Source organism: Schistocerca cancellata, chromosome 7 (assembly GCF_023864275.1).
Source record: "Schistocerca cancellata isolate TAMUIC-IGC-003103 chromosome 7, iqSchCanc2.1, whole genome shotgun sequence".
NCBI lineage: Eukaryota > Metazoa > Arthropoda > Insecta > Orthoptera > Acrididae > Schistocerca > Schistocerca cancellata.
Window position 1 is genome coordinate 34,195,392 of NC_064632.1, and position 1,153,433 is coordinate 35,348,824.

General features: G+C 42.9%; 2 protein-coding genes and 1 non-coding gene across 3 annotated transcripts; 1 reads left to right on the forward strand and 2 right to left on the reverse strand.

Moving 5' to 3' along the window:
• Window positions 1-71,479: 71,479 nt before the first annotated feature.
• On the forward strand, window positions 71,480-771,809 carry LOC126092250 (uncharacterized). The gene is made up of 11 exons (XM_049907760.1): window positions 71,480-71,630; window positions 245,185-245,224; window positions 296,825-296,876; window positions 369,336-369,501; window positions 432,811-432,870; window positions 480,396-480,459; window positions 574,805-574,933; window positions 651,997-652,184; window positions 682,573-682,850; window positions 747,076-747,180; window positions 771,028-771,809. Exons 1-11 carry the CDS (start codon window positions 71,556-71,558, stop codon window positions 771,134-771,136), a joined length of 1,266 nt encoding a protein of 421 aa, XP_049763717.1. The 5' UTR covers window positions 71,480-71,555; the 3' UTR covers window positions 771,137-771,809.
• On the reverse strand, window positions 734,872-734,946 carry Trnat-ugu (transfer RNA threonine (anticodon UGU)). Its single transcript has one exon. It is a non-coding gene; the product is annotated as a tRNA-Thr (tRNA).
• Window positions 771,810-848,992: 77,183 nt separating the features above from the next.
• LOC126092632 (uncharacterized) lies at window positions 848,993-945,353 on the reverse strand. Its single transcript, XM_049908355.1, has 5 exons — window positions 943,665-945,353; window positions 930,327-930,536; window positions 919,570-921,216; window positions 851,816-851,972; window positions 848,993-851,734 (listed from the first exon to the last, which is right to left on the reverse strand). Exons 1-5 carry the CDS (start codon window positions 945,351-945,353, stop codon window positions 849,504-849,506), a joined length of 5,934 nt encoding a protein of 1,977 aa, XP_049764312.1. The 3' UTR covers window positions 848,993-849,503.
• Between the last annotated feature and the right edge of the window lie 208,080 nt (window positions 945,354-1,153,433).

The following is a 1,153,433-nucleotide window of genomic DNA, read 5'->3' on the forward strand; positions in this document are numbered from 1 at the left end:
GAGCTGTTACATCATGGGCATGGAGTGGCCAGCTGACGAAGCAGCAGATTCTGGCACTGGTGTTTGTGGTGACACACCTACACACACTGCACCGCCATCTCCTGGATCAACAGAGGCACTGTGTATTCTTCAACAGAATAAAGTCAACACCAAACTTCCCTGTTATAACTAGAAAGCCTACTGTAAAGTGCAGAGAAACTTTATTCAGTTATAAACACATGGCCGCAGACACACAGATGGTGGTGAAGAATGGGTCATATTCGTATTGACAGCTAAAATCTGCTCAACAGGGACATATACATGGAGGGCCAGTTTCACACTATACTCCACAGATGAGATTGCCTCTGGACATCCACCGGCCACTAAGGTGACAATGTTACTGGGAAAACCCATCTGTTGGGCAACACAATGGTCCCTTTTCACGTCCAGTACAGAATTAAAGCTTACCCAAAAATTAATAAATATCAAACCATATGTGTCACTGAAGAGCCAGTGGGCTCACCTGAAGCGAAATAGGTGGACGATTACACGTCTGAATTTGTTCCTTCGATATCCGCAATTGTTTGTAAGTTACTGTAAGTTAAGTGTTATAAATAATTCCCGAAATGTAAAAGTGAATATCTCGGCAATGCATTGTGCAATTGCAACAAATGAGGTGTCTACAGATACATCTTGTAGAACTGTGATAGTAGATTTACTGAAATTATTCACATATTTAAATAAGAGGCCAAAAAGTGGATTTCGCTAAATTAAAAACAGCTTTCGTTATTAAATAGAGAAACACTAAAAGTAGCAGTGGCAGTACTTTAAATAAAGTTTAGATACACAGGAAATTATTTAATGTATAATTTAAATTTTTTGTTAACAGTTACACTTATAAATCTAAATATAGAGAAAAACCATAGACGTTATTGATTATAAATAAGCTATGGCAGATAAGAGAAAACTGATGTATAATAATTCTCAGAAAACTTCTGTATGATTTAATGTATCATGTGTATGAAACATGAAAATTAAGAATTTCAGAAAATTTCATGTTCAGTAGTTTGAGTTCAATGGTGCTTGACTGAAGTTTCCTGAGTGAGCAGTGGCACTTTGATGAGGATTTCTATGTTTGGATACTGTTGGAGGTGGTCAGGTGGTGTTAGTCTATGTTTCGAGAATGTTTTGTCTGATGAGCTGTGAAGTAGCCACTAGTTCATGTGTGCAATTATTCAGAGTTCCTACTTTCCGACGTAGAAATTTTTTGGTGTCTGATGGATTTTTTTTTTTTTTTTTTTTTTTTTTTTCCTGAACTGTATGTGATACAAGTTGCACTTGGAAGGTTGCAGTGCATAGCCATTGTGGAATTTATAGTTTGAGAAATATGGAACTTGAATAGTTTTTTTTTTTTGTAAAGATAACTTACACAATTAATTGTGGTTTATTTATCCACCTCCAATATCTTAAGAAAGTCAGTCACAGTGTGGTGTGCGTACTGTAAGACCTTCAGTAGACACACCATCAGATTATTTGACCTGTCACTCTAACGAAGTACCGGTAGGCGAGTGTCAGCAATATGTCTCGTGGTCTTATCGTGGCGTGTTTATCTTCTGCCGTTAGGTCAGACGATAGAAATGCCACTTGCACGCTTAGAGTAGCAGATTGACGGTGACCCACTTTAAACAGAACTTGATTAATTTTCACACACATTTATTAAAATAATAACAAGCATAAAAATTACGTAACTTGGTTCTGGATGCTATTTACAATTGACAATCTGAAGTTCCTTTGGTATTGGTACGCTAATCTTATTCTCACATATATCTCTGATACTTGACAAAAGTGTCTATACATTTATCTTCATGGCTATGTACAGGAATATGGTAATCTTATTAGGCGCAGACTGAAACTTGACTGTAGACTGGTGCAGACAAATGCAGACTGAGTAATCGGAGGTCTGTACACTCGTTATAATACCTCGCGCGTTCCTGTATCACTGCGCGAGTGTGATCTGGGAGTAGGAGAGGTTCTACATTAGCAGCAATTTCATTGGCTGCGTTACATATTAATACCCGGATCGGCGGAAGCAGAATTTGGTCCGTCTCAATGGCAGCGCCATCTCGTAGTGCGGAGACGGACGAGCACTGCGCCTGCGCTGTTGTGCTTAGCGAGGCGCGCTCTAATGGGAAAGTTGTGTACGCGCTGAATACGCAGAACTATGTACACAACACACACTTTGAAATTAATTTACTGTGAACTGTGACTTCGGTTTTTCTGTATTCTTATTGTAAATAAACCCATATTTGTGAAACTTCAAATATATGCGAGTGTGTGTGTGTGTAATTTTTGCATAGTATATCGTGCCTACATTTATATTTAATACTTTGTGGAAAATTGGGTGCATTGTGATGAATGAGAGTTGGCACCCCCCCATAGACGAAACATATCCAAACTTGCAATCCCAACCACAGTTACAGGGGTCCAATGAAGCATTCGAGTGGATAACTCTTTCTGTGCAGTAGCACGTAGGGGCTCCAAGATGATATAGAACTTGTGAACAGTTTAGAAATTTGATTTTCGGCGAGTTGGTGTGAGAGATTATATTTTATTTTGTAATCCATAACACATGCACATACCCAATAAACCATGCAGTCGCACTGTGTATCTCTGCATGCCCCCAAACTATATTTCTCAGCCATTGTGGCACATTACGACTCCTGAAGTTGGGGGTCATAACAAATAGAAGACAAATGGGGTAACTTTGAGAGATGAAACAGTGGAGGCAACAGAGAATCACATAGGTAAAAAGTCAAGGCCTAGTAGAATTTCTTGGATTATATGGGAGATACTGAATGTAAATGATGAAAGGGGAAAGTGTAAAATGCAGCAGGTGAAAAGGAATATAATGCCTAAAAAATGAGACTGACAGAAAATGGAAAATGGCAAGCAGGAATAGGTAGAGGCCAAATACAAAGGCTGTAGTAACATGTATGACTACAGAAAAGATAGATCTACCTTCAGAAAATTTAGAGAGACCTTCGAAGGAAAGAGATTTAGATGCAATAATTCCAAGAGCACAGATGGCAAACCAGTACTGTGCAAAGAAGTAAAATCTGAGAGGTGGAAGAAATACAAGGGGTGATTATAATTAAAGTTAAACTTTCAAACCTCTGTAGAAATAACACCACTGGTCAGAATGATGTCAAATTGCAATGGAATATTATCAGAGGAGGAGGAAAACGTATGGCAGAAGAAAAATAAATAGTTGCAAAATGTAGCAATAGATGGCACTGTTGACTGTAAGCATCATAATTTGGTAGTGTTCGACTACAAATGACATATGAATTATACAACAACGCCAAAGGTGTACGTTTGACGTTAAGCAGACTGTACTACACAGTGTACAGGTGTGATATTGTTAGTTAAGTAAGCCCATCCACGACAGTAGTGTCATACCACATAAGGTGGGAAAATTCGGTTTTTAATTGTCCTGAGGCCAAACATTGCATAAAAAGTGTCACTGACATCGGTTTTTAATTGTCCTGACGCCAAAAACCGCATAAAAAGCAACAATCACATCGGTTTTTAATTGTCCTGAGGCGAAAAATCTCATAAAAAATAGAATCGGATTATTAATTTCTGTGTGACTGTCGCGAAATATGTTCTGTCCACCATTTTCTGCAACAAGTTGAAATCGAGAAACAGCACGTTCCACAACTGATCGAAGTGTTTCCGGGGTCACGTTCAGAATGTGTTGCGCTATGCGAGCCTTCAAAGCAGTTTAGTTTTGCAGTCAGAACACTGAACGCAACATCTTTCAGATAGCCCCACAGCCAGAAGTCATACGGATTAAGATCAGGTGATTGGGATGGCCAGGCTGTAGGGAAGTGGCGGCTGATAATTCTAGCATTTACGAAATGGCGCTTCACCAGCTGCTTCATTGGATTTGCGATGTGCAGAGGTGCGCCATCTTGCATAAAAAGGATCCCATTCACATTGTTGGAGAGTTGGAATGATGTAGTTGCGCAAAAGACACTCAGACCGCTTACCAGTGACGGCACAGGTAACAGAACCGGAAGTACCTATCTTTTCGAAAAAATATGGCCTGATGATAAGTGATGCCATAAACCCGCACCAAACACTCACTGACCTTTTCAGGATGAAGTGGTGCTGGTTGATTTTCGTGTGCATTTTCCATTGCCCATATTCGACAGTTCTGTGTGTTGACAAATCCTGTCAGATGGCAGTGGGCTTCATCTGTCCACAACGTTCTTCCACACCCAATCATTGTCCACTTCCATGTGAGCAAGAAATTCTAAAGCAAAGGTCTCTCTTGCTAGAGGTCACAGGAAGCAACTCGTGCACATGGGTAATTTTGAATGGATAGCAAAGAAGGATGTTTCGTAGGATTTTATGCACCGTACTCACAGATATTCCCAGTGTTCGGGCAATTCTCCGTCCACTACACGTTTGCACATCACCACGCCTCTCCTCCTGCATTGCTCTGGTCACTGCTTCCACTGAAGTCGAATCAATTTGTTTCCTCCCTCTACCAGGTTGCACACCAAACGATCCCGTCTTTTCGAATTTCCGAATCATTTTCTCCAGAGTCACGGTAGTCATCGGACCAATGCCTTTTATCAAACCCTTCAGTGTCTGGAACTTCTGCAGAGCGATGTGTGCACAGTCATCATTCTTGTAATACAACTTCAGAAACAGAGCGCGATCCCGCATTGAGACAGTCAAGGCGAACATTACAGACGTGAAAGGAGGAAAAGCCATGTACTCGACGTGTTTATAGCAACTTCAGTAGGTTGTGCACATAGCAGGTGTTTTCATTTATGTATTCTTACATGTACAGCGACATCTATTGATCAATTTTCACACTATTTTTTTCTTCTGCCATACGTTTTTCCTCTTCTCCGATAATATTCCGTTGCAATTTGATATCATTCTGACAAGTGGTGTTATTTCTACAGTGTTTGGAAGTTTAACTTTAATTGTAATCACACTGTATATAGGGCCTATACAAGTGAAGCAAACTTGAGGACAATGTCATCTCGTAGACGAAGAAGAAAAAGAAGAAGAAATAGGAAAAAATGAGATGGGAGATATGAAACCGCAAGAATATATTGATGAACATTGTAAGACCTGTCTAAAAAGGATCTATAGTGTAGATGACAGTCTCTCAGAATTATTGATATCCTTGGAAAAGACAGCAATCACAAAATTATTCCGCCTGGTGTGCATGATATGTGAGACAGGAGAAATACCCGAAGAGTTGAAGATGAATATAACAATTCAGATTCCAAAAAAAGGAAGTGCTGTAAGATGTGAATGCTACTGAACCATTAGTTTAGATGCCGACTCACACTGGTCGTCATGTCACATCCTGTCCCATAAAAACATTCTGCAATGCATTTCAAATGCGACATCCACAATGACTGCCCCTTTCGATCATGTTACATTATGGCATCGTCAAGATTTCTCGGGAAGAAAATTTTGTCAGCTGACATAATCCATCTGTTGATCACATGACACCAAGCTCATTTCCTCTTGATACATGGCCATGCACAGATCTCTGTATTCCGTTTCATTGTGGCTTTCATGGCTAGTATAATTTTGTTGTTATTTGTTATAAATTGTTTCGTTATTTCTTTTGTAAAAATTATGATAAATGGCTAAAATGGCCTAAAGCAGTGAAGCAGCAGTCTGAATTGTGCGACATGAGCATACTAAATTACTTGCTCTCTACTACATTTGTAAAGTGGATTTCTATATGTAGCGGTATGGTATTTAATATCTTAAGCCGGGTTCACACACGCAACGAAAGTATCGCCACAAGTCAAGTCATTCTGAAGTGGCACTGTGAGCTACCGTTCACACAGGACGCCACAAATTCTTCGTAATTGCGCAGTTTGCAAAATGGCGTCACCTGTATCAGCTGATTAAACGGTTGTACATATTAGTAAATAAGATGTTTTGGAAACATAATAAGTGTAAAATATTACTTACCAAAATGTTTCTCGTCTCTCTTGTCTCGACTAAATGTTTTAAGAACCGGTCTGCAGCTTCAAACCAAGCAAGGCTGGGTTTATAAATACCGTCTGTAGACGCACCACTCTTAAGTGATTTCAGTACTTTTTTATGTTCATTCATGTAAGCATTTCGAATGCTTCGAATTTTTAACTTTGTTGTAGCTACATCAATTCCAGGTACATATTCACGCATACTGTTTACTATTTCAATTAATGCGGCATCTCTCAAATTTCTGTCTTTGTACGATTCGCTTTTGTGGTTTCAAAGGCATTCTCGTTCTTGATACACCTCCTAGAATCTCATAATTGTCGCTGTTGACCACTTTTTCGACGTATTAATAGCAAACGCACAAACAAAAGCATTATCTGCGAACGAATGCGCACTAGAAAGGTTTGAATCCAGCCGCGAGGTAGCAATCGAATGACGTTATTCGATTGTAGAGAAGACAAAATGGCGCAACAAAGTAGAACCAAGTTCAACTTTTTGTGGCATGACAAAAGTTGCGCTTCTTAAATGGCGCCACCGAAAACTAGGAGTTCACACATCAAAACAACTGCAGTTCGCCATTCACAGTGGCGATACGCCTGTGTGAACCCGGCTTTACAATGAAATAAATTTGCTGTATGGTTCCAATTTGAAGTGAAAAAAGTACTGTGGGTAGAATCAGATTGATTAGTAGGAGGAATTTATTTGTGTGTTGCCATGCATTTGTACTGTTTCATAAAGGAATGGACGGAAACATTTAAATGCTACAAGTTGTTTCTTTAAATATATATTTGTGGCAGGCTTATCTGTTGTGAAGTAGCTCTCCAATTTTCTGTGAAACAGCTTACCAAGCGTCAGTGGTCAATATTTATGTGGTTTCACTACCTACCCCTGTAAAAATAAGGCACTTGAGCTATTAAAAGCCAAATACAAGATGGAAAGGTAACCTATAAATTTTAAAGGGAAAGTTATAGAGGGAGATATGACTATTGCACAAAAATCTGCTCTAGACCAGCAACTAAACCTCAAACAAGCCAATTTTTCGTGACAGATGATGGCAGCACTTAACACTGTGCTCCTTTTAGTAATTCTGGGTGTAACTTGATGTAAATAATCCTAAAACATAAAATAATCCTATAACATAAAAAATAACATAACATAAAATAAAAATAACATGACATAAAAAATAATCCTAAAACATAAAATAAACATTCCTCTTCCTCGAGCTCCTTGTATAGAGCGTGAAATTTACCTTCTGTACCGATTAATCACATTTTTCGGACCCACACTCTTTTCTGTCTTCCTTCTCTAATATACAAGCTATCCCTACGAGCTGTAAACCATTAGAGTCAAATAAACCAATAAATTTCAATTTCGTAGAAATGTGGACTCCAGCATCCATGTACACACGCTCTTTCGTTTTGTATGTGCACTTCACATGTAAAAACAGTTGAACTTGAAAACCATATTGAAAAGATCGCAATTGTCGCGAAAAAAGCAGTTGTGGACAGCCGTGGAAGTTGTGATCACATGATTTGAATTGACTTTATGTGCCAAGACGTGACAGACAGTATTTTTATATACACCTCGATCTGACGGTTCCATGACGTGATGGTGTCGTGATGGACAGTGTGAATTGGCCTTAATAAGTCTTGTTTGCAAAGTGATGGCACAAATTATTTTCAGAAGAATGGAAAATCTTGTAGGAGCCTATCTCAGTGAAGATCAGTCTGGATTCCAGAGAAATGTAGGAACATGTGAGGTGCTACTGACTCTACGACTTATCCTAGAAGAATGCTTAAAGGAAAGCAAACCTATGTTTATAGCATTTGCAGATTTAGAGAAAGTGTTCATCAATGTGTGAGTAGACTATATTTTTGGAAAATTTTGAAGATGTTGGGAATTAAATACCAGGGCATCACGTTGTCAACAACTTGTACAGAAACCAGAGTGCAATTATTAGAGTCAAAGAGGAGAAAAGGGAACCAGTAGTTGAAAATGGAGTGAGACAGGGTCGTATCCTGTCACTGATGCTGTTCGATCTGCACACTACGCAAGCTGTTAGGGAAACTGAGGAGAAATTCAGAAATGGATTTAAAATTCAGGGAGAAGAAATAAAAACTTTGAGACTTCCTGGCAGATTAAAACTGTGTGCCCAACCGAGACTCGAATTCGGTCCCGAGTTCAAGTCTCGGTCAGGCACACAGTTTTAATCTGCCAGGAAGTTTCTTATCAGCGCATAATCCGCTGCAGAGTGAAAATCTCATTCTAAAAACTTTGAGGTTTGCTGATGATATTCTAATTCGATGAGAGACAGAAAATGATACGGAAAAGCAGTTGAACTGAATGGATTATGACTTGGAATAAGATAACAAGATGAACAACAACAAAAGTGAAACAAGGGCAACAGAATGTAGACGAATTAAAAAAGGCAATTCTGAGGAAATTAAATTAGGAAATAAGGCACCGAAAGTAGTTGATGATTTTAATTATTTGGACAGTAAAATAACTGACAATAGGCAATGTTGGGAGGATATAAAATGCGGACTGGTAATATCAAGGAAAACATTTCTGAAAAAGAGGAACCTGTCAACATCTAATGCAAATTTAACTGTTAGGAAGTCTTATCAGATGGTTTTTGTCTGGAGTGTAGCCTTGTACAGAAATGAAACGTGGATAATAAGCAGTTCTGACAAGAAGAGAATAGAAACTTGTTAAATGTGGAGATATAGGATATTGCTGAAGAATGGATAGGTAGCTCAAATTACTAATGATGAGGTACCAAAACGAATTGGGAAGAAAAGAAGTTTATGGCACAACTTGCCTAAATGAAGGGATTAGGGATTAATTGGCAGGATACATCAAAGAATCGTTAGTCTGGAAATGGAGGGAAGTGTAGGAGGGTAGCAGTCGTGGAGAGAGACCTAAGCATAAATACTGTAAGCAGCTTGTAACGGGCATTGGCTGGGATAATTATAAAAGATAAAGAGTCTTGCATAGGGTAGACTAGCGTGAAGAGTTGCATCAAACCAGTCCACAGACTGAAGACCACAACAGTGATGCAGTATTATGGTATTTGTGCCATTCAGACCATAGAGTAGAAAAAGAACTCTTGAGTGAGCATTGTATCCTGGGCAAGTTGTCAACTTTCAACTCAGATATATCCATTTGTGTGCCTATTTATGCCTTATCGAGGTTTGAAACCAATATGTATGACATATGGCAAAAAGTGTAGTTTCTAAAATTAGGCATTAAGCGAAGAGCAGTCAAAAGTTATAGTTTTTACTCATCTATGGCTGAAATCAATCACTGATTTTTTTTTTACAATTGAATGATTTGTTGCATTAATATTACATATGTAGTAACACATTCGTCAGTTCAGACTTGGCTGAACAAAACGGAACCTCAAAACATCCCACACTTTTCTTCAAATGGCGGTGTTCACATAGGTTGTCAATGCAACGGAGTGGGACAGGAAGAAACCGTATGTCAAGGTCACAATTTCTCTGAAGGAATGTTTTGACATTGAGGTTGGTGGGGAAAACGGTGTTGTCTTAGAAGACCCAATGTCCATTGTCCAAATAATAGTAATCCAATAAGTGAGTGGCAGATTGCTATTATTTGGACAGTGAATCACACATTCAGAGAATTCCTATTTTTGTTGCATTGTGAGTCGTTTAGTTCAGTGCTTTCACATGAGCATGAGACAAGATATAAATTTGGCAGGAATCAATTGGTTTTCTGACTACTCCTTAACATACTTGTGAATTTTTTATTGTAGTTTTATAAGAACTGGTACCCATTTATTCCATGATGTTTGGATTTTACACAAAATAAGCGTTTATGTTATGTACATTTTGCTTAATGCATTACAGGTACAGAAAAAATATCAAGATAAGAAAAATAATATATTAGAAAACATTAGTAACAGAGAAAACTCTTATAGTAAGTTAGACACTAATATTCTGTCTTCGCAGAATCTTCATCTTTCATCAAGTTTAAGATATGGGGATCAACATACATACTGACTTTCAGTTCCTGGGAATAACATAATAGCTATACCAAATGAGAGTCTGAAATCCCACAGTAGAGATGGTCACATGGTGGGTGTCAGCGCATAGCTCAGTCATACTGATGACCTGCTCAGCTGTTGCAGAGTTATATACATGGCCAGAGGGGGCTTGTTGATGGAGAAGGCAACTACTGCCCAATACTGCAGTGCTGACAGAACTTCCTGAACGCTGCTCATTGCGCAGGTACCTGGGTCTCTATTGAGGAAGCTTTGGACAAATGCTGCACTGGCTGGCTGCAGCCTGCACCCTGAATACAGCACCGAACTCCCATCTGGTCCTGTGCCATTACAGTCCCTCCCTCCTGGGAATAGTTCAGCCCATCTAACTCCTGCTTGAGAAACTGGCTGCAACAGAAGCACTAATATATTTACAGTTGTTTGCACTTTGCATTCTCCTACCTGGAGCAACCGCTTTTGGATAACCTATACATTTTTGTGTCCTTTTTTATTTTCTATGTTAATATTCACTTTTTCACTCCTGTGAGGCGCAGACATGGAGTCTTTTATTGCTGTTTTACACTGCCTACTTCACTTCTCTGTTTTTAATTCGATAAGCAACTGGGTTGTTCCACCTCTTATGAAGGAGAATGGGGATCAGGGAAGCATCCTTTCATCATAAGCTCACTAAACTTTCCATTGTCGCAGTACCTTTCTCAAAATCATTCATTTTGAGTAACTAGTAAGAAGATATGAATGATATATACATCCTGTAGGGCCACACTCTGTATTATGCAAAGTGAACAATACCAGGCACTCTTCTGGTGCTCAAGAGCAAACCAGGCACTTCTTCGCATCTATGAACATATGCACACTACCCTATTGTGCCTTATCTCTATGCCATAACAAAAAAGAATAATTATTTACAAAAGAAAGGTAGCATTCTCAGACACAATGACTAGGGAACTATCGAAACTCCTTTGTCATTTGACTCATGTTAATACAAAATCTCAATTACTGATAGTCCTCGCTCTGAGAGACTTGTCCAGCATATCATGCTGCATTATTTCTCCCATATCACTGACTTCTGTCTGGGTCACAGTTATTTTTCAGCTACTCCTGTGTGTCTTAATACACATGTTATACTTAATAATATTTTCCTTAATACCTGATATGTTCTGCAATATTGTCATCTCTTAAGCTTGGACAGATATCTTAGTTGCATTTTCTGGTATACTACTCACTGGGGACCTGGAGAGATTTTATGATGATGTCACAGCCCATGAATCATCTCACATATACGGTATCTCAGCTCACTTCTTTGAATCAGTGTTGTTTGATGCAAAGATAAGAAATCCTGACAGTACAATACTCTTTTTTTGTCGGCAGTGTACCACTGTTTATGACTCCTTATTAAAAAGAAATAGTATTCGCTAATTATCGTCGTAGTACCAGATTATATGTTCTTTGTTAGCTTAAATGATTATCCTATTTCCTAATACACACTTTATCTATTTATAGAAACCACTCTACCTCATATAGATATAACACATGCACTCGTAAAGACCACTAAATTCTTACTGCTCTATTTACAACAACCCATGCATATATAATTCTGTGACAAAAAAAACGACGCATCACGAAGGAACTACCTGAATGGGATGGAAATCGGTAGATGTGATGAACATGTACAGACAAACAAAGATTAAAATTTCACTAAAATTGGATGATTTATTCAAGAGAAAGAGTTTCGCAAACTGAGAAAGTCAGTAACAAGTTGATCCACTTGTAAACCGTATGCAAGCACGTATTCTGCTTGGAACTTATTGACTGAATTGTTGGACGTCGTCCCGAGGGATATCGTGCCACATTCTGCCCTACTGGCTCTTTAGATAGTCTGACTGGAGGGCCCTCTCCATAGTGTTCCAAACATTCTCATTTGGGGAGAGGCCCGGCGACCTTGCTGGCCAAAGTACAATTTGGCAAAAACGAAGACAAGCAGTAGAAACTCTCGGCGTGTGTGAGTAAGCATTATCTTGTTGAAATGTAAGCCCATGATAGTTTGCCGTGAAGGGCAACGAAACGAGGTGTTGAATAACGTCGATGTACTACTGTTTTGTAAGGTTGCAGATGACAACCAAAGGAGTCCTACTATGAAACGGAGCGGGAGCCCAGACTATGACCGCTGGTTGTCACGCCATATGGTGGACGACAGTCAGGTTGGTGTCATATCCCCGTCTGGGTAGTCTCCAGACACGTCTTCGCTGGTCATTGAGGCTCAGTTCGAAGCGAAAATCATCACTGAAGACAATTGTATTCTAGTCAATGAGATTCCAGGCTGATGACGAGTCAGGAGACGTCTGGGACAGTGATGGGATACCAAACAATCTGACCATCGCTCACCATACATCCCGACAACCACGAGTGATGGTCTGTGTTACTGTTTCTTTTAAAGTAAGACCCCTTTGGTTTTAATCCGCAGCACCTGTCCAGCTGAGCAGTACGTTGACAGCCTTCTACACCCAGTTTCGTTGTCCTTCATGGCAAGCCACCCAGGACTAACATTTCAGCAATAATGCCTACCCCCGACAGTTTCTACTGCTTGTTTTCGTGCTTGCCAAGCGATATTGTGGCCGGCAAGGCCGTTGAATCTCTCCCCAGTTGAGGAAGCTTGGAACAGTATAGGCAGTGCCCTCTAACCAGGTCGTGATTTTGACGATCTAACGCGTCAATAGGGCAGAATTTGCGACATCTCTCAGGACGTTCAACAACTCTCTCAATCAAAGTGAAGCCGAATAACTTCTTCCATAAGGGCCAGAAGCAGACCAATCTGTTACTGACTTGCTCAATTCGTGAAGCCCTTTTTCTTGAATTTTTCATCCATTTTTTCTCAAACTGCAATCTATCGATTTCCGTCCCATTCAGATAATTCTTTTGTGTGTCTCATGCTTTTTTGTCGTAGAGTGCATTGGCCTCTTATTTACAATGACCTAAATTTTCTTCGTGCCCATGGCCTTCCTCACCTTAGCCATGCATTTTCTTTGCACTCCCTGGCGTAATGCTCTTTCTATCGGTATACTCAACTTACTGTACTGTAATTTAGTATACGGTGCTGCATGCTCAGATAAATTATATTGGGTACACATGGCTGGTGTCACCCTTACCTGAGTCTACCCTTTACACAATAGAAACAGGTCGGTGGTAAGAGGACAGAACCAAATATGTAAGAAGTCTACGAGTGGTATAAGCCAAGCATTTGATCCAACTTAAATTCATTTGTGTCATAGACATTGAACTGTCACTCCATCTGTGCAATCCCACTCCTGATGCCAGTGTAATGGTGTCAGGGAGAATAAAGTGGGTGAGTCATTGAAAATGAAGGCAGCCAAATGTTGTAAAGGATTGTTAACCGTAAACAGATGTACTGCAGCATGCCTGCAGTAAGCATTGGCTGTTGCTGAGTAGGGATGATGTGACATAATCCCTGTTCAGGAGCCTGGAGTGCAGCACTTTGGTGGCTATCCTAACCAAAGATGGCAGTGAGAACTGGACAACGACCATGGGCAATGGATGGGGCCCTATATCTGTCGGTGTAGGACCCCAGCAGCACGTAGATGGAGAATCTCACTTCATACCTCAGATCATGAGGCAGCAGCGTCATTCCCAGCTGGTGGTCTTGTGGAGATGCATGAGAGATTGAAGACTATCTGATGTCTATGCCATCAGGCAGCAGGTGTTGGTTCACAGCCAAGCTGTGTAGATAGCTGTTTAAGAAGAGTGTTGGCGATCCTGCAGTAGAGACCTACAAACAGTGGGCATCGATGCATGGCTCATAGGTGCCAGTGATCTGCCTAGCTGGTGTGGGGCTCTATATACAGCCAAAGGGGACTTGTTAATGTAGAATACAAGGACTTCCACATACTTCAGTGTCGTTGGAACTTCCTGGAGAATGGTAATTGCCCAGAAAAATTCGCTGCTATTGAGGAAGGCGTCAGTATTGTTAAATGATGTGTCGGCTGTCTACAAGCTTTATCATAAATACTGCATCAGCCTCCTGTCTGGACCTGTACTGTTACACAAATAAATGTTCTCAAATAGGTTATTTGCGTTTGCTTGGTAACAGCATCATAGCTTAGCTTCAACTTTAAATTCACGGACTTTATAACGAAAAGTGTGTTCGTAATTTTTTGTGTTTTTGAAACAGCTTTACCAGCAGAGTGAAATGTTATTTCCTTTCAAATGCTTTTTGGTGCAATCTAACGCTGCACTCGATTTCATAAATGTAACAATCAAACTTTAATGATAATAATCTAATTGAGATGAAGATAAATTTAATAGTATTCTGAAAGGCGCCCTCAAATGGACACTGCCACCAATCCATTGAATGAGATGTCAGTATCAATATAATGTCATCATGCACAGCCTATAGTAAGTATGGTCTAAGAATATAATGGCAAAAACAGCAAATGCATTAAGATGATTACAGAGATAATTTGTTATGAAGAGCTAGACCACCAAGGATTATCATAAAGTAACACAAAGTCTTCATTGCAAGTTGAGAATGGAAGCTGATGTCATTGACCCTGGAAAGCACATGAGTAGTTCCCACCAGCAACAGACATCTACTAAACCACTCACAGAGTAGCTGGCAGCACAAGTGATAAAACTTAAAGTGCAAGCACACACCAACAGGAACTATGAGGTCGCAGTTGGAGAAAATGAAACGTTACCTCCCCACCAGAGTAAATATGCAGAAATTCCATTACAATTATGAATGAAGACTCTCTATTGCAATGATGCTAGTAGCACTGATGTTTTGGCAACTACGCCTGTCAATGCTGTCAATGTATTACACCTCACGGATACCCAAACTTAAAAGATATATGTTAAAGGGTGATAGTATCAGTTGCTAACAACACAGGTGCTTGGATCAGTATGTGCATGAAGGTGTGCAAATGCCTTGCTATCTGCAGTCAACCAATGACACCAACTTTTCCTGCAGGATCATACATCAGGTGAAGAGATTCTGATTGACTTGGGCTCATAAATTAGTGTCGATCCAAGAAGGAGCAGTGACACATTGAGAGCTGCAGTGTGATATGTGCGTACTGCATCCAACAACACGAGCTACAGTGGAAGCCAGTAAAAGTTACACATGTATTCCAGCTTCCACCCAAAATGACTGGTCCTATAATTGGTGAGGACTTCATATGTAACTTTCAACTTATGCTCGATCTGGTCAACTGTTGATTGGTGTCAGTATGCATAGAAAAGATATTGCCCAGAATGACTTCTGCATCAGATCAAGTCAAGTGCAATGTGTCCACGGCTTCCAGCACAACAATGTCTGGTTCCTCTATCGCATCATCTGTGATGGGATATTATGATTCGGTTTCATACTCACAGTAGTGCAGATTGTATATCCTTGTGTCAAAAAAGAAGATGTCTATTCATATGCTACAGGCAATGTCACATCACTGTCAGATTGAACTTTTATTTTTATTTATTTATCTTACAGCTCGAAACATGTACACTCCTGGAAATGGAAAAAAGAACACATTGACACCGGTGTGTCAGACCCACCATACTTGCTCCAGAGACTGCGAGAGGGCTGTACAAGCAATGATCACACGCACGGCACAGCGGACACACCAGGAACCGCGGTGTTGGCCGTCGAATGGCGCTAGCTGCGCAGCATTTGTGCACCGCCGCCGTCAGTGTCAGCCAGTTTGCCGTGGCATACGGAGCTCCATCGCAGTCTTTAACACTGGTAGCATGCCGCGACAGCGTGGACGTGAACCGTATGTGCAGTTGACGGACTTTGAGCGAGGGCGTATAGTGGGCATGCGGGAGGCCGGGTGGACGCACCGCCGAATTGGTCAACATGTGGGGCGTGAGGTCTCCACAGTACATCGATGTTGTCGCCAGTGGTCGGCGGAAGGTGCACGTGCCCGTCGACCTGGGACCGGACCGCAGCGACGCACGGATGCACGCCAAGACCGTAGGATCCTACGCAGTGCCGTAGGGGACTGCACCGCCACTTCCCAGCAAATTAGGGACACTGTTGCTCCTGGGGTATCGGCGAGGACCATTCGCAACCGTCTCCATGAAGCTGGGCTACGGTCCCGCACACCGTTAGGCCGTCTTCTGCTCACGCCCCAACATCGTGCAGCCCGCCTCCAGTGGTGTCGCGACAGGCGTGAATGGAGGGACAAATGGAGATGTGTCGTCTTCAGCGATGAGAGTCGCTTCTGCCTTGGTGCCAATGATGGTCGTATGCGTGTTTGGAGCCGTGCAGGTGAGCGCCACAATCAGGACTGCATATGACTGAGGCACACAGGGCCAACACCCGGCATCATGGTGTGGGGAGCGATCTCCTACACTGGCTGTACACCACTGGTGATCGTCGAGGGGACACTGAATAGTGCACGGTACATCCAAACCGTCATCGAACCCATCGTTCTACCATTCGTAGACCGGCAAGGGAACTTGCTGTTCCAACAGGACAATGCACGTCCACATGTATCCCGTGCCACCCAACGTGCTCTAGAAGGTGTAAGTCAACTACCCTGGCCAGCAACATCTCCGGATCTGTCCCCCATTGAGCATGTTTGGGACTGGATGAAGCGTCGTCTCACGCGGTCTGCACGTCCAGCACGAACGCTGGTCCAACTGAGGCGCCAGGTGGAAATGGCATGGCAAGCCGTTCCACAGGACTACATCCAGCATCTCTACGATCGTCTCCATGGGAGAATAGCAGCCTGCATTGCTGCGAAAGGTGGATATACACTGTACTAGTGCCGACATTGTGCATGCTCTGTTGCCTGTGTCTATGTGCCTGTGGTTCTGTCAGTGTGATCATGTGATGTATCTGACCCCAGGAATGTGTCAATAAAGTTTCCCCTTCCTGGGACAATGAATTCACGGTGTTCTTATTTCAATTTCCAGGAGTGTATTTAACATGCATGGGCAATGTTACAATAATTACATTTAGATTATTGATACACAATATATATAGATTACATGCTATTAAGTAAAAGATCATTTAAGTATATTTAACATAGCATTCCTGAGGTCAAATCTTGTCAACACCATACTGTATGGGCACTTCAATATAAGCCATTTTTTAAACTCATTTTTAAAAATTCTACTAGAAAGCTGTTTCAGGTTGTTTGGCAAAGAATTATAAAATATTGCTCCCTTAATGAATGGGGTATTTGTTGTTAGATTCAGTCTTCTGCTCACCATATGAAAGTCTGATTTGTGTCTTGTATCGTAATCATGGATTTCCGTATTTCTGTTTGTCACTTTCTTGTCTTTTTTCACTAATAATATTGATTGAAACATATATACTGCATAGATAGTCATAATATTAAAATTAATAAACAGGTTTTTGCATGAAGTTCTGGGTCTTACTTTTGTCATAGTTCTTATTACTATTTTCTACATTACAAATACCCTTCTTGTATTGTATTGGCTACACCCACCCCACAATACAATTCCATAAGATAGGTGGGGATACACCAACCCAAAATACGCTATTTTTATTGCTTCAGTATCTAGATATTGAACTAATCTCCTTAGTAAAAACAGACTAGATGTTATTTTAACACAGACATGTCCTATTTGCTGATTCCACAAAAGTCTGTCATCTTTATATATCCCCAGAAATTTACATTCTGAACAGATATTTTCCTGAATGCCCTCGTTTACAACAGTATTTTTATTTGAGCCACTTGTCATAAAATAAATTAAATTAGTTTTCTTAATATTGACCCTCAGGTTTTCTTTTTCAAAATGTGTTTGGGCTTTTTCAACAAAATTCTGTACCACTGAATTTAGACCATCATTACTACGTGCCCAGCGAACTCCAGAGGTGTCATCAGCATACATAGTAATACAATGGCTGGTGTCTAATACTTTTGGGAAATCATTCACATAGCAAATAAACAAAAACGGGCCCAAGATAGAGCCTTGTGGCACACCAAAATTTGTATTTCTTATCTTTGATCTTCTTTTTTCGATTACTTCTCCATTATCATACACAACTTCTGTGCATTGTTGTCTATCTTTAAGGTAAGATTCTATTAAAAGCAACAGTTTCCCACTGACACCATTACAAGCAAGTTTACTTAAAAGAACTACTTTTACACAACCTGCTCCAGAACTTTCCAGCACTTGCCAACCCCACCATGCCACCAGAAAGCGCACATACACTACACATGCTCATATGAGCACAACACAAGGTCAACCAGTTGCAGGCTGTCTATGTTTGCTGCCTCTGGAGGAGCTCCTCATAGTGCAAAGAGAGTTCGACTGACTTCTGAAAACAGGTATTGTGATCGTGTCTGACACTCACTGCACATGGTCCCTAAAAAAGATAATTCACAGAGATTATGTAGAGACTATAGGCCGCTAAATTCTTGTACAATTCAAGACTGCTAGCGTGAAACAAATGAGGCTGCTTTTAGCAACACCAGCACCTATGAAAAATATTCAGTGTTTTAGGCTGCACCAAGGTATTTTCCCAAATTCCTGTGGTTCCATCTGATACAAAAAGACACCAGCGATCATACCAATTCGCTTGTTTCAGTACAATGTTATGTCATACCACTTCAGAAATGCCGCCCAAACTTGGCAATGGCATAAGCATGAGGTGCTACACAAATTAGCGGTCGTATTCTGCTATATGGATGGCATTCTAGTATTCTCTATTTCAATAGAACAGCATGTTGAACACCTGCAGTGAATTTAAATGCTTGGAATACATGATCACTATGGTAGGCCTGTCACCACTGCAAGAGCTGGTCATAGTAGCACAAAAGACTCTCGCAACCTACAAGAAGCTTCACAGGTTCCTCAGTATGCTGAATTATTACCTATGCCACTTGCATCTCCTAGCTACCATTGAGGAGCCCCTCACAGTACTACTCACAAGTAAATATACTACACAAGAAATCATAATATACCATGGAGTACAGAGGCTGAAGCAGCTTTTCATGACCTAAAGAAACGTCTGTAACAGGTAACATTGCTGGGACATTCAAAATTTAGTGTCCCTATGGTACTTAACAGTCGATATGAGCGAAACAGCAGTGGGTGCAGCTCTTCAACAGAAAGTTGATGACAAATGGCAGCAGATCACTTTTCTAAAAACTTAACACAACAGCAGAAAATATAGAGAATTATTGACCGCAAGTTAACCATGTGTTGCTCACTACCCCCATAGCCATCAAGCATTTCTGGCCATTTGTTGAAGGGAGACACTTTGCTGTCTATACAGACCACAAGCTGCTAGCAGCTATCTTTCAGTGAGACACTTATCCTACCTCACTACGTCAGTTTGGGCACGCCGAATGTGTTGCACAGTTCACAACTGATGTGTGCCACACAGCAGGCAAAAACCACCTTGTTGCAGATTGCCTCTCCGCAACTGTGCCAATTTAAACTCCACCCACTGAACAGAGGTTGTCTCCAAGCAACAGGAGGACCATCTCTTACGCCATCTTGTACAGGAGCAGTGTACTTGCACTGCGGCTCAGATGTGTCAGCTTCTGATGTGCCAGACAGAATTCAGTGTGACGTAACAAAGAAGAAGCGGCGATCCTATGTACCAGAACAACGTCGCCTGAGGCTATCCAAGCACTACATAACCTACCTCGCCCAGGAATCCGAGTCAAAGCCACATTAATCTCTGATAACATCACGTGGCCCAGAGTACAAAAATCTGTCGTGCACGGGCATGCAAATGTCTAATATACCAGCGTAACAAGATCGGCAGGCGTGACTTCATGCTGATCGCTCACTTTCCAGTGCCTTCAGCAAGATTTCTCACATGCATGTGTGGACACCGTGGGCGTTCAACTCTTCGGGACAATACGATTTACTTACTGTTATCGAGTATTTTACCAAGTAACTAGAAGATGCTACAATCCCTGACATGTCTGTCAAGTCGGTTGGAAGAGCACTAATGCACTCATAGCTCTCCAGGTTTGGTGTTCCACAAAACACAACCAGAGACTGGGAGATAATTTGAAAGCCAACTTTTCTATTAACCTCTACTACTGTGCGTCTGTAACCACCTCTACACTACAAGCTACTGTCCTACCAGCAATGTCATGGCAGAGCAGTTGCTCTGCAAGCTCAAAACTGCTTTAATTACAGCCCCTCATTGTAGTCTGAAGAACTGCCGCAGGTCCTAATCGAATTGAGAACGACAGGAAGGAACACATTAAAATACACTCTTCTATAATTAGTCTTCAGCAGGCAGCTGCAGGTTCCAGGAGAGTTAATCACACAACCTTCCTTACAGTCTGCAGCTATGTACGTATGCATTCACATAACAACTAAGCACCTGTACAAGGAATATCCAGAGCACCAGTCCTGTCAGACATGGAGACCAGAGAGTCTTTGCGCAAAAATGTTTGCAGAAAACTCCCAATATGTGGCTTAGGGATGATTCGTTGTGCCCACTGCTCCTTTTGCCATACTCTGTATCCTACAGGGTATTATCAAGAGGAAGTCACAATTTTAAAACAGACAAGATGGGCGAACAGGACACAGTTTCAATATAGTAGCTCAATCAAACCTGTGTATGCGTATGAGGCTACCCTCCTGACCCAGCCCCTGACACCAGACTCCAGCGTTGAGGCTGACATTTCTACAAGGAAGTTTGCTCAACCCCAGCGCTAGCTGAGTTGACGAAACAGACCCTGCAGAACAGGATTCACCCATACCCACGCCGGCTGTCTTCACGAGAAATGGCAGACAAGTCAGGTGCCAGCTCCCCCAAGTACCAGGAGCATATCGTTTCAGGGTTTCAGGACAAAGGGGGCTGATGTGGCAGGATCACGGTTCGACTTCAATGGTATAGATCACACTGAATGAGGGAGGTAATAATTAACAAGAAAGAACTGTCTTTGCTTCAGTCTGCAAGTGTTACATAGTTTTTCTACCTCTCTCCACAACTGTACTTACAGCAAGTGTATATAAATATTATCTGTTGTTAACTGTATAATTATTTATGAGGCAATTATGAGCCCTATTGAATTTCCCACAGATTTATTGACACATTCAGTGAAGATACTCTTTGCAAACAATGTTGGAAGCATAGATTAGTAGTGACTAGAATTAAGGGAACATCAGTCCAAAGCCATAGACAACCTTTCGACTTCTATCAAAACCCATTCCCATCAGCCACTGCTACCTAAACAGGAACAATAATTTCAAATCGCATTTCGGTCCATGTATAAGATACCGATGATTTAAAGGGTAACTCAGCTTTCTGACAAAAATATTGCTTGATGTCTGAAATTAGAAAACTATAATCGTCAAACATTCTTATAAAAATTTAGAATTTCTTATGACATGTTCACAGGAACCGTTTGTTTCAAGACACCACGGTGACACACTCAATTCGTCGAAAAACGTCTTCACGAATAATATCATAGCACAAAAAGTTCATAAAAGGCTGTACAATCTGCAAGATTCTGATCTTCTGCACGACCGCTACGGTCGCAGGTTTGAATCCTGCCTCGGGCATGGATGTTTGTGATGTCCTTAGGTTAGTTAGGTTTAAGTAGATCTAAGTTCTAGGGGACTGATGATCTCAGCAGTTAAGTCCCATAATGCTCAGAGCCATTTGAACCATTTGAACCTTCTGATCTTCCTGTAAACAGAAGATTTATACAATTCATGCTCCTTCAACACAGACTGCCTCAGACAAACTTAGATAAATAGTCTGGATGACTGGTGTGCAAAATCGAATTACTTTGAATATAACTGCAGAGCCAAAGTTCTCCTTTGTCATTATACTCATATAATTATATCACTGTGGGAATTCATGAAAGGAGCAAGCAATTTGACTCCATTGTTTTGGGTGGCACAAACTGGTGGGACACATATGTTTGTTTATGGATTACCTGCTTATTGCTATTGTTGTTCTGTGTTGTTAACTACATTTCACGGTTTACTTCAAATTTTGCAGACTGGGATGTGTTGCTCGCCATTCACCTCATTTCAGACTTGGTTCTAACCTAACGGTTCAGTAGTACTCATATGTGTCAGTACCTACCTTCCACCGAGCGAGGTGGCACAGTGGCTAGCACACTGGACTCGCACTCGGGAGGACAGCGGTTCAATCCCGCGCCCAGCCATCCTGATTTAGGTTTTCCATGATTTTCCTAAATCGCTCCAGACAAATGCCAGGATGGTGCATTTGAAAGGGCATGGCCGACTTCCATCCCTGTTTTTCCCTAATCTGATGAGACTGATGACCTCACTCTCTGGTCTCCTTCCCCAAACAACCCAATCCCAACCCAACCTACCTTCGTTGGAACTGAAATTACTACTTTTTTCTTGAAGTCTCCAGCCATTCCCGTTTAGCCATTTTCCATTTTCTGTCAACCTCATTCCTAAATGTCAATATTCCCTTTCACCTGCTGACAGTTTTATATTATTTCCATTAAAGAATTAAGCTCAATATGTCTTGTAATATCAAACGATTTCTACTAGGCATTGTCTGTTTACTTATGTGATCCTCTGCTACCTTCACTACTTTGTCAGTCAAAGCTACTCATCACCTTCTATTGTCTTCCATCCCCATGCTTCAGTCCAACATCTCTCTGAAACTTTCAGCAACTGTTGTTCTTTCAAATTATCTAGGTCTCATCTCATTAATAGTAGGGAGTCTCAGACAGCTCTGGCACAATTTCTTGTCCTGTCTGCACTCGTTTTGTGGCAACTGACTTGCTTACACACCCTCTCCCCCAACCCTATGACATCGCACGTCCACTCTTCTCCCACCTCTCACTCTAAGACGATGGAAATACCACATTTTTGTGACGGAGGAAGTCAGTAAGCCAGAAGGATCTGGGTTCGAACCCCATCATGTTTCATTTTCTTAAATTTCATCTGTTCTCCACGTATTTCGACATTGATATCTTAAACAATCACGAAAAATTAACGACGTATCCCTGCCACCCTAGGTCCAACCACAGCCACTGCCACTGATCCTGACAGTGTTACTGGGTTAGCCCAGTGCCAACCAATGCCGCTACCATTGCAATTCACACTTGATAGTAACACCTTTTAAAACAGTTAAATTTTAGCAGTGGGTATAGCCAACCCTGGCACATTTCGTTGGTGCAGTTTGCATACATTCAGGGGCAAGTACAAACTCAGGGGAAAATTACCCTCGCCCCTCCCCTTAACCTATTGTGATGCTAATTGATTTATGACCTCCTGTGGGTTGATTTATGACCCTCTAGCGATAATTTATCCTTCTGAGAACACCCATCCCCCAATTCTCCCTCTCTCCCTCATCCCCCAATCCTCTGGGAAAAGGGACACTTTTTTGTCACCCACCGTTCACATATCAGTTCTGAGCCACTTTTCCCCCTCCTGGGAAATCCTCCAGTCCTCCCATCCCCTCCCCTACTTCTCCCCTCCCCAACCTAGAAATTGGCGGGAAACAAACTCAGCCTATATTGAGTTGCTGGAGAGAAAGGATGTAAGGTAGTGTCTTATTTATTTACTTTATTTATTTTTGAGGGTGTTGGATTTTCTGCCACACTTTACCCCTGTCCCCGCTTTTTACCATCCCCTGCGCCAACTCTTTTTGTTTGTGTGTGTATATGTTCGTCTTGGAGTTTGAAGATCGACTGCTCTGATCCACAATACTGCCACCAGAGTGTGCTCAAAACTGTCCTACAACTGTCCCCATAAGCCCCCATTGTGCCACCTCCTGGTCCACTTTTTATAATCGCATGTGTATACGTTCACTATGCTGTGTACCCTGGTCGATAATAACGCTCGAAATTCGCAGGAGATTGCTGCACCGATAACAAAACGATCCTCTAAACTGGTCTACACATCAAAGACCGCTTTGCAAATGGTCTGATCATAACTGCATATCATGAAAACAGAAAATTTCCGCCACAAATAGATCGTAGCGCTAAACATATCCAAGGTCTTGTATGCACCAGTGTTTGAGACCACAAGCATCTTGTCCATAGCCCATGCACTGTTGAGCGTAAATGCTGACTATCTGTTTCTATCGCCACTCAGCCAGCATACAGTTTAGTTCGCTTGTCAGCCACCCACAGGGCGCAGCGAACGCTGCCGCTCTGTCAGCCTGCAGCCATGGGACAATGGCTCCCTTTGATCTCACAGTTGAGCGACTGCAAACTGGAAGTCACTGTTCTATGCCATTCAATATCTGGCAAACCACCTATATCCTCTTTCAAGTGGCTACTTCCTGTTGTAGCATCTGCACCTTAAACCACTAGAGAAAGGTATTCTCCATTCCTCCCCTCCCCCACTTCCTCTTCCCTCCTCCACTTAGAACTGGTGGGTAAAAGACAGTCTGTGCTGAACTATTGAAGAGGAAGGATGTAAGGTATTTATTTACTTGATGTGCTTTTGAGGAAGTTATAGTTCAGTATTGTCCTACAACTGCCACCACACTCGTCCCTCCATCCCTCCACCACCTTCTGCCACCCCCACCTCTACTTTTTCCGATCATGCGTGTGTGACTATATGTTCACCTGGCTGTGTGCACTAGTCCACAGTACCACTCGAAGTTGGCTGGAAACTGTCCTGTAGCTGCCCCCACTTTTTTAATGACCAAAACTGTAGCTGTGATAGTTCACAGAGAAATATGTGCTTGGAGGACTAAGACTCACAATGTGGGTGGTCCGCTGCCGACTTATTATTGACGGTAACGATCTATGGGTGCTTTACACAACACCTGCTAGTCCTTCCGCTACTTGCCCCTGAGGACTCACCTTGGTGTAGGGGCCTCAACTAAGCTAGTTCACAATGGGCGTTCGAAATCGATGGGAATGCAGTATTCTGCCCTCATCCACCAGTACCGGTCTGTGGGTAAGTGAGGAGGTGTCTTTATTTATTTTCGATGGTAATATCCTACAGTGACCCCCTCCAACATCTGACATTCATTGACCTTGAAAGTTTCTCTCTGACAAACTGTGGCGACAAACTTTAAGCTGATAAAACAACTGCCTTGTACACCAAAGAAGGCACTGATTCTTTTTGATAAGGCCAGGAATGCAGCATTGCTGTATGCCCAACACAACAGTACCACTCGACAAGCACACTACTGTCGAGGGTGTTATCCTACAGTCGTCTCCACACACCTCCACCCTTCCCCACCACCGCCCCCTACCATACATGTATTAACCTATCACACATCTCTTTTACGTTGCTACTGTGTGTAAAATCCATAAGAAATGGAAAACTTCCACTATTCTAGCGTGAAAACTACAGAATGTTCTTGTTATTTAGGAACATCAATCTGACTAAGAGTGAGAACTATTTTGGGTCAAAGTTTAAGCTCCAAAACATCAATGTTCTAAGATTTGTGTAACGGAAACTTTCTGTGGAATAATCGTATATAACATCAACCTAGCTCTTATAAGCGAGCAGTTATTATAAAACACGATCGTGTTGACAATAAGGCAGTCATGGTTCCATGAGAACAGATACAACAGATTTCTTTCAGTTTGATGGACAAATTGCTATAGTTTGAGAGTGCTCCTCGCATTCATAATTAGTTTCTGTGGAACGCTTGTAAATAAACTGTCATACACGTGTGCATTACATGCATTTCAGACACATAAAATATCAGTACAGTGCGTTGTCTTTCCTGCAGATCAGAAAAAAGAAACACAGTCATTTTTACATTTGACAGCAAGCTACAATGCACGTCTACCTCTCTCCTTGTAATTTTGTAACATCCAACAGATTAAAACTACAAACTATATTAGCAGCACGCCACCCTGTATTTCAAAACGAGCTGCCCTTTCAATGAACCTATTGGCTAAGTATCCTGAGCAAACCTCTAGATGGTCTTTCTCTGTGTGCATCACGTAACTGTTCCTCTGACTTTAAGCAACCCTTCCTGCAACACTTTCTCTGATTTAATTTGGAACTGACGAGAAGTAGGAGCGCATTACACTCGCAACATTCGATGTCTCGTGATAGAACGTAGCGAACTGAGTTTCACTAATCAATCCACTTCAATATTTTGCTTTCAGAAAGCGTAACACATGTTCCAAACTTGCAAAACTGACCGAAGCTAGTGATGTGATACAGACTGGTATTCTTATTCCTCCACCAGTGTGATTGACAATCGATGTTGCATACTATCTGTGGTCTATGGGTTTAAGTGCTGCAGAATACTCCCTTGTTCCACATGTGACTATGCACTGTAACCCTTGGAAATTCGCGTAAAATGCGTTGAAATTAGGGAAAATGTGGTAAAACTCCGAAATTGATGGAAAATACGTAAAACTGAGAAAAATATGACAAAAATGGAGGTACTTACATACCAGCCTGGGTATATAAAAATCATTCCATTGCTCCACTGCTGTGACTGATAACTGATGGTGCTATGAGTTTATGTTCTGCAGAATACATCCTGTTCCACATGTGGTTGAACATTGTAAGCCATAAAATGAAAGAAACAATGTCCAAAGATTTAGATGTCAGGATGACTAACTTCTAGGACACCAAAAGGGTGATCATGTACCTGGATGCAATATGACGAATCAGTGCCCTTGGTCTCTTCGAAAATGGAACACTGTGTCATCTGCTGACCTGTCACCATGGAAGATGACATTAAATGTGGAGCTCATCGCCTTCAGGCAGCTGTTTGGAAACGCTCCACAATGCTACGAACTTTCCAGTTACGATATCTTCCACGTTTTCTCCAATAATAAATACTGCCTCTGGCTTTTATTTCCACCATCCTGTGTATGTTGTGGGAACAGCACACCCTGCACCATGTTATGTCCAGCTTTCTGTGGGAACCGTTTGATCAAAACATGCTAACTTCAATTTAGCACCTGACAAAGGCCTCAAAGTCATGGTATGAAAAGAGAGTATGTGTGGCAGTGTACAAAGCTGTTGTCATAAATTACTTGGATGTGTTACAGCAAAAAATCAATGTATCAAACTGATTATGAAACTTCAACACAGGAACTCTTTGTGTTAGAGACAGAACTGTTGTGTTATGGAGGTTGTGAGACACTTCCTCCTACATTGAGGGGACATAATTACTAAGTGAATTGGTGTGTCTAGTAGCTGGCTGGTCAATAAGGAGCATAATACTGTTTATCAGCTTTTTACTTGAACTTACAGCTAGAATCAGCCACTGACATCATGAGATGTATTGATAGCATCGAATGTATTATGCGAATTTGGAAACGTAATAACAATATGAGGACTGAGCAGTTGTTTAAAGTGTGACATCCAGTGGATTGTATGGTGGTCAATGTGGATCAATGGATGGTCATCAACACTTGCATTAAATACGATGATAGAGACAAAGAGGGGTCGATATAATGATATAAATTGACCTGTTCATAAGTCATGACTTGTGATGTGGCATTGTGTAGTGCAATCGATGGTCTTGGGTGCAAGCAGAGTGAATGAACATTTCCTGATGAAGGTGTGGGCCACTGCTGAGCCTCCCTGGGCTGATCAGGTGGTGTAGAAGGGCCCTGTTAACCTATAAATATGTTTCTGTGATCTTTGTGGTGTTAGACATTCTTCTATGACAAGTACAGAATGGATCGATTTACAGAGCGCTCGGTCCATAGATCGAGTCATCAGTTTCATAACTGCAGTTGTGACAGGGGTTCATGAGGTACTGCAAACCCTGTGTATACATTTACTTGACAGTTGTTGAGTGCGGAGGAGACTCTGTTGTGTTCATAGAGTTAGTGCAGCATGGTGTGTAACTTCACATGTCAAACACTGCTGCTATGCATTTGTCTATTTCCGCATAAGATATTGTTCTTTCAAGCATTTTCCTTTACTGACAATCGTTTTATAGGACAATTTCTGAACAGGGCCACTCTACACATCCAGGAAGCTATGTAGTGGACGTTGCACAAGGAATCTATTGTTTTTTCTCTGGTGTGGAAGGTAGTAGTTTTATCATCTTAAAGCTTCTCCTCATAATGAGTGGGCTACTATTTTGATATTTTGTCTATATCTAATATTTTCCATCATTTTACTGAAAATGGAATAGTTCATTAATCTATAAAAATCTCTTTCAAGATTGTTGATTGTACTTTTCGTCATTTCTCTATTAAAATCAATGTACTTTTTAACAAATCAGACTGGTTAAATTTAAAAATTCTATGGACTTTTGTTAATTTTCATCCAAGATTTAGACACTACGTAAGTAAAACATATTTTTCTTTATTATTTAATGTCGTTAATAGCTTATTTCCTTCTTTGGGTGCCAGAGGTAAATCTTTGTGAAAATCATGTAATTTATTTTGATGTTCTAAATCGAAGTTTAAAATAAATCCATATTTATAATGGTCTCGTGTTTTGAATATTTTTATCAATATCACTTTATTCTGGATCCAACCAACTGAAATTTTTAAACTGTAAAAATTGATTCATAGACCATCTGTAAATTATCTGCATCCAAATAGGTAATATAGTGTGAATCTATTTTGGTATTAAAATTTTTCATTATTTGTTATTAAATTTGTCATGTCTTTCAATACTTTGAGAAATACCTCCTCAAATTCCTTTTTCAAGAAATAAAATCAGGTCATGATCGTTTAATACTTCTAGTTCAACGATGGTCATTTTTAACACAGCATTCCAAGATAAAACTGGAATGATAAAATACCATGAAGGATTGAATTTAGAATGAAGTATCTCTAAAATTTTCGAAATATCCACTAATAGTAAAGCATTGGATTTATTATTTACTCTCATATATTCTTCAAGTTTTTAATGCTGAATTTTTCTGAAACTAATTCTACACAATTATAATTTTGATTGAAATATTGAATTTATTACATCTCGAATAACAACATTCTTTTTTAGGTAGTTTTGGTTCTATTAATTTTTTCAGAACCGTTATACTCCTATGGATAAACACCTTCTATAATTAGTAAATCTACGTTTTAATATTTGAAACATTTTGATGTTTCTTTAAATTGTTCTTCTTTTAAGATTAGAAGGCAATTTATCATTACTTGAGGCCATTAATTTAAAGTATTCAGAAATCTTAAATTTGACCCATCTTCAAGCATTTTACTAAGGTATATATTTTTTCCATTATTTGGAATGGCATTAATATTTTTACTATCTATTGCCAATTTTTTAATAAAAATAAACATCATAATTTGATAAATTATGAATATAAACTGGAATAAAATAAGGACTTTTGTAATTAAGGTTAATCTCCATGACTACTCCTCAATATTTTCCTGTAAAATGACAACGATATCTTACAGTTTTTCTCCAGTAGCAAATTTTGGTTCACAAATAAAATAGATTTATGAATTTCTAAAATTTATTCTGGTATTATTGGTACATAATTTGCTAGTTTTACTCTATTCTTGTTTTAACATTCGTACAAATTGTTCTGCTGAGTCTTTACCAGTATACATTATACAAGGTTTTAATCAACATTAGAATATTTTATATAATAACTAATGGAAAATGGTAATATTTTTGATATTTGTTAATATAAGCTTCTTCAGGATTTGGTTTCAAGCACTAGAATTCTTTAATAAACATTCAAAATCGGCATAAATTACAAATGATACCAGTATGAATGATCATAATTATTAAGTTTAATTTTTCACCCTTTTTAGTCATATTTGTTTTTTATTTCCTTATCTGCTTTACAATCATCTTCGTGATTGTCTAATTTTTCTTGCAATTAAAAAAATCTTACATTTCTACCACAGGAATAAATTTTTCTTCATGTTTAGTTGATGTTGCTCTAATTAATCTAGATAAAGTTTGTATCCATTAATAAAGATTATTATTTCCACATTGAATTAAAAGGTGATTAACATTTTTTCGTGTTTGTTTTTTGTATGGTAAAGAGGATATACAACAAATGTTTCATAATAACCATAAACATTAATGGAAATATTTGAATTCTTTTCAAATTTTTGAATATTTTTTACCTGAAAATGAAAATTAATTTTTTCTTTTTCAAAAATTTCGCCCATTTTGGAACTAACGTTTTTATTAATTATTATTTTCTAAGACTTTCTGCATTATCTTTTATTAGATATACACCTAATTTTACTGAATATTTTTACTGAAAATTTTTTCTGATAGATTTTTTGTTTAATTTCTTGACATATGTTGACTAGAAGATTTGATGTAATTTTCTTTTTGATCCATTATCATTGGTATTAATACTGTCTTCAGGATTTTCCATTAGCCCTTGTTTATTAATATTACCCAAAGATATTTCAATACGATCGATTAATCCCTGTTCATTAAGTTTTGAATAATTCTTTAAATTTCTCTTTTTACAAAGGTTTCAAAATTCTTTTATAGTTTCCTTTTTTATTCATTATCATAATTATTATAATTGTTCTTAGTAAGATAGATTAATTGTTGTTTATTAAGTTAAGCATAATTATTATAACCTTTTTCTTTACAATAATTTCGTAGATATTGTAAGCTGTGTACAAAATCTGGGTTGGAATACAGTTTTTCTTTCATTTTTTCTTTCATTTATAACTAATAAATTAGATTAAAAAAACGATTATGAATGAAACATACTTTTGCATTCAACTTTAATAATTCCGTGTTGTGAATCGTAAGTTACATTCGTTTTACTTGACAAAATGAAATACACAAGTGTATCACTTGGGATTTTCATTAACAGTGGCACATAATTCCATCGTTTTTTCTTTAGGGTAAACGTTCATTTTTCTCATCATATAATGACACAATAGAATAATTTTCAATAAAATTGAATGGATTTACATTAACATCGTTATTTATTTGTGTTATTCTTGTAAAATCTCGAAAAGCGTCGTAACCTTCTAGAACATTATTCAGCAGATCAAGATTCCAAAATTGTTTAGGAAAAATTTTGTTACTATCATCCTATATAGAGATATTTTCTACTTTCACATGACTGAACAATGCGTTTGGAAAATAACAAAAATAAAGTAAGGCATATCAATTTATGAATTATTATAATAATTGGTAATATTAGTTCAAAATTTCTTTTTCAACTTAATCCTGCAACCTCTACAGTTTGTGGTTCAAAGGAAAAAAAGGAAATTTTTTGATTTTTAAGTCTTTTTTGTTCTATACTCTGATGTAAACATTATGCCATGTATTCTGCATTTGCTGGAATCGTTTCACATTGAGCAGAAGCCAAGCCGTGCCCAGTACAGTGAAGTACTATCATGAGGAAACATTTTATGCTGTGTGACACGCACATAGACTGAGTGATAATGCGGGACAACAGCGTTATCGGCGCATTAAACTTGGACTGCCCTGACCAGCCAGTGGTGCAACTAACCTGCAATGATGTGAGCAGTTCCAGTTCACACATAAGAAGAGATGAGCAGAGAAACAATATAGCTTTGAATACTGTTCAATTTTTAAGGGAATGAAAGAATATTCAGCAAAACCCCAGTGCTAATGCAGGCTACATAGGTGACCAGGCAGGAAGGATAAAATGCTCTTGTTCTGACCTAACATAGTATTCTAATTACAAACAAGAGTGATGAAAATTTCTAACTGTAACACAATGTAATTTTTCTGAGTGATGTGTGATGCAAAAGCATACTGCAGGGATTTCACCATACTGTTCAATACTGTAGCCACTGAAGGTATTAATTACAGTCAGTCATCTGGTAATCTGTTACTTCCTTCCTTATCTGAACCTGAGAAATACGTTTCAGTTATGGAAGTGAAGTCTATCAACAACAGAAGCCATGAAGCCACCCAAGGGCCGCATTTTTCCTCTTCTATCATGACATGCCATTTTATTTCCCGCCAGGGTTCAGCAGTGATACGTGAAAAAGCTGCATGCATTAGTACCAGTACGTCTGGCAGCTTAACAGTCTTGTTATTTCTTGGGCCGAATCTCTTGACTCCAGATCAGTTCCGTTGGGTTCATATTGTACTGGCAAAGTGGCAAATGTAAATATGCAGTATTTGTATGGTGTGCTCAATGCTGTTAAAAATTGTTTTTCACGTTTCTATGATATTTATGTACATCTGTGGTATAAAACGATAGACATAGTAAAAATAAAGAATATTTAGTTTTTCATTTTTGCATTAAAAGTTAAACTGATATGTTTCCTTAATTTAAGAAACTTTTATTAAGTCTTTAATAAAGTACCAACAATCCAGAATTCATACATGAAATCAAAACAGGAATTTCCCGTGCAATATGTAATTTTCTAAGATTTGCATTATTCATTAAGGTTTGCATTATGCATATAAAATTATGACGAATTTTGCAATAACGAGTTGCAGGTTTTCAAATAGAATGAGGGAAAAAAAGACTCAAACAAGACTGGATCCAATGAACTGTGAGATTAGAGTAAGTTTCACAGTCTTTTACGCTACCGATTACGCTGCACATTTAATTCAAATGGGTGACTCAACTGTGTTCCTCAGGAAACTTCAAAGCCGGTTACCGCTGTAAATTTAAGAAAAACATTAAGAACAACCTATTTCTCAGCACTTTATAACAGTGTTCCACATCCATGTTTCACTAAGAGACAGGAAACAGCCTCAGCAATTTCCATACTGCATATTAACAGCACAACACTCAGAGCACAACAAAGCACAGGCTCTGACTGTACACGATTTTTGAAAAAATAAATCACATGGCTAAAGCACGATTAAGAAAAAGGTTGATGCCTGTTAATAATTCGAATATGTTACAGTTTCATTTAACATAACTTAGTAATAATATATCTAATACATAAGTAGGACTTACCGAAAGAGTGTAACACCAGTGTATGTGTGCTACGGGCTCTGACCAATAACCATGTATGTGTTTGTTTACATCAGGTTTATTCCTAAGATGAACACAGTAAAGTTCGATTGAATACTTCACTTCATATTTAACCACAGGCACACGAATTTCCATCGATTCCACGACTTCTTTTGGAAGTGTATCTTTTATTTCAACTGCAGACTGGTTTTACTGAACAATCTAAGAATATAATATCCAAATCTTGAACTCCTAGTGAAAATTACTGTTGAAGCTCCTTACCAAAATGTTTCTTTAAAATCCACTTAGTAATTCTAACAGATAAAGTACATCGTTTTTCTCACTTTTTATTTTTCCATCATTAGAAACATATCCTTCCACTGTTAATTCATTTGATAGAGACAAAGTCAATGGAATAAGAACCGACAAAGAAATAATTAGATGTGTTGTTCTAGACCAAACATAATTTCCTTTTTCAGTTGTGATAAATCGAATAATTTTTCTACATAGACGTCGATTAATTTTTATTGGATTTTCTATCCTAAGTTGGATGATATGTTACATTGTTTAAAACAATACTGAAATTAAGATGAAGTCGTGAAAGATTAGAATGAATCCATCCAACTCCATTATTAATTTCTGTTCCTTTGTTATTAATATTTAAATAATTTTTTGTTTTTTCATTAATGGGAAAAGAGTAAAACTGGTAAATTTCGATTTTGTTTATTATTTGTAAAGGAAAAATTTATTAAGACATTTTTAAAATAATTGTAACACTTGAAACATTAAAGTCCATCAACTTGTCATTTTCATATGTTACAGTAATTTCTAAATTCTGATTAGTATAAGAAATTCGACATTTATAAGATAATTTAGTTCATAAATTATTTGTCCTTGAATTTCAGCATTTGATTTAAATGAAGAAATAATATTAATTTCTCAATAAAAATGTTCAGTAGGTTTAACAAACATTCTGTTGGACAAATTAAAAGTCATTATGATTAATTCAAATGGTAAAATTTTTGGTAATTTATTACTAACAGCTTTTTGATTGAGTTATAAAATTTGCTCATTAAAACGCAAAATTTGTTCAGTACTACCTTTTTCACACATAAATAATTTAACATCACTCTCAATAGTAAAGATATAAAAAATTTCATCTTCCTTAATGAGTATATTAGCCGTTTTGGAATTAATAAATTTTTCCAGTTATTTCAAAATATAGTGACCAACAGGAATATCAGTCTTCCTTTATTAGTGTATAATTTTTCATTTTGTTGTGTAATATTTCCTGTAAAAAAACCTGTATAAAAACTGTCCAGTGAAACATTTTTATAAATATCTCTTACAGGAACTGTTAATCTGTATTAATAACAGATAAATTATCGCTTAATTGAATAAACAACTCATTTATTATTAATAAAATAAGAATTCCTTAGAAGAAACCAAAAAATAAATACAGCAAACTTTTATAAAGTTCTATTTAGTGTTCATTAATTGTTCCAAGCAATTGTGGAAAACTACATTAATAACGAGTAATTATATTCTAGCTCCAGGATGCCTGAATTCGAATAAAATGAATCGCTTGCATCTTTATTGTGAAAGCTTAGGTCAACCGAAATATCAATAAATTATGAAAGGTGTGAAAAAAATTGAAGATAAAATTAATTAAAATTTACAGTTTTTATTGAAAATGGTGAAGAAATTATTGTGTGAGATGAATGTGAAGATAAATCAGATATTAAATTTGACAGTTTCATTCATGAAAATCAAGAGAATATTTTACTAGAGCAAGATATAAAGGAATAGTTTGTTTTTATTTAACTGAAACATATTCAAAAATAAAGATCAATTAGAGATAGTCTTACTTTTTTCAATATTTTTAGATAATGTGACACAAATTTAAATCACATTTATCACAAGTTTGTTGGAGCTTATTTAAAATTTGACAATTTATAGAAATGTTGGAATAATAATGAAATCGGTTATATTACGATAGACATGACAAGAAAAATTAAAGGAATGGTAAACAGAGAGAAAAGGTTAAGAATTTTTAGAAAACATAAAATTTAGATTAAACATAAGCATTGAACATATTCCTTGAATGTAATCTGTGAACATAATCATTGAACGCTAGATAACGATGTATACCGTGATTGATTATTGTTCTTTTAACCTTACTATATGTTAAGAAGGTATGATGGTCCTAAAGGACTAAGAACGAAGCTCAATTGTTCAGAAGAACTTAGTACAACTTTGTTGTATGTTCCACAGGTTGTTATAGAAGCTAGAAAAAATCCAAAAGCAAAATACAAAAAATTTACAATAGAATATCAAGCTATTATGAATACAATAGAAGATATACGAGAAAAAAGCAACTGAAGAAAGTAAAGAAATACAAAAACATATGGTTCCTTATAATAAAAATTATTTAGAAGAATTTCACGATATGCCACCAATTAAACAAAATGAAAGTTCGCAACTTGATTATACATGAAGTGAATTAAAAATACTAGATTTGTTAAAGAATGATAATGAAGAGATAAAGGATAGAAATATTTAAAATGCAAAGATGTTAAAAAATAACTATAACTGAAGGAATGATAAAAATTATCAACCGTAGTAAAGATACAGTTTTTGGATTGGGACCAGTTGATACTTTAAAATATATTGGTGAATATCTATTGCAATTCAATGGTGATAAATTATATTATCGAAAAAGAATATAAAGGTACAAATGGATTAATGAATGTTCTAGCTGAAAAAGACTACTATGGATGATTTAGGTGAAAAATATAAAGGTGTTGGTTTATTAAATTATGCTAGAATTTTTATGTGAATCAAATGCTGTATGTAATTAAAAATTCCAAATAAAATAATTTCGTGTGTAAGAAATAGATATATTAATTTGATAAATCCACTTGTTGAAGAATATTTTCCTAGTTTTTCAGACAGAACTCTTGACGATTCATTAGATACTATAACTGAAATAGTGGTGAAGGATTAATTAAAAATATACAAACCAAAAATCGACAGATTATCAGTAATTCATGGTGAAGAATAATCTGGAAATAAAAATTATCACAGTGAAACAGTCTGAATAATAAAAATGTTAACAAATTAAAAACATATTTGATTCGAATTTTGAATAATATTCCTTGGACAAGTGAAAAATATTGAAAAGGATTAGTTTATACTTTAATTAATAAATTACCTTTTGAATTTCATGTTCCTGGTTATAACTATTGTGATCCTGAAACACGGTTAGAAGAAAGGTTATATTGTGGTGATAAAGGAATTAAAGCATTATAAATAGGTTATAAAAAATGACCTTTTTATAGAGAAAATAAAGATTTGAAAAAAAGACACAAATCAGATGAAGAACTTCAATTACCTGCCAAAGGAATAATGTATTCTAAAGATTATTCGATTGTTGAAAAATTGGATTTAACATTAGTTAGAGGAATAATGTATGTTAAATGAAAATAGGAATGCATTTTGAATTCAATGAAAATAGTTGGAGTTTCCAAATCCGATATAAATTTTTTTTATCTATGTAAATTAATAACTTTGGTGTTGATTATAATTTACTTATAAGCTGTAAAATTAAACACAATTAGCCAAAGTTACCCTAAATAATTAACAATAACATGGTATCTATAACATTTAACTGATACTTAAAACAGAAAGAGAGATAAGAAATCTGATAGAAATTTCCTTATTACTTTAGGCATTCCTGTTGTGAAAAAAGTTGTTGAATTTCTTATAAAGATGGTACAATGTTCTGTATTAACAAAATATGTATGAGGATTTTTACCAGTTTTACTGCCTTCCTTAGGAGCAGCTGGTTCATTGATTTGTGGTATTTCTTCTGTTGTTTCATATGTTCATAACATAAAAAATTATAAAGGATTAGAAGAACAAAAAAGACAGAATATAGCAATGGAAAAGAAAGGTACAGGATAGAAAAAGTAAAAAAAAAAAACGAAAATTGATCAAAAAATTTAAAAGTCTCCTATCCAATTTCCATACAGAATCAAGTTAAACAATAGAAAAATTAAATACGTTTGGTTGTATTCATGATTGACGAATTACCTCATGAAACAAAAAAGTATTGAATGTGGAATTGCTAATTTAGGTGTTGGTACCCACTGAATTTGTTACTATGACTCGAAAATACGAAATTTGTTTGTGATACGTTTGGTGGACATATGCCGAAGGGATTAATTAATTATTTTGGTAAGAATGACATATTATAGTGATGAAAGAAAGTAGAATTGTAACGAATTATTTGAAGTCATTTGTGTTTATTTGGCTTAAAAAATTAATCAAATGGTTAAAACTTTAATGAAATTTTAAATATAATGAATGAACAAATTTTATATATATTAAACAGACATTGTTGGAAATAAGTTCAATCCTTAAGACAATGGAGAATTAGAAAGAATTATAGATTTTTCAATCATTGGAACCGAAATGAAAGAAACATTATCTAATCTTAAGTAAGATGATAAAAATATTAGAATAAAAAAAACAAAGATATTCAATCCTTAGAACCAAAATTTAAAAGTAAAATTGGAACATTTTCAATCAGAAATTGAAAATGTGACATATGGTACTCAATAATCAATAGATTCAAAAATTAAGGAAAAATAAAACCATCATTAGGGTCATTAGAATCAAAGATGAGAGAAATTCAACCAATAGAACCAAAATAACATAATAAAATAAATTATATTCAGAATTAAAAATTAAATGAACATTACAGTAGCTAGAATTGTAAGTTAAAGATATTCAGTCACTAGAACCAAAAATAAAGGAAGAATTACTTCATAATTGAAAAATAAAACCAACATTACAGTCATTAGAAACAAAATTTAAAGATATCAAAAGTTTTCAATCATCAGAAGTCGCAAAAGTGGATATGCTGATTAAACAATTTGTTAAAGAATTAAGTAAAATTTTTAAAATATCTGAAACTTATATTGACTGTAATGGAAGAAGAAAGAAGATTTAAACATGCGATTGATAAAAAAGATGTAAGCAACAAAAAACTTTAGAGTAAGAATTAAAAAACCTTATCAAAAATGTCAAATACACAGGGACTGTAACTTAATTGATAAATTATGTGAGTGAAACAAATTTAATGAAAAATTAAACAACTTAACAAAACTAATCCAAATAATTACTTTACAAAAAAGGAAATTAAAAAAGCTTTCTTCTGAAAGACAGATTTAATACCATATATAAATCAAATAACTAATCTTCACATTATATACAAATAACATAATTTATATTTATTACCAGAAATCAACAAAAAATAAATTATTTCGATGAGTATGATTTTACTCGTAAAGTTTTCGCTTTTGGGGAAAACAGAAAAAGATTTTTCAATTAATTATATTCATATTTAGATAAGTATACCTCATAAACTTCACAAAACAATCAATTCTATCTAATCAATAAAAATATTACATAAACAAAATTTCCTAACAATTAGTTTAACAGTTTCTATTAAAACTGTTCTGGTAGACGTAAAAATAATTTTATTTTATTTATATTGTTGTCAGAAACAAATGAAGATGATACAGAAGAAAAATAATTATTATTTTCTTATATTTCAATCAGTTCATTATGACTGTGACATATGGTGTTTAAAGTGTAGAAAATACACTGAAACTAATAATCCTTGTAGAGTTAAAACTAAAAGTGGAAGACAAAGAATCGAAGATATTTGTGCAATCCATAAAATTAGAAAGAGCAAATGCATTAAACAATTCTGTGAATATTTGTACAGAAATTATTAATAAATGGCATAAAGCGGTGAGGAAGAATCTTAATTCTAGAAATGTAATATCTTTTGTTATTAATGATTTGTGGCAATCGGATCTAATCGAATTGAATTTAGATAAAGGATATAAATATTTCCTTACCATTATTGACATTTTTTCGAAATCTAGTTGGTTCATTCCAGTTAAAGATAAAACAGTTAAAAATATGGTAGGTTCTGTTGAAAGATAATTCAAAATACATCATCCAAGAACTTTACAGACAGAAAACAGTAAAGAATGTTACAATAAAGAATTTCCAGAATTAATGTAAAAATACAATGTTAATCACTATTCTGAATTAAAACCGTCCATGGTTGAAAGATTTAATACAATACTGAAATAAAAAGTTGTAAAAACGTGTTCTTAAGAACTATTAGAAATGGATCGATTTACTTAAAAATCTATTTGATTAATGCAATAACACAAAAATATGACAGTAAGAATGAAACCAAAAGATGTAAGTAAAGAAAATAAAAAATAATAGCAAATTGTTTATGTAACAAATCTGCCAGATACTAAATCTAAATATGAAATAGGTGATAAATTATGAGTAAGTAAATTAAAATGAATCTTTGAGAAAGGATATACCGCCAATTGGTCAATGAAAACATTTGAAATCAAAAACGTTATCCACTGTAATCCAATAACATATAAATTAAAAATTTTAATGTTGACAAAGTAAAAGAAAGTTATTATGAACAATGACTGTTGAAAACAAATTATCCAGAAATGTTCCATGTTGAATAAGTTTCAAGGAAGGAAGGTAATCAAGTACATGTCAGATGGTTAGGGTTCGATAATTCACACTATAGCTGGAGAGAGAAAAGTAAAATGTCTTAAAAAAATTCTTCCATATAAATGGAAGTTGTTATTGAAAATTTAAATCTGTTTGGTACTGAATATAACATTCATACCACAAACTGTTTTATAATAGAAGACAGAGTGTATTTTGATATTAGATTCAAAGTTTATAAAAATGACCTAAGGTCAGAATTATTTGAGAATTTTAAATTTGAATTGATTGAATCAGATGGATTTGATACTTTTCATTTATTAGATGTGCATAAAAATCGTTATGAATGTTGTATAACATTTAATTATAAAATAATCAGCTGGATTGTCACTTTTATTGAGGAAGACTAATTATATAATTCTTCTTTTATATTGATTATTATAAATAAATTTTTGTATATAAATGGAAAGTTCAATAAAGTGATTTGTCCATTGCGTAAACATGAAAAAGAAATTGATAACAACAAAGATAAAAAAGAACTTCAAAAGCATTTTAAGTATACTCCCAACTGCTCCGAAAAAGAGAGAAATTTTCAAATAAAAGATGATTATTATCAAAAACATAAAGACATGTATTATAAAAAAGTTAAATGTTTGTGTGGAAAATTCGTTCATAAAATATATTTGGAAACACATCAAAAATTAAGTTACGATGAAGAAACATTAAAAAATACAGAATAAATTTGTTTTGTAAACGTTAACCAGTTGCTTATTAAACTTGAAATGGATATTAATCGATTAAATTTAGTAGAAATTCAATGACGTTTCATTTATTTTTCTGATGTTCCGATAAATTAAAATATTCCTTTGCTAAAATAAATCTTCTAACCAAATGACAGTTAAAACAGTCTTTTTGACTGTATCAGAAACCTAAAATTTAGCCATTAAAATTTAATATTTTAACCGATTTTTCAGCCTGAGCCAGAACCTACTTATGTATATTACTATACTCTACTATACTATAATCAGCAGTTTCACTGACTACTTATCACATAGTCGGAAATAATTGATTATTTTTTCCATCACCGTTACATAAGCTTTGAAGGAAGCTCAAATAGAGACCCCAAACAACACTGATGGTTACTGGCTGGTGGCACCACATCTTAAAAAGGGATTCATACCAACCTAATTACTCTCGTTAGCATCTGTGCTCTAACTTCCACCTGTTGTCTGTGGATAGTGTCTTATTATTAACTAAAACGTCCTTGGTCCTGTGTTCAAAAGCCGGCCCAGATAAACCACTGCTTAAATTTTCATTAGTAATCAGCATTGGCAGCCAAAGACGTTTCCCTCATTCTGCCAACAGCCTTGTCTAAGAGGACAGAGGAGTGTACAGAGATTCAGGGTACTCTCTTAATCTTGGGATGGCAAACTGCCCCTAAGGCCAGAAGAATCAGCAACAATCAACAGCATGAGGAAGCAGAAGGCAATTGCAATCACTGCATTAAAGACACATAATGTATATCCAAGGACATGTAGCCTGTAATTGAAAACGTGTCATGAATGGCAAAAGGTTCTGGCATAGTACCCCATTCAGATTTCCAGGAGGGGACTGCCAAGGGCGAAGTGACCATGAGAAAATGATTATGAGTTAGGGGGGAGGTAGTTGAAATGACAGAAGCTTCAACGTGGTAGGTAGTTAGAAAATCTGAAAAGGGAAATGCAAAGGCTCAATCTAGGTATAGAAGGGGTCAGTGAATTGAAATGGAAAGAAGACTAGGATTCCTGGTCAGATGTGTATAGGGTATTATCAACAGCAGCAGAAAATGGTATAATGGGAGTAGGATTTGTTATGAATTTGAAGGTAGGGTAGAGAGAGTGTTACTGTGAACAATTCAGTGATAGAGTTGTTCTCATTATAATCGACAGAAAACCATCACTGACAACGATAGTTGAGGTGTACATGCCAATGTCGAAAGCTCAAGATGAAGAGACAGAAAAAGTATTTGAGGATACTGAAAGGATAACAGAGTTCAAAAAGGGTGATGAAAATGTAATAGTCATGGGGGACTGGAATACAGTTGTAGGGGAAGGAGTAGAAGAAATGGTTACAGGAGAATATAGGCTTGGAACAAGGAATGGGAGAGCAGGAAGACTAATTGAGTTCTGTAATAAATTTCAGTTAGTAATCGCAAATACTCTCTTCAAGAATCACAAGAGAAGGAGGCACACATGGAAAAGGCTGGGTGAGATGGGAAGATTTCAGTTAAATTATATGATTGTCAGACAGAGATTCTGAAATCAGATACTGGATTGTAAGGTGTACTCAGGGGCAGATATAGACTCAGATCACAATTTAGAAGCGCTGAAGAGAAGGCTGAAGTTTAAGAGATTAGTCAGGCAGAATCAATATGCAGAGAAGTGGGATATGGAAGCAGTAAGGAATGATGAGATAAGCTTGACATTCTCTAAGGCTGTAGATACAGCAAGAAGCAATAGCTCAGCAGGCAGTACAGTTGAAGAGGCAATCACTGAAGTTGGATAGAAAAACATAGGTACAAAGAAGGTAACTGCAAAGAAACTGTGGGTACTTTAGTTGATTGACGAAAGAAGAAAGTACAAAGCAGTTAAGGGAAATTCAGGAATACAGAAACACAAGTCGCTGAGGAGTGTATTAAATAGGAAGTGCAGGGAAGCTAAGACAAACTGGCTGAATGTAAAATGTGAAGAAATAGGAAAAGAAATGATTGATCGAGGACAGACACAGCATACAGGAAAGTCAAAACAACCATGGTGAAATTAAAAGCAAGGGTGGTAACATTACGAGTGCAACGAGAATTCCACTGTTAAATGCAGAGGAGAGAGTGGATAGGTGGAATGAGTGCATTGAAGGCCTCTATGAGCAGGAAGATTTGTCCAATATGATCGAAGAAGAAACAGGGGTCGATTTAGAAGAGATAGGGGATCCAGTATTAGAATGAGAATTTAAAAGAACTTTGGAGCATTTAAGATCAATTAAGGCAGAAGGGATAGATTACATTCCATCAAAATTTCTGAAATCATTGTGGGAAGTCGCCATAAACCTATACTCACGTTGGTGTATAGCACGTTTGAGTCTGCCGACACATCATCTGGCTTTCGAAAAAATATCATCCACACAATTCTCAAGACTGCAAGAGCTGACAAGTACGAGAATTATCACACAATCAGCTTAACAACTCATGCATCCAAATTTCTGACAAGATTAATATATAGAATAATGGGAAAGAAAATAGTGAATATGTTAGATGACGATTAATTTAGCTTTAAAAGGCAAAGACACCAGAGAAGCAGTTCTAACATTACAGTCGACAATGGAAGCAAGACTAATGAAAAATGAAGAAGCGTTCATAGGATTTCTCGACCTGGAAAAAGCGTTCAACAATGTAAACTGGTGCAAGATGTTGGAAATTCTGAGAAAAATATGGGTAAGCTATAGGGGGAGACTGTAATATACTATATGTACAAAAGCCAAGAGGGAATAATGAGTGGACGACCAAGAGTGAAGTGCTCAGAAAAAAAGGGTGTATTGTTCAATCTGTACATCAAAGAAGCAGAGACTGAAATAAAAGAAAGGTTCTGGAGTGGGATCACAATTCAAGTGTGGGGACATAAATGATACGATTGGCTGATGGCATTGCTATCCTGAGTGGATGTGAAGAACGACAACATGATCTGCTGAATGGAATGAACGGTCTAATGAGTACAGAATATGGACTAAGAGTAAATCGAAGAAAGGTGAAACAACGAGAAGTAGCACAAATGAGAACAGAGAGAAATTTAATATCAGGATTGATGGTCAGGAAGTAAATGAAGTTAAGATACTCTGCTACCTGGACAGCAAAATAACCAATGATGGACAGAGCAAGGTGGACATCAAAAGGAGAGTAGGTCTGGCAAAAAGGGCATCCTGGCCAATAGAAGTCTAGTAATGTCAACATAGGCCTTAATTTGAAGAAGAAATTTCCAAGAACGTACATTTGGAGCACAGCAATGTATGGTAGTGAAGCATGGACTGTGGGAAAACCAGAACAGAACAAAGTGGAAGAATTTGAGACATGATGCTACAAACGAATGTTGCAAATTAGGTGAACTGATAAGGTAAAGAATGAGGAGGTTCTGTGCAGAATTGAAGAGGAAAGGAATATGTGGAGAACACTGACGAGGAGAAGGGACAGGATGATAGGATATTTGTTAAGACATCAAGGAATGACTTCCATTGTACTAGAGGGCGTTGTAGGGCAAAAACTGTACAGGAAGACAGAGGTAGTAATATATCCAGCAAATAATTGATGGTGTATGTTGCAAGTGCTACTCTGAATGGCTGAAATGGCTCTGAGCACTATGCGACTTAAATTCTGAGGTCATCAGTCGCCTAGAACTTAGAACTAATTAAACCTAACTAACCTAAGGACATCACACACATCCATGACCGAGGCAGGATTCGAACCTGCAACCGTAGTGGTCACGCGGTTCCAGACTGAAGCGCCTTTAACCGCACGGCCACACCTGCCGGCAAGTGCTACTCTGAGATGAAAATGTTGGCACAGGAGAGGAATTTGTGGCAGGCCGCATCAAACCAGTCAGAAGACTGGAGACTCTTTTTCATAGGCTCACACATAGAAGCACACAGTTCAGGTTCCAACAACTATGTTCCCAGTTTGTATTTTGCATATTACTCATCAGCATAATGTGTTTTTATACAGTGTGTGATACTGGCAATAGCCTGGTTAAGTGTGACTCTTAGTTCAACATTCAGTGACGGTACACAAGTGAGGGATAGTGATACGTACATGTAGAGATGACGGTAGAATCGCATACATGAGGTATAAAAAGGGCAAAGCTTTCGCAGAGCTGTCATGTGTACTCAGGTGATTCATGTCAAAAGCTTTCTGACTTGATTATGGTCGCACGACAGGAATTAACAGACTCCAAACACAGAATGTAGTTGGAACTACATGCATGGGATATTCTATTTCGAAAATCGTTAGGGAATGCAATATTCGGAGATCCATAGTGTCAAGAGACTGCCCAGACACCAAATTTCACACATTAATTCTGAACATGGACAACTCAGTGGCCAATGGCCTTCAGATGACTGAAAAACTTTGGTATGATGAGATGAGTCCCGTTTTCAGCTGGTAAAAGCTGATGGTAGGGTTCGAGTGTGGCGCAGACCCCACAAAGCCACGGACCAAATTTGTCAACAAGGCACTGTGCAAGCTGGTGGTGGCTGCATAATGGTGTGGGCCATGTTTCATGGGATGGACAGGATCCTCTGGTCAGACTGAACCGACCATTTAGTGGAAATGTTTATGTATGGCTACTTGTAGAACATTTGCAGTCAAACATGGACTTTATGTTTGGAAACAACTATATTAGGTCACCGACCTACATTTGTTCATGGTTGTTTTGAAGAACATTATGGACAATTCAAGTGAAGGATTTGGCCACACAGATCGCCCAACATGAATCCCACGAACATTCATGGGGCATAATCGAGAGGTCAGTTTGTGCACAAAATCCGGCACTGGCAAAACTTTCGCAATTATGGATGGCTATAGAGGCAGCATGGCCCAATACTTCTGCACGGGCTTCCAAAGACTTGATGAATCCATGCCACGTCGAGTTGTTGCATTACACGGGCAAAAGAGGTCGACAGGATATTAAGAGATATGCCATGACTTTCATCACCTCAGTGTAGATGGCCTTCGACTGCATGGCTTCTAACCACAAGTTATATGATGTAGACATGCTTTGCTGATTGCCACAGTCAGGAATGGTGAGGAATAGAACAGGTACGAGGCACATACTGGGAAAAATAAGTGCGAAAAAGATAATAAGTTGTTGAGACATTATTCTGTAAAGGTAAAAATCTGCAGGGCAGAGTGTAGTAATTTTCCTCCAGCTACAATGGTAAGGAGAATAGCGGCAAACAGCATTCTGTATGGCTACATGAAGCCCAGCCACTGATGTTTCAGATTCCGAGTCCCAGTGAAAGCCCATCTGGCGTAGCACTCCAGCTGGAGGTGATCATATAGTGCCTAAGCTCTGAAAAACAGTTCCCCACCAATTGTAGAGGAGATAACTGGGAATGGAGTGTATGATGTTGTGTGAGCTATTGTAGAGTTCTTGTCTCATGATGGGCCCTGGCCAGTATTAGGTGAACATCATGTGAGCAAAACAAAATATGTATCATAAAGCCAAGACAGCTAAGACAAATCACATGGGAGTCCCAAAAAAGGGCAGTGAAATATCTCAAATTATGTATGTCCATTGTTGGCTTTTAAAAGTGGTCAATAGAATTGCTAATAAAATGGCACGCAGGTTGAAGGTCATGTAGTCTTGTGAAGGTTGTTGACGAGGACTGTGGAACTGAACAAACAGGTGCACAAACTTCTGATTATGGGCTAGAGTTAGCTGATATAGACAGACAGCTACATTGGAATGGCGATAGGTTTAGTGTTCTGTTAACAGAAATGGATGCTGATTCGACCATTTATTCAGGTATAGCAGGAAAGGCAGGAGGCGAGGTGGGTAGGGCGTACCTCCTTCAAGACGGCAGTCACATGTCACAGCTCTCAACTTGACAGATCAGTGTCACACTGTGTGTGTGGGTTTTCTAGACGCTATTTAAATCCTTATGACACAAGCAAGTGGTCTCTGCTCTTGAGTCGCAGTCTATAACAACACACTAAACGTCTATGGCCCATACCCACGACAAGTCTATCGATTATTTAAGATATATGACATGCAAGGAAGCTTTTTGGAATATACAGTCAGGGCACCCACAATTATGGGTATCCATTAAGGAATTGGTTTTCTCAGCACAACATAACACTTGTCAGAAGTTTCACCCTGGTGGGGGGGGGGGTGCATAGTGTCTACTTTACTTCCTACACCTATGCAGACACGCAAAAAGAGCTGAAATAAAACACGTACGATATTAAATAATTTACAGGCTGCAACTGAGTGGTGTGATGCTGCACAGTACAGTAAGCCAAAATTTAAAATTAGTGCCACTACACTAATGTGTCAGGACTACTCTACAGGGTGCATAAAGATTGATTCTATACATTGTTAATTAAGACATTTCTAATCATATGGCCTTAGTGCAAGGCTGCCTGGAAATGAGTGCATATCTAGTCTTCAACTGTGGGTATGGAACCTTCTTTCTCTTCTGTATTGTTCTAAGAGCAGGTGACCCATCTCTTGGTGGCTCTTTTGGGGTAGCAAGCTGGGGCAGCACAGAGTTCCCCTGACAGGGCACTAGTCTGTCAGAGTGATCTAACACTGCATTGATAGGAGAAGTCAAACATATGATTTGATGCATTAACACCCACTCAGCTGGCTGATATGGAGGCAGTATTACTCCTTTTCTTTTCTCTGCACTGGTTTGGCTGTAGCCTTAATGTTGTTACATCATCTTTCAGCCAGACTGTTTCAGTCTCTGTGTAAAATTCTTTCCTTATTTTGAATCTACGTCCCATGATAACTTGTCTGATTTGGAGGAGGAGCTCATAGGATGGTCATAAACTACCATAAATAGGGTATACTCTGTCGACTCCCAAATTCTACTGTTATAGGCTGATTGTGTTATAGGCTGTCCCAATCTGAAGGTGTTCTGTTTGCATAATAGGATAACATTTGGGTGATAGTTTTATGAACTCATTCACACATCCATTAGCTTCAGTTGATAGTCCTCCAAATTTTAAATCTAGCCATTTATACTCTAATAGTCTGAGGACATAAAATTGATTCCCTGGTCAGTTAAGATAGTATCAGATCAACCAAATGAAAGTACCAGGTAATTCACAAATGCTTTAGCCACAATTTCTGCCATGATATTGGCAATTGGCGCTAGTACTAGATAGGTATAAAAGTGATCCATTTTTGATAGAAAATATTTATTTTCCTGCTGAGTTTAGGAAAATGGTCCTATGATATCCAGTGCTACAGTTCCAAATGGCCTGGACGCTGCTAGTATGGCCTGCAAAGGAATTAGTGATTGTGATTGCAGTGGTCAATGGAAGCAAGGAATACATATGCATATATGTTTATCAACATCATGCGATTAGGTGCCACCAATAGGGGGTGGCAATGTGCACATTCATAGCATGTTAGTCACTATGGCAAGCTTGGATGCATGTATGGCAGTAGCAATGATCTGCTTCTGGAGTAATTTTGGTATCAATAGCCAGATTCCCAGAGGTGTTATGTGGTACAATGTAAACTGTCTTCTGGCACAAAATCAGGCAGTGTGGCATACGATATGCAGTTAGGTTCTTTTCCTGGGTGTCTTTTAACTCTGCTATTAGCATTTTGTCTGCTTGCACTACTCGAACCTTTCTACTGAGTGCAGATGGATTCTGGTGCAGTTTTCCAGGTTTATGATGTACTTTGTAATCATATTCTGCTAGTTTTCTTTGACATTCAATAGCCATAACAAGACAGCATGATGAGATACGTTGATAATTTCTTGCTATACGTAACATTTAAAACAGTTAATGCCATTGGCTTGTGACCAACATCTCGTTTTCTGTGATACTACAAGTATTTTCACCTTTATTGAACTGGCAAGAAGCATAACAAATAGGTTTTTTGCCATTGTGCTCTCTGCTTAGTGCAACACCTATGACAAAATCTGAGAGTACAAATGGTTTTTCAAATTCAATGTAAACCACCAGAGGCCAACTTGTCAACACCTCTTTAACTTTTTGTATAGCAATTTCACATTGTGTGTTCCACTCGAAAGGTACTCCTTTCTTTAATAATTTGGTCGAAGGTTTAGACATAGTAGTGTAATCCTTATGAAACAATGATAATAATTTGCTAATACCAAAATATTTGTAGTTCTTTTACATTTGTTGGAACAGGGAAATTGCCCACGGCTTCCACCAATCGTTGGGCCAGATTTACTCCATCAGAGCTAATGATGTGTCCTAAGTACTCCCATTCTGTCTATATATCACAGACATGCCACAAATGAGATCTAAAAAGCATGGCTATGCTAATGACTGCGTACTTGCAACAAGATGTAGCACATTTGAAGAATCAGAGGAGATTCTTACAGCTGACCTGGAGAAGTTGGGAAAGTACTTCCGAAAATGGCGCCTCCAACCAAACGCCAGCAAAACAGAGATTACATGCTTTCATCATATCAACAAACTTGTAAGAAGGGAGCTTAGAATACAGTTTGAGAACACGTGGTTTACTCACAATAAAACACCAAAGTATCTGTGTGTGACACTCGGTAGGACTCTCACATTTAAATAGAGTATAACAAAAATAGCAGAGAAATTAAAATCGAGGAACAATATCACACAAAAACTCTGTGGAACAACATGGGGTGTGGAACAACATGGGGAGCATCAGCCTCTGTCCTACACTCATCTTCTCTGAGCCTTGTATTCTCAACTGCTGAATATTGTGCGCCAGTATGGCTTAACAGTCCTCACACTCATATTATAGACGCTCGACTCAATAACACAATGAGAATCATCACAGGAGTCATCAAATCTACCCCTACAAAATGGCTTCCAGTACTGAGCCATATACATCGTATAAACGCACTCACGAGAGAGTATAAGATCTTGAGCAACAATAAACTACCAACACATGAGGACACTTAATACGCCACTCATAGCCACCTTCGATCCAGAAAGCCCCCTATCAAAATGGCAGTTACAGCCACAGAGGAAAAATTCAGCTTGACTATAGCCTGACATCAACAATGGACCACAAAGCAGAGTAATGGAATTCCTTGTATTACCTAAAAGCCTTCAGGCTTTGAGTTACAACGTAAATCCTGGTCAACTCTGAACAGAATATGGACCCAGCATGGTAGATGTGCCTATTTCCAGCATAAATGAGGCAATAAATGGACACCTTTCTGCGAATGTGGTAAAATCCAAACCATAAAACACATCTTAGAAGAATGTCCTCGGACAGCTTATGAAGGGAAACCTGAAGATTACCTGATGGCGACTCCAGAAGCAATAACCTATATACACATGTTAAATGTTTGTTTATAACTGTAATTATTTCAATATTAACTAATTGTTTAATTAGTTGTATTGTCATTTGTGTCTTACTGCCATATGCTAAATAAATAAATAGTACTGAATTTGTGACTCTGCAAAAGAGCGTTTTTCCAGCTTCGATCTTAGGTAAACAGCACAATTCTCAATTGTTATGTGTATTTTTCGATATTTCTAGAGAAAACTATAATGTCATCTAAATAGACCAAACAGATAGTGCGTTTCAAACCTCTTAGTAACAAATCAGCAAATATTTGAAATGTAGCAGGTGGATTTCTTAAACCAAAAGGCATCCACAAAAGTTTGCACTAGCCAGAGGGTTCAATGTAAGCTGTTAAAAAGCTGGTACTGAGGTATTATCGGAATCTGATGATAGCCTGAGTGCGAATCAGGGGTAGTGAAAAATCTGTCCAAAACCGAGTTTTATAGCGTGCATTCAGAAAACAGTCACACCCTGGAACTGGGGCAAGAAGCGTTTCCCAGTATAACATTAAGATCAGGCATTCTCTGTCTTATAGCTTCCATCTCAAACTCATATCTGGTCTCATTAATTGTCAGCTAAACTGAGCACGCATCTGCAGGACTTGTTACTTCAGTACCCAAACCACTAATATGAAAACAGGGTGGTTTTAACACCTGTTGTCACCAGGAGAAAAATACGTTCCAAGAGGTAGATGTCAGGGGTGGTAGCGTTGTTTACTGCTATCATGTCTACACTTACGCTGTAGATCTTCTCATCATTAAATGATTTCTCTGGTACAATCAGGCTCGACCAGAGACTGGTGGGTCGTTGAATAATTCCTACATAAAGCTGTAGGCAGATTGTTCCTTTCACAGCAGTTAGTAGCTGATAGGCTTTGGTACATTTGTTTGCAGCTGGCCTTGCATTAACAATAGGGATTTAATGGTATACAAGATCGCAAACTGGCAAGAATTGCCTCTCTTCGAATAACCACGAATGCGTCTCGAATACTGAGTATAAGAAACTTGGCTTCAAGTCAGTTCAATGTGCCAGATTACTCAGTGTGGCATGACTGTGTACATTTCTCGGACTGATAATGATTCTCCTGTTTTCTGAATGTTATTTTTGGAAAAGGCTTCTTCACTCTTGGTTACTTCTTGCATACTGGCCGGTAAGGTTCTTCTCGGTATTACTACATACTAGAGTCCAAAATTGTACAGCCACACGTGATTCATACTTCTCCTCCCATGGTTTTTGCTCTGCACGGGATTCATTTCACATGCACTTGTATACTATCAGGAACGTAATTGTGGGTGAGCAGATAAATCACAAAGATAATCCATTTAGGCTCTTTCATTTTGATTGTGGACTAGAGGACTCTTCCAGTACAGCTGTTTATTGGCACATGGGTGGTTGCCTTTGACACCAAGATATGCAGTGTATTGGAATTTCAGGGCGTGATGCCTTTCCCCTGATACGCTCATATCTGTGAGGTGCTGTCACCAAAAACCGAGTTTTATAATGTGGAACCAGAAAACAGTCACACCCTAGAATTGACCCAAGGAAAGGGTTCCCAATATAACATCAATATCAGGCCTTCTCTGTCTTATAGCTTCCATCTCAAACTCATATGTGGTGCCATTAATTGTCAGCTAAACTGAACGTGCATCTGCAGGACTTATTACTTCAGTACTCAAACCACTAATATGATAGCAGGGTGGTTTTAATGGCTGTTTGTCGCCAGGAGAAAAAAAATACTTATTTGGGTGTCTGTATCCGCTAAAATTTGAGCCAGTTTTGTATTCCTCGGTTAACAATCACATTTGCCACCTCCTTCGAATCACAGTTATTCATTTGGTTGACTGACCTTACTGGAGGAGGCACTGGGTGGCTGTGCCTGTCCCTTCTGCGATTTCATTGATTAAAGTAGACATTTCCCGACCATGGGTCAATCTATCATGGTTCTGTGCGTAGTGTATTCCTAGATGACTAAAAATCAGCAATTAGGACAATAAGGCATTAAGAATTTATCGGTTAAATGACCTGCTTGCTTACATTGTCCACGAACTGAAACGCTTGTAAATACATGGCACAGCTCACTACTATAAGCTGGGGCAGCAACAAAGCTATTGGCTTCTTCACGTGTAAGAATGCCAGGCCAGTTGTCTTATGGAGTCAGGTAGGGGAGGCTACTGTAACCTATTCTCCAATTTGTGAGTTAATACTGCAAATAAAAACATCAAGTGCACATGCTTCACTCGACCAAGGGTATTCGTATTGCATCAGATAGCCCTTCTGCAGTCTGTAAACTGCTGAAGATACTACGCTGATCTTTGAGGGCGAACAGTTGTCAGAACCATAATTAACACCTTGCGTAACAGAACAACACTCCACTAAATATTTTGGCAGGAATTCAAATCCTGCACCATTTTTCCGAATTTCAACCGAAACTACATACATGCATCATCGCTGGCCAGCTTCAATCGTGTGACATTCATTAGAAAAGTGTCAGACCATGCTCAAATCTGACCAATGTTGTGAACATTCTGTGAAAATGTTTCTGCATTTTCTGTGGTTTTTACCGCTAAGGAATGGATAAAATTAACTGCAGAAAAGCTATTTTCAATGGCAGCTGGGGCAAAAGCTGAGCTGGTTTCAACTCCTCTGACTTCACCAAGGGTAGGTTCAATGCTGAACTCTTCCTTCGTCAGGGCTGTTTTTCTTTGCAAATTAACGTTCTGCTCTACCAATTTCATATTTTTGAGTGTGAGCTTGTTAAGTTTGAGTTAAAGGACACATCAAGGCCCTCTTCCTCACCCTGTGAGGTGTTATCAGCCCGAGACCACGTTTGAGTCATAGTTACAGCAAAAGGGGATCTGACAATTAACGATAATGAATCACAGACAAATGGAATATGAAACAAGCCCTACAGGGCGAAGATTCTCTTCTCCTTCTGGCAGTCATGTACATTCGGTGGCAGATCAGCGACAGCATGCAAAGCAGTGGCAAGTGACACTCAGCGTGATATGAAGGCTGTGGTGGCGATGTTGTCACGTTGCCCTTTTGGGTAGGCAATAGTGTGGAGATGGCGTTGGGGATGCAAACTCGACTTGTGCATTGATGTCGATGTTATGATATCAGCAACAGCCAGTAGCGATGTTGACCACAGCCTGGCATTGGGTGGCGAAGTGGCAACAGGTGATTTCTTGCAACCCTGACACTCACAGGTTTGCAGTGGGCAGAGAAGAAAACTCTGATAACAGTTTATGGCATGGCAAAATATGAACGATTTGTCACAAACTTTGAATGTGAAGCAGTTTTGCATCATTGTCACCAATGACGATTCACCTAAGAGATTAAGATATTCGCCAGAGCATTATCATAGGACTGTCAGATTGACACTTAGCATGACCAATATTTTAAGTAGTAAACCCAAATGACTCTTTTGAAAATAGCAACATCCTTAGAAAAGAGTGTTTTGAATCAGTGTATATTGTGTGTGATAGACTACACTACTCATCTATGCCATTATCGCCAGGGATAGGCCCCTGATTCAAAAACTGCTATTGGAATGACCGAGTATCATAATTGTATAAGAGAACTTAATACAGTTGTATCAAATTTTGTTTCATTGAAAAAGTCATGAGTAAATCTAAATTAACTATGAGTCAGTTTGGAGAATATCAAGCCTTTAGCCTAGTATTCTTTTACTTGAAAGTGATTATTTTATTTGAATGCTGGCACTAAACAAATATTTAAAAAATTGCTTATACTTGTCTATTATTATTGTGTATTGATCGTTAGGTGTGGAGTATTTCAGTGCTTTTCGAACAGTCAATATTTCATAATAAGTTTCAGTAGTTTCAAGCTTTTAATTTTCAGATCTGATTGTTATGGGATTTTTGTTTCTTCTTCTCACATACATTTAACAGCATTGCATATAATCACAAGTGCCTAATTACAAATAACTTTCCCCATACCTACTGTGCACTGATGCTGTGGTGTCTTGCTATTTAGTAAAGAGATAGAAATGTGAGCACTCAAAGTGCACTGGTCGACAGACAAAAGGCACTGGTGAACAGTTACTTGAGTGTGTGTGTATGTGTGTGTGTGTGTGTGTGTGTGTGTGTGCATCTCATCTCATACAGATGTGTTAAGCTGTATTTTATTTTAACTTTTTGAGCCAGTAGACTGATTATTATGAGACACTCCTCTTCTTTTGTTCTTCACTTTCCTACTTTATTGTCTTTCTTTGGCTCATAAAGTCCTGTTGAACATTCTACACACAGACATACATACACCCACATGTGATATACTTAAAATCAAGGGAAGATGCAGCAGGTTCTCGTGAACAAAAGTTAAACACCAACAAAGCGCTCATCAAACTGGAGCCTTTGCCACTAAATCGTTCTTCTGCTCATACTGCCGATACTATTTGATGTGTACAGGCCGAGTGTCTTTTGCTTGAGGCAGTACATTACTGGAGATGCATTATGTTTGCAAAAGTGTCTGTACAGCCATCCTCACACTGGGTGTTTTTCTCATTCTTAGACACACCAGGCATGAAATACATCATTGTTGGAGAATGCTTAACGTCACAACATGGAATTTCATGTTCCATTGCATTCTGAAGCATGAAAGGCAGAATAAAACAAGTTATGTTTTAGATTTGTGGATAGGAATGAGATGCTGGACCCCGTTCTTTGTCACAAGCCGAACTTGCGGGACGATATACTGAATTTAAACATTTTAGTTGAGGTCATAATTGGGTTTTGTTTTATAACTTTCGTCCTATGAATATATATTATATCAAATCGCCAGCACACTGAACATCTCTCACAAACATGTCGTTACTGATACTATTTTCTAGAATAAAATGACAGTAAATATTACATTAGTGGTTAAAGCAATTTTGTATTTGGTTGTTTTCATATAAAAACTTTTGTATTATAAAAGTGTACTGTGTCAGTGCAACAGAACATTGAAGATCTAGCAAAAGCTCATTGCCCTTGATACAATTTGTTAAAATTTAATCCCAGTTAAATACCCAATAGCTGTTAAGGCCTTCAGATGATCATAACATAAAAGACATGGTCTTGCCTACATCCTCTCCATAGTGTAGTGAGAGAGGCACAGAATTACGAAGTTAAATGTAGATCTGAATTTTTTATTCACTTCATGTTTTCTAAAATATTCTGGGGCTTACTTATTAATTTAATTGCAATACTTTTATAATATTTGATGTTATGTACATATAAGAGCTCTCTCTCTCTCTCTCTCTCTCTCTCAGGAGTGAGTTTGTTCGATTTTGTGAACTAGATAAGAAATATGGACAAACGAATTGCAAGATTACTTTCTTTGTTACTGCCTAATACGATCGCTCTTCAGTATTCATGCGTTTATTCATCCAAAAAACTGTCCAGGTTGTGGGATGCATAATTGCTTTATAAATTTTGTGTACAATGATGTGTACATTCATGCATATACTTGCATACATGTATATACAAACTTATATGCACACACACACAAAAACACACACGCACACAAAAACAAACATACACACACACAAAAACAAACACACAATTATTAAAAAACAAACACACACACACACACAAAAACACACACACACACACACACACACACACACACACACACACACACAAACAAACAAAACCACACACATACACAAAAAACACACAAACAAACAAACAAACACACACACACACACACACACACACACACACACACACACACACACACACACACACACTTACATGAAGTACTGTAAAGTGATGTGAATAGAAACAGTTTCAACTCTAGAAGAAAACACTGACAATTTTAAAACTAAATATCAAAGTTAAAATTATGCGGTATGTAGGTCTTCTGCTTACCTTTAAACATGTAATTAGATTGGAGACCTGGCTCATGCTTTTGTGGTGGATTCAGGATGGATTTCTCCAGAGAATACAACAACATGTTGAGAACTATATTTTATTGCACATCATGGCAGAACCACACATACAGAACTGAACTTTAACATGGCGGGAAGCAAAGTAGTCAGAGATGAAATACAATGCAAAGATGGTTTGTTTATGTATCGATATTTCTGGTGACGAGTTTATCGGCGCCACATAGCCCCCCTCCCCCCCTCAGTACGGAGTAGACCGGAGGAGGGGAAACTATGGCATCAGGTGGAGTTGTGTGAGGTAGACGAACGATAGTAAGCTCAACGGAGTCCTCCGGTAGTGGTGTTGGAAGTTGTCGAGCTGCAAGGGTTAGCCAGTTGACGTGGAAACTGTGAAAGCGAGCCGGTCGTCGTACAGGCCATGTGTGTCGGGAAGAGGAGGGCCTGTACAGAGCGATCACGACGATGTCGGCCGAAGGTGTTGCGAATGCCCAGAGCGTTTCGAGGTCGACGTATGGCAGCAGAGGGAAACACTTAATTAAGTGGAATGGTATCACAGAATTATCACTAGGAACACTGGGAGATGAGAAACACACGATAAATAGCAAATCGTCCCTGAGTATTATAGAACTTTCGTGGATGATGTCAGAGGGCACAGGGACTGTCACCTCGAGTGAGGGTGTGTTGACCAGTGCAGTGGGTGGGAGAAAAACCTCGACACGGTGAGGCAGGCTAGAGCAGGGACGTGCTTGACACAGTTAGCGGTGAGCAGTTCGTGGTTGTGCGTAGTGAGCTCAATCGAGAGAGTGTGGCTGGTCGGGAGCTTGGCAACGAGCTCGACGAGGAGTTCTGAGATGCACACGATGGTGAGTGATCACTCGAGTGAGGGAGCGAAGGTGGAGCGTCGTGGTGGAGTAGGCAGAGTGGAGCGCTCGTGTCAGGTGATAGTGTAGATTCAGGCTCAACACAGTGACAGTGGAATTTTTTATCAGGATGTCAAATGTGCTTGTGTTTGTGGATCGTCGAAGCACGCGATAAGGGCCAGAGTATGGGGGCTGGAGAGGTGCTCGGACGGAGTCGTCCCGGAGCATGATAAAATTACAGTCAGAAAGGGAAGTGGGTACATAGACTGTTGGAGGTGTGTGAGCGTTCTGGGGAGGGGGGGGATCAGCAGGTTGGAGAAGTGGGATTTCACACGTTCAGTGAACGCTGGTGGGGGTGAAAGCGAGTGACAGGCAGGAGGACAGACGAGTTCTCCTGGGAGGACCAGGGTTTGTCCATACACGTATTCTGCAACTGTCCCTTTGATGTCTTTCTTGTAGGTTGCACGAGCACCGAGCAGTACAAGCGGCAGGGCCTCTGTCCATAAGGAGTCGTGGCAGTGGACGGCCACATTGAGGGTGCGGTGCCAGTGCTTGACGAAGCCATTGCTTTGCGGATGGTAAGCAGTCGTGTGTATGCGTCGGATTCCGCAGATATGGCAAATGCCATTGAACAGGGCCGACTCAAACTGAGGGCCCTGGTCAGTGGTAATCACCGCGGGACAACCGAAATGCGATACCCGCGACTCAATGAAGGAACGAGCGACAGTTTCTGCTTTTAATGTTGGGTAGAGGGGCGGCTTCGACCCAACGAGTAGTACAATCAATGGTGGAAAGTATGTAGCGGAAACCATTGGAGGCGGGAAGAGGGCCCACAATGTCGATGTGCACGTTCTGAAATCGCCCAGGGGAAATAGGGAAGGTGGCGAAAGGGGGAGAGGTGTCTTTGTGTACCTTATTGCGTTGACACGCAAGGCATTTGCATGCCCACTGTTGCGAGTCTTTATTGACGTTTCGCCAAAGGAAGCGCTCCGCGACTCGGTGGGCTGGAGCTCGAATGCCAGGGTGAGCCAAGTTGTGAAGAGCACTGAAAACAGCTCGACGGAGCGTGGTGGGCATAATGGGGCGGAGTGTGCCTGTGCTGTCATCACACCAGACTTTGCTGGAAATACCGGGGAAAGTGGTAAGGACAGGGTGTAGAGAAGAAGCTGGGTTGGAGATTAATTTCTGTGTATCTTCGTCAGAGGATTGGAGTTCAGGGAGAGCAGAAAGATCCAAAAGGGAAATACAGCATCGACACGGGAAAGAAAATCAGCAACAATATTGTCGGCACCCTTTATGTGCCTGACATCGGTGGTGAATTGTGAAATCAAGTCGATATAACGGAAGCGACGTGGGGGAGGGACGGCCGGAGGGTTCATTATAGCAGCTGCCAAGGGTTTGTGGTCAGTGAGAACATAGAATGAGCACCCCTCGACGTCCGTTCGAAAATGTTTGATCGCCTCGTACACAGCCAGCAGTTCGCGATCGAACGCGGAATATTTGCGTTGGGCGTTGTTGAGCTTTCGGGAGAAAAACTGCAGGGGCGAGGTCTGGCCGTCGACTGCCTGGCTGAGAACGGCGCCGATGGCAGGGCCACTGGCGTCTGTTGTTATGAAAAGTTGCGCATCAGGGTGGTGATGCGCGATTGTGCAGGCTTTGGCGATGCATTTCTTGAGTTCCGAGAAAGAGTCTGTCATTTCTGGTGTCCACTGCACAGGCCGGGATCTGGAGGTGTTTTTTCCTGCCAAAGTGTTGGTTAATGGGGCTTGGATTTTCGCGGCTCGGGGTAGGTGTTTTCGATAGTTGTTCACAGTGCCAAGAAAACGCCGAATTTCTTTGAATGAAGAAGGTCTTGGTATATCTAACATGGACTGTACTTTCTCCGGTGGAGGTGAGAAACTGTCAGCCAATACCCGGAACCCAAGTAAGGTGACAGCAGGCTGTTGCAGTTATAGTTTTTCGGGGTTGGTTTCGATGCCTGCGGTCTTTAAGGTGTCTAGAATGGTCTGCATGTGATGTATATTGTCCTCGGCAGAGGAGCTAAAGACAACTATGTCGTCAAGGTAAGCAAAACAGAATATGAGGCCGAACAAAACCACGTTAATAAAGCGTTGGCACGTCTGTGTGGCGTTTTTGAGTCCAAAACCCATAACTCGGAATTGAAAGAGGCCTATGGGCGTGGTCATTGCTGTTTTTTCAATATCCTCAGAGGCCATTGGAATTTGGTGGTAAGCCCATTTACAGTCGATGATGGAAAAAACAGATGCGCCCGATAGCGCGCTGGTGAAGTCGGCAATGTTTGGTACAGGGTAGTTGTCCACTACAGTTCTCACATTCAAGCGACGGTAATACCCGCACATGCACCAGGTCCCGTCTTTTTTGGGTGTCATATGAATGGGAGTGGACCAGCAGCTGGTGGAGGGTTCGATGACACTAGCGTTTAAGAGCTCTGTGATTTGCTTTTTGAGATCACAAAGGTGCTCGGGGCAAAGTCTCCGGGGTTTACTAGAGATGGGAGGACCTGGTGTGAGGCGCAATCTGTGCATTGTTCCATTAGTAACCACAGCGATGTTACCTGACACAAGGGAGGCTGTTTGTTTACTGCTCGCATCGTGCAAGTCATGCAGAGCAGAATTACTGCATTTGGTGTAGGTCGGCTTTTCTGAACGAAGTCAAGGTGGCGACGTGTCCTGGGACTCAGCGTGACAAGATGACCGCCGGGCCGAAGCACAAACTCCGGAATCGTGAAAGTTCAGTTGGGTTCGTGAATCGTTAGTAGGCACAGCGGCCGTGGGTGCGGCCTGTGGCAGCACGGTCTCGGTCGAAACATGTGAATTGCGTTCAGGCGCGAGTGTCTTGTCTGTGTAGTTCATCGAGTTCACACGGTGGCGCGCAGGAGCAGCGGTTTCACAGTTTGCAAGATCGTCCACTGGGGGCAGACCAGGCTGAAGTGAGGCGCGGCGCGCATGCGCAGTGATACACAAGTCAGAGTCAACAACTATGGCGTGAGGAGGGCGTGGCACTATGGGGCTGTCAGTACATGTGGCGACAGCAGTACGGGGGCCTAGTTTACACACATCTGCGTACGACATTGCGGTGACAGCACAGTTGATAGAGGTGACGGATGAGGAGCACACTGAAGTAGGATTGTCTGTACAGTCGATGCGCTTACTAACCTCGATTTGTCCTTGTTGAAGTGTTTTTAATTTCTTGAGAGCGATGGAGAGCTCGAACTGCTTTTCGTGGATCCGGCAGGCGAGCTCGAAATTTTCGTTGTGTAGGCAAGCGACCTGTTCTTGCTCGACGAAGCACTTGTGTGTAATTTCTTGCAGCACAGTCGAAAGACACGAGCATGTGTATACTAGTTGAGCACGAACAGATGCATCCAGGGAGCGAGGGCTCGACGGAACACAGGGAAAGTGAGTGTTTGTTGGGTGATGAAACATGGTGTTGCGACTTTGTCCGGGAAAAGTTTGTGGTGGTGCAAAAATCAATGCCTATGATAGGTTCGTCAATATCACACACTAAGAAAGTCCACTCGAGCTTGCAGTTTGGAGAGAGCATACCAGAGTGGGATGTCGAACCAACACACTGCAGTTTAGTGAAATTGACGGTTTGTAATGACGTTTGGTGGGAACGAATGTTCTCGGATGCTAGAGATGTGTGCAGTAGGGACATTTGTCCCAAAGACATGTCTTTGACATATAAGCGTCCACAAATGTTAGGTCGTTCACGAACTGAGTGAAGCACTGGGAGGTGCCTGTCTTGTGCGCAGGGGTGGCACCCGAACCTACCTGCGACCGGCGTTTGGAAAACAGCAAGGCGGTCTGCAGTTCCTTGCTGCATCACCGAACCGCGTGTGGAAGTAGCAGCAGGGGTAATGTGGATGTGCATCCTGCTGAGAGCCCGTAGCCAAGGGGGAAGGACGAGGGTCCGTGCCTGCTGAAGAGTTGACTGCAGGAGGGGGGGAGGCCGTCGGCGGTGCCGGCGAGTGGTTACCGGTGTCCAAATTAACGCGGCGTCTGGAAACGAATGCGGAAGCTCGACAGGAGCCGGCACGGATGCGACAGGAGAGATGTGTTTCATGAAAGTTGGCACGTCACGGATGACCGACGCGGAAGAGGCACCCGGCTGTGTCGAAAACGGTTTCAGAAGCTCGACTGGAGCCGGCGCGGATGCAACAGGTGGGATATAATTCATGAACTGTGGGCGCATGTTAACACGCAGATAGCTCGGTGAGAGAGCTGAGCCGTAATCACCTGTGTGGCAGGAAGGCGGCGGAGGTGTCGGCTGAACCGAAGCACTGTGTGCATGGTGATGCCGAACACGGGGTGAGTGGTAAAAAGGTTCATTGTTCATAGTCACTCCACTCGAAATCACGTTCGGATAAGGTGAGAGGCATGGCACAGAGCACTGGGGCGTAGTAGTAGAACGTAGGGTGTTGTTAGGCCAACTAAACCACTTGTTGTTCATGTTGCAGGTTAACGTGCCGAAGTCAGAAGACACACATTGATGTGGGACACAAGTAGCAGCAAGTGTGGTCGGAAGCTGAGGTGAGAGGCCCGTGAGCCTGGCAGGGTCGACCACGTGGCTGTAGTTAACTTAGGGTTGCACGGAGTAGGGCGTCGAGAATTGTTGCTCCGGCAGTGGAAAGTTGTCCCATGTAACATTAATGGAGTTCGACGTTGGTACTGCACTGCATCGAGAGTCGTAAGTAGTGGTGGCACAGTTGGTGGTGGTAGGCACATGAGGTGGTGGGAACAAAGGCGTTTCGTAACCAGAGTCATGCGTATTCCTAACCTCACTTGTTGTTACAGGCTCGAAAATATCGAGCGACACCAGGGGAGCCGTCGAAGGAGAAACACCCAGTTGCAATCCCGGCGGGTGTACATCGCCAGCGACACAGTGGATATTTGTCACAAAATCGGGCGTTAGGCGTGGAGCCGAAGTCATTGTTTGAACACTGTTGTGGTGAAACACACGAAAATAACTGGCGCAGTCGTCACAGGCTCTGTCGGAAAGCGAAAACGAATAATGAAGAAACTCGGGGTCACCACAGTGGTGGATTCAGGGTGGTTTTCTCCAGAGAATACAACAACATGTTGAGAACTATATTTTATTGTACATCGTGGCAGAACCGCACATATTGAACTGAACTTTAAAATGGCGGGAAGAAAAGAAGTCAGAGATGAAATACAATGCAAAGATGGTTTGTTTATGTATCGATATTTCTGGTGACGAGTTTATCAGCGCCACACTTTTATAACATAAAAAATACAAAGCTTGGTGTTTCTGTTCACCTCACAGAGAGTGATAAACAGAAACAGCAGTGTTAATCATGACAATTTTTTTCTATTTGTTGTTCTTTGGAATAAGTAGATACTTGTAAAAATCTTTTTGTATCTGGGAGAATGTTGTTGTTGTTGTGGTCTTCAGTCCTGAGACTGGTTTGATGCAGCTCTCCATGCTACCCTATCCTGTGCAAGCTTCTTCATCTCCCAGTATCTACTGCAACCTACATCCTTCTGAATCTGCTTAGTGTATTCATCTCTTGGTCTCCCTCTACGATTTTTACCCTCCACACTGCCCTCCAATGCTAAATTTGTGATCCCTTGATGCCTCAAAACATGTCCTACCAACCGATCCCTTCTTCTAGTCAAGTTGTGCCACCAACTTCTCTTCTCCCCCATCCTATTCAATACCTCCTCATTAGTTACGTGATCTACCCACCTTATCTTCAGCATTCTTCTGTAGCACCACATTTCGAAAGCTTCTATTCTCTTCTTGTCCAAACTAGTTACTGTCCATGTTTCACTTCCATACATGGCTACACTCCATACAAATACTTTCAGAAACGACTTCCTGACACTTAAATCTATACTCGATGTTAACAAATTCCTCTTCTTGAGAAACGCTTTCCTTGCCATTGCCAGTCTACATTTTATATCCTCTCTACTTCTACCATCATCGGTTATTTTACTCCCTAAATAGCAAAACTCCTTTACTACTTTAAGTCTCTCATTTCCTAATCTAATTCCCTCAGCATCACCCGACTTAATTTGACTACATTCCATTATCCTCGTTTTGCTTTTGTTGATGTTCATCTTATATCCTCCTTTCAAGACACTGTCCATTCCGTTCAACTGCTCTTCCAAGTCCTGTGCTGTCTCTGACAGAATTACAATGTCATCGGCGAACCTCAAAGTTTTTACTTCTTCTCCATGAATTTTAATACCTACTCCGAATTTTTCTTTTGTTTCCTTTACTGCTTGCTCAATATACAGATTGAATAACATCGGGGAGAGGCTACAACCCTGTCTTACTCCTTTCCCAACCACTGCTTCCCTTTCATGTCCCTCGACTCTTATAACTGCCATCTGGTTTCTGTACAAACTGTAAATAGCCTTTCGCTCCCTGTATTTTACCCCTGCCACCTTCAGAATTTGAAAGAGAGTATTCCAGTCAACATTGTCAAAAGCTTTCTCTAAGTCTACAAATGCTAGAAACGTAGGTTTGCCTTTTCTTAATCTTTCTTCTAAGATAAGTCGTAAGGTCAGTATTGCCTCACGTGTTCCAACATTTCTACGGAATCCAAACTGATCTTCCCCGAGGTCGGCTTCTACCAGTTTTTCCATTCGGCTGTAAAGAATTCGCGTTAGTATTTTGCAGCTGTGACTTATTAAACTGATAGTTCGGTAATTTTCACATCTGTCAACACCTGCTTTCTTTGGGATTGGAATTATTATATTCTTCTTGAAGTCTGAGGGTATTTCGCCTGTCTCATACATCGTGCTCACCAGATGGTAGAGTTTTGTCATGACTGACTCTCCCGAGGCCATCAGTAGTTCAGTGGGAATGTTGTCTACTCCCGGGGCCTTGTTTCGACTCAGGTCTTTCAGTGCTCTGTCAAACTCTTCACGCAGTATCTTATCACCCATTTCATCTTCATCTACATCCTCTTCCATTTCCATAATATTGTCCTCAAGTACATCGCCCTTGTATAAACCCTCTATATACTCCTTCCACCTTTCTGCCTTCCCTTCTTTGCTTAGAACTGGGTTGCCATCTGAGCTCTTGATATTCATACAAGTGGTTCTCTTCTCTCCAAAGGTCTCTTTAATTTCCCTGTAGGCAGTATCTATCTTACCCCTAGTGAGACAAGCCTCTACATCCTTACATTTGTCCTCTAGCCATCCCTGCTTAGCCATTTTGCACTTCCTGTCGATATCATTTTTGAGACGTCTGTATTCCTTTTTGCCTGCTTCATTTACTGCATTTTTGTATTTTCTCCTTTCATCAATTAAATTCAATATTTCTTCTGTTACCCAAGGATTTCTATTAGCCCTCATCTTTTTACCTACTTGATCCTCTGCTGCCTTCACTACTTCATCCCTCAGAGCTACCCATTCTTCTTCTACTGTATTTCTTTCCCCCATTCCTGTCAGTTGTTCCCTTAAGCTCTCCCTGAAACTCTCTACAACCTCTGGTTCTTTCAGTTTATCCAGGTCCCATCTCCTTAAATTCCCACCTTTTTGCAGTTTCTTCAGTTCCAATCTGCAGTTCATAACCAATAGATTGTGGTCAGAATCCACATCTGCCCCAGGAAATGTCTTACAATTTAAAACCTGGTTCCTAAATCTCTGTCTTACCATTATATAATCTATCTGATACCTACTAGTATCTCCAGGGAGAATAAGAAACAAAATTTATCTTGCTCAAAAAAGTTTTATCCAATGCAGAAATTTAAATTATTGCATGAATTGTGGTTTTTAATTCCATTTTACATGTAGAATTTGTTATGTCTCTAATTACTTTACAATCACATTAAACTGATGAACTTCGTTTGTTTGTTAATACATCAAGTCAGTGAAATGTCTGAAAACACTGTCTTTGAGTATACAAGTCGTGCACTCAGAAGTAACAGTGTTTCTGAACAACATCTCTTGACTAACAAATGACTCCTCACCTTTTAAAATTATTGTGTTAAATAGGTCTTGTTATTCTTTTTAAAAAATCAACTTAATGCCTTCTAAATAACAAATTTTACCTGTATGAAATCTAAATGATTGCTTACTTTTACTATATCACAGCATGTTCTCCTGGCTTCAGAAGAGTGCCAAGTGGTTCTTAATTTCCATCAAATTCATCCTTTTCTTCCTAAGGCACAGTGACAATTATTGTTCCTACTTGTCCCACAAATTCCGAAAACACAACCTCACATTTTCAATTAGCCAAAACACAAATCAGATTAAAGTACACCTTAAAATGAACTTTTGGTTAATGAAACAGAACTGCAGATTTGCCTCCCATGTACTTAAACTGAAGCAACTCAAATTAGATTGGTATTTATAGATAAAGTTTGAAGTAAGCAAATTCAGCACCACATCCAATGTTTGACAAAGAATGAACTAAATATGAACTGTAAGCGCCACCAGCTTCGAAATTCATAATGACCTTGTTCGATTTGTTCACTACCAACCTTGGTAAACAAATCTTTGAATGATACTCCCATCTTATTCCAAAATGACAGCACTGCATATTTTTTCGATGTTTCATTTCTATTCACCCCATTACTTCTAGTCACCCTATTTTACAGTAAAGAAAATAGCAATATTGCAATAAATAAATGATTTTTCATCTACAAGTGAGCTTCTGCTTCTTGTAGTAGAATATTTCCAACTTTATTCTTAATTCCTTGTATTTCACATGTTCTAAAAATACTGCTGATGGATAGAAACAGTGAGCTAATAAGAATGAGCTTAGGGTTTTACTGAAATGTGATAATGATGAAATTATTTTATATGGAAGAGTATGGAAATTTGTATTGCACTATTTGTAATGGAAGTTTTAAAAGCTGATGTCACTAATTGGCCATATAACTTATCTTTTGCCTCATATGAATTTCATGGATACTAAAGTTTTTATTTACATTATTGACAAAACCACATGGCTAGCATATGGACAACGGAGGGGATGTGCAATTTAACACAGCTAACATAGCAAATTTTACACCTGTCCATTTTTGTAGGCAAACTGTGTGACTTGAGAGCCAGATACAGCTGACAATTGCCCCTGGAGATCTATGTAGCCGCAAATCATGATCAGGAGCACATTCAGTGTGATGCACCAACACAGTCTTATTTATACAGGGATGTACTCACTGCTGTGAACATTGTTACTGTCTGACAGTTGGATCAATAAAACAGTGCCCTAGTAGTGAGAAAGCCAGCCATAAGATTAACGTTTGTTTTTAATTATTCATCTACTTAATTAGAGAAATAATTATTACATTTTTGCGTTCCAGGCATTAGTAACGTGTCAAGAGACATGAATTAACGTGAAACAAGTGTAAATAAAGCTGATTCACACAGATTTAATGACATAAGCTACAACTTATTCACGAAGAAATGCTTTAGAATATGCATATAATTGCAGCTTACTTTGCTGTAAACAAGAGAATATAAACATGTATTTCTTGCATAAGAAGCATATGCCCTGTTATTGTCATTTTATATCATTATATGCACTTCTCTTGAAATGAAACAATTTTGTGTGTAGTCTAATGATGCACATTCTTACACTTCACTAAATTTACCAATAGATGGATATTTTTCCAAACATAAATACTTTTGCTACAATAAGCGAATGTGTTGAAGACTTGCCATTTGTGGCCCAGATATAGCAACGATCGTGGAATTGGTTTCATCCATGTTGGAAAACAGTTTTATTAGTTTTGACGTTTTATCGTTACATCTGTATGGTTTTCCCTTCAGTTACACCTGTAGTGAATTCCTTGGTACTTTAAATAATATGAGTATTACACTCCATACAAGCTTCCCATGTTCCACATCCACTGATTTAATTGGAAGTGCAGTGAAGAAAATTTCACTTTATCAGTCAGATATAGGACTTCTACATGCAAAACGTCAAGTTTTTCTGTTGTTTACTAATCTTATTCTGTTCTTAAAAGAAAACGACGTTCTCCAGTAAGTAAATATCTGTAGCTTGCTAGATTAACGTAAATAAACTGTCCCATAATGTACCGTTTCATATATTTCAGGTTCTTTAAGAAACTAAAGCAAGACAAATGTGGTGTCATTTTTAGGATTCTGTAACTCAATAGGTAAAAAAGTAACCCTTACAGAATCACTTTGTTGTCTGTTTGTCTGCTCATCAGTTAAGATACCCTTTTCTCAGGAATGGGTAGAGGTATCAAGTTGAAATATGTCAAATACTAAGGTCTGTGTAATCAAAAGATACAGCCATTTGTGTGTCATATTTCAATAGAAACTCACTTATCAAAACCTATGGGGGTACTTTCTGTTGACCTAGAACCATGAGATATGGCAGTATTTTCCCTTCATTTCTACTGTGAAACAATATTCTGCTTTAAATTGCAAAAAAAAAACGAAAACGCATTGAATAAAAGGTTGTGGCACATGGCACAACATGGAATCTGGCTGATGTTGTCTCTGTCGCACACAAAACACAGTTGAGAAATCACTCTGATGGTTGGACTGGTGTGAAAAATCATTTTTTGGCTAACTGTTCATCTAAATTGGGTATTAAATAAGAGCAATAAAAGTGAAAGGTTATCAATAAACATGGTAAAATGACAAGTCATTAATAATGGTGATTAAAGTCACTCATGATTAATTAAACTTTGTGAATTTGTAATTATATCACATAAAAAATCTTTTTGTTCCATTTGTTGTCCATCTGTCTCTCTGTTAAGACACTTTCTCTCAGGAACAACAAGGGGTAAAATTAAACTTTATGTCAAATATCAATGTCTACAGTCTCTTGGCCGTGTAAAGAATGTATGCTTCTAAGTCAATGCAATCAAAAGATACAGCCATCTGTTAAGACTCCCTTCTCTCAGGAATGGGTTGAGGTACCAAATAACAAGGTATATAGTCCCTTAGCGGTGTAAAAAAGTATAGAACCTAAGTCAGTGGAGTCAAAAGATATGGCCATTTATGTCGCATATTTTGATACTTGCAAACTCACACAAAAATCTATAAATGAGCTGTTTATATACATAACTACGTTTATACGGGACACTCACAGTGAGAGTTGTACATGCACCTGTCCAGGTTTTCTTAGTTCTTGCCAATTTTTGTGAAACTACATTTGCTCCCTAATGTAAAAAATATGTTACAAATCGATATAAACAATACTATTTGCACTCATCCAATATTGTTTTTAGAAGTCTGGCATCTGTACGATTGGAGCGCTGCTGTAGCAGTGTATAGTAAAAATGAGCAGCAGTGTCATGACTGTGTTAGACTGTGGCACCAGCTCTTTCCTAAGTGTGTGCTAACCACCAGTAATTCATGTCTGCCGCTCTTAACAATGAGAAACACATCCAGTGCAAAGGACAGCTTAACTGAATTGTTAACTATGGGCCAGTTGTACAGTCTTGGGATAAACCCAGGGCTTGCTAACTGGGGAATAGGCTAACCATGGGTGAACTTGGAGTATGCGTTGCAGATCACTTTTTTATTCCTCATTTACTTACTCCCAAAAAATCGCTCATGTCCAGTTAAGTTGGCAACAACTGAAGAACACTCTGGGTATTTTCGCATAAGTCATTTTATATTTACTTTATCGTCGTTTGCCTGAGTGATAAGCGTTCTAGGTCGCAAAAATTTTCGCTTGTGGCTACTTTGAGGCTGGCAGATACTGTAAATCAGTTAAAGAGTTTAGCAGAAAACACGAAAACTGCTGCAGTCTCATTCAATGAAAATATTAAAGCAAAATATTCAACTAAATTGGTAGGGTGCTTATATGTATAACGATCTATCTTGAATTTAATTAAATGATCAGAAACTTGACGTTTGACCAGTAAGAGATCTTTCTAGATTTCCGAGTAAAACATATGAAAAAATATGCAACAGTTTCCATTCACAAACAATTTTACTTGGATCGACAGAGTAGCTACAACAGACGTCTGATTATTATTACTATTGTTATTTAAACAAAGAAACACGTAACTATTATGCACAGAAAAGGTAGCACAGGCTATAAATTGGTGGCGCCCCATATGTGGAATGTAAGTTCCAAATTGTGTACAATGAAACACACAGTTTGATAAAGTTGTCAACAAAAGGACGCCACAGTCAGTTCCATTCAGATTCAACGTTTTCACTCGATAGTATTCCATAAAATGTAGCTGTATGGTAGATCATGAATTGTAAGTAGGCACATAAACAGAAGCAACTGTGAAACGTGGTCTGCTTTGTGAAATAGTTGGTATTTTCATTCCCCCCAATAATCTGTGACAACACAGACGTCATGGAGATTGATTTGACTGAGAAGTCTGAAGGGTGTTTCTGGTCAGCTTGCTGTTGTATTTACATCTTAAAATGATAAGTTCAATTCAGCAGCAAAGGATGCTATACAGAAAATGTCCTTATTGAATTACTGAACACTATTTGTGCATCCACATTTGAAGTCCTTGGGTACATGTAAACCATGTAGCTATGATGTGGTGTTTTCAATTGTATTGAATGTGTATATGAAGAAAAATATGCCAACATTTACAGTAAGCAACCATTGTCCTTTTAATAATCCTGGGGTAGAAATGTACCCAAGGCACTATCGAACTGATGGCTGCTGTTATTATATCTCACCATAAATGTTTGAGGACCTATCTCATACCTAATTTTGGCTTGTACAATGATTTCTAGCACTTGCATGTAATCTGGGAGGAGAAGGCAAGTAACCAGATGTGTGACACCTTTGCTGTGTTCTTCCTTCTTTTCTTGTCATCTCAGCTTAGAACTATCAGTTTAGTTTTCATAATAAAAATACCTGTCCTCCAATTTGAAAGAATTAGAAGAGTTGCAGCTGGTGCTGCTTCAAAAGTAGCTTGACAAGAACCAGAGAAAGGAGAAAGAACTGTATTGGTTACAAAAGGATAATAAAGTTCAAAATTAGGATCAGAAAATAAAAGTTAATACAAATGATTTCAACATAAAGATATGAGAATTTATGTACATTTGTTTATTTTATTTTATTTTAATTACATCAGAGAACTGAAATAATTAAAAAAACTGTCTCTTGTGCATGTTGTCCAGTGTCATACACAATATTTTAACAATTGTGCAGACTATCCCCTTACCAATACCAATGAAGTCTCCAATAGACCGAAAGAAATCACCAGAGGCAAAATATCTGAGTGTCTGCAGCAGCTGGTTCATTGGTCGAACAGAGTCACTTATGAAAGAAAGAAAAGAATGACATGAGACAATTCAAGAGCAATTTAGAAACATAATTCACCAGCCACTCCTTATGTTATGGTTATGTAGATTCAATAACTAAAGATTCCTATTAGCTAAATGAAAATTACCTATGTTCTTGTAACTCAGAGATAATTACTTTATGATTAATATGTATGTGGCTATGTGGATAATACTAATAACTGGGAAATACAACAGCTGTCTGCTATGGCTTTTGTTTAATGGATTCTCTTATTAATTTTACTGAGTTAAACTTAGCTTGAGAAAACAAAAATAAGTCACATGTTCATGGGAATAATGCTAGGATGGAAAGTTATCATCCCAGTGGGAGATAAGAGTGAACAAAATTCTATATTATAGATTTGGCTCAGTGAACTAGGGACATCAGTGTGCTATCAAACTTTTTGTTACATTAAACAATCATAACAATGATACTTCACACAAGTGAAATATACTTACTTATAAGTATATTGTACTTGTCTAAAGCAACATTTTTCTGAGATTGTTCGCTTATTATGACTGTTTAATGTAACAAAAAATCGAGAGCACACTAATGTCCTTAGTTTACTCAGCCAAATCTGAAGCAGTAAGTACTGTTCACTCTTACCTCTCTATAGAAACCTTTTGTAACCTTAAACAAACATAATAAGCCATCAGTTTCAGAAAAATGATACTTCACACAAGTACAACACAAAGTATTTCAATTTAAGTTACCTTCTACTAGTTACAGTTTGACATAAAGGAGACTGCTGAAAATAACTTGACATTCAAGGAAAGACAGAAACATAGCAGGTACTCCTTCCACATGCTACAACTATCCAGATTCAGTAACTAGATTCCTGTTCTGCTCTTATAAAATACAAATACTGCTATTATTTTATGATAAATATGGGTGGGCTTATGTGGATAATATTGATAACTGAGTAATAAGAGGTACATTGCATAGCTGGGGAAGCATCTTTTTTTAAGAAAAAGAAATAACAGGTACACTGCATAGCTGGTGAAGCATCAACTTAAAAAAAAAAATAAAAGCAAACTTCCTTCTTAATATTTTTGTGTTAAACTTAGCCTGAGTAAGAACAAATAGTTCTTTAGCTTCGGTGAATAATTGTAGGTGGGAGACAATGTTCTTGCTCTGAAGCATTAATGGGCCTGTGATCCTAATATTTTCACCAAAAGGCGGAGAGTTGTTCTGACACTGCTGTGGTATTGACAAAAAGAGGCATTCGCAGTTGAAAACACAATGGAACAATATTTTCTTGTATTAATGTAACTGGGACACTACTGACTTATCAAAACGTATTGCAACACACAAATCGACATTTCGTCAAAAACAAAAAAGCTGTTAATACAAATAGTACACATAACTGGCGTGGTTTTTCGATTTGGTTAAGTCTATTATGGCTCTGCCTGCTAAATAAAACGGAACTGTTCTTTCCCCTACTACAGCAATTGTAACACACGCCAGATAAACAAGACAATTTTTGTACGAATCGTCATTTTAATGTACCTGATTTATATAAATAACACGACAGAATTCACGAGGTACTGATATCGAATGTTAATTACTACAAATAAACAGTATTATTTAAGTCATATGCTCCAGTTCCTCACGTACAAGATTGACGAGACGGTTTCCTTTGATAAGCAAAACCTGGGTATAACTTCGGAATCAGCGTCGTCTCTCTTTCTTTTCCTTGCTCAGTCTCATGAACAGTTCTGCCAAAATCTCATCTTCACTGTCTGCATCTGTCACTATCCCTGCTATCTTTGAAAGTTATTCCCAGGCTAAGAAAGTTAACCTGCCAGAAATCGTCAGTTAAGTTATCTCGAGTTTATTCTCCGGTTAGCCGCTATTCCGGGTCCGTTCAACGCGTTTCTCGCGCTATTCCGAAAACAGAGTTTAACCTGCTGCTAACCGGAGATTGTACAATTTGGCCGTATCTGCGGCACGCTTGCGTCGAAGTTTGACGACTTATCGAAGTGTCACGTTGGTCGATAGCTATCGACCAGTATCGCGCAGCCGGCGCAGTCGACGGTATCTGCGCCGCCGGCGGCGGCGTGAGGCGTGTTTGGACGCAGACAGTGTGTGCGTAACAGTGGCAACCTCGTTCGGCGTCGGTAGGCGTCGCGACGCGAGTTCTCGCACGTCGTGCAGCATGGGCCGCGTTCGTACGTGGAACATCGCGATCGTAGCTGCCGTCGTCTTGTTGGAATGTGGCGGTTTTTCACAGGTAGGAACGCACTTCTCCATCCACACTACATGTTTGTTCACAGTACTGTATCTGTGATGCGAGGTAGTCGTATGATAACAGTTAAAACGTTTTTTATCTTCTCTGTACTCGCTTGAGAATTCCGTCGTTTCAGACCTTAGTCACTTCTCGTTCCTGTCTACAATGAAATTTATGCTCCCCAGCTTACTACATAGTGGTACTTTCGCTGTATCATACAATAAGATTTTTTCCAGTTCCGCTCAAGAAAAACACATAGGGAGAAAAACTAGTTGCACTTCCGTATGCGGGCTCTTATTAGTCTAATTTCTTCTTCACCGGCGCCGCGGGAACGCTATGTAGGGGGAAGTGGGGGAAGGGCTGATAACCGTAGATTTTGCTCTGAAAACAGTTCTGCAATCACAGCGGCTAGTAGATACCGAAACTATGTTTCGAAACGATGTTTCGGAGTAACTCGCCAGAGATTGTTTCGAAACGAAAGTATTTGTTGCTGAGAATTTTAACTCAAGCATTCTTTCACGTGTGGTGAGGCTCACCAAGACAGCTCTGATTTAATAAATTACTTGACAGTGTTTACAGTTGATTATGAAAATTTGTCGCGACTGGGTGGAAGCAGAATTTCAAAATGGAATCACGTTCATTCACAGTATCTGAGCTAAATTGTTGAAAACTGTGTTTAGTAACACTGCTGCCACCACTTTATAACTGGTGCCTACTATCTACAGTGTACTTAACTGTGTGGCATCGTATTTTTATCTTTTATTACGTCTAATTATGTTAAGTAATAGGATATTAACTGAAAGAAATATTTACAAAAACTTCTTTTTACGGTCAATTAAAAGGAAGGTCAGCGTTGGCCGTAATATTGAAGATTTATTGATAGCAAAATCGATTTTCAATCACATAGTGATCATCTTCAGTGCAGTGGTGTACAAATTGAACTCATAGACACTGGTATCAAGTTATCAGTAACCAAAACTGAGAAGCGATCAAAATAATTTGTGATCGCTTCTCAGTTTTGGTTACTGATAACTTGATACCAGTGTCTATGAGTTCAATTTGTACACCTCAGCACTGAAGATGATCACTTCTTCTTCTTCTTCAGTAGCGCTACAGCCCTTGGTGAGCCTTGGCTGCTTCAACAATCTTCCTCCACACTTCTCGGTTATTTGCTGCTCTTTTCCACCCCCGGACTCCCATATTGCTGGTATCCATTATTACCTCATCGATCCATCTTCTTCTAGGTCTCCCTTTTCGCCTAGCTGAATGGATCCTACCTTTCATCATTTTCTTTGGAATTCCATCCTCTGCCATTCTCTCCAAGTGTCCTAGCCATCGTATTCGCTGTGATTTCACAAATTTTACTATGTCCCTGCCTTGTACTTTGTAATTCGGCATTGTAGCGTATTCTCCAGCCTTCTTCCTCCCTTATTGACCCATCGATTTTGCGTAGTATTTTCCACTCAATGCTTCTTAGTGCATTTTTATCGTGTTCTGTCAACGTCCATACCTCTGAGCCCTATGTGATAACTGGGCGGACTAGGGAATTATATATTAGCAGTTTGGTTTTTCTTGTAACAAGGATATTTTTCAAAAGCTGCGTATTTGCAAAGTAAGCTCTGTTTCCTGCTTGTATTCTTTCCCTTATAGCCTTTCCAATACTGTTGTAATTTGTTATTAGGGCTCCCAAGTAGTTAAGATGATCACTATGTGATTGAAAATCGATTTTGCTATCGATAAATCATCAATATTACGGCCAACGCTGACCTTCCTTTTAATTTAACATATATGGTCGTTGTGCACACAGCACTCCATGGAGTCGCCAATCAATATCTTTTTACACTATTGCAGGGAGGCCTACAATCAGTAGTATTAACGTAAGTACATCTCCAAGCATGATTCAACAGGTGCGTTTGTTTTAATATACATCTACGTCAGTACTCTGGAAGCCACCTGAGGATGGGTGGCCGAGGGCACTTCAAGTACCATTAACTTATCCCCCTTCCCTGTTCGTCTCAGCGAATAGCGAGTGGGAGGAATGAGTGTCGGTAAGCTTCTGTATTGGCTCTAATTTCTCGAATTTTCTCGTTGTGGTCATTTCGCTAGATGTATGTGGGAGGAAGTAATACGTTGACCGACTGTTCCCGGAAAGTAATTTCCGAAACTTCAACAGCAAACCTCTCTGTGATGCACAACGCATCTCTCGTAACGTCTGCCAAGAGTTGAGTATATTGGGTAACGCTCTCGCGCCTCCTAAACGATCCCGTGGCGAAATGAGTCGCTCTTCATCGAATCTTCTCTGTCTCTTCTGTTAGTCCTACCTGGTAAGCGTCCCAGATAGATGAACAGTACTCAGGAACCTTGTAAGCCAATTCTTTCGTGAGTGAGCTACCTGTCCCCAAAGATTCTTGTGAATCTGTCTGGCGTCTGCTTTTCACAGTATTTGTTTTATGTGTTCGTCCCGTTTAAGATCGCTCTGCGTAGTTACTACTAGATATTTTACGGTCTATATTGTTCGAATAATCTGTCATCAGTGGTTTAGTTGTACAATACTGGACTTTTTCTCCTACGTGCGCGCAATATTTTACATTTATTTACGTTCAGGGTCAACTGCCAGAGGTTGTACCATTCATCAATCTTCTTTAGGTCATTTTACAAATCGAAAGTGTCTCCTGACGTTTTGTCTTTCTAGAATAGATCCCAAACTTTCACTTTTATCAATTCATGCGTTCTAGTTACGTGACAGCAGCATTTCTAATTAATTTGTTACAATGTGTGTGTGTGTGTGTGTGTGTGTGTGTGTGTGTGTGTGTGTGTGTGGTTCAAATGGCTGTGAGCACTATGGGACTTAACATCTATGGTCATCAGTCCCCTAGAACTTAGAACTACTTAAACCTAACCAACCTAAGGACATCACAGACATCCATGCCCGAGGCAGGATTCGACGAAGGAATTCGTGGTGCATCGAAAGTGCTACCCACAACAATCATGTTAAACTACTTTCAGCACTCAATAACAAAATATTAAACTCTTAGAAATATCGAATTGGTAATTGGTAAATCGTTATCTCTACAAATAAAAATGTTATCACAGGCAAGAATGATCAAAAATCTTCATCTATTAAATTTACTTCTATGTATCGTAGCTGGTCAATGCACTAAGTTGGTGGAGAATAAATTTATCTTTTAAACCAATGAAAAAACTCATGTACTCAATGTGAGGGTAGGCTAGTATCCTAGCTTTTGATATTCAATGGTCAAAGCGTACGCAGGTTGGAGTGAGCAAAATCTCGACTCAACATTTACTGTGGCCTAATGCGCGATGGTGCCCTTGTCAAGTACAATCTTACAATCAGACAAGCAACGAAGGCATCCTGGAAGGCATTCTGTGAGGAAGTGGAGAGCACGGCTGCACAAGCCAGGCTTCATAAGTTTCACACTAGAGTAGCAACCAATCCAGGAGGATGGGGAATATGCAAACACACGAGACGCTGGAACTGCTCCTTAAAACTCACTTTCCTCAATATGCTCCGCCGGACAACATAGGCCAGAATGTGATCCCGGAGAGACAATGGTTCTCAGGCACTTGAGGAGAGAACTGGGAATCGGCCAAGGAGTGTGTGAACTTTAATAAAATCTCAGATAATAAAGCGAACTATCCACAGTAAGGCTAGGCACTTGTTACAAAACATTCTTTCCCTGCACTACTCCTCTCCATTGCGACACTTACTTGACCTGCACATTACAACCCCGTTTAAAATCAAGCAAGTTAAAATGTGTGCACTATACGCTCGAAAATCACTTGATTCCTGGACTTACTTCTGAGCTGGCAGAAATTGGAAGACTTCAGCCTGTTGCCACTTTCTTGCCCGCATCTCGTGGTCGTGCGGTAGCGTTCTCGCTTCCCACGCCCGGGTTCCCGGGTTCGATTCCCGGCGGGGTCAGGGATTTTCTCTGCCTCGTGATGGCTGGGTGTTGTGTGCTGTCCTTAGGTTAGTTAGGTTTAAGTAGTTCTAAGTTCTAGGGGACTGATGACCATAGATGTTAAGTCCCATAGTGCTCAGAGCCACTTTCTTATAGACAACAGCATCATCTGCGAACTGTCTTAAAGAGCTTCCTACGCTTTCTACTACATTATTTATATATATTGCAAACAGTTGCGGTTCTGTCACACTTCCTTGGGGCACTCCGGAAGGTACCTTTGCATCTATAGATTTTGTTCCTTCAAGAGCGAAATTTGAGTTCTATCTGCAAGGAAGTCCTGAATCCAGTTGCAAATCTGGTCCGATGATCGGTAAGCTCGTATTGTTTTTCACTAAACGTCAGTGTGGGACGATGAAATCAAGGGACACAGCATCAACCTGAGAACCGATGTCTACACCACTGTGGATCTCATGGAGGAACAGGGCGAGCCGAGTTTCGCAAGATCTGTTTCCGGCATCCATGACCATTTTTACAGAGGAGAATTTAATTCTCCAAAACCGTCATAATTGTTGAACATAAAACGTGTTCCATAATTCTACAACAGACGGACGTCAACGATATAGGTCTATAATTGTGTGCATCTGTCCTACGTCTCTTCTTGGGAACGGGAATGACATGCGCTTTTTTCCAGTCGCTAGTTGCTCCAGCGAACTACGATAAACTGCTGCTAGAAGGGAAACAAGTCCATTCGCATAATCTTTGTAGAATCTTGCAGGTATCTCCTCTGGTCCTGATGCCTTTACACTACTAATCGGGTGTAGTTGTTTTTTCTCTCCGAGATCAGTTATCTCAATGTCTGCCATTTCGATGTACGTACGCTGATTGAAATGAGGCATCCGCGGTGAAACAATTTCCGAAGAACGAATGTAGTGTTTCGGCCTTCTGTTTGTTATCTTCCGTTTCCGTGCCTCTATGGTCACTTACTGACTGAATAGATGATTTCGACCAGCTTACTGATATTACACAAGACCTTAACCTTTAGGGTTCTCAGTCAGATCGGTTGACAACGCTTTCATTTCAAAGCCAGTGAACGCTTCTCTCATTGATTTCATTACGCTAATTTTCGTTTCATTTACCTTCTGTTTGTCTGCTAGATTTTGACTTCTCTTGAACCTGTGATGAAGTTCTCTTTGTTTACCTAACAGTTTTCTAACACGGCCATTAAACGACGGTGGGTCTTCCGCAATAATTCTGCTGGCTTATGAAAATATATCTTTTTCCCGACACCACAAGATAAACTTTAACAAATGTAGATTTGTTCCTCAATGGATCACAGTAATGAACTGGAAATAATAAAAAGTACTTGTTTGCTTCTTTTTGTTTATAATGACTTAGCGTCGAGTTTTCCATGCGTATTCTATAAAAATATTCAAAACTCAAGTCCTGAGTCGACAAACCTATCATTTCTTGGAACAATAAGAACAATTAGAGGAATAGCCAGAATTCGTATTACTCTCTTGCTGATTCCAACCGAGAAAAATAGGTGTGACGAAAGACTAAAACAGACGCTGCGACTTGGATTCGCTCAGTCGGTATAGGTAATGTCTTGTTCGATATGATCCAGAATCGCATAGAGAGATATAAAATAATCGTTAGTAAAAAACATCGTAACAAAGATTCCATAAATTGAAGTAAAACTGAAATGAATGCTACAACTATCAGAAAAGATTGCATCAGATTTATGCGTGTGACTTTGCTGTCACACGGGCAACATTGTAAACATGCAAATACTCTCTGCATTCAAATTTTTAGCAGTTTTTGACATAGGCTAGTAAATGAGAAGAACATCGTGAACTGAAGAGTCAATGCTAATGAAGTACTTCAGAACCGTGAGTCACTGTGAATTTTCATTTGCAAGAAAAACAGCGGCTATTTACGACGAAATAGTTTTGAGATTTCACGACAAATGGCTTTCTATCGGATTTCTTCAAACTAATAGGTCTGTCTGTGTGGTTGGATGGTGGGATAGGATGGAGTTAGTTCTGTCTGAGAAGATTAGAATTTTTTCTGTGCTAAGTGCGGAGGGGGGGGGGGGGGGATTGCTGACACTCGGTACGCTCTTTAGTGAACACTGTCAGCACAGAACATTTTCGCTGATATTCATATGGAAGTCGTTTAGCGATTCCTCGTTAATTGGAGTACATTTAATAGTCAGTCTTGCACTTTCTTTCGTGGATTCCAAGCAGTCCGCAGCTCGTGGTCGTGCGGTAGCGTTCTCGCTTCCCACGCCCGGGTTCCCGGGTTCGATTCCCGGCGGGGTCAGGGATTTTCTCTGCCTCGTGATGACTGGGTGTTGTGTGATGTCCTTAGGTTAGTGAGGTTTAAGTAGTTCTAAGTTCTAGGGGACTGATGACCATAGATGTTAAGTCCCATAGTGCTCAGAGCCATTTGATTCCAAGCAGTCTGTCTCAAATTTCGGTTCTGGGATGTATAGTCTGATCAAAAACTGTTTTACCTCATTGCGTACTCGATCTAAGGTGTCTGCTCAAGCCATAGAAACCCATGTTACGTGTTTCATAAACATTTGTCTTTCTTTTAAGAGTTCTTTATATGTATCAGGTTACTGTTTAAAAAAAAAAGCCACGTGATAAATTGATGAATTTAAGGAATATGCGTAAACTGGATAGAGTTTCGTTAATGGCTTAAAAACTGAATTAGCTGTCGGAAGTTCGTACTTGCAATTATAACTTGAAAATATAACTTTTTGTGCCAGATCGCGAAATTGTGAAATGATATTACCGGTTTCGATTGTGCTAGAAGTCACTTTCGGATCTAAAATAGACAAAAATAAATATTTTTTTGTATAAAGTTCTCTTTGCAATAAGTACAGTGACAAAGAAAACACCATGAAATATCGTTACAAAGTGTAACACGTCGCACATTCAAATACTGTGTCATAAAACTGCTGTGTCTTTCGTGATGCTGCTGTTTAAGATAGTAAAAGGTGTTTACTTGCTAGAGCGCACCACTATATGCACAATTATATAATGAAATTTATCGTTTTAAAACAAAGTTAGAGAACATACAAAAGAATGCAGAAAAATAGTTCAAGAACTGAAAATAATGAAAAATATAGGAAGACAAAAAAATAACTGTAATGAGCAGGCTGTTAGCAGAAATTTAAAAATAAAATGCAAAGTACAAAAAAAAAAGCGAAGCTCTAGCATCAAAAAGCTCATTTCACGTCAGTAACTCACGAAGTAATTTACAAAAATAAAATGCAAAACACAGAAGTGCAGAAAGGGTGCGTTGAGCCACCGATAAGTTTAATGCAGTGACCAGCGGTCGCTTTCTTCCGACGCGCAATGTGTTGCCGTCATTCGCCGATGTACGCAGAAACAAGAGTGATTATGGCGGTTACTGCCCCGTGTGAAGACGAAAAGGCGGTCAAACTGCTTCCTCACGGGCCCTTGTACGTACATTCGCCTGCGCTACAGCGACGGCCGACTGACGCCAACAAGACACAGCGCACCGGAAGAAGGCGACCCCTGGTGGCTGCAGTAAAGTTACCGCTGACACAAAGCACCTTCCCTGCTCTTCTGTGTTTTTCAATTTATTTGTTAAATTACCTCGTAGAAATGAACTTTTTGGAGGTACAGCTTTGCCTTTTTGTACCTTGGATTTTATTTCTTAAATTGCTGTAAGCAGCCTGCTCAATAGAATCATTATTTTATGTTCTTACATTTCATTATTTTCAGTTGTTGAAATCTTTTACTACAATCTTTAGTATATTGTTTAACTCTGTTTTAATATGATAAATTTTATTATGTAATTGTGCACACAGTGGTGCCCTCTAGCAAATGCGCGCCTCTTTATCTTAAACAGTAGCATCACGAAAGACGCACTAGTTTCATGACACAGTACTGGAATGTGCAACATGCGGCGTGTTACACTCTGTAACGATATTTTATGGTAGGTTCTTACCACTTTCCTTTATTTTCGTACCGTATTTATTGTAAGCAGATATAACATTTTATGAAGAATATTTTTTCGTCGACTTTATGTCTGAAGATGATTGCTAGCACAATCTAAATCGGTAACACCATTTTCTAATCTCGCGATCTAGAGAAATAAAAGTTATATTGGACATTAAGATCGCCTTTCCACATTCCAGACCAGTCTCTCTCAACTTGGGGGTAATTGCCCCTTGAGGGATAAAATGAAATTTTCTGATTCAGTTCTGTTTCAGTCACGAAACTAAATTATTTTCAAAAGATCATTATTATTATCACAATTTTGTAAAACTTTAATATTTATTGTCTAAATTATCAATAATTACTCTTTCTCAGTTAGTAGTATTAATGCGATTGAATTTACACGTTACTTACATAGTCCATGCACTACACACATATGTTGTGCTTTGTCCCGAAGTTCGCTGATGATAAAAGTGAGCCATCTATGCAACAAATGCTAAATATCTCAAGAAAATGTCTTCTCCAAGTTGTAGATAGTACCTGCAGTACTCCAGAAATAGCTTCATTACTTGCTTCGAAACAGATAAATGAGTTATTATTATTACTATTTAGTGGTGATCAGACACAAAGCAATAATAGGCTGAAGTCTTCCAATTTCTGCCAGCTCAGAAGTAAGTCCAGGAATCAAGTGATTTTCGAGCGTATAGTGCACACATTTTAACTTGATTGATTTTAAACGGGGTTGTAATGTGCAGGTCAAGTAAGTGTCGCAATGGAGAGGAGTAGTGCAGGGAAAGAATGTTTTGTAACAAGTGCCTAGCCTTACTGTGGATAGTTCGCTTTATTATCTGAGAGCGAGTTGTGGGTAGCACTTTCGATGCACCACGGATTCCTTCGTCATTCATTCTAACAAACACACACACACACACACACACACACACACACAGCCGGCCGCGGTGGTCTAGCGGTCCTATTCGCTCAGTCCGGAACCGCGCGACCGCTACGGTCGCAGGTTCGAATCCTGCCTCGGGCATGGATGTCTGTGATGTCCTTAGGTTAGTTAGGTTTAAGTAGTTCTAAGTTCTAGGGGACTGATGACCATAGATGTTAAGTCCCATAGTGCTCACATCCATTTGAACCACACACACACACACACACACACACATAGTAAGATATGCGCGCAAATGGATAATGCATCTGAACTGTCTTCTCAAGCCCAGGATCTTAAACAGATATTCTATAGAAATATTAATCTGGCCCTGTAAGGCAGCTAATATTAGGTGCGGATTGTAACAAATTAATTAGAAATGCTGCTGTCACGTAACTAGAACGCATGAATTGATAAAAGTGAAAGTTTGGGATCTATTCTAGAAAGACAAAACAGCTGTTCCCTTTTTAATTCTGCATATAATTTATCAACTGTGCTTTCAAGGGGCAAGTGATACACAACAATCATGTTAAACTACTTTCAGCACTCAATAACAAAATATTAAACTCTTGGAAATATCGAATTGGTAATTAGTAAATCGTTATCTCTACAAATGAAAATGTTATCACAGGCAAGAATGATCAAAAATCTTCATCTAGTAAATTTACTTCTATATCTTAGCTGGTCAATGCACTAAGTTGGTGGAGAATAAATGTATCTTTTAAACCAATGAAAAAACTCATGTACTCAATGTGAGGGTAGGCTAGTATCCTAGCTTTTGATATTCAATGGTCAAAGCGTACGCAGGTTGGAGTGAGCAAAATCTCGACTCAACATTTACTGTGGCCTAATGCGCGATGGTGCCCTTGTCAAGTACAATCTTACAATCAGACAAGCAACGAAGGCATCCTGGAAGGCATTCTGTGAGGAAGTGGAGAGCACGGCTGCACAAGCCAGGCTTCATAAGTTTCACACTAGAGTACCAACCAATCCAGGAGGATGGGGAATATGCAAACACACGAGACGCTGGAGCTGCTCCTTAAAACTCACTTTCCTCAATATGCTCCGCCGGACAACATAGGCCAGAATGTGATCCCGGAGAGACAATGGTTCTCAGGCACTTGAGGAGAGAACTGGGAATCGGCCAAGGAGTGTGTGAACTTTAATAAAATCCAATGGGCGGTGGGAACATTCAACCGTCCAAGTCGCCTGGCCCAGATGGAATTTTTCCAGCTAATGTGGTATTTTATTCAGTGTGCATATACAAGGGGGTAAAAAAAAAAACAACGGAATAACATTGCCGTGGGTGGAGCTTTTGTAGCACGCATTTCTGCCGCTAGGCGTGTGTAGAGCAACTCATTGCTAGTTCAGTGCCGCCTGTGTTGCCGACTCGTCTTGTTCTCTTCATCTGCAGTGCTTGTTTTTGCTAACGCTTGTTTTTGTTTTCGTTTCGTATTTTGTGATGCCAAGTTTAAGTGAACAACGTGCAACTGAAAAATGTTGTTTTCTACCCGGTAAAAATGCTGCTGAAATTGTTTTCAATGTTAAAAATAGCTTATCAAGATACACTGTCGGAAAAACTGAAATGTTCGAGTGGTTCGCTCAGTTCAAAACTGTCGATATGCCGACTGATAACAAACCTCATTCTGGACGTCCATCAGTTGCACAAATCGACGAAATTTTTGAAAAGTTCATTCAGAGTTTTCCCCCAGGTCAGACCGTTAATCAGATCTTCTATTCGAAAGGTATGAAGGTTGCAAGTTAATAAAGCTAGGATAGTATTTCTTCAGCTGTTCAGTATATGAAATCAAACAATGGAAAATCCATGATGGAGTGTAACAAATGTAAACGATAGTTACTACTCACCATGCAGTGGAGATGCTGAGTCACAGGTAGACACAATTAAAAGCTTTCGACTAACAAGGTCTTTGTAGAAAATAAACCACACACACACACACACACACACACACACACACACACACACACACATGACCACAGTCTCTGGCAGCTGAAGCCATTGTTGGTCGAAAGCTTATTTTGTGACAGTCGTTTTGTTGTGCCTATCTCCCCTATATGGTGAGAAGCAACTATCCTTTTCATAATTAAGTAGTATATGAATCAGATTGGCTAGTAATAAGAAAATTGCTGGATTTGAAGAGAGATCACTCACCTTCAACGATAAGGGAAATCCCGACGTATCCTTCTTGCTTCGTCCAGCTGCACACTCGGAAGTCACAGGAATTTAGCTTTCACATCGCTCTTGCGCCTATCACAAAGTTTCCTGAAGTCAGGGAACATAAAAAATGGTTCAAATGGCTCTAAGCTCTATGGGACTTAACGTCTGAGATCATCAGTCCCCTAGACTTAGAAACTACGTAAACCCAACTAACATACGGACATCACACACATCCATGCCCGAAGCAGGATTCGAACCTGCGACCGTAGCAGCAGCGCGAGTCCGGACTGAAGCGCCTAGAACCGCGCGACCACATCTGTCGTCCAGGGAGCATAGACTGAGAAAACATTCAGTCAGCATCATCATCTCATGACTCCCGGTGTCTTTTCATTTCAGTAAGGTTTTTAGTTTCCAGCTTCGGATTGTATCGGCAGCATACAAAATAAACACGAGGCAGCCCCGCTCTACCCATTGTAGGCTAGAACAAGCATCAATAGCGTCGCGTACGGCGCATAGCTGCCAACCTCTTCGCGGATAACCTGCAGGTTATATGATGAGTCATGTAAGACGTAATACCCATTTTATTTCGTGAACGGTTACACATATCGTAACACGATTCTCGGCAAATGTTACAGCGTCCAGGGGTACAAGTACAAAAGTTTTTTTTTTGGTTAATACATATAGCACTGGTATTAAGTGAGATATTGAAGTACATACTTTTTTCTAAATGGAACCGTTTATCTTTTATAACTGCCTTCCATAACTCTTGTGAAGACAATTACAGTGATCTAGCGTTTGTTAATGTTGACGTTCAAACTTGTAAAAAAAAATCGAGAAATATCCTGGAGTGTGACAGAACGGTGGCCGGAAACGGCATTTGCGATGCAAACACTGCCAAGCAGCCATCTTGGACCAGGCTGCGTAGTTGTATACCGTAAGGTAGGCCTGCACTACGAGAATGAAGCTTCATTTATCCTTGATCCAATTTATCACCTACATGCAGGTTCAACTATGAATGTTGTACTTGGAAATACGACACAGGATAGAATCTAGCGTATAACAAAGTGTTTAGGAGAACTATTTCATATTTGGGTATCCTTCCAGATTTACGTGAACTGAAACGGAGAAATCAGCTGTTCATTCTTCAAAATTAAAAAGGTCTCATACGCTACGAAAAGCAACTACTGCATTAAATATCTAAACGTTAGAAGGAAGATTTGACCTATCTTTTCCCGTACTGGCTGTGTGCTTCTTTAGAGGTAAAATACATGCTGTCGGACAACTGTCTTTACCTATACTGATCTAAATTGTATCATATGGGATACATTCGTTGAACTAAACATTTTGTTAAACATCCTTTGGTGAACTACCTGTATACCGAAAATAAATTTACTTCTTAACGTAAGCGGGTAAAGACAGTGTTACAGCTACGTGCAATACACGCTGTCGACTTGTTTGACATTGCAGTGCAATTTCGTACAGATGTAAATGAAATAAACAATTTACTAACAATGAGTTGGTAACAACCCAAATGATATGACATTAATTTTGCCTTCCAAAAAAATAGCTTTATCCTTTATTTAAGCATGTTTCAAGGTGTTGACCGTGGACTGAAAGGCACAATTGCAATCGCCATTCTAAAGGACGATGACCAGACATAATTATAGTGGATGATATGGTAGAGTCGGCCGGAATGGCCGAGCGGTTCTAGGCGCTTCAGTCTGGAACCGCGTCGCCGCCACGGTCGAAGGTTCGAATCCTGCCTCGGGCATGGATGTGTGTGGTGTCCTTAGGTTAGTTAGGTTTAAGTAGTTCAAAGTTCTAGGGGACTGATGACCTCAGATTTTAAGTCCTATAGTGCTCAGAGCCATTTGATATGGTAGAACACGCACTGGCGATTCGACGACACATATCGTCTGGCGTAGTTGGAGCTTCGTCATAGACTACATCTTTAAGTGCTCCCCAATGAAAGTAATCGAGAGACGTCAAATAGGAAGACCTCGCAGGCCGTTTGACAACAGAATTTCGTCCTGTCCAACGTCCAGGAAAGTGCTCATTCAGTATTTGCGTTGCAACACGGGGCGAGTGAGCTGGACAACCGTCGTGTTGCAGCCACATACACTGCCGAATATCCAGTGGTACCTCTTCTAGAAGAATCGCCAGAATGTTCGTCAGAGAGAGTGCGTACGAATATCCGCTTAGAGCGCCTGAGATGAAGTAAGATCTCACAATGTAATTTCCTACGATGCCGCACCTTACGATTACGCTCCGCGGCCATTGACGTGGCACGTGACAAAGCCAGTGTGGATTTTCGGCTGCTCGGTGGTGCCTGTTGTGTAAAGTTACATTAGCGTGGTTAGTAAACGTTGCTTCGTCGGTAAAGAGCACACCATGGAAAAACGCAGGGTCGTCTCTCAGTTGCTGAATGTCAGACCGACAAAATTTTGTTAGTTAAGTTAGTTAACTCCGTCTTCAGGCCACGAGTGGCCTACCGGAACCATCCGACCGCCGTGTCATCCTCAGTGGAGGAAGCGGATAAGAGGGGCGTGGGGTCTGCATACCACTCCATACCGCTCTCCCGGTCGTTATGATGGTATTCTCGACCGAAGCCGCTACTATTAGGTCGAGTAGCTCCTCAATTGGCATCACGAGGCTGAGTGCACCCCGAAAAATGGCAACAGCGCATGGCGGCCTGGATGGTCACCCATCCAGGTGCCGATCACGCCCGACATCGCTTAACGTCGGTGATCTCACGGGAACCGGTGTATGCACTGCGGCAAGGCCGTGTACGACGTTCGAAATCACGGACGCCGAGTGCCTGATGTAATGACAAATGATCTGGCTGTACGGTGCGAATGATACTCATCTGGCTGATTCGCATTCCTTGGCAATATGTTTCGAACCATTGTGCGAATTCATTAGCGTCGTAGCCAGAACAGCTTCTTCGTGTTCTGTCAGTTGCAGTTCTCTCTCTCGTCCTCATTTTGACGTTCAAGCAGCCTGTCCGCACTAGCGTCTTAATAAATCGTGCAATTGCCCGGCGCGTCGGACACTGACGATCCGGATAGATAGCCTTATACCGCTGTACCATTTTTACAGCATTTCTTTTACATTCACCACATAAAAGTACGGTATCCAACGTCTCATCATTAGTGTACATGTCTGTACGCAACGAATGTCGAAGCAGAAATGAGCGACCCGCAGCGCAGACGAGTAAGCAGGCAAATGTGTTGGCATATTGACACAGCGTAGCACGAGAGCTCTGCTTGGCTATGTTTGCACCGCTAATGCCGATTCCAGCCGACGTGCTCTCAAATTCAAGGACATTTCTCGAAATTTATATGGCAGGTTTCAACGTCAACATTGACAAACGCTATATTACTGTAATTGTCTTCTCAAGAACTATCGAATGCACTTATAAAAAGTATACGATTCCAATTAAAAAACGTACTTGCTTCAACATCTTCGTTGATGATACCAGAGCTAAAAACACTAACCAAACAAAAAAATACGTGCCCTTCGACGCTCTAACAATTACCGAAAACCGCGTTTCGATATGTGTAACCGGGTCTTACGTGAGTCACCCTGCATACCACATATTTTCTCGAGAATGAAAAGAGGTAGGGCTCTCCTTCCAGCATTAAAAACAATTTCAATATGTTAGCTGTATTTCGTATGCAGTAATGTATGCCGCAAGTGTAAAACTGGCCAGTCTTCACATTTTTCACTGCAAACTTTTCAAAATATGCGCAATGTTGTACTTTACTTAGAAATATCACAATAACTATTAGCAATAATCACAGATAATCCGTTCATTATCCAGCTGTGAGTCAGACCATAAGAAAAAATCAGTTTCTTTACCGAATAGTTTGCTTGAAATCGAATAAGACTGCTTAGCAGAGAACACGGCCGAATCCCAAAACCGTGATTTTTAATTTTTTCACGGAAAAAGTAAAAGTTTTACTGAGAAACTGGCTACACAAACGGATGTAGCTGAGCTTACTCTACAGAAAACAATTTCTTTTTAGGCACATCGGATGCCGCGAAATTTCCCTCCCCGTGTATCGTACGACACAAGTTGCGAGGAGCCCTCCCTATTGCGCCGGCGATACGACAGAGTGTATCGGTGTCGTATCGGTTTCGTCCCAGAGTGAATCAGTTAAGCCGCTTCCATTGTTTCTATGCTGCCCCCCTATGCAGGTTGCTTCTGGGTGCTATCACATCGCATATCGTATCGCCTTAGCGGGAACCGCGCCCTACACCCTTTACTAACCCAGACATAAAACAGCCCATTAACTTTGCATCATCAACATGAATGGCAGGGCCACAGAGCGCTGTGACATAAGCGCTGCACAGGCCGTAATCGAGAACTGTTTAAAACGTGCCATAGTGGTGTAGAGGAAGTCGAGACGACAATTTAATACAGGATACTTGCGCTCTGTCAAGCCGCGAAGCAACATTAAATTGAGATGGTTGTTATTTTTATATTTGGCATTTTCTTTTGACAGCTTTTAACGATGTACTATGATTACATCTCTGGATTGTTATACTGTGGGTTTGTGAGATGTTAGAATCTTTGTTTTGCTTACTGGGTCGTTACGTCTCTGATTTATTTTAGGGGTTTGCGATAACATATAATCTTTCTTCTGTTTATTGGTACTATGGTTACGTCTCGGTTATTAATTTGTGGATTTGTATGGTTTTGTTAACTTTGTTTTGTTTACTGGTGGTGTTATCTGTGCGTAATTTTTTTCACACGTGATCGGTTTAGGTCATTTCAATAAAGTTGTCAATGTAGCTTTTATGTTTTAATTCAGTTTGTTCTTTAAGAGTTTGTTGTGATGTTTGTGCGTATGAGTGTAAATTACTATTTCTTCTAAAAGATTTAGTTCGGGCCCTTCGGTGTTATGTGTAAGATTTCTATAGCGTGTTCTAACTGGTTTATGTGGTGATTTCCTGTTGTGGTGTGATGATAAAATGTGGATTGGTTCGTGTCGCTATGACTTATGTGTTCTTGATATCGTATTTTGAAATTTACACCTGTTTGGCACGAACAAAGAAGACTGATAAATCGTACGATCTATTGCACAGAAAATATTGGGAACCGCCTCGAAATTTAATTAATGTAGTGTATAGATGTTTATCTCTGTGTATAAGTTACTTACTCAAATGTAATTCTTTAGTGGCCGTATTATTGCACGACACGTGCCCATATCTACGTTTCAAAAACTATAAGGCGAAACTGCATTCGTAAATTTTGAGACTTCGAAAGAATTGCCAGTAGCAAGACATCGTAGCTTAGCAGATAAGCACTGACTTAGTGGAACTGCGTCTCTCATTGTAGCATTTTAGTTTTTGTTGATGGGGATATGGGATTCCTCAAAAATTTGTGCAGGAGGGGAGAGGGAGGTTGGGCACAAGTTGCCTACGTAGGGCGCGAATGTGTGTATCAAATGTTGGACCATCAAAACACAAAACGTTATGATAACCTTTTCTTTTCGTTCAACCTCAACTCACTCAAAAGTTTCTGTGAGTGATCTTTGACGGCCCTTGAATCAATTTTTCATCCAATCTTTATTCCGTTCGCAACAAAGAAGAGAAATTATCACAGCAGCGTCTGTATCGTCCAGTAATTCCGAATCACAGTGTTATTACATAGTGCCATTGACAATATTATTGAGCCGCCTGGGAACAAAATAATATCGCACAATATTACTGTACAATAATATTGACCGTTGTGGGGCCACCTAAGAGGGAGAGAGGATACTGAAAATCTCGCGCGGCACACATGAACTGTTAAAATTTTTTTAAAGCATTCGGTAATTGGAGCATAGCGATCGGTATAAAATGCCAAAAATAAAATGAAAACATTCTCGATCGCGTTTTCAGATTTTTTATTTGTTAGCAACCGATTTCGTTATGACTGCTGTTGGCAGCAGATGGAGCGGGATAGGTAGAAGTACGGAAAAGGGCCGGAACCGGTTGTTAACAAACAAAAAATCTGAGAACGCCATCTAGACTGTGTTTACTTGGTTTTTAACACATGAACTGCTACTTACGTGGCTTTTGTAAGCCAATATGAGGTGGTTTCTCGGTTTGGTAAACGAAAAGTGTCATGTATCAAATTGTTCGCCTCGATTTTCCCTACACTTCTGGTACAATCTCCATTGGTACCTTGTTAAGCCAACAGTGAGTGCCAGCCGTAATATCCATCGTGATTAGTACCAAAGGTGGAAACATGTCAGAGACCTAAGAAGCCTTTATGCAGGCGCACGACACAGGGACAACTGTTTCGAATCTTTTCTCCGCATCAGATTCCACCATTCTTTGTCACAAGTAACATTCCATCCCTCTTCTTTGTGTCTCATTGAGTGAGGGCATGTAACACTGATGGCGGAGTTTCGTCCTTCAGGTGGGGGTCCACTTTGGTGCTATTCAATAGGAGTGGGATGTATGCCAACACTGGGTTTAAGTCTCTCCCTTTCTTTCATCCACAACCATCACAAACACAGCACTTGACTGTAAAAACAGTCACGCCTTACAGTTCATAATAGATCGGAAGAAGGCAACAGCAAACCAAGGCAATCTACAAATGCATAAACACTGTTTGAAAAGCCATTGATGAAAAACGGCAAACAGCAGGGATATTTTTAGATTAACTAAAGCTTTTGACATGGTGAACCAAACAGCTCTTCTAAATAAGCTTGAGTGATTAGTGCATTTTAAAAATGAATGGGTCATTCATTTCTCACTGTCTGCAAGTAAAAAGTGTGCTTTAGATATGGAGATCAAAAAGCACAAATAATCTCAGGATACCTGTCAAAAGAACGCGCTCAGTCACTAATGGGGTACCTCAAGGGTCATTAATGAGACATTCTTTTCCTGATAGCTATATCAGTGATCTGTGGGTGCATTTTGAATCACAAAAAATAATTCTATTTGCTGATGATACAACAATATTAGTAAAAGTAGCAAGAAATGAAGGTATCCAATATGAAATAAACTCCAACTCATCTAAGTGAATGATCAGCAGCGAATAATATTACAATAAACAACAGCAACATCAGTAGCATTAAATTTACATAATCTTCAAAACAACACCGTGCACAATCCAGATATAGCCATCAATGAACAACCCATTGCGAGTAGAGATAAGACTTTTCTTTTTTTTTTTTCATTTGGATTTAGCAATGTGGGTCGAACAAGTGCCCAGTGGGCAAGACATATATGAATGGGGATTTACCCAGGAAATTATCCAAAGCTGTTTTAAATGTCCAAAATTTGGATGTTTATAAAGTACTTCTTAGAGTTTGTACTGCTAGGATGTATAATTTACCAATTAAAATAAGGAATGAAACGATACTCCCGATATTAAAAGTTAGTGAATGTTTACATTTACACGGCCATACATCATTCATTGCCTTTATTACTAAGAACGAAAGGAAAGGAGAGAGAATCATGGTTTTGTTTTAATTCCAAGTTTCTGTGCCAAGGAAGGGCGCCTGTTGCTGACAGCTGCTTATCATTTATAACGTCCTTTTTCTTTTTACCAGGTCTACTCTCTCTCTCTCTCTCTCTCTATCTATCTACTTATCTATCTCTATCACACATACACACACACACACACATTGTTGAAGAGCTGTGCAGTGATAGTCGATATAAAAACAGCATTGTCCTTAGTTCATCACATTGTAATGTAACACACTTTATAATTCGTGTCAAATCTCTTAATATTATTGATGAATTATTATTAATAACGAAATTATTACTGAATGTATTAAATAGGTGGCATGTCTTTCTTGATGATAAATCTATTCTTAAATGTTTAACTGTTTTCAGTAAAAAAAGAGTTTATTGAAAGATGTAGCGACATTTGAGGAAAACCATAGATTTCTGTTCTGCTCTTTTGTCTTTCTACTTCCGTATGACTTCACTGCTGTGAAGATAAAATCGATCTTATTAAAGATGTAAAAAGTTATGTTTACAGTTCAATTTATTTCCCGAAATAACTCTACCCTAACTCTCAAGCAGCTCAACCACTAAAGAAACAGTGTTGCAGAACACCCTTTCCAATACAATATATCAGTTAAAATTTTTTAAAATAAATGCCGGCTATCAATTAATCTTTAAAATGCGTAATTGTCAAGGCATTTATGAATTTTGGGTACTTTCCCAGGTATTTATGCTGGCCATTTGCCCCACCTTATAAATTCCCAGGCATTTTCCACCATTATTAGGATTCAAAGTGACCTAAAATGGACAAACATACTGAATACGTCAATGTCAAGCCGAGTAAAGGCTGCTATCCTTTAAGGGCGTAAAAGGATGCATAAATGCTCAGGCACTAATGTCTGCCTATTAATATATTTTAATGTACATTTAAAATGTGGACTCATATTCTGGGGAAATTCACCAGCAGCTCTTGAACCTTCAGAATCCAAAAAAGAGCCATTCGGATTACAGCAGGGAGCAAAGCTAGACATTCGTGGAAGCCGGCATTTAAAACACTGAAAGTGCTACCAGTACCATGCATGTTTATTCTTCAGACACTAATGTATATTTTTTTAAAAAATTAGAAACAGTAATAGTATTAGAAACAATTGTGACTTACGAGTACATAATCACAACACTAGATTAATAGATAACCCTCATTTATTCCCGGCAAAAACAAATTTGTATCAGAAAGGTACATGCTATATTGAAATAAAATTATTCAGTAAGTTGCCAAATGATATAAAATAATAAATATTAATCCTTTTCAAAGATCTAGTAAAGAATGTCTCCAGAACCACTGCTTCTATTCGTTAAGTGACCACTTGAACTACGATAAGTTTATAGATCTGTGGCTTAGTAGTTTATAACATGTAGAACTACATATAATCGTGAAAACTCTTCTGTGTAGCGACTAGATTTAAGTCCAATATCATATTGTACATTTCGCTATATGTGATGAAAGGATCAAATAAATGAAGACCAGGGCCTAGCCTAAGTTGGCAAGAAGGGATTTGCGGACATTCCCCCGCCACCCCACGCACCACACCACCCAACGACCATTGGCTAAATGAGGGGTTGACTACGACGTAAATTTCTCCATCAAAACTTAAAGCTGAAAATCTTGCTTGCAGTGCGATATTTAACCCAGGCAGGCGGCGCGACTTCGAGGAAGGGTGGAAGGCTAGAGTCTAACGTCCCGTCGATAAGGGGGTCGTTACAGACGGAGCACAAGTTCGACTTAAAAATGGATGAGGAAGGAATTCAGCCGTACTCTTTCAAAGGCACCTTCCCGGCGTTTGCATTAGGCGTTTTAAGGAAATCACTGTAAACATAAATCCAGATGACCGGACTCGGCTTTGAAGACGAGTCCAATGTGCCAACTACTGCGCTACCACGCTCGGTTCACACAATACTGACAGCAGGAAAGCTTCAGACACGGCCAACCGATTTGCCTCATGTTCGTAGGGCGCTTGTGTACGACCTAAAATAAGACTCTAAGATATTTTCGCTCAACACCCTTCTAGTTTTGAGGGACCCACCCGTAAAGTTCGTGATGATTAATCGGTTCAAAATTGATGGGATCGATAGATAATTGAAAACTGAGCATTTGTCATCGTCATACTGGGGTACTAGAAATCGAGGAAATAATCTGCTACGACTGCCGCTTATCTACCCACAATGTGAATGCCCTTCAAGGAAAGGCGCTGCTGACGCAACGACAAAGGCATCTTACTGGGAAATATGGAACATATGTTCGATTCTCAAATGTATTCTCCAGTTTTTTTATTTGTATTCTTTTCCATGTCGAAATTGATAGGAATAAGAGAGTCAGCAAATTTCTCAAGCAGGAAGGGCTAGTAAAGAATTAAAGTTTAAAACCTAGTTGTACGAAAGGAATTCGGAATAAAAGTACAAGTTCGTCACGAGGAATCAGAGACAACTATCCACACGGTGCTAGTTTACGGGGAGGTCCGGTACAAAAATTCCTTTGGCGCTATCAAAATTTCAGTGTACTTCTGGGAATCCAGCGGGAATTGCACAACCACGCAGATGCAACAACGATTCTTCGCATAATTCATGCTTAACTTTCAGCCCAATTTTTAGACGGTGTTTTCGTATGCGCGGTGTGCATTAAAATTAATTTCCGAAAAAGAAATATTTTTAAATGTAGATCAAGTCTGTTTTCTGCCAAATCTTCCGAAGGAACGAAGTACTGGGCGATTATAATTATTCCCAGTATGGACTATAATTACTGTATGGCAGCGAAACTTGGTAGATATGCTAATGCGTTAATATGGAACCAATTTACGCTGCAAAGAAATTAGTTCCAAGTTTTGCCACCAGGTGCGTATCTGGCGCTGTACAGCATCTCGTCGAGGTCTCCGGTTCTGATATTGAACAAACTGTGCAAGTGGCAGTTAAGAATAGTCAACATTATGTCCTCATTTGTTCGACGTTCTCTGTCCACGTCCCGTTTTTAATCCATTATATACGGAAACATTTCCATACGTCTTTCTTGCATTCACAGCACCAGATTTGTAACTGGTGGCCAAAATATGAATTAATTTTTTTTTCAGCGTAAATCGGAATATGTGCCAAGTGTCACTGCCATATAAGAATTACATCCCGCAATGGACCTCTGTAAGTAGCTGCAAGTTAATTATAACCATCCGATACTTGCGCAAAGATTGTTTTCATGAGATGTTCTTGCTGCCGCAAGTATTTTTGTTTCGGATGTTTATATGACAAGTACCATCCATCTAGTTCAAAATGGTTCAAATGGCTCTGAGCACTATGGGACTTAACATCTGAGTTCATCAGTCGCCTAGACTTAGAACTACTTAAACGTAACTAACCTAAGGACATCACAGACATCCATGCCCGAGGCAGGATTCGAACCTGCGACCGTAGCGATCACGCGGTTCCAGACTGAAGCGCCTAGAACCGCACGGCCACACCGGCCGGCATATCCATCTAGTTGTTTGAACGAACGTGAGGACGAGTAATGGAAGGAGTAAAGAGCCATTGTAAGGCAATCAGTATTAAAATCTGAATTTACTAATCCAGTGTCCTCTTTTAATAGAAGTTTGTATGTTTTTAATTTTTTATCCTATGACTACGGCGCATTATTGTGCGTCATTATCTGTGTCCTGGCAAAATTAAAATTTGCCCGTCTCTCATTATGTAAAATTTGTTTCAGGTCTTATCATATGTAAGCCTCGTTGAGGCGTCGGCTTTTTCTTTGCAGGTGTCCCTTTAGTGCTATTGCTGCTAGCTATTACTTGGATATTGTATTTTTTAACAGTGTATACTGTAAGGTGGTGAGACCTTCCACTTTGTTCAGTAGCGAGATGCTTTTTAATAGGAGTGGCACATGTTTGTTCTTTTAACTCATGACTATGGCGGGTTATTCCAAGACGCAATATTTATCCCCACTAAATTAAAAACTTGTATGCCCCTCGTTGAAACGGAAAATTTTTCATTGTGTTCTACGATTTATACATAAATTTTATGTCGCCGGCTTCCAGTTAGTTTTACTGCAGTTCTGTACTGCCTTGTTCAGTACGCTCCTTTCCCACGCTTAATGTACAGGGTTCTTACAAATGATTGAAGCGATTTCACAGCTCTACAACAACTTTATTATTTGAGATATTTTCACAATGCTTTGCACACACATACAAAAACTCAAAAAGTTTTTTTAGGCATTCACAAATGTTCGATATGTGCCCCTTTAGTGATTCGGCAGACATCAAGCCGATAATCAAGTTCCTCCCACACTCGGCTCAACATGTCCCCATCAATGAGTTCGAAAGCATCGTTGATGCGAGCTCGCAGTTCTGGCACGTTTCTTGGTAGAGGAGGTTTAAACACTGAATCTTTCACATAACCCCACAGAAAGAAATCGCATGGGGTTAAGTCGGGAGAGCGTGGAGGCCATGACATGAATTGATGATGATGATCTCCACCACGACCGAGCCATCGGTTTTCCTTAAGAAATGCCGAACATCATGATGGAAGTGCGGTGGAGCACCATACTGTTGAAAGATGAAGTCGGCGCTGTCGGTCTCCAGTTGTGGCATGAGCCAATTTTTCGCGGGCTACGCGTGAAACTTGTCCGCACGCGTTCAACCGTTTCTTCGCTCACTGCAGGCCGACCCGTTGATTTCCCCTTACAGAGGCATCCAGAAGCTTTAAACTGCGCATACCATCGCCGAATGGAGTTAGCAGTTGGTGGATCTTTGTTGAACTTCGCCCTGAAGTGTCGTTGCACTGTTATGACTGACTGATGTGAGTGCATTTCAAGCACGACATACGCTTTCTCGGTTCCTGTCGCCATTTTGTCTCACTGCGCTCTCGAGCGCTCTGACGGCAGAAACCTGAAGTGCGGCTTCAGCCGAACAAAACTTTATGAGTTTTTCTACGTATCTGTAGTGTGTCGTGACTATATGTCAATGAATGGAGCTACAGTGAATTTATGAAATCGCTTCAATCATTTGTAATAGCCCTGTACTTTTAACGCTTTTCATGTAACTTTCTATGTAATTTTTTTTTTTCATTTTGAATGTAAATCACTAATTCAAATTGTGAACGGCCGAGCTGGTTGGCCCCTCGTTCTTCTTCCCGTCAACAGGTTGGGATGGCAGTACCTTTGCCACGCTGGTTTACCAGTTTGCTTCCCCCTTCGTGCACGCTATTCGGTGCTCGGCGCTGACTGGTGATGCCCCGCGTCCTTTTCTCGTCCACCGCGACGCTCGGCTCACAGCACAAAGTGCAAGTGTCCTGATGTTCGTTGCATATTTCTTTACCCAGGCAGTCGTGGTAGTATCACCTGGTGTCACTTTGCCATTGACTTATATATTTTACCGTTATTTTCTAACATGCTATGTGGAACTTGCTTTTTATGAGGACTACTGCCTGTAAAAACTATTATTAGCTCCGATCTCTTGTTTATTTTCAGTATAACACCTGATGATGGGCATGTAAGAGCCCGAAACAGGTTTTGTTTCAGCTACTGAAAAATAAAAAGAACTTTATAGCTGCAGCGGTATTTTCATCCTTCGCTAATCCATGTTGTTTGAGAAAAGTATTTGCCTAGTTTGTTATTATCCTTTATTGATTACCTTATTAAGCGATCTATTCCTACCAATTTCGATAAAGAAAAAATACAAATGGAAAAAAAACTGCTTAAAGGATCTGGGAGTGGAACACAGTTTCTCTGCTCCCATCCAGTGGAAATGCGCTTTACTTGCACAGCGTTTATCTTATGGATTCGCAAAGGGCAGTCGTTAACAGTTTCTTCCTTCGATTTTTAGAAAAGTGTGCATCTGCGGACCGCACGTGTGCTGCTGAAGAATGCTCAGTTTTCAGTAATCTATCGACCCCGTAAATTTTGAGTCGACTACGAGTCATGAACTTTAGGGATGGTTTTCTCAAAAACGAGGGGGAGGGGGGGGGAGGGGGGGGGAGGGGGGGCGGGGTAAGGTCTTGAGCCACAATATTTTACAGTCTTTCATTTATTTTAGGTTGCACAAAAGCGTCCTGCAAAATATGAATCGAATCGGTCGGCCTTGTCTCACCTCGTGAGTGTCGTGGACTTTCATGTGGAATGGCCCGGTCTCTAATTCCAGTCCCGGTCCTCCAGCTTTAGATACTTCCCCATTTACCAAATCAATGCAACACTGCTGGTGAATTCTGAACAATTTCCTCTGAATAAACTCTCGCCGATATCCCTTCCGCCCTTCTCCGGAAGCGTTTGTGTACTCACTGAAATACATAGCGGAACACAAGTGTGTTAAGAATTCTTCTATTTTGATGGCATACCTAAATACCAATAAAAACAGTGATTATTCACATGCTGACTGTGCAGGTCTGGGATAAACGTGACAGGTTTTAAAGGTAATTCTTGATTTGCTTATCGCACACACAATGGGAATTACATATCAGAGAACATTTAATCGCTTCTCTGTAAGATAAGAGAAAACATATTCAGTGGCTTTACAACGAAACTATGTGTGAGAGACTGACTGCCTCAGCCGTCGAATTTTAAGAATTGCTGAGTACATAAAATGCTACTGTTGGCTGTTGATTTTTTCCTAACATTTCGCATATCTGTAAGAACAACCAGTTGTTAGTTCTTCCTGTTCCATTCACGTATGGAGCGTAGGAAGAACGATTGTTTGAATGACTCTGTGCGTGCAGTAGTCATTCTAATCTTATCCTCACGATCCCTGTGTGAGCGATACGTAGGGGGTTGTAGTATATCCCTAGAGTAATCATTTAAAGCCGGTTTTTGAAACTTTATTAATAGACTTTCTAGGGATAATTTACGTTTGTCTTCAAGAGTCTGTCGTTCCAGCTCCTTCAGTATCTTTGTGACACACTCCCGTGGATTAATCAAACCTGTGATCATTCGTGCTGCCCTTCTCTGTATACGTTCAATATCCCCTGTTAGCGCTGTCTGGTACGGATCCCACACACTTGACCAATATTCTAGGATGGGTCGCACGAGTGATTTGTAAGGAACCTCTTTTGTAGACTGAATGCACTTCCCCTGTATTCTATCAATAAAGCGAAGTCTACCAGCTGCTATACCCACGACTTAACCTATGTGATCATTCCCTTTAATATCCCTACAAAGTGTTACACCAAGGTACTTAATGAGTCTATATTCTGACATGATTGTCGTAAGGAGTGTGACTAAAATGTAACTTAAATGTTTATTTGACACTACGATAGTAAACCCATAGTCACAGTATACAAAATTTTTTCTTCAAAAAGAAAGGGTTACATTGCCGGTTTCAACGAACTACGTCGTCGTTTTCAAATGTAAAACATCAATTGGAGAATGTACAATGGGAATCATGGCCACAAATTTGACAAAAATTACGAGAAATAATGAGACCAGGCAACCGAGGCAATGGTGGCACAGCCAAGTCAGTTCTAGTTATGCCCATTGCTTGCCCAAACGTTCAATCTAAGTCCTAATGTAGAAGAAATAAAAACTACACCATGGTGAAATTTTCCAAGAATTGTTGCAATGTGACCTGCTGTCACAGGACATGGCTAATATAAGTTCACAATTCGTAACTGTATCAAGCACATGCGGAAAAGTTTATGTCGGAATGACTGGACGATCCATTAACACCAGGATCAAAGAGCATGAGCGACATTGCAGGTTGGGGCAGGTGGAGAAATCGGCCGTGGCAGAGCATGCACTGAATGAGACCGACCACGTAATAAAATTCGCCGACACGGAAGTTCTGTCTGTAGAGAAGCACTATCACACGCGTTTGTTCAGAGAAGCTGTAGAAATCCAAAAACACGCGAACAGTTTCAACAAGAAAGAGGAAAGCCTTAAGGTAAACGGATCCTGGCTTCCCGTACTGCAGCGAACGACCGTCGCAGGTAGCAAGAGGAGAAACGCACCGGAAATGACCGCGGAGAAGCCCTCGGACGTTGGCGCGCCAGGTACATATAGTCTGCGGCCGCGAGCTCGCCTCCAGTTCACCACCGGCAATGGAGGGTGAAGCTTTGACAATGCCAGCCACTCGTGCTGGCGAAACGTCAGAAAAATCATTAGATGAACGTCGGCCGAAGAACCCGATACAGAAGCCAATAGGCAGTTTGTCAACAAGTGGCCACGAAAGCCTTAACAATTTTGTAAGCACAGCAAGCTTCCACACGGAATGCAGCACTTAATTGTACTATGTTAAAAAATTTTTTTCTCAAAACACAATGTACTTTCATGTAGTACTGACACACTACTCGATTGGTAACTAGTAAGTAGTGTGTCTTAAAAGAAGGTACATTGTGTTTTGTGAATTTATATTAGCCATACGATCGTTGTGTCACAGCAGGAGACATTGTTGCAAGAGTTCTTGGCAAATTTCACCATGGTGTAGTTTTTATCTATTCTACATTAGGACATGGAATGAACGTTTGAGCAATCACGGGCATAACTTGTAGTGACTTGGTTGTTGCCTGGTCTCATTATTTCTCGTAATTTTTGTCAGATGTGTGGTCATAATTGCAATTACACGTTCTCCAACTGATGTTTTACATTTGAAAATGACGACGTAGTTCGATGAAACCGGCAATGTAACCCTTTCTTTTTGAAGAAAAAAATTTATACACTGTGACTATGGATTCACTATTGTGGTGTCATATAAATATTTAAGCACTTGTACGAGTTGGCCGATTCCAGCAGTGACTCACTGATATCATAGTCATAAGACACTACGTTTTTTCGTTACGTGAAGTGCAAAATTGTAAATTTCTGAACATTTAGAGCACGCTACCAATCTCCGCACCATGTTGAAATCTTATCAAGACCTGACTGAATATTTATGCAGCTTCTCTCAGATAGATAACGGCATCACCTGCAAGAAGTCTGATTTTAGTATTACTGTTGTCTGCAAGGCCATTAATATACAACATGAACAACAAGGGTCCCAACACATTTCCCTGGAGCATCCGAAGTTACTTCTGCATCTGACGATCACTCTCCATCCAAGATAACATGCTGTGTTCTCCCTACCATAAAGTCCTCAATACAGTCACAAAATTCACTTAATACCCCATATGATTGTACTTTTGTCAATAACCGCAGGTACGGTACTGAGTCAAATGCCTTACGGTAATCTTTCTCCACAACCCCGAGTGCTCTAGGGAAAAGGATGTAAGGGAGGCAGGTATCATGTTGGTTCAATGCCCGTTCGCTACTGTCCGTGTACGGGATAAACTACGAATTGAGTCTAGGATAACTTCTTAGGGGGAAACAAATTGTTACTGGTTTATTCTATTGACTTCTCATTTGTTGAGCTACACGAGTATCATCACAGTCTTTCATAATATTCTGGATTTTGATATGAATTTTTAGTGCAACTACGACTGCTGTTATTCGATATAACGACAGGCCACTACCAAAGATCTGGACGACTTATAAAGGGAGCCGTAGGCTATCCACGAATCAGGTGCAGTTGACAACAGTTGAAAGGAGATCGTAGTTTGACGGTCGTAAGAGTGGGTTGTATCCTTTACTCCATGTTATTCGATCTGTACACTGAACGAGCAGTAAACGAAACGAAAGATAAATCTGGAATTATGTTTTTATTTAATAGCTGTTATTTTCTCAGGAACTGTAATATGTATTTCAGAAAATTCAGTCGTCAATTGCACACATAAAATGAAATATTAATCTGTTGAAACCGGTAAAACGACATAATATCTGTGCAGCTGATGTCTAAATTATATTCCGAAATAAATCTGGAGACGGAATTACGGTTCGAGGTGAGAAGTATAAACATGGGAATTCTATCAAAGATGGCAAGAGACCTGGAGGCGCAGTTAAACGCAATGAATAATGTCTCGAAAAGATGTTATGCAGTGTGTCCCTGGAGGAATGGTATGTAGTCAGAGATATGACAGGAACGATCGTCCCAAGCAAAAAAATTCCAGTAAACATGGGCTCTAAAGCGCATACCTCATGCTGTGAGACAAACCTCCTCTGCCGGCCGCGGTGGCCGTGCGGTTCTAGGCGCTCCATTCCGGAGCCGCGCTGCTGCTACGGTCGCAGGTTCGAATCCTGCCTCGGGCATGGGTGTGTGTGATGTCTTTAGGTTAGTTAGGTTTAAGTAGTTCTAAGTTATAGGGGACTGATGACCACAGCAGTTGAGTCCCATAGTGCTACCGAGCGAGGTGGCGCACTGGTTAGACACTGGACTCGCATTCGGGAGGACGACGGTTCAATCCCGCGTCCGGCCATCCTGATTTAGGTTTTCCGTGATTTCCCTAAATCACTCCAGGCAAATGCCGGGATGGTTCCTCTGAAAGGGCACGGCCGACTTCTTTCCCCATCCTTCCCTAATCCGATGAGACCGATGACCTTGCTGTCTGGTCTCCTTCCCCAAAAACAACCCAACAACAACAACCTCCTCTACCGCAAGCTCTTTGCTTTCCATGTTTTGAGAGGTGATAGTACCGACCAAAACAAGAAACAAATGTCCAGTAAACACCGCTGTAACGTCCACACCTTAAGAGCTACGTGTACTTGCATATTATTTCTACTGTGATTCAACACATCTCTTCCACTAAACATGTGATCATAGCTCTTAAGGTACGCAGATTACAGCGCATGTTTACTACGCTGTTTTGCTTCGAATGATCGTTCCTGCCATATGAATACTGATGATTCCTGCTGGGACAGCCGGCCGGAGTGGCCGAGCGGTTCTAGGCGCTACAGTCTGGAACCGCGTGACCGCTACGGTCGCAGGTTCGAATCCTGCCTCGGGCATGGATGTGTGTGATGTCCTTAGGTTGGTTAGGTTTACGTAGTTCTAAGTTCTAGGGGACTGATGACCACAGCAGTTGAGTCCCATAGTGCTCAGAGCCATTTGAGCCAAACCTCCTCTACCGCAAGCTCTTTGCTTTCCATATTTTGAGAGGTGATAGTACCGACCAAAACAAGAAACAAATGTCCAGTAAACACCGCTGTTAAGTCCACACCTTAAGAGCTACGTGTACTTGCATATTATTTCTACTGTGATTCAACACATCTCTTCCACTAAACATGTGATCATAGCTCTTAAGGTACGCAGATTACAGCGCATGTTTACTACACTGTTTTGCTTCGAATGATCGTTCCTGCCATATGAATACTGATGATTCCTGCTGGGACAGCCGGCCGGAGTGGCCGAGCGGTTCTAGGCGCTACAGTCTGGAACCGCGTGACCGCTACGATCGCAGGTTCGAATCCTGACTCGGGCATGGATGTGTGTGATGTCCTTAGGTTAGTTAGGTTTAAGTAGTTCTAAGTTCTAGGGGACTGATGAGCTCAGAAGTTAAGTCCCATAGTGCTCAGAGCCATTTGCTGGGACACACTGTATAATGAACATCGGAAGAAGGAAAGCAAATGTAATGTAATGTAATTAGACGATGCTGAGGGAGTTAGATTAAGAAATGAGACACTAAGAGTAGTAGGTAGGGTTTGCTATTTGGGCAGAAATATAACTAACGACGTTCGATGTAGAGAGGGTATAAAAGGCAGGCTGCCAATATCAGGAAAAGTTGTTCGGGAGAAGATAAGCATTTAACGTACATTCAAGTGATGGGTCTTTTCTGAAAGAATTTATCTCGAGTGTAGCCTTGTACGGCAATGAAACGAAAAAAAAGAAAATAAATGATTGTGTGTCATTACTGCCCGGGAGTCCCCGTGCAGGGAAGTTCGGCCTCCGGGCGCAAGAAGCCTTATTTGAGGTGGCGCCAGTTTGGGCGAATTGCTGCGCATTGGTGACGATTGAAGACAACTCAACACACAGTCCACGCGCGGAGAAAATCTCCAACCAGGCCGGGAATCGAATCCGGGTCTGCTGCATGGTATGCAAACACTTTACCACTCAGCTAAGCAGGCGGACTGAAATGTAGACAGTAAACGCTACTCACAAGAAGAGAGCAAACAGTTTTGAAATGTGATACTACACAAGACTGCAGAAGAGACAGATCGCTTAATGAGATACTAAATCAAAGTGGACAGAAAATAAACTGGTGGCGCAATTTAACTAAAGTAAACGGTTTTCGGACTGAAGACGACGATGACAACAATAACAACAACAATACGGAAAATACTTCACCGATATCAAATTTGTTGTTCATAGTTGTTAAGGGAAGAAAAACGTCAGTATCCCGAGCAAAAAGCGTTGAACGTTACTTATTTCCTACATGTGGCTGTGGACACTGTAGATGCTGAGCCGCTAGTGCAGTAGACAGTTAACCCAAAGTGCGATCAGGTATTAAGCTACGCCCCCTCCATTTCCCCCCTTCCTCCTCGTCCCCTTCCCCTCTGCTCTTCTCCTCGCCATTGCCAACTTTAACGCCAAACTAAACTTTAGAATTGAAAACGCGTTTCTTTGAAGACTTATTTTTAAAAATGATGAAAGATGAATGATTTTACTTTTTGTGGGTGAAACTTGAACTTAGGGAAGGCAGGATTTGGTGAGGATGTGGCCTTACTCCACTACCTTTAGTTGCTCAGGTTGTTTTAAAATTTTATTATTTATTTTAATCACGACACTTTATTTGGAACCAATTGCATATTAGGTTGACAATAAGGAACAATTATTAAATTTGACTGTTAAGACAATATCTAATTAAAAATTCTTTAGACAAACTGCATTCACAGCTGAAGGCCTTACTGACAAGAAATTAAAATTAGTTGTCGGCTGAAGGCCCCAATAGTAATTACTCTGAAACGTCCCCTTATGAAAAATTATAAATGACTGTGCTTAAACTGACACACAATATTTTTAGCGCAACGCAATCTGACTTTCAAAAATCCCTACAAAAGAATGGCCCTGACTAACATTAACCTATACGTTTCACAAATCACTTACCTCACCAAAAATCTTCGTTACTCGAACTACTGCAATACAGCGAGCGCCACTACTGCCAGCTAAATAAAAGATTCAAACTACGGAAGGCACTAACTACTGATAGGTATAGTTAGCAAATGCTGGCCGCGGTGGTCTAGCGGTTCTGGCGCTGCAGTCCGGAACCGCTGGACTGCTACGGTCGCAGGTTCGAATCCTGCCTCGGGCATGGGTGTGTGTGATGTCTTTAGGTTAGTTAGGTTTAAGTAGTTCTAAGTTCTAGGGGACTTATGACCTAAGATGTTGAGTCCCATGGTTCTCAGAGCCATTTGAACCATTTTTTTGAAGTTAGCAAATGAAAGATTTTAATAGAGAACAAACAATATATTTACCTCAATAGTTTTCAAAAGTCATAATGTATATAGCAGTTCATGATATCCAGTATTACAAATTTCAAAACTCCGCCATCTCTCTCCTCACATCCACCACTGCTGGCGGCTCACCTCCAACTGCGCAACGCTATGCGCTGTTCACATCCAGCTGCCCCTGCCCAACACTACAATGGCAGACAACAATGCAAACTAGCCACAGACTGCACACAGCACAGCCAGTGATTTTCATACAGAGCGCTACGTAACGTTGCCAATAAGAAAACATAAACAGCCTAGTTACAACTCAAAAAACAATTTGACAGTTGAAGGCTTAGATAGCAAATTCTTGCTAAAATATTAGGAAAAAGGGACAACCATATTAAGAGACAATATCTAATTAAAAATTCTTACGACAAATTGCATCCATGGCTGAAGGCCTTATTGACAATCATGACAATCTGACCAAATCAAGGGAGAAGTTGACCTCAGACAGTGCTCTAAGGATCGACCTGGGAAAGCCACTCAACTTCATAAAAGATGAGACAGGCAGTCCAGAGTTGTATTCACTTAACCTAATGGCAACTCAAACTAGTGCCAGTTTAAGCACAGACCATCACTCTTGCAAAATCTACCTAACATCTGGTAACCAACACAATGATGGAATAACCCAGGCAAGGCGGAACTGGCGGACAGCACTGCGTCTTCAGAATCCGGTGTTTAGAACATACGGAAGCAGAAGGAACCACTACGACCAAGGTAGTCCAAAAGAACAAAACATCCGAACCACAATAAAGGAGGCTGTCGAACTACGTCTTACGGGACAGCAGTGGCAAGACGAGGAAAGATACACACCGCGAAAATACGCTAACCTCCAGGGCTGGTAACTGGGGCGCTAGCGGCCACTAGGCAGAAAAATACCGCTGGATGAACTTCACCAGGAAACCCAAGGAATTCAATGATTAATAATACGAAGCGGAGGATGGCTAACTAATCTCGCCAAGTCCAAACAATCCACTCCTTGCTCTTCATCTAAGGGACCCTTCGAGCAGCAACACGCGAACAAACGGCGTGATCTCAAAATAGTGGAGGTTTCACTACTGGGCTAGTGTTCACTCAACTCAAACGTCCTGGGTCCGGTGGACAACAAGGTTGTGACCCTCACAACGACAGCCCCTCGATCTGGTAGTGCCTGCATGCCGCCAGCGGTCCTGGCATGTCCTTGCACTGCCAAAACCACACTGCTGCTCCGTCCCAACCGAACTACCTGACACACACTCCCTTCCCGGAAAACACTTGATGTTCCTCCAAAGATAGTACCACCGTACTAGATATCGATAACCGCTGCTACTGCCACTCGTGGACAGACAACGCTAGCAGACGTATTGGCACCAGTAAACACAAGAAGAAAACGAGATGCCACTATCCCTATTACACGCTACCAACGGCGCCAACGCTAGCTGGAACACGGCTCAGTGAGTGTTTTATTAAGCCATGGAATAATGATTCAATGAGACAATTAGAACTGCTTATTTCTAACAACCTTCTTTATATTTGTGTTGTTCTCAATCACCGTACTCATAAATGATGCTCCAAACCCATTCAGTTCCTTGTTTTTATTTTTATTGCTACCGTTAGTCAAAAATCTCCCTTCACATCTGTAAATGTTGAATGACACTGCGACGTTATACTCTGCAGTTCGAAGCCCTCTAGCGAAACGAAAAAGTTGACAGAGTAATGCACATGACATGTAATACCTTAACCGATATGAATAACAGAATAAAAAAAAATTCGGAGGCATTACTTTTCAGGATACCTTCGTATGCAGATTGAGTACTGTGTGTGTGGTCCGGCACCAATAAGATCGCTCAACAGACTTTTTTTATATAAATATTCAGTTCACATTAGAGATGGCAACTTCCTAGATCTAACGACTGACAGCAGTACACAAACACGTTGTTTCAAAATTTATAGAAACACTGCCACTACAGACACAGTAATACCTTCTTGCTCACAACACCCAGCAACACACAAAGACGTAAGTTTCCACTCATATATGTTCCCATGTTCAAAGAAGATTTCAGAGTAGAATTAAAGATGATAAACTTTATTGCCCCAACCAGTAGCTAGAACCCTTTCCTGACTGAATACATCCTGCACAGGAAACAAAAACTGAAAATTGTACCCCCCCCCCCCTCCTTCTCTACGCTCCTTTTGCTGCTCCTGCCAGTATCTACAGGAAGTGGTGTACAGTCCCACATCTAGGACAGGTATCAAAGAGTGTAGCGAAAACACTGAAACCTGTAATTAAAGGATTTCATACTACACGAGGAACACCACAGGTCAATGTATTTACAGCAGAAAAGACAAGGCAATTACTAGCCAACAGTGAGGTGTACAAAATTACTTGTCCTGATTGTGATAAGCTGCTCAACGGGTAGAGACGTAGCAGCTAGGCTGGCTGAACGTGAACGCAACTGGAGGTTGCAGAATTAAGACTTCGCCGCGCGGAATTAGCCGAGCGGTCTTAGGCGCTGCGGTCATGGACTGTGCATCTGATCCCGGCGGAGGTTCGAGTCCTCCCTCGGGCATGGGTGTGTGTGTTTGTCCTTAGGATAATTTAGGTTAAGTAGTATGTAAGCTTAGGGACTGATGACCTTAGCAATTAAATCCCACAAGATTTCACACACGTTTGAACATTTGAATTAAGACTTCACATTTGCTGAGCACGTGCAGAGCCAGGACCACATCTACCAGTCACAGTCCCACGTCCTCTACTTACAAGGGAAACTCCCCATCACTCCCCTTCCCTCACCACCACCACACCATCAGATTTAGTGGTAAGATGCCCCAGTGAATAGCCTGTCAAAAACTGAACGCTGATCAAGCATTAAAACAGAAAGGAGGGGTGTTGAACAGTGAAAAAGCAAAATAGAAAAAGTGAAGTGCCCAAAAACAAAAAGTGCAATAAAATGTCGGCTATAATAGGAACTGCGTCGTGGGCAAGTGGGCATTGTGTTAGGCTGCGATGTGGACGCGCTCTGTTCGAAACTTGCTCATGCCATTATTTTTTTTTCTTTCAACAACATTGTGAACCGTCCGTCTGGCCATTTAAATGTTTCTTCTCTTTCTGTAGTGTTGGCAGTGGTCATACTATACATTGGTTATAGAATATGAATCATGTGGTAAGAATACATTACCATCGTAACTAAATGTGATGAATAGTGAGAGCAGGCGAGATACCACAGAGACGTCTCCTAGAAATGAAAACGTCAAGTTGTAAGTAGGCTGTTAATGTTTTCTCTATGTAAGTAGGCTGTTTATGTTTTCTTTATGTAAGTAGGCTGTTTATGTTTTCTTATTGGCAACGTTACGTAGCGCTCTATATGAAAATCACTGGCTGTGCTGTGTGCAGTCTGTGGCTGGTTTGCATTGTTGTCTGAGCCATTGTAGTGTTGGGCAGCGGCAGCTGGATGCGAACAGCGCGTAGCGTTGCGCAGTTGGAGGTGAGCCGCCAGCAGTGGTGGGTGCGGGGAGAGAGATGGCGGAGTTTTGTAATTTGTCATGAACTGCTATATATATTATGACTATTAAGGTAAATACATTGTTTGTTCTCTATTGATGTCTTTCATTTGCTAACTATCCCTATCAGTAGTTAGTGCCTTCCGTAGTTTGAATCTTTTATTTGGCTGGCAGTGGTGGCACTCGCTGTATTGCGGTGGTTCGAGTAACGGAGATTTTTGGTGAGGTAAGTGATTTGTGAAAGATACAGGTTAATGTTAGTCAGGGCCATTCCTTTGTAGGGATTTCTGAAAGTCAGATTGCGTTGCGCTAAAAATATTGTGTGTCACTTTAAGCACAGTCTTGTATAAATTTTTCTAAGTGGACGTTTCAAAGTAAACGGATAATAACTACGATGGTAAGTCAATTATTATCCGCAATTTAGTTATATTTTTGTTTATTTTGGTAGTACTGTCGTGTTACGTTGATGACGCATGCTTTGTTTATTTGTTGTTATATCTTTGCAATTTTTAAGCTGCTAGGTTAGTTTCGCTATCGCTGCCGTGCTGTTAATCATGGGTGCTCCGCTGTCTATTTGCGCCAAAGAAGAGCAACGTTCAGTGATCCGTTTTTTTTGTGGTCGGAAGGCGTATCAGGGGCCGAAATTCATCGAAGGATTTCGGTACAGAACGGGAGCAGTGTTTTGCCACAACGGAATGTCTACGAATAGACTGAAAAATTCCGAAATGGCCACACAAGTGTGACGTACGATGAAGGAGCCAGACGACCGTTTACCGCCACAAATAAAGAGACCATTGAGCGTTCACGTGAAATGATTCTCTTAGACAGACGATTAACTATTGACGAAGTGGCACATCGTCTGAAAATTAGTCACGGTTCTGTCTACGAAATCATCCACAACAGACTTGGTTTTCATAAAGTTTGTGCAAGATGGTTCCCAAAACAACTCACACAATTTCGTAAACAAACAGGTTTGGACATCTACAAAAAACATTTGGATCGCTATGGTAACGAAGGGGACAACTTCTTAGACAGGATCATTACTGGGACGAAACATGGATCCATCATTACGAGCCGGAGAGTAAACGGCAGAGTATGGAATGGAAACATCCAAATTCGCCGTGCAAGAAAAGGTTCAAGGCCCGCAGGAAAACTGATGCTTACGGTTTTCTGGGACGCATAAGGTCCAGAACTGGAACATTATGGGGAAAGGGGCACAACAATAAACAGTGAGATGCTTACTGCCAGGCTGAAGCCTGCAGTTGGAAGCAAGCGCCGAGGATTGCTGTCAAAAGGTGTCGTGCTGTTGCACGACAATGCCCGTCCGCATACTGCTGCCCACACTGCTGAATCGCTCCAGAAACTCAAATTTGAAGTACTGGATCATCCTCCATATAGTTCCGATCTTGTCACTTCTTTGGTCCACTCAAACAGGCATTAAGGGGCCGTCGATTTGCCTCGGATGAAACAGTGAAAGAAGCGGTGCATTCCTGGCTCGCAGCTCAACCGAGAACCTTCTAAAAGAGGCATGAGGAAGCTTGTACAACGATGGGCCAAGTGCGTTGAAACGCAAGGAGAATATGTCGAAAAATTATGTTTCCTATTTTATTACAATAAAATTTTATAACTAAACTCCTGGAAATGGAAAAAAGAACACATTGACACCGGTGTGTCAGACCCACCATACTTGCTCCGGACACTGCGAGAGGGCTGTACAAGCAATGATCACACGCACGGCACAGCGGACACACCAGGAACCGCGGTGTTGGCCGTCGAATGGCGCTAGCTGCGCAGCATTTGTGCACCGCCGCCGTCAGTGTCAGCCAGTTTGCCGTGGCATACGGAGCTCCATCGCAGTCTTTAACACAGGTAGCATGCCGCGACAGCGTGGACGTGAACCGTATGTGCAGTTGACGGACTTTGAGCGAGGGCGTATAGTGGGCATGCGGGAGGCCGGGTGGACGTACCGCCGAATTCCTCAACACGTGGGGCGTGAGGTCTCCACAGTACATCGATGTTGTCGCCAGTGGTCGGCGGAAGGTGCACGTGCCCGTCGACCTGGGACCGGACCGCAGCGACGCACGGATGCACGCCAAGACCGTAGGATCCTACGCAGTGCCGTAGGGGACCGCCCCGCCACTTCCCAGCAAATTAGGGACACTGTTGCTCCTGGGGTATCGGCGAGGACCATTCGCAACCGTCTCCATGAAGCTGGGCTACGGTCCCGCACACCGTTAGGCCGTCTTCCGCTCACGCCCCAACATCGTGCAGCCCGCCTCCAGTGGTGTCGCGACAGGCGTGAATGGAGGGACGAATGGAGACGTGTCGTCTTCAGCGATGAGAGTCGCTTCTGCCTTGGTGCCAATGATGGTCGTATGCGTGTTTGGCGCCGTACAGGTGAGCGCCACAATCAGGACTGCATACGACCGAGGCACACAGGGCCAACACCCGGCATCATGGTGTGGGGAGCGATCTCCTACACTGGCCGTACACCACTGGTGATCGTCGAGGGGACACTGAATAGTGCACGGTACATCCAAACCGTCATCGAACCCATCGTTCTACCATTCCTAGACCGGCAAGGGAACTTGCTGTTCCAACAGGACAATGCACGTCCGCATGTATCCCGTGCCACCCAACGTGCTCTAGAAGGTGTAAGTCAACTACCCTGGCCAGCAACATCTCCGGATCTGTCCCCCATTGAGCATGTTTGGGACTGGATGAAGCGTCGTCTCACGCGGTCTGCACGTCCAGGACGAACGCTGGTCCAACTGAGGCGCCAGGTGGAAATGGCATGGCAAGCCGTTCCACAGGACTACATCCAGCATCTCTACGATCGTCTCCATGGGAGAATAGCAGCCTGCATTGCTGCGAAAGGTGGATATACACTGTACTAGTGCCGACATTGTGCATGCTCTGTTGCCTGTGTCTATGTGCCTGTGGTTCTGTCAGTGTGATCATGTGATGTATCTGACCCCAGGAATGTGTCAATAAAGTTTCCCCTTCCTGGGACAATGAATTCACGGTGTTCTTATTTCAATTTCCAGGAGTGTACTTTGTGGATAATAATTGACTTGCCCTCGTACGTTACAACAAAGTAACTGAAGAGTCAAAACTTCCAAAACGGAACTCAACTTCAAAAACGTTAAAAACATATGTTTTGACAGTGCACAGAGAAAACTGTGCGATTGTGAAACTGTTGCGTTCATTTGTTGAAGCTTATGTGACAAATTATTATGTTTCCATCATTTCCTTGGGACTGACCACATTTATACGAACGCCTTTATCAGGCCAGGAGGCATATCTCACTCACTTACAAGTCGTACAAATTAGATGCGTCGATAAGAGATTCCTATCATATGACACACCTACTACCACTAATGCCGTGTGTGACACACCAGGCGTGTTTTCCGGCGGAGGATTCGGTTGACTTGTTGCCATGTCATTATATGTTTGCGGTTCCCATTCGAAAGGCGCTTCTTTTCGTCTGCTAATAGAGTAGTCGTGCTGATTCAACTGTTATTATAGGTCCCTCCCCCGCTGTCACAAACGGACGTTAGACACATACACAAATCTGAATAAAGCGATCAGCGAAAAAAAAAAGAAGGCACAAGTGAGGTTCGAATACGGCTCGCCCGCGTGATGGTCCAACACTGTAACCACGTAACCACGACGCCATTTCTGTCTCGAGCTGCTCTGTATTGTACTTCTTTTTTCTGGGCCACTCACTGTTTCTATTTTGCGATTTTTTTTCAGTCCAGTACACCTTCTTTCTGTGTCCATGTTTGATATCTACAGAGTGCGTTGCATAAGTAATGCGACCAATTTTTTTCTGACCCAACGGTACACCACACCGTGTTGTAACCGGATGGGCTAAGTGGGGGGGGGGGGAGGGGTGTTAGCTTCAAAACGATTTGTCTCATTCGGCTGCGGGCTGCCGCAGGGTCAGGACGTGCGTTTCTGTCAACCCCGTTTTGAGTGTATGTAACACGGCACAATGGATCATTCTGTAGAGCAAGTACACTATCAAATTTTGCGTTAAACTTGGGAAGTCCGCCACCGAAACGTTTCAATTACTTCAGCATACCTTTGGGACTGATTGCTTGTCCAAATCACAACTTTTCCGATGGCACAAGTCGTTCATGGAGGGCCGAGACGAGATCACCGACGAACCTCGCAGTGGACGGCCATCAACCGCACGAGTCGACGAAAATGTGACGCGTGTGCGCGATTGTTTGAACTCTGACAGACGGCTGAGCCTTCAATTGATAGCAGAAACTCTAAACATGTCAAAAACAACCGTTTTCCGCATTGTGACCGAAGATTTGAACATGAGAAAGGTGTGTGCCAAACTCGTCCCAAAAGTGTTGACCGACGAACACAAGCACATGCGAGTGCTTCGGTGCCGAGAAATGTTGGAAATGTGTGAAAATTATCCTCATTTCTTAAACTCAGTTATCACTGGTGATGAGTCGTGGATTTTTGAGTACGACCCTGAGACAAAAAGGCAGAGTTCAGAGTGGCACACCCCATCGTCGCCCCATCCCAAGAAGGCAGTCATGAGCAAGTCCAGGATCAAAACGATGCTCATTGTCTTCTTTGACGTCAGAGGCAATGTCCACCACAAATTCGTACCTACCGGGACTACGGTGAACTCAGCTTTCTACGTGGAAGAGCTCAAATGACTGAAAAGGAGGGTCTCGCACTGCCGAAGCGACATCAAGGACACGTGGAAAGTTCACCACGACAACGCGTTGAGTCACAGCGCCTTCATTGTCAACGACTTCCTGGCCAGCACCAAGACCCCATTGGTTCGCCAGCCTCCCTACAGTCCTGACCTGGGTCCAACTGACTTTTTTTTGTTTCCTCGGTTAAAAGGAGTCATGAAAGGAAAACATTGGGACACGATTGAAAGCATCCAGGTCCATGTTACGTCAGCTCTAAAGGACACTCCGGAAAAGGCATTCCAGGATGTCTTCCAGGCATGGAAACACCGCCTCCAGAAGTGTATCGACGCAAGGGGGTGCTATTTTGAAAATTTTTGATTATTTGTACTAATATATTCAATAAATGATTTTTTATGAATTTAGTCGCATTACTTATGGAACGCACCTTGTATGTTCAGTTTATGACTGGCTATCTACTGGGCCATCTTACCACTAAATCTGAGGTGGCTGTGATGGGGAGTTTCCCTTGTTAACAAGCAAAAGCCAAAAACTGAACTTATTGGAAGCCCTGCAAACCAACAAACATCCGGCCCACAATCCTGATTTAATATTAAATGACCAAACACAACTCCGTACTTCTCTCTTCTGAACTTCACTTAACCCATACAGCTAACCCCATGCTTCCCGCACCGTCTCTTCCCATTTCTCCATTTTCCTGTGCACTGCCGAAAAAAAAAAAACAGTACACCCTTGCAGAGGTTTCCAATCCACTCAAGATTTATTGTAGCAACAGTACATATGGAGTACGTGAAATGACTACATTTGTAGATCAATGGCGCACAGATGATTCTGAGATCCCAGGTACCGACTCATCCTGAAACACCTATACTGGTATGTGGAGTGTCCTCCACAAGCTGCAGTGCAGGCGCTGACTCTGGCGTCCAGTCGATCGTGCAGGTGGCGGACACTGTGCTGGGATATGTCATGCCACGCCCGCTCCACCTGTTCTCGTAGTTCTGTAAGACTTGTCGGTTGACGAGTCACTTCACGCCCCATCACATTCCACACGTGCTCGATTGGAGGCAAGTCCGGAAATCGTGCTGGCCACTCTGTGGGCGAGAGTTATCCTGTTGAAACATCACATCGCCTTCCTGTTGCAAGAATGGCAGAAGAATGGGTCTAACAACATTATACACGCACCCAGTGCTGGTTGGACTCCCCTCCAAAAACACTCCCCTCCAGAGCACAAGGCCTGTGGTGCGGTCAGTGTGTCTAGGATGAATGCAATCTACGAGATGGCGCTCACCAGGTCTACGTCGAACGCGGAAACTGTCATCATTTGCACACAGGCAGAATCTGCTCTCCTCGCTGAAGACCACGGCGCGCCATTCCATCTCACAAGTGCTCTTCTGACGGCGCCAGTCGAGCCGTGCACGTCGACGCTGTGGCGCCGAGTGGAAGGCGGGCGAGAGGTGTGCGTGCCCGTAGTCCCACTGCAGCAGTTCACGTTGACACGTCTGGGCTCACGATCCCTCTTATCTGTGCTGTGCTACCTGCACGATCTGCCACTGCTGCCCTTACAATACGACGAGCCTAGCGGCGTCTGTGCATCGTGAACGTCCAGAACCTCGTCTACGGGTGTGAGAATGTTCACGTGACCACTGATACCAGCATCGTTGCACGTCTGACGCAGCACGTCCAACTTGACTGGCAGTTCTCCGTAAAGACCATCCCGTCACTCGGACGGCCACAGTTTGACTGCTTTCAAACTCACTCAGTTGGCTGTAAGAAGCACGAGTGCATCTCTGTGGCACGGTTGGCTGCTCGCATCACACTGAGCCTTCTGGCTGTGAGCGTTATCCATTAAGGGGTAGACACAGATGGAGCTCTGGCAGCTCTGTTGGTGGAAACCATTATCAGTACATCTACTATATGCTGTCATCAGATCAAAATCAACGTAGCCTTTCCAGGTGTACTAATTTATTTTCCGGTAGTGCATTTATTTATTTTGTTGTGATTGCCTGTATACTCCATATATTTTGTTAGTACAATGGCCAGTTCCATTTTTTACTCTGTCTCTGTATCAATTTGCACTATGTAATACCTCTCCAAACTAATCTTTAGTACTCTTGCCAACTAACAGTTTTATTTTGTTGGGATTGTTAATTTAATTGAAACTGTTATGTGGACATTGTTTTTTGAGTTTAGTGTTAATTTTTCCTCTGCTTTACCCTGTTTACATTTATTTACAGTTCAATTTTCATTTAGCGTGTCACTATCAGAGATAACATTTAATGCCTGTTTTTGCCTCACTCTAGATGAATAACATCTTTTCCAATGTTGTTTACAAATATTGTAACTTCTCTGACGACGATAATAAGTCAATCTGATGATTCTTGCAAGCCGAAACCAGTTAATTCATTACAATTAATCCTATGGAACATCCAGAATATTGGGTTTTTCATTTATAATCGAGTATAGATCAAGATGTCTGAGTTAATTAAACGCTCTGTTATAAAAATTCCATTTCTTTAAAAAAGTATTAGATACACTGATGAGCCAAAACATTATGACCACCTGTTTAATAGCTTGTCTGTCCATCTTTGGAACGAAATACATCACTAATTCTGCGTGTCGGGGATCCGATAATTTGTTAGTTGATTTGTGGAGGTATGTGGCATTAGACGTCTACGTGCAGGTCATGTAATTCGTGTAAATGATAAGCCGCTGATTTGTGTACGCATTGTGATGGCGCCCGATTGCGACCTAGATGAGTTCCATAGGGTTTATATCAGGCGATTTGGTCGCCGAGACATCAACCTCAGTTCACTATAAGGCCCCTAAACTGCCGTAGCACTGTTCTGGTTCAAAGACACAGACAATTATACTGCTGGAGGATGACATCACTGTCGGGGAACGCGTCAAGCATGAAGCGACGCAGGTGGCATAGGCGCCGACTACGGGTGTGTTCGGTCGCTCAAGCAAACCCCAAAATTAGAATGGGTATGCTCAGCAAAATCGAGACACGTTCATATGGTCTGTCGGCCTGGAGAAAGCGTTCAGCAATGTAAAATGGAGCAAGATGTTCGAAATTCTGAGAAAAATGGGGATAAGCTATAGGGGGAGACGGGTAATATACACTCCTGGAAATGGAAAAAAGAACACATTGACACCGGTGTGTCAGACCCACCGTACTTGCTCCGGACACTGCGAGAGGGCTGTACAAGCAATGATCACACGCACGGCACAGCGGACACACCAGAAACCGCGGTGTTGGCCGTCGAATGGCGCTAGCTGCGCAGCATTTGTGCACCGCCGCCGTCAGTGTCAGCCAGTTTTCCGTGGCATACGGAGCTCCATCGCAGTCTTTAACACTGGTAGCATGCCGCGACAGCGTGGACGTGAACCGTATGTGCAGTTGACGGACTTTGAGCGAGGGCGTATAGTGGGCATGCGGGAGGCCGGGTGGACGTACCGCCGAATTGCTCAACACGTGGGGCGTGAGGTCTCCACAGTACATCGATGTTGTCGCCAGTGGTCGGCGGAAGGTGCACGTGCCCGTCGACCTGGGACCGGACCGCAGCGACGCACGGATGCACGCCAAGACCGTAGGATCCTACGCAGTGCCGTAGGGGACCGCACCGCCACTTCCCAGCAAATTAGGAACACTGTTGCTCCTGGGGTATCGGCGAGGACCATTCGCAACCGTCTCCATGAAGCTGGGCTACGGTCCCGCACACCGTTAGGCCGTCTTCCGCTCACGCCCCAACATCGTGCAGCCCGCCTCCAGTGGTGTCGCGACAGGCGTGAATGGAGGGACGAATGGAGACGTGTCGTCTTCAGCGATGAGAGTCGCTTCTGCCTTGGTGCCAATGATGGTCGTATGCGTGTTTGGCGCCGTGCAGGTGAGCGCCACAATCAGGACTGCATACGACCGAGGCACACAGGGCCAACACCCAGCATCATGGTGTGGGGAGCGATCTCCTACACTGGCCGTACACCACTGGTGATCGTCGAGGGGACACTGAATAGTGCACGGTACATCCAAACCGTCATCGAACCCATCGTTCTACCATTCCTAGACCGGCAAGGGAACTTGCTGTTCCAACAGGACAATGCACGTCCGCATGTATCCCGTGCCACCCAACGTGCTCTAGAAGGTGTAAGTCAACTACCCTGGCCAGCAACATCTCCGGATCTGTCCCCCATTGAGCATGTTTGGGACTGGATGAAGCGTCGTCTCACGCGGTCTGCACGTCCAGCACGAACGCTGGTCCAACTGAGGCGCCAGGTGGAAATGGCATGGCAAGCCGTTCCACAGGACTACATCGAGCATCTCTACGATCGTCTCCATGGGAGAATAGCAGCTTGCATTGCTGCGAAAGGTGGATATACACTGTACTAGTGCCGACATTGTGCATGCTCTGTTGCCTGTGTCTATGTGCCTGTGGTTCTGTCAGTGTGATCATGTGATGTATCTGACCCCAGGAATGTGTCAATAAAGTTTCCCCTTCCTGGGACAATGAATTCACGGTGTTCTTATTTCAATTTCCAGGAGTGTACAATATGTACAAGAGCCAAGAGGGAATAGTAAGAGTGGACGATCAAGAACGAAATGATCGGATTTAAAATCGATGTCCGACAGGGATGTAGTCTTCCGCCGCTACTGTTCAATCTGTACATCAAAGAAACAACGATCGACTTAAAAGTTTTGGAGTGGAATTCAAATTCGAGGTGAAAATACAGTATATAAATGGTACGATTCGCTGATGACATTGCTATCATCAGTGAAAATGAAGAGGAATTACATGATCTCTTGAATGGAATGAAAAGTCTAATGGAGACAGAATATGGATTGAGAGTAAATCGAAGAACGACGAAAGCAATGAGAAGTGCCAGAAATGAGAACAGCGAGAAACTTAACATCAGCATTGATGGTCACGAAGTAGATGGAGTTAAGGAATTCCGCTACCTAGGCAGCAAAATAACCAATGACGGACGGAGCAAGGAGGACATCAAAAGCGGAGTAGCACTGGAGAAAAGGCATTCCTGGCCAAGAGAAGTCTGCTACGGTCAAACACAGGCCTTAATTTGAGTAAGAAATTTCTAAGAATGTACGTTTGGAGCATAGCGTTGTGTGGTGGTGAAACATGGAGTGCGAAAATAGGAACAGAAGAGAATCGAAGCATTTGAGATATGGTGCTATAGACAAATGTTGAGAACTAGGTGGACCGAGAAGGTAAGGAATGAGGAGGTTCTGCACAGAATCGGAGAGGAAATAAATATGTGGAAAACTCTGACATGGAAAAGAGACAGGATGATAGAACATCCGTTAAGTCATCGGGAAATGACTTTCGTGGTACTAGAGGGAGCTGTAGAGTGCAAAAACTGTAGAGGAAGACAGAGACTGGAATACATCCAGCAAATAGTTGAGGACGTTGGTTGGAAGTGCTACTCTGAGAGAAAAGATTGGGACAGGGGAGAAATTCTTGGCGGGCTGCATGAAACCAGTCGGAAGATTGGTGACTCACTAAAAAAAAAGTGCGCTGCATACCTCATTGGAAAAATAATAATAATAAACGTTTTAATCGTACCCAACCGGCACTATGAAGGTTTGCTTCTTGACCGCAATTAAAATCGACTTACTCATCGTATTGATGGGCGGCTGGCTTTTGTCATACACTGCTGTATAAAGGTCATCGTAAAACAAACGGCCAATCGAATGCATAGGAATTGAGCGTTTCCTAAAAAGTCCGAATATTAAAGGAATGCCGCTTGTTAAACTAATAATGTACACGGAAGGCGCTAACCTTTAACTACAGGGCTATTACAAATGATTGAAGCGATTTCATAAATTCACTGTAGCTCTATTCATTGACATATGGTCACGACACACTACAGATACGTAGAAAAACTCATAAAGTTTTGTTCGGCAGAAGCCGCACTTCAGGTTTCTGCCGCCAGAGCGCTCGAGAGCGCAGTGATACAAAATGGCGACAGGAGCCGAGAAAGCGTATGTCGTGCTTGAAATGCACTCACATCAGTCAGTCATAACAGTGCAACGACACTTCAGGACGAAGTTCAACAAAGATCCACCAACTGCTAACTCCATTCGGCGGTGGTATGGGCAGTTTGAAGCTTCTGGATGCCTCTGTAAGGGGAAATCAACGGGTCGGCCTGCAGTGAGCGAAGAAACGGTTGAACGCGTGGGGGCAAGTTTCACGCATAATGATGTGAAAGATTCAGTGTTTAAACCTCCTCTACCAAGAAACGTGCCAGAACTGCGAGCTCGCATCAACAATGCTTTCGAACTCATTGATGGGGACATGCTGCGCCGAGTGTGGGAGGAACTAGATTATCGGCTTGATGTCTGCCCAATCAGTAAAGGGGCACATATCGAACATTTGTGAATGCCTAAAAAAACTTTTTGAGTTTTTGTATGTGTGTACAAAGCATTTTGAAAATATCTCAAATAATAAAGTTATTGTAGAGCTGTGAAATCGCTTCAATCATTTGTAATAACCCTGTATTATTATTGTTATAAAGAAATAGAAATGAAGCCGGTGAAAATGTTTATACAACGAAGTACGAATTTAATTAGCGGCTTCTTTTAAGATAATCTTTTGACACAACCTCAATCGTTACTAGTGAGACGATAGACCTTCTGCGAAGAGTGCCCCATCACTCCCAGCTAAAACATTCAGTAAATGGTCAGCACTTAACAGTGACTTGGCGAAGTTCTTTGTGCTTTATTGGCAGCTCTACAACTGTCACGAGGCGCAACATCTAGCGAGAGATATTTTTTCTTGTGAAATCTTAACTTATACCGAAATTGAATTTCCAGACTTCAATAATTGAAAGAACAAGTCTGTCAGAAGTCAGAATGTGTAGACCGATAGACGTTAGTTTGTTTTCTGTTTGACCTGTATCACCTGTGCTTGCAATTGTATTATGTCTTCATCTCTTGCGTGTCAAAATCGCTAAAATGGATAAGCATATAGCGAAATACAATAGGTCGTCGACTGATAATCGTGATGGTGAAGGTGATAGTGGTATCGAATCGACAGCGTGTAGCAGTAAAAGTAATCCATCTTCGGCAGCTTGCGACAGTGAAATCCCTGTTTCTATTTCTGGTAGTTCCACGAAAAATGATGCCGGTCCTGAAGTGGCAGTCGCAGGGGCAGGACTTTTCAAAAACGTTGGGTAGGAACATATATGTTCATTCAGTATGACGAAAAAGATGACAGATTTTATTGTTTCTTTGGTAAGTCTATGTGTGAAAACAAGAAATTGCCTCCAAAAACTGTTACTGCGAACAAGGATTCCTATAATGCATTCGTTAAGTACGGCCTTGAGAACTGGTCCGTTGCTGTAAGACGGTTCAAATCTCATGCAAAAAGTAATTTGAATATGTAGTCAGTTTGTATAAATAATTCTATGAAAAAAGGAGTAATTATTCTGTCCTCAGTTACTCGTACTAAAGCAAAAGAAATGCAGGCTGCTACTGTTTAAGGACAATTTTTACTTCGATATTGTTCTCGGTTTGCCAAGGATTAGCGTTACGTGGTCAAGTAGATGATTCTTCTACTTTTTTCAGTCTTCTGAAATTACGTTCTGGGGATGTACCCGAACTGAAACTGTGGCTTAATCAGACAGGTGGATGTTTCATCATATAATTAACGAAATTATGACATTGATAATCATGTCTATTCAGAGAATTTTTATTCAACAAATAAAAGAATATAATCTATCTGCATTAATGTTGGACGAGACATCCGATGTATCAATTAGAGAGCAAGATGTCTGCTTTCGTACCGTTGACCAAAATTTTGCTGTTCATGAATTGTCTTGTGGTTTTTATGAGCTCCCTTTAACTGATTCAGATACCCTGTGAAAATCAGTGAAGGATACATTATTAAGATACTCTGTTTCTGCGAAAAATTGTCTTGGGCAATGCTATGACGGAGCAACAAATGTTAGCGGTCGTTAGCAAAGATTATAGTCACGTATAAAAGATATTGAACCAAAGGCTATTTACTTCACTGCTTGGCTCATTGATTAAATTTAGTTATTCAAGACTCATTCAGTGACATTCCAGTATAAGATATATTCTGTCAATTCCCAAAGATTTGATTTATTTATTCATGGTTCACACAAAAGGCTAGGAAAATTCGGAATTCTTACACGATTGCTTTCAGATATGTAACTTCCTGGCAGATCAAAACTGTGTGGTGGACCGATACTCGTACTCGGGATCTTTGCCTTGGCGGGAAAGTGCGCTCCTGAATGCTAGTTCTGCAAGGTTCGCAGAAGAGCTTCTGTGAAGTTTGGAAGTTAAGAGACGAGATACTGGCAGAAGTAAAGCTGTGAGGACGAGGCGTGAGTCGTGCTTGGGCAGCTCAGATAGTAGAGCACTTGCCCGCGAAAGGCAAAGGTCCCGAGTTCGAGTCTCTGTCCGGCACACAGTTTTGATCTGCCAGGAAGTTTCATGTCAGCGCACACTCCCCTGCAGGGTGAAAATCTCATTCTGCTTTCAGATTCTCATGACATTGAAGCAGGGCAAGGATTAAGACCGTTCTGTCTAACGAGATGGTATTGTGTATTCCGTATTGTGTCTCTGTAGTGCATAGATAATAATTATAAAGTTCTTTTGTAATGTCTTAATGATATGGAAGATGGATGAAATTATGCTAGTGCCAAAGCTAAAAGATTTCTAAAATTTCAGTAAAAATTTAAAACTCTGTTTCATATCAAGATGCTAATTTTTGTATTTCAAAGAATAGAAAAACTTAACGCAATGATTCAAAAAGTTTCATTAAATTGCCGCCTGGCTAGTAATTTTGTAGATGCTTTTCGGTACAAGGAGCCAGAATTATTACACATTTTTATCACTTCGGGGAACATACTAAAGAAAAGTGTGATGCATTGCAATTAAGTATCCCCCTGTTTCACGCACTAGAAAATTGCCATTAAAATTAGGAGGTGGTGACAAGCATAAGTCATCAGATATTTAATAAAAGTTGCGAATTATGTTCTTTTGAGATAGTGAATCAAACAGCAAGCAGCTTTAAAAGCAGATTTCTGCCCGAAACAATGTCACACATTGTCAAAATAGAACAGTTTTTATTAGGAAAAGAAAATAGTAGTTACGTTACTTCTTTTTACGGTGACAATTTCGATTGCGTAAGACTGACCCTTCATAGAGATATTTTTTTGGATGTGGTAAAACAGCATAACGTTACACTAGGTATCTTTGAAAGTGTAGCGCAATACTTGAGTGGGACAAAGGTTTAACAGTGTGTAGCTCTGAAGAACGTGATACCAGAGTATATAAAATAATTGCGACTTCTTTGAACGATACCTGTATCCAGAACGTTCGTTTTCTGCACTTCGAAGACTGAAAACTTAAATCAGAGCCACCATGGACGAAGACCGGTTAAATCATGTGGCATTATTGAACATCCGTCCCGGTCTCGCAAGGGAAGTGAACCTGGAACCTCTAATCAACGGATTCATCAGCAAAACAACGGAGCACGTTAGTAGGAAAGTGGAGCCGTTTCTAACGAAATTTTGCTATCAAATTAATTATGCAAATTAATCAATTGATCATTTAATTACCCCCAATTGATGTCACGAGTTTCCCCAGCCGGTACGTGGGTCGCGCCTCCTCCTCCTCCCGTCCCCTCCCCCCTACCCCCACCTGTCCTTTCCGCGGGAATTTCGAATTTTGGTGAGAATTTCAGGGCAGACGGGAGGCGTCTGTAGCAAATTCCGACGTCAACAGAGACACACACACGGTCGGTAAAAAGGAATGGCTGTGGGCGCGCGAAGTCAGTCTCCTGAACGGCGGACTGACCGGCCATTTCATAAACATTAACAGCTCCAGCACAGGCCATAGTCTGTAGGAGTTTTGAAATGCATCTTGAGTCCATCCCGCTTCATCATTATTTGTTGAAAAGTATTCCCCCTATGCTCGTCCATTATCACCTCCTTCCTTTCCACATGTAGGATGCTACAGACATAGTCCTCAGTTGCATGCTTACAGGTACAGTAATACACTTATAAAACTCCTCTCTATCCAACACCAACATCTCCTCTGCTGAACACATATTCCGCCAAAAATAAAGGCAGTACCTCCCAATCCAGCCTTTTCCCCACTAATTCACAGGTGGAACAGAGAGATTTATTTCGATTTGTAGGGTAGGCATCATCCGGCATAGAGTTGCTATTTATTTTGAGTATGTCTGCTACTAGTTTCGAGTGGCATTGTGAACCTTTTCCCAGCAGGATAACACCCTTGTACGACATCGTCAATTTTTGAGCTGTATCGGGATTTTAGGCGCTTCTTGTGCAGTGCTATGCTAATTAGGCCCAATATTTATGATTAGTTATGTAATTAGGACTGATCTTTACTTCAGTTTCCCACTCAGAATGGCCGGCCGGAGTGGCCGAGCGGTTCTAGGCGCTTCAGTCTGGAACTGCGTGACCGCTACGGTCGCAGGTTCGAATCCTGCCTCGGGCATGGATGTATGTGATATCCTTAGGTTAGTTAAAGTAGTTCTAAGTTCTAGGGGACTGATGACCTCAGAAGTTAAGTCCCATAGTGCTCAGAGCCGTTTGAGCCAGCCCACTCAGAATAAAGTACATTATTATAACTTTTCTCTCCTTCAGCTGGACAGAGACTGACCATTTACCTAAGTTGGGTGGTGCTCTTGGGTTTTCCATCCAGAAGGACGAGAGTTCAAGTCCCAGAAAGGGCACTCTTTATTTTGAACTTCCCGCCAATTCCCCAGTGGTGGTGGTGGTGGTGGTGGTGTGTGTGTGTGTGTGTGTGTGTGTGTGTGTGTGTGTGTGTGTGTGGCGGGGGGGGGGGGGGGACGTCAGCAGCCTGGGAACGACGAAATTTCCACCATTTTGAAATTCCTACTTTATTTTTTGAAATTCCAGCAAAAATTGGAAATTCCTGTCAATAAGGCAGGTTGTGGGAGGAGAGGGGAGGTGAAGGGTGCTGGGCCAACGCACTGGCTAAGGAAACGGAATGATGTCAACAAGGGGTAATTAATCGACCAATTAATTAATTTGATATCAAAATTGCGCTAGAAACGGCTCTACTCTCGTACTAAAAAAATGGCTTGAGCACTATGCGACTTAACATCTATGGTCTTCAGTCCCCTAGAACTTCTTAAACCTAACTAACCTAAGGACATCACACAACACCCACTCATCAGAAGGCAGAGAAAATCCCTGACCCCGCCGGGAATCGAACCCGGGAACCCGGGCGCGGGAAGCGAGAACGCTACCGCACGACCACGAGCTGCGGACCTACTCTCGTACTCACGACCCTATTTAGGTGAGTGATCATGTGTTTTATTTTGTAGCTTTACATTTATTAAAATTACAAGGGAGTAATTATAAGTTTTAAAGTATAGCATACCCCAACATTTTCAAAAATCAGTGCCTATGGCAGGTGCTTCGCGGCTGTCAGCGTGTCTCCGATTACTCCTACAGTCCCCATGCAAGCGCAGCGGAATGTCTCCCATAGCTCCCACCAGCGTGCGTCCGTGGCGCGCTGCACGTATTCGATTTGAGCCCATCGACTTAGTGCAGCAAAAACGTGATTGGCTCAAAGAGCCGAGACGTTTCCACTAATGGACGGTCGAATCCCTATTGTTCCGTGCCCACCGAAATCATAATTGACGATGTCGTTGGGTCAATATGTGAAGACATAGGGGTTGACTGCTTTGGGGCTCCACGTTCAGCGATGTACGATGAACGGTGTGATCCGAATCACTTGTGCGCATACCAGCATTGTTCTCTTTCGGCAGAGATGCCAGTAATCACCATCTATTCTACTTTACAGAGCAGACAAGCCTCCGAACCCCACGTTCTGTGAACAGTCTTGGACGTCCAACCATTTAGCACCTGTGGCAGTTTCACTGCCCTTCTTCCTCTTTCAGTAGATGCTCACGACAATGGCACGTGAACATTCGACCAGCTTTCGCCGTTTTCGAGATACTCGGGGCAGGCTCTGCGTGACGTCGCTTGTATCAGTGGATTTCCCCTTTCGCAGCCCACATCTTCGCTAGGGTGATCCCTGTCCGATGTCTGCTCCGTTTACGTACTTTTGTTACCGCTTCACGTGCCCGCAACGTCGCCGTGGGCAGTGGTTCAAAATGGCTCTGAGCACTATGGGACTTAACTACTGATGTTATCAGTCCCCTAGAACTTAGAACTACTTAAACCTAACTAACCTTAGGACGTCCCACACATCCGTGCCCGAGGCGGGATTCGAACCTGCGACCGTAGCGGTCACGCGGTTCCAAACTGACGCGCTTAGAACCGCACGGCCACACCGGCCGGCGTGGGCAGTGGTCATAATGTCTTGGCTGGTCAGTGTATATTCCCTTTTTGTTCCATTTGTATTCGGTGAGGAGACCCTCAAGGGTGTAAGACAAGTCATAAAACAAGAATACATGATACATGTTTACAAAAAAAAGATATATGCGTTTATCTGTTTCACATATCCTGAGTGAAACAGTCTTCACACATTTGGAATTAGGCCTAAAACTGAAACATTTTCATGTAGGAGGTTATAACAGACTCAAGTTTCCTTTAATTTACGTCTATGGTCACAATCTTTTCTGTTCAACAGATTACCGGTTTCGGTCTTTAATGACCATCATCAGATCTGTCTCATAAAAATAAAGTCCTATTGTACTGCAGCCATAGTGGCGTAGAACTTTGTTTTTATGAGACAGATCTGATGATGGTCATTAAAGACCGAAATCGGTAATCTGTTAAACAGAAAAGATTGTGACCATAGACGTAAATTAAAGGAAACTTATTACATATACGGGTCACTGTGTTTTTTCGCGACGATGTCGCAGCTTGTGAAAATAAGACTTGTCACCAAACATGTAAAAGTACAATACACAGCGTCGCGTACGATAATTCTTAATTGTAGTGACGCGTCATGAAACAGGATCTCAGTTGGCAGGTTGTTTACAGTGATCGTACTATTGTATTGCACATGTTCGGAAGTAACATTTTATGTAACACTCACGTTAATCGGTATTATTACCAATTCCACATTAAAAGGTTCTACTGAGAAGTTTGACAGTGGAACTGGCCACCAGTAACGCATTAGAGGGAGCGTTAAACTTTCTATCGATGCTGAAATGTTATTCAAAATATTTGCTTCTGACCAATGGACACTTTTCTGGACCAAAGTAAATGACTTTAACTCTTTGTGGAGATTATTCTTATTTCTACTATTGACTTCATGATCTGAGTTGCTGATTGGTAAAGAAGAGACTTTCGTTATGACAATTGTCAATAGGGAATTAATATAATAGGGATCACTACTTAGTATACTTTCTGCAGGACGCTCTTAAGTCCACATCACAAACAGTCGGTGTTACTCGCTTTTGGATTCGGAAAGCATTAGCTTGGCCTGATGTGTTACCCCAAAAAATAATCCCTGATGACACTATGGAATGAAAGTAAATGAAGTATGCTAACATTTTTAGTATTGGTTAAAAACAGTCTTGGTTGAAATTTTAGTTTTTTATTTTTCAACGACGCATTTCGCCTTATTTTGGCATCTTCAGGTTATCTTTTCTAGATGGACGCGAGAGACACCAAGATCTGCATAACTCATTCCCGTTCACAGGAGCGAATAACAGAATGAAAAAGATAACCTGAAGATGCCTAAATAAGGCGAAACGCGTCGTTGAAAAATAAAAAACTAAAATTGCAACGAAGACTGTTTGTAACCAATAGTGTTAAGCACTGGTTTGCTGTATGCCACATATGGATTGGAAGGATAACTAACTTTTTTACTTTGTTCCGCCTGTGCTTGATAACACCCGCATTTGAAATAAAAATTTGTTCAGGCGCTTCAAGAGTTGTGAGGTATGCTCCGCTCAGTTGAATTTATTGCATAGTTGTAATCCCAGGAATTTAACATTGTCAACCTTTTGTATCTGCTCGTCATGTTTTAGACATATACTAGAAGGAAATCTCTTAAAAGTTCAACACTGCTTACAGTGCGTCTTTTCAAAGCTTAGCGACAGAGAATTTGTTAGGGACCATTTATTGATATCCAAGAAATATCGTTAACCAATATTTGTAAAACTACCTGATTTGCTTTTTGTTGCAACGTTTGTATCATCTTCGGCAAAAAAAAAAAAAAAACTTGGCATCTGGTGATGGTACCGATGAAGAGGCTTTAGCACACACGAAAAAAAGAGGAGGCCCTAAGATGGAATCTTGTGGGACACCACATGTAATTAGTTCTCCGCTCAATGCTGACCGATAGCCTGTCACAGGACTGTTTTCTGCCGACAGTCGACAGCTGCTCGCCTAGTAGTTAACGTTGCTGCCTCTAGATCGTGGGGTCCCGGCGTCGATTTCCGGACGGACCGAAGATTTGTCTTCGCTCGTGGTATGCGTGCTTGCGTTGACCTTTGTCGACGAGCAAGTCGCCTAAGTGTCGTTAAATAGATCGACTTGCAACAGACGTCCGAACAACCTCAAATGTGGTCTCCCGGCCAATAATGCCATATTGTCAATGTCAATGAAACTCACCAACAGCCGTGTAACTTAAGATGTTGTTATATTTTATTTTGAAGGCTACCAGTTTCAGCATTTCATTATGTCATGTTCACGCCACTCCATAATAAAAAAGTATACATGTAGTGTATATCAGGGTGTACGAAGCAAGCTTACAGAAAGTGACGACTAATCATAAAAGCGCTTAAAGATACAAAATGGAAGTAGTGGTGTTTAAACCAAATCTCTGTGTACATCCATCACAATAGACTGAAACATATGTACATATTTGTTAGTGGTGTTGAACCAAATCTGTGTGTACATCCAGCACAATGGACTAAAGCATGTGTACATATTTGTCAGTCATAAAACTGTTTAAAGATTATAAAGAATCCGCCAGATTATAAACAATCCGTCTCGATTGCAAATATAAACCGGATGTTGACCTAGGTTTCGGCGCGGATAACCACGGCTTCTTCGGAACACATTAAAACTACAAACTGCCTAAAGAGGCATGGTCCAACATTATTACAGAACGCCCAAAAGGGCAAAAGACTCGCATAAAATGTAAAATAAACGGTGCGTGTGTACCATGTCAATAGCTGTACTTAGCTCAAACGTCAGAAGGCTGCTTCCTCACCCCAGCCAACGTTCGGTGGGCTGCGGGCACTCAGGTAAACTTCATTAACTATTTAACACCACAGATTTACAAGAGAATATGCAGAAACATTAAGAAGTTCAGAACTAGACGTTATACAATCAGGAGCTCCGTCGAAACAAAGTTTCTATGCCTTTTTTTTTTAACGAAACAAACATCTGTGTTAATTCTTATAGGTGAGGAAACCCCTAATATGTATGAGAATCTATCTTCATTTAAAGTGTCCTCACTTCTCCATACCGGTTAGAGGGAATGCTAGATACGCGTTTTGGTGTTCTTGGAGTTTGATGTTGACCTGACGTTAGTTACAAAATTTGTGAGTTTATGGGCTACCGTCGTGGGACATTATCGGCTTGAGACACTATACATATCTGGACCGGCACTAACGCTTTCTTTTATTGCCTTGGGCTACTCCGTTACTGGCTGTGCTTTGAGTAGTATTGTTCACCCAACGAGTACTTTATAACATGGTTCCAGTTAACAAACTCTTTTTCGCGCACAGTAGGTGCCCCTTTGGCGCGCAAATACGTTACTCACTTTGTGGACTTCATCTTTGATGATATGGTGATCTTCGCACACGCACTTACCTTTTATCTTTTTCCGTACCCTCGTTACCTATCGCGACACAACTTGCTACGTCTTATTCATATGGGTTCGTCATCTATAGATAGGTCGTTAGCGTATTGCCTTACATTCCCAGGGAAATAGTATGACATCGTCGGCTAAGAACTCGGAGGAGTGCCCTTGGTTTAGTAGGATTTGAGATCCTTGATGGTTTGTTTCACTGTGGTAATCCCGACATGTTACGTGATATACAGTAAACCAAATCTTATCTTTTTATTTCGATTTGCTGTATAACCTAGGCCCAAAATGTATTCGTGAATATTCTTAGCGTGCTCTTTGCATGCTGTTTTTCTCTTAATACGTCGACTGCTGATGGGTTTTTCGTCAAGCTGTTTTTTTTTTTTTTTTTTTTTTAATGCTGAATCAACTAATTATATCACCAGTTGTGGTAGAACCTAGGACGCAAATATGCATAGTATTGTACATCATAGATTACTTTAAATGAAGATAGGTCCTATATAGACAAGGGGTTTCCTCATCTATAAGACTTATACAGGATTTTTTTTTTTTTTTAATAAAGACAAACTTTGTTTCAACGGAGCTCCTGATTGTATACTGTCTTGTTCTGACTTTTTAAACTTTTTGCATGTTCTCTTGTAAATCTGTGGTGTTAAATAGTTCTGTGACTAACAAATATGTACACAAGTTTTAGTTATTGTGCTTCACAACAACCACGTCCTTTACACCAAAAATATACAGCCTCATCATCATCTACTTTCCTGTGACCACGAGTGCGTATAAACAAAGCTTGCATAGGAACTAAATAAGAACTGCTACCACCTACAACTTCAATGAAGTGAAACGTGCGATAACAGATTACATCTCTACACATGTTTTAATCTATTGTGCTGGATGTACACAGAGATTTGGTTTGACGCCACTACTGTCATTTTGTAGCTTTAAGTGCTTTTATGGTTACCCGTCACTTTCTGTAAACTTGCCTTGTACGCTCTGATATACACTACGTGTATACTCTTTTGTTATGCAAGGGCCTGAAGATGGCATAGTGGAATGCCGAAACTGGTAGCCTTCAAAATAAAATAGAATAATATCTTAAGTTACACGGCTGTGGGGGAATTTCATTGACATTGACTATTACTTAACCAGCCGATGTCCCCAGTCCAAGATGCACATATAGCAAATAATGCCATACATCGTATTGACTCCATATTTTGTTTTTTGTCACAGATGCGACAGTTCCTGTTCAACCGTAATATTCTAAATTATTTTATAGTACATTATAATTTACACAGTCAAAAGCCGTTCACAGATCGCAGAATATACCAGTAGCTTGTGATTTATTATCTAATGAATTAAGTATAGTCCCGTGGTATATTAAGATAGCCTTCTGAAATCGGCACCCATTAGAAATCCAAACTGTGACTTCAACAGTATACCATTTGTACTCAGATGGTTAAGCAGCCGCTTTTATATTCCTTTCTCTAAACTTTTAGACAATGCTGGCTTAAGTGGAATTGGAGAGAAGTTTACTGGAATTTCTTTATCTCTTTTCATATACACAAGCTTAACTACAGCATAATTCAGCAAGTCGTTAATATGTTTTAGCGATAAAAGATTGGTTATCCAGGTAACTTAATACCTTACTAAAATCAGAAAAACGATCTTTAATTAACTTTGTAGATATTTTATCACATCCAAAAGAATTATTTGAGTTTAAAGTTTTTACGGTGGTCAGTACATATATTGCTGAAGTTGTTTGTAATGGTTGGTCTGAGATATTTCTCCTTAGTATCTATTGAGCCTGACAGCCACACACACTGCCGGAAAAAAATGCAGCAGCCTTAGGGACAAGTTTGTTTTGTTGACAAGGAATGTGACTGGTAGTTAGTTCATCATTTTAGGAGTGTAGGATAACGAATTCGGACCAAATGAAACACACGTGTCACAGTAAAGAACGCCCAGACAGTCGCTTTATCACACACAGTACCACCGTTTGGTGGCAACGCAGGTGCGTATTCTCACATCTAAACGATCATAAAGGTGCCGAATAGCATCCTGTGATGGATTGCCCCAATCACGTCCCGCCATTTGTTGCAATTCGCGCAATGATTCTATCATGCCCTCGAGTATCAGGAAGCTTCTTCATCATCATGTGCCATAAGTTTTCAGCTGACGAGATGTCTGGTGATCGTCTGGTAAGGGCAGCCGTATGTGGACGCGCATTGTCCTGCTGAAGAAGCACGGCATTTTCCAGTAGACGAAATGGCAATAGTACGGGGATAACAACGTTTGAAATGTAACGGGCACTATTTACTTCCTATGTGAAACAGGAAGCTGAACTGACACTGTTTGCTGATGATACAAGCATCATTATTAATCCAGTAAAAGAAACTCCAATTGAAAATGATACAAATAAGGTCTTTGGAAAAGCCATTAATTGGTTTTCTGCAAATGGGCTTGCTCTAAACGTTGGAAAAACACAGTACATCCAATTTTCTGCTGCAAAAAGTACAGTTCCTTCAATAAATATAACACATCAACAGAAGTCAGTAGACTGGGTAGAGCATACTAAGTTTTTTGGGGTACATGTAGATGAGAATCTTAATTGGAAAATTCATATTTTAGATCTTCTAAAGCGACTAGGTTCAGCAACTTTTGCAATCAGAATAATTGCCAATTTAGACAAAAAGTATTCACTGCTCAAATGAAAGTAGTTAGAATAATGTGTGGGGTTCATAGTCGCACATCTTGTAGGCATCTTTTTTAGACATTGGGAATTGTTACAACAGCCTCACAATACATTTACTCACTAATGAAATTTGTTCTCAACAACATGGACCAGTTTAAAAACAACAATGACATTCGTGATTATAATACCAGAAAAAAGAAAGACTTACACTATCCTTTACTCAACCTATCTTTGGCACAGAAAGGGGTAAAATATGCTGCTATAAAAATTTTCGACAAATTACCAGATGAAATAAAATGTCTGACAGACAGCAGTAATAGCTTCAAAAATAAACTGAAATCAAATCTCCTTGAAACTCCTTTTATACCATAGATGAATTCTTGAATAGGATTAAATAAATCCATAAATATAGTATACGCATTTTGTGTCATTTAAGGGAATGGGGTAAATAATAGAAATATTAATCTTTAACTCTGTTGGTTGGTTGGTTGGTTTGGGGAAGGAGACCAGACAGCGTGGTCATCGGTCTCATCAGATTAGGGAAGGATGGGGAAGGAAGTCGGCCGTGCCCTTTCAGAGGAACCATCCCGGCATTTGCCTGGAGTGATTTAGGGAAATCACGGAAAACCTAAATCAGGATGGCCGGACGCGGGATTGAACCGTCGTCCTCCCGAATGCGAGTCCAGTGTCTAACCACTGCGCCACCTCGCTCGGTGGTTTTAACTCTGTATTGTAATATATGTATATATTAAAAAACCTTGTTTCACATGTGCATTTCTTGTGCACTTGACACGTTCCACATCATAACAGCTACAGTTCCGTGCGATTGATCAATGGAACACGCAACCAACTGACTAACTAACTAACTAACTTCACCCTGCAGAAAAACCAGACGTGACCACGAGTTGTAACTGTTTGCCTCCCCCTACCCACCCGCACACATACCATAAAGCAGGGGCGGGCACAATCGGCTCGATGAACAGCGCTCCAGCTCAGGCAGGAAAGAAGTGCAGGGTTTCCACTGTAGCGGAAGTTAACGTCGTAGCTGCTTGCACAGCTTACCGTGACAACTGGAGATGGGACGCTTATTAAACCAGAAGTAAACTCGTGACCTTATACAGAATAAGAACACAGTAGGCCAACGTCAAATCACATTTAGAACACAGCATAACCAATGAACGACAAACTAACTCTAGGCTAAGAACATAAGTAAATAAATGAATAATATAATTCACCATAAACAAAACAGGATTAGGGTTATGAGTCGTTATATTTCTGAAATGCCATTCAGCAGATGATGTCGATGTGTGCGTCTCTTTTCGCTAAAGAAGAGGAGTTATATTTGGTGCGATCGATCTGGCACTAGCAATTCGCAGAACTGTAGTGGGATGTGCGTCAGTTAGAGATTTAGCTTCATTAGAGAGAACAGTTTTTCACATAGTTATGTGGAGCCGAACATCGGCAGCAGTTTGCTAGCCGTTTTTTGAATATTTGGCAAATCTGTTTGCGAAAAATGTTCATAAAAATGTTATAGCTTTTGTGTGATTCATATTTAGCCTTCAGTTCACTATCACATCGAACTGTGAGGAACCAGCACTGTAGAGCAGGTGGAACGTCATCAGTTGTTACAGCAGTTGAAAACAGCGCAGCAAACACTTTCAGATGCATCGATAAATTATCCAGATCTCTAAATCGGATGGCAAATTCATTCACAAGATTCGCAAGAGTACCGGAAAATGTCCGCCTTGACAATTTGGAAAAGTGGGTTAAGTCGCCTTTCAACATCCGGCGCTGCCAACGCTCTAACATTTGCTTGAAAGCAGTAATACTGTCTGCAAAATGAGTACTAAATATGTTGCTTCCCTGCAACTTAAGATTAAGTTTATTTATGTGCGATGTGATGTCGGTGAGGAATGTTAGGATCAATGAATTCATGGACGGGAGGCCCCTTCATTTCCGTGAATAAAACTATTTCGTCCAACAAATCAAAAAACCGATTCAAAACTTTTACCTCTACCGAGCCAGCTAACTTCACAAAAGTACGCAACATCATTTAATTCACACCCAGTATCGTTCAGTAGAGCTTTAACTGGTCTATAGTTCAGTCCATGACTCGTAATAAAATTAACTGTTCTCAGCACTACAATCATTACATTTGCCATTGTGACGTTTACTGCGCACACGTTTTGTTGAGGAATCAAACAAAGCACAGGTATGAACCTCACTTAATGTTGCAGTAGTTTGCTTCTAAGGCGATCTATAAGCCCTGCTCTACATCCGACCACGTAGCGTGCTCCATCAGTGGCAACTGAAACGAGGATTTCCCACGGTAGACCAAACCTGATAAATACAACTTTCACGCATTGCTATATGTCATCACTTGTCGTGGTGTCTTTGAGAGGACATAAACCAAGGAGTTCCTCCCTTACTACTAAGTTTGTATCAACACCTCTAATAAATATTGCCAGCTGGGCTGTGTCTCATAAGTCGGTACTCTCATCTAATGCAACAGAAAACTCCAAGACGTTCAAATGACATCCATTAACTGTTTCACAATATCCCCCGGCAAATGTTCGATACGACGAGCTATAGTGCGCTGGGACAGACTCAGACTTGCGAAAAAACGTGATAATTATGAACACAGTTCGTCTGCTACGATTTCCAAACTTTGCTTCACAAATTCGCCGTCACAAAATGGTTGGGAATAACGGGAGATCAGCAAAGCTATTCTGTAACTAGCACGAACAGCTGCATCGGAAAAGGAGGCTTCACATTACTGCGTAAGTAATTAACGGATGTGTCATTTCAAAGGAAACTTTGGTTTATTAGACACCGTAATTTAGTTATACTGTATGTAAGTGAAACGTCCCCTTTGAACAATTTATACACGACTGTGCTTAAACTGACACACAATATTTTAGCGCAACGCAATCTTTCAAAAAAATCCCTACGAAAGTATGGCCCTGACTAACATTAACCTATACCTTTCACAAATCACTTACCTCACAAAAATCTTCGTTACTGGAACTACTGCAATACAGCGAGCGCCACTACTGCCAGCTAAATAAAAGATTCAAACTACGGAAGACACTAACTACTGATAGGTATAGTTAGCAAATGAAAGATTTTAATAGAGAACAAACAATCTATTTACCTTAATAGTGTTGAAAAAGCATAATATACATAGCAGTTCATAATCTCCATTCTGTACTCAAAAATCCGCCATCTCATTTCCCACATCCACCACTGCTGGCGGCTCACCTCCAACTGCGCAACGCTACGCGCTATTAACATCCAGCTGCCCCTCTACAATGGTAGACAACAATGCAAACTAGCCACAGACTGCACACAGCACAGCCAGTGATTTTCATACAGAGCGCTACGTGGCATTACCAATATAAAAATGTAAACAGCCTACTTACATAAGTACAACATTAGAATACATGCCTCTTCGTTAGTTCCTTCCTCGCGTAGATTCTTAAGAAGATTAAGTCGTATTTCACCCTCTAACCTTCCATACTGGTTGAAGTTATGAGTGCTGTAGCGACGTTTAAATTGTACTTTTTTATGCCTAATATTTTACCACATACCAAACATTGTGTTTCCCCTTCGCTTTCGGTGAACAAGTAATCCTACTCCCAAGTAGAGTTGAACTGTAAAATACAGTGAAAAGCCAAAGAAACTGAGACACCTAATATCGTATAGGGCCCCCACAAGCACTCGGAAGTGCCGCAACATGACGTGGTATGGACTCGACTAATGTCTGAAGTAGTGCTGGAGGGAACTGACACCATGAGTCGTGCAGGGCTGTCCAAAAATCAGTAAAAGTACGAGGGGGTGGAGATCTCTTCTGAACAGCGTGTTGCAAGGCATCCCAGATATGTTCAATAATGTTCACGTGTGGGGAGTATGGTGGCCAGCGGAAGAGTTTCAGCTCAGAAGTATGTTCCTAGAACCACTCTGTAGCAGTTCTGAACATGTGGGGTGTCGCATTGTCCTGCTGGAATTGTCCAATCCGTCGGAACGCACAGTGGTTCAAATGGTTCAAATGGCTCTGAGCACTATGGGACTCAACTACTGAGGTCATCAGTCCCCTAGAACTTAGAACTACTTAAACCTAACTAACCTAAGGACATCACACACATCCATGCCCGAGGCAGGATTCGAACCTGCGACCGTAGCGGTCACGCGGTTCCAAACTGACGCGCTTAGAACCGCACGGCCACACCGGCCGGCGAACGCACAGTGGACATGAATGTATGCAGGTGATCAGACAGGCTAGTTACGTACCTGTCACACGTCAGAATCGTATCCAGACGTATCAGTGGTCGCGCAACACTCCAATTGCACACGCCCCACACCTTTACAGAGACTCCACCAGCTTGAACAGTCCCCTGTTCACATGCAGGGTCCATGGATTCATGAGGTTTGTCTCCATACCCGTACATCTCCATCCGCTCGATACAATTTGAAACGAGGCTCGTCCTACCAGACAACATATTTCCAGTCATCAGCAGTCCAATCTCGGTGTTGGCGCGCCCAGGCGAGACGTAAAGCTTTGTGTCATGCAGTCATCAAGGGTGCACGAGTGGGCCTTCGGCTCTGAAATCCCATGTCGATGATGTTTCGTTGAATGGTCCGTACGCTGACACTTCTACATCTACATCTACATCCATACTCCGCAAGCCACCTGACGGCGTGTGGCGGAGGGTACCTTCAGTACCTCTATCGGTTCTCCCTTCTATTCCAGTCTCGTATTGTTCGTGGAAAGAAGGATTGTCGGTATGCCTCTGTGTGGGCTCTAATCTCTCTGATTTTATCCTCATGGTCTCTTCGCGAGATATACGTAGGAGGGAGCAATATACTGCTTGACTCTTCGCTGAAGATATGTTCTCGAAACTTTGACAAAAGCTCGTACCGAGCTACTGAGCGCCTCTCCTGCAGAGTCTTCCACTGGAGTTTATCTATCTATCATCTCCGTAACGCTTTCGCGATTACTAAATGATCCTGTAACGAAGCGCGCTGCTCTCCGTTGGATCTTCTCTATATCTTCTATCAACCCTATCTGGTACGGATCCCACACTGCTGAGCAGTATTCAAGGAGTGGGCGAACAAGCGTACTGTAACCTACTTCCTTTGCTTTCGGAATGCATTTCCTTAGGATTCTTCCAATGAATCTCAGTCTGGCATCTGCTTTACCGACGATCAACATTATATGATCATTCCATTTTAAATCACTCCTAATGCGTACTCCCAGATACTTTATGGTATTAACTGCTTCCAGTTGCTGACCTGCTATTTTGTATCTAAATGATAAAGGATCTATCTTTCTGTGTATTCGCAGCACATTACACTTGTCTACATTGAGATTCAATTGCCATTCCCTGCACCATGCCTCAATTCGCTGCAGATCCTCCTGCATTTCAGTACAATTTTCCATTGTTACAACCTCTCGATACACCACAGCATCATCTGCAAAAAGCCTCAGTGAACTTCCGATGTCATCCACCAGGTCATTTATGTATATTGTGAATAGCAACGGTCCTATGACACTCCCCTGCGGCACACCTGAAATCACTCTTACTTCTGAAGACTTCTCTCCATTGAGAATAACATGCTGCGTCCTGTTATCTAGGAACTCCTCAATCCAATCACACAATTCGTCTGATAGTCCATATGTTCTTACTTTGTTCACTAAACGACTGTGGGGAACTGTATCGAACGCCTTGCGGAAGTCAAGTCTTGTTGGTGGCTCAACATTGAAATGTGCAGCAATTTGCGGAAGGGTTGCAGTTCTGTCACGTTGAACGATTCTCTTCAGTTGACGTTGGTAGCGTTCGTGCAGGATCTTTTCCCGGTCGCAGTGATGTCGGAGATTTGATGTTTTATCAGATTCCTGATATTCACGGTACATTCATGAAATGGTCGTACGGGAAAATCCCCACTTCATCGCTACGTCGGAGATGCTGTGTCCCATCGCTCGTGCGCCGACTATAACACAACATTCAAACTCATTTAAATCTTGATAATCTGCCATTGTAGCGGTAGTAACCGATCTAACACCTGCGCCAGACACTTGTTGTCGTATGCAGGCGTCACCGACCGCAGCGCCGTATTCTGCCTGTTTACATATCTCTGTATTTGAATACGCATGCCTATACCAGTCTCTTTGGCGCTTCATTTGCATTCTAGTCCAGTGCTAGTGTTGGTCGGCTCTAATACATGTGATAGGTATCTAATACATTTGTCCGGTAAAATAAAAAAAATATCACGGGAACTCCCACTTACGCAAAAATGCGGAAAAGGGAGTAGCGAAAGCTTAAACGTTATTTCGTTTTTGCCCTAAACGTAGAAGTAAATATCCTCGGATCAGTGAAGCAACTTAAATCACTCAATAAAAGCAAGTCTTCTGCTCTAGACTGTATACCAATTAGGTTCCTTTCGGAGTATGCTGATGCATTAGCTCCATACTTAACAATCATATACAACCGTTCGCTTGACGAAAGATCCGTACCCAAAGACTGGAAAGTTGCACAGGTCACACCAATATTCAAGAAAGGTAGTAGGAGTAATCCACTAAATTACAGGCCCATATCGTTAACGTCGATATGCAGCAGGATTTTGGAACATATATTGTGTTGGAACATTATGAATTACCTCGAAGAAAACTGTCTATCGACACACAATCAACATGGGTTTAGAAAACATCGTTCCTGTGAAACACAACTAGCTCTTTATTCACATGAAGTGTTGAGTGCTATTGACAAGGGATTTCAGATCGATTCCGTATTTCTGGATTTCCGGAAGGCTTTTGACACGGTACCACACAAGCGGCTCGTAGTGAAATTGCGTGCTTTTGGAATATCGTCTCAGTTATGTGACTGGACTTGTGATTTTCTGTCAGAGAGGTCACAGTTCGTAGTAATTGACGGAAAGTAATCGACTAGAACAGAAGTGATTTCTGGCGTTCCCGAAGGTAGTGTTATAGTCTCTTTGCTGTTCTTTATATTTATAAACGATTTCGGAGACAATCTGAGCAGCCGTCTTCGGTTGTTTGCAGATGACGCTGTCGTTTATCGACTGATAAAGTCATCACAAGATCAAAACAAACTGCAAAACGATATCTGAATGATGCGAAAAGTGGCAGTTGACCTTAAATAACGAAAAGTGTGAGGTCATCCACATGAGTGCTAAAAGGAACTCGTTAAACTTCGGTTACACGATAAATCAGTCTAATCTAAAAGCCGTAAATTCAACTAAATACATAGGTATTACAATTACTAACAACTTAAATTGGAAAGAACACATAGAAAATGTTGTGGGGAAGGCTAATCAAAGACTGCGTTTTATTGGCAGGGCACTTAGAAAATGTAACAAGACCTACTAAGGAGACTGCCTACACTACGCTTGTCCGTCCTCTTTTAGAATACTGCTGCGCAGTGTGGGATCCTTATCAGATAGGACTGACTGAGTACATCGAGAAAGTTCAAAGAAGGGCAGCACGTTTTGTACTATCGCGAAATATGGGGGAGAGTGTCACAGAAATGATACAGGATTTGGGCTGGACATCATTAAAAGAAGGCGTTTTACGTTGCGACGGAATCTTCTCACGAAATTCCAATCACCAACTTTCTCCTCCGAATGCGAAAATATTTTGTTGAGACCGACCTGTATAGGGAGGAACGATCACCACGATAAAATAAGGGAAATCAGAGCTCGTACGGAAGGGTATAGGTGTTCATTCTTTCCGCACGCTATACGAGATTGGAATAATAGAGAATTGTGAAGGTGGTTCGATGAACCCTCTGCCAGGCACTTAAATGTGATTTGCAGAGTATCCATGTAGATGATTATGTACAAAACAACAAAAGTCCACAAAAACAATTCTTTGTTTTTCCGCAAAAACCAGTAAGAATAAATAATAATAGAAACAAGAGTTGGATTACACCAGCTATAAAAATCTCTTGCAAACATAAAAGAATACTCCACATGTTATGTAAACAAAGTAGTGACTCCCTCCAACTAACAGAATACTATAAAAACTACACATGTATCCTAAGAAGAGTGATAAGACAAGCAAAAAGGATGCAGAATGATGAGTACATTGACAAATCCAGCAATAAAGTAAAAGCAATGTGGAATATCATAAAAAGGGAAAGAGGGGAAATGAAAGCTTCACATACGAACATAGAAATCAAACTCCACAATGAATCTATATCTAATCCGGAAGTAGTGGTGAATTCATTCAACAATTTCTTTACAAGCATAGCTGAAAAACTGGTCCAAAATAATCCCAACACAAATTACCAACCAGCAAACCAAAAATATGACACATGTGCAGAGTCAATTTTCATTACCAAAGTCACTGAAAATGATGTTGCAAAAGCCCCCAGAGAGTTAAAAAATTCATATTCAGCTGGAATTGATGGTATCCCAGCAGCTGTAATCAAAAATTGTGAACTCACAATTGCTGAACCATTAACTCACCTCTGTGACTGTTCTTTCCAGGCAGGTATCTTCCCTGAAGCTCTGAAACTTTCTAAAGTAATTCCTGTCTTCAAAAAAGGTGATAATAAAGATATGAATAACTACAGGCCTATCTCAATCTCATCCTGCTTTTCTAAAGTTTTTGAAAAAATAATGTCCAAAAAAAGATGGACTTCATTGAAAAAAAATATTTACTAAGTTTAGCTCAACATGGGTTCAGAAGCAACAAATCTACAGAAACTGCAGTATATGATTGCATAAATACGCTTTTAGAACTGTTAGACAGAAAACAATCCATAACAGGCATATTTCTGGATCTGTCAAAGGCTTTTGGCACTGTTGACCACAAAATATTACTGGAAAAATTAGAACACTACGGTATCAGAGGAATTGCAAACAACTGGATTGCTACATTCCTAACCAATTGGATGCAGAGAGTCAGCATGAAATATACTAACAGATAAAGCAACTCAATAACCGAAATACTATCAAGTAATAAAACTGTAAAGCAAGGTGTTCCACAGGGCTCAGTATTGGGACCCCTACTTTTCCTCCTGTATATTAATGACTTGAGCCTGAATGTTGATGCACACAAAAAAATAATTTTTGCTGATGACACAACTGTACTCCTCAAAGGGGAGAATACAGAGACGGTGCAAAAAGCTGTGAATGTGGCTACTGATCAACTCAGCAACTGGGCAAAAATCAACAGATTAACTATCAACACCAAAAAGACAGCTTCCATGAACTTCCACACAACACAAAATGCAAATTCCTCTCAGCCATCTCTCACTACAAATTACCAGTCAATAGATACTAACACTGTTTTCAAATTCCTAGGTCTGTGGGTTCAAGATAACCTGAAATGGAATACACATACAGGAAAGGTAAATGCCAGGATTGGTACTGGCTGTTATGCATTGAGTGTACTGAAAACATGTGCTAGCCTGAAAACATTAACCAGTGCATACTACGCTTATATACAAGCCCACCTAAAATATGATGTAATATTCTGGGGAAATGCTCCAACTGCTCTGAGCACATTCAGAATCCAGAAGAGAGCATTGAGGATTATTAATGGGAGCAAACCCAGAGACTCCTGCAAACCCTTCTTCAGAAAGTTAGAAACCCTTAAACTGCCTTGCCTCTACATTCTTGAGACTCTAAAATTCTTCAGAAAACATATAGTGCCAACTGACCCCAGAGTCGTAAAAATAATGAAATACATGAACACAACACCAGGAAAAACGCAAACCTGCATGTTATTCGTACAAACATTCAACTGTGTAAAAAGGGAGTTTTCCACATGGGCCTCCAACTGTTCAACAATCTTCCCACTAGTATTAAGTCCATCGAAGACAACATAAAATTTAGCAAAGCCGTGAAGTCATATCTGTTGTGTCACTGTTTTTACTCTGTAAATGAATACTTAGATCAGTAATCTTGCTGTTTGTGCTAAATTGAAAACATTGAGCAATATAATACATTAGAATACTATAGGCTTACATTAATACATGTTAACAATGTTAAATGACATTTTCCGACATCTGCAACACACTGTGTACCATCAGATCACATGGAATAAATAAATAAATAAATAAATAGACACGTTATAGATATTATTATTATTATTACTATTATTGGCAGTGTTTGTAGTTGTATAAATATGTTGATTGGCGTAATTGTCATACAGCAGATTCTATTATTTTCACATTGTCATATTTATTTGAATCTGAAAATTTGTGTACATCAACCTATACTCACGAGCCGCCACTGCTGCCGTACACACAGAACAGAACGTAGGTGTAGTGCATAAGCTGTAGATGGGATTTTAGAATAAATGGATTTTCTGTTCTACGATTACCACTTTGCCACTGCCATTTAAATCCGATCGAACTGCCGCGCCGGGTAGGCGCGCGGTCTGGTGCGTCTTGTCAACGGTCCGTGCGGATTCCCACGTCGGAGGTTCGAGTCCTCCCTCGGGCATGGGTGTAAGTTACTTTAAGTTAGATTAAGTAGTGTGTAAGCTTAGTGACCGATGACCTACGCAGTTTGGTCCCATAAGGTCTTACCACAAATTAAATTTTTTTTTTTCCTGTCGAACTGATAAGGGCAGGAGGTCCGATTTAAGGTAGTGCAGAGTCCGTGCCTCTGACGATCTGCGGGGCCGTTACTCAGCAATATTTACAGGGTTATTACAAATGGTTGAAGCGATTTCACAGCTCTACAATAACTTTATTATTTGAGATATTTTCACAATGCTTTGCACACACATACAAAAACTCAAAAAGTTTTTTTAGGCATTCACAAATGTTCGATATGTGCCCCTTTAGTGATTCGGCAGACAGCAAGCCGATAATCGAGTTCCTCCCACACTCGGCGCAGCATGTCCCCATCAATGAGTTCGAAAGCATCGTTGATGCGAGCTCGCAGTTCTGGCACGTTTCTTGGTAGAGGAGGTTTAAACACTGAATCTTTCACGTAACCCCACAGAAAGAAATCGCATGGGGTTAAGTCGGGAGATCGTGGAGACCATGACATGAATTGCTGATCATGATCTCCACCACGACCAATCCATCGGTTTTCCAATCTCCTGTTTAAGAAATGCCGAACATCATGATGGAAGTGCGGTGGAGCACCATCCTGTTGAAAGATGAAATCGGCGCTGTCGGTCTCCAGTTGTGGCATGAGCCAATTTTCCAACATGTCCAGATACACGTGTCCTTTAACGTTTGTTTCGCAGAAGAAAAAGGGGCCGTAAACTTTAAACCGTGAGATTGCACAAAACACGTTAACTTTTGGTGAATTGCGAATTTGCTGCACGAATGCGTGAGGATTATTTACCGCCCAGATTCGCACATTGTGTCTGTTCACTTCACCATTAAGAAAAAATATTGCTTCATCACTGAAAACAAGTTTCGCACTGAACGCATGCTCTGCCATGAGCTGTTGCAACCGCGCCGAAAATTCAAAGCGTTTGACTTTGTCATCGGGTGTCAGGGCTTGTAGCAATTGTAAACGGTAAGGCTTCTGCTTTAGCCTTTTCCGTAAGATTTTCCAAGCCGTCGGCTGTGGTACGTTTAGCTCCCTGCTTGCTTTATTCGTCGACTTCCGCGGGCTACGCGTGAAACTTGCCCGCACGCGTTCATCCGTTTCTTCGCTCACTGCAGGCCGACTCGTTGATTTCCCCTTACAGAGGCATCCAGAAGCTTTAAATTGCGCATACCATCGCCGAATGGAGTTAGCAGTTGGTGGATCTTTGTTGAACTTCGTCCTGAAGTGTCGTTGCACTGTTATGACTGACTGATGTGAGTGCATTTCAAGCACGACATACGCTTTCTCGGCTCCTGTCGCCATTTTGTCTCACTGCGCTCTCGAGCGCTCTGGCAGCAGAAACCTGAAGTGCGGCTTCAGCCGAACAAAACTTTATGAGTTTTCCTGTAGTGTGTCGTGACCATATGTCAATGACTGGAGCTACAGTGAATTTATGAAATCGCTTCAATCATTTGTAATAGCCCTGTACTTATATCTTCTTTAATGTATTGTTTTACTTCCGTATAACATTTGTGGCTAACGTCTAATAAAATTTTATTTCGCTGGTTTAAAGACTGACGTATGACGTGAACTTTTGATTGTCGAACCATTACCTGACCACCGTAACAAACATTAGTCAAGACACTAAAACTAACCGTCTGTGCTGAGTTTCTTTAAGTGCCTTTCCGCAACAAGGGAAAAAACTGCTGTTTGGGTAAGTAAAGTGTTGTCATCCCTTGGCTGTGCCCCGTCCCAGTAAATAAACTGCTAGCCGAGTCACATGCTCATGCAGCAACGTGTCTAGATTACCAGATCGTGGAAGCGAGAACTGTCTGGATTCAACCTCAGGCCGTTCCGAAAAAAAAAAAGAATGGTTCAAATGGCTCTGAGCACTATGGGACTTAACATCTGAGGTCATCAGTCCCCTAGAACCTAAGGACATCACACACAACCATGCCCGAGGGAGGATTCGAACCTGCGACCGTAGCGGTCGCGCGGTTCCAGACTGAAGCGCCTAGAACCGCTCGGCCACTCCGGCCGGCCAGGCCGTTCCGAGACGGCTCAGTTTGGCCATCCTGATGATGATGATATTTAGTTTGTGGGGCGCTCAACTGCGTGGTTATCAGCGCCCGGACAATTACCCAATCTTTGCTCAGTCCAATTTCGCCACTTTCCTGGATGATGATGAAATGATGAGGACAACACAAACACCCAGTCATCTCGAGGCAGATGAAAATCCCTGACCCCGCCGGGAATCGAACCCGGGACCCCGTGCTCGGGAAGCGAGAACGCTACCGCGAGACCACGAGCGGCGGACAGTTTGGCCATCCTGACTGTGGTTTTCTGTCGGTTACCCGCATTCATCTGGATAAGAGTGTCCGCCGGCAAACAGGAAAATATGACAAACACTAACACGCAGTTAAATTTCGACATCCTTACATCTGTCTGTGGTTTTAGCTGTTACTCTCCATCTGCAAACTGAAATAATACCTTTTGACCACTAGCTACTTCGGCCATTTACACACTGAAACTAACCAACTGAGCCGGCTATTCTTACTCTAGTTTCCATTAAATAGGACGAGTTAAGTAACTGTGTTTCCTGATGCAGATTACCAGCAAGAAAACCTGGCAGTTGTCCGCTGTAGTAGGTGCTGGATTGTGCAGGCTGTGTAGAACACTGGCTCCCAATGTTTCTGACACCGTAACTTCAGAGTCAGCAGACACATCTAACACTGCGACGTTCGGCAGTAGAAAATGAGCACACTGACGGTTCTGAGTGGGTTAAATGTTAAAGCATTAAGCGTAAACTATACAGAAATGCATTGAAACATGTCAGACTAACGTACTTATTGGACACACTGTGGTTGAGCTTAAAATCAGTGAAAGGAACATAGACAAGATCCCAAAAGCAGCACTAACGGAACTAGATTGTTGCTAGCCTTAATTACGTCACGTAACTGTTATGTTCTGGCTGTCAAACTTTTTCTCACAGCTGCTTACGCCATTTAGTGCGTGGGCATCTCAAGAAATGATTTTTGTAGGTGAACTTTGTTAGCAATGTAAAATAAACAGCAAATTTGCAAAATTTCGTTATTCTCTATGCTTTCTTAATGTTTGGCGAAGTGTTTTTGGCAGATACCGCATACTTACAAGTCGTAAGAACAAACATATGCTTCTTACGGAACGCTGTACGTAGACGTTATTCTACAGATAATCTCAGGCCCTTGAACTGTCATTTTATCACCTGCATTATAGAAAGTAGTACACTCTTTAGTTGTGACAGTCTAACAAGCGACATCCGGATTTGCACATAGTTAATATGAGCAGTTTGAGAGTCTAAATGATATTAACGCAACCTGATCGATTAGAATAGATATAAATTTTGTACCAAATTTTGAGAGTTTCCAAACTGAGAGAAAGAGAAGGAAACTGATCAGATAAGATAAGATTGGACAGCGATACGGTTTGATAAAATTCCAGACCGAAGTGATTTTTCATTAACAACGGAAATGTAAACTAATTACTTTGCACCTTTCTTACAAAGAGAAGGCACGGGTGCGTAAGTTAAAGAATTTGAACAGGTTCGGAAACAAAACCTAATTAAAACGTAAAATAAAAATAATAAATAAATCTTAAAAAACGCTGCAGAGTGAAGTACTGCACTTTCGCTGGAATAGGAAAAATCCAATAAACCTCCTACCTCAGTTTCTTTAAAGAATCGAACTCCCAGGTACAAATAGTTTCAAACGTCTGATTACTTTACAAATGAGTTAAAGTGTTAAGTATTTGACGTTAAGGATGTAAGCGAGAAAATTAGAAAAGATTTAAAATCATGTTAAAAATTTCCTGGGAGTCTTTAAGCACTCTCGTTTTCAGACTGTATAGAATGGGTAATTTATGACGTCATATCTCCTGTACTATGTTTCGTACAGTGATATAATTTTGCAGGTGAATTTAGTGGTATATGTAGATACTGTCCACAAAATGTGTTGCGAATAGAGTGAGTAGTAAAGAAGTAGGAAGTTACAGCGCCACGCCTGATGTTAAGGCTTTACTGCATGAAGAACGAAAATGAAATACGCGATGAAGTTTTTTTTCTGTTTATTTTTTTGTGGGGGTCTCAGCAAGAAAAAAGTTTAATTTAGGTTTGAAATTGTTTGCAAAGTTTGTTGGGTGTCGTTTAGTGTTCTCATTCTCGAACACTGGATCAACACAGTCCTGGTAATTTGCGCGCTATGAGTTACGCCGCCTCAGACATATATACAGATCATAATGCAGTACCGGGAGTTTCAAAATAAGTATCGAGGATTTCAGGCTTTGTAGCATGTTGCATTCAATTCACAATTATAAATAATATATCAAATGAAAGAGAAACTCAAACACTTTTGCTTATTTACCTATACGCATGCACTTTTTCCTGTGTCCTCCGTTAGAATCCGCTAGTACCACAGATGGCAACTAATGAACAGAAATCTTTTTGTGTAGGACTGAATGTCTTGTTACAGTGCAACACGTGTTCCGTACTGAGTTCCATTGTAACCCTCCAGGTGATAATAACATCCACAGATGGCATAATTAGTTTGAAGACACCGGGTGTCTTTGTAAATGGAAGGGTACAGGACGACTAAGAGTGACCGAGGAACGTATTGAACAAGTGAGAAAGTCTTCCACGCATAGCTCAAAAAAATCTGTTCAGAAGGCTAGTTGTGAATTAGCAGTTCGAGTAATGACTGTGTGGAGACAATTAAGAAGATTCTTATAACTATACCCTTATCGTTTGCAGATGTTACAAGCTCTAAAGCCTAAAGACTACGGTTTATGCGCCAACTTGAAAGGTGGCTACACTGAGCCACAGCGCCAAAGATCGCGCCAGAGAGTATTGTTCCGCCGCCTCCACTGGTAGTGATTATTGAGACGTAGCGGCAAGCAGTTCTCGCCGAGAAGTTGTGGTGGACACTGCTTGTCGTGAAGTCAGAGTGAGATGTGGTAGTGGAGAGTGTTGTCCCATGTTTTATGCAGTTATTTGATGGGAGAGATAGCAGATGTTATTCCAATGGAGATATTGTAATGATCTGAGTGCTTTTCGTCAATATATATGAAGGTAATAAGTATTACGTTGTTTTATTATTTGAGTGTCCTGAAAAGTGTGTCATTACAGGTTCAGTCAACAAAGCATCTGGCGTGTGTTCTTGTATTAGAGTGTAATTTTGGTTTTCTTGCACAATTATAGTATTTCTAATTTTCTTTTATCACGTCAGTATAAATGGTATTTAAAATTTCTTGTCTTGTTGAAGAAGAACCGTGCCAGATGTGTACGTTGAGTCATACTTCCACACACAGAACAGCTACACTTGTGCTATGTTGGCTTCGTAGATTTTATAGTTGCTGGAGACTTAATTAATTAATTGTATTAACTGAAATTTTCTTTTCATTCTTTGTTGTTGTTTCATGCAGTCAGATTGCGTAATAATACTAGTCAGGGCCAGCCGTTTACGAAACAGCGTAATCGGACATACAGCGACAGAAAATTAAAAAGTATTTGCATTGCATTCTTATATCTTTATTTTAATAAAGCCCCCATGCACGTGGCGACCGCTGCTTCGGATCGTCCCTTGGAATTCTTCTGATTGCAAAAATAGTAGACAGTAGTATTGTTGTAGTAATTTGTAGTTTAGTAATTGTAGTCTATTTTGCATGTGTAGATTTGGTGATTGTCATTGTCCTACTGTTCGTTAATCGTGTTTGAAGGAAGCATTTCGTGTGATTGATATTGTTGGTGATAAAGTGTCATTGTGTGTAATTTTCATATAGTGACGAGTTGTATGTTTTGTAAATGATTACGCGATCGATGAAAAACGCAAAAATGGATAGTGAGAATGACGAAATTGTTAACATGGTGAACTCGCCAACACAGGAGAACAGTGTGATGAATAATGAAGTGGAAAACGATGTAATAAGTCGGGAAGACAGTCCGGAACCAGTTCAAGATTTTTCTCAATCAGAAAATTCACAGAATACGAGATTAACGATAGAAGATTCTGGAATAGTATCGAACACAGATAGCTTTACAGCCATGACGAAGGAAGCTGGTTTTGTGGGAAATGTTAGGGGCGAAAGGAATCTCGAACAAGTTAATATGGAGCAGTTGATGAGTGCAATACTAAATTTTCGATCTGATTTAAAACTGAAATGGGAACAATGGAGCAGTTACGATCTGAATTAAAAACAGATATGGGAACAATGGCAACACGGTTAGACTCATGAATAGGGACATGTTTCAAAAACATGAAAGATGAATTAAAGAAAGAAATCAGAGAAGAAGTACAACCGATTTTGAATGCTCACAATAATAGATTAGTTGCAGTAGAGATTAGACAAAGGGAACAGGATAGAGAACAGGAAGAAAGAGATCGCGCGATAGTACAAAAATTTTCAGAGTTAAATTTACACCGTGCAAAAGATAAGGAAGAAATCTTTGAGAGAATCGAGGAATCCGTACCAAATGACAGATTAAATAACCTAACACAACAGTATGAACAGTTAACTACTAAATGTGTTAATACTGAAACCCGAGTCGCGACACTTACGGAAGACGTAAATAAACAGAAAGAACAAATAGGTGATTTATCGGAAAGAGTTGAGGAGATTTCAGATAAATTGACAAGTCTTAGCTTAAATGGGGACAGAGATTCAGATGACACAGCTCCATTGCCATTTTCAGAAACCGAAGAGTACCAGAACATAAATAAGCATGTTGAAAATCAGGGAAAATTTAATGAACGCGTTAAAAGGGAAGTTGAGGCATTACGAAAGCAAGTCAAGCAAATTGAAGGCGAACTCGTAGGAAAATATAGCAGAAGAAATTTAGAATCACAGGTAGCAGAGGGCTTTGAAGAAAGTAATTTATTTCATTTACGGGATGCAACAAGAGAGCGCCAGGCGCGCGAACTTGACAATAATCGACATTCGGACTGGAACAGACGCGGTAGGTCTTTGTCGCCACGAGGCGAAAACTTTGACTATAAACACTTTTTGACTGTTCGGAAATTTAAGATCTTCCGCAATTCTAAGAATGACATACATCCATGTTCATGGTTAGATCAATTTATGTACGCACTCCCACCAAATTGGCCACTAAGTCACAAACTGGAATTTATGTGTGGATATTTAGAAAACGAACCGGCGACGCGGATGCGCGCACTCATTAGAGATTGTAATAGCCTAAATGATTTTTATCATGCATTTCTATCGGCATATTGGTCCGAAAACACGCAAGACAGAGTCAAACACAGCCTTATTATGCAGCGTAATTTCAAACAGTCTGAGTTCCGCACGCCAGCGGAATATTTTGAAGACATGATTCGAAAGAATCAGTTCCTTTCCAACCCTTATAGCCCGACTGAATTAATTCGCATTTGTTTAACTAAGCTGCCACAATCCATAAGACAAATTGCTTTAGCCGGAAGATGTAAAGACGACATTGAGACTTTTAAGACTTTGTTGCAAGAACTTGAGTATGACAATGACGACGGGACTTCCTGTAATTTTTTCAGTAACAGTAATTACAATAGATTTTCAGAGAAAAGGGATAGTGATCGGAACGGACGTTATAGCGGTAACTTTGAGAATGACAGACGTAACAGACAGGACAATAGATACCAGCCTTATGACAATAACAGACGTTCTAACAGAAATTACACAGACAATTATAATAACGGTAATTCGTACCGGAATGATCAATCATACGGAAACAGTAATCGGTATCACCAAGACAGAAATTATTCATACAGTAATAGAAATTCGTACTACAGAAATAACCAGGGTAGTAGATACAACAATAATTTCAGAAGTGACAGTCGAAATTACACAAGAAGTAGTTATGCAGACAGACAGGAAAACAGAAATTTTAGTAACAGACACAACCAAGAATTTGTATCTAACAGACAGGAGGGACCTAATTGGCATCCTCCACGTGACAGAACTTCAGAGAGACAAGTGCAAATCGTAGAAATGGATCCGCGAAATGACGCGAATAATCAAAGACGTGACGCAAACAATCGACAATGACTAGCAGCTTCGGCTTCTGGCAGCAATATAGACGGTTCAGAAAGTAATGACACTACGGCTTTACACTACGAACGCCTGGAAGACATGAGAGACATTTTGTTAGACGAAAAGGAAAATAATGTAGACGCATTTTTACATCCTGTTATTGAAGTATGTGTGGGTAAGAATAAGTTCACTGCAGTTTTAGATTCTGGGAGCCCATTGAACGTCATTAGTGAATCAGTTTTTCGTATATGTGAAAGGACTATTGCCTGTCCTGTGTTACCTATTTCTAAAACTACAATTCGAGGAGCGATTTCTGGAAAAGGTGTAGAAGTTAAACACCAGACCAACCTAAATTTCAATTGTCAAGGATACGAATTTTCTGCTAATTTTATTATTGTTCCATTACTCAGTACACAAATTATATTAGGTATGGAGTTTCTTAACGCACATAAAGCAATTTTGAACTTTAAAGAAGGAAGTGTGAATTTGAGTGTTGCCGGAATGCCGAAATGTTTGAAATTTTTCGAGTGTTTAACAAGATCTGAGTCAAATACAAAATGTTTAAGGTTTCTTACTTCTGATGTTTTCGTTGAGCATTATGACGACAGTGTGTTTATTCATGACAATGACAATAGATACAGAGACGCGATGGATGATATAATTAATAGCGAAGAATTAATTAATGAAAAGGTTAAGAAAGCTGAAGTGCCAGATGACGTTGCAAGAGAAGAGCTGCACCACATTTTGACTTCACATGCTACAGTATTTAGTCATCACACAGGAACTATACAAGGCTTACAATATTTATTTAAAGTAAAAGAACACACACCATTTCGCGGGAAAACGTACGCTATTCCTTTGGCTTACAGAGACAAGGTTAAGAAAGAACTTCAATACATGTTAGATCAGGGCATTATTGAGCCTGCAGTCAGTCCTTATACTAGCCCATTACACGTTGTTCTTAAAAAGGATGGGTCAATTCGTTTGGTTCTGGATTCCAGACAGATAAATAATATCATCATACCTGAAACTGACCGTCCACAAAATTTAGATGAACTTCTTCAACATTTTCATGGAATTAAAGTTTTATCCACGATTGATATGCGCGCAAGTTTTTGGCAAATAGAACTCCACCCTGATTGTAGAAAATATACTGCCTTTTTAGCCTTTGGTAACTGTTACCAGTTTCGGAAATTACCGTTTGGACTTACTGTATCTTCAGCAGCATTCATTCGTAGCTTAAATGAAATTTTACCTGTTTATCTTCGTGACAATATTACTTCATATGTTGACGATGTTCTTATTGCTAAACATTCTTGGAGTGAGCACAACAAAATTTTGGATTCATTGTTACGTATCTTTGCAAGAGTTGGCATTACAGTAAACTTGGAAAAATCTGAATTTGGTCGTTCTCAGGTAAAATTTCTCGGTCACATTATTTCTACAGAAGGTATTCTTCCTGATCCAGAAAAATTAGACGCTATTCGTAATTATGCTGTTCCTACTACAAAACGTGACGTTCGTAGTTTCCTTGGTGTCTGTAATTTTCTTCGACGCTTTGTTAAATTGGACGATTTGGCCACACCTCGTTTATGTGAACTATCTGGAAAGAAATCTAATTGGTGTTGGGATGAGGAAGCTCAGTCAGAATTTGAACAACTCCGTGATGCTTTAGTTGCTGCTCCACTTCTTTCACATCCGGATTTATCTAAAGATTTTTGTTTGGCGACGGACTCATCATACAAAGGCCTAGGTGCACATTTATTTCAAGAGATAGAAGAAAACGGCGTTGTAGTCCAGAAAACTATTGCCTTTGGAACTCGTGTTCTCTCTAAATCAGAAAAGAATTATTCGATTACGGAACTTGAAGATTTGGCTGTTGTTTGGGGTTTTACAAAATTTCGGACATTCTTGTTTGGCAGACATACTAAGGTTTACATCGATCATCGAGCTCTGGAATTTCTTATGTCAACAAAATTAACTCACGGCAGATTGTCACGGTGGGCGTTGTACCTACAGGAGTTTGATTTTAGTATTGTTTACATACAGGGTTCTTCAAATATTGTTGCCGATGCTTTATCACGTGCACCTATGGGTTTGAAACAAAGTGCTGAAGAGGACTGCAAGGAAAACAATTATTGTTTGATGTATATTCAAGGTGTTGCGTTTGAGAACTTTATTTCGTCTTCGCTCCAGGACATCGCTAAGGAGCAAAATAAGGATCCAATCTGGAAGGACATTAAGGAGAAGTGGAGGAGAAAGGAAAGCGTAGCGATTAGACAGCATTATTTAGTTCACAATGACATTCTTTTTAAACGAAAATCGGTCGACAACTCTGTTTGGTTAGTTTGTATTCCTGATGAGTGGGTTAATAAGCTGATTTGGTATACGCATTTCAGTTATGCACACTTTGGTCCCAGAAAATGCTTTCATAAATTGCGAGAAAATTGCTACTTCAGTAATATGGAAAAACGTATTCGATCTGTGCTGGCCAAATGCAAATTATGTCAAAAGGCTAAGCCGCCAACAGTTTCTCACAGAGCACCGTTGTTTCCTATCATTCCAGCGAAATTAAAGGACATAGCTGCAGTTGATTTGTTCGGTCCAGTGGTTCGATCTACTAATGGTTTTGCGTACATTTTCGTAGCAGTGGAGCTGACATCAAAATATGTGTGTTTTACACCTTTACGCAAAGCAACAGCTCGTTCAGTATCTAATGCTTTCATCAAACATTTTCTTAAAGAAGTGGGTCATGTTGATAAGGTTATATCAGATAATGGATCACAGTTTCGTTCTAAAATTTGGCTTCGTACTCTACGGCGTCGTAAAATTAAACCAATCTTCATTTCACTTTTTCACCCTCAATCTAACGCTTCAGAGAGATGGATGAAGGAAATCAATAAATTGTGTCGTCTTTATTGTCATCAGAATCAAAGAACGTGGGATCAGTATCTTCATATTTTTCAAAACATTCTGAATGAACTTCCTAATGACTCAACTTCTTTACCGCCTATACTGATATTAAAAAACAAAGCACCGACAAATCGCATTTCTGAAATCGTTCCTTTTCCGCCTTCACGGAAACTGCGGCATTCTGAAGTTGTGAATCTGGCTCTACAAAATATTGCATCTGCGGCTGCTAGAAGAGAGAAATCAGCTAAGCGTCTTGGTCGTTTAAAAATCTTGTCAGTTGGTCAAAAAGTGTTAATTAAGTCTCATCGATTGTCTCACAAAGGAAAAGGCTTGTGTTGCAAATTTTTTGTGCTTTATAACGGTCCATATAGAATTTGCAAAATTATTCATGATAACACTGTTGAAGTAGAAACTCGGAAATCACGACGCTCTAAGGGAATACATCATATATCTAACGTTAAAATTTTTGTGGAATGATATACTTTTGAAAAATTTTTGTAGAATGACATACTTTTGAGAAACTAACAGTTGTATGTAAACACACGGATAATGCGATGATACCGCGCCGTGTTCCGGCGGCGGCAGATACTCAAAGCAACAGTCAAGTCTGCGCGCCGCACAAGGCAGTCGTTGACCGCAAACAATCACTTCCTACGTCACGTGCCTACAGCTGATCGAGCGCTCAGTGCGAATGCACTGACAGCCGTAAACAAATACACAGTCTTTCTCCGAATAAATTCAGTATAAAGCTATAGTGACTTAATGAATTCTGTTATTAACATTTAGTATTTTTCAGGATACGGTTCTATAAAATATTTAAGAACTTCAGGTAAATTCTGTGCGTGTCCGACGTTAAGACGACTTGCTATCGAGAAAATTTCAGGAAAAATGTCATTTCGAAGAAGAAAGTAATAAACTAAAAAGGTAATTATTAATTGAGTTTATTTTTCAGGTAACATATTTCCACTTAGGTACGTACTTTAGACGTAATTTGCTGCTCGCGATTACGTGATTCATACTTTGTGCTAATTACATGTTCTATGAAATTACTTGTGAAGCGACGTGCTTGCGTACGTTAACTGATTTTGACAATGATTATTAATGAACTGGATTGTTACTTGTGTATATTATGCATCGCTTGGCTGCACTGCTTTTTCACTGATGTCATATTTTTTAATTATGTGCCTGCTGTGCCTATTTATTTAAATTATAATTGTCACCTGATTAATTGTGCTGATGTGGTTAGGTATGTAAGTTATACTTTGTGATTTATCTGCTTGCGCCTTCATGTTTACTTATTTGCTTGCGCCTTCATGTTTACTTATTAAGATTACATATGAACATTTATTTGCTTACGCTGATACTATGCTATGACCTGTTTAGTACGTAAGATATATGTTTACTGCTATGCATATGGATTGCATATTTACACATTTCTGCTTGTTGTCATAACTATACTTTAATTTGGTATATAGAAATGCTGATATACTGTGTATGAACATAGAGTTTAGGTCACACTATTGTATTAATTACAGATTGTTCGCTTGGCAGAGCCTCGTTGTAAGAATTGTGCTGCATCCACTTGTTGACATTCTGTTCACTACTGGTATATTTACTCGCTATTGCTTGTTTTGCTTACGCTCAGTGCTTTATATTTGAACATAAGAAAATGAACTGCAGTAATTCGACGAGCGACTTTAGTACAAAAAACGTCATAGAAGTCACATGAGCTGGAGGTTTTATGGAAGCTGTATAAATGTATGCTAATAGGAAGGAAGCTAACGACATGACATACCAAAACTAGGTTTAGACCATTGACAGTTATTACACTGGATTTTTCGTGAGCAATTGAAATAGGAAGTGACACTTGACACAGAAATTCTCCACATGTTTGCTTCTATTTGCCATAATTCTTGAAGTGGTGTACACACTGTGAAATATTAGGATCATTCACACTCCGTAATCGTACTTAATTACTGAGAGTTATTCGAACTAAGTCTGTTAGAGGTCATGTATACATTCTTTGTTTATAATTCATAATGAGTAGAAGATTTTGGTCAGATGGATTACACAGAGGTTGTGTGTTGACAGTGTGTCTTCGGATTGTATGGGATGAGGAGGTTTGCATTAGGATTTTATCTGTACTTATTCGAGGAGACTGACTAGAGGAAAGAGTTGTTATGGAAGTGAAATGATACTGGCAATAAGGTTTATATGTATCGACGTATTGAAGAGGTATTATTGAGGTATTGAGATTATATGAAGTTGATTGGAGTTTTGGTGTATAAGAGGTAAAGTAAGTGAGGTGCATATTTTTTTTTTGTTGGTCTATATGGAACAAGGAGGATGAAGATAGCAGACTAGAACACTAAAATGGAAGGAAGATTGTCTACACACACTTTGTTAAATCACTAAGCAGTATGTACTTTTTTTTGGAGAGAGGAAGTTGCATATCTTGGCACACTGACAGTTGTTCAGCAACCGTACATTTTGATCTGGCTCGGCAAACATTGGTCTTGACATGATGACTATGACGTTGACTTAACTATTATTGACTGTTATACATTGCTGCCACTATTACTTGATACACATGATGAACATGAAATTTGATAGAAGTGCATTTACACAGAACACTATTCAATTACACAGTAGTACTTAATGTGGATGAAAGATGAGTGAGTGTGTTTTGTGTGTTTTCCTTTCCTAATCCTACCCACCTATCTCCTAAATATTATTTTATTTGTTTGTAGTGGCTTGCACTGACACCCATAAATATTATAGGTTTACTGATGTTTGTGTATTTGTAATAGGAATATGACAATTATCTGACATCATTTGTGTGTTTATTAGAATTTGTATGTTTAGTGTAAGATCATACTAAAAGCATTTGTATGTGTATTCAAACTATTGTTCATGCTTGAACTGTCTGAGTAGTGATGGTGAATATTATGAACTGTTACCTGCACTTTTCAACATGATGTATGACACTTAGAAATGTTTAATTTCTGCTGATGAACTGTGTGATCAGTGATAGTAAATATTATGGACTGTTACTTGTACTTTTTCTACATTATAGGTGCCACTAGGACATGTTTAATTTCTGCTGATGAACAGTGTGATCAGTGATAGTGAATATGATGGACTGCTCTCTGCACCTGCTCATCATTGCTGGGTGCAACTGATGGAACTGCTTTTATTGAAATTATGTCACTTGTTGCTCTCTGCACCTACTCAACAATACCGGGTGCACAGATGGAGCTACTTCTATGGAAATGATGTCATTTGTCGGTGTCTGCACCTACTCAACAATGCTGGGTGCCACTGATGGACTGCTTCTACTGAAATGATGTCACCTGATGCTGTCTGCACCTGTTCCACAATGCTGGGTGCCACTGATGGACTGCTTCTACTGAAATGATGTCACCTGATGGAGTCTGCACCTGTTCCACAATGCTGGGTGCCATTGATGGACTGCTTCTACTGAAATGATGTCACCTGTTGGAGTCTGAACCTACTCCACATTGCTGGGTGCCACTGATGGACTGCTTCTACTGAAATGATGTTACCTGCTGGAGTCTGCACCTACTCCACATTGCTGGGTGCCACTGATGGACTGCTTCTACTGAAATGATGTCACCTGTTGGAGTCTGAACCTATTCCACAATGCTGGGTGGCACTGATTTTTTGTGTATTACTGTTTGTGAAAAGTTATAAGACTCTTACCTGCTCTTATTCGTCATTGCTGACGCTATCGATTGAATTGTTTAACCACATGATATTTGTGTAAACTATTATGTAAAGTCATATGTATGAAAGAATTCGTATTCCTTACTGTATTTTATATATTAGGCTATTGTAAGGTCAGTGCAAAGCCAAAATTTTATCTAGTTTACATATTAATATTATCTTTTATTTTTGTCTGTATTTTTTTTTGACGAATTTGGTGGTATTTTCACCACCAATGCTGGCAAAAATACCATCAAATTCTAGCCCGTGGAGGAAGGGCATATGAAAGGTGGCTACACTGAGCCACAGCGCCAAAGATCGCGCCAGAGAGTATTGTTCCGCCACCTCCACTGGTAGTGCTTATTGAGACGTAGCGGCAAGCAGTTCTTACCGAGAAGTTGTGGTGGACACTGCTTGTCGTGAAGTCAGAGTGAGATGTGGTAGTGGAGAGTGTTGTTCCATGTTTTATGCAGTGGTTTGATGGGAGAGATAGCAGATGTTGTTCTAATGGAGATATTGTAATGGTCAGAGTGCATTTCGTTAATATATATGGAGGTATTTTCTTTTATTCTTTCAGTGACCTGAATAATGTGTCATTACAGGTTCAGTCAACAAAGCATCTGGCGTGTGTTCTTGTATTAGAGTGTAATTCTGATTTTCTTGCGCAATGATAGTATTTCTAATTTTCTTTTATCACGTCAGTATAATTGGTATTTAAAAATTCTTGTCTTGTTGAAGAAGAACCGTGCCAGATGTGCGTTGAGTCATACTACCACATACAGAACAGCTACACTTGTGTTTGTTGTTTCGTAGGTTTTATAGTTGCTGGGGACTTAATTAATTAATTGTATTAACTGAAATTTTCTTTTCATTCTTTGTTGTTGTTTCATGCAGTCAGATTGCGTAATAATACTAGTCAGGGCCAGCCGTTTACGAAACAGCGTAATCGGACATACAGCGACAGAAAATTAAAAAGTATTTGCATTGCATTCCTATTTATTTTAAATAAGCCCCCATGCAAACTTTGCAAACCAAATGTTGCTGCGTGAAGCTGAAGATTTTCTGGATCATTTACTCTCCAGAGATGAATCGAAATTTCTCGTAAGTAGAAATTTTACATTCGAAATTTAGAGCGAACTTCAGTGCGAGATGCTTATAATAGTTTCCACAGCGAAACTTTGTCCCGAAATCTGGCATAAAATCCAAATACATTCTGGTCGTATGGGAAAGTATGTCTGCGGCAAGGCACAATCAATGCCTTCTCTGCGCGATAGCGATGGAAATACTGTCGATGACTGTGCTGCTAAAGCAGAGATACTAAAAACAGCCTTCCGAAATTCCTTCACCAAAGAAGACGAAGTAAATATTCGAGAATTCGAATCAAGAACAGCTGCCACCATTAGTAAATAAGTAGATATCCTCGGAGTAATGAAGCAACTTAAATCACTTAATAAAAGCAAGTCGTCATGTCCAGACTGTATACCATTTAGATTCCTTTCAGAGTATTCTGATACAATAGGAAACATCCGTACCAAATGACTGGAAAGTTGCACATTCAAGAAAGGCAGTAGGAGTAATCCACTAAATTATAGACCCATTTCATTAACGTCGATATGCAGCAGGATTTTGGAACATATACTGTGTTCGAACATTACGAATTACCTCTAACAGAGCAGTTTATTGACACGCAGTCAACATGCATTTAGAAAACATCGTTCTTGTAAAATACAACTAGCTCTTTGCTCACACGAAGTGCTGAGTGCTCGTGGCAAGAGATTTCAAATTAATTCCGTATTTCTAGATTTAGAGAAGGCTTTACCTCACAAGCGGCTTGTGATCAAATTGTATGCTTATGGAATATCGTCCCAGTTATGTGACTGGATTCGTGATTTCCTGTCAGAGAGATCACAGTTCGTAGTAACTGATGGAAAGTCAGCGAGTAAAACAGAAGTGATTTCTGACGTTCCCTTAGGTAGTGTTATAGGTCCTCTGCTGTTCCATATCTACACAAGTGATTTAGAAGACAATCTGAACAGCTGTCTTAGGTTGTTTGCAGATCATGCTGTCGTTTATCTTCTAGTAAAGTCATCAGAAGATCAAAACAAATTGCAAAACGATTTAAAAAATACATCTGTGTGGTGCTAATATTGGCAGTTGACCCTAAATAAGGAAAAGTGTGAGGTAATACACATGATTGATAAAAGGAATGCGTTAAACTTCGGTTACACAATAAATCATTCTAATCTAAAGTCCATAAATCCAACTAAATACCAAGGTATTACAATTACGAAGAACTTAAACTGGAAAGAACACATAGAAAATGTCGTGGCAAAGTCCAACCAAAGATTGTGGTTTATGTGCAGAATACTTAGAAGATGCAAGAGATCTACTAAAGAGACTGCCTACACCACGCCTGTCCTTCCTCTTTTGGATCATTACCAGGCAGGATTGACGGTGTACATCGAGAAAGTTCGAAGAAGAGCAGCACGTTTCGTATTGTCGCGAAATAGGGGAGAGAGTGTCACTGACATGATACAGCATTTAGGGCTGACTTCATTAAAACAAAGTCGTTTTTCGTTGTGGCGGAGTCTTCTCACTTAATTTTAGTCACCAACTTTCTCCTCGGAATGCGAAAATATTTGGCTGATGCTGACCTACATAGGAAGAAACGATAATCATAATAAAATAAGGGAAATCAGTGCTCGTACAGAAAGATATAGTGTTGGTACTTTCCGCGTGCTGTTTATTGTGAAGGTGGTTCGACGAACCCTCTGCTAGGCACTTAAGTGTGACCTGCGGAGTTTCTATGTAGATGTAGATGATGTATGACTCCGGGAGTCAGCAAATCCCCTGAGACGGTACAGTTGCAACTACTCCCCTAAACTTAATGTTTTTGTGCCTTATCTCAGCGAAAAGTTTATGGGCGAAGCAACTGTAAGTGGTGTTTCTTATCTTGACGCGCTAGAACTATGGCTCTTTCCTTAACTGGAAGAAGCTGAACCACAGAATTTTATTTGGCAGCAAGATGGTGCACCGCCTCACTGGCATAACTGTGACTGGTTAAACAACATTGTACCCGACTGCTAGGTTACCTGCAAGGGGCCGGATGGAAGTGCTTGTTTTGCATGGCCTCCACGTTCACCAATCTGATGCTACGCGATTTTTACCTTTGGGGGTTCACATAGTATAATGTGTACGTGCCTCCACTATCAGATGATCTGTTCAATTTCAGAAACAGGATTAAAGCAGTTATTGCAACAATGTCTGCAGACACACTGACCAGAGTTTTGGAAGAGCTACATTGAACACTTGTAAGGAAAATTGTTTGTTGAGTTATTTATAATTGTAAGCTGAATATAATAAATGCCAAAGCCTTAAAATCCCAATATTCGTTTTGAAACACCCAGTACTTGTGTTACTATGCTAAACCTTTAACTTAAGTTGTAACTCTTAAATGAGAAGATTAAGATAGCATTTTCATTTGTAGTCAACAATTTTGTGAAAAACAATCAATTTTTTGTTGCCGCTGGAAGGCGTTAGAAAGGTAACATGCTACTGGGACAGTGCACCATCAACCAGGTAAGCCATTTAGTAGTACAGATATTTAGGGGAGAAGAATGTTGGCTGTTCGGTAGGACCGTAAGGTATGGGTGTAAGTCTACTAGTCTGTTTGGTTGTAACTAAGGATATGAGAGTAGGTGTTGTGGTGGATGGTGGGAAGACAGAATGGGTGTAGCACCGCTGTGGTCGAGCGGTTCTAGGCGCTTCAGTCCGGAACCGCGCTGCTGATGCGGTTGCAGGGTCGAATCCTGCCTCGGCCATGGATGTGTGTGATGTTCTTAGGCTAGTTAGGCTTACGTAGTTCTAAGTCTAGGAGACTGCTGACCTCAGATGTTAAGTCCCATAATGCTCTGAGCCATTTGAACCATTTGCAGGACAATGGGCTGTGGGTATGGCCGCCTTACAGAGACGAAATGGATGCAGAAAGATGGAGAGAGAAGGGGTGGCCCACACATGGTGTGTGATAGGGAAAATTTATAAGTGACGGCATGGAGCACCGTAGCGGCAGATTTCATTGTCTGCAAGAGGGAGGAGGTTGAAGTTTCGTTGGGAGAGGATATGAAGTGTGTGTTGGCATAGGTTGATGAAATGTTTCAGAATAGGCACGGTGGCACACCTGAATAGTAAATTATAGGGAAATCAGTAGAGCGGCGTCGAGTTTGTGGTGAGTGCAAGATGTACGCAGGCATTCAGTTTGAGTGACGGGAGGAGAATTTGATGAGACGGTAATAGAATTTAGATGGTGTGGATAGCCATGCGTAATATATAATTTATAACAACACCAGCATGCTCATCAGGTGGATATTTTGTCCGCCGCCACAATGGCCAGTATTTTATTATATCCATCGCAGGGAAACTTGTCTTTGTACACTCACAACGATTCGCATATAACAACTTGGAAATGGCGTTGGAGGCCTAAACCAGATGTGCAATTAAGATAAAATTTCATTGCGAAATTTATAAAGTCATGCTATGGAGCAACACCTTATACAAACCTCATTAGTGGGAAGAGGAAATGCTCAATGAAAAAATGAAAATGTCTACATTATCCTTTTCATTCTGATTGGCTGGAATGCCTAAAGATTCATCATTTTCGTGGAGCGTTGTGGAGGGTCGCTAAATCGAGGAGTCATCCGACAGCCCTCGGGGTTGTAAATCTTGTGCCCTCTGGGGCGGAATTGGTGTTCCCATAGTTTATTGTGGAAGCTGGGAGAAGATAACTCTTCGTGATCAGCCGAACTATTTCTCGCCGTACGGAAAACTGAGAGATCCGAAAGCGTGTTTCCCGTGCGAGGGCGTGGATTTCAGGTTGAACCATTTCCGGGTTTTCTAGGCGACTGTTACTTTTTGGTGAGCATGCAAGCGCTCGAGAAGGCGCTTTACTTCAGATTTTGGAGCCGAATTGCTAGCTGAACGGTGGAATTTCAGTGGACGAGGCGGATTTGGGAAAGTATTATTGAAACAAATAAATTACACTTGTATTCGTGGATATTTGAGTGTTGGGTTTTTGTGAGACTTTCCCCTTCACTGACGTCGAACTACTGTGTAGAGGTTGTCTTCTGCCCCTTCCCAAGATACGTTGTTATCAGAGAAGCACTGTTTCCCAAATTAGGGAACTTCACGAAGCCTGACAGTAAGATATCCACTTCAGTCTCGATGCATGCAGGTTACGTAACTCTTGGAATTATTCAGGTTCTCATTAGTAGAGAGCAAAACACCGCACTTCGTTATCAGTAGATTGTGTTGACCTATCGTTAGAACTTTCTTGTGATTTGCTGGTCACTTTCGTCACTCCCACTTTCAAATCTAACGTTTGTTAGGAAGTTTTCCAGTGCCTGGTCCGTTACAACAACAACAACAATAATAACAATTACTATTATTATTATTATTATTTTGCTAGGTCAATGGCCTGGTGCAAGTCTTTCAATTGGACACCACTTCAGCGACTTGCGTGTACCTAACTTACCTCACTTATCCAACTGGTAAAGGAGTCGGTCCCACGGTTTAACGTGGAATCCGAACGACGTGTCGTTTCTAATGACTCTTCACATCGGTGAGGGGTGAAGGCTGGATTAAAGGGAAGATTGAAAAATCCTTGGTCCGACCTGAATTCGATCCCGCAACCTCGCGCTTTCGAAGCACAAACTTTACCCCTTTTTTCCCTTTTGTTCGTCATTGTTCTCGTCATTTAGTTTGGGCGGACGTCACAGGGCACCCCTTCAGGTTCATCGTTGAATATTTCACTCAGTTTAATTGCGTTTTACGCATTTTAACCTTTGTTGGAAAGAGGTTGTGTGAAAAGTAAAACAAGCGTGACGGAATGTAATCGAATTTAGGCGATGCTGAGGGAATTAGATGACACGAGATGCGGTATAGTCGCAGCGAAATTCACAGTGACCCAGGAAAGGGTTTTTATATTTATTCCAGTTACGAACCACGATATTTTACTCAAGTATGTTAGATTAGGAAATGGGTCACTAAAAGTAGTTGATGATTTTTCTTATTCGGGAAACAATATAAGCGACGACGACCGATGTAGAGAGGATATAAAATGCAGGCTGGCAGCTGCACGAAAAGCATTTCGGAGGAAAGAGAAATTTATTAAAATCTGATCAAAAAAATTTTTTTTTTTTGAAAGTATTGTATAGAGCGTAGCCCTGTGTGGAAGTGAAACGTGGATGATACAATTAAGACAAGAAGAGAATAGAAACTTTCGAGATCTGGTGCTACTGAAAAATGCTGAAGATTAGAAGGGTAATTCGCGTATAGGTGTTGAGAAGGTACTGAATCGAATTTAGGAGGAAGAAATTTGTGGCACAACTCGACTGAATCAGGAAATCGACTCGCAGCGCATTCTGAGGCGTCAATAAATCGTAAAGCAAGAGTGCAGGGCACAAATGAAAGGGAGATCAATGTTTTACTACAGTAAGCAGGTCCAAATGGATGTAGTTTGCAGTAGTTTAACAGAGACGAAGAGATTTGTACAGCATAGATTAGCATGAAGAGCAGCAACAACAGCCTTTTCTTTAATACGAAAGGCTTTTTTAGGGTGCAATACGAATTATGGAAACTATGCTATGTATATGTGAACGAACTTCGAAATAAAATAAAATACAAACGTAATCACTGTATCATGTCCTCTCATTCTTTCAGAGGATTGGGTCTCAGAGGGTTCAAATGGCTCTGAGCACTATGCAACTTAACTTCTGAGGTCATCAGTCACCTAGAACGTAGAACTAATTAAACCTAACTAACCTAAGGACATCACACACATCCATGCCCGAGGCAGGATTGGAAACTGCTACCGTAGCGGTCGCGCGGTTCCAGACCATACATCCCGGATCTCGCACCTTCAGACTTCCATCTGTTTGGCCCAATGACGGATGGACACTCCGGGAAGCAGTACGTGGATGACAGGGAGGATATTGACGTTGCAAGACGTTGGCTCCGACGTCGACCAGTAGAGTGGTACCGTACGGGCATAGAGGGCTTCCTAGGGAGTTGGCGTAAGGCGGTCGCATCGAATAGAGATTGTGTTGAAAGATCGGATTTTGTAGCCAAAAGAGTGGGAAGTAATATGGTGTATTGGAATCCTGAGTAGAGCCATCCTGCTTTCGGGAAAAATGTTGCATAACTTATTGAAAGCTTATTTTCAAAAGAACCATCCTATTTTAGAAAGGTGTAACCTCAGAATACATTCTACAATTACATTCAGGATCATTGTTTCCTTTTACCTTTCACGAATATTCTAATTACCCCCAACTGGATGCACAGCTAATCTTTCTTCTTTTGCTACTGTCGTTATCCTGCATTGTGCGCATGGTCAGCAGGGTTAAGTACGGAATTGGCACGGTTCATTTTAAGGGGTGGCCAGGTGCCCTTCCTGCCGCCACCCCATACACCCTGCGACGGAAGGAGTGTACCCCAGCTGTCTGCATATAGTGTAAATCGTGAAATAGTGTGAATGTGTTTCAAATGTGTGCGTGTCGTGTAACTGAGGCGGACATGGGCACCAGCCCGGTATTCACCTAGTAGGATGTGGAAAACCGCCTAAAAACCACATCCAGGCTGGCCGGCACACCGGCGGTCGTCGTTAATCCGCCGGGCGGATTCGATCTGGGGCCGGCGCGCCTACCCGAGTCCAGGAAGCAGCGCGTTATTGCTCTCGGCTACCCTGGCGGGTAACTGGATGCAGAGCTAATGTCCAGACATTATCAGACTCGTCCCACGCTTTTGCGAACATGTCTGGAGTTACTGGATACACCAGTGTTACTATGCAGTATTGCAGTTAATCCAAAGTTCTTGCAAGGAGGCACGCAGATGGAATCTTTCATGAAGCTCCGCTTCTTTTTTTTTTTTTTTTTTTACAAAACCGACAATCTGTCAGATAAGGCGACCTTGGATGATTTTCTTTAATAGGCAATAGTTTAATGCACACAAAACCCTCGTTTAGCGACAGTTTCTCCTGGTGTTCCCAAATCGTACTGTTGTATCCATCTATGATTAATCATGCAAGCTGTTTAACGCAGATCTGTTGATTCTGCCAAACGCAGAGGAACGTCAGTTGTATACGAGAATCACTCCAAAAAATACACACTATTTTTGTAAAAATACAGTTTTCATTCTGCACGTGTGAAAGTTTTACAGTGGGTAGATACATCCCTCCCACTTGTTTTCAAACTTAGTTCAACATGTTCCCGTGAGTGGCGCCGCCACAGCATGTCTTCAAGATGGCTGCTACACTTGACGTTCGTCAGAAGCAACGTGCTGTCATAGAATTCCCGTGCTGTGAAAACGAGACAGGGGGAAACATCCACAAGAGCTTGAAAAAGGTGTATGGAGATGCTGCTGTCGATCGCAGTACAGTTAGTCGGTGGGCAAGCAGGTTACGTGACGAAAGCGGGCACGGCAATATTGAGGATTGTCCTCGCAGCGGCAGGCCTCGTACTGCACACACTCCAGGCAATGTGCAGAGACTTAACGAATTGGTGACTGCTGACAGACGCATCACAGTGAACGAATTGTCACGCTACTCTGGGATAGGGGAAGCAAGTGTTTGCAGAATACTGAAAGTGTTGGCGTTAAAAAAGGTTTGTGCCAGGTGGGTTCCCAGGATGTTGACAGTGGCTCACAAAGAAAGATGAAAAACGGTATGCAGTGAACTTTTGGAACAGTACGAGAATGCCGGCCGGAGTGGCCGAGCGGTTCTAGGCGCTACAGTCTGGAACCGCGCTACCGCTACGGTCGCAGGTTCGAATCCTGCCTCGGGCGTCGACGTGTGTCATCTCCTTAGGTTGGTTAGGTTTAAGTAGTTCTAAGTTCTAGGGGACTGATGACCCCAGAAGTTAAGTCCCATAGTGCTCAGAGCCATTTGAACCAGCCACAGTACGAGAATGGTGGAGATGAATTTCTTGGAAGAATTGTGACAGGTGATGAAACATGACATGATTTTTCACTAGAGACGAAGAGGCAATCAATGGAGTGGCATCATGCGAATTCACCCAAGAAAAAAAAATTCAAAACCGCACCTTCTGCTGGAAAAGTTGTGGCTATGGTGTTTTTCGATTCCGAAGAACTCTTGCTTGTTGACATCATGCCAAGTGGAACCACCATAAATTCTGATGCATATGTGACGACTCTGAAGAAACTTCAAGCTCGACTGAGTCGTGTTCGACCACATCGGCAAAAGAAGGATGTTATGCTGTTGTACGATAATGCACGGCCACATGTCAGTCAAAAAACCATAGAGGCGACCACAAAACTCGAATGGACAACACTGAAACACCCGCCTTACAGTCCTGACCTGGCTCCATCTGACTATCATCTCTTTGGGAAACTAAAAGACTTTCTTCGTGGAACAAGTTTTGTAGATGATGACTCCCTTGCGCCCGCTGCCAAACAGTGGCTCCAAAAACGTTGGTCCAGAATTTTACCGTGCGGGTATATAGGCGCTGGTTCCAAGATGGCGTAAGGCAGTTGAGAGGGACGGAAATTATGTGGAAAAATGAAAATATTGTTCGTAAAGGATGTATGTACACACTGTAAAACTTTCAAACATGTAGAGTAAAAGATGGAATAAAAAAAATAGTGTGCACCCTCTTACAAGCAAATAAAGTAAACGTTTAACCGCATCCAACAACCATACATTATTACTTTAGTCTCAGCATTGTTACTTCCAACACTTATCTTGACAAACATTTCTGTTCAAGCTTTGGCTTGTGCCCTGTTTTCACAAATCACTGTCCTTTCACGTCGTCTCGCGAGAAAGCTTCTTGACTTTAGCTCTTGTTAAAGCGCTATCTCTTCTCCTTATCTTATCGTTCTACTGTACAGCCGGCCCGTGACTTGTACCGGATGAGTGACGTGGTCCTGTGTTCGGCAGAAATGGATTCTAGATTGTCGGACAACCGTACTGATTAGAGAGTTTGCTGTGATTTCCCTCTTCCACTTCAGGAAATTGCGCTGTGGTTATTCATCGTCTTCAATAATCTCGATGTCGAGAGGTCGATAAATGCCAGATCTCCCCTCGCACACATATCTCACGCTCTGTTCCTTCCGAATTACAACCGTACATCCTCGCCAAAGGACTGCGCCGCTTGGCACAAGCTCGCACTGTACAGCTGAACGCGCGAGAGGTGAGTCGGGTCCGCATCGAGTCGGCATGGCACGTTAACGACCGTTGATGTGGTACACCGGTCAGCCCCAATGTGTTTTTAGGCGGTTTTCCACGCTCGTTTAGAAGGATACCTGGCCGATGCCCAATTTCTGTCTTAGAAAACACGATAACACACAAGATAAAGTTTACTCCAATTAGAGGCGGCATGCATGACTTTACTCCCTTAGGTCCACTGATGACTGTGACGATAGGAAGGAAGTACAACCACAAAATTACATAAAATAAATTTTCCAAATCATGCAAGCAAAGGACCCTGTACAATGGTATAAACACCAGAAAAGAAAGTGAACTGCACTGTTTTTTCCCTCTACAGAGTGAAATGAAATGATCGCATGGCATTGATGTCCGGGAGTCCCCAGCTGGGGAAGTTCTACACCTACATCTACATCTGCAGAGATACTCCGCAAGCCACCGTACGGTGCTTGGCGGAGGGTACCCTGTACCACTACCAGTCGTTCCCTTCCCTGTTCTACTCGCAAACAGACCTAGGGAAAAACTGTCTACATGCCTTTGTATGAGCTCCAATTTCTCGTATCTTATCTTCGTGGCCCTTAAGCGCGATGTATGTTGGCGGCGGTAGAATCGTTCGCCAGTCAACTTCAAATGCCGAGTCTCAAAATTTTCTCAAGAGTGTTTCTCGAAAAGATCGTAGCCTTCTCTGCAGGGACTCCCATTTGATTTCCCGAAGCAGCTCGTAACAATTACGTGTTGCTCAAACCTACTGGTAACAAATCTAACAGCCCGCCTTTGAACTGCTTCGATGTCTTTCTTCAACACAACCCGGTACAGATCCCAAACACTCGAGCAGTACTCAGGAACAGGTCTCAGCAGCGTGGTGTATGCGGTCTCCTTTACAGGTTATGAAACGTCCCCTTTGAACATTTATACACGACTGTGCTTAAACTGACACACAATATTTTTAGCGCAACGCAATCTGACTTTCAGAAATCCCTACAAAGGAATGGCCCTGACTAACATTAACCTGTACCTTTCACAAATCACTTACCTCACCAAAAATCTTCGTTACTCGAACTACTGCAATACAGCGAGCGCCACTACTGCCAGCTAAATAAAAGATTCAAACTACTGAAGGCACTAACTACTGATAGGGATAGTTAGCAAATGAAAGATTTTAATAGACAACAAACAATGTATTTACCTTAATAATCATAATATATATGCCATCCAGTCTTACAAATTTCAAGTCTCCGCCATTTCTCTACCCCCTCTGGTGGCCCACCAATACCGTAATCTCTACCAGGACTACAGTGGGTCTACTCTGTGATGACCTACCTACCAATATTCTTCAAAACTTCGACTGAGACTGCTGTGGGTTTGCTCTGTTGTGGCCCATTACCTGTCTGCATGTCAAGAATCAGCACTGTCTTTCCGTTGGAAGGACAACATTACTTCTTCAAGACTGCATGGAAATCCACTACTTCTGTGTGCAATTTCTTTTACTAATGAGACTGTGAAAAACAAAAACAGTAATTCCTATTATGATGAATGATCAGGACTATCTTTATGGACTGTGAGAAAATTTTAGCTTTTGACCAACATTGTATCAATAAGTGTGTGCATTTGATTTCTTTGTTATTGTAATTATGAAAAATTTTATCAAATCATTATTGGCCACTGCCCAAAACAATTTGTAAAATTTTTTGTGGGGAGCATGGGGGCTATGTAAGTAGGCTGTTTATGTTTTCTTATCGGCAACGTTACGTAGCGCTCGGTATGAAAATCACTGGCTGTGCTGTGTGCAGTCTGTAGCTAGTTTGCATTGTTGTCTGCCATTGTAGTGTTGGGCAGCGGCAGCTGGATGTGAACAGCGCGTAGCGTTGCGCAGTTGGAGGTGAGCCGCCAGCAGTGGTGGATGTGGGGAGAGAGATGGCGGAGTTTCGAAGTTTGTAATACTGGATATTATGAACTGCTATGTATATTATGATTTTTCAACACTATTAAGGTAAATACATTGTTTGTTGTCTATTAAAATCTTTCATTTGCTAACTATGCCTATCAGTAGTTAGTGCCTTCCGTAGTTTGAATCTTTTATTTAAGCTGGCAGTAGTGGCGCTCGCTTTATTGCAGTAGTTCGAGTAACGAAGATTTTTGGTGAGGTAAGTGATTTGTGAAAGGTACAGGTTAATGTTAGTCAGGGCCATTCTTTTGTAGGGATTTGTGAAAGTCAGATTGCGTTGCGCTAAAAAATATTGTGTCAGTTTAAGCACAGTCCTGTATAAATTTTCAAAGGGGACGTTTCAAGGTGAACCATTCTTTCCTAAAATTCTCCCAATAAACCGAAGTCGACTATTCGCCTTCCCTACCATAGTCCTCACACGCTCGTCCCATCCCGTATCGCTTTGCAACGTTACGCTCAGATACTTAAACGACTTCATTGTGTCAAGCAGGACACTGGTAATACTGTATCCGAACATTAGAGGTTTGTTCTTCCTACTCATCCCCATTAACTTATATTTCTCCACAGTTAGGGCTAGCTACCATTCATCGCACCAACTGGAAATTTTGTCTAAGTCGTCTTGTATCTTCCTACAGTCACTCAGCTTTGACACCTTACTGTACACCACGGCATCAGCAGCAAACAACCGTAAATTGCTGCCTACCATGTCCGCCAATTCATTTATGTATGTAATGAACATCAGCGCTACTATCACACTTCCTTGTAGTACAGGGTTATTACAAATGATTGAAGCGATTTCACAGCTCTACAATAACTTTATTATTTGAGATATTGTCACAATGGTTTGCACACACATACAAAAACTCAAAAAAGTTTTTTTAGGCATTCACAAATGTTCGATACGTGCCCATTTAGTGATTCGGCAGACATCAAGCCGATAATCAAGTTCCTCCCGCACTCGGCGCGGCATGTCCCCATCAATGAGTTCGAAAGCATCGTTGATGCGAGCTCGCAGTTCTGGCACGTTTCTTGGTAGAGGAGGTTTAAACACTGAATCTTTCACGTAACCCCACAGAAAGAAATCGCATGGGGTTAAGTCGGGAGAGCGTGGAGGCCGTGACACGAATTGCTGATCGTGATCTCCACCACGACCGATCCATCGGTTTTCCAATCTCCTGTTTAAGAAATGCCGAACATCATGATGGAAGTGCGGTGGAGCACCATCCTGTTGAAAGATGAAGTCGGCGCTGTCGGTCTCCAGTTGTGGCACGAGCCAATTTTCCGCGGGCTACGCGTGAAACTTGCCTGCACGCGTTCAACCGTTTCTTCGCTCACTGCAGGCCGACCCGTTGATTTCCCCTTACAGAGGCATCCAGAAGCTTTAAACTGCGCATACCATCGCCGAATGGAGTTAGCAGTTGGTGGATCTTTGTTGAACTTCGTCCTGAAGTGTCGTTGCACTGTTATGACTGACTGATGTGAGTGCATTTCAAGCACGACATACGCTTTCTCGGCTCCTGTCGCCATTTTGTCTCACTGCGCTCTCGAGCGCTCTGACGGCAGCAACCTGAAGTGCGGCTTCAGCCGAACAAAACTTTATGAGTTTTTCTACGTATCTGTAGTGTGTCGTGACCATATGTCAATGAATGGAGCTACAGTGAATTTATGAAATCGCTTCAATCATTTGTAATAGCCCTGTAGTCCTCATGATACCCTTGTATTTGGTAAACACTCGCCGCCGAGGACAACGTACTGGTTTCTATTATTTAAGAAGTCTTCGAGTCATTCACGTATCTGTGAACTTATTCCATAGGCTCGTACCTTCGTTATGTGAGGTAGCGGGCGAGTTGTGGCGCCCTGGAAATATTATATGTTCGCTCGGCCAGCCGGGGACCGGCAGCAAACACGTGGTGCCGAACATTAACCCGACGTGAGGGGTAGCCCCAGCGCATGGAGCAGCCGCGTGGCTGGGAATTCCACTGTGACGAGGACGGTGCTTTGTGTTGACGAAGGAGATGTCTATGCCGGGAGTGCCAAACATGGCGTACTTCGTGAAACCTTAATGGCAGACATTTCACAGTTCGCATGGAAATTAATAGTAGCCAGATGAGTCATGATACCTCAAAAAGAAACATGTACATTACTATTATTTGCACGACGATTCTGATGGTGTAATCAGATTTCCAATATCTTTATTAGTTTAAAGTTTAGTACCTGACGGTGACGGTAAATTATACAAGTAACACCCAGCAACGAATTTCCAAAGCCGGCCGGAGTGGCCGTGCGGTTCTAGGCGCTGCAGTCTGGAGCCGAGCGACCACTACGGTCGCAGGTTCGAATCCTGCCTCGGGCATGGTTGTGTGTGATGTCCTTAGGTTAGTTAGGTTTAAGTAGTTCTATGTTCTAGGGGAGTGATGACCTCAGAAGTTAAGTCCCATAGTGCTCAGAGCCATTTGAACCATTTTTCAAGAATTTCGAAATCATCCTGGCGTATTTAAAAGAATCGAAACTCATTCCGACGGAATAAGTTCCCAGGTATTTGATTGGCTCGAAGACTTCTTGAGTAATAGAACCCAATACGTTGTCCTCGATGGTGAGTGTTCATCAGTGGCAAAGGTATCGTCAGGTTAGCGTGATATCACCACTCTTATTTTCTACACACATAAATTATCCTGAGGGATAGGCTGAGCAACAATCTGCGGCTGTTTGCTGATGACGCTGTGGTGATGGAAAGGGGTCATCGTTGAGTGATCGTAGGAGGATGCAATACGACTTAGACAAAATTTCTGTTTGGTGTGATGAGTGGCAGCTTGCTGTAAATAAAGAACAGTGTAAGTTAATGCAGGTGAGTAGGAAAAGCAATTTCGTGATGATCGAATACAGCATTAGTAATTTGCTGCTTGACAGCCACTTCGATTAAATATCTGGGCCAGGGCTCCCCAAACGATAGTACGCGTACCACTGGTGGTACACAAGGACGTTTCGGGTAGTATGCATACATGTAAACAAAACACGTACTGACATGTAAAATTAGTCTCTTACATTACCTTACCTTTTAAGTAAAACAATAGTGAGAAAAACTGATAGCAGTGAAGCGCTGGCTTCTAAGGACATGCTCGAAACTCTTTCTATTGATTTGACGGACGCTGTAAACGTTATAAACTTCATCAGGCAAGGGCTCCAAACTCACGGCTATTCATGAAATAGTGTGAAGATATGGGATGTAAATTTAAAAGTTTCCTTTTCCATACTGAAGTAAGATCGCTCTCTCGTGGCAAGGTCTTAAATCGAACATTTAAACTGAGGTCTGAGGTTTCTCAGTGACAAAAACCACGACATTAAAAATGTTTTCGCTGATGATCGGTGATTATCAAGATTGGCAAATTTAGGTGATATATTTGACAGGCTTCGCATTATGAGTATGGGTCTACAAGGACGAGGCACTACAGCTTTCTTAGCAGGTAAAAAAATGTATTTAAAAAAATCTGACTCTGTTTAGTTTAAAAGTACTGAAGAATAACTTTTTCGCATTCCTTACTCTTACATCATTTTTGGAAGACAACGAACTTACACTCATGGAAGATACAGTTCGAAACATTATTACACATACAGAAGTCCTTCAGAAAAGTACTTTCCCGTAGATCACACTAAATATGACTGGATAAGAAATAATCAAGAATGAAACCATCATTGACGTGACCAGTGACAGTTCAGTGGAAGATGTTTTCAAGAAGAAACCTCTGTTTTTTTTTTTTATGGGAACAAATGCGGAGTATCCGTCTCTTTTGAAACAAGCATCCCGATTTTTGGCGCCGTTAGTTAGTACTTATGCGTGTGAAAGTGGTTTTCGTTTAGTTGTGACACATTAATAATGGAAATAGAAATGAAGTGCCATGCTTCTTGACAGAGCGGAGGGGAACGATGCACGAGACCGGCACCGCCGTACTTGGCAATGTCCTAATGGAGGTGGTTTGCCGTTGCCTTCCTCCGACCATAGTGGCGATGAACTATTATGATGAAGACCACACAGCAACACCCAGTCATCTCGGGGCAGGTGAAAATCCCTGACCCCGCCGGGAATCCATCTCGGGACCCCGCGCTCGGGAAGTGAGAACGCTACCTTGAGACCACGAGCTGTGGACATTAGTAATAATTACGGAAAAGTTGTTGAAGAGGACTTGAGAGTGAAGTTTAGCTCACTCGAGACACACTTTGAAGCTCTGATTAAAGATAAACCACAACATGCTTCCAACTGAAATATGCAGATGTTCTTTCATATAAAACTAAATTTGAAAACTGACTGATTACTGATTCCCATTTTTTTACTCTAATTTTCCATGCCGGCCGGTGTCGCCGAGCTGTTCTAGGTGCTTCAGTCTGGAACCGCGCGACCGCTACGGTCGCAGGTTCGAATCCTGCCTCGGGCATGGATGTGTGTGATGTCCTTAGGTTAGTTAGGTTTAAGTAGTTCTAAGTTCTAGGGGGACTGATGACCTCAGATGTTAAGTCCCATAGTGCTCAGAGCCATTTGAACCATTTTTTTAATTTTCCATGTTCACGTAGTACTCTCTTGCACAACTGGTTTGTATTACTTGTGATGCAAAAGTTTAATACATATTTTTAGTGTCATTCCTCCCTAACTCACTGAATGTTTCTATCCGAACCGCCTTAATTTAATTTCATCTTATTTGCTATATTGCCGGCCGCGGTGGCCGTGCGGTTCTAGGCACGTCAGTCTGGAACCGCGCGACTGCTACGGTCGCAGGTTCGAATCCTGCCTCGGGCATGGATGTGTGTGATGTCCTTAGGTTAGTTAGGTTTAAGTAGTTCTAAGTTCTAGGGGACTGATGACCTCAGATGTTAAGTCCCATAGAGCTCAGAGCCAACTTATTTGCTATAAGTACGTACCACATGTGAACATCACAACTGTGCCAAAAAGTGGTTCAATGAAACATTATTTGTTGTGTGTGTCACGTTTCTACTGCAGTTGCTCGGCATGACGCAAAGGTCGTAGTGTATTGTCAGCACTGAGCATGTTGGCAAAACTATTCCCCCCGTACCGTTCCTCGACCCTGTGAGAACCGTCGCTCAACCTCTCGGATACCACCCCTCCCCTCCCGCACACCAGTGTTTGTTAAAAAGTGGACAAGCAATAGCGTTACCCCCAAATTTCTGACAATATGAATCGGTACGTAGTGACAAAAAGTCTGCGAACCAATGATTTAGGTGTATCGTTGCAGGGCGATGTGAACTGGTTCAAATGGCTCTGAGCACTATGGGACTTAGCACCTATGGTCATCAGTCCCCTAGAACTACTTAAACCTAACTAACCTAAGGACATCACACAACACCCAGTCATCACGAGGCAGAGAAAATCCCTGACCCCGCCGGGAACCGAACCCGGGAACCCGGGCGTGGGAAGCGAGAACGCTACCGCACGACCACGAGCTGCGGACCCGGGATATGAAGATGTGAACTGGAACGAGCACCTTAAAACGACAGCAGGGAATCGGAATTATCGACTTCGGTTTATTGGGAGAATTTTAGAAAATGTGGTTCATCTGTAAAGGAAGCCGCTTATAGAACGCTAGTGCAACGCATTCTTGAGTATTGTTAGAGTGTGTGGAATCGCCACCAGGTCGGATTAAAGGAAGATATCGAAGCAATATAAAGGCAGAATGGATGATTTGCTGGTAGGTTCGATCCTCACACGAGTATTACTGAGTTGCTTCGTGAACTCAAATGGAATTCTCTGGCGAGAAGACGACGTTCTTTCTGCGAAACACTACTGAGAAAGTGTACAGAACAATCATGTGAAGTTGACTGCAGAATGATTCTAACGTCGCTAACGTATATTTCGCCTAAGGCCCGCGAACATAAGACAAGAGAAATTAGCGCTCCTACGATCGTTTACCTTCGCTCTATTTGCGGGTGGAACAGGAAATATGCCTTGTAAGTGATGGAAAAGATCCGCCGTGGTTTAATAACGAAACTCGGAGGATGCTGACGAAGCAGAGGCTGTTGCACTCTCGGTTCAAATGGGAACGCACAAATGACAACAAGCGAAGGTTAGCAGAGATAAGTGCGTCTGTAGAAAGATGAATGCCCGAAGCAAACAACAACTACACTACTAGCCATTAAAATTGCTACACCACGAATGTAACGTGCTACAGTCGCGAAATTTAACCGACAGGAATATGATGCTGTGATATGCAAATGATTAGCTTTTCAGAGCATTCACACAAGGTTGGCGCCGGTGGCGACACCTACAACGTGCTGACATGAGGAAAGTTTCCAAGCGATATCTCATACACAAATAGCAGTTGACCGGCGTTGACTGGAGAAACGTTGTTGTGATGCATCGTGTGAGGAGGAGAAATGCGTACCATCACGTTTCCGACTTCGATAAAGGTCGGATTGTAGTCTATCGCGATTGCGGTTTATCGTATCACAACATTGCTGTTCGTTTTGGTCGAGATCCAGTGACGGCTAGCAGAACATGGAATCGGTGGGTTCAGGAGGGTAATACGGAACGCCGTGCTAGATCCCAACGGCCTCGTATCACTAGCAAAAAAAAATGGTTCAAATGGCTCTGACCACTATGCGACTTAACTTCTGAGGTCATCAGTCGCCTAGAACTTAGAACTAATTAAACCTAACTAACCTAAGGACATCACAAACATCCATGCCGGAGGAAGGATTCGAACCTGCGACTGTAGCGGTCGCTCTGCACCAGACTGTAGCGCCTAGAACCGCACGGCTACTCCGGCGGGCGTATAACTAGCAGTCGAGATGACAGGCATCTTACCCGCATGGCTGTAACGGATCGTGCAGCCACGTCTCGATCCCTCAGTCAACAGATGAGAACGTTTGCAAGACTACAACCATCTGCACGAACAGTTCGACGACGTTTGCAGAAGCATGGACTATCAGCTCGGAGACCATGGCTGCGGTTACCCTTGACGCTGCATCTCAGACAGGAGCGCCTGCGATGGTGTACTCAACGACGAACCTGGGTGCAAGAATGGCAAAACCTCATTTTTTCGGATGAATCCAGATTCTGTTTACAGCATCTTGATGGTCGCATCCGTGTTAGGCGACTTCGCGGTGAACGCACATTGGAGCCGTGTATTCGTCATCGCCATACTGGCGTATCACCCGGCGTGAAGGTATGGGGTGCCATTGGTTACACGTCTCGGTCACCTCTTGTTCGCATTGACGGCACTTTGAACACTGGACGTTACATTTTAGATGTGTTACGACCCGTGGCTCTACCCTTCATTCGATCCCCGCGAAACCCTACATTTCAGCAGTATAATGCACGACCGCATGTTGCAGGTCCTGTACGGGCCTTTCTGGATACAGAAAATGTTCGACTGCTTCCCTGACCAGCACATTCTCCAGATCTCTCACCAATTCAAAACGTCTGGTCAATGGTGGCCGAGCAACTGGCTCGTCACAATACACCAGTCACTACTCTTGATGAACTGTGGTATCGTGTTGAAGCTGCATGGGCAGCTGTACCTGTACACGCCATCCAAGCTCTGTTTGACTCAATGCCCAGGCGTATCTAGGCCGTTATTACGGCCAGAGGTGGTTGTTCTGGGTACTTATTTCTCAGGATCTATGCACCCAAATTGCGTGAAAATGCAATCACATGTCAGTTCTAGTATAATATATTTGTCCAGTGAATACCCGTTTATCATCTGCATTTCTTCTTGGTGTAGCGATTTCAGTGGCCAGTAGTGTACTACTATCACACCTTAGCAAAAGATCTGGCTGAGAATCCGAGGAAATTCTGCTCTTCTGTAAAACCACTAAGCGACGCTAAAGCTTTCATTCAGTTCCTTGTTGACCAGCCTGTTGTGGCAGTCGAAGACAGCACAATGAAAGCCGAAGTTTTACATTTCACGTTCAAGAATCGTTTCACACAGGAGAATCGTACAAACGTCCATCATTTCACCATCGGACGGACTCCCGCGTGGACAACATAGTAATAAGCATCCCTGGCGTAGAGAAACAACTGAAAGGTTTGAAAGCAGATGCGTCACCAGGTCCCGATGGAATCACAGTTGGATTTTACAAAGAGTACTCCACGGCATTGGTGCCTTAACTAGCTTGCATTTATCAAGAATGTCTCGCCCAGCCAAAGTCTCAAACGAGGGAAAGAAAGCGCAGGTGACTCTAGTATATAAGAACGGTACAAGAATTTACCCGCAAAATTACAAACCAATATCCCTAACTTGGGTTTGCTGCAGAATCCTAGACCATATACTCACTTCGAATATGACAAACTTTCCTGAGACTGAGAAGCTTATGTTCACGAGTGAGCATGGTTTTAGAAAGCATCGCTCGCGCGAATCTCAGCGTGCCCTCTTCTCACATGATATACTGCAAACCGTGGATGAAGTGCAACAGACAGATTCCATATTTCTAGATTTCCGGAAAGGATTTGACACGGTGCCCCATTTCACGCTGGTAACTGCGGGCTTTCATATGGTTAATGAAATGGTGGTGGTGGCCCTCAACTACGCACCCAAAGAGTCAGAGCTGAAACATTAAAAGATTCGGCTGGTTTCGTTGTCTAGGGGCTGGGATACGTAGTTGCCGCATTACAGGCCAAACACGGCTGAGGCTACAGTAAACGATAAGAATACACACATTGCGAATTATGAATGTAACATATAACTCCAGAAGAGTAGAAATCTCATTCCGGAAACATCCCCCAGGCTGTGGCTAAGCCATGTCTCTGCAATATCCTTTCTTCCAAGAGTGCTAGTTCTGCAAGGTTCGCAGGAGAGCTTCTGTGAAGTTTGGAAAGTAGGAGATGAGGTACTGGCGGAAGAAAAGCTGTGAGGACGGGGCGTGAGTCATGCTTGGGTAGCTCAGGTGGTAGAGCACTCGTGAAAGGCAAAGGCCCCGAGTTCGAGTCTCGGTCCGGCATACAGTTTTAATCTCCCAGGAAGTTTCAGTTTTTCTACATTAATATCGGTATTAACGAAACATTATCACTCCAGAATCCGGATGTGACTCCAATGACATGGATGTCCACAAGACATTATACCACAAGTTTGTTCTTTGCTTTTATTCTGTAGCAGAAGAATAACCCCCCCCCCCCCCCCCGCCTCTCACAGTCATACAGATCCAGCACGACCAGTGGGTGAACGAGAAATTTTTTGGCGTTTGGTGTAAGGTCGAATTTCAGTACCAATTCTTCCAGTTCATATTAAAATTTTACGTAAATCTCTAAGATGCTTTAGGTGCATACAGAAATAGTCACTTCGACAAGACTGAGGAAGATTCTTTTCGAAACGCTCCAAGTCCCATTCGCTACCGTGCCAGAAGAATTCGTGCTCTCTTAGGGATGCACAGCGCGCGAGACAAACTGCACGACGTATTTCTCAGCAGGTTTACTCAGAAAAGTTTATTGGGTCCCTTCGATTAATCCGCAGCAGTGTTATACTGTTAAATCCAGTCTATTTAAGCGAGGCTAGTCCCGCTTTGCCCCCCGAGATACCAATAAAACTATCACTACTCTTGTATCACTAATTAATGCCCCGTAGCAATCCAGCTATACTGGTATGCCAAACGTAAGGGCGAAAGTAACTTTAGCATGATGTGACACTGACAATTAACATAGATCGCTGATACTTGCACCATACATACACTACTGGCCATTAAAATTGCTACACCAAGAAGAAATGCAAATCATAAACGGGTATTCACTGGACAAATATAATATACTAGAACTGACATGTGATTACATTTTCAGCAATTTGGGTGCATAGATCCTGAGAAATCAGTACCCAGAAGAACCATCTCTAGCCGTAATAACGCCCTTGATACGCCTGGGCATTGAGTCAAACAGAGCTTGGATGGCGTGTACAAGTACAACTGCCCATGCACCTTCAACACGATACCACAGTTCATCAAGAGTAGTGACTGGCGTATTGCGACGAGCCAGTTGCTCGGCCACCATTGACCAGACATTTCATTTAGTGAGAGATCTGGAGAATGTGCTGGCCAGGGCAGCAGTCGAACATTTTCTGTATCCAGAAAGGTCCGTACTGGACCTGCAACATGCGGTCGTGCATTATCCTGCTGAAATGTAGGGTTTCGCAGGGATCGAATGAAGGGTAGAGCCACGGGTCGTAACACATCTGAAATGTAACGTCCACTGTTCAAAGTGCGGTCAGTGCGAACCAAAGGTGACCGAGACGTGTAACCAATAGCACCCCATACCATCACGCCGGGTGATACGCCAGTATGGCGATGACGAATACACGCTTCCAATGTGCGTTCACCGCGATGTCGCCAAACACGGTTGCGACCATCATGATGCTGTAAACAGAACCTGGATTCATCCGAGAAAATGACGTTTCGCCATTCGTGCACCCAGGTTCGTCGTTGAGTACACCATCGCAGGTGTTCCTGTCTGTGAGGCAGCGCCAAGGGTAACGGCAGCCGTGGTCTCCGAGCTGATAGTCCATGTTGCTGCAAACGTCGTCGAACTGTTCGTGCAGATGGTTGTTGTCTTGCAAACGTGCCCATTTGTTGACTGAGGGATCGAGACGTGGCTGCACGATCCGTTACAGCCATGCGGGTAAGATGCCTGTCATCTCGACTGGTAGTGATACGAGGCCGTTGGGATCCAGCACGGCGTTCCGTATTACGCTACTGAACCCACCGATTCCATATTCTGCTAACGGTCATTGGATCTCGACCAACGCGAGCAGCAATGTCGCGATACGATAAACCGCAATCGCGATAGGCTACAATCCGACCTTTGTCAAAGTCGGAAACGTGACGGTACGCACTTCTCCTCCTTACAAGAGGCATCACAACAACGTTTCACCAGGCAACGCCGGTCAACTGCTGTTTGTGTATGAGAAATCGGTTGGAAACCTTCCTCATGTCAGCACGCCGTAGGTGTCGCCACCGGCGCGAACCTCGTGTGAATGCTCTGAAAAGCTAATCTTTGCATATCACAGCAGCTTCTTCCTGTCGGTGGTTAAATTTCGCGTCTGCAGCACGTCATCTTCGTGGTGTAGCAATTTTAATGGCCAGTAGTGTAGAAAGAATTACTACAATATCGTGCTGAACGTAACTGAAACAACTGCGCAGCGAGACGAACAGAATTGACGCTTTTATTCGAAGACACCGCGATTTGTGATGCCCCCCCCCCCTGGACATTACAAAAGGCGGGGCGTCGTTCTTAGGAGTGTGTGTGATCACTACGGACGACAGTGCATTATCTGCAACGTGCTGCCATGTTGTTCACAGAGCTGGTAAGGAGTTCTTGTGGAAGGCCGTTCCGTTCCTCCAACAACTCGGCTGACGAGTGCCAGATGTCGCTGGTGCAATACGTCACTCCAGCGCATCGAGCACGTGCTCGCTGGGATTTAAGGCGGGTACGATTGAGTGCTGCTGGTAAAGTTCTTTTAAAAGAACGGTGTCTGTGCACTAGTAGCTGAGAAGTTCTGGACACTCGAGGCTCCGGAAATAGGCATTAATCCGATGTCTTCTAAGGGGCTGGAGAAAATAATTACAAAATTCGAAAAGAACGGTTTTTCGAGCCGCGGTGTGGCAGAGGGAGGAAAGCAGCTGATCTGACATATGTTGAAAATGTTGCCGATAACATGGATGACAAAATAATACTTTCCTTAATACATTTGTCATACTGTTTGACAGTTGCTTTCCATTAGAACATTTTAAACGGGGTACTAGCAGTAAAAGGCAGCCCAGGTGGCTGACTAGTGGGATATCATGTAAAACAAATCGGACATTATATCAAAATGTTAGAAGTAGTAACAATCAAGCTACAGTAGCCCATTACTAACAGTACTGTAAGGTGCTTAAAAATGTTATTAGGAACGCAAAGAGTATGTCGTATGCAGATAGAACAGCTAATTCACAGGATAAAATTAAAACCATGTGGTCAGTTGTGAAACAAGTGTCTGATCAGCAGCACAAGGTCGACAATATAAAGTCAGTTCGTAGCAAAAATATTTCTGTTAGGTACTGATAAATCAGATATATGTACAGTATTTAACAATCATTTTCTGAGCATTGCTGGTGAATTAAATCAAAATTTAGTTTCTACAGGGAATCATATAACTCTCTTCGAAAATTCCTTTCCGAGACTGATGTCTGAAATAGTCCTCTGTGAGACAGACAAGGGGGAGATTGAGTCAGTAATTAAATCACTGAAGACTAAGGACTCTCATGGTTATGATGGAGTGCCTAGCAGAATTTTAAAGTACTGCGTTGCAAATGTTAGCCTCGTATTTAGCCATATCTGTAATTTTTCCTTTAGGAATGGTCAATTTCCTGAACGACTGAAGTACTCAGTAGTAAAGCCGCTTCATAAAAACGGAGAAAGGAATAATGTAGACAATTTTAGACCTATTTCTACGCCCTAAGTGACGCGCGGAGTGGCCGCGCCATTAGAGGCGCCGTCATTAACTGCGCGGCTCTTCCCGCCGGGGGTTCGAGTCCTCCCTCGGGCATGGGCGTGTGTGTTGTTCTTAGCATACGTTAGTTTAAGTTAGTTTAAGGGGCTCCGGAACGCCCTATACTTGCAATGTTAAAATAACGCTTATAAATTACATCTTTCCTCACAAAGTATTTGAGGTAGGAAGTTCAACTTTTTACAGATTATTTATTGGAATATGGGCTACAACTTAACACAGGGATTTTACAAAATTTTAGTTCAGTTATTAAAGATGATTTTTTTTCAATTGTAATGAAAATTCACAACATTTTTTTGCAATTTTTTATTTATATATTCAAAAATATACAGTTTTTTGGAAAAAGGCTGTGTTAAATTATGCAGAAGGTACTGTGTAACATTTACTGAAAGTTTGAAACAAATATGTTTGGAAGATCCTTAGAAAACATGTAATTAGTATGAGAAAATAAAAGTTTTGGGAATCGAGCGACAAAGATTGGATTAACTTTTTAGTGCATTCCAGGTCCATAGGATGGATTATCTTGATCCTCTGCAAACTCCTCCTCCAGCTTCCTCTTGTTCCTCCTCCTGTTTACTCTTGCTTGTATTTCTAGACTCTTTACAGCCCTGTCTGCAGCCCGAAGGCGTTCCTTGTCTAAAGCAAGCATCGCTCGTACCATGTTAGAACCTATCTTCATTCCCATATTTCTAAATACCTTGCACCTTACAATGTTGCCATCATTGAAAGTCGCAACAGCATCGTACACACCAAAGTGAAGTGTTTCTATTCCAACAAATAGTCTTGGGGATTCTCGACCATATAACACTATTTACACTTTCATTAGGGTTTTGAGTTTTTCCGTGAATACACTTTTTCAACAGTTCAGGTGCTGCTAAGTCTCTGTAAATAGGTTAGCCACAACACATACTTTATCTCACGTCACTAAAATGTACCTGATGAACACGGACGTTAATAATAACACCATTTGACAGCAGTTTAACAGCGCCACAGTGGGTCACGCCCATGTAGAACACATTTAAAAAAAATTTAAAATAGTTGTAGTCTTCGGAATTGAATAAATTATGTATCTATTAAAAGGTAATAGTCTGCAGATTCAGAAAACGAAAAAAAGTAAAAATTGAACTTTTTATGATTTTGAGCCTTCCCTTAGCCCCTTAAGTAGTCTGTAAGTCTAGGGACCCATGACTTAAGCAGTTTGGTCCCTTACAAATTCACACACATATGCCATCAGTGTTTGCTACAGTTATTGAAAAGGCTGTGTATGTAAGGATAATTGAGCATTCTATATCACATAATTTGCTATCGAGTGTACTGTTCGGCTATAGAAGTCGTTTAACAACTGAAAATGCTATATTCTCTTTTCTCTGTGAGGTACTGGATGGGTTAAACAAGAGGTTTCGATCGCTAGGCATATTTTTTGATTTAACTAAGGCGTTTGATTGTGTTGATCACAAAATGCTGCTCCAGAAGTTGGACCATTACGGAATATGGGGAGTAGCTCACAACTGGTTCACCTCTTACTTTAGCAACAGACAGCAAAAGTTCATTATTCACAGTGTTGAGAGTGGCTGTGATGTGGGGTCTGAGTGGAGTACGATGAAGTGGTGGTGGTGGTGGGGGGGGGGGGGGGGAGGGTGCCACAGGGAAAAGATATTGCCTCTAGTATTACAGGTGATTCTAGAATATTTCTGTTTGTTGATAACACTAGCTTTGTAGTAAAGGATGTTGTGTGCGACATTGGCTCGGTTTCAAATAGTGCAGTTCGTAAGTTCATGGCTTGTAGAAAATAAACTAGTGCTAAATCACAATAAGACTGTTTTTACAGTTTCTAACACACAATTCAACAAAACCTGACGTTTTAATTTCACAGAATGGGAATATGATTCATGAAAATGAACAGTTCAAATTTCTAGGTGTTCAGACAGTAAACTGTCGTGGAAAGCCCACATTCAGGATCTTGTTCAAAGACTTAATACTGCCATTTTTACGATTCGAACGTTATCTGAACTGACTGATCGTTCGACACGAAAATTAGTCTACTGTGCTTATTTTCATTCGCTTATGTCGTATGATACTATATTTTGGGGTAACTCTTCCCATTCTAAAAGGATATTTTTGTCTCAGAAACGGGCGGTTCGGGCAGTAAGTGGTGTAAGTTCACGAACCTCTTGTCGACCCCTCTTCGAAATCAAACCTGCATTTGGATCGGACTTCCTTAACTCTTGTGCAGAAAGGTGTGCAGTATACTGCTGCATCCATTTTCAATAAGCTACCGCTAGAACTCAAAAATCTTAGAAGTAAATCACGCGCTTTGAAATCGAAACTGAAGAGTTTCCTCATGGGTCACTCCTTCGATTCTGTAGAGGAGTTCCTTGAAAAATTACGGTGATTCTTGTTGTATTGTTGATTGCGTTTACTTAAACTTACGGCTTGACTTTCTTCGGGTTCATAAACATTTTATTTTTATCTGTTATTACTTTTACGTTGTAATTTCATGTACTGACACGTTCCGTAACGTTGGAGATTTGCTCCTCAGTTTGGTCCTACGGAACTTGACGTGCAAATAAATAAAGAAATAGCACTGCAGGAGCGTCGACTGTTTAGGCAGACATATTCAGGACCTGCTTCCTGCTGACATGTCAGCGAAACAAACGTTTGTTCTGGAATTTCTTGCTCGCGTGGACTTGGACAACAATGGGCTTCGTCTGTCCACAGACGTTCCATGACCATCTCCAAGGACATGTCAGTATGCAGAATGTGGGCAACGGAATATCCGCACGTACCACTTCATACTGTAAGGGTGACTGTGTGGTCCAGGTTGACGGCATTATTTATCGTAGGGCCGTATTTTTTCGAGGAGATGTTACCTGTGCCGTCACTCATAAGGCGCTGTGAGAATATTTTGCGCACCAGATTATAAAAGTCAACACTGATTATGCGAACAGGCACATAAGCTCAGTGCTCCGTAAATGACTCAAAATATATACGACCACAGTTAATTACATAAGTGTGGCACGTTTCTTGAAGTACAGCTGTAAGTATGAAGTTTAGGTCAACAACACAGTGGCAAACTTGTTCTATATAAATTCATTTTCTGATGATACAGCACACAGCGTACCATAAAGTACATATTTTGATCCAGTACATGCAAAATGTGCGACATATAACATCACTAAATGACATACACATTTGTCTAATGCCATTAATGTTGACGTATTTAAAAAAACGTTACAATTAATTATAGATGCCAGAGTTGATATACAGGGTGGTTCATTGATCGTGACCGGGCCAAATATCTCACGAAATAAGCGTCAAACGAAAAAACTACAAGTACGAAACTTCTCTAGCTTGAAGAGGGGAAACCAGATGGCGCTATGGTTGGCCCGCTAGATGGCGCTGCCATAGGTCAAATGGATGTCAACTGCGTTTTTTTAAAATAGGAACCCCCATTTTTATTACATATTCGTGTAGTACGTAAAAGAAATAGGAATGTTTTAGTTGGACCACTTTTTTCGCTTTGTGATAGATGGCGCTGTAATAGTCACAAACATATGGCTCATAATTTTAGACGAGCAGTCGGTAACAGGTAGGTTTCCTGAATTAAAATACAGAACGTAGGTACGTTTGAACATTTTATTTCGGTTGTTTCAATGTGATACATGTACCTTTGTGAACTTATCATTTCTGAGAGCACATGCTGTTACAGCGTGATTATCTGTAAATACCACATTAATGCAATAAATGATCAAAATGATGTCCTTCAAGCTCAGTGCATTTGGCAGTAAGTGTAACGACATTCCTCTCAACAGCGAGCAATTCGCCTACCGTAATGCTCGCACATGCATTGACAATGCGCTGACGCATGTTGTCAGGCGTTGCCGGTGGATCACGATAGCAAATATCCTTCAACTTCCCCCACAGAAAGAAATCCGGGGACGTCAGATCCGGTGAACGTGCGGGCCATGGTATGGTGCTTCGACGACCAATCCACCTGTCATGAAATATGCTGTTCAATACCGCTTCAACCGCACGTGAGCTATGTGCCGGACATTCATCATGTTGGAAGTACATCGCCATTCTGTCGTGGAGTGAAACATCTTGTAGTAACATCGGTAGAACATTACGTAGGAAATCAGCATACATTGGACCATTTAGATTGCCATCGATAAAATGGGGGTCAATTATCCTTCCTCCCATAATGCCGCACCATACATTAACCCGCCAAGGTCGCTGATGTTCAACTTGTCGCAGCCATCGTGGATTTTCCGTTGCCCAATAGTGCATATTATGCCGGTTTACGTTACCGCTGTTGGTGAATGACGCTTCGTCGCTAAATAGAACGCGTGCAAAAAGTCTGGCATCGTCCCGTAATTTCTCTTGTGCCCAGTGGCAGAACTGTACACGACGTTCAAAGTCGTCGCCATGCAATTGCTGGTGCATAGAAATATGATACGGGTGCAATCGATGTTGATGTAGCATTCTCAACACCGACGTTTTTGAGATTCCCGATTCTCGCGCAATCTGTCTGCTACTGATGTGCGGATTAGCCGCGACAGCGGCTAAAACACCTACTTGGGCATCATCATTTGTTGCAGGTCGTGGTTGAACACTTGCTGTTTCCTTAAATAACGTAACTATTCGGCGAACGGTCCGGACACTTGGATGATGTCGTCCAGGATACCGAGCAGCATACACAGCACACGCCCTTTGGGCATTTTGATCACAATAGCCATACATCAACACGATATCGACCTTTTCGGTAATTGGTAAAACGGTCCATTTTAACACGGGTAATGTATCACGAAGCAAATACCGTCTGCACTGGCAGAATGTTACGTGATACCACGTACTTATACGTTTGTGAGTATTACAGTGCCATCTATCACAAAGCGAAAAAAGTGGTCCAACTAAAACATTCATATTTCTTTACGTACTACACGAATATGTAATAAAAACTGTGGGTTCCTATTTAAAAAAATCGCAGTTGATATCCGTTTGACCTATGGCAGCGCCATCTAGCGGGCCAACCATAGCGCCATCTGGTTTCCCACTTCAAGCTAGACGAGTTTCGTTCTTTGTACTTTTTTCGTTTGATACTTATTTCGTGAGATATTTGGCCCGGTCACTATCAATGGACCACACTGTATACACAATAAACACATGTGATTTAATTTATCGTACAACAGAAAATCGGCATTGCTCGAAGATACATTCACATACAATGTAAAATTTACAGCGTGATTCCAACCCTTCAACAGCGTGGTATTTGTGTAGGATCGTCTTTATACAGGATGCCGCTCCACCGCACACTGCACAGCCAGTGAATCGGCTGCTGCAGACATTTCGGACAGGCTAGAGTTATCAGCCGCCATTTCCCTACATCCTGGAAGTCCACATCATGTGACCTTAATCCGTGCCACTTCTGGCTGTGGAACTGTCTGAAAGATGTTGTGTTCCTGTAGTAGCTGAATTGAAGGCACGCATTGAGGAACGCGACCCCTGAGACACTCTGACCTGTTGAGGAATGTACTGTTCCTCAGTTTCGACTTGTGGAAGAAAACAGTGGACAGCGTACTGCACACGCCTTGCGCTAGTGTCACGACAGTTAGAAACCGACGTCATTTTGCTTTCTGTGCCGCTTTTGGTCTCGGGGCAAATAAAAGCCGATGTCAGTTTGCTTTCTATGCGGTTTTTGGCCTCAGGACAATTAAAAATTGACTTTTCCCATCCGATGTGGCACGACCTTGTCGTGATTGATTGCCGAACTTGTGCAATCATGAACAGTACGGGTTGTGTAATGTGCAACTCTTTCATAGCCGTCGTATTGTGATTCATCTGTCGTTTGTGAATGACCCCTACTGGTAAAATTTCTGTTAATTTTATTCCATTTATACAGGGTGTTACAAAAAGGTACGGCCAAACTTTCAGGAAAAATGGTTCAAATGGCTCTGAGCACTATGGGACTCAACATCTTAGGTCATAAGTCCCCTAGAACTTAGAACTACTTAAACCTAACTAACCTAAGGACATCACACACACCCATGCCCGAGGCAGGATTCGAACCTGCGACCGTAGCAGTCCCGCGGTTCCGGACTGCAGCGCCAGAACCGCTAGACCACCGCGGCCGGCAAACTTTCAGGAAACATTCCTCACACACAAATAAAGAAAAGATGTTATGTGGACATGTGTCCGGAAGCGCTTAATTTCCATGTTAGAGCTCATTTTAGTTTCGTCAGTATGTACTGTACTACCTCGATTCACAGCCAGTTGGCCCAATTGAAGGAAGGTAGTGTTGACTTCGGTGCTTGTGTTGACATGCGACTCATTGCTCTACAGTACTAGTATCAAGCACATCAGTACATAGCATCAACAGGTCAGTGGTTTTGCAGTCAGTGCAATGTTTACAAATGCGGAGTTATCAGATGCCCATTTGATGTATTGATTAACACGGGGCAATAGCCGTGGCGCGGTACGTTTGTATCGAGACAGATTTCCAGAACGAAGGTGTCCCGACAGGAAGACTTTCGATGCAATTGATCGGCGTCTTAGGGAGCGCGGAACATTCCAGCCTATGACTCGCGACTGGGGAAGACCTAGAACGACGAGGACACCTGCAATGGACGAGGCAATTCTTCGTACAGTTGACGATAACCCTAATGTCAGCGTGAGAGAAGTTGCTGCTGTACAAGGTAACGTTGACCACGTCACTGTATGGAGAGTGCTACGGGAGAACCAGTTGTTTCCGTACCATGTACAGCGTGTGCAGGCACTATCAGTAGCTGATTGGCCTCCACGGGTACACTTCTGCGAATGGTTCATTCAACAATGCGTCAATCCTCGTTTCAGTGCAAATGTTCTCTTTACGGATGAGGCTTCATTCCAACGAGATCAAATTGTAAATTTTCACAATCAACATGTGTGGGCTGACGAGAACCCGCACGCAATTGTGCAATCACGACATCAAGACAGATTTTCTGTGAACGTTTGGGCAGGCATTGTTGGTGATGTCTCGATTGGGCCCCATGTTCTTCCACCTACGCTCAATGGAGCACGTTATCATGATTTCATACGGGATACTCTACCTGTGCTGCTAGAACATGTGCCTTTACAAGTACGACACAGCATGTGGTTCATGCACGATGGAGCTCCTGCACATTTCAGTCGAAGTGTTCGTACGCTTCTCAACAACAGATTCGGTGACCGATGGATTGGTAGAGGCGGACCAATTCCATGGCCTCCCCGCTCTCCTGACCTCAACCCTCTTGACTTTCATTTATGGGGGCATTTGAAAGCTCTTGTCTACGCAACCCCGGTACCAAATGCACTGTAGACATTCTTCGTGCTCGTATTGTGGACGGCTGTGATACAATACGCCATTCGCCAGGGCTGCATCAGCGCATCAGGGATTCCATGCGACGGACGGTGGATGCATGTATCCTCGCTAACGGAGGACATTTTGAACATTTCCTGTAACAAAGTGTTTGAAGTCACGCTGGTACGTTCTGTTGCTGTGTGTTTCCATTCCATGATTAATGAGATTTGAAGAGAAGTAATAAAATGAGCTCTAACATGGAAAGTAAGCGTTTCCGGACACATGTCCACATAAAATATTTTCTTTCTTTGGGTGTGAGGAATTTTTCCTGAAAGTTTGGCCGTACCTTTTTGTAACACCCTGTATAAGTAAAACCCCAAGTCGCGTGTTTTTGTCTGTATGTGGTGGGTAATCTCTAGGACTACTGTAGGGATTCTGATTAGTTTTCACTGACAGACTGATTCGTGAGGGAGGTTTGTGTATGTAATTTATCACCGTTACGCCAGACAAGCGGTCTCGTAAACTGACATACGGCCGGGAGAGCGGTGCGCTGACCACATGTCCCTGCATATCCGCACACAGTGACTCCCGTGGGCTTGTTCGGGCGGATTTTAGTTCTTACGCCAAACAAGTCATCCATCCAGCTGCAGATGTTCACTGCTACCAATGCGTAACTGGGGTGGTGGTGGTACGTTTCTACGGCACTAAACTTGTAACCTCCCCCTCACTTATCGACCTTAATGACAGTGAAAAATTAAACCGCGTGTACCTAATGGAAATTTGGGAAAAGCAATCGTCACCGAAGTTAATCTGTCGGTAAAGAGGGAGGAAAGGGTTACATCTAAGTGAAAGGAAAAATGCCAATGAAACTGGTGGAAATTAATTTTGAAAAGGGGTAAAGTTAATAAAGAAAGTAAATGTGCGGCCGTTACGTTAACAATTAACTAGCGGTAATTAGATATTTGAGATTTGGGGGAAATTACGGTCGCCAGCCCTATGGACAATTACTATAGTAACTGAAAAGGGAAGGTTATTACACATATAATTAGTACTAGAAGCGTGGCAACTGAAGGTTGACACGTGTAGTGTGAAAACTGAAAGTTTGTCAGAAGTAATAAATTTCGCTACACTGTGACTTAATTTAGCAAAAGAATTAATAAAACAGGAAAATCGAAAGTTAATTTAGTGACTGAAGTTAATAGTGAGCTTTCTTTCTGAAGCACATCGAAATTCAGTAAAATACGATTAGTCTTGGACTACCTCAACAATCATTTCAAAAGCTACTTGAATCTACGCAATTTAGAAATAAGGGATTTAACTTTGATCTTGAATTAAATGATTCTGAACAATTAACAATAGTAAAATTTCGTACGTACCAAGTTGAGCTGCAGTCACAGGTAAGCTAAAATACGGTAACAAAACTCGCACTCTTAATTTGTGCTTGTGTAATCTAAATATTGTAGGCAGCTATGAATACTTTAACTGAACTTTGAAATTAAAGCATTGAAATCGAATTATAGTACTTTAATGCTGGCGTTTGAATTTCAACGACACTCGGGTTCATTCCGGAAATGGAAGGGACCCTGCTTGGTAATGCAATTGGGACAATGAGCAACAAAGGTTCAGGCTAAGTTGCTGTAATTTTGTGATGCAACAATTTTAAAAGTTTGAAAAGCTGAGGTCTGCCAAACACTTCTAAAACTTTGCGTGCTTCCAGTCTTCCTTGTTGGCTGATTGAAGGTTTGAAGCCGTCGATCGAGGAGGTGGCGACAGTCACTCATTGTCGGCCGTCGCTGTTGCAGAAGCTGGATGTTGGCGCGCCTTCTTCTCCTACACGGTCACCAAGCGAAACGGGCTCTTGACGTGCGCCAGCAAATGCTTCCCGTCCGCGACACCGTGTCAAAAACTATCATAGCAAGTCGAGCGCAATTACATGCTGCCAAACCCCGAAACCGCGGCAACTCGCGGGAGCTTCACACCACACACCTGCTCCATTGCACTACCCCAGCCAGACTCCCTCTGCTCTGCCCGCGCTCCACGCGGCCTAGTTAACACTACCAAAGATCCTACACACTTTGATTCTTCACACGACCTATCGATGTAATCGTTCGATAGCATAGTTTTCCCTAGGCAAGACCCAGCGTAAAAATACAAATAATGTTTTCAAAACAACCAATTATACATCAACATAAATGCATAAATATATATATACAAACAGTAAAACAATTACAATATATAAAGAGACAGAAATGTCATATCTTGAGGTAACAAAACAAGAAAAAAAATTATAGTACAATAGATGGAAATAGGATGATATGCATTTCCGGCGTTACAAACTGCTGAGGTCATCTGTCAGTAGGCTTACGCACTACTTAATCTAACTTAAACTAACTTACGCTAAGGCAACACACACACCCGTGGCCGAGGGAGGACTTAAACCTCCTACGGGTGATGCCGCGCGAACCGTGGCAACGCGCCCTAGACCGCACGGCTACTCCGCGCGCCGGAACTGGGGTGACCCGCTAGTTTATCCATATACAGGATACAGTAAGTCTGTGGCGAATTACATCACATTATTGTCATGTGCTTTGCCACAGATTTTCTGTAGTGTTCCTGACTGTGAGCTGTAGTCAAAGGGAACCACGTTTGTACGTTTCATGAAGCTCACAGTTTTACATTCGTCTACATTAAGAGCTAGGGGGCTTTCCTGGCACCACGCTGATATTTCGTCGAGATTTCACTGGATACTGCAGCACATTTAACGAGGTGTAAGCAGCCGACTGCTGCTAATGCCATCCGCTAATTCAGTAACATATAAAATTGCAGTGATCTACTTATTGCAATTATTACATTGGACTTGATTGCAATATTTGCACATTAAATAAAATAAATCACAGTTGAAATTACCTCTTTATTTTTTTAGACACTAACATACAGAATATTCCCTGACAAAGACAACTCTCACTTAACCTATTCATTTATTACCCACTACTAATCTTTACTACTGTGATGTAGTTCAACACGGCACAAATAGTGAAAATTTGAGATGCCTCGAGCTAGTGATGAATGCTTGCGTTAGATACGTATGCAATATACGGTTGTATGATCATATCAGTCCTTCATACTCCCAGCTAGGTTGGATACGCCCTCATAAGGCACGCGATCTCCACACGATGTGCTTACTTCTTCGATTTCTTAGCCACTGGTGCCCCCAATACTTATCTTCTCACATTAAACACCTATCATCATTCCACAACCGCAATACCAGATCGGATACGTCTAGCATCTTGGCTGTACCTTTACATAACACAAAATCTTTCTCTGTGTCATTCTCCATCTCAGCCATACGACTATGGAACGCCCTCCCCTGTGATCTGCGTCTTATCCAGAACCACTTAACATTCAAGAGGGAACTCAAGACTTACATATTAGGGACGGTATAGCCACCATTGTCGTGCCCGTCTCATCTTTTTCTTTCTCCTCTCCATCATAGCTTCGAATTTTACCATTCTATTTCTCTTCCTCTAACCTATCTACCTCTTCTATATCTCTTTCACCCCATTCTATCGTCTTATGTCTCTGCTTGATGAGAATAACTCACAAGCTGCAAGAATATAATGAGAAAATTCCCAACTAGCAATAGGACTGACATTCATAAAAGAAAAAATATGTTTACTTTCCTATACATAGTCATTACTATTATTATTATTCTTGATTATTATAATTATTTTTTGATTGTTATAATTATCATTGTACTACTTTTATAATCTCTAATTTTTTTCTGTAACATTAATACTGTATAACATGTTATATGTCCTTAATGTTCTGTAGAAACTGAAATTTGTTGAATCTGAGTATGCCTGGTTAGGTGTAAGAGAGGGCCTGAAGGCCCTAATCTTGCCAGGTAAAATAAATGCATAAATAAATAAATAAATAAATATACAAACCCAACGCAGTCTGACTACTATACATTAACAACATGATTTCCAATAATTAACACAAAATAATGGACCTGAATTGCAGGAAATCCTAACAATAATACAAATCCAAAAAATACGAAATGAAAGAAATATGAAACTACCTCCAACTCTCTTAATTGCCTAAGCTCATTTCAATCAACAATCCCAACAATGCAAAACCCCATTCTTTCTCGTAAGTCGCTTACCTCACAGAAAATCTTCATAACACGAACTACAGCAAGTAGCAACAACGGCCAGCTAAATAAAAAGATTCTAACTACTATAGAATCTAACTACCAGGACGCATATGGTTAGCGAAAGAAAGATTTTGTTGAAGAGCAAACAATATATTTATAAAATTTTACCTTGTGCATGTGACATCCAGTTCCAAAAATAATATAGTTGACAATAATTTCACTACCCAAATATTATCAACCAAACATCCATCATCATACATTTCCTTGTGTATTTTCTTATAAACACATCATTTCATCTCACTTTAAAATGCATGTCTTACCAACACAGAGTCTCCACTAATAACATCATGTCCATACGTTTACCTATGCACTCGCTAACTACTAGTCCGTCCAACCACAGAATCTCTTGCAGAGGGCGCAGAGCGCGCTATCAGAGATATTAGCACAATCTATAAAGATGCCAACATACAAATAGGTTACTTACGCAGTATCCTACATTGCACTTGAATGCAACACTTGCAAATTATAGGTGTATCATAATTAATGGCGTAAACCATAAAGATAAAAGTACACGATTCGAGAGGCAAAGAAGTCTCAGTAAACATACATTCGCAAACAAACCGTTTGCGAGATAACTGCGACTTCGTGGGTACCAACCGCCATTGACTCGATTCTGTGTAAACGACATCCCAGTTAGGAAAAGGCAACAATACGGTACAACATTAAGGAAAGTTTTAAAGATACTTTGGTAGAAGTGCGGGTGTTTTAAGGGGCTCCGGAACGCCCTATACTTGCAATGTTAAAATAACGCTTATAAATTACATCTTTCCTCACAAAGTATTTGAGGTAGGAAGTTGAACTTTTTACAGATTATTTATTGGAATATGGGCTACAACTTAACACAGGGATTTTACAAAATTTTAGTTCAGTTATTAAAGATGATTTTTTTTCAATTGTAATGAAAATTCACAACATATCTTTGCAATTTTTTATTTATATATTCAAAAATATGCAGTTTTTTGGAAAAAAGCTGTGTTAAATTATGCAGAAGGTACTGTGTAACATTTACTGAAAGTTTGAAACAAATATGTTTGGAAGATCCTTAGAAAACATGTAATTAGTATGAGAAAATAAAAGTTTTGGGAATCGAGGGACAAAGATTGGATTAACTTTTTAGTGCATTCCAGGTCCATAGGATGGATTATCTTCATCCTCTGCAAACTCCTCCTCCAGCTTCCTCTTGTTCCTCCTCCTATTTACTCTTGCTTGTATTTCTAGACTCTTTACAGCCCTGTCTGCAGCCCGAAGGCGTTCCTTGTCTAAGGCAAACATCGCTCGTACCATGTTAGAACCTATCTTCATTCCCATATTTCTAAATACCTTGCACCTTACAATGTTGCCATCATTGAAAGTCGCAACAGCATCATACACACCAAAGTGAAGTGTTTCTATTCCAACAAATACAGTCTTGGGGATTCTCGACCATATAACACTATTTACACTTTCATTGGAGTTTTGAGTTTTTCCGTGAATACACTTTTTCAACAGTTCAGGTGCTGCTAAGTCTCTGAAATAGGTTTTATCACCTCCATTATTGCGTGAGGCAGACCTGATGAACACGGACGTTAATAATAACACCATTTGACAGCAGTTTAACAGCGCCACAGTGGGTCACGCCCATGTAGAACACATTTCAAAAAAATTTTTTAAATAGTTGTAGTCTTCGGAATTGAATAAATTATGTATCTATTAAAAAGTAATAGTCTGCAGATTCAGAAAACGCAAAAAAGTAAAAATTGAACTTTTCATGATTTTGAGCCTTTCCGTAGCCCCTTAAATGAACATGAAAACAGCTGGATAACTATTCTCGTAGTTAAAGGAGTTGTTCAAAGTGTCGTCCTTTCACCTAGGTCTGTAAACGTTGTTACAATGAGTTTTGAATCCTTTCAAAAACGCCTCGATGGTTTCGAAATTCTTGACAAACGCTGACAAGTCTCTGCTCAGACTCTTCTGGAGTGGCGTGCGCAACGCCTACGACGTGGCCGCAGACACAGAAATCCATCAGGTGGTGTCGGTGGCCACGGTTCGTGTCCTGCTCGCCCAATACATCGTCGGGCACATCGGCGCGTAAGATGTCTCACCGTAGCAACAAAATGCAGCAAAATGTGCCGGTGAAGAGGCGGCCACAAACCGCCTCAATGAGCAGCGCTCCAATTCGGACAGCAAAAAGAGCAGAGTTTGCGCTCCAGGGAAAGTTAACCTTGTAGCTGCTTGCACAGCTTGCCGTAGCACCTGGAGTAGGGACGAGTATCAACCGAGCTATAAACTTGTGACATTGCTGTGGTGTCTAACGCCTCGTTCTATCCAGTGCATTAGATTATGGTGCTAAATAGATACGTTTAATTATATTCCTTTCACTAGATTATGCGTAGCAAACAAAAGTAATTACTTCGACATCTGATAACTAAATCCTCCTTTGACTACTACCTATCGCCAAGAAAATACGGTAGGCCAACATAAAATCGTATTTGGAACACAGCATAACCAATGAGCGCCAAACTAACTCAAGGGTAAGCACAATAATAAAAAAAATGAATAAATACAATTCACCATAAGCAAAACATAGGATTATTTGTTCTTGTATATCTGAAATGCCACTTAGCAGATGATGCGCAGGTCTCTTTTCGCTGAAGAAGATGAGTTACATATGGTGCGATCCATCTTGCACTTGCAATTTGCAGAAGTGCAGTAACATGTGCGTCATTTATAATGGCTGTTCGTGGAGATTTATTGATCTTCATTAAGGAGAACAGATTTTCACACAGATATGTTGAGCCGAACATTGATAGCAGTTTGGCAGCCATTTTGTGCATTTTTGGGAAATCTGTTTACGGAAAATGGTCATAAAAATGTGATAGGTTTTTGTGTGATTCATATTTAGCCTTCCGTTCACTATCACATGGAATTGTAGGCAACTAGCACTGTAGAGGAAGCGGAACGTCATCAATCATTCTGGTAGTTGAAAAGGACGCAGCAAACACTTTCAGATCCATCGATAAATAGTCCATATCTCTAAATCGGATGGCAAATTCATTCACAAAACTAGCAAGAGTACCTGAAAATCTCTGCAACTGATCCTGAGTTAAGCCAGATTTCCGCATTGACCATTTGGGAAAATGGGCTACTCACCTTTCAACATCTGATACTATCAAAGCTCCGACATTTGCTTGAAAGCAGTAATACTGCCTGCAAAATGAGTAATAAATATGTTGCTTCTCTGCAACTTAATATTAAATTTACTCATGTGGGTAGATCACATAACTAATGGGGAGGTATTGAATAGAATTGGGGAGAAGAGGAGTTTGTGGCACAACTTGACAAGAAGAAGGGACCGGTTGTTAGGACATGTTCTGAGGCATCAGGGGATCACAAATTTAGCATTGCAGGGGAGCGTGGAGGGTAAAAATCGTAGAGGGACACCAAGAGATGAATACACTAAGCAGATTCAGAAGGATTTAGGTTGCAGTAAGTACTGGGAGATGAAGAAGCTTGCACAGGATAGAGTAGCATGGAGAGCTGCATCAAACCAGTCTCAGGACTGAAGACCACAACAACAACAACATGTGGGATGTGACGTCAGCGAGAAATACTAACTCAATAACCCATTTAGGATCAGTCAAATCATGAACGGGAGGCCCCTTCATTTTCATGAACAAAACTATTTCATCCAACAAAGCAAAAAAGCGACTCAACATATTACCTCTACTGAGACAACGAATTGCACAAAACTGCGCTATGTTACCAAGTTCACACTCAATATCCTTCAGTAGAGCTGTAAATAGTCTATGGTTCAGTCGATGACTCCTAATAGAATTAATTGTTCTCAGTACTACCGTCATTACCGTTTTTTGCGCACTGGTTTTGTTGATGAATCAAACAATGCACAGGTATGAACGTCACTTCGTGTTACAGTAGTCTGCTTCTCAGACGATCTGCAGCCGACCATGCAGGATGCCCCATCAGTGGCAACTGAAACGAGCTTTCACCACGGTAGACCAAACCTGATAAATACACTTTTCACGTACTGCAGTACGTCATCACCTGTCGTGGTGTCTTTGAGAGGACATAAATCGAGGAGTGTCTCCCTTACTACTAAGTTTGTGTCAACACCACTAACATAAACTGCCAGCTGGGCTGTGTCCGGTAAGTCGGTACTCTCATATAATGCAATAGAAAACACCAAGACGTCCGAAATGGCATCTATTAATTGTTCCACAATATCGTCTGATAAACGTTCGATATGACGAGGTATAGTGCGCCGCGACAGACTCAAACTTGAGAAAGAACGTGATAATTGTGGACACAGTTCGTCTGCTACAACTTCCAAACTCTGCTTCACAAATTCGCCGTCACAAAATGGTAGGGAAGAACGTGCGATCAGCAGAGCTGTTATGTAACTAGTGCGTACAGACGCGTCGGTTGAGGAGGCATCACATTCTTGTGTAAGAAACTAACGGATCTGTCATTTCAAAGAAAAACTTGGTTTATTAGGCACCGTAATTTAGTTATATCGTATGGACGGGCAACACTGTAATACATACCTCTACTTTAGTTCTTTCCTCGCGTAGATTATTAAGAAGATTCACCCTCAACACTGCCATACTGATTGAAGTGATGTGTTCCGTAGTGACATTCTAAATTGCACTTTTTTATGCCTAATATTTTACCACATACCAAACATTGTGCTCCTCCCTCGCTTTCAGTGAATAAGTAATCACACTCCCAACTATGACGGGGTCGGGTGTTCTTTTATTGTCGGGGCACAAAGTTTCAAATACCGGTTCCATGGCCATTGTTCGGTCTTCACAGCTGAGCTCTTTGCCCTCTACCAGGCTGTTCTTTACATCTGCCGCCACCGACATTCTGCTTACGTCATCTGCTCCGATTCCCTGAGCGCCATCCAGAGCCTCAGTGATCCGTATCCGGTTCACCCTTTCGTGCACCGGATCCGACGCTCTCTTCAGCAGCTGGTGGACGTCGGTTCTCCGGTTAGCTTTATGTGGGTTCCTGGCCATGTCGGTATCCCTGGGAATGAAGCTGCAGATGCAGCGGCCAAGGCTGCGGTCCTCCAGCCTCGGACAGCTTCTTGTTGTGTCCCTTCGTCAGATTGTAGCAGGGTCATTTGTCGGCGCATTTTATCGCTGTGGCATGCCGATTGGGCTGCACTTACAGACAACAAGCTTCGGGCCTTAAAACCTCTTCCCGTGGCTTGGACGTCCTCCTCCCGCCCTTCTCGGCGGGAGGAGGTCGTTTTGGCCCGGTTACGAATTGGACACTGCCGGTTCAGCCATCGCCATCTGCTGACGGCTGCGCCGGCGCCGTTCTGCCCATGTGGGCAATTGCTGACGGTCCGCCACATTTTAACGTCCTGCCCGGATTTTAACACACTGCATCTTGATCTTGGCCTGCCATGTAGTCTAGATGCCATTTTAGCGGATGACCCACGAGCAGCTGCTCGCGTTCTTCATTCTATCAACTTGAACAACCTTTCTAAGGACCTTTGATTATGCTGTTTTTTTTTTTTTTTTAATCCTATGCCTGTCAGTCTGTCTTTTATCGTGTTTTCCCTTTTCGTTGCTGTTTTAAACTTGTTCCTGGCGGTGCATTCCTAACGTAGTCTGGGCGCTAATGACCATTGAAGTTTTGCGCCCTAAAACCACAAAAAAAAAACACTCCCAACTAGAGTTGAAGTGTAAAATAGAGCGCCACTTTACCGCATCGCTTTGGTTAGCCATTTCATATACACAATGCTGAGCTGTGCTGTTTGTAGGTTTCCGCCTCTGTTGCAGGACAGACAGCATCGTTTAGTTGGCATGGTTGCGGTTGTTTGTCTTCTTCTCGTGTTGACTGGCGCCACTCGGTTTCACAAGCGTTGCCTGTCCGCTAGTGGCAGCAGCGGCGGTTATCGATATGTAGTAACTGTTGCCTTATCTTTGGGGGACGTCGTCGTTTTTCCGTGTCGTGTGAGTGTGGAGTTCGGTTGGGGACTCAGGAGGAGCCAGGTCCGCGCAGTGCCAGAACACGCCGGGAGCGCTGGCGGCGCGCATGGGCTGCCGGATGGAAGGCCTGTGGTCACGAGGGTGCACGACCTCGGCGTAAACCGGATCCTGCAGGCTTTAAGATGAGTGTTATAAGAGTCGAGGGACATGAAAGGGAAGCAGCGGTTGGGAAGGGAGTAAGACAGGGTTGTAGCCTCTCCCCGATGTTATTCAATCTGTATATTGAGCAAGCAGTAAAGGAAACAAAAGAAAAATTCGGAGTAGGTATTAAAATCCATGGAGAAGAAATAAAAACTTTGAAGTTCGCCGATGACATTGTAATTCTGTCAGAGACAGCAAAGGACTTGGAAGAGCAGTTGAACGGAATGGATGGTATCTTGAAGGGAGGATATAAGATGAACATCAACAAAAGGAAAACGAGGATAATGGAATGTAGTCGAATTAAGTCGGGTGATGCTGAGGGAATTAGATTAGGAAATGAGACACTTAAAGTAGTAAAGGAGTTTTGCTATTTGGGGAGCAAAATAACTGATGATGGTCGAAGTAGAGAGGATATAAAATGTAGACTGGCAATGGCAGGGAAAGCGTTTCTTAAGAAGAGAAATTTGTTAACATCGAGTATAGATTTAAGTGTCAGGAAGTCATTTCTGAAAGTATTTGTCTGGAGTGTAGTCATGTATGGAAGTGAAACATGGACGGTAAATAGTTTGGACAAGAAGAGAATAGAAGCTTTTGAAATGTGGCGCTACAGAAGAATGCTGAAGATTAGATGGGTAGATCACATAACTAATGAGGAAGTATGGAATAGGATTGGGGAGAAGAGAAGTTTGTGGCACAACTTGACCAGAAGAAGGGATCGTTTGGTAGGACATGTTTTGAGGCATCAAGGGATCACCAATTTAGTATTCGAGGGCAGCGTGGAGGGTAAAAATCGTAGGGGGAGACCAAGTGATGAATATACTAAGCAGATTCAGAAGGATGTAGGCTGCAGTAGGTACTGGGAGATGAAGAAGCTTGCGCAGGATACAGTAGCATGGAGAGCTGCATCAAACCAGTCTCAGGACTGAAGACCACAACAACAACAACATTTCAATTCAAGCAGAGAAACCACCATTGTGATATCTTGCGATTCTCCAGTGACTTGGGTTCGTGTTGCTGCTGAGGCGAAAAGCAGCGAGTGGAGTACTTGGGGAAAGCGGAGCTGATTAGCTTTCCTCGACTAATTACTATTTACTGCGTTCAGCTTGTTACAATTTGTTAAGTTCAAGCAGCAGTATTTTCCTGCCTGGTGACCGCTAACGCCCCAGCTACCTGCCCTGGGGGTTAGTGTATGTAATGGCAGTGTACGTTTCCTCGCCTTGCCGCTGCTATCCGGTAAGGCGCGTAGTTTTGACAGCTTTCTTGATTGAAGGCCGCTTGTCCGCAGCTCGTGGTCGTGCGGTAGCGTTCCCGCTTCCCGCGCCCGATTTCCCGGGTTCGATTCCCGACGGGTTCAGGGATTTTCTCTGCCTCGTGATGGCTGGGTGTTGTGTGATGTCCTTAGGTTAGTTAGGTTTAAGTGGTTCTAAGTTCTAGGGGACTGATGACCTCAGAAGTTAAGTCCCATAGTGCTCAGAGCCATTTGTAGGCCGCTTGTCATTCTTCTAATCTCGTGGTAGTGATTCCTTTCTCGTTCCGGGCACTCTAAGCACAGTATTCTGGGGGCGTAGTGCAGTCCGCCGGTTCCAGCTTTGGCGTGTTGTTCCATTCTTGCATTTGGTTTATTGAACGTCAGGTAGCTTCAGCAAGATTATCATTAGTCATTCGTTAGACTGCCACTAGTCTGAGTTACCATCTTGTGAAGTGAATGCAACCCTTGGCTGCCTATCTCATCGCTCGCGAAAGTGTTTGTTGCCGGACCTTCTCAGAGGTCGATTGCTGCAGCACCGTCTGTGACTGGTCCTTGCGTTTTATTATTGTATTATTTACCTTGAAATGCCTACATTAAATGTTATGTATGTCTAGTTAACAGTTCCGGTTGCCTTCTGGAATAAATCTAGCAGTGTAAGGGTTGTAGTACAAGGTTACCATCATCTTATTTGACCCTTTTGGTGGTAGGTTGCTTGTTTCTTTTAATTAACTTTCGCTTGTATTTCCTACTTTACAGCAAGTTTCTAAATTTTTTATATAATTGCTGTTCCTGGCGTGTAAGGCCTTCAGCCGTGATTGTGGTCATTTGCATTAAAAAAATAATTCGATATTTGTATTTTAGCAGTAAGCCTTAAAAACCTTATTTTCTGCCATTCCTGGCGTCTGATACCTTCTGCTGTGCTTGTGGCCACTTACCATTTAATATTTCCATACCTGTAAGTTGTAACTGCAGCGAGTTCTTAAAAATTCTTAACTTATTGCCAGTCTTGGAGTGTAAGGCCTTCAGCCGTGATCACAGTGGCTCTTTTTTTTAAATCTCTATCTGTATTTTATGGTGACTTGCTAAATTGTAACGCACTGAAAACACTATTACTTACGCAGTTGTTTATTCCTTCGTTAATAGCGTGTGGTATTTTTTATTTATTGTTGTGTCTGGAATTACCGGTTTTTTAAAAAAATGGTTCAAATGGCTCTGAGCACTATGGTACTTAACTTCTGAGGTCATCTGTCCCCTAGAACTTAGAACTACTTAAACCAAACTAACCTAAGAACATCACACACATCCATACCCGAGGCAGGATTCGAACCTGCGGCCGTAGCGGTCGCGCAGCTCCAGACTGTAGTACCGCTCGGTCACTCCGGCCGGCTAAAAAAAACGTGTGTAACTGTAAAAGGCAACCAATAGTAACTGATTACGGCCCCGTCCACAATGGTAACGGAATCCTGCCCTCTCTTGACTAACAGGTTTCAAACGCACTGTACAATAACATAATATTCTCAACCAGGTACATTGCTAGGGCTGTGCTTGCGCGTCGACTGCGCATACCGCCATGTAGTCTTTGCAGCACAAACTGTTAGATAAACTTCAGCTGCTCTCGGCTCCTCGGCCCGCCTATGCTGTAAGGGAACATACCAATCCAACCTGCAAGATGACGCCGCAGAAAGCGACAGCTATTCCGTCCATTGAGTTTGTTTGGTAACACGCACGATCCAATAAGACGGTCACCTAGTAGTCCTAACCGCACGTTCAATGAGAAACGTCGCCGATATGAAGAAGGTTGTTGACTTGGGGGAAGAGACGAGACATCGAGGTCATCGGTCTCATCGGATTAGGGAAGGATGGGGACGGAAAGGAACCATCCTGGCATTTGCCTGAAGCGATTTAGGGAAATTACGGAAAACCTATATCACGATGCTAGGACGCGGGATTGAACCGCCGTCCTCCCGAATGCGAGTCCAAAGTGCTAACCACTGCGCCATCTCGCTCGGTGCTGATATGAAGACTCATGCACTGCATGTGGGTTGGAGCGTAGATGACACCAAAGGTGAGAATTATTATAATAAAAGTACATCACGAGAGAACCCTGCTTCACCTGTAAATAAAATGCTATTGTCACACGTATGCTTACCTACAGCTTGTTGTTGCATACACTGGTAGAACGTTAGTCTAGGACCAACGTGCTCCTCACAGTGAGACTGAACTAGTTAGATGTAGTACGGGTACATTGCACTGCGATGCATTATTCTCCAAACATGGCTCATTACAGGAACATGTGTAGTAAGTCTCCTTGTCGAGATTCCTGGAGAGTATTCGGCTGTTTACACAACCGCACCTTCATGCACAGGTGTAATTCGTGCAGGTCTACCCACTCACGCAGCATGTGAAAAGCTCCCAATTTGCGTTGAAGTCAACGTTCGATTGTTGGGGTGCCTTCGTGCAGGGTACAGTATGCTTCTTGGTACAAGCATGCAGCCTCCTGTCGATTGCCATCAGCCCCACTATATATGAAGCGCATATCCTCATATTCCCCCCCATGAACCATGGACCTTGCCGTTGGTGGGGAGGCTTGCGTGCCTCAGCTATACAGATGGCCGTACCGTAGGTGCAACCACAACGGAGGGGTATCTGTTGAGAGGCCAGACAAACATGTGGTTCCTGAAGAGGGGCAGCAGCCTTTTCAGTAGTTGCAGGGGCAACAGTCTGGATGATTGACTGATCTGGCCTTGTAACATTAACCAAAACGGCCTTGCTGTGCTGGTACTGCGAACGGCTGAAAGCAAGGGGAAACTACGGCCGTAATTTTTCCCGAGGACATGCAGCTCTACTGTATGATTAAATGATGATGGCGTCCTCTTGGGTAAAATATTCCGGAGGTAAAATAGTCCCCCATTCGGATCTCCGGGCGGGGACTACTCAAGAGGACGTCGTTATCAGGAGAAAGAAAACTGGCGTTCTACGGATCGGAGCGTGGAATGTCAGATCACTTAATCGGGCAGGTAGGTTAGAAAATTTAAAAAGGGAGATGGATAGGTTAAAGTTAGATATAGTGGGAATTAGTGAAGTTCGGTGGCAGGAGGAACAAGACTTTTGGTCAGGTGATTACAGGGTTATAAATACAAAATCAAATAGGGGTAATGCAGGAGTAGGTTTAATAATGAATAAAAAAATAGGAGTGCGGGTTAGCTACTACAAACAGCATAGTGAACGCATTATTGTGGCCAAGATAGACACAAAGCCCATGCCTACTACAGTAGTACAAGTTTATATGCCAACTAGCTCTGCAGATGATGAAGAAATAGATGAAATGTATGACGAGATAAAAGAAATTATTCAGGTAGTGAAGGGAGACGAAAATTTAATAGTGATGGGTGACTGGAATTCGTCAGTAGGAAAAGGGAGAGAAGGAAACATAGTAGGTGAATATGGATTGGGGGGAAGGAATGAAAGAGGAAGCCGCCTTGTAGAATTTTGCACAGAGCATAACTTAATCATAGCTAACACTTGGTTCAAGAATCATGAAAGGAGGCTGTATACATGGAAGAAGCCTGGAGATACTGACAGGTTTCAGATAGATTATATAATGGTAAGACAGAGATTTAGGAACCAGGTTTTAAATTGTAAGACATTTCCTGGGGCAGATGTAGATTCTGACCACAATCTATTGGTTATGAACTGCAGATTGAAACTGAAGAAACTGCAAAAAGGTGGGAATTTAAGGAGATGGGACCTGGATAAACTGACTAAACCAGAGGTTGTAGAGAGTTTCAGGGAGAGCATTAGGGAACAATTGACAGGAATGGGGGAAAGAAATACAGTAGAAGAAGAATGGGTAGCTCTGAGGGATGAAGTGGTGAAGGCAGCAGACGATCAAGTAGGTAAAAAGACGTGGGCTAATAGAAATCCTTGGGTAACAGAAGAAATATTGAATTTAATTGATGAAAGGAGAAAATATAAAAATGCAATAAATGAAGCAGGCAAAAAGGAATATAAACGTCTCAAAAATGAAATCGACAGGAAGTGCAAAATGGCTAAGCAGGGATGGCTAGAGGACAAATGTAAGGATGTAGAGGCTTGTCTCACTAGGGGTAAGATAGATACTGCCTACAGGAAAATTAAAGAGACCTTTGGAGAGAAGAGAACCACTTGTATGAATATCAAGAGCTCAGATGGCAATCCAGTTCTAAGCAAAGAAGGGAAAGCAGAAAGGTGGAAGGAGTATATAGAGGGTTTATACAAGGGCGATGTACTTGAGGACAATATTATAGAAATGGAAGAGAATGTAGATGAAGATGAAATGGGAGATACGATACTGCGTGAAGAGTTTGACAGAGCACTGAAAGACCTGAGCCGAAACAAGGCCCCGGGAATAGACAACATTCCATTAGAACTACTGATGGCCTCAGGAGAGCCAGTCCTGACAAAACTCTACCATCTGGTGAGCACGATGTATGAGACAGGCGAAATACCCTCAGACTTTAAGAAGAATATAATAATTCCAATCCCAAAGAAAGCAGGTGTTGACAGATGTGAAAGTTACCGAACTATCAGTTTAATAAGTCACAGCTGCAAAATACTAACGCGAATTCTTTACAGACGAATGGAAAAACTGGTAGAAGCCGACCTCGGGGAAGATCAGTTTGGATTCCGTAGAAATGTTGGAACACGTGAGGCAATACTGACCTTACGACTTATCTTGGAAGAAAGATTAAGAAAAGGCAAACCTACGTTTCTAGCATTTGTAGACTTAGAGAAAGCTTTTGACAATGTTGACTGGAATACTCTCTTTCAAATTCTGAAGGTGGCAGGGGTAAAATACAGGGAGCGAAAGGCTATTTACAATTTGTACAGAAACCAGATGGCAGTTATAAGAGTCGAGGGGCATGAAAGGGAAGCAGTGGTTGGGAAAGGAGTGAGACAGGGTTGTAGCCTCTCCCCGATGTTATTCAATCTGTATATTGAGCAAGCAGTAAAGGAAACAAAAGAAAAATTCGGAGTAGGTATTAAAATTCATGGAGAAGAAGTAAAAACTTTGAGGTTCGCCGATGACATTGTAATTCTGTCAGCGACAGCAAAGGACTTGGAAGAGCAGTTGAACGGAATGGACAGTGTCTTGAAAGGAGGATATAAGATGAACATCAACAAAAGCAAAACGAGGATAATGGAATGTAGTCAAATTAAGTCGGGTGATGCTGAGGGAATTAGATTAGGAAATGAGAAACTTAAAGTAGTAAAGGAGTTTTGCTATTTAGGGAGTAAAATAACCGATGATGGTCGAAGTAGAGAGGATATAAAATGTAGACTGGCAATGGCAAGGAAAGCGTTTCTCAAGAAGAGAAATTTGTTAACATCGAATATAGATTTAGGTGTCAGGAAGTCGTTTCTGAAAGTATTTGTATGGAGTGTAGCCATGTATGGAAGTGAGACATGGACTATAACTAGTTTGGACAAGAAGAGAATAGAAGCTTTCGAAATGTGGTGCTACAGAAGAATGCTGAAGATAAGGTGGGTAGACCACGTAACTAATGAGGAGGTATTGAATAGGATTGGGGAGAAGAGAAGTTTGTGGCACAACTTGACTAGAAGAAGGGATCGTTTGGTAGGACATGTTCTGAGGCATCGAGGGTACACAAATTTAGCATTGGAGGGCAGCGTGGAGGGTAAAAATCGTAGAGGGAGACCAAGAGATCAATACACTAAGCAGATTCAGAAGGATGTAGGTTGCAGTAGGTACTGGGAGATGAAGAAGCTTGCACAGGATAGAGTAGCATGGAGAGCTGCATCAAACCAGTCTCAGGACTGAAGACCACAACAACAACAACATCCTCATATTCCTAGTTGCTGTAATGTCTCGTGTTACCACCAACAACACAACTGATGCTCTGCAAGCAACTTACGTGAGTAGCACTGACTATGTTCTGCACCGTCGAATCCATTCTGTTTGCACCTCCACGTCTCCAAATGTAAACAAAGACAACGCCACAGACGGGCATGCGGTGTTTCCACAGAATCACGGCGGTAATACCTGGTAACCACGAAGTCGTAATTATCTCGCAAACGTTTCTTTTGCGGACCTTTGTTTACTCGGACTTTTTTGCTTCTTGTACAATGTACTTTCACAGTATGCGTCTACGCTGTTAATTATGATACACCCTATATGGAAGGTTTAAGAACACCAGCCACAAGAACGTAAGGAGATTGGTGGCAAACGTTTAGTTTTATCCATAAATGTGCTTTTGCACAGTGGCTCTACAAATGATGGTGTGCTCCTCAGTCCAGAGACTGGTTTAATGAAGCTGACCATGCTATTCTATCCCGTGCAAGCAAATTCGCGTCCGAGTAACAAATTGCTTCAAATGGCTCTGAGCACTATGGGACTTAACAGCTGAGGTCATCAGTCCCCTAGAACTTAGAACTACTTAAACCTAACTAAACTAAGGACATCACACACATACATGTCCGAGGCAGGATTCGAACCTGCGACCGTCGCGGTCGCGCGGTTCAGGACTGAAGCGCCTAGAACCGCTCGGCCACCCAGGCCGGCCTCCGAGTAACAACTGCAACCTACATCCTTCTGAATCTGCTTAGTGTATTCATCTTTTGGTCTCCCTCTACGATTTTTACCCCCCACGCTCCCCTCCAGTACTAATCTGGTGATCTCTTGATGCCTCAGAACGTGTTCTACCAACCGATCCCTTCTTCTAGTCAGGTTGTGACATAAACTTCTTTCCCCAATTCTATTCAGTGCCTCCCCATTCCTTATGTGATCTACCCGTCTAATCTTCATCTTTCCTCTGTAACACCACATTTCAAATGCTTCTATTCTCTTCTTGTCTAAACTGTTTATCGTCCATGTTTCACTTCCATACATGGCTACACTCCATACAAATACTTCCAGACAGCAGTTTCTGACACTTAAATCTATACTCGAATTAACAAATTTCTCTTCTTCAGAAGCGCTTTCCTTGCCATTGCTAGTCTAGATTTTATATCCTCCCTACTTCGGCTATCATCAGTTACTTTGCTGCCCAAATAGCAAAACTCATCTACCACTTTAAGTGCCTCAGCAAATGGCTCTGAGCACTATGCGACTTAACTTCTGAGGTCATCAGTTGCCTAGAACTTAGAACTAATTAAAAATGGCTCTGAGCACTATGGGACTCAACTGCTGTGGTCATAAGTCCCCTAGAACTTAGAACTACTTAAACCTAACTAACCTAAGGACAGCACACAACACCCAGCCATCACGAGGCAACGAAAATCCCTGACCCCGCCGGGAATCGAACCCGGGAACCCGGGCGTGGGAAGCGAGAACACTACCGCACGACCACGAGATGCGGGCAGAACTAATTAAACCTAACTAACCTAAGGACATCACACACATCCATGCCCGAGGCAGGATTCGAACCTGCGACCGTAGCGTTAAGTGCCTCAGCATCACGCGATTTAATTCGACTATGTTCCATTATCCTCCTTCTGCTTTTGTCGATGTTCATCTTATATCCTCCATTCAAGACGATGTCCATTCTGTTCAACTGCCTTTCCAAGTCTTTGCTGTGTCTAACAGAAGTACAAAGTCATCCACAACCTCAAAGTTTTTATTTCTTCTCCCTGGACATTAATTTCTACTTCTAATTTTTCTTTGGTTTCCTTTACTGCTTGCTCAATATACGGATTGAATAACGTCGGGAATAGGCTACAACCCTGTCTCACTCCCTTCACAATCATCCCTGCAACTTCTAGAATTTGAAACAGAGTGTTGCATTCAGCATTGTCAAAAGCTTTCTCTAAGTCTACAAATACTATAAATGTAGGTTTGCCTTTCCTTAACTTGTCTTCTATGACGAGTCGTAGGGTCAGTATTGCCTTGCGTGTTCATTCATTTCTCCAGAATCCAAACTTATCTTCTTCGAGGTCGGCTTCTACCAGTTTTTCCATTCTTCTGTAAAGAATTCGTGTTAGTATTTTGCAACCTTGACTCATTAAACTGGTAGATCGGTAATTTTCACAGCTGTCAACAACTGCTTGCTTTGGGATTGGAATTATTATATTCTTCTTGAATTCTGAAGGTATTTCGCCTGTCTCATACATCTTGATCAACAGATGGAAGAGTTTTGTCATGGCTGGCTCTCCCGAGGCCATCAGTAGTTCTAATTGAATGTTGTCTACTCCCAGGGCATTGTTTCGACTTAGGTCTTTCAGTGCTCTGTCAAATTATTCACGCAGTATCATATCTCCCTTCTCATCTTCATCTACGTCCTCTTCCATTTCGATAATACTGCCCTCTAGTACATCTCCCTGGTACAGACCCTTTATTACTCCTTCCACCTTTCTGCTTTCCCTTCTTTGCTTAGGTCTAGTTTTCCATTGCGCCCTTGATATCCATACAGGTGTCCTCCCCAATAGCTGAATGGCCAGCGCGTTGGAATTCCACGCACGGTGGTCTGGGTTTCAATTCCCGGCTGGGGTGGGAGATTTTCTCCCCTCAGGGACTGGGTGTTGTGCTGATCATCATTTCATCCCCATTGTCGACGCGCAAGTCGCTCAATGTGGCGTCGCACTCGATAAGACTTGCACTTGGTGACCGAACTTCCCACCTGCGAACTCTCGGCCACTGACGATATACGCTCATTTCCACTTCCATTCATACAGGTGGTTCTCTTTTCTTAAAAGGTCTCTTTAATTTCCCTGAAGGCAACATCTATCTTGCCCGTAGTGATACTGTATAAGCTTCTACATCCTTACATTCGTCCTCTAGCCATTCCTGCTTAGCCATTTTGCACTTCCTATCGATCTCATTTTTTAAGACGTTTGTATTACCTTTCGCCTGCTTCATTTATTGCATTTTTGTATTTTCTGCTTTCATCGATTAAATTCAATGTCTGTTGTGTTACCCAGAAAGGCAGGAAAAGGTCAAAAATCCTCTACAAATACAGTTCACCAACGTGAAAAGGAAATAATAATTTGCCCATTATGAATAACAAGATAATCAGGGTCGTTGCCAGGGTTGAAATTGTGGTTGTTATGAAGCGAAACTGAATTGGCAGGCAGGCTTAGATAAAGAGTTCCGGTGCATTTCACCGGGCGATGGCTGTGCTGTTGTCTGCGAAGCTGGTGGTAGGCTCAGGGTGGCAGGCGGCACGCTTGGGCTGTGATATATATGTATCTATATACAGGGTGAGGCAGCTAAGTCATAACATATATGTGTCTCAAAACTATTCGCCTAAATATTATGTGTGTGTGTGTGTCGAAACTGAAGCATTTGTAAGGTTATGAGGACAGAACAACTGTGTAAGCTATAAATACACTCCTGGAAATTGAAATAAGAACACCGTGAATTCATTGTCCCAGGAAGGGGAAACTTTATTGACACATTCCTGGGGTCAGATACATCACATGATCACACTGACAGAACCACAGGCACATAGACACAGGCAACGGAACATGCACAATGTCGGCACTAGTACAGTGTATATCCACCTTTCGCAGCAATGCAGGCTGCTATTCTCCCATGGAGACGATCGTAGAGATGCTGGATGTAGTCCTGTGGAACGGCTTGCCATGCCATTTCCACCTGGCGCCTCAGTTGGACCAGCGTTCGTGCTGGACGTGCAGACCGCGTGAGACGAAGCTTCATCCAGTCCCAAACATGCTCAATGGGGGACAGATCCGGAGATCTTGCTGGCCAGGGTAGTTGACTTACACCTTCTAGAGCACGTTGGGTGGCACGGGATACATGCGGACGTGCATTGTCCTGTTGGAACAGCAAGTTCCCTTGCCGGTCTAGGAATGGTAGAACGATGGGTTCGATGACGGTTTGGATGTACCGTGCACTATTCAGTGTCCCCTCGACGATCACCAGTGGTGTACGGCCAGTGTAGGAGATCGCTCCCCACACCATGATGCCGGGTGTTGGCCCTGTGTGCCTCGGTCGTATGCAGTCCTGATTGTGGCGCTCACCTGCACGGCGCCAAACACGCATACGACCATCATTGGCACCAAGGCAGAAGCGACTCTCATCGCTGAAGACGACACGTCTCCATTCGTCCCTCCATTCACGCCTGTCGCGACACCACTGGAGGCGGGCTGCACGATGTTGGGGCGTGAGCGGAAGACGGCCTAACGGTGTGCGGGACCGTAGCCCAGCTTCATGGAGATGGTTGCGAATGGTCCTCGCCGATACCCCAGGAGCAACAGTGTCCCTAATTTGCTGGGAAGCGGCGGTGCGGTCCCCTACGGCACTGCGTAGGATCCTACGGTCTTGGCGTGCATCCGTGCGTCGCTGCGGTCCGGTCCCAGGTCGACGGGCACGTGCACCTTCCGCCGACCACTGGCGACAACATCGATGTACTGTGGAGACCTCACGCCCCACGTGTTGAGCAATTCGGCGGTACGTCCACCCGGCCTCCCGCATGCCCACTATACGCCCTCGCTCAAAGTCCGTCAACTGCACATACGGTTCACGTCCACGCTGTCGCGGCATGCTACCAGTGTTAAAGACTGCGATGGAGCTCCGTATGCCACGGCAAACTGGCTGACACTGACGGCGGCGGTGCACAAATGCTGCGCAGCTAGCGCCATTCGACGGCCAACACCGCGGTTCCTGGTGTGTCCGCTGTGCCGTGCGTGTGATCATTGCTTGTACAGCCCTCTCGCAGTGTCCGGAGCAAGTATGGTGGGTCTGACACACCGGTGTCAATGTGTTCTTTTTTCCATTTCCAGGAGTGTATAATGTTGTAATCTTATCACAGAAATACAAGCATTTACACAGTTTACAATGTGACAATGTTACGACAGTTTTCAAATGATTGCATCTCGTCCTCAGAAAGTGAAATAATCCTAGACACAACAATGGTAAATTTTAACTAGAAGTTTCTTTACAAAATTATTCTTACGACTACGTCATGATGTTGGCCAGTACTACGATAAATCATCCCATTCCGGTTCAAAGTTCGGTACTATTTAGGATGACAATCAAGTCTACAGAGGATGGTTAGTTTTGTGACAAGCTGAGCGAAGGATTACCCAAGGTCGCTGGAGTTTACAGTGAACGCAAGCTGGTGAACCAACAAGTTTGCGCCTCTGCTCGCGGTATTTACCTTAGATGCGATGAGCTGTCATCTGCATGGCTGCTCTCATCCTCTGAAATGCCCGTAAAAACTAATTAAGCCTTCGCTGATTTTTCCAGCAGAAACTCTCCCTATGTTTCTCGTTATGTGAGAAAACATGTACTCATCCCTCGTCTTGGAATATGGCGATATACATGCGCATGGCTGGAGCAGCATGCATATTAAAATGCCCTCTCAGTCCTCGCAAGAACAATTCACTAACTGGCTGGGTCGTTTCTTCACAGTTGGAGCTCAACGACGCTACAGCTAACATCTAGCTGAATGTCAGCCGCAGTGAACACAGTGTTCACACAAATTTCTCCTCTGCATCGTACAGAGCGTTATGTGCCCCATTCTGGATTGGTGACAGTTCAGAGAAGAATGGTTCAAATGGCTCTGAGCACTATGGGACTTAACATCTGAGGTCATCAGTCCCCTAGAACTTAGAACTACTTAAACCTAACTAACCTAAGGACATCACACACATCCATGCCCGAGGCAGGATTCGAACCTGCGACAGAAGCGGCCGCGCGGTTCCAAACTGACGCGCCTAGAACCGCTCGGCCACACCGGCCGGCGTTCAGAGAAGAATCCCCGAAAATTTCGCTCTTGGCTTTCTCGTAGCCGAACTGCCTCCCCACCTGGGTTCTTTTGTTCTCCACATCACGGCTTTTTTCGACCAACAGGAGCGTTCCTCTTACTTTGTGGAAACTCTCTCTGCCAATTGCAAGGGTCCCACCATTAATCTGCGTCGAAATCTTGGCACTTTACTTCTTTCTAGTTCGTTTCCGCCAATCGGACGCTTTTCTGCCCACTCCAGACGCCTAAAAGTTACATGCGTTCATCATATGTGTCCACTTGGTGTTTACATAATCAACTGGTTTTATTCGTATCCATTTGGAATTCCGAAATGCAGTTTTCTAAAGCTTGTTTGCGTCCTACTTCTGGTGGCCCGTTACTCGCTCTCCAGTACGCATCACCTGACCGGTCGTTGACTCCCACCACAGGACGCCCCTTAAGAACGTCTTGTGGTGCCTCCCGTGGTGCGGCCTCTGCTTCCGCCCACAGCTGTTTCCACACAAAACATTTCCTTTCGCTTTTTCTTTCACCTTCTGCTCATTGACAAGCATTATATAGGAGCGGTTTATTAATACTGTCGATTGAGTGTCATCCGTTTTGCATTACATATTTATACACTCCTGGAAATTGAAATAAGAACACCGTGAATTCATTGTCCCAGGAAGGGGAAACTTTATTGACACATTCCTGGGGTCAGATACATCACATGATCACACTGACAGAACCACAGGCACATAGACACAGGCAACAGGGCATGCACAATGTCGGCACTAGTACAGTGTATATCCACCTTTCGCAGCAATGCAGGCTGCTATTCTCCCATGGAGACGATCGTAGAGATGCTGGATGTAGTCCTGTGGAATGGCTTGCCATGCCATTTCCACCTGGCGCCTCAGTTGGACCAGCGTTCGTGCTGGACGTGCAGACCGCGTGAGACGACGCTTCATCCAGTCCCAAACATGCTCAATGGGGGACAGATCCGGAGATCTTGCTGGCCAGGGTAGTTGACTTACACCTTCTAGAGCACGTTGGGTGGCACGGGATACATGCGGACGTGCATTGTCCTGTTGGAACAGCAAGTTCCCTTGCCGGTCTAGGAATGGTAGAACGATGGGTTCGATGAAGGTTTGGATGTACCGTGCACTATTCAGTGTCCCCTCGACGATCACCAGTGGTGTACGGCCAGTGTAGGAGATCGCTCCCCACACCATGATGCCGGGTGTTGGCCCTGTGTGCCTCGGTCGTATGCAGTCCTGATTGTGGCGCTCACCTGCACGGCGCCAAACACGCATACGACCATCATTGGCACCAAGGCAGAAGCGACTCTCATCGCTGAAGACGACACATCTCCATTCGTCCCTCCATTCACGCCTGTCGCGACACCACTGGAGGCGGGCTGCACGATGTTGGGGCGTGAGCGGAAGACGGCCTAACGGTGTGCGGGACCGTAGCCCAGCTTCATGGAGACGGTTGCGAATGGTCCTCGCCGATACCCCAGGAGCAACAGTGTCCCTAATTTGCTGGGAAGTGGCGGTGCGGTCCCCTACGGCACTGCGTAGGATCCTACGGTCTTGGCGTGCATCCGTGTGTCGCTGCGGTCCGGTCCCAGGTCGACGGGCACGTGCACCTTCCGCCGACCACTGGCGACAACATCGATGTACTGTGGAGACCTCACGCCCCACGTGTTGAGCAATTCGGCGGTACGTCCACCCGGCCTCCCGCATACCCACTATACGCCCTCGCTCAAAGTCCGTCAACTGCACATACGGTTCACGTCCACGCTGTCGCGGCATGCTACCAGTGTTAAAGACTGCGATGGAGCTCCGTATGCCACGGCAAACTGGCTGACACTGACGGCGGCGGTGCACAAATGCTGCGCAGCTAGCGCCATTCGACGGCCAACACCGCGGTTCCTGGTCTGTCCGCTGTGCCGTGCGTGTGATCATTGCTTGTACAGCCCTCTCGCAGTGTCCGGAGCAAGTATGGTGGGTCTGACACACCGGTGTCAATGTGTTCTTTTTTCCATTTCCAGGAGTGTAGATAAATCTCCTCATTACCGCCGAAGTAAGTTAGGTGTCATATTCACCTTCTTGTTACAATGTATAAAGCTCTCATGTAAGGTGCGAAATTTACCTTCATTTAATCTGCCACCTTACACATTGTACGAAAAAAAATGTTCTAGTTGAAAAGTTAATATTAATAAAGAGGAAATTTGTTTGTGCTACAACTAATCACCACATAACCACAACTCCTGAATGGGTGGGCTCAACTTTGTATTTTCAAATGGGGACCACCCCATTTTCATTGCATATTCGGATTCTCCAGAAAAAATGCTTATTATTTAGTGTAACCATTGTCTTTCATTGGTGGCAGATTGTGCTATGATCGACAAATATCAGTTATGCCTTTTTTTTCAATTAAGAACCGGTGCCTTTGATTCTACATTTCACTTGCGGTGTAAATGGATTTAATAATACATAATTAACCCTACCCATGCAGGAGAAGTGTTTAGGAGTTGGTCAGTTCTACATCTACATGATAACTGTGCAATTCACATTTAAGTGCTTGGCAGAGGGTTCATCGAACCACAATCATACTATCTCTCTACCATTCCACTCTCGAACAGCGCGCGGGAAAAACGAACACCTAAACCTTTCTGTTCGAGCTCTGATTTCTCTTATTTTGTTTTGATGATCATTCCTACCTATGTAGGTTGGGCTCAACAAAATATTTTCGCATTCGGAAGAGAAAGTTGGTGACTGAAATTTCGTAAATAGATCTCGCCGCGACGAAGAACGTCTTTGCTTTAATGACTTCCATCCCAACTCGCGTATCATATGCGCCACACTCTCTCCCCTATTACGTGATAATACAAAACGAGCTGCCCTTTTTTGCACCCTTTCGATGTCCTCCGTCAATGCCACCTGGTAAGGATCCCACACTGCGCAGCAATATTCTAACGGAGGACGAACGAGTGTAGTGTAATCTGTCTCTTTAGTGGACTTGTTGCATCTTCTAAGTGTCCTGCCAATGAAACGCAACCTTTGGCTCGCCTTCCCCGCAATATTATCTATGTGGTCTTTACAACTGAAGTTGTTCGTAATTTTAACACCCAGGTACTTAGTTGAATTGACAGCCTTGAGAATTGTACTATTTATCGAGTAATCGAATGCCAACGGATTTCTTTTGGAACTCATGTGGATCACCTCACACTTTTCATTATTTAGCGTCAACTGCCACCTGCCACACCATACAGCAATCTTTTCTAAATCGCTTTGCAACTGATACTGGTCTTCGGATGACCTTACTGGACGGTAAATTACAGTGTCATCTGGGAACAACCTAAGAGAACTGCTCAGATTGTCACCCAGGTCATTTATATAAATCACGATCAGCGGAGGTCACAGCACGCTTCCCTGGGGAACACCTGATATCACTTCAGTTTTACTCGATGATTTTCTGTGTATTACTAAGATCCAAACCAGTTGTAGCACAGGTGGATGTCACCCTTAATAATATTAATTTTTCACCTAGAACACTTTTGCGTCGTTTTCGAGATAGTTGTCTGAAGTTGAAACAGTCACCCTATATTACTCAAAACGTTACCCTCGATCCACTGGCTCAAAAAGCCAGACTAATATAACTCCATCAGAAATTTTCAGGCGTTTTGAACAATAACCTCATACAGACAAAAAATTAGCAAAAAGGAAGTACTGCCAGAGAATGAACTCAGCCCCAGACCAGGGAACAAGTGGCTTGAAGAACGATAGAGAGTCCTTGGAGAAAAAATTACAGCGGTGCTTGGAAACTCCGAAGATTCAAACGTAATAGTTTTACATATCCGATAGGGTCCAATCGCTGACACATGTAGCTGGGAAACAAGTGTGACGACTGCCTGCCAGGGAGTGGCAGAGTCCGCCGCTCGTGGTCTCGCGGTAGCGTTCTCGCTTCCCGAGCACGGGGTCCCGGGTTCGATTCCCGGCGGGGTCAGGGATTTTCACCTGCCTCGAGATGACTGGGTGTTTGTGTTGTCCTCACCATTTCACCATCATCCAGGAAAGTGGCGAAATTGGACTGAGCAAAGGTTGGGAACTTGTACGGGTGCTGATAACCACGCAGTTGAGCGCCCCACAAACCAAACATCATCATCATCATCATCATCGGGATGGCCGAGGGTGGTACTGAGTACCGAAACCGGCAGCCACTGGGCAAAATTAAAGAAATTACAATGAAATGAACATCCCTAGCTGCTTACAGGCGTTGACATACGTCAACGGGGACAGACGAAAATATGTGCCCCGACCGGCACTCGAACCCGGGAATCTCCTGCTTACCTGGCAGACGCTCTATCCATCTGAGCCACCTAGGGCACAGAGGATAGCGAGACTGCAGGGATTTATCTCTGGCACGCCTCCCGCGCAATCCACATTCTCAACGTACTGTCCCGCACTACATTCGTAGTGCCCCCGCCCATTATACTCATTACTCGCGGCGCGTTGCCGATTCCCGTAAGAGTTCGGGCACTGTTTGTGCATTCGCACAGAAGAATGTGGCTTTCGCGGGAGGCGTGCCAGAGATAAATCCCTGCAGTCGCGCTATCCTCTGTGCCCTCGGTGGCTCAGTTGGACACCGAGGGGGGTGGCGCAGTGGTTATCACACTGGACTCGCATTCGGGAGGACGACGGTTCAATCCCGCGTCCGGCCATCCCGATTTAGGTTCCCCGTGATTTCCCTAAATCGCTCCAGGCAAATGCCGGGATGGTTCCTTTGAAAGGGCACGGCCGACTTCCTTCCCCGTCCTTCCCTAACCCCATGAGACCGATGACCTCGCAGTTTGGTCTCTTTCCCCAAACAACCCAACCCTCTGGCACAACGGATCGACTGACACAAAAAATTTATGCCGGCACGGTAGTTCAGCGTGTTCGGTCAGAGGGTTTGGCTACCCTCTGTAATAAAAAAAAAACTGAGTGAACGGGTCAACGAACAACCTGAACGAGTGTCATCCGACGCCCGCCATGAACAAAGTCAACGAACAATATCGAACAAAATGAGAAAAAAAAGATGGATAGAGCGTCTGCCAGATAAACAGGAGATCCCGGGTTCGAGTCCCGGTCGAGGCACACATTTTCATCTGTCCCCGTTGACGCATGTCAACGCCTGTAAGCAGCTAAGGGTGTTCATTTCATTGTAATTTCATTCTAACGAGCTGCCTGGTCACCGATGGTATCTGTTCTTTCGGAACATCTTAGTGTATAAAAATAAAGAATCCTGGCTACTGACTACAACTAATACTTTTTGTCTGTGTTCGTCGGTTCTAACCGACAGTGTGTTGGGAATATGTGGCAAATAACACTTCATTTGTGAGTCCTGTGGTTATAATATTGAATAAAACGTTGTCGCGTTTCAAACCGCGGCAACTGGTTAAAAATGTCACGAGCTTTCGGCCAAACATTTTCTGGCCGTTGTCAAGGCAGTGACTAGGAACCAGGACGTGCCTGGTCATAAGCTAATGGCGTTTTAACGTCTTGACGCGGCTGGCAATTCGACAACATTTTATTCTAACAATTTGCTACAGGTCTTCGGTGAAATCAGGAAAAACAAACGAAAACTGTGCATCATTGTTTATAATTACTAAAATGACAATGGCAGCTAGCACACAGCTCGTCAAACGGCTGGTTAATTGATGGAGGCAAATGAATTAATCTCATTCCCTGTATTCACTTGTGTTATTGCATAACTACTTACATTAGACAAAATGCGCATGAACAGCGGGTTTCAGCACCTCAAAAAGTTGTTGAATCTTTTCCAAACTGTTTTTTGAGGTACCAGAATCAGACTGTGAGAAAAAAAAAATTTTTCCAGAATTGCTTCCAACGCATCCAAAAGTGTATTAATTTTGAACGCTTAAGTTTTGATGAACAATAAAACTATTTGAACCAAAAAATGTTTTTATTTTTTTTTACAAGAAATTAAAGACTAACCTCGTACTTCCAGGTTCTACTCCTCAGCGTTGGCGCGGTTCCTATAAAAAGCACCAGCATCCTCCCTGGCCACTGGTAAAGCTGTTTCAGACAAGCAATACCAGTGCTAAAACAGCAGGGCATAGCTGTCATTGTGAAATTTTAAGCAAGGATAGTTATCATATCACTGACTAAGTGAATGGCCGCGCAGGCTCGGATGGTATGACGGGATATTGCCACCCGTCCCACCACGTGCACACCTGTGAGTCACGGTATGTGAATGGCCGCACAGGCTCGGATGGTATGACGGGATATTGCCACCCGTCCCACCACGTGCACACCTGTGAGTCACGGTATGTGAATGGCCGCGCAGGCTCGGATGGTATGACGGGATGTTGCCACCCGTCCCACCACGTGCACACCTGTGAGTCACGGTATGTGAATGGCCGCGCAGGCTCGGATGGTATGACGGGATGTTGCCACCCGTCCCACCACGTGCTCACCTGTGAGTCAGGGTCTCAGAGACGGGCCACACGTCACGCTGATCAGACGGTGGCGGCAGCACACGCGCCACAGACGCAGAGCATGCCGTCGTAACGAGATGCGCTTGATAACGATCGATGGCTGATGGCTTGGAGGAAGTCTTTACAACTGATGTCACTTCGGCGACCTGCGCGTCAATGTCGCCGCTATTTATTCGAGTAGTTTCTCAGCTGGTCACACGAGGTTGGTCAAAGGACATTGTTCCAGAATTTCAGACAACAGCAACAACCTGAGGTGATCATCGGGCCGCAAATTTGGGATATCTGAGCGGTAAGGCAACTACGAGATAGCACCCAAAATATACTGCCTGGCAATCAAAGTGAAAAACGAGGACGACTTGTTCGGATGCTAATGAAGCTACATACAAGTTCGCACCATCGGCGAGTATGTAAATGATTAGAAATTGTTAAGGCTTTCGTGGCCACTTGTTGACAAACTGCCTATTGGCTTCTGTCTCGGGTTCTTCGGCCGACGTTCATCTAATGATTTTTCTGACGTTTCGCCAGCACGAGTGGCTGGCATTGTCAAAGCTTCACCCTCCATTGCCGATGGTGAACTGGAGGCGAGCTCGCGGCCGCAGACTATATGTACCTGGCGCGCCAACGTCCGAGGGCTTCTCCGCGGTCATTTCCGGTGCGGTTATCCTCTCGCTACATGCGCTGGTCGTTCGCTGCAGTACGGGAAGCCAGGAAGCGAACAGTTTGAAGAAGAAAGAGGAAAGCCTTAAGGTAAACGGATCCTGACTTCCCGTACTGCAGCGAACGACCGTTGCAGGTAGCAAGAGGAGAACCGCACCGGAAATGACCGCGGAGAAGCCCTCGGACGTTGGCGCGCCAGGTACATACAGTCTACGGCCGCGAGCTCGCCTCCAGTTCACCACCGGCAATGGAGGGTGAAGCTTTGACAATGCCAGCCACTCATGCTGGCGAAACGTCAGAAAAATCATTAGATGAACGTCGGCCGAAGAACCCGAGACTGCCAATAGGCAGTTTGTTAAATGATTAGAGTTGCAATTCTTTGTGAATATAGAACGGCCACTGAAGCCCATTAATTTATATACCCTACCAGCCTGGTAGGGTATATAAAAGGCATACACACTGACGTGACAAAAATCGCGGGATACTTTTGTATCTTTTGGATCTCCTTTTGGCCGGCGTAGTGCAGCAATTCGACGTGACATGGATTCAACAAGTCGTTGGAAGTTCCCTGGAGAAGTATTGAGCCATGCTGCCTCTATAGCCGTTCATAACTGCAAAAGTGTTGCCGGTGCTGGGTTTTGTGCTCGAACTGATCTCTCGATTACGTCTCACATATGTCCGATGGGGTTCATATCGGGCGTTCTGGTTGGCCAAATTCGATCGAATTGTGCAGAATGCTATTCAAACAAATCGCGAACAATTGTGGCCTGGTGACATGACGCATTGTCATCCATAAACATTCCATCGTTGTTTCCAGGGCTCTCGGGTGTGCAGCCGAATGCGATCGTTGAAGTCCCACGATATTTCGGCGAATAACCTGAGGGAAGGTCAGAACCACCTGGTGATGGCGGAAAGGTTATTCGCCGAAATATCGTGGGACTTCAATGATCGTATCCGGCTGGACATCCGAGAGCCCTGGAAAAAACACATAGGCCGGGAAAGCCTCCGATCCCATTCCATCGTTGTTTGGGAACATTAAGTCCATGAATGGCTGAAAATGGTCTCCAAGTAGCCGAACGTAACGACTTCCTGTCAATGATCGGTTAAGTTGGCCCAGAGGATCCAATCCATCTCATGTGAACACAGCCCACACTGTTATGGAGCCACCACCAACTTGCACAGTGCCTTTTTGATAACTTGGGTCCACGGCTTCGTGGGGTCTGCGCCACACTCTAAACCTGCCATCAGTTCTTACCAACTGTAATCGAGACTCATCAGACCAGGCCACGGTTTTCCAGTCGTCTAGGGTCTAACTGATATGGACCCGAGTCCAGGAGAGACGGTGCAGCCGATGTCATGCTGTTGGGAAAGACACTCCCAACGGTCATCTGGTGGTTGGTTGGTTTGAGAATTAAAGGGACCAAACTGCATAGGTCATCGGTCCCTTGTTTCATAAACACACAGAGCACAGTGAAACCATCCATTAGTCATTCGAAGCACTAAAATAAAAATTCCAGGGGGACGAAAAGCCCCATGGTCAATGGTAAGACAACACGGAAAACGGAGCACAGCAACAAAAACAACATAGAGAACAAAGGCAGAAGGAATTAAAACTGCACAGCAGAGGACTGTGGCTGGCTGATCACGAAAATAATAGGATGAGCCAGCCACTCTGCAACACGTTAAAACCTCCAGCCTAAAAGATTAGGGTAGAGTCGAATTACAACACAAAACAAAGTAAAAGATACAGCACAAAAGAGGGTGACGCAATAAAATTAGAGGGACCTATAAAAGCCACTTGGTCGAATAAAACTTAAAACCCGATCTGCCAGAGAGACATTGTCACCTAAAAGAGATGATAAATCACCCTGGAGATTAAATGCACGCCTGAGAGCGGTTAAAAGAGGACATTCCAACAACAGATGGGCCACCGTCATGGTTTCACCACAGCGACAATGAGGGGGGTCCTCTCGACGCAGCAGATGACCATGCGTCAGCCAAGAGTGACCAATGCGGAGCCTACAGAGAATAACAGAATCCCTGCGAGAGGCCCGCATGGAGGAACCCCAGACGGTCGTGGTCTCCTTTACACGCCGCAGCTTGTTGGGTACAGACAGAGTGCGCCATTCGTCTGCCCACATCCCAAAGACCCGACGGCGTAACACCGATCGGAGATCAGTTGCCGGGAGGCCGATCTCCAACGGCAGTTTGCGGGTGGCTTCTTTAGCTAACTTGTCGGCGTGTTCGTTTCCCGCTATCCCAACGTGTCCCGGGGTCCATATGAACACCACTGAACGTCCACGCTGTGCAAGAGCATGAACGGACTCCTGGATGGCAACGACAATGGGATGGCGTGGGTAGCACTGGTCAAGAGCCTGTAGACTACTGAGAGAGTCACTGCAAATGACAAAAGACTCGCCAGTGCTGGTACGAATACGCTCAAGGGCACGAAAAATGGCTGTTAGCTCTGCAGTGTAAACACGGCAGCCGTCTGGCAAGGAGCGCTGGTCTACATAGTCCGCATGAGCGTAAGCGTACCCCACACGGCCATCAACCATCGAGCCATCTGTATAGATAGCCTCCGAGTCGCGGGATGCGTCGAGGAGAGCAAGAAATTGGCGGCGCAAGACTGCAGGAGGAACTGAATCCTTTTGCCATTGTGAGAGGTCCAGCCGAAGCTGCGGCCGACGAATACACCAAGGTGGTGTATGTAGGTGCCATAGCCCATTAGCGCCAAATTTCGCCGTACTGTACTAATGAATAAGTTCGTCGTACGTCCCGCGTTGATTTCTGTGGTTATTTCATCCAGTGCTGCTTGTCTGTTAGCACTGACAACTCCACAGAAACACCGCTGGGCTCGGTCGGTAAGTGACTGTCGTTGGCCACTGCGTTGTCCGTGGTGAGAGGTAATGCCTGAAATGTCGTATTCTCGACGCACTCTTGACACTATGGATCTCGGAATATTAAATTCCCTACCGATTTCCGAAACGGAATGTATCGTGCGTCTAGCTCCAAGTACCATTCCGCGTTCAAAGCCTGTTAATTCCCATCGTGAGACCATAATCACGTCGGAAATATTTTCACACGGATCACCTGAGTACAGATGATAGCTCCGCCAGTGCACTGCCCTTTTACATATTGTGTACGCGATACTACCTCCATCTGTATGTCTCAATCTCGCTGTCCTATGACTATCACCTCTGTGTACATCAGATGTTGAGTGATCACTGTGGAGAACAAAGAGATGTCGCGTACTTTGTGTCAAACACGCGATAGAGTTTGGCTGTCTGGTCGACTCTTGAAATATCCAGATTTGTGTGGCCTATGGCTGCGACAGTGCTCCGATGCTGGACTGCCCGGGGGAGTGAGGGACGCCACACTCGTCTTCACGGGTCCGATCTACTGCGTCTGATCATCACAAGGGAGTACCGCTGTTCTGTGCACCAAGCACAGCGTAACCCCTCTACATCAGCGCCTCCCGTAGGATATTAAGCAATGGATTCCCCGCAACATGCTCTCACACTTTGCACCGTTGGCAGCCAGAGTAGGGAATTAACACCTAATGCGTGGGCTGCCATTAACACTGCAACACAGACGGCTTCGTTTGGAGCGGTACTGTGACCGAGAAGCACGGACTGCTTCAAAATGGCTCTGAGCACTATGGGACTTAACATCTATGGTCATCAGTCCCCTAGAACTTAGAACTACTTAAACCTAACTAACCTAAGAACAGCACACAACACCCAGCCATCACGAGGCAGAGAAAATCCCTGACCCCGCCGGGAATCGAACCCGGGAACCCGGGCGTGGGAAGCGAGAACGCTACCGCACGACCACGAGATGCGGGCGCACGGACTGCTGTTGGATGGTGTCGCGACAGCTTTTTCGTCACCTAATTGGAGCCACCTTGATGTAGATGTTTTGAAGTATGCAGCGTCTCCAGCCAACAATGTCACTTCGTAAACCACACTCAAATCCAGATCCGAAAGCAGAGAAATCAATGAAGTGCAGTACTTTGCATTGAAAGCGGGTTTATTACAGGCACCAACGTACGACCAGAACAGCATTGCCTCCTGGACGGAGAGTGCTGCTGTTTGTACCAACATCGAATATTGCAGAATATACAAACATATGTAATTTCTAAAGCCTGATGAATACTAAGTAACAAAACGTGCTGGTGATTGAATTGGTGGCCCTCTCGTGACGCCTTCTATTGCTGCCTACTGGCGCTTTGTAATGGGACACCCTCCTCTACCATTGCCTTTTTGTTTATGGAAGTAGCCGATACCAAGAATAATTTCGAATCTTGTATAGGTTAAAATTATCTCAGCAGTTTCACTAAAAGAATTTCAGATGATTTTGTATACGATGTAATATATTTCAGGCTAAAATGTATAATAAGAAATTAATTTGTTACAATCGATATGTACAGATAAAATTACTCTTCTTTTAGAAATACTTGAAATTACCAAATATGTGGCATAATTAAAATTCATATTACTAATTGCACGATCTAACGCTAATTATTAAATTTATCTCTGGATTCATTTATAAAATAATGGTATAACTTGGTGGAGATTCTTCTTTTGTCAAGAAAGTTCGTAAACTGGAATGAGATTTTCACTCTGCAGTGGAGTGTGTGCTGATATGGAACTTCCTGGCAGATTAAAACTGTATGCCGGACCTCTTTTTTTTTTTTAACCATATATATTTGTTTAAATTTATTAACAACGATACATTTAAAAAAAGATATTTTATTCTATTAACCTATTATATTCCTAGTGTTGGTTAATATTACTGTCATTTTATAGGTTTTCGTTTTTATATTTTTCCTTTTTCGTTTTTCTCTTATTGTTGTTCCTTAAACCCTTTTACATGGCCATTTGTCATCTTTTTTTTGGGTAGACATTGCAGGACAGGCATAACAGCTTATGTTTACCATCGATGCATTGATTTTGAGTTCATGTTTTTGTATGCGATGCACTTGTGATGCCACAGGCACATTGTGTATTCTGGTTTGATCTCTTCCTCTTGTTTACACTGTTAGGTGGGACAGTATGAGGGAAACATCACCATGATACATGGAGCATAAGTGGAAGAACCTTTTTTACATATACTACAGATTATACCTAAATTGAAGAAGAGAGAAAATTTTGTCATATTGTATAAGAGAAGCAAAATGGAGAGTGTGAGTAAAAAATAGAATTTTATAGGCATAAAGTAAAGGAAATCATTTAATAATAATAATAATAATAATAATAATAATAATAATGAGTAGTTGGCACTTTCCATTAAGTAAAGCTTGTCTCCTAGACAATATAGTACAAATAATGAAAAAAATTAATTAAAAAAAACTGGTGAGACTCAAACTCGGGACCTTTGCCTTTCGCAGGTAAGTGCTCTACCAACTGAGCTACCCAAGCACGACTCACAGCCCGTCCTCACAGCTTTACTTCTGCCAGTACCTCGTCTCCTACCTTCCAAACTTTACAGAAGCTCTCCAGCGAACCTTGCAGAACTAGCACTCCTGAAAGAAAGGATATTGCGGTGACATGGCTTAGCCACAGCCTGGGGGATGTTTCCAGAATGAGATTTTCACTCTGCAGCGGAGTGAAAATCTCACTTGCCCGCGAAAAGCGAAGGTCCCGATTTCGAGTCTCGGTCCGGCACACAGTTTTAATCTGCCAGGAAGTTTCAAGTTCGTAAACTCTTTTGTTTGGTAAACTCTTTGGAATATTGTTAGTACCGCAGAATGTAGTAGTAGTGGGCATGCCTCTGATGGAATCGGACGTGGTTTTATGATTGACAATAACAATGTAATTTGTGGTGTTGTAGAAGTGAATTTTGTAAAGATGGCATGAAATTGTAAGAATTTGACAAAAAATAAAATTCAAGAGTAAGAAAGGCAAATCTTCAGACATTATTATGTCAACTGGAACCCAGAAAGTTAAAGAAATTTCAGCCCTTAGAATCTGGCTGCAGCCAACAACGAGAAAATGAAGATAAGTAAAATTCCTTTTCTTTTCTTTTTCTTTTTTTTTTTCTTTTTTTTTTTTTTTTGATATCTTACGCTCTCGAAACTTTTGAAACTAATGAAGAGAATGGAAAATTTAATGTTGATGTGTGGGAGGGTAAGATTACAGTTTCCACGATCGGCGAAAGTGTAATGTCCTTTTTCTGCGCCCAGCCAATTTTCTTCACTTTGTCGTGATGCGTGAAAGCGAGGCCACAAAATACTATCTGTTATAACAGTCAATATTTGTTGATTATGTCCACTATTTGCACTAATTTGAGTCTATATTCGGGGTTACAGAAATATTTTAAAGTCTTTTTTGTCAATAAGTTTAGATTCAAATTATTACTATCGGCTAACTGCGTTGTTTAGCGGTTGCCACCAAGGATGCTCATTAACTATTATAGTCGGTTGATTTGCGTTTCAAAATCAGTTCATATCTTTGATTAGCGTAACACATGTACACCGAATTAATTCCTTCAAAAGACACAGGGTTCATTTAACACAGCACGATGTTTCGCCCGTTGAAAATTATTTCCTTTAATATTGATATTTAATAAACTATTATTATTGTCCAGAGAAAATCCAATATTCGGTTCACTTCTCTATTCGAAATCGTAGGACATTATAGCTTTTCCTTAAGTCGGTTGTTATTAACACAGATCCTTTGATATGATTCACTGCTATGAATGGTCACACTTTAGCTCGATAATAAATGTCCAAACAGGGTCTATAATCGAAAGTCAAGTTGCGACGCGATGTTTGAATAGTGTCGGCACCGGTTTGAATTACCGCGATCGACGGTTTAACACCTGCGTGTGCTTGTAGGCTGAGTAAGGGAAGTAGGCTTGTCTCAGCTTTATAATTTCTTAACGAAACCCTGCGGTCGGAACAGACAATAATCACTGCAACCGATAACTCGTACGAAGGCGTGAGAAAAGTTCGGTACGGTAAATTATTCCGTATCTAACACACTTGGATTCCCGCTTCACCAAGGAATAGAACGTGGAACAGAAATCAACAATCAAAGAGTATATCACAGAACAAATGTCGCTTGTGTATAACGTCTCTGGCGTCCAGCGGGAAAGTTTCTGTACTTTCGAACACCCGTGCATGTCACGAAGCTGGACGATGACAGAAGACGCCACAAATAGTATCTTCGGCAACAACTACTGTTCTCAAGTTGGAATTCCTGATATCGATCTTTTATCGATCGAGGTGTTCGCTGGGTGTTAGAGTTACCTCAGCTCTGTCAGTTTTCGTAATTTTGACAATAAAGTAAACGAACAGAAATTACTTTTAATTAGCTCGACTTCCAATGCAGTTAATTATTTCACGCAGTGGCGCATTAACTTAAGAGACACAAATACTCTGGACTCAAACGCTAAAAGTTCGGAAACTAAAATCTCCAACACAAAGACTCCCAGATTCTAAAGACACCCAAACACTAAAGACGTTAACAATATGTACGTTAGGTTTATTAGTAGTTGTGAAACAATAGGTACGTTCGTTTCAAACTCTTTGATTAAAGCCCCTTGCTACTTTGCATATAATACTTGTAGGCGACTTGCCTACAACAAATAATTGCGTAGCCATCCGGTATAATGTGTTGACGAAAAAATATTTATTCGAAAAAAACTCACAATGAGAAGAAACTAAAAAAACAACAGAGAAGTAACAAAAACTAGGAGACTCTATAGTCTTACGGCAAAGATAAAAAAACAACACATGACCAGAAAAAAAACTCTCGCGCACTTTTGAAATCACTTTACACCAGACATGAAAAATATCACTGCCACACAGCCCCCCCCCCACCCCCCTTAAAGTGCGGAGCCCCAGGGATATCTCGATACTTGAATTTTAGTCGACGTCCAGCTCTCGTGTGCGTCGGGTGTCTCGGGGCGGTGACGTTGTTGTTTGTGGTGGTGATTCACCTGACTCGGACGATGTACTGAGCCGTGTTTGGGTATGCTCTGCGTCCATCATGTGTTGATGCACAGGCGTGGTGTCAGAGGTCGGAGAGGGTAAAATCCATGCTGGCTTGACACATTCAATCGATACCAAAAATTGTTCAAATGGCTCTGAGCACTATGGGACTCAACTGCTGAGGTCATTAGTCCCCTAGAACTTAGAACTAGTTAAACCTAACTAACCTAAGGACATCACAAACATCCATGCCCGAGGCAGGATTCGAACCTGCGACCGTAGCGGTCTTGCGGTTCCAGACTGCAGCGCCTTTAACCGCACGGCCACTTCGGCCGGCTTTAATCGATACCTTTGTCGGAACACCATTGTACATTATGTCCACGGTATGCTTATTTCTACTCAGCACCTGAAATGGGCCCGTATATGGTGGTTGTAAAGGGGATTTGACTGAGTCTGTTCGCAACATTAAGTGAGAGCAATCGTATAAGTCTTTGTCTACAAACACCTTACGGCTGCCATGGCGAGAAGGTGGCGGGCAACGTATATATTTATATCACGTCGTGGTCACCATTTATGTAGGCGACCTGCCTACAACAAATAATTGCATAGCCGTCCGGTATAATGTGTTGACGAAAAAATATTTATTCGAAAAAAACTGACAATGAGAAAAATCTAAAAAAACAACAACAGAGAAGTAACAAAAACTAGGAGACTCTATAGTCTTACGGCAAAGATAAAAAACAACACATGACCAGAAAAAAAACTCTCGCGCACTTTTGAAATCACTTTGCACCAGACATGAAAAATATCACTGCCACATACTCTGTTCCGCTGCCTCTTGTTTTTTATTTAATTTCCTCATCTTTAAAACGGGAAATCATGGTTTTATATGAAATACGGGAATTGTTCGTGGCCAGTTAGAACAAATTTTAGCTTCAGAAAAGACTAGGTATGTAACGCCAGGCTGTAACGCTAACCACTATTACGCGTCACATCCAGTACAGCCCGCATCAGTATTGCGAAACTTTGCTACCTCGAGAGTCTCTCTAACCATGGATAACTCGGAGGCTGCGCATCTGTGACTGATAAACGCACACCCATCTGCGTGCGCAAATATTTACTCTGATATCCACAACAGAGCGTTGGCAGAAAAGTCACCTTCCCATTTGCACGTACACGCCTGCGAACTAGAAACAGCACCTTTGTCGTGAAAGAAAAGGTTTTGGCATACCGGCGCCGTTTACACAGCTTTCAAGCTGTAGCGCCAGACGATAACTATGTATATGCTAGCAATGCAAACTATTTGTTTTTCCTACGAATACTAGTACTTACTACGCCGTCTCTATGAGCAGGTGATGTAGAGGAGTTTCACATGGTTCCAGATGAAATACGTTACGCTCTTAAGCACGAACTGCTGTAAAAATATCCTTCTTTTGCCCCCCCCCCCCCCCCCCCCCCCACACACACACACAGCAGTGCGCTGACTGAGTGAGTACATGTATTCATATGAGGCCGGTTGAAATTCTAAACTTGTCACTTTGATTGAGATTTTCCGTTGCTTCTCTAAATAGCACCATTCTACATCTACATCTACATCCATACTCCGCAAGCCACCTGACGGTGTGTGGCGGAGGGTACCTTCAGTACCTCTATCGGTTCTCCCTTCTATTCCAGTCTCGTATTGTTCGTGGAAAGAAGGATTGTCGGTATGCCTCTGTGTGGGCTCTAATCTCTCTGATTTTATCCTCATGGTCTCTTCGCGAGATATACGTAGGAGGGAGCAATATACTGCTTGACTCTTCGGTGAAGGTATGTTCTCGAAACTTTGACAAAAACCCGTACCGAGCTACTGAGCGTCTCTCCTGCAGAGTCTTCCACTGGAGTTTATCTATCATCTCCGTAACGCTTTCGCGATTACTAAATGATCCTGTAACGAAGCGCGCTGCTCTCCGTTGTATCTTCTCTATATCTTCTATCAAGTTTTGCAGATAAGCGTATCTGGTAGGCTTTTTCTATGTCTGTTTAAAATATAAGATACAAAGGAATTTCAGCCATTGGTTGCGAGGAGGCACTGATTGAAATCTTTGGGGAAAATTGAAAATTTGTGCCGGATCGGGATCCGAAACCAATGTCTGGAAGTCCGTTATGTCTTAATTCATAATAGTTGCTGAATCACAAAAATTGTCTCTGTTCTTTCGGACATGTCCGAAGGTAACACACATCGTTGGTACTGACATGAGCCACCACCTGCAGTTGGCTGTACCCAGTGGTCTTGATGGCATCCGTAAACACCCTTTCCACATCTGGAATGATTCCTCCCGGTGGGCCGCGCGGTTTGAGGCACCATTTCACGGTTTGCGCGGGCCCTTCCCGCCGGAGGTTCGAGTCCTCCCTCAGGCATGGGTGTGTATGTGTTCTTCTTAGCATAAGTTAGTTTAAGTAGTGTGTAAGTCTAGGGACCCATGACCTCAGCAGTTTGGTCCCTTAGGAATTCACATACATTTGATTCCTCCTGGTATGGACACAGAGTGGATGCTACTTTCCTTCCCATGTCCCTAAGGGGTCCCATTACATGCCTAATGTTGGAGCTCCCAACTACCAGTAAACTAACCCTCTGTGAATGCCCAGACCTTGTGGGCTCAGAGGCTTCCTCTGAAACAGGGCGAACGACTGCGTCTGGCTCAGGGACTTTGTCAAAGTCAGCGTCCGAACACGTTAGTCAGAAGAGCCAGGGAGGCCCTCCGATCGGCTCCTGCCACAGCTTGGAACGACCTCCCACTCGACCACGAGCGAGAGGTCAACCTCAGTGCAGGCAAGAACCCAGAGTGGCCACAGTAGCTGGTCATATGGGACGTGCTGCACCTCTCTTCAATTCCGACATCCGGCCCCGCACAGTGAACCCTACTGGCAGCAGCGTCAGTCTGTGTGTCTGAAGCCAACACCACCTGGAACTGTGAGCGAAGGCCGACATCTGAACACAGCAATTACAGTTCCTATCCGTACTAAAGACGGCGAAAATACGCTCAAGACAGCTAATAACATCGAAGCTGTGCCTGATAAATAAACAAACACGCACGAAATTGTTGTTGTTGTTGTGGTCTTCAGTCCTGAGACTGGTTTGATGCAGCTCTCCATGCTACTCTATCCTGTGCAAGCTTCTTCATCTCCCAGTACCTACTGCAACCTACATCCTTCAGAATCTGCTTAGTGTATTCATCTCTTGGTCTCCCCCTACGATTTTTACCCTCCACGCTGCCCTCCAATACTAAATTGGTGATCCCTCGATGCCTCAGAACATCTCCTACGAACCGATCCGTTCTTCTGGTCAAGTTGTGCCACAAACTTCTCTTCTCCCCAATCCTATTCAATACTTCCTCATTAGTTATGTGATCTACCCATCTAATCTTCAGCATTCTTCTGTAGCACCACATTTCGAAAGCTTCTATTCTCTTCTTGGCTAAACTATTTACCGTCCATGTTTCACTTCCATACATGGCTACACTCCATACAAATACTTTCAGAAATGACTTCCTGACACTTAAATCTATACTCGATGTTAACAAATTTCTCTTCTTCAGAAACGCTTTCCTTGCCATTGCCAGTCTACATTTTATATCCTCTCTACTTCGACCATCATCGGTTATTTTACTCCCTAAATAGCAAAACTCCTTTACTACTTTAAGTGTCTCATTTCCTAATCTAATACCCTCAACATCACCCGACTTAATTCTACTACATTCCATTATCCTCGTTTTGCTTTTGTTGATGTTCATCTTATATCTTCCTTTCAAGACACTGTCCATTCCGTTCAACTGCTCTTCCAAGTCCTTTGCTGTCTCTGACAGAATTACAATGTCATCGGCGAACCTCAAAGTTTTTATTTCTTCTCCATTGATTTTAATACCTACTCCGAATTTTTCTTTTGTTTCCTTTACTGCTTGCTCAATATACAGATTGAATAACATCGGGGAGAGGCTACAACCCTGTCTTACTCCCTTCCCAATCACTGCTTCCCTTTCATGTCCCTCGACTCTTATAACTGCTATCTGGTTTCTGTACAAATTGTAAATAGCCTTTCGCTCCCTGTATTTTACCCCTGCCACCTTTAGAATTTGAAAGAGAGTATTCCAGTCAACATTGTCAAAAGCCTTCTCCAAGTCTACAAATGCTAGAAACGTAGGTTTGCCTTTCCTTAATCTTTCTTCTAAGATAAGTCGTAAGGTCAGTATTGCCTCACGTGTTCCCATTTTTCTACGGAATCCAAACTGATCTTCCCCGAGGTCGGCTTCTACTAGTTTTTCCATTCGTCTGTAAAGAATTCGTGTTAGTATTTTGCAACTGTGGCACGAAATTAGCTAGTTTAAAGTATAGAGAAAGGAGGAAATTTAAAATCAGTCACTTCTTAAGAGAAGCTGTGTCATACACAGGGAACGAAACGCTGTCTTCTGATTTGCTGCAGTCACAGAAAGCCAGCACCAGACTGCAGCTTGTAAATATTGCAGTGGCTGTTCAAATACAATGCAAATCCCTGGCGCGATGAAAACTGCGGTACTGTGCACTAAACAGTAAAGAAATCGCCAAACTGTGCCTAATAAGCAAACACACATAAAATTAACGAGTTTAAATTAAAGAGCACAGGGAAAATTTAAGATAAGTCGCTTCTTATGAGAATTTGTGTCAAACTCACAGAACAGAACGCTTTCCTCCGATGTGCTGCAGTCACGAAAGCTCACACGAGACTTGGCTAGCTCCGAGCTGTCCAACTGCTCGTCCACCATCGTAAGCGCTCAGATGATGTCGTGCGGTCATGTTGCCGTACCACACGGAATGCCGCATTAATCGGTTCCACAAAAACCTTGTCAAACACCATACTGCGTAAACTGTCGAATGCATACAGAGCGTTCGTGCATAGGCCTCGCTGCAGTTAACACGTCCCGCTCTCTATATTTCCTCGTAGTACCATTTTTTTATGTCGTCTTTGTGTCGAGATACCTTTCCTTTCGTCACAATTAACATTTAACCTAAGGGTGGGAAGTCGAGTACTCGAGTGCACCAACTGTCTATGAGTTGTGTAAACTTTATACGGTGAGTTATTCTATTTTAATTGTTTATGTATCGTAACAATTTAAAACGAAATAGACTGTTAATCGACCGTGACTGTTTAAAAAATAATGAAAAAGTTGTTCAGAAACCGCTACCAGTCACAAAATTTGTTGACTACTTAATTATTTAAATGAGCAACATGTTTCGAAGTACAGAGACCAGTTTCAGGCTACAATGACAATACAAATCATTTAACAAACGTGCACATAGATTTTAAAGTTGTGCTGCCAAGTTTGTACAGAATATGTGTGGGGTCGTGTTTTTGTCCTGAAGATGAGCTCTGTACCTTGAAACATGTTGCTCCATTAAATAATTCAAGTGGCAAACAAAGTCTGTTACTGGTGGCGATCTCTGAAATGCTATTTGTGTATCGTATTTTTTTAAGGCAGAGATTGGGGACCAACCCAGCCTTTGCCTAAAGTGGCGTGGAAAATTGCCGAAAAATCGCACTCAGGCGAGCAGATGAGCCAGACAAACGATCATTAATTCGCCGCACAGATTCAGTTCTGGTTTGGCTTACCTCCATATCTCGCAAGTGAGTGTGGTTTGCATTAAGGTATATGAGCAGATCTGATTATGTCATCTATCAGTCAACGATAAGTAGACTGGATTCTGTACTGAAAATAATTCTTCTTTAGGATGGAATGCTTCCGTCAAGTATCGGTGGGTACGTGTATGATTAGAACTGCAGACATCTGTGACAAGTAGACTGGATAACGTATTGGTGTATTAGCGTTTTTCGTATTTAGTTTTGTTACCAGGCCTGCTAGGCTTGATTTGAGAATTTATTTCACCAATATTAATTTGGAAGAAAAGTCAACTGTGTTTTGATATCTGTTCGAATATTGCAAAGATTATCATTATCATCGGAAGCATTTGGTGGATTTCATTCGGGTTGTGGTATTAAAAAATTATCGCTTTTCATTAACGCTTCTTATCTTAGCTATCTTCTAGATGGGTTTGTATTATCCACTAAACAACAGTGCCAGAATGTACAGCTGCGACAGAAATCAGTGCAGTCTTACTTTACACACTTTCCTTCTGATATCAAGTCCCACTAGCTAACTGACTTAGACTAAGTGCAAATAACCCCAAGTGCGATCCTGTTTAACTCATGATAAATACAAATTACACTGAACTATTTGCTGAATAAAATCAGAGTCCTGGACACTGCCAATTGTTCTAAGTTTCACTGAACTATTGTGAAATATCGAGACCATCATCTCGAGACCACCTCGGGTGGGTATACCACCGCCCAAACCAAACCTGTACCCCCCCCCCCCCCTCCCCACTATATTTGTTTCTATGAAAATTTATCCCGGCTTTACTTCCCGCGCCATAACTATGTACCCACATACTGTTATCCAACTTAAACTCGCATGCTAACCTTTGACTAAACAGAAACTAATTGGAATAAACCTGTATTAAATGTGCAATTGAAGTAAAGCAGTTATCTGGCCCTAATCAAAATTTCCACTTACGTCGCGTCTTGACAACATTGTTGCAGATTTCTCGAAAGCACAACAGCAAACAGCTAGCAGACAGTGGCTAAGCTAGATTTTTGTTTCTAAATACATATTCAAACCGTTGCTCGTGGCAACGCATAATGATAAACAGTGGGATGGGGAGAGTAACTATTCCTATGAAAAGAATTTCCAAGACAACTATTTTGGAATGAAGTGTGTATTCAAAAACACAGAGTAAAACTTCCCGTGATCTTCACACATAACATTGTTCTGAACAATACTGCGCTTATCAAAGCGAACAACGGTTTAAAAAGGTTATAATATTAACGTGGAATTTCAATAAAAATCAAACAGCTTAATCGACTGATATATTACTGCATGACTCAGGGAAGTGGGGTAGTCTTTCTCTCAGCTCTGAGCAAATTAACGAGCTGACAATAATCATTTCTAGCTGTGCAGTGCTAACTCAAACTTCTTCTCTTCAAAAATAATAATATTATTCAAAATTTATATTCTCTTCGCTTTATAATATATACATGACATTTATCCTTGCTGCACTTTACAATAAATCTTTCTTCAACTAACAGATACAATCACGAGTCAATACAGCACTCCTAAACACAACCGTCACTTACCACACTTCAACTAAGAATGTATCAGAGAGTGCAAAGACTGTGCCACGACAAGACCGAAGATTGTTTAACAGTAACATAACTTGCTCTCTCTCTCTCTGACGTGCATATCGATAAAATACAAAAATCAAAATCACATGACCACCTCACAAACGGACATAGGCCTTGTCTCTGCAACTCCATCTGGAATAGAGACGGGCAAACTGAAACACATAACTGTTTCGAAACAAATGAAACAATACAATGTAATGTTTCGAAACGCTGTTTCGAAACAGTGAAACAGTTTGTGTTTTCTAATAGTACTGGAGGCGGGAACAAACTGCAGAAACAACGAATACGCTACTGGGATTCCCAAATTTCGTTAGTATGGATAATATATACCCAGCCTGCTAATATTCATGCACACATTGTGGAGAATAGGCACATTGACTATAGACTCACGAATAAAGCCACATAAATCGAAAAAATAACGAAATATAAGAGAAAAAATTTTTGTCCCTCAAGGTGTTTCAAATCATTACTATAAATCCACCATGCTTCCCAGTCCTTCCCGTTCACCATTATATCATCAATGATCCGTCAATCACATTGCTTGAAAGTACACCCAATTTACGTATATGTCTAAAAACTGCCACTCTACGCCTTTTCTAATTCAAAATGTTGTAGGTTTACTTGAGTTTTTTTAATGTGATTACTGTACATGAACAGAGAAGCATATTTTATAGGAGATGTGTAATTTAACTGAATGTTTTTCACACTTTTATTATTTTGAATGCGAATAGTGTGCTTTATTTTATTGTTTGTTAGTGTTTATAAAGCATATATTACGCCATTTCGGAATAGAGCAGTCAATTAGAAACGAAACTTTATTTTCGGAAATCTTAAGCATCATGCTGTTGTGTGTCAAAAAGATTTCGACACTCTTGAAAGGGTTTGATGAAGTAGTATGTTAAACGTATTTCCGTATCTGTGCCGTGCCCGAATCTCGTCCGAGACAAAGTGAAATGAAGCATCACTTTTTCGATACAGTTAGTCCGTCCAAGCACAAGTGGACTGAAACAGCGTTGTTTTGAAACAACGATACAGTTTCTGTGGCTGGCTCGAGATCGAATCTGGTCCCGTTATCCGACACAGTGCGGAATGAAACACCACTGTTTCGAAACAGTGAAACATAGCAGTTTCGAAACAGTGAAACAGTTCCACGTATCGATACACTGTATCGAAACATAGAAACAGTGGCCAAGTCTAATCTGGAACAGTGCAAGAGAGGCAAGGTGGCCACCACCTTATATAAGTTTGTCACCCCTCCCCAGAAATTCCACGCATGTGTGTCACTTAACGACTTACAGCATTCAATAGCCTTAGTGTATAATTCTTCATACAGTAATGTAGTTTCGCATCTGGATGAACCATTAGATGCATGCTAAAAATCTGAACACAAGGCAAAGCATATTCAGTTCTATGTAAAATAGCTCACCCCAAATTATACAAAAGCATATTTTTATTCCAGTGGAGAAATTTAGATAATAGTCCCTGCTTTGAATAATTGTTGTATACACATATACAGCATTTCCTTTGTAGCACTGCAGTCAGATTTTGTATGGCTGTAGCCATCTTTAAATTAAGGGCAAAACTATGCAAAAAATAAACAAATTATTAAAAATAAGTCACACAACTCTTAGAAACTAAAGGTTGTTGGTGATGTGTTTGTATATGTCTGCCCATACCTACTACCTTGCTGATGGTGTAACTGTCTTGGTTTATAAAATATGAGCGATTAGTTATTTAAATAATACAACATGCATCTAGCTCAGTTGATGCACATCGAGCACTACTATTTGATAGGTTGATCTCTTTTGAGCCATAGAATTTACAAAAGTTATTAATTATTTACTAAATTTCCATTAAAGGAACCTTCTTGGCACTCTAACTTCTTTCATAGATTATATCCATTTCATATCTATATACGAACATAATCGTCTTTTTATCCTTTTTCAACTGGTGTATCGTGCTTCATTGTAATAACAATAGTTAGTGCCACAAGTGTGCAAATATGTGCAAATCCAGTCATCTCTTTGTGATGTCATATGTTGTTAGCACTTAGATTTGACAGTTTCGCATGACCCCAGTCACGATGCTTCACCGTCAAGGCAAACTCACTGCTGTGGCAGCCTCCGCGCCACAGTGCGTGTAATTCAACCACTCCACTCGACCAAATCACTCATTTCAACTCGGTTTGTCGTACTTTGGCACAATCTTGTTCACTGTAAACGTGTCAGTAGAGGCATTCTGTCTTCTGTTTCTCGTTTACGAAGGACTGTGCTATGTATCTACATTCCACACAAATTTGACTTTTGAAACTTATGAAACGTCCCCTTAGAACAATTTATACAAGACTGTGCTTAAACTGCCACACAATATTTTTAGCGCAACGCAATCTGACTATCAAAGATCCCTGCAAAACAATGGCCCTGAGTAACATTAAACTATACCTTTCAGAAATCACTTACCTCACAAAAATCTTCGTTACTCGAATTACTGCAATACAGCGAGCACCGCTACTGCCAGCTAAATAAAAGATTCAAACTACAGAAGGCACTAACTACTGATAGGGATAGTTAGCAAATGAAAGATATTAATAGAGAACAAACAATGTATTTACCTTAATAGTCATAATATGTATATAGCAGTTCATGACAAATAACAAAACTCCGCCATCTCTCTCCTCACATCCACCACTGCTGGCGGCTCACCTCCAACTGCGCAACGCTACGCGCTGTTCACATCCAGCTGCCGCTGACCAACACTACAATGGCAGACAACAATGCAAACTAGCCACAGACTGCACACAGCACAGCCAGTGATTTTCGTACAGAGCGCTACGTAACGTTGCCAATAAGAAAACATAAACAGCCTACTTACAAACTACTTGCCTTACCAACATTTTTTTTTATTTACAGCATCAGTTCTTAGGGTGAAAGACCTTGTGAAACATGGCTGAAGACATAAATTCCTCAGTGCAAGCAAGAAAGACGAAAACCCCACTGTTCATGACGTTTTAATCGAATTCGTCGAAACGTGTGTCGTGAGGAAAACAAATACATTTTAGCATTTGCATGGACAGTAGCAGCTACCAGTACAAAGGCGACAAAAACAAAGAACTTGGCCGTTATTATTTCAACAGTATTCGTGCATTGAAAAGGTGTAATACTGTAAAATACACTCCTGGAAATTGAAATAAGAACACCGTGAATTCATTGTCCCAGGAAGGGGAAACTTTATTGACACATTCCTGGGGTCAGATACATCACATGATCACACTGACAGAACCACAGGCACATAGACACAGGCAACAGAGCATGTACAATGTCGGCACTAGTACAGTGTATATCCACCTTTCGCAGCAATGCAGGCTGCTATTCTCCCATGGAGACGATCGTAGAGATGCTGGATGTAGTCCTGTGGAACGGCTTGCCATGCCATTTCCACCTGGCGCCTCAGTTGGACCAGCGTTCGTGCTGGACGTGCAGACCGCGTGAGACGACGCTTCATCCAGTTCCAAACATGCTCAATGGGGGACAGATCCGGAGATCTTGCTGGCCAGGGTAGTTGACTTACACCTTCTAAAGCACGTTGGGTGGCACGGGATACATGCGGATGTGCATTGTCCTGTTGGAACAGCAAGTTCTCTTGCCGGTCTAGGAATGGTAGAACGATGGGTTCGATGACGGTTTGGATGTACCGTGCACTATTCAGTGTCTCCTCGACGATCACCAGTGGTGCACGGCCAGTGTAGGAGATCGCTCCCCACACCATGATGCCGGGTGTTGGCCCTGTGTGCCTCGGTCGTATGCAGTCCTGATTGTGGCGCTCACCTGCACGGCGCCAAACACGCATACGACCATCATTGGCACCAAGGCAGAAGCGACTCTCATCGCTGAAGACGACACGTCTCCATTCGTCCCTCCATTCACGCCTGTCGCGACACCACTGGAGGCGGGCTGCACGATGTTGGGGCGTGAGCGGAAGACGGCCTAACGGTGTGCGGGACCGTAGCCCAACTTCATGGAGATGGTTGCGAATGGTCCTCGCCGATACCCCAGGAGCAACAGTGTCCCTAATTTCATGGGAAGTGGCGGTGCGGTCCCCGACGGCACTGCGTAGGATCCTACGGTCTTGGCGTGCATCCGTGCGTCGCTGCGGTCCGGTCCCAGGTCGACGGGCACGTGCACCTTCCGCCGACCACTGGCGACAACATCGATGTACTGTGGAGACCTCACGCCCCACGTGTTGAGCAATTCGGCGGTACGTCCACCCGGCCTCCCGCATGCCCACTATACGCCCTCGCTCAAAGTCCGTCAACTGCACATACGGTTCACGTCCACGCTGTCGCGGCATGCTACCAGTGTTAAAGACTGCGATGGAGCTCCGTATGCCACGGCAAACTGGCTGACACTGACGGCGGCGGTGCACAAATGCTGCGCAGCTAGCGCCATTCGACGGCCAACACCGCGGTTCCTGGTGTGTCCGCTGTGCCGTGCGTGTGATCATTGCTTGTACAGCCCTCTCGCAGTGTCCGGAGCAAGTGTGGTGGGTCTGACACACCGGTGTCAATGTGTTCTTTTTTCCATTTCCAGGAGTGTATTTACGTCGCTGCATGCAGACAAGTCAGTTACAGACTATTCACATAGCAACATAAATTATGAGGTTTCTGAAAAGCACTATTTTACTCTAGATCACACACTGAGAAAAAAATTCGCACAATTATCATATAAATGTCGGTTTTTGTAAAGGTTACTTTTTTCTCTCAGCCGAAAATGACGAAAGTAGCATTTTAAATACCATTACACAAGTTTCAATAAAAAGTAAAAACAAAAGAATTTAGCTTGTACAACTAGGTAGTTGCTCGACTCAACACTCGTCGCTATTGACACACGCAGCGACCATTCTCATGCTTAGTCCCTCTCTCAATCTCTCTCCGTCCCTCCCTCCCCCCCCCCCCCGTCTCTCTCTCTCTCTCTCTCTCTCTCTCTCTCTCTCTCTCTCTCTCTCATCCACATGCAACAGTCCCCCGAACCGCCTCGAAGGATTTCGTCGCTTTGCCATCTTTGCTTCGCTGTCCGTGGCTACATAAGCCCTTGCCGCGTAGAACGGAGTGCAGATCTCAACTCGAATTTGTGATTGCAATGCGTAGTCCAATCCGACATACAAAATCTGCACTTTACTCGTGGACTGCAGTGTACCTGATTTGTGTTTGGTATTGACTTCAGCTGTAAAATGCAGTAGCTTGTGGTCAATATTATTCAACGTTTGTCACGTTGTAAAATTAATCTGTTGATTTTAAAACACAGAATGGAGTATTGGCTTAAAGTGCTGCAACAAAATCTTGAATCGAAAGTTCAGAGATAATTCGCTCGGGAGTGTGGCATCAGCTTCCGACTAAGACTAAGAGACCGAAGAAGATAATGTAACGACTTCAACCTCTAGCATTTCAAACACTAAGATATCTGACGACCCGCTAATAGCAGCAAAAAGAAATTACGACGAATCTTAACATGAATCTCGGATCTGTTGATTCTAATGGCTCTCGCCTCTGTATGTTTCGTAGTACGTTATTTCCGAATAGTTCCATAGGTACCTGCTAAGATGCACCGATATTTAGAAGCGATACACCCCGATTGCAAGGACAAAAGTGAAGAAATTTTTATTCGGAAGGAATAACAATTAATAAGAAATCAAGAAACTGTGAAGTATGCGAGCAAAACTGTGAATGAAAAAGCCACACCGAGCGAGGTGGCGCAGTGGTTAGCACACTGGACTTGCATTTGGGAGGACGACGGTGCAAACCCGCGCCCAGCCATCCTCATTTGGGTTTTCTGTGATTTCCCTAAATCGCTCCAGGCAAACGCCGGGATGGTTTCTTTGAAAGGGCACGGCCGACTTCCTTCCCCGTCCTTCTCTGATCAGATGAGACCGATGACCTCGCTGTTTGGTCTCTTCCCACAAACAACCCAACCCAAAAAGCGACAGACGCATCGTATTTGGACAGCTGTCGCATTACACAAGCGACCGAAGCGCACACTGTCGCTGAGAATATGATAAAACCATGCCTGACAGACATAACACAATGTAGACTCGATGAAAAACCTGCAAAGCATTTTGCTACAGTGCTACTTCCGAACGATACTGTTTCTCGTCGAATTAACAATCTTGCGGACTATGTAAAACGAAAACTAGTTCTTCGCATACACAATGCATAGGTTGACACTTCAGATAAACAACAAAATGGACCCATTGTCAAGATCAATTAACTGTGACGGATGCCAGGAATTTTATATAGGTTAGACCGGACGTAATTTCTGTGGTGTCACCGCCAGACACCACACTTGCTAGGTGGTAGCTTTTAAATCGGCCGCGGTCCGCTATATAGTATACGACGGACCCGCGTGTCGCCACTGTCAGTGATTTCAGACCGAGCGCCGCCACACGGCAGGTCTAGAGACACGTCCTAGCACTCGCCCCAGTTGTCCAGCCGACTTTGCTAGCGAAGCTACACTGACAAATACGCTCTCATTTGCCGAGACGATAGTTAGCATAGCCTTCAGCTACGTCATTTGCTACGACCTAGCAAGGCGCCATTACCCGTTTATATTGAGATTCAAATTATGTATCATCAAGAGCGATGTTCTACAATTATGGATTAAAGTTAAGTATTCAAGCAACTACGTACTTTATTTACTAGACTCTACTCCTTTAACTGTTCCAGACCTCACGCCATCCTGCGTGAGCTTATAGCGTGCATTTCGGCCTCCTCTAGCAACACAGTGTTGGCTCTTCTGCCAACACTACAATTTCAACACTAGATTTAAAGATCAATAATTCTATAGCAGAAACGCTAAAAATAAGCAAGAAAGGAGGAGTTAGAGTTACATTCGAGGGAATGGATATATACCCGCATGCTGACAGAGCGGGATAGTATGTTCAACGAACAGAACTATGTAGCACAAGATTTTTTGCAGAATTTTAGGCGAGTGTTTACCGGAATGGGATAAATGTTGCAAATGTTTCTTTACAGTTGGCACGGGATCAGTATCTGCCTTCAGTCTCGTGAAAGTGGGTTTTATGCAGCGCGTTTGCTTCCGTATGTATGCGTACTAGATTGAAATATTCATAACAGAGCACGTATCTTGTAAACCGTTCGAGGGAACGAAACTAGAGTCAGGCAAACGATAGCACGCAGGGAGGAGAGCATTTTTTCCATATAGTTAACGTACGGAACTTACCTACAGCGATATAGCAGATGCTATAATTTTTATTATTTTTTTTTCGAACCAGTACTGTAATTTCTTAAGAATCACCGACAGCTAACTATAAAAGAGAATTTTCTGCTACGAAAAATATGAAATTTCATCGCTTATGTTGCTGTACACCAATACAGTGAGGTTTTCCGTAAGCTATTGAGCTCTCTGGTCGTCAATTGCTTGTTTAATAAAATATTCTGCTTCAGGATTCTGTCGCGAATGCAAGGTGAGTTTGTGTAAATTATACTATGTTTTGGCAAAAGAAACAAAAACAAACCTATCAACAAGAAAAATGTAGTTGTTACTCATAAATGATGATGCCTCTTCAAATGGTTAAAGGTTAACAATTCAGGCAACAATAAGTCGCCGATTTTGTTGCAATTTTGGCGGAATCCAATAATCAATCGTATTTTTAATAGTGAACGACTGCGATGAAAGTTTATCAAAGGATTTTCTGTCTGCTGTTACGAAAAACAAGCAAAGAAATATGAAAATAATCCGCAGCAAATAATGCACAATATCTTTGTTCTTAGCCGCATCAGAGTGAAGCGGTGAACTTCTTCATCTTAATTATCTTTTGATGTGTTAAGGATAGATTATGTACTGTATATTTACAATTTATTTTAACATTAATGAGATTCTCAAGCAGTTCATACAGCAATGGCTATCACATTGTCGTTACCTTGCTAACCACAATTAACAGGCATCAAATTTGTTATTTTTAATAGAACAATTCTGCATGTTGCAGCAGGCTAGAACTAGCCCAGTAACACTCAAAATGGTTCAAATGGCTCTGAGCACTATGGGACTTAACATCTGAGGTCATCAGTCACCTAGAACTGAGAAGTACTTAAACCTAACTAGCCTAAGGACATCACACACATCCATGCCCGAGGCAGGATTCGAATCTGCGACCGTAGCGGTCGCGCGGTTCCAGACTGAAGCTCCTAGAACCGCTCGGTTACAACGGCCGGCCCAGTAACACTCCTTCATAACTCTGAAGCTGTGAACGCACTGACGACCTGCAGAATTTTGCCATCTATTCGTCAAAGTCAATATCACTGATGTATTAAGAGGTATTTGTAGTAAGAAGATTCACTTCCTCACTCTGTACAGATATAGGAGCGAAAAGATGCTACGGTATGCTATTTGCTGTAATTTTTCATGTGAGGAAGATACCTGAAGTGCAGAAAGAAAATCCTTTGGTGCGTTTCATTGTGTCGGTTTACAGTAACACAAGAGAAGATATTTCATGTTTTTTATACAAATAAATTCTTTTTTTACTAGCTGTCGGTGACTCTTAAAAATTACAGTACTGATTTTAAACAAAATAAAATAAGAACTATAGCTTCTGCTATATCGCCGAAGATAAGAAAGTTTTGTGTGTTAACCATCTTTGACAGATATCATTTGCCAGAATCTCGTTAGGACATCTTGAAAGGCTTCCGAGATATATGGAATGTTATGAATATTTCATTCCCATGCGAGTATGATCGTAAGTGAACAACTACATAAAATCCATTTTCTTGAACCTGGAGGCAGATATTGATCCCCTCCCAAGTTTGAAGAAAAATCCAAAATGTTAGCTTCATTTAATACACAGAAATATATGGTCTAACTTGCACCAAACGCAAATTCATAGCGACCCATATTTTTCATTCCAATGATTTCGAATTTTGTGCTTATAGGAGAAACATCACAATAAATATGACCACTAGTGAAATGATGATGGGCACTTCAGTGTGAGACTGACATATAAAGGTACAAGTAACGTAGAAATCAAAATTTTGTACCAGATAGCTTCTGTCAAATCGACTGAGAAAGACTGCATGTCGTGCACCCCGATTCTGTCTGCCCAGCGTCTCGCCAACGCTGGCCCCCTCTGCGTGACGTCAGATGTGCGAGCCGCAGCCTTCTCTTTAGGGGGCCGTGGTTACACGCTACAATTCGGAGCCCTCTGCCGACAGAGGGCTGCAAGTACGTAGACTTGAAGAGTAAAGATGTAGAAAGTTAATAATGTGTGTGTCATTTCAAAATCTAGAGTTTTCACATAAGAAATTTAGAGGCATTACTTTTCGCCACACCCTCGTATCATGAGTTGTTGCGTTTATGCAAGTATGCCATTAAGGCAGTAATATTAGTTTAAAGCATTGATGCCGGCCGGTGTGGCCGTGCGGTTCTAGACGCTTTAGTCTGGAACCGCGTGACCGCTAGGTTCGCAGGTTCGAATCCTGCCTCGGGCATGGATGTTTGTGATGTCCTTAGGTTAGTTAGGTTTAAGTAGTTCTAAGTTCTAGGGGACTGATGACCACAGATGTTAAGTCCCATAGTGCTCAGAGTCATTTGAACCATTTTTTTTAAAGCATTGATGAATGTGGAACATTGTTCTCGCTCGTGTTTATGTACTAAAACGACAGATGCACATTTGTGTACACTGACTACAGGAGATAGTGTAAATTTTCGAGTATAGCAGTATCACTTAAAAATTGTTAATCATTGGATAAATGACAGTGATCGTACAACAGCCGGGATGGAAAAGGGAATTGTACTTCAATTAATTTGTGGCTGTGGGACGTGAAACGAAAAAAAAAATCCCTTGTTGGCAGATTGACGTCCCATGCAAGATGAGGTCATGAAGGAAGAACATCACCTCATTTTGACAATGTCTGGGGATAAATCGTCTGACATTGGCCAGGAATGTTATGGTATGGCCAAACTTTCTCTAGATTAGGATGGAAGAGCAAGACTTTGATCCACCTTTTTAAGGATCGAGCGGTGCACGGTCTTGCAGGACACTGAATGTGCGATGTCAAATGTAAAATTATGAAACACAGCTTACTCGACTATGTGTGTAATTTTAGCGACGTTGCAGTAGTTCCCAGCGAGTGCCTTACTGATTCAATCATTACTTTATCGAAGTGTTAAAAAAAGGAAGGGTTAAAGTTTAACATCCCATCGGAGAAGCGTAAGCTCATGTTAGGGTAGGAAATTGACTGTATCCTTTTCAAAGCAACCATTTCGGTATTTGCCTTAAGTGACATAGAGAAACCGCACAAAATCCAAATTTGGATGGCCGGACGCGGTTTCGGTCCACCCAGATGTCTGTCTAGTGTTACCCAGGGCCGTTTAGAGAACATTTTCCCACACTTGCGACATATGTGTCCTCTGTAAGTCTGTCTTTGTACAAGATGGTTGAGGGACTTCTCAATGTTAAATGTAAAATTAGAAACACCTTCAGTCGTGTATATTTTGAATGTAATTGATTTATGTGGCCAGTTTTGGCATTTCACTACAGGGAACTGAAGATGGTTTAGTGAAACGCCAAAACTGGTCACAAAAATCAATTACATTCCAAATATCGACTGCTGACGGTTTTTTTTTTTTTACATTTTCTGTCATTTACCGCTCGCAATCCTCCTCCCCTCCCCCCTCCCCACTGTCCCACCCCTTAGGTTTGGTTTCTTTGGCTCATGGTAAATTTTTTAAAATAAGTGTTATTGCCGTAGAAAGGGATTGCTTTTTTCTTTTAAAATGAATACTACATAAACATTTCTCTGTAACAAAACAAAACTAAATTAAAATGAATACTACATAAACATTTCTCTGCAACAAAACTAAATTTCTGAATCGTATTCCAGTACTATATTCCAAAAGAGATAACAATTCTTTCCTTGTAAGGTAATTCTTGAGATCTTTACAGCCTTTCAGTGAGAGCAGAATTATATTGAAATTTTTGTTTATTTGTTGACACATTCACTATTAAACTTCCTGGAAGGAATGAAAATATGAGATCTTTATCTTTTTTCAGTTTAATAATGGAAATATTTAATCCCTTAACTTTATTTTACTTTCCGTCGGAGAAGGTAAGCCACAAATATAAAAAAAAATCATCCAATTTTACTGACATATTAAACGTAAGACACAATTTAACTGCGTAGTACTATGTTACATGTGGAGAAAACTCATCAGTAAGACGTTAAATTTTAGAAAATTTGCCGTTAAAGTAGTTGAAGAGTGATCAACATCATAAAACATTTTTATGTTTAAAACTGAAAAGGAAAACACAAAAATGTGAGACTAATTAAGTCACATATAACTCCTACAGCTGTTCAATATATCCTTTGGATGTGAACATGGTACTGAAACCTTTCTATCCTTTACTCTAGCAAAATATTTTAAAACAGAATCTGAAATGATATCTTGAGGAGAATAGATTAAGTGGCCTAAGTTAATACTATCGTTCATGAGAAAGGGTTGAGATAAGGTGTGTCTTCATCAACTTTAGTTTTGGAAATCATCTTTCACCGCTATCTACTGATACAGGTAAGGCCAGAGTAATTCATAAGCTTATAAAAGTATTGGGGGAAATTGTCAATAAAACTGCTTTGTGAAGTACGTCCACCAGGAAGAATGGGCACTGAGCTCATTCGCTTTGACGCCATATTCATCACCATCACTTACCACAGCCTGAAGCGCAACGTAGACGGTTTTAGTTTACCATCACCTCGCATCTGCAGAATATGAGTATCCTATAGATAGCTGAAGCTTCTACTATGACTGCCCACATCCTCATATCTATCTTTTAGTGAGTAGATACCTGAATCGAGAATAATGTAAAAAAACTTTACCTTAGAGTAGTATTCTGTTGCGTCTTCATGAATAGGTTCAGTGTTAGACTCCTTGGTAAATTGCTTCTTGTCTTTCCTGGGACGAATTTTCTTTTCCAAGTTTGTCTGCAAGAACTTTTGCATCCATTATCACGTTAGCAAAACTCTCTTCTGGTCTCGTCTTTATGAGTAAGCTGTCAACACTTACAGGTAAATTCACAGCATTGTGTAAATTTCCAGTAACTCTTTGGACAGAATTTCTTGCAGTTTAACGTAGTTTCATACCAGATAACTGTACCAATCTGGATTCTGGCGCTACAAGCGGCTGATTGTGTCCCTTGGGCCTTAAACCGGCCCTGATGCTACCATTGTTGATCAAGATGCTGTAAAGCACGAGTGAATGTCACAAAATGTCGAATACATAGTATGCTTACAATGTATTGTATTAAGATATTCTCAGTTCTGTCACGTAATAGAATGTAATTTTGTTTCTTTTTTTTTTATAGGGTCACCAGTGCTGGAGCGAAGTACCAGTTGATGATACAGGTGAGTTGCCAAACGTTCACTAAATAACTTTTCTTAGAAATACATTGAAATACGCTTAAGCTACATTTACAGCCTCTTGAAAAGACCCAGAAGAGATATGACTTTCGACCAGAAAGTAGCTGATCCGAAATCGGGAGGTGGAACGAATTTTGATCATTGATATTTGGACAGCAAAGGAAGGGGTGATTACGCTGTAAAGCACTTGACTACCACTCTTTGCACATATGTTCTGGGATAGCCCAAACCTTTCGTCTGTGTCTCAGGGCAAAAGAGAATGTGGCAGTGTTGATGGCTATGAGTCCATTGTCAAGGGATGGTAGTTATAGCAGCCCATTGCTGGTATTTGGGAGAAATAGGCTGTATACGTGCATCTAGTTTCAACTTGTACGTTCCTTTCACTCCATGTTCATCCCTAACGAGACAAACGCGACACAACACTGCAGAAGCACTCATTCAAAGGACATCAATAAATGCATGGCATCTAGTGACATGTCGGAGGGAATGCATGGCACACCTCCCCAACAGAGACCTTTCTCAGGAGAAGCATAAGGGATTCCTGTGTTGACCTCAGATCCAGCTATTTTAGTGTGTGACTGGTTTAGGGTTTGTTAACCTACTTTTCGATTATTTCGCGTAATTGATAACTGGAAGAGGAGCATGTATTCGCCCAAACAGTTACAGTAGGTGCTTAATATACAGGGTGATTCAAAAAGAATACCACAACTTTAAAAATGTGTATTAAATGAAAGAAACATAATATAACCTTCTGTTATACATCATTACAAAGAGTATTTAAAAAGGTTTTTTTTTTCACTCAAAAACAAGTTCAGAGATGTTCAATTTTGCGCCCTCCAGACACTTGAGCAAAATCAACCCGATACTCCAACTCGTTCCACACTCTCTGTAGCATATCAGGCGTAATAGTTTGGATAGCTGCTGTTATTTCTCGTTTCAAATCATCAATGGTGGCTGGGAGAGGTGGCCGAAACACCATATCCTTAACATATTCCCATAAGAAAAAATCGCAGGGGGTAAGATCAGGGCTTCTTGGAGGCCAGTGATGAAGTGCTCTGTCACGGGCTGCTTGAACCAATTTCAGACGATAAGGTTTCATAACTAACCTTTTTCGTAGGACTCTCCATACAGTTGATTGTGGAATTTGCAGCCCTCTGCTAGCTCTGAGAGTCGGTTTTCCTGGGCTGCGAACAAATGCTTGTTGGATGCGTGCTACATTTTCATCACTCGTTCTCGGCCGTCCAGAACTTTTCCTTTTGCACAAACACCCATTCTCTGTAAACTGTTTATACCAACGTTTAATACACCACCTATCAGGAGGTTTAACACCATACTTCGTTCGAAATGCACGCTGAACAACTGTCGTCGATTCACTTCTGCCGTACTCAATAACACAAAAAGCTTTCTGTTGAGCGGTCGCCATCTTAGCATCAACTGACGCTGACGCCTAGTCAACAGCGCCTCAAGCGAACAAATGTACAACTAAATCAAACTTTATAGCTCCCTTAATTCGCCGACAGATAGTGCTTAGCTCTGCCTTTTGTCGTTGCAGAGTTTTAAATTCCTAAAGTTGTGGTATTCTTTTTGAATCACCCTGTATTAATTTCTCAGTATTTTGCTTCGAATCCATTGGCATGGTGTTTATAATCTGTGACAATAGTAATAGTTATAAAATGAGAGTACGTTGCCATGTTTTACAAGATCATTGAATTTTAAAAAAATCTCAAGTACTATATAAAAGACAATACGTAGTGTAACAAATGGTAATTTTGATTGATTCCAAACAACCGAAGGACTTCAGGAAGGCAGCCCCTTTCCCCCATAACCTTTATCACAGTCGTGGCTGAAGTTATGAAAGGAGCGAAGCAGAACAACAATAAGCACACCAACGCATTTGTATTTGCAGATGATGTAATAATTTAGGGTAATAACAGAGAAAGAAGTTCAGGAGAGTCTAGGCACCTCGAATGATCATGTAATATCACATGGATTAATAAATAAATCATAAATGGTTTCAGTGTCTATCAACAACAGAACAAGGAAGGAAAAATGAGCCTGGAAGATACACAGCTGGAAACAGTTGACCAATATAAATATCTTGCGTGCATCATTTTAAGTGATAAGCATGGGTACAGCATGAGATCAGTAACTGAAGTCAACACTCAGCCCCATCCTACGATCAAGTTTGAAGTGTGCTCTGAAACGAATAAGTCTCCTTAAGATCAAAGCAGACTCTCCTTCAGTCAATCAGTCATACTATATCCCAATAGTAACATGTGGTCAGTCGACCTACACTACACCCAAACAGATCGACAACGAACGGCAAGCCGCTGAAATGAAATTACGATCTATGAGGCAGAAAACTAGAAAGGATAAGATTAGGAGTGATAAAATAAGGGAAGAAGTTGGAGTGCACACACGCTTGAAAGAAGAAGTTAAAAAAAAATGGCTCTGAGCACTATGGGACTTAACATCTGTGGTCATCAGTCCCCTAGAACTTAGAGAACTACTTAAACCTAACTAACCTAAGGACATCACACACATCCATGCCCGAGGCAGGATTCGAACCTGCGACCGTAGCCGTCACGCGGTTCCAGACTGAAGTGCCTAGAACCACACGGCCACACCGGCCGGCTGAAAGAAGAAGTGACAAGTAGTTGTGTGAGATAGCTTGACCACGTCAAACGAATGGATGAGGGAAGGACAGCAAAACATTGGCTACACAATCGCGTGATTGATAGAAGTCCAGTAGGACGATCGAGGTATAGGTGGCTGGACCAAGTGAAGGAGGAAGTAAGAACAAGACGAGTCAGCTTGGATACAGTTCTGAGAGAAGAACTATACATGTTCTGACGAAAGTGGAGAATGCTCGTACACCACACCGGGGGAGCTGGAGCAGGAAACCAATGTGGATAACAATAAGTAATTTGCAGAGCCCATATTCGTTTATTTTAAATCATTGAGTATATTTATTATAAATCCTGTGAACTAAGTTCAAAATGGTTCAAATGGCTCCGAGCACTATGGGAGTTAACTGCTGAGGTCATCAGTCCCGTAGAACTTAGAACTACTTAAACCTAACTAACCTAAGAACACCAAACACATCGATGCCCGAGGCAGGATTCGAACCTGCGACCGTAGCGGTCGCGCGGTTCCACACTGTAGCGCCTAGAACCCCTCGGCCACACCGGCCGGCTGTGGACTAAGTGCTGAATAACAGAAATATTTTTTAGGAAAGGTAAGGTTCCTACTTCGAGGCCTCATCTGGCTCACAGTCTGAATCTGACGAAACAACACACACTCCACTGCAGGGTAGCTGGCTGATAACACCTCAAACATGTGACAAATCTCACTTTTATGATTATATTTTTGGACCATCAGATGAGCATTTCACAATACTGGCACCGGTTTCGACCACCCAGTGTTAATCTTCAGACATGCTGCAAGCAGTTTCCGTTTCGTTGTCAACAATACCGAAGGTGACCCCTTTTATTGTTTAGTATTGATGACGACGCAACGGTAGTAGCTTGCACAATGCGAATTTAGACGAAAAATGACCACTGACTGGTCGAAACCGGTTACAGCACTGTGAAATGCTCACGTGATTGTGTCAACAAATACAAAAATAAAAGAACTTTAATCTCTGAAACATGTCATTCTTTTGTTGATGGTGTTAGGACAGCAACCAGCCACAAATTTACTTTGAGTTCCTTTATTCAAAGGAAACCGTTACCGGTTTCGAATCGTTGCGATTCATCATCAGACGGTTTACATGCTTTCTTTCTGACATTTGGTGTGTTTTTATAGATTAATTGTCGTGAAACGTCGGTTTCGAGTGATTATTTCCATAACGTTCATCCAATCGATGTAAATGCATTCCCACTGCATCCTCGTTGTTGCACACGTAATAGTTCTCACTGTACACTTTAGATTTGTCGTTGAGATCATTCCGACGTTTCACGACAATTAATCTATAAAAACACACCAAATGTCAGAAAGAAAGCATGTAAACCGTCTGATGATGAATCGCAACGATTCGAAACCGGTAACGGTTTCCTTTGAATAAAGGAACTCAAAGTAAATTTGTGGCTGGTTGCTGTCCTAACACCATCAACATTTGTCTTCAAAAACAGCCACGGTCTCCAACATGTCATCATATGACAAAATTGCATGTCATTCTTTTCTAAATAAATCTCACAGTCTTCAGCTACAGCATACTTTATTCTAGCCCATTGTAGCGTCTAAATAGTTTATGTGAACAAAAGTATCCGGATGTCTGCTAGTGAACATTAATATGCGTTGTGTCCACCGTTCACCTTTATGATGGTTGGAACTCTGCGGGAGACAGTTCCAGTGAAGTGTCTGGATATCTGTGGAGGAACGGCTGCCCGATTTGTCTCAAAAGCCAAAACCACGGGAGGAAGCGGTGTTGGAGGCAAGTCTGGAACCTGTCTGGAACCAAGTCGACGTTCTAACACATCCCACAGCCGTTCTGTTGGATTACGTTCGGGGCTCTGGCTAGGCTAATCTGTTTCAGGTATATTAGTGTCCACGAAACATTACCGCGCAGATGATACTGTACTAAAGTGTGCATTGTCTTGCTGACACAAATAGTCATTGTCTCTGAACCGCTCCTCTACTGTTTGCAGTAAACAATGCCGTGAATGTTTTCCATATCCTTCAGCATTTAGCGTTTTTGTAAGTGCAATAAGGGGACCACACCCTAACCAAGAAAAACACCCTCATACCGTGACACCACCTCCTCCGAACTTCACTGCTGGCACTACGCTTGATGGAAGGTAACGTTCTCCAGGTATTCGCCAAACGCAAACCCTCCCATCGGATTCCCACAGGGTACAGCGTGATTCAGCCCTCCAAACCACTCGCTTCCACTCATCCACTGCCCAGTGGGGTCGCTGTCTTCACCACCTCAAGCCTCACTTAGCTGAGAGTACGCGAATGTGAGGCTTCTGAAGAGAGTTCAGGCCTTCCACCTCATTATTTTTAACTGCACACTAATAGTCACAGTGTTGACTGGAGTACTCTCTTTCAAAGTCTGAAGGTGGAAGGGGTCAAATACAGGGAGCGAAAGGCTATTTACAATTTGTACAGAAACCAGATGGCAGTTATAAGAGTCGAGGGGCATGAAAGGGAAGTAGTGGTTGGGAAGGGAGTGAGACAGGGTTGTAGCCTATCTCCGATTCTATTCAATCTGTATATTGAGCAAGCAGTAAAGGAAACAAAAGAAAAGTTCGGAGTAGGTATTAAAATGCCTGGAAAAGAAATAAAAACTTTGAGGTTCGCCGATGACATTGTAATTCTGTCAGAGACAGCAAAGGACCTGGAAGAGCAGCTGAACGGAATGGACAGTGTCTTGAAAGGAGGATATAACATGAACATTAACAAAAGCAAAAGGAGGATAATTTATTTATTTATTGATTTATTTAACCTGGAAAGATTAGGGCCATCAGGCCCTCTCTTACATCTAACCAGGCATTCTACTTATTTTACATTCATATGTTTTAGTAGGCATGTTAAACTACATCTACTACAAAAAGTGAAATAAACAATTAGAAAGACACACCTGGAAAAATACATACCTATAGAGTTTATATTCGTAGATCATAAGTACTGTTATAATTAGACATTATTGAAGAGACAGATTTTATACAGAAGTGCTAGCAGCAGGGAGTATGAAGGAGACTCATGGTGAAGGGATGAGAAGAATAGAGAGACTTGATGAAACATAATTAAGGAAATATAAAGTAAAAGAAGATTGCGTGGCTAATAGAGATAGATAAAGAGGAAGGCATCTCAGGAGCAAGATAGGAGACGCTAGCTTTGCTATTTGACAGATGAGAGGATTGGCCTTGTACATTAATGGAATGTAGTCGAATTAATGGAATGTAGTCGAATTAATGGAATGTAGTCGAATTAAGTCGGGTGATGCTGCGGGAATTACATTAGGAAATGAGACGCTTAAAATAGTAAATGAGTTTTGCTATTTGGAGAGCAAAATAACTGATGATGGTCGAAGTAGAGAGGATATAAAATGTAGATTGGCAATGGCAAGGAAAGCGTTTCTGAAGAAGAGAAATTTGTTAACATCGAGTATAGAGTTCAGTGTCAGGAAGTCGTTTCTGAAAGTATTTGTACGGAGTGTAGCCATGTATGGAAGTGAAACGTGGACGATAAATAGTTTAGACAAAAAGAAAATAGAAGCTTTAGAAATGTGGTGCTACAGAAGGATACTGAAGATTAGATGGGTAGATCACCTAACTAATGAGGAGCTGTTGAATAGAATTGGGGAGAAGAGAAATATGTGGCACAACTTGACTAGAAGAAGGGATAGGTTGGTAGGACACGTTCTGAGGCATCGAGGGACCACCAATTTAGTATTGGAGGGTGGCATCATCATCATCATCATCATCATCATCATCATCATTTAAGACTGATTATGCCTTTCAGCGTTCAGTCTGAAGCATAGACCCCCTTATACAGTTCCTCCATGATCCCCTATTCAGTGCTAACATTGGTACCTCTTCTGATGTTAAACCTATTACTTCAAAATCATTCTTAACCGAATCCAGGTACCTTCTCCTCGGTCTGCCCGACTCCTCCTACCCTCTACTGCTGAATCCATGAGTCTCTTGGGTAACCTTGCTTCGCCCATGCGTGTAACATGACCCCACCATCTAAGCCTGTTCGCCCTGACTGCTACATCTATAGAGTTCATTCCCAGTTTTTCTTTGATTTCCTCATTGTGCACACCCTCCTGCCATTGTTCCAATCTACTAGTACCTGCAATCATCCTAGCTACTTTCATATCCGTAGCCTCAACCTTGTTGATAAGGTAGCCTGAATCCACCCAGCTTTCGCTCCCATACAACAAGGTTGGTCGAAAGATTGAACGGTGCACAGATAACTTAGTCTTGGTACTGACTTCCTTCTTGCAGAAGAGAGTAGCACAGAGGGTAGCACAGAGGGTAAAAATCGTAGAGGGAGACCAAGAGATGAATACACTGAACAGATTCAGAGGGAGTAGGTACTGGGAGATGAAGAAGCTTGCACAGGATAGAGTAGCATGGAGAGCTGCATCAAAACAGTCTCTGGACTGAAGACCACAACAACAACAAAAATAGTCACAGTGGTAGCTGGGCTGCTAGTACCTGTTTGGAACTCACGAGTGATTCCCTCTGCTGATTTCACACGATTTTTGCAGCCACTCTCCGCAGTGCTAAATGGTCCCTTTCCTCACCCTTTTCTCATAACATGAGATCTGGCTCGCCTTGTTTTTGCTGTGACTGCTCCTTCGTGCTACCACTTAGTAATCACAACACCAACAGTTGGGCAGCTTTAGAAGGGCTAAAATGTCGCCGATGGGTTTGTTACTCACATGACATACAATGATGACCGGTCCATGTTCCAAGTTAAGGAGCTGTCCCGAGCGTCCCATTCTGCCGGTACTGCTTCTGTGCTGACAACACAATATTTCTCGCCCCCTATTTATACTGGCGTGCTCTCCTCGCGTGACGTATAGTGGTCAATTTTGCATAACATAAGGATGTCCGGGCTCTTCTGACGAGATAGGTGCTTATGTGCGATAGTCTGAAACTTTAATTTTTTATTTGTAGCATCATTAGTTACACATAGTATAAAGTTTCTTTTCATGGACTGTATCTGATGAAAGGGTGGGGGGAATTTCCGTCTACACAGAAGTCATATGAGACACAGAAAATACTCGAAAGGGAAGGACGGTAAAATGAATCGCCTGTGCGCTTCCAAAGACATCAACCCAGCATTCATCCTAAGAGATTTCGGGAAACAGCAGGAAGCCTAAAACTGGGTAGCTGAATGGGGATTTAGCCAGAGTGTTATAAACGTGAGTCGACTTTTTTTCGTTCTGACACAGAAGAGAATAGTGTAAGAGTGCACCGCTGAGCCCTCTTCCCCCCCCCCCCCCCCCCCGGTCCCTCTCGCCCCAACCGTACTAATTGTACCACCACTACACACACATACACACTCAGTAACTTGGAAATTCGTATAATGAATGCACTTTCCTGAGTTGAATATCCATTTAGTATCATTTAATTGCTTCCTTCTGTATACAACCTTTGTTGCAATCTGTAGTTTACGTCTACCAGCTAGTTAGTATTCCATTAATGACACAATGAAGCTCGAATACCTTGAGGTGACAAAAGCCGTACAATACCTCCTAATATCGTGTCGGACCCCCTTTTTCCCGGCATAGTGCAGCAATTCGACGTGGCATTGGCTCAACAAGGTATTGGAAGTCCCCTGCTGAAATACTGAGCCATGCAAAGCTATTAGAATGCTCTTCAAAGGAATCGCGGACAGTTGTTGCCCAGTGGCATGACATCTTTCGGAACATGAAGTCCACGAATGGTTGCAAATGGTCCCCCAGTAGCCGAACATAATCATTTCGAGTCAGTGATCGTTTCAGTCTATTCCGCGTAAACACAACCCACACCATTACGCAGCGACCATCAGCTTGCACAGTGGCTTGTTGACAAGCTGGGTCCGTGGCTTCGTGGGTCTGCACCACATTCGAACCCTACCATCAGCTCTTACCAACTGAAGTCGGGACTCATCTGACCAGGCCACGGTTCTCCATTTCCAGGATCCAACCGACACGGTCACGAGCCCAGCAGACGCGCTACAGGCCATGTCGTGCTGTGAGCAAAGGCACTCGCGTCGGTCATATGCTTCTTTACCCCATTATCGCCAAATTTAGCCGCACTACACTAATGGATACGTTCGTCGTACATCGCACATTGATTTCTGTGGTTATTTCATCTACTGCTGCCTGTCTGTGAGCGCTAACAAATCTACAGAAACGCCGTTGCTTTCGGCCGCTAAGTGAAGGTCATTCGCCAGTGCGTCGTCCGTGGTGAGAGATGATGTCCGACACTTGGTATTCTCGGCACACTCTTGGCACTGCAGACATCAGAATATTGAATTCCCTGACGAATTACACGAATCACCTGACTATAAGTGATAGCTCCGCCAATGCACTGCCTTTTTGTACTCGGCGTACCCATTACTATCGCCATCTGTAAATGTGCATACCGCAACGCCATGCGGCTTTTTCACCTCACTATACTGGCGGGTCCATGTTTCTAGTGGTCAATTCTGCGTTACACACTGGTGTCAAGTGTTTACGTGCAGTAGTCTGAAACTTTGATCTTTTATTTGTAGCACCACTAGTTACAGATTGCATAAAATTTGTTTTAATGGCCTTTGTCTGATGACAGGATTAAGGTTCCGTCTACACTGAGACCATTTGAAACAGAGAAAATACTCGGAAAGGGAGAGACGCTAAAATAAATCGTCTGTGTGCTTTCCGAAGGTTCCATCCCAATATTCGTTCTAAGAGATTCACAGAAACAGCGAGAAACCTGAAGCTGTATAGCTGGACGGGGATTTAGCCAGTGTGTTACACACGTGAGTAGATTTTTTATTGTTATGACACAGGATGAATAGTTTACCAAAAACTGTTTATGCATAACAATGAACTGATGCGGTGCCTGCACTCCGCTCCCCCTCTCCTTCCCTAGTCGCTCCAACCTCCTGCATACACTCACTCACTCACTCACTCACACTCTCTCACTCTCTCTCTCTCTCTCTCTCTCTCTCTCTCTCTCTCACACACACAGACACACACACACTCTCTCTCACTCTTTCACACAGTCTCTCTCACTCTCTCTCTCACTCTCTCTCTCTCTCTCTCTCTCTCTCTCACACACACACACACCCTCTCTCTCTCTCTCTCTCTCTCTCTCTCTCTCTCTCTCTCTCACACACACACTCTTTCTCTCTCTCCTCTCTCTCTCTCTCTCTCTCTCTCTCTCTCTCTCTCTCTCACACACACACACACACACAATCGCTTAGAAATTCGGATAGGATCTGCCAGCTACTGGGGCTACCTAGCATTCCATTAATGACACTTAAAGTGAAGCTCGACTATACGCACTGATGGATTTGCACGAAGCTTCTTCTGACAGTAGCTGGTATTGGCGAACCAGTGTCCGTCAAGTGAAATACCCCTGTTAGTTAAGGAACCAACAATGAGATGGGGAAAGCTGGGGAACGTGATGGTCGATAATCTCTTACCATACGTTCCGAGGGCCTGCGAGGGGCGTTTTCTCGTGAGGATTCTTCTTCTCGCGTTATCTGAGCTCAATTATCATTTTTATCAACCTAGGCCGTGTAAATCGCAAATATCATACGTTTTATCGGCGCTCAGTAAAAACGCGCAGTAAATGAGATAAGGACCACATCACCAAATATTGAACGTTACCTTCGCGGAATGGAAGTTGCATTTAGGCATGTCCTGCGGGAGTTTCTTAGAATTTGACCAATGCGAGAAACATGCCGCTCTTCTTGAAGTGCAGGTGGCGCAGCTGTTGGCGTAGTACCCTTTGGCTACAGTACCAGTGAGTCACAAAAGGGATAAGTCCATTTGCACAAATACCTGGGTGTAACAGTTCGTGAAGATATGAACTATGAAGATAGTATATGTTCAGTCGCAGGTAAATCGGGTGGTAACTTCGACCCATTGGCATTAAGACTACAGTGGAGGTTGCTTACAAAACACTCGCGTGACATATTGTAGAATATTGCTATAGCGTGCGGGCCGGACGAATATACACGGGATGGCCACAGGTTTGTTTAACCCACGAAAGAACATCATGGAAATGCGAGTAAACCTGAGCTGGCAGGCGGCTGAAGATACCAACTACTCCGAGAAAGCATACTCACAAAATTTCAAGGATCAGCAAGAAATTTACTACAACGCTCTGCGTATCGTTTCCATAGGGATCGCGAGGGTAAGATTTCACTAATTACACCTCGTGCGTAGACATTTAAGCAGTTATTTTTGCAGTGCTCAGTACGCTGATGGAACAGAAAGAATACGTAACACAAGGTACAGTACAGTTAACAGCGGTTTGAAAACTACAGATGTGTATTGCTTTTAAGGTAGCGATCCTAGCGTCAACGCGGTATGTTGCGAAGCATAACCAGATTATAATATAGTGTCATACATGCATTACTCACTGGAAACCTCACACTCACTTAAGTATTCATTTTCTAGCTTGGGTTTCTTTTCTCAAAATTCTCAACTTACGATTCCCTAGCACTCACATTATTATGATCCTAAGGGTTTGTTTCCAAGGACCAGTAACAAACTTCTGTGGGAAATGGAAGAATCTTCTGTTAAACAGAAGAAGAAAAATTTTCCTGTGAATGTATGTTCGCTCAAATATTGTACGACGTCTACCTTATCTAAACGTTCTCTGGCAATACATTGGTTGTGTGGGCGATTGTAGCAGGTCACATGCAGTGCAAGTGTGTTTTAGTATGTGACACGCTCGTGGTACCTGTGCTCACCCCGTTCACAGCAAGCTGTGTATAGCATGAAGGGCAACGTTGCGCAAAGGCAGTGAATGAACGGTGCCACACCTGGAGCGTTCTTCAAACTAACAATGAAACGACAGGCTGTCCGTGTGTAGTTGCACTGTGTTAATGAAATAAGGCGTCCCACCCGTCGCGACATATCGGGGGCGTCACTGTTATGAACCTTCTTGTCCCGACATCCCGACAGGAGACAATTTTGTCCCGATTTTGCAAAGTTTCTCTTACGAGCTTGGCCATGTACTGAAGTAACACCATCTGTTAGCGCAACATGTAAATGCAGCCTCAGTTAGTTTTATTTATACCAACAATATAATGTTGACAAGGTCATCTCACAGATGGCGTTGCATCTTGTAGCTGTATCGACGATGCAAGCATCTCATAGATGTTCGAGAAAATACCAGACTTCTCCAGTATGGGGCTGGAACTATTTAAGCAGCGCCACGCAGAAGAATCGGTCAGTTCCCATTCGAACAGTGATCTGATAAGTCGATTCTTTCCCAATGTAAGACAAACAACGAGTGCAACTTAGTAATGTCTGAAGTGTTTACTGTGGGTATACAGGGCGTGACTTCGATGACTTGAGTGTTATTGTCGACTGATTACCGTTTAATAAACTTATCTTATCATAGTTTATGAAAACGCCTAACGATGGAAAGAGAAAGTGTCACTTTTCGAACGATCACACAAAAGAGTGGTCTTTTGCCAAGAAAGGACTTACGGATCAGGAGGCGTTGTGTGAGACGTGTAGCTGTTTCATGTCAGTAACCCACGGAGGTGAGGCAGATGTGGGGCGTCACATTGCTACGAAGAATCATACAAATAGATTCACGGTAGCATCGACATCAAAGCCATTTCTGCATACATGATTAGCGAAGACATCCAGGAAGAATTGCTCATTGCTGCTGCAGAACCAATAACAGCTTATAAATACGTCAAACATCATTAGTTCTTCAGTTCTCTTCAGTGAATCGAACAACTGAACGTCGCAGTGTATCCTTACTCCAAATCTACATCGATTGTTAAAAACATTCTTGCACCACATTCCGTGTCCGAATCATAAAACAATTTCAAGAAGTTTGTTTACGGCATAGGCACCGATGCATCGAACCACAAAGCTGAAAAGATGTTTCCTGAATCCAATACGTGCTGCTGATAACGAAACGTCGGAGACAACTGCAAAGTTTTATCTAGACACCGGAGTGGGCGAGCGGTTCTAGGCGCTACAGTCTGGAACCGCGCGACCGCTACGGTATAGGGGACTGATGACCTCAAAAGTTAAGTCCCATAGTGCTCTGAGCCATTTGAACCATTTATCTAGACACTTTAAGACAACTGCAGATTTCATTAGATAAATTAATAGCTTTTTGTGGAGACAGGATCAGTACCAACTTCGGAAGGATTCATCGACGCGAGCAGCAGAATGTGTTTCACCAAATTAAAGAAGAACTAGGAAAAAATGCAGAAGGATTGGATGCCCTTTACATATTCTCCACAGTACTATTCCAAGCGCTGCTGCAGTGTTAACCGTCCACTTTGAAATAATAGTCACGAAAATATTTAATTATTTTTCAATATACACGTTAAGGGCAGAGAAACTGAAACAGCTACGTTCATACATTAATGACAATCACCAGATTCTTCTGTCTCATTCAAAAACAAGATGACTGTCATTGTTGTTGTTGTTGTGGTCTTCAGTCCAGAGACTGGTTTGATGCAGCTGTCCATGCTACTCTATCCTGTGCAAGCTTCTGCATCTCCCAGTAGCTACTGTAACCTGCATCCTTCTGAATCTGTTTAGTGTATTCATCTCTTGGTCTCCCTTTACGATTTTTACCCTCCACGCTGCCCTCCAATACTAAACTAGTGATCCCTTGATGCCGTACCGTAGGTGCAACCACAACGGAGGGGTATCTGTTGAGAGGCCGGAAAAACGTGTGGTTCCTGAAGAGGGGCAGCAGTCTTTTCAGTAGTTGCAGGGGCAACAGTCTGGATGATTGACTGATCTGGCCTTGCAACACTGTCGTTAATGCGGGCAATTGTGAGAATTCCTAAGCTTTGGATTCCATTAAAACGGCTTTTTGAAGCCGAAGGCGGGCCACCTAAAATAATTTCAGATTTTTTCGGTAGTCCGATCAGTGAAATGTATTTCATGTTTCTGCAGTCAAACTTGGCTCTGTCTGAAAAAAAAATATATAAAAATCCTGGAGACGAATAAAGTCTCGATAATTGAAACAGGAAATATATTAATCGACACTCAGAGATGTCTGAATAGAAGGAAGACTGCCAGTTGGATTGGCATGCAAACCAAGACGAATTTGAACAAATTAAAGAATGAGAACCCTAACCAAGAAATAATTAATTTGAGTTCGATATTTTAGGAAGAGACAATGGCTTTCTATACCACAGCATTTGATTACTTAGAGAAATGATATATTTCTTTTAATAAATATCAAGTATTTAATTGTATGACGCTATCTGAAACCCCAGAATCACTATTATATACCTCAGGGCAAACCGGCCCGCGTTAGCTTGCCGGACATCCCCGGTATCCGGCCCGCCAAATATTTGAGGCGGTACCTATACTGCCAACAATTGAGTTTAGAGGCCTATCGCGACCAATACACCGCGACATTGGCTCTGCTACTCGCTACAAGACTACATAACTAAACTTATCGTTGCGCCGCTTGAAATAATAATGCGTTGACATCCTCTACCTCTGTTACGTCTTGCAGTAATAGTGTTGCTAACAATGATTTTGAGATTTCGTTAGCTTTGCAGGACGCTTTCGTGAAGAATGTGCAGTGACATACTTTTTTGTCGGTGAAATTCGCCAGAATAAAATACGCCAGAATTTTGGTCAGGTACGTCCACCAATCAAAATTATGTAATCAAATAAAAATCGTAGTTCGTTTCAGTGCTAGCTATTCCTACAACCTTAGATTTTTGCGATTTCATCTTTTCTTTAGCCATACACTACGGTGATCGTGGAGTGCTAGGGTGCTTTAATCCCACTAGGTAGATCTTGGCCCTTATGACTTCGTGGAGGAGTCAATGTGGCCCGCGGACTAAAAAGTTTGGAGACCCCTGATATACCTGATTAAAAATGGTGTGAAGATTTCAGCGACAATTGTTTTCAGGAATATATGTATCTGAAGAGCTTCCCAGAAACCAAGCGAGACTCAGAAGAATGGAAGTCAACACATTCCGCAGAAGAAAGGCGGATTCACTTTCTTAAGGAAACCGAAAATCCTCAACGCGAATGCCAACTGCCAAAATTATGCGAGTATTTGTTTTTTTGTTCCTGCACACAAAGCCACTGTGGAAAGAGGATTGTCGATGATGTCGGCCCAGTTGACTGAAGAAAGAAATCGACTGCTGCCAGGGACTGGAATCAATGTTACAGTGCCAGTTTAACTACGAGCCGACTTTCATGGAGTTTTATAAATACGTAAAAGCGAAAAAGACTTGCTGAAAAACGTGAAATCTTCTGAAAAAATATGGCGTAACAATTACTTCTGCCGCAACAAGTTCCATGTAATTATGTTGTAAATAAAAAGTGATAATACTAAATAATATTTTATTTCATTTCTGCATCCCATCCCAGTCTGTCCCGACGTGGTCCCAGCTAGATATAGCAACCCTAGGAGTGAAACAACATGCCTGTATCAGGAGCTTTTTGCTCACAGAATATTTGCAATGATGTATAATATAGTCACAGTCTAACGTATAAAGTCACGACACTCATTGCTATGGAAATTGTTACCGTTTGACAGTTTGTACGACACTAGCGCCCCTAGCGGCGACAAAGCAGCCGTTAGCTTAATGTTTGTTTTTAATTATTTTTCTACTTAATTAACGAAATAGTTATTATATTTTTGCGTTCCAAATTTTAGTAAATTATCGAAAGACATGAATGATTGTGAAATAAATGTAAAAACTACCGAATCTCATTGAGTCAGTACCCTAAGGTCTAACTTATTCATGAACGAATACTTTGGAATATGTGTGTAACTGAATCTTGTACCGCTGAAATCAAGGGAATATGAACAATATATTTCATGCATGAGAAACATATATTTCTGTTGTTGTCTCTTCTTATTGTGAGAGGCACATTCCTTGACAAGCATAAATTTTGTGTGGAGTAGAATTTTCGCACATCCTTCCACTTCCCCTCGACTTTCCGATGCACGAGTCCTTTTTGTAAATGTAACTACTTTTGCCTCAAATGTGAATGTGTTGAAGATTCTTGCCTTTTGTGACTCAGATGTGTCGACAACAGTAGGATAGGTTTCTTCTCAGTTGGAACAGATTTCTTGTTTTTATTTTTTATTATCGCGTCTGTGTGTTTTTGCCTCCGGCTACAGTTGTGACTGCTTATTTGGTACGGTACGTTAAATAATGCAGGTATTGAATTGCAACGAAGTTTTCTACCTTCTGCATTCACTGATCTGACTGGAAGAGTAGTGTACAAAACTTCATGTTGTTGCGTAGGTATACGACGTCTTTCTGCAAAAGAACAAGTATTTTACTGCTTACTAGCTGTATTTTGTTCTTAAGAAAAAACAGCATTCTTCAGTAAATATTTGTACGTTACAAGAGAATTGTAAATAAACTATCCTGAAATATACCGTTTCATATCTCGCAGGGTCCTTAGGAAACTAAAGAAAAGACAAACATGGTGTAATATTTGTTAGAACTGATTTTTATGGCACCACGTACCATCCCCATTGTAAAAGCTACGTTGTAAATCACTGTAAATGATAGTTATATTTATTGGCAAAAAATAATAGTACACCACAAAGAAGGAGAAACATGGCGAACAGTTCAAATGGTTCAAATGGCTCTGAGCACTATGGGACTTAACATCTATGGTCATCAGTCCCCTAGAACTTAGAACTACTTAAACCTAACTAACCTAAGGACATCACACACATCCATGCCCGAGGCAGGATTCGAACCTGCGACCGTAGCAGTCGCGCGGCTCCGGACTGAGCGCCTAGAATGGCGAACAGTGTGAAAAAGTTCGGAGTACAAAATCGTTCTTATGTTTCGAAAATTAAATGGTAGTGAGACCTTCAGACCAGATAAGAGGAAACGCAGATCACAGCAGACTGTAAGTAATTAATTAATTACATAAAAAACGCGACGTTAACTGTTTGATAATCTAAAAATGATAAAACTCAATCGTTATAGATCCCACTGAATATGCCTTGGGACAGAAAAAGATGAAACACGTCTGGGAAAAACAAATTAAGGCGGTTTTATTTACAAAACAAGTATAAACAATACTATTTGCACTCATGCTGTTGTTGTGGTCTTGAGTCCAGGGAGTGGTTTGATGCAGCTCTCCATGCTAATCCGTCCTGTGCAAGCCTCTTCATCTCCGAATAACTACTACAACCTACATCCTTCTGAATCTGCTTAGTGTATTCATCTTTTTATCTCCCTCTATGATTTTTACTGTTGATGCTTCCGTCCAATGCTAAATTGGTGATTTCTTGATGTCTCAGAACGTGGCCTGCCAATCGATCCCTTCTTCTAGTCAAGCTGTGTCACAAACTCCTCTTCTCTCCAATTCTGTTCGGTACCTCCTCATTAGTTACGTGATCTACCCATCTAATCTTCAACATTCTTCTGTAGCACCACATTTCGAAAGCTTCTATTCTCTTCTTGTCTACACTGTATGTCGTCCATGTGTCACTTCCACGCATGGCTACACTCCATACAGGAAAGGCTTCCTGACACTTAAATCTATACTCGAAGTTAACAAATTTCTCTTCTTCATAAACGCTTTCCTTGTCGCAGCCAGTCTACATTTTATAGCGTTTCTATTTCAACCGTCATCAGTTATTTTGCTCCCCAAACGGAAAAACTCATTTACCACATTAAGTGTCTCATTTGCTAATCTAATATCCTCAGCATCACCTGATTTAATTCGACAACATTCCATTATCCTCGTTTTGCTTTTGTTGATGTTCATCTTATATCCTCCTTTCAAGACACTGTCCATTCCGTTCAGCTGGTCTTCCAGGTCCTTTGCCGTCTCTGACAGAATTACAATGTCATCAGCAAACCTCAGAGTTTTTATTTCTTCTCCGTGGATTTTAATTCCTGCTCCAAATTTTTCTTTTGTTTCCTTTACTGCTTGCTCAATATACAGATTGAATAACATCGGGGATAGGCTACTACACCGTCTCACTCCCTTCTCAACCACTGATTCCCTTTCATGTCCCTTGTGAGTTAACGGGCACTGCGCTCTCATTTAAATATATGGCCGAAATAGTCAGCCTACAGTAATTGTGAAACGGACCCTGTCACTGAGGACCGTGTGCCACAAATGGCGCAGATTCACCACGAGATGGGGAAATTCACAGGTGTCTACTGTCTATTGAGGCTTAAACGCTGTAGTGTGCGAGCGAGACAGACGGGAACCTACATCATAGGGAAACCCAGTAGAAGCCGTTGTGGAGAAGGAGACGTAGAAGTGTTAAAATATGGCGGACCTAAGATTGGTCATAAAGGGAAACATTTATGGAAACTATTTAATTCTGTAGTAATGCAGGGAATGAAGCGACAGTAATTTTAATCCACCATCCTTCATAAATTTTCAATGTGATCCCAATGAAAACTGAATATTGATCATATCGGTATTTGCATGCGGATAGCTGCCACCACCCTTCAGAGAGGAAAGTGGTGCTAAAAACACTGGTGCACAGGGCGCGCACCATCCCCGACTCAGAGAGTCTGCCCCATGAGCTGGAACTCCTCAAAACTGTGTTCCGAAAAAACAATGGCACATCAGACGCGCTCTCCGCCCCACCTCTACAATATAGCGTATGGAGACGGAGGAACAAAGTAAGAGCATATGGACTATCATACCAATTGTGTGATTGGATTGAGGAGTTCCTAGATAACAGGACGCAGCATGTTATTCTCAATGGAGAGAAGTCTTCCGAAGTAAGAGTGATTTCAGGTGTGCCGCAGGGGAGTGTCGTAGGAACGTTGCTATTCACAATATACATAAATGACCTGGTGGATGACATCGGAAGTTCACTGAGGCTTTTTGCAGATGATGCTGTGGTGTATCGAGAGGTTGTAACAGTGGAAAATTGTACTGAAATGGAGGACGATCTGCAGCGAATTGACGCATGGTGCAGGGAATGGCAATTGAATCTCAATGTAGACAAGTGTAATGTGCTGCGAATATACAGAAAGATAGATCCTTTATCATTTAGCTACAAAATAGCAGGTCAGCAACTGGAAGCAGTTAATACCATAAATTATCTGGGAGTACGCATTAGGAGTGATTTAAAATGGAATGATCATATAATGTTGATCGTCGGTAAAGCAGATGCCAGACTGAGATTCATTGGAAGAATCCTAAGGAAATGCAATTCGAAAACAAAGGAAGTAGGGTACAGTACGCTTGTTCGCCCACTGCTTGAATACTGCTCAGCAGTGTGGGATCCGTACCAGATAGGGTTGATACAAGACATAGAGAAGATCCAACGGAGAGCAGCGCGCTTCGCTACAGGATCATTTAGTAATCGCGAAAGCGTTACGGAGATGATAGATAAACTCCAGTGGAAGACTCCGCAGGAGAGACGCTCAGTAGCTCGGTACGGGCTTTTGTCAAAGTTTCGAGAACATACCTTCACCGAAGAGTCAAGCAGTATATTGCTCCCTCCTACGTATATCTCGCGAAGAGACCATGAGGATAAAATCAGAGAGGCATACCGACAATCGTTCTTTCCACGAACAATACGAGACTGGAATAGAAGGGAGAACCGATAGAGGTACTGAAGGCACCCTCCGCCACACACAGTCAGGTGGCTTGCGGAGTACGGATGTAGATGTAGATGTAGATGAAGTCCCGGAGGAAGAGGTAGCCACTGCCTGTATACCGTATACTGGCGCACTATCGGCGAAAATAGGACGAATACTGGGGAAACACCGAGTAGCAACTGTCTTTTACCCATCCAATAAAACACGAGCATTATTGGGAAGTGTCAAAGACGATCTCGGTTTGTGGAAGGCCGTCATATACCAGATTCCGCGCCAGTGTGGGAAGACTTATATTGGACACTGTTTGTCCGAAAATCACGAAATGGACTACCAACCTACCAGGGTCTTGGCACAGACATCTAAGTACTGGGACAGCTATCGAAATTCGTACCAGGGCCGGACTCATCAACCGAGATTGCGGCTATAACCTCAGCAAGGCATGGGAACCAGCACTGAGTCTAAGTAAAAAGACGCTCAGCGAAGTAAACGAACGTGTTACCAGGCAGTTACACCGACGCCACCACAGACGCCGACACCAGCCGCTGGGTCGGATCGCGGAGGGAGGGGACTTAAGATGGCCGCCCGCCCTCAGGAGCTCAGTTCGTCAGCGCACCTGAAGATGGCGACATGTCTGATCGCCGAAATATTGTGCCCGTTGGGCACTACGGACCGGCAGTACACCCGTGGACTGTTTCAGCATATGCATTATACAGGGCTATTACAAATTATTGAAGCGATTTCATAAATTCACTGTAGCTCCATTCATTGACATATGGTCACGACACACTACAGATACGTAGAAAAACTCATAAAGTTTTGTTCGGCTGAAGCCGCACTTCAGGTTTCTGCCGTCAGAGCGCTCGAGAGCGCAGTGAGACAAAATGGTGACAGGAGCCGAGGAAGCGTATGTCGTGCTTGAAATGCACTCACATCAGTCAGTCATAACAGTGCAACGACACTTCAGGACGAAGTTCAACAAAGATCCACCAACTGCTAACTCCAATCGGCGATGGTATGCGCAGTTTAAAGCTTCTGGATGCCTCTGTAAGGGGAAATCAACGGGTCGGCCTGCAGTGAGCGAAGAAACGGTTGAACACGTGTATCTGGACATGCTGGAAAATTGGCTCATGCCACAACTGGAGACCGACAGCGCCGACTTCATCTCTCAACAGGATGGTGCTCCATCGCACTTCCATCATGATGTTCCGCATTTCTTAAACAGGAGATTGCAAAACCGATGGATCGGTCGTGGTGGAGATCATGATCAGCAATTCATGTCATGGCCTCCACGCTCTCCCGACTTAACCTCATGCGATTTTTTTCTGTGGGGTTATGTGAAAGATTCAGTGTTTAAACCTCCTCTACCAAGAAACGTGCCAGAACTGCGAGCTCGCATCAACGATGCTTTCGAACTCATTGATGGGGACATGCTGCGCCGATTGTGGGAGGAACTTGATTATCGGCTTGATGTCTGCCGAATCACTAAAGGGGCACATATTGAACATTTGTGAATGCCTAAAAAAACTTTTTGAGTTTTTGTATGTTTTGAAAATATCTCAAATAATAAAGTTATTGTAGAGCTGTGAAATCGCTTCAATCATTTGTAATAACCCTGTAGTTTACGATTTACTGTTTAAGTGAAATTCACAAGTTTTGTAACAAAGACCTGAATGCTAAAATATGAACGCTTTAGTCGATCTCAACGGTCGACATTTCATATAGAAGCGCATCATTAAAATGACGAATGTTGTAAATATCAACTCTGTAACTTCATTAGTTTAAAAGATATAGTAAATTTAAAATATCAGTATTACACCCCTGGAAATGGAAAAAAGAACACATTGACACCGGTGTGTCAGACCCACCATACTTGCTCCGGACACTGCGAGAGGGCTGTACAAGCAATGATCACACGCACGGCACAGCGGACACACCAGGAACCGCGGTGTTGGCCGTCGAATGGCGCTAGCTGCGCAGCATTTGTGCACCGTTGCCGTCAGTGTCAGCCAGTTTGCCGTGGCATACGGAGCTCCATCGCAGTCTTTAACACAGGTAGCATGCCGCGACAGCGTGGACGTGAACCGTATGTGCAGTTGACGGACTTTGAGCGAGGGCGTATAGTGGGCATGCGGGAGGCCGGGTGGACGTACCGCCGAATTGCTCAACACGTGGGGCGTGAGGTCTCCACAGTACATGATGTTGTCGCCAGTGGTCGGCGGAAGGTGCACGTGCCCGTCGACCTGGGACCGGACCGCAGCGACGCACGGATGCACGCCAAGACCGTAGGATCCTACGCAGTGCCGTAGGGGACCGCACCGCCACTTCCCAGCAAATTAGGGACACTGTTGCTCCTGGGGTATCGGCGAGGACCATTCACAACCGTCTCCATGAAGCTGGGCTACGGTCCCGCACACCGTTAGGCCGTCTTCCGCTCACGCCCCAACATCGTGCAGCCCGCCTCCAGTGGTGTCGCGACAGGCGTGAATGGAGGGACGAATGGAGACGTGTCGTCTTCAGTGATGAGAGTCGCTTATGCCTTGGTGCCAATGATGGTCGTATGCGTGTTTGGCGCCGTGCAGGTGAGCGCCACAATCAGGACTGCATACGACCGAGGCACACAGGGCCGACACCCGGCATCGTGGTGTGGGGAGCGATCTCCTACACTGGCCGTACACCACTGGTGATCGTCGAGGGGACACTGAATAGTGCACGGTACATCCAAACCGTCATCGAACCCATCGTTCTACCATTCCTAGACCGGCAAGGGAACTTGCTGTTCCAACAGGACAATGCACGTCCGCATGTATCCCGTGCCACCCAACGTGCTCTAGAAGGTGTAAGTCAACTACCCTGGCCAGCAAGATCTCCGGATCTGTCCCCCATTGAGCATGTTTGGGACTGGATGAAGCGTCGTCTCACGCGGTCTGCACGTCCAGCACGAACGCTGGTCCAACTGAGGCGCCAGGTGGAAATGGCATGGCAAGCCGTTCCACAGGACTACATCTAACATCTCTACGATCGTCTCCATGGGAGAATAGCAGCCTGCATTGCTGCGAAAGGTGGATGTACACTGTACTAGTGCCGACATTGTGCATGCTCTGTTGCCTGTGTCTATGTGCCTGTGGTTCTGTCAGTGTGATCATGTGATGTATCTGACCCCAGGAATGTGTCAATAAAGTTTCCCCTTCCTGGGACAATGAATTCACGGTGTTCTTATTTCAATTTCCAGGACTGTATTTCTTCCACACAAAGCACATTGAAGGATGACAGCATGACACCTTATTGAACCATTAGGTAATAGAACTTTTGTTGTAAAGTTTAGTGCATAATAGCTACTTTTGTTCTTTATTTATTTATCAAAAGAAACATTGGTGCAAGGCTGCCAGCCGTGACATTCAAAGTTAAGAAGGATTTTTATTGGTTTTATGTAAAAGAATTTAACGTTTATTATGTAATGGATATTATTGTTACTTTATTTAGAACGTGAAAGTGGTCAAGCTTTGATTATTTAAACACGTTAAACTGTAAAATAATGTAGAATAAGCTGTAGCCGATCAGATGGACGGCTTCCGGAAAGGAGGATGCTAAGTTCACCCAACCTGGATATGATGTGACATCATTATGAAGTATATACGCTTTAGTCGATTAACACACCTATCGACTTTTACGAACGTTCGAGATTCTAGACTGTCGTCAGCTAGTGGTTTGTTTTGACACGTGCGATTCTGATAACAGCTCAGTGTGGCAGCGTATATGTATTTCGCCAAAATAAATGAGCTGTATATTAATAGAAATATTCCTGACCGTGGCCTTGAAAACACCACGGACAACACGTTTCGTAAAAAAGTGAAGTCTTCTTATGTCCCGAACAGATTCGATTGTGTGATTGTTGTATTGAATGCTTACGCCGAAAATAATGTTTATTTATTATCAATATTTTAGTATGGTTTCATCGAATTGGTCTTGTCAGTACATATTAGATTGTAGCAGCATACTCTTGCTGACTTTTTTTCTTAATTTATATAGCTGAAAGAGAACTCGTGCAAGTTTGTTAGCTAAGTAATTTATATGTCCATCCCAAGATAGTCTTTTATCAACCATAATTCCAAGTAATTTTACACTCGGACCGCAGAGACAGGTACCTTAGTGTCCATTAATGACTGGTGTGTAGAATGATTGAATTTCGAACTTAAAAAGAAAAATATGAGACATTGTTGAAGAAAAATCGTCGACCGGAGATGAAATACGAGGGGAAGTGGATTTCTCAATGTAATCTTAACCAAAGGTTAGTGTCCTGACGCATCTAAAGATTTTGGCTGCTGAGTGCTTCTTCTCACCGAGTACGAATAACCGACGCACTTCAGCTGGGTCAGAAGTACATCAATTTCTGCTTGAGATTCACAATAACGACGCAATTGCCCGTCGTCATTGATGCTGAACTCTCTTCAGTTTTTCTCTCATTAGTCTCTCGAATGCTGAACACATAATTAGAGACGAGTAACGAAAAACAACGCACAGGACACACACACACAGTACAATACACGATTTAAACGCAAAACACATTTAAACGAATGGCGCAGAGCACAGCGCTACCCTGTCACAACCTCTCGATAGTTCACAAAAGTCGAATAGTCGATATACGGTTTCTATCGTTTTCGATGTAGCGTGTATACGTCATAATGACGTCACATCGTATCCAAGTACGGTGAACTAAGCATCCTCCTTCCGGAAAGGTAACTGCCCTAGTCAGTTGAGCGAGGAAGATGGCGCGTGGGAAACGCGGCCGGGGACGAGCAGAGGGACAGTTCGGCTGGAGACACCAAAGGATGCAGCTGGTGCAGACGCGAAAGCAGACGGTCGGTCTTTAGGCAGCTAGGAAGTGAAACGACTTAGAAAATTTCGCGTTGTGTGGTATCACGGGGCTTAAGTCTCTGAGGGGTGAGCAGCCGCGTGCCTGGTGCGAACTCTAACTTTTAGTGTAGTTAACGAGCTGGACTTGTATTTCGCGATGAGCTTGTGAATGATTGAACTGTGTCAAATGGATATGTGCTCGAGTGTAACAGTAACTCTAAATACGACCTCTTTCGCTATTAGTTTGCTTTCTGAATAAACATTATTCTAACCAAATCGCAACTGTGTGGCCTATATTATTTATGGGTCGTTAACGTAGTTCCCGGTATTATTATTACTGTTATTACATGTTATGTTAACTTTGTATTTCGCAAGCTTGTCATCAGCCAGACAAATTAACGAAAGGGTCACAAGTGTGTAATTTAGAGCGTGTAATGCGACACGTGCGGTTCGACCCCTAGACGAGTTTGAACCAAGACATTTCGACGAAGAGGAACCGCATGTCAGCCCGAACATCTTTGGGGTGTTAGCTCACACCCTCAACTCTTATAACTGCCATCTGGTTTCTGTACAAATTGTAAATAGCCTTTCAAAATGGTTCAAATGGCTCTGAGCACTATGGGACTCAACATCTTAGGTCATAAGTCCCCTAGAACGTAGAACTACTTAAACCTAACTAACCTAAGGACATCACACACACCCATGCCCGAGGCAGGATTCGAACCTGCGACCGTAGCAGTCCCGCGGTTCCGGACTGCAGCGCCAGAACCGCTAGACCACCGCGGCCGGCTAGTAAATAGTCTTTTGCTCCCTGTATTTTACCCCTTCCACCTTTAGAATTTGAAAGAGAGTATTCCAGTCAATATTGTCAAACGCTTTCTCTAAGTCTACAAATGCTAGAAACGTAGGTTTGCCTTTCCTTAATCTTTTTTCTGAGATAAGTCGTAGGGTCAGTATTGCCTCACGTGTTCCAACATTTCTACAGAATCCAAACTGATCTTCCCCGAGGTCGGCTTCTACAAGTTTTTCCATTCGTCTGTAAAGAATTCGCGTTAGTATTTTGCAGCCGTGACTTATTAAACTGACAGTTGGGTAATTTTCACATCTTTCAACACCTGCTTTCTTTGGGATTGGAATTATTATATTATTCTTGAAGTCTGAGGGTATTTCGCCTGTCTCATACATCTTCCTAACCAGATGGTAGAGTTTTGTCAGGACTGGCTCTCCCAAGGCTCTCAGTAGTTCTAATGGAATATTTTATATACAGGGCTATTACAAATGATTGAAGCGATTTCATAAATTCACTGTAGCTCCATTCAGTGACATATGGTCACGACACACTACAGATACGTAGAAAAACTCAAAGTTTTGTTCGGCTGAAGCCGCACTTCAGGTTTCTGCCGCCAGAGCGCTCGAGAGCGCAGTGAGACAAAATGACGACAGGAGCCGAGAAAGCGTATGTCGTGCTTGAAATGCATTCACATCAGTTAGTCATAACAGTGCAACGACACTTCAGGACGAAGTTCAACAAAGATCCACCAACTGCTAACTCCATTCGGCGATGGTATGCGCAGTTTACAGCTTCTGGATGCCTCTGTAAGGGGAAATCAACGGGTCGGCCTGCACGGTTGAACGCGTGCGGGCAAGTTTCACGCGTAGCCCGCGAAAGTCGACGAATAAAGCAAGCAGGGAGCTAAACGTACCACAGCCGACGGTTTGGAAAATGTTACGGAAAAGGCTAAAGCAGAAGCCTTACCGTTTACAACTGCTACAAACCGATGGATCGGTCGTGGTGGAGATCATGATCAGCAATTCATGTCATGGCCTCCACGCTCTCCCGACTTAACCCCATGCGATTTCTTTCTGTGGGGTTATGTGAAAGATTCAGTGTCTAAACCTCCTCTACAAAGAAACGTGCCAGAACTGCGAGCTCGCATCAACGATGATTTCGAACGCATTAATGGGGACATGCTGCGCCGAGTGTGGGAGGAACTTGATTATCGACTTGATGTCTGCCGAATCACTAAAGGAGCACATATCGAACGTTTGTGAATGCCTAAAAAAACTTTTTGAGTTTTTGTATGTGTGTGCAAAGCATTGTGAAAATATCTCAAATAATAAAGTTATTGTAGAGCTGTGAAATCGCTTCAATCATTTGTAATAACCCTGTATACTCAGTCGCTGTGAGAATACATGGTGAATGTCAGCTGTACAGTATACACTTTCTGAATATAAAACGGAAAATCAACAGCTAGAAAGAAAATCTAAATGCTTTTCAACCCTTGTGCTGCTACGCTGCGACGATGCTCCATAGAGTCCATGTTTCCTCAGTTGGTTGGCAGAGCCAGACGCAGACGCACCTGCGCGATGGCGAGTGACTGACTGCCAGCTGCGGACTTCTTTATCGCGTGGGAACGACCATTGCTTGTACGGGTGCGCCACACGGATGCTGCGCTCTATCTGTAATCGCTATCCACCTTCTCAGTTTCTTAATGAAACAGTTCAGAACCACCTGAAAGCATAAATTTGGTGTGGAGTAGAATTTTCGCACATCCTTCCACTTCCCCTCGACTTTCCGATGCACGAGTCCTTTTTGTAAATGTAACTACTTTTGCCTCAAATGTGAATGTGTTGAAGATTCTTGCCTTTTGTGACTCAGATGTGTCGACAACAGTGGGATAGGTTTCTTCTCGGTTGGAACAGATTTCTTGTTTTTATTTTTTATTATCCCGTCTGTGTGTTTTTGCCTTCGGCTACAGTTGTGACGGCTTAAAAAAAATGGTTCAAATGGCTCTGAGCACTATGGGACTCAACATCTTAGGCCATAAGTCCCCTAGAACTTAGAACTACTTAAACCTAACTAACCTAAGGACAGCACACACACCCATGTCCGAGGCAGGATTCGAACCTGCGACCGTAGCAGCCTCGCGGTTCCGGACTGCAGCGCCAGAACCGCACGGCCACCGCGGCCGCCCTGTGACGGCTTATTTGGTACGGTACGTTAAATAATGCAGGTATTGAACTGCAACGAAGTTTTCTACCTTCTGCATTCACTGATCTGACTGGAAGAGTAGTGTACAAAACTTCGCGTTGTTGCGTAGGTATACGACGTCTTTCTGCAAAAGCACAAGTATTTTACTGCTTACTAGCTGTATTTTGTTCTTAGGAGAAAACAGCATTCTTCAATAAATATTTGTACGTTACAAGAGAATTGTAAATAAACTATCCTGAAATTTACCGTTAAGCAGTAATAATTTCAGTTGCCTCGAGCGGTCGAGACTTAGACCGGAAATCATAACTAATTTTTCCACGGATAGAGCGTTCAAACACAGTAATGCCGGGTTTCCACGGGGCGTGACACGCTAGCGTGAGGCATGCTGTGGTGGAACACTACCCGTGTGAACGAAGAGACGTTAGTTTGACTGTGACGTGACGGGGAGGCGTGAGGGCTCACGCTTCATATCAGACGTGTTTGATTTTCAGTCGTGAGTTTGCCTCGTCTGTGGCTGTGTCAGATGGCAACTAGTGCCATTAAAGGTCGTGTGATCAAGTTGCAAGACAGTGAAACTTTAGAATTTCTGGGACTTTACGCTACTGAGTAGGTCTTGTATGCTGTAAGTAGAGAAGAATACAGAGACAGAGATGCAAGGATGGCTGCTGCCAAAAGAATTAGTGATGCGCTCCAAATTCCAGGATTCGGACCGAAAGAAGTAATTGCGAAATTTAAAAACTTGAAGAGTTCGCATTGTCAGGAACTGCAGAAAATAATCGAAAGCGAACGGTGTGGAGCTGGCACTGAGGAGGTTTATAAACCAAAAATCTTCTGGTTTGACAAGATGAATTCTTTCATTCGCCCGTTCGTTCAGCAACGACCCACACTATCAAATCTGGTAAGTGAAATAAAAGTTTGTTTCCATATTTGAAATTTTATACAGTTTCAAAATTGTTCCTTACATTTAAATTATTATAACAGTTTTTATAATGATTATACAGAATAGTAGGTATATAATAGAAACTGTACCAGCTTATTTTAATACAACAATATCTAGCTCTGTAACAATACATTCTTACGATAAAATATATCTAGCAATGCATTTACTTTGTGACACACACTAATTGAAGACAACCATGTACAAAATAACTGAGCACAATATTGACACTGATGTGCTCTACGGTTCTGTATTTGGAACGTCGCCGAGTAGTACAATTTGCTAGGGCACAGCACCTTCATTATTAAAGTAACCACGGTACTGTTGTGCCTGTCGATGTGGATGTCTGTTAGCAGTTTTCGGAAGGTCTTTTCTTCCGTTTTTCTTGAGGTTCCACCAACCGATTCACTCTCTGTGCCAAAACAGTAGCAAAACTCGAACTCACCACAGCACAACTCTCGATAAGGAGCTCGTTCGTGGCCGGCTTCGTGCGATCAACTGAATCACGCTTTCGCTGACACTCCACTCCGTGTGAACTGTCCACGCCCCACGACTGATGGTTTCACTCCTGTCATGGCACGAAATCAAGCACGAAAGCGTGGCAGACATTCGTGCTCATGCGCTGTGGGGACCCAGCTTTACTCTCTGTCGAAGTTGAGCTGTAACCGGGCTCGCATTCCTGAGGAAGGCTATTTAGTTCCCTAGCCACACATCCAGATTAGGGTTTTTCGTGGTTTCCTTAAATCGGTTAAAGCTAAAGCTGGGATGATTCGTCTGGAAAAGCCAGGGCTGATTTCCTGTCTCATCCACCCTGAATCCGAGCTTCTACGCCATCTCTAATGACATCGTCATGAAAAGGACGTTGAACCTTAATCATCTGTCCTTACGAAATAGTGTTGTGTCTAGCTGCGAAATCGAACTCCAATGTTCTAAATCTTTATATGCAACTAGCTACTCACCAGGTGTTGCCTGGGTATGTATTTATGGAACCTTACACTAGTGCATCTCCTGCTCCCCCTCTGTCGGTCCATCTTCTCCTCTTTCCTTACACTGTCCAACTTCTTCTCCCCTACTCGCTGTCCACCTCATCCACCCTCACACTATGTCCATCTCTCTGTCCATCTCTTCGTCTCCCCTCTCCCTGTCCATCGCCTCCTCCCCTTTCTGTGTCTCTTCTCCTCTTTCCTACTCCCCCCTTTCCTGTCCATCTCCTCCTCTTCGCTTTCTTTCTCCATCTCCTCTTCGCCCTTCTCTCTCCGCACTATCGCCTCCACCGCAATAGGTTGCTGGCTGTCGCCCCTACAGGATTTCTTTCCGGACAGTAGGTCATGTGTGCACCAAGTTTGGTTGAAATCTAACCAAGAGCTTAGGAGGAGATTCTACCCACGGCTTTGTCCGGTGACATCTTGTCACGTATATTTAACATATTACATTCGAATTTGTACACATATTTAATCTGTATCTCTAGCCTACTTCGCCCTGCAGTTGCCTTTTCACGCAGTTCAATGTTTAGACGTCATATCCCCCGAACTAAGTTTCGTACAGTCATATATTTCTGCAGGTACATTCAGTGCCATACGTGAATATTATCTGCAAGATTTCTTGCGAATAGAATTAGTAGTAAAGAAGTAATACATTGAAAGGCCTTGCATGACGCGACAGTTTTCCACGCATCTCAGTGTTGAACACGTCATATCTCCTGAACTAGATGTCGTCCAATTATATGTTTTGCGGGGTATATTCAATGTTGTAAGCGAATACTGGCTGAAAAATTTGTTAGGAATAGAGTTAAAAGTGAAGAGGTAGTGAATGGAAAAGTGATGCCTGATGCGGAAGTTTTACCGCATGAACGGTGAAAATACAGTAAGCAATAAACTTTTTCCTTTTCATGGTTTTGTGGGGGCTGTCAGCGAGAAAAAAAAACTCGTAAAAGTTTGAAATTATATGTAAAATTTGCTGCAAGTCCCTAAGTGCTCTCATTAACAAATACGGATAAAGATAGTCTGGTTATTTGCGCATTGTGAGCTTCGATAGTTTCTCACTCCTATCCATTTGAGAGGGAGGTGGTTCCTACCTCCACACTGCTTCTTTCCCATACAGTGATATGTACAGAGCTATTACAAATGATTCAAGCGATTTCATGAATTCACTGTAGCTCCATTCATTGACATATGGTCACGAGACACTACAGATACGTAGAAAAACTCATAAAGTTTTGTTCGACTGAAGCCGCACTTCAGGTTTTTTGCCGCCAGAGCGCTCGAGAGCACAGCGAGACAAAATGGCGACAGGAGCCGAGAAAGCGTATGTCGTGCTTGAAATGCACTCACATCAGTCAGTCATAACAGTGCAACGACACTTCAGGACGAAGTTCAACTAAGATCCACCAACTGCTAACTCCATTCGGCGATGGTATGCGCAGTTTAAAGTTTCTGGATGCCTCTGTAAGGGGAAATCAACGGGTCGGCCTGCAGTGAGCGAAGAAACGGTTGAACGCCTGCGGTCAAGTTTCACGCATAGTGATGTGAAAGATTCAGTGTTTAAACCTCCTCTACCAAGAAACGTGCCAGCACTGCGAGCTCGCATCAACAATGCTTTCGAACTCATTGATGGGGACATGCTGCGCCGAGTGTGAGAGGAACTTGATTATCGGCTTGATGTCTGCCGAATCACTAAAGGGGCACATATCGAACATTTGTGAATGCCTAAAAAAACTTTTTGAGTTTTTGTATATGTGTGCAAAGCATTGTGTAAATATCTCAAATAATAAAGTTATTGTAGAACTGTGAAATCGCTTCAATCATTTGTAATAACCCTGTATATCAGGTTTGGCTGAAATCGATCCAGTGGTGTAGGAGGTGATATGGAACTTCTATACATACACATACTTTTATGGCATGTATGGATTACCTCCAGCAGTTGGCAGGGGTGTCATTTGTAGGTACATGATGAGAACTTGTGCATCATAAAAAATAAATAAACTGAGAAGGTGAAACTCGATCCCATCATACAACATAACGCTCTACTATAGAATTAACGGTCCATCAATCTTGTCGTTCATTGTCCAGTTGTATCAGCACCAATAGCAACAGGGTCGTATGGCTGCATCCCAGAAACAATGCGGGTAGCTTGACTTAATCCAGATCGAGATCGAGACTGAAATACAAGCGTTGGCCATCCAGAGTTGGTTAGTTTCGCATCCGTACCGTCAGTGGCTCGGACTTGGCGTCGAGACCCTCTGCATGCGTTAGGAAAGCGTGCGCGCTTTCCTCGTCCAGTTGCGTTGATATTTCCGAAGCTTTTCGATCGCTTACTTTATCTTCGCACACAGTTACTCTCTTGCTCTTGTCCTTTCTCTGTGTTTCATCCGTGACTTTATTCGTCCGTCGTTGGCGATTCTTGGCTTTTACATTTTGGGTTACTCTGTTCGTCCTTTCGGATGGGTGAACGTTCTCGCCGCCGACCACTCGCTCCTAACGGCCAGTCGCTATACCTCACAAACCAACTCATGACATTCGCACACCTGGGTAGTTCGTCGTTAAACAGGCATTGACGTATAGTCTGATGATCGGCAAGCGTACGATACACAGTCTTTTACCGATGCTGGCTGAATACAATATTCTTAGCCCATGAAAAAGAAGGGACAGTATGACAGGACATCTGTTAAGATATGAGGGAGTAACTTCCATGATACTAGAGGGAACTGTAGAGGGTAAAAACTGTAGGGGAATACAGAGATTGAGATACGTGCAGTAAATATTTGTGAACGTAAGCTGCAAGTGCTACTCGGAGGTGAAAAGGTTAACACAGGAGAGGAATTCGTGGCGGGCTGCATCAAACCAGTCATAAGACTGATGTCTCAAAAAAAGTCCATGAAATGGCAGACAGAACCAGCTGTGGTGTCCGTCTGCGTATTTCATGCAGACTGTTTTTGAAGAGTTGCGGCGTGACGGGGTTGGAAACGTGTTTTCCGTGTGCAGGCTGCAAATTACCTACCTCAGAACGGCGACTGCTCGATGTCCCTTCACTCGGCAACGTAGATACTTACAAGATGATAAAAAACACCATCTAATATCTACAATTACTGAGGCCACGCAACTCTAGTAATGAAATAAAGTTCTGTAGAAAAACTGTCATTAAAAAATTTATCGCGCAGTAAGATAATGGATTGGCTTCTGGAAAACAATGTCCGAAATTTCCACAAAAAAAATGTTTATTTGTTCTTATAGCCAAAGAAAGGGTACTATTCAGTCCACATTTAAACTATTGGCTATTTTCGTCAAGTTCACATTTCATACACTGATTTCGCACTCACAGCAGCCAGAAATTTGTCCAAACCCGACCCGAGTTAAACAACGTTTTATCAGTCATTAATTTCACCACTAATTTGAGTTCATACATTTGGTCCTTCTTATGGATTTCTGAAAAAAGAAAACTGCTCGCCATAAATGCTCAGTGGTTGAATACTGAAACATGCCATGCAGATACTATGAAGGCCAAATTTCACACTCGAATATTTGTCCAATTAAACAGTTCTAGAACGTCCAAATTCCACAAAACTGTCCACAACTACATCAGCGTTGGTCACGACACGTATCAAAATGAAGAACTCAATATTCCTTCATCTTACACGTAAAGAGAAACATCACATTTAACATGTGCTTCAGCGACCGAAGCTGGCGAGCGACTCGCCTCCTGCAGCATCACTCCCAGTATAAGTATCAGGTAACGAGTGGGAACCGTCTCAATTCTGATTGGCTGATCACAATGACTGCCAATCAGAATGCATGATCATATTCGCGCCAAAACTGGCCTGCACCAACCCTTATACACAGATTCATTTGCGTCATTCTGACATACAAATATTAAGGTAATGTATAATAAACGAAAACTAAAAGACAATAATTCTGAAAATATCCTTTAGATACAGGTAATACTCCAGCTGACTTTCTGGCTGCTCTGTTACAATAGCAGTCACACCAAGACATACGTCATCAGCAAAGTGGGTAAATTCCCTATGAACATTTTCCCACGACAGGCTTGCATAACTCTTGCAGGTTACTTAGGACGGTATAAAATGCAACATAAAAATTTGACGAATGTCCCAAGTACACACTCTCATTTACTCACATATACTCCCACAACAATCTTAGACACCAATAATAATTATGTCTGATTTTATATTACAAAAACGAAAAATATTAAAGTACACTCCTGGAAATGGAAAAAAGAACACATTGACACCGGTGTGTCAGACCCACCATACTTGCTCCGGACACTGCGAGAGGGCTGTACAAGCAATGGTCACACGCACGGCACAGCGGACACACCAGGAACCGCGGTGTTGGCCGTCGAATGGCGCTAGCTGCGCAGCATTTGTGCACCGCCGCCGTCAGTGTCGGCCAGTTTGCCGTGGCATACGGAGCTCCATCGCAGTCTTTAACACTGGTAGCATGCCGCGACAGCGTGGACGTGAACCGTATGTGCAGTTGACGGACTTTGAGCGAGGGCGTATAGTGGGCATGCGGGAGGCCGGGTGGACGTACCGCCGAATTGCTCAACACGTGGGGCGTGAGGTCTCCACAGTACATCGATGTTGTCGCCAGTGGTCGGCGGAAGGTGCACGTGCCCGTCGACCTGGGACCGGACCGCAGCGACTCACGGATGCACGCCAAGACCGTAGGATCCTACGCAGTGCCGTAGGGGACCGCACCGCCACTTCCCAGCAAATTAGGGACACTGTTGCTCCTGGGGTATCGGCGAGGACCATTCGCAACCGTCTCCATGAAGCTGGGCTACGGTCCCGCACACCGTTAGGCCGTCTTCCGCTCACGCCCCAACATCGTGCAGCCCGCCTCCAGTGGTGTCACGACAGGCGTGAATGGAGGGACGAATGGAGACGTGTCGTCTTCAGCGATGAGAGTCGCTTATGCCTTGGTGCCAATGATGGTCGTATGCGTGTTTGGCGCCGTGCAGGTGAGCGCCACAATCAGGACTGCGTACGACCGAGGCACACAGGGCCAACACCCGGCATCACGGTGTGGGGAGCGATCTCCTACACTGGCCGTACACCACTGGTGATCGTCGAGGGGACACTGAATAGTGCACGGTACATCCAAACCGTCATCGAACCCATCGTTCTACCATTCCTAGACTGGCAAGGGAACTTGCTGTTCCAACAGGACAATGCACGTCCGCATGTATCCCGTGCCACCCAACGTGCTCTAGAAGGTGTAAGTCAACTACCCTGGCCAGCAAGATCTCCGGATCTGTCCCCCATTGAGCATGTTTGGGACTGGATGAAACGTCGTCTCACGCGGTCTGCACGTTCAGCACGAACGCTGGTGCAACTGAGGCGCCAGGTGGAAATGGCATGGCAAGCCGTTCCACAGGACTACATCCAGCATCTCTACGATCGTCTCCATGGGAGAATAGCAGCCTGCATTGCTGCGAAAGGTGGATATACACTGTAGTGCCGACATTGTGCATGCTCTGTTGCCTGTGTCTATGTGCCTGTGGTTCTGTCAGTGTGATCATGTGATGTATCTGACCCCAGGAATGTGTCAATAAAGTTTCCCCTTCGTGGGACAATGAATTCACGGTGTTCTTATTTCAATTTCCAGGAGTGTATTAGTATGAAAATCTCAATTAATTAATTCTCCAAACTGAGAGTTCTGTTTATGTTTTTAGATAATACCAAATGATAAACTGTTATATTTCCAAACTGAATTTAGTTTCCTAAGTGTTGGGTTTTGACTTTTTTAGCATTTTTTTCTATCTCTGAAACTGTGATAGCTATAAAGCTGAAATTTGAATACAATCTTCTCCTGAATGTCAAAAGGGAATGTACCGATTTTGAAAATGATTGAGTGATATTTAATATCATTTATTTAGGTTATTGTAGATGGTGAATGTACGGTCGCTAAGAAGTGACACAGGAGCCGTTCTCACACTGCCGTAGTAGCAGGTGAACATGACACATTGGCTAAGGCACAAGTGGCGGTTTCCTTCACAGCCTCCGGCTTCAATACTGTGGGCTTTATAGCGAGGAATGTTATCGCGCATTAATTCGTGACATTACAGAGTCTTGGAATTCCAACTCTAGCATCAGTGTACATATGCTCTCGTGCGGGATTGGTGGTTACTTCATTACGAACAAATTGCTACATTCACTTAGCAAACACTAAACGTAAAGAAGTTTCTTTACTCACTGTAGAGAAAGCTGTACACATTTCTGCAGGGTTGATTTTCCATAGCCTTCCAGCAAAGCTAGGACATTGATGTGATGAAAGCCAATGTTTTCAAATACAAGTTGGAATGCTTCCTTATAGCGCAATACGTCCATTCTGTACAGGCGTTCTTTACACTGTCATTTATTATATATACTATTGCAAAATATTTATCTGATTTTTATTTTTTATTTTGTTCTCTACTTTCAAATTTTCTTTCAACTTTTCATGAATATGTAGTGACTCGCTTGGTCAGGTAACCTTGGTACACTTGATCCCACGGAGCCTGATGAAATGAAAATGAAAATTTCTTCATCTACCAAGAATAGAACCTGCTATTTTCGGGTGAGAGCCTTGCGTATCTGGGTTCATTACCTGGTTCGGTTCAGTGACAGGTGAAATGCCACTGCAATATGGGCAACGAAAAGTGTACACTTCACCAAAAACAGAGGAAGGCATACTGCCTGAGTTCAACAAATTTATGCAGTTTTTTTTTATTTCCTAGAACTTGTTTTGATAATGAAACATGCAGAAAGATAAACTTCGTCTTCCTTGTAACATTCTTAACAATGTACGACGTTAAATTCCATATATTACTGCAACTGGTCACACGTCCAACCTATTTCACCTGATCAGGGAATCTCTACATATGACTTTATTTACTGTAAAATCCTCAAACATTCTACTGCTGCGTGTGTCGCTGCTTGTTTTTTTTAAAAATCACAAATGTAAAAGATAGCTTAGTCACTAACGTAAGGTGAAATCTGTGAATGATCAATCGATACAGTGGCACTCGGTAGCTAATTATTTAAAGGGTTATGCACAGCACCACATAGATGCGAAATTCGGTGTTACAATCACCACATAGCGGAGATGCTGAGCCACAGACAGGTACAACAAAAAGTCACAAATAAAGCTTTCGGCCCATAACGCCTTCATCAAAAACAGGCAATACACACACACAGACACACACACGACTGCAGTCTCAGGCAACTGAGGCCTTAGTGTATGGGTGGAAGGCCATGCTGGCTGAAAGCTTTATTTGTGACTGTGTTTTTGTTGTGTCTATCTGTGACTCAGGATCTCCGCTATATGGCGAGTAGCAACTTCCATTTTCATAACATTGTTACATTCCATCCTGGATTTTCTATTGTTTGGTGTTACAATCACGTGACGTATTTGGTGGTAATGGGTCATCAGTTCTCTAACTAGTTTATTACGACCCTCCAACCACTTCCTCTCCTGTGCAAACGCCTGCATCTCAGAGTAGCATTTCATTCCAACCTCTGTCATCCCCTACAATTTTCGCCATCTACAGCTCCTCGAGTACCGTGGAAGTAATTTCTGATGTCTTAAGACGTGTCCTGTCATCTTGTCCCTTCTTCCTGTCAGTGGTTTCCACATTTTTCCATTCTCCTCGATCCTGTGGAGACACTCCTCGTTTCTTGTCTTATCAGTTCACCTAATTTCGTCATCTTTCTGTAGCATCACATCTCAGACGCTCGGAATCTCTGCTTCTCCGGTTATCTTACGTTATCTTGAAACCTGACACTTTATGTGCAACAAGCTGAGAGGATGCGTGGTCCCATCTCTTTCTCAATTCTCAGAAAAATAACTCAAGAAGCCTAAGCAGCAACTGCACGAGTTTGACCATCCTCCATCACAGAAATTATGCAATTTCCATATTCTGCATTTGCGTAAATATTTTACTAACTACGTAATCGACGAACGTATTTTTAACTGAACAAGAAGTTTCTAGTGATGTTAATGTAACGTAAATTTTGTTTTGTTTTAGAAAATGCATGTGAATTTTAGTACGTTTTGGTTCATTTTACACTTTACGGAGTTTATGGACGTGCATAAATTATGAGTAAAATATAATTCTGCGGTTTTGTTACGGCGTCGAAATGGTCGTGGATTTTATCACTTAATATTGTTTAATACGAACTTTATCGGGGTATAGATAATGGCTGCGTAGAGCGCTGCTCCATTTAGCTAAGATAAGACCACTTTTCTCACACGTGCACAAAGTAAACACCAGCTGTATACATACAAAGGCTTTTATTACTACAGAATATCAAGTTCTCCCCCCCCCCCCCCCCCGTCCTCCAAAAAAATTTCTTCGTTATACACTGGACGAAATAATATTAGCACTCTGATATGCGTACAGGAATACTTCACTAAATAACATGAATTTTAGTAAAACTACACCTGGAAGCAACAATTGTTCTTCAATAATACTTCTCTAATCCAACTGATCGTGAATATATAACAGAATGAAGGTCCAATATGAGAACAATTATTTTTTAGTAAAGGGAACGCGACGCTGATGAAAATTAGCCCAGTCAACCTCGTTTCTGGAATGTTTTTACTCTCTTTGAACTTTAAGCGTACATCTGCGTAATAGGCGGCTACCTTCGGCATCGATCCCTAGTGATTTGTTTTCCATAGTAACGTTAAAAGACATTTCAAAAACACCTTAATATAATGCAAAGTATTTTAGCTGACGATTGAATCATTGTACTTACTATACAAGTACACACCGTCAGACTTTCTTAAAAACATCATACAAACAATTCTCAAGATTCCAAGAGTCGACAAGAGCGAGTATTATCGAACAATCAGCTTAACAGCCCATGCATCCAAGTTGCTGACAAGAATAATGTACATAAGAATGGAAAACAAAATTGAGGCACTGTTAGAGGACGATCAGTTTATCTTAGGAAAGGTAAAGACGCCAGAGAAGCAGTCCTCGCGTTGCGGTTGACAATGGAACCAAGACTGAAGAAAAATCAGGACACGTTCATAGGATCTGTCGACCTGGAAAACGCGTTCGACAATGTAAAATGGTGCAAGGTTTCGAAATCCTGAGAAAAGTAGGTGTGAGCTGTAGAGAAAGACGGATAATACAAAATACACTCCTGGAAATGGAAAAAAGAACACATTGACACCGGTGTGTCAGACCCACCATACTTGCTCCGGACACTGCGAGAGGGCTGTACAAGCAATGATCACACGCACGGCACAGCGGACACACCAGGAACCGCGGTGTTGGCCGTCGAATGGCGCTAGCTGCGCAGCATTTGTGCACCGCCGCCGTCAGTGTCGGCCAGTTTGCCGTGGCATACGGAGCTCCATCGCAGTCTTTAACACTGGTAGCATGCCGCGACAGCGTGGACGTGAACCGTATGTGCAGTTGACGGACTTTGAGCGAGGGCGTATAGTGGGCATGCGGGAGGCCGGGTGGACGTACCGCCGAATTGCTCAACACGTGGGGCGTGAGGTCTCCACAGTACATCGATGTTGTCGCCAGTGGTCGGCGGAAGGTGCACGTGCCCGTCGACCTGGGACCGGACCGCAGTGACTCACGGATGCACGCCAAGACCGTAGGATCCTACGCAGTGCCGTAGGGGACCGCACCGCCACTTCCCAGCAAATTAGGGACACTGTTGCTCCTGGGGTATCGGCGAGGACCATTCGCAACCGTCTCCATGAAGCTGGGTTACGGTCCCGCACACCGTTAGGCCGTCTTCCGCTCACGCCCCAACATCGTGCAGCCCGCCTCCAGTGGTGTCGCGACAGGCGTGAATGGAGGGACGAAGGGAGACGTGTCGTCTTCAGCGATGAGAGTCGCTTCTGCCTTGGTGCCAATGATGGTCGTATGCGTGTTTGGCGCCGTGCAGGTGAGCGCCACAATCAGGACTGCATACGACCGAGGCACACAGGGCCAACACCCGGCATCATGGTGTGGGGAGCGATCTCCTACACTGGCCGTACACCACTGGTGATCGTCGAGGGGACACTGAATAGTGCACGGTACATCCAAACCGTCATCGAACCCATCGTTCTACCATTCCTAGACCGGCAAGGGAACTTGCTGTTCCAAGAGGACAATGCACGTCCGCATGTATCCCGTGCCACCCAACGTGCTCTAGAAGGTGTAAGTCAACTACCCTGGCCAGCAAGATCTCCGGATCTGTCCCCCATTGAGCATGTTTGGGACTGGATGAAGCGTCGTCTCACGCGGTCTGCACGTCCAGCACGAACGCTGGTCCAACTGAGGCGCCAGGTGGAAATGGCATGGCAAGCCGTTCCACAGGACTACATCCAGCATCTCTACGATCGTCTCCATGGGAGAATAGCAGCCTGCATTGCTGCGAAAGGTGGATATACACTGTACTAGTGCCGACATTGTGCATGCTCTGTTGCCTGTGTCTATGTGCCTGTGGTTCTGTCAGTGTGATCATGTGATGTATCTGACCCCAGGAATGTGTCAATAAAGTTTCCCCTTCCTGGGAAAATGAATTCACGGTGTTCTTATTTCAATTTCCAGGAGTGTATGTAAAAGAACCAAGAGGGAAGAGCAAGATTTGAAGGCCAACAACGAAGTGCACGGATTAAAATGGATGTAACACAGAGACGTAGTCTCTCGTCCCTACTGTTCAGTCTATGCGTTGAGGAAGCAGTTACGGAAATAAAAGAAAGGTTCAAGACTAGGATTAAAATTCGAGGTGAAAGGATAACAATGTTAAGATTCTCTGATGACATTGCTATACTCACTGAATGTGCAGCAGAATTACGGGATCTGTTGAATGCAATGAACTGTGTATTGAGTACAGAATATGGATTGAGAGTAAATCGCAGAAAGACGAAAGTAATGGGAAGTAGCAGAAATGAGAACAGCGAGAAACTTAACATTACACTTGGTGATCACGTGGTAGACGAAGTTAAGGAATTTCGCTACCTGTGCAGCAAAATAACCCGTCGCGTGCGGAGCAAGGAAGAGATGAAAAGCAGACTAGCACTGCCAAAAAGGGAATTCCTGGCCAAGACGTGTCTACTAGTATCTGACGTGAAAACTGAAAGAGGAAGAAATTTCGGAGAATGTACGTTTGGAGCACAGCATTGCATGGTAGTGAGACACTGACTGTGGGAAAACCGGAACAGAGGAGCATAGAAGCATTTGAGATGTGGTGCTGCGGACGATTGTTGAAAACTAGATGGACTGATCAGGTACGCAATGAGGAGGTTCTCCGTAGAATCGGCTGGGAAAGGAATACATGGAAAACATTGACAAGAAGAAGGGATAGGGTGATACGGTGTTAAGACATGAGGGAATAACTTCCATGATACTAGACTAGATGCAGACGGTAAGATTGAGGACGGTAGATTGCAAGTGCTACTCTGAGATGAAAAGGCATGAGTATAGCTTTACTGTGTAGCTTGTTTACATTTCCACCAAACAAACCAGTTTCTGATGTCGTTGCGTGTAAATCTACGGTGGTTTTCCCATGTCGATGAATTATTCGGAAGTGTTCCACGTGCTGCTTTTGACGATCTCTACATATTGTAATCGAATTTCATAACAAATAAGCCACATCAACACTTTCGACTGCACTGGTTTCCAACCAAACTAATTCCGAGATGTAAAAAATAGGATCCAGTTCTTTGCACAAATCAGAAGAACAGGTTTATCACATGGAACAGCCATGGTACATCGAAGAGAAAGAGCTTGCCCAATACAGATGTATATGTAGATACGCCTTCGAAGATGCACATCTTTACTGTATTTATATCAGCTATACAAAATAGTTCCTTGACTGGGTGCAGCATGTCTGGACCGTAGGACACCTTGTGTGGCAATGAGAAAACGTGCTGAGGTTGCACTGAATGACACTAACAGGTGTCATGGAGAGTTGCCACGCCCACTGTTCCATTGCCTGTGTGGGAGGAGTGACGCCTCTCCAACACGGCAGTCACCTGTAATCCAGTTGCTTATCGGTATATGCTTGGTGCATTTAAACTCGACCTGAAAACTTGCGTACTATGTCCATGGATGCTAGGTGACATGTTGGTGACATGTTTTCACTCCCCAGAAAAAGAGAACATCTCACGTTTTGGGGCAGTATAGATGGTGTTAGATCGATACCAGGCAATGATGTGGACCCATCACACCCTGGCCCCACAGCTGACGTAACTCGTACCAGCAAAGTAGTTTTTACGGAATCGGTGCTGTAGGAACGTCCACCTGGAAAAATGACAGAATTCAGAATATACGAGGGTGGATGCATTTGTAAACATTTGCGACGTTGTTGAAACCAGCCATCAAAACCAGTTCGGAAAAAACGGTGTTTTGCTTGTCGACCGATGATTGTAAAGCAGTCTTAACCTCATCCAAGTCACTGAATCTGTAGTCATGTAGGTCGTCTTCCCTAAGTGTAAACAAGTAGAAGTCGGACAGGGTCAAATCAGGGATGTAGAGTGCGTTTGAAGCACGAGTCGTCAGCCCATTGTCGCAATCGCTTGGGCTGTGAAAAGTAATGTGTGGCGGCGTGCGTTATTACTCCTAAGGTTTCTTAAGCGTTGTTACGTGGGTTTCGCTGTTCACTGTGAATTCTGACGCGTATGTCTTCTTGAACCACTCCATCAGCACGTCCTCGGTTGGCATCTATGACAGACGCTGTCGGCCGGCCGCTGCCATGGCCGCTTCTGCGTTATCAAAGAGCGTCATCCAATGGCTCCCATTGCGGATGTCCATTATACAGTTCCCCAAACATACCGTTCCAGTTCAGTTCAGACAGCAGGAAACCTTGCATTTCTTGTGGAGGTTTTTCTGTCATCTAAACTAGACATTATGTTAATATCTTTTGGAAAATCGTAGCTGTGATTAGCAAGTACTTCCGGACTTTTTAAGGGTCAAAGTTACCGTAATTTAATAAAATCACGCGATTCTGAGACACGTAGCTCAGAACTATTCAAAGGAAAGTTCTTAAATAAAATTCAGAATGAAGGCAACACTGGATACAAACAATACTGCTAGACGAACATCCGCAACGGAGCATTATTGTAGACGTTGAAAATAATCCTGCAGCTGTAAGATTATTTTTATTTATCAGTGCTTGAAACACGATCGACTTCAAGCTCTCCCATGTCCAGCATCAGGTGTGACGATTCCGACCGCCGCGATGGATTAGTGTAGGACGCGGTGTACCACCAACGAGCGCGGAGCACAGAGTTATCACACATGATGCTGAATATCCAAGAGCCCGAAATCAGTCGTGGTTTAAGCACTGATAAATAAAAAAATCATACAACTGAACGGTTTGAGGTAGTATTCATGCGGTATTTTTTGAACTTAAATTTAATCTAATTTTCATCATCATCATCATCATCATCATCATCATCATCATTTAAGACTGATTATGCCTTTCAGCGTTCAGTCTGGAGCATAGCCCCCTTATACAGTTCCTCCATGATCCCCTATTCAGTGCCAACATTGGTGCCTCTTCTGATGTTAAACCTATTACTTCAAAATCATTCTTAACCGAATCCAGGTACCTTCTCCTCGGTCTGCCCCGACTCCTCCTACCCTCTACTGCTGAATCCATGAGTCTCTTGGGTAACCTTGCTTCTCCCATGCGTGTAACATGACCCCACCATCTAAGCCTGTTCGCCCTGACTGCTACATCTATAGAGTTCATTCCCAGTTTTTCTTGATTTCCTCATTGTGGACACCCTCCTGCCATTGTTCCCATCTACTAGTACCTGCAATCATCCTAGCTACTTTCATATCCGTAACCTCAACCTTACTGATTAGGTAACCTGAATCCACCCAGCTTTCGCTCCCATACAACAAAGTTGGTCGAAAGATTGAACGGTGCACAGATAACTTAGTCTTCGTACTGACTTCCTTTTTGCAGAAGAGAGTAGATCGTAGCTGAGCGCTCACTGCATTAGCTTTGCTACACCTCGCTTCCAGTTCTTTCACTATGTTGCCATCCTGTGAGAATATGCATCCTAAGTACTTGAAACCGTCCACCTGTTCTAACTTTGTTCCTCCTATTTGGCACTCAATCCGTTTATATTTCTTTCCCACTGACATTACTTTCGTTTTGGAGATGCTAATCTTCATACCATAGTCCTTACATTTCTGATTTAGCTCTGAAATATTACTTTGCAAACTTTCAATCGAATCTGCCATCACAACTAAGTCATCCGCATATGCAAGACTGCTTATTTTGTGTTCACATATCTTAATCTCACCCAGCCAGTCTATTGTTTTCAACATATGATCCATAAATAATATGAACAACAGTGGAGACAGGTTGCAGCCTTGTCTTACCCCTGAATCTACTCTGAACCATGAACTCAATTTACCGTCAACTCTAACTGCTGCCTGACTATCCATGTAAAGACCTTTAATTGCTTGCAAAAGTTTGCCTCCTTTTCCGTAATCTTGTAGAACAGACAATAACTTCCTCCTAGGAACCCGGTCATATGCCTTTTCTAGATCTATAAAGCATAGATACAATTCCCTGTTCCACTCATAACACTTCTCCATTATTTGCCGTAAGCTAAAGATCTGGTCCTGACAACCTCTAAGAGGCCTAAACCCACACTGATTTTCATCCAATTGGTCCTCAACTAATACTCGCACTTTCCTTTCAACAATACCTGCGAAGATTTTACCCACAACGCTGATTAAAGAGATACCTCTGTAGTTGTTACAATCTTTTCTGTTTCCATGTTTAAACATTGGTGTGATCATGTTTCATTTTTTTCTGAAAAACACAGTTTCAAATGCCATATTGTTCAGAATTTGATTTCAAAACGATAGTTGTAAACATTTTTATGGAGAGGCGCAGAAAAAAGTAAAAAGTAAATAGAAACAGCGGCAAAACCCCGCTGGATCCGCTACGCAATATTACGCAACTAAACGTTGCGAGGCCTCTTCCCATGTTGAGTGCCAGACGGCGGCAACACACGCAACTTAGCGTGAGAGTAAATATTTATTATTAGTTAATTTTTGCACGTTTCAGACAACGGGCTCCACAAAACTTAAAACAGAAATTAATGTGTCATAAAGAAAGAGTCAAGCCCACGTAAGTTTAATCTTTATGAATATTGTGTTTATGCTTAATACATGAAGTAAGGTTTTAAAAAATGTATTAAATACTGTTATGTTACTGTTATATAACTCTATAAACAACAGACGATTCTGCTTAAAGCTGAATCTTAGTAAGTGAAATCGTTTATAATGCTCTTGAGTTAAACGGCAGACAATTCTCCTGCATCGGATAATACCGAATTTTAACTCGAAAAGCAATAAACATTTAAAAGATAACTTTATAAAAGTTGTTTTCTCTTGCAGTAAATTAAACATGTAGAAATTATTAATTATTCTAAAAAATACAAGGTCAGCTGTCTTAGTTTTCGCCCGATGGAATGGAATAGCACATACACTTTCTTCTGAAACATCATGGGTCGACAAGCAAAACCCTGAATTTTTCCAAACTGGTTTTGATGCACGGTTCAACAATGGCACACATGTGTATAAGCACGTGGTGACTACCTCGAACGGTACTGTCGTGCAGAGGACAGTTCGTCCTAACGATCATATACTGGTACATTTCAGTAGTAATAGTGTATTTCAGACCAAGGTTGTTCTGTGATGTTTTAGGTTAGGTTTTTGTGTCACGTTACCGTGATTCATGTTACCGTGAACATGTACCAGAAAGTTTGTTTCAACATTGTCGGTGATAAAGTTTTGCCGTTTCTTCTACACACCGCGATGTGTCTGTTGTGCACGCTCTCGTCTACCAGGATGATAGCAGCCGTGTTAACGAGACTCCACGAATACGCTGCCCCCATTCACACCTTGACTGGTCCGCTAAATGACCCAATCTTGGCCAGAGCCCCAGGGCTTCATGGAAACCCTGTCAGATTCTGCACCGAATTTCCGGCCGAGTAAGTCCTCTATTGACTATAATCTATCGTAGATCCCTCGAACATTTAACTGTTTCCAGTAGCTAGAAGAAAGCACAAGTCACTCCTCTCGACAAGAAGGATAGCAAAAGTATTACAGAATCTTAGAACATATTCTGAGCTCAGACATAATGAGATTTCCAACAGAAACGACCCCCTTCATACCAACCTGCATAGATAATCTGAAACCCAACTCACACTTTTATCACATGACATCATGAAGGTCATGGATCAAGGCAGTCCAGTAGATGCAACATTTCTCAATTTACAGAAAGTATTTGAGTCAATAACAATAGGGAGCTCCTAGATAACAGAACGCAGCATGTCATTCTCAATGGAGAGAAGTCTTCCGAAGTAAGAGTGATTTCAGGTGTGCTGCAGGGGAGTGTCGTAGGACCGTTGCTATTCACAATATACCTAAATGACCTTGTAGATAACATCGGAAGATCACTGAGGCTTTTTGCGGATGATGCTGTAGTATATCTGGAGGTTGTAACAATGGAAAATTGTACTGAAATGCAGGAGCATCTGCAACGAATTGACGCATGGTGCAGGGGATGGCAATTGAATCTCAATGTAGACAAGTGTAATGTGCTGCGAATACATAGAAAGAAAGATCGTTTATCATTTAGCTACAATATAGCAGGCCAGCAACTGGAAGCAGTTAATTCCATAAATTCTCTGGGAGTAGGTATTAGGAGTGATTTCAAATGGAATGATCATATAAAGTTGATCTTCAGTAAAGCAGATGCCAGACTGAGATTCATTGGAAAAATCCTAGGGAAATGCAGTCCGAAAACAAAAGAAGTAGGTTACAGTACACTTGTCCGCCCACTGCTTGACTACTGCTCACCGGTGTGGGATCCGTACCAGATAGGGTCGATAGAAGAGATAGAGATGACCCAACGGAGAGCAGCGCGCTTCGTTACAGGATCATTTAGTAATCGTGAAAGCGTTACGGAGATGATAGATAAACTCCAGTGGAAGACTCTGCAAGAGAGACGCTCAGTAGCTCGGTACGGGCTTTTGTTGAAGTTTCGAGAACATACCTTCACCGAGGAGTCAAGCAGTATATTGCTCCCTCCTATGTATATCTCGCGAAGAGACCATGAGGATAAAATCAGAGAGATTAGAGCCCACACAGAGGAATACCGACAATCTGTTTTTCCACGAACAGTACGAGACTGGAATAGAAGGGAGAAACGATAGAGGTACTCAAGGTACCCTCCGCCACACACCGTCAGGTGGCTCGCGGAGTATGGATGTAGATGCAGAAGTAGATGTACACTTATTCAAAAGTGCAATAGCATGGTATATCAGGCGAAATTTGTGACTGGACTGACAATTTTTTTGTTAAGCGGTACACAGCATATACACTCCTGGAAATTGAAATAAGAACACCGTGAATCCATTGTCCCAGGAAGGAGAAACTTTATTGACACATTCCTGGGGTCAGATACATCACATGATCACACTGACAGAACCACAGGCACATAGAAACAGGCAACAGAGCATGCACAATGTCGGCACTAGTACAGTGTATATACACCTTTCGCAGCAATGCAGGCTGCTATTCTCCCATGGAGACGATCGTAGAGATGCTGGATGTAGTCCTGTGGAACGGCTTGCCATGCCATTTCCACCTGGCACCTCAGTTGGACCAGCGTTCGTGCTGGACGTGCAGACCGCGTGAGACGACGCTTCATCCAGTCCCAAACATGCTCAATGGGGGACAGATCCGGAGACCTTGCTGGCCAGGGTAGTTGACTTACACCTTCTAGAGCACGTTGGGTGGCACGGGATACATGCGGACGTGCATTGTCCTGTTGGAACAGCAAGTTCCCTTGCCGGTCTAGGAATGGTAGAACGATGGGTTCGATGACGGTTTGGATGTACCGTGCACTATTCAGTGTCCCCTCGACGAACACCAGTGGTGTACGGCCAGTGTAGGAGATCGCTCCCCACACCATGATGCCGGGTGTTGGCCCTGTGTGCCTCGGTCGTATGCAGTCCTGATTGTGGCGCTCACCTGCACGGCGCCAAACATGCATACGACCATCATTGGCACCAAGGCAGAAGCGACTCTCATCGCTGAAGACGACACGTCTCCATTCGTCCCTCCATTCACGCCTGTCGCGACACCACTGGAGGCGGGCTGCACGATGTTGGGGCGTGAGCGGAAGACGGCCTAACGGTGTGCGGGACCGTAGCCCAGCTTCATGGAGACGGTTGCGAATGGTCCTCGCCGATACCCCAGGAGCAACAGTGTCCCTAATTTGCTGGGAAGTGGCGGTGCGGTCCCCTACGGCACTGCGTAGGATCCTACGGTCTTGGCGTGCATCCGTGCGTCGCTGCGGTCCGGTCCCAGGTCGACGGGCACGTGCACCTTCCGCCGACCACTGGCGACAACATCGATGTACTGTGGAGACCTCACGCCCCACGTGTTGAGCAATTCGGCGGTCCGTCCACCCGGCCTCCCGCATGCCCACTATACGCCCTCGCTCAAAGTCCGTCAACTGCACATACGGTTCACGTCCACGCTGTCGCGGCATGCTACCAGTGTTAAAGACTGCGATGGAGCTCCGTATGCCACGGCAAACTGGCTGACACTGACGGCGGCGGTGCACAAATGCTGCGCAGCTAGCGCCATTCGACGGCCAACACCGCGGTTCCTGGTGTGTCCGCTGTGCCGTGCGTGTGATCATTGCTTGTACAGCCCTCTCGCAGTGTCCGGAGCAAGTATGGTGGGTCTGACACACCGGTGTCAATGTGTTCTTTTTTCCATTTCCAAGAGTGTATTTGATGAAGAGTCATCGACAGGTGTATGTGTGAAAGTAACTCTGGGTGTATGGCAGAGAAGTGTGTTGGGTCCGTTGCTGTCATGTTGTACACTAATGATCTAGCGGACAATATTAATAGTACCCTCAAAATTTTCGCAGATGATGCTGTTATCTACAACGAAGTACTGTCTGAACGAGGCTGTACAAATATTGTCAGGCCTTGATAAGGTTTCAAAGTAATACAAAGATTGACAACTTGATTTAAATGTTCAGAAATTGTACACATCACAAAACGAAGAAACACAGTATCCTGTGAATATGATATGAGGGAGTGTGTAAACTCGTATAAATGCCCATGTGTAACACTAGGAACATGAAATGGAGTGCTCACATAGGTTCAGTTGTGAGTAAAATAGGCAGCAGACTTGGTTTTATTGGTAGACTACTACGGAAATGCAATCGATCTATAAAGGAGATTGCTTACAAGTCACTCGTGCAACCCATCCTAGAATAGTGCGCAAGTGTGTGGGACCCGAACTGAATAGGATTAACAGGGGATGTTGAACGTATACAGAAAAGGGCAGCACGAATGAACTGGCAAACTCAAGACATTCCGAAACTATCCCGAGAAAGTTTACTAACATCTACTAACACAGTTTCAAGAATCGGCTTTACGTAATGACTTTACGAATATACTACAGCCTCCTACATATCGCTCATGTAAGTATCGTGAGAATAAGATTAGATTAATTGCAGCACCCACAGAGACATTTAATCAGTCATATTTCGTGAGCTCCATACATGAATGGAACGGGGAAAAAGGCGTAATAACTGGGACACTGGACGTACTCTCTGCCAAGTACTTCACAATGGTCCATAGAGTATAGATGTAGATGTAGGATCTTACTCCCATAGAAAATAACTGAGACTATTAGGACCAGCAGCTGTAAGGTACTACAAAACATCCCCGCAGTTCGGTAGCTCTGCTCATCAACGAATGGCATCCTCTGGGTAAGGTACACCTGAAAAACAAAAAAACAAAAAAAAACTAGTGGACTCTCTTCTTCGTCGAATTGGGGCCATAATCGAAGCATGAGGCTGTGTTACACAGTACTGTCGTCATACCTACCGCAGGTGGCATGTTTTTTTGTCCAGTGTGCTCATAAGGAACACATCGTCTCCAGTGCATTTCTCTGAGACTGAGCAAAAATATCTACAAAATGTTCCTTGACACACTTCTCCTCCCTTTCGCATACTCACTAGGTAATCGAAGGGTTAGGTGGTTTCGAAATGACGGAAAGACGACACAATGTGCATGCTGCGTTAGGAGCTACTTCAATGTGGAATTTATGTAACGATTGATTAGTCGGTTATTAATTTCTTCTCCAACGTATGGAGCATATTGATACAGGTTCCGCATCTGTATTACTGATTCTGAATAAAATGCCAGCGGCAGCTGCGATTCTTTATTTTTTTTTTTTTTATTTTAGAAACCAAAACCGTCTTCGGTCCCCAGGGCCATTATCCAGTAGTACACCAGGGCTGTTCAATAAAGAATGATCAGAATTTTTTTTGACAACATACCTTTATTCCTCCTGATAATTTTGACGGTACTTCTCAAAATAGTCTCCTGTGGATGCGATGCACTTTTCCAGCGCTTCTGCTAGTCTGCAAAGACATCCTAGAATAGCCTCTATATCTGGTGACGGAAAATGCCGCCCTCGAAGGTGTTTCTTCGTTTAGGGAACAGAAAGAAATCACACAGGGCCAAATCCGGACTATAAGAGGGGCGCTGGATGCACTTGACATAGATTTTTGCAAGTTATTCAGTAACAACGTTTGCAACATGTGGCCGTGCATTATACTTGGTGTAACATCCAGCCTTTTTCACGTATGTGTGGTCTTTTGCATCTGATATAGACTTGCAAAGTTTTCAGGTCAGACCCAGCCAGTTACCGATTTGCGTCCAGATACCTACTGATAAACCATTACATGAATAGCAATAAATTAGATCACCATAACTTTCCCAGAAGAGGAAACTACGTCTACTTCTTTGGGGTTTGTTGATGAAGGAGATTTCCATTTGAGCTTCGCTGCTTCCTCTCAGAATCAAAATGATGTAGCCAAATTTCATCACCAGTGATTACCTTTGAAACAAACATAAACTTCAACTGCGTGCAGACCTGTATGCGAATGTCCTCTTGCTCAGAAATCAGCTTTCTTGAAGCCACTAAACAGGTATGTCTCATATGTAAATTATCTGTCACCAACTTGCGCGTGGCACCCAATGAAAATTTTTAGTAAGTGTTCGTAAGGTTATTCGTGACCCTGTCTCACAATGACAGCAGCACTATTGATGCTTTCTTCTACAGGACAAGTAACTAGATTGCCGGGTCCAACTTCCTTTTAAATTGATTGTCTCCCCTCTTTAAACAATTCCAGCGATTTTCAAGTTTTCCTGCAGGGAAGAAGAGACTCTCCATAGGCCTCCCGTAATAGGCCGTAGTTGAGACGAAAGCACAATTTCAAAGCCGCATAATTGTTCATTGTGTGTCACCTCTATTGCTGCGGTAGGCAATAGTGAACATGTCTCAGTTTGCCTGCCTCCTACAGGCGGGACAATGAAACTAGTACGGCGTTTTTGTTCGCATTTAGCTAACAGAATGTTATAAGATTAAATCCTGTCGCGAGAAATTGTGACCATAAAAAATTATGATCATTCATTACTAAACAGCCCTCGTATGCGAGACGTCCTGTGAGAACACAGAATTACTGCGCAGTTCTCTTGAGACGTCTGACATACACCACTGGATAATGAACACGTGGATCTAAACAGATCTCGGTTTCCAAAATGAAAAGAAAATTGCATCTGGTACTGGCATTTTATTCAAGACAATCGACTATCGGCGTGATCTATGCCTAACTTGGATCAGATATGAAGCTGATGGTTTTCTTATTCTGGGGTCATGTGAAGAGCCAAGTTTACCTTCAGTACACATTTGTATGGATACCTTCGACTACTCCCCTTGGGATGTTAGAGAGTACGCGTCACTCAAAATACATCGTTGTTGTATTGATGAATAATTTTTGAACAGCGGGGGTAAAGTAACAGAACAAACTTTTAATACGACCTTAAAAAAGTGTGCATGTATTGACTGAGGTTGGTATAAAGCTCATGTAATTTGTTTTGTTTGTTTTAGTATCTCTTTCAATTCATGTCATACTGCAGTCGTCAGAACGTAATGAGCAACCGACTGATTTGTTTCTGAAATTACAAAAAAAAAAAAAAAATATTATCGTGTCAGGAGCATTAGGAGTCAAGATAATAACATTGCACATGATTGATTTCTTTAATGAAACCACCGAAGAACATCCTTGAAAGCCGTGTAAAAGTTTCTCGATGAAGCTCTTTTCCATCAGGTATGTACAAATTTTGCACTGGAAAAAAAGAATTGTTGCAAATCGAAGGAAACATATCAGAAAAGAAAGTCATAATTTTATCTTCGTCGTTGCAGTTTATTGGTACGGATTTGCGACCAAATCTTTGTAAGTTCATGAGTATGAGATCTAGAATTGTAACGTGCGCAATACAGTCTATCTTAATTTTATACCAGTTGTTTGTACCTCAGAAATGTGATTATTATTGTGGTTTTGGGACATATATTTTATTAGCTGCTTCTGTCTAAGAAATGTGGTCATCATTTAGTTTTTGGATATGATATTCCATTTACAGTGTATTCACTTCAGAAATCAATAACCGCTTATTGTTCTGTACTACTATCTCGTTTATTTTATTTTTATTTGCAGACTGCACAGCTTTGAGAGATTTCTGCTACGTCTTCCAGCCGTACCATCACAAGTAAGTTCAAATTCATTTTTTTCACTTATTTAATACATGTAGGCCAACATTTCCTGTTCGTTATGCTAACGTGTCTTCATGGGCTGTGCTCTTGGTGGCCAATCGATGAAGGACAAGAAACTGAGCAGAAGACCAACTATTTTTTGGCTCATATAAAGAAAGGTAAAATTTAACCTCCTTTTACGATTCTTAAAGTAAATGTTAACTATGATGAAATTGCAATCTGAGCAAAATTCCCCCCAGGCGCCATCCCCGTGTTCTACGTTCAATTCCTCCTACTATCGAAAGGCAATCGCTTATCATAATTAAATTTTCTTCTCCCTTAATGATTGAACAATTAATTTTACCTCTTTGTCCATTCTTTCAGTATCATTATCTGTGTATCCAGTTCGCTTCGTGTATGTTGGCTATGATAATGCGTTCAATATGCCCTTCATAGTAGCTTATCCGCATTCCTATTTTCTTATTCATTATTACACCTACTCCTGCGTTATCAATAGCTGATTTTGTACTTACAATCGTACATTCAACTGATCAGAAGTCCTGTTCTTTCTGCCACCACAGTTCACAATTCCCACTGTATCAAACTTCAACCTATCCATTTCTCGTTTAAAATTCTCTAACCTTACCACCCAAGTAAGGGCTCTAACATTCCACTCCCCGACTTGATTTTCCAGATTACAAACTTTTCCTGAACAGTCCCCACCGTCCGGAGATCAGTGAATGGGACTATTTTACCTCCGCAATATTTTCACCACTAAACTATACAGCAGAGCTGCGTGATCTCGGAAAATCCAGTGGTTATAATTTCTGTCGTATCGATAGCAACGATGCCACGGAATAGTTTCTCAAGTTGGCACTACGAGAGGCACAGACGACAGCACCCTCTGGCCGGTGCTGTCCAGGTCTACGAGCTTCGCGACTGCTTCAGCCCATTTGATCAGGTGCAGCCAGCCAGGACACTTTGCTTCAGCATCGTACCTACGTACAAAGTTATGTAATCGTTTATCACCTTGTTTTTGCACCAGCAAATCACGTTCTTGCAGTACCGACTTGTATTACCTTTTCCCGTTCCTACCCACGCGCCGCCTCCCAGGCGGGATACAAAAATTTCCTCTTGCTTTCAGCCGTTTGCAGACCAACACAGCAAAGTCGTACTGGATAATGTTGTATGGCCAGAACACTTATCCAGATTAGAATGAAATTTTCACTCTGCAGGGGAGAGTGCATTCTGGAAACGTGTCCCAGGCTATGGCTAAGCCATATCTCCCCAACATTCTTTTTACCGGGAGTGCTATTCTTGCAAGTTTCGCAGGAGAGCTCCTGTAAAGTTTGAAAGGTAGGAGACGAGATACTGGCGGAAGTTATGTTGTGAGGACGGGTCATGAGTCGTGCATGAGTAGCTCAGTCAGTAGAGCACTTGCCCGCGAAGGTCAAAGGTTCCAAGTTCGAGTCCTGGTCCGACAAAAATAAATAAATAAATAAATATATATATATATAATAAATAAAAAATAATAAAATAAAATAAAAAGCAGATTTAATCTGCCACGAAGTTTCAGTTACCCATACTATTGCCTCCGCAAAGAAAAGTCTGCTACAGCAGACACAAACACCTCCGATGTTGTTGCACCCACAGTACGACTGACTATTTGTATCGTTGAGGCACGCACGCCACCCCATCGCGGCAAGGTCCATGGCTAGCGGGGGGAGTCCACACACCTGGGAATATTACTGTGTGAGCCGCGTGGTCTATCGTCTTAATTTTGTTCCAACTGCTTGTGCCGCTCAGCGTGTCCCTCATATCTTTCGGAGATAGCAGTGTATTCGTCTCAAGCATCAGTTATGCAACCCACCTGAAGCCTTCCTGAGAGACAATCTCCACTCATTCCAAATTAATAATATAAGTGCAGACCAGATGTGGCAGAAATTCAAAGACACTGTATCGGCAGCAATTGAGAGATTTATGCCAAATAAATTAACAAACGACGGAGCTGATCCTCCTTGGCACCCTAAACGGATTAGAACACTGTTGCAGAAACAACGAAACAATCATGCCAAATTTAAAGAGTCGCAAAATCCCCTACATTGGCGATATTTTACAGAAGCTAGAAATTTAGCGCGGACTTCAATGCGAAATGCCTATAACAGTTTCCACAACAAAACTTTGTCTCGATACCTGTCAGAAAATCCAAAGAGATTATGGACGTATGTGAAGTATGTTAGCGGCAAGAAACAATCAATGCCTTCTCTGCGCGATAGCAATGGAGATACTATCGAAGACAGTGCTGCCAAAACAGAGTTACAAAACACAGCCTTCCGAAATGCCTTGACAAAAGAAGACGAAGTAAATATTCCAGAATTCGAATCGAGAACAGCTGCTAACATGAGTAACGTAGAAGCAAATATCCTCGGAGTAGTGAGCAACTTAAAACACTTAATAAAAGCAAGTCTTCTGGTCCAGACTGTATACCCATTAGGTTCGTTTCAGGGTTTGCTGATACGATTGCTCCATATTTAACAATCATATACAACCGTTCGCACGACGAAAGGTCCGTACCCAGAGACTGGACAGTTGCACAGGTCACTCCAACGTTCAAGAAACGTAGTAGGAGTATCGTTAACGTCGACATGCAGCCGGATTTTGGAACATATATTGTGTTCAAACATTATGAATTACCTAGAAGAAAACTATTGACACACAGTCAACATGGGTTTAGAAAACATCATGTATGTGAAACACAACTAGCTCTTTATTCACATGAAGTAATGAGTGCTATTGACAGGGGATTTCACATTGATTCCGTATATCCGGATTTCCGGAAGGCTTTTGACACTGTACCACACAAGTGGCTCGTAGTGAAATTGCGTGCTTACCGAATATCGTCTCAGTTATGTGACTGGGTTTGTGATATCCTTTCAGAGAGGTCACAGTCCGTAGTAATTGACGGAAAGTTATCGAGTAAAACATCTAACATTCTGCGTGGTGTCTGTTTGTTCTAAGTCGTGTCTGCCTACCACTTTCGCGCAACGACGCTCTGAGCGTGTTTTTTAGGGAATTGACTAGTTTGAACCTGGGACCTGTTGCTGGTAAGGAGACACCAGACCACACATGACATGTAGAGTTCAGTGAGACTAGCGATGATATAATCAAATACTTAATGATTTCAGCGTCAGCTCCACTGCACTCCCTGAAAGAATCTTAATACTAACTAAATTTAGTGGAAGGGGTTCAAGGCTTTTTAGTTAGCTGGTAAAATAACGTCGAAAAAGCAGTTAAGTTTACCATTGGAATTTTTATTCTACTCACAAAACATTGTTTATAAATTGCACTATTGATGAAAGGAAATATTTTAATACGGGATGAGAAAAACCAACTGCGTTCAACAAGAATGTGAACGAATATTCCCTGAATGGGTTTCCAAGTTCTACAATGGATAGAAGGATGACCTATGCCGTATCACATCTATAATCTAGGTTTAAATTAAGTTTCATAAAAGAGAAAACTATCAAAAATGGTCTACAGTGACCCTCAATTATCGTTAATTACTTATTTAACTTGTCATAAATTACAGTGGCTAATGTGGCTTCTGAATAATTATATAACAGAAAAATCATCACGTTTCAGATTTTTTACTTCCAGTAGCAAATGCGAATTCCACGAAGTTTAATTGACGATCGATACTAGTATTACGTAAAAAGGGGATGTAACAGATGAGACTTCTGCAGTTCTGAGTGAAGCTTTATGCGCTCTTATGCGGCATCGCGTGCGTTCATTGCCTTGTCGGTGGTTAGTCAGCGTCGGGGGGCGGCGGGCGGCGCAGCCCCACACACCTCGCCGTCTCGGTTAGCAGCTCTCTCTAACTTCCCTTTACTACCATTTACCGAAGTTGGTTTAAGAAAAAGGTATCTGGCTGTGTTTACAACTGACCAGTCAGGGTCTCAATGTTAACCTTAAGCTCCGCCTACAGAAATTCTGTCTATCCACTGAGAAACGCTATACTTTTCGTGATGGGGAAATGTTTTTAATGTTTGCAACGTAACAGAGACGCATATAGTCTCACGCTAAAACTTGCAGCTGGTGTGGCCCTTTTAGTGTTATCGTAAGATCTATACTGTCCTTCTGGAGGGCTCTGTCTTTTAACATGGGCTGGGGGCTGCTCTTGGCGATGTGGGTGTCCGTCCCTTATCGTAGGGCCTTCTAGCTTAGTCGGCTGTGCTCTCGGTTTCTGTTCTCGTTTCTCCCCTCGGAACTGCGTCTGCTTCATGGTAGGAAGGTATGACATGCATTTAAGCGTCCTTGTGTTAGTCTGTGGTATTCCATTTGCTCACTCGTTGATCATATTACTTTGGTTAATTTAATGTCGGGATTTATGCGGAGCTATGTGACATACTGCCGGATTTGCTATCATGTCAGGGTTTTCATGGAAGGTGTTACATTTGCCTTATACCTTACAAACAGAAGTTATTTCTGGCATTACTTAAGGTAGTATTATAGGCCCTTTGCTGTTCCTTCTCTATACAAACGATTTGGGAGACAATCTGAGCAGCCGTCTTCAGTTGTTTGCAGATGGTGCTGTCGTTTATCGACTAATAAAGTCATCAGAAGATCAAAACAACTGCAAAACGATTTAGAAGAAATATCGGAATGGTGCGAAATGTGGCAGTTGACCCTAAATAACGAAAAGTGTGAGGGCATCCGCATGAGTGCTAAAAGGAACTCGTTAAACTTCGGTTACATGATAAATCATTCAAATCTAAAAGCCGTAAATTCAACTAAATACCTAGATGTTACATTTACGTACAACTTAAATTGGAAGGAACACATAGAAAATGTTGTGGGGAAGTGCAACCAAAGGCTGCGTTTTATTGGCAGGACACTTAGAAAATGTAACAGACCTATTAAGGAGACTGCCTGTCCGTCCTCTTTTAGAATGCTGCTGCGCCGTGTGGGGTCCTTACCAGATAGGACTGACGGAGTACATCGAAAAAGTTGAAAGAAGGGCAGCACGTTTTGTATTATCGCGAAATATGGGAGAGAGTGTCACAGAAATGACACAGGATTTGGGCTGGTAATCATTAAAAGAAAGGAGTTTTTCGTTGCGACGGAATCTTCTCACGAAATTCCAATCACCAACTTTCTCCTCCGAATGCGAAAATATTTTGTTGACACCGACCTACATAGGAAGGAACCACGATAAAATAAGGGAAATCAGAGCTCTTACGGAAAGATATAGGTGTTCATTCTTTCCACGCGCTGTACGAGATTGGCTTAATAGACAATTGGGAAGGTGGTTCGATGAACCCTCTGCCAGGCACTTAAATGTGATTTTCAGAGTATCCTATTTGTATTTTTACGCTGGGTCTTGCCTAGGGAAAACTGCTATCGAACGATTACATCGATAGGTCGTGTGAAGAATCAAAGTGTGTGGGATCTTTGGTAGTGTTGACTCTGCCGCGTGGAGCGAGAGCAGAGTGGGTCTAGCTGGAGTAGCGAGTGGAGCAGGTGTGTTGTGTGAAGCTCCCGTGAGTTGCCGCGCTTTCGGGGTTTGGCAGCATGTAATTGCGCTCGACTTGAGATGATAGTTTCTGACATGGTGTCGCGGACGGGAAACATTAACTAGCGCACATCAAGAGCCCGTTTCGTCTGGTGACCGTGTCGAGAAGAAGGCGCGCCAACATCCAGCTTCTGCAACAGCGACGGCCGACAATGAGTGACTGTCGCCACCTCCTCGACCGACGGCTTCAAACCTTCAATCAACCGACAAGGAAGACTGGACGCACGTAAAGTTTTAGAACTGTATGGCAGACCTCAGCTTTTGAAACTGTTCCATTTTCGTCACTATAATTACAGCAACTTCGCATGAACGTTTGTTGCTCATTGTCCCAATTGCGTTACGAAGCAGGGTCCCTTCCTTTTCCGAAATGAACCCGAGTGTCGTTGAAATTCAAACGCCAGCATTAAAGTAATATAGCTAATTCGTTTTCACTGCTTTAATTTCAAAGTTCAGTTAAGGCATTCATAGCTGGCTACAATATTTAGATTACACAAGCACGAAATAAGAGTGCGAGTTTTGTTACCGTATTTTAGCTTACCTGTGACTGCAGCTCAGCTTGGTACGTACTAAATTTTACTACTGTTAATTGTTCAGAATCATTTAATACAACTTCAAAGTTAAATCCCTTATTTCTAAATTGCGTAGATTCAAGTAGCTTTTGAAATGATTGTTGAGGTAGTCCAAGACTAACCGTATTTTACTGAATTTCGATGTGCTTCAGAAAGAAAGCTCACTATTAACTTCAGTCACTAAATTAACTTTCGATTTTCCTGTTTTATTAATTTTGCTAAATTAAGTCAGAGTGTAGCGAAATTTATTAATTTTGCTAAATTAAGTCAGAGTGTAGCGAAATTTATTACTTCTGACAAACTTTCAGTTTTCACACTGCACGTGTCGACCTTCAGTTGCCACGCTTCTAGTGCTAATTATATGTGTAATAACCTTTCTTTTTCAGTTACTATAGTAATTGTCCTTAGGACTGGCGACCGTAATTTCCCCCAAATCTCAAATATCTAATTAACGCTAGTTAATTGTTAACGTAACGGCCGCACATTTACTTTCTTTATTAACTTTACCCCGTTTTAAAATTAATTTCCACCAGTTTCATTTGCATTTTTCCTTTCATTTAGATGTAACCCTTTCCTCCCTCTTTACCGACAGATTAACTTCGGTGACGATTGCTTTTCCCAAATTTCCATTAGGTACACGCGGTTTAATTTTTCACTGTCATTAAGGTCGATAAGTGAGGGGGAGGTTACACCCCCCTGAAAAGTGTGACATTGCGGTTCATACCACCTGGAACCACTGGATAAATTCAGCCTCTGGATGTATGTTTTTTCTGTGCTTATAAAACATATTATCGCACTCTCTGCTGCTATGCCTTAAGCAGTTTCACGATAAGCTCCACGATAGACTGTTGCACATTCGGTTACATGCCATCACATTCCATCAGTTCCCCTCACCCCGTTACACAAATGTAATTCTAAATGCATTCTTTAAGACTGGGTACCTGGCCGAACATCCTGCGCAGTTTGTAACTCCCGACGAGTTCGTCTTCGATCTTGGTGGTTTGTGATCAGTAAGGTGCGCCATTTTTCATTCAGTGTTCAAGTTAGTGGTTGTTTTGAAAATTTCTTGAATGTCGACGATATCCATTTTGTGAAGTGTAGTATAAGGGTGGTCCACTGATCGTGACCGGGCCAAAAATAAGCGTCAAACGAAAAAATTACAAAGAACGAAACTTGTCTAGCTTGAAGGGGGAAACCAGATGGCGCTATGGTTGGCCCGCTATATGGCGCTGCCATAGGTCAAACGGATATCAATTGCGTTTTTTAAAATAGGAACCCCCATTTTGATTACATATTCGTGTAGTACGTAAAGAAATATGAATGTTTTAGTGGGACCACTTTTTTCGCTTTGTCATAGATGGCGCTGTAATAGTCACATAATTATGGCTCACAATTTTAGATGAACAGCTGGTAACAGGTAGGTTTTTTAAATTAAAATGCAGAACGTAGGTACGTTTGAACATTTTATTACGGTTGTTCCAATGTGATACATGTACCTTTGTGAACTTATCGTTTCTGAGAACGCATGCTGTTACAGCGTGATTACCTGTAAATACCACATTAACGCAATAAATGCTCAAAATGACGTCCGTCAACCTCAATGCATTTGGCAATACGTGTAACGACATTCCTCTCAACAGCGAGTAGTTCGCCTTCCGTAATGTTCGCACATGCATTGACAATGCGCTGACGCATGTCGTCAGGCGTTGTCGGTTGATCACGGTAGCAAATATCCTTCCACTTTCCCCACAGAAAGAAATCCGGGGACGTCAGATCCGGTGAATGTGCGGGCCATGGTATGGTGCTTCGACGACCAATCCACCTGTCATCAAATATGCTATTCAATACCGCTTCAACCGCACGCGAGCTATGTGCCGGACATCCATCATGTTGGAAGCACATCGCCATTCTGTCATGCAGTGAAACATCTTGTAGTAACATTGGTAGAACATTACGCAGGAAATCAGCATACACTGCACCATTTACATTGCCATCGATAAAATGGGGGACATTAACCCGCCAAGGTCGCTGATGTTCCACTTGTCGCAGACATCGTGGATTTTCCGTCGCCCAATAGTGCATATCATAGTAGCCATACATCAACACGATATAGACCTTTAGCGCAATTGGTAAACGGTCCATTTTAACACGCCATCTATCACAAAGCGAAAAAAGTGGTCCAACTAAAACATTCATATTTCTTTACGTACTACACGAATATGTAATAAAAATGGGGGTTCCTCTTTAAAAAAACGCAGATGATATCCGTTTGATCTATGGCAGCGCCATCTAGCGGGCCAACCATAGCGCCATCTGGTTTCCCCCTTCAAGCTAGACGAGTTTCGTTCTTTGTAGTTTTTTCGTTTGATGCTTATTTCGTGAGATATTTGGCCCGGTCACTATCAATGGACCACCCTGTATACATATGATGATCGAAGTAGAGAGGATAGAAAATGTAGACTGAAGTACAGAGGATAGAAAATGTAGACTGGCGATGGGAAGGGAAGCATTTTTGAAGAAGAGAAATTTGTTATCATCAAGTATAGATTTAAGTGTCAGGAACTCTCTTCTGAAAGTATTTGTATGGAGTGTAGCCATGTATGGCAGTGAAACATGGACGATAAACAGTGTAGACAAGAGGAGAATAGAAGCTTTTGAAATGTTGTGCTACAGAAGAATGCTGAAGATTAGATGGGTAGATCACGTAACTAATGAGGAGGTATTGAACAGAACTGGGAAGAAGAGGAATTTGTGGCGTAAGTGGACTAGAAGAAGAAATCGATTGGTAGGACACGTTCTAAGACATCAAGGGATCACCAGTTTAGTATTGGAGGGAAGTGTGGAAGGTAAAAATCGTAGAGGGAGACCAAGAGATGAATACACTAAGCCGATCCAGAAGGATGTAGGTTGCAGTAGTTACTCGGAGATGAAGAGGCTTGCACAGGATAGAGTTGCATGGAGAGCTACATCAAACCAGTCTTTGGACAGAACACCACAAAAGCAGTACATACAGCCCATTGAAGATTGAGCTCTTCTCCACCCAGACGCTCATTTTCTGTCGCCCTCCTGATGCACATGGTGAGTCATTAGCAGCTAATATTTTTCTTGTCATAATTGTTAACGCAGCACTTTCAAATGAGCCTTACGAAAGATTAAACTTATGTCGTTGCATTCACAGCGTTCCTTGGTAGTATCTGGGAATCACAGAAAAGAGGGTGGCGTTCTTCCCACAACACCTTCAGAGCAATACGAGAGAATCGGTATTCATTGTAGAATATGAACTGATTTTACTGAACTTAACTCCATCCGAACAGGCCTCGGAAGGTGCGAGGATACCGACCGACCATCGTGTCACCCTCACCAACAGGCATCACTGGACGCTGATACGGGGGTGCACGTGGTCAGCACATCATTCTCGCGGCCGTTGATAGCTTTCGTGACCAGACTGATTGTACTATCTCTATGGAATACTTGTGTAAAAAAAAATGAGACTAAGGTTAGAGAAAATACGAGGGTTGCCCAGAAAGTAATGAACCACATTTTTTTTATCACCCGAAAACAATGCTACGAATACGAAATGTTACGTATGTATTATCTGAAGTCTCCTGACTCAGCGCGCCAAGTTTCTGTCACTTCCGACAGATAGCGTGGCTGCAGGACAGTTTCAAAATGGCGTTTGTACAGGGTGTTTCAAAAATGATCGGTATATTTGAAACGGCAATAAAAACTAAACGAGCAGCGATAGAAATACACCGTTTGTTGCAATATGCTTGGGACAACAGTACATTTTCAGGCGGACAAACTTTCGAAATTACAGTAGTTACAATTTTCAACAACAGATGGCACTGCAAGTGATGTGAAAGATATAGAAGACAACGCAGTCTGTGGGTGCGCCATTCTGTACGTCGTCTTTCTGCTATAAGCGTGTGCTGTTCACAACGTGCAAGTGTGCTGTGGACAACATGGTTTATTCCTTAGAACAGAGGATTTTTCTGGTGTTGGAATTCCACCGCCTAGAACACAGTGTTGTTGCAACAAGACGAAGTTTTCAACGGAGGTTTAATGTAACCAAAGGACCGAAAAGCGTAACAATAAAGGATCTGTTTGAAAATTTTCAACGGACTGGGAACGTGACGGATGAACGTGCTGGAAAGGTAGGGCGACCGCGTACGGCAACCACAGAGGGCAACGTGCAGCTAGTGCAGCAGGTGATCCGACAGCGGCCTCGGGTTTCCGTTCGCCGTGTTGCAGCTGCGGTCCAAATGACGCCAACGTCCACGTATCGTCTCATGCGCCAGAGTTTACACCTCTATCCATACAAAATTCAAACGCGGCAACCCCTCAGCGCCGCTACCATTGCTGCACGAGAGACATTCGCTAACGATATAGTGCACAGGATTGATGACGGCGATATGCATGTGGGCAGCATTTGGTTTACTGACGAAGCTTATTTTTACCTGGACGGCTTCGTCAATAAACAGAACTGGCGCATATGGGGAACCGATAAGCTCCATGTTGCAGTCCAATCGTCCCTGCACCCTCAACAAGTACTGGTCTGGGCCGCCATTTCTTCCAAAGGAATCATTGGCCCATCTTTCAGATCCGAAACGATTACTGCATCTCGCTATCTGGACATTCTTCGTGAATTTGTGGCGGTACAAACTGCCTTAGACGACACTGCGAACACCTCGTGGTTTATGCAAGATGGTGCCCGGCCACATCGCACGGCCGACGTCTTTAATTTCCTGAATGAATATTTCGATGATCGTGTGATTGCTTTGGGCTATCCGAAACATACAGGAGGCGGCGTGGATTGGCTCCCCCTATTCGCCAGACATGAACCCCTGTGACTTCTTTCTGTGGGGACACGTGAAAGACCAGGTGTACCGCCAGAATCCAGAAACAATTGAACAGCTGAAGCAGTACATCTCATCTGCATGTGAAGCCATTCCGCCAGACACGTTGTCAAAGGTTTCGGGTAATTTCATTCAGAGACGACGCCATATTATTGCTACGCATGGTGGATATGTGGAAAATATCGTACTATAGAGTTTCCCAGACCGCAGCGCCATCTGTTGTTGAAAATTGTAACTACTGTAATTTCGAAAGTTTGTCTGCCTGAAAATGTACTGTTGTCCCAAGCATATTGCAACAAACGGTGTATTTCTATCGCTGCTCGTTTAGTTTGTATTGCCGTTTCAAATATACCGGTCATTTTTGAAACACCTTGTAGGTGATGTACATTACTAGCAGCGTGCCGTCATTGAATTTCTCATTGCAGAGAAAGAAACTGTGCGGAATATTCACACTTGTGCAAAGTCTGTGGAGCATCTGCTGTCGACAGAAGTACTGTTAGTCGCTGGGCACGGAGGGTGAAGTCATCAGAAGGCGGTTCGATTCAGCTCCACGATTTGCAGCGGTTATGGAGGCCATCCACGGCTGTCACACCTGACATGTTGCAGCGAGCTGATGTTGTCATTCGCGAGGACGGACGCATTACGACTCGGCATTTGGCGCTGCATCTGTCAATCAGCAAAGGAAGTTCACGCAGTGAAGCACTGGCTCCGCCACCAGGACAAGGATTGCTACCGACGGGGCATACATGCCCTTGTTTCGCGCTGGAGGAAGGCCATAGAAGGGGATGGAGAATAGGGTGTGTAGATAAAACGCCATTCTTTCGTGTGTGTATTTCACATTGTGTTCAATAAAGAACTGTTGAAGAGAAAAATGCGGTGCATCACTTTTTTGGCCAATCCTCGTAGTACATACATGTTCCGTGCGTGAATGAAGTAAAACACGGAATGGCCAATGTATTAGAATGAAGTCCAAAAAATAATTTTTGTCAAGGGACGTATACATTTTATTTATTTATGCCTTTGTTTCACCTGGCGATATTAGAGCCTTAAGGTTCTCTCTGACGGCTAACGACACATCCTTAACGAGTTAGCATTACTTCAGTATTTCATAAAGTGAAACAATCGAAATGCCTAATGGAGAAACCATCCAGTGTCAGCATCCAGAAAACTACGAATACCTAGACGTTTCGCAGGTGGGCCATGTCAAGCATGGGCATGTGAAAAATGTGATCAGTAAAGACTACAACCAGAGGTTCAGAAAAATTTTAAGAAGCAAATTGTCTGGCGGCAATACTATCGAGGCAATAATATACCTGGGTCATACCCAACATCGGATACACTGTAGGCATTGTGAACTGGGCACAAGTACAGCTGGATAATCAGAACAGGAAAACTAGAGAACTCATGACAATTCACCAAGCACTGCACCATGTCGACAGGCTGTACTTCCCCAGAAACTCTGGCCGTGGAGGACTCTTTCACGTGAGGCAGGCAGTGGAAGAAGAGGATCACGCATTGGCAAACTGTGTGAAAGATGTAAAGAATAAGTGGCGATTGAAGTCGACAACAGAAATCTTCTCAAGGAGCAGCGAACCAAGAACCATTACCGAAAATCCTGAAGGCAAGATAGGTAAAGGGAAGACCTGGCCTTGGCTGACTAATGGAACCCTAAAGAAAAAAAAACCGAAGGGCTGATTTTTGTTGCACAGGATCAAGCCATCGGAAGTAACAAGGCCAGAGCCAGAATCGAGAAACCAGTAAAAGACCAAAAGTGCAGCCTCTGCAAAGAGACGTGGGAAACGACCATATTTTGAGCTGTTACAAAAAGATCGCTCAGACTGATTACGACCAGAATCACAATGATATAGCTCGATTGATCCAGTGGAACATATGCCAAAATTGCCATTCGTTGCAAGGGATTGTTGAGACCACAAGCCAGAAAAAGTTGGCGAAATCGAATATTCCAATTAAAACTTTTGTCCATTATGGATAAGGATCACTGCGGCTGTGAGGAATAACTACTGTGGAACTTGGGACTTGAAACAGATCGAATGCTGGAACACAATACAACACATATCGTAACTGTGGAGAGAAAGCAAAGTGTGAATCATTGAAAATGCCATCCCAGGTGATAGCAATAACGACGAGAAATAGCCTGGAAAACTTACCACATACGCGGACATGAAAATCGAACTACTCTGGCATAAACTAGGGAAGGTAGTTACAGCGGTTCTCGGCACACTGGGAAAAGTGCAAAAACATCTTAGTGGACGCCTCAAAACACTGGCATTGGTGAAACATCCATCTGCCAACAACAAGAAACCAGTTTACTGGGATCTGCACGAAACATCCGCAGATACGTTCCGCAGTCCTAGACAGGTGGCATGAGTCCGATAGAATACAAAATCCAGCATAGTGAATTCGTTTACCGTGCTTACTGTTACAATATTTGTTATTATTATTAATAATTTTATTAGCGAATGCCCCCCCCCCCCCATTGGAGAACGATAGGCAGGTGATTTTCGATCTTTCTTAGGGTTCTTATTTCCCAATATTTCTACATTTTCTCCCGGAAGGCCTTCTTTCTTTCTTCGGTCCAGTTTTTGTCGATATGATTTTGTTTCCATCTCTGGAATAAGCTTCCACTTACCAATTTTGCTTCTGAATCCATCCCTGTCTGATTTGTTTGTTACGTAAATTTTTGCTTTTGTCAAATCTTTTTTAACTTCAATTACCCAAGGTTTTGATGCTTTAAGGGATGTCACATAGTCTAATTAGGCGTTTAGTTAGTCTGTTTCCAAGTAATCTGTCTAGGTGGCCATAGAACTTCATTCGTCTGCTTCTTACATCAGTTTCGATCTTTGGTACTTTTTCTGTATCCATCTTGTGTCTATCGTGATCCCATGGTTTTTCTAATAAGCTTTCTCTCTACTTTCTTAATTTCTTGTTAATCTAGTTTTCGATACAATGAGAGTGTTTCGCTTGTATATGTGACTGTCAGTTTGATTGTTGTGTGTTGTAGTGTCTGATTTTAGTGCCTTTTGACAGGCATTTTTTGTTATACAAATTTGAAACAAGTCCGGATTTTCTGCAATCTGTTTTTATGCTCGCTCTTTTTTTTTTTTTTTTTTTTTTTCAAGTCGTGTTGGTTCAGTAATTTCACCGAGATATTTAAAGTGTTTGACTCTGTTGATTTCACCAAATTTTTTTTTAAGTTTCGGAATATTCAACTTGGAACATATTAATTAAGTCTTCTCAAAGAAGATTTGCAGACCAACCTCCTCCGAACGTTCTTTGAGGGTCTAGATTTGTTTTACTGTTGTTCTTCACTGTTGGTTAGAATCGCCAAGTCATCTAAAGAAGACCTAGCTAGGTGGCGTAATGGTTAGCGCACTGGACTCGTATTCGGAAGGACGACGGTTCAATCCCGCGTCTGGCCATCCTCATTTATGTTTTCAGTTATTTCCCTAAGTCGCTTCAGGCAAATGCCGGGATTGTTCATTTGAAAGGGCACGGCCGACTTCCTTCTCCATCATTCCCTAATCCGATGAGACCGATGACCTCATTGTTAGGTCTCTTCCACAAAATCAACCAACCATCTGAAAAAGCTAAGTATGGAATGTTTAATTTTCCTTGACCTCTTACTGGTTCCATTGGCTTCCAAACGGTTTTTTTTAGTTCCATTTCTCATTCTTTCATTACTTTGTCTAAAACTACGTTGAATAATAGTGGCGAGATCTCATCTCCTTGTCTTACTTCTGTTTTAACTAAGAATGGTTCCGAAATTTCGTCTATGAATTTAATTTTTGATTTGGTTTCTGACAGTGTTTGTTCGATTAGTTTTCGTGTTTTGGTGTCTAGTTCGCGTCTTCCAGAATATTGCATAGAGATTGTCTATCTATAGAATCGTATGCTTTTTTTAAAATCAACAAATGTGCAGACTATTAGTTTCGACCTGATTGCTTTAATTTTTAAAATAGTTTTAAGATTAAAGACCTGTTCCGGGCACGATCTATTAGGTCGAAAGCCTGCTTGGTAGTCTGAAATTGTATGTTCTAGCTGTTCTTTGCGCTCTCTTTAGAAGACACGCGGATAAAATTTTGTAAGTGACCGGCAAAAGTGAAATGCCTCTATAGTTGTTTACATCAGATCTCTCTCCCTTTTTGTGCTATGGATGAACTAGTGCACATTTCCAGTACTCTGGAATTTTTCTGTCTGCCAAATTTCTTGGACGATTTGAGTGATAATTATATTATTATATTAATAATAATGTTTTAATTAAGATATTTCATAAATTGCAATATTATCAACATCGTCATATTTAAGTTCCTATCGAATGAGAGTAATGCCATCTATCAGAAATGTATGGTAGCACAACAGAAGACAAACATGTAGAGACGTAGCTGACTGCTCATCGGAAGAGTGATAAATATCCTCTGTAAGTGAAAAAAAGGCACGATGCGAAGAGATTATCTGAATGGGACGAAAATTGATAGATGAGATGTACATATGCAAACAAAACAAAAATAATGAAATTTCAGACAAGTTAGATGATTTATTCAAAAAATGATTCAAATGGCTCTAAGCACTATGGGACTTTTAACATCTGAGGTCATCAGTCCCCTAGAACGTAGGACTACTTAAACCTAACTAACCTAAGGACATCACACACATCCATGCCCGAGGCAGGATGCGAACCTGCGACCATAGCAGCAGCGCGGTTCCGGACTGAAGCGCCTAGAACCGCTCGGTCACAGCGGCCGGCGATGATTTGCTCAAGAGAAAGAGCTTCACAAATTGAGCAAGTCATTATAGCGTTGGTCAACCTCTGTCCCTTATGCAAGGGGTTGTTCGCCTTGGCATTGATTGACAGAGCTATTGGAATTCCTCCTGAGGGATATCGTGCAAAATTATGCCAAACTGGCGCGTTACATTGTCAGAATCCCGAGCTAGTTGCAAGGCCCCGCCCAAAACGCTGCAAACGTTCTCAATTGGGGAGAAATGTGGATACCTTTTCTTGGCCAAGGTAGGAGCACGAAGGCAAGCAGTAGAAATACTCGCTGAGTGCGGAAATGTAAGCCCAGGGTGGCTGCCATGGAGGGCAACAATACTGGACGTAGGATATCATCGACTTACCTCTGTATTGTAAGGGCTATACGGATGATAACCAAAAGGGTCCTGCTATGAAAAGAAATGGAACCCCAGACCATCACTCTTGGTTGTCGGGCTGTATGGTGGAGAACAGTCAGACTGACATACCAACTCTGTTCGTGGCATCTTCAGACACGCCTTCTACCTCTACATCTACATCTACGTGATTACTCTGCTATTCACAATAAAGTGCCTGGCAGAGGGTTCAATGAACCATCTTCAAGCCGTCTCCCTACCGTCCCACTCTCGAGCGGCACGCGGGAAAAACGAGCACTTAAATTTTTTTGTGCGAGCCCTGATTTCTCTTATTTTATCGTGATGATCATTTCTCCCTATGTAGGTAGGTGCCAACAGAATGTTTTCGCAATCGGAGGAGAAAATTGGTGATTGAAATTTAATGAGAAGATCCCGTCGCAACGAAAAACGCCTTTGTTTTAATGACTGCCAATCCAATTCACGTATCATGTCTGTGACACTATCTCCCCTGTTTCGCGATAATACAAAACGAGCTGCACTTCTTTGTACTTTTTCGATGTCATCCGTCAGTCCCGTCTGATGCGGATCCCACACCGCACAGCAATACTCCAGAATAGGGCAGACAAGCGGGGTGTAAGCAGTCTCTTTAGTAGACCTGTTGCACCTTCTAAGTATTCTGCCAATGAATCGCAGTCTTTGGTTTGCTCTACGCACAATATTATCTATGTGATCGTTCCAATTTAGGTTATTTGTAATTGTAATGCCTAGGTATTTAGTTGAATTTACAGCTTTCAGATTTGTGTGACTTATCGCGTAATCGAAATTTAGCTGATTTCTTTTAGTACTCATGTGAATAACTTCACACTTTTCCTTATTCAGGGTCAATTCCACTTTTCGCACCATACAGATATCTTATCTAAATCATTTTGCAAGTCGTTTTGATCATCTGATGACTTTATAAGACGGTAAATGACAGCATCATCTGCAAAGAATCTAAGACGGCTACTCAGATTGTCTCCTATATCGTTCATATAGATCAGGAACAATAAGGGCCTATAACAATTCGTTGGGGATCGCCGGATATTACTTCAGTTTTACTCGATGACTTTCCGTCTGTTACTACGAACTGTGACCTTTCTGACAGGAAATCACGAATCCAGTCGCACAACTGAGGCGATATTCTATAGGCACGCAGTTTGGTTAGAAGGCGCTTTTGAGTAACGGTGTCGAAATCTAAAAATATGGAATCAATTTGACATCCCCTGTCGATAGCACTGATTAATGGTTCAAGTGGCTCTGAGCACTATGGGACTTAACTTCTGTGGTCATCAGTCCCCTAGAACTTAGAACTACTTAAACCTAACTAGCCTAAGGACATCACACAACACCCAGTAGCACTGATTACTCCATGAGTATAAAGAGCTACTTGTGTTTCAAAAAAACGTTACTTTCTGAAACCGTGCTGACTATATGCCAATAAATCGTTTTCTTCGAGGTACTTCATAATGTTCGAATACAATATATGGTCTGAAAACCCTACTGCAAATCGACGTTAGTGATATCGGCCTGTAATTCAGCGGATTACTCCTACTTCCCTTTTTGGGTATTGGCGTGACTTGAGCAATTTTCCAGTCTTTACGTACGGATCTTTCTGTGAACGGTGCGGTTGTATGTAATTGCTAAATATGGAGCTATTTTATCAGCATACTGTGAGAGAAAATTGAGTAGTATACAATCTGGACCGGAGGCCTTGCTTTTATTATGTGGTTTAAGCTGCTTCGTTACTCCGAGGATATCTACTTCTATGTTTCTCATCTTGGCAGTTGTTCTTCATTGGAATTCAGGAATATTCATTCGACTTCTTTGGTGAAGGAGTTACGGAAAACCGTGTTTGATAACTCTGCTTTAGTGGCACTGTCATCAGTGACTTCACCGTTGTTATCGCTCAGTGAAGGTATTGATTGCGTCTTGCCTTCGGCTTGGAATCTCATTGAGTCGAGTAGAACTGTCTTCAGTGAAGAGTTCCGCTTCGAACTGAGCCGCGATGACCAGCAAAGACGTCGAGTCTGGGGCGCCGTTTCATTTCATATCAGGACCTCTTTGTTGGTAGTCTGTGGCATCATTACAGCACAGCGGTTCATCGACGATATTCTACGCCCCGTTGTGTTGCCCTTCGCGCCAAGCCAACCGCGGAGTACATTTCAGCAAGACAACACCCTCCTGGACTCGGTAAGTACACTCCTGGAAATGGAAAAAAGAACACATTGACACCGGTGTGTCAGACCCACCATACTTGCTCCGGACACTGCGAGAGGGCTGTACAAGCAATGATCACACGCACGGCACAGCGGACACACCAGGAACCGCGGTGTTGGCCGTCGAATGGCGCTAGCTGCGCAGCATTTGTGCACCGCCGCCGTCAGTGTCAGCCAGTTTGCCGTGGCATACGGAGCTCCATCGCAGTCTTTAACACTGGTAGTATGCCGCGACAGCGTGGACGTGAACCGTATGTGCAGTTGACGGACTTTGAGCGAGGGCGTATAGTGGGCATGCGGGAGGCCGGGTGGACGTACCGCCGAATTGCTCAACACGTGGGGCGTGAGGTCTCCACAGTACATCGATGTTGTCGCCAGTGGTCGGCGGAAGGTGCACGTGCCCGTCGACCTGGGACCGGACCGCAGCGACGCACGGATGCACGCCAAGACCGTAGGATCCTACGCAGTGCCGTAGGGGACCGCACCGCCACTTCCCAGCAAATTAGGGACACTGTTGCTCCTGGGGTATCGGCGAGGACCATTCGCAACCGTCTCCATGAAGCTGGGCTACGGTCCCGCACACCGTTAGGCCGTCTTCCGCTCACGCCCCAACATCGTGCAGCCCGCCTCCAGTGGTGTCGCGACAGGCGTGAATGGAGGGACGAATGGAGACGTGTCGTCTTCAGCGATGAGAGTCGCCTTGGTGCCAATGACCGTCGTATGCGTGTTTGGCGCCGTGCAGGTGAGCGCCACAATCAGGACTGCATACGACCGAGGCACACAGGGCCAACACCCGGCATCATGGTGTGGGGAGCGATCTCCTACACTGGCCGTACACCACTGGTGATCGTCGAGGGGACACTGAATAGTGCACGGTACATCCAAACCGTCATCGAACCCATCGTTCTACCATTCCTAGACCGGCAAGGGAACTTGCTGTTCCAACAGGACAATGCACGTCCGCATGTATCCCGTGCCACCCAACGTGGTCTAGAAGGTGTAAGTCAACTACCCTGGCCAGCAAGATCTCCGGATCTGTCCCCCATTGAGCATGTTTGGGACTGGATGAAGCTTCGTCTCACGCGGTCTGCACGTCCAGCACGAACGCTGGTCCAACTGAGGCGCCAGGTGGAAATGGCATGGCAAGCCGTTCCACAGGACTACATCCAGCATCTCTACGATCGTCTCCACGGGAGAATAGCAGCCTGCATTGCTGCGAAAGGTGGATATACACTGTAGTAGTGCCGACATTGTGCATGCTCTGTTGCCTGTGTCTATGTGCCTGTGGTTCTGTCAGTGTGATCATGTGATGTATCTGACCCCAGGAATGTGTCAATAAAGTTTCCCCTTCCTGGGACAATGAATTCACGGTGTTCTTATTTCAATTTCCAGGAGTGTATTTCTACTGCTCATCTCCGAGCTTGCCGGCCAGTGAGGACGCCAGATCTCTCCCGATTGAGTACGTTTGGAGCATTATTGGCAGGGCCCTCCAATCAACTCGGGATTCTGACGATCCAATGCGACACTTGGACAGAATGTATCCCTCGGAAGGGCGTGCAACAACTCTGTCAGTCAATGCGAAGCCGAATAAATGCTTGCTTAAGGGCCAGAGATTGGACCAATACGTTGTTAGATATGGTGTTATTGCATCAGCATACTCTTAAAGGAACCTGACTGGTATGTAGTCTGGACCAGAAGCATTGCCTTTATTGAAGTAAACAGCCTCTCCTGTAACGTCTACCAATCGAGCTGTATGAGTAACTCAGTGAAACTTTCGTTCTTACCCACTGCCCTTGTAACGAAAAGCGCTGCTGTTCTCTGGATCTTCTCTCGCTAATATTTCCTCTGCAAGTCTTATTTTCTACAGATCCCAGACGGACAAACATTCAAGTACTGATCGAACGACGGTTTTGTAAGCTATCTTCTTTGTGAGTGAATTATGCTTTCTGAGGATTCTTCCAATGAATCTGTCTGGCATCTACTTCTCCGCGATTAGTTTAGTTTGCGAAGATTTTTCTCTTGGATAATTCATCCTAGTTTTCTGAAACTGTAAACATTTGTTTGTATACGTATGTTTATCCCATTTACCGATTTCCGTCCCATTCGGATAATTCCTTTGAAGTGCGTCCGTTTTTTTGTCTCTGAGTGTAATAGGGGAAGATAAGTAGTTAAGATGGACGACGAATACAGATGAGAAATTTATGGACAGTGTTGAATGAAATTGTGACATGTATTGGACATGCAAGGACGTTGTGTCCTTAAGCGTAATATTTCTTTGTGATATTGTAAGTATGCTGCTTAAGTTTTTATGTTGGTAACGCCACGTAGGGCTGTGTATGAAAATCGCTGACTGTGCTGTGCAGTCTGTGGCTGGTTGGACTCATTGTCGGAAAATTCGCTACAGTAGTGTTGGGCAGTTGGATGTGAACAGCGCGTAGCGTTGTGCAGTTGGAGGTGAGCCGCTAGCAGTGGTGGATGTGGGGAAAGAGATGGCAGAGCTTTGACAGCGGTCGATCTGGACCTGTGTCCGTCAGAAAATCGAAATTTGTAAGACTGGATGTCAGTGTTACAAAAAGGTACGGCCAAACTTTCAGGAAACATTCCTCACACACAAATAAAGAAAAGATGTTATGTGGACATGTGTGCGGAAACGGTTAATTTCTATGTTAGAGCTCATTTTAGTTTCGTCAGTATGTTCTTCCACCTATGCTCAATGGAGCACGTTATTAAGGTTTCATACGGGATACTCTACCTGTGCTCCTAGAACATGTGCCTTTACAAGTACGACACAACATGTGGTTCATGCACAACGGAGCTCCTGCACATTTCAGTCGAAGTGTTCGTACGCTTCTCAACAACAAATTCGGTGACCGATGGATTGGTAGAGGCGGACCAATTCCATGGCCTCCACGCCCTCCTGACCTCAACCCTCTTGACTTTCATTTATGGGGGCATTTGAAAGCTCTTGTCTACGCAACCCCAAATGTAGAGACTCTTCGTGCTCGTATTGTGGACGGCTGTGAGACAATACGCCATTCTTCAGGGCTGCATCAGCGCATCAGGGATTCCATGCGAAGGAGGGTGGACGCATGTATCCTCGCTAACGGAGGACATTTTGAACATTTCCTGTAACAAAGTGTTTGAAGTCACGCTGGTACGTTCTGTTGCTGTGTGTTTCCATTCCATGATTAATGTGCTTTGAAGAGAATTAATAAAATGAGATCTAACATGGAAAGTAAGCGTTTCCGGACACATGTCCACATAACATATTTTCTTTCTTTGTGTGTGAGGAATGTTTCCTGAAAGTTTGGCCGTGCCTTTTTGTAACACCCTGTATAATGACTTTTGAACATTATTAAGGTAAATATTGTTTGTTCTCAATCAAAATCTTTCATTTATAACTATGCCTATCAGTAGTTAGTGCCTTCAGAAATTAGAATCTTTCATTTAGCTGGCAATATTGGCGCTCGCTATATTGCAGTGGTTCGAGTAACGAAGATTTTTGTGAGGTGAGTGATTCATGTAAGGTATAGGTTATTGTGAGTCAGGGCCATTATTTTGTAGGGATTATTGAAAGTCAGATTGCGCTGCGCTTTAGAAAAAAAAATGTCAGTTTAGTGATGATCAGACTAAATAAAGAGAGAAATGTCTGAGTACGTTCAGTTTTGCTCAGCTGTTTGAAAATCAAATAACGTAAGACATTTATCAGCACAGTCATTTATAATTTTTCTAAGGGGACGTTACAATATTACTTATTTTGTATTTTTGTTTATTTGTTCTTTCGCGCGAGCCTGGCTTCTTATCAAAGTTACCCGCCATAGCAGGCCAGTTCTCTTCCAGTCGTTGAAGAAGTAAGAAAAGTATATCTTTGACCACCGAAGACGGGCCATAGAGTAGCAGCGTTAGAGTTGCAAGCGTTGTAGTGCTGTGTTGTTAAGTGTGTTGCCAGTCGTGCAAAGATGTTATGCTAGCATACAGACATGATGATTAGATTAATATCTGAACAATGTATTGGAATACTGCATTGTTAAGTAGCACATCCACAATATCTAGAATGAGTGCGCTTCCTGGCACAAAATCTATTGGGCTTTATACAAGAATTTTAGGGAGTGTTAAAAGAACTAATGAAACAACCTTCGTGACCTTTTATGTTCGAACATCAGTATACAAGACTGGATGTGGGATAGTAGGAGGAAAAACTCTACGCACTACACAAGGAATCGTTATACACAGAAGAAAACCAGCTGTGATATGCGAAAAGAAAAGCTACGCTGACTATAATTGATACAGTTTTAGTCTCGTCTTGAGTGCAGAATGGTTTTGGGTAAGACGCAAATGTGACTAAATTAATTTCAGACTAACATTTTCATTTCCCAAGTTGGATAACAAGTAAGCATGGTGCATTTCACAAAACCTCCGGCATTTTATTAAGTGTAATCCAAACAACATTTTTTCTTAAGAAATGCCATTTCGTCTCAAAGTTAAATTGACCAGACGTTAATTCACCCTCTGGTACTGCGTGGAGTTAAGTTCAGTGCGACAGTAGTGCTCACTGAACATCTTTTAAGAAGAATGGTATGCTTGGCTATATAGTACGTATTTGCCCACTTCATGCCATATCACCGACACAATCCTTTAGAGATTTAGCATATCTTCCATTCTAGACAGAAAAGGGAATCCCTTTTGGTGGCATGGACACTTACTCGACACAACATCTCCGACTGAGGTCAAAAGGCATACAAGCTTGAAACTTGTGTAATCTAACCAGTGTGACATGCTATCACTAGGGTGAACACGGACTTTGTTGGGCCTCGTGGAGTGTTCTAAGATAGGGAGTAGTATTGAAAAGTGATAACGGAAGGGTAAATAACTGGAGTGAATATCAGTTACAGATTCTCTGCATCTTATCTACAGAAGGAAAATTTCAGGTTAAGTATGTCAACGTATTAACAGGTACTCAGAAAATGTTGATAATGAGCTATGTAAATAGTAATCAACAGGTCGTCATTTTACAAGAAGGAAAAAAGCTTGCATGCTTTTATGGAGGTGTACAACATTATTAACGACTTTCATTCAAATGTTGCGAGCTTTTGTCACCAAAGATAAAGTCCTTTGCAATTCAACCTGATACACAGTATAGACGTTCCCAAAGATGGTGTACTCTCTGGACGCTTGTGGCAGATGACAGCAGCGGAAAGATGACAAAATTAGATTTTATATCTCTCATAGCGCAGGAAGCCGCAGATTCCTCAGTCCTCGCAGATAACTGTACCACTCTTCTCTACGTTTTCAACTGCATACGACGCTGCCAGTTTTCCTTATCTTTTTGGGTGAACGTAACATTTATCCTAAATTCCAGTATACGCTAAGGCAAACGACATTAATGTTAATCTGTGGATCGGACTCATTATGGAAGTGAATAAATAATACTTATTAATCACGGAATTTTAGCTGCCATCAGGTAGGATTCCAAGACACGACATACTAAAAATCAAAATGTTCCGTTCAGTGAATGCTCAGTATTTGATCTCCGCAGAAAATTGATTAATTACTTCATAAGGTCCTAGCTAAGATAACACACACACACACACACACACACACACACACACACACAAGGTCTGTTCAAAAAATTCCGGAACATTCCTAATTTCGCGCCAGTGGTGTGTTGGAGCGAAATGCAATTGGCATACCTGCACAACTGCCCGAAGTTTCATTGTTATATGCTTGTCAGTTATTATCCAGTGCAGTATTAAATGGAAAGTTCTGTCACACAGTTTGTGAATTCCGAGATGACAAAGTTAGAGAGGCAACGCGTCTGCATTAAATTTTGAGTGAAACTCAAGAAAACCTTTACAGAGGCACACCAAGTGATGCAAGAATCCTACGGTGATGAGTGCTTACGCCGTATTCGGTGTTACGAATGGTTCAGAAGGTTTAAAAATGGCCGAACGGAAGTTAAAGCTGACCCTCGTTCAGGAAGCCCTTCGGCGTCTACCGACAACGCTACTGGCAGGAACATCAACGAAATTGTGCGTGCCAATCGAAGTCTGACTGTCCGAGGGATTGCAGAAGAATGTCACATTTCAGTATTATCTTGTCATGAAATCCTGACACAGCATCTTGGAATGCACCGTGTTGCCGCCAAGTTCGTCCCACGGCTCATGAGTCAAGATCAGAAAGGCCTTCGCCTCGCAACCTGTGAAGAGCTTTTGGATCGCGGAAATGACAACGAGATGTTACTTAAGGGGCTCCGGAACGCCCTATACTTGCAATGTTAAAATAACGCTTATAAATTACATCTTTCCTCACAAAGTATTTGAGGTAGGAAGTTGAACTTTTTACAGATTATTTATTGGAATATGGGCTACAACTTAACACAGGGATTTTACAAAATTTTAGTTCAGTTATTAAAGATTTTTTTTTCAATTGTAATGAAAATTCACAACATTTTTTCCAATTTTTTATTTATATATACAAAAATATACAGTTTTTTGGAAAAAGGCTGTGTTAAATTATGCAGAAGGTACTGTGTAACATTTACTGAAAGTTTGAAACAAATATGTTTGGAAGATCCTTAGAAAACATGTAATTAGTATGAGAAAATAAAAGTTTTGGGAATCGAGCGACAAAGATTGGATTAACTTTTTAGTGCATTCCAGGTCCATAGGATGGATTATCTTCATCCTTTGCAAACTCCTCCTCCAGCTTCCTCTTGTTCCTCCTCCTGTTTACTCTTGCTTGTATTTCTAGACTCTTTACAGCCCTGTCTGCAGCCCGAAGGCGTTCCTTGTCTAAAGCAAGCATCGCTCGTACCATGTTAGAACCTATCTTCATTCCCATATTTCTAAATACCTTGCACCTTACAATGTTGCCATCATTGAAAGTCGCAACAGCATCATACACACCAAAGTGAAGTGTTTCTATTCCAACAAATACAGTCTTGGGGATTCTCGACCATATAACACTATTTACACTTTCATTGGGGTTTTGAGTTTTTCCGTGAATACACTTTTTCAACAGTTCAGGTGCTGCTAAGTCTCTGAAAATAGGTTAACGACAACACATACTTTATCTCACATCACTAAAATGTACCTGATGAACACGGACGTTAATAATAACACCTTTTGACAGCAGTTTAACAGCGCCACAGTGGGTCACGCCCATGTAGAACACATTTCAAAAAAAAATTTAAAAATAGTTGTAGTCCTCGGAATTGAATAAATTATATATCTATTAAAAGGTAATAGTCTGCAGATTCAGAAAACGCAAAAAAGTAAAAATTGAACTTTTCATGATTTTGAGCCTTTCCGGAGCCCATTAAGAGGATCGTAACTGGTGATGAGACTTGGGTCTACGGTTATGGCGTTGACACAAAGGTTCAGTCTTCACATGGGTAGGGAAAGATTCTCCAACACCAAAAATAGCTCGTTAGGTCAGGACAAATGTCAGAGCCATGCTGATAGTTTTCTTTGGTTTTGAACGATTAGTTCATCATGAATTCGAGCCACAGGGACAAACTGTTAACCAACGGTACTATAGAGACGTGTTGCTGCGCCTGCAAGACAATGTGAGAGGGAAACGGCCTGAAATGTGGCAAGACGAGTCACGACTCTTTCATCACGATAACGCACCCGCACATTCATCCCTGTTGGTGCGTGACTATTGCACGAAAACGAAATCATTGTGCTGCGTCATCCTCCGTACTCTCCAGATCTGGTCCCTGCAGACATTTTTTTTTTAAATTTCCAAAGTTGAAAGGACGAAGATTTGCAACGATAGACGAGATAAAACAAAATTCGCAGACGGTGCTTCGCACGATCCAGCGAAAGGCCTACCCAAGTCTGCTTCCGAAAGCGGAAACGGCGTTAGGTTCAAATGGTTCAAATGGCTCTGAGCACTATGGGACTCAACTGCTGTGGTCATAAGTCCCCTAGAACTTTTAGAACTACTTAAACCTAACTAACCTAAGGACATCACACACATCCATGCCCGAGGCAGGATTCGAACCTGCGACCGTAGCGGTCGTGCGGTTCCAGACTGTAGCGCCTTTAACCGCTCGGCCACTCCGGCCGGCACGGCGTTAGGAGCGGTGTATCAGTTGTAGAGGGGAGTATTTCGAAGGAGCCCATGCACAGAGGTAAGCGTAGAAAAATTTTGTAGAGAAAGTTCCGGAATTTTTTGAACAGACCTCGTACTTCTTTTAGCGTTTTTATTTAACTTAGACTATTACATTATCGTTCCTTCTCGTCGGCACTGATCGCGAAAGAGATTAGTCAAAAGTTCGCGAAAGAATGAGCCTTGAATATTAATGATTTCATGTTTCACATCTTCGTAATGTCCAAAGAATGGAACTGGGAATAGTACCAAACCTTTATATTGCATTTAGGTATAGGTACTTTGAATTCATATTCTCATAGCAAAGATACATCAGTAGTGCAAAGTGCGCGTTCGAAAACGTGACGTTACACGAGGCACACAAGGTCACAGTGTGGTCAATGAATTATATCCAACTACCATCTACCGTCTAGAACTTCCCATCGCACGGAGTATAAAAACAGCGCGACGCGGCAAAGTGGCATTAAGATACTGATCGTAGTCATGCGATACGGCGAATCACGTCGTTCACCACAATTATAAGGAGATAAGAGACGTTTCGTGAGAACCCCAAAGTACTCGATACGACTGACATGAGTTTATCGGTGACTCAGGATAATCAGAAGTTCGTACAGGATTCCAAGAATTTCTGATAAGCTTGCTTGACATGTGTAGAAAGTCTTTCGTCCTGGAAAATGTCATCGCAACGTAAGTGAGAGTACGACGCAGCCGAGCGGTTCTAGGGGCTACAGTCTGGAGCCGAGCGACCGCTACGGTCGCAGGTTCGAATCCAGCCTCGGGCATGGATGTGTGTGATGTCCTTAGGTTAGTTAGGTTTAAGTAGTTCTAAGTTCTAGGCGACTGATAACCTCAGAAGTTAAGTCGCATAGTGCTCAGAGCCATTTGAACCACTTTTTGAACCAGTACGATGCACAGAAGAGAGAGGACAGCCCGCATTCATTTATATTTACGTATGGCGTGTCAGGATGTCAGCAACAGACTTTGGACGGAAGACCATCCTGTTTTAAGGAAGGTTTCCTTTTAAACCCGCTGTTTACGACAAATGTGCGTGAGTTATATGCATTGTTCATGGTGGGAAACGCACGACAGCCAAATTGTTGTTATTTTGTTGTGCTTCTAAGCTATGAGTGTGGCTTACCAGTTGTCTACACGTGAGGTTCTGTATCCAGAATGGACTGAGAATTGTTTGTGGTCGGTGGCACTGATTAGGCGTTCTTGCGTGGCAAGAAGCAGTATCAGAATTGCTCGCCGTACCCTCGAGCATCAGTTTGCTAACGGGAAACGTCCCCGCCAACAGTATCTTTGTTTCACTTAATCGCGACATTTTAGAAACAGGACTCTATGTGCCAGCACTTTGAAGTGTTTCCCCAACACAATAATGTTCCTAATGCCTCTTTAAAGTAACTGAAACCGGCTGGCATCAAATACTTGACAGACATTTAACGCACCGAACTTTATAAAGTCACTGAATTGTTGTTGTTGTGGTCTTCAGTCCAGAGACTCGTTTGATGCAGCTTTCCATGCTACTCTATTATGTGCAAGCCACTTCATCTCCGAGTAACTACTGCAACCTACATTCTTTTGAATCTGCTTTGTGTATTCATCCCTTGGTCTCCCTCTACGATTTTTCACTCCAAGCTTCCCTCCAGTACTAAATTAGTGATCCAGTGATGCCACAGAACGTCTCCTACCAACCGATCCCATCTTCTAATCAATTTATGCCACAAATTCCTCTTCTCCCCAATTCTATTCAGTTACCTCCTCATTAGTTACACGATCTACCCATCTAATCTTCAGCATTCTTCTGCAGCACCACATTTCGAAAGCCCCTACTTTCTTCTTGTCTAAACTATTGATCGTCAATGTTTAACTATACTCCATACAAATATGAGTACTACACTCCATACAAATAATTTCACAAAGGACTTCCTGATAGTTAAATCTGTATTCGATGTTAACAAATTTCTCCTCTTCATAAACGCTTTCCTTGCCGTAGCCAATCTACATTTTATACCGTCTCTACTTCGACCATCATCAGTTATTTTGATTCCCAGAAAACCTCAATGTTTTTATTTCTTCTCCATAAATTTTAATTCCTACTCCGAATTTTTCTTTTGTTTCCTTCACTGCTTGCTCAATATACAGATTGAATAACATCGGGGATAGGCTACAATCCCGTCTCATCCCCTTCTCCATCACTGCTTCCCTTTCGTGCCCCTCGACTCTTTTAACGGCCATCTGTTTTATTGCACAAATTGTAAATAAGCTTTCGTTCCCTGCATTTTAACCCTGCCACCTTCATTGCATTGACATAATTGTGTAATAGAAATTCTTGAAGTTATCCAGATAATGAACAAGCAGTAGTTCAACTGAGCTAAATTAGCACAGTGTGTGACTTGAAGAATTCTTATATACTTACAAATCAGACCGGCACAGTAGCCACCTCGAAAGTTTGTGCAAAACTCGCAAACAACAGTGTTCCCGCGTAGACCTTGTACATATTTAGCTACAATGTCGGTAATTATTAAAACCAGTAAATTAATGAAATACAATGAAATTTGATACGTACCGCAACAGAAAAAGAAATAGTATGAATCGTAAAATAAAATGTCTTTAGGCAGTAAATGTGTCTCGTTTCAGAACAGGCTCATTCACAATGAAAATGGTAAGCTATTTAAATATAACAATACATATTGAACTTTAGTGGATTACATGAAAAGTATCGAATATAAGCTTCAACAAAAATGTACTTCATTAGAGTAATAACAGTCTTTCAAGAAACAGTCTGGACGTTCCTTCAAGCAGTTTGTTTACGTGTTTGCAATTAACCTTCCTCTTAATGATAGTAATTATATTTCACACAGACAGGAAAATGCTTCTCAATTACTTAGTAAGATATATATTTTAATTTACTTCGGTTTTTAGTGACAGATAACATCAGATTTAAAATATGTGTTACAAACAATGGCCGCAACCGTATTTTAGTGATTTTAAGTAAATTCCTACCAATTACAGTGCTTCTATGGCACAAGGAGTACTTTGCACCGATTTATTTCATCACAACAGTTTCCAAAGTTTAGCACTACCTATATTGCTTAGGATTACTGTTGATACGTTATTAGCTTTTCAGTTAATTAAATGTGAGCGAAAACTTGGTGGTAATAAAGTTTAAAGAAGCGGAAAAGGTCCTAGGTCGTTTCAACTTCCAACCACGAAGCACTGAATTCAGGTACATTCTTTTTGAAATGCGAATATGGTACAATCCTCTTTCACATTAGTTGTTGTTGACGTTGTGGTCACCATTCCAAAGACTGGTTTTCTGCAGCTCTGCATGCTAGTCTATCCTGTGCAAGCCTCTTCATCTCTGAGTAACTATTGTAACCTACATCCTTCTGAATCTGCTTACTGTATTCATCTCTTGGTCTCGCTCTATGGTTTCTGCCCTCTACGCTTCCCTCCAGTACTAAATTGGTGATCGCTTGGTTCTACGAATCGGACCGTGGAATGTTAAATCCCCTTATAGGGCAGATAGGTTTCACATTTGTAGAATTGAAAGTTACAACTATTTTCCTTAAATCAATGAAACGAGTAATCTAATTAAAAAGCATTAAACTTCATTCATTCGGAAAAATTAAATCCATAATTAATTGAAATAAAGTTTTTTAGATCATTGTGAAGAGCTTTTTCCACTTTCTGTAAAGAATATTGCCAACAGAAGGGGGAAAACTATTTTTTACGAAAAAACGTAGCAAATTGGATCCCTCTTTTATACAAATGTGAAAATGATTGTTTGATTTCCTTCCGACAAAAAATTAAAAAAAAACAAAATAAACCAAACACCACTCCTTAACAAGTGTTGGGTATCAATTACTCAGTTTTAAGTATAGTATTCGTGCTGCGCCTAGCAGTAGCTGGAAACATGTAAACAGCGACAAATTCAACAAAACCTGAAGGTCTTTATGCTTATCTTTTTTATCGGCTATCAAGAATCCTTGAATTGAAACTACAGTCACATGGTGGTACGGCACTTCTTTAAATCGCGTCTCTTCCTTTCCCCTTAAAAGTAGGGGCCGAAAATTTCTTAATAGACAAATACACGCTATGTTACCGTTGAGTGGTACACGCATCGATAATACATGCGAACGCTACTTTTTCTTCTTTTTTTTTTTTCTTACGAGATCTCCGGCTTGAGAAACAGCGAAATCATTTGGTTCGCAGTGGTGCTTCCATATAAGAATTTTTGCTTAACATTTGATTAGCATTATTACACAGAAGTTATCAAATCTCTCCGAAATAATTTTAAGGAGTTAGTTTCATTTTGTAAGTATGAGGACTGCAGTACTTGGGTACATTTGCTTAGCAATCCGTACCACTCCGTTTGAGTTCCTCGTACAATCTCCGTAATAAATTATCTCCATGAACAGAGTATATGTAACCGAATTCTGATACGGTTGGCAGCACAGTTTAGTCTTATACATGTTGACGACAATACCGTGATGTGAAAACGTCGAATTTTAAGGTTATGTAACTTTTGGGAGTATATTGCTACAATGAAACCTACAATGTACTAGCTTCAGTATACAAGTACAAACAATAGCACAACCCGATTGCACGAATTCAATGGAATTTGTGCAACGGTTCGTTATCGAAATGCTCATTTTGCTGGAGTTTCTCAACAGCATAAACCTCTTAAGTTGCGATAAATTATCAGCCACAAGATAGCTCTCTCGCAATACAGGCGTCTTGCGTAAAGTATGTTTCTACTCCCTGGGGCACTTCCATATGACTGGTCGTCCGTACTGATCCATCCACATCATACAAAAAATGACAGACTTCTCTTAAAAAACTAAAAGATTCTTCAGCTTAGGACGGGAAAACAGTTGAACTCAGAGCTGGGTGACTGTCAAGGTGGTCAGAAAAGGATGTTCAGGTGCTGAACATATCAATCTAAAATGAGTTCTCTATTATTGAGACGTTGAAGTAAAAAATCGGTAATAATCTCCATGATTTAAAAACGTAGTTAGATTCAACTGACCTGAGAACTCATCTCCAACTTATAAAAGAATTTATCGTAGATAACAAAACAAGGGCTGCCAGCCAGACAGTTACTGACGCGTTATAAAGTGAAGTTTATGGAAGAGATTTCAGATGCTTTTGAAATCAGTTCTGGAGTTTAATCGTGCTGAGCACTCCTTGTCTTCAAAGAAACCTTTGTAGAGCTTGAAGAAATCTGTCTGATGACATATGTGTGCATAGTTCCAGGTGGAGGGCTCGTACTGTTGCGCATGCGAATAGAGCAATATACTGTATATCTTCTTCGTAATATGTCCTTGTCTGACGTGTAACAGGCTAGTAAAGTCAATGCCTGTGACTTCAAACGCTGGTGAGACAACGAAGTGAGCGTTCACCAGCTTGCAAGGCAAGCAGCGGTGTAGAACATGTTTAGTTGCCTGCTGAACTCTAAGAATTCAGAATTCTGCTCTCAGCTGAAATAAAACAATGCTTACTCGAAGGTGGAGCAGGATCAGTAAATATGTGAAATGTTGCTGACCATCGAGAAGAAATGGGTGGCGTAAGTCTCTGGGTAATTCCACGAACTGCAGACGTCCACAGAGTCAAATAACATCTTTATCCAAGAACGGGTTGAAGATGAAACGTCCCCTTAGAACAATTATACACGACTGTGCTTAAACTGACACACAATATTTTTAGCGCAACGCAATCTGACTTTCAAAAATCCCTACATAAGAATGGCCCTGACTAACATTAACCTATACGTTTCACAAATCACTTACCTCACCAAAAATCTTCGTTACTCGAACTACTGTAATACAGCGAGCGCCACTACTGCCAGCTAAATAAAAGATTCAAACCACAGAAGGCACTAACTACTGATAGGCATAGTTAGCAAATGAAAGATTTTAATAGAGAACAAACAATGTATTTACCTCAATAGCGTTCAAACGTCATAATGTATATAGCAGTTCATGATATCCAGTATTACAAATTTCAAAACTCCGCCATCTCTCTCCTCACATCCACCACTGCTGGCGGCTCACCTCCAACTGCGCAACGCTACGCGCTGTTAACATCCAGCTGCCCAATGCTACAATGGCGAGTATTACAACAATGCCAACCAGCCACAGACTGCACACAGCTCAGCCAGTGATTTTCATACAGAGCGCTAAGAAAACCTAAACAGCCTACTTACATAGCCCCCATGCTCCCCACAAAAATTTTTACAAATTGTTTTGGGCACTGGCCAATACATATTTGTTAAAATTTTTTCACAATTACAATAACAAAGAAATCAAATGCACACACGTATTGATACAATGTTGGTCAAAAGCTAAAATTTTCTCACAGTCCATAAAGACAAAAAATGGTTCAAACGGCTCTGAGCACTATGGGACTTAACATCTATGGTCATCAGTCCCCTAGAACTTAGAACTACTTAAACCGAATTAAACTAAGGACAGCACACAACACCCAGCCATCACGAGGCAGAGAAAATCCCTGACCCCGCCGGGAATCGAACCCGGGAACCCGGGCGTGGGAAGCGAGAACGCTACCGCACGACCACGAGATGCGGGCAGTCCATAAAGACAGTCCTGATCATTCATCACAGTAAAATTGTAGTGTTTTTCTCAAAGGCTGAGCAGTAAAAGAAAATGCACACGGAAGTAGTGGATTTCCATGCAGTCTTGAAGAAGTAGTGTTGTCCTTCCAACGGAAAGACAGTGGTGACTCTTGACATGCTGACAGGTAATGGGCCACAACAGAGCAAACCCACAGCAATGTCATTCGACGTTTTGAAGAAGATTGGTAGGTAGGTCATCACAGAGCAGACCCACTGTAGTCCCGGTATAGATTACGGTATTGGTAGGCCACCAGAGATGCAGACCCACTGCAGTCCTTGTAGGAATAATGATATTGGTGAGTCATCAAAGGTGTAGACCCACTGTAGTCCTTGTAGAAATAATGGTATTGGTGGGTCATCAAAGATGCAGACCCACTGTAGTCCTTGTAGAGATGGCCAGCAGCCATCTGTTTGACTGTGCAGGTGCACAGTCTCCATTGAAGAGTCTTGCGGATAATATAGCAAGTCCATGAACCACCACTTGTGCACTCACAAAATTTTTTTTTATATGTCCTTAGAACCAGCAATGCTGTTGTCCAGTCCCTTGCTGAATTATTAACACACGTGCAAACACTAACAGTCCCTACTTCTCACATATTGTCCATATACTATGACCAACAGAAACGTGTGCAGTGAAATTTAACTTACAAGTTAATAATATGATGAACTGGTGTCAATTACAATTTTATAACATAAGAATACAATTACAAAGGTACAAAATACATCATTAAAGAACATAACAGTACAGATAACATTTGTAGTAACATAGGCTTTACAAAAGAATAGAAATAAACATATACATCAGTGTTACAGGAATTATGACATAAGTACATACATAAAAGATCAGAATAACTTTCGAAACATCAACTTCACACATGAGCATTAAAACATACCAGAATAAATAATGTCTAAACATCTTTACAAAATAAGTAACATAGTATTAGAAAAATTCTACCACATAACAACATCAGCTAAACACATAAAGACAGGAAAAACAGAAATACACAAGGGTACACAAACACATAGAGGGATAAGACAGGAGGAAAGGACAGGGTTTGTTTTCATTGTAACATTTGGTACTGCAGTCCACTCCAAAACTTCATTCCATAGATCTTTCGTCTTATTTCAACATTTGTTTCCACCAAAAAAATCCTATCCAAGCATGCTTTCTGTATGTATATGTTCACACATTTCTTACCTTATTATTTATTTTCCATTATCTTACCTCATCATTTATTTCCAAGAAAATCCTACCTAAACCTGTTGTCCCTAAACCCTACTTTTTTGTTCATATCCTCTTTCAAAGTACTTTTTGGCCAAACCATTTTCTTATAGCTTCTCAATGCATTTCTTCCACTTCATCACAACTCATTGTCTTATATAGCCTACCCCATCTTAAGCTAACTTAAATCTACTGAGCTCAGATGCTAAACTAAGAGACGAGGCAATGCAGCAGCACAAAACAATTAACACAAACAGCAATGACAAAAAATGCCAATTTGCAAAGCAAGCAGCAGTAAATCTAAATTAACAGATAAAATGCAAAATTACAACTAATGTGAGCCAATGTGCAGCAACAAGAAAAATAAATTAGTAGTAAAACTGGCTTAACAGAGTAATGTAAAGTGAAATTTAGTAGCACTATGCTTGGCAAACAGCAGCAGCAAATGCAATAACTTATATCTAAACATGACATAGCTCAAGCAGAAAAAAATATTACACTAAAGACAACAATGCAGACAAGGGAAATGTATATTCACATCTTAATGTCTATCTAGTTAAAGTGGTGCACCACAAGAAGTTATTCTACCAAAAAAATTACCAAGTAGTTGAAAAGAAAATTCCGTATGCAATTCCTGTGAAGGGAAATGTCTTTTTATGCCCCTTCGTTTTTTTGAATAGATCATAAAATTATTTACTGGATCTGTAGGCATAAAATATTTATATTAGTACATCTATTAAATTTTATTTTAACCAATGCTGCTGCAGCTAGAAACTAGATATTAAACACAATGAGTAAATAAATATATAATGCAAGACATATGGCATTTCTCTCAACTAGCAAGACAATAGCCGTGAAATGTTTCTCATCGTTTCATTAGGCATTTTAGTAAATATCATAAATTAAGAGCTCCACACTATAATCATATGTTTTCAAGTTTGAGCGTGTCGTATTTGCGATGCTTTCTACAAAGGAATGTCAATAGCGAGGATAATGGCCTCCCTTGTTTTTTCTACCTGTGCCTCTGAAAGGCACACACTAATGGCTTTTTTCCAGGCGTCTGTCACGCAGCTGGGTGCCCATGACGCATTACGTGAAGGTGGTCACTTAACTTTCTTACCGAAATATTTACGACAGCAGTTTCCGCTACAGTGACAGTCTCATATAAAAATATTTCACAGGTCAAGAATTTGCGTTACAAATCTGTAGGAACAAAGTCCTATTGATATAACAGTGTCCAAAAAATTTTCAGTGGCATTGTGATACATTCACACATGTACACACATTTCATAATTCTAAAGTACGATTCTTGGTTTCCAACATCCTTTTTCACAAGTCAGAGTCCCTAACCACTACTCATTATTCATTATCTTATTACACATATACATATTTGTCGACACTTCTTCAATATTTCATCATAATAAATACGTAGCATAATCAAATTCTTCATATAACATCAGCTTATTGATCATAAACATACCTCAACAGCATAATACACATTGTCATCATAATAATATCATAACACCTCAGTCAAATCTAAAAAACGTCGTAGCTTTCTGCAATAATGTCAAAACCTAAATAAAAAACCTCTGCTCATTTCAACAGTGTCATCTACCTCCAACGTACTTTAAAAATCATGATCCCATACCAAATACATTATTCAGAGCTCTCATAGTATCACAATGGTTCCGAAAAAATACGAACAGTTCACAAAGTACAGACAAAATACAGTTTCATAAGTGCGAAATTATCCATTTGTGTAATCGCATAAACATGTGTCACTGATGTAGTAAAAAAAAAGTTTATCTCTCAGTTAAATGATCAGATAGCTGTGTAATTCTGTGTTAGAGAAATATGATACCGATGTGTAAAGTTGTATAAGCAAATACCATATTAGCTAGGGCTCCTTGTGCTTGCCACACACATGGTACACAAAGTAGGCGTGTACCCCTCTGAGGATTAATGTAATTATACCCTCAGGTGTTACAGATTACAGCAATGGAATGAAATGTATCACAGAAAACTTTCTTTGTAATTGTACTTCAAATACCTTTAAAAATAAATGTTTTAAGTACAAAATTAATCACTGAAATACATGTACTGTGGCGCTAAACTGTGCGTCTTGTTGTAAGATAATCTCTGTGGAAATGTCGTAGTTATCGTCCTCCTAAAGCTAAGTTCTGCAGAAGTCAATGTACTTACCTCATGATAAACAAAAGTGAAATGCTTTGCGTATAGATATCTTAGTTATTATACTTATTGCCGTGATGAAGAAAGTACTGTGCTGTAACGTATTGTTGTGCTACGGAAAAGGCTGTCTCATTATAGCTATACCACAAAAGTTACTACTAAAACATGTTTTACTTTACAGAATAATTCAGAAAAACTGTGCAGATATAAAACAGAAACACTGCAAAAGCAACACTGTAAATTGTCACTCATTAGTAGCGTCGTGATAAAATTGTGTAGCTGTCACATAAACTAACCACTGTGTCATCTGGTATCACACAGAAAGTACTTTAAATCCAGAATGTATTTTCAAGTTAACCAAAATGTTGCATTAAAATCTCATTAGCAGTACTGGTAAATGTTCTAAGTATGTGGGCCATATAGTCGTTACATAATCGTGCAACTAACAAGCAAGAATGTACACACACAATAACACTGTGTCGTCTGTTCACAATAACAATGCATTCGTAATTTCTGTTTAATTAAGTTCTCTTGGTTCTTGACTGGATATTTAACTTCAAACATTGTTGCATGTTAACAGATTCTAAGTCTGACAAAGCATACTAGCAATGTAAAGTGAAAAGTTATATGTTAAAGACAAAATTAAAAAACAGATTATCTTTCAATAAACGATTTTGCATGAGAAATGTGGTGTAAACCTTTACTCCCTAGTGTGGAGAGTTTCAACTTCAAAGCAATTTTCATGTTGTATACGTCGGTAAGGAATGCTAAAATTTTTCTCAAGGCTAGCTAGCGTCTTATGTTATTTTTCTCTGAGCCAGCCGGCGCATGTGGCTGCCTGCGGTGCGAGTCATTGTCTGCTATCTCTTTGTTGGCGTGCGTCATTATTGGGATTAGGAGACCTAACTTCTACAAAATTCACCTTGACGAGAAGGCCCTGCTCTGTTTGAATCTCGCCAGTTCTGATGCAATTCAGGTCTGTCGTTATGATTATATCGTCTGTCGTCATGTCGGTAGTTCCTGTAGTTTCTTTCTTGTCGGTTAAGTGGTGGAGAATTTCTCCCTGAATCGTAACTGCGCGCTGGACCGTTGTGTCTAAAATTATTCTGTCTCCCGTAATAATAATTGTTTTGGTTCCCATATTGTCTGTTTCTCTGATTGTCTCTGTGATAGTCATTACCGCGGAGAGGTGATCTTTCCCTGTAATTATTACTACTCTGCCAACGGTTGTCATATAAGTGGTGTCTGTTTTGGTCACGATTTGTGTTGTGAGAATAGCCTTGTCGTGTCCAGTTATTATTTCTTTCATCGCGGAATTGCGACGGATGTGACCTGTAATTGTTGTGTTCCTGTTTTCGCATCCCGTGACTGTCTGTGTCAATTTCTAATTCTTGTAAGAGTCCCTGAAAAGCTTCAATGTCGTGTTTGCAACCTCCTGCCAAAATATTATTTCTTAAATGTTCAGGCAATTTCATTAAGCAAATGCGGATGAGTTCTGAAGGGCTGTATGGGTTTGAAAGATATTGATTCTTGTGCAACATGTCTTCAAAATACTTGACAAGACTAGAAAATTCAGATTGTTCAAAGTGTTTCATCATCTTGATGCTATGTTTTACTCGGTCTTGTGTAGCGTGAGACCAATATGCTGAGAGGAACGCATGGTAAAATTCTCCTTCACTGTGACAATCGTGAATGACCGATCGCATTCTTTCAGCTGGTTCATTCTCTAAGTAGCCACGCATAAATTCTAATCTGTGCTCTAACGACCAGTTGGGAGGAAAACAATGGAGAATTGATGGAGCCATGCTTGTGGATGAATGTCGTTGCCAGAATTCTTAAATGTTTTGAATTTACGTGTAGTAATGAACAGCTTATAGTCAAAATCATCATGTCGGCGAGTCACATGTCGGTCATTGTTACGTCGTTTCGGCGGTTCCATCTCAAAATTCGGTGTGCCTTGCCAATTTCTTTCATAATTTCCGAAGTGTCCTGTGTTACTATTTTGTGGTTGTTCCGTATTTCTAAGTCCCTCATCCCGTGTTGGAGCGCGAGTGTCCTCTGAAATATGTAATTTTTGTATTACTTGTGACAACTGATCTTGTACTTCCCGGATTTCTCTTTTGTGTTGCGTATTAATTTGATTCTGATTTTATTTGAATTTCTTAATTTGTTCATACTCTTCTGTGTCAGTGATGGCTACAGGTCTTGTGTCATTCAGATCGTCATCTACCTTTGTAGATAAGTTAGTGAACTGATCTGAAAGTTCGGCTACTTTATCCGTTAGTGAAATTATTTCCTCTGTGTGTTTTTCTGAACCAAGTTTCAGAGTGTCCATATGTGTTGAAATCGTATCTACTGTGTCCTTTAAGTTTTCCTGAGTTTTTGCAAGTTGCATAACCGAATCGGTAGATGCAACTGAGTCAATTTTAGCTTGCAAGGTCTCATGATTTTCATGAACAATGGTTTGCAGTTCTTTTATGGCTGCTTCGTGATTCTGTAAGGCATTTTCATGACGCGAAAAAATAGGTTGGAAATGCTCACAAATTTGTGTTTTTACGTCATTACAGACTTTTTGACATTTCGATTCGATTTTATGTAACTAAGTAGTTAAATCTTCACGTGTTTGTTCAAGTGTGATGTCTAACTTTTGAAGATTTTGTTCCATTGCGTCTAACTGTTGCTGTGTTTGTCTCTGGTGTTGTTCCACTGTGTCTAACTTTTGAAGATTTTGTTCCATTGTGTCTAACTTTTGAAGATTTTGTTCCATTGTGTCTAACTTTTGAAGCTTTTGCTGCGTTTGTCTCTGGTGTTGTTCCATTGTGTCTAACTTTTGAAGCTTTTGCTGTGTTTGTCTCTGATTTTGTTCCATTTGTTGCATTAGCTGTAATAACAATGCATTAGTGTCTGGAATCTGTTCCTCTACGCTTTTTGGCAGTGCATTTGCACCGGCAACATTCACATTTTGACAAGCAGAAAATGTGTCTTGACTTATTTGAGAAAACGGTGAGGACGCAAAACCTGAATCTACAGTATTTGAAAAATTGTGTCCTGTCATTTCGGATTCCTGAGGCGAGCTGTTGCCGAGCGATCGATCGATAATGCTTCCCTGTTCACTAATTTTTTCACTGCCTACGCCATTGTTTGCCGCCCGCTCCATTTCCCTATGCACAATTACCAAATTACTATGTTGAACATTAGTTAATTCATTACACGGTGGCGCTAGCACACTGCTTTCGTCTTCACTGTCATTTCTCAGTTTACTTTGGAGCCTAGTATTACGTTTTTCACACGCCTTATTGTCACAATATTTCACACGACAACACAGAAAAACACAATTTGAAGAGCAAAAATAAGGGAACACATTAACATAGCACTGAAAATAATATCTAGTTAATTGCAAGTGCAGCTGCGAAATACTTGGTGCAAATCTACATGCATGCCACAACTGTTTTACTGTACAACAATGAAAGACTGCAACTGCAAAGGAGATTCTCTCTACAATTACACGCTAGCAATAAACAATAGCTACACTAATTACACAAACTACAAGAAAAAAATCAGAAGATTCCAGTGAGGTATCCTTGGCTAAGGGTCGACATATGAAACATCCCCCTAGAAAAATTATACATGACTGTGCTTAAACTGACACACAATATTTTTAGCGCAACGCAATCTGACTTTCAAAAATCCCTACAAAAGAATGGCCCTGACTAACATTAACCTATACGTTTCACAATTCACTTACCTCACCAAAAATCTTCGTTACCCGAACTACTGCAATACAGCGAGCGCCACTACTGCCAGCTAAATAAAAGATTCAAACCACAGAAGGCACTAACTACTGATAGGCATAGTTAGCAAATGAAAGATTTTAATAGAGAACAAACAATGTATTTACCTCAGTAGTGTTCAAAAGTCATAATCTATATAGCAGTTCATGATATCCAGTATTACAAATTTCAAAACTCCGCCATCTCTCTCCTCACATCCACCACTGCTGGCGGCTCACCTCCAACTGCGCAACGCTACGCGCTGTTAACATCCAGCTGCCCAATGCTACAATGGCGAGTATTACAACAATGCCAACCAGCCACAGACTGCACACAGCACAGCCAGTGATTTTCATACAGAGCGCTAAGAAAACCTAAACAGCCTACTTACAAAGAGAGCAGTATTAGAATTTCGTGGCAGAGGCACATTGTTGTACAGAGCATGCACTTCGACCGCGAATTCTTGTTGCTGAACAACTTGAATCCATATGCTGTGTTTTCTTACATTAACTACCTTTTAAAGCGAAGTACCCGTCCTGTAACCCGTCATAGTTTGTAGTAGTCACTACACTGTGTAACTGATAAAATAGGGAAAGTTGTTCTTACCTTGAGGACTTGGTCTTTTAATTTCTTCTTTCCTGGCAGGGAATAATTTTTTGTCCATAAAAATCGTGGCCAACGTGTTCGCTTCTTTGCCGACCAAGCAAGAACATAGAACCATATAGTAACACGCTGTGGTACCTTTAGAGATTAGATCAGCTGGGTTTTCCTCAACAGGGCAGTGACTCCACTGTGATGGATTCGTTAGTCTTTGTATTTCCGTGACACAGTGTGACATAAATGTCTTCCATCGATTAGGGTCATGTAGTATCCATCCTAAGACTACAGTTGAGTCAGTCCACAGTGTTGCGTCGTAGCTCGCGCCCTTACAGAAATAATGAAATAGTATTTATCCAAGAAGGGTTGTTAGAAGTTCCAGCCGTGGCAGAGGTACCACTTAATAGGAACTAGTCTGTTTTTACAGCAAAGCAAACAGACTGTGTCATGTTTGAAGTTGTGCACCGTACATAAAGAACTTCCCCATAGACCTTTTGCTGATTCGTAGGAAAATGCATGGATTTCTGATTCATTGTCTTCAGGAACGACAACCCATCGGGGCGTTTGTAGGTGTGAGGATGATGCCAACATTTGCGAGCTTTAGTTAAGATTGAGAGATAAGAGCGACCCATTTGACTCATCTTCACCACATTTCCTGGAAAATTATTATTGCAGTGATGGATACACACGACTGGGTTTCAGATGGGGTAGTTATGCATAAACTAAGACTTTAAGCAAGTGAAGGTCGCTTAGCCTCTCCTACTCAATTCCATCTCTCATCTCCAAGTTGGTTAACCCCGCGAACCTGAGCAATCCTGTGGAAGATTAGGTACCTAGCCTCAGTGGGAATGAGTGGCAAGGCAGACAGGGAGGAGAATAGGGACTGAGCTGAGGGCTGAGGGCTTATTACGGAAGCTCAAGAAAATACTGCCGGACAGACCCTAAGCCAAAGACTTGGCAAAGTAACATGAAATATGAGGACTGGATCGTGGAATGTACAGATCATATATAGAACTGGAGTCCTTGGAAGCCTGATTGGAACAGTGAAAACGTACAAGCCAAACGTACAATCAAAGCACTGAAGAACTAGTGAAAGCTTTAAAGCAATAAGTCCAAATATATGTTATATGTGAATAAAGGGGAAATTCTTAACTACTAGATGCACATGACCCTACTGCAGAAGAGAGATGAAGAGAAGAGATCTAATATGAGAAACTAGAGCTAGATTGTCGACAGTGTCCAACAAATGACATAAAAATGGTGTTAGGAGATATGAATGCTGAGGTAGGACAGGAGCGGTTCTTCTTCCCTACCACTGGTAAATGCAGTCTCCATAAAGAGAGTAATAACAGTGGACTACTACTGGTACGTTTTGCAGCGTCACTCAGCATGACCGTTTCTGGCACATGGTTCCAGCATAAGAATGTACGTAAAACGACCTGGGTGTCACCAGGCAGCAATACTAAGAACCAAATTAGATATGAGGCATGAATCTGTTGTACTGCACTGCAATAGTTCCAGAGTTGAGAATATGACTCTGATCACTACCTCCTCATAGCAAAAATAAAGGGAAAATTTCAAATGCACATAAAGTTAAAGAAGAAAGGCAAAATAAGTATAATGTCGCAGAACTTAAGGCTCCAAGGAAGGGTGAACACCTGGCTTTTAATTTGGAAAATAGATTGACAGGAATCCTTCAGAACTGTATTCATAACAGAAATGAGGAGTGCAGTAAAATCAGAAATGAAATACAGGCTGCTGCAGAGGAAGAGATTGGTGTGGAACTACAATCCAAAAGGAATGAATGGTATGTTGAAAAGTGTCAGGACGCAACAAAATCAAAAAAATGAAGGATATAGAAAGATGCAGGCCAGAAGAACACGAACGCTAGTGGATGATTATAAAGAAAAAAGGCGTGTAGAAAAGGGGATTCTGGATGCAAGGAAGAGAAGCTTTTTCGAAAGATAGTTGCAGGATATTGCATCATTGAATAACGCTAAGGAAGCCAGGAACTTCTACAGAAAGGTCAATAACCTTGGAAAGTAATTTCAACCAAAAGCGACACAATGTAGAGGAAAAATAGTAAACTGCTGGCATCACAGGAAGGAGTGTTACATCGCTGGGCAGAGTACTGTAAGGAGTTATACTCAGAGAATGATGAAGCATCGGAACTGACTGAAAATCAACAAGCGGAAGAAGAGGAATATAGGATACTTTCAATGCAAGAGATTCGGCTAGCAACAAAGAAACTAGCCAAACATAACACACCTGGCAATGAAAACCTGCCAGCTGAGCTTATCAAGTGTGGTGGAGAACATCTACTTAGATGCGCATCCTGATCTTAGATATATGGATGCAAAAAGTCATCGCAAATGATTGGAATATTGGCGTAATACGCGCTATACATAAAAAAGGGCACATACTGGAATGTACAAACTATAGGTGAACTAAAATATTAAACACTTAAATAAAATATTCTCCGCCCTGCTTTGTACCGGTCTAAAACCATTTGCAGAAAAAGCAGTTGGGAGATATCATGCAGGCTTTAGACCTTATAAATCAACTATTGACGAAATTCCCACCCAGATGCAAATATTGGAAAAAACAAGGGAAACAAAATAGAAACATCTCATGTATTTGTTGATTCAAAAGCAGCTTTCTTTTCTTTGTCATCAGTCTTCTGACTGGTTTGATGCGGCCCACCACGAATTCCTCTTCTGTGCCATCCTCTTCACCTCAGAGTAGCACTTGCAACCTACGTCCTCACTTATTTACTGCATGTATTCCAGTCTCTGCCTTCCTCTACAGTTTTTGCCCTCTACAGTTACCTCTACTACTATGGAAATCATTCCCTGATGTCTGAACAGATGTCCTCTCATCCTGTACCTTCTCCTTGTCACTGTTTTCCACATATTCCTTTCCTCTGCGATTCTGCGTAGAACCTCTACATTCCTTACCTTATCAATCCAACTAATTTTCAACATTCGTCTGTAGCACTACATCTCAAATCCTTCGATTCTCTTCTGTTCCGGTTTCCCTCAGTCCACATCTCACTACTATACGATGCTGTGCTCCAAACGCACATTCTCAGAAATTTCTTCCTCAAATTAAAACCTATGTTTGGTACTAGTAGACTTCTCTTGGTCAGGAATGCCCTTTTTGCCAGTGCTAGTCTGCTTCTGATGTCCTCCTTGCTCCGTCCGTCATGAGTCATTTTGCTGCCTAGGTAGTAGAATTCCTTAAATTCATCCATTTCGTGACCATCAATCCTGACGTTAAGTTTCTCGCTGTCCTCATTTCCGATACGTCTCGTTACTTTCGTCTTTTCCGATTCACTCTCAGTCCATATTCTGTATTCATTAAGGTGTTCATTCCATTCAGCAGACCATGTAATTCGTCTTCACTTTCACTCCGGATAGCAATGTCATCAGGGAATCCTATCACTGATATCCTTTCGCCTTGGATTTTAATTCCACTCCTGAACCTTTCTTTTATTTCCATTATTGTTTGTTCGATGTACAGATTGAACAGTAGGGGCGAAATACTATATCCCTGTCTTACGCCCTTTTTAATACGAGCACTTCGTTCTTGGTCGTCCATTCTTATTATTCCCTCTTGGCTCTTGTACATATTGTATATTACCCGTCTCTCCCTATAGCTTACCCATATTTTTCTTAGAATTTCGAACATCTTGCACCATTTTACATTGTCGAACGCTTTTTCCAGGTCGGTGAATCCTATGAAAGTGTTCTGACTTTTCTTTAGTCTTGCTTCCATTATCAACAGCAACGCCAGAATTGTCTTTCTGGTGCCCTTATTTTTCCTAAAGCCAAAGTGATCATCATCTAACACATCCTCAATTTTCATTTACATTCTTCTGTATATTATTCTTGTCATCAGCTTGGATGCAGGAGTTGTTTAGCTGATTGTGCGATAATTCTCGCACTTGTCAGCTCTTGCAGTCTTCGGAATTGTGTGGCTGATACTTTTCCGAAAGTCAGATGGCATGTCGCCAGACTACATTCTACACACCAACATGGATAATCGTTTTGTTGCGACATCCTCCAATTATTTTAGAAATTCTTATGGAATGCTATCGATCCCTTCTGCCGTATTTGATCTTAAGTCTGTAACGTTCTTTAAAATTTAAAAAAAAAATCTTTACTATTACGTAGAATGAATGACTGAACTGTGGAGTGGGTATAAAACTCGAATTTTCGTGTAGCGTGTTGTAACTGCAAGTGGTGTGCTTACTCTTGGTTATTGTTAGCAAAACTCTACAGTAATTGATTGGGCAATGCAATTCTCAATACCAACAAGGAAATACAGTCGCTGCAAAAAACATTCAGTCCCTTAGACACTGAATCCTCTGGCCCTGTTCAAAACTGATAACTTTGGCCCCTGTGCACATAACAAATAAATTAAATTGTCTTACCTCCAAAGCAGCAACGTTGGAACGCGATATATTCTGGTCTCTCATAAAGAAAATATAAATATGCTAGCTACTGACTCAGCGATGTGCAATGCTGGCTGCGATACTTTGAAATGCACGTGAAATTGATTTGGCTGACAAATGAAAACATTTCTGAAAAATCCAACTTCTTTGAAAAACATATGACCTGGACAGGGAGGTGGTACAGGTTGCGGTGAATTACTAACACAGACGTTTTTTGGAAAAATTATGTTGCAAGGTAAGTTTGTCTTTTGAAAAACATTTGACAGTTGAAGTTACATTTTACTAATTGGTCCACAAACAATGAGATTTATACAGCAAGTATTATCTAACCTCACTAAAAGGGCATAAATACAAATCATCAAATTAAATATGGCTCTGTTAATAAAACTTTGTAAAATTACAAAAGTGAAATATCTGACAGGCCTTTTTATCAAATCAGTTTACGTATATTCTGGGGTTATTCAACAGTTACAAATTATCAGCCAACTCATCTATACTAACGCGCTGGCAAAACAAAAATCATAATTATTTAACATCTTTACCTTGTTCGCAGGGAGACTTCTGCTTCCATGTTCAACAATATTGAGATACCAACATTAATCTAGCACTTGGTGGCTTCACACAGCACACCATAAAAACTGCCTACTCCATCGTCTTTCGCTCACAGGTAACTAACTACCTACAACTGTGAGCCAAGCGCTCTCTCACTCCAACAATATAACCTCAGACCAGAAACAGTATCTTTGGCTCTGCGGTCATACACAGTCAGCAATCCGCATTACAAAGCCTATCAGAGACATACATCGTTTATCATATGCGGATGCCACATAAAAATGTGCTCCAATAGACTCCTTTCAAATCGTCCAAAGAACTTTTAAATTCCGATTCTAATACTGGATCATTTATCTCTTCTAAATCGACTCCTCTTTCTTCTTCTATCACATCAGACAAATCTTCCCCCCTCATAGAGGCCTTCAGTATACTCTTTCCGCCTATCTGCTCCCTCCGCTGCATTTACCAGTGGAATTCTCAATGCACGTTTAAAGTTACAATTCTTGCTTTTAATTTCGCCGAAGGTTATTTTCACTTACCTATATGCTAAGCCAGTCCTTCCGATAATCATTTCTTTTTCGATTTCTTCACATTTTTCATGCAGCCATTTCGTTTTAGCTCTCCTGCAGTTCCTACTTATTTCATTCCTCAGCGACTTGTATTTCTGTATTCCTCAATTTCTCTGAACATTTTTGTACTTCCTTCTTTCATCGGTCAACTGAAGTGTATTTTGTGTTACCCATGGTTTCTTCGCAGTTATCTTCTTGGTACCTTTGTTTTTCTTTGCAACTTCTGTGATTGCCATGTTTAGAGATGTAGAGATGTCCATTCCTCTTCAATTGTACTGCCTACTGAGTTATTCCTTATGGCTGTATCTACAACCTAAGAGAACTTCAGGCGTATCTTGTCATTCCTTAGTAATTCCTCATTTCACTTCTTTGCGTATTCATTCTTATTCATTAATCTCTTAAGCTTCTGTCTACTCTTCATCACTACTACATTGTGTTCTGATTCTACATCTGCTTCTGGGCACGCCTTACAATCTAGTATCTGATTTCGGAATCTCTGTCTGACCATGACGTAATCTAACTGAAATCTAACCGTATCACCCAGCCTTTTCAAAGCATCCTCCTCTTGTGATTCTTGAACATAGTATTCGCTATTATTAGCTTAAATTTATTGGTGAACTCAATTACTCCGTCTCCTCTCTTATTTCTTCCCCCAAGCCCATATTCTCCTGCAACCTTTTCTTCTACTCCTTCCCCTACAACTGTATTATAAGTCCCCCATGACTATTAGATTTTCATCTCCCTTTTAAGTACTGTATTAACCTTTCAGTATTCTAATACACTTTCTCTGTCTCTTCATCTTCAGCTTGCGACGTCAGAATGAATACCTGAACTATCTTTGTCGATGTTGGCTTGCTGTCGATTGTGATAAGAATAATCCTATCACTTAATTGTTCACAATAATTCACAATAATATACTCTCTGCCCTACCTTCCTATTCATAACGAATCCTGCTCCCGTTATACCATTTCCTGATGATGTTGATACGCTGTACTCATCTGTACAGAAATCCTTGTCTTCTTTCGTTTTCACTTCAATGACCCCTACTATATGGGTCAAATGGCTCTGAGCACTATAGGACTTAACTTCTGAGGTCATCAGCCCCCTAGAACTTAGAACTACTTAAACCTAACTAACCTAAGGACATCACACATATCCATGCCCGAGGCAGGATTCGAACCTGCGACCGTAGCGGTTGCGAGGTTCCAGACTGTAGCGCCTAGAACCGCTCGGCCACTCCGGCCGGCGACCCCTACTATATCTAGACTGAGCCTTTATATTTCCCTTTTCAAATTTCTAGCTTCCCTACCACGTTCAAGTTTCTGACATTCCACGCTCCGACTCGTAGAACGTTATCCTTTTGTTGTTGTTGTGGTCTACAGTCCAGAGACTGGGCTGGCTGGGGTGGCCCAGCGGTTCTAGGCGCTACAGTCTGGAACCGCGCGACCACTACGGTCGCAGGTTCGAAAGAATCCTCAGGTGGCCTAGTCCACCCACGTACAAGATAGCTTGCAACCTGTCTTCGACCGGTAGCTGAATACTGTTCACCAGTCTGGGACCTGTGTTGGGTAGCATTGATAGAGGAAGCAGGGACAGACAGTGTAACAACAGCACGTTTCGTCGCAGTTTCGTTTAGCACGCGCAGATCTTCACTCACCTCCAGTGGCAGACTTTACAAGAGAGGCATTATGGAGTGGTTCGCTGTTAAAATTCCCTGACCATATCCTCGTAGAGTCAACCAGTACATTGCTTTCTGCTACATACAACTGGCAAAAAGACCATGAAGGCTAAATTACATTCGAGCCCATTCAGATGCTTACCAACAATGGTTCATCACAAGAATAGGAAAGGGTAAAGTGACAGTCATACAAAAACGTACCCTTCACCGCACATCACAAGGCGGCGTACGGTTTATACGAGGCGTGCTAAGATATCTCAATATTTTTTTTTACATGAAAGCCTGTACCTTAATCTACTTTTCTACAAAATTTCCGTCAATATTGAAGCACTTGTCATAACGTTGTACCAGTTTTTGAATACCCTCCTCATAGAAGTCTGCCGCCTGACTTGTTAACCACTGCATCACCACTGTTTTGATTTCGTCAACGTCTTGAAGACGCTGACCGCCCAGGTGTTTCTTCAAGTGCAGGAACAGATGGTAGTCACTGGGCGCAAGATCGGGGCTGTACGGATGATGATCTAGAGTTTTCCATCGAAAAGATGTGATGAGATCTTTGGTCTGATTCGCCACATGCGGACGGGCACTGTCTTGCAGCAAAACGATGCCCTTGCTCAACTTCCATGGACTGTTGATTTGATTCTGGTGTGACGTAGGCCACCCATGTTTCATCGCCCGTAACAATTTGGCTTAAGAAATCATCACCGTCGTCGTGGTACCGCTCAAGGAAAGTCAATGCACTGTCCAAACGTTTGGTTTTGTGCACATCCGTCAACATTTTCGGTACCCAAAGTGCGCAGCATTTTCGGTAATTCAAGTGCTCAGTTACAATACCACACAAAACACTACGAGAAACATTAGGAAAGTCATCCCGCAAGGAGGAAATCGTAAAGCGTCTGTTTTCTCGCACCTTATTCTCCACTCCCTACACCAAACTTTCATCAACGACCGAAGGACGCCCACTCCGTTGTTCATCATGCACATTTGTGCGGTCATCTTTAAATGCTCTCATCCACTTTTTTACCATTCCATCTCCGTAAACTGCACAGATTTCACGATGAATATCAATCGCTTTTAGGCCTTTAGCACTAAGAAATCCTCACAGTCGGCGGGACTCACGATTATCGGAGGAATCTTAAACACTCAGTACACAACGTAAACCAGGAATAACCAGACTATAATGACGTCAGGGCGTAGATCAAGGTACGGGCTTTCATGTAAAAATAAAATTATTGAGACATCTTAACACGTGTTTTTTAAATTGCAAAACGGTACTTACTTAAAAAAACACGCCTCGTAGATGCAGGTGTAGAGTGCAGAACTGTCACAAACGCATTCTTTGCAGGCACCTGTTCACTTTTCGCAAAATGGAAAAAATTTTGTTGGTACAGAGCGGTATGTCGTTTACCATCATGGTGTGAGAAGAGTGTGTCATTTTTTTATAATCCATGTTTTAGACCCTTCTCGCATTTATTTCTGTAGTTGTGATTTTGTCGAAGATATGACAGTTTGACAATTTATTCCTCTGCTGCTGCATTGCAACGACTAATAATGAACTATCCAGCAAAATTAGAAACTAACGGCTGTGCTACGCTTAGACACAAACGAGTTCCATCCCTGGAGGTCATAACGATCACCCGTGTACACTCCACCGCTCCCTGCACCATCTCACAAAGGTAAAATAACTTCGAAACTGAAATCAAGCCTTCAGAGGACACCGTACAGAAACGTGAGGCTCAGAAATTTGTAATTTTCTGCAAAAAATCATTAACAATAGAATTATCTTTCTTTAAAAGAATGAGGATTTCGGGCGATATTTGACACAATAGTACAGGCTAGTTGCGTAGTAGAGCATATTTTTTGGGGCGCAATCGAAAAACACTCCGCCGGAGCTCTTTTTCAAATGGTTCTAAGCACACTGGGACTTAACATCTGAGGTCGTCAGTCCCCTAGACTTAGAACTACTTAATCCTCACCAACCTAAGGACATCACACACATCCATGCCTGAGGCAGGATTCGAATCTGCGACCGTAGCAGCAGTGCGGTTCCGGACTGAAGCGCCTAGAACCTCTGGGCCACAGCGGCCAGCCGAGCTCCTTTTGTACAACAAAGAAGCGATACGACTGTGTCTGCAGTGGCTGGCTGTTACGTAAATTCTCGAAGTGGGAACGAATAGTCCATGCATTCGTGACCTTTCTAACAGACCACGGGACGCTGAATGCAGTAATAGTGTGTCCAAGTGCTGGAATGGGACTCCAGTTGCAGATGCTACAAGAGAGGCGTAGTGCACCACGGATGAGTCTTATGTTGAAATGACCGTGACTAGGGAAGAATGAAATGAGCATATGGCATTGTTGACAGGGGGAAGTTCGGCCGCCAAGTGCAAGTCTGATTGCAGTCGACGCCACATTGGGAGACTTGCTTGCCGATGATGAGGATGAAATGATGATGAGGACAACACAACACTCAGTCCACGGGCAGAGAAAATCGCCGACCCGGACGGGAATCGAACCCGCGCCCCGCTTGCACGGGAGGCAAGCACGTTACCACCCAGCTAAGCAGGCGGACCCACATGTGCGCGTTACAGCTTTCGTGGTGGGCAGTAGGCGCAAGGGTTTTTACATATATTTTCACGTTAAGTATTTGGTGACTAATTATTATTATATGCTCTACTTGCTTAAGCTCTACTTTATAATTTTATAAAATAAAGTTACCTTCCTACTTTATAAATCACCAGTAGTGTAGAACCGGTGGGCGGACCAGGAAATCAGAGAAGTTAGAGATTGAAGAAAGGTTTATTGGCAGTCGATATTCCCGCCGACCTTTCACGAATGTAACAGGGAAGCAGGGAAATTCTACTAGAGTCTCCTCCACCACAAACTACGTTGCCGCGGAACTCTCTAGCAGACACTGTGTCACCGTATCTCATTTTTCTTGAATGTCAAAGGTGTGTTAACTTACGGACATGAGCTTACTTGCCGGCCGTCGCGCCAAGGCAGTAAGACTACAGTCAAGGTCCCTCAACCTGGCGGTTCGCTCCTTGTCTGCAGGCAGTCGACCGGGTGATTTCTTTTGCGTTCCCAGTTTTTGTTTATGCACTGTATAACATCTTGCCCGCTGCCGCGAGGGAAAGCGTCCCAGACGTCAGGCGAAGGAAGCTGGCTGGCCAGTCCGGCCCAAAGGTAAACACGGAAGTGTCAGACACGCAGCACACACACACACACACACACACACACACACACACACACGTGCATGCCTGCCGGCGGCATCATGCCGCACGTAGGAAAAAGCCAGTACTACTGTCTAGATAAGGGGTTACCAAGCTTTTCCTCTCACAGAACACTTTGAGAATCCCAGTACTTTGATTGTTTACTTTGAATATTAATAAAATTTTTAAAAAATGAGAAAAACTTGCTCTGTTCACCAAGTTTGATTCCATACAGAACTGTTGCGCACAGAAACTGTATATCGTAAGGAAGGATAGGAACACAGCAATCAATCGCAATTCCATTGGTTATATTGTTATTGTTACATATCCAGATTTCAGCCATAAACAGTCATCTTCAGGATCAGAACTGATTTACATAAAACAAAAAGTTAACCCCTTTATCCAATAGAAATTATAGTCAACATATCATTTGCGTGAGTTATAATGCAACGAACTCCCAGTAGTACGTGTCACCATATGATTTTACTTATGTACTGGTAGGAGGAAACTGAGGTTCCTGTTTACACCAAGTACAGCAGCTTCCGTTTGCGTCATGTAGTATAGGAGAGTTGTATGAATCATTTAATGATCTTTAAGATTTGGTGGATCACTTCACTACTACACACGCTACACTCTCTTGATTTAGAAGAAAACAGCCTTAAGAATGAGCTAGATATAACAAAAAGGATTGCTATAAACAATGGCTACACAGCCAAAATAACTGACAATTTATAGAGGCAAATACACAAAAGTAAGACAACAAATGTCCAGACTGTGAAAGAAGAGAAAATATTTGTCAGTATCCCATACCTGGGCACCATGTCACAAATAATCGCTAACCTTTTAAAAAAATGTAACAGTTGCATTGCCAACTAATAAGTTAGGAAACATAATATCAAATACACAATAGCTCGACAGCAGTAGAGTGTACAAAGTACCATGTCCCAGTTGTCCTGCCTACTGTGTAGGATAAGCAGACAGAAACTTCAAAAAACTTTTTCAAGAACACATAACTGACTTCAGGCTCAAGCACTTCCAAAAATCAGTTATTGCACAACACATGTTGGAAACGAAACGTATCATCAACAGTCTACAAAACAATTTGGTAATACTGCACAATGAAGCCAATGGTAAGACCCAAAATCTATTAGAATAACTGGAGTTATACCTCATAAAATAAAAAAAACACTATCTATGTTAAACGAACACACACATTTCGTAATCCATAGTTATTTTAACAATTTTAAAGACCTGTTATAACGTTGGTTCCTACGTAAGTCAGTTGTTTAATAATTACGTCTCTTGCAGTACGAATAAATTCATCTTTGATCGCACCATGTCGAACGACATCTGTGAAGTGTTTAGAAAAATGTGTATTTCGCACTTTTTGTTTTTCAACTGTTTCGCACACATTTTCCGATTTGACTTACGAAATTCTTAACCTAACATCAAACCTTTTCGTGACAGGAACATGCATTTCACCTCATTCAAGAGCAAAAATAAATCATGAATTAAGACGAGTCACTCCTGATGATGGACCCACACACAGGGTCCGAAATGCGTCATGTATTTAATAAAGCAGGAAAATTTGTGACTGAAGGTGTTTTTTAATTCATGCTTCCAGTGTATTGAAAACAGTCACGTTTGCAGCTCCAAAATATGGATAAAATTAGATATGACTAAATGCATCGTACATCGGCGTTTCTTGGTGTATTTTAAAGGTAAATACACTTGCTGATTTTATTTAATAGAAATGGGTTTTAAACTACGATATCAGAAAGAAACTATGTTACTTAGGTTTTGGTTATAGAGGGTTTACTTATGCTACATGGAGCAAACTGAGGCTGCTATACTTGTTGTAAACAATAACTTCAGTTTCCTTCTACCAGTACACCAATGAAGTCATATGGTGACATGTACTGCCGGGAGTTTGTTGGATTAAATCACTCGAATGATATGTTGACTAAAATGGATAATTTCTGTTGAATAACATGGTGTTTTATTTATTGTTTTATGTAAATCAATTCTGACTCTGTAATTTACTTGTAACACTGGAGATGGTTGAAATCTGGATATGCAAGAATAATAAAAAACCAGCGAGACTGCGACGGATTGCTGTGTTCCTGTACTTCTTTATAACTGTTTTGTTCAGTAATTACTTCAATTTTAAAACATAAGTAATAACACAGAAATCAGTATAAAATTTAAAAAAATTAGTATCGTTCAAAGTGTCGAAAAAGAAAGCGAAATGTTATTAATAGTTTTCACGGAGTACTCACACACTTCCCACGGAACACGGTTTGGAGAAGCCTGGTCTAGAAAGTCTAGAAAGGGTGGGGTCGGGGAGTGGGGGCGGTGTTAACACTCGGGACCTACGCTTCCCTTCCGAACACAATGTGTAATGGCGGACTGTGTCTGGGAGAGGAAATATGGTGAAATGTTACATTCACTAAATGCGTAGCTATGCTTTAACCTAGTGGTAGTCAATCTGGTTCCTACCGTGCACATGTGGGCGTTACAGCTTTCGTGGTGGGCGGTAGGCGGCAGGGGTTTTACATATATTTCCATGTGAGGTATTTGGTAACTAATTATTATTATAGGCTCTACTTGGTGAAGCTCTACTTTATAAATTTTATAAAACAAAGTTACTTTCCTACTTTATGAATCACCAGTAGTATAGTACCGGTGGGCGGTTAGGAAATTTTACTATTAACAGAGATAGAAAAGTGGGCGGTAAGAAGAAAATGTTGACTACTCCTGCTTTAACTGTTTGAGTCTCAATAATACGAAAGAAATGTAATTTTGAATTTTGTCACAAAATTAGACTTTTATGTCCTAATAAGGAAGAAGTACAAGAAGAAATTGGCAAAAAGTGAACAATTAATTTTATGGAGGTGGTTTCACTTAGGAACTATTGGGATATAGTTCCCAACCACCCAGAATTTCATGTGATATACTCGTATTTGAAAGCAATATCCTATATTACCTAGACACAATCGCACTTCACGAAATTTCTATGAACTCGTATTACCTAAAACTCGCTATAGTCCTAAATAACAAGCAAAAACGGGCCTAAAATTAAAAAAAAATTATATACCGTTCCAGTGCTTTCATTTCGAAACCACTCATAAAAGCAGTAGTACAAACTCAAATTTACGTTACAGCAGCTTTAGATATATTTACTTTCCCCAGTACGATCACTACAAAAACAAAAAAACCACGCCACAATCGCCTACAATCAAATAACACAATCTCCGCAGCGACTATTTCTTTGAGCGCTGTAAGCGGCTACTACAATGCACTACATTCGTAGAAGTACCTCAGTGTATCACTAGATGTCTCTGTATTCTAATTGCATCGGTAGTTTCATGCAAAAGGCATTGATTCTTCAAATCAATGGCAGTTTGAATCACAAACCACGGGGACTCATAGAGTGAGAAAGGTCGTACACAAACCAGATATACCAAAATGACCAAGACAATGAGGCAGGAGCACTTCAGTCCAGTAGTCAGCCATTCTTTTCCTATGCTGTTCCTTCCACGCTTCACTCCACGATTCGCCAGTTTTAGTTTTAATTTTTTGAAGTTGCTTCTTGAGCGGGATACATCTATGGAAATCCTTCAATGTTATCCCCATTTCTTGCAGGTCTTTTTCTACCTCAGTGTACCACGCCTCCTTGGCTTTCTTGTTCAGAAGTAGCGGAAGATCAGATAGGACTCATACGGGCAATGTAGTCAGAGAAAACAACCCTTCTCCTACGAATGACGTCTATCTTTTGTGTGTATACACTCCTGGAAATTGAAATAAGAACACCGTGAATTCATTGTCCCAGGAAGGGGAAACTTTATTGACACATTCCTGGGGTCAGATACATCACATGATCACACTGACAGAACCACAGGCACATAGACACAGGCAACAGAGCATGCACAATGTCGGCACTAGTACAGTGTATATCCACCTTTCGCAGCAATGCAGGCTGCTATTCTCCCATGGAGACGATCGTAGAGATGCTGGATGTAGTCCTGTGGAACGGCTTGCCATGCCATTTCCACCTGGCGCCTCAGTTGGACCAGCGTTCGTGCTGGACGTGCAGACCGCGTGAGACGACGCTTCATCCAGTCCCAAACATGCTCAATGGGGGACAGATCCGGAGATCTTGCTGCCCAGGGTAGTTGACTTACACCTTCTAGAGCACGTTGGGTGGCACGGGATACATGCGGACGTGCATTGTCCTGTTGGAACAGCAAGTTCCCTTGCCGGTCTAGGAATGGTAGAACGATAGGTTCGATGACGGTTTGGATGTACCGTGCACTACTCAGTGTCCCCTCGACGATCACCAGTGGTGTACGGCCAGTGTAGGAGATCGCTCCCCACACCATGATGGCGGGTGTTGGCGCTGTGTGCCTCGGTCGTATGCAGTCCTGATTGTGGCGCTCACCTGCACGGCGCCAAACACGCATACGACCATCATTGGCACCAAGGCAGAAGCGACTCTCATCGCTGAAGACGACACGTCTCCATTCGTCCCTCCATTCACGCCTGTCGCGACACCACTGGAGGCGGGCTGCACGATGTTGGGGCGTGAGCGGAAGACGGCCTAACGGTGTGCGGGACCGTAGCCCAGCTTCATGGAGACGGTTGCGAATGGTCCTCGCCGATACCCCAGGAGCAACAGTGTCCCTAATTTGCTGGGAAGTGGCGGTGCGGTCCCCTACGGCACTGTGTAGGATCCTACGGTCTTGGCGTGCATCCGTGCGTCGCTGCGGTCCGGTCCCAGGTCGACGGGCACGTGCACCTTCCGCCGACCACTGGCGACAACATCGATGTACTGTGGAGACCTCACGCCCCACGTGTTGAGCAATTCGGCGGTACGTCCACCCGGCCTCCCGCATGCCCACTATACGCCCTCGCTCAAAGTCCGTCAACTGCACATACGGTTCACGTCCACGCTGTCGCGGCATGCTACCAGTGTTAAAGACTGCGATGGAGCTCCGTATGCCACGGCAAACTGGCTGACACTGACGGCGGCGGTGCACAAATGCTGCGCAGCTAGCGCCATTCGACGGCCAACACCGCGGTTCCTGGTGTGTCCGCTGTGCCGTGCGTGTGATCATTGCTTGTACAGCCCTCTCGCAGTGTCCGGAGCAAGTATGGTGGGTCTGACACACCGGTGTCAATGTGTTCTTTTTTCCATTTCCAGGAGTGTATTATTAATATAGTAATTACGAGTTTTTTTCAAATGCATATTCATGCCAAACAATAAAAAAACTATTTAATGCTTTGAGCTATCAACACAGACAGTGTATCAGGCGTTGGCTGAAGGTGTGAGCTAGCGCCACAGTACGCATCTAACCCGTGGCCATCGGACAACGATTAATAATGAGTATGCAGATACTGCCGGAACATGGCGCACTCCACAGATACACACAATGTGAGCCAGCGAGTATATAAGACTTGGAAACTGCGCACTTGTGGTCTTCATGTGCGTGGTCGTTAGTTCAGGAGGAAACTGTATCAGTCAACAGCGTGCAGTCTGAACTGACTGATTTTAGGCGGTTAATCGGGCACATAAGTACAACACCGTTTTTCAAAGTTAGCGCAGTTCAGTGGTAGGAACTGGCAGACTGTTAAGACACTTAAACTTACCCCTCTTAAAAGTAAAGTCCATAACTTATAAATTTCCAACAGTTTCGAGTTAGTCCGCAGCTCGTGGTCGTGCGGTAGCGTTCTCGCTTCCCACGCCCGAGTTCCCGGGTTCAATTCCCGGCGGGGTCAGGGATTTTCTCTGCCTCGTGATGACTGGGTGTTGTGTGCTGTCCTTAGGTTAGTTAGGTTTAAGTAGTTCTAAGTTCTAGGGGACTTATGACCATAGATGTTGAGTCTCATAGTGCTCAGACCCATTTAGTTTCGGGTGACTGGGCTTATAAGGGGTAGAGGAACTTTTACGAGTTGCGCTGGGGACTTTAATTTTGTGCTTGTTTGTCATGATTTACTCAGTTTGGGGAAGCTACTTGAACGGCTTACACATTTCGAGACTCTTATCTACCCTTTGGGTCCACATTTATAGCACTTCAGTTTGCTAGGTCACTGTGAGAAATTTGATATGAATTAGTTCAATGAATCTTTCGTCATTTAGAAACTTACAATTTTTGGTTTGGGCTCATTCATTGGCTTTACGAAATTTTAAATATGCATTCATCAAGCATAATGATTCAATTCATATAATATCTCGATTCTGCCGTACTTTGATGTTTGAACTCAGGATCACTTGAATATATACGAGTTTCAGCTGGTATTGCTGCAGGGTGTGGATGTATGCGGTGTGTGGTGTACCTCTAAGCTAAACACCGAGACTTAGCGCATTAGGGTTACACCTTTACCAGATCTCCCAGAATTATAATTACACTACTAGCCATTAAAATTGCTACACCACGAAGATGACGTGCTACACACGCGAAATTTAACCGACAGGAAGAAGATACTGTGATATGCAAATGATTAGCTTTTCAGAGCATTCTCACAAGGTTGGCGCCGGTGGTGACACCTACAACGTGCTGACATGAGGAAAGTTTCCAACCGATTTCTCATACACAAACAGCAGTTGACCTGCGTTACCTGGTGAAACGTTGTTTTGATGCCTCGTGTAAGGAGGAGAAATGCGTACCATCACGTTTCCGACTTTGATAAGGGTCGGATTGTAGAATATCGCGATTGCGGTTTATCGTATCGCGACATTGCTGCTCGCGTTGGTCGAGATCCAATGAGTGTTAGCAGAATATGCAATCGGTGGGTTCAGGAGGGTAATACGGAACGCCGTGCTGGATCCCAACGGCCTCGTATCACTAGCAGTCGAGATGACAGGCATCTTATCCGCATGGCTGTAACGGATCGTGCGGCCACGTCTCGATCCCTGAGTCAACAGATGGGGACGTTTGCAAGACAGCAACCATCTGCACGAACAGTTCGACGACGTTTGCAGTAGCATGGACTCTCAGCACGGAGACCATGGCTGCGGTTACCCTTGACGCTGTATCACAGACAGGAGCGCCTGCGATGGTGTACTCAATGACGAACCTGGGGGGGTGTCCGCCGCTCGTGGTCTCGCGGTAGCGTTCTCGCTTCCCGAGCACGGGGTCCCGGGTTCGATTCCCGGCGGGGTCAGGGATTTTCACCTGCCTCGAGATGACTGGGTGTTTGTGTTGTCCTCATCATTTCCTCATCATCCAGGAAAGTGGCGAAATTGGACTGAGCATAGGTTGGGAAATTGTACGGGCGCTGATAACCACGCAGTTGAGCGCCCCACAAACCAAACATCATCATCATCATCACGAACCTGGGTGCACGAATGGCAAAACGTCATTTTTTCGGATGAATCCAGGTTCTGTTTACAGCATCATGATGGTCGCATCCGTGTTTGGCGACATCAAGGTGAACACACATTGGAAGCGTGTATTCGTCATCGCCATACTGGCGTATCAGCTGGCGTGGTGGTATGGGGTGCCATTGGTTACACGTCTCGGTTACCTCTTGTTCGCATTGACGGCACTTTGAACAGTGGACGTTACATTTAAGATGTGTTACGACCCGTGGATCTACCCTTCATTCGATCCCTGCGAAACCCTGCATTTCAGCACGATAATGCACGACCCACATTTTGCAGGTTCTCTACGGACCTTTCTGGATACAGAAAATGTTCGACTGCTGCCCTGGCCAGCGCATTCTCCAGATCTCTCACCAACTGAAAACGTCTGGTCAATGGTGGCCGAGCAACTGGCTCGTCACAATACGCCAGTCACTACTCTTGATGAACTGTGGTATCGTGTTGAAGCTGCATGGGCAGCTGTAGCTGTACACGCCATCCAAGCTCTGTTTGACTCAATGCCCAGACGTATCAAGGCCGTTATTACGGCCAGAGGTGGTTGTTCTGGGTACTGATTTCTCAGGATCTATGCACCCAAATTGCGTGAAAATGTAATCACATGTCAGTTCTAGTATAATATATTTGTTTAATCAATACCCGTTTATCATCTGCATTTCTTCTTGGTGTAGCAATTTTAATGGCCAGTAGTGTATTTATGTATTCAGTAAAGAAAGTAGTGGAAGCTTACAAACGCCTTTTATTGAGTGAATCATTCAGAGTTACATCTACGCAACCTGGGCGTTTATGTTCCTGTGGTGATGGAAACCTTTTCAGGCTGACGAACGCAGACGTGGCAGAAATGCGTGGATACGCGACTTCTCGCACTTTGCGACTACAAGTCCATATATTTTCAGCGTCACATTTGCCCAGAAACGTAACTGCCTTGAAGCTAGCTACCAGTGCACAGTTCTTGAGTGGGAAGCCAGACTACATTTTTACGGAAGGAAACGTTCGCAGAAACCTGGCACACTCTCTCTCCCAATGGAAAAGCGTCTGTCTTTTCTAGAGCCAATCTGGTCGTAGCGGACCGACTGCTTTTGGTGGTTTGGAAAATTAATTTTAATTAACTTGATTTCTGGGAGCCCCTCGTGTCACTACAATGACCAAGAAACTTAATGGAGGAAAGTCGTGTGCACCAACTGTCTGTGAATAAAATACACAGGGTCTAACAAAAATGTACGGCACAAATTGGAGGACTAGTCCTCACAAATAGGCTAAGAAATGATGTTACGTGAACATGGGTCTGGAAACACCTTGCTCCACTTTACATCTCATTTCTCGAAATGGTTTCAACGAGATCAGATCGTAAATTTTCACAATCGACATGAATGGGCAGACGTCAATCCTCAAGGAACTCTTCAGCAAGTCATCAACAAAGATTTTCTGTCAGCGTTTGGCCCGGTATTGTTGGTGACTCTTTGGAAGGGCCTCACTTTCTTCCACCCAGGCTCAACGGTCAATCAAAATTTCGTAGAGAATGTTCTACCTGATCTGTTAGCAGGTGTGCCTTTAGCTGTGCGACAAAACATGTAGTTCACGCACGATGGAACACATCCTCATTTTAGTGTCAATGTCCGTCGGTTTCTGAATAACAGATTCGGTGACAGATGGATAGGGTGAGATGGACCAATTGCCTGGCCTCCACACTCTCTGGACCTAAACCCACTCGACTCTTATTTGGAGGGGGGAGGGGAGAGGGGGAAGGGGCGTTTCAAAACTCCCGTCTTTGAAATCCCAGTATAAGATGTCAATTCTCCGTACCCGTATTATGGAAGGCTGCGAAATCATACGCAGTACTCCAGGGATACACCAGCGCATCCGAAATACACTATGACGGCGTGTTGATGCATGTATCAATGCCCACAGAGGGCATATTGAACATCTCCTGTGAGAAAAAGTTGTATGTGGTATGCTGGTGCGTTCTGTTCTGTTTTTCCCATGATCGATGAGTTGGAGAAAATTAGTTGCAACATGGAAACAAAGCGTTTCCAGACCCATGTTCATATCACATAATTTCTTCGTCTATGTGTGAGGAATGTGTCCTGCAATACGTGCCGTAAATTTTTGTTACACACTTATAGTGTATATTGCTGTATGTATTTGCTATCGTATTCTTTGAGACGGAGATGGAAGAGCAGCCTAGAATTTGCCTAAAGGAGCGGTGAAAACCGTCCAAAAACCATACTCAGGGTCGCCCTTGCACCAAACCGGCAGTCATTAATCCATCTAATCCACGAGTCGGATTTTATCCATGTCTAATTCAACTTGCTGTATTGCAAATTAGCACTCTGTGCGTTGAAGCACATAACAGGTCTGCAAACGCAGAAACGTAAGCTGCATCTGTCCAGTACATTCTACTCGAGAGATTCCCCGAAGAACGGCTGTTTGTTTGAATTATATAATGGGAAAGTCTTTGAGGATCTGATTTATTATCTCATGGAAAGTAATTGACTCACATCTTACCAGTGGAGTGTCTGCTCTGTTCTGGATGACTAAGTGCACTACCACATCAAAAGTATATCCAGAATCGATCACTAGATGTCACGAGAGTCGGGATCACGAGCATAAAAGGAGTTAGTGGTTTTGTGTTGCCATCAGCGGAAGAACAGCAGCAGAATGTGTCGGACCGGAGTGCTGAGTGACTTGGAACGTGGACTAATCATTGGATGTCACCTGAGTAACAATGTATCAGGGACATTTCAACCCTTCTAAGGCTGCCCAAGTCGACTGTTGGTGGCAAGTGGAAAGACGAAGGAACAGCTACAGCTAAATGAAGACCACGCTGACCTTACGTACTGACGGACAGGGATCATCGAGCACTGAAGAGGCTGGTTGTAAAACACTGCCTGTAATCGGCGGAAGGAACCACTCGAGAGTTCCAACGTGCTACCAGCGGTCCAGCAAGCCGAATGACTCTGCACAGGGAGTTAAAAAGAAGGTGTGCACTTCTAATAAGCGACATATTTTTGTAGTCAGTGCATAGCGACGATTGGGGTGATGCCACTGGACAGTTGATGACCGGAACAGAATGATTTGGAGTGATGAATCACGCTGTACCATGTGGCAATCCGGTGGAAACGTTTGGGTTTGGCGGATTTCTGGAGAACTTTACTTGCCCTCATGTGTAGTGCCAACACTAAAAGAGATGTGGTGTTGCCGACTAGGGGGTTTCTCGTGGTTAGTTTGTGTTCCCCTAATTGCGCTTAAGAAAACGCCAGATGCAGAAGGATATGTGGACATTTTACAGCGCTGTATAATGCCTACTTCGGAGTGCACTCAGCCTCGTGATCCCAATCGAGGAGCTACTCGACCGAATAGTAGCGGCTTCGGTCAAGAATACCATCATAACGACCGGGAGAGCGGTGTGCTGACACCACGCCCCTCCTGTCCGCATTCTCCACTGAGGATGACACGGCGGTCGGATGGTCCCGGTAGGCCATTCGTGGCCTGAAGACGGAGTATACAGTACAGTATAGGAACAGTTTGGAGACATGACAATGCACCATCTATAAGACAATGGTTTATGAACAATAACATTTATGATATGCACTGACCTGCCGAGAATCCTAGCCCGAACCCAGGGACGAATTCCCTCCCGACCCGTATGCCCAACATCATTACGTTCTCGGGTCTCGGCTGGTGAGGAAGAACTGACTGCTGTTCCTTAACAGACGTTGATACCTCGTTGGAAGTATCTTCAAGCATGAATTCAATACATGATAAAGACGAGGGTTGGACATGTCTCATATAGATGACAGGTGTCTGGATTCTTTTGATCAGACAGTGCACATCGGCGGCCGCATCAGTGTTTGCTATCCTTGTAATACTATCGCCCATTCAACTTTGCGGTACTAACGTAGCAGAAGAAGCTACTCCGTAAGTAATTTGAAGCACCGGACTCCGCCCTTACTTGATGGCTTCATTAACCGCAGTTATTAACAGAATTGATTGCGCATCCGATACGAGTCTTGTGGGGCGAAGTAAACAATACATGGCGTTTCAAAGAGATTCATCCAATTTAACAAGAGTATATGTGCTACTTGAATGATCGTAGAAAATTGGTGTAAATTTAATCTTGCGCGTAGCAATAAAACATACTTATTTTCGAAAGGCCCTTCCGATAATTAGGGTATATGTTTTACATGGACGCACATACTTACTGTTGTGTTGGCAGAAGAGCCAACACCGTGTTACTAGTGGAGGCCGAAATGCACGCGTTTTAGTTCACGCAGGCTGGAGTGAGGAGGGAAGAACTATACTGACGTGAGGTCTGGAACATGACAAGGAATTAGAATTCAGATAGCGGACATGATTAGTTTGATACTTAACTTTAATCCATTAATGATGAACGTCGCTCTTGACGGTACATGATTCACAATATTATCAGTTCAGAATACATTCTTGAAGAATATGGCGCCTTGTTAGGTCGTAGCAAACGACGTAGCTGAAGGCTATGCTAAACTGTCGTCTCTGCAAATGAGAGCGTATGTAGTCAGTGAACCATCGCTTGCAAAGTCGGCTGTACAACTGGGGCGAGTACTAGGGAGTCTCTCTAGACTAGACCTGCCGTGTGGCGGCGCTCGGTCTGCAATCACTGATAGTGGCGACACGCGTGTCCGACGTATACTAACGGACCGCGGCCGATTTAAAGGCTACCACCTAGCAAGTCTGGTGTCTGGCGGTGACACCATACTTACAACTTTGGGGTACTTTTTAAAATAGCGTTTAGGATCAAACCTTCATTTACCTTTCACGAATGTTCTTTGTGATGTTTCGTTTACGTACAAACAACATCAGGACGATAGTCAAATTAAGCCTATACGGTTGCGAACATGTATGGAGATTCTGTAGTGCGACGTCGCAGTTCGGTCAGAATAGTTGGAAAGTGTGAGGTCACCGTTGCTACATCTCGATCGATACGAGAATGAATACGACCTCTGTGAGATGCGACAACGCGCGTCTCTGGGCTCAACATTGAGTTTTGCGGTGGGCTGTTTTCAAGCGCACGCCAGTGCGGCAGTCGCTGAAAGTGAGCCTACAGATATGGTCGGTCCCGAATTCCCGCTCATAGAAAGCCAACTAATGCACTGAATTTTACGGTCGCGTGTCGGAAGAATACTGAACTGTGATTCGCCCATGGGGAATATCGTCGAAGATTGGAGCGTTTATGAATGTTGAGCTTTTATTCGAATCTGATGGCACGATTTTATTACTATGACTCAATAATACCTTTCGACAAAGGATGTAATAAACCAATAGTGATCCTACCGATCATTAAACGACAGATGGCTCTAAGCACTATGGGACTTAACATCTGAGGTCATCAGTCCCCTAGACTTAGAACTACTTAAACCTAACTAACGTAGGGACATCACACATATCCATGCCCGAGACAGGATTCGAACCTGCGACCGCAGCAGGAGCGCGGTTCCGGACTGAAGCGCCTAGAACCGCTCGGCCACAGCGGCCGGCAAACGATAGATGAACTTTGAGTGTTACAGAATTGTCGGGCAATACTGAGTACCGCGATTTCTCATCCGTCGAGTGGTATTCCCAAGCACAAGACGCATGGTCTACTTCGAAATGTTTCCTTGATGTGACGAGTCCAATTTGTCTCCAGACATCGTATGAGGTATTGCGCAAAAAATTGTTTTCGTAGTTTCAAAGAATTTTTGGAGGTAACATTCCACAAATATGCAACAATCATTGAGAATGTACGCTAACGACTGAAGCTAGGTAATTTATTCAGTAAAAGAGTATTAGATCGTTTTGTATCGCTCAATTGTTGCAAACAAATATGGAGCTTGCAATAAATAGTTGATCAAAAGTATCCGGATGTCTATTAGTGGACCCTTCGACTTTATGCTGGCTCACTTTCAGTGAGATGTCTAAATGTCTGCTGAGGAATGATAGCCCATTCATCCTCCAGAGAAGGTAGTGATGTTGGACACTGGGGTCTGGAGGGAACTGGACGTTGTAATTCATGCCAAAAATATTCCACTGGGTTCAGGTTGGGATTCTGGGCACGTCAGTGCAATATAATACGTCATCATCACGTCACTGTGTTCTAGACAGTGTCAGAGTTTTTCAGTGACAAGATGTATGTACATCATATGTGTGGAAATAATCATTCTTCGCACCAGCTTGTGTACGTACGACTTAAGCATATGTCAACAGCTAGAACACAACTCACGATTGTGTTGACTTATGCTAAAGTCGTGCAAACATAATCTGATGCGAAGGCTGGTTTTTTTTGTATATGACGTACGAGGGTTGTCCAGAAAGTAAGTTCCGATCGGTCGTTAAATGGAAACCACAGTGAAAATCAGAAACATTTTATTTGCAAGAGTTAGCTACTCTTTCCAGACACTTCTCTACATAGTCGTCGCTCCGACTTAGACATTTGTCAGAGCGTTATATCAAATTTCCAACACCATCGTCATAGAAGGCAGCCGCCTTTGCTTTCCGACAAATATCTACGCTGGTCCATAGCGCGTCGCCTGCGCCCAAGTGTTATCTTCGTATCCAGCGTTTCACGTGAACAGAGATGATACTCAGGACGGGCCAATTAGGGCTGTGTTGTGGGTGATCGAACACTTCCCATCGAAAAGGCTGCAGGAGCGTCTTCACTGCCCCTGCAGAGTGCGGCTGAGAAGTGCCATGAAGAGGGAAGTGCGTGGCAGTTGTGTCAGGTGGGCTGCATTCATTAAGGCGAAGCTACTTGGTGGGAGACATCGTCGTTCTAGGCACCTTTACCCGATCACAGTGCGCTCACAACTGAAAAGCGCGTCTTGATGCCATCGACAGTCATACTACCCAACACACCTGCGCAAAGCTTCATCCGGTTTTCACAGTGTTGTCCACTTCGCGACCGATCGGAACTTACTTTCTGGACGGTTCTAGGCGCTTCAGTCTCGAAGCGCGCGACCGCTACGGTCGCAGGTTCGAATCCTGCCTCGGGCATGGATGTGTGTGTTGTCCTTAGGTTAGTTAGGTTTAAGGGGCTCCGGAACGCCCTATACTTGCAATGTTAAAATAACGCTTATAAATTACATCTTTCCTCACAAAGTATATGAGTTAGGAAGTTGAACTTTTTACAGATTATTTATTGGAATATGGGCTACAACTTAACACAGGGATTTTACAAAATTTTAGTTCAGTTATTAAAGATGATTTTTTTCAATTGTAATGAAAATTCACAACATTTTTTTGCAATTTTTATTTATATATTCAAAAATATACAGTTTTTTGGAAAAAAGCTGTGTTAAATTATGCAGAAGGTACTGTGTAACATTTACTGAAAGTTTGAAACAAATGTGTTTGGGAGATCCTTAGAAAACATGTAATTAGTATGAGAAAATAAAAGTTTTGGGAATCGAGCGACAAAGATTGGATTTACTTTTTAGTACATCCAGGTCCATAGGATGGATTATCTTCATCCTCTGCAAACTCCTCCTCCAGCTTCCTCTTGTTCCTCCTCCTGTTTACTCTTGCTTGTATTTCTAGACTCTTTACAGCCCTGTCTGCAGCCCGAAGGCGTTCCTTGTCTAAAGCAAGCATCGCTCGTACCATGTTAGAATGTTATTATTTACAGTAATAACACATACCTTTGGCTTTCCAACATTTCTCCTTTTCTTAAAAGCCTTCAGAGGATTTCTAATAACTTTACTTTTACTCATTATTATACTTCAACAAAACAGAGACTCAAGAAACAGAATTAATTACGAATATTTTCGAGATAACGACAGAGTAAATAAACATGAAACAATTGACAATCACACCAGCGATATATATTGAACCATCACAGGCTAGCCACAACACATACTTTATCTCACATCACTAAAATGTACCTGATGAACACGGACGTTAATAATAACACCATTTGACAGCAGTTTAACAGCGCCACAGTGGGTCACGCCCATGTAGAACACATTTCAAAAAAAAAAAAAAATTTAAAAATAGTTGTAGTCTTCGGAATTGAATAAATTATATATCTATTAAAAGGTAATAGTCTGCAGATTCAGAAAACGCAAAAAAGTGAAAATTGAACTTTTCATGATTTTGAGCCTTTCCGGAGCCCCTTAAGTAGTTCTAAGTTCTCGGGGACAGATGATCTCAGATGTTAAGTCCCGTAGTGCTCAGAGCCATTTTTTTACTTTCTGGACAACCCTCGTATATACATCTTTTCATTGAACAATTCGTTAATTTCCAAGAAGCGTTGCATACTGAAGTCGCAGCCTGCCTCGAACCGAAATATACTGAGGTGACAAAAGTGATGGGATGCCTCCTAATATTGTGTCGCACCTCCTTTTTCCTGGCGTAGAGCAGCAGCTCGACGTGCAATGGACTCAACTTGTCAGCCGGCCGCGGTGGCTGTGCGGTTCTAGGCGCTACAGTCCGGAACCGCGGGACTGCTACGGTCGCAGGTTCGAATCCTGCGTCGGGCATGGATGTGGTTGGTGTCCTTAGGTTAGTTAGGTTTAAGTACTTCTAAGTTCTCGGGGACTGATGACCTCAGATGTTAAGTCCCATAGTGCTCAGAGCCATTTGAACCATTTTTTGACTCAACATGTCGTTGGAAAACCCCTGCAGAAATACTGAGCCATGCTGTGAAAGGTGGCTACACTGAGCCACAGCGCCAGAGATTGCGCCAAAGACTATTATTCAGCCGCCGCCACTGGCAGTTCTTGTTCAGATGTAGTGGAGTGTGCTTGTCGAGAAGTCGGAGTGGAGAGTCGGTGTTGAGATGTTGTAGTAGGGAGTGCTTGTTCCATGTTTTATGCAGTTTTGATGGGCTAGACAGCAGATGTTGTTCGAATGGAGATATTGTAATGATCAGAGTGTTTTTCGTCAATATATATGAAGGTAAAAAAATTCCCCTTTCTTTTATTATTTCAGTGTCTTAAATAATGTGTCATTACAGGCTCAGTCAACAAAGCATCTGGCTTGTGTTCTTGTATTAGAGTGTAATTCTGGTTTTCTTGCGCAATTATAGTACTTCTTTTTTTTAATTACTTCAATATAAATGGTACTTAAAATTTCTTGTCTTATTGAAGAAGAACCGTGCCAGATGTGTACGTTGAGTCACACTTCCACACACAGAACAGCTACACTTGTGCTTTGGTTTCGTACGTTTTGTAGTTGCTGGGGACTTAATTAATTAATTGTGTTAACGGAAATTTTGTTTCACTCTTTGTTGTTATTCTATGCAGTCAGATTGCGTACAAATACTAGTCAGGGCCAACCGTTTACGAGACTCGTAATCGGACATACAGCGACTAAAAATTTAAAAATTATTTCATTATTTAATTAAGCCTCCATGCAGCTGCCCCTATAGCTGTCCATAACTGCATAGGTGTTGTCGGTGCAGGAAGTTGTGCGCGAACTGACTTCCCGATTATGTTCCGTAAGTGCGCGATGGGATTCATTTCGGGCGATCTGGGTGCCCAAATCATTCGCTCGAATTGTCCAGCATGTTCTTCAAACAAATCGCGAACAACTGTGGTGCAGTGACTTTTTGTTTGGGAACGTGAAGTCCATGAATGACTGCGAACAGTCTCCAAGTAGCCGAAAGTAATCCTTTCCAGTCAATGATAGGTCCAGTTGGACCAGAGGACCCAGTCCATTCCCGTACGCAGCCCACACCATTTTGGATCCACCAATGGGTTGCACAGTGTCTTGTTGACACCTTGCATCTTTGGCTTCGTGGCGTCTGCGCCACCTCCGAACCCTACCACCAGCTCTGACCAACTGATATCGGGACTCACCTGACCAGGCCACGGTTTTCCAGTTGTCTACGATACAGCCGATCCGCTCACGAGGTTAGAAGGGGCGCCGCAGGCGATGTCGAGCTGTTAGTAAGGCCGGTATTACACTATCAAATTTCTTTGTCCAATATCTTTGTCCAATATCTTTGTCAAAGATATTTGATAGTGTAATAGGGACTTTGTCAAATGTCGTCCAATATTTGATCAAATCTAGGACCTCGCTGTATATTTGATCAAAGAAACCGCTTGTCTTCTGTTCACTGCAATGTGACTTGTTACCACATGGAGCGCTAGCATCGCTGCAGCGTACTGTCGTCTGTAGTGTTTTTATAACCATTGCCGGTAAATACAATTGGTGTGTGCCGACAACTACAAAATTAATAGAGATGTCTGAAGCTGATGAGGCGCTTTACAACGTGAGGCACCCTGAATACAAAAATAGATTAAGAAGATTGGAGACCTAACCTGATGTAACCTAACCTAACCTAACATAACCCTCTCCTGTAGCAAAGAATGGGAGTGTTATAGTGAGCCTGTCTTCAGAAGATGTAGCAGTTCTTAAGTGAATATTGTGCTTTGTGATATGAGGATACACTTCATTGAGCACATACAGAAATGTATGCTCATCCATTCTTAAGTAATTGATGTACGACTTGACGTCTTCCACTGTAAGCTCACGTAACAAGTTTTGTTGAATGATTTTATCGTGTCGTCGTAAAACCCACGGCTTCACCCAGATTAGATAAGTTTTTCGTTCCATAGATCCGTGTTGAGGAGAGCCTCGTCGATGTGGAACATGTCGATTTTTTTAAGCTGAAATAACAATACTAATAGTATGAATAAATACAATACATCATTTGTTTCTATTAAAAATTTCGCCAATGGAGTAGGAGTTGGCCAGTAGTAAGTCTTTCAGGCTCCTTTTAAATTGATCTTCATTTCTAACTAAATTTTTTATGTTTTCTGGCAAATTATTGAAGATGAGTGTTCCTGAGTAGTGGACCCCTTTTTGAACTAAAGTAAGTTGGTTGGTTTGTGGGATTAAAGGGACCAGACTGCGATAGTCATTGGTCCCTTCTTCCAAATACTAAAAACACCCACAGAGAATAAAAACGAGTAACAGAATAGATCACAGACGCTTTTAAGTCCTTGTGCAGATCATTTTTGTTCCTGGTATTGTATGTATGAACTGAGTTGTTTGTTGGAAAAAGAGATATATTATTATTTAATTAAGAAGTAAATATACTGAGAGGCAGTAGTTAGTATACCCAATTCTTTGAAGAGGTTTCTGCAGGAGGTCCGTGAATTTACTCCACAAATAATACGTACTTCACGCTTTTGGACCTTGAAAACTTGTTTGACTTCAAGATTTACCCCAAAATATTATCCCATATGACATTATGGAATGAAAGTATGCAAGCTTTTTCATTTTTATGTTTCCTATGTCTGCTAACACTCGAATTGCAAATACAGATTTGTTAAGGCCTTTCTGCAGTTCTGTGGTGTGCTCCTCCCAACTGAATTTATTATCAAGTTGTAATCCCAGGACTTTTAAGACTGTCAACCTCGTATGTATGGTTCCATTTTTTCCCCCACTTCTTTTCCGCATGTGCACACAATGCAATTTTTTGTACGTAGAACTGCTGCGGTTAGACAAGTTGTTGTCAGCCATCTTGAACTTTGACGAAAAATTTGATGACAGTGTAATACCCCCTCTAGCGCTACGTCAAAGATCTTTGTCAAATATATTGGACGGAATATTGGATCACATCTTTGATCAAATCTTTGACAAAGAAGTTTGATAGTGTAATACCGGCCTAAAGGCACTCACATCGGTCATCTACTGGCATAGCCCGTTAACGCCAAATTTCGCCGCACTGTCGTAATGGACACGTTCCTTGTGCTTCCCACAGTGACTTCTGCGGTTATCTCACGCAGTGTTGCTTGTCTGTTAGTAGTGACAACTCTACACAAACGCCGATGCTCTTGGTCGTTCTCCAATTACCATTCGGCGTTCAGAGTCTCTTTAATTTCCGTCGTGCGGCCATATTTCGCCGGGAAGCTTTTCACGTGAATCACCTGAATACAACTGACAGTTCCCCTAGCACGCTGTCATTTTATACCTTGTGTACGCGATACTGCTGCCTTGCGTAGATGTGCATATCGCTAGCCTAGGACTTTTGTCGTCCCAACGCGACTCTCTAGGCGGCAAATATGGATTATATCGTTGACCAGAGCGGCGACAAATGGCGAACGTTCGTAACTTAAAGTTATTTATAAAGGCAACAAGTAATTCCACTTACTTTAATGGTCAGCCATATCTTTAACGTGGACGATTCCGCAGGTGGTGTAGGCAGCTGGTAGCAATCCTTTTTTTTTTTCCGTAGCCAGGATGACTCGGTATATGTCCCTCAGAAATGTGGGCAGAGTCTCACACAGAACCGTTTTAACGGACAATCGTAAATTGTGGAAGTACAGATACTGGAACATACATACTTCTTCTCAGTTTTTCGGTCGGCCCTCTCTCTTAATTGAAGAGTTCAAAGATTTCAACAACAACTCAGTATACTGGGTGTGGTCCGATTGATCGTTGGAAGACACAGATTCAGTTCAATGGTTCACAAATTCGTGATCTATTCCTTTTTTTTTTTCAAAGTTTTATGAGACTTCCAGCCGTCAGTTATAACTTTGGTGCCTATCAAAATGTAGTGCTTTATAGGGCACTTGGGCACTTAAGTTTTCTTACCTCTGGGGTGTACTCGAAGTATAATGTCGGGTAGACCGTTCGCCGGGTGCAAGTCTTTCGATTCGACGCCACTGCGGCGACTTGCGCGTCGATGGGGATGAAATGATGATGATTAGGACAACACAACACCAAGTCCCTGAGCGGAGAAAATCTCCGACCCAGCCGGGAATCGAACCTGGACCCTTAGTATTGACATTCTGTCGCGCTGACCACTTAGCTACCGGGGGCGGACTACTCGAAGTATGAAGAAGTATGAAGCACTTCTTAGACTCCCATTCAATATCACGGAAAACCCATACACGTTCTAACTCATTTTTTAGAAGACGCCGCCCTATTCCGTACTTCGTAGGGGGCGGGGGGCGGTATGTGACTCATCTACTTCTACGACTTTGTTTCCGCCACTAACAGGGACTCTTTCATTCTTGACAGTAGTGTAGCTCACCTCACGACAGAAGCCGTAATAGTCGCAAACAGTATTCACTGACGCTTGAGTTTCCAACGCAGTGGATTGTAAAATGTATTCTTTTAGACAGCACGACGCTTCTTGATGGTCAGTTTGGAGCAATCAAACCCTATGGTTTTCCTGATGGAAGTCCTTTTCTTGCATTTTGTGCAGTACATCTGAAAAGGGAAGTCTATATAGGTGGTTTTCTTACAGTGCTACACTCGTCTCCCAATAACAGTCGACACAATTTCTCAGATCGTGGTTTGGCAACAACCCATACTCGATACTACACGGGATCCAATGATCACTATTAAAACTTTATTCAGCGTTCCGTTGTCAACGCAGAAAAAAAAATTCCACATTTGCTGCTCGAGAGTCGCGCGTTCGATACATATCGATCGGAGGCAGGCAACGCTTCTTGGAAATTACAAGAAAATCAGCCTGATGATGTACTATATCGCCGAAACCTGTAGCCTATAAAATAAATTGGAGATGAACTTGCATTGTTGTGAGTTCCTCGTCGATTAATCATTTCAACCACGCTCCGTAGCCTCATACTGCGCTCACCAGTGGATACCTCCAGCCCGGCCCCGTGTTGCCATTAGAGCCAATATTGTACTTACGTGTGTGACGTCGAATGCCGTAAACATCATCGGCCTTTTACGACGTCGCACTCGAGGGGTTACTTGTGAGTGACGCGTGTGCCCCCTTGTTGCAGCCACACGGCGGTGCTGGTGATGGACCTGAGGCGGCCCATCGCAGACCTGGTGGTGCGCCTGCGCAGCGCCGACTGCGAGTTCCACTGCGACCGGGCCGACTCGGCGCCTTGCAACGTCACCATCCAGACCGCCACACAGCCCAGCCGCGTGGTGCGGCTCGGAAAGGTCAGTCTGGCTGGCTGCTCCGTTTTCTACCGGGCGGTCATAATTAAAGTGCAGCTACTAACGGTGTGGGTTTTACTTACCGTACGGCAGCAAAACTTCGTAGACATGGTAATGCATTAACGCAGAACTTATTCACACCAGAAAAAAAATTAGTTCCAGTTTTGGCCACCAGGTGCAAATCTGGAGCGTTCAGTCGAAGAAAGACGTGTAGAAATAGTCGAATAACTTACGGGTTTGCTGCCGGATGACGTCGTCGACCACCGCCGATATTTCGAGAGGAACACACCCTGCCGTTCTCAAGGCACAACTGCAAGGAGGAAGCAATGTACAAAGGAATTTAATACCTCGGTTCACAGAGGAGAAACAAGGAATATACCACACACAGAACAAGTAACTGCAGAGTCAACACATAACCAAAGATAACCAACAACAGAAATATCGATCGTGACTATTAATCGACCAAAGATAACCAACAACAAAAATATCGGTAGTGACTATTAATCAACAGGTAGGGTAGCACTAATTCTGTCCCTCTGTTTTTTGATGAGAGACAGAGCCGGATTCCAAGCTGCATTTAAACAAAATCCACCATCTCTGTTTATAAGGTTGCTTGATAGTTTGATTTCAACAGCTTCCTCAATGACACTATCCCAATAGCTGGACGTGCAAGCCACAATCTCCGTGTTGTTGTATTCCATAGGATGACCGGTGTCAAGGCAATGTTCTGCAATAGCGGATTTGCTCGGCTGTTGTAAGCGTGTGTGACGCTTATGTTCAATACGCCGGTCTTCCACAGTCCTGATTGTGTGACCAATATATGACATGCCACAACTGCAAGGAATACGATAGACACCAGCCTTACGCAAACCAAAATCATCTTTTACGGACACCAGCAGGGCCTTAATCTTAGAAGGTGTTCGAAAAACACATTTCACATCATATTTCCGCAAAATACGGCCAATCCTGTTGTAAATGCTTCCTGCGTAAGGCAAAAAGGCCGTAGACATATCTCGCTTCCCACGCCCGGGTTCCCGGGTTCGATTCCCGGCGGGGTCAGGGATTTTCTCTGCCTCGTGATGACTGGGTGTTGTGTGCTGTCCTTAGGTTAGTTAGGTTTAAGTAGTTCTAAGTTCTAGGGGACTGATGACCATAGATGTTAAGTCCCATAGTGCTCAGAGCCATTTTGAACCGTAGACTTAGGTGCCACTTCGTTGCTATCGTCACTCACCCGTTGCACAGAAGGCAATTCTTAATGTGCTAAACCACCTAGATTATATGGCCTCTCTAAGGTCCATAAAGAGGCTGTCCCGTTGAGGCATATTGTTTCTAATATTGGTGCTCCGACACATCGTGTAGCTAAACATCTTGTTAGTTTGTTGAGCCCACTAGTAGGTAGATGTGAACACCACATAAGAACTCTGCAGATTTCTTACGTCGATTGCAGGGATCGCGTTTGAATGACTCTGATATTTTAGTCAGTTTTGATGTGGTTTCTCTTTTTACTCGCGTTCCTCTCTCTGATTCGTTGTAGTTTGATATCGAGTTAACAAATTTGTTTCGACATGTGCTGACTTCCACTTACTTTTTATTCAGTGGTCAGTACTACGAACAGACTGATGGAGTTGCAATGGGAAGCCCGTTGTCACCTGTTGTGGCCAATTTGTTTATGGAGGACTTTGACGAACGTGCATTGGAGTCGGCGACCTTGAAACATGCGTGTTTTTTCAGATATGTAGACGATACTTTTGTTGTTTGGCCTCATGGTAGTGAGAATTTAAACCGTTTTTGGAACACCTGAATTCAATCCAACCAAATATTCAGTTCACTATGGAGGTGGAAAAGAATGGATGCCTTCCCTTCCTTGATGTGTTGGTCAGAAGGAAGACTGATGGTACGTTGGGACATTTTGTTTATAGGAAGCCTACTCACACTGCCTTGTATCTTCGAGCTGACAGTTGTCACAATCCAGCTTAGAGTGAAGGAGTACTTCATGCCTTGGTTCACAGGGCCCACGTTATCTCAGACCCTGAAAGTTTGGCAGCTGAGCTATCACATGTCGAAGACACCTTTCGTCAGAATGGTTACAGTGAGAGGCAGATCAAACGTGCGTTGCGCTTTCAGCCTTCTGTGCAACGGGTGAGTGACGATAGCAACGAAGTGGCACCTAAGTCTACAGCCTTTTTACCTTACGCAGGAAGTATTTCCAACAGGAATGACCGTATTTTGCGGAAACATGATGTGAGATGTGTTTTTCGTCCACCTTCTAAGATTAAGTCCCTGTTGGCGTCCGTAAAAGATGATCTTGGTTTGCGTAAGGCTGGTGTCTATCGTATTCCTTGCAGTTGTGGCATGTCATATATTGGTCAGACAATCAGGACTGTGGAAGACCGGTGTATTGAACATAAGCGTCACACACGCTTACAACAGCCGAGCAAATCCGCTATTGCAGAACATTGCCTTGACACCGGTCATCCTATGGAATACAACAACACGGAGATTGTGGCTTGCACGTCCAGCTATTGGGATAGTGTCATTGAGGAAGCTGTTGAAATCAAACTATCAAGCAACCTTATAAACAGAGATGATGGATTTTGTTAAAATGCAGCATGGTATCCGGCTCTGTCTCTCATCAAAAAACAGAGGGGCAGAATTAGTGCTACCTCTCCTGTTGATTAATAGTCATTATCGATATTTCTGTTGTTGGTTATCTTTGGTTGTGTGTTGACTCTGCGGTTACTTGTTCTGTGTGTGGTATATTCCTTGTTTCTCCTCTGTGAACCGGGGTATTAAATTCCCTTGCACATTGCTCCCTCCTTGCAGTTGTGCCTTGAGAATGGCGGGGTGTGCTCCTGTCGAAATATCGGAGGTGATCGACGACGTCACCCGGCAGCAAATGCGTAAGTTATTCGAACATTCAATTTGCTGGGAAAAGCTAAGGTCGCACGTGGAGAAATGTTTCGACGCGTAATGGATTAGGAAAGTGACATGAACAGAGAAGGTCAAACAAGTGAGAAAAGTATAATGTTGACGTTATTATGAAGCATCTTGCATGAAGACAGTGGTTCCCATAGAGTTGCACTCTTCCAAAGCAGTTTTCACAGGCTATGCAAGGAGGTCTCGATAACGTCACAATGCACCTGCCAGACACTCTGGGGTCCGCAGCTCGTGGTCGTGCGGTAGCGTTCTCGCTTCCCGCGCCCGGGTTCCCGGGTTCGTTTCCCGGCGGGGTCAGGGATTTTCTCTGCCTCGTGATGGCTGGGTGTTGTGTGATGTCCTTAGGTTAGTTAGGTTTAAGTAGTTCTAAGTTCTAGGAGACCGATGACCATAGATGTTAAGTCCCGTAGTGCTCAGAGGCAGACACTCTGGGTGTACCAAGAAAAAGGTGCTTGTGAATCCACCTTCCCGAGCACGGGGTCCCGGGTTCGATTCCCGGCGGGGTCGGGGATTTTCACCTGCCTCGAGATGACTGGGTGTTTGTGTTGTCCTCATCATTTCATCATCATCCAGGAAAGTGGCGAAATTGGACTGAGCAAAGATTGGGTAATTGTACGGGCGCTGATAACCACGCAGTTGAGCGCCCCACAAACCAAAACATCATCATCATCATCATGTGAATCCACACCACACCACACACTCACATATGGCAGTGGAGTGGCCCTTCGTTCGCCACACACGGATTACCAATACCCCGAATTTGGCAGTTCTATCTATTCACTGCACAATTCAACCTAATATGCGCCTTGTCACCCCACAGAAAATCGTTCGGTCGCAGGTCATCAACTTTAATCCATGCCAGAAAACGAAGAGCAAATTCAGAATATTGCTACATATTCTGAGATTTCAGTTACTGCACCATCTGGATCCTGTACGGGGACCAATGGGAAATAAATCGCAAAACTTTCTGTACTTTAAGCATGGTGTGGACAATTCTCGTGGCCCTCCACGAGCACTACCATCAGACGGAGCATGTGTTGCACGGTGAGCCACAGCAACAACAACCTCGTCACTAACAGGACGCCTTGCTCTTTCAGGTGCCACACGAAGGTCACTCGCGTTTTCGAATTTGATTATCATCTTCTTTAAACCATTTACTAACATCGGGCATCTCCACAGACCTCTCAGTCGGCAATATTCAATGCAGTACTATAATTGCTGTCGTTCACATGCAACAGTTTCACTGATAGCGCGTAGTCTTCTACTCGTTAGCCTTACTGTTCACTTATTTTACGGCTTGTCAAATGACATCGTGAATGTCACACTGTCATTCAGTATACAGCGCATGATTTTCGCTGGTGGCCAAATCTGCAACAAATTTTTCCAGCGTAAATCGGTTCCGCATTAACACATTAGCATACACAGGGTGGTCCATTGATTGTGACCGGGCCAAATCTCTCACGAAATAACCATCAAACGAAAAAAACTATAAACAACGAAACTAGTCTAGCTTGAAGGGGAAAACCAGATGGCGCTGTCGTTGGCCCGCTAGACGGCGCTGCCATAGGTTCAAATGGTTCAAATGGCTCTGAGCACTATGGGACTCAACTTCTCAGGTCATTAGTGCCCTAGAACTTAGAACTAGTTACACCTAACTAACCTAAGGACATCACACACATCCATGCCCGAGGCAGGATTCGAACCTGCGACCGTAGCGGTCTTGCAGTTCCAGACTGCAGCGCCTAGAACCGCACGGCCACTTCGGCCGGCGCTGCCATAGGTCAAACGGATATCAACTGCGTTTTTTTTTAAATAGGAACTCCCATTTTTATTACATATTCGTGTAGTACGTAAAGAAATATGAATGTTTTAGTTGGACCACTTTTTTCGCTTTGTGATAGATGGCGCTGTAGTAGTCACAAACATATGGCTCACAATTTTAGACGAGCAGTTGGTAACAGGTAGGTTTTTTAAATTAAAATAGGGAACGTAGGTACGTTTGAACATTTTATTTCGGTTGTTCCAATGTGATACATGTACCTTTGTGAACGTATCATTTCTGAGAACGCATGCCGTTACACCGTGATTACCTGTAAATACCACATTAATGCAATAAATGCTCAAAAAGATGTCTGTCAACCTCAATGCATTTGGCAATACGTGTAACGACATTCCTCTCAACAGCGAGTAGTTCGCCTTTCGTAATGTTCGCACATGCATTGACAATGCGCTGACGCATGTTGTCAGATGTTATCGGTGGATCACGATAGCAATTATCCTTCAACTTTCCCCACAGAAAGAAATCCGGGGACGTCAGATCCGGTGAACGTACGGGCCACGGTATGGTGCTTCGACGACCAATCCACCTGTCATGAAATATGCTATTCAATACCGATTCAACCGCACGCAAGCTATGTGCCGGACATCCATCATGTTTGGAAGTACATCGCCATTCTGTCATCCAGTGAAAAGTGTTGTAGTAACATCGGTAGAACATTACGTAGGAAATCAGCATACATTGCCCCATTTAGGTTACCATCTATAAAATGGGGGCCAATTATCCTTCCTCCCATAATGCCGCACCATACATTAACCCGCCAAAGTTCGCTGATGTTCCACTTGTCCAGCCATCGTGGAATTTCCGTTGCCCAACAGTGCATATTATGCCGGTTTATGTTACCGCTGTTGGTGAATCACGCTTCGTCGCTAAATACGGTGCAATCGATGTTGATGTAGCATTCTCAACACCAGCGTTTTTGAGATTCCCGATTCTCGCTCAATTTGTCTGCTACTGATGTACGGATTAGCCGCTACAGCAGCTAAAGCACCTACTTGGGCATCATCATTTGTTGCAGGTCGTGGTTGACGTTCCACACGTGGCTGAACACCTCCTGTTTCCTTAAATAACGTAACTATCCGGCGAACAGTCCGGACACTTGGATGATGTCCAGGATGCCGAGCAGCATACATAGCACACGTCCGTTTGGTATTTTGATCACAATAGCCATACATCAACACGATATCAACCTTTTCCGCATTGGTAAACGGTCCATTTTAACACGGGTAATGTATCACGAAGCAAATACCGACATCATTTTTAGCATTTATTGTATTAATGTGGTATTTACAGGTAATCACGCTGTAACAGAGCCGGCCGCGGTGGCTGTGCGGTTCTGGCGCTGCAGTCCGGAACCGCGAGGCTGCTACGGTCGCAGGTTCGAATCCTGCCTCGGGCATGGGTGTGTGTGCTGTCCTTAGGTTAGTTAGGTTTAAGTAGTTCTAAGTTCTAGGGGACTTATGACCTAAGATGTTGAGTCCCATAGTGCTCAGAGCCATTTGAACCATTTTTGAGCTGTAACAGAAGCGTTCCCAGAAATGATAAGTTCACAAAGGTACATGTATCACATTGGAACAACCGAAATAAAATGTTCAACGTACCTACGTTCTGTATTTTAATTTAAAAAACCTACCTGTTACCAACTGTTCGTCTAAAATTGTGAGCCATATGTTTGTGACTACTACAGCGCCATCTACCACAAAGCGAAAAAAGTGGTCCAACTAAAACGTTCATATTTCTTTACGTACTACACGAATATGTAATAAAAAATGGGGGTTCCTATTTTAAAAACAACGCAGTTGATATCCGTTCGACCTATGGCAGCGCCATCTAGCGGGCCAACCGTAGCGCCATCTGGTTTGCCCCTTCAAGCTAGACAAGTTTCGTTCTTTGTAGTTTTTTCGTTTGACGCTTATTTCGTGGGATATTTGGCCCGGTCACACTCAATGGACCACCCTGTATACCAGGTTGGCTGTCACTATAATTACAGCCCTCACTGGACCTCCGTAAGGAGTTGCACTTTGACTATAACCACCCGGTACTTGTGCTGTCTACGGGTAGGGGAAAAGCAGCGATAGATAGCCTGTATAGACAGATGCTAACTTCCTTTTATTTTTATTTTATTTTTCTCCCCAACAGTCTTCTGTCTGTTAGCTACAGTCCATCACTAATTCCTCTCATGTGTCAACCTGCGCATCATACATGAACACACAAAATATCGTCAACTGTTTGTTGCATACATTCCAACCTCTGTCATCCCACACAGATCCTTCGAGTAGGGTTGGCGCGAAACAATGCGGCGCTGGACCAGAAATGCATTCTCGTCGTGAGCACTGGGCGAGTCCACCGCGATGTCCCGAAGGGGCGGCCGCCTCAGCTGAGTGCTGCCTGCCGACCCACACACTCGCTCTCACAGCTCTCTCTCTACTACACAGCACAGCACCGCAATCCTCCGCACCATACGTGCATAGCAAGTTTTTCATAATATGGCACATATGATGAAGTGCTACGCCATTAAATTTTTCTCGAAAGCTGCAGACGAGGAAACAAAAACATTATAAACTGTGCTTGAGAGACTTGGAAGCACCACTAGCTACACTATTGGTCATTAAAATTGCTGCACCACGAAGATGACGTGCTACACACGCGAAATTTAACCGACAGGAAGAAGATGCTGTAATATGCAAATGATTAGCTTGTCATAGCATTCACACAAGGTTGGCGCCGGTGGCGACACCTACAACGTGCTGGCATGAAGAAAGTTTCCAACCGATTTCTCATACACAAACAGCAGTTGACCGGCGTTGCCTGGTGAAACGTTGCTGTGATGCCTCTTGTAAGGAGGAGAAATGCGTACCATCACGTTTCCGACTTTGATAAAGGTCAGATTGTAGCCTATCGCGATTGCGGTTTATCGTATCGCGACATTGCTGCTCGCGTTGGTCGAATCCAATGACTGTCAGCAGAATATGGAATCGGTGGGTTCAGTAGGGTAATACGGAACGCCGTGCTGGATCCCAACGGCCTCGTATCACTAGCAGTCGAGATGACAGGCATCTTATCCGCATGGCTGTAACGGATAGTGCAGTCACGTCTCGATCCCTGAGTCAACTGATGGGGACGTTTGCAAGACAACAACCATCTGCACGAACAGTTCGACGACGTTTGCAGCAACATGGACTATCAGCTCTGAGACCACGGCTGCTGTTACCCTTGACGCTGCATCACAGACAGGAGCACCTGCGATGGTGTACTCAACGACGAACCTGGGTGCACGAATGACAAAATGCCATTTTTTTGGATGAATCCAGGTTCTGCTTAAAGCATCATGATGGTCGCATCCGTGTTTGGTGGCATCGCGGTGAACGCACATTGGAAGCGTGTATTCGTCATCGCCATACTGGCGTATCACCCGGCGTGATGGTATGGGGAGCCATTGGTTACACGTCTCGGTCACCTCTTGGTCGCATTGACGGCACTTTGAACAGTGGACGTTACATTTCAGATGTGTTACGACCCGTGGCTCTACCCTTCCTTTGAAACCCTACATTTCAGCAGGATAATGCACGACCGCATGTTGCAGGTCCTGTACGGGCCTTTCTGGATACAGAAAATGTTCGACTGCTGCGCTGGCCAGCACATTCTCCAAATCTCTGACCAACTGAAAACGTCTGGTCAATGGTGGCCGAGCAACTGGCTCGTCGCAATACGCCAGTCACTACTCTTGATGAACTGTGATATCGTGTTGAAGCTGCATGGGCAGCTATACCTGTACACGCCATCCAAGCTCTGTTTGACTCAATGCCCAGGCGTATCAGAGGTGGTTGTTCTGGGTACTGATTTCTCAGGAGCTATGCACCCAAATTGCTTGAAAATGTAATCACATGTCAGTTCTAGTATAATATATTTGTCCAATGAATACCCGTTTATCATCTGCATTTCTTCTTTGTGTAGCAATTTTAATGGCCAGTAGTGTACTTCAGTCCTTCAATAAAGAAAAGGGGAGAAAATACACACAATGTGATCAGGATTACCTGGACACCTGTATGTAATGTGGTAATTCACCACTCGATGTCACGTGAGGCAGACTCGCCAGTACAAAAGGATGCGGAGAGGATTCTGCTGTCAATAGAGAAGCAGTAACAGTAAAATGAGTATGTCCAGAGAGCTTTGAACGTGACCAATCGTTGGATGCCGCCTGAATAAGAAATCCACAAGGGACAGTTGAACACTTCTAAAGCTGCCCAAGTTGACTGATGGTGGCGTGAATGTGAAGTTCAAACGCGAAGGAGCAACCACAACTAAACCAAGACCACGCGGATCTCATGAACTAAAGGACAGCGAAAGCAGAGCATTGCGGACAGTGGTTGCAAAAAATTGCATGAAATCAGCGGAAGGAATCACTCGTGTGCTACCAGCACTCCAACTGGCACAATGATTGCGTGTAGGGAGTTAAAAAGAATGGAGTACAGATGTCGACCTGCTCCTTATAAGCCACACACTTTTGTAAACAATGGTAGGCGACGCTTCAAGTGGCGGAAAGAGCGACATCGCTGGACAATGGGTAACTGGAAACGAGTAAATGGGGATGATGAATTACGCTATACCCTGCAGCAATCCGATGGAAGTGACTTGGTTTTGAATTGTCTGGAGAACCTTAGCTGCCATCGTGTGTAGTGCCAGCACTGAAGTACAGAGAATGTGGGGTTACGGACTGCGGGTGTTTTTCGTGGTTAGGTAGAGATCCGCTTCCTGTGCTTAAGTAGTTGCCAAATTCCGAAGGATATGAGAACACGTTTTACAGTATTATTCGCAGCATACAGCAGACGAACAATTTGGAGACGATGACTGATTGCATCAGCTTGATAGTACACCCTGTCATAAAGACAACAACATTCCTGAAATGGAGTGTTTGCTCACAGCAACGACCTGAACGCAATGGAGCACTTCTTCGATGAATTAGAACGCCGTTTACTATTCCGACCCAAGCCTCTAATCTCACACCTTCTCAGGTTTAGGCTCTTGAGAAAGAAGAGGCTCCGATTCCTCCATAGACATTTATACACTTCGTGGAGAGAGTCCATAGAAGAACTGAAATCGTCATAAACGCGAACGGTCGACACACACACAATGAATGTTCAGTATTAGGTGTCCACATATATTTGACCAGGTAGTGTGGCTACAAGTGCTTCCCAGGTTTTCACTGCTTGAGAAAAACACGTAAAAAGCAGAAGAAAATTTTACGTTTATGTGATTTTTCCGAATACGTTATCAGGAGACTGACACATACAAGCTGTTTCAAAAAGAATGTACGTATTACAAAGTACACTGGTGCGCCAAAGAAACTGGTACAGGCACGCGTATTCAAATACAGAGATATGTAAACAGGCAGAATACGGCGCTGCGGTCGGCAACGATTCGATAAGAGGGTTGGGTTGGGTTGTTTTGGGGAAGGAGACCAGACACCGAGGCCATCGGCCTCATCGGATTGGGGAAGGAAGTCGGGCGTGCCCTTTCAAAGGAACCATCCCGGCATTTGCCTGGCGCGATTTAGCGAAATCACGGAAAACCTTGCGACCGAACCGCCGAATCTTTCCATCAGTAAATGGGGTATGTTCTCAACTGACTCGGTTGTTTTAACCCCCTCCACTGACGGAATGATCCGCTTCCTAATTCCGTATGTATAAAACCAATACAGACTTGTAGCTGTCACGCCTTTGCGCTTACTGCTACGTATTTTAACTGTAAGTAGCTCAGTCCTAATGGTAAGAGGTAGTAGTGAATTCACGTTGTTAATATTTGAATACAGCACAGCTACCACAAGCTCAGCTCACTTTTACTCCACTCCTACCCTCGCCATTGCACCACATTAACTAGGTGCTACGTGGACCTTGCTAAATTCACTTGCGTATACATTTTTGACCGTTACTCGCCAGTATTTACCTAATGATTAGTACACTCCTAACCGGACTATTTCCCTAAGAGCTGTGATGTTTGAACGGGTTCGATCCACGGCCAACAGTGCAATACAGTTCACACGGTAACACTGCCTACCTGACCCACTTAACTTGGTAGTGAGCTTATGTATCCAATCACCACTGCTAGCAGCAGTGGATAATCCTATCAGCACGACGAGAGCCGCAGACTTACCGTCGAATCCTCCTGAAAATACTTATAACTACGGTCGCCAGCTCTGAAGGAGCAAAAGAATAAATCAATTTTTGGCTCGTTTCAAAGTGAAATGGCTTGAGTTGAATTTAAACTTAATTCTGAATATTACTATTTCTGATCATTCTAGATGATTCTACAAAGCAAATACTCTTTCAATTTCTGTGAGTTGGCTTGGTAATTACTACCAAGACAGTTTATGCAACTTGGGTTAGCAAAATTCTATCCTACAACTTATTTAATGATTTTGGATTTTACTCTTTGGACAATCGATATAGAATTAGTTAAGTGACTTTACTTGAAAGGTTACTCAGAAAAATTTAATTAGCTATAAATAGGCGACTCATTCTGGTGTGACCATTGCTCTTTTCAACATTCTTATACGCTAAAGTATTCTACAACCAAAAGAATTGTAAATGAAAGAGGCGATGGTGGCCTCAGTCTGATTTCACTATACTATGTTTGAGGTTACTACACTTTACAATGAACAACATGCGTCGTAATTTTACTCATTACTATATTCTGTCCTCTGCACTTGCATAAAAGAAAACTGGTATTCTCCTTTTACATGTATACAAAGTTCGACTTAACAATTGCAAGCAGTCTTGCCTTGGGTAGACGTGTCGGTGCTGGTGGTGAGATGCATGTGGCTAACGCAGCTCTTCACGCCTCATGCCCTTGATGGCGGCTGGAACTACGAGCTGTAGCACTCGTATAAGCTACTGCACGTCCGCCATAAAATCTGGGCGCATGAACTCTTACAATCAGCCCCAGTGGCATAGAGGCGGCTTCAACAACCATTCGTCGCGTTTCACTCCAAAAACGGCGACGATATTCACCTCTTCTCTGTTTCACAATCACTTTTGCGTGAGCACAGTTACGCACGTCCGATCACGTCAACACTCCCCAGGCCATTCCATTGTTCAGTCCCTGTGTCTCCAGCTACCCCTAGCTACACTCATATCACCAAGAGTGGGGGCGTTCCCCTACCACATTTTTACCGAAATCATTTAGTATTTAAGAATATTTATATTTATTACCCTGGAGTTCATACCAGTCATAATGATTTACTACTAGCGCTTTACAACATTAAATTATACAGTAATAACTTATAATTACCAAGACAAAGAATACATTTGACTCCGAGAGCTTAGTGCATTGTCTGACAGGTAGCGCTAATTCCCAGTTTCGCCAATAGATGGCATCAGGGTGCACTCCCTGGCAGTCTCACACAAGCGCGCCCGTTTGCAGGCTCCAAACTACTGTCAGCCCACCATCATTTCAGTTCCGTTACACATGCCCCACTTCTTATTGAAGTATCTTACAGTGATAATTCAATAAGAAGTCTCTCCTATAATGGATCTGAAATGTTCGTTAAGCTTTTTACCAAGGGTTTTCCCTTTCTTACTGATACACCTCGATACTTATATTACATATTTAAAATTAAACACTAATTCTTTCTCTCTTTCCTGCTAAACATTACATAAATGATTTACATATATTCTTTCCAATTTTCTTACTTCTAAACACAGTACACTTTAAACATCTTTTTTACAAAGTTTTAAATACACTTCTTTTATCTCAGGCAAGTAAAACACACGTTATGCGCCTATTACTTTGTAGCCCGTCCTTTTCACTTTACCTCCTCACTTTTCTACCTCTTCCACAGCACTTATTTACACATCCATTAAGGCTTTCTTAGAAGCTCAGTCTTTCCCAGTCCTTTTAGTCTCTACTTAAACTAGAAGTTTCATTAGAATACTGCAATATATTTTAGTGAGCATTTACCTTTCACATAGAACAAAAGAAACAAAACTATTTACATATTGGTTTACTTTAATATTTATTTATATATTTATTTTCAATCTGGTAGAATTCGTGGTTCATACCTTTTGAGATCCACTATGTTTCTTACTCCCAGGCGTTTGCCTGTTAATGGGTACTCTAAATAATAAGCATTCACATTGGGTATGGACACTGTTTTAAATGGTCCATTATATATATATTTAAATTTGCTGATCTCGTTATTAATTTCACTTGACTTTTCATGTGTTTCTATAAGAACGAGATCACCTATTTTGAATTTAGGATTCCTTACTTTTTCGTCGTGATGACGAACTCTCGCATCTGCTTGTTTTCTCATCTTGTCTTTTACTAAGTTCTTTTTACTATCATAATCTAATTCAACTCTATCTGGAAATTCTAGTAGGTCTTCTACTAGACTTTTACTTCTTGTCTTTTTCAGGATTTCTTCTGGAGTAAATCCAGTGCTCTCGTTTGTTAATGAATTCATGATTTCTTCGAACTCACTCACATACATGCCGCACTTCTTGTGGTTACTATGGCAGTACGTCCTAAATAACCGACCTATCTCACGCATATATCTTTCTGCCGGATTGCTTGATGGGTGATAAGCTGAGATATGTACCACTTCTACCTGTTTCTCAGTTAGCCCATCCTTCCACATTTTTGAGCAAAACTGAACACCATTATCTGATAGTATTCTCTTTGGCTTCCCTACTTTCACAAAATAATCACACACCATTTTATCATACACAGCTCTGGCAGTAGCTTTTCTCAAGGGATATAGCTTTATATACTTTGAGAAAAGTTCAACTGCTACAAATATGTACACAAAACCCCCCATGGTTTTCGGTAATGGTCCAAAGATATCTACTGCTACTATTTCTAATACTTCATCAGGTTTTATTGATTGCATGGGCCCTTGATTAGTTGCATTTGTTACTTTCGCCTTTTGGCATAGATCACAAGATCTTATCCTCTGTGCTACCCTTCGTGCCATGTTGTTAAAGGTAATGCATTCATCTAACTTATCGGTACACTTCTGTGCACCACAATGGCCATATGCCAAGTGAACATAATCTATCAGCACTTCAGTGTGTTGTTCCGGCCAACATACTCTCCACTTCCCTGGATTATTTAATCTTTGAAGATACAGTACACCTTTATGTATTTTATATGAAGCCCTTATGTTAGTTGCGTCCGGATTGTCAAACTTGACCTTTACCGACTCGAGTGCATCATCATCACTTTGATATCTTCGCATATTCCGACATATTTCCCTAATTTTTTCTCTTCCTTCCACTTTTTTAAAGTAATTCACCTCAAAAACATCTTCCCTATTCTTTACACTTTCTAGTGTCTCACATCCTTCCGGTAATCTCGACAAAGCATCCGGTACTGCATGTTCTTTCCCTTTAACATACTTGATCTCTATATCAAATTGTTGTAAAAACAGCGCCCATCTGGTCAACCTGTTATGTAACAATCTGCAGTCCTTCAAAAATATTAAAGCTTTGTGGTCTGTATGGACCACAGTCTTATGTCCCCATAAGAAAAGTTGAAATTTCCTAAAACCCCATACTATAGCTAAAGCCTCCTTCTCTGAAACTGTATAGTTTCTTTCATACTTAGACATGGTTCTACTCGCAAATGCTATTTGTCTATGAGTTTTTTCCCCATCTATCATTACCTCCTGAAATATGGATACTCCCAATCCATAATCTGAACTATCTGTTGCCATGTGGAATGGTTCACACAGGTCAGGGTGCCATAACTTTGTTTTTAGCCAAATTGTCTTTTAGGCGGTTGAATGCTGTTTCACATTCCTCAGTCCATATATACACACTGTTCTTCTTAAGTAGGTTGTTCAGATGTGGGCTATTGAACACCTGATCATCCACATACTTACGATAAAAGGAACAAAGTCCTATAAACGACTTTAGTTGTTTTTTATTCTTGGGAACCGGACAATTTCTTATTGCTTTGACTTTATTGGGATCCTTTTCAATTCCCTCTGGTGTTACTATGTGACCTAAAAACTTTATTTCTTTCTTCACAAACTCGCATTTTTTCAGGTTCAGGGTCATTCCTCCTTTAATTAAAGCTTTGAACACCCTGTCGCATAACTCCATGTGCTCTTCCCATGTCCTTGTAGCAATTAACAGATCATCTACATAAACCGTGATTAGCGAACTAAGTTCACTCCCTGAAATTTTGTCTAAAGCCCGAATGAACACTGAAACGGAAGTATTTAGGCCAAATGGTACCATTGTGTAATGGTAGCATTTGCCATTGAATAAAAATGCCGTGTACTTCCTAGACTCCTCACTTAATGGGATTTGCCAGTATCCTGCAGTTAGGTCTAAACTAGTCATGTACTTTACACCATTAAACTTCTGCAATAAATTATCTATGTTCTCTGGACGATCCAACTCCCTCTTCACTACTTTATTCAGAGTACGAGCATCTACCACTATTCGTACACTTCCATCCTTCTTACCTACTATCACCAATGGGTTATTATATGGGCTAGAACTCCGTTCAATGACCCCACATGAAACTATTTTATCTGTTTCTTTTTGAACTGCTTCTTTCTTAGACAAGGGTACATTATATGGTGGTTTAAAGAAAGGTTCATGCTCCTCTACCTCCATGCAGTACTCATAATTTATCACTCGTCCCGGTTTGTCCGAAAATACCTCCTGATTTTCTTTCAGAATTTGCGATAGATCCTTCCTTTGGGCATCAGATAGTCCTTCCGTTTTATCCACTACATTTCGAAGGAGTGTCTCCTTATTTCCATCTTCAACTATCTGCCTCACCAGAAACCAATCGAATTTTTGACCTATTCCTGAATCATGATCATCTCTAAATTCTACCCATCTCAGCTGGTTCTCTTCCATTACTCTAGATGATTCAAATGGTATTTCTAATACCGCGCTATCAACTTTACAAACTATTATTCCTTTGTCACAATCTATAATTACTTTCTGTTTTATTAACCAGTCAATGCCTAAAATGATCTCGGCACTGAGCTCTGGAACTACTAAAAATGCATTCGAAAATAGCTTGTTTTTTATCTTAAATTCCATCATCACTTGATGTTTAACAGGTTTACTACATTTCCCTGTCGCCCCTATCACTTTAACACACGTTACTGGCATCATGACTGCTCCTCGTTGCTCTTTGATCATCTCAAAAAATGCGTGCGAAATAGCACTTATTTGAGCACCCGTATCCGACAATACATATAAATCGTACCCACATACATTAATGGGTAGGATTGTTTGCATCCTATTGTCCCCTTTCATATTTTCTTTATCTTCCCATAATAAATCCTTTTCCACCGCCAAGTCTTGCCATATTATTTTTCCGGTTTTTATACTGACCATTCCATCTGGAGGTTTCTTTCTCCTTTTCATCCTAAATTCTTTCACCACTTTTCCCAATAGTCCTTCGTCTAGGCTCTTTAATGCCATCTCGTTCTCATTCGAATCTGTCATGCCTGAACTCTCGGTTGCGGAATCGGAAACTTCCTCTACTTCTTTTTCTCCCTGGATGTTTTCTGATGATTCTGACGATAATTCCTCCTCCTTAGAAATATGACCTTCTTCGGGTTCAAATAATTCTCGCAAATTATAATCCATTTCTCTACTTTCCCTTTGTTGGATAGTACATTCGCCACTCTTACTTTCATTATTTTCCCCTACTAATGGAATTCCAGTCTCATTCAACTCATTTGCTTCAGTACTACAGGGATCACAACACTCTTTCTCTTGGTTAGATACACTTTCTCTAATTTCTTTAAAAGAATCTTCATCACAGTCATGTACTCTTGCTATCAGTAGGTACACGTCATAATCGGTATGGCTCTCTAACACTGTCACATTCTGGTCCAAATTAATCACTTGAGTGGAAGATCTTTCTAATTGTGCTGGCTGGCTTTTGAGCTGATGTACATATTCTGCATACGAGGTAATTTCTGAATCGGCATGCGTCTCTGCACTATGCCCCTTTTTCTTATCCACCCTTTCCTCTTTAATTACTTCTCGATGCGATTCTTCGACTATTCGTACGAACCTTTTACCATAAGTCACATCACTCCTCTCTTGCCCCTGCCTCTCTGCACAGTTGCCATCCCTACCGACAAACAACGCCTTCTCTGACTCTTCCTTCATCAATTCGTCACTCTGACCTCGAATTGTACTTATTTCATTCACGTGAGCCTTCGCATCCGACCGATATTCTTTTCCTACTTCATTTCCCTTAATAATTCCTCCCTGCTCTCTCTCCTCTGTTTGTATCCCTGCATTATACTTCGCAAAGTTTCGTTTATGTAACTGCTCTTCAGGCGAACGACGCACTGTCCTACTATAGTACTGACCACTCCGATCTTCCCTATATTTGGGCCATTTCTTTCTTTCCGCGCGCGGAAGGCCCTTGACCTGCGCGGTATTTAGTTTTCCTGATTTTGATAATGCATCCTGTTTCCCTGATAGTGTCCTCTCCCTCGCTGAGAGTTACCTCCTTGACCTCTTCCTCTCATCATGTTAATTTGCGGTTCATTCCTACCACCTTTTACTATTCCATTCTGATTTCTGAAACCTCGAAACTCTCTAGTTTCACGCCACCTATCTTCATTCTCGATTTTTTCTAAAAATTCATCGAATGTTCGATGAGTGCCTCCTACATAACGCTTTGAATCGTCAGGTAGCTTTTTCCACAACTCCCACACTATCTCCGACTCTGATCTACGATCTTTAAGATACTCCAAACGCTTGAACCATCCTTCACAGTATTCTTTCATGAGCCCACGCCCATGTTCTGGCATTCTGGCGACAACGAATTCTCTCCACAACCTATCTCTCTGTTGTGTGCTCCAAAATTCCTCAAGGAACTTTTCTTTGAAGTCTGTAAACTTCAAATTGTCGATATCCAAATTCAATCCCCAACGTTTAGCATGACCTGCTAAAGCGTCTATTACTAAATTAATTTTTTCTTTATCCGACATGTCTGTTGGTAAGACACGTTCACAATTTTTTATAAAATCCATTGGATGCCATCCACCTTGTTTCTTTTGAGGATCGTATTTTTCCTCCCTACTCAGTATTTCCGATTTTTGCATTACCAATGGGATACCACTACAGTTAAGAAACTTCTGATTCTGAACTTGCTGACTTAACAATTTTATCTCATTACGCAGTGTATTTTCCTGCTCCTGCACACATGCATCAAAACTCAACATGGTATTGCGCAGTGTTTCAATATCAGCTGCCGTTTCTTTAACAATCTCTTTCTTTACAACTGGTACTATCACCTGTAATTTACTTTCAATTATCGGTTCTAATTTTTCACTAACCAAAGGTTCCACTGATTTCTCTATTCTCTGAATTTCGGTATCAAATCTTTTCTCTATTTCTGTGACTTTTCTCTGAACATTTGTTATTTCAGCCCTAATGCTATTTACTGATTTGTTTACCTCTGTGATACGTTGGCTTTGCATATTCAAAATATCTAAATTGGCTTTTATTTTACCAGATAAGTTTTCATCCGATTGGGATATATGACTAGCCATTTCTGCTTTCAAACTAGCATTCCCTTCTCGAATTTGCGCCATCATCCTATTTAACAAACTTGTTAATTCCATATCCTCTCCCTTGTGACTTGCATCCACAGATACATTGGGTTCACTTTTCACTACCTTTGGTTTCACTTCCCATTCCTCCTGTCTTATGGGTGTGGATTCACCTATAAGATTTTCCAACCCTACAACAGTATCTATGGTCCCTAATTCTGGGTCTGACCTTGTAATGTTTTCGTCTTGCTTGTTACTATTCGACTCCATCTTATGCTGCTGCATTTCCTGCCTAATAGAAATGTTTATTAAACCAAGTATTACTTGTTTAACTCCTACTATTGGACTTTCTTTTGCTGCTTTGCAGGTTGTCGTCTTGAACTTACCACTTGTGGTATATTTGTCTACAACAGAATTTTAAATTTAAAATTTTCTTGAAACTACAAGTTTATATAAAACACTTTTATTGCAGCCATTATTCTACAAACTCGGCAAGTCCTGTCACGGTCGCCACATGCGACCGAACCGCCGAATCTTTCCATCAGTAAATGGGGTATGTTCTCAACTGACTCGGTTGTTTTAACCCCCTCCACTGACGGAATGATCCGCTTCCTAATTCCGTATGTATAAAACCAATACAGACTTGTAGCTGTCACGCCTTTGCGCTTACTGCTACGTATTTTAACTGTAAGTAGCTCAGTCCTAATGGTAAGAGGTAGTAGTGAATTCACGTTGTTAATATTTGAATACAGCACAGCTACCACAAGCTCAGCTCACTTTTACTCCACTCCTACCCTCGCCATTGCACCACATTAACTAGGTGCTACGTGGACCTTGCTAAATTCACTTGCGTATACATTTTTGACCGTTACTCGCCAGTATTTACCTAATGATTAGTACACTCCTAACCGGACTATTTCCCTAAGAGCTGTGATGATTGAACGGGTTCGATCCACGGCCTACAGTGCCCTACAGTTCACACGGTAACACTGCCTACCTGACCCACTTAACTTGGTAGTGAGCTTATGTATCCAATCACCACTGCTAGCAGCAGTGGATAATCCTATCAGCACGACGAGAGCAGCAGACTTACCGTCGAATCCTCCTGAAAATACTTATAACTACGGTCGCCAGCTCTGAAGGAGCAAAAGAATAAATCAATTTTTGGCTCGTTTCAAAGTGAAATGGCTTGAGTTGAATTTAAACTTAATTCTGAATATTACTATTTCTGATCATTCTAGATGATTCTACAAAGCAAATACTCTCTCAATTTCTGTGAGTTGGCTTGGTAATTACTACCAAGACAGTTTATGCAACTTGGGTTAGCAAAATTCTATCCTTCAACTTATTTAATGATTTTGGATTTTACTCTTTGGACAATCGATATAGAATTAGTTAATGACTTTACTTGAAAGGTTACTCAGAAAAATTTAATTAGCTATAAATAGGCGACTCATTCTGGTGTGACCATTGCTCTTTTCAACATTCTTATACGCTAAAGTATTCTACAACCAAAAGAATTGTAAATGAAAGAGGCGATGGTGGCCTCAGTCTGATTTCACTATACTATGTTTGAGGTTACTACACTTTACAATGAACAACATGCGTCGTAATTTTACTCATTACTATATTCTGTCCTCTGCATTTGCATAAAAGAAAACTGGTATTCTCCTTTTACATGTATACAAAGTTCGACTTAACAATTGCAAGCAGTCTTGCCTTGGGTAGACGTGTCGGTGCTGGTGGTGAGATGCATGTGGCTAACGCAGCTCTTCACGCCTCATGCCCTTGATGGCGGCTGGAACTACGAGCTGTAGCACTCGTATAAGCTACTGCACGTCCGCCATAAAATCTGGGCGCAGGAACTCTTACAATCAGCCCCAGTGGCATAGAGGTGGCTTCAACAACCATTCGTCGCGTTTCACTCCAAAAACGGCGACGATATTCGCCTCTTCTCTGTTGCACAATCACTTTTGCGTGAGCCCAGTTACGCACGTCCGATCACGTCAACACTCCCCAGGCCATTCCATTGTTCAGTCCCTGTGTCTCCAGCTACCCCTAGCTACACTCGTATCACCAAGAGTGGGGGCGTTCCCCTACCACATTTTTACCGAAATCATTTAGTATTTAAGAATATTTATATTTATTACCCTGGAGTTCATACCAGTCATAATGATTTACTACTAGCGCTTTACAACATTAAATTATACAGTAATAACTTATAATTACCAAGACAAAGAATACATTTGACTAAACTACTGTCAGCCCACCATCATTTCAGTTCCGTTAAACCTAAATCAGGATGGCCGGACGCGGCATTGAACTGTCGTCCTCCTGAATGCGAGTCCAGTGTGCTAGCACTGCGCCACCTCGCTCACTGCCTGTGTGAGACAACAAATATCTGGAGCAATTGTTAGATCAGTTACTGCTGTTAAAATGGCAGGTTGTCAAGATTTAAGAGAGATTGAACTTCGTGCTATAGTCGGTGCACGAGCAATGGAACACAGCGTCTCCGAGGTAGCGATGAAGTGGGGATATTCCAGTAAGACCATTTCACGGGCGTACCGTGAATATCAGGAATCTGGTAAAATATCAACCCTGCGGCCGGAAAAAGATCCTGCAAGAACGGACCAACGACGATTGAAGAGAATTGTTCAACGTGACAGAAGTGCAGCCCTTCCGCAAATAGATGCAGATTTCAATGCTGGGCCATCAACAAGTGTCAGCGTGCGAACCATTCAACAAAACATCATCGATAAGGGCTTTCAGATCCGAAGGTCACTCATGTGCCCTTGATGAATGCACGGCACAAAGCTTTATACCTCGGCTGGGCCTGTCAACACCGACATTGGACTGTTGACGACTGGAAACATGTTGCCTGGTCGGACGAGTCTCTTTTCGAATTGTATCGATCAGATGGACATGTATGGGTATGGACAAAAAACCTCATGAATTCATGGACCCTGTATGTTAGCAGGGGACTGTTGAATCTGGTACAGGCTCTGTGATGATGTGGGGGCGTCTGCAGTTGGAATAATATGGGACCCCTCATACGCCTAGATACGACTCTGACAGTTGACACGTAAGCAAGCATCCTGTCTGATCACCTGCATCCATTCACGTCCATTGTGCGTTCCGACGGACTTCGGCAATTCCAACAGTGCAATGCGATACCCCACGCGTTCAAATTTGCTACAGAGTGGCTGCAGGAACACTCTTCTGAGTTTAAACACTCTCGTTGGCCACCAAACTCCCCGGACCTGAACATTATTGAACGTATCTGGGACGCCTTGCAACGCGCTGCGCAGAATTGCTTTCCACACCCTCGTGTTGTTGTTGTTGTTGTGGTCTTCAGTCCTGAGACTGGTTTGATGCAGCTCTCCATGCTGCTCTATCCTGTGCAAGCTTCTTCATCTCCCAGTACCTACCGCAACCTACATCCTTCTGAATCTGCTTAGTGTATTCATCTCTTGGTCTCCCCCTACGATTTTTACCCTCCACGCTGCCCTCCAATACTAAATTGGTGATCCCTTCATGCCTCAGAACATGTCCTACCAACCGATCCCTTCTTCTGGTCAAGTTGTGCCACAAACTTCTCTTCTCCCCAATCCTATTCAATACCTCCTCATTAGTTATGTGATCTACCCATCTAATCTTCAGCATTCTTCTGTAGCACCACATTTCGAAAGCTTCTATTCTCTTCTTGTCCAAACTATTTACCGTCCATGTTCCACTTCCATACATGGCTACACTCCATACAAATACTTTCAGAAATGACTTCCTGACACTTAAATCTATACTCGATGATAACAAATTTCTCTTCTTCAGAAACGCTTTCCTTGCCATTGCCAGTCTACATTTTATATCCTCTCTACTTCGACCATCATCAGTTATTTTGCTCCCCAAATAGCAAAACTCCTTTACTACTTTAAGTGTCTCATTTCCTAATCTAATACCCTCAACATCACCCGACTTAATTCGACTACATTCCATTATCCTCGTTTTGTTTTTGTGGATGTTCATCTTATATCCTCCCTTCAAGACACCATCCATTCCGTTCAACTGCTCTTCCAAGTCCTTTGCTGTCTCTGACAGAATTACAATGTCATCGGCGAACCTAAAAGTTTTTATTTCTTCTCCATGGATTTTAATACCTACTCCGAATTTTTCTTTTGTATCCTTTACTGCTTGCTCAATATACAGATTGAATAACAACGGGGAGAGGCTACAACCCTGTCTTACTCCCTTCCCAACCACTGCTTCCCTTTCATGTCCCTCGACTCTTATAACTGCCATCTGGTTTCTGTACAAATTGTAAATAGCCTTTCGCTCCCTGTTTTTTACCCCTGCCACCTTTGGAATTTGAAAGATAGTATTCCAGTCAACATTGTCAAAAGCTTTCTCTAAGTCTACAAATGCTAGAAACGTAGGTTTGCCTTTCCTTAATCTTTCTTCTAAGATAAGTCGTAAGGTCAGTATTGCCTCACGTGTTCCAGTACTTCTACGGAATCCAAACTGATCTTCCCCGAGGTCGGCTTCTACTAGTTTTTCCATTCGTCTGTAAAGAATTCGTGTTAGTATTTTGCAGTTGTGACTTATTAAACTGATTGTTCGGTAATTTTCACATCTGTCAACACCTGCTTTCTTTGGGATTGGAATTATTATATTCTTCTTGAAGTCTGAGGGTATTTCGCCTGTTTCATACATCTTGCTCACCAGATGGTAGAGTTTTGTCAGGACTGGCTCTCCCAAGGTCGTCAGTAGTTCCCATGGAATGTTGTCTACTGCGGGGGCCTTGTTTGGACTCAGGTCTTTCAGTGCTCTGTCAAACTCTTCACGCAGTATCGTATCTCCCATTTCATCTTCATGTACATCCTCTTCCATTTCCATAATATTGTCCTCAAGTGCATCGCCCTTGTATAGACCCTCTATATACTCCTTCCACCTTTCTGCTTTCCCTTCTTTGCTTAGAACTGGGTTTCCATCTGAGCTCTTGATGTTCATACAAGTGGTTCTCTTATCTCCAAAGCTCTCTTTTATTTTCCTGTAGGCAGTATCTATCTTACCCCTAGTGAGATAAGCCTCTACATCCTTACATTTGTCCTCTAGCCATCCCTGCTTAGCCATTTTGCACTTCCTGTCGATCTCATTTTTGAGACGTTTGTATTCCTTTTTGCCTGCTTCATTTACTGCATTTTTATATTTTCTCCTTTCATCAATTAAATTCAATATTTCTTCTGTTACCCAAGGATTTCTACCAGCCCTCGTCTTTTTACCTACTTGATCCTCTGCTGCCTTCACTACTTCATCCCTCAAAGCTACCCATTCTTCTTCTACTGTATTTCTTTCCCCCATTCCTGTCAATTGTTCCCTTATGCTCTCCCTGAAACTCTGTACAACCTCTGGTTCTTTCAGTTTATCCAGGTCCCATCTCCTTAAATTCCCACCTTTTTGCAGTTTCTTCAGTTTTAATCTACATTTCATAACCAATAGATTGTGGTCAGAGTCCACATCTGCCCCTGGAAATGTCTTACAATTTAAAACCTGGTTCCTAAATCTCTGTCTTACCATTATATAATCTATCTGATACCTTTTAGTGTCTCCAGGGTTCTTCCATGTACACAACCTTCTATCATGATTCTTAAACCAAGTGTTAGCTATGATTAAGTTGTGCTCTGTGCAAAATTCTACAAGGCGGCTTCCTCTTTCATTTCTTAGCCCCAATCCATATCCACCTACTACGTTTCCTTCTCTCCCTTTTCCTACACTCGAATTCCAGTCACCAATGACTATTAAATTTTCGTCTCCCTTCACTGTCTGAATAATTTCATTTATTTCATCATACATTTCATCAATTTCTTCGTCATCTGCAGAGCTAGTTGGCATATAAACTTGTACTACTGTAGTAGGTGTGGGCTTCGTATCTATCTTGGCCACAATAATGCGTTCACTATGCTGTTTGTAGTAGCTTACCCGCATTCCTATTTTCCTATTCATTATTAAAGCTACTCCTGCATTACCCCTATTTGACTTTGTGTTTATAACCCTGTAGTCACCTGACCAGAAGTCTTGTTCCTCCTGCCACCGAACTTCACTAATTCCCACTATATCTAACTTTAACCTATGCATTTCCGTGTTTAAATTTTCTAACCTAGCTGCCCGATTAAGGGACCTGACATTCCACGCTCCGATCCGTAGAACGCCAGTTTTCTTTCTGCTGATGACGACATCCTCTTGAGTAGTCCCCGCCCGGAGATCCGAATGGGGGACTATTTTACCTCCGGAATATTTTACCCAAGAGGGCGCCATCATCATTTAATGAAACAGTAAAGCTGCATGCCCTCGGGAAAAATTACGGCCGTAGTTTCCCCTTGCTTTCAGCCGTTCGCAGTACCAGCACAGCAAGGCCGTTTTGGTTATTGTTACAAGGCCAGATCAGTGAATCATCCAGACTGTTGCCCTTGCAACTACTGAAAAGGCTGCTGCCCCTCTTCAGGAACCACACGTTTGTCTGGCCTCTCAACAGATACCCCTCCGTTGTGGTTGTACCTACGGTACGGCCATCTGTATCGCTGAGGCACGCAAGCCTCCCCACCAACGGCAAGGTCCATGGTTCATGGGGGGGCACCCTCGTGCTCTTATTGATTTATGGACAGCCGTGCAGCAATCATGGTGTCAGTTCCCTCCAGCACTGCTTCGGACATTAGTCGAGTCCATGCCACGTCGTGGTGCGGCACTTCTGCGTGCTTGCGGGGGCTTTACACGATATTAGGCAGGAGTACCAGTTTCTTCGGGTCTTCAGTGTATTATTATGTTGTCAACTATTGATCGCCGCATTCGGCTCGGTTACTGGAGCAACGAATATATTGTCTAGTTTATATTCATTGCCGCTCGATGTCGGTTGTCTTCTGTTTGTTTCGTTACCGTCACATGTTGCAAAATGGCAGCTCCGTAACAGAAATTATTTTGCGTTGTCGAGTATGCCCCAAGTGTAATACCGTGACTCCAGTGCAAAAAGACGTTTCAGGTCGAGGTACCAAACTGATCCTCCGAATGGATGGAACATTCTCAGATAATGTCGACAGTCTGTAGACACAGGACATGTATGTAAAGGAAAGAGTCCTGGCCGCTCCCATGTTTCCGACGAAAATATCGTACGAATTCGAACCGCTTTCTAACGTAGTCCTGCAAGATCAACTCGTCGTGCCAGTCCGCAGCTATCCGGCCGCGGTGACCTAGCGGTTCTAGGCGCTTCAGTCCGGAACCGCGCGACTGCTACGGTCGCAGGTTCGAATCCTGTCTCGGTCATGGATGTGTGTGGTGTCCTTAGGTTAGTTAGGTTTAAGTAGTTCTAAGTTCTAGGGGACTGATGACCTCAGACGTTAAGTCCCATACTGCTCAGAGTCATTTTTTTGAATTTTTTTGAAGTCCGCAATTCCAACAGTTTGGCGTGTTTTGTGACGTCGGTTGGTTAGGAAGCCGTACGACTTACAGGTGTTACAGGCTCTGCGTCATGACGACGAACGCAAACTTGAGGCATTTTCTGGCGAGCTCCAGAACGCTATTGACAATAATGACACTTTCGCACAACGTGTCATGTTTCGGTATGAAACGACTTTCGACCTTAGTAGGAAACTAAACAAACACACTGCTCGAATTTTAGGCCTACATTGATCCCGTACGTGATTCAAATATATACGAGGGTTGAAACTTAAATAGTGGCAATTTTTTTCACAACCGATACAAAAGAGTTACATGTTTGCACCTGTTGCTGTCCTTCAAAGTAGTCACCAGCGTTGCGTAGAACCCGTTGCCAGCGGTGTGGAAGGCGTAGTACACCGTTAGCAGAGCCTGTTCTGTTCGTGGTGCGAATGGAGCGGTCTACTGGCGGTAGAATCTCTGGAACAGTTCCGAAGCAAATGCCACGAAGTCGTTCCTTCATCTTCGGAATCAAATAAAAGTCACAAGGACTTAAGTCCGGGGAGTATGGTGGGTGGTATAGTACCTCCCAGTCCCATCGACGGAACAGAGCAGCCACAGCTTGCTCTGTATGCACCCGTGCATTGTCGTACTAAATGATGGGTGGGTTGCGCAGAAAGTGTCGCCGCTTCTTTCGCAAAGCTGGTCGCAGGTGATGCTCCAAACACCAACAGTAATACTGTGCATTGACGGTCTGCTGTAGAGGAACGTAATGCATTAGGATAACACCGTAACAGTCGTGCGCGAGAATCACCGTAACTTTAGACCGCTCTATTCGCACCATCAACAGAGCAGGCTCTGCTAACGGTATACTACGCCTTTCACATCGGTGGCAACAGGTTCTATACAACGCTGGTGACTACTTTGAAGGACAGTAACAGGTGCAAACATGTAACTCTGTTGTATCGGTTGTGAATAAATAGTTGCCACTATTTAAGTTCCAACCCTCGTATTTTGTGCGATATCCCACTCATTTTTTTTTTTTTTTTTTTTTTTTTTTTTTTTTTTTTTTTCGCGGCCGTTAGCCACTAGTCACTTGAATCAGCAGTTGTCTTGTGACAGCGAGAGCGAGAGCACCAGCAGCAGCACAGTACTGTTTGTATAAAGCGTTTATTTTGCATTTTGTTTACGACCTTCCACTAAGGAAGGGATTCTATTTGTGTTTATCTGCTCTGCATAGTAACTAACAGTTCTTGATAAAACTTTACGTAGTTTTCGTGTTAGATTTCTTAGTGTTTTCTTGATCGTTTAGAACAGAAAGCGCCCTAAAACCGTCATTTGTTTGTTTCGCGGCCGTTAGGCACTAGTCACTTGAATCAGCAGTTGTCTTGTGACAGCGAGAGCGAGAGCACCAGCAGCAGCGAGTACTGTTTGTATAAAGCGTTTTTGTACTTATTTGCTGCGCTTAGCTTTTAAATAGTTTTTCTGGGAAAACCTAGCGTAGTTTTCGCGTCTCGTATTTCAGTGAGTGTTTCTTGATTATCAGAGTAGCTCATCAGAAGATTATCTTGGGAATTTGTCACCGTATAGGGTAGGGTAAACATAGTCATGTGTAGGGACTGTGGTTGTTGTGAGCGGACGCAAGGAGAATTGGCCACTCTTCGGGGGGCAGGTGGAGGCTTTGTCTGTTAGGCTCATCGAGCTCGAGGCGCAGGCGTCGGCTCGTAGTGGCGTTGGGGCAACTGTGGTGAGACCTATGCCTACTTCGGTGGCCTTGGAATCGCATGGAACCCCTGATGTCGCTGCGTCTTCCGGCAGTGAGCATCTTACCGGTCAGCCATCACTCCAGGGTGAATGGCGGACAGTGGTGGGCTCTCGCGTGCCTGGCCGAAAGGCGAAGGTGGGATCTGGCCGCGTGGCAGCTGCCTTACCCCTTTCCAACAGGTACGGGGTGCTTCCTAGTGGTGATGACATCGTTTCCGAGCCACCACGGGATGCCTTGCCTGTTGGGCCAGTGGCCGATTCTCCGGCAAGGTCCCGACAGTCACAGAGGGCGGGCCTATTAGTTATAGGGAGCTCCAACGTTAGGCGGGTTATGGAGCCCCTCAGGAAAATAGCGGGTAGGTCGGGGAAGAATGCCAGTGTGCACTCGGTGTGCTTGCCGGGGGGTCTCGTCCGTAATGTGGAGGAGGCCCTTCCGGCAGCTATTGAACGCACTGGGTGTGACCGGCTGCAGATAGTAGCACATGTCGGAACGAATGACGCCTGCCGCTTGGGTTCTGAGGCCATCCTTGGTTCCTTCCGGCGGCTGGCTGATTTGGTGAAGACAACCAGCATCGCACGCGGAGTGCAAGCTGAGCTTAATATCTGCAGCATAGTGCCCAGAGTCGATCGCGGTCCTCTGGTTTGGAGCCGTGTGGAGGGTCTAAACCAGAGGCTCAGACGACTCTGCGACTATAATGGTTGCAAATTCATCGACCTCCGTTATTGGGTGGAGAACTGTAGGGCCCCCCTAGACAGGTCAGGCGTGCACTACACACCGGAAGCAGCTACTAGGGTAGCAGAGTACGTGTGGCGTGCACACGGGGGTTTTTTAGGTTAGAGGGACCCCCCCTTGGGCGAAACGATAAAATACCTGACGGCTTACCAGAGAGGACATTATCATCGTTGATAAAGAACGTCCGTCCTCAGAGACCAAAAACAGGAAAAGTTAACGTAATATTGGTAAACTGCAGGAGTATCCAGGGCAAGGTTCCTGAATTAGTATCTCTTATTGAAGGAAATAGTGCGCATATAGTATTAGGAACGGAAAGTTGGTTAAAACCGGAAGTGAACAGTAACGAAATCCTAGACACAGAATGGAATATATACCGCAAGGATAGGATAAACGCCAATGGTGGAGGAGTATTTATAGCAGTAAAGAATTCAATAATATCCAGTGAAGTTATTAGCGAATGCGAATGTGAAATAATCTGGGTTAAGCTAAGTATCAAAGGTGGGTCAGATATGATAGTCGGATGCTTCTATAGACCACCTGCATCAGCAACCGTAGTAGTTGAGCGCCTCACAGAGAACCTGCAGAACGTCGTGAAGAAGTTTCGTGATCATACTATTGTAATAGGGGGAGACTTCAATCTACCAGGTATAGAATGGGATAGTCACACAATCAGAACTGGAGCCAGGGACAGAGACTCTTGTGACATTATCCTGACTGCCTTGTCCGAGAATTACTTCGAGCAGATAGTTAGAGAACCAACTCGTGAAGCTAACGTTTTAGACCTCATAGCAACAAATAGACCGGAACTTTTCGACTCCGTGAATGTAGAAGAGGGTATCAGTGATCATAAGTCAGTGGTTGCATCAATGACTACAAGTGTAATAAGAAATGCCAAGAAAGGAAGGAAAATATATTTGCTTAACAAGAGTGATAGGGCACAAATCGCAGAATATCTGAGTGACCACCATCAAACGTTCATTTCTGAGGAAGAGGATGTGGAACAAAAATGGAAAAAATTCAGAAACATCGTCCAGTACGCCTTAGATAAGTTCGTACCGACTAAGGTCCAAAGCGAGGGGAAAGATCCACCGTGGTATAACAATCATGTACGAAAGGTACTACGGAAACAAAGAAAGCTTCATCATAGGTTTAAGAGTAGTCGAATCATAGCTGATAAGGAAAAGCTGAACGAAGCGAAAAAGAGCGTAAAGAGAGCAATGAGAGAAGCATTCAACGAATTCGAACATAAAACATTGGCAAACAATCTAAACAAGAACCCTAAAAAGTTTTGGTCATATGTAAAATCGGTAAGCGGATCTAAATCCCCTATTCAGTCACTCGTTGACCACGATGGCACCGAAACAGAGGACGACCGAAGAAAGGCAGAAATACTGAATTCAGTGTTCCGAAACTGTTTCACTGCGGAAAATCGTAACACGGTCCCTGACTTCAGCCGTCGCACGGACGCCAAAATGGAAAATATTGAAATAAACGATATCGGAATTGAAAAACAACTGCTATCACTTAGTAGCGGAAAAGCATCCGGACCAGACGAGATACCCTTAAGATTCTACAGTGATTATGCTAAAGAACTTGCCCCCTTTCTATCAGCAATTTATCGTAGATCGCTGGAAGAACGTAAAGTACCTAGCGACTGGAAGAAAGCGCAGGTCGTTCCCATTTTCAAGAAGGGTCATAAATCAGATGCGAATAATTATAGGCCTATTTCGCTTACGTCAATCTGTTGTAGAATAATGGAACATGTTTTGTGTTCTCGTATTATGACGTTCTTAGATAATACAAATCTCCTTCATCATAACCAACATGGATTCCGCAAACAGAGATCATGTGAAACTCAGCTCGCCCTATTTGCCCAAGAAATTCACAGTGCCGTAGACACTGGCGAGCAGATTGACGCCGTATTCCTGGACTTCAGGAAGGCATTTGATACGGTTCCGCACTTACGTTTAGTGAAAAAAATACGAGCTTACGGAATATCGGACCAGGTTTGTGATTGGATTCAGGATTTCCTAGAAGAAAGAACTCAACATGTCATTCTTAACGGTTCAAAATCTGCAGATGTAGAGGTAATTTCGGGAGTACCGCAAGGAAGCGTGATAGGACCTTTATTGTTTACAATATACATAAATGACTTAGTTGACAACATCGGTAGCTCCGTGAGGCTATTTGCAGATGACACGGTTGTCTACAAGAAAGTAGCAACATCAGAAGACTCGTACGTACTCCAGGAAGACCTGCAGAGGATTAATGCATGGTGCGACAGCTGGCAGCTTTCCCTAAACGTAGATAAATGTAATATAATGCGCATACATAGGGGCAGAAATCCATTCCAGTACGATTATGCCATAGGTGGTAAATCATTGGAAGCGGTAACGACCGTAAAATACTTAGGAGTTACTATCCGGAGCGATCTGAAGTGGAATGATCACATAAAACAAATAGTGGGAAAAGCAGGCGCCAGGTTGAGATTCATAGGAAGAATTCTAAGAAAATGTGACTCATCGACGAAAGAAGTAGCTTACAAAACGCTTGTTCGTCCGATTCTTGAGTATTGCTCATCAGTATGGGACCCTTACCAGGTTGGATTAATAGAAGAGATAGACATGATCCAGCGAAAAGCAGCGCGATTCGTCATGGGGACATTTAGTCAGCGCGAGAGCGTTACGGAGATGCTGAACAAGCTCCAGTGGCGGACACTTCAAGAAAGGCGTTACGCAATACGGAGAGGTTTATTATCGAAATTACGAGAGAGCACATTCCGGGAAGAGATGGGCAACATATTACTACCGCCCACATATATCTCGCGTAATGATCACAACGAAAAGATCCGAGAAATTAGAGCAAATACGGAGACTTACAAGCAGTCGTTCTTCCCACGCACAATTCGTGAATGGAACAGGGAAGGGGGGATCAGATAGTGGTACAATAAGTACCCTCCGCCACACACCGTAAGGTGGCTCGCGGAGTATAGATGTAGATGTAGATGTAGATCTGTTTACGTCCCATTCTTCTTTGATGTACACACGGTTACCTCTTGGTAGTATCTTGCTGTGTTACAAAACTGGTTGTCTCTGAGGCTGTGAGAGAACAACTTCCTGTTCCAACAAGACAGGGCACCACCTCACTGGAGTCGCCAAATGCGTAATACAGAGTGTTTCCGTAAGAACGTGCAAAAAATTTAACAGGGGATAGAGAATGCTCCACTGAGTAATTTGAAGTAAGGGACCTGGGTTCGAAGAAGCCACCTCAAGAAGTTATGGAAGTAAACTTGTCTACCACTTTGTCTAGAATTACTTTTTTCCAGCTTATTTACAACTAACATGCGTACAAGTTTATTTACATGTACAGTCTTTATTTCCTAGAAGCAAACAAGGAGGACGAGCCTGTTTACTAGGAAGTCAGGATGCAGGTTTTGTTTACTTTACTTGTCCATAAGGGGGCTCCGTTTATCGTATTTACATTGTTCCATGACAGAACGTGCTATGAATCAAAGACAGACCCATTCATTCTCCAGCGTTATTGAGAGACGCACAGTGCAATACGATGGAGCAGTACCGGTGCAGTTTCGCAGAACTCACTGACATGCACGTTGTGTACGGGGAAGTATGTTGCATTGTTCTCGCTGCTGAAAGCTTGTACAGGAAACGACTTCCTAACACGCATCATCCGTCACAACGAGCGTTATTTCTATCGATCGGCGAATGCATAAGACTGCTTCATTGGAAGGAAGAAACGAGGGATCTGGCAACGTGAGGACCACTCGCACATCCGGTTTTTAAGAGGAGGTGCTGGAAGGTGTTGCAGAGGACCCCAGTCAAAGTACTCTTCGTATTGAACGTGAAATGGACGCAGCACTTACTAGCGTGTGGCGAGTACTTCACGAACAATTACACCCATATCACCCACAACGAGTCCATTAAATGCTTGTGACTGACCTTTGCACCAAGGGTCACATTGTGTCAGTGGTTGTTTCAACAATGTATTGATCGACCAGATTTCATCCAAATCGTGTTGCTCACTGATGAGGCTTCATTTGATCGTGGTGATATTTTGAACAGCAAGAATAGCCATGTGTGGGATGAGGAAACCCTCAGGCTGTAATAGAGCCTGTGTTGTGCGTACTGTAAGACCTTCAGTACACACACCATCAGATTATTTGACTTGTCGCTCTAACGAAGTAGGCGAGTGTCAGCAATATGTCTCGTGGTCTTATCGTGGCGTGTTTATCTTCTGCCGTTAAGTCAGACGATGGAAATGCCACTTGCACGCTTAGAGTAGTAGATTGACGGTGACCAGCTTTAAACAGAACTTGATTAATTTTCAAACACATTTATTAAAATAATAAATAACATAGACATTACGTAACTTGATTCTGGATGCTGTTTACAATTGACAATCTGAAGTTCCTTTTGTCTTGGTACTTTAATCTTATTCTCACATATCTCTGATACTTGACAAAGTGTCTATACATTTCTCTTCACGGCTATGTACAGGAATATGATAATCTTACTAGGCGCAGACTGAAACTTGACTATAGACTAATGCAGAGTAATGCAGACTGATGCAGACTGACTAATCGGAGGTCTGTACACTCGTTGTAATACCTCGAGCGTTCAGGTATCACTGCGCGAGTGTTCTACGTTAGCAGCAATCTCGTTGGCTGTGTAACATATTAATAAGCGGATCGGCGGAAGCAGAATTTGGTCCGTCTCTAAGACAGCGCCATCTCGTAGTGCGGAGACGGACGAGCGCTGCGCCTGCGCTGTTGTGCTCAGCGGGGCGCGCTCTAGTGGGAAAGCTGTGTACGCGCTGACAACGCGGAACTATGTACGCAACAGAGCCACAAAGTGTAGCACGTTTTGCTGTGAATGTCTGGGCTAGCACTGGCTGTTCGTAAGAGGATGTGGATACAACATGACGATGCACCGCAGCAAGCGACGTGCTCCCCTACGCTAATTTTTGTCACATCTCCCAAGTGAGAAACTATTGAATATGAACGCCTATGTTTGTTGAATTAGTGGTCATACTGAAATAGCCTGTTAACACGATCGTTTGCCGGCCTGCTAGTTGTAACTTAAATGTTCTGCAACAATCACACTTCTGGACAGGCTTCAGCTGTCGAAGTGCAGCTCCCGTTACAGCACGGTGGTCTTCCAGACTGGAACCTCCCTCCACCAGTAGCGTCGTCTCCTTGTAACCTCCCCTGCCCTGCCCCGTCATCTGCGCCGACAGAGGCCAAGTTACTCTGTGCACACAGTTCTCAGACGTCTTAACCCATGCACTATCATAAGAGTACTATCTCTTCGTCTTGGCAGTGTTTCTCACATATTCCTTTTCTCGCAGGTTCTGCATAGAAGTTCCTTATTTCTTATCCGTCCATCTATGTTTCAACATCCCTCTGTCTCTCGGCAAAAACCTCCCGATTTTCTCATTGCATTCGCTTCAAGAGACGAATGTGAGAGGTTGTAATACGTTTGCACACAACACGTAGAAGAAACGGTATAGAGCTTACCCCTCAGCTCCACGTCGTCAGAATATCACTTGCCTGTACCGTATTCTGCCGAATCTCCCTGAGTTCGATGTACAGCATCTGAATCCACACGATTTCCGCGAGTAAGAGATGTTCCCCGCGAACTCACAGACTCCTGCTTATTGCCTGGAAAGCCGTCACGTTCCGAGAGCACTGTTCCATTAGTTAGAAGACAATCTAGTCCTCCACCCATCAGTGACTAGACAGACAATGAGAAAGAAAAACACACTGATGAACAGAAGGAAATTCACAACCATGCGGAGGATACACGGGCTGCACAAAGAAATTCAGATGCATAACACCTATAATTCATCAATATCGAGCGACAGTCTATAAATAATATCACCCTGTACATTTCCTGATCTTTAACGTTTTATTATGGTTACTACATTATTCATACGACAATGCAGTGGTGTCATAGACTTCGCTCACAGCACGCCCCCCCCCCCCACCCTCTCTCTTTCTCTCTGTCTCTCCTCGTTATTTTTATAATATCCAACAGAGTAAAACTACAAACTATAAAAACGTCGCTAATCTCACATGGTAGAGAGCTCGATAAGATATTACCACTCTTCTGATATATCGAAAACAAACACCGTCTGCGTGTTGACAACGAAAATATTAAATATAAATATACAGGGTGTTTCAAAAATGAGGGTATATTTGAAACAGGAATAAAAACTAAACGAGCAGCGATATAAATACACCGTTTGTTGCAATATGCTTGGGACAACAGTACATTTTCAGGCGGACAAACTTTCGAAATTACAGTAGTTACAATTTTCAACAACAGATGGCGCTGCAAGTGATGTGAAAGATATAGAAGACAACGCAGTCTGTGGGTGCGCCATTCTGTACGTCGTCTTTCTGCTGTAAGCGTGTGCTGTTCACAACGTGCAAGTGTGCTGTAGACAACATGGTTTATTCCTTAGAACAGAGGATTTTTCTGGTGTTGGAATTCCACCGCCTAGAACACAGTGTTGTTGCAACAAGACGAAGTTTTCAACGGAGGTTTAATGTAACCAAAGGACCGAAAAGCGATACAATAAAGGATCTGTTTGAAAAATTTCAACGGACTGGGAACGTGACGGATGAACGTGCCGGAAAGGTAGGGCGACCGCGTACGGCAACCACAGAGGGCAACGCGCAGCTAGTGCAGCAGGTGATCCGACAGTGGCCTCGGGTTTCCGTTCACCGTGTTGCAGCTGCGGTCCAAATGACGCCAACGTCCACATATCGTCTCATGTGCCAGAGTTTACACCTCTATCCATACAAAATTCAAATGCAGCAACCCCTCAGCGCTGCTACCGTTGCTGCACGAGAGACATTCGCTAACGATATAGTGCACAGGATTGATGACGGTGATATGCATGTGGGCAGCATTTGGTTTACTGACGAAGCTTATTTTTACCTGGATGGCTCGTCAATAAACAGAACTGGCGCATATGGGGAACCGAAAAGCCCCATGTTGCAGTCCCATCGTCCCTGCATCCTCAAAAAGTACTGGTCTGGACCGCCATTTCTTCCAAAGGAATAATTGGCCCATGTTTCAGATCCGAAACGATTACTGCATCACGCTATCTGGACATTCTTCGTGAATTTGTGGCTTTACAAACTGCCTTAGACGACACTGCGAACACCTCGTGGTTTATGCAAGATGGTGCCCGGCCACATCGCACGGCCGACGTCTTTAATTTCCTGAATGAATATTTCGATGATCGTGTGATTGCTTTGGGCTATCCGAAACATACAGGAGGCGGCGTGGATTGGCCCCCCCTATTCGCCAGACATGAACCCCTGTGACTTCTTTCTGTGGGGACGCTTGAAAGGCCAGGTGGACCGCCAGAATCCAGAAACAATTGAACAGCTGAAGCAGTACATCTCATCTGCATGTGAAGCCATTCCGCCAGACACGTTGTTAAAGGTTTCGGGTAATTTCATTCAGAGACTACGCCATATTATTGCTACGCATGGTGGATATGTGGAAAATATCGTACTATAGAGTTTCCCAGACCGCAGCGCCATCTGTTGTTGAAAATTGTAACTATTGTAATTTCGAAAGTTTGTCTGCCTGAAAATGTACTGTTGTCCCAAGCATATTGCAACAAACGGTGTATTTCCATCGCTGCTCGTTTAGTTTTTATTGCCGTTTCAAATATACCGGTCATTTTTGAAACACCCTGTACATGTACTAGCCCGCTGCGGCAGGTGGCCAGTGATTGAGGACGCTTGCATAGACCTGTGTAAAGTTTTGTCATGTGTAGTGTAGGAGGACCGTATTCCACAGACCATCAGTCACAAGAGATAGTTCCTGCATTGTTCTTTCATAAGCAATTTGATACTTTGCTTTTCTAAGCAATGTATGACTACAGCTTTGTACACTGCCATACTTTTTTCCCACCATGACTTTTATATCTCTGTCAAGTGTTAAACTGGCATTAACAAGTTTCGATCCGTCAGCTCTCACAGAAAGCTGGACCTTGCATGAAGTTAAGCTGTCCCCACAACACACAGGATACTTGAAATAAAAGACGGAGGTGGTGTTCCTCACTGACAAAAATGTGGAAGACATCGCATCGTATGGAAACTGGCAGAACTTGTAGCATTGTGGAGACTCTCCAAAGGTGATGACATCCACATTTAAACTCATGTTCTACAGTGACAGGGTAGCAGATGTCTCAGTGTTCCGTTTCCGAAGAGACCAACAGCATTGATTCCTCACATTGGCGGTGCACATCGCACCCAGGTATATGATCACAGTTTCAGTGCCCTAGGTGGTGGTCATCATGACCACCAAATCTTTATACACTGCGTCTTTCATTTTTATGTGTTATAGTGTATAACCGCAAATGGAACAAGGGAGTATTCTGCAGGACCTTATCGCATATGCTATCCATAGCATGTGCCCGCATATAGCATGGATAGCATGTGCCAATCACACCGGTGGAAAAATGGAATGATTTTCATACACCCAGGCCGTCCCCTCATCCCTTCACATTTTTCATCGTATTTTCATCAGTTTTAAGAGTTTTCCACCAATTTTCGTAATTTCATCAGGTTTTCCATAATTTCAACTCATTTTACTCAGTTACTCGAGGTTCAAACCAGCACTCTCGACGAGTTGTCAGATCAACAAAATGTCTCGTCATGTCGATCTCGTGATGCTGTCAGCCAGTGACACTGCGGCACAGTTCTCAATTTCTCTATCATTGCTAAACCACTCCTTCCATTGCTTTATGAGTATTATATACACGTGGACATATTGTGGACCCTGTTACATTGCCTACATCACTGTTTCTTAGTGTAGGAAATAGCTGTCAGAAGAGAGGATATGCAAAAACTGTATAAAATCGGTAAGATTTTATTACGATTTGCCATTCCCCTTATGTGGATGTGAGTCACAAAGTATTCTCGAATTTGTAGGATAAAGTCAGAGTTCAAAGATATAGCACTCTGCCCTCAATTTCAAAACCTGAACCTCCTTTCAACCTTTCAGCTAAGGACCATGAACAAAATTGTGCATGGCCTCTCTCTATGCATCTTCTAACTCTTGCTCTATCTTTAACCAACGTTCCCTTCAACATTGTGTCGGATTTAATCTGGAACTGACCAGAAGCACCCGCTACATTCAACAGCTCGTGAAAGAACAGAAAGAACTGAGTTCCACGTAATCAATATACGATGACATTTTGCTTTCGCAAAGAGTATACCACATGTTCCAAATTTGTACTGTCTGATGCTAGAGATATAGACTGGTATTCTCATTCCAATACTGTAACTTCTATTCTGTGAAGACTGTTCCATACTGGTCTTACGCACGTCACCCGTCCAGTTACACGTGGTCTCTCTAGATGCTTGTATGCCGTGGAGTCTAGCACTCCTTATTGGTGTACAGTAGATACAAGCCTAATACATTTGAGAGTATTGTAGCGATAAAACAGATGATTAAGATGAAGAAGAAATGTACGATTTATGCATGCTGGAGCTCCAGACGGAAGGAGTTTGAGACATATTACGTAAATCACTTCAGCTATCAATTCTGTAGAATTGCTGTAGTGTTTTTATTCCATACTAGGAAGGTGTTGGGAAAAGAAAAATGATCGTGGAATATAAACTCACACTCCTGAAGCTACACGGTTCTGCATTTCAACATGCTATAAGTTAAAGCAGTGTGGTTTCCGATATATTAGTCACTTGAAATTAAATGTTGTTAATACTCCAATGCAGGAAATATATTTCCAACAGCTAACGTACATTAACTCTGCAAGTTTTCTATGCCACTCACTATGGCGGGAAACTGTAAGATGATAAAACTAGTACCTTCTACACCAAAGGAAAAAAAACATAGATTCTTTGTGATACATGGCGGCATATAGCTTTCTGGAGGTGTGTAGAACTCACTTTTCACATTCGATTATGGTTCGATATATTTGTCAGCAATGGAAAATGCCCGAAACTACGATATCTTATGAGAGGATAGACAAATGCGTAGCAGCAATGTCTGACATGCGAAATTACACGCCATACTGCACTAACCCCGTGAACAGAACACAGTCGCCTCCACACACAAACATCTGTCAAGAAAATGTATACACAGGGATTTGCAGTACCTCATAAATCCCTGTCACTAAACTAGAATCATGGCAGTTATGAAGCTGAAGACTCGATTTATTTCCGAGATGTTGCCGGGAATGGAGTACTTTGCATACGTCTTCGCTCGTCTAGAGTAGGGTGCCAAAACTGGTTTTTACCTCGGTTTGGCGAGCATGATTCATCGTACATGCGCTGAAAGTCCTCTGCTGACTGTGTTATGGAGAAGTTTGCTGTTAACGATCGCAGGTAGATAGCGCTCCAAGGCAAACACAGAACATGCAATTGTACATGAGTCGAATGCAGGTTATACCAAATAACTGATACACCCTGAGAGAATAATGGAAAATGACCTGCCGTAACACCTCCGTCTCTCTAGAACGCGTCATCAGTCTACCATTAAATCATACCTCGTTATAACCCCTCTCAATCGATTACTCCATGTACCTTCTATCATCTTTAACGCAGATCCATGTCACTTTAGAGGCAGAGAGTTCTCTTTTCCAGGAAAGCATCAAAGATAGCAGTCGTGTGTATCCCTATTACCTCAACAGACTACAGTAGAATGTCGTTAAAAACCATGCAGAAACTGTTCTGTAATGTATTTGTCACCTGACACCGCAACATTGTTATTGGTGAAGAGTACTGTTTGTGAGATTTTGAAACACGTAAACAGTCTTCCACAGGGTCAAACACACGATCCATTCTGTACTTGTATATTGCAGTTCCCTACCTGGTAATATAACGCTCTTTAGCCGAGGACACTTTATAAAATGTATAAAGTGACTGCTGATAACTTTGGGGTCAGACCTGGCCTTGTGATCCGACATACATAAATTTATTACTCTATATTTAGTGTTCATACATGTTAAACAATCTATTCCAGCCGTCTTATCGCTGTCGACGATTAGTGACTGTTTTCTGGTTCCTGGTGCTTCCACGTCAACTTTTCTCGTATTTCCCTCGCTGCCACATACTTGGTCCCATGTATAAAAATTTTCCTGCACCAAGCAGAAATGAAAGTACTGCCTCAACTTCCCCGCATTTTGGCGTATTTTCCCTCAATTTATATGTATTTTCCGTGAATTTTCGAAATTTTGCCGATTTTATGCCACTTCTGCTTCCTCTAGTTTCGATATCGAAATTGCGTCAGCTCTCCCTGTGTCTCCAGCATTAACCAGTAGGAACACAGTATTCTGAGGAGAAATGAAAACTTCTGTCCGCGTATTTGGAGACCTTGTTTCACACACAGACAAACAGGAAGTAGCCACTTGAGAGAGACGCCAACAGGAAGCGAGTCTGGACTTTCCCAATCAACAGAATGCCGCCAGTTGATGCTTTGTTGGGGGTCACGAGATCAAAGGAGGCTGACGTACGGTTCATGGTCAGTGATATTTAATATTGTGATCTGTAATTAGGACAGTGTGTGGTTTCTGACCTCCGTCGCGGTCCCCAGACGACAGACACACCTGTGGAGACCCCAAACGGTGCTCCATTCCTCAGTGCCTGCAATTATTAAATCAAGGGAAGTGGGGTGGGGGTGCAGATGTGAGCTCTACACAAGTGTGGGAGGCCTGTCTCCCGCAAACTGATTAAATAAAGAATATGTGTCAATGTATTATGGACCCTGATCTGAATTTTGTGCCTTGACATGCTTCACCTCCATCACAGCCTGAGTCTTTTTCGTACCAATTTTTTCTGGGAGGTGTTTGGGGGGAGAGGGCGAAGGTTGTAGGGAGGTGGCACTGTGCACTAGCTCAGTTCTATATCTACATCTACATCCATACTCCGCAAGCCACCTGACGGTGTGTGGCGGAGGGCACTTTGAGTACCTCTATCGATTAACCGTCTATTCCAGTCTCGTATTGTTCGTGGAAAGAAAGATTGTCGGTATGCCTCTGTGTGGGCTCTAATCTCTCTGATTTTATCCTCATGGTCTCTTCGCAAGATATACGTAGGAGGAAGCAATATACTGCTTGACTCCTCGGTGAAGGTATGTTCCTGAAACTTCAACAAAAGCCCGTACCGAGCTACTGAGCGTCTCTCCTGCAAAGTTTTCCACTGGAGTTTATCTATTATATTCGTAACGCTTTCGCGATTACTAAATGATCCTGTAACGAAGCGCGCTGCTCTCCGTTGGATCTTCTCTATCTCTTCTATCAACCCTATCTGGTACGGATACCACACCGCTGAGCAATATTCAAGCAGTGGGCGAATAAGTGTACTGTAACCTACTTCCTTTGTTTTCGGACTGCATTTCCTTAGGATTCTTCCAATGAATCTCAGCCTGGCATCTGCTTTACCGACGATCAACTTTATATGATCATTCCATTTTAAATCACTCCTAATGCCTACTCCCAGATAATTTATGGAATTAACTGCTTCCAGTTGCTGACCTGCTATATTGTAGCTAAATGATAAAGGATCTTTCTTTCTGTGTATTCGCAGCACATTACACTTGTCTACATTGAGATTCAATTGCCATTCCCTGCACCATGCGTCAATTCGTTGCAGATGCTCCTGCATTTCAGTACAATTTTCCATTGTTACAATCTCCAGATATACTACAGCATCATCCGCAAAAAGCCTCAGTGATCTTCCGATGTTATCTACAAGGTCATTTAGGTATATTGTGAATAGCAACGGTCCTACGACACTCCCCTGCGGCACACCTGAAATCACTGAATGAATGACATGCTGCGTTCTGTTAGCTAGCAACTCTTCAATCCAATCACACAATTGGTCTGATAGTCCATATGCTCTTACTTTTTTCATTAAACGACTGTGGGGAACTGTATCGAACACCTTGCGGAATTCAAGAAACACGGCATCTACCTGGGACCCCCTGTCTATGGCCCTCTGAGTCTCGTGGAAGAATAGCGTGAGCTGGGTTTCACACGATCGTCTTTTTCGAAAGCCATGCTGATTACTACAGAGTATATTTCTAGTCTCCAGAAAAGTCATTATACTCGAACATAATACGTGTTCCAAAATTCTACAACTGATCGACGTTAGAGATATAGGTCTATAGTTCTGCACATCTGTTCGACGTCCCTTCTTGAAAACGGGGATGACCTGTGCCCTTTTCCACTCGTTTGGAACGCTACGCTCTTCTAGAGACTTACGGTACACCGCTGCAAGAAGGGGGGGGGGGGGGGGGGGCAAGGTCCTTCGCGTACTCTGTGTAAAATTGAACTGGTATCCCATCAGGTCCAAAGGCCTTTCCTTTTTTTAAGCGATTTTAATTGTTTCTCTATGGCTCTGTCGTCTATTTCGATAGAGGTGAGGTGAGGGCATACACGAAAATCTTCCAACAAGACAACACCTCCAGTCTCCAGCAGTTTAATTACATAATTAGGACATGTAGTTGCTGGACAAAATAGAAGTTACCTCTTCCAGTTCAGCACATTCAGTTTCCCAATTCAATTACTTCTTTTCTATGTATTTTTACGAGACCTACATCTTCCAAAACAGCAGACAATGATCAGTTTTTGTGCCAAATAAAAGAGAGATCCAACCCCTGCAAATTTATTCTTATAAATAAAGAATATATTCTCTGCTATGTAATTGACACTGACTTCAATTTCCCATTTGATGCTTACTCTCCATCACTGATTGAGTCTTTTTCCTGCAAATTTCAAGATGAGGGGGCGCGGGAGGGGAGGGCTGGATTATCGCAGGGGGTCATAAATCAATTAGGATAACAACAGGTTAAGGTGAGGTGGAGGGTGAGGGTTTCTCACGAGGATGTATTATCCCCAGAGGGTTATAAATCAATTAACAGAACAGTAGATTAAGGGGAGGGGGACAGCGTCAGAAATCAAATTTGCCCTGGATGTATGCTAGCCCAGACAAGTATGCAACCCACGCTACCACATTGTGTCAGAACATAGTTTACACTATTACTTTGTGCCTCTCCTCGGACCTTTCAGTCTGCAATATCCTCTCGATGAAGCACTGTCATTGCTGCCATTCGTAAGAAACAGTTTCACTAACAGTGCACGGTGTCTCTTCTCCATACCAATACTGATCAAATGGCTTGTCAAATGGCAGCTTGGATGTCATACAGTCATATAAACCTATATGGCTGTATCTGCCTCGCAAATCATACTGTTTACGAAATGGACAGACGTAAAATTCCTACGTTTGTTCTATTAAAACACTCATTTCCTCCATTGTCCCTATGTTAGTCCTGTGTTCTGTCTGTATTATACATGAATAGAAACTTCAATATCGATGGGCATGTTATAAAGCAAAAAGGAAAGTACCATGTCCAGTCAATAAGACATCGCTTTGTAAAAGTTCCATTACAAATAGTGTGACACAAATAAGATAAAAATTATTTAATCATTCTCACTTTTTAATAAAACTCTAAGGTGATTCTTACTTGGTCACTGTTCCTATTCGCCACCACAATCGTATACAACATGTGAAATACAAAACTTAAAACAAGAAAGAGAAAAATATCTAACTCCAAGTAATCCAAACTGTCTTGTAGATCAAGCCAATCGAACAAACTCACTCTTCAGAAAGAGAGCACTTATATTTAATTAACATCGAGTATTATGGAATATACTTTCATTAAACTAATAAGAAAGCATCAGAACCTATTAGAAAACGCGAAAGGCTAGTAACAAAACTTTTTGAGTGCAGCGAGACGCTAACCAGGAACACAGAACCTTACAATTCTGCGACACTGCTCGTTGCACTATACCGACCATGACTGTTACGCGACCATGTTTGGCATCGTACGATCCCCTGAAAGCTTCAACAGTACATATGTTATTAACTGAAAGCTTTATTCGTAGATATGTCATTAACTGATATTTAATTATAACAGATTATAGAAACAGCATCGCATTTCTGATGGAGTTAGTGTGCCATCACCTTGAGACGCCATACTTTCGTAATACGCAAGTTACAATAATTCTTTAACGACGAACATGACATTTACCCTCATTTTATTACAACAAATCGTACAATTAATGACGGGTTTGCGAGAGATCCTCAATTTGCTGACGCTTATAAATCACATATGTCCACTGATCAGCCAGAACATTGTGACCACCGACCTGCTATCGATATAAACCCGTCCACGTGAGCAGTGTCACTGCTAGTCGGACACACGTACGGTTCACCTTGGGACCGAACCGCCGAATCTTTCCATCAGTAAATGGGGTATGTTCTCAACTGACTCGATTGTTTTAACCCCCTCCACTGACGGAATGACCCGCTTCCTAATTCCGTATGTATAAAACCAATACGGACTTGTAGCTGTCACGCCTTTGCGCTTACTGCTACGTATTTTAACTGTAAATAGCTCAGTCCTAATGGTAAGAGGTAGTAGTGAATTCATGTTGTTAATATTTGAATACAGCACAGCTGCCACAAGCTCAGCTCACTTTTACTCCACTCCTACCCTCGCCATTGCACCACATTAACTAGGTGCTACGTGGACCTTGCTAAATTCACTTGCGTATACATTTTTGACCGTTACTCGCCAGTATTTACCTAATGATTAGTACACTCCTAACCGGACTATTTCCCTAAGAGCTGTGATGATTGAACGGGTTCGATCCACGGCCTACAGTGCCCTACAGTTCACACGGTAACACTGCCTACCTGACCCACTTAACTTGGTAGTGAGCTTATGTATCCAATCACCACTGCTAGCAGCAGTGGATAATCCTATCAGCACGACGATAGCAGCAGACTTACCGTCGAATCCTCCTGAAAATACTTATAACTACGGTCGCCAGCTCTGAAGGAGCAAAAGAATAAATCAATTTTTGGCTCGTTTCAAAGTGAAATGGCTTGAGTTGAATTTAAACTTAATTCTGAATATTACTATTTCGGATCATTCTAGATGATTCTACAAATCAAATACTCTCTCAATTTCTGTGAGTTGGCTTGGTAATTACTACCAAGACAGTTTATGCAACTTGGGTTAACAAAATTCTATCCTTCAACTTATTTAATGATTTTGGATATTACTCTTTGGACAATTGATACAGAATTAGTTAAGTGACTTTACTTGAAAGGTTACTCAGAAAAATTGAAGTAACTATAAATAGGCGACTCATTCTGGTGTGACCATTGCTCTTTTCAACATTCTTATACGCTAAAGTATTCTACAACCAAAAGAATTGTAAATGAAAGAGGCGATGGTGGCCTCAGTCTGATTTCACTATACTATGTTTGAGGTTACTACACTTTACAATGAACAACATGCGTCGTAATTTTACTCATTACTATATTCTGTCCTCTGCACTTGCATAAAAGAAAACTGGTATTCTCCTTTTACATGTATACAAAGTTCGACTTAACAATTGCAAGCAGTCTTGCCTTGGGTAGACGTGTCGGTGCTGGTGGTGAGATGCATGTGGCTAACGCAGCTTTTCACGCCTCATGCGGCTGGAACTACGAGCTGTAGCACTCGTATAAGCTACTGCACGTCCGCCATAAAATCTGGGCGCAGGAACTCTTACAATCAGCCCCAGTGGCATAGAGGCGGCTTCAACAACCATTCGTCGCGTTTCACTCCAAAAACGGCGACGATATTCGCCTCTTCGCTGTTGCACAATCACTTTTGCGTGAGCACAGTTACGCACGTCCGATCACGTCAACACTCCCCAGGCCATTCCATTGTTCAGTCCCTGTGTCTCCAGCTACCCCTAGCTACACTCGTATCACCAAGAGTGGGGGCGTTCTCCTACCACCTTTTTACCGAAATCATTTAGTATTTAAGAATATTTATATTTACTACCCTGGAGTTCATACCAGTCATAATAATTTACTACTAGCGCTTTACAACATTAAATTATACAGTAATAACTTATAATTACCAAGAAAAAGTATACATTTGACTCCGAGAGCTTAGTGCATTGTCTGACAGGTAGCGCTAATTCCCAGTTTCGCCAATAGATGGCATCAGGGTGCACTCCCTGGCAGTCTCACACAAGCGCGCCCGTTTCCGACGCGCGGGCTCCAAATTACTGTCAGCCCACCATCATTTCAGTTCCGTTACAACCTACTATCAGTGAGCGTGCTGGCCGTGTGTAGAATGGGGAAGGCGCGAGATCTATCTGAGCTTGACCGAGGGCGGATTATGTTAGCCCGGAGGCTCGGCACTAGCATTTCGGGAAATACACACCTTGTCGGGTGTTCGACGAGTTCCATGTTGAGTGTCTTCAATACGTGGCGAAAACAAGGTGAAACCACGTCCAGACATAGTGAGGTTGGGCACCCTCCTCTCATTACAGATGCCGGATGTCGTAGGCTGGGCAGACTGGTAAAACAGGACAGGTGGTGAACTGTAGCGGAGCTAACACCAGACTTTAATGCTAGGCGGAGTACACGTGTGTCATAATACACAGTGCATTGAACACTCGTAACGATGGATACCCACAGCCAATGACCCATGCATGTACCAATGTTAACAACTCCACATCGGCCACTACGACTGAAATGGGCACACGACTATCAGCACCGGACATGGGTGCAGTGGCAGAGTGTTACACGGTCTGATGAATCCCGACATCTTCTTCATCATGCTGATGGTAGGGCGCGAATTCGTCGTCTTCCAGGGGGACAGTTCCTCGATACTCATAGTGTGGGATGGAGACGAGATGGCGACGCTCCATTATGTTCTGCGGAACATTCACATGGGAATCCACGAGTCCAGTGGAGTTCGTGCAAGGCACTACGACGGCCAAGGAGTTCCGTAGACTGGTTGCAGACTATGTACACCCTTCATGACAATCGTGTTTCCCCATGGCAGCGGCATTTGTCAACAAGATAATGCGCCCTGTCACAAGGCCAGGAGTGTGAAGGGGTGCTTCGAGGAACATGTGGCGACTTCCAGTTGATGTCTGGTTCAAATGGCTCTGAGCACTATGGGACTCAACTGCTGTGGTCATAAGTCCCCTAGAACTTAGAACTACTTAAACCTAACTAACCTAAGGACAGCACACAACACCCAGCCATCACGAGGTAGAGAAAATCCCTGACCCCGCCGGAAATTGAACCCGGGAACCCGGGCGTGGGAAGCGAGAACGCTACAGTTGATGTCTGCCCCCTCCCCCCAACTCGCCATATCCGAACCTGACCGAACACATCTGGGATGTGACTGAACGTGGCATCAGAGCTCATCGCCCCCTTCTTCGGAATTTAGGGGAATTACATGACTTGTGTGTGCAGATGTGATGCCAGGTCGCTCCAGTGACCTACGAAGGCCTCACTGACTCCATGCCACCATGCGTTGCCGTTGCTATTCGTGCCAAAGGTGTACATGCCGGCTATTAGGTAGGTGGCCACAATGGCCTGGCTGGGCTGATCACTGTACATACGGACTTCCACAGAAAGCCAATGTGGCGTCCCGCGGCTCTCTGCTGAAGAGAGACTGAGTGCATGTTGTATACGTAGCGTTCTTCCATCTCACTCGTCAAAGTTCAGACGCGCGTTCAGAATATCAAGTATCCTAGATAGTACAAAATTGTTAAGGCTTTCGTGGCCACTTGTTGACAAACTGCCTATTGGCTTCTGTCTCGGGTTCTTCGGCCGACGTTCATCTAATGATTTTTCTGACGTTTCGCCAGTACGAGTGGCTGGCATTGTCAAAGCTTCACCCTCCATTGCCGGTGGTGAACTGGTGGCGAGCTCGCGGCCGCAGACTATATGTACCTGGCGCGCCAACGTCCGAGGGCTTCTCCGCGGTCATTTCCGGTGCGGTTCTCCTCTTGCTACCTGCGACGGTCGTTCGCTGCAGTACGGCAAGCCAGGATCCGTTTACCTTAAGGCTTTCCTCTTTCTTGTTGAAACTGTTCGCGTCTTTTTGGATTTCTACAGCTTCTCTGAACAAGCGCGTGTGATAGTGCTTCTCTACAGCCAGAACTTCCGTGTCGGCGAATTTTATTACGTGGTCGGTCTCATTTAGTGCGTGCTCTGCCACGGCCGATTTCTCCACCTGCCCCAACCTGCAATGTCGCTTATGCTCTTTGATCCTGGTGTTAATGGATCGTCCAGTCATTCCGACATAAACTTTTCCGCATGTGCAAGGTATACGGTATATTCCCGACATTGCAAGTGGCTCTCTTTTCTCCTTCGCCGATCTAAGACACTCTTTGATCTTCCTTGTCGGTTTGAAAATCGTCTTTACGCCGTGTTTGCGCAATATACGGCCGATTCTGTCCGTCACTCTGGGAATGTATGGCAGAAAGGCCGTACCCGACATTTCTTTTTCTGGTTCCTTACTTCGCCGAGTGTTTGGCTCTGTTACACGTCTAATGTAATTTGTGGAGTACCCATTGCTCCTCAGAACGTCGGCCGAACAACCCGAGACAGAAGCCAATAGGCAGTTTGTCATCCTAGATAGTGCTCCGCACATCCTGAAAGACTCCCCAGCGTGTTCTTTCCACGCTATGACGTCAGAAACAACGTTCGAATGCACGGTCCGTGTACCGACGGCTTAACTGCTGCCGACCGGAAGAGATACTTGAGAGCGCAGCGTGCTGGTGTTGGCCCGGCAGGTCGTGGTGCGCGGCATGTCATCCGGACCGTGCCGAAGGATGCTGTCTCAACCTCATCTCCACCCGTCTGATTAATGGTGGGAACCTGCCTGGCATTTCATCTGAACTACGTCTCCCCAGATTACCCGCATTCTTAATTTGGCTAAGGAGAATGTGAAGTGACACAACAGTGCCAGACTGTACACTGTTATTTGTGCGTTTAAACTGAAGTGTAGAATTGCACATTGTGTTTACCAAATTCGTGGTTGCCAGCATGCGCTCTCTGAGCACTGAATTATGAGTATTTGTTCTCTTGCTGTATTAGCTGTAAGGTGTTAACTAATGCAGTGGTAGTTTATTTAAGTGTCGAATTTTAGCACTGACTGTTTCAGCCTTTAGCGCGCCTGTGTTGAGCGATTTGTCGAAGTCATTGGCTGTGTTGTGATGTGTAAATTAATTGTGGTATTTCTCTCTGTTGTACACGTCTGTTATAACTGTATGTGTCAAAAGTAACTTGCCACGAGGTGTGGGCACATTGGTGGATTGTACAGATAGCTGTCTGAGATGTTTTACCTCAGCCAAGTGTGAAAGAGCTGACGTTGTTTCCCTGAATGTGTGCCGCTGTAGCATTATGTACACTCATGCTCATAAATTAAGGATAATGCTAATACATGGTGAAACAACGCTCTGGTGGGCGGTTTGAGGGTTTAAATCACATCGGGGTATGACCATGCGGTGCATTTGACCTGCGGTCGTCGCACGGTGGCGCTGGCAGCAGTCCACATACGCAGAGGTGTGTTGGTGCATGTCAGAGTACGGTGCAGCGAGTAAGTGTGCAGACTTTTCAGACGTGCTAATGGTGACTGTGTCTTGAAAATGGCTCAAAGAACCCGCAGACGGCCACGGAGTACTGCAGGTAGCCTTGCTCGGGACCTTACCGCAGCCACGGGAGCAGTTGTCTCCAGATACACAGACGATTGAACAGACATCGTTTATTCGCCTGGAGACCTGCAAGGTGCATTCCACTGACCCCTGGTCACAGGAGAGCCCGTAGAGCCTGGTGTCAAGAACAAGTACATGGTCATTGGAACAGTGGTCCCAGGTTATGTTCACGGACGAGTCCAGGTACAGTCTGAACAGTGATACTCGCCGGGTTTTCATCTGGCGTGAACCAGGAACCAGATAGCAACCCCTTAATATCCTCGAAAGGGACCTGTAAGGAGGTCGTGGTTTGATGGTGTGGGGTGGCATTATGACTGGTGCACGTACACCCCTGCATGTGTTTGACAGAGAAACTGTAACAGGTCAGGTGTATCGGGACGCCTTTTTGCACCAGTGTGTCCGCCTTTTAAGGGGTGCAGTGGGTCCCACCTTCCTCCTGATGGATGATAACGCACGGCCCCACCGAGCTGCCATCGTGGAGGAGTACCTGGAAACAGAAGATATCAGGCAAATGGAGCAGTCTGCCTGTTCTCCAGACATAAACCCCATCGAGCACGGAGCTCCGACAGGCACTGGTGCAAGAATGGGAGGCTATACCCCAGCAGCTGCTCGACCACCTGATCGAGAGTATGCCAACCCATTGTGCGGCCTGTGTGCGTGTGCATGGTGATCATATCCCATATTGATGTCGGGGTACATGCACAGGAAACTGTGACGTTTTGTAGCACACGTGTTTCGGGACGTTTTTGTCAACTTATCACCAATACCATGGACTTACAGATCTGTGTCATCTGTGTTCCCTATGTGCCTATGCTATCAGCGCCAGTTTTGTGTAGTGACACATTGTGTGACACCACATTATGCAATTATCCTTAATTTATGAGCCTGGTCCAGCCTGTGACTGCGGGGCTCCATACCAGACCGTTCACCACGTTGTCAGTGAATGCAGGATTCGAGCCTATCACGGCGCCAAAGAGGACTTCCTGCTAGCAACTCCAGATGCAGTGCGCTGGATTGAAGGACTGGATATTCAGTTGTAAAGACAAACTTAAGTTTCTTGTGAATATGTACATGTGTATATGTAATTTAATTTCGTGATCTGTATGTATTAGCCATACGCTAAATAAATAAATAAATAATATGAGCATGAGTGTAAATTGAAGTTCGACAGTGGAGAAAGGAAAGGAAGGATAAGGAACAGTTGATGCCAGCTGCATCGGGACTTTGTGCGGAATCGGCAGCAACGAGTTAACCACTGCACCATCCGGACACAGAGCTTATCGCAAATGCGCAGACTGTCTTGGCACGCTCCGCAGCTGACTCACTCTCCCAACTACCCCACCTATCTGCAGTCGCCGGCCGTGTCCTCCAAGCTCGCTAATTTTAGATTCCCGCTGGAGGTCGAACGTAAATGTGCATCCACACCCAAGGTTGTCACTTAATTGCCCATCAAGGCAAATCAGTTACACGAATGAGTGTTGTTTCGGACATGCCCAAAGCAACAGGCACCACATAGTCATATAACTGATTCGCCTCGATGGGCAATGAATCCACCACCTTCCGTCAATTACGGTCGGCCTCCTGTGGAAATCTCAAAGTAGCGGACGTGGAGGACGTGGACGGGAGCCGTGGATATGTGGCGCTGAGTGGTAGTGAGGGTCAGTCGAGAGGCGTGCAGAGATAATCCGTGCAATTGCGATAAACACTGTGTCCAGTGGTTAACATAACTGCCTAGTAAGCAGGAGACCCGGGGTTCGAGTCCCAGTCCAGCACACATTTTTCACTCCTCGCCGCTGATTCCGCATAAAGTCCCAAAGCAGCTGACATCAACAGTTCCTTCCCTTTCCTTTCCTTTCTCCCTTTTCACCTTCAGTGTACACCAAATGTATCACATCTACAGATTCCGCATACAATCCGTTCTGTCGGACATGTCTGAAAGAACAGACACTCAGGGATTCATACAAATTAAACATTATCTGTACGCCTGGGTGAAGGCAGAGTCGGGTGTAAATTCAACAAACTATTGCCTTTATTGTTACCGTTATTCCTCTTGGCACTTGTATTTTATCTATTCTTACTTACTGATGATTCTGATTTTCTCGTGGAGTGGTGGGCTGAGTAGAGGTTTTGGATTTCAAAATATCGTGTAACGGGATGCCACTCGAAGTTAAACTAAAACCATTGAAATTTCGCTTGGTTCTCATTACAATCTTGCAATTAAGGTGTGCAGTTCTTTTATAAACCAAATTTTAGTGACTGCTTACAGTTTCTGTTTTAAGGGCGAAGGTTTGTTATAAGTTCTTAAAATTCTGAAACTTAGTACCTGTACAAAGTTTTAATGGTCAATAACAATGATTCTGTGCAGCTGTTTCTCAAGTAACAATGTATGCAAAGTGACTTGGTTGCTTGGTAAATAAACGTTACTTAGAAAGGCTCAGTGGCTTCCCAATCAAGGATCCTTGTATCCAAGTTTAACCTACTCCAAGGTCAAATAATCCCGTTCCCAATACCAGAACGTACGAGCACCAAGCACCAGCCGATGCTACGTCCACTTCCTCGCTGTCCAAAGAGACTAAGCAGAGTCGTTCCCCGAACTGACCCTTAACATAGACAAATGTAATGTATTGCGAATACATAGAAAGAAGAATCCTTGATTGTATGATTATATGATAGCGGAACAAACACTGGTAGCAGTTACTTCTGTAAAATATGTGGGAGTATGTGTACGGAACGATTTGAAGTGGAATGATCATATAAAATTAGTTGTCGGTAAGGCGGGTGCCAGGTTGAGATTCATTGGGAGAGTCCATCAACAAAGGAGGTGGCTTACAAAACACTCGTTCGACCTATACTTGAGTATTGCTCATCAGTGTGGGATCCGTACCAGGTAGGGTTGACAGAGGAGATAGAGAAGATCCAAAGAAGAGCGGCGCGTTTCGTCACAGGGTTATTTGGTAAGCGTGATAGCGTTACGGAGACGTTTAGCAAACTCAAGTGGCAGACTCTGCAAGAGAGGCGCTCTGCATCGGGGTGTAGCTTGCTCGCCAGGTTTCGAGAGGGTGTGTTTCTGGAAGAAGTATCGAATATATTGCTTCCCCCTACTTATACCTCCCGAGGAGATCACGAATGTAAAATTAGAGAGATTAGAGCGCGCACAGAGGCTTTCCGGCAGTCGTTCTTCCCGCGAACCATACGCGACTGGAACAGGAAAGGGAGGTAATGACAGTGGCACATAAAGTGCCCTCCGCCAACACCGTTGGGTGGCTTGCGGAGTATAAATGTAGATGTAGATGTAGATGAACTGTTGTGGCGTTGCAAGACAGCCACGCCACTCGGAAGTAGCCGTAATGCACACGTTAACTCACGCCGGCTTGCGTGAGGTCTGAAACAGGATACGTAATGAATGCTATAAAGAAAAGTACGTAGCTTCTATAATACTTATCTTTAATCCATCATTGTGGTACATCGCTCTTGATAATACAAGTGAGACTCTTTAAATACAAGCACTGTAAGGCTAATGGCGCCTTGCTAGGTCGTAGCCATGGACTTAGCTGAAGGCTATTCTAACTGTCTCTCGGCAAATGAGAGAAAGGCTTCGTCAGTGTAGTCGCTAGCAAAGTCGTCGTTCAACTGGGCCGAGTCCTAGTACGTCTCTCTAGACCTGCCGTGTGGTGGCGCTCGGTCTGCAATTACTGACAGTGGCGACACGCGGGTCCGACATGTACTAATGGACCGCGGCCGATTTAAAGCTACCACCTAGCAAGTGTGGTGTCTGGCGGTGACACCACATGAACAGTTCAGAAAATATTTGTCCGTGTTACGCGTTTCAGTCGAGTCGCGGCCATCGTCCATGCGCCGTTGTTTTTGTCTGTGAGCGAAGGTGTGCGGGACAAACGTTGCACACACTTTTCTCTCCTCCATAACATTCTGGAAAACGCCCTAAATACTTGATTTAGAACGTTGCTCCGTTACGATTTGTGACACAACAACCTTGACACATTATGGTCTCACGTCCATTCCTTAACAGTGCCTCCTCACAAATGACTGGTCGAATACGCATCCGTTTTTTACGGTTGTTCGTTCAAGCTGCCACTGTAGTTACTGCGCCGACGTCACTTACACGCCATGGATAAAATCAGTCTAGCAACTTTCTTGGGCAGAGAGTGCATGAGCCATTATACAGGGTGTTTCTGTAAGAGCGTGCAAAAATTTAACAGGCCATAGAGGATGCTCCACTGAACAATTTGAGGTAGGGAACCTGGGGTCGGAGAAACCAGCTTAAGGAGATAAAAGGAATAAAGTCCCATTACTGTGTACTTTTCATTTTAATAATTTACAACTCTCTCTCTCTCTCTCTCTCTCTCTCTCTCTCTCTCTCTCTCCAAGCATTTATCCCGACTTGCAGCGTCTGCTGGTTAATCGGATGTGGCATGTTAATTTTAAGGGGTGGCCAGAAGCCCTTCCTGCCGCCAGCTCGTACCCCTGGGAAGAAATTAATGTACCCCAACTATCTGGGTCTAGTGTAATCCATAGGACAGTGCGAAAGTGTTCAGATGTCTGCGAGGCGTATAACTGAGATGGAACGTGGGGACCAGCCCGGTGTTCACCTAGTGGGATGTGGAAAACCGCCTAAAAACCACACCCAGGCTGGCCGGCACTCCGGCCCTCGTCGGTAATCCGCCAGGCAGAATCGATCTGGGCCCAGTGCACCTACCTGAGTCCAGGAAGCTGCGCATTAACACTCTCGGCTACGCTGGCGGGTCATTTTTTTAATTATTTACAATTAACTGCAAATAAAGCCATTGACACAATGAACATAGCATTTGTACTGTATCTTGCAAAATGTGCTGAAACTGACGGCCATCAGCCTCAATGCAAGCACGACATCGTCGAACAAAATTCTGACACACCCTGAGAAATATGCTTGGTGTGTTTCCAATCACATCACAGGCAGCTACGATTCTGGCAACTAATTTCATCTCCGTATCCACTGGGGTTTCATACACACTTGACTTTAGATATCCCCATAGGAATTTAGGTGAGGTGAACTAGCAGGCCACGGAATAGGAACTGCCCTTCCAATCCAGCGACCAGGAAATACAGCATTGAGATGGTTGTGGACATCCACACTGAAGAGAGGCTCTGCACCGTCATGTTGTATCCAAATTCTCTCACGAACATCAAAGCGGATAATGTAAATACGATACAATAAAGCCACCTTATAGACAATTAAAGTAAACAAAAGCTGCATCATGAGTTCCCAGCAATCAGGCTTGTCCTCCTTGTTTCCTTGTAGGAAATAAAGGATGTACATGTAAATAAACAGCACTGTACGTGAAAACGTGTACGCATGTTAGTTGTAAATAAGGTGAAAAACAGTAATGCTAGACCAAGCGGTAGAGAAGTTTACTTCCATATCTCCTTATGATGGCTTCATCGACCCCAGGTTCGCTGCCTCAAATTGTTCGATGGAGCATTCTCTATGTTCTGCTGCGTTTTTGCTGTTACGGGAACACCCTGAATGTACTGGGTGTCTCTTCTAAGAGTCGTCAGGCTCGTTTTCTTTGCTGTTTCTAGAGATATTTGCAATTTCGTTTTTGTTGTGGTTAGCTGGAGTCAGACCAAACAAATGCTTCTCATCACGTCTTTCATGCGACTCCCATCGTCAACAAGTAGCGTCAGTTTGTTACAAACAAAATTATTTTTAAATTAGAATTTTAAGTACCCATTCGACAGAGCGCTCCCAAATTAGTCTAGTGCGATATTCGTATTATCGTTATGCGTTAACAGGGACAGCGAAACACGAAGAATAAACAGCAGTCCAGCAGCGACTGAGTAGCGCTGCACGCTTAGCGGCAGTAGCGCGGGCCAGCACAGTGCTGTCGCATGTGAGGAGGTAGCGGGCGAGTTGTGGCGCCCTGAAAATATTCCGAGTTCGGAGTTGGCGTGGCCTCTCGGCAAGCTGTGGCTCGTCAGCAACTGCACGGTCCTGAACACCAGCCGGAGCAAGAGGGATAGCCCCAGCCCCAGTGCGTGGTGCAGGCCAACCACATGGCTGGGAATTCCACGTTGACGCTGTGTCGAGGACTGTGCTTTGTGTCGATGAAAGAGATTTATTTATTTATTTGTTTATTTAACCTGGCAAGATCAGGGCCATCAGGCCCTCTCTTACATCTAACAGGAATTATACTTATTTTACATTCATATATTTTAGTAGGCACGTTAAACTACATCTAGTAGAAAAAGCCCCCCATGAACCATGGACCTTGCCGTTGGTGGGGAGGCTTGCGTGCCTCAGCGATACAGATGGCCGTACCGTAGGTGCAACCACAACGGAGGGGTATCTGTTGAGAGGCCAGAGAAACATGTGGTTCCTGAAGAGGGGCAGCAGCCTTTTCAGTAGTTGCAAGGGCAACAGTCTGGATGATTGACTGATCTGGCCTTGTAACATTAACCAAAACGGCCTTGCTGTGCTGGTACTGCGAACGGCTGAAAGCAAGGGGAAACTACGGCCGTAATTTTTCCCGAGGACATGCAGCTCTACTGTATGATTAAATGATGATGGCGTCCTCTTGGGTAAAATATTCCGGAGGTAAAATAGTCCCCCATTCGGATCTCCGGGCGGGGACTACTCAAGAGGACGTCGTTATCAGGAGAAAGAAAACTGGCGTTCTACGGATCGGAGCGTGGAATGTCAGATCACTTAATCGGGCAGGTAGGTTAGAAAATTTAAAAAGGGAGATGGATAGGTTAAAGTTAGATATAGTGGGAATTAGTGAAGTTCGGTGGCAGGAGGAACAAGACTTTTGGTCAGGTGATTACAGGGTTATAAATACAAAATCAAATAGGGGTAATGCAGGAGTAGGTTTAATAATGAATAAAAAAATAGGAGTGCGGGTTAGCTACTACAAACAGCATAGTGAACGCATTATTGTGGCCAAGATAGACACAAAGCCCATGCCTACTACAGTAGTACAAGTTTATATGCCAACTAGCTCTGCAAATGATGAAGAAATAGATGAAATGTATGACGAGATAAAAGAAATTATTCAGGTAGTGAAGGGAGACGAAAATTTAATAGTGATGGGTGACTGGAATTCGTCAGTAGGAAAAGGGAGAGAAGGAAACATAGTAGGTGAATATGGATTGGGGGGAAGGAATGAAAGAGGAAGCCGCCTTGTAGAATTTTGCACAGAGCATAACTTAATCATAGCTAACACTTGGTTCAAGAATCATGAAAGCAGGCTGTATACATGGAAGAAGCCTGGAGATACTGACAGGTTTCAGATAGATTATATAATGGTAAGACAGAGATTTAGGAACCAGGTTTTAAATTGTAAGACATTTCCTGGGGCAGATGTAGATTCTGACCACAATCTATTGGTTATGAACTGCAGATTGAAACTAAAGAAACTGCAAAAAGGTGGGAATTTAAGGAGATGGGACCTGGATAAACTGAAAGAACCAGAGGTTGTAGAGAGTTTCAGGAAGAGAATTAGGGAACAATTGACAGGAATGGGGGAAAGAAATACAGTAGAAGAAGAATGGGTAGCTCTGAGGGATGAAGTGGTGAAGGCAGCAGACGATCAAGTAGGTAAAAAGACGCGGGCTAATAGAAATCCTTGGGTAACAGAAGAAATATTGAATTTAATTGATGAAAGGAGAAAATATAAAAATGCAGTAAATGAAGCAGGCAAAAAGGAATACAAACGTCTCAAAAATGAAATCGACAGGAAGTGCAAAATGGCTAAGCAGGGATGGCTAGAGGACAAATGTAAGGATGTAGAGGCTTGTCTCACTAGGGGTAAGATAGATACTGCCTACAGGAAAATTAAAGAGACCTTTGGAGAGAAGAGAACCACTTGTATGAACATCAAGAGCTCAGATGGCAACCCAGTTCTAAGCAAAGAAGGGAAAGCAGAAAGGTGGAAGGAGTATATAGAGGGTTTATACAAGGGCGATGTACTTGAGGACAATATTATGGAAATGGAAGAGGATGTAGATGAAGATGAAATGGGAGATAAGATACTGCGTGAAGAGTTTGACAGAGCACTGAAAGACCTGAGTCAAAACAAGGCCCCGGGAGTAGACAACATTCCATTAGAACTACTGATGGCCTCAGGAGAGCCAGTCATGACAAAACTATACCATCTGGTGAGCACGATGTATGAGACAGGCGAAATACCCTCAGACTTTAAGAAGAATATAATAATTCCAATCCCAAAGAAAGCAGGTGTTGACAGATGTGAAAGTTACCGAACTATCACTTTAATAAGTCACAGCTGCAAAATACTAACGCGAATTCTTTACAGACGAATGGAAAAACTGGTAGAAGCCGACCTCGGGGAAGATCAGTTTGGATTCCGTAGAAATGTTGGAACACGTGAGGCAATACTGACCTTACGACTTATCTTGGAAGAAAGATTAAGAAAAGGCAAACCTACGTTTCTAGCATTTGTAGACTTAGAGAAAGCTTTTGACAATGTTGACTGGAATACTCTCTTTCAAATTCTGAAGGTGGCAGGGGTAAAATACAGGGAGCGAAAGGCTATTTACAATTTGTACAGAAACCAGATGGCAGTTATAAGAGTCGAGGGGCATGAAAGGGAAGCAGTGATTGGGAAAGGAGTGAGACAGGGTTGTAGCCTCTCCCCGATGTTATTCAATCTGTATATTGAGCAAGCAGTAAAGGAAACTAAAGAAAAATTCGGAGTAGGTATTAAAATTCATGGAGAAGAAGTAAAAACTTTGAGGTTCGCCGATGACATTGTAATTCTGTCAGAGACAGCAAAGGACTTGGAAGAGCAGTTGAACGGAATGGACAGTGTCTTGAAAGGAGGATATAAGATGAGCATCAACAAAAGCAAAACGAGGATAATGGAATGTAGTCAAATTAAGTCGGGTGACGCTGAGGGAATTAGATTAGGAAATGAGACACTTAATGTAGTAAAGGAGTTTTGCTATTTAGGGAGTAAAATAACCGATGATGGTCGAAGTAGAGAGGATATAAAATGTAGACTGGCAATGGCAAGGAAAGCGTTTCTCAAGAAGAGAAATTTGTTAACATCGAATATAGATTTAGGTGTCAGGAAGTCGTTTCTGAAAGTATTTGTATGGAGTGTAGCCATGTATGGAAGTGAGACATGGACGATAACTGGTTTGGACAAGAAGAGAATAGAAGCTTTCGAAATGTGGTGCTACAGAAGAATGCTGAAGATAAGGTGGGTAGATCACGTAACTAATGAGGAGGTATTGAATAGGATTGGGGAGAAGAGAAGTTTGTGGCACAACTTGACTAGAAGAAGGGATCGGTTGGTAGGACATGTTCTGAGGCATCGAGTGATCACAAATTTAGCATTGGAGGGCAGCGTGGAGGGTAAAAATCGTAGAGGGAGACCAAGAGATCAATACACTAAGCAGATTCAGAAGGATGTAGGTTGCAGTAGGTACTGGGAGATGAAGAAGCTTGCACAGGATAGAGTAGCATGGAGAGCTGCATCAAACCAGTCTCAGGACTGAGGACCACAACAACACAACAACAACAGTAGAAAAAGTGAAATAAACAATTACAAAGGCACACTTGGAAAAATACATACGTATCGAGTTTATATTCGTAGATGATGAGTACTGTTGTAATTAGACATTATGAAAGACACAGATTTTAGGTAGGACTGCTAGCAGGAGGGACTATAAGACAGACTGGTGGTGAAGGGAGGAGAAGAACAGAGACATGATGAAACATAATTGAGGAAATATAAGGGAAAAGAAGATTGTGTGGCTAATAGAGATAGATGAAGAGGAAGAAGAGGTAGGAGCAAGATAGGAGACACTAGCTTTGCTATTTGACAGAGGAGAGGATTGGCCCTGTACATTAATTTTGTGGAAAACATTATGAGGATGATAGCAGGAAATGCTTCAACTTCTTAAAAGCAGCAGGGAACTGAATGTTGCGCAACGTAAGGGGCAGTTTGCTCCAGAGGCTGTCAGAAGCAACTGAGAAGGAGTTTGCAAAAGTTTTTGTTTTGTGAGTGGGCACAGTTAGGTTCAAAATGGTTCAAATGGCTCTGAGCACTATGGGACTTAACTTCTAAGGTCATCAGTCCCCTAGAACTTAGAACTACTTAAACCTAACTAACCTAAGGACATCACACACATCCATGCCCGAGGCAGGATTCGAACCTGCGACCGTAGCGGTCGCGCGGTTCCAGACTGTAGCACCTAGACCCGCTCGGCCACTCCGGCTGGCGGCACAGTTAGGATCCCAAATAAGAGTGACCTCCTGTTTCGGTTATGATGGCATGAGAGGTTTTTAATCTCTGAAGTAACGTACTGGGGTGCTTGTGCGACGGGGAGTCGGTGAAGTAGACATAGAGTGTGGTAGTCACGCAATTTGTGCGGCCGCAGTCACCCTAGCTGAGAGTATGAGGCAGTAACATGATCATATCGGCGAATGTTGCAGGTGTATCGCACACAGGCATCCATGGTTAGTTCTAGCCGTCTTTTGTTTTCACTACTCATGTCTTGTTTGTATGCCGAGAGCGCCAAAGATGGCGGACTTTGTGAAACCATAATGGACGACGATTCTGATGGTGTAATCAGATTTTCAATATCTTTATTAGTTTAAAGTTTAGTATCTAACTGTAAATTATACAATTAACACCCAGCAACGAGTTTCCAATATCTAAACGGATCATCCGATTTTGTCGATCGACGTGTCTTTAGAAAGCTGTTAGTGTAAACCTAAATTGGTATGAATTACAGGCGTGTAACTTGAATAGTACATGAGTTACTGGCGGTCAAAGTGGCCAGTTACTTTTGACCCGTGTTACACCAAAAAACGGTAGCAGCATGCTTATAAATATATTTATTCGTCTATGCCTTTGTCTATATCTGATATACACTATTTATGAAGAAATCGGTCAAATACTGTGTTCTAGAAAGCTCGGAGACATTAGGCTACTGGCCTACTTTTGTTTCTATTCCTTTGATATATGTTTATTTAATGTGTTTATGTATTTAATAACGTGTGTTAGAACGTGTTTATGGTCCATTCGTAGGAATATTTATTTAATTTCAAGTTATTTAAATGTAAATCCAGTATTTCATATGTGTTTCAATATGTTTGTGAGTGTGTGTTGGCTTGGAGACATGGCGGGAGCGCTTATAGCCAAACACAGCACTCGTTACTACGGTAGGCGGCTACCAAAGTCAATGGAGAGACTGTATGGAAGTGGGGGAAGAGCATTGGGTGTCACAGGACACGGGGGAGTGCTGGATGGGAAGGCGCAGGAAATACTTGGAGAGTGTTGAGCAGTTTGCGCGTGGTCGCGGGAGATAGGAATATTTCGTAGTGCCGACTTGTGCACTTTTGAGATTTCCGTGGCTTCTACAGTGAAGACGTGGTATACGTTTAGAAGTGAATATCTCACGAGCTATGTTGTTGCTCATAACTAATTACGTGAAGTAGGAATCTATTGTTTCCCTGTTATTCAACTTATATTTCATTTAATTGCTGGACCATCGACACCAATAAGTGTTTTACTGTAATAAATGGCATTCTTAAAGGTACTTCTGCTATCGTTCTCATCATTTAATGTCGTTAAAATAGTACCCGCAAATTTTATATAATTTGCAATCTTTCATATATAAATTTCTATGTTACATTCAAAATTCGCAATTGCCGAGTGATAGGAACCTTCGACCATGCGATCCATGTGTATATTCTTATTGTATACTGTAGACTCAGCAGTATTTGGCTTGTACTGCTTATCCCAGCCCCTAGACAACGAAACCAGCCAAAACTTTTAATATTTCAACTCTGAGTCTGATGGTAAGTTGTTGAGGGCCACCATTAATTTTTTTAAAGCCTGCAAGCACATCTACAACTACATGTATACTCCACAAAAGTACCAGGCAGAGGTTGCATCGAACCACCTTTTCAATCATTCGATCGTTTGTAGTTGGTGACTGAAATTTCGTGAGAAGATTCCACAACGAAAAACGCTACCTCAAATCCTCCATCATGTCTGTGACAGCCTCTCGCCATTTTTTTCTCCACAGTACAAACCGTGCTGCTCTTCTTCGAACTTTTCGACAGTACTCCGATAATCTTATTTGTCAAGGATCCCAGACTGCGCAGCAGTACTCCAAAAATGGACGGAGAAGCGTAGTGTACGCAGTCTCTTTGGTAGATATGTTGCATCTTCTAAGTGTTCTGTCAATAAAACGCTGTCCTTGGATTGCCTCCCCCACAACATTTTCTATGTGTTCTTTCCAATTTAAGTTGTTCCTAATTGTAATTCCTAGGTATTTAGTTGAATTTACGGCGTTTAGATTAGACTGATTTATCGTGTAACCGAAGTTTAACGGATTCCTTTTAGCACTCATGTGGATGACCTCACAGTTTTCGTTATTTAGGGTCAACTGCCAATTTTTGCACCATACAGATTTCCTAAATCGTTTTGCAATTTGTTTCGATCTTCCAAAGATTTTACTAGATGATAAACTACAGCATCATCTGCAAACAATCTAAGACGGCTGCTCACATTGTCCCCTTAATCGCTTATATATATATAAGGAAAAATTGAGGGCCTATAACTTTACTTTGGGGAACGCCAGAAATCACATCTGTTTTACTCGATGATTTTCCATCAGTTACTACGAACTGTGATATCTCAGACATCTTTACTACGAACTGTGATATCTCCGACATCTCACGAATCCAGTCGCACAACTGAAACGATATTCCACAACCACGCAGTTTCACTACAAGCCGTTTGTGTGGTACAGTGTCAAAAGCCTTCTGGAAATCTAGAAATACGGAATCAATTTGAAATCCCTTGTCAGTGGCACTCAGCACGTCGCGTGTGTAAAGAGTTAGTCGTGTTTCACAAGAACGATGTTTTCTTAATCCCCGCTGACTGTGTGCCAATAGACCGTTCTCTTCGAAGTAATTCATAATGTTCGATAACAATATATGTTCCAAAATCCTGTGTGAGTAGTGGCTATTCCGAGTGTTTAAATGTCGCTGTTAATACACAGCGATAAACGAATATCGCACTAGACTAATTTGGGAGCGCTCTATCAAATGAGTACTTAAAATTCCATTTTAAAAATAATTTTATTTGTTACTGGAAACAAACCGACGCATTCTACTGATAATAGGCGTCGCTTGAAAGACGCCATGAGCAGTTGCAGAAAGCAAAATCGAAATAGCAAATATCTGCTGAAACACCAGAGAAAATGCCCCTGACGACTCTTATGAAGAGACATCCTGTACACGCTCTGTTTACTACGGTTTGTAGTACACCACCTAATAATGGCCGCATGGTCTAAATTACAGTAGTGGACTTTATGAATACAGTACATCATTTTACCTTCAAAGGCAACCATGGTATCAAAAAATTATGTGTAATTGTTCGGTGATTGCATTTCACAGGTTCTTCCACGGTTCTGAAGTTATTTTCACAAAAATAAATGTAACTGTGCTAACAAACTGAATAAGTCACAATTACATTATTACCCAGTAACGAGCTACGGAGACCACGAGCACCTTGCATCAGAATACTCAGAGAGTATCCCTGAAATACCTCATGAACTGTGTGAGTGGAGCTCGGTTTCACCATGTAACCATCCACACATCTTCCTACAAACAGCCACACATCTTGCAGCATACAGCCATAAATCTGTCTACATACAGCCACACATCTTTCAGTATACCTACACCAGCAGCAGGTTTATATTTAATATCTGATCTCACATTCAGTATAAAAATTAAATTTCTGATCTTAAATTAGGCCTACCATTTTTCTATTATATGCATTGTTTCAGTTGTTGCACCACTCTAATCAATGACTTGAGAGAAAGAAAAAAAGGTTTTTGCCGATTGATCCCAGCCCTATTATTCTGAATTACGTACATTAGGTAGGCCAGCTTCACTGACATTTGCTGATTTTGGAACCAAACAACAAAATCTGGAACTATTTACCAAACACCAGAGTTCAGGTAGAGGAGAGAAAAAAATATAGAAACTTATCAGATGTTTCGGCGTGTCTTCTGATTCGCATGAAATGCCACCAAACATTACTAATTATCGACATTCTCAGTGTTTTAGTTCATTTCATTTTTGGTAGAATAGGACTATAGCTGACAAATTATACCTAAATATAGCAGTTCGTGAGTTGTGAGGAGGGACCTCCACAGTTATATCTTGTGAAGTTTTGTGCTCCACTGAAGCGCTAATTCAAGGCACTTCCATTATCGGATATCCTTCCAACAACCCAGCATTGGGGTCACTATATTTCTCGTAGTTTCCAGACGATGGATCTGAATGCACAGCTTTCAAACAGTTTGTCAAAACTTTCGTTTAGTTACATGTAATTTAGAGTCAAATATTGATTGCACACTTACGATCAACAATATTGCCCATCTACCTTGTTTCCGCATACCGTTTCTGTATGTGAACTAATGGAAATTGTTTTTTTACAGCATTTCGTGAAGCAGCGCTACGCATTCCACAACATCGTCGGAAGATACTATTGCGCAACGGTAAGTATACTACCGCTAATCGCGAGACATGTTACCTGCTGTTACAACATAATGACCATCTGCATATATTCAGAAGTACCCAGAGTGTTTAATCAACCAGGAGACCTATCTCTATGCTTAATCGACTGTGACAGCTACTACACAAAGTTGACAGACTGGGAGGGTATTTATTTCAGTGATTACAAAGTCTACGCAAATTTACAAAGAGATTGGCAATATGAGCCCACTTAGCGGTATCATGTTGCACCCCCTCTGCCCTGGATGCACTGACTCGTTGGGATGGTTATCATAAAGCCGTTGTATCATCTCGTGAGGCTAGATGACCTGCAAGTGTTGTAAATGGTCATTCATGTCCTGGATACAGGTAAGAGGACAGGACTGACGTCCTAGCTGGTCTCACACATGTTCCATCGGGGATACATGGCTAGGGGAGAGGTTTGTGGATGTTGGCCATGATGATGATGATGATGATGTTTGGTTTGTTGGGCGCTCAACTGCACCGTCATCAGCGCCTGTACAAAGACCCAATTTTGACACAGTCCAATCTAGCCACTGTCACGAATGGGCATGAGATACCACCACATCACGCAAGCAGTTCATATAGTCACATGACATGCGTGGGTGAGCTTTGTCCTGTTGAAAAATGGCACCACAATACTGTCGCATGAGAGGTAACACAAGAGGATGCAGGATGCTCTGAGATGCTATGGTGTCGTCATAGTTGCCTCAGTCACTACCAGGTGTCACCAGAAGTTGTACTGGATGGCTCCCACACCATGACGCCATGAATAACACCGCTGTGCCTCTGAAAAACATTGGAAGAATGGGACCTTTCCTCGGATCACCGCCACATTTGCCGACAATGGTCATCCGGGATAATGCAGAACAGTGCTTCGTTGCTGAACACAGTGTAACGTAGCAAATTATTACGAGCTGTCATCTTGCATTGAAAGCGTGGCTTGTCGGGGAGTCGGGAGGAGGGCAGATTCTGGTTCTCACGCTGGTACAACTGACGCTGGCTACTGGGCCGAGCGAAACATGTACTCGCTTAACGCTAAGTACAATACGTTACACACATTCTCTGTGAATATGAAGAAGTTCTATTAAATATTAATCGATCTTTTCCATACTTAGTATACTGTTCCATACTTAGTATACTGTTAAAATTTCAAATCAATAACTTCAATACTTTTGGATATATAAATTTTTACCTAAAACACGCAATAACCGTGCTGGAATTGTGAAACTGAGTTAGGGGCTGTATTATACAGGGTGTTTCAAAAATGACCGGTGTAATTGAAACGGCAATAAAAACTGAACGAGCAGCGATAGAAATACACCGTTTGTTGCAATATGCTTGGGACAACAGTACATTTTCAGGCAGACAAACTTTCGAAATTACAGTAGTTACAATTTTCAACAACAGATGGCGCTGCGGTCTGGGAAACTCTATAGTACGATATTTTCCACATATCCACCATGCGTAGCAATAATATGGCGTAGTCTCTGAATGAAATTACCCGAAACCTTTGACAACGTGTCTGGCGGAATGGCTTCACATGCAGATGAGATGTACTGCTTCAGCTGTTCAATTGTTTCTGGATACCGGCGGTACACCTGGTCTTTCAAGTGTCCCCACAGAAAGAAGTCACAGGGGTTCATGTCTGGCGAATAGGGAGGCCAATCCACGCCGCCTCCTGTATGTTTCGGATAGCCCAAAGCAATCACACGATCATCGAAATATTCATTCAGGAAATTAAAGACGTCGGCCGTGCGATGTGGCCGGGCACCATCTTGCATAAACCACGAGGTGTTCGCAGTGTCGTCTAAGGCAGTTTGTACCGCCACAAATTCACGAAGAATGTCCAGATAGCGTGATGCAGTAATCGTTTCGGATCTGAAAAATGGGCCAATGATTCCTTTGGAAGAAATGGCGGCCCAGACCAGTACTTTTTGAGGATGCAGGGACGATGGGACTGCAACATGGGGCTTTTCGGTTCCCCATATGCGCCAGTTCTGTTTATTGACGAAGCCGTCCAGGTAAAAATAAGCTTCGTCAGTAAACCAAATGCTGCCCACATGCATATCGCCGTCATCAATCCTGTGCACTATATCGTTAGCGAATGTCTCTCGTGCAGCAATGGTAGCGGCGCTGAGGGGTTGCCGCGTTTGAATTTTGTACGGATAGAGGTGTAAACTCTGGCGCATGAGATGATACGTGGACGTTGGCGTCATTTGGACCACAGCTGCAACACGGCGAACGGAAACCCGAGGCCGCTGTCGGATCACCTGCTGCACTAGCTGCGCGTTGCCCTCTGTGGTTGCCGTACGCGGTCGCCCTACCTTCCCAGCACGTTCATCCGTCACATTCCCAGTCCGTTGAAATTTTTCAAACAGATCCTTTATTGTATCGCTTTTCGGTCCTTTGGTTACATTAAACCTCCTTTGAAAACTTCGTCTCGTTGCAACAACACTGTGTTCTAGGCGGTGGAATTCCAACACCAGAAAAATCCTCTGTTCTAAGGAATAAACCACGTTGTCTACAGCACACTTGCACGTTGTGAACAGCACACGCTTACAGCAGAAAGACGACGTACAGAATGGCGCACCCACAGACTGCGTTGTCTTCTATATCTTTCACATCACTTGCAGTGCAATCTGTTGTTGAAAATTGTAACTACTGTAATTTCGAAAGTTTGTCCGCCTGAAAATGTACTGTTGTCCCAAGCATATTGCAACAAACGGTGTATTTCTATCGCTGCTCGTTTAGTTTTTATTGCCGTTTCAAATATACCGTTCATTTTTGAAACACCCTGTATCTATAGTATCAAATGAAACCACAACCAAGAGAATAAGTCCATATAATCTGACTTTCTGGAATTTTCTTGTTTCTTTACCATAGATTTCTGACGTAAGTAAAAGTACTTTGGAAAATAATTTTTTCATTGTGTTTTGGTTGTGTAAGTGTTTTGGAGAGACTGTGAGAGTGAATGGCAGTCATAATTAAAATGAGAATGTGATATTTTATTTAAAACTATATAAATGTATTCGTGAGAAAGTTGTCGTGTAATAGGGGAATTTGTAACGTATATCCGAGTGAGCTTGATTTTGTAAGAGGCAGCCAGAAGAGGAGTCGAGTATTAAATTTATTAGTAATTTCTTTTGTGGAAAGGAATCGTATTTTGTTTCGATTTAATTTTATTTTGTTTCGGAACTACGAGATTTCCAGTCTAAATTACTTGTGATAACCTGATTGGCTGACATTAGAAATACCGCGAGTGTAGAATCGCTCGAGATGAACTGATCGGCTTCTTGACATACTAGCCAACAGGAGTCCAGCATTTCCCGCGCGTTTGAGTAACGCTTTGTGCCTCGGATCTATGAGTCGAGAGACTCGCTCGGGTATCGTCTTCTGGCAATTTCCTATGTTAAATCGTGCTGATCAAATTTGTACCACAATGAAGAAATTCACGCGTTTTATCCGTTCTCATGTCTGTATTTTTTGAAACTTCGAGCCTCGTGAGTGATTTATTTTAGGAAGTATTCGTTTTCGAACATTTGTGTCGACCATAGACTCCGCGTGGCGTGTTTCGTGTGGGTAAGGAGACATTATGGCGAGCAGTTCTTACAAGAAGCCTACTAAACGTGGTATCTCGCAAGTAGGCGTGGGTCAGCGACTGTTTAGGACGTTCAAAATATCGGGTCGGACTAAATATCTTCTGGCTGCTTTCGGGTGTGAACTTGTAACAGAGACAGTCAGTAACAATGCATAATTGATGTTGGGGTATTAGATACGGACTTGATAGCCATTTTCGGTGCTTTAAAGACAATACACGGACTTAAAGGAAATTTTAGAAAATTTTTAAATGAGTCATGCAAGGATCCCAAACGCTCGATAATTTAACTAAGTTTCAGCTACTGCGCATGGACTGGAGTTACGTGTGGTAGGCATTTCCTCGAATTTTCGTCAACGCTGCTTTTGTCGGCTAAGCCAGTATCCACCATCACAGAGTGAAGGTGCAGACAACCTGAAGCCTATCCACGTTACTGAGAGATCAACGCGCCCTGCCTCAACTGTGCCATTCATCACGTCCATGCTTCTCAGACACTGCACTATTCGAATCGCAGACGTTAGTGTTCTGGTATTGATGGCAGCCTGCGCATGGGAAAGTAATTCCGTAGTCTGGCAGCTGCTAAATTTCTTTCCAACACTGCGGGATGACACTGATGTAGATGTAGATGTAGATGTAGATGTAGATGTAGATGAATGTTGCAGAGAGTACATTACTCGTTCGCCGATGGCAGGCGGAGATGTCAAGGGCACAAGGCGGCGAGCCTCCCTTGCGGTCATGAGACGCTGTCGAACAAAACCTTGGTGAAGAGTATGTGTGCCCTCAAGTTACTACAAATTCCAGCATCGGGTCACTGTCACACCCGAATGCCTCACAAATCTAGGTGTTGCACGATTCGACCAGTCGACCAACTGGAGACCCACGATGAAACGTTTCAAATTCTCTCAGGTACTGACAACTCTGTCCCACACAACTATCTGGCTTATTCGTGTCCCTCAAGGTCATCACTCGACATCGGACGCTCTTCACATTCCTTATACAGTAAGCCAATGTAACAGCTACGTCCTTACGACGTTATTTAATGTACAGCCACCACTATTTATTGTGTACCTGCCAGTTTCGGCACTTCATTGCGCCATCTTCAGGCCATAGTTGATGCTGAAGGGATTAAACCATCTATAAATACGATGCATCAGTGGCTAAAATAACTGGTTTATGCTGACTACCCGAAACTGTTATGTCGTCTCTCCAACCAACACCTGTCAACAGCATCAACTAAGGCTTGAAGATATTGCGCTAAAGCGCCGAAACTGGCGGCTACACGATAATTAACATCATAAGTCTTTAAGCCTTTAATTTTCTTATAATAGTGAACGGCCATAGTCCCCCAGACTTCCAGCCACAAGGATGAACACGCAAAAACTTTCCGTATACAGCGTGTTTCAGGAGGAATGGTCAGCATTCACGAACATGACAGGAACGAACATTCGAATAGGAAACATGTAGTAAACATGGGCTTTAAAATGTATACCTTAAAGCTATAACCACTTCTTCAGTAGTCGTTTCACAGTAGCGAAAGTGAAATATAGCTCTTAAGGTATGCACTTTAGTGTCCATGTCAAGCGGACAGACCCTTTTTTCCATGCTACCTCCTCTCAAATTATGCAAAGCAAAGAGCTTGCATCATAGGAGATTTATTTCACAGTATCGAAGATGAAGAAGTGCTCATAGATCATAAAGCCCTACAGTCCATGTACACTAGACATTTTTGCTTCGAATGAAGGTTCCAGTCATGTCAAAATTGGTTCAAATGGCTCTAAGCACTATGGGACTTAACATCTGAGGTCATCAGTCCCCTAGACTTAAAACTACTTAAACCTAACTAACCTAAGGACATCACACACATCCATGCCCGAGGCAAGATTGGAACCTGCGACCGTAGCTGCAGCGCGGCTCCGGACTGAAGCGCCTAGAACCGCTCGGCCAAAGCGGCCGGCCCAGTCATATCTTTGAATATTAACTATTCCTACTGAAACGCCCTGTATACCCTAACAGGCCTGGTAACAACACTAATACACCCTGGCGGCCATTCTAAGCGTGCATGTAACAGGAAATTGCGACTCCAAACATTTACATATTCACTGATGGTTTGGATATTTACGAAGTTAGATTGACATCCGACCATGTCTCCTGCGTGCTTCACTTTTTTCGTCAAGCTGTGTACTAAATGTGTGGAAATTAATTCTGGCATAAGACCATGCAAGGTGTCGTTGGATATCTCCTGACATTAGCAACCACAATACATCGCTAACATGATCATCCACAATTTACACACAACCATTTAGCTGTGAGGTACGAAGGACTGCTGATGAATTTAATCACTTAATTTATCACTCTATCTCTCCATCTCACCCTCTCTCTCTCTCTCTCTCTCTCTCTCTCTCTCTCTCTCACACACACACACACACACACACACACACACACACACAAAGACACACACACACACACATACACACACACACACACACACACGTACACACCGGTATGGCACAGGATAAAACAGACAGAATTAACTAACACGTTTAACGTGAACATTTTATTAGATGCTGCCTAGTATATTATCCTGATCAACTTAGGGATGTAATATGCAGAATAGCGTATTTTTTTAGCATACCAAGTTCAGCTGTGCCATGAAACCCTACTCTCCCCGTTTTGATGTATTACCTCTTCATTGGTTACTCGATCTACTTATCTAATATTCAGCATTCTCTGTATCACCACATCTCAAGAGCCTGTATTCCTCTTTCTTTTCCGTACAGGACTCTGAATTGTCCCCGTTTCACTTCCAGTCAAGGCTACATTCCAAATAAATACATATAGAGAAGCCTTCATAACAATTAAAGTTATGAAGTTTGATGATGATTGGCTCCACAGCCTTCTTGATATTTTTAAATGAATCATTCCGCTTTAGGCTGTTAAAACCTTATTTATTGCGATTGCAATTTCGATATTTGGTCATTTCAAACTTTGTGGGATGTAAGATTATAATATAAAGCTGTGACACGCTGTGTTTTAAAATTACGCGTTTATATCATTATTTCATCAGCTAACTAACGTGTATGCTACATGGAACAGCAGACAAATTCACACCATCACATGCAGCTGCTGTTACACGGTTAGTTACAGCGTTATATTACTGAGTGAATTAAGCAACACCCCACAATGTCTCAAAATGACCACGTGTCGAAATTGCAATTGCAGTAAATAATGTTTTAAAAACCTAAAGCGGAATGATTTCTTTTAAAAACTTAAAATTACTTTATATTTTAAAATTATTTGTTTTTTAAAAGTCCTTCATGCTATTGCCAATCAACATTTCATATCTTCGCTACATCGCCCACCGTCAAATCTTCAGATAGTAAAAACTCGCCTTTTGGTTTTAGTGTCTCATTTCCTAATCTAATTTCTTCAAGATTGATTGATGTAATTTGACTCCATTCCATTAAGATGTGTTCTACTTTCTTATGTTAATGTTATAATGTCTTTTCAAGGCCGTTTCTATTCCGCTCGACTGATTTTCGAAGTCCTTTGCCGTCTCTGACAAAATTACAATGTCACTGGCAAGTCTCGTAGTATTTATTTCTCCTCACTGAACTTGAATTCCACTAACAATATTTTTTCTTTTGTTTTTCCTTTACTGGCCGCTCAAAGTGTTGTGACTTGGCAAGACAGCGAAGCCACTATTATTGGTAGCCGAAAGGCACGCGTTTAAGCTCACGCAGGCTGGCGTGAGGTCTGGAACAGGACAAGGTAATTAATATAGCCAATAATGTACGTTGCTGCTGGAATACTTAACTTTAATCCACAATTGGTGAACATCTCTCTGGACGGTACATGCATCACAAGATAAATAGCAATTGATAAAGGCGCCTTGCTAGGTCGTAGCAAATGACGTAGCTGAAGGCTATGCTAACTATCGTCTCGGCAAATGAGAGCGTAATTTGTCAGTGAACCATCTCTAGCAAAGTCGGCTGTACAACTGTGGCGATTGCTAGAAAGTGTCTCTAGACATGCCGTGTGGCGGCGCCTCGGTCTGCAATCACTGACAGTGGCGACACGCGGGTCCGTCGTATACTAGCGGACCGCGGCCGATTTAAAGGCTACACCTAGGAAGTGTGGTGTCTGGCGGAGACACCACACAAAGTACTGACTAAATAACATGTTGGATAGGCTACTACCCTGTCCTGTTCCTTGTCCGCCGCTCGTGGTCTCGCGGTAGCGTTCTCGCTTCCCGAGCACGGGGTTCCGGGTTCGATTCCCGGCGGGGTCAGGGATTTTCACCTGCCTCGAGATGACTGGGTGTTTGTGTTGTTCTTATCATTTCATCATCATCCAGGAAAGTGGCGAAATTGGACTGAGCAAAGACTGGGTAATTGTACGGGCGCTGATAACCACGCAGTTGAGCGCCCCACAAACCAAACATCATCATCATCACCCTGTCCTGTTCCATTCTCAACCACTGCCCTGTTTCACCAAGAATATTTAGGGCCAGTGTTCTCTGAGGCAAAACGAGATTTTTAAACTTGCCCATGTCGCACAGAATTCATTGAGGTCTGCGAATGTAACGAAATTTGTAAAATAATACGAGGTGCTATCCAAAATTGGGACTAGTGCTGCCATCTGCTGAAAACCTTACCATTGGACTAGTGGTCAGCATCACCCTCGAAGTAGTTCCCATCCACACATACACACCGGTCCCAGTGCTTCTGCCAGTGGTAAACGTTTTCTGGAAGTCCTGTTCTCTGAAGGTGTTTCTCACCACCAGCGATGTTTCTTGAATCCTCTCTAGAGTGTCGATGGCCTTTGAACCTGAGTTTCAGGTTTGGGAATAGCGCGAAGTCGCAATGTGCCAAATCTGGTGAGTATGGTGGGTGGTGCGGTACAACCGCCATGTTGTTTTTTGCCGAAAAGGTCCTGGTGAACAAGGACGTGTGACAGGGCGCGTTGTCGTGATGCAGCAGCCACTCCCCTTGGCGCCAAAGTTCGGGCCGTCGTCGTCGGAGACTTCGCGAAACGTCACAGCAGTATGCGGAATTCACCGTTTGGTTGGGTGGGTCGAATTCATTGTGCACAATTCCCTTGGTATCAAAGAAACCGATCATCATGCTCTTCACTTTGCTCTTCACCTGTCTCGCTATTTTGGGTCTCGGAGAGCCTGGGCTCTTCCACTGGGACGACTGTTGCTTTGTGTCTGGGTCATAACCGTAAATCCAGCTCTCGTCACCGGTGATAACCCGTGACTAGAAGGTTGGATCATCAGATGCAGTCTGACGAAGGTCCGTGCACACTTCAACACGCTGTGCCTTCTGATCGGCAGTCAAGATCCTTGGCACAAATTTTGCGGCGACACGATGCATGCCCAATACATCAGTCAACATTCGTTGACATGTCCCATAACCAGTACCCACTTCAAGGTCTTGAATGGTTCGACGTCGACCCTCACGAACCAATTGTTGAAGTTTGGCGACAATGTCTGGTGTTGTGCGGCTAATGGGCCTCCCAGTGTGAACCACAACTTCGACGTCTGTGCGGCCGGCCCTGAACTGAGCATGCCACTCAAACACATGCGTGCAGCTCATGCTCTGTCCCCCAAACACTTGTTGAATCTTTGCAAGGGTCTCTGTAGCACGTTTCCCGAGATTCGCACAGAATTTGATACACATGCGCTGTTCTGTTCGCGGATCCATCGTGAAATCGCCACACACCAAACACAGAGTAGGCCTATTACAAAAATCACTGTGGACACGCAACACGTCCTCCCAGCTAAATGCCACTCCACACAATGACTCATCAGATATGTAGCTCTCGCCACCTAGCGGTGCAAAGATCTAAGACACCTACTTTCCAGATGGTGGCACCAGTCCCAAAAAGTTTGGATTCCACCTCGTACGTTCTCAGATTACGTCACGTTTGATTTACAATATTTATTGGTACATTTAGTTTTGGTAGCATGTTACCCAACTGTTATCTGTACATATATTGTTAGTTACAGATTCAATTGAAGTGCAATAAGACATTTTTGTAGGGTGTCCTAGTGAGTATTTGTTCCTAAGCGCTGTTACCCACCTCCAAAAAAATTAAATCTATGTTATCGTGGACAAGTATGTGTGCTGTGCGTTTAAATAGTCCCAAAGATATCTTTAGTCACATGTTGTGACACTATATCCCTCTCCTAACAAAAACAACGCCATCTGTTTATACCTTGTGAAACAGACTTTTACATGCCAAAGAACCTTGAACAGCTTTAACTGTTAAGAATACATAATTTTTTCTACACTTATATCATGTCTCAGATTTTATCCGTTTTTGTCAACTTATTGACTTTTACTCAGATTATATTAAAGATTTTTTTGTATAGGACAAATACTCAGTAATTCCTTTGGTATTATTATTAGATAAATAATACCGAAGCCACTTCGCTATTAATGGAACAAGCACTCAACATTAGCGATATTTTTGAACAAATTTACATTGTTGTTGTTGTTGTGGCCTTCAGTCCTGAGACTGGTTTGATGCAGCTCTCCATGCTACTCTATCCTGTGCAAGCATCTTCATCTCCCAGTACCCACTGCAGCCAACATCCTTCTGAATCTGCTTAGTGTATTCATCTCTTGGTCTCCCTCTACGATTTTTACCCTCCACGCTGCCCTCCAATACTAAATTGGTGATCCCTCGATGTCTCAGAACATGTCCTACCAACCGATCCCTTCTTCTAGTCAAGTTGTGCCACAAACTCCTCTTCTCCCCAATTCTGTTCAGTACCTCCTCATTAGATATGCGATCTACCCATCTAATCTTCAGCATTCTTCGGTAGCACCACATTTCAAAAGCTTCTATTCTCTTCTTGTCTAAATTATTTATCGTCCATGTTTCACTTCCATACATGGCTACACTCCATACAAATACTTACAGAAACGACTTCCTGACACTTAAATCTAGACTCGATGTTAACAAATTTCTCTTTTTCAGAAACGCTTTCCTTGCCATTGCCAGTCTACATTTTATATCTTCTCTGCTTCGACCATCATCAGTTATTTTGCTCCCCAAATAGCAAAACTCCTTTACTACTTTAAGTGTTTCATTTCCTAATCTAATTCCCTCAGCATCACCCAACTTAATTCGACTACATTCCATTATCCCCGTTTTGCTTTTGTTGATGTTCATCTTATATCCTCTCTTCAAGACACCATTCATTCCGTTCAACTGCTCTTCCAAGTCCTTTGGTGTCTTTGACAGAATTACAATGTAGACAAGTGTAATGTGCTGCGAATACACAGAAAGATAGATCCTTTATCATTTAGCTACAAAATAGCAGGTCAGCAACTGGAAGCAGTTAATACCATAAATTATCTGGGAGTACGCATTAGGAGTGATTTAAAATGGAATGATCATATAATGTTGATTGTCGGTAAAGCAGATGCCAGACTGAGATTCATTGGAAGAATCCTAAGGAAATGCAATCCGAAAACAAAGGAAGTAGGTTACAGTACGCTTGTTCGCCCACTGCTTGAATACTGCTCAGCAGTGTGGGATCCGTACCAGATAGGGTTGATACAAGACATAGAGAAGATCCAACGGAGAGCAGCGTTACGGAGATGATAGATAAACTCCAGTGGAAGACTCTGCAGGAGAGACGCTCAGTAGCTCGGTACGGACTTTTGTCAAAGTTTCGAGAACATATCTTCACCGAAGAGTCAAGCAGTATATTGCTCCCTCCTACGTATATATCGCGAAGAGACCATGAGGATAAAATCAGAGAGATTAGAGCCCACACAGAGGCATACCGACAATCCTTCTTTCCACGAACAATACGAGACTGGAATAGAAGGGAGAACCGATAGAGGTACTGAAGGTACCCTCCGCCACACACCGTCAGGTGGCTTGCGGAGTATGGATGTAGATGTAGATGTAGATGTCATCAGTGAACCTCAAGGTTTTTATTTCTTCTCCATGGATTTTAATACCTACTCCAAATTTTTCTTTTTTTTTTTTTTCACTGCTTGCTCAATATAGAGATTGAATAACATCAGGGAGAGGCTACAACCCTGTCTCACTCCCTTCCCTTTCATACCCCTCGACTCTTATAACTGCTATCTGCTTTTTGTAAAAATTGTAAATAGCCTTTCGCTCCCTGTATTTTTCCCCTGCCACATTCAGAATTTGAAAGAATTTACATTGTTAAAGCTGGTTATTGACGACTTCTTCCATAAAAGATCTCAAATAATACCTAAATGACACTGAAGAAGTTACGAGGGTCGGTCAAAAAGTAATGCCTCCCATTTTTTTTTCTACTTAAAGAAATTAAGTTAAGTGAAAAATTTGAATTTGGCGCCATTCCTCAAACCTTCTTCTGCAATCCACTGCAGTAGTAACTTTCTGTGTCAACAGGTGGCAGCACAGCAGAAGTTTGTAAGATGGCCGACATCGATGTTCGTTTGAGACAGCGTTGTGTGATTGAATTCTTGAATGCAGAAGGTGAAACGCCCATACGCATTCATGAAAGACTGAAGAAGGTGTATGGTGTTGTGACAGTGGGTGTCAGCACTGTTAGACGATGGGTTCGTCGTTGTAAGGAAGCTGAAGGGCAAACACCGTTGACTGACGAAAAGCGGAGCGGCAGGCCGGTGAGTGCAGTGACTCCACACAACATTCAGCAAGTTGATGACATCATTCGTGGTGACCGTCGGGTGACTGCAGATGAAGTGTGTCGCATTATTTCTCTTAGTAAAGGCAGTGTGATCACGATTATTAAACAATTGGGGTACTCAAAAGTTTGTGCACGGTGGGTTCCAAGAATGTTAACCGATCAGAATAAAGAGGCAAGGAAAACAATAGCCTCCCAACACTTGCAGCGCTTCCGTTTGGAGGGAGATGAGTTTCTGAAAAAAATTGTGACCGGGGACGAAACATGGGTGCATTTTTTTGAACCCGAATCAAAGAGGCAGTCAATGGAGTGGCGTCACACAAGCTCGCCGAGGAAGAAAAAATTCAAAACTGTGCGATCGGCAGGGAAAGTTACGGCAACAGTTTTCTGGGATACAGAGGGTGTGATTCTGGTTGATTTTTTGGAGCAGGGATGCACAATAAATTCTGTTCAATACGTCACAACCCTCAACAAACTTAAAGCACGTCTTCAGCGAGTTCGCCCAACAAAATCAATGGCAGATGTTCTTCTTTTGCATGACAATGCAAGACCACACACCAGTCGTCACACCTCTGACGAGATTCTCAAAATTGGATGGGAAGTTTTGCCTCATCCCCCATACAGCCCTGACCTGGCACCATCAGACTTCCATCTGTTCGGGCCACTAAAAGAAGCTCATCGTGGGATTCATTTTGAAGATGAGGAGGCCGTCAAAACATCCGTGCGTCAATGGCTTAGGAAGCAGAGCTGTGATTTTTACCGTGCTGGGATACATGCCCTTGTTCAAAGATGGACCAAAACTGTAGAGATGGGCGGAGATTACATTAAAAAATGACAAAATGATCCTCAATGTTGTGGTTTTCAACCTATGTAATTGCATTTAAATTTCCTGACAATTAAACGTAGAAAAAAAAATAGGAGGCATTACTTTTTGACTGACCCTCGTAGTAAGCACCTAATCATCACTTCATATAGCCTGTGCCGTGATGTGTATATGCCTGTACAAAAAAATCTGTATTCTTAGTGAATGTGTTATCTTAGTAATCGAATAATCATAGGCGTGTTAACAACTGTACGAGAATGAGTGAACGCACGGTGCTGTTTTTGTTTTTGCGCCACGTAAGGATGTAATTTCCACAACATGTAAGTAAAGTTATTTTTGGAAGTATTTTGGAGGTATCTAAATATGTAGCAATATAATGGTACACACTAATGTCAAGTTTAACCTTTTTGGACAGGGGAAACAACATTTAGACACACAGTCTCACTGGCACACCCAGCAAAAAATCTTTTCACTCTTAACATAAAACTTTAATTAATCATTAATGTAAAGGGTTTAGGAAGGTACCTAGTGACTGATGCACGCTGCCAAGTGCACAGTGCTATAGATGTTGAAAAATGAACGTGGCTGAAACTGAGAACGTGTTATTTTCTAAAAGTAATTCTTTTTGTTCATAAGTGATTGCATAAGAGGAAAATTAATTTTCAACAAGATAACGCGTTTACCTACCTTGGAGCTTTATTGTGAGAGAAACTGACGATCTAAAAAAATATCAGTTACTGGGACATTTCGAAACTTTGGTACCCTCAGACTTCCACCTGTTACCACACCTAAATAAACTTGTGGCTTAATAACGTTTTGGGTGCAGTGAAGCTTGTGGTAGCTGTAGATGAGCGTTTCGCTTAGCTTCATATGATTACAGTCGGTGGCCTCGCTGCCAACAGGCGGTACACGCGGAGCCGGCAACTGTGCTCTGCGACGGCAGGTAAACAGTACGTTGACTGTGTCGGGCCTTCTGCGCTGAAGGTCGAGCAGAGGCGGCGACACACTGTAACGGGCTCGAGTAAACACAAGTGGAGCCAGCCTTTGTTGGCGGAAATAGTCCAAGGGCATCCGACATCAATAAGGCCGGCTGCTCAGAGGGAAGTGGGGAGAGGTGACAGATGGCGCAGAGTCTCGGGAGATGTGTAGCAACGGTCACAGAATAGCCCTGACACCTAGCGCCCAGGTAAACGATTCAAGTCTCGGCGTTGAAAATAAAAGGAGCAAACAGCTACTTTTTTCTGTTTTATTATTCATTCACGAAGTGTGTCGAGATCACATCCTCATATTTAAATGTATTAAAATACCTTTAAACTGAGGTGACAAAATTTGTGGATACCTCCTAACTTCATGTCGGACCATTTTTTGTCCTGCGTACTGCACAACTCGATGTGGCGTGGACTCGACAGGTCGTTAGCACCCTGCAGAAATACTGAGCCATGCTGCGTCTATAGACGTCCGTAATTGCGAAAGTGTTGGCGGTGAAGGATTTTGTGTGGGCGAACTGTACGGCTTAGATATTCGCTCGGATTGTCCAGAACGTTCTACAAACAAATCGTGAACAACTGTGCCCTGATGACATGGTGTATTATTATCAATAAACATTCCATCGCTGTTTGGGAACACGGCATCCATGAATGGCTGCAGATTGTCTCAAAGTAGACGAACATAACCATTTCCAGCCAGTTATCGGTTCGGTTGGATCAGAGTGTAACCTCCCCCTCACTTATCGACCTTAATGACAGTGAAAAATTAAAACGCGTGTACCTAATGGAAATTTGGGAAAAGCAATCGTCACCGAGGTTAATTTGTCGGTAAAGAGGGAGGAAAGGGTTACATCTAAATGAAAGGAAAAATGCAAATGAAACTGGTGGAAATTAATTTTAAAAAGGGGTAAAGTTAATAAAGAAAGTAAATATGCGGCCGTTACGTTAACAATCAACTAGCGGTAATTAGATATTTGAGATTTGGGGGAAATTACGGTCGCCAGTCCTAAGGACAATTACTATAGTAACTGAAAAAGAAAGATTATTACACAGCACTAGAAGCGTGGCAACTGAAGGCTGACAAGTGTAGTGTGAAAACTGAAAGTTTGTCAGAAGTAATAAATTTCGCTACACTCTGCCTTAATTTAGCAAAAGAATTAATAAAACCGGAAAATCGAAAGTTAATTTAGTGACAGAAGTTAATAGCGAGCTTTCTTTCTGAAGCACATCGAAATTCAGTAAAATACGGTTAGTCTTGGACTACCTCAACAATCATTTCAAAAGCTACTTGAATCTACGCAATTTAGAAATAAGAGATTTAACTTTGAACTTGAATTAAATGATTCTGAACAATTAACAATAGTAAAATTTAGTACGTACCAAGCTGAGCTGCAGTCACAGGTAAGCTAAAATACGGTAACAAAACTGGCACTCTTAATTTGTGCTTGTGTAATCTGAATATTGTAGCCAGCTATGAATACTTTAAATGAACTTTGAAATTAAAGCAGTGAAATGCTATAATCTTACATTAATGCTGGCGTTTGAATTTCAACGACACTCAGATTCATTCCGGAAAAGGAAGGGACCCTGCTTGGTAATGCAATTGGGACAATGAGCAACAAAGGTTCATGCTACGTTGCTGTAATTTTGTGATTTGAACAATTTGAAAAAGTTTGAAAAGCTGAGGTCTGCCATACAGTTCTAAAACTTGACGTGCTTCCAGTCTTCTTTGATGGTTGATTGAAGGTTTGAAGCCGTCGATCGAGGAGGTGGCGACAGTCACTCATTGTCGGCCGTCGCTGTTGCAGAAGCTGGATGTTGGCGCGCCTTCTTCTCGACACGGTCACCAGACGAAACGGGCTCTTGATGTGCGCCAGCTGATGCTTCCCGTCCGCGACACCATGTCAGAAACTATCATCGCAAGTCGAGCGCAATTACATTCTGCCAAACCCCGAAAGCGCGGCAACTCGCGGGAGCGTCACACAACATACCTGCTCCACTGCACTACTCCAGCCAGACTCCCTCTGCCCGCGCTCCATGCGGCAGAGTTAACACTACCAAAGGTCCTAAACACTTTCGTTCTCCACACGACCTATCGATGTATTCGTTCGATAGTATAGTTTTCCCTAGGCCAGACCCAGCGTATAAATACAAATAATATTCACAAAACAAACCAATTATACATCGACATAAATGCATATATATATACAACTAGTAAAACAATTACAATATACAAAGACACAGAAATGTTATATCTTCAGGTAACAAAATTAAGGAAAAAAAATTATAGTACCATAGATGGAAATGGGAAGATATGCATTTCCGGCGTTACAAGAGGACCCAGTCTGTTCCATGTAAACACAGCGCATACCATTGTGGAGCACCTTCAGGTTGGACAGTGCCTTGTTGACGAATTCGGTCCGTTGCTTTGTGGGGTCTCCGCCACACTCCAACCCTACCATCAGCTCTTACCATCTGACATCACCTGACCAGACCACAGTCTTCCAGTCGACAAGGGCTCAACGATATGATCACCAGCCCAGAAGAGGCGCTGCAGGCGATGTTGTGCTGTTAGCAAAGGCACTGGGGTTTGTTGTCTGCTGCCATAGCCCATTAACGCCAAATTTCGTCGCACTGTCCTAACGGATACGTTCGTCGTACATCCCACGTCGATATCTGCGGCTATTTCACGCAGTGTTCCTTTTCTGTTGACACTGACAACGCTACGCAAAACACCGCTGCTGTCGGTCGTTAAGTGAATGCCGTCGACCACTGCGTTGTCCATGGCGAGAGGCGATGCCTGAAATTTGGTATTCTCGGCGCACTCCTGATACTGTGGATCTCGGAATATTGAATTCTCCAACGATTTCCGAAATGGAGGGTCCCACGCTTCTAATTGCAACTGCCATTTTGCGTTGAAAGTCTGTTAATTCCAGCCGGTCGAAGTGGCCGTGCGGTTAAAGGCGCTGCAGTCTGGAACCGCAAGACCGCTACGGTCGCAGGTTCGAATCCTGCCTCGGGCATGGATGTTTGTGCTGTCCTTAGGTTAGTTAGGTTTAACTAGTTCTAAGTTCTAGGGGACTAATGACCTCAGCAATTGAGTCCCATAGTGCTCAGAGCCATTTGAACCATTTTTGTTAATTCCAGTTGTACACTCATAATCATGTCGAAAATCTTTTCACATGAAATCACCAGAGTGCAAATGACAGCTCAGCAAGCCACTGTCCTTTTATACCTTATGTACACGATACTATTGCCATTTGTATGTACATATCGCTGTCCTATGACTTTTTTCTCCGCACTGTATGTTCTGCTTAAAATATCTCTTGCTCTATCGTTTCTTACAGCCCATCCTACCCTCCATTCACCCCAACGATTCCTCCAAAACCATTTCAGGAACTTCACTTCCTGATGTAACCAGTCTTACTTTACCATCTGCCCTTCAAAACTCTAGGCATAATTTTACAAGGAAAATCATCCGAACATTCCGCTTCAGATACCATTATCTGACAATCGAGGAGCGTCCTGGCCACCGAATTAAATCCCTAAAAACCTGGAGCCCCCACCTACCAACGATCCAAAAGAAAGCCCACAACAGACACAAGGTACTAAGGGGCCAAACATGAGGATTAAACCCCACGGCCATCGTCCATACATACAATCCGTTCCATCTTTACTTATGCCGGAGTAACAAGGACTTCCGCTCCTCCCAATACTAATCGCTCTCTGTAAATTTTGGAATGACATGTACTCCACCTAGCTTCCCATATCCAGCTACGTTCGCCCAGGTGTATCCTCCACCATCTCATAAGCTTCCCACAGCATCTCGCACACCCTGTCATTCCAAATGAAAGTTCAGTTCACATATCCGTGGTAACATGGATAGATTTTAACTGAAGTAATTCTCGGAAGAAAGTGCTACCCCTCAGTTGAGTAGGAATTAACCAGATAACTTTGTTGTTGTTGTGGTCTTCACTCCGAAGCTCTCGATTCTACACTGTCCTGTGCAAGCCTCTTCACCTCTGAATGATTACTGCATCCTACATCCTTCTGAATCGGTTTACTGTATTCATCTCTTGGTTTGCATCTACAATTTTTAGCCTACACAATCTCTTCTCCTTCCTCTCTCTCTGTCTATCTTCTCCTGTAACGAAACCCACACAGCAGAGGCTGGAAAACTGTTTGATGTCCATATCTCTGGTCCTGTGGGAGCTAGGCGATACTGATACCCACAGTACCATATCTCAATGGCCCAGCAGTATGCAAACCACTTGTCTCCTCACACACTCCCCGTCTTCTACGTCACACCCTCTTTCCCTTCCACCCCTTTTCTCACACTCATACTTACTTTTTCACCTGCCAACCACCCCTATCCATCTTTATGCCTCCTACACCTCCCCCTACACCCTCTCTCTCTCTCTCTGCTGTTCTCCTCCACCCCCTCTCTGACCATCTGTTCCTCTCCTCTCTCTCTGTCCATCTACACCTCCTCCCCCCTGTGTCTCTGTCCATCCCCTCCTACCCTCTCTCTCTGTAATCCCTGTCTGGAAAGCAGGTCGATAAGGTGAGCCAGCACTACTCCCACACAACACATCTGTCGTGAATGGCACCTACAAATCAGGGGCTGAAAAACAGTTTTTCGCCCTATTGCTTCTCCTGTTGGAGCTATAAGCCTCTAACTCCCACAGTGCTGATACTTATGAAGTTTGCTGTTTGTATGTCCAATTTGGTTTAAATCAGTTAAGGGGTTTTGGCAGATATGCTGGGCACACACACACACACACACACACACACACACACACACACACACACACACACACTGCTTTACATCTCTACACATGCCATCTGGATCTCTCCCCCCCCCCCCCCTGCACCATCAGTTTATCAGAACTATGCTGAAGGGAATTAGTGTTACAACATATCCTAGATTCTTGCTACCTACCTGGTCTTAATTTAGTTAATTTCTTTGCTCTCTGTATTTCCTTTTCAGTAACTATTCCTTTTTTGCTCCCATTTAGTTTTCTATATCTTTTATTATCCGATCTGTCTATTTCCCGCCCCCCTCCCCAAATCACATGTCTACCAAATATAGAGCGCTTAGCTTTCTGCTCTTATTAACTTTTGTGCAATGTTTTCTCAGTGATCTCTGTCTTGCTCATTACTGTATCTTCCTCCTTTACGCACTTAGGTTTTCAAATCTTATCCGGTACAGTGCCCAACAATCAGTCTTCGCTTCTCAACCTGTCCGATAAGTCTCCCCTGACGTGGGGTTCTGGGAGTCTTTTCCGTAACTTTCCCCATTTCCTAAATCTTGCTAGTCCTTTTCCTTCATTCCTCTACCTTCCCCTTCAGTCCTTCTGCCAAAAGATTGCACATTTCCTTAAATTTTAAGTTTTGTCTCTTGCCACTGTTTGGTGAGAAGATTTTTTTGCTATGTTTTCAAAAACTGATTATTTCCTTTGCATCAAACGTTTATTGGTGATAGATTAGGTCATGGCGAACAATTATTGTTAGAGACAAAATGGTCGCCAGCAGCTGTGACCGAGCGGTTCTAGGCGCTTCAGTCCGGAACCGCGCTGCTGCTACGGTCGCAGGTTCCAGTCCTACCTCGGGCATGGATGTGTGTGATGTCCTTAGGTTAGTTAGGTTTAAGTAGTTCTAAGTCTAGGGGACTGATGACCTCTGATTTTAAGTCCCATAGTGCTTAGAGCCACAAAATGGTCGCTGACACTTCCCTCTAGGCATCCTTTAGTTTTCGCGGGTATGGAACAACGAAATTTCCAGACTAGCAAGGTGAGTGGCGCCGGAGGTGTATCAAATGGTTGCCTACCTGCAGGCGCCTAGCACTACTTCCAGGGTTTGACCTGTAAAGGCACATTTTTAAAATTCTCAATAAATGGGCGCAGGTGTCACTAACGTTATTGCCAAACTGGGAGGGTCCTAGAGGAACCCTTTGCCATTTCGTTCACACGTGCCAGTGTCACGCTCCTCCATGATCATGCAACAGGAGAGTGTGAAAGAGGACTACTGAAAAAGCATAAGACCCCTTTGGTGTTTCTGATCAAGTTCAAATTTCGTCGAATAGTGGTTTCACCTTGTATACCAGAATAAAAATTACGGCCACACTGCACTCCAAAAGGATGAGATCATATTCAGTGGGGTCCTTAGATATCCTCAGAGAAGGGTTGAAGCATCAGGGTGGTCAGCAATATCAAAGAATGTCAAGAACATTTTCCTGTTGTTCGCTGCACTGGGAACTATCGTTTTCAACTGTGGAATGTACGGGAATCAACGTTCCAAGGAAAGGAGCGGTTTCACTGACGCCCTATAAGCCATCCCCTGAGGCGTTTTCTCGTCGATTCTGACAAGGGAACCTCACCATCGCACCCCCCTCAGATTTAGTTATAAGTTGGCACACTGGATAGGCCTTGAAAAACTGAACACAGAACTATCGAGAAAACAGGAAGAAGTTGTGTGGAACTATGAAAAAAATAAGCAAAATATACAAACTGAGTAGTCCATGTGCAAGATAGGCAACATCAAGGAAAGTGCAAGCTCAGGAACGCCGTGGTCCTGTGGTTAGCGTGAGCAGCTGTGGAACGAGAGGTCCTGGGTTCAAGTCTTCCCTTGAGTGAAGAGTTTAATTTTTATTTTCAGACAATTATTATGTCACCAGTGTCGTATAGAATATATCAGACGTGTTTTCCTGTGGAGGAATCGGTTGACCTGTGGCTCTGAGCACTATGGGACTTAACATCTATGGTCATCAGTCCCCTAGAACTTAGAACTACTTAAACCTAACTAACCTAAGGACATCACACAACACCCAGTCATCACGAGGCAGAGAAAATCCCTGACCCCGCCGGAAATCGAACCCGGGAACCCGGGCGCGGGAAGCGAGAACGCTACCGCACGACCACGAGCTGCGGACGGTTGACCTGTGACCTTGCGATCAAATGTTTTCGGTTCCCATTGGAGAGGCACGTCCTTTCATCTACTAATCGCACCGTTTTGCAGTGCGGTCGCAAAACACAGACACTAAACTTATTACAGTGAACAGAGACGTCAATGAACGAATGGACAGATCATAAATTTGCTAAAATAAATTTTCACTCGAGGGAAGATTTGAACCAAGGACCTCTCGTTTCGCAGCTGCTCACGCTGACCACGGGACCACGGAGCTCCTGAGCTCACGCTTTCCTTGATGTTGCCTATGTCACCCACGGACTACTCAGTTTGTATATTTTGCTTATTTTTTTCATAGTTCCACACAAGTTCTTCCTGTTTTCTCGATTGATTTGTGTTCAGTTTTTCAAGGCCTATCCACTGTGCCAACTTATTACTAAATCTGAGGGGGGTGCGATGGGGAGGTTCCCTTGTGAGCGGCGGTGTGCCTGAAATGATTTCCAGGCCAGTCATAAGAAAACCGCGTGATTTCGACGCTGTGGGTCGCGGTTCCGACCTCCATCGCAGAGGCGTCAAAGGAAGGGGTGTAATGTGGGTAAGAGGGGGTGTAAAGACCATCATCGTCACGTGACACTCCACGCTGACATTAGGCAGGATTGTGGTGAAATTTGGTGCCAAGGGGCATCATTAACCCACCTTACACGTCACATGAACTTCTAAGCTTCTGGCCTTTCTTTCTCATGTGTCGACAAGTTTCTGTTGGAAGAATCGTCGAGCCCGATGACGACGTCACAGGGCGCCAGACTATTTCAGCATTGCACAGGAAGGTCGTAGGCACCTTAGAGCCGACTTCCAAACTTAGGCATCGCAGTGGGAGACAATTACGGGGCTTCGAACAAGTGATAGTTTAATTCTGCTGCGCAGTTCGCATGTACAGGGTGTTTCAAAAATGACCGGTATATTTGAAACGACAATAAAAACTAAATGAGCAGCGATAGAGATACACCGTTTGTTGCAATATGCTTCCGACAACAGTACATTTTCAGGCGGACAAACTTTCGAAATTACAGTAGTTACAATTTTCAACAACAGATGGCGCTGCAAGTTATGTGAAAGATATAGAAGACAACGCAGTCTGTGGGTGCGCCATTCTGTACGTCGTCTTTCTGCTGTAAGCGTGTGCTGTTCACAACGTGCAAGTGTGCTGTAGACAACATGGTTTATTCCTTAGAACAGAGGATTTTTCTAGTGTTGGAATTCCACCGCCTAGAACACAGTGTTGTTGCAACAAGACGAAGTTTTCAACGGAGCTTTATTGTAACCAAAGGACCGAAAAGCAATACAATAAAGGATCTGTTTGAAAAATTTCAACGGACTGGGAACGTGACGGATGAACGTGCCGGAAAGGTAGGGCGACCGCGTACGGCAACCACAGAGGGCAACGCGCAGCTTGTGCAGCAGGTGATCTGACAGCGGCCTCGGGTTTCCGTTCGCCGTGTTGCAGCTGCGGTCCAAATGACGCCAACGTCCACGTATCGTCTCATGCGCCAGAGTTTACACCTCTATCCGTACAAAATTCAAACGCGGCAACTCCTCAGCGCCGCTACCATTGCTGCACGACAGACATTCGCTAACGATATAGTGCACAGGACTGATGACGGCGATATGCATGTGGGCAGCATTTGGTTTACTGACGAAGCTTATTTTTACCTGGACGGCTTCGTCAATAAACAGAACTGGCGCATATGGGGAACCGAAAAGCCCCACGTTGCAGTCCCATCAAAAAGTACTGGTCTGGGCCGCCATTTCTTCCAAAGGAATCATTGGCCCATTTCTCAGATCCGAAACGATTACTGCATCACGCTATCTGGACATTCTTCGTGAATTTGTGGCGGTACAAACTGCCTTAGACGACACTGCGAACACCTCGTGGTTTATGCAAGATGGTGCCCGGCCACATCGCACGGCCGACGTCTTTAATTTCCTGAATGAATATTTCGATGATCGTGTGATTGCTTTGGGCTATCCGAAACATACAGGAGGCTGCGTGGATTGGCCTCCCTATTCGCCAGACATGAACCCCTGTGACTTCTTTCTGTGGGGACACTTGAAAGACCAGGTGTACCACCAGAATCCAGAAACAATTGAACAGCTGAAGCAGTACATCTCATCTGCATGTGAAGCCATTCCGCCAGACACGTTGTCAAAGGTTTCGGGTAATTTCATTCAGAGACTACGCCATATTATTGCTACGCATGGTGGATATGTGGAAAATATCGTACTATAGAGTTTCCCAGACCGCAGCGCCATCTGTTGTTGAAAATTGTAACTACTGTAATTTCGAAAGTTTGTCTGCCTGAAAATGTACTGTTGTCCCAATCATATTGCAACAAACGGTGTATTTCTATCGCTGCTCGTTTAGTTTTTATTGCCGTTTCAAATATACCGGTCATTTTTGAAACACCCTGTATATAGTGAGTAACGGGTTAAGTACAGATTTTTCTATATGTGCTACTTTAATACGTGCACATATTAGTGTACTGGTTGTTTTCTGTCTTTTTCAAAAAGCCTTCCCACAAACAAGTCCCAGTCTTCACGACGTGATGTTTTTTGCACGGTCGTGACTGCATCACTAAGTGGACTACTCCTGTCAGTACAGACTCACCATTTTGCGTCCACTCTGTAACACCTAACCCTAACCTGCTGCCGCGGGAAACAAGCATTATTGACTTGCTCTTAGCACACATACTTGGTAGTACCACTCGTAATATGTACAACTAATTATTTGTCTGCGAATGGCGTAAATAGGCATGTAATGTTGTTCAGTACACCAAAAGAAATATCTGAACTGTATATAGCGATCAGAAAGAGTCTGAAAAGCTTGTAAGTGTGTTTCACGGGAGGCTGTGCTAAGAAATAATTGTTAAGAAAAAAAAATTAGATATATTGCACCGTTCCCATTTAATTAGCTATGACGATAGCCAGTCGGGTCCACGCGCGCAAATTCATTTTGCCTGCCAGAGACGGTGTCGCCAAATGTGCCATTCGGTTGGTTTCCTAACTTACACTTATGATTCACGAGAGACACTGTAACTGGTAACGAGGATTTGAACAAATGGTAACCCAAGGACCCACACGTGTCGGTGAATTACTGCATCTTAGCGCGTGGAAGACCTTGAATTTGCGCCCATGTGGCCTGATTCGCTATCTTCAATGCTAAATAATTCGGAAACGGCGCAACGTATCGATTTTTTTGTCAATAATGATATCTCAGCAGAACCTACCTTGCAAAACCCTTACAAGTTTTCCACACTGTTTCTGACCACCATATATATACAGGGTGATTCAAAAAGAATACCACAACTTTAGGAATTTAAAACTCTGCAACGACAAAAGGCAGAGCTAAGCACTATCTGTCGGCGAATTAAGGGAGCTATAAAGTTTCATTTAGTTGTACATTTGTTCGCTTGAGGCGCTGTTGACTAGGCGTCAGCGTCAGTTGATGCTAAGATTGCGACCGCTCAAGAGAAAGCTTTTTGTGTTATTGAGTACGGCAGAAGTGAATCGACGACAGTTGTTCAGCGTGCATTTCGAACGAAGTATGGTGTTAAACCTCCTGATAGGTGGTGTATTAAGCAACTCAGTATGAACGTGACTCGCCTAAGGTGAACGTTTTCTGTGCCATTTCAGCCAATAAAGTTTTTGGTCCCTTTTTCTTCGAAGGTGCTACTGTAACTGGACTACAGCATCTGGAGATGTTAGAGAATTTGCTGTTCCCTCAGGTCGAACAACAAGCACAACAATTCATATTTCAGCAGGATGGAGCGCCACCACATTGGAACTTATCTGTCCGTAACTACCTGAACGTCAACTACCCGAGGCGATGGATTGGCCGCCAGGCAGCCCGTGACAGAGCACTTCATCACTGGCCTCCAAGAAGCCCTGATCTTACCCCCTGCGATTTTTTCTTATGGGGGTATGTTAAGGATATGGTGTTTCGGCCACCTCTCCCAGCCACCATTGATGATTTGAAACGAGAAATAACAGCAGCTGTCCAAACTGTTACGCCTGATATGCTACAGAGAGTGTGGAACGAGTTGGAGTATCGGGTTGATATTGCTCGAGTGTCTGGAGGGGGCCATATTGAACATCTCTGAACTTGTTTGTGAGTGAAAAAAAACTTTTTTAAATACTCTTTGTAATGATGTATAACAGAAGGTTATATTATGTTTCTTTCATTAAATACACATTTTTAAAGTTGTGGTATTCTTTTTGTATCACCCTGTATATATATCTTTTGAAGTTATTGATTTGTTTCTCTTTTCTCAGAAATGTTGCACAACATGACTATAACACAAGGACTTGCTTTGGTTTGAGTATTGTGTATTAAACCGGTGACGTAGAAACGACGGAGAGGCTTCGTCCCGCCGTAGCCCTCAGTGGTTAACAACCCCACAACAGGCCACAGCAGGCTACCCACCCCGCCCGAACCGAGCCCCCCCCCCCCCCTCCTCACCTGCCCCACTCTCGAACGTCTCATACCAGACGAGTGTAGCCCCAAATGTTTGCGTGACAGAGTAATTTTGTCGTACGCGCATGGAGACAGAGGTTGCGCAGCGATCGCAGACATAGTGTAACTGAGGTGGAATAAGGGGAACCAGCCCGCATTCGCCGAGGCAGATGGGAAACCGCCTTACAAACTATCGACAGGGTGGTTGACACACCGGACCTCGACACTAATCTGCCGGATGGATTCGTGCCGGGAACTGGCACGCCTTCCCGCTCGGGAAGCAGCGCGTTAGACCGCGCGGCTAGCCGCGCGGGCTGCTTTGGTTTGCTCTTACAAGGGAATGGTCAGACTTGTCATGCCGAAACATGTATTGCTTTTTTTAGCACTGTTATTTAACTGTGCAAAAGGTCCGTATGCAAAATTGTAGCTGCTGACATGAACTAGAAGTCACCTAAAAAAAATCACGAATACGGCTGTTTTTCCTGCTTGGCGCTTGCAGTGACGGCTGGCCACCCCTGGAAATGGCGAGTCGTGAGCGTTGTGCGCATGGTCGGGAAGTGCGACCGTCTTATCGCGGCGTTCACTAAAGAGGAATATCGCTGCATGGTTTTGGTGCAAAGGGGAAACGAATATTCGTTTCTGTGGCATGCACGTCCTTTTAATTTCTGGTACGTATTTTGAAACATACCGTCCTGAAACTGGTTAGAGATATGAAAGATGTTCTGTCCATGTTCATCTATACTCCGCAAGCCACTTTACGGTGAACATTCAATCTCCCCTCACAGGTGATGGCGAACCCTGTAAATGTTTTGCTGCTTGCCATGTTGATATACCACAGACGCCAAATGAAGCAATCAACAGAAAACACGCGTGAAGACTACGTGTTGTGCGACATGGTTGTTAAACTTCTAGACGAGCACGTAAATGGCTCAGACATGTGTCTAGAAACAACTGAAAAACTCGATATTGCAGACTGTGAATCTACAGACGGCGAAGCCACCGACGAAAGTTGCACTCATGAAGACTCTACTAGTGATAGTGCCACGTACCATCAACAATTATCTCCGAAAGTAACACCAGCAACTACAATTACATTATCAGACAAAGAAAAAGCGGTGACGTATTGCTTGAACGAAAGTGGTAAGAAACGCCTACGTGTCAGTACTGTTCAAAATAAGTATCACTTTGTCCATTCTGAACGTGAATTGTATAGATGGAAAAAGCAAGTCGCTCGACGACGTAATAGTCGACTGGAAATTGCGACGGAGATAAATGCGCGACTTTTTGAGCTATTTACCGATGCCACACAACAGCGATACTACTTTGCGTGACTGGGCGTTAGAGACTGCCAACGCAATAGGAGCTAAAGAATTTACAGCTTCTCAAAGTTGGATTAGTCGCTTCAAAAGATCACATAAAATAACGGCAAGAAAAATAACGAAATTTGTATCGAGAAACAGGTCGGAAAATGAAGTGACACAAATCGAAATGATAGAAGCTTTTCTTACGAATGCAAAAAATAAGATCGCTATTTTTAGTGAATCGTACGTTTACAATACCGATCTGTCAGGTTCTAAAAAAGAAATGTGTGCGAAAAGAACACTGTCATTCAAAGGGGAAAAACATATTGAGACGATTGCGCAGTCCACGACTGCACTCACCCATTCATACACTATAATGCCCATAATTAGTCTGGATGGTTCATTGCTTCCTAAACTATATGTGTGTCTTCAAGAACAAACTGGACGTTTTGGACCACGTGTCAAAAGAACAAAGTTCTACGCAAACACTCTTGTGGTAGACGCATCGAAGTCTGGAAAAATGGGAAATGAAAACGTTACACTTTTCATGCGTCATGCTTTTCTTCCGATCTGCGGGAACAAATCTCTTCTCGTTCTAGATTGGTGGTCAGGTCATAAAAGGTCTCATTCATTAAAAGCTGTATTTCGAGCCCACCCTGACAAAGAAGTAGAGATACTTCAGATTCCACCCTGCACGACGAACGTAATTCAACCTTTAGACAGAGAATTTTTCCGTCAGTGGAAAGCATTTTACAGAAAACTAACAGAAAATTATTGTGTGCAAATCACTGCAATTTTCTGTCTATCACAGTGACAATATTCTCAAGCTGCAATCAGTAGTACATTATCAATTTTCCTCCCCACGCTTTCAGAATTTGATTAAATATGCGTGGCACTCCTCGAAATATACTGATACTAGGCCTGATTCATTCCTAACACCAGCCCAGTTTTGTCTACGGACATCTAACAACGTCTGTGATTCGCAGGGCTGTCATATGTCGTCTTTGCTTGTATGTTCTTGGTGCACAAAAAACCTATGTTTTGAACAATGTATCAATATTTCGCATTTTTGCGGTAATTACAAGAAATAAAATTTGGACGTGTTCTAAATCGTATATTTATTTGTGTCTATTTCATAGCTATTTGGAAAAAAATGTTGTAGATAACATATTAGCCATATTTGTCAACGAATGTTTAATTATCATACGATCGCTTTCACTGGGGGAATCAGCTCTCTCACTGCTGTGGCAAAGAGCGGCGCGTAGCTAACGCCACCTTGTCCCTAGATGGCGTTGGTATAACGTAGCGAGCGAGGTCAGGGCTGTACAAGAGGCAGTTATAAGCGCGGAAACCATGCGACAATAATGTCTTACTTCATTAAATTTTTTGCATACTTCCAGGTCATGTCAGCAGCTAAAATTCTGCATACAGACTTCTTGCAATGTTAACTCACAGTGGTAAAAAAAGCAACACAGGTTTCGACATGACAAGTCTGACCATTCCCTTGTTAGAAGCATGAAGTTTTATCTACGACTGTCGCTGTAGTTACTGGTTGTGATGCGTGCGCATTCTCTCCACAGTGTAAAGTGAATAAGAATTAAGAATATCCCGGATGCACTCCCGAAACGTGATGGAACATCTACAAAGACTTCAAGGGATTAACATCAGCACAGAAAGAGACCACAACGTTCTGCAGCAGCCATGGAATATGTCTAATGTATTGTAAATGTAAACACATTAGGTAACTATAGCATACTGAAGACTCGTCAGGGAAGTCCTGCAGACTGTCAGACTTGTTGAATAGGGGGCCACATTATTTAGTGAGATGCGATAATAGACGACACTATCCGATGAAAGACCATAAGCCGAAATGATGTGGGCAATACAAATAGAAATGCTGAAATATAATGTAATCCGTAACTGCACTTAAGCTTTATTTTAATACTACTGTGGCTAGTTGCTGTATGGTTAAATACACATGTACAGCGTTGCTGCATAAGTTCGTAGCGTTTTTCCATAAGATTAAAAACCACGACAGATACACATAGCAAAGTCTTTAGTAATCAATAATACACTACAGGCCATTAAAATTGCTGCACCACGAACATGACGTGCTACAGACGCGAAATTTAACCGACAGGAAGAAGATGCTGTAATATGCAAATGATTAGCTTGTCATAGCATTCACACAAGGTTGGCGCCGGTGGCGACACATACAACGTGCTGACATGAAGAACGTTTTCAACCGATTTCTCATACACAAACAGCAGTTGACCGGCGTTGCCTGGTGAAACGTTGTTGTGATGCCTCTTGTAAGGAGGAGAAATGCGTACCATCACGTTTCCGACCTTGATAAAGGTCGGATTGTAGCCTATCGCGATTGCGGTTTATCGTATCGCGACATTGCTGCTCGCGTTGGTCGAGATCCAATGACTGTTAGCAGAATATGGAATCAGTGGGTTCAGGAGGGTAATACGGAACGCCTTGCTGGATCCCAACGGCCTCGTATCACTAGCAGTCGAGATGACAGGCATCTTATCCGCATGGCTGTAACGGATCGTGCAGACACGTCTCGATCCCCGAGTCAACAGATGGGGACGTTTGCAAGACAACAACCATCTGCACGAACAGTTCGACGACGTTTGCAGCAGTAGCAGCTTGGAGACCATGGCTGCCGTTACCCTTGACGCAGCATCACAGACACGAACCTGTGTGTACGAATGGCAAAACGTCATTTTTTCGGATGTATCCAGGTTCTGTTTACAGCATCATGATGGTCGCATCCGTGTTTGGCGACATCGCGGTGAACGCACATTGGAAGCGTGTATTCGTCATCGCCATTTGGCGTATCACCCGGCGTGATGGTATCGGGTGTCATTGGTTACACGTCTCGGTCACCGCTTGTTCGCATTGACGGCACTTTGAACAGTGTACGCTACATTTCAGATGTGTTACGACCCGTGGCTCTATCCTTCATCCGATCCCTGCGAAACCTTACGTTTCAGCAGGATAATGCACGACCGCACGTTGCACGGGCCTTTCTGGGTACAGAAAATGTTCGACTGCTGACCTGCCCAGCATATTCTCCAAATCTCTCACCAACTGAAAACGTCTGGTCAATGGTGGCCGAGCAACTGGCCCGTCACAATACGCCAGTCACTACTCTTGATGAGCTTTGGTATGGTGTTGAAGCTGCATGGGCAGCTGTACGTGTACACGCCATCCAACCTCCGTTTGACTCAATGGCCAGGCGTTTCAAGGCCGTTATTACGGTCGGAGGTGGTTGTTCTGGGTACTGATTTCTCAGAATCTCTGCACCAAAATTGCGTGAAAATGTAATCACATGTAAGATCTAGTATAAATTATTTGTCCAATGAATACCCGTTTATCATCTGCCTTTCTTCTTGGTGTAGCACTTTTAATGGCCAGTGGTGTATATACTCCTTCACTGTTTACAAGAGTCTGCTAACGCTGGGGTAACTTTTCGATTCAGCGACTGTAGGAGCTACGTGATTTGGGGCGAAGATCTCGCATTTTCATCCGGAAGATTGTTCGAAAGCGGAAAATGTGAAAATCTGAGGGCGCAAAATCCCAACCCAAAGAGTTTTTTGTCAGTCTAGCAGAATGCAGGCGGGCGTTGTCGTTGAGCAGCATCACTTCGCGCAGTCTTCCCGGTCGTTGTTTTTGGACTGCGGCTGCAAAACGTCTCAGTTGTTCACAACATCTGTCAGCAGTGACGGCTGCACCTCGGGGAAGCAATTCGTAGTACACCACACGGTCGCTCTTCCATCAGATGCATAACATTATCTTTTGTGGGTGCGCGTCTATCTTTGTACGGGCACATGTGCTTTATTTGGATTCAACCATTCCTTTCTTTCCCTTAGGTTAGCATAAGGACACCATTTCTCTTCACCAACAACATTACAGGATAGGAAAAAAATGGTTCAAATGGCTCTGAGCACTATGGGACTTAACATCTGAGGTCATCAGTCCCCTAGAACTTAGAACTACTTAAACCTAACTAACCTAAGGACAGCACACACATCCATGCCCGAGGCAGGATTCGAACCTGCGACCGTAGCGGTCGCGCGGTTCCAGACTGAAGCACCTTTAACCGCGTGGCCACACTGGCCGGCACAGGATAGGAGTGGTCGATGTTGTTCACGACCCAGTTGATGACGAGCAAGCTGGTTTTTTGTGATTTTGGCTCAGAGCAAGCTTTTGAACCTTCCCCGTTGTATGTAAGTGTCGCACGATGGCGGAATGATCGCAGTTAATACCGTTTGCCAATTCTCTTGTACAATGACCTGAAATCATTGCGGATTGATGCGTTTAAGCGATCTTCATCAGACAGCGGCGGCCTTCCTGAACGTGGAGAGTCGCTGATATCAAAAAGATTCTCCTCAAAACGAGAAAACCAGTTTCCTGCCGTGCTCTGTCCAATGGCATCACCCCCGTACAGGGAGAAAATGTTTCTGGCTGCCTCCGCTTCTGTCATCCCTTTACTGAACTCAGACAGGAGAATATGTCGGATATGTTCCGATTTTTCCTCTTGGCTCTCCATTTCCCTGCATTCACGTCTCCAATCACTATCTCCAATTGCAAAATGACAATCTGTAAACTCAAATAACAACAGTAAACTACAAACAAAAAATGGCAATCGATAAAAAACTCTTAGCAACCGGAATACCACCATGTAAAAACAAACACACCACGAATGTATGCACCAACCTAATAATGTAAATGCTATGTTGTGTATAGCACATATAGAGCATCTCTTCATTCCTTAGTACTCCTCTGTCCCACTTATTTGTGCATTAAATCTTCCTACCTAGTCCCTTAAACTTCAACCTACTCTTCATCATTACTAAATTGTGGTCCGGCTCTGTATGTGCTCCTGGGTACGCCTTACAATCCAATATCTGATTTCTGAATCTTTGCCGGACCATGATGTAATATAATTGGAATCTTTCCGTATCTTTCGGCCTTTCCCGAGTATACTTCCTCCTCTTGGCGGTTTTTGAACAGAGCATTCGCTATTACTAGCTGAAATTTATTGCAGAACTCAGTATTCCTCCTACTACCGAGCCCATATTCTCCCGTAGCCCTTTCTTCTACTCCTGCCCCGACACCCGCGTTCCAAGCCTCCATTACTGTTGGATGGTGAAATACTGTATTGTAAACAATGCGACGTGAGAGTAAAACTGCGGAGAGGTCAGTTAACGTTCAGCGGCAAAAATCAAACGTGGAGTACACCGGATTTAAAATGGAAAAACACTACAGCAAATGGACCTAGGCGAATCCCGCCAATCTTATTCACCATTCTATGAAGAACTTTGAACAGCTTTCCTTTGTGCTGGCGTTCTCTGATCCATCCAATGTATCGTGAATTCCTACAAAAATTCTTAGGCAAATATCTTCGTGATTCATCCACATTAAGAAACGGCTAAGTCAGTCGAAGCTACAAAAAAACGATGCAACCAGTCAGACAACAGGTTGCAAATAAAAAAGTGCTGGTATCAATCGAAGAAGCCAAAGACTGTATGGATATATACCTATATTGCAAAAGTCATAGTAGAAGTTTCGTAAGAAGATCGTTGAGGCTACAAGTTTCTAATAAACTTTGAACATTTAGAAAAAATAAATTTTTTCACCATTAGTAAATTGTTCCGCTGATATACGGCTGATAACGTTCAGCGGCAAAACTCAAACGTCGAGTACACCGGATTAAGCTTGGCAGTGTACTGTTTACTCTTCATACAGGATGCTGCGCCTTATATGGTGAAAGCTGCCGAGCCACTAAAAGCATTACATAGTAAAATGGTGTATACGGCTTGTTCAGCTCAAGGCTTATGAAGAGCTGCGTAAGAGATTCGTAAATGATTCAGCTATGTCGACAAATTTATTGGGTATGTCAAAAATATATTTTTGAAAGTGTTGTAGAATTTAACTTATTAGCTCCAGATCTTTCCTGACCACCATTTTCTATTTTGACAAGCTGGGGCGTCCTTCACTTATACCTGCAACAATTGCTGTCAGAACTTCAAAAATGGTTCAAATGGCTCTAGCCACTATGGGACTTAACATCGGAGGTCATCAGTCCCCTAGACTTACAACTACTTAAACCTAACTAACCCAAAGACATCACACACATCCATGCCCGAGGCAGCATTCGAACCTGTGACCGTAGCAGCCGCGTGGTTCCGGACTGAAGCGCCTAGAACCGCTCGGCTACCGCGCCGGCGTCAGAACTTCAACGTTGTGAAAAGCGTCATTGATCCATTCGATAGCAATGAAGCCGCTTCAGTGGAAGTAGCCTAAGAATTACAGTCTGATTTTGAAATCTCAGCAACTTTTCGTACATAAAGTCAAATTACGGATTTATTCCTGCTGCCGTAACTGCTTTCGAGCAAAAAGAAGTGCCATTAGCGAAGCGGACAGAGGAAGTGAAAAGAAATGTGAATAAATTAAAAGCTGTTTGTGGTGAAGTAAGAAAAGAAGTGTGAAAGAAAATGAGAAGGGTGTTAGGAAAAAGAAGGGTATCATACGGTGTTCCATTTCAATTAAGCTTTTAGGTGAGAAGTTCTTTCTTAATCATTTAGATTCAAATGATATTGACCATTTTAAATACGTTCCTCTAGTGACGGAAGAAGCAGAAAGACGTTTTGCGGGGTAAAATTCTTTGTTGGCTGACAGTAGTAAATCTTTTTTATTTATAAAATTTCCACAAGGTGTTCCTTGTATATTGCAACTCAGAGCTCATAAGTTGAAGTAACAATGAGGATGTATAAATAAAACAAACCATAGGTTAACTATTTTCTGGTAAAGTTAATAAAAAGCATATTACGATATCAACTTCCATAGTTTCACTTACTTGTCATATACATTTTATTCTTAAATAAATATTTCATTATGATAAACTGACTTATTAATTCATTTTGCAACAGAAATGTTACTTCGTTTTAGTGCTACGTCATATTTTTTGGTTATTACTCATGATTTTGCAAATTTCTGGTCAGAACAGCATTTGCTGCGCATATTGTGGCGACTTTTAGGTAAAAAAAAACCTATCCGTAATTGAATGATAGTGCTCTAAGAAAATGGTGCTGCTTGTTTCGGGAAGATTGGACGAACGGCCATGATGATGAAAGAAGTGGCCGCCCATCTCTAGTGACAAATGAACTTGTTACAAAGGTTAATGAGGGCATCAGAGAAATTCGTCGGTTCACGATTACAAAATTATCAGTCAGTTTCGCTCAGATATCACGGATAGCGTTTTATGGACTTGTGACTGATAAATTCGGTTATCTCAAATTTTGTGCACAATAGGTCCGGAAGCTACAGACTAATGTCCACAAGACGAAGGGGTTCGGAGCCGCATTAACGGTTCTGAGAGAGTAGATGCAGGAGGAGACGTATTACTTAATTACACTACTGACCATTAAAATTGTTACACCACGAAGATGACGTGCTACAGACGCGAAATTTAACCGACAGGAAGAAGACGCTGTCATATGCAAATGATTAGCTTTTCAGAGCGTTCACACAAGATTGGCGCCGGTGGCGACGCCTACAACGTGCTGACATGAAGAAAGTTTCGAACCGATTTCTCATACACAAACAGCAGTTGACCGGCGTTACCTGGTAAAAACGTTGTTGTGATGCCTCGTGTAAGGAGGAGAAATGCGTACCATCACGTTTCCGACTTTGATAAAGGTCGGATTGTAGCATATCGCGATTGCGGTTTATCGTATCGCGACATTGCTGGTCGCGTTGGTTAAGATCCAATGACTGTTAGCAGAATATGGAATCGGTGGGTTCAGGAGGGTAATACGAAATGCAATGCTGCATCCCCAATTACTAGCAGTCGAGATGACATGCATCTTATCCGCATGGCTGTAACTGAGTAACTGATTGTGTAGCCACGTCTCGATCCTTGAGTCAACAGATGGGGACGTTTGCAAGACAACAACCATCTGCACGAACAGTTCGACGACGTTTGCAGCAGCATGGACTAACAGCTCGGAGACCATGGCTGCGGTTACCCTTGACGCTGCATCACAGACAGGAGCGCCTGCGATGTTGTTCTCAACGACGAACCTGGGTGCACGAATGGCGAAACGTCATTTTCTCGGATGAATCCAGGTTCTGTTTACAGCATCATGATGGTCGCATCAGTGTTTGGCGACATCGCGGTGAACGCACATTGGAAGCGTGTATTCGTCATCGCCATACTGGCGAATCACCGGGCGTGAAAGTATGGGGTGCCATTGGTTACACGTCTCGGTCACCTCTTGTTCGCATTGACGGCACTTTGAACAGTGGACGTTACATTTCAGATGTGTTACGACCCGCAGCTCTTACCCTTCATTCGATCTCTGCGAAACCCTACATTTCAGCAGGATAATGCACGACCGCATGTTGCAGGACCTGTACGGGCCTTCCTGGATACAGAAAATTTTCGACTGCTGCCCTAGCCAGTACATTCTCCAAATCTCTCACCAACTGAAAACGTCTGGTCAATGGTGGCCGAGCAACTGGCTCGTCACAATACGCCAGTCACTACTCTTGATGAACTGTGGTATCGTGTTGAAGCTGTACCTGTACACGCCACCCAAGCTCTGTTTGACTCAATACCCGGGCCTATCAAGGCCGTTATTACGGCCAGAGGTGGTTGTTCTGGGTACTGATTTCTCAGGATCTATGCACCCAAATTGCGTGAAAATGTAATCACATGTCAGTTCTAGTTTAACATATTTGTCCAATCTGCATTTCTTCTTGGTGTAGCAACTTTAATGGTCAGTAGTGTACATTGTGACATGAGATGATACATAGATCGCATACGTCAACAGGAGACAAAAAGCCAATCAATGGTGTGGGGCCACGGTAGCTCGCCAAGTAAGCCTTTAAAGTTCTGCCAAACATTTTCTGCACGAAAACTCATGATAACGTTTTTCTTTTCCTTTTTTCCTTTGGCGGTGGTGGGGGGAGGGGGGCAGAAAGGGAGTATTCTTTGCTTATTTTATGCGACGAGGCAATACAATAAACCCCGAAGTTTACTGCGAAACCTTAAACAAGTTCAGAAGAGCCATTAAAAACAAAAGGCATGTAATTTTGAGTTTTGAAGTCGTTTTCGTTCACGACAACGCTCGGCCAATTACTACCGCTCGCACACAAAGTTGCTTAATTGTTTCTGTAGTGGACTGACAAGACAGCCAGTCCACAGTGACGGGTAACCGAAAGGCACGCGTTTACACACGCCGGCTTGCGTTAGGTCTGAAACAGGATACGTAATGAATGCTATAAAGAAAAGTACGTAGCTGCTGGAATACTTAACTTTAATCCATCATTTGTATACAGCGTTCTTGATGATACAAGTGAGACTCTCTCTAGAAATGGTTAATGGCGCCTTGCTGGGTCGTAGCCATGGACTTAGCTGAAGGCTATTCTAACTATCTCTCGGCAAATGAGAGAAAGGCTTCGTCAGTGTAGTCGCTAGCAAAGTCGTCGTACAACTGGGGCGAGTCCTAGTACGTCTCTCTAGACCTGCCGTGTGGTGGCGCTCGGTCTGCAATTACTGACAGTGGCGACACGCGGGTCCGACATGTACTAATGGACCGCGGCCGATTTAAAGCTACCACCTAGCAAGTGTCGTGTCTGGCGGTGATACCACAGTTTCAACTGGCAATTACTTGATCAGCCTCCGTGCAGCCCTGATTTGTCACCTAGTGATTTTCATCTATTTCCGAAGATGAAAAAATTATTAGACTCTCGGAGGTTTGAAGATGACGAGTTAAAAAAGTGTCTCAAAGAGTGGCGTAGGTCACAGATAGCAGAATTCCACAACGAGGGCGTTGAAATAGTCATTCTTCGATATGGCAGGTACAGCAGCCAGTTATGTAGACCCATAGCTGACAATTGTAGCTTTACATTGTACGACGGGGTGATGAAAGTTGATGCCTCCGAATTTTTTAAGGGAAAACTCTTAAAAGTTTTTTCTAATAAAACAAATGTTCTTAACACTCTGCATCTTTATTATTCATGTCTACATGTTTGCAGCCCTCTGCCGCAAGAGGACTCACAATTGTAGCGTGTAATATGGCGACGTGTGACGTAGCTATGTCGGTGCGTGAGAAACATCGTGCCGTAGTCGAATTTTGAATTTGAAGAGCACGTCCACCTGTGAAGCACTCTCTCCCTCAGTATGACGATGCCAGACCGCATCCGTGTGCTGGGACCTCGGCAACAATCCGACCCTTTGGGTCATCGATCATGCCGCACACAGTTCATAGTTAGCCCGATCCGATTTTCGCGTGTTTCCAAATCGTAAAGAACGCTTTGGAGGACTCCATTTTGATAGTGATGAAGCATTGTAAGCGGAGGCGAGGTTGAAGCTCCGTTAACAATGCCAGACATTCTACAGTGACGATATCAATAAATTGGTCTCTCGTCGGGAGATGGTTCAAATGGCTTTAAGCACTATGGGACTTAACATCTGAGGTCATCAGTCCCCTAGACTTAGAACTACATAAACCTAACTAACCTAAGGACATCACACACATCCATGCCCGAGGCAGGATTCGAACCGTAGCAGCAGCGCAGTTCCGGACTGAAGCGCCTAGACTCGTCAGGAGAAATGTGTGTATCGCTAAGGGGATAACATTGAGAAATAAATATGCACACATGAAGAATAAAGACGTAGAATGCTAATAACGTCCGTTTTATTTAAAAAGCTTTAAGAGTTTTCATATGAAAAAAATTCAGAGCCACTACTTTTCAGCAAGCCCAATAATAAAAATCGTATAATGTACTGGCGCTTTTTTTATAAATTACGGAACTTACTTTCTGAATAGCCCCTGTGTTTATGATACAACCCATGTTATCATGTTCGTACAGCAACGAAATCGGATGACTGATATCTTTTTCTTTCTTTCTAAGTGCTTCTTTTTCTCACTTGTGGCCACTATAGTCTCACGGCACTGTCGTAAGAAAAATCAACAATAACAGCGTCACCCAAACATTCAACGCGACGGCAGAACCATATCGCGTGAAAATATCCTGAGGCTGTCCGTAAACTGTAGTTAACTGGCCCGTCTTGTTGCTAGCATGTGTAGCACTACGCCTGCGAATCGCTCTCTAGATAGATTCTTCGTCGTGTGGCTCGAAAAAGCCGGTGCTACCTTACGATTCGCTCTTTCGGCCCTTTCCAGTGTGTGCCTCGAAGCAAACAGGCGTGCCACCTGAACGTCCTTGAGCGACAAGCCACGTGCGATACCGGTTGGCTTGTTGACACTTACCTAATTTCCGGTTCGTCGCTGACAACAAAACAAGCAAGAGGGAGTATTGGGTTGACGACCTGTCGAGGCAGAGCTCCAGCTCGTTTGGGCGCCTGCGGGGAAATTAATTAATTACTTCTGAATTTCGCGAACAGTTGCCTGCTATTCTTGTCGACGGTATCCCAGTACACGCACCATGTCAGAAAACGGCGAAGAGCTTGGGTATAACATAAAGTGAGCATCTCAGCTGAGCAGAAAATATAACGCTGTACGTAGATGTCCGCTTGCATCTGCTCTGTCCAGAAATTTCGGAACTTGTGTACTCCACGTTTTTGCCGAACCACAACTATTGTGATGTGACAAAACACATCATGTGTAATCAGATCCTAGAAATTTAGAATTAATCCTGAATGTTAGTGTGCGCTACATCTGCAGTATCCGTGTGTTTCACCATGTCAATGCTTCATACGCTCCACAAGTGTCTGCCACACGCCATTTCTACATCACAGTTACAGCAGGCTCGCAGGCATTCAATCATTCTTCCCGCGATCCATACGTGAATGAAGCGGAAGAAACCCTAATAAATAGTACAATGGGACGTATCTTCCGCCATGCACTTCACGGTGGTTTTCAGAGCGTAGATGTAGATGTCGATGTAGATGTAGATGAGAGGAGGGCAAGTTGAGGCAAGTTCAGTATCGTCTACCTCAAGAATGGAGATGACTCTCCATGAACAATATGCGGCTTTTAAATTCTGCATAAAAACAGCGCAATGAATAACGCATATTGCAAACATCAAAAAGTGAAATAAGTTTATACACAACAATGTTAAATATTAACTCTCTGAAAGAAGATTAATCTTAAGCACAATATTATGAAAGTTTAATTGGAAGAAGCTTTACATTAATCTTAAGCACAATAATATGAAAGTTTAATTGGATGTTTCTTTACAAAATTGCTCCTTCACGTACGTTATGATGTTGGTCAGTACTATGAAAATCACCCGATTCCGGTTCAGAGTTCGGTACTATTTAGGATGACAATCAATTCTACGGTGGATGGTTAGTCAAGTGACAAATTTGAGCGCAAGATTACCCAAGGCCACTCGAGTTTACAGTGGACGGCAAGCTGGTGAAACAACGAAGTTTACGCCTCTGCACCCCGTATTAACCTTAAGCTGCGACGTGCTGCTCTCTGCAAGGCCGCTCTCTCCCACTGAAATTCCTACAAAACTAATCTGGCCTTTGCTGAGCTTTCCAGCAGAAACCTTCCCTATGTTTCTCATTATGTGAGAAAACATGTACTCAGCCCTAGTCTTATTATATGTCGATATACACGCGCATGGTTGGAACAGCGTGCATATTATAGTGCATTCTCAGTTCTCACAAGAACAATTAACTAATCTGGCTGGTTCGTTTCTCCACAGTTGGAGCTAAACGTTGCTACAGCCAATTTTAACTGGAATGCAGCCACTGTGGACGCAGTGGCCACACCAGTTGCTTCTCTGCATCGTACGGAGCATTAAGCGCTCCGTTCTGCACTTGACATGAGTTCATGGAAGAGTCTCAACACAAAATTTCTCTCTTGTCCTACTCGTGGCAGAACTGCCTCCCTCCACTTGGGTTCCTTTTCCACGTCACGACTTTTTCCGACCAATAGGAGCGTTCCTCCCATTTTGTAGAAACACCCTCTACCAATCGCAACGTCCCTTCTCTCAAACTGCGTCGAAACTTCAGTAGTTTTCTCCTTCCTAGTGAGTTTCCGCCATTCAGACGTTTTGTGCCCATTCTAGATGCTTAAATACATTGACCTTTCCGTGTGTCACACTTGGTGGAGGAAAATGCGTCACTTGCTTTTGTTCGTATCCCGTTGGAATTTCGAAACACCATTTTCTAAAGCTTCTTCTCTACCCTTGTACCAATTCCCTCGCTACATTCGGCCCTCCAGCTTGAATCACCTGGCCCGGGGTCATTGTCCTCTTTCCTGCCACCCCTTTAAGTGGTCGCCGCCGTAAGTCCCGCAGCGTAGTTTCGCTACGCCGTTGTGGAGCTGGCTTTTCAAAACTAAAAGCGACTCGACTCGCGTTCCCTGTTCTACCTCCTACTAAAAAACATGCGTTGTATAGGAATGGTGTGTTAATTACTGTCGATTGACTGCCATCCCTTTTTGCATTACATATTGATAGGCAAATGTTCTCATAACTTTCGACTTACATTAGGTGTCATCATCACCTTCTCATTGCGATTTGTAAAGGTCTCATGTAGGTGCGAACCTGACCATTTACTCTGCCACCTTACTCAGTGTAAACTTTTAGAAAGATACCAAGCCGTGTCTACATTACACGGGTCAAACAGATGTCGTTACGTAGAAGTGAAGAAGCTTGTACAGGCCACACTAGTGTGGAGAGCTGAATCAGACCAGTCTTTGGACTGAAGACCACAATGACGTCTACAGCAACATTCTGTACGGTATGTGGTGGAGGGTACCTTTGGTACCACAAACTGATCTCCGTGTTCCACTACCAACTGGAGCGTGAGAAGAATGATTGTTGGTAAGCCTTTGTATTTGCACTAATTTCTCGAATTTTCTCGATGCGCTCATTTCGGGAGACGTATGTTGACGTAATATGTTATCCGGCTCTTTCCGGAAAGTGCTCTCTCAAATCGTCAATAGTAAACCTCTCTGTGATGCTCTCGTTTGCCACTGGAGCATGTTTAGTTTCTCTGTAACGCTCTCCCGCGACGAAACGCGCCTCTCTTCATTGAATCTTCTCTATCTCTTTATGTAGGTCCTACATGGCAAGGGTCCTAGACTGATGAACAATAGTCAATAATTGGTCGAATGGGCGCCTTGCAAACCAGTGCTTTAGCGGATGAATTACATTTTCTTAAGATTCTTCCTATGAATCTCAGTCTGGCATCTGCTTCTGTTTTATGATATTAAGAGAAATCAAGAGTTCAGCCGCCTACAGGTGTTGACATAAATCAATGGTGAAGGCTGAAAATATGTGCCAGACTGGGACTCGAACCCGGATGCTCCGTTTCTGTAGAGCGGTTGCCTTAGCCGTCTCGGTCATCCGCTCAAGCCTCCGGTCCGACATAAATTCTCAACCTGTCACGTCCAAGTAGCGTCCCCATCCATTCGACCTATTCCTCGGGCATATGGCGCATCCACAATGAAAGGACCTAGAGCCGTCGTCGCTCATATATAAGTCCTTGTACAAATCGCTACAGTGCTTCGGCGTTGTTACCTTCTTATAGCCAACCGCTTCATCTGCGAACAGTCTTAAATAGCTTACGACGATTTCTGCTAGATCACTTATATACACTGGAAACAGTAAGTGTCCCGTTACATTTGCTTAGGATTACCATGAAATTACTTTTACATCAATATATTTTGTTCCGTTAAGGCTTCTATTTGCAAGGAAGTCTCCAGTCCAGCTGTCGATACTCGATACTCGGTAAGCTCGTATTTTTTCTTCACTAAACAACAGTGCGGGATGGTGTGGAATGCCTCCTGAAGTCTAGGCATCAACCCGAGCGCTGATGCCCACACCGCTATGAATCTCATGGAGGAACAGGACGAGCCGAGTTTCGCAAGCTAAAATTTCTGAAGTCAGAATTGCTGTATCCACCTGATTTCCTTCAACCGTGGCTTTCCGGATGCCAGGACGTGTGAAAATTGCGAGTTGGATTCCGCGTTACCGATGTTTTCAGAACCCATTGTGGCTGGCACCGAGGACGTCGTTCGGTTCAAGGTGTATCCTGTTTGAGCTCGAAATACTTGTTAAAATTCTAGAACATATGGATGTCACGTGAACAGTTCCGTCTTGTCTTCTTTTATTAGTAGCTGTGCAGACACGCTCTGAGACACTTGCCTGTCAATTACTCTAACAATCAGCATCTTTCAAACCCAGCTGTGTGCGTTTTAACTTAAGCACAATCAGGCATGTCGCTCTATTAATACCAGACAGCAGGGAATACTGTTGGTAAATCTACGATAGCCAAAATATTTGGGATCATTCTGAATTGTACACAGACATGCAAGCAATATTACAAGAATATGAGGGTAAAGTTGAAGTGGAAATCAGAAATAACATCCTTCGCAAGATAACTACTACTACGTCGGGCTATCGACCAAAAACCCGAAGAACGACGGCACCAGCGACATGTTACAGAGCTGCAGATTACGCATCTCCAGTATGGTACAAGTCTACCCACGCAAACATAACTGAACTGCGTAGGTTTATTAAAGACTGTTTGAAATCCACACTACTTGCAACGTTCTACCATACCCCAAGCATAGCTCCACCAGACATTCGTCATGAAGTAGCAGTCAGTGGGGGAAGAACAAGTCAGGCTCATCAGAAAACCCACCGTTACTTGGGCTCGTTCCAACAACTCAAAGGGTGAGGTCCAGAAGGAGTTTCCTCAAGGCCACTTTTGTCTTGCGAAGAACAGCAGCTACAACAATTGTGAATTCCTCGACTTCACAATATCTCTACAGGTCTCTCCCTTCGGAAACCCTCCCACTTGGGTGGGTTGGTTGGTTGGTTGATTTGGGGGGGGGGGGGGGGGGGGGGAAGGGATCCAAACAGCAGCGAGGTCATCAGTCCCATCGGATTAGGGTAGAATGTGGACGGAAGTCGGCCGTGCCCTTCCAAAGCTACCATCCCGGAATTTGCCTGAAGCGATTTGGGGAAAACCTATACCAGGATGGCTGGACGCGGGTTTGTACCGTCGTCCTCCCAAATGCGAGTCCAATGTGCTAACCACTGCATCACCTCGCTCGGTCCCACTTGGCTTACACTGTGTGGAGGTCACTCATCCATCTTCTTTCTGGAACTGATGGATCCTGCGGTGAGCTGAGAAATAGCACTTTCCTTTGACTACCACAAACTGTGACTGCGCAGAAAAACAGACCATGGACCACATACTTCGCGGTGGTCTAATTTCATCTAGAGGCGCTGTAGTGCGCTGAGACTGAGGATCGTTTACCAAACCAATATCTTTTGTGGTTTAGTAAGGTTGGTGCTGTTGCCGCGCCAGTTACATATTCTGCCTGTTCAAGTGAGAGAATTCGCTGTTCTACTATAACTTACGTGACGTTTCCAAGGTAAGTGTCCCATAGCGTTTTGTTCATAATCTACGTTTAGTTCCTTAAATCAGCATATTCTTAACTATCTTTGCATACAGTGCAGTTGGGAAAAAATTGTTTATGGTGGTCACTGAATATTTTCTCAATAGATATGCGTTTGGGGCGGAATGGTCTATCGGAATAATCCGTTCCCTTTCATGACGTCTTTTATTCTTCACCTGACAAGTTCTACCTCATGTTTTGTCTTTCTCGTTTGCAGATGGTACGTCATTATGTATGGAAAACGGCGAGAGAAAATTTGTCCACGAAAAATATGCCCCCATCAATAACTCCACTGGGTAAAGCTACTTTGTTTTTAGCCCAGAAAATGTTACACCAATACCCAGAGTTACACCAGTGCAGAAACGATTGATAAGGAAGAGAGGTAAAACCGCAATTCTCACATCATCTCCCTATATGAAAGCGCTACAAGAAGCGGTCAAAAAGTTCCTGGAAGCTGAAGAAGCTAAAGAGAAAAGAGCAAAGATCACCTGCTACCTCCAGAAGAAAAGAAGAAAATGAAAGGAAAAGGACAAGATCTCCAATTATGAAACGTCCCCTTTGAACAGTTGTACTTGACTGTGCTTAATCTAACACACAATATTTTTAGCGCAACGCAATCTGACTTTCAAAAATCCCTGCAAAAGAATGGCCCTGACTAGCATTAACCTATACCTTTCACAAATCACTTACCTCACCAAAAATCTCCGTTACTCGAACTACTGCAATACAGCGAGCGCCACTACTGCCAGCTAAATAAAAGATTCAAACTACGGAAGGCACTAACTACTGATGGGCATAGTTAGCAAATGAAAGATTTTAATAGAGAACAAACAATGTATTTTTTTTTTTTTTTTGTGGTTTCAGGGCGCAAAACTGCTAAGGTCATTAGCGCCCAAAACAAACAATGTATTTACCTTAATAATCATAATATATATCCAGTCTTACAAATTTCAAAACTCCGCCATCTCTCTCGCCACATCCACCACTGCTGGCGGCTCACCTCCAACTGTGCAACGCTACGCGCTGTTCACATCCAGCTGCCGCTGCCCAACACTACAATGGCAGACAACAATGCAAACTAGCCACAGACTGCACACAGCACAGCCAGTGATTTTCATACAGAGCGCTACGTAACGTTGCCAATAAGAAAACATAAACAGCCTACTTACATAGCCTACTTACACAATGAAAGAAGAGAAAGATAAAAGAAAAGTAAACGGACACTACAGAAGCCGGCCGGAGTGACCGAGTGGTTCTAGGCGCTACAGTCTGGAACCGCGCGACATCTACGGTGACCGGTTCGAATCCTGCCTCGGGCATGGATGTGTGTGATGCCCTTAGGTTAGTTAGGTTTAAGTAGTTCTAAGTTCTAGGGGACTGATGACCTCAGAAGTTAAGTCCCATAGTGCTCAGAGCCATTTGAACCATTTGGAACTCTACAGAAAATGAAAAATCCGTAGACGACGAAGATGTGGCATGTGTATATTGGAACGAATTGTATTCCACTTCAGTCGAAGGGCTGCATGTCATAAGTGCAAGCAGTGGGTTCATAACTCTGTGTGCTGGTATAGATAGTGAGGACGATGGAGCCCAGTTTATCTGTAAGATGTGTCATCGAAGACGAACTAGAAGACTCTTTTTTAGGTTATTGACATAACAAACGAAATATACTATTTTCTGCTATCATCACTTGCAAATTCTATCACAAAAATGTTTAAATAAACGGCTCCTAATTTTTCTAAATAGTTTGTTTTTATTGTTGAGGCTGTTAAAAATTTTGACGGGCCGTTCCGCCCCCGGTCTCCCCTAATAACCATATTATTGTATTTGTTTCTGACTCGAATAAATAATAAAACATTTTCAGTATCTATGCACACTGTATAAAATATAAACATTTCAAAGAATAAAGACGGCCCTCCAGAGCTCGGAACGCAGCCTGACTGAAATAAAACCGATGTTTGCTACTGGAAACCGAGGTGTCTCCCTTGTCTTTTAGCACTGTAAATCGGTCTGGGCTCCTACAATTATTCACAGTCTTTTGCCGAGCAATGAGTCGCGAGCTCTGACAGAATCGCATTGTATTCGAAATACCTGTCTGTTCATACATACACTGCCTGAGATAAGACAAGGTCGTATTGCAATGTAACTTCCTACATGAACGCATCATTGGCGGGTTAGTAAATGATAAGTAGTTGCACCTTTCTATGACAGATACAATGGCCACCAAAGTGCATTAGTGTCGTTTGTGTTTAGTATTGTTACCAGGACTGGTAGGGTATATAATGGGCGTGAACAGCGTTATAAGGCTGACGGAATACTGTGAAGGACACGATGATGCCCGATCTCGTGTGAGATAGTGTTGTCGGAACGTGAGAGAGTTTGAAAGGGGCATCATTGTGGGTTTCCATTTGGCCGGCTGGTCGAATAGTGCAATATCTTTATTTGTGACGCTTTACAACGTGACAATTACCCTATGGTGGACTGCATGGGGAGGTGATGGCAGGCTCATTCCTCGCCATGCTTCGGGTCGACCACGTTTGATCACCACAAGGGCGGTTCGCCACATAATGCACCAAGCACATCGTAACCTCTACACGTCTTTGCCTGCCACCTGGAAACAGGTAATGGAATCCCTACAACATTCTGTGACATCCTGCATCATTGGTCGGAGGCTAACAGCAGCCGAACTATGACTTACACCACAACAAAGTCGGCTGCGTTTGAAGTGATGCCATGACCAAGAAGTACGGACTGCCACTGAATGCTGTTGCATACTGACATCTTGGGTTGTCGGGTGTTCTGCCGGATATCAGCGTCGTACTTGCACGATATTTCGGTCACGTAGCTCGTGACCTCCATCAGGTGCGACCTGAGACTGCTCCTCGAGTGGACCTGGTCCAGTATTTATGCCTATGGCCTTCCCCCTCCACCAACGGCTGTAGGCGCTTCCTCTGTGGTCCGCGCCCATTCCCTGCGACCTGCTGGAGCGTTGCTGCTCCGTTTTCCGTCCGCTGCGGTTCTAGGTGTTCCCTCTGCGGTCCGCGCCCACCAGACCCGCTCCTGGGGGTTTCATCTACGGTCTGGGGTACCAAGCGTTCCCCCTGCGGTCCGCGCCCGCTCACCACGACCTGTTGGAGCGTTGCCGCTCCGTTTTTCGTCCGCTGCGGCTCTGGATGTTCCCTCTGCGGTCCGCGCCCACCAGTCCCACTTCTGGGTGTTCCATCTTCGGTCTGGTGCGCCTGGCAGTCCGTCAGGGGCTAGTTTTCCATCTCCATGTCTCTGGTTCTTCTGTTTGTGTAGTGTTGCAGCTGGCCCCATTGCTCCTTTAACAATTCCAGAGCCGGATCCCCGGCTCTGCGTAGCTGGTACCCTGTGTCACAGTTCATAATATCGTCAGCCATTTTAATTTCTATCGATTCTCTTATAACACTGTCCCAAAATCTGTTGCATAGTGTTCAGCGATTAATCGCGGTTCTGCATTATTCCAAATACCACTGATGGAGAGTACGTCAACAATCTCCCAATGATTTGGAGAGGCACAGCGGTGTTACTCGGTGTGAGGATCCATCGGGTATGAACACAGTAGTGACTGACGCTACATCACAGACATCCTGCGCCTTCGTGTGATTTCTCATGTGGCAGTACTGTGGTGCCTGGTTTCAACAGGGCACTCGTTGTCCACCTATGGTACGTGTCTCTATGAACGGTTTGCATGGTTTTGCGGTACTATCGTGGCCAGCAAGATTCCCAGATCCGTCTCCAGCAGAAAATGCGTATGACCATCTAGAACATCACTTCCATCAATGAGCAGTTACAACATCTGCGGCCACCTCGCCTCAAGAGTGAATGCAACGGCTTTATGACACCCTTCCAAACCAAATCAGCGCATACATCCAGACCAGAGTGTGTGCAACTGTACACTGATAAGAAGGCTCATACTACCAAGTTCTTCGTAAATTTGACTCGAATTTTTAATCAACGAAATAACGTCACACACCCTCTCAACCACTCACCTTTTTTTGACAGGCAGCGTATTTAGGTCCTGTCTGGTTTCCACAGATCAACTGCTAATATCAAAATGGTTCCTTTGTGGAGACCGCAGCACAGTTCCTACCCCAACCTGGACCGTCCACAACCTTTGTCGAGATAGTGTCTGAATGACTCCCCAATGCGATTCATCAAAATGTCCTCATTATCGACGACAGTTTCAACATTTATCTTCCTTCTTCCGACATAGGTTTACGCTTTTAAACGCTCTTTCCTAAAAGCAAATGTAGAAACAGTGCAACACTTTTTGTTCTGTTTCAGGTGTCACTAGACAGTTGCGGAAAACTTTCCGATGTGTACGACACGTCCACTGACAGCTTTGAAGGTGAGTAGAGCGCTACGCAGGATACATTTGTTTGAGTGTCTGTGGTATGTAGGCACACACATGCTGAGTATTACTCTACTACTAAGTTACTTTTTTAGCGAGCAATAAAACTGTGTTAAAGTGAATGACCGTGGAAAGGGGAGAGGCGAATGTCCAGTCCTACACTAACATTATGGCTGTATTCTCACTATAAAACATCAAAGCAGACAGAAAGCAAAAGACGATGCAGGCTTTTGAGTGCTATAGTAGAAGACCAGGAGGTTCGGCACAACCATCTGGCATCACCATCAGCATCACCAGCAGCACTAGCAACGACAACCATTCGACGCACACCGCTGAGTAAAGGTTTCCCCTAGTCCCTTCTAAACATATACACTCCTGGAAATTGAAATAAGAACACCGTGAATTCATTGTCCCAGGAAAGGGAAACTTTATTGACACATTCCTGGGGTCAGATACATCACATGATCACACTGACAGAACCACAGGCACATAGACACAGGCAACAGAGCATGCACAATGTCGGCACTAGTACAGTGTATATCCACCTTTCGCAGCAATGCAGGCTGCTATTCTCCCATGGAGACGATCATAGAGATGCTGGATGTAGTCCTGTGGAACGGCTTGCCATGCCATTTACACCTGGCGCCTCAGTTGGACCAGCGTTTGTGCTGGACGTGCAGACCGCGTGAGACGACGCTTCATCCAGTCCCAAACATGCTCAATGGGGGACAGATCCGGAGATCTTGCTGGCCAGGGTAGTTGACTTACACCTTCTAGAGCACGTTGGGTGGCACGGGATACATGCGGACGTGCATTGTCCTGTTGGAACAGCAAGTTCCCTTGCCGGTCTAGGAATGGTAGAACGATGGGTTCGATGACGGTTTGGATGTACCGTGCACTATTCAGTGTCCCCTCGACGATCACCAGTGGTGTACGGCCAGTGTAGGAGATCGCTCCCCACACCATGATGCCGGGTGTTGGCCCTGTGTGCCTCGGTCGTATGCAGTCCTGATTGTGGCGCTCACCTGCACGGCGCCAAACACGCATACGACCATCATTGGCACCGAGGCAGAAGCGACTCTCATCGCTGAAGACGACACGTCTCCATTCGTCCCTCCATTCACGCCTGTCGCGACACCACTGGAGGCGGGCTGCACGATGTTGGGGCGTGAGCGGAAGACGGCCTAACGGTGTGCGGGACCGTAGCCCAGCTTCATGGAGACGGTTGCGAATGGTCCTCGCCGATACCCCAGGAGCAACAGTGTCCCTAATTTGCTGGGAAGTGGCGGTGCGGTCCCCTACGGCACTGCGTAGGATCCTACGGTCTTGGCGTGCATCCGTGCGTCGCTGCGGTCCGGTCCCAGGTCGACGGGACCGTGCACCTTCCGCCAACCACTGGCGACAACATCGATGTACTGTGGAGACCTCACGCCCCACGTGTTGAGCAATTCGGCGGTACGTCCACCCGGCCTCCCGCATGCCCACTATACGCCCTCGCTCAAAGTCCGTCAACTGCACATACGGTTCACGTCCACGCTGTCGCGGCATGCTACCAGTGTTAAAGACTGCGATGGAGCTCCGTATGCCACGGCAAACTGGCTGACACTGACGGCGGCGGTGCACAAATGCTGCGCAGCTAGCGCCATTCGACGGCCAACACCGCGGTTCCTGGTGTGTCCGCTGTGCCGTGCGTGTGATCATTGCTTGTACAGCCCTCTCGCAGTGTCCGGAGCAAGTATGGTGGGTCTGACACATCGGTGTCAATGTGTTCTTTTTTCCATTTCCAGGAGTGTACATACACACATACAGGGTGTTTCAAAAATGACCGGTATATTTGAAACGGCAAGAAAAACTAAACGAGCAGCGATAGAAATACACCGTTTGTTGCAATATGCTTGGGACAACAGTACATTTTCAGGCGGACAAACTTTCGAAATTACAGTAGTTACAATTTTCAACAACAGATGGCGCTGCAAGTGATGTGAAAGATATAGAAGACAACTCAGTCTGTGGGTGCGCCATTCTGTACGTCGTCTTTCTGCTGTAAGCGTGTGCTGTTCACAACATGCAAGTGTGCTGTAGACAACATGGTTTATTCCTTAGAACAGAGGATTTTTCTGGTGTTGGAATTCCACCGCCTAGAACACAGTGTTGTTGCAACAAGACGAAGTTTTCAACGGAGGTTTAATGTAACCAAAGGACCGAAAAGCGACACAATAAAGGATCTGTTTGAAAAATTTCAACGGACTGGGAACGTGACGGATGAACGTGCTGGAAATGTAGGGCGACCGCATACGGCAACCACAGAGGGCAACGCGCAGCTAGTGCAGCAGGTGATCCGACAGCGGCCTCGGGTTTCCGTTCGCCGTGTTGCAGCTGCGGTCCAAATGACGCCAACGTCCACGTATCGTCTCATGCCCCAGAGTTTACACCTCTATCCGTACAAAATTCAAACGCGGCAACCCCTCAGCGCCGCTACCATTGCTGCACGAGAGACATTCGCTAACGATATAGTGCACAGGAATGATGACGGCGATATGCATGTGGGCAGCATTTGGTTTACTGACGAAGCTTATTTTTAGCTGGACGGCTTCGTCAATAAACAGAACTGGCACATATGGGGAATCGAAAAACCCCATGTTGCAGTCCCATCGTCCCTGCATCCTCAAAAAGTACTGGTCTGGGCCGCCATTTCTTCCAAAGGAATCATTGGCCCATTTTTCAGATCCGAAACGATTACTGCATCAAGCTATCTGGACATTCTTCGTGAATTTGTGGCGGTACAAACTGCCTTAGACGACACTGCGAACACCTCGTGGTTAATGTAAGATGGTGCGCGGCCACATCGCACGGCCGACGTCTTTAATTTCCTGAATTCATATTTCGATGATCGTGTGATTGCTTTGGGGTATCCGAAACATACAGGAGGCAGCGTGGATTGGCCTCCCTATTCGCCAGACATGAACCCCTGTGACTTCTTTCTGTGGGGACACTTGAAAGACCAGGTGTACCGCCAGAATCCAGAAACAATTGAACAGCTGAAGCAGTACATCTCATCTGCATGTGAAGCCATTCCGCCAGACACGTTGTCAAAGGTTTCGGGTAATTTCATTCAGAGACTACGCCATATTATTGCTACGCATGGTGGATATGTGGAAAATATCGTACTGTAGAGTTTCCCAGACCGCAGCGCCATCTGTTGTTGAAAATTGTAACTACTGTAATTTCGAAAGTTTGTCTGCCTGAAAATGTACTGTTGTCCCAAGCATATTGCAACAAACGGTGTATTTCTATCGCTGCTCGTTTAGTTTTTATTGCCGTTTCAAATATACCGGTCATTTTTGAAACACCCTGTATATTGTACTAGAATTGAAATGTGATTACATTTTCAAGCAATTTGGGTGCATAGATCCTGTACATACATACAATAAGTTCCACTAGAAAGTGCACGCCGTGAGAGAGATGAGCGTATGGCATCGTTGGCCGGGAGGCCCGATTCGGGGAAGTTCGGCCGCCAAGTGCAAGTCTTATTTCAGTCGACGCCACGTTGGGCGACTTGCGTGCCAATTATGAGGATGAGGACAACAGAACACCCAGTCGACAAACGGAGAAAATCTCCAACCTGGCTGAGAATCAAACCCGGGCCCGCTTGCATGGGAGGCAACCATGTTACCACCCAGCTAAGCAGGCGGACTGTACGCTGTTATCTGCATGAAATAAAACATACTATTATAAATCTATGTTTGCATGAAAATACATGTTATTACTAATTGCATAATTACCTAACAGTTAAGCCAGTCGCCGGCCACGGTGGCCGTGCGGTTCTAGGCGTTTCAGTCCGGAACAGCACTGCTGCTACGGTCGCAGGTTCGAATCCTGTCTCGGGCATGGATGTGTGTGATGTCCTTAGGTTAGTTAGGTTTAAGTAGTTCTGGGGTACTGATGACCTCAGATGTTAAGTCCCATAGTGCTCAGAGCCATGTTTGAAGTTATTCCAGTCGCTGCCATCATCGATTATAGCTAGACACCTTTTTGGCATCCTTTTCACTAGATTTTCTGCATATTCTCTAGGTAACGATCTCCATATATGACAAATGCTTCACGTATATATTGCCTTTCCTTTAAACTTCCTGTTAATATACGATCAAACATTTTCGATCGGATTTGCTTCCGGAGACACTGCAGGCGAGTCCATCGTGGCACGCTGTTGCCTTGTTTCCACGCTGTACAGAGACGGCTGCGCTGATTCGGATCATTATTCTCCTGAAGCACCCAGTTTGGCTCGTCCGAACCAAATAGCTTCTTAACAGATCTCAGAAGGCATTTTTTCAGCGTTTAAATCGGCTGTTAAATAAGTGCAAATAGCCAATACATTCAACTCTCACACTGTTTATCTATACACTGTGCAAAAGTGCATTGATTACAAATTCTAGACTGCGGCCAGAGATGTCGCTGAGACGTTACATTTAAAATTATGGCTTACAACTTCTTGTGCAACTGCCTGTACGTAGAGACATACATACACATCCTGAGATCACAGACCCTGCAGACAACGCACTGCATCTACATACTGCCTCCATTCCTTTCTGTTTTTTGCTCGGTTCCATCAGGCGTCTTCAATCCGCAGGGCTACCGGGTTCGCCGCCAGATCGTCCATCCAGCTCCGCCTTGCTCGCCTATGGGGTGCCTGGTGCCTGGTTTTCCCTCAGATGCGTTCCTCACCTGTCTTTTTTCTGGTATACGGACTACATGGCCCACCCATTGGATTCTTTTGCTCTTCAGTTTCTATAGGATTTTTTGTTGTTGTATCAGGAGGTAGATTTCCTCATTCTTCTTCCTCCTCATCCTTCATTCTCCTTTATCTAAGATGGGTCTCCATATCTTCCTCATTGCTCTTCTTTCAAACATTAATAGTTTTTCCTTTCTTCGTTTAGTTACGTTCCAGATTTGTGAGCTGTACATGACTGCTGGGCATATCGCTGTGGTACATATTTTCATCTTAGTATTCGGCGAATATTGTTTTCGAGTTGCGCGTCTTCCTGAGCGAATACAAGCATTTCATTCCCACTGTTATTCTTTTCTTGATGTCCATTCCTATGCTGTCGTCACTGTCAAACCAAGACCACAAGTATTTAAACTGGTGAACTTTCTTGAACCTCATGGCACCTACCTCAAGAATTCCTTCCTGCACTTGTCTTCTTCCTAACTGCATGAAATCCGTTTTGTCTTGATTCACCTTCAGCGCAACTTTCTGTGCGTAGGCGTACACTATCTGGTACATTTATTTAAACTCATGGATTTATTCACTTAGTAATATTACATCATCTGCATACGCGAGAGGTTGATAGGAAAGGTGTTAAGACATCAGGGAATGACTTCCATGGTACTAGAGGGAGCTGTAGAAGGCAAAAGCTGTATAGGAAGACAGAGATTGGAATACATGCAGCAGCTAATTGAGGACATAGGTTCTGAGATGAGAAGTTTGGCTACTCCTGCGGATGCTGTCATTTGCACGTTGGAAATCGACGAACTGGCTGTAGATATCTTGGTCATATTCCCAGTGTTTTTCATGCAACTGTTTTAGAGTGCAAATGTGATCTGTTGTAGAATGGTTTGTTCAAAAGCCATTTTGGTATTCCTGTATGTTGCCCTTTTGCATCCACGACATAATTCTGCTACACACATCCACATTACTCCTGTATGTTTTCTAACGTCACCTAGTCTCCTTCCTTCAAGTCGTTGTCTGGTTCTTCCTTTATCTTATCCATGGTCCATCTACCATCCACTCGCCTAGCTTCATGCCCCACCTACCTCCATGTGATTTCCTTATAGTCATAGTTACAAATTCCACTCTAGTGTACTCTCTGATCCGTTTCCTTGTTTTCTAGTGTTTCCCAATCTCTCTCAACATGACTGTTTCTCCATTGCTTGATGAGGTATCCTCCGTATCAAAATTGAAAGCTCATGCCGTAAGTCAAAACCGGTAATATTTATATATGCATGCATATTATTTGGCGCTATTAGGGGCTTCATGTCCCCTCTTACATTTAATCGAACACCTTAGTAAATCAGCATAACTATTTGTACAGATTGTGAGCAATATACGCTGCCTGAAAAAAGAGTGAAGCACTCAGAAGACGTGGTCGTACTTCACTGTAACTTCGTACATGTACACACCATCGACGGTTATGTAAATGATTGATTGCAGTTTTTTGCGAAAGGTAGGACTGCTATGACAGTGCATTAGTATTTTTCGTGTGTAGTGTTTTTACAATGCCTGTTAGGTTATACAGGGGACGTGAAACGCGTCATATGTTGAGTGGTCACTGTGAAGGACGCGGAGACGCTGGACACTCATTTAAGACAGCGTCATCAGCACCTGACCTTACGACTTACCTTAGAAGAAAGATTAAGGAAAGGCAAACCTACGTTTCTAGCATTTGTAGACTTAGAGAAAGCTTTTGACAATGTTGACTGGAATATTCTCTTTCAAATTCTAAAGATGGCGGGGGTAAAATACAGGGAGCGAAAAGCTATTTACAATTTGTACAGAAACCAGATGGCAGTTATAAGAGTCGAGGGACATGAAAGGGAAGCAGTTGTTGGGAAGGGAGTAAGACAGGGTTGTAGCCTCTCCCCGATGTTATTCAATCTGTATATTGAGCAAGGAGTAAAGGAAACAAAAGAAAAATTCGGAGTAGGTATTAAAATCCATGGAGAAGAAATAAAAACTTTGAGGTTCGCCGATGACATTGTAATTCTGTCAGAGACAGCGAAGGACTTGGAAGAACAGTTGAATGGAATGGACAGTGTCTTGAAAGGAGGATATAAGATGAACATCAAAAAAAGCAAAACGAGGGTAATGGAATGTAGTAGAGTTAAGTCGGGTGATGCTGAGGGAATTAGATTAGGAAATGAGACACTTAAAGTAGTAAAGGAGTTTTGCTATTTGGGGAGCAAAATAACTGATGATGGTCGAAGTAGAGAGGATATAAAATGTAGACTGGCAATGGCAAGGAAAGCGTTTCTGAAGAAGAGAAATTTGTTAACATCGAGTATAGATTTAAGTGTCAGGAAGTCATTTCTGAAAGTATTTGTATGGAGTGTAGCCATGTATGGAAGTGAAACATGGACGGTAAATAGTTTGGACAAGAAGAGAATAGAAGCTTTCGAAATGTGGTGCTACAGAAGAATGCTGAAGATTAGATGGGTAGATCACATAACTAATGAGGAAGTATTGAATAGGATTGGGGAGAAGAGAAGTTTGTGGCACAACTTGACCAGAAGAAGGGATCGGTTGGTAGGACATGTTCTGAGGCATCAAGGGATCACCAATTTAGTATTGGAGGGCAGCGTGGAGGGTAAAAATCGTAGGGGGAGACCAAGAGATGAATACACTAAGCAGATTCAGAAGGATGTAGGTTGCAGTAGGTACTGGGAGATGAAGAAGCTTGCACAGGATAGAGTAGCATGGAGAGCTGCATCAAAGCAGTCTCAGGACTGAAGACCACAACAACAACATCAGCACCTGATAATGAGTTTGAGAGGGGCGTCAGCGTGGGTCTCGATTCGGACGGCCTATCGAATCGTTCAGTATCCAGATTTGTGGAGCATTCGCATTTGGCAGTGGACTGTATGGGAAGATGATGGCAGGCATACTCGACGTCGAGGTTCCGTGCGACCGCGTTTGAGCACCACAAGGGAGGATCACCGCACTGTGCACCAAGCACACCATAACACTTTCGCATCCGTGCCTGCAATCCGAGAAGCACTGAAGTTGCGCAGGTCACACCAACCCTGAAGAAAGGAAACGGAAGTAATCTGATAAATTACAGACCCATATCACCAATGTCGATGTAGAGTAGGATTGAAACTTCCTGGCAGATTAAAACTGTGTGCCGGACCGAGACTGGAACTCGGGACCTTTGCCTTTCGCGGGCAAGTGCTTTACCAACTGAGCTACCCAAGCACGACCCACGCCCCGTCCTCGCAGGTTTACTTCTGCCAGTACCTCGTCTCCTACCTTCCAAACTTTACAGAAGCTCTCCTGCAGTGCGTGAGTCGTGCTTGGGTAGCTCATTTGGTAGAGCACTTGCCCGCGAAAGGCAAAGGTCCCGAGTTCGAGTCTCGGTCCGGCACACTGTTTTAATCTGCCAGGAAGTTTTATATCAGCGCACACTCCGCTGCAGAGCGAAAATCTCATTCTAGAGTAGGATATTTCGAACATATTTTGTGTTCGGACATTATAAATTGGTCAGTTTCACGAGTAAGTGTACGCTGTCTTCTGTATGAAATAACACTATTATAAATATATGTTGACATGAAAATACATGTTATTACTAATTGTGCAATTACCTAATACTTAATCCAATCGCTGCCGTTACCGATTATCGTTTGGCACCTTTTTAGCATGCTTTTCAGGAGATTTTTTGCATATTCTCTCGGTAATGATCTCCATATCATCCTGATTTTATATGACAGTTGCTTCAAAGTATATATTGGTTTTCCTTTAAGCTTCATCTAAATATACGACCAAACATTTTCGATCGTTTTTGCATTCGGCGGCATTGCTGGCCAATCCATCGTGGACACCCCATTGTCTTGTTTCCACTCTGTGCAGAGACTGCTGCGATGTTTCAGATCATTATCCTCTTGAAGCACCCACTTTGCCTCGTTCGAACCAAATAGCTTCTTAACGGACCTCAGAAGGCATTTTTTATACATATTGCACATTTTTCAGCGTTTAAACTGACTGTAAATACAGGGTGTTTCAAAAATGACCGGTATATTTGAAACGGCAATAAAAACTAAACGAGCAGCGATAGAAATACACCGTTTGTTGCAATATGCTTGCGACAACAGTGCATTTTCAGGCGGACAAACTTTCGAAATTACAGTAGTTACAATTTTCAACAACAGATGACGCTGCAAGTGATGTGAAAGATATAGAAGACAACGCAGTCTGTGGGTGCGCCATTCTGTACGTCGTCTTTCTGCTGTAAGCGTGTGCTGTTCACAACGTGCAAGTGAGCTGTAGACAACATGGTTTATTCCTTAGAACAGAGGATTTTTCTGGTGTTGGAATTCCACCGCCTAGAACACAGTGTTGTTGCAACAAGACGAAGTTTTCAACGGAGGTTTAATGTAACCAAAGGACCGAAAAGCGATACAATAAAGGATCTGTTTGAAAAATTTCAACGGACTGGGAACGTGACGGATGAACGTGCTGGAAAGGTAGGGCGACCGCGTACGGCAACCACAGAGGGCAACGCGCAGCAGGTGATCCGACAGCGGCCTCGGGTTTCCGTTCGCCGTGTTGCAGCTGCGGTCCAAATGACGCCAACGTCCACGTATCGTCTCATGCGCAAGAGTTTACACCTCTATCCATGCAAAATTCAAACGCGGCAACCCCTCAGCGCCGCTACCATTGCTGCACGAGAGACATTCGCTAACGATATAGTGCACAGGATTGATGACGGCGATATGCATGTGGGCAGAATTTGGTTTACTGACGAAGCTTATTTTTACCTGGACGGCTTCGTCAATAAACAGAACTGGCGCATATGGGGAACCGAAAAGCCCCATGTTGCAGTCCCATCGTCCCTGCATCCTCAAAAAGTACTGGTCTGGGCCGCCATTTCTTCCAAAGGAATCATTGGCTCATTTTTCAGATCCGTAACGATTACTGCATCACGCTATCTGGACATTCTTCGTGAATTTGTGGCGGTACAAACTGCCTTAGACGACACTGCGAACACCTCGTGGTTTATGCAAGATGGTGCCCGGCCACATCGCACGGCCGACGTCTTTAATTTCCTGAATGAATATTTCGATGATCGTGTGATTGCTTTGGGCTATCCGAAACATACAGGAGGCGGCGTGGATTGGCCTCCCTATTCGCCGACATGAACCCCTGTGACTTCTTTCTGTGGGGACACTTGAAAGACCAGGTGTACCGCCAGAATCCAGAAACAATTGAACAGCTGAAGCAGTACATCTCATCTGCATGTGAAGCCATTCCGCCAGACACGTCGTCAAAGGTTTCGGGTAATTTCATTCAGAGACTATGCCATATTATTGCTACGCATGGTGGATATGTGGAAAATATCGTACTATACAGTTTCCCAGACCGCAGCGCCATCTGTTGTTGAAAATTGTAACTACTGTAATTTCGAAAGTTTGTCCGCCTGAAAATGTACTGTTGTCCCAAGCATATTGCAACAAACGGTGTATTTCTATCGCTGCTCGTTTAGTTTTTATTGCCGTTTCAAATATACCGGTCATTTTTGAAACACCCTGTAAGTGCAAATAGCCAAAACTACAACCGACAAAGAAATCTTTCAACTCTCACACTGTTTACCAACACACTGTGCTAAGGCGCACAGAGAACAGATTAGAGATCACTACTGGAGATGCTGCTGCGGACGTTACATTTAAAATTATGGCTTACACTTTCTTGTGAAACTGACTGTACCTCAAAGAAAACGATCTATTGACAAATAGTGAGCACGCATTCAGAAAACATCGTTCTTGTGAAACACAACTAGTTCTTTATTCACCCGAGGTAATGATTGGTATAGTAACGGGATCTCAAATTTATTCTATATTTGCAGTAGGTTTTTGACACCGTTCCTCATAAGCGATTTCTAATCAAATTGCATGCCTGTGGAGTATCGTCTCAGTTCTAAGACTGGATTTGAAATTTCATGTAAAAAGGGTCACAGTTAATTGCCGGAAAGTGATCGAGTAAAACAGAAGTGATATCTGACGTTCCTCAAGGACGTCTTATAGGCCTTCCACTGTTCCTAATCTACATAAACGGCAACCCCGCGCAGACTTTGCCGATGATGCTGTCATTTACCGTCTCCTAAAGCCAGCAGAAGATCAAAACAAATTGCAAAATTTATTAGACAAGATATCTGTATGGTGCGAAAGGTGGCAACTGACTGAAAGGAATCAGCTAAATTATGGTTACGTGACAAATCATACTAATCTAAAGGTTGTTACTTCAACTAAATACTTAAGGTTACAGTTATGAATAACTTAAACTGAAACGAGCACATAGCTTGTGCGCAAAGACTGCGTTCTATTGACAGAACACTTGAAAGATGTAGTAGTTCTACCAAATAAATTGCCTACACTATGCTTGTTCGTCCTCTTCTGAAGTACTACTGCGCGGTATGGGATCTATACGCGATTCTACATCTACATCTACATTTATACTCCGCAAGTCACCCAACGGTGTGTGCCGGAGGGCACTTCACGTGCCACTGTCATTACCTCCCTTTTCTGTTCCAGTCGCGTATGGTTCGCGGGAAGAACGCCTGCCGGAAAGCCTCCGTGCGCGCTCGAATCTCTAATTTTACATTCGTGATCTCCTCGGGAGGTGTAAGTACGAGGTGCATTTTTTTTCTAATTAACTACTCACCCGAAATCGATGAAACTGGCGTTACTTCTCGACGTAATCGCCCTGCAGACGTACACATTTTTCACAACCGCTAACGCCATGATTCCATGGCAGCGGCGAAGGCTTCTTCAGGAGTTGTTTTGACCACTAGAAAATCGCTGAGGCAATAGCAGCACGGCTGGTGAATGTGCGGCCACGGAGAGTGTCTTTCATTGTTAGAAAAAGCCGAAAGTCACTAGGAACCAGGTCAAGTGAGTAGAGAGCATGAGGAATCACTTCAAAGTTGTTATCACGAAGAAACTGTTGCGTAACGTTAGCTCGATGTGTGGGTGCGTTGTCTTGGTGAAACAGCACACGCGCAGCCCTTCCCGGACGTTTTTGTTGCAGTGCAGGAAGGAATTTGTTCTTCGAAACATTTTCGTAGGATGCACCTGTTACCGTAGTGCCCTTTGGAACGCTATGGGTAAGGATTACGCCCTCGCTGTCCCAGAACATGGACACCACCATTTTTTCAGCACTGGCAGTTACGCGAAATTTTTTTGGTGGCGGTGAATCTGTGTGCTTCCATTGAGCTGACTGGCGCTTTCTTTCTGAATTGAAAAATGGCATCCACGTCTCATCCATTGTCACAACCGACGAAAAGAAAGTCCCATTCATGGTGTCGTTGCGCGTCAACATTGCTTGGCAACATGCCACACGGGCAGTCATGTGCTCGTCCGTCAGCATTCGTGGCTCAAAAAAATGGCTCAAATGGCTCTGAGCACTATGGGACTTAACTAGTTTGGTCATCAGTCCCCTAGAACTTAGAACTACTTAAACCTAACTAACCTAAGGACATCACACACATCCATGCCCGAGGCAGGATTCGAACCTGCGACCGTAGCGGTTACGCGGTTCCAAACTGACGCACTTTGAACCGCACGGCCACTCCGGCCGGCAGCATTCGTGGCACCCACCTGGATGACACTTTTCGCATTTTCAGGTCGTCATGCAGGATTGTGTGCACAGAAGCCACAGAAATGCCAACTCTGGAGGCGATCTGTTCAACAGTTATTCGGTGATCCCCCAAAACAATTCTCTCCACTTTCTCGATCATGTCGTCAGACCGGCTTGTGCGAGCCCGAGGTTGTTTCGGTTTGTTGTCACACGATGTTCTGCCTTCATTAAACTGTCGCACCCACGAATGCATTTTCGACACATCCATAACTCCATCACCACATGTCTCCCTCAACTGTCGATGAATTTCAATTGGTTTCACACCACGCAAATTCAGAAAACGAATGATTGCACGCTGTTCAAGTAAGGAAAACGTCGCAATTTTAAGTATTTAAAACAGTTCTCATTCTCGCCGCTGGCGGTAAAATTCCATCTGCCGTACGGTGCTGCCATCTCTGGGACGTATTGACGATGAACGCGGCATCATTTTAAAACAATGCGCCTGTTTCTATCTCTTTCCAGTCCGGAGAAAAAAAATCGGAGGCCTTAGAACTTGAATGCACCTCGTAGGGGGAAGCAATATATTCGATACCTCATCCAGAAACACACCCTCTCGAAACCTGCAGCAAGCTACACCACGATGCAGAGCGTCTCTCTTGCAGAGTCTGCCACTTGAGTTTGCTAAAAATCTCCGTAACGCTATCACGCTTATCAAATAACCCTGTGACGAAATGCGCCACTCTTCTTTGGGTCTTCTCTATCTTCTCCATCAACCCGATATAGTACGGATCCCACACTGATGAGCAATACTCAAGTATAGGTCGAACGAGTGTTTTGTAAGCTACCTCCTTTGTTGATGGTCTACATTTTCTAAGGACTCTCCCAATGAATCTCAAACTGGTACCCGCCTTTACCAACAATTAATTTTATATGATCGTTCCACTTCAAATCGTTCCGCACGCATACTCCCAGATATTTTACAGAAGTAACTGCTACCAGTGTTTGTTCCGCTGTCATATAATCATACAATAAAGGATCCTTCTATCTACGTATTCGCAATAAATTACATTTGTCTATGTTAAGGGTCAGTTGACACTCCCTGCACCAAGTGCCTATCCGCTGCAGATCTTCCTGCATTTCGCTACAATTTTCTAATGCTGCAACTTCTCTGTATACCACAGCATCATCCGCTAAAAGCCGCATGGAACTTCTGACACTATCTACTAGGTCATTTATATATATTGTGAAAATATTCGGGGTAGCAATCAATAAAACAAGCGTTTTCGGTTGTGGCAGTATCTCTTCACTAATTTTCAGTCATCAACTTTCTCCTCCGAGTGCGGAAATATTCTTTTGGCGCCCATCTACATAGGAAGAAATTACCACTGTAATAAAATAAGAGAAATCAAAGCTCTCACGGCAAGATTTAAATGATTGTTTTTCCGTTTTATTCTCAGAGTTAACGATAGAGAAATAGCTTGAAGGTGGTTTCATGAACTATCCATGAAGCACTTAATTGTAAATTTCAGAGCACTCACGTTGATACAGATGTCGTTGTAGAAGTTCTGCTGGATAGGCTGCAGAACTACATATCTCCTACTGCGCTGTCTCGTCCGCGAGGGAACCCACACCGATACCGTTGTCCCCTCATCTAGCGCGCCATTTCTGCAGCTAGGGACCAAGTAATTTTGTACAAGTCTGCGATTTACTACGTCACACTACTATCGGTAGTAGTATCGTTTACAAGATACCAGACAGGTTCACAGTTCAGCAAGAGCTGACGGCAGAGAGGAGATTATACTGGTTTAATTTTATCCATTTCCGTCAGCGTTTCTTCCGTGACTACTACTTTCGTAATACAGTCGTATCGTGATTTTCTTTCAATGCATGACGCATTTCGAGTCCTGGGTGCTCATCTTCAGGTTCTTTGACAATCTATATCGCTTATTTTTCTACATTTAGGTTAATTCTGGTTCTGGTGAGATTACAATGGTATATTACGAAGCGGGAACATTTTGAATATAAGTTTACAAACCTAATACAAATCGAAAAACGACTTACTGGTACCTGTGGTGGATACATGATTGTTGAAGCACAGTATAAAGTGAACATGTATGTGCACTTTCCGTTCTGCAGTATATTTTGTAAACACAAGTCAAAGAACTTCAAATGTATACATACTGCAACTCTTCAAATACAGAGGTGTTATTATTTCAAAAAAATAACAAAATAAAATAAAACGGCGAGGATCAGTTTGGATTCAGCAGAAATGTTGGAACACGTGAGGCAATACTGACCCTACGACTTATCTTAGAAGCTAGATTAAGGAAAGGCAAACCTACATTTCTAGCATTTGTGGACTTAGAGAAAGCTTTTGACAATGTTGACTGGAATACTCTCTTTCAAATTCTAAAGGTGGCAGGGGTAAAATACACGGAGCGAAAGGCTATTTACAATTTGTACAGAAACCAGAAGGCAGTTATAAGAGTCGAGCGACATGAAAGGGAAGCAGCGGTTGGGAAGGGAGTGAGACAGGGTTGTAGCCTGTCCCCGATGTTATTTAATCTGTATATTGAGCAAGCAGTAAAGGAAACAAAAGAAAAATTCGGAGTAGGTATTAAAGTCCATGGAGAAGAAATAAAAACCTTGAGGTTCGCCGATGACATTGTAATTCTGTCAGAGACAGCAAAGGACCTGGAAGAGCAGTTGAACGGAATGGACAGTGTCTTGAAAGGAGGATACAAGATGAACATCAACAAAAGCAAAACGAGGATAATGGAATGTAGTCGAATTAAGTCGGGTGATGCTGAGGGAATTAGATTAGGAAATGAGACACTTAAAGTAGTAAAGGAGTTTTGCTATTTGGGGAGCAAAATAACTGATGATGGTCGAAGTAGAGAGGATATAAAATGTAGACTGGCAATGGCAAGGAAAGCGTTTCTGAAGAAGAGAAATTTGTTAACATCGAGTATAGATTTAAGTGTCAGGAAGTCGTTTCTGAAAGTATTTGTATGGAGTGTAGCCATGTATGGAAGTGAAACGTTGACGATAAATAGTTTGGACAAGAAGAGAATAGAAGCTTTCGAAATGTGGTGCTACAGAAGAATGCTGAAGATTAGATGGGTAGATCACATTACTAATGAGGAGGTATTGAATAGAATTGGGGAGAAGAGGAGTTTGTGGCACAACTTGACAAGAAGAAGGGACCGGTTGGTAGGACATGTTCTGAGGCATCAAGGGATCACCAATTTAGTATTGGAGGGCAGCGTGGAGGGTAAAAATCGTAGGGGGAGACCAAGAAATGAATACACTAAGCAGATTCTGAAGGATGTAGGTTGCAGTAGGTACTGAGAGATGAAGAAGCTTGCACAGGATAGAGTAGCATGGAGAGCTGCATCAAACCAGTCTCAGGACTGAGGACAACAACAAAAAACACTTGTGTATTTGTAGAAATACAGTATCTTTACATCTGACTTCTTTTAACTTGAGTTTACAAAATGTACTGTAGAATGAAAAGTGTATATATGTACATAAACATGTTTACTCATAGTATGCTTCAAAAACTATGTATCCACCACTGGAAAACTATTTTTCGATTTGTATTAGTTTTGTAAATTTATATTCACAATATGCCCACTTTATAATATACCACTGTGATCTTAAAAGGACTAGAATCAACCTAAATGTGGAAAGGTAATTGATGTAGACTGTCAAAGAACCTGAAAATTATCTCTCAGGGCTACAAAATTCAGATGCATCGTGCATTAAAATAAAATCACGATTGTGACAGAAGGCTGTTGTTCTTTATTTTACAAGAGTACACTACTGCTTAGCGACCATATTGATGCCCCGGTTTTTACACCCCATGGCTGTAAGTGTGCTCAAGCAGTATTTTCTGGAACCTGACCTCAGTTGGTTTTGTATGTCCATCCTCCTGACTGGATGTTTGTGGGACTTCAGCTGTTCCCTTACGTAATAAAATGAAACACCTGCAGCCGTCCTTTCGGTGTTATTTGTTATACAGCAGCCAGTTTCGGTGACTCAATACATCATCTTCAGTCCTCAGCTGACGCTGAGGGGGTCAATACCATCGTATATACGATCCCACCAGTTGCCAACAATTATGAACTGGCTTCCGCAGAATGCTGTAACTGGGAATTGCAGTTACAGTATTCTACAGAATATCAGTTCATAGATGTTGGCCACTGATGGGATCGTGTACACGATGGTGTTCACTCCCCCACCGTTAGTTAAGGCCTGAAGATGGTGTACTGAGTCAGCGGAACCGGTTGCTATATAATAAATACACTCCTGGAAATTGAAATAAGAACACCGTGAATTCATTGTCCCAGGAAGGGGAAACTTTATTGACACATTCCTGGGGTCAGATACATCACATGATCACACTGACAGAACCACAGGCACATAGACACAGGCAACAGAGCATGCACAATGTCGGCACTAGTACAGTGTATATCCACCTTTCGCAGCAATGCAGGCTGCTATTCTCCCATGGAGACGATCGTAGAGATGCTGGATGTAGTCCTGTGGAACGGCTTGCCATGCCATTTCCACCTGGCGCCTCAGTTGGACCAGCGTTCGTGCTGGACGTGCAGACCGCATGAGACGACGCTTCATCCAGTCCCAAACATGCTCAATGGGGGACAGATCCGGAGATCTTGCTGGCCAGGGTAGTTGACTTACACCTTCTAGAGCACGTTGGGTGGCACGGGGTACATGCGGACGTGCATTGTCCTGTTGGAACAGCAAGTTCCCTTGCCGGTCTAGGAATGGTAGAACGATGGGTTCGATGACGGTTTGGATGTACCGTGCACTATTCAGTGTCCCCTCGACGATCACCAGTGGTGTACGGCCAGTGTAGGAGATCGCTCCCCACACCATGATGCCGGGTGTTGGCCCTGTGTGCCTCGGTCGTATGCAGTCCTGATTGTGGCGCTCACCTGCACGGCGCCAAACACGCATACGACCATCATTGGCACCAAGGCAGAAGCGACTCTCATCGCTGAAGACGACACGTCTCCATTCGTCCCTCCATTCACGCCTGTCGCGACACCACTGGAGGCGGGCTGCACGATGTTGGGGCGTGAGCGGAAGACGGCCTAACGGTGTGCTGGACCGTAGCCCAGCTTCATGGAGACGGTTGCGAATGGTACTCGCCGATACCCCAGGAGCAACAGTGTCCCTAATTTGCTGGGAAGTGGCGGTGCGGTCCCCTACGGCACTGCGTAGGATCCTACGGTCTTGGCGTGCATCCGTGCGTCGCTGCGGTCCGGTCCCAGGTCGACGGGCACGTGCACCTTCCGCCGACCACTGGCGGCAACATCGATGTACTGTGGAGACCTCACGCCCCACGTGTTGAGCAATTCGGCGGTACGTCCACCCGGCCTCCCGCATGCCCACTATACGCCCTCGCTCAAAGTCCGTCAACTGCACATACGGTTCACGTCCACGCTGTCGCGGCATGCTACCAGTGTTAAAGACTGCGAAGGAGCTCCGTATGCCACGGCAAACTGGCTGACACTGACGGCGGCGGTGCACAAATGCTGCGCAGCTAGCGCCATTCGACGGCCAACTCCGCGGTTCCTGGTGTGTCCGCTGTGCCGTGCGTGTGATCATTGCTTGTACAGCCCTCTCGCAGTGTCCGGAGCAAGTATGGTGGGTCTGACACACCGGTGTCAATGTGTTCTTTTTTCCATTTCCAGGAGTGTAGCATCGAAAGGACGGCTGCAGGTGTTTTATTATATTACATGACCTCTGTTGTGTTGAGTAGGCCACATTTCAATGCCATCGAGTGAGATGCACGCACCGCGGACGCAACTCTGAACATTCCTCACATCATGCGATGACTCTCTAGCACTGTGGTGACCCGTGGAGTATGCACCACCAAAGGTTTCTGCAGTTCTACTGATGGAAATGGGTGCTCCATACTACTAGCTAGGTCTCTCCAGTTCAGTTATTCCTGCACGGTTGTCACTTACATTTTGTACCATAGCTAAAAAAAAAGTATTACCGTTCCATGAAGCCTTCTAAACGAAACTAAATATTCTGTAATATTGTTCCAAAACAGGCCAAAATGGTTCGATATCGCTGAAGTATGCTGATAATGGAAGGTGAGATGTACTTGTTATTTCATTTTCACGCTCAACCCTACCTCTGTGGTTAATCACACAACCGCCCTAGCACTTTATGCCCGGGCTCCACTGACGCCACCACAGAATTATCTTGACGAATATGTTGCACAGGCAACAGCTATTTGGATATGGCGCTTTAGTATTTTAAATCTTGAGCTTGCTTTGGTCTCATCTCGGTGACATACGTATACATACCACTCAGTTTGTTGATCTTTCAGAACCATATGTTCCAACGGAAGGCGTTTCACAAGTATCAGTTTTAGGTCCATTTCTTTCTTTGTTTTTGGTATACATAAACGACTCCGCTTTAGACGTTAGGGATTCAAAGCCATTGCAATATGCAGATGACATCAGTCTATTGATCGGAGGGAATAATAACGAATAAGATCTTCCTGCGCCTGCAAAAAATATCATGAAGGAAGTGTCAGTGGTTTACCAGAAACAGATCAAGAATTAAATCTTCAGAAAATAACAGTCATGAACTCCAGTACAGAACAAAACAAAACTGCAGCACAACCAGTAATATGTGTAGATAAGCAAAACACTATTGCTGTTACCGAAATTAAACTTCTTGAAATTCCTGTTTAAAAAAAGAAGCTTGAATGGAGTTATATCACATAGTTAAATTCGAACCTAGGACAAATGACCTATGTACTAAGAGTTCTTTGGAACAACACTGGTGCTGCAACACTTAGCGCCGTATACTTTGCTCATGTACATTCATTACTGAAGTATAGTATCATTTTCTAGGTAAATGCACACCATACGAAGGCAGTTCTCAGGAAATAAATTATAGTTATAAGAATAATGAAACATGCAAGAAGCAGAAAACCATTCAATTTTTTTTAAAAGTTCTAACGCCTTATCCCTTCACTGCATTTATATACTGAAAGTAGTTATGCATGTCAAAAAAGCTGATTTAAATAATGGAACCTGCAGCAGTTACATATATTTTGCTGCTTAGCAGAAATGCACTTGAAAATGAGAATAAATTCTCGGAACGTGTTGTGTTAAGCAGCAAAAAAATAAGTAAACGGTGCAGTTTTCGTTATTTAAATGGTGAATGACATAGTTTCAGGCTTTCCCAAAACACCTAATATGATGAACGAAATTAACAAAAAATATGTACTGAAGAAACAAAACTGGACGGCCCTGCCCATAGTGCTCCTAACGTTCTCAACTGGGGAGAGATCCAGCGACCTTGCTGGCCGAGATACGGTTTGGCATGAACAAAGACAAACAGAAGGAACCTTCGCCGTGTATGGGCAGGCAATATCTTGCTGAAATGTAAGCCCAGCATGGCTTGACATGAACAGCAACAAAACGGGACGTAGAATACGACGTACCGCTGTGCTGTAAGGGTGACGTGGATGACATGGGGGATCGATGGATTGGGTTGTATGGGCGCAGAACGGCAAGGTCTTCAGCGCCCGCTCAGTAACAGATTGAGACAGGTGTCAAGAAAATACTCAGAACAGTAAGATAAAACAGAACGTAAAACACAGGTAACGAGGTTGGAAAAATATGTGCCTACCAACACCGAAACGTGGGACGAAGCATGCCGTCAGCAGTAAAACATGGACAACACAAGAAGAAAGTGGTAGAGGGAGCTAAAAAAATATAGCAGATGGAAGTGGCCGGCTGACCGCAAGGAAAAAAGGGAGGAGCCAGCCACTTTGCAATACACTAAAACCTCCAACCTAAAAGGTAAGGCCAGAGTCCAGACACATCACAAAATTTTAAAAACCTAGACACACACGTATCATCATCAGCTAAAACACAGGGCAGACCCCCATCAACTTGTGCTTCTGCCCTTGCATCACGGTATAAAATTCAGTCTGTTAAAATGTGGCGGACAGAGACGTGCACACCACAAGCATCACAAAACGGGGGATCCTCCCGCCGTAATAGAAAGCTATGTGTGAGAGGACAGTGCCCGATCCGAAGACGCGTGAGGGTCACTTCCTCCCGCCTGAGCAACCCGCAGGAGGAACGCCACGGCCGAGTTGTTGACTTCACCAACCGCAAATTATTGGCCGTCAACGCCAGCCATTCTTCCTCCCACAACTCCATGCACTTCTTGTGGAGTGCAGAAATGACACAGTGCAAGGGAATAGGACACTGGACCACATCCTGCTCTCTGCAGGCCTCCTTGGCAGCCCGATCGGCCTGTTCATTGCCCCATATTCCTACACGACCAGGCACCCAGCAGAAGGACACCTCCTTACCCCGCCATTGGAGCAAGTGCAGTTGCTCATATATCAGCTGGACCATCTCCTCAGTTGGGTACAGATTCTGCAATGATTGTAAGGCACTAATAGAATCGGAGCAGAGGAGAAATCGATTGCCCCGAACACGAGTCATCTGCTCCAGTGCTTTCAGGATCGCATGGAGCTCCGCTGCGAAAACGGTATTAGATTTGACTAATTTTAAGAAAGATAGTACTCCAGATTTTACGTGGATGACAGTCAAAGGGGTCCTACTATGAGAATCAGTGACACCCAGACTATCACTCCTGGTTGTCTTGGTGTATGGCAGTCAGGTTGGTATTCCACAGCTCTCTGAGGCTCCTCCAGACATATCTCCGGCCTGAAACCTAATTGACTGGAGTAGAACAGTCTTCAGTGAAGAGACCCGCTTCGAACTGAGCCCCGATATCCAGCGAAGACGTGTCTGGAGACGCCCTAGACAGCGGTGGGATACCAGTCTGAAGTCGCCCGCCATTCGCCCGGCTCCCACGAGTGGTGGTCTTGGGTGCCATTTCTTTTCGTATCAGGACCACTTTGGTTGTCATGCGCAGTAAACTCACGGCACAGCTGTACGTCGACGACATGCCACGCCCCGTTTTGTTTCCGTTCATTGCAAGCCTTTCTGGGCTTACATTTCAGCAAGATAATGCCCAACCCTACACGGCGAAGGTTCCTACTGCTTGTCTTCGTGCTTGCCAAACCATAAGGTCAGCGGATCTCTCCCCAACTGAGAAAGTTCGTAGCCCTAGAGGCAGGGCCCTCCAACCAACTCGAGATTTTGACGATCTAACGCGCCGATATGATAGAATTTGGCGCGATATCCTTCAGGAGCGCATCCAGCAGTCCTATCAATCAGTGCCAAGCCGAATAACTACTTGCATAACGGCCGAAGATGGACCAACGCGTTACTGACTTTCTCAATCTGTGAAGCTCTTGGTTTTGAGGAAAGCGTCCAGTTTTTCTGGAATTATAATCTTTTGTTTGTCTGCACGTGTACTTTACGTATACCGATTTGCGTCCCATTTGGATAATTCCTTCTCGGTGTGCTTTTTTTGTCTTAGAGTGTATTTTCATTTCACGCCATTTCAGTGATGATTGTTCACTCTGTATTGGTGCTGTCACCAGTAATCGAACCGAGATTTCCGCATGTTTTCCTTCTCAGTTGCTTACATAATAATTTTTAACTTGTTTATCAAATTCCGCTTCCTTTGACGGAAAATTTTCTAAAATTTAGCTACTTACTGGCGAGTTTTCTTTGTATTGAACGTAATTTGTTAACCTTGAAGCGTAAATTGTTAACCCTGAAATGAGACAATATTTTGTGCATAGTTATTGATGGAAAGTCGTCGATCAAAACAGAAGTGATTTCTGGCGTTCCCTAAGTTTGTGTTATAGGCCCCCTGCTGTTCCTTACCTATACAAACAATTTAGGAGACAATCTGAGCAGCCATCTCAGGTTATTTGCAGATGATGCTCTCGTGTATCGTCTAATAAAGTTGTCAGAAGATCAAAACAAATTACATAACGATTTATAAAAGATACGTGTATAGTGCAAAAATTGGCAATTGACCGTGAATAATGAAAACTGTGAGGGCATCCACAGGAGTGCTAAAAAGAATCTTTCGATTTCCGTCCTGTTTGAATAATTCCTTCGCGATGCGTCTTTTTTTCGTGTATGTTCCCAGTTAACCTGCCGTGCGTGACCGTAACGACCATATTGCTGACCTAAGCACTGCTGTTAGCTTCAGACATTGTGTTGTGTAGAGCAGGGGTTCCCAACAAAATTTTGTCGAGGACCTCTCATCGAACATGATTGGTACCTTGTTCATATCACAGTATCAAGTACCTAAAAAAGCCAAATTAAAAGTCTTTTTATACGTTTTCTATCTGCAGTACTTAGAAAAAACATTGACATATTCATTATTGAAAAAATATTGAGCTTAAAACTTTTTCAATTTAGCCATCATTGTTATTGTTAAATTTTTGATTGTTACTCAAAATCTTTGTCTTCAGATCTGGGTGTTTAGTATAACAAACTCCTTAAGAATATAAAAATTGAGTATGAACTGAAAATGACAGGAAAAAATTAAAACTGAGTGTATTGGTCTTTCAAGTGTACTACACTTGAGATTGCATTGAGTAGACATGTGAGAAAAATAAGAAAACACTAATTTCATACAAGGTGTGCTAGTAGCAGTTGCCTCTAGGATGACGCTAGACGCAGAAGTTAGCGCTCGCTAAAGCTCTGTTCATGCAGGTTGCGGCCAAAACAATAAATCTATCATACGAAGTATATTAATATATTTTTTATTCTAATAGCATCTTGGGTCCGCGGACCACCTGTTGGGAACCACTGCACGGTGCTCAGACAAACGAAGGACACGACAAAAGCAAATCCCAGCAATGAACGTTAAAAAAATGTAATCCACTGTAAATTTTAAGGTTTGCTAGAATAGTATAGTGCTTTAGTAGGCACTGTACTATTTGAGATGGTTTGCCTTACCTTGGATCTGTATGCCTAGCCAATTATAAGGGACCTATAGTTTAACGTGGACTGCGAACTGCGATGCAGCCCAGCATGTTTCAGATTAACGAACGTTGCCAGAGGCGAAGGGCGTGGCAAGTGAGAAATAAAAATCCTAATACTACTCGGGGATAAAACACCACACCTTTGTACTCGTCTGGCACTTACGCACTTTTTTTATACTGACTCACCTACACACACGCAGCTGAAGGAAGGAACGAATGAAGGTGAGGGATAACGTCCCGTCGATGAACGAGATCGTTGGAGAGGGAGCACAAACTCGAATCGGGTGAGCATGGGAAGAAAATCGGTCTTATACTTTCAGAAGAACCACCCTGGCATTCGCCTTCTGTGATTTAGGAAAATCTCGGAAAATTACATCTGGGTTGCTGGCTGGGTATTCCAACCGGCGTCCTCCTTATTACCTGTCCAAAGTCTCAAGACTCGACACCTCTGCCAGTGTCCACACCTATCTGTGATAACCATGAACTGAGACGGCAGATTTATGTAATAACGGCGAACATAACAGACGACGTGACCGATCTTATTTTCTGATTGTTTGTTGCTATAACAGGTGTTCTGTAAATAACTATGTCAGCCAGTCTGATATTTTTATCCACGTACCGATGCAAACGAGGGAACACGGAAGCAACTGGTATTACCTGTCAGCGGATTACATGTTTGGATTAAGTGGTTTCCTGTGCGATAATATCGCGATGTCTTGTTTGTATGCACTGCGATCAGGAGACATAATCGAGGAAACGATAACAGAATAACATCAGAGAGAATTCCTGAGGGTATTTGCGTTCCGTCATTACAGCTACGAGAAAATGCTTTTTGCCCCACCAGACGCGTTTCGCTTTATTGAGATAAAGCATCATCAGTGGTCTGTAACTAAAGACATTTACAATCTAATTTGTTTTTAAGATGGAAAAACAATTTGTTGGTTTTTGCTTACGGTAATTTCTGCTTGGTGTCTCGCCTATATATGCAAATGCCGTGTGCTAGCATGTCTTTGGTCTCTTGCTTCATTGAACACCGACACTTGCAGTCTAATTGTTCGCTGCCTTGCAGAACTGACTTATTTTACGTTTTTCATAGCACACGTTTTCGAACACCATTGTTTACTGTTTATTTGTAAGCGTGTATTGTGTTTTTTAGTGTTGCCAACATTGCCACAAGTTTGTCTTTGATATGTACTTTTTTGTACTCAATTATACAGGATGACAATTATTGAACTACATGAAAAAACTTAAATTAGTTACAAACTACGGCATGCATACACTTTATTCAACCTTCTGATTTAGGTGGCGACGATGTGGCGCAGACGAATACAGAAATTCTGCACGACCCGCAGAAGCGTCGGAACATCGATGCTGTCGATGACCTGCTGAATGTCTGTTTTCTGCTCACAAGGGAACCTCCCCATCGCTCCCCCCTCAGATTTAGTTATAAGTTGGCACAGTGAATAGGTCTTGAAAAACTGAACACAGATCAATCGAGAAAACAGGAAGAAGTTGTGTGGAACTATGAAAAAAATAAGGAAAATATGCAAACTAAGTAGTCCATGCGAAGATAGGCAACATCAATGAGAGCGTGAGCCCAGAAGCGCCGTGGTCCCGTGGTTAGCGTAAGCAGCTGCGGAACGGAAGGTCCTTGGTTCAAGTCTTCCCTCGAGTGAAAAGTTTAATTTTTTTATTTTCAGACAATTATTATCTGTCCGTCCAGTGCGAGGTAACTTGCCGTAGTATCGGGCAAGGTAAAAGAATCTTTTTACCCATTCGCCAAGTGTACAAGTTAGGTGGGTCGACAACATATTCCTGTCATGTGACGCACATGCCGTCACAAGTGTCGTATAGAATATATCAGACGTGTTTTCCTGTGGAGGAATCGGTTGACCTATGACCTTGCGATCAAATGTTTTCGGTTCTCATTGGAGAGGCACGTCCTTTCGTCTACTAATCGCACGGTTTTGCGGTGCGGTCGCAAAGCACAGACACTAAACTTATTACAGTGAACAGAGACGTCAATGAACGAACGGACAGATCATAACTTTAAAAAAATATTAAGTAAACTTTTCATTCGAGGGAAGACTTGAACCAAGGACCTTCCGTTCCGCAGCTGCTCACGCTAACTACGGGACCACGGTGCTCCTCGGCTCACGCTCTCCTTGATGTTGCCTATCTTGTGCATGGACTACTCAGTTTGTATATTTTGCTTATTTTTTCATAGTTCCACACAACTTCTTCCTGTTTTCTCGATTGATCTGTGTTCAGTTTTTCAAGGCCTATCAACTGTGTCAACTTATAACTAAATCTGAGGGGGGTGCGATGGGGAGGTTCCCTTGTCAGCAATGGTTTTGGCGTTATTGCTGTACGCCTTGGCATTAACACAGCCTGCAAAAATGAATCGCATGTGTTCAGATCCGGGGAACAAGCGGGCAATCGAGGCCCATGCTAGTGGCCTCTGGGTACCCCAGAGCCAGAATGCGGTCCCCAAAGTGCTCCTCCGGGACATCAAACACTCTCCTGCTACGATGGAGTCGTGCTCCGTCTTGCATGAACCACATCTTGTCGAAGTCAGGGTCACTTTGGATAATGGGGATTAAATCATCTTCCAAAACCTTCACATACTGTACGATACGGATCATCAAGGAATATCGCACAGATTATTCCGTGACACCACACAGTCACTCGTTGAACATGAAGAGACTTGTCGATCGCGAAATGCGGATTCTCAGTGCCCCAAATGCACCAGCTTTGCTTACTGATGAACCCATCTACAAAGACAAGACCCATGCGCATGCTAATTCCCATCATGCCCCGCGGCCAACCGTGCAGTTTGAACGTCCCAATGAAAACTGCTCGGAAGTTATGCAGATTTTATTTCATATACACTGCTGGCCACCGTAAATGCAACACCAAGAAAGACAAGAGGTAGCACAACAAAATTTATTTTGTAGATAACATGTTGACCAAGTATCCAATGATGACGTTTACAGACGTCTGTGACATGTGGTTCCTGCCAGAATCAGTAGCCAGAGTAGCCGCCATTGTGGGAGATCACCGCTGCCACACGTCTCGGCATTGAGTCAAAGAGACGTTGGATGTGTTCCTGGGGTACAGCAGCCCAGGCAGCTTCCACACGTTGCCAAAGATCATCTGGTGTGGCAGCTGGGGATGTAATCTGGGTCACTCGTTGAGCAACCATGGACCACATGTTTTCTATCGGCGAAAGATCCGGAGAGCGAGCCGGCCATGGAAGCAATTCAATCTGGTTATTGACGAAGAACCTTTGGACAATGCGTGCCACGTGTGGTCGCGCATTATCCTGTTGAAATATGGCTGTGGCCGAGCCCTGAAGGTAAGGAAGGACAACTGGCTCCAGCACCTCGGATATGTAGCGCCGGCTATTTAAAGTACCGGAAATGCGTACTAGAGGCGTGCGAGAGTAATATCCAATACCGCCCCATACCATAATACCCGGTGCAAGACCAGTGTGGCGGTGCATAATGCAGCTGTCCAGCATCCTCTCTCCACGGTGTCTCCACACTCGAATCCGACCATCGTGATGCTGCAGACAGAAGCGTGCCTCGTCAGTAAAGACAACGTCATTCCATTCTGCCGCCCACATCCGTCTGTCATCACACCATTGGCGACGGAGACGTCTGTGGTTCTGCGTCAATGGTAGACGAAGCAATGGACGTCTTGCGGACAGACCACTCTGCTGTAAACGGCGTCGACTGGTACGCGCAGACACTGGATGATGCGTTACAGACGCAATGTGCTGTGCTATGGTTCGGGATGTCACTGAGCGATCCGTCACTGCCATGCGCACAATTTCCCTATCAGCACGTGCAGTGGTGCACCGAGGTGAATGCGATCGACCACGTCGGTCCGTCGTACCCTCCTGCATCCAACGGTCACATATCCGCATTACAGTTGTTTGGTTTCGTCCAACACGACTAGCGATTTCTCTGTATGATAATCCACAATCTCGGTAAGCCACTATCCTTCCTCTGTCGAACTCGAATACTTGATCAAAAGATGTTCGCTGTTTTCTACGAGGCATAACTGATCGTCTTGTGAAACAACCACAAGGTAAACACACGTGCCGAACGTACACTCATCGAAATCGCCAAGCCTTAAATGGCGCTATGAGGTGGAGCCACAGGCGCGCGTGATGTGCGTCTGCGCTGAAATTCTAATCAGTTGCATATCTCATCGCTGCAAACTCATGGTGTAAATTTCACTTGATTCGGATGCTTCCTTCAGGGTGTTGCATTTACGGTGGCCAGCAGTGTAGTTCAATAATTGTCAGCCTGTATGTGTGTTACTCTATTTAATTATGTTGCTGTGTATTTATATACTGTGTAAGACTAATGAAGGAATAACGATGGTGTGATCTATTTTGTGTGTGTGTGTGTGTGTGTGTGTGTGTGTGTGTGGTGCCGTGAATAAGTGCGGGAGGGAGAAGCAAAGATGAGTAATGGACATAAGTGCACAGTAGTGTGATGGATAGAGTTAGTTGGAGGAAAAGGTAAAGAGCAAGAAGTGAAATGAAATTGGGGGGGGGGGGGGGGGGGGAAGGGTGAATGATGGATAAGATTCTTTTCTTTGTCATGTGTATAGCGTCTGGTTTCCAGTATTTATCTGGTTTCCAGTATTTACTTCGTCACTGAGCAACTGCTTATTTTGTGTCAATGCTTTGTGTATGTGGAAACTTACTTGGAAACGGAGGAAGTGTCTGCCTTTACATCGATCAGCAACTAATGCAGTACAGTATGGTCGTGGCCTGTTAGGATGGCTAGCCTACTCTAGCCCGGTGAGACGTCTGCGCTTCGCACATCAGCTCGTGGTCTCGCGGTAGCGTTCTCGCTTCCCGAGCACGGGGTCCCGGGTTCGATTCCCGGCGGGGTCAGGGATTTTCACCTGCCTCGAGATGACTGGGTGTTTGTGTTGTCCTCATCATTTCATCATCATCCAGGAAAGTGGCGAAATTGGACTGAGCAAAGATTGGGTAATTGTACGGGCGCTGATAACCACGCAGTTGAGTGCCCCACAAACCAAACATCATCATCATCACTTCGCACATCAGCACATCTGGGGGCTCGCTTGCGACGTCGGCGCTGGGTGTAGTGATGTCATAGTTAAACTCAGCTGACTAGGGTCCCAGGTTTGATGGAAGAGTCCAGCAAATAACTAAGAGCTTGACTACAACAACACATTTACTCTGTACAAGATATGACTAGCAGTAGCCTATCCACATACAGCAAGATGTCCAAGGGTACAGTTCTTCCGAGGGGCGCCACCCCATTGGATGAGCGCCAGTGACCGCTTAGTTTGGGCAGGTGGACTGCTGTAATCATCAGATGCGAATGGCGATGGTCAGTGACCTAAAGCGGAGGCCATGAGGGCCTGTCAGTAGGGTCAGCTACACTATATAATACCTATTAGCAAACATTAATATGAGTGTCCCCACCCTTCGCCCTTATGACGGCTTGAATTCTGCTGTGGAAACTTTCAATGCATGTCTGTGGCATCCCGTTCTTCGTCAAGAGCCGAAACTAGGGAAGATCGTCCCAAAGATGTTCCATTGCTTTTGAGGTCGGGACTTTGGGCAGGCTAGTCCATTTCAGGAATGTTATGGACCACAGATCATTGCCTCATGGATGCTACTCTATGACGAAATGTATTGTCATTCTGGTACAAACAATCGCAACAAGGGGACTTCAATGATGGCACTACACATAATGGTAGTTGACGTTCTCCAGGAATTCGCCAAACCCAAACCATTCCATCGTCTTGTCACAGGGCATAACGTAATTAATCACTCCAAATGACTCGTTCCCAGTCATCCACTGTCCAGTGGCGTCGCTCTTTTCACCACTTCAAGCTTTGCTGGCACTGATTACAGAAATGCTTGGCTTATGGGAAGTTGCTCGGCATTGTTCCCCATTCCTTTTAACTCCCTGCACACAGACCTTTTGTTAGCTGGGCTGCTGGTAGCACTTTGGAACTCACAAGTGATTCATTTCCCTGTCTTCACACGATATTTTACAATCAACCTCCGCAATGCTCACACCGTGCTCTGTCTGTCAGTACATTAGGTTGCCTGGTCGTGCTTTACCGTGGTTGTTTCTTTGACTTTTCATGTCACGGTCACCTCTCTAACAGTCGACTTTGGCAGCTAAAGAAAATTTGTGTTCCCTGTTGTATTTGTTACTTACGTTGCCATCCGCATTCGAATTCACTGAGCTCTCTTAACCGACCAAATCTGCAGTTACAGCTTTTCTACTAACAACCCAATTCTCCCCGCCTCCTTTTTTATAGGTGGGTCGTACGCCCTGTGACAACTAGAGGGCAATTCCGCAATACATCCGAGTTTCCGGGTACTTTTGATCAGATTGTGTACTTCCGTGTGATCAGTTGGCAGTGTAGTAGTCAGATCGGCATGTGCCCATTGAACAATGCCAAAATCGGCTACAGGCTGGAACATGAATGCCACCCTTCATCCACAAAGGAGGTAGTGTGCGGTTCTTATAACGCAGTCGTAAGTCGAAACTGCAGAAATTGCACTTTCGCCCGTTTACGACTCAGGTACTCAATGTACTTCCAATATTACGTACAATGCATGTGCTAGGCACCACTTGTAATTCGGCGCACCATGGTCAAGACGTCATTTATGCTATGTTGCATAGAACTTTTCGTCTTGTCCCCCCACCTGAAACTATGAGCGCTTTCGAGCTATTTAGTACTTGCGAGACAGAGGAAGCTTTCCTTTCTATATTCTGTTGTACTGTATCTCTGGAAAAAACAGTGTTCAGTGTCACCAGGATATACACTGATCAGCCAGAACAATATAACCACCGACCTACTGTAGATATAAACCCGTCCAAGCGGTAGCGGCGCCACCTGGCGAGGGATGATTGCTAGCCAGGCACATGCACGGTGCATGTAATATCAGCCTCTTGCCGACCCTTGGCAAGGTGCTCGAGAGAGTGCTGTTGAAGAGGCTCCATGACACGCTTACGGCGCATGATGTTATACGACCCGAACAATTCGGTTTCAAGGACAAGTTATCTGCCGAACTTCAACTTGTACGGATCACCGAACGGATACAAGAAGGATACAACAAGCAGCACTTCACGATTGGTGTCTTCCTTGACATCGAAAAAACTTACGATAAGGTGTGGCGGCCCAACCTTATCGTCAAACTGCATCGCACTACCCCTATTACGGATTGTTGCATTAGACTCATAGACAGCTTTCTGCAGGACAGGAAACCGTATGTCCGAGTCGACGATAAAAACTCCGAAATGAAACTGATCTCCGCAGGAATTCCGCAGGGCTCTGTCATTTCGCCTCTACTTTTCAACTTGTATATAAATGACATCCCAACAGTCCCCCTTGTTACGGCGAGTTTTTATGCGGACGATACGGCCTTTCTGACAACTGGACGACACTTGGACCAGCTCATCGCTAGGCTGCAACAGCAACTTGCTGTAATGGAACGCTGGGCGCTGCACAATAAGATAACGATCAACCCGACGAAGACGGCAGCCGTTCTGTTCACACGGAGGAAACCAGTTCTCAACGACAGACTCCAAATAGCTGACCAATTTATCCCATGGTCGCCGGGAGTGAAGTATCTCAGTGTCTACCTTGACAAAAAATTACTCTTTACGCAGCATATTGATGACAAGAAGACGGCAGCCCAGAAGATGGCCAGGTCGTTGATTCCGTTCCTGAAGAGTAAGGATCTCAACCCTAAGACTAAACTCCAGTTGTATAAGGCAACGGTGGAACCCACAATGTTGTATGGCTCCACCTCGTGGGGAACTACGTGCGTCTCCAACTACAACAAACTCCAAGCGCTGCAAAACATTTGCTATCGATGGATCACAGGAGCAGGAGCTCCATGGTGGACAAGAAACGTCGACATCCGCACCGCACTCCACGAGACCACCATACAAGAGAAGGTCCGTGACAAGGCTCTACGAGTTTTTGACAAGATCGATGCCCTTAGGGACGAAGTTCGACAATTACAGTCGGTAGGAACGGTAAACCCTGCAAGATGGCACAAGTATCGCGTACCGAAGTCAATAACGTTGCACCCCCCATAGGCAATCTGTCATAACACGAGGAAGCAGTCACACATAACAGCCTTGACACATTTCACCCTCCACAGGAGATAGACATCACCAAAGACAGCAGGCTAAAGGACCCATTGCGTGCCCAAGCCTAACTGAATGCGTAATAAATAAAGTGTTTTCCTTTTATCCTTACATCCCATCCTAGAAGAATAAGTCATCAAGGATGATCTCTTCAGTCCACACTACACAATTAAAAAAAAAATGTAATATCACTGAGCGTGCTGTCCGTGTGTAGAATGGTAAGGTGCACGCTGTGTCTGAGTCTGAGCGAGGGCAGATAGTAATTGCCTGGAGGCTCGGCACGAACATTTCGGAAATAACACGACCTGTTGCGTGTTCGATGAGTACTGTGGTAAGTGTCTTCAACAAGTAACGAAACAAAGGTAAAACCACATCCAACCCCCACTCATTACAGATGTCGGATATCGTAGGCTGGACAGACAGATAAAACAGGACAGGCAGCGAACTGTGATGGAACTAACACCAACCTTTAGTGCTGGGCAGAGTAAAAGTGTGCCTGAAGACAGGGTGCCCTGAACGCTCCTAACGATGGGCCCCCCGCAGCTGACGACCCATGCATGTGCCAATGTTAACACCAAGACATCGGCAACTACGACTCAAAGAGGCAAGTGACCATCGACACTGGACGTTGGCACAGTGGTAGAGCGTTGCACGGTCTGATGAGTCCCGATCCTTCCTTCATCGTGCTGATGGGAGGGTGCGAATCTGTCATTTTCCAGGAGAACAGCTCCTTGATACCTGTACCTGCTGGATGGAGACAAGCTGGTGGTGGCTCTATTATGCTCTGGGGAACATTCACGTGGGCATCCATGAATCCAGATGTGCTAGCGCAATTCATCATGACGGCCAAGCAGTGTCGTACAGTGGTTGCAGAACACGTTCACCCCTTCATGACGATCGTGTTTCCCAACGGCAGAGGCATTTTTCAACGATATAATACGACATGTCACAAAGCTAGCTGTGTGATGCAGTGGTTCAAGGAACACAGTGGCAGATTCCTATTGATGTGTTGGCCCTCCAACTCGCCATGTCTGGACTGGATCGAACACATCTGGAATGTGATTGAATTTGGCATCAGAACTCATCTCCCCCCTCCCTGGAATTTACGAGAATTAGGTGACTTGTTTGTGCACATGTGTTGCCAATTCCCTCCAGCGATCTACCAAGGCCTCACAGCCTCCACGCCTTGACACGTCGCTGCTGTTATCCGTACCAAAGGTTGACATACTGGCTATTATGCAGGTGGTGACAATGTTCTGGCTGATCATTGTAATATATGTTACTGATTGATTTGTTGTGGTCATCAGTAATCAAATGGTACTCTGGTGTGTGCCCTCTCTTTTTCCCCAACAGACAGTGAACAATGACTGCCACGTTCATTGTAGGATACAACCATGCCCCACCGACAAATACTGTACAAACTCGTCTTTAACAATTGCAACCAGGATGCTACACATGTTGGACACAGTGTACTGGTGGTGTGTCGCTGCTTCCAACAGTGGTCTGTGGAACATTCCCACATCTGTAGACCAGGTTCTGGACCTCCGCTTTGTACAGATGCACGTCAAGATCGACGCATTGTTCGAGCAGTGGTGACCGACCGAACGTCATTCAGGGGAGAAATCTGGGCATGTGCTGTGCTACCGAGGACCATTGGGAACCGTCTGCTTGCAGCGAGATTACGATCACGTGTGTCCCTGGCCAGGCAGTCACCCACACCACAACACTGCCAAGCATGTCTACTTTGCTGTCGTGAAGGAGTCGACTGGAGGATGGCATGGTACACTGTTGTCTCCAGTGATGAGAGTAGGTTGTGCCTGTAAGCGAGTGCGGAAGTACGCGTGCATAGCGTGACCTGATGAGCAGCCTATTCCTGAGTGCATGCCCCCACGATACAAAGGTGCCATCGCAGGCCTCGTCATGTGGGGAACCATAAGTTACAACTCGCCCTCACATTTGGTGTTCCTCCAGCACAGAGTAACAAGTGCCCACTACATTGTGGGCTACCGCCATTTCTTCGATTGGAATGTGATACGCTCTTTCAGCAGGATAGTGCACGTCCACAGATGGAAATAAACTGCCCTGTCCGGAAAGAGCGCCAGATCTCTTGCCAAAGAACCTAGTTGGGACATGGTGAAGTGAGAACTTACTCGTCCTCCACAGCCTGCAAGAACCATTGCTGAAGGGTGCAAGATGCTTGAGACAGATTATTGCATGATGTTATTCCGTACCTTTGCGATTGTTTGCGTGCGAGAATATACGCCTGCGTTGTCGCCAGAGAGTGGTACACTGTGTACTTGGAATAGAAATGAAGTCCCATGCTTCTTTACAGAGCGTAGGGGAACGATGCGGGAGACCCGCACCGCCTTACTAGGCAAGGTCCTAATGGAGGTGGTTTGCCGTTGCCTTCCTCCGACCGTAATGGGGATGAATGATGATGATGAAGACGACACAACAACACCCAGTCATCTCGAGGCAGGAAAAATCCCTGACCCCGCCGGGAATCGAACCCGGGACTCCGTGCTCGGGAAGCGAGAACGCTACCGCGAGACCACCAGGGCGGACACTGTGTACTTGGTCTGTTCAAAAAATTACAGAACTTTGTCCACAAAAGTTTTATACGCTTACCTTACACTTATTGTCTCTTTCCAAATACTCCCCCCACAAAATTGTTGAGGCTTTCGTGGCCACTTGTTGACAAACTGCCTGTTGGCTTCTGTCTCGGGTTCTTCGGCCGACGTTCATCTAATGATTTTTCTGACGTTTCGCCAGCACGAGTGGCTGGCATTGTGAAAGCTTCACCCAACATTGCCGGTGCTGAACTGGAGCCGAGCTCGCGGCCGCAGACTATATGTACCTGGCGCGCCAACGGCCGAGGGCTTCTCCGCGGTCATTTCCGGAGCGGTTCTCCTCTTGCTACCTGCGACGGTCGTTCGCTGCAGTACGGGAAGCCAGGATCCGTTTACCTTAAGGCTTTCCTCTTTCTTGTTCAAACTGTTCGCGTGTTTTTGTATTTCTACAGCTTCTCTGAACAAGCGCGTGTGATAGTGGTTCTCTACAGCCAGAACTTCCGTGTCGGCGAATTTTATTACGTGGTCGGTCTCATTCAGTGCGTGTTCTGCTACGGCCGATTTCTCCACCTGCCCCAACCTGCAATGTCGCTTATGCTCCATTAACACCAGGATCAAGGAGCATAAGCGACATTGCAGGTTGGGGCAGGTGGAGAAATCGGCCGTAGCAGAACACGCACTGAATGAGACCGACCACGTAATAAAATTCGCCGACACGGAAGTTCTGGCTGTAGAGAACCACTATCACACGCGCTTGTTCAGAGAAGCTGTAGAAATACAAAAACACGCGAACAGTTTGAACAAGAAAGAGGAAAGCCTTAAGGTAAACGGATCCTGGCTTCCCGTACTGCAGCGAACGACCGTCGCAGGTAGCAAGAGGAGAACCGCTCCGGAAATGACCGCGGAGAAGCCCTCGGCCGTTGGCGCGCCAGGTACATATAGTCTGCGGCCGCGAGCTCGGCTCCAGTTCAGCACCGGCAATGGAGGGTGAAGCTTTGACAATGCCAGCCACTCGTGCTGGCGAAACGTCAGAAAAATCATTAGATGAACGTCGGCCGAAGAACCCGAGACAGAAGCCAACAGGCAGTTTGTCACTCTCCCCACAATTGATACACCGCTCCCAACGCCACTTCCGGAAGCAATGTTGGTTCGCCTCTTGCTGGATCGCGCAAGGTGCCATCTGCGAATTTTCTCTTATCTCGTCTGATGTTGCAGTCATCGTCCTTTCACCGGGGTGTTCAACTTTGGAACTAAACAGGAGTCAGCTGGACCAGGTCCGGAGAGTACAGAAGATGAGGCAGCACAGTGATTATGTTTTTTGTCCTCCCGAATCCGAGTCCAGTGTGCTAACAACTGCGCACTCACCTAGTAGTGATGAATGTGCAGATGCGTTATCGTGATACGAGAGCCGTGAACTGTCACCCCACAATGCAGGCCGTTTCCTTCACACATTCTTCAGCAGGCGTCGCAACACGTCCAGATAGTACCATTCGTAAGCAGTTTGTCTCTATGGCACGAATTCATGATGAACTGATCCTCCGAAGTCAAAGAAAACTATCAGCATGGCTGACCTGACGAGCTTTTTTTGGTCTCGGAGAACCTTTCCCGACGCATTGTGGAGACTGAACCTCGGCCTCCTCTGCAATCTCTCGGACGTGTAACCTCCCCCTCACTTACCGACCTTAATGACAGTGAAAGATGAAACCGCGTGTACCTAATGGGAGTTTTGGAAAAGCAATCGTCACCGAAGTTAAGCTGTCGGTAAAGAGGGAGGAAAGGGTTACATCTAAATGAAAGGAAATGTGCTAATGAAACTGGTGGAAATTAATTTTGAAAAGGGGTAAAGTTAATAAAGAAAGTAAATGTGCAGCCGTTACGTTAACAATTAACTAGCGGTAATTAGGTATCTGAGATTTGGGGGAAATCACGGTCGCCAGTCCTAAGGACAATTACTATAGTAACTGAAAAAGAAAGGTTATTACACATATAATTAGCACTAGAAACGTGGCAACTGAAGGTTGACACGTGTAGTGTGAAAACTGAAAGTTTGTCAGAAGTAATAAATTTCGCTACACCCTGACTTAATTTAGCAAAGAATTAATAAAACCGGAAAATCGAAAGTTAATTTAGTGACTGAAGTTAATAGTGAGCTTTCTTTCTGAAGCACATCGAAATTCAGTAAAATACGGTTAGTCTTGGACTACCTCAACAATCATTTCAAAAAACTACTTGAATCTACGCAATTTGGAAATAAGAGATTTAACTTTGAACTTGAATTAAATGATTCTGAACAATTAACAATAGTAAAATTTAGTACGTACCAAGCTGAGCTGCAGTCACAGGTAAGCTAAAATACGATAACAAAACTCGCACTCTTAATTTGTGCTTGTGTAATCTGAATATTGTAGCCAGCTAACTGAACTTTGAAATTAAAGCAGTGAAATAGAATTAGCTATATTACTTTAGTGCTGGCGTTTAAATTTCAACGACACTCGGGTTCATTTCGGAAAAGGAAGGGACCCTGCTTGGTAATGCAATTGGGACAATGAGCAACAAAGGTTCATGCTAAGTTGCTGTTATTATAGTTACGAAAATGGTACAGTTTGAAAAGCTGAGGTCTGCCATACAGTGCTAAAACTTTACTTGCTTCCAGTCTTCCTTGATGGTTGATTGAAGGTTTGAAGCCGTCGATCGAGGAGGTGGCGACAGTCACTCATTGTCGGCCGTCGCTGTTGCAGAAGCTGGATGTTGGCGCGCCTTCTTCTCGACACGGTCACCAGACGAAACGGGCTCTTGATGTGCGCTAGTTAATGTTTCCCGTCCGCGACACCATGTCAGAAACTATCATCGCAAGTCGAGCGCAATTACATGCTGCCAAACCCCGAAAGCGCGGCAACTCGCGGGAGCGTCACACAACACACCTGCTCCACTCGCTACTCCCGCCAGACCCCTTCCCTCAGCCCGCGCTCCACGCGGCAGAGTTAACACTACCAAAGATCCTACACACTTTGATTCTTCACACGACCTATCGACGTAATCGTTCGATAGCAATTTTCCCTAGGCAAGACCCAGCGTAAAAATACAAATAATATTTACGAAACAAACCAATTATACATCGACATAAATGCATAAATATACAAATAGTAAAACAATTACAATATATAAAGAGACAGAAATGTCATATCTTGAGGTAACAAAACAAGGAAAAAATTACAGTACAATAGATGGAAATAGGAGGATATGCATTTCCGGCGTTACACGTGCCCCACATTGTCGGAGGATGTTCGTGTAACGTAAACAGACTCAGAAAATGTCCCAAAAAAGAAACAGCGGAAATGCATATGCTCAAAACATCAAAAAAATTTAGCATTCGTCTAATTAATCATAAACCAATTTTTAGACAATAATAATTGAGTGGAGACACTCCTAATCTTATTCCACTCTGTCATCTTGCACAAATAAAACAGGTTGACAACATATCAAAATTCATAGAAAACATAGAAAATGGTTTAGCTATTCCAAAATCATTAAAATTCGTAACACTATAAAAAATGGAATACTATTTGCAAAATTGATCAGAGTATATGGTCATAAAAAACAGGTATATCAAAATACGCAAACTAATAATTAATTACATAGAATACACAATTTTATGTAACCTTTTCATAATTAATATTCTCGTCATGTCCAATTAACGCTAAACAAGAAAATAATATACAGCAGATAAAATAAAACATAAATATTGACAGCAGAATCCTTTCACATCAGCTGTCCGGGAAGAAAAGCAACTCCACATTCCGTACTCGCGAGTACAAAGAATGCCGACAGCGGAACAAGAGCCGACAGCGGCACAAGAGCCGACAGCGGCTTCGCCTCGCTAGTATTGTTGCGCCCGCCTGTGCGGCACGCTTGATCTCACTCGCCTGTGTAACGGCATTTCCAGAACGTCCGTTTCACTAGATTCTTTAGGAAAAACTCACTCCCGAGTAATCTCAAGGAGTCCCTTAATACTATCACAGTGGATAACTCAACACTGTCCATCATCACACGCATGTACTAGCCTGAAACTTAAAACAGCGTCTAAGTACATCGGCAATGACTAATAAAAACACACATTCATGAAATATTACAGAAAGTTACAAAATCATATTTACATTGCTTAATCTACTGTGACTCAGCTGAAAACTTAAACTAGCAGCTTGGATTTTTCAGATGATTACTAATCAGTTACTCTTAAATCATTTAGTCAAAATTAATTACTTATTAATTACAACTTCTTTAATGACCTCTAGGTCAGGCAAAAGCATCGTAGCATGTCACATCCTTAAATCTTACACTCTATATTTACATACTGTACAAATTACCCATTGTGTGGTATTAATCGATCCTAGGTTGGTACAACTTCAAGTCTACAATATTCCGTATACCTAATCGTTTTCCAGAGCTTGGATACTCTAAGCAATAAGCATTTGTGTGAGGTATACCAATGACTTTATATGGTCCATTATAAACAAACTTAAATTTAGAAATTTCATTGTCTATCTCGCTCGATTTCTCATGAGCTTTTACAAGTACTAAGTCTCCGATTGCAAACTTAGCAAAACGCGCTTTAGCGTCATGACGACGTATGCGAGCATCGGCTTTTAGCTTCATTACTTCTCGCAAACGATCTTTTTTCACACCAATACTAATGTCAATCCGTGGAGGGAATTTGATTATCTCTTCCACTAAAGTTTTACTTCTGTCAATGCCGAGATTCCTCACATTACAGTAGTTCAAATTCATTCCTACGTCAATGTCATCCGGCCAGTTAACAATGTGTATAGGCTGGTATTGCTTATGCACACCGTCTCCTGCCTCGTCAAAACTAACTATTATCGTTTTATCTTGTGACGTACATGTCAAAGTTTTGCTTTCGCAATTAATCACCGAAAGATACTTTAATAGCCAATCTAACCCGATAATTAATTCCGTAGTCAAGTCTGGCACGACGACAAACTCTTGTTCAAATCGTGCCCCACATATTTCGAAGTTGACAAAAATCTGTTTTGTGACCGGTTTACTGGCCTTCCCAGTAGCACCGATAATTTTCACTCCTGCTACTGGCATAACTACGATGCCAGGTCTGTCTTTCAGTAACTCAAATATTTTCCCAGATACAGCACTCAATTCTGCACCGGTGTCAATCAACACGTTTAGTTGTAGGTCATGCATATTAACAGACACTACTATCTGTCTACACTTGTCCTCGGCTGTCTCTTTATTTTCCCACAGTAAATCCTCGTCTATATCCAGGTCATTCCAGAAAAAACCATCCGGCTTTGACCCTAAATCCGGCTTATCTGGCGGCTTTTTCAGCCTCTGTTCACATACAGTTTTAATTTCAACACGTTTGTCCTGAGGCTTAGCCTGTAGCTTCGCCTCCAATACCGAAACCTTTTCCTGTAACTCGTCAACTAGTGAGTGTTGCTTTGCTATCAATTCATTAATCGTCACCTTCGTTGATTCCACTTTGGTCAGATTAATCTCATCCGCCAATCTACCTGGAGGAATGTGTCCAGTAGTTTCTGCAATTACTACCGCTAGATCTGCGCAACCCACACTGCTATCGTCTGACCGTATAATGTCAGCTCTAACCTCATACACGTTGTAATCTATGTGCTTTTCTACCAATCGTGTCCGGCTATCACTAAAATTTTCGCAATCTTTCTCCTTAATACTCTCGCAATGTTTAAACTGGAGGTTTGCGTCGGATGGGTCGGTTACTTCTACCACTGAAACTTTCGGTAAGATCTGCCGGTTAGGGCCAGAACTTTCCGTTACTACTTCAACATCTAACTCCTGCGGGACGAAACACGACGAATCTTGCTCGTGCTCCCCCTTAACATCAACTATTTCTAGTAAAGTCTGCCGATTAGGGCCAGAACTTTCTATCATTTCACAAACACTATCTTCCTGCGGGACGAGACGCGGAAAATCCTGCACGCGCTCCCCATAAACACTTCTCCCATACAGACCCCTATAATCTCTTAGTTCGTCGTATAAGCGACCGAACTGCCTTAACCAGACCTCATCCCTCTCTGCATCCCCTCGCTCGATGACGGACGTGTTATCCGACATCTGATCTTCTCTCAACAATTGCGAATCATTCTTAAACTCAATCTCCAGTTCCGCTGTGGGTATTACAGCTGCCACTTTATGATCGATTTCCGGAACACTACTTAAATTGTTCTCACTGACAGCGAATCTATTTTCTACTGCCGTGTATACAGCTGATCTACTACTTGTGGGCGCACTCTTTTCTCTTAACACTGGCACACTCTCCCGCCGTTGATTATTCCATACGGAATTTTCATAACGGCGACACCTGGGTTTTCTCTTGTTATTGGGCCGCCAAAATTTCTCCACGCCCGCTCGGCCCCTCACCGGCGCGGCTAATGGTTTCCCTGCCTCGTCCCAACAGATACGCTCCCCGGATGCTGCTGAGGCGGCTGATCACACCCTCTGGCGTTATTACTATTCTGTGAAGCCCGTATCACGTTAGTATGATACTGGTTTCTGTCATTCCTGTTATTGTTTGCATTGTACCGATTGTTATTACGGTCCGAACCATTATTGTTATTGCTGCGGTATGCATTATTCCCATGGTTATCGTTGTTATGGTTGGGGTGGTACCCGTTGTTGTTACCACGGCCTCTACCACTGTCGCGATTATTGCGCCAATTGTCCTCGTCCTCAACTCTTTCCAGGAAATCATTGATTGTCCTGTAATTGCTTCCTACGTAGCGTTTTGTATCATCTGGAAGCTTCTTGTAGAGTTCCCAGACTATTTCGGATTCCGTGCGGCGATCACGCAAATATTCCAACTTGCGGATCCAGCCCTCACAAAACTCCCTCATCGAACCGCGCGAGTTCGCATCGAAAGGCCTCGATACGACAAATTCGCGCCAGACACTTTGCTGTTTTTGCTCTGACCAGTATTCAGCCAGAAACAAATTTTTAAACTCGTCAAAAGTTAGGTTAGTAATGTTGAGGTTTAAGCCCCAACGCTTGGCATCACCAGCCAGCACATCAATAACCGCATTAATTTTTCTCTCATTAGTCCATGATCTGGGTAAAACTCTTTCACAATTTTTAATGAAATCCGTCGCGTGTATACCGCCTTTTTTCAAGGGGTCGAACCGCTCCTCTTTCGTCAACAATTCCGAACTATGTGCACAGATTGGCACATAGCTCTGTTTTTCGTCAAGTTTCTTTTCTAATTCCGACACTCTCGCAATTACTTGGCAAGTGGTTGTCGCAAGCATTTCCACTTCCCTCTTTTTCTCTTCGCAGGTATTAGCCTGCTCCCTCACTTTAGTGTCTACTTCGGACACTAAAGCCTTTAAAGTTCCCACCTTCTGTTGATCCTCTTTTTTCACTAATTGAATTTGTTCCGTCACCTTATTCTCGATGATCGGAGCCACTGCTTCTCCTACACTTTTCTCGATTCTGCTAATTTCGGAATCAAAACGAGTATTTATGCTCGCAATTTCCGCCTGAACGCCTATCATTTCCTGTTTAAGATTACCGATTTCGGTATTAATTACAACAATATCTTCTTTGATTTTATCAACTTTTGTATTAACAACTCCAACATTGTTGTTAACAACGTTAATAGCTTTGTTCTGATTGTCTAGCTTGGCCGATTGACTCTTGATTTCGTTAATCAAAACATTCAATAAATCAGTTAAATTCCCGGAAACTACCGGTTCCACTTCCGTAGCGGCTTCCTCTTTAATTGTCCCCCCGTATTCGTCATAAAAGGATTCAGGTTTGATTTTCACTTCCGATTCCGAAACATTTTCTAAAGTTTGGAATTCCATTTCTGCTCTTTGTTGCGTTTCGGCGGTCGCGTCTTTCATGCTAGCCGCCTGCCCCTGAACAATGGGTACCGCGGTGCGCGTTTCCCACTGTTCGACCGATTGTTCCGTATCCAAGTCTACCAAATTTTGGCAATTGTTGCCTTCACTCATTTTAATAATTTTCAATATAAATGCCAAATCTCAAATATAATTAGGATTACTCCCACTACTTATTCTCGCTGACGTAACGGCCTGTACGTAACCAATACTTTGTTACGAGATTTGCACAATGCAAAATTCGTGTCCAGAACAACCTCAAATCTGAAGATTGTCCTGTCACGGTCGCCACGTGTAACCTCCCCCTCACTTACCGACCTTAATGACAGTGAAAGATGAAACCGCGTGTACCTAATGGGAGTTTTGGAAAAGCAATCGTCACCGAAGTTAAGCTGTCGGTAAAGAGGGAGGAAGGGTTACATCTAAATGAAAGGAAATGTGCTAATGAAACTGGTGGAAATTAATTTTGAAAAGGGGTAAAGTTAATAAAGAAAGTAAATGTGCAGCCGTTACGTTAACAATTAACTAGCGGTAATTAGGTATCTGAGATTTGGGGGAAATCACGGTCGCCAGTCCTAAGGACAATTACTATAGTAACTGAAAAAGAAAGGTTATTACACATATAATTAGCACTAGAAGCGTTGCAACTGAAGGTTGACACGTGTAGTGTGAAAACTGAAAGTTTGTCAGAAGTAATAAATTTCGCTACACCCTGACTTAATTTAGCAAAGAATTAATAAAACCGGAAAATCGAAAGTTAATTTAGTGACTGAAGTTAATAGTGAGCTTTCTTTCTGAAGCACATCGAAATTCAGTAAAATACGGTTAGTCTTGGACTACCTCAACAATCATTTCAAAAAACTACTTGAATCTACGCAATTTGGAAATAAGAGATTTAACTTTGAACTTGAATTAAATGATTCTGAACAATTAACAATAGTAAAATTTAGTACGTACCAAGCTGAGCTGCAGTCACAGGTAAGCTAAAATACGATAACAAAACTCGCACTCTTAATTTGTGCTTGTGTAATCTGAATATTGTAGCCAGCTAACTGAACTTTGAAATTAAAGCAGTGAAATAGAATTAGCTATATTACTTTAGTGCTGGCGTTTAAATTTCAACGACACTCGGGTTCATTTCGGAAAAGGAAGGGACCCTGCTTGGTAATGCAATTGGGACAATGAGCAACAAAGGTTCATGCTAAGTTGCTGTTATTATAGTTACGAAAATGGTACAGTTTGAAAAGCTGAGGTCTGCCATACAGTGCTAAAACTTTACTTGCTTCCAGTCTTCCTTGATGGTTGATTGAAGGTTTGAAGCCGTCGATCGAGGAGGTGGCGACAGTCACTCATTGTCGGCCGTCGCTGTTGCAGAAGCTGGATGTTGGCGCGCCTTCTTCTCGACACGGTCACCAGACGAAACGGGCTCTTGATGTGCGCTAGTTAATGTTTCCCGTCCGCGACACCATGTCAGAAACTATCATCGCAAGTCGAGCGCAATTACATGCTGCCAAACCCCGAAAGCGCGGCAACTCGCGGGAGCGTCACACAACACACCTGCTCCACTCGCTACTCCCGCCAGACCCCTTCCCTCAGCCCGCGCTCCACGCGGCAGAGTTAACACTACCAAAGATCCTACACACTTTGATTCTTCACACGACCTATCGACGTAATCGTTCGATAGCAGTTTTCCCTAGGCAAGACCCAGCGTAAAAATACAAATAATATTTACGAAACAAACCAATTATACATCGACATAAATGCATAAATATACAAATAGTAAAACAATTACAATATACAAAGAGACAGAAATGTCATATCTTGAGGTAACAAAACAAGGAAAAAATTACAGTACAATAGATGGAAATAGTAGGATATGCATTTCCGGCGTTACAGACAGTCAGTCTTCAATTGGCACGCACAATTTCGTTGACGTTCCTGACAGTAGCGTCGTCGGTAAACATCGAAGGACATCCTGAACGAGGGTCATCTTTAACTTCCGTCCGGCCAGTTTTAAACCAAAACGTGTGTGAATTTCTAAGGGACCAAACTGATGTGATCATCGGACCCTAGACATACACACTACTTAAACCAACTTAAACTATCTTATGCTAAGAACAACACACACAGGAAGGACTCGAACCTCCGGCGGGAGGGGTCGCGCAATCCATGACATGCCGCCTCAAACCGCACGGCCACTCGGCACGTCCATTTTTAAACCGTGTGAACCATTCGTAACACCGAGAATGGCTTAAGGGGCTCCGGAACGCCCTATACTTGCAATGTTAAAATAACGCTTATAAATTACATCTTTCCTCACAAAGTATTTGAGGTAGGAAGTTGAACTTTTTACAGATTATTTATTGGAATATGGGCTACAACTTAACACAGGGATTTTACAAAATTTTAGTTCAGTTATTAAAGATGATTTTTTTTTCAATTGTAATGAAATTCACAACATTTTTTTGCAATTTTTTATTTATATATTCAGAAATATACAGTTTTTTGGAAAAAGCCTGTGTTAAATTATGCAGAAGGTACTGTGTAACATTTACTGAAAGGTGGAAACAAATATGTTTGGAAGATCCTTAGAAAACATGTAATTAGTATGAGAAAATAAAAGTTTTGGGAATCGAGCGACAAAGATTGGATTAACTTTTTAGTGCATTCCAGGTCCATAGGATGGATTATCTTCATCCTCTGCAAACTCCTCCTCCAGCTTCCTCTTGTTCCTCCTCCTGTTTACTCTTGCTTGTATTTCTAGACTCTTTACAGCCCTGTCTGCAGCCCGAAGCGTTCCTTGTCTAAAGCAAGCATCGCTCGTACCATGTTAGAACCTATCTTCATTCCCATATTTATAAATACCTTGCACCTTACAATGTTGCCATCCTTCAGAGGATTTCTAATAACTTTACTTTTACTCATTATTATACTTCAACAAAACAGAGACTCAAGAAACAGAATTAATTACGAATATTTTCGAGATAACGACAGAGTAAATAAACATGAAACAATCGACAATCACACCAGCGATATATATTGAACCATCACAGGTTAGCCACAACACATACTTTATCTCACATCACTAAAATGTACCTGATGAACACGGACGTTAATAATAACACCATTTGACAGCAGTTTAACAGCGCCACAGTGGGTCACGCCCATGTAGAACACATTTCAAAAAAAAATTAAAAATAGTTGTAGTCTTCGGAATTGAATAAATTATATATCTATTAAAAGGTAATAGTCTGCAGATTCAGAAAACGCAAAACAGTAAAAATTGAACTTTTCATGATTTTGAGCCTTTCCGGAGCCCCTTAAGCACTCATCATCGTAGGCTTCCTGCATCATTTGGTGCGTCTCTAAAGATTTTCTTGAGTTTCGCTCAAAATTTAGAGCAGACGCGTTGCTCCTCTACCTCTGTCATCTCGAAAACCGCATACTGTGCGACACGACGTTCTACTCAGTACAGCACTGAACAGTAACTGACAGACATACAGCAATGAAACTTTCGGCAGTTACACATCAAACAGAGGTGTGCGCAGAGCTGCCAACCCCACTTCGCTCCGACGTACCATTGGCGCGAAATTAAGAATGTCCCGTAATTTTTTCAACAGACCCCGCATTGATACCACGGTTTGGGCACCCTTTACTGTGACATGTGTCACATTTGCTCTGAGTTTGTTATCACGTACTCGTACAATGATGACCTACAGCTCACCTCACTTGCCAATAGCATGACCTTGCCCTTGTGTCTGTTACATTTTTTTCCCGGCAGTTTATATCCGATGACAGCTTCAAAGACGTGATTCTTAGGCTGTTGTTGTTGTGGTCTTCAGTCCTGAGACTGGTTTGATGCAGCTCTCCATGCTACTCTATCCTGTGCAAGCTGCTTCATCTCCCAATACCTACAGCAACCTACATCCTTCTGAATCTGCTTAGTGTATTCATCTCTTGGTCTCCCCCAACGATTTTTACCCTCCACGCTGCCCTCCAATACTAAAGTGGTGATCCCTTGATGCCTCAGAACATATCCTCCCAACCGATCCCTTCTTCTGGTCAAGTTGTGCCACAAACTTCTCTTCTCCCCAAACCTATTCAATACTTCCTCATTAGTTATGTGATCTACCCATCTAATCTTCAGCATTCTTCTGTAGCACCACATTTCGAAAGCTTCTATTCTCTTCTTGTCCAAACTATTTGTCGTCCATGTTTCACTTCCATACATGGCTACACTCCATACAAATACTTTCAGGAACGACTTCCTGACACTTAAATCTATACTCGATGTTAACAAATATCTCTTCTTCAGAAACAATTTCCTTGCCATTGCCAGTCTACATTTTATATCCTCTCTACTACGACCATCATCAGTTATTTTGCTCCCCAAATAGCAAAACTCCTTCACTACTTTAAGTGTCTCATTTCCTAATCTAATTCCCTCAGCATCACCCGACTTAATTCGACTACATTCCATTATCCTCGTTTTGCTTTTGTTGATGTTCATCTTATATCCTCCTTTCAAGACACTGTCCATTCCATTCAACTGCTCTTCCAAGTCCTTTGCTGTCTCTGACAGAATTACAATGTCATCGGCGAACCTCAAATTTTTATTTCTTCTCCATGGATTTTAATACCTACTCCGAATTTTTCTTTTGTTTTCTTTACTGCTTGCTTAATATACAGATTGAATAACATCGGGGAGAGGCTACAACCCTGTCTTACTCCCTTCCCAACCACTGCTTCCCTTTCATGTCCCTCGACTCTTATAACTGCCATCTGGTTTCTGTACAAATTGTAAATAGCCTTTCGCTCCCTGTATTTTACCCCTGCCACCTTTAGAATTTGAAAGAGAGTATTCCAGTCAACATTGTCAAAAGCTTTCTCTAAGTCTACAAATGCTAGAAACGTAGGTTTGCCTTTCCTTAATCTTTCTTCTAAGGTAAGTCGTAAGCTCAGTATTGCCTCACGTGTTCCAGTATTTCTACGGAATCCAAACTGATCTTCTCCGAGGTCAGCTTCTACTAGTTTTTCCATTCGTCTGTAAAGAATTCGTGTTAGTATTTTGCAGCTGTGGCTTATTAAACTGATTGTTCGGTAATTTTCACATCTGTCAACACCTGCTTTCTTTGGGATTGGAATTATTATATTCTTCTTGAAGTCTGAGGGTATTTCGCCTGTTTCATACATCTTGCTCACCAGATGGTAGAGTTTTGTCAGGACTGGCTCTCCCAAGGCCGTCAGTAGCTCCAATGGAATGTTGTCTACTCCGGGGGCCTTGTTTCGACTCAGGTCTTTCAGTGCTCTGTCAAACTCTTCACGCAGTATCGTATCTCCCATTTCATCTTCATCTACATCCTCTTCCATTTCCATAATATTGTCCTCAAGTGCATCGCCCTTGTATAGATCCTCTATATACTCCTTCCACCTTTCTGCTTTCCCTTCTTTGCTTAGAACTGGGTTTCCGTCTGAGCTCTTGATGTTCATTCAAGTGGTTCTCTTATCTCCAAAGGTCTCTTTACTTTTCCTGTAGGCAGTATCTATCTTACCCCTAGTGAGGTAAGCCTCTACATCCCTACATTTGTCCTCTAGCCATCCCTGCTTAGCCATTTTGCACTTCCTGTCGATCTCAATTTTCAGACGTTTGTATTCCTTGTTGCCTGCTTCATGTACTGCATTTTTATATTTTCTCCTATTATCAATTAAATTCAATATTTCTTCTGTTACCCAAGGATTTCTACCAGCCCTCGTCTTTTTACCTACTTGATCCTCTGCTGCCTTCACTACTTCATCCCTCAAAGCTACCCATTCTTCTTCTACTGTATTTCTTTCCCCCATTCCTGTCAATTGTTCCCTTATGCTCTCCCTGAAACTCTGTACAACCTCTGGTTCTTTCAGTTTATCCAGGTCCCATCTCCTTAAATTCCCACCTTTTTGCAGTTTCTTCAGTTTTAATCTACAGGTCATAACCAATAGATTGTGGTCAGAGTCCACATCCGCCCCTGGAAATGTCTTACAATTTAAAACCTGGTTCCTAAATCTCTGTCTTACCATTATATAATCTATCTGATACCTTTTAGTATCTCCAGGGTTCTTCCATGTATACAACCTTCTTTCATGATTCTTAAACCAAGTGTTAGCTATGATTAAGTTGTGCTCTGTGCAAAATTCTACGAGGCGGCTTCCTCTTTCATTTCTTAGCCCCAATCCATATTCACCTACTACGTTTCCTTCTCTCCCTTTTCCTACACTTGAATTCCAGTCACCCATGACTATTAAATTTTCATCTCCCTTCACTATCTGGATAATTTCTTTTATTTCATCATACATTTCTTCAATTTCTTCGTCATCTGCATCGCTAGTTGGCATATAAACTTGTACTACTGTAGTAGGTGTGGGCTTCATATCTATCTTGGCCACAATAATGCGTTCACTATGCTGTTTGTAGTAGCTTACCCGCATTCCTATTTTCCTATTCAGTATTAAACCTACTCCTGCATTACCCCTATTTGATTTTGTGTTTATAACCCTGTAGTCACCTGACCAAAAGTCTTGTTCCTCCTGCCACCGAACTTCACTAATTCCCACTATATCTAACTTTAACCTATCCATTTCCCTTTTTAAATTTTCTAACCTACCTGCCCGATTAAGGGATCTGACATTCCACGCTCCGATCCGTAGAACGCCAGTTTTCTTTCTCCTGATAACGACATCCTCTTGAGTAGTCCCCGCCCGGAGATCCGAATGGGGGACTATTTTACCTCCGGAATATTTTACCCAAGAGGACGCCATCATCATTTAATCATACAGTAAAGCTGCATGCCCTAGGGAAAAATTACGGCCGTAGTTTCCCCTTGCTTTCAGCCGTTCGCAGTACCAGCACAGCAAGGCCGTTTTGGTTATTGTTACAAGGCCAGATCAGTCAATCATCCAGACTATTGCCCTTGCAACTACTGAAAAGGCTGCTGCCCCTCTTCAGGAACCACACGTTTGTCTGGCCTCTCAACAGATACCCCTTCGTTGTGGTTGTATCTACGGTACGGCTATCTGTATCGCTGAGGCACGCAAGCCTCCCCACCAACGGCAAGGTCCATGGTTCATGGGGGGGATTCTTAGGCTATTGACCCCAGATATCCCGCGTCGGAATCCCAGTTATCACACTGTATTCTTATCTATTCGGTGATACTGGACCTTGTCCTTTCGGCCACGTGAGGACATCTGGGGAAAGCAATATTAGGGTTTCAGACCTGTCGACTTCGCACGTTCGCAGAAACCATTCCGGCATTCACCTTAAGCGACTTAGGGAAAGCACGGAAAAAAATAAATCTGCTTAGCGGGACGGGAATTTGAATCGCGGTTCTCTTTAATACGAGCCCAGAGTGCTAACCACTGCACCACCTGCCGGATGTGTAGGTATTTGCATGAATAAGCAGTGACATTCACACGCAAGCCGCCCAAGTGACGTCAGGGTGAAAAGCTTGCACCAGACAAAGCGCGACGTGGCGTGTATTCGTTTGTTTAATCGACTGTGTTTAGAAAACTGTGTCAGATTTCTGTGGCTACAGATAATACGTATGAGGCTCATATATAAGTTCGTAAAGTGTTTATTTGCTACCACAATAATGTGTGTCTAGTACAGTGTATTGTTCCGTTGAATTGTCACAGGCGAACGAAAATTTTTTTTTTAAAAACTTTTTTTTACTTTAATAGCTGATCTTTATACATTTTTATGAGCTGAATCCAAATCTAGCCTTAGTTTTTTTTTATCACGTGTAGTTTTGGAGCAATATGCTTTTTATTATATAGTACAAAAATCCTATGCTATACGGTAAATGGGGAAATTAATGAAACGCTTTGTTACGTCTTAAGCATGATTTGTATTTACAGTATGCTACTTAAAACAACGATATGTATTAATAGAGGTTTCACTTGTCAGCTGAAATTGGTTTGTATGTTCTTTTTTTTCATAGCTTCCTTTCATATGTACATAATGTCCAACAGGCATAGATGCATACATGTTACCATTGTGTAATAAAACAGCCTTTAAACTAATTTTGGATGAATCAATAAACAGCCTCCAGTCTTACTTTCTGTATTCAATAACAAACTCATTCATCAGACTGGGAATGTCTAAGCAGTACACTAAATCACCTTCTTGTTGAAAAAACTTGTAAAATTGCTGCTCTCTTGTCCTATACGTGCATATGCTGGTTCCAGCTGCATATAAATCCTTTTCTTTTAATCTAGAGCCAAGCAATTCAGCTTTTCTTTCGTTAAGCACAGATACCTAACCAAATCGTTAAGCTCGGTCTGAGTAAACAATTTGGGTTCTAGCCTTTCTGTATTACAATGGAATTCATCATCATTTCGTTCATCTAAATCAGTCGTACATCAGAAAATACTTCTGTGAATAGAATTTCAGGAACTGGCAAATCTACACCATGCTCTACTGGTCGGATGGCGGACGGAAGGTTAGGGTAGCTTATTGCCTTCTTGTTTTTCGAATTATGACCAGTAATATCAACACTGCAAAAGTAGCGATCATCAGAATGATTTCTTGGCTCCCTCCTTATCATAGAAACAGCAAATCTAAAGGCTTTTTTCTCATTTTTGGACCATTTTCTCGCGGCGCACAAGATTTTTCTTGATCACCAATTTTTGATCCAAAGTATGATAGATAAACACTTCTCACAAAGTCTGTAATGTTACTTTGGTGTTTTTTAATCACAAATTCACCACAAATATAACAAAAACTGTCAGCAGAGTTTTTACAACCACGATTAGACACTGTACTGAGCACATGTACAGGAAACGGGAAAGTGAGGTTAGGTTGACAGTAAACAAAACACCATCTGTTAACACAAAAATAGAATCGACCTTTTTTGCCAGCAAATGTTTTTCAGCAGTGCTACCCACTTCAACTACATTCATTATACCTCGTTTTTAAATTATTTTAACTATATAAAAGCTGTTAATTTCTTTAAAAATCGCTTAATTTAATAAATTTGACTGTAACATGTGAAGAAATGGTGGAAGATACAGTTTTTTAAGTATCATATTTGGATTTCCCACCTTAAAAAACATAAGAATAAGGTATTTTCAACAAAAAGTTTTGCCATCGTTGGCCTGTATTATTAAAAAGCTTCTTTCCTCCGTAAAGTCGAAGCAGAAACGCGTCCAAGAGTCGACCATATGGTCCAAACTATGTCCAAAGCACGAGATTCGACAACACGACGTAAATACCCTACAGTCGTCAAACAAAACATTGTTATGAGTACTCAGCTCCATCCCTTCCGCTACTATATTCGTCAAATTGGTTTGATGCAAGATACAAGGTTAAAAACTGACATATTATATAATGTTTCTAATCTTGCAGTAATCATAGGTTAATGTTGAAAATACATCTTAGAAACACATATTGCATTTACAGAATCTAAAAAGGATTTTGGTAAACTTGTCAGAGCTAAACTATGTGACTTAGTGAATGCAGAGAATATACTCACCACTTCATTCGAGTTCCAAAAACAGTGTATACGAGTCCAAGGATTATTCTTAACACAAGGAGGATGTAAGGATAGCACATTAAAAACAACACGTGTAGTACGATAACGGCGCAGTATATCGGCCACTTCTTTTAATATTTTCTCGACTACATCGTAAAAGAATGGAAGAAACGGATGAACCCTCAAAAATGTGTGGAGATCCAACACTAAATCTTCTTTTACACCTACGATATTACTATTTCATTTTAAAAAATCAGAAAACCACATCCAATGGTCCTTGAGCAGAGAAGAACAGATTGTTGAAGAGAACAACCTTCAGATATCTGTTTAGAAATCCAGTCAAGAATAAGATTGTTTCTATTAGGAGCTGATGTAAGGTACGACAAGACAATAGAGGTGTAGGAATAAAGGTAAGCACCTCGAGCGTAGCCTATATTTGGGGCCGTCAGCAGAATGTTACATAACACGACGAGGAAAGATGCGTGAATAAAAATTTATAAAATAATGTTGGCACCGATTTTGACATGTGAGAAGAGACGTGGAGAAGCTTCAACAATATCCAAACTGTGGATATGAGGTTTCTAAGATAAGGTGGATAGTGTATGTAATCGTGAGATACGAACAGAGTTAAACGAATACCTCGTAAACGATGGGAACAACACCGTGCATGCAGCAGGAATTTGCATGTGGTCATGCTCCTCGGGCATGAGCTTAGACTGGGTAAATGAAAAATTTATATCGGTTCTCGGCGCGTTATTCTGGGACAGAATAAGACTAAAATACTACATGTAAAGAAAAGTATGAATCAGCCAAATTTTAGGACATATTCAAAGTGAATGTTACTTATGTTAGAAAGTAACTGAAAGACGTGCAATGTTCAGAAAACTCAATGTCGAACAGCTAAAAATTATGAAAATGCCACTAGAATGTGAAAGTATAGAGCCCACCCAGTGTCACATTGAAAAAAGTATATCGCTGTATTTGTGCGACGAAATAAACAATCACTTATTCGATAGTGTAGGTTATTTTAACATATGAAGAATATTGTGGTGCAAAAATACTAAAAACAAAAATAAATAAACGTTTACTTCTCAAAGACATGCGAACATTGCGATAAACAGCTTTCTTCAAGCAGATGCGTACTGAGAACGTGCAGGAACGAAAACAAATGATGCAGAGATAGCGAATAGTGTAAAGTACATGCTACAATCGCCACGAGTTTAGTTTGTAACCTCCCCCTCACTTATCGACCTTAATGACAGTGAAAAATTAAACCGCGTGTACCTAATGGAAATTTGGGAAAAGCAATCGTCACCGAAGTTAAACTGTCGGTAAAGAGGGAGGAAAGGGTTACATCTAAATGAAAGGAAAAATGCAAATGAAACTGGTGGAAATTAATTTTGAAAAGGGGTAAAGTTAATAAAGAAAGTAAGTGTGCGGCCGTTACGTTAACAAACAACTAGCGGTAATTAGATATTTGAGATTTGGGGGAAATTACGGTCGCCAGTCCTAAGGATCATTACTATAGTTACTGAAAAAGAAAGATTATTACGCATATAATTAGCACTAGAAGCGTGGCAACTGAAGGTTGACAAGTGTAGTGTGAAAACTGAAAGTTTGTCAGAAGTAATAAATTTCGCTACACTCTGACTTAATTTAGCAAAAGAATTAATAAAACAGGAAAATCGAAAGTTAATTTAGTGACTGAAGTTAATAGTGAGCTTTCTTTCTGCACCACATCGAAATTCAGTCAAATACGGTTAGTCTTGGACTGCCTCAACAATCATTTCAAAAGCTACTTGAATCTACGCAATTAAGAAATAAGAGATTTAACTTTGAACTTGAATTAAATGATTCTGAACAATTAACAATAGTAAAATTTAGTACGTACCAAGCTGAGCTGCAGTCACAGGTAAGCTAAAATACGGTAACAAAACTCGCACTCTTAATTTGTGCTTGTGTAATCTGAATATTGTAGCCAGCTATGAATACCTTAACTGAACTTTGAAATTAAAGCAGTGAAATAGGATAATGTTACTTTAATGCTGGCGTTTGAATTTCAACGACACTCGGGTTCATTCCGGAAAAGGAAGGGACCCTGCTTGGTAATGCAATTGGGACAATGAGAAACAAACGTTCATGCTAAGTTGCTGTAATTTTGTGACGCAACAATTTTAAAAGTTTGAAAAGCTGAGGTCTGCCATACAGTTCTAAAACTTTACGTGCTTCCAGTCTTCCTTGTTGGTTGATTGAAGGTTTGAAGCCGTCGATCGAGGAGGTGGCGACAGTCACTCATTGTCGGCCGTCGCTGTTGCAGAAGCTGGATGTTGGCGCGCCTTCTTCTCGACACGGTCACCAGACGAAACGGGCTCTTGATGTGCGCCAGCTAATGCTTCCCGTCCGCGACACCATGTCAAAAAACTATCATCGCAAGTCGAGCGCAATTACATGCTGCCAAACCCCGAAAGCGCGGCAACTCGCGGGAGCTTCAAACAACACACCTGCCCCACTCGCTACTCCCGCCAGACTCCCTCTATGCTCAGCCCGCGCTCCACGCGGCAGAGTTAACACTAACAAAGATTCTAAACACTTTGGTTCTCCACACGACCTATCGATGTATTCGTTCGATAGCATAGTTTTCCCTAGGCCAGACCCAGCGTACAAATACAAATAATATTCACAAAACAAACCAACATAAATGCATAAATATATATATACAAACAGTAACACAATTACAATATATAAAGAGACAGAAATGTCATACCTTGAGGTAACAAAACAAGGAAAAAAAATTATAGTACAATAGATGGATATAGGAGGTTATGCATTTCCGGCGTTACTAGTTTACCCCATGAGAAAGAAAAAAATAAACATTGCAAGTATCACATGTGCTACATAAGATCTGAGGAGGCTATACCATGAAGTGAAGAACGAGAAGACGCCATGTGATAGCACTGAGACTTGTCATACGACGATTGGAATGCAAGCAGTTCACAGCAAGGTTATCCTCATTGGCCTCTGAATAGGTTATTTGCAAAGTCCTTCCAATTTCGAAGACTCAAAATAAGAATCCGGAAGTGTGAGAGTGAAACAGACCAAATACCAAAAACTTCAGTAGTCTCCACTTAAGCAGTCCTCGCTAGTTCCTAGCAGCTCCTAATATTTAAATAAAATATTCTCGGTCTACAAGCCTGGACTGTGAGTGATTTCAACTCCTGATGACGTTTGGCTGAGATAGCTGTCGAGACATCGAGTGTTTTATTCGAAACGGCGCGACTTGTAAACCGAGAAGACTTTACTGATGCATGTCACCGCGAAAGACTCCGAGGACACAGCTCCTAATTCGTTCAACATTTAGCGCTCTCATCCAAAGATCTTCGGCTGCTGCTTGGTCCCCTTTTGGCACCACCATACTGGTTCTGTCCTCTCCTTCCTATACCATTTCCCTGCAGCTTGATGACGACCGGCAGGTCCTCTCTTGCTGTTCCTTGCCACTGAATGCACGGGAAAACTTCTCTGTGACAATTATATGAAAAAAAAAAACGTAAATTAGTTACAAACTACGGCGGGCACACACACTATTCAACATGTAAGCGTCACTATAGATATTTGGATTTAGGTTATGACATGTTTGATAGGCCAGCCATCTTTGGCGATGATGTGGCTCAGACGAATAGCGAAATTCTGCATGACCTGCTGAAGTGTCGGAACATCGATGCTGTCGATGACCTCCTGTGAATGGCTGTTTCCAGCCTAGTAATGTTTTGCGGGTTATTGCTGTTCATCTTGTCTTTAATGTAGCCCCACAAAAAGGAGTCGCACGTGTTCATATCCAGACAATCGAGGCCCATGCCAGTGGCCTCTGGATACCCGACAGCCAGAATGCGGCCCCAAATGTGCTTCTCCAGGACATCAAACACTCCCCTGCTTCGATGGAGTCGAGCTCCATCTTGCATGAACCACACCTTTTCAAAATCAGGATCACTTTGGATAATGGAGATAAAATGCTCTTCCAAAACCTTCACGTTCCGTCCGGTAGTCACCGTGTTATCAGGGAATATTACACCGATCATTCCGTGACTGGACACTGTAAACTCCCCCTCACTTATCGACCTTAATGACAGTGAAAAATTAAACCGCATGTACGTAATGGAAATTTGGGAAAAGCAATCGTCACCGAGGTTAATCTGTCGGTAAAGAGGGAGGAAAGGGTTACATCTAAATGAAAGGAAAAATGCTAATGAAACTGGTGGAAATTAATTTTGAAATAGGGGTAAAGTTAATAAAGAAAGTAAATGTGCGGCCGTTACGTTAACAAACAACTAGCGGTAATTAGATATTTGAGATTTGGGGAAATTACGGTCGCCAGTCCTAAGGGCAATTACTATAGTAACTGAAAAAGAAAGATTATTACGCATATAATTAGCACTAGAAGCGTGGCAACTGAAGGTTGACAAGTGTAGTGTGAAAACTGAAAGTTTGTCAGAAGTAATAAATTTCGCTACACTCTGACTTAATTTAGCAAAAGAATTAATAAGACCGGAAAATTGAAAGTTAATTTAGTGACTGAAATTAACAGTGAGCTTTGTTTCTGAAGCACAACGAAATTCAGTAAAATGCGGTTAGTCTTGGACTACCTCAACAATCATTTCAAAAGCTACTTGAATCTACGCAATTTAGAAATAAGAAATTTAACTTTGAACTTGAATTAAATGATTCTGAACAATTAACAATAGTAAAATTTAGTATGTACCAAGCTGAGCTGCAGTCACAGGTAAGCTAAAATACGGTAACAAAACTCGCACTCTTAATTTGTGCTTGTGGAATCTAGATATTGTAGCCAGCTATGAATACTTTAACTGAACTTTGAAATTAAAGCAGTGAAGTGGAATGAGGCTGGCGTTTGAATTTCAACGACACTCGGGTTCATTCCGGAAAAGGAAGGGACCCTGCTTGGTAATGCAATTGGGACAATGAGCAACAAACGTTCATGCTAAGTTGCTGTAATTTTGTGACGCAACAATTTTAAAAGTTTGAAAAGCTGAGGTCTGCCATACAGTTCTAAAACTTTACGTGCTTCCTGTCTTCCTTGTTGGTTGATTGAAGGTTCGAAGCCGTCGATCGAGGAGGTGGCGACAGTCACTCATTGTCGGCCGTCACTGTTGCAGAAGCTGGATGTTGGCGCGCCTTCTTCTCGACACGGTCACCAGACGAAAGGGGCTCTTGATGTGCGCCAGCTAATGCTTCCCGTCCGCGACACCATGTCAGAAACTATCATCGCAAGTCGAACGCAATTACATGCTGCCAAACCCCGAAAGCGCGGCAACTCGCGGGAGCTTCACACAACGCACCTGCTCCACTCGCTACTCCAGCCAGACTCCCTCTGCCCGCGCTCCACGCAGCAGAGCTAACACTACCAAAGATCCTACACACTTTGATTCTTCACACGACCTATCGATGTAATCGTTCGATAGCAGTTTTCCCTAGGCAAGACCCAGCGTAAAAATACAAATAATATTTACGAAACAAACCAATTCAGGTAACAAAAATAAGGAAAACAAATTTATAGTACAATAGATGGAAATAGGAGGATATGGATTTCCGGCGTTACAACACTACACATCACACAGTCATCCGTTGAGGTGAAGAGACTTCTAGATCGCGAAATACGGGTTCTCGGTCCCTCAAATGTGCCAGTTTTTCTTATTGACGAACCCATCCAGATGAAAGTGGGCTTCCTCCGTAAACCAAATAACAATGCGCATACTAATTCCCATCATGCCCCGCGGCCAACCGTGCAGTTTTAAAGTCATAAAGCAAACCGTTCAGAAGTTATGGCAATTTTATTTCATATAGTTCAATAACTGTCATCCTGTGTATCTACCAATACGAGCACAAGCGCCCACGCGCAGTTCCGTGGAAAATCTACCAGCACGACTCGCACTCGCCTCAACGAGAGATAAAATTATGTTTGAACTGTGACGGTCGCAGGTTACACTTAACCCGCTGCCTTAACTGAAACCCTGATAATTTACAACACTGACATCTTCTCACTGCAGGCTCAGATACAGTACGTTACAATGTCATTCGTTGTATGCATTGCTGTGCGTTTGGAAACACGTCTTGGCTGTGGCAGATTTAAACAACTTATACGCTACTCGTAAGATGAAGAAAATGAAGTGTCATGCGGAAGAGAGAAACAAACAGCTCCGACATACACTTCTCTTGTGTGCATTTGAAATGAGGACATAAGGGCTGGCCGCTTTGTATCAGCTTTGAGGAGAACACTATTTCAGAAAGTATAGTGTGCAAATGCATACGTCGTCTCAAAGAGGACCTCTTCAACGTCAACGACTTGCACGACCCAAATGAGTGCAAAGAATTTTTCAAAGCCGATAATGAAGGAATAATTATTAAATTATGATCTTAATCCGACTTATAATTGCGTAGGCTTCCGCGGCCAGGATCAGTCGACACAAAAGTTTTCTGGATGTGGTACCGCGTCATAATGTACAGGGTGATTAAAAAAGAATACCACAACTTTAGGAATTTAAAACTCTGCAACGACAAAAGGCAGAGCTAAGCACTATCTGTCGGCGAATTAAGGGAGCTATAAAGTTTCATTTAGTTGTACATTTGTTCGCTTGAGGCGCTGTTGACTAGGCGTCAGCGTCAGTTGATGCTAAGATGGCGACCGCTCAACAGAAAGCTTTTTGTGTTATTGAGTACGGCAGAAGTGAATCGACGAGAATCCGCGGGAAACAACTCAGTATGAACGTGACTCGCCTAAGGTGAACGTTTTCTGTGCCATTTCAGCCAATAAAGTTTTTGGTCCCTTTTTCTTCGAAGGTGCTACTGTAACTGGACTACAGTATCTGGAGATGTTAGAGAGTTGGCTGTTCCCTCAGCTCGAACAAGGAGCACAACAATTCATATTTCAGCAGGATGGAGCGCCACCACATTGGCACTTATCTGTCCATAACTACCTGAACGTCAATTACCCGAGGCGATGGATCGGCCGCCAGGCAGCCCGTGACAGAGCACTTCATCACTGGCCTCCAAGAAGCCCTGATCTTACCCCCTGTGATTTTTTCTTATGGGGGTATGTTAAGGATATGGTGTTTTGGCCACCTCTCCCAGCCACCATTGATGATTTGAAACGAGAAATAACAGCAGCTATCCAAACTGTTACGCCTGATATGCTATAAAGAGTGTGGAACGAGTTGGAGTATCGGGTTGATATTGCTCGAGTGTCTGGAGGGGGCCATATTGAACATCTCTGAACTTGTTTTTGAGTGAAAAAAAACTTTTTTAAATACTCTTTGTAATGATGTATAACAGAAGGTTATATTATGTTTCTTTCATTAAATACACATTTTTAAAGTTGTGGTATTCTTTTTGAATCACCCTGTATTTTATACTGCTACTTCGTTGGTTTTTCTCCAGCAGCAGTAGTTTTATACATTATAACGCGGTACCACACTCAGAACACTTTTATGTCGACTTAATCCGACTAGTAATTTTACGTAGATTAATTTCACTGCGATGAAGCACGAATTAATAATAACTGTCAGTGTCATTTCTGGTAGACTTTCAGACCTTCAGTATGGGCGTTCTGGTACTGTTTATGTCGGCAGCTTCACGAAGAACCAGGAATTTACGGCAAATCAGAGCACAGTGTTTCATTTGGGAAGCTTCGGTTATATGGTGGGTACACCGCCGGTGTTTTGGGACCAGCCCTTGACCTGACCACTACTCAGGAAATCTTCAGTGGCTTCGTTAACTGTTGTGGTGTTGAGTGGGCCAGAAAGATTCAGAGTGGTTCAGCTAGGCGACAGCAACGCATAAAGGGTTGTTAGCTGAGAAGAGGGCTTAACCAATATTTCAAGGGAGTGTCAGAAAAGACTAATTACTCCGTAGCAACAGTGCTGTAACAGCAAGTTCACACACGTACACATCGAGGCAAGAATGTAAACGATTAGGGTTTGCCATTGTCTGTAGCAGGTGGGACGACCACCACTGTCTATTAGAGTCGTTCGTATATAGCGTTGCCGGCCGGGGTGGCCGAGCGGTACTAGGCGCCACAGTCTGGAACCGCGTGACCGCTACGGTTCGAATCCTGCCTCGGGCAGGGATGTGTGTAATGCCCTTAGGTTAGTTAGGTTTACGTAGTTCTAAGTTCTAGGGGACTGGTGACCTCAGAAGTTAAGTCCCATAGTGCTCAGAGCCATTTGAACCATTTTTTTTGTATAGCGTTGCTATCGGACCTGGTAGGGTACATAAGGGGTGCGAACAGCGTCTGGATGTAAGTGACCACCGTGAAGGACGCGGAGATGCTGCGTACTCGTCTGAGACGGCCTTGTCAACACCTGACAGGCTTTTAAAGCAGCCTTATTGTGAGTCTCCATTTGGACAGCTGCTCGAATCGTGCCATACACAGATTTGTGGAGCATTCGGATGTCACCGCGGTCCTATGTTGGGCTGCCTCGGAACTTGAAGGCAAGAATATACGAGGGGCATTCAATTTCTGTTTGCTGATGACACCAGCTTGATAGTGAAGGATCTTGTGTGTAATATTGAAACATTAACAAATAATGTAGTTCATGAAATAAGTTTGTGGCTTGTGGAAAATAATTTGATGCTAAATCACAGTAAGACTCAGTTTTTACAGTTTCTAACTCACAATTCAACAAGAACCGATATTTTGATCAGACAGAATGGGCATATTATAAACGAGACGGAACAATTCAAATTCCTAGGCGTTCGGATAGATAGTAAGCTGTTGTGGAAAGCCCATGTCCTGGATCTTGTTCAGAAGCTAAATGCTGCTTTATTTACCATTAGAACAGTATCTGAAATAAGTGACACTTCAACACGAAAAGTAGTCTACTTCGCATATTTTCATACGCTTATGTCGTATGGTATTATTTTTTGGGGTAATTCTTCTCATTCAAAAAGAGTATTTTTGGCTCAAAAACGGGCTGTTCGAGCTATATGTGGAGTAAGTTCGAGAACCTCTTGTCGACCCCTATTCAAAAATCTGGGAATTCTGACATTGCCCTCACAGTATATATTTTCTTTAATGTCGTCTGTTGTTAGCAATATTAGCCTATTCCCAAAAGTTAGCATCTTTCACTCAGTTAATACTAGGCAGAAATCAAATCTGCATGTAGAATGCACTTCCTTGACTCTTGTGCAGAAAGGAGTGCAGTATTCTGCTGCATCCATTTTCAATAAGCTACCACAAGAACTCAAAAGTCTTAGCAGTAGCCCAAACTCTTTTAAGTCTAAACTGAAGAGTTTCCTCATGGCTCACTCCTTCTATTCTGTCGAGGAGCTCCTGGAAGAGCTAAAAAATTAAGCAAATTGCAGTGTTACATTGTTGATTGTCTTCATTTAAACTTACGACTTGTCACCTGAATATGTTTTTTTTATATTTCATTTTATCTCTTTCTAATATCGTGTTATAATTTCATGTATGACTCGTTCCATGACCATGGAGACTTCTCCTTAATTTGGTCCCACGGAACAATAAATAAATAAATAAAATGAAATAAAATAAGTAATGGAAGACATTTTTTTCTCGGCCAATTTTGGTCGAAAAAACGCCGAATTTGTTGTTGGATACCGTGGAATACTCCCACTCAGACACTATATCCCCAGCGAAGTGGAGCAGTTGTTAGCACACTGGACTCGCATTCGAAAGGACGACGGTTGAAATCCGCGTCCAGCTACCCTGGTCTAGGTTTCTCGTGATTTCCCTAAATCGCTTCAGTCAAAGGCCAGGATGGTTCCTTTGAAAGGGCACGGCCGACTTCCTTTCCGCTTTCCCATCCTTCCGTAATCCGACGGGACCGATGACTTCGCTGTTTGGTCGTCTCCCCAAACTCAACCAAACAAACAACACTATAATTTCATGAAGTTCATATAAGTGGCGGCGCAATACGTAGCCTTCAAAATGGCGCCCGTAACGGAGGCAGAAAACCAGAGCATCGCAGATATTGATACGCGTTTACAGAATGTCTGTGGGGACCTGGCAGTGAATAAAAGCACGGTGAGCCGTTTGGCGAGGCGTCTGCCACCATCGGAACGAGGTCGCCCAGACCTTTCCGATCTCCCGCGTGCCACCTCGCCGTACACAACTGTGACTCCTGCAGTGTTGGAACGTGCGGGGCAGTCTGAAAGCATCACAATCAAACGCCTCGCTGCTCAACTGGACGTCTCTGTTGGTAGTGGTGGTACACGCGTTCACCAGTTGGGGTACTCAAAGGTGTGTAGCGGTTGGATTCCTCGCCACCTAACAGACCACCATAAAGACCAACGACGGACCATCTGCGCGGAATTGCTTGCGCGTTAGGAGGGTGATCGTGGCAGTTTTTTTGTCGAACATCGTCGCAGGCGATGAAACGTGTGTCGATCACTTCGAGCCAGAAAGAAAACGGCATCTATGAAATGACACCAAACCATCTCTCCTCCGAAGAAAAAGTTCAAAGCGCACCGTCAGCTGGTAAAGTTAGGGCGCCGGTCTTCTGCGACTCCGAAGGGGTTATTGTGGTTTGGTTGGTTGATTTGGGGGAAGGGACCAAACAGTGAGGCCATCGATCCTTTCGGATTAAGGAAAGGAGGGGAAGGAAGTCGACTCTGCCGTTTCAAAGGAACCATCCCGGCATTCGCCCGAAGCGATTTATGGAAATCATGGAAAACCTCAATAAGAATAATCAAAATATCCACGGGTGTGCTGCCGGTCTATAGTGTCCAACGGGCACAATATTTCGGCGATCATACATGTCGCCATCATCAGGTGAACTGACGGACTGAGCTCCTGTGAACGTGCCGGCACGGAAATCCGTACGCTATGGCTGCTCAGAGGGAACTGGGTTCGGTCGCGGCGGCGGCAGATTTAAATACCCTCCGCCCGCGGCGCGCTCCCTCCGCCGTCCGCGCCCCGCGCCACGGTCGCGCGGTGGAACAGATTGCGACGGCGTCTGAGATGACGTCGGGGTGATGGCTCTGTCCGCCGTGGTCGTCACAACTATACGTTTGCTCGATTTACTCTTGGTTAACCCAATCGCTGGTTCCCAAGCCTTGCTAAGATTATAGCCACAGTCACGGTTTATGAGGTCGTCATTGGTGCGAATTTCGACGGCCTCTCTAACAACGCTGTCCCAGTATCTCGACGTCTGTACCAGAATCCTCGTGCGGTCATACTCCATGGCGTGATTTTCCGACAAACAATGTTCAGCGACCGCCGACTTGCTCGGATACATCAGTCGAGTGTGCCTCTGGTGTTCACGGCATCGATCCTCGACGGTACGCATCGTCTGACCAATATACGACTTGCCACATTGACACGGAATCTGGTACACGCCGGCCTTCCTCAAACCGAGGTCATCTTTGGCGCTCCCCACCAGTGCACGAGTTTTATTTGGAGGACAAAACACAGTTCCGACCTGGTGCTTCTTCAGAATGCGGGCGATTTTCCCCGAGAGTGCGCCTGTGTATGGAATAATGCGGTGCCTACCTCCTCCCTCGTGACTTCATCCATCTCAACAGGTTGTGCTGCAGTGGTTGGGCGGAGAGCACGTTGAATCTGCCACTCTGAATACCCATTTTTTTCGAAATACAGTTCTCAGGTGTTCCAATTCCTGGGGTAGACTCTCTGGGTCAGAGATAGTGCGCGCCCTATGTACTAGAGTTTTAAGTACCCCGTTCCTCTGTGAAGGGTGGTGGCAGCTGTCTGCGTGCAAATACAGATCAGTGTGCGTTGTCTTCCGATACACCCCATGACCTAGGGTGCCGTCAGCCCTTCTCTTGACCAAGACGTCAAGGAAAGGTAATTTACCCTCCGTTTCAGTCTCCATAGTGAATTTGATGTTGGGGTGTATGGAGTTTACACGTGTAAGGAAGTCAAGGAGTTTATCCATACCATGTGGCCAGATGACGACCGGCAGCACACCCGTGGATATTTTGATTATCAAATACGCCGGGAGAAACTCAAGAATCACCTCAATAAGAATGGCCGGATGCGAGTTTGAACCGTCTTCCTCCCGAATGCGAGTCCACTGTTCTAACGAATATGCCACCTCACTCGGTGCTTTATTCTGTTTGATGCCTTCCGTCATGGTGCAAGGATCAACTGTGGTGTGGCCAGAATGAGATTTTCGTTCTGCAGAGGAGTGTGCGCTTATATGAAACTTCCTGGAAGATTAAAACTGTGGGCCGGACCGAGACTCGAACTCGGGGCCTTTGCCGTTGGCGGGCAAGTGCTCTACCATCTGAGCTATCCAAGCACGACACACGCCCCGTCCTCACAGCTTTACTTCTGCCAGTACCTCGTCTCCTACCTTCCAAACCGTACAGAAGCTCTCCTGCGAACCTTGCAGAACTAGCACTCCTGAAAGAAAGGATATTGCGGAGACATGGTTTAGCCACAGCCTCGGGGATGTATCCAGAAAGAGATTTTCACTCTGCAGCGGAGTTTTAATCTGCAGGAAGTTTCATATCAGCGCACACTCCGCTGCAGAGTGAAAATCTCATTCTGGAAACATCCCCCAGGCTGTGGCTAAGCCATGTCTCCGCAATATCCTTTCTTTCAGGAGTGCTAGTTCTGCAAGGTTCGCAGGACAGCTTCTGTACGGTTTGGGAGGTAGAAGACGAGGTTCTGGCAGAAGTAAAGCTGTGAGGACGGGGCGTGAGTCGTGCTTGGGTAGCTCAGATGGTAGAGCACTTGCCTGCCAACGGCAAAGGTCCCGAGTTCGAGTCTCGGTCCGACACACAGTTGTAATCTGCCAGGAAGTTTCAACTCTGATGTGTATTGTGCTACCATCAGGAAATCGAAGAATCGACTTCAGCGTTTTCGTCGGTCCAAAAATGCAATCGAACTTCTTGTTCTCCATGACAACGCAACGTCTCAGACAAGTCTTCGCACCCGAGAGGAGCTCACAAAACTTCATTGGAACGTTCTTTCTTATCCGCCCTACAGCTCGGATCTCGCATCTTCAGACTTCCATTTGTTTGGTCCAATGAAGAATGCTCTCCACGGGAAGCAGTACGTCGAAGGGCCTCCCAGCAAGCTAGCGTAAGGCCGTCGCATTGAACACGGATTATGTTGAAAAGTAACGTTTTGTAGCCAGAAGAATGCGAAATAATATGGTGTATTGGAATGCTGCTTTCAGGAGAAAAAAAATGTGTTTCTTTACTTATTTAACCCCCCTCGTACTGCTCGTCGCCAAAGTTCGGATCGAACACGTCTGACCATCACCATGGAGGATCGCCATATTGTGGCCCCAAGAACATCGTAGACCCTCCACATGTACTTCTTCCATCTGAGAACAAGTGCTGGACGCCCTGCAACATTCTGCATGATCTCGCACCATCGGTGGGAGACTAGGAGCAGCCGAACTAGGGAATTACCGACCCATTCATAGGTTGCCGTTAACACCACAATGCAAATGGTTGCGTTTGGGCTGATGTCACTGCTGCTGAAGACTGTCGTCGCAGTGTGTTCACTGATGAATCTCGGTGCTGTATTCCCACGGATGGTATGGCGGCGATCTTGGGTGAGGCCCATTTCAACCAATGTTTTGGAGAGCAACGATGGAGTTATTCGTGGCGTCGAGGTGTGGGGAGGTGAGGCCCATTTCAACCAATGTTTTGGAGATCAACGGTGGAGTTATTCGTGGCGTCGAGGTGTGGGGAGGTGAGGCCCATTTCAACCAATGTTTTGGAGAGCAACGGTGGAGTTATTCGTGGCGTCGAGGTGTGGGGAGGTGAGGCCCATTTCAACCAATGTTTTGGAGAGCAACGATGGAGTTATTCGTGGCGTCGAGGTGTGGGGAGGTGAGGCCCATTTCAACCAATGTTTTGGAGACCAACGGTGGAGTTATTCGTGGCGTCGAGGTGTGGGGAGGTGAGGCCCATTTCAACCAATGTTTTGGAGACCAACGGTGGAGTTATTCGTGGCGTCGAGGTGTGGGGAGCTGAGGCCCATTTCAACCAATGTTTTGGAGAGCAACGATGGAGTTATTCGTGGCGTCGAGGTGTGGGGAGGTGAGGCCCATTTCAACCAATGTTTTGGAGACCAACGGTGGAGTTATTCGTGGCGTCGAGGTGTGGGGAGGTGAGGCCCATTTCAACCAATGTTTTGGAGAGCAATGATGGAGTTATTCGTGGCGTCGAGGTGTGGGGAGGTGAGGCCCATTTCAACCAATGTTTTGGAGAGCAACGATGGAGTTATTCGTGGCGTCGAGGTGTGGGGAGGTGAGGCCCATTTCAACCAATGTTTTGGAGAGCAACGATGGAGTTATTCGTGGCATCGAGATGTGGGGAGATGAGGTCCATTTCAACCAATGTTTTGGAGAGCAACGGTGGAGTTATTCGTGGCGTCGAGGTGTGGGGAGGTGAGGCCCATTTCAACCAATGTTTTGGAGAGCAACGGTGGAGTTATTCGTGGCGTCGAGGTGTGGGGAGGTGAGGCCCATTTCAACCAATGTTTTGGAGAGCAACGGTGGAGTTATTCGTGGCGTCGAAGTGCGGGGAGCCTGGAGGCCACAGCTGGTAGTGATTAAGGGAAGTCGGGCGGTCCATCGGTAGGTCACGGATCTGTTGCGTTCTCATGCATTACCTGTCATGCAAAAGTATCGTGGTGCCACATTTCATCAGGACAGCCCTTGTCCACACTCTCTGGAGAGCATATAACTGATTTATGACACCCTCCCCAGCCGAAGTAGTGCATACGTCCAGGCCAGAGGGGGTGTAGTCTCATACTGATAAGTGAGCTCTTGCTGCCAAGTTCTTTACAAATTTGATTAGATTTTGTAATCACTGGAATAACATCACAGATCCTTTCAACTCCTCAAGTTTCGTTCTGTTTCCTCCTCTCCTTGTGATGCTTCACTCTTCTGTCAGGCAGTATATATAATAAAGCCACAGACATGCCGCAGCGGTAACACAGGTTGCCGTGAGATCACCGAAGTTGAGCACTGCTAGGATTGGCTAACAATTAGATGGATCACTGTCCGGGTCTGCAGTGTTGATGGCAAGTAGGGTGGTCTCAGCTCTTGTGAGATTGAGGAGATTGTGATGTAACGGCACCAGTCACGAAACTGTCAACAACCAGGGGAGCAGTGTGCTGTCTACATTCTCCTACGTAACCGCATCCAGTGACGCCTAAGGCCTAAGGATGACACGTCGGCCGGTCGGTACCGCTGGGCCTTCAGTGCCTATTCGGACGGTGTGTTTTTGTTTGGAGTATATATAATTATATCTTTATAAATTATTGAAGTCAAGTGATATGACTTCAAATTGTGTTTGAGTTAAATTATTTACGTCACTGAGTAAATGGCCTATAATTTTTACGCCTAAATGCCTCATTCTTTTCCGTGCCATATTTGGCTAAGTGAAGGATAGTCTACGTCATTTCTCCTCCTTAATATTATACTTTTGAAGAGTACTTTAATTTCTGAGTTTTGACTGATTTTTCTCAACAGACTAAATAAGGAGCATATGGACTGTGAGAGTATTTCAGTATGCCCAACTGTTACAGGACTGTCTTCTACAGTGGACAGGCTTTTCTGCAACAAACAAGCCGGCCGTTGTGACAGAGCGGTTCTAGGCGCTTCAGCCCAGAACCGCGCCGCTGCTACGGTCGCAGGTTCGAATCCTGCCTCGGGCATGGATGTGTGTGATGTCCTTAGGTTAGTTAGGTTTAAGTAGTTCTAAGTTCTAGGGGACTGATGACCTCAGATGTTGAGTCCCATAGTGGTCAGAGCCATTTGAACCATTTTTTTGCAACAAACATATTCATCCTCACTGGCAAGCTACCCCAGAAAATGCTACCACAAGACATTAGTAAACTAAATAGGATAAGTAATCGACTTTTTGACATTTTAATCTCTAAAATCTGATATTATCCGTAACTCAAAACTTTGTAGTACATAGACTTTTAATAAGACCGGTAACATGCGGCTTCCAGTTCAGTTTCTTATCAATATAAACAACTTAGAATTTGGTGCATTCTTTTTCATTAACTGAATTACCCCAGTGCATTATTTCTAATGGTATGGTCAGAACTTGAACAGTACTGAATTTCGTTGTTGTGTTTTACCTAAGATTAGTATCGATCCATTTACAGGAAACCAGTTATTAGTTTTCAAGATCATTTTATTTACATTTTCAAGCGCTAAAATGTTTCCGTTAATATTTGCATTATTTCTACTTCTCAGTCGCATGATGGCAGATCAGTTACACATAACAAGAACACGTAAAAGAACTAGTAGCGGCAATGACAGGAACGCAAATGCAGTGTATTATAATTGCCTTTATTTCCATCAAACTTGTCATATTCTCGGGCATAGCTAAATTTCTTTCAGGTGCCCTTGTCCTGTTGTGGTCTTTAGTGCCAAGACTGATTTGATACAGCCCTTAAAATTAGTCTGTCCTATACACGCCTCGTTCACCTTGCGTAACTACAGTATTCTGCATCCAGCTGACTGTTGTCAGGGCTTCGACTAAAAAGTTTTTACACCCCCTCTCTCCCCCCCCCCCCCTCGCAATACTTCATTCCATTAACAAAAGGACATTCCTTGATCTCTCATGATGTGATGAAGTGTCATGACCACTGTCCCCTCATTTAGTCAAATTGTGTCGTTTCATTTCTCACCAATTCGACTCAGCATGTCTTCATTAGTTTTTCCTCCAGTCCATGTAATCTTTAGCATTCTTCTGTAGCATTACGTTTCAGAAGCTTCCTTACTCTTCATGTCTACCGTCTATGTTTCACTTCGTACAAGGCTACAATCCAGACAAAAAAAACTTCATAAAACGCTTCCTAACACTTCAATATGTATTTCGTGCTAACACATTTACTTTTATGTGATCTGAGGCTTTCCCGGCGAATGTGCTGTATCCGAGGTTCTCGGGTATCCAGCCGGATCCGATAGTCGAAGTTCCACGATATTTCGGCGAATAACCGTTCCGCCATCATCGGGTGGTGCTGATGGAATGATCTGTCCTCGCTGTGTCCGTGATATTTATGTCCGCGGGGTCCCGGGTCGTACCCCGGCGCGGACGGCCGGCGGAGCGCTGCGTGGTGGGAAGGGGGGGGAGGGAGTAGCTGCAGACACGCCCGGTGGTGGGCGCAGTTCATCTCCGTCCGCCGTGGCGGAAGGATCTCGCTTCCGCTCGCGCCGTTACTCTTTGTTGGTGTTTAAGGGGCTCCGGAAAGGCTCAAAATCATGAAAAGTTCAATTTTTACTTTTTTGCGTTTTCTGAATCTGCAGACTATTACCTTTTAATAGATATATAATTTATTCAATTCCGAAGACTACAACTATTTTTAAATTTTTTTTGAAATGTGTTCTACATGGGCGTGACCCACTGTGGCGTTGTTAAACTGCTGTCAAATGGTGTTATTATTAACGTCCGTGTTCATCAGGTACATTTTAGTGATGTGAGATAAAGTATGTGTTGTGGCTAACCTGTGATGGTTCAATATATATCGCTGGTGTGATTGTCGATTGTTTCGTGTTTATTTACTCTGTCGTTATCTCGAAAATATTCGTAATTAATTCTGTTTCTTGAGTCTCTGTTTTGTTGAAGTATAATAATGAGTAAAAGTAAAGTTATTAGAAATCCTCTGAAGGCTTTTAAGAAAAGGAGAAATGTTGGAAAGCCAAAGGTATGTGTTATTACTGTAAATAATAACATTCTAACATGGTACGAGCGATGCTTGCTTTAGACAAGGAATGCCTTCGGGCTGCAGACAGGGCTGTAAAGAGTCTAGAAATACAAGCAAGAGTAAACAGGAGGAGGAACTAGAGGAAGCTGGAGGAGGAGTTTGCAGAGGATGAAGATAATCCATCCTATGGACCTGGAATGCACTAAAAAGTTAATCCAATCTTTGTCGCTCGATTCCCAAAACTTTTATTTTCTCATACTAATTACATGTTTTCTAAGGATCTTCCAAACATATTTGTTTCCACCTTTCAGTAAATGTTACACAGTACCTTCTGCATAATTTAACACAGCCTTTTTCCAAAAAACTGTATATTTTTGAGTATATAAATAACAAATTGCAAAAAAATGTTGTGAATTTTCATTACAATTGAAACAAAATCATCTTTAATAACTGAACTAAAATTTTGTAAAATCCCTGTGTTAAATTGTAGCCCATATTCCAATAAATAACCTGTAAAAAGTTCAACTTCCTACCTCAAATACTTTGTGAGGAAAGATGTAATTTATAAGCGTTATTTTAACATTGCAAGTATAGGGCGTTCCGGAGCCCCTTAATAATGGTTTCCAGGCCTTGCTAAGATGAAACCCGGTGTCCCTGTTGATGATGTTATCTGTTACGCGAATTTCTATGGCCTCCTTGTAGATACTGTCCCAGTAGGCACTTGTGGCCGTCAGGATTTTTGTCTCTTCGAATTTGACTGTGTGTCCGGTTTCAGTGCAGTGTTCCGCCAGGGCCGAATGGCTGGGTTGGCGTAAGCGGGTGTGACGTTCGTGTTCCTTGCATCGGTCCTCGACCGTGCGGACTGTTTGGCCGATGCAGGATTTGCCGCAGCCGCACGGGATTTTGTATACGCCCGCTTTCTTAAGGCCTACGTCATCTTTTGCCGTTCCTAGTGGGTCACGAATCTTTGCTGGTGGTCGGAAGACTGTGTCAATCTTGTGTCGCTTTAACAGTCTCCGTATTTTTGACGACACGTTACCAGCAAACGGCAGAAAGGCCAGAGCTTGCTTCTCTTCTTTGGGTTGTTCTTCACCTCGGTTCTTGGTGCATTTCTGTTGTCGGAAGGCCCTTTGGATTTGGCGGTTGCCATACCCACGGTCTCCAGGTGTTTGAGTTCCGTTGGCAAGTTCTGTTCATCAGAGATCGAGTGTTGAGCATTCCGTTAAGCTGCGCCGGATGGTGGCAACTGGAGGCATGTAGGTACCGGTCAGTGTGTGTAGGCTTCCGGTACACACTGTGACCCAGCGAGCTATCAGACCTACGTTTCACTAGGACCTCAAGAAAGACATCCATCCATCTTTCTCAGGCTCCATGGTGAACCGAATGTTACTATGGACCGAATTTAGATGTTGTAGAAAAATCTGTAGCTGTTCCCGTCCATGTGGCCAGATGACGAACATGTCGTCCACGTAGCGAAAGAAGCATACAGGTTTCAGTTCGGCGACTTCCATTGCTTCCTCTTCGAAACTCTCCACGAACAGGTTGGCCACCACTGGGGAGAGCGGGCTCCCCATGGCTACTCCGTCGGTCTGCTCGTAGTATTGACCATTGAAGACAAAGCACGTAGATGTTAACACGTGCCTGAACAGTGGTGTCAGTTCAGGCCCGAATTTATCACTGATTAAGTGGAGAGAATCTTCCAGCGGGACACGTGTGAATAAAGAGACGACATCGAAGCTGACCATGATGTCGGATTCTTGTACTGTCATCTCCTTCAGGCGGCCAATGAAGTCCGTCGAGTTCCGGATATGGTGCGCACATTTCCCCACATAAGGTCTTAGCATGCCCGGCAAGTGCTGCGCCAAAGGATACGTCGGTGCCCCTATGTTGCGGACTCTGGGTCGCATCCCTTCTTTGTGCGTTGGTGGGAGACCATATATTCTCGGAGCTACCGCAAAACGTTGGCGAAGTCTTTTGATGTCCTTGTCCTCGAGCGCGCCATTTTCAGCAAGGTGGCGGTGCTTTGTTGTATCTTCCTGGTCGGGTCTGTGTTGATTTTCCGATATGCTAGATCGTCTAGCAATTGCAGCATCTTCTGTTCGTAGTCGCGTCTCTCAAGGATGACTGTGCCATTTCCTTTGTCGGCAGGAAGAACGACTGTCTCCTTATTGTCTCTGAGGGCTCGTAGTGCTGCTCTTTCTGCTCCCGAGATGTTGCTTCTGGCCAACCCAGCCATTCGGCCCTAGCAGAACACTGCATCGAAACCGGACACACAGCGAAATTCGAAGAGACAAAAATTCTGACGGCCACAAGTGCCTACTGGGACAGTACCTACAAGGACGTAAATACCACGGACACAGCGCAGATAGATCATTCCATCAGCACCACCTGATGATGGCGGAATGGTTATTCGCCGAAATATCGTGGAACTTTGACGATCGGATCCGGCTGAACACCCTAGAACCTTGGATACAAATTTACTTTTTCTCAGAAAAGCTTTTTCTGCTATTGCTAGTCTGCATTCCGTATCCTGTCTACTTTGGTGATCATTAATTATTTTTCCGCCCAAATTATCGTTGCCCTTGCTTGGTTCTGTTCGCAATCATCTTATAACCTCTTTTCAAAACATTATCAGTTCTGTACAAGTTATCTTTCAGTTCCTGTGGCGTCTCTCGCAGAACTATAATACTGTTGGCAACGCTTAAAGTTGTTGTTTCATCTCTCTGAACTTTAATTACCTTTCCTAATCTCTCCTTGGTTCCTTCATTATCTCCTCAATAGACACATTGAATAACGTTGGGGATAAGCTAAAACCATGTCTCATTCTCTTCTTAACTATTGCTCCGCTTTTCCTGTCATTCGGTTCTTACGACTCCAGTCAGGTTTCTGCAAAAATTGTAGATAAAATTTCCTTCCCTGTATTTTTATCTTCTTGCCTCCATCAGAATTTCAAAGAGAGTACTCCAGATGCCCTCTACAAAACGTATCTGAAATAACTCGTATATTTACATACACTGCTCAAAAAAAGTTTGGAATACTATCCTAAAACGTAGTCTACGATACTAAAGGTCTCATTGACATAGGCACTTCATACAGTACCCAGTTAGAGTCCATATACTCAACGATGTTTACTACAGGCATGCTTTGTGGCCGTTTCCCAGTCACGTAAACATACCGCTGCCACAGCGGCACACCGCGAGCAGTCCAGTATCAACAATACCTCCATTCAGTTCCATTCAGTTTTTGTTAAGCAAAAAAATGTTCAAATGTGTGTGAAATCTTATGGGACTTAACTGCTAAGGTCATCAGTCCCTAAGCTTACACACTACTTAACCTAAATTATGCTAAGGACAAACACACACACCCATGCCCGAGGGAGGACTCGGACCTCCGCAGGGACCAGCCGCACAGTCCACGAATGCAGCGCCCTAGACCGCTCGGCTTTTGTTAAGCACTGCGGTAAAACGCCACGTAGAGGCATACAGCACTTTGACAGAGTCTGAATAGTGTCTTTACTTTCAGCAAATCATACACAGCAAGATGTTGCCGATGGCTTACATGTTCCAATGGTTCAAATGGCTCTCAGCACTACGGGACTTAACTTCTGAGGTCATCAGTCCCCTGGAACTTAGAAATACTTAAACCTAACTAACCTAAGGACATCACACACAGCCATGCCCGAGGCGGGATTCGAACCTGCGACCGTAATGGTCGCGCGGTTCCAGACTGTAGCGCCTAGAACCCCTCGGCCACTCCGGCCGGCCAAAGTGGTGTGTCTAAGGCATTGGAAAAACACAGAGAGACGGGAAATGTGAACGATAGCCCTTTCAGTGGTCGTCCTCGTACTACAACAGCAATGCAGGATCGTTTCCTCTAGCTATCGGCTCGCAGCCGCCCAACAACTAAATAACTTCTCCCGGGCAACTGAGATTCTCAATCCAAGTAGTACTTAGAAGATTGTATCAGGATGGTCTTCATTCTAGAAGACCAATGATAAGTTGTGCACTAAACCAATGGAACCGACGCAATCGAAGGACCTGGGCCATTGCCAAATAGAGTAATGTTATGTTTGCTGACGAGACCACGATTGGCTACGTCCAGAAACTAGACGTGTTAGGGATTAGAGAACCGCTAGACGACATCAGGAAAGCCGATACGTTGAGGTAGTCCACCCGTTTGCAGGTGGAAGTATAATGTTCTGGGCGGCAATAATGATGGGAAGGCAGAGCCCTTTAATTCCCATCTACGGTAATTTGACTGGTCTCCGATACCTCCAAAAGTTCCTACAAACGATTCTAAGGCCCTACAGATGTGAAATTGGCTACAACTTGATCCAAGTCGATGACAATGTAAGACCGGATCGTACTCTGGTAGTGCCTCAGTATCTTCAAAGATGCAACATCAATCGAATGCATTGGCCAGCGCATCCCCAGGCATGAATGCAACTGAGCGCCCATAGGACCTGTCGAAGGTGGCCATCGCACAGCGTCCAAATCCACCTGACAATCTTCAGGACCTCGCTGAAGCTGTCATCGAGGAGTGGGACCAAGATAAACTTGATGGTCTCATCCAGAGGATGCCTCGCGGAGTGGAAGAACTCTTCCGTGCACACGGAGGATGTACCCATTACTAAAGACTGATAATCATCATCATGAGATAAAGATTTTCACTGTTTTTGTTTTCAAGATGTGCTCTTAGGAGAGAGCCACCGTGGTTTTGCAATGGAAAAAATGGAAATGAACATATGGCGTCAGTGGCCGGGAATTCCCAGGCGGGAAGTTCCGGCGCCAATTGCAAGTCTTACAGAGTGCGACGCTACATTGGGCGACTGGCTCGTCGACAATGGGAATGAAATGATGATGAGGACAGCACAACACCCCGTCCCTGAGGGGAGAAAATCTCCCACCCCAGCCGGGAATCGAATCCGGGCCCCCGTGCGGGCATTCCAACGCGCTAACCGTTTAGCTATTGGGGCGGAGGGTTTTGCAATGATTTTTTGTAACTAATCAAAATCGTTCCTGTTTTCAGAAGGAATGGCGTTTATTTTGTTAATAATGTATTTTACGAACCTCAATGGGTGTACTGTAAGAAGTCATTCTAGTAAACTCTATGATATCCAAGACTTTTGTTGAGACGTGTATTTGTAGTGTCTGTCTTTTCGGACATGCCCCACAGAGAGACACCATTTTCACCGTGCATTACAACGAATCAATACACAAAGGAAACAAGATTCTGTACTTGATATTAAAAGCTGTTTTGGTGAGTATCTTCCAGCTGCAGCCAAAGTAGTCCCCAGTAGGAATATTACTCTGACTCCGTTTTCCTCTGATAAGAGTTTCTTTGGCACTTCGTATCCTTCGTCTCAAGAATGAAATTATTTGTTAGCAACGTATTTTGTCCTTTCATAATGCACTCTTTTGCCAAACTAAAAGAAACGAACTCTTGGCAAAACTGTTCCTCCCAAAAACTATTCCTGCATTATGCTTATATTGCCGATATCTTGATACGCAGCCTCTGTCCCCTGTTTGTACATTTTCTTGTTCGTAGGCTCATCTGTCGTGTATCATTGTCGGTGTGCAGGGGTTGGATACACTGTTAACCTACACCTACAATAGCGCGCTCTGGAAGGCGTCTGTGGGACCAATATTTGGCGAGACGCTTTCCCTCGTGTCTTTGGGCCATTTCTTGTGCAGGCACACTACACAGCTCCCGAATTAAATCATTATCAATTTACCATAGCAACTTTTATTTCGTCCAAATCCCGTGATCTCCAAATACGACACCATATAGTATTTCATTGCTCTACGCATGTTATCCTTCTTTGACTAATTCACATCTCTAGTTTCTCAAAGTGATCAGGAATTACATGAAACGTAAGCATATTTTAGTAACTCTATGAATTTTCTATAAGTTTCAGTAACGTATCTCCATGTACACAAGGAGATGAAGCAAAATTATATATTTACGTATACAATAATATAAAAACAATCCCTGCCACAAGACGTATGTCCGCCGCTCGTGGTCTCGCGGTAGCGTTCTCGGTTCCCGAGCACGGGGTCCCGGGTTCGATTCCCGGCGGGGTCAGGGATTTTCACCTGACTCGAGATGACTGGGTGTTTGTGTTGTCCTCATCATTTCATCATCATCCAGGAAAGTGGCGAAATTGGACTGAGCAAAGATTGGGTAATTGTACGGGCGCTGATAACCACGTAGTTGAGCGCCCCACAAACCAAACATCATCATCAAGACGTATGCAGGACAGGGCATATTTTTAGTAGTTAAAGATATTATGAGTTCTAAAAATATTGCTGTAAAAAAGTTCATGATGTTGGCAACTGATGAAGCTCCTGCAGCGGTAGGTGGAGAGAAGGGATTCCTAGCCTTATGTTATAAAGACAACAGCTCTCAGAAATTTCTGTCTCGTTATTGTGTAGTACATGAGCAGTCGCTATGTGGGAAGTTCCTAAATAATGTGTGTGAAATCTTATGGGACTTATCTGCTAAGCTCATCAGTCCCTAAGCTCACACCCTACTTAACCTAAATTATCCTAAGGACAAACACACACACACACACCATGCCCGAGGGAGGACTCGAACCTCCACCGGTACCAGCTGCACAGTCCATGACTACAGCGCCTCAGACCGCTCGGAGTTCCTAAATATGAAGAATGTAACGAAAACAGGCTTAAAAGTAGTAAACGAAGTTAGAGCACATGGAATTCTCAGACTTTTTTCAGAGCGCTGACTGATGAACTGAAGTGTCTCAATTGTGATCTACTGTTACATTTTGGTCCAGGTTGAAGGCAATGTTCAGCTCGACATATCTTTTGTGTCGTCGTTGGCACTGTAGGGTGTACCAGAGGAAGTCAGGAGAGGATGTTGCTTTGTGGCCAGTATCCTCTTTCTACAATAAAACTACACACATGTATTAACAGGGTTCTTTATTCATAACAGCCGGCCGGTGTGGCCAAGCGGTTCTAGGCGCGTCAATCTGGAACCGCGAGACCGCTACGGTCGCAGGTTCGAATCCTGCCTCGGGCATGGATATGTGTGATGTCCTTAGGTTAGTTAGGTTTAAGTAGTTCTAAGTTCTAGGGGACTGATGACCTCAGATGTTAAGTCCCATAGTGCTCAGAGCCATTTTTATTCATAAGAACAAGAAGCTACTTATCAATTAAGCTAGTCCATGTCTTATGATACAAGCTCTTCCGTAATAGTTTACGTTAGCCTCACTGCAGATGAAGTACAAGTCCTGCTATAACACTACATTCTCGTAGCCAGTGACGTAAAGTAACAGACGCCAACTAAGCTAACTGCGATTGCGACTGACTCTGTCTGCTACTCGGCTGACTGTCCGTGACTGACTGGGTGACAGACTGGGCCATCGGGTTCCGCGGCGGCGATCTAAATACTGCAGGTCAAGAGGGCGTTGGCAGAGCATTGCTTGCGAGTCTGTCTCTGGCCTCTCTCCTGATGGGGGTGCTTGACTCAGCGCCTATTATCGATCTTCTTACAACCTCTTTGCGGACCGGTGTGCTGGCGACAGTTTACGGCAGCTCAGTATTTGTCTAGTAAGAAATTTATTTTAAAAAAATGCACAGAAATGGATCGATTGATGAACACTTGGACGACTGAATTCGGACTGCAGCCACTAGCTACTCTCCCTACATTAAAAATCTTGTTGATGACAAAATAATAGTGCCATTCTTCTCACTGAAAGTCTGATAAAAAATCTGTGCCTTCATTAGTAATTTATTACTAACTATTCTTCTGTTTCTTTATCTAACAAACAGTTAAATTAAAGGTCATTTGTTATTACTGTAAATGTAAGTTTATAGGCAATAGATAAAAGTAAGATTTTTGAACAGTTCTTATTTCTGTGGTAGGTTCTTCTGACAGCTCACAGTATTGTTTAAAATCTGTATTGTTGCTGAGAAGCTTCGTACCTTTGTCGTCCATTGTTTTATCGGATTTGTATATTCATCCAGATTAGTCTTTCATCACATACGAGGATATGTATGTTTCTCCTATGAATTACCTTGTCAGTGCTACTGTCGTAGCAGATATGTTAAAGGTGTCCTCATTTTGAGACTGGGACATAACACGTTTCAAATCAACGTCACCTAATAAGAATTGTGTTTTGGATTGAGGAGTTCCTAGATAACAGGACGCAGCATGTCATTCTCAATGGAGAGAAGTCCTCCGAAGTAAGAGTGATTTCAGGTGTGCCTCAGGGGAGTGTCATAGGACCGTTGCTATTCACAATATACATAAATGACCTGGTGGATGACATCGGAAGTTCACTGAGGCTTTTTGCAGATGATGCTGTGGTGTATCGAGAGGTTGTAACAATGGAAAATTGTACTGAAATGCAGGAGGATCTGCAGCGAATTGACGCTTGGTGCAGGGAATGGCAATTGAATCTCAATGTAGAGAAGTGTAATGTTCTGCGAATACACAGAAAGATAGATCCTTTATCATTTAGCTACAAAATAGCAGGTCAGCAACTGGAAGCAGTTAATACCATAAATTATCTGGGAGTACGCATTAGGAGTGATTTAAAATGGAATGATCATATAATGTTGATCGTCGGTAAAGCAGATGCCAGACTGAGATTCATTGGAAGAATCCTAAGGAAATGCAATCCGAAAACAAAGGAAGTAGGTTACAGTACGCTTGTTCGCCCACTGCTCGAATACTGCTCAGCAGTGTGGGATCCGTACCAGATAGGGTTGATAGAAGATATAGAGAAGATCCAACGGAGAGCAGCGCGCTTCGTTACAGGATCATTTAGTAATCGCGAAAGCGTTACGGAGATGATAGATAAACTCCAGTGGAAGACTCTGCAGGAGAGACGCTCAGTAGCTCGGTACGGGCTTTTGTCAAAGTTTCGAGAACATACCTTCACCGAAGAGTCAAGCAGTATATTGCTCCCTCCTACGTATATCTCGCGAAGAGACCATGAGGATAAAATCAGAGAGATTAGAGCCCACACAGAGGCATACCGACAATCCTTCTTTCCACGAACAATACGAGACTGGAATAGAAGGGAGAACCGATAGAGGTACTCAAGGTACCCTCCGCCACACACCGTCAGGTGGCTTGCGGAGTATGGATGTAGATGTAGATGTAGAAGTGTGTATATATGTTTTATCCTCCGAAGACGATTAACGAACAGCAAGAAGGCTAGGTATCGATTAAGGGGCATTCTATGTGAAGAAATTGTCTCGACACAACTCTCCTGTAAAGACTCTTTTACACGAACGACTTCGCTATCACAGTCTGAGTCTGGCAGCTGAGCCTACTGCAGCGTCCCTGGCGTACTTCTCCTGTAAAGAGACACTCTTCTCAGGAGTGGTCGTTTTTGTTTACACTTCGGTACGAGACTAGCGTGTGTTGTGGTTTCTGCCGGTTGTGCTGCATCTGAATGATGAAAGTGAGGTTATGAGGAACCGTTGTCACAAAACGAAAATGGCTGTGAGCACCATGGGACTTAACTTCTGAGGTCATCAGTCCATCTAGAACTTAGAACTAGTTAAACCTAACTAACCTAAGGACATCACACACATCCATGCCCGAGGCAGGATTCGAACCTGCGACCGTAGCGGTCGCTGTTACAAAACATTGGAACATAGTAGCAGTCTATCAGTAATAACAGAAAAAATTGTTGAGGCTTTCATGGCCACTCTTTGGCATATTTCGTTCTGGCTTTTGGTTCGAGATATTCGACCGATGTTTATTTAATGATTTTTTCTGGCATTTCTGCCAGCACGAGTGGCTGGTATTGTCAAAAATACGCCCTAAATTGCAGGTGCCAGACTGGAGACGAGCCTATGGTCGGAGAATCATACAAGCTCAAGTCAATGTGACCACCGCCTATGTTCGACGTCAACGTGCAATATACACTCCCAGATGGCAGGTGGCAACACTAACAGCGAAGGATACGTTAAGCGTGTCGGGGGGATTCGGAAAATAGTGCAGACGTCATCGTAATGCGGAAACAGAGCGATTTATCTGACATCAAAATGGCAGGATCCTTGACTTTAGGACCAAGGTGGAAGAATTTCCAAAACTGTTGAGTTTGTAAACTATTTGTATGCCACCATGGTTAAAGTATGCCGTGCATGGCAAAATGGCACTATCGAAAACTGGCGTGGAGGTAGCTGTGGTGCACGACGGGCCATAGATGACAGGAGTGAATGACGGCTGTGGAGATGTGTGCGGGTGAACACACATGCATACGTTGAGCAAGAGACCATCCAGATGAACCACGGGGCTACCAACAGTGGCTCCTCAACGACCATTCAGTGAACGTTGCCGAGTACGGGCCTCCACAGCAGGTGTCTGGTTCGTACACCCATGCTGGCAGCTGTTCATTGGCGACGGAGGCTGGGATTTGCACCCAGAAGCGCATCTGTACGTCCACTGAGTGACAGCAGGTGGCATTTTCAGATGAATCGCGTTTTATGCTCCATCGGGGTGAAACGTCTCAAATCAATCAACCTGCAACAGTCATCAAAAGCGTCTGGGCCAGAGGAGACGGGTTTATGGTCTGGAGAATGTTTTCATGCCATTCCCTGGATGACCTCATCATTCTGGAAGGCACGGTGGAGCAACACAAGTATGCATGTATCCTTGCGTGAAGTTTGTTTTTCCTCAGCACGAGGGCATCTACCAGCAGGACAATGCAACCTGCCACAGAGAGTCCTGTGTACGTACGTGTTTCCAAGAGCACCAGGAACAGTTTACCATAAACCCCTGCCCTCCAGACTCCCCGGATTTACACCCACCACTCCTGGAATCTGTGGGACCACCTCGATCGGGCTGTTCGAGCCATGGATCGTGCAATGGAGAAAGTTAGCGCGGCTGGCCATGGGCCTGGAGTCGGGATGGCTCCACACGCCGGTCCCAACCTTCCGGAACCTCACTGACACTCTTGCTACACGTCTCGCAGCGTCCTGCACTGCAATAGGTGGTTGTTATGTTATGTTACGAGGTGTGGCTAGAAAAAAACCGGACTAGTACTGGTGAAACAATAAAACGAATGCAATAAGGCTGAAAGTCGCGTGGCCTGTCACGTGACTCTCGCTCCGCCTACTGCTCGAGTTTCATCTGCCTCCTGCACTCAGTCTGCCCGTGGCGTCTGTTTTAAGTAGTTGACGTTTTGTCTGTGCGTCGGAAAATGTTGAGTGTACAGAAAGAACAGCGTGTTAACATCAAATTTTGTTTCAAACTAGGAAAATCTGCAAGTGAAACGTTTGTAATGTTACAACAAGTGTACAGCGATGATTGTTTATCGCGAACACGAGTGTTTGAGTGGTTTAAACGATTTAAAGATGGCCGCGAAGACACCAGTGATGACACTCGCACTGTCAGACCATTGTCAGCAAAAACTGATGCAAACATTGAAAAATCGGTAAACTTGTTCGACAAGATCGCCGTTTAACAATCAGAGCAGTGTCTGAGTTAACAGGAGTTGACAAGGAAAGTGTTAGGCAGATTCTTCATGAAAGTTTCAACATGAACAAAGTGTGTTCAAAAATGGTTCCAAAGTGTCTCACAATTGAACAGAAGGAACGCCGAAGAATGATTTGTTCTGACATCCTGGAAAACATTGAAAGTGATCCCACCTTCTTACAAAATGTTATTACTTGCGATGAATCGTGGTTTTTTACTTACGATCCCGAAACTAAACGCCAATCGATGCATTGGAAAACTCCTGGTTCTCCACGACAAAAAAGAGCACGAATGTCAAAATCGAAATTCAAGGCAATGATGATTATTTTTTTTTTTTTGACATCAAAGGGATTGTGCACATTGATTGGGTACCAGAGGGACAAACAGTGAATCAGCATTACTACATTAGCGTCCTGGCTACCCTACGTGAGCGAGTACGGAGAAAACGGAATGATTTGTGGAGAAAAAAGTCATGGATCCTTCACCAAGACAATGCCCAAGCTCACAGTGCGTTGTCAGTGAAAACGTTTTTGGCAAAACACAACATTCCCATCTTAGATCATTCACCCTACTCACCTGATTTGGCCCCCTGTGATTTTTTTCTTTTCCCTAAAGTCAAGTCAGCTTTGAAAGGAACTAGATTTGAGACTGTTGAAGCAGTAAAAGAAAAAGCGGCGGAAGTAATGTATGGACTTACCGAAAATGATCTGCAGCATTGCTATGAACACTGGAAAATTCGTATGGAGCGGTGTAGAGACCGAGGAGGAGAGTACATTGAAGGAGATAACATGAAATTGTAAATAATTGTAAATAAATGTTTTTTCCAGCATCAGTCCGGTTTTTTTCTAGCCGCACCTCGTATGTTAACTGGGGGCCTAGAAACGACGGAGAGGCTCCGTCCCCGCCACAGCCGCAATGGTCCACAACCCCACGACGACTGCCGCAGTCCACTTCACCCCTCCGCCGCCCCACACCGAACCCAGGGTTACTGTGCGGTTCGGCCCCCGGTGGATCCCCCAGGGAACGTCTCACACCAGACGAGTGTAAACCCTATGTTTGCGTGGTACAGTAATAGTGGTGTACGCGTACGTGGGGAACTTGTTTGCGCAGTAATCGCCGGCATAGTGTAGCTGAGGCAGAATAAGGGGAACCAGACCGAGGCAGATAGAAAACCGCCTAAAAACCATCCACAGACTGGCTGGCTCACCGGACCTCGACACAAATCCGCCTGGCGGATTCGTGCCGGGGACCGGCGCTCCTTCCCGCCCGTAAGCAATAGGTTCAAAAAAATGGCTCTGAGCACGATGGGACTTATCATCTGAGCTCATCAGTCCCCTAGAACTTAGAACTACTTAAACCTAACTAACCTAAGGACATCACACACATCCATGCCCGAGGCAGGATTCGAACCTGCGATCGTAGCGGTCACGCGGTTCCAGAGCCTAGAACCGCTCGGCCACTCCGGCCGGCAAGCAATAGGTGTTAGTCAGGCTTTTGACAGGTGGTCACATTCATGTCGATTTTGACAAGTGAGTGGTTCGTATAAAACAAGTTTAATACGAACTTCCGTGAGTGACTGGTACACATGGAGAGTGAGGCTTTAATTAGTAAACCAAACGTGCAGGAACTGTCAGCATGTGCATTGGATAAAGGGAGGGTAGAAGTGTATTCGGCTGATAAGAGTTTTTCAGACCGCTTGAACATCTTTTTTATTGTAATTTTAGTGACGTCAGTTTTTACAATCATACACTAACCTACAATATATTAAAATTACTCTCGTTTACTCACACAGTCACATATTCTGGTCACTCACGTTATTCCACTTACAACTGTCATGGCGAGTTTGACATGACGTGCTGGAACACTTTGGTAAGGTTCTCTTACAAACATGATAACACATACAAATTATAAAAACATGCAAAGTCATTACATAAACAATAAATTAAAATGGTTCAAATGGCTCTAAGCACTATGGGACTTAACATCTGAGGTCATCAGTCCCCTAGACTTAGAACTACTTAAACCTAATTAACGTAAGAACATCACACACATACACGCCCGACGCAGGATTCGAACCTGCGACCGTAGCAGCAGCTCGGTTGCGGACTGAAGCGCCTAGAACCGCTCGGCCTCAACGGCCCACAATAAACAACTAAAGTTCCTTTAAGGTATTGTCTCTCTTGCATAGAACAGTTTGATACTGTTAGAGTTTCACCTGCACTGCCGCATAGCAATTCGATCATACCTGAAGATCTTGAAGTCAGCCGTTGCCAGGAGCGTCTGAATTTTCCGTCACGTCCAGCGTTTGGCAAACTACAGGGGTGAGGCGTACGTGGCTTGTTTCCGTCCTTGGCACCCAATTGTCATGTGTTCAAGATCTTCCTCTCCACATTCAAAGCAGGAGGCCATTGTTCTGAATACTGAACGTGATTTTTTTGTAGCGTCCGCCGTTACATTTCAGGGGTGTCGCCGTTATATAAAATCTGCTTGGTTTCGCTTGTTTCATACACCACTGTATGTCTGGGACGGAGGGGTTTAGCTCACTGCACGTCCTAGAGGTTCTATATTCACTGTCTCATCGGTTTCTTAGTGTTGCCTTCAAAGTCACGACAAAGTCAAAGTTCAGAAATTGTCGTACTTTTGACTGCACATTTATGTGGCCACATGTCAAAAGCCTGAATAACCACCTTTTGCTGTGCGGATCGCTGAGAAACATACAGAAAGAGAATCAGTGAGGGTCTGGAAGGTACGGACGGGAATATGGAGCCATGCCGACTCCAGTGCCGCTTGCCGTGACTGGCTGCTCTACGTTTCTCAGTTGAGGATCCATAACACGAAAACCCGATCGAAGTAGTTCCATAGATTCTCGATTGGGCTTAAATTCGGGACGTTTGGTGGCCAGGAGAGTACGGTAAACTCACCCTGCTGCACTTCGAACCACGCACGTACACCACGAGCTTTGTGGACACGTTGCGTTGTTCTGCTGGTAGGCGCCGTAATGCAGAGGAAAAATAAACTGCATGTAGCGGTGGACACGGTCCCCGAGGACAGATGTATGCTTCTGTCGATCCATTTAGCCTTCCAGAATGACGAGATCCCCCAGGGAATGCCACGACAACGTTCCTCAGACCATAACCCACGCCAATGACCATCTCTGCAATGGAGCATAAAACCTGATTCATCTGAAAAGACCACTTGTTATTACTCGCTGGATGCTCAGTTGAGGTACAGGTGCACAAATTCCAGCCTTCGCCGCCGATGTACGGCAGCAGGCAGCAGGAGACGCCTGTATATAAGAAGGGTAGAAGGACGGATCCTGAAAATTACAGACCAATATCCTTAACATCGGTTTGTTGCTGGATTCTCGAACATATTCTCAGTTCGAATATAATGAATTTCCTTGAGACAGAGAAGTTGCTGTCCATGCATCAGCACGGCTTTAGAAAGCATCGCTCCTGCGAAACGCAACTCGCCCTTTTTTCGCATGATATCTTGCGAACCATGGATGAAGGGTATCAGACGGATGCCATATTCCTTAACTTCCGGAAAGCGTTTGACTCGGTGCCCCACTGCAAACTCCTAACTAAGGTACGAGCATATGGGATTGGTTCCCAAGTATGTGAGTGGCTCGAAGACTTCTTAAGTAATAGAACCCAGTACGTTGTACTCGATGGTGAATGTTCACCGGAGGTGAGGGTATCATCTGGAGTGCCCCAGGGAAGTGTGGTAGGTCCGCTGTTGTTTTCTATCTACATAAATGATCTTTTGGATAGGGTGAATAGCAATGTGCGGCTGTTTGCTGATGATGCTGTGATGTACGGGATGGAGACGTCGTTGAGTGACTGTAGGAGGATACGAGATGTCTTGGACAGGATTTGTGATTGGTGTAAAGAATGGCAGCTAACTCTAAATATAGATAAATGTAAATTAATGCAGATGAATAGGAAAAAGAATCCTGTAATGTCTGAACACTCCATTAGTAGTTTAGCGATTGACACAGTCACGTCGATTAAATATTTGGGCGTAACATTGCACAGCGATATGAAGTGGGACAAGCATGTAATAGCAGTTGTGGGGAAGGCGGATAGTCGTCTTCGGTTCATTGGTAGAATTTTGGGAAGATGTGGTTCATCTGTAAAGGAGACCGCTTATAAAACACTAATACGACCTATTCTTGAGTACTGCTCGAGCGTTTGGGATCCCTGTCAGGTCGGATTGCGGGAGGACATAGAAGCAATTACTGGTAGGTTAGAGCATCACGCGAGTGTTTCGGAAATGCTTCAGGAACTCTGGTGGGAGTCCCTGGAGGAAAGGAGGCGTTCTTTTCGTGAATCCCTACTGAGGAAATTTAGAGAACCAGCATTTGAGGCTGACTGCAGTACAATTTTACTGCCGCCAACTTACATTTCGCGGAAGGACCACAAAGATAAGAGAGATTAGGGCTCGCACAGAGCTATATAGGCAGTCATTTTTCGCTCGTTCTGTTTGGGAGTGGAACAGGGAGAGAAGATGCTAGTTGTGGTACGTGGTACCCTCCGCCACGCACCGTTTGGTGGATTGCAGAGTATGTATGTAGATGTAGATGTAGATGTAACGGGGTTGGAGGGATCCGATAGTGATACCGAAAGTACCCTCCGCCACACACCATTAGGTGGCTTGCGGAGTATGATGTAGATGTACATTTAGATGTAGATGTAGATGTCAGCATGGGTGCATGGGCCAGGCGCTTACTGCGGAGGCCCGTATGCAGCAACGTTTGCTGAACGGTGATTCAGGATACACTGTCGGTAGGTCCTCGGTTAATCTGGGCCCTCAGCTGTTCAACGGTTGCGCGTCTTGTAACGCCGGAAATGCATATCCTCCTATTTCCATCTATTGTACTATGAATTTGTTTTCCTTATTTTTGTTACCTGAATATATGACATTTCTGTGTCTTTACATATTGTAATTGTTTTACTATTTGTATATACATATATATATATATATATATTTATGCATTTATGTCGATGTATAATTGGTTTGTTTCGTAAATATTATTTGTATTTTTACGCTGGGTCTTGCCTAGGGAAAACTGCTATCGAACGATTACATCGATAGGTCCTGTGAAGAATCAAAGTGTGTAAGATCTTTGGTAGTGTTAACTCTGCCGCGTGGAGCGCGGGGAGAGAGAGTCTGGCTGGAGTAGCGAGTGGAGCAGGTGTGTTGTGTGACGCTCCCGCGAGTTGCCGCGCTTTCGGGGTTTGGCAGCATGTAATTGCGCTCGACTTGGGATGATAGTTTCTGGCATGGTGTCGCGGACGGGAAGCATTATCTGGCGCACATCAAGAGCCCGTTTCGCCTGGTGACCGTGTCGAGAAGGAGGCGCGCCAACATCCAGCTTCTGCAACAGCGACGGCCGACAATGAGTGACTGTCGCCACCTCCTCTATCGACGGCTTCAAACCTTCAGTCAACCAACAAGGAAGACTGGAAGCACGTAAAGTTTTAGAAATGTGTGGCAGACCTCAGCTTTTCAAACTTTTAAAATTGTTGCATCACAAAATTACAGCAACTTAGTTTGAACGTTTGTTGCTCATTGTCCCAATTGCATTACCAAGCAGGGTCCCTTCCTTTTCCGGAATGAACCCGAGTGTCGTTGAAATTCAAACGCCAGCATCATTCCACTTCACTACTTTAATTTCAAAGTTCAGTTAAAGTATTCATAGCTGGCTACAATATTCAGATTACACAAGCACAAATTAAGAGTGCGAGTTTTGTTACCGTATTTTAGCTTACCTGTGACTGCAGCTCAGCTTGGTACGTACTAAATTTTACTATTGTTAATTGTTCAGAATCATTTAATCAAAGTTCAAAGTTAAATCTCTTATTTCTAAATTGCGTAGATTCAAGTAGCTTTTGAAATGATTGTTGAGGTAGTCCAAGACTAACCGTATTTTACTGAATTTCGATGTGCTTCAGAAAGAAAGCTCACTATTAACTTCAGTCACTAAATTAACTTTCGATTTTCCGGCTTTATTAATTCTTTTGCTAAATTAAGTCAGAGTGTAGCGAAATTTATTACTTCTGACAAACTTTCAGTTTTCACACTACACTTGTCAACCTTCAGTTGCCACGCTTCTAGTGCTAATTATATGTGTAATAATCCTTCTTTTTCAGTTACTATAGTAATTGTCCTTAGGACTGGCGACCGTAATTTCCCCCAAATCTCAAATATCTAATTACCGCTAGTTGATTGTTAACGTAACGGCCGCACATTTACTTTCTTTATTAACTTTACCCCTATTTCAAAATTAATTTCCACCAGTTTCATTTGCATTTTTCCTTTCATTTAGATGTAATCCTCTCCTCCCTCTTTACCGACAGATTAACTTCGGTGACGATTGCTTTTCCCAAATTTCCATTAGGTACACGCGGTTTAATTTTTCACTGTCATTAAGATCGATAAGTGAGGGGGAGGCTACAGTCTGTCTGCCCATACACATCGCAGCGTCGTTCACCCCTGTCACCTGTGGCCCGTGGAGCATCACAGTTGCCTGGATAGCGCCATTTCGGCATGCACGGTCTACTTAAACCACGGCGACACATGAACTGTTTATAAAGTTAGCAGTTTCGGAAAAGCTACCACCCTTGCGCCGAAAGCCAGTGTCACACCCCTTCGGACGTCAGCTAAATCGCTGTATTTCTGCATTAGGACGACGACTGCAGTGTGTTCCGCGTGCTCCATACAAGCTTCATGTACCCTTCAATGCTGACGTTGTGACCTGCCGTCTGGGAATGGTTATTACACGTTGACGTCGAACATAGGCTGTGGTCATATTAATGTGACTGGACCGTGTACGTCTAAATACATACGCTGCAACCCACCATCAGGTACATGGCGGAGGCTACCTTGTATGGCTGCTAGTAATCCCATTTCCTGTTTCATTCAGAAATGGAGCTAACGAAAACCGATTGTCTCTATGCTCCCATACGAGTCCTGAGTTCTCTTGTCTTCGAGATCCTCGTAAGAGATACATTTGGTGCCAGTAGTATCGTCCTGCAATTAGCCGCAAATGCCGGTTCTCTAAACTGTCTCAATCGTGTTTCGCGGAAAGTACTTTTTCCTCCAGGGATTTCCATTTGAGCCCACAAAGCATTTCTGTAATATTCTTCTTCTTCTTCTTCTTCTTCTTCTTCTTGCGTTACGGCCTCTGTAGGACCACGGGTAGCCCCTTCGTGGACTGCATTTTCCTCTTCTTCTCCCAGAACCTCTTCATTCTTTCTCTTCTCCTCTCCCGCTCTTCTTCCGAGATCTTCAGTTTCCGTTTCTCCTGGCGGCTCCACTGGTGACATTCTAATCTTTTCCTGTATTCTTCTCTGTCATTGATCTCCGGCATATTTGTCGGTGTATATTTGTTCCTCCAATTTCCTTTCCTTTGACCTTGAACCCCAATTTCAACCAGTCCTTCCGAAGTTCAACAATCCACTTGGTTCCTGTCTTTCCCCTTGTGCTCCCTGTTGTTTCCCACACTCTCTTCGTCATTCTGTCCATACTCATCCTAACTACATGCCCAGCAAACCTTGCCCTTTCGATTCTGATTTCCCCCGATATTGTTCTCATGTTACGGTACAATTCTTCCCTAGGTCTTCGCATCCACCTCTCTCCACCTCTTTTCGGACCTAGTATTTTTCTCAGTATTTTCCTCTCTTCTTTCTCTAGTTGCTCTGCCCCATTTCTTCCTAGTGTCATCGTCTCAGCAGCATATAATACTGCATTCCTCACTGTTGCCTTGTAGTGGCTTATCTTTGCCTCTGTGGATATATTCTTTTTATTGTATACCTCTCTCGTCATGCAGAATGCTGACCTCATTTTCTTTATCCTCTCTGTTATTTCCTCCTTGCTCCTGTTCCTTCCTGTTATAAATTCTCCCAGGTATTTAAATTTGTCCACCATTTGTACAGTGCCTTCCGGTGTTTCCAAGTTTGCAGTGGTGTTTAATGTCTTTGTCTTGTTACAGGCGATCCTCAGTCCCACCTTTCTGGCTACCTTACTTAAGTTGTCGAGTTGTGTCTTTGCGTCTTCTCCCGTCTCACTTACTATTGCTATGTCATCTGCAAAGGCTAGGCAGTCCACTTGAGCCCTGTTGTCCTTTTTGTCCCCCATATGGGTCTTTGGTATTCCCATTTCCTCGTTTATTGCTCTCCACTGCCTGATCACTTCGTCCAGTGCTATATTGAACAACAATGGTGACAATGCATCTCCCTGTTTAACACCAGTCTTGATCTCAAATTCTTCTGACAGTGCTCCTCTGAATCTCACCCTTGCTTTTGTATCTGTCAGAATTTCTTTTATGAGTTCTTGCGTAGTTCCATCAAGTCGTCTGTTCTTCAGGATCCTAACAAGAGTCTGTCTGTCGATGGAGTCATATGCCTTTGTGAAGTCCACGAAGGTTATTACTGTCTTTTTGTTTTTTAAGGCCCTATGTTCTATCAGTTGCTTCACGATAAATATCTGTTCTACACAACCTCTTCCCTTCCTGAATCCCGCTTGGTAGTCGCCAACTGTACTTTCTACCTGTTCTTCTACTCTCTTGAGCAATAGTTTTGACAGCACCTTGTATCCGACCACTAGTAGCGATATTCCTCTGTAGTTCTTTGCATCTGTCTTATCCCCCTTCTTTTGTATTGGTACTACAATTGCATTCTTCCATCCTTCTGGCAACTTCTTTGTTCTCCAGATATGGTGAATTCTGTTGGTCATGTTGTCTATTGCTTTGTTGCCTCCCCACTTTATCATCTCGGCTGCTATACCATCTTCTCCAGTTGCCTTATTATTCTTCAGATCGCTTATGGCATGTGCGACTTCATCCCTGGTTGGAGGGCGTGGCTGTCTCTCTTCTGTGTCAGTCCCCAGTTCCAGCTCTTCTTCAGGTGGTTCACAGTTCAGCAGGTCGTGAAAGTGCTCTGCAAAAATCCGACAGTTCTCCTTGGCGCTGACAGCCAGCTCCCCTTTCTTATCTCTTATAAACAGTTCTCTACCCTTGTATCCAATCAGACTCTTCTTGAATTTCCCGAAAAAGTGTCTGCTGTTGTTTTTCCTGAAGTTGGTCTCAATCTCGTCCAGTTCCTGCTTCATCTTCTGTCTTCTGGTCCATCTTATTGTTCGGGCTGCTTCCTTTCTTGCCCCTAAGAAAACTTTCCGGGTCCTTCTTGCTGCTCCAGTCTCTCCAAGCTTTCCTGCGAGTCTCTACCGCTTCCTCACATTCCTTGTTCCACCACCAGTGCTTCCGTTTCTTTTCTTCCTTTCCCCATAGTTCAGCCTGTTTCGTGTGTTGATCGTGCCTACCAACAACAAATCTAGCAGCACGCCTCTGAATTACTTCTAAGCCTTCCTTTAAGCCGACCTGGTTTTAATCCAAAATACTAGATCAATACTCACGAACACGTGGTACCAGTGGTTCTGTACGCCGTTTCCTTTATAGATGAGTCACAGTCCTAGAATTATTCCAATGGACCGAATGCGACCATTCGCCGTCTCCAGCACAGTCCTTACGTGCTTGTTCCATTTCGTGACGCTCTGCAACGGTTTGCCTAGTTTTTTTACTTGAAATATCTTTATCCAGGAGCACTTCACTAATACTGCATTCGAACATCATTACAGGGTGACTTGTCCTAATCATCTGTTTTACACTTTTCCACATCTAGAGCAAGCTGCCATTCCTCACACCAAACAGAATTTCTTTCTAAGTCGTCCCGTAACATTCTACATTCACGATATAGGGGCCGGCCGCGGTGGCCGAGAGGTTCTAGGCGCTTCACTCCGGAACCGCGCGACTGCTACGGTCGTAGGTTCGAATCGTGCCTCGGGCATGGATGTGTGTGATGTCCTTAGGTTAGCTAGGTTTAAGTAGTCCTAAGTTCTAGGGGACTGATGTCCTCAGATGTTAAGTCCCATAGTGCTCAGAACCATTTGAACCACGATATAGGGTACAATAACGTCCTTAGCAAAAAGTCGCAGATTTGTGTTAACCCTGTCCCTCAGTTTTTGTACACAGAGAATAAGAGCTGTCCTTATGACACTTCTCTGGGGGTAATTATGAAAATATCTTTGTCTCTGGTGACTGCCCGTAATGATAGCGTCATTTTCTAACCTGTCCGGCAGTTCGTTGCCCCGAAAGCTTCAGTGGTCTTTTACCAAAATAAATTTAATTTCTGTGATTTTCTATTGTGGAATGTCCACCTGCTGCATGAGCTCTAACACTCGGGGTTATTGCTGCATTGCGTACTGTGGTACTGTAGCATTTGCAGTGGTGTTTGTGAATTAGATAATATCAACCGTCAGCGGCGTAATGTTTTCCCAGCCATCTTTTGGCGCCCCTGACGAAGCTGTTAATTCTTTATTTGTCAGAAATGCTGCAGGGGGCCGATTGAATTTTGTCCGGTCACCCGATACTTATTTATAAAAGTGCAGCCAGTGCCGGTACTATTGATTCATCAAGTATTTTACTCGCTGCAAATAGGGTGTTAGGAGTGTTGGTGCAGATATTTTTGTTGGTGACTGAGGACAGTGTACTGAACAACATTATATCAGCATTTACTTCATTTGCAGATTAATAATTGTACCTATTAGACACATTATGGTTCAGGTTGGTTAGTATTTCCAAACACATATAGCAAGCCATTAGTGCCAATTTTCCCCTGGGCAGTAGGTCACCTGTTGAAGTGTGGACGAATCAGATGCAGAACAGTCAGCCTATACTGACAGGCGTTGTCCACTTGGAGGGGTAGCTACGACTGTGCAGAAACCATCGCGTAGCAAATTATGTGACATGTTTGCAGCAAGACTGTTACACAGAGGAAGAAAAAAACAACTAACACACTGAAGTGGGTACATATTAAGGTACCCATCGTGGTATCACGTATCGATACCACCCCACAGGCGTCGTTACGGCGGTAACGGTTTGGCAAGTTTCCGTCTGAGGCGCGGGATCTGTCGGACCGAATGGTGCATATCCGCTGAGCCACACCCAGCAGCTCTGTATTTCGAGCGCGCTCTGCCGCCGAAATACAGGGTTATTACAAATGACTGAAGCGTTTTCACAGCTCTACAATAACTTTATTATTTGAGATATTTTCACAATGCTTTGCACACACATACAAAAACTCAAAAAGTTTTTTTAGGCGTTCACAAATGTTCGATAGGTGCCCCTTTAGTGATTCGGCAGACATCAAGCCGATAATCAAGTTCCTCCCACACTCGGCGCAGCATGTCCCCATCAATGAGTTCGAAAGTATCGTTGATGCTAGCTCGCAGTTCTGGCACGTTTCTTGGTAGAGGAGGTTTAAACACGGAATCTTTCACATAACCCCACAGAAAGAAATCACATGGGGTTAAGTCGGGAGAGCGTGGAGGCCATGACATGAATTGCTGATCATGATCTCCACCACGACCGATCCATCGGTTTTCCAATCTCCTGTTTAAGAAATGCCGAACATCGTGATGGAAGTGCGGTGCAGCACCATCCTGTTGAAAGATGAAGTCGGCGCTGTCGGTCTCCAGTTGTGGCATGAGCCAATTTTCCAGCATGTGCAGATACACGTGTTCAACCGTTTCTTCGCTCACTGCAGGCCGACCCATTGATTTCCCTTACAGAGGCATCCAGAAGCTTTAAACTGCGCATACAATCGCCGAATGGAGTTAGCAGTTGGTGGGTTTTTGTTGAACTTCGTCCTGAAGTGTCGTTGCACTGTTATGACTGTCTGATGTGAGTGCATTTCAAGCACGACATACGCTTTCTCGGCTCCTGTCGCCATTTTGTCTCACTGCGCTCTCGAGCGCTCTGGTGGCAGAAACCTGAAGTGCGGCTGCAGCCGAACAAAACTTTATGAGTTTTTCTACGTATCTGTAGTGTGTCGTGACCATATGTCAATGAATGGAGCTACAGTGAATTTATGAAATCGCTTCATTCATTTGTAATAGCCCTGTATAGGATGGCCAGCGGCAGCGGCTCAGCACACTTAACGCTGAGAGACACTTAGCAACGTGTTGCTTTGCAGACGCAGTCTGGTCGTGGCTCTGTCTTCATCATTCGTGCTTTTGTACAGAGAGACTTCCTTGTTGACATTGTGATATGTGGATTCCATTATTTATTGTTACGTAGTCAGTAATGAGTCTTTGTGTGTTTGGAGAAATACCAGTTAAGTAAATTTTCTATTTACTGTGATAAGTTTTTCGCTAACGTTTTCTGCTCCTTTCCAGCTTACCGACGACCACAGTTGCTACAACATCCTGTATCCCACCTGTTCTTATCATTGTGTATGAAGCTGTAAACAACAGCGGTGACCACAGTATCCGGACGTATACCCACAACAGCCTGTACAAGGTGATTCAAAAAGAATACCACAACTTTAAAAATGTGTATTTAATGAAAGAAACATAATATAACCTTCTGTTATACATCATTACAAAGAGTATTTAAAAAGGTTTTTTTTTCACTCAAAAACAAGTTCAGAGATGTTCAATATGGCCCCCTCCAGACACTCGAGCAATATCAACCCGATACTCCAACTCGTTCCACACTCTCTGTAGCATATCAGGCGTAACAGTTTGGATAGCTGCTGTTATTTCTCGTTTCAAATCATCAATGGTGGCTGGGAGAGGTGGCCGAAACACCATATCCTTAACATACCCCAATAAGAAAAAATCGCAGGGGGTAAGATCAGGGCTTCTTGGAGGCCAGTGAAGAAGTGCTCTGTCACGGGCTCCCTGGCGGCCGATCCATCGCCTCGGGTAGTTGACGTTCAGGTAGTTACGGACAGATAAGTGCCAATGTGGTGGCGCTCCATCCTGCTGAAATATGAATTGTTGTGCTTCTTGTTCGAGCTGAGGGAACAGCCAATTCTCTAACATCTCCAGATACTGTAGTCCAGTTACAGTAACACCTTCGAAGAAAAAGGGACCAAAAACTTTATTGGCTGAAATGGCACAGAAAACGTTCACCTTAGGCGAGTCACGTTCATACTGAGTTGTTTCTCAGTGCCCCATATACATACATTGTGACGGTTGACTTTCCCGTTAGTGTGGAAAGTTGCTTCATCACTAAACACTATCTTTGAAACGAAAGATTCATCTGTTTCCATTTGAGCAAGGATAAAATCACAGAAATCGATTCTTTTAATCTTATCAGCTGCAGACAGTGCTTGAACCAATTTCAGACGATAAGGTTTCATAACTAACCTTTTTCGTAGGACTCTCCATACAGTTGATTGTGGAATTTGCAGCTCTCTGCTAGCTCTGCGAGTCGATTTTCCTGGGCTGCGAACAAATGCTTGCTGGATGCGTGCTACATTTTCATCACTCGTTCTCGGCCGTCCAGAACTTTTCCCTTTGCACAAACACCCATTCTCTGTAAACTGTTTATACCAACGTTTAATACACCACCTATCAGGAGGTGTAACACCATACTTCGTTCGAAATGCACGCTGAACAACTGTCGTCGATTCACTTCTGCCGTACTCAATAACACAAAAAGCTTTCTGTTGAGCGGTCGCCATCTTAGCATCAACTGACGCTGACGCCTAGTCAACAGCGCCTCAAGCGAACAAATGTACAACTAAATGAAACTTTATAGCTCCCTTAATTCGCCGACAGACAGTGCTTAGCTCTGCCTTTTGTCGTTGCAGAGTTTTAAATTCCTAAAGTTGTGGTATTCTTTTTGAATCACCCTGTATAATGTCATGCATTATTGATCTTTACAACCCTCGGCTCTATCAGGAACTCAACCCTCATACTGTGGTGTGTGTTGACAGCGGTCGCGAACGCCTCGCTCAAGAGGCCAGTGCGCCTGGTGCAGACCACGCAGCCTCTGGTAGCCATCGCCATCTCCGTGTCGCTGGCGGTCGGTGTGCTGTTCTTAGTGGCTGCCTACTGCATCAAAAGTAAGTGCATCTAGAGAGATCTCTCGACAGAACATTCTGTACTGACAATACGTCCAACTTTTAACTGAAGTGCACAGCTTCAGAATTTCGACGCTGGCCTGAGTTGACAACCGACATCGTGAAGAGGCCTCTTCAGAGACATAGGAGTTTTTACACATTACACATTACTTGCAGTAAAGCCACTTCTGACTTCGATGTTACAGTATGGCCGGTTCTGGCTGTAGAGTTGAAGCTGTGGGATCGGATCACCAATACTGCAGCGAGTGCGCAGTGAAGAATGCTTGCGCAGAAGGAACGTTTGTAATTATTTGATGCCGTTCATGCAGTACTCAAACGATAGTGGTCCGGGTGAAAGTCGTGACTAGCGAGCAGTGCATGGCGTACGCTGAGGAAGCGGGAACTGCGGCAGGCAGTGACATTAAGACATTTCTTGTGGGCTTCACGGCGCAGAAATTCGAGGCCGCTGGGTTGGCGCGCCAGAAGCGCACAGCTCCTACGTCACGTCGAACCCAGGACCTTCTGAGGCTGTCAGCCAGCGAGACCCTTTGTGAACACTCGCAGACGGAAGTGCCAGCTTAGTATTATAGAACTGGTCGACTATAGTTGTTCACTGGCAGGCGATACTCTGCAGTTTTCTTTCTTTTTATTATTTTAAATATCTGTCCCTTTCCTCCAGGCCAGAGCGTCATACGAGTAATAGTATTATTTTCAGCTACAGGACGCATTGCCTGCAGGGGGAGTGACTGTTAAAACTAAGTTTTTGAAAACAGCCACAAGTTGCATTTTGTATTTTTTGATTGACCGGTTTCGCTCTTCAAGTGGGCAAGAGCATCAACAGAATATACTGTTTAAAGTTGGCTGACAGCATTATAGATTGTGTTTAAAGTTGGGTCACAATCAATATTACTACTGTACTTCAAACGTAAGTTTAACTACTGTAGTGCAGCCAGTTTAATCGTTAGAGCTGTCAGCCAACTTTAAACGCAGTCTGTAATGCTGTCAGCCAAATTTAAGCTGTATATGTCTTGTTCATTTGAAGAGAGAAATCGGTCAATAAAAAAATACAATGTGCAACTTGATATTGTTCTCGACAACTTAGTATTACTTTCTTTTCAACGGCGGCTTCAACCCGCTGCACGAAAAGAAACACCTTTGCTGGTGAAATAATTCCTTCTGCAATTAGAATATATCTTTTGGCACGAATGTGCGATGTGGAAAGGGTCGACATTTTCTTGTTTTTGTTAATAACATCGATAGAGATAAAAAACACTTTGCACTGCCACGATGTTATTCTTCACAGTGGCTAAAACTTCTCCATAAAGAATATTACTGCAAATGAAATTCAGAAAATTAATTTCTACTCAGTTTACTCTCTAAATTGATTCCGATAATAGGACAACATTACCAAATTGGAATAATCTCTGCTCAGCAGAAAACAACAAAGTTAAGTTACGTCTTGTATACTCTTTGAGAAATAATAACAACAATATTGACGTATATCTTTTATTCTTCAATACAGAGAAAGGCAAAGAGAAAATCAGACATTTTTTTCTCTTTTACATTAAACAGTAAATTATTCTTCCTGCATAACAAAACGGCTAAGTCTCCCACATCAATTATTATTTTACATACAAAGTCTTTTTTTTCTTTTCACGTAATGACGATCACAGAAGATATTGGGTGCCATATTGGATGCTCTTTCAATACATGGAGGTATAATAAGAGCAGAAGGCCCTACGCTCCGCCATATTCGAAGCCCCAAAACATTAGAAGTTACTGTTTACGTTTTCTAATCGTTGTTAGTTTCTGTCATGTGTATGCAAAAGTTATTTTAAATAGTAAATGGTACTGTGCTTTTGTGAACAATACAGTGTCAAAAAGATATTTTCAAATATTTTTCTGGTCATAAATGCATATTTGATCTAGTAATACGACATAAGACGCATTTAGCCTAGTTACTGTAACTTTATTTTTGTTATAAGTTTCGAACAAACAAGAAGAGTATGTAATGCGACAACGCTGCCTTCGCCAGCCAGCATTTTCTTTAATACAGACTGACGAAAATAATGTTCACTCTAAGTCCTCTTTGCGAAAGTACTGAGAGCATATTTTACTATATTTGGCGACTTTCCAAACTTCCCTTTTCAAATCGTTCTTTCAGAGAATTTTAGAGTTGGACTGGTAGAAACTCTAAAGTCAAATGACAGGGGAAAAAAAAACTCGTGTGTAGAAAAGCAAATATCACCTGAACGAGTCCAGTTACGAATGAAATGTGATTCTTTTACACTGTAGACTATAATCAGAACTGTTAGTACGCCCATAAATCAAGCAAGCTGGCTTTTTTATTTAAAACGCTTCCACCAGAAGCTAGTGTTTGGGACAACTGACATGATAAACATCGACTTCAAGTTTGTGACGTCGTGACAACAACCTTTATAATATTATGTCTTGTAATTCATATCGCTGCTTAAGCCTCCAAGTCCCAGCAATGTAAAAAATATGTAATTGTATTATTTTTCACATAAATAATTTTTATTATCATAGTAGGCAGCGAATAAAAGAAGAAATTGGCAAAAAATTAATAATCAGTTTTAAAGAGATGGATACACTTTCGAACATAAATGTAATTTTTTTTTCAATATTGATGTTTATGATTATAGTAAGCAGCGAATATAAGATAAAATTGACAAAAGTTGAACAATCAGTTGTTTTATGTATGTGTTTCCTTTTCAACCACGCATCATTTCATGTGATATGTTTGAAAGCAATTCCGCATTTTTCCTAGACAAAATTCCACATTTCGAGAATTCCATTAACTCATAACCCCTAAAACAAATTATAGTCCTAAATAACAAACAAATACGGGCTTAAATTTGATAAAATTTTTATCACAACTACATACTGACACACAGATCTCATTTCGATAATACTGATAAAAGCAGTACTAACAACTCATATTTACGTTACAATAAATTAGGTAAACTTACTTTCACTGTCAATGATCTCCACAGTAAGGCCACTGTAAAAAAAAAAAAAAAAAAAAAAAAAAAAAAAAAAAAAAAAACAGCGCGTCAGAATCTCCTGCAGCCACGTAGCACCGTCTCCTTGCCGACTATTGCTAAAACACTACGTTTATAGAAGCACCTCAGTGTACCAGAACATGTCTCTGTCCTCCAATAGCACCAGTTATTTCATACAAAAGGCACTGGTACTTAAAAAATGAATAAAATTACGATTTCAGATAGAAATCACTGGGGCTCAAAGGGTTAACATCGCGAGTCAACTATTGCCATCTGTGAGCTAAGGGCTACATTCCGTCGACCCAGTCTACTCTCGCAGTTGCCAACTTTGCCAGCACAACGCTTCACCGACATGTCTTCTTTTTTTTTAATGTCGACGTTCGGCCTTAACCATGCATTTTCATAAAATAAAAGAGAAAACCCTAATATGAAATCTATCTTTTCAGCACAAAAAAGAAAAAAAATGATAATTTTATGAATGAACGATAGTGGTCCCTCACAAGACACTTGTTAGTTCCGCCTCTGCAGATCCAGTTCAAAGCTCGGAACCATGAGGACTAGCTGACGGCTTGTAGATCAAAGATCTCGACTAGTTGTCAACACTCCTCGATGAGTCTGGAGCAGCTTTGCCGCGTATTCGACCGATGGCTGCAACGGGTAATTTGTCAGTCGAATGCACGACGCTGAACGAATACTGCTACTAGTTGAGCTGGGAGTATGACACTCTCTCTGGTAACCTCTGGGAACGCCGCACTGTGCTACAGAATGCAGCAAACAAGTCAACCACTGGCGGCAGAACGCCGCATTGCAGGGTGCTATGCCAGGACCCAGCTGAAGAATTGCCTTGGTGGTTGATTCGCATGTGCCTTGGCTGGTTGCGAAGGCCTGCCCGGGGCTCATGCCGCAACAGTGCCAATACTAACACCCCCTAACGCTGTTTGTGGTTAATAACACTGAACTCCGCAAAAAAAAAAACTATCATGGGATAGCGACATATACAATGTAAGTAGGCTGTTTAGGTTCTTATATTGGTAACGCCACCGCCACGTAGCGCTCTGTATGAAAATCACTGGCTGTGCTGTGTGCAGTCTGTGGCTGGGTGGCATTGTTGGAATTCTCCATTGTAGTGTTGGGCAGTTGGCTGTTAACAGCGCGTAGCGTTGCGCAGTTGGAGGTGAGCCGCCAGCAGTGGTGGATGTGGGGAGAGAGATGGCGGAATTTTGAGAGCGGATGATCTGGACGTGTGTCCATCAGAGACAGTAAATTTGTAAGACTGGATGTCATGAACTGATATATATATTATGACTTTTGAACACTATTAAGGTAAATACATTGTCCTCTATCAAAAGCTTTCATTTGCTAACTATGCCTATCAGTAGTTAGTGACTTCAGTAGTTAGAATCTTTTATTTAGCTGGCAGTAGTGGCGCTCGCTGTATTGCGGTAGTTGGAGTAACGAAGATTTTTGTGAGGTAAGTGATTCATGAAAGGTATAGGTTATTGTTAGTCAGGGCCATTCTTTGGTAGGGATTTTTCAAAATCAGATTGCGTTGCGCTAAAAATATTGTGTGTCAGTTTAGTGTTGATCAGAATAGGTAAAGAGCGAAATGTCCGAGTACGTTCAGTTCTGCTCAGCTGTTTGGAAAGCAAATAACGTAAGAGGTTTATCAGCACAGTAATTCATTAATTTTTCTAAGGGGACGTTTCAACATATACGGATGTGTGTCGGCGAATGTATCATTTCTACTCAGGTAATTCAAGTGAAAAGATTTCCGACGTGATTAGGGCCGCACGACGGGAATTAGCAGACTTTGAGCTGGACGCATGGGACATAAATTTCGGAAATCATTGAGGAATTCAGTATTCTGAGACCCATAGTGTCAAGGGTGTGCTGAGAATACCAAATTTCAGGCGTGACATCTCACCAAGGACAATGCAGTGGCCGACAGCTTTCACTTAACACCGAGAGCAGAGCAGTTTGCGTGGTGTTGTCGATGCTAACAGACAAGCAGCACTGAGTAATATATATAATAATATAAATATAAATCAATGTGGCGCGTACGACGAACGTATCCGTTAGGACAGTGCGCGCATTCCTAGCCGAGAGAAGTCCACATATATCAAACATTGTACTTAATTTGAAGAAGAAATTTCTGAGAATGTACGTTGGAGCATAGCATTGTATGATAGTGAATTACGTACAGCCGGAAAACCGGAAGAGAACAGAATCCAAGCGTTTGAGATGTGTTGCTACAGAAGAATGTTGAAAATCAGGTGGACTGATAAGGTGAGGAATGAGGAAGTCCCCAGCAGAATCGGAAAACGGAAGAGACGTATGGAGAGGGGAAGACAGATTGGTTCAAATGGCTCTGAGCACTATGGGACTTAACTTCTGAGGTCATCAGTCCCCTAGAACTTAGAACTACTTAAACCTAACTAACCTAAGGACATCACACACATCCATGCCCGAAGCAGGATTCGAACCTGCGACCGTAGCGGTCGCGCGGTTCCAGACTGTAGCGCCTAGAACCGCTCGGCCACCCCGGACGGCGGGAAGACAGAGATTCGAATAAAAACAACAAATAATTGAGGACGTAGAGCGCAAGTGCTACTCTGAGATGAAGAGTTTGCCACAGGAGAGGAATACGTTGTGGTTCTCAACCAGTCAGAAGACGTGACTCAAAGAAATATGCATCCCTTTCTACAGTTCAGAAAGCAAAGGCTATAACACGTTGCCAATAGACATCAGGAAGGAAACTGAAAATCCCCAAATATTCCTAAACAAAGTAAAAGAATACCTCATTAGCCACTCTTTATACAATTCATCAAAATATTTGGACTTACGGATGTAAATATGCTTTACTCTAATGTTTTTATTAAAGAGATCGTGATTTTACCAGTGTATATACCGCTGGTCTCCTTAAAGCTACATAAATATTACGAAGTCCTAGCTTTAACTGACAGAGCATAAAAAAGTTACTTGCCATAAACTGGCTATATTTGACAGATTTTCAGATTCATATGTGATCATCATGACTGCTTTATAACTTACGTAATATTTATATTACATACTAGCTTGTGCAACACATTTTCTAAAATGCGAAGGCAATAATGGAAAAAATATAGGTGATCAAAGTTAGCATGGCTTTGGGGATGCACTAATGGGCCTACAGCTCTACCACAAATGTGAGCTCCCATTCCATTTGTGTTCAAGATTTTAAGAACACAATGAAACTTTGAACACCCAGAAATAAATACACTGATCATCAAAATTACAAATACAATGGAAGGTATGGGATGGAGTAGCAAACACATAGCTCCAAATTTAGGTCAGCATACTACCTTCAGTTTCATCCCTCTGTGACCTATATTCTCGTTTCGTAACATCCTTTGCAGTTAGAATTAAAGTTATCTGTTCGTCATTTATCGAGACAATATCTGGAACTTGTGGCCAAACAAACTTGTTTGCGGATGCATTTGACGTTATATGTTACACCTGAATCATTGCCTGAACCACAACAGTTTGCAATTTGAGCATGACTGAAATTTGTTTTTCTTAGTTGTAGACACATTAACAGTTACGAATGAGCCTACGTCTATTTACCGATGGTTAATGGATGTTTTCCTTAGCTCCACATTGTCACTATCATTAACACTGTTTAATAATTTGTATATCAGCTATCCTATGGTAACAATCACCAATGGTCAAAGTGTCCCCGAAACAGAGAAATCAAGCACATGACCTCAGAAATCGTAACATAGTGGCAGACGTATACGTATCAACAAAAAAGATAATCAGTGGTCTGTTTTGAAAATTGATTGAGTAACATACATGATATATTTGCTTGGGAATAGAAACCGCATTTTCTTGTTTCAATGTATTTTATTTCTTCCAGACATGTTTCAGCTTTTACTTTAAGGCATCTTCTGTGAAATCTAGAATCATACAGTTTTGTTTAGATATGCTATATTTGTGGATTATAAAACAGTTCACTTTTTATTTTTACCTGAGTCACAAGCTGGAGGTCGCAGTATAACTTCACTTACGAAATATAAGCATGTTTTCATGTTCCGAAACTTTTTTCTTCACAATTCTCGTATTCTTTGCGCTAACTCTGTGGAGCACTGTTAGTCTTCTGTCAGTAGTTGCAGATATTTTACCGAAAAGTGTGATTTAATTCCGTAACTATTGTGTGTTTACTAGTGTGACCCTGTTTGGTCATGGGTGGGGCGGGGGGGCGGGGGTGAATAGGTGGATTGTGGAGGGGATTGGTGTGTCGCTGGTTATTCAGGGCGAGCTACAGGAAGTTGAATATGAATGTAATGGCTGTTAGAGAGTGATTGGATGTTTTGGTGTTCAGATGATTCGAGTTTTTGTTTTAAATGTCTTCTTATGGAGGGGTTCATGGTCGAGAGAGTGGAAAGGCGTTGGGTGGTATTATTATTATTATTATTATTATTATTATTATTATTATCCTCTGTCGGAGTGTTACTCTATTATTTTACCTAGTAACGCAAGCAGTAGTTGTTAATGATGTGTACTTGATCATGTAACAGGGTTTTCTTTTCTGCTTTGGTTTTTGTGTGTAGTAATTCTCTTGCTGGGTAGGGAGGTGTTTTTTTTATTGTTAATTATAATTATTTTCACGCCTTCTTCTCTAGAGGCTGGTTTGTGATTGTGTTCTCTTGGGTCTACTGCATATGTGTAGTTGTTTGTGCCATACTTCCAGGTTTCCATGTGTTCTTTGTACCCTACGACAAATGTTCTATATGTTTGTCTTATGCATGTATCGGATAGACCACTCCGCATCTGCAGAAGACCCAAGAGAATACAACGACAAACCAGCGTCTAGAGGAGACGACAAGAAAATAATTAGAATCAACAACAAAAACACCTCCTAATCCTGCAAGAAAATTACCACAAACAAAAATACCAAAGCAGAAAAGAAAAGTACAAACGACGAACACCTCACTGCTTACATTAATAGATAAAGTAATAAAGTAACACTCAACTGACTTGTCCGTGAACCTCTCCACAAAACATTTAAAAAGAAAATCTCAAATCAGCTGAACACCAAAACTTTCAATTATTCTCTAAAAGTTATTATATTCATAATCAGTTTTCTATAGTTTTTCCTGACCACACATACACACACACACACGCACACACACACACACACACACACACACACACACACAAAGAGTGAGAGAGAGAGATGTTGACACTAATATCAGTTTATAAAAATGGTGACAAGTTTGACATTAGGAAGTTTAGATCATTATTATTAGTGTCTGTATTTTAAAAAACAATTGAAAGAATAATGTATGAAGGATTTCTAGACTTCCTAAATAAAAACAAAGTTCTTGTAAAAGCACATAATGGCTATAGAAAAGGCAATGAACAAAGACGGCTCTCTTCAATTTCCTAAAACTCTGTTTAAAAAGCTGTTGAGAACAAAGAACTAATTTGTTGGTTGTTTTTGGACCTTTCCAAAGCTTTTGATCTTACAAATCATAATCTACTACTTTTAAAACTTTACAACTGTCGTGTCTGTGATGATTGCTATGAGTGGTTCAAGTCATACTTATCTTATAGGAAACAAAGAGTGCAAATTTTTCGGGATGGTAATGTATACCGCTCTGAATGCAAAAAAGCTACTTATGGGGTGTCCCAGTGCTCGGTACTGGGCACCTAGTTGTTCTTAGTTTTTATTAATGATCTACTGCAATAGTTTTCAACAGCTGATGCTATACTATCTGCTGATGATACCAGCTTCTTTATAAAGGGAAAGAATGATTGTATTGCAGCAAAAAACTGACAAAACGGTAGAAGAGACGAAAAACGTTTTAAAGATAACTGTCTAATTGTTAATCAAAAGAAAACTGTATGTATTAACTTCAACGATATATGGAACAAAAATAGAACTAATGTAACATTTACATTAGGAAATAGCCAAATTCAGCAAAATAATCTCATAATTTTTGTAGGGTTATGGGTGGTTGAACATCTGAGACGGGAAAAACATGTAGCAATGCATCGCAAAAGATTAAGCAAGTGCTGTTACATATCAATAGGCGAAATACCTCTCTTACAAAGCAGTCTTTTGACCTTCAAAAGAAAGCTGTGAGATTAATGAAGAATGTTGCTTACTGAGAATCATGTAGAAGTATGTTTAAAGAATCGTGACCCTACCATCTATATTATATTTGCAATTATAGGCTCCATGAAGAGCCATAGAGTTTACAGCTTTGAACAGAGAGATTTACAATTATCAAACAAGGAATAAGGATGTACACAGAAAATCGATATATCAGGACAGTGTAGTTCACAACCAAAAATCTACAGTGCATTGTCAGATAACATAAAAAGAGTACCAAACATTAATACATTTAAAAAGCTATAATCTACTAACAGACAACAGCTTCTACGGTATTAATGAATTTCTGGAATACTGCTTAAATCTGTTGGTTCTGACTCATAATCTCTCTAAACAAAATTCATAATGATCAAAGGATTCCTAGGTAAAACTAAACTCCTTTCACTAATGTACTCATGTGTCTAATTATGTACCTATCTTTTGTGCCATATATGTGGTTATGAAATTCTACATGTTATTATGCCTATTTAATCACAATATTTAATACTTTCGTAAAACTGACCACAATTTTTCAGTAACTTTTCAGCAATATGACTATTTTCTCTAAGTATTTGTACAGAATTTTCTTTTTTTATGTCAAATTGAGTACAAAACGGTTTGTTGCTACAGTCATGAAGATATGTCAATAAAGAAACATCTAGCCTTGATGAAGTATTACTGGTTATATGTGACTTTATTTTGTATATGAACGTAAATATGTAAAATTTTATACTTTTTGTACTTTGACGACTCCAGTATCATGAATATGATAAACTGGGTACTAAATAAATAAATAGTATGGGTGTGTGTGAGAGAGATAAAGAGAACAGAAATGAACAGACGTCAGTTTTTAGCATATACTTCGTTAGGCTGGCAACATGTATGTAAACAAGTCAAACAGGAATAGACGTAAAGTGAACACACAGTAGTTTAAATCACAGTTTTTTGTAAAAGTGATAGAAGACTAATAGTTCTTCACAGCAAACGGCGCAAAGAATACAAAAATTGTGAAGAAAAAAGTTCGTAACATACAGGCTTATGTTTCGTAAGTGAAGTTACAGGGCGACTTCCAGCAAGTGACAAGATGAGACGGAAAACAGATGGCAGGCAAAAACGCAATGAACTGTAAGTAACGATTTAGTTACGTAAAAAAACAAGATGTGAACTGTTTTACGATCTACAAATATCGCATATCGAACCGAAACTGTATCACTCTAGATTCCAGTGAAGATTCCTTAAAGCAGCAAGAAACGGCGGTTTTTATTTGCAAAACGAATATTTCTGTTTTAATAGACCAGTTGACATCACAGCAGCTGAGAAGAGTGCTCCACCTACCATCTTCGAAGGATGCCATGGGTCTGATGATGGTCATGTGATATGACCGAAACCGGTCACCTATGTTCTTGTTACATATGTGGTGTGATTAAGACTGAATTTTAAAAACAAAGAATATTTCTGTGCTTGCTGCGGATGATGACCACACGAACAAACTTATTATATATATGATATAGTTGATAACGCCGATCGCTTGGCAGCTTAAATGATATCGGTGGGTTTTGCACAATCAGATTTTAAAACACTTTTCGTATGTAAGTCGCAACGGCTTCGCTAGTTGTTGCGCAAGAAAACAGATATTACATGGTGCCATTTGGCGTATATTGATGGAACTTTAGCACCAAACAGTATATACTAAACACCCAGCTAAGAGTCAGCAGCAGAGAGCTGTAAAACAAAGTAGTCATGGCGGTCGAGGTGTACCTGGTTTACAGTAATCAATCTATTATTGTCTAATCGTAACGTGTAGGCTTTCACGGGAAGCAAAAGGGAGGCTTAACCTCCTAGATACATAAGCCTAATGTCCGATAGTGAGTGCTGTTGGGTCGCTTACTCAAGAGTTGGCTAGACATCTCGCCTCCTTTCTACCGCACGTTGGTAAAACTGATTATCACATTAAAAATTCTCTGCACTTTATCGAAAAATTGAAGGAGATCACTGTCAGCCCAGGTAATATCCTTGTCAGTTTTGATGTGATATCCCTGTTTACCATAGTTCCTGTTGACGAAGCTCTTTCATACATAGCTGATATATTTCCCAGTGATATAGCAGCTCTGTTTCGATATTGTCTGTTCACGACTTACTTCCATGTATGATAATGAGTTTTACGAACAAACCGAAGGGGTGGCCATGAGCAGCCCTCTTACTCCAGCTGTTGCTAATGTATACATGGAATTTTTTGAACAGCACGCGCTCCAGTCTGCCAGTAAAAGCTCTGAAATGGTATCGGTATGTGGATGACGCCTTTGTGATATGGAAGAGGAATTGTGGGTTTCTTGGCGCACCTAAGTAGTATTAATACAAAGATACAATTTACTATGGAGAAAGAGAGTAATTGACAACTTAATTTTTTGGATGTTTCAGTAATTAAACGAGCAGATGGGAGTCTAGGGCATAAAGTGTATAGAAAAGATGTGCACACCGACCGTTACCTCCTTAAGAATTCGAAGAGGCGTCATTAAAACATTGGTTGACGAAGCTAATAAGATCTGTGAGCCAGTTTATTTACAAGATGAAATAAATCATTTGTGAACGGCTTTTAAGAAAAACGGATACGCTGACAACGAGATAGATCGAGCAGTGCATCCCAGAAGAAAAGAGTCTGACAACATTCAGCAACAACAACTGTCAGCTGGAAAACTTTTCTTCCATTTATTCACAATATTACGGACCATACTGGGAAAGTTATGACCAAGTTTCAAGTTGAAACAATCTTTAGGCCCACCAAGAAGACTAGTGAGGGATTAAGATCGGCGAAAGACGCTCGACAACCCTTAGCAACTCCCGAGGTGTATAAAATAACGTGTAGCTGTGGGAAGGTATATATTGGAATAACAAAAAGGAGTGTCAATACCCGCTTAACCGAACACAAAAGGGACTGTCGACTGGGACATACCGACAGTCAGCTTTAGCGGAACATGTTTTTAAAGACGGTGATCATGAAATAAAATTTAGTGAGACGAGCGTGCTAGCCAGGACATCGCATCATTATGCACGCACGTATAAACAAGTTATAGAGGTTCAGAAACACCACAATAATTTTAATAGAAAACAGGAGGGCTTCAAGTTACGTAAAATATTACCGTCTACTTTGCACCAGCGATGTGACAATCGATTACCTTCAATCGAAAATAATGACGTTAGCCAGGAGGCCCCATGGAGGTAAGAATAAGGGAAGATGGCGCTACGTATCCCAGCCGTACTACGTTTTGAAGCCATGGGGGCGTGGCTCGCTGCCATGACACTCTGACCAAAACATTGCCAGTGTGCTATAGCGCTGCGTGTATTACAGTCGCTAATTGCACCATATACGCATGTAACGTCATCAGATTGGTTGTTTCAAAGTTTTTGTTTAAAATAAAATCTCGTAAAGGCGAAATTCCGCGTGTCTTCTGATTAAAAATAGTTTTTAATGTAATATTACGAATAGCTAGCCTTCAATGTAAACGATACAATTTTGTTAATTCAGTAATAAACGTGTATCACAAACTAAATAATAGAAACTGAAAACTAAGTTAGCTATACCCTCTCTCCAAAGCCCCATAAATACATCTTGTTTGTAATACGTACTGGGACATTTCAGTTGCGTTACACTGCTGGGAAACACTGTTCATTACCACCAATATTTACTGAAATACGGTACATAGAATGGCAAATCCACACAGTGTCCTGTTTAGGCCTATACTTTACGCCAGTTAATGTAGTGTTAGCTTTTAATTTGGTACATGATGAAGACAAACTGAGTTACTCAACACTTCGATTATCGACGATACGTACGTATTATACTGAAACGTGAACTTGAAAACTAAGAATTTAATTCTTTGAATTAACATACCTTTTGTAAATGTTTTGGGTGTGTAGGGAAAACTGATGGTACAGCATTTTCTCGGAGCCTTACTGTTGAAAGGGAAGTTCGGTCTATGTCCTCTTCTCGGAAATGCTGAGAACATATAGTGCTCCATTTAGACGCACGCCAATTCTTCCTCCTCACGGCATTCTCCCACAGAGCTTTCTGACTTTCATTTTTAGGAAATCTAAAATCGTACAGGAGAAAAACACGCTATAGTGCAAGTACCGATGTAGCACACGTTCATCCACAATGAAGTTGTAAAATCACACTTAATGAGACAACTTACACATGAAATGTTATTCCCTTCGATTTCGCATCACAATCAGAACGATTCGTACATCCGAACACCACACAAGTCACCATAATAGCGCAAAATCCTTCCAAAAGCGAGCGACAAGCCAATGCACACAAGCTTACAGCAGCAATGTTTTGGTCGGATTGAGATGGCTACCCTCGGCTTCACATAGCTTCACAGCTGTGACGTCACTGCGTCTCCCTCTATACTTACCTCCGTGGTCGGCCCCACGTATGGTATGGTGGTGCCCTCTATGTGCTCTATACAGGGTGTTACAAAAAGGTACGGCCAAACTTTCAGGAAACATTCCTCACACACAAATAAAGAAAAGATGTTATGTGGACATGTGTCCGGAAACGCTTACTTTCCATGTTAGAGCTCATTTTAGTTTCGTCAGTATGTACTGACGATTCACCGCCAGTTGGCCCAATTGAAGGAAGGCAATGTTGACTTCGGTGTTTGTGTTGACATGCTACTCATTGCTCTACAGTACTAGCATCAAGCACATCAGTACGTAGCATCAACAGGTTAGTGTTCATCACGAACGTGGTTTTGCAGTCAGTGCAATGTTCACAAATGCGGAGTTGGCAGATGCCCATTTGATGTATGGATTAGCACGGGGCAATAGCCGTGGCGCGGTACGTTTGTATCGAGACAGATTTCCAGAACGAAGGTGTCCCGACAGGAAGAAGTTCGAAGCAATTGATCGGCGTCTTAGGGAGCACGGAACATTCCAGCCTATGACTCGCGACTGGGGAAGACCTAGAACGACGAGGACACCTGCAGTGGACGAGGCAATCTCCGTACAGTTGACGATAACCCTAATGTCAGCGTGAGAGAAGTTGCTGTTGTACAAGGTAACGTTGACCACGTCACTGTATGGAGAGTGCTACGGGAGAACCAGTTGTTTCCGTACCATGTACAGCGTGTGCAGGCACTATCAGCAGCTGATAGGCCTCCACGGGTACACTTCTGCGAATGGTTCATCCAACAATGTGTCACTCCTCATTTCAGTGCAAATGTTCTCTTTACGGATGAGGCTTCATTCCAACGTGATCAAATTGTAAATTTTCACAATCAACATGTGTGGGCTGACGAGAATCCGCACGCAATTGTGCAATCACGTCATCAACACAGATTTTCTGTGAACGTTTGGGCAGGCATTGTTGGTGATGTCTTGATTGGGCCCCATGTTCTTCCACCTACGCTCAATGGAGCACGTTATCATGATTTCATACGGGATACTCTACCTGTGCTGCTAGAACATGTGCCTTTACAAGTACGACACAACATGTGGTTCATGCACGATGGAGCTCCTGCACATTTCAGTCGAAGTGTTCGTACGCTTCTCAACAACAGATTCGGTGACCGATGGATTGGTAGAGGCGGACCAATTCCATGGCCTCCACGCTCTCCTGACATCAACCCTCTTGACTTTCATTTATGGGGGCATTTGAAAGCTCTTGTCTACGCAACCCCGGTACCAAAAGTAGAGACTCTTCGTGCTCGTATTGTGGACGGCTGTGATACAATACGCCATTCTCCAGGGCTGCATCAGCGCATCAGGGATTCCATGCGACGGAGGGTGGATGCATGTATCCTCGCTAACGGCGGCCATTTTGAACATTTCCTGTAACAAACTGTTTGAAGTCACGCTGGTACGTTCTGTTGCTGTGTGTTTCGATGATTAATGTGATTTGAAGAGAAGTAATAAAATGAGCTCTAACATGGAAAGTAAGCGTTTCCGGACACATGTCCACATAACATATTTTCTTTCTTTGTGTGTGAGGAATGTTTCCTGAAAGTTTGGCCGTACCTTTTTGTAACACCCTGTATAAAAGGAACCTCCACGGCCTGGCAGCCAGTCTTTGACTCACCTCGGAAGATGTTGCCCGCAGTTGGTAATGAAACGTCAGGAAGAAGTTTTACGGATCGACCAAGGCCTCTCAGCCCGGAAATTTTATTTGTTATTGTCTGTCTGCAGACACTTGCATGTGCAGCCCATTCATAACAATGGGCTTCACCGTTTCGTTTTAGCTCCCCAGCAGCGTGCTACAGCGCCGTGGCGCGGGTACTTCAGTGCGTCTCAGGCCTACATCCATGTACCTGCAAACGAGGAAAAATTACTATTTTCAAGATAATAATTAAACCTTCATGGCTTCTCCTCGTGCCGTTTTATTCCTGCTCATATTTATGTACAAAGTAATGTAGAAACAATTCCCGTAGTTATCAGCGATTCTGAACTAGTTCAAAAAAATGGTTCAAATGGCTCTGAGCACTATGGGACTTAACGTCTAAGGTCATCAGTCCCCTAGAACTTAGAACTACTTAAACCTAACTAACCTAAGGACATCACACACATCCATGCCCGAGGCAGGATTCGAACCTGCGACCGTAGCAGTCGCGCGGTTCCAGACTGTAGCGCCTTTAACCGCTTGGCCACTCCGGCCGGCGATTCTGAACTAGTACTAGTTGTAATTTTTTGTTAGTATACTTCACAGAACTAGGCAGCGTTATTTCCCGTTGTGATCCGGCCAGCGAATTTGAATTACTTGCCTCTGATAGAAATGTGGTTGGCTGAGTTCTAATACCTTTTATAATACCGTGTATAATGAGTTTAGTTTGTGATAGTACCGGAGGCTACGGTGAAGTTATGCCAGTTTGCGGTGGTTGGTATGACGTGTCCTGCAATTGTCTATTTCGGATTTGCTGAAATCCAGTACGTCCGTTAGTCGGTTGTTTGCTTGTCTGACTTGAAGGTCTGACACAGCTTGCTTTCGTTTCGTGACCTTCAACTGAACGCGGTTGACTGAATAACCGCTGTGCATTTTCCTTGTGTTTTACCCGCCTACGTAGCGGAGGTAGACAGTCGGCCTTGAGCCGCACGCGCGTTTGTTTACTTGGCGCACCGTACCGCAATCGTTGTTGTGATTGAGAGCTCTTGACTAGATATGGCTTTCTATAACCGCCAGGCGACGGTGAAACTCACGTTCGACGAATCCTATACGCGTCCGAAGGCTTATGAAATCGAACGGTTTTTGAGAGAGGACATCCACGTCGATCCCCACGAGCTGATGGGCATCCATCTGTCTACCATTTCCAGTACATCTGCCTCAAGGTGAAGAACGAAGTACGTTGCGTTAGCCTTGTCCGACGTTCCACCAACGACTACCGCTTTCGCTATGCTGACGGTAGTGTCAGCACGGTAACTGTGGACTGCGTGGGTATGGGGGTGCGTACGGTGCGTATATTCGGACTGCCGTTTGAAGTCCCAGCAGCGCTCGTCGCTGAAGCGATCTTAAGCTACGTGGAAGAGAATTGGAACACCTTTGAGTATCACGTTCTCAGTGGTATCCATCAAACTCCCCAAACACGTGCCGTCGTACATGTTCATCAGCGCGGTTGCCCATCCATCATTATTTATGACGGACAACCGCGGACATGTTCCAGCTTTGGACAGGAAGGCCACGACCGATCAAAGTGCCTACAGCACCGCCTCGTCCAGGTGCCAAGTGCGGAACCAGTACACGCAGCGGTGCCGACCGCGCTACCGCTTATGAACATTGTGCACAGTAAAGATGGGCAAAACTGTTCTTTTCAGAGATCAGATCAGAACTGTTCACTCCCTGAAATGAACTAGCTCTTTTTCATGACTCACCACTCATTTACAATAGAAAATAAATGGAAGGCACATTGCCCTTTAAACTTGGTTTATTCCAGTACTATACCTGTATTTTAATCTTATTTGATCCTATTATGAAGTAACACAGATAATGAGTAAGAATTTTGTATTGTTTATTGAAATTTCCACGGTATGACAAAGTTTTTGATTACTGATTTATTTTGCACTGTCGTGGTTTCTTGGGTGATCTGAAAATGTTGTAACTTGAGATTTACATTAACAATATATTTGGCTATAATGTATTAAAATTTCATTAACCTCGTACAAATATATTGCAAGCCATATATTTTTAAAGTGAACGTTTCCTTCCAAAGACGCCTAAAATCGCAAAATCCGTACCAGAATAAGAAAAAAATATATATAAATTTGACTGTGAGACTAAAGTGCTGCATATAGCCTTACGCAGAATAAAACAAAGAAAATATTGGTGTATCACATTTTGCGATACGTCTATCGATTCGCTCCTAATTAAAGCATAAATTCGAGTGTCGATAATAAATATCCTATAGTAAGAGGAGTCATCAGGAACCTAATCTGATCAGTTTAAACAAATAAAAATTAAATAAAAACAAATGATGTATACATTACATAATAGTGTAATATACATAGCGGTATTACTACGAAGAACAATATCCAGTAGAAATGAACTCCGATGCAGAGGCGCTGAGTCAAGCAGGTCGAGCCGCGAGCTTTATTACTGCATGAGCTAAGACCGCAGAGACCAGAGTTACACCTGAGTTGCTTTGCTCAACGCTCTGGCTGGACTCGAGAACGGTGGGATGAGCGTTGAGCGGGCTAGTTCCGTGGGTGGGGGGAGCGGTGAACGGCCACCTGTCACCCGCTCCGAGACAAATCGTCCGTTCTCTTGCGAGCAGGTTGTTGCAAGTAGTTCTTATGTTCTCCGCTAGGAGGCTCTCTGTCCTGTTGCTCGCATCAACTGCCCAGAGGGCAGGACGTGTGACTGAAACGATCGCCGACAGAGTGCGATGCAAGTTAAGCTGCGCCAGACACTGCACGCGGCAGAAGAAGGACAGAGAAGGCACGGCATATGTGAAACAAAAAATCCAATGGAGCACTGCACAATACAGGCAGCCAAGGCAGAAGCAGGGCAGAGGCTGGCGCTGGCTGTGTTGTGTGGCGTGCAGTGTGCTCTGACCAGCAGAGGCCCCACTGATATTGTTCACTCGTTTGAAAGATTCAACTCTATGAATCAGTTCAGGAGCGGATCCCCCATCTCTAGTGCACAGACGCCGCGTATATGAGGTAGCCTTAGACGAACGTGAGCGCAGGCGCCGATGGCGCTGTGACGGTGGCACTGCACGAAGAGACGCCCTTGAGGGACATGGCGACAGCTACCACCACAGCCGTCGTCGTACCAGGGGCATCGGTCCTAGACGTCGGCCTCACGGCCGAAGGTGCTGACACCAGCCCTTCGATGGGGATGGACACGCGGTCCCGGAAACAACGGCCACCTCTCGACGAAAGAAAGGGTGGAGACAGGGGCCAAGCTGCCGAAATCATCTCTGACTTTTCGTTGCCAACAGACTTTACTAATGCCGCCCCAAGGAAGGCATCTGTCCTGCGGACAGGACGGCGGCCTAGCCCACTCCAGACGACACCACGACCGACTCTCCTCAGGATAAAGACCAGGCTGTGGTGCCAATTGCCCACCCCTTCCCCGCTTGGTGACTGGGCTGTTATATGAAGGCAGAGGATGCACCAGACACCCTTCATGCACCTCCGCCACGTGGGACTGGCGCCCCACTTGGGGGGGGGGGAGGGGGGCAGGAGAGTCTGACACTCACAGAAGGGCCACATTAAATATATCTGCCATAAGGCTGGGTAAGCAAGCGGCCCCATTACCACCAAGGGGCCGCCATTTGCACCTTCACACCCGGTCTTAAGACGTCCTAATCCTACCGTGTGGGTACAGACAACATCGACAGCATACACTGTCATCAAAACACGCATGTTCCATGACATGGTGTGGGCGCCAGACCTGGATATCACCCTCCTTCAAGAAGTCCACCTGGAGCTGCGTGGCACAGCCTACAGCATTCCATCTAGCGAAAGTACCAGTGGAACCGCCTACCTCTTACATGGCAACATTGAGGTATCAGGCGTCACGTATCTGCTATCTTCATGAGGCCTTGTCATTACAGTGGGGTCAGTCCATCCGTATTGTCAATGTATACGCCCCTTCCACGACATATCGTCACCCAAGATGAATTCGACGAAATTGCATGGGAATACGGAGAACTACGTCATAGGTGGTGATTTTAAAAGCGTCCTGGATCCCGCATACCAAACGGTGCACTACTCTACCTGCCTGGCACTACAGGCACTCGGGTGGAATCTGGCACTGCAAACCACATCGCGTCTCCTTCACAGAGAACAACGTGGTTATGCATACTTCACCTACCACTCCGCCAGCCGCCTCGACCAGATATATGTCTCCTGAGGACTCTGAGTCACAACAGGGGACGTGGAACTGTGGTCGACAGCCTTCACTGACATTTGGCATACATCTATTCAGCCACACTCCCCTGACAACTCACATGCCGAAGCACTGGTCAGTTGATACTGAACAATTCCCATATGTATGAAGACACTTGTCGGTGGGAGATTTCTGTTACATGGGACCGCTGCCTCCAGACTCTGCATGCACATCCTTCCACCTTACACTGGTGGCTCGACTGCACCAAGCTGGCTCTCCAATGCATGCTCATGGGATATTCCCATGACAGCTCATGCTGGCGTCGTACGATGTTGGAATTTTTTCACACATGAGGGAAGTAATGACACAGCTGTCGTCACGAGATGTGCAGACATCAGTTAACTATCTCATAGCTCGCCTAATTGTCTCACCACAAAACAGCTTGACAGAGCCCGAGTCCAGGCGAGAGTGCAGGATATCATCCACAGAAAAATGGCGTCTGTGTATCATGTTATTCGAGAGAGACGCCACTGCAAGCGCCTACCTTATAAGATCAGAAGAGACATTAACAGGTGGACGCATCGACAACCACTGTGCCATCACTTCAGCATTTGTCCAGCATTCCAGTACGTTTTATGCCAATGATCCATGGGTTGTTCACAATTATGAAGACATCCCATGCGAATTCCCTGTCCCCAGAGTAGTGACTCAGGATGACACCCTAATGGCTCCCATAACTGCTGAAAACTTAACAGTGGCCTTGGCATGCGGCACCACAAATAAATCACTGGGACCAGACGGCTTACTGAACGTATTCTAACGTGCCTTCCATTCCCTGAAGCGCGCTCAGTGAATTCAGATGTTTCAAGACCTCCACCATGAACATTTTACCATCCCCACAGATTTTCTTGAAGGCATCATGATACTGGTTCCAAAACTGAGCGATTCACATTGTTGTCACTGCTACCGTCCTCTTACACTCCCGAATGCGGATTATAAACTTTTCGCCTGTATCCTTTGCCACGATCAGACGCATGATCCATCCTGACCAGACATATTTAGGCGGCGACAATAACGTCCACAGGGCACTTTGCGCCTACAGCGATGTCACACAGCTGGCGGTGGCCTGCCGCCTCCGTGACACCCTTGTCGCTGTCGATTCTGATCACGCCTTTGTTCGTATCGACCACAGTTTGTTTCGCGCCGTGTTTGAAAGCACAGGGCTCTCGCAGGCGTCAGCAAGGCTGATCCTATATTTAATCCACAGAGCCCGCTCCTGGGTTATGGTCAAAGGCTGCTGGACCCAACACATCACTCTTCTTCAATGGTTTGTGTGACAGGGATGTCCTTTATCAGGAGTCTTATTGGCAGCGGCCCTCGAACCCGCGCTACACAGCCTTCGTCAATGACTGGATGGCATCTACCCTTGAGATGCAACCTTCCAATATGGTGCCTTCACACACGATGTGGTGCTCTTGGCGCGGCCGAGCTACGAAATCCAAACGATTCTTCGGTGGTTGCATCGCTATAGTGCGGTATCAGGCAGCGTCGCCAACATGAGCAAGACGACTTATGTGGATGCCTTCTCCACCTTACAGCAATCCCCTTCCAGAAGGTTCCCACACTGAACACACTGGGAGTGCATTTCTTCAGTACAGTTCACTGAACTGCAGCAACCTCGTATCGCTGGCTGCTACAACGGACACATGCACTGCTCCGTGACAACAGGTCCTACCACATGGATATGATTCTCCAGATGCATTACGTCAACACTTGCCTAGTGTTCCAACTTAATTATTTTGTACACATTCTTCCCCTAATGATCACCATGGCATCCGGCCGAAGTGGCCGAGCGGTTCTAGGCGCTTCAGTCTGGAACTGCGCGCCCGCTACGGTCGCAGGTTCGAATCCTGCCTCGGGCATGGATCTGCTTGATGTCCTTAGGTTAGTTAGGTTTAAGTAGTTCTAAGTTCTAGGGGACTGATGACCTCAGTGCTCAGAGCCATATGAACCATTTTTGAACCACCATGGCCCAAAGTTTACACGCAGCGTATGGGCATTTTGTAAGCACAGGTCAAATAGTCAAAGTCCACTACACTACTTGAACGAGGCCACCACTGACGGGAGGTCTGGGTTTGACTCATGTGCACAACTGCGCGAAGGCGCTACACCTATGGACGGCGCGACTTGCATGGACTGCAGCAGCCACCAGCTTCACAGGGACGCTGCTTCAGATCGTCGCGTCCTGAGATCTCCGACCATCAGCCACCATGGGCCACATAGCTCTCTGCCTCTCGCCCACATCCGACATTTCCTGGTCGAACTGAGCTACATGATCAACATCCACCGGCGACGAGAGTGCCGAGAACGAAAGACTAATACCGCCTCTATCAAGCATAACAACCCAGCAACAAGGCAGAACAGCAGCACCCAACAATTAAAAAAAAAAGGCTCTGAGCACTATGGGACTTAACATCTAAGGTCATCAGTCCCATAGAACTTAGAACTACTTAAATCTGACTAACCTAAGGACATCGTACACATCCATGTCCGAGGCAGGATTCGAACCTGCGACCGTAGCAGTCGCACGGTTCCAGACTGAGGCGCCTAAAACCGCTCGGCCACTGCGGTCGGCCACCCAACAATCCACCGGACCAGCGTGTGGCGGTCCACCCAAACCCCATACCTCCCCACATACGCCCCTTCCTCGTCGTTCATGGTGTCGAATGGCAAATTAGCCTCACATCAGCGCCACCATATTTTCCATCTTACGGACGACCCGTTGTGCTCGCACTGTACAGTCGTCGATTTGGATGCACAACACTTTACAAGTGTTGTCACGGGCAACTGTTGGCCTCTTATGCAATGTATGCTGGCGCTCCTGCAGCGACAGCTGGAGTCTATCATGCTGGACAACCTCACCGCCAGAACTGGCTGAAGGGCATGGTGCTGTATTACGCTTTGGAAGTCGCGCCCGAAAGCGTTCTCGACTTATGGTTTCACCTGACGAGGACTCACGATGCATTCCGACACCATGCGTTCTACGACTAGCGAATTATTTAGGCGCATTATACGGGGATCCCCGTGCCTTCTGGGGCATTAGAAGGCACACTTTAAGATGACTCACGGAACACGATTGATCCTCCGAGGAAACGGTTTAGAGGGAGTCCACCTCCATTAATTTGCGAGAAGATGACTCGGAGGCGTCTGGTGTTGGTAGTACGATCTGATAAAAAAAATGAAAAATAAATATATATATTGAAATAAAGATCTCTTGATCCTGTAAGACCCCTTTGCTTCCTCAGATCCAGGAGGGCGGGAACAGGACATTATGGCCAGGCATCGGAAGGTGTCCCATGCCCTCTTTGACCCCAACCGCCCCTCGGGCTTCTATTTTTTTAAAAAAAAGGTCGTTAATGTCCGCGCTGGCTCTCGACACTGACTTACGCTGCTTCGAATAATAATGATGGCTGAAATTTTTTAAAGCCAGTATTTGGTCCGCAAGAGGAGGAGACGTGGTGGCATAAATTTCCTGAATAGGCTACATATATGCAAGGCAAGGGGCCAACGTGCGCAGAGGAGGAACATCCTTTTCGACACGGGGTTGAACCCAACTCATGCGATTCCCAGCCAACAATGGCGTATGACATTTATATTTTCCCTTCTGCTTCCATTTGTTTGCTGTCAACTCCAGTAAGTGGACGAGTCTGCATTACCCCAGTGGATGGTAGACTGTGATACCTTTTTGACCAGGTCTCGAGGAGGGGAAGTCGATTACCAAGCAAAAATATAGAGTGCTGTTTAAAAAAGTCATACTGCTTCTCATACCTTCGTAACTAACAGTTGTACTGGACGAAAATACACTCCTCTGTCGGTACAATGGTGGGTTCTTTCGCTTTGCTCCAGGAAGAGACCGAGTGGATACTACTTTCATTATCCTCCTCCTCCTCCTCCTTCTTCTTCTTCTTCTTTTCTCCACAGCCCTTGATGGGCCTTGGCCTGCTCTAGGACATCATTGCATTCGTCCCTCTCCAACAATTTGCGTCTCCATCCTCTGACACCAATGATTTTTAGATCTTCTTGTGTGTCATCCAAGTATTGAAGTCTTTGTCTTCCCTTTGTCTCACTGGGTTTTGTAGCATGGGTTCTCATGTTGTGTGGGGAAAACACAGCCGACTTATTTCAGGCGATCTGTTTTAATGAACTTTATGATTTCAAGATCTTTATATAATCTGTAAAGTTCAAAATTATTTCGTCTACACCACGCACCACCTCCATTAATCGTTCCACAGATTTTACATAAGCCCTTTCTGCTAGCTCTTCACATGTTGTGTCACTGTCCAGTGTTCTGAGCTACATGTTAATATCTCACATATTACAGTTTTATACAGTAGACATTTTGTTCCACTGGAGAAATTTCTGAACATAAGTTGTGACGCCAGCCTGCTTTGTTTCCATACTAATATTGTTCTGTTGTTCTGTGGTGTTACCATTGTTCCTAGACAGACAAATTCACTAACGGATTCTATTTGTACTTGGTCAATTTCTAGCGCTGTATTTAGTTCTGGTCTTATTATTCGCATGTATTTTTTTTAATTGGGACCAAACTGCTGAGGTCATCGGTCCATAGCCTTACACACTACTTAATTTAAAGTAAACCAGCCTGCACTAAGAATAACACACACACACACACACACACACACACACACACACACACACACACTGCGCAAACTGTGTCAAAGCGCATAGGAACGCGCGGCTACCACGCGTGGCACATGTATTTAGTTTTACTGGAGTTAACTTCCAGTCCCATCTCTATTGTTGCTGCCACCAGTGCCCTTTGTGTTTCTTTATCAGCTAGTTCTGTTCTTGCAACGATATCCACTTCATCTGCATATACCGAACAAGGTGGCGCAATGGTTAGCACACTGGACTCGCATTCGGGAGAACGACGTTTCAAACCCGCGTCGGGCCATTCTGATTTAGGTTTTCCGTGATTTCCCTAAATCGCTTCAGGCGAATGCCGGGATGATTCCTTTGAAAGGGCACTGCTGATTTCCTTCGGTATCCTTCCCTAATCCGATGTGTCCAATGTCATCGGCGAACCTCAAAGTTTTTATTTCTTCTCCATGGATTTTAATACCTACTCCGAACTTTTCTTTTGTTGCCTTTATTGCTTGGTCAATACACAGATTGGATAACATCGGGAATAGGCTACAACCCTGCCTCACTCCCTTCCCAACCACTGCTTCCCTTTCATACCCCTCGACTCTTATAACTGTCATCTGCTTTCTGTACAAATTGTAAATAGCCTTTCGCTCCCTGTATTTAAACCCCTGCCACCTTCATAAATTGAAAGAGAGTTTTCCAATCAACATTGTCAAAAGCTTTCTCTAAGTCTACAAATGCTAGAAACGTAGGTTTGCCTTTCCTTAATCTTTCTTCTAAGATAACCCGTAGCGTCAGTACTGCCTCACGTGTTCCAACATTTCTACGGAATCCAAACTGATCTTCCCCGAGGTCGGCTTCTATCAGTTTTTCCATTCGTCCGTAAGGAATTCGCGTTAGTATTTTGCAGCTGTGACTTATTAAACTGATAGTTCGGTAATTTTCACATCTGTCAACACCTGCTTTCTTTGGGATTGTAATTCACATCTGTCAACACCTGCTTTCTTTGGGATTGTAATTATTATATTCTTTTTGAAGTCTGAGGGTATTTCGCCTGTCTCATACATCTTGCTCGCCAGATGGTAGAGTTTTGTCAGGACTGGCTCTCCCAAGGCTGTCAGTAGTTCTAATGGGGCCTTGTTTCGACTCAGGTCTTTCAGTGCTCTGTCAAACTCTTCACGCAGTATCATATCTCCCATTTCATCTTCATCTACATCCTCTTCCATTTCCATAATATTGTCCTCAAGTACATCGCCCTTGTATAGACTTCATATAGTTCAATAATTGTCACCCTGTCCGCCCCTGGTAGCTGAGTGGTCAGCGCGACGGAATGTCAGACCTAACGGCCCGGTATCGATTCCCGGCTGGGTCGGAGATTTTCTCCGCTCAGGGACTGGGTGTTGTGTTGTCCTTATCATCATCATTTCATCCCCATCGACACGCAATCGCTAAAGTGGCGCCAACTCGAAAGACTTGCACCAGGCGAACTGTCTACCCGACGGGAAGCCCTAGCCGCACAACATTTCCATTTTATTGTCACACTGTGTGAGGCATACTAACTGTTGTGGTACACTGTAACACATAAAGTGTTAGTTCACTTTATTATAACGTAGATAAAAAGAATCTAGTAACTTTGTACAATCCTTCTCCGCAGGAATGTCATAAGTATTTAAAACTATCGCTGAACATTAAAGTATCACCTAACGCAGACAAAATGCAAATCTCTCACTCAGAATACATTTAACAGTAACTTTAGGGTAGAGTCCTGCCTAATACATATATCACACAGCTGGTCTACTAGAAGGCGATGTCTTAGTCTTAGTCTGTGATAGCAGTCCTATGCTCGGCCGTAAGCTGCAGAGCGGTTGCGGCGGCGCAGCGGAACGTTTCTGTTGTCGCTCATTCGTCGATGCGGCTTGCAGCAACTACAGGGTGTTTCAAAAATGACCGGTTTATTTGGAACGGTTATAAAAACTAAACGAGCAGCGATAGAAATACACCGTTTGTTGCAATATGCTTGGGACAACAGTACATTTTCAGGCGGACAAACTTTCGAAATTACAGTAGTTACAATTGTCAACAACAGATGGCGCTGCGGTCTGGGAAACTCTATAGTACGATATTTTCCACATATCCACCATGCGTAGCAATAATATGGCGTAGTCTCTGAATGAAATTACCCGAAACCTTTGACAACGTGTCTGGCGGAATGGCTTCACATGCAGATGAGATGTACTGCTTCAGCTGTTCAATTGTTTCTGGATTCTGGCGGTACACCTGGTCTTTCAAGTGTCCCCACAGAAAGAAGTCACAGGGGTTCATGTCTGGCGAATAGGGAGGCCAATCCACGCCGCCTCCTGTATGTTTCAGATAGCCCAAAGCAATCACACGATCATCGAAATATTCATTCAGGAAATTAAAGACGTCGGCCGTGCGATGTGGCCGGGCACCATCTTGCATAAACCACGAGGTGTTCGCAGTGTCGTCTAAGGCAGTTTGTACCGCCACAAATTCACGAAGAATGTCCAGATAGCGTGATGCAGTAATCGTTTCGGATCTGAAAAATGGGCCAATGATTCCTTTGGAAGAAATGGCGGCCCAGACCAGTACTTTTTGAGGATGCAGGGACGATGGGACTGCAACATGGGGCTTTTCGGTTCCCCATATGCGCCAGTTCTGTTTATTGACGAAGCCGTCCAGGTAAAACTAAGCTTCGTCAGTAAACCAAATGCTGCCCACATGCATATCGCCGTCATCAATCCTGTGCACTATATCGTTAGCGAATGTCTCTCGTGCAGCAATGGTAGCGGCGCTGAGGGGTTGCCGCGTTTGAATTTTGTATGGATAGAGGTGTAAACTCTGGCGCATGAGACGATACGTGGACGTTGGCGTCATTTGGACCGCAGCTGCAACACGGCGAACGGAAACCCGAGGCCGCTGTCGGATCACCTGCTGCACTAGCTGCGCGTTGCCCTCTGTGGTTGCCATACGCAGTCGCCCTACCTTTCCAGCACGTTCATCCGTCACGTTCCCAGTCCGTTGAAATTTTTCAAACAGATCCTTTATTGTATCGCTTTTCGGTCCTTTGGTTACATTAAACCTCCGTTGAAAACTTCGTCGTGTTGCAACAACACTGTGTTCTAGGCGGTGGAATTCCAACACCAGAAAAATCCTCTGTTCTAAGGAATAAACCATGTTGTCCACAGCACACTTGCACGTTGTGAACAGCATACGCTTACAGCAGAAAGACGACGTACAGAATGGCGCACCCACAGACTGCGTTGTCTTCTATATCTTTCACATCACCTGCAGCGCCATCTGTTGTTGAAAACTGTAACTACTGTAATTTCGAAAGTTTGTCCGCCTGAAAATGTACTGTTGTCCCAAGCATATTGCAACAAACGGTGTATTTCTATCGCTGCTCGTTTAGTTTGTATTGCCGTTTCAAATATACCGGTCATTTTTGAAACACCCTGTATATGCTGTTGTTTTGAAACCTCGCTCTTAGGACGACAACGCACTAACAAAGATACAAACACACATTTATGCTGGTTAACGTGACCATGGTACATAAACGACATTTGCCTGAGACATTTTTTTATTTTTCTTCTAGACAAAACGTTGTTTCTGGGTGGGACACCCTGTAAACACTCATTAGCCATAACTTGACGACCACTGCTCGGCGGTACCTGGTGACATTGCAGAGGGAAGTAGGAGATCTGTTCAAAAAATTCCACAACGTTCGTAACTTTGCGCCAGTGGTGTGCTGGGATAAGACAAGGATGTGCTCTCTGTCCTCTTATATTCAACGCTTACATCCAGGAAGCTACAGAGCAAGTTCGAGAAACTACTGAGGTGGGGATCAAAATTAATGGGCAGAAGATAGACATGCTACGTTATGCAGATGATATTGCTATAGTCACAGAGACAAAGGAAGATCTAGAGGAAGCCCTCACAAGGGATCCTCCCCATCGCAACCCCCCTCAGATTTAGTTATAAGTTGGCACATTGGATAGGCCTTGAAAAACTGAACACAGAACTATCGAGAAAACAGGAAGAAGTTGTGTGGAACTATGAAAAAAATAAGCAAAATATACAAACTGAGTAGTCCATGTGCAAGATAGGCAACATCAAGGAAAGTGCAAGCTCAGGAACGCCGTGGTCCTGTGGTTAGCGTGAGCAGCTGTGGAACGAGAGGTCCTGGGTTCAAGTCTTCCCTTGAGTGAAGAGTTTAATTTTTTATTTTCAGACAATTATTTTCTGTCACCAGTGTCGTATAGAATATATCAAACGTGTTTTCCTGTGGAGGAATCGGTTGACCTGTGGCTCTGAGCACTATGGGACTTGACATCTATGGTCATCAGTCCCCTAGAACTTAGAACTACTTAAACCTAACTAACCTAAGGACATCACACAACACCCAGTCATCACGAGGCAGAGAAAATCCTTGACCCCGCAGGAAATCGAACCCGGGAACCCGGGCGCGGGAAGCGAGAACGCTACCGCACGACCACGAGCTGCGGACGGTTGACCTGTGACCTTGCGATCAAATGTTTTCGGTTCCTATTGGAGAGGCACATCCTTTCATCTACTAATCGCACCGTTTTGCAGTGCGGTCGCAAAACACAGACACTAAATTTATTACAGCGAACAGAGACGTCAATGAACGAATGGACAGATCATAAATTTGCGAAAATAAATTTTCACTCGAGGGAAGATTTGAACCAAGGACCTCTCGTTTCGCAGCTGCTCACGCTGACCACGGGACCACGGAGCTCCTGAGCTCACGCTTTCCTTGATGTTGCCTATGTCACCCATGGACTACTCAGTTTGTATATTTTGCTTATTTTTTTCATAGTTCCACACAACTTCTTCCTGTTTTCTCGATTGATTTGTGTTCAGTTTTTCAAGGCCTATCCACTGTGCCAACTTATTACTAAATATGAGGGGGGTGCGATGGGGAGGTTCCCTTGCCAGAACAACGGAAAGAATTCTATGCAATCAATATGGAGTGAGAATAAACAAAGAAAAAGACAAAAGTCATGGTACGCAGCACAGAAGCAGAATATGAACCTCTGAGAATGAGAATTGGAAGAGAGGAGCTGGAAGTGATAGAGGAATTTACCTACCCGGGAAGCAATATCACAAGGGATAGTAGAAGCAGGAAAAAAATTGTAGGCAGAATACAACAGGCCAAAATTGCATTTAATCTGAGGAGGAACTTACTCACCAGCAAGAACATCAGTCTGAATATAAGGAAACGTATCATGAAAGCTTTCGTCTGGAGTGTGGCCCTATACGGATGTGAAACTTGGACAATGGGAAGAGAAGAGAGAAGATGGCTAGAGGCCCTGGAGATGTGGTGGTATAGAAGGATGATGAAGATCAGCTGGATAGACAAGTAACAAATGAAGAGGTGCTTAGAAGAGTGCGGGAAACCAGATCTCTCTGCAGGCACATCCAAACAAGAAGAGACAAGCTTCTAGGGCACATCCTAAGACACAACAACATCACTGGAACAATAGCGGAAGGAGCTATTGAGGGAAGGAATCGGCGGGGGCGATCAAGGATATCATACATGCAACAGATCATTACTGTTGTTGGATGTAACGCGTACGTGGAAATGAAGAGGAAGGCAGACGAAAAAAAGAACTCGCGCTCTGCTGCACACCAACGTCATGTTTGAACACTAAAAGAAGAAGAAGTAGGGGTACTGGAGCGAAATGCGACTGGCGTCCCTGCACTGTGTAAATGCCGGAAGTTTCATTGTGTGTATGTCTGTTCATTATTGTTCAGTGCTATATTGAGAAGAACGTTGTGTCGCAAAGTTTGCTAATTCACGATGGCAGATTTACAGGACCAACGCGCCTGCATTAAATTTTGCATGAAACTCAAGAAAAACTTTACAGAGATACACCAAACGATGCAGGAAGCCTACACTGACAAGTTCTTAAGCCGTACCCAGTGTTACGAATGATTCATGCGGTTTAAAAATGACGAGACGGAAGTTGAAGATGACCCTCATTCAGGACGCCCGTCGACGTCTACCAACGACTCTCAAGTCAGGAACGACAATGAAATTGTGCGTGGCAATCGAAGACTAACCGAGAAATTGCAGAAGAATGTAAGCATTTCAGTTGGATCACGTCATGAAATCCTGACACAGCATCTGGAATACATCGTGTTAAAGTAAATTATTCATTTCAGTGATCCTCAGTTAAGAACAGTCAGATTATGTAAAAGATTTGAAATTAAACTTCCACTATTTACAGACTTAAGACTTACATCAGCTTTCCATACATCAATCATTCACACAGTAGGTAGTTACTTGGCTGTTACAACGAAGTATTGTCAAACATTAAAGTATAATAAATTTTCATTAAATGGTCTACTGCACTTGTCGAGAAACTCATGGATGGAATAGAAGGAGTTGGCAACCAAAAATTCTTTTAAATTATGTTTAAATTGTGCCTTGCCTGAAACTAAACTCTTAATGGTTGCTGGTAACTTATTGAAAATATGCGTTGCTGAATACTGGTCTCCTTTCTGGGCAAGAGTAAGTGATTTTAAATCTTTACGTATATTGTTCTTATTCCTAGTATTGATACTGTGTACTAAGCAGTTAGTTGGAAAAAGATATGTATTATTTACAACAAACTTCATTACGGAATAAATATACTGAGAAGCTGTGGTTAATATGCCCAATTCTGTGAATAGGTTTCGACATGATGTTCTTGGATTTACACTAATCATTACTCTTATTATAAGCTTCTGTACTCTACAAATTTTTTCTCTGTTTGTGGAGTTACCCCAAAATATGATACCATATGACATAATGGAGTGAAAATAAGCAAAATATGCCAGGTTTTTATATTTATATCTCCTATGTCTGACATCATTCGCATTGCAAACACAGACTTGTTTAGGCGCTTTTGGATCGCGCAAATGAGAAAGAGATGTTCCTTAACAGAATCGTAGCTGGTGATTAGACGTGGGTCTATGGTAATACACTCCTGGAAATGGAAAAAAGAACACATTGACACCGGTGTGTCAGACCCACCATACTTGCTCCGGACACTGCGAGAGGGCTGTACAAGCAATGATCACACGCACGGCACAGCGGACACACCAGGAACCGCGGTGTTGGCCGTCGAATGGCGCTAGCTGCGCAGCATTTGTGCACCGCCGCCGTCAGTGTCAGCCAGTTTGCCGTGGCATACGGAGCTCCATCGCAGTCTTTAACACTGGTAGCATGCCGCGACAGCGTGGACGTGAACCGTATGTGCAGTTGACGGACTTTGAGCGAGGGCGTATAGTGGGCATGCGGGAGGCCGGGTGGACGTACCGCCGAATTGCTCAACACGTGGGGCGTGAGGTCTCCACAGTACATCGATGTTGTCGCCAGTGGTCGGCGGAAGGTGCACGTGCCCGTCGACCTGGGACCGGACCGCAGCGACGCACGGATGCACGCCAAGACCGTAGGATCCTACGCAGTGCCGTAGGGGACCGCACCGCCACTTCCCAGCAAATTAGGGACACTGTTGCTCCTGGGGTATCGGCGAGGACCATTCGCAACCGTCTCCATGAAGCTGGGCTACGGTCCCGCACACCGTTAGGCCGTCTTCCGCTCACGCCCCAACATCGTGCAGCCCGCCTCCAGTGGTGTCGCGACAGGGGTGAATGGAGGGACGAATGGAGACGTGTCGTCTTCAGCGATGAGAGTCGCTTCTGCCTTGGTGCCAATGACGGTCGTATGCGTGTTTGGCGCCGTGCAGGTGAGCGCCACAATCAGGACTGCATACGGCCGAGGCACACAGGGCCAACACCCGGCATCATGGTGTGGGGAGCGATCTCCTACACTGGCCGTACACCACTGGTGATCGTCGAGGGGACACTGAATAGTGCACGGTACATCCAAACCGTCATCGAACCCATCGGTCTACCATTCCTAGACCGGCAAGGGAACTTACTGTTCCAACAGGACAATGCACGTCCGCATGTATCCCGTGCCACCCAACGTGCTCTAGAAGGTGTAAGTCAACTACCCTGGCCAGCAAGATCTCCGGATCTGTCCCCCATTGAGCATGTTTGGGACTGGATGAAGCGTCGTCTCACGCGGTCTGCACGTCCAGCACGAACGTTGGTCCAACTGAGGCGCCAGGTGGAAATGGCATGGCAAGCCGTTCCACAGGACTACATCCAGCATCTCTACGATCGTCTCCATGGGAGAATAGGAGCCTGCATTGCTGCGAAAGGTGGATATACACTGTACTAGTGCCGACATTGTGCATGCTCTGTTGCCTGTGTCTATGTGCCTGTGGTTCTGTCAGTGTGATCATGTGATGTATCTGACCCCAGGAATGTGTCAATAAAGTTTCCCCTTCCTGGGACAATGAATTCACGGTGTTCTTATTTCAATTTCCAGGAGTGTATATTGAGACCATGGATCAGTTTTCACAGTGAGTCGGGAAAAGTTCTCCAAGACCATAAAATGCTGCTCAGGTCGGTGTTAGTTCACCATGAATTCGAGTCACAACGACCAACTGTTAATCTGTGGTATTATCGAGGCGTGTCGCGACGCCTGCGAGAAAATGTGAGAAGGAAACGGCTTGAAATGTGGCGAGACAATTAATGGCCCTAGCATCACGGTACGCGACTACTGCACAAAAAACGAAATCACCGTGCTGCCTCATCCTCCGTGTTCTTCAGACCTGGCCCCTGCGGACCCCGTTGAAAGGAAGAAGATTTGCAACGATAGACGAGATAAAAGAAAATTCGCAGATGGCCCTTCGCGCGTTCCAGCAAGAGGCATGCCGAGACTGCTTCCTGGAGTGGAATCGGCATTGGCAGCGGTTATTAATTGTGGAGGAGAGTATTTCGGAATTTTTTGAACAGACTTCGCATGAAAGTGCAGCAGAGAGGCATGGGGAGTCATTGTAGCGACGATAGCGGTCCTAGATGGGGAATCCACTGACATAAACGTCTTTGACAAAGGGCCGATTGTCACGGTCCGGCATCTGGAACGAGGATCTGGGATACGTGTAGCTGGTCGGCGGTCCGCATGCTACTGCACTGACAAGGGAATGGTCAGACTTGTCATGCCGAAACATGTATTGCTTTTTTTAGCACTAGTATTTAACTGTGCAAAAGGTCCGTATGCAAAATTGTAGCTGCTGAGATGAACTGGAAGTCACCTTAAAAAAATCACGAACATGGCTGTGTTTCCTGCTTGGCGCCAGCAATGACGGCTGGCCACCCCTGGAAATGGCGAGTCGCGAGCGTTGTGCGCGTGGTCGGGAAGTGCGGCCGTCTTATCGCGGCGTTCATTAAAGAGGAATATCGCTGCACGGTTTTGGTGGAAGGGGGAAACGAATATTCGTTTCTGTGGCATGCACGTCCTTTTAATTTCTGGTACGTATTTCGAAACATACCGTCCTGAAACTGGTTAGAGATGTGAAAGATGTTCTGTACATGTTCATCTATACTCCACAAGCCACTTTACGGTGAACATTCAATTTCCCCTCACAGGTGATGGCGAACCCTGTAAATGTTTTGCTGCTTGCCATGGAGATATACCACAGACCCCAAATGAAGTAATCAACAGAAAACACGCGTGAAAATTATGTGTTGTGCGACATGGTTGTTAAACTTGTAGACGAGCATGTAAATGGCGCAGACATGTGGTTAGAAACAACTGAAACACTCGATATTGCGGACTGTGAATCTACAGACGGCGAAGACACCGACGCAAGTTGCACTCATGAAGACTCTTCGAGTGATAGTGCCACGTACCATCATCAGTTATCTCCGAAAGTAACACCAGCAACTACAATTACCTTATCAGACAAAGAAAAAGCGGTGACGTATTGGTTGAACGAAAGTGGTAAGAAACGCCTACGTGTCAGTACTGTTCAAAATAAGTATCGCTTTGTGCGTTCTGAACGTGAATTGTATAGATGGAAAAAAGAAGTCGCTGGACGACGTAAGAGTCGACTGGAAATTACGACGGAGATAAATGCGCGACTTTTTGAGCTATTTACCGATGCCAGACAACAGTCATTTAGTGTCAGCGATACAACTTTGCGTGATTGGGCGTTAGAGATTGCCAACGCGATAGGCGCTAAAGAATTTACAGCTTCTCAAAGTTGGATTAGTCGCTTCAAAAGATCACATAAAATTGTGGCAAGAAAAATAACGAAATTTGTATCGAGAAACAGGTCGGAAAATGAAGTTACACAAATCGAAATGATAGAAGCTTTTCTTACGAATGCAAAAAATAAGATCGCTAGTTTTAGTGAATCGCACGTGTACAATGCAGATCAGTCAGGTTTTCAAAAAGAAATGCGTGCGAAAAGAACACTGACATTCAAAGGGGAAAAACATATTGAGGCGATTGCGCAGTCCACGACTGCACTCACCCATTGATACACTATAATGCCCATAGTTAGTCTGGATGGTTCATTGCTGCCTAAACTACATGTGTGTCTTCAAGAACTGGACGTTTTGGACCACGTGTCAAAAGAACAATGTTCTACACAAACAATCTTCTCCAGACGCATCGAAGTCTGGAAAAATGGGAAGTGAAAACGTTACACTTTTCATGCGTCATGCTTTTCTTCCGTTCTGCGGGAACAAATCTCTTCTCCTTCTAGATTCGTGGTCAGTTCATAAAAGGTCTGATTCATTAAAAGCTGTGTTTCGAGCCCACCCTGACAAAGAAGTAGAGATACTTCAGATTCCACCCGGCACGACGAACGTAATTCAACCTTTAGACAGAGAATATTTCCGTCAGTGAAAGGCATTTTACAGAAAACTAACAGAGAAAATTATTGTGTGCAGGTCACTGCAATTTCCTGTCTATCACCGTGACAATATTCTCAAGCTGCAATCAGTAGTACATTATCAATTTTCCTCCCCACGTTTTCAGAATTTGATTAAATATGCGTGCACTCCTCGAAATATACTCATACTAGGCCAGATTCATTCCTAACACCAGCCCAGTTTTGTCTACGGACATCTAACAACGTCTGTGATTCGCAGAGCTGTCATATGTCGTCTTTGCTTGTATGTCCTTGTTGCACAAAAAACCTATGTTTTGAACATTGTATCAATATTTCGCATTTTTGCGGTAATTACAAGAAATAAAATTTGGACGTGTTCTAAACCGTATATTTATTTGTGTCTATTTCATAGCTATTTGGAAAGAATGTTGTAGATAACATATCAGCCATATTTGTCAACGAATGTTTAATTATCATACGATCGCTTTCACTGGGGGAATCAGCTCTCTCATCGCTATGGCAAGAGACCGGCGCATAGCTAACGCCACCTTGTCCCTAGATGGCGTTGGTATAACGTGGCGAGAGAGGTCAGGGTTGTACAAGAGGCAGTTGTAAGCGCGAAAACCATGCGGCAATAATGTCTTACTTCATATAATTGTTTACAGACTTCCAGGTCATGTCAGCAGCTAAAATTCTGCGTACAGACTTCTTGCAATGTTAACTCATAGTGGTAAAAAAAGCAACACAGGTTTCGACATGACAAGTCTGACCGTTCCCTTGTGAGTGGCTATGGACAGTGGTTGATCGTCGGTGAAAGCCGTAGCTGGAGACATGGTGTTGGACGTACAGGCCCCAGCACAGAATGTGGAAGTCGGAGTCCAGCACGCTCTGTGAAGCAGGACAGGCCGCGATCTGTGGCAGATCTCGCCGCAGACCACAATGCTGGTGCGGGTACAAGTGTTCAGCAGCTCAGCGTTCAGCTTACATTGTTCAGCAGAAGTATATGCAGCAGACAACGCCCACATGTTCGCATGTTGACTCAACGACATGGTCAAGATTTCAGTGGGCTGGGGATCATAAAGATTGGACGGTGTATCAGTGGAAACCTATCGCGTGATCGAACGAACCACGTTTCTCGTTACGAGTTCAATTGAGGGATTTGTACCAAATAAATTAACAAACGATGGACCTGATCCCCCCTTGCACACCAAACTGGTCAGAACACTGTTGCAAAAACAACGAGAAAACCATGCAAAATTTATACGAACGAAAAATCTCCGAGACTGGCGATTTTTTACGGAAGCTCGAAATTTAGCACGAACTTCAAAGCGAAATGCCTGTAATAGTTTCCAGAACGAAACTTTGCCTCGAAACCGGGCAGCAAATCCAAAGAGATTCTGGTTGTATACAAAGTATGCACGCGGAAAAACGCAATCAATTCCTTCTCTACGCGACAGCGATGGAAATACTCTCGATGGCAGTGCTGCTAACGCAGAGTTAACTAAACACAGCCTTCCGAAATTCCTTCACCAGAGAAGGCGAAGTAAATATTCCAGAATTCGAATCAAGAACAGCTGCCAACATGAGTAACGTAGAAGCAGACATCCTCGGAGTAGTGAAGCAACTTAAAACACTTAATAAAAGCAAGTCTTCTGGTCCAGACTGTATACCAATTAGGTTCCTTTCACAGTATGCTGATGCAATAGCTCCTTACTTAACAATCATATACAACCGCTCCCTCGACGAAAGATCCGTACCCAAAGACTGGAAAGTTGCATAGATCACACCAATATTCAAGAAAGGTACTAGGAGCAGTCCACTAAATTACAGGCCCATATCATTAACGTCGATATGCATCAGGACTTTGGAACACATTTAGTGTTTGAACGTTATGAATTACTTTGACGAGAACGGTCTATTGACAAATAGTCAGCGCGGATTTAGAAAATATCGTTCCTCAAACACAACTAGCTCTTTCCTCACACGAAATGTTGACTGCTAATGACAAGGGGTTTCAAATTGATACCGTATTTCTAGATTTCCAGAAGGCTTTTGACGCTGTACCACATAAGCGGATTGTAGTGAATTTCGTGCTTATGGAATATCGTCTCAGTTATGCGACTGGGTTCATAATTTCGTGTCAGAGAGGTCACAGTTCGTAGCAATAGACAGAAAGTCATCCAGTAAAACATAAGCTATTTCTGGCGTCCCCCAGGGTAGTTTTATAGGCCCTACGCGTTTCCTTACCTACATAAACGATATAGAAGACAATCTGAGCAGGCGTCTTAGGTTGTTTGCAGATGATGCTGTCGTTTATCCTCTAGTAAAGTCATCAGAAGATCAAAACAAATTGCAAAACGATTTAGAAAAGATATCTATATTGTGAAAAAATTGGCAATTAACTGTAAATAACAAAATGTGTGACGTCATCCACATGAGTGTTAAGAGCAATTCGTTAAACTTCGGTTGCACGATAAATCAGTCAAATCTACGAGGGTTGGAACTTTAATAGTGGCAACTATTTGTTTACAGCTCGTACAAAATAGATACGAGTTTCAAATTTTTACTGACCTTCAAAGTAATCACCAGCATTGTGTATAATCCGTTGCCAGCGATGCGGAAGTCGTAGGATACTCTTAGCAGTGCCAGCTGTGTTGACAGTTCGAACGGCGGGGTGTATTGCCCGACGAATTTGTAGCAGTTCTGAAGCGAATGCTGTGAAATGTTTCCTTCAGTTTAGAAATCGAGTTGAACTCAAGAGGGCTTAAGTCAGGGGAGTGCAGTAGGTGGTACAGCACTGAGCAGCCCCATCAGTCAAACAAATCAGTAACAGCTTGCACTGCACGTGCTTGAGCATTGCCCTGCAAAATGATGGTCAGGTCCTGCAGAAACTGTCATCACTTCTGTCTCTAAGCTGGTCGTAGGCTGTGTTCCAAAAATGAACAGCACAGAGACAGAAGTGATGACACTTACTGCAGGACCTGACCATCATTTTGTACGACAATGCTCAAGCACGTACAGTGCAAGCTGTTACTGATTTGTTTGACTGATGGGGCTGCTAAGTGCTATACCACCTACCGCACTCCCCTGACTTAAGCCCTCGTGAGTTCAACTCGGTTTCTAAACAGAAGGAAACCTTCACGGCATTCGTTTCAGAACTGCTACAAATTCGTCGGGCAATAGACCGCGTCGCTCGAACTGTCAACACAACTGGCACTGCTAAGAGTATCCTACGACTTCCACATCGCTGGCAACGGGTTATACACAATGCTGGTTACTACTTTGAAGGTCAGTAAAACTTTGAGACACGTATTTATTTTGTACGAGCTGTAAATAAATAGTTGCCACTATTAAGGTTCCAACCCTCGTAAGTACCGTAAATTCAACTAAATACCTAGGAATCACTATTACGAACAACTTAAACTGGAAAGAACACGTAGAGTATGTTGTGGGGAAGGCTGACCAAAGACTGCGTTTTATTGGCAGGACACTTAGAAAATGTAACAGATCTACTAAAGAGAGTGCCTACACTACCCTTGTCCGTCCTCTTTTAGAATACTGCTGCACGGTGTGGGACCCTCACCAGAAAGGATTAACTGAGTACATCGAGAAGTTCAAAGAAGAGCAGCACGTTTTGTATTGTGGAAATATAGTGGAGAGAGTGTCACTGACATGATACAGGATGTGGGGTGGACATCATTAAAACAAAGTCGTTTTTCGTTGCGACGGAATCATCTCACGAAATTTCAATCGCCAACTTTCGCGTAAGTACTCGTATTTTGTTGACACCGACTTACATAGGGAGAAACGATCATCATAATACAATAACGGAAATCAGAGCTCGTACAGAAAGATATAAGTGTTTGTTTTTTTCAAATGCTGTTCGAGATTGAAATAATAGAGAATTATTGTGATTTGCAGAGTATCGATGTAGATGTACACCACATGGATGGTCGTATGCAGATGTGCTCGAAACATGCAGCGCGCCACGGACGCTGCCCGGTGAAAACAGTAGTCAGCAATGGGTTCCGAGAAAACGTGTAGTAATAACAGTACGATTGATCCTTTCTGCCATTACGTCATGTCTCGAACGTCGACCCATCTTACTGCACTGATTGCATACAACAGACGGGCACATAGGTACGGGGGGTAGTCAAAAATATGGGAACACCAAAAACATTACACATTACCGTGCCTAAGGACGGTGTGTAGTGCCAAGGTCACGTAAAGATCATGGAGGTGGGTAGCAATCACACACGCTTCTCTCCAACGTAGACCACAAAGGTTCAATAATATTACAATATGGTGACTGTACTACCCAAGGCAAATGCAACAACTCATCCTTGTGTTAACAATTCAGTCCTGGACGATGCGAGCTCTGTGAACAGGGATCCTCTCGTCTTGGTAAACATCGCCATTTGGAAACAAAAATTGTACTATGAGATGCACCTGGTCATCCAGTGGTCAGATAATAGTTGGCAGTAATGCGACCTCACACAGTAACTGCGGGGCCCGTGGAATACCAGGATACGATGTGCCAGGTCATAATCGAGCTCTTCTCATCTCCGCCACGTTTTACTTTTGGAACGTAAACTTGGCCACAACTTGAAAACCAGTGTGAAACAAGAGCAAATGACTTACTTCTATTGCTCCACAGTCCAGGCTTTATGGTTTCAGCAGCATGTTTTCCTGTTAGGTTGTGGATATCCATCTCGCCCTGCAATTCCCTGCTTACGGAGTTTCCTTCGTGTCGTTCTGGCGCTGCCAGGGTTCGTCAGTGCACATTGAGTTCTGCAGTGAGAAACTCATTTACTATTTCAAGTGTCTCATTTCCTAATCTAATGCCCTCAGCATTGCCCGATTTCATTCGACTACATTCCATTATCCTCGTTTTGCATTTGTTGATGTTCATCTTATATCCTCCTTTCAAGACACTGTCCATTCCGTTCAGCTGCTCTTCCAAGTCCTTTGCTGTCTCTGGCAGAATTACAAAGTCATCGGCGAACCTCAAAGTTTTTATTTCTTCTCCATGGATTTTAATTCCTACTCCGAATTTTTCTTTTGTTTTCTTTACTGCTTGCTCAATATACAGATTGAATAACATCGGGGAGAGGCTACAACCCTGTCTCACTCCCTTCCCAACCACTGCTTCCCTTTCGTGCCCCTCGACTCTTATAACTGCCATCTGCTTTCTGTACAAACTGTAAATAGCCTTTCGCTCCCTGTATTTTACCACTGTCACATTCAGAATTTGAAAGAGAGTATTCCAGTCAACATTGTCAAAAGCTTTCTCTAAGTCAACAAATGGTAGAAACGTAGGTTTCCCTTTCCTTAATCTATTTTCTAAGATAAGTCGTAGGGTCAGTATTGCCTCACGTGTTCCAAAAAAATCTATGGAATCCAAACTGATCTTCCCCGAGTTCAGCTTCTACTAGTTTTTCCATTCGTCTGTAAAGAATTCGTGTTAGTATTTTGCAGCCGTGGCTTATCAAACATATAGTTGGTATTTTTCACATCTGTCAACCCTGCTTTCTTTGGGATTGTAATTATTATATTCTTTTTGAAGTCTGAGGGTATTTCACCTGTCTCGTACATCTTGCTCACCAGTCGGTAGAGCTTTGTCAGAGCTGGCTCTCCCAAGGCTATCAGTAGTTCTAATGGAATCTTGTCTACTCCTGGGCCCTTGTTTCAACTTAGGTCTTTCAGTGCTCTGTCAAACTCTTCACGCAGTATCATATCTCCCATTTCATCTTCATCTACATCCTCTTACATTTCCATAATACTGTCCTCAAGAACATCGCCCTTGTACAGACCCTCTATATACTCCTTCCACCTTTCCGCTTTCCCTTCTTTGCTTAGAACTGGGCTTCCATCTGAGCTCTCGCCGCCTTATTTTTCGTCACAATCCTCTTCGACGACCGCCCGTCGCGATCACGCTAAACACGCTTTCGTCCGCGTTGTAATTTAACGGATGATGTATTTTCGTTTTCCTTGTATGCGGTATAAAACTTCAATAACGATGCCTCTTGAAACACCAATCACTTCGACTCCGTCCGTTATTGAAGCACCCGCCATATGAGCACCAAAAATTTGCCCATGTTCGACTTCAGATACCCCCACCATAGCCCACTCACAGCTGCACAATTGCAACGTACTGAGGACATACGGTAGCGGAAATCAGTATAAAGGCAAGGATATTATTGAGAAAATTAATATTGTGACTTGGAAAAATTGGCAATTTGCTGTAAGTTCCTATGGGACCAAACTGCGGAAGTCATCGGTCTCTAGGCTTACACACTACTTAATATAACTTAAGGGGCTCCGGAACGGCTCAAAATCATGAAAAGTTCAATTTTTACTTTTTTGCGTTTTCTGAATCTGCAGACTATTACCTTTTAATAGATATATAATTTATTCAATTCCGAAGACTACAACTATTTTAAAATTTCTTTTTGAAATGTGTTCTACATGGGCGTGACCCACTGTGGCGCTGTTAAACTGCTGTCAAATGGTGTTATTATTAACGTCCGTGTTCATCAGGTACATTTTAGTGATGTGAGATAAAGTATGTGTTGTGGCTAACCTATTTTCAGAGACTCAGCAGCACCTGAACTGTTGAAAAAGTGTATTCACGGGAAAACTCAAAACCCCAATGAAAGTGTAAATAGTGTTATATGGTCGAGAATCCCGAAGACTGTATTTGTTGGAATAGAAACACTTTACTTTGGTGTGTACGATGCTGTTGCGACTTTCAATGATGGCAATATTGTAAGGTGCAAGGTATTTAGAAATATGGGAATGAAGATAGGTTCTAACATGGTACGAGCGATGCTTGCTTTAGACAAGGAACGCCTTCGGGCTGCAGACAGGGCTGTAAAGAGTCCAGAAATACAAGCAAGAGTAAACAGGAGAAGGAACAAGAGGAAGCTGGAGGAGGAGTTTGCGAAGGATGAAGATAATCCATCCTATGGACCTGGAATGCACTAAAAAGTTAATCCAATCTTTGTCGCTCGATTCCCAAAACTTTTATTTTCTCATACTAATTACATGTTTTCTAAGGATCTTCTAAACATATTTGTTTCAAACTTTCAGTAAATGTTACACAGTACCTTCTGCATAATTTAACACAGCCTTTTTCCAATAAACTGTATATTTCTGAATATATAAATAAAAAATTGCAAAAAAAGTGTTGTGAATTTTCATTACAATTGAAAAAAAATCATCTTTAATAACTGAACTAAAATTTTGTAAAATCCCTGTGTTAAGTTGTAGCCCATATTCCAATAAATAATCTGTAAAAAGTTCAACTTCCTACCTCAAATACTTTGTGAGGAAAGATGTAATTTATAAGCGTTATTTTAACATTGCAAGTATAGGGCGTTCCGGAGCCCCTTAAACTAACTTACGCTAAGGACAACACACACACCCATGCCCGAGGGAGGACTCGAACCTCCGTTGGGGGCAGCCGCGCGAACCGTGGCAAGGCGCCCCGGACCGCACGGCTACCACGCGCGGCCTGTGAGTTGGTATAGTTGCGCACAGTGCATATGCAATAGCATGAAATCCAGTATACTGTCAAATGCAATCAAATGGTATCGCATTTGATATCAGTGGTACGGTATATTACAAGACATCAACGATTCATATGGTAGAGCAGGCTCATCCAAGAACTGCGCCCGCGCCGTGCGGGCTCAATGCAGTGTAGTTCAGCGCCCCGTCCGCGACCGTGTGTCGCTAGTGTCGGCACAGGAGCGAGAGAGAGACAGAGAGAGAGAGAGAGAGAGAGAGAGAGACAGCTGCGGAGCGAGTGAGACCGCACAGCACTGCTCTACGCTGGACAGTCTCGCGGTCAGATCAAACGTAAACAAAATATTCTATTTTAGAAATAATTTTATATAAGGGATATAGAGTCTCATTCTTATGGTTAGTAGTTACAAATAAACATTTTTTGTTATACTTCGTGCTACAGCTTTTTGTATCCCTTTTCAGAGTTTAGAAATCGGATAATAATTTTAACTGACCAAGTTTGAAAACTTATTAAAAATAGAATTAAGGTTATAAAGCTCTTTAATTCTTACAGTCAACATTGTTAAAGAAGACAATTAACATTTTACACGTTTTTGTTTTTCGAGGAAACGATTTTGTCTAGGTTTGGTACGATTTTCCGTGAGACTGCTAACCTCAAAGAATCAGTCAAATTTTTATCGCCAAGTAATGAACGGTTCTTAGTTTTAGCAAGCTTTAAAAGACAGAAAAAGCGCTCACAAATATATGTGGAACCAAACATTGAGAGAACTTTGGCCGCGTGCTTGTGCAAAAGAGGATATTTCTCTCTTGGAAGACAGCTGTAAAAGTCATCCAAAGTTTTACACGTAAGAAAGCGGTCCTTCAGGCCGATATCGCACTGCAGGTCAATCAGCTCTAGTTGAAGCACTTGTGAGGCGTCCTCTGCCCGAAGGGAAAACGGGCGAACAAATATATCTAAGGCCGGCTGAAGCTCACTTATCTCCAAAAATCTGCTTTCAAACTGTTCCCTGCAATTCGCAAATGATTTGAATATAATCTGAAAAATCTACATCTTCTTTAACACTGTCTAGTGCAGGAAAGTGTCCACAATTCTTCTCGCGCAACTGTTTTTCCAACAAAATAAGTAACGTTCAAAGTATTTAAATGATCAGTAAGGTCACTCAAAAAAGCCAAATTCGCCACCCATTTAGGATCACAAAGTAATTTTTCTGGACGTCCTTTCATTTCCAAAAACGTATTTATTTCACCCCTCAAGGAGAAAAACCAATGAAGCAAACCACCAAAATTTATGATCATTCTTATCTTCTGCTCTATTTTTAGATAATGCCAGTGATAATGAAATCCATTCGGACCATCTAAATTAAACTTTCTTCCATCACTGAAGATCACTTCATGCCATTCTCGAGGCCATGACATATGTTTTCCAGCAAACTCCAAGCTAGCCTGTTTTTGCTTGGGTGTTAGAGCAGGTTTCTGCTTTAGGTTCTGGAATACAAGATGTTTTCATTAGACATTATTTGTTGTACACGACTAGCAGTTACTGGAAACTGTAAACCAGCAACAAGCTGAGAAGAATAACTGTTTGCGGCCCTTGCTTTGCGCAAAAGTAATCGTTTGGGTGCCTCACATAATATTACACTTTGCCCATTTTTTCGGTCTGTCCATATTGTGCGCCGAGTCTAACGAAATTATAAATCACTGTACCTAAATGGTTCAACCTCTTGGCGATTTGACGATTAGCGAGTTCCATTTCCTTCTACGCACCGATTTTTCGCTTTTCATCGCATGATACTGTTTTCCACGTGGAAGTCTCACGATCGTGGCTTATGTACACAATATGCATTGTAGCTAATGGTGTGTGTGTTTCCTATGTGTAGGAAAGGCACTTAACCACACACTAACACCCAGGGGCGGCGGCAAGGGGTTGGGGGGGGGGGGGGAGCTATGGGGGCTATACGCCCCCCCCCCCCCATGGAGTATCATATTACACTGGATAAAATGACTTCAGAAATCAGCGAATATATTACTCCAACAGATTCAATCATTTTTTTTTAAATTATGTAGTAATATAGGTTGCAATGTATTGCAAACACATTTCAACCAAAGAATAAGAGCGGCAAATAGCTTACTACCTAAACCAATAAATATCGTTTAACTTAAAATAAGAGTCTTATTATTTATTAATACACATTTTTTTACCCTGAACTCCAAAACAGTTACCAAAAATTACTTTAAGCAACACGATATTTTACCAGTTTGTCAGTGGGGGACCCCAACTCTCCTTTTGTTAAGCCCTATTCCATACCCCCAAACCCCCATTAGTCCTCCCCCCCCCCCCTTGACCGACTTCTACAATCGCCTCTGCTAACACTGCACGGAGTCGACTGCTTTCTACCGAGTTCCACTCTCTACCACAGGCCCGTCCAAAGTGTGCCCCTGGGGCGCTAGCGCCCGCGATCGCCCGCGGCCAGCGCCCCGGGCGAATTCGTGTGTTGTCGCAGCGGCCGAGCCGTGCCGCTCAGCTGACCGTGCCGCCCGCCCAACCGCCCGGAGCGCCAGCCGCGCCCCTCCACGTGCGCTTCCTAAGGACGACAGACCGCCGCGCCACGGACTCACACATCGCCAATTTAAACAATTTCTGGCTGATATCGAAGCAGCATACCCCGACATCCCCTACCACACCGAAGTAAGGTGGCTGAGCAGAGGAAAGGTGCTTCATTGGTTTTTCTCCTTCAGGGGTGAAATAAATACGTTTTTGGAAATGAAAGGACGTCCAGAAAAATTACTTTGTGATCCTAAATGGGTGGTGAATTTGGGTTTTTTGAGTGACCTTACTGGTCATTTAAATACTTTGAACGTTACTTATTTTGTGGGAAAAACAGTTGCGCGAGACGAATTGTGGACACCTTCCCGCACTAGACAGTGTTAAAGAAGATGTGGATTTTTCAGATTATATTCAAATCATTTGCGAATTGCAGGGAACAGTTTGAAAGCAGATTTTTGGAGATAAGTGAGCTTCAGCCGGCCTTAGATATATTTGTTCGCCCGTTTTCCCTTCGGGCAGAGGACGCCTCACAAGTGCTTCAACTAGAGATGATTGACCTGCAGTGCGATATCCGCCTGAAGGACCGCTTTCTTACGTGTAAAACTTTGGATGACTTTTACAGCTGTCTTCCAAGAGAGAAATATCCTCTTTTGCACAAGCACGCGGCCAAAGTTCTCTCAATGTTTGGTTCCACATACACTCCTGGAAATGGAAAAAAGAACACATTGACACCGGTGTGTCGGACCCACCATACTTGCTCCGGACACTGCGAGAGGGCTGTACAAGCAATGATCACACGCACGGCACAGCGGACACACCAGGAACCGCGGTGTTGGCCGTCGAATGGCGCTAGCTGCGCAGCATTTGTGCACCGCCGCCGTCAGTGTCAGCCAGTTTGCCGTGGCATACGGAGCTCCATCGCAGTCTTTAACACTGGTAGCATGCCGCGACAGCGTGGACGTGAACCGTATGTGCAGTTGACGGACTTTGAGCGAGGGCGTATAGTGGGCATGCGGGAGGCCGGGTGGACGTACCGCCGAATTGCTCAACACGTGGGGCGTGAGGTCTCCACAGTACATCGATGTTGTCGCCAGTGGTCGGCGGAAGGTGCACGTGCCCGTCGACCTGGGACCGGACCGCAGCGACGCACGGATGCACGCCAAGACCGTAGGATCCTACGCAGTGCCGTAGGGGACCGCACCGCCACTTCCCAGCAAATTAGGGACACTGTTGCTCCTGGGGTATCGGCGAGGACCATTCGCAACCGTCTCCATGAAGCTGGGCTACGGTCCCGCACACCGTTAGGCCGTCTTCCGCTCACGCCCCAACATCGTGCAGCCCGCCTCCAGTGGTGTCGCGACAGGCGTGAATGGAGGGACGAATGGAGACGTGTCGTCTTCAGCGATGAGAGTCGCTTCTGCCTTGGTGCCAATGATGTTCGTATGCGTGTTTGGCGCCGTGCAGGTGAGCGCCACAATCAGGACTGCATACGACCGAGGCACACAGGGCCAACACCCGGCATCGTGGTGTGGGGAGCGATCTCCTACACTGGCCGTACACCACTGGTGATCGTCGAGGGGACACTGAATAGTGCACGGTACATCCAAACCGTCATCGAACCCATCGTTCTACCATTCCTAGACCGGCAAGGGAACTTGCTGTTCCAACAGGACAATGCACGTCCGCATGTGTCCCGTGCCACCCAACGTGCTCTAGAAGGTGTAAGTCAACTACCCTGGCCAGCAAGATCTCCGGATCTGTCCCCCATTGAGCATGTTTGGGACTGGATGAAGCGTCGTCTCACGCGGTCTGCACGTCCAGCACGAACGCTGGTCCAACTGAGGCGCCAGGTGGAAATGGCATGGCAAGCCGTTCCACAGGACTACATCCAGCATCTCTACGATCGTCTCCATGGGAGAATAGCAGCCTGCATTGCTGCGAAAGGTGGATATACACTGTACTAGTGCCGACATTGTGCATGCTCTGTTGCCTGTGTCTATGTGCCTGTGGTTCTGTCAGTGTGATCATGTGATGTATGTGACCCCAGGAATGTGTCAATAAAGTTTCCCCTTCCTGGGACAATGAATTCACGGTGTTCTTATTTCAATTTCCAGGAGTGTATATTTGTGAGCGCTTTTTCTCTCTTTTAAAGCTTGCTAAAACTAAGAACCGTTCATTACTTGGCGATAAAAATTTGACTGATTCTTTGAGGTTAGCAGTCTCACGGAAAATCGTACCAAACCTAGACAAAATCGTTTCCTCGAAAAAGAAAAACGTGTAAAATGTTAATTGTCTTCTTTAACAATGTTGACTGTAAGACTTAAAGAGCTTTATAACCTTAATTCTATTTTTAATAAGTTTTCAAACTTGGTCAGTTAAAATTATTATCCGATTTCTAAACTCTAAAAAGGGATACTAAAAGCTGTAGCACGAAGTATAACAAAAAATATTTATTTGTAAGTACTAACCGTAAGAATGAGACTCTATATCCCTTATATAAAATTATTTCTAAAATAGAATATTTTGTTTACGTTTGATCTGACCGCGGGACTGTCCAGCGTAGAGCAGTGCTGTGCGGTTTCACTCGCTCCGCAGCTCTCTCTCTCTCTCTCTCTCTCTCTCTCTCTCTCTCTCTCGCTCCTATGCCGACACTAGCGACACACGGTCGCGGACGGGCGCTGAACTACACTGCATTTGGATGAGCCTGGTCTAGTGTTTCAACAAGGTAAAGCATCTGTGTAGCTCTCTGCACAGCAAAATAGTGGTTTAGAGATAAAGATATCGATGACTTGCCCTGGCCTGCACATAGCCTGGATTTGACCCCATGCAAAAACTTTTGGAAATACTTGAAAGGCGTGTTTATAGCAATGGAAGGCAATTTGAAGTCGTTTGTTAGGTGAAAAGAGCAATACGAGAAGAGTGAGCGACAATTTCACAGCAAGAACTACACACCCCAACAACATCAAAGCCGAAGAGAATTTTTGAGGTAATTAAGGAGAATGGAGGTTGGAGAAAACACTAATAATGCAATAACGAAACACGACAGTGGGTGCCTTTACACCCATTTCCATCCACGAAATGCAAACGCCTTATTTTGTTACTCGTGTTACCTACATCTACATCTATGCTCTGCAAACCACCATGAGATGAATGGCACAGGGCACGTCCCATTGTACCAATTACTAGTGTTTCTTGCTGTTCCATTCACGTGTGGAATGATTGTTTGAATGCATCTGTGAGCGCTGTAATTATTCTAATCTTATCCTCACGATCCCTGTGTGAGCGATACGTATGGGGTTGCAGTATATTCCTAGAGTGATCATTTAAAGCCTGTTCTTGAAACTTCGTTAACAGACTTTCTCGGAATAGTTTATATCTATCTTCAGGAGTTTTTCAGTTCAGTTCCTCCTGTATCTCTGTGACACTCTCCTACGGATTAATCGAACTTGTGATCATTCGTGCGGCCTTTCTCTGTATACGTTCAGTATCCCCTGTTAGTCATGTTTGCTACGGGTACCACACACTTGAGCGATATTTTAGAATCGGTCGCTCGAGTGATTTGTAAGCGATCACCTTTGTAGACTAAATGGCTCTGAGCACTATGGAACTTCTGAGGTCATCAGTCCCCTAGAACTTAGAACTACTTAAACCTAACTAACCTAAGGACACCACACACATCCGTGCCCGAGGCAGGATTCGAACCTGCGACCGTAGCGGTCGCGCGGTTCCAGACTGTAGCGCCTAGAACCGCTTGGCCACTTTGTAGACTGATTGCACTTCCCCAGTATTCTGCCAATACCGAAGTCTACCAGCTGCTTTACCCATTGCTGAACCTATGTGATCATCCAATTTTACACTCCTGGAAATGGAAAAAAGAACACATTGACACCAGTGTGTCAGACCCACCATACTTGCTCTGGACACTGCGAGAGGGCTGTACAAGCAATGATCACACGCACGGCACAGCGGACACACCAGGAACCGCGGTGTTGGCCGTCGAATGGCGCTAGCTGCGTAGCATTTGTGCACCGCCGCCGTCAGTGTCAGCCAGTTTGCCGTGGCATACGGAGCTCCATCGCAGTCTTTAACACTGGTAGCATGCCGCGACAGCGTGGACGTGAACCGTATGTGCAGTTGACGGACTTTGAGCGAGGGCGTATAGTGGGCATGCGGGAGTCCGGGTGGACGTACCGCCGAATTGCTCAACACGTGGGGCGTGAGGTCTCCACAGTACATCGATGTTGTCGCCAGTGGTCGGCGGAAGGTGCAAGTGCCCGTCGATCTGGGACCGGACCGCAGCGACGCACGGATGCACGCCAAGACCGTAGGATCCTACGCAGTGCCGTAGGGGACCGCACCGCCACTTCCCAGCAAATTAGGGACACTGTTGCTCCTGGGGTATCGGCGAGGACCATTCGCAACCGTCTCCATGAAGCTGGGCTACGGTCCCGCACACCGTTAGGCCGTCTTCCGCTCACGCCCCAACATCGTGCAGCCCGCCTCCAGTGGTGTCGCGACAGGCGTGAATGGAGGGACGAATGGAGACGTGTCGTCTTCAGCGATGAGAGTCGCTTCTGCCTTGGTGCCAATGATGTTCGTATGCGTGTTTGGCGCCGTGCAGGTGAGCGCTACAATCAGGACTGCATACGACCGAGGCACACAGGGCCAACACCCGGCATCATGGTGTGGGGAGCGATCTCCTACACTGGCCGTACACCACTGGTGATCGTCGAGGGGACACTGAATAGTGCACGGTACATCCAAACCGTCATCGAACCCATCGTTCTACCATTCCTAGACCGGCAAGGGAACTTGCTGTTCCAACAGGACAATGCACGTCCGCATATATCCCGTGCCACCCAACGTGCTCTAGAAGGTGTAAGTCAACTACCCTGGCCAGCAAGATCTCCGGATCTGTCCCCCATTGAGCATGTTTGGGACTGGATGAAGCGTCGTCTCACGCGGTCTGCACGTCCAGCACGAACGCTGGTCCAACTGGGGCGCCAGGTGGAAATAACATGGCAAGCCGTTCCACAGGACTACATCCAGCATCTCTACGATCGTCTCCATGGGAGAATAGCAGCCTGCATTGCTGCGAAAGGTGGATATACACTGTACTAGTGCCGACATTGTGCATGGTCTGTTGCCTGTGTCTATGTGCCTGTGGTTCTGTCAGTGTGATCATGTGATGTATCTGACCCCAGGAATGTGTCAATAAAGTTTCCCCTTCCTGGGACAATGAATTCACGGTGTTCTTATTTCAATTTCCAGGAGTGTATATACCTACAAAGTGTTATACCCAGGTATTTGTATCAGCTGGCCGATTCCAACAGCGCTCACTGATAATATAGTCATAGGATACTACATTTCGTCGTTTTGTGAAGTGCAGTCTCTGCGCCACGGTGAAATCTTGTCAAGATGTGACTCATTATTTATGCAGCTCCTTTCAGATAGTTTCTCATTACCGATAATTACATGATCTGCCAAAAGCCCGATTTTACAATTAATATTATCTGCAAGCTCATTAATATACAGTAAGAGCAGCAAGGGTTCCAACACCCTTCCCTGGGGCACACTCGAAGTTTCTCCGACATCTGAAGATGACTCTCCATCCAAGATAACATTCTGTGTTCTTTATGAAAAAAACTATGTAATTTCGTCATGACTGTTTATGTCTCATATGTATCTACTACTTTCATAATAAATTAAATACCCATATGCTTCAGACTTTGCATATTAATTTCGCAGGAAGACTGCCTTTATACTGATTTCCACTACTGTAACGCAGGTGGCGTTTGTGGTAAAAAACAATAGCGCAACCTGCAGACTTGGCGAGCGTCTGCATTAATGTCCAAGCACGTATGTTCGGGGTGTTTCCATATTTTTGTCCAACTCTTGTACCGCTTTCTCATGTGAAGCTAAAATTCATGTATTCCATGTATGAAGTGCTCAATTGGCATTTAATCTGTATAATCTGTGTAAACATACATTAGCACAAACCATTTCAGATGAGAATACCTCGAGGTTGTACCGAGACCTTCTCATTTGAAATAGGTAGAAATAGGCCATTATTGAAACTTACTGGCAGATTAAAACTGTGTGTCGGACCGAGACTCGAACTCGGGACATTTGCCTTTCGCGGGCAAGTGCTCTACCGACTGAGCCATCCAAGCACGACTCACGCCCTGTCCTCACAGCAATATCCTTTCTTCCAGGAGTGCTAGTTCTGCAAGGTTCGCAGGAGAGCTTCTGTGAAGTTTGGAAGGTAGGAGACGAGGTACTGGCGGAACTAAAGCTGTGAGGACGGGGCGTGAGTCGTGCTTGGGTAGCTCAGTCGGTAGAGCACTTGCCCGCGAAAGGCAAAGGTCCCGAGTTCGAGTCTCGGTCCGGCACGCAGTTTTAATCTGCCAGGAAGTTTCATATCAGCGCACACGCCGCTGTAGAGTGAAAATTTCATTCTAGAAACATCCCCCAGGCTGTGGCTAAGCCATGTCTCCGCAATATCCTTTCTTCCAGGAGTTCTAGTCCTGCAAGTTTCGCAGGAGAGCTTCTGTGAAGTTTGGGAGGTAGGAGACGAGGTACTGGCGGAACTAAAGCTGTGAGGACGGGTCGTGAGTCGTGCTTGGGTAGCTCAGTTGGTAGAGCACTTGCCCGCGAAAGGCAAAGGTCCCGAGTTCGAGTCTCGGTCCGGCACACAGTTTTAATCTGCCAGGAAGTTTCATGTCAGCGCACACTCCGCTGTAGAGTGAAAATTTCATTCTAGGCCATTTTTAACCAACATACTACTTAGACTGTGTTAGTCATTCAAATACAGCATATTACTTCCCTATGTATATTACAAATTATTCTTAACCACGCTCATTGTGTTACATTTTCGTTTTCTTATTTTTCTTTGGCATTTGCATTGTATAAATTATATTCTCATCAACTAGGTAGTAACAAATTATACGGAACCATTATAACAGTTGTTAAGCATTCAATTCGCTGTAACCTCTGAGAAATCTTTATATATTATGTTCTTTATATTATTTAAAAAAAGCATTAACAACTTATACCAATAAGACTGTAACAATGAGAAGTCATTGCTATTAGATTCAGAAGCATCCGGCCCACCTTACATTTCAAGGCAGTGGGGTACTCTGTACTGTTAATGAAATAAATAAATAAATACCAATAAACCGCTTCGCTGCCATGACTTAAGCCTGCAGCTGACGGCATACTGTCGTATCTTAACAATTGTACACCATCTTCAGCGCTCCATAGCGAACACTGTGATCTGAATAGGGTAACTAATATCATGTCCGATGAACTTATCTTGTTGCCAGGTGTGACACAAATTACTTATTAGATTGCATCAGGTGCTGTTACTGCAAGATAGCACTCTAACACACGCCACTAGATTGAAGAAAGGACCTTGGTTGAGAAGTAGCTTCACAAGCGCATGTTTTTTTTTTTATCTGCTCGTCCCCCTACCCTACTTCTTCTTAAAGATATCGACAGTTTCCGTTCTCTGCCCAACAGTCTGTTCAGTAACAATGATGCTTTTAAAACTCCAGATTTCTTCACACGTGGGAGCGAGAAAGTAGTGTAAAGTATGTATGTAGAACTGTAAACGGATCCTAGCCAAGGCTTAACATACGTTACGTACCAAGAATAATGGAGATGTAGCCTGTATGCGCCATTTCTGGTTAGGCCACGTCACAAAGACAATATAAAATTACAAGGTCGCCAACAGCCCAAGCCCCTCCTAACAATTAAGAAAAGACAGAACTGGAAATTATCAGTTTCATTAAATTAAGAATTTAATTACAAGAATGCAAATTTTTCAAACAAACTGACAATATGAACAGCATTGTATGTCGTACATCAATGAGCTTGTTTAATTAAATGTGAATTCCTTAATTTTGAGACAGTACACCCATTCACTTTGATTTTTCCTCCCGTTTTTGTTCATCACAAGCAAGCAGATTCACTTAAAAAAAAAAAAAACGGGGACTACAATATTAATTTGAGATAAAGGACACAGAATTTATATTTTACGTAGCACATTTATTTCATGACTTAATCTGATGCACATCCTATGAATACACATGACTGGTGCCTGAATAAAAAAAATTAACTAAATAATCCGCCAAAAATGGTAGAATAGCGAAACTGAAAGGGAAAAAACACACAAAAGGGAAGTGGAAAACAATAATTCAATAATTCCATCTATATACCCACGACAGAAATAGTTCTGAGAGATACCTATCATCATTGTGCTCATGCACTAGCTTGGGAAGAGGTTTATCCGATTCGCAGGGTTTTGTAGAGTAGATACACGACATGGAAACCGCGCCTGCCGCTTACGAACGGTCGAACTTCAGCACGTGGTAAACTTGATTACGGGTTAACTGTTCAAAAATTAGACATTAAACGAAGCACAAATGTAAGAAATTTTAATGGTGCAATACCAGAATGATATTGGCACCATGAAGTAATATTAACTCGGTAAGGCAGAAACCCCCCCCCCCCCCCGCCCCCAACCGTTTCAACTTACACGTAGCCCATTCAGAAACAAACCGTTACCAACATTTCCTCTATGTGAACGAAAAACTGATATTTTACTGAAATTATACCACAAGAAACAATTAAACTGGTAATATGAGAACCTACTGGAGTGCAGTGGTAGGCCAGAAGGATCATCGGTTACCAAACACGAGGTACAAGACGAACACAAGAGACAATAGCATCTTCCACGAAAACATAGAAAATAGGAACAATAAAAATCACACTCGCTCGAAAACACTATTATTCTCACGTTCACCCGAAGTTATACTGACTAGCTTTTCCTAAACATATTCACTGCAAGAAATTCCACACCATGATGTCCGAAAGGAACAAAGCAACTTCCGCACTTTTAATTTCAACCATCATCATCGCCGATTTTTTTAACAAAATAATTATGCCACATTCCGAAAATACGTAACTACACACGCTTCAGTTAAGCTGAAGTACTTAAATATTCCATGAGTTTAACATAGGCTAATTCGACCTACTTCCTATCAGCAGTAACCTTCTCTAGGAGCTACGAACTGTACTCACCAGCCACTAGCCCCCCCCCCCCCCCCCCACAAAAGAAACCCGAAACCACTCGTAAAAACACTCATTCAGTCACATTCACGCACACATTTGTTAGGGTGAAGGGAAAAACGTAATAATAAATACAGGTCATGATTTCCTATGGAACACAAAAAAATCAAACATAATATCATTTAATAAGCCTTAGTTTGATTGCTCAGTCTTTCTGGGAGAGTTATAGAGATGGGGCCCCTCCACGCCCGCACCAACGTGGTGACCAAACCAAAAGTTCTACTGTCACCTCCGTAAACATGTTAGTTATCTAGTAGGTGGATCACAGGATGCTGGGCTGTGATGTTGTCCGTGCGGCTGGGTAAGGCTACGCATTAACACGGTCCATCAGGTGATAGATAGTGGACGAAACGCGAGTGAGGGTAGCGATTTGAAGAGCAGAGGGAAAAAAGTGCCATGGCTCGTGCCGTGGGAAAAAAACCTCTGCGACAGTGGGATGGGTAGTAAGAGCAGTAGTGGCTTACTAGCTGCGATAGCTCATGCAAGGTTGCATTTGTTAGTATAGGTATCATGCATCATTACCGTGACAAGCGATGGCGATGTGTCCCAGTTGCTGCGGCTGCTACTTTCCTGGAACAATCAAGATCGTTATACAGTAGTGGGAGATCGGCCATAGATCATCTCACTGTGTGGGGGGTGTGTGGAGCTTGTTTGCATGCAGTGTACGGTACGGCTTCCCTGTGTGGTGCCAGTTATTCGGCAGTGTTAATAAATTAAATCACAATCAGGCGGTGGACAGATAGGATGCACAGAATCCAGTGAGACAAGCGTCTTACGAAACGACCCCACAGAGACGTTTCAGAGGTGATGTGAGAGCTGGGGAGTGTACAACTGTTCAATTACCGAACGCGAATTTTGCAGCTTGCCATCGTTTTACAATTCGGGGTTCGACAAGCGGCAATAAAAGAAGGGAACACTCTGTTCACTGTGGAGGTTGGGCGGCTGCCAAGGCCTCTGTCCCTTGTAGACGCTACTCGCGCTTCGGCAGGTGAGGGCAGCTTATCGGTCCGTGTACCTGTGGCGCTGCGGCACACGTAATGAAAGCTGATAAGTCGTCGCGCAGTCCCCGGGCTGGCTATCGATCCCTGAGGCGCCCTTCGTGGCCTTCGTTGGCAGGACGGACGCCGCTCTCCCACTCACAACACACACCAGTTCCTGCTGAAGTTGAAACGTCCCCTTGGAAAAATTTATGAGCGACTGTGCTGATAAAACTCTTACATTATTTGCTTTTCAAACAGCTGAGCAAAACTGAACGTACTCAGGACATTACTCTCTTTACTTATTCTGATCAACACTAAACTGACACACAATATTTTTAGCGCAACGCAATCTGACTTAACGCTATCTGACTTTTAATAATCCCTACAAAAGAATGGCCCTGACTAACAATAACCTATACCTTTCATGAATCACTTACCTCACAAAAATCTTCATTACTCGAACTACTGCAATACGGCGAGCGCCAATACTGCCAGCTAAATAAAAGATTCTAACTACTGAAGTCACTGACTACTGATAGGCATAGTTAGCAAATGAAAAATTTTGATAAAGAACACACAATGTATTTACCTTAATAGTGTTCAAAAGTCATAATATATATATCAGTTCATGACATCCAGTCTTACAAATTTACTGTCTCTGATGGACACACGTCCAGATCATCCGCTCTCAAAACTCCGCCATCTCTCTCCCCATATCCATCACTCCTGGCGGCTCACCTCCAACTGCGCAACGCTACGCGCTGTTAACAGCCAACAGCCCAACACTACAATAGCGAAGATTACAACAATGCTAACTAGCCACAGACTGCACACAGCACAGCCAGTGATTTTCATATAGAGCGCTACGTGGCGCTACCAATATAAAAACCAAAACAGCCTACTTAGTAAACGGTGCCTCAGGAAGATTCATCCAATTTCGTAAGATTATACCTTCTACATGAATGGAGAGAAAGCTTGGCGTCAGTTTTAACTTGTGCATACAACTACAAAGATTTATTTTTTAACTGTCAACAGATTCAACCGATTTCACAAGAACATATCGTTTACACTGATGCACATACACCCTTGTGGTACCTTTTAAAATTATATGCACCCCTGTTCAGAAACAAAGAACCGAACACCTTCAACAACTAGAGATAACGCCTTTATATTCACAGGACGTGTACATCAGTATGTTCTGCAGAAATTGATTAGCATTTGAACCATGTCGGCCCACGGGTTCAAGGTCAACATCGCGGCGCAACACCACCTACAGGTAAAATGTGCCTACGGCTCTCTAGTTGTCGCTATGAACCGAAGGTAATGGATCAGTGTGACTCGCACACGTTTCCGCGATCCATACCGTTAAATCAGTGAGTTTGAAAGAGGGCGCATTATTGGCGTGAGGGAATGTGATCATCTATCCGGGAAACTGCTGCTCTTGTGGGACCAAGTGTTTCGGTAGTGCAGCGGGAGTGTGCAGAACGATTCACAGCAGGCCGTATAACACGACGATATGGGTAAGGAAGGTCCCACGACCCAGTCCACCCCATCTCCCCCCCCCCCCCCCCCCGAGAAAATCGATACCTCTCCCGAATGGCCAGGACACATGTGCGTCCTCTTCGGTTCTGGCGCAACAGTGGAACACATCCTAAACTATCAGGGCGACAGACCGTCGTCCGCTTCCCCGCCTACCTTTGACGAATGTGCAGAAACATGCTAGAGGCCGTCAGTGGGACAGCAGTGGCATCAGATAGTGTTTCCGGACGAATCCAGTTACCGTCTGTTTCAAAATGACGGCTGCATTTTGCTTCGCCACAGATAGGGGAACCGGCATCACAGTGACCGCATTCGCACAAGACATACAGCGGAACCGCGCTGCTGCTACGGTCGCAGGTTCGAATCCTGCCTCGGGCATGGATGTGTGTGATGTCCTTAGGTTAGTTAGCGTAAGTAGTTCTAAGTCAAGGGGACTGATGACCTGAGATGTTACGTCCCATAGTGCTTAGAGCCATTTGAACCATTTTTTGGTCCCTTCCCCCCCCTTTTTAAACTCACCAACCAACCACAGTTGGTGCCTGTCCAGGGCACTGTGATCAGTGTCACCCACATGAATGACGTTCTGCTATCCTTGCCATACTCTCTCAGTACAACGCCCTAGACACCATTTTTCAGCAAGACGATGCAAGACCACATGTTGCTGCACGAACACGTGCCTCCTTGGTGTCACAGGGTGTCAGCCTTTTGCCCTGGCCCGCCAGGTCACCAGACTCGTTGCTATTCGAAAATATGGGAGATATGGTGAACGGGTGCAGTGCTGTGACCCAATGTCATCTACCCCAGACGAACTTTAGAACCAGCTGTATGAAGCGTGGGTTGCTATGTAACCTCCCCCTCACTTATCGACCTTAGTGACAGTGAAAAATTGAACCGCGTGTACCTAATGGAAATTTGGGAAAAAGCAATCGTCACCGAAGTTAATCAGTCGGTAAAGAGGGAGGAAAGGGTTACATCTAAATGAAAGGAAAAATGCTAATGAAACAGGTGGAAATTAATTTTGAAAAGGGGTAAAGTTAATAAAGAAAGTAAATGTGCGGCCGTTACGTTAACAATTAACTATCGGTAATTAGATATTTGAGATTTGGGGGAAATTACGGTCGCCAGTCCCAAGGACAATTACTATAGTAACTGAAAAAGAAAGATTATTACACATATAATTAGCACTAGAAGCGTGGCAACTGAAGGTTGACACGTGTTGTGTGAGAACTGAAAGTTTGTCAGAAGTAATAAATTTCGCTACACTCTGACTTAATTTAGCAAAAGAATTAATAAAACCGGAAAATCGAAAGTTAATTTAGTGACTGAAGTTAATAGTGAGCTTTCTTTCTGAAGCACATCGAAATTCAGTAAAATACGGTTAGTCTTGGACTACCTCAACAATCATTTCAAAAGCTACTTGAATCTACGCAATTTAGAAATAAGAGATTTAACTTTGAACTTGAATTAAATGATTCTGAACACTTAACAATAGTAAAATTTAGTACGTACCAAGCTGAGCTGCAGTCACAGGTAAGCTAAAATACGATAACAAAACTCGCACTCTTAATTTGTGCTTGTGTAATCTAAATATTGTAGGACGCCATTCGCGCCAGCGTGTTTAGTGCCAACAGTAAACTTCGGAGGCGGTGGTGTTATGGTATGGTCGTGTTTTTCATGAAGGAGACTTGCACCCCTTGTTGTTTTGCGTGGCACTGTCACAGAACAGGCCTACATTGATATTTTAATCACCTTCTTGCTTCCCACTGTTGAAGAGCAATTCGGGGATGGCGATTGCATCTTTCAACACGATCGAGCACCTGTTCGTTCAAATGGGTCTGAGCACTATGCGACTTAACTTCTGAGGTCATCAGTCGCGTAGAACTTAGAACTAATTAAACCTAACTAACCTAAGGACATCACACACATCCATGCCCGAGGCACGATTCGAACCTGCGACCGTAGCGGTCACGCGGTTCCAGACTGTAGCGCCTAGAACCGCACCTGTTCGTAATGCACGGCTTGTGGTCACACGACAATAACATCCCTGTAATCGACTGGCCTGCACAGAGTCCTGCACTGAATCTTATAAAACACGTTTGCGATGTTTTCGAACTGCGACTTCGTGCCAGGCGTCACCGACCGACATCGATACCTCTCCTCAGTGCAGCACTTCGTGAAGAATCGGCTGCCATTCCCCAAGAAACCTTCCAACACGTGATTGAACGTATGCCTGCAAGAGTGGAAGCTGTCATCGAGGCTAAGTGTGGGCCAACACCATATTGAATTCCAGCATTACCAATGGAGGGCGCCACGAATTTGTAAGTCATATTGAGCCAAGTGTCCGGATACTTTAGATCAAATAGTGTATGTTGTACATTTGTCTACAGCCCACCTGTAAATATTGTGAGTGGTTGCTGATAAAATATTGCCACAAAGGGTAACCTTCTTAAACATGTGAAATCAGCATAAATAACGAGTGCATTCTGTTACAAACTATCTACCAAATGAATTACACAAACAGTGAGATTTTACCTTGCTTTAATACCTTCTCATAGTGAAAGTTATCTAAATAAATAAAAATATAAGTGAAAGTTATCTAAATAAATAAAAATATAAGTGAAAGTTATCTAAATAAAAATATGGACTGTAGTACGCTTGTTTCTGATTGTAAGCCTGAGCTGTGATAATACAGGGTGATTCAAAAAGAATACCACAACTTTAAAAATGTGTATTTAATGAAAGAAACATAATATAACCTTCTGTTACACATCATTACAAAGAGTATTTAAAAAGGTTTTTTTTTTCACTCAAAAACAAGTTCAGAGATGTTCAATATGGCCCCCTCCAGACACTCGAGCAATATCAACCCGATACTCCAACTCGTTCCACACTCTCTGTAGCATATCAGGCGTAACAGTTTGGATAGCTGCTGTTATTTCTCGTTTCAAATCATCAATGGTGGCTGGGATAGGTGGCCGAAACACCATATCCTTAACATACCCCCATAAGAAAAAATCGCAGGGGGTAAGATCAGGGCTTTTTGGAGGCCAGTGATGAAGTGCTCTGTCACGGGCTGCCTGGCGGCCGATCCATCGCCTCGGGTAGTTGACGTTCAGGTAGTTACGGACAGATAAGTGCCAATGTGGTGGCGCTCCATCCTGCTGAAATATGAATTGTTGTGCTTCTTGTTCGAGCTGAGGGAACAGCCAATTCTCTAACATCTCCAGATACTGTAGTCCAGTTACAGTAGCACCTTCGAAGAAAAAGGGACCAAAAACGTTATTGGCTGAAATGGCACAGAAAACGTTGACCTTAGGCGAATCACGTTCATACTGAGTTGTTTCCCGCGGATTCTCAGTGCCCCATATACAGACATTGTGACGGTTGACTTTCCCGTTAGTGTGGAAAGTTGCTTCATCACTAAACACAATCTTTGAAACGAAAGATTCATCTGTTTCCATTTGAGCTAGGATAAAATCACAGAAATCGATTGTTTTAATCTTATCAGCTGCAGACAGTGCTTGAACCAATTTCAGACGATAAGGTTTCATAACTAACCTTTTTCGTAGGACTCTCCATACAGTTGATTGTGGAATTTGCAGCTCTCTGCTAGCTCTGCGAGTCGATTTTCCTGGGCTGCGAACAAATGCTTGCTGGATGCGTGCTACATTTTCATCACTCGTTCTCGGCCGTCCAGAACTTTTCCCTTTGTACAAACACCCATTCTCTGTAAACTGTTTATACCAACGTTTAATACACCGCCTATCAGGAGGTTTAACACCATACTTCGTTCGAAATGCACGCTGAACAACTGTCGTCGATTCACTTCTGCCGTACTCAATAACACAAAAAGCTTTCTGTTGAGCGGTCGCCATCTTAGCATCAACTGACGCTGACGCCTAGTCAACAGCGCCTCAAGCGAACAAATGTACAACTAAATGAAACTTTATAGCTCCCTTAATTCGCCGACAGATAGTGCTTAGCTCTGCCTTTTGTCGTTGCAGAGATTTAAATTCCTAAAGTTGTGGTATTCTTTTTGAATCACCCTGTAGATTAACTGTTGTAATGTAGAAGCCAAGCTGCACTGTGATAATAACCAACTGTCGTAATGAAAAGGGAAGTCTTTCATACTGTAAAAGTTATGAATTTGACTGCAAGAATACTGAAGAGTTTAAATTGGCTGAATAATGAACTTTGACATGAAAGTAGAGTAATTGGTTTTGCAAAATTGATCACAAAAACTGTCTCTGAATAACATAAGTTGGCCCTGATTGAATAAATAAAAAAATCATAATATTTTTTACTTTCCTCTATTCTGCGGAAATCTCTATAACGTGTTGCAGCAATGCTCTGTCTTGCGCGCGCTATGCTAAAGCTGCAAATTACTGGATCTACACAGAGGCACTCGAGAGGTTCAATGAGTTCTCTGTCGATTGCAAATCGAACTATTTTTCGTACATGCTTGGTTTGATGATGCATTAAAAAGAACTGTAATAGAAAGGTTGGTAAGAAAATGAAATATGCCCAGAAATGACTTCTTTTTTTTTTGTATATTGCGAAAAAGTGCTCAAGGCAGATTTTAAATTTAATGAACTTCTCAACATCCAAACAATACGCTTTGCTACTCTCAAATCTAACAACTTTCAGTACAGTAACCAAGTTAGTTCGATGGCGCAACAATAATGAAAAAAATAACATCGTTATAACATTTACCTGATATTCCATTAGACTTCCTCCTTCACAAATGATTCATTGGTACATTGAGACTTTAAATTTCAAATATAATACTGCCACTGCTTCCTCACTCTAACGCTGCTGAACATTGTCAGCCTAACTCTAACACCGCTGAACTTTGACCGCTCTCTACCAAAGCTTAACATTGACCGCTACACTGCGCCCTCGTGCAGCTCATAGATACTTAACTTCTGCGATATAGCTTACAACATCGCTGCTCGTTCACAATCGATTCAGATACCAAAAATTCAGATACCAAAATTATACGTGACACCTATCAATGTATTGTTTTTAATCCATACCTTTTACATCACTATGATCGTCATCCAGCACATCCTCAATTTTACTTTCCATTCTTCTGTATATTATTCTTGTCAGCAACTTGAATACGAGAGCTGTTAAGCGATAATGCTCGCACTTGTCGGCTCTTGCAGTCTTCACAATTGTGTGGACGGTGTTTTTTCCAAAGTCAGATGGTCTATTGCCAGACTCATACACTAAGGTGAATAGTCGTTTTGTTGCCATTTCTCCAACAATTTTAGAAATTCTGATGGAACGTTATCTATCCCTTCCGTCTTAAAGCGCGTTTAAATTCTGATTCTAATACTGGACCCCTATCTCTTCTATATCAACTTCTGTTTCTACCACGTCGTCAGACAAGTCTTCTCCCTCACAGCGGCCTTCGATGTACTCTTCCCACTTACCAGCTCTCCCCTCTGTATTTAACAGTGGAATTCCCGTTGCACTCTTAATGTTACCGTTCTTGCTTTTCATTTCACCGTGCCGGCCGCGGTGGTCTAGCGGTTCTGGCGCTGCAGTCCGGAACCGCGGGACTGCTACGGTCGCAGGTTCAAATCCTGCCTCGGGCATGGGTGTGTGTGATGTCCTTAGGTTAGTTAGGTTTAAGTAGTTCTAAGTTCTAGGGGACTTATGACTTAAGATGTTGTGTCCCATAGTGCTCAGAGCCATTTGAACCATTTTGCCATTTCACCGAAGGTTGTTTTGACTTCCCTGTATACTGAGTCAGTCCTTCCGACAATCATTTCTTTTTCGATTTCTTCACATTTTTCGTGCAGCCATTTCGCATTAGCTTCCCTGCATTTCCTATTCATTTCATTCCTAAGTTAGTTTTATTTCTGTACTCCTGAATTTCCCTGAACATTTCTGCACTTTCTTGTTTCGTCGATCAACTGAAATATTTGTTCTGTTACCCATTGTTTCTTCGTAATTATCTTTCTTGTACCTATGTTTTTCTTCCCAACTTCTACGACTGCCCTTTTTTAGAGATGTCCATTCTTCTTCAGCTGAACTGCCTACTGAGCTATTCCTTATTGCTGTATGTATAGCCTCAGAGAACTTCAAGCGTATCTCTTCATACCTTAGTACTTCCGTATCCCACTTTTTTGCGCATTGTTTCTTTCCGAATAGTCTCTTAAACTAAATTGTAATCCGAGTCTATATCTGCACCTGGATATGCCTTAATCGAATATTTGATTTCGGAATCTCTGCCAGACCATGATGTAATCTAATTGAAATCTTCCTGTATCTCCCGGCCTTTTCGAAGTATACCTCCTTCTCTTGTGATTCTTGAACAGAATAGTCGCTGTTACTAACTGAAATCTGTTGCAGAACTCAATTATTCCTTCTCCACTCTCATTCCTACTATCAAGTCCATATTCTCCAGTATCCCCTTCTTCTATTCCTTCCCCAACAGCCGCATCCCAGTCTCCCATGACAGTTGGATTTTCATCTCCCTTTATGTACTGAATCGCCCGTTCCCTATCCTTACATACTTTCTCTATCTCTTCATCTTCGGCTTGCGACTTCGGCATTTATACCTGAACTACAGTTGCGTTGTCGGTGTTGGTATGGTGAAAACAACTGTACCACTAAACTGTTCACAATAACTAACTCTATGCTCTACTTTCCTATTGATAACTAATCCTACTTCCGTTATACCCTTTTCTTGTGCTGTTGATATTACCGTATACTCATCCGACTAGAAATCCTGGTCTTCTTTCCATTTTACTTCACTGCGCTCCGCTATATTTAGATTTCGCTTTAGTATTTCCCTTTTCAGATTTTGTAGCTTGCTTACCACGTTCTCACTTCTGACATTCCACGCACCTACACGTATAACGCTACCCTTTCGTTGGTCATTCAATGTTTTTCTAATGGTCACCTTCCCCTTCCCTTGGCAGTCCCCTTCTGGAGATCCGAATGGGGGACTAGTCCGGAATCTTTTGCCAGTGGAGACGTCATCGTGACACAGTTACAGGCGACATGTGCTGCGGATACACGCGATGTGTTCTGAATGCAGTGGTTTCCATTGCCTTCTGTATCCTCATCCCGGTGATCATTGCTGAATCTTCCGCCTTTACGGTCAGTTTCTCAACCCAGAGGCAAGGCGGTGTCCTCAACCTAGGTCTACCACTCCGCTTACCATACAAGTAATGAAATACAGCCTCACGGAAATCCTTCGACGTCGTATATGTAAATGGGTATTGACTCTGTTTGTCGTATAAAATTTAAATTATGCCATCATTGTGAGTTTTCAAGCGTCTCAGAAGCTATAAAAGACACTTGAAACTCGAAATCGGTGGCTAAAATGCTATGGCTTTGTGACTCATATTAGTATGGAAGTATGGATTAAACGTGATGAGCATTGTATAAACATTGTATTCATTACATTAGATCGTATTATGTACAATATATTAAACAGTAAAAACATTTTCACAAGTATGATAAACTTCAAAAGCCAAAACGTTTTTTCGAAGGGTAAGTATTATTGCTTGTTTCGCGTTATATCCTTCAAATCAATAAATATTTTGTACTACACACTTTCTAAAGTAGCTACTATTCTTCCTCAGGCTTAAGCTATCTCCAAACCATATTTCATCAAAATCGATTCAGCGGTTTAATCGTGAAAGCATGACAGAGTTACGTTCCCATTTATAACATTAGTATGGGTTATTAATAACAATGACATTTCCATGAATCAGTAGTGATGACAATAGCAATGCAAAACTTGTATCTTTCATTAGCAAAACTCCGACTGTTCTGTGAGGGTCGAAATACCTGAGCGCTAATTACTTAGTCTCTTGCAGTTGTTTAAAATGTCAGTGCGGTATGCCACTTTATTAATGACTCTGTTATCAATAAAACTTGTTCACGTAAATATCAGTAACAAAGAGTGAACAAGACTATCTTGTTTAAGTGACCAGAAAGATGAACACTGATTGCAAAGATGACTCGCATCGCTAGAGCTAAATGTTAAGTGTGATAGAATTGCATTAGCGATGCACTAGACTGGTGTGCGAGACTTACGGACGAAAGTAGCTTTCGCATGATGGTTCACCGTCAAGTAACACAGCTTGATGAAACGTGGACCAACATAAAAAGAACTGCTACAGTACAGTTCAGAAGGTAACTGACAGAAATACTTATGAAATAATCAGAAATTACGCATTCATTCATAGACAATAATTATACTGAACTTACCGCGATATATGATGAGACCCTGAGCGTTAAAAAAGGCAGGACATGGTTCTTAATACACTCATGCTCATATATTAAGGATAATTGCAGAATGTGGTGACACACAGCGTGACACTACACAAAACTGGCGCTAATAGAACAGGCGCATAGGGACACACGCGACACAGATCTGTAAGTCCATGGTATTGGTGATAAGTTGACAAAACCGTCCCGAAACACGTGTGCTACAAAACGTCACAGTTTCCTGTGGATGTACCCCGACATCAATATGGGATATGATCACCATGCACACGTACACAGGCCGCACAACGGGTTGGCATACTCTGGATCAGGTGAGCGAGCAGCTGCTGGTGTATAGCCTCCCATTCTTGCACCAGTGCCTGTCGGAGCTCCTGAAGTGTCCTAGGGGTTTGAAGACGTGTAGCGATGCGTCGACCGACAGCATCCCAGACGTGCTCGATGGGGTTTAGGTCTGGAGAACAGGCAGGCCACTACATTCGCATGTTTCAAGGGATTCCTCCACGATGGCAGCTCGGTGGGGCCAGGTGTTATCATCAGGAGGAAGGTGGGACCCACTGCACCTGGTGCCAAATGACGTCCCGATACTTCTGACCTGTTACAGTTCCTCTGTCAAAGACAAGCAGGGGTGAACGTGCACCAATCATAATCCCACCCCACACCATCAAACCACGACCTCCACACAGGTCCCTTTCAAGGATATTAAGGGGTTGGTATCTAGTTCCTGGTTCATGCCAGATGATTCAAATGGCTCTGAGCACTATGGGACTAAACTTCTGAGGTCATCAGTGCCCTAGAACGTAGAACTACTTAAACCTAACTAACCTAAGGACACCACACACATCCATGCTCGAGGCAGGATTCGAACCTGCGACTGTAGCGGTCGCGCGGTTCCAGACTGAAGCGCCTAGAACCGCTAGGGCACACCAGCTGGCTCATGCCAGATGAAAACCCGGCAAGAATCACTGTTCATACTACACCTGGACTCGTCCGTGAACATAACATGGAACCACTGTTCCAATGACCATGTACTGTGTTCTCAACACAAGGCTTTATGGGCTCTCCTCTGACCAGGGATCAGGGGAATGCACCTTGCAAGTCTCCGGGCGAATAAACCATGTCTGTTCAGTCGTCTGTAGACTCTGTGTCTGGAGACAACTGTTCCAGTGGCTGCGGTAAGGTCCCGAGCAAGGCTACTCCACGGCCGTCTGCAGGCACTAATGGTGAGATATCGGTCTTCTTGTGGCGTTTTACACTGTGGGCGTCCCGTACTGCACCGCCTGGACACGTTTCCTCTCTCCTGGAATCGTTGCCATAATCTTGAGACCATATTTTATGGCACACGGAGGGCCTGTGCTGCGGCCTGCTGTGTTTGACCAGCGTCCAGTCGTTCTAGTTTTCTACTCCTCATAACGTCATCAATATGTGTTCTTTGAGCCATGGTTCAAGCTGGAAAATGGGCTGCGACAGGGAAGTGCACTTTCGCCTCTATTGTTTATTATTGTTATGGATGAAATCCTACAGCAAGTATCAGATGCAATTGGAGATCATAAAATGAAAGCAGTGCTTTTTGCCGATGACCTGATGTTATGGGGAAATTGCGAGAAGGAGGTGCAAGAGCAGTTAGATGCATGGGAGGCAACGGCAGCACAATATGGAATGCATTTCTCTGCAAAGAAAAGTGAAATAATCGTCACAACAAGGGAGAAGAATAGGCCAAATGTGGATATAACTTGTGGAGGGGAAAAACTACAAGTGGTAGAGAACTTCAAGTACCTGGGAAGCGTGATTGAAAGTAAGGGGGGAAACGCAATGGAAATAAATGAAAGGTGCAGAAAAGCAGGGCAGTTCTACAAATGCATTAGGGGGCTTATTTGGAGCAAGGAGGTGCCACAGAAATCCAAGGGAATTATATACCGAACCTACTTTGTCGCCATATTGGCATACGGAAGTGAGATATGGGTAATGCACAAAAGCGACAAAAGTAGAATACAGGCTAGTGACATGAAGTTCCAGAGGAGCAGGTTGGGTGTAACAAGACGAGACAGATTGCGAAATGTGTATGTGAGGGAAAGACTAAAGGAGGAACCCGTACAGGACAGGATTGAAAAATCAAGACTGCAGTGGTATGGACACATGAAGAGAATGGATGAGGGAAGAATCCCAAAGAGGATGTTTGATCTGCAACTGGAGGGAAAGAGGCCCAGAGGAAGACCAAGGGATAGATGGGTGAAGGGAGTGAAGGAATGTGTGATGAGAAGAGGAGAAAACTGGACGAAGGTGGAAGAGGGGGAATGGTGGAAAGACAGAACACGATGGAGAGGCTTGTGTTCCCGACAGACCCAGCCAGTGGCTGTAAACTGTCCAAGATGATGATGATGATGAGCCATTTTCAACACACAGTCACCATTAGCACGTCTGAAAACGTCTGCGCACTTACTCGCTGCACCGCACTCCGACATGCACCAACACTCCTCTTCGTATGTGGACTGCTGCCAGCGCCACCGTGCGACGACTGCAAGTCAAATGCACTGCATGGTCATACCCCGAGGTGGTTAAACCGGAAAACCGCCCACCTGAGCGTTGTTTCACCATGTATAGGCATTATCCTTAATTTATGAGCATGAGTGTAGCGTATTATGATCAGGGAAGAAACTGCACGCTGTGCAACGTGTTCCATGCTGGCCACAATGTGGGTAAAGAGTTTTTGTGGTCAGGTATTCCATTCCTTCAGCAGCGCGGTTGGCCACTGCTAGACGATCGCTGGTGCATGCTGACATAGGTCTCCACGAGGGATTCCACAAATCGTCGATGGGATTTAAGTCAGGGAAACGGACAGGCCATTCCGAGCGACAAAAATCCTCTCTTTCTGAGGGCTCCTCCATCCACTAGAGCGATCGTGTTCAGTAAAGCTGGATGCGCCTTCATACGACGAGAGATGCGAACACGTAACGTACCCAAGAACATTGTCGAATATGATAGCTTTGGTAGTCCAGGCGTTATGGTGTGAGGAGGTATAATGGTTCAAATGGCTCTGAGCACTATGGGACTCAACATCTTAGGTCAGAAGTCCCCTAGAACTTAGAACTACTTAAACCTAACTAACCTAAGGACATCACACACACCCATGCCCAAGGCAGGATTCGAACCTGCGACCGTAGCAGTCCCGCGGCTCCGGACCGCAGCGCCAGAACCGCTAGACCACCGCGGCCGGCGGAGGTATAATGTTCCATGGACGTAGTGACATCCAAATGTTTCAACACAGTTCACTCACTGGTATAAAGGTTACTGTGACACTATATTCCTTTCCAAGTGCATCATCTGAGGGGTGCATTTTGACCTCACTTCATTTTTGTGGATAATAATGCACGACCATATCGAACAGCACAGGTGGCTCAGGTCTTGGAGTGAGAGGATATTCGACGAATGGAGTGAGGTGCCCGTGCCTCTGAGAACGTATAGGATGTGTTGGGGAGACGCGCTGCAGCACTAGTCACCATCCAGCAATTGTCAGCCACGCTGGTCATGTAATGGAACTCGTTACCATAAGAAGGCCACCCGGTTATCCGAGTGGTCTAACGCACGGCTTTCCGGAGTGGAAAGCAGCGCCTGGTCCCCGGCACGAATCCGCCCGGCGGACTTGTGTCGAGGTCCGGTGAGCCAGCCAGTCTGTGGATGCTTTTTAGGCAGTTTTCCATCTGCCTCGGCGAATGCGGGCTGGTTCCCCTTATTCCGCCACAGCTACACTATGTCGGCGATTGCTGCGCAAACAAGTTCTCCACATACGCGTACATCACCATTACTCTACCACACAAACACAGGGGTTACACTCGTCTGGTGTGAGACGTTCCTGGGGGGGGGGGGGGGGGGGGTGGGGGGAGGGTCCACCGAAGGCCGAACTGCGCAATAACCCTGGGTTCGGTGTGGGACAGTGGAGGAGTGAAGTGGACTGCGGTAGTCGTCGTGGGCTGCGGCTGCAGAGGGGATGGAGCCTCTCCATCGATTCTAGTCCCCGGTTAACATACAGTACAATACCATAAGAACTCCATATCAGCCTTGTGGACAGCATGGGGACACATTGCAGAGCCTATATTGTCGTCCTGGTGATCACACACTATACTAACAACCACGTACCATCAATTGTAATGTCCAGGGAACCATCATGAATCATAGTGACTTCAGTGCAACATATTTTGCTGCAAGAAATAACACTCGTCGTACAGTGGTGGGTTCTTAGCTGTACTCCTCGAGAGAGCTGAGATGATACTACTCCACATAAGTTACTTGATCACTTTATTACAACTTGACCAAGATGGAGCCCTTAACTATGTAACTTATTACTGACACTCAACATTAATGTACGAGGGGCAATCAATAAGTAATGCAACAGATTTTTTTACCCGGCCTTTCGGTAGGAAAAATGCTGAATTTGCTGTGAGACATCACGGAATATTCCCTCTTCAGTCTTCATAGTTTCATTAAGTTTCGGTTGGTAGCGACGCTATGCGTACACTTGAAAACAGCGTCTGTAACAGAGGTGCCTTCCAACCAGAGCGCTGGCATTGAGTTTCTTTTGGCGGAAATCAGAGCACCCCAGATATTCATATTTTCAGAGAATGCGTTTACCACAATTTCGGATGATGTTTTATGCTCAGCTCCGGATTTAAACATGTATTTTTGCCAACATATCGAGAGTAAATTGAAGTCACCAGCAACTATAGTTGTGTGAGTCAGGTACGTATTTGAGATTAGACTTAAGTTGGCTTTAAACCTTTTGGCAATTGTATCATCTGATATGGGAAGTAAGTAAAATGATCCAGTTATTATATTATTTCGGTTGCCGAGAATAACCTCTGCCAAACTGACTCACAGGAACTATCTACTTCAATTTCGCTACAAGACAAACTACTACTAACAGCAACAAATACGCCACCACTAACTATTGTTAGCCTATCGTTTCTGAACACAATTAGGTTCTTCGCAAAAATTTTGGCGCAGTTTCTCTCCCGATTTAGCCAGCTTTCAGTGCTTATAAGGTCTGAGCATCAGTGCTTTCTGTTAGCGTTTGGAGCTCTGGTACTTTCACAATACAGCTATGACAATTTACAACTGTTGTACAAATGGTTCCTGCATCTACATTCTTCCTGCGTTTGGCCTTCACCCTTTCAGACTGAAGCCCTTTTTGTGTTTTCGTAAGACCCTCTAAGTTAAAACACCACCCAGTCCACACCATACAGCCTCCACTACCCATGTAACCGCCTTCTGCGTGCAGTGGACTACTGACCTTTTTAGTGGAACTTGAAAGCCCACCGCCTTCGGCGCAAGTCGAGGAATCTGCAGCCTACATGATCGGAGAGCTGTCGGAGCCTCTGATTCAGACCCTCCCCTCAGCTCTGTACCAGAGGTCCACAATCGGTCCTGTCAAGTATGATGCAAATGGTGAGCTCTGCTTTTATCTCGCAAGCAAGCTGCTTGAAACTAGAGAAAATCTCTTCCAATCCAAAGCGACACACATCATTGGTAGCAACATGAGCCACCACTTGCAGCTGGCAAGCATCCAGTAGGACCCATTACACACCTGGAATGATGCCACTCTGTATGCACACAGAGTGCACACTGGCTTTCTTCCCCTCCTTGGCAGCCATGTCCCTAAAGCCGTTGGCACACGGGCCGTGCAACCGAACGTTGAGCGTGCCGAGTTTCTGGCGTCATAGCGTGGAATAGCACGCTCGGGGGGTCTTTCCGAACGTGCAGAGCAATATCTGGCATGTCAGATATTCTGAGCGTGCGTCTGAGCGTTGACCAATGATATGGCACAACACCACCTACGTCACACGCATGCCGTCTCCCTTCAGTACAGAGTTGTTAGGCGCCATATTGGCTTTCACTTCAAGCCTATATGTATATATGCCGTTTCTGAGCCACCAGCAAATTGAGAATCACTGGAAAACCCGTTGTTAACTGTGTGATTCGTTCCAATAAAATAACAAGAAACATCATAATTATGGCAAAAGAATTATTGTAAATTGCGTATTATGAGAGTAGACTATTTGAAGGCAGCGACACACGGAAGATCCACCCAAAACGCATTGTTCTTGGTACAATTTGTTATAATTAAATTTCAATTAGTGACACATCTACGATAAGGTTTTCTGCAACGGGTAACATACTTTGATTTCTAACACTTTGTGTGTTGTTAGTTTAGCGTAGTGAGTAGCGTCTCAGTCTACTATTGATTTGATTGGTGGGTGGAGGTTCGCGTCTTGACACTACTGTATTTTATATCCTAACATTCGCGTTTTTATTAGGTTATGATAATTTATCATTAGTTTAATACAAGTATATACTTTGTTCGATTGGCTTAATCTACAGGACAGCTTGCTCTACTTGTGTAAAGATATTTTGCTCCTTTTTCTTTTGCGCTTCGTAATTCACATGTTGCAAAGATTCTGCTGCTGGGTAGGAACAGTGATTAAGTAAGACTGACCTTGGGGTTTTACTAAAATGTGGGAATGATAAAATAATGTTTATCTTATACGGAGAAGTATTCCAGATTGGTACCCCACTGTTTGTAATGGAACTTTTATATGTCTCTGTCCTTATTGATTGGACATGGTACTTTCCTTTTCGTGGAGGATGGGAGAAATGTGCGTTTTAATAGAGCTAACGTGGGAATTTTACGCGCGCCTGTTGAATAAACAGTGTGATTTACGAACTAGAAACATCCCTCAACTGCCGCTGGAGTGCGTTGCGATCGCGTATACCACGTTGGGGCCCACGTACCGTATGCACAAGTCGCATCGTTCCTGAGCATTCAGCAGCACGTTGAACTCGGCACGCTCAACGTTAACGTTCGACAGCACGGTCCGTGTGCCGACGGCTTAAGGGACCCAATAACACGCCTAACATTGGAGCTCCCAACTATCAATAATCTCACCCTTCGTTATTGCCTGCTCTTGCAGGCAGAGAGGTTTCTCTCTGAAACAGGATGAGTGACTGCATCTGTCCGAGGGACAGTGTCAGCCACAGACAATACCTGGAACTTGTTTGTCAGATTAACTGGGGGCAGGGAGGCCTTACAGTCCCCCTCGGGAAGTCTTTCGAGCCTGCCACGCCCCAGTCCGACCTCCTCTCGACCACAAATCCACAAGTGAGGGATCAACCTTTATGTGCGCAGTAATTGGGCTGGCCACCAGTGCGGACTGATTGGCAGATTCGTGGGTTGTGCCCATCCACTGCAGCCTCAGTCTGAGCAACTGAAGCCAACACAGCCTGGAGCTGAGAGCAAAGTGTCACCAACTCAGTTCACACCTGTACACAGCAATCACAGTCCCTATCCATATTAAAGACTGTGGAAAACTACTCTACATACACAGACAAAATACAACAGATATGTGCTGTGGAACTCTACTATAGACGCTGACGAAAACGCAAGAATGCGTCTAGTAAATTAGATTACCATGCAGAGATTCAAAAACTAAACTACCAAAACGTACAGGTGAGACTGAAGAATTCGCTCCTGGTTAGGAACGCGTAAAATGTCACAAACTTTTACATCCCTGTTGCTGCTGTTCCTCGCCCAACGGCTGCTGCCTGAAACGCAAAAATATAACAATAATTTCGTTAGTTAAGTAGGGAGATAACTGAAAGCATCAATTATCCTTACGATGCATGTGACTGCTTCCTGATCGCTTGGAGCGCTATAGTTCAATTCTTTTATCTTGGCGGTTCGCGCATGCCCGCCCAGACGCGGGAGATTGCTGTGTTGCCAGTTGTACGCGCCAAGAGAAACAGCGCCATAGTATAGTTCGCAAACTTACGTTTAGGGGGAGCGCGCAGTTTATGAAGTAAAGCCACCACGGCCGCATTAACACTTTCGCTGCTACAGAGACGTGCTCCCAGCATTCCGCGTAGTGCGCAATTTTGTTATCACTGCACTGCTCGCCTGTGCAGACACATGGTGTTTCTACTGCTTAGACACACCTTATCATTCGATTTCACAAAAACTATTTGGCCCAAAAATTTGATTTTTACACATCTTCTTGACTGATACCCCCCCTCTCCCTCCCCCCTTAAATGACTCAATTCTGTTTCGATGTTCAACGCAGTTATTGTGCAGCATTAGGTGCAGTAATTCATTGCACGAAATTTTGAAGAGTTTGCAGAGGTAAAAGTCCATAGCGTATACTTTCCATATGGTCAATTTTAGTTGCCATTAGAAATTTCAAAAAATTACATTCAAATGAATAAAATTCATGAAGTAAGACACTTCGATATTGTTTTTAAATAAAGAAAATATTAAACACCGAAGAAGGTTTGAACTCAGAACCTTTTGCTTAACAACCAAACACTCCTTTTTTTTAAAAAAAAAAAAAAATCTCATTTTGTTCGTTTTCGTTCGTTGTATCTGCTCTGGGCGCACGTCGAAAGACACCCGTTTTAGTTCGTTGGTGATCCATTAACTCAGTTTTTTATTACAGAGGGCAGCTAGCCCTCAACACAACTGAGATACCATGCCAGCAGCACTTGAACCGTTACGCTAAAGCAGCTCGTCAGTTAATAGATCTCCCGGAGGACTTTAAAATAACACGCAAACTACCGACAAACACCGTTGGTATGACTATGAATTACTTATGTTTCGTCGAAGTACAATAGGAAATAAATAATTACTGCTGTTCTTTATTGCGAAAAAGCAGTTAGTGAGAATGATACCAACACCTTTCCTTGTTATCGCCTTAATTAGGAGGCTTATTGCTTGTTGGTTTAATTAATTAATAGAATGTGAAGCAATTGGTATAAAGAATGCTTTTTCCAAACTTTCTATAAAAGAAAGTCTGCTATCAAGACATTTCTTTTGTTCAATTACTTTATTTATGACTGAACGTTTCTAAAACTGAAGACACTCGTCCGTGCTCTGCACTGCAGTCGAGCTCTGGCAACGTCGTTCTCTGTTCATTGGCTGACTGTTTTGTGACGTCAGATGCGCAGAATGAACCTAAACTCGACCGCCGTCGTAAATGACGCACACTCTAGTAACTAACTAATGTGTACTTTCGGCTGACTTTTGGCTTGCCTTGCCTTGCAAGTTATAGAGGGATTAAAGATTAATATTGAATACAAACCACAGAGCAATTTGACTATTTTTGACTTACAGAAAGTACTTTCAAAAGGCAAAAGGACCTAAATGCGACCCAGAAGGAAAAAATCCTAAAATCAACTGAAGATTGAACCCTGATCCTTTGTATTTGTAATCTGACTCTTAGCCTCCCTGTTAAACCAGTATTTGGTCATTGATACAGTTACCTTAAATGATTACTATGAATGAGCTCCACACAGAAAATACACATTGATACAATCAGTTCTGTATCTATCTGGCATACATTTATAGAAATATAATTGTCACAAGGCAGGAGAAAATCAATGATGTAAGATGTTCTGTAGCAATTGATCAGTTAATTTATAGGCTGTACTGTAATTGCTGGATGACTGACTGATCTACCTCGTATTGTTAGCCAGTGGGACCTTGCTGTGCTGGCACTCCAAATGGATCAAAGCGAGGAGGAACTACAGTGGTGATCTTTTTGTTTCCCACGAGGACATACAGCTCAACTTTAAGTGTTAATGATGATGGGTCCTCTTGAACAAAATATTAAGAAAATAAAATAGTGCTACTTTCAGATCTCCAGATGGGGACTTCTCAGGAGGATGTAGTCATCAAGAAAAACAAGACTGGTATTCTATCAACAGAGTATGAAATGTTAGATCTCTAATCAGATATGCTGGGAAACAGATAAGTTGAAATATCAATAATAATAGGAAAACAATAGATTGCTACTCACTATAAAAAGACCCGTTGGCCTGAGATGTGAGAAGACTGTTTCACACGTAGCTTTTGACTAAAGTCCACAGCTCGTGGTCGTGCGGTAGCGTTCTCGCTTCCCACGCCCAGGTTCCCGGGTTCGATTCCCGGTGGGGGTCACGGATTTTCTCTGCCTCGTGAAGACTGGGTGTTGTGTGATGTCCTTAGGTTAGATAGGTTTAAGTAGTTCTAAGTCCTGGGGGACTGATGACCGTAGATGTTAAGTCCCATCGTGCTCAGAGCCATTTGAACCATTTTGACCAAAATCTTCTTCATTAAGGAAAACACACACATACACGCAATCAAGCACACTTTATGTGCATGTGATCGCTACAGGCATGTCCAACCAGAACGCAAATGTCATGTGAACAGCAGTCTGGATTGGGATGGGGAGGGGGGTGGGATGGCAGGGTATGGGTTGGGGGAGAGAATAGTGCTGTTGGGCGGGGCATGCAGGGAATAGATAGCAGCCTGACAAGACTGCTAGGTGCAGTGTCGGGAGGTGGGGTGTGGGGGAAAAATGGGGAGCAGGAAAGGGGAAAGGACAGATGTATTGGCAGAGGGGAGCACAATGAGGTTGGGGGGATGTGAAAAGAGAAGAGTTGATAGAGCTGATGGGGTATAAACTGTTGGCTGGAGGGTGTGGGGACAGTAGGTTGAAGTTAGCTACAATGGGAATTAGTGAAGTGCAGTGGCAGACAGAACAGACTTCTCGTCAGATCAGTGCAGGGTTATTGACATGTAGGGAAGCAGACTACTCACGCCGTATAAAATTCACATCAGTCTTTCCATTGTGTGCCAGCCTAGTCCGCTGTAACTAGCTCTGACGTCATAAATGTTGTGCAATACTTTAAAAATCAAGTAAATAACCTGAAACGTTTCTAGCATGTCAGGAGTAATATTAAATCAATATGTGTTGAATATCAGTTCAATAATTTTAACCATTTTCGAAATTTGGACGTTTTTCTGTAAAAATCATTGGCGCAACAGAAAAGAGCTAGAAACTTAAAAATTTATATTTAGATTCCTTTTTCATAATAATTTAGTAGAAACAGTATTCTCACAAATTAAAATTTTAGTTAAAATTTATGATTTTCTGGTTATCGTCTTAAAAATTAAGGAAGCAAGATAGATTAAGTAGGCGAATAAATAAAGCTAGGAGATCCGCTATAATCATAAAGATGTGAGAAGTTTCAACTGAATAACTTTAAAACTATAGCGATAGCATATCTCCAAAAGGCAAGTTCAGAGCTCATCTACTGCGTGTAGTATCATTAAATTAATTCTCTCGCCCAAAATATTTGACTTAGCGACGTCAGACTGTTATTATGATTACTTACCTGTGTGCTGATTGCACATTTAAATTGAGAGCTTCATCGGCCATCAGCAAAGGAAGCAATGATTTATTCGATAACTTAAAGTGGTGCATTACTAGCCCAGTGGCTAGTCGGGAGAGCGAATTTGATCAAGCGTTCCCTTAGCCGTCCGCACCGTGGCTTTATATATAAGAACGCTGTGCGAGAGAAGAAGGCCCCAATTCCCTCCAGACGCTGAATAGCACACCACCTGTGCCGGGAGTCGCGTCGCGTCGGTATCATTGCTATAAACAGCCTCGGATGCCGTAGTAAGTTACTCGGGATACGTGTAACCATGAAATCGTTTTCGAGTGAAGTGTTAATTCTGGGATGACTTTAATGATCTATCTTCAGTTTGTGTATGTCGTATTTTCACATTCTACCATTATTTAGCATGGCGTTTGATGAACATTATCATCAAATTATGGCGAGCATTCACTTAAAAATTTAATTTGAACAGTTATAGTTGCATCAGCGCATTAGACTCTGAACTGCTCTGGTAGTTGGATTGTGTGGATCCTTTTTGGTCTGTGACTTTCAGAATATAGTGAAAATTTTAGAGAAAATGGTTTTTTGGTTATGAATCCCAGACAATCTCCTAATTCCTCAGAGCTATAAGCTCTAGCTATAAATGTATTTCTCAGATGAAGTGGGCACTAGGAATTCTACTTACAGGCTTCACGTTTTGCTAATCACTTTCTGGTTGCCAATATTGCAGTTAGAGAGCCAGTGTTGAGAACGGCAAACAACAGCAATAAATAAATAATAGGAACATTTATAACAACAATTAATCCATCCGCCGCCCCACGGACACTAAAGCAGGTAGAGGAAATGCTGAAGTAGTGTCGCAACAGCTGTCAAACGGTAGCAGCTTTCACATTGGGGAGTGTCGCGACTGTGCCTTTGTCGAGGCTAGAGGCGGTGACTCACCTTTGGTCGTGCTTTGTTCGCAGCGCGGCTGTGCGGTTCGCCACTGGGGGCGCTCCTGGTGAGGCAGCCGGGAACTAGCGAGTCGACGGCGTCGCCGCTGCTGCCGTCTCCGCCGTCGGCCATCCTGCTGCTCTACTCGCGGGACAGCGACGGCTTCGCGCGGCTCATGGAGGCCTTCCGGAATCTGCTGGCTGCCCTCACCGGCGTCGAGGTATCTGACCACACTACGTAATATCACGCGCCAGGGGAGTCTCGACGGCTTGCCAGACCTAACAAAAACAGCACAAAAAATGTTGCGAAAAAATCTTTATTTTTGTACGTAGTCTTCTTTCCGCACGATACACTTACCCCAGTGACATTCTGTAGCTTCAATACCCTGCTTAAAGTGAGAACCGTCGACCTGCGCAAAGTAGCTATCAACTGCAGACTCCCCCTCTTCATCTTTGGTAAATCTTTTCCCAGCAAGCCATTTCTTACAGTTTGCAAACAGAAAATAATCAGAGCGGGCTAAATCTGGTGGACGAGGTGCATGAGGAAGCAATTCGAACTTTTTTTAAGTTAGTCTTCGAGCTGGTTTGATGCTCCCCGCCACGAATTCTTCTCCTGTTCCAGTCTTTTCATCTCAGAGTATCATTTGCAGCCTCCTTCCTCAATTATTTGCTGGATGTATTCCAGTCTCTGTCTTCCTCTACAGTCCGTACAGTTCCCATTATTATTAGATTTCCCTCTCTGTTTACATACCGATTCACCCATTCAGTATCCGCATATACTTTCTATATGTCTGACCCTACAACTTATCTTAGAAGAAAGATTAAGGAAAGGCAAACCTACGTTTCTAGCATTTGTAGACTTAGAAAAAGCTTTTGACAGTGTTGATTGGAATACTTTCTTTCAAATTCTGAAGGTGGTAGGGGTAAAATACAGGGAGCAAAAGGCTATTTACAATTTGTACAGAAACCAGATGGAAGTTTTAAGAGTCGAGGGGCATGAAAGGGAAGCAGTGGTTGGGAAGGGAGTGAGACAGTGTTGTAGCCTCTCCCCGATGTTATTCAATCTGTATATTGAGCAAGCAGTAAAGGAAACAAATGAAAAATTTGGAGTAGGAACTAAAATCCATGAAGAAGAAATAAAAACTTTGAGGTTCACTGATGGCGTTGTAAGTCTGTCAAGGACAGCAAAGGACCTGCAAGAGCAACTGAACGGAATGGATGGTGTCTTGAAGGGAGGATATAAGATGAACATCAACAAAAGCAAAACGAGGATAATGGAATGTAGTCGAATTAAATTGGGTGATGCTGTGGGAATTATATTAGGAAATGAGATGCCTAATGTAGTAAATGAGTTTTGCTATTTGGGGAGCAAAATAGCTGATGATGGTCGAAGTAGAGAGGATATAAAATGTAGACTGGCAATGGCAAGGAAAACGTTTCTGAAGAAGAAAAATTTGTTAACATCGAGTATAGATTTAAGTGTCAGGAAGTCGTTTCTGAAAGTATTTGTATGGAGTGTAGCCATGTATGGAAGTGAAACATGGACGATAAATAGTTTGGACAAGAAGAGAATAGAAGCTTTCGAAATGTGGTGCTACAGAAGAATGCTGAAGATTAGATGGGTAGATCACATAACTAATGAGGAGGTATTGAATAGAATTGGAGAGAAGAGAAATTTGTGGCACAACTTGACTAGAAGAAGGGATAGGTTGGTAGGGCATATTCTGTCGCATCAAGGGATCACCAATTTGGCATTTGAGGGCAACGTGGAGGGTAAAAATCGTAGAGGGAGACCAAGAGACGAATACACTAAACAGATTCAGAAGGATGTAGGCTGCAGTAGGTACTGGGAGATGAAGAAGCTTGCACAGGATAGAGTAGCATGGAGAGCTGCATCAAACCAGTCTCAGGACTGAAGACCACAACAACATGTCTTCATCTTTTGCGTGCGACGTCAACATATATGCCGGAATTATTGTTGGTGCTGGTTTATTGTCGATTTTAATGAGAACAACCCGACCAACGAACTGTTCGCAGTAACTGACACTCTGCCCTAACTTCCCATTCACAACGAAACCTTCTCTGGTTATACCAACTGATGCTGCTACAGATATTACCTTTCAATTTCACGTCACTGACCCCCACTACGTCTAGACTAAGCCTCTACATTTCCCTTTTCAGATTTTATAGCTTCCCTACCACGTTCAAATTCTGACATTCCACGCCCCAACTCGTAGAACGGTACACTTTAATTGATTATTCAGTCTTTTTCTGATGGCCTTCTGCCACGTGGCAGTCCCCTCCTGGAGATCCGAATGGGGGCCTTCTGCCAATGCAGAGGTCATTATGACACTTTTTTTTAGTTACACGCGGAATGTCCTATGGATACACATTGATTGTCTTTAATATAGTGGTTTCCATTGCATTCTCATTTCGTTGATCATTGCTGATTCTTCCGCCATTTAGGGGGCTGTTTCCCACCCCAAGGGCAAGAGAATGCCCTGAACTTCTGTCCGCTCCTCCACCCTCTTTTTTCCGTCACTGTTCTCGTCATTTGGTCTAGGAGGACGTCACATGATTCCCCTTCAAGTTCATCATTCAATGCTTACCTATTTTTTTTATTACTGAGGGTAGCCAGCCCTCTTACTGAACATGCAGAGCTACCATGCCAGCAAACCCCTAGACAATGGATGCTACAAACGAACTTAAACTCATTGATTTTGGCCATGCCATTAATGGATGTGTCAACTGGTGCATTGTTGTGATGAAACAAAACTTTCTTTTTCGCTAAATGTAGTCGTTTTTGCTTGATTTCATTACTCAAATGATGCCATATTTGCTCATAACACTTGCTATCAATTGCTTTTGCATTTTGTAAATAATAAATGGAAATTATCCTATACACATCCCAAAAAACTGACACCATGGCCATGCCTACAGATAGAGGTGTCTTCGCTTCCGTTGGAGCGAATTTTTCCCGTTCAATCTTTTGTGTCGTAGTTGACACTGTAGAGTCCTGTACCAGGGGAAGCAACGGAGAAGATGCTGTGTGGTGGCCAGTATCCTATTCTACAGCACAAAAAAGGTTCAAATGGCTCTGAGCACTATGAGACTTAACATCTGAGGTCATCAGTCCCCTAGAGCTTAGAACTACTTAAACGTAACTAACCTAAGGACATCACACACGTCCATGCCCGAGGCAGGATTCGAACCTGCGATTGTAGCGATCGCGCGGTTCCAGACTGAAGTGCCTAAAACCGCTCGGCCACTCCGGCCTGCTACAGCACGAACTGTGCACATGTATTAACAGGGTTGTTTAATCATAAAAAAGACGCTACCTATCTTTAAGCAAGTTGTTTTGTACAAGCCCTTCCATAATACTCCACATTAGCCTAGCTACTGGTCAAGTACAAGTCCCGCTAAAAGCATTACTCTCTCGTAACTGGTGATGTGAACTGACAGACACCAGCTAGAATAGTGACTGAGCAGACTGTGGCTGTGACTGTCTGTCTGCGACTGGTCTGTCTGTCAGTGACTGACTGGGTGACTGACTGGCCCCTCCAGTCCATGGCGGCGATCTAAATACTGGTGGTCGAGAGGGCGTTGGCGGTGCATTGCTTTCGAGTCTGTCTTTGGCCTCTCTCGTGATAGGCGTGCTTGATTCAGCGCCTACTATCGATCTTCTTGCAACTTCTTTGCCAACCGGTGTGCTGGTGACAGCTTATGCCAGCACACAGTCCACTGCGTTGACTCTTGATTTGTCTCAAGTGCGAAGCAATGGACCTGCCACACATCTTCCGCACAGCTCTCTCGTGCCTAAAACTTCAGTCAGTGTGCGATGTACAGCACTTTTTGAAATGCCTTTGATGTCTTCTAGCTGCTTTCAGTCGACGGTCGTCCAGTGTCATTTTGTGGATTTGTGTCACATTTTCTGCTGTGGTCACCTCATTAACCGACCAGTGCAATATTCATCTTGGCAGTTCGTACAGACTCGCTTAAACTCTGCGTCCCTGTGTTTTACTGTTGTGAACGTAGGAGCAGAGTCTCCCAGAGTAGAATGTAGCTCACCTTTAATATTAGTTGGACTAACGACGATCAGTTTTATCTGTGTTTACAAATTCGCTGAAAGCTTTCACTATTGATCGCTGCCAAACAAATAGTAAACAATGTAGATCGCCAGACTTCAAACTTAAATTTCATAACGTGATACTTTCTACCATAGTAATTTGTTTGACAAAATAACTCGTACCTATACAATGAGGTCGGGTACGTCTGCGACAGCCCCCTGTATTCAGGCTACAACCTGAACTGTGAATATTGGCCCACTTAGCACTTAACTTTTCCACTACCACTGGGACGTAAGTCACCCACGATAGATTGCCAGAAGACGAGTGGGAAATAGTTGCATGTTACTGCTATGTATCAGTGTCCCATTCCTAAAGGGGTTCAAATGGTACAAATAGCTCTGAGCACTATGGGACTTAATATCTGAGGTCATCAGTCCCCTAGAACTTAGAACTACTTAAACCTAACTAACCTAATGACATCACACACATCCATTCCCGAGGCAGGATTCGAACCTGTGACCGTAGCGGTCGCGCGATTCCAGACTGAAGCGCCTAGAACCGCTCGGCCACATCGGCTGGCCTCCTAATGGGGAGCTTGCTATAGTTACAGATTGCACCTATAGGTTGTGCTATCTTAAATTTTCAATGTTAACTCTCCACTCCAAACTGTCACATCGAATTAGCTCGCCCCAGTGAACAACAGGCTGTCGGTGTACCCAGTCAATTGCAGAAGGCTAGTGGAAAACATTCTAAAAAGGTGGCCATGAGGCTATAGGACTTTTGTAAGTTTTTTACCTGAAGTTCAGAATTCAAATGTTAATCTCCCAAAATAGTTGGATGCAACTCTCAAAAATTCTCGATAAAACCGACTCTGATGTTTTATGGCCGTGGTTATTAAGCTAAAGCAATGTCGATTTTTCTGGCCAGGCCGCCTGGCTGTATCGTACGAGGAGAACGCCCGCCGACCACGAGGGGTTTTAGGTTCGATTCCCCGCTGATGAAAATTTTTAAACACAACTGCACGTTGTACTATCAATTCCGTGAAGTTTAGAATACATAAACAGGGAAAAACATCAGTAGCGGTCGAGACTAGTAATCCCTGGTTCCAGTCTCGTTTCGCTCACTATTTTTTTCGTTTGTTTTTGTTGATTTCTTATACCTATCTGTGTCATTTAAATATATAATTCATCAAATGTATGCTGATTGACAGATATCTTATTGCTCTCTTTATGAAAAATGCACTTCTTCGTATTTCTAATTACGTATTGCTCACATAAATCCAGTTTTCATTGCAAATATAAATTCTTAATTAGTGATATTTTGTAAAAAGGTTGTTTAATTTTAAAACTACAAATCAGATCCTTTTTATTCTTAACGTATTTTGCGCTTCAGACGTACGTTATGCAACATGCACCTTTGTTCAAAATTTTGGCATGGATGGGAATTTAACCTACAGAACACACGGTGCAGGCGAGGATCCTACCACACATCCCATCGAGAAAAGTCGACCTACCTTGCTTTATCATATTACTGACCGTCAGAAAACTTCAAAGTCGATTTTCCCGAGAAATTTTGAGAGTGCATCAAACTGGTTTTGTCGGCTGATGTTTGAGTTCTGAATTCAAATAGTACCATATATATATATACGAATGCCACGTAGTCCCATTCTCAAGTAAAAAACAGTATATCTTTTTTTATACATTGTTCAAAAAAATGAGAATGTATTCCGATACTACAGAGTTATGCTGCCTATCTCATCACTGTAAAAAACTGAGAAAAATTAGAAAACAAATAATTTATTAAGAACGTTCTAAATTCCATACCATGAAAATGGCTGGTTCTCATTGCCAATGAGGATGATTTTGTTCCAAGTGCCATTAACACAGAGTCACTAACTTTTATTTGCGATAATACCAGTACAGAAAAACAACAGTTATATTTTAAATAGTAGAAGTGTAGTCAACTAAAACTATTTCTAATTTCCCTTTTTACCAAAAGAACGAGAACATTAAGTTCTGGCAAACGTCCCTCAGTATTGACTTCTGTTTCTTACGAAAATGGTTCAAATGGCTCTGAGCACTATCGGTCTTAAACATCTGAGTTCATCAGTCCCCTAGAATTTAGAACTACTTAAAACTAACTAACCTAAAGACATCACACACATCCATGCCCGAGGCAGGATTCGAACCTGCGACCGTAGCAGTCGCGCGGTTCCGGACTGAAGCGCCTAGAACGGCTCGGCCACCGCGGCCGGCTTTCTTACGAAACTCCGATCTTGGGATCATATGTTGCAGAACCTACGCTAAAACTCTTTGCGTTGTTGAAGAAATACCATCATCGTCAACAGATCTTTTTGTTTTGCAAGTGATAAATATGACTGGTCTTTCAGACGAAGTACGGTACTGCGTACATCTGGCATGGTAATTTTGGAAACATTGACATTTTCCGTTCTCCTGCTTCAGAGTAAGAATTTTTAATAGATATTTTATATGGATGAGTATGAGACACTTTGATCACACTGCATTTGGAAATTTTACACGCCTACATTGGCAGCAGTGTCTCAGCATCATCTACAAGCTCCCCACTACATGCGTATCTGTATGAAATTTATCTCCCAGTTTGTGAAAAGTCTAAACATTACGAAAACTATGTACCCACAAACTGTTAGCCACTTTTAAACTCATATGCTGACCTTTGACTGAGCAGAATCTAACTTGAACTGAACTGTAACTGGTCTGAATTCAATTTGTCTTTACCTTAAATGCGCAATTGAAGTAAAATAATTATCTAGCCGTGATCAAAATTTCCATTTACCTCGTGTTTCTACATCTACATCTACATCCATACTCCGCAAGCCACCTGACGGTGTGTGGCGGAGGGTACCTTGAGTACCTCTATCGGTTCTCCCTTCTATTCCAGTCTCGTATTGTTCGTGGAAAGAAGGATTGTCGGTATGCCTCTGCGTGGGCTCTAATCTCTCTGATTTTATCTTCATGGTCTCTTCGCGAGATATACGTAGGAGGGAGCAATATACTGCTTGACTCTTCGGTGAAGATATGTTCTCGAAACTTCGACAAAAGCCCGTACCGAGCTACTGAGCGTCTCTCCTGCAGTCTTCCACTGGAGTTTATCTATCATCTCCGTAACGCTTTCGCGATTACTGAATGATCCTGTAACGAAGCGCGCTGCTCTCCGTTGGATCCTCTCTATATCTTCTATCAACCTATGTTTGAAGACATAGATGCAGGTTTATCGAAAGCACAACAGCAAACAGCAAGTCGGCAGCGGCTAAGCTAGTAGATTTCTATTTCTAAATAAATATTCAAACAGTTGCATACCACATCATGCAGTGTGGCAATGCGTAACGATAAACCTTCTTTAGACAGTGAGATGAGAGTGACTATTCCTATAAAATGACATTGCAGGACAACGATTTTAGAATGAAGTATCTATTCAAAAACACAGAGCAAAGCTCCGTGTGATCGTCCCACATAACAGTGGTCTGAACAATACTATGCTTAATCAAAGAGAACGCTGATTTGAAAAGGGTACAACGTTAACAGAGAATTCCTATAAAAATCAAGCAGCTTAATCAGTTGAAATCTTAATGTATATTTCATGGAATTTGAGTAGTCTTTCTCTCAGCACTAATCAAGTTAAATAGCTGACAGTAATCATTCCTAGCCGCGCAGTGTTGCAGTCTTACCTCAAACTTCTTCAAAAATAACATTACTCAAAAATAGCATTTATTTATATCGTTTTTGCCCTCCAATATATACATCATATTCATCCCTGCTGTCCTTTTGCAATAAATCTTTCTTCATCTATCAGGTACAATCACAAGTCAACACAGCACTAGTGAATACCTCCTTCGCTTACCACACTTCAACTAAGAATGCATCAGCCTGCGCAGAGGCAAAGACTATTCCAAGACAAGACCAAAGATTGTTTAACAGTAACATAACTTGCTCACTCTCTGACGTGCTCACCAACAACTTACAAAAATCAAAATGACGTGCCCTCGTTACGCATTTTTAAAATCAAAGAAGACAGTTGTATGCATTGGAATTACTTGGAGCGGGTTCACAGCTTTATCTGACGAACCTCGTGAGTGAAACATTGCTTTGCACGAAGACCATGGGCCTTCTAGTAATGAATGTTTAAACATTTACTTCATGATTTCATACTTGAACAAATCTAGGGACAACGGAGTACTAAGACACAACAGCACTGAAAACGAGTTTTTGAGAATTGTGGCACTTTGAACTTTTTACATATCCACTCTTCCATTCATGTCAATGAAGTGCCGCGTGATAAATGGTGCCAATATTGAGCACCTCTAATGTGATGTGTGTTTATTTTCTGTTTCTCTTGTAACTTTTGCACAGTAGACTTCTGAAATCCTGGAGGTACTTATGAATAATAGCTCGTCTGTCCCGCCCCTCCTACCGTTGATAAAGAATAGGTAGAAAATTTTTGTTCACATTGTTGCTTCTGACTAAGGTATTAATTAAAATAATCTTACATAAACGTGTTCCACGGTAGGGCTAGGGCCACCCTCACACTTGGAGGTAGGCGGCACAGGGTCGAGAGGCGAAGGAAGACTCCGCTAATTGCTGTGGAACATTTTCTTAGCCAGAATCCAGTAGGACACTGCTTGACAGTTGCTAAGGAACAGAGACATTGTTCGACAGAAATAGTCACAGGCAAAGATGGACAATATGAAAAATAGTTCATACATAACAGAGGTGGTGTGGTATATTTATAACGCAAAATAGTACAGAGTTCACCACATGGCAAAGCAGGATTAACAGACGTAAATAACGTTCACGTTTGAAATAGACCAAACTCCCAGCATGACGGTCAATATCGGACTCTCAGTAAGGAATATCCCCTCCTCGGTCACTATTGCACGTTTTGCATCCGTTTTCCTTGCTGGCAGTCGAACAGGTGAGGAGTCCTTCGGGGATATCATCTCACTCCTCTCTCGAGGCAGTTTTCAGTTCTTGCACGGTTCAGGGAGGGGGTGTTACGTTCAACATCTTCACTTTCCAGTATGTCCGACACCTCAGTGGTCCTGTGTGGGCGAGCACTGTCCTCCAGCCGGCCAGGGTGGCCGAGCGGTTCTAGGCGCTACAGTCTGGAACCGCGCGACCGCTACGGTCGCAGGTTCGAATCCTGCCTTGGGCATGGATGTGTGTGACGTCCTTAGGTTAGCTAGGTTTAAGTAGTTCTAAGTTCTAGGGGACTGATGACCTCAGCAGTTAAGTCCCATAGTCCTCAGAGCCATTTTGAACTGTCGTCCACAAACAGAAAGTCGAGACCTACCGTATCCCTAAACATACAGATATGATCCAAAATAATCTTCCTGCCATACCACTGTGCTGCAGCAATACCGCCCGCAAAGACGTGTAGTGGTGTTCGGCAACTGTGCGTAACGCCTGTCCACACTAGAGATGGGGGATCCGCTCTTGAACTGATTCATAGAGTTGAATCTTTCAAAGGAGTGAACAATCAGTGATTCAGAAAAAAAGAACGGTAGCTCCAAACGTTTCCCACGGCAGAGAGAGAGAGAGAGAGAGAGAGAGAGATAGAGAGAGAGAGACGGAGCATATCAGCAGCGCCTCTGCTGGTCACAGCACAGTGCACGCCACACAACACAGCCAGCGCCGGCCTCTGCCCTGCTTCTACCTTGGCTGCCTGCATTGTGCAGTGCCCCATTGGATTTTGTGTTTCACATATGCCCTGCCGTCTCTGTGCATCGTCTGCCGCGTGCAGTGTCTGGCGCAGCTTAACTTCACATTGCACTCTGTCAGCGATCGTTTCAGTCGCACGTTCTGCCCTCTGGGCAGTTGATGCGAGCAACAGGACAGAGAGCCACCTAGCGGATAACATAGGAACTACTTGCAACAACCTGCTCGCAAGAGAACGGACGATTTGTCTCGGAGTGGGTGAGTGGTGGCCGTTCACCGCTTCCCCCCACCCTCGGAACTCGGCCGCTCAACGCTCACCCCACCGTTCTCGACTCTAGCCAGAGCGTTGAGCAAAGCAACTCAGGTGTCACTTTGGTCTCTGCGGTCTTAGCTCACGCAGTAATACAGCTCGTGGCTCGACCTGCTCGACTCAGTGCTTCTGCATCGGAGTTCGTCTCTGCTGGATATTGTTCTTTGTAGTAATACCGCTATGTATATTACATTATTATGTTATGTATACATCATTTGTTTTTATTTTATTTTTATTTGTTTAAACTGATCAGATTAGGTTCCTGACGACTCCTCTTACTATAGGATTTTTATTATGGACACTCGAATTTACACTTTAATTACGAGCGAACCGATAAACGTATCGCAAAATGTGATACACCAATATTTTCCTTGTTTTATTCTGCGTAAGGCTATATGCAGCACTTTCGTTTTACAGTCAAATATATATTTTTTTTCTTATTCTGGTACGGATTTTGCGATTTTAGGCGTCTACGGAAGGAAACGTTCACTTTAAAAATATATGGCTTGCGATGTATTTGTATGTGGTTAATGAAATTTTAATACATTATAGCCACATATATTGTTAATGTAAATCTCAAGTTACAACATTTTCCAATCACCCAAAAAACCACGATAGTGCAAAATAAGTCAATAATCAAAAACTTTGTCATATCGTGGAAATTTCAATAAACAATACAAAATTCTTACTCATTATCTGTGTTACTTCAAAATAGGATCAAATAAGATCAAAATACAGGTATAGTACTGGAATAAACCAAGTTTAAAGGGCAATGTGCCTTCCATTTATTTTCTATTGTAAATGAGTGGTGAGTCATGAAAAAGAGCTAATTCATTTCAGGGAGTGAACAGTTCTGATCCGATCTCTGAAAAGAACAGTTTTGCCCATCTCTAGTCCACACCATAACACCTAGACCATGCTGAGGATGATCAAGAAAAATTTGTGGTGTGTAACGTGTTCCTCCCTCTGTTCACACTAATTGGTCTCCAGAACCACATGCCACAGTGAAGGAGGACTTCAGAGAATATCATTCTGGACCCCTGTTGCTGACATCAACCAGCATCCCCCCATCTCTTTGTTGACGATGACGTGGTTGAAGTGGGTGCATTCAGCAGGCTTCTGATCACACAAACCAGCCCGATTTACTCGCCGCAAAATGGTTCTGGCAGAGACACGTGTGCTGGTAGCGACTGCAAGGTCTGCACCGATCAGCCTAAGAGTGAGGTGTCTGTTCCTTTTCGCCGTTAGGGCTACGCGTCGATCCTCCTGCGGTGTTGTAGTTGGTCCGCATAGAATTTTCAGCTTCAGCGGCCTTTTCTAATCCCGAGCTAACACTTTTGGACAAATCTGTTACTGTGGGTCAGTAGTGACAGTCCGTCTCTGAGCCATCCAACTACTCGTCCACGATCGTAAGCATTCAAATGATTGTCTTGCAGAGATGTTGCCATACCACACTGACTGTCGCACTAATCGGTTGCACAACCACCTTCGTTAAACACGTAACTGCATGAATTCTCGGATGCATACAGAGCGTTCGTGCACAGCGTTCGCTGCAGTTCACACGTCCCGCCCTCTACATTTCCTTTTACTGTCATTGGTCGGATGCTCTGTAGCAATCGTCGGTTGTTCCGTGACAACTGGCAGTTGTTCTTTAGCAAGTTTTAGTTGTTCGTTAGCAACTGTCAAGCAGTTTATTTCCCTGTGAATCATGACTGAATTCATACATCTTAGTTAAGGTAGCAGGGGAAAAATACAGGGAGAGAAAGACTTATTTAAAATTTGTGCAGAAACCAGGTAGTTATAAGAGTCGAGGGGAACGAAAGGGAAGCAGTGGTTGAGAAGGGAGTGCGACGAGGTTGTAGCCTATCCCCGATGTTACTCGATTGATAAAGCAGTAAAGGAAACACAACAAAAATTTGTAGAACTAAAGTCCAGGGAGAAGAAATGAAAACTTCGAGGTTTCCGATGACATTGTAATTCTGCCAGAGACAGCAAAGGACTTGGAAGAGCAGTTGAACGGAATGGAAAGTGTGTTGAAAGGAGGGCATAAGATAAACATCGACAAAAGCAATACGAAAATAATGGAATGTAGGCGAATTAAATCCGGTGATGCTGAGGAAATTAGATTAGAAAATGAGACACTAAATGTACTAGATGAGTTTTGCTATTTGTGAAGCAAAATAACTAATGATGGTCGAAGTAGTGAGGATGTAAAACGCAAATAGGCAATGTCAAGAAAAGCGTTTCTGGAGAAGAGAAATTTATTAACATCGAACACAGATTAAAGTGTCAGGAAGTCATTTCTGAAAGTATTTAAATGGGTGTGAAACACGGACGATAAAGAGCACAGACAAAAAGAGACGCTTTCTACAGAAGATGGGTAGATCACAGAATTAATGAGGAGGTACTGAATAGAATTGAGAAGAAGAGAAATTTGTGGTACAATCTGATTAAAAGAAGGGGACGGTTGGTAGGACACTTTCTGAGGCATCAAGGTATCACAAATTTAGTAGTGGCGGGAAGCGTGGGGGCTAAAAATCGTAGAGGGAGACCAAGAGATGAATACACTAAGCAGATTCAGAGGGATGTAGGTTGCAGTGGTTACTCAGAGGGTAGCACCAGATAGAGTAGCATGGAGAGCTGCATCAAACCAGTCTCTGAACTGAAGACCACAGCAACAGCAGTTAAGAAACGGATTTTAATAGGAAATAAATAAACTTATATGGCTCTTCAGAACGAAAAAGCGGATGCATGCGTAAGAGAGAATCTCTCGGTGAAATAGCTTTCAAGTTTGCCTTTTCAGCCGATTAAAACTTCTGTTTAAATCGTAGTCAGTTCCACGAACTTCGTGAGCTTGTGCGAAAACCTGTCTTTTTCTCAATGTTGTTACACCCACATGTCAGTTAACATTGAAGAAAAACCGGCGGTATACTTGAGATAAACCTTTTACAATAATGACTCGAGTGTAAATTTTGGTATTCTCATACGTAGGAACTAGAAATAAAAGCAAATTACTGAAGTAGCTTTCGAAAAGTAACTAGGAAAACTGTTGACATGTTCATGGTTTAACCATAAAGGTCAGCTGCTGAACATGATAACACGGCAATAGGGCTGTTAAGAAGTGTCAAGGGTGAATAGCTGCCTTCTATAGAGTATCAAGGAATTGTAGCGTCGTAAGACCGAGGAGTTTCTGAGTGTTCGGCTGGAATGTTCTTAATACACAGAAGAGATGCTTCAGTTTGAGAAACGTCTTCAGATCCATTGCCTGAGAAATAAAGTCAGATGTCAACGGCTTTTCGTACGCGTATACGCCAAGTGTAAATGAGCAGAGTTGCAATTCTCTTTGACACATAGAACGGCAGTTTAGTTTTGTTACCAGACGTAGTAGGGAACATAAGCAGCGTGAACGGCGCCAGACGTTGTTGAGTGATCACTGTAAAGGATACGGAGATGCCGCCTACTCGTGTGAGGCAGCGTTATCAGCACCTGGCAGAGTTTGAAACGGGCCTCATAATGGGTCTCCATTTGGCTGGCTGGTCGAACCGTGCAGTATCCAGCATTCAGATGTCAGACTGCATGTGGGCGTGAGGGCAGGCCTACACGTCATCAAGGGGGCAGCCGACCACTCCTGACTGCCAGCAGGGAGGATCGCCGTGTTGCGCTCCGAGCACGTCGTAGCCCCTTCAGATCCGAGAACGGGTAGTGGACTCACTGCTACCTTGTGTCTCATCCTGCAACTCCACTGAAATAAAATCGCATACTTTCCCAACCTGTCACGTTTCACGTGGAATCAGGTGCGGTATTTTTCTGCCCTGCCTGCACCTCAGCTCGCTCTGTTGTGTAGAGAGCAACCTCTGTATATATATATGTGTGTGTGTGTGTGTGTGTGTGTGTGTGTGTCACAAAAGGAGGCAGTGCGCTGCCGTCCCCTGCGTCACATGCATCCCATATTCGCATTGCCTAACAATGCGAAAGCAAAGAGAGCTTCACTCCAAGTTTAAACGCAGCCAAAACCTCTCAGACAAACAGAAGCTAAACGATGTCAAAGTTAGCGTAAGGAGGGCTATGCGTGAAGCGTTCAGTGAATTCGAAAGTAAAATACTAGGTACCGACTTGACAGAAAATCCTAGGAAGTTCTGGTCTTACGTTAAATCAGTAAGTGGCTCGAAACAGCATATCCAGACACTCCGGGATGATGAAGGCATTGAAACAGAGGATGACACGCGTAAAGCTGAAATACTAAACACCTTTTTCCAAAGCTGTTTCACAGAGGAAGACCGCACTGCAGTTCCTTATCTAAATCCTCGCACAAACGAAAAAATGGCTGACATCGAAATAAGTGTCCAAGGAATAGAAAAGCAACTGGAATCACTCAACAGAGGAAAGTCCACTGGACCAATTCGATTCTACACAGAGTACGCGAAAGAACTTGCCCCCCTTCTAACAGCCGTGTACCGCAAGTCTCTAGAGGAACGGAAGGTTCCAAATGATTGGAAAAGAGCACGGGTAGTCCCAGTCTTCAAGAAGGGTCGTCGAGCAGATGCGCAAAACTATAGACCTATATCTCTGACGTCGATCTGTTGTACAATTTTAGAATATGTTTTTTGCTCGAGTATCATGTCGTTTTTGGGAACTCAGAATCTACTATGTAGGAATCAACATGGATTCTGGAAACAGCGATCGTGTGAGACCCAACTCGCTTTATTTGTTCATGAGACCCAGAAAATATTAGATACAGGCTCCCAGGTAGATGCTATTTTTCTTGACTTCCGGAAGGCGTTCGATACAGTTCCGCACTGTCGCCTGATAAACAAAGTAAGAGCCTACGGAATATCAGACCAGCTGTGTGGCTGGATTGAAGAGTTTTTAGCAAACAGAACACAGCATGTTGTTATCAACGGAGAGACGTCTACAGACGTTAAAGTAACCTCTGGCGTGCCACAGGGGAGTGTTATGGGACCATTGCTTTTCACAATATATATAAATGACCTAGTAGATAGTGTCGGAAGTTCCATGCGGCTTTTCGCGGATGATGCTGTAGTATACAGAGAAGTTGCAGCATTAGAAAATTGTAGCGAAATGCAGGAAGATCTGCAGCGGATAGGCACTTGGTGCAGTGAGTGGCAACTGACCCTTAACAAAGACAAATGTAATATATTGTGAATACATAGAAAGAAGTATCCTTTATTGTATGATTATATGATAGCGGAACAAACACTGGTAGCAGTTACTTCTGTAAAATATCTGGGAGTATGCGTGCGGAACGATTTGAAGTGGAATGATCATATAAAATTAATTGTTGGTAAGGCGGGTACCAGGTTGAGATTCATTGGGAGAGTCCTTAGAAAATGTAGTTCATCAACGAAGGAGTTGGCTTACAAAACACTCGTTCTACCTATACTTGAGTATTGCTCACCAGTGTGGGATCCGTACCAGATCGGGTTGACGGAGGAGATAGAGAAGATCCAAACAAGAGCGGCGCGTTTCGTCACAGGGTTATTTGGTAACCGTGATAGCGTTACGGAGATGTTTAACAAACTCAAGTGGCAGACTCTGCAAGAGAGGCGCTCTGCATCGCGGTGTAGCTTGCTCGCCAGGTTTCGAGAGGGTGCGTTTCTGGATGAGGTATCGAATATATTGCTTCCCCCTACTTATACCTCCCGAGGAGATCACGAATGTAAAATTAGAGAGATTAGAGCGCGCACAGAGGCTTTCAGACAGTCGTTCTTCCCGCGAACCATACGCGACTGGAACAGGAAAGGGAGGTAATGACAGTGGCACGTAAAGTGCCCTCCGCCACACACCGTTGGGTGGCTTGCGGAGTATAAATGTAGATGTAGATGTAGAAGAGGCGACTCGACAAGTTAGAAGACAGCTGTTACTGTCGATTTCGTCATTCCGGTTTCCAGCAGTCCTCCTACACTCGTAATTCATTTCTCATTCCGCCGTGCATCTCCCGCGAAGTCAATCTGATGAATCGGAACGAATCAACAGATAGGTACTTGGGTTTGGGATCATTGTGATTTCCCCCCCTCCCATTGGAATGTAATTTGATATACAGGACATAAAATCCCTTCTGAGGCCTGCGATCATTTTTATGTTAATAATTGCCAACCAATGCTGTCCAATCGCAATAAAGTCATGAGATGTTCAATTGACTCTTTTATTAGAACGTGTTACGCGTTTCGGAATCACATCCATCTTCAGACATCACAAACTTCAACTCCTTCCTAACCAACCAGGCGTGCAGCCTTGACAACTCAAAAAAAGTGTCCAATAACATATGACTGTAACTGCGACACAAGCAGTCTTGAAGCGTAGGAAGGAGTTGAAGTTTGTATGTCTGAAGATGGGTGTAATCCCTTAACGCGTAACACGTTCTAATAAAAGAGTCAATTGAACATCTCATGACTTTATTGCGACTGTACAGCACTAGTTGCCAATTATTAATTGAAATGTAATTTACCTTCACTCCTTCCCCCTTTTAATGCGGCGCAGGTTTCTAGAAATGTAATAACAATAAAATACGTAAAATGTTTTAATACAGGGTAATTATAAAGTCCATGAAACATTTTAAAAAATCGGTATAGGTAAGCTGCTAAACATAACATTTATTTATTTATTTAGCTTTTGGCAATGCACATCATTTTATGCTTCCTACAAATGTTTAAACAAATATATGCATAAAAAACACAATAAACTATGCTGTATAAGAAGTATGAAACATACAGATAATGCGCAATACAATTAAATACAAACATCAAGATTATATATGGTTAAGCCGGCCGGAGTGGCCGTGCGGTTCTAGGCGCTACAGTCTGGAACCGAGCGTCCGCTACGATCGCAAGTTCGAATCCTGCCTCGGGCACGGATGTGTGTGATGTTCTTAGGTTAGATAGATTTAAGTAGTTCTAAGTTCTAGGCGACTGATGAGCTCGGAAGTTAAGTCGCATAGTGCTCAGAGCCATTTGAACCATTTTTTATATGGTTAATACAATTAAATACAAACATCAAGATTATGTATAGAGTCTTTTGCGGCGTCTGACGCCATCAGAAAATGTCTGAACTTGCCACTGTATGCTCTTCTGTCACACTCTTGGGCGATTTGGTGGACGGCCTGCCCGCTGGCTCCGCAGTCACAGTTGGGAGTTGGTCTTTTTCCCCATTTGTAATGAGTGTAACGTAACAAATGCCACAATACGTGGAAGAGGAACTCTGTTTCGTAAAGTGGTGCCAGCAAGTTTGGAAAAACACACACACAGCAGGTGTAACGTCCTGTCGACATCGAAGTCGTTCGAGACGGAGCACAATCTCAGATTGAATCAAGGAGACAAATCGGCCATGGTCTTTGAAAGAAAAGATCCCGGCATTTGCCTTAGGAAAATCACAGGAAATTTAAATCTGGATGACCCGGACGCGGATTTGAACCATCGTCCTCCCGAATGAGTCCAGTGTACTAACCACTTCGAAACCTCGCTCTGGCGCCGGTTGTAGCTGTCGACTAGGCACAGAGAGCAACTTGTGTGCTATAATTTACCCACTGACAAATGATAGTGAGTGTGCAAAGAGCTTTCCACGACAAGTTTCGCAAGACACCGTCGATTTACAACAGCATAGAGAAGTAGGAGGATAGTTGTCTGTGCGATGGAAAACATTCGAGCCGAGCAAAAGTGTCAGAACAGACATTATGGGAGGTGATGTTCTTACAGTCACTCCCGATATCCTGGGCCAGATATGGGCGGAATTGGACTACCGATTAGATACGTGTCTTGTCACGAAGGGTGGGAACACAGAACATTTATAAACAGTGTAAAAAATATTTGAGTGTTTGTCTTTCACATGTTGTATCATTTGTTACGTTCTTTTTTGCCATTGATCTGCCCTGAGTTTTTTTAAAATACTAGGTCAGAAGCCTGGCGTTGGCCAGGTATTTATTTACCGTTAGTCGTTAAGAAGTAATAAATTATAACGTCATGCCTCATGAGATATTTTACTCCATAAACAGTGAAAAAGTAACAAGCGGTAAAAATTTTTCCTTTCATCATTTTCTATGGGTTGTCACCGAGAAAAAATTTCTGAAACGTTTGGAAATAAGTGTATAGTTCGTTACAAGTCACTAAGTGCTCTCATTCTCAAATACTGCGTGAATAAATTCTGGGTATTCGCGAGCCACGGGCACGCTTCTTTTCCAACTGCACCCTCACCCCTTTCATACGTGGTTCTTACCCCAACAGCTATTGCCACCTGATAATATAAGGTACGCGTATATCACGTTCACTTGAAACCGATCCAGTGATTTAGGACGAGATACACACACACGGGCCACGCGCACACGCACACACACACACACACACACACACACACACACACACACACATCTATTCATTTTGATAATATGTATGGTTCTTATGGCGTTTACTTACCGTATATATCAACAACGCACTACTAGCCAGGAAGGAGTAAATATTGAAACTCAACTTCTTGCGCGTATGACGTACAGTAGACCAGAATACTTTATTAAATTTATACACTGAGGAGCCAAAGAAACTGGTACACCTGCCTAATATCGTGTAGGGCCCCCGCGAGCACGCAGAAGTGCCTCAACACGACGTGGCATGGACTCGACTAATGTCTGAAGTAGAGCTGGAGGAAACTGACGCCATGAATCCTGCAAGACTGTCCATAAATCCGTAAGAGTACTAGAAAGTGGAGATCTCTTCTGAGCGACACGTTGCAAGGCACCCCATATATGCTAAATAATTACACTGAAATGAACACCCTTAGCTGCTTACAGGCGTTGACATACGGACATGTCCGAAAGAACAGATACCATCTTAGTAAATATATAGTTAAGGCTCACCGGCCACTTGACCAACTTCTTCTTCTGTGCGAATGCACAGACAGTGCTCGAACTCTTACGGGAATCGGCAACGCGCCGCGAGTAATGAGTATAATGGGCAGGGGCACTACGAATGTAGTGCGGGACAATACGTTGAGAATGTGGGTTTCGCGGGAGGCGTGCCAGAGATAAATCCCTGCAGTCGCACTATCCTCTGTGTCCTCGGTGGCTCAGATGGATAGAGCGTCTGCCATGTAAGCAGGAGATCCCGGGTTCGAGTCCCAGTCGGGGCACACATTTTCATCTGTCCCCGTTGACGTATGTCAACGCCTGTAAGCAGCTAAGGGTGTTCATTTCAGTGTAATTTCATTCTAACGAGCTGCATGGTCACCGATGGAATCTGTTCTTCCGGACATGTCCGAAAGAACAGGTACCATCTTAATATATGCTCAATAATGTTCATGTCTGGGGATTTTGGTGGCCAGTGGAAGTGTTTAAACTCAGAAGTGTGTTCCTGGAGCCACTCTGTAGCAATTCTGGACGTGTCGGGTGTCGCATTATCCTGCTGGAATTGTCCAAGTCCGTCGGAACACACAGTGGACATGAATGGATGCAGGTGATCGGACAAGATGGTTACGTACGTGCCACCTCTCAGTGTCGTATCTAGACGTATCAGGTGTCCCATATCCCTCCAACTGCACTCGCCCCACACAATTACAGAGCCTCCGCCAACTTGAACAATACCCTGCTGGCATGCAGGATCCATGGATTCCTGAGGTTGTCTCCACACCGGTACACGTCCATATGCCCGATACAATTTGAAACGAGATGTGGGATGTGGGAAACGGCCTGAAAACCGCATCCGGTCTGGCGGGCTCGCCGACTCTCAACGGTAGTCCACCGGCCGGATTCGAACTGGGACTGGCGTACCTTCCCTCGTCCCGAAAGTGGGTACTTCCACGTGCACAGCTATGCGGCAGGTACTACAACTAAAAAATAATATGATTCTTTGCGTGGCCATGTACCGCAGCAGCTGTTAAAATCGGTTATTATTGGTTTCTCTTGAAATACAATACGTATGATGAAAGATACGTAGGTGACTACAGAACATTTGATACCAGATGGAAAGAGCATGTAAGGCTATGGAAGTATAGGACAAATCATTCAATTTTTGCAGAACGTTTACACCAAAACCAACATAAAATTACCACCAGACACACAGACATGGAAATCGTAAGAACAGAAAACAAAAAATACCTTCCTATGTTATAAGAAAGGTGCCACATCAGAAAAGAAACAACTCATAAACTATCAGACCAACCTGGAAAACCACACACTCTTTCAACTGACAACTTAATATAACATTAAATATATACCTATAACCACAGGCTCCATTTACCATTACCATCTCCTTCTAGTTTCTTTCCTATAAACACCATCCCCCTCCAAATAAAAACCGAACCACTACTCGCAGACAACCACCCCCACCGCTATATCCTCTCACATCTCCGCTGAACATACAAGACATTTTCACTAAATTACATTAACTCACACTCATACACACACATCATAAACATATTCACCCTGTACTCTCACCCACCTTCTAATCTCTCTCTCTCTATCTATCTATCTACTTATCTCGCTCTCTCTCTCCCTAAACCCGTAAGCACACAAACACACATATTAATTTAAAGAAAAAGGTGTTTCACAGGTTGGCAACGCTCAGAACCTACACTAAAACAAACGAACAGACATAAACAGTCTAATACTGTTCTATAATAAACATTCACCCCCCGCCCCCCCCCCCCCAAAAAAATCGAATCACAACTCGCAGTCAACCAACTCCATGTCTTCTCACATCACCGCTGAACGTACAAGACATTTTCACTAAATTTCACTAACTGACACTCATACACAAATTATATACATATTCATCCTGTACTCTCACCCACCGTCTAATATCTCTCTCTTTCTCTCTCTCCCTCTCCCTCTCCCTCTCTCTCTGTCTCTATCTCTCTCTCCCCTCTCTCCCTAAACGCACAGACACACACTAATTTTAAATTCAAGGGTAATCCCAAAAGTAAGGTTTCCTATTTTTTTATAGGAACATGGACCTGTTTATTTCTACAATGGTTTACATCAGTTTACAGCTTGAACATTTAGCTATTTTTCGACATAATCACCATTCCTGTCGATGCATTTTTGTAGACACTGTGGCAGTTTTTGTATGCCCATGTCATACCAGCTCGCCGCCATGCTGTTCAGAAGGTAATGAACTGGCGTGATTGTTGCTTGGTCTCAGGTGTAAAGTGGTATGCCCAGGTTACGTCACTCGTGACAGCTGAGTACAGAAAGTTGTCTTGTTCGGCTGCAAGGCGGTGAAGAAATGCGCGGGAATGATCAACTCGCTACCGCATGTGGATCTCAGTCAGCATGCGTGGCACCCACCTTGCGCACACCTTCCGGTAGTTCAATGTTTCCGTTAAAATTCTGTGAGCGGTGCTTCGGGAAACCTCAGGAACCAACGTGCAGAGATCATCCAGTGTGATCCGCCGATCTTCACGCACGCTTTGCTCAACCTTCAACACTGTCTCCTCAGAAATTGACGGTCTCCCGCCCCTTTGTTCGTCGTGAATTTCGGTCCGACCAGCTGCAAACTCTCTACACCACCTTACGAACATTTTTGACATCCATGCACGACTCACCATACACTTCCGTGAATGGCGATGGATTTCAATCGGCGCAGTGCCCTTTGCGTTCAAAAACCGAATAACTGCGACCAATTCGCACTTGGCGGTAACATCCAACGCGAGCTCCATTCTCAACGGCTGCCAAGCCAAGACTGAGCGCCTCAGCGCGGCGTGCGCGTGTTTACACACAGCGCGTGAAGCACTCTTCATAACAGTGTGACCAACTGCCACACAAACGCTCAGAACCTACACGAAAACAAACGAACAGACATAAACAGTGTAATACTGTTCAATAATCACCATCCCTCCCCCCCCCCAAAAAAAAACACACAAACTTATAAAAAATAGGAGACGTTACTTTTGGGATTACCCTCGTAAATGTAGTTTCACAGGTTCGCAACGCTCACAACCTACACGAAAACAAACGAACAGACATAAACAGTGTAATGCTGTGCTGAGTGAGAACACACATAACTTCAGTTCGATTTCCGAAAGCGAGAAGTGTAAATAACACAAATGCAGCGCAAGACCGAGTGCAAAGGCAAAAACTGCCAAGTGCGTGAGACGAAGTCTTCCGACATCAGCCTCTGCTAACAAAGAAGGAAAAAGCAGTGTTTGTAAACAAGAGTCAGAAACACCGTAAGTGATTTGTACACCAACTTTATAAACAAAATGTTGTCTTTCATCTAAAACAACCAAAAATGTACGAAGATTGGTACCCAATTCGCAGAATAAGTAAAAGTGAAACGCGTCTGCTGTAAAATTCTCGTCAGTTAAATTGCAGTAAGCTTAAGACAGCGAAACCGATATTAACTGAGAACAAATCATTTGTTGCGATCTGGACAGGTTTTCCTTTGTCACAACAGGGAGCAAAAGGCCTAAATCCCATTTGTCTTGTGTCTGCACTGCGTGACTGAGAAGGTCACTGCCCCCTCCCGCAATTCCTGCTCATGTGACAACCAATTCCGCCTCTTGGCTACGTCCTCCAGTATGGATCGAGAACGAGTGCGCACACGGTGTGCGGACATTTGCCACGCCGGACACTTGCCACGATTTTACCTGCTCCGAAGGGTTGGGTCCCTAGTCTCCCCCTGCTCCTCCTCCTCCTCCTCATCGCTTGCTCAGCCTTTCCGCTGGTTTACTTAACATAGAACCAGAATCTCTTTTGATTTTCCGCCACATTTCTAGAGAGAGTTTCGTTGTGGAAACTATTAAATGCATCTCGCATTGAAATCCGCACCAAATTTCGAGCCTCGGTTAAACTTCGCCAATCTTGGAGATTTTGCGTTCCTCTAAATTATACTTGCCGTTTTCGGGGTTCCTGCAGCAGCTTTCTGTCGTGTTTTGTGTACCATAGGGGATCAGATCCGTCTCTTATTAATTTATTTGGTATGAATCTCTCGAGTGCTGTTGATACTATTTCTTTGAACTTAAGCCACATATGATCTTCACTTACATAGTTTGGATGGATTGGAGACTGTCTCTTAGAAAGACGTCAACAGAATTTTTAGTTGCTTTTATAAATAGATATATTTCGCGTTTACTTTTGGTGGATTTCTTTGTTACAGAATTGAGCCTCGCTCGACAGTGTGTTCACTAATCCCTGTATCCGTCGTGATGCTCGGGATTATTTGTGGCTAAGAGGCCAAGTGTGTTTTCGTAACCATTTACAATTTGAATGGCTTCGTGAACTAATTGTTCAAAATAATTTTAAAAAAGCATTTAGAACAATTACGGAAGTTGTTTCCTATCTACAATACGGTCTGAAAATGTATTTTTGTCAACGCGTACCTATTTGTGATGAGACTCAAGTTTTCTGTGAACTGTTCGGCACCTGTTTCATCTGAGACCGGGGTTCGGTAAAAGGAGCCAGTTATTAATTTATTCCGGTTGTCGAATATAACCTCTGCCCATACTAAGTCACAGGAACTATCTGCTTCAATGTCCCTTGTGAGCTGGAACACACATTACGTTATTTTTCCTTAAGTTGTGCTTCTTGTTTCTGTTGTAGTGCATATCATTACAATTACGGCTTTTCCTTCCAAAACCTAGGACGCTTTCTCTGTGACCCTGCAAATACCAGAGCTATACAATGTAGAACAACAACGTACGTTACAAGCATAGCATTCTGTATTACTTCATTTCCTTATTCCTAACATTTTAAAATTGTACGTCGACTTTAGATGACATGTCAATCATAGATGTTCTTATCTCTATTTAGTGAACGTATTTTCAGTCATGTTTTGAACATTGTATCGCTACACTCTATTAACTAATGTTTCGCCGCAAGGGATATCGCATTTTACAGAGTAAATTAATACGGAGTATGTCGTTCTTCTTTTCGAATATTCACATACCCATTTCTTATTTCCTTATTGTCTTTTGGGCATGCAGTTGTAGTAATTAAAGTAGGCACAAGTGCAGTGATCAAAAAGAAATTCTCTTTACATCGTTCCTTTCTTGTTGCTCCCATGGTGATGGACTGTTTCTATCGCAATCACTAAGCGTGAAAGGAACCTACCGTACAGACAGAGGCATCTATATTTATACTTGGCAGAACTAATTACATACTGACATAATCGTCGGTATTGCTTTCGTTTCCCAAAAGTTATAAATATTTCGATTTCGGAAAAGAAGCTCTGTATTTGGCCAAGATGTCGAAGAAGAAGGTCCCTTACGTACTGGTAGTATCGAGTAAGATGTTGAGACTGTGGTTTGAAAGCGGACAGAAGTAGTACGAGGAAGGGCGTCCCTTACCTGAGGGATCGCTACTCAAGCTACTCAAGCTTTCTTACAAGTAGATATCTTAGGGGTTGCGAAGCAACTCAAATCGCTTGATACGGGCAAGTCTTCAGGTCCAGATTCTATACCGATTAGGTTACTTTCAGATTACGCTGATACAATAGCTCCCTACTTAGCAATCATACACAACCGCTCGCTCACCGATAGATCTGTACCTACAGATTGGAAAATTACGCAGGTCGCACCAGTGTTTAAGACGGGGAGGAGGAGTAAATCCATCGAACTACAGACCTATATCATTGACGTCGGTTTGCAGTAGGGTTTTGGAGCATATACTGTATTCAAACATTATGAATCACCTTGAAGGGAACGATCTATTGATACGTAATCAGCACGGTTTCAGAAAACATCGTTCTTGTGCAACGCAGCTAGCTCTTTATTCGCACGAAGTAATGGCCGCTATCGACAGGGGATCTCAAGTTGATTCCGTATTTCTAGATTTCCGGAAAGCTTTTGACACCGTTCCTCACAAGCGACTTCTAATCAAGCTGCGGGCCTATGGGGTATCGTCTCAGTTGTGCGACTGGATTCGTGATTTCCTGTCAGGAAGGTCGCAGTTTGTAGTAATAGACGGCAAATCATCGAGTAAAACTGAAGTGATATCAGGTGTTCCCCAGGGAAGCGTCTGGGACCTCTGCTGTTCCTGATCTATATGAACGACCTGGGTGACAATCTGAGCAGTTCTCTTAGGTTGTTCGCAGATGATGCTGTAATTTACCGTCTAGTAAGGCCATCCGAAGAGCAGTATCAGTTGCAAAGCGATTTAGAAAAGATTGCTGTATGGTGTGGCAGGTGGCAGTTGACGCTAAATAACGAAAAGTGTGAGGTGATCCACACGAGTGCCAAAAGAAATCCGTTGGAATTCGATTACTCGATAAATAGTACAATTCTCAAGGCTGTCAATTCAACTAAGTACCTGTGTGTTAAAATTACGAACAACTTCAGTTGGAAAGACCACATAGATAATATTGTGGGGAAGGCGAGCCAAAAGCTGCGTTTCATTGGCAGGACACTTAGAAGATGCAACAAGTCCACTAAAGAGACAGCTTACACTACACTCGTTCGTCCTCTGTTTGAATATTGCTACGCGGTGTGGGATCCTTACCAGGTGGGACTGACGGAGGACATCGAAAGGGTGCAAAAAAGGGCAGCTCGTTTTGTATTATCACGTAATAGGGGAGAGAGTGTGGCAGATATGATACGCGAGTTGGGATGGAAGTCATTAAAGCAAAGACGTTTTTCGTCGCGGCGAGATCTACAGGGTGGCGCAGGGAACCGGAAATATTGAACGTTACAGTTGGCAGCACTGTAGCGCCGGCAGATGTTCGAAATTTTGCACAATCGATGTGAACGCATTGCCATTTAGTAATCATGGAGAATTGGACTGGTGCGGAACGTGCAGTAGCTGTGAGAGCGCTTTACAAACATGGTGATAGTGCGACTGCCGCGCAGAGAACATTTCGACAGCGTTACCAGCTTGGACGTCATGAACGTGTCCCATCTGCGCATGTGATTACAACGTGGGTGCGTAATTTTGAAGAAACAGGATCTGCCTTGAAAAAGAAACCTCCAGATGGCATTCCAACGGTACGTACCCCAGAGAACATTGCAGCTGCTAGAGCTGCAATCGAGAGAAGTCCTCGCCGCTCCGTTCGACAGCATGCATCTTCGCTAGGGATTAAGCGACGAAGCTTACAAAGAATACTGCACGAATTAGACTTCCATCCTTATAAGTTGCAGATTGTGCAACACTTACCTGAACGAGACCCAGCGTCACGTATGGCGTTTAGTAGCCAGATATTGGCTAAAATCAATGAGGACGCGAATTTCCTTGGTAACTTATGGATATCAGACGAAGCCCATTTCCACCTGAACGGATTCGTGAACAAACAGAATTTTCGTTATTGGGCACAGGACAATCCTTGTGAGTTTCACCAGTGACCACTACATAGCGCCAAGGTCACAATATGGTGTGCTGTATCATGTCATGGTGTTATCGGCCCTTATTTTTTTGAACGTGAGGATGGTAGTGCAGTGACAGTAACATCCGCTCTATATGTTGAAATGCTTCAAACATTCTTTACACCGAGACTGTAAGGGTTTAATCTTAACGTCGAAAACATGTGGTTTCAGCAGGACGGTGCCACGTCACACACACTGCTCGACAATCGATGGCAGCAGTTCGTCAATTGTTTGGAAGACGCATTATTTCACGTAACGGTGACATTGCACGGCCTGCGAGATCCCCTGATCTTATTGTGTGCGACTTCTTCTTGTGGCGATATCTTCAAAAGCAAGGTGTACAGCACACGTCCTGCAATAATCCAGGAACTGAAGGAGAACATTGAAAACGAAATCACTGCCGTTCCCCAAGATTTTGTACATCGCGCATTCCAGAGTTTTCATAACAGGCTGTTAGAGTGTAAACGCCGAATGGGAGCACATCTTTGCGATGTCATCTTTAAAAAGTAAAGAGACACTTTTGGACATTTTGATTATAAAGACATACTGAGTAATAGCATACTGAATACATTCACTTTCGTTAATAAATTACTAGTTTTAGGAATTTATTCATGGAAATGACGTTATTTCGAAATTTCCCTTTTCCCGGCGCCACCCTGTATTTACGAAATTTCAGTCACCAACTTTCTCTTCCGAATGCGAAAATATTTTGTTGAGCCCAACCTACATAGGTAGGAATGATCATCAAAATAAAATAAGAGAAATCAGAGCTCGAACAGAAAGGTTTAGGTGTTCGTTTTTCCCGCGCACTGTTCGGTAGTGGAATGGTAGAGAGATAGTATGATTGTGGTTCGATGAACCCTCTGCCAAGCTTCGAAAATGGTTCAAATGGCTCTGAGCACTATGGGACTTAACATCTATGGTCATCAGTCCCCTAGAACTACTTAAACCTAACTAACCTAAGGACGTCACACAACAACCAGTCATCACGAGGCAGAGAAAATCCCTGACCCCGCCGGGAATCGAACCCGGGAACCCGGGCGCGGGAAGCGAGAACGCTACCGCACGACCACGAGCTGCAGACTCTCTGCCAAGCACTTAAATGTGAATTGCACAGTAATCATGTAGATGTAGATGTAGATGAAGCTACCTGGCGAAGGGGCAAGTGTGGCAAATGTCCGGCGTGGCAAATGTCCGGCATTCGCGCGCACTGGACGTGGTCTGTGCCGTCGCGGAATCGTTAGCGCTAGGATTTCACCCGGAACAAGTCCCGCCCACTCACCCCCGGTTTCCCCGGTCTTTGTTCCGCGCCTGGGCATCGTTTCAGTTGACCCACGTGGCTTACCGCGATCGGCTGCACTCGGAGTGAATGTTAAATTAATGTCTTGCCAGGTCTTAAATTTTGCCAGGTAGTTAAAAGACACGTTACGAAAAACGTGCACAATTGGCCTCAGCTGTGCCAGGTACTTCCACAGCAAACATAAGAGAAAACAATTTATCACCGAATTCTTTAAATACGAGAACTCAGTATCCAGATGAATAGCCTATGAAGAAACACGCTTCTATGTGAGAAAAAGCACCCAAAGCTACAACAGGAGAAACCTGCCCTCAAAGAATAATTTGCTTGGAGAAAGAGGAACCACAGTATACGTGACACTTAAGTTTCAGAACTCAGACAGTATATGTGAAACAAGCACCAATGTTCACTATACTTCCAGAGGGCATCAAAATTACTTTGTTGTTGCTAGATCGATCCAAGCTGATTTTGCGTGCTATTCACTGAATAGTTTTGCTGAAAAATTTTAGGGGTGAGAGAAGAACTAGCACAGCACAAAGGACGTTTTACAGCCGTGAAACACTGCAGCATTTATTTCCTCCATAACTGCTCTGTGACAAACATAAACATCACATTATTATTTTTAAAAAATGGTTTGAATGACATTTACGAAATTAATAAATCTTTTGGTTAAAAACAGACAGGACAAAGAATAACGACATATTATTTTCCTGAGACGTTTGCAACAGCATATAGGTCACTAATCACACAGAAACAGCCACAATTGTTTGTAACCTCGTTTATAACGCGCAGGTATGGCATTGGAAGAATTTACAAGTTAAAATTCACCCATTACCCATGCAAATATGTTATACATGCAAATATCTTACTGCTTTCACTAGGCATTTCTACTTTATGACATTCTTATATTCTTTAATTTTCGTGAGCTACTATGAGGGCCTACATAAACAAAACAACCTTGACTTATTTCTGTATAACGGTGATTCTAGACAACAGAGTTATTCGAGTGCATCCGTGGCATTACTACCGACATGACAGATTCGATACCATATTTTTCGCATTGTATGTTTGCTCTGCTGTTTCCCTCAAATAAACGTGTTATAATAAGTGAATTAGTTAACGAAAATTTCTCCTTATTGCCCTTAAATAACATCACGTTATTTTTTGTTTTCTATTGCTGGCGATGCTTTCAATTCTCTATAAATATTTTTATTTCTTTAATAATGCAGATTCGTATTACATTACTATCCAGAAAAGCTTAAACTTCTTATCGGTACTGAATTTCATCACAGTATAACACGTGTTGGACTGTGACGATAACAACTTTGTTGTAGCTTCCAGTTTGCGGAACTGGCGGCTGTTTAGGGGAGGGCCTTACACCGTGGATAGGCGTGGAGGGGGGTGAATGGGCGGGACTTGTTCCGGGTGAAACCCTAGCGCTAAGGGCACGTGTGCCGTCGCGTGTCGTACTTCTGAGTTGACCTCCGGCTAGAGATGGGGGATGCGCTCTTGAACTGATTCATAGAGTTGAATCTTTGAAAGGAGTGAACAATCAGTGATTCAGAAAAAAAAAACGGTAGCTCCAAACGTTTCCCACGGCAGAGAGAGAGAGAGAGAGAGAGAGATAGAGAGAGAGAGAGAGAGAGACGGAGCATATCAGCAGCGCCTCTGCTGGTCACAGCACAGTGCACGCCACACAACACAGCCAGCGCTGGCCTCTGCCCTGCTTCTACCTTGGCTGCCTGCATTGTGCAGTCCCCCATTGGATTTTGTGTTTCACATATGCCATGCCGTCTCTGTGCGTCGTCTGCCGTGTGCAGTGTCTGGCGCAGCTTAACTTCGCATCGCACTCTGTCGGCGATCGTTTCAGTCGCACGACCTGCCCTCTGGGCAGTTGATGCGAGCAACAGGACAGAGAGCCACCTAGTGGATAACATAAGAACTACTTGCAACAACCTGCTCGCAAGGGAATGGACGATTTGTCTCGGAGCGGGTGACTGGTGGCCGTTCACCGCTCCCCCCACCCTCGGAACTCGCCCGCTGAACGCTCACCCCACCGTTCTCGACTCTAGCCAGAGCGTTAAGCAAAGCAACTCAGGTGTCACTCTGGTCTCTGCGGTCTTAGCTCACGCAGTAATACAGCTCGCAGCTCGACCTGCTCGACTCAGTGCTTCTGCATCGGAGTTCGTCTCTACTGGATATTGTTCTTCATAGTAATACCGCTATGTATATTACATTATTATGTTATGTATACATCATTTGTTTTTATTTTATTTTTATTTGTTTAAACTGATCAGATTAGGTTCCTGACGACTCCTCTTACTATAGGATTTTTATTATGGACACTCGAATTTACGCTTTAATTACGAGCGAAACGATAAACGTATCGCAAAATGTGATACACCAATATTTTCCTTGTTTTATTCTGCGTAAGGCTATATGCAGCACTTTCGTTTTACAGTCAATTTTATATTTTTTTTTTCTTATTGTGGTACGGATTTTGCGATTTTAGGCGTCTTCGGAAGGAAACGTTCACTTTAAAAATATATGGCTTCCGATGTATTTGTATGAGGTTAATGAAATTTTAATACATTATAGCCAAATATATTGTTAATGTAAATCTCAAGTTAAAACATTTTCCGATCACCCAAAAAACCACGATAGTGCAAAATAAATCAATAATCAAAAACTTTGTCATATCATGGAAATTTCAATAAACAATACAAAATTCTTACTCATTATCTGTGTTACTTCAAAATAGGATCAAATAACATCAAAATACAGGTATAGTACTGGAATAAACCAAGTTTAAAGGGCAATGTGCCTTCCATTTATTTTCTATTGTAAATGAGTGGTGAGTCATGAAAAAGAGCTAACTCATTTCAGGGAGTGAACAGTTCTGATCCGATCTCTGAAAAGAACAGTTTTGCCCATCTCTACCTCCGGCAGGTGGTGGACCCGCTGGACGTGCGCCAGCGCATGGCGGAGGTGTTCCCCAACTCGGTGGGCTGGCTGACGCACTACCTGCGCCGGCTGGACGTCAAGGTGGTGGTGGTGGTGTCGGCGGGCGCGCTGGCCCGCCAGAGGGCGCTCCTCGCCGGCCAGCCCCCGGGGTGCGCCCCCGGCACCAGGCCGCGCCCTCTCGACCACCTCTTCTCGCATGCGCTGCGCGTCATGCAGGACGACTACAAGATAGGGGGAGACTACAACCGGGTGTACAAAGTCAGGTGGGTGCTGCTTAACTACACTACTGGCCACTGCAAGTGTAGCAAACGACTAGACGTTGCAACGTACCCTTCCAGTACTGGTGGTGGTAAAAGTCTACCTAAGTAGGAAGATTACCGTCGCTTTGACATGTCCTACATCTCCTGCAAGCTACCGTCTGCAGTAAATGGTTTCTTAAATTGGTGTAGTCCACGAAGTTACTGGCCCCTGCGAGTTATTGCTGGGTATTAATAATTTCTAGCGGAAGGTTCTAACGAACCGGTAAAAAATTTGAACGGAACGGATAACGCATTTTTTTTTTTTTTGAACCACTTGAAACGTCCCCTTTGAAAATTTATACAGAACTGTGCTTAAACTGACACACAATATTTTTTAGCGCAACGCAATCTGACTTTCAGAAATCCCTACAAAGGAATGGCCCTGACTAACATTAACCTGTACCTTTCACAAATCACTTACCTCACCAAAAATCTTCGTTACTCGAACTACTGCAATACAGCGGCGCCACTATTGCCAGCTAAATAAAAGATTCAAACTACTGAAGGCACTAACTACTGATAGGCATAGTTAGCAAATGAAAGATTTTGATAGAGAACAAACAATGTATTTAACTTAATAATCATAATATATATGCCATCCAGTCTTACAAATTTCAAATCTCCGCCATTTCTCTCCCCACATCCACCACTGCTGGCGGCTCACCTCCTATTGCGCAACGCTACGCGCTGTTCACGTCCAGCTGCCCAACACTACAATGGTAGACAACAATGCAAACTAGCCACAGACTGCACACAGCACAGCCAGTGATTTTCATACAGAGAGCGCTACGTGGCGGCGGCGTTACCAATATAAGAACCTAAACAGCCTACTTACATAGCCTACTTACATAGCCTACTTACACACTACAGAAGGCACCTATACAGGGCTTAATAGGCAGTATATAGCTTTTATTTGCTTTCATGACCCAGAATTCGACTGTGGTACTGACTATCACCTATTCTTTATGATGGACGGAGTAAATAATCATTCGAGGGTAGAGATTAATTGATATTTATTCAGTACCGATGGTATTTCAACAACTAGTCGTGTTTCTCTTGCAATGTACATCATCAAAACCGGTTTCTAGTTAACACGGTTCAGTTTCGCCACGTAATTATGGAATGGGACAGAGGAGCGCAGACCTGGCTTCAATGTAATTTTATACAACCGCACAATTATACCTAAACCCAGGGGTATTACATTCAGTTGCCATAGATTACTCAGAACAAGTTCCGCAAAGACACTACAAGCAAAACTAGGTCAGGGTGGAAGACTATTTCGCAAATCTTTATCAAATCAGTGGGCATTAAAATCCGATACTTTTCCTAGTGGCACGAGTATTCTACTTAACGCACAACATCGCCAACAAATCAAATCGTTATGGGGGTGCACAAGAAACATCACTTCAACGCTGTTCAAGCCACATTGCCAAGTTTCAGTAGCCAACAGAAACCCAGAAAAATATGGACACACACCTTCCCTATTTTACACTCGCTCACTATCGTATGATTTTTCATCGTGTACAATATATCTTCAGACCGAAACTACAGTTTATCAATGCGGCGGTTGCTCCAACCGACCACGTGGAGCGAAAGCAAGTTCACAAAGAAAACATTTGTAAAATAAATAAAAATCCCCAAAATATTACTGTAAATGGAAGAGCAGATTAAAATACATTGAATGAGTGAATTTCCGTTAAGCACAGAGCAATAACGCGACCGTGAGCTTAAGGCACATAGTGTGTTGCCTGAACAAGGCACTAACGCAAGGTCTATTGAAATTCGAGTAAATTAAGAAAATAGTTCCCTTATGGGGTTCAGTGGTAATTTCGCACCTGATTTCAACATCTGGACTTCATTACAGAGCAGATTTCAGACAATCTAATACCTGTGTTAACATTACCAAAACGAGAGCTGCGTCTCCATGTCTGTCCAGCACCACGACCCAGGAACAAGTGCTCTTCCAACCGAATTCGCCTAACCGTTCCGCTTACAAACGTGGTGGGGGCGGCGCGCCAACCTGACAGAGACAATACGCGCGCCTACGTGTCATCTTTGCCCTGACCTGCAAACTTGGTCTCTGCTAAACTTGTTCAGGCTCGGGGGTGTTGGTACTACCCTACCACAGAACGACCATTCATGCAGTGTTACAATCTGTGCCTAAAGCTTTCTGCTAGTTCACACACTCCCTCATTTATACCGTCCAGGCCGCACAAAGGAAAGGAAAATGGGAAACGTGGTACACAACACAAAAAAATTCAATAAATAACACTGTTTAGTCCATTCTCTCCTTTTGGAAACCAGCTGAGGTATTACCTGCAAGAGAAGAAACTCTTGCTAATAATTTCTGCGTGCTAGCAATTTAATGAAACAATGGAACGGTACAACAAGTTCCGTTTCAACGTGATAAAATTTGTCGGTGAACTGAAGGTTTACAGTTCGCAAACATAGTTCAAAGAACTGGCACTTTCTGGCAGGAACAGTGGCTCTAACTAGCCTGAGCATCGTCTCGAAGAATACGGGTCCAGTACACTGAGGTGACAAAAGTCGCCGGATACCTCCTAATATCGTGTCGGAACTCCTTTTGTCCGGCGTGGTGCGTCTCGACGCGGCACGGGCTCAAGAAGTCGACGGAAGTCACCTGCAGAAATATTGAGCCACGCTGCCTCTTGTAACGGAACATATTAAAGGCTTTACTGTACCGAAGTATGCGATACCCTCCAAATTCAACCAGTTTAACGAGTATTTATGATTATAGAAAAGTTATTGTGTATGTTAACAATGATTGCGTAACATGTCTGCATAAACAGTCAACCCATTAAATTATACTGAATAACTAACCCACACAAAAGTTAATATCACTTGATCACTGATACAGCAAATGTCATCATGTAAAAACACTGAGTTCATCTTAAATAATTAATATGAAGTACGAAAAATAGTGTACAACTTAGGTATTTTAGATCTCCTTAAATAAAAATCACCCAGTGAAACCTATTTGTTCACTAGGAGCGGTTTCACTTAGTATTCACGAAATCAATCCTGTTTTAGACGAAAACCAATGTATTTCTTAATAATTCATGTTAATTACTTATTTATGCAAATTAGAGAAGTCAATTGACAAACTTGTAGAAAACGGACTTTTTGTAACAAAGAATTATTCTGTCAAGTCAACAAATCTGTCTGTCATTTTAATAACATGTTAAATTATGTCACTCGATGCAAATTAATAACTTTTCTGCACAAATTAGGATAACAGATGTACATGTGACTTGTAAACTATATCTCTTTTTAGTAGTTCTTTGACAATGTTATAAATACGAGCAGCAAGAAGGGTCGAGAGGCAGTCGAAATGGCACTTTGGTACAGTGTGTTTGTGTGTTATTGTTTGAGGTGGACAAACAATGCAAAGAACATGTAAAGGAAGTTGTGTTGTGTCATAGTCTTTGGTGGACAGTGGAATTAAGATGGCCACCAGAGAAATAAATATTTGAAGTTTACATATTTGTTGGTTTCGTTCATCCTTTATCATCAAAAGCACATAAAACAAAACACGGGACCTCATGTTTTTAACCCTAGACAACCAGATTTAGAGCCAGCATCAGCATCGAGACACAGCAGCGATCCAGCAAGCAGCAGTGATTACTACAATGCATTGTAATGGCGCCAACCTAACATCAAGTGCTAACAAGCTCCGTAAATGGGAGTGAAATAGTGCGATTATAGCAATTAGCAATATCTACGACCAGGCGACCATTACACTCTACAGCCGTCCATAGCTGTGGAAGTGTTACCAGTGCAGGACTTTGTGCACGACCTGACCTCTCGGTTATGGCCAAATCATCGGCCATAATTGTCCAGAATGTTCTTCAAACCAATCGCGAAAAAATGTGACCCAGTGACATGGCGCATTGGCACCCGCAAAAATTCCATCGTTGTTCGGGAACACGAATGCCTGCAAATCGTCTCCGAGTAGCCAAATATAACGATTTTCAGTCAATGATCGGTTCAGTTGGACCAGAATATCCAGTCCATTGTAGATACAGTCCACACCATTACGAAGCCACTGCCAGCCTTGCACAGTGCCTTGTGGACAACTTGGGTCCACAGCTGTGTTAGGTCTGCGCCACACCCGGCCCAATCGCCTTCATTGCTTACATATTCCGTCCTCACAATCATATTCCGCACATCAAGACGCTTCATTCGAACCCAAACTCGATATGATAAAGTCAATGTTGTATGAATTCATGTAAACGATATGCAAATAACTAATAAATCGCAAGTGCGCACCGTGATTGAAATACTCGAGGCTGGCGTACACACGTACATCCCAGACACGACGGTCACAGGAGCTCTTAGTTCGAGAGAGGCAACCGCACGCCAGGAGGCCGGTCCCAACCCATCTACGTTGGTCGGTGGCCGCCTGTGGAGCGGACAGCGTTCGCCCGAGGGAAAGGAGGAACGACCCCGTGTTCGGCTTAAAAGCAAATTCCGCTACATTGTGTGGGAGCGGCCAGCCTATGCATTCTTTACACATAGCACGCAGTTTCAGTGATTTTCACAGGGAGACAGCAAACGCCGAACGCTGATACTACAGATTTCCGGATTGGTCGCCTTAAACGAAACGTCATTCTCCCGTTTTAGAAGAGAAATGCTGATTGGCAGACGATATTTCTGACGCCTTGAGCTGAAGGAGTAATGGAAGAGACCGAAAGATATACCCCTTCACATCTGGCGTGGAGAGGTGCCGTTCCGTTTTCGCTTGTGGAGCGAGGAACAAGTCTCTCCTCAGTACTTCACTGGGAGAGCACCTCTGTCGAGAGCGAATCGAAGTGCGACTCTATATTGAGTCCTTGTGATTAAGCGTTGTTCACTGTGTTGGCCGGCACACTTATTGTGCAGTGTGAACGGACAGAGTTATAGTTAAACGCCTGCGAGCGAATTTTTGAGTGGCATCGCGGTGGACTGGTTATCTGACCGGTGTACCACGCCAATAGTTAGACTAGGGGCGAATAGGAATCCTTGACTTCATCAGGGCGTTGTGAGAGTTTGATTGGTGAAGGTCAATCCAGATAGAACGAGAGTTATCTTATTTCTCAGCAGCGAGCGGCGCAGACAGCAGTCATCGCTGCTTATGGTATTGTGTGCTATAGCTATTGCGAGCCCCGTATTTCCTCCACGACAGTACACTTCACTGCATTTCACACGCGGCAGCCTCGACCGTACCTAGCAACATTCTAAAGGATAATTATTCAAGTTGAGTAGGTGCGCCTCTCAGCCATTCTGCCAAGTCAACAACAATCTTAAACTTTGTATAGAAATTTCATTAGCGAATCCTATCCTTGAGAGGTAACTTCACATTCCGAAAAGAACCAGGATATAACTTGTTCAATTCATAACTAAAAGTTCCATTGTGATTTCTCAGAATTTTTGCAAAATAAATAATAACTTCCGTTAGTTTCATGTTTTTCTTACACTAACTAGCACTACTCTAGTACCAAGTATCCCACTAGTTACATAAGAAATTTTGTGAATTTTTGTGTCATTTCCTTACAGCGGACGACTCCAGAAGATATTTATTGCTGAAAGTTTTTCAGGCATTTCTCTTTAGAACGTTAGGAGCGTCTGTCTGACTTCTGTAGTAGTGTGGTGGTGGAAATTGCATCAGCCACAGGGTAAAGGGTACATCTCAGATTAATCCGTTGCGCAGAATAACAGAATCTCAGATCAACCCCACGCTTACACTGTCCTAACGGAAACGCTCATCGTACGTGTCACGTTGATTTCTGCGGTTATTTCACCCAATGTTGCTTGTCTGTCAGCACTGACAACTCTAACCAAACGCTGCTGCTGTTGGTCGTTAAGTGAACGCCATCAGCCACTGCGTTGTCCGTGGTGAGAGGTAAGACCTGAAACTTAATATTCTCGACACACTCTTGACATGGTGGATCTCAGAATATTGAATTTCCTAACGACTTCCGAAATGGAATGCCCCAAATGTCTAGCTCGAACTGTCATTCCGCGTTCAGAGTTTGTTAATTCCCGTCGTGCGGCCACAATCAAATCAGGAAACTTTTTACTTGAATCACCTGAATACAAATGACAGCTCCGATTATGGACTGCCCCTTTATACCCTGTGTGCGCGATACTACCGCCATGTGTATATGTGCAGATCGCTATCCCATGGCTTTCGTCAGCTCGGTCTATTCCTTCCAGCTTAGACTCTATGCCAAACTTGATCGCTTCCAGCGACCAGTAAACGGTGGTATACCAGTCTCTCGACAGCCCAGTCACGAAATTTTTTCAGGGGGTGAGAGATCTGGAAAACGCGCTGGCCAGGGCAACTGTTAAACAGTCTCTGTATTGGAGTAGGCCAGCACATCACGGACAACAGGTGGTCTTGCATTATCTTCTTGAAAGATAAGACCTCACAGCTAGGCCACAGCCACCAGCCTTAACAGGTAAGAAAGGTAGCGCCTGCGTGCAAATTACCGGCTACAGGGAGCAGAGCTGTTCGCATTGTCCACTCAGCAGCAACACATATCTTCACGCCAAATGCTGGACTCATATGACGACCCTGAATGCAATCTGGCAACTTTCTTTCTCCTCAGAACCTTCACCTACCGATACTACAAAGTGAGGTGGCGCAGTGGTCAGCACGCCGGGCTCGATTTCGGAAGGGCGACAGTTCAATTCCGCGTCTAATCGTCCAGATACAGGTGTTCTGTGATTTCCCTGAATCACCCCAGGCAGATGCCGGGACTGTTCCTTTGAAAGGGCAACGCTGCTTTCCTTTTCCATCCCTGAACCAATTCGAGCTTCTGCTTCATCTCTAGTGAACTTGATGTCGATGTGACGTTAAACCCGAACCTTCCTTTCCACGCACCCCATCAATACCATTGCGACGTGTACCAGGTCTCACCTGGAAAGTCTACGTAGAAGTCACTCGTGTGACCACTATTGTAGCTGGGCGGTGGGCACACCATGGTCGATGCGAGTGTCTGCACCACCACATTCAGCAAAGCCGGACAATAGTCACAATGCTGGCACCTCATGATCCACCAGACGTTGCTGCACTACCTGTGTGGATGCCTGTCTTGCTGCAGAACAAGGCAACAAGGCCATTTCCTGACTCCAGGCGTAATTCCTCCTTGTCCACAACAAGCAAAGTCTTTTATGTAAAAATATGAAAGGTGCGAAGATTACAATAAACTTTCTAGTTGCCGGCCGAAGTGGCCGTGCGGTTAAAGGCGCTGCAGTCTGGAACCGCAAGACCGCTACAGTCGCAGGTTCGAATCCTGCCTCGGGCATGGATGTTTGTGATGTCCTTAGGTTAGTTAGGTTTAACTAGTTCTAAGTTCTAGGGGACTAATGACCTCAGCAGTTGAGTCCCATAGTGCTCAGAGCCATTTGAACCATTTGAACTTTCTAGTTTAGTTAGCTTTTCGTGTAGAGTTGGCTCCAGTTCTTCTTTTCTAGGGGTCGGGTTCTTGAAGCTGAAAATCCCATATTTTAGGTCCTCATGGTTGAATTGATCTAAAGTTGATCTAAAATTTGAAGTCTGTTGTTTCAGAATTTTTGTTGTAACATTACTATATTTTGTCACATTTTAGTATATCATACAGTCTTTTGAATTTTCACATTAACAAAGCCGAAATTACATTGTTCGCCCAAAATACAAAAATACGTCCAATCACATCAGTGTCATGCTTACTACTAGGTCACTGTGTAGTAATAACTATATTCCAAAGGGATTACAATTTTTCTTGACAAATGAATTTCTGTTAATTTCGATTATTATTTCATAAATGGGTCCAGAAATAAACATAGGAAAACAGTACTAGATTGCCTAATTAGTAATAGAAATTTTAAATGTGCCAAATAATTCGTAATTTCAAATATTTATAAGAAAATAACTTTAACTGTACCTTCAGGGCTAGTACTTATCGATTGTAAGATCGAAAATAATCGCAGATCGCCTGACCGCCACGTTGACCTTAGCCTTTGCGGTCTACTTTGGAGAGGTGGGTGCGTCATCACTATCCATCTCCACCGTCGTTTCGTGAACTTGCAGTTGTTTTGCGGGAAGAATGGTGTAAGATTCCTTTTGAAAACCATACAGGACCTTTATTTATTGGTTCAAATGGCTCTGAGTACTATGGGACTTAACATCTATGGTCATCAGTCCCCTAGAACTTAGAACTACTTAAACCTAACTAACCTAAGGACAGCACACAACACCCAGTCATCACGAGGCAGAGAAAATCCCTGACCCCGCCGGGAATCGAACCCGGGAACCCGGGCGCGGGAAGCGAGAACGCTACCGCACGACCACGAGCTGCGGACGGACCTTTATTTATTCATTCCGAGACGACTGGAAGCTGTTTTCAATGCCAACGGTTTTCCTACAACGCATTAGGCACGTTATTGTGTTTTTTTTTTCTTTTTTTGGTGTCTCCATAATTGGTCGGCCGCCTGTGTATCGCAAGGATAGATTAGACGTCAATGTCAGTGCTTTATTTGGATTATGTCTAGTATGGTTATAACGGATACCGAATGTGAAACAATTTGCGCGTAGTTAAGTATAAAAGGTGTGTAAAACATGGAAATCGAATGATTTTATATACCTTTTACAGCTGTAGTGGCAAAGCTATTCACAGAGAAATTGCAGAGTATCGTCAATAATTTTCTCGTTCACGCTACAGTAAAAAGAGGGAACTTCGATTTGCCATCTATAGAATGAGAGAGTCGTACAGTGAAAACTGGAGCGAGAGACAGGGATCGTGTAACATTATTCTGAATGTCTTCTCCGAAAATTTATTTCGAGCAGATGGTTAGAGAACCAGTTCGTGAGCGCGACGTCTTAGACCTCCTAGCAGCATCAGATCCGATCTTTTAGGATCAGTTTACTTAGAGGAAGCTACCGTGACCATTGACAGCGTCAATGGCTAATGGTATTACAAGCAATGTTAATAAAGGTAGGAAGTATTTACGAACTTCCAGCATGCTGCAGTAACTTGGGTCAGCAACTTCTGTTAATCAATCGAACGGAAAACCAGTCCAACTTTCAAATACTTTATTTTTATTCGGTAACTAGTTTCGGGCCGAGACCCATTTTCAAATCAACACAACAAAGTCGAAAATGGCATTTCCGAAGACGTCGAAACATGTGTAATGTACGAGACCCATTTTCAAATCAACAAAACAAAGTCCAAAATGTACATCACAAATTTTTCAACTTTGTTGTGTTGATTTGAAAATGGGTCTCGGTCCAAAACTAGTCATCGAATGAAAAATAAAATATTTGCAACTTGGACTAATTTTTCGTTCTGTTGAAGGTAGGAAGTAATTTTTGCTTTGTGACAGGATAAAAACTGGAGAATATCTATATAGTCAGTGTCGAATACACAATTCTGCGGGCGAAGATGCGGAACACAAACGGATAAAATCCAGAAGCATCGTTCATTACGCCTCAGACAAGTATGTTCCAAGCAAGAGGAAGACTCACTGTAGTTTAACAGCCATGTTAGAGAGTGCTACGGAAGCAGAAAGAGCAGAAATGACCTTGTGGATGACATCGGAAGTTCACTGAGGCTTTTTGCGGATGATGCTGTGGTATATCGAGAGGTTGTAACAATGGAAAATTGTACTGAAATGCAGGAGGATCTGCAGCGAATTGACTCATGGTGCAGGGAATGGCAATTGAACCTCAATGTAGACAAGTGTAAAGTGCTGCGAATACATAGAAAGAAAGATCCCTTATCATTTAGCTACAATATAGCAGGTCAGCAACTGGAAGCAGTTAATGCTATAAATTATTTGGGAGTACGCATTAGGAGTGATCTAAAATGGAATGATCATATAAAGTTGATCGTCGAAAAAGCAGATGCCAGACTGAGATTCATTGGAAGAATCCTAAGGAAATGCAATCCGAAAACAAAGGAAGTAGGTTACAGTACGCTTGTTCGCCAGCTGCTTGAATACTGCTCAGCAGTGTGGGATCCATACCAGGTTGGGTTGATAGAAGAGATAGAGAAGATCCAGCGGAGAGCAGCGCGCTTCGTTACAGGATCATTTAGTAATCGCGAAAGCGTTACGGAGATGATAGATAAACTCCAGTGGAAGACTCTGCAGGAGAGACGCTCAGTAGCTCGGTACGGGCTTTTGTCAAAGTTTCGAGAACATACCTTCACCGAAGAGTCAAGCAGTATATTGCTCCCTCCTACGTATATCTCGCGAAGAGACCATGAGGATAAAATCAGAGAAGGTACCCTCCGCCACACACCGTCAGGTGGCTTGCGGAGTATGGATGTAGATGTAGATGTAGATGTATACAGCTATTGATCCATTGCATGGACCGGTGTAAAGATGCATTGCGTGTACTGTAGGACGATGAGTGTATCCCACAAACATGACTATAAGTTGAAGAGACCCTCCCTGTGACTCTGTGTCATTGTTTGAAACTGTTTTCTTCTGCCGTATCACGCTTGTACACTGTCATACATTTTTGTTATTTTCCGCCATAACTTCGAGGTGTGTGGCAGGTTCTCAACTGACATTAACACGATCTGATAGATCCTTTATCATTTAGCTACAAAATAACAGGTCAGCAACTGGAAGCAGTTAATGCTATAAATTATTTGGGAGTACGCATTAGGAGTGATCTAAAATGGAATGATCATATAAAGTTGATCGTCGAAAAAGCAGATGCCAGACTGAGATTCATTGGAAGAATCCTAAGGAAATGCAATCCGAAAACAAAGGAAGTAGGTTACAGTACGCTTGTTCGCCAGCTGCTTGAATACTGCTCAGCAGTGTGGGATCCATACCAGGTTGGGTTGATAGAAGAGATAGAGAAGATCCAGCGGAGAGCAGCGCGCTTCGTTACAGGATCATTTAGTAATCGCGAAAGCGTTACGAAGTTGATAGATAAACTCCAGTGGAGGACTCTGCAGGAGAGACGCTCAGTAGCTCGGTACGGGCTATTGTTGAAGTTTCGAGAACATACCTTCACCGAAGAGTGAAGCAGTATATTGCTCCCTCCTACGTATATCTCGCGAAGAGACGATGAGGATAAAATCAGAGAGATTAGAGCCCACACAGAGGCATACCGACAATCCTTCTTTCCACGAACAATACGAGACTGGAATAGAAGGGAGAACCGATAGAGGTACTCAAGGTACCCTCCGCCACACGCTGTCAGGGGGCTTGCGGAGTATGGATGTAGATGTAGATGTAGATCTTCGTCACAGATTTAAGCGAAGACATAACCTAGCCGACAAACAAAAGGTGCCAAAGCGAAAATGAGCGTAAGCAGAGCAATGAGAGAACGTCCAATGAATTTGATACTAAAATTGCCAGTTGGTCTGACTCGAAGTCATAAGGTTTGGTCTGATATAAAATAAGTAAGCGGATCGAATTCATATGTTCCCTCTGTTAACAATGCTGGTACCGAAGCGGAAGATGACAGAGCGGAGGCCGAACTACTGAACTCGGACTTCCGAAACTGTTCCACCGCTGAAGACCATGGTACGGTCCCCCATTCAGTCATCGCAAGAACGCCAAAATGTCAGCTACACCTTAAACACTTTTGCAGCACACCTAGGAATCCACATACACTAGTGGATCTGATTAGGAATCTGGCAGGTACTACATGGGGGGGCAAACGTGTCATTTCTCCGTGGAGCATCCCTTGCGTTGGTACACTCCGTTGTAGAAAATTGCGCATCACTTTGGTTCAGCAGCGCTCATGTAAGAAAGTTGACGTTCATTTGAATGCAGCTATGAGACCCATTAGTGTCTCCCTCACATCTACAGGTACATGTTGGCTACCAATACTGTGGATCATACGTCCAATTCGAAAGGCGGCTCTTAACAATCTTTTTCAGCAAGTTTCTAAAAATAAGTTAATCCCCCTACACTAAAAATTACTCTCGTTTCCAGGAAATGCTGAGACATGTAGATTACGACCATCCATTCATAGACATAATTCCTCATCTCGAAATTTCCATGAAACTAAAACAAATTATAGTCCTAAATGACAAGCAAAAATAGGCCTAAAATTTGATAAATTTATATCAAAAGTATATACTATTACAGTTGTTTCGCTTCGAAAGCAGTAAACATTCATATTTACATTAGAAGAACTTAAGACATACTTACTTAAAGGCCAATGATCTCTTCTGTATGATCACTTATACATAATAACCACATATCACAATCTCTTAAAATTATGTAGCACAATCCTACAATGCTCTACATTCACAGAAGAACCGCAGTGTACCACTAGATGACTCTGCCTTCCAGTAGCATCGGTGGCTTCCTGTGAAATTCACTGGTACTTAAAAACAAAACGCGTAAAATGGTGATTTGAAGCAGAAACCACTGGGGCTCAAACAGTTTAAGAACAGTGGCGTCACTTCAGTTGTTTTTATGGACACTGCTTTTCACTGCCAGAAAAACGAACCCGAGACAGAAGCGAACAGTACTAAAAACAAGCTTGAGGTCAAAGAGCGAAGTGAGCATCCGTTGTAAACATCAAGTACCATGAGTGAGTGGAACAAGTTTGTTTTCAAACAAGACACACAGTGCATACCATGAATATTTACACCAAAACATGCAGAAAATATCCCTGAACAAACTGTGCAATCTTGTCAGTGGAATTCTGGTTCACCCTTTATAAACCACTAAACACTGAAAGGTCCTTTTGCCCATCGTTGAAGTGCAGTGTGTGCAGAATAATGTGGTCGATAGATGCTCAGTCGGCTGGGCAAGTGTGGGGAGAGTGGTTGTGGTGGGGGTTGAGGGCAGACCGTTAGCGGGCTGTAGGGGAAATGCCGAGAACTGGAGGGGAAGTGTCGTTCTAAATTGATGCCTACACTCATATTTTCTCCAAATATTAAATGTAGGCTCTCCACAGCCACAGTCGCATGATGACCATCAAAAAAGGTCTACTGTCACCTCTGCTTTGGTAACTATCTATAAAGAATTCCACTGAAAATGCAACAAAAGCAGCGATTTACTTTCACCTGGCCTGTTAGCCATTTCTAACTTTCATAGGAGCATCATGAGTGTTGAATTTTGGGTAAAATCTACATTTGTTTTGTTGCTGTGTTAAAATCTTGTTTTGTCAAAACGCAGCAGAGTTTACACAAGGTCACCTCATAAACATATTGAACAGACGCAATTGTGAGATGATTCTCAAACAGTGGTTCATTAAGTGAGGAACTGAAGGCAAGTAAGGTCAATAGCTTACAAAGAAGCACATCCTCAGTACAAAAAAAGTGTAATGTCTTCACTTAATGTTGTTCCACGACCCACAGCATTTCTCGTTTCACCAGCTATCGAAGGCCCTAAAAAATTACATTCTCTCATGGAAAAATTCTATAGTTAGTGGCATAACGCAGTAGATAGTGAAGTACCACATAACAACCGTATGGCGAAATACTCTCCTCTTTCAATGCTATCGTTTGCCAAAATTTCATTTCGATATTTCAAACCATTTATGAGATATGAGGGATGTTGTGAATGTTTTATTCTGGTTTTATAGCTGGCGCCCGCGATCGTAAATGAGTGTGCCGCATATGATCAATTTTCTCGAGAATGGTGACTGATAGAGACCTCCATCCAACTCTTGAGAAAAATTTAACACATTAGCTAAATGTCATACACATTTCAGTGCAAATTATGTAATATGCACCAAAAGCAAAATCATAGAGAGCCCTATTTCTCATTGCAAACTTCTTCCAATTTCGTGCAATGTATAAATGCAAATGACACAATAACAGTGACCATTAACGAAATGATGGACACATCATCATGAAGCTTATGTTTAATACAGGGTGTTACAAAAAGGTACGGCCAAACTTTCAGGAAACATTCCTCACACACAAATAAAGAAAAGATGTTATGTGGACATGTGTCCGGAAACGCTTAATTTCCATGTTAGAGCTCATTTTAGTTTCGTCAGTATGTACTGTACTTCCTCGATTCACCACCAGTTGGCCCAATTGAAGGAAGGCAATGTTGACTTCGGTGTTTGTGTTGACATGCGACTCATTGCTCTACAGTATTAGCATCAAGCACATCAGTACGTAGCATCAACAGGTTAGTGTTCATCACGAACGTGGTTTTGCAGTCAGTGCAATGTTTACAAATGCGGAGTTGGAAGATGCCCATTTGATGTATTAGCACGGGGCAATAGCCGTGGTGCGGTACGTTTGTATCGATTTCCAGAACGAAGGTGTCCCGACAGGAAGACGTTCGAAGCAATTGATCGGCGTTTTAGGGAGCACGGAACATTCCAGCCTATGACTCGCGACTGGGGAAGACCTAGAACGACGAGGACACCTGCAATGGACGAGGCAATTTTTCATGCAGTTGACGGTAACCCTAATTTCAGCGTCAGAGAAGTTGCTGCTGTACAAGGTAACATTGACCACGTCACTGTATGGAGAGTGCTACGGGAGAACCAGTTGTTTCCGTACCATGTACAGCGTGTGCAGGCACTATCAGCAGCTGATTGGCCTCCACAGGTACACTTCTGCGAATGGTTCATCCAACAATGTGTCAATCCTCATTTCAGTGAAAATGTTCTCTTTACGGATGAGGCTTCATTCCAACGTGATCAAATTGTAAATTTTCACGATCAACATGTGTGGGCTGACGAGAATCCACAAGCAATTGTGCAATCACGTCATCAACACAGATTTTCTGTGAACGTTTGGGCAGGCATTGTTGGTGATGTCTCGATTGGGCCCCATGTTCTTCCACCTACGCTCAATGGAGCACGTTATCATGATTTCATACGGGATACTCTACCTGTGCTGCTAGAACATGTGCCTTTACAAGTACGACACAACATGTGGTTCATGCACGATGGAGCTCCTGCACATTTCAGTCGAAGTGTTCGTACGCTTCTCAACAACAGAGGCGGACCAATTCCATGGCCTCCACGCTCTCCTGACCTCAACCCTCTTGACTTTCATTTATGGGGGCATTTGAAAGCTCTTGTCTACGCAACTCCGGTACCAAATGTAGAGACTCTTCGTGCTCGTATTGGGGACGGCTGTGATACAATACGCCATTCTCCAGGGCTGCATCAGCGCATCAGGGATTCCATGCGACGAAGGGTGGATGGATGTATCCTCGCTAACGGAGGACATTTTGAACATTTCCTGTAACATTCCATGATTAATGTGATTTCAAGAGAAGTAATAAAATGAGCTCTAACATGGAAACTAAGCGTTTCCGGACATAGTCCACATAACATATTTTCTTTCTTTGTGTGTGAGGAATGTTTCCTGAAAGTTTGGCCGTACCTTTTTGTAACACCCAGTATAAGCACCACAAATATGAATTTTTTTACCGAATAGTCGCTGTAAAATCGTTTGAGAAAGATTGCAGCGCGTGTGCCACGATTCCGTCGGCGCAGCGTGTCGCTGGCCGGCTGAAAGCAGGCCAACAATGTCGGCCTCCCCTTCCGAACAAACGAATGAACTCACCCAGCGCTCCGACGACAACTGGTCAACGCGATTTTGTTTTGTTTTTTTTTTATGTCCATTACTTTGCGCGTAGTCACACTGGCGGCCGCGCTGAGAATCCTTGCATTGTTGGCAGCGAGCCACGCACCTAGCCAAATTGCACGACGTACATTCTGCTCCGCAGACTTCTACATCTACATCTACATCCATACTCCGCAAGCCACCTGACGGTGTGTGGCGGAGGGTACCTTGAGTACCTCTATCGGTATGATTGGAAAGTTTTAACAGTGGGCTTTTAATTGTACAATGGTCGTACTTACATGCTACTGTGATGCATCTCCTTCAAAATAGTCCCCTTCTGACTGAAAACACACACTCCAAGGGTGTTTCCACTTTTGGAAACATTCTTGGAAATTTTTTCCTGGAGTGTGTTAAGGACGCTCTCTGTATTTGCCTGTATGTCTTAAATCAAGTCAAATCATTTCCCTTTCAGTGCAAATGTCATTTTAGGAAACAGGTAGAAGTCCGCTGAGGCCAAATAAGGGGAATATGGCGGTTGTGGAACCACAGGAATTTTGAATTTGGTACAAAATTCAACGATGGAGAAGGCGCGATGAGCCGGAGCATTGTCGTGGTGCAGCACCCAACTCCTTTCCTACCACAATGCAGACCTTCTCTTCCGCACCTTTTCGCGCAAACGCTCAAGGACACATTTGTAGTATTCCTGGTTAATTGTCTATCCTCCAGGGGTAAATTCATTATGCGCAATATCGGTAGAATCGAAAAACATCACCAACATTTGTCTTCACCTTCAACTTACTTCGCCGTTCTTTTTTCGGCCGTGTTGAACCTGGAGTCTTCTACTGCGAAGACTGCTCTTTGGCTTCAGGATCATATCCATAAACCCACGATTCGTCACCTGTAATTACCCTATTTAACAAATCTGGGTCATTTTTAGTCCGATTACTCAATTTTAAGTAGTAAAGGAGTTTTGCTGTTTGGGGAGCAAAATAACTGATGATGGTCGAGGTAGAGAGGATATAAAATGGAGACTGGCAATGGCAAGGAAAGCGTTTCTGAAGAAGAGAAATTTGTTAACATCGAGTATAGATTTAAGTGTCAGGAAGTCGTTTCTGAAAGTATTTGTATGGAGTGTAGCCATGTATAGAAGTGAAACATGGAGGATAAATAGTTGAGACAAGAAGAGAATAGAAGCTTTGGAAATGTTGTGCTACAGAAGAATGCTAAAGATTAGATGGGTGGATCACATAACTAATGAGGAGGTATTGAATAGAATTGGGAAGAAGAGAAATTTGTGGTACAATCTGATAAAAAGAAGGGGACGGTTGGTAGGACACTTTCTGAGGCATCAAGGGATCACCAATTTAGTATTGGAGGGTAGCATGGAGGGTAAAAATCATAGACGGAGTCCAAGAGATGAATACACTGAACAGGTTCAGAAGGATGTAGGCTGCAGTAGGTACTGGGAGATGAAGAAGCTTGCACAGGATAGAGTAGCATGGAGAGCTGCATCAAACCAATCTCAGTACTGAAGACCACAACAATAACAACAATCAATTCTTGGCATACTTCAAGTCGGTGTTGTCTCTGGTCACTTGACAATTTTGGAATGAATTTTGCAGACACTCGACGCATGTACAGATCTTCAGCAAAAATGGACTGAACTACATAGAAACTTAATTAAGTTCATCAGCCATCTCCCTAATTATAAGTCTACGAGCAGAGTGCACTCGCGAACTTCCACAACATTTTCATTCGTTTTTGTGGTCGAAGGACGGCCGGACCATGATGGTTCATCTTCAAATGATTCGCGGCCATTTTTAAATCTGCTGAACCAGACGAAAACATTTGACTGGCTCATACAGTTATCTCCAAAAGCTGTTTTTAATAGTTCGTAAGTCTCAGAAGATGATTTCCCGGTTTTAAATCAAAATTTCACACAAATTCGTTGCTCCGTTTTTACGTCCATTTTCACGAAGACAGAATCCACCAACAAGCCTTTACAGGCCCGCAATCAACCAGCTGCCACAACGAACTGAATAAAGGAAACACAGTTTCCTGTCAGAGGGTGTTTAAGGACAAGGCAATGACTCACTCCCCACCTTGCGTGTATCTGCCCGCTAAACCGTAAGTAGTAGCGGATCTATTCTTAAAACTTTTCCAATCACACCTTGTAGAAAACATGTATCGGTAGCGTGGATTAATCCTCCGCACCGCCACGCTATCCGATCAGTCTAAATAGAGGTCCTATTATCGTTTTGACCCGCGAGACGACCTCATCTCAATCTTTATTCTACAAGCCACCTTTCGGTGTGTGGCGGAGGGTATTTTGTGTACGAGTGTCACGTCCCCATTTTCTTGTCCTAGTCGCGTACGGTTCGCGGGAAGAACGATTTTCGGTAAGCCCTCATGTGGGATAGAGCCTCTCTAATTTTATCTTCGCGGTCTTTTCGCGAGATACGCTAAGATGGAAACTTGACTCTTCGAGGAATATATGCTCTCGAACTTTTTAACAGTAGACGATTCTGTGATATAGAAAGCCTCTCTTTCGGCATCTGCCACTGGAGTTGACTTAGCATCACTGTGGCGCTTTCATGCTTACCAACTGTACCTGCAACGAAACGTGCTGCTCTTCTTCGAATCTTTTCTATTTCCTCTATCAACCCTACCTGGTGCAGATCCCAGACTGACAAGCAGGATTCAAGCATTGGTTGAAAGAGTGTTTTGTAATCTACTTTTTTATGAGCTATGTTTCCTAAGGATTCTTCCAATGAATCTCAAGAGTGGCACCTGTCTTACCCGGGTTAATTTTATATCATCGTTCCACTACAAATCGTTCCGTACACATACTCTTAGACTGTTTATGAAACTAACTGCTTAAAGTGATTGATCTGCAATCGTGCAATAATACAATAAAGGGACTTTCTGTCTCTCTGTTCGCAATACGACACATTTGCAAACGTTGAGGGTCAATTGCCAGTCCCTATCGTCGATCCTCTGCAGCTCTTCCCATATGTTCGAGTGTCGCGACTTTTCTGTATACAACAGCATTATCCTCGAAAAGCCTCATGGGACTTTCACATTATCTACTAGCTCATTTATATACAGGGTGGTCCATTGATGGTCACCGGGCCAAATATCTCATGAAATTAGCATCAAACAAAAAAACTACGACGAACCAAACTCGTCTAGCTTGAAGGGCGAAACCAGATGGCGCTATGGTTGGCCCGCAAGATGGCGCTGCATAAGTCAAACGGATATCAACTGCGTTTTTTTAAATAGGAACCCCCATTTTTTATTACATATTCGTGTAGTACGTAAAGAAATATAAATATTTTAGTTGGGCCACTTTTTTCGCTTTGTGAGACATGGCACTGTAATACTCACAAACGTATAAGTACGTGGTATCACGTAACATTCCGTCAGTGCGGACGGTATTTGCTTCGTGAGACATTATCCGTGTTAAAATGGACCGTTTACCAATTGCGGAAAAGGTCGGTATCGTGTTGATGTATGGCTATTGCGATCAAAATGCCCAACGGGCGTGTGCTATGTATGTTGCTCGGTATCCTGGACGACATCATCCAAGTGTCCGGACCGTTCGCCGGATAGTTACGTTATTTAAGGAAACAGGAAGTGTTCAGCCACATGTGAAACGTCAGCCACGACCTGCAGCAAATGATGATGCCCAAGTAGGTGTTTTAACTACTGTCGCGGCGAATCCGCACATCAGTAGCAGACAAATTGCGCGAGAATCGGGAATCTCTAAAACGTCGGTGTTGAGAATGGTACATCAATATCGATTGCACCCGTACCGTATTTCTATGCACCAGGAATTGAATGGTGACGACATTGAACGTCGTGTACAGTTCTGCCACTGGGCACAAGAGAAATTACGGGACGATGACAGATTATTTGCACGCGTTCTATTTAGCGACGAAGCGTCATTCACCAACAGCGATAACGTAAACCGGCATAATATGCTCTACTGGGCAACGGAAAATCCACGATGGCTGCGACAAGTGGAACATAGGGACCTTGGCGGGTTAATGCATGGTGCGGCATTTTGGGAGGAAGGATAATTGGCCCCCATTTTATCGATGGCAATCTAAATGGTGCAATGTATACTGATTTCCTACGCAATTTTCTACCGATGTTAGTACAGTAGAGCGTCGATTATCCGAACGTCGGTCAACCGAACGACCGCTTAACCGAACTGTGTACTCGCTCGCACCTGTTACTCTCCCACCCTACCGTCCATCAACCCCCTCACTCCCAAATCAAGTTTCCCACAGTAGTCGCCACACTGGGCCACCGCTGGTGGAACATTGCTTCTAATGGGGCCTTCAGAAGGCGCTGCTGACCGGACAAGCCGCCAGTCGCTGTGTTTCAACAATCAGCACACTTCTGTCGGCTTGGCACTGGCAGTAGAAGTAGCGGCAGTATCAAAGCAACAGCTGCGCCAGCTGAGAATTGAGGCGTGCCGCTCCGCGCAGTTTGGATTGCGCGCCCCCAAGAAGAGCTTCTCACGGTGCAAACAGCCACCTTCTGTTCTCTGTTACGACCACTTGTGTGCTGCTGCGTGAAGAAGTGAACTTGACGATACAAAATGCTTAAACGTAAACGTGTTGTCCTTTCTATAAGGGACAAGTGCGAGATTATTAAAAGGTTAGAAGAAGGTGAATCTGCAACCACTTTATCCAATGAGTACAAGCTGGAGAAGTCGCCAATTACGGATATAAAAAAAACAAAAGACGAGCATAGCTTGTTTAGATACTGCCTTGCGATGGTTTGAAGCCCAAGATGAAAGTGACCAGTTTCAGATATCTGTCATGAAAAAAGTACGTGACTTAGCTGCTCGTAAGCGTGTAGGCTTGCTTAGACAGACCAAAATAAAGGATTTTTTAAAACGTTAATTTTGTATACTGTGTGTATTGTTCACGCAAATTGAGTATGTAATATGTATATATGGCCGGCCGGTGTGGCCGTGCGGTCTAGGCGCTTCAGTCTGGAACCGCGTGACCGCTCCGGTCGCAGCTTCGAATCCTGCCTCGGGCATGGATGTGTGTGACGTCCTTAGGTTGGTTAGGTTTAAGTAGTTCTAAGTTCTAGAGGACTAATGACCACAGATGTTAAGTTCCATAGTGCTCAGAGCCATTTGAACCATTTGAATATGTATATATTTTTGTTTAATAAACTGTGCCACATGCTGTATATTCCTGCTGAAGTTGCCTTTGTATGTTACTTTGTAATACTAAAAGAGATGCCTTTTTTATGAATAAATTTACTGTACAGTACTTCTTTTTGGCAAATAAACATGTACAGTTCGATTATCCGAACAAACCAGTTTTCCGAACACCCATGTCCCCCAATTACTTCGGATAATCGACGCTCTCCTGCACAAGAATGGCGATGTACTTACAACATAATGGATATCCGGCACATAGCTCGCGTGCGGTTGAAGCGGTATTGAATAGCATATTTCAGGACAGGGCCGGCCGGAGTGGTCGAGCGGTTCTAGGCGCTACAGTCTGGAATCGCGTGACCGCTACGGTCGCAGGTTCGAATCGTGCCTCGGGCATGGATGTGTGTGATGTCCTTAGGTTAGTTAGGTTTGAGTAGTTCTACGTTCTAGGGGACTGATGACCTCAGATGTTAAGTCCCATAGTGGTCGGAGCCATTTGAACCATGACAGGTGGATTGGTCGTCGAAGCACCATACCATGGCCCTCACGTCCATCGAATCTGACGTCCCCGGATTTCCTTCTGTCGGGAAAGTTGAAGGATATTTGCTGTCGTGATCCACCGACAACGCCTGACCGCATTGTCAATGCATATGCGAACATTACGGAAGGCGAACTACTCGCTGTTGAGAGGAATGTCGTCACACGTATTGCCAAATGCACTGAGGTTGACGGACACCATTTTGAGCATTTATTGCATTAATGTGGTATTTACAAGTAATCACGCTGTAACAGCATACGTTCTCAGAAATGATAAGTTCACAAAGGTACATGTATCACATTGCAACAACCGAATAAAATGTTCAAACGTACCTACGTTTTGTATTTTAATTCAAAAAACCTACCTGTTACCAACTGTTCGTCTAAAATTGTGAGCCATATGTTTGAGACTATTACAGCGCCATCTATCACAAAGCGAAAAAAGTGGTCAAACTAAAACATTCATATTTCTTTACGTACTACACGAATATGTAATAAAAATGGGGATTCGTATTTAAAAAAACGCAGTTGATATCCCTTTGACCTATGGCAGCGCTATCAAACGGGTCAACCATAGCGCCATCTGGTTTCCCCCTCCAAGCTAGACGAGTTTCGTTCTTTGTAGTTTTTTCGTTTGACGCTTATTTGGTGAGATGTTTGGCCCGGTCACGATCAATGGACCACCCTGTATATGTAACGTTTCGCATTCGTAGCATTGTTAACGACTGAAATAAAAGATGCGGTGTATTACTTTCCGGGCAACCCCCGTATATTATCCGTCTTTCCCTATAGCTTGCTCCTATTTTTCTCAGAGTTTCGAACGTCTTGCATCATTTTACAGTGTCGTACGCGTTTTCCGGGTCGACAAATCCTATGAAAGTATCTTGATTTTTCTTCAATGCTGCTTCCATAATCAAGCGCACTGTCATAACTGCCTCTGTGCACAATAACATTCCTGAAATGGACTGGCTACCCAGAGTCCCGATCTGAATCCGATGGCACATCTTTGGGATGAGTCAGAGAGAGCATCGACTTCGCTCCAAACCGCAGCGTCCAACATCACTGCTTTCTCTCCGGTTCAGGCCGTTGAGGGAGAAAGGAGTACCATTCCTCCTCAAACATTCAGACACCTCATTGAGTGTGTCCCCAGCAGAGATCACGGCGTCATATAGGCAGAGGTTGGACAAATCCGATATTACACTACTGGCCATTAAAATTGCTACATCACGGAGATGACGTACTACAGACGCGAAATTTAACCGACAGAAAGAAGATGCTGTGATACGCAAATGATTAGCGCTTCAGAGCATTCACACGTGGTTGGCGCCGGTGGCGACACCTAAAATGTGCTGACATGAGGAAAGTTTCCAACCGATTTCTGATACACAAACAGCAGTTGACCGGCGTTGCCTGCTGAAACGTTGTTGTGATGCTTCGTGTAAGGAAGAGAAATGAGTACCATCACGTTTCCGACTTTGATAAAGGTCGGATTGTAGCCTATCACGATTGTGGTTTGTCGTATCGCGACAATGACTGTTAGCAGAATATGGAATCGGTGGGTTCAGGAGGGTAATACGGAACGCCGTGCTGGATCCCAACGGCACTAGCAATCGAGATGACAGGCATCTTATCCACATGGCTGTAACGGATCGTGCAGCCACGTCTCGATCCCTGAGTCAACAGATGGGAACGTTTGCAAGACAACAACCATCTGCACGAACAGTTCAACTACGTTTGCAGCAGCATGGACTATGAGCTCGGAGACCATGGCTGCAGTTACCCTTGACGCTGCATTACAGACACGAGCGCCTGCGACGGTGTACTCAACGACGAACCTGGGTGCAAGAATTTCAAAAACGTCATTTTTTCGGATGAATCCAGGTTCTTTTTACAGCATCATGATGGTCGCATCCGTGTTTGGCGACAACGCGGTGAACGCACATTGGAAGCGTGTATTCGTCATCGCCATACTGGCATATTATCCGGCGTGATGGCATGGGGTGCCATTGGTTACACGTTTCGGTCGCTCTTGTTCGCATTGACGGCACTTTGAACAGTGGACGTTACATTTCAGATGTGTTACGACCCGTGGCTCTGCCCTTCATTCGATCCCTGCGAATCCCTACATTTCAGCAGGATAATGCACGACCGCATGTTGCAGGTCCTGTACTGGCCTTTCTGGATACAGAAAATGATCGACTGCTGCCCTGGCCAGCACATTCTCCAGATCTCTCACCAATTGAAAACGTCTGGTCAATGGTGGCCGAGCAACTGGCTCGTCACAATACGCCAGTCACTACTCTTGACGAACTGTGGTATCGTGTTGAAGTTGCATTGGCAGCTGCACCTGTACACGCCATCCAAGCTCTGTTTGATTCAATGCCCAGGCGTATCAAGGCCGTTATTACGGCCAGAGGTGGTTGTTCTGGGTACTGATTTCTCAGGATCTATGCACTCAAATTGCGTGAAAATGTAGTCACGTGTCAGTTCTAGTATAATACAGGGCTATTACAAATGACTGAAGCGATTTCATAAATTCACTGTAGCTCCATTCATTGACATATGGTCACGACACACTACAGATACGTAGAAAAACTCATAAAGTTTTGTTCGGCTGAAGCTGCACTTCAGGTTTCTGCCGTCAGAGCGCTCGAGTGCGCAGTGAGACAAAATGGCGACAGGAGCCGAGGAAGCGTATGTCGTGCTTGAAATGCACTCACATCAGTCAGTCATAACAGTGCAACGACACTTCAGGACGTAGTTCAACAAAGATCCACCAACTGCTAACTCCATTCGGCGATGGTATGCGCAGTTTAAAGCTTCTGGATGCCTCTGTAAGGGGAAATCAACGGGTCGGCCTGAAGTGAGCGAAGAAACGGTTGAACACGTGTATCTGGACATGCTGGAAAATTGGCTCATGCCACAACTGGAGACCGACAGCGCCGACTTCATATTTCAACAGGATGGTGCTCCACCGCACTTCCATCATGATGTTCGGCATTTCTTAAACAGGAGATTGGAAAACCGATGGATCGGTCGTGGTGGAGATCATGATCAGCAATTCATGTCATGGCCTCCACGCTCTCCCGACTTAGCCCCATGCGATTTCTTTCTGTGGGGTTATGTGAAAGATTCAGTGTTTAAACCTCCTCTACCAAGAAACGTGCCAGAACTGCGAGCTCGCATCAACGATGCTTTCGAATTCATTGATGGGGACATGCTGCGCCGAGTGTGGGAGGAACTTGATTATCGGCTTGATGTCTGCCGAATCACTAAAGGGGCACATATCGAACATTTGTGAATGCCTAAAAAAACTTTTTGAGTTTTTGTATGTGTGTGCAAAGCGTTTTGAAAATATCTCAAACAATAAAGTTATTGTAGAGCTGTGAAATCGCTTCAATCATTTTTAATAACCCTGTATATTTGTCCAATGAATACCCGTTTATCATCTGCATTTCTTCTTGGTGTAGCGATTGTAATGGCCAGTAGCGTAATATGCACTAGTGGGTGTCTGGTGTCTGGATACTTTTGATCAGTAGCGCCTGTGCCACGGCTTTTCCAATGTTTATTTCCCAGCCCCAGCTTGGAAATATCTTCCGTCCTGTGAAAATCACTCGGCATGATGTACACAAGAGCCACAGAAACAAGTAAACTGCCGGTGTCGAAATGTCGAAATATGTTTACAACACGATGGCGAGTGAACCTGACTAATTTCAAGTGCCATCGATTTCTGACCACTCGTACACGAGTTGTAGAGCACTGATAAACTCCGTCCAAATATTTGCGTCATTAGAAATGAAAGTGCCCGCAAGCTGCCGTTCGCGACGCCTTCGGAATGGCTGAGGGCGTGTTTCGGGAGATTTAATGCGAGGCAGGTTAGCCGCAGCGGTAGTGTACACTGGGGCGATGCCACTCCGAGGGCGCCCCGGGAGTAAGCAAAATCGCGCCGTGGCCGGCCTGAGGAAACAAACAGCGGCTTGGACGCGAGCCAGCTTGCTACAACTGCTTCCGTTCGGCGCTTACTTCAGGAACGTACTGCATCTGCGCCCGGCGTGTGTTAGGTGTTAGGAGCTGGCTGTGCGTTGCCCGTAGCCACGAAGCTTGTTGTGTCACGTGTAACCAAACAAACGCATGCGAGAGAAACTCACTGAAGAGGTGAAAGTCTTGCGGCAGCGATACACAAACACTGAATTCCATAAATCAAGGATGGAACACAAAAAAAGGAACCACTAACGTAAGGATAACGTGAGACGCGAGTGTTATCGACAGGGATCTCAAACTGATTCCGTATTTCTAGATTTCCAGAAGGCTTTTCGTGCCGTGTGTGTGTGTGTGTGTGTGTGTGTGTGTGTGTCAAGCGCTTGGAGCATACAGGCGCTCAACAGCGAGGTTATCAGCGCATATTACGAGGGTAATCCCAAAAGTAAGGTCTCCTATTTTTTTATATGTACAGAACTCTGTGTGGCAGTTGGGCACACTGTTAGGCCGGTATTACACTATCAAATTTCTCTGTCCAATATCTTTGTCAAAGATATTTGATGGTGTAATAGGGACTTTACCAAATGTCATCCAATATTTGATCAAATCTAGGGCCTCGCCGTAGATTTGATCAAAGAAATCGCTTGTCTTCTGTTCACTGCAATGTGACATGTTACCACATGGAGCGCTAGCATCGCTGCAGCGTTCTGTCGTCTGTAGTGTTTTTATAAACATTACGGTAAATACAATTGGTGTGTGCCGACAACTACAAAATTAAGAGAGATGTATGAAGCTAATAAGGCGCATTACAACGTGAGGCACCCTAAATACAAAAATAGATTAAGAAGATTGGAGACCTGACCTGACCTGACCTGACCTGACCTAACCTAACCTAACCTAACATAACCCTCTCCTGTAGCAAGGAATCGGAGTGTTAGGTTTAAGTAGTTGTAAGTTCTAGGGGACTGATGACCTCAGAAGTTAAGTCCCATAGTGCTCAGAGCCATTTGTCTTAGCCTGTCTTCTGAAGATGTAGCAGTTCTTAAGTGAATATTGTGCTTTGTGATATGAGGATACACTTCACTGAGCACATACAGAAATGCATGCTCATCCATTCTTAAGTAATTGATGTACGACTTGACGTCTTCCACTGTAAGCTCACGTAACAAGTTTTGTTGAATGCTTTTATCGTGTCGTCGTAAAACCCACGGCTTCACCCAGATTAGATTAGTTTTTCGTTCCATTGACTTGAAGATTTACCCAAAAATATTATCCCATATGACATTATAGAATGAAAGTAGGCAAAGTATGCAAGCTTTTTCATTTTTATGTTGCCTATGTCTGCTAACACTCGAATTGCAAATACAGATTTGTTAAGGCGTTTCTGCAGTTCTGTGGTGTGCTCCTCCCAGCTGAATTTATTATCAAGTTGTAATCCCAGGAATTTAAGGCCGTCAACCTCATATGTATGGTTCCTTCCCCCCCCCCTTCTTTTCCGCATGTGCACACAATGCAATTGCGGTACGTGCAACTGCTGCGGTTAGTAACAGGTTGTTGCAGCCATCTTGAACTTTGACGAAAAATTTGATGACACTGTAATACCCCTTCTAGCGCTACGTCAAAGATCTTTGTCAAATATATTTGACGGAATATTTGATCACACCTTTGATCACATCTTGACAAAGAAATTTGATAGTGTAATACCGGTCTTATGAAGAGTGCTTCGCGCGCTGTGTGTAAACATGCGCACGCCACGCTGAGGCGCTCAGTCTTGGCTTGGCAGCCGTTGAGAATGGAGCTCCCGTTGGATGTTACCGCCAAGTGCGAATTGCGCGCAGGTATTCGGTTTTTACACGCAAAGAGCACTGCGCCGATTGGAATCCATCACCAATTGACGGAAGTGTATGGTGAGTCGTAGATGGATGTCAAAAATGTTCGTAAGTGGTGTAGAGAGTTTGCAGCTGGTCGGACCGAAATTCACGACGAACAAAGGGGCGGGAGAGCGTCAATTTCTGAGGAGACAGTGTTGAAGGTTGAGCAAAGCGTGCGTGAAGATCGGCGGATCACCCTGGATGATCTCTGCACGTTGGTTCCTGAGGTTTCCCGAAGCTCCGTTCACAGAATTTTAACGGAAACATTGAACTACCGGAAGGTGTGCGCAAGGTGGGTGCCACGCATGCTGACTGAGGACCACATGCGGCAACGAGTAGATGCTTCCCGCGCATTTCTTCACCGCCTTGCAGCCGAACATGACAAGTTTCTGGACTCAATTGTCACGGGTGACGAAACCTCGGCATACCACTTTACACCTGAGACCAAGCAACAATCACGCCAGTTCATTACTTTCTGAACAGCATGGCGGCGAGCTGGTATGACTTGGACATACAAAAACTGCCACAACGTGTACAAAAATGCATCGACAGAAATGTTGATTATGTAGAAAAATAGCTAAATATTCAAGCTGTAAACTGATGTAAACCATTGTAGAAATAGACAAGTCTATGTACTTATAAAAAAAAAATATAGGAGACCTTACTTTTGGGATTACTCTCGTAAAAGAAACGAAGGTGGATAAAGCTACAGAAATTGTTATCACATAGTGAGGGGGAATCGTACAAAACGACACTCATGCACTGATTCCTACCTCACTCGCATTCACTCAAACAACCACTTTATTTCACAACGGAGAAAGGTTGAAAGGTGCTATACCTGGGATTAAAGCGGAAGCAAATCGACAGGAGAGCTAAAAGAAAGGCATAGGGAAATGTAGCTGGCTGACCATTTACAGGGTGACAATTATTGAACTATAGAAAAAAAACGTAACTTAGTTACGAAATACGGCGTGCACACGCGTTATCCAACATGTAAACGTCACCATAGATATTCGGATTTATGTTCGATATGCCAACCATCATTGGCGATGATGTGACGCAGACGAATAGTGAAGTTCTGCATGACCCGCTGAAGTGTAGGAACATCGATGCTGTCGATGACCCTCTGAATGGCTGTTTACAGCTCAGCAATTGTTTTGTGATAATTTCTATGCTCCTTGTTTTTAATACAGTCCCACAAAAAGGAGTCGCATGTGTTCAGATCCGGAGAATATGGGGGCCAATCGAGGCCCTTGTCAGTAACCTCTGGGTACCGCAGAGCCAGAACGCGGTCCCCAAATTGCTCCTCCAGGACATCATTCACATGCTTCGATGGGATCGAGCTCCATGTTGCGTGAACCATATCTTGTCGAAATCAGGGTCACTTTGGATAAAGCGGATGAAATCATCTTCCAAAACCTTCACATGCCGTTCGGCAGTCACCGTGCCATCAAGGAATATCGCGCCGATTATTCAAATGGTTCAAATGGCTCTGAGCACTATGGGAGTTAACATCTATGGTCATCAGTCCCCTAGAACTTAGAACTACTTAAACCTAACTAACCTAAGGACATCACACAACACCCAGTCATCACGAGGCAGAGAAAATCCCTGACCCCGCCGGGAATCGAACCCGGGAACCCGGGCGTGGGAAGCGAGAACGCTACCGCACGACCACGAGTTGCAGACACTCGCGCCGATTATTCCGTGACTGACATCGCACACCAAACAGTCACCCACTGAAGATGAAGAGACTTCTCGATCGCGAAATGCGGATTCTCAGACCCCCAAATGCGCCAGTTATGCTTATTGACGAACCCATGCAAATGAAAGTGCGCTTCGTCGCTAAAGTAAACCATATTCACATCAAAGTCCTGTTCGTCAATTCTGTGGGTAACAGTGTTGGCAGAAAGACAAATGGCTCTGAGCACTATGGGACTTAACTTCTGAGGTCACCAGTCCCCTAGAACTTACAACTACTTAAACCTAACTAACCTAAGGACATCACACACATCCATGCCCGAGGCTGGATTCGAACCTGCGACCGTAGCGGCTCGCGGTTCCAGACTGTACATCTACATCTACATTTATACTCCGCAAGCCACCCAACGGTGTGTGGCGGAGGCACTTTACGTGCCACTGTCATTCCCTCCCTTTCTTGCTCCAGTCGCGTATGATTCGCAGGAAGAACGACTGCCGGAAAGCCTCCGTGCGCGCTCGAATCTCTCTAATTTTACATTCGTGATCTCCTCGGGAGGTATAAGTAGGGGAAAGCAATATATTCGATACCTCATCCAGAAACGCACCCTCTCGAAACCTGGACAGCAAGCTACACCGCGATGCAGAGCGCCTCTCTTGCAGAGTCTGCCACTTGAGTTTGTTAAACATCTCCGTAACGCTATCACGCTTACCAAATAACCCTGTGACGAAAAGCGCCGTTCTTCTTTGGATCTTCTCTATCTCCTCTGTCATCCCGACCTGGTACGGATGCCACACTGATGAGCAATACTCAAGTATAGGTCGAACGAGTGTTTTGTAAGCCACCTCCTTTGTTGATAGACTACATTTTCTAAGGACTCTCCCAATGAATCTCAACCTGGCACCCGCCTTACCAACAATTAATTTTATATGAGCATTCCACTTCAAATCGTCCCGCACGCATACTCCCAGATATTTTACAGAAGTAACTGCTACCAATGTTTGTTCCGCCATCATATAATCATACAATCAAGGATCCTTCTTTCTATGTATTCGCAATACATTACATTTGTCTATGTTATGGATCAGTTGCCACTCCTTGCACCAAGTGCCTATCCGCTGCAGATCCTCCTGCATTTCGCTGCAATTTTCTAATGCTGCAACTTCTCTGTATACTACAGCATCATCCGCGAAAAGCCGCATGGAACTTCCAACACTATCTACTAGGTCATTTATGTAGCGCCTAGAACCGCTCGGCCACCCTGGTCGGCGGCAGAAATACAACCGCTGTTCCATGGCCCTGGGGCTTAATGGCTGATGGGTTTGAATTTTGTACGGGAAGGGATGCTGGTCCTCAACAACAATTTGTCTCAGTGTCTCCCAGTTGATTCCCATCTATTGTGCAGCTCGTCTGATCAATTTCCTGGAGCTGGTTTGAAACATAGCACATGTCTTCTCGGTGTTTTGAGGCGTTTTCACCCTTTTTGGACGACCGACATTGCCAACACTGTCATTACGAACACAACCCGTTCTCTCAAACTTGCGAATCAAATCCTTGATTATTTGCACATTTGGACCGGTTGTCTTCAGCTTGAACTCTGCCGCAAACGTGCTTTGAGCCACAGTTGGGCTGTTATTGCTCACATAGCTCACAAGCGATATGCACTCAGGGACGCCGTTCCGTCACATTTTCACGTGCAAATGGCCGACAATAACAAGGCGCTTAATTCCCATCATGCTCCGCTGCCAACCGTGTAGTTTGAACGTCCTAACGCAATCCGTTCAGACGTTATGACGATTTTATTTTATATAGTTCAATAATTGTCGCCCTCTTGAAAAACCATGATGAGCCAGTCACCCTATTAATGCGTTAAAAAGATCTCCCTAAAATTTTCAGGAACAAGTTGGATTAATCACAGAACTTTAAAACTCGTTTGAACGTTACTTAAACGAGAGGGCTCATCTGGCAGCAAATTTGTACCATTCCCTCGCAAACGATTTCTAATCAAATTGCGTGCATTAGGAGTATCGTCTCAGTTGTGTGACTGAATTCGTGATTTCCTGTCAGAAGGGTCCCAGTACTCAGTGACTAACGGAAAGTCATCGAGTAAATCAGAAGTGATATCTGGCGTTCCCCAAAGAGGTGTTATAGTCTCTCTGTTGTTCCTAATGTATATGAATGATTTAGGAGACAATCTGAGGAGCCATCTTATTGTTAGATTGTTTGCAGATGACGCTGTCATTTAACATCTAGTGAAGCCATCAGAAGATGAAAACCAACTGCAAATTGATATAGAAAAGATATGGGTAACGTGAGAAAAGTGGCAACTGACTCTAAATAAAAGCAGTGTGAGGTCATCCAAATTAGTACTAAAAGGAATCCGTTAAATTTCGGTTACACGATAAACCACACAAACCTAAAGGCTGTCAATTCAACTAAATGCCAAGGGTAACAATTACGAACGACTTAAACAGAAACAAACGCATAAATAATGTTGTGGGGAAGGCGAGCCAAAAACTGCGCTTTATTGGCAGAACACTTGCAGGATGCAACGCATCCACTAAAAAGATTGTCTACAATACACTAGACCATCCTCTGCTAGGATATTACGTCCGTTATGGGATCCTTACGAGTTAGTATTGACGGAGGACATTGAAAATGTTCAAAGGAGGGCAGCTCGTTTTGTATGATCCCGAAATACGGAAGAGAGTGTCACGGATATGTTAGGCGACTTAGAGTGGCAATCATTAAAATAACGACGTTTTCGCTGCGACGAGATCTTTTCACGAAATTTTTCAGTCTTCAGCTTTCTCCTCCGAATCCGAAAATATTTTGTTGACGCCCACTTACATAGTGAGAAATGGTCGTCGTAATACGATAAGAGAAATCTGAGCCCACACGAAAAGCCTTAAGTGTTCATTTTTGCCGGGCTGTTCGAGAGCGGGACGGTAGAGTAGTAGTGTGAAAGTGATTCGATGAAGCCTCTACCGACCACTTAAGTGTGAATTGCAGAGTGGTCATGTAGATGAAACGGTATGCGAAGGATGTGGTGGAACTTTGCCAAAGTACAGAAACGCCTGATATGGCATAATAATAACACGTAATACAGCTGTAAGCGACAGATTCATGTTTGAAATCAACAAAACGATTGTCTCCCTTTTAAATTACGAATGCGTGCCAACGCTGACTCCGGGCACGGAAAATGCGCTTCTCCTCTCAAAGAAGTCGTGATGTCAGACTAGTTTCCTTGCCAGACGTACTCATCGCGAACGCTCGGCTATGTCGGGGACCAGGCGGAAATCAGTAGCCGGCCGCTGTGGCCGAGTGGTTCTAGGCGCTTCAGTCTGGAACCGCGTGACCGCTACGGTCGCAGGTTCGAATCCTGCCTCGGGCATGGTTGTGTCTGATGTCCTTAAGTTAGTTAGGTTTAAGTAGTTCTAAGTTCTAGGGGACTTATGACCACAGATGTTGAGTCCCGTAGTGCTCAGAGCCATCTGAACCATCTGAAATCAGTATCTCAGTGGAAAGACACCCACTGAAGTCCATATCGTTGTTGTGTGCTATAGAGAGCGTGGATGTATTTAAATGCGCAGCTACGAAGTCTGAAACTGGTCTAAACTAATAACTCGCTCCCCGCCTGAGACGGTCTCTGCAACTCGTAGTGTCACGTGCAGCGACGCAAGCCACAGAGTCCGTATATCTCGATGGTCCCGGGCACTAAGTTTGTGACGTCATCGGAACTTTCGAGATGGTCTCAGTCACCGTGGTCGAGGCAGCTGGATGGCTGCTTTTCTCACATTTTCCGACGATCACAGCATTGTAACTATAAATGTAATAAGTTTTTGTGATGTGTCATATGAAACAATAAAACGAAACTATTCGTAAAAGGTGGACTGCGAGAGAGCAAAATTAACAGATATACAGGGTTACTACAAATGATTGAAGCGATTTCACAGCTCTACAATAACTTTATTATTTGAGATATTTTCAAAATGCTTTGCACACACATACAAAAACTCAAAAAGTTTTTTAGGCATTCACAAATGTTCGATATGTGCCCCTTTAGTGATTCGGCAGACATCAAGCCGATAATCAAGTTCCTCCCACACTCGGCGCAGCATGTCCCCATCAATGAGTTCGAAAGCATCGTTGATGCGAGCTCGCAGTTCTGGCACGTTTCTTGGTAGAGGAGGTCTAAACACTGAATCTTTCACATAACCCCACAGAAAGAAATCGCATGGGGTTAAGTCGGGAGAGCGTGGAGGCCATGACATGAATTGCTGATCATGATCTCCACCACGACCGATCCGTCGGTTTTCCAATCTCTTGTTTAAGAAACGCCGAAAATCATGGTGGAAGTGCGGTAGAGCACCATCCTGTTGAAAGATGAAGTCGGCGCTGTCGGTCTCCAGTTGTGGCACGAGCCAATTTTCCGCGGGCTACGCGTGAAACTTGCCCGCACGCGTTCAACCGTTTCTTCGCTCACTGCAGGCCGACCCGTTGATTTCCCCTTACAGAGGCATCCAGAAGCTTTAAACTGCGCATACCATCGCCGAATGGAGTTAGCAGTTGGTGGATCTTTGTTGAACTTCGTCCTGAAGTGTCGTTGCACTGTTATGACTGACTGATGTGAGTGCATTTCAAGCACGACATACGCTTTCTCGGCTCCCGTCGCCATTTTGTCTCACTGCGCTCTCGAGCGCTCTGACGGCAGAAACCTGAAGTGCGGCTTCAGCCGAACAAAACTTTATGAGTTTTTCTACGTATCTGTAGTGTGTCGTGGCCATATGTCAATGAATAGAGCTACAGTGAATTTATGAAATCGCTTCAATCATTTGTAATAGCCCTGTAGAAAGAGTTTTACTGAACCATGTTTTCGTTCCAAAAAATACTTTCACACGCCGCTCTTACACATAACATGCCTGAGTGTGGTATGTTTTAAAACACACATGCATACAATTTGGACACGACCAGGACGTTTGTTCTCAGCACGCTTTGCAGACACTTGTAGGCAGCGATTTTTTGCTGAGCAGCTGGTATCTTTTCGTCAAAATGTCGCCCAGTAAGTCTGCTCGGTGGAGAAGACTGAATCTCTTAACGTGCTGACTCTGCTCCAAACTGGGAGAGGGTGCACGTCTGTCTGTGACCCGTATTCCACGCCTCCTTGAACACCACGAATGCATTCGTGATGCCCATCACAAACAGATGGAAGAACAGTTTTGTCCACAAACTGAACTGTTTTTTCTTGAGATGGTGATAAGCTTTGATTTGATCTGAGCTTACATTTGGCCTGGTATGTCCACTCAGCTCGGAACGGCAAAATACGCGCCGCTGTTTTCGAGTATAGATGGGTCAAAAGTCGAATACTACGTGGTAGGACAATATCGACAACCTTCCTCGTGCAGCCTACGTGGTTACGGATAGAGAGAAACAAACGCAATGGCAGCTACGAATTTTTACGCACTGCCCGAGTAAGACTCGGGCGCGGCCTGCCTGACAACTGCCGTTGCCGCGAGTCTTTCTCGGGTCCCGACAAGAACTTGTTAACGTACCGTCAGCAACGAGGTGATCTGGTGCAGTGCACAAGCAAGGATCGAGAAAGGAAACTGGTCGCAACCTCCTCGGTGCAACCAGTTCTTGACTTCCAATACGTATTCTACTCGAAACAACGCCAACGTTTATTAATGCAAGTACAATCGTGCACTCACAGAAAGCCAGTTAGATTTTACACTGAATACATTGCGCAGTAGCTGCTTTCGTATCTTTTACTTAAGCCGTGCTCACACTCGAAAGCTGCCAGACGTGGTGTCCGCCGTGCTTGCTGCACTCTTTGCAACGACCTGCTACGTCTCACGGAACGTACTCCTCGTAGTGACCTCAGCGCTCTCCAGCGGTAATTCTCGGCTACATCTGGCCACTAAAGCACACAATTTCTTTGCCAAAATGTACGCGCGTAAAGCAGCTGCGTTAATTCCGTTAGCAGTGGTCGAGGAAGAGCGGAGAAAATCGGGAAGAAGATTCTGAACTCGACGATGTCTTGTGCTGCGAATTACTGGCAGAGGAACATTGCACAACGCTGTATAAGAATCTGAGATACAGGCCAGCAGAAGCTATTCTTTAAGGTGGAACGACAGGGTGACGACCAAAATATTGTTCAAATTCAGGATTTTTTTTTCTCCGTACTGGAATGTAGTAGACAAATGGGGTTTGCTGCAATGAATAAAGTATACATTGATTTTTCTATTGGTATTTTTTATTGAAAAATATTAAATCTTCGCTGTGTAATTGGGGTTTTCCCGAGGCAGCTCTGAAAGGAGGAAGATGGACGCTTGCCTCTGTGACTCCGGTTGTGGTTATCTGAAACACGAGATTAACATATCACGCTGATCCTTAAGATGTAATTTTAGTTCTTAGGAATTTGCAAAAAGAAAAAGGCGAAATTATAGACATTTGAAAAAATGGCCGTTTTTGGACCCCCTCCTTTTTGCCCGGAAAAATTCTAAATGTCACCATAAAGTCCGCTGCGATGAACTGAAGAGAATTCAGTTTGCTTCAAGGGAGACCAAAAATCATTAAAATCGGATGAAAATTGTAGCGTGGGTGACGACAAACATGGTTTAGAGAAAAACGCGTTTTAAGTTTTACAAGTTTGTTTATCACATAAACGAGGGACTAATCTTGAAACTTACAGGATTTCATCCTTGCCTGGTCCATAATAATTATCGCTCCGGCTAGTGGACGGCTGCCTTCTGCTACTTTGATCTGATATGCCCTGATTTTCGTCCTCAAAGCCCTTTTCGTCGCTAAGCGCATCGCTGCTGCCATCGTCTATCTTCCCAGAATCGGCGCTTTTCATCGCCGACTTTGATTTGAAGGGCATTTGCCACGTGCATCGATACAGTATGGGCTATGTTGAAAAGATATACGGCCAAATTTGAAGCAATGTTGACATCTTCGCTTCGACTGTATGTTATTTTTGGAGCGTATCTCCAAGTGAGACTATTGAAAGTTCCGTTCATATTTTGAGTAACCGCCCGCCCCCAAACAACGCTCCAGAAAATCAGGTTTACGCAAAACGGTACAGACAGGGAGCGTGAGAGCGACACCGGTTCTCTAATGACAATCGAAGTGCAAACTTGGCTTCAAACACACACAAAATCGTTACTCTTTGCACTTCACGAATAATATTTGGGGGAATAACTCTTCACTGTATATACATTCGGATTCAGAAATAATAATAAAATTTCGAGCTTTTTCGAGCATCACACTGTCGTTCTCCCTTAACTCAGTTGTATCTTCATCCTATTTTCGGTTTTAAATTGAATGTAGTTAAATATAGTGTCTAATATTAGTTTGCACACTCATAGTATCCATATTCTCGATGTTCCGTTGACTACCAACGCTCTGAAGTAACGTACTTCATCACGTAGATTTCAAGATCGAAATTCGTTCCGTAATTTCATTTGAATGGATGTGGAGATTCCGTAATTTCATTTGAATGGATGTGGAAATTTTTCGAAGCGGCTGCTGGTTTCGAGCGGCTATCAGAAGTGGTAAAGGCTGCCAGCTCTTGCTAGTGAGATGAAAGCAGAGGTCACCATTCGCAGCATAGTCGACGGTACCGATTGCGGACCTCTGGTTCAAAGCCACGAGCAGGATTCTGCGACCGTGTAGAATGAGACTCCTCGCCTTGCGCCACAGGGTGGTGGGGTTTCGGGTTCCGCTAAGTAGGTCAGGAGTCCATTACACTCAGGAGGCGGCTACACGGGTGGCGTGGGCTGTGTGGCGTGGACTGGGAGGTTTTTCAGATTAGAGGATCTCGGCGAAACACAAAAAGGGCACCAGTCTCAAAGGGTGCAAGCCGAACGCTGGAAAAACGTAGATCTAGGAGCCACCAGTGTAACAGTTGTAAATTGTCACAGCTGTGTTGGGAAAGTACCAGAGCTCCAAGCGCTAATAGAAAGCGCTGATGCTCAAATCGTTATAGGCACTAAAAGCTGGCTAATGGCGGAGATAAATTCAGCTGAAATTTTTGCAAAGGACCAAATGGTTCAAATGGCTCTGAGTACTATGGGACTTAACATCTGTGGTCATCAGTCCCCTAGAACTTAGAACTACTTAAATCTAACTAACCTAAGGACATCACACACATCCATGCCCGAGGCAGGATTCGAACCTGCGACCGTAGCGGTCACGCGGTTCCAGACTGAAGCGCCTAGAACCGCACGGCCACACAGGCCGGCCTGCAAAGGACCTAACGGTGTTCAGGAAGGTTACGTGGTATCACGTAACGTTCCGCCAGTGCAGGCGGTATTTGCTTAGTGACACATTACCCGTGTTAAAATGGACGCTTTACCAATTGCGGAAAGGGTCGATATCGTGTTGATGTACGGCTATTGTGATCAAAATGCCAACGGGCGTGTGCTATGTGTGCTGCTCGGTATCCTGGACAACATCATCCAAGTGTCCGGACCGTTCGCTGGATAGTTATGTTATTTAAGGAAACAGGAGGTGTTCAACCGCATGTGAAACGTCAACCACGACCTGCAACAAATGATGATGCCCAAGTAGGTGACTTTAGCTTCTGTCGCGGCTAATCCGCACATCAGTAGCAGACAAATTGCGCGAGAATCGGGAATCTCAAAAACGTCGGTGTTGAGAATGCTACATCAACATCGATTGCACCCGTACCATATTTCTATGCACCAGGAATTGCATGGCGACGACTTTGAACGTCGTGTACAGTTCTGCCACTGGGCACAATAGAAATTATGGGACGATGACAGATTTTTTGCACGCGTTCTATTTAGCGACGAAGCGTCATTCACCAACAGCGGTAACGTAAACCGGCATAATATGCACTATTGGGCAACGGAAAATCCACGATGGCTGCGACAAGTGGAACATCAGCGACCTTGGCGGGTTAATGTATGGTGCGGCATTTTGGGAGGAAGGATAATTGGCCCCCATTTTATCGATGGAAATCTAAATGGTGCAATGTATGCTGATTTTCTCCGTAATGTTCTACCGATGTTACTACAAGACTTTTCACTGCATGACAGAATGGCGATGTACTTCCAAACATGATGGATGTCCGGCACATAGCTCGCGTGCGGTTGAAGCGGTATTGAATAGCATATTTCATGACAGGTGGATTGGTCCTCAAAGCACCATACCATGGCTCGCACGTTCACCGGATCTGACGTTCCCGGATTTCTTTCTGTGGGGAAAGTTGAAGGATATTTGCTATCGTGGTCCACCAAGAACACCTGACAACATGCGTCAGCGCATTGTCAAGGCATGTGCGAACATTATGGAAGGCGAAAAAGTACTCGCTGTTGAGAGGAATGTCGTTACACGTATTGCCAAATGCACTGAGGTTGACGGACATCATTTTGAGCATTTATTGCATTAATGTGGTATTTACAGGTAATCACGCTGTAACAGCATGCGTTCTCAGAAATGATAAGTTCACAAAGGTACATGTATCACATTGAAACAACCGAAAAAAAAATGTTCAAACGTACCTACGTTCTGTATTTTAATTTAAAAAACCTACCTGTTACCGACTGCTCGCCTAAAATTGTGAGCCATATGTTGGTGATTATTACAGCGCTATCCATCACAAAGCGAAAAAAGTGGTCCAATTATATTTCTTTACGTGCTACACGAATATGAAATAAAAAAATGGGGGTCCCTATTTAAAAAAACGCAGTTGGTATCCGTTTGACCTATGGCAGCGCCATCTAGCGGGCCAGCCATAGCGCCATCGGGTTTCCCCCTCCAAGCTAGACAAGTTTCGTTCTTCGTAGTTTTTTCGTTTGACGCTTATTTCTTGAGATATTTGGCCCGGTCACGAACAATGGACCACCCTGTATACAGGCTGAAGAAAAATTCGCGCACTCGGTTATCGCAGCGCAGTTTCTCAAATATTGGCAATACAAAAATCTGTCACACAAAATTTCGTCCTGCGCGTATTTCGGGCAGTAAGTGGACGTTACAGATCGGTAGTCTGGCAACACTGTAATCACGTGTACGGTAACTACCTCTGTCTGACTATTATAGTAGTGCTGTGCAATTGGTGGAGAGGAGAGAGTTTTGGGTTAGCATGTAGGAGGTCGAGGGTTCGATTCTGGATCGTGGGTTATAGTAGTCTGTGTGGTACTATATCTGGCGTTTTAATCGTTAAACAGTAATTACAGTGGGTCTTCTACAAAACATTTGCAGTTATGTATGGAAATGGGAATACATTCGTTTTCATTGGCCATCTTTTAAAGAAACCTTTTGCATGTGATGGATGCGAATTGTTCCGCACAACTGCATCTACTAAATTCTAAACCTGTTTTCTGGGTAGCCTCCACCAATGGTACCATCGATTAATACCAACTATTATTCTTGCCACATTCAGCTCCATTACAATCTGTTAGGACCTCACGTGCTTTGGAAATAATTTCGATGGGACAATTGGGCGGCCGGCCGAAGTGGCCGTGCGGTTTAAGGCGCTGCAGTCTGGAACCGCAAGACCGCTACGGTCGCAGGTTCGAATCCTGCCTCGGGCATAGATGTTTGTGATGTCCTTAGGTTAGTTCGGTTTAACTAGTTCTAAGTTCTAGGGGACTAATGACCTCAGCGGTTGAGTCCCATAGTGCTCAGAGCCATTTGAACAATTTTTTTGACAATTGGGCGGATGTACACAGAAAACAGGTTTGGAATCTAGCAGATACAGTGGCGTGATACAGTTCGCGTCGACGACGTGAAAAAAGGCTTTTTTAGAAGCCGACCAATTAAAACGATTGTACTTCAATTTCTGTGTTCATAGTATATAATTGCAAATGTTTCGTAGAAGACCCACTGCAATCGCTGTATGACGATTAAGACGTCAGATACTGTACCACGTGACTACTTTTAGCAAATAAAAAAAATAATAGGCCTCAGCCAAGAATCGAACCCTCGACCTCCTGCGTGCCAAACCATAACACTATTCGCTGCAACAACTGCACGGCACCGCTATGTCTGCTGACAGAGGTAGTTACCGTACATGTGATTATAGCGTCGACAGGACGAAATCTTGTAAGAGAAGTTTTTGTATTGCCAGTATGGGAGTAGAAGTGCTGCGAAGTTCGATTGCGCGAAGTTTTCTTCACCCCGTATATTTTACATGAAGTTTCATAATAGCAAGAACTTCCAGTATGTAACTTGTGTTTACTTTCTGATAAAGACTAGCATTCACGTTAAGATTTCTGACCGCAGGGGAAACATTCCAGCAGTTGACTTGTACAACACGAACTGCAGAAAATACATTATTCTTAATAAATAACAGCGATTTTTGCAGATGACAGCTCAATTAAATTTATAGGAAAGACTCAGAATTTTTTGAAAAAAAGGTGAAAAGAAAATCTTGGAACGACGTGAACACGAACCTGCCACATTTCTCTGCACAGCTCACGACGCTATCAACCACACTACATCTTCGACATGGCCGATAGGTCTCCGTGTATGGTACACACACTGAAAGACTTTATCTACAGATGTCATTATTAACTACGATAAATTGCATCAAACCCACGCGCTTTTGATAGATCATCATCGTGCCGTTCCATAAGTTATAACACTAAAAACATCTACATCTACGTGATTGCTATTCAAAATAAAGTGCCTGGCAGAGGGTTCAGTGAACCACATTCAACCTGTCTCTCTGCCGTTCCACTCTCGAACGGCACGCGGGAAAAACGAGCACTTAAATTTTTCTTTGGGAGCCCTGATTTCTCTTATTCTATCGTGATGATCATTTCTCCGTAGGTATGTGGGTGGCAACAGAATGTTTTCGCAATCGGAGGAGAAAACTGGTGATTGAAATATCATGACAAGATTCCGCCGAAATGAGAACATCTTTGTTTTAATGATTGCCACTCCAATTCACATCTCATGTCTGTGACACTATCTGCCCTATTTCGCGATAATACAAAACGAGCTGCCCTTCTTTGTACTTTATCGATGTCATCCGTCAGTCCCACCTGATGCGGATCCCAAACTGCACAGCAATGCTCCAGAATAGGGCAGACAAGCGCGGTGTAAGCAGTCTCTTTAGTAGACCTGTTGCACCTTCTAAGTGTTCTGCCAATGAATCGCAGTCTTTGGTTTGGTCTACCCACAATATTGTCAAGCCTATGTGATAGTTTCAATTTAGGTTATTTTTAATTGTAATCCCTAAGTATTTAGCTGAATTTACAGCCTTCCGATCTGTGTGACTTATCGTGTAATCGAAATTTAGCTGATTTCTTTTAGTACTCATGTGAATAACTTCACACTTTTCTTTATTCAGGGTCAACTGCCACTTTTCGCACCATACATATATTTTATCTAAATCATTTTGCAACTCGTTTTGATCATCTGATGACTTTACAAGACGGTAAATGACAGCATCATCTGCAAACAATCTAAGACGGCTACTCAGGTTATGTCGTTAATATAGATCAGGAACAATAGAGGGCCTATAACACTTCCTTGGGGAACGCCGGATATTACTTCTGTTTTAGTCGATGACTTTCTGTCTGTTACTACGAACTGTGACCTTTCTGACAGGAAATCACGAATCCAGTCGCACAACTGAGGCTATACTCCTTAGGCACGCAGTTTGGTTAGAAGACGCTTGTGAGGAACGGTGTCGAAAGCCTTCTGGAAATCTAAAACTATGGAATCAATTTGACATCCCCTGTCGATAGCACTCATTACTTCATGAGTATAAAGAGCTAGTTTTGTTTCACAAGAACGATATTTTCTGAATCCGTGCTGACTACGTGTCAATAAATCGTTTTCTTCGAGGTGCTTCATAATGTTCGAATACAGTATATGTTCCAAAACCCTACTGCAGATCGACATTAGCGATATAGGCCTGTAATTCAGCGGATTACTCCTACTTCCCTTTTTGGGTATTGGTGTGACTTGAGCAATTTTCCAGTCTTTGGGTACGGATCTTTCTGTTAGCGAGTGGTTGTATATAATTGCTAAATATGGAGCTATTTTATCGGCATACTCTGAGAGGAACCTGACTGGTATACAATCTGGACCGGAGTCCTTGCCTTTATTAAGTGATTTAAGCTGCTTTGTTACACCGAGGATATCTACTTCTATGTTTCTCATCTTGGCAACTATGGGAAGCCTTTAACTACCGATTTGCAGTTTCGTGTTATTTTGTTACAAGAAATCCTGTCTAAGATGAAGGGTTTTCGAGACATTCTCAATTTGCCGGTGCTTTGAAACAGCTTATATTCATACCACATACTGTATCATGAAAATAAACACGTAATACAAAGTTGAACTTCATACAGTAAGGCAGCTTCTAAGTTCTGCTTGTGACATAAAAACGATGTGGCCACGTTCCTCTCCAAGAGGCAAAAACCTAACATACCAGGTTCTTCATTTCACTCTTCGCAGTGTAATGGAATTGCACGCTATGACGCCACCAGCCCCTCGCCCAAGTGCGTTTTCACGTCTGGTGTGAGGACGGTATTTCCGAGGATCGCTTGTGGAGTGAAACCTTTGTGACTGACAGAACACAGGTCACTCCAATTTGCAACTATGGTAGAAGTTCGGATGCACAAAATTATAGACTAATATCGCCGACCTGCGGTTGTCAAAAATTATGGCTCAAATGGCTCTGAGCACTATGGGACTTAACATCTGTGGTCATCAGTCCCCTAGAACTTAGAACTACATAAACCTAACTAACCTAAGGACATCACACTCATCCATGCCCGAGGCAGGATTCTAACCTGCGACCGTAGCAGTCGCGCGGCTCCGGACTAGGCGCCTAGAACCTCGAGACCACCATGGCCGGCCCTGCGGTTGTCACAGGATCCTAGAGCACATTGTAAGCTGTCGTTCTGGTAGGAAACGAGCTTGTGTCGAAGAATCAGGACGGATTCGGAAACAAAACAGTCGTGTGAAGCGCAGTTTGCTCTGTTCATACATAACTGAACAGGTAGACTCTGTCTTCCAACAGGTCTGTAACGCGTTAGACACTGTACGGCATCGACTACTACTAGCCAACCTAAAGTTAACATGGGATATCTTTACAGAAATGTTATTAGCTCGAAGAGTGTTTCACATTAGAACTTATTTCGTCATACTGACAACGAACGTTCCACGGAAATTAAAGACATCGTGTGTTCCCCAAGGAAGCGTAAAAGAACCTCTAATATTTATTTTATTTTATTTTTTATTTTCTTTAAGGGCTCTACATTCAGCAAGGCACAATTTTTCTTTACTGCTATTACCTATACATGTTTCGCCGATTTTTCAACGTTATCAGTGGGCTTTTAAGTTCTTTCTATTAAACAACAGGGAAAATGCTCTTTAATACCTGTACACATACATATTAAGAGTTTTACGAAAGTATTTACAAATTTGAAAAACGCAGTTTTATATGTATATCTTGTTACCACATATTGTAATTTTTCCAGGGTATTTCTGTTTCGCATTTCAGTTGTTTTGCTTTCACAGTTCGTGATCTGAAACCATATTGTACTTAATGTAGAAAAGTTATTTACCTCGAAATTTTGTGACGGAATGTTGTTGTTAGACTAACATTAATTAATTCTTTGTGGAAAATTGTTTATGTGTGTGTGTATGTGTATCAGTTTATGGACATCGAACACAGTCCAACACACATCGACACCGAAATGAAAATTCTCAAATGCGGCAATACCTCTTCACAGAAATTAGTAAGTGAAGCAAACAATGAAATACAAAAAGCCACAGCGCAAGTACTCCACACACACACAAACACACACACACACACACACACACACACACATACTAAATAAACAAATAGATACGCAAAACCCACTAAAGTTCACCTACTTAACAGATACACATACACAGAATTAAATAAATAATTAAAAATACAAAAGTAATTAAATAAATAAAAACTAGTGACACTACGCCTACTCAACACACACACACACACACATTCAGTGGCAGATATACTCCACAGAGACTCTAAACTCCCACCTGAAACACGTCCAACTGTTCAACTACCCACCATGTTGCGTTCAACTACCCACCATGTTGCTGTTGTAGCTTGTGAACAGTGATAGTTAAATAGCGTAGTTTGCCACAGCGAACATAATAGGAAGACCAGAAAAAGTAAGTGAAACATATTGCATACACAGACGAAAAAGCACCACACATAAACACACACACGCACACACACACACACACACACACACACACACACAATGTTCCACATATAATTAATTAATGTCAGGCCTAACTACAACATTCCTAGTCGTAAAATTTGGGCAAATAACTTTTCTACATTAATTTGTATATGGTTACAGATGACAAACTGTGAAACAAAAACAACTCTAATGCCGAAAACATGAATAACATGGAAAACCACAGCATGTGGCAATAAGGCCATATATACAAAAAATAGTCTGTTTTCCAAATTTGTAAATACTTCCTTAAAAGCTGAGTTTTATATGTGTACAAGTAGTGAAGAGTATTTATCGTATTGTTTAATAGAAATAAAAGCCTACTGATCACGCTGAAAGTTCAGCGGAAAGTGTCTGGGTAATGACATGACGATTATCTTTAAGCATAATATTACGTATTTTGTGTGTTAACGTGGTCAGAGAGATGGAACCAGGCCTCGTCTGTACAGAACGTGACATCAAAAATATCAATGGTATTCGTCTCAGTGTTTAACCATTTGCAGTAACGGATTTGCTTTTCACGATCCGCATCTTCCAATTCTTGCACTGCTGTCGCGCAATGATTTTACTGGGTTGTCCTGCATGGAGTCAGAAATCTCCAACAACTTTTGCTCGTTTAGTTAAGGTGGTGTTCCAGTTCGTTCAGTATCCACCCTTAACCCGTCTCTGGAAATTTGTCATGGATCGACGAGCTGCATGGCGATGAGGTGCAGCTGCATCCTGGAATTATTAAGCAAATGACTCCTGCACGTAATCTGTATATTTATCGCCTTTTCGAACCTTAGATACAACAAGAACAATACGTTCCTCAGTTGAAAGCAACATAATTTAAAAACAAACTAATATCTAGACACTACACATCGCATTCTATGACATTCATCAACTGAACCAGACAGTTAAATGTTACGCAACAATAGATCGCCATGGAAAAAATTTCTAGCCAAATGTATTCTACCAAATTTGTTTCGAGCTTCCAAAGTAATGTTCATATTTAGTCCATAGTCCAGTGCACAGCGACTTTCCGAACGTACTATATACGATCGTGCCTATAATCCCACAGTATACCATTGCAAGATTATTTACGAGTAGTACTACGAAGCTATATGAAATTGGACGATCATGTAAAATTAGTATCATAGAAGGCGAATGGAAGGCAAAATGCTAGAGAGAGCAATCCTAAAATACTGTTTCAGTGTTTTATCAAGTTGACATTACAACGTTCATCGAACGAATTCTGAGTGGTGATGGCGGTTATCACTGAAAGAATCGATTTTTGGTTACATCGATTTTTTCGACGCCAGTGTAACCTGAATGTTAAAACCGCACAAAATAAGAGATTTCTGAAATAACTGATTTTTTGTTTTTTACTCCTATTACTTCCTGACATAAACGTAGAAGTCAGAGATTGAGAAATACTGACCCTTACAGTTTCAAGATATATGGAATCGAAGTATTAAATTAAATAGGTATATAAAATAAAACTTAGTCTGTCCAAAGTAATAAGTGGTTGGATGCTTCAAAAAATCGTTAGTATTCTCCTAGTGATTAAATTCTGCTCAAAAATCGTGTTATAATCGCGGATACCACTATTCGGACATTACGAATAGTCAGAGCTAAAGGGTGAAAACTGAGGTTGAAGAACTCAGTTTTTCGTGTTAAATTTTTCTTTTCCAAGGGCTGCGCATTATGTAGAAATAGATAGCATACCAGGTTCTTTCTATTTTTACTGTACACGATGAATGAATTGTTGTTAAGTTTTTAATTTATCAGTGTTACCATAATTTATTTCCTCTTTTATTATTTCATAGAAATGACAAACAAAGCTTTAACGTTTTAAAGCAAATGAAGCATTGTACTTCATTGCTATGTCACATGATAAAACGATTGATGTCAACCTGCAATATAACGGATATCCAGAGAGGAACTATCGTATAGGTCAGGTGAGGTTTTAAAAACATCACAGATCGCTTTTCTCATTTCCTATAATAACTCAATATTTCAAAACAATGCAAATTTTACAAATAAAAATTACTCCTTCTTTCAAAAAAAAAAAAAAAAAAACGAAATTTTAGCATTGCTGCTATCTTTAACTGATATTTCGGTTTTTCACTCAGTTATTAGTCATCATCATCATCATTTAAGACTGATTATGCCTTTCAGCGTTCAGTCTGGAGCATAGCCCCCCTTATACAGTTCCTCCATGATCCCCTATTCAGTGCTAACATTGGTGCCTCTTCTGATGTTAAACCTATTACTTCAAAATCATTCTTAACCGAATCCAGGTACATTCTCCTCGGTCTGCCCCGACTCCTCCTACCCTCTACTGCTGAATCCATGAGTCTCTTGGGTAACCTTGCTTCTCCCATGCGTGTAACATGACCCCACCATCTAAGCCTGTTCGCCCTGACTGCTACATCTATAGAGTTCATTCCCAGTTTTTCTTTGATTTCCTCATTGTGGACACCCTCCTGCCATTGTTCCCATCTACTAGTACCTGCAATCATCCTAGCTACTTTCAACCTTGTTGATAAGGTAACCTGAATCCACCCAGCTTTCGCTCCCATACAACAAAGTTGGTCGGAAGATTGAACGGTGCACAGATAACTTAGTCTTGGTACTGACTTCCTTCTTGCAGAAGAGAGTAGATCGTAGCTGAGCGCTCACTGCAGTAGCTTTGCTACACCTCGCTTCCAGTTCTTTCACTATGTTGCCATCCTGTGAGAATATGCATCCTAAGTACTTGAAACCGTCCACGTGTTCTAACTTTGTTCCTCCTATTTGGCACTCAATCCGTTTATATTTCTTTCCCACTGACATTACTTTCGTTTTGGAGATGCTAATCTTCATACCATAGTCCTTACATTTCTGATCTAGCTCTGAAATATTACTTTGCAAACTTTCAATCGAATCTGCCATCACAACTAAGTCATCCGCATATGCAAGACTGCTTATTTTGTGTTCACATATCTTAATCTCACCCAGCCAGTCTATTGTTTTCAACATATGATCCATAAATAATATGAACAACAGTGGAGACAGGTTGCAGCCTTGTCTTACCCCTGAAACTACTCTGAACCATGAACTCAATTTACCGTCAACTCTAACTGCTGCCTGACTATCCATGTAAAGTCCTTTAATTGCTTGCAAAAGTTTGCCTCCTATTCCATAATCTTGTAGAACAGACAATAACTTCCTCCTAGGAACCCGGTCATATGCCTTTTCTAGATCTATAAAGCATAGATACAATTCCCTGTTCCACTCATAACACTTCTCCATTATTTGCCGTAAGCTAAAGATCAGGTCCTGACAACCTCTAAGAGGCCTAAACCCACACTGATTTTCATCCAATTGGTCCTCAACTAATACTCGCACTTTCCTTTCAACAATACCTGAGAAGATTTTACCCACAACGCTGATTAAAGAGATACCTCTGTAGTTGTTACAATCTTTTCTGTTTCCATGTTTAAAGATTGGTGTGATTACTGCTTTTGTCCAGTCTTATGGAACTTGTCCCGACTCCCAGGCCATTTCAATTATCCTGTGTAGCCATTTAAGACCTGACATTCCACTGCTTTTGATGAGTTCCGACTTAATTTTATCCACCCCAGCCGCTTTATTGCACTGCAATCTATTGACCATTTTTTCCACTTCCTCGAATGTGATCCTATTTCCATCATCATTCCTATCCCATTCTACCTCGAAATCTGAAACATTACTGATCGCATTTTCACCTACATTGAGCAACTCTTCAAAATATTTCCTCCATCTGCCCAAGGCATCCACAGGATTCACCAGCAGTTTTCCTGATCTGTCCAAAATACTTGTCATTTCCTTCTTACCTCCCTTTCGAAGACTGCTAATTACACTCCAGAATGGTTTTCCAGCAGCTTGACCCAAAGTCTCCAACCTGTTTCCAAAGTCTTCCCACGATTTCTTCTTGGATGCTGCAATTATCTGTTTGGCCTTTGTTTCTTTCTTCAACATAACTTTCTCTGTCTACCTGGGTTCTGGTATGTAGCCATTTTTGATACGCCTTCTTTTTCCTTTTACAGGCTGCCTTGACTGTATCATTCCACCAAGCTGTTTGCTTCATCCTACTTTTACACACTACTGTTCCAAGACATTCTTTAGCCACTTCTAGTACTGTGTCCCTGTACCTTGTCCATTCCTTTTCCAATGACTGTAATTGACTACATTCAACTAACTGGTACCTTTCTGAGATCGCCGTTATTTACTTGTGCCTGATTTCCTTATCCTGAAGTTTCTCCACTCTTATCCTCCTACATATGGACCTGACCTCCTGCACTTTCGGCCTCACAATCCCAATTTCACTGCAGATTAAATAATGATCAGTGTCATCAAAGAATCCCCTGAATACACGTGTGTCCCTCACAGCCTTCCTGAATTCCTGATCTGTTATTATATAGTCAATGACAGATCTGGTTCCCCTGCCTTCCCAAGTATACCGGTGAATGTTCTTATGTTTAAAAAAGGAGTTTGTGATTACTAAGCCCATACTGGCACAGAAATCCAACAGTTGTTTCCCGTTCCTGTTGGCCTCCATATCCTCTCCAAATTTACCCATAACCTTTTCATACCCTTCTGTTCGATTTCCAATCCTGGCGTTAAAATCACCCATGAGCAGAACACTGTCCTTGTCCTTTACTCTAACAACTACATCACTGAGTGCCTCATAAAAACTATCCATCTTATCTTGATCTGTCCCTTCACAATGCGAATATACTGACAAAATCCTAATTTTCTTGCTAGACACTGTCAAATCTATCCACATCAGTCGTTCGTTTACATACCTTATTGCAACTACGCTGGGTTCCATTTCTTTCCTGATCTAAAGCCCTACACCCCATTGTGCTATTCCTGCTTTGACTCCTGACAGGTAGACCTTGTATTCTCCCACTTCCTCTTCTTTCTCACCCCTTACCCGAATGTCACTAACAGCTAAAACGTCCAGCCCCATGCTACTTGCAGCCTCTGCCAGCTCTACCTTCTTCCCAGAGTAACCCCCATTGATATTAATAGCTCCCCATCTCATTACCATTTGCTTGCCAAGTCGTATCTTAGGAGTCCCTGGTTTGTCAGTTAGAGGTGGGAGGCATTTTGCTCTGATTGTTGCCAGCATCATATTTAAAGTACCAGGGAAGCAGGTTGCTAGCCTTACTTGCCCCGAGTCCCATTGGGTTTTACCACTAACGGCTGAGGGACTAACCGGTGGATTTGGTAGTCTTTGCCGTATGAGCACAAAGGTGACCACGACTCAGAATATGTCCGAGATGCCCAGCCTTATTCCAAAGTAACTGGTATCCCGAATGTCGGGACCGCTTACATGGCCACTCATACGTTGCCCGTGGTTCATGAACTAGGACATGACTACAGGAACCCACACCATTATTAGTAAGAAATGAAAATCACGTCGTATAACCGAGACCAATCGAATACCGAAAAATACCGGTTATTCGGAACTAAAATACCAGTAACGATTTAGCCGGTCGGTTCTCCCAGTCCTAATTCAGAGACATGGAGCTAGAATCGTAAAAGGTCGGTATAGTCCATACGGAAGTGCAGCAGGAATGCTCGGAGAACTTAAGCGGGAAAGAAAGACAACGTAGTTAGAGAACATGCAGCCGAAGAAGACTGTGCGACCGTTTGCTGTCACAAATGTGTATCTCGCATAGGGACCATGTGAAAAAGATGGGGCAGAAAGAGCATTTAGATAGTCATATTTTCCTCGCTTAGGGTAACTTGCCTGTGAACGCCTGGAAATATACTAACAATTTTTACAAAGTCTAAACGGTTCTAACTAAAAAACGTGAACTCTCAGTGGGATTAAAATTGTAGGCCAATAGGAGTGTTTCTTACTGAACTTTCTGATATACAGTTAGTCACATTAGTTCTCACGTTGACTGTATTACTATTTTCTTTTTTGGAAGGTTAGTGTTTTGTGTTTCTATACGCCGGTCCATACTTGAAATCTGTGCACTGACTGTCTTACTTAGCTGCTTGCAACTTTTAAGTACGCATTAACAACATGTCTGTAAAAAGTTGACTAGAATCGCGTCATTTCAGCCAAAAGTTCTTATTCTAGAATTATGTACACCTGATAATCAAAATTAAGGTCATTTTTTTATAATTAATCCGTATGTATTTCCCTTCCTTTTGATAGTACTTTAGTGTCTGTAGTCTACTTTTCCGCAAACAGTACCCAAAACATCCTAAAAAATTTCTGAGCTCTAGCTCAAATAGATTTTTTGTGCATAAAATAAACATGTCAGAAAATTTAATTCTCTGGAAATCCAATTCAGAACTATATTTGGTGTATGACTCACCTCTGTTGTTCCTAATACCCTCCATTTGCGTAATATTCTTGGTTTACGTGTTCCTCATCTTCTCTCCTCCTTTTCTTGTTTCCGCTTGTTATTCAGGCGCCTTCATTGCATGAAGGACGCATCCTTCAGCTTCTGCCACTCTCGTGGAATCAGTTGCCAACAGCAATTGCCTCGTTTAATACGAGAATGTGTTTCTAGCAACTCTAGATTTCCATACCTACTAACTGCCCCATATTAAAACAAATTGCAGGCATAATAACTTTCGAGAATGACAAAATAGCCTACAGAAATCGAATTACAAAAAAATGGTTCAAATGGCTCTGAGCACTATGGGACGTAACTGCTACGGTCATCAGTCCCCTAGAACTTAGAACTACTTAAACCTAACTAACCTAAGGACACCACACAACACCCACCCATCACGAGGCAGAGAAAATCCCTGACCCCGCCGGGAATCGAACCCGGGAACCCGGGCGTGGGAAGCGAGAACGCTACCGCACGACCACGAGATGCGGGCAAATCGAATTACAACAATGACCTGTAAAAGCAGTGGAAACATGGATGTGAACGCTCACAGAGAGAACTTGATTTTTAAACAACTTCCTGATTTCCGATTCAGTTCTTTTAAACACCATTTAGTTAAAAAACCCAAACATAGATTTAAGATGAAAAACAAAAGATCGAATTTTTGAGACTGATTCACAGGCAAGTTACCTTAATACGCAAACGGAATAGGAAGAAAAATAGATAACATTTGTACGGTGTGCCCTCCTCCATGCACCCTACAGATACTTAAGGAATATTTACGTAGATATGGATCATGTGGGTTATTAAACGACATTTCTTACTGGATTGAGTAGGGAGGACGTAGCATGTTATACTGGACGAAGAAGGTCCCAGAGTAAGTGTGCTACGGCTCTCCTTGTTCATGTTGAGCGTTAATGACCCGCTGGTAGACAATATTAATAATGACTTCCAACTTTCTGCAAATGATGTGTTTGTTTGCAATGAAGTACTATCTGAAAAAGTTACTCACACGTCCACGCTTGTCTCCATAAGATATCGAAGTGACGCCAAGATCGTCAGGTGACTTTGAATGAAGAGAAATGTTGACTTTTGCACTTCTCAAGCCGAAGAAACTTAGCAAAGTGTCAGTGAGTCACTGCTGGAATCACTCAACTCCTACCTGAGTGGGGATATGAAATAGAATGATCACGTTGGTTCAGTCGTAGGTAAAGACAGAGGCGTAATACTTTATTTGGCTGTGGCGATGAACAAGCGGTCGTAGCGTCCGAAGAAAGCGAAGGAGAAAAAAATACGAGGGAATTAAAACGGAAAGCAAAAGTAGAAAATCTAGTAAAATCAATTAGGCAAGTGAAGTCTTTCAGCAGGTTAATATAATCAAAGATTATTCTAGTAGTCGTTTACCTCCTTTACCCGGATCAAAGGCCAATCTGTGTTAGATCTCGAGCAACAGTTAATTGAATCAATAAAACTAAAGGGACTAGAGGTCAGAAAATTACGTTGGCAAGGCTGTGTCGGAACATATATCATGAATGATATACTGTATACATTGGTGTGCAAAAAGCGCGTCAAGTTACAATTTAATTGTAGTTCATTACAATGAAATGAACACCCTTAGCTGCTTACAGTCCCGACCGGGACTCGAACCCGGGATCTCCTGCTTACATGGCAGACGCCCTATCCATCTGAGCCACCGAAGACACAGAGGATAGCGCGACTGCAGGGATTTATCTCTGTCACGCCTCCCGCGAAACCCATATTCTCAACGTATTGTCCCGCGCTACATTCGTAGCGCCCCCGCCCATCATACTCATTACTGGCGGCGCGTTGCCGATTCCCGTAAGAGTTCGGGCACTGTTTGTATAGTATATATATAGTATATATAGTATATATATAGTTAAGTCTCACCGGCCACTTGACCGTCTTCTTCTTCTGTGCGAATGCACAAACAGTGCCCGAAAGAAATAACCCCATGTATTTACACTTAAAGCACTTAAAGGGTCTGACAAAAATAATTCATACGAGTAAGCAACATAATGAACAAAGCTTAGCAATAGGCTTTAAAATCACAATTGAGTCCTACAGCTTTATAGTTGAGACCTGTCATGAACGGCGTTGTCAGAAAAAAAAAAAGCCACTGAAGAGGTATTTCGACGAGATATGCGAGGAGGGTAGACTGAGTAACCCTATAACAAGATTTAAAATTACCCATTATTTACCCAACGACTGACAACAGTTAACACTGAAAAGTGAAATCGAAGGAGTAGTTGCCACTTATTTTATGAATAAATACAAATATAAAATACCGATTCTCATTGATTTTACATTGATCAGTATTTGTAGGTCATGCTGCAGAAGTAGGAATTCATGGAAAGTTAATTGTAACAGTCACAGTGCACTTGGCTCCATCTGGTTATTTTCAGCTATTTATTAAACAAACTTGGCACATGATTAAAATTTTTGACATCTAAGCAGAACGTTCTTACATTAAGTGAGAATATAATTTACATTTTTAGGGTATGTCTATGCTCGTGTTATTTTTAAGTATCTTGCAATTTCGTATAATCTCTCTCTCCCCAATAAAATTTACAAGAAGAGTTGTGGAAACCAGCAGCACTTCAATCGATAAAATTTTTATAGACACATCGAGATGGCTGACAATGTTTAAATACTTGCTCTTAAACCTCAAGACTAATAAATGGAAAATGAATCGAGGACTTCAGCGTCTACTTTGCGAAATACAGACTGAAAAGACGCAGGCTACAGAAGACACTTGGTGTCAAAAAAATGGTTCAAATGGCTCTGAGCGCTATGGGACTTAACTGCTAAGGTCATCAGTCCCCTAGAACTTAGAACTACTTAAACCTAACTAACCTAAGGACATCACACACATCCATGCCCGAGGCAGGATTCGAACCTGCTACCGTAGCGGCCGCGCGGTTCCAGACTGTAGCGCCTTTAACCGCTTGGCCACCACGGCCGGCACTTGGTGTCAATGAAAAAGATTTTATACTCTATGTTATAGACATAGGCTGCCTACTTTAGAACTGTTGTCTTAAAAAATTACGCTGTGTGAGCAGATATGTGCCCAAACCCCAGGCTACAAAAGGAACTAGAATGTCGTGCAGAGTAGGTATAAGAAGACATCAAGGAGTGCAGGGTTAAATCATATGATAAATTTAATTGTAAAATTCTAAACAACATCCTAAAAGAATTAATATGTGTTCTCAAAGATTCTCCCCGCCCAGAACCCCCACTTTCGCGCGGTAGTCCCGTTGGATTCAGTGATTATTATCAAAAATTAACGCTATTTCACAGTATTTCGATTTCGCCATGCACTGTGCTGTGATGAATTTGAAAGTTCTCTGTGCTTTCCTTACTCGCATAAATTACGATAATAATTTGTTTGAGACGTGCTTTTCTCATTTTCTGTTCTTATTTATTATATTCAATCCTTTTCGATTCAGTTCGTGGCTTAGTATTTAACCGCGTGAACAGTAATTGTGATTTTATCCTATGCTACATTCATTTGTTTACTAATATGACCAGTTGCTTTCAACGTTTGCCTCTATGTAGCGTCTGTGCATTAGGTTTGACGTCATTGCTCAAAGATAACGGGTTGTACCGGGCACTAGAATTGACCCCGAACTGCATTAGCGCAAATTTAATTATACACCAGCATAAACAACAATTTCAAATCACATTTCATTCATTAACTTCTTGAGACTCCTATGACTTAAAAGGCGAATTAATTTTGTTGCGATAAGTACAGCTTATTACATTACCTCTGAAAGCGTCCAAAATTCTTATATAAAAATATTATTTCTTATGATTTGCGTGTGAAAAACGTGTCTCTCAAGACACCGTTGTCATACACTCGATTTGTTAAATGTTACCACCCCCTCCTGATGCAGAAGCGCGTTTTGGACGGAGACGTCGTGGGAGAATATATTGTTCCTCTGTGTAGCGTTCCGATTTTCCTGTTCGTAAATGTGAGAAAAATCACATTATCCTGGATGTAACTGACGTGTCGAAAATCCTCACATTCATTACAAAATCTACAGGGATTCAGATGCCCCTACCGTTGTCGTTTATTGCAAGCCGCAGTGCCATAGCTGACCTTCATAAACCACGCCTGAGATTTTCATATTCTCTCTACGTGCAAAATATTAGTTCTACAGAAAAAAACGAGGACTTTTTGGTAGGAAATTTAATGTAGTTAAATTTTGTACTGGGATACGTTCTAGCAGGAGGCCACGGTTTTCGAGTTATTCAAGAAAAACGTGACTTTGAGACGCACCTCCACCCCACGCTCACCCCTCACTAATCATGATTCCTAGTATGTTGTTAGTCGCACTCCCTTTTACCACAGTACAAAAATTTCCGGCTACATAAACTGTTCACCATATTCTACCTTTCTTGGTATCTACTGATTGGGCTACTGCGCCACCAGCGTAGTCGGCTTGTTGGTCGGCATTATTAATTTAAACAAGCCAGTGGGGGTAATGAATGAGAAACGACATATGTAAGCGTTACGCTAAAACTTAATTACACTGACAATTCGATCCAATCTTAATTCTTACAAGCACAGTAGTTTCATAGTGAGAAGGCCTGACAAATACAACGATGTAATTCTTTGTTTTATGTTGTTAAAATTAGCAAAATTGCCAGGTAAAATTTACACAAACGTCGATGTGACGATCAGTAAGTACTCGACTATGCCGGTGGCGTAATAAGGGCGGGCAACGAAGATAAATAAAGGCCAAATGTGGGAAATAAATCGTGCAGTCGTAAATACACTCCAGGAAATTGAAATAAGAACACCGTGAATTCATTGTCCCAGGAAGGGGAAACTTTATTGACACATTCCTGGGGTCAGATACATCACATGATCACACTGACAGAACCACAGGCACATAGACACAGGCAACAGAGCATGCACAATGTCGGCACTAGTACAGTGTATATCCACCTTTCGCAGCAATGCAGGCTGCTATTCTCCCATGGAGACGATCGTAGAGATGCTGGATGTAGTCCTGTGGAACGGCTTGCCATGCCATTTCCACCTGGCGCCTCAGTTGGACCAGCGTTCGTGCTGGACGTGCAGACCGCGTGAGACGACGCTTCATCCAGTCCCAAACATGCTCAATGGGGGACAGATCCGGAGATCTTGCTGGCCAGGGTAGTTGACTTACACCTTCTAGAGCACGTTGGGTGGCACGGGATACATGCGGACGTGCATTGTCCTGCTGGAACAGCAAGTTCCCTTGCCGGCCTAGGAATGGTAGAACGATGGGTTCACTGACGGTTTGGATGTACCGTGCACTATTCAGTGTCCCCTCGACGATCACCAGTGGTGTACGGCCAGTGTAGGAGATCGCTCCCCACACCATGATGCCGGGTGTTGGCCCTGTGTGCCTCGGTCGTATGCAGTCCTGATTGTGGCGCTCACCTGCACGGCGCCAAACACGCATACGACCATCATTGGCACCAAGGCAGAAGCGACTCTCATCGCTGAAGACGACACGTCTCCATTCGTCCCTCCTTTCACGCCTGTCGCGACACCACTGGAGGCGGGCTGCACGATGTTGGGGCGTGAGCGGAAGACAGCCTAACGGTGTGCGGGACCGTAGCCCAGCTTCATGGAGACGGTTGCGAATGGTCCTCGCCGATACCCCAGGAGCAACAGTGTCCCTAATTTGCTGGGAAGTGGCGGTGCGGTCCCCTACGGCACTGCGTAGGATCCTACGGTCTTGGCGTGCATCCGTGCGTCGCTGCGGTCCGGTCCCAGGTCGACGGGCACGTGCACCTTCCGCCGACCACTGGCGACAACATCGATGTACTGTGGAGACCTCACGCCCCACGTGTTGAGCAATTCGGCGGTACGTCCACCCGGCCTCCCGCATGCCCACTATACGCCCTCGCTCAAAGTCCGTCAACTGCACATACGGTTCACGTCCACGCTGTCGCGGGATGCTACCAGTGTTAAAGACTGCGATGGAGCTCCGTATGCCACGGCAAACTGGCTGACACTGACGGCGGCGGTGCACAAATGCTGCGCAGCTAGCGCCATTCGACGGCCAACACCGCGGTTCCTGGTGTGTCCGCTGTGCCGTGCGTGTGATCATTGCTTGTACAGCCCTCTCGCAGTGTCCAGAGCAAGTATGGTGGGTCTGACACACCGGTATCAATGTGTTCTTTTTTCCATTTCCAGGAGTGTAGGTGTACAGTGGTAGGAGGGAGTACCATGAACAACGAACTGGAAATCCTAACCGGTGAGGCCTGAGTCCAGAAGTGGGGCTGCGTTTGAAGGTCACTTTTGTACGCTTTTAGCCGGCCACAGTGGCCGAGCGGTTCTAGGCGCTTTAGTCTGGCACCGCGCGACCGCTACGGTGTGCTCAGGCATGGATGTGTGTGATGTCCTTACGTTAGTTAGGTTTAAGTAGTTCTAAGTTCTAGGGGACTGATGACCTCCGATGTTGAGTCCCATAGTGCTCAGAGTCATTTGAACAATTTTGTACGCTTTTCTTGAATACCTCGAAAACTGCAGCCTCTAACGGAAATGTGTCCCAGTATAAAATTTAACTGCATTGAATTTCCCACAAGAAGGTTCTCCTCATTTTTTCTATAGGCCTAATAGTTCACACGTAGCGAGCGAGAGAATATAAAAATCACGCTTGTCTTATGGAGGCCAGCTCTAACATTGCGAGTTGCATAAAACGACAGTCGTAGGGGCAGCTGATTCACCCCTATACATGCCTGTGAGAATTTATGTTGAGCGTCCGCAGAAAGCTGTCATCAATTTGATTCTGGTGGTTTTCGTGCCATTTATGGGCAGAACTCAGGTGATAGTTAACGGCTTATCTTCTGACTGCTATCGTTCCTCCATGCTCTTCTTGCTGTTCGCAGTTTTACGAATCTTTTGGTGACCAAGGAATATTCATGTTGTTTTCCAGTCTTCTCGTCTCGAACTGATGCGAAGCAATGACGTGGACTGCTGCAGGGACCCCACTATTCCTGAGAAGTGTGTCATGTCGCGATCTGTTGTTTACTCTCGAGAGGACATAGGGAAAACAACAACCACAAAATGAAGAAAAATATCTAGCTACACTATGTGGTCAAAAGTATCTGGACACCTGGCTGAAAATGACTTACAAGTTCGTGGCTCCCTCTATCGGTAATGCTGGAATTGGCCCACCCTTAGCTTTGATGACAGCTTCCACTCTCGCAGGCATACGTTCAATCAGGTGTTGGAAGGTTTCTTGGGGAATGGCAGCCCGTTCCTTCGGTGAGGCCTGGCACGAAGTCGGCGTTCCAAAACATCCCAGAGGTGGTCTATGGAATTCAGGTCAGGACTCTGTGCAGGCCAGTCCATTACAGGGATGTTATTGTCGTGTAACCACTCCGCCAGTGGCTGTGCATTATGAATAGGTGCTCGATCGTGTTGAAAGATGCAATCGCCATCCCCGAATTGCTCTTCAACAGTGAGAAGCAAGAAAGGGCTTAAAATATCAATGTAGGCCTGTGCTGTGATAGTGCCACGCAAAACAACAAGGGGTGCAAACTTACTTAATGAAAAACACGACCACACCATAACACCACCACCACCTCCGAATTTTACTGTTGGCACTACACACTCTGGCAGAAGACGTTCTCCGGGCATTCGACATACCCACGCCCTGCCATCGGATCGCCACATTGTGTACCACGATTCATCTCTCCACACAACGTTTTTCCACTGTTCAATCGACCAGTGTTTACGCTCCTTACACCAAGCGAGGCATCGTTTGACATTTACCGGCGTGATGTGTGGCTTATGAGCAGCCGCTCGACTATGATATCCAAGTTTTCTCACCTCCTGCGTAACTGTCATAGTACTTGCAGTGGATCCTGATGCAGTTTGGAATTCCTGTGTGATGGTCTGGATAGATGTCTGCCTATTACACATTACGACCGTCTCCAACTGTCGGCGGTCTCTGTCCGTCAACAGACGAGGTCGGCCTGTACACTTTTGTGCTGTACGTGTCCCTTCACGTTTCCGCTTCACTATCACATTGGAAACAGTGGACCTAGGAATGCTTACGAGTGTGGAAATCTCGCGCACAGACGTATGACAAAAGCGACACCCAGTCACCAGGCAACGTTCGAAGTCCGTGAGTTACGCAAAGTGCCCCATTCTGCTCTCTCATGATGTCTAATGACTACTGAGGTCGCTGATACGAAGTACCTGGTAGTAGGTGGCAGCACAATGCACCTAATATGAGAAACGTATGTTTTTGGGGGTGTCCAGATACTTTTGATCACATAGTGTATGATAGCAGGGCATAACTAGGCAGTGCCAACCGAAGCATTTCCCCAACACCTGAGAGGACAAGAGGATAACAGTACACGAAGGAAAAAAGAATAAAGAAAAATTGTAAACGGAAAGGAGAAGTAGAAAAATTAGTAGAATCATTCGGTCGGTTGAAGTCTTTTGCTTTATTAATACAATCATAGGTGACTCTGGAACAACAAGGGGCTGTCAGAAAGTTTCAGTTTGAGGGGATTTCTGCAGCGTATACAGGGTGTTACAGAAATGTACGGCCAAACTTTCAGGAAACATTCCTCACACACAAAGAAAGAAAATATGTTATGTGGACATGTGTCCGGAAACGCTTACTTTCCATGTTAGAGCTCATTTTATTACTTCTATTCAAATCACATTAATCATGAAATGGAAACACGCAGCAACTGAACGTACCAGCGTGACTTCAAACACTTTGTTACAGGAAATGTTCAAAATGTCCTCCGTTAGCGAGGATACATGCATCCACCCTCCGTCGCATGGAATCCCTGATGCGCGGATGCAGGCCTGGAGAATGGCGTATTGTATCACAGCCGTCCACAATACGAGCACGAAGAGTCTCTACATTTGGTACCGGGGTTGCGTAGACAAGAGCTTTCAAATGCCCCCATAAATGAAAGTCAAGAGGGTTGAGGTCAGGAGAGCGTGGAGGCCATGGAATTGGTCCGCCTCTACCAATCCATCGGTCACCGAATCTGTTGTTGAGAAGCGTACGAACACTTCTACTGAAATGTGCAGGAGCTCCATCGTGCATGAACCACATGTTGTGTCGTACTTGTAAGGGCACATGTTCTAGCAGCACAGGTAGAGTATCCCGTATGAAATCATGATAACGTGCTCCATTGAGTGTAGGTGGAAGAACAAACTAAAATGAGCTCTAACATGGAAATTAAGCGTTTCCGGGCACATAACATATTTTCTTTATTTGTGTGTGAGGAATGTTTCCTGAAAGTTTGGCCGTACCTTTTTGTAACACCCTGTATACAACATGGCAGGTATACCAGTACCCACATGTAGACAAGGGATCAGCGAGGCATTCGTGTCTATCCGACGTGCATTCAGTAAATGCAGAAACGTAAAATATGGCGACGTTATTACGGAATCCTTCCAATCACGATCAACGTGCTGTTATTCTTTTCTTGGTTGCCGAAGGACAAACATCGGTAGACGCCCGTCAGAGAACGAAGAATGTGTATGGGGTAGCAAGTCTGTGGCGATCCAACACAACACGTCGGTTGATCTCCTTTTCAAAGTCCAGAAAAGCAAGGGCTCAAGGGACGGACGTTACACCCGTGACTGGAACCACGTCACGATATTCGACTATAGGGATAAGAATGGTACGACCAAGTACGCAGCTTTGATGTTTCGCAACAATCGCCTGGGAGGTCAGCCGCGTCGCAGAAGGCACGCCAACACACTAGACACTAGAGAACCTGTCCTGTACTCGTGGCCTCTCCCCACCTCTCCCCATGCGATTATACCTTCGGTCTCTTAAAAAAGGCTTGAATTTCTATTGGATGAGGATGTGCACGAGGCAGGTACGGACTTCTCCATGCAGCAGGGCACGGTGTTTTACCGAACGGTCCCTTCAACCTGGTGAGTTGGTGGGATGATTGCCTCAAGGCTCACTACGATTTTCCCCGATTGGGATACAGATTCTGGACCGTACGGCCTTCAAATGGAAATTTTTAGATCGTCACTTATACTTCAAAGGCGAAGATATTATTCTTCTTCTCATTTCGATCCAGTATCTCTTTAGTAGTTACCTGATCTACCCTTCAACATTCCTCTGTGTGTGCTTATTTGACTGGTGTCTGCTCTGTCGGATATGTCCAACAGAACAGACGTCACTCATGATGTGGCTGATGCACATATTTATATGAAACAGAGGATGGGGAGGGAAAGGATGGGTGGCAAGCTCATGGTTTCCAGCTGCGCAGGACATTCTGGGAATGCAGTGGCGAAAGTTAAAAATTTGGGCTGTACCAGAACTCGAACCATTCTCTAGAATGGTTGCCTTAACCAACTCGGCCTTATTCTCAACTTTTCATACTCTGCAACGCAGCATTCCTCGTCCTTTAACACCCTTCTGACAGAACATACATTTCCGTAAGAACGCGACAGCTCCTTGACGTTTATTTCAGTGTGGACGTACTTAACATCGTCCGAACTCTTGCGGTAAGTAGTAAGACTAGGGGGTTAATGGACGAGGGACGCAGCATTGCAGCGTTCGGTAAGTTGAGAAGTTGGGTCGGATGGAAAGCAAGACTGCATGGTTGAGGCACTTCAGGTAACCGTTCTGAAGAAGTGGAGCAACCGGGTTCGAGTCCCAGTCTGGCACAAATTTTCAATTTCCGCGAATGCATTACCACAATGCCCTGTGCGGCTGGAAGCCACCCACTTATCCTTTCCCCATCCTCTAATTCACATGAATTCTTTTGTATCACCATTCATCAGAAGTTCTTAATGCCTTCTTGTTTGTGCTCCTTATCGCCCACGTTTCACCGGTCTACAAGGCTACACTCTAAACCAACTCTAACAATAACCTTGTTTAATTGAATTTTTAACTGATGTTAAAAATTTCTTTTGTTCAAAAATATCTTCCCTACTGTCAGCCTGCATTTTATTTCCTCGTTAGATCGGCCGTCGACGATCAATTTACTGTCCAAATCATCTGCTATTTTAATTGTCTCACTGCTCAATTTAATTATCTCAGCATCTGCTGCTTTAATTCATTACCCTTCTGTCGGTATTCATCTCATAACCTCATTTCAATACACTATCCATTCTGTTCAATTGACCTTCCAAATCCTTTGCTGTCTCTGAAAGATTTACAATGTCACTGGCAAACTCAAAAGTTTTTATTTCCTTTCCAAATTTCTCATTGTTTACCCTTACTGGTTGCACAACGTACAGACTGCATTCACTCATAATTTCATAGTGCTCATCGGCACGCCATTTTGACGGTCTATGATTCTACGTAACGGATGAAACAAATATCTATCTATCAAATTTCTAGCTAGCATTGGTTATGAAGTCCTTTCAGCTGTTGGATGTTGCAAATAACGACCCCCAACCTATCGTGCACCGTGATATCCCTGTTAAGTCTCTTTGATCTTTCCACATTCCATTATTGGTACTTAATGTGACCTTGAATTTGTGGTAGCTAAATGTCAGAAACCTATTTCCTTGCACTGGCTGCAAAGTACATTAAATTGTACTCTCAAACCAGTCTGTAAACGACACCTTACGAGTAACGGCAGAATTTTTCTGTCAACACTTTCCTGCTCAACAAAGGACAAGTTATGTAGGTAACACGGCAATTAAATATACAGAGTGGTCCATTGATCGTGTCCGGGCCAAATATCTGACGAAATAAGCGCCAAACGAAAAAACTACAAAGGACGAAACTTGTCTAGCTTGAAGGGGGAAACCAGACGGCGCTATGGTTGGCCCGCTAGATTGCGCTGCCATAGGTCAAACGGATATCAACTGCGTTTTTTCTTAAAAGGAACCCCCATTTTTATTACATGTTCGTGTAGTACGTAAAGAAATATGAATGTTTTAGTTGGACCACTTTTTTCGCTTTGTGATAGATGGCGCTGTAATAGTCATAAACATATGGCTCACAATTTTAGGCGAACAGTTGGTAACGGGTAGGTTTTTCAAATTAAAATACAGAACGTAGGTACGTTTGAACATCTTATTACGGTTGTTCCAATGTGATACATGTACCTTTGTGAACTTATCATTTCTGAGAACGCATGCTGTTACAGCGTGATTACCTGTAAATACCACATTAATGAAATAAATGCTCAAAATGATGGCCGTCAACCTCAATGCATTTGGCAATACGTGTAACGACATTCCTCTCAACACCGAGTACTTCGCCTTCCGTAATGTTCGCACATGCATTGACAATGCGCTGACGCATGTTGTCAGGCGTTGTTGGTGGATCACGATAGCAAATATCCTTCAACTTTCCCCACAGAAAGAAATCCGGGGACGTCACATCCGGTGAACGTGCGGGCCACGGCATGGTGCTTCGACGACCAATCCACCTGTCATGAAATATGCTATTCAATACCGCTTCAACCGCACGCGAGCTATGTGCCGGACGTCCATCATGTTGGAAGTACATCGCCATTCTGTCATGCAGTGAAACATCTTGTAGTATCATCGGTAGAACATTACGGAGAAAATCAGCATACATTGCATCATTTAGATTGCCATCGATAAAATGGGGGCCAATTATCCTTCCTTCCATAGTGCCGCACCATACATTAACCCGCCAAGGTCGCTGATGTTCCACTTGTCGCGGCTATCGTGGATTTTCCGTTTACCCAATAGTGCATATTATGCCGGTTTATGGTACAGCTGTTGGCGAATAACGCTTCGTCACTAAATAGAACGGGTGCAAAAAATCTGTCATCGTCCCGTAATTTGTCTCGTGCCCAGTGGCAGAACTGTACACGACGTTCAAAGTCGTCGCCATGCAATTCCTGGTGCATAGAAATATGGTACGGTTGCAATCGATGTTGATGTAGCATTCTCAACACCGTCGTTTTTGAGATTCCCGATTCTCGCGCAATTTGTCTGCTACTGATGTGCGGATTAGCCGCGACAGAAGCTAAAATCACCTACTTGGGCATCATCATTTGTTGCAGGTCGTGGTTGACGTTTCACATGTGGTTGAACACCTCCTGTTTCCTTAAATAACATAACTATCCAGCGAACGGGCCGGGCACTTGGATGTTGTCGTCCAGGATACCGAGCAGCATACATAGCACACGCCTGTTGGGCATTTTGATCACAATAGCCGTACTTCAACACGATATCGACCCTTTCCGCAATTGGTAAAAGGTCCATTTTAACATGGGTAATGTATCACGAAGCAAATACCGTCCGCGCTAGCGGAATGCTACGTGATACCACGTACTTAAACGTTTGTGACTATTACAGCGTCATCTACCACAAAACGAAAAAAGTGGTCCAACTAAAACATTCATATTTCTTTACGTACTATACGAATATGTAATAAAAAATGGAGGTTACTATTTTAAAAAACGCAGTTGATATCCGTTTAACCTATGGCAGCCCCATCTAGCAGGCCAACCATAGCGCCATCTGTTTTCCCCCTTCAAGCTAGACGAGTTTCGTTCTTTGTTCTTTCTTGATATTTGGCCCAGTCACTATCAATGGACCACCCTGTAGATATTACGGAATCCCTGCATGGCTAAATGTCAAAAATACAATACAAGAGGAACAAAACATGAGCAAGCTATAAAAAGGACTTATTGCTTGTTTTGAGTGTTTAAGCCTGCAGCCTCTCCGAATTTGTTATTTCCCTGATTCATTTTATGATTTGCTGAAAAGAAAACTCAAGGGAAATTTAATCACCCTGACTACTATAATCTGCAGTACAGTAACATGCATATCAAGCTTTATTACGTGACGGCTGTAAACAAGCTGCAATTTTGTTTCAGGTTTGACGACATCACACCAACAACAGAAACACTGTCTCACATTGTCCCTTTGAGGGACTACCGTCTGGTGAGGCACATGGGTCGTCTGGTTCATGAATTAAGAGGGTAAGTGTTGAAACTCACGTTTTATTGGGAACAAAACGTTGAAAAACACATTTAATCCTCTTCCGAGTGAGGAAAGTACGCCACAAAGCGGATCGAACTTCAACCAAGCAGCACTTACAGTCTCTAAGCAGCAGGTCACTTATACGTTCTCAACAACGGATGGCCACGCATTTCATGCCGACGCAGTATTGCCTTCTCTGAACCGCCACACCATCACCTATTAACACATGTAAACAGCTCAAAAAAACTTGGCTTCTTTTTAAAGGTTCTTTCTCAATATTCTTTTGATCACAGCCATCTATACAATGACGCTAAAAGTAACCTATCTGATCAAAAGGGTCCGGATACATTAGTACGGGGTGTGCCCACGCATCGTCTTTATGAGACGGATTCATCTTGGCTGGGGACACTTCCAATAAGGTTTCGAATGTCTGTGGAGGAATAGCCCATTCTTCCTCAAGAGGAGCTAGTCACATTGGATGCTGGGGACTGGAGCAAAGTCGTCGTTCTAACTCATCCAAAGATGTTCTGGTGGGTTCTAGGTTGGGACTTCTTGCAGGTCAGTCCATTTCAGGGATGTTATTTTCCACAAACAATCATCTCGTAGGTGCTGCTTTATTATGATTTATGAGAGTGTGCATCGTCACAATACAACCAAACGTTATCTCTGGACTGCTCCTGTACCGTACGCAGTACACAATGCCATAAAAACTGTTCATATCTTTCCGTACTTAGGGTTTATGTAAGCGAAATAAGGGGACCAACTCCTAACACGAAAAAACAGCCCCATACCGCGATACCACCCCGTCAGTACATCACTGCTGGCACTACATATGATGGCAGGTAACGATGTCCAAGCTTTTGCCAAACCCATACCATTCCATCGGACTGACACAGGGTACAGCTCCAGATCACTCGTTTCCGTTCGTCCGCAGTCCAATGACGCCAATCTTTACATCACATCAAGTGTTGCTTAGCACTGACTACAAAAATGTGTAGCGTATGAGGAATTACTCGACCATTGTAACCCATTCTTCTTAACTCTCTACCCATAGTCATTGTGCCAACTGGACTGCTGGTAGCATTTTGGAATGCACGTGTGATTCCTTCTGCTAAGTTCATGCGATTTTTTACACCTGTCAAATGGTTCAAATGGCTCTGAGCACTATGGGACTCAACTGCTATGGTCATAAGTCCCCTAGAACTTAGAACTACTTAAACCTAACTAACCTAAGGACAGCACACAACACCCAGCCATCACGAGGCAGAGAAAATCCCTGACCCCGCCGGGAATCGAACCCGGGAACCCGGGCGTGGGAAGCGAGAACGCTACCGCACGACCACGAGATGCGGGCTTTTACACCTGTCCTCTGCAGTGTTCGATAGTCCGTGTCCGCCAGTATATGAGGTCTACCCGGTCTCGATTTAACTGTGGTTATTCCTTCGCGTTTCCACTTCACAGTCACACCATCGACAGTCGTCTTAGGCAGCTATGGAAGAGTTGAAATGTCTCTGATGCGTGTGGTACTCAGGTGACATCTAGTGAACAGTCCACATTCGAAGTCACTGACACCCGTTTTGCTGCTATTGCTTCTCTGCTGATAACACAATACTGCCCGCCTCCCAAAATATCTAGTGGTTGATTCCGCATTAGATATTGGTCTCCAGGTACTTCTGATCAGGTTGTATAAATGTGCAGTCTCAGCGCAGTTCAGTAGAGCATGCTGTGAATAGACAGGGCATTTGAATACACTATTCACTCTCTCGACGTGTCTGGAATAGTCATTTAAAGTTCAGACTATGTATAAATTACAGCGAGAAGGTTCACATTGCAGGAAGTTGCGTGCTGAATAGGACTACAACATATCAACATCATTCGATCATGCGTGAATTACAAAATGTTTATTTTCTGCTTTATGGCGCTCGCTCGCAGTTAAAGCCGGTATTACACGGTGCACCTAAACCATAGACCTACATAAACCTATGCACCAGCGCCCCAAGCGAGCATGTGTCTAACTACAGGCTGGTTCACGCCTGGCTCACATGCGCAGTAGATATTGACAACGCGCGAAAAGCAAACTGTCTGATCTCTTGTAAATTCGTTCGTCCTACCGCGCGAAACTCAAGGGGAACCGAGTGACATATTGGAACGTCATCCCTTCAAATTATTTATGCCACTCAAGGTTCCTGTTTCACAAGAAATTGTTTTCTATCATTATTTATTAAGTAATTGTTACTCTCTCATGTAGGTTACTGCTGTTGTGAATTACAGACTCAACAGTTAGTTTTATATTACGAAACTTGGTTACACAGGTATACAGGGTGAAGCGAAATTCGCGCACTCGGGCTTCGCAGCGCGACTCCTCACACGCCAGCGATAAAAAAAAATGGCTCTCACAACATTTCGTCGGGCGAGTACATTCGGCAGAAAAAGGACGTTAAAGAGTGGCAATCTGGCAGCACTGTAACCATATGTACGGTAACTACCTCCGTCAGCACGTATCAGTTGTGACCTGTACTTGGTACAGTGCTCAGCGATTTTGGTTAGCATGTGGGAGGTCGAGGGTTCGATCCTAGGTTGGGGAGCATCTTTTTATTTTCTGATTTCATTCTGACATTTCATACTGTAATATACACCGTTTCTTAGGTCACGTGTATCCTAAATTTACATTTTGTATCGCTGAGCATAACAAATATGTGGTTTGACAAATAAGAAATAGACAGTTGAAACACATGGCCTCTCATAGGACAGAATAGCTACAAAAACAATATCAGTTTCGAGATGCTAAAGTTGGTAGCACAGTACAATAACACAACATCTTCTTGTCATTTATACTACTTTTAATATGAGCGTTAATATGTCGCTCATTAGCAACCAGTGACATTAATAATGTCCATATTAATGACTGCTTCACAACAGAATACATTGTCCTCAGAACAACAGTAGCTCAAAGCGACCACCCTGCACGTCCAAACATTGCGCAAAACGTCGGATCATACAGCTCTGGACCCTTCGCAGTGAAACTGCATCCAGAGTAACAAGAACTGCATGATCACGTGCTACCAATTCTTCCACATTCGTCGGCAGAGTGCAGTACACGTGCTCCTTCAGGTGCCCTCACAGGAAGAAATCCAGGCGATTTAGATCAGCTGAACGCGGTGGCCATCCATCTGGACTTCCATGCCCGAGCCATTTCCCTGGAAATGTTCCAAATACTGTTGCATATTAATTCCAGAGTGTTGAGGTGCACCACCATGTTGGAACAATATCCTCTGCCAAACATGTATTGGAACATCTTTCTGAGCATCAAGCAGATAGTTTGAGAGGAATGCATGATACCTTTGTGCAGTCAGCCAGCCAGCTAATTGTGAAATGTTCGGTTTCGAATTACACTGCTTCCCTAAAGACAATGGACATGTTTCCACAATCCCATTGATAGAATAATAATAATAATAATAATAAAACCCATGGAGACCCGGGAAAAGAATAGGCCTCCAGTATGTTCTGCCAGTCGTAAAAGGCGACGAAAAGAACAAACCACTAATAGGGCTAACCCCCCTTTTAGTGTGGTTAGTTGGTTCAGGACAGAACTAATGAAGCCTCGGACAAGCGCTGTCATGGTGGGGGACGACGCTTGAACCCTACGCCCGTCCACAATGGTGACGACACTGCTAGCCACACGAAAATGATTTAAATCCAAATAGAGGTGTTTTGCAGGATATGCTTCCTGCAACAACTCTAGAAGGAAAACAAAGACAGAGGATGAGATGGTCAGATGAAGTTAACTGACGCCTCATGTTCTGTTATTGCCAAGCAACAAACTTAGGAACCAACACAACTGGATACAGATCACAAGTATACACAACATTTATTACCAGATACCCAGAATTAAAATTTTTAACAGAACAACGACTAGCTGATCAGATCCGTGTAATAATAAAAAATAACAGGATACCCCAGTCAGAATTAGAAAACATCAAACAACAAGTACAACAAATACTGGAACAAAATAATGTGCAATCAGAAGAAGAAGAAAATACAGTAATGGACTCAAACATCCCAGAGCAAACAAACAAAGAAAGAACAATACGCATCAATTAAACAATCACAGGAAAACTAAATCTTAAGACAGCCACCAGAACAAGCACAAATAGAACACGAAGTGACACACATGTTAGATATGGAAGAAAAATTTCAGCTGACATATATAGAATACAAAGACATTAGACCATTCTTGCATAGACCACCATATAACCCACAAGTCGAAACAACAATAACAACAAACAACAGAATCATACACAGCAAAATAAATGAAAATACAACTATGGAAGAGTTACAACTACTGGTTTATATAGGATCACTCACTACACTAATTATACACACTAGGCAGAGATCAGAACCTACCAATACACAGAAGAAACCCACAAAACCAGCATGGCAACACAGGCTACAGATCAGAATAGAAAAACTGAGAAAAGACATCGGACAGCTAACACATTTTATAAGAAATGAAATATCAGACAAATAACGAACAAGGTTAGGTAAGATCTCACAACAAGAAGCGATAGAGCAATTAGATGAAAAGAAGCAGAAATTACAAGCATTGGCCAAACGATTTAGAAGATACAAAAAAAGTGAAAATAGAAGGAAACAAAACCAAACATTCAACACAAACCAAAAGAAATTTTACCAGACAATAGATAACACACACATTAAAATAGACAATCCACCAAACATAACAGACGTAGAACACTTCTGGAGCAACATATGGTCAAACCCAGTACAACATAATAGACATGCACGGTGGATACAAGCAGAAACAGACACATACAAGATGATACCACAAATGCCTGAAGTGATAATTTTGCAACATGAAGTCACCCGAGCAATTAATTCTACGCACAATTGGAAAGCCACTGGAAAAGATGAAAGAGCAAATTTCTGGCTAAAGAAGTTCACCTCAACACATTCAAATCTAACTAAATTATTTAACAGTTACATTGTAGACCCATACACAGTCCCTGATACACTTACACAAGGAATAACTTATCGGAAACCTAAAGATCAAGCAGACACAGCAAACCCAGCAAAACATCGCCCTATAACACGCCTACCAGCAATATACAAAATATTAACTTCAGTCATTACACAGAAATTAATGACACATACAACACAGAACAAAAAAATAATTGAAGAACAAAAAGGCTGTGAGACCTTAACTTTTCCCGGCGAATTGACTGTTCAAATAACTTACGGGGTTACTGCCGGGTGACAACGTCGACGACGTCACCCGGCAGCAAACACCTAAGTTATTTGAACAACAAAAAGGCTGCAGCAAAGGAGCACAAGCATGTAAAGAGCAACTGATAATAGATGCAGAGGTGACATATCAAGCTAAAACTAAACAAAGGTCGCTACACTACGCATACATTGATTACCAAAAAGCTTTTGATAGTGTACCCCACTCATCGTTACTACAAATATTGGAAATATACAAAGTAGATCCTAAATTGATACAGTTCCTAAACATAGTAATGAAAAATTGGTAAACCTCTCTTAATATCCAATCAAATTCAAATAATATCACATCACAAGCGATACAGATTAAGCGTAGAATATACCAAGGAGACTCATTAAGTCCTTTCTGGTTCTGCCTTGCTCTGAACCCACTATCCGACATGCTAAATAATACAAATTATGGATACAATATTACTGGAACATACCAACACAAAATCACACATTTGCTGTACATGGATGATCTAAAACTACTGGCAGCAAAAAATCAACAACTCAACTAATTAATAAAGATAACAGAAGTATTCAGCAATGATATAAATATGGCTTTTGGAACAGAAAAATAGCATAGTCAAGGGAAAACACACTAAACAAGAAGATTACATACTGGATAACCACAGCGACTGCATAGAAGCGTTGGAAAAAACAGATGCCTATAAATATCTAGGATACAGACAAAATATAGGAATAGATATTACAAATATTACAGTAGAACTAAAAGAAAAATATAGACAAAGACTAACAAAAATACTGAAAACAGAATTGACAGCAAGAAACAAGACAAAAGCTATAAATACTTATACTATACCAATATCGACCTACTCATTTGGAGTAGTGAAATGGAGTAACACAGACCTAGATGCACTCAATACACTTACACAATCACAATGCCACAAATATAGAATACATCACATACATTCAGCAGCAGAAAGATTCACATTAAGCAGAAAGGAAGGAGGAAGGGGATTTATTGACATAAAAAACCTACATTATGGGCAGGTAGACAGTTTAAGAAAATTCTTTATAGAACGAGCAGAAACTAGCAAAATACATAAAGCAATCAATATAAATACATCGGCTACACCATCGCAATTTCATAACCACTTCTACAACCCTTTGTATCACATAACATCAACAGATACGAAGAAAGTAAATTGGAAAAAGAAAACACTACATGGCAAGCACATGTATCATCTAACACAGTGACACATCGATCAAGACGCATCCGACACATGGCTAAGAAAAGGCAATATATACAGTGAGACGGAAGGATTCATGATTGCAATACAGGATCAAACAATAAACACCAGATATTACAGCAAGCATATTATTAAAGATCCCAATACCACAACAGATAAATTCAGACTTTGCAAACAACAAATAGAAACAGTAGATCACATCACAAGCGGATGTACAATACTAGCAAATACAGAATACACCAGAAGACATGACATTGTAGCAAAAATAATACACCAACAACTTGCCATGCAACATAAATTAATAAAACAACACGTTCCCACATACAAGTATGCACCACAAAATGTACTGGAGAATGATGAATACGAATTATACTGGAACACAACCATTATAACAGATAAAACAACACCACATAACAAACCTGACATCATACTCACCAATAAAAAGACGAAATTAACACAATTAATCGAAATATCCATACCCAGTACAACAAATATACAGAAGAAAACAGGAGAAAAAATTGAAAAATACATCCAACTGGCTGAGGAAGTCAAGGACATGTGGCATCAGGATAAAGTTGACATTATACCAATTATACTGTCAACTACAAGAGTCATACCACACAATATCCACCAGTACATCAACGCAATACAGCTGCATCCAAACGTATATACACAACTACAGAAATCTGTAATTATTGATACATGTTCAATTACCCGAAAGTTCATAAATGCAATGTAACATATAACGTACAGTTAAAAGGAAGTCACGCTTGATCAAGGTCTGCGTCACTTTCCATTTTTAACCAGACATAACATCTGAGAAACGAACGAAATAATAATAATAATGCATTGAGATACGTAGTGAACAGCATGCGGTTACCAGATTCAGTGTTGACAGGTATAATTAGTGGGACCATGGTGATAACACATGCAAATAGTAACCGATTTTGGACATCATTCACAAAGCACATTGCTTGTCCTACTGGGAACGTGAGGCCCTAACGAAATCTAATGGACCTGAACGAGGCTTGAATAATAGTTCGTACTAATCTATGGGACCATTAGAGGAGGGTGCAAAGAAAACAGGTTTCACGTTTAGCAGACGAAGTGTTGAAAATAAATTAATGCCCACGACGTGGAAAGGGGGTCCTTCAAAGCTGACCAATCTTCCATTTCTGCGATTGTAGTACGTAAGTGCAAATTTTTTATAGAGGAGATGCTTCAATCACTGTTGACGATTAAGATGCCAGATACCGTGCCTCCTGGACTAAATTTGCCAAATAAAAAGCATATGCCTCAACCCAGGATCGAACCATCGGCCCCCTGCACGCTAAACCAAAACAGTATCCACTGCACCAACTGTACAGCACAATGTGTATGTGCTGGCAAAGGTAGTAACCATACGTACAGTTACAGTGTTCCCACTCTTTAACGTCCTTTTTCTGCCGGATGTACTCGCCGGATGAAATTTTGTGACAGACATTTCTTTACCGCTGGCATGTGAGGAGTCGCACTGCGAAGCCCGACTGCGCGAATTCCGCTTCATCCTGTATGTATACTACTGGCCATTAAAATTGCTACACCACGAAGATGACGTGCTACAGATGCGAAATTTAACCAACAGGAAGAAGATGCTGTGATATGGAGACGATTAGCTTTTCAGAGCATTCACACAAGGTTGGCACTGGTAGCGACACCTACAACGTGCTGACATGAGGAAAGTTTCCAACCAATTTCTCATACACAAACAGCAGTTGACTGGCGTTGCCTGGGGAAACGTTGTTGTGATGCGTCGTGTAAGGAGGAGAAATGCGTACCATCACGTTTTCGACTTTGATAAAGGTCGGATTGTAGTCTACCGCGATTCCGGTTTATCGTATCGCTCGCGAGATTCAATGACCGTTGGCAGAATATGGAATCGGTAGCTTCAGGAGGGTAATACGGAACGCCGTGCTGGATCCCAACGGCACTAGCAATCGAGATGACAGGCATCTTATCAACATGGCTGTAACGGATCGTGCAGCCACGTCTCGATCCCTGAGTCAACAGATGGGGACGTTTGCAAGACAACCACCATCTGCACAAACAGTTCGACGACGTTTGCAGCAACATGGACTATCAGCTCGGAGACCATGGCTGTGGTTACCCTTGACGCTGCATCACAGACAGGAGCGCCTGCAATGGTGTACTCAACGAGCCTGGGTGCACGAATGGCAAAACGTCATTTTTTGGATGAATCCAGGTTCTGTTTACAGCATCTTGATGGTCGCATCCGTGTTTGGCGACATCACGGTGAACGCACACTGGAAGCTTGTATTCGTCATCGCCATACTGGCGTATCACCCGGCGTGATGGTATGGGGTGCCATTGGTTACATGTCTCGGTCACTTCTTGTTCCCCTTGACGGCACTTTGAACAGTGGACGTTACATTTCAGATGTGTTACGACCCATGGTTCTACCCTTCATTAGATCCCTGCGAAACCCTACATTTCAGCAGGATAATGCACAACCGCATGTTGCAGGTCTTGTACGGGCCTTTCTAGATACAGAAAATGTTCGACTGCTGCCCTGGCCAGCGCATTCTCCAGATCTCTCACCAATTGAAAACGTCTGGTTAATGGTGACCGAGCAACTGGCTCGTCACAATACGCGTCACTACTCTTGATGAACTGTGGTATCGTGTTGAAGCTGCATGGGCAGCTGTACCTGTACACGCCATCCAAGCTCTGTGTGACTCAATGCCCAGGCATATCAAGGCTGTTATTATGGCCAGAGGTGGTTGTTCTGGGTACTGATTTCTCAGGGTGTATGCACCCAAACTGTGTGAAAATGTAATCACATGTCAGTTGTTTTTAGATTAGATTAGATTTACTTTCATTCCAATTGATCCGTAGTGAGGAGGTCCTCCAGGATGTGGAACATGTCAGAAAAACAACAATACATGACAAATATTTATAACTAAAACAAATAAGCTAATGTACCATTCCACAGCTCCCAATTGGAATGATCGTCATTTTTTAATGATACTAAGAGTCATTTTACAAATACTAATGCACTGAATTTAAAATAAAAAGGTTTTTTATTTATTTATAAGGTAATAAACATGTAATACAACTACTGTAATACTTATTTACAATGAACACATTACTGCACTGAAATGGTGCAGAAGTTAGATTATACTTACACACACACACACACACACACACACACACACACACACACACACATTTTCAGTGAACACATTACTGCACTGAAATTGTGCAGAAGTTATGTTGTACTTATATACAAATCAGTTGGTTTTACTAAGAAATTCATCAATGGAGTAGAAGGAGTTGGCCACCAATAAATCCTTTAGGCTAGTATACTATATTTGTCCAATGACTACCCGTTTATCATCTGCATTTGTTCTTGGTGTAGCAGTTTTAATAGCCAGTAGTGTATTTACAGAGCAGTTTTGCACATGGAGGACAAACTTGTTTCTGGAGCTATTGCCCTGGCAGTGACAGTAAATCTTTGGATTGGGGCAGAACGATGACCAAAACAAAAAGCCAGACGTCGTTGAGTTCAATCCCGGCTGAGAAGGAGGGACAAAGGCAGGGGATTATGCTCACTGCCAATGAAAGAACTGAGGCTCGAAGATCTGCACGAATTTCGCAGCTTTGTGAGGATGGACATGGCCTGTTTCGAGAGGCTGCTATCTATGATAGAAGACGGAATTAGCAAGTGTGACACATTCTTGGGGGAGGCTGTCTCACATTCTCGAAAGTAAGAATTAAATCATACATTTATACGTCCTGTGATCATTACAGCCTAGATCACGAATAAAATACCGGTAAATGCTCTGTCAAATTAAGGCTGGTTGTAACATTACACTTCCTGACTACTGGGCTATCAAAAAAGAATCTCGCTTTTAGCCACATAATAGCACAGCCCAGCCTTTCAAAAGTCGTGAATATATGCACTGCAATTAACAACATTTTAAACGTGCACTTGTGTTATTTGTCCAAGTTTGGAATATATATATATATATATATATATATGTGTGTGTGTGTGTGTGTGTGTGTGTGTGTGTGTGTGTGTGTGTGTGTGCGTGCTACTCAGTGTTTTGCACTCCTCGTCTGTCACACTGGGCCAAACTGCATGGACATTCTCCCCTATCACTGCCAGTTTCTCTTTTCTGGCATGCTGAAATAAAGCAAGAGATGCAATCAAATCAAAAAAGAACTTTTGTAAACTAAGGCGTTACGATACAAATCGAAAATATAACGTTTTATGCATATTACTCAGAAACAAACGATTGCTGGCGTACCTTATTACGATACAACGGGTCATATGTAGTACACCTTTTCTCACTGTATGCCTGAATTACGACGCTTAACGCCTCTTTGCTCCATTTCATTTCTAGAATACGAAGCAATCAATTGAAAAAATGCTTTCACGAACACCTAGTATAAAAGAGATTTTACTGCAAAAAATTTTTTTCTGCGTTTATGAAACATACTTACAGAAAAAACATCCCTAACACGAAAATCTGAAATTAACCACTAACCGCCAACCAAAAAGCAAATAACAAGCAGAGAGCACTGTGGTACCCCCTTCTGCGCATGCGCAAGTTATCGCTGTCTACGGACTGACGGCGATTTAAAACTGCCATCTATTCTGGCGCACGGATTATGTGTCTGCTAGTTTTCATAGTTTTACCCATTGTTCCGCTAAATGGCTGTCGCGCTAGACCAGTACCGTTTGCGGCGGATCGTCATGTAATGCCCATTTAAGAGCACGAGGTGATGACCGTCACCTACAAGTTATGACTCGTAAGTAGCCTGAGGAAACGAAACTACGCTCTACCTTTTCAGGGACGACTAGGACGGCTGTGACGATACAGATAATGTGTAACAGCCTCCAAACGATCAATATGGCCCCCTGACGTCCATTACAAACAGCAGTACCACCCCTCCCACCCACCGCCCCACGGCACCTTGCTGCACGAAAAAAGAGGACAAAGGAGTGCTTGGATTACAATCTGGATCAATGGGATCAGATCCTCTTCACCAGAAAAATCAGAATTTATCTTGAGCCTGATGATCATACACTCCTGGAAATTGAAATAAGAACACCGTGAATTCATTGTCCCAGGAAGGGGAAACTTTATTGACACATTCCTGGGGTCAGATACATCACATGATCACACTGACAGAACCACAGGCACATAGACGCAGGCAACAGAGCATGCACAATGTCGGCACTAGTACAGTGTATATCCACCTTTCGCAGCAATGCAGGCTGCTATTCTCCCATGGAGACGATCGTAGAGATGCTGGATGTAGTCCTGTGGAACGGCTTGCCATGCCATTTCCACCTGGCGCCTCAGTTGGACCAGCGTTCGTGCTGGACGTGCAGACCGCGTGAGACGACGCAAACATGCTCAATGGGGGACAGATCCGGAGATCTTGCTGGCCAGGGTAGTTGACTTACACCTTCTAGAGCACGTTGGGTGGCACGGGATACATGCGGACGTGCATTGTCCTGTTGGAACAGCAGGTTCCCTTGCCGGTCTAGGAATGGCAGAACGATGGGTTCGATGACGGTTTGGATGTACCGTGCACTATTCAGTGACCCCTCGACGATCACCAGTGGTGTACAGCCAGTGTAGGAGATCGCTCCCCACACCATGATGCCGGGTGTTGGCCCTGTGTGCCTCGGTCGTATGCAGTCCTGATTGTGGCGCTCACCTGCACGGCGCCAAACACGCATACGACCATCATTGGCACCAAGGCAGAAGCGACTCTCATCGCTGAAGACGACACGTCTCCATTCGTCCCTCCATTCACGCCTGTCGCGACACCACTGGAGGCGGGCTGCACGATGTTGGGGCGTGAGCGGAAGACGGCCTAACGGTTTGCGGGACCGTAGCCCAGCTTCATGGAGACGGTTGCGAATGGTCCTCGCCAATACCCCAGGAGCAACAGTGTCCCTAATTTGCTGGGAAGTGGCGGTGCGGTCCCCTACGGCACTGCGTAGGATCCTAAGGTCTTGGCGTGCATCCGTGCGTCGCTGCGGTCCGGTCCCAGGTCGACGGGCACGTGCACCTTCCGCCGACCACTGGCGACAACATCGATGTACTGTGGAGACCTCACGCCCCACGTGTTGAGCAATTCGGCAGTACGTCCACCCCGCCTCCCGCATGCCCACTATACGCCCTCGCTCAAAGTCCGTCAACTGCACATACGGTTCACGTCCACGCTGTCGCGGCATGCTACCAGTGTTAAAGACTGCGATGGAGCTCCGTATGCCACGGCAAACTGGCTGACACTGACGGCGGCGGTGCACAAATGCTGCGCAGCTAGCGCCATTCGACGGCCAACACCGCGGTTCCTGGTGTGTCCGCTGTGCCGTGCGTGTGATCATTGCTTGTACAGCCCTCTCGCAGTGTCCGGAGCAAGTATGGTGGGTCTGACACACCGGTGTCAATGTGTTCTTTCTTCCATTTCCAGGAGTGTATAAAAGTGTAGAGGTGACGAGGTATGAATGTACGTGTCGGGCATGGAGTCCCATCGGTCAGCAGGAAAATGGATCAGTCATATTTTGGTATTATCCACGAATGTTGTACACCTGTCATCGCCATCGAGAGTAACTTGAGAGCTGCACTGTTGTAGGAAAGGATCCCCCAGTCTATTCTCCAGCCCTGTGATGGACATTTCGGCGATAGACTCGTCTTTCAAAAGAGTAATCCATTAGCACACCACGCTCACCTGAGGCAGGAATCAACCGAAAGGAATCGCCTGTGATTATGTGCTGAGATGAACCCGACTGATGATGCATTGGACCATTTGATACCGGTAGCAGTGCATTGTCACAGAAACCTCCTCACACACTGGATGACCTCAGGGAGGTATCTGTCAAATAGTGGAACAGGCTTGAGCAGTAACAGCTCAACCACCTTGTGGGCAGCATGCCAAGCGCGCTACAATGCGTGGTGTGGAGTGACATGTAGTTAGTCAACTGGAGATAAACATTAAAAGAAAATTACGTCACAGTATCAGAAAAATCACTTCCTCATCAACGTTGTAATCATGAGTGTGTATGGATGCATCCATCTGTCACCCTTGTTTCATGGCGAAATGGTGTGCTATCCGTCAGATGGTCCAAAATCTGTGATATGTGGACAATTTAAGAGTGGATGGTTGTGGATAAAGCAGTAAAATGCATCTCCTGAGTGCAATCCTGGCATATTCTATTGGATTTAAAGTAGACAGTCCTGATAATCAATTTCAAATAGGGGATGTCTTGACCCAAAAGAAATTCAGCCATCAGTGCATTTGTTTGTGAATGGGCATTACTGCTCATAATGAGGAAGTCTGGATGAACTGGAAAATGCAGAAAGTACTTGCAATACTTCATTATCGAACCAGGTGATACAGTGAGGAAGACGGGGACTCATATTCTGGAGGAACAGGGTTCAAATCACTGTCTGGCCATTTATTTCTGGATTTTATTTGGTTTCCCTAAATTGGTTAAGGTAAATGTTAGGGTGTTTCCTTTCAGAAGGAAACGGTATTTTTCCTAATGAATCCTACTGTGTGCTCCTCCTCTAATAACTTTATTGCCAATGGTATGTTAAACTCAGAACTTCCTTCTTTCCTTCATTTAATTACTCGTCTCTGTGTCACTGAGTGTTAACAGGGTTCTCAGACCATGAATGAAGATTTAAGCACCAAATACCCTTCCATCTTCATGACTTCTCAAACTCCACCACAGACAGTTCCTTCCATTACGCTCCTGGTACCACTTTACATCATGATGCCTCATCAGACCACACTCCGAATGGTCTCCTTCAATTGTGCTGCTGTGACTGTACTGGCTGCAACTATACACAATAATCAGCCAGAACATTATGACCACCAACCTACTATTGATATAAGCCCATCCAGGTGATAGCAGCGTCACCTGTTGGGGAATGACTGTTAGTCAGACACACACATGGTACATGTTGTATCAGTGAGTGTGCTGTCCATCTGTAGAATGGGGAAAGTGCACAATCTGTCTTAGTTTGACTGAGGGCAGTCCGGCCGCGGTGGTCTAGCGGTTCTGGCGCTGCAGTCCGGAACCGCGGGACTGCTACGGTCGCAGGTTCGAATCCTGCCTCGGGCATGGGTGTGTGTGATGTCCTTAGGTTAGTTAGGTTTAAGTAGTTCTAAGTTCTAGGGGACTTATGACCTAAGATGTTGAGTCCCATAGTGCTCAGAGCCATTTGAACCATTTTTTTGACTGAGGGCAGATTGTGATGGCCTAGAGGCTCAGCAAGAGCATTTCAGAAACTACAAAACTTGTCAGGTGTTCAAGGAATGTTGTGGTATCTTCAACACGTAGGTAGCAAAAACAAGGTGAAACTCTGTCCAGATATATTGGGGTTGGGTGGCCACCCATCACTATAGATGTCAGGCATTGTAGGCTGAGCAGACTGGTAAAACACAGCAGGTGGCTAACTGTGGCAGAACTAACATCAACTTTATTGCTGGGCAGAGTACACGTGAGTATGAACACACAGTGTGCCAACCACTCCTAACAACGGACCTCCACAGTCGATGACCCATGCATGTGCCAATATTAACACCACAACATTGGCAACTACGATTGAAATGGGCAGTGACCATCAGCAGTGGATGTCGGTGCAGTGACAAAGCATTGCATTGTCTGATGAATCCCAATATTTCTTCATCATGCTGATGGGAATGCACAAATCTGCAATCTTCCAAGGGAAAGCTCCTTGACACTTGTACTGTGGGACAGAGACAACCTGGTGGCAGCTCCGTTATGCTCTGGAGAACATTCACGCGGACATCCACGGGTCCAGTGGAGCTCTTGCAAGGAACCATGACGGCCAAGGACTATCATACACTGGTTGCAGACCAGAAACATGATGGTCAAGTTTCCCAATGGCAGTGGCATTTTTCAACAAGATAATGCGCGATCTCATAAGGGCAGAGTGTGATGGACTTGTCCGGGGAACACAGTGGTGAGCTCCAACTGATGTGCTGGCCCCACAGTACGCCAGATCTGAACCCAATTGAACACGTCTGAGATGTGGCTGAACGTGGCATCAGAGCTCATTGCCCCTCACCGGAATTTATGGGAATTACTTGACTCGGGTGTGCAAATGTGGTGCCAACTATCTCCAGTGACCTACATCTACATCTACATCCATACTCCGCAAGCCACCTGACGGTGTGTGGCGGAGGGTACCTTGAGTACCTCTATCGGTTCTCCCTTCAATTCCAGTCTCGTATTGTTCGTGGAAAGCAGTATTGTCGGTATGCCTCTGTGTGGGCTCAAATCTCTCTGATTTTATCCTCGGGGTCTCTTCGCGAGATATACGTAGGAGGGAGCAATATACTGCTTGACTCCTCGGTGAAGGTATGTTCTCGAAACTTTGACAAAAGCCCGTACCGAGCTACTGAGCGTCTCTCCTGCAGAGTCTTCCACAGGAGTTTATCTATCATTTCTGTAACGCTTTCGCGATTACTAAATGATCCTGTAATGAAGCACGCTGCTCTCCGTTGGATCTTCTCTGTCTCTTCTATCAACCCTATCTGGTACGGATCCCACACTGCTGAGCAGTATTCAAGCAGTGGGCGAACAAGCGTACTGTAACCTACTTCCTTTGTTTTCGTATTGCATTGCCTTAGGATTCTTTTAATGAATCTCAGTCTGGCATCTGCTTACCGATGATCAACCTTTTTTTCCGATTTTGGCCGTCTAGGGACCGCGTTAAACAACTATTTTTCAATGTACATTTCTCCTATTGCGCTCCTCCTCTTTTCTCTTCTGCCAATATGTCTTCATCCTCTCTCTGTGCTGCTCCCTTCGGTCTTCTGTCCACACTGTTCCTCCAGTTCTTCTCTTCTTCACTTCAAATCCTTCAAAATGTTGAATTTTGTCTCTCGTTAAGTCTCTGTTGGTTATATCATCTTCTCCTACACCCATCTCCTCTAAGTCTGCTTTGACTTCTTTGAACCAGGTAATTTGGGTTCTGGGGTTCTTGTCAAAAAACATGAATATTTTCTTTGTCAGCCTTTCATCATTCATTCTTTTCAAATGGGCGTAAAAGCTTACTCTTCTCTTCCTCATAGTATCTCCCACTTTCTCAATTTTGTCATACACTTCTCTATTACTTCTAAGCTTCCAAGTCCCATTCTCAAACCTCGGCCCAAGTACTCTTCTAATGATTTTTCACTCCTTTTTTGCTATAGCTTCCATTTCCTTGTTAGTGTTCATTGCTAAACATTCAGATGCGTACAGACACTCTGGCTTAATCACAGTGTTGTAGTGCCTTATTTTTGCGTTAATTGATACTGACTTCTTGTTGTACACATTCTTTGTTAGCTGGAATGCCATTTCCATTTTTCTTGTTCTTGTTTTATTTCCTTCTTTTCTGAAGCATTGGGCTGGATGATTTCCCCTAAATATTTGAAATTAGAAACCTTCTTTATCTGGCCATACTTTGTAATCATATTGTTCGGTGCCTCTCTTACATTGGTAAGGTACTCTGTCTTTTCAAAGGAGATTTTCAGTCCTGCTTTTTCTGCTGTTTCATTCAGAATATTGATCTGTTTGACTGCTTCTTCCAAACTTCCTGCCAGAATCGCTAAGTCATCATCAACTTTATATGATCATTCCATTTTAAATCACTCCTAATGTGTACTCCCAGATAATTTATGGAATTAACTGCTTCCAGTTGCTGATATGCCATACTGTAGCTAAATGATAAGGGATCTTTCTTTCTTTGTATTCGCAGCACATTACACTTGGCTACATCGAGATTCAATTGCCATTCCCTGCACCATGCGTCAATTCGCTGCAGATCCTCCTGCATTTCAGTACAATTTTCCATTGTTACAACCTCTCCACAAAAAGCCTCAGTGAACTTCCGATGTCATCCACGAGGTCATTTATGTATATTGTGAATAGCAACGGTCCTACGACACTCCCCTGAAGCATACCTGAAATCACTCTTACTTCGGAAGACTTCTCTCCATTGAGAATGACATGCTGCGTTCTGTTATCTAGGAACTCTTCAATCCAATCACACAATTGGTCTGATAGTCTCTTTGCTTCCATGCCACAATGCATCACCACTGTTATCTGCAGCAAAGGTGGACGTATGGGCTCTTAGGTAGGTGGTCGTAATGATCTGGACGATCAGTGTTCATCCAAATAAATATGCAAGGAGGAACATTTTGCAAGTAGGATGCATGTGTGAAGAGCACAAACTCAACCCTCCTCTGTAGTGCTGAGAAAAAACGTACTGCTGGACCTTTCTTTGTCTCGGACAGATGACTGGTAATTCTGAGGCAGCTGTAAGTTTTGCAGACAGTGTTCTCGCACTTGCTGTTATCTAGCTGTCTTGTGGAGCTGTCACTCGTGGTCGGTCATCTACTGACATATACAGGGCTATTACAAATGATTGAAGTGATTTCATTAATTCACTGCAGCTCCATTCATTGACATATGGTCACGACACACTACAGATACGTAGAAAAACTCATGAAGTTTTGTTCGGCTGAAGCCGCACTTCAGGTTTCTGCCGCCAGAGTGCTCGAGAGCGCAGTGAGACAAAATGGTGACAGGAGCCGAGAAAGCGTGTGTCGTGCTTGAAATGCACTCACATCAGTCAGTCATAACAGTGCAACAACACTTCAGGACGAAGTTCAACAAAGATCCACCAACTGCTAACTCCATTCGGCGATGGTATGCGCAGTCTAAAGCTTCTGGATGCCTCTGTAAGGGGAAATCAACGGGTCGGCCTGCAGTGAGCGAAGAAACGGTTGAACGCGTGCGGGCAAGTTTCAAGCGTAGCCCGCGGAAGTCGACGAATAAAGCAAGCAGGGAGCTAAACGTACCACAGCCGACGGCTTGGAAAATGTTACGGAAAAGGCTAAAGCAGAAGCCTTACCGTTTACAATTGCTACAAGCCCTGACACCCGATGACAAAGTCAAACGCTTTGAATTTTCGGCGCGGTTGCAACAGCTCATGGAAGAGGATGCGTTCAGTGCGAAACTTGTTTTCAGTGATGAAGCAACATTTTTTCTTAATGGTGAAGTGAACAGACACAATGTGCGAATCTGGGCGATAGAGAATCCTCACGCATTCGTGCAGCAAATTCGCACTTCACCAAAAGTTAACGTATTTTGTGCAATCTCACGGTTTAAAGTTTACGGCCCCTTTTTCTTCTGCGAAAAAAGCGTTACAGGACACGTGTATCTGGACATGCTGGAAAATTGGCTCATGCCACAACTGGAGACCGACAGCGCCGACTTCATCTTTCAACAGGATGGTGCTCCACCGCACTTCCATCATGATGTTCGGCATTTCTTAAACAGGAGATTGGAAAACCGATGAATCGGTCATGGTGGAGATCATGATCAGCAATTCATGTCATGGCCTCCACGCTCTCCCGACTTAACCCCATGCGATTTCTTTCTGTGGGGTTATATGAAAGATTCAGTGTTTAAACCTCCTCTACCAAGAAACGTGCCAGAACTGCGAGCTCGCATCAACGATGCTTTCGGACTCATTGATGGGGACATGCTGCGCCGAGTATGGGAGGAACTTGATTATCTGCTTGATGTCTGCCGAATCTCTAAAGGGGCACATATCGAACATTTGTGAATGCCTAAAAAAACTTTTTGAGTTTTTGTATGTGTGTGCAAAGCATTGTGAAAATATCTCAAATAATAAAGTTATTGTAGAGTTGTGAAATCGCTTCAATCATTTGTAATAACCCTGTACTGAGCGTTTCCCCGACTCTCGAAATCGTCGCCAAAACCTTGATAAAAATGCCTCGTGTTTATGGCACATTTCGCAGTTCTGAGACCTTGGTACGTCTCTGATCTGTTGTAAGGTTTCTGAGAATTCTACCTCGCAAAACAGGATCCAAATGGCATTGCTAGGTGATTGTGACTTAAGCTTTACCAAGAGACTATTATTTTGACACGAGTAGAGCAGACACAGTTGAGACATTATGGCTCAACCACACTTCTTTCATTGTCTTTGGATCATGTATCCATCTAAAGAACTTCTTTCTGTCTGTGTGGAAATTTTGACAATCTGTTGCAATGATTGTCTGTCTTCTCTCCTTTTAATTTTTTGCACAGTGGTATACTGACTTGAAAAAAAAAATTGCATTCCAAAAAATAATTAATGTGGAGTACTGAAAATTCTGGAATACATTTGTCTAGGTAACACATTTCCGTGATTAACATTGCAGTATCCCTGGTTAACATAATTACAGGATAAGCCATTGCAAATCTGAAATGCTGCTACATAAAAAAATTGGTGAACCCACCAGAATGTTGAATGCAAGCATGCAAACATGCATGCATGCATTGTGTTGTACAGGTGCCAGATGACAGTTTGTGGGATGGACTTCCGTGCGTGCTGCATTTGCTCGGTCGGTAAAGGGGTAGTTAATGGTGGCTGTGGACGATGCTGAAGTTGTCATCCATTTATATCCCGTATGTGCTCAATTGGAGACAGATCTGGTGATCGAGCAGACCATCTACATCTACATCTACATCTACATGACTACTCTGCAATTCACATTTAAGTGCTCGACAGAGGGTTCATCGAACCACAATCATACTATCTCTCTACCATTCCACTCCCGAACAGCGCGCGGGAAAAACGAACACCTAAACCTTTCTGTTCGAGCTCTGATTTCTCTTATTTATTTTGATGATCATTCCTACCTATGTAGGTTGGGCTCAACAAAATATTTTCGCATTCGGAAGAGAAAGTAGGTGACGGAAATTTTGTAAATAGATCTCGCCGCGACGAAAAACGTCTTTGCTTTAATGACTTCCATCGCAACTCGCGTATTATATGTGCCACACTCTCTCCCCTATTACGTGATAATACATTACAAAACGAGCTGCCCTTTTTTGCGCCCTTTCGATGTCCTCCGTCAATCCCACCTGGTAAGGATCCCACATCACGCAGCAATATTCTAACAGAGGACGAACGAGTGTAGTGTAAGCTGCCTCTTTAGTGGACTTGTTGCAGCTTCTAAGTGTCCTGCCAATGAAACGCAACCTTTGGCTCGCCTTACACACTATTTGGTCTTTCCAACTGAAGTTGTTCGTAATTTTAACACCCAGGTACTTAGTTGAATTGACAGCCTTGAGAATTGTACTATTTATCAAGTAATCGAAATCCAACGGATTTCTTTTGGAATTCATGTGGATCACCCCACACTTTTCGTTATTTAGCGTCAACTGCCACCTGCCACACCATACAGCAATCTTTTCTAAATCGCTTTGCAACTGATACTGGTCTTCGGATGACCTTACTAGACGGTAAATTACAGCATCATCTGCGAACAACCTAAGAGAACTGCTCAGATTGTCACCCAGGTCATTTATATAGTTCAGGAACAGCAGAGGTCCCAAGACGCTTCCCTGGGGAACACCTGATATCACTTCAGTTTTACTCGATGATTTGCCGTCTATTACTACGAACTGCGACCTTCCTGACAGGAAATCACGAATCCAGTCGCACAACTGAGAAAATACCCCATAGGCCCGCAGCTTGATTAGAAGTCGCTTGTGAGGAACGGTGTCAAAAGCTTTCCGGAAATTTAGAAATACGGAATCAACTTGAGATCCCCTGTCGATAGCGGCCATTACTTCGTGCGAATAAAGAGCTAGCTGCTTTGCACAAGAACGATGTTTTCTGAAACCACGCTGATTACGTATCAATATATCATTCCCTTCGAGGTGATTCATAATGTTTGAATACAGTATATGCTCCAAAACCCTACTGCAAACCGACGTCAATGATATAGGTCTGTAGTTCGATGGATTATTCCTGGTACCCTTCTTAAACAGTGGTGCGACCTGCGCAATTTTCCGATCTGTAGGTACAGATCTATCGGTGAGCGAGCAGTTGTATATGATTGCTAAGTAGGGAGCTATTGTATCAGCGTAATGTGAAAAGAACCTAATCGGTATACAATCTGGACCTGAAGACTTGCCCGTATCAAGTGATTTGAGTTGCTTCGCACCCCTAAGTTATCTACTTCTAAGAAACTCATGCTAGCAGCTGTTCGTGTTTCAAATTATGGAATATTCCATTCGTCTTCCCTGGCGAAGGAATTTCGGAAAACTGCGTTCAATAACTCCGCTTTAGAAACATGTTGACACTCTGTAGAGCATGTTAGTTTGTGAGCTAGCATTATCCTGTTGGCAAACATCCCCTGGAAAGCTGTTCACGAATGGCAGCACAACAGGTCGAATCATCAGATTAACAAAAGTCAGGGTGCACGGGATAACCACGAGAAAGTTCCTGCTGTCCTATGACATCACACCCGAGACTGTAACTCCAGGAGTACGTCCAGTGGTCTAGCATCACAGACAGGTTGGATGCAAGCCCTCAGCTGGCCTCCTCCTAACCAACACACAGCCATCACTGGCACTGAGGCAGAACCACTTTCATCAGAAAACACGACAGACCTCCACCCTGCCCTCCAACAAGCTCGCACTTGACACCTCTAAAGGTCACAAATTGTGGTGGTCTGGGGTCAGCTACAGGGTGCCTGGCTGTGCTCAAAGTAACCAATTTGTAACAGTTTGTTGTGTCACTGTGGTGCCAACTGCTGCTCAGAATGGCGTCGCAACTATAGTGCGATGGGCCAGAGCCGTGTACCGAACACGATGTTCTTCCCTCTCGGTTGTGCCGTGTGGCTGTCCAGTGCCCAGTCTTCTTGCAACTGTACATTCTCACGACCATAGCTGCCAGCAGTCATGTACAGTGGCTACATTCCTGCCAGTCTCTGTGCAGTATCGCAGAAGGAATGACGAGCTTCAGCTTCTAGTAGCCCTGCTACTCGATCTTGTTGAAACTCGGTGAGGTGTCTTTGTCACCTTAAAGCTATTCTTGACTAATGTCAACTCACCACGTTGTAATGGTCGCCTGGTCGTAGATATAGCTAATTGCTATAATCGCACTATTTCGTTCCCATTTATGGAGCTTGTTAGCACTTGATGTTAGGTTGGCGCCATTAAAATGCATTGTGTTGTGGTAATCGCTGCTACTTGCTGGATCGCTGCTGTGTCTCGATGCTGATGCTGGCTCTAAATCTGGTTGTCTAGGGTTAAAAACATGAGGTCCCGTGTTTTTTTATGTGCTTTTGATGATAAAGAACGAGCGAAACCAACAAATATGTAAACTTCAAATATTTATTATTCTGGTGGCCATCTTAATTCCACTGTCCACCAAAGACCATGACTCAACACAAAGTAGTACTTCCGTTACATGTTCTTTGCATTGTTTATCCACCTCAAACAATAACACACAAGTCACAAACACACTTTACCAAAGTGACATTCCGACTGCCTCCCAACCGTTCTTGCTGCTTGTATTTATAACATTGTCAAAGAACTACTAAAAAGAGATATAGTTTACAAGTCACATGTACATCTGTTATCATAATTTGTGCAGAAAAGTTATTAATTTGCATCGAGTGACATAATTTAACATGTTACTAAAATGACAGACAGATTTGTTGACTTGACAGAATAATTCTTTGTTACAAAAAGGCCGTTTTTTAGAAGTTTGTCAATTGACTTCTCTAATTTGCATAAATAAGTAAATAACATGAATTATTAAGAATTACATTGGTTTTCGTCTAAAATAGGATTGATTTCGTGAATACTGAGTGAAAACGCTCCTAGTGAACAATTAGGTTTCACTGGGTGATTTTTATTTAAGGAGATCCAAAATACCTAAGTTGGCCACTATTTTTCGTACTTCATATTAATTATTTAAGATGAACTTAGTGTTTTTACATGATGACATTTGCTGTATCAGTGATCAAGTGATATAAACTTTTGTGTGGGTCAGTTATTCAGTATAATTTAATGGGTTGACTCTTTATGCAGACATGTTATGCAATCATTGTTAACATACACAATAACTTTTCTATAATCATAAATACTCGTTAAACTGGTTGAATTTGGAGGGTATCACATACTTCGGTACAGTAAAGCCTTTAATATGTTCCGTTACAACGTCCAATCTCAAAAGTAACTTATGCTCATGACATTTGCAGTTTGTATTTAAAGCAAACCTGATTTTCATCCTCATAGTGGTGCTATTAGGGCCACTTTTATGCGACCAGAGCAAAATTTGAACAGACGTCATCTTTCAGATATATAAACAGGCCTGTCAATTTCCGTTTATCTCTTACAACTCTTTCTTGATGTTGTGAATTTTTTTCTGTCAGTGTATAATTCCTGCTCCAGCTCTATGCTATTTTCTTACGGCACACGACATAAATGTCTTTGTATTCCAGGGAGACACATCCACCAGATGCCAATGACATCACCTATAGTCAGGAGCTACTGAACGACCGCCCTGAAGCGGACAACCTGTTCACGATACTGCGGGAGCTGACAGTGTGACAGGAGGTCGACAGGACAGCCTCAGCCAAAGTGCATCCCGTTTCTGGTGTTCGGCGACCTCCCTGTACCGCGACACAGCTGGTGGTGGTGCATCAGTCCTCTGTAGGATCTCACGTCGAGTCCCACTGTTGGACTTCAGACATCGAGCATGACACGCACATTGCTCTGGCCCGACATTCGTAAACCACTGCTTCCTGAACCCCGTATCTGTGTCAGCTCGAGGTGTGAAGGAGAGTGAGGCCCTTCACTTACCTTGATATTTTGCATGTCAAGTACTATGAAAAAGTTAATCGTACATACAGATATGTTCTGAGCAACTACTATCAACGTATTTCTGATTGAACTCTCAGACACTTATCTTTAAGTCACTGAGTTTAATTTGTGTTCAGTCAATTTCGTACCTGATATAATATGTAACTGCTTCTCCCTCTGATGTTCATAAGTGTTTTTTTTTCTATCATGATGCTGTAAATGATTAATTCATGACACATGCATTTGTTTATCATGCAACACTGTTTTATAAATTTTATATAGTTGACATCTCATTTACGAAGCCTCAGTCACTTATTTTGTATATAGTCCAAATATTTATGTTGTTTGTTAGCCATTTAATTTAATTTATTGTAGCCACGAAAATAATGACATTGCAGACTTTTCATGTAGAATGATCTCATCCACATTACCTACATTTTAATACTTTTTAAATATATGTACTACATTTTTTTAAAGAAATTCTGTCTGTCAATTTTATTTTGCTGAGATTCATTTGGTTCTAAGTATAGCTGCAGCATGAAAATACTGAACAGATAGTAATTACAAGAAATATTGCACCTTGGACTGCTGAATCAAAGATAAGAACCTTAAAAACAAGTTATACCTTAATTGGCCTTGAAAGGAGTAATTTGACATAATCTAAAGTAATCTACGGATTACAAAGGTTGACTGAAAAGTTTGGCTATGGCTTATTGTATAAATGAAACAGAAGGAAAGGGAATACAGTTCAGAGGTAAAAAATATTATGCTTGCTTCTTGCAAAAGTTTATTCTGCCTCCAAATTCATTGCAACACATACATTACTTTTTTCATTTTGATTTGTAAGAGAAAACTAATGACAGTAAAACAGTAGCCATTGTGCTTGGATATTAAAAAATGAAACGAAAACAATATTAATGCAAGAAAATTAATTAGTACTTATTAATTAACGTTCTGCAAGGATGGTAAAACAAATCTACAGTAAACAAAAAAGAGTTCATCTTTTATGTATTAAGAAATAATGTACTACATTGTTTGGAATTTATAGAGAGAAAAATAGGTCAAGCTAGTTAGTTCAGAGTGGTATTACACGTTTCTGCATGTGCCACAATACATGGATCTCTTACACTACAGCTGACACCTCATTGTTAAGACATGGACCATGTACCTACATGCCTTGAGATAACAAATTATCAACTTCAAATGATTTTTCTCATTATATTGTAAAGAGGGCCAGTCTTGCTTGCAAAATGAAGGCAGATCTCACCATCACTGACAGAACTGCTTGTGGCACAGAGCCAAGTGGGGGGGGGGGGGGGGGGGGGGGGGTCATGGGATTCACTCAATAGATGAGAGCTCCATTACACATACGAGGTAGCTACATGGGTAGCAGTTGGTTTGTGGAGTGCACTGTGCAGGTTTTCATGTTACAGGAGTGCAGAATTGTGAAAATAGGGATTCAGCCTCAAAGAATGAAAGTCACACAGTATGAGGGCAGCCCTATAAAACATTGCCATAGGTGTGTTGGGGGAAAAAAAACCTGATCTTAAAGTGCTTGTAGAAAGTACTGGCACAGAAATTGTTATATGCAATGGAAGCTGGCTATAGCTGGAGGTAAGTTCAGCTGGAAATAAGCCAGGCCAAGGGAGTGCAATCCTGATTTACCTCAAGTTAATATATTGTTTTGTGGGTGTAACAGTTAGTAGAAAATGCTCATCTTCATTTTTTGGCAACCCCCAATGCTACAGTGGCTGTAAAGAATTGTGAGAATCTGCTCCAGCAGATTTGCTGCAACTTCCCAAACTCTACACAGTGTAGCTTATGATTTGGCTTGCAAGAGATATTTTAAGCAATCAGGTTGACTAGAATTTTCATTTTTACAGTTACATGTTTATTGACTCCGCTGGTATTGGTTTCATGCACAAAAGCTGTTACCAAACTGGCTCTGTCATGGCTGATTCACCACTGCTTATATATCATTTCACTAATTACAGGTGATGTCATCCATTATTACAAACAGAAAATTTGAGAATTACCATTAGATTTATGTTGACATTCACAAACTGATAGCAGAGTATTAAACAGTAATGTATACTTTTTATGTTGGAATAATAAGTACTGGTTGTTTTTTTTTTTAAATACTGAGATTTACAAAATCCATTTGCAAACAATTAATTTTATAAAACCGCTTATATCATGGAACATGTTTAAGTATCGATTAGTAAAAGTCAAACTAGACCAGAGACGTTTTTGCACTTGATAAAATTTAAATGAAATTAACAACAAAATATAAAGCAGTATAGTAAATTGAGTTTCAAAATGACTAGATAAATGAAATAAGAATGTTATAAAAATTTATTTAGGTTCGTAAATGTGGCAGCCTGGTTCCTGAGGACCACAATTTTCTCAGAGAACCGTAGATGAGAATCAGGTACGATACTCCCAAATTTACTGCAGGTGGTACCCCTATTGGACTTTAGGGAAGTCTTTATTGCATACCATTATCATCATCTATACAAAAAATAATGAATACAGGAGTGTTTAAGTCACATCACTAAAAATAATACATCATTTCTATGCAGAGTTTCTTAATTGAAACAGTAAGTCAATTCATAAATCAGTCAACACACATAACACCACACTTGGTACACAGAAGCATTACATGAGGCACTATTTACAAACAATCAGAGGCCAGAACAAACAAATAGTGTAAAAAAAGTCTTCTAATAAAAAATAACAAAAAAATCCTCAACATGCAACCTAACCTTACATCTGCAGAAAGAACCACAATACATCCACCAAAACTGATCCTGACCTTATAATTCTACCTGCTGACAAAGGCTCCACCACTGTTGGTTTGAACTGCAAGGATTACATGGAAAAAAGACTCCACAAGCTGTCTGATTCATCCACCAACAAACTCTGTTATAGTGACTCCATTCGAGAAATCCAGCAAGATCTCCAATCTCTCCTCAGATCCTTAGGCCCATCCCAGAACCTCTCCCCAGAGTCCATCTCTCTATTCACTCCTACCATTCCCCACACTCCTACCTTCTACATGCTTCCTTACATCCATAAACACAACCACCCAGAATGCCCCATTGGCCGGTTACTGTGTCTCCACTGAGAGAATCTCTGCTCTCGTAGACCAACACTTTCAACCTATTACCCAGAACCTACACTCCTATATAAAAGAGAGCAACCATTCCCTCCACTGACTCTTCACAGTTCCTGTTCCCCCCTGCTCATCACTATTAATGGCACGTCCCTTTACACTAATATCCCTAATGTCCATGGCCTTATTGCTACTGAACACTACTTTTCGCTCCAATGCCTGATGGATTCCAAACCTGCAACTTCCTTCTTAGTCGCCATGACCAACTATATCCTCAAGCCCAATTACTTCTCCTTCAAAAGCCTCACCAACAAACAAATCCAGGGTACAGCTATGGTCAGCTGCATGGCACCATCCTATGCCAACCTATTTGTGGGTCATCTAAGGGAATCCTTTCTAACCATCCAGAATCACAAACCCCTCACCTAGCTCAGATTCAGTGATGGCATTTTCTTGATTTGAATTAAGGGTGAGGACACCCTATCCACTTTCCTCCAGAACCTCAATATCTTCTCCACCATTCATTTCACCTGGTCCTACTCAATCCAAAAAGCCACCTTCCTCGATGTTGACCACCTCAAGGATGGCTACATCAGTACCTCCATCCATATCAAACATACCAACCACCAACAACGTCTCCACTTTGACAGCTGCCACTCATTCCATACCTAGAAGTCCCTTCCATACTTCCTAGCCACCTGTGGCCATTATATCTGTTGTCATGAGCAGTCCCTCTCAAAATATAAGAAGGGTGTCACTGAGGCCTTCACAGACTGTAATTACCTCCCCAGCCTTGTACAAAAACAGATCTCCCATGCCTTATCTCTCCAACCACTGACCACCTCCCTTAAGTGCCGTTATCTGGCCTCAGAGGAGCATTCCCCTACTGACTCAGTACCACCCAGGCTGAAGAAACTGAATTACATTCTCCACCACGGCTTTCATCATAACCTGAAATGAAGAATGTTGTATCTGCTATGTTTCCCACCCCTCCCACAGTGGTATTCCACCACCCACCAGAACTACCCAATGTCCTCCTCCAACCCTGCACAGCCCATGCTTGCAGCCCCTTGCCTCATGACTCATAATCCCTGTAATAGACATAGATGCCGAACCTGTCCCATACATTCTCCCACCATCACCCATTCCAGTCTGGTCACAAGCATCACCTATCCCATCAAAGACAGGGCTACCTATGAAACTAGTCATGTGATCTACAAGCTAAGCTGCAACCACTGTGCTGCATTCTACATGGACATGACAACCAGCAAGCTGTCTGTCTACATGAATGGGCACTGACAAACTGCAACCAAGAAACAGTTGAATGACCCAGTTGCTGAGCACGTTGCCCAACATGATGTTCTTCATTTCAGTGACTGCTTCACAGCCTGTGCCATCTAGATCCTTCCCACCAACACCAGCTTTTCTTAACTGCACAAGTGGAAGCTCTCCCTTAATATATTTTATGTTCCAGTAACCCTTTTGGCCTCAGCATTCATTAGTCATTGTCCTTTGCCCACCTATCCCTTTTCCTGTCCCCTTCCAGTACAACACAGCTCTCTAGTCCACCAAAACACCCACAATCTTTTTACCTTTCTCCTTCTCATGTGGCTTCTGTGCATCAAGATTGCATTTTGCATGTTGTCTTATTTATTATTTATAAATTGACTTTTTGTTTCAATCTGATGACCACTGTGGGAAAAAAAAATACCTATAATTTTTTAGCAGTGTGACCTACACACTTCTGCATTCATTGTTTTGTTGTATTGATAATGATTATAGTATGGAATAACGACTTTCCTAATGTCCAATATGGGTGCCACCTCCAGGAAAATTTCCTCATGCTAACTGAGGTTAGGTTGTCAGTTTCTACATGTATCCGGTTTCATGATTAGTTGCAATATACTCCTTTGGATAATGATTATCATGACTATTTTCCTATGTGGTGTAATATTTATCCTGACCAGATGGTATGCATGTGATAGGTTCGACATTGCACTTTGTGACATGCATTGAGTGTTTGGTATTTTATGTAACAAATTGCAACTTTAGCCTTTTGTTTCACAGGATGATCTGAGAATGTGTTATGAATAAAAACCTGAAATTATTCATCATAAACTAATAAAAGGAGTTATTTTTCAACTCTGGCTTTTGTCATATTGAAGTTGGGAAAGTACAAATACACCAGGTTATTGTAATTTATCGATAAAGAATTCTATTTGGATCTGGAACAAGGAATGTCAGAAAGCTCTTATGCTATTTAAACTGCTTTGTATAATAGTAACTTGCTGTATAGACTCATCCTTGCCATTTTCTATGTGCCTGATGGTAGCAATGATAGTCTCAATGCACATCTGTTTTGAATAAAGACTGTAAATGGGGGAGATACATCCCAAACAATTGCTTCCACAAGCAGGATGCTCCAAACACACCAAAGAACTTACACTGTAACTGCGAAGGGATTCATTAGGAGTGGATAGTAATAACATTGAGGAGGAGGAGGAGGAGGAGAAGGAAGAAGACAAGAGTTGAAGATTATGTATCTGAAAGAGGCTAAAGATGAGAAGATATGAAGGTGGTTCGAAAAGTTCTCGGAATCACCAGGCGAGGTCAGTGCTAGCGCAACGAGTTGTTCACATGATATTCATTGGACTGTTGTGTGTAAACACATGCCACATCAGTGATCTTGGAAGAGAGCTGTGGCAGTGATGTGACTCTGTTGTTGCCGTGTAGTGATTTTGCGAAGATGGAAAAAAACGAGATTTGAGCAGTGATTAAGTATTCTGTAAAGAAAGGTATGAAAGCGAAGGACATTCATGCTGATTTCCAGAATACACTGGGGGCTCTACTCCTTCATATTCAACTGTTTCCAAGTGGACAAATGAATTTAAATTTGGTCGGGAGAGCTTATATGATGATCTGCACAGTGATCGGCCAAGATGTGTCACTACTTCAGAAACCATTGCAAAAGTGCACAAAATGGTCATGGAGGATCGCCGATTGAAAGTGTGTGAAATTGCTCATGTTTGCCAGATGTTATCTGAAAGTGTATATCACATTTTAACTGAAGAATTAGAAATGAAAAAAAAATTGCTGCAAGATGGGTGAAATGACTCTTGATGCTGGAACAAAAACACATGAGGATGGACATATCGGAACAATGTTTGGCCCATTTTAGAAGAAACAAAGAGGATTTTTGGCACCACTTTGTAGCCACAGATGAAACTTGGGTGCATTACTATACCCCAGAGACAACACAACAGTCAAAGCAGTGAAGACATGCTGATTCTCCACCACCAAAGAAAGCAAAGACAATTCCTTCAGTGGGAAAGGTCATGGCATTGGTGTTCTTGTATGCGAAGGGGATTCTGTTAGTAGATTATCTACCTACTGGGCAAGCAATTACTGGAGAACACTGTACTAACCTCCTGGATAATTTGCAACAAAAGATACGTGGAAAAAGGCCAGGTTTAGCAAGGAAGAAATCATTTTTCACCAAGACAATACGCACCTGCACACATGTGCCGTCACCATGGCAAAATTACACGAACTAAGGCACCGGTATAAATTATTGCCACACCCACCTTATTCACCTGATATGGCTCCATCAGAATTCCATCTCTTCCCAAAACTGAAAATTTTTCCTGATGGACGAAGACTAACTTCAAATGAAGAATTGATAGCCGGAGTTGACAACTATTTTGTAGGTCTGGAGGAAACTCACTTTCGAGATGGGATCAAGGCACTGGAGCATCGGTGGACCAAGTACATTAATCTACAAGGAGATTACATAGAAAAATAATAAAATTTTCAATGATGTAAGTACTTTCTTTCTATTCCATTCTGAGAACTTTTCAAATCACCCTTGTATTTAAAACTGTCTGCAACAGTAAACATCGAAACCTGAATCATGGTGATAATTGGAAAGTAGTGAGATGTTGCTTTGGTAAAATGGGCTGTGAGAAAGTTGATAAATAGCACACAATGGAATACTATTTAGAAGAATGAATTTAGTCTGAGATCATTGGAGATTGTGTTGGCCAGAACAGTTTATTGACAAACTTATTAAGTATATTCTTGAAAGCTATGGACACTTTGGTGCTCAGAAATATTTAAACAAATTACAGGAAAAGGTATACTTTTACAACATGGCAAAACAGTAAGGAAACAAATTTCAATTTGTGACTGTTGCCAACAAGTGAAGGTAAGTAGGAGAACTCGCCAGAGTCAGATGTAAACCATACAACCTGAGAAACCTATGAGTCTTTTTGCCTCCACATTATACAGCTTGTTACCACAAACAAGAGGGGGGTACCATTTAATATGTGTCATATTGGACATATTTTCTAAGTATATCAAATTATATGCTGCTAAGCACACAAGTAAAGCACTGACTGCAAAAATACAAAAGAACTATTTTACACAAGTAGATACACTAGTAACAATGATGTCTGATAATAGATCACAGTTTGTCTCAAAATCTTGGAAAGCATTTATTGAGAGGACAGGAATAAAATTCATTTCAATATCTGCTTACCACTCAGCCAGTAAACGAGGTGTATGAGAGAGATAAGTAGGTTCTACAGGACTTATTGCAGTGATAAACACACATCTTTGACTGAACACTTAGGTAATTTGAACAGATTGCGGCACATATCCACAGATTTTCCACAACATGGAATAGTAAATGATAAAAAAAATAAAGTTGATTTCGTTAATGAATTCATTGGAATTCCTGAATCTAAACCTATTTCAGCACAAGAAAGAGAAGCTGTTGTGAAAGAAATAATGAAGAAACGAAGGAATGCAAGGAAGAAGAGACACAATGCTAGAGTTAAAATAACACAGCTGAAGTAGGAGATTTAGTCTTAGTTTAGACCCACAAGAGATCCAAATTGTTAACTGCTGAGTTAAAAAAGTTCTTTGATATCTATATACGCTATTTACACCTACAGTGAAAATGTACCTAATTCATTAAATAACAAATTACAAGCAGCAGGTATTTTCTGTGATTTGTCAAAGGCATTTGATTGTGTGAACCACAACATCCTTTTAAATAAATTAGAATTCTATGGTGTCATGGGCAGTGCTGCAAAATGGTTCAAGTCATACCTCGCTAACAGGAAACAAAGGGTGTCAGTGCAAGGGACTAGTGAATTAAGTCATCAGTCATCATCAGAATGGGAAGAAATGACATGTGGTGTCCCACAAGGATTCATAGTGGGGCCATTGCTTTTTCTTGTGTACATTAATGATCTCTCATCAGTCTTTTTTTTTTTTTTTTTTTTTTTTTTTTTTTTTTTTTTTTTTTTTTTTTTTACAGGTGACAGAAGTATTGCAATAAATATTATGTCGAATGTAGTTCTAGAAAGATCTGCTAATGATATTTTCATGGATATTAATAAATGGTTTAAAGCCAACTCACTGACATTAAACTTCGAAAAGACTCACTATATGCAATTCAGAACCTGTAAGAGGTTTCCACCCAGCATATGCATAAAGTATGAAGAAGAGCAGATAGAAGAGGTGGACAGTCTTAAATTCCTGGGATTACACCTTTATAATAAATTCAGTTGGGAGGAACACACCACAGAACTGCAGAGATGCCTTAATAAATCTGTATTTGCAATTCGAGTGTTAGCTGGCATAGGTGACATAAAAATGAAAAAAGCTTGCATACTTTGCCTATTTTCATTCCATAATGTCATATGGTATAATATTTTGGGGTAACTCTTCAAGTCAAACGAAAGTTTTCAGAGTCTAAAAGCATGTAATATGTATTATTTGTGGAGTAAACTCACAGACGTCCTGTAGAAACCTCTTCAAAGAACTGGGTATACTAACTACTGCCTCTCAGAATATTTACTCCTTAATGAAATTTGTCCTAAATAATATATCTCTTTTTCCAACAAACTGTTCAGTTCATACAGACAATACGAGGAACAAAAATGATCTGCACAAGGACTTAAAAGCACTTACTTTAGTTCAAAAAGGGGTCCACTACTCAGGAACACTTATCTTCAATAATTTGCCAGCAAACATAAAAAATTTAGTTACAAATAAAGATCAGTTTAAAAGGAGCCTGGAAGACTTACTAGTGGCCAACTCCTTCTACTCCAATGACGAAGTTTTTAATAGAAACAAATGATGTATTGTATATATATTCATACTATTAATATTGTTATTTCAGCTTTAAGAAAAATATTGACATGTTCCACATCCAAGAGGATCTCCTCAGCACAGATCTATGGAACGAAAAACTTGTGGTGCCGATGAGGTCGGCACCAGCATTGATATATGCTTTTCTCTAGACTCCGAGCATTGTCTTTGCACCCTAAGCTAAGATTATCTTTGCTTTCTTCCGCCATAGCTAGTTCTTTGTAAGCCTTGCTTGTATAAAGAGGTGAATAAACGAACTACTGCAAAATGGGAGTGTTGTTTGGTGTAACCGACCCGAACTTCCTCCTCACTGGTGACCCCGAGTTGTAACGTCTTCCGTTTTCACCGTTTTACTGTGTCTGCAGCCTCTGCGTCAGTTATTTTCACGTGTATTACATAGACACAACATTCGAACAATGACTTTGGCCCAATGCCTAACACCGGATTTTGTGATCGACATGCATCGTGTTGCGGGTGATGTACACCCACCAGGGCCGCAACACGATGCCTCTCACTTGACGATTACACCAATTTCGCTGGACGTTTTAGAGCCTGCAACAATAAGTGAGGTTAGGAGTTTGCATGACTGTGGCTATCAAATGCCTTTCATCCCACCACATGGTCCCTCTCTCATCGACTGTGCAGTTACCTCTTACGGATCTCCGTGCAGTGCGGGACCAATGCCGATTTCTGCAAATGCTTCGTTGGACAACCTACCACTGCCAGGACAACGATTTGCTACACCGCAATCCATGCTGTACCATGCAGATACCTACCACGTGGCAGGAGCTGTTTTGTTCACAGATCAACCTCCTCAGCATCCGAACATGCCCGCGCCTGCATCGGTTCAGCATCAGCACATGCCTTCCTACTTCGATTCCTCGGACTGCAACATGAACAATAACTTGTTATCTGTGCCCGACCTCCATCTCCGTCCCACTGCTACGCCTCAGTGTTTTGTGCCACGACATTCACCTTATCCGCACACCGTTTTGAGTGGAGTAACTATGAACAGTGAACATTCGCACATTCCGTCCTTAGTTCGACATCCTTTCCCACACTGTGCTTCTGGACAGCCCGCATCTCCACAGCCTCCCTGCAACACAGGTGGCCCCAGCTCTGATCAAACGTCGAGCTTTCCGTGGACTAACACGCGTTCTCAAACTTTGAACTTTTTCTCACCTGTCACCCACGCACCGGCTCCAGTCGAGCTTCTGCTACTGTTCTCGGTACATCTCGGTGCCTCATCCGCGTCGGTCTTTCACGACGCGTCAATCCGAACACACCCGCAACGTGTCGAGCTTCCGCAACCGCAATCGACACATTACGGTGTCTCACCCGCGTCGGCCTTCCGCGTCACGATGGATCGCGCTCAACCACAACATGTCACATCACGCTGCCGCCCGAACAGCCGTTGTTGCCACATCCCCTGGAGGCACACTCTCCTGGAATACTACAGCAACAACAGCTCGTTTCAGGCAGTGCCCTGACGAACTCCACTCGACCTGTTCTTCTGAACATTCTACAATGCTTACCGACACTGCCCCCATTTAATCCCGACAGAGTTACAACCTGGTTCAAAATTGCGGACGAAGTGTTCGACCATTACAAAATCGACGAGTCAACCAGGTTTCTGTGCCTCATCACCCACCTGCACAACCAGGAGGACTTGATTGCTGACCTGGTCGACGCCCTGGACTCATCTATCCAGTACACTCTAGCCGAAGAGACAATTCTATGTCTACTTGCACGCTCAACTGAGGCGGCAATACGGCAAGTGCTCCACGTCAAGCAGCTAGGCAACGACAAACCTTCCCAGCTCTGGAGACGGCTATGTGCCCTGGTCAGCGCCGATCTACCCTCTGACACAGCTCTCCTCGCCATCTGGACAGATAAACTACCTCCCCACAACTGCTTTGCTCTGTCTCAGAGGCCTCCCGAACCTGTCGAGCAATGAATGACAATTGCTGACAAACTACATGGTGCATCACTGCTCTATTTCGCCAGCCACTGCCTACCTGGCAAGTCTCAGGTTCAGGCTCCTCGTCCCGAGGCCGGACGCGGCTGGGGCTGCACTGTACCGACTGTTCTGCTCCCTCCGGGACGCAGTATACGTCACCAGCTCCACCCACGGCCATGCCCCCTCTTGCAACTGAGTCTGCTGTGGCCGCCAAACCTCTGCCACCGCCTCTGGCAATGACCGTCCTACAGGAAATGCAACCGCACCACCCGTACTGTTACTTCCACACACGGTTCGGTGAGGCAGCACAGAACTGCAGACCACCCTGCTACTACCCACGCGCCTCCTGCGCACAACATGACAGGCACCCCCCAATGCTACATTCTGTCCGGGAATGACTGGATAATTGCGGAAGACTTTACATTAAAGACATTTCATCGGGATACCTTTTCCTAGTGGACACAGGTGCCGATATTTCGCTGCTGCCTACGTCCTTAGCGTCGTCGACCACCCGCCCTCATCATACTTCACTGCAGGCAGTGAATTCAACTAAACTACAATGCTCGGGTTCAACTTCCCACGTCACCTCACTCTCCGCAAACTGCAAACTCGAGTGGACTTTTTTAGTGTGCGAAATTGACGAACCTATACTTTTCATTGACTTCTTGCGACATCACAAACTTTCACCAGACCTAGTGCGAAACACCGTGTTTCATCACCCGTCCAAGACGCACTTCCCCTGTGCTCCGTCGAACAAACACACCCGTGACAAATTGATCTGGGCTCATCTGATCCGTACGTGCTCGTCTCTGTTGACGACGTTACAAGAAACCACGCATAAGTGCCTTGTTGAGCTCTAAAACGTCGCTCGCCTACACAAGGAAAACTTCGAGCTCTCCCTACGGCTTCATGAAACTCGGCTCCAGCTCTCCGACTCAGCAAAGCAATTACAGACACTGCAGCAAGGACAAAGCAAGGTCATTAAGTACGCCGAATCTGCTTGTAGTCCCACCAATGGAGCATCCGTGTGCTTACCACCCGCTACCCCTCGAAACTGTGCTATCAAGTCTTCCATAACGTATACTCACAGTTCCACAGGGCCATACCCCCCTAACACGGCAGCATTTGACACTCGGCCGGACACGAGTGCGCATGCGCGACGAGCGTCACGTACACCCGAACTGACAGCTCCTACCCCTCCCCTCGCGGACAGCACCTCAAACTATGCAACTTCGGCTCCTGCGCGCCGCCGTGTGACCGCCACTGACAACACAGACAGTGCACTCGCGCCTAGCACTTCGCCCGCGGTTGTGCTGTCACAGGCCGCGCCCTCGGATAATGGACTCACTAACGGCTCACGAGCTCTACCGAGCTCACCTGACCTTGGTGCCACTGCTTCAGGCTGGCGGCCACCTTGTCGCGTTGACTCCTGGGACACGTTGCCACCTCGACTCCCGTCGGAGCCATCGAGTGGCTCCGAACACCACGACCACGCCTCGTCCGCCCTGCCCGCCTCACATTGTAAACAAACCGCCTCCTGCGCCGCTGGCAACATTTCCGTCGTCACCAACGGCACGGTTCACAAACTTCGCCTCACGCCAGGTCCCCCAATCTCCAGTAAACCACGTCGGCTTTGTCCCGGGCGCCTCTCCGTCCTTAAAAATCAGTTTTATGAACTTCTAAGCTCCAGCGTCATTGAACCCTCTGCCAGTGGTTGGTCTTCACCCATTCATATGACACCCAAGAAAGACGGGTCCAGGCGCATGTGCAGTGACTACTGTCGACTAAACGAACAAACAATTATGGACACCTACCTCATACCCAACATTGCCGACTTTACCAGTTCCCTCGCAGGTGCGACCACTTTCTCTGTCATTGATTGCAAACGGGCCTACCACCAGATCCTCATGGCACCTGAAGACATCGAGAAGACAGCAATCACCACCCAAATCGGGTTATTTCAGTTTGGATTCGTGCCCTTCGGTCTGAAAAACGCAACCCAGACCTGGCAACGCTTCAACGAAGTGCTATTCGACCTAAAATTCTGCTTTACATATCTTGATGACATTCTTGTGTTCAGCTCCTCCGTCGAGGACAACATTCGACGTGTGCAAACTGTGATGAACACTCTCGCGGCAGCAGGCATCGAGGCCAACCAGGACAAATTGCAGCTACATCAACCCGCTGTCACTTTTCCCGGTTTTCGGGCCTCTGCCGACGGCATTTCACCGCCCCCTGAGAAAGTACAAACAATACTAAACCTACCCACACTTGCGTCATTGAAAGAGCTCCGGCACTTTCTGGGGACGGTTAATTAATATCGCCGACATCTACCTCGGGCTGCGAATATTCAGGCTCCACTGACGGACGCCTTGGCAGGCACCCACACTTCTGGATCTTGGCCCGTACCGTGGACCCCTGCTATGACTGACTCTTTCACTGCCCTCAAGAATCTTCTTGCCGAGGCCTGCACCACCGTGCACCCTCATCCCAATGCGCAGCTTTTCATCACCACAGACGCGAGCGATACTGCCATCGGCGCTGTCCTTAGCCAGACTATTGACGGCCAGACTTCGCCTCTGCAGTTCTTCTCGCACAAGCTCACCAATGCACAACAGAAATATTCCACGTTTGACAGGGAGTTGCTCACGGTCTACGAAGTGATCAAGCATTTTAAGACTGACGTTGAGGGACGCTCTTTCTATGTTTTAACGGACCACAAACCCCTGGCTGTGGCCATTACAAACCCGCCAGCTGACCCGCCTCCTCGCCGCTTCAGATACATGGACTTCATATCTCAGTTCACCACCGATGTCATACACATAAAGTGTGCTGACAATATAGTTTCTGATTTCCTTTCACGAGTCGATGCTGTCCATTCGCTGTTAGACCTCTCTGAACTGCCTAACCTCCAACCCGCCGACGAGGACACACAAAACCTGATTTCAGACTCTACCTCCTCACTACACTTCGTCCACACCACCTTCCCTGGCATTTCTGGTGAGATCTGGTGCAACGACAGTACAGGCACGCTCCGTCGAGCTGTCTTCAACGTATTGCATAATTTAGCCAACCCTGGTGTTTGTGTGTCCGCCCACCTCATAGCGGAGCGCTTTGTGTGGAGAAATGTCAACAAGGATTGCCAGCAATGGGCACGCTCCTGCATCGCGTGCCAACGATGCAAAGTACACAAGCACACTTCACCCTCCATCAGCGCCTTTTCGATCACTCCTGGGCGTTTGCAGCACATTCATATTGACATTGTTGGCCCTCTACCCCCCTCTACTGGCTCTCGTTATGTTCTCTTGTCTATCGACTGAACAACTCGCTGGGTCGAGGCTGTCCCCCTCCCCAATATTACAGCAAAAACTGTTGCTCGAGCTTTAGGATGTCAGTCGTGATGTCCAGCTATCATCACGACTGACCAGGGCAGACAATTTGAGTCGGCCCTGTTCAATGAGATTTGTAACATTTGCGGCATCCGGCGCATCCATACCACAGCATATCACCCGCAAAGTAACGGACTAGTCGAGCGCTGGCACCGCACTTTCGAGGCGGCTCGTTGATGCCACGGCTCTCTTTGGACGGAGGCCCTTCCCCTTGTGCTACTTGGCATTCGTGCGATCTGTAAGGAAGACCTCAAAGGCACAATAGCCGAGTTCATATACGGCCAGAACATTGCTCTCCCTGGCGAACTCGTGAGCCCTTCTGCTTCTCTCCCTCAGTCTGACTTACCTTCCTTTGTGAACCACGTCAGACGCCACTTCATCAACCTCCACATCACTCCGCCCGCCAGCCATTCCTGCCCTAAGGTTTACATCCCAAAATCTCTGGACAATTGCGAGCACATCATGCTCCGAGATGACACCATCCGTGCTCCCCTCCAACCTCCTTATACCGGCCTGTACCGAGTTCTCCAGTGCTCAGCCAAGATTCAGCTGTCACAGTCTCTATCAACAGATTTAAGCCTGCTCATGTCGAGCCTTCTTCTACCCCCCCTTCAGGTCATGACCACGCCACTCACTGTCGTGGCTCATGATGCTCCGACCACTCCCTCCAGTTCGGACTTACACACTCGATCGAGTGACTTGACTTCCAGCTCCAATCGTCGAGCTCTCTTCCGTCCTCGCCCCCTACTCTGGTCTCACGCAGTCTGTCGACTGACCCCATGCTCCCCACATCGAGCTTACCTACAATCACGCCCTCACCGCCAGGCCCTTCGGTGGTCCGTTCGACATCTGCTCCCTTGCCTGCCACATCCTGTCGATGTTTCTCACGCCCCCGCCCCCCCCCATCTTGAACATGCCCTTGGTCGAGGTGTTTGTGCCTGTTCCCCCAGACATTATCCATGACATCCCTATAATACTAGATGATGATACACTGTTCGTCGTGTGTTTCCCTTCATCCGGTGCTCGTGACACAACCTCCACCATTCCCTGCCACCTTGTGGAATGTGTTCCCCTCTCGCCCGATGTCGACCTGGACATGCTTCGTGTGTTTGCCACACCCACTGGAGACATTTTCGTCGTTGCTCCGTTCCACTCACAAACCGCTGGCCCTCCTGTCGCCACACAAACAGCCCGCCCAGTACAACGCCCGGCACACTTCAATGACTTCCAGGTTCGGTGGCCAAACCTTCCTTCATGTTATCAACCCACACGGCTCTCCGATGATGCTATCGAGCTGACCGTGGTCTGGCTCCCGCAGACCACCCCTGCCAATGCCTTGGTCACCCCCTCTGGCCTCTTGAGAGTACTACGTACTGCGAGGGGGAGGAGAGGGGGCTGTGCCGCCAATAAGGTCGACACCAGCATCGATATTTGCTTTTTTCTAGACTCCGAGCATCGTCTTTGGATGCTAAGCTAAGATTATCTTTGCTTTCTTCCACCATAGCTAGTTCTTTGTAAGCCTTGCTTGTGTAATGAGGTGAATAAACGAACTACTGCAAAATGCGAGTGTTGTTTGGTGTAACTGACCCGAACTTCCTCCTCAAACTAATCTAATCCCCTTGAGGTATTGACAGACACACATCCAAACACCTATTGGCTGATGTAACCAAAATCTAGGAAGTTCTTTGGACTAAGGAACATGATTGAACTGAAACCCTTCATTCAGAGAGCCTAAAGAACAGTTAATTAAATAAACTGAGGTAGCAAATTAGTTACTGACCAAAGCAAAAACTTTTCATTGAAGATACTTCTCATGTTCCAGTTACCATTGATCTGTTGTTTAAGAAAAACACAATTATGTAAAACTTCAGGAGAACATGCATCCTTGGCATGTGACGTGCCATAGCAAGTGCAGGACTCCAACTGTTGTAGCATTTTTTTACATTAGTTTCTATGTTACATCCAATCTTATCCTGTCCTGATTTCTCTTATTTTACCATGATGATAATTTCTCTCTATGTAGGTGGGTGCCAACAGAATGTTTTCACAATCAGAGAAGAAAGCTGGTGATTGAAATTTCATGAGAAGATCCCGTTGCAATGAAAAATTACTTTGTTTTAATGATTGGCACTCCAATTCATGCGTCATATCTGTGGCACTATCTCCCCTATGTCACGATAATACAAAATGAGCTGCCCTTCTTTGAACTTTTTTGATCTCATCCATCAGTCCCACCTGGTGCGGATCCCACACCACACAGCAATATTCCAGAATAGGGCAGTCAAGCGTGATGTAAGTAGTCTCTTTAGTAGAACTGTTTGCACCTTCTAAGTGTCCTTTCTGCCAATGAATCACAATCTTTGGTTTGCTCTATCCACAACATTATCTATGTGATCATTCCAACTTAGGTTATTTGTAATTGTAATCCCTAAGTATTTAATTGAATTTACAGCTTTCAGATTTGTGTGACTTATCGCATAATTGAAATGTAGCAGATTTCTTTTAGTGCTCATGTGAATTACTTCACACTTTTGTTTATTCAGGGTCAATTGCCACTTTTTGCACCATACAGATATCGTATCTGAATCATTTTGCAATTCATTTTGGTCATCTGATTACTTTACAAGACGGTAAACAACAGCATCACTGCAAACAGTCTAAGAGCATGGAAATCTCAAAATATGGAATTAATTTGACATACCTTGTTGTTAGCACTCATTACTTCATGAGTATAAAATGTTTCACAAAGTCCCCCTGCAGACAGCACCTCAAACTATGCAACTTTGGCTCCTGCGTGCCGCCGTGCGACTGCCACTGACAGCGCAAACAGTGCACTCGTGCCTAGTGCGTTGCCCGCGACTGTGCTGCCACAGGCCGTGCCCTCAGACAATGGACTCACTAACACATCACGAGCTCTACCGAGCTCACCCGACCGTGGTGCCACTGCTTCGGGCCGGCGGCCAAATTGTCACGTTGACTCTTGGGACACTTCACCGCCTTGGCTCCTGTCGCCGCGCTTTCAAGGCAGTTCTGCAGTGCCACGACTCTCTTTGGAGCCCTTCCCCTTGTGCTACTCGGCATTTGTGCGATCTGTAAGGAAGACCTCAAAGGCACAATATCCGAGTTCGTATACGGCCAGAACATTGTTCTCCCTGGCGAACTTGTGAGCCCTTCCGCTTCTCTCCCTCAGTCTGACTTACGTTCCTTCATGGACCGCATCAGACGCCACTTCATCAACCTCCACATCCCTCCGCTGCCAGCCATTCTCACCCTAAGGTTCACGTCCTGAAAGCTCTGAACAATTTGCGAGTACGTCATGCTCTGAGAGGACACTGTCTGTGCTCTCCTCCAGCCCCCATATACCGGGCCGTACCCTACTCCGGTCTCACACACTCCGTTGAGTGATCACATGCTCCCCACATAGTTAATATGATCACGCCCTCGCCGCCGGGCCCTTCTCCAGTCCCTTAGACCTCTCCCCCGTTGCCTGCCTCACCCTGTTGAGGTTTCTCACGCCCCCTCATCTTGAACGTGCCCTTGATTGAGGTGTTTGTGCCTGTTCCCCTGGACATTATCCACGACATCTCTATAATACTACGCGATGATACACTGTTCATCGTGTGTTTCCCTTCATCCGGTGCTCATGACACAACCTCTGCCATTCCCTGCCACCAGGTGAAATGTGTTCCCCTCTCACCCGACATCAACCTGTACATGCTTCGTGTGTTCGCCACGCCCACCGGAGACATCGTCGTCGTCGCTCCGTTCCTCCCGCAAACCGCCAGCCTACCTGTTGCCACCCCTGTCGACTAGTCACCCCCCCCCCCCCCGGCCTCAGAGAACTGCGGGGGAGGGGGGGGGGGGGCTATTATCAATCTGAGCATCATCTCTGAACTAAGCAAAACATTGTCTTTGTGTAGTTCCGCCATCCAGTTCTTTGTAAGCCTTACTTGTGTAAAGAGGTGAATAAATGAACTCCTGATTACAAGGTGTATCTCACCTGAGCATCCAACTCAAACAAAACATGATTTTGCAACTGGTCGCTGCATATTTGGTAAGTGAAGGCCTTGTTGGCTGGAAACTACTTTCTGACTGTCTTTTTGTTGCAGCTATCTGCGACTCAGCATCTCTGCTATATGGTGAGCAGCAGCTATTCTTTTCATAATATTGACACTTGCATTTCTCATTGATATTTCATGGCTACGAAGATAGTAATGAACATTGACACCATTAGCCATACTTAAAGACACTTAATAATATGGAAAAACTGAATATTTGTTTAAACTATATGAATAAGTAGACAGTATACTATGTGAATAGTAAAACAGTTAGATAGAAACTGCTAGATAATGGAGTGTGTAATGGTCGCCTGGTCGTAGGTAATGCTAATTGCTATAATCGCACTATTTCACTCCCATTTACGGAGCTTGTTAGCACTTGATGTTAGGTTGGCGCCATTAAAATGCATTGTAGTAATCACTGCCGCTTGCTGGATCGCTGCTGTGTCTCGATGTTGATGCTGGCTCTAAATCTGGTTGTCTAGGGTTAAAAACATGAGGTCCCGTGTTTTTTATGTGCTTTTGATGATAAAGAACGAGCGAAACCAACAAATATGTAAACTTCAAATATTTATTACTCTGGTGGCCATCTTAATTCCACTGTCCACCAAAGACCATGACACAACACTAAGTAGTATTTCCGTTACATGTTCTTTGCATTGTTTATCCACCTCAAACAATAACATACAAACACACTTTACCAAAGTGACATTCCGACTGCCCCCCGACCGTTCTTGCTGCTTGTATTTATAACATTGTCAAAGAACTACTAAAAAGAGATATAGTTTACAAGTCACATGTACATCTGTTATCATAATTTGTGCAGAAAAGTTATTAATTTGCATCGAGTGACATAATTTAACATGTTATTAAAATGACAGACAGATTTGTTGATTTGACAGAATAATTCTTTGTTACAAAAAGGCCGTTTTTTTAGAAGTTTGTCAATTGACTTCTCTAATTTGCATAAATAAGTAAATAACATGAATTATTAAGAATTACATTGGTTTTCGTCTAAAATAGGATTGCTTACGTGAATACTGAGTGAAAATGCTCCTAGTGAACAAATAGGTTTCACTGGGTGATTTTTATTTAAGGAGATCCAAAACACCTAAGTTGTCCACTATTTTTCGTACTTCATATTAATTATTTACGATGAACTCAGTGTTTTTACATGATGACATTTGCTGTATCAGTGATCAAGTGATATTAACTTTTGTGTGGGTCAGTTACTCAGTATAATTTAATGGGTTGACTGTTTATGGAGACATGTTATGCAATCATTGTTAACATACACAATACCTTTGCTATAATCATAAATACTCATTAAACTGGTTGAATTTGGAGGGTATCGCATACTTCGGTACAGTAAAGCCTTTAATATGTTCCGTTACAAGTGATACTGCTACATAATTGTGTTGATTTGACAGTTTTGTGAAAGAATACAAACATACAAGATACTTCAGGTACCTATACTCATAAACAAATTGTGACTGAGAATTTCCCACAACCATGGTCATGTGTGCGTGAGTTATGCTTGCATGAATGGGTGTATTGTCTACTTTAGAAATAGGCCTTTTAGCTGATTGTTAAGGCTTTCGTGGCCACTTGTTGACAAACTGCCTATTGGCTCCTGTCTCGGGTTCTACGACTGACGTTCATCTAATGATTTAGATATATTTTTCCTTCGTGGAATGTTTCCTTCTATTATAACCATCCATATATATATATATATATATATATATATATATATATATATATATATATATATATATATATATATATATATATATATATATATAATAGAGGGAAACATTCCACGTGGGAAAAATATATTTAAAAAGAAAGAATATATTTAAAAGCCTTACTCTGTCTGCTTGTGTCTTGTATGTATGGATGGATATGTGTGTGTGTGTGCGCGAGTGTATACCTGTCCTTTTTTCCCCCTAAGGTAAGTCTTTCCGCTCCCGGGATTGGAATGACTCCTTACCCTCTCCCTTGAAACCCATATCCTTTTGTCTTTCCTTCTCCTTCCCTCTTTCCTGACGAGGCAACCGTTGGTTGCGAAAGCTAGATTTTGTGTGTATGTTTGTGTTTGTTTGTGTGTCTATCGACCTGCCAGCGCTTTTGTTTGGTAAGTCTCATCATCTTTCTTTTTAAATATATTCTTTCTTTTTAAATATATATATATATATATATATATATATATATATATATATATATATATATATATATATATATATATATATATATATATATACCATATAATTATATATATATATATATATATATATCATCAAACCCACCAACAAGCAACAGTACCTCCATTATGACAGCTGCCACCCATTCCACATCAAACGGTCCCTTCCCTACAGCCTAGGTCTTCGTGGCAAACGAATCTGCTCCAGTCCGGAATCCTTGAACCATTACACCAACAACCTGAAAACAGCTTTTGCATCCCGTAACTACCCTCCCGACCTGGTACAGAAGCAAATAACCAGAGCCACTTCCTCATCTCCTCAAACCCGGAACCCTCCACAGAAGAACCCCAAAAGTGCCCCACTTGTGACAGGATACTTTCCGGGACTGGATCAGATTCTGAATGTGGCTCTCCAGCAGGGATACGACTTCCTCAAATCCAGCCCTGAAATGAGATCCATCCTTCATGAAATCCTCCCCACTCCACCAAGAGTGTCTTTCCGCCGTCCACCCAACCTTCGTAACCTCTTAGTTCATCCCTATGAAATCCCTAAACCACCTTCCCTACCCTCTGGCTCCTACCCCTGTAACCGTCCCCGTTGTAAAACCTGTCCCATGCACCCTCCCACCACCACCTATTCCAGTCCTGTAACCCGGAAGGTGTACACGATCAAAGGCAGAGCCACATGTGAAAGCACCCACGTGATTTACCAACTGACCTGCCTACACTGTGAAGCGTTCTATGTGGGAATGACCAGCAACAAACTGTCCATTCGCATGAATGGACACAGGCAGACAGTGTTTGTTGGTAATGAGGATCACCCTGTGGCTAAACATGCCTTGGTGCATGGCCAGCACATCTTGGCACAGTGTTACACCGTCCGGGTTATCTGGATACTTCCCACTAACACCAACCTGTCAGAACTCCGGAGATGGGAACTTGCCCTTCAGCATATCCTCTCTTCTCGCTATCCGCCAGGCCTCAATCTCCGCTAATTCCTAATTTCAATCTGCCGCCGCTCATACCTCACCTGTCTTTCAACATCATCTTTGCCTCTGTACTTCCGTCCCGACTGACATCTCTGCTCAAACTCTTTGCCTTTACAAATGTCTGCTTGTGTCTTGTATGTGTGGATGGATATGTGTGTGTGTGCGAGTGTATACCTGTCCTTTTTTCCCCCTAAGGTAAGTCTTTCCGCTCCCGGGATTGGAATGACTCCTTACCCTCTCCCTTAAAACCCATATCCTTTTGTCTTTCCTTCTCCTTCCCTCTTTCCTGACGAGGCAACCGTTGGTTGCGAAAGCTAGATTTTGTGTGTATGTTTGTGTTTGTTTGTGTGTCTATCGACCTGCCAGCGGTTTTGTTTGGTAAGTCTCATCATCTTTCTTTTTAAATATATATATATATATATATATATAAAAACAAAGATGATGTGACTTACCAAATGAAAGTGCTGGCAGGTCAACAGACACACAAACGAACACAAACTTACACACAAAATTCAAGCTTTCGCAACAAACTGTTGCCTCATCAGGAAAGAGGGAAGGAGAGGGAAAGACGAAAGGATGTGGGTTTTAAGGGAGAGGGTAAGGAGTCATTCCAGTCCCGGGAGCGGAAAGACTTACCTTAGGGGGAAAAAGGGACGGGTATACACTCGCACACACACACATATCCATCCACACATATACAGACACAAGCAGACATATTTAAAGACAAAGAGTTTGGGCAGAGATGTCAGTCGAGGCAGAAGTGCAGAGGCAAAGATGTTGTTGAATGACAGGTGAGGTATGAGTGGCTGCAACTTGAAATTAGTGTAGATTGAGGCCTGGTGGATAACGGGAAGAGAGGATATATTGAAGAGCAAATTCCCATCTCCGGAGTTCGGATAGGTTGGTGTTAGTGGGAAGTATCCAGATAACCCAGACGGTGTAACACTGCGCCAAGACGTGCTGGCCGTGCACCAAGGCATGTTTAGCCACAGGGTGATCCTCATTACCAACAAACACTGTCTGCCTGTGTCCATTCATGCGAATGGACAGTTTGTTGCTGGTCATTCCCACATAGAATGCATCACAGTGTAGGCAGGTCAGTTGGTAGATCACGTGGGTGCTTTCACACGTGGTTCTGCCTTTGATTGTGTACACCTCCCGGGTTACAGGACTGGAATAGGTGGTGGTGGGAGGATGCATGGGACAGGTTTTACACCGGGCGTGGTTACAGGGGTAGGAGCCAGAGGGTAGGGAAGGTGGTTTGGGGATTTCATAGGGATGAACTAAGAGGTTACGAAGGTTAGGTGGACGGCGGAAAGACACTCTTGGTGGAGTGGGGAGGATTTCATGAAGGATGGATCACATTTCAGGGCAGGATTTGAGGAAGTCGTATCCCTGCTGGAGAGCCACATTCAGAATCTGATCCAGTCCCGGAAAGTATCCTGTCACAAGTGGGGCACTTTTGTGGTTCTTCTGTGGGAGATTCTGGGTTTGAGAGGATGAGGAAGTGGCTCTGGTTATTTGCTTCTGTACCAGGTCGGGAGGGTAGTTGCGGGATGCGAAAGGTGTTTTCAGGTTGTTGGTGTAATGCTTCAGGGATTCCGGACTGGAGAAGATTCGTTTGCCACGAAGACCTAGGCTGTAGGGAAGGGACTGTTTGATGTGGAATGGGTGGCAGCTGTCTTAATGGAGGTACTGTTGCTTGTTGGTGGGTTTGATGTGGACGGACGTGTGAAGCTGGCCATTGGACAGGTGAAGGTCAACATCAAGGAAAGTGGCATGGGATTTGGAGTAGGACCAGGTGAATCTGATGGAACCAAAGGAGTTGAGGTTGGAGAGGAAATTCTGGAGTTCTTCTTCACTGTGAGTCCAGATCATGAAGATGTCATCAATAAATCTGTACCAAACTTTGGGTTGGCAGGCCTGGGTAACCAAGAAGACTTCCTCTAAGCGACCCATAAATAGGTTGGCGTATGAAGGGGCCGTCCTGGTACCCATGGCTGTTCCCTTTAATTGTTGGTATGTCTGGTCTTCAAAAGTGAAGAAGTTGTGGGTCAGGATGAAGCTGGCTAAGGTAATGAGGAAAGAGGTTTTAGGTAGGGTGGCAGGTGATCGGCGTGAAAGGAAGTGCTCCATCGCAGTGAGGCCCTGGACGTGCGGGATATTTGTGTATAAGGAAGTGGCATCAATGGTTACAAGGATGGTTTCTGGGGGTAACGGATGGGGTAAGGCTTCCAGGCGTTTGAGAAAGTGGTTGGTGTCTTTGATGAAGGATGGGAGACTGCATGTAATGGGTTGAAGGTGTTGATCTACGTAGGCAGAGATACGTTCTGTGGGGGCTTGGTAACCAGTTACAATGGGGCGGCCGGGATGATTGGGTTTGTGAATTTTAGGAAGAAGGTAGAAGGTAGGGGTGCGGGGTGTCGGAGGGCTCAGGAGGTTGATGGAGTCAGGTGAAAGGTTTTGTAGGGGGCCGAAGGTTCTGAGGATTCCTTGAAGCTCCACCTGGACATCAGGAATGGGATTACCTTGGCAAACTTTTTATGTGGTGTTGTCTGAAAGCTGACGCAGTCCCTCAGCCACATACTCCCGACGATCAAGTACCACGATTGGGGAACCCTTGTCCGCCGGAAGAATGATGATGGACCGGTCAGCCTTCAGATCACGGATAGCCTGGGCTTCAGCAGTGCTGATGTTGGGAGTAGGATTATGTTTTTGTACTGTTGCTTGTTGGTGGGTTTGATGTGGACGGACGTGTGAAGCTGGCCATTCGACAGGTGGAGGTCAACGTCAAGGAAAGTGGCATGGGATTTAGAGTAGGACCAGGTGAATCTGATGGAACCAAAGGAATTGAGGTTGGAGAGGAAATTCTGGAGTTCTTCTTCACTGTGAGTCCAGATCATGAAAATGTCATCAATAAATCTGTACCAAACTTTGGGTTGGCAGGCCTGGGTAACCAAGAAGGCTTTCTCTAAGCGACCCATGAATAGGTTGGCGTGCGAGGGGGCCATCCTGGTACCCATGGCTGTTCCCTTTAATTGTTGGTATGTCAGGCCTTCAAAAGTGAAGAAGTTGTGGGTCAGGATGAAGCTGGCTAAGGTAATGAGGAAAGAGGTTTTAGGTAGGGCGGCAGGTGATCGGCGTGAAAGGAAGTGCTCCATCGCAGTGAGGCCCTGGGCATGTGGGATATTTGTGTATAAGGAAGTGGCATCAATGGTTACAAGGATGGTTTTCGAGGGGGTAACAGACTGGGTAGGGATTCCAGGCATTCGAGAAAGTGGCTGGTGTCTTTGATGAAGGATGGGAGACTGCATGTAATGGGTTGAAGGTGTTGATCTACGTAGGCAGAGATGCATTCTGTGGGGGCTTGGTAACCAGCTACAATGGGATGGCTGGGATGATTGGGTTTGTGAATTTTGGGAAGAAGGTAGAAGGTAGGGGTGCGGGGTGTTGGTGGGGTCAGGAGGTTGATGGAGTCAGGTGAAAGGTTTTGTAGGGGGCCTAAGGTTCTGAGGATTCCTTGAATCTCTGCCTGGACATCAGGAATGGGATTACCTTGGCAAACTTTGTAAGTAGTGTTGTCTGAAAGCTGACGCAGTCCCTCAGCCACATACTCCCGACGATCAAGTACCACAGTCGTGGAACCCTTGTCCGCCAGAAGAATGACGATGGATTGGTCAGCCTACAGATCACGGATAGCCTGGGCTTCAGCAGTGCTGATGTTGGGAGTAGGATTAATGTTTTTTAAGAAGGATTGAGAGGCAAGGCTGGAAGTCAGAAATTCCTGGACGGTTAGGAGAGGGTGATTTTGAGGAAGAGGAGATGGGTCCCGCTGTGACGGAGGACGGAACTGTTCCAGACATGGTTCAATTTGGATAGTGTCTTGGGGAGTTGGATCATTAGGAGTAGGATTAGCATCATTTTTCTTTGTGGCAAAGTGATATTTCCAGCAGAGAGTACGGGTGTAGGACAGTAAATCTTTGATGAGGGCTGTTTGGTTAAATCTGGGAGTGGGGCTGAAGGTGAGCCCTTTGGATAGGACAGAGGTTTCGGATTGGGAGAGAGGTTTGGAGGAAAGGTTAACTACTGAATTGGGGTGTTGTGGTTCCAGATTGTGTTGATTGGAATTTTGAGGTTTTGGACGGAGTGAAGCTGGAAGTGGGAGATTGAGTAGATGGGAGAGACTGGGTTTGTGTGCAATGAGAGGAGGTTGAGGTTTGCTGGAAAGGTTGTGAAGGGTGAGTAAGTTGCCTTTCCGGAGGTGGGAAACCAGGAGATTGGATAGTTTTTTTTAACCTTCGTAACCTCTTAGTTCATCCCTATGAAATCCCCAAACCACCTTCCCTACCCTCTGGCTCCTACCCCTGTAACCACGCCCGGTGTAAAACCTGTCCCATGCACCCTCCCACCACCACCTATTCCAGTTCTGTAACCCGGAAGGTGTACACGATCAAAGGCAGAGCCACGTGTGAAAGCACCCACATGATTTACCAACTGACCTGCCTACACTGTGAAGCGTTCTATGTGGGAATGACCAGCAACAAACTGTCCATTCGCATGAATGGACACAGGCAGACAGTGTTTGTTGGTAATGAGGATCACCCTGTGGCTAAACATGCCTTGGTGCACGGCCAGCACATCTTGGCACAGTGTTACACCGTCCGGGTTATCTGGATACTTCCCACTAACACCAACCTGTCAGAACTCAGGAGATGGGAACTTGCCCTTCAGCATATCCTCTCTTCTCGCTATCCACCAGGCCTCAATCTCCGCTAATTTCTAATTTCAATTTGCCGCCGCTCATACCTCACCTGTCTTTCAACATCATCTTTGCCTCTGTACTTCCGCCCCGACTGACATCTCTGCCCAAACTCTTTGCCTTTAGAAATGTCTGCTTGTGTCTGTGTATATGTGGATGGATATGTGTGTGTGTGCGAGTGTATACCTGTCCTTTTTTCCCCCTAAGGTAAGTCTTTCCGCTCCCGGGATTGGAATGACTCCTTACCCTCTCTCTTAAAACCCAAATCCTTTTGTCTTTCCCTCTCCTTCCCTCTTTCCTGACGAGGCAACCGTTGGTTGTGAAAGCTAGAATTTTGTGTGTATGTTTTTGAGATGTGGTACAATAGAACATTTGCTGCAGCTGACAAAATGTAAAAAAAAATGTTGTACCACACTTTTAAAAGGCTTAGAAAAGTGATAAAATAACGTTTTAAGAAGTCTAAATTTCAAAAACTGCCCTGGTTGGTCATAGGACTGGAACCTAATTTTATACAAATCAAGCACTAGCTTTAGTTATCTATCTGTAAACTACATGGAGATCCTTAACACTGACTCCAACAAAGTCAACTTAAGTGTTACAGAGAAATGATATATTAAAGCAGGTGAAACATACTTCTCTCAATCCAGGATACTGTCCTCCACAATACCATCAGATACAGATATTGCCAGATCAGGAGTGGTACCTACAAACAATGTTATCCAACAAACCCTAAGAAAAAGAATAAATGTATCTCCTCAGACTTAAGCCATTACCCACTCTAGAAATGATGCCTTTAAGTGCAGTTACCGAGATGTTTGTACAAAAAAGAAAACTGGAAATAGAAGAGATTGAAGGCCAAAATGCAAACTGGAGATATAGTGAAGACAATTGCTGTAAAGTAAGATTATAAACTGCAATTGGAAAATGAAAAAGTTATTGCAGAAGTACAGGCTAGGTTTACACATTGCTTTAAACACATTGCATGGTGAAATCTGGCTATGACAGGGGAATATTAAATATTTACATTTACTGTTAATAACACTCGTAGCAGGCCATATGTTGGAGTCCTAGCCAAAAATGGCAGATTGGAGCATCTTTAATAAATTAAAGGACACACAAAAAACCCATTTATAAAGCTTCATTCCCACCTGAGTCTGCTTACAAAGGATGGTTAAATTGTCTCTAAATGTGGCGGACAGGATATTGTGCATCCAGAAACAGAAAAATCATTTTCAGAGTTTAAAACCTACAGAATAACTTTTGATGGCCATTCATTTGCAAAAGTTCTGAACAAAAAGTCCTATATAGGAATCCACAAGAATGTGCAGCAGAAGGGCTGGTTGCAAATACCAGGAAGATTTGGAGTGTTATAACAGGAAATACAAGTCAAAATTAAAATCCCTGAATGCTCTCTCATAGAAGAACTCCTGGAAGGAACAGAGATAATTGTAACAGCCATAAAGGAATAGTTTACAGGAAAAAAATACATATGTAGTGGAATTCAAGAACACGCCTTCTTTGTGTCTGTCAGATTACCAGCTGGAGAAGGAATTAGAAGTGTCCAATGTAGATTTAAATTATTGGTTAAAAATTAGGGTGGATGCTATTAAAGCAACACCAAATAAAAAGTGAATTATTTACTGCGTGTGAAGGTACATGCAAGAATTAATAAAGTTTGAGAATATATTACACTTTCTTATCCACTGCCCTGGCAAAATCCCGAAAAGTCTCTGATTTACAATGATCTGTGTGTGTGGAAAGTGGGTGGTTGTGTATGACCTTCAAAAGGAGATGAAACTAGGTAGTTGAAAGCATAGCAACCTCCTATATAACTTCAAGGTCCTTCATTTGCAGTTTTTTTTCTTTTCTATATGTAACACACTAAACATGTTTAGTGGCTTCTTAATCTAGTATACAAACTGCAAAATGCCACACATAGATGGATACTTCTTTTCACAGAGAGGCTCAACTTTAGAATATGATAATAGGTTGCTATGGAATGCTTATGAATTACCGTTCTGATATTCCATCAGTTTTAAACAATGCAGATGGTTGTATGATGTTATCGCTAGAGCTTTACTTGCAGCTCTTACGTACTGAAATAGAATACCACAGCATTCAAAATCCATATAAGGAGTACAGTAGAATCTTATAGCAGGAAACAGGATGGAGTGTGTGCTTTGACCCTGTGCAAGACTCATCAAGTTGCAGTATTTACAAAGTGCTCAACTCTACTGAGTGCCAATTGCTTTTTATAAAGTACCAGACATGTGATTACAGGAAGCCTTTCAGTCTTCCTTGCTTAAATAACATGTTATTACCAGGCTGGAGACCACTGCAGAATGAATTGTGTGTTTGTTCCTTGTGCAAGACTGTTCAGGTAGGTACCCAATGACTTGTATCTTTCTTTTCAACTACTCTGTTATGGAATATAATTACATCACTTCTGCAATTACTGCTTATGTCTCATGATTATTCTTGCTGTAATCTCATTATTTTGTCTCTGTTTTCCATGTAATGATGTTGATATTTTCATCTTTACAAACCAGCCCTCTGATGCTTTTACACTGCAATGTTGAGGTACCATACCTCATGATATTTAGAGCTGTTTGTTTAAGCTCAGCTTATTGAAGGTCCAAATATGAACAGTCTGGTTGAGGACTTGATATTAAGCTTATATTTCAGCTTAGGCAGCATCATGGGCTGGTGGAATCTTCAACATCATTCCCAATTGTGATCCACAAATTTTTTGGAACATGACAACCTCTACATTTACATCTATATATCTGTATGTTACAAGGAATAATATCACTTTAATATGTGTCATGGCATTTGTTTCGCATTTATAGCAATGGAGGATGGTCGTACAATGGCTGCTGTTACGCATTCGGCATATTATGAGGGCTGTTTTTTGCCTACAAGGAATACGAAATTGAATTTTTGTAGCGATTTAGCTTATATTATGAGAAATGAGTATTTTAATGAGTTAAGCAGACAATTTAGATGCAGCAATATTTAATTTTTGAGGTGTCTCACAATATATGGTAAGTAGTTTTTGTGAGATATCAATTTTGACATTATATTTTGAAATATTGTCTGTTTCATAGTTACTATCTTCAGTCATGTACTTAGCAACTGTACATGGTCTTCTGTTGTCTAAGTAATTTTTTAATAAAAACATCTTATTCCTGCTATCCCTTCCTTCCAAGACAATTGTGTGTATGTGTGTGTGTGTGGTGGAGTAGTTGCTTACGGGTTTTTATTTTCTTGAGCCATAGTTTCTGGAAATGCAACTTTACAGACTGAATACACACTTAACATATTTGGACACTGCTGCCATGTGAACATTGTATTAACACTATTCACGTTGTCCGTCGCACTTCACATAGTGTAGACCGGGAACTGTCTGCTAGGCATGCCCGATGTAAAACTGACTGGGCATGGCCCGTGCTGCCTGAGTTGTTGTTGTTCCGCTGGTAGAGGGCGCAGACAAATTCTCTCATGCCCTCTGGTGGACGAGACTCTACTTGCGGCAACTACTGTCCAGGACGCGCCATGCCGATGTGCACCTCCCGCGATCTTTCTGGTGGCTACTGCAAACATTGCTCTTTTCATACTGCTGACATATTTTTTAGAATAGTGTGAATGACAATATTGAACAAATACTGTCTATAAAGCTTTTAGAGAGCCTTCTGACTGCAAACTGCTTTTATTGTGCACAGCCTTCAGCAGGTCTTGTCATTTATAATAATAGCAGTAACTGGCAATCAAGAGTTTTGTTTGTATTTTTTCTAGTGAATAATATGAAGCATTATCTTTGTCCCTCATAAAATTGTGCTTGGGAACTTCTTTAAATGCGAGAATATACACCCCGAGGGTGAGTTGTGACTTAACATCAATATTATGCTTAATTAGTCAGATTCACGGTATATATTTGCCTGCTTAGCTAATACAGGTTTTCCTGCAATTATAAGCCTGATCAGGTTAGTTTAATCACATCGAATTGTTAGGTCTAACTTCTAAAATGTCACCTCTTAATAGGCATTGAAATCTACCAATGGAGAACGTATTTTAGATTTTTGGGGCACTAATTTTGTGAATGTGTGTGTATGTGGAAATTAACTCATGCTTTCTTTTATGTTGCAGATGGATGTGACATCACTGTAATTGATATGAGTCTCCCTCAACTAGAAATGTAAACACTGTACTTTTTGTACTGCTTACACATTTTGTAGACTTTTAGAATTTTTTCAATGTCTTAGACATGGGAAACAATTGATTTATGATTTTATTGTGTTGCAATGACTATCAACCATGAGCATCTATTCTGCTGTTTTCCTTCCATTCTCTTTGACCAATAGTTGTGCTTTACTTCTGTTTGTGGGCTTTCACATGTTTGTTCAGTGTATTATTGCCTCAAGTGAATAAAAGTGTTTTATGATTCATCAAGTGTTGGTGCTTTCTGAATCCCTCATCACGTGACTAAAGGATGGATTTTCCCACATTGGTGACCCCAGATTCATTTCATCTTTCCATTCATTATTTCAGTGACTCTATACAGTAAAGAGCTGCACCTTGCAGACAATGAGTCAATCACCATCTGATTAATCGCATCCAGATTTCTCCTTCCATACTCCTCCTTCAGACTGTGAAGCTCAAGTGTGTGTTACTCTTAACAAGCTGTTGTTAAAATGGAACAAGAATGCTAACCTCTACATGTAACATGACCAAGCTCCGGAAGACCCTCATGCTCACAGTGGCATGACCCATGCTTTTTCTTCCATGCTAACACCAGATCACACCACTACTGGCCCTGCACAAGCTCCCCAATCTGCCACTCATGTGTGTTTTGGACCAGATCTCACTGCTCAGTGCAGTACAAGTGCATTTCATACTTTACCATCAAACTTTAGCGGCAACAAAACAGAGTACCATTTTACACAATTTGTGATGAAGCAAGCTGCAATAATTTTAATTCCCCTCTTAGTCTGCCATCTGCCTCCTTAAATTCATTTTTTCACGTTTAACTAATTGTTGTTGTTGTGGTTTTCAGTCCAGAGACTGGTTTTATGCAGCTCTCCATGCTACTCTATCCTGTGCAAGGTTCTTTATTTCCCAGTACCTACTGCAGCCTACATCCTTCTGAATCTGTTCAGTGTATTCATCTCTTGGTCTCCGCCTATGATTTTTACCCTCCATGCCACCCTCCAATACTAAATTGGTGATCCCGTGATGCCTCAGAATATGCCCTACCAAACGATCCCTTCTTCTAGTCAAGTTGTGCCACAAATTTCTCTTCTCTCCAGTTCTGTTCAATACCTCCTCATTAGTTATGCGATCTACCCATCTAATCTTAAGCATTCTTCTGTAGCACCACATTTCAAAAGCTTCTATTCTCTTCTTCTCTAAACTATTTATCATCCATGTTTCACTTCCATACATGGCTACGCTCCACACAAATTCTTTCAGAAATAACTTCCTGACACTTAAATCTGTACTCGATGTTAACAAATTTCTCTTCTTCAGAAACGCTTTCCTTGCTGTTGTCATTCTACATTTTATATTCTCTCTACTTCGACCATCATCAGTTACTTTGCTCCCCAAATATCAAAACTCATTTACTACATTAGGCATCTCATTTCCTAATCTAATTCCCACAGCATCACCCAATTTAATTTGACTACATTCCATTATCCTCATTTTGCTTTTGTTGATGTTCATCTTATATCCTCCTTTCAACATACTGTCCATTCCATTCAGTTGCTCTTGCAGGTCCTTTGCTGTCCTTGACAGAATTACAACGTCATCAGTGAACCTCAAAGTTTTTATTTCTTCTTCATGGATTTTAATTCCTACTCCAAATTTTTCATTTGTTTCCTTTACTGCTTGCTCAATATACAGATTGAATAACATCAGGGATAGGCTACAACACTGTCTCACTCCCTTCCCAACCACTGCTTCCCTTTCATGCCCCTCGACTCTTAAAACTTCCATCTGGTTTCTGTACAAATTGTAAATAGCCTTTCGCTCCCTGTATTTTACCCCTGCCACCTTCAGAATTTGAAAGAGAGTATACCAGTCAACATTGTCAAAAGCTTTCTCTAAGTCTACAAATGCTAGAAATGTAGGTTTGCCTTTCCTTAATCTATTTTCTAAGATAAGTAGTAGGGTCAGTATTGCCAACATTTCTATGGAATCCAAACTCATCTTCCCCGAGGTCAGCTTCTACCAGTTTTTCCATTCGTCTGTAAAGAATTTGTGTTAGAATTTTGCAGCCATGGCTTATTAAACTGATAGTTTGGTAATTTTCACATCTGTCTACACCTGCTTTCTTTGGGATTGGAATTATTATATTCTTCTTGAAGTCTGAGCGTATTTCGTCTGTCTCATACATCTTGCTCACTAGATGGTAGAGTTTTGTTAGGCTGGCTCTCCCAAGGTTGTCAGTAGTTCTAATGGAATGTTGTCTACCCCCGGGGCCTTGTTTTGAATTAGGTTTTTCAGTGCTTTGTCAAACTCTTCACGCAGTATCATATCTCCTATTTCATCTACATCTACATCCTCTTCCATTTCCATAATATTGTTCTCAAGAACATCACCCTTGTATAGACCCTCTATATACTCCTTCCACATTTCTGTTCTCCCTTCTTTGCTTGGAACTGGGTTTCCATCTGAGCTCTTGATATTCATGCAAGTGGTTCTCTTTTCTCCAAAGGTCTCTTTAATTTTCCTGTAGGCAGTATTTATCTTACCCCTAGTGATACGCGCCTCTACATCCTTACATTTGTCCTCTAGCCATCCCTGCTTAGCCATTTTGCACTTCCTGTCCATCTCATTTCTGAGATGTTTCTATTCCTTTTTGCCTACTCCATTTACTGCATTTTTATATTTACTCAATTAAATTCAATATCTCTTTTGTTACCCAAGGATTTCTATTAGCCCTCGTCTTTTTACCTACTTGATCCTCTGCTGCCTTCACTACTTCATCCCTCAAAGCTACCCATTCTTCTTCTACTGTATTTCTTTCCCCCATTCCTGTCAATTGTTCCCTTATGCTCTCCCTGAAACTCTCTACAACCTCTGGTTCTTTCAGTTTATCCAGGATCTCCTTAAATTCCCACCTTTTTGCAGTTTCTTCAGTTTTAATCTACAGGTCATAACCAATAGATTGCGGTCAGAGTTTACATCTGCCCCTGGAAATGTCTTACAATTTAAAACCTGGTTCCTAAATCTCTGTCTTACCATTATATAATCTATCTGATACCATTTAGTATCTCCAGGGTTCTTCCATGTATACAACCTTCTATCATGATTCTTAAACCAAGTGTTAGCAATGTTTAAGTTGTGCTCTGTGCAAAATTCTACCAGGCGGCTCCCTTTTTCATTTCTTAGCCCCAATCCATATTCACCTACCACGTTTCCTTCTCTCCCTTTTCCTACACTCGAATTCCATTCACCCATGACTATTAAATTTTCGTCTCCCTTCACTATCTGAATAATTTCTTTTATTTCATCATACATTTCTTCAATTTCTTTGTAATCTGCAGAGCTAGTTGGCATATAAATTTGTACTACTGTAGTAGGCATGGGCTTCGTATCTATCTTGGCCACAATAATGCGTTCACTATGTTGTTTGTAGTACCTTACCTGCATTCCTATTTTTTTATTCATTATTAAACCTACTCCTGCATTCCCCCTATTTGATTTTGTGTTTATAACCCTGCAGTCACCTGACCAGAAGTCTTGTTCCTCCTGCCACCGAACTTCACTAATTCCCACTATATCTAACTTTAACCTATCCATTTCCCTTTTTAAATTTTCTAACCTATCTGCCTGATTAAGGGATCTGACATTCCACGCTCCGATTCGTAGAACGCCAGTTTTCTTTCTCCTGATAACGACATCCTCTTGAGTAGTCCCCGCCCGGAGATCCGAATGGGGGACTATTTTACCTCCGGAATATTTTACCCAAGAGGACGCCATCATCATTTAATCATACAGTAAAGCTGCATGCCCTCGGGAAAAATTACGTCCGTAGTTTCCCCTTGTTTTCAGCCGTTCGCAGTACCAGCACATCAAGGCCGTTTTGGTTATTGTTACAAGGCCAGATCAGTCAATCATCCAGACTGTTGCCCTTGCAACTACTGAAAATGCTGCTGCCCCTCTTCAGGAACCACACGTTTGTCTGGCCTCTCAACAGATACCCCTCCGTTGTGGTTGTACCTACGGTACATCTATCTGTATCGCTGAGGCACGCAAGCCTCCCCACCAACAGCAAGGTCCATGGTTCATGGGGGGATCCAGTTCCCATCTCCTCAAATTCCCATCTTTTTGCAGTTTCTTCAGTTAATCTACAGTTCATAACCAATAGATTGTGGTCAGAGTTCACATCTGCCCCTGGAAATGTCTTACAATTTAAAACCCCTAAATCTCTGTCTTATCTTTATATAATCTATCTAAGACCTTCCAGTATCTCCAGTCTTCTTCCATGTATACAACCTTCTTTTATGATTCTTGAACCAAGTGTTACCTATGATTAAGTGATGATCTGTGCAAAATTCTACCAGGCGGCTTCCTCTTTCATTCCTTACTCCCATTCCATATTCACCTACTACATTTCCTTCTCTTCCGTTTCCTAATATCAAGTTCCAGTCACCCATGACTATTAAATTTTCATCTCCCTTCACTATCTGAATAATTTCTTTGATCTCATCATACATTTCATCAATCCCTTCATCATCTGCCAATCTAGTTGGCACATAAACTTGTACTACTGTGGTAGGCGTGAGCTTCGTATCTATCTTGGCCACAATAATGCATTCACTATGCTGTTTGTAGTAGCTTAACCGCATTCCTTTTCCTATTCATTATTAAACCTACTCATGCATTACCCCTATTTGATTTTGTATTTGTAACACTGTATTCACCTGACCAAAAGTCTTGTTCCTCCTGCCACTAAACTTCACTAATTCCCACTATATCTATCTTTAACCTATCCATTTCCCTTTTTAAATTTTATAAACTACCTGCTCGATTAAGGAATCTGACATTCCACACTCTGATCTGTAGAACGCCAGTTTTCTTTCTCCTGACAACAACCTACTCCTGAGTAGTCCCTGTCCAGAGATTCAAATGGGGGACTATTTTACCTTTGGAATATTTTACCCAAGAGGACGCCATTATCATGTAACCATACAGTAAAGCTGCATGCCCTCGGGAAAAATTACAGCTGTAGTTTCCCCTTGCTTTCAGCCATTCGCAGTATCAGCACAGCAAGGCCTTTTTGGTTAGAGTTACAAGGCCAGATCAGTCAATCATCCAGACTGTTGCCCCTGCGACTACTGAAAAGGCTGCTGCCCCTCTTCAGGAACCACACATTTGACTGGCATTTCAACAGATACCCCTCCGTTGTGGTTGCACCTACAGTACGGCTATCTGTATTGCTGAGGCACTCAAGCCTCCCCACCAACAGCAAAGTTGATGGTTCATGGGTTTTAACTAATTACCATTAACATATGTGAATATAACCTGCATTTTCATAAAAGGGAAAGGTTGGCCCTCAGTTTTAAAGAATTTAACACCAGGTCTAATTTTGTGCTTAGTTTTGTGTATGTAATTGATTTTCTAATTTATTTTGACTACACTTAGTTAGTATCTTTCATTATAGAGCAAAATTAGATTAGATTAGATTAGATTTACTTTCATTCCAATTGATCTGTAGTGAGGAGGTCCTCCAGGATGTGGAACATGTCAGAAAAACAACAATACATGACAAATATTTACAACTAAAACAAATAAGCAGTAATTGTTTTGTAACTTGAATTCTATTGTTGACGTATTAACAAATATAAATTCTGTGCTAATTGTAAACATTTGAAAGATGAAATGCTAGTATTCTTAAAGTATCTATTTGGCTTTGGTCAGAAACATGTTAGCAAAACCAGCCCTTTATTATTTCCTAAGTTATTAACAGTTCTGTCATAAGTATTGTTTATGTAACAATGTATGATAATTTCATCATTTAGACAAATAATTCAGCCTAAACCTTGTAGTAGAAGAAACTGTTAAAAAGACAGAATTTTTCAGTGTGTTCAGTTAATTTAATGAGTTAAGATTTAATTGTAATATCTGCAAATTTATCTTCGAACAGTGTGTAGTTTCAGCACCTATTATTGTGATGATATGTAAGGGCCCGATTTTTGGTCACAAGACAGTCAGTCCACAGCCGAGTTTCAGATGAGGAACCTGTGTTGGTTAGATCAACAACAAAGGAACTGTGAAATAAGTGTTACATGATAGGCTATGTGTAAAAACAATGATTCCATTCATATCTTTCTATTCATCAAGAACTGTGAACTTTGTGGCTATGTTTTACTGCTCGTAGATGTTCAACAGTAAACTATAGCGGCAGTAGGTGGAGGTTCACCTGAAAACTATTAATGAGGCTTATCGAAAGTTATAACAATAGTGCAGCGGCCAAATAACTGTGTATTATTGGGTGGTGGGGGGGGGGGGGGGGGGGGGGTGAAAAGTGATAGTAAAAGACTGTGAAACGCAACTGCGCATCTGTCGGCTATCTCACTTACAGTAGCTAGTGTCAGAATCCACAACCCATTTTTCAGCCAGTGTAGCAACACAGTACATTGACACCAAGGACAACAAACAAATGAAAGAAAATAAAAAGAAGGTGGAACCGCTACAAACTCAAAACGCAAGAGGCTGGACATCTTCTGTTCATGTATTCTACGCAACTTCCATTACCACTTTTCACAGCCATGGCTGTTCCATCTGTGATGCACTCCTCTGCCTTCTATGTCACAATTTCCCACCCCCCACCCCCCACCCACCATCCCCCACCCCTATGGGGGCAACGAGCAATGCATCACATGGTGAGCCCATTGTGGTCACACATACATCACAGTCACATGTGGTGACTTCGGTCATGGTTGTAGTTCCAGTCAAACACATTTCCACATCTATCAGGTATTGTTCCATGTGTGGTTACCACTCTGATTCCCCACCATGACCTCGGGCAATAGCATCATGGGACACCTCAATGCACTCAGTCAAGATTTCACCACCCATCGCAGATGACTTGCACTTCATCTGTCTCACCTGCTATCTATGCAAACATATGGACCTGATCAGCAGTTTGTTTCTGTGCCCAGCAACCCATCAAAGTACTCTATTGCAAAGAACACCATCATCAAGTGTTTGTCGTGTCTGCCATCCAATGTGTTACACCACTCCATACATGAAGAGAACCTGGGACCACAGACTGTGATTGAGCTCTGGTGACACCTAAGTGCCCCAGTCGATCCACATTTCATGCTGGACATTGTGCTATGGACATTTGGCTTGTCAGACTCTTATATGAGTGACAACTCCATTACTATCCTGTGCCTCAGTCCCTTCGAGTCTGATCTGTGCCTTGCCAACCAAGCTTATGGCATTCTCTGGCACTTTTATCTCCTCGTCAACATGGGTGTCTACAAGGAGGATGAGGCTGGCACCAGTGACTGTGCCCCCTGCCCTCCTTCATCCATCTGGTCTGCAGAAGAGCATGCACTCAGCTTCAACACAGTCACCTGGCAGCAGCCTATGTGCACCACCTGCACCAAGTATGTGCCATCTACTTACCATACCTCACCAAGGAACAGTCAGCATATGCAACATCCCTGCCAAGCAGTCATCTACATGTAGTAGGCTGCATCTGAGGCCTGAAATACTGAGTGAGACATGTCTGGCCATCCACAGTTAGGTTTTCAAAGATTTCTCTAAATTGCTCCCGGAAAATGACAGGATGGTTTCTTTAAAGCACATGTCCGATTTCCTTCCCCATCCTTGACACAGTCCAAGCTTGTGCTCCATCTCTAATGATCTCAATGTTGATGGGGCATTAACCCATTCTTCCTTCCTTTCCTTCCTTTTCAGACCTGAAATACCTGACTGATACTGGCACAAAGGCCAGCATCATTCCTATAACATTGGCATCTGCTCTCACAGCCCTGATCAAATTGACTTTATGCACATGAACAATCCCATTATCAAAGTCCAGTTTTACATGAACATTCCACATTGAACATGATGACAAACCCGTGTTAGGCATTGATTTCTATAAACATTTCAGGTTTTCCCTTAACATACAGGATGCATGCCTCTGGCTCCCTGATCCCAGGCTTGTTAGCCTCTTCTTCCACTTTTCCCTCTTAAAGGACCCCCTCCGTAGCGTACTTTCTGAGCATTCCTCTCTGACGACTAAACTCATCATGGCATTGGTCGAGATTACCTTCAAGTGCTCAGCTTCTGACTCTATTCGAGCTCACAACAACACTGTTCACTAATGGATCACTGCAGCATCTGCACAACTGGCACAGACTCACCTGATTCTATGTCAGCTGTCCAACACAGATTCAGCATGTCCAAACGACTCTGCAATAGTCACCACCTCACTCCCTGGCATCAACTTCTACATAAGTGTCACAGGTCTGTGGCACTTTATCTTCCAGCATTTATGTATAGCACAACCCCCATTTGTGATCCTGTGGACTCAAATGACACCCTGGTAGCTAGCATTACTAATGGTACGAGTTATAAGATTAACTCTACTGAGCAACCACCTCACACAACACGAAATTCAGCACCTAAACCCAAAAAAACTATGTCATGATAACGCTATCGTCAGTGATGCAAGTTGGCCAATAAGGAGAAATGTACTGCAGACAAGTTAGCACAAATTACAACTAGTACAATGTGCCAAGTATTATCTAAATTCCATGTCTGAGAGTTTATTCAATGACTGCATTCGACAATCAGATAATAATTGGAGTTCCCATATCCATTTGTTTCAAAGAAAGTTGGTCATTCCACCTCTGTACGTGTTACAGTGTCCTGAACATCAGCACTATCATCAACAATTATCAAATCTCTCATATTTAGGACTTCACTCAACTGCTCAATGGTGCACGAATGTTTAGCATTCTTGATAGTCACAAGGCCTACCATCAAATAACTATGTTCAAAGATGACATTCCTAAAACTGCTCTAATCACTCCTTTTGGACTGTCTGGATACTGTTTCATGTTTCATGGCCTCAAAAATGCAGCACAAACAGGACAACACATCATTTATTTGAGACTGTTTATCGTTTCATTTGCATATGGCCGGCCGGAGTGGCCGAGCAATTCTAGGCACTACAGTCTGGGACAGTGCAACCGCTATGGTCACAGGTTCGAATCCTGCCTCGGGTATGGTTGTGTGTGATGTCCATAGGTCAGTTAGGTTTAAGTAGTTCTAAGTTCTGGGGGTTTGATGACCTCAGATGTTAAGTCCCATAGTGCTCAGAGCCATTTGCATATGCATACCTGTACGATATTCTAATTTTTTCCGCCTGTCGAGGATCATTAGCAGCACCTGGCTCAAGTCATGGGTACACTTTGTAACAATGGTGTCAAAATAAATCATGAAAATTCCCAGCTAAATAGTGCCAGTGGAACCATCCTTCATCATACTATATCACCTGAAGTGATTAGACTAACATCTGACCATGTCAGGTTTATTCATAACCCCATGGACTACCATCATCTTCTTCCTCTACCATCAACATTTCCCACAAGCTATCTATATGGAAGCCCCCTCATTAACACTCTGATCAGAAGAAACACCTCGTGTGTGAAGAAAGTGCCATGGACCGATGAGATGCTTCAAGCTTTAGACAACCTTAAATCCGCCTTCAGTCATGTCGTCACACTAGCTCACATGATACCCAGCACCCTCATCTCAATCATCACCGATGTGAGCAATGCATCCATAGTGCAGTGCTGCAACAACATGCGGGTGACAAAACTGAACACTTAGATTCTTCCACTGCACTCCTAAATTCACAGAAAATGTAACACATCCACCGATCCCAGCTGCATCACCTATTGACACCTTAAAGAATGTCCCCTCTCCTTTGAGCCATCCTTGTATTCCTTTATACCACTATCCTCTCCACAGATTACTATTCTGAGCTGTGGAAAACATCCAAAATCCTACTTTTCCTCAAGCCACACAAACCACCTACTGATACCTTCTCTGACCACCATCGGTCTCACCTCAGTATTCAGCCAGGTCTCTGAATCAGTCTTCTCCTGACTTATCCATCCGTACCTGAACCATCTCCTTCCCATTAATCAATGTGGCTTCTGTTCCACCTTCTCCTCTGGTGACCAGCTCCTGTATCTCGTCCATCTCTTATTCGATCAACTTGACATCTGCAAAACTCTTATCTTCCTCTCCCTTGACCTGGAGAAAGTCTATGACCATGTAGGGCATTCCAGTCTCATCTTTGAACTGCAGATTGGAGAAAGTCTATGACCATGTAGGGCATTCCAGTCTCATCTTTGAACTGCAGATTTATGCGTTTCCAATTAATTATGTCTGCCTTATTGCATCCTTTCTCGCTCATTGCCCATCCTTCATCACCGTTTACATCAATTCCTGTACCTTCTATCCCACTGTAGGTGTGCTCCAAGGCTCCATCCTATCTCCTCTCCCTTATCTCCTTTACACTGCTGATGTGCTCAAACCACCTCCAGCAGTCCAACTCCTTCAGTATCCTGATGATACTGCTTTCCTTGCCCTGTATCCTACATTCCATAAATCCCAATGGTCCCTCCAAACCCAACTCAATAAGTATATTTCCTGATGTAACCAATAGCTCCTGGTTATCAATCCTTTTAAAACTCAGGCAATAATTGAAGGGGTTGGAGAGATATAGTCATAAGCCACACTTTTGTCGAAATTGAGATATTCTTGCTATGATATTTTTAACGATGCCCTCCTCATCTTGGACTGAAGAAGTTCTGTCTTTCTCCAACAGGTATCAGGTGATGACGTAGTGTAATTCTATACTCTGCCTCCTGGTGTCATTTTCAGAAGAATCATAGTCACAAGCCACATCAAAATGGCTGAATGCTCAAGTACATCGGAAGGTGCTTCACACATTCTAGGCGCATATAGCAGTGACAGTAGTGTAAATGAGGATTCTGATCTTTTTGACAGTGATGGTGCTGAGCCTTGGTGTCCATCAAGCGACAGTACTAGCTCAGAAGAAGTTTCAGTAAGTATACACAAATATTTTTTACTAGTGATCATTGTTCAGTGGCTTATGACTTTGTTTCTCGTAACATTGCTCTCACAGTTGATCGTCAACTTTTGTGTTATGAGACACCTTTAGAGCATAATTTTAATGACTGCTGATTGTAATAATAATAGAGTTTTCACGGCTACAAACTTGTAAGAATATTTTTATTGTCAGTGTCACTTCAGCGTCATCTAATGATTTGTGTGGCTTGTGACTACATCTCACGGAAGTTCTATGACTATTTTTCTATTCATATTACAGCATTAAATAAGTAGAGCAAATGAAGTATCATCCCAGAAACCAAGCTCTTCAAGAAAAAGAAAGCGTAAAATTGATCAGTGAAAAAAATTAAGACCAAACGTCGACATAACATGGGTTAGCAGTATGTGTCTTCTAAAACCAACAAGACCATTGAGGCAGCATCTTTGGGAAGTCCCTATAGCTGTTCAAATAAGTGTTATAGGAAACTAATTGGAGATGAAGAAAATATTTTCCACTCATTTCAGGACATAGGAAACTTAAATGCCCAGAATACTTACCTAATGTGTTCTATGAAAAAGGTACCAAAAAAGCGAAGGTCCATTTCACTTTTTTTAAACACGAATGGACCAACAATCACAAATTTACTTTACGTTGTTCTGCTTCACATTTCTTTTTTTCACAGCTATCCAACAAAGACTATAAAGCAAATTTCGTCTAGAGCTGTGATGTTTTCATACAATGTGAAAGTAAATGGAATGGAAGTCGTGATATGCAAGCAAGCTTTCCTCAGGGTTCATGGTTTACAGAACCACACAAGAAGAGTAAGGAATTTGCAACAGCACATGAAGTTGGTTCGTGAAGCTCCAAAAGAAGATGGAAGAGATTTGTATATTACATTTTACTATAAGGTATCCATTTTAACCAAATAAAATAATGTTGAAGTGTAATAATAACATGAAGTAATGTATCAACTCATGTGCTCTTTTCTTTCAGGCAAATATGGCAATCATCCACATAAATTTCAAGACGAAGCCATGCAAGGTGTCAGAGACTTCCTCACTGCTATACCAAAATATAACAGTCACTATAGCAGGCAGCAGAACCCTAAAAAAGCATATTTTGGATGTGATCTCACAATTTCATCTTTATTTTGGGACAAATACTCCGATTACTGTAAGGAAAAGGCTCTCACAAAGCAAATTCAGGGCAGTTTTTGTGTCTGAATTTAACATAGGCTTCAAACTGCTGAAAAGTGACACATGTTCAACATGTGATGTCTTTCTAACAGCAATGAGTTAACCCAGAATTATGAAAGTACGAAAAGGAAAAACAACATGAGTTGCATCTAAGAAAGGCTGATGGTGGGTAAAATATGATCATTTCTTTAACTTCTCTGGCTAAAGAGAATTTGAAAGAGAACCAAGTAATAGCAATGGACATGGAACAAACGTTTCCCATGCCAAAACTAACAGCTGGTCCAGCATTCTACAAGAGATAAATATAGACGTATAACTATGGTATTCACGATTGTGGATCAAATAAGGGATACATGTTTCTGTGGTATGAGAAGGACAGAGGAAGGGGTTCAGATGAAGCTGGGAGCTTTTATTAAAATACCTGGAGATAACTAACATAACTAACACTCAAGCTGAAAATCTCCACATAATCACTGATAAATGTAAGGGCCAGGCAAAGAATTGGTCTCTTATTTCCCCAGAAAGGACTCTTGTTGCCACCAAAAGATTTGAATCTGTGCAGCATTATTTTCCCGTGGCAGGTCATACTAGACTTCCTTGCAATCATGATTTTGGTTGCATTGAAATTTATGCGAAAAACAGATATCCAATAGTATAGATGCCAGATGAATGGGCAGAAGTGGTCTAATCTGCTACTCAAAAAAATTTCATTTTGACGACAATGCACAGACAAGACTTCAGAGACTTGGGCGATCTGAAGTCATTAATCTCAGTACCCTCTCTATTCAGATCTGGAGATCCCATTCATTTTAGTGAAGTGACTCAATTTAAGTTTGAGTATAAATATCCCTTCACACTAAGTATGAAGCACTGCTACTCAGATATAGGAACCTTCATGTCAGTGGATCTACACAGCAAAAGGACAGGAGGACCTGCTGAACCAGATCCATTTCAGACACCAAAAAAATATAGAAAGCCACTTCAAATAAATCAGAAAAAGATTGATGACATACTGTATCTTATGGCATACATACCTGCAGCATATGAAAGCTTTTTCCGGTCATGTGCTGGAAATAATGTGAACGATGATGACGTAGAAGAACTTCCTTGATTTCACATTTACAGTGTAAAATAAAGTATTAGACTGACTTATCTGTTATGTATGTGTGTATGTGGAAGTGCAAAAATTATTGGAACTTACTAGTTGTTATATAATTTTCAAAATAAAACCTTTAAAACATATTTTATGTTCTAAATTATTTTCAGGGAGACACAATCATAAGCAATTTTCGACAACATCATAATTAAAATGACTCTCAAATTAATGTTACATAACAGAAAGAAGATCATGTATTTTACATGAGGTTTGCAATGTATCAAAGTATAATTACAAGCAAGAAGGAAGTGTCCATTTTGTCTTCAACATTTTCGTACTTCCATGAAACTTTTAAGTTGCTCTATCTCAAAACTAGCTGAATGTGGCTTATGACTATATCTCTCTGACCCCTTCAATTATAGGATGCACCACCTGCATCTTCCATTTTCATGACTTCTACCTTACCATTTATGACTGTCCTATCCAGCTTCCTAATACACTACACTATCTTGGACTAACAGTTGACTTGTAACTGACATGGAAACCTCACCTACTAACCATCTAACAGAAAGCCCACAACAGATTAAAACTACTAACTGACCAAGCTTGTGGATTTCACCCCTCCACTCCACTCCACAGTTATGAAACCTTGGCCTGACCTATCCTGTGCTAGGCAAATGTTGCATGGATATTCAACTGCCCCCCCCCCCCAAGTCCTGTAAGTTCCACCAGACCCTTAAATGCCATGCACTGGGCCTTGCCTCTGTCCCAATGGTTGCCCCCCCCCCCCCCTTACCATCTTCAACCCAGTCCCACCAGTTCCATCTCATCAGGGCTCCCTCTCCCTCCCTTCTCCACATCTTCCCTACCCCCCCCCCCCCCCACTTTTTCCCTTCCTCCCTTTCCTCCCTAGCCCATTTTCCTTATCAAATTTTAGCCTCACTAATAACTCTCTACTCCAACTCTCCTTGTATCACAACAGTCACTCCTACCCTATCAACACATCTTCACCAGTCCTCCATCCATGTATCACCTCCATTCCACCCTCCTCAATGACGAACATTTCCCTTTCAACAACATGTTATCTACCACAGGGCAGGTCCTTACAGCTTTAGTATCAGTGAAGTGCTTCTTTTTAACGTCAGTGTTCTGCATCAAAGTTTTTTTTTAATGTTTTGAAATATAATCTTATTGTCTTATTGTATTTCTTATTTTTACCTTTTATCATTACAAATGTTTTTTAACTAGAAGTTATCTTCAATTATAATTTTGGCTTTAATAAGTTTTAAATTCAATTTAAATATCTCACCTTCCTGTTAATTATCCTTTCATCTCATTTAGATTTTCTTATCATTTGCCTGAAGAGTGGTTTTACTATGTTGCTGACAGCCCACCCCATATGAGGAAACGTAAATGTGACTGGTGGGCTGGTCTTCAAACAAATTTTTGGAAGTCAGTAATGCAAACATAATTGGCGAATTTTTCATCAATTCAGGTAATTTACCATCTCTGGCTGTTCAACAAGAGTGCGAAGGGGGTGGAGGTGCATTATACTACTTCCTCCCCAATTCCTTGGCCTGTGACCAGATGTTCTGCTGCAGAATGCACCTTTCTTGGCAGAAGAGCTGTTGCAAAGGGCATTGATATTGTTTTGTAGTACTGCTTGAAGCATAACCATCTTTACCTACACTATTGTGGCATTGGTAATTCCGACTCCACCAAATCTGACTGAAAAGTGGTTGTCTGAAGTAGGCTGTTTTAAATGATTAAGTCTATAACAAGTTCACAGTTCTCACACTTCAATTGTACTGAGATATTGAACAAAGTAGTGTTTATGGTTATATCAAGTCTCATTTATTATAAGTTATGAACAGAAAAATGGTTGGCCACATAACTACACTCATTTGATGTCTGATAATGTAATACGATTGTTCAAGTGCAGTAGCTTAACTTTGACATAACTGAACACAGTCATTAATGTTGGAACATAGAATACACCAACAGGATAATTTATCCCAAAGAAATAAGTGCAGCATTGTTTGGTGTGAGAGGCAACATGGCTACGAATAGTTAGTGACACACCACTGGGTGTGAAAATGTGGTAAGCAGTTGGTCATATCTTGTTTCACAGTGTGAGAGGTGTAGAAGATGCAAAACTGGCATTACAATTATGTTGCACTCTTTGCTGCTTAATAGCACTCTATGTTCTTGTCAAGGCCTTTGATTGGGTGGATCAAAAAATTCTATTTAGCAAAGTAATGTGTATAGCATTAATGACTTCCTTCTTGTATGGATGGAATCTTACCTTCGTAATAAAATGCAGAGGGTCTCATTAATAGACTGTTTCTCATGTTTGAAAATAAACTCTTAATGAGGGAACATAATGTATGGAGTGCCACAGGGATAGGTATTGGGTGCACTCTTTTTTCTAATTTACATAAAGTATCTACCAATAACTTTAAGGGACTGACAGTTGCAATGTTCGCTGATGACACAAGCATACAAATCAAGAGTCCATACTCAACCTTAACAGACACAGTTAGATAACCATGTATCTTGCAGAAGGGTTTTTAAGGATTTTGGAGTCCTTATCCTCATTCCCAATAGATTTATTCCTTCATTTTATTTATTTATTGCCTTAATAATAAAAATTAGTTTCAGCTGAACTATGATTTACAACATTACAACACTCCACAAAAATAATTTTCATGCAGACTTTGCCTCCTTGTGCAGGATTCAGAATAGAGGTGTAGGAAGTTACAACCATGATGTGGTAGGACCAGGCCTTGATGATATGTGACAGGTTCATGTAACACTTATTTGTAAGAATTACTTAGTTGGTTGCATGTTCCATTGATCAATCACACGGTACAGTAGCTGTTATAATGTGGAACATGTCAAGTGCACAAGCAATACACATATGAAACAAGATTTACAGAGTTAAAGATTAATGTTTCTGTTATTTACCCCATTCCCTTAAATGGCACAAAATGCATATACTACATTTATGGATTTATTTATTCCTATTCAAGAATTCATCTGTGGTATAGAAGGAGTTGTCAAGGAGATATGACTACAATTTATTTTTGAAGCTATTACTGCTGTCTGTCGGACATTTTAGTTCATCTGGTAATTTGTTGAAAATTTTTATTGCAGCATATTTTACCCCTTTCTGTGCCAAAGATAGGTTGAGTAAAGGATAGCGTAAGTTTTTCTTTTTTCTGGTATTATAATCACAAATGTCACTGTTGTTTTTTAACTGGTCCATGTTATTGAGAACAAATTTCATTAGTGATTAAATGTACTGTGGGGCTCTTGTAAGAATTCACAATCTTTTAAAAAGTTGCCTACAAGATGTGCGACTATGAACCCCCCACACATTATTCTAACCACTTTCTTTTGAGTAGTGAATGCTTTTTGTCTAAATGTTGAGATACCCCAAAATATTATTCCGTGTGACATCAGAGAGTGAAAGTATGCAAAGTATGTTAGCTTACTAATTTCTATATCCTCAAAATTGGCAATTATTCTGATTGCAAAAGTTGCTGAAACTAGTCACTTTAGAAGACCCAAAATATGAATTTTCCAATTAACATTCTCATCTCTATGTACACCCAAAAACTTAGTATGCTCTACCCTGCCTACTGACTTCTGTTGATGTGTTATATTTATTGAAGGAACTGTACTTTTTGCAGCAGAAAATTGGATGTACTGTGTTTTTTCAAAGTTTAGAGCAAGCCCCTTTGCAGAAAACCAATTAATGGCTTTTCCAAAGACCTTATTTGTATCATTTTCAATTGGAGTTTCTTTTACTCGATTAATAATGACACTTGTGTCATCAGCAAACAGTGTCAGTTCAGCTTCCTGTTCAGAAAGGAAGGGAGGTTGTTCACACATATCAAGAACATAAGGCGACCAATGATTGAACCCTGTGGAACACCTAATGTAATTTCACCCCAGTTAGATGAAGTGGCAAACTTATTTAAATCACTTCACCCATATAAGGAAACTTTTTGCTTCCTGATCTGTAGGTATGACTTAAACCACTCATATGCTATTCCATTTATACCATAGAATTGTAATTTCTGTAACATAATGTCATGGTTCACACAATCAAATGCTTTAGACAACTCACAGAAAATTCCTCTTGGTGACATTTTACTATTTAAAGACTCTATTATGTTTACAGTGAAATTGTATATTGCTGTCTCAGTGGAACAGCATTTTTGAAATCCGAACTGTGATTTACTACATATCCCATTACTGTTGAGATGGCTAACCACTCTTGAGTACATTACTTTGTCGAAGATTTTTGAAAATGCTGTAAACAAGGATACTGGCCAATAATTATTGACATCTGTGGTGTCCCCCTTTTTGTAGAGTGGCCGACAGGACAAATTTTAACCTGTATGGGAAAATATCTTGAGTTAGTGATGCAATACATACAGGGTGTTTAAAAAATGACCGGTATATTTGAAACGGCAATAAAAACTAAACGAGCAGCGATAGAAATACACCGTTTGTTGCAATATGCTTGGGACAACAGTACATTTTCAGGCGGACAAACTTTCGAAATTACAGTAGTTACAATTTTCAACAACAGATGGCGCTGCAAGTGATGTGAAAGATATAGAAGACAACGCAGTCTGTGGGTGCGCCATTCTGTACGTCGTCTTTCTGCTGTAAGCGTGTGCTGTTCACAACGTGCAAGTGTGCTGTAGACAACATGGTTTATTCCTTAGAACAGAGGATTTTTCTGGTGTTGGAATTCCACCGCCTAGAACACAGTGTTGTTGCAACAAGACGAAGTTTTCAACGGAGGTTTAATGTAACCAAAGGACCGAAAAGCGATACAATAAAGGATCTGTTTGAAAAATTTCAACGGACTGGGAACGTGACGGATGAACGAGCTGGAAAGGTAGGGCGACCGCGTACGGCAACCACAGAGGGCAACGCGCAGCTAGTGCAGCAGGTGATCCGACAGCGGCCTCGGGTTTCCATTCGCCGTGTTGCAGCTGCGGTCCAAATGACGCCAACGTCCACGTATCGTCTCATGCACCAGAGTTTACACCTCTATCCGTACAAAATTCAAACGCGGCAACCCCTCAGCGCCGCTACCATTGCTGCACGAGAGACATTCGCTAACGATATAGTGCACAGGATTGATGACGGCGATATGCATGTGGGCAGCATTTGGTTTACTGACGAAGCTTATTTTTACCTGGACGGCTTCGTCAATAAACAGAACTGGCGCATATGGGGAACCGAAAAGCCCCATGTTGCAGTCCCATCGTCCCTGCATCCTCAAAAAGTACTGGTCTGGGCCGCCATTTCTTCCAAAGGAATCATTGGCCCATTTTTCAGATCCGAAACGATTACTGCATCACGCTATCTGGACATTCTTCGTGAATTTGTGGCGGTACAAACTGCCTTAGACGACACTGCGAACACCTCGTGGTTTATGCAAGATGGTGCCCGGCCACATCGCACGGCCGACGTCTTTAATTTCCTGAATGAATATTTCGATGATCGTGTGATTGCTTTGGGCTATCCGAAACATACAGGAGGCAGCGCCAGACATGAACCCCTGTGACTTCTTTCTGTGGGGACACTTGAAAGACCAGGTGTACCGCAAGAATCCAGAAACAATTGAACAGCTGAAGCAGTACATCTCATCTGCATGTGAAGCCATTCCGCCAGACACGTTGTCAAAGGTTTCGGGTAATTTCATTCAGAGACTACGCCATATTATTGCTAGCATGGTGGATATGTGGAAAATATCGTACTATAGAGTTTCCCAGACCGCAGCACCATCTGTTGTTGAAAATTGTAACTACTGTAATTTTGAAAGTTTGTCTGCCTGAAAATGTACTGTTGTCCCAAGCATATGGCAACAAACGGTGTAGTTTTATCGCTGCTCGTTTAGTTTTTATTGCCGTTTCAAATATACCGGTCATTTTTTAAACACCCTGTATATGACTCAGAACATCCGCTGTAATTGCTCAACATTGTTTTAAAATATTTTTAGAGATGTCATCTAGTCGAACAGAACATTTATTTTTCAAAGATTTAATAATTTTACTTATATCACAAAAGGTTGTTAGGTGAAAGTTAATCTGACTAAATTTTTTCAAAACAAACTCTTCCATGTACTGCCTGGCTTTTTCTTTGGAACTGTTCTCTCCAATTTTTTCTCCTACACTTAAGAAATGGTTGTTAAATACATTAGCTTCTTGTGTACTGATAGTTATGATGGTCTCGTTCTCTTTAATAGTAATACTACCTACCCCAGTGGTTACTTTTCCTGTCTCCCTCCTAACAACATTCCATATTGATTTGATTTTATTGCCGGAGTTGTTAATTTCTTCTCAAACATACATATTTCTTGATTTCCTTACAACTTTCCTCAGTATGTTATAATAATTTTTATAGTGTAAAACTACTTCTGTATCTTTACTAGTTCTTGCTGTCTCATACAGTTTTCTTTTCCTTTCTGAAGACACTCTAATACCTGTAGTAATCCAAGGTTTCTTTGAAAAGTGTGTGGAGTTACATTTACTAATTTTCTTTGGGAAACAATGTTCAAAAAGGAATGTAAATTTATCAAGAAAAATGTTGCATTTATCATTAGCATTTGGCTCATTATATACATCTCCCCAATTAACATTTCTTAAGCTTTCTCTGAAGTGCTCTGTAGATACCTGGTTGAGAGACCTCACACTTTTACTTAATGGTTTCCGAACTGTACACCCTGTTAGGTTTTGTAAGTTAATTAGTTGTGCATCATGGTCTGACAATCCATTTACCACAGGGAAAGCATGTGTTTGTTTTACATCTTCTTTCTGTACAAATACATTATCTATTAGCATGCTACTGTCCTGAGCACTGATTCTACGTTATATGTTGTTAATAACACTTCTAGTTCACTTTTCCTATCAGAATTAGTTCAAATGGCTCTGAGCACTACGGGACTTAACATCTGAGGTCATCAGTCCCCTAGAACTTAGAACTACTTAAACCTAACTAACCTAATCCATCACACACATCCATGCCCGAAGCAGGATTTGAACCTGCGACCGTAGTGGTCAGGTGGTTCCAGACTGCAGCACTTAGAACCGCTCGACCACTCTGGCTGGCCTTATCAGAATTACTTAGAAAGTTTACATTGAAAGCACCACAGATTAATAACTTCTTCTTTTTGTCTGACAGACAGCATAATAGGGAGTCAAACTTTTTTTATGAACAGCTTCCTTCTCCTAATGGGGACCTGTACACTGTTGCTAATCTCAATATTACATTATCTAGCTGAAGTTCACATGCACAAACCTCAAAATGCTGATCAACACAAAATTTGCTTACTTCTACAGTTTTGCATTTATACCCTTGTTTTGTGTAAATGACAGCTCCTCCTTTATCCATCCTAGATCTACAAGTGTACGATCCTAAATTATACCCACTTATACTGACAATGCCCACAGTTACATGGTGTTCAGACAGACAGAGTATATCAATCTTGTTCTTATTTTTGAGATCATCCAAACACACTAATAGCTCATCTACTTTATCCTCCTGATATTTTGATGACGTAAGTTGATACTGCGCTTAGCTTTACCCCTATTTACTGTATATGAAGTTTCTTTTGTTCTATTTACTTTGATTGTCATCTGTCTGGACTTTGGCTTTAACCTAAAAAACTTGTCTGCCTGGACCCATTAACCACAGGGATCACCCCTTGTGTGACTGTGGACCCCCCTTACAGTTTCTGCTAATAGAGAAGCTAACTTATTTTTCCCCGTCCTATTCAGGTGCAGGCCATGTGTAATGTATTACCCACATACCAATAGCATTTACTGGAACAACACTTATGTGAGATTTTGCCTTTGTTTGGAGCATCCTGTTCAGCTCCGTGTTAACATGCCTTACAGCAGTGTTTACCCAGGGCTGATCATGGCGCTGAGAGACCTCCACAAACCCCACATTTGTGTGCTCAGTTTCTGCTCCTATTTTATCGAGGTCAATCCTGATACTGTTTCTTGGATTCATAGCCAGGCTGTTTCCTGCTCCCTCAACTATAATTACCTGATCTTCCTCCTCAAAGTCCCTGCATAGCTGACTTAAGTATTCTGTCACCTGGCTAAGGCTAGCACTTGGTTTCACAAAACTAGTGACCTGGTACCCTGCACCTAATTTCTCCTGAAGCTGCTGGCCCACACCCCTCCCATGACTGCTGCATATACACAGAATTCTTCTTTTCCTATTCTGGTTTGATCCTGACCTGTCTTTTTTCTTTAAGCTAATATTCTGCTTCATCCAGCTACCTCCGTCCATATCAAACCTACTAACCACCAGAAATACCTCCACTTTGACAGCTGCCACCCATTCTATACCAAGAAGTCCCTTCCGTACAGCCTAGCCACCCAAGGTCATCACATCTGCAGTTACGAGCAGTCCCTCTCAAAATATACCAAGGGTCTCACTGAAGCCTACACTGACAATAATTATCCTCCCATCCTTGTACAAAAACAAAATTCCCGTGCCTTATCTTTCCAGTCTCCCATCACCTCCCAAAGTCCCACAGTCCGGCCACAGAGGAGCATTCCCCTCATAACTCACAAGGGAACTTCCCCATCGCACCCCCTGAGATTTAGTTATAAGTTGGCACAGTGGATAGGCCTTGAAAAACTGAACACAGATCAATCGAGAAAACAGGAAGAAGTTGTGTGGAACTATGAAAAAAATAAGCAAAATATACAAACTGAGTAGTCCATGGCAAGATAGGCAACATCAAGGATAGTGGGAGCTCAGCAGCACCGTGGTCCTGTGGTTAGCGTGAGCAGCAGTATGGGAGGTCCTTGGTTCAAGTCTTCCCTCGAGTGAAAAGTTTACTTACTTTATTTTCGCAAAGTTATGATCTGTCCATTCTTTCATTGACCTCTCTGTTCACTGTAATGAGTTTAGTGTCTGTGTTTTGCGACCGCACCACAAAACCGTGCAATTAGTAGATGAAAGGACGTGCCTCTCCAAAGGGAACCAAAAACATTTGATCGCAAGGTCATAAATCAACCGATTCCTCCACAGGAAAACATGTCTGATATATTCTATATGACACTGGTGACGGCATGTGTGTCACATGACAGGAATATGTTGTCGACCCACCTAATTTGTACGCTTGGCGAATGGGTAAAAAGATTCTTCTACCTTGCACGATTTAACTTTTCTTGTTGATGTGATAATCACTCCCAAAAAAGTGATGAAAACATAAGAGTTTGTCAGATAATAATTGTCTGAAAATAAAAAATTAAAGTTTTCACTCAAGGGAAGACTTGAACCAAGGACCTCTCATACCACAGCTGCTCACGCTAACCACGGGACCACAGCGCTCCTGACCTCCAACTATCCTTGATGTTGCCTATCTTGCCATGGACTACTCAGTTTGTATATTTTGCTTATTTTTTTTCATAGTTCCACACAACTTCTTCCTGTTTTCTCAATTGATCTGTGTTCAGTTTTTCAGGGCCTATCCACTGTGCCCATCAAAGGCAGGACTACCTGTGAAACCAGTCACGTGATTTACAAGTTATCTAAATCAGAGGGAGGTGCGATGGGGAGGTTCCCTTGTCAGTAACATCCGGAACTGGAGCAACTGAATTACATTCTCCACCAGGGTTTCAATTACCTTTCGTCATGCCCTGAAATGAGAAAGATCCTACCCACTATCCTTCCCACCCTTCGTACCATGGTATTCCGTCGTCCACCAAACCTACACAATATACTCGTCCATCCTTACACAACCCCTGCTACCAATCCCTTACCTCATGGCTCATACCCCTGTAATAGACCTAGATGCAAGACCTGTCCCATACATCCTCCTACGACCACCTACTCCCGTCCTTTCACTAACATCACCTATCCCATCAAAGGCAGGACTACCTGTGAAACCAGTCATGTGATTTACAAGTTAAGCTGCAACCACTGTGCTGCATTCTATGTAGGCATGACAACCAACAAGCTGTCTGTCCACATGAATGGCCACCGACAAACTGTGGCCAAAAAACAAGTGGACCACACTGTTGCTGAATCCACTGCCAAACATGATATCCCTCATCTTAATGAGTGCTTCACTGCCTGTGCCATCTGGATCCTTCCCAGCAACACCAGCTTTCCTGAATTGCGCAGGTGGGAACTTTCCCTGCAATACATCCTACATTCCTGTAACCCTCTACACAGCTGTCATTTCACTGCCACAACCAGTCTTTTAATTTCTTTTTATTTCTCTCCTTTCCGCTACTTACCCCCTCCCCCTCCGCACCTTCTCTCCTGCCCACCATCTAAACTGCAACACTTCACTGTCCGCCACTCCCACCATACTATCCCTCCCCGTCCCCACCCCAGCCTCCTCCTTGCCCCCACCCAGTCGCCACTCCCATCATGCACTGGTGCTGCTGCTTGCAATGTGGTTTCAGTTCTCTGAGACTGCAGACACGAGTGCAAGTTGTTTTTGCATGAGTGTGTGTGTGTGTCTACTGCTGACAAAGGCCTTAATGGCCGAAAGCTATAATTGTGTTTATCTTTTGTTGTGCCTATCGTGACTCAACATTTCACCCTGCTTTCAACTACATCTGGATGGGGCCCTTCCTCCAGTTCAGATAGCAAGCCAAATTGATTTACTAATTGAATTTCTGGAGTTTTTTCAAGTGTTTCCCTTTTTTGCCCTTTGCCTGCTACCTTTTCCCAGTTCCCAGTCACTTTTTCTTCCCTTAACCTACATAATTCTAAGTTTGCGTTTTCTAATTCAGCTGTAAGGGCACAAATTTTTGCTTCCTGTTCAGCGATTTTTCTGTCCTTTCTACATAACCTACACTGCCATTGAAGAGCTTCATTTTCTACCCTCATTTCCTTGCCGCTACATTTGCCTCAATGAAATCATAACTTACAGTCTACACAGAACACCCCCTCTTTAAAATTTCTACAGCAACCACCACATTTGTCACACATGGTTTGATAGACAAACTTAACACAAAAGCAGAGAATTGTTGTTGTTGTAGTGGTCTTCAGTCCTGAGACTGGTTTGATGCAGCTCTCCATGCTACTCTATCCTGCGCAAGCTTCTGCATCTACCAGTACCTACTGCAACCTACATCCTTCTGAATCTGCTTAGTGTATTCATCTCTTGGTCTCCCTCTACGATTTTTACCCTCCACGCTGCCATCCAATACTAAATTGGTGATCCCTTGACGCCTCAGAATATGTACTACCAACCGATCCTTTCTTCTAGTCAAGTTGTGCCACAAATTTCTCTTCTCTCCAATTCTATTCAATACCTCCTCATTAGTTATGTGACGTACCCATCTAATCTTCAGCATTCTTCTGTAGCACCACATTTCAAAAGCTTCTATTCTCTTCTTGTCCAAACTATTTACCATCCATGTTTCACTTCCATACATGGCTACACTCCATAAAAATACTTTCAGAAATGACTTCCTGACACTTAAATCTATACTCGATGTTAACAAATTTCTCTTCTTCAGAAACGCTTTCCTTGCCATTGCCAGTCTACATTTTATATCCTCTCTACTTCGGCCATCATCCGTCATTTTGCTCCCCAAATAGCAAAACTCCTTTACTACTTTAAGTGTCTCATTTCCTACTCTAATTCCCTCAGCACCACCCAACTTCATTCGACTACATTCCATTATCCTCGTTTTGCTTTTGTTGATGTTCATCTTATATTCTCCTTTCAAGACACTATCCATTCCGTTCACCTGCTCTTCCAAGTCCTTTGCTGTCTCTGACAGAATTACAATGTCATCGGCGAACCTCAAAGTTTTTATTTCTTCTCCATGGATTTTAATACCTACCGCGAATTTTTCTTTTGTTTCCTTCACTGCTTGCTCAATATACAGATTGAATAACATTGGGGATAGGCTACAACCGTGTCTCACTCCCTTCCCAACCACTGCTTCCCTTTCATGCCCCTCGACTCTTATAACTGCCATCTGGTTTCTGTACAAATTGTAAATAGCCTTTGGCTCCCTGTATTTTACCCCTGCCACCTTCAGAATTTGAAAGAGAGTATTCCAGTCAACATTGTCAAAGCTTTCTCTAAGTCTACAAATGCTAGAAATGTAGGTTTGCCCTTCCTTAATCTAGCTTCTATGATAAGTCGTAGGGTCAGTATTGCCTCACGTGTTCCAACATTTCTACGGAATCCAAACTGATCTTCCCTGAGGTTGGCTTCTACTAGTTTTTCCATTCATCTGTAAAGAATTTGCATTAGTATTTTGCAACTGTGACTTATTAAACTGATAGTTCGGTAATTTTCACATCTGTCAACACTTGCTTTCTTTGGGATTGGAATTATTATATTCTTCTTGAAGTCTGAGGGTATTTCGCCTGTTTCATACATCTTGCTCACCAGATGGTAGTTTTTTGTCAGGACTGGCTCTCCCAAAGCCGTCAGTAGTTCTAATGGAATGTTGTCTACTCCCTTGTTTCGACTTAGGTCTTTCAGTGCTCTGTCAAACTCTTCACGCAATATTGTATCTCCCATTTCATCTTGATCTACATCCTCTTCCATTTCCATAATATTGTCCTCAAGTACATTCCCCGTGTATACACCCTCTATATACTCCTTCCACCTTTCTGCTTTCCCTTCTTTGCTTAGAACTGGGTTTCCATCTGAGCTTCTGATATTCACACAAGTGGTTTTCTTTCCTCCGAAGGTCTCTTTAATTTTCCTGTAAGCAGTATCTTTCTTACCCCTAGTGAGATAAGCCTCTACATCATTACATTTGCCCTCTAGCCATCCCTGTTTAGCCATTTTGCACTTCCTGTCGATCTCATTTTTGAGACATTTGTATTCCTTTTTACCTGCTTCATTTATTGCATTTTTATATTTTCTCCTTTCATCAATTAACTTCAATATATCTTCTGTTACCCAAGGATTTCTACTAGCCCTCGTCTTTTTACCTACTTGATCCTCTGCTGCCTTCACTACTTCATCCCTCAAAGCTACCCATTCTTCTTCCACTTCTTTCCCCCATTCCTGTCAATTGTTCCCTTATGCTCTCCCTGAAACTCTGTACAACCTTTGGTTTAGTCAGTTTATCTAGGTCCCATCTCCTTAAATTCCCACCTTTTTACAGTTTCTTCAGTTTTAATCTGCACGTCATAACCAATAAATTGTGGTCAGAGTCCACATCTGCCCCTGGAAATGTCTTACAATTTAAAAACCTGGTTCCTAAATCTCTGTCTTACCATTATATAATCTATCTGAAACCTGTCAGTATCTCCAGGCTTCTTCCATGTATACAGCCTTCTTTTATGATTCTTGAACCAAGTGTTAGCTATGATTAAGTTGTACTCTGTGCAAAATTCCACCAGGCGGCTTCCTCTTTCATTTCTTACCCACAATCCATATTCACCTACTACATTTCCTTCTCTCCCTTTTCCTACTACCGAATTCCAGTCGCCCATGACTATTAAATTTTCATCACCCTTCACTATCTGAATAATTTCTTTTATTTCATCATACATTTCTTCAATTTCTTCATCATCTGCAGAGCTAGTTGGCATATAAACTTGTACTACTGTAGTAGGCATGGGCTTCGCATCTATCTTGGCCACAATAATGCGTTCACTATGTTGTTTGTAGTACCTTACCTGCATTCTTATTTTTTTATTCATTATTAAACCTACTCCTGCATTCCCCCTATTTGATTTTGTGTTTATAACCCTGTAGTCACCTGACCAGAAGTCTTGTTCCTCCTGCCACCAAACTTCACTAATTCTCACTATATCTAACTTTAAGCTATCCATTTCCCTTTTTAAATTTTCTAACCTACCTGCCCGATTAAGGTATCTGACATTCCACGCTCCGATTCATAGAACGCCAGTTTTATTTCTCCTGATAACGACATCCTCTTGAGTAGTCCCCACCCAGAGATCCGAATGGGGGATTATTTTACCTCCGGAATATTTTACCCAAGAAGACACCATTGTAGAGTTCCATCTCACAAAATGACAAAGTCGCAAGAGGCAAAGTCCTTGTGTATAAACACTTTTGGGGTCAAATGTGTTGAGGATGCCAGAATATGCAGGTTCTGCATACGTTCCTGACCATGATGCTTTAATGTAAGTAAGTCTGGCTGTTTGTGTCAGCCATAGGCTGAGTGCAGTCCACATGCAGGACAAGTGGCTTACCGTAAACCACATCTTCCAGAGATGGCCATAAGTCATCCTGGTATGCTGAGTGAATGCCAAGCAGGACACATGAGTGTGCCTCAGTTAAGGAACTGCTGTGGAACATCAGGGCAACCTCTCAATGAGACCATTACTCGGCAAGTGAAATGCAGTAGTCCACATGTGGGTGAGCCCACAGATGCGATACAGGTCATTTAAAAAAAAAAACAATTCAAATTGGAGGCTCTGATCTGTGTTCCACTTTCAGAGTGCCAGTGGGCAATCCACAGCTCAACAAATGCACATGTGGTTGTTTCGGGTGTGATATAAAGCACAGGTATGGCTTTTGCCCATGGTGATCTCACGTCGATCATGGGTAAGAGGTTTTGGAAATCCTTTCAATTCTAGCAAGGGTCCAGTGATGTCAAGGTGAACATGTTGGAACCAAGTCTTCAAGATGGGAAAGCATCTGAGCTGAGGCTGGGTGTGACTCTCTGTCTTACTAGTTCGGCATGCGAGACAGCATTGTACCCTGCGATGACAGTCTTGTTTGATGTTCGCCCACACGAATATGTACATCACTAGGAAGACCACTGACTTGATGCTGTGGTGACTCAGGTTCCATAGTTGCTTGAATGTTCTGCAGCACATCATAAGAGACATAAGCAGTCATGGCCTGTCTTGTGAAATGTCACAAAGCAGAGACATTGCATCTGACATTGTCAGAGACCAACGTTCGATGTGAAGGTTCATGTTGTAGTCATTGAGTAGGCCATTGATGCTCAAGTCTTTCACTTGGCTACCATGTGCTCGTAGTCATATTGGAGAGAAACTGTGCTGATTCTTGAAAGGTAGTCCACAATGATATTGTCCTTACCATGGAAATGGCTTATGTTGGTATTATATTGTTCCTTCAGTCCAAATGTCTGAATCGCTATGGACTGGAATCCTGAGATGGTTTGCTAATAGCATTCATCAGAGGTTTGTGACCTGTCTACATGGCCACCTGACAGCCATCGATATCATCGCGCAAACACTTGACTCCCACGTATACTGCAAGGAGCTCACAGTCAAAAGCTGATTACATTGACTGTGAGGGGGCTAGTTCTCAAAAGAAACTGTAGCGGTTAGGGCACCCAGTCTATCACCTTCTGAAGCATAGTCCCCACTGCAGGTCACTCACATCAATCATGGAAGTTAGCTGTGCAAACAAAGAGTTTTTGTCTTTAAATATGTTTTTGTCTTTAAATATGTCTGCTTGTGTCTGTATATGTGTGGATGGATATGTGTGTGTGTGCGAGTGTATACCCGTCCCTTTTTCCCCCTAAGGTAAGTCTTTCCACTCCCGGGACTGGAATGACTCCTTTCCCTCTCCCTTAAAACCCACATCCTTTCGTCTTTCCCTCTCCTTCCCTCTTTCCTGATGAGGCAACAGTTTGTTGCGAAAGCTTGAATTTTGTGTGTATGTTTGTGTTCATTTGTCTGTCTGTCGACCTGCCAGCACTTTCATTTGGTAAGTCACATCATCTTTGTTTTTAGGTATATATATATATATATATATAAAGAGAAAGATGATGAGACTTACCAAACAAAAGCGCTGGCAGGTCGATAGACACACAAACGTACACACAAAATTCTAGCTTTCGCAACCAACGGTTGCCTCATCAGGAAAGAGGGAAGGAGAGGGAAAGACGAAAGGATTTGGGTTTTAAGGGAGAGGGTAAGGAGTCATTCCAATCCCGGGAGCAGAAAGACTTACCTTAGAGGGAAAAAAGGAGAGGTATACACTCGCACACACACACATATCCATCCACACATATACAGGCACAAGCAGACATTTGTAAAGGCAAAGAGTTTCGGCAGGGATGTCAGTCGAGGCGGAAGTACAGAGGCAAAGATGTTGTTGAAAGACAGGTGAGGTATGAGCGGCGGTAAATTGAAATTAGAAATTAGCGGAGATTGAGGCCTGGCGGATAGCGAGAAGAGAGGATATGCTGAAGGGCAAGTTCCCATCTCCAAAGTTTTGACAGGTTGGTGTTAGTGGGAAGTGTCCAGATAACCCGGACGGTGTAACACTGTGCCAAGATGTGCTGGCCGTGCCCCAAGGCATGTTTAGCCACAGGGTGATCCTCATTACCAACAAACACTGTCTGCCTGTGTCCATTCATGCGAATGGACAGTTTGTTGCTGGTCATTCCCACATAGAAGGCTTCACAGTGTAGGCAGGTCAGTTGGTAAATCACGTGGGTGCTTTCACATGTGGCTCTGCCTTTGATCGTGTACACCTTCCGGGTTACAGGACTGGAGTAGGTGGTGGTGGGAGGTTGCATGGGACAGGTTTTACACCGGGGGCGGTTACAAGGGTAGGAGCCAGAGGGTAGGGAAGGTGGTTTGGGGATTTCATAGGGATGAACTAAGAGGTTACGAAGGTTAGGTGGATGGCGGAAAGACACTCTAGGTGGAGTGGGGAGGATTTCATGAAGGATGGATCTCATTTCAGGGCAGGATTTGAGGAAGTCGTATCCCTGCTGGAGAGCCACATTCAGAATCTGATCCAGTCCCGGAAAGTATCCTGTCACAAGTGGGGCACTTTTGGGGTTCTTCTGTGGGAGGTTCCGGGTTTGAGGAGATGAGGAAGTGGCTCTGGTTATTTGCTTCTGTACCAGGTCGGGAGGGTAGTTATGGGATGCGAAAGCCGTTTTCAGGTTGTTGGTGTAATGGTTCAAGGTTTCCGGACTGGAGCAGATTCGTTTGCCACGAAGACCTAAGCTGTAGGGAAGGGACCGTTTGATGTGGAATGGGTGGCAGCTGTCATAATGGAGGTACTGTTGCTTGTTGGTGGGTTTGATGTGGACGGACGTGTGAAGCTGGCCATTGGACAGGTGGAGGTCAACGTCAAGGAAAGTGGCATGGGATTTAGAGTAGGACCAGGTGAATCTGATGGAACCAAGATTCCATGCATTCTGCTGTTGGTTTGATGTCTGATGCTTTGAGTGTATGGGTCAAGAACTTCGCCTTTCTTTGCCAAAGTTGCAATGTTGCTTCATTAATGACAACACCGCCTTGTCATAGCATAGCTATAACTTGTCCTAGGGGTCTCGAATGTTCATTGTGAGTGTTGGAGAAGATGACTATGTCATGGAGATAGGTGCAGCAGTATGGTAATTGTGGGAGCAGCCCATCAATAAAGCACTGGCCTGTTTTTGCAATGTTCTTAAGGACATATAAGAATAAGAGGTATTCATACAATCCAAACAGAGTGATGATCGCCATTTTCTGGACATCATTGGGGCCCATTGAGATTTGTAAATATACCCTCTTAAAATCAATTACACTGAATACTGTAGTACTGGTGAGTGTGGGCAGAAAGTATTGGATTTTGGGCATAAGGTAGCTATCGTGTACAATTATGAAGCTGAGAACCCTGTAGTTTCCAAAAGTTTGATCAAACCATCTTCCTTATGAACAAGCTTAATGCAAGAAGCCCACAAGCTGTCAGATGGTGGACAATATCCACTTACAGCTTGTAGGTCTTCACTGCACGAATGGCTGGGTTTATAGCAAATGGGAGGACCATCGATAGTCTCATTTCAGTGTATAGTTCCATCTCGCACCGTCTATGCGCATTTGGGTGCAGGAGGTGGGGAGGTTGGTTTTGCTGTTTACAGACACTGCACGTTGCAGCTTACTGATGTTTGTTATGATTGTTGCTGGCCAATGTTAGTGTGTGCTGTGGCAAGGTGATTTTTGTGCACAGGATATGACAGGAGCAGAGGGAGCATGCTCAAAGTCGGCACCATGTGCGCTGCAGCCGGCTGCGAGAGCTTACAAGATGTAAGTGTTTGTGTGCAGGTGCTGCCTCTGTTTCCCTAATGCAACACTGGAGGTCTGTGTTTCTGAAACATAGTGCCTGTGATTCTGCATTGTAATCAACATGTTGTTGGTCAGTACTGAGAATATAGCCTATCAGTACACGACTCTCACAAAGTGTTTTAGAGAAGGAGTCAATAGTGAAACGCTCAGATGAACAGGGCCCAGATGCAACAAAGAAACTATGCAGCATGGTAATGGCTAGGTAACTGTAGCCCTCGTTCATGGACCTAAAGTCAATAAAGTTGCAGAGCTAGAAAATTTTAACAGCTGTGACGTCATCGCTAATCGGACATTTCACATTGGAGAGGGCTACAATAGAGATATGGGCAAATCACATTACCTGTCGTCAATGCCTTTCATTCGGAGGACTAGGAATCATCATAAAATAAATGAATCTGAATCTGTGTCAGTCTGGGTTAAAGGTATTGACAATTGTAAAAAAATTAAAGTCGTGGGTGATCTCACCCATTATTATAGAAATAAAATAAATTATTCCCTTACCTTTATCCTTATCAAAAAAACTACAAATAACTTACATATTTAATGAGTATATTGCATCAGCCACATGAGATAAACTCTGTGTGAGCATTGACCTCAGTGATTACGCAACCGCTTATCACTCTGTGTTTACAAACAGCGTCCCTCAATACAGTTCCTGGTAGCATGGTGCATTAGTGCTACTTATACTTTATTGGTTGACAGTTGACGATGGAGAGTCCATGCTGATGATGGGCCACTGCCACCTGTTACACAGAAAGTCCAGGAGCACTGAAGGGTCGACAGTTGAATGATGTCAGTAGTGGTGCCATAGACTGGTCTCTCTGATTTGTTCACCAAGTGAAGTGTAAGTGCTGATGTCGGTTCGAAGGCTGATCTGCTGCTGTGTGGTGAGGAGCTGATGGTACAGCCCATGTCCATTAAGAGGTACTGTTGTGTAATGAGATCACGCACAAAGAGGCATCCTTCTGCAGACGTTGTCATGGTAACATGAGTTTGTGGTATATGTGGATGGGGTGGGCACTTTGATTGCTGTAGTGGCCAGAATCACCTGTTTCAGTCCACTGACATCATTTGGATACTCATAGGAGGTGCAACACTTGCAAGCAGCACGTCCGAATTGATTGTGAAACCAACAGACCAATGGCTGTGCACCAGCTGTGGTATCAGGTGTATCATTGGCACAGGCTGCAGGCAAAGTGGTTATGTAAGGGTGGGCCGCCGGCTGTTGAGGTGGCACGATGTCACCCTGGTGTGGTGTTGAGCTTACTTGGCTGGGATCGAGTGGTACGGAAGACACTTTTGCCCCAGTGGCAGGTGGGGTGTCATCCATCTGCCTGTTTAATATTCATTTGTGGCATACCATCGAGAACATGGGGTCTACCTATGTGAGTCACTTTTCTACAGGTTCAACTTTTTTGCAATCATTGGCAGTTGCAACTCAGTCAGTAACTTGGTGATCCATAGGGTCAAACATGAGAGTCTGATCAATAGTTGTGTGGAGGCAACACCAAATTTATGAGCTTGTGTTGTCATCGAGTTCCTGTTCTTAGACAGCAACTGTTGTTTTGGGTTTTCGAAAGTCTTTGTAAGAAAACAGTCTTTACTGTGCTGCACTTGTTTGGGTATAGCATTCAGCCTGTCCCTTCATGCTGCAGAGCAGGGTGACACATTTTTAATCATCATATAAAGTGCTTATTGCTTCAAAAATGCAGTCCACCATTGCAAACCACAAAGCCGGGTCAGCAGGGTTGAAAGCTGGTAGTTGGAGGTGCAAACTGAGCCTTGGAGGTGAGGCTGAAGAAATAAGTGTAGCGTTGTTTGGCGTGATGTCCATCTGCTTAGCTGGGTGGTAATATGCTTGCCTCCCATGCAGCAGGCTCAGGTTCGATTCCCAGCTGGGTTGGAGATTTTCTCTGCTCATGGACTGGGTGTTGTGTTGTCCTCATCATTATTTCATCCTCATCACTGACACACAAGTCACCCAATGTAGTGTCGACTGAAATAAGACTTGCACTCAGCGGCCGAACTTCCCCAGATGGGGCCTCCTGGCCAACAATGCCACACCTTCATTTCATTTTTTTTCTTTGGTGTGAGAGGCAACATGGGTGCCAATAGTTAGTGACACACCACTGGGTGTGAAAATGTGGTAAGCAGTTGGTTACATCCGTTTAACAGTGTAAGAGGTTTGGAAGATGCAAAACTGGCATTACAACTATGTTTCGTTCTTTGCTGCTTAAGAGCACTGTCTGTGGTAGCATTACCCTCAAAGTCCAAGAACAGATTTGTTGTTAGCCATCAATGTTGAGGCAAGTTTAGGTAGTGTTGTCTTTAGGTACAAGGCACAAATTGTTGATGCTCTCAGTTTTCCCCACCGTATTTACACAAAATGATGCCACCATACATCCTGCACTGCAATCCTGTTGGCACTGTAATCCAGTGTGGCATGGTGGGTGATATGTTGTGTGATACCCATTTTGTCACAGTGTAATACAATGGATTGCTTCAACGTGGAGTGGTAAATTTAAGGTGCATTTCACGACAGACACGGCGTCATCAGTGTAGGAAGCAATGACCACGATGTGATGAGGACATCTCCTAATGATATGCAACACAATTAATGTAAAACACTTTATTCGGAAGAGTAACTACACAACAAGTGTACATCAAACATTTGTCGAGAAAGCACTGTCTTTCTTCTCCCTCTCTCCAAAGATCCAAAGAACCTCCACCCTCAACCGCTCTCATATGTTCAGGTGTCACACAGAAGTCAATATATGTATTCTGGTGTTAAGGTACTCAACAAGTTTCCATCTAATATAAAGCAAGTAATTGGAAATCACTACCAATTCAAATGAAAAGTAAAAACATACCTCATAGCCACTGTTTCTACATATTATCTGAATATCTAGATTCATGGATTGAAGAGCTCCACTAGCTAAATGGCAAGTAGTAGTATTTATTATAAAGCTGTGCAGCAGGTAGTAGTATGCCACAAATAAATAGGACTCAGTATTTACAGATATAAAGAAAATTTATGTTCTTTGAAAAATACCAGTGTATTTGAGGAAATATTGAAGCTGCTAACAAGTCAACAGCAGCTGCAAAGTAAAACTGAAGAAACAGCAGCTTCTCTCATAACAGCAGCATTCTTACTAACTTACTAGGTCAAACTGAGATGGTGTTGGCATCAATAGCACTAACCAGTGATAGTTTATTGTCAGTGCAATACATAGATTAGATTTCCACAATTTCTTGGTTTCATGTTAAAATATCATTGACTCATTCCACTTCTTCTTGATGGGATCTACACAACATGATGAATGAATGACTGAATGGGTGAAAGTTCATAGCAAACAGCTTAACCCTTTATTTCACAGAAACTATGTTTTGCAATGCCAGAGAAATAAAATATACTTGTAAGTACGAGTGCCAGTAAATACAGACTAAACAAAATTCTGCATGAAAAATTCCTAAGCTTCGTGATAGATAACAAACTGCGATGGCACCTCATATGGATAAGTAAAGCAACAAATCACAGTTTTGCCCACTTTGCACTTAACAACCCCTTTGAGTTGGCCTGCAGACAGACTGATAGTATAATTTCAGTAATGATCTATGGAATGAGCCTCAAGGGCAATAAAGCTAAGTTCAAAAAGCTGTTTACTCAACAGAAGTGCACTGCAAGAATACATGAAATACAAACATCAAAGATGTGATAGTCACAGTAGGGGATGTACAAAGGGACCATAAAAATTACAAAAAGACAAAAACAATCTAAACAGAAAAGAAGAAGGATTAAAAGTAGACAAACTGTACGCATTAGTGCCTTCCTGATGACAAGCCGTACCAGAAGTCAGTGTGACTCACTGACCTCAGGAAGTGGTCTGGTCGAGTCACATACTGAGCATTAACAGTTCACCTTGATGAGCTTGTTTGAGTTTGGAACTACTCTCTGAGCTTTAATAGCACCTGATGATATTTCCAGCATTGCAAGACACAGTGTTCAGCAGAGAATTTTGTTGTGGCCCATACAATGAAAATCATCACAGTATTTTAATTGTCCACTTTTGCTGACAAAATGTTCCAGTCTTCATGTCAACACATGAGAGATGTTTCAAAATATAAAAAATGTTGAGCTGATCTTCTTGATAAGTTCTTTAGATAAACTGCTTCATCAACTCACAACCAAGCTGTCACCTTTCAATCAAACCAAGCTGTCACCTTTCAATCAAACCACATCTAAGATTTTGTATTCACATTTTTTGGCTTTGCCAGTGCTCAACTAAACTCATATTCCAACCTAACCTAAACCTTGTGCTAAATTGTACATCAGTCTGTCAACACAACCTACATTGCAAAAACTAATGCAAAGGCAAAAGGAATATTGTGAATGTTCTGTGCTCTGTTTGTGCACATATGACATCACATGCCACATCATCATCATCATCATCATCATCATCATCATCACCACCACCACCACCACCACCACCATTACTTTGCTGGATGATGCCATTGTCTGGTTTTGTTAGGTTTAGTTGTCCCCATTTTTCTGTACTGTAGTCGTAATATTAGGTTGTAATTCAGCGGACCCCAAAGAAGTTTACACATAATGTTTCATTTGATGAGACATTGTTAGTGAACATTTCTAGTATCAGCAGAACTTTTTTTAACTGCATAATATTTGTCTTTGTAAGATTATGACTCTGACTACTTTTTGTAAACCAGGAGCAGGCCTATTGAGGTTGTGTTTGTTGTGTTTGATATGTTTGGTTCTAGTTAAGCACCTTGATTACTGATTAGATCTTTGGTAACATGTTTCACATGAATGAGGATTTCCTCTGTATGAAGCTATGGAATAAGAAAAGCATCTTATGTAACAAATTATTGATATAAACCTTCTTGCAAGCATTATTAATGTGTTTGTATTGGAAATGTCCATTAGAAGCATGACATTTTGACAGTTATGTTTTAGAGCACCTTTCCCAGAGACTAATGTACTTAATTCAGCTTTTATACTTACTTATTCCTAACAAATTTACCTACAAATGGCCAGAACATATGTAACAGTATGTGTGTCTAACTGTTTATAAAGCTGTTTTGGAGAAATATTGACTGAATCATAAGAGAAAGAAAATTACCTTTGGGCCAGGATGAATGCCACAACCATAACATAGCTCAAGATTTTATCACAAAAATTCATTAAAATTGCACACACACACACACACACACACACACACTGGCTGTTCTTATTATATCACAGAACAACTGTATGAGTTATATTTCATAGCTTGCATTAGTTCCATACAGCACTCAAAACTTGAGGATGTGTTATTTGTTTTGCAGTAGAGATGTAATCGGTTAAGTAGTATTAACAGAACCCTGCTCTCATTACGTTACTTGAAAGTACAATATTCAATTTTGGTATAAATGTGTCCTTATGTCTATTTACAAACAGTGCTTGTGTTTTTTTCTTTTGACAGATACTGAACCCAGAACTGCACTGCAGTAAGAGAAAATGTTGTTTCCCTCCCTGATGTACATACATTGAAATAAATTGATAAAGATGAAAACAAAAACCTAATGCTTTGATTAAAATAGTGGGCAGTGTTATGATTGATTTCACAATCATCAAAGTGGAGTGATCAGTCTTTACATTACCAAACTATATAACAAGAATTATCAAGAATGCATTTAAATGCATTAGATATCATCTCCACAAGAAACATTTCAATTTAGAGAAATGTTAAAGCTGAAGAGAGAGATGAATGAAATCAAATTTACTTAAAACGAATGATATGCTACTGACTGTTTTAAATTGTTGGATAAGAAATTTTTCCTTTTGACCACCTTTCATTTTAATCTTTTCCCATTTCAGGATATACAATCTCATTCTCAAACACCCACAAACATATTCTCAACAATTTCGAGGAAGTTCATTTCCCAGTGCATAATCCAAAACCACTGATACAATTCATTGCTGATCAAATGAGTTCTTTCAAAAATTGATGCAATCACAGCTGGTAGAACAAAGCCATTCTCTTGAAATAAATCCAAGAAGCTTTGGATGGTATCAGGGAATTCTTGTTCCCTTTCTCTGCTCGTATTTTCATCCATATCTGAAACACCTTCAGAATTTTCAATTTAATATTCCACTGGAAAACTTGGCAAAGGTTCTTCTTCTCCACTATTTCTATAGTTCAATTGCGCACACACATCCATGGTGATATGAAACAGTTTCATCAAGTTATATTCACTCACAAAAGGGCTCTCAATGTGGACCCTCTGAATTCATGAACAACACTGACCTCGCTCTGCTAGACACATAGAATGACTGGATCAGATATCAAGATGGTGGGAAGCAATGAGTTAAGTGAAGCTGTACCTTCAGTTTTTTGTAAATTCTCATGTTATCATATGTCAAAGGTAAAAAGAAACATGAGGTCTGCTCAAAAAATTCCGGGACTTTGTGCTCAAAATTTTTATTTGCTTATCTTTTACTTATTGTGCATGGTCTCCTTCAAAATACTCTCCTCCACAACTGAGACACAGCTCCCAACACTGCTTCCACTTCCCATTGCAGTCTCGGTATGCCTTTTTCTGGATCGCGTGAAGTGCCATCTGCGAATTTTCTTTTATCTCATCTATCATTGCATAACTGTACTCCCAGGTCTCATCAGAAGCTATGATTCTCTTAAGGAACATCTCAATCTCATTTGCACAATCCAAAAGCTTTTCACAGATGGTGAGGCGAAGGTCTTTCTGGTCTTGACTCATAAGTTGTGGGAACAACTTGACAGCAACACGATGCACTCCAAGACACTGTATCAGTAATTCATGACATGGCCCAACTGAAATGTTACATTCTTTTGCAATATCTCAGACAGTCAGTCTTCGACTGGCATGCACAATTTTGTTGACATTCCTGGCACGAGCATCGGTGATAGATGTCAAAAGACATCCTGAACAAGGATCTTCTCTAACTTTCATCCTGCCACTTTTAAACCACTGGAACATTCGTAAGTATGGCATAAGTAGTCATCACCAAGGGCTTTCTGAATCATTTGGTATATCTGTAAAGATTTTCTTGAGTTTTATGCAAAATTTAATTCAGATGCATTGCTCCTCTAATTCTTCCATCTCTGTGTGACACAGCGCTCTGTTCAATACAGCACTGAACAATAACTAACAGACATACAACAATGAAACGTCTGGTAGTTACATATTAAACACAGGGGTATTTGCAGGGATGCATTTCACTCCAACATATCACTGGTGAGAAAGTACAGGTGTTCTGGAATTTTTTGAACAGACCTCCTATAACAGCAGTGCTCCGCAAAGTTTTATTTTGAATATCTTTGCTTAGCATTTTACAATATTTTTTACAATGATTTAATTGGTTGGGGTGTTTTAGGTGATGAACAGTTCTTGATACCTTTTGCATAAAATCTTAATACCATTGGTTGTCCAGGGCCTTTTGGTTAGTTCCTTAGTTTAAGTTTTATATAACATTTTTGAGACAGTACTATCAAATGTAAGTGCCACTTCACTACTGAAAAGATTGTACTTGGAATTGGCATTATCTAAATTATACACAGATCTCTGATCTATGTCTTGGAGATGTGACTTAACATTCTGGATAGTTTCTTCATTAATTATCCTAGCTATTTTCCACTGGGGACCACTCTAATATTATTATTAATATATTAATATTATTGGTCTTCATGAAGTTAATACAAATAGTGTACTGTCGAACAATATTGCGCTGTTAATTGATTCTTTGTCCATAATGGCCAGAGACCATTCAGGACTTGTTGCTAGTTGTATCACCGATTTGGTCTGGTCTATAAATATATTATCAATTAGTGTTCTTCAGAGGCTGGAAACTGTCCAAGATGATGATGGTGATGAGTGTTCTTGTACATGAAGGTATTCTAATAGAGGAACTAACCAACTACAGAAGCAAGATTATATATGAATATTAAATTTTGTAAGTCTGATCTGTCTGTGGAATTTGTTAGAAAGTTCACAATGAAGTTCCCAAGCATTGTCACACCTCATCTGTCATTGAATATGTATGTTAGGAGAGCATCTAACTGCATTAATAAGAGACTTAAGTCCCCTGAAGATGCTCTGTACACTGTAAATGTGATACACGAATTATTTAAGGACAGTTCTATGCCACACACTTCCAAATGTTGTTCTAAACAATAACTCTGAACATCAATTGCTCTGCATGTGACATTGGTTTTAGCACAGAGGGCAACACAACATTTTTCTTCATATTTTCTGTAGAATGACATTGCTAAGTAATAATTATTTATCACAAGTTTTTCAATATCAGAATTAATATTGTGTTCACTAAAGCACAGAACATTGGCATAAGCTGTACGTTGTGGTTCATAGACTTTGAATATAAGTTCATTGACCTTACTGCAGGGGCCTCTAGTGTTTTGGTGATAAATTGCTAGTTTTTGTTTTCTAAACTTCAATTGAATTTCTGGGCAAGGCATTTTTCACTAGCCATTTCTCCAAGCTCATTTGTTTCTACACACTGGAAGCTCAGGAAGAAGCTGTTTTATTGTAGTAACACTGTTCACGTTATGTCGCACTTCACTTAGCGTAGACCGGGACTGTGTCCTAGGCATGCCCGATGTTGACTGACTGCGCTCTGCCTGTCCTGCCGGAGTTGTTGTTGTTGTTACGCCTCAGAGGGCGCGTCCGAATTCTCGTGTGCCCTCTGGTGGACGGGACTCTACTTGCGGCAACTACTGTCCATGACGCGCCGTGCCAATGTGCGCCTCCCGCGATCTTTCTGGTGGCTACTACACTCCTCCTCCTTCGGGGGGTGAAGCCACTGTGATCCACTGCGTCAAAAGGTGAAGCGTCGGGCAGGAGCGATGACCTCCACATCCATGGGATGGCCGGAGTCGAGGGAATCTGCCAACCCTCGAGCCGGAACCTTCGAATATGGCTGGAAATGACCCACACGAAGAGGCCCCCGTCGTCCCACAACCGGAGCCTGGGACAGAACGGGCGACAAGCTGTCGAACTCCGGATCCTGTTCCACCTCAGGAGGGGCAAGACCCAGTGGCGGGGACGAAGGGGAAGGGACAACCACAGGGGAACTAGCCCCCTGCGAAACCGGGCCGGCTAGGGGGGCCAGCTCTCGCTGGGGCAGCTCTAATGACGGCGATGCCGGTGCTGGAGCCACTGGAGGCTGCCAAGGCTGAGAACCATCACAGTGCGGCAGAGTCACAGCGGGGAGAGGAGGTAACGTCCCCTGTGAAACCAATACAGGTGCCGGCAATGGGGAAGCCGGTGTCCGAGAGGGCGGAGGGTGGGTGCCCGAACGTGGACGTAGCTGATTTTGGTGACGACGTACCACCCGGTCCCCCACCTGCAAGGTATAGAGCCGGCGGCCATGTCGGTGCAGGACCACCGCCGGTATCCAACGTGGATTGCGACCAAACCCACGGGCCCAGACTGACATACCCAGTGGAAAGCCAGGTACTCCGTTTTGGGAAGACTGGCGAGGACCAGGCTGGAGGAGGTGCAGCAGAGTCCTAGGTTGACGCCCATGGAGGAGCTCTGCGGGGCTGCGGTCTCCCATTGGTGTGGTCCGGTATGCCGTCAAGAAAAACGTCAATGCTTCCTCTGCAGGAAATTCGTGCACACACTTTTTCATCTGCGTCTTAAAGGTGCGCACCATGCGCTCAGCTTCCCCATTCGATTGTGGATGGAAGGGGGGAGAGCAAACGTGCCGAATACCGAAGCGCCTACAAAAATCCTGGAAGGTCTGCGAAAGAAACTGCGGTCCATTGTCCGAGACCAGGGTGATTGGCAGACCTTCCACAGAAAAGATTTTTGCTAGTGCCTGGATTGCAACGTCTGAAGTGGTTGAGGAGCAGCGAACCACATATGGGAATCGGGAATAAGCATCAATGACAATGAGCCAAAAGCCATTGAGAAACGGCCCCACAAAATCGATGTGAACACGTTCCCACGCCTGGGTTGCCGGCGGCCATGAAGAGAACGCTGCCCTGGGAGATGCTTGTTGGCTCGCACACTGGGAACAGGCGGCCACCAAGTGCTCAATTTCTCTGTCAATACCGGGCCAGTACACATGTCTGCGAGCCAAGGTTTTAGTACGGGAAACACCCCAGTGCCCCGCATGTAATAACTTGAGGACCTCCCGTCGTAAACTTGCAGGAACAACCACGCGAGGAGCTGTATCATCGGTAGCCAGAAGGAGAACTCCTTCCAAGACCGAGAGACGGTCTCGTAGAAGAAAATAATTACGAAGAGGGTCCGAGGCCCGGCCCGGAGGGCGGGACGACCACCCCTGCTGAATGAGGCGAACTAATTGCCGGAGAACCGGGTCAGCCGCTGTTTCCCTGGCGACTCGAGAACTAGTGATCGGGAAGCCATCAACCGCTTGGCGGGACGCCACATCCAAATGAAAACACACAATCTCCTCTCGATCAAACGTAGGGTCCGGGCCCACCGGAAGACGGGAAAGAGCGTCGGCGTTGGCATGCTGGCCGGTAGGGCGAAAACGAATGTCATAATGGTACTTAGAGAGGAACAAGGCCCAGCGCTGTAGTCTGTGGGCCGCCCTATCCGGAATCTGAGAGGCGGGGCCAAATAACGATATTAACGGCTTATGGTCAGTGATTAACTGAAACTTCGTGCCATACAAGAAAGGGTGAAACTTGGTAACAGCGTAGACAATGGCCAAAGCCTCTTTTTCCACCTGGGAGTAATGGGCCTGCGCGGGACTAAGCGTTTTCGACGCAAACGCCAGTGGTTGCTCGGAACCATCTGCGTTGCGATGGGCCAGGACCGCCCCCACCCCATACTGTGAAGCATCTGTAGCCAGGACTAACGGCTTATGGGGATCAAAAGTAGCCAAACAAGGGGCTGACGTGAGGAGGCCCTTCAACGAGGTGAACGCTCGCTCGCATGCCGGCGACCAATCAAAAGGAACACCCTTGTGCAGAAGGCAGTACAGGGGGTGGGCTATAGTGGAAGCCCTGGGAATGAACCGGTGGTAATAGGCTATCTTGCCTAAAAAAGCTTGTAACTCCTTCAGCGATGTGGGCCGAGGAAGGTTGACGATACCTTGGACCAAACTTCCTAGTGGCTGGATGCCATGCCGAGAGATGGTGTAGCCCACATACTCAATGGACGGTTGGAAGAAGGTTGACTTCTGCAGGTTGCAACGCAAGCCCACAGACCTGAATTTGAGAAAGAGGGTGCGAAGGTTGTGCAAGTGGTCCGTCGTGCTGCGGCCCGTGACAATTATGTCATCCAGGTAATTAATACAATGAGGGATTGTAGACGTGACATGCTCAAGATAACGCTGGAATATCGCCGGAGCACTGGATATTCCAAAAGCCAACCGCTGGTATTGGTAAAGGCCAAACGGGGTGTTGACGACTGCCAGCCGTTTGGAGTCCTCATCAAGTGGTATCTGATGATAAGCCTCTGACAGATCGATTTTCGAAAAATAGTGGCCTCCCGCCACGGCGGAGAACAATTCATCAGCACGAGGCAAAGGATAGGTGTCCACCACCAATTGGGAATTAATGGTGGCCTTAAAATCGCCACAAAGACGTAATTTTCCCGAGGGCTTCTTGACAATAACGAGGGGCGAAGCCCACTCACTGGAAGAAATGGGAAGAACGACCCCTAGGGCTGTCAGCCGGTCTAGCTCTTCCTTTACCTGAGGGCGGAGAGCCAAGGGGATCTGCCTCGCGCGTAGAAAACGCGGGCGAGCCGACGCCTTCAACGTTAAGTGAGCTTCAAAATCTGAAACACGCCCCAGGCCCTCCTCAAAAATGTCTGGAAAGTCTGAGATCAAAGATTCTAATGAGTGATAGGGAACGTCTTCGGAGACCAACTGTATGGTGTCAGCGATAGAAAAACCGAAAGCTTGAAAGGCATCCAGGCCAAAAAGGTTAGCGGAGCTCACATCACTGACAACAATAAAAGTAATAGGCCGAGTGACTGATTTGTAAGTCACGTCGGTAGTGAATTGACCCAGTAGGGGAATGAACTGTTTACCATAACCGCGTAGACGCCGGTAAACTGGCGCCAACGGGGGCGATCCAAGGTCGGAATACGTTTGTGCATTCAACAACGAAACTGCCGCGCCCGTATCTACTTGCAGTTGTAACCGGCGCGACCGAACTGACACCTCGATAAAGAGTTTGCGTGCCGATGCGTTGGGAGCCTGGCCCGATGAAACTTCCTGAATGTCAACGTCCATGTCCTCTGTACTTGCTTCCTTCAATTCCTTTGAGGCTGAGCGGCAAACTTTAGCAATGTGACCGTTTTTATGACATTTGCGACAAACGGCCCAACGCTGGGGGCACTTTGACCGATCGTGATGTATATAGCACGACGCACAGGACGGCAACAGGGGCCGGCGGCCGGAATTCTGTTTACGCGCCGCGCAGGAGCGGCCGTAACGGCCGGATTGTACCGCTCGCACGTCGTCCACCCCGGACACAGTGGACGCGGCCGCACCGCCCTGAACCTCTGCGACGTCGCACCACGCTTCCAGCTGTTGACCTGCTGCGTGAGAGACTTCATACGATTGAGCAATGGACAGGACTTCTTCGAGGGAAGGGTCTTCTAACTGCAGGGCCCGTTGCCGGACCTCCCTATCAGGGGCCGAACGAACAATGACGTCGCGTACCATAACATGGGCATACGACTCCCGCGACTGCTCCATGACAAAATGACACTTGCGACTAAGACCGTGCAGGGTTGTGGCCCATGCCCGGTAAGACTGATGGGGCTGTTTCTTGCATTGATAGAACTCGACCCTAGCCGCCACAACATGCGTGCGGCGGCGATAATATGAAGACAGCAATGAACACAATGCGTCAAAAGACAAGGACGAGGGTTCCTGCAACGGCGCCAGCTGCCGCAAAACTTGATACAGCGAGGGAGATATCCAAGACAAGAAGAGAGCACGACATACCTCCACATCGGCAACATGAAACGCCTGGAAATGCTGCCGAAGGCGATGTTCATATGCGTCCCAATCCTCCGCCGTCTCGTCATACGGGGGAAAGGGAGGAGGGAACGGCGCCGGAGCAGATGGCGGTGAGAGCCACGCCGGAAGCACTTGTTTCATGGTGGCCATGAGCTCCGTCTGCTGCGCAACCAAATCCTCCATGCCGTGGAGAAACTGCGAAACCAGAACAACGACGCAACACGCGAAAGAACGACCCTACTCGTCGCCAATTGTGTAGTAACACTGTTCACGTTACGTCGCACTTCACTTAGCGTAGACCGGGACTGTGTCCTAGGCATGCCCGATGTTGACTGACTGCGCTCTGCCTGTCCTGCCGGAGTTGTTGTTGTTGTTACGCCGGCAGAGGGCGCGTCCGAATTCTCGCGTGCCCTCTGGTGGACGGGACTCTACTTGCGGCAACTACTGTCCATGACGCGCCGTGCCAATGTGCGCCTCCCGCGATCTTTCTGGTGGCTACTACATTTATATTGTTTTTTCACCAGCCAATTGCCCAATGTAGTTTGTCTACACTTATGCCTACAATTTTCTCATGTTGTGCTGAACTCTTTCTTCAAATATGATTGTCATAAGTTCATGTTGTTCCTTGCATTTTCAGTGATGTCACAAGTTATAGCTGCTAGATGATTTTTTTCCCATGCCAGTTGAAGTGAAGGCCACAAGTGGTATAAAAATCAATGTGCCAGAATAGTCACTCACCTAAAAAACTTTGCAATAACTAGTTAAAAACCACTTCAGATTGAGAGAAGGTATCTCCACAAAGGAAGCTATATTTTCATTTACCAACAACATTTTGGAATGCCTTGACAAGTAGATATTGCCTGTTGGCATATTTTGTGACCTGTTTAAGGCCTTCTACTATTGTTAATCACAGAATACATATCGAGAAAGCATGCAACTAGGGAACCTGAGGACAAATGAGCAACTGCCTCAAACCCTATCTGCAGTGCAGACAAAATAGTGTTAGATGGTAACAACTTTTTCCAAAATTGGAGGCATCACTGTTTCTAAATCTCCTTTCTTTGACTACTTCCACTCACTTATGTGTTTTGAAATAATCTTCTGGGGCAATTCACCACTGTCGAAAGAATGTCTTTGCAAGTCAGAAAAAGGTTGTTTGAGTTTTCCATGTAGTGCCAACAAGAACCTCATGACATAATATTTTTTAGCAAACAGGGATACTAGCCAGTACCTCGCAATATCTGTTTTCTGTTACGACACTCATGCTTCACAATCCTTCTCAGTGTGAAACAAATGACTCGTATTATCATCATAATACAAGAAGAAAACGAGACATACACTGTGACCTAAAAAATTTGTCTCTCGTGCAAAAATATGTAAAATACACTAGGAAAGAATCTTCAATGCACTTCCATGTAATATTAAGTGTCTATGAAGTAATAATATACTATTTAAAAGTAAGCTAAAGGAGTTCTTGCTTGAAAATCTATTCTGTAGAAGACAATATTGTCATTATTGCATCCTGGATTTTCTATTGTTCTGTGGAAGAATTCTTTAGCAGAGGTAGATAAGATTATTCCCAAGTATTTCTGTGTTTTCCTGCTTTAATGTGTCTTTCTCCTTTCATTACATTATGTTGTGTTCTGTAAGTCAAGAAGTTGGTCTTTTTTATTTTTGTAAATAAATAACTGTAACTTAACCTCTGTTTGTGAGTGTAATTAGAACTTACTGATTGTGTTTTTTTTATTATCATTTCCTAATGTTCATTTTTAATCTATGTACGATCTGAACATAATAATGAATTAAAACAGATCTATGGAATATGTATTGCAATAAATAGACAAAATTCAGATCTCTGTGTGAAAAGGGTAATTACCTATGGACAGAATAAATTTCATATCCCATAACAGTACAGTCATAGACCAATATCCACTTTATTGCAGTGAAAAAAGTTAAGATCTATGAAAACTGAAAGGGTCAGAAGAAGGAAGTGCTAACCCTCAGGTTAGCAAGGATTAGTCTGATCACTTAATCTGTTGTGGTTTTGAAAGCACCACATGTTGATAATAAATTCTTCCCTATGTACTACTAGAAAGCACTATCTAGTACACAAAACACTTCATCTTACTGTATTTATGTCCTGTCATTGAATTTAACCAAACACATAACTTGCAATAACTAAAAATATGCTCTTGTGGTTTAGCACTTTCTTCTGATAACCTCTCCAATTGCTTCAGTAGCCCCTTACCAGACATAAACTGCCTTTTTGCCTAAAACTTGTCAAAGAGAGTGACTCTTGCATCTGATGTAATCTATTCATTTAATACTTACTTTCTCCACTTTCTGAAAAGTTCTCCTCAACAATCCAGACATTTCCAAACAAAAGGCATAAAAATACATGTACTCTCATCAAGAGTATTTAGAGTGCATCTCTTAGTCATTTAATTACTTGAATGTAACAGTGTTCTATGTCCATAAAAAAAGGAAAAAATCATTTGCAAATGTATCCACTTTTTAATAAAATTTACAAATCTTCATACAAATAACATCAGCATACAACGATAGATTTATAGATAAGAGCAAAATAACTGTAACCACATATCTTAGTTTTTCTTTTTTTTCAGTTTCAGTGATAATTAAACAAAATAAACTTATCTTGTTTAATTGTATTTCTTTTTACATATAAAATTAACTTTTTCAGTCTTACACAAGCAGCTTTGGTATTTATATCACTTCTGTGAAGTTACGATTTTGTGAGAAATCACTCGTAGACCTAAAACAACTCTGGATGTTGCAAAACATAGGCACATCTGTCCCTTGAGCTGATATTCAGGTAGATATTTGCAATTGCAATTTAAGTAGGTAAAAATGGTACATTTGTGCTGCTGTTTCAATTTTGTCATTTTTTACAGAGACTTCATACAGAACTGTCAATGAGGGTTTTTTGTGATGTTTACTGAGTTACCACAATTAAAATAAATTTTTCTGACAGAGCACATTCTATTTTGTCCACTTCTACCTGCTGTTAAATACTGAACAGACACACATGTTGGAAACCAAAATAGAGCAACCAACATGTAATATCTAAGGAATTTGAAAAATCTGTAGACTGTTTCATAAGTGCCTTGCACTTTTTGTGAATGTTAACACCTTTAGTCGAGAGACTACGGTACAAGTTGGAGATGCAATCACCACCATAGCTCCTCACAATAGCTGTAAAAGTAAGTGTGCCTCCACCGAACCCACCTTTTCCAGGTCCACATCCATCCATGCCTTTATTGTTACCACTAAAGCTGCAAAATCCTTTTGGTTTTTTTTTGTTCTTCTTTGTTTCTGATTTACCTGCAGAGCTTATTTGCTTTTTACTTTTCTTCTTCTTTTGCTTAGCTTCCTTCTGGTATATCCTAGCCAGCTCCTTCTTTACCATCATCTCATACCGCAAAGCAGAATCCCCAACAATTGGTCTTGTCTTTATCAAGGACACGAGAGGATCAAAGACTTTAGAATTTTGCTGACTCTGTAACAGTTGATCAATTAAATTTCCTGAAGACACTTCAGCTCCTGGTTGTGGTGTCTCACTGTCTGCTGCAACAGTGGTGACTACATGTGATGGGCTGGTGGTATCTTTTAGGTTTATCCTTTCCCGCAAATTTGTGTCATTTGTAACATACTCACACTGTGATGTCACACACACCGCCCCAGGACAAAGTGTTTCTTTATTAGAATTGTCTTGAGTCTCCTCCCTAGCTACAGCAATGCCTTCTGATTCGTTAGTGGTTTCATCTGGCTTCTTTAACTTGCCTGTTACTTCCATCTTGTCTATCAGGTCCTCTGGGTTAGTCCTGCTATCAGTTGAATTTTCCATCTTCGTATCTTCTGTGTTTTGCTTGTTATTTGATTGGCTCATTTCATTAGTTTCATTTAAGGAATGTTGTTTATCTGTATTGAAATGTTGTTGCCGATTCTCGTCACAATGTAATTCCAGCTTGCTCTCTTCCTTAGATTGTCTAACATCCCCTCTACTTTTGGAATCCTGTTTTGTTGATATCTGAGCTGCAAAGAGTCTCTCCTTCACACCCAAATCATTCAAATCTGCTCCATGGGCCTTATCAACTTGTTTCAACAGTATGTTATCAGATGCTTCAAAGGTTTTTAGTGCCACATTATTCAAATCTATTTCACGAGTGTCATCGGCCACTTTCTTAGCAACTTTACTGGTCATTTCACAAGGCTCTTGAGCCACATCATTCATATCTGCCTGGTGGATGTTAGTATCCAGTCTCATAACCATGTCACCAGATGATTCACAGGTTTCTTGACACACGTTGTTCAAAGCCCCTCCATGAATACCATCAGTCTGTTTCTTGTCTATGTTACTTGAAGCTTCACAACTCTTTTGCACTCTACAGTCAGTGTCTACTGTTAGATGTGCTAGCTTTCGTTCATCACATTTTTCTGAATGTTTTCTGTCATTGCCTGTAACTAATTTACTGTGATCCAATGATACATTTTCTGTTTCACTATCACTTTTTGGTGTAGTTCCCTCTCTCAAACAGTTATTACCTGGCACTGGCAAGCTGCTGTTTAGTTGAGGGCTAGCACTTTGATCTTTGTTAACTGACAAATGCATATGGGGTCCAGGAACAGCAGAGATACTTATCTGATTCTCGGATTCTGTAATTTCTTCTGCACTAGCAAGTTTTCTTTTGGTAATATCGTGCTGTAGCTTTTCATGTTGGGAATTACTTAGGTGTATGTCCTGTGTTTTTTCTCCAGTCATCTCTTGAAATTGTTGTGTGCTGCCTTTCATTTTTAATGCATCATTTGCATTTGAATTATTACTTTCTTCAGCAGAATCTGGTAGACATGTGCTACTTTTGTTCGGATCTTCTTTGTCAAGTAAAGGCCTATTTGAGTCATTTAAAGGAATAAAATTGCTTTGAAGGTTGATACTTGAGGAATGATAAAAACTTTCTGGAACCTGAATATCATGCTCACATTGGGTCACATGTTGAATATGTTTCTGTGAATGAGAGTTTATGTCCCTGGCCAATTCCTCTGTGGAGGGAAGTTGGGATGATCTGCCATGCGGAGGTGATTCTTCTACCACTTGTGAGAGAGAGCTGCTTTCTTGCTGTACTGCATTAATACTTCTCTCTGTACTTCTGTATTCTCCATTAATTTTTTTAAAGATAATTACGTTCTTCTTTCTTCGTCTCTCTGTGCTAAATGTACGGTGACTCCTCTGTCTGCGCTCTGTAACCCAAAAAGTAAATTTTCTGGGGTGAGGTATATCCAGGTGCAAATCTGAAGGCTCTTTTATGTCATAACTCTCACCATTTTTTGTTTCATCCCCTCCTTGAATTTTACCACTCTCGGCACTATTATTTCCAGAGCAGTCATCGTCTGAGTCCGAAATTTGAATTACAATGGTTTTATTGTCACTCCCATGCTTCTCACTGTCCGCAGCAACCTCCTTTCTTCGGTAACAGTCCTGAAAAAATGAAAGTTCAGTTATATTTTGAAAGAAGGTACCACAAAGACAACATATGACGAGAAAGAACTCAGTAAGAGGCAGGTACACTGATGGGCCAAAACATTTTGACCACTGCCCACTGAAAAGCTGAATGATCCTATTAGGCACTGCAGCCATGTCAGTATCAATATTATGAAAAGGAAAGTTGCTACTCACCATATAGTCGAGATTGTGACAGTCCTTTTGTTGTGCCTATCTGCGACTCAGCATTTCTGCTATATGGTGAGTAACAACTTTCCTTTTCATAATATTGTTACATTCCATCCTGGATTTTCCATTGATTAAGAAAAGTATATAAGAGAAACAGAGAAGAAAGGGTAATCATTCTAGCAATGTTATGCGCTGCAAATTTGGAATCTACTGACATAAGCAACTTTGACAAAGGTCTGAATGTTATGAACCAATGCCTGGGAACGAATCTTGGGGGAGGTAAAATTCAGAGCACACTGTTCAGTGCACACTGTTGGACATCAGGCTCTACAGTTGGCAACCCCTACATCATTTTCCCACACTGACATCACCCATTGTAACTGCAGCAAGCACAAGATATTTGAGACTGGAATGTAGACCAACAGAATGTTGATACATCAACCTTCTGGAGAGGACAACCATAGCTCAGATACTCTGTGAATAACAATAAAAAAATACTCAACACTCAATAGTAATTTCTCTTTGACATTGTGGCCTTCCACCTTCCAGTGCATTGTTAGCTTCCACGGGCTGCTTTCACCATATCTAGATGTTAGCAGTATGCCAGATGTACACATATCATGCAGGATTTCAAGTTTTACTTACACCAGTTTTATACAGCTTATGTCAACAAATCCTGTAATATATACTACAGGCTGTGATTCCATAAGCTATTTTTCATATTTCTTGCATGCTCGGTGTTCAGTTCCATACTATAGTATTAATTTTCTGATGATATCTTCCCATGTACATAAACATTCTCCGTACATAGTAGTTAATTTTTAGGCATTTTATCCCCATTCACATTAATGTTTCATTCATTATTTGTTTTTCCCTGCTTTTTTCTTGGCATGGCTCATTCAGAAGTCATGCTTTGTACACTTTTCACATACACCTTTTGCGTGTATTCAGTTTTATTGTGACAACACACCAATGTAGTTTGACTCTTAATGTGGATAACTTCCCAAATGTTGAAATTCCGTAATTGTCCATCTATTTCATGAAAATATAACCAATGTATTTGTTTTTTGTTGAATGCCAACACTCTTTCTGATTCTGTATTTCTACCATTTCACCACACAGTGATTTATATTCTTGGCAGATAAAACTGAAGATGCATCTGTGGCGTAGAGCACCATAAATACCAATATTTGTTCAGTGTATAAGTGTGCTATCTTTGAGGAGAGGGCTTTGGAAGGATGTTGGCCACTAACGGCAGTTAGCCTCCGGACTTGTATCTGTGTAGAAGCAAAGTGCTAATAAATCTGTATCTGAGAGAATTTCAGTTGTTTATCTACAACTATATGCTAGTCCCTCACTGGTGACCCCGTTTTTTGTGTAATATGCACCCAAGTTACGGCCCGAAGGTTATTTATGTGTCTACCGCGCTGGGTTTCTTCGCGATCGCGAGGGCCCTTGTTCAGCTTCAGACAATGGCCTTTCAGCACTCACCGCCGCCCGGATTTCAGCTACATCTCTCCAGCACTCCTGCTGTTGTAGTGGTCATGCCGCATGACTCTTCAGAATCCTTCAGCCCAAACATGCAGTGGAATTCATCGAGTGCCACTAGTTTCTTCCAACTGCCAATGGTCACGGACTCTGGCTTTGTTAGCCTAGACCTTTCCACGTGGTCTCCACAGAGTGTTGTTCGGAACATTCCTACTCCTGTGTCGAACGCACAATTCAATACAGTCTGTGGCGTTGAGCGAAGTTTTGCTACTTTGGAAAATCCAGTAGTAAATTCAAACTCGAATCAGTTCCCGCCACGTGTGTATCCTTCCGCCCCGGATAGTAAACAGGTGCTCAATGCTCGCCAAACAGCAAATATCACACCGAGTGTGTATCCTAGTGGACATGTGTGGGATCCTTGTGTTGCTTCTAATCAAGTCAACAATTCTGTGCTGGACAGTAACTACCCGGACATCTACAACCAGCCCCACCACTCACGGCCGAGTGAATACAGTGTGCATAATGGACATTCACTGGCGTACTTAAGTACTTGTGGCTTCTCTCCAAGCTGCTACCACGTCAATGAGAATGCACATTTTGACTACGATCCTCACACTGTTCAAGTGTCCGTCGCATTTTAAGCCCTCCCCCCCGGCGTCAAGTGAATTTTGCGATACCCGCATTACGAGACACCAATAATTCGGATTCGCTATCTTCTGCAAGCTCTACTTCCGTCCGAAGAAATAGGTGCACCTCAGCAGTGACTGCAGTGCCGAATCTGCCGAAACTACCAGACTTCAAACTCGCTCACCCGGAGTTCTGGTTTAACCTGGTTGAGCAAACATTGAATGTTTGTGCTTTGGACGACGACACACGCTTCGCCTGCCTCATGAACCATCTTCACGACCGTGTTGATTTAATTTACGATCTGGTCAAAGCACCCCCCCTAGCAGGGAAGTATGCTGTGGTGAAACAGACAATAGTGGAACGCGTCTCAAAACCAGGAGAGAAAATGTGCGACAGCTCACCTACAAAGAGCGTCTCGGTGACAGGTCTCCGTCCCAGCTGTGGCAGTGCATCCGTCTTCTTGTCGATGAGCAAGTTATGCCTGATGACACGCTTGCAGAAATCTGGACAGAAAAGCTGCCTTTGCCTGTCCAGACTGCATTCTCTACATATGAAGATAGGCCAGTAAATGAACGTTTACGCGCCGCCGACAGAGCATACTCCGCCAGGCAACGTGAGCTCTGTGCACTGCTTTCTGAATGTGACCACACTAAGAAGCAATCTGACAACACGCCCTTGTCTGGTGCTGCTAATAAAAAGTTTGTTAAACTAGCCGCCCTGCCTGCACCTTCAACTCCCTGCAACAACAGTGCATCGGCCTCTGTGGAAGACTCTGGGGCACATACTCCGTCACCTAGCAACTACCCACAGGAGCACAGGCCCACCCAACCTTACTGTTTCTTCCACGCAAGATTCGGGGGGCAAGCTCGCAAATGCCAGTCACCATGTTCTTACCCAAACTCCAACCGCAGGTAGGCTGTGGTGCCACCTCCTGCAATGTAAACAACGGGCACCATCCAACGTTGCATTCCGTTTCGGACAATAACAGTAAGTGTGGTCGAGTCTATGTTCGCGATTTACAATCAGGTGTACGTTTTTGGTAGACACTGGCGCAGATGTCTTTTTGCTGCCGGTTCGCCTAGCAACCAATAAAGTGCAACCACACAAAATAGTACTTCGTGCAGTGAACTTGTCTACCCTACAGTGGAGTGGATGTTTTTAGTGTCAACAATTGAAGAACCTATTCTTGGAATTGATTTCCTCAAGCACTATCATTTGTCACTAGATTTTGTGCAAAATACTGTGTTTTACCCCCACTAAACAAACATATTCCTTTCGCTCCGCCGAGTGACAGTTCGACTAACACCAAACATGTATGCTGTGCTAAGAAGTGTTTAAACCAATCCTTGGAGCTGCAATCATGGACAAACAAGACAAATAAGTGGCTAGTGGAGTGCGCCAAGTCTTCGAAGTTGTGGATGGAACGTATGGAAATGCTGCTGCATCTCTGAAACGTACACCACAAGTTGGCCTCCACACAACGCCTCGCGACACTACAAACAAACGATTCGTCGGCTACTGACACGGTCAGTCCGTGCCAATCTGGTGTTCCCGTGCCCATGCACTTTAACGACAATGTTGTGAACTCTGTAAACTGTGTCAGCACCCCCTCTTGTAATGACAGTGTATGCCCGAGTGCTCATGTTCCTTGCGTTCCGAATGGAGAATTAACTTCCCAAGCTCGTGGCTACGGCCATCTGCTGTTCGGCCGCGCCCACTCATGCCTACAGTGCTCATAGCGGCACTGCCCGCTACCAAGAACCAGTGTACCAACCTCGCCCACGTTAACACGCATGTGGCCTTTACGCAGCCTACGAGCGGTTGGCACACCTGTACTTCCATGCCCTCAGCGCCACAGCTTTGCCCGTCCGCCACTGCCTGCTCCGCTTTACGGACATCTGACTGTCGTGCCGTGCCACGTATTGCAGTAGTCACTAATGGCACAGTTCATTGGTTACGTCTAACCGATGGGCCACCCATATCGCAACGCCCATGCCGCCTCAAGCCGGAATTTATGAAAATTGCAAAAGAACAATTAGACGATCTATTACAAAAGGGAATAATTGAACCTTCTTCTGGTTGCTGGGCTAGTCCTATCCTGTTTGACCAAAAGAAAGACGGTACTTGGTGTATGGTCGGAGACTATAGGCGTTTAAATGCCCGCACCATCATTGATAAATACCCGGTCCCACACATTGCGGACTTCAATCATGCACTCGCAGGTGCAAAGTACCTCTCTGTTTTGGACTGTAAGCACGCATTTCATCAGATTCCTATGGCTCCGGAGGATATTGAAAAGACTACCATAACCACTCCCTTCGGGCTGTTTCAATACAAATTTATGCCATTTGGGTTGAAAAACGCCCCCCAAACATGGCAGCATTTCATCAATCAAACTTTATCCCATCTAGACTTTCGTTTCGTATACATGGACGACATATTGGTGTTTGCTTCTATTTTGGAACAGAGTGAGGAGCGTGTTCAAGTCGTAACAGATATTTTAGCAGCCACTGGTATTGAACTGAACAATAAAAAGACTCAATTGCACCAGTCATCCGTCACATTCCTAAGTTATGTTGTGTCGTCGGACGGTCTGACATCACCGCAGGACAACATTAAGCCTGTTCTCGAGATGCCACGCCCCCAGACCTAAAGGGAATTACACAGGTTCATCGGCACAGTTCATTATTACCATAAACATTTGCCAGCCGCTTCTGCAGTGCAGGCTCCTCTCACAGATGCTCTCGCTGGCCCACAAACTTCTGGCACCCGCCAGGTCCCATGGACACCAGACATGGACTAGGCATTTAACGAACTCAAACAGCTGTTGGCCTCCGCTGCCACTATTGCTCACCCACATGCGGATGCCACAATGTTTATCACTAATGACACTAGTGACAATGCTGTCGGCGCAGTACTGAGTCAGACATATAATGATGTTACGACCCACCTGCAGTTTTTCTCAAAAAAGCTAAAAAACTCGCAGAAGAAATACTCAGCATTCGACAGAGAATTACTTGCAGTTTACGAGGCCGTAAGACACTTCAGAACTGATGTTGAGGGACGAGATTTCTATGTGCTCACTGATCACAAGCCGTTGGTTCCTGCCATAAAAAATCCTGCGGCTGATCCGCCCTCATGACACTTTCGTCACATGGATTACATCTTGCAATTTACAAATGACATTCGCTACATCCGAGGAGCGGACAATGTGGTTGCTGATTTTCTCTCATGCGTTGGTGCTGTCACAACCTTAATTGACTTAACGGACCTACCTCGGTTGCAATCAGGAGACCCCGATACCATGCAGTTAATTTCGGACCACAGCTCCTCTCTCCAACCGGCACGCTCTACTTTCCCTGGCATATCTGACTTAGTGTGGTGTGATGAATTGACTGGTACGTTGCTGCCATTCATTCCTAAGCCCCTTCAATGACAGGTCTTTGACAAACTACACACATTAGCACACCCCGGTGTCAAAGCTTCCACCCATCTGGTATCCGAACGGTTTGTCTGGAGAGACATGCACCGCAACTGTCAGTCTTGGGCCAGGGCACACATGTTGTGTCAACAGAACAAAGTTTCCAGGCACACTTCCCCACCCCTTGGCTGTTTTGCCCAACTGCCAGGCCGGTTTCACCATGTCCATGTGGACCTCGTAGGCCCTTTGCCCCCCTCCGAGGGTTTCCGTTACTTGTTTACAGCTATTGACAGGATGACTCGGTGGGCTGAGGCTGTGCCTATTCCAAACATTAGCTCTGAGACAGTAAGTTGAGCATTCTTAGATTCGTGGATCTCTAGATTTGGCTCACCTGTTTACCTCAGCACTGACCAGGGACGACAATTCGAGTCTTCAGTTTTCTCCGACATATGTAAAATGTATGGTATTGTCAAAATTCATACTCCTGCATACCACTCCCAAAGCAATGGGCTTGTCGAGTGATGGCATCACACCTTAAAGTCTGCCTTGTGTTGCCATGACTCACTATGGACAGAAGCGCCACCCTTTGTGCTTCTTGGCCTTCGTGCGACTTTCAAGGAAGACCTCAAGGGTTCCGTAGCCGAGTTTGTGTATGGCCAACCTCTGGTTTTGCCTGGAGAATTAGTCACTCCCACCCCACTTCCACGGCCCTCTGAACTCCCTTCACTTCTTGAGCGAGTGCGCTTGCACTGCAGCAAAATTCAGCCGCCATCTCCGGCTACTCATACACCTCTACGCGTGTATGTACCACGCACACTAGACTCTTGTGAGTACGTGTTTCTCAGAGACAACTCAATTAAAGCCCCGCTTCAGTCGCCCTACACAGGTCCTTACAAGGTCATTAAATGCTCCAAGAATAACATGGATCTCCTCATAAAAGACTCTGTAACCACGGTCTCACTCAACCGAGTGAAACCAGCTTTCATTGAGTCTCAGGTGAACCTCCCTGATTCTGCCCCTGTTTCTCCCACTCCTGCTTCGAGCGGCCATCCATCTTCTCATACCATACATTCGGGTATTGATTCTCCACAGCATGCTTCTCTGCTGAGCACTGCTTCTTCTCTGCATTCATCTAATTCGAGTGGCCAATCTTTTCGAGGTTTCACTCCTCACAGCCCTCACAGTCGAACTGCTAACCACTCGGATTCTACCATTGTGTTACCATCTTCGTGTGACAGCTCTTTGTCACGCCATTCAATCCACAGTGGCTCCTCGTTGCCTTCGGTCATGCTCACTCGTCCGTCAGCTGATCGCCCGAGGTTGTCACCTGAGCAGTCCAGTGCACCTGCCACCCCCCTCTTCGCAGAAGCTTGCCCCTGCCATGGCTTTCCCACACCTCCCTGCCTCCCTACCATTGCTCGTACAGGTGCCACCCAAGAATTCACAACACATGTACACCCTGATGACATACATAAATTATCTGTTGTCGTAGATGGCGATACGGTGTGTGTGGTACTCACGTGTGACAATATTGAGGGAGGAAGTGCAGAAACTCGTGTGGTGTGCCACTTTAAATTGAGCACAAGTGCTGTGTGTGGCAATTTACGTGCCTTTGTTAGGCCTTCTGGCAAGGTGATTCTCTGCCTGCCTGCTAACTCCAGGGCTGGACGTCTTCTTCAGCCACCGGCTTCGCTTGCTGACTTCGCCGCCGACCTACCGGGTTTCACCCCCCGGTCTCCTACCAGTTGACCGCTTCCGCCTGATGCGGAAGAGGAAGAACTGTACGTTACCTTCCTAACTTCTCACCCCCACCCCCCCCCCCCACATTCAAAGGGATGTACTCCATACTGCACGGGGGGAGGAGGGGGGGGGTGTCTACGTGGTGTAGAGTGCCGTAAATATTGATATTTGTTCAGTGTATAAGTGTGCTATCTTTGAGGAGAGAGCTTTGGGAGGATGTCGGCCACTAACGGCAGTTAGCCTCCGGACTTGTATCTGTGTAGAAGCGAAGTGCTAATAAATCTGTATCTGAGAGAATTTTAGTTGTTTACCTACAACTATATCCTATTCCCTCACATCTATACTGACATAAAACCAGTAGCTGAGAATAAAGCACCTTTATACAGCTATGAGGCTTTTGGAAACACCTCATTATTCTTAACTTTTTAATTGTTATAATTTTATGATAATTTGAATGGTTATTGAGCATTCTGTGTTTTTTATTGTTATTCAATGGAAATGTGTTGTCAGATTAGATGAATCAAATTTTTTCCTTCATCAGATCGATGGTCATATCTGAATATGCCATCATCCAGACAAATGGCTCCTCAAAACATACAACATGTTATGGATGCAGGCTAAGGGAAATATTATCCTATTGTGAACATTCACCTGGGCTTCCATAGGACTTGTGGTAGTAATCAAAGTTGTCACATGATAGCTGAGGACTACGTTACCATTACTGTGAACCACCTACAGCCCTTCATACTTGCTGTCTTCCTCAACAACAATGGTATCTTCCAGCAGTATAACTGTTCATGTCAGAATTGTACTACAGTGGTTTGAGAAGCATGACAGTGAACTCAAACTGATGTATTGGACATAAAATTTGTCCAAGCTGAATCTGCTAGAATACATGTGAGACACTGTCGAGTGCCAGCTCTGCTTTTACAAACCACCGGCCCCTAATTAATGGTAATTTTGAGATCTGCGTGTAGACATTTGGTACCTCCGAAAACCAATCAGGAATTGTAAAATTCATGGCACACAGAATCATGGCTGTGAACCAACATACTATTAAGAAGATGCTCATAATGTTTTGGTTCATCAGCGTATAAAGCCTAAGGCTACATATTTACTAAAATAATTATTTTCAGAAAACAAGATACAAATTAAAGCTGAAAAACAATTGCAATTAAGACAAGTACTGGAAGCTGGGTTCGTAACATATATACAAATTTTTGGCGCCAAGTGCATCTGAGCGGGTTCAGCATTGAGATTGGTACATGTTTTTCTCTGATTGATTGATTATCTTCTTTGTATGTCTCAAGCAAGTTGCACAATGTGTATTTGAAAAGTGTCAAAGATGGTAAATTATGTTTCAAGATCATGCAAATAAAAAAAGTATTGTTGAAAGTAACAATGTTCCAGCAACTTGTCATCTGAATGACGCTGGACAAAATCTTTTCAACAGGTTATACACGGACAAAGGCACCATCTATGATACTGAAACTAACTTTGCAGAATAAGTACTATTTAACTGTAAATACAGGATGTACATAAAGTCTGGGAACACTTTCAATTATTTATTGCACAAGAACTAAACATTGTACAGATATCATACATATGTCATTTGAAGAGAATTTTTTTTTTTCATGTATACTGCCACAGTGTAGTTTTGTAATTTGCCAATAGTCAGCGCTAGTTGCAAACATGGCAAGTTCAGGTGTGGAGCGAGCTTTGTGTGTGTTGGAGTTCAACAAAAACAAGTGCACTACAGCTGTTCAATGGATGTTTAGAACAAAGTACGGTAAGAAGCCACCAACAAGGAAGGCCATTTACCACTGGCAGTGCCTGGCAAAGAGAAGTGGATGTCCCAGTGGGAGTGAAGTGAATGTTGAACGCTTACGAGAGACATTCATAAGGAGTCAAAAGAAATCGGTGAGTCGTGTGTCCCGTGAACTTGAAACGGCTCCAATGACAGTGTGGAAAGTCCTGCAACGGAAACTGTCTATGAAACCATTCAAATTGGAGCTAATGCAGAAGCTCAATGATGACAATGAAGACAAGCGTTTTGAGTTCTGTTCACAGTTTCATGAAAAGGCCTCCCCAATCACCTGATCTCACTCTGTGTGACTCTTCTGCGGGGACACATTAAAGATCTGGTGATGTAGCAGAGCTCTGAGAGAGAATACGGGAAGTGACTGCCACAGTCAACAATGCCATGCTGGGACAGGTATGGCAAGAATTTGATTACCATATGACATCTGCCGGGTCACTCATGGTTCACATATTGAATGTTTGTAAAAAAAAAACTTTCAGAGTTTCTCTTCAAAATGCAGTTTGTATGACATCTGCAAGATGTTTAGTTCTTGCGCAACAAACAATTGAAAGTGTTCCCGGACCTTATGTATGCCCTGTATAATGCATTTGCTCTTACTCCATATTTTAATGTTGTTTAAACTATGAGGTAGCTATTACAATGTAACAACTATGCTTCATAATATATGGATAATAAGTAAGGGAGAGCAATATACAGGACAGTTGCTTGGATTAAATGACTTCACTTCCTCTGAATGCTGTATTCTTAAAGGGAAAGCAAATTAATATTATTTGTTATTCATGGTTTTAAGAGATCTACTGTTTCACAAGTTTAATGTTAGCAATATTCACAGTCATTGCAAGTTGAATGTCTGACAAGCAAAGAGGTCCAAACCACGTAACACTGTCTTTCATTTTTTCATTTTTCATTGTTGCAAAATTTCTATTTTTTTTCTGTCTGTCTAAGACAGAGGTTCCCAAACTGGTGGGCGCGCCCCCCTGGGGAGGACGCGATGATGTTGCAAGGGGGGCCGCGGGTGGAGTTAGCGGTATAAACCTAATATTTATTTTTAATATCGATATTTTAATAAAAATGAATGTGCAGGTATCAATGATAGATTATGGTGCTAAATGCAATCGTTTGGCATCCCACTTCCCGCAATCCTATCTCAAATCGTATACTGGTGTAGAAATGGTGTACAGCAAGGGAATGTAATCAAGGTAAGGAAGTTGTTTTATTCATATTTTTTAAAGTTCAGTGTAGTCTGCAAAATTATTTCGTAAAACTTATTTTTTATTTTTCGTCTGGTTCTGAGAACTGGGCGCTTGTCGCCGTTCGGTAACCGTCATCGTTGACATAAATGCCAACCTATGCGCAATGACAATGGGGAGCATTATAGGCATACAAATCAGTGATGTTCGTTAACACCATGACTGAGTGACTATTTTTGATAATGAGTGAAAGTAATAAGATACACTCAACTTAAAATAATGTCCCGCATCCACTAAACTGCAAAGGTCGCAAATATTTTTCCTTGTTTACCAAGGACTTTCTTTACTTTAGGAGTGGCTTATAATCACTAGACTAGACTGATGACATAATAACAGTGACTAGATACATTAACAGCCCACCATGTTACATGACGTCACCATCACAAATTTTTCAATAGTTTCTTGACAATTAATAAAAATCTCTATATTTTTTTAGGGGCGGGGGGGGGGGGGGGCACGGAAGTTTTCTTTTCGGCAGAAGGGGGGTGTGACAAACAAAAGTTTGGGAACCTCTGGTCTAAGATATCCATTTTTTACCAGTAGGGTGTCACTGACTTCCAGACAAATTTCATTAAAATTTCGGGGCCGAGAAGCTATAGTCGATATGTAAAACTATGTCCTCACATTTTGTCTCAGACTGAGAGAGAAATCTTTGGATGTAAGAAGCAACTGAATCAAGGGCTCGAGGGGCACCTGAATTTATAGAGCTGCTTAGAGGGCACCACTATTTGTCGTATGATGCTGATCGCATGATTACCTCTGGCTAGCAGTGTTGTTCTGGATTAAAAGTAATTGATCGTCTTTCTGTTGACTCAAATTCGACATTCACACTTTACCTAACTTAAATATTATGGTGTTTGTAAATCTCTGTGGTTTCTCTATACATGTGCACATGTTAATGCATAGTCTTTGCTGAAACACTCATTTCATTTAATTTTGTTTTGTGGTTTCCATCTCGGAAAACATGTATGGCCGACTTGCCAGTATGTCACAGATGGAAGTTCCTTTTGTGGTTCGAATATATACTTGCTACAAAGAATTTTATATATCCCAGATGTTGCTAGTGGATGCCATACACCATTCTTAAGCACTCTTTTATCTTCTTTGTGGATCTAATACAGTTTCAACCCCATGCTTCACCAACAATTTCCAGTGCAATCTGTAATTTTGTTAAAAAACAGGAGGAAAATTTTCTCAGTTGGCAGCTATTGTTCCTCATTAGTTCTGACTTTCTCCCTTCTTGTACAGATTGCTCAATCCACCTCCTTATTAGAGCAACCATTCTTCCAGAAATCAGACTGTAAGTGATTCAGCTCATCTTATAAACAAACCAGCTCACAAATTTTATGAGCCCTGTCCAGCAAAATTTTGATGGTGCCTCTTTTTTGTCTTAGGCAATGGCTGGAGTCCTCTCAGAAGTATCAATCAGTGTATATGTAGCTCAACTGTAAACCTTAAGGCCCAAAGTCCGTCCACACTTTGAGCACTGATATGCCCATTGCTCTCTTTTTCCATTATAAACTGAACTTTTGGGTTAATACTATTGAGATGTATCAAGAAGATGGAAATCATAAAATCAAATTCAGTGAGATGAGCATTTTAGCAATGACAATGCATTCTTATGTGCACACATATAGTGACCATAGAAATTTATAAATACCACAATAATATTAATATAAAAGAAGAATGTGTTAATTTTGATGAGCATGGATGTTAACTTTGTGCCAGGAAAATGACTATCAATTAGCGCAAGCCACAGATAATCACACAATCAGTATTACTTGACAAATGGTGGTCCTCTCTATGCAGCTCTATAAATTTGAGGAAGCCTTAAGCCATTGATGTAGTTACCATTTTACTCCAAAGATGAAACATCATCAGGAAATGGTTTCACACATTGACAGTGCGCCTTCAAATTGAAAGTCTTAAATGATGTAACACCATCCATGAAAACCCACACTGTTTGATTCCTGACAAATTATACATTTCTGTTTTCACTCTTCTGACTGAGGTAAGATACATTGACAATAATAACCATACAGTAAAGATACTATAAAGTTTCATCAAAATATACTATGAAGTTCACAGGTGAACAGCCGGACGTCAATGTCCAACAGGCACAATATTTTGGTACACAATCACATTGTCCTTCTCAGATGCACTGACAAACTTATCACCTCAGAGCTGGTGCAGAGTTAAATCTCTTCTCCCCTCTCTCGAACCTGGCATTCTGTATGCAGTCCCTGCTCAGGTGAAGGTATGTGTTCAGCATCTCCTCCCCCTCTCCTCCTGCTGCCAAGTCACCTTGTCTAGGGTTTGTGCCCAGGGATACAAGTTAGTGATGTCTCCACTGTTGCTTTGCCTACCCTGAAGTCATTCCACAATTGTTGTGGAATATCTCCATCCTCTTCTTGATCACGTTCAATGCATGTTACCAGTGCTTACTAAAGATGTTAAGTCCCAGAAGTTAGATGTCTTTGGCAGAACATTGGTAAGGTTGCAATCCATTCTGTGTAACTCTGATAGGCAATGTTCCATGGCTACCAACTTGTTAGTCTGCTGCAGGTGATGTGCTGCTGGTGTTGTCGGCAACAATCTTCAACAGTATGTACTGACTGACTTACGTACATTGTGCCATGTCAACAGGGGATCTGATAGACCACAGATTTCCATAGTCCAAGGTTGTTCTTGACACCACGTAACAACACAGCTGGAGGGTGGAACACAAGACTTCACTCGATGTTTCTGAAGAATTCATCCTGAATTTGCCACTCCGTGTAGTCGTTTTTTTTGGAACACTGTCCTCAGATGTTCAAGTCACTGGCAGAGGTTCTCATCTGCAGAAAAAGTGTGAGTCCTACATACAATCATTTTGAGCACACCGTTCCTCTGTGTTGATCATGTTGACAGCTATTCACTGTAAGTACAGGTTGGTGCACATCTTCTTACGGTACACACTGTGGTCCAATGCGCCATCTGCTTTTCTTTTTACCAGGATATCAAGAAAGGGAAGGACTCCATCCACTTCATCTCCCATGGTAAAGTTGATGTTATGGAGTATGGAATTGAGATATATCTCAATGGCAGAGATACGTCTCAATTTCATATACCAAACATGAATTCTACTATGGAAGGTGAAGGGAATGCAGTGCTCACCTGGATGTCCTGGTAAAAAGAACAGTGACCAATACATTGAGCCACAGCACGCACTCACAGCAAAATGTTAAAGTTTGAAACGCTCATGAAAAGCCGTGGGGCTCACATAACACTTGGTACAGAAAAGTGGCTAAAACCAGAAATCAATAGCAGTGAGATTTTGGGAGGAAATTTAAGTGCAGCGTGCAGCATATGTGCATGTGTTTCAGCAAGACTCAGTATCAGGTGTGAGCATAATATGATAATTGGATCCTTCTATCACCCACCAGACTCATTCTCCTCATGTATCCAAAACCTTTAGAGAAAACCTCTATTCACTTGTACGCAAGTTCCCAGATCATATTGTAATCATCAGGGGAGACTTTAACAATCCAACAACTCCCATGCTATGAAATAAGTATGACCAAATGCTTACCACATTGTCACACCCAGTAGTATGTCACAAACTATAATCTATCACAGAACACTCGAACGGAAAACTGTGCCCGGTTCTTGGAAAAACACAGGTCACACCTATCTACAAGAAGGGTAGTAGCAGTGATCCACAAAACTACCGTCCAACATCCTTGACACTGATTTATTGTAAAATCTTAAAACATATTCTGAGATCACACATAATGAGGTATCTTGGACAGAATGACTTCCCCATTGCCAATCAGCATGGATTCCAAAAACATTGATCATGTGAAACCCAACTCGCACATTTCTCACATAACATACTGAAACCTTTGGATAAAGGCAGTCAGATATTGAAAGTGTTTCTTGATTTCCAAAAACTGGGTGTATGTGACTCGGGACAACCGGGAAATCTGGGAAAAACACGGGAATTTTTTCACGCGGGAGAAAACCGGGAAAAACATGGGAATTTTTCATTGCTTTAGTTTTCCGTTAAAAATTTTTTTAATTTTGATTGGTAAGAACAGATGCTCTAACAAAGGATATTACTGTATCCTGCTACTACAGAATAACACTTCAACAATAAAACATAAACGAGAGAAAAAAACGAAAATAACTTAAATTGCAAAGGAAATGCGCCATATACAACTACACACAGTGTTCATGTAAGCGTGTGCCAACAGGAAAATGTGTCAAAGGCTTTAGGAAGACTTTGCAAAGCTTCATAACAACAAATTGTCTCCAATGAGTGTGAAGTCACAACTGTTTACATTAGATTCATTTTAGCAGGTGCAAGCAGGCTCATGTGCATGAACAGTTGAGTCGCGTTTGAGTAGTAGATTCTCCCACTTCTGGCTATAGGCATGTGGCTGTTGACTGTGCAAGCACTCGCAGCAAGCATCTGGATACTACTGGGAAAAGGGGATGCCAAATTCATATTCTTGAGAAAAAAAACTTGTTTCACAAAGCACTTAGCATCCAGCACACGTTGGTCTATCGATCATTCATATGATTTTGAAACTCATCCATGTTGGTTTTTGAACATTTTTGAAAAAAATTTAAGTTGATTTCTGAATGAATCATAAGTTGAATTTTGAATGTGTGCATAGTGTACGAGATGTCTCTGTCAGGAGAATACTCATTGCATCTAGAAATAAACTTTCCGCAGACAAAAGGCGACGGGGTTATACGAGCTGAGCAGGGTAAAGCCGAACAGATGAATGCAATTGCTGTCTGATTATGTGGTTGACTGGGTTTGCGAATGATCAGCGTTGTTATAATTACTAGCGAAATCCGTAGATTCAGACTACCAGAACGGAAATAAATAACTAACAGGAATAATAGGTGAGAAAGGTTACTTATTATCTTCTCGGTGTATCCAAGAAAGTGAAATTTTGACAGAAATTTTTTGGGTAGATCGCTACACTAGTAAGGAGCAGTTGTACAGTCCCCAGCTAGCAGCCGCTTACGTTCTATTCTGGAAGTAACGCAGAAAACATGTTTTACAAACATGTAACAATGCCTAACCGGAGAATAATCATGGGATAACTAAACCTGTCAGTCTGGCAGGGTTAGTGAAGTTAATAGACGAACAGATTTTGACAATGGCAGGAATAGCTACAGAACTGGTGATGACAAAATTGTTTGTTAGAATGAGGAAGGAGAAAAAATGGGGACATCACACAAATTATGGAAAAATAAGACGATTCCAAATTTATATAAAAATTTCTTGATACTACTTTTCGATCTCATGCTTGAGAAACTGGTGTGTATGAATGAAATGTGAAACTATTCCCTAACATAAAGCTTTTTGCTTGTAGTAGGCCTAATAGGCATTTGATTTGGTACTTCGTGAATTATATTCTGTCGTGTTATGAAAATGACCATTTGTGCCAAAACAGTCTCATTTACTTGGCGTGTGTTACAAAATTGGTGCAATACTAGAAAGGTCTATTTTGTTTTATCTAGCATACAGTGACAAAATAGACGTAATCAGAGCAAGAAACCACACCAGTCTTGGGTATTACTTGTATTAACAGCTTTTTCATTATTAGATAGTGACATTTTGATTTTTCATGTACCAAAACGTTTGATGAACTTTGATGAGGTAATAGACTCTTTCGCAGAAAGAAAAGCATGCCATGTGTACTTTCTTGCTTGTCTCTCATCTTTATTGGTTTTATGTATCCTATATTTAATTTTATATCACAAAAACAGCAAGTTATTAGCTAATAGGCAATAAAGAGTGCAAATTTTCTGAAAAGTTCTTGTTCTCCCGATTACAAATAATCCCATTGGCTAAGTGCCAAGCACTTCATGGTGGTTTGCAGAGTCAGGTGTTTTGGTTTTTCTGCTGCTCGAATTGAATGGGAGGAATGGGGCTATTAGGAACAGTTCTGTACATCAATTATCAGCATGAATTCCAAAAACATTAATCATTTGAGACCCAACTCACACTTTTCTAACATGGTGCACTGAAAGATTTGGATCAAGCAGTCAGATGAATGCAGTATTTCTTGATTTTCAAAAAGCATTGGACTCAGTACCATAAGTGAAACTTGTGACTGGGTTGAGGACTTTTTAGTAGAGAGGACGCAGAATGTTGTCTTGAATGGAGAGTCATTATGACATGGAGAAGTAACTTTGGGTGTACCTCAGGGAGGTGTATTGGGACCCTTACTGTTCATGTTGTATGTTAATGACCTTGCAGACAATATTAATAGTAACCTCAGACTTCTCACAGATGAAGCAGTTATCAGTAATGAAGTGTTGTCTAACAGAAGCTGGACAAACATTCAGTCAGATCTTGATAAGATGACAAAGTGGTGCAAAGACTGGAAATTTGCTTTAAATGTTTGAAAATGCAAAACTGTGCACTTCTTAAAACAAATAAAGATAGTATCCTATGACTACGGTGTCAGCAAGTCACAACTGGAATGGGTCAATCCATACAAATATCAGGGTGCAAATGTTTGTAGAAATATAAAATGGAACAGTCACATAGGGTCAGTCATTGACAAAGAAGGTGGTAGACTTTGCTTTATTGGTAGAATACTGGGGAAGTGCAATCAGTCTACAAAGGAGATTTCTTACAAATTACTAGTATGACCGATTCAGAATACTGTTCTAGTGTGTGTTACCCATACCAAACAGGACTATCAGGAGATACTGAATGTAGACAGAGAAGGGCAGCACGAATAGTCACAGGTTTGTCTGACCCATGGGAAAGTGTCACATTGATACTGAAGAAGCTGAACTGGCAGACTCATGAAGATGGATATAAACTATCCCAAGAAAGTCTGTTAACGAAGTTTCAAGAACTGGCTTTAAACGATGATTCTAGGAACATATTACAACACACTGCTTATCACTCATATGAGATCATGAGGATAAGATTAGGATAACTAAGGCATGTGCAGAGGAATTCAAACAATCATTCTTCCTGTGCTCCATACATGAATGGAATGGGAAAAAATCCTAACAATTGATACAGTGGTATGTACCCTATGCCATGCACTCACAGTGGTTTGCAGTGTTTAGGTGTAGATGTAGGAGGTGTATCCAGGGCTGTCAAAGCCCATAAGTAACATACTCCCTATGGCCAAGTACCCCGGTAATGGAACACTTGTCTGCAGGGATGATGACAACAGAGCAATCGGCCCCATGTTATTGATAGCTGAGATACAGCCTGTTTAAGATTCAAGGGGGTTTAATTATATTTTTCAGAAAGGGCTGGGAGGCAATGCTGAATGTGAGGAATTCCTTGAATGCCTGAAGAGGATGATTTTTGGAAAAGTAGCAAGCTACCTTTGGGATTTGTGTTGACAGGGTTCGATATTCACTCAATAAGTTGTTGATGAAGCCATTTTTCCAGGTGAGTATAAGTATCTTTGATAGGATCAGTGAAACTGAATTAGGGTGTAGAACTGAAGCTTAAGACACTGAAAAGAACATAAATTTCACCATCATAGAGGGATCTGGATGAGAGATTTAGGACCATAACTGCAAGGCATTGGAGTTTGAATGATACTATGTTTAGGTTTGGATTGGAGATGTGTGGGATTGGGAGATTGAGTAAGGAGACCAGCTTTCTTGCTTTCTACATGAGAGAGGGAGCTGTGGGGTGCAGGCCAGTTGTTGGAAGCAGTGTTGCAGATGGTTGCAGGAGAGGAGGAGAGAGATACCACTTTAAACTTGTTTGACCAAAGTGACAGGCATCTTCCTCAGAGAGTTTGATATTCCCCAAACAGTTTGATGCATTTCATTACAGTTTATGATTGGCTTCAGAGAGAATCACACTGCATTTGCTATCAGATTCAAAAGCTTAAAAGTGGAGGATTTTGAATGGAGACAACAGCTGCTAGGAGTGCTGGTTGGAAGAGGCAATTTATAGGTAGGGGCAAGGTGGTTAAAGGCCAAGGACTGATCAGTTTGGAATTCAAGGTGGAATTTGAGTACAGATAGATTGCAGACAGGCAGAGGAATATTTAATTAGGCCTTTAGGAGATATACCAAAGGTTAAGCAGGACTTGAGGAAAACTATGAGGGTATGTTGTTTGGCAATGCTGACAGCATGTTCATGAAAGGAGAGTAGGCACTGCAGCATAGGATTTGGGAACAAAATGAGATTGATGAAAAAGTTACAATCATCACAAGGGTGTGCAGCACACAGCCATTGAAAAAACAGAAGTACAAAAAAAATGGAAACAGATCACGAATAACAAAAATGCATAACCAAACAATAAAATCATGAGCTCTGAAAAAAGGTCAGTAGAAGAAGGAAAAAGACTATCTAACGAAGACAAAAATAGTTGAAGGAAGAAAAGCAATCGCTGAATGCAGAAAATGATATCCAAGCAAATAAAAAATTGTTAGCAGGTGAAAAAATCATTAAACAAAACACAAAAAGACCACCAAATGACAATAAAGATGACAGACAAGAGAGGGAAACATTCCACATAGGAAAAATATATCTAAAAACAAAGATGACGAGACTAACCACACAAAAGCGCTGGCAGGTCGATTGACCTTTAACGTGTTTTGGCGGCAACACAACCACCTAACCTTTATGCACATCATTGTCTACCTACACAAGTTCACCACAAGATCAACATAGCCCAGCTCTAACCAACACTTTTTCGCCTTTTTTCACACCAGATCTCCAGTTGCTTTCCAGTTCACCTTTATCCCTCCCCATATATTTTTATTTTCATTTTCATTTCAGCCTCATGTTACACTTTCCACCGTCTAATACCATGTCACCCTCACAACACTTCCACAACGACCCCATTAAGTTTTATTTACATTCCCTCCGCAAACATGCCTTTGCCCTAGCCAGATTACGCTCCCATATTTTATTTTCTCAGGCTTGTCTGACATTTGCAATTACCCCCAAAGGCCTCACACTTAAAAGTTCCCATCTCTGGCTGCAACCCTTCTTTCCATCAGTCCCTATACCAGCTCCAAACTGAACAATCCATTGCCCTCACCCACCTAATCCTTCACCTACACATCAACTCAGCCAATGAACACACCCGTCAACTCCTATCCTTAATAAAAGTCCTCAATCTTTCCTCTCCCACATCCACACCGGCTGTTCAGAGCATCCTCCTACAGGCCAACCACAAATTAGAACAGCATGCCACCCTCCACCTCAAAAAAGTATCCAATCTCCTGGTTTCCCACCTCCGGAAAGGCAACTCACTCACCCTTCACAACCTTTCCAGCAAACCTCAACCTCCTCTCATTGCACACAAACCCAGTCTCTCCCATCTACTCACTCTCCCACTTCCAGCTCCACTCCGTCCAAAACCTCAAAATTCCAATCAACATAATCTGGAACCACAACACCCTAATTCAGTAGTTAACCTTTCCTCCAAACCTCTCTCCCAATCCGAAACCTCAGTCCCATCCAGAGGCCTCACCTTCAGCCCCACTCCCACATGCAACCATACAGCCCTCGTCAAAGATTTACTGTCCTACACTCGTACTCTCTGCTGGAAATATCACTTTGCCATGAAGAAAAATGATCCTAATCCTACTCCTAATGATCCAACTTTCCAAGGCACTATCCAAATTGAACCCTGCCTGGAACAGTTCCGTCCTCCGTCACAGCGGGACCCACCTCCTCTTCCTCAAAATCACCCTCTCCAAACCTTCCAGGAATTTCTGACTTCCAGCCTTGCCTCTCAATCCTTCTTAAAAAACCTTAATCCTACTCCCAACATCACCACTGCTGAAGCCCAGGCTATCCGTGATCTGAAGGCTGACCAATCCATCGTCATTCTTCCGGCGGACAAGGGTTCCACGACCATGGTACGTGATCGTCGGGAGTATGTGGCTGAGGGACTGCATCAGCTTTCAGACAACACCACATATAAAGTTTGCCAAGGTAATCCCATTCCTGATGTCCAGGTGGAGCTTCAAGGAATCCTCAGAACCTTAGGCCCCCTACAAAACCTTTCACCTGACTCCATCAACCTCCTGACCCCACCAACACCCCGCACCCCTACCTTCTACCTTCTTCCTAAAATTCACAAACCCAATCATCCCGGCCGCCCCATTGTAGCTGGTTACCAAGCCACCACAGAACGTATCTCTGCCTACATAGATCAACACCTTCAACCCATTACATGCAGTCTCCCATCCTTCATCAAAGACACCAACCACTTTCTCGAACGCCTGGAATCCTTACCCAATCTGTTACCCCCGGAAGCCATCCTTGTAACCATTGATGCCACTTCCTTATACACAAATATTCCGCACGTCCAGGGCCTCGCTGCGATGGAGCACTTCCTTTCACGCTGACCACCTGCCACCCTACCTAAAACCTCTTTCCTCATTACCTTAGCCAGCTTCATCCTGACCCACAACTTCTTCACTTTTGAAGGCCAGACATACCAACAATTATAGGGAACAGCCATGGGTACCAGGATGGCCCCCTCATACGCCAACCTATTCATGGGTCGCTTAGAGGAAGCCTTCTTGGTTACCCAGGCCTGCCAACCCAAAGTTTGGTACAGATTTATTGATGACATCTTCATGATCTGGACTCACAGTGAAGAAGAACTCCAGAATTTCCTCTCCAACCTCAACTCCTTTGGTTCCATCAGATTCACCTGGTCCTACTCCAAATCCCATGCCACTTTCCTTGACGTTGACCTCCACCTGTCCAATGGCCAGCTTCACACGTCCGTCCACATCAAACCCACCAACAAGCAACAGCACCTCCATTATGATAGCTGCCACCCATTCCACATCAAACAGTCCCTTCCCTACAGCCTAGGTCTTCATGGCAAACGAATCTGCTCCAGTCCGGAATCCCTGAATCATTACACCAACAACCTGATAACAGCTTTCGCATCCCGCAACTACCCTCCCGACCTAGTACAGAAGCAAATAACCAGAGCCACTTCCTCACGCCCTCAAACCCAGAACCTCCCACAGAAGAACCACAAAAGTGACCCACTTGTGACAGGATACTTTCCGGGACTGGATCAGACTCTGAATGTGGCTCTCTAGCAGGGATACGACTTCCTCAAATCCTGCCCTGAAATGAGATCCATCCTTCATGAAATCCTCCCCACTCCACCAAGATTGTCTTTCCGCCGTCCACCTAACCTTCGTAACCTCTTAGTTCATCCCTATGAAATCCCCAAACCACCTTCCCTACCCTCTGGCTCCTACCCTTGTAACTGCCCCCGGTGTAAAACCTGTCCCATGCACCCTCCCACCACCACTTACTCCAGTCCTGTAACCCGGAAGGTCTACATGATCAAAGGCAGAGCCACATGTGAAAGCACCCACGTGATTTACCAACTGACCTGCCTACACTGTGACGCATTCTATGTGGGAATGACCAGCAACAAACTGTCCATTTGCATGAATGGACACAGGCAGACAGTGTTTGTTGGTAATGAGGATCACCCTGTGGCTAAACATGCCTTGGTGCACGGCCAGCACATCTTGGCACAGGGTAACGCCATCCGGGTTATCTGGATACTTCCCACTAACACCAACCTATCTGAACTCCGGAGATGGGAACTTGCCCTTCAATATATCCTCTCTTCCCGTTATCCACCAGGCCTCAATCTCTGCTAATTTCAAGTTGCCGCCACTAATACCTCACCTGTCATTCAACAACATCTTTGCCTCTGCACTTCCGCCTCGACTGACATCTCTGCCCAAACTCTTTGCCTTTTAATATGTCTGCTTGTGTCTGTATATGTGTGGATGGATATGTGTGTGTGTGCGAGTGTATACCCGTCCTTTTTTCCCCCTATGGTAAGTCTTTCCGCTCCCGGGATTGGAATGACTCCTAACCCTCTCCCTTAAAACCCAAATCCTTTCGTCTTTCCCTCTCCTTCCCTCTTTCCTGATGAGGCAACAGTTTGTTGCGAAAGCTTGAATTTTGTGTGTATGTTTGTGTTCGTTTGTGTGTCTGTCGACCTGCCAGCACTTTCATTTGGTAAGTCACATCATCTTTGTTTTTAGGTGTATATATATATATATATATATAGAGAGAGAGAGAGAGAGAGAGAGAGAGAGAGAGAGTGAGAGAGAGAGAGAGAGAGAGAGAGAGACAACAAAAAAAAAAAATGCTAGGAAAGCAGTTACTTATATCACTAGAAAAATTCACTTGTGACAACTACAAAATTGCAAGGACACAAAATGACTGGCAAGTTACCTTCACAAATTAAAATTTAACACAGTGCCTACAAACACAAATAAAAATTGAAAAACTATCCTAGCTGTCGTAAATTTTAGTTCCTTTCTCAAGTAGGAAAGGGAGAGAGTGAGGAAGATTAGGAGGAAGGGGCAGGACACTTATTCCATACTGAGAGAGATACCTATTCTTAAGATGATGGTAGAATAGGACAAAGATATGAGACATCAGAGAGAGTGAGAGATCAATGATTGTACATTGGTTTAAGAACTATGCAGCTTCAAGCCAGAGATGGCAGAAGAAGAGAGCACAGAGTGAGAGATAAAAAACTGGAGTAAGAGGAAGAGAACTGGAAATCAAAATTAATAATGCAATCAAGAATTAAGAGATGAGTAGTGAAGGAGACGTGAAAAAAAAGATGCAGAAACACAAAGATAAAATAGTAAAAAATAATAAGTGTATCTTGCTTCCAACCCTCCCCTATCCACTTCTCCCAGTCCTCCTCGGACCACCGTACCATCTTCCACTGGCTACTAAAAATGCGTATCTACACAAAACCCAGCAACCATCAACAGTTTCTCCATTTAGCTTCCAACCCTTTCACACTAAAGATGCTCTTCCATGCAGTCTGACTATCTGTCAGTGCTCCATCTGCATTGATGAGCAATTTCTAGCTCAGTATATTGAACATCTTACCAAAGCCTTCACAGATAGGCTATACCTTACCAATCTAGTCCCAAAAAAGGCCTCCCATGTCATGCCCTCACAGGCTACTAATTGTCCAACCATCTCCATGAAACAACTGAAAAAGATAGTTTCCAATCTATTTAAAAAAAATTGTTTATAACAAGCAGCAAAAGCTAAACAGTTTTAAAAGTGAAAACAATGAATAATCATTGAAATTCTCCAACAGCCCCCCACCTATCTCTTAGAGGACAGCAGAATGACAGTTTCATAGCAGCGTTCAATTGCCAGTTCAAATTTCAGCTGTGAGAATATTTTCCATGGGTGTTAATAAGGAGACAGGAGAAGTACCAATAAATATTTTGTTGGTGACAAACTAAACATTAGCGAAATTAGTGAAGATTTCTCCACATCACCATGTGAAAAGAGCAGATGGGTACTGAGCTAAGTCGTTTCTTCAGTGCTTTTAAAATAAATTTACTGGGTGCAGACATTCAGAGGAAATATTGATCAGTTGATATACACATAATAACAGGTCAATTATAACTTAGCATTTGTACTGTTTTCTTCATTTTCTTCTGTTGTGTATTTTGAAATAAATCACATTTCCAGGCCTAATGAACATTGCGGATACAGACGGTTACATGAAAAAAGAAATGAAAGACACACAGAAAGCAGCAGAAACCACATAACAGAATTAGAAATCTGCATTAGGCATTGAGAATAAGGAAAAAGACAATATTCAAATTGAGGTTAGGTAGGGTGAAACAAAGACAAATTCACCTGCAGCTAACAAGAACTGGAAATATTCAGAAGCTAGAAGTACCTAAGAATCACACTGCAGGAGACGAACCATACCTTTTCCAAATACATTGAAGACACATTAGTGAAAGTGATGAAGACAACTTCTGAGATAATGAAACTGAGCCTGCTATCAGTAAGAACAGCCCTGAGATTATTCAACATAAATCTTGCATCCACTGCATCATAATGTATACATGGAGACACCTCACATCCTCAAATCTCTAATGACTAGAAGGAGTCAAGTCAGCCTACCTGAAAAGAATGCTGTGCATCTCAAAATACACTAAAACCAGAATAACCTACATCTTGACAGACACAACCCTTTTTTTGAAGATCTGATTGCAGCTAATGTGATATCAACCCCACAAAGCACCAGAATCCTTGAAGACAGGCAGTAAAAGCAAAAGAGATAGATCAGAAACTCCTCAACTCCAGCAACAACAAACAACTAATGGAAGGAAGCCAACTTCTACCTGCATCACCTAATACACAAGGGTGGCTGCATATGGACGTCGCCAAACATTCTCAACCGAGGGTATCATAACCCCACTGACAGTTGTCAGTGCACCATACGCTGCGGACCTAGCAATACATATCATCAGTGTGAAGAAAGAACATAGTCACTGCCTTACTATGCAAATGACGATAGCTTTAGTTAACTAATTAATACCTTTTACACACTGTGTCCAGTAAAATTGTTAATTATTCTGTTACTTATAGCAACTTTGCCATTATGAAACACCAACTTTAAAGAACAAAAACACATGCACACTCATACTATGTATGTCCAAAACACTGCTCCTCTCCTCAAAAATGCATATAAATGAAACACGGTGCATTAATTCAACTGCACATCCAATATGTAGTGCACAGTGTTATCAGATATCTCCTCAAATGTGTAATACTATATGCTTCACCATGCCAGCATGCCATTCAAAACCATTGCAGCACGTGTCAAAGTTACTATAAATGTGAAATAAACTATCAAAGCCACTGAAGATGGAGACTTGCTGAAACTGGTATTGCTAAATAAAATTTTCGTTAGCTAGTGACTATTTGCTGTTTTTACTACATTATGTAAACATTACTCATTACTTCTTTCACATAATTCAAATACAGGAGAATGTAAAACATTTTGGGATGATTTACCTAGTAATTTCCTATAGGAACCTAAAGCTCTTCTAAATGGTGACTTAGGTGAACTAATAACAAAAGGTCTTTTGTACCATCACATTACTGTGAATAGTTCATCACTCTGAATATGGAAATCCTATTGCATGGTCCATCTCCTTCATAAAGTAAAAAATATCAATGCTCATATTTTTAATTTCTGCTTTATGTTTTAAATATACTGTTATAATGAACAGTTCCAGTCATAATGGAGAAGATATTACCGGCATACTGAAGGAATTGTTCCATTTATTGTGCTACAAATTATAGAAAACAGAAATCACAGATTACCGTTAAAGGAAAGAATTCAAACCTAAATAAAAATCCTTGTAATATCTAGCTATGAAAATAAAATGTGTGACTGTCCCCCACCCCTACCCTGCTACCCCTCCCCCCCCCCCTCCCCGGTTGCCACCCCCATCATGCACTGCCGCTGCTACTTGCAGTGTGACTTCAGCTGCCAGATACTGCAGTCATGTATGTGTGAGTTGCATTTGTGTGAGTGTGTGAGCATGTGTCCGTCATCTATTTTTGACAATGGCCTTGTTGGCCAAAAGCTTATTTTGTGACAGTCTTTTTGTTGTGCTTATCTGCAAATCAGCATCTCCGCTATATGGTGAGTAGCAACTTTCCTTTTCATAATATTGTTAAAATAAAACCTGAAATCTACTAACTGCAGCAGAGAGAGGACATGACAACACTCACCCAAGTATTTGGTGTTTGTAGCACGGCTGACTGCAACATGAGAAAGGTGACACAGAACCCTGACTTTTCTGATGAAGAAACTCCTTCCTTGAAAGCTAAAGTCAGAATAAGTAAAAGGGACAGAATTAAAAAGGTAGTGAAGAAGGCAAAAGAAAGTTATAAATCACTGGGAATCTTGGTGAGATGGTGTAGGAAAAAAAAAAGCAAGCAGTTGAATGAAATAGACTACATTTAAAATCCTCACCAGTTAAGAACTGTATTCTTAAGTGATTCATTGACTTGATATTCATGGTACCTACAGCCCTCTCTGTGTAATATGGAGTAGTTTCCTATCACACAATTTATGTGCAGCCGATGTCATAATTGCTGGTCTTGTTCTAGCTTATACTGCAAAATATGCTACTCATAGCCACATCAGATGCCCCCCCCCCCCCCTTTAATTTAACATGCCCACATTATGTAACAAAAATAGGAGTATTACAAGTTGGTTAATAATAATCATGTGCAGATCTTTTTCGGTGTCCTTCATCAATATGTTCTCTATGAACATCTTGATTAATATGAAGGTGCATAAAAAAGTTTCTTGCATCAAACATGAAATATCCTGCTCATAAACAAAGCTTGCACAGTAGTTATTTTGCTATGTGCTGCTTGAGTTCGATCACCTATTTCCTGTATCTCATACCTTTACAGGTATGCAAATGCTTGCATTATACTCTACAGTTTATTCTTAAACCTGGGAACTGAGCTGCTTACAATTATTTTTTTCATCTTTTAATTACACTGGGTAACACCATTTTGGGGCTCTGAATGAAAATAAGTGTTTTTACATTGTTTCTTAGAGCTGTTTACGAATATGGTATCAGATTTTCTCTAACATCCACAGTTTGTATTTAATTATGTCATTCTGCTTCTCTTAAAATTTGCTTGTAACAATCCACAAACAGTCAATATAATATATATTTCACTAATCTAAAATGGTCAGTTTTTGTAAGATCAATATATTCTAATGATACATTCAAACTCCTTTTATTTCATGTGTAGCTCATTTACTTTGAAATCCAGAAGGGAGAACATAACCTCATTCATGAAAAAAAGCTTACCTTGCTTATTTAGCATTCTATCCAGAGATGGTGGAGTTGGAGGTCATGTGTGCCTTTGGAGTGCTTGCTTTGTGTGTGTCTGTGTGTGTGTGTGTGTGTGTGTTTATGAATAGTGCTTGTGTGTCTCTCTGTTTTACTGACGAAAGCTGTGGCTGAAAGCTATATGTGAGTGTCGTTTAATGGTGCCTGTCTGCAACTTTACGTGTCTTCCTTATGGTAAATATCAATCTATATTTTCCTATAATGTCAATATTCCTACCTAGAGATTCCATTATTTTATTTTGATGTCAAGTTATCAGACCAACATAAAACATTCATGGCACACAGCCTGTGTCATATGTGTGTAATGGGATTAAGAAAATGGGTCCAGGCGAACTAGAAGTCTTTATCTTTTGGAATTCCAATGACACTGTGAGAGCAAACAAAACACAATTGTTATTTCTGCATGGTAAAAGCTGAAGACTATAACAAAAAGATTATCAAAAGAATTATATATCCAAAACTGAAATCAGCCACCAGACCTGCACCACCAGCAACTCTACAGTCATCAGTAGCATCATATCACTAGCATCATCATCATCATCATCTGATTCTGCAGACAGTGATGAAATTTTGGTGCCCACAGAAGAACTGAAACCAGAACTGTTTTGTAAGATAAACTAAATGACTTAGCAGGAGATCTGGGTCCCTCAAAGGAGTTGTCACAAGCTTTGGGTTCTTGTTCAAAGAAGAAAAGATTGCTAGTTCCTGGTATGACATTCTCCTGGTATCAAACAAGAGAAGAGGAGTTTTATGAGTATTTAACTGATGATGGTCTTTTTGTTTATTGAAATAATGCTGAAGGAGTAATATCAATGTATGGAACCACATACAACAAGAAGGAATGGAAGTTATTTATTGATGGACTCCCACATGTTACCAATAACAATGGTTTGATAGCAATAGGGTACACTTACATCTTGTAGAAAAGCTACAAAACCCTTGCAGTGGTATTAACGCAAACAGAGGACAAATGTGTGTGTGTGTGTGTGTGTGTGTGTGTGTGTGTGTGTGTGTGTGTGTGTGTGTGAGGATCTAAAGAGTACACGAATGCTTCCTGGAAAACAGACAGGCTACACAAAATGTCCCTACTTCCTCTGCCTGTGGGATAGTCATGGACATGATTTACACTAGATTGGGAAGAAATAGGAAGCTAGAACAAATCTGGATGCAGAAGATAAGTTTGGACAAACAAGAGAACATCATTTTGCCACCTCTCCACATAAAACTTGGGATCATGAATTCATAAAAGTATCGATAATGATGGCGAATGTTTTAAGTATATCTGTGAGAAATTCTCCTTCCTGTCTGCTGCTAACCTGAAAGAAGGAATCTTTGAGGGACCACAGATAAGGAATAGACAGATGTACGATTTGAGGGTCTGATAACTCATGAGGAAAGAGTGATTTGGATAGGATTCAGCAATGTGATAAATGGTTGGTTGGTTGTTACATTGAGTGGGGGGAGGGGGTGGGGGTAAGGGAGCAAACAATGAGGTCATGACTCCCTCTATCCATAAGTAGTACATTTGGAAGTAGAGACATCCACCAAGAATGTTTTCTGATCTACTTTGGAGATTCAGGACAGAAAAAGCAAGAAGGCTAAAAATATGATGGACATCTTTTGCACCATCAATTAAAAAAAGCAAGATGAAGGCAATACAGAAGTCAGCAGGTTGGGTTCTGCACGAGACAGGAAACGTCCCATCCACAGCTGTCCCCACCCTGATCCATTTTAACAGTTAGGAGTTACTACTGTCCAACAAAGTGTGAACCCAGAATAGAAAATTGGGTGTGACAGAAAGGATGCAAACCAAATCTAAAAGTGATTAAAACAGAGTAAAAAAGGGATAAAAGAATAATCCGGTCAAGGAGGTAACGTCAGGGAACCCCCAGACCTAGCATACAGATGGGGATGCCCCATCCCCAACCGGCTTGTCCTTGCTCTGGAGGTAGATTAAAATCTTATATTTGAGAATAAAAGCCAATTTCCTAGAGAAAACTGAGAACCTTTTCAGCAATCCATAAATTGTTCACCAATATTAGAGGCAACGAGTCCAGTAGTCCATACTTGGCATGGAGGGCCAGAAGAAGGGGGGTATTCCACCAAGATATGAGCTACTGTTCGTGTAAGACTCCACAATCACAATGTGGGGCTGGCACATTACACAAAAGAAAACTATGGGTTAACACAGTATGATGGATGTGGAAATGACATAGGACTGTGGATTCCTTCTAGGAGAAGCAGAAGGAAGAGAACCATGCTGCTGTAGTCTCCTTGATTGTGCAGAGTTTATTAGACAGGGCAGAAGCCCACCAGATGTCGTTCCATTTCCAAGTGATCAAAAGTCTCACTTGCTCACACAAATCTGCACCTGGTGACAGCAAAGTAAATGGAGAGCAAATAAGTGCTCCTCTAGCTAGATGGTCAACCAGCTCATTCCACTTGACTTGGGACCCAAAGAAGGACAACTGAGTAGGTAGCATGACAAAGGTCAGGGAGAAGGCCACGAATAGTGGAGATCAAACGGTAGCAAGAAAATCATTGGTCAATTGCCTGGAGCCTGTTCATTGAGTCAGAACATATCAAAACACAGCAGGGGAGGCCTAGGCCTGTTTAATAAAATGGAGGCCTTTGTTAACGGCTGTCAGGTCTGCTGTAAACAAACTACACATTCCTGGCAGTGAATAGCATTCCGTACAGGCAGAAGATGTAAAAGCATATCCCCTCTGATCCACAGTTTTGGAGCCATTGGTGTAAAAGATGGTAGCATTCTCGAACTTTTGAAGAACTGGATGTAACACACACCAAAAGGTCATGGGGGCTACCAAGAACTTAGGACCTTGGAAGAGACCAGTCCTAATCCTTGGCCTGGGCACCATCCAAGGGGAAGTTCACAAGAATACATGGGGAGTACATCCAGGGAGGAGAGATGGAGATCTTGGCAGAGGGAAGCAAGGTACATTCCAAGTGCTAATTCCAACTGAGGGCAGGAATCAGGAGGATAACACCCCTCATATGTAAAGAGAATGGAATATGTGGGATGATTAGGAAATTGTTGAACGGTGATTGCAAATTCCAGGCATGACATTAAACTGCATCCACAGATTGCGTGACCACTGGTATAAGAGGTCTCTCCCCCAACCCCCCCACCCCCCACCCCACCACTAAGTGCTGACAGCCTCCTCAGAGGACAGATGAGCAGTTAGAGGTAAAGGCAATCTCATGCCCTTGTGATGGGAAACTGCCCTAAAGGCAGATAAGCCACTAGAAAGCCAATGGCAGAGAATGGAAAAGGTGACAGGAAATGGCTCCATTAAAGATTCATCTGGATATCCCAAGTATAAGCAGTTCATGATGTTGGATGCTTCTTCAGTTTAATTACCCAGAGGTAAAACAGTTGTCCACTCAGGTCTCCAGAGGGGTACAGCTCAAGTAGATACATCAGGAAAACAAAACAATGAGACAAGAATTGGTATCTGGAATACGAAAATCTTACTCCAGACTATGAAATTACAGAACTTGATAACTGGGATGGAAAAATTAAATTTAGATGTATTGGGTATAACAGATGAGAGGTGGGCACAAATTATCAAGTAATCCATTCCAGCACAGTACACAACAGACTAGGATATGGTGAAGTGGGCATAATCTTACATAAGAAACTGGGAAACAGAGTCAAGGGATTCATGCAATATAATGAATGACTAACTATAGTAAAAACTGAAACTAAACCAAAGAATACAGTTGAAAACCTTATCTCTTTTGTACTAAGCGCATTTGAGTCAGAATTATCTGCTGAAGCCATTCTAATTGACTTGAGTAAGGCTTTCGACTCAGTTAACCACAAATTATTATTACATAAACTGTGTTGCTATGGAATCAAACACTTGGAACTCTCACTAATTGAATCATACCTCAGCAATAGAAAACAAATAGTAAAGCATAATGACCAACAGTCACAGACTTTAAGTATAAAACGAGGTGTTCCTCAGGGCTCAGTGCTTGGCCCTCTACTATTTGTATTGTTTGTAAATGACTTTCCGAATAACTTACCCTGTAAATCTATCCTCTACGCTGATGACACAACATTAGCTAATTCTGGAAAGGATATAAACATATTGAAGGAGGAAAGTGAAAAGTGTCTCAAAATATCTAATATCTGGTTTAAAGCTAATGACTTATCTATGAACCATGAAAAGACTGTCAAGATAATCTTCAGTTTATCAAACAGTAACATGGAGTTATCATCTGTTAAACTACTAGGAATACACATTGACTCAAAATTAACTTGGGACACACATACAGATTATGTATGTCGAAAGCCGTCACGAGTTATCTACCTACTAGCCAAACTACACACGTGTTACACAAGATTTATTGCTTCAGTCATACTATGCCTTCTTTCATTGCCATCTACAATATGGCATTCTTTTATGGGGTAACTCTCCAGGAGCCAAAAAAATTTTCACTTGGCAGAAGAAAGCAATTAGACGTTTTTACGGAATCACTGACAACAAGACCTCATGTAAACCTTATTTGAGAGGCTTAAAAATTCTCACAGTCCCATCTCTTTACATATATTGTTGCCTATTAAATATAAAAGAAAACTTAAACCACTACACTATAAGGAAATCAGTTCATCAACACAATACTCGACAAACAAATATGATTGATATACCCACAACCAGGCTTAAGAAAACCCAATCTAGCTATGAATACATAGGCATAAAATTATTCAACACTTTACCCGTACAGGCTCAATTGGTTTCAATGGATATTTTCAAAACTAAAACCAAAGTGTGGATGAAGAAAAATACTTTCTACAGTGTAGAAGAATTTCAGAATAGTTGTAAAGATGATCTAATTTATTGATAAATTAAGGCTTACTGTTATGTATAGTTATGGATGTAGAGGCAGCTAGCTATAAGCTAATAGGGTACAACACTGTCTTTTTTTTCATGTAATATTTTTGTTATATGAAACATAATGTACAAATAGCTATAATACTTCTGACAACATTGATTGCATGTTAATGCTGATAAATTATGGCTTACTGTTATGTATGGATCTAGGTGTAGAGGCTGTTGTAAGCTAATAGTTTACAACATTGCTATATTTTTACTATGTAATATTTTGGTATGTAAAACATAATGTACAAATAGCTATAACTCTTCTGATGACATCGATTGCATGTTAGTGCTGAAAGATGGATAAAATAAATAAATAAATAGTTCAAGTCTACATGCCAACAACACAGGAGGAAGAAGAAGAAGCAGTGGAAAAAATGTTATGAGGAAGTAAGTGAATTGATAGTGGAAATAAAGTGCGAAGAAAGCCTTAATTTATTTCGACAGTGGAATGCAACAGTAGGAAACTGAAAGAAATACAGTTGATAAATTCGGATTTGGACAAATAAATGAGAGAGAAGAGAGATTTGTAGAGTTATGTATATGACATAAATTAGACATAACGAATACTATATTCCAACGTCAACCAAGGAGGAGATATATGTGTAAAGCCCTGCGAGACTTAGGAAGGGCACAAATAGACTACACACTGGTAAGAGAAAGATACCGGAACCAGTTGTGGACAGCAGAAGCTACACTGGAGCTGATGTCCACAGTCACCATAATCAATTATAATGCGCTATCAACTAAGCTTCAAAAGATTAAAGGTGAAAAAAAGAAAACATTGGGAGGTATATAACCTTAAAGATGAATCAACTCAAAATCAGTACTCTGGAAGAGACTATGATGGCATACAAGGAGAACTATTTAAAAAGTTGGGTAACAACGTGAAGATGGCACTTGATGATTTGGTGTATGATATTTACAGGTCTGAAGAGTTACCAGAAGACTTTGTTAAGTGAATATTACCATTACCTAAAAACCCAAATAACCAGATACAAAGATGTGTGAACAACACTGAACATTGAGCTTGGTGTGCTACACATCGAAGATAGTTACCAAAATTATTCTCTGAAGAATAGGAAAACAAACACAGGGACAATTAAATGAAGTCCAGTATGGTTTTAGAAAACATGTGGGAATGAGAGCAGCAATATTGGAATTGATGCAAGTGATTGAGAAATAGCTGAAGAAGGGCAAGAGTACTTTCATTGCATTTGTAGATCTGAAGAAAGCATTTGACAATGTCAACTGGAATGTATTATTCAGTATCCTTCCCAATCATGAATCTGCTTGGGAGAGAGAAGACTTATGTAACACCTACACATGTGAAATCCAAGTAGTTCACTGTGGTAATAAAGGAGAATCAGCTAGTAGTCAAAAGAGGTACAGCAAGGTTGCTCCCTAGCCCCATACTTATTTAAGTCTGTACACACAGAAGACAATCGAGACGGTAACAGAAGACATAAACATAGGAGTAACAATCTGTCGAGATAATGTAGGAAATGACAGATTGCAACTTAATGCATCTTCTTTACAGAAAGTAGCAATCCTTCTTTACAGAAAGTAGCAATCCGTCTTTACCTACATTTGATATTCCTACCTTGAGTTTCCACTGTTTATTTCATAGAGATAAGGTAGGCATGCTGAGACTTGCTGATGACATAGCACTAATTGCAGAAAGTGAAGGAAATCTCCAAAAAATCCTCAACACAAAGATTAGAATAATGGAGGAGAAAATCTATATGACAAGAAACAAACATAAAACAAAAGTTCTATCCTGCAGTAGAAACAACGAAACAAGACTCTGATAAACTTGAAAAATGAAACAGTTGATTAAGTAAATGAATTTCATTATCTGAGAACTAAAATCATGACTGATGGAAGAAGCTACAAGGAGATGGTAAGCAGAACTACCCAGCCACCAATGCATTTAATAAGAAGAAAAACATGTTCACTAGCTAAAAAGAATATAAGCCCTGACATGAGGAAACAGATGCTGAAGACCTACGTGCACAGCATACGACAGCGAAGCTTGGACAATAGGACTGAGAGAAGAGAGGAGACTTGCTGCATTCGAAACACAGTGCTACAGAAGAATGATGAAAATCAGATAAAAGAATTAATCATGAATGAGGAACCTCTCTTCAGAGCAAAAGAGAAAAGATGCTTCATGAAACACCTAAACAGAAGAAGGGCTCATCTGAGAGACCACATACTCTGACACGATGGTCTATTGAACAGAATAACTGAGGGAGCAGCAGAAGGCAGAAATTACAAAGGAAGAACTAGACTGAAGTACATTAAACGAATAATGGAGGATATGAGTTTTTCTTCATTCTATGAGCTGAAATGGAAGGTGGACAAGCTAGAAGAATTGAGAGGGGGAGGGAAGGAGGGAAGGAGGGAGGGAGGGAGGGAGGGAGGGAGAGAGAGAGAGAGAGAGAGAGAGAGAGATTGCATATGAGGCAAAGAGAAGATACTGTCACATCTGAAGGGGGGGGGGGGGAGGGGGGAAGGGCTGGCAACCACAGTCCCCTTGGGATGAAACCAGGGCCAGTAAATACTAATAAGAGTAGCAGGATCTGCACTCCAAAGTGTGTGACAAGGAAGCAGAAAGTATTAAGCTTCCACATGCAGCTAGTCTTCAGGTGATAAATAAGGGGCAGACAGGACACCATTTCATCAAAAAGGAGGGCCAAGAAATGGGACTACTCCACAACGTACAGGTCTGCAGTAACTGAGTAGAGTTCCTAGTTAGGACGGATTGTGGTACATTGGCAGAAATGCAAGACCCACGTTTTTATAGGCGAGAACTGGAAACCATGGGAAACAGCCCATGAGGAGGACCACCAGAAGGCACCTTGCTGAGGCTACGGAGCTGGAGCTGGAGCAAATGCAAAAATCATCAACATACAATGCAGGGGTGAGCAGCAGCTGAACAGAGGTCACTAACCCATTAATGGCAATGAGGAAAAGAGTGACACTCAACACAGAGCCCTGTGGCTGTCATTCTCTCAGAACTGTGGGGAGCCAAGTAAAGTGTCGACTCTTAATCTAGAACAACTGGTGGGATAAAATCTGATGAACAAACGTAAGTAAGTGGCCTTGAAAGGCCCTGTCATGCAGAATGAGTAAAATGGGATAACACCAGGTGGTGTCATAAGCCTTACGCATGACAAAAGAAGAGTGTGACAGCGTGTTGGCGTTTAGAAAAAGCCTGATAGACTGCTGTTTCCTACCTAAGCACATGGCCACTTGTGGATTGTCCCTTCTGGAAACCACATTAAAAGGTCAGCAAAAGGCCCCAAGATTTGAGAACCCAGCATAATCTGTGGACAACCATTCTTTCAAGAAGTTTACAGAGTATGAACATCAGGCTAATCAGCCAGTAACTATTGATAGACATTGGGTTCTTGCCTGGCTTAAGGACTGGGACAAGTATGCTATTTGAACATTGCGAGGGGAAGGCACATTGGAACCAAAAGGTGGTTGGAGATGTTGCCTTTGGGGAACATTCAGGTGCTGGATCGCCTGATGGTGAATCAAATTAGGGCGTGGGACTGTGTTGTAGGATGCAGCAAGAGCCTGAAGTAGTTCCCAGTCAGTGAAAGATTCATTTGAAAGATTCATTATAAGATTCATCTTGGTAGAGAGTGGAACATAAGGGGATGTCTTCAATTTGTCACTTCTGCAGCACAACGGCAGTCGGATAGGAAGAGGACTGCTGTAACAAAGCGGGTTGTAAGGTATTCTGCAAGAACTGATTAATCGGTGCCTGTAGGACAAGACCCAGGACAGCTGTTGAACATTGGCAGGTCAAAAAACCGCAGAGCTTGGCCCATACTTGAGTTGAAGAACATACATCCGCAAGAAGGAGGAAATTGCACTCACAGCATTCCTTCTCAGTGCGTTTGATTAAACAGCACATCTTACCAAGAAGTTGCTTAAAAGTGATAAGGCTGGTCTGCAAAGGATGTCGTTAGAATCATAGCAGGATTTGGCTGCAGACCTGAATAGCTGATGCAGTGTCTTTGGTCCACCACAGCAATGGCTGGTGGTAGGGAGGGACCTGTAGGAAAGGTAATAACAGTCCCTGTAGTACGGATGATCATGTTTGAGACACATTGCGTAACTTCATCAATACAACCCAACACAGGTGGCAAATGTAACAGCAGAAGCATACAGAGGCCAGTTGGCTCTGTGAAGTGCCCAGTCTGTTTAGTGATGGCAAGGGAATGGCAGGATCACTGGGGAAGTGGTCACTGACACAAGGGTCATCATGAATTGACCAATGTAACAAAGCCACAAGATTAGAGGACAAGATCGTTAGATCAATAGCTGAAAACATGCCCTGGGAGGCAATGAAGAGGGTAGGAGAGCCACCATTGAGGAGATAGAGATCACGGTCTGTGAGAAGCTCATTAATCAGAAGTTCCCAACCAGACAAAGTGGTACTCCCCCACAGGATGTGAAGTGTGTGTTTAAGTCCCCAAGCAGGAGAAAAGGGGGAAAAGTTGTTGGAGTAATGTGTTCAATTCAACATAAGTAGGTGGCCAGTCTGGAGGTAGGTAAATGTTGCAAATGGTAATCAGTGAGGTTTGCACTCGTATTGCTACTGCCCCCAACAAGGTATGGAGGGGAATCCATTCATGGGTCACTTCTTTATGAACCAAAGCACAGAGCACTCCAGATGCCCTCTCAATAACACATGATAACCAAGGAGCACTGGAGAATGGTCACCAGTGATGTGCATTTCTTGGAGATAAATGGAAAACCCATAAATGTAGTAGTTCTGACTGGTGACAGTAGTACCCATTACAGTTCCACTGAACGATTATAAAAACTGGTGGCCAGGTTAAGTGTGAAGGGGCCAGGAGAAATGGTCACACCACAGGATCACTGCCTGTCACCAGTAGGGATGGAACCACACCCACAAACATCAGCTTAGAATCTGAATGTGTGGGGAGGATCTGCCACCTCCAGGGGCATCAGATGTGATTCAGTTACTTTAAACTGCTAATCAGCGTTTAAAATAATCACACACAATATGTACATTTCTGGACATATCAAGGTATTACTCTTCTAGGAAGAAGATATTGATGTCTGCTAAATCAATACTAAGCTTCTGGAGATGACAGTTTAATTTGTCAAAACTGATAAAGCATATTCAAATTTATTTGCAGTGGGTGACTGAAGTGTATCCTTAAAAAATGCAAAATAGTTGTTATGCAATGCATCAATTAGTTGCTCAAGTACATCATGAAAAATGTTTAAAAAATTCTTCTACTCACTGTGTCATTAGGAATGGAAATACTTTTCAACCATAGAGCAAACGAGTCACCAAATTTTGTTGTTACCGATACTATATCAATTGTTGCTGGTAAAACCAGACTTTCTGCAACCGTGTTTGGTTTCTTGCATTTAGCAATCCCATGTGCAATCTGGTAAGAAGCTAAAAGGGCCTTATAAACAACATCCATGGTTTTAGCAAAGTTCTTCTGAGTAGACAATAAAATATTTAGCTTCTTGATAAAAAAATTCTTTCCGTTTTCTCATTAATTCAGTATGTTTCATTTCAAGACCTCTCTTTAACTTGTTAGGCTTCATCTTATCTGTATCCAAAATGTAAAATAAATTACACACTGTGTGTTTTTTTCAACACTGATTGTAGTTTTTCATTAAGCCTAGCAATAAATCATTCTCATCATATGATCCCATTTTCACCTTAGGAGTGTCTCCCTCCCCTTCGCCAGTTGATGGAACACTCAGGTCTTCACTTCTGACACTAACCAGAAGCCACGTCATACTCCAGTCAAGTCTTCCTCATAAAGTCTGAATGATTGTACAGAGGTGCCAACATACATGAGCCAAAGGTTACACTGCCCGTGATGGTTATAGATACAGTCACAGTACAGCCGACAATGGGCAATTCTGTCAACATCGCCCAGCTCACTCAATCATTTCAACAATGCTACAAATATGACCAGGTTTCATATCATCAACCATGTCTGGCATAATACTGATGACAGGCGAAATTCAATCCAGATCAAGGATTAATATACCATGCCCCCCTTGCACACCATTTGTGCCTCCCTCCCCCCCCCCCCCCCCCCTCTCTCTCTCTCTCTCTCTCTCTCTCTCTCTCTCTCTCTCTCTCTCTCTCTCTGATGGCTGTGCCCCACATTTTGAGAATTGCTGACCTAGACGATTACATGAAGAGCTACAGATTGGGACACCAGAGGAAGTTTTAACGAATAATGAAACCATTCTTCATTTTCCCCAGAGACTCAGCTTCCTCAAATTTATCTTCAATGTTTTCAACATTCTTCAATATTGTCAACATTCTTCAATGTTTTCAACATAAAATAAGTTTTCTTGCAGTAAAAGCATCCCCATCAGTACAAGCAGAGACCAAGTATTGGGTGATGTATTTCGCTCCAAGAAGTCTGGCTTGTCCCTCTTCCAACAGTGTAGCCAGGGAAGGAAACATAATGGCGCTGTATCTCTCAGCATTATAATAATCTTTCCCACATTCCTGGGGCCTTGCTGGTGACAAACATAATTTTGGGGCACAAAAAGCACCCAGATTACAAGAAATTTGTGGTAGGTATGTTGACAGCTATGAAAAATTTAGGTTGTAATACGAGAATCAAGCTCCACTTCCTTCACAGCCATGTTGACTTTTTCCCTGAAGCCTTGGGAGATTTTAGTGAAGAACAAGAATAACAGTTCCACTAGGATATGAAAGAGACAGGCAGGTGTTATCAGGGGAAGTGTCATTCTGTGTTGCTAGCTAGCTAGTGTTGGTTTACAAAAAGGAACAAAATGGAGTCGCAACACTTAAGGCAGTTTTGAAGATCACACTTCTGAAGCAAGAAGAAGGGAGTTTAAATCATCAAATGTGTATCCTGTCCTGTGTGTGTTTGTGTGAGTGTGTGTGTGTGTTTGTTTGTTTTCATTGTCTACTTCAGATGAAGGCCTTTTGGCCAAAAGCTTAACTGCATAGCTGTCTTTTTCTTGTGCCTGTCTGCAGTCCAACATCTCCTCTATATGGTGAGTAGCAATCTATCCTTTTCATAATATTGCAGTTATTACATCCAGGATTTTCCATTGTTTACCTTCCTGCACTGATATTATAGCCTAGGTAAATATTTAAATTGAAAACCAGTACTCCTTACATGACACGTAAAATCTGACTTCAGAATCATAAACAGGGTGCAAAAATACATAAAAAGTCACCCATTACACATAAAAGACTTGATAAAAAATAAAATTTTGTAGCTCTGTGTTGTTAACAGAAATATTAGTGACCATAGTGTCTATGTTATGGATATTTTCATCAATAACATCCCATTTTGAATCACAATATTTTACTTTTTTGTTCAAGTGTGATAGTTTCAAGGTCTGCAATTGTGATTTCTAGGCATTAAACATGCTAAATTTTATCACTTTCATCTGGCTGCAAAAGTGGCACTGGTGAAAAACATCCATATTTGCACTTCATCTACAGCTACATGATTACTCTGCTATTCACAATAAAGTTCCTGGCAGAGGGTTCAGTGAACCACCTTCAAGCTGTCTCTCTACCATTCCACTCTTGAACAGCGCACAGGAAAAACGAGCACTTAAATTTTCTGTGAGAGCCCTGATTTCTCTTATTTTATCTTGATGATCATTTCTCCCTATGTAGGTTGGTACCAACAGAATGTTTTTTCAATCGAAGGAGAAAACTGGTGATTGAAATTTCATGAGAAGATCCTGTCGCAACGAAAAAGTTTTTGTTTTTAATTATTGCGACTCCAATTCCTGTATCATCTCTGTGGCACTATCTCCCCTATTTCGTGATGATACAAAATGAGCTGCCCTTCTTTGAACGTTTTCCATGTCTTCCGTCAGTCCCACCTGATGCGGATCCCACACCGCACAGCAGTACTCCAGAACAGGATGGACAAGAGTGGTGTAAGTAGTCTCTTTAGTAGACCTGTTTGCACCTTATAAGTGTTCTGCCAATGAAGTCGGAGTCTTTGGTTTGCTCTGCCCACAACACTATCTATGTGATCATACCAATTTAGGTTATTTGTAATTGTAATCCATAAGTATTCAGTTGAATTTACATCCTTCAGATTTGTGTGACTTATCACATAATCGAAATTTAGCAGATTTCTTTTAGTACTCATGCGAATAACGGTAAACTTTTCTTTATTCAGGGTCAATTGTCACTTTTTGCACCATATAGATATCATATCTAAATCATTTTAAAATTTGTTTTGGTCATCCGATGACTTTAAAATATAGTAAATGACAGCAGCATATGCAAACAATCTAAGAGGGCTACTCAGATTGTCTCCTATGTCATTAATATAATCAGGAACAATTGAGGGCCTATAACGCTTCCTTGGGGAACACCGGATGTTACTTCTGTTTTACTCAATGACTTTCCATCTATTAATATGAACTGTGACCTTTCTGACAGGAAATCACAAATCCAGTCACACAACAACTGAGATGATATTCCATAGGCACACAGTTTGGTTAGAAGACGCTTATATGGAATGGTGTCAAAAGCCTTCTGGAAATCTAAAAGTATCAAATCACTTTGACATCCAATGCCGATAGCACTCATTACTTCATGAGTATACAGAGCTAGCTGTGTTTCACAAGAATGATATTTTCTGAATCTGTGCTGACTGTGTGTCAATAAATCATTTCCTTTGAGGTAATTCATAATGTTCGAACATGGTATATGTTCCAAAACCCTACTGCAAATTGATGTTAGAGATATGGGCCTGTAATTCAACGGATTACTCCTTATTTCCCTTTTTGGGTACTGGTGCGACTTGAGCATTTTTCCAGTCTTTAGATGTGGATCTTTCTGTGACTGAGCAGTTATATATAATTGCTAAATATGGAGCTATTGTATCAGCATACTCTGAAAGGAACCTGACTGGTATACAATCTGGACCAGAGGCTTGGCCTTTCTTAAGTGGTTTAAGCTGCTTTGCTACACCGAGGATATCTACTTCTATGTTTCTCATCTTGGGCAGTTGTTGTTGAATGGAATTTAGGAATATTTACATCATTTTCTTTGGTAAAGGAGTTTCGGAAAACCATGTTTAATAACTCTGCTTTTGTGGCACTGTCACCAGTGACTTCACTGTTACTATCGCGCAGTGAAGGTATTGATTGCATCTTGTCACTGGTGTGCTTTATGTATGACCAGAATCACTTTGGGTTTTCTGCCAGATTCAAAGACAGAGTTTTGTTTTGGTAATTATTATAAGCATCTGACATTGAAGTTCGCGCTATCTTCTGAACTTTACCAATCTTGGGGATTTTGTGTTCTTTTAAATTTGGCATGCTTTTTTTCATTACTTCTGCAAGAGCGATCTGACCCGCTTACACTTTAAGTGATTTAATATGTTAAGGGAAAGCTGCCAGAGACTCTCTCTGTCAACTCCCCCTGCCTTTTTTACATTCCTCTTGTCTACACAACAGGTGTATTCCTCTCAACAAGGGGTTTGAGTGACCCACCCTACCATTCTACATCTTCCCACACTATCTTTTCCTTCTGAGAAAAGAACTGACAGATCCAAATCTAAAAATATTTTTATCCTTCTACATCAATATGTCTATTGGCAGTATTGTGCGTAAAGATATAGTGTACACTGAAGTATGTAAAAACATACCTTTTGGTTCTTTCTGACAACAGACATCTTCATGTGCTCTTTCCTGCCTGCATCTAATATATATGTCCAACCCATTTTCCTGCACTTCCCTTTTTCTTTTCTTACAAATTTCTGCTTCATGTGTTACATGTTACACACTTCTGTTTTAAATTGTTTACTTGGACATAATTACAACTCACTAATTATATAATTTCCTTTCCGAGGCTTTTTTCCTTTCTGTTGTCCTACATACGCTTCCTTTTTCTTATCAAATTCTCATGATAAATTTTTCTTCTGCTCTAGCTAATTGGCACCAGTTCCTAGGCAGTGGCTATCATCTGAATTGCTAAACCTTCTCTCTGAACTGAATTACTAACTACTTACATTATGAAGTGTAACGCTTCTGACTTGCTCTCAGCTCAGTCACCTCCCACAGATCTCTCAGTAACTTATCCAACCCTTAAGTAATCACAGCTATGTGTGAGTAAAGTCACTGTATGTGAACTGTGTGTGTGCGTGTGTGTGTGTGTGTGTGTGTGTGTGTGTGCGTGTGGGTGTGGGTGAGTGAGTGAGTGAGTGAGTGTGTAACAAATTCCTGTCTATTATTCATTAGGTAGATGGCTTTAACCAGACTCCAGCTTCTGAATAAATAAATAAAAACTAAAAAACTCCATCCAAACAGGCCACGAGGGCCCAACAGTACTGACCAGTCACTGTGTCATCCTCAGCCCAAAGGCATTAATGGATGAGAATATGGAGGGGCATGTGGTAAGCACACTGCTCTCCAAGCCACATGTCAGTTTACGAGACCAGAGCCGCAACTTCTCAATCAAGTAACTCCTCAGTTTGTCCCACAAGGGTTGAGTGCTCCCCACTTGCGAACAGTGCTCGGCAGACCAAATGTTCACCAATCCAAGTGCTAGCACAGCCCGACAGCACTTAATGTCGGTGATAACACAGGAACTGGTGTTACCACTGCAGCAAGGCCATTGTCTGATTAAATTAAAACCTGCTTTAAAAGTTGTCATTCCTAAATTACTTTTTGGACAGTAATTCTAAAACCTATTTATTACATCAGATGATTCTGCTAAAAAAACCTGGCATTCTAAAATAATGCTAATACCATTTCTTTTTATCTGTTCACTAGCAGAAGGGCATCTTCTGAATATTGCTACGTGTACTACATACTTGCACCACTGGCACATGGGCTAGTGGCTAGCATTGCTACCTCTGGATCACGGCATCCTGGGTTCGGTTCCTGGCTGGGTTGGGGATTTCCTCTGCCCAGGAACTGGGTGTTTGTGTTGTCCTCATCATTTCATAATCATTCGTCAATGTGGTGAGACTGGATTGTGTCAAGATTGGAACTTTGTGTGGGCACTGATAACTGCACACTTGAGTGCCCCACAAACTAAACATTATCATCATTACTCACTGGCAATCGGGGAACAACTTAATCAGCATACCTTACAATGCAAGCAAAGGTTTCAAATATGCAGATGACAGCAGTAGAGTTACAATTTATCAGGCATGTAGCAACAAACACATTGGCACACTGACAAGTTCTATCAGTCAAAGCATTGTTGGCAAGGTGACATTCATAATGCCATTGGCATTACCTGCTTCATACAAACAGCAGCAGAAATAGTTAAAAATGAGATTAATTTGAAGAAGTGGTTTTTAAAAAGTCACTTTCTCTTCAACAAAGATTCATTTAGTGAGAAGTTACAATCTGCATGACAGAATTGTCTCTAGTTTGTCATAGCACTTGCCTCACAAAAATGTTACACATGAAGAGTAAATCAGGTAGATCAGATTAGATGAAAGTAAACCATACATATCCAAGCAAAAGCCATTATGAGCAACCAGTGAAATTATAAAATTGTACAGCTATCGAGATGTAGTGAGATGAAGGCTATAACACGAGAACTGAAATAAAACCAGCTACTTATCTCGTGATAATGCTGCAATTCTCTATCTGCACATGAAAAGCTAACTCATCAAAGGAGTAGCGCAAAGTCATAATAATCTGGACACAATGGCTTATGAGAGAAATAAATGTTTTCAAATTATAATTTGAGAAATAAAAAGTAATGTTACAATCAAAATCTACAAGCCACAGCCAGATGGTAAATTCTGAATACCATAGGATGCTGGGCCAGACAAAGGCTGGACTGAACAGTATCCACAGAGTTCTGCATAACGGCAGCCTTCTGAAAAGGCGTTACCATGACGAAAGAGTGTTGGAGAGAAAGTACATATTAACTACTTTACATAGCAATTCTATACCTCTGCCCCCGCCCCAATCCTCTTCAGAATTTCTCTAGTCATCTTGTTCCCTACAATGACAAAATTTCCATCAGCCTGAAACACAGCAATGTGGGATATCTCCACTTTCTCTGATATTGCTCCTAATATAAACATTACTTATTTTTTCTTTTCTAATCTAATCCTTTAACAGTACATGCATAAAACATCAAATTGTTTTGCAAAATGGATCTTGTCAATCCTTCATTGATGACTATAATATTCTAAATAAATACATTTAATATTCAACATTCAAGATTCAATGCAACCACGTGAACTTATCTGACCTCACCCATAAATGTGTTTCAGGATTGATTTTAAAGTCCCATTTTTATATATAAAATAAATTTTGTTTTCTTTCAAAATTATGTAGTTTATGAAACATTGGTGTTTCTTGTGGTCTTTAGTCCAAAGACTGGTTTGATGTGGCTGCAGCTCTCATGCTACTCTATCTTGTGCAAGCCTCTTCATCTCTGAATAATTACTGCAACCCACATCCATTTCAACCTGATTACTGATTTCTTTGTAAGTCTCCCTCTGTAATTTTTACCACCCACCTTTACCACCAATACTAAATGAATGATTTGCTGATGTCTCAGAATGTGTCCTATCAACCAATTCCTTCTTTTAGTCTAGTTATGCCACAAATTTCTTTTCTCCCCAATTCTATTCTGTACCTCTGCATTTGTTATGTGATCTACCCATCTAATCTTCAGCATTCTTCTGTAGCACTACATTTCAAAATGTTCTATTTGAGTCTTGTCTGAGCTGTTCATTGTCTGCTTTTCACTTCCACACAAGGCTACACTCCAGACAAATCCTTCAGAAGAGATTTCCTAACACTTTAATTTACATTTGAAGTTAAAAAATTTCTTCTCTTCAGGAATGATTTTCTTGGATTTCTACATTTTATATTGTCTCTGCTTCAGTGATCATAAGTTTACTTTATCCCTGCTACCTACACAAATGTAAAGTGTGTATTCAGTCAACCCTGACAAAAGATTTCTCCAAATCTGCAAATGCTATAAATGTTGGTTTGCTTTTCCTGAACATATCTTCTAAAATAATTTGTAGGGCCGCCATTGCCTTGTGGGTTCCCACATTCCTCCGGAACCCATTACATTTCTCTTGAATCTGAGGGTATTTCCGCAGTCTCACGCACCTTGCAAACCTAGTTCAATACTTTTGTCACAGCTGCCTGTCCCAAGAATACCAGCAGTTTGAGGGAATGTCGTCTACTCCAGGAGTCTTTTTTCAACTTAAGTCTTTCAGTGCTCTGTCAATGTCCCACCTTATCTTCATCTATTTCCTCTTCACTTCCTATAATATTGCCTTCAAGTTCATTACCCTTATCTAGTCCCTTTGTATCTTCCTTACAACTTTCAGCTTTCCCTTCTTGGCTCCGCACTGGTTTTCCACTCCTATACACAATAAATACTATTTATAGTAATATTGAATTTAATAATGTGTTGGCTATAACAGTGAAATCTTATGGTCCACTTAAATCCTAAGTACATGCTGGATTTTTAAAAAATCACTTGTATGACATCGTTTATTGTGACTCACTGTATAATACAGCACATTTTTTACTCCATTTTCTGTGAAATGTATAGGCTATAACATCCAATTTTCATTTTTGTTTGTTATGTAACAATGTAACACTTATTTTCAGAGTCTTGTTTTCTGCAGACTGAGGGTTTCAAATCAGTATGTGAGTTAAACAGCCAATACAAGCATTGCTTTAAAAGATGACACAAAGAAACAGGAAGGTATTTAATATGGAAGAAAAGTCACAATATGGCGATTAGAAAACTGGGAAATAAACATCAGAATTGTGAAGGAACTGAGTGTTTCATACTCAAATGATTTCTACAATTTGGAAGAACAAAGAGAAAATACAGTCTCTTTTCGAACATAGTTCTTTAAAAATCAAGCAGGTGAGATCATCTGAACACAAAGATACTGAAGAAGTTTTACTTACATGGTTTCAGTGGCAAAGATAAAATAATGTGCCAATTAATGGATCTATTCTTCAAGCGAAGACAAGTGAACTTGTGCGTCTCTTGGGAAAACTGAAATTCAATTGTTGTTCATCTTTGATACAAGGTTTCTGAGCTCGCCAAGATATTATCACCAGAAAAATTTGTGGTGAAGCTGCTGGTGTACCCATAGGCATAACAGATGAGTGGCTGTCTAAGAAGTGGCCTGTTTTGCTTGAAGATAAGAAGCCAGGTAATATATTCAGTGCAGATGAAACTGGCTTGTTTTACAACATGACTGATGTAAGACTGAAATTTAAAAGTGAACAGTGTTTAGGTGGGAAAATGTCTAAGGCTGGAATCACAGTTATGGTTGCTGCAAATATGACAGGAACATGTACCGAAAGCTTTTGGTAACCAGTAAACTGTGAAAACATTGTCTTGGTTGATAACAGATCTGCTCATCCAGTAGTCGTCAATCTGTACAGCATGTTTTTGCCTAAAAACATCACTTCAGTTCTACAACCTAGAGACCAGGGAGTTATAAAATCTCTGGAAATCAAAAAACGTAAAGAAACAGTTTGTACATTCTTGATGCAATTTTAATGATATCAGAAGTGTGGCCAAATGTCACTCAAAAGACAATATCCAATTGTTTTAAACATGTAGGATTCAGAAATCTTTCTTGTCATCCCACATTGAGGGCTGCACATTTTCAGCAATAGCTGATGGTTCTGAAGATGAAGATGAGAATGACATTCCTATGGCAGAATTAGTGCAAGAACTGTGTCAATCTTTCTCAATTTGTGAAATAGAGGACTTCGACTAGGTCGACAAGGGTCTTACAGTGTGTGCCTCAGCAAATGAAGAGGAAATTGTAGCAGACATCTGAAGACAGCACATAATTGACAACCAGCAAAATGAACAAGAAGAACAGTTTCTTGTGCCATCACTTATGGAAGGTCTCAGTGCAGTGAAAGCTTCACAAAAAATTCTTATTTTCAAAGAGGAGTTTAACACTTAAATGACATTAATTAGGTATTAAAATGAATGCATTGTCAAATGTAAAATGAGTATGCATATCTTAAATGCAAAAATCAAACAAAGATAACTGATTACCTTAAGTAGGACAGTATACTGTAGTAAGACAGTATACTATATTGCATTTTAAAGTTAAAGCAACTGGTTAAAAAACGAAACCACACTGTCTTTGCTGTGTTGTAGAAAACCAGGAAAAGAAATTAAATTCCAATATGCATTATTGTTTCCAAACCAAAGAAGTGAAATAAAACTTATTCATTATTGATATTTTGTGGTTATGTGTGTTGGATATTTTCAAAGTGTTAGGTACAGTACATCACATTTGTATAAGATTTTAAAGAGAAAAATAGTAGAACGCACAGGCCTCCATTTAATTTATGTGTAAAATACTGCCTTGTCAGGTTCAAATTAATGATATGAATATAATAGAGGGAAACATTCCACGTGGGAAAAATATATCTAAAAACAAAGATTTTGAGACATACCAAACAAAAGTGCTGGCAGGTCAATAGACACACAAACATACACACAAAATTCAAGCTTTCGCAACAAACAGTTGCTTCATCAGGAAAGAGGGAAGGAGAGGGAAAGACGAAAGGATGTGGGTTTTAAGGGAGAGGGTAAGGAGTCATTCCAGTCCCGGGAGCGGAAAGACTTACCTCAGGGGGAAAAAAGGACAGGTATACACTCGTGCACACACACACATATCCATCCACACATACACAGACACAAGCAGACATTTGTAAAGGCAAAGAGTTTCAAACTCCAGAATGGGTTGTGCGAGTGATTTGTAAATAATCCCATTTGTAGACTGATTGAACTTCCTAGTATTCTACCAGTAAACTGAAGTCTGCTAACTGTATGAGTCTATATGATCGTTCCAATTCATGCTCCCTACTAAATATTACACCCAAAGTATTTGTACCAACTCTGACTCACTAATATTATATTCATAGGATAGTATGTTTTATGTTTTGAAAAATGTATAATTTTACATTTCTAAACATTTAAATCAAGTTGGCAATTATTGCACCACTTTGAAATCTTATCGAAGTCCGACTGAATATTTGTACAGCATCATTCAGACTGTACTTTGTTGTAGGTAACTGCATAATCTATGGAAAGTCTGAGGTTGCTATTAACATTGTGTGCAAGACCATTACCATACAAAAGGAACAGCAAGGGATCCAACATACTTCCCTAGGGTACACCTTAAGTTATTTCCACACCTATCAATGACTCTCCATCTGAGACATCATGCTGCATCCTCCCTATCAAGAAATTCTCAATTCGGTCATATACTTCTGTGATATCCCACATACCATTGATAATAAGCATAGGTACAGTACTTAGTCATGATTTTCAGAAATCCAGAAATGCTGCATCTACCTGACAGCCTTGATTCATGGCTTTAAGGACATCAAGTGAGAAAAGAGCAAGTTGGGTTTCACGGAAATTGGTCGGAAGTTTTGTGGATCACTTTTGCTATCCTTCTTGTGGACTGATGTGACCTGCATTTTTTCCAGTTACTTGGCACAGCTTTTTGTTCAAGGGACTGATCATAGATTATAGTTAACAGAGGGGCTAACCCAGCCACGAATTGGGTATGGAATCCGATAGGGATTCCATCAGCCCCTAGAGTGCTGTTCAATTTTAACAATTTCAGCAGTTTCTCAATGCCACTGATACTAATATCTATTTCACTTGTCTTTTCAATGGTACAAGAATTAAATTGGGGCAATACTCCTGGGATTTCCTTTGTAAGGGAACATTTGAAAACATCTCTGCTTTCGATTTGCTGCTCTCAATTTCATTTCATTTCATGTCCTTGAGTGTCTAGACATTAACTTTGGTGCTGCTAACACCTTTACATATGACCACATTTCTTGGAGTTTTGCGAAAGACCATTTGACAATATTCTGCTGTGGTAATAATTGAAGATTCACACACTCTTCTATTCACAGCCAAATGTGTTTCATTCAGCATCCCTCTATCTACAGTACTACATTTCATATTGTAACTATTATCCAGTAGGGTCTGTTTCTTTGGAAGTATATTTATAGTGACTGTACACCATGGAGTATTTCTTCCATTATGAATTTTTCTAATGGTTGTATATCTTTCCAGACTTTTGAACTTGAGCTAAAGTTCCTCTACATGCTCCTGTCCTGAGCTAAAAGTTTCAGGCTCCTCATTGAGATATTACTGTTTCTCGTTGTAGTTTACTGAACACATAAATCTTCCTGCTTATTTTAGTTGCCCGTTTAAGTTTTGGTATTCACTGTTGCCACAACTGCCTCACAATCACTAACATTAGTTCCAATGTGGACACCCTCAGAGAGGAAGGCATTGGACTGGGCTGCTGCATAGGCAACTGCTTTATATGGAGCGACTGAGCTATTGTGCCCTACAGGTGTCGTCGACATGCATGTCATCGCTCTATTGTACTCAAAAGTATTCTGAACACAAAAACAAAGAGTGGCACAGGACAGGGTGTCACAAGGAATGATTTATGACATATCTTTAGTCTAATCTCAGATGCTAGGTGGAAGGAGTGAAAACACTTACGCATGACAACTACCTACAGCATAGCTATGTATCAATGAATTTTAGTGGTGTAATATCCATAGTACACGCTGTGAAATGAAAGGTAAAAAGGAAAGGCTGCAGAGTGCTGTAAATATTGGGAAAAATCTTTAAAGAAATTCACTAATATTTATTGCATACCTCTGTTGTGCAACCTTGAGAAACCACAGTTTTATGATATCTTAAAACCAAGACACAAATATCGGCCCTTCCCTTATGTGGGGAATACATTTATCAAGTAAGCTATCCAAGCACAACCCACAGCCCACTCTGACAGCTTGAATTTTGCCAGTACCACCCCCTTCTAGTTTCCAAACTTCTTAGAGGGGAACCATCCACATACAAGTCACAGTGCAGCATACACTTCACAATGTTACAGTGTCTTGTCAAGATGGAGGAAAGTGTCTTAGCTCCACAAATGTAAATGTTAATAGTGAGAAAAGTGTGCAATATGTGAAAAATGCTGTGTTTTTTCTGACCTTAATGCATTGTGTGTCATGTTATTACTCAAGGAGCAGGAAGTTGGAAGGTGGAAATCATTTTTTCCACTCACAGACGGTTACTCCAGTACTGTACTGTTCACTGTATACACGTACCCATTTAAAGTTTTCTGCTAAACAAATTACCCTGCCAAGTGTTTACAGTTAATAGTATAACACACCACTTCAGTTAAATTATTGTCCAAACAAAGACAATAAGATTAAGTCTGAAACAGTTTTCTTATTACATTTGTTCATCAGTGCAACACATTTAACATCCACTGTTTTCAAGATGGCATCATTTGCAAATCATGATATCAAAAACTTAATAAAGATAATGAAAAGTGATGAGGAAAAGTCTCACTGCTGCAAAAAGCTTATCATAGACAGTGGCAATAAATTTATTATAAGTTATATTATATCAAAAATACAAGTCAGAAGCAGAAAGACTCTTTAGTGACCTCAGCCTGTATATCTAACTACGAACACTCTCAGAAACACAAAAAACCTTTTGCTCTTGTAAGAAACATGTGACAAAGGGTGTTATGTGCTTTAAACACAAGATAACATACCACAGTAGCTGTGCGAGTGCTGTCCCCAAGCAGAAAATCTGGGTATGTGCAAAATTTGACTACAACTTAAGCCAAAAAAAGACAAAGTCATCAACTTAAAACATAAGCATTAAGCAGCACTTAAGCAACATGAAGGAAGTAAAGTGAAACAGCATGCTACGTGCAACAAACAAAAGAAGAAAGTGTATGGTGCATCACTTCAAATTTCAGCCTCAGAAGCTGATCTTTGTAAAAAATGTTGTAAAACTGTGAAATCTGGAATAAGATGTGAGCAGTGCAACAAAAGATTTCATTTTTGCTGTGGGCAAGTGGATCTCTCAGTGAAAAATGACAAGTACCTTGCTACCAAACAGAAATATGGTGATTGTAAGTACAAAAAGTGGAGGAAAGATATTCTTAAAAACAGTATGCAAGATGTGAAAACATGTAAAAACAGCAAGTGTAATGAAGTAAAGTTTGTGCAAGCAAACCTTTTGAAGTGCCTGCGACGATAGACAGTGAAAGAGCAATGAGCAATCATGATCACTTGCAGAAACTTTACATTCTAGCAGATAACCATGGATGGGGAATCACTTCACTTGTTAACAAAACATCAGATGTGAAATGAAAGTGTCTGGTTACGCCTAGTGCCTGCCTTTCAGACATAATTATGAATGTTTGCTCTCTGAAGAAATTATCAAGTTGATTTCAAATGACTTTATAGTACTGTTTGGCATTTCTAATGACATAGACTAGAATGAAACATCAGTAGCCTAGCTGGGAATCGGCAAAGCACCTCGCTCATACATCTCACGTAAACGTTCTCTTCGTAAACATAACGCACCGCCACAATTTGCCACCTTGGTCTTGGGTAAACAAAGAGATTACTGCTAAATCAATCATTTTTCAAGTACATGCAAACAATTCAAAAATGTTTTCATTGTTGATATTTGTGAATCTGGTTAAAGAGTTCACACTTCACATGGACTACATCAGAATAACATAGGAAAGCAACTTGTGACACAAAAGTTACTGGAAGTAATCACAATGCACCACTGAATTTCTGAAACACTGAAAGCAGTACCTGTACCATCACCAAAATCTGTAACAGCAGCAACAACAACTTCAGCACTACCACCACCACCACCAACAACAACAACAACAACACTGACAGAAGCAATGAAAACAACATCAACACAAACAGAAAAAAAACACAAAAATTAGAATCACCATCATTAGAACCAGCAGCAGCAGATCAAATATCAACACTGACAGCAGCAGCACCACAAGGAGAATCAAAGAAGACTTCTGTACTCAGAATCATGAAAAACCAGAAACACCAGCAGTAGCAGAACCACCAATAACAGTATCATCAGGACAACACTGCTTAAGGAGGAGCCAGAGGTCTAATACCACATCAACTTCATACAGTGATGATTTTTTATGGCTTCATACCAAGAAAAGATACAGAATGTGACACATGAGCCTAAAAATTTACAGTTAAGTCACAGCAGCTTCTTATTTTTAAACATCACGGCCTTGAAAGTATAAAGTTGAAATATTGGAAGAATCATTATCACAAATTAAGTATTCTTTACTCTGTTTATCTGAGTATTGGCTTACACAAGAACAAATAGAATATACAAACTGAATGATCATAAATACGGAAACAGTTTCTGCAGATCTCAGCACCGAAAGGCTAGTACTTTAATCTACGTTTTCAGTTAAATAGACTTTAGAGCATTTCATCCTTTATGGGTATTATACATGAAGTAATGAAAGTTATTTTAGAATGTATATACTATGCCTCCCACTCCCTCACCCCATCCACCCGACTCATATGAAAATATTACTTTTTTAGATAACTTAGAGTGCTCTGTTACATAACAAAGTGGAAACGATATTGTAACAAGAATGGGGGAGTGGGGGGTTATGTATTCAAGCTTTGATTAACTTGTAACAAACCTAGTGTAAAAACGTTATTGAATATCCTAAGACAGCATAGTTTCCATTATGTTAATTCAAAACCTACTAGACTAAAAGCATGCTTAGATACTGTCCTGATTAACTGTCCTCACATGTATTCCATCACGTGAAAGAATTTTATTTCCTCAAATTACAGTATGTTAACAGTAGAGTTAAAACATATTATAAAAGTGGACATGAACATGTCCCCAAAAAACTTAGCTAAGTCTAAAAATACCTTAATACTAACATAATACAATCTCAAAAAACTAGTGCACATGCTCATAGCAGACTGGAATTAATTATTTCTAAGATATGCTTCCAATGCAAAACTTGTTTATGAAACCTTCCAAAATTATTTAACAAGTATCTTAAATGCTCATCTTGTTGCAAAGGAAAAAAATTACCAAGAAATTGCACAAGAAAGAGTTATAGTTGGCTAAACACAGATCAAACAAACCAATGCAAAGCAACCTGGTCAGTAACCAATAATATTAAAGGTGTAATCTGAAACCCTTATAACACAGTTTCAATACCAAGAGATACATTCAAACAATACTGTGTAAGGTGTGCAGAGGAAATCAAGAAGTTTATAAAAAAAAATCTAATGAAACACTTGTGGATTACCTTAAGAACACAAACCTAAATCGTGAACAGGCCAGATTTTGATTAGCCAAATTTAGAGAGGTAAACCTTGAAGAAATCTTGGAATTGTCAAAGACTTGAAGAATTCATTCAGTATAAATATTTTTAATATCTCAAATAGCCTACTGGAAGAAATAATAAATTACATTGTAGCTCCATTAACACACTCTATAAACGTGTGTCTTACAGAGGTTTTTTTTCTGATCCCCTCAAATTGTCCAGCGTGAAACCAGTCTTTAAGAAGGAAAGCAAATCTGAACCTGCAAATTACAGGCCAGTTTCACTAATCTCAGTACTAGCCAAAGTCTTTGAAAGCACTATGTATAAACAAATGTATTAGTACCTAAAACTGAACAAGATGTTAAGTAAGTCACAGTTTGGCTACAGGAAAGGAAGATCATGTATGCAGGCTCTTGAACTCTTAGTCAGAGAAATTTTATCAGTATTCAAGGACCATACTCATACATAGGTAACTTTCTGTGATCTGAGTAAGGCCTTTGATTGTGTTGAGCAGTATGTTTTACTCTCCAAACTAGAATACTACGGAATTTGTGGCAAAAGTCTAAAACTAATGAAATCATACCTCAATAAAATAAAGTAGGTGGTGAGTTCACAAAGTCGGTTATAAAACACACTTGAGGTTCAACATGGAGTGCCATAGGAATCAAAATTAGGATCTCCTCTGTTTCTGGTACAAATATATGACTTACCAGATAATACAGATGTAAGAACATATGTATGCAGTAGTTACTATTTTTTTGTCTGTAAACTATGTATCTGAAGACCTTGTCAAAAGAATGAATTTGGTGAAAGAAGGTGCAGTACACTGGTTCAATGCAAATGGTTTACTATTAAATGTAAATAAGATGCAGAATATGTGTTTCAGTATATCAAAGACTGTGAAAGCGTAAAAACAAAATGTAAGATTTTTAGGCATTACCAGTTGACAACAAACTAACATAGAAAATCCATGTAGAACAAATAACAGTTTGGTTATCAAGAGTAATATACTTGCTAAGAGACTGATGTTATACTTCTGAATATGTAAGGACATCGTATTTTGCATTTTTTCAGTCTGTTTTACAATATGGATTAATACACTGGGGAAGTAGTAAAAAATAAATGGCATTCTTATCATTCAGAAGAAAGCAATTAGAATGACAAGAGCAGATAGTAGACTAATTGCAAACCTTTGTTCACTAAGTATAAGATTTTAATTGTAATTAATTTATATATTTTAGAAAGTGTTAATTACATACTCACTGAACTATCAAATATAAGTGTAACAATTCAAATACATGATTATAATACAAGAATGAGTACTACTCTGTTCTTACCACAAAACAGACTAGCAAAAACAAAGAGTAGCCATACCTACATGGCAATCAAAATATATGACAAACTGTGTAAACACGTAACAAACGTGACAGTTGGATCACTTATGGAAAAACTACACAGCTTCTTGCTATTTATTCTTTATAAGAATTTTTTGAAATGCCAAATACAACAATGTAAATATGTACCATAAAATGGGGTAACTTGAAACAGTACAACTTGAAACAATGTCAGGATTTTAGTTTTTTTGAGATTGGCAACACTGTGATGTTGTTTCTTTGGATAATGTGCATCATAAATTATGTCTAGGCTGCAAGGAACTGGAAATATTTGGGAGATCATTAATTAGTCATAGGTAAGTTGGTTTAAAAATTATTGAATACAGTGAATTTGGATCTATGAAAAATAATGCTGTAAGAGCTTCTTTCATACAGTTAAAGTTTGATGTGCAAGTGAGTGAAACAAACATCAAATATACGTTTGTTCATGGTGAAACAGATGATTGCAGTAATATTTTATTATCAGTGATGTTGATTTTACACAATATTTTTTTAATAACATGTCCAGCATGGGGTAACTTGAAAGAAGGAATTAAAAAAGTTGCAAAAATTTTAAGCATTCATGGGAACGTATATACACTTAAATTTATGCGGAAGTCTACAAAAGCATCTAACATACACTCCTGGAAATGGAAAAAAGAACACATTGACACCGGTGTGTCAGACCCACCATACTTGCTCCGGACACTGCGAGAGGGCTGTACAAGCAATGATCACACGCACGGCACAGCTGACACACCAGGAACCGCGGTGTTGGCCGTCGAATGGCGCTAGCTGCGCAGCATTTGTGCACCGCCGCCGTCAGTGTCAGCCAGTTTGCCGTGGCATACGGAGCTCCATCGCAGTCTTTAACAATGGTAGCATGCCGCGACAGCGTGGACGTGAACCGTATGTGCAGTTGACGGACTTTGAGCGAGGGCGTATAGTGGGCATGCGGGAGGCCGGGTGGACATACCGCCGAATTGCTCAACACGTGGGGCGTGAGGTCTCCACAGTACATCGATGTTGTCGCCAGTGGTCGGCGGAAGGTGCACGTGCCCGTCGACCTGGGACCAGACCGCAGCGACGCACGGATGCACACCAAGACCGTAGGATCCTACGCAGTGCCGTAGGGGACCGCACCGCCACTTCCCAGCAAATTAGGGACACTGTTGCTCCTGGGGTATCGGCGAGGACCATTCACAACCGTCTCCATGAAGCTGGGATACGGTCCCGCACACCGTTAGGCCGTCTCTGCTCACGCACCAACATCGTGCAGCCCGCCTCCAGTGGTGTCGCGACAGGCGTGAATGGAGGGACGAATGGAGATGTGTCGTCTTCAGCGATGAGAGTCGCTTCTGCCTTGGTGCCAATGATGGTCGTATGCATGTTTGGCGCCATGCAGGTGAGCGCCACAATCAGGACTGCATACGACCGAGGCACACAGGGCCAACACCCAGCATCATGGTGTGGGGAGCGATCTCCTACACTGGCCGTACACCACTGGTGATCGTCGAGGGGACACTGAATAGTGCACGGTACATCCAAACCGTCATCGAACCCATCGTTCTACCAATCCTAGACCGGCAAGGGAACTTGCTGTTCCAACAGGACAATGCACGTCCGCATGTATCCCGTGCCACCCAACGTGCTCTAGAAGGTGTAAGTCAACTACCCTGGCCAGCAAGATCTCCGGATCTGTCCCCCATTGAGCATGTTTGGAACTGGATGAAGTGTCGTCTCACGCGGTCTGCACGTCCTGCACGAACGCTGGTCCAACTGAGGCGCCAGGTGGAAATGGCATGGCAAGCCGTTCCACAGGACTACATCCAGCATCTCTACGATCGTCTCCATGGGAGAATAGCAGCCTGTATTGCTGCGAAAGGTGGATATACACTGTACTAGTGCCGACATTGTGCATGCTCTGTTGCCTGTGTCTATGTGCCTGTGGTTCTGTCAGTGTGATCATGTGATGTATCTGACCCCAGGAATGTGTCAATAAAGTTTCCCCTTCCTGGGACAATGAATTCACGGTGTTCTTATTTCAATTTCCAGGAGTGTATTTTTATTTCTATTTGAAGATGATAAAATTGTGGTGAATGCTGATGATATTGTATGTGAGGTGGAACTACTGTTTGTAAGAAGGGAATGATACTGCTTCCCAGTTGAACTGCAATGAACTCTTTCTGGTACATCTAAATAATTTAGATTTCAAGTTTATTATGTACTGAAAAATATGATTTCATTTTGTTGTACTGTCATTTTTCATTTCTCTCTGTTCTCTCAGTTAATTATAACATTTTATGGAATGAAACTACAGTATAACATCGTTAGCGCAAACTCGCACAAGACAAACTTGCGGTTAACGCGAAAAAAAAATATTGGTCCCACCAGGAATACATTAGTTCTTATGGTATGTTTTATCAGTTAACATGAATTTCAGTTAAGGCAAACTATGAACTCTGTTTCAGTTCCCAGCATAATTAAATTTTACTGTAACACAAACTTCCGACCTTACAGTATTCTGAAGCATAATTTTTTTTTCCGAAATGAATATAGGAAATGTAGCTACAAAGCTAATTATACTTAATGTTGACTCGTTTTTAACATATTGTAGGTCGGTAGCCGCGATTATCACATCACCAATCGGTGTATGCTGTACATTGTAAGACATTCAATAATGTGTGCAGCAGCATTTAGGAACGTACTCAGTGCCAGATTTGACAGGTGTTCTGCTAGTCGTATCCATATTGATTTGGAATACTGAATAAAAACTACAGTTACAACCGGTACTGTAGCACGCGAAAATGGCAAAGAAGAAACAGACAGCTCTAAATGTACAGTTAAAGCTTACGATTCTAGATGAAGTGGACTGTGGTACCAAGAAAACAGCAATTGCAGAGCAGTTTGGAATACCTAAACCTACTTTATCTACCATTATTAAGAATCAAGAAAAAATTATTAATGCTGCGGCATCAGCTTCTGGAAACATATCTAAATGACTTCATACCGCCAAGTATGAAGGCATTGAGAAGTTACTGCTAGAATGGTTCAATCATATGCGTGCATCTAACATACCTTTAACTGGCCTGGTGATTCAGTCAAAAGGAAATGACATTGCTAAAGATATGGGCATCAAAGACTTCTGTTTTTCTGCTGGTTAGTTTATAGGTTCTAAAAGAGACATTCAATTTCATCTGTACAAATTTGTGGTGAAGCAAATAAAGTTGACGAAGAAAGTGTGAACAGCTGGTTGCATGAATTCAACCAAGTGAGGGGAAAGTATGCCAGGTGTGATGTGTTTAACATGGATGAAACTGGATTTTTCTACAATCCTTTTCCAAATCACACCCTGGGGATAAAAGGTGATAAGTGTCACGGTGGAGCACGAAGCAAACAATGTGTGACTGTTGTACTGTGCAGTAATGCTGACGGCACTGAGAAATTTCGTCCCTGTGTTATTGGTAAATCAGAGAACCCACGTTATTTTAAAAACATAAACTTTACCTTGCATCTACTCTCACCACAAGAAAGCTTAGATTGATGGCACATCATTTCACAAGTGGCTTCTTCATTTCAACAGTCAAATGGTTGCTCAAAAGAGACATGTTCTTCTTACATTGGACAGATGTACTGCCCATAACATTCATGATCTGAAACTATCCAACATAAAGGTTGTTTTTTCCACCCAATGCCACAAGCTGCCTTCAGCCTTTGGACCAAGGCATAATCTCTCTCATAAAGAGAGCTTATCATAAGCGACTTGTAAGAGCTGCAATTCGAGCTGCTGAAAACAATAGTGCAACCCCAAATTGGAATCTGCTTGACACAGTAAAAGTCATCGCAGCAGCCTGGAACTCAGTATCGCCACATCATATAGGGAAGTACTTTAACAGAGCTTGGAGACATAGCAACACTGAAGATGACCACGAGTTAGAAGATGCCACTTCACCTGATGAATGGACAGTTCTGCAGGGCATTGCAAACCCTGCGATTAGTTTCAAAGAATTCATTAGTGTAGACAACGATGTTGCCATATGTGCTTCTGTGGAATCGGTTGTGGCAAAAGCTGTGAACGAGGTGCAAGAAGGGCCATCAGAAGAAACTGAAGAGGAAGAAAATACAGATACCATTCCACCTACCCGTCAGATGTTTACAGCCTTGGACTGTTTAGAACGGTTTGCTTCAACATCCGACATCGCTGCTGGGTTTGCAGATGCCATCATTACAATCGGTTGTGAAATTACAAAATATTATCGTTCCCATGAACGTCAGTGAACCATGACAGTATTTTTTCCAAGAAAGTAACATACATAATTTGTGAGTACTTGTAATTTTACAATCACTTTATAGTGTTATAAGTCTACAATAACGTGATTGATAGTGTAGTGCATTACACATTAGTGTACTGCTGTACATGTATATTAATTAAAATCTGTGTTTTTCACTTAACACGAATTTTTTTAACATGAACTCCTGATTTTTCGGTCCCTTTGAATTTGTGTTAACGAAGTTTTACTGTAATTTATTTTGTAAATATTTCATAAATTACCTCCTTTAGGAGCACATCATATGTATTATTATTTTGTCATTTGGAATAAACTTACCGTAAAAGCACACAATGTGATTTCATTGTAATTAACATCAAATATTTTCTCTTTGTATTATTTATTATTAATTTATTATTATGTAATACCAAAACCTACAATAATCTTTCACTGATATTTTAAAAACAACCCCTGTGTTTCATGTATTCCAGAATGCTTTTAACATTAAATTTGTTAACAAAATACACTGTCTCAAGATTAACAGAATGCACAAATTCCATTATTGACCAAATATCCATCTCAGAAACAAATTACAGAGTCACAAGCAGAGTACTGAGCATGGGTTATAGTGATCATGAGGCACAGCTGCTGTGTATATAAATGCCAACAAGTAGTAGCAGTTCTGAAAAAGTAGTTATAAAAAGAACCTTTTCTGAAGAATTTTAATCTCTTATTGGCAAAAGAAAACTCGAAAAGCATCACCACTCAGAACATGAGTTTTCAGAGCATCTTTCTTCATTATTTTAATGTAGCATTTCCAAAAGTAGTGAAAACAGTAAAACATAACAATAATAAGCAATGGGTTACTACAGGCATAAAAATTTCCAGTGAGAGAAACAGATTTCTGCAAAACTGTTGTAAGAAATATAGAGTAACCCATGAATTCACAGATTATTCAAAAGCCTAAAAAAGAATCCTTGGCAGACTAGTCAAAGAGGCAAAAATTATGTGGAATGACAATTTGACAAGAAATCTCTCATCTAACAAAATGAGATCCACGTGGAGAGTTATAAAGAAAGCAACTTTTAGTTCAGCGCCAATGAAAAAGAATGTTTCATTAACACTAGAAGGCTCAAAAGTCACAAACCCAAATTCAGTTGTGGAAAAATTCAATGAATACTTCACTTCACTAGCTAAAGACCTGATCAAGTACACTGTCAAGGACCAGTCCCATGTTTCTCCAGCAAGTCAGTGATCTCGACTGCTTTTATGTATGTTTACGAAACAAACCCCAATGAAATTATAAGTAAAATTAAATCATTAAGCAATAAAATGTCAAGTGATCTTGATGAAGTACCTGATTTCATATTAAAACCATGCGCTAATTACATAGCAAACCCCTTGGCAAAAATTTTCAACCTCTCATTAAAAACTGGTGTATTTCCAGTTTTTTTTTTTTTAAATAGCAAAAGTTTCACCACTGCTAAAGAAAGGTTCTTCTGAAACAGTATCAAACTACTGACCCATATCACAGCTAAGTTCCTTCTCAAAAATTCTAGAAAAACTCTTCTATGAGAGGCTTTAAATTTTCATAAATATGCACCTCTTACAGTACAGCAACATGGTTTTAGAAAGTCTAAATCTACACAGACAGCGATTTTCGAAATCTTAGGCTGCATTTTAAAATCCCTTGGTCAACATGAATTAGCTGCAGGTATTTTTCTAGACCTATCAAAAGCATCTGACAGCCTGAACCATAACATTCTGCTCGAAAAATTAGAAAGATGAGGAGTAAGAGGTGTAGCACACAGCTGATTGTGTTCATACCGAAACCTCAGGCAGAAAGTATCACTTCAGTTTGAATCCAAAAAAAATGAATAAAACAAGAAACAACTCCTTTCTTTCCAGCGAATTACCAATAAAATACGGTGTACCACAGGGCTCAAGCTTAGGTCCACTACTCTTCTCGATTTAGGTGGACAACTTAGTTGAATATATGAGTCCCACAAAAATTATCCTGTTTGCTGATGACACCAGCATGTTGCTCACTGGATCCAGTCCAGAAACATTGCAGACCACAGCAGAAAGTTCTATGAAAATACTTTCTGAGTGGTTAACAAAAAGCAAACTCATTATAAATACTGAAAAAACTGTGTGTGACAAATTTCATTTAATTCCTCCAACTAATCAAATGTCTAGTCAAGCACAATTAAAAATGATCCCCTAGAAAATGTGTCACAAAATGTTTGGGTCTATGGGTTCAGCAAGACTTAAAGTGGGACACATGTATAAATGACTTGTCTAGAAAACTATCATCTGTGTGCTATGGCCTAAGAATTTTAAAGGCTACAACAAGTAAAAAAACAGTACTGCAGGCATACTATGCACAGTTCCACTCACTAGTCCGATATGGGATCGTTTTCTGGGGATACTCAACACACAGTGTAAAGGTTTTTAGAATGCAAAAAAGAGCTCTAAGAATAATTTGTGGCCTTAAAAAGATGGAGTCTTGTAAATCCCATTTTACTGAGCTTGGTGTTCTAAATGTTTCAAGTTTATTCATTTATGAAACTATATTGTTCACTAGGGACTACCTCCTGAAAACAGGCAAACTGCTACAGAACAAAACTGTACACAACTATAGTACCAGAGGGAAATCAAATATACATAAAAAATACCACAGAATAACCACCTACCAGAGGAGCATAATTAACATTGGTGTAATACTACACAATAAGATACCAGAAGAAATTAAAAAATGCTACTCATCCAATATTTAAAGCTAAACTAAAGGCATTTCTAATAAAGCACTGTTTCTATTCTGTCAGAGAATTTCTGAATAAGTAACAAAATTAGCTGTAATAGGTACCTCTTTTTAATTTGCCTACTATACTATGTATAGCTTTTTGATAAAACTGGACCAATAAAAAACCAAACCAAACCAAATCAAATCTAACACCCTCCCATGATGAAACTTGAAACAGGTACAAAAATAAACTTTTTTGGTATGAAATGATTCCAAAAAATTTTGGGGGGAACATCAGCCTTATCAACTACATGTCACCTGAAAGTGAAGTGCAAGAAGTGCCATCTAACAAAGAAAGTATAGGAACTGAAGAAGACTAAAGTCAAAAATAGTTTCAAGTCACCCCATTTTATGATAATATTAATAAGCAAATATACTGACAAAGTCTATCGCATGTACAAATGTTGAATGACTAATAAAGGATCTAAATCTGAATCTGAATTTATATATTCTAGAAGTTTCTTACTGCTGCACACTCCATAGCAATGAGAAAGACTGAATGTGAAAATGTTTTTATGGCTAGAAGGAATCGTTTCTAGGATGCATTGTTGAGGTAGTGATGTAAGTCCTGCTAGACATACTGAATTGTATCTTTATGCACCAGTGCCTTTATCTAGTTTACCAGAAAGTCTCCATGCTGCATCCGAGTTTTCAAATAGGGGGACAAAGTCTCACTGCTGCCCACAGTTTGTTGTTGTGGCACTTAACCCAAGTGGTAATGTGTGCTGTGATCTGTTTCACAGCTATATTAAGATTAGCTGTGTTCTCAGATACCTTTAATGAAGCAGTAAGGGGGTTATTAAACTTAATTTGTGCATACAAACACAGTAACCCATATGGTAAGCCAAAACTAGGAAAGTGTCACATTTAGAAAACTCAATTCAATTTAAGCAGAACATATTACTCAATTTTTTGTAGTCATTTTGCCATTAAGAGGGCATACAAAGAGAATTAGTAATAGCTTGCAACCACAATGGATACTAGAACTATGTCAATAGAATTCTCAAAAGTATTCTGTTGTGGTAAGCTCAAAAGTTATAAAATTTGATTATTTGTCAAGATAAGTTAACTGAATGGGACTTAGAAACCTATATGTAGATACACATCCATATTCTGCAAACCACTCTGAAATACATGGCAAATGGTCCTTAGCGTTGCATTACATGTTAGCTTTTCTTTCTATTCCAGTCGTGTAAATGTGGGAGGACTCACTGCTTATGCTTAAATGTCTCTATGCCTGCTGCAATTAGTTTATCTTCTTGATGCATGAAGGTGCAATGACACAAGTCAGGAGCAGTGCAGGTGCCACAAGGACATTTCCAATGAAAGTAGGATTACATCAGGGATTTGCTCTCAGCAGCCCAACAGAAAAAGATGGAAGTGGGAGAAATGAGAATGTTAAGGTGGATGAGTGGGGTGACATGAAAGGACAGACTATGAAAAGAGTACATCAGGGGAACAGTGAAAATGGGGCCCATGGGGAGGATGATCCAAGAAAACATGCTAAGATGGCATGGACATGTGCAGAGAAGAGGGGAGTACTAGATGGGGAGAAGAGTTGAAGACCTAGAAATTGACGGATTAAGGAGAAGAGGAACACCAAAACTGAGATGGAAAGACTAAGTAGTAGGGGACCCAGGGGAGAAACGATGGCTCAGAGAAGAAGCACTGGATAGGCATTTATGGAAGAGAAGGATCCAGCAAAGCAACGCCGACCCCTCATGACGTGGGCAAAGGCTGATATCTCCTTGATGCATACCAGAGTGATATAGAAAAGGTTGAAGTATATAGTTAGATTCTTCACTAATAATCGTTCTTGAAATTTTCTAAGTAGGGTTTTGTAGAGTAACTTGCACCTGTCTTCAAGAGCCCACCAATTTAGATTTTCTTAAATATTTCTGCAATGCTCTCTTGTGAATCGTACGAACCTATGACCATTCATGCCCCCTTTCTTTGTACACATTCAATATCCCCTACTGGTCCCATTTGGTATAATTTCCACAGATTTGAGTAATATTCTAAAATGGTACGCACAAGCAGTCTCCTTAGTCAACTGAATGCATTTACAAAGTATGCTACCAATGAATCAAAGAGTGCTGACTGTCTTACCTTTGACCGTACCCGTGTAATGACTTCATTTCATATCTGTACAAATTGTTAGACCCAGGTAGTCTTATGAGTTGACTGATGCTAACTCGTGCTGCAGTTATGAGATACCTCTTTTTCCGGTTTTTAAAGTGCATAATTTCACATTTCAGTGCAATTAATGCAAGTTGCCAGTATTTGCTACACTTTGAAATTTTGTCAAGATCTGTTTGAATATTTCTACAGCGTGATTCTCAGTACTTCATTACAAATAGCAGCATCCTCTGCAAAAAGTCTTAGGTTACTATTCATATTGTTTGCCGCAACATTAATATGTACCACGAACTACAACATGAACATACATCCCTGGAGTATACCTGAAGTTACTTCCACTTCTCTCAATTACTCTTCATTCAAGTTAACATGATGTGACCTCCCTAACAGAAATCTTCAATGTAGTTACAAATTTTGTTTGATGTCCAATACAACAGTGCTATGTTTATAATGTTGGTGTGGTACCAAGTCAAATGCTTTTTGAAGTCAAAACATACTGCAGGCAAAAAGAATGCTGTTTACTTTTAGCAATTTAGCTGTCTCACAAGCCACTGACTCTAATCTTTATATCACAAAAAATAAACTGGGGCAGTATGTTGGTTTCTTCATTAGTAAACAAACATTTGAAAATAGGATACAACATTTCTATTTTTGCTTTACTGCCCTTAATTTCATTTCCTGTGCCGTTTGTGAGTGTCTGGCCACTAATTTTGGTGGAACTGACAGCCTTTATATATGATCAGAATATCTGTGGGTTTTTATAGAGATCATTCAATGAGATTCTGCCACAATATTCATGGCTTCATGCATTGCCCTGTTGACAACCAAATGCTTTCATTCAGCATCTCTCAAATTATGTCCCTGAGCTTTGTTTTTCAGAAGTTGCTGTTTCTTTAGGATTTTCTTTCCTAAACTTAAGCCACAGTTCTTATGAGTCCTCCTGCCCTGAGACAAGTGTAGAGTTCCTATTTGAGATATGACACATAACTTACTAAACATATAAATCTTCCTAATTGCTTTAGTTGCCCTTTGTATTTTATTAGTCAATATTGTTCCAAATGCCTCGTTGTCATTCACACCAGTTTCAACATGGGCAGCCTCAAAATGGTCAGGCGTATCTTTGCCATTTATACTAATACATTTCTGTTCCAAATGCCTCATTTTCATTCACACCAGTTTCAATATAGGCAGCCTCAAAACGGTCAGGTGTATCTTTGCCATTTATACTAATATATTTCTATCATGAGTGAATTCGCAAACTATTTGACCTAGATAGTTGTAAAAGAAGATTTAATGTTTCACAGGATAATTTGTCACACTCATCATTTACAAAACTGTAACTATCTCAATTGATTGTTGAGACGACTAAAATGGTTACATTGGGATGATGAACCTGGTGGTGGACAGAAAGATCCACTTACAATGTCATGCCCACCCTTGATTCTTGCCCAAACAATCTCTCATGCAGTGCCTATGTTTCTCTCAGGGGCTTTTGAGTTCATTGTCTACTGTGACTAATACACCTTCTGACATACACTTATATGTACTCCACTAATTTTACTGCTCTTGATTCTGGGTTTTAGCCAATATTGTGTACCTAGTTTTATATGTGCTCCACTACTTTTTAGAACTCTACTACTTCTGGGACTTTGCAGCAAATGCTTCAGTAGTTGATCACTATGATTCTAATCATTTCATCTGTGGAAAGGGGGGGGGGGGGGGAGTGCATTTCTTTGAATCTTAGACTAACAGCTCAGGGTCAGCACCCTGGGTGGCAGCTCTTATTTATAGTGCAACCCTGACTCATGTAAGAAAACTCTTCAATTCTCAATCTATGGTGTAAGTCAAGAAAGTCACAAGCTAAGTAGTCTCAGACCCTTTGAAGTCCCTCGTTAAAGCCTTCTGCACCACAAGATGATTCCTTCTACTCACCTCATAACCATAAGGAAACAATCAGTTCTGGTAGCAATGCTGCAGATTGTGAGCTTTGTAGAAGCTTGCACCAAGGCTGGTGTCCTCAACAGTCTCTGTCAGGCAGATGGAATGATCCAGATATGACCTTGGATCCCAGATGACAGGTATCATTCATTCCAAAGTGAACCATGATGTGCAGTTGATTGCATCTTGTTCCATCAATGGCTGCCAGAACATAGTGTTGAATAAGGACTCCGCACAGTGTGCACAAGGTGATTCTTCACATACCTTGCCGCTGTTTGCTTCAGGGATGCCATTATTTGTCCTAATGTTTGAACTGTAGATGATTAATAGACTTCTAACCTTTTGTGACTTTCTTCCTCCTGACACAGATCACAGCAGGTTCCCCAACAAGTGAGATGCATCTCACTGGGCTCAGTTTCAGTTTCAGTTGAAGACAACACCTAAAATTCATTGGGTAGCAGGATGAGTGTAGTACCCTAAATTCTCACTGGTCCCTGTCTTCCCTGTACAGAGGTCACAGGTCTACCACTGACATGCTTCTCACACTGACAAGCAGTGATAGATCCTGTACTTCCTCCAGAGTAGACAGTATCCACTGCAGAAGACAATACTTTCAGTTGCTTTGGTATCAATGGCATTTCAGCTAACACACTGATTCGACACAGGTTCCAATCTGCTTGATAGCTCTCACCTTAGAATTGTACAAATGAATCACTGTCATCATCAAAATCATTATCATTCTTCCTTTCACTTAAAGATTCCTCTAAAAGATCTACAATGTCTTCCTCAGAAAAGACTGTACATGAAGAACTAGCCATCTTGCGCCTATCAACCTGAGCATAACAAAACCTTTGTTTCAACACGACTGCTATAGTTTGACATCGGAGTTAGCACAGGTATCCTTAGAGGGCAGTACTATGCAGTATTAATCTACGCTACTGGCAGATTGAAGAATGGAGCATGTGGGAGGTACGAAAAATCGTATCGAACAAGGCTCGACATCAGAGTGGAAAACAATGTTGAGTGTCACTCATTGTTGGAGTAGGAAGGATTAAATCATATCAGAAAAAGTTTTGCAATGGCCTCATATAGTAATGAGAGTACATATTTTCTGATCTAGAAAGACTGTTATACCATTGGACAGGACAAGTAATAATCTGATTGCTTTTTCGGACAAAAGTTCATTGTATGACAGATAGCATATCATCCTGTTCTCACAGCTATCGGTTATATCCTTCCTTTAATTGTGCCAGTTGTTTCTGCTAGCATGCCATTCGATATTACTGTATGCAAGAAATGCAAGCATACAGGAAGCACAAGGAACATAGCAGCGTGCAGTGCCACATTCAGTCTTAAATAAATCTTATGTCCATGCAGAGAGGAAACTGGAATATTTATAATGGAGATGAGTTGCATGAATCTGCTGAACCTGTGTCCTCATTGTTGATGTTGAGAGGATTCACATCATTACTCTTGCCCACAAAACAAATCAGGGAACACTCTGTAAAGGGATCACATTATGATGCAGAAAAGTTTTTATAGTCACCTGGAGCCGCATGAGCCTTCAGTGATTGGCCTCTGAAATATTTGCTGCAAATAATTGAAATCAGCTACAGCTTAATTGTATTAGGAAAAAAACTGGCAGATAAGACAAGTTGCTACATAGTAAACATACTTCACCTTTTTAAAACAGCCTTCTGTTTGCACCACCACATTAGCACAACCCAGTGGCTGACCATCATATGGGAACATCCCTGAGGATGGTGTGAATATTGGATGCTGATGGTAAAGTTGAATATCATCCACAGGCTCTTGTTTAACACGTGTGCAAGGTGGATAGAACGGACACTCCACTCCACGCCCAATGTGGCGACACAAAAACGGCTTTACTTCTTGATTATGCACAGGTAAATAGTTTGAAGGAAAGAGACTATAATGCAATGAGTGAACAGATTCATTTGATCTCTTCAGTTGTTGCACACAGTGTTCAATTATTTCTTGAGGTACTTTGTTCAATGTACCATCAAGGCGACCTTGAACTTGCACTCTCATCATTCTTCTGTTCACCATGTACCAGGCTTCAGCTATAAGTCCTTGCTGCTGCTGCTGCATAGTAAATCCCTGTGGCTGCTGTGAAGCGTGTACTGCGACATCCTGATGTTGGACTACACTACTGAATTTCTGATGCATTATTACTGGGTTGGCTTCACTATCAGACTCATCTGTAGTTGTATCACTGAGTGTTTCCACTGAATCATCACTCAGACTGTGAGGTGCCACAGTCAGCTGAGATGATATTTTGCTTGTTATGCCTACCTTGCCTTTACACTGCCCTTCTGAAGTGTCCTGTTGATCGACATGACTAGATGAAGATGGAGAGGCGACAATTCGTGTCTCTGCTGTTGGTGGTTGTGTGAGGTCCCTGGTGCATCTCTCTTCTCCATGTTGCAATTCTTTACTTCTACATGCCACCTCTGGAAGTGATGACACATTATTTTGTTGAGCACTCCATAATTCCTGCCATGCCTTTTTGTATTTCTTTGGTGCTGGCTCTTGACAAGTCTCATAAGTATCACAAGAGACTTTGTGTCGGATCTGCGACACAAGTGGTTGACTGCTTTCAGTGGTAGAGTGGGATGTCACTGTGACTTGAGTAGTATCAGGAACATGTTCTTCAACTGATGATTTGGGTGTATCCACAACAGCTGTTACAGTTGTTTCAACCACTGCAGTCTTCTCCCTTTCAGGTAGATGCATAGTATCTGTTGATGTGATCAAAGACTCTTCCTTGTTTGTTTCTGCTACCTGTTCAGGGGATGCTGTCACTGTTTCTACAGTTTTTCCACACGAAATTTTTAAGTAGTCATCAGTTCCAACGTTAATAGATTTTCTTCGCTTTGCCAAATGCTCCCTCTTACTTAAGTTGCTGTGCGCTCCAGCAACAGATTTTCTGTACTTGTAGCTATTAGGAACCCAGTCCTCATCATCATAATCATCATCATCATCTTCTTCTTCTTCATCCTCTTCATCATCATCAGCATCATTGCTGACATCTTCCTCGCCATCAACTGATGAAAGTGATACAGGGTTTCGCCGTTTGCGCCATTGCATGCTACTGTCAGGCTGGTCCACGTTCTGGCTAAAACGGAGAGAATTGTCCGTTTGGCTCTCTCGACGGTTAGACTGACAGTCATTAGTACTGTGCCGCCTTCCACGCGGTCCTGACTTCGGCGATATAATGTTTTCATTAGCTGCATACTCTGCTGCAACATCAGAGCTCTCGCTCACTGTTAGGGTGCGCTTCACAATCAGCCTCAACGGTGGATCCTGCAAAATTCATATTATCTTATAACCATTTCAATAACATCGTGTGTAGATTAAGCTGAGTGTAACATAAGTGTTTACTATTTCTGAGGTATATTTTACTTTGGTATATCAATGAAAACTGATGTAGCAACAAAACAATATAACCAATGCATAAGAAAACTGAACTACAGAGGCGTAAGACTACTGTTCACAGTGTATAAAATCTATACAAAGAAAATTCAAAAGTTGGATAGTCATGCTAGTAGAAGTGCTACTCAACTCCCTCCAAAATTAAAATCTTGTATGCGTTTAGCAAAGGACATCTTGATGTACACTATGAGCTGAGCACCAGTTCCATGTTTTTTTAACATGTCAGTACGTAGAATATGACCGGGCAGTTGATCATTTAGCAGTTCATAGTAACATCACGTCCAGTTTGGTCACAGTAAGTTGACCCTTTTTCCTGGAGCAGCCGTTAGTGGAGAAACCTGGCGAGTTAGAAGATAGTCGTGGGTATCCGAGTGTTGTATGCGTCATCTCTGCTTTCATATAAACGCAAAACATGGGTAATGGTGACTTCAGGGAGATGCCGGCACTGTCCTCCTTTCACTGTTCCTCATACCTCAGCAGTCCTACTGTGTGTCAAGGTACGCCTCCTGCCATTCATGACAGCCACCACACAAAAGGTCAGCTTATGCCCAAATAGTACACATGTTTGTGTAACACAGATGTATGACAGATAAAAACTCCTGTCTTGGTCCTGTAGGCACATTTATGTACAATGTTATAATCAGATTTTAAATTTCTCAGGGCTCTGTTTCCTAGATCCGTATCATTTTCAACTAGCATAAAGATTTTATATCTGACAAACATATTAACTGATGCAGTGGTGCACAATGTCTCCAATTTAGTGTATATGAAATGCTGTATGTTACAGAGATTGATAAGCATACATCTGTTTGTTTTATCCTCTGTATCAGATACCACTGATGATAGGCTACAGACCCAAATACCGGTTTGGCAAATATATATTTCTTAAGTGTGGCTCATGATGTACACCAAGACGTCCTTTATCAAATATTCAAAATGGATTCCATAAAGGTTGATTATGGACAGACTGCATATTCACAATGGTATAAATAATAAACAAAATGAGAATACAATTTTCAACCTTACACTACTTTTTACTGATTTTGAAAAAGCTTTTCACAGAGTAAAGAAGTGTGTCAAACCACATCTAACTGAGCAAATGTCCCACGTTTGCTAACAATAATTGAAAGTATGTCTAATGAAAAACACATAAGAATATTATATTGCACTGCACATGACCCTACGCCCTGTGAACCCATTTCTTTTTAATACTTAAACTTACAATGTCATTAATGATGGACAATGTAAAACACAGGAATTTTAAAATTACAGCAATTTCTCAATTATATGGGTGCAAATTAGCTGGCTTGCAGATTATACTACATGCACAGTGGACGAAGTTCTGAAAATAATAAAAACAAAGCCTGCACTATTCTTATATAATTAGACCGAATATTTTTTATTAGAAAATTCTATTAGACACATGACTCATGTTTTCCCACTGGAAGTCAATGTGGGCCCCAATCTCACGTTTGGGCAGTCCTGAAATATTTTTCTACTTTTCGCATTTTATCTTCAGATAAATGTGCGGAGATTTCCTCTATTTACTTGCTTAAACCTTTCTCTCGGAGCTAAGGGTCTGCAATTTCCAACTCGTGTAAAGCTGACAGTAATAGGAAATTGGCCACTGACAATGACTGTTAACCTGTATCATATTTCTTGCTGCTGCTGAACATACAAGCAGTTTTCATGTGCTAGGAAGATGACAGGTAAACCCCTATTTGTTCTAATAATCTAACAAAAATTAGAAGTTATAGATAAGTTAGAAAAGAAAAGATCTGCAGTACTTTATTTTAAGCTTTCTTAGGATTATGGGAATGGCAATCACAGGCTTAAAGAAAAATAAAGAATGGTAGATCTGTTAGGCTTCTTGCAATTTAACCTTGATTTCCAGTTCTTTACCTTTAATGGAAAAATTTATGGAATGGGAGATGGCTTAGCAATTGGTAATAGTTTATCAAGCAACTTTTCAAGAATATTCTTCAGTTATTTGAATGTCAAGAATATTCCTCAATTACTTTAAATTTAACTTTTTTGGGGCATTTCCCAATGCAAAAGAGAAAATACTCTGCGAGATCTGTTGAAAAGTATCCAACCTTGGGGAAAAAAAAGACTGGCTTACCTAGAGCACTGGACGCCTAATCACCCTCAAAGTAGTTCCCTTTGGACTCCATATACTTCTCCCCACAGTGCTATCATTGTTGGGAGCATGGCAAAAAAGCCTCTTTTGGAATGGCATTTAGCTCGGTTGTCATTGCTGCCATAATGTCCTCTCTTATTTGAAATCATATTCCTTTCAATGGCCTCTTGAATTCAGGGAATAGCTAGAAGACGCACGGGGCCATATCAGGAGAGTAATGAGCCTGTTGAAGCACAGGAATCTGGATTTGAACCAAAACACTCTGAATCAAGTCCAAGGAATGTGCTGAAGCACTTTTGTGATGGAGGCACCAATTTCCTGTTGACTGCAAGTAAGATCTCTTGGACGGCACAGCAACACATAGGCAACGGAGGACATCCCTGTAGTGCTCTTTGGTGATCGTTTCACCCTGTGGTGCATACTCGTGGTGTACCACACCACAGGAGTCAAAGAGAGTAGTCAACATCACTTTGATAGTGCTGCACACTTGGTGGGCCTTCTTTGGTCTTGGCGATAAGGGATGCTTCCACTGTGATGACTGGGATTTGGTTTCCAGGCCGTATCCACATGCAGAGGATTCACGGCCAGTGATTACAGTGTTCATGAAGTTGGGATCATTGTTTGTGGAGTCCAGCATGTCCTGTGGGACTTCCACATGAACTTGATTTTGCTTCACTGTCAGTAGCTTTAGCACAAATTTCATCAGAACTCTCTTCATGCCCAAATCTTTGATCACAATGGAAAAAGTGCTGACGCCCACCTCTTCTGCAATTTCTCTGATAGTCACATGGTGGTTCTGCATCACCACAGCATTTATTTTGGCAGTGACCTGGTCTTTTCAGCATGTTGATGGGTGACCAGAGAACTGCTCGACTCCACCAATGTGCAGCCATCTTTAAGCCAGTTTTACAATTCCTTACTCAGTGTGATGCCCATACCATTGTTACTGAAAGCTGTCTGAATCTTCCAAATGGTTTTCACCTGGCTGTTGTCCAATTTCTGGCAAAATCCGATGCAGTAGCACAGCTCCAGTTATTCTGTCATTTCCCTTGCAATGAAAAAAAGATGTGAGCACTTCACACAACCTCACTCAACTGTTGCTTGCCTGCAACTGATGATATTGACGGGTGGGAAAAAATTCATGCATGCGCATGAAGGATAAAGGTCGCTCGTGCAAGTGCACTAGATTCAAATCCATCAATTGTTAAAAAAAAAAAATAAGGTTGGATACTTTTCTAACAGAACTCATATTATCAGTGGTATGTTGATGTCAGTATAGTCTTATTTAGAGGTACCAAATAAGATTTATATGACATAACTGACAAACTTAATCAGATAAACCCAAAATTATATTTACAGTTGAGCATGAAAACTGATGGCAGCATTAATTTCCTCAATTTGTCAGTCTGTAGATCAACTGGGAATGTATTATTAAAGTCCACAGAAAGTCTATGTGTCCAGGAATCATTATTGGTTATTTGTGGGGATATTTTTCTGTAGGAGATAAAAGTAACAAAACTGTGGAACTGGTCAGGTATTATACTTCACAGAATACTTTTTTAATTCACAATTATAATTGTATTTGCTTAAGCATAAAACACGTAGAAAAGATTCCGTTTTTGAAATGAGGTATAGTATTTATTGAAGATGGCCTGAATAAATATTTAGAATCTTTAACAAATTAGAATTCAAAATTATTTCCTTAACCACATAAGCTGCTTAGAAAACATTGCTATGGTAATGCAAACTATTTTGCTGTTTCAGTGCACTTCACAGCCTACAGTGAACCTATTACATACAATACTGGGCATTAAAATTGCAACACTAGGAAGGCCAGCAAATGATGAAAGTTTACTTATGTGCTTTTACAATAAACCAGTAAAAATGATCTATTAAACTTACAGGTGACTTGAGGCTGTACAAGATGTGATACATAGTACACATAGCTGCCATCTCTAGATCAACAATGGCTCTAACCCAGCTGGGCATCAAGTCAAACTGATCTCAGATGACAGATACGGAGCATTCCACACTGGCCCGACTCCATGCCAGAATTCGTTATCAATCGCAGTGGCTGGTGAGGATCGGCTTGCCCGTCTCTCGACAATCCACGGCCAGACAATTTCAGTGGGTGAGAAATTTGGAGTATGAATGAGGAGCTACCCAAAATATCTGAGAATTTCACTGTACCAGTGAAATCAGTAGCAATACGATGTCTCCAGGTACACATCTTCACTACTGTGGCACGAAGTTGCATCATATTTGGTGCACGCAGTTGCGAGTTGTCATGGTACGTGTCAGGACTTGTGTGAATTGTGGAATGTATAACATGAAGGAGCAATGGATTTGCATCAAATTCTGTTCAAGTTGAATAAAACTGTAGCTGAAACCCACCACTTGTTGACAGGGGCATTTGGTAAGAGTCCAGTGAGTTGAGCAACAACATTTGAGTGATTGAAGTGTTTCAAGGAAGGCAGAGAATCTGTGGAAGATGACAAACATTGCAGTTGACTGTCAACATGCACAACACAGGGCATTATAGTGAAACTGTGTGGCGTGATTCACGAAGACTGAAGGCGAACAATTTACAGTGTTTGTAACAGACTTGTGGATACCACACAGTACATGTGAATGAATTCTAGCCAACAAACTGAACATGAGACAAATTGCAGCAAAGTTTGTCCCTCATCTTCACAGCATCAACCAAAGAAACCTCAGGATTCAGACGTGCACTGAGCTGCAACCTAGAGTGGAAGAGTGACCAAAATTCTTATCCAGAGTCATAACAGGTAATGAATCTTGGGTCTATGGTTTATGACCCTGAAACAAAGCAGCAGTTATCACAATGGAAATGCCATCTTCTCCAAGGCTGAAAAAAGCTCGATAGGTTTGCAGCAACATGAAGTTAATGCTGATCTTTTAGTTTTTTGACATTCTACATCTACACCTACATCCATACTCCGCAAGCCACCTGACAGTGTGTGACGGAGGGTACCCTGAGTACCTCTATCGGTTCTCCCTTCTATTCCAGTCTCGTATTGTTCGTGGAAAGAAGGATTGTCGGTATGCTTCTGTGTGGGCTCTAATCTCTCTGATCTTATCCTCATGGTCTCTTCACGAGATATACGTAGGAGGGAGCAATATACTGCTTGACTCTTTGGTGAAGGTATGTTCTCGAAACTTTAACAAAAGCCCGTACCGAGCTACTGAGCGTCTCTCCTGCAGAGTCTTCCACTGGAGTTTATCTATCATCTGTGTAATGCTTTCGCGATTACCAAATTATCCCATAACGAAGCGCACTGCTCTCCATTGGATCTTCTCTATCTCTTCTATCAACCCTATCTGGTACAGATCCCACACTGCTGAGCAGTATTCAAGCAGTGGGCAAACAAGCGTACTGTAACCTACTTCCTTTGTTTTCAGATTGCATTTCCTTAGGATTCTTCCGATGAATCTCAGTCTGGCATCTGCTTTACCGACGATCAACTTTATATGATCATTCCATTTTAAATCACTCCTAATGTGTACTTCCAGATAATTTATGGAATTAACTGCTTCCAGTTGCTGACCTGCTATTTTGTAGCTTAGGGAATAGTGCATAAGGAGTTTGTTTCAACTGGTCGAACTGTAAATGGGCAGTTTTATTGTGGTTTTGAGGCGAATGAGGAAAAATTGTTGGCCCAAACGGCCAGAGCTGTGGAAAAAAGGAGACTGGTTGGTGCACCATAACTATATACTCAGGCACACATCACTCGTTTGGAAAAAATTCCTGATCAAAAACAACATGGCAATGGCAATGGCAATTGAAGTCATTCGAGTGGAATCACAACGCATCCTGAACACCCTCCACCCTGCGGACTATAAGTGCTTCCAAAAATGGGAACAACTCTGAAACTGTTGCACACAAGCTTGAGTTGACTACTTTGAAGGTGATAGAGGACTTTAGGATATAAGTGTATTTCTCTGATTTATACAATGAAATTCTCACATGTTTTGGGTAGCCCCTTGTACTGACCAGGGTAACTGTGGACCACCCTCTGTATGAGGTAGGACAGAACAGCTTGGAGAACGTGCGGTTTGCATTACGTCGATGAAAGATAACATCGTGGGGGCCTCAAATATAGGGCACAGCCACCAGAGTTAAACAAACAGAAATGTCATGGCTGCTATTTAAATTACTGGCCACGCGAATTAGATGATCACATTGTGTACCCAATGGTACCCCACCATCGTGCCAGGTGCTGTTGCTCTATGACAACAACAAATGCTGTCTGGCAATGTTCATTCTCCTCAAAGCCTCGGCACCCTAATGCAACCACTATGACACTGTACAGAGCGTCAAAACTTATAAAAGACAAAGTGATGCCCCTCCTGTGTCCAGTGATGTCTGATGCATTACTGTTGGGTCACTTCTCTCTGCTGCTGCTACATCAATGAAGCCTCCATACGGAATCTGTGCTGCTCCAGGCATCATTGCACTTGTGTGTGTGTGGTGAAAAGGGCCCACTTCCTCAATCAAGGCACATGATGTGACTATCCTTGCACAGACTAGTAAACAATATATAGGTTGACTCTTACACAGAAGATTAAGTACCCAGCCACTTTTTACAATGCTATTTATTTATTGAAAAAAAAAGCACTGTTACCGTTTTAGAACCAAAAGGTTCATCTTCAGATGGCTAGTTCACGTTTTACATTATATTTCGTGTTTTGTTTCCCAACCTGACGAAACTTCCTTGGGGTGGTGATGCCCTACAACGAAAATAAGACGTGAGACAACATTTTTTTAATTGTAATTGTGCCTCATGACAATTTTAAGTGATGTAGACAAATTATTATTATTAAATGAAATATGTTTTGGTTATGTAAACAAATAAATAGCATCGTAAAAAGTGGCTGGTTACTGTAATATTCTGTGTAAGATTCAAACTATATTTTGTACCCAGCCACGAACTCAAAATGCCAGTTTTTGACAAAATAGAACTAGTAAACAATGTTTGTCCTCCAAGTCACTAGTCATGTGCATGGCATTGAGTATTCACATGACAGTCGTGGAATCATCTACACCACAGACTCAATACAAAGTCGAATTCCAACAAACTCTGGTAGACCTTTATCTTTATGTGCCAAAACATTATGACCACCTGCTTAATAGCTTGTTAGTCCATCTTCAGAGTGAGAGTTTGTTGGTAGGTTTGTGGAGGAATGTGGCATTAGAAGTCTATGCAAGGGTCATGTAATTCACTTAAATAACGGGCCACTGATTTGCGTACAAGGTGATGATACCTGATAGCACTGAGATGCGTTCCACTGGATTTACATCAGACGAATTTTTTCACCGAGACATCAGTGTGAGTTCACTATAATGCTCCTCAAACCACTGTAGCAAGGTTCTGGAACCAAGACAAGGACAATTATAGTGCTGAATGATGACATCGCCGTCGAGGAGGACATCGAGCACAATGCGATTCAGGTCGTTTGCAGCTATCAGCGTGTCTTCGAATACTACCACAGGTCCCATGCAAGAGTAGGAGAATATCTCCCACAGCATAATACTGCTCCCAGCAACCTACGTCCGTGGCACGCTGCACGTTTCGAGCCGCTGCTCACCTCAATGATGTCAACTGTTGAGACGACCGTCAAGCTAGTGTAGCACAAAAATGATTCACCCATTTCTCATTGACCTATGGTCTCGTGCCAACTGCAGTCTTAACTGACAATGTTGCTGGGTCAACAAGTGCACATGTAGAGGTGGTCTGCTGTGGAGCTCCACGTTCGACAGTGTACGATGATTGGTGTGCACCAAAACACTTGTGTGCACCAGCATTGTGCTCAAAAGAGATGCCACAGGTCACTGTCTATCCTACTTTACACAGCAGACAAACCTCTGAACCCGACATCCCGTGAAGAGTCACGGACATCTGACAATTTAGCAGCTAAAGGTAGTTTCACCGTCCTCATACCTCTTTGCGTATACACCAGTGACAGTAGCATGTGAGCATTTGCCCAGCTTTGACATTTTCAAGATACTCTTTCACACACTCTGCATAATAATTATCTCCCCTTTGTCAAAGTCGCTTATCTAAATGGATTTCCTCATTTGCAGCCCATATCTTCACCAGGGTTATCCCCCTTACGTGTCTTCTATGTTTACACACTTTTGTTACTGTGTCAATTGCCCACAGTGCCATCGCGGTTGGCAGTGGTCATAATGTTTTGGCTGATCAGTATGTAAAACATCTCACAAAGAACCAACATTCAAAACTGATTCTGAAAGAGGAATATGCAGCATAATCATTGGAGACAGTCGGTGGGTCGGTCGATTTGGGGGAGGGGCCCACACAGCGAGGTCATCGGTCCCATCGGATTAGGGAAGGATGGGGAGGGAAGGCAGCTGTGCCCTATCAGAGGAACCATCCCGGCATTTGCCTGAAGCAAGTAAGGGGAATCAGGGAAAATCTAAATCAGGATGGTTGGACGTGGGTTTGAACAGTCGTCCTCCCAAATGCAGGCCCAGTGTGCTAACCACTGCGACATCTCGGTGTCGGTGTTGTTGACGACTGGGGTCATTGGGCATTCTGTCAGCATTGTACTTGCACGATATATCGTGCAAGTACCACGCTGATATCCGACAGACCACCCGACAACCCCATATGTGATTAGATCGCTGGGAAAGCCTGAAGAGTTACATTGGTGATGTTACTCAGAGTTGAACTGAAACCTCTGCATAGCCAAGCACGTAGTAGCACATTCACTGCACGGTGTTGCAACCTTAACTCCACAACTGCACCCGGAACACTGTAGCCTACACCCGTGATCGATAGCTTCGCACTGTTCGTACCTGTCCGGACAGGGGCTGCAGCGTCCACTTGACGCAACAGCGGCTGCTGGCCTCGGCAGCGCGCCGAGCCGCTGTGTCCCTCAGGCCCTTCTTGCGGTGCGTGTCGCGGGCTACCGTCGCCACCTCCTCGTCCACCGTGCTGTCCGCCGGTGCTGCAGCAGGCCGGCGACGACGGCCGGGTTCGGCTCCTCGTCGCCGGCGTCCTCCCCCCTGAAAACGCAGACAGCGACTCATGACTACAAAGTCTACAAAAGATCACACAGCAATACCACTGTCTAACACATAGTCCATATATAACACACACTGCGCACGTCCCTTATCTCGACCGAGTTAACGCTTGAAACCGACATCTCAGTCACGTGACGCGGGGCAGAAAGCTGAGTTCCATTCATTTCAATTACATGCTGTGTGAAGTGGAGCTGACAGTTACAGTTTCTCTGATTTACAGCTGAAATCGAGTACTGATTTTGACACTTCAACGAACTGTAGTATTACTCTTACATATGTAGTAGTCCAGTTAACCTAATTTCTCCTAAATTCCTGACAATAAAGCAGTGGTTATCGTTTTTACATGTGGTCAAGTTGAAACGTATTGACAGTTCTTTTAACAAGCGACAAAATGACTGTTCTTTGGTGTATACTTTTTATTTTATTTTGCACTGTGAATCTTGTACTTCACCACTTCCACAGGGCTAGAAGACAAAATAACAATTTCGAAAGCAGCATTAGTTTTCTCCCCGACTAGGGGCCTCCCGGCCAACGATGCCATATGCTAATTTCCATTAGCTTTCTAACGGTTCCACAATATGTCTGAAATGCTCAGTAAGCTTTTGTAAGAACGGAAATTCGTTTATGTGCATAATGTCAGGTATTTACACAAATTTAGCAGAGATGTTTTCTGACTTAATCTAGTACTGACACCGGAACGATATCACGATAGGTAGCGTAATATATTACAAAACATTGATTATATTGATATAGTGAGCTAGTCGTATCAAAAGCTTAATAATTCAACAACTTTTAAATCCAAGGATCAACATCCAGCCTAACTTTCAATTATGGAGGTACCTCTGAAAGTATTTTAAAATAATTCACTTACACAACTAAGATTTTGGGTCAATTCTAGTGTGCGATCCCACACGTCAGCTTTGAGCAATGAAGTCATACCAAGGGCAGAGAAGCTACATAGAGGCAATCTCTGAAAGCGTCTAATCATATTCATGAACAAACGAATGTGGCATACGATAAAACTACACAATTCACATGATTAATTACTTGGCCACAAATTGTATCGACAAGAATTAAAGGTAACGAAAATAAATAAAAATAGCAAAAGAGGAGTATACATGTCTGAAAAAAATAATTATCGTAATTTATGCGAGTAAGAAAAGCACAGAGAACCTTTAAATCCAATACAGTATAGCACGTGGTGAAGTCATAATATTGTGAATACCGTTAACTTTTAATACTAATTGTTAAATCTACACAAGTAATGAAATTTGAGAAAAAGTAGAAATTAAAAAATACTGAAATCCGTAATTCGAACTAACCTATATAGGTTAATTCTAGTTACTGGTTCCAACCATTCCACGGTTCTTTATTTAGATCGTTTTAGCAAAGGTGTACACTAAAGCGTTAAAAGATTTCTGCATATGGTATTACTATCTTCATTACTATGAACAAGAGAAAAATTCAGAAGCTGTACCTACAATACTTATTAGTTTTCATAGTAGTTCTGAGATCAAGAAGAAACCCTACAAAAACATAGTCCATGTATTTACTGCAAAAATATCCAAAATTATAAACCACTGAAAAGCTGGAATCGGTAGCAAAAACTGACCTCCTATAGTGCCAATTCTAATTATCGATTCCAGCCATGTAATTGCCCTCTGAACTACTGCAAAAAAAGTTACTAATATTAGAATCGGTAACTAAAATTGATCTATATAGAAGGTCAGTTCTAGCTACCTAGTGCAGTTTTTGCTATACGAGGAGCGACAATAAAGTAATGAGACTGATGTGAAAAAAATGGTGCTTACCATTTTAGTCAAGTTTAGTGTTGTCTCCTTCAAAGTAGTTCCCTTCTGATTGCACACACTTTCTCCAGCGCTTCTACCACTGATGGTAACATTTCTGAAACTCATCTTCTGTAATATCCTCCAAGACCCTCGTCACAGTTTTTTGGGCATCTAATGTTGTTTGAAAGCGGTGTCCCTTGACCGCCGTTTTGACTCTTGGAAATAGAAAAAATTCGATCGGAGCGATATCTGGTGAACAAGGTGGCTGTGGTTTGCTCTAACAGATCGGCTGCCACATTTTTCCGTGTTTCCCGCTGTTGTGGTGTGAGATTTTTGGGGACCATTTTTGCACAAATCTTTATCGTACCAAGATCTTCAGTTATTATTAGACGAACCGTTTCTCGATTGATGTTCAGTTCTTCTGCAATCATTTTCAGGAATAATCTTTGATGACATTGTACGAGCTCACGCACCCTGGACAAGTTGACAACCGTCCATGAGGTTGATGGTCGTTCACTGCGGTCTTCATCTTCAACATTCGTTCTGCCTTCACTAAACATTTGCTCTAAACTTGAGCTCTTGACATAACCTCCTCTCAAAAAGCCTTCTGAAGCTTACCGTAAGTTGTCGTCGTGTTTTCACCCAATTTAACGCAAAAAGAAATGGCATACCGTTGCGCAATATTATGCAGTTCCACTTCCGTGACGAGACACACGAACACCACAAATCACGACTCAACAGTTGCATCGTGTGCCGCTTGACATGCCACCCTCAGGCACTTGTGGGTGCAGTATTAGCATTTATGGTGCTTTGCCTGCTAGTCCTGACTCCTCCTCGAAGTGCTCCACATCTTGCAAAGAAAATCAGTCTCATTACTTTATTGTCGCACCTTGTACACCGCAGTAGTTTTAGAGAGGAATTACAAATGTAGAAATGGTATTACGCTTCAGTGTATATAGCTGCAAAAATATGATTCTTCAGTTTCTCCCGGCGTATTTGTTGCTCGAACAGTCCACGGGTATACTGCCGGTTCATAGTGTCCAACGGGCACAATATTTCAGCGATCAGGCATGTCGCCATTGTCAGGTGCGCTGACGAACTGAGCTCCTGAGTTTTTTTTTCTTTCCCCCCCCCCCCCCCCCCCCCCCCCCAATTCCCTCCTCTGATGGAGGAGGGCGGGCTTTTTGAGGGCATGCTGGCGTCCCTTTTCAGCCGTTGGGTTTTTACATCGTTATTTTTATTTGGTACAATTTATTTTTCCCGCAAGTGCATTTTTATAGTTTGTTGACAATTTTGTTACTGCAGGTTTTTAGCAAAATGAAAACATTATAAACAAGTATATTAACATAATAGAATTTAAAACATAATAAAATTTAAAAAATTTAAATTTACAGTAAAAGAAAAGATTATGGAAGCAGCATAAACAATTTTGTTAACATGATACAATTTAAGTTTACAAGAAATGAAGATAAGTGAAGATGAATGAGGATAAAGTAATCAGGTATATTATCATGAAAGAGCAGAGATATATAGAATACAAAATAAATGGGGTATAAAAGACATATGGAATGTAAATTTATGTTAACATTATGGGAATTTATTGGATGATTTAGTTAGGTACATGTCTTGTGCTTATGTGTGTGGTTGATAATGTGGTGTGTGGAGTTGATGCATGTATATATATATAGTTAGTCTGTGTCTATTACAGATTCCAAGCGTAGCTGGCTTTACAAGTGTATATATATTTTCTCCCATAGTTTAATTTGAAGAATACATAACAATTAGGTGTATGTAACACATTATTTATCCTGTTTCTTCTTTTCCTTTCCCTGAGAGGGGGCGAGCGCTGTTTGGATTGTTTGTGTTTCCTGTGGTGGATTGTTTTGAGTGTGTGTGTGTGTGTGTGTGTGTGTGTGTGTGTGTGTGTGTGTGTGTGTGTGTGCGGGTGTGAGTGTGTTTGTGGTTATTCTGTTGTTCTTTTGTCGAGGTGAGTTGGTGTTGTTGTGTCTGCGGTTAAGGGTAGTAGGATTGGGATGAGGTCAGGGAATGTTTTGGCTGTGTTTTGGGCTATTGTGCGTGATGGGGGAATGTATTTGTATTTTGGTTTTCTGTTTTCTCTTGCGTTTATGGTGAGAATGTCCTCCATGTCCGGTCTATTGTGGATAATGTGATTTCCATATCTCGCCCTTAGTTTGGTCATTCTGGTTTGGAGTGGTTCTATACCAGAGCTCGTATATACTTCGTTGCTGGGGGTCGTAGGGGGTAGCTCGGTGATGCTGCGTATTAACCTCCTTTCCGTTTTGTATAGTTTTTCCGCTACGTGGGCCTGTATTCCCCTGAGTGGGGCGACTGCGTATTCGAGTATTGGTCTTATAAATGTTTTATATGTATGTAGGGCTGTTTCGTCGCTGCAGCCGTGGAAGCGTCCTCGAACCTGTCTTATTAAGTTTTGTCGTAGTCGTGTTTTGTTCAGAAGGTGATTTAGGTGCGTTTTCCAGTTCAGGTGTCGGTCTAAATATACTCCAAGGTATCTGGCTGAGTTGGTTAGTGTGAGTGGCGTGTTCCATAGTCTTAGTCGGATGTCGTTGTCGTCTTGTTGTCGTTTTTTTTGTCAGATGTCTGTGTTTGAAAAGAACTGTCTGTGTTTTGTTGGGATTGGGCCGAATTCGCCATTTGGTCATCCATTGCTCTAGTCGTGTAAGGTAGTCGTTCGTCTTTCGTTGTACAGTGTTTGTTCTTAGTTCGGCTCCTGAGGGCGGGCGGCCGATTTAAATCTCCCCCCCCCCCCCCCCCCCCCCCCGCCCCCGATGGCCGCTCTCTTCGCCGTCCGCGCCCGCGCGCCGGAGGTCGCGAAGACGTGGGCGTCGGAATCTGTCGTAGCGTCGATGTGCTCGCTACGTCCGCCCTGGCTGCCAGTTCGTACTTCTTGCTGAGAGTCTTTTTAATTACATTCAATGCCGGGTCCCAAGCCTCGCTGAAATTGTAGCCGCAATCTCGGTTGATAAAATGTTCCCTGGTGCGAATTTCGATAGCCTCCCTTATAACGCTGTCCCAATATTTAGAGGTCTGAGCCAGGATCTTGGTACGCTCATAATCCATCTCGTGTTTCTCGGACAAACAGTGCTCTGCTACCGCCGACTTATTTGGATATTTCAGTCGAGTGTGCCTCTGATGTTCTCGGCAACGATCTTCGATGGTGCGTACTGTTTGTCCGATATAAGTCTTCCCACACTCACAGGGAATTTGGTATATGCCGGCCTTCCTCACACCGAGGTCATCTTTCTTACTTCCCAGTAATGCCCGTGTTTTATTGGGCGGACAAAAGACGGTTTTAACTCAGTGTTTCTTTAATATACGGCCGATTTTCCCCGATAGTGCGCCATTTTACGGAAGTTCGTCAGCGCACCTGACGATGGCGACATGTCTGATCGCCGAAATATTGTGCCCGTTGGACACTATGAACCGGCAGTATACCCGTGGACTGTTCGAGTAAATGCAAAAATAATTTACATGTGAATCATGAAACCCTTGGAATCTGCAACTGCAATTTACCTACAGAGGTTAATTCCAGTTATCGATTCCAATATTCTTTATTTTTTGTAGATATTCATTTGTCATGCACTGGCTTTTTTTTTTAGGATCTAGTGTGTCGGTTTCTCCACATTTTGTGCTACTCTTTTGTATTTGTTGCGATTCGTTTAATTTTCCCGTTTCATACATTCTAGTTTCTCCCCCAGTCAAAACCCCAACTTTCCCGCGCTTCTCCCGTTAGATTCAATAATTAACATAAAATTAACGCTATTTTATAACAGTATGACTTCACAATGTGCCTTACTGTAATGCAATTTAAAGGTTCTCTGTGCTTCTCTAGTCGCATAAATTACGAGAATACTTCTTACCAGAGATGAAAATTTGTTTTAATTCTTGTTCTTAATTGTTTTCGTTATCTTCTTCGCTTCGATGTAATTCATGCTAAATAAATAACTGCGTGAATGTCATTGTAATTTTATCGTATGCTACAGTTGTACGCACATACACAATATGACCCGTTGCTTTCATAGATTGATTATACGTAGCGTCTTTGCCTTACGTATGATGTCATTGCTCAAAGCAGATGAAAGGAATCGGACACTAGAATTTATCCGAGGTTTTCGTCACTTTACCTTATCTGTAGGATACAAAATAAGACTTAGCAGACCATATGTGAAGGTCTTTACTTCTGAATCTAGTAAAAAGTAAACGATTGATCTGTAACAAAAATATCATAAATTGTGCGCTATAAATACGTAATGACACACTCAGCCGGCCTATGTGGCCGAGCGGTTCTAGACGCGTCGTAAGGATAACGATTGTTTTTAGTTATTTTCTACTTAATCAACGAAATAGCTGTTACATTTTTGCTTTCCATGTATTATTAAATTACTAAGAGACGTGAATTATCGTGGAATACATTTAAAAACATCCTAACCACACCGATTCACCGACATAAGCTGCAACTTATTTATGAAGAAATACTATCGAATATCAACAACAGAAAATTCAGGATGGAATGTAACAACATTATGAAAAGGATCGTTGCTACTCATTATAACCGGAGATGCTGTGTCGCAGATAGGCACAACAAAAAATTTGAACGACAAGACCGTCGGAGATAAAACACACACACACAATGACCGCAGCCTGGTGTCACCTCAAGAGCCAGAGACTGCATTCAGGTGTGTGTGTGTGTGTCCGACGAAGTTCATTTTCCGATAGTGTTTTTGTTGTGCCTATCTGCAACTCAGCATCTCCGCTATATGGTGAGTAGCAACTAGCCTTTTCATAATATTGTTACTTTCGAATATGTATATATTTGCAGCTAACTCCTCTGAATGCAAGAAAATACAAAAACATAATTCCATGCTTGAGAAGCATATATTTCTGTTGTCGACTGTTATTATGACATTCGCTATCATTGGCCCTTTAAAAAATTTTATGAAGTCTAATGATTCGCCCATTCTTACACTTCACTCGACCTTCTAATATATGAATATTGTTGTGAATGTAATTACTTTTAGTTCAAAAGCGAATGTTGAGGATTTTTGGCACAATTGTGGAATTGGTTTCTTCCGTGCTGGAAAACGGTTTTATTGCTTTTGACGATTAACCATCTCGTCTATGTGGTTTTTCCTCAAGCGACATTTGGGGTGACTTATTTGGTACGTTAAATAATGTAGCTCTTACATTCCATATAGGTTTCCTACGTTCCACATTCAATGATTTGGCCGAAACTGTAGTGAACAAAACTCTGCTTTGTTGGGCAGATACACCAAGCTTGTCTGAAAAAGGTCGGGTCTTCTGCTATTTACTAGTAATTTCACATTATTAAAGAAAAGCGACATTATTCAGCAAACGTCTGTACGTTAGAAGAGAGTCGTAAATCAACTGTCCCGTAATGTACCGTTTCGTACCTCCCAGGTCCTTACAAAACTAAGCAATGACAAATGTGGCGTCATTTTTTTGTTATTTTCTATTTTTATGTCACCACGCACAATCCCTACCGTAAAACATATGTTAAAAATCAATATAAAATTTAATATTCGCTCCCAACCGATATTGTAAGAGGTGAATAGCTGTAGTTGTGGACATAAAGTCGCCTGCAGCAAATATCACCTGCCCATCAACGCACAATTAATAGCATGCACTGTGCCTCACGCTCACCCCCACCCTAGTCGAAGCAAGTATTTTTTCTATTTTTTTTAAAAAGAAGTTACTTTCGAAGTAAATTTCCTTTTTCTCAGGATGAATTATGTTATGTGTGGATGAATTTCTTATCTCATGGTGTTTTAGGCTCTCATTCAAAATTTAACACTTTGAGGATCAGCCACTCAAAAATCGCAGAAACCATCCATTTATGTAATTTTTTTAAAATTTTGCTATGTGTTTGATGTATCTTAGAGGATAACACGCTAAAAGAGAGCAAGCTTCGAAGTTAGTTATTCATATTTATTTTACTTCCTTCATACACTCCTGGAAATTGAAATAAGAACACCGTGAATTCATTGTCCCAGGAAGGGGAAACTTTATTGACACATTCCTGGGGCCAGATACATCACATGATCACACTGACAGAACCACAGGCACATATACACAGGCAACAGAGCATGCACAATGTCGGCACTAGTACAGTGTATATCCACCTTTCGCAGCAATGCAGGCTGCTATTCTCCCATGGAGACGATCGTAGAGATGCTGGATGTAGTCCTGTGGAACGGCTAGCCATGCCATTTCCACCTGGCGCCTCAGTTGGACCAGCGTTCGTGCTGGACGTGCAGACCGCGTGAGACGACGCTTCATCCAGTCCCAAACATGCTCAATGGGGGACAGATCCGGAGATCTTGCTGGCCAGGGTAGTTGACTTACACCTTCTAGAGCACGTTGGGTGGCACGGGATACATGCCGACGTGCATTGTCCTGTTGGAACAGCAAGTTCCCTTGCCGGTCTAGGAATGGTAGAACGATGGGTTCGATGACGGTTTGGATATACCGTGCACTATTCAGTGTCCCCTCGACGATCACCAGTGGTGTACGGCCAGTGTAGGAGATCGCTCCCCACACCACGATGCCGGGTGTTGGCCCTGTGTGCCTCGGTCGTATGCAGTCCTGATTGTGGCGCTCACCTGCACGGCGCCAAACACGCATACGACCGTCATTGGCACCAAGGCAGAAGCGACTCTCATCGCTGAAGACGACACGTCTCCATTCGTCCCTCCATTCACGCCTGTCGCGACACCACTGGAGGCGGGCTGCACGATGTTGGGGCGTGAGCGGAAGACGGCCTAACGGAGTGCGGGACCGTAGCCCAGTTTCATGGAGACGGTTGCGAATGGTCCTCGCCGATACCCCAGGAGCAACAGTGTCCCTAATTTGCTGGGAAGTGGCGGTGCGGTCCCCTACGGCACTGCGTAGGATCCTACGGTCTTGGCGTGCATCCGTGCGTCGCTGCGGTCCGGTCCCAGGTCGACGGGCACGTGCACCTTCCGCCGACCACTGGCGACAACATCGATGTACTGTGGAGACCTCACGCCCCACGTGTTGAGCAATTCGGCGGTACGTCCACCCGGCCTCCCACATGCCCACTATAAGCCCTCGCTCAAAGTCCGTCAACTGCACATACGGTTCACGTCCACGCTGTCGCGGCATGCTACCAGTGTTAAAGACTGCGATGGAGCTCCGTATGCTACGGCAAACTGGCTGACACTGACGGCAGCGGTGCACAAATGCTGCGCAGCTAGCGCCATTCGACGGCCAACACCGCGGTTCCTGGTGTGTCCGCTGTGCCGTGCGTGTGATCATTGCTTGTACAGCCCTCTCGCAGTGTCCGGAGCAAGTATGGTGGGTCTGACACACCGGTGTCAATGTGTTCTTTTTTCCATTTCCAGGAGTGTATATTCCAAACTATGCAATGCACGACGGAACATTTATTCAGTTAGGTAACCCACGAAATGTTCGGTGCACAGCAATGAAATTTATAATTGTGCTTGTCAGAATTATTCAGCAGCTGCGATAGAAGCTGTACTCTTAAGATCCTGCCTAACCACACCTTCGGGAAAAACAGCAAAAAATTTTGACGACTAATACAATTATAGCTATACTGTATGTATAATTAATTTAAACTATTAACTTTTCGTATTTGTATGCTCGCGCTGTTTAACTGTGAAGCTGCTAGATTACTTACATCACATGTCCTATTCTTTGAATATCTGCTGTCATTGGCTGGCGAGATCACGTGATATGAGCTGTGACTGGATGACAAAAGCGCACCGCGTAGTCGTCTCGATCTCAGTGCTTCGGGAGTTACCTTCATGTATTTAGTGGAATTCATATTTATACTTTCGTAATACGAAGGTACGCCGCAATGTACATGTTGCCGCGCACAGAAGGTCTTCCAAAATTGCGTTGTTTTTCGTTGGGTTTCATTCCCGGAAGTGCCGGGAATTCTACGCCGGTGTAGACTTCTATTACCATTGAGAAAGTAGAAAGTTTTACAGCTCCGAGGGAAAATATATTGTCACCTAACACGAAAAAAACTCACCTTCTCCCGGGGTTTAGTGTACTTTCATCCGGGAAAAAGTGTATTTTCACCGGGGAAAACGTATTTTTTAACTGGGATATCTGGAAAAATCCGCAATTTTTTTTTCTTGTGCACGCTGAAATGGGACTACCTTCACATCCCTATCAGAAATTCCTTCCTCGTGTCAACATCCTCTGAAGCGGTCATTTTAGCTCGAATTTTTAACTTTCTGGACTTTATACTGTTATGTCTACACACAGTTTCAGTAGTAAAATGCCCTTTAAAAAATTAGTACAAATGATTTTATTATCTCAGATTAAATTTCACATTAATATACTACCCGATTCACATTAGCAACTACGGGGAATAAGCCGTTTGTTAATAATCCAACTTTGAAATTTCGTGATGTGAGCTGTGCAGTCATGTTGCCCCCACATATTCTTGAAAATTTACCTCTTCCCTATTTCTGAAAGCTACAACATTTATTCATTATGATCACCTAAATGATAGCTCTACTTGAGAGCAAACCGAAATACTGTTCGTTATATTTTTCTCAAAGTAATTGGGTTATAATTAACTAAAATTAATTTACACTCCTGGAAATGGGAAAAAGAACACATTGACACCGGTGTGTCAGACCCACCATACTTGCTCCGGACAGTGCGAGAGGGCTGTACAAGCAATGATCACACGCACGGCACAGCGGACACACCAGGAACCGCGGTGTTGGCCGTCGAATGGCGCTAGCTGCGCAGCATTTGTGCACCGCCGCCGTCAGTGTCAGCCAGTTTGCCGTGGCATACGGAGCTCCATCGCAGTCTTTAACACTGGTAGCATGCCGCGACAGCGTGGACGTGAACCGTATGTGCAGTTGACGGACTTTGAGCGAGGGCGTATAGTGGGCATGCGGGAGGCCGGGTGGACGTACCGCCGAATTGCTCAACACGTGGGGCGTGAGGTCTCCACAGTACATCGATGTTGTCGCCAGTGGTCGGCGGAAGGTGCACGTGCCCGTCGACCTGGGACCGGACCGCAGCGACGCACGGATGCACGCCAAGACCGTAGGATCCTACGCAGGGCCGTAGGGGACCGCACCGCCACTTCCCAGCAAATTAGGGACACTGTTGCTCCTGGGGTATCGGCGAGGACCATTCGCAACCGTCTCCATGAAGCTGGGCTACGGTCCCGCACACCGTTAGGCCGTCTTCCGCTCACGCCCCAACATCGTGCAGCCCGCCTCCAGTGGTGTCGCGACAGTCGTGAATGGAGGGACGAATGGAGACGTGTCGTCTTCAGCGATGAGAGTCGCTTCTGCCTTGGTGCCAATGATGGTCGTATGCGTGTTTGGCGCCGTGCAGGTGAGCGCCACAATCAGGGCTGCATACGACCGAGGCACACAGGGCCAACACCCGGCATCATGGTGTGGGGAGCGATCTCCTACACTGGCCGTACACCACTGGTGATCGTCGAGGGGACACTGGATAGTGCACGGTACATCCAAACCGTCATCGAACCCATCGTTCTACCATTCCTAGACCGGCAAGGGAACTTGCTGTTCCAACAGGACAATGCACGTCCGCATGTATCCCGTGCCACCCAACGTGCTCTAGAAGGTGTAAGTCAACTACCCTGGCCAGCAAGATCTCCGGATCTGTCCCCCATTGAGCATGTTTGGGACTGGATGAAGCGTCGTCTCATGCGGTCTGCACGTCCAGCACGAACGCTGGTCCAACTGAGGCGCCAGGTGGAAATGGCATGGCAAGCCGTTCCACAGGACTACATCCAGCATCTCTACGATCGTCTCCATGGGAGAATAGCAGCCTGCATTGCTGCGAAAGGTGGATATACACTGTACTAGTGCCGACATTGTGCATACTCTGTTGCCCGTGTCTATGTGCCTGTGGTTCTGTCAGTGTGATCGTGTGATGTATCTGACCGCAGGAATGTGTCAATAAAGTTTCCCCTTCCTGGGACAATGAATTCACGGTGTTCTTATTTCAATTTCCAGGAGTGTATATTATTGTACTTTATATTCTTTGGCATTATGAGTGGAACCATGTAAACTTGTCCTATAAGTTACAACTCATAGAACAATACATGGCCTACTTTTTGATACATGTAACCAAAATTATTTCATGACTTGTAATTGTTATTTTGTAAATATCAAATTCAATAATGCAGTCGATTGTTTTGTTTTTATATAAAGGCAAGTGGCGCATGAGCCACGAGGTCCGCCCGTCTGCATTATTGTCCTTCGTAAGTTGTTTGTGTGGGAGGCTTTCGGGGCCTGCCGGACGGCCAATGTGTATTCCACCTATGCGCATGGTTATCAGCAGCGCTTTTTTTCTAAAAAAGAAATTTGAGGGTACTCCGACATTGGATATAATGCAGCGAATATTACTTATAACTGAAGCATGGGATAACACCAGTCTGCTTTTAGCCATGACGTCATCAACATGTCTAAATAAAAAATAAAATAAGGTATCGGACTATTCAGTTGACTTCATTTCGTTGCTCCGGCAACCGTTATCGACAACTGAATCGCTGGCAGCCAGTTCGACAAGCGTGTAGTGCCCTCGATCGCTAATAGTGGGCGATGGTCGTGCTAAACGGATATACGATATTATATAGGTTAAAATGGATGTTCGGTAATATTTCCTTGTATTGTTTTGTATGTTGGATGGTTGATTGGACTCACCTGTTTCATTTGAGGTGTATTACAGGTCAGTTGAAGTGTACCATACCATTTTCTTTTATTGTTCAGGGGTTGATGGGAATCGCCTACTTCATTTGAGGTGATGTAAACTGAAGTGTGCGATACCAAATTCTCTTGTTTGGGTGTTTCTCGGTATCGCCTGCTTCATTTGAGCTTCGAAATGCTTGAAAAGTCAATGACATCGCTTTTCCCACCAACACTGGTATCGTTCGTATTAGGTTACCAAGACGCAAAAAAGGAAATAAAAAATTTACGTCCGTGAAATAAATCTTTGACACTCTTCCAAGTTCTCAAATCGTAAAAAAGTTACTTTGACGACGAAAAAGTTTAGGGGTACGCCTCCCCCAGCGTTCCCCCAGAAAAACAGCACTGGTTATCGGTCACAATATATGACAAGAAAAGTATTAGACTCTTAGTGCGATTCTTCGCCCAAGTGTTTAAAAACTGTCCTTTACGAATAATATTACTGTACGTACTGTTATGAAGGGGAGTTGCTGAACGTATGGAACGTGAAATCGTTTAGGAGAACTTGCGAAGTTATTCGTGCTTACCCTTCTGAGTGTAGAACCGGTGTTGGAGACTCCGTTGGGTCTCCCCGAAGCAGCCTTGGCAACTTGCTGCGGCAGGATGAGCTCCTGGGCGGTGTACGTGTTTGCTCGGGCGTGCTTCTGTGGTGCCTCGGGAGGGTCGGGCTGCGCGGCGCGCTTCTTTCGCCCTCTTCTGACGACGGCCGCCTCTGGCGGTGCGGCTGCTGCCCGTTTCCTGCCTACGGGTTTGCGACCGACGGGCGGTGTCGCGGGAAGGATGTGACGGCGCACCGGGTTCTTCCTTCGTCTTCCGAGCGCCGCCGTGGCGGCATTCCTCACTTCGCCGTTCGTATGGCAGTCATTCGGCGCGGAGTCGTCCAATCTGTCATCTGGTGTTTTCGAGTTCTCCCCTGCCGTTCCGTCCTGTGAGGTTACTGTGGTCACGACTGCATCTGGTGCAGCAACTGCATCTGGTGCAGCCGTTGCAGGGCTGTTGACGTCGCTTTCTGCAGTGTCACTGTTGGGCTGAACTTCAGACGTACACACCACTGTTTCTTCCCGGACTGGATCTTCAGGCAGGTGAGCTTGTGCTTCAGCTGTCAGAGTTTCTCCAGTGGAATCGGGGGTAGCTATCGTTACATCTGCCTCTTCGTCAGGTTCCTGCGATTCGCCGTCGGCATTTTGAGGACATTCGGTCGGCGCTAGCTCCTGAAGGGCGACCGACGGGGACGCCTCCACTATTTCGGAGAGCTGCGCGGTGGAATCGCCAACCGACAGTGTTTGGGCCGCGTAGCTGTGATCGTCGCTCGACTTGCAGCACTTCTCCAAGTCGCAGTCCAAATGGAGCGCGCGTTTGCCGTGCTGCACCGAGCATTTCAGAAACGGCGAGTCCCTGCCGCTGTCCGGGGGATCGGCTTTGTCGTCCCTCTCGTAGCAGGCCATCATGCTGTCCGGGTTGTTGAACTCGAGCTGCCACTCTGAGCGCTGTTGCGCCTCGCCGCCGCTGTATTGGCACAGGGCGCTGCTGTCGCTCTCCCCGATGGCGGGGACGGCAACTTGCTGCACTGGCGCCTCGAACACTGATGACGGATCAGGGTACAGGAAGATGATCTTCTCTGTCGGCGGCTGGGGGACGCCCGACTCTTCGTAGACCGGGGTGACTGCCACCGTCAAGGCGCCCTGGCCGGCGACGCCGTCCGCTGGAAACAGGGCTGTTCCTGTAAGGTCCAGCTGCCTGAACTGGCAACTCACTTCCACGCCGTTCACTCTCATCGCGATCGGGATTGTACTCGAAGCGGGCAGCTCCTGGCGCTCTTGGACAGGTAGTTGGTGATGCTCTCCTACGGGCAATTCGTGATGCTGTTGCGAGGGCAGTTCGTGGTGTTCTTCCAGGGCCAGTTCGCGCTGCTCTTCCACGGGCAGTTCGCGAAGCCCGTCCACACTTTCTCCGTACTGCCCGGCGTCTGCGCTCTCTGGCGAAGTATCTGCGAATGACGGTTCTCCTAAGTGTACCTCGGGGCCTACGGCCATCTGTTGCTCATTTTCTTCAGCTTCCGATAAGCTCTCGTAACCCTGCTGCTGGGCCGCCTGGCACAGTAACAGCAGTGGATCGAGCGCTGCGGCTGCGGGTGTCCCCGCTGCCGCTGGCGGTGTGTCGTCGGCGCGTGGGGCCGACCCCGGCGGAGAGGTGTCCCCGTCGCTGCCGACGTACATAACGACCGCGCGGCTGTTGTCGGCATCCGCTGCTGTCGGCTGGTTAGCCGCCACCGTGCGCAGCACCGAAGAGCGGTCTGCGTTGCCGACTGCTCCACTCCCCTGGCGGCGACACGGCTCTGACACGCCGCGTCTCTGAAACAAAGAAGGGAAAATCAAGTTGGCTTTTAATACGGCGACTGCCATCTCGTCAGGAACGAGATAACAACAACTGACGGGGGCGTAGGACGTCAAACGGGCCGACTTGGAGCAGGAGAGCCATGACAGGACATTTTAATTTCCTCTGTCTATACTTTTACAAATAAATTCATAAACTTTGTCAGCATGACCAGGAAGGATTCAGAATTCACACTCACAGCAGTGGAAGTTCGAAAACATAACAAAATTAATTTTTTTACATGTGAAATTTCAACATTTTTTTTCACTTACTAATGGCAGCATTTGTTGCTATAGGTACACTTTTCTTCCTAAGTTAGAGAGATTCTTCGATGAATTTTGCACAGCATGCAAACCGCACTTACAGGTGTATGAAACTCTAGAATTTATTTAATTTATAAAAAACCAAAGAGCTGTTATATTTCGGTTTGTATGCTGTGCAAAATTCATCGAAGAATCTCTCTTACTTATGAAGAAAAGTGTACCTATAGCAACAAATGCTGCCAAAAGTAAGTGAAAAAAATGTTGAAATTTCACATGTAAAAAAAATTTATTTTGTTATGTTTTCGAACTTCCACTGCTGTCATTGTACATTCTGAATCCTTCCTGGTCATGCTGACGAAGTTCTACGAATTTATTTGCAAAAGTATAGACAGTGGAAAATTAAAATGTCCTGTAATGCCTCTCCTGCTCCAAGTCGGCCCGTTTGACGTCCTACCCCCCTTAAATAAGGAATGCAGCACATTTTTTCCTAAAATCGGGTTGGTTTTATTCGTGATTCCAATATGCCATATTATGCCCCATTCTTTTGGCTACAAAACAATACTTTTCAACAGAATCTCCGTCCAATGCAACGGTCTTACTCCACCTTACTGCGAGGGCCTTTTTACCCACATGGTACCACTCAACTGGGCGACATCGGAGCCAACATCTTTCTGCATCAATAACTTCCCCATCATCCCGCGGAGTACATCCTGCATTGGGCCAAAGAGATGGAAGTCAGAAGGTGCGCCATCCGGGCTGCAGTGTGGATGGGGAAGAATTGGGTTAGGCTAGGTTCTGCCCAACGAAGTCTCGTGAGCTCCTCTCGGGTGATGCATTGCGTTGACATGGAGAAGTTCATCTGTCAAACACGCTGAAATCTTACATCGCAGGAGCCACAGCTGTTTCCGGCCGGCCAGCATGCGGGAGATCGACACTGTTGCGATGATGACACGCCTCGCCCGACGACTCGTCGTGCTTTGTTTACGTCAGGTCTCCGTATACATCCTACAAGCGCCTGTTAATACAGGGTGTTTCAAAAATGACCGGTATATTTGAAACGGCAATAAAAACTAAACGAGCAGCGATAGAAATACACCGTTTGTTGCAATATGCTTGGGACAACAGTACATTTTCAGGCGGACAAACTTTCGAAATTACAGTAGTTACAATTTTCAACAACAGATGGCGCTGCAAGTGATGTGAAAGATATAGAAGACAACGCAGTCTGTGGGTGTGCCATTCTGTACGTCGTCTTTCTGCTGTAAGCGTGTGCTGTTCACAACGTGCAAGTGTGCTGTGGACAACATGGTTTATTCCTTAGAACAGAGGATTTTTCTGGTGTTGGAATTCCACCGCCTAGAACACAGTGTTGTTGCAACAAGACGAAGTTTTCAACGGAGGTTTAATGTAACCAAAGGACCGAAAAGCGATACAATAAAGGATCTGTTTGAAAAATTTCAACGGACTGGGAACGTGACGGATGAATGTGCTGGAAAGGTAGGGCGACCGCGTACGGCAATCACAGAGGGCAACGCGCAGCTAGTGCAGCAGGTGATCCGACAGCGGCCTCGGGTTTCCGTTCGCCGTGTTGCAGCTGCGGTCCAAATGACGCCAACGTCCACGTATCGTCTCATGCGCCAGAGTTTACACCTCTATCCGTACAAAATTCAAACGCGGCAACCCCTCAGCGCCGCTACCATTGCTGCACGAGAGACATTCGCTAACGATATAGTGCACAGGATTGATGACGGCGATATGCATGTGGGCAGCATTTGGTTTACTGACGAAGCTTATTTTTACCTGGACGGCTTCGTCAATAAACAGAACTGGCGCATATGGGGAACCGAAAAGCCCCATGTTGCAGTCCCATCGTCCCTGCATCCTCAAAAAGTACTGGTCTGGGCCGCCATTTCTTCCAAAGGAATCATTGGCCCATTTTTCAGATCCGAAACGATTACTGCATCACGCTATCTGGACATTCTTCGTGAATTTGTGGCGCTACAAACTGCCTTAGACGACACTGCGAACACCTCGTGGTTTATGCAAGATGGTGCCCGGCCACATCGCACGGCCGATGTCTTTAATTTCCTGAATGAATATTTCGATGATCGTGTGATTGCTTTGGGCTATCCGAAACATACAGGAGGCGGCGTGGATTGGCCTCCCTATTCGCCAGACATGAACCCCTGTGACTTCTTTCTGTGGGGACACTTGAAAGACCAGGTGTACCGCCAGAATCCAGAAACAATTGAACAGCTGAAGCAGTACATCTCATCTGCATGTGAAGCCATTCCGCCAGACACGTTGTCAAAGGTTTCGGGTAATTTCATTCAGAGACTACGCCATATTATTGCTACGCATGGTGGATATGTGGAAAATATCGTACTATAGAGTTTCCCAGACCGCAGCGCCATCTGTTGTTGAAAATTGTAACTACTGTAATTTCGAAAGTTTGCCTTCCTGAAAATGTACTGTTGTCCCAAGCATATTGCAACAAACGGTGTATTTCTATCGCTGCTCGTTTAGTTTTTATTGCCGTTTCAAATATACCGGTCATTTTTGAAACACCCTGTATCTGCGATGCTCTGGTTTTCCCTCAAAATAAACTCAATAACAGCTCTCTACTTGAAACGCATCTCCATTACAGACGCCATTTTGAAGGCTACATAGCGCCGCCACCTAAACTATAAAACTACAGAGGTTGGTTGATTTTGGGGAGGCGACCAAACAGCAAGCTCATCGGTCCCATCGGATTAAGGAAGGATAGGGAAGGAAGTCGGCCGTGCCCATTCAAAGGAACCGTCACGGCATTTGCTTGAAGCGATTTAGGGAAATACCGAAAACCTAAATCTGGATGGCCGGACGTGGGTATGAACCGTCGTTCTGCCGAATTGCCCTGAAGATGACCCCATCGCGGGTTGAAATCGGTTGGCGGCAAACTAAATAATGCGATTGTGACTGTCATTTTGAATAATTGATTATAAGTAAACCGCTGTTCTCTCCACACAACTATGTTGTCTAAAAATTTCTGAGAGAAATGTTTCCGAGACGCCTCGTCTCTTCGAGGGGTGATGTTGGGTGGCCTGCGCGGTCACCAGATTTGAGCATTTGTGAGTACTTTCTTAGGGGATCCCTGAAGAAAAAGGTTTCCACCGCCCTCACACCCTCCCAGAGTTAAAAGAGCGGATTATTGACGAAGTGAATGCCATACCCCGCGATATGTGTGCAAGAACTGCTCGAAACTTCAGGGATCGTCTACAACAGTGTATTGATGCTAACGGCCATCTTGAGGACATTATTTTCAAAACTAAATGAATGTCAAATGGTATATTGTACTAATTTAGAAAATAAAAACATTTTTTTCTATACATCCGGATTTACTTTTTATTGCTCCTTAAAACTGCTTCGGTTCTGCCGCACACTGTACAAAACGAGCTGCCCTTCTTTGAACTTTTTCAATGTCCTCTGTCAATCCTATCTCGTAAGGATCCCATACCTGACAGAAATACTGTAGCAGAGAACGGAAAAGCGTAGTGCATAGTCTAGTGGATTTGTGTTCAGACAGTAAAAGCAATCTTTGCGTCGCCTTCCCATGACGTTATCTATGTGATCGTTCCAGTTTAAGTTGTTCGTAATTGTTATCCCCAGGTATTTAGTTTAATTGTCAGCCTTCAGATTTGTGTGATTTATCGTGTAACATAAATTTAACGGATTGCTTTTAGTAATCACGTAAATGACCTAACACTATTTATTATTCGGAGTCAATTGACATTTTTCGCACCATACAGATATTTTTTCTAAATTATTTTGCAATTGGTTTCGATCTTCTGATGGCTTTACTAGACGGTAAATGACAGCGTTATCTGCAAACAACCTAAGATGGCTGCTCAGATTGTGTCCTAAATCATTGATATGGATTAGGAACAGCACTGGGCCTATAACGCTTCCTTGGGAAACCTCAGATACAGTTGAGAAAATGCCGTGGCCGCTGGGTGGGCAAGCTTAGTGAGAGCGGCACAGGGGGAAAGGAGCTCACAGCGCTGTGGGGGAAATGCCGTTCTGAACTGAATTAAGCGGGCGCCCCTCCATGCTCACACTTGCATGGTGACCATTTAAAAAGATCTGTCACCTCTTCTTGGGTTAGTATCTAAAAAGAATTACGCCGAAAATGCAGCGATTTATTTTCGCCTGGTTTGTTAACCATTTGTAACTTTCAATGAAGTGTCACGAGGCGAATTTTGAGTAAAATCTACACATTTCTCTTGTTGCCATGTTAAAATTTGCTTCTTTTGCCAGACTTCAGCGGAGTTTGCACACTCTACCTCAATAACATGTCGTGCAGACGCTGTTGCGAGAGAATTCTGAAACAGTCGTTTATTAAGTTGCTAGAGTGAGAACTGAGGAAAAGTAAAGTCAACATCTAACGAAAAAGCACGTCCTAGGTACAAAATAAACGTGTAATGACTTCACTAATGTCGTTCCAAAACCCATAGCATTTCTTGTTTCACCAGCTATCGATGGCCCTTAAAAATTACATTCTTTCGTCAAAAACGTCTCCGGTTAGTGGAATAACACGGTAGATAATACAAGTTTTGCATAATAACCATACGGAAAAATACTCTCCTCGTCGTGTGCTACCATTTGCCAAAATCTCATTTCAGTATCTCAAACTGTTTACGAATATGAGAAATGTTGTGAATATTTCACTCTGGCTTTATCGCTGTCGCGGTGAGATCGCAAATGAGTGCGTTACGTCAGATCAATTTTCTCGAGATAGAGACCTCCAATCAAGTGTAAAGAAAAATTCAATGTTAGTTAAATTTCATACACAGCAACAAAATTGCGTAATATGCACCGGGCGCAAAATCACAGCAACCCCTATTTTTTCTTGCAAAGTTTTGCGAATTCCGTGCAGTGTCTTACTTCCTATGTAAATATCCCAATAACTATGATCATCAATGAACGGTTTTGTAACAAGTGTCTACCCTCACTGTGTATAGTTAGCTTTCTTTCCTGAGAAGAAGTTGTGGGTAGGACTTGTGATGCACCACGAATTCCTTCGTCATTCTTCTTCTTCTTTCATATACGCCAACTAAGGACCACGAATTCAACTATAGCGTTTGGAGTGGACTTTGACGTTTGCCCAGTAGTTACGCATCCTCTGGCTGTGTTGTTCCTTCCCCTCCTGTGTCCAGCAACCTCTTTTCACTAGGCTTCTTCCTGAGAATTGTCCGATCCTTCAAGTTTCCTTCTGTTATTCCCAGTTCCCGAAGATCTTTCTCCACTCCCATCAACCATGGTGACTTAGTCTTCCTCTTTTGCCAGTAACAGAGAAGCTGGTTGGTCAATCTGTTACGATGCATCCTGTAAACGTGTCCATAAAATGCTTGACGTCTTTTCCTAGCTACATCTGTGATTCTTTCACAGTACTCGTAGAGCTCTCGGTTGGGTCGCCTTTCACAATTGTCGCCTTCCTTGACTGGCGCCAGTATCTTCCTCATTATCTTTCTCTCCTGGATTTCGAGCTTTTCAGTAAGTCCCTTCCTATTGAGTATTAAACATTCTGAAGCATATAAGGCTTCAGGACGGATGATTGTCTGGTAATGCTTCAGTTTAGTGTTAAGGGGGAGACATTTCTTATTATAAGTATTCTTGGTCAGCTAGTAGGCCAGCTCTAGCTTGTTGACTGGAGTTGATAGTGCTGTTCCTTCAGATGGATTGGGTTCCAGCCATTCTCCCAAGTACTTAAACCTGTTGGTTTTCTTGATCTCTCTTTGGTCTAGAAGCAGTGTACTAGGAGATTCACCTATGTTCGTGATGTACTGCGTTTTTTTCAAGTAAAACATGAAGCCCAACCTTTGCCCCTTGCTGTCTGAGAACGTTGAGTCGTTTCACTTAAGTTTCTATTGAATCTCATAGAAGTGCTAGGTCATCGGCAAATGCCAGGCAATCAACATTGAACCCATTGCACTTACGTCCCAGAGAGATACCATATGGAACCCCCTCTCCTTCCGCCACTCTCTTATTATCTTTTCCAGGGCACAGTTGAAGAGGAGTGGGGACAGACCATCTCCCTCTTTTACTCCCGATTTTATTTCAAAACTTTCTAAGAGGATTCCTCTGGACTTTACTCGTGACCTGGTGTTGCTTAAAGTATGTTGGATAAGGTTGTGGCTCGTCTCATCTAGCCCTAGTTCTTGCAGGATCTTCATGAGAGTAGGTGTATCAACTGAGTCATATGCCTTCTTGAAGTCAACGAAGATGACGACATACTTCTTACCAGCAATACCAGCAATACCAGCACTTGTCGCAGCACTGACTTCAGGTTCAGTATCTGTTCAGTATAAGAGTGTCCTTTTCTAAATCCTGCCTGGTATTCCCCTAGCTGTGGGTTTAGTTGAGGTTCGGCTCTGTTTAATAAGGCCTTGGCAAAACATCTTGTATGTGACAGGCACTAATGAGATTCCTCGGCAATTATTGATGTCAGTCAAGTGCCTTTTTGTGTAAAGGATGAATCAAGGCAGAAGTCCAGTCACTAGGTAACGTTTCAGTCTCCCAAATGTTTTTTTAGGATTTCCGTCAACTTGCTTACAGTCTTGTCTCCCACCTGCTTCCATAGTTCGGCCACTGTTGAGTCTTCTCCTGATGCTTTGTTGTTTTTCAAGGACTGGATGATTTCTATTACTTCTTCTTTCGTCGGTGGTTGCGAGTTTGGATGCTTCGTACTGTTCTGATAATCAAAGAGTGTGTCAGGTGATCCATAGTTCAGGAGATTCTCGAAGTACATGGCCAGAGGATGGCAGTTGTCTGTATCGTTGGAGCCCAGCTTCCCATCCGATCCTCTGAAGTGGAGGCTAGGTGGACTGTAGTGGCTTAGGCTCCGTTAAAAACTTCTGTAGAAATTCCTGGTGTTGTTGTTCTTGAAGTCGTCATCCAGTTGTGTCAATTGGCCTTTTGTGAACTGCCGTTTCACTTGTCTGATGGTTCTGGCAGTTAACTTTCGTTGTTCTATGAACTTGTGTCTGTTCTCTTGTGTCTTCTGCGAGTTCCACTTCAGCCGGCCATCTGTCTCAGCATCACTGCTGCCTCACATGTAGTTGTCCACCAGGCATGTTTCTTTTGTTTCAGTAATGGTGCAGTCTATGTGGCAACTTTCACTATGTTCTTCCTCAATTCATCCCAATCTCTACTTTCCAGTGATTCCAATTTCTCTGCGAATTAGTTGCAAGTTGAAAGTTTTTCTGTATTAAACTTAGTAAGCTTGAGTGACTTGGTTCTCTTAGTGTTCCTGGGCAGAAATCTCAGCTTTGTTTTGGAGAGGTAGTGGTCAGAGTCCAAATTTGCTCCTCTCAACACTTTTACATTGTGGATCTCTCTACGGGATTTCCTTGAGATGGCAATATGATCGATCTGAAATTCTCCCAAGAGGTTGTTGGGTGATGTCCAGGTCATCTGCTCCTTTGGTAGTCTCTTGAAGGCCGCTGACTTCATTACCAAGTTGAAAGATTTACCGAGTGCCACAAGACGCTCTCCATTCCCGCAGGTCCGTTTGTGGGCTGGGTATTCTCCTATGATGTCTCTAAATTTGCGCTCATTCCCCAACTGTGCGTTGAACTCGCCAACTAGGATGATTGTGTGACGTTCTGGGACCTCGCTGACAATGTCCTCTAGTTCTTCCCAAAACTTGTCAGTATTTCCCGGGTTACGCTTATTGTCCTCACAGATGGGTGCGTGAACATTTACTACGGTGCAGATCTAGTTTGTGCACCGGAATGTTAGTAGACACTCGACTATTGGGCGAGCTGAAGTCAGTTACTGGATCGAGCATCTTAAGGCTTACAACGAACCCGGTCCCCAGGTGTGGAATATTCTTCATTTTCCTACGTCCTACCTTTTCTTTAAAAATGAAATAGCCCTCTGAATCAAAGGCATGTCCATCTGTATACCTGGTTGCATGTATTGCTGTGAGCAGTATCTCGTGGAGGGTCATTGTGTCTGTTAAATGTTTCAGTTTGCCTATTTTGAGTAGCGAGTTGATGTTCAATGTGGCAAAGCAGTTCTGCTGCTTATGTCTGATTTTCCTGTTGGTGGTTCGAGGACGCTCCGACTTGTCCTCAAAGCATGTTAGTGTGGGCTCCCCAGAATCCAAAGGCCCACTGACACTGCCAAAGGCGGAGGTGGATTTGATACCACCTGGGGTAGTAACTTCCGTGAGTCTGTTGTCCATGCTTATTGTCTTAGGGGACCAGAGGTTTGATCTTCCGATCAGGTTACTACCGAGGTTGTGAGCTTATTTAGGGTTTCCTCCCATAGACTGATTGCCTTCCCAGGCTGAGGAGACCAATCGTCCCACAGTGGTTCTTCCGCCTTCCTTGCCGTCGAGATGATGCCAATCATCTTCGTCTGCCTCCGAAGCCGTTGGCCAGTTTTCACCTGTACCCTAGGCAGGGTCCTTACAGGGAGCTACCACCCGGGCCAGCTGGACCTTGTTTTCTTTCGAGGCTGTTACTCCTCCCACTCCTCCTTCCTCTACTCTTGCACTTAAGAGGCCCCGGGCTTGTGACCAGTATAACGGAGTCCTCCGTCATTCGTTCTAATAATGTGGGGGACGGGTTCTAGCTAATGTCTGATTGCACACAGGAGTGATGGTCTAAGAAAGGTTGGGAACCACTGAACTACAGCAATGATGTACGTAGGGAGTCAAAAAGAATAGGTTACGATGATCGAGCAGCTCCTCATAAACCACACATTTCTACAGTCAGCACTAAGCGATGCTTGAGGTGATGTAAAGAGCGATCCCACTGGACAGCGGTTGAGTGGGAACGTGCGACCTGGAGTGATGTACCGCGCTATGCGTCGCAGTAATCCGATGCGAGGGTTTGAGTTTTCATCGAATGCCTGGAGAACGTTACTTATCTTGTGTAGTGCCAACAGTGTAGTACGAAGATTGTGATAGTTTTCATTGTCCAGGTGTCGTTCTGTTGTGTACATAGTTCCGCGTAGTCAGCGCGTACACAACTTTCCCACTAGAGCGCGCCCCGCTAAGCAAAACAGCGCAGACGCAGCGCTCGTCCGTCTCCGCACTACGAGATGGCGCTGTCATAGAGACGAACCAAATGCTGCTTCCGCCGATCCGCGTATTAATATGTCACGCAGCAAATGAGATTGCTGCTAACGTAGAACCTTTTCTCCTCGCGGATCACACTCGCGCAGTGATACCTGAACGCTCGAGGTATTATAACGAGTGTACAGACCTCCGATTAGTCAGTCTGCATTAGTCTGCATTTGTCTGTACCAATCTATAGTCAAGTTTCAGTTTGCACCTAATAAGATTACCATATTCCTGTACATAGCCATGAAGATAAATGTATAGACACTTTTGTCAAGTATCAGAGATATGTGAGAATAAGATTAACGTACCAAGATCAAAGGAACTTCAGATTGTCAATTGTAAATAGCATCCAGAACCAAGTTATTTTTATGCTTGTTATTATTTTAATAAATGTGTGTGAAAATTAATCAAGTTCTGTTTAAAGTTGGTCACCGTCAATCTGCTACTCTAAGCGTGCAAGTGGCATTTCTATCGTCTGACCTAACGGCAGAAGATAAACACGCCACGATAAGACCACGAGACATATTGCTGACACTCTCCTACTTCGTTAGAGCGACAACTCAATTAATCTGATGGTGTGTGTACCGAAGGTCTTACAGTACGCAGACCACACGTTCGCTTATTCGTACATAAGAAAACGCTAAATGCAGAAGGATAAGAGCACATTTTACAGCGTTGTGTACTGCGTACAGTTGAGGAACAGTTCGGAGACGATGATTGAGTGTATCAGCATAGCAGCGCGTCGGAAAGTGGCGCAAGTGAGGCAGTGGTTTATGGGCAATAACATTCCTGGAATGGAACGGATTACCCAGAGTCCTGAACTAAAACCAACGGAACGCCTCTGGGATGAGACAGAACATCGACTTCACTCCAGGACCCACCATCAACATCACTACCTTCTCTGGTTCCCGCTCCTGAGGAAGAATGAGCGGCCATTCCTTCCCAGACATTCAGGCACCGCCCGCATCTCGTGGTCGTGCGGTAGCGTTCTCGCTTCCCACGCCCGGGTTCGCGGGTTCGATTCCCGGCGGGGTCAGTGATTTTCTCTGCCTCGTGATGGCTGGGTGTTGTGTGCTGTCCTTAGGTCAGTTAGGTTTAAGTAGTTCTAAGTTCTAGGGGACTGATGACCATAGATGTTAAGTCCCATAGTGCTCAGAGCCATTTGAACCATTCAGGCACCTCACTGAAAGCGTCCCCAGCAGCGTTCAAGCAACCATTGAGGAAAAGGAGAGACACACCCCATATTATTGCCCCCTAACAGTGTCCGAATAATTCTGATCAGGCAGGTGTGTGCATCCACATCGATATTGCATCTTTTCTAATGTTATCGGCGAATGTTCCACTAGGCAGTCAGCTCAGTCTGTTCCTGTATCTTCGAACATGGCAAAGTATTTCCTTCATCCAGCCACTATGTGCGAGAGTTGCCCAGAAAGTAATGCATCGCATTTATTTCCTCAGCTGACAACAATGCTGCGAATGCGAAACGTTACGTATGTATTAAGTTGAAGTCTGCTGAGGGAGCGCGCCAAGCTTCCGTCACTTCCGACAGATAGCGTAGCTGCAGGACCGTAGGTCTATAGGTGGATGTACGTTACAAGCAACGTGCCGTCATTGAATTTCTCACTGCAGAGAAAGAAATTGTGGGGAATATTCACAAACGCTTGTGCAAAGTCTATGGAGCATCTGCTGTCGACAGAAATACAGTTACTCGCTGGACACGGTGGGTGAGATCATCAGATGGCGGTTCGGCGGGGCTCCACGATTTGCAGCGGTCGGGCTGTCACACCTGACCTAGCCCCCTCGGACTTCCACTTGTTTGGGCCATTAAAGGATGCCGCTCGTGGAAGACATTTTGAGGACGACGAGGAGGTGAGTCACAGAGTGAAGCACTGGCTCCGCCACCGAGGCAAGAACTGGTACCTGCAGGGCACACATCCTTGTTTCGCACTGGAGGAAGGCCATAGAACAGGATAGACATTACGTGGAGAAATAGGGTGTGTAGATAAAAAACCATTCTTTCGTGCGTGCAATTTTCATTACGTTCAATAAATAGTTGTTGAAGAAAAAAATTGCGGTGAAATGCTTTCTGGGCAACCTTCGGTTTCGTCTGGCCAACTGTTCCGCCTCATTTTCATTAGTCATAATTATATAGCCTAGCCCTGTCTGCACAAGTACGCCGGCCGCTGTGGCCGAGTGGTTCTAGGCGCTTCAGTCTGGAACCGCGCGACCGCTAGGGTCGCAGGATCGAGTCCTGCCTCGGATATGGATGTGTGTGATGTCCTTAGGTTAGTTAGGCTTAAGTAGTTCTAAGTTCTATTGGACTGCTGACCTCAGATGTTAAGTCTCATAGTGCTCAGAGCCATGCACAAGTACAAGTTGACACATTAAAATCTCTCGGCAAGTATAAATTCAGTTAGAAAATGATTAAGGGCAAATTCGCATGAATCGTACGACCCAATAAGGTGTCACTATCCAAGTTCCAGCGGCTTCCGCTGTTGTCGGTTATAAAGAGGCAAATCCTATTTAAAATGAGAATCCCATTCCGATTGCATATTCCACGAATTTAGTAAGTTTGTACCGAAATAGTTATCAGTGTTGTCCGGCGGAATTACTTCTGGACATAATCGAAGTGATGACTCTTAAACTCCACACATTTACTGACCTTTCGTGGATGGATTTCTGACAACGCAATAATGTGTTAATTAGTGAAATGAGTCATGGTTGCAAAATACTGACATGAATTATTTACAGGCAAGTGATAAGACTGGCAGAAGTTGATGTCAGGCAAAATCAGCTTAGGTTACGGAGAAATATGGGAACACGCGAGTTGGTACTGATCATATGACTTACCGCAGAAGGTAAAGAAAGGCAAACCGATACTTAGAGCATTTGTAGATTTAGAGAAATTCTTGACAATGTTGACTGGAACACTCTATTTCAAATTCTAAATGCAACAAGGATAAAATAAGGAAACGGTTCAAATGATTCAAATGGTTCAAATGGCTCTGAGCACTATGGGACGTAACATCTGAGGTCGTCAGTCCCCTAGAACTTAGAACTACTTAAACCTAACTAACCTAAGGACATCACACACATCCATGCCCGAGGCAGGATTCGAACCTGCGACCGTAGCGGTCGCGCGGTTCCAGACTGAAGCGCCTAGAATCGCTCGGCCACACCGGCCGGCTAAGGAAACGGAAGGTCATACTTAGTTTCTAAAGAAACCAGACTGCTACCAAAGGACATGAAAGGGAAGCAGAAGTTCATTAGGGAGTGAGACAGGGTTGCAGTCCATCCTCAATGTTGTTCATTCTTTACATTGAGTTAGCTGTGAAGAAAACCCAAGGAGAAATCTGGAAAGAGGATAAAAGTTCAGGGAGTAGGTATAAAAACTTTAGAGGTTTGTCAACGGCGCTGTTGTTCTGTTGTGAAACGAAAGTAATGTAATGCAGGCGAAATAAATCGCGCTATGCTGAGGGTACAGACTAGGAAGCGAGACACTAAAAGTAGTTGATGAATTTTGTTATTTGGGCGGCAATTTCATTTTACCGCCAATTATACGTGACCTCGCCAAGATTTGTGAGGATTTAGTATCTGAGAACAATGTGAACCTACAAAAATTTGAATTTATTTCTGTTTGGCCACAATCCCATTTACAAAACATGGGGATATTGAGAATATAATCAGCATCCCGATGCACCAAAGTCTGGTACGCGGCGAAACTTGTAAAGCCGTAATACTGTGACGACACTGGTCTGCGATATTCCACATCTCAAGAAGTAGCAGCTATTGTACGCCCGTCTCATAAATTTTCGTTATAAATCATCCACGTAACCTTTTCTTCGCGTGTACGTTTCCACTGGTAGTAAACTAGTCCACGATGCGTTATAACGAAGCATGGGACGAAAATCTTGAGCGTAAAAGTTCAATACAGACAGTGATAGCATTTGTGATGTTTCTTCCACATTCGACTCAGTTTACAATCATTACAGTTTTTACAATACTCCATTAAGTTCGTTACTTTAACTGCCGACACCTAGTAAACGTAACTCGCATACCATAAAACAGAAAAAAGAACTAATGATAGTCTAACTATGATATCCTACAACACAAGTCTGAAGACAAATTCAGGTAACTGTTGTTTACTTGTAGGTATTTACCACACGAACGCCTTTTAATGAACAGCTACGACATTATGACTAAATGACTATAAACGAAACAAGACTAATACGCAATAACGTTCTATTCGCACTCGGTAACAGGTTTCTTCGGTATTAGTATTTATTTACTGAATTCAGCCCTCTACACCTGCACAGTAATGGTACAGTCGATATAACTCCGCCGGCCGCTGTGGCCGAGCGGTTCTAGGCGCTTCAGTCCGAAACCGCGCTGCTGCTACGGTCGCAGGTTCAAATCCTGCCTCGAGCATGGATGTGTGTGATGTCCTTAGGTTAGGTAGGTTTAAGTAGTTCTAAGTCTAGGGGACTGATGACCTCAGATGTTAAGTCCCATAGTGCTTAGTGCCATTTGAACCATTTGCTATAACTCCCCACTTAATAAGTGTGTGTGCACTCATGCTTATAACTTCGGTTAGGTGCCTCATTTGGCCTTTTTGCCCGAGCACAAAATGAATATGTAATTAAAAGTGGGATTTCGAATTTAAAAAAAATTGTTGCTACTAAAATGAAATTTCCACTCTGCAGCGAAGCGTGCACTGATATGAAACTTCTTGGCAGATTAAAACTGTGTGCCGGACCGAGACTTTAATTCGGGACTTTTGCTCGAGTGCTCTACCATATTTTATTCTATTTTATTTATTTATTTATTTTTAACTGAGCTACCCAAGCACGACTCACGACCCGTCCCCCGCCCTCACAGATTTACTTCCGCAACTACCATGTCGCCTACCTTCCAGATTTCCCAGACGTTCTGCGATGGGATTGGGCTAGCACTCCTGGAACAAAGAATATAGCGGAAACGTGGCTTAGCCACAGCCTGGGGGCTGTTTCCAGAATGAAACCAAAATCTGGATGACCTGACGAGGATTTGAACGACAAATCCTCCCGCAGGTTTTAGGTTCCTTACTGGAAACATCCCCAGGCTGTGGCTAAGCCATGTCTCCGCAATATCCTTTCTTCCAGGAGTGCCACTCCCATCACTTTCGCAGGAGAACTTCAGTGAAGGTTGGAAGGTAGAAGAGGAGGTACTGGCGGAAGGAAAGCTTTGAGCAGGGCTCGTGAGACGAGGTTGGGTAGCTCAGTTGGTAAAGCAGTTGCCCGCGAAAGCCAAATGTCCCACATTCGAGTGTCGGTCCGGCACACAGTCTTAATCTGCCTGGAAATTTCTTGTGCTGCTACTGTTTCATCCATAGTACCACCTAGCAGAAAGTGGATAGTGCCAGCTTATCGAGATAAAGCATCAAATTGAATGACTGACCCTGCAAGCGGCCAGTCCCACATACAGACACAAACGCGACGGCGTAGTGGTTGGCGAAGTGGACTAGCTTGCAAAACAACGGTGTTTCAGATCCTCGTCCGGTCATCCAGCTCTTGGTTTTAGGTGGTTTTCCTTGAATCTCTTAAAAGAAGTCCCGGGATATTTCCTCTGAAAAGCCCATTACCGATTTGATAGTACTAATACGAGCTTATGCTCAATCAGTAATGAACTCGTCGTAGATGGGACGTGCTTTCCTTTTTGTACTTTCTCGTAATTATTACTCCGTCTACAGGCTCTGGGGGGCCCATAGTACCGACCGACCGCCGTGTCATCCGCCGCCAAAGGCGTCATTGGATGCGGTATGGCAAAATAATGTGAACACATGTACTTACTTGGGAATGGTATATTAATAAGGGGCTAGACCCCGTTTGCTCGTAATACAGCTATGATTCCTCTTGGAATACTGGCATATAATGATTGGATAGTCTCCAGTTCAATGTTACGCCACTCTTAGAACTTCTTCTAACTCCTGTAGAGACGAGGGAGGCGGAAATCTGCTCCGGGATCTGCGCTCCAATACCGCCCACAAGGGCTCGATAATTTTCGAGTCCGGGGACTGTGCTGGCCAGGGAAGATGCTGCAGTTCAGCTGAATGCCCCTCATACCACAATTGTACTGTCCTAGCTGTGTGAATGGGTGCGTTATCGTCCCGAAATATGGCATCATTGTTGGGTAACAACATTTGAATCATGGGGTGCAACTGATCATTTAAAATGTTCACATAATCGTTGGCTGAAACAAGGCCTTTGAGAGTAATGATGGGGCCAGCAGATTACCATGATATGGCTGCCCACACCACCTCCACTCTTAACCGTCGGAATCAAGCAATCAGGATTGTAGGCTTATCTCGGCATTCTCCGGACGTAAAGCCGGCCCGATGTTAGAAAAAACGAAAATGTTGACTTGTCGGACCTTACGACGTGTTTCCACTGACCGGCCGTCCAGGAGTTGTGCTCCTGACGCCATGTTTTAACTTTGCGTTGGTTGTCGTCACAAATGGTTTCGGTATAGCAGCTCGTCCCTGAATATTCGCTTCATGGTGTTCTAGGCGGACAGTGTCGATAGATACGGGGTCTCGAAGATGGCTGTTGAGTTCTGCTGTCACTTTAGCCGGCGTAGTTTGTGTTGTTTTGACATAATTTGTGTTAGCGTACTATGATCTCTGTTATCTAGTTTTGATTTGCGCACACTATTACGTTTACACGACGATGTCTTTCCATGTTTTGTGTAGCCCGTCTTTGTTGAAACAGTTCCTCTCGAAACATTTAATAAGTTGACTGTCTAGGTTACTGATGGTCCAACTAATCGGCCCCCCACACTCTGTCCTCTTTGGAACTCCGTTAGGTCTTCCATTGCAAACACGAAGTGTGCAGTAACTCGTAAACAACCTACACTGATACCTAGTCCGTACTGAACACGCACAGTCCAGCGCGACACGTGCCTTACCAGCGTTGTTGAGCGCCAAACATAACCATCCCATTACTACCACTGTTTATATTATTTTGCATATCCCCTGTATGCTGGTCTTGTTGCTATTGTATTAGCCAGACATTAATGCTGCATGTTTATTTGCGAAGTGTCTTCGTGCTCTTGGAGAAAGCTACCACCTAAGTAAAGCTTCTGTTTACGTATTTACTTGTTCGCTAAACATCTCTGCTCCTGTCCAGTTTCCTACGACAACGGCTGCTGCCCACCTCACCTTACCGTTGTGTACGAAGTAGTGAGAAAAAGTTCGTAAAGGTTTGAAATTATGTATAAAGCCTGTTTTCTCGTACTCAAATACTAGACGAATAAAGGCCGGGTATTTGCGCGCCGTCTGTTACATTGCCTCACGACAAACACACAATTTCTGGCTGTAAATACCTTCTCTTATTGTATTAAACTTTTAACGTAAGGTTATATTTCTTAATGAGTAGATTACGATGGCATTTCAAATTTTTGAATTCGATCACTAATTACGCGAAATACTGAAAATCAAATTCTTGTTGCTCCTAAAAAAGTGTCCTAGATTACAGCTTAGTCGCTTAGTAATGCAGACTTGGAAAGTTCATTTTATTGTACTTTGCCTACAACTTAAATAATTTATCTTGAAACACGATCATATTCAGAAACCTTTCATTTGTTCGTACTGCGAATCATGTCATACTCCTCAACTACCGTTTTTTTGCGAAATATTATTTTGTCAATCGCGATTTATACAAAGAAACTCTATGGTCCGTACATTGCGTACCCATCCTTGCACCGTTCTTCGTCCAGTGCATCGCCCCAGTAAACGTCACGTACTTCGCCGTTGTTTCTTGTTAGACATGCGCGTTACTGACCTCATACTGTATGTGCCGATCGTCTCGACTCAGTCTTTATAAACCGCTGACGTCACTCTCAAACAGCTCCCGAATGTGTGAAAATGGCATTCGTTCTTAGGAAGGGCACATTCGTTCCATGACACTCTGAACGGTGGTAGCTGCAGCTTAATGTCATCAGTGGAGTCTTTCTTCCAGACTGTCTATCGTAAGCGTGTCCTAAAAGAGTGTAACGAACAGGCCGTCTTTGTTTCCGCTACATTCTCCGGTGGCCGTTTGGTTTACGAGTATGATAGAATGAAAGCATACTCATAAAACGAAATTTCTTGCAGAATGAGACTTTGCAGACGCTACGATCATCCTGAGTACTTTGTCCTCCGTAAAGAACAAGATGAGATAAATGGCTGTGCCACGTAAGCCGACATCCGTTCGCTTGTTTTTGGTGACTCCTTCACGCGCTGTACCAGAGGTCAACCCGCATGGCTTCAGTCACGAAATAATCGCCTCTGTATGATTCATCGCCTCTGATCATACTTTGACTCTACTCCATGTCGATGACTTTACACTTTGGCCTCATAGGGTCGAAGCAAAAGTTTTACTATTTTCGATAACATCAGAGGTCATAGTACACAATGGAGCCAGTAATAGACGAAATAGTTAACTGGAATAATAGCGAGTCATTTACTCACCAAAATTACCGTCGGGAAACGCTCTGCTTAGTGATGTTTTGTACTAGATTTCAAAGAAATTTGCAGCGATAATTGTAGAGAAACAATGCATTGATTCATGCGGCGTGACTATACTCAAGAATACATAGGTCAATTAGACTTCATGAGGATAGAGAGAAATCCAAAATAGGAAGTGTGTGACAGATCAATTGCCGGCCGCGGTGGCCGTGCAGTTCTAGGCACTTCAGTCCGGAACTGCGTGACTGCTACGGTCGCAGGTTCGAATCCTGCCTCGGGCATGGATGTGTGTGATGTCCTTAGGTTAGTTAGGTTTAAGTAGTTCTAAGTTCTAGGGGACTGATGACCTTAGATGTTGAGTCCCATAGTGCTCAGAGCCATTTGAACCATTTTTTTGAAGTTCCCGCCGGCATATAAAACTTGTGTGGCAGCGGAACTAGGTTAAGGACGTCAGTTTGTCAAAAGGTGGTTGTAGCAACCTGTACTGCGATCTGGTCAGTGACGTATGTCCACACAGTTGCTAATGCATTTGTGTTCTTGCAAGTTTGTACAAATATTTTTCTATTCATTACTGACTAATAACCAGGCTCCACGTTAGTTTACGTTGCCGACTGAATGGCAAGTGTGGTTTTCGCCGATGGCGCCTGTGATAATTCGTAGCTGTATTTATTGCCAATGTCTGGCAATTCTGCGTTTTGGGTGATACCATTTAGATTAAACATTTTCCCTTCAAACCTCTGGTGATTACTGTTTGGGGTTGATTTTTTGGAAGGACCAATCTGGATTTAAAATCATATGTGATTATTTTAAAGAAATGTTACTCGTGCTAGCGGGTAAGTACGGGGGGAGGGGATGGGACGAGTGGTCCAAACCCCCTCAGAACCATGAAGCGGTATTTTTTTTAGTGGATTTAAAGTCGCCTTCCTTAAACTAAGCCAATCAGCAGTTGTAAAGAATTTCAGATTAAATTTTGCGTGCTGAACACTTACACTGACCGTCAGATTGCAACGTTTGGGACCAGTGAGAAGTAGCATGCATGAACTCTTGTAAGTTGCGTACGCCAAGTTGAGTTTCCGCTCCGTACTTCTTATGGCCCACCTCGATACACTTCACAAATCTCGTATGTTCACAAATACAGCCAGTTTCAGTGACATACTAGCTGTAGCATTATGGTAGCGCGGCGAACTCGTGTTGTGTGTGGCAGCTCAAAAACACACAGCGCAACGAGTGTGACAACGTGAACGACTCCATGATAAGCTTTCATGTAACCTTGTTACTTCCGTGAGTAATTTATCCAATTGCTGCTGATTATCTGCGCAGAAGTGGCATCATTGTATAGTAGACAGATAACACCCCCCCTCCCCCCCACCCCCCACTGTTATGTCCCTTCTCATTGTGGCGACAAAGCTCTTCTTCCTGCTGTCTCTGCATCTCACACTCCAGTAAGGTCAGCACGAACAACTTACATCGACTTCTGTCGATGCGGAACTGTGGTGTCTGAGATCACTACAACTTCAAATAAGAGAAGCATGGCCTAAACAACAAGGTGGCTATGAAAAACTTGAACGCTTTTGAAGCTTTACACTTTACAGTGTGTCACAGTTTCATACGTAGTGGTGTATTAATACTATGCCTCATAATACACAAGTTGGACCTACTTCCAATGACATAACAACACCTAGTGACTATGTACTAGGGTCAGTGACCAATCACCGAGAGTGTGTTTGTTTAAATGGCTTTTAGACGACGAATACAGTCTGAGGAAGTTTTAACATATTTCGTCACACTGATAGCAAGAAGGGAGTTGTAGTATTCAGCGTAAACGAGATTCTGTTTTTTGTTCAGTTATTCATTCTAACCTTACATGAGAGCAAAATAACTTAGGTACCATCCATTATTATTATTATTAAGCTTACGGGGTTACTGTTTAAATAGACAATAAATAGGATGTTTCTGTTGGCCTTTTCAATGCATTACAAATAAGAGCGATAAGAAGACAGACGCATTGAGGCAAAAACACTTCAAGAGTGGAAATGTTACTTCATGTATACCGGTACTGTGATGTGTGGAATAATGTTTGTAAATGAATGTAAAAAGTTTCATTACTCAATTACAGGCCCTGCTGTGTGGGGCAACGGAGAGTCCACAAAGTTATCCTACCAGTAAACAAATATTTAACTTTGTTTTCGATCCTTATTTCAATTCGGTAATACTGACCTGATGGAATAACATTTTCGCAGAGACAAATTTCCATCCATTTGTATCAGAATTTTTACTAAATACGACCTCTACTCCAATTCTAAATGTTGAATTAGTATGTGAACGTTCATTTGCTGATATTTTGGGATAATGACCTGAATGACCGTCTTGTATTTGAACGTAACTAAACCCCGCCCCCCAAGGGGAAAAAAATTATCTACGCCCCTGTGTTGTAGGGTGATAAGCAAGAGGGGCACAACAAACTTCGCGAGAGGCAGCCGTCACAAAGCCACAACCACTGTCCCACTCCTGTGCAGCAGCCTCCAGATGGCATTCACAAACCCAGATCTCTAAAGCTCTGTACAGGGGAAGTACGGCCAACTTGCCAATGGCCGCCATTTTGGGCTCACTGCGCCGCTGGTGATACATTGACTTCTGTACCATATTTAGCCGTGTATATTAAAGAAGTGGTCTGAAACTGATCAGTGGCTTCAAACGGAGCATGTTGGATATTTAACAACAAAAAATCTCAACAAATTTAAGCTAAATGAGTCGAAAAGTATATGTTGTGGCGAGCATGAAACACAGTTGTTTCCCTGCTATCCTTTATTAATAGCGAAAGCAGATTTCGCAGTTCTTGTTGCGGTATCGAGTTTGAGAACCTGTTTTCGTAATTAGCGTTAAATTGGTCCTATCCAATAGTCAGCAGAACAAAAGGGAACCAATATTAGTTTGCAAGTGCAATGAAAAATCCATCGCTAATTTAAAGCTCGATATCGACTTACTTCTTGTTCCTGCTACTCGGTACTACGAAAATTCGCCCAATGTCTCTTTTGTTATACCAAATAAAGCACTGGATTCAAATATATACGTGCGGTACCTTAGTAAATAGAAATTATAAACGTGCCTGTATGATTATGCATGCTTTGCATTTTTGTCAAAACTATCCTTTAAAATTTTGTCTGCAAAATTGTTCTATGTCATTAGGAAAATGATTACGAAAGTACAAGAGAGTAAAAGTTTTTAAAAATGTTTTCGAATAAAACTTGGCCTACGATCAAAAGTAGACTATAGGAAACAGTAACAACTGTATTCGTATTAATACAATGTAGAGTAGCATTTACATTCCAACAGTGATGGTAGCTTTCTGGTAACATTAATGGTTCCCGGGTGAAAGATCGTAGGTTCGGTACTTGCCTAGTGCAAGTTTTTTTATTTTGTACGTTCTATTGTGTGGAACAAAGTACAATTTGTTACTGTGAGCATCGTAAATATAAGTTCAAACGATACTGTACAGTCAATCATGTCAAATTTTTTCCAGTCATGATAACTTTGTACAGTAACACTCACTATTTTTCGTTTTATGTGCTAACAGTGGCAGTTTTATCTCTAAGATTTCTGTTTTGTAATTAAATTACCATTAAACCATCCTATTAGCTCTTCTGACTTTTTTTGCTGTTCGAATTGGAAACTAATTAACAGAAATGTAAAAAGGAGACAAAAGGCCAGAAATGAATAAAATTAACTGAATGATTAAGTCGAGTTCCTGCAAACCTTTCCCACTGCGACTATTATTCTCCTTCTTGTTGCATCTCTCCCTTCGGATGGAGTTCTGTAGAGTTTTCCTTCCTTTCGACTCGAAACGAACAGCACTGAGGCATTATTCTACTTAAAACTTCGAAGATGCGCAAGATCACCTGTGCTTCACACATGCTACTGAAATATGGACATGGATGCTGAAGTCTAATACACGTTCCATTCTGGTTATATAGCAGTTGTAGTTGTAGTGGCAGGAATATTGCGATGTAGGTGAGAGCACGAAAACAACATTGGGATAAGGACCAAATTTGTTTCGCGAACTGTGTTAGAATGATTACTGAGTCATAACTTGAGTTTCGTTAACCCTTAACTGTACTATTTAATTCGACGAAATCCGTGCCCAAGCGATTGGAGACGACGCGTGAGAGGCGGCCCAGACAACCGCAATACAAGTATACAGACGGATACCTGTTATGTAGCGTACTGCTCTTGTGGATGTTAACACTAATTTAATCCTTGTTCCTTTTCTATATATGTTTTTGTAATACAGGGTGATTCAAAAAGAATACCACAACTTTAAAAATGTGTATTTAATGAAAGAAACATAATATAACCTTCTTTTATACATCATTAGAAAGAGTATTTAAAAAGGTTTTTTTTCACTCAAAAACAAGTTCAGAGGCGTCAACAGAAATATCCGATCTCACGCGTCGGCTTTGACCCGTGACGTAAGGGTGTTGTGGTGTGTGACGTCATTACGGCGCGGAGTTTGGTTTGTGAGTGTGGCGTGTTTGTAGATGTTGCCTCGTTGACGTTACCTTAGTAGGAGTTTTAGGGCCTGTAATATATAGTTTACCTTTTTACTGTACTTTTTGTTTTAACGTCGTCTATGAGGCTTTTATCAGTTTGCCATTAGATTGTTCAATCTTTATGGTCTATATGTTTTGTCGCTACTCGTTATGTCTAATGAATCAATATTGTTTTTTTATTTTTTTTTATTTGTTTCTTTTTTTTATCTTTTGATTGACCTACACATTGATCTGTAGCGTAGCCCTGAATACGAGGTTAGGTTGGGAGTTTTTTTTTGGCGGGGGGTCAGGGGGGGGGCGCAGCCCCCTCCCTGCCTGGCCTTGAGTACCACTTGTTTATTATTACCTTTGTTTGCTATCAATGTTAGCAGATTGTTCTTGTGAAACCTTTGTGTGTATTGTTTTTCTATGTGTTTTCGTCTTTGTGATACGTATGCAACGTTTTTATATCCGCCATATTGGAATTGTCGTTTATGGTCGTTTCCGCCATATTTGTGACGTCATGGGTCAAAGCCGACGGGTTGGATCGGACGCTTCCGTATTTCCGTTCAGAGATGTTCAATATGGCCCCCTCCAGACAATCGAGCAATATCAACCCGATACTCCAACTCGTTCCACACTCTCTGTAGCATATCAGGCGTAACAGTGTGGATAGCTGCTGTTATTTCGCGTTTCAAAACATCAATGGTGGCTGCGAGAGGTGGCCGAAACACCATATCCTTAACATACCCCCATAAGAAAAAATCGCAGGGGGTAAGATCAGGGCTTCTTGGAGGCCAGTGATGAAGTGCTCTGTCACGGGCTGCCTGGCGGCCGATCCGTCGCCTCGGGTAGTTGACGTTCAGGTTTCATAACTAACCTTTTTCGTAGGACTCTCCATACAGTTGATTGTGGAATTTGCAGCTCTCTGCTAGCTCTGCGAGTCGATTTTCCTGGGCTGCGAACAAATGCTTGCTGGATGCGTGCTACATTTTCATCACTCGTTCTCGGCCGTCCAGAACTTTTCCCTTTGCACAAACACCCATTCTCTGTAAACTGTTTATACCAACGTTTAATACACCACCTATCAGGAGGTTTAACACCATACTTCGTTCGAAATGCACGCTGAACAACTGTCGTCGATTCACTTCTGCCGTACTCAATAACACAAAAAGCTTTCTTTCTGTTGAGCGGTCGCCATCTTAGCATCAACTGACGCTGACGCCTAGTCAACAGCGCCTCAAGCGAACAATTGTACAACTAGCTCTGCCTTTTGTCGTTGCAGAGTTTTAAATTCCTAAAGTTGTGGTATTCTTTTTGAATCACCCTGTACAATATTTCAAACAGTACTTCTAAACATAAATACAACCTTTTATACATAAACAATTCTTTAAACTATATCTTATATAACTAAGGCTTGTGTATGGACGTATACTTTTCTCCACGACCACCCACTGTCACCCACTCGTGGTTGTGTTGGTAGATAGCCCTCGGTCTCACGCTGTTAGTAACGGAGTTTGGTCGCCGTGCGCGGCATTAGTTGAAAATGGCGAGCTAAAATACGCGAAATATGGAGCAACAAAAACTCTCAGGAAAAGCTACATACTCTGTGACTTACGAACTTCACCATACACGTGAAAATGCGCTTATTGTTTCATTCGTCCGACATAAAACGATGCTTGCGCGATTTCATCATTCTGATTTTAAAGAACGACGTGTAATATCAAACAGATCAATTTTTAATCTCTCAGCGCGTTTTCGTCAGTCACGCTTTACCGGCGATCAACAGAAACACTGAATAGGAGGGTGTCGAGGTCCATAAACATGACACTGATTAGACCTCTGACGACGTACGCAGCTCCCGTCTGTGGATATGCAGCTCGTACACGCCTGCGCCGCCTGCAGATTATACAGAACAAAGTGCTACATATCGTTAGCGACGTTCCACGGTACACACGCATCGTGATCTTCACAATGAATACCGCCTTGAAACCCTCAAGGAAGTATTCAAAAAACACGCCACACGACAATACAGGAATTCGAGGCACTCGAACAATCCTTTCATCCTTACTCTGGGAAACTATGATCACAACGATAAGTGGAAGCATACGCGGCCGAAGACACTTCTAGCTAGGGCATAACGACTTATGGCGAGCTAACATACACAAATAAGCGACAAACGTTGGCATGTCCTTGCGTGTCAGCAACGTCGACTGGATGTACTAGCTAGCCGACCAACAGGTTACAGCAGGGAAAGCGACGAGCTCGCCCAATCACGCACAAGCATATCGCCAACATCACCCTACACTGTGCATCTGATATATGACCTATCGGACACAAAACTATGATGAACGCAACTGTTACAGGAATGCTGGCGCTGACCGAGAATCAACACCGGACCCAGCGGCAACCGCCGAGTAACAGCACCGCACAACGTCAAAGGTATCGACATGCATGATACCCACTACTGCCAAAGCCTACCCTTGCACGACCTGTCGCAGGCAGCAAGACATCCGCTACTGCTCTTACTACCCGACCTAACTATCGCAGAAGTTTTTTCCCCTTGTCTCTGGCCTTGGCACTTTTTCCTCTGCCCTTCAAACCGCTACCCTTCGACTTCCGACCCAATCGACCTCCAGATGAGCGAGTATCAATGGTTAACCTTAACCAGACGTACGCAAACATCACAGTACCCACATCCTGCGACACCTCACTTTAGTGAAAACTAACCCTTATACAGAAATGGCAATAGATCTTTTGAGTTGGCCATCATGGCGGTGTGGGCGTGGAGGGTACTCCACCTCTTCTAAAAAAATAAAAAAAACACGAAGATGAGAACACTCGCAACTATCAAATGAATAACAGAACAGTACCGCAGTCTAATACTGTGACGCGGCACTACAGTGATTTCGGATAAACACTTCGCTTATTCTCCGTGAGTATAATCTTTTCATAGTTTCGCGCGTTCCCGCCAATCATTTCACATCGGCCCCTTGGTGTTACCCGCGGTTAAATTTGTCTCCGTAACGTAATGTTAATGCTAGTGTGGATGAAACAGGATGAGGACTGTATAAGTGAGTATAGTTTTTTTCTAAGAGGACTAAGTGTCCACATTGAGCACTATATTAAGATATCTGCCAACCACAATTATCCACTTCCATCCACCAGAGTGAGGCTCAAACGCGTTGAGGACTCTGTCACCATTAAATTGCATTGTGAATAAAACAATAAAAACATTTTCACATATAAGTAAAGTTCGTAAGTCGTATACTATTTAGCTTATCTAAGGATAGTTATTGCTCCATATTTCGCGGATTTTTGCCCACCACCCTCATGCACCGCGACCAAACTACGTTATTAACAGGATAACTGCATTCATAACATCCTTAGTGAGATATACGTCTGTATGCATCTCATACCTATAAAGGTACTCATGCCATACATTGTGACCCGTGCAATGCCAGATTTCTCAGCTACTACAAATTATAATATTCGTGGGCCTCATCAGGAGTGGCTTCTTCAGAATGAATATCAACTAACTGTCAACAAAGAATGTAATTACGAGAAGAAATGCTCCCCTTGAACGAATTTCTGATACTAAAATATGTAGGACTCTAAAATTTAATAGTCCTGCACGGCGTAGCAGTTTCGAAAGCATTGTGGTAGATGTAACGCCACTTCACACGTCGTTTCACTTCGTACTTTGCGTTTCATGCAACCGCTACACATCATTAACTTTGTGCTTGGAGTCGAAGAGGTGTTTCACATAGTGATAGTTTTCGATGCTTTTCGTAGTCCGGCAACGAGACATTATTTAACATTATCTTTGCTATGCTTATTCATTAATCAACATATGTTTCCTTTCTATGAACGTGTATTGTTTTCTGGAGAATGAACGTATTGAATAGAGCCATGTTGGCACATAAGTCTCGTCCGAGTTCCGCTCCCACGAGTGCAAAGTTTACGACTGGTCTAAATTTGTTTCCAAAGTACGACAAGGGGTTAAGTAGCCAGATTTTCGTAACTGTTAAGATGCTTCCTCTCCAAGCACAAATGGAACAGTTCGTTCTAAATCCGCCATACTTTTGTGCGGAAACCAGCAACACCAGCCGCAAATGTCTGTGTTTCACGATTTAGGTTATGCACTGCTTTCCTTCCAGATCTGAAGCCAATCACAAACAGTTTTCCCTCTGCTAAACTCGATAATCCTGTGCTCACGAACGACTAGCGAGAGTTTTGCCTCTCCCCACGGCAGAAGGCAGGCGGGCCGTCCATTCAGAGGCAGAAAATAAGCCGAGGCCACGGTCTGAGCTTATCGCGGGGGAATTGTGTTTGGTCTAGACAGCGCGGCGAAATGGGTTTTATAATTGAATTTCCCATAATACCATTCCTTCCGCTCTGAGAACGTCCGCACCATGTTTGCGTGTTGCTCCGAAGAAGGAAATAAAAAACTGGAAAACTTTTTAACGCGGCTGCCACGGTGCGACGAGACGGTCTTCTGCATTTCGTTTACACAGCAACATTTCTGAAGGCTGTCGTCTTGGCCGTGTGTTCAAACTTTTAAAACACTTCTGAACAGTATACGTGGTGTGTTTAAAAAGTAACGGGAAGTGTTTAAATTTTGCAGGTTTTATACGTACATACGATTTTCAAAACTTGTCCCTGACGTATGTTTGCATTTTCAACTGTTTTGAATACTTAGTGGGAAAGGTTACACGTGTTTTCGAGTGATCGGCAAATTTTTATTTTCGAAAAAGATGGATCAAAGAATTTCCATTAAATTTTGCTTAAAAAATGGAATAAAATGCGGCAACGTATTTGAAACATTCACTGTGGCTTTTGGCGAGTCCCCTGTGAGTAAGACAAGAGTTGACGACTGGTATAAACTTCCTGTCAGTCGAAAAGACATTATAGATGACCGCCCGGACGACCTACCATATCACTTACTGACGACAAGGAAGGACAATGAGAAAAAAGTAAAGAAAATGGTCCTGGGAAATCACCGAATCACCATTAGAAAGATTACTAGTGTTGCTGCGGATGTTTTGGGCACGAAATGTGTAGCAGCCAAGTTTCTTCGAAATTGTTGAGTTTCGACCAAAAACTCGCGTACACTTCGTTCATGAATTACTCAATGAAGTCGAACTACAAAAAACATTATAACAGGTGACGACACATGGGTGTATGGGCAAGAGGTCTAAACCAAAGCCCAATCGTCCCAATGGAAACTGCCTGAAGAGCCAAGACCGATTAAAATTCTGCAAGTTCCATCACATGTGAAAGTTCTTCTCACTGTCTTTTTCTATTACAGTGGGATAGTGCATCACGAGTTCCTGCTTTGTGGTCGTATGGTCGGTAAGGAATATTACCTGGAACTTATACGTCGTTTCCTTGAAACAAACCGAAGAAAACTACCGAACTGTAACAAATCCACTGATGTAAATTGCATTACGATTATGCTGCAGCTTACACCTCAGTAGTGGTTTGTGATTTTTTGGCAAAAAACCACGGCCAACGTATATGCCGGACATGGCCCCTGCGTCTACTTTGTGTTCCCGAGGGTGAAGGGAACCACGAAAGGACGTCGTTTTGCCACTATTGAAGAGATAACGACAGAATCGCTGAAGGATCTCAACACCATAACGAAAAGTGAGTTCCCAAAGTGCTTCCAAGATTGGAAAAAACACTGGCACAAGTGTATTAATTCTGAGAGGGATTACTTTGAAGGAGAAAAGTTACGGTTGATGAATAAATAAAGATTCTTTAAGAAAAACAAAAATTCCTGTTATTTTTTGATTGCATCTCTTATTTTAGTAACCGATAACGAAGTAATGGTGGCACTTTACTCCAAAACTTATCACTGAAAAGCAAAATTTAATGAAGAAGTTTCAGATTATAAGAAAGAATTTTTGCATGTAGATAGAAAAAAGATTTGCTGAAATTTTTACAAATGACGAAATACCTTATCATATTATACACTCGATTTGCAAATTAAACATAAAGAACGCGATCTCAGAGGAATTAGAAACATTATTCTCTATTTAATGAAAGCCAATAAATTGTGGTGTACGACAACGAGGAAGGAAGGGTTTAAAACACCGTCGACGACGTGGTCGTTAGAGACGGAGCGCATGGACAGGGAAAAATATAGAAAAGGATATACGCAGTAAAATTGTCAAAATAATCTGCTGATGCATTACACTCGGTGTAATGATGTTTCGGAGATTTATCTATTTTTGTGTTTGAATGTTCGGTCTGATTGATCAGTTTAATGAAAAAGTCATCGCCGCAGTATAACAGCGACGTATTTGAAATACTGACTGTCTCTTCCAAAAAATGTTAGTAGAATTTGGGATGTATACTGTACCACGCAGGGAACTCGACGTGAATATTGGATCCATACATATCCACACGAGTAAGATGCGTTGAGTGCATCATCATATCAAACAAATACATTGTTAGCAGTCCGAAGCGGAAGAAACACGACTTTCGCAATTTTTACTGCGGTTAAATGCTGTTGCAGTGTTCATCTTTCGCACGCCAGTGTAGAAGATGTCACAAATTCAACTAATAAAAAACCACATATGTAACATGTTTATTACATATTTATACCAACTTTCCAATTTTCCTTTGTGTGAGACATCGTGTACTTGATAGCTCGGATTCGGCAGTCTGTATTCCAATATTCGCTGATACCCTCGTGGTTGATTACCCCTCACCTACACACAAAAACAATAGTTCGTTATTCATGTCGTTTTCCCATAATTTTTGACTGACTGTGTATCGTGAAATATCCCGCATCTTCGAACATCTGCGAGTGCCGCGCAAAACCAGTGTTCTACCATGGAACACTTTTACACGATTTCGCCTCTAGGAAGCCATGTAACAGAAGTTTAATATGTTGACTTACTCCATTATTAAATGATGGCATCCACTTTTTACGTGCTAGAGGCTTTTTGTGACGTTACAGAAACTGCAACTGAAAAAAAGATTTTTCATTAATGGGAAGACACGTCTGTGACAAAGGACGGCCGTGTACTTAGCAACAAATATTCAATTGTGTTTCAAAATCGTTACAATCGCGAAAATCTTATCAGTACTGTAGTCAGTGTGTTACATTCTTTTTCTACTGCACATCAGTAAACAGTTAGTGAAAACAAATTAAGCGGAATTGTTGTCAAAAAACCGGTTACAAGTTAAATACATTTTAAAACTGAAGCTACTGAAAACTTACATAAATTTTCAAGAGAGGGAAATTTGTTAAGACAGTAACTACACTTGGCTTATTTGCAAATATCACATCATCGATGGTAAAAGACCTTCTCTTTCAAGGAACAAGAGGTGGCGCTAGACTGAAGTGGGCTACCGACGAAAAAACAAATGTGCTTCTACGTACACTATTGTCTTGCTACGACACTCTCCCCTGCTCTACCGTCAACTGTAAACTACTGTAAACTAAATAAGAGTTTTGTAGAAACTTTTGGCCACAGTATCTTCGTTCAAAAACAATCGTTCCTTGATTTCATTGTGTATTTACGAGAAAAAAGATATATATTTTTGAGATATTTTAGATGCTTACGGACGTTGTATGTAACGTATTACATAGTAAATACTGAGCTACAAGCATTCTGCGACAATATTTTGTTAGAAAATCTTTTCCTCCGTATTGCAGTGATTAGTGTAATACTTTCACCTTTCCTGCTCTCTGACTTACAGTATTTCTCCTAATCCAGTGGCTGAAATATTACAAACGTTACTTAAACGTAGTGCTTACGAACAGAACCTCTGTTGCGCATATTACAACTTACTGTTGTATCGTGTTCTGTTTAGTTTCTCACTTCAGTAGCAGTTAATATTCGATACTGTTACACGAGTTTGATAATGAGAATAACCCTGATAAAAGAGTAACGAAATGATCTTCGAAAAATCTGTAAATTTTACCTCAGGTTCTTCTTACTTTATTCACACAACATACTTTCTTGGGCGTTGCAGCTTCAGATTTTGAAGGGCACTTGTAATATTGTAGCTACGAGATCCTTAATTGAAGCTATGTCCGCGTGGGTAGTTCATCGATTTATTGTACAGATAAACAGAATGGAAGCTACTTCGGATGGTTGTGCTGGACGAGATGTCGACTGATTTGTCCTAGAGATACCAAAGGTACATCAACTACTGCCGTCTCCATTGCATACTGTCTCTTCCACTGGGGAGGCAGGGACGACGGAGAGCGTAAGGTATTACACATAGTCTCCTAACCAAAAGTTTGACGTGCTGTTTTCCGTTGAAGCGGAACGTGAGCCAGTAAGACACAATCCACTTTACTCCTTTGTATCAAGGGAAGACAAACACAAAAAGGCAAAGTTCTGTTAATCGGCGGCAGTTCAAACGTACGCTGAATAAGGGTACACCTTAGAGAATTGGCGGCAAGGGATGGAAAGGATCATCCTTGTGCACTCTGCGTGTATTCCTGGGGGTCTCATTCAACGTGGCGAAATGATTATTCCGGCTGCTATTGAGGGTACACTGTGCAAACAACTGCAGATTGTGGCGCGCGTTCGAATTGTCTAAGCCTGTCGTTTGGGGTCTGAGTGACTGGCAGAGGAAGCTGAGAAGACCAGACTTGGTCATGGAGTTACAACGAAGATCACAGTCTGACAACTGTCCTCAGAACAAATCGGGACCCTCTGATTCTGAGGGGAGTAGAAGACTTGAACCAGAGATATTGAAGGTTATGTGGCAAGCTAGCGGTACCCCCAAATGGGCCAGATATGTCTTACATATCATTGGTTGCTTCCCTAGTCTCTGACTGTGTTTGCAATGGACATATCTTCTTTTTTTGCGTCTCTTCAAACATTCTAAATAACGACAGCTGATGGAGACCTCCAGTTATTACAGTAAGATTCAAAGAAATGCCCCCACTCCCGACTCATGGGCGTAACGATTAAAATACTAGGGACAGAAAGCTGGCTACAGCACAAAGTTGACATCAATGTGATTTTCGGGGCAAATCTAATAGCGTACCGGAAGGATAGGCTAAAGGGTAATAGAGGAGGTGAATTTGTCGCAATAGACAGTAAACTCAAAATACATTGAGATATAAATTGTAGCTGGATGCGAGATTTATTGGAAAGTCATAGCATCGAGAGTAAGCATCAGCTTACAACTGAGTCATCACATTAAGCCCTGGCGTAACCGGTAATTTTAAGGGAAAACGTCAGTGTGCTAATATGAATGTTTCCCAATCCTACTGTCATCACTGGAAAGGCAAAATCGTTAAAAAATCGATTTGAAAAGCCACAGTTTTGCAATTTGTGGGCGCAGTTAGACTTCTCTTCAAATATTACTAAATGCCTTCTCTGAAAAGTACCGGTATCTGGAACAGATAGTTCGCTCTCCCACTCATGACGGACATACACTGAAGGAATCAAAATGATACCCAGAATGTTCTGTGCGACATAACGAAAGTTGGTATGCGTATTTATACAACTGACAGATAATGTCCATTCAAATTTAGCGCCAGGCGCATAAGAGTGCCGCTAGTAGTCACTTTGAGGGTATCAAGTTTGCTTTAAATACACTCTGTAATTGTGAGCGTTAGTTACCTTCGATATGGAAAGTGGTGAGTTGATGTTATTCAAGAATGCATTTAAGGCGACAAAGACGGCATTATTAACACCTCACTCAGTTTCAAAGACGTCGTGTAACAGGGCTACGAAAAGCTGGATGTTGCTTGTGCTGTATTACAGAAAGATTTGGCAGGAATGTAGCCACTGTAGATTACTGCTGATGGAAGTGGTCACGAGAATGTACAGTCGAAAGAAGATAGGGTCACATGGCACCGCCCGCAGGAAATACCGTGATCGTCTTTTGGCTCTGGCACATTGTACTGCCATCTGCAGCAGCAGTGGGCACTACAGTGACGCAACTAACTGTTACAAATCTGTTACTTCAAGAGACAAGACACCCTGAAGCGTGCATTCCACTCACCCCAAACCACCGCCATTTCCGATTTCAGTGATATCAAGTGAGAGAGCTCGCTTGTGGGCAGGGTGGAAATCTGTTGTGTTTTCTGAAGAAAACTGGTTCTGCCTCAGTGGAGGTATGGCTGTGTGTTGGTCAAGATGAAGGCCAGTTGAGGACATTGTAACGGAACATATTAAAGGCTTTACTGTACCGAAGTATGTGATACCCTCCAAATTCAACCAGTTTAACGAGTATTTATGATTATAGAAAAGTTATTGTGTATGTTAACAATGATTGCATAACATGTCTGCATAAACAGTCAAACCATTAAATTATACTGAGTAACTGACCCACACAAAAGTATATATCACTTGATCACTGATACAGCAAATGTCATCATGTAAAAACACTAAGTTCATCTTAAATAATTAATATGAAGTACGAAAAATAGTGGCCAACTTAGGTATTTTGTATCTCCTTAAATAAAAAAAAATGGTTCAAATGGCTCTGAGCACTATGGGACTCAACATCTTAGGTCATAAGTCCCCTAGAACTTAGAACTACTTAAACCTAACTAACCTAAGGACACCACACACACCCATGCCCGAGGCAGGATTCGAACCTGCAACCGTAGCAGTCCCTTAAATAAAAATCACCCAGTGAAACCTATTTGTTCACTAGAAGCTTTTTCACTCAGTATTCACGTAATCAATCCTATTTTAGACGAAAACCAATGTAATCCTTAATAATTCATGTTATGTACTTATTTATGCAAATTAGAGAAGTCAATTGACAAACTTCTAAAAAACGGCCTTTTTGTAACAAAGAATTATTCTGTCAAGTCAACAAATCTGTCTCTCATTTTAATAACATGTTAAATTATGTCACTCGATGCAAATTAATAACTTTTCTGCACAGATTATGATAACAGATGTACATGTGACTTGTAAACTATATCTCTTTGTAGTAGTTCTTTGACAATGTTATAAATACAAGCTGCCAGAAGGGTCGAGAGGGAGTCGGAATGTCACTTTGGTAAAGTGTGTTTGTGTGTTATTGTTTGAGGTGGATAAACAATGCAAAGAACATGTAAAGGAAGTACTACTTTGTGTTGTGTCATGGTCTTTGGTGGACAGCGGAATTAAGATGGCCACCAGAGAAATAAATATTTTATGTTCACATATTTGTTGGTTTCGCTCGTTCTTTATCAACAAAAGCACATAAAAAACACGGGACCTCATGTCTTTAACTCTAGACAACCAGATTTAGAGCCAGCATCAACATCGAGACACAGCAGCGATCCAGCAAGCAGCAGTGATTACTACAATGCATTTTAATGGCGCCAACCTAACATCAAGTGCTAACAAGCTCCGTAAATGGGAGTGAAATAGTGCGATTATAGCAATTAGCTATATCTACAACCAGGCGACCATTACAACATGCAACCAACCTGTCTGCTTGCAAGACACACTGTACCTACGCTTGGAGTTCTGGACTGGGGTGCAATTTCTTATGACAACAGGAGCATTCTTGACTGCAAAGTCGTACGTCAATCTGGTGATTCGAGCTGGCCATTCGTGAACAGCATACTAGAGGGTGTTTTCCAACAGGATAACGCCCGCCGTATACCGCCGTTGTAAACCAGCATGCTCTCAAGAGTGTCGACATGTCGCGCTGGCCTGCTCGTTCGCCAGATCTGTCCCCAGTCGAGCACATACGGGACATCATCGCACGACGATCCCAGCGTGATCCACAAGCAGCATTAACCGTCCCTGTACAGACCGACCGAGTGCAACAGGCATTGAACTCTAACCCACAAACTGACATCCAGCACCTGTAAAACACAATGCATGCACGTTTTCATGCTTGCATTCAACATTCTGACGGTTACACCGGTTATTAATGTACCAGAATTTCACATTTGCAATGGCTTATATCGCGCTAACATTAACCTGTGACCGTGCAATATTAATCACTTATATATGTTACCTATACAAATGTATCCCCGAAATTTCATTACTCTGCATTAAATATTTTTTGGTGTTGCGATTTTTTCCGTCAATTTATATAAGAGCTAACGACAAGAAATAGACCTGACTCCTCTGAGCATGTCCGTACTGAAACTGGTCTCAGTAAACATGGAGCTGTTATAAAAACAGCTATGACGAAAAACGAACGGCAGCTAAAGCAAGTACAAAGATTTAAATATTTAATAAATCAGATAAAGAGGCAGTTGGTTACATCTCAAAGCGTAATTCAAAATATTTACCTCTGGACAAAAGTACGAAGAAAAATTGACGTTTAAGTTTAAAAGAATACTTGACCATACAGTAGGTAGATATATGTGCCTAGGAGAAAATTTCATGACGGGAACGACCCTACATTGTATACAGCAACTGTAAAGAAACGCCTAAAGAAACGAAGACTTCTGCATTACAGGTGTAATTCAAAGCATAGGCCCATGGATAGATTGATTCTGAACTAAATAGGTTCGACTGTGAAGAGGGCAGTGCATGAAGCCTTCAATGACTACCGTAGCAGAATCTCGTAGACAACTCCAAAAGAATTCTACTCTTACGTAAAGATTGTGAGTGGCGCAAAAGTTTGTGTATTTAGAGTACGGACACTCTTGGATGATACAGGAACTTAAATCGAAGGTAGCAAAGCAAATGCAGAAATACTGAACCAAATTTTCAAGTGTTCCTTTACTAAGGAAGATACAGATGCACTGCCCCACTGTTCTTCTGGCTCTACTGCAAAGCTGAATGGTATTAGCGTTAGTCATATTGGCGTTGCAAAATAGTTAAATTCATTAAAATTAAACAACGTTCCAGGGCCCGATGATATCGCTGACAGATTTTATACAGAATGTGCAGCTAGGGATGATTGTCTCACATAGGCTGGATACCGCTGGTTTACATGAATTCGCAATGTAGTTGACGTAAAAGTAGTGGCTTGACCTTCCATTTTTCGGTGGTGGACGTTCGATCACAATATTCACCAAAATACTCGTCATTGTATAAAATGAGCTTTCCGACTGCAGTTTTAATTTTTATGACGAAAAATGCGTCAAATATGGCGTGAACGTAAACATCAGACTACTCAACCACAACCTTTATTTCGTGGACACATTCTTTGAGTTCGCCAGGTTACAACCAAATTATCACTGTTTGAATACTGCTCAGCAGTGTGGGATCCGTACCAGATAGGGTTGATAGAAGAGACAGAGAAGATCCAACGGAGAGCAGCGCGCTTCGTTACAGGATCATTTAGTAATCGCGAAAGCGTTACGGAGATGATAGATAAACTCCAGTGGAAGACTCCCTGCAGGAGAGACGCTTAGTAGCTCGGTCGGGCTTTTGTTGAAGTTTCGAGAACATACCTTCACCGAGGAGTCAAGCAGTATATTACTCCATCCTACGTATATCTCGCTAGCTCGCGAAGAGACCATGATGATAAAATCAGAGAGATTAGAGCCCACACAGAGGCATACCGACAATCCTTCTTTCCACGAACAATACGAGACTGGAATAGAAGGGAGAACCGATAGAGGTACTCAAGGTACCCTCCGCCACACGCCTCAGGTGGCTTGCGGAGTATGGATGTAGATGTAGAAGTAGATGTATATGTAGATCACCATCCAATCCAACACAGATCTCGGGCAGTTCGGTTTGATACCACAGCAAAGATTTCAGTGGGTCCGCCATCACATTCTAGCCCAGTTGCCCCTTCTGAAATTTATATTAGCACCTAGGTGTCATCTGTTGTGTCATAAACCAATGTAGCAACAAAAAGGAAAGTGGACAATATGTCATACTTGCAGGAGTTAGCTGCCATCTAAGTACTGAATATTTTATGCCTGTGGTTACATCGTGTTTGTGTTGCTCTTGTTTTGTTTGTCTGATTATCTGTTCCCCATTATTTGATGCACAATATATAGCTTTGGCTAAGGACGCCACTTTTGTTATAAAAACAATCAAATTAAGTGTTTTACACCACGGTTGTACAGAAAAAGTATTTAAGACATATGCTGAAATTTCACACGATACAATATTGCATGTTTTCCAGTTTTTATTTACTTCTAGAGCTTCGTTACACACTGCTACTTTTACATATTTAAGTTACTACAGTATTTACTTTCAGTTTTCTGTACTATAAAGAGTTGTTGCTCATCCCCCCCCTCCAAACACACACACACACACACACACAGGCGCGCGCGCTTTTTTTCTTCTCTAGTGTTGAAAACATCCTTTAAAAATATTTTGCATTTGAATAAAACACACAAAATATTTCCTCACGTTATAGTGTATCATATGGTAAGTATATTCCAGATTAAAATAACGATACTGACCCGAAAATAAAGCAGGTGTGAGCTATCAGAAATGAAGGAGATGGATAACGTCTAACTGCTGCACAGTCTCTTTTGAGTTTCACAATCAAAAGACGTGGACATTTTTTGATGTAGATCTTCAAATAGAAACGGTCAAGGATTTTGCTCAAAAATCCTACACATTTTGCACGTATCACAAGAGGTTTAAAACATTTATTCAATATGTAACCAAAACTGCACAATACATCAACGTAATCATCTAACACAAACTTTTTCTCCCTTCATGCATTTGTCTTTACATCCGTTGCAGCAACAGTAATTCATCGCTGCTATTGTGAATAAACAAACTGTCAAAACACAGCTAATAGTTTTAATATCAAAGTTTCAAACTCTGCATAGTGTGTCACGCGACAATCCCTGTTTAGGCTGCGTTGACAGTGGCACCGAAAACTGTCGTCAGACACCGTCGCCAGAGGTCGGTCGATAGTATGGTCATAGTGCGTCCGATTTCCTTCGTCAGTTTTTGGCAGGGTCAAAGGAGGTTAGACTTTAACCTCTTAGGGTGTAGTAGATACCATGACGCTTCTGTCCTTGGATACGGGTGCTGCATAGCGGATTCTGCTATTAAAGAGATATCGAATGCATGTAAATGAGCTTTCCTGTTTCGTACACGAGTACTGTACACTCTGCCCTCAGTTATCGAATTACCCGACAAGTTTTACGAATATATGAGATGACAGGAGAAACGTTGTTAGGTATTCCAGGTAATTCGTGGTGATCTTGAAAAACAAATTATAAATACTCTGTTTCGCTGTATTTGATTAAAGTTGTGCAGTCGTACGCCAGTTAACCTTCAATGACTTTCATTTAGCATGCGTGTGAAAGGAAAGCATAAAGTGTAGCGTAAGCTACCGTGATAAATGCCTCTGAGCACTATGGGACTTAACATCTATGGTCATCAGTCCCCTGGAACTTAGAACTACTTAAACATAACTAACCTAAGGACATCACACAGCACCCAGTCATCACGAGGCAGAGAAAATCCTTGACCCCGCCGGGAATCGAACACGGGAACCCGTACCCTGATAACATACAGCACTTAAAAGTGGAAATACGTACTGTACACCACATTTGCAAACCACTTCATGTTAACAGAATCACTGCCCTACTGGCATAAAACGCCAGTAAGCAGTAATAATAATTTGAAAGAACTAATGGCAACATACCACAAAAAATGCAGTGCAGTAGTTATAAGCATATAAGATACGCCATCCTTTTCACTTGAAAAACTTATTTTTTGATGTTATAATGTATGCCTAAAATTTCCAATACAGTTTTTGCCTAGTTGAGGTTCCGAATAAACCTGCTATTTCATCCATAGATTCCGAACTGTGTCCCTATTATGATACAGGGTGATTCAAAAAGAATACCACAACTTTAAAAATGTGTATTTAACGAAAGAAACATAATATAACCTTCTGTTATACATCATTACAAAGAGTATTTAAAAAGGTTTTTTTTTTCACTCACAAACAAGTTCAGATATGTTCAATATGGCCCCCTCCAGACACTCGAGCAATATCAATCCGATACTCCAACTCGTTCCACACTCTCTGTAGCATATCAGGCGTAACAGTTTGGATAGCTGCTGTTATTTCTCGTTTCAAATCATCAATGGTGGCTGGGAGAGGTGGCCGAAACACCACATCCTTAACATACCCCCATAAGAAAAAATCGCAGGGGGTAAGATCAGGGCTTCTTGGAGGCCAGTGATGAAGTGCTCTGTCACGGGGTGCCTGGCGGCCGATCCATCGCCTGGGGTAGATGACTGTTTATACCAACGTTTAATACACCACCTATCAGGAGGTTTAACACCATACGTCGTTCGAAATGCACGCTGAACAACTGTCGTCGAATCACTTCTGCCGTACTCAATAACACAAAAAGCTTTCTGTTGAGCGGTCGCCATCTTAGCATCAACTGACGCTGACGCCTGGTCAACAGCGCCTCAAGCGAACAAATGTACAACTAAATGAAACTTTATAGCTCCCTTAATTCGCCGACAGATAGTGCTTAGCTCTGCCTTTTTTCGTTGCAGAGTTTTAAATTCCTAAAGTTGTGGTATTCTTTTTGAATCACCCTGTATTTTCAACTTCAGGGTGCCACAAACTCATTCTTTGTTGGGCTAAACTTGTCAATTTCTCACGTTCCATATTTCGTGTGCGAGAACGTCGGTCGATTTGACCGAAGAAAACAAACAGATATGAATTTCAACGATTGTCGTTCGAAGTCTGTACGTTCGGTAGATATTATCGGCTACAGTGTGACCGCACACATGCTGGCGTACTGATTCAGCCTCCGGCCGACGCTGGTGGTCGGTGGAATCCACTGATATCGCAGCCTTAGTGTTTACTACGTGAGCAGAACGCAATGCTCACTCCAGAGATACTTCTGCTCTATGATTACCACGATGGTTACATTACTGCGCAACACAGCAACGGCAATAGTTTGTTGACATCGGAATTGTATCACAATGCGCGACATGTACCATCACAACGGAATCAAAATATCCTGTTTTAGGCTGATATTTTTCCAGGAAGGCTTTCACTCGGCGTGAGCAGTGAGACGGCAACGCGGCGCGGGCGAAAACGCCGAGTTACTGCCTTCATAAGGCGGGCGAGCAGTAAAGGCGGGTGAGCGTGGGCCTCACAAAGGCTTGGCGACAGAAGCCGCCACTCCCGGAGAATTCCCCTCCTGGCGGCGAACGCACTGCACCGCCAGCCGGCTCGCATTCTGGAAAAACACTGCACGATAACACGTGCCGCACTGGCTGACACTCGCGTTCCAAGCAGCCGAACGTAAGCCTAAATCACCTCCGTTATTAGAAGCACTCGTTTCCTGGAAACCGAAAAGGGAGTGCCGGCACAGATCCAAAAGCTTATGTTCATAAAGCAGAATTCAGAAACGAAAGTCTTACCGAGCTAGTTGGCGCAATGGTAAGACGCGTTCCAGAGGCCGGCGGCATTCCACACCTTGACTACCGTAACTTTGTTGTTGCTTAAAAGAAATTGTCTTTAGCTTGGAGGTGTAATTAGGGGAGGTGCTGCAACAGACTTCCTCTGTGCACTGCTTTCAAGCCGGCGCTGTCATATTAGCTGGGCCACACATTAGCACAATACTGTTTGCAGCTGCCTGTTTACAACTGCTTCTTGAATTTCTGTCATGTCCACGCAACGGTTGTTTTAAATAGTGAATACTACATTGCTTTCGTGTACAACACGGTGTCGGGGAGGCATTATCAAAAGTTTTTCTGGTCAGAAAGGCATATTTTACCCAGTAATACGACACATTTGGCCTCGTTAAGGTACCTTTCTTTTTGTTACACGTTTCGAATAGCCAAGACGCGAACTCTGTGACGTGAAAAAACTGCGCTCGTATTCCAGCGTTTTACTTAATACTGAATGACAAAAATGATGTCCTCTTTTCGAAAATGCCGAGAACATACACTGACGGAAAAACATCGCAACATCTAGAAAGAGTTGTGCGACATAATCGAAAAGTTGCTATGCGTGGTTCTAAGCCTGAAAGATGTGAGTATTCCGGTTTCGGCCCCGTTGTATGAGAATGGCGCTAGTAGTGTCAGTATGAGGATGCAAATCAGGTTTGCTTTAAATACAGGCTGTTACGCTCATGAGCGTTATTTACCTTTGAGACTGGACATGGTGAGTTGATGTTAGTCCAGAATACCTTTAATGCGGTAAAGACGCCATTATCAACACCACACTCAATGTGAACGAAGTCGTTTAACAAGGTTACGACAAGAAACGTCCTGGCAAATTAAAACTGTGTGCCGGATCGAGACTCGAACTCGGGACCTTTGCCTTTCGCGGGCAACTGCTCTACCATCTGAGCTACCCAAGCACGACTCACGACCCGTCCTCACAGCTTCAATTCTGCCAGTACCTCGTCTCCTACCTTCCAAACTTCACAGAAGCTCTTCTGCATACGACAAGCCGGATGTTCCTTCTGCGATATTGCAGAAGGCAATATGTCAACAAGTGACCACGGAAGCCTCCTTAATTTTGCTCCCTTGAGGCCCAGTTGATCTTACTTTTGTTGCTGTAGCACTTTCGCTGTTCACCATAACGTACTGCGTTCTGTTTGCAAAAAGATTGATGGAGCCTACCACACATCTGCGAAGATACTCTGTATGATCACATCTTGTTTAGTATTCGGGGCAGTTTGGTGAAGCGTCAAACGCCTATCGGAAATCTGCATCTACTGTTTGCCAGACGTCGTGTCAGAATAAAGCAAGTTGTGTCTGACACGAATGGTCATTTCTGAGAGAAATCGGCAGATAAATTGCAGGTCTTCGTTTGTGGCTCTGCATAGATAAAACTGTCAGATTTATAGCCGCTAAATATTGCAGGAAATCTCTGTGGGAGTTCTCAGACCAACAACATCGAGCAGAAACTCCTGTCGTGTAAGAACTTTAAGCGGAAGTCATAATGCGTATGTTTCCTTCAAACATATTTATTGCCATACCAAGCCATTTGTTTTGGACGTTTTCTCTGTAAACGGGAATTACCATAAATTAGTTAACGTTTACAAGAAGGTGATTCCTTTATTTTATAAGCATGAAAATTTAAGGTCTCCTGTCAGACACAAAGCCGAGACCATATCTGTCTTAGCTCAGTAGGGCTCCATTCGCAATATTTATATCCGACGGTACTGAAAGTTTGTTGCCACTCGATGTCGGTTCGTCCCGTCTACAAACAGCGGTGCTGTGTGCAGACAGTCATTTACACCAGTCGCACACGTTTCATTTCCGAGGTCACGCTCGTAGCCCCGCTATGTACCACCAGTCCACCAACGCTCATTATCCCGCTCAAACGGTGGGATGGAGTGTACATACACTCGGGTGCCAACAGACTGGGTTTCATTTCCTGGGCCGCTGTAGCTTTGCTCACTGCTGGTACGGGGAAACACCGCTTTCACCGACTGCATAATGGGGAGCGGGTGTTCAAAGGCTCAAATGAGCGGAAACACGTACGCTGCAATCGAGCGGTATTCGAGCGTTTCACTGGTGGTGCGGAGCTGTTTTAGTCAGCGCAGCGAGAGAACTGTTATTGCATCGCAAAGCAAATAAACGCACCAGAACCAGTATTTCAGCAAAGACTGCGCTCGAATTAATTTCCGACACCCTTTGCCCCACAAAGTGATTAAGTTGCCTACAGTCATGTTTACATTAATTGACACACGACAAGGAGCGGGGCTGGATTGCCCCCGCGAACTGTAAACCGAAGGGAGCTGAACTGAGACTGTCGGCTCCCACCGTGGTGCTGCCACTTTCGTTGCGCAAAATACAGGGTGATTCCAAAAGAATACCACAACTTTAAAAATGTGTATTTAATAAAAGAAACATAATATAACCACCTGTTATACATCATTACAAAGAGTATTTAAAAAGGATTTTTTTTCACTCAAAAACAAGTTCAGAGATGTTCAATATGGCCCCCTCCAGACACTCGAGCAATATCAACCCGATACTCCAACTCGTTCCACACTCTCTGTAGCATATCAGGCGTAACAGTTTGGATAGCTGCTGTTATTTCTCGTTTCAAATCATCAATGGTGGCTGGGAGAGGTGGCCGAAACACCATATCCTTAACATACCCCCATAAGAAAAAATCGCAGGGGGGTAAGATCAGGGCTTCTTGGAGGCCAGTGATGAACTGCTCTGCCGTCCAGAACTTTTCCCTTTGCACAAACACCCATTCTCTGTAAACTGTTTATACCAACGTTTAATACACCACCTATCAGGAGGTTTAACACCATACTTCGTTCGAAATGCACGCTGAACAACTGTTGTCGATTCACTTCTGCCGTACTCAATAACACAAAAGCTTTCTGTTGAGCGGTCGCCATCTTAGCATCAACTGACGCTGACGCCTAGTCAACAGCGCCTCGAGCGAACAAATGTACAACTAAATGAAACTTTATAGCTCCCTTAATTCGCCGACAGATAGTGCTTAGCTCTGCCTTTTGTCGTTGCAGAGTTTTAAATTCCTAAAGTTGTGGTATTCTTTTTGAATCACCCTGTATTCTCTCTGCCAGTTTCCAAGTATGATACTTTTTCAAACACGAGAATTTCGAATATTTCAAGAAAGAATAAAACTCCGGCCCTAATTACAGTTAGAAACAGATTTTTTGACGTTGTTGACGTCTATATCAATTTCAAAAGTGATACGTCATCTTCGTAGGAGATGGAGGTGTCAAAGCAATTTCCAGTGTAGGCTGTTTTATTTTGAAAGAAACATTTTATCTGTATTATTTGGCCATTAGCTAATTTCGCCCCATAGGGCATCGTTATTAAGCTGCCTAGCAGTAAAAACTGCTGTAATGCAATACAGCATGTCATATTTCACAAATGTGTGTGGAGGAAGCAGCAATTGATGACGTCGCGAACAACGTGCATTCACCTGAAAACCTTACAAAGTTGTTGCAGTATAGACTGTGCAAAGAAATATTTGTTAAGAAAAAATTCGGTATGTCGAGCCGTTCCCGAGTTAAATTAGCGTTAAAGTTAGCCAGTAAGACTGTTGCGCGCGCTGATTCATGCCGAACAAGAGAGCGATACAAAAATTGATCATGGGACGGTACTAAGCCTAGAAACCGAACCAAAGGCTGAGCAGTCTCCTGCGTTATCATTTACGCTATGAGAACAGCGACAGTAATTGTGTCTGGTGCGTCGCTGGAATTTGCGCGCGCAACGTCCTGCTTGGCTAACTTCAATAGTAATTGACTCGGGACGGCGCAACGTATCGAATTCTTTCTTAACAATTGTTTCTTCGGCACAACCTACTCTGGAACACCTTCACAAGCTTTTCGTACTGTTTCTAACTACCCTTTATACGTGCGACTCTTACGCGGATTTTGTCACTGACAGCATGCAACATATAAAAATACGTTGGTGTCTGCTATAGCTGGGACCACGAGCTATGGCCGTCGAGTTTAGGCTTGTTCTGCACACCTACGTCACGCATTCTCAGACAGCCAATGAGCGCTCGGTAGTGTTCTGAGCGCTCTGCTCCTTATGCGGTAGCTAACGCGAGCATTAAGCGTGATAGTAGCGAGTTGTTTCGTGAATTTTTATTCCATTTCCTGCGGATTGTCATGGGTGACAGTGGTGTTAAGTGATACATTCCCCGCAGGATATACGCTTTGTTCGAGCGGAGAGCACGCACATGCGCGTAACGCAACTGTCGCTCGGAATCGTCAACAATGCAATCCTCGTCCGAGCCTCGACGTGCGCGAACCGTCATCGTTGATCGAACTATAAAAATGAAAAACAACGTTGCATAGTCAGCGTCTTAAAAAGTGAGAACATGGCGGCCTTAGTTAAAAATGTAATCTCCCTTGAAGTCTGCGTTGAAAACAGGACCATTGTTTGTTTAGCGTGCTTCCTTTTTTAAAATTCCGTTAATCTTCGATACAACCGTTCTGATACGAGTTAAGAACTGTGTTCCATATGTTTTTTAATCTCTCGATGTAAGTGATCAGGAACCATTTGAATTATTGGCTGCTTGTTATGGAGATCTACATTGTGTCTCCACTAACATGTGCATCAATTCCGCAGAAATTGCATCGTATAATTTATTGTGTTTGACGTGGCAACACTGCACTCTACAACATCGTTTGACGCAGCTGTGTGCTTTCGCGCGTCGCTGTGGCTGGAGCTCAGTGTTCAGTCTGTCGAAGAGCGCGCGTCTCTTTTGAAACAATATTGGATACCATCTAAATCAGTGGCCCCCAACCTGAGAATAATCACCCCTGAGGAGTAAAATGAAATTTTTTGAGGCGTAAAGACTAAGCGATTCGATTATGTCTCGGCCGGCAGCTGTGGCCGAGTCGTTCTAGGTGCTTCAGTCTGGTTCAAAATGGTTCAAATTGCTCTGAGCACTATGCGACTTAACTTCTGAGGACATCGGTCGCCTAGAACTTAGAACTACTTAAACCTAACTAACCTAAGGATATCACACACATCGATGCCCGGGGCAGGATTCGAACCTGCGACCGTAGCGGTCGCTCGGCTCCAGACTGTAGCGCCTAGAACCGCACGGCCACTCCGGCCGGCTTTCAGTCTGGAACCGCGCGACCGCTACGGTCGCAGGTTCGAATCATGCCTTGGGCATGGATGTGTGTGATGTCCTTAGGTTAGTTAGGTTTAGGTAGTTCTAAGTTCTAAGGGACATGACCTCAGATGTTAAGTCCCATAGTGCTCAGAGCCATTTGATTATGTCTCTGTCAGTTCTTTCCGAAAGATCATTACTATTATCTCAATTTTGTAAGACTCTAATATTGATTATATAAATTATCAATAATTACTTTTTCTCAGTTACTAGCATTAATGCAGCGGAGGTTACAGGTTCCTCATATAGTCCATCCACTAAGTACATATCTTGTGCTTTGTCCCATACATCGCTGATGATAAAGGTGAGCATATACGTAACATAATGCTAAATGTCTCAAGAAAACGTCTTCTCCAACTGGTAGATGGTACCTGTACTTGTCCATAAATTGCTTCTTTACTCGCTTCGAAACAGATAACTGAATTAATTGACACCACAACACAGCAGTAAATACATAAGGCCTACTATAGTATACACAGTATTATTATTAGAGTGGTTAGACACAAATCATTAACAGCCTGAAGTCGTTCAGTTTCTGCAAGTTCAGAAGCGAAAAGCGCAGCAATCACGTGATTTAAAAAGTCAGTATAGTGCATGCATCTGAACTTGTTTGATTTTAAATTGGGTTGTAGTGAGCAGCTCAAGCAAGTACCACAATGGAGAGGAGTAATAAAGAATAAATGTCTTGTAACAAGTGTCTACACTCACTGTGGATAGCTAGCTTTCTTATCTGAGAAGGACTTATGGGTAGCACTTGCGATGCACCACGATTCTTTTATCACTCATTTAAACACAAACTAAGTATCAGGCACGTTTCATCATTTTAATAATAACAGTATTCGTATGAGTGATTTTCATTATATAGTTCAGTTAGGTGCTAAAGTTGGCGATAATGTGTGGGAGGGGGCAACAGGTGGCAGGCAGGGTGTGGGCGGGGATACTGGCTACGGTGTGATTGTGCTCAGGAGTAATGGTCTAAGAAAGGTTGGGAATAACTAATCTAAATGGTGCCCAAAAACGTTAGTGAACAAGACGGAGAGCAGTGGAACGATATTGGATCTTCACGGCGGGGGACGGCCACCGGAAGAGAAAGTGACCGACGTGAAACAACGATAGTTGACCTCTCCTGCAAAGTCTGTTCGACATTTATCTCAGGAATGTGGAATGTCACGGAACACATGTCACAGAGCAGCGAAGAAATCCGGCCTGTATACATACAGATTTACAGTTGTTCAGGAACTGAACGACAAAAGACAAACGCATTACATTTTACCGTTAGTTTCAGAAATTTATTGTTCAAAGGCCAGGAATGTTGTAGTACACATGGTGCAGTGATGAGGCGCGGATCTACCTTTCTGGCAATGTGAGCTCTCAGAATACACGTTCGTGGTGTAATGAAATTTCCTCATGCAATGGTCGAGCAACCCTTGCATTCACCAAAGATCGGCGTGTTCGGTCCAATATCACAGCGTCGCATCGTCGGACCAATTTTCTTTCGAGTCTACTGAGACAAGTGCAGTTTACATCGAAATGTTTCGGGAATATATGAACAAGTTGGACGATGAAGAACTTACTCTCGCCTGGTACCAACAGGATGGCGGAACATCAGAGTGATTTCGAAAGGACTGTGGCCCCCAAGGTCCATGATTTTAAAGACCCCCTAACTTTTTCTTCTGGGGTGGCCTAAAAGGCAAATTCTACCGGAACAAACCACACCAAGTGGAAGATTTGCGAGAGAGAGCATCATCCTTGGAATCCAGCAGTGACATCAGAGGTTCTGGCAGCAATCTTCGAGAATCACAAGGTATGACATATTCATTTCATTTCATTTCCTGATTTTTTTTATTAAAAAGCCTTTAGGTGCAATTTAAGCAAATATTTGCCTGTTGGGCCTCGTTTGAGTGGGACACCTTGTAGTTGCAATCGTCATTGGAAAACTACCAAGGAAGGGAAATTTAGACGACGGAACGTGTGTGCCCTACTTCAAAATCAATCAACTAAATGAAAAATTTCAATAGCAAATGCAAAATAACACAACAATTCAGAGAAAATTAGGGCATTTGCTAAAGTCTTGGGCAAAAATCGCCGAGGTTCTCAATGTTCGGAATGGATGTACTAAGTGGAGCACCCGGCTTCCAGTTCCCTCGTACTGCCACGGATTATTCCCTGATGGCAGGACTGGAACGGAGCGCACTTTTCCTCGTGATGCCAGCGGAGTTATCTGGGAGTACGCATTAGGAGTGATTTAAAATGGAATGATCATATAATGTTGATTGTCGGTAAAGCAGATGCCAGACTGAGATTCATTGGAAGAATCCTAAGGAAATGCAATCCGAAAACAAAGGAAGTAGGTTACAGTACGCTTGTTCGTCCACTGCTTGAATACTGCTCAGCAGTGTGGGATCCGTACCAGATAGGGTTGATAGATGATAGATGATAAAGAGAAGATCCAACGGAGAGCAGCGCGCTTCGTTACAGGATCATTTAGTAATCGCGAAAGCGTTGCGGAGATGATAGATAAACTCCAGTGGAAGACTCTGCAGGAGAGACGCTCAGTAGCTCGGTACGGGCTTTTGTCAAAGTTTCGAGAACATACCTTCACCGAGGAGTCAAGCAGTATATTGCTCCCTCCTACGTATATCTCGCGAAGAGACCATGATGATAAAATCAGAGAGATTAGAGCCCACACAGAGGCATACCGACAATCCTTCTTTCCACGAACAATACGAGACTGGAATAGAAGGGAGAACCGATAGAGGTACTGAAGGTACCCTCCGCCACACACCGTCAGGTGGCTTGCGGAGTATGGCTGTAGATGTAGATGTAGATGTGAGAAGTAGCGGCTGCCAGGTACGGGAAGCTGAAAACGGACAGGGGAGTGCGCTAATGATCCTGTGGCCCTCCACACCGCATCCGAGTGACGCCATTGGCAGGAGGTGACACGGCGGCCGGTCGGTACTGACTGGACCGACAGCGCCAGTAGATGGAGCTTTAGCTTTACGTACTTCTAAGGTAAGTGCAGCTCTCGTTCCGTGTTTATGAATGCTGATGTTAAGTGTAACGATCACTGGTGTTAGTGTAACGATCACTGGTGTCACTGTGTTTGCGTAACAGGTCTGATTTAGCAGCGTGAGCAACACTACAATCATAATTAATTTTTCACCGTTGTTGTGGTAGGGTTGTTAGAAGGTGTACTAACAAAATACACCTAATATCTCCAGTTGTTAAAAAAGATCAATACAGTGAGCTCTGTTACTATTTTTGGATATTATAATTACGATACTTTTCTGTAGTTTGCAACTGTTGTAATGGTACTTGAATTGCGTAACCATTACGGCACCTCACCTCGACCTCTCGATACCAGCAATATTCTACTGTGTTTCTGTAAAATAGTTAACATATTTCTGTGACAACATTCAGATCTGATTTCATTAATGTAGAGGTACTTTGATAACATCGATATGTTTATATTGCAATGATATTATTCTTATGTGTATTCTTTCTTTTGTCACTACGATCTTTGACGTACTTGTAACTCTGATTTTTGGGTGCGTAAGCGGTTATTAGAGAGTCAAGTCTTGGTCGTCATGTTGAAAAGACGCAAATTGTAGTCAGTTTATGAAATGTGAACTTTAAGAGTGAGGAAGATATTTTCAAGTATGTTTTATATTGTGAAGTGATGGTGCAACAAAAGTAATAAAAAAGAAGTGTAACTTTAATTCGTGAGTGCTGATTACTTTTTTACATCATTGTGCTAACTTGCAAAAGTTTAATCTTCAAGAATGGTTTATGAAACACATCTATAAAACTTTTGAATATCGCAGAATAACACCTAGGCCTCTTTGCATCCGAGATTGGAACCATCACTACCTAGATTTTCGACGATTGAGCCATGAGTTCACAACGAGACCAGCGTGGGAAACACGAAAATATGAGTGCCTAGTTTATCCATTATTTCATGAAATGACTTTATTAACTGTGCTCTAATGACACCTGCCACATAATATAACTTGGTTGTTGCCCGAAAATGCAATATTTAGCAGCGTGAGCAACACTACAATCATAATTAATTTTTGACCGTTGTTGTGGTAGGGTTGTTAGAAGGTGTACTAACAAAATACACCTAATATCTCCAGTTGTTAAAAAAGATCAATACAGTGAGCTCTGTTACTATTTTTGGATATTATAATTACGATACTTTTCTGTAGTTTGCAACTGTGACCATGTTCTCTGAATCAGATCCCGAAAAAAAAACACTTATAACAATAGTAAAAGTTATAATGTGTTAAAAACAACAACATGAGATTGTGGGTCCGCCTTGATGCAAAACACTTTTATTATTTATTTATTCACCCTAAGTAGTTTCAGCGAGAAATATCGCTATCATCAGTGGGTTCTTTGCTTCTAGAACATGCAGAAATAGCATACTTATACAACATTCTAAAACCTTATTATCTGTGTACTATTTTGTTCTAGATATTGTTTCTGTGAATAATTTCATATTACCTTACTTACTATATGTCACAGCAAGATTTTACAATTGTTGCCGCTGTTTCCGGCATAGTGCCTGCATTTTTTGTCGCCGTTTTTCTTCAGGTCATCTGCAACTGTATGAGTGGCTGGTGGTAAACAAATACAAAAAACCGTGAATTTATGTATGTTCAGCGTTATTGGCAATGCGGTATGTTGTAGATACAGTTTTGGTGAGTACTAGGTTGTTACGTAGTTTGTCATGTACTCACGTGCGGTGGACAGCTTGCAGCTACTTTTAGACACGGACAAACGTAATTTTCACATTTTGCTCCTGATCCAAAACGTTAGTCCATGTTGCTGTATCGGATATTGCGAGAGGTTATGAAAGTTGTAGCGGGAGTTCTGAGGACTTCTGTTTCTTATATATGTCTCTGCTGTTCCTTATATATGTCTATGTGTATGGTGAGGGGAGTGATTGTATGTGTGTGTGTGTGTTTCTCTATTCTGTGTCCTGTGTCAGTTCTCTTAGAGCGGTAAAGAATGTGTTGTTGCAAAGTCTGTTTTAGTTTATTACGTTTTTTCCTTCCACTATTGAGTTTTGTATGTAATCATTTTCTTTAACTGCTAATTCTCGGTATGAACTGTTGCTGTGTTTCAGGACGTGTAGATCACTTTCCATATTAGCGGAGTTGTAGAGAACTCACTGATGATGGCGGTATTTGTCGCTGAAACTAGTTTGGGGAATAAGTAAATTATTAACAAACGTGTTTTGGATCAAGGCGGACCCACTACCCCGTATTGTTGTTTTGTATGCAAACGTGGACCAATGGAAGAGTTTCAAGGTAAAAATATTGTGTTAAAAACTGTTGTCACTACACTTCTTTCGAATGTGTAACGAGTTTGACAATTTATTGATGGATGTACCTCGGCTGCTGTGTATTCCGGCAGGCTGAAGTGATGTTGGCTGGAGCGACGCTGTAATAACATTATTGCATGTAATTGGTAATTAATTATTGCTGGTAATTGGCAATATCGAACGCTGGCTGCACTTGTGATTCTCTCGCGACATGACCACAGGCCTGCCCGCACTATCCGCTTCGCAGCTCCGGCCTGAGAGGGATGAGCTGACCGGCTCTGAGAGGGAGCAGCCAGCCGCACTTCCGCAGGCAGTTTGTGCTTCAAAATATTACGAAATTATGTAAGGTATCATAAAATAGAGGGGACTTGTACAGAAGACAAACTGCAGATTTAATGTCGAAGGGCATAAAAGGGAATCATTGATTGAGAAGATAGTGAGACGAGGTTGTGCACTACCCCTGATGTTATTCTGTCTGTGTATTTAAGTAGCAATAAAAGAAACCAAGGAGAAATTTGAAAAGGAAAATTAAAGTTCAAGTAGAATACATAAACACTTCCGAAGCGTAGCACTGATGACGTAATTCTGCTACAAACGGCAAAGGATTTTACACAGCAGTCGAAAGAACTGTACAGTGTCGTCAAAAGCGGTTACACAGTGAACACAGTCAAAAGTGAAACTAGGTCAATTAACGGAGTGTAGTGGGATTAAGTAGGATGACTGAGGCAATTAGATTAGGAAATGGGAGATTAAAAACAGTAGACGAGTTTTGATATTTGCGCAGAAAAAATGACAATGACAGAAGAAAAGCGAATACAAAATGCAGATTGACAAAACATAACATTAGCTCTTCTGAACAAATGTTAACATGAAATACAAATTTAGAGATTAGGAAGTCTTTTCTGAAAATATTTGAATAGAGTTGTAGCCTTATACTGAAGTGAAAAGTTGACGATTAATAGCATAGAGAAGAGCATTGCTGAAGATAAGATATGCAGATCGAATAACTAATAAAGAGGTACTGAATCAAATCGAGAAGAGCAGTTTATAGCACAGTTTGTCTAAAAGAAGTGAAAGATTGATAGGAAACTTACTGAGACTTTAAATAGTTAATTTGGTAGTGGAGGGTAGTGTAGGTACAGATTTACTCGAAAGGAATGGAACTGGTAGATGATGTAAATCGCCATCAGGTTACCGACGTTCCGTGCACGGACAGAATCTCCACGTACGCGTACACCACCATTACTCTACCACGCAAACACAGGGGATACATTCGTCTGGTGTGAGACGTTACCTGGGGGGGGGGGGGGGGGGGGGGCACCGGGGGCTGAACCGCACAATACCCCTGGGTTCGGTATGGGAGGGCGGAGGGGTGAAGTGGACTGCGGTAGTCGTCGTGGGGTTGCGGACCACTGCGGCTGCGGAGCCTCTCCGTCGTCTCTAGGCCACCAGTTAACATACAGTACAATACAGGACAATATTATGGAAATGGAAGAGGATGTAGATGAAGATGAAATGGGAGATACGATACTGCGTGAAGAGTTTGACAGAGCACTGAAAGACCTGAGTCGAAACAAAGCCCCCAGAGTAGACAACACTCCATTGGAACTACTGACGGCCTTGGAAAGCCAGTCCTGACAAAACTCTACCATCTGGTGAGCAAGATGTATGAGACAGGCGAAATACCCTCAGACTTCAAGAAGAATATAATAATTCCAATCCCAAAGAAAGCAGGTGTTGACAGATGTGAAAATTACCGAACAATCAGTTTAATAAGCCACAGCTGCAAAATACTAACACGAATTCTTTACAGGCGAATGGAAAAACTAGTAGAAGCCGACCTCGGGGAAGATCAGTTTGGATTCCGTAGAAATAATGGAACACGTGAGGCAATACTGACCTTACGACTTATCTTAGAAGAAAGATTAAGGAAAGGCAAACCTACGTTTCTAGCATTTGTAGACTTAGAGAAACCTTTTGACAATGTTGACTGGAAAACTTTCTTTCAAATTCTAAAGGTGGCAGGGGTAAAATACAGGGAGCGAAAGGCTATTTACAATTTGTACAGAAACCAGATGGCAGTTATAAGAGTCGAGGGACATGAAAGGGAAGCAGTGGTTGGGAAGGGAGTAAGACAGGGTTGTAGCCTCTCCCCGATGTTATTCAATCTGTATATTGAGCAAGCAGTAAAGGAAACAAAAGAAAAATTCGGAGTAGGTATTAAAATTCATGGAGAAGAAGTAAAAACTTTGAGGTTCGCCGATGACATTGTAATTCTGTGAGAGACAGCAAAGGACTTGGAAGAACAGTTGAACGGAATGGACAGTGTCTTGAAAGGAGGATATAAGATGAACATCAACAAAAGCAAAACGAGGATAATGGAATGTAGTCGAATTAAGTCGGGTGATGCTGAGGGAATTAGATTAGGAAATGAGACACTTAAAGTAGTAAAGGAGTTTTGCTATTTGGGGAGCAAAATAACTGATGATGATCGAAGTAGAGAGGATATAAAATGTAGACTGGCAATGGCAAGGAAAGCGTTTCTGAAGAAGAGAAATTTGTTAACATCGAGTATAGATTTAAGTGTCAGGAAGTCATTTCTGCAAGTATTTGTATGGAGTGTAGCCATGTATGGAAGTGAAACATGGACGGTAAATAGTTTGGACAAGAAGAGAATAGAAGCTTTCGAAATGTGGTGCTACAGAAGAATGCTGAAGATTAGATGGGTAGATCGCATAACTAATGAGGAGGTACTGAATAGGATTGGGGAGAAGAGGAGTTTGTGGCACAACTTGACCAGAAGAAGGGATCGTTTGGTAGGACATGTTCTGAGGCATCAAGGGATCACCAATTTAGTATTGGAGGGCAGCGTGGAGGGTAAAAATCGTAGGGGGAGACCAAGAGATGAATACACTAAGCAGATTCAGAAGGATGTAGTTTGCAGTAGGTACTGGGAGATGAAGAAGCTTGCACAGGATAGAGTAGCATGGAGAGCTGCATCAAACCAGTCTCAGGACTGAAGACCACAACAACAACAACATTCAAATTGACAATATGTTCAAGAATTCTGCAGCAGACGAATGTTAATGACGCTGGTTTGAAATTTGCGGGTCTGTTCTTGTACTCATCTTGTAGACTGGAGTTACTTGTGCCTTTTATAGTCGTATGGTACTTCCCACTGGGCGACAGATTGGCGACGAATACAAAGTAAGTAAGGGACCAGTGGCTTAGGGCACTCTTGTAAAACCGAATTGGCATTGCATCCGGACCTGGTGACTGATTTGTTTTCAACTCTTTCAGTTGCTTCACTGCGTCAGGGAGGCCCATTACTGTGTCCTCCAAACGGCAGTCTGTGGGACGATGCATGGGCGATCCTCCGGCGTGAATGATTTCTTAAACACAAAATTTAAAACCTCAGCGTTCCTTTTGCTGTGTTCTACTGCTACAACAGACTGGTCAACGAGTGACTGGATAGAAGCCACCTTCTCCCTTATCGATTTTACACAGGATCAGAATTTTCCCGGGTCCTCGGCTAGATCTTTTGCTAAGGCTCAAGGTGGTAGTTGTTGTTTTATGCTTCACGCATCCATCTCTTAACACACGCGAATTTCCACTAGCATCAACCTGTTGTCATTGGCTCGTTCTTTTTTAAGTCTTTGCTTCTTTAGCATTTGCCGAATTTTGATATTAAACCGGGCGTCATTTTCGCCCTTAATCCACTTATTCAGCACATGCTTCTCTTGAGCGCGATTTATAGTGCGTTTAAACTTTGCCCATAATTGCTCTACGTCTGCCATATTGAAACTCAATGATTGGTTTTTAACTTTTAGCAACCGTCGTCGCTGTGATCTCATGATCACGAATCCCCATTTCTATACTCGTAGAGTCGGTAATGTCAAGCCTGTTTATAGCTACAAGGTCTAACATATTTCCATCGCGTGTGGGGTGTCGAACTAACTGCTCAAGACGGTTTCGGAGAACTGTGTTGAAAAGTACTTCGCGGGATTGCCTTCACGTACCAACTGCAATGAATCCGTGGGTTAAAATCGCATCCAATTATCACCGCATGATCAGTCTACTGAGAGCAGACTTTCGTGGAATAATTCTAAAACTGTCACAGCGGAATCGGGTGGCAGGTAAAAACATCCGATAATAAACTGAGTTCAACTAGACGTGTTAGACGCCTCCAAATAATTTCACAGTCTCAATTTCTGCCTGTATAGACACAATCTTTTGTCGACTGCAGTGAACGCTCCCCCACTCTGCTACGGCGTGTAATCTGTTTTTTCAATGTGTATTTCATAACTCGCTTAATACATCAGAGTGAGTTTGGGAGAGACAGGGAGAGTGCAAAATCGCATTTTCTACGTTTTAACCACGTTCGTTTCAACTAATTTTCATATGTACGCTGATAACGTCGTTCAGCGCCTCTCCATATAGCAAACAACCACACACACACACACACACACACACACACACACACACACACACACCCCTGCGTGCCCAGTTAACAAGCTACATCCACTGCGCTACCTCCTATGCAGAATCGCATGCTGCGTGTGTGTGAAACACTGAATCTGTTAGAGGAGTGTTGGCAGTCAAAGGGCGCTTGACGCTCGTGACCCGCACTGCAATTACTCCGAGATTAATCAGTAGCTGCAAGTGGCGCGAGTGCGCGCCCTCGACAAGAGTGAAAACTCCGGTAATTGGCGATATCGAACGGGCGCGCCGCGTCGGCTGAAGGTGACCCCGCGCGACCTGACCCGAAGCCCCGGTTGCCGGGGTTACCACGCATCTGCGCATGCGCCGAGGTGCCCGAGGCTAGGTGGGCGGGGCCCGCAGCCTCCGCTGATACGATTCCGCTGTGCCACTATCGATCCTCTATGTTGTGCTACAGTTCTGACGTCACTGTCGTTCGTGGAATTCTTCACTTGTGGCCATTTCGCAGGTTCAAAATGGCTCTGAGCACTATGGGACTTACATGCTGTTGTCATCAGTCCACTAGAACTTACGACTACTTAAACTTAACTAACCTAAGGACATTACACACACCCATGCCAGGGGCAGGATTCGAACCTGCGACCGTAGCGGTCACGCGGTACCAGACCGTACGGCCACTCCGGCCGGCATTTTTCGCAGGAAACTTACTGCTTATTTATATCGGCGCCAATGTACGAGTACATGTGGGCCACTGGTACTCTGTACTCGGTTGCACTGCGGCTTTTGACAACGTAAAGCAACAAGTGTCTCGTTTACCCAGACGCTGCCGCCTTGTCTGCTTCCCTACGTATACTGGGAAGGTGGGAAGAGAGAGGAGCAATGAAGACCTGTACGTATGTGCCGCAAGCCAGTGTACAGTGCGATGTCGACGGTAGTTCTTAGTGTCTCTTAGGCTGTGGTAACAGTGGCACCGAAATCGGTGGATTCCGCCGAGGGCCGACATCGGCTGAAGATGACCGATCTTTTCAAATCAGTACGACACTATGTGCGCGGTCTCACTGCAGCCGATCTCATCGTCCGAACGTACAGACATCGGACGACAACCGGCGAAATTCAGATTAGTTTCTTTTCTTCGGTCAAATCGACCGGCAATCTCACACACGGCTGATGGACTGTGATAAGCTGAGAAATTTAAGAAAGTAAGTTTCTGGCATCCTGAGGATAAAAAATATCGTAGTCGTGATATAGTTCGGAACCTATGGACTAAAATCGCTGATTTACAGATAAACACCAGTACGCAAAATCTTTATAGGAATTTTTAGGAGTAAATTATAACCTCAAAGAATAAGTTCTTCATATGAAAAGGGTAGTGTACTTATGCTTACAGTTACTGTAGTGGTTCTTATTTAGTTTGTGGTAGGGGGGAATAAGGTGTCTACAGATTAGTGTTACTGCTTATTGGCGTTTTCATGCCTGCAAATTTGTGATTCTGTTACATGAACTGGTTTGCAAATGTGGTGCATGTGTATCCACTCTTCAGTGCTTTAGGCATTCAGAACAATTCTAAACTTCATGCTTGTCTTACACAAATATGCTTAATCACAGTCACTGAAAGTTAGACCAAATGGACGAATTTCTGCACAACTTGAAATAAATGCTGCAAAACAGAGTGCTTGTACTATTACTTTTCGAGATCAACGCGAATCCTCTTGAGTATGTAACAGATCGTTTCTCCTTTCATCTCACATATTCGTAAAATTGGTCTGGTTATTCCGATAACCCAGGGCAGAGTGAACAGAACTCGCCGCATTTTTCTTTTCCAAGATTAATATACACTGGTGCGCAAAATTAAAGCAACAAACCGAAATTTTGCTAGGTTGCGTTTAATTTGCCAGAAAACAGTATAATCAGGTAATAACAAGGTAGAAACAATATAAAAAATGCAGAACGTAAACAGCAGCAACGTGCTTAACGGTAGATAAAAATTCCTTCGTTTTCCCCCAACGTAACGGATTTACACACACATTTCGACAACTAGTTGATGCGCTCAGTATGGGGTCTGACCACCTCTGGCAGCATACAGGACTGGCAAACGACGGGGAGTGCTGTGCATGATGTCATAAATCTCGTGTTGAGGCAATAACGTCCATTCTTCCTGCAGAGCTGCTCACAAGTCCTGGAGAGTGATTGGTGGATGCTGACGTGACGCACCCCAGACGTGCTCTATGGGATTACTCTGCTGAAGTCTTCTGCACGCCGTTTGCCTCGATACAACACGTCCAGTGGGTGCTACGAGGTCAGATACTAGTTGCAGTGCAGTACTAAGGCGGTACCGTCGTCCCCTTACAGCCAAATAACGATTCTCTCTTTCTGATGTTACACGTAATCGGCCCTGCCCTGGTCTTCGGCATATACAGGGTTATTACAAATGATTGAATCGATTTCACAGCTCTACAATAACTTTATTATTTGAGATATTTTCACAATGCTTTGCACACACATACAAAAACTCAAAAAGTTTTTTTAGGCATTCACAAATGTTCGATATGTGCCCCTTTAGTGATTCGGCAGACATCAAGCCGATAATCAAGTTCCTCCCACAGTCGGCGCAGCATGTCCCCGTCAATGAATTCGAAAGCATCGTTGATGCGAGCTCGCAGTTCTGGCACGTTTCTTGGTAGAGGAGGTTTAAACACTGAATCTTTCACATAACCCCACAGAAAGAAATCGCATGGGGTTAAGTCGGGAGAGCGTGGAGGCCATGACATGAATTGCTGATCATGATCTCCACCACGACCGATCCATCGGTTTTCCAATCTCCTGTTTAAGAAATGCCGAACATCATGACGGAAGTGCGGTGGAGCACCATCCTGTTGAAAGATGAAGTCGGCGCTGTCGGTCTCCAGTTGTGGCATGAGCCAATTTTCCGCGGGCTACGCGTGAAACTTGCCCGCACGCGTTCAACCGTTTCTTCGCTCACTGCAGGCCGACCCGTTGATTTCCCCTTACAGAGGCATCCAGAAGCTTTAAACTGCGCATATCATCGCCGAATGGAGTTAGCAGTTGGTGGATCTTTGTTGAACTTCGTCCTGAAGTGTCGTTGCACTGTTATGACTGACTGATGTGAGTGCATTTCAAGCACGACATACGCTTTCGCGGTTCATGTCGCCATTTTGTCTCACTGCGCTCTCGAGCGCTCTGGCGGCAGAAACCTGAAGTGCGGCTTCAGCCGAAGAAAACTTTATGAGTTTTTGTACGTATCTGTAGTGTGTCGTGACCATATGTCAATGAATGGAGCTACAGTGAATTTATGAAATCGCTTCAATCATTTGTAATAGCCCTGTAGTTTCTATCTCTATAAACTGTTGCCACATCCGAAAGGCGACAGAATGATTCACATCAAGTCATCGGGCCACATCAGTTTGCGACTGTCCCGCTTCAATTCTTTCCATGGCCCTCCAGTGCAGAGAGTCTGGTAGCATCATCTCTGTGCCATACTGCACTGTCTGTGACTGTGTACACACCTATTGTGGATGTGGGACTATCCCGTTTGATAGATACCCTGACGTCATCTTTGGCGTGGTTGTCCGTTGACCAGAATGCCGTCTTCCGTGCAGGACACCATCGTACGGACATCCGTAGACAGTTTGTATGATAATATCGTGATTTAGACACAAGACGGCGAAATAGTTTGTTGCTTTAATTTTGGACACCAGTGTAGCTCATTCACATGCATTCGGCGTTTTTTAAATAGCAAAAGCAGCACTGCAGCATTCGTGTGTGTGTGTGTGTGTGTGTGTGTGTGTGTGTGTGTGTGTGTGTGTGTGTGGTTTGAGGTTTTCGGGCGCTAAACAGCGTGGTCATCAGCGCCCAAACGCATAGAAACAGGAACACATGCAGTGAAGGGACGAAGACGGACACCGAACAAGGAGAACGGCTAAAAGACACAGACCTGACGCAGTTCCAAATCCTCACATACAGAGGCAAAACAAGAGGAGAAGAAACGCACTAAAAAGGAAAGGAAACACAAGGAAAAGAGAACAGAAATCGAAGTGAAACAAGTAGGTAATTGTGACTGGCGGAGCTCTTACCTAAAGCCTGGGTGAGGCAGTCACCCAGCAGCACATTAAAATCCTCTGCCTAAAATCCGAGCCAACAAATTGGACAGGACACAGAACCGTAAGACCTTAACCACAGTCGTTGCGTCGTCTTGCAAAATAGAGGGCAAATCCGGTGGCAAGGAAACCACCGCTCTCTGGTCAGACAATAAAGGACAGTCAAGTAAAATGTGGCGGACAGTAATCTGGACGCCACAAGCACTGCAGATTGGGGGGGTCTTCCCGCCGGAGTAAAAAACCGTGCGTTAAGGGACTGTGCCCGATGCGGAGGCGAGTGAGGAGAACCTCATCCCGCCTGCATGACTGGTAGGACGTACGCCATGGCCCCGTGGTGGCCTTGACCAGACGCAGCTTATTGTCACCGACTGCCAGCCACTCCTCTTCCCATTGACGCATAACACGAAAACGCAAAAGGGAGGTAACAGCATGGAGGGGGATGGCACATTCAACAACGTGAGGGAGGAAACATGCATCTTTGGCAGCCACATCCGCCAGTTCGTTTCCCCTGATACCCACGTGCCCCGGCACCCAGCAGAAAGAAACCTCCTTCCCCTGCCGTTGCAGGTGGAGTAGGGCATCGTGGATGTTCTGGACGACCGTATCCGCTGGGTACAAGTGTTGCATGGCCTGAAGGGCACTCAGGGAGTCAGAACAGATGAGAAACTTAAGACTGGGAACACATCTCATCTGCTCCAATGCCCGCAAGATCGCAAACAATTCGGCATCAAAGATGGTAAACGCTGCAGGAAGCCGTAACTTGACGACTCGATCAGGGAAAACAACAGCACAACCAACAGAGTCCCCCTGTTTAGAGCCATCCGTAAATACTGGTACATGGTCGGGATGCTGGTTTAAAATATCATAAAATAAGGAGGTAAAAACAAACGCAAGAGTGCAGCTCCTCCGGTACTCTGACAAGTCTAAAAGGACGCTGGGCCTCTGGAGCAACCAGGATGGCAGACGGGTAAAACCCTGGGGTTGGGGTGCCACACGCTCCACACCAAGGGACTCAAGCAAATGCTTGGCACGAATCCCAAATCGTCGACTGGAAGAGAGACGTTCCATAGGCGGTCGGGCAACAGTAGGGTATGCAGGGGAGGCAGGACAGGCAAGGAATTGACACACCCGTCGCACCATGACGTTTCCAAGCACAGTGGTGTCGTGGTATCCATCTCACCCCAGGTTAAAATCATACCTAGTCCATACGTAGAGTAGATTCTAACCTCCTCTACCTCGGCAAAAGCTGACGGGGAGTCGGACCTTGTGTGACCAAGCTGTCGGCCACGGACGACCTCTGGCGACGGCGTCTGGTAACTGTTGCCGGTGCCACTGTGAACGCAACCTTATTCTATAATCCGTTCACCATAAGAATAAACCTGATGTAAACATTGCACTATGTATTCTTCCGCGTTTGCTGGAACCTTATTGGATTTCCGTTTCACGTGGGACTGCAGCCAAGCTCTCTCGAGTACTGTCAGGTACGATAATATGGGTACGTTTTGCGCTGTGTATTACCTGCACATCTACTTAGCAATAATGCAGGACAACAGCTTCACTGGCGCATTAAACTTGGACATCACTGGCCAGTAAGCTGGTACAGATAGCCTGCAGTGACGTGGCCAGGTGCAGTTCACACGTAAAAAGAGAGGAGCAGTACAGCTTCGAATGTCATTTAATTTTTAAGCAGAATGAAATAATACACTACCAGTCTCCCACGATGCGCTCCCGTGGACGACTACACGAAAACCGCAACACGTTATCGTTTTTAGCTGACGTGCTGTTGTAATTAAAAACAAGAATGATGAAAATTCCTGACTTAACCGCAGGGTAATTTTTCTGCCTAAGCTGTGTGTAACGTAAGAGAGTACTGAAGGATATCACCGTATAGTTAAATATTCAAGCCACTGAATGTATTAAAGTCGTCTGGTAATCTCTTAGCTCCTTCCTTATCGGAATCCGAGAAACACATTTCAGTTCTGGAAGTGTCACCTGCTCCGTAAATAACGAGCCTATCAACAACAGAAGCCACGAAGCGAACCAGGCGCAGCATGTTCTCTACTTTTATGACGAGCCGTTCTATATTCCGCCAGCGATCGGCAGTGACGTGTGAAAAAGCTGCGTGCGTTAGTTCCAGTACGTCTGGCACCTTAACAGTCTTTGTTACATCTCGGGCCAAATCCCGCACCTTGGCTCCAGATCAGCTCTGTTGGGTTCGTATTTTAATGTACAGTAGCAAATGTAAAAATGCAGCATTTGTATGATGTGCTCGGTGCTGTGAAAACGGTTTTATTTTTTTATTTTTCGACGATACTTATCTGCAACCTCTGTGGTATAAAACGATGGACATGTCCAAATGAAGAGGTTGGTTGGTTGGTTGTTTGGGGAAGGAGACCAGACAGCGTGGTCATCGGTCTCATCGGATTAGGGAAGGACGGAGAAGGATGTCGGCCGTGCCCTTTCAAAGGAACCATCCCGGCATTTGCCTGGAGTGATTTAAGGAAATCACGGAAAACGTAAATCAGGATGGCCGGACGCGGGATTGAACAGTCGTCCTCCCGAATGCGAGTCCAGTGTCTAACCACTGCGCCACCTCGCTCGGTCAAATGAAGAGGATCTGGTTTTTAATTTTTGCCTTAAAATTAAATTAAATTGTTATGATTTCTTAATTTAAACAACTTTTATGAACAGTCTTTCATAAAACATCCATAATTAAGAACTTGTATTTGAAATGGAAACAGGAATTTCGCGTGCAATAAGTAATTAGAAAAGACGTGCATTATTCATAAAAACTGTTGATGAGTTTTGTAATTACGAGATGTAGGTATTTCAAAGTGAACGAGAAAAAAATATGTTTCGGGGAAGACTTGAACCACCGAACGAGTTACATGTCGTTCATATTCTATTACGCTGACGACTGCGCTATATGTTCAATAAAATTTCGTTTTTTAACGGCAGTATATATAACACTGGGAAAACTTCAGAGCCAATTACCTGCGTTAATATATGAAACAACCTGTTTCTCGGCACTTTTTAACCTATTCCCTCATGCGTATTTCACTACGGAATAGAAAGCAACCTCAGCCATTTTCATACTGCGCGACAATCAGAGCACAACGCTGCACAGGCTGTGACTGTACACGATTTTTTAATTAAAAACTATGTAGCTAAAGCGTTATTACGGAAAACGTTGATATCGGTTAATACATTTGAATATCTTCTACATCTACTACATCTACATGACTACTCTGCAATTCACATTTAAGTGCTTGGCAGAGGGTTCATCGAACCACAATCATACTATCTCTCTACCATTCCACTCCCGAACAGCGCGCGGGAAAAACGAACACCTAAACCTTTCTGTTCGAGCTCTGATTTCTCTTATTTTATTTTGATGATCATTCCTACCTATGTAGGTTGGGCTCAACAAAATATTTGCGCATTCGGAAGAGAAAGTTGGTGACTGAAATTTCGTAAATAGATCTCGCCGCGACGAAAAACGTCTTTGCTTTAATGACTTCCATCCCAACTCGCGTATCATATCTGCCACACTCTCTCCCCTATAACGTGATAATGCAAAACGAGCTGCACTTTTTTGCACCCTTTCGATGTCCTCCGTCAATCCCACCTGGTAAGGATCCCACACCGCGCAGCAATATTCTAACAGAGGACGAACGAGTGTTGTGTAAGCTGTCTGTTTAGTGGACCTGTTGCATCTTCTAAGTGTCCTGCCAATGAAACGCAGCCTTTGGCTCGCCTTCCCCACAATATTATCTATGTAGTCTTTCCAACTGAAGTTGTTCGTGCTTTTAACACCCAGATACTTAGTTGAATTGACAGCCATGAGAATTGTACTATTTATCGAGTAATCGAATTCCAACGGATTTCTTTTGGAACTCGTGTGGATCACCTCACACTTTTCGTTATTTAGCGTCAACTGCCACCTGCCACACAATACAGCAATCTTTTCTAAATCGCTTTGCAACTGATACTGGTCTTCGGATGACCTTACTAGACGGTAAATTACAGCATCATCTGCGAACAACCTAAGAGAATTGCTCAGATTGTCACCCAGGTCATTTATATAGATCAGGAACAGCAGAGGTCCCAGGACGCTTCTCTGGGGAACACCTGATATCACTTCAGTTTTACTCGATGATTTGCCGTCTGTTACTACGAACTGCGACCTTCCTGACAGGAAATCACGAATCCAGTCGCACAACTGAGACGATACCCCATAGGCCCGCAGCTTGATTAGAACTCGCTTGTGAGGAACGATGTCAAAAGCTTTCCGGAAATCCAGAACTACGGAATCAACCTGAGATCCCCTGTCGATTGCGGCCATTACTTCGTGCGAATAAAGAGCTAGCTGCGTTGCACAAGAACGATGTTTTCTGAAACCGTGCTGATTACGTATCAATAAATAGTTCCCTTCGAGGTGATTCATAATGTTTGAATACAGTATATGCTCCAAAACCCTACAGCAAACCGACGTCAATGATATAGGTCTGTAGTTCGATGGATTAGTCCTACTACCCTTCTTAAACACTGGTGCGACCTGCGCAATTTTCCAATCTGTAGGTACAGATCTATCGGTGAGCGAGCGGTCGTATATGATTGCTAATTAGGGAGCTATTGTATCAGCATAATCTGGAAGGAACCTAATCGGTATGCAATCTGGACCTGAAGACTTGCCCGTATCAAGCGATTTGAGTTGCTTCGCAACCCCTTAAAGGTATCTACTTCTAAGAAACTCATGCTTAAAGTTTCATTTAACGTAAATTAGTAATAAGATATCTATTACATAAGTGGGACCTACTTCCAAGAGCATAACAACACCAGTGTCCGTGTGCTACGTCTTCTGGCCAGTCATCGTGTTTGTGTTTATTTATATCAGGTTTATTCTTATGATGAACGGATTATAGTCCCTATGGGGGAGAACGACGGAGTCTGCAGAAATGTAGCACTGCCTTCCTCCAGTACCTGTTGTATAAATTTAACCAACAAGGCTTAGCGAGAACAACGTCGCTTTTCTTGCAAAGATTCCCATTTCATTCTCTGAGCACCTCTACCACACTTTCTTATGGACCATAATAAACCATTTACGACCGTGGCAGCGCGCCTCTAGATCCGCCCAGTGTTTGCCGTCATGGCTACTTGATAAGGACTCTAAATGCTGCAGCAGTGCTCTAGAATTAGTCATACTGCCGTCTTGTACCTTTACAGATGTGCTGCACCTTCCCAGAACCCTTCCCATAAATCTTCCATTTGCCTTACCTATTATTACAGATCTAACGTGCTCGCCCGACTTCGTATCGCCTACCAGTATTGCCCCCTGAGCTTTTTAGAGATGAGGAATCGTGTAATCGGATACTATAGAATTCTCTTTCTTTGTCAAGTTCGTTACCTCGTATTTATCCGCATTTGAAGAGAGCTGCCATTCATGACCCCAAACAGAAATTTTTTGAGCACGCCTTGCTGCACTTCGTAACAACCGACAACGGCGATACATTTCTGTAGACAACAGCAACGTCAGTGAACAACTTGTGTCCGATAAATCGATTACGTTCGCTGAGAACATCAGAGGTCCCGTTACACTCCGCACGCACAACTCTACTGCGAGATTGCGCGTGCCTCATCGCCGTGCGATGGGGCAGTTGGCACGATGGTGGGGAGGGAGAGCCCACATCACGAACTGTGCTTAGGGGACGTCCGCTGACGTAATAATGGGAGAGGGGTCCGGCAAAATCCCACCAAATCTCATTTTCGGCGGTGGAGATGGGGGGAGAGGGGAATGAAACATCCGTGCAACTGTGAGATTTTATTTCGGGAGTTCTCAGCCGCGCCGGCCGAAATCACTGCGTGTCAGCGGGGTCTGTAGTAGGCTGACCAGACGCCCCCGTTCTGCCGGGACACACAAATGTCGTGGTGTCCTGAGTAAATCATTCCGGACACATAACTGTCCCAGTTTTTAATCGAGAAACAAAATGCGAACAATAATATTTTAATTCAATTAAAGTTTCCAGGAGTAGAACGTTATAGAAATATATATTTCCACAGTATATAAGGCCTACCGCATTTGGTTAACTGTTTTTATGCCTTAATCGAGAGTAAGTGGTATGTTGAAAAGAAAAGTAGGTATTACCTACCCGCGCCTGTTACTTTCTGACCTCCCACTTTTAGGCTCTCAAGATAAAACAAAACCAAAGCAGCTATAAAAGAGCATCACGTAACTCAAACCATTTCTCCTTCCCGAAGTTAATTTTGTGAAGAACGTGAGCCATCAAGCACGCGTTTGTGATGTATGCACGCTTGCCCTAACAGTCTGAAATCATAAATTTTAACTTGAAATGTATAATTTATGATTACTGGTTAGTAAATTTACAGTTTTCAGGATTAACTAAACTGTGCGTAGTAAGTGACTAAACACAGCAGAAAATAATAAAATATATCCAGGCTATTACAATAAAAATGTATATTGTAATCTTTCTTATTTCTGGAGAAAAGAATTTTATTAATGTGTAATGTGCCTACATTTTCCTTTCCGATTAACGAAATGTAGATACGTTCATGCCATGAGTTTTCTCAGCTGCTGTATTGTCAGCTGTCGACTCAGTGGACGAGGTCGCTAACGCACACTGGTGCGGTGGCGATCGACCCAGACGTATGCCGGTTCGAATCCTGGTGGTGGAAAAAAGTTTCCACTGCCAGTACTTAGCCAGCAAGGGTAGGAGAGATGGTGGCGTTAAGTTCCTGATTACCAGACTTCGCGCCAGTGGCCTGGTTTATATACCGAACCTCTCTGCAGTGTTTCATGAAGTGGGGCATGTGACTGTTGGTGCTGATCCGCCCATCAGATGGGGAGGTTAATGCTTGGAGGCAAAATAAAAAAAAAAAAAAATCTGACAAGAGAGGGAGGCGTAAGGGTGGTAACGAAGATAGGTATAAAGTACCCACAAACACTGAAATCTGATGAGCCTGGTCGGTTGTGGTATTCCGCAACGCTCATAAATCTGATGTTATTGTCTTCAACATGAACTTGTATCGTAACTTTCACAAGACGAATATTAAGCCACTTGCCGACAAGTCGAAACTCACATGCGAGCAAGAAGTTAAACGTTTGTGGAAGGGAGCTTAGCTGAATGAAGTTCACCGACAAGAATTCTCTTAGTGGTCTTGTTAATCAGAAGATTGAAAAGCTACGAAATCATACGGATCAAGGAAAGGTAAAACCAATGTTACCTTCCATCTGTAAAGCAAGTGAAAGTTCAGTGACATTTAATGTACGTAATATACCAAAAAAAGATCAGTTTTTTAAGGGGTCCGTCAAACGGTTAATACTCTCTCTGGAGTCTTTCTGTCCGTCCGTCTCTGTTCTGTCCGTCCGAATACTACTCAGGATTGGCGTGTTTTAAAAGTATTTTTAATCACATGTCAAAAACACTGCTTAAGCCGTTTGTAGTCAGCTATTTCGACCCATGACTGCTAAAAATGTCATACTCTATTATAATGTCTTTCAGTGTTGTATTTAAATTGGCGTATATCACGGTCCACTCAATTTCAAAACGTTAAAAAATACCACTTACCCACAAAAGTATGTAATTTATTATGGTACGGTCATAATTCTTTGCTTTAAATTGTTTATAAGTAATAAAATAAAAAAGTATTTTCAATAAAATATTATAAAATTGACTTTGTTTCCTTATAAATAACACTTCACTTCATTTAAAGAAAGCTCACTGCACAAATTTTTTAGTAAAATGAAATAAGAAAGCTGGACGGCGATTTGAAACACCATCCTCCTGATTGCGAGTCGACGCCTCGAGTGTCTTAATCACTCAGCCACCTCCCTCTGTTTCCCTTTCACGTCTGTCTTTATGCACTACCTCATGCGGCATTACTTTCGGAATACTTCGCTACCCCAGAACGAAATTTTCACTCTGGAGCGGTGTGTGCGCCGATATGAAACGTCCTGGCGGATTAAAACTGTGCGCCGGACCGAAACTCGTACTCGGGACCTTTGCCTTTCGCTGGCAAGTGCCCTACCGTCCGAGCTACGAATGACAGCCTGTCCTCACGGCCGTACTTCCGCCAGTACCTCGTCTCCTACCTTAACTTCACAGAAGCTCTCCTGCGAAACTTGCAGAACTGGCACTCTTGGATATTGCGGAGACATAGCTTAGCCGCACCCTGGGCCTGGGGAAATGTTTCCAGAATGAAATTTTCACTCTGCCGCAGAGTGTGCGCTGATACGAAACTTCCTGGCGGATTAAAACTGTGTGCCGGACCGAGGCTGTAACTCGGGACCTCTGCCTTTCGCTGGCAAGTGCTCTACTGACAGAGCACCTGACTGCGAAAGGCAAATGTCCCGAGTTCGAGTCTCGGTCCGGCACACAGTTTTAATCTGACAGGAAGTTACATCGCTATTAACTATTTGTGTTTCTGAGTAGTTCTTGAACAATACCAACGTCTAAAGAAAGCTCCCAGTTTTTGTAAAATTGTCTCTCGTATTAGTTACTAGCTATACGCCCTTGCTTCGCAACCGAAGTTAAAGAAGGGCCTTTGCATGCCTTCGCTTTTATAGTTAAGTTCCACAACCGATAGAGACGGAACCCATATAGGATCGTTTTGTCAAAAAATTCCCTTCCTCTAGCCAAGTAATTAAATAAAAATGAATCCTTTCGAAAGAAGCAAAGTAACTTCATTAAGATTTTAATACAAAAAGCAAAAACAGTAAATCCGTACATCCTAGCCAAAAATTTCAGTATTAGACTGAATTCAATAAGATAAGATTGTGGTGCTTGATTCTGTCACTGACGTAAATTTCCGAAAATACTTCTGTCACTGAGGTAAAAATATCTAACAGCACCATTTGTTGGTTCATTGGTGTACTACACTGTCGCTTAGGTAAACGTCCTAACTACGAAGCTGAGCAGACTCCTGCAACTTTTAAGTTACGTCTTTTTATGATTAGATTTTGATGAAATAAAGCGTATAAGTTGTCCCAAGCTATGCTCATGTTACCTGAGAAAAAAATCCATGAAAATTCATCTAGTAGCTCTGGAGATTAGCAAGTTAGGTTCGGCAGACAAACTGGCAGACACGACGGTTTTACAGTTTTATTATTAGTGTGTAGATTGGGCTATCCCTTTCACTTTCTTCTTTCCTTTTTAAATGCGGCTTGCCAAGATTTCGTCTCTTGCACCAATTTCTTCACCACAGTGCAGGACTTGCAGGCACCCAACGACACCCCACGGAAAACTTCATAAGAGCCCCCAATTACTTGCATATACTCTTACTCCAGTTTTTATCTTCCATTGCAATTTTTGCCTTCTGTGTCACGGACAACCTGTGCCCTCCTATGTTACCTCTCATGCAACAGCAGTAACTCATTTTGAGTGAACAAGTACACCTGGCAAACAAGTTATGTGTACACATCTTCAATTAAATTTTTAAAAACCAAAAATTGTTAGTCATTGCCCCCTCACAACTAGTTTGGAAATAAGTGGCAATGATTACAACATTATAAGATTTGCCAGTAGCCACTTCATATATTATAAGTGATAGTGTGGTACCACAACCATGTAACAATTTCATTCCCATAATCTATAACATCTATTATGTTTGTGTATGTATAACATAACTGAACTTCTTAGATCTAAGGTATTTGACGATAACCACTGTTTTCCTATGTAAACACTTTAGATGTTGCGTGTGTATGTGCTAGTGAAGTTATTAACATCTACTGTATCAAAGGCATACCACGGAAGTACCAATATTTACCATGACGTATAATATACAGTTAATGTGCAAAGAACTGAAATATTTTTGTAACAAATGTGATGAATGTAATGTGGAAACGACATGGATACTCCAGATGTATGTATGTACTATTACACTTTGCAACACATACCGCTTAGCAATTGTTTCAGTCGGCTCTATTTAGTTATTATCACATTATTTGCTTTTTTTATTTAAACAGTGATCTCCAACAGTGAGCACTGAAACATATAATTGGAAGTAGAACCACCTGAAGACGGGCACAAGTCCCAAACCGGTCGCGCTAAATAAAATCACCTGTTGTGACTGGTAGCGGCTATTGCTCTATGACCCATAAAGGAACAGTCATGGAGTTCACCTGTATCCATTGCGGGTGATATTAACTTCAGAGTATTCCTGCTGCTTTAAATTCGACCGCATTATTCACACTTTTCCATACCCTTTCATCAGCTTAGAACTTATATTCTCCTAAACTCAAAGCCAGTTTTATGAACGATTCACTACGACGAATTTCTCTAGAATTTTCATATCTATTAAAAATTGTAGTAAAAACTGAGACAGTAACTATAAAATTTTAGTTTTTTCTAAATATAAAGGTTAAAATGTAACAGTTCATTCATTTTTTCATGAATTAAATAAATACTAGACTTTCATACACCTGTAAGTATGGTTTGTATGCTGCACACAATGCATCGAAGAATGAAGAAAGGTGTACCTATAGCATCAAATGCAGCTAATAGTAAGTGAAAAAATGATGAAATTTCACTTGTAAAAACATTATTTTGTTATGTTTTTGAACTTCCACTGCTTGAGTGTGAACCCTGAATCCTTCCTGGTCATTCTGACAAAGTTTTACGAATTTATCTGTAAAAGCATGGACAGTGGAAATTAAAATGTCATGTGGTGCCTCTCCTGCTCCAAGTCGGCCCGTTTGACGACCTACCCTATTTAACTGATTGCATTACTTTTCTCCCTCTCTTTAAACGACGATAAACAAAAACCTATGGCAGCATTTGTTCACGTTCCGTTTCGCTAGGACTGTCCTGAGAGAGTGGGAAGGAATAGAATTAAGGGAACTATCATGCCTTGCGCAAGAGCAGCTGGCCATGTACAAGGTGCCTTTTACACGGCTGCCAGGCAACTGCGAAAGGGACCTAAATGGCAGGACCCCTTTACGGCCACCAACGCCACCGCTCCGAGTGTCAGCTTCAGATGGACGAATAATATTTGAAATTCTCGCTTTTCCTGTCTAGCAGTAGTCGGTTGGAGTTTCCGGGTGAAATGGTGCGAAAGATTGCACTCGGGAATTTCCGCGCTACGCAGGTCGTAACACGGTTACTGCTCTTGGTGTGTTTGTGCTGCGTACTCCCACTGCTGTTCTTCAATGCTCAAACGTTGCATAGCACAGCAAAGTGATTAAAAGTGAAGCCCGTAGCACGTAAACAATATTTAGTTTATAAATATGAAATATTAACTGTTGAACGGAGCGTGAATGAATTGTTTAGAAAGTTCTGCATCTTAGTTTACTAGTATGTGTTAAAAGTTAGTTTCGTCGCTTGTATATGATATGTATGGAAATGAAAAGGGCATTATTGGCCAGGAGATCCCATCTGGATGCAAGTCTTATTATTTGACGCCTCTTCGGCGACTTGAGTGTGGATGACGAAGACAAACCAACTTCCACTCCCCAAGCGGATAAAATCTCCGATCCAGCCGGAAATCGAACCTGGATCTGCGTTGAGCACTCAGCTACGGGGAAAGAATGGAACGTATTTAAATATTATGTGTTTCTAACGCTATTGCGTGGTTGGAGCTGGAACTTTTCGTGCCGTTTTTAATTACTCGGAATTGGCAGTCTGGCCCATTCCCAGTCACCGAATGTAGGTACTGTCTACGATACCTCGGACGATGTAGTCAGCCAAGTGCCTACAGCATTTCCACTAGTCCTCCCATCCAACAATGATTAGCAACAATTGACTTTGGGTGTGACCGAGCGGTTCTAGGCGCTTCAGTCTGGAACCGAAACCGCTACGGTCGCAGGTTCGAATCCTGCCTCGGGCATGGACGTATGTGAAGTCCTTAGGTTAGTTAGGTTTAAGCACTTCTAAGTTCTAGGGGACTGATGACCTCAGATGTTAAGTTCCATAGTGCTAATAGCCAATTTACTTAAAAAATGGCGGCTCAACATCACTGTAAGTGCATACGCAACGCAAAGCGAAACTATATTGTTACACCATTGAGCTCCAGAAAGTCACCCGCTCTTCGTCTTTTTACCATTCGAATTCAAGAATTTCTTAGTTTACAGTAACCGATCTACTTAAAAAAAATTATATAGGCTCTCTATGCCTAAAGAAAAACAGTCTGTCTTTAGATTTCATTACTAAAAACATTATTCCTTAAAGTACCGCATATCAGGTATAATACGGTTGTGCTATTTTTACATTTCAGTTTATTATATTAACAAAGTAATGGAATTAGACACGTCGAAAATTCCGACGTAAGTACCATAAACACTTAACGTCACATATTTATTCATGCTATATTTCATCGTTTGGAGGATAGTTATTTTCACATAGGGCGCTTCTAACACTGTTTTTCTACCGTAGGGCAACAACACACCAAAAATACTTCGCCACAGTGGAATAATAAAAATCGAAAACGGACGATAATGTAAAGTGTATCTTTAAAATTATGGAACAGCCGTCTGATGATGAACTTGCCAGTTTGAAACCGGTAACGGCGCTATTTAGCTAAATAAATGGCAGTATTAATAGTGGCTGGTTGCTGTTTTCTTCTTTGTAAGAATTAACCTACATTGAGGGTGCATTCGTTTTATTTTCAGTCAGTTGGCCAATTTCAAGAACATGTCTTACGCTTGCAGTTTCACTTTAAATTCTAATAGACATGTACTAGCGAAGTATTAGAATGTAAAATGAGGCGGGAAGCTTAAGATGTATCCTTCAAAATGACTGACGGTTGAAATTGCCCAAATGAACGGAAAATAAAAGAATACAGCCTACATTGACCATGTCTTCATTCTGAAAACCCTATCTAGAACCATGTCCTGCCTTTTGTAATTTCCAAAGGATCATCATAAATCGTGGTGATTAAGTGTATTTATTGTCTTTGCATAAAAGTGTAATTTCTGTTCGTCTCATTGCGTATTTCTTTCAGTTACCTTTTGTTACTGTACTGTAGTAGTTCTTTCTATTAATCGTAGAAGTTTCGTCAAGCTCTGTTACTTGACAGTGACATGTGCGAAATTTACTTTAGGCCTTAAGAGCAAGTCTAACTTGCAGGTGAAAACAGCTCGAAATACGAACACATTCCACACACTGACTTGCGGCGCGCTTCCGAATTTATGTAGCAAAATGGCTCTGAGCACTATGGGACTTAACTGCTGTGGTCATCGGTCCCCTAGAACTTGGAACTACTTAAACCTAACTAACCTAAGGACATCACACACATCCATGCCCGAGGCAGGATTCGAACCTGCGACCGTAGCGGTCACGCGGTTCCAGACTGTAGCGCCTAGAACAGCACGGCCACTCCGGCCGGCATTTATGTAGCACCATTACGTAATTATAATAAAGTGGCCCTGCGGTAGTAATTCTTTATTGTAATGTCAATACTCTTCAACTCACAAAGCACCTCTTTCGGGTAGGGGTAACTATTTACTTGCCTATGAAAAATGTTGTATTGTGGGCATCCACGTCTGTAGAACTGAACCATGATGAATAAGATCGCTTCAGATGTATGATCAGAAATAAAGATTTATCATACAGGAGAAGCGGTTTTATTCATCTTGGTTCTATGAAAAATAATTTTCCTTCCTTGAAGTATTTCGATTTATCCCTTAGCAGCCTTACCCTTACTAGTAAATACATGTGTAAAAACAGGACAAGAAAGAACAATACCAAAGTTTCAGTCTCAGCGCAAAATTAAAATACTTTACAGTGAAGTCACATGACAATTCCGATGTGATGTTGGTAGTTTGTGCAGTACGCTACGCTCACGCCACTGATATTCCTACACGAGGGGGCAACAAAAGGACACACATTCTTTGGCATGTTCATCGCTGAGCGGCCGAAGGTTTTCATCCGCAGCTGCACTGTGGTGGATTTCCAACCTCTGCTCATTTGTAAAATTATGCTGCATCAGACGCCCCCTACAACGATGCAACCTTATCATCGCTTTCTCTGCATTCTGAATTGGTGTTGTGGCCTTGAGAATCGTGATAAAAGAGTCTTTATTTGTCAGCTTATACGATGCCACTGAGGCCACGTAGTCGAAAAAACAGTCTTTGGAGATTATAACGCCGCTCTCAATGAACGCCGTTGTTTAAGGTCGATACGGTGGTGTGGCAGCATACCTGTGCCCACAAGAAAGCAGTCCACAGCACTTTTTCCAGCAGCTTCTCCCCGGGCTGAATACCACCATGCAGGTCCTTCTAGTTTATTTTGCTAAGGTGTGAGTAGCTGTACGAACTACATAATCACTTAGTGAAGGGCGCGGCGACCAATGACTGCACAACAACCCACAATTCTCGCCCTGCGGAACCAAGCAGATGGTGCATGCACAGAAATCGGGTTCAAATCTCCGAGCAGCCATCCATATTTATCTTCGTCGCGGTTTTCACAAATTCTCCTTCATTTTCCTTCCGTCGCTGTGCACTAGTATGAGATTCGTCTTGGCTGTAAGATTTTACCTTTAGTAACACTCCCCTAAGTACGACGTCTGTTCAAAAAATTCCGAACATTCGTAATTTGGCGCCAATGGTGTGTTGGAGCGAATTGCGGTTGGCATCCTTTAACACGCCTGTGTTTAATGTGTGACTGCAAGAAGTTTCATTGTTGTATGCCTGTTAGTTATTTTTTAGTACTGTACTGAGTAGAATGTTGTGTCGCACTGTTTGCGAATTACGAGATGGCAGAGTTAGAGGAGCAATATGTCTGCATTAAATTTTGTGTGTTGTTGTGTTGTTGTTGTTGTGGTCTTCAGTCCTGAGACTGCTTTGATGCAGCTCTCCATGCTACTCTATCCTGTGCAAGCTTCTTCATCTCCCAGTACGTACTGCATCCTACATCCTTCTGAATCTGCTTAGTGTATTCACCTCTTGGTCTCCCTCTACGATTTTTACCCTCAACACTGCCCTCCAATGCTAAATTTGTGATCCCTTGATGCCTCAGAACATGTCCTACCAACCGATCCCTTCTTCTAGTCAAGTTGTGCCACAAACTTCTCTTCTCCCCAATCCTATTCAATACCTACTCATTAGTTACGTGATCTACCCACCTTATCTTCAGCATTCTTCTGTAGCACCACATTTCGAAAGCTTCTATTCTCTTCTTGTCCAAACTAGTTATCGTCCATGTTTTACTTGCATGCATGGCTACACTCCATACAAATACTTTCAGAAACGACTTCCTGACACTTAAATCTATACTCGATGTTAACAAATTCCTCTTCTTCAGAAACGCTTTCCTTGCCATTGCCAGTCTACATTTCATATCCTCTCTACTTCGACCATCATCGGTTATTTTACTCCCTAAATAGCAAAACTCCTTTACTACTTTAAGTGTCTCATTTCCTAATCTAATTCCCTCAGCATCACCCGACTTAATTTGACTACATTCCATTATCCTCGTTTTGCTTTTGTTGATGTTCATCTTATATCCTCCTTTCAAGACACTGTCCATTCCGTTCAACTGCTCTTCCAAGTCCTTTGCTGTGAAAACTGAAGAAAACCTATAGACACTGCAAATAATGCAGGAAGCATACAGTGATGAGTGCTTAACCTGTACTCCGTGTTACTGATGGTTCACAGGGTTTAAAAGTGGCCAGACGGAAGGTAAAGATGTCCCTCATTCAGGATGCCCTTCGACGCTCACGTCAGAAAAGTCAACGAAACTGCGTGCGAATCGAAAAGTGACTGTCCGAGAGATTGCAGAAGAATGTAACATTTATGTTGGATCGTGTCATGAAATTCTGACACCGTCCCACGGCTCATGAGTCAAGAGCAGAAAAACCTTCACCTCGCAATATGTGATGAGCAAATGAGAACGAGATGTTCCTCGGGAGAATCGTGACTGATGATGAGACGTGGATCTACGGTTATGTTGTTGAGACCACGGTCCCGTCTTCACAGTGGGTCAAGAAAGATTGTTAAAGACCAAAAAAAGCTCGTCAAGTCAAATGTCAAAGCCATGCTGATAGTTTTCTTTGACTCTGAAGCTTTAGTTCATAATGGATTCGTGCCACAGGGACAAATTGTTAATCGATGGTACTAACGGGACTACTTGTGATGCCTGCGAGGAAATGTGAGAAGGAAACGGCCTGAAACGTGATAAGTCATGGTCCTTGCAATCACCCACTCAAAAAACCAAAACCTTTTTGCATGGTGACCGGGTTCAAGTTATTGCACTGCAGTTAGTTTATAGGGCTCTAAGTCCAGCAACTTTGTAACCGTTTGAACAGAGCCATAGAAAATTCCTATTTCCTGAGGAAGACGCCGAACTGATTTTCTAGGAGACCTTCTCAGAGCATGCCCATGTTATCCAGAGTTTCTTCTGTACGTACTGTGCTTGGCTGTCTATGTTTCTTGTCAACAACACCTCCCGTTTCGCGAAATTTATCAATCGATTCAATCGATGACTCTTACTCCCATTAGGAACTTTAACATCAGGAAACTCCTCTTGAAATAATCTCCTTACTGCACACACTGATTCTCTGCACTTGTATTTCGTCATTTCACTAGAAAACATTTCGCTCAATACATTCTGTATCGCGTCGCCTAAAAGACACGTGCTACTAGCGCAAACAATGGCCTCTCGGCGGAGGGGAAATACGAGTATTCTCCCCGCCAGGGCCACCACCGACTACCTGCCGGCCGGACAACAAAATTCTGCGCCAGGCTGTTACGTTAAGAACTGGTCACCCTGTGTCATGCAGCAGAACGTAGTTCTCCCAAAAGACAAACGAATCTATAGAGAATAGTTTCGAAATGGACGCAATTGTTAGAAACTGATAGCTGTGGATAGAACAATGGATCGTTCAAGCTACACATATTGACCCAGTTTCCTACAAAGAACTGCTAATACACGAGAATTTAAGGAGATGGCGCTGGATATTGAAGGAGACGTTTCGCCACGGCGCATCCGTCAACTTTCCCGTGAAGTGTACACGTGAAAGAATATAATGTGGAGAATTATTGCGGAGCATCAGGTGTATCCCTGTCATAAACGACGTTCGTAAGCAGTAGGTCAAAAACTGATTTAGAATTCCGAGTTACTATCTGTCAACAGATTATCGAGGGCAGTACAGCAGTGGCGAACGTCTTACGGCTAGTGCCACTCAAAAGCCCGTGTCTTATCACCAGCAACGATTCTCTATCAACCCGTGGGCTTCAACCAACAGGACGCTGCTGGCTGCTTCTCGCCGCCTGCGAAAGAATATGAATTCGTTATGAACAGGCATCATCCCACTTTGAAGTTAATGTCCGCGAACACTTAAACACGGTGACGTAGCGAGAGAGGGGGGGGGGGGGGAGAGGCCAGCAATAGGGTCTATCATGCTCCGGGTACCAGTTGTAAGAGAGACGCCAAATGGTCTCCAAAACATACAAAATTATCCAGAAAATATCTTATTACTATTAGAATAAACTCTGTATATTATATTACTGTATGTGTTTCTGGAGGGGAGGGTGCGCCAATAAAATGTAGTGGCGTGCCCCGGGCGCCGAGGATGGGGGGCAATACAGTATTGTGCCACGAGCGCCAGTTAACTTTCCCTACGCCACTGCCTAAACAACAGATTCTTTGACGAATTGCATGTTGGCTTTCGCCTCGTGGTTTTCGGCCGACGTTTGTCTAACAATTTTTCCGGTGTTTCGCCAGCGAATGTGTGTGTGTGTGTGTGTGTGTGTGTGTGTGTGTGTGTGTGTGTGCGGCCGGCCGTTGTGGCCGGGCCGTGCTAGGCGCTTCTGTCCGGAACCGCGCTGCTGCTACGGTCGCAGGTTCGAATCCTGCCTCGGGCATGGATGTGTGTGATGTCCTTAGGTTACTTACGTTTAAGTCGTTCTAAGTTTTAGGGGACTGATGACCATAGATGTTAAGTCCCATAGTGCTCAGAGCTATTTGAACCTTTTATCGTTCGCTTTCAAACGGGCTACTTCCGGAATCCCACTGATGGTTGTTTACACGCACTACTGATTTTTTTTCCAATTCTTCGAGCACAAATCTGCCAGTTTACTGATCTACGAAATCTTTCCAAGGCAGAACAAAACACTGACATTACGATAATTCCCATGCCGCCACTGCAGGAAAAACAAATCCACAACATGGGCTAATGCACAAAGACATGGTTTAGTTCCTTCAGTCAAAGAGATGCTTTCGTACCACTCATTTTCCCTGTTATGAGCTGTTGTATTATTAACAGCTGTTTCTAAGACCTCTGTTGAAAAGTCTTGAAGTTACAGATAATTCTTGTCACTTTCTTATGACGTTCACAACTACTACTTCCTGCTATAAAACGTGTTTTTACACTTCCACGTAACACATATTTGTAGCTTAGCAGATGCGTTTACACATGTATTTCGTAGTTTTAAAATAAGAGAATCTATTACTGCTGTACAGCAACGGTGAGACGTTAGGTTTCTAGCTGAGCACCTGGAATACGCCTGAATGGACTCAGATAACATACCGAAGCTTCTGACTAGTACGGTAACATAAAAAATGTGTCAGAGTCAGTTTTTTCTTGGATGGCTGACCGGCGGTCGACGAGACATACATTTCTGTCGGTCTTGGATATAAATACCGAGATACCGAAAAAGAACTGAGGTATGTCCCCGTTCTTTCGATGGAGCTCCGAAGTAGCCGTAACGGAAAACCACAATTCACCCGGCGCCAGGTGCACACACTGCTTGTTATGAAACCTATTCTGGTCTTCCGGTATTGAGAATATGTTTATGAGTATTCTGTTTCTTCATTTTTGGCAGAAAACATAAATCCGGTCGTGATGCTGTCTGTAGGTCGAGGTGGCATGGCCTCAAAAATGTCTCTGAGCACTATGGGACTCAACATCTGAGGTCATTAGTCCCCTAGAACTTAGAACTAGTTAAACCTAACTAACCTAAGGACAGCACACACATCCATGCCCGAGGCAGGATTCGAACCTGCGACCGTAGCGGTCTCGCGGTTCCAGACTGCAGCGCCTAGAACCGCTCGGCCACTTCGGCCGGCCGGCATGGCCTCAAACTTTTGTTATAGCCACTAAGTCAATTCATTGCGGCAGATAATATGTTCAGACGTAAAGAGTTTGGTGTTACATCTGTGTCGAAGCGTGTAGTTCGGGAAGAACATATATTGCATGGGTTCTGTCGTTTCCAAAGAAACAGACAATAATGCCGTATTAATGATCGGATGGAAATGGAAGATTCGCACAATGAAGCCCCTGACAATATTCATCAACCTTTGTGGAGCTGTTTATCAGATAACGGGTATTAAAAGATTAATTTTTCTTTCCATTCGGATCTGATGTCCGTCATTACCACAGTGTGATGTGCGATCCCAATGGTAACGAATACACTCTTGTATTTGTTGTGGCATGGAACGAACAAGTCCTGAATGTCATCTTGACGAGCTGTAGCTGTAGTTTCTGGTGAAACGGGCAACACTTGCTCTGTCGCTGCTGTCTGGAGGCTAGTATCAAAAGGTACGCCTTCCTAACGTATCCCAGACATGCTCCATGTGTGACAAATCAGAGGGCCAGGTATGCTATAATCTGTTCATCCTAATAACAAACCTAATGTAAACAAATACAAACGCGACGACTTGTCAGAATACGTAGCACACGTACACTGCTGTTGTTACGCTCTTGGAAGTAGGTCCTGCTTATGTATTAGAAGTCGTATTACTTTAAATGAAGCTTTAAGATATTCAAATGTATTAACAGCCATGAACGTTTTCCTTAATCACGCTTTAGCCACGTAGTTTTTGTTTCAAAAATGGTGTACAGTCTCAGCCTGTGCAGCGTTGTGCTCTGATTGTCGCGCTGTTAATTCGCAGTATGAAAATGGCTAAGGCTGCTTTGTTCCGTAGTGAAACGCGCGCGTGGAACACGGTTAAAAAGTGCCGAGAAACAGGCTGTTCTTAGTGTTTTTCATAAGTTTACGGAGATAATCGGCTATGAAAGAATGTATATAATGCAGTTGATAAATAACCGTGTGGACGTGTAGCGCAGTCGGTAGCGTAGTGGAACTTAAACCGCCTGTTGTGTTTATTAGTGCGCTGGTTCCAGTCACCGCAGCATTATCTCTCTTTTCTCATTCAATTTTAAATACCTACATCTCGTAATTATAAAACGCATCATTATTTTTGATGAAGAATGCACGTCTTCTTTTTTCTAATCACGTATTGGAAGCGAAGTACCTTTTTCCATTTCAAATACAAATTCTTAACTATCGATGTTTTATGAGAGACTGTTCATAAAAGTTGTTTAAATTAAAAATACATAGCAATTTAATTTTTCTATGCAAAAATGAAAAACCAAATAACACTGTTCGACATGGGTTCTATTTCTGATATTAAAGTATGTGCTTCTAGACCATTTTGCCGTGGCAAGTTCAAATATGTAAACAAAATATCGTTGTCAGGGATACTTTTAATATATATATATATATATATATATATATATATATATATATATATTCACAATTCATGGCAAATACAGAGACGTTATAGAGAAATACGGGTATGTTGCCGCAGCCAGTAGTGATAGAACGTGATAATTTCTCGTGCAACAGCAGGTGGGAAGAATCAGACATCATTAGGTTATCCCCCGCCACACCTATGTCATTAAGACCATCTGAAACATCTCATTAACTCGAACGGCGACAGCCGGTCGCTGCCTCGGCAGTAAAGCTTCACGCCTCCTAGGGGCAGGTCATCGAGTTTACAACAGTGGTGTTAGCCGCAATTTGTGTCAGTCTTAACGAGTGGGTGTTTTGGCTGACAAGTAACTGTCTATCATTTCCGAGCACGGTTGAACGTTTTAGTTCCTGTGTGTAAACTGATTGAGCCTGGTGCTGAAGGTAAAACGACTGCTTGTTTTTACACATCAGCGTTCCTCTAGTTCATTACTATTAATTTAATACAGGTGTATTACCAAAGTGGTATTTTTAAATTTGCAGAAATGCCACGTCATCGTGGATGTCGATATAAGCCGGACAACTTCTGCTACATCTGTGGGAAGCTCACTTTTGCCAGAAATAGGAAGAAAATTTCTTCAGTCATAAAGAAAGCATACAAACATTACTTTGGAGTAGAGGTAGGAGACCAAGATAAAGAATGAGCACCACATTTCTGTATTTCTGTTGTGCTACATGTTACTGCAAACTAATTCAGTGGTGGAAAGGTAAAGAGAATGTGGCGTTGTTTGCTGTTCCCATGGCGTGGAGGGAGCCTAAGGACCATGTTACTGATTGTTATTTCTGTCTAACAAAAATTCAGGGTTTTACAAACAAAATATCGAAGAGGCACATTGTTTACCCAGATCTGCCTTCAGCGAGAATACCAGTGCAGCATTCCGACAACCTTCCAGTATCTTCAAGAGCTCGAGGTCAAATTCCGAGTGACAGTGAAATAAGTAGTACTGAAGAAATCACAGATGATGGTTCTTTATATCACTGCACAAGTGAGTCATCGCCACATTTGTTAACACAGGCAGATTTAAATGATTTAGTACGTGATCTAGGACTAAGTAAACAAAAGGCGCAGCTGCTTGGTTCAAGATTACAAGAGTATAATCTACTACACCAGAGTACTAAAATCAGTGTGTTCAGGCACAGAGAACATGCCTTTATTTCTTATTTTTCAACTGACGAAGCACTGACATTTTGCAATGACGTTGCTGGCCTGATGAAAGTGCTGAACTTCACATACAGGGTGTTTCAAAAATGACCGGTATATTTGAAACAGTAATAAAAACTAAACGAGCAGCGATAGAAATACACCGATTGTTGCAATATGCTTGGGACAACAGAACATTTTCAGGCAGTTCTGTTTATTGACGAAGCCTTCCAGGTAAAAATAAGCTTCGTCAGTAAACCAAATGCTGCCCAAATGCATATCACCGTCATCAATCCTGTGCACTATATCGTTAGCGAATGTCTCTCGTGCAGCAATGGTAGCGGCGCTGAGGGGTTGCCGCGTTTGAATTTTGTATGGATAGAGGTGTAAACTCAGGCGCATGAGACGATACGTGGACGTCGGCGTCATTTGGACCGCAGCTGCAACACGGCGAACGGAAACCCGAGGCCGCTGTCGGATCACCTGCTGCACTAGCTGCGCGTTGCCCTCTGTGGTTGCCGTACGCGGTCGCCCTACCTTTCCAGCACGTTCATCCGTCACGTTCCCAGTCCGTTGAAATTTTTCAAACAGATCCTTTATTGTATCGCGTTTCGGTCCTTTGGTTACGTTAAACCTCCGTTGAAAACTTCGTCTTGTTGCAACAACACTGTGTTCTAGGCGGTGGAATTCCAACACCAGAAAAATCCTCTGTTCTAAGGAATAAAGCATGTTGTCTACAGCACACTTGCACGTTGTGAACAGCACACGCTTACAGCAGAAAGACGACGTACAGAATGGCGCACCCACAGACTGCGTTGTCTTCTGTATCTTTCACATCACTTGCAGCGCCATCTGTTGTTGAAAATTGTAACTACTGTAATTTCGAAAGTTTGTCCGCCTGAAAATGTACTGTTGTCCCAAGCATATTGCAACAAACGGTGTATTTCTATCGCTGCTCATTTAGTTTTTATTGCCGTTTCAAATATACCGGTCATTTTTGAAACACCCTGTATATTTCACAGGAGTGGAGACTTTTCATAGATGCATCGAAAACAAGTCTGAAAGGTGTTTTGCTCCATAACGGAAATAAAATACCCTCTGTTCCAGTAGCTTACGCTAGTTTGACAAAAGAGAATTACGAATTCGTACAAAGGATGCTAAATTCATTAAAATACAATGAACACAAATGGAAAGTATGAGCAGATTTCAATGTAATTGCTATGGTACTGGGAATGCAACAAGGCTACACAAAGTATGCCTGTTTTCTTTGCGAGTGGGATAGTCGAGACCGAAATTCTCACTACGTGAAAAAGAAATGGCCTAGGCGAAGATGGAAAGTTGGCGAAAAGAATGTACAACGTGAAAGTCTGGTAGCTCCTGAATGTATACTACTTCCACCGCTTCACATCAAACTTGGCCTGATGAAACAATTCGTGAAGGCCATGGATCCAACAGGCTGTGGGTTTGCATATCTGGCTACCATATTCCCCCGTCTTTCAGCTGCAAAAATAAAGGAAGGTGTATTTGTGGGCCCACAAATCAAGGAGCTGCAGAAAGATGCAAATTTTGAAGCGTGTTTAACTGATAAAGAAAAAACCGCATGGGACTGTTTCAAGATGGTGTCGGAAAACTTCCTCGGAAGAAGAAGAGCTACTAACTACAAAGCAATGGTGAAGGATATGATCAAAGCATATCAGGATTTGGGGTGCAGTATGTCTTTGAAGGTACTTATGATGGACTCTCATCTGGACTACTTCACAGAGAGTTGTAGTGACATATCGGATGAACATGAGGAAAGATTCCATAAAGACATTTCTACCATAGAAAGGCGCTATGAAGGGAAGTGAGTACCTTCTATGTTAGCAGATTATTACTGGAATCTCATTCGAGAGAAGAAAGATTCACAATACAAGAGAAAAAAGTGATGTGCATTACAAGGCAGTGGCTCATTGTTTGTCAATTTTCTGTAATTTCTCATGTCAAATAAATGCTCCAAAGTGTATACACAAAGGTTACTGTGTTATATGTTGGATCCCACCCTCCATTAATGTGATGAACTTATAACATCATAAAGATGTGTATTTGTTTGTCGAATTTCACCTCACGTTTGTTGCACTATATCAGAAACTGAAAAGAGAAATAAAGTTGCGATTACTCATAAACTATCCCTGACAGAAAAAAACCAAAAATAGTTTTCAATTCAGCACTCAAAATACAACTAGGATCACATTATTTTTTATCAGAAATAGAAAAAAAGCTTTTTTTGTAGAACAGTGTAATCTATTTGGACTGTATGCATCGTTTTATACCACAGAGGTAGATAAGTATCGAAGAAAAATTAAAAACAATAATTTTCACAGCATCGAACACATCATACAAATTCTGCATTTTTACATATGTTACTTTTCCATTACAATAACAACCCAACAGAGCCGATCTGGAGCCAAGTTGCGGGATTTGGCCCGAGAAGTAACAAAGACTGTTAAGCTGCCAGATGTACTGGAACTAACGCACGCAGCTTTTTCACACGTAACTGCCGAACGCTGGCGGAATATTTTTTTTTTCCTTTTTTTTAAATCTCATTTTGTTCGATGATGGTCATTGTATTTGTTCGGGGCAGACGTCCCATGACGCTTGTTCAAGTTCATCGTAGATCCATTCACTCCGTTTTATTTTATTATTATTATTTTACAGATACAGAACTGCTTGTCGTAAAACAAGAAGAGAACATGCTGCGCCTGGTTGGCATCGTGGCTTCTGTTGTTGATAGGCTCGTTATCAACGTAGCAGGTGAGACTTCCAGAACTGACATGTATTCCTCGGATTCGGAAAGGAAGGAGCTGAAAGGTTACCAGACGACTGACCGTAAGTAATACCTTCAGTGACTTCAATGTTTATCTATACGGTGAAACCCTTCAATACTCTCTTACGTTACACAGCTTATGCAGAAAAATTACACTGCGGTTAAGTCATGAATTTTCATCATTCTTGTTTTCAATTACAATAATACTTTTTCTAAAAACTATATCGTGTTGAGGTTTTCTTCTAGTCGTCTAAGGAGCCTATTGTGGGAGATTTGCAGTAGATTATTTCATGCTGCGTAAAAATTAAATGACATTCGAAGCTGTATTTCTCGTCTCCTCGTCTCTTTTTACGTGTGAACTGTATTTGGTCACGCCACCGCAAGCTAGCTGTAGCAGCTGACCGGCCAGTGCTGTGCAAGTTAAATGAGCCGGTAAAGCTGTTGTCCCGTTTTATCGCTTAGTCGATGTGCGCGTAACGCACAGCACAAAACGTACCCTTATTATCGTACTTGAAGCCCGCCCGCCCGGTTAGCTGTGCCGTCTTAACGCACTGCTTTCCGAGCGGGAAGGCGTGCCGGTCCCGGGCTCGAATCCGGTGTGCCGGCCAGTCTGTGGATGGTTTTTAAGGCGGTTTCCCATCCGCCTGGGCGAATGCGGACTGGTTCCACTTACTCCGCCTCATTTACACTATGTCGGCGATTGCTGCGCAAACACATTCTCCACGTATGCGTACACCATACTTTCTCTGCCACGCAAACATTGGGGTTACACTTGTGTGGTGCGAGACGTTGCCAGGGGGGGGGGGGGGGGGGTCCACTGGGGACCGAACCGCACAATAACCCTGTGTTCGGTGTGGGGCGGCGGTGGGGTAGTGGACTGATGCAGCCTATTGTGGGGTTGTGAACCATTGAGGGCTACAGCTGGGACAAAGCCTCTCCGTCGTTTCCAGGTCCCCAGTTCCATAGAATACAATACAATCGTACTGCACAGTACTCGAGACAGCTTGGCTGCACTCCCACGTGAGATGGAAATCCAATGATGTTCCAGCAAACACAGAAAGATAAATACTGCAATGTTTACATCAAGTTTATTCTTATGATGAACGGATTATAGTCTAGGATCCGTTCATTCCTCAAGGTATTTGTGGTGTGAACTACGGTGTTCGGCCTTGCATTACCCAGCTGGATTACTCTATTTGTTACCCTGTGTAATACGAGTTGTGTGAGAAACGTAATGAGTCTGATTTTTTATCGAGCAAAGTTTTTATTTTGAATTTTTTCCAAACAACAATATTGTCCCCTTGAAAGAAGTTCCCTTCGGTAGCCCTACACCGAAGGAGTCGTTCCCAGTCTAGGTAGCAACGTTGAAAGGGTTCAAGTAGTATGTTCTATAACATCTCAGTCACCTTCTTTTGAATTTTCTCCAGAGTCCCAAAATGACGTCCTTCTAAAGCATTTTTCAACTTCGGGAAAAGAAAAAAAGGCACAAGGTCCAGACCAGGTGAATAGGGGGGCTTTGGAACAATAGGAATGCCTTTTGAGGTAAAAAATTCCATGTGACATGGAGCTTTGTCATTCACTTATCTGCCATATCCGGTCTCACTCGCTTGTACTGAACCTTATAAGGACATTTTTGTAAAACACTTGGGTAGCAGTTTGTTCTCGAGGAACCATCTCACAAGAGCAGGGATATGTTTTACATTGGCGTCGGTTTCTGAAGTTGAAAGTCTTCCTGAGCGAGGTTCATCTTCAACGTGTTCTCGGGCTTACAAAAATGATTTGTGCCAGCGAAAAAATCTCAGATTCCACAAGTTTAACACAAACTTGATGACATAATGTTGCTCTAAATTCCGCTGTACCATTTTCGTAATACACAAAAAAAACGCAACTTCACTGATGACGCCCTCAAACGTCACGTGATGACTCTACGGAGCTGAAACTCGCGCAGGGCATCTGGAAGGGATGAACACACCGGTCTACACATATAGAACAACACAGCGTTGCCAGGTCGCTCACCGTGTTGTCAGGCTCTTTACTTTTCTCACATACCTCGTATCCCACTAGCAAGGAAAAACTGGAGCATCAGTTTGGCAGCATTTGGTCAAACGCTTTCCATTTCCGTCTTTGTATGACGCAATATTCTGAGGAAAAGTCATTGTGCTTTTCTGTGTCTTGTTAGAGCTCGTTCCCTCCAACGACAAAAAGGAAATGGGATGAATGTATGTCACTGCATTTGCTGTTTATTCGTTGATTACATGATGCGTAATTTTGATCGTTGATACACAGGGCATTCTGACACTATCACTCACTTCTACCATTAAGTGATTGCTATGATCCGTGTAGAATCCCTGTCTGTTTATTTACACGAATGCAAATTTTGTTAGTTAACAGTTTTCACGATGTTTACATGCGTGAATTAATTACTTTACACGGACTATCCAAATTACTGTAATCAAAAAGATAGTCAGGTGGTTATATAGAGAAGTCCTGGAAACGATAACGTACAAACTGGAGTGGCGGACGGAATAGCACGATCTAGTTCCCAGGCCCAGCGCGTGAACATCCGTCTAGTACAGTCCTAGTCCATTGCAGTGAACAGATGGTTCTTCATTAAACTTGGTGAGCGTGAACGTACGACTCGGTGATGCAAAAATACTTTTGTCGCTACGCCACAACAACCAGTTCAGTAGAAACGCGAGCAGTTCGTATCTCTTTACGTACAGCTAGTATGCGCGCAGTCAACAGATGAGCTATCCGTCCGATTCCTGCAATTTATTCAAGGCAAGTGAGATACTGATCTGTTTGCCACTACTAAACGTTCGTCGCTAGACACAACGCTCCGATGGCACTCTGTCGTCTCTCTCGTTTGAAGTTTGAGAGAACGACCATTATACGCCGCTGAGTTACCTGTTAGTGATGTTTGTCGCGGAGAAGCTAAAGCCTCACGTAACAAGGACTTACATCCCACAGGCCTGTCACGTAATTGGCCACGACGGTAACACTAGAGAGATTCAAGGTTCGGAGCAAACATGTCGACGAACGTTCTCGTTGCGTACTACCCGCCGTTAGGAGGCAATAAGAGCAGCCATCTTACAGTGCAGTTAAAAGAAGTTGCGACTTTTGACAGTTCAGTACGGAGCGAGTGATGGAAGCGCAGCTGCCAGTGTGTGCTGGGCGCGTCAGCAAGTGACGATAATGCTGGGTCTATTCAGCACAGAATCTGACAGGGCTCGTTTCACTGCGTGATCGGCAACCAGCCGAGCTGCTAAGATTTTAAAGAAACTATATGATAATAAACTCTCAGTCTCGCGCATCTTTTAGTTGAATTCATCAGCTTCATGATTTTTCGTTAAAGGTCTATGTTATGTGATATTTCGATAATAGGTAAACTACTGCAAAAATTCTTAATTTGCAGTGAAAAATACGGGTCGCTGTTTGGTCCGTGTTAGGTAACATGCTGCCGCGTATTAGATGTAGATAATATATTGAATTATCCTTGAACTTTGAAGGATATCGCTGTCTGTTTCCAGTCTCTAGATAATGGAATTTGTGTAAAGCCTTCCATCACGAACTCGCGCGTCAGTGAAAAAAACTAGAGCGAAATATTCATACACTCCTCGTATCTCATAAATGGTTTGAGATATCGAAACACGATTTTGGCAAATGATAGCTCGCAAAGACGAGAGTGTTAATATGCGAAACTTCCTTATCTACCGCGATATTCAAACGACTACAGGTTTTTTTTCAATGAAGTAATGTAATTATTTATGCCCATCGATAGCTGGTGAAATGAGAACTGCTGTGGGTTGTGTAACAATGTAAGTGAAGAAATTGATTTTTCTATTGAGAATGGGTTGTTTTATAAGCTACTGTATTGTCCTGACTTGCTAGTTTAATAATACACTATTTCGGATTCTGTCGCAATTTCACCTCCATCAGAATGTTAGTGAGATGAATATTTGTAATCTCTGCTAACTTGGCATCAAGAGAAGTGACGTATTCCTCTAAATTCGTCACAGTCCTTCCTGAACAAACGTTTCCTTCAACTAACTTCTTAGTACGGCTGACAACTCAGGACCAGTCTTGTCGTATAGCATTTGGAATGGCTTCTTTTGTCAGTATTTCAAAATCACTGAGCGTTAACTTGTTACTGTTTTTGCCACATCAGATACGGAGGAAGCACGATTGAATTATGCCCTTTACCATTAGCCAATTCGTCGACCTGAGCGTGAAGTTTGGTTTGTACTGCAAAGTTCCCTTAACACCGCTTTGTACATGCTAGGTTCTCATGGGACATTTGTATCCAGAGCAAAATATCCGCTTTCCTCCACTGCATTGTTGGAGCTTTATGCATCACAACGGAGTGGTAGGGTGTTTTGTCTATTACTATTGTCGAATTCCGAGGAATGTTTTGCTGCAGAACGTTATCTCACCATCCAGTGAACGTGTTCTGGGACGGCACTTTTACTGCAAACCTCCTATTCAGATGTGCTCCACTGTTGTTAATGCAACGCCAACACAGAACACTTGCTCGCAGTACCTGATCGCAGTACCTGACGACTACAGAACACTTCAACGCCAGAAAATACGACTTTACAACGAGAGCTGACAAACGTTGATGCATGTAATGCGTGACAACTTGGTTTCATGGTGTGCAACAGGAGCGCTTTACCAGTTGCACCGATGGCAGCGTGGTAGGGAAAGCCGGCACGGCACTGGTGTTACCTGGGCAACGGTGTCGCGTCTCCCTCTGGTCAGGCAAACGTCAAAAGTAGCAACTCATTTTTAACGCACTATTGATTGTTTGAAAATGATGCTGAAATTTAAAAGTCGTCATAAGATCAAAATCAAATGCAAAATAATTTACACAGAATGTATGTGCGAAAAGTGGCAGTTGACCGTAAGTAATGGAAAGTGTGATATCGTCCATTTGAGTAATAAAAGAGTACGTTAAATTTCGGTTACACGATAAAGCACACAAATCTAAAGGGTGTCAATTCAACTAAATACCTAGGAATTCCATTAACGAACAGTTTAAACTGGAACGATCAATGTTGTGGAGATGGCAAATCAAAGATTCGGTTTTATCGGTAGAACACTTAGAGCATGCAACAAATCCACTAAGAAGACTGCCTGCATTACGCTTGCCCGTAGTCTGATAGGGTACCGCTGTGTGGCATGGAGATACTTACCAGTCAGGATTGACGGAGCACATCGAAAAAAAGTTCGAAGAAGGGCGGCTCATTTTGTGTTACCGCAAAATATGGAGAAGGGTGCCACAGATATGATACGCGAGTTGAGGTGGGTATCATTCAATCAGAGGCGGTTTTTTGTTGCGGTGAAATCTTTTCACGAAATTTCCATCTTCCGTGTTCTCCTCCGAATGAGAAGATATTTTGTTGACACCCACCTACATAAGCAGAAATGATTATTGTAATAATATGTGAGAATTCTCGCGCGGTAATGATTTAACCGTCCGTTCTCCTCCGTCAGCCTATAATGTAAGCGATTTTTACGATTTTTTTGAAAAACTAATGACGCTATTAAATTTTTTTGCGCATTGTTTACTGAATCTTGGATAACAATTTCCCTTTTGTTTTAAATTTGTCATCATTAAGCCTCCCATCCAAGGAGTTAAAGTTGTTCTGTCCAAAATGAGGTGTGTCCATATCGAATGACCTGCAGTCTACAAATCTTACCATAAATCAAAATGCAAACGATTTTCTTAATTTAGAGGATATTGCACAAGGAGTACTAGCACAGTTTTTTTTTTAATTCGACAAAATAATAAAATGGCAGGCGTTTGAAACAAAGTTGCTGTTTTCTCGTGTGTTAAAATCACGTTTTTAGCTGCACAAATATTCAGTCAGATCTTAGTAAGATTCCAAAGCGGCGCAAAGGTTGGCAACTTGCTTTAAATGTTTGGAAATGTAAAACGTGCGCTTCGTGAAACGAAAGAAACGTAGTATTCTGTGACTACAGTATCAGTGACTCACAGTTGGAATCGGTCAATACATACAAATATCTGGCTGTAAAAATTTGTGGGGATATGAAATGGAACGATCATGTAGAGTAGGGTCAGTTTTCGATAAAGCAGGTGGCAGACTATACAAAACACTCGTGCAACCCGTCCTAGAATACTGCTCAGTTGTGTGGGACCGGTACCAAATAGAGTTAACAAGGGATATTGAACGGATACAAAGAAAGGCAGCACGAATGGTAACAGGTTTGTTGGACCCATGGGAGAATGCCACGAAGCTGCTGATAGAACTGGCAGACGCTTGAAGATAGAAGCAAGCTATTCCTTCGAAGCCAACTTAGAAAGTCTTTAGAACCAACTTTGAGGGGTTAATCAAAGAATATATTATGAGTCCCTGTATATCGCTCACATACGAGTCTTGAACACAAGATCAGCCTATTTTCAGCGCGCACAGAGACATTTAAGCAATCATTCTTCCTGCTCCACATGTGAATGGAACGGATCCTTTGCCATGCACATGACAGTGACCTGCAGAATATGGATTTAGATGGGATGAACGTTAGAGAGAGAGAGAGAGAGAGAGAGAGAGAGAGAGAGAGAGAGAGAGAGAGAGTTTCACAACAAATATCTGTCAGCCAGATCGATCTTGTCACATTATTTACAGCACTGAACTCGGAGTTCCCCGCACACGTTGTTCGTGATAGGGGTGCAATTGCGGGTTAATCAGTATTCTTTGTAGTGTGCATTTCAGCTGCAAATTGGTAGATCTATTATATTTTCCACAAATAATTCCGTGAGAACAATTCCTTTACGAGAATATTGGCCTGCTTTTTGTGGACTTAACGATGCATTTTCATGTACATTTCTATCTACAGCGCTATATTACTTTTATTTATTATGACGTCTCATTAAAAACCTTCTGAGTGTACTGCAGTGTCAGCTTACTAAATAATAAAAAATGCTGAAATACTATAATATCCAGTGTTTTGGCAGTGTTGCAACGACCTTCCTCGGGGCGTAGACTACTGTTTCTTTTGAACATTCGCCCCTGTGTGTCTCAGTGCAAAAAATCAAATCGCTCTGAGCACTATGGGACTGAGGTCATCAGACCCCTAGAACTACTTAAACCTAACTAACCTAAGGACATCACACACATCCATGCCCGAGGCAGGATTCGAACCTGCGACCGTAGCGGTCGCGCGGTTCCAGCCTGTAGCGCCTAGAACCGCTCGGCCACTCCGGCCGGCTGTCTCAGTGACCTGTGTCTTTAGTTGTCACTTTCGCTTCTGGGTTAATCTCTGATATTAGACACCAATATTACTTTCTTTGGGTGCGGTTCATAAACATATTTACAGGGTATCCTTACATTCCATATAAAATAAGTAACTTGTAAATATAATTCAAATCGGTTTTGATACATGAAAAAATTACACGAATCACGTTATAGCGTCTCACCCGTAGTGGTTCTTGCCATATGCAAACTGCGTATGAAATAGCAGAATAATACTAGCCATCCTTGTAGTCTCTGCCACACACTGTACGGTTTGACAAATCTTCACACACTCTGCTCGGCCAGCAAAGCTGGAAAGGATTTTGTACGGTGGGAAACACTCGTGAGCATTAACTGGAGTGATTTACTGACAAGCAATGGAAACTCTTAACTCAAAATGGCGGGACGGATATTACCTCCAGCACAATGCTTAACTAAAACGTAAACTGCAGTGATGAATACGATGTGTCACATAAACATTAATCGACTATTACTGTTTATTAGATTCTGTTCAATTCTGTTCTGGCCGGTTGCTACAGCAACAGTTTGGAATTAGTCCAGATTGAAAAACAGTCCGGGTTTCAAACAGAATAAGAGCTAGGCCTAATTAAAAGAAAGGAAATAGGACTGTAAGTCATCCCACATGTGAAGAAGACGGAAACTCTTTTCCGCAAAAGGTCCGTTTGGCGCTCACACAGATATGACTACGATTTTTTTTTTTAACGGGATCCTTACAAATTTGAATTTCGAAGACAATGAGGTGGGGAGATGTTTACGCTCAACTGCTGATATTTTTTCTTTATATACATTATCAGCTATTTCCGGACTACAAGCAGTGTTTGCAGCGATGTGTTTGAAATTTCCTAATTCTTTTTCTATGGAAGATGAGTCAGGTCCACCTCTTATTCTGTATGACTTTAAGACGGATATATTTTGTATCCAGTTACTTTTACGTAAGTTCTAGTATTTATTTCAGTTCCTTTATTCGCGCACCGAGCGAGGTGGCGCAGTGGTTGGACACTGGACTCGCATTCGGGAGGACGACGGTTCAATCCCGCGTCCGGCCATCCTGATTTAGGTTTTCCGTGATTTCCCTAAATCACTACAGGCAAATGCCGGATGAAAGGGCACGGCCGACTTCCTTCCCCATCCTTCCCTAATCCGATGAGACCGATGTTCTATGTACTGACTTGGCAGAAAATCCTAAGAAATTTCAGAAAATCCTAAGAAATTTTGGTCTTATGTCAAAGCGGTAGGTGGATCAAAACAAAATGTCCAGACACTCTGTGGCCAAAATGGTACTGAAACAGAGGATGACAGACTAAAGGCCGAAATACTAAATGTCTTTTTCCAAAGTTGTTTCACAGAGGAAGATTGCACTGTAGTTCCTTCTCTAGATTGTCGCACAGATGACAAAATGGTAGATATCGAAATAGACGACAGAGGGATAGAGAAACAATTAAAATCGCTCAAAAGAGGAAAGGCCTCTGGACCTGATGGGATACCAGTTCAATTTTACACAGAGTACGCGAAGGAACTTGCCCCCCTTCTTGCAGCGGTGTACCGTAGGTCTCTAGAAGAGAGTAGCGTTCCAAAGGATTGGAAAAGGCCACAGGTCATCCCCGTTTTCAAGAAGGGACGTCGAACAGATGTGCAGAACTATAGACCTATATATCTAACGTCGATCAGTTTTAGAATGTTGGAACACGTATTGTGTTCGAGTATAATGACTTTTCTGGAGACTAGAAATCTACTCTGTAGGAATCAGCATGGGTTTCGAAAAAGACGGTCATGTGAAACCCAGCTCGCGCTATTCGTCCACGAGACTCAGAGGGCCATAGACACGGGTTCACAGGTAGATGCCGTGTTTCTTGACTTCCGCAAGGCGTTCGATACAGTTCCCCACAGTCGTTTAATGAACAAAGTAAGAGCATATGGACTATCAGACCAATTGTGTGATTGGATTGAGGAGTTCCTAGATAACAGGACGCAGCATGTCATTCTCAATGGAGAGAAGTCTTCCGAAGTAAGAGTGATTTCAGGTGTGCCGCAGGGGAGTGTCATAGGACCGTTGCTATTCACAATATACATAAATGACCTGGTGGATGACATCGGAAGTTCACTGAGGCTTTTTGCAGATGATGCTGTGGTGTATCGAGAGGTTGTAACAATGGAAAATTGTACTGAAATGCAGGAGGATCTGCAGCGAATTGACGCATGGTGCAGGGAATGGCAACTGAATCTCAATGTAGACAAGTGTAATGTGCTGCGAATACATAGAAAGAAAGATCCCTTGTCATTTAACTACGATACAGCAGGTCAGCAACTGGAAGCAGTTAATGCCATAAATTATCTGGGAGTACGCACTAGGTGTGATTTAAAATGGAATGATCATATAAAGTTGATCGTCGGTAAAGCAGATGCCAGACTGAGATTCATTGGAAGAATCCTAAGGAAATGCAATCCGAAAACAAAGGAAGTAGCTTACAGTACGCTTGTTCGCCTGCTGCTTGAATACTGCTCAGCAGTGTGGGATCCGTACCAGATAGAGTTGATAGAAGATATAGAGAACATCCAACGGAGAGCAGCGCGCTTCGTTACAGGATCATTTAGTAATCGCGAAAGCGTTATGGAGATGGTAGATAAACTCGAGTGGAAGACTCTGCAGGAGAGACGCTCAGTAGCTCGGTACGGGCTTTTGTTGAAGTTTCGAGAACATACCTACACCGAAGAGTCAAGCAGTATATTGCTCCCTCCTACGTATATATCGCGAAGAGACTATGAGGACAAAATCAGAGAGATTAGAGCCCACACAGAGGCATACCGACAACCCTTCTTTCCACGAACAATACGAGACTGGAATAGAAGGGAGAACCGATAGAGGTACTCAAGATACCCTCCGCCACACACCGTCAGGTGGCTTGCGGAGTATGGATGTAGATGTAGATGTAGATGTAGACCACGCTGTCTGGTCTCCTTCCGCAAACAACCAACCAACCTTTATTCGCGCGGCAATAAAAGATTTCCTAAATTTTGTTCTCAATGGACTGTTTTCCTGTTTTATAAACAATGTGATGATGCCCCTACAGAGTGAAACGCGTTATTGAAATAAAAAATTTTGCAGTCCACACTGCTTTTCAACCTGAAACTCCATAGATTTCATTCATTTCATTTTCAAAGACCTAATTCAACTGATGTATGTACAAGGAAGAACCTCAGATTGTTAAGAAGAATGAGGTAAGCAAAATGAAAATGAAAGTGGAGGTGTAACCGAATGGTCTAACCTTAATGGCTGTAAGCTATCTGTCAATGCTCTGCAGACACAGCACTTCAAAACGAGATTCAATGAAACTACTCCACACATTAATTTGATTTCTGAGAATTTAATTCAACTTATTGAAACTGGCTGTAAATAGAAAACCATAGGTATGCTTCTATAGGTGAAGTCTGCTGGATTTCAACGTATTGGAATGTAAATTTATTTCCGACTCCTTAATTGTGTGCCGACAGTAATCAGGGGCTCAAAGAAGAAAGAGAAAAATTAATGTGCGCGCCTTCATTAAAGCCTAATCATTTAACGCCAAGAATTGGCGGAAGTAACAAGATCGCATTTCGCGTTGCCTGGAGAAAGCGACGTTCATTTATAAAACCAATTACGCCATGTAGCAATACGAGAAGTGTTTCATATTACTCGTTAGTGCTTCGAAGAATATCAGGCTACTAACGAGTGCCAATGCTTGTCAGATCTCCTCTCAACTTACATGCTGACAAGCAGGATGCCGAAGTAATTTTTTTTTGTCTATGTACAACTCGATTTTTTAAAAAAAATCAAACAGCGGTAATGTTTCCTCTTGAAACCTAACTTCTTACTAGACACTTTACAAAAGTTCTACATGGCTGTGGTCCTGACGATGGAAAAATGATTCTCTGCTAGAGGCTGGCAATAGAAGGAATCATTATGGATGTCACATGATTCATTAACATTTCACAGCCAACGAGCAACTGATTTCTTCCAGTGCTTGGTCTTCATTTTTTCTGTTGTTTCTTTGAGCGTGGAATACATCCCACATTCTTCGAAATCCAGGGTAATTTAAAAAGAAAGAGCAGATGTCTGCAGCAATGCAGGCGGCGTCCCACATGGAAGTGGACGTCGTGACGCCTGCACTGTCTTCTCACCTGGAGACAGCTGCAGAAGAACCAGCCGACGAAGAGTTGCCGTCCGCCTCTTCACACGACGAAGAAACGGACACCGACGAAGGACTGCCCCTCCCGCTCCCAGACGAGCGGAGTGTGCAGCCCTTCCTGAAGAAGATCGCGGCGTCGCTGAAGGACGGGACGTACCCTCACGGGGAAAACCCGTACCCCTTCACGCCGGCACACGCGAAACCACCTCTTCCGCATGTACCGTGCGACCTACGCTTCTCGCGTGGCATGTTGCATGAGGCGATAACACGGAAGGAGTTCAAACTGCTGAACAGTCGCCCCATCTTCACCCCTTCGGACTGGGACCACATCACTGAGGTCACAACGAAGTGGTTGAGGGAAGAGTGGCGCTCCGGCAGGCGGCAGCCTGCCCCAGAAGATCTGCCAGCAGTCGAATACTTCGCCAGACTAGAACTAGAGAAGCATCCAGAGGCCCATTCCAACGAGAGGCCACACTGACGTCAACAGAGCTGTCAACGGAGGAATAGCAGCACGGCTGCTTAGCCTCCACCACCACCGGACAGATGAAGTCCGTGATTTGCGAACGGGAACGGGAACGATTGTTTCTTACAGACAAAGTATGAAAGATCGAGACACATTGCGCACGTTGCTACGAGAGTTGAATGAAAAGTGCCGGCCGGAGTGGTCGAGCGGTTCTAGGCGCTACAGTCTGGAATGGCGCGACCGCTACGGTCGCAGGTTCGAATCCTGCCTCGGGCATGGATGTATCTGATGTCCTTAGGTTAGGTAGTTTACGTAGTTCTAAGTTCTAGGGGACTGATGACCTCAGAAGTTAAGTCCCATAGTGCTCAAAGCCATTTGAACAATTTTTTTGAATGAAAAGTAATGCCTCCACCTTCGTTAATTGGGTTTGGATGGGAATATTTTAATAAAACAAGTCAGAAATAATCCTTAGAATGTGATCTGTAGTTACCAATATTCACTTTTCCACATAATCACCAGCCAATTAGATTCATTTCTGCCAACGATGAATAAGTTTTCTGAAGCCGTCACGGAAGAAGGCGACACACTGTTTCCGCAACCACAGTCTCACAGTTCAGAAAATGGTTCAAATGGCTCTGAGCACTATGGGACTTAAAACTTCTGAGGTATCAGTCCCTAGAATTTAGAACTACTTAGACCTAACCAACCTAAGGACATCACACACATCCATGCTCGAGGCAGGATTCGAACCTGCGACCGTAGCGGTCGCGCGGTTCCAGACTGAAGCGCCTAGAACCGCTCGGCCACTCCGGCCGGCTCTCACAGTTCTCTCACCGTCTTCATCAGAAGCATAATGATGTCCCCGCAGATCGTCTTTCATTATCGGGAACAGATGAAAGTCAGACGGTGCTAAATCTGGACAGTATGGAGGACGCTTCTGAAACTCGGTGTTTGCTGTCACAGTACGTCCACCTCTTTGTTTGTCACGCAGGTCAGATGTTCCCGCCTCAATATTTTTAACTTACTCGCCCAACGACGCACAGTACTCACATCAACACAGTCACCATAAACTGCTTTCATTCTCTGATGAATCTCCTTTGAGGTGATACCTTCTGCTGTCAAGAATTCAATGACTGCATGCTGCTTAAATCGCTTAGACCGAACGTCTGCGCAGGGTTCCATACTTCACTGTAATAACACAACCGTTCACTGCTAAGGCTTCCCGCCAACTGGAGCTGTAGATAAGAGGCTACGGAACAAGCCAAGCCAGTACCTGCCGCATACCAATGCTGCCAACTGTTGATGAGTTATGAAGGTGATGGCATCACTTTTCTAAATGTCAAATGTGTGTGAAATCTTATGGGACTTAACTGCCAGGGTCATCAGTCCCTAAGCTTACACACTACTTAACCTAAATTGCCCTAAGGACAAACACACACAACCATGCCTGAGGGAGGACTCGAACCTCCGCCGGGACCAGCCGCACAGTCCATGACTGCAGCGCCTCAGACCGCTCGGCTAATCCCGCGCGGCATCACTTTTCAGTCAACCCTCGTAGATACAGAGTTTTATGTCCCCTTGCTAAACCGTTGTTTGAGGAAGTTGAAGTTCCTGGCCTACCTGACTTGTGGACTTCCACAGGCCGTGTGAACGCATCTCGGACACGCTCGATATTTTCATTAGGCGGCTTCCTGCTGAATCGACGGCGGAATGCACGGTGCCCTTGAACAGTGTGGACTGCCTTCCAGAAAACACCACCACACAAAACGGTTTCTCTTCTGGTGTAGTCACCATGGTACTGTAAACGAACAACAGCACCACTGTGTCCAAAATTTGAACCTTGCTCTACCCAATGACATGTGCGATGTGTTTCTGTCTTTTACAGTTTGTTTATAATAAACAACTGAAATCTGTTGTTTTGTTTTTCAATCACCCAGTGGAGTGTCTTCAAAGATTAGTGCCTGGGATGCAGCAACATGCAACTTCGTAACATTTGGCTCAGGTTCATGGTGGGTGGTTACACACTGGACTCGCATTCGGAAGGACGACGGTTCAATCCCGCGTCCGACCATCCTGATTTAGGTTTTCCGTGATTTCCCTAAATCGCTCCAGGCAAATGCCGGGATGGTTCCTTTCAAAGGGCACGGCCGACTTCCTCCCCGCCCTTCCCTAATCCGATGAGACCGATGACCTCGCTGTCTGGTCTCCTTCCCCAAAACAACCAACCAACCATGGTGGGCTGCTTTAGCGTTTCATTCTTTGAATGAAGAGAGGAAATAAAGTTGTGGAAATGGATTCCAATGACTGCAATCAAGTATTTGCTTTCCAGCAGCTTTCTAGTTATGGCGGCCATATTTTGTTGGGTACTGCATCTCGTTATTTTCTGTGTTTGGTTTCTGTGAGATCTCAGAAGCTGTTTTGATTAGAGAACAAACAGGTTTCCAACAACGAAGATCATGTCGTCAGATAACAATAAAACAGGTAATTAAAGAAGGTGGGATCTCATCTTGCACACACGTTTAACTTGTATGTATTTGGAAATTGGTTTGATTGTGTTGACAGGAGATAAAAAGTGGTAAAGAAGCTACCCAATGGACTGACTGTGTCTTTAAAGTAGTACACTGGAATACTGTTATCGGCAGAGACAGACATAAACCAGTGAGTTAAGCAGATGTGATGTCACTTTTGCCACTTAATACTTGCATGGGTGACTTGATAAGAACTTGAAAAGAGGACAGTGCGCCGGTGAGATTCAAATGAGGAAGCCTATAATACGTGAACAGTTTACGCTGACAATCAGGCAATTATTCACTTAAGTGGAGACAAACTGCCAGAGGGCAGTAAGTAAGCTGCTTGAATTGTGAACAATAATTTGAAGCTTTCAACAACTGAAACTACGGTAATGACTCTCTTAGAGAAGGAACTAGTGAGTTAAAAAAGTGTTACAGCAAGTGCCTCAGTCCCAGTACCTTAGGTGCTACATAACATGCGAATAGATTTCTGTATTTCATTTCTCCGTCCCGGGTCAGACAAACGTCTTACTAATTCGTCATCAGATGTTTTGAATCCGTTGCATAATAAGTCAACTGAATAAATCCGTAAATAAATCGTCAATAGAACAAATCCGTAAGATAGTAACTCGTGAAACTGAATTGTTCAGTTGGTGAGCCACTATGCAACTGATTTAAAACATCTGTTGATGACTTGCTAATAATTCGAAGTCATTTGTGTGACCTGAGGCGGAGATAATCAATAAAAGAATTTCGTAACATGATAGTCTCTCTGCTCTCCTTGGACACTGTGTCCAATATTTGGTTCATAAAAAAAATAAAATTTAGAAAAACTAATACATGCATCAGGAAATATGTGGACCAACTGCTAGAATCCCGTACGTGAAAGCGAGGAAAAAGACTAAATTCCATTTTATGAAGCAAATGTAGTTTCCACTTCTACAGAAGCCTAGAAAGAATGACCTTAAGTAACTGGAAACAGAAATGACGTCCCTCCGAAATGCAGAAAGTTGTAGCAGAAAGGATTGTATCGGTAAAAGTTACGGAAGGGCTAAATTAAATATGAAATCTACAACAGTGAAAGCTGCAGAGAACAAAACAAAATGGAGTAACATATTCTGCATATCTCAGAGATGAGAAAACGAAAGCGAACCTTACTTTATAAATCTGTCGGGAGACGGCCAGTGGGCAGGTCGGGTAGAGAATAGTGAAACTGGGACAGGCTTGTCTTTGCCTAAACGTGGAAAGTCAGGAGAAGAATTTCTTACTACAGTCTCAACCTGAAAAATCAGAAAGTGGAGAAAGTCTTTGTGGTGTTGCCGAATCCCTGTGGCTTTTCTTCATGTGGGAGAGTAACACTTGTTTGTAGCGACTGATATAATTGTGTTCCCCTTTTTCAAAAATGTGTTCTGGCGTCGCAAGCGTGATTTCCTCTCAACGACTGCTTTTTTCAGTTTTCGTTGCGGTGTGCATTGTAACCCTAATGCCACTGTCATTTGAACTCTGCAGTTTATGCAGGACTTGAGAAACTACCACATTTGATATACGAAACATTCCATAAGGCATTCCATTACAAGACGCTCCTCACCCGTCCCAAATCGCTGTACAGACAGTAACTTCCTGTCTCTCATATCGACAGATTGTTAGGGGAAGGATACAAATGTAAGGGAACGCCGCTTACGCGAAACTTGAAATGAAATAGATGTCCGATAAAGGAACTCGAACCCAGAAAAAGAATAAAAATTGTTTTTGGATTTCTTATGTACCAAAATAGTAGGCTTTTCTCTTTAGAATGGCATATGCACTCACATGCAGGTCTCAAAGAACAGATCTTGTTGACGACCCACGGCTGTACAAAATTCGAAATTTATGCGCTGACTGCGAATTTCTGGGCATCACGTGTGATAAGTACAGATCTACTACCCAAGAGTGACATTGGAAAATTTGCGCCGGATCGGAATTCGAACCCGTATTTCCCTCATACCGCGAGCTGTCGCGTTGTACACTCTCCTCATACCGATCCAAACTTCAATACGGCACCCTGTCCACGTCCTTATACCAGCATTCACTGAATCCGATGTGACATAGTTTGGGTCGCTCCGCGGAGCGTGCAGAATAGTCCAAGTTGTTAAAGGCAGGGTCGCGGTAAGCGCGAAATCAAGGTTCGAGACCGGTCGACGCAAATTTTCATATCTCGTGGTAGATCTACAGGGTGATTCAAAAAGAATACCACAACTTTAAAAATGTGTATTTAACGAAAGAAACATAATATAACCTGTTATACATCATTACAAAGAGTATTTAAAAAGTTTTTTTTCACTCAAAAACAAGTTCAGAGATGTTCAATATGGCTCCCTCCAGACACTCGAGCAATATCAACCCGATACTCCAACTCGTTCCACACTCTCTGTAGCATATCAGGCGTAACAGTTTGGATAGCTGCTGTTATTTCTCGTTTCAAATCATCAATGGTGGCTGGGAGAAGTGGCCGAAACACCATATCCTTAACCTACCCCCATAAGAAAAAATCGCAGGGGGTAAGATCAGGGCTTCTTGGAGGCCAGTGATGAAGTGCTCTGTCACGGGCTGCCTGGCGACCGATCCATCGCCTCGGGTAGTTGACGTTCAGGTAGTTACGGACAGATAAGTGCCAATGTGGTGGCGCTCCATCCTGCTGAAATATGAATTGTTGTGGAACAGCCAATTCTCTAACATCTCCAGATACTGTAGTCCAGTTACAGTAGCACCTTCGAAGAAAAAGGGACCAAAAACTTTATTGGCTGAAATGGCACAGAAAACGTTCACCTTCGGCGAGTCACGTTCATACTGAGTTGTTTCCCGCGGATTCTCAGTGCCCCATATACAGACATTGTGACGGTTGACTTTCCCGTTAGTGTGGAAAGTTGCTTCATCACTAAACACAATCTTTGAAACGAAAGATTCATCTGTTTCCATTTGAGCAAGGATAAAATCACAGAAATCGATTCTTTTAATCTTATCAGCTGCAGACAGTGCTTGAACCAATTTCAGACGATAAGGTTTCATAACTAACCTTTTTCGTAGGACTCTCCATACAGTTGATTGTGGAATTTGCAGCTCTCTGATAGCTCTGCGAGTCGATTTTCCTGGGCTGCGAACAAATGCTTGCTGGATGCGTGCTACATTTTCATCACTCGTTCTCGGCCGTCCAGAACTTTTCCCTTTGCATAAACACCCATTCTCTGTAAACTGTTTATACCAACGTTTAATACACCACCTATCAGGAGGTTTAACACGATACTTCGTTCGAAATGCACGCTGAACAACTGTCGTCGATTCACTTCTGCCGTACTCAATAACGCAAAAAGCTTTCTGTTGAGCGGTCGCCATCTTAGCATCAACTGACGCTGACGCCTAGTCAACAGCGGCTCAAGCGAACAAATGTACAACTAAATGAAACTTTATAGCTCCCTTAATTCGCCGACAGATAGTGCTTAGCTCTGCCTTTTGTCGTTGCAGAGTTTTAAATTCCTAAAGTTGTGGTATTATTTTTGAATCACCCTGTATATCTAATACAGCTGGCGTCAAGGAATTCGCATTCAGTGAATTAATTCGAATTACAGTATGTATTTTATATTTAGCTCAAATGTTATTCTAAAAACATGCTGACTCCTCTCTCCCAACATTCATCTGTAATTCCTAGACGATATAACTTATCTGTGGAACATGTTCCCACAGTTAACTAGCACGGTACAACAGACAACTGTTCCCATTTCAGACGGCGAGGCGCTATGTGAATTGTATTGTTAGATTAAGTGCAAATATGGCACGATACAGAAATCGAGTTTTCACAAAGGAGAGACCTCCACAAAGATACGTAAGTAACAGAATGATCGTTTCTAGTGATACTGTAGGCAATGTTACTACCAGTAGTGCAGTTGAGTGTGAGGACAGTAAGTTATGACATCCTCTGCATAGAATTCTGGTTCAAAGCATCAAACTCTCATTCTGTCTACGAACACCGAAGATATTCCTTGAGCAGCTCAGTATCAAGATAGCTCTCTGAAAAATGGCAGTTTTTGACAGAGTGTGGTTAATTACTTTGAATATTCTCACGTTTTTTTGTATGTGTTGTATTTGCAGCATGTGTTTCGTCCCTTCCCACACAAAGCATCAACGTCTGTAGAAAGAGAACATTATACTTTACTTTGGAGTATGTGATTCTGTTGTTTCATACAACAAGGAAGTAACGTAAAGTTTCATGTGCTCTAGAAGATAAGTAGTAAGCGCAGTGTCATTCAAAGACAACGGCGGAAATTGCTAAAGTATCGTAGTTGAACAGTTGTGTAGTGGAAGTATCATAGCTGAAAAATTCTACAGTGAGTCAGAAAACCTTTCCTACGGTTAAGAACTTCAATAAACTGTAACTGAAACTTCATATTTTCCGCAAATGTACTATTTTGTCATATAAGGAACATTTTTGAAGTGAATTACTAAAGATGAGCAGGTAAAATTTTCAGTATTAGTACAGAAAATCGATTTACGCATAGCCTTTTCATAATTTCTAGTCATCAGGCGTACAACTGGGAAATTTATTTCGCTTTGCCGTTTTCAACGATGTAATATATCGTCTTCAGAAGCCCAATTTTGGTTTTGCAGATTTCAATATCTTCATCACAGAAGCATAATGCCATGACATGTCGAAAAATGTATATATTGTATGTGATAATTATAAGCAATGTAAATTAGTAATCTGTGCATGTAATTATGACAAACAGTATGTGCAATATCTGCTTACCCCAATTTTCCTCAAGCCTTTGCACTGTCATCTCCTGCATGTTGCGGCGGGGATCTATAGTTTAAGGTAGACTCCGAATCATGATGCAACTTGGAATTTTCACATTAACAAAGTCACTGTCACATATTGTTTGAGGCATAACTCAGTAAGCCACCAAAGTCTCCATATAAAGCCGTATCCGTCATTTTCCTGTCGGTGCCATTTCGCGAGATGTACACGATACATACTCGTTCTGAATAAAATTGGTTGTTTGTCGATAAAAGTTGGTGATTAGAAGAAAACTGAACTTCCATTAACACGGACAAAAAAAAGTAAAAGATATTCTATCAACAAAACTCACATCTAAGATGTAAGATAGGTGGAATCTAGCAACAACTATGTCTCCCCCATTCCACAGCCATCCAGCAAAAGACAAAATAGTGAACTGCCCCTCTCCCCCCCCCCCCCATGAAACATGGCCCTAGACGATGGTGGGGAGGCTAGCGTGCCTCAGCGATACAGATAGCCGTACCGTATGTGCAACCACAGCGGAGGGGTATCTGTTGAGAAGCCAGACAAACGTGTAGTTCCTAAAGAGGGACAAAGCCTTTTCAGTAGTTGCACGATCGACAGTATGAATGACTGTCAGGTCTGGTCTAGTGACACTAACCAAAACGGCCTTGCTGTGGTGGTACTGCAAACGGCGAAAGAAAGGGAAAACTACAGCTGTAATTTTTCTCGGGGTCATGCAGGTCTACTGTATGATTGAGACAGTGTCTTTAAAGAAGGATATAAGATGACCATCACCAAATAAAAACAAGGATAATGGAATCTAGTCAAATTAAATCAGGTGATGCTCAGGGAGTTAGATTAGGAAATGAGACACTTTAAGTGGTAGATGATTTTTGCCATTTGGGTAGCATAATAACTGATGATGACCGAAGTAGAGAGGATGTAAAATGCATGTTGGCAATGGCAAGAAAAGCGTTTCTGAAGAAGAGAAACTTGTAAATATCGAATACAGATTTTAGTGTCAGGAAGTCTTTTCTGAAAGGATTTGTATGGAGTATAGCCATGTCTGGAAGTGAAACATGGATGATAAACAGTTCAGACAAGAAGAGAATAGGAGTTTTCGAAATGTGGTGCTACGGAAGAAAGTTGAAGATTAGGTGGATAGATCACGTAGCTAATGAAGAGTTACTGAGTAGAATTGTGGAGAAAAGAACTTTGTGGCACAACCTAACTAGAACTACTTCTACGTTGATAGGACACCTTCTTGGACATCGAGGTGTCACAAATTTAGTACTGGAGGTAAGTGTAGAGGACGGGGGGGGGGGGGGGGGTTAAAAATCGTAGCAGGAGACCAAAAGATGAATACAATAAGCAGATTCAAGACGTTGGTTGCAGTAGTTACTCGGGGATGAAGAGGCTTGCACAGGATACAGTAGCATAAAGAGCTGCATCAAACCAGTCTTCGGACTGATGACCTCAACAACGACAAAAACTGTTTGACAGCGACGCCTCACAACTGCAATACACCAATGGGAGCCTAGTAGTGTCAGATCCAACAGTGTTGCCACAACTGCTGTGCAAAGTATTGCAGGACGCGAATGTTTCTCCTCTGTCAAGACAAAAAAAAGTAACACCGATCTCGATTAAAGTTAAAAACAGAAGCAGACATGCTTAGAGAAATTATAGAGATGACTGTCACTTTTTAGCTGATTTTTGTGAGAGGTAGACATTAAAGCGATTTTTTATCGCCGCGAAGAGCGGAGTGCTGTCGTGGCTTGCGTGCACAGACTCCCTGGCAGCGACAACTTCGCAACTTCGGACCTCACACGTCAAACGCCAACTCATTTAACCTTGTGCCACGCCATTTTCACTGCAGTGGAGAGCTTTTAATGGCTGCTTCTTCGGCGTCAGTCAATCACTTATAGGCAGGGCGCATAGTACAGAGTGCACTCTGTAGCTGAGTTTGCGTGCATTTGCAGCCTGAAGCAGCCATTATCAGCTGTCCACTGCACCAAACACGGCGCACCACAGGGTTAAATTAGACTGTATGTACAATATCATCATCATCATCATCATCATCATTTAAGACTGATTATGCCTTTCAGCGTTCAGTCTGGAGCATAGCCCCCCTTATACAGTTCCTCCATGATCCCCTATTCATTGCTAACATTGGTGCCTCTTCTGATGTTAAACCTATTACTTCAAAATCATTCTTAACCGAATCCAGGTACCTTCTCCTCGGTCTGCCCCGACTCCTCCTACCCGCTACTGCTGAATCCATGAGTCTCTTGGGTAACCTTGCTTCTCCCATGCGTGTAACATGACCCCACCATCTAAGCCTATTCGCCCTGACTCCTACATCTATAGAGTTCATTCCCAGTTTTTCTTTGATTTCCTCATTGTGGACACCCTCCTGCCATTGTTCCCATCTACTAGTACCTGCAATCATCCTAGCTACTTTCATATCCGTAACCTCAACCTTGTTGATAAGGTAACCTGAATCCACCCAGCTTTCGCTCCCATACAACAAAGTTGGTCAAAAGATTGAACGGTGCACAGATAACTTAGTCTTGGTACTGACTTCCTTCTTGTAGAAGAGAGTAGATTGTAGCTGAGCGCTCACTGCATTAGCTTTGCTACACCTCGCTTCCAGTTCTTTCACTATGTTGCCATCCTGTGAGAATATGCATCCTAAGTACTTGAAACCGTCCACCTGTTCTAACTTTGTTCCTCCTATTTGGCACTCAATCCGTTTATATTTCTTTCCCACTGACATTACTTTCGTTTTGGAGGTGCTAATCTTCATACCATAGTCCTTACATTTCTGATCTAGCTCTGAAATATTACTTTGCAAACTTTCAATCGAATCTGTCATCACAACTAAGTCATCCGCATATGCAAGACTGCTTATTTTGTGTTCACATATCTTAATCTCACCCAGCCAGTCTATTGTTTTCAACATATGATCCATAAATAATATGAACAACAGTGGAGACAGGTTGCAGCCTTGTCTTACCCCTGAAACTACTCTGAACCATGAACTCAATTTACCGTCAACTCTAACGGCTGCCTGACTATCCATGTAAAGACCTTTAATTGCTTGCAAAAGTTTGCCTCCTATTCCATAATCTTGTAGAACAGACAATAACTTCCTCCTAGGAACCCGGTCATATGCCTTTTCTAGATCTATAAAGCATAGATACAATTCCCTGTTCCACTCATAACACTTCTCCATTATTTGCCGTAAGCTAAAGATCTGGTCCTGACAACCTCTAAGAGGCCTAAACCCACACTGATTTTCATCCAATTGGTCCTCAACTAATACTCGCACTTTCCTTTCAACAATACCTGCGAAGATTTTACCCACAACGCTGATTAAAGAGATACCTCTGTAGTTGTTACAATCTTTTCTGTTTCCATGTTTAAAGATTGGTGTGATTACTGCTTTTGTCCAGTCTGATGGAACCTGTCCCGACTCCCAGGCCATTTCAATTATCCTGTGTAGCCATTTAAGACCTGACATTCCACTGTATTTGATGAGTTTCGACTTAATTTCATCCACCCCAGCCGCTTTATTGCACTGCAATCTATTGACCATTTTTTCCACTTCCTCAAATGTGATCCTTTTTCCATCATCATTCCTATCCCATTCTACCTCGAAATCTGAAACATTACTGATCGCATTTTCACCTACATTGAGCAACTCTTCAAAATATTCCCTCCATCTGCCCAAGGCATCCACAGGATTCACCAGCACTTTTCCTGACCTGTCCAAAATACTTGTCATTTCCTTCTTACCTCCCTTTCGAAGACTGCTAATTACACTCCAGAATGGTTTTCCAGCAGCTTGACCCATAGTCTCCAACCTGTTTCCAAAGTCTTCCCACGATTTCTTCTTGGATGCTGCAATTATCAGTTTGGCTTTGTTTCTTTCTTCAACATAGCTTTCTCTGTCTACCTGGGTTCTGGTATGTAGCCATTTTTGATTCGCCTTCTTTTTCCTTTTACAGGCTGCCTTGACTGTATCATTCCACCAAGCTGTTTGCTTCATCCTACTTTTACACACTACTGTTCCAAGACATTCTTTAGCGACTTCTAGTACTGTGTCCCTGTACCTTGTCCATTCCTTTTCCAATGACTGTAATTGACTACATTCAACTAACTGGTACCTATCTGAGATCGCTGTTATGTACTTGTGCCTGATTTCCTTATCGTGAAGTTTCTCCACTCTTATCCTCCTACATATGGACCTGACCTCCTGCACTTTCGGCATCACAATCCCAGTTTCACTGCAGATTAAATAATGATCAGTGTCATCAAAGAATCCCCTGAATACACGTGTGTCTCTCACAGCCTTCCTGAATTCCTGATTCATGGTTCATGGTGTGGGTTCCTGTAGTCATGTCCTAGTTCATGAACCACGGGCAACGTATGAGTGGCCAAGTAAGTGGTCCCGACAGTCGGGATACCAGTTACTTTGTAATAAGGCTGGGCATCTCAGACATATTCTGAGTCGCGGTCACCTTTGTGCTCATACGGCAAAGACTACCAAATCCACCGGTTAGTCCCTCAGCCGTTAGGGGTAAAACCCAATGGGACTCGGGGCAAGTAAGGCTAGCAACCTGCTTCCCTGGTACTTTAAATATGATGCTGGCAACAATCAGAGCAAAATGCCTCGGACCTTTGGAGGTGACGGAGTCCCACCTCTAACTGACAAACCAGGGACTCCTAAGATACGACTTGGCAAACTGTACAATATCAGTGAAACTTAAATACTACACTTGCAAGTACCATTTAATACTACTACTATTTTTCTGTGAGTAATTTTTACTTCGTTGTCAACTTTCCCCGCAATGGATCTTGCTTTCCCGTAGCTCATGCTAGTCTGAGCAGTAAACAAATAAACACAGGACCAGACAGATCTTACATATAGATTTGATGACTTATACTGAATGAATCAGTACCAGTACTGAAATTGAGCTGTTAATACGAGGGTTGAATGAAAGGTAATGCCTCCAAACGCAGAAATAATCCTTATAATGTGATCTTTAATTACCAATATTCACTTTTCCTCATAATCACTAGCCAATTGGATACATTTCTGCCAACGACGAACAAGTTTTCTGAAGCCGTCACGGAAGAAGTCGACACTCTGTTTCCCCAACCACAGTCTCACAGTTCTCTCAACGTCTTCATCGGAAGCACAATGATGTCCCCGCAGATCGTGTTTGATTATCGGGAACAGATGGAAGTCAGACGGTGCTAAATCTGGACTGTACGGTGGTGAGATCGAGTCTCTGAAGTTCTGCTGTGGTGGCACGTCAAGTGTGGTTTGCATTGTCATGCTGCAGGAAAACAGTTTCCTTTTCCTTTCGGGCCCTTGTCAGCCGTCGTTTCAGAGTTCGCAGCGTTGTGATGTAACGCTCTGAATTTATTGTTGTTCCACGATCAAGGAAATCAACATGGATAACACCATCTGCCTTCCACAACACTGTGGCCATGATTTTTCCAGCTGAGGGCTGCGTCCATAACATCTTTTTCTGGGGCGAGTCTTTGTGTCGATATTCCATACACTCACATCAACACAATCACCATAAACTGCTTTCATTCTCTGATGAATCTCCTTTGGGGTGACACCTTCTGCTGTCAAGAATTCAATAACTGCATGTTGCTTAAATCGCATTGACCGACCGTCTACGAAGGGTTCCGTACTTTCCACTGTAACAACACAACCGTTCAATGCTAAGGCTTCCCGCCAACGAGCTGTAGAGAAGAGGCTACGGAACAAACCAATACCTGCCGCATACCAATGCTGCCAACTGTTGAAGAGTTACGAAGGTGGGGGCATTACTTTTCAGTCAACCCTCGTACATACAAATTGTTAGCACATCAACAGCTGCTGGCATGATATTCTCTTGTCGCTCATAGTTGACATCACGCAGAGTCTACATTCCGAATTTTAACAGCCAATACACGCTGGAAGTCACATAAAGAAATGGAAAACTCGTTTTCTAGGCTAGCTGCACGTAACAATGATATGGACGCCCCTAAATGTCGCTACCTTTTATAGCTATTGTTGTTCCTGAAGCAGGAAAAAACGCATCCCATGCATGGGCAACAACCCTACGCACAACGACCGAGGCCAAGGATAAGTTTCCTCAGACCATCGGAGAACCTAACAATTAATGATGAAGGAGCCATGCTGCAAACTATGGAGAGCTGAGACATCCCATCCTCTTGGTTGGAAACGACTGTCAGAATCTTTACCCCCTCGTTATCTACATCTACATTTATACTCCGCAAGCCACCCAACGGTGTGTGGCGGAGGGCACTTTTCGTGCCATTGTCATTACCTCCCTTTCCTGTTCCAGTCGCGTATGGTTCGCGGGAAGAACGACTGTCTGAAAGCCTCCGTGCGCGCTCGAATCTCGGTAATTTTACATTCGTGATCTCCTCGGGAGGTATAAGTAGGGGGAAGCAATATATTCGATACCTCATCCAGAAACGCACCCTCCCGAAACCTGGCGAGCAAGCTACACCGCGATGCAGAGCGCCTCTCTTGCAGAGTCTGCCACTTGAGTTTGCTAAACATCTCCGTAACGCTATCACGGTTATCAAATAACCCTGTGACGAAACGTGCCTCTCTTCTTTGGATCTTCTCTATCTCCTCCGTCAACCCGATCTGGTACGGATCCCACACTGATGCGCAATACTCAAGTATAGGTCGAACGAGTGTTTTGTAAGCCACCTCTTTTGTTGATGGACTACATTTTCTAAGGACTCTCCCAATGAATGGTTGGTTCTGAGCACTATGGGACTTAACATCTGTGGTCATCAGTCCCCTAGAACTTAGAACTACTTAAACCTAACTAACCTAAGGACATCACACACATCCATGCCCGAGGCAGGATTCGAACCTGCGACCGTAGCAGTCGCGCGGTTCCGGACTGAGCGCCTGAACCGCTAGACCACCGCGGCCGGCTCCCAATGAATATCAACCTGGTACCCGCCTTACCAACAATTAATTTTATACGATCATTCCACTTCAAATCGTTCCGCACGCATACTCCCAGATATTTTACAGAAGTAACTGCTACCAGTGTTTGTTCTGCTATCATATAATCATACAATAAAGGATCCTTCTTTCTATGTATTCGCAATACATTACATTTGTCTATGTTAAGGGTCAGTTGCCACTCCCTGCACCAAGTGCCTATCCGTCGCAGATCTTCCTGCATTTCGCTACAATGTTCTAATGCTGCAACTTCTCTGTATATTACAGCATCATCCGCGAAAAGCCGCATGGAACTTCCGACTCTATCTACTAGGTCATTTATATATATTGTGAAAAGCAATGGTCCCATAACACTCCCCTGTGGCACGCCAGAAGTTACTTTGACGTCTGTAGACGTCTCTCCATTGATAACAACATGCTGTGTTCTGTTTGCTAAAAACTCTTCAATCCAGCCACACAGCTGGTCTGATATTCCGTAGGCTCTTACTTTGTTTATCAGGCGACAGTGCGGAACTGTATCGAACGCCTTCCGGAAGTCAAGGAAAATAGCATCTACCTGGGAGCCTGTATCTAATATTTTCTGGGTCTCATGAACTAATAAAGCGAGTTGGGTCTCACAGGATCGCTGTTTCCGGAATCCATGTTGATTCCTACATAGTAGATTCTGGGTTTTCAAAAACGACATGATACTCGCGCAAAAAACATGTTCTAAAATTCTACAACAGATCGACGTCAGAGATATAGGCCTATAGTTTTGCGCATCTGCTCGACGACCCTTCTTGAAGACTGGGACTACCTGTGCTCTTTTCCAATCATTTGGAACCTTCCGTTCCTCTAGAGACTTGCGGTACACAGCTGTTAGAAGGGGGGCAAGTTCTTTCGCGTACTCTGTGTAGAATCGAATTGGTATCCCGTCAGGCCCAGTGGACTTTCCTCTGTTGAGTGATTCCAGTTGCTTTTCTATTCCTTGGACACTTATTTCGATGTCAGCCATTTTTTCGTTTGTGCGAGGATTTAGAGATGGAACTGCAGTGCGGTCTTCCTCTGTGAAACAGCTTTGGAAAAAGGTGTTTAGTATTTCAGCTTTACGCGTGTCATCCTCTGTTTCAATGCCATCATCATCCCGGAGTGTCTGGACATGCTGTTTCGAGCCACTTACTGATTTAACGTAAGACCAGAACTTCCTAGGATTTTCTGTCAAGTCGGTACCTAGTATCTTACTTTCGAATTCACTGAACGCTTCACGCATAGCCCTCCTTACGCTAACTTTGGCATCGTTTAGCTTCTGTTTGTCTGAGAGGTTTTGGCTGCGTTTAAACTTGCAGTAAAGCTCTCTTTGCTTCCGCAGTAGTTTCCTAACTTTGTTGTTGTACCACGGTGGGTTTTTCCCGTCCCTCACAGTTTTACTCGGCACGTACCTGTCTAAAACGCATTTTACGATTGCCTTGAACTTTTTCCATAAACACTCAACATTGTCAGTGTCGGAACAGAAATGTTCGTTTTGATCTGTTAGGTAGTCTGAAATCTGCCTTCTATTACTCTTGCTAACCTTCCTCCCTTTTTTTATATTCCTATTTACTTCCATATTCAGGGATGTTGCAACGGCCTTATGATCACTGATTCCCTGTTCTGCGCTTACAGATTTGGCCAATCTGCAAGTCCCTTAATAGGCTGAGGTCACCAATGGGCTGATCAGAGGTTAATCCGGCAAAATGGGGATACTTTGAAGAAAACAAAACCCAATGTAACTGCGAGGAAGAACAGGCTGTTCAACATATGCTTCACTGTCGATTGTGTCCAGCCGGCTGCACAGAAGACCTTCACCGTGCAACCGAAAATGCACTGGAAGTTGTCAAATTTTGTTCGAAGATTATATGAACTGTGTTGACAACTGACTGTGTTTTATGTATGTTTCTGACACGAGAACGGCGCACGCGGTCAACGAAGTGCGGTAAATTTGCAACATTCCAGCGCTAATTAAAAAAGAATCCATTCTCTAGTGTTGTGTTGAAAACAGACTCAATCAATAAGTTTGTGTACGCTGTCACCTTGCTTTTACTTTATTTCAGAAATGTTGAATACAACCGCTATCTACATTCAAGCACCGCAAGCCACCGTACAGTCTGTGGCGGAGAGTACTTTGTGAGCCAGTTTCACTTCGCCTTTTCCTAATCCAGTCGCGTATTGTTCACGGTAAGAACGATTGCTGGTAATCCTCCTTGTGGGCTTAAATTCCTCTAATTGTCTTGACAGTCTTTTCGAGGGATATACGTACGACGAAGCAATGTACTGGATGACTCTTCTAGTAGCGTACGCTCTCGTAACTTTTACATTAGACTTTACAGTAATGCAGAACGCCTCTCTCTTACAGTGTCTGCCGCTGCAGTTGTCTAAGCACCTCAATGACACTATCGCACTTACTAAATGAACGTGGAACGAAATGCGCTGCTCTTCTTTGGATCTCCTCTATCTCCTCTAACGGTTGTATCTGGTACGCATCCCATACCGACGAGCAATATTCAAATATTGGTCGGATGCGTTTGTAAGCTACTTCCTTTGTTGATTTCTACATTTCCCGCAGATTCTTCAACAACTCTCAGACTGGCACTGGCTTACTCGCGGCTAATTTTGTGTGTTCGTTCCACTTCAAATCGCTCCGCACGCATACTCCTACATATTGTATGTTAACTGCTAGCCGCTTCCAGTTAACTGCTTCCAGTGACCGTTCTGCTAATGTGCAAACATAGAGTAAACGATTTTGCTGTCTGTATATTCACAATACGCTATATTTGTATAACATGGGGTTCCATTGCCACTCTCTGCAATACGTGTCTATCCTTTGCAGGTCTTCCCGTACTTCAGTATAATTGTCTAGTGTGGCGACTTCTCTGCACACAATGGTAGCATCAGGAAAAAGCCTACTGGAACTTCTGACGTTATCTACTACGTCTTTTGTACATATTGTGGAAGGTAATGGTCCTATCACATTCCCTGGGGCACGTTGTAAGTTACTTTTAGGTCAGAAGACGTTTCTTCGTTCTCCAAGGTGATTAGAACCCCTCTGAATGTTTTTCTGCTTGCTATGGTGATCTAGGTGAAACTAGGCAACAGAAAACGCATTAAAAATTAACTCTCGAAAACGGTGGCGTATTTACTGAAGGAAGTTAATAATAAAGAGCCACTACATGCCTAAATAGATTACTTTTTGTCCGTTCCGATGTCTGAATCGTAATCCTGGAAATCTAAGTCAAATAATAAACAAAAATCATGTTTGTACTTTAGTTAATGCCAACGACATAGGTGCTAAGGATTTTGCAACTTTTCAGATTTGGAGTCTCGTTTCACGAAAGTAGATATTACTTCTAGGAAGATAGTACAAGGATTTCGAGAAAAGTGCCTTAAAAGCATGCAGTACTTATAAAACACGAACAGACCGTATTTTTTACGTAGAAATGTGCCCTAACAGAATGCTGGTATTCGAAGAGAGGAATTCCAGTCCATGTTTACACTTACATTTTAATTTCATTTTCTGTTATTAGTCTTAACTGCTGCATTTGTTTCCGGGGTTTCTAATATCATATTGTTCTGACCAAGTAGTGTACGGAAACTTATGATCACATGTGCGATGATTAATGGATCTGTAGAGAAAACCTTAAGGTAGATTTATCGAAGTCTGGGAAAATGAAAAAGGCAAATTATTTTGTTCATGCATCGCATGCTTCTTCGATAAGAATTCTGAATAATGTCAGCCACGTAACGAAATTACACTCCTGGAAATTGAAATAAGAACACCGTGAATTCATTGTCCCAGGAAGGGGAAACTTTATTGACACATTCCTGGGGTCAGATACATCACATGATCACACTGACAGAACCACAGGCACATAGACACAGGCAACAGAGCATGCACAATGTCGGCACTAGTACAGTGTATATCCACCTTTCGCAGCAATGCAGGCTGCTATTCTCCCATGGAGACGATCGTAGAGATGCTGGATGTAGTCCTGTGGAACGGCTTGCCATGCCATTTCCACCTGGCGCCTCAGTTGGACCAGCGTTCGTGCTGGACGTGCAGACCGCGTGAGACGACGCTTCATCCAGTCCCAAACATGCTCAATGGGGGACAGATCCGGAGATCTTGCTGGCCAGGGTAGTTGACTTACACCTTCTAGAGCACGTTGGGTGGCACGGGATACATGCGGACGTGCATTGTCCTGTTGGAACAGCAAGTTCCCTTGCCGGTCTAGGAATGATAGAACGATGGGTTCGATGACGGTTTGGATGTACCGTGCACTATTCAGTGTCCCCTCGACGATCACCAGTGGTGTACGGCCAGTGTAGGAGATCGCTCCCCACACCATGATGCCGGGTGTTGGCCCTGTGTGCCTCGGTCGTATACAGTCCTGATTGTGGCGCTCACCTGCACGGCGCCAAACACGCATACGACCATCATTGGCACCAAGGCAGAAGCGACTCTCATCGCTGAAGACGACACGTCTCCATTCGTCCCTCCATTCACTCCTGTCGCGACACCACTGGAGGCGGGCTGCACGATGTTGGGGCGTGAGCGGAAGACGGCCTAACGGTGTGCGGGACCGTAGCCCAGCTTCATGGAGACGGTTGCGAATGGTCCTCGCCGATACCCCAGGAGCAACAGTGTCCCTAATTTGCTGGGAAGTGGCGGTGCGGTCCCCTACGGCACTGCGTAGGATCCTACGGTCTTGGCGTGCATCCGTGCGTCGCTGCGGTCCGGTCCCAGGTAGACGGGCACGTGCACCTTCCGCCGACCACTGGCGACAACATCGATGTACTGTGGAGACCTCACGCCCCACGTGTTGAGCAATTCGGCGGTACGTCCACCTGGCCTCCCGCATGCCCACTATACGCCCTCGCTCAAAGTCCGTCAACTGCACATACGGTTCACGTCCACGCTGTCGCGGCATGCTACCAGTGTTAAAGACTGCGATGGAGCTCCGTATGCCACGGCAAACTGGCTGACACTGACGGCGGCGGTGCACAAATGCTGCGCAGCTAGCGCCATTCGACGGCCAACACCGCGGTTCCTGGTGTGTCCACTGTGCCGTGCGTGTGATCATTGCTTGTACAGCCCTCACGCAGTGTCCGGAGCAGGTATGGTGGGTCTGACACACCGGTGTCAATGTGTTCTTTTTTCCATTTCCAGGAGTGTATATCAACAATAAGAACTTCAAATTCCCCCTGATACGTCGAATGTACTTTCTCAAAGTTTCGTCTGCCAGTGGGAGGGAAGTTTTATGAATCAATCACTTGACTTTCAGAACTACTGTCATGCAATATTCATAAGTTACAGTCATTAGTATTCTATCAAATTAATATGTTCGGCTTAGAAATCAGATCATATATGCGAGTCAGTCCTCAGCATACACAGCAACTGGGGCGGGCTCATTCCTATCTCCGGTCCAGTCAGCTGTTGCTCGTAATTATTTCTTCATCGTCTTTAACAAATATATGTGTGGAAAACTGCGTCAATACTACCACGTTTGCTAAAGTTACAAGGGATAAATGCTGGCGTGTCGGATAACATGAATTTATTGAGTGGAATATTTAATAATCTGGAAATAACGTCATAAATAATATTGTGAGATGTATTTGTGTACTCAAATATTGCGAACTTTCGATTATTTTAAATCAGTAGAGTTTGCATTCCTCTTTGCAAACCAATGGAGCTAGTGGCAAGTGATTGCGACGACCTGTAGAACGAGAATTTAGCAAAACCAGAAACCATACGAAAAATATAATTTTTTAATGAGTTCCAGCTCACATCGGCACTTAAATTTTTCCATTGGATTACATAGACGTAATAATTGCTGATTGACCAGTGATAATAATTCGACTTAACAACTCAGACCATTCCACTGTAAACGAAAAGTGTAGTAAGAGCAGTCTTTTAGTTACAGAAGTCAACAAGAATATTGTCTTCGCATACTTGATCCGACAATATACTACATTGTCATCTTGCGAATTAAATTTAATGGTTCTCCACATCTACATCTACATAGATACATTGTCAGTTGGATAGTTCTTCTGACCATTCTTGGTGTTGAGGAAGTGATTTGTCTGGTTAACTATGATGAAGGACGAGACGCCTACCAACCAACTAGAAGCCTGACATTCTTCGTACTGCTTGCGATTACTTTTCATCTTAGACACACAGTGGGCGTCTTAGTCACACGACATTGGGCAATAACAAGTTTGTGATGGCCTTAGATATTCTGGTCCGCACGCGCGCTATTGTAATTAACCAGCGTCTTCGTGGCCGGAAAGGTTCGAATATCCTGCTGAATCTTCTTCGTGCTGGGCTTGCAAATGCACCCCACGAACGAGGAATTCCCAGTACGCGCGAGTAATAAGCTCGAGTTGATTACATCCCACCCCTTCTGAAACACTGCTATCGGTTCCAGCGATTGAAAGAGGTATTGACGCCTTGTGCTATGCATAAAAATGTCTGTAATAAGACAGCTTCAAAGGAGTGATTCCATCAAGCGGCCTGCACTAAGCCTGCTTTTTCAAAAAACTTGCACAAGACCGTTTTGCAGTAGCAACGAGATTTATAATTTATCCAGGGAAAACTTTACAAACATTCAGCTTCGTCCGTGCGTAATTAAAATTTTTAGATGCAGTTGTCCTCTGTGATCGTACTGTGCTCAGCTCCTCGTTTTTCACTTTCGCTCTGCGAAGCAAACTTATGTGTTACGCACAACAAAAAGTTATGTTCAAATGTGTGTGAAATCTTATAGGACTTAACTGCTAAGATCATCAGTCCCTAAAATAAGCCGGCCGGTGTGGACGAGCGATTCTAGGCGCTTCAGTCTTGAATCGCGCGACCGCTACGGTCGCAGGTTCGAATCCTGCCTCGGGCATGGTTGTGTGTGATGTTCTTAGGTTAGTTAGGATTGAGTAATTCTAAGTTCTAGGAGACTGATGACCTCAGATGTAAGTCCCATAGTGCTCAGAGCCATTTGAACCCTAAAAAAAAGTTATGTTTTGAAATTAATTTTGTGGTGACAGACCTGTAGCCCAAGGTGTATAAGAAGTTAGCGAAGTCAATGGACATGTCAAGGTATCCTTTTTTTATACATACATTGGACATTCAGCTGTTACATTTCGTATTGTAAAACAACTTTCTCGAAGATATTTTATAAAAGAGGTTTATGAAATACTTGACAGTACACAGGGGTACTTTTATGATATTTTTTACAATATTCACAGCTAATACAGTCAAATTGTCGGGAAAAAGGCCTATACATTGCAAAAGGTGGGGTAGAAGATTTTGTTTTTTTAACTCGTTCATGTGGTTGGAATGATTGGAAAACCAAGTTTTGCAACAAAATTGATGTAGGCCAAGCTTTCTGTAGTCAATAAACTTTGAATGTTTCGGACGCTTTTCAGTTTTTTTTTCCAAAAAAGTGTGTTTGTTGAAGTCCTACCATTTTGGCGTTTATTTTCTTTTCAAAGGAGCGCAAAATTCCGAACAATTTTTATTACTACAACCTTTTCTGCACCCAAAACCAAGGGCGCTACAGCTCGTCACAAAATATCGATTTATCTTTTGTGCAGAGTGCCAAATACCTTGTTTTTGAGCACTTTTGTTTCTTTTTATGCGGTGGAAATATATATACTGTTATATATTGGAATTTAATGTCTCATTTTGCGGTACTTGTTTACTTTGTGTGCAATCGTGTGTTTTCTGCGCTTTAATCTATTGTTTAATGAAACGAAGTGAGGAGGAGTTAAAAGCCTTTCTGAAATATGAACTTGTGCCGTACCCAGCCTATTTAACCGCAGGAAAATGCTTGTAGAAAGGAACAAAATCTTCGTTCTACAATGCCTTTGTTCCAGTGAAGGATGTGAACTCTGTTCCGCCCAAAAACAAACGTGTGTCGTTGATGGAGGGTACGTTATATACAAAGTAAATTGGCCTTGAAATGTTTTCTTCATAACAATAGCCCAAAGCTATGTCTCTTACCTGCAACGTCATTTTGAATCTCGGTTTGCTATTGTACTTGATGGGTAGCCATGTGAGGGAGAGCAGGGTAGCACATGTAGTGCTAAGAGAATTTGTAAGGCTAGAAAACATCTGTTGGAGTTGTGGTTAAATAACAGATGGTACACAAAGACCTTAGGGCAAGTTTTTGCACGACGAACGAAACAAGATTTGCTTGATCACACATCTCAAAAAGTGTTGCATTGAAGTGGATCAGGTGCACGAATATGCTGCTTTTATGACTGTAACGTCTGTCATTTCAAGAACTTACGATTTTGGAAGCGTGATCATAGTGCGTGAAGATATCGCCCTCCTTGTGCTCACGGCTGATGTAGGGTAAGGTATTGAAAACTTATTTTTTTCAAAAGCCGGGAAGAGTTAGAGCAGAAAACAAGTGGTTTTGCACTGCATCCTACAAATCCGACAGTGAACATACTCTGTTCACTCACGCCGTTGTGGATGTGATACAACATCCGGTTTTTTTTTCGGTCAAGGAAAAATGAAGTTTTGCGACATTGTCAAAAAACATGAAGACCTAGACTCAGTATTTGGCACGCTCGAGAAACCAGATGCTATCCGTGAAGAACTCCAGTGGAGTATTGTGAAAGAGAGCTCACTAGCTCGAAGTTTCGAGTCAAGCAGTATATTGCTCCCTCCTACGAATACCTCGCGAAGAGACCATGAGGATAAAATCAGAGAGATTAGAGCCCACACAGAGGCATACCGACAATCCTTCTTTCCACGAACAATACGAGACTGGAATAGAAGGGAGAACCGATAGAGGTACTGAAGGTACCCTCCGCCACACACCGTCAGGTGGCTTGCGGAGTGTAGATGTAGATGTAGCTGTAGAAAGAATAACTGCCGGAGCACAGTTTATTATCGCATTGCATAGTGGAGGTGTCAACAGTTCCCAGGCGCCAGGCGATTTGCATTATTCGACTAGTCTGCCACAAAAAGGAAATTCAATCCTGCAAGGCTGCCACCCACAAAAGATGTTGTGCAACATCACTCGGTACGGAGTTACTAACGAGTGGAAAACTGGATGAGAGATAGGAAACCTCCTGAGAAATGGGGCTGGACTCGCAGTACCCACGATTGTAGGCATGTCGCAACGAGCCAAGATCCCACACCTGAATCAATTGTTGATGTTTTGTGCTCACGTTAACTTAACTGTGACGGAGCGTAGTCCTGCAAAAAAGGGCAGATTTGAAATGCCCTACCATTTACAAGAAATGCAGTGGGGTCAACTGTGAAATCTTGCCAGAATTTTTTATGGAAGTTATTGAGGAAAAGACGTCAAAATCATCGAACTGGAAGATGCTTACTCACAGCTGGAAGGAGAGGTCGAGCTGGTACCCACAAAATTTACCTACCCTGGTTTTGCTGCTCAAGGCACTTCTGTCGACGTTGGCCCATTAAAACGTCGGAAGCGACTCATCCATCTCAAATGCGCCAAAGGTTGAAGTACATTGTCAGAAGTATTATGCATCCAGAAGTGATAATAATAAGTGTTAGTATATGTTAGGGTTCTTTTATTACAGAAAAGCTGCCTAAGTTTCTTTTGTATTGCATGATTTCCGTACACAAGTATAACTAGCCACCTATTTCGGTTAAATATAGTTAGCTAACTATTTTGGTTTGCCTATTTCAACTAAAAATTGTACAGTTATCTGCCTCTGGTTATTTAATATATACAACATAATTAGTAAATGATGTAGTTTTACAGAGATGCATGAGCCAGGGTTGAAATGACCTAGTCCTCAACTTCGACTAGTAATGTACGAATTACAATAGATGGATGCTCACGAGTCATCAGACAGCACATGGAGTAATCCAGTAACGCGAAATGAGATGTTCGATTCCAATATATAACATATTATACTACTTGTGTGTAAAAAGAGATTGAAATGAAAGTGTTCAAAAACTAGGTATTTTGTCATTTTGCAGAAAATTTGAAAAATTGATATTTTTTTAGATGGATGTAGCGTTTGTGGTTTTGGGTGCAGAAAAAAGCCGTAGTGATCGAATTGGTAGAGAATCTTGTGCTCTTTTGAAAAAGACGTCTCAGCGCTAGGAGCACAGCAAACTGAGATTTTTTTTTTAAAGTGCAAAATTCCAATGATGTTTTGGCTCAAATGGTTCAAATGGCTCTGAGCACTATGGGACTCAACTGCTGTGGTCATAAGTCCCCTAGAACTTAGAACAAACCTAACTAACCTAAGGACATCACACAACACCCAGTCATCACGAGGCAGAGAAAATCCCTGACCCCGCCGGGAATCGAACCCGGGAACCCGGGCGTGGGAAGCGAGAAATGATGTTTTGACTACAGAATGTTTTTCCAAATAAATTTTGTTAGCAGCGCTTGAGTTTCCCAGTCTTTTCAACCATATAAACAAGGTAAAAAAAGAAAATTATTTCCCCACATTTTGTAAGGTATATCTCCTATTTGACTGACCTAATCGTGATCCTTGCTTAAACGATTTGTCAAGGATCTTTGACAGTGTAATATACATAAAGTAAATAATAATTTTACCATTGTACTGTCGATATTATGTAACGACATACCGCTGCTTTAGAATATAACCGAGTTTGTACTGTTTGACTTATGGGTGCAGTGTACTGCCAGATAAATAATAGCTTCTACATCGAAACTGCCATTGAATGGGCGCAATAACCGTGTCTGTCAGTAGCGACTACCAGTAGCTTAAATCAAATCTAAATGCAGACAGCAGCTGTAATGTTTAATTTTGCCTCATCACAACTGGCTCTTGAGCCGTGTAACAGTCGGTGGAGACGTCGCTGGATTTTTCTTCCTGTCAGAATAGGTATTTACACCCTCGCCTTTTTTTCTTGAATTTCTGAACTGCTCGCTAGCAACAGACACCATCAGTCCTGGCTATTGGGCCGTACGTCGGGCGACAGTCAGGTTGCTGTCCCACGGCTGTCCTGGGCGTCTCCACACGTGTCATCGGGACCCGCTACGAGCCGAAACTCATCACTGAAGACAATCCTACTCAAGTCACTGACATACCAGACCGAAGGCATATCTGGGGACGCCCCTGACAGCGATGGGGTACCAAACTGACTGTCACCCGTCATACGGTCCGTCAACCAGGAGTGATGATCTCGGGTCCCACTTATTTAATAGAAGAACCGCTTTATTTGTCATCCGCAGCACCCTAACAGACAGCCACAGCAGCACGTCGACGATATTCTACGACCCGTTCTGTTGCCCTTCGTGGCAAGCCATCCCGAGCTCCATTCCAGCAAGATAACGCCCGCCCTCACCCGGCGAGATTTTCTACTGCTCGGCTTCGTGCTTACCAAAACCTACTTTGGCCAGCACGATCGCCAGATCTCTTCCCAACTGCGAATGTTTGGTGCATTATGGGCAGGGCCCTCCAACTGGCTCGGGATTTCTGACGTTCTAACGAACCAATCGCACAGAAGTTTGCACGATAGCCCCCAGGAGGGCGTCCAATAACGCTATCAGTCAGTGCCGAGACGAATAACTGGCTACACTAGGGCCAACGTGTCACTAACTGACTCAATTTATGAAGCTCTTTTTGATGAATAAATCATTCAATTTTTCAGAAATTGTAATAATTTGTTTGCCTGTTCATTTACATCACATATTTCCGTCCTATTCAGAAAATTCCTTAGTGGTGCGACGACGATCGCTTGTTTTTTGCTTCCTGCATCCGCAGTAAAATTGTCACGTTATAGTGTGAATGTGTACAAGCTGCTCGGAAATTCCTGTTAAGAACTTCTAGGACTTGCAGAGGTATATAATATTTCAAATAGGAACCCATTTCTACGACGATTTCTGTTCCATGTGTGTAACGCGTCCACGTTTGCTGAGGGAAAGAGAAAAGTATCAGAGCTGCTCGTCTTGGTATGCAGTAGGGTGGACAGGATGACGTGTACTGCGTCCGACGGTCACCTGACGTCACTCGACGTCTGTCTTGTTAGCTAATAATTTTGCTGCGTCACGCAGAAGTGGACGAGCTAAACGTCTGAATTGAAACTGTTACAGAACGGAAACGGTGCGTTTCATGACATGAGTTCCTGTTCAAAACATTATGTACTCACCCCCCTCTAAAAGTCCTAGAAGCTTGTAACGGAAATTTCCGCGCACCCTGTGTAGTGCAGGAGGTTTCATTAATTTTCGTTTATGAATGCTTCTGCAGGCCATAGTGACGAGTACATGCTCGATCGCTTGAAGCGATCTTGTGCAAGTTTTTGAGGCAGTCTTGCAAATCAATTGCGAATTACTGGAAGCGTTTATTCGGGAGTACTGGAGCACGTGTTGTCTCTGGCGCCAAATCAGAACCCTGTCAATATGGACGGGGGGGAGGGGGGGGGGAGGTGCTGTGTACGATCTGCTTGTGACAGGTGCCAGTAGATCCTGTTTCACACTTTCTTAATAGTTACTAGAAGGTTAGGGCAAGATAGGTTGCACTATGATAGTCCTCTTTCCTCCCACCTCCCCACCCCAAGGAGGAAAAGCAATAATCTAGTTCTACACACGATTACTACGTGAAATGGCTGAGAGCTGGTGAAGCCAAAGAATGTGAATAGAAAATTGCTGTGGTAACAAAATTATCTGCAGTATGGCTTTCTTTAGCAGCATTTACTGAGTTACTTACACCTTTTATGATGACATATGAACCACGCTTTGTGATTGGTTCTGTTAGCAGATGACAGTTTGAGATTATGGCGGCTGTATGATCTCAGTTGTTTTAGACCAGCTACCAATGTATGTATGTTTAAAACATTTTAGTGTTTCGAATATTTTGTTCATCATGTGGTTGTAGTACAATTACCTGACAAACCACAAACCAGCTGTTGTATTTTATTTGATGCATTATGAAAATGTTGCTGAAAACCGGAAATTGGTTAATCAGTCCCGATAGTGGGGAATTTTCAAGTCCACAGCACTCATTAAAAATAAAAATTACATCCACAGTCAACAAAGATACGTTGTTTTTACTAACGTATTTGTTGTTGTCTTTTTATGTAGAAGCTTACACATATTTGTACACCATTTTCACAGTTCACGTCACAGAGACGTTACATATTGTCAACAGAGAGATGATGTTACACATCATCCCCTCGTAAACGATCAGACAACGAACAAGCTTGCTCATTTACGCAGGTATTTGTCAAATAATAGTCATTTGCCTGCCGGGCTATGTTTATAACTTAGAGACGTCTAGCAACTGGAGCAGATTTTTAGAGATTCATAGTCTGTATCGTACACTGCGCGTCCTACATTTCGCACTAGTATCAAAATACGACACAATACGCACTGCGCGGCAGCTGCTTCAAGAGTGAGGTTAAATTTGACAAACTTTGTACGTCTGTACGCTTGTTTTTGACAAACAAATGTACAACAAATAGCAGATTTGACAGACAAGTTTGATCGTTTAGAGGGGCTTAAGAGAAAAAAAATAGTAATAGTACTAGTACACTAATCTGTGGACGATCTCTAACATATCTCCGTTGACAACATGTAACATCTTTGTGACCATTTCTACGAACTGCAGAAATGGTCTATAAATACGTGTGAGTTCCTACATAAAAATGTAACAAGAAATCCATAAGTTACTTCCAAATTAACCATCATTTATAAATACGAAAATAATTACACAAGTACTGGGGTTAAAGACACCAGTGTTCGAAACATGTAATCTAGTTGAAAATGTGCAACCGAGTCAGACCAAAAATGAGTATTATCTTAAATATCCCGAAGAAATGCACCTCTCGTAGCGCGAAATAAGACGTTGATCCGCTTTTCATTGTCTTGTGTGCTTTGCCAGAACACATACACATCTTTCGAGTTACAAAATTGAGTGGCTCTCTACATTTTTTATTGTAGTACATGCTTTTGTCGACACAGGTTTAGACATGTCTTAACATCTGCGATTGTATTAACAAAAACACGCAATACAGAATACAATGAAAATTGTATCAACACCATATTGCGGAGAACACGAAAAATTTGTGTTGCATGAAAAACGTGACCTTCATTGGCAAGATGGAACTCAAAACATAAGACATCTAATTAGTAGCGTGTCATGGTAACGTAATGAAGCGATTCGACGGCAAACAAAATTTTTTAAACCAGTAAGTGCAAGAAACTAATTTATTTCTAATTCATAAACCAACACACTAGCATTTACAGTCGCGTACCAAATGTTACAGTCTGTATTGCGTGTCACTCTTTCACGTTCCGACTCTTTCGTGTAGTGTTGGTGCTTCCCTTATTACCATTCTGCTTTTTAATAGAATGACGTCCGACATGGAGGAATACTAAGGGGAGTTGTCATGACGTCAGAGACTCGAAGCCGCTGTCCGCCATGTCAGTTGCCCCAAACATTTGCTTTCGGTGGCAGTGTTTTGATAAAACATGTCAGCTTGCGTCATTTACAGGTGCACTATTCGTTCTGATTGTAGTCCAAAGTGTAAAGCAAAGACATTTCATTTGTAAGTGGACTCGTTCAAGCGATACTTTCTTTTGTATGAATGAATTTTGGTTGCGTCGTATAGTTTTACTGTATTGGTTTTATTTCTGTTATTTTACTTTAAGTTTCTTATAAATAGAACCCGAAAAAATCTCAGGGTGAAGGCTATGAGAAGGAAAGAGTAGAAGTAGAGCAAACGTAGCAAAATAAATTTTCATCATTTTCGGGAACATATTACTCGCGCAAAGTTAACACTGGGCGTGGTGGCTGGTGGGAGCTACTGTAAATGGGAAATGCCTTTACTGTCGCTCCCATCAGCCACCGCGACAAATGGTTCAAGGAGGTTTCTAAGTTTATCTTTAGATACGTATGCTGATCATGTGGATGGATCTTCAATTCGCAGAATATCAGGTTTCCCTCTTTTTTCGTAACAAGGCCACAGCGACAAAGCGTTGCGTATCATCGTCTGAGGTTCGAAGCACCAGCTGAAGTTTATTTGAACGTGTGGAGATGATACGGGCTTGGGCATTCTCGCTCAAAATCTTGAGGTCACGCATGGCGGTGCAAGTGCTTCTATTCTGGGTCAGAATACGAATCGGAGTGAGAAGTAGCGGCGGCATGCGACGGGCAGGCGGTAGCTCACAGTACCTGTTGTTCCTCCTGGACGGCGCGCTGTGGAGCCCGAATGACCGGGCACACGATGGACACCGGTTGCCCGAAGCTGAAGCCCTGGCCTTCCATGGTCGACTGTGGTAGCTTTCGGCCGCGCTGGTGGCAGAACTGGCTGGCGGACCACAATCCCCTGCGGCGGGGCGCAGGGGCGCGGGCGGCGTTTCGCCTCGACCAATCAGAGGCCGCGCTGGCCGCCCGCCGCTCTGCGCAGAGGAAACAGCCAGTGACCGACACTTCCCCTCACCCTTTGTCCGCATTCTTTTTTATCTATGCCCGAAGTAGCTTCCTGAAGCTCCCCCTACATAAACTACAAATCACGTTGCTTCTGCAAAACCGAACTTAGGCACGTTTGTTTAAAATTTTATTTTAAATGGGCTTAATGCAGGGTGCTGTATGGAATCGTTCCTTTGAAATCGTCTTCGCAGGAATATAGCGGGCAAATAGTTGTCTGCTGTAGTTGTACTTTGTTCAGTGCTTCACTTGTCACTTTTGCTCTCTTTCTTTGTTTTTATTTCTGCATTTGGCCAACTGTAGACCGCAAAGAACTTAAGAATTTTTGGCTTTTCTTCTCCAAGCCTCCCAGGACATCTTCATTCCTTCATTTCTCTTTTTTTTTATTTCCTGCTCGGAAATGATCGGTGTGGGCCTCCTGTTTGGTAGTTCCTCTTGAAATAATGTTATACTGTTAACTCTCCTTCTGAACTCTCTCCTATTGTGGACCGTCTCTGGCGCAATTCCGACTTCCGCTCCATCCCTCTTTACCTCATCTACCCTTTCAGAACTGGCCTTGAGCCCCACGATTTACTTGAAGATCATTTTGTTCGGTCAGCATTCATCCTTCCTTAGTAGGTGTCTGTAGAACTTCAACCTCTGCTTCTTCATCGTGCCCCTGATCTTTTCAGTGAACTTTTAGAGCTGTTCTTTTTCCTTCTTCTTCCAAATCCCACCAGTAGTCTTCTGTGGTCCGAGAATTTTTCTCAAAATATTTCGGAAATCTTTTCGAGTTCTTGAAGCTTTCCCTTCGTAGTTAAAATAAGACACTCTGAAGCGTACAATCCTTCAGAATGTACCACCGAGTTATAGTGCCTGGTTTTGGCCTCGTAGGATAATGCCCTTTTGTTGTACATGTTCTGTGCTAGCTTGTAGGCCAGCTTTAGTTGTCTAGCTATTCCTTTATTCGCTTCCTTATCTAGTCCGTAGGAGTGAATTCATTCCGCCCTGTGTATAAACTTCTCCGTCTGTCCTCTGAATCTTGCCATGGTTTCCATGCCCTCTCTGCGATTTCATGAAGACTCTCGAACATCTTTCCAGCGTCTTCTCGGTTGTTAGCTAAGAGAGCGAGGTAGTCGGCAAAAGATAAATACTTCATTTCCCAGGTTCTAGCTTTCTCTTCCGTGGAGTATTTCTGTCATTCCTTCCAAATTCAGAGCGTCTTTTTCAGTTCCTATTTCCTCCAAGGTACTGAGTAATGTATGTCTGTCTATCGAGTCGTATGCCGTTTTAAAGTCGATAAAGACCACCACAGTGTTGTGGCTCCTTGGAGCATGCTCTTCGCTTCCGAAAACCAACTTGATATTCCCCATTGAGGTGACCAGGCTTTTCTTCAGCTCTAGAGAGTATCGTATAAGCTGTTGGAAGTAGAGAGATCCCCCTGTAAATATCTGGATCCGTTTGATAACGGAACCTTTTTACGAAACGAGGTGGATGAGCGCACATTTCCAGTTATTTGGGATCCGTCCAGTGTTGCGTATTTCTTTTGTAAGACGGTGGATTCTTTCTGCAGCGAGCTCTCCTCCGATTTTCCACGTTTCTGCCATGACGCCATCTTCCCGTGGTGCTTTGTTAGTCTTGAGCTATTTGATTATCTGTTTGATCTCTCCTATTTATTAAAAGCAAAACAACGATAACTGGGTCTAGGCGCATAGCTGCTATGCTGTCCACATTAACAACTCATTTTCTATACGATTCAAGATTTGGCAAGATTCGAGAGATGAAAGAAAAGTAAATGAGAAATTTTAAAAAATCCGTATTGGCTTCAATGGGCAAACAGAAACACTGAAAGATACTGAAAAAAACTCGACAGGTTTTTAATTGCAGCTATTTCTAGGCAGAAAGCTTGCCTTTCAGAAAGCTTGCCTTTCGCAGTTTACACATTGTGGCTAAGGTTCAACATGCATTTTTACGGAAATGACGGCAACTTGAGTTTAGGAGCAACAGAAGAAAATAAAAGCAAAAACAAAAGTGCTATAGTCTGTAAACTGAAGAGCGAACGAGAAGCGTTTTTGCTGTAGCTCCGTTCAACTTTCCCTAGCAATCGTCCTCAGAAAGTTCTCTTTACAACTTATTTGTAGAATTTTGTTGTGACCGTGCTTCCGACAGTGATGAATTTCGTGAAGGTAGGCTAAAATCAGTTCTTCCAAAGCACATCGATGCAGCTTGATTCTTGAAGTTACTTACCTTGCGATACAGGTATCCTTAGGATTTTCTAACATTCCGTTACATTCAATTTTTCATGAACATAAAAGTGCAAAAAAATCTGTTCGCGACACATTCCACACAATTTGATCAACTGGAGCTCAAGAGTAAGCTCGCTCCAGTTGCTGTAAGGAAATATTCAAATAATGCGACCGAGGAAATGAAAATCCAACGGTCTGTGTGATTCATTATGACCTTAAACCAACAAAAGTGGTTCGTTCACAACTCGTTTCCGAAAGAAATTATCGGCTGTTTCTTTGATCACAAGGGGCCATTGCTTTAGAGGAAGGAAGAGCAAATAATTCTTAATGGGATGCAACGATTTGTTTGGCACGAATTCTCGATGAAATCAGGAAGGACGACCAAGAACTTCGTATCATTCTTCATCATGACAGGACAGCACGTCAAGCAACTGATGATGTGGCGGAGAAAAACTTTTAATTAATGTCTCATTGCCAGTATTCGCTTGATTTGTCGCCTAACGACTTCTTTTTCTTCTTCAACAAATATCGCCCCAAGAATTTGGTGAATTCTTCGAAAACATGAAGAGACAACATTATGTCAGGCTAAAACTGATACACTATCAGATCAAAAGTATCTGGACACCTGTTCCTAGATATTGATTTGGAGTGTGTCCGCCCTTCGCCATTTTGATGGCTTGAGCTCTGCTGGAGACAGTTTCAGTGAGTTGTTGGAATGTCTGTGCACAGACGGCAGTTCACACTTGCTCAAGAGCCGAAAGCAGAGAAGGTTGTCAGTGGTTTTGGAAGCTGAAGTCTGGACAGAAGTCTACATCTACATCTACATTTATACTCCGCAAGCTACCCAACGGTGTGTGGCGGAGGGCACTTTACGTGCCACTGTCATTACCCCCCTTTCCTGTTCCAGTCGCGTATGGTTCGCGGGAGGAACGACTGCCGGAAAGTCTCCGTGCGTGCTAGAATCTCTGTAATTTTACATTCGTGGTATCCTCGGGAGGTGTAAGTATGGGGAAGCAATATATTCGATACCTCATCCAGAAACGCACCCTCTAGAAACCTGGACTGCAAGCTACACGGCGATGCAGAGCGCGCCTCTCTTGCGGAGTCTGCCACTTGAGTTTGCTAAACATCTCCTGAAAGTGTCCCATTGGGTTCACGTCGGGATTCTGGACAGGAAAACCTCAGGAGTGTTACTGCGCGCCCGTGGTCTCCGCAAAGTTTCTCTACTGTACGCCCTACACAATGCTCTAAAATGTGTTCATACCCGTCCGCAATTAGTGTTTTCTTAAGGGTAACAAGAGGATCACGCCGTAATCACTTCACTGTTGGCATAACACGCGATTACAGTTAACCTTCTACAGGCATTCGCACCCAGAGCACTCCATCGGATCGCCACGGTACATAGAGTGTTTCATCGCTCCAAATCACACGTTCCCATCTATCTGTTTCCCAGTGGCGTCGCTCTTTACATCACCTCACGACTGCAGAAATGTGTGGCTTATGAGGAGACGCTCGACCAATCTACCCCATTCACTTTAACTCCGTACACACAGTCACCGTGCAAGCTGGACTGCTGGTACCACTTTGGAACTCGCAAGTGATTCCTTTGGGAGATCTGATGCCATTTTTACAGCCATCCTCTGTAGTGCTCGACTTCCCTGTCCGTCAGTAGGTGAGTTCTGCCAGGTCTTGGTTTAGCTGTCTTTGTTCCTTCACAGGCACCTAGCCAACAGTCGACTTGGGCAGCTTTAGGAGGGTTGTTATGTCCCTGATGAAAATGTTACTCAGGCGACATCCAATGCCTAGAATACATTCGAAATCACTGGGCCCTCCTCACCGATCCATTCTTGCGTTCCTGCATCTCTGCTGGCCTTTTACACTGGTGGTCCACCTCTGGTGACCTCTAGTTGTCAATTCCGCTTTACATAGGAGTGTCCAGATACTATTTACCAGACAGAGAATATGCAAAAGCCTTTATTATCTTGCATATTTGGAATGGCTATAAAACAACGATAGATTTAGTCACAGAACGCTGATTAATACCCGTGTACGTAGCGCTAGATGTGTAGAGTAGATTTATGAGCAGACAGGTCGTGCAGGACTCCAAGACTATACTAAACTGCCTTCACAGTGGTTGTGAAACGCTTTGGTACCAGTATTTTCCAAACGTGCCAGGGACCCTTTCAGAAGCCATACACTTGTTTGACGCTTTAGACTGCCTGGGGATCCAGACCACCACCTAACCTAATATTACAGTTGACTGAACAAACATGCATCGTCACTGGGAACAGTATTTATGGCTAAGCTGTGTAAGATTTCCATGACTGATTTATCAAGACTTAATTACCAGGCGATTGCTACGATGAGGTGGGGAGCGCTGGTTTTGGATAGGCGGTGACTCAAAGTCACGCTTCTCACGTCAGGAGTCGATACGTCACTAGTTGAACGTTTGTTGGACCTGGAACAATAATGAAATTTGCAAAAAATTAATTGCCAGGCGCCATGCAGAAGCGACAGAAAGTATTGTTATTAATCACTATCAGTACATAAAATAACACGAAAAAATTTCAATTCTGGGTCAGTTACAACATTTTCTTTTCATTCACAACGCGTTTCGTCGGTTAAACCGTCAACAGAAACATGTCTTAATTGCAAGATTTCAAAATTTTTTGTATCAGAATGCGAGGAGTCATCACCTTATGTTACGTCCTGAATTGATAATAATTGACTGCAGTTACCGAAAGCATTATAAGCAATATATGAGGGCATGCTGGAAAGTGATGCTTCAGAATTTTATTATTTGAAAACTCTTAAAGCCTTTTAATTAAAACAATCTTTATTAACATTCTTCATCTTTATTCTTCATTATTGGATATAGGTTCCGCCTTTTACGCAAAAGCACTGTTTTTTCTTGTTACCCTAACATGATTCGGGACCTGTGTGCCATCATCAGTGGGTTTTGTTTGTTGTCAACTGTAAAAAGTGAATATATTTTATGTTGTAACCGATCTAACAGAGTGAGGCCTAAAGGAAGTTTCGTTCGTTTTTGTTCCTACCATGATTTTACATTATAAGGTTTTGCAGGGCCATCTGTATGGTGTTCTGCACTGATAGCTTGTCACCTGCAAACCAAACGATGTAAATGTGAGTTAACACATCCCTACGTTAAAAAAAAAAGTTTGGTTTGCATATGACAAGCAACAGTGCAGGAAACCATACAGATGGTCCTGCAAAACCATATTATGTAAAATCACGTCAAGAACAAAAACTAATAAAAAGTGTCTTTAGGCTTCACTTTGTTACATCGGTTACAACTTAAAATATGTTCATTTTTTACAGTTTTCAATAAATAGAACCCATTGATGATGGTACAGAGGCGCCGAAACATGTTTGGGTAACAAGAAAAAAACAAACTCGCCTCTGCTTGCACCGTTTCATCACTATCAAAGTGAGGTTTTCGAAGGTGGACTTTAAGTTTTGAAAACAGATGGGGCCAAGTCGGGATTGTATGAGGGATGATCGATGACAGTGAACCCAAGGCGTCGGATCTTATATATGTTGCAGCGCTTGTTTGTGGTCTGACACTGTCGCACTGTAGAAGAGAGTTGTCTATGCGTGAACAAGCCCTTCGAATTCGTGGTTTCAGTTTTCTCACGCACCGACTACGGTTCGGAGCCCCAGAAGCAGAGGTTTGCAGCTTGAGCCAGCGAAGTAGATAGTCGACCGAGTAATATGTACGAGAAGTTCGAGGGCCGTTCAGTAAGTAACGCAACACATGTTTTTTTCTCTGCTAATTTCGGTTAAAAAAGTGGAATTTGGTGTGGGACACTGTGGAATATTCCCGCATCAGCACCTGCAGTTTCATAGCTTTCCGATAGGAGGCAGCGCTGTACAGTGACTCACAAAAGTATTCGGCCACCAGTGTTATGTTTTATTTTTACTTCATTATATACAGGCATCACATATTACAGGAGTAGTCTCGGCAAGAAATGACATAGGACTATGTACTAAATAACAGAATACATTTTCTTATTTGCAAACGTAACTCAAACAACATAAACAATAATACATAAAGAAACATGCCCACTATCATTGCCAAAAGTTTTCGGGCGGCAGGTATAACAATCACAACCTTGCACATTTTAATATCTTGTATGCAGTCCTTTTTGCTTAATCACTTGTTCCGAGCGTTTAGGCATGCTGTGAACGAGCTTTCGCGTATAATCAGGACTTATTTGTCGCCATTCTTCTAGTATTCGTTCCTTTAGAGCTTGTTTGGATGTCACTGGAGTTTTTCATACCTTTCGCTTCAATTCACTCCAAAGATTTTCAATTGGGTTCAAGTCTGGCCTCTGAGGAGGGGTTTCCAAAACCTTAGGGCAATTATACAGCGCCCGTAGTCTAACGATATTCGTTTTATGCTTCGGTTCATTGTCTTGAGGCAATTTAAACGTCCTCGAAAGCCCGAAACTTGTAGCACTGCGGTAAGTTCTCTGTCCATTGCACCTTCAATGAATGCTAAATCGCCTACCCCAGATGACGACACAGAACCCCAAATCACGACACCTCCACCACCGTGTTTAACTGTGGGTTGTAGACGCTTCGGTTGAAATTGTTCACGTGGTTTACTCCAAGTCATAGGTCTTCCGTTTGAGGAGTACATCTGCACTTGACATTCATCGACAAAAGTTATTTCGTACCAACAACTGACACTTTTATTTACGTGCTGCTTCGCGAAGTCCAGTCGTTTCTTTCTATTCCTCTCATTTATCATAGGCTTCTTCCTGCTTACTCGACCATTATACCCCTCTCGTCCGATAAATCGTCGGACTGTTGCAGGGTGCACCGCCTTCCCATATTCCTGCTGCTATGCGGCAGCAATTTTCGTTGCCGACAACCTTGTATTTGTTCCAATACTAAATTGGTGATCCCTTGATGCCTCAGAACATGTCCTACCAACCGATCCCTTCTTCTGGTCAAGTTGTGCCACAAACCTCTCTTCTCCCCAATCCTATTCAATACTTCCTCATTAGTTATGTGATCTACCCATCTAATCTTCAGCATTCTTCTGTAGCACCACATTTCGAAAGCTTCTATTCTCTTCTTGTCCAAACTATTTATCGTCCATGTTTCACTTCCACACATGGCTACACTCCATACAAATACTCTCAGAAGTGACTTCCTGGCACTTAAATCGATACTCGATGTTAGCCGGCCGCAGTGGCCGTGCGGTTCTAGGCGCTACAGTCTGGAGCCACCTGACCGTTACGGTCGCAGGTTCGAATCCTGCCTCGGGCATAGATGTGTGTGATGTCCTTAGGTTAGTTAGGTTTAAGTAGTTCTAAGTTCTAGGGGACTGATGACCACAGCAGCTAAGTCCTATAGTGCTTAGAGCCATTTGAACCATTTTGAACTCGATGTTAACAAAATTTCTCTTCTTCAGAAACGCTTTCCTTGCCATTACCAGTCCACATTTTATATCCTCCCTACTTCGACCATCATCAGTTATTTTGCTCCCCAAATAGCAAAACTCCTTTACTACTTTAAGTGTCTCATTTCCTAATCCAATTCCCTCAGCATCACCCGACTTAATCCGACTACATTCCATTATCCTCGTTTTGCTTTTGTTGATGTTCATCTTATATCCTCCCTTCAAGACACCATCCATTCCGTTCAACTGCTCTTCCAAGTCCTTTGCTGTCTCTGACAGAATTACAATGTCATCGGCGAACCTCGACGTTTTTATTTCTTCTCCATGGATTTTAATACCTATTCCGAATTTTTCTTTTGTTTCCTTTACTGCTTGCTCAATATACAGATTGAATAACATCTGGGATAGGCTACAACCCTGTCTCACTCCCTTCCCAACCACTGCTTCCCTTTCATGTCCCTCGACTCTTATAACTGCCATCTGGTTTCTGTAGAAATTGTAAACAGCCTTTCGCTCCCTGTATTTTACCCCTGCCACCTTTAGAATTTGAAAGAGAGTATTCCAGTCAACATTGTCAAAAGCTTTCTCTTAAGTCTACAAATGCTAGAAACGTAGGTTTGCCTTTCCTTATTCGTTCTTCTAAGATAAGTCGTAGGATCAGTATTGCCTCGCGTGTTCCAACATTTCTACGGAATCCAAACCGTAAACACCTGCTTTCTTCGGGATTGGAATTATTATATTCTTCTTGAAGTCTGAGGGTATTTCGCCTATCTCACACATTTTGCTCACCAGATGGTAGAGTTTTGTCAGGACCGGCTCTCCCAAGGCTGTCAGTACTTCTAATGGAATGTTGTCTACTCCCGGGGCTTTGTTTCGACTTAGGTCTTTCAGTGCTCTGTCAAACTCTTCACGCAGTATCGTATCTCCCATTTCATCTTCATCTACCTCCTCTTCCATTTCCATAATATTGCCCTCAAGTACATCGCCCTTGCATAGACCCTCTATACACTCCTTCCACCTTTCTGCTTTTCCTTCTTTGCTTAGAACTCGGTTTCCTACATATAGTGCATCACAAAAGTATTCCACCACCCTCATTGTTCTTGAAATGTGAAGTTCTCTTCGAACATTTGAGGCCCACGAGAAGCAATTGCCTGTCAGTCCTGTAGTGTGAATATTGTCTGACAATGTGCCACAAGCAGGCCGCTGTATAATACAATTAGCTACGTGCAATGTATATTTGCAGTAACTTCATTATTCGGGCACATGTCGTATTGGCCGCGGTGGTGTTAGCTGTAGACCGAGCAGGTTCATTCTGTGCTGCGTTTCCGCGCTGTTAACATGCATGGTGCACAGTACGATGGGGCGGAAAGGAAACAATACGTCATTTGAAAAGAGACGACTTGTTATTTTCCATCACGCTAAAGGACGTTCCGAAAGACAGACTTCCGCATTGTTACAAATGAGTAGGAGTACTGTAGGCGACATTGTACGAAGATTCAACAGAGAAGATAGGGCTGAGGATAAACCAAAAACAAGGTGACCACAGAAACTCAATAGCAGGGAGGAAACCAGGCTAATATGAAAAACTGAAACAAATACAAGGTTGTCGGCAACGAAAATTGCTGCCGCATAGCAGCAGGAATATGGGAAGGCGGCGCACCCTGCAACAGTCCGACGAATTATCAGACGAGAGGGGTATAATGGTCGAGTAAGCAGGAAGAAGCCTATGATAAATGAGAGGAATAGAAAGAAACGACTGGACTTCGCGAAGCAGCACGTAAATAAAAGTGTCAGTTGTTGGTACGAAATAACTTTTGTCGATGAATGTCAAGTGCAGATGTACTCCTCAAACGGAAGACCTATGACTTGGAGTAAACCACGTGAACAATTTCAACCGAAGCGTCTACAACCCACAGTTAAACACGGTGGTGGAGGTGTCGTGATTTGGGGTTCTGTGTCGTCATCTGGGGTAGGCGATTTAGCATTCATTGAAGGTGCAATGGACAGAGAACTTACCGCAGTGCTACAAGTTTCGGGCTTTCGAGGACGTTTAAATTGCCTCAAGACAATGAACCGAAGCATAAAACGAATATCGTTAGACTACGGGCGCTGTATAGTTGCCCTAAGGTTTTGGAAACCCCTCCTCAGAGGCCAGACTTGAACCCAATTGAAAATCTTCCCCGAGGTCGGCTTCTACTAGTTTTTCCATTCGTCTGTAAAGAATTCCTGTTAGTATTTTGCAGCTGTGGCTTATTAAACTGATTGTTCGGTAATTTACACATCTGTCAACACCTGCGTTCTTTGGGATTGGAATTATTATATTCTTCTTGAAGTCTGAGGGTATTTCGCCTGTGTCATACATCTTGCTCACCAGATGGTAGTGTTTTGTCAGGACTGGCTCTCCCAAGGCTGTCAGTAGTTCTAATGGAATGTTGTCTACTCCGGGGGCTTTGTTTCGATTCAGGTCTTTCAGTGCTCTGTCAAACTCTTCACGCAGTATCGTATCTCCCACTTCATCTTCATCTACATCCTCTACCATTTCCATAACATTGTCCTCAAGTACATCGCCCTTGTATAGACCCTCTATATACTCCTTCCACCTTTCTGCTTTCCCTACAAGACGGCTATCCATTGCGTGGCGCCACATCATCTCTGCTCCGAAGTAAGAGTTCAAAGCCGCACGCTGAGTCAGTAAAGTCATGTCGGCGGTGTTTTGGGAGTCTGAAGGGGTTTTATTCTCTTCGATGTCCTTCGTCAGGGTGCAATGGTCAACTCTGAAGTGTATTGGGCTACTGTCAGGAAATTGAAGAAACGACCTCAGCGTGTTCGTCGCGGCAAAAATGCAAACGAATTTCTTCTCCGTGACAACGCAAGGCCTCACACAAGCCTGCGCACGCGAGAGGAGCTCACAAAACTTCATTGGACTGCTCTCCCTCGTCCACCGTACTGCCCGGATCTCGCACCTTCCGATATCCATCTGTGTGGCCCAATAAAGGATGCACTCTGTGGAAAGCAGTAAGTGGATGATAGGGAGGTTACTGATACTGCAAGACCAGGACTTCGGTGTCGACTAGTGGAGTGGTACCATGCGGGCGTACAGGGCCTCCCAGTAAAGGCCATCACATTGAACGGAGATTATGTTGAAAAATATGGTTTTGTAGCCAAAACAGTGGGGAATAATGTGGTTTATTGGAATCCTGAACAAAGCCAGCCCGCTTTCAGAAAAAGAATATGTTGCATTACTTACTGAACGCTTCTAGTAATACCTCAAACGACATCGAGAACAGAATAAAAAATTCTGAGGCATTACTTTTAGCATCCCATCGTATATGGAGTGCACTTTTCAGGTATATCACCATTACAGAAAATTCTGCAACATAGAGTGAATTGGCTCAAATGGTTCAAATGGCTCTGAGCACTATGGGACTTAACATCTATGGTCATCAGTCCCCTAGAACTTAGAACTACTTAAACCTAACTAACCTAAGGACATCACACAACACCCAGTCATCACGAGGCAGAGAAAATCCCTGACCCCGCCGGGAATCGAACCCGGGAACCCGGGCGTGGGAAGCGAGAACGCTACCGCACCATAGAGTGAATTGTGTCATGTGGAGAACTGTACGAATGCGTAGTTTTGCGGCGATATATGCTGATAAAATTTTCTCAGGCTTCCAGCCGGGTCCAGTGGTTTAAAATCCACGAACTTTCGGCCAAGTTCTCCTCGGCCATTGTCAAGTAGTGACTCTCGAATGATAGCTGCTGCCGTCCTTGTATAGCCGCGCTGTCTCCTGTGACGTCACTGGTTCTCGCTCCAGCGCTATATTGGTAATGTTGTCATTCCACGGTTGCCTTTTTAACTCGACGTCACTGAAGACGGCGCGGCTATATAAGGACGGCAGCAGCTTTCATTCTACAGTCACCACTTGAGAATGGCGTCGCCGAAAGCTCGTGGATTTTAAACCACTGGACGCGGCTGGAAGCCCGAGAAAATTTTATCAATATGGAGAAGTAGATTGTTCAGTCCCCGCTGTCGTTAAGCGCTCGTTCTCTTTCTTTGCATGCGACATAACACAAAAAATGAACTTACATGACTGCATGATTTGTTTGCTCTAAATTTGTGATGTAAGTTCTTTCATCGTAAACTTGTGACGAAAAATCTAGCTTCTTAGTAACACAATCGAGTAATTAACGAGGACGTACTGGTTCGAATTGGCAAAAGGAAACTTATGCCAGAATATGACTAAGAACGGATCGATAGATAAGACACCTTGAGGTATCAGCAAACTATTAATTTGTTAATGGAAGGGTCGCAATAAAAATTGTAGAGGGAGGTGAAGGCATAAATACCGAAGGCAAGTTCAAATGGATGTAGGTTGCTGTAGTTATTCGGAGATAAAGAGGCTTGCAGAGGATTGAGTATCGCGGATAGTTGCATCAAAGCAGTCCTCGCACTAAAGGGCTTACCGACGACAGGAACACAAACACAGCTACGTCCCACTGGGTGTATAATGAAAAGAAAATGCGATTTCCCCAGCACAGATTGCAAAAACACACTGTGATTGCCCCTCACACCTGTAAATACTGTGACTTATTCAGTTCTTATAAGCATAACGACATGGCCGCCTCACATTCTGCTCCATTAAGTCCCCAAAGCTTGATACTTAAAATTTTACGTAAGATATGCCTTCCATTTTATGATGGTTTAATCACAGGAATGCGCGATGGATTAAACAAAAAACTTACGACTGGCACAAAATTTTAAAATTTTCATTTTGGTTAGTTCAAATGGTTCAAATGGCTCTCAGGACTATGCGACTTAACTTGTGAGGTCATCAGTCGCCTAGAACTTAGAACTAATTAAAGCTAACTAACCTAAGGACATCACACACATCCATGCCCGAGGCAGGATTCGAACCTGCGACCGTAGCAGTCGCGCGGTTCCAGACTCAAGAGCCTTTAACCGCACGGCCAGACCGGCCGGCATTTTGGTTAGTATTCGCACCCCTGACAACACAGTTTACAATAAAAATCACAAAACAGCAATGGCACAGAAAATATAAAGCCGTTGACATGAAGGGTGAGTGTCTTGTTACCACGGAATTGCTGCGCAGAACCACCGTAGCAAACCAGCGGCACTGCTTGCACGTTCGACTTTTGTAGGCAGTAGACAACCGATTGTTAGAGACTCAAATGCCGAAGTACACTCTCAGGAGAGAGAAAGACAGTTGCGATATCTAGACTGATCGAAAGGCGTTGAGGTATGATTTACTGGAAAATCTGTAATGAGGGGCAATTGGCAGATTAGGCGGAGCAAAAACACACACTGCAGACAAGCAAGTCGTTAAGAGCTCGTTCTCTTGTTGTTCGACCAGTGCCGGGCAAAACTGGCAGGTCTGCAGTCAGTGAGGAAGGGGGGGGGGGTGGTCTGTTTACATACTTTTTCCATATTTTTATATCATTTATTTGAAGTTATTAGTATGACATGAATATGTGAAAAGGAGCAAAGACGTTGTTGACTTACATGACCAAGTTGTTGCTAGCTTCATCTTCCTAGCTACACATGTTATATTTGTACATACATCATCCACTGGTGTGACGAACGTAATGGGATACCTCCCAATACCGTGTCGGGCCTCCTTTTACCCGGTGTAGCGCAGCAACTCGGCGAGGCATGGACTCAACAAGTCGTTGGGAGTCCCGTGCAGAACTACTGAGCCGTGCTGCCTCTACAGCCGCCCATAACTGCGGAAGCGTTGCCGGTGCAGGATTTCGGCGCGAACTGACCTCTCGATTACGTCGCAAAAACCTTCGGTGGGGTTCATGCCAGGCAATCTGGGTGGCCAGATCATTCGCTCACTTGTCCATAATGTTCTTAAAAGTAATTGTGAACAAATTTGGCCCAGTGACTTGACTCATTGTCATCTATAAAAATTCCATCGTTGTTTGGGTTCAAAATGGTTCAAATGGCTCTGAGCACTATGGGACTCAACTGCTGAGGTCATTAGTCCCCTAGAACTAGTTAAACCTAACTAACCTAAGGACATCACAAACATCCATGTCCGAGGCAGGATTCGAACCTGCGACCGTAGCGGTCTTGCGGTTCCAGACTGCAGCGCCTTTAACCGCACGGCCACTTCGGCCGCCGTTGTTTGGGAATATGAAGGCCATGAATAGCTCCAAATGGACTCCAGGTAGCCAAACATAACTATTTTCATTCAGTGATAGGTTCGGTAGGAATAGAGGACCCCGCCCATTCCATGTAAACACAGCCCGTACCATTACGGAGCCAGCACCAGTTTCCGCAGTGCCTTGTTGATAATTTGGGCACGTGTCTTGGAAGGCTTTGCGCCACACTCGCACCCTACCGTCGGCTCTCACCAACTACATCGGGACTCATCTGACCAGATCACGCTTTTCCACTCGCGTAGGGCCCAATCGATGTAGCCACGAGCCCAGGAGTGGCGCAGCAAGGGTTGTCGTGCTATTATAATCCGTTCATCATACGAATAAACCTGCTGTGAACGATCACAAACGCGATGACTGGTCAGAAGCCGTGGCACACGTACACTGGTGTTGTTACGCTCTTGGAAGTAGGTCCTACTTATGTATTAGAAGTCGTATTACTAAGTTACATTACATAAAACCTGAAGATTGTATTAACAGCCATGAACGTTTTTCTTAATCACGCTTTAGCCACGTAGTTTTTGTTTCAAAAATCGTGTACAGTCTCAGCATCTGCAGCGTTGTGCTCTGATTGTCGCGCTGTTAAGGTGCAGTATGAAAATGGCTGAGGATGCTTTCTGTTCCGTAGTCAAACACGCGCGTGGAACACGGTTAAAAAGTGCCGAGAAATAGGCTGTTGCCGGCCGGGGTGGCCATGCGGTTAAAGGCGCTACAGTCTGGAACCGCGCGACTGCTACGGTCGCAGGTTCGAATCCTGCCTCGGGCATGGATGTGTGTGATGTCCTTAGATTAGTTAGGTTTAAGTAGTTCTACGTTCTAGGGGACTCATGACCTAAGATGTTGAGTCCCATAGTGCTCAGAGCCATTTGAACCATTTTGAATAGGCTGTTCTTACTGAGTTTCATAAATTTACGGAGATAATCGGCTTTGAAGTTTTCAAAAATGGTTCAAATGGCTCTGAGCACTATGGGACTCAACATCTTAGGTCTTAAGTCCCCTAGTACTTAGAACTACTTAAACCTAACTAACCTAAGGACATCACACACACCCATGCCCGAGGCAGGATTCGAACCTGCGACCGTAGCAGTCCCGCGGTTCCGGACTGCAGCGCCAGAACCGCACGGCCACCGCGGCCGGCTTGAAGTTTTCCCAACGTTGTATATAATGCAGTTGATACACAAACACAGACTGGACGTGTAGCGCAGTCGGTAGCATAATGGAATATAAAGGAAAGGCCGTTATATGTGCGTTTATTGTTTCCTCAGTATCATTTTTTTCCCTTCGCTCGATATGAAATACGTACATCTCGTAATTATGAAACTGATGATCATTTTTTATGAGTAATACACGTCTTCTTGTTTCTAATTACATACTGGACGCAAAATTCCTTTTTTCCATTTCAAATACAAATTCTTAAATATCCATGTTTTATGAAAAACTGTTCATAAAAGTTGTTTAAATTAAGAAAACATAAAAATTTAATTTTTAAGGCAAAAATGAAAAACCAAATCCTCTTCATTTGATGTCCATCGTTTAATAACACAGACGTAGATAAGTAGTGTAGAAACATGAAAAACAATCATTTTCACGGCATCGAGCACATCATACAAATGCTGCATTTTTACATTTGCTACTTTTCCATTACAACATGAGCTCAACAGAACTGATCTGGAGCCAAGGTGCGGGATTTGGCCCGAGAAGTAACAAGACTGTTAAGGTGCCAGACGTACTGGAACTAACGCACGCAGCTTTTTCACACGTCACTGCCGATCGCTGGCGGGATATAGAACGGCTCGTCACAAAAGAAGAGAACATGCTGCGCCTGGTTCGCTTCGTGGATTCTGTTGTCGATAGGCTCGTCATTTACGGAGCAGGTGACACTTCCTGAACTGAAATGTGTTTCTCGGATTCCGATAAGGAAGGAGCTAAGAGATCACCAGACGACTGACTGTATGTAATACATTCAGTGGCTTCAATGTTTAACTATTCGGCGAAATCCTTGAATACTCTCTTACGTTACACCCATCTTATGCAGAAAAATTACTCTGTGGTTAAGTCAGGAATTTTCATCATTCTAGTTTTTAGTTACAATAGTGCGTTAGCTAAAAACGATAACGTGTTGCGGTTTCCCTCTAGTCATCTAAGGAGCGTATTGTGGGAGATTTGCAGTGTATTATTTCATGCCGCTTAAAAATTAAATAACATTCGAAGGCGTAGGGCTCCTCTCCTCGTCTCTATTTACGTGTGAACTGCAGCTGGCCACGCCACTGCAGGCTAGCCGTACCAGCTGACCGGCCAGTGCTTAGTTAAAAGCGCTGTTAAAGCTGTCGCCTGTACTATCGCTAAGTCGATTTGACAGTACCCGCGACAGCTTGGCTGCAGTCCCACGTGTAACTGAAATCCAGTGAGGTTCTAGCAAAAGCGGAAGAATACATAGTATAATGCTTCCATCAGGTTTATTGTTATTATGAACGGATTATAGCAAAGGCAGTCGCGTCGGTCGTCTGCCGCCATAGTCCATTTTCGTCGCACTGTCCTAACGTAGATGTTCGTCGTACGTCCCACATTCATTTCTGCGGTCGTTACATGCATTGTTGCTTGTCTATTAACAATGACAACTCTATGCAAACGCCGCTGCTCTTGGTCGTTAAGTGAATGCCGTCGGCCGCTGCGTTGTCCGTGGTGGGGAATCATGCCTGAAATTTGGTATTCTCGTCACACTCTTGACATTGATTTCTGCGGTCGTTTCATGCATTGTTGCTTGTCTATTAACAATGACAACTCTATGCAAACGCCGCTGCTCTTGGTCGTTAAGTGAATGCCGCCGGCCGCTGCGTTGTCCGTGGTGGGGAATCATGCCTGAAATTTGGTATTCTCGTCACACTCTTGACTCTGTGAATCTCAAAATACTGAATTCGCCAACGATTTCGGAAATGTAATGTCCCATGCGTCTAGTTCCAACTAGCCTGTCGTGTTCAAAGTCTGTCAATTCCCGGAATCCTTTTGCACATGAATCACCTTAGTGGAGATGATAGCTCCACCAGTGTACTGCCCTTTTATACGTTAAGTACGCGACATTACTGCTATCTGTTTATGTGTATATCGCTTTCCGATGACTTTTGTTACCTCAGTGTGTAGTGCTAAGGGGTGGAACGAATTGCATTTTGCAATGCCTTTTTTGGTATTTAACTTTTGTGTTTGCATTATGAAGTACTTTTATGGGGTTTAGTCACGTAGCACTTCTTTCACCTCTAGCAATGATATGTTACTATGAAAAATGTCGAGTTGCAGCGTGAAGTTAAACTGTCTCTCTTCAACTGGCCGGGTATTTCAGTCCGAAGGCGGGAAGTAGGTGCGAACATACCACTTCCTGTAGGACAGTGCCTAGTAAAAGTATCGTGGTGTTCAAACCAACCTTGTGACTTGCAAAACATTTGCTTTTTTTTACGTTTCACATCTGAAGAAGATGTGAGATACGCAAGCGATAAATTTTAGGCGGGTGTTTGGCGGAAAATTACAAGAATGAGGAATGCGATCTTCGAGTTTGGATAGCTAAAACAAGATGAGCCCCAGAAGTAAGCTCAATGGATGGGAGTGTTTTAGGGTGTCCACAGCTCGCTTTTCGATCAGGAGGCTACGAAAGTTGACGGAGTTGTGATATGTCATTATTTTTCCTGTCTTGGTTTAATTCAAATCTCTTTCCGACAGATACCAGTACTTGCCTTACGACTGCGAAAAGCTACCAGAAATCACCATTTTAATCTGCTTGGAAGTTTCAAATAGGCGCGCACTCTGCTGCCGAATGAAAGATACATTCTGGCATGAGCGCTCTCGGTTTCTGTTCTGCCGTTAAAACAGAAGAGGTAAGATAAATGACAGGTGCTTAAATCCTTATTATTCAGACTGTGATTATTTTCTGAGTACCCATCCTGTTACTGTTAATTTACTTAATTCATAGCTCAAGGATATCTTGAGCGAATGAGTGTTTGCTGGATATATGATTCAAGTTTCGATGGGCATTTTCTGGAGGTCTGTGATTAAAAAGTTCGTTGGAACCGCTTTGTTAGCTCGAGTTTCCTGCAGCTTCAACAGTCTTATCGATTAGCAGCTGTGTGGTAGTTTCTGCGTACACAATGCTGCTTTGGTGAATCGCTGAAATCTGGCAAAAACAAGTCGCATACAAGGGGAAGGAATCAGACGCGGTCAACCGATTCGGCTCATATTTGGCAGGCCGCCTGCGTGCATCTGAAAGACTCAGATATTTTGATTCAACAGCCCTCCATTTTTGAGAAAACCGCCTGTAAACTTCATGACGCGCAGTTGACTCAGAATAGATAAGATCGACAGATAATTTAAATTATCGATAGATGATTGACATTTCATCATCGTATGTGGGGTCCGCAAACGATTATTTCCTAGAAATCGAAGAAAAAAACTGTTACGATTGCCGCTTATGTATCCATAAGGTAAAATGCTTTTCAACATAAGCGCCACCGGCATAGCGACAAAAGGAATCTGGCTGGGTAGCAAATAACTTGCATTCTGCAGTAACTGTTATTTGTATTTTTTTCCGTATCGAAGTTGGTAAGAATAGGAAGGTTAATAAGGTTATCAGTAAGCAAGAATGTCAAGGTAGGTAAACAAACATCTCAAACGACTTGGTTCAGTAAAGAATTAAAATTTTAAACCTCGTTGTATGAAAACAATTTCGTGTAACATTGCTGCCAGTTCTTCACAAGGGACCACAGACAGAAGACCGCATGATGTCTGTTTACAGCGAGGCGCGGTACAGAGCTTCCTTCATTCCAGGTTTCAAAATAGCACTGTGCTTCTGTAAATCCACGTGAAGACTGCATTCATTGGATGTTCTAGGTGCCGCGAGCATATTTGCTTCCTCTGTTTGTATGACAAGTACCAGTCATGTAGTTGATCGAAGGAAAGAGAGTACATGTAACAGAATGAGTGAAAGAGCCATTGTAAGGCAGTCAGTATTAGAATTCCAATTCTGCACTAATCGAAGTCGTTCGAGAAATTGTATGCCTACTTAGTTGTTATTCCTTCTCGATTATCTTATTAACTATCCTATTGCTACAAAAAAAATGAATAATAAAACGGCATATTGCATCTGAGAATCGATCACAGGTTCTCTCCTCTCCAGGCAAGCGCCTTCGGCGGTGCGTTCGTTGACTGGGTTTACCATATGCGGCAGTCTTATAAGTTCTCTCCTCGATCTCTAGGAAAAGACCCGCTTGCGTTACTCTGTCGTTCCCGTCAATTTTAGCTGATTATGCGTTATGAATTTTAAGGACGCTTTTCTCAGAAGCGAGGAGGATGCTGAGCCAAAATATCACATGAGTCTTTAATTACAGGATGTATACAAACGACCAGCCAATATGAGCTGAATCGGTTGGCCGTGTCGGAGGCTTTCTCCTTGTTAGTGCAGCGACAGTTCTGTTCCACTGCGCTCCTGGGGGGAGAGAAGAAGAATACAGTTTACTGTCCCGTCGTGGCAATGTCACCAGAGTCCCTCCAACTCCGAGGCAGTCAAGACGGGCACGCCGCGTTCCAGGGTGAACGTATGGTACACGTGTGTGGGGTCACCTGAGGACAATAGCGGTCTTCGTAACCACGGGCAGCCAGTCACCGCTCGCTGTCTGCTAGCATTTAGGAGCTGCGGAATGAGCATGTCCGACGTGATTTCCCAAGAAAGTCGTCAGGTGCTGTACAGAAAAAGTATTTATGTGCACACGAGTGACGACGACTATACTTTCCGCCATAGGTTCAAATAAACCGCGAGCCAGTAATGGCCGCTTTTCTCCCCCTTGCTTGCTCTGCCCAAACTTAAGCTCCGTCTCAGCAGAACCTGTCCTCCACGGGAGGTTAGCCCATAATCTGCCTTTCCTTCCAATGTAAATTTGAGCTGAGAAGGAAGGGAAGATCTGACTTAATACCTCTTCGATGACGAGGTCATTAGAGACCGAGCTTTCTTTCAGTTGGAGAACTATGACAGAAACAGCCGCGGCAGTTGTCTGTTTAAGGAACCATTCCGGACTCGTGTTCAGGACAAGTCTGCATATACGCGAATTCAGGATGGCTGGATGTGTATCTCGTGTCTCAAACACGGGCACAGTATCAATTTCCTCCTACATGTTATGTTCGTAGACAGTACGCAGGAAGGGTCTTTCGCTATACCTCTGCAAGAGCCCAAATTTTTATAGATTTAGTCTTGTGGTTATTACGCAAAGAGGAAGAAATATATTTCTTCTGTTTACTAGGTTCTCGTAATTTTGTAATATATTTGCGAGAGTGTCATAGAGAATAATTGCGATCGTCGAGAGATTTGTCAGTTTCCATAAAGTAAAAGCTTTGTAAACTCCTGTAGCAATTTTTTTTTCAAGTTCGAGATATATTTTTACAATCGACTGTCGATTGCAGAAAGAAAGTCGATTGTTACACCTAGCAGCAGACTGTTTGCACTTGCCTAATTTGGTATAATGTAAATCCTTTTTTTAATACGTAAGACAAGTTCATAGCAACAGTTAATTATTTACACGTTCCATAGGTCATTTGAACGTTTCTTTTCTCGAAATAACGTGGAACGAGTCATTTTACAGCATGTGTATACACGTCTACTGTTAAGATTGATGAACACATTATTTTATAGTTCTACTCATGTAATTACTTTTTAAAACCTTTTTATTACAAGCACCGGTTTTTAAATAGAAATTCGTTCATGGTTGTCCAGGAGAAATGATTTTAGGGTGGATTTAAAATGTGTTTTACTATCTGTCAGACGTTTTATGTTATTGGACAAAAGATAAAATGGTTTTGTTGTTGCAGATCGAATTTCTTTCTGAACCACTGGCAGTTTTAATAATGGTTACTAAACGTCATTTTCCTCTTTAGTATTGTAGGTGTAGAGGTCACTGTTCTTCTTAAATTGTGATGGATTATTTATGACGATTGTCGTTAGCGAATATATATATTTAGACTGTGCAGTTATTATGTACAGCTCCTTGAAGGGGTACCTGCACGACATCCGTGAGCGAACACTACATATTATTCTTATTGCTCGCTTTTCTGCAATCAGTATTTTCCTTCTGAGTGGTGAGTTAACCCAGAAAATTATTCCACAAGACATTATTGAGTGGAAATATGCTAAATACATCAAGAGATAAATTCGTCTGTTTCCAAGGTTAGCAGCTACACGAAGAGCAGAAGTATGTGAACTTCATTGTTTGAGAAGCTCAATAATATGCTTCCAGTTCAAGCCTTCATCAGTATGTACATCCAAAAATTTGGAGCATTCTACCTATTTACTATCTCCTCCTCATGTGCTACATCGATTGTTAACATATGTTGTACAGCAAGAAATATAGAGGTATTTTTTTTCAAAATTTAGGGAGAAACCGTTTTCCAAGAATCCTAGAATAAATCTTTGGCAAATATCAGCTTGTTGAATTTATTCACATTTATAAGGAATAGGATTAAATCCGAAATTGAACCTTCTGATTTCTCCCCAGTCACTAAAATTCCTTCCAGCATTGTTTGAATTATTCAGCACCACTTTTTGCATTCTGTTAGTTAAGTATGATTCAAACCAGTCATGTGTAAAGCCATCTTTTTCATAAAACTTGAGTTTTTCTAAGACAATAACATGATCTACACAAACACCTTGGAAAGAACACAAAAAATACTAACTGGCGATATTTCGTTATTTACACTTATATGATTTGATGAGTGAATGAATAAATAGCATTCTCAGTGGAGCAATCCTTCTGCAGTCCAAATTGTGATATGCGAAGCAAACAGTTTGTACTTAAGTGTGTATATAACTAGCGACATTACTTATTAAGTTGGAATTACTTTTCGACTTTGTAATTCCACCAACATCATGAGCTTTTTGAATTTTTATAGTCCCATTAATTTTAGTGAAGGATGTTCGTACTACGTCAAATTGCTTAAAGTTTTGTGGAATAACATTTTTAATATAGTCTCTTGCTTCTTCAACTGAACCATTTAACCAATTTTTTACTACTGCGTTTAGATAGTTATTGTTAAAAGTACTTGCAACTTGTGAATTATCAGTCACAACATTGTCATTTAGTTTCATTTTTATGGTATCGTGTACACAGTCTAGCTGTCCCATGTCCTGTTTGACAAATACCATATAGTTTTAATCTTCTTACCTGCATTATTAATTTCTGTCAGGATGTACATACTTTTGACCCTTTAATGACTTTCCTTAAAATGTTGCAGTTACTTTTTGTAGTATGCAAGTCATGTCAGACCTTGTCTTATTCTGGCCTTTACATAAGTTTACTTGTTCCTCTTATATTAGATTTTAGTTCTCTTGGTTATCTATGTTTCTTTTTGATGGATAACTTTTTAGGAAAGCAGCGTTAAAATACTGAGACAAATTTACTACCGAATAAACTGAATTTAACATTAGCATCTCTTTTTGTATATAACATTCCATGCCACCTCTTTTAAGTTACCCTTAAAACACTTATTCCTGTTCTCATTAATAAGCTTCACCGTCTATAAAGACGTCATCAGTCATTGTCGTATATCTTTCTGCACACGAGTTGGAAAACTGACAACTGACATTCGATTGAAGCACACAAATAACGATTCTAGTTCATTTTTACTGTTCGCATTTCTTAAGAAACCTTCATTGAAACGTACAAAAACTACAACAACACACCATTGCTTGCTGATTCTATAGATACCATATAACACTTGCGAATTTGTTTTTTTAAGATTCCTGTAAGGAACACATATTTTGAATGCTGAAACCAGTTACATTCATCAACCTATATTTTGCTGCTATGAACTGAGGATCTATAACAACAATACCGTAACAGGTTTCATGGGGGATGTACTCATTTGGCTAATTCCAAAATTGTTTCACATATTAACAAAGCAGGCTGTTGTGCCATGTTAAAATTTAAAGGACTCGTTTGAAAAGTAACGTTCGCTCAAATGACGCTGAAGGTAAGAGACCATGTTTTACACATACAACTGTAATCCAGAAGCATCAGCTGAATTGATATTACTGAAGTATTACTCAGTGAATTCCATTCAAAAGTTGGTAGGCAACAATGTGTAAACATAATCTATGTCTGTTGTTACTGTGAAATTCGTTTGTGAGCTGCGTTTATGTAATAAGTATTGTGATATGGAGACGTCACGTGACACATATCTACATCTACATCTACATCCATACTCCGCAAGCCACCTGACGGTGTGTGGCGGAGGGTACCTTCAGTACCTCTATCGGTTCTCCCGAGCCCTGGGACGAGAAGCCTGGCAAGGACTGCAGTCAGTCTGATTCATCACATGTTATTGATGAAATCCAAGTGTTAGATTTGTGGTATCATTGAATCAGGCTCAGAATCTTTATCAACCCGAAGCGTAGGGAACATCACTGTGTGCTGTGCCCTTTAGGTAGCCTACAAAGTGCCGGCCGGAGTGGCCGTGCGGTTCTAGGCGCTACAGTCTGGAACCGAGCGACCGCTACGGTCGCAGATTCGAATCCTGTCTCGGGCATGGATGTACGTGATGTCCTTAGGTTAGTTAGGTTTAATTAGTTCTAAGTTCTAGGCGACTAATGACCTCAGAAGTTAAGTCGCATAGTGCTCAGAGCCATTTGAACCATTTTTGTAGTCTACAAAATGAACGTCTTAGCAGCAGTAGTGGTAAACTTTTGGAATTTGTCGAGCGATTTAAATACCTGAAATGAAGGAGCGAAATAATCAGTAGTTAAGGCATATACAAAAGACAAAACTGTTTCTATGATTATGTGGAAGTTTAGTGCACACAAGATTCTAGTGCAGCGTGTTCTACAGTAGAGTACAACTCCATTATTTGTATTTTTTTATCATGGGGAGGGGGGGGGGGGCTTTAGGCAAATGCCAGAGTGGTTTCTTTGATAATGGACACTCACTATTCTCCCACTCCCCCTTTTGTCCTACTCGAGTTTGTGTTTTATGTGTAATGACCTCGACATTAACTGAACATTAAATCCTAATCTACTTTTGTTTCTTATGACAAGATAAGAGAGTAACACCAGCAGAGAGAGACATACAAAGAGTCATTTTTTCTCCCGGTTCGTACCCATATGGAGTCGTGAAATGATTATAGCAAATCTTATTGCGGGGCAGAGCTAGGCTGCGCCGGTGCGTAGAGAAGAGGGGCGCGGCTAGTTTGCAGTCTACACGTGGCACTTCCCCGCGAGTAACAACTGCGCGTCACAGTGCAGAACGGGCGAGATCTAGATCTGTGGCAGTCGAGCGTGTGTTTCCCTTCGCGCGGACCGTTATCAGGCGTGCAGTGGGTGAGAGTCACTAAAGAAACGCAAAGTGCTCCCCTGGGGCGGGTGCAGGGCCAGATGGCTTCCGTCAGAGAACTACAAAAACCACGAGGTGCGCCCAAGGACAGCCTGCACAGCACCAGTGGCAAGGGCCTATCTCTTCAGAGAATCCAGAATAACCGAATCAGTCGGCAACTGGTTACCATATCATGCACTATTAATTTTTCCGTTCTATTTTACACGTGACAAAAATGAACATCTTAAATTTTTACCTTCTTGCACACACACACACACACACACACACACACACACACACACAAAAATGATCGTGTTGCATTGTTAGGCGGGAGGCCCCGTCCGGGGAAGTTGGGCCGCCTGGAGCAAGTATAATTTCAGTGACGCCACACTGGGCGACCTGCGCGTCGGTGATGATCAGGACAATACGACACTCAGTCCACGGGCGGAGGAAATCTACTACACGGCCGCGAATCGAACCCGGGCCCGCTGCGTGGTAGGCAAGCACGTTACCACTTTTTTTTTTTTTTTTTTGCATTTTGGTCGTTATTGTTCGTTGTACTTGATCGTAGGGGACGTCACATGACATCCGTTGAAGTTCGTTGCTGATCCCTTTAATCAGTTTTTTTTATTACAGTTTATAAATATGTTTCACGCTGAAAGGTTTGCGTTTGACTTAAAATCGGTGGTATGCTGAGGGCTGATAGAAACGTGAATGACTCTACCATGACAAAGAACGTGATGCATGTATGATAACTTAGCGCTCAAGTCGAATATTTGTACACTGGGGGGTATCTACGAGTAAGTGTTCCATGCTTGTGTATAACGGATCGTTTTAAATAGTCATATTTACAATTTCAGGAATTGAGCGCTGTTTACGTAACAAAATAACATCACATTCCTTATTTAAGGCCGGCCCGAGTGGCCGAGCGGTTCTAGGCGCTTCAGTCTGGAACCGCGCGGCCGCTACGGTCGCAGGTTCGAATCCTGCCTCGGGCATGGATGTGTGCGATGTTCTTAGGTTAGTTACGTTTAAGTAGTTCTATGTTCTAGGGAACTGATGACCTCAGCTGTTAAGTCCCATAGTGCTCAGAGCCATTTGAACCATTTTGAACCTTATTTAAGTGCGTAAGTTCACAGAATGCATATAATTCGAACTATTTTCACGAGCATCCTAGATCCTAGAGATTAGCTGTATTTCGTACAAAACACGGGTATAAAAAAGTGGTTGTAATAATCAGCATCTGAGAATGAATGTGAAATGCCTCGAAAACTAGCTAGTTGGACAATAAAAATATCATAAAAAGTATTATAAAGTGTGTAGCAGCAGTTTCAGTACAATCTGTAGTTTTAATCAACGTTCGTAATGGATAAGATAAATTTAAATGAAATTCTGGTCGTGGAAGTTTTTTGTCTGTCTGTCCCCTACGCTCCTCGGAGTATGGGACCTCATTATTATCATCATCATCATCATCATCATCATCATCATCATCATGCTGTTTATGGGTGGACAATAGAATACGTGCATGAGCAAAATGTGTGTGGCTTGTAAAAGCACAGTGCATGGAAAAAGTCAAGACGAGACGTTTATCCTATCGTGAATGTTAGATGCCTTATAATCACGATGATGGTGTTGATGGTGAATGTGATAATAGATCAAAACATTCGTACAACGACCAGGGTAACTGTAAAACATGGTTATCTGCGCAGTTGCTGCAATTTTATTGCAATACACTTGATTGCTACATATTTATGGACACACAGCTGAAGCTTCAGACGGATTCGTGCCTTCCTCACGGAATGGCAAGTAATGCGGGTTTACCCACCCTTTGCCCTTATGACGTCTCTCGCTCTCGCAGAGGAATGACAGATCATATTTTTCGATAAAAGCAACGAGGATAGTTACTGTTGTGGAAATGGGTCTTCGTGATCTGAGGCAAAATTGTTCAAAAACAGTGCATTATTACGTTGTCTAGAAAGAAAGATTTTTGCAAAATAGTGACGCTTCATTTCGTGACGCAAAATTGGTGCATTATTAGAATCTATAGATTTGTTCCATCCACGCGCATTTGCTGCTACTGTGGGGAAAGAATTTTTCTATCCTTGAAGCAGTTGTGTGCCGAAAACCATTATCTAAACGTACAGGGGACTACACACAACTAAGAAATGGTGTTCAAGCCTGCATGTTGCCAAAAGAACATCTGTACCAATTAGGTGCTTGTTATTTCCATCAACGCAGTGCAGGAAGCCATTTCTTCTCCTGACTAATGAAGAATATTTAAAAAGTACAATGGTCGCCAACGTACTCTTGTTTGAGACACATTTTCGTTATTACATCTCTGCAACAGTCAGGAGCGGTAGACCGCCAATTAGTTACCTGGAGAATGTTGGACTATCTGATTGTTTTACTAGCAAAAGCATGAAACTTATCGACCTCCGTTATCATGTTTTTGCAACTGTACTGATGGAGCTTTCTGAGGTCTTTTGGGTCACAACGAACATAATCACTTCATTTTAAAAATGGTGATTCATGTACAACCGAAATTCAAGTCTGCAAAAGCTGCACTCCCTCAGAACGCGCTGTAAGATGTTGTGCTTGTTTTATACGGCAATTTCATAGGTATGAAGTAAAAGTTACAGTAGCCTGGAGTGATTACGAGCTTTTATGCCACTGTAAGTGACGTAATGCAGTACGTGACGTGCATATAATTTCCCCTGTTGTTAAACACACGGAGGATAAAGCCCGTGCCGCTTTTTAGTGCTCGCCATAAAGTGAACATGATCGCGCACGGCGGAGCGTACGTCGGAAACTGTTCTCGACTCTATGTCGGCGTCTAAATAATCGAAATATTGCAGATGGCTGGAACACCTGATTAACAGTTATTTGTCCGCAGCTCGTGGTCGTGCGGTAGCGTTCTCGCTTCCCACGCCCGGGTTCCCGGGTTCGATTCCCGGCGGGGTCAGGGATTTTCTCTGCCTCGTGATGACTGGGTGTTGTGTGATGTCCTTAGGTTAGTTAGGTTTAAGTAGTTATAAGTTCTAGGGGACTGATGACCATAGATGTTAAGTCCCATAGTGCTCAGAGCCATTTTTTTAAACAGTTATTTGAGTAACGAGATTCAGGGACCAAGTACAACCCACAGGAGAGAAGGTGTAGTGTGATACCCAATGGGGTGCACATTTTAAAATAGTGGTATGACCAAAACACACGGAAATTTGTTCAAATGGAAATGTAATATTTTGTTTCGCTATTAAATACAAAAACTTGCGGAACAGTATTCTATGCATTCTTCAGACGAGAGAGACGGTTTGAAAATAGGTCACGTTATTAGTAAAGAAAGCTAATATTTTAAGACGATTTTAGTTTTCATATATCTCCTTTCAGTCTATACACTGAAGCGCCAAAGAAACTGGAATAGGCGTGCGTATTCAAATACAGAGGTATGTAGACAGGCAGAATACGGCGCTGCGGTCGGCAGCGCATATATAGACAACAAGTGTCTGGAACAGTTGTTAGATCGATTACTGATGCTAAAATGGCGGGTTATCAAGATTTAAGTGAGTTTCGACGTGGTGTTATAGCTGGCGCACGAGCGATGGAGCACAGCATCTCCGAGATAGCGATGAAGTGGGGATTTTCCGGTACGACCATTTCACGAGTGTAACGTGAATATCAGGAGTCTGGTAAAACATCCTGCAAGAACGGGACCAACGACGACTGAAAGACAATCGTTCAACGTGACAGAAGTGCAACCCTTCCGCAAATTGCTGCAGATTTCAATGCTGGGCCATCAACAAATGTCAGCGTGTGAACCATTCAATGAAATATAATCGACACGGGATTTCAGAGCCGAAGGCTCACTTGTGTACCCTTCATGACTGCACGACACAATGCTTTACGCGTCGCCTGCTCTCGTCAACACCGACACTGGACTGTTGATGACTGGAAAAATGTTGCCTGGTCGGACAAGTCTCGTTTCAAATTGTATGGAGCGGACAGACGTGTACGGGAGTGGAGACAACCTCATGAATCCAAGGACCCTGCATCTCAGCAGGCGACTGTTCGAACTGGTGGAGACTCTGTAATGGTGTGAGGCTTGTGCAGTTGGAGTGATATGGGACCCCTGATACGTCTACATACGAATCTGACAGGTGACACGTATGTAAGCATTCTGTCTGATCACCTGCATCCATTCACGTCCATTGTGCATTCCGACGGACTTGGGCATTTACAGCAGGACAGTGCGACACCCCACACGTCCGGATTTGCTGTAGAGTGGCTCCAAGAACACTCTTCTGAGTTTAAAGACTTTCGCTAGCCACCAGACTCCCCAGACGTGAACATATTGAGTATATCTGGGACGCCTTGCAACGTGCTGTTCAGAAGAGATCTCCACCCTCTCGTACTCTTACGGACTTATGGACAGCCCTGCAGGCTTCATGGTGTCAGTTTCCTCCAAAACTACTTCAGACGTTAGTCAAGTCCATGCCACGTCGTTTTGCGGCACTTCTGCTTGCTCGCGGTGGCCCTACACGATATTAGGCAGGTGTGCCAGTTTATTTGGCTCTTAAGTGTAATTACGCACTGTAAAGAAGATGGCGGGTAGATCCTACAGACTGAGAATACAGCAGTGGCCCCTCAAGTTTCGAGCTTCTCAGAGATAGAGGAGACGCATACTTAGAAGGCGCACTGCCTCCATTACGACGCTGACCATTAGAAGCGAAACTCCGGCAAGACCTGTCTATTACTCTCTACCTCAGTAACAAATGAGCATGGCAAAAATTGATTGTGATGTGGCGAGGCGAACGTCTCCAGCACCTCTCACATGCAGCATATTGACAATGATCCTGGATCAACAACACTGCATCGACACCTAATCCCAGGTCTGTGCGAGGAACAATAGTTTCCGGCCAGTAACGAGCAGGACATGGATGCCGATCCATTTCTGTTACGGACGTAAATTATGGTACTGTTGTGTCTGCCATCGATTATGCCTCTTCTATATGGAGCGCATCTGCGCGTACGAAGGTGGACACTGCAGTGTAAGACGCAGTGCGAATTGCAACGGAATGACGCCGGCCGTAGTGGCCGACCGGTTCTAGGCGCTACAGTCTGGAACCGTGCTGCTGCTACGGTCGCAGGTTCGAATCCTGCCTCAGGCATCGATGTGTGTGATGTCTTTAGGTTAGTTAGGTTTAAGTAGTTCTAAGTTCTAGGGGACTGATGACCTCAGAAGTTAAGTCCCATACTGCTCAGAGCCATTTGAACCATTTTTTTGCGACGGGATGCCTGGAGCCAACCCTAGTTGTAATGGCAAGTGCCAGGACGCGTGTGTGTCTGCTCCCGCTGCAGGTTTCACACAACGAAAGAGACTAATAATAGTCCATAGCCAAACAATCTGATTACAGATTTATGACTGTTTGGTAATTAACAACTCACCGGGATATTCATTTTTTATGCTGTAAATTTTATTTCCAGCTCGAGTAATGTATGATCCTTTGATAAAGAACAACCGATTGGGTTATTCATTTTTATGCTATCACTTTTATTCCCAGCTCCTGTATTTTTCAGTTGCGATTCAACCCAGTAACAAAAATTTCAAGAGAAAAGGGAGGAACCTAAATCTGGAATCGGATTTCGCCTACGGTCATTTTGAGAGAAGTTACTAACTTACTCAAAACGGCGGCAATAATGAAAAACTGTTCAGGTATTAAATAGTCTCTTTTTCCTTTCCCGTCTCCGACAGAAATACAATGTCATCGGCAAACCTCAAGGTTTTAATTTTTCTCCCTGAAATTTAATTTCTTCTCCAACTTTTTCTTTGTTTTCCTTTACTGCTTCCTCAATATACAGATTGAATAATATCGGAGATAGGCTACGACCCTGTTTCACACCCATCTCAAGCAGTGCTTCCCTTTCATGTCCCTCGACTCTTATAACTGCCATTTAGTTTCACTACAAGTTGTAAATAGCCTTTCGCTCCCTGTATTTTATCTCTGCTAACTTCAGAATTTCAAAGAGTGTTTTCCAGTCAACATTCTAAAAAAAAAACAAAAAAAAAACGCTGTAAATGTAGTACTGCCTTTCCTTAACCTATCCTGTAAGACAAGTCATAGGGTCAATTCTGCCTCGCGCATTCCTACATTTATCCAGAATCCCTGAGGTCAGCTGCTACCAGTTATTCCATTCCTCTGTGAACAGTTCGTGTTATTATTTTGCAACCGTGACTTATGAAACCGACAGTTCGGTAATTTTCGCACCAGTCAGCACCTACTTTCTGTTGAAGTTTTACATGGAAACAAATCAGTAAATATGTATGGAAGAGAACGCTATGATGGATACCTCTGCAGGTAATGACAGCCTAAGAGATCTGTATAGTTCCCTCATATCTCTCTTGTGACAGCGACTAAGGTTTCTTTTTAATGAACTATATAGTATGGCAATTGGAAACAGAACGATACTGTGTGCCTGTGTTTAAGAAGAACAAAGCATGCATGTCCGAAGGGACGTTGCATCGTTCTTGTCAACAACACGGACACTACAGTATAGTATTTATTCGCCGGTACGAGGCAGCGACTTTCAATTAAAATGCCCTCCTCTGTACGGCGTTTACATAATGTGTGGCCGTGCGGTTCTAGGCGCTACAGTCTGGAGCCGAGCGACCGCTACGGTCGCAGGTTCGAATCCTGCCTCGGGCATGGATGTGTGTGATGTCCTTAGGTTAGTTAGGTTTAATTAGTTCTAAGTTCTAGGGGACTGATGACCTCAGAAGTTAAGTCGCATAGTGCTCAGAGCCATTTGAACCATAACGTGTGTACGAATACAGGGTTTGACTCAGGAACGACGACATATGGAAGTCTGGGTGTCGCCGTGAGTCGTGCACGGATAACCAAATCGGTGGCGCGGTAGCTAAGCGGCAAACCCAGCTTCGGGTCCCGGTCGGCACAAATTTTCATTTGTCCTCATTCCCTTGTACAGCTGATGGTTGTCCGAATTCGCAGGAGCGAATAGATTTCATGTAATAGAAAACGGTGCCAACTGCTACAAAATACTGTTTTCTTGATGAGAGCGAATATTTAAATAATATCTGTCTGGAGTGTGCAGATTCGCGTTTGGCAGTTTTCTGGATCAGTCGAAACTTAATGTCGCGTCGTGTCGTCAGAAGACTTCGATCTAGACATCACGTACGCGAGTGTCTAGAATGGATGACTCATGCACCCAGTCGCATGGTAAGAGCCTATAATGTAGAGCGAGATGTTGACCATTCGCGAGGAGCAAACTGTCTTCGTGATTTACGCAACCGGAAGATGAGCTACAAGTTGCAGCTACACTTAGAGATATAACTGCCCACAGGCTAGATAACAGATTGCCACGTTCCAATGTCGATTCCCATTTCTCACAGTTCTTTCTCTTTCGTCTCATCCCCATAATACAGTTTCTAAAGATCTTAAGTTGTTTTAATAATAACCTTTCGTAGACGGATGACTTCGTTAATTCCTGAAACCGCAAGAGCTGGGATATCCGATTGGGTGGGTTTAGCAGCCCGTCAGAAAAGTTGCTCTACCTTCGCGCACGTCGACCCCTTTCCTTGGGGATTTGTGAGAGTTGTGTCGTGTGTGTATTTGTAGAGTGTAGGCGAGTGTAATGGATGTGCGGATAGTGCAATGTTACACTATGTGACCAAAAGTGTCCGGACACCTGGCTGAAAATGACTTACAAGTTCGTGACGCACTCCACCGGTAATGCTGGAATTCAGCACCCTTCGCCTTGATAACAGCATCCACTCTCGTAGGCATACGTTCAGTCAGGCGCTGTAAGGTTTCTCGGGGAATGGCAGCCCATTCTTCACGGAGTGCCGCACTGAGGACAGGTGCACAGGCTGTGCATTATGAAAAGGTGGTCGATCGTGTTGAAAGATGCGATCGCCATCCCCAAATTGCTCTTCAACAGTGGGAAGCAAGAAGGTGCTTAAAACATCAATGCAGGCCTGTGCTAAGATAGTGCCACACAAAACAACAAGGGTTGCAAACCACCTGCATGAAAAATACCACACCATAACACCACTACCTCCGAATTTTACTGTTGGCACTAACACGCTGGCAGATGACGTTCAACGGGAATTCGCCACACCCACACCCTGCCATCGGTTCGCCACATTGTGTGCCGTGATTCGGCACTCCACACAACGCTTTTCCACTGTTCAATCGTCCAATGATTACGCTCCTTACGCCATGCGAGCCGTCGTTTGGCATTTACCGGCGTGATGTGTGGCAGCCGCTCGACCATGAAATCGAAGTTTTCTCACCTCCCGCCTGTCATACTACTTGCAGTGGATCTTGATGCAGTTTGGAATTCCTGTGTGCTGCTCTGGATATATTTCTGCCTATTACACATTACGACCGTCTCCAACTGTCGGCGGTCTCTGTCAGTCAACAGACGAGGTCAGCCTGTACGCTTTTGTGCTGTACGAGTCCTTTCATGTTTCCACTTCACTATCACATCGGAAGCAGTGGACCTAGGGATGTTTAGGAGTGTGGGAATCTCGCGTACAGACATATGACACAAGTGACACCCAATCACCCGACCATGTTCTAAGTCCGTGAGTTCCGCAGAGCGCCCCATTCTGCTCTCTCACGATTTCTGATGACTACTGAGGTCGCTGATATGGAGTACCTGGCAGCAGGTGGCAGCCCAGTTCACCTAATAGGGGATGTCTGGATACTTTCGATCACATAGTGTATGTCTGTGTTGTATGGTGGTGATGAGGGAAGGGAGAGGGCGAAACCCACTGCCGGCACACGGCCGCCTCCTCCTCTCGAATAGCAGCAAGGAGGTCATCTAACCCTTTACGTGTCGCATTGTCCTGCTGGAATTGTCCAAGTCCGTCATAATTCACAGTCGACATGAATGGATGCATGTGATCAGACAGGATGCTTACGTACGTGTCACCTGTCGGAGTCGTATCTAGACGTATCAGGGGTCCCATATCACTCCAACTGCACACAGTCCACACCATTACAGAACCTCCACTAATTTCAACAGTGTCCTGCTGATATGCAAGGTCCATGGGTTCCATACCCGTACACGTCCATCCGCTCGATGCAGTTTGAAACGAGACTCAATAGTCCAATGTCGGTGTTGACGGCCCCAGGTGAGACGCAATGCTTTGTGTCGTGCAGTCATCAAGGGTACACGAATGGGCCTTGACTCCGAAAGCCCATATCGATGATGTTTCGCTGTGTAGTTCGCACACTTGACACTTGTTGACCCAGCATTGAAATCTGCAGCAACTTGCGGAAGGGTTACACTTCCGTGACGTTGAACGATTCTCTTCCAGTCATTGTTGGTCCCGTTATTGCAGAATCTTTTTCCGGCCGCAGCGATGTCGGAGATTTGATGTTATACTGGATTCCTGATATTCACGGTACAATCGTGAAACGGTCGTACTGGAAAATCCCGTCTTCGTCGCTCCCTCGGAGATGCTGTGTCCCATCGCTCGTGCGCAGACTGTAAGGCCATGCTCAGACTCACTTAAATCTTGATAACCTGCCATCGTAGCAGCAGTAACCGATCCAACAACTGCGCCAGACACTTGTTGTCTATACAAGGTGTTACAAAAAGATACGGCCAAACGTTCAGGAAACATTCCTCACACACAAAGAAAGAAAATATGTTATGTGGACATGTGTCCGGAAAAGCTTACTTTCCATGTTAGAGCTCATTTTATTACTTCTCTTCAAATCACATTAATCTTGGAATGGAAACACACAGCAACAGAACGTACCAGCGTGACTTCAAACACTTTGTTGCAGGAAATGTTCAAAATGTACTCCGTTAGCGAGGATAAATGCATCCACCCTCCGTCGCATGGAATCCCTGATGCGCCGATGCAGCCCTGAAGAATGGCGTATTGTATCACAGCCGTCCACAATACGAGCACGAAGAATGTCTACAGTGCATCTGGTACCGGGGTTGCGTAGACAAGAGCTTTCAAACGTCCCCATAAATGAAAGTCAAGAGGGTTGAGGTCAGGAGAGCGTGGAGGCCATGGAATTGGTCCGCCTCTACCAATCCATCGGTCACCGAATCTGTTGTTGAGAAGCGTACGAACACTTCGACTGAAATGTGCAGGAGCTCCATCATGCATGAACCACATGTTGTGTCGTACTTGTAAAGGCACATCTTCTAGCAGCACAGGTAGAGTATCCCGTATGAAATCATGATAACATGCTCCACTGAGCGTAGGTGGAAGAACATGGGGCCCAATCAAGACTTCACCAACAATGCCTACCCAAACGTTCACAGAAAATCTGTGTTGATGCCAACAGAAGCACCGAAGTCAACATTACCTTCCTTCAATTGGGCCAACTGGCGGTGAATCGAGGAAGTACAGTATATACTGACGAAACTAAAATGAGCTCTAACATGGAAATTAAGCGTCCACATAAAATCTTTTCTTTATTTGTGTGTGAAGAATGTTTCCTGAAAGTTTGGCCGTACCTTTTTGTAACACCCTGTATAGGTGTTGCCCACCTTGGCGCCTTATTCTGCCTGTTTACATATAACTATATTTGAATACGCATGTCTATACCAGTTTCTTCGGCACTTCAGTGTAGACGGTGCATTGCAAAGACTACCGGTACGATAGCAGGTAGAATTGTGCTGTGCTGACAGCTGGAAACAAAACTCGGTTCACTAAATATGAGCAAGATGAGATGAGTGTTTAGAAAGACAAGATGTGTGAGAAAATCAAGTGGGCATTAAATAGGATTACCCACTCCGCTCTTCCTTCTTTCGGCGCATAAACTGGGAACTCCAGCAGAATCGACAGGGAACCGACACAGAACGTATGCGTAAAAAGTGGTAGCGGACATTTCTCTGACGTTAGCGGATGTAATCTTAACTGTGTGCTCGCGATATCACTGTTGGTATTCTTCAGGGTGTTCGTTCAATAAAGTCTACATACTCCATGATCTTTAGGGAACTCTGTTGAAACATCACATCGTTCTGAGGACATATGAATCACGCTAAAGGGTATATACGGCTTCCAGTAAGGCAAACGACCGTTGACCTGATAAGTGATGACACAAGGGAAGTTTCTACGCAAGTAGGGCAAGTCATGCGGAGCTGACGCTTCGGAATGTGACATTAAGAGCGAACCAAACGTTGCTGTGATTCATCAGGCTAGGCCATCCGTTTCCAGTTCTACATGACTCTATGACTCATTAAGCAACTTCTCGAGTCCAGAGGGGAGGTTGTTTCCTGTGCTTCCGTAATATTTCTATGAATGAAAGCTCCGTAAATATCAGATACAGTTCTGGAACTAGAGGAAATGTCTCCAGTGCTCTAGATAAATCACATGGTCCACAAGCTTCAAGCAAGAAACTTCGACCTCAAGGACGCTGGTCTTCTGTCGCTGTAGAAAACGTCTCTGGGCTTAAGTGAGATTTACCAACAGATGCAGAAATACTTCTTCTCGGATACATTACAGTGAAGCCGCCACTGTAGTCAAGGATGAGAACACAGGCTTACGGTGGAATTAATTGTAACTGCCACTATTTGGCCCATGAAATCTGTAGTTTCTGATCACCATACTTTGCACCAATGTCTTGGCGAAAGTTCTAAACCATTGCCAGTGTCTCGCGGTATAATGACACGTGCCACTGTTGATCCTGATGTCTCGCCGTTAAGCTCGGAGGCCTTCTTGGTGTTAACTCCAAACGAGAAGGCTGTGTGCCGGTACTGGATTTCACCCTCTCGCTTCCCTAAATCCGTAACAGCACAAACAAAACGCTGCACTGTACAAGCATTTATTACAGTACCTTGTTCAGGACGTAAATACAAGACTCTTGCATGCACACTATCACATACAAATTCTCTGGTAGATGAGCGGAAGTGATGCGCATAGTATGTCAGTACAAGGTGTGCATTGTAAATCATACACTGAAGCGCCGAAGAAACTGGCATAGGCATGAGTATTCAAATACAGAGATGTGTAAACAGGCAGAATATGGCGCTGCGGTCGGCAACGCCTAAATAAGACAACAAGTGTCTGGCGCAGTTTTTAGGTCGATTACTGCCGCTACAGAGGCAGGTTATCAAGATTTAAGTGAGTTTGAACGTGGTGTTACAGTCGGTGCAAGAGCGGTGGGCACAACATCTCCGAGATGACGATGAAGTGGGAATTTTCCCATACGATCATTTCACGGATGTACCGTGAAATTCAGGAATCCGGTAAAACATCAAATCTTCGACATCACTGCGGCCGGAAAAAGATCCTGCAAGTACGCACCAACGATGACTGAAGAGAATTGTACAACGTGACAGAATTGCAACCTTTTCGCAAACTGCTGCAAATTTCAGTGTTAGGACATCAACAAGTGTCAGCGTGCGAACCATTCAACGAAACATCATCGATATGGACCTCCGCAGCCGAAGCCCCATTCGTGTACCCTTAACGACCGCGCGACACAACGTTTTACGCCTCGCGTGGGCCAGCCAGCACCGACATTGCATTGTTGATGTCTGGAAACATGTTGCCTCGTCAGACGAGTCTCGTTTCAAATTGTATCTAGTGGATGGACCTGCATGGGTATGGAGACAACCTCAGGAATGCATGGACACTGCATGTCATGCATGTCAGCAAGGGACTGTTCAAGTTGGTGGAGGCTCTGTTATGGTGAGGGGCGTGTGCAGTTGGAGTGATATAAGCATCCTGTCTGATCACCTGCATCCATTCATGTCCATTGTGCATTCTGACGGACTTGAGCGATTCCAGCAGGACAGTGCGACACCCCACACGTCCAGAAATGGTACAGAGCGTCTCCAGGAAGACTCTTCTGAGTTTAAACACTTCCGCTGGCTACCAAACTCCCCAGACATATACATTATTGAGCATATGTGGGGTGCCTTGCAACGTGCTGTACAGAAGAGATCTCCAACCCCTCTTACTCTTACGGATTTCTGGACAACCATGCAGGATTCATGGTGTCAGTTCCCCCCAGCACTACTTCAAACATTAGTCGAATCCATGCCACGTCGTGTTGCGCCACTCCAGCGTGCTCTCGGGGTCCCTACACGATATTAGGCAGGTGTACCAGAATTTTTGGCTCTTCAGTGTAAATATGTATGAGAATGTAGAGAGGAACTAAGAAACAATGGGTCGCGTCGAACATGGTGATGTAGTGAGTAAGATGACTGCATCTACAACATCTACACTGTGTCAATTATTATGAAGTGTGTGACAGAGGGTAATTTTTATTGTGCTACATATTTTTGTTTCTCCCTTTCACTTCACGGATGGAGAGTGTAAATAATGAAGGTTTGTATAAATAATGAAGGTTTGGCCTAATTCCATGTACACATATTCTACGAGCGCCCCACGTAGGAAGCTCAACAATATTCATAGCTACTGTTGTGAAACTCGGTTCCTGGAAGTTTTGAAGAAGGTGTCCTCGATATCTCTGGCGTATTTTCTTAGGGTGTCTGCTAGTATGATGGTCGCGAGCTACAGGAAGATCTCTTTCTCTTACCTTCTGAGGAAAGCCTTAGAAAACTGCCAGGAAGTTAGAAAATGTGAATGGTTAGGTTTCAGTTCAACTTTATGTTATTAAGAAGTCCCTCAGTGCGGTTTAAGTTAGTAAGAACTACTATTATCAGCAGCCTTTCCTCAATACATTCTAAGCAATTCGCCCCGCAGATTTGATTGTTATTTCAATTCACTGGAAATTGTCATCTTGAAGTTTTACTGTTGTGACATTTTGATAAAACTTACAGATGTAGTGACATTTAGCATTATTCAGATCTGGTGCATATTCTTAAAATCGCAACAGAAGTAAACTACATTACTGGCCATTAAAATTGCTACATCACGAAGATGACGTGCTACAGACACTAAATTTAACCGACAGGAAGAAGATGCTGTGATATGCAAATGATTAGCTTTTCAGAGCATACAAACAAGATTGGCGCCGGTGACGACACCTACAACGTGTTGACATGAGGAATGTTACCAACCGATTTCTCATACACAAACAGCAGTTGACCGGCGTTGCCTGGTGAAACGTTGTTGTGATGCCCCGTGTAAGGATGAGAAATGCGTACTATGACGTTTCCGACTTCGATAAAGGTCGGATTGTAGCCTATCGCGATTGCGGTTTATCATATCGCTACATTCCTGCTCGCGTCAGTCGAGATCCAATGACTGTTAGCAGAATATGGAATCTGTGGGTTCAGGAGGGTAATACGGAACGCCGTGCTGGATCCACACTGCCTCGTATCACTAGCAGTCGAGATGGCAGGCATCTTATCCGCATGGCTGTAACGGATCGTGCAGCCACGTTTCGATCCCTGAGTCAACAGATGGGGACGTTTCCAAGACAACAACCATCTGCACGAACAGTTCGACGACGTTAGCAGCAGCATGGACTATTAGCTCGGAGACCATGGCTGTGATTAGCCTTGTCGCTGCATCACAGACAGGAGCGCCTGCGATGGTGTACTCAACGACGAATCTGGGTGCACGAATGGCAAAACGTCATTTTTTCGGGTGAATCCAGATTCTGTCTACAGCATCATGATGGTCGCATCCATGTTTGGCGACATCGCGGTGAACGCACATTGGAAGCGTGTATTGGTCATCGCCATACTGGCGTATCTCCCGGTGTGATGGTATGGGGTGCCATTGGTTACACATCTTGATCACCTCTTGTTCGCATTGACGGCTCTTTGAACAGTGGACGTTATATTTCATATGTGTTACGACCCGTGGCTCTACCCTTAATTCGATCCCTGCGAAACCCTACATTTCAGCAGGATAATGCACGAGTGCATGTTGCAGGTCCTGTACGGGCCTTTCTGGATACAGAAAATGTTCGACTACTGCCCTGGCCAGCACATTCTCCAAATCTCTCATCAATTGAAAACGTCTGGTGAATGGTGGCCGAGTAACTGGCTCGTGACAAGACGCCTGTCACTACTCTTGATGAACTGTGATATCGTGTTGAAGCTGCATGGGCAGCTGTACCTGTACACGCCATCCAAGCTCTGTTTAACTCAATGTCCAGGCCTATCAAGGCCGTTATTACGGCCAGAGGTGGTTGTTCTGGGTACTGATTTCTCAGGATCTATGCACCCACATTGCGTGAAAATAGAATCACATGTCATTTCTAGCATAATATATTTGTACAATTAATACCCGTTTATGATCTGCATTTCTTCTTAGTGTACCAATTTTAATGGCCAGTAGTGTAATTATTATCCTGCGTTACAGAATTAAAGGGTCACTTCTTCGAAACCTCGTAAATGTCGCCCAGTTTGGCACAGAAGTTTGAAATTTGGCTCAAAGGTGCTTACAACCATTCCCTGTAAAGTTGAAAAAAAGTTGAAAAAAAAGCCCTCTCGGACTCGGCGACGTTTCACACAGCAAGGTAACGACACGTGCGGAAAAAATGCCACAGCTCAGAATTTCCTGTGAGCTGTAACATGGGCTAATGGTGTCACGTTGGCACCAAATTTCATCACAATTCTGCTCAATGCTACCGTAGACGTGTCCCACAACAGGTGGCTCGTCACATCCCTTTTTACCCACATTTCAGCCCTTCTTTCGACGCCTCTGCGATGGAGGTCGGAACCGCGACGCCCAGCTTTGTAATCTCGCGGTTTTCTTATGGGTGGCCGAGGAGAGCATTCCAGACACACCGCCGCTCAGCGTCGACACGAAGGGGTCTCAGAGGGTCAGTGAAACGCTTGTTTCCCTTGGCGCGGTAATTCGCAAACACTTAGCAGCCGAAAACGACAGTTCCCAGTGAGATGAGCACACGAACAGAAGGACTACGTTCTTGACAATCTTTGACAGTGCTGATCCTCCTCTAAGGACATCGTGGTGCTGCAACCCCACAGAATGTGACCGCAACCATTTGGAGCGCACTGCGACAGCGATGTTTGATCTGGTGACAGTGTGCAACCACTGGGGACTGTTCAAAACCATTTGACGAAATCTGAATGTGATCCGAAACAGCAAAGGGTGGTTAGGCTTCTTCATCGCTCCTGCGGCGTGAGCAGGAGGGAGGGGGTTGCAACTTTGGTACATGTGTGAATAAAACGGCAAAGGGGGCCTCTAAGACCCTCCAGTTGGGTAACATCCTCGCTGCCACCCGCTCACCTTTGCTGAGCGCTTCAGAAGTGTACCTGCAAAGAGGCAGCTAGGCATTTATTCCTAGGCGCCGGTGTGACAGACAATCGTTTCGACACCCCTTGAGCTGAGTGTTACTACATCGCAAGCTAGTGCCTGCTAGATGCATGCGGTATCTGAGGGGTATCGACTGCGATGCCGGCCACGCCGGAGCCTGTCAGTCAATGACTGGCTTTCTGTGTACAGGTACATCTTTAAAGCGCTCAAAACAGGTGCAGGGGTGGCACCGAGGGTGTTACCGAACTCGGAGGTCTTAGAGGGGCCTTTGCCGTTTTATTGATGCATATGTCAATGTAGCATCCCCCCGTAACCACGCCACAGGTGGGCGCGAAACAGTAGGGGCTAGAAAGCATGAACATGCCTTGCTCTTCGGATCACATTCAAATTTCGTCAAATGGTTTTCAACAGTTCCTACTGGTTCCACACTGATGAAACAGCGCTGTCGCGGTGCACTCCAGAGGGATGCGATCACATTCAGTGGGGTGCAGGGCCACGATGTCCCTAGAGGAGGTTCCAATTGGTCGAGGGTTGTCAGTAGCATCAAAGGTTGTCAAGAACGTTGTTCTGCTGCTCATTATACTGCGAAGTGGCGTTTTCGACGGCAAAATATGTGGAAATCAACGTTCCAAGGGCAGGATTGGTTTCATTGATGTCCTTTATGCCACCCCATGAGGCCTTTCCGTGCCGATACTGACAGTGAGCGGCGGTTTGTGTGCAATGTTTTCCTCGGCAGCTCATAAGAAACCCGCGTGATTTCAACGCTCGGAGTCGCGGTTCTGACCTCTATTGCAGAGGCGTCGAAACAAGGAGTGAAACGTGGATAAGAAGGGGTGTGACGACCTTCCCATAATGTGACACGTCCACAGTGGCGTTGGGCAGAGTTGTGATGAAATTTGGTGCCAATGTGAGATCTTACAGGAAACCTTTACCGTTTTATTCATGCAAATGACAATGTAATCACGCCACAGGAGGGGGGCGAAACGGAAGGTGAAATAGTATAAACTAACCTTACGACTCACATACACTATGTGACCAAAAGTATCCGGACACCCCAAAAAACATACGTTTTTCATATTAGGTGCATTGTGCTGCCACCTACTGCCAGGTACTCCATATCAGCGACCTCAGTAGTCATCAGAAATCGTGAGAGAGCAGAATGGGGCGCTCCGCGGAACTCACGGACTTCGAACGTGGTCAGGTGATTGCGTGCCACTAGTGTCATACGTCTGTACGCGAGATTTCCACACTCCTAAACATCCTTAGGTCCACTGTTTCTGATGTGATAGTGAAGCGCTAACGTGAAGGGACACGTACAGCACAAAAGTGTACAGGCCGATCTCCTCTGCTGACTGACAGAGACCACCGACCGTTGAAGAGGGTCGTAATGTGTAATAGGCAGACATCTATCCAGTCCACCACACAGGAATTCCAAACTGCATCAGGATCCACTGCAAGTACTATGACAGTTAGGCGGGAGGTGAGAAAACTTGGATTTAATGGTCGAGCGGCTGTTCATAAGCCACACATCACGCCGGTAAATGGCAAACGACGCCTCGCTTGGTTTAAGGAGCGTAAACATTGGACGATTGAACAGTGGGAAAACGTTGCATGGAGTGACGAATCACGGTACACAATGTGGCGATCCGATGTCAGGGTGTGAGTATGGCGAATGCCGAGTGAACGTCATCTGCCAGCGTGTGTAGTGCCAATAGTAAAAATCGGAGGCGGTGGTGTTATGGTGTGGTCGTGTTTTTCATGGAGGGGGTTTGCAACCCTTGTTGTTTTGCGTGGCACTATCACAGCACAACCCTACATTGATGTTTTAAGCACCTTCTTGCTTCCCACTGTTGAACAGCCGGCCGGTGTGGCGGTGCGGTTCTAGGCGCTTCAGTTTGGAACCGCGTGACCGCTACGGTCGCAGGTTCGAATCCTGCCTCGGGCATGGATGTGTGTGATGTCCTTATGCTAGTTAGGTTTAAGTAGTTCTAAGTTCTAGGGGACTGATGACGACAGATGTTAAGTCCCATAGTGCTCAGAGCCATTTGAACCATTTTTGAACTGTTCAAGAGCAATTCGGGGATGGCGATTGCATCTTTCAACACGATCGAGCGGCTGTTCATAACTCACGGCCTGTGGCGGAGTGGTTACACGACAGTAGCATCCCTGTAATGGACTGGCCGAGTCCTGATCTGAATCCTATAGAAAACCTTTGGTGTTTTTGGAACGCCGACTTCGTGCCAGGCCTCACCGACCGACATCGATGCCTCTCCTCAGTGCAGCACTCCGTGAAGAATGGGCTGCCACTCCCCAAGAAACCTTCCAGCACCTGACTGAACGTATGCCTGCGTGAGTGGAACCTGTTATCAATGCTAAGGGTGCGCCAACACCATACTGAATTTCATCATTACCGATGGAGGGCACTACGAACTTGTAAGTCATTTTCAGCGAGGTGTCCGGATACTTTTCGTCACATAGTGTAACATTCTTAGCCGTTGCCTTTCTTCCGCATGTGTCGACAGTCCTCGACACCTTGCTGCTTGTAATGTTGAAAGGTCTCTGTTGGATTCCTTTCATGTTTAATTTCTTAAATCTGTTGTCATTTACGGCATAAATTCCTTTTCTAAATTTACTGTGGCGTTTCTGACTATCTGGGAGGAGACTGAGTAGTGGAACGTGTTACTTTTACACATAAACAAGAACGATCTATCACACTACTACACTTTAAAACACAGTTTATATGTAATTCATGTCACACAGTCTCATACAGAACCTACATCCGCTTTCTTTTATATACTGTATATGATAAGATACTGTCAACCCCCTTCCCTTCTGTGTGAGAGGATGAATCAGCAAATGTATTTCTAGTTGCATGCTTGAGGGTAGCAGACAAGCCTGTCTGCTAGAGGACAGTAGGACCAACGTCGGAACAGGTAGCTACGCTTTCTAATAGCAAAGAGGTTTCTATCCTTAGTATGGTCCTGTCCGTCCGTTGTCATGTTGGTATGGGAAGCTGCCCCTCTGGCCACTTCCGTTTGTATTTGTGAGCCACCCCTCAGGAAGGCACCAAGCAGTCGGTCCGTGGCGAGCGTCTGAAGTGGTAAGATCTCCGGCTAAGCGCATGTCTGCTAAGTCCGTAGGACAATGGATTTCTTAAGTTCAGCCTAACTGAAAATTTAATCACCTTTATTTCAGGTTTAGCTCTAAAATATCTAATGTTATCTTAAATTGCAGCGCAGTGTAATTCTCGTGTGAAGTTCAGATTATTTTCCGGTAGTTGCTTTGTCACTACTTTGTGAGTAAAGTGGAACCACGTGTTGATCAGTAACTCTAATTAAGATCAATCTTAAATGCGAATGCTTGTGTGATTATAACGTCTCGTCTTGACAATATTTTTCAATATAGCAACTTTTCTTTATGTTCAACCCACGTGGGGTGTACTTTGCGAGACCAGTACCACGTGCTTATATAACTGTTTGACCCATCAGGTTAATAGTAAGACGTTAGTAACCAGTTCGAGGTTTTTCTTTTGTAAATTGCTTTTCGATCTAATTTATTTTAATTATCAAAATTATTGTGGAGTTATACGCTTTGTGTAAACCAAGTTGACCACGTGAAGCATGTTGTGTAATCATCAAAGTAGCCCTCAGCTATTCTTTTTGGGAAGATTTCACAGAGAGTTAGTATGAATTTAGTATACCAGTGTGTGGTAATTACATGACGGACAGGATTGTGCTACGAACGTAATTTCTTTGGGTGAAAACTGAATCTGTTGGTTGTGGTTAATTTCCTCTTGCTTATGTTTCAACGTTCTTCGTGTGTTATTTTATGAATGCAGTGTTGTATGCAGTCTCCAAATCTTGGCTCCATATTTTATGTGTTCTGTAAGATTACAATCTCACATTTTCACAATCCTAAATAAGGCACCAGCTCAGTTATAACTCACGTATAATATGCTGAAATTTCAATGATCAATCTTAAAATAAATTTCCAAATATAAACTGATTTCTTTCTTTTTATTTAAATTCTCCTTATATATATATATATATATATATATATATATATATATATATATATATATATTACCGGTTGTTGTATGACTATTAAAAGATTATAATCAATGTTAGTCTGATTGGGACTTTGGTAAACCTAGACTGGATACCTGGTGAAACAGTTGCGCAGTAATGCACGGTTAACTTCCCCAGACAGCTCACAGCTTTTAACCCGCTTTTATTGTCCATCAGTACCGCTTTCATCATAGCAAATCAAAGTAACAAACTTACAATGTCGCCGAGCGCGAGGCTGAGGTCGCAGGGCGCCACCGCCTTTGCACCATCACAGGGGAAGGTTAAATGCGCTTTTGAGCAAAATTTCAAACTTCTGTGTCGCAATGGTAGACAATTACCCTGTTTCGAATAAGTTACCCTTCAATTGTTTTGTGCATTGCAGCTGTATCGAGAGACAGTTTCTGCCACGACGAATTAGCGATGCGTGCAGTGGAAACATGCAAACAAAAAACTTACCAAGAAGTTGAGAAAGTACAATTTCTAGTGAGGTGCCGACGATGTTGTGTTGACCAGTCGGAAGAGACAGCTGCTGGGCGATGCAGCGAAACTGAAATGGAAAAATTTTGTCTATTAGTACGTTAAGAAGAAAAGGGTGCAGCGTACATGAAAGAAATGGCTAGTTCTTCTCTCGTCCCATTTGACCTATTTCGTTTCGTAGTTAACCTCTAATTGATCTCTTTTATTATCTTACATAATTCTTCGAAATATTTTCGTGAGGTGTGATATAGTTTTAAAGTTGTGGCGTGTGTACGCACGTGAATAGAATGGCAAAGGGTACCCCGCAGTTCGGCATCGCCATCGGTGGACCTGAGCACCTTTATGGAGCACTATAAAAATGTCTCTGAACAAAGTCATCGTCTACCGATCTCTACCTGCCGGCTAGGTAGACAACCTATGCAACACCCCTCTGATTTTGCATGCAGTGGAGTGGGTTGACTGTCATGCATGCGGGTAGGGACCGGTGAATGGAGTACCTCTGTACAAAGACATTTTTGAAGTGTCCAATAACGGTGCTTGAGTGGCACGAAGGGTGTTGCTGAACTGAGGGGTCTTAAAAGGGATCATTTGCTATTTCACCCACATGTGTGTGAATGTCACATCTCTCTGTGCACAGAAAGGGGCGAAAACGGAGGGATGATAAAGCTTTAGTACATATTTCTTCTTCGGATCGCGTTCAGATTCCATGGAATCGTTTTGACGGATCCCTCGTTCAACAAAGCAAAACTTGCAGTCAGCACTCCAGAGTGGTAAGATCACGTTTAGTCTGGGCGCAGCCGCGTGTTGGCCTTAGAAATGCGTTGAATTGTCCGCGGAGGGGGGGGGGGGGGGGTGACAGGATAATTTGTCAAGAACGTCATCCTGTTGCAGACTGGAGTGCAAACTGTCGTCTCGAGCGCGCGGTATGAGTGAAAATGAACGCTCCTAAGGAAGGAGTTGTTTCATTGACGCCATTTATGCCACCTTCTGAAACCTTTTCGAGTCGATTCTGAGTGGCGGTGTCTTTAAACGTATTCTTCGGCCACCCATAAGAAACCCGAGTGATTTCAACACTGGGTGTCGCCGTTCTGACCTCTATCTCAGAAGTTTCAAAAGCAGGGGTAAGAAGATGTGTCACGCCCTTCCCATTATATGTCACGTCCTCAGTTCCGTTGGGCAGAACTGTGGTGAAATTTGGTGCCACTTTATAGCTCAAATGAACTTCTGAGCCCTGGCCTGCTTTTTGCGTGGTGCGACACCTTGCAGTCTGTAGCGTCGCTTAGACTGAGTGTGCGTGGCAGGGCACCACGCTTTTGCACCATTACAGTGGAAGGTTGTAGACACCTTTGAGCCAAATTTTGAACTTCTGTGTCGCAATGAGAGGCAATTACGGCGTTTCACAAAAGTGACGCTTTACTTGTATTGCGGAGTGTACGCACTCCTCGCAGCTACAGTCAGCTGGCCGCTGTGGCACACGTGATGCAGTGGGGCGCACGTCAAGTAGCTGCCTGGCTGCTGCAGCCTTCAGTCTCGTTAAACTGAAGTTACGCGAGAGCAGGCCTTGCTGCTTTATGTACAGATGTGAGTTTCTTGCTGGCACGGGCGTCACACTCGTTCTTCTCTGATCTACATGTATATTCGAATCTGTTCCTTACAGCGGCCCCTAGGCGCTCAATGATGTTGCACTTCTCTGCTATTCTTTCTAGCTAATAGAGAAAAAAGTGCATGAAAACTGGTTCGAAGGGCGACAAAGATCAATCACGCGAATACTTCCTGAAATAATTGAGTTTGAACGGAAAAAAGATTATCATAACTTTTCACGTGTTGATAATCCGACATATACTACTGGAGATGGTTGTCCCCACACTTTGGCGTGCCCGTACATAGGCACTTGCCTCCCACCCTTCTCCTCCCGCCCCTGGTATCTGGGGTACAGAGTTTTTATTCGTTACAAAATTTCCCCTGATTCCACTAAACCTCTCGTTTAGCCAAATGCAACACTATGTGCTGACCACAATGAGACAACGAGAGAATACTATGATTTTAGCAGTCGCTGCATAACTTTGTTTGTTGGTTTTAAGTATCAAAGTAATGTACCTGTAACAAATATTGAGTGGATAGCCATCAATTTTCTGGGACATATATTGTGCTTTTGGTGTCACTTATAAAATTTAGTTCTTATGGTATGACACGTATCGAAATTAACCAACTCATTTATACAAAAATTGGCAATTTTAGAGTCTTGACCCCCTCCCCTTCCCCCTGTAAAAATTTCTGGGGGACTCCCATTTTCCCCATCATCAAAAAACAGAATACTGCAATGAGAGACGCAATTTCTCCAAGTCAGCGCTTCTCTATTACAAAACGATACTTTACTAGTGACATTTCTATCGAAGACTTGAAATTTATAAGTGCTGTTTCACTTCAATGTATTTAAGATGTAACTGAAGGGACATCATGCTAAACGGGGTATGTGACAAAATGTACTTTCGAGGTTATTCCGAGCAAACTTTGTGCAAATAACGTGAACGTAAGGATGCACTAACAACACATTAACACTTGCTCACTGACTTTAGGAAAGCTAGTTATCACCTGGCATGATTCAAAGATAGCAAATAAACACTGACTTTTCTAAATAATACTATTCAAATACTAAATGGGCTATGCCCACGAAAGAAGTTTTGAAATATTTCCATCTCTAGTAATCATTTTACTGTTCACCCTTGGCACAGTTCACTGTAAAACTATTTGTGCAACTCAGGTAGATATTCCGTCGTGCTTTTGTGGTCTCTTTTCTTCTCTGAAGACAGTCCTTCTGCGACAGGGCCTTACTGAATGCGATTGTTTTGAAATCTTCACTTCGTCACCATTTCTTCAACACTTACTTATCCCTCTATTTAAGACAAGTGTGGCCCGCATCTCGTGGTCGTGCGGTAGCGTTCTCGCTTCCCACGCCCGGGTTCCCGGGTTCGATTCCCGGCGGGGTCAGGGATTTTCTCTGCCTCGTGATGGCTGGGTGTTGTGTGCTGTCCTTAGGTTAGTTAGGTTTAAGTAGTTCTAAGTTCTAGGGGACTTATGACCACAGCAGTTGAGTCCCATAGTGCTCAGAGCCATTTGAACCATTAAGACAAGTGCCATTATTTCTGAAGTATCCCAGACGTGGTGATTTTAATCCATGAAGCAGAATTGTAGTTGTGTTAATGATCATCTCACCTTCTTGCTGTCCGCCCCCGGTAGATGAGCGATCAGCGCGACAGAATGTCAATCGTAGGGGCCCGGGTTCGATTCCCGGCTGGGTCGGAGATTTTCTCCGCTCAGAGACTGGGTGTTGTGTTGCCCTAATCATTATCATTTCATCCCCATCGACGAGCAAGTCGCCGAAACGGCGTCACCTCGAAAGACTTGCACCCGGCGGACGGTCTACCCGACGGGAGGCCCTAGTCACACGACATTTACATTTTACCTTCTTGCTGAAAGTCCATAAAATAACTACCTTTCTTTTGAACAATTTAGTGGTTGCTTATTGCAAGCTGTTGCTGCGGTGTTCGTTACATCATTAGGAACAAAATGCTTCCTCACGTTTGCTCTTTTTTCCCAATAACTGCAAAGTTAAGCTGAAAAGCTGTTGCCAGAAACTAAATATTTGTGTTCATTGACTTGCAAGTACCAACGCCAATGAAGATACGCAAGAGACAGGCTACAAAACGGTTGGAGCAAGCGGAAGTGCATAATCTCTGTGTCCAATATGGCCAATTCGCGTAACACGTTCTGCACTTTCTGTGTCCAGTATAGCCAATTTGTGTAACACGTTCTGCACTTACCCCAATTAGCATGAGCAAGTCATAGGAGTTACCACTCATGCCATTAAGTGCCCTTTGTGGCATCTACACCAGCCACCAATGAGATAGCTCTTAGAGTACGTAAAAGCCCTGTTCACATACCACCTAATGAAGTAGAAAACACAATATATGCGCTTAGCCGCTTTAGTGAGATAATCTCTCAATTATGGAAAGTGTTATGCAGTTATACGTGCACTAAAGAATTATATTCGGGTAATAATGGATACACACACACAAATATCTATAAATACTTTTATTCATAACTTTGCATTAATTAAATTTTCTTAAAAATCTTCGTGGTTGTAGGGTACCGTTACCTCTATTTTCCGAGCAAAAAATTGTTCGATTCATTCTTAAAATTGCTGTTTTAAGCTCGTCTGCCGTAACACCCCACAGTGTCGGCGTTGATTTATAAGTTCGATGCACTCTAACAACAACGCTCTTTCGTCTTATTTTGAACTCATTTTCAACACAAGAAGAACGAACAGCGAGCACAAAGGCTGTAGCGCGTGAGAGTCTGGTAATGTCAATACTTTCCACAGGCGCACGATATTTCCAAGCAGCGCAGTGTATTTCAAAAGTGTGTGATGTGCTCAATATTATTGCGCCAAGTTTCAGTCTAACATCTACACGTTCAGTACTATTGCGCATCCAGAAATGTTGTGCAATAATATTGACCGTCTAGGGCAGGCTGTTCCAGCTCGTCGGCTCCGTTGTGAGCCGCGGAGCGCTCCCTGCTCCAGGGAGCCGTGTCGCTCGCTGTGACCATTCAAGTGGGCCGGCACGCCGGCACGTGACACGGCTGGCTGAGGCAGGCGGCAAGGCAAGCGTTTTGAAGTGCCAGCTGCGTCTTACAAGATCGACAACCTCATACTCTTAGCTGCTCAGACGGGGTGACATACGATGTTCAGGAAATAAATAGGAAACAACTGTTTTACAAGAAATTGCATACTAAATTTGTTGGGCCTCTGTAGCTTGACATTTTCTTTTCATTACAAGCTCAGAAATAACAGGCGTCAAAGTGTTCACAGCGTTAATGTGGAGGATGGTCTACATTGTTACACCCTGAAGAAATGAATGTTCCTTATTTTTTACTCTTTTCGTTGCTGAGAAGAGCTGCTCACAACAATATGTAGATCCAAACATGCACATGATCAGAGCGGCATTGTTGTGAAGCTTGTTTTTTTTTCCTGTAACGAACGATACCATCATGACAAATCCAACGTGTTGTAGTACCTCTCTTTCAACGAAGTTGAATTTTGCAAATCAATAATCTCCAATTGAAGTGACGATGACAAGTCATCGGGGGAAACTGAAAAAAGTCTGCTGAACACCTAAGTTCCATTCCCAAACTAGTGAGGTCTCAGAATCGTGTTTCAAACGACGTGATGAGCAGCTTTAACTTTGCTTGGTAATCGCCGAAAGTGGTATCTTCAGGTAGTTTTAAAGAAGCAAGACGAATGAAGAACGTTAAATGTCTTACTCATCTGCCTCTCAAATAAACGTAACTTTTCCATGAGCGCTTTGATCAATAGTGTTTCCTCCGCTCTCATTCACCTGAAAATTATAAACGCGTTACAGAACACGAACTATATTGCATGTTTTGATACACTCCGTATTACGAAACCGTTTTTAAACTTACGTCTCCTGGTATGTCGTTCTTAAGCCTGGCTACCAGTTCTCTGCGTGCAATCCCTTCTACCTGATCGTAGTGTGCCGCGTGAAGACGTGTATAATGTCGTTGTATATTGTACCTCTTCGCAGAATTAAATACTTTATGTCATACAAGACACTGCGGACGACCATCCCTCTCAATGAATAGAAAGGTATCCTCCAATAGAGGTACAGGGCTCCCATGGTTAGTCATAGCTATCATTGAACACGGATTATTGCGTCAGTTGCGGCTGCATGCGGCCAGGGGGCAGTGAGTTCGCTTTCCCCCTCCACGCGGGCTCCGAGCTGCCGCAGTGAGCGCTCCGGCTCCCTGGAGCTCTGTTGGAACAGCCTGGTCTAGGGGCCTCTTAAGCCACCTTTCTCTGCAAGGCAGAGAGTACTTTGAGTATTAGTGTAAGTGGCAATAAGCCTCTGTACGAGCTTGAATATCACTTACACTGGTTTTCCTGTCAGGATGATTCCACAAGGTGTCAGTGGGAGACAGTAAAACGGTACTGGACGCTTGTTGAAACGCACTCTATCGGAAATTTTAGCAGTCGACCACTACGTGATGCTGACTGCTACGTCGTAGCGCCACTGCGGTTCGATTACGTCTCCCTGCCGCTCTATCGCCTGCTACACAAACCCACGGCGTAATGCGTCGCTGTCGCGTCCATTAAACCTGCCTGATAGCGATAATAGAATGATGGGCAAGAATCGTTTGTGCGATGGTATTGTCAACTACTTCCTTTGTGGCTGGGTTACATTATCTCAGGATACTTCGCATAAATCTGTTTACGCTGTCGTTCCACTTTCAGTTCGCTACTGACTCATACTCCTAGATGTTTAGCGGTTCTGACTGTTTCCAGCACTGCATTAGATACGTACTGATGAAAATTACTTACACAACAAACGTGTTAAGGCACAACTGTAACATTTCATGCAGAAAAGACCTCAATGTGTGCCAAGGAACAACGTGTTTCCCATTAAATGCAGTACAAATCTATACAACTCTTTCTGCTCTGTAGAGCTGGACATACAGTATTTCCTTATTACTCTGGAAAATGCATTCACATTTCGCACAACGATGATAAAATTAATGTCCTGCCCTGTTAACAGCTGATGCATCGCTATAAGGATATTTTTGATGCAGGCCATTTGCTGAGGACAATATTTAGGTTGCTGAGGAGTTGTTGCAAACCATCTTAGCAAACTGTATATCTAAATGGACCTCGCTGGAAGATAACCTCGAAATGGAGATAAACAGGTAGGCGTGCAGTCTCCTCAACGGTGACTCAGCCTAAACTAAATTATTCCTCCTGGACAACTGCTTCTTTTCCAAGAACGAATTTCAATTTAAAAACTGAAACAAAACTTTAAAAACTAGTTTTTAATTGTAACATGTTCATTAATGTTGACACTAACCATGTGTGCATACCTGTAAACTGACCCGTTCCACAACATTTCGATAAAAAATCGTTCAAATGACCTATGGAATATGTAGCTTAGTAACTAACCAACTAACTTGCTAAACCAATAAACTTACTAACTAACCAACGAATTCTAGAAACTTGACACCAATAATAACATATCTGGTTGCAGCTCAGTTACACATGAATGGCAAGAGTAAAAGTCGGGGTACACGGGAACAGCTGGAACGAGTCCCAGGATGCGAGAACCATCTCCTCCGAGAGCCCTTGTCCATAAATGATCTGGAATCTGATATTTCCACATTGAAATTGGATGAAGCTCCTGGAATCGACGATCTCAGAATAGACTAGATCAAGACGTTTGGGTGGACCACACTGCAGTGGGAATAGATCAAGACGTTCGGGTGGACCACACTGCAGTGGTTAATGACTTGATCAATGACTATTTGGCTAAGGTCCTGGAGCAAAGCTCGAGAGATTGCACTGCTGAAACCCGGTAAGGAGCCAAACGACCGTAACAGCTCTCCTTCAATATCGTTGTGCCACTACCTCAAGCTATTCGAATGTATTTTCGTAAATCAACTAACTGGATATTCAAAGGGAAGTTCATTCCTCAATACGATGGAAAATCGTGCTGCAGTCAGGGACCTCACTCAGCACATTAAGGGTGCTTTTGAACAGAGTTAGGTAACTGGAGTTGCCTTTGTCGACTTAACAGCCGCCTACGACACTATCAGGCACAGAAAGTTCACCAACTCACCAGTGATTACCAACTAACACCCCCATATGCACGCTCCTGCAGAGTAGAAGATTCCAGGTTTCTCTCTATGCTAAGAAGAGCAGATGACAAAAAAGAACGGCCTACTTCAAGGCAATGTGTTCGGTCCTATACTTTTAATATTTGTACGAATGTCAGCCCGTTAAGGAACACTCCAGGCATTACGTCTGTGCTAATGATACAGCACTGCCCGTGCAAAGAGAGCCGTATGAAGAGGTAAAAGAAAATTAACTTCATCTATGCATATACTTTGCCTTAACTATTCGTCAATCATCGAAGGCCAAATATCAACGAGACTCACATGTGCATATTTCACATATGGCACAGAGACGCCCTGTGGGAATTAGATGACACAAGGCAAGATAAACGGCTTCAGCATTGCCCCACTCCTGTATATATGGGTTTCACTCTTGACTGTAGATTGTCCTTGAAGAGACATAGTCATAACACAAGGCTGAAGGTCAGTTCAAGGAACAGTATTTTGAGGAAGTTCACAGCCACCACCTGGGAAATTATTTCTCACGAACTGAGAACCTCTGCTCTTGCAAAGTGTGTCAGCTGCAGAGAACACTTCACGTGCGTGGAGTGCTTCTGCTCGAACTTGAGACTACCCATAGTCTGTCGGGACGTGTTAAGCCACCTCCAGTCGACCCGGTCCACCCGATTGTTGAAATAAGTCTCCCCTCTGTCAGAAGGGCTTTTGATGCCGGTGTGGAGAGGGTCAAACAGATCAATGATCCCCGTCATCCACTGCATGATCTTCGAGTTGTAGTCTGTTGATTGAAATCTAGAAAGAGCTTCATCAGTAGGACTGAACCAATGGTACGAACACCAGAGTCTAAACACGTCGCCAGATGGAAGAGCGAGCTGCTGCCGTATATCTCTGCAAAGGAAGAACTAGCCCATGAAATGATCTGCCATACTCTGATTGGAAATCACTCACTCGTTTTAGGTTGTACATCCCACATTGTAAGACCAGCATGCAAAAGTGTGGCATCCTTACAGATGATGGAAACGTGGCCTGCAACTGTGGAACAACATAAGATCTGGACCACTTACTCATATGTCCTCTACTGGATTAACTTTGCACCACACAGAGCTCCATCGAAGCAAATAAGGCCATCAGAGTTGCCACTTTCTGGAAATGCTGACCGGGCACTGAACTGAAATGAATGACCACAAATGATGATCACCATGTTGTGCCATGGCACATCGTAACCCCTTCACATACCATCTGGGAACAAATACGGGACTCCCTGCAACATTCTGCTAGCCCACGCCATTGGTCGGAAATTAGTAGCAGCCAGCCTAGGGAATTACTGTCCCATAGTAGACTATTGCTAACACCACAGTACAAACGGCTGTGTTTGGAATGGTGCCATGATCAAGAAGCATGGACTGCTGATGAATGGCATCACACAATGTTCAACAATGACTCGTAGTTTCGCTCTACGCGGATGACCATCGCTCAGCGAGTATGGGGTGACCTGGGCAGAGGTCCCACTCCAAAATGTTGGAGAGGTACAACAGTATTCCTCTTGCTGTCATGGTGTGAGGAGCCATCGGATATGACTTAAGGTCTCAGCTGGTAGTGATTGAGAGACTCTGACGACACAACAGTACGTGACGGACATCCTCATATGTTAACTATCGCGCAACGGTATCGTGGCGCTATTTATCAACAAGACAATTATTGTCCCACATGGCACATTTTTCCATGAAGTCTACATGATGTTGAGGCACTTTCGTGCCCAGTAAGATTATCAGATCTGTCCCCAAAAGAACATGTGTGGAACCATCTCGGATGTAAACTCTGTCCCAGTGCCAGTATCGAAGATATCAAAGACCAGTTACAACACTCGTGGGACATCTTGTCTTAGTAGAGGATACACAGCTTCACGACGGTCTTCCGCACCTAATCAGTGCCAGAGGAGGCGCCACATCATACGGATAAGTGCGTTCATATTGCCAAGTTCTTTGTAAAACTGACTCAATTTCGTAATCACTGGAACAATTTCACATACTGTCTCAACACCTAAAGTCCCATTGCATTTCCTCCTCCACTAATGGTTGCTTACGTTTTTTGTCAGGCAGTATAAATAGGAGGTGTGGGGAACCACGAAAAAGGTGAAGAAATCGAAGCAGAAATGGTCTTTGAAAGGACTGATGCAACATATAGAAAAGCCACTACAGCCTTCAGCGAAATTAAAAGCAAAGGCGGCACCGTTAACAACGCAATGGCAGTTCTACTGCTAGATGCAAAGCAGGGAGAAGATAGGTGGAGAGAGTACACTGGAGGCCTGTGCGAGGGGCAGAATTAGTCTGATGGCGTGACAGACGAAGAAATGGGAATCGTATTGAAGACACAGAGGATCCAGTATTTGGATAAGGGTTTAACGGAGATTTTTAAACGTATTTTCGTGAGTAGTGGTTGTGTACGTCACTGTACTTAGGTTTTTCGCCCAGTCGTGCTTCTGTGGTGAGATAAGATTCGTAGCATCTTTCCATAAGTTGAATAAACGCAGAAGATACACGTAACAGGAACTTTAGTCATCCATGATATATTCTCCTTCACTATTTGCAATAGCCTGCCACCGCTGGGGTCACTTTTCGATTTCGCGACTGTAGAAACCACGTGGAACTCCTCGAGCCATGTTCGGAGTGCATTTTAATCTGGAAAGGGAGTACTTGAAGGTTATTCCATAGAGAACGAAGAAGGTGAATATCTGAGGGCGCAATATTAGGCGAATACGCTGGGCGCGGAATGACTTCCCGACCCCGACTCCTGTATAGTGTTTTTTGTCAGTCTAGCACAATGTGGACGGCCGTTATCGTGGAATAGTATCACTTCACGCAGTCTTTTTGGTAGTTCGTCTTGGACTGCGTCTGCAAAACGTCTCAGCGGTTGATAATAAATGTCAGCAGTGACGGTTAGACATCGGGGAAGCAATATGTAGTGGACCACACCGTCGTTGTTGCACCAGAAGCATAACATTATCTCTTATGGATGCGCGCAGGTCTTTGTACGGGGAGATGCTGCTATTCTTTTCTTGTCCTTATGTTAGCATAAAGACACAATTTCTCGTCATCGATAACGATAAAGGATAGGAATGGTCGGTGTTGTTCACGAGCCAACTGACGACCAGCAAGCAAAGATGCACATATGGCCAGCCGCCGATCTTCATGATTTTGGCTTAGAGCATGGGGTACCCAAACACTCGATTTTTTAACCTTCCCCATTGCATGGAAATGTCAAAAACTGGTTCAAATGGCTCTGGGCACTATGGGGCTTAACTTCTGAGGTCATCATTCCCCTAGAACTTAGAACTACTTAAACTTAACTAACCTAAGGACATCACACACATCCATGCCCGAGGCAGGATTCGAACCTGCGGCCGTAGCGGTCGCGCGGTTCCAGACTGTAACGCCTACAACCGCTCGGCCACACCGGCCGGCATGGAAATGTCGCACGGTGGTAGAATGATCACAGTTCATAATATTTGCCACTTCTCGAGTACACTGACTTGGATCATAGTGGATTAAAGCGTTTAAACGATATTCATCACATCCCGAAGGTCTTACTGAACATTGAGAGTCACTAAGTCAAAACGATCCTTCTTAAAACGAGGACACTATTTTCTTGGCATACTCTGCCCAATGCCATTATCCCCATACAAGCGCAAATGTTTCTGGCTGTCTTCACTGCTGTCAACCCTTTACTGAACTCAAACAGAAGAATATGTTGCGATTTCTCCTCTTGACACTCCATTTTCTACCGTCTACAGTTCGACTCACTATCTCCAAATGGCAAAATAACAATATGTAAACTCAAATAGAGACAGTAAACTATGAATAATAAATACAGTAAACTATGAATAATAAATCGTTAAGGCTTTCGTGACCACTTGTTGACGTTTGTTTCGTGATTTTTCTGACGTTGCGCGCCAATGGCTGACATTGTCAAAGCTTCACCCTGAAAGGTAAAATTTTGAAAGAAAATTTTATGTTGAACCAGAGATGGTGAAATGTATCCACTGTGCAGTAGCGTCGCTGCTCAACAGCGATCTTTGGTTGAAGCTGGTGTGGGTAATATGTTAGAGAAACTTTGGATCGGGAGAAGTATGAATGACTCTCAAGTGTAAAGACGTACTACTTAGAGTAACTTTAGCTGGAGAAAAGTATGGAGGATTCTCAAGTTTAAAGACGTGTTAGTTAGAGTAACTTTAGATAGGGCGATGTATGGAGGACACTCAAGTGTAAATACGTCTTGTATCTAAGGTATGCTGGATATACACTTACTCGTTACGGGCAGTGGGGATTTTTTTATTTTCATTGTAAAGGAAGTAGTTTGTTACTAATGCAATGCACTTATTCTTAAGTGACGACTAAGACAATGTATTGCAATCGCGTCCAATGTATAATCAGTTTATTGTGTGTTAATTGTGAGCATTATAAATTTTTAAAGAGCCAAAGTACAAGTTTTACCGTTACTGCCATATTGTTTCTTACCACAAGTCAATACGAGTTCCCCGATCCATGTCGTTCCTGATTAACTATTTTTCTCAAGAAGTTATTGTCTCAGTCATATTCGATTTAGTTAATACACTACTGGCCATTAAAATCGCTACACCACGAAGATGACGTGCTACAGACGCGAAATTTAACCGACAGGAAGAAGATGCTGTGATGTCCAAATGATTAGCTTTTCAGAGCATTCACACAAGGTTGGCGCCTGTGGCGACACCTAAAACGTGCTCACATGAGGAAAGTTTACAACCGATTTCTCATACACAAACAGCAGTTGACCGGCGTTGTCTGGTGAAACGTTGTTGTGATGCCTCGTGTAAGGAGGAGAAATGCGTACCATCACGTTTCCGACTTTGATAAAGTTCGATTGTAGCCTATCGTTATTGCGGTTTATCATATCGCGACATTGGTGATCGCGTTGGTCGAGATCGAATGACTGTTAGCAGAATATGGAATCGGTGGGTTCAGGAGGGTAATACGGAACGCCGTGCTGGATCCCAACGGCCTCGTATCACTAGCATTCGAGATGACAGGCATCTTATCCGCATGGCTGTAACGGATCGTGCAGCCACATCTCGATCCCTGAGTCAAGAGATGGGGACGTCTGCAAGACAACAACCATCTGCACGAACAGTTCGACGACGTTTGCAGCAGCATGGACTATCAGCTCGGAGACCAAGGCTGCGGTTACCCTTGACACTGCATCACATACAGGAGCGCCTGCGATGGTGTACTCAACGACGCACCTGGGTGCACGAATGGCAAAACGTCATTTTTTCGGATGAATCCAGGTTCTTTTACAGGCTCATGATGGTCGCATCCGTGTTTGGCGATATCGTGGTGAACGCACATTGGAAGCGTGTATTCGTCATTGCCATACTGGCGTATCACCCGGCGTAAAGGTATGGGTGCCATTGGTTACATGTCTCGGTCACTTCTTGTTCGCATTGACGGCACTTTGAACAGTGGACGTTACATTTCAGGTGTGTTACGACCCGTGGCTCTACCCTTCATTCAATCCCCGCGAAACCCTACATTTCAGCAGGATAATGCACGACCGCATATTACAGGTCCTGTACGGGCCTTTCTGGATACAGAAAATATTCGACTGCTGCCCTGGCCAACAAATTCTCCAGATCTCTCACAAACTAAAAACGTCTGGTCAATGGTGGCCGAGCAACTGGCTCGTCACAATACGCCAGTCACTACCCTTGATGAACTGTGGTAACGTTCAGGGCAGCTATACCTGTACACGCCATCCAAGCTCTGTTTGACCCAATGTCCAGGCCTATCAAGGCCGTTATTAAGGCCAGAGGTGGTTGTTCTGGGTACTGATTTCTCAGGATCTATGCACCCAAACTGCGTGGAAATGTAATCACATGTCAGTTCTAGTATAATATATTTGTCCAATGAATACCCGTTTATCATCTGCATTTCTTCTTAGTGTAGCAATTTTAATGGCCAGCAGTGTATGTATGCTAAGCAACAGCTGTGCTTAATAGCTGTCTGCTAACTACACAATTTAAAGTACTAAGAGAGAGCAGCGCGAAGAGCGTTATCATTGCGCAGATAAAGATTATTATTTTCAAATTGAGCACTATTTGTTTTATTACCAGGGCCAATTTCAATTCAATAGTGTTGCATCAGATTCAGTTTTTGTGTTACGTAAATTCATGCAGTTTTGGTTTGGTTTAAAGTTATTGGCAGTTTACCTTCTCGCAGTCGGAAAAGTTCAGTACAGGGCAAAGCGTATAAGCGATGAGATAAAATACACGTTCACATTTCTAAAATACACCTTCCAATGCCATTCCCATTCTGACAATTGCGTTTCAGACTACTGTCAGTTACGTCACTTCAAACGTACACGTTTCAACCCTCCACTGCTGGTGGTGGACTGGCATCGAGCTCGCGGCGGCAGATTGTATGTACCTGGCGCGCCAACGTCCAAGGGCTTTTCCCTGGGCATTTCCGATGCGGTTCTTGTCTTGCTACCTGTGAGACCGACACTGGTCTGTACGGTCAATTAACACCAGTATCACCGAACATAAGAGACAGTGGTAGGTTTGGGCAGGTGGAGAAATCGGAGTCGGCGGAGCATGCGCTGTTTGAGACCGATCGCATAGTACAATTCGCTGACACGGAAGTTCTTGCCGTAGAGAAGAGTTATCACACCCGCTTTTCAGAGAAGTTGGAGAAATACACAAACATGGCAATATCTTGAACAAGAAAGGAGAAAGCCTCAGGATGAACTGATCGTGGATTCCCGTGCTGCAGTGAACGACTAATGCAGTTAGCGAGGGGAGAACAGCACCGGAAATGACCATGAAAAAGCCCTGGGAGTTTGGCGCGGCCGCGAGTTCGACTTCAGCAATGCAAGTCTTCTGGTCCAGACTGTACACCAGTTAGGTTCCTTTCGGAGTATGCTGATGCATTAGCTTCATACTTAACAATCATATACAACCGTTCGCTGACGAAAGATCCGTACTCAAAGACTGGGAAGTTGCACAGGTCACACCAATATTCAAGAAAGGTAGTAGGAGTAATCCACTAAATTACAGGCCCATATCGTTAACGTCGATATGCAGCAAGATTTTAGAACATATATTGTGTTCGAACATAATGAATTACCTCGAAGAAAACGGTCTATTGACACACAGTCAACATGAGTTTAGAAAACATTGTTCTTGTGAAACACAACTAGCTCTTTATTCACATGAAGTGCTGCTGACAAGGGATTTCAGATCGATTCCGTATTTGTGGATTTTCGGGAGGCTTTTGACATTGTACCACACATGCGGCTCATAGTGAAATTGCGTGCTTACGGAATATCGTCTGAGTTATGTGACTGGATTTGCGATTTCCTGTCAGAGGGGTCACAGTTCGTAGTAACTGACGGAAAGTCATCGAGTAAAACAGAAGTGATTTCTGGCGTTCCCCAATATGAGCGATATGGGGACAATCTGAGCAGCCGTCTTCGGTTGTTTGCAGATGACGCAGTCGTTTATCGACTAATAAAGTCATCAGAAGATCAAAACAAACTGCAAAACGATTTAGAAGAAATATCGGAATGGTGCGAAAAGTGGCAGTTGACCTTAAATAACGAAAAGTGTGAGGTAATCGACATGAGTGCTAAAAGGAACTCAAACTTCGGTTACACGATAAATCAGTCTAATCTAAAAGCCGTAAATTCAACTAAATACCTTAGCACACTGGACTCGCATTCGGGAGGACGACGGTTCAATCCCGTCTCCAGTCATCCTGATTTAGGTTTTCCTTGATTTCCCTAAATCGTTTCAGGCAAATGCCGGGATGGTTCCTTTGAAAGGGCACGGCCGATTTCCTTCCCAATCCTTCCCTAACCCGAGCTTGCGCTCCGTCTCTAATGACCTCGTTGTCGACGGGACGTTAAACACTAACGACCCCCCCCCCCCAACTAAATACCTAGGTATTACAACTACGAACAACTTAAATTGGGAGGAACACACAGAAAATGTTGTGGGTAAGGCTAACCAAAGACAGCATTTTATTGACAGGACACTTAGAAAATGTAACAGACCTACTAAGGAGACTGCCTACACTACGCTTGTCCGTCCTCTTTTAGAATAGTGCTGCGCGGTGTGCGATCCTTGCCACATAGGACTGACGGAGTACATCGAAAAAGTTCAAACAAAGGCAGCACGTTTTATATTATCGCGAAGTATGGGAGAGAGTGTCACAGATATGACACAGGATTTGGGATGGACATCATCAAAAGAAAGGCGTTTGTCGTTGCGACGGAATCATCTCAAGTCACCAACTTTCTCCTCCGAATACGAAAATATTTCGTTGACACCGACCTCCATAGATCACCACGATAAAGTAAGGGAAATCAGAGCTCGTACGGAAAGATATAGGTGTTCATTCTTTCCGCGCGCTGTACGAGATTGGAATAATAGAGAATTGTGAAGGTGGTTCGATGAACCCTCTGCCAGACACTTGAATGTGATTTGCAGAGTATCCATGTAGATGTAGAGGTAGATGTAGAGGGTGAAGCTTTGACAATGCCAGCCATTCCTGCTGGCGAAACGTCAGAAAGATCACGAAACAGAGGCTACCAACAGGTAGCTTATAAATAAAAAATGAGAATCGATAAATAAACCCGTAACAACCGAAACACCAAAATGCAAAAGAAAAACACTCTGTTTCTGTTACGTTTATATAGACCGCTATGTACACCTATTTTTACTTTTAACTCTGGCAAGCCTTCCCACGTGCTGTGTAGGTTGCAGCAGTTACGCACTGATGGTGAGACACCTGTACGAGATCGATTAGCGTGGAGAGCTGCACCAAATCACTCTGAGAACTGAAGACTACTACAACCCAACTGAAACGAGCTTCTGATAACGGAAGACTGCATGCGACAACACAAGTGGAACGAGCTTCTGAGAACGGAAGATTACAACAACACAAGTGGAACGAGCCTCGTTGTCTTTTCCCCTCCAAGAGTAGGGATACGAAGCGGCAGCGGAAGCGTCATGCGAGAGATGTGCTGGGAGCGCGCCGCCCTTACCTCTGGGCGCGTGGGGAGGCAGCAGCAGACGCGTCGCATTGCGCGGAGCGGATCGGCGACACGCGAGCCTTTCGTCACATGACGGACCGCCGTGGCTCGATTGATGTGACCCTGGGGGGGACGCGGCCGCTCCTCAGAGAGCGTGCCTCTGACGTCGCCGCGCGCGGCAGGGCCCGCTCCCAGCGGGAGGTGGCAGCGGGCGTAACTTCGCTTCTCCGTCCGCGCGCCCCTTTTCCGAGAAACGAGGTAACGCCGCCAGCGCCTAGCGGCGCACGGCAGCCCGACCGCTGATTTATATCCTTCTGGACGTCAAACGCCGCGGGCGCAAAGTGCCGTCTTGTGTTTCCTCTCTGCCTAACCCATAGACCGGCCTCGCATTTTTCCCAAACTGCTACCATAAAAACGGTTTCACTTAACTGGGAGACGCAGTAGCTAGAAAGTCCAGCTTCGTTACGAAAGAGCCATTTGAGATCGCATTTCAGACGTCACTGATTTTTAGAAAAAACCCTCCAGTATTTGAGGCCTGTTTCCTACCATTAATACTCGCTGCAGACTCTCAGTCCACAAGGAGATGAATGTAGATTTATGAATAAAAATCAACAACGTAATTGTGAAAAAATAGTTTCTGAAACAAGCTCATAAGACAACAGGTGCAGAAAATCTCTTCGTGTGGTGCAGCTGTCTGGGTTGTTAACAGCATTAATCACTAATATAATAAATGTCGTGTGACTATGGCCTCCCGTCGGGTAGACCGTTCGCCTGGTGCAAGTCTTTCGATTTGACGCCACTTCGGCGACTTACGCGTCGATGGGGATGAAATGATGATGATTAGGACAACACAACACCCAGTCCCTGAGCGGACAAAATCTCCGACCCAGCCGGGAATCGAACCCGGGCCCTTAAGATTGACATTCTATCGCGCTGACCACTTTTTTTTTAAATTAATTTGTTCGATATTGTTCGTTGCGTTTGGTCTGGGCGGACGTCACAAGACATCCGTTCAAGTTGATCGTTGATTCCTTAACCCAATTTTTTTTAATTACAGAGAGCACGCAGCCCTCTGACCGAACACACTGAGCTACCTTGCCGGCATCACTAAGCTACCGGGGACGGACAGCATTAATCACTAAATAATTTATACCTACAAAATTCAGCAGGGAATAAAATACGTCCCTGCGCAATCAGCGAATGTTCAAAAAAATTTTTTTTGAAGATTGCTGGAAGAAGGAAGGAAGATTAGGTTTAACGTCCCGTCGACATCGAGGTCATCAGAGACGGAACACAAGATCGGACTGTGTTAAGGACGGGTAACGTAATCGACCATGCCTTTTCAAAGGAAGCATCCCGGCATTTGCCTGGAGCGATTTAGTGAAATCACGGAAAACCTAAACCGGGATAGCCGGATGCGGAATTGAACCGTCGTCCTGCCCCCCCCCCCGCCCCCTCCTCCACCCTCCCACCCCTACCCCCGCAACGTTGTTATATGAAGAACAGCGATCTGTGTAATATCACAATTTATTTCAATACACACAGTCGTGATAGCATTTAAGTTGTTTATTTTCACACAATCGGTTTCGAAAAAAATGGTTCAAATGGCTCTGAGCACTATGGGACTTAACTTCTGAGGTCATCAGTCCCCTAGAACTTAGAACCACTTAAACCTAACCAACCTAAGGACATCACACACATCCATGCCCGAGGCAGGACTCGAACCTGCGACCGTAGACTGAAGCGCCTAGAACCGCTCGACCACTCCGGCCGGCGTTCGGTTTCGATCTTCAGAAGTTACATTCCTTGATGGCCGTAGGAACCGTGCAGAGCCGTGTTCTCCACATAATGCGCAGATGGACCTGCTCCACGCCAACGGTTCCAACGGACGTCAAGAAATGTAACTTCTGTAGATGATCTTTTACAAGATCGAAACCAGTCGTGTGAAAATAAAGGTAAACAACTTACATGCGACTACGGCTATGTATTGAAATAAGTTATAATCGGCGAGTGTGTCTTGCGTAGTCGTAGACAGCACCTCGTCTTGTTGTAAAAATGGCTCTGAGCACTATGGGACTTAACAGCTATGATCATCAGTCCCCTAGAACTTAGAACTACTTAAACCTAACTAACCTAAGGACATCACACAACACCCAGTCATCACGAGGCAAAGAAAGTCCCTGACCCCGCCGGGAATCGAACCCGGGAACCCGGGCGTGGGAAGCGAGAACGCTACCGCACGACCACGAGCTGCGGACCGTCTTGTTGTACATTCCTCTCATTTCTGCTCTGCCCGCCGCTTCATCAACGTTGTCGTCATAGTGGAGATTGGATGCAACACTTCCGCTCCTCTTAAGAGTAAATGGTTCGAGAGTACAAGATTTTCTGGTCACATTTGTACTCTCAGGGCGCTTACTTGGCGTCGTGAATTCAAGGGGCAATTCCAGTCCGCAAAAATATACGAGTATATATAGGCCAGTCAACTGACTTGTACCTAACAAAACAATGTAGCTAGCAGAAATTAACACCGCAATAATATGAAACCCCTTGAGGATAAAATATAACGCGGCTATAATGGCTTCTCATATGCGGTTTCTCCTAAAGGCAACAGTGCAGATTATATCGAATGCCGCAGTCAAAATGAATACAAATGAGTTACGAAGTACTGCTGAGAAAAGGAATGTACTCGGGTCATGTGATTCCTAGGTCCGAAGAAATGAAAAGGTAAGGAAAAAATACATTCGCACGGACTGTCAGTCAGCGTGGGACTGCTGTATTATTAAAAAATCTCCATGAAGATAATTAGCACTTTCTTCAGATTCCGCACTTCTTGGATAAAAACATATTTCATTCTGGAAGACTACTGGGAAATGCCGTAGACCAGGAATGGCAGTCATCGCACCTGTTCTTTTCTTCTCCATTTTGACTCAGCTGTTAAAACCGCTCAGAATAACTAGTTTCTGAAATAACCGATTTTCGGTTACTGCTACCGTTACTGCTTGCTTGCGCTTTTATACCAGCTAGTTGGTATTTCTGTTATGTGAAGTAGTCTGCAAATCATGGTCTATGTGTTTCCACTTTTCAGTGCTTGGGCTAAAATCCAGTAATAAACGTAGGCCTCGAGCAAAGGTTAATAATTTCCGTGAAGATGGAGTAGGAGATCACAATTGATATGAGATTGGGCCTGCGGCACAAATAGGTCTCATTCTCTCCAGCAGATATTGCATAACTTACAGAAACGGATGCGGCGAGAGCGAAATGTCATAACTTGATGACAACATCGTCCATTTTACGAATAAATATGACTCGTTTTTAAAAAAGTTTTACTTAAAAACCAAAAATTTTAGCACTACTTCTACGGCAAATTGATATGACGATTTTTTACCTTGTTATTAGTAAAAAATTAAACTGTTATAACTAAGACCAAACAGATGTCGAAAAACACAGGTTATTCAGAACTAAAATACTGGTATCGGTTTTTTCCATCTCTACCCTAACATAGCAAGAACATTCCTGCCATCATCTTTCTCATGGATCATCGGAGTTATGAAACGTTTCTGTCGGAAACGTTTCATGTAGTCTTTCTTGGATTTCATGTTGTTTCCACTCAATACTGGCACCTCGAATTATCGGTGCACTTCTAAGCCCCACCCGCGAGGAAACTGAGTGATGGGACATGCTTATCTCATAATAAATTAACTGAACGATGCAGACAACTGTATTCTCCATCTCTCTAACGCATTTATGTATGCTTATTTAGGTTCCGTGCAAGCCCCCAATACTATTTACGAGGATCACTGGAAACGCTCTGCAAACTGTAGGATAGAACAGAAGAAATTAATTTATTTTACAAAATACCTTTACAGGTCTTCAATATAATCTCCATTCTAGCTTATGACAGCTTCCGATCGTTTTGGCAACTTCTGTATTTCGGATAGGGCACCTGCATTATAGAGCTGTTTGGTTACTAGGGTGACCTCATGAGAAGCTTCGTCAATTGTTTCAAAACGTTTTCCACGGAGCTGTTCCTTCAACTTGGGAAACGATTCAAAGTCTTATTGTGAATTATAGACAGCTACACTGCTATGTAAATTGTTCATATTTTATATCGTGACCAGAACCGCTACTTCTCAATCAAGTAGCTCCTCAGTTAGCCCCACAAGGGCTGAGTGCACCCAACTTGCCAACAGCTGTCGGCACATATGGCCGTGCTCGCCACGCCTGCTGGCACTTAACTACGCTGATCTGACGAAAATCGGTTTATCACTCTGGCAGAGCCGTTAGTCTTATTCTTATTTCTGTTATTATGTTTTTCATTTAACCAGATTTTGGTGTTAAGTATGATGTACATTTCCTTCATTACATCTTCCTTACATACGTAAATGAAGCAGGCAAAAAGGAATACAAACGTCTCAAAAATGAGATCGACAGGAAGTGCAAAATGGTTAAGCAGGAATGGCTTGAGGACAAATGTAAGGATGTAGAGGCGCATATCACTAGGGGTGAGATAGATGCTGCCTACAGGAAAATCAAAGAGACCTTTGGAGAAAAGATGAACTTGCATGAATATCAAGAGCTCAGATGGAAACCCAGTTCAAAGCAAAGAAGGGAAAGCAGAAAGGTGGAAGGAGTATATAGACGGTCTATACAAGGGCGATGTTCTGGAGAACAATATTATAGAAATGGAAGGGAATGTAGATGAAGATGAAATAGGAGATATGATACTGCTTGAAGAGTTTGATAGAGCACTGAAAGACCTAAGTCGAAACAAGGCTCCGGGAGTAGACAACATTCCATTGGAACTACTGACGGCCTTGGGAGAGCCAGTCCTGACAAAACTCTACCATCTGGTGAGCAAGACGTATGAAACAGGCGAAATACCCTCAGACTTCAAGAAGAATATAATAATTCCAATACCAAAGAAAGCAGGTGTTGACAGATGTGAAAATTACCGAACAATCAGTTTAATAAGCCACGGCTGCAAAATACTAACCCGAATTCTTTACAGACGAATGGAAAAACTGGTAGAAGCCGACCTCGGAGAAGATCAGTTTGGATTCCGTAGAAATGTTGGAACACGTGAGAAAATAGATTAAGGAAAGGCAAACCGACGTTTCTAGCATTTGTAGACTTAGAGAAAGCTTTTAACAATGTTAACTGGAATACTCTCTTTCAAATTCTGAAGGTGGCAGGGGTAAAATACAGGGAGCGAAAGGCTATTTACAATTTGTACAGAAACCAGACGGCAGTTATGAGAGTCGAGGGGCATGAAATGGAAGAAGTGATTGGGAATGGAGTGAGACTGGGTTGTAGCCTATCCCCGATGTTATTAACACTGTATACTGAGCAAGCAGTAAAGGAAACAAAAGAAAAATTTGGAGTAGAAATTAGAATGCATGGAGAAGAAGTAAAAACTTTGAGGTTCGCCGATGACATTGTAATTCTGTCAGAGACAGCAAAAGACTTGGAAGAGCAGCTGAACGGAATGGACAGTGTCTTGAAAGGACGATATAAGATGAACATCAACAAAAGCAAAACGAGGATATTGGAATGTAGCCGAATTAAATCGGGTGATGCTGCGGGAATTAGATTAGGAAATGAGAGGCTTAAAGTAGTAAATGAGTTTTGCTATTTGGGGAGCAAAATAACTGATGATGGTCGAAGTAGAGAGGATATAAAATGTAGACTGGCAATTTCAAGGAAAGCGTTTCTGAAGTAGAGAAACTTGTTAACAGCAAGTACAGATTTAAGTGTCAGGAAGTCGTTTCTGAAAGTATTTGTATGGAGTGTAGTCATGTATGGAAGTGAAACATGGACGATAAATAGTTTGGACAAGAAGAGAATAGAAGCTTTCGAAATGTGGTGCTACAGAAGAATGTTGATGATTAGATGGGTAGATCACATAACTAATGAGGAGGTATTGAATAGAATTGGGGAGAAGAGGAGTTTGTGGCACAACTTGACAAAAAGAAGGGACCGGTTTGTAGGACATGTTTTGAGGCATCAAGGGATCACAAATTTAGCATTGGAGGGTAAAAATCGTAGAGGGAGACCAAGAGATGAATACACTAAGCAGATTCAGAAGGATGTAGGTTGCAGTAAGTACTGGGAGATGAAGAAGCTTGCACATGATAGAGTAGCATGGAGAGCTGCATCAAACCAGTCTCAGGACTGAAGACCACAACAACAACAACATGATGATACAGTGGTTTATAGACTGTATCCTCAATCTTCCTCCTCCACACGACACTTGGACAGTAAACAGTGTAACTTTAATAACAGTAACAAAAAAGAAAAGTCTGTTCATATTTTGCGTTGTGTTATGACACTAAAAAATGTATGTTCTTTCTTGTGTTTGATGATACGATAGTGGGTCGTGGCAGTAGCGGAAGGAACAGCCTTCCTGTCATGATAGAGCCATCATCGCTGGGCTTTTTGCGTTGAATCGACAGCCATTTACCAAGGAAGACATCTCATAGCAACTCGCCGGACCCTATATTAATAATGATAAAAAACGTGATTTGTGACTTGAATAGTAATGGATTAAAATATGTTTTTCTTTCCTGTTGAGATCTGGTCACGATAAGTTGTGGTACGTTAATAAACGTCGTTAATGTTTGAGACATGGCTCTGATTACTAATAAGTCCAATATTTCTGCAATAAAGGTTTAAAACGTGAAGGTAAATAATTTTGAGGGATTTTTTAATTCTATTGGAAGAAGAATTTTATGGATTATTGATCTACAAAAGGTTCTTCTAGATCAAATGAAGTTTTTTTTATTGAAGTTTCATTTAAAGCGTTATCACAAAGACTGATATGAGATAATAAGATCTCTGGATTATTGAGATTACGATATCGAGATCGAGTTAACTTTATTTCTCGATAGTTGAGCGAAAGTTGTTTTTCGGAGAATCTTATATCCTTTCTGGACGAAGAAATGTAAAGTTGTTGTTGAAATAAACATTCAAGTGACAGTCAGAGTAAATAACCAGACAGAGATGCAAAAGCTTCTAACATTTGAAAGAAAGGCGATGAGAACCTGGGGTCTGGTAAGAGACGGAGCTACTTGGAGAGCGGGAATGAATAATGAAATTTATGAGATAAAGACACCAGCCAGACGTTTTACAGTATCAGCAGATCAGGCGACTCCAGTGGGCAGGTCACGTAATCCATATGCTGCTGACCCGACTTCCTAAACAAGCTTTCATTGCCTACATTACAACAAAAAGACCCTTGGGTAGGTCAGGAAACAGGAGGGAAGACGATGTAAATAAAGATGCGGAACCTTTGTATGTAGTCAACTGGGAGGAAGCAACAACAGACAGAATGCTGTGGAGACTGATTGTTGGCGCAGCACATGCTCTACTGAGGCGGTGATCGCTGGATAAGTAATGAATTGGTCCATAATTTGGCCAACGGCCTTGCCGCAGCTGTAACACCGGTTCCCGTCAGACCAGCGAAGTTAAGCGTTGTCGGGCTGGGCGACCATCCGGTCTGCCGAGCGCTGTTGGCAAGCGGGCTGCACTCTGCCCTCGTGAGGCAAACTGAGGAGCTACTTCATTCAATTAAACCACTACCACCGTCATACCTTAGCAAAAGATCTTGCTGAAAACCCAAGGAAATTCTGGTCTCACGTAAAATCGGTAAGCGGGTCGAAGGCTTCCATCAAGTCAGTCACTGATCAGTCTGGCCTGGCAACGGAAGACAGCAAAACGAAAGCTGAAATTTTAAATTTAGCATTTGAGAAATCTTTCACGCAGGAGGATCGTACAAACATACTGCCGTTTGAGTCTCGTACAGATTCCCGAATGGAGGACATAGTGATAGACATCCCTGGGGTTGTGAAGCAGCTGAATGGGTTGAAAATAAATAAATTGCCAGTTCCTGATGGGATTCCAATTCGGTTTTACAGACAGTACTCTACTGCATTGGCTCCTTACTTAGCTTGCATTTATCGCGAATCTCTTGCCCAACGTAAAGTCCCGAGCGACTGGAAAAAAAGCGCAGGTGACGCCTGCATATAAGAAGGGTAGAAGGACGGATCCTCAAAATTACAGATCAATATCCTTAACATCGGTTTGTTGCAGGATTCTCGAACATATTCTCAGTTCGAATATAATGAATTTCCTTGAGACAGAGAACTTGCTGTCCATGCATCAGCACGGCTTTAGAAAGCATCGCTCCTGCGAAACGAAACTCGCCCTTTTTTCACATGATATCTTGCGAACTATGGATGAAGGATATCAGACGGATGCCATATTCCTTGACTTCCGGAAAGCGTTTCACTCGGTGCCCCACTGCAGACTCCTAACTAAAGTACGAGCATATGGGATTGGTTCCTAAGTATGTGAGTGGCTCGAAGACTTCTTAAGTAATAGAACCCAGTATGTTGTCCTCGATGGTGAGTGTTCATCGGAGGTGAGGGTATCATCTGGTGTGCCCCAGGGAACTGTGGTAGGTCCGCTGTTGTTTTCTATCTACATAAATGATCTTTTGGATAGGGTGGATAGCAATATGCGGGTGTTTGCTGATGATGCTGTGGTGTACAGGAAGGTGTCGTCGTTGAGTGACTGTAGGAGGATACAAGATGACTTGTACAGGATTTGTGATCGGTGTAAAGAATGGCAGCTAACTCTAAATATACATAAATGTAAATTAATGCAGATGAATAGAATCCTGTAATGTTTGAATACTCCATTAGTAGTGTAGCGCTTGACACAGTCACGTCGATTAAATATTTGGGCGTAGCATTGCAGAGCGATATGAAAAAGGGGGCAAGCATGTAATGGCAGTTGTGGGGAAGGCGGATAGTCGTCTTCGGTTCATCGGTAGAATTTTGGGAAGATGTGGTTCATCTGTAAAGGAGAACACTTATAAAACACTAATACGACCTATTCTTGAGTACTGCTCGAGCGTTTGGGATCCCTATCAGGTCGGATTGAGGGAGGACATAGAAGCAATTCAGAGGCGGGCTGCTAGACTTGTGACTGGTAGGTTTGATCATCACGCGAGTGTTACGGAAATGCTTCAGGAACTCGGGTGGGAGTCTCTAGAGGAAAGGAGGCGTTCTTTTCGTGAATCGCTACTGAGGAAATTTGGAGAACCAGCATTTGAGGTTGACTGCAGTACAATTTTACTGCCGCCAACTTACATTTCGCGGAAAGACCACCAAGATAAGGTAAGAGAGATTAGGGCTCGTACATAGGCATATAGGCAGTCATTTTTCCCTCGTTCTGTTTGGGAGTGGAACAGGGAGAGAAGATGCTAGTTGTGGTACGAGGTACCCTCCGCCACGCACCGTGTGGTGGATTGCGGAGTATGTATGTAGATGTAGATGTAGAAATAGAGATAGTGGCTCCGGTCTCGGAAACTGACATACGGCCGGGAGAGCGGTGTGCTGACCACATGCCCCTCCATATCCGCATCCAGTGACGCCTGTTGTTGAGGATGACACGGCGGCCGGTCGGTACCGTTGGCCCTTACAAGGTCTGTTCGGATGGAGTTTAAGTTTACTTTTTTTTTTGTCCATAATTTCGTAGCGCTACTCTGTATAAGTATTGGGTTGGTGCATAAATTCGTAGCGTTCTTAATAAACACAACAGATACACATAACAGAGACGTTAGTCATCAGCAATGTATTCTCCTCCTCTATTTACAACAGTCTGCCAACGCTGGGGTAGCTTTTCGATTCCGCGACTGTAGAAGTCGCGTGGTTTCGAGGAGAAGAACTCGTTGAACCATATTCGGGACGCATTTTCATCCGGAAAGGAAGTTGCTTGAAGCTTCTTCGATAGAGAGCGGAAAAAGAGAAAATATGAGGACGCAAGATCAGGTGAATAAGCTGCGTGCGGAATGACTTCCCAACCGAACTCCTAAATAGTGTTGTTTTTCAGTCTAACAATGCGCGCGGGAGTTTTGGAGTAGCGTCACTTCATGCCGTCTTCCGTCTTCTTGGACGTTGTTCTTGGATTCCGTCTGCAAGACGTCTCAGTTGTTGACAATAAAAGTCAGCAGTTATGGTTACACCTCTGGAAAGCAATTCGTAGTACACCACTCCACGAGATGCATAACATTATTTTTTGTGGGTGTGCGCTCGACTTCGTATGGGGAGTTGCTCCCTTGTTTGGGCTCATTCATTACTTTCTTTTCCTTATTTTAGCATAAAGACACCATTTCTCATCACTAGTAACGATACAGAGTAGTAATCATTGTTGCTGTTCACGAGCGCGTTTACGACGATCAAGCACAGATGCACATTATGGCCACCCGCTGAATTTTGCGGGCCGGCCGGGGTGGCCGAGCGGTTCAAGGCGCTACAGTCTGGAACCGCGCGACCGCTACGGTCGCAGGTTCGAATCCTGCCTCGGGTATGGATGTGTGTGATGTCCTTAGGTTAGTTAGGTTTAAGTAGTTCTAAGTTCTAGGGGACTGATGACCTCAAAAGTTAAGTCCCATTGTGCTCAGAGCCATTTGAACCATTTGAATTACGTTATTGTGGCGTAGAGCTGAAATGGACTTACCAATACAATGAAAAATACATTTTATAAGGTGTTGAAAGTGGCCCCCTGCAACATAAATACACAGCTGTGCACGTCTAAGCATATACATATACGCCCGGCGAAATGTTCGGGTATCAATGGCGGCAACCTCACGGCTGATGTTGTCTTTCAGTTCCTGTATTGTGTGTGGATTTGTTTCATAGACCTTGCTCCTCAAATGTCCCCACAGCAAAAAAATCACATGTTGTTAGATCCCGCGAACGTGGTGGCCATAAAAGTTTGCTGACAGTTCTCCTCGGTGAAGACATTATGGACTCGTTCCAGGGATACTTCAGAGGAGTGGCATGTTGCCCCATCTTGCTGGAAGAACAGTATCGTCTTTTATATTGAGTGAGTTGATCACAACATTTATCAGGAATTTGCATGTATGCAACAGTGTTGAGGGTAGTGTCAAAAAATATTGATCCAATGATGCGCGTTCCTGTTACACCGCACCAACCATCGAGTTTTTCATCATGGAGTGGTTGCCGACACACAATTTCACGGTTCTCCGTTGCCCAGTACCTCATATTCTATGAATTCACATGACCGAAAAGATGAATCCATGCTTCATCACTCGCGATGTAATGGAAGGGGTTTAACGAACCATCGTTGATGTTATTCAGAAATCTCGTGCAGTAATCTACACGTCACATTAAGAATTTTTCAATATCCGCTGGCAAGTCCTACTTGCATGCTCCTGATGGGCCAGTTTACGGTACACTTCTTTGGGCTCTGAATAATTTTCGGTGAATGTCTACCATAACTTCTTGTATGCGAACTGAACGAATTCGTCGTCGTTTTACATTTTGCACAGATCCGTAGTTGTGCCAACTTTTGTACAGACTGTATTGCTCTCTTTGCTGGAAGTGTTCGATTCCGAATACTTGACCCTGAAAATTTCGCGAGCCTCCTTAATCAAACCAGTTTTAACATATGCTTTCTCAATTACAATTCTTTCTTCTAACGACAAAGTCATTTTTGCAGAGCGCAAAGAGAAAAGTCTAACTTCACTAATGGAAATGGAAATGAGAGTTTGGCGTCATTGGCCGGGAGACCTCTTACAGGGCAGGTCCGGCCGCCATGGTGCAGGTCTTATTACGTTCGACGCCACATTGGGGGACGTGCGCGCCGGGTGGGGATGAAATGATGACAGAGACAACACAACACCCAGTCCCTGAGCGGAGAAAAATCTCCGACCCAGCCTTGAATCGAACCCGTGCCCCTTAGGACTGTCACGCTGACCATTAAGCTATCAGGGCGGACACTTCACTAACGAATAAACTGAAATGCTGACAGAAGAATGCTAACAAAAGGCTATTGCAGAAACCTGTCATGTGTCGTAGCAGTTTATTTCAAAATCCTAAATATTGCATTCGCATTCAAAGGGGAGTTGGGCTACTTCTAACTGCGCCGCCGTGCACAATCCGCTCCTTTTATGAAAGTTTATTTTGTGTTTTATCTGATCCAATATGTAGAATTCTGTTTGATAAACGAGGGTGAGTCAAGTGAAAACCTTAAATATTTTTTTAAATATTACTTATTGTGCAGAAGTGGTACAAAGCTGTATCACTTTTCAACATAATCTCCCCCACGCTCAATGCAAGTCCTCCAGCGCTTACAAAGTGCATAAATTCCTTTAGAAAATAATTATTCCGGTAGTCCATGCAACCACTCATGCACCGCGTGGCGTACCTCTTCATCAGAACGGAACTTCTTTCCTCCCATTGCGTCTTAGAGTGGTCCAAACATATGGAAATCACTTGGGGCAAGGTCTGGTGAGTATGGTGGATGAGGAAGACACTCAAAGTGGAGGTCTGTGATTGTTGCAACTGTTGTATGGGCAGTGTGGGGCCTTGAATTGTCATGTTGCAAAAGGACACCTGCTGATAGCAATCCATGTCGCTTTGATTTGATTGCAGGCCGCAGATGATTTTTTAGGAGATCTGTGTATGATGCACTGGTGACAGTGGTCCCTGTAGGCGTTTAATGCTCCAAAATGACGCCTTTTTCGTCCTAAAAGAGAGTCAGCATAACCTTCCCTGCTGATGGTTCTGTTCGAAACTTCTTTGGTTTTCGTGATGAGGAATGGCGCCATTCCTTGCTCGCTCTATTCGTTTCCAGTTGGTGGAGGTGAACCCATGTTTCGTCCCCAGTAACGATTCTTGCAAGGAAGCCATAACCTTCTCGTTCAAAGCACCGAAGAAGTTCTTCACAAGCATCAACACGTCGTTCTCTCATTTCAGGAGTCAGCTGCCGTGGCACCCATCTTGCAGACACTTTGTGAAACTGGAGCACATCATGCACATTGTGGCGTGCTGACCCATGACTAATCTGTAAACATGCTGCAATGTCATTGAGTGTCACTCGGCGGTTTTCATTCACTATGGCTTCAACTGCTGCAGTGTTCTGTGGAGTGACAACTCGTGCCTGACCTGGACGAGGAGCATCTTCCACTGAAGTCACACCATTTGCGAACTCCCTACTCCATTCGCAGACTTGCTGCTGTGACAAACATGCATCACTGTACTGAAGCTTCATTCGTCGATGACTTTCAAGAGGTTTCACATCTTCACTACGCAAAAACCGAATAACAGGACTCTGTTCTTCCCTGGTGCAAGTCGCAATTGGGGCGGCCATTTGTGTGCATCTGCACTATGCTGCCACCAACAGGCCATTCTGCACGCTGTTTGTAGCACGCTTACCAACTTACAGAATAACGGCGCGAAATTTCGATCTGTTATTACAAATTTAAGATTTTCATTTGACTCACCCTCGTAGCTTACCCAGTCCAAGATATGACTGATGTGAGATATTCACCAACTGAGCCACAAACCATTAATCATTAATGACTTGTTTATCAAATAGAAACTGTACTGAGCCAAGGGAACACTAGTTACACAAGTCTATACAAGAAGTAAGCAAAGAAAATATGTTTATTATCCACTGTTATTTAAATTACGAATAATACATAACAACAATTATTTGCATTCAAAGAGAGGAATAATCCCTTTATCCGCGAATAAATCTGTTCGAATGACCTGTTTATTCTTGTAATTATCTAGCGAGAAATTCATTCGAATAATTCCTACCTCTGAGCTGTGGCCCAGCCCTGCGACTGAAGCAGTTTCTTATTACAGCCCAGCCGTGTTTCCATAATCGGAAGCAGTCAGCAATTTCTTTTCTCTCATTGTCGTGATATCTGGCTGCAGCCATAAAAGCGGTGGCTCCGCCTGTGGTAATGCGATATGTTTTATGGGCGCGACCCTTTCCGGCAGCTGACTAGGACCACACAGGCAGGCGCTGACTCACCGTGTGACGCGCAGATAAGGCCACGCAGCGCCAGCCGTGCGGTGGCAACAGCAGCCGAATGAAAACAAAAGATTCAGTCGGGTGATGGAAAACAAGCGGCACATTCGGTTGCAGTTTTGCGTATCGGTTCAATTATTCGTTGATTCTTTTGACGGAAACCGGTCTGCGGGAGCAACTGCAACCTATACAGTCCAGCCTCGGGCGCATTCAGTTCTGAGCGGAAACGTTCGTTCGCTCTGTCATTGTAACGACGTTATTGTTAACTACACTCTGTTATCGCCTGTCGTCACTGTTATTGCCATTACGATATTTGCGTTTCACCGAGTGCCAGTAAGTAGGTGTCACATCAGTTTTTCGTCCATGTTTATGAGTAGGGGTTTTCTTAACCTTCCCTCAACAACGCAGGCGTCGGTGGCAGGTAGTGAGGAAGAAGTATATGTTTAACAAAATTATACTTAACTGTTTCCTAAAATGGCAAAAAATGACACATGGCGCCTAAAAAATGAGTTGGGTCAAAAAAACCTGACGTTGAAGAACATGTCCTGGCCTTTCACGTTGTTGGCCGAAGGTTAGTAGTGACCTCTGTGTCTAGATCGGAATGTAGAAACGCTCAGTCGTGCGAGAATGGGAGAAATCGTATGACCGCATAAAAAGTGTAAACTGAATGCCACATACGGCATCCGCAAGGACGACTCATGTTATGAAACTAGAGGGTGGTTATAACCAAACGTTCTCTACTTTAGCCAGTGTAGACGAAAAACTATTTACCTTATTGATGCCCAACAATATACGATAGTGCACTGCAGGATTTGCGTTGTTATAATTAGAATCACGATCGATGGCGGTCGGAATTTAGAATTGTTCTGCGCACCCACGTCTAGCATTCTCCGACAGCCAGGGAGCGTTCAGTAGTGTTCAGAGCAACCTGTTGTTAATGTCGTAGCCATTGCGAACATTAAATATGATTGTAGCGAATTGGTGAGTTACTTGTGATGCCATATGTTGCCAGTGGTGGTAAGCGACAAAGTCTAGACAAGTAAGTGAGAGATATAATTTCCAGGTTACACGCTTTCATGAAGCACAAAGCACGTGTATGCACGTACCTCAGTTTTCGCTTGAAACCGGCAACAATGCAATTCCCGCCTCTGTCTTGACCTGCGCGAACCGTTCGTCGATCGGATTATACACTACTGGCCATTAAAATTGCTACACCAAGAACAAATGCAGATGATAAACGGGTATTCATTGGACAAATATATTATACTAGAACTGACATGTGATTACATTTTCAAGCAATTTGGGTGCATAGCTCCTGAGAAAAAATGGTTCAAATGGCTCTGAGCACTGTGGGACTTAACTCCTGAGGTCATCAGTCCCCTAGAACTTAGAACTACTTAAACCTAACTAACCTAAGGACATCACACACATCCATGCCCGAGGCAGGATTCGAACCTGCGACCGCAGCGGTCGCGCGGTTCCAGAGTGTAACGCCTAGAAACGCTCGGCTATTCCGGCCGGCGCTCCTGAGAAATCAGTACCCAGAACAACCACCTCTGGCCGTAATAACGGCCTTCATATGCCTGGGCATTGGGTCAAACAGAGATTGGATGGCGTGTACAGCTTCAACACGGTACCAAAGTTCATCAACGTTTTCATTTGGTGAGAGATCTGGAGAATGTGCTGGCTAGGGCAGCAGTCGAACATTTTCTGTATCCAGAAAGGCCCGTACAGGACCTGCAACATGCGGTCTTGCATTATGCTGCTGAAATGTAGGGTTTCGCAGGGATCGAATGAAGGGTAGAGCCACGGGTCGTAACACATCTGAAATGTAGCGTCCGCTGTTCAAAGTGCCGTCAATGCGAACAAGAGGTGACCAAGGCGTGTAACCAATGGCACCCCATACCATCACGTCGGGTGATAACGCCAGTATGGCGATGACGAATACACGTTTCCAATGTGCGTTCACCGCGACGTCGCCAAACACGGATGCGACCATCATGATGCTATAAACAGAACCTGGATTCATCCGAAAAAATGACGTTTTGCCATTCGTGCACCCAGGTGCGTCGTTGGTATACCATCGCAGGCGCACCCGTTTATGATGCAGCGTCAAGGGTAACCACAGCCATGATCTCCGAGCTGTTAGTCCATGCTGCTGCAAATGTCGTCAAACTGTTCGTGCAGATGGTTGTTGTCTTGCAAACGTCCCCATCTGTTGACTCAGGGATCGAGACGTGGCTGCACGATCCGTTACAGCCATGCGGATAAGATACCTGTCATCTCGACCGCTAGACATACGAAGCCGTTGGGATCCAGCACGGCGTTCCGTATTACCCTCCTGAACCCACAAATTCCATATCCTGCTAACAGTTATTGGATTTCGACCAACGCGAGCAGGAATGTCGCGATACAATAAACGGCAATCGCGAAAGGCTACAATCCGACCTTTATCAACGTTGGAAATGTGATGGTACGCATTTCTCCTCCTTACACAAGGCATCACAACAACGTTTCACCAGGCAGCGCCGGTCAACTGCTGTTTGTGTATGAGAAATCGGTTGGAAGCTTTCCTCATGTCAGCACGTTGTAGGTGTCGCCACCGGCGCCAACCTTGTGTGAATGGTCTGAAAAGGTAATCATTTGCATATCACAGCATCTTCTTCCTGTCGGTTAATTTTCACGTCTGTAGCACGTCATCTTCGTGCTCTAGCAGTTTTAATGGCCAGTAGTGTAGTGACGTTACTGCCACGACTTGCCGGTACTGGTAAGGCGTCGCAGACCTGGAACACGAGCATTAATGTGCATTACAGTTGGAGACAGCAACATGGGTCTGGACAAGCTTTACTCGTGAAGCTGGTTTATCAAAACAACAACGATTGTGGTGCTGCTCTTCGAGAGTATCGACCCATTAAAAGAATACGGAGAGGTTTTCTTTCCGCACCGGCTTTGATGAACACGATTAGGGACTTCGAATTAACTGGCGATTTCGGAATTGCTCTCGACCGTGTCCGACGGCCAGTTTCACCACAAATTGTTGGAGAAGTTAGTCTTGCCATCGCTGAGAATGTGCGGTCTTCAAGCAGTGCACTCGCCGTGTCAGGATAGCTAAACATTGCATGGTCCACTGTTTCAGACAGCAGTAGACCAACCTGTAGTGCGGTTCCAGGCTGTCGTGATGACATAGAGGAACGTCTGTCACCTGGAACGTAAGCATTGTACGCAACTAACAAATATTACTCTCTGATGTTGTCATGTGGAAATTAAAATGTGTTTCTTTCAGTAGTTTATTTGTTATTTCTCTTCTGTGTGTCTTTACAGATGTTTCATTGTCCAATGATCACTCGTTTGTACGGGTGCCCTCTCAAGTAGCGAAATTTTAACTATAAGCACGCTGTATATTAATTAAAGAAAATTAACTAATGATGACAAGTACTTCTCACGAAAAAGAATTGCGACAAGTTACGGTATATGCTTAAAAAGCAAATGATTAAGTCACCAAACAATTTAAGACGCTGTATTTTGTACAATTTCAATTCACGACACCTCAACGTTTACCGAAATGGAATTATCGGTAATAGGTGCAAACCCGGGGCAAGAGAGAGATTCAGAGTCAATAAATCTGAATAAAAACCGTGTTGTTCATTTATTTTAAGATAAATTTATAATGTAGCACAAGCTACAACCTTATAAAACCAACCAAAAACCCACATTTAATGCCAGTAATAGGAAAAATTTGTATTTAAGTAAACACATACGTAAATTTGGAAAGTACTTCATTTTTAGGAATAGGCCATACTTCTTATTTACTTCCACTTGAAATAAGATACGTTATCTGTCTCTAAAGAAGTTTGCAATCCTAATCATGTGTCAGCTATAACCGAAAAGGTTGGAAAAGTATGTGAGTGAAATCACACACTCGCGGAGAATGAGCGAAAACATTTATATACCTGTGAGTTCCATTTTATGCACGATATTTCGACGACCGTCCCAGCCGTCGTCTTCAGGTGCTCCGACTTTGCAAGTACCTCACTGCCTGAACACCAAGCAGAACAGTTCTCGGTCTCACGCTGCGGTTCCTGGCGCATACTGCGCCCTTTGATGCTCTTTGGTTTTTCAGATCTCTTACTACATCAAAGGTCCTAATGGGCGTTGTGAATCGGAACTCGATTATAAATAATGGCGTGAGAGAAACAATAGTTCACTGCCTGGTTGGAGTCCAACTAGCGAGTACATATAACCGCCAAACTCGCAGCACCTGAATAAGGCGACTGGGAAGATCGTCGAAATACAGGGCATAAAATGGAAATAACAATTCGGCGGAACACCCGGAAGCACAATGTTATTCATTAAATTGCCATAACTTATAGAGGCTGGTATAAGCCGGTTGTCTCACATTAAGTGAAAACGCTCAAACCCGGAGAGTGAGTGAAGACATTCAATTGGCAATCCTCCATGACCATTTTGTGCACTTTGGCAATGGTTTCTGGAGTAGTGACACATCTTGGCCGACTACTGCGCGGATCATCATCTAAACTCTCCCGGCCAAATTTAAATTCATTTGTCCACTTGGCAACAGTTGAATATGGAGGAGCAAGTCCCCCAGTGTATTCTGAACATTGGCATCCATACCTTTTTTTACGAAGCACTTAATCACTGAAGTTAAAATCTTCTTGGTTATTGGGTCGCGTCATGTTCCTTCTAAAATGATCGACGTTTCGACCCCTTTGCTGGGATCTTCCTCAAGATCTTCTGGTGTCCACTACTGCTAGAACAAACTTAATCACTGCTCGAATCTCGATTTTTTCCATCTTCGCAAATCACTACGCAGGAACAACAACAGAGCCACGTCGCCGCCACAGCTCTCTTCCAAGAGCACTGACGTGGAACTTGTTTACAGGACCCAGTCCAATGAATATCGCTTGAACAACGCGTTGCGCTAGCGCTGACCTCTCGAGGTGATTCCGAGAACTTTTCAAACCATCCTCTTACTTGGGAAATCCGATCAGTGTACAAAAGAGATGGCTTACAAATAACTTATCCCAAAGCGTTGCTCAAGTGTGTGGGACCTGTACCAAATAGGATGCTGAACGTAAACAGAGTAAAGGCAGTACGAACGGTCAGAGGTTTGTCTGACCCAGGAGACTGCGTCACAGACATGCTGAAAGAGCTGAACTTCCAGATTCTTGAAGAGAAAGCCATCTTACGAAGTTTCAGAAATCGACTTTAAATGATGACTCCAGGAATATATTACAATCCCGTACATACCGCTACTGTAGGGATCGTGAGGGTAAGATTAGATTAATTAAGGCGTGCACAGAGGCATTCAGTCATTCTTCCCGCGCTCCATATCTGAATGGGGCGTACCCTCTGCCATCGCTTCACAGAGGTTTGCAGGGTGTGGATGTAGATGTACTTACATTTCCTATCTCGATCTGTGTATTCATACTTTCTTTTCGTGGCCCAAATGTCTCTCAAAGTCTTTCATTCCTCATCGTCCACCCAGATACAAGCTCTCTTACCCAAGACGGTTGGCTCCGTGCCCTACAACGAACTATTTCTTATTGACGAAATATAACGTCATAATTTGGCTTTCCCCGAATAGATTCTGCTTTCCATAGGTTGTTTTTGCAACTTATTGTGGTTTCTGCAGTATTTGGGACAAGTCTGTTGTGCTTTTGTTCGTCTGTAACTGTTGCTAGTTTGTGCAAGTGTTTTCATCTCTAGCTATTAGACCTAACATTCTCTGCTTCTGTAATTTGTTTTACTTTTTCTACCCGTGGTCTCCCTCTACTATTTCTTTAGGTTTCGGTACCTCAGTCAGTAAACACGGAACCTTTACAGCATCTCTTTGTTGTCCGTCCGTCTGTCTGTCTGTGCGACTGTAAATAATGCATTCTACCAGGAACGGGGAGAGGTATTTATGTTAAATTCTGAGGTCTGCGGTTCCTAGGTGGCGTAAACGGTTTAATCGTCGAAGTCAGTGCATTCAAAGAATATGGCCGTCTTATAAGACCCCTTCTGCGCGAAGAGTTTGACAGAGCACTGAAAGACCAAAGTCGAAACAAGGCTCCGGGAGTAGACAACATTCCATTAGAACTACTGACGGCCTTGGGAGAGCCAAGCCTAAAAAACTCTACCATCTAGTGAGCAAGATGTATGAGACAGGCGAAATACCCTCAGACTTCAAGAAGAATGTAATAATTCCAATCCCAAAGAAAGCAGGTGTTGACAGAAGTGAAAATTACCGAACAATCAGTTTAATAAGTCACAGCTGCAAAATACTAACACGAATTCTTTACAGACGAATGGAAAAACTGGTAGAAGCCGACCTCGGGGAAGATCAGTTTGGATTCCGTAGAAATGTTGGAATACGTAAGGCAATACTGAACCCTACCACTTACCTTAGAAGAAAGATTAAGAAAAGGCAAACCTACGTTTCTAGCATTTGTAGACTTAGAGAAAGCTTTTGACGATGTTGACTGGAATACTCTCTTTCAAATTCTGAAGGTGGCAGGGGTAAAATACAGGGAGCGAAAGGCTATTTAAAATTTGTACAGAAACTAAATGGCAGTTATAAGAGTCGAGGGGCATGAAAGGGAAGCAGTGGTTGGGAAGGGAGTGAGACAGGGTTGCAGCCTATCCCCGATGTTATTCACTCTGTATATTGAGCAAGCAGTAAAGGAAACAAAAGAAAAATTCAGAGTAGGAATTAAAATCCATGGAGAAGAAATAAAAACTTTGAGGTTCGCCGATGACTTTGTAATTCTGTCAGAGACAGCAAAGGACTTGGAAAACGAGTTGAACGGAATGGACAGTGTCTTGAAAGGAGGGTATAACATGAACATCAACAAAAGCAAAACGAGGATATTGGAATGTAGCCGAATTAAGTCGGGTGATGCTGAGGGAATTAGATTAGGAAATGAGACACTTAAAGTAGTAAAGGAGTTTTGTTATTTGGGGAGCAAAATAACTGATGATGGTCGAAGTAGAGAGGATATAAAATGTAGACTGGCAATTTCAAGGAAACCGTTTCTTAAGAAGAGAAATTTGTTAACATCGAGTATTGATTTAAGTGTCAGGAAGTCGTTTCTGAAAGTATTTGTATGGAGTGTAGCCATGTATGGAAGTGAAACGTGGACGATAAATAGCTTATACAAGAAGAGAATAGAAGCTTTCGAAATGCGGTTCTAGAGAAGAATGCTGAAGATTAGATGGGTTGATCACATAACTAATGAGGAGGTACTGAATTGAATTGGAGAGAAGAGAAATTTGTGGCACAACTTGACTAGAAGAAGGGACCGGTTGGTAGGGCATATTCTGAGGTATCAAGGGATCACCAATTTAGTATTGGAGGGCAGCGTGGAGGGTAAAAATCACAGAGGGAGACCAAGAGATGAATACACTAAACAGATTAAGAAGGATGTAGGTTGCAGTAGGTACTGGGAGATGAGGAGGCTTGCACAGGATAGAGTAGCATGGAGAGCTGCATCAAAGCAGTCTCTGGACTGAAGACCACAACAACAACATAAGATTCCTTTTTCTCAAGAACTGGTATACGTATCGAACTGAAATGTATGAAAAAGGTATAAGGTCCCTTATTGGTGTAAAAGAATTTAAGCTTCTAAGTCAACA

Bases quoted from the DNA above. Each gene is read 5' to 3' on its own strand.
- LOC126092250 (XM_049907760.1), top strand. From the start codon at position 71,556: ATGGGCCGCGTTCGTACGTGGAACATCGCGATCGTAGCTGCCGTCGTC. The intron at 480,460-574,804 runs GTGAGTAGAGCG...GTGTGTTGACAG, and splicing joins GTCCACTGACAGCTTTGAAG to CGGTCGCGAACGCCTCGCTC. The intron at 682,851-747,075 runs GTGGGTGCTGCT...ATTTTGTTTCAG, and splicing joins AACCGGGTGTACAAAGTCAG to GTTTGACGACATCACACCAA.
- LOC126092632 (XM_049908355.1), bottom strand. From the start codon at position 945,353: ATGTACGTCGGCAGCGACGGGGACACCTCTCCGCCGGGGTCGGCCCCA. The intron at 851,973-919,569 runs GTGAAGTATGTT...TCATTTTTTCAG, and splicing joins CAGAAGGCTGTTTTAAAAAG to GACTGTTACCGAAGAAAGGA. The intron at 851,735-851,815 runs GTGAGAGTTATG...TTTGGGTTACAG, and splicing joins AGGGGATGAAACAAAAAATG to AGCGCAGACAGAGGAGTCAC.